Genomic DNA, 1,070,741 nt, shown 5'->3' on the forward strand with positions numbered 1-1,070,741 from the left:
AATTATGTATTTCAACAGTATAAAAACAGTCACAGGTTTTCTGGGAATAGAAAAGTCTGCATAACATCACATAAATGTTTTTTTTTTATCGGACTGAGAAGGTGGCTCAGTGGTAGAGCGCTTGCCTTGCATGCCTGAGGCCCTGGGTTCGATTCCTCAGCACCACATAAAAAAAAAAAAAAAGCCGGAAGTGGTGCTGTGACTCTAGTGGTAGAGTGCTAGCCTTGAGCTGAAGAGCTGAGGGACAGCTCCCAGGCCCAGAGTTCAGGCCCCACAACCGGACCCCCCCCAAAACAATAAATGTTTTTGTATAGAGATAATGGATAAAAAATGACAAACAAACCTGGGTGCTGGTGGTTCACGCCTATAATCTTAGCTACTTGGGAGGCTGAGATCTGAGGATCACAGTTCAAAGCCAGCCGAGGCAGGAAAGTCCATGAGACTCTTTATCTCCAATTAACCACCAAAAAACTGAAAGTGGCGCTATGGCTCAAGTGGTGTGAAGAGCTCAAGGTCCACGCCCAGGCCCAGAGTTCTAGCCAATGAGCTGGCAGGAGGGGGAGGCTGACAAACACTAGTCTAAAGTTTGTACCTATTCTCACAAGACAGTAAAGGAAATCTCCAGAAAACAAAAAAATGTAAAGGAAATGGAACACAAGAATCAGAACAATGTGATACTTCCGCTTTCTGAGAGGTCTTAGATAAACTACAGACATCATGATAAAATAAAGGCTTATAAATTAACTGAGCATAAGTTCATGTTGAAATAACATGCACAGAACTGGGACTGCAGAAAGATACATAACTGAACTTGTATAACATAAGAAGAAGGGTAGATTGTCTTTTGAGCAAGTAGGTGACAAGGAAAGCTTTTAGTCTCAAGTAAGGTGTAAGTTACTATGAAGAGTACTAGGGAAAAATTTTTTATTTTTTTTTATTGTTATAATGGTGGTGTACATAGGGGTTGCAGTTACATAAGTCAGATAAAGAGTACACTTCTTTTTGGACCTTTCCCATTCTCTCTCCCAATTACTAGGGAGATTTTTAAAAGAAAAATTAAGTTTATAGAAAATATATTGTCAATAGAATTTTTAACGAGACTAAACATAATATTATATAGGGATAGAAAGATTATTGATAAACGGGCATGCTATACTGAGGACACGTATCTGAAAACAACACAATAAAAATAGACAATGTGAGGATAAATAAACAGAAAAAGAAAATAGGACCTGTGTCAGATCATGCAACTAAACAGGCAATGTCCTTTTCTAGTACATTAACTCAGATCGCTTAGTATTCCCCGGCCCCTAGAGTCTCAGTTTCTCCTTTCCAGTGATTAATGAATGAGTGAGTGAATGAATGAATGAATAAAATAAAGTAGTTTTGTTATGACATATTTTTCTTTTAAAATCTTGACCTTGTATTGTGTTTAAATTTATTGACCTACCTCAATAATCCAAAACTCCACTTTGTCATACATAATATGTTATACCATTAAGTTCTATTAAATTTTATATGTCAATGTTTATAATTTCTGCTCTAGCCAGGTGCTGGTAGCTAAAAGCCTATAATCCTAGCTACTCAAGAGGCTGAAATCTGAAGATCATGGTTCAAAGCCAGCCTGGGCAGGAAAGTAAGTGAGACTCTTATCTCCATTTAACCACCAATAAACTCGAAGTGGTGCTGTGGCTCACAAAAGAGCTCAGGGACAGTGTCCAGATCCCAAGTTCAAGCCCCATGACATAATATATATATATATATGTATATGTATATACATGTAATCATTTCTGCTCTAATTTTATTTCTCTCTTTCCTGTCTCACTCTCTACCTTCCTCTCCCACCTGTTCCTACGTTATCTTCATCATCTGATGCTGATTTCATAAAGTTACATGGCTTTAATGGGTACTTTCATGTACTGACTTGGATGGCCTATAATGTCCATACATTGGTCAAGTATCCATCAGCCTAGATGATATATTAAATCATTACTTGACTTTGGTTAAGTCAGATTACCTTCCAGAAAGTGGGTCGGCCTTGGCCAATCAGTTGAGGATTCTAAGTGAATTGATTGGAATATATTGTAAACATGGAAATGTAACAATGAAATCTCCCCCTGTATAACTAATGTAAAAGCTAATAAAAGGGGAGGAGGAAAAAGATTATTTTCCCCCTAGTAAGTTATGGAATATTTCTAGTAAGTCAATTCCAACTGAAGTTCTATGTAGCATAAAAAATCCCATTTATAATATAATGATCTACAGATGGGTAATGTGTCTGCACCACTATTACTATTTTCCTTCTACATGAAAACAACGAAAATGATGTCTTTCCTTTATGACAACTGCATTTAGGTTCCCTACTGCTTGTCAGGCCAAGTGCACCTTCAGTGCAGAATGTAATACCTATTCACAAAGTATGATATTTTGACAAACATTTGTGAAACACATAATAAGTTCCAGGAACTTATTACCTTATCCTTACCTTTGAAACACTTAACAAACCATCTACAAGCGAAAGAGACAAATGAGTGAAGAGATAAGTTCAGTATAATGGAATGCACTGTTAATTTCTCTTGCCTCTGTTTCAAATCTTCATCATCTGTTTGCCAGAGGGCATGATGTGAGGCATCAGCAGCAGAGGGCGCTGGAGGACACGGGAGGAGGAAGGGATGTTCCTCCCATAGCCGGTGTTCTCTGCAGGGTTGCTTGCTCTTGCAATGCTGGACTACAGTATTATACAGGACGCTAAGGTGAGCTCACCTCTAGTAAATTTCAGCAGCACTATGACAAGAGCCCTTGAGGTCAGTTCCAAAAGAGGCCAAGAACCTTTCCAGTACTGAGTGCAGTAATATCAGCCAAGGCCAATTCCAGGTGAATCCCGCTGACCTCTGCGCTGCCTGGCCAGGGAAAAGTGCAATAGCATCTCTCCATGGCCTCAACACCAGCTGCTAAATGATTCTGCATTCACACCATCTAGCTTCCCATGTGCAACTTAAGTGACACTTTCCCATGATGGATTCTGGTAAGTTCAGCAGCAGTCCAGAGAGTTTACCAAAATGGCTCACACAAGTGATTGCCATCACTGGGTACTAGTCCAGCCAGTACCCAGTTGTTCAGCAAATCTCATTTGCACCCAGAGGGCAGCGCTTTGCCCAGGACTCTCAGCTCACTGGTGGCTCTGCAGGAGGCTCCAGTTTTGTCAGTTGCAGCTCAGTGCTCAAGCTGTGTTTCCATCCATTAATTGTAGACCAGCTCTGGCCTGAGCAACCTAGAGAACTTCTCCATCAACCAGTGGGCAGTGACGGTTCTACTGTGAGTCCCAGGTTTGGGGAGAGCCTCTTTCATTGAGGACTCTGCTTCAGCCTTGGGACATTCCTTAGAGTTCTCTTTTAGGCCTTATCTTTTTGTTTGTTTGTTTTGTTGTAAATAGTATAAATAGTCATTGTTCATTCTATGCTCTCTCCATTCAAATTATTGTGGAATTTCTGTCTCCTTATTGGGCCTTGACCAATTATTATAATGGGTGCCTATTAGTAATAATGGTCATAGTTAATACTTTATATAGTCATAATTAATATTTAATATAACAGGCACTACACCTATTAACATAGGTATCATAGATACCTATTATAGTAATCAGCCAAAATTATTATATCTTAACATCAGATATTGATTGAACTAAAATAATGATACATAGAGTACTATATAAAGAATAATGACATGCCAAAATATCTATAATTACATGGCTGTCCCTCTTGGGAAAACTCTTCATGTATTTATTTTTTAAGTTTTAACAAGGATTGATTTTATTACAACCTGCTTAAGATAGAAAATCGGGAGAAACAGAAAAGAAGAGAAATACTTCCTGTTCTGTTTAGGAAATGGGAGTTTAAGTCTCAAGCTGGTGGTTCCTAACTACAGCTGTTACACTAGCAAAGACTAATTTAATCCTTAGACAATGGGGTGGGGCAGGTGAGATGGGTGAGGCCTACTAAAACCCAGGCAGCCTCTAGGACCTCCTTTCGTCAGACTAATCTTTCATAATTTCTGTCTTTACCCTCACATAAAGAGTTTGCAGATCTTTACCACTTCAAAGGATAAAATGGATTTAGATAGCCTCTCCTAGACTTTAAAAGAGAAGGCAGATTTTGATAACCCCTCCTCTATCTTCTAATCCTGTAACTTAAAGTTAAAAAGGAGGTCTGGTGCCTAGAGAAGCTTATCTGTTTTTTCAGTTTACTTCATGGTTTTAACTTCTGAGCCTGGCTCTTTTGATATTTGTTAAACACACACACACACACACACACACACACACACACACACACACACACACACACACACACAATTTCTCTGTCTTCTCATCTACTCCTAAATGACATTGGTCCCTTTTAACTTTTTGTTCTCTTTTTCTTTTTCTTTTTTGTGCTGGTCTTACAGCTTGAAATTAGGCCCCCCGGGCCCTGTCCCTGAGCTTTTTATTGAAAGCGAGTGCTCTACCACTTGAGCCACAGCTCCACCTGCATTTGGGTGGTTAATTGGAGATAAGAGATGCAAGAAAATTTTGCCTGAGCTGGCTTCAAATTTTGACAGCCTTCAGAGTGGTTGTAGGGGTTAACTACTGGCCCTGGCCTGGTCCTTTTCAATATGAAACGAGATGCAGAGAAGGACTGTTTTCTGTAAGTGCTTGCTGTTGAAAGTGGATTGTTTTTCCCTGCCTGGAAAAGGGGAAACAAAAAGTTGTTTTCCTATATAAAAGAGGAGGTGACATGGAAATTTTAATTGTCAGGATATTTGGTTAATAGGCTACCACTATCTCAGGATCAGAAGACATTAAGTTAGCCCTTTAATGAAAAGGAAGTCAAAGAGACATTAGCAAAAAAAAAAAAAATCCCTTAAAAGAATATTTCCTATACAGATCAGCATTGAGGAATTGTAATGTCTATAGATTTCACATATTGAGGTTGATAGCCATAGTAAAGACGGCATCCAATTTCCATCTGTCTTCTATTTTAGATGTAATGTTTAGATCAGTTACTCTTATGGATAAGATTTTACTGTAATGCCCAGTGTCTCCTGGAGGGAGACACTTTAATGACTCGTAGGAATAAGATTCTTCACTTGATGAATCTGGTTCTGTGGTTAAGAACTTAACAGAAGTAAGATTTGTTTTTGAAATGTAAATCTAAATGCAACAGCATCTTATTGAAAAATAAGACATAGGCTATAGATTTTTGTTCCTTCCCATAGAATAAAAACTTTCAATGCCCTGTCTTGACATTTAGTTTCTCAAAGATTTACCTAAATCTGAGTTCCCAGGAGAAGGGATGATACCACCCAACATTTAAATTTGAGGGGCTTTTGATGTTGACCATTTTGCTCCAGGTATTGACCGCCAAGTTCTGGGCTGTCTCACAAAGGGGCTTTGTTATTACTGCAAAACCAGGGTTCAAATCTTAAAGGACCCTGGCATTTCCAGATAAGTTTTGCGCTGTTTCTCTGAGACAGCGTTAGTATTAAGAAGACCTTTTGTTTTTTATGATCAAAAGTTAGGTGCACTGACATTATAATGTGGCTCTAATTGATTTTCCTTTTGAGTATGGTGACATCTCAAATGGGGTTTACGTTCATCTTTGACATGGACATCATCAGCAAAGGCTTCAGCTGCTGTCCAAATGCTTTGCTTCCCTTAGGCCTGCAACAGACTGAGAACAGAACATCTAAATCCTTCCAGGTTGGGCCAAAAGTAATTGTTATAACCTTAAATCCATCTAAGAATTTTCTAGGTTCCTCGGAAAAGATCCAAGTTTTTCTTTACAATGAGACATTGCAGCCCTCAGGAAAAAAAATGTTGTGCATAGAGAATTTTGGACAATTTTACCTATCATTTACAAAATTAAGAACAGCTGGAGAACAGTACTAAAATCGAAGCTTTCATTTACAGGCCGGCATTTTCCATTTTCTAATTTATATTGATGCCATATTGCACTACAATGATAGACTAATGTCTTTTTCGTAGAGTTCTGAGGCTTTGGAACCCAGTGTAGGCATATGGAGAGGAATACTGGCAATGGTTCTTATTTCATTTTCCTCATGACCAGAGAGAAAGACAGAAGAAAATGAAAGAGAAGGGCGCATGGCTTCCATAATTACTTGAGGGACTGAGGAATTCATCCCCTCTGATTTCCTTTATTATGAACCTTTTACTCAGTACCCTTAAGAGACATTTCCTTATACCTTGAATCAGGATTAATAAACACACACTGGTATTGTAGGGAGATATTCCTTCCTTATCAGTACATTTATCCAGTCTTTTATTCCTGAACTTTCTGAACTTCCATGTGTAGGCATTCTTTATGAAAATGGGTGAGGGCTTCCCTCTGCTTTCCAAATTCTGCCCCAAACCCTGGGTCCTTGAGAACTACTTACGAAAAGCAACTCAAGTGTCTCATAAAAAGGAGAGTCTCACAAGGTGCAAGTTGTAGCTAGGATTTGTTGTAGGATAACAGGGTTAAAGTAAGGAGAAATAGAACAAGAAAAATTTCCTGGCTCCCCCATTCAGAAAATGGGAGCTCAAGACTGTTACACTAAAGTGTTCATGATGGGAAGGCAGAAAGATCTGGGGTAGAGGGGGTGCTTTTCTGGCTCAAGAGCTAGTGAGTATAAAGATTCGAGAACTGCTTCATCTCCAGTCCACTTGGCATTTTTCCTACAAATTTAACAGCTGTTCCAGCTTCCTTCCAGCTGTCAGAAAGCCTGTTAGGGTTGTCAGCCATAGATTTGGCAGAGATGACCATCTGTAAATTTTACACAATAAAATAATTTTATAATAGGCAAACCATGTTGCTGGTTTCAAAAGTAGCAGAGAGCAGGCTCAGGATTTGACTTAACTTGGCGAGTAACACTCTACAGAGCTGAAAATAAAAAGAAAACGGACCGCCATAAAAACATTAAAACACAAACAGTAAATTTGCTTATGATGAAAACTTACAGTGTATTCCTTATGATGAAAACTTACAGTGTATTCATGTTCTAATGCTTGGCTTTCGTATTAGAACATGAATCAGTATCAAGTTCAAGAACCTTGTCTTCGCTGAGTACCTATAGCTTAAGCCTGTGATCCTAAATATTCAGAAGGCTGAGTTCTGAGGACCATGGTTCAAAGCCAGCCCAGGTAGAAAAGTCTGTGAGACTTTTATTTCAGATTAACCACCAAAAAAAAAAAAAAAAAAAAAAAAAGTCAGAAGTGGAACTGTGGCTCAGCAGAAAAGCTAAGAGCCAGCAAGCAGGCCCTGAGTTCAAGCCCTTGTAGTGGCACACACAGACACAGACACAGTCAGACACACAGAACAGTCACACAGACAGACACACGGACCTAGTCTTTCCAAGTAAAGTGACAGCCACAGCTCCCCCACCAAACCCACAATTCCTCATCACACAGACCGTGGAATTTATTACTTAGCCTTGAGAAAGGGCTGATGTTCACCTTCAAGAACCAGTGCGCCATTCTTTGTGGAAATCCACCATCATGCGGAAGACTACAGTTTCAACATATATATTATAATACGATAGATTCATGTTTCCATTCCAAAAAATTTTATCCAGTTACTTTATAAACTACTTGTCATCAGAAAGTTTTCTAGGCAGCAGATTCCACTGTGTAGAGATCAATTCCCTGGTGGCAAATTGCCTCTACTTCCAGATAGAGGTAATTCCATACCGTAATCCTTGAGTGAGGTGATGGAGCATTTAATCCTTTCCCAGGCTAGACTGCAAACCTGATGGGTCCCGAGGCAACTTAACTGTGTAGAAAGAATCAAAAACTAAATGCTGTTCGTGGCTTCTTAAAGCATCTCTGTGAACGTGTCAGAAATATTCTTTTGTGTGTTGTGTGTGCGCGAGTGTGCCAAGTGCACCAGCCATGGATACACTTCTCCACTATTCCTCTCTTGCATCTGGAAAAGCCAACAGTTGAAAGGCCAGGAGATGAGCATGCTCAGTGGCTGGGGCCGCTTTCTGAGCACCAGGCCAGCTTTGCTCTGCTCTAGCTGTAGATTCAGCGAGCAGCGGAGACCTCCGGCTGCAGCTGACGCCGGTTCCTGGAAAGCTCATCCCTGCGCAGTTACGTGCGGGCTTGCGGGTCTCCAGCTGCAGCGATCGCGAGGGTGAAGGGCATCCGCAGCTGAGACTGATCTGTGGGCTCAGAACCCGGGTTGGGTCCACCTCTTGCCCACACCTCAGTCCCGCGCTTAAAGAGGCTTCTGCATGAGTGAGCAGAAATGACAGGATCTGGGTGGCGGTGAGCAGGCACGCACCCGGAGGGCGAGCCCGGGGAGGGGGAGGTAGAAGAGGAGGAGGAGGAGGAGGAGGAGGAGTGTTGCCTGGGGAGGAAAGTGTCTGAGGAAGATTCCTGCCCCAGCTCGATTACTGCCGTCTTCACTTTGGTGACCCTGGCGTTCTCGGCTCTTCACCTGGGAGAGATGGTTGTGGTGCTCACCAAGCTGGTGCACTGTCTCCACCACAGGTAAGGGGAGCATCGGGCACGCTGCTTCCGCTGTTGGCATGGCAAGGGTCAGCCTTGTAACTATTGCTTTTATTCTTGCATTCTTAGTTCTTAGACGGTGGAGGTGGGGGAGGCGGGGACTGGGAGAAGGTGATTTGGGGTGAGTAAGCATGGTTAAAGCATGAGTGTTCTGTCCAATTTCTGTTTTTCTGATCAGCTTGATAGAATTTTGCCTCGAATCTCTTGCATTTGTAAGATGAGGTTAAGGGTACTTAATTAGTTTTTGTTTTTTTAAAGAGCGCTATTATTCTAGAGAACAGAACTTCATTCGAGGTAGCTAAACTTGATAGAATAATTTTCTGGATAATTTACCATTTCACTTACAGCCCCAAAGGACAACAGTTAAGATTCAGCCTTAACCTTGATTAGCATTGAACTTAAGCTGGCTAGTGGAAAGGTCTGGACTACAATTATCTAGTGATGTTTTTTCTTAAGTGTCCAAGGTTTATTTTTGAGATAAATAATAGGACCTTAGTGAAAACTTAGACTAATTAGAAATTAGCAGCGATTCTTTGTTGAGTATGAGAGGCCCTGCAGGGGCCATTGATCAAATGTAAAGCAACACTTTGAAAATGTAGCTTTGGGTTTGTGTGTTTGCTGGAAATCATGGAGTCAATTCTTTAGATGGCTCTTCACAGAAAAGAAATGAAATGTGTCCGGAAACTTTAAAAGTTAAAGCAATGTCATTTGAGTAGCAATACATTTAACTAAGCTCTGCCCAAACTACCAAATTCTATTTAGTAATACCCACACTTTCAATTGCTCTCCATTTGGCTGGATGTTTAGAAGAAGGAAACAGATTTTATTTCTATGTTTTCAGTTTTATTTATGATCTTTCAGTAGTTGCAGAAAGGGGTTACAATTCAACATACCAGTTTATGAGTTCAGTGTCTCTTGATCAATATCACTCCCTTTATCATTCTCCCTCATCCTTCTCAATCCCACAGGAAGCAAATGTTTAAAGTAAGTAGGTAATTGTAGACCTACAAATATGGCTTAACCTTAATAATTGTAATCAATGTGGCAGAACATGCCTAGATTACTCTTGGCTTTCTTTAGTTATTGCTTTAAAATGAACTTACCAATGACTTAGTTCAAATAGTAACATTTCTCTGATATCAAAACTACAATACAAATCATACAGTGAAACAGGGAGAAAAAGATAGGGGTGTATGTGATGCTGAGGGGTAAATATTTGGGGAAAAGCTGTAAGTTCTGGCTAGTTGATTGCTTTTTAAGAACCCTCATTTTATGTTTATAATTCATTCTCCTGTGTGTCATTTTCTTAAAGACAAAATGCACTGTAGGCTCAAAATCTGCCTCATTATTGAATCTATGTTTCCCAGATGCACTTGCTCTTTTCCAGAGCAGAGCTAATCATGGTGTGAACTCTGGCCATACTCACAAAATTAAGACAGAGAGACAAGGCTAGGAAGGTGTGTCTCAGCTCTGAAATGAATCAATACAGGTAATCATTTCAGCCAGTGCACACATTCTTACAAAGCTGCAGAAAAGGGAGAAAGGCCACAAACTTGAAGATACTGCCTTTAGGGAGAGGGAGTGAGGGGTCCACCTGCTTCAGAGTTAACAATCCCCATTGGGAGATTATTTCGTGGGGTTAGAACCTAACTGCCTTCAGTCAACAGGCTTTGCCCTACAAAAGGGAGAAAGTTCTTTAAAGTTTAATTATTTGTCTGGAAGTTTCGAGAAATCTATTCCTTCCTCCCTTTTTGGTGTAAATGCTGAGGTGCTATCACCAGCTACATCCCACTTGTGAGTTCTGAGAGTAACCTGTGGGCAGACAAAAGCTATCTGGGGCCGATGTTAGCCTGGCTTCTGACCGTTACCTGTTCCCACTGCCTTCCTCTTGCAAGTACTCTGTCATGGAATTAACATAAGAAACGCTCTTTTCAGAAGCTCCCTAAGACCCAAGATCTTACTGGTAACAACAGCTCCCCGCAGTCCCTTGCCATCTGCAACTTGCTCTTTCTGTACTGTGGTTTCTAAATCCCTTTGTAAGTGACCATTCCTATGCTACTTAGATGTAAACTGTATTCTCCTGTTACATGCTACAATCAGCCATCACTTACAATATCTTCATCATATGGAAGGAAATAAATGGGAAAAGGTATTTCCATATTTCAATTCAGAGGAGATACAGGCAGTTCAGTCTTTCCCTCTCCTTCCCAACCTATGTTTAATTGGGACACAAACAAGAGTTCCATTCCAGAACAAGTCATTCTGCTTCCCAGGGGATGAGAATAGTCAGGGGCTCTCTCTTCATCTGCAGTAATATGTCTTGGTCCCATTGCCCAGCACTAGTGTCTCACCCATGTCACAGAAAATGACTGAGATCTTCTAAACTCTCTTAGAATCAGTTAGCCTGTGAGGTGAATGACTGAAGTATAATGAATTTCATTTTTTTCTTTTTAACAATCCTTATACATTTAAATAAGAATGTGATGTTGTTTTATTTCTACTATTTTTGCTGTTGTTCAGATAGGCTCAATTAGTTTTTAAGATTAGAAAAAATAAGGCTTAGCTATAAAACTGTGGCTAAAACATTCACAAAACTTGGATCAGGACCTAGTCTAAGAACTTTCATTGGAAGACCTATAATCAAAAGTATTTTTATGTTTAGGAAGAGCATATAGAACTTTCTCTCCTATTCACTTTTTTTCATTAGTCTAAAAAGAGCTAATCAGTTACATTTGGGTAGTGTGCAAACTTTTAGTCCTAGTCACTGATTGGTTTTGACTTAATAAAGGAATTTTCCATTACTTAGATGATTCCTAGCTTTGGTTTTAGCAATTTAATGAAAGGATAATTGTATCTACACAGAATTAGAAATACTTAAACAGTCACTGGCATCTAGGCAAGAAGCCAGAAATAGCCTGTTAGTTCTAGGATTGCTATATTCACATTCTGAGATTGTCAGGGGTCCCCTGTTATCTTCAAGGGAGGATTTAGCATCCAGCCTAGATTGTTATTGCGAGGAATGCAATTTGAAAACAGATACATACCAAGGTTTGAGAAAATGCCTGGCATTGTTTTGTGACACTATTGGTATTGCTTGCAGCATTGTTTTGGCCAAATAGTTTAGCAACGGAGTATAAGTGGATGCCATTGTTGGAAATGTCTCCAGATACTGGAATGTCACATAGGAATAAGGGGTCACTACTCAGAAAGAACTCAGCAAGGTGAAGTTTACTTTTGCAAAAGTGCCTGCTACTAACAGGAAAACAAGTATGCAAGTGTGCTGGGCCAGCAGTCTGCCCAGGTTTAATCCCTGATAAAATTTAATTTTTCAATCTCTCCAATTGGTTAGGCTGAAAAGGATTAAAATTTTATCAGAGCAATCAACCAAAACCTGGATACCTGGCCAAAGTAGAACTTAAAAGCACTTCTTACTCAGCTGGTTCCCTACCACTTGAGCCATGTCTCCAGCCTGTAGGAAGACAATTTTTATAACAGGATGTGATTTAACTAAAAGAAGATACCATCTACTTTTAAAATGGCAGTACTGATGTCCTCTACCATGGCTGGCATCTTTCCAAATGTGCAGGTCTGGCTGAACTCTAGATATTGATCATTTTTTGATGGTGTGAAGAGTTGACAGAGAACTGGCATGGAGTATGACTTCAGACAGACCACTCAGGGAGTCCTTGCTGAAGAGATGATGTGTGATCTGATCTGGAACCAAGCTGAAGTGTGAAGGCATGTCATGGTTCTTCGATTTGTTCTAGAGATGGATATAAAGGAGTGTGGCCAGAATGGAGTGTGTGTGTGTGTGTGTGTGTGTGTGTGTGTGTGTGTGTGTGTGTGTGTGTCAGTGTGTCAGTGTGTCAGTATAATGTGTATGGAGGCAGAGAGCCAAGGTTCTATTGTTGCTCTTAGTCCCTGAAAAAGGGAACTAAAAGACTAATCGTCCTCAAGTGTCTCCAGTGTTCTTGCTTGCTTTCTTCTGGACACTAGTCACCCACCTAATGTGAGCTTGTCTTGTTTTCATGAGAGAGAGATACTGTATGTTGTACAATATAGAAAACTCACATTTAGCATAAGTTGTCCTGGATTAGAGACATGCAAGATGGGCCAACAGCAGTTCTAATCCTCTCAGCTCCATCCACAATCCAGTGACAGTAGCCAAGAGCAGTGGCTGTCTTGGATCTGTTCTTGGCAATCCAAGTCTAGTCATATTAGAAGGTCTGTCAATAAACCCATGATTCTCATCAGAATGGACTTATCGTGTGGAATCCGACTTTCCCTCCTCCTCCCTCCCCGGGGCTCAGGCTAAGGACCAAGCTCAGGTGCTTTCTTTGTAGTATGGTAGACATGAAGACTTGCAGAGTTCCACCTAATATTCCTCCAACATCATACCAGACAGAGAGAACTGGTCAGCTACAGCCTCAGTCCACTCAGTGTGGTCAGATCAAAGAAAAGCCAAGGAAGAGAACTAATTCATCAACTTCAGGCAGGCATCAGCCTCTCTGAGGATTGTGATTTTTTTTTCTTCCCAGTCCTGGGCACTGTACCTGATCTTCTTTTGCTCAAGGCTAGCACTCTACCACTTGGAGTCTCCAAGAAGGCAGCAGGCCTGGTAAAGGCTTATTGCCTTCACTTAGGCTCATATTCCCCTGCATTTCCAGCATCATTAATTAGAGAGAGACCTCTACATTTAGGAGACTTCATATCAATACCAGAGAACAGATGATGCTAAGCATGCTCCCAAAATATTGTGCACTGAAGCACAAGCACTCCAGAAACTTCTCAAGGAGCTTTTCCATCAGAGCAAGCACACAGGGCCAAGGACTGTAGCAGGGGGTTCACAATCCACAGGGAGCAGGAGAGTCATTTGTTGTAGAATTGCAAGCAATTAGTGGGAATGCCTAGGAGAAAACAGTACTGTAGAAGAGCCTATGCAAAATAGTAAATTAGCCCATAGTAAATTAGCCCATCCTCAATGATGCCACTGAAGAGGCCCAATATTTAGGAGAAAAGAAAGATACTCTCCAGAGTTCTGAGAAAAACAATGGCTTCCTCTGTGTTGAGAAACAAATAGTTGCTGCTCTAGATCATTCCAGGAAGTTTAACTGGTATTAAAAGCATTTGGAAGGCTGAGTACTAGAGGTTCACACCTAACAACTCAGGAGGCTGAGACCTGAGGATTGTGATTTTATTTTTCTTCTTCCCAGTCCTGGGCACTGTACCTGATCTTCTTGTGCTCAAGGCTAGCACTCTACCACTTGAACCACAGAGTTACTTCTGGCTTTTTTTTTTTTTTTTGAGTAGTTTATTGGAGATTAGAGCCTCTTCCACTTCTGCCTGGGGCAGGGTTTGAACCAATCCTCAGATCTCATCCTCCTGAGTAGTTAGGATTATAGGCATAAGCCACTAATGCCTGGATTAAGGATTGTGATTTTGAAGCCAGCCCAAGCAAGAAAGTCCATGAGACACATCTGCAACTAACCACCAAAAAGCTAGAAGATGAGCTGTGGCTCAAGTGGTAAAATGCCCAAGCCCTGAGTTCAAGCCCCAGTACTGGCACATATAAACACACAATGAAAGCATTTAAGGTCCACTTCTTGGAGATATTGACTTTGAAGTTGCTAAATATATTCTTGAAGCATGGAATAATGACTAACTGAAGGACAGCAATGACGTGTCAGGGTAGCTGAACTGGGTTAGTAGAGTTTCTGGAAAGCACTTTGTCAGGCCACTTAAGTTTTGACGGTGAATGATTTCCTTTTCTTTCTTCCAAGCTACACTGCTGCCAGAAGGTCTGAGTAGTCAGGTAGTCCATATCTCCCAGGGCCTGCTGGGAGTTGTAGTCCTCTGAGGTTTCACCTGCTGGGCTACAGAGGCTCCACCCTGTTCCATTCTTGATAAATTTCATAAGTATGAGTTCATAAGTTGATCTATTTTTTTGGAGGGGGGAGGAATTGAGGCGTCAGACCTGGGCTTGAACTCAGGGCTTGGGTGCTGTCCCTGATCTTCTTTTGCTCGAGTCTAAACACTCTACCGTTTAAGTCACAGCTCCACTTCTGGCTTAAAAAAAATGTGATTAGAGGTAAGAGTCTCAAGGACTTTTCTTTTCTTTCTTTTTTTTTGGGGGGGGGGTGTCCGGTCGTGGGGCCTGAACTCTTGAACTCTGGGCCTGGGCGCTGTCCCTCAGCTCTTCAGCTCAAGGCTAGCGCTCTACCACTTGAGCCATAGCACCACTTCCGGCTTTTTTCTTTTTGCTTATGTGGTGCTGAGGAATCGAACCCAGGGCCTCATGCATGCAAGGCAAGTGCTCTACCACTGAGCCACCTTCCCAGCCCTCTCAAGGACTTTTCTGATGGGCTGGCTTTAAACCACCATCCTCAGATCTCAGCCTCCTGAATAGTTGGGATTATAGGCATGAGCCACCAGGGCTTAGCTAATTGGTCTTTTTGTTTTGTGTAAAATTAATTGTGATAGAGTATTAGCTTCTTCTTTCCCCTTCCCTAGACAATGATACATATTTTAATTAAAAAAAAACTTTGTCAGTTATAGGGCTTGAATTCAGGGCCTGGGTGCTGTCACTATTTTGAAAAAGGCTAGGGTTTTACCACTTTGAACCACAGTGCCACTTCTGGTTTTCTAGTGGTTAATTGAAGAGAAGAGTTTCATAGACTTTCTTGCCTGGCCTGGGTTTGAACAACCATTCTTAGATTTCAGCCTCCTGAGTAGCTAGGATTACAGGTGTGAGCCACCAGCTCCTGGCATGAGCCTTCTTTTGCATGGCTCACATTTCACCACTCTTCCAAGGTATGGGTGGAGCAGGTGGCTCTGGAAATGGATCAGGCACTACAGAGATCACACGGCCTGGCTGCTCCAGTCATACAGGAAGAAGTCATCTGCACAACACCTACAGTGTTTTTTAAACAATGTAAAACCCCGTTGCTCTTTGTAAACTCTTGTTTTGAGAACTAGCGGCTGCTCTACCCCCTCCCCCGCCCCCCCCCCAAAAAAAAGGTCTTGTTGTTGTGTTTTTGAAGGGTAGGAATTTTTATCATAGCCTGCTCACTCACACTTTGGTTATCTTAGATTTTAGGTTACAGCCTCATACCTATAATCCTAGCTACTCAGAAGGCTGAGATATGAGGATCACAATTCAAAGCCAGCCTAGTCAAGAAAGTCTGTGACACTTATCTCTAACCACAAAAAAGCCAGAAGTGGTGGTGTGGCTCAAGTGGTAGAATGATAGCCGTCAGCAACAAAGTGAAAGCTCCAGGACATCCCTTCTCCCCATTGCTGACCCTTGCAGCAGAGATACACACTAAGGTTTGGATTGTATAGCCATTTTCCCCCTAGTACCAGGATTGAACTCAAGTACTTGTACTTCCTAGGCAAATGTCCTGCTTAGCCATGCCTGTGGCCCCGTCTTGCTTTAGTTTCTCACTTCTTGCCTGGATAGTGGTCCTCTTCTTTTAGCAGACACTCATTTCTAGCTTCTCTCATTGAGATGGTGGGGGAGACTCACTTTCCTTTCCATGGTTCATCTGGAAACGTCCTTTATTTATTTAGTTAGTTAGTTTTTGGTCAGTCATGGGGCCTGAACTCTGGGCCTGGGCACTGTCTAGCTCTTCAGCTCAAGGCTAGCTTTCTACCACTTGCACAGCACCACTCTACCATTGAGCCACCTTCCCAGCCCCTCACATTGTCCTTTTTATCTGAGTCTCCCAAGTAGCCAGGAGTACAGACATTAGTCACTGTGCCCATCAACTCCTTAAACTATATAATTCTATATTATACACTCATGAATGCCAGTGTAAAATTTTAGAAGATGAGTTTGACAAATGGCTGAGCAAGAATAACATTCGGTAGTAAGAGAGAACCATTTATTTAGTGCATTTGGATTAATTCAAGGCTCCTCCTTGCTATTCTTGGTGATGATTTTCACACTTTTTCCTTTTGTGAGTTTCAAGGCTAGAAAAGTATTTAGAGTAAAGCAGAAATGCAGGCCTGTTATTCTTACTTTTCCATAGATAGCACTTACTTATGATACCTCCTCCTCCATTGAAAAGAGTTGTTTTATTTATTTGTTTGTTTGTTTATTTATTTAATTCCTAATTCTTCTCTTTTGAGATCAGACCTGGGGTCTTTGTGGATTGTCTAGGCTGACCCTGAACTCTATTGTCTAGGCTGACCCTGAACTCTATTGTCTTGTGTTCAAGGGACCCTGCTGCCAACATACCACAAGAAGAGGAAGAGGCATGGGTCACTGCACCTTGCATCCTGAGGATTTAGGAAGTGGCTTCTAGAAAGCCACTGTACCCAGGAGATTCCAAAGTAATGGAAAATGTAAATTCATCATTACTGTTACTATTATTGTTCAAGACATATCCATTAAAAACACAGTTATTTATTTGCCTAAAACAATTGTGAGTAACTCATCACTTTTGTCTGTTGAATTTTATTTCAGATGGAAAGTTCTAGATTCTCTGCTGATTGACAGAGTGGGTGCTGTTTTTTTTGCATTGCTGGTAGGAATGTGGTTGAGGTCAATGGATTCCCAGAATAAGTATACTTTGCCATTGATCAGATTCACCCTGTGGTCATCTTTATGCTTTATTGTTGCTTTTTTAAATCCTTGGTACTTTTGTTTTAGTTTTAGTTTTGTTTTCGTTTTTGGTGCCATTACTAAGGCTTGAGCTCAGGGCCTAGGAGCTATCCCTGAGCATTTTTAGTAGCATTCTACCAGTTGAGCCATAGCTCCACATTCTGCTTTTTGTAAGCTAATAGGAGAGATGAATCTCATGAATTGCCCTGCACTGGCTGGCTTCAAACTCTGTCTCCCTAGTAGCTAGGATTACAGGTGTAAGTCACCTATGTGTTTTAAAGTACAAGGTTTTTTAGTTGTACCAACGCCTATAAATAATGAAGTTTTCATCTTGCTTTTGTGAGCTTTTAAAGTTCATTTTTAGTTTTTTGTAAATTGTGTGTGTGTGTGTGTGTGTGTGTGTGTGTGTGTGTGTGTGTGTGTGAGTGTATATGTGTGTGTATGTGTGCTGTGTGTTGTTACCAGGGCTTGAACTCAGGGCCTGGGCACTGTCTCTTAGCTTTTCCACTCAAGATACCTAACAATGGACTTATAACTCCCTTTCCAGCTTTTTGGTGGTTAATTGCAGACAAGGATCTTATAGACTTTACTACTCAAGTTGGCTTCAAACTGTGATTCTCAGATCTCTGTCTCCTGAGTAGCTGGAAATATAGGCCTAGGTACCCAGCTTCTTGTAGACTTTTTGAATGACACTTGATATACAACTGTATGAATGAGTTCTTCTCCTACTCTGAGATCTGAGAGCAAATGAAGTGCTCTATTATTTATTGAAGATGTGAGATTAGGTCACTGGATTCCCCAAACATGTTCTGATAAAATGGAATGGGTAGCTAAGTGGTAGCTGAGCAAAAGGGGCAATACTGAACAAACTTTTAAAAGATTCCTGGCCCTATCTCAGTCTTCTCTTTTTAATTTTTTATTGTTATTATAAAGGTGATATAATAGGATTACAGTTATATGAGTCAGGTAAAGAGTACATTTCTTTTTGGACAATGTCATCCCTTCCCTTATACTCTCCCAGTTTTTCCCCATCACCCCAGTCTCAGTCTTCTTGAATCACAATTTCTGAGCCTGTGCATGAGCTTCCCTCTTCTCACATAGGGGCCTCATATCCATCTGTGGACATGAGTTTTGCTTGGACAATATGAGGTTTTTCAAGTCTTATTTTATCCTATTTTATTTATTTATTTTTTTTGTCATGGGGCTTGAACTCGGGGCTTGGGCATTGTCCTTGTGTTCTTCAGCTCAAGGTGAGCACTCTACCGCTTGAGCCACAGCACCACTTCCCGTTTTTTAACGGTTTATTGGAGATAAGAGTTTCACGAACTTTCCTGCCCGGGCTGGCTTTGAACCACGAACCTCAGTTCTCAGCCTCCTGAGTAGCTAGGATTAGAGGCGTGAGCCACCTCGCCCAGCTTCAAGTCTTATTTTAAAGAATACCATGTGGCAACCAGGCTATGAATAAACAGCTCATCACCCAGGTCTAGGATGGTTCTGTGTGACCCTAGCGAAGCTGGTTGGTACCTTGTCTTCTCAGGCATTGTTGGAAGGACGTGTACTGTGAATCTTGGGCTCACAAACTCCAAAGACATGAGGTGAAGGTTCTGGTCTTAGAGACTGTGCTGTGTTAGAAAGCACCAACCTCCTGCCACCCCCTGTCCTCCTGCTACTCACTGTCCATCTTCCTAATATCCACCGTCCTCTGCACAGATCTGGCTCCATGAAACCTATCTCAAAGTTTAGGTAACCAGAGAGGATTGTAGTATGGAAAAGTTCAATGGTTAGCCTAGTACTTCTGTGTATCGTTTTCATGTGGCTCTTGCCAGAAGAATAAGTTTGGGAAAGCCCAGAATGAGTTGTGGAAAGAGGCACTTCCCCTCCCCCCCCCCTCCCGTCCCACCCTCTTTCTCCTTCTGTTTCTCTCTTTATTGCTGTACTTAGGGATATCCAGGTTTTCCTCTGGAAAGGCAAAGATTTATTGCAGAAGTGAAGATTATATGAATCTCTTAGTTGAAACATGATGATGTTTAAGAGACATAAATCTCAATAAAGATATAACTCTAGGCATGGCAGAAATGTCCAAAGGCACAGGGAAACTGGTCAAGGTGGATGGTGTGTGTGTGTGTGCGTGTGTGTGTGTGTGTGTGTGTGTGTGTGTGTATGTGTGTGTGTGTGTGTGTGTGTGTGTGTGTGTGTGTGTGAAAAGAATGATAAATAGAAAGGGTGAGAAGTAAAAAGGGTGAGAGAAAGCCACTTATATGACCTTCTTCATTACTTGATAAGTATATTCTGAATAACTGTTATCTGTGAAGGACTACTACTCTAGACACTAGAGATACAGTTATAATGGTGAGAATACCAATCTAACTAGAGATAGATTCATTTTTTGCTTTCATGAAGTCTCTATTTTGATGAGAGAAAGAGAGAGAGAACATGTAAACTGTCTCAGGGTGGGGATGTAAATTAGCGCAGCCATTATGGAAGAGAGCATGGAAGTTCCTTAAAATATCAAAAATAGAACTGCCATATGGTCCAAAATTGCACCACTGGGAATATATCCAAGGAAAATGAAAGGTATCTAAATTCCTATGTGTATTGTACTGTTCACAATAGCTAAGATATGGAATCAACCTAGGTATCTAGGGATGGGTAAATTCATACAGAGAATGTGGAAGAATGAGGATACAGCATATGTGGGTGTGAAATACCATGTAAAACATCTTTGAACAATTAACATATACTTAAAAATAATGGCAGGAAGACAGGTCCTGTCTGTGGTATAAGTAGCAGCAGGACTGGGAAGGTGAAAGGAGAAGGTGAATGTGGTGAAAATCTTTTATGTACAAGTGTGCAAATGAACAATGAAGCCTATTGAGCTTCGTTTGGGAAAGGGTTGGGTCATGAGAGAGCCTGACAAAGGAGGTGAATCTTACCAAGGTGCACTCACTGTATATGGCCAGTCAAAGTGAGATTCTCATCTACCACTTATTGACACTAACAAAAATGTGCATGTGGGTGGGGCTTGATACATACACATATCCACATGCATAGGCAATGTAATTTTCACTCATTTTTAAGGACAATTATGTCATTTGCAACAGTATGGATAAATCTAAAGAACATTATGTTAAGTAAACTAAGCCAGCCACAGTAAGACCAGCTGTGTGAGATGGTATACACATGGAATTTTAAAAGGTTAAACTCATTAAAATGGAGAGCAGGAAGGGTGGGTACCTGAGGTCTAAGGTTGGAAAGCATATAGAATTTCTATTAGGAAAGATAAGTTAGAAGATAGCTTTTGTTCAACCTTGATACTTAATTGTATTTTTAAATTGTTAGTGCTAGATTGAAGTATCTCACCACCAAAAAGATACATATACAAGGTGATGTGTGTTAATTAGCTCAATTTAGTTGTCCTAGAGTTGATACATATTTTGAAATGTCGTAAATAAGTGCATAATTTTTTTGTCAAAAAATAGATTAATGAGCACCTCAGAGTATGAGATCTTTAAAGGAAGTATAGACAGTGTCAGGTAGAAGATTGTGAGCTAGGGGCTGGGAAGGTAGCTCAGCGGTAGAGTGCATGTCTTGCAAGCATGAGGCCCTGGGTTCGATTCCTCAGCACCACATAAACAGAAAAAGCCGGAAGTGGCGCTGTGGCTCCAGTGGTAGAGCGCTAGCCTTGAGCTGAGGAGCTGAGGGACAGCTCCCAGACCCAGAGTTCAGTCCCCATGACTGGCCAAAAAAAAAAAAAAAAGAAGATTATGAGCTAGAGAAGAATGGTCAGAGATAACTTTCCTTTTACACTAATGTAGCTACTACACTAACATGCTAATTTGTCAGGAGCTCATTCTCTAGAAATCACTCCTGGCCAGCTCATTGAAGACTTTGCTGCACAGGGCCATTTGTGGGGCTTAGATTGGGTCTCACGCTGTCTGTCATGTCAGTGTTGTAAGAGCAAAAATCCCCCTTCAAAATCTTGATTTGTGTTAATCAGATGCTGAAGAATGTATGATTACACCATCTTCACAGCTCTTATAAATGTTTGGCTAACTAGAGAAAAACAAAGACAAAATGCCTGTAGATGCTTATTATGGTTTTATTTAAGTTTTCATGGTCGGTCATGGGGCTTGAACTCTGAGCCTGGGTGCTGACCCTGAGCTCTTGAGCTCAAGGTGAGCGCTCTATTAATTGGGTCACAGTGCAACTTCTAGTTTTCTGGTGGTTAATTGGAAGTAAATTTCTTGCAGATTTTCCTCCCCAGCTGGCTTCAAGCCTTGATCTTTAGATCTCAGTCTCCTGAAATGCTGGGATTAGTCATGAGCCACTCGCACTCAGCAAGATGCTGTAATTTTTTTTTTTTTAAACATCAAATTAGAGCATCCAGCAAGAGATTCCTGCTTTGGCCTGAGCGTGCCCTCCCCTAATTGGTAGGTTGACATCATAATTTTCATATCATGATAGTAAGAAATATTTGGGGAGGTCAGGAGGTCATGAGGACAAGCTTTCACAATTGTGATCCATGCCCTTTATAAAGATCTCAGGGAACTAGGGAGACCTTCAAGCAGAGAGAGCAAGAGGCCGTGAGTGTGAACTAGAATGTACCCTCCACAGGCATCCAATCTGTCTTGATGTTGACTGGACTTCTCAGCTCCCAGTGTGAAAAGTCTTTAGTTATTATTCACCTAGTTTATAATATCTTCATTATAAACAGCCCAAACATTAAAGCAAATCCTTAATAGACACTTTTCAAATTTTAAGTAAGTTTTTAGATGGATAGAGTAAAAACATTTGCTTTACAACCTGGAGCTGTCAGCATATTGGTCAATCTGATTCACTTATTCTCATTTTATTCTTAAAAACAGACAGAGAATTTGAACAATTTGCTTTTGGAGATGGAGATTGTATCATTTTGAAGTGAATCTGTTTCAATCACTTGTAAAAAAATAATCTAGGGATTAGAAACATCCTTTTTTCTTTTTCTTTTTCTTTTTTCTTTCTTTCTTTCTTTTTCTTCCTTCCTTCTTCCTTGCTTCTTTCCTTCCTCTTTTTTTCCTCCTTTCTTTCCTTCCTTCCTTCCTTCCTTTCTTTCTTTCTTTCTTTCTTTCTTTCTTTCTTTCTTTCTTTCTTTCTTTCTTTCTTTCTTTCTTTCTTTCTTTTCTTCCTTCCTTCCTTCCTTCCTTCCTTCCTTCCTTCCTTCCTTCCTTCCTTCCTTCCTTCCTTCCTTCCTTCCTTCCTTCTCTTTCCCAATCCTGGGGCTTGAAGTCAGGGCCTAGGCACAGTCCCTGGGCTTTTGTGCTCAAGGTTAACACTCTACCATTTTTTTTCATAGTCAATTTGTTTTTTTCTGTGTATATTTTTTCATTATAAAATGTGTACATTTTTTAATTGTAAAAATGCTGTACAGAGGGGTTACAGTTATATGAGCAAGGTAATGAGTACATTTCCTATTGAGTGTTGTTGCCTCCTCCTTTGTTTTCCCCCTACACTCTACCATTTTGAGCCACAGCTCCACTTCAGCATTATTTTGCTGGTTAAATGAAGATAAGTCTCATGGCCTTTCCTGCCTGGGGTGGCTTTGAACCATGATCCTTAGAACTAAGCCTCCTGAATAGCTAGGATTATAGGTAGGAGCCACTAGCACCCAGTTAGAAGCATCCTTCCTAAAACTTTTATTTATATTTATATTTTATTTACTTCTGTATTCATGTTGGGATAGGCTGGGGATTCAATCCAGAGCCTGTGAATGGAAGACATTCAGGGCAAGCACTCTACCAGTGAACTGCATGCTTAGTCCTTATTTCTGGCTTTGGCTTTGAATACCTACCCCCCACCCCGCCCCCCATTTATACTATTTCTCTGACCATATTCCTCTGGTTTCAGTTTCTCATCTGCTCAGTCTGTATGGTTACTCTCCTGGAATCCCAGTAAGGAATAAGTAGCATCATAAACACAAGCATATGTGCAGGCCTATAGAGGACTGAGGCATGGCTCAAAAGTGGTGGAGGGTCAGCCTATTGAGCACGATGCCCTAACTTCAAACCCTATTACCTCAACAACAACAAAAAACGAAACAGTATTATTTAAAGTACATTTATTATTGTTTAAACGAAACCAGACATACTCCTATCCAAAATATCTTTCAAGATTATATTTTATATAAACATAATAGAAGCTCCCCAAATTATTTCCAAATTATTTCTGATTAAGGTAATCAGCCTCTATACTGTAGTAGCCTTTTTTCAAAGCTCAGGTTTTGTTAAATATTAATACTGTTGTTAGTACATGTACCATTTTTTGATTTGTTTTGTCTTTGCCTCTAGATTACACTAATATTTCAGATGTACAATAGGTGATGTGGCACACTTAATCCTCACAAAACCACCCATTACAGGTACTATCATCCCTGCTTGACAGATGTTGAAAGGCAAGTAGAAAATGTGAAGGCACGTGTCCAGGAAGTGGAGGATGGGAGCTGGGACTACTCTGCCAGCATTGTAGCCATATATTGCTCTCACTTATCACTCTGCACCTCTCCCATTCCTCACGCATTGCAGGGGAAGATCAGCTAGTAGAAAGACACTAGTTACTACAGTCTATGTCTGATTGTATGGGGTGCTGATCTAGTGGAGGACTGGCCTCTGAGATCTCCATTATTTTAAGGGATACTACTAATTCAGTATTAAAAGGCATAGCATTAATTAGCTGTGTTCCCAGCCTGGAGTCCCTTTTCTAGACACATTGTACATCATCGTTAAACATTTCCTTTGGATAGACCCTGAGCTAGATACATCCAGCTGCCTGTGATAGATAGGTTCCCCATTTTACAAACATGAAACGATATTGAGTGAAGTGTATGCCTTGTCTCACATCACTTAATTGTTTCACTCCAAAGCCACTGTATTCCAAAATTTTAAAAATAGTCTTCTTGTGATAAAGGTCATGTAAAGATGGGTTATAGTTGCATAAGTCATCCAGTATGCCCAATTTTCTTTAATGTACATTATATACATTTGATTTGTGCTGCTGAATCTAGTAATGATGAATATTAGGTTAAAATCATTTTCATTGCTCAGTATCCCAGACTAGAATCAAATCCTACATCTATCAGTAATTGTGCTTCACCTCTGTATAGCAGTGAACTTCATGTGAAAAATGAGGATATTGGATTAGATGCCATTTCTAGTCTGGCTTTCAGCTTTTCTTTTCTTTCTTTTTTTTTAAGTCTGCACTGGGTTTGAGAATTTAGCTGAAGATTCTCTTGAGTGCTACCACTAGATGGCGCATGAGAACAAAAGAGTGGGAGACATTTAAAGGATACATGTAACCTTTATTTCAAATTGTGATAGAATTTATTTTCTAAAGTGGATCATTGATAATTTCAGGCTACCGACAACTAACGTAAGGAACACATGAGCTTATATTTTGCCAATATGAAACTCTGCATCATTCCCAATTTGGAGTCTAAATTGGATAAATCTAAGCAGACAGTCAATTCTTTGTTTGGCAGAACATGAATGATACATATTTATTAGCATTATTTCCATCAAACAACTTTGGGCCTAACTACAGCAAAATTAAGGTAAATAAAATATGTGATACTGATGTCTGAGTCAAGGAATAGTCTTATAAACTCTAAAATGAATCCTCATGCTTTTTGGATGGAAAAAAATATATGTTATCAGGAACAGGGCTTTTTCATTACACAAAGCATAAAGAAGGTAACAATCCCCAACACTTCAAAAAATATGGGAAAAAGCAATATTCATTGATTCTCTAGTGTTCTGGTTTTAGTCATGAAACTTGTAGACATACAGCTGTGTTAATTCAATGTGTACTTTAACTATTATTTCAATTCTTTGTGTGTGTGTGTGTGTGTGTGTGAGGTCGTGGGGCCTGAACTCTGGGCCTGGGCACTGTCCCTCAGCTCTTCAGCTCAAGGCTAGCCCTCTACCACTTGAGCCATAGGACCACTTCTGGCTTTTTTCTTTTTGCTTATGTGGTGCTGAGGAATCGAACCCAGGGCCTCAGGCATGCAAGGCAAGTGCTCTACCACTGAGCCACCTTCCCAGCCCGTTTCAATTCTTTTTTTTTTCACTTTCCTTTTAGTTACCTGGCTTCCATTGGGCCATAGAGTATAGGGGTGGAGCAAAAGAGAGTAAAAGATAGCAAAACAAGTTGGAAAATCAAGAGAAAACATTACACTAGTAGAGACAAAGAATGAAATATTCAGATTAGATGATTTAGTGAAACCTGAGTGGGTATAATTTTATTTCATTTTATGAATGTTTCCAAAGGCATACTTAGAGTTGTAGTCATGTTTAGAAGGATTAGTTTAGGCCCTGTTCCTTCAAACAAGCAAAAACTACAATTAGGAACAGCTTTCTAGGAGAGAAGAAAACTAACATTGTGGAGGAAAAGTCTGAAGGGTTTCCATTATTCTGGACAACTATATAAACCATAAAAGGCCAAGCACTGGGAGTAATAATGAGTCAATTGTTCTTAAAATTTTTCAGTTAATTTCTTGACTATTTACTTGTGATTCACATTTGCTACTGTTCATGTTTGACATTCCATTTAATTCTCCAACTTATTCTGTGAGGGAGGAGCTTTGACTATTAGCCTATTTTAAATGTAAGAATACTGAGGATTATTTGAGGTCAATTAATAAGCCTAGGATCTTGTGGTTGCTAAGAAGAGGAAAGAATTCTGATTTTTAAAAAAAATTTATGTACTTATTTATTGTTGGTCCTGGGTCTTGAACTCAGGGTTTGGGCACTGTCCTTGAGCCTCTCTACCACTTGAGCCACAGCACCACTCCTTTGGTGATAAGAGTCTTCCTGGGCTGGCTTGGAACCAAGATCCTCAGATCTCAGCCTCCTTAGTAGTTAGGATTACAGGCATGAGCCACCAGCGCCTGCCTTGTATCCTTTCTCCCTGTACCAGTGGCCCTAGTGGCTCCAGTAATCTCTGGACATTATTGATCACTTAGAGAAAAAGAGAGAGCTAGCTATCTCATCCAAATTTCACTATCCCTCACAGTCTAGGTAGATAAAATAGGTTATTTAATATGTAGGGACTACTTTCTTTGGCTTGAACAATTCATCTCAAATCCTATCCAAAATTGTATGCAATTTATCTTGTGGAGATGATGAACCTATCTTGATGATTTCTAGTTTTCAGTGTTAACACAAATACTAAAAAAAAAAAAAAAAATAGGGTGGGAAATACAACTTGTTTCAGCCCCCAGATCATTGATGACAGCAGACAGCCTTACCTACCTGCTCACCTGGTATGGAAGAAAGTTGCTCATAAATTACTTCTTTAAAATAATGACTTCTTTAGCTTAACTCAGGAGGTGAGTGGGTGAAAGATTATTATGAAATATGTTATTTTGGCCCCAAGTTCTAGGGAGGCCCTGAAATACAGGAGGCAGCACATTTTTATGCTAAATCTGCTTCTTAACTAGCAGGTGAAACCAGGCAAGTCCCTTAACCACAGAGTCTCAGAAATCTCATCTGGTCTCTTCCCAGGGAGCCTGGTGTACTTTAACACCTTTCCACGCTTGAACGTCCCAGGGTTCCTGGGCTTCTTTCTATACTTGAAGACAGTGCCTGAATATAGAGTACACAAGTTTTAATCAAAGCCAAAAATTATTTCAAGCCAGTGCTTTAATTAATACTCAAAATTCTTAGAGATACTTAAAGCTCCAAAGGAAAGCTGATCATGATGGAAAACTGGGTGAGTAATTAATTGCAGATGATTGAAACTCTTCTGCCTGCTCTCCCCCTCCCCCCTCCCCTTCAGGAGCACAGGAGTAGATAAGCAATAAAATAGAATTGACTTCTTCCCCTGCATGTTGAAAAGTGGCTGAAAGAAACTTCTGCTAATCAGGCCCATTATATTTATGTATGAAATACAAAGATGAGTAAGTTCTTGAACTTGTTATCCAGTAACATCAATAAAACTTGTATAGACATTTTCTTGGTCTGAGGGTATAGCTCAATGGTAGAGAACTTGCCTAGCATGATCAAACCTAGGACCGCACACATGGTAGACATGTTCTCCAGCACTGAGATACATCTGTGTGTGTATACATAGCATATAGCATATATGATGTTTTTTCTGTTGGTTGTGGGAGACTTGAACTCAGGGCCAAGCTCTGTCCTTGAGTTCTTTTGCTTAAGATTAGCCCATTTTGAGCTACCACTTCACTCTTGGTTTTTGAGTGGTTAATTGGAGATAAGAGTCTCATGAAGACTTTTCTGTATGGGTTGGCTTTGAACTGGGATCCTCAGATCTCAGCCTTCTGAGTAGCTAGGATACAGGCATGAGCTGCAGGTGTCTGGCCATATATATTATTCACATAATATACATTATGTTATATAAAATATACTACTTATATTCTTTATGTGATTCCGAAAGCTTGGCTATTGGAACAGTACTGCAATTAACTCCTTCAGGTAAATGCCCAAGAGTATATATAACAGGGTCATAAGGTAGGTCTACATTTTATTTTTTTAATGAATATTGATAGTGCTTGCAGTACTTTTAAATTTCTAGCAACAATGTATGAGTTTCCCACTATCCCCTGAAATCTTTCCCAGTATTTTTTTTTTGGGGGGGGGGTCCGGTCGTGGGGCCTGAACTCTGGGCCTGGGCACTTGTCCCTCAGCTCTTTTTTTGGGGGGGGGTCCGGACTTGGGGCCTGAACTCTGGGCCTGGGCGCTGTCCCTCAGCTCTTCAGCTCAAGGCTAGCGCTCTACCACTTGAGCCACAGCGCCACTTCCGGCTTTTTTTTTTCTTTTTGCTTATGTGGTGCTGAGAAATCAAACCAAGGGCCTCAGCCGTGCAAGGCAATCACTCTACCACTGAGCCACCTTCCCAGCCCCTCCCAGTATTTTTTTAAATTGTTCTGGTTTTAATTTTTTTATTTTAATTTTTAAAAATTAATTAATTTTATTTTGCCAGTCCTGGGGGCTTGAACTCAAGGGTCTGAGCACTGTCCCTGAGATTCCTTTACTCAAGGCTTGCACTCTACCACTTGAGCCACAACACCACTTCTGGCTTTTTCTTCTTATGTGGTACTGAGGAATCAAATCCAGGGCTTCATGCATGGTAGGCAAGCACTCTACCACTGAGCCACCTTTCCAGCTCTACTTGTATTTGTTGTTTATTTTCTGGATAATTGCCATTCTCACATAGAATGTCAATATTGATTAATTGATATTTCTTTTATGGCTAAGGATGTTGAGCAGTTGCTCATGTATTTGGGAGCCTGTATTTCTGAGAGCCAAGTTGTGATATATATTTTTTTAAGAAAATGATATCATTAACTAAAATAGTAAAATTGCTGGAAAGAGATACTTGGGGGCTATAAAGAATATAACAAGTTTAAATTTGTCTTTATTGTAAAGAATAAAAAAATAGAGTGAGAAAAAAACCTAAGAGTGGGACTTGAATGAGCAAACTGGAGGCAGAGCATTATCAGAGGACTTTCAAGAAAGCTGGCCTCATGTGACATGCCATGGCAGACAGCTCCTGGGATGTACCCATGTGCATGAACCCCATAATGGGTTTGGGGAGTCTATAAATATATAAAGAGAACATTATAAGCTTATTTTTTCACAAGTGTGCCCTGAAATTGGACATTTCCTTTAAGAATGTAGACAGTAAACTACAGTAGCATTAGCAAATCTTAATAGGGCACATTTATATATTATACATCTATTGGTCGTGGAGCCTGAACTCTGGGCCTGGGTGCTGTCCCTCAGCTCTTCAGCTCAAGGCTAGCACTCTACTACTTGAGCCAAAGCACCACTTCTGGCTTTTTCTGCTTATGCGGTGCTGAGGAATCAAACCCTGGCCCTCATGTATGTAAGGCAAGCACTCTACCCCTGAGCCACCTTCCCAGTCCTGGTCACAGATAGTTTTGCATCACATAATAATTAGAAATACTGTGAAAAGCTGTTAGTGCTGGAAGTGAGAGAGGTTTATCAGAACTTCCATTAGATCTTGTTTCTGAATGTTTTAGGGCAGAAGCCCATGTGTTACAATGTTATACTTTTTAGGAACATTTCTAAAGGAGTCACTCTTAGGCGCCATCATGTTTATCATTTAAACATGTTTATCATTTAAAAAGTGAAGGTTCTGATTTTACCAGAGTAGGAAGGATACACAGGGCACAGAGTTTGAAAATTTCTGACGCAGAGATAGTTGTGGGGTCAACAGGGCAATGTACCCATGGCCTGTGAATTGCTGTATCTAAATAATGCTCACAGTAGGGTGGAGGGAAGGGCAGAAGGCCAACTTATTAATTTATAATCAGAAATAATTGTCATGCTGGGTGGTGATGGTTCATGCCTGAATTCTAACTACTCAGGAGGCTGAGCTCCTGAATTTGTGATTCAAAGCCAGTCTGGTTATCAAACTCATATCTCCAATTAACTAATAAAAAAATCAAAAGTAGAGGTATGGCTGAAGTGGTAGAGCACCGGCCTTGAGCTAAACATCAAACAAGTTTACAAGGCCGAAGTTCAAGACCTAGTACCAGCACACACAAAAAAGGAAGAAATGACTCCCACATAAATCTATAGAACTATAAAGATATGAATAAATCTATAACCAATATGGTGATTATATTTTAGCTTAGTGAGAGATGTCATACTACTCTGAGTATCTGCTAGAATAAATGAGGAGGGAACAAATCGAGCAGAGAGATTTGAATGGCCTAATTAGCAAACATGACTCCATGAGCATACTTGGACCCCAACAATGGGGACAGGTACTTTATTTTTTTAACGTGTATAAATAAACATTCATTAAAAGTGATTACAAGCCTGGTGTCTGTGGCTCACACCTGTAATCCTAGCTACTCAGAAGGCTCATATCTGAGGACTGAGGTTCAAAGCAAGACAGGGCAGGAAAGGCCGTGAGACTCTTATCTCCAATAAACTACTCAGAAAACCAGAAGTGGCGCTGTGTGCTGTGGCTCAAGTGGTAGAGTGCTTGCCTTGAGCTGAAGAGCTGAGGGACAGTGCCCAGGCCCAGAGTTCAAGCCCCATGACCGACCAAAAAAAAAAAAAAAGTAATTATATACTGGGCCAAAGACAAATTTGAAGAAATGATCAGACAAATGATTGTAAGTTAAATAAGCTAGAAATGAACAAGAGAAGAACTGTAAACTTTCCCTTTGATTTAAAATACAGAAATAAGTGTTGGTATGAATCAATTCTGATAATTAACCTAGAATTTTTTTTTAAAGAAGTTCTTTTTCTATGTGTAATACTTTTTTTTGTCTGTGACAATAAAACTAGAAGTAATAAAGCTAGATGCAAAAGTAATTATCAGAACCTAATCTCTGGGAAGGAGAGATATATTGATATATTCTTTTTTTTTAACTGTCAAGGTGATGTACAGTTATGTAAGTAAGGTAAGTAAGTAAGGTATGTATGTAGTAAGTAAGGTATGTATGTCAGTAAGATGAGTACATTTCTTTTAAAAAATTTTTATTTTATTGTAAAGATGCTGTACAGAGGGGTTACATTTACCCGAGTAAGGTACATTTCTTGTTGAACATTGTTACCCATTCCATTGTTCTTCCACTATCCCTTCCTTTCCCCACCCCCACCACGAAGTTATAAGGTTCATTTCTGACATAGTGTGCTGTTAGTATCATAGTTGCAATGGGTCATCTTTTGTACTTCTTTCAGCATCTTGTTATTTCCTTTCCCTTCCCCCAATCAGATAAATGCATATACAAGATGGAGGGTACCAGAATCAAAGACAGAGATTGCCAGGGATAAACCAATAGAAAAAGAAAAATGAAATAAAATAAGAAGAAAGAACTAGATACAGCATATTGGCGACATCAAGGCTGAAAACTTAAAAAAAAAAGTCCTGTTGTTTCCATTTTTTGACAAACTTGTTGACCCCTCTCTCAATTTTTTCCTACTCTCCTTCCTCCCCAACCAGGAGAGTTATATTCTATCAGTGAGCTAAGTAGCCAGTGGGAGAAATTTTCAAACAGACAAGAAATGTTGTTAAAAATGTAGATGAGAAAATAAAGGTAGCAGATATGAATGACATTAAAAATTAAAAGCATAATAAAGAACATCTACACTAAATGTAAAGAACTCTACAGTCATTTCTTTGAAAGGAAAATGAAATGGATAACCTTGTAGAAAAACTAAGATTTAAATAGAAGGCACAAATATCACCATAAAAGAAAACTAGAGGTCACTAGAGCTCTTTAAATACAGGCATAAGATAGTAAAGGTATACCAATGCCTTTATGCCAGTATATTTGAAAATTATAAATTCTTAGTAAGTATACCTTTAAATAAAAATGGACCTAAAACAGTGGAGTCATCTCATAGCTATAGGCTGAATTTGTAATTAAAATGTTTATATGCAAGGAACATCCTTGGCCCAGCTGGCTTCACAGAACACTTAAAAAGGTGAGTGTTTTTCAAACTCTTTGAGGTGGTAGGAAAACAGAGAGGACATCTACATTTTTTTTCCTCCTAAGACCAGAATAACCTTCCTATCAAGCACTGAAAAGTATTACAAAAAAATTGACTTGGTAATTGCTTTTCTTTTCTGTTCTTTCTTTCTTTCTTTCTTTCTTTCTTTCTTTCTTTCTTTCTTTCTTTCTTTCTTTCTTTCTTTCTTTCTTTCTTCCTTCCTTCCTTCCTTCCTTCCTTTCTTTCTTTTTCTTTCTCTCTTTCTTTCTTCCTTTCTTCCTGTCTTTCTTTCTTTTTTTTTGTAGGATGACTACCTCAGTGCATGTCATATTTTTTTCCCTTGTAGCTGAAAACAAGTTACAACAAATGTAGTGGCTAAGAAGTGATGCATTATCTTCTCTTTTCTCCATTAGCCTCACACCACAGGTCTCATGGGGCTGAAATCTATGAGTCAGGAGGGCTGCATTCCTTCCCCGGAGCTCTGGAATTCTTGCCTGTTCCAGCTTCGGGAGGCCGCCCACATTCCTTATCTCCTGGATTTCCATCTTTATCTAGTGCAGATCACGTTGCATCCTTCTGACTTCTTCTTCCACCTCCCCCTTCCACGGCTAAGCGCTCTTGTGATTAGGACGATACTCAAGTACAGCTTGTCCCTACTTCATGAGCAGCGTTTTTCTTTTGCTGTACAATATCACATTTACAGGTTCCAGAAATCAGAATATGGGTTTTCTTTTTTTCCCTGGGTAAGGATATTATTCTGTCTACTATGGAATATATTTCTATTTTGTTTATGGAGCTAGATACAACAGTAATTACCAGAACAGTGGCTTACCAACTCTGCCAATCAATAATATGTAACAACCAAACCACTCTACTTCAGAAATATAACATTAGTTTAGCACAAGTCTCCAGAGCCTCACACCTGGAATCCTAGCTATTCATGAGGCTGAGATCTCAGTTCAAAGACAGCCCAGGCAGGAAAGTCCATGAGACTCTTATCTCCAACAAACTGCTCAAAAAAAGCCAGCAGTGATGCTGTGGCTCAAGTGGTAGAGCTCTAGCCTTGAGCAAAAAAGTTCAGGGTCAGTGCTCAGGCCCCAAGTCGGGCCCATTATTTACATAATGAAATTATAGTTCATCACATTAACAAAAAGATAAAAATTATTTGATGATCTAATTTGATATACACAGTATTTTGATAAAATTTAACTCTTGTTTGTGAATTTTAAAAGTTTCTCACCCAGGCTGATAGTGGTACATACTTGTATTCTCAAGACTAGGGAGGTTGGGATAGGAAAATCAAGAGTTCAAGGCCAATTTACATTAGGTAGTAAGAACTTATTCCTCCCCATTTTTTTTGGTACCCATTAAACTAGCTAAAATTTAATTGCCAAGTGTTGATATTAGTTTAGAGTAAAATGAGCAGTCTCTTATTTTGGGGAGAACTTTCAGGCATTATCCCCTAAAGTTGAAGATATATACATATTCTGAGCCCTAGCAGACCTATTTCTACATATTCAGTTAAAATGTACTCATGAGTGAGCTAATACACACGGGATAATATTCATGATACACTATTTGTGTGGATAAGAATTACAAACAGCTCTAACTTCCATTTACAGCCGAGTGCATGAAGTGGGCTTCATAATGGAGTGCTAGGCAGCAATGAAATGAATCAAACATGCTTATTTGAACAATGTATATGGTGTGCATAATTATAAGGGAAATAAACCAGGCTGTATGCGATGAATCTTCTAGTTTTACATTTATGAGATGTTCAAAGAAACAGGTGAAACTGAAAGGAACCAGTTTTATAGATTTGTGCTGAAGTGACACTTACCTAAATAAAAAGAAGGGCAATTCTCATTGAAGTTCTGGTAGTAGTAAGTTCTGATATTAACATGAAGGGAGAAGCAAGGGGTATGTGATTTCTGGATGCTAGCAATGTCCTAATTTTGACCAAGGTGGTGGCTACTTGAGTGTTTACATTGATACATGTTGGAGAGCTCTAGTGTTCTATTTTGCACATTTGGAATGATTATGTTTGATTTGTCACAAGGTGTGTCTAGGTAGGTATGGTCAGTTCATAGCCTTGTAACTTTTAAGTTAGAAGCCATTTTATTTGTATATTCTCAGGAGCCAGGTAAGTGTAATATCTACTTGACAGGGTACCATGGAAAGGCATACCATTGAAAATAAGTGAAACAGAGGTGAAGATCACATTTCTTGTGATGCTGAGGCCCAGTTCCCTCCATGTGTAGTTGGTATGGTTCTTGTGCATTGTTTGTATAGATGCTGTCCTTTTCTAAATGTCTGTCTGCAGTTACCTCCCTGGGCATTGGATTTGCATAATTGTTTCTTAGATGTGTTGCCTCAGTGGATTAGAGGCTGGTGTGGCCTTGCTGTCCCCATGGTCTATCTGCCCTTCGCTTACTCCCCAGCAGAGAACAGTGGCTGCCACTTGGCATCTTCTATAAAAGTTCTTTGGTAACGTTTAGAAGTTCCAAACTTTTTTATTCTTTTCCTTTTGCCAAGAGAGTAAGTACTAATAACCCAATATGCACAGAGTATAACTTCAGAATTTGATACTGTAAGTTGAATTTGAAGTGGGCTTTTGGTTCTAGTATACCACTATTTTGGTTCTAGTATGCCACTAAATTGAGAGTTACATTTTCATTCATTTTTCTCTTATTCTGCATATCTGTTCTATCTTACACTTGAGTGCTGCCAGGAAAATCCAACTATTGTAGATAATCTGTGTGAAATTTCATGCCTTCTAGTTGTACCATCTGTAGCACCAAAAATCTACTCATTGCTATTTCATACATTTTCTTTTTTTGTAAAATTTATTTTCTCTCAATAGTTGGGACTAGGAGTTTGCAATTCAACGAATCAGTTTATAAGTACAATACATCTTGATCATATACTATCCATAGTTAGATTTATACAATTTGAATTATAAACACATTTCATAGTCACAAATTCTTGTTTTATACATAAAAAGGATAATTTACTGAGATGGCAATTTACGGAAAGTGATATTCTTAGGCTCTGCTTATTAACACTGTATCTCTATCACCTAGTCTGGACAATTATCTCTTTCATTGCAGCTCCTAGAGTAGCTTAGAAGAGATTTGGGCTGGGGCTAGGAATGTGGCTTAGTGGCAGAGAGCTCCTCTAGAAGAGCTATGGGCTGTAATGTGATTGAGGCAGACCTACAGAGAGCGTCCACTGTGCCCTGATCCATGTTGGATGAGTGCTGAAGATTCCATATGTAAACTTTGGGAAACCTTCATGGTTGCTGCAAGGATGAAACGAGAGAATGTGTGGAAACCATATTACCACAGTACCTGCCACATACACTCAGGCTTCACTGTTTATGAAGGTTAATACTTTGAAGTTTCAGTAGCTCTCCCTATTTCCTTCCAGCTTTTCTCTCATGGGTTTTTTGAATTCCATGCCTCCTCCTCTCCTCAGCTTCCCTCCTCCTCCCTCCTCCTCCCTCCTCTCTCTCATTCTTTTTTAAAAATAAGTTTTCACAGAGGGGTTACAGTTACATGAGCAAGGTAATGAGTACATGTCTTATCAAGCATTGTTGCCTCCTCCTTTGTTTTCCCCCTACCATCCCTTCCTTCCCACCTCCACAACTACACTCCCCCTCCCTCTTCCCCCCCCCCTAAATTGTAAAGTTTGTTTTTCAACATAGTGTGCTTCTCATTGTTAAAATGGGTCAACCTGCATCCCTGTGTAAACATTTTGTTTTTTTTTTCTCTTCCCCAAATTATACCAACATCAAATACAGTGACCCCCATTAGAATGGCTTTAATCAAGAACTCTAATAACAACAGATGCTGGAGGGGATGTGGCCAGAAGGGAACCTTACTGCATTGTTGGGTGGGAGTGTAAACTTGTTCAACCACTTTGGAAAGTAGTATGGAGGTTCCTCAAAAGACTCCACATAGAGCTCCCCTATGACCCAGCAATCCCAATTTTGGGCATTTACCCAAATGATCACAAACAAGACCATACTAAAGCTACCAGCACAACTATGTTTATTGCAGCATTATTTACCATGGCTCAGATATGGAACCAACCCAGATGCCCCTCAGGAGATGAATGGATCAAGAAAATGGAATTCTATGCCTCCATCAGAAGGAATGACATTGCCCCATTTGTTAGGAAATGGAAAGACTTGGAAAAAATTCTATTAAGTGAAGTAAGCCAGGCCCAAAGAAACATAGGTCCCATGGTTTCCCTTATCTGCAATAACTAGTATATGTCTGGAACAAGCAGAAAAGGTCAAAAGCTATGTACATATGACCATATAAGATGATGCTAAGTGAAGTCAACCCCAAGACAGTGACACAAGTGTTTTTTTTCTTTTTTTTGCTATTGTTTCTAATGTATTTATATATTGTTTCTAATGTGTTTATATGTTGTTTCTAACGTATTAATAACCATGTGATTCTTTTGTTTCTTTTCTTTGTATGTTCCTTCCCCATGGTATAACCCCTGTTTTCACTCTCCCTCATTCTCTCTCTCATGTGTATGTGCATGTGTATATATGTGTGTTAAAACTAAATGCAGCTTATTTAGTTCAGGAATAGAGGAGTAGTATGATGTGTTGGCCATGATTATAAAATAATGTAAAACAATGAAAATTGTAACTTGTGTATTTTTGTGAAATGAACTATATTGGCCATTTTTTCTTTTTCCTACTTGGATTTCCTCAACTTTTGTTGGTCATGGGGCTTGAACTTTGGGCCTGGGCACTGTCCCACAGCTTTTCAGCTCAAGGCTAGTGCTCTACCACTTGAGCCTCAGTGTGCCACTTCTGGTTTTCAGGTGGTTAATTGGAGATACAAGTCTCATGGACTTTCCTGCCAGGGCTGACTTTGAACTGCGTTCCTCAGATCTCAGCCTCCTGACTTGTTAGGATTATAGGCGTGAGCTACTGGCACCTGGCTTTATTCTCTCAACCTTGTAAGGGAGAAAAAACAATTCTATATTATTGTGATAGGAAAAAATGGAAACCTATGAACCCTAATGCTTTGAGAAAAAGGAAAAGAATCAAAGAAGCAACATTTGTCAAATCTCTTAATATCTATCCACTGGTGATCATTAGTCATGCTTTTATGTCTATTTAATTTGGCACAGGTTAATTTTCTGATTTGTCTATCTCTTTCACACAGTGTTGTCAGTGCCATTATTTTGTTTGATTAGTGATAAATGCTAGTCATAACTACCTCTTCCAGTGATAGCAGTTTCAGGGAAAAAAATGAGAAATGCTTATGAAATGAGCAGTGTTATTTCCTGTAAACCTTCCCAGTAAAATGTCATGTAGGAATAATGATTTTTGCATAGGTGTGACATTCACAAGGGTGTTTGCAGTAGATTATAATTCCCACATTTTTTTTTCCCAGTCAACTTTAAAGTCTTAGTTGAGATTTGGATTTACCTTAGAAGTTGATGACCATTCTAATTTGATAAAGCATGTAAATGGAAATTCACAGGCTGCTTCCAAGTGCAAAGCCTCTCTGAACTGTCTAGATAATGACTTCTCACTCACAGAAATGTATTGTCATTGTCTCAGCCGTCTCTGGAGGGAAGAAGTGGCTTCTAATATAAAGGAAGAGTTATTGCATGGTAGGTCAGATCTGAAGTAGCCCTCAGCTCTCAAAAAGTCTTATTTGTAGCAATCCTACTCCCTTCTTGTCCCTCCCTCAGATTCCTCTGTCAACAAGATGACAGAGGAATATGCATATGCATATTCTTCCTGTTGCTCTATTATTATTTTCATGTTCAGGTGCACCATGATGATAGTAGAGACCTGGATTGACAAGTGGCTGGAGAATTAGTTCTGCTTCTGTCTTGGCTGGCTGCGTAGCGATGTGACATCTTTGAAGCTATTTGGCTTTTTTGTTTCTATTCTGTAAACCAGAGCACTTGCACTATTTGAAGGCCACATAGACAATCTTTGCAGATACAAATTGTGACCGAATGCTGGTGCTCACACCTGTAATCCTACCTTCTCAAGAGACTGAGATCTGAGGATCATGGTTCAAAGCTAGCCTGGATTGAGCTATGGCTCAAGTAGTAGAACACTAGACTTGGGTACAAAAGCTCAGATTCAGTGCCCAGGCCCCTAAGTTCAGGCCCCAAGACTAGTACAAAAAATAAAGAAAGAAGATACAAGTCATGGTACAAAATACTTGTATGTGTACACTTGACAGGTCTGTGTGGTACTCTGAAAGTTGCTTATCTTCATGTCTGTAAAAATGGTGTCAAGGATATCAGATCTTGTTACCTTCCATAATTGGGTGAAAATATATCATTTCTTAGAGCAGTGACTCAACACACGTATCACCCAAGAATTAGCCACTGTTACTTACAATAATGGCTTTCAGACATAAAAGGAATGTGAAGCTAAAGTGCTGTAGTGCATGCCTATAATCTAGGTCTCAGAAGGCTGAAGCAGGATGGTAGCAAGTTCCAGAGGAGCAAAGGACTGTGAGTTGGAAAGCTTTTTATCTTTGTGCCTGTCCAGCTAAATGGTGAGCTCTTTGGACTTGGGCTGTTCATGTGTCCATGAGCACCTAGTACTAAGAGCCACAAGACAGAGGTGAGTATTGAATGCTTCCTAAGTGACCAAAGAGAAAAAACCCAATCTCTCCCTTCCTTTTCAATTCTTCTTGCTAAAGGACTGGATATTTTAGATTTATTTAAATAACTTTTTTTTTTTTTTTAAATCTTGTATATGTGTGCTGGTAATGGTACTTGAACTCAGGGCCTGGGAGTTGTCCTTGACCTTTTATTGCTCAAGGCTAGTGCTCTACCACTTGAACTACAGCTCTATTTCCTGGCTTTTTACTGATTAATTGGAGATAAGAATCTCAAGGACTTTTCTGCAGTGTCTGGCTTTGAGCTGCTAGCCTCAAATCTCAGCCCTGAGTAATTAGAATTACTGGATGGCTTAAATTTTATCTTTTCTTTTACTTTGGCTTGCTTTCTTTTTCTTTTTTTTTTAGAATGCTTTTGTTGATGACCATTCTACCCTATATTACTGACTCATTGTTAATGGCTCCCCCTACCAGTTAGAAAACATGTCTGCATTTTGCTTAGCACCATCTTATATGGTGGTGTGTGCATAGGTTTTGACCTTTTCTACTTGTGTGGTAATATTATCCTAGACATATACTAGGTATTGCAAATAAGGGAAACATTTCTTTGGGCCTGGCTTACTTGTTTTTGTTTTTAAAGTTCTTATGATGTACTATGTGATTTCTTTTGATGTTCTCCCCCCCCCCCCCCATAACCCCTCTTTTCACTGTGTTTGATTCTAGTACCCTGCTAGTACCCTGCATCTTGTATATACATGTTTCTAATTTGGAGAGGGGAAGGGAAATAGCAAAATGCCTAAACAAGGATACAAGTTGACTCATTGTAACAATGAGATATACAAGAGACTATGTTGAAAATGAACTTTACAACTTGGGTTGGGGGAGGAGTTGGGGAGGTGGGGAGGGAAGGGTGAAGTAAGGAGGCCAGGTCAATGAAGGAAGAAGGCCAGGTCTGGCTGGTGCCATATTGGCTACATGGTGGATTGTAGGGTCTGGCATCTTCATGCTAAGGGAAGAACACCTCCCCCACCCCCATCACCTGCCTCCTAGGTAATGGGCATGCCTGGATCCCTGGAGACAGGAGCAGGCATTTGGCTGATAGGTTACTGAATCTGTCAGTCCAGTGCCTGGGACTGGGAATTTCCTGTGGATCTGCCCCCTATTTAGGCCCAGATCAACCCAGCTGCCAGGACACCATGCCACGTGTGTCTCTGTGATCATGTCCTGTGTCCTGTCTCTTGGCTCGTCTCCAGTCATCATGGCATCCCAATTCAGCTTTCCATAGGAGCTTGGTATTGTTGGTATTGTTTTTGTTATTTCTTTCCTCTTTAGCGTGTTTCCTAGCTGTGTTATGTGTATTTGCATGCTGCAGGCCTTTATAACAACTGGTGGCCTGCAGCCTGTTAACAGTATAATAAAGACTCCAATATTCGATATTTTAAAATGTGGCTTCTGGGGATGATTTACCTTACAACAAGGGATGATAGGGGAAAAACAAAGGAAGGGGTAATAATGTTGGAGAGGAAATGTACTCATTACCTTACTCATGTAACTGTAACCCCCCCCCCCACAGTATCTTTATAATAAAAAAATTATAAATTTAATTTAAAAAAAAAGAAAACATGTCTGCATCCCTGTGAGACCTTATCAAGTATAGTGACTGGATAGGATGGGCTCTGCCATAAAGTTTCAGTACTGTAAAGTGCAGTATTTTCTGTATAGTATGAGGTTCCTCCGACATACCCACAGAGAATAATTGTGGGGGAAGGGAAGGGGGACGTGTTGATAGTGAAGAAAAGTTGTGCCTGAGCCAATGCTAATCTTAAATTTATTGTCATTTTTGGGTGGTGTGAACTAAAGCCAGTTACTCATTTTTCCCTTACTTCAAAATGGTGGCATGTCACCTGGTTTAGAACTGATTTAATGCAAAAATATGTATGAAACAAGCAACATAGTGCCTGGCATTCAAGGGATGCATTAAATATTCCTTTCCCCTTTAGAAAGCAACATGCTATCCCTCACATTCCCTTTGCTAATGATCCTATTTCATTTGTTTATTGTCATTCGGAGTTACCAGGCAGGATTTTATTTATTTATTTATTTTTAATTTTTTTTTTCTGCAGAGGGAAGTTTTTTGTGTTTTAGCCAGCAGGTGGCAACCCAATTAAAGCTAAAAGTTCACCTCATTATAATCCCAGGTAAAAACATTTGCTTTTTGCATACTAATGCTTGATGGAAATGACAGGTGAATGAAAAACATTTGGAAAGGAAGTGGAGTTGCCAACAGAGGGATTTTGAACACCGGGCCTCTGCTGGAGAAGATTGATTTTCCTGGGGCTGCTTTTGATTTCAGTACCTGCATATCACTGTCACCTGCCTTCTGAGAGGCTTGTCAGAGGAATCATCCAGATTTATGCAACATTGTGTTTAAAATAATGAATCTATTCACTTGGTTTGGCAGTTTAAAAGCAGAGTAAAAAATGAACTCATTAGTTGATAAAATACAATGGTTATAAAAAATACCATTGCATTTTATTTTCAATTTGTTTTTATGGTTTGGGTTTTTTTTTAATTTTTATTTTGTTGTCATCAGTACCTCCCCCCTCCTTTTTTTTTCCTTTCTATGATTTAGGTGCATTTTTAAGCATGTCTTTTGATGCAAAGCTTTTTTAAAAAGTGTAAATAGCTAGAACTCTTTGTAAACTGCTTTAGTGCCATTGTTTCTTTTACCTAAAAAATGATGGTAATGCCATATATTGTTATAAAGATTAAAGTAGATGACCTATGAAAAACAGTACAGTAAGTAAGAGTAAATATTGGATGTCTTTAGATGATTTCTTTTTTTGGGGGGGGGGTGGTCCGGCCATGGGGCCTGAACTCTGGGCCTGGGCGCTGTCCCTCAGCTCTTCAGCTCAAGGCTAGCGCTCTACCACTTGAGCTACAGCGCCTCTTCTGGCTTTTTTCTTTTTGCTTATGTGGTGCTGAAGAATCGAACCCAGGGCCTCAGGCATGCAAGGCAAGTTCTCTACCACTGAGCTACTTTCCCAGCCCCTAGATGATTTCTTTCATATTTATAGAATCACAAAAGGTGGAGGGATTTAGGAGGCCAGATGATCTAACCTTTTATTGTGGAGGTCTAGAAAGATTAACTTGCACAAAGTTACAGAGATATTTTGTCCTTGGAGCCAGTGATGCTTTTCATTCCAACCCTCCTGCATTACCATTAGGTTTGACTGGAGTTGGATGGTAGAGTGTCTGGCAGTGAAAAACCCAGTTTCTAGGGACAGTGGACAGGGTGGTCAGTGAGGTCATTGCCAGCCCTGGGATAACTGCATTTGGAAGTGACAAGACCTACTTACAGTCATATGAGCATGCCACTGATATTCTTTGGGCTAAAGTCAACCCTGAACAGAAAAGATAAATCTCTATTACTAAAAAACAAAGGAGGAGGTACCAATGCTTGATAGGGAATGCACTCATTACCTTACTCATGTAACTGCAACCCCTTTGAATTTTTACAATAAAAAATATACCAAAAAATCCCTTATTACTAGCTCCCTCATGGAAAGTATGACTCTTAGGCCATCTTTCTCCCAGTGAGAGCACCATTGCTAATTAGCCAGTATAGGCATGACTAATAATTACTGTCACTGTCCAGGTTGCAGGGAAAAGAGGCATTGTCAGTCACTTGTTAAAGCAGTTGTGTTACAGCTGCCTTTGTGGTTTGCAAAGACCTTTAAAGGCAGAAGGCCAGAGAAGCAAACATTTTCCATTTAGCCTGCTATTTTTGGCTGTCTAGTATCTATAGAGGCAAAGGATGATTGGATGCTGATTCTTTGTTGTTGTTGTTGTTGTTGTGAGGCCTGACCTCTGGGCCTGGGGGCTGTTCCTCAGCTCTTCAGCTCAAGGCTAGCACTCTACCACTTGAGCCACAGCACCACTTCTGGCTTTTTCTGCTTATGTGGTGCTGAGGAATCGAACCCAGTGCCTCATGCATGCAAGGCAAGTGCTCTACCACTGAGCCACCTTCCCAGCCCCTGGTTGCTGATTCCTTAATCAGTTGATAACCATCATGATCTCTCTACAAGCTACCAATGTGTGAAGTTTGAGCTACCATACCACCAGTGACATTTGACCATGCATTTATAAGCATATCATACTTTCATCATATTGGAATAAAAAGGTGTGTGGAAATTCCAGAATGCAGTTGTGACTCAGCTTGCCAGTCAGCAGGACATTATTGGATCATTGAGCCATCAGGCTTTCAGTGAGTATAGTAGCTTCCATGAACCCTTTTATGCCATTACTTTCAGCAACGATAACACTTTGGGCCTTTCAATTCTATTTGAAAGTGCTCCACACCTAAGATGGAGGTTCCAAGTTGGAAACAAGAAGCTTGAGTGCTTGGCTGTGTACCTGTACATTTCTGAGTCATCTTTTTCCACTGGAGAGATCTCCTTGACTCAAGCCTTTGTTTAAAGTCTTAAGAATTGAATTTTCATGGTCTCTGTGACCAGTACCACAGGGAGTCATGAAAACTCAATCTGAAACCCAAGGGAACAATTTAGGTTTAAGCAGAAGAGATTTAGGTGAGTAGCCTAGAAGGGCCCTCCAAGAGATGCTTACTCTTATGAAGTGGATGGCTGCCTTTGACCCTAGACCTGAGCAAAAGATACAGATGACAAATGTCTGTCTAGAATAGGCACACGAGACAAGAATGCATAAAGGCTGTTTCTGGCCCTGGAATAATTTCAAGTAGCTCAGTTAATAATGTCTCTAACGCCTAGGATTTCTAAAGCAAAGGTCTTCTAAAATTAGATACTTGTAATTTATAATTAGACTTAATTATAGTTGTTGATTAGTGATGAAAGTGGTAATTTAGTGCTGTGCCATAGAGTATTACAGACTTTGCGTCCTTCTCTTGATGTGTTTTATCATGGATTCTGAAGCTCAGTAAGGCAAAGACAGGTAGTGACTACTGACAAATTAGTTCTAATGTGATAGCAGTGATGGTTTCCTCAGGAAAGGAAGATAAAAGAATAAAATGAAAATGATTATCTTCTTATTTCAGAATGTGCAGTTAGCATTACTTTTGCTTCTCACATGATGCAGAAACATATTCACAATGACCAATTTGATGCAATAGCTCATTCTTACCACAAATGTCTAGCGCTTACCTTATTAGCTGGACATCTCAGCTGAGATCTGAAGGCTTCATCTCTCTATTAATGTTGCTTTCAAGGTCAGACTAACCCTTCCACGTCTGTTTGTGGGGAAGTGGGGCTCTTGAAGTCTTTGTCCTTGGCTAGGCCAGTGGCATTTGTACCAACCACCAATAAGGATTAGGCACTAGGTAAGGAATATTATATTGAGGATAGATAGTTGGACCTTTTCTCAAGGAATGTGCCAACCTATAGAGACTGTGTGGAGAGGAGAAGGGGTTGGTGAGAAACATATGACTTTAGTAAAGGAAGATTGGTAGGATAGAGGAAGGACCAGATGGATCAAAGGGAACATGATAGAGATGAGATGGTTATAAACCAAACTGCTGTTCATACTTCCATAATTGGACCTTTCTAGAAGATTTCTGTGAGATCTAAGTTGATACACTTTCACTTTTTAAAACGCTAAGCTGTGTATGTAATTTAGACTTGTTTTACATACTTAAAAGAACAGTTTCAGGGCTGGGGAGGTGGCTTAGTGGTAGAGTTCTTGCCTAGCATTCATGAAGGACTGGTGTGGATTCCTCAGTACCACGTATACAGAAAGCCGGAAGTGGTGATATGGCTCAAGTGGTAGAGTGCTAGCCTTGAGCAAAAACAAACTCAGAGACCATGCCCAGTCTCTGAGTTCAAACCACACACACACACACACACACACACACACACACACACACACACACACACACACACACACACACACACACACAAAAGAGCAATTCCTCTCCTTTCTCCCCTGTCTGGCTGTAATGGGACACAGTGCTGTGAATGGACAGATCAGTAGGCAAAGCCTTTCCTGTAATAGCTGACTCAGACCCAAGTGACTGAGTTACAGGCTAAGTTTTTGATCAATGTAAGAGTGGGTCACTTGGCTGGGTGCTGATGGCTCACGCCTGTAATCCTAGCTACTCAGGAGGCTGAGATCTGAGGATGGCGGTTCAAAGCCAACCCAGACAAGGAAAGTCTGTGAGACTCTTATCTTCAATTAACCACCAAAATAATGGAAGTGGCACTGGGGCTCAAGTGGTAGAGCGCTCAGCTGAAGAGCTGAGGGAGAGAGCCCAGGCTCAGAGTTCAAGCCCCACAACCGACAAAAAGAAAAAAAAAAGAAAAAAAGAAAAAGAAAAGAAAGAAAGAAAGGAAAAATAAAAGAGTGGGTCACCTTTGGAAGAATCTGTTCTTGGATCTTCCTATTATAAGAAGTTTCTGCTGAGTATGGATGGCTCACACATGTAGTCTTAGCTACTTAGGAGGCTGAGATCTGAGGACCATGGTTTAAATCTGGCTCTAGTAGCAAAGTCTAGGAGACTCTTTATCTACAATTAACCATCAAAACCCTGGAAGTGGATCTGTGGCTCAAGTGGTAAGAGTGCCAATCTTGAGTGAAAAAGCTAAGGAACAGTGCTGAGACCCTGAGTTCAATCCCTAGTACCAGCATGCACACACACAAAATTCCCATTAACAGCAGTAAAACTTTTAACACATACAACTCTGTGAACTATACACAGCCTAATGTTTCCCTTACAAAGGGTAAGATTGGGAATGCACGGAGCACTTGTATGATTAAAGTATGGACCCATGGTAAATAAAAATGAAGGCATCAAATCTAAATAAGCATGGAAGCATCTTGTCTACTTATTCAACTGAAAGATTCAAGATTGTGTGGAATGCTCTAGTCGCTTGTAAGTTGTACTTTTGAGGTTTCACAAATGATGTTGCAATGCTCAAACAATATAACACAGCACAACCTTGCTGAAGACGGAAGCTCCTAATCCCAGAGGGGGGAACTGCCCTTTTTGAACAAATGCCATGAGTGAAAATATCAAAGGATCAATATAGTCAGGACATCTGGGTTTAAATCCAAGCCCTGCTGGTTCTATTTCTTGTAAATTGCTTCATCTTTCTGACTAAATTTTCAATTTCTTCATTTGTCAAGCAACATAGAGATGAGGATGAATTAAAGTAACAGGTGAAATAATAGCATAGAGTAGCATAAAATTAATAGATGAATACATTTTCCAAGTGAGAGAATCTAAGAATGAGGGCTCACTAACTAGCTTTTTGTAAGGGAGTTATTTCACTTTTTAAAAAACCAGTATTGTACTAATTAAATGGCTGGCACTAGTTGATGTTATAGCAGATGAATTTGGTAAGTGGCCAGAGAACAAATCAGACAGGACAATAAACAACTGCATTAGCTTTATTTAAGCTATGGATAATATTTTAGTACTAACCTGGAAATCTAGGGCCAATCCAGGAAATGGAGAATTAAGAGAAAGTTCTGCAGCTAGAAAAGGTACTTAGGGATTTTTCTTCTCTTATTCATTTAAAGCTTGCTATATCAATTAATGTGACAAGTAAGTGGCTTTGATGTTCAGAAATGACCAACAAAGCTAGAGTTTGAGCTCAGTAAAACAGCACTTGGTTAAGCCTGGACAAAGCTCAATGTTTGATTCCTCATAGCATTAAATAAATAAGTAAACAAATGCATTTCCAACTGAAGCCTGTCAGGCCACAGTGGGTTTGTAGGCAAGTGCAAAAACAGACCCTTGAATGGGAGTAAAGCAAGTCCTTGTTGGGGGAATTGGGGGAATACAAGGCATATGAGGGATGTCACAGGCTTCCTGTGACTTACATACCCCTAGAAAACATTTGTCCAATGGGACTGGTCTAGCAGGATTGATTTAGTAAAAATGTTGCAGTGAGGTCAGCCAAACGACAATCCCAGAGTTTGTCCAGGAGGCCCAGCAGCAAGCCAGGGAGCGTAAAAGGTAAGGAGGTGACATGCAAAGTCTACAGGAAACCAGGACTGGGCAGTGTCCAACTGCAAAGATTTCTGTGCTACTTTGAGAAGCAGTAAGTACTTTAAGGAGCAAACAGGATGAACAGATGAAAGAATCTAGAATGGAGGTTTTCATGTTAAATTGGTTGCTTGAAGTCAGTTACTGGTTTAAACAAGAGAAAAAGAGATTCTAACTACCTGTAACTAACCTGACCCCTAAGAAAGTGAACAAATTGTACTATCCCCAAAACATCCAGGCTTTATGTCTCTCTTTCCTTTGAAGTCTTCTGTTTTCATAACCAAAACACTTAATTATTTCCTGTCCTTGAGGGTCAGGGCAGTACCCAGAGATGTTAAACAAGTGTATTAATTTTCAACCAGATAAAGGACTGTCTTCATTAAAGGTATTAACAACCTAACACACCATGAAAGAACCAAATTTGCACTTTTGGTGATATTTTAAAAAACGGATTAGTTGGTTATTTTATTTCTTCTTTTCATCGATTCTAAGATATTTGGTTTATTTAATTGATTTTAAGATGCTTGGTTTGTTCACATTGGAACATATATGAAACTGGAGTGAAACATTCTTTACCAGTGATTGGCAACGTAATGAAAGGTGGGGCCAAGAAAGGGGAGCATACAAACACTTTAGTTTATATGAAATTATATGCAGGTTAGACTAATAGCAAAATCATACATTTTTCGATCAAGGATACTTTATTTTGTTTTTGTTTGTTTTGGTCAGTCGTGGGGCAAGAACTCTAGGCCTGGCCGCTGTCCCTCAGCAATTCAGCGCAAGGCTAGTGCTCTACCACTTGAGCCACAGCGCCACTTCTGCCCTTTTCTGTTTATGTGATGCTGAGGAATCAAACCCAGGGCTTCATGCATGGGAGGCAAGCACTCTACCACTGAGCCACCTTCTCAGCCTCGGATACTTTATTTTGAATCTTGGCTCTGCCTTATTTTTGTCCATCTTAAACTGTTAATTTTTTTTTATTTTTTTTGGTCATGGGGCTTGAACTCTGGGCTTGGGCATTGTCCTTCAGCTCTTCAGCTCAAGGCAAGTGCTCTGCTGCTTGAGCCACAGTGCCACTTCCAGCTTTCTAGTGGTTTATTGGAGATAAGAGTCTCATGGACTTTCCTGCCTGGGCTGGCTTTGAACTGTGATCCTCAGTCTGCTGAGTTTCAATATTCTCATAGGTACAATGGGAATACTGGATTGTGCACAACAAAAATTAAATTAAATAAAATAAATAAAAAGCAGCTGGGCACTGGTGGCTTATGCCTATAATTCTAGCTACACAGAAGGCCTAGAACTGAGGGTCATCGTTCAAAGCCAGCCTGGGCAGAAAAAGTCCATGACACTATGTATCTTCAATTAACCACCAACAAAGCCAGAATGGCTCACGTGGTAGAACATTAGCTTTGAGTAAAAAAGCTCAGGGACAATGTCCAGGTCCTGAATTCAAGCCCCAGTACTAGCACCAAATAAATACATAAACAAATAAAATAAAAAAGGTAATAAAATAAATAGAATTCAGTGAGTATCTGTTCTTTTTATTTTCCCACCCCATCCATCAGTTTATCTGTACCTTAGAGCAGTATTGTTAGGAGCATGCCATTACTATGGTTTTGGAAAAACATTTAAGGCATGAATAAATGAAAGAGATCTCTCTGGAGTCTCTGATTCAAGTCCACCCCCAGCGTTCCCTTAAGCCTCTCTCAGGAAACCATTGGCATAGGCAAGATTTTAGCTACTCTTTTCTAATGCTTCTTCTTGGATGGCCAATGTACCCCCCTTTTACACAGTCAATAACAATGTCATATGCTGCATCCTTTCTGAAAAGAATTTTACCTCTTGCCCTCATCCTGTAAACAAGGATGGGCCTCTATTTAAAGAGGAGGAAAAGGAAGAGGGAAAAGGATGTTATATCACCTGGCCTGGCCTAACAATTTTGAAAACATGTTTTCCTTGTCTCATTGTTCACAGAAAATGTGTTCAAGATAGTGTAAATCAGATGTTCAAAAATATTGTGATTCATAAATCGATTTGTATTGTTCTTTTGCTTAGCTAGAACCATACTAAAAGAATGGATTTAAAATGAAAAATACTAGAAAAAAATCAAAGCTAGTACAATCCCTAAGTTATATAATGCTAATATATAATACTAATATAATAAATGATATGCTACTATGTATAATCATATATAATATATAATCCTATATATAATGTATTGTGATAGAACAAGACTATGAGCTTAGAGCTGCAGGCCTTAAATTATCCAGAAAAGATTATGGCTAGGTGCTATGGATATTAAAAAATATTTTATTGTTATTATAAAGGTGATTTGCAGAGCAGTTACAGTTACATAAAAAAATAGGAGATTTATTTTTTGTTCTAACAGTTTTCTTGATTCTCAGGACATATATTAACTTAGATGCACAATAATAAAATAACAAGGAAGTAGCTTCATTTCAGTAGTAAGATATTATCAAACTTAAATGAAGATCTGAGCGCCTGTTATGGGAAGTTACAGTTAGGTTTCTGAGCATGCCTTGTCTGTTTCCAGACTTTCATACAACCCAGATGTAGGTACTGAGCAGTTAGTTCACTGATGCACGTCACATGGAGGAGAAGAGAGAATATTTGCAGACTCCCTTTGAGCAACTAGTTCCCTTGGGGAGGAAAAGGGAGCATTCTTCACCATCATGTATGAAGGGAGTTATCGGTACTCTTTCTTTACCTGCCCATCCAGGCATATCCTGACCATCTGGGATCTGAGACCTTCCTGCCATCCACTTACTACTTGTTAGATATCTGCATTTATCCAGGTTAGGAAGTATAGGATAATTTAGTGTTCCTTCCATTTTTGCTTCTCCATCTGGCAGGTCCTAAGGGATCCCCTTGCTGCATTATCCCTGTACATTGTGCCTGCAGTGTGGAGGAAGAGATGAACACAGAGAGGTCTGCCACTGCTATCCTGTTGCCGTAGTGACCACTGGAATGATCTCTCTTCATCATTTCCTTCCATCTATGCTATTCACAGCCAATAAGTGTTCCTTCTCTGCCTAGACCCAATTATGTTACGCCTGTTTCTTGTTTGCTCACCTTGGATTGTGCCTCTACCACTTGTGAAATATAAACTAAATACTTGAAGGATTTTCAATAATAGTCCAATACTTGCAATTCTTCAGGAAATGGAAATCCCTGAACACTTGATACCAACCTAACTATTTTTATATTCTCTGCAGCATGTGGTTTTCAGGTTTTCTAATATTGACATTTGGTAATTGCACATACTTATGGAGTACAGTATGCTAATCTGATATACGTTAACCATATGTTTTGAAGAAGTCAGTTATCCTTAAACATTTGCTTGGGGAAAGTTGGAAATCTTGTAATTCTTTCTGAATGTATAATTTTAGGATTTGTTCCCTTTAGATAACTTCATAGTACGTTGAATACACCTTGCCTATGATGAGTAGTCAGCTAGAATTTGCTTGTTGGAATTTTGAGCTTTTTTTTTTACTGTCCTATAGACAATCTCTCTATATCTACTCATCCTCAGTACCTACTATGTTGTCATTGGTATGCTTGCTAGCATTTTCTCTAGTTATAATGTAATAAATAGCTAAAATGAAGAGCTTATGGTAAAATTATATATGAATATTGATTTCCTTGTGTTCTCTATTCTGATACCTTGATCTTGTTATTTATCTCTTTGTAGTTGTTCCCTTAGTACTGAGGTAAATCTTTATTGAGTTGTTTTTGCATATGTGATCCAGTATTAGATAGTACAAGTTAGATCCACATTTGTCTATCCTCATTGAAAATAAAGCTTTGAAGGCTGAGTTGTATCTGATTCACTGCAATCTCTCCCAGGTATGTGTATGTGTATGTGAAATGAGCCAGGGATCTGGGACTACAGAGTAGATCCCACATGTGACTGTAACGGAGCCATAAGCTGACAGGGAATTATTTTTACAGAAGTAGCCCCATAAGTCCACCATTGCTTGTACCCAGGACCTGTTCTTAGATCCATGGCAGACTCTCAGATGGGCTCATTTTATGCCTCTTGTTCACATTGAGGTGGTACAAGTTTTGCTCTGTACAAAAACCTTTGGAAACCCCCACCCCTTTTTTTTTGTCGGTTGTGGGGCTTGAACTCTGGGTCTGAGCACTGTCCCTCAGCTCTTCAGCTCAGGCGAGTGCGCTACCACTTGAGCCACAGTACCACTTCTGGCTTTTTCTGCTTATGTGGTACTGAGGAATCGCACCCAGGGCCTCAGGCATGCAAGGAAGCACTCTACCACTGAGCCACCTTCCCAGCCCCTGGAAAAAAATCTTTTTTTTTCTTTGCTGGTCCTGAGACTTGAACTCTGGGCCCAAGCATTATCCCTGAGCTTTTGCTCAAGGCTAGAGCTCTACCACTTGAGCCATAGCACAACTTCCAACTTTTTCAGAATAAATTATTGGAGATGAGAGTCTCATGGCTGGCTTTGAACTGCAGTCCTTGGATCTTAGCCTCCTGAGTAGTTAGAAGTATAGGCATGAGCCATGGGGTCCCGGCTTGAAAAAAGACTTCTTAAAAAATGTTTGGTGGTGACTCTATTGAGTTTCTTTTCATATTCCTGTAATGCATGAATGTTCCCAATAGACTACGTAAAATAGGCAGGTTCTCTTTTGAAAGGAATAAAGGACTCAGCCCATTTAACTGTTTTCTCTAAGTGATGTATTCATTTCTGTCACCATAGCTTTATTTTGATGACTTTGCAAGGTTAAAACAAATATTTGAGCTGGATAAACTTATACAAAGGAAAATCCTGATGCACTTTTTTTCATTTTCATCATTCAAAATATAGCTCTATGACTTGATTTGAATCCTTGATGATTTACATTGATAAAAAAAATTTCCCGGAACATCACAGTCAGTGTAAGATATAAACTTAAACACTTGGAATGTTAAATCACCTTCTGGGGGAAAAAATTAAGAGTGTTTCTGAATAAGTGGAAGAGGCAATATGTTATAACATGTGTGTGGAAACTCTGAGAGAATAATTCACTATTGTCCCAACAGGACTTCCTGCTTTTCTCTCATGCCAATTTGTGATAAAAGCTATGCTTTATGAATAGAGCTAGTCAGCATTGTGTGAAAGCATTCTAGGTAGGTATAAAATGTGACGTGCTTGGAAAGACAATGCTTAGATACAGTTCTGTTTTATATTTACTATTAATCCTCACAGGAATTTGACATATCTGATAATCAACATGTAATTTCATTATGGAACAAAGGAAGACATTCATCTTTCAATATCTTAAAAGAAAAAAACAAAGATTATATATATATACACACACACACACTATCTGTCTGTCTGTCTGTCTGTCTGTCTGTCTGTCTGTCTATCTATATACATACAGTTATTTACTTACCAAAAAACAGGTTGGTAAAAGTATATGTTTTTCTTTCAAGTGAGATTGATTTTTTTTTCTTTTTGTCAGTCTCTGGGCCTGGGCACTGTCTATCAGCTCTTCAGCTCAAGGCTAGTGCTCTACTACTTGAGCCACAGTGGTACTTCTGGCTTTTTCTGTTTATGTGATGTTGAGTAATTGAACCTAGGGCCTCATGTATGCAAGGCAAGCACTCTTACCACTGAGCCACCTTCCCGGCCTGAGACTGAATTTTTTTCTCACTCAATTGTAGACAACTTTCTGAGCTGGCTTTTGCTTTCTTTTTTAGAGGAGTTGAGGGTAGGTTCGAAATTTTAAAAAGCTTATTATTTAAAAGCTATGACTAAGAGCTTGACTTAGGTTATAATAGACATTTTACTGCGCATGGGACTATTGATGCAGTGTCTGATTTTAATTGTTTAGATTTCAAAAATGTATTTTTGTGACAGGATGTAGAGTCATCTGCAAATCTCAATCTTGACTTTGTAATCATTTGACAAGCTATTGTCCCAGCAATAGAAGTTTATAATTTCTTATACCTAGAAACTATAAAGAAGTCTTTTAGATTAGAAATGGATAATTTTTTAGTAGCCTCAACTTATAATATTTAATACTATCTTAAAATTTTTTGTTTTGTTTTGTTTTTTGGTTGGTCGTGGGGCTTCAACTCTGGGCTTGGGCGCTATCCCTGTGCTCTTCGGCTCAAGGTGAGCGCTCTACTGCTTGAGCCACAGCGCCACTTCCAGTTTTCTAGTGGTTTATTGGAGATAAGAGTCTCATGGACTTTCCTGCCCCGTCTGTCTTTGAACTGCAATCCTCAGATCTCAGCTTCCTGAGTAGCTAGGATTATAGACATGAGCCACCGGCACCCGGCTTCTCTTAAACTTTGAGAAGACTGAGCTCCTTGTGATTATACCTGTAAGCCTTTATAATGGACTTACTAGCCGGATTATTAAGTAAAATTATGTAAAATAATCTTTCTAGGTATTTGAGAGCATATCTCACGAGCATTAAATGTTATGATATCACTTAAAGTTTTTCTAAGAGTCAGATAAAAGACATTTGGATGCCAAGCTTTACAGTATAATCAGGAGCAATAGTTCTCTTTCAGGGTTCAATCAGAATTTGTTGACCCTCCTAGATCTTGGCTAAAAAAAAATAGATCCATATAAACAATTCCATTCTAGGAAGTGGCGCTGTGGCTCAAGTGGTAGAGCGCTCGCCTTGAGTTGAAGAGCACAGGGACAGTGCCAAGCCCCACAACCAACAAAAACAAAAACAAAAAACAAAAAAAAATTCCATTCTAAATTTTGGTATTTACTAATCTCACTGGAAATTCACAGAGAAAGAATGTAAAGCTGATGATATAAAGACACTATAGCCAATGAACTAATAAATTATATAAAAATTTTGCAGAAAGAGAACATTTTATTGCTTTGATACAAGTTGCTTTATTAGATGAGTCAAATTTAATAGATTCGAGAGAAATAGACTGGCCACCATAGCAAATAGTCAGAAAGGCATCAAGGTATACAGTAATTCCAAAAACATTAAAAATGTGTTTCTTAGTATAGAAGGAACATAATATTTATAGATGTATTTTAGTGTATGTGTATGTATGTATGTATTACAATAAACTATAGCTCATATGCTTAAAAATATTCTAAAAACAATGGTTATTTCCAGGAAAAATGAAACATATGATGGTCAAACCAGGGTCAATGTCAATTCTTCCAAAATAAATTTTCACAAGGATTGTTTCTCTTTTCTATATCATTTGTTTTCATTTTGATGGTAACAATGATAGAAAGTTCTGGTTTTCCAAAGCCACACTCAGATGGGCCTATGCTAAGTCTGGCCCATCTCAACTCCTCCAGGACCCTGAGTTGAAGTTGTGTCAAGACAAGAACTACTCTCTTGTCTCAACTTTGCAAAAGTGTTCTGAGATGTTGTTCACAAAAACTTTGAGCAGGGGTTGTCCGTCCCTCCCTCCTTTCTACCCTCTCTACCACAACAAACAATTGTAGCATTCAAATGATGGAATTTAAAAATTGGTCTAGCATTTCAGTTTTCAACGTTGGCTGACTGTGCATAAATACTCTGCTTGTCTGTCTCTTTCAAAATAAAAGGATTCATTCAGCTGAATAAAAGAATTACTATTAAATAAGTAAAGCCCTACCTCCATTAAATTCCTCTTTGAAATTATCTTGAAGGAGGGGATTTTCTTTTCACCTACAAATGTAGCTTCTCTCTGAAGTACTGTCAAGCATATTTAGACTAGAAAACTAGTAATGCTCCGTGTCAAAAAGATACTAATGTTTTCCTATGGTCTCTTTTCTTCCCGCCTTTTAGTTTAGTTTTAAAATAACTTTTCAATGTGTAACCCATAACTCAGGCTGGCCTTGAACTTATGATTCACATGTCTCAGATGTGCATCACTGTGACTCTTTCTTTCCCTCCCTCCCTCCTTCCCTCCCTCCCTCCTTCCTTTCTTTTTATCTGTGTGTGTATGCCAGTTGTGGGCTGAACTCAGGTCCTGGAAGCTGTTTCTTAGCTTTTATTTTGCTCAAGGTTGGCACTCTAGTACTTGAGTGACAATTCTACTTCTAGCTTTTTGTGGTTAATTGGACTTTCCTGCCCTGGCTGGCTTTGAACCTTGATCCTTAGATCTCAGCTTGCAGAGTAGCTAGGATTACAGATGCGAGCCACCAGTGTCTAGCTCTTGTTTCTTGATTTCTTTTTTTTAAAGTAGTATTTTATTTATTTATTTATTATTTTTTTTGGGGGGGGGTCCTGTGGTGGGGCCTGAACTCTGGGCTGGGGCCCTGTCACTCAGCTCTTCAGCTCAAGGCTAGCACTCTACCTCTTGAGCCAAAGCACCACTTCTGGCTTTTTTTTTTTTTTTTCTGCTTATGTGGTGCTGAGGAATTGAACCCAGGGCCTCATTCGTGCAAGGCATGTGCTCTACCACTGAGCCAACTTCCCAGCCCATTGTTTCTTGATTTCTTGTATTAAGTCACCAGTGTTTAAGTTCAAGCTCTAATGATGTTGCCAAATTACATATTCTTTTTTCCCCCTTATATTTATTTTTAAATTGTTATTATAAAGGTGATGTGCAGAGGAGATAGTAACATAGTCAGGTAATGAGTACATTTCTTTTGGAAATAGTCACCCCTTCTTTCACTCTCTTCTACAACCTACATATTCATTTTAAAAATTTTTATCTATCTATCTATCTATCTATCTATCTATCTATCTATCTATCTATCTATCTATCTATCTATCTATCCATCCATCCATCCATCCATCTATCTATCTATCTATCTATCTATCTATCTATCTATCTATCTATCTATCTATCTATCTATCTATCTATCTATCTATCTATCTATCTATCTATCTATCTATCTATTTGTCGGTCTTGAGGGCTGAACTCTGGGCCTGGGCACTGTCCCTCAGCTCTTCAGCTTAAGGCTAGCACCCTACCACTTGAGCCACAGTGCCCTTCCAACTTTTTTCTGCTTATGTGGTGCTGAAGAATCAAACCTAGGGTCTCATGCATGCAAGGTAAGCACTCTACCACTGAGCCAACTTCGCAACCCCAACCTACATATTCTTAAATAGCTGTTTTGCCACCAATGTGTGCACTTGGAGAGTACATTGATTTATGTTTTCAGGTGAATCTGATCTACCTACTGGGTGTGTTGTTGAATATTCCTGGTATTCTCTCTGTAAACAGAGTATTAATAGTTTTTATCCCATTGACACTCTCTACTTTTGAAGGCATTTCTACCATTAGAAATTGTCCAAAAGGCTCACAAAACAGATATTTTTCTTGGTTGCTTCCTTAGATTTGCTATATATTATTTGCATCCGGTTTTGGAGCTTTATCAAGTATTTTGGTAAAGAAAAATAGAATGACTCTTGAGATACTACTACAAAACACTGGAACAGCCTTCATTTACAGTGGATAACCACCACTTAAAAAATGACTTCTACGGGCTGGGAAGATGGCTCAGTGATAGAGTGTTTGCCTCACATGCGTGAGGCCCTGGGTTCTATTCCTTAGCACCACATAAGCAGAAAAAAGCCAGAAGTGGTCCTGTGGTTTAAGTAGTAGAGCGTCAAACTTGAGCTGAAGAGCTCAGGGACAGCGCCCAGGCCCAGAGTTCAAGATCCACAACTGACCAAAAAAACCAAACCAAAACAAAACAAATAAGGTTTCCATTTTTATCGCCAAGCCACAAATCAATACATCCTCTTATTTTTTAGATTCGTTTTCCCAATTTTTTTTTTTTTTTTTTTTTTACACAACTGGGAGACAAACACTCTTTGTAATCTACTTCTAGACAAGGCTTTCATGGTTGGGCAAGTTTAAGTATTGAGGTAATTCTTGATTTTTCAAATCTAGCTATTATGTATAAACAAGAGATCATATCTTTCCAGAACATTGAAGCTTCTGAAGACATCATGGACCTCACTATTTTCAGTGATAAGGAAAAAACAACAGAGGAATTGTATTTTCTTGCATCAGATTTAGTTTTTACTATCATGGGTAGAATAAATGTGAAGTTGCAACAAACTTAAAGCTTCACAGTGTACTTTACACAGCCCTCCCTTGCAAAGCCTTATGGCAAACAAATTCTGTAAGCTTCCCAGTTCAGAAATATCTGTGATTGTTTGGTACTTAGAAAAAGAGTATAAAGGAAATATTTAATAATTATAATAGTCAGGGTACTATTTTCTTTTCTCTTAGCGCAGGCTAAACACCTTTGATTTACCATGTATTATTTACCTTGTTAGTTATTCCCATGGTTGTGTTCATAAATAAAATAGTATCTGTTTCCGGAGAGCTGCAATCTTAGTACTGTTTAAGTGTTCAGGCTCAATGGTCACAAAAGTCCAGGTTTATATGTCCTGGTCCTACCACATACTAGCTATGTAACTTCAAATTCCTCATTTTTAAAGTTAGCAGGCACCCATACTAATTCATCTCTTTTAGGTTTTTGTTGTTGTTTTTGTTTTTAGCAATTGAATGAGAGAGCATGAAGACCTTGTCTGGAAAAAAGGAAGCACTCAAATACTAGCAATTATTTATTGGTAGCAGACTAACTGGAAGTATGACTTATTTTCTTCTAAATGTTTACCAAGAAGCCAAAATTAGCCTCTGGCTATAGTACTTACACATTACTTCAGGCATGACTTGTATTTTTTTCCCTAGAGGAACAGTCAAGAAAATAACTTTAATAACGACACCTACACCCTTAGAACTGTCCAGGGAAAGGGAAAAGACTCTTATTGCTCCTTCTAGGGCTAGTAAGAGGCACTATTTTCAAGGAGGTAGATTTAGATTCCAGAGAATATTTTTTATTCAGCATACAATTAGCCAACAAGCTAGTGGTCGAGAATAATTCAGACAAAGGGGCTGATAAACTATCAGAAAAGGAGAATTTTTAGAACATTTTTCATTAGTCAAAGCTACTTTATAAATGTAGTTTTATCACATAGGTAAAAACTTATCATTGAGGGGCTGGGAAGGTGGCTCAGTGGTAGAGTGCTTTCCTTGCAAGCATGAGGCCCTGGGTTCAATTCCTCAGCACCACATAAGTGGCGCTGTGGCTCAAGAGGTTGAGTGCTAGCCTTGAGCTGAAGAGCTGAGGGATAGCGCCCAGGCCCATAGTTCAGGCCCATGACTGACCAAAAAACCCCCCAAAAACCAAAAACCAAAAAAAAAACTTATCATTGATATGTGTGTATGTGGTAGTGGTGGGGGTCCTGGGGCTTGATCTTTGGGTCTGGGCATTGTCTCTGAGCTTTTGTGCTCCTTGCCTGTACTCTACCACTTGAACCTAGCTCCATTAACAGATTTTTGGTAGTTAATTGTAGATAAGAGTCTCGTGGACTTTCCTTCTCTGGATGGCTTTGAACCACAATCCTCAGTTCTCAGCCTCCTGAGTAGCTAAGATTGCAGGCATGAGTCACCAATGCCCATCTTATAGTTCATTCAAGTTTTTATTATGGTACATTGGATCTAATTTTATTAATTGAAAGATCATTTTTCATTGGCTTTGTGTCCCTACTTCATAGAGATGAAAGGGATTATACATATTCTTCTTAGTTTCTTTAAAAATTAGAGCAGTTGTGAAAATTTTAATCATTATAGTGTAATTTTAATAATTTCAGTGTAATTGGTTTTCTTCAATGGTAAGTCTACAGTACTAAATAGGTTATTGCATCTAAGTATGAAAATCAATTAATAAACACTTTGGTTAACTAGTAGCACTGAACCTTAGGGGAAATTTCTTTTCATTGTTTTTGAACATGGTTGTCAAATGGTAAGAAACTGTAGTTCTGTCCCTGTCCTATTTTTAACAACCTATCTGAGTCCATAAATTACAGCTTCCTTTCCCTTCGTTTGACATCCAGTACACCCTACTTGTAAAGAATGAATGAAATGCAAAATTCAATTGTCTTGATGTTGTTAATTACTTTCTAAGATGTTTCAGTACAGAGCAGCATTTGGCATGCACTCAATCGCTTGGAATAGTAACATCTTCAAGGACATGAGGTTCTCAGTGTTTCATTTAAATGATTGTGGAAGGTTGTAAAAAATGTGTGTGTATGTTTAAAAACAAAATGGGTCTGCAAAAAGGATAAAATAAAATGAAATGGACTGTGGCTAAGTCTTAGTGTTAAGCTTTCATATTTGAAATTAGAAGGGCATTTCCAGGGACCATATTGGTGTTTATGTTTGCTTCTCTGATTACATAGGGAAATTCTGAAGCCATTTTTAATCATCTTGGTCTTCTATCTGAGGCTCTGTCCACTAAGGCACAATCCTACCAGCTGTCTGCCTGCTGCTGGCAGACCAATAACACCAGAGCTCAATGGAAAGAAAGGAGAAATAGGCCCAGAGGATTTCCATGTACTTGAAAGTTAAATTAGTAGGATTCAAATTATATGGACTAAGCTATGGAAATTAGATTGTGTTGCATTTTATTTTATTCTATTTTGCCTCGCAGAAATTTAAAAAGCATATTTATTGTGCATGCATTATTTTGAATTTATAAAACAGTTTCATCTCAACCTATATATTATGATTAACTTATTAAACAAGACAAAGTGCTATAATTAGCATTTTGTTTATTTTTGTTGCTGGGGCTCAAACAGGGGGCCTTGTGCATAAGAGACTATAATTAGACAAAGAAATAATTATTGTCTTGGTTACAAATGGACAAACTATTTCTTCATCATGAGTTGACTCATGAGACTTGGAAGTATCCTGGCAGTTTCTCATGTTAAGATCTGGAGAAGGGAAAATAGAAGAGAGAGAGAGAAAGTAGGTCCAGGGAAGGAAAGAAAATGGAAGGGTCAGTCAGGAAAAGAAGAAGAAGAAAAATTTCCAGATGACAGAGTGTAAGGGATCATCTGCAGTAACTATAAAATATCACCTTTCAGAAGAGGTACATAAAAAAGAAAAAGAACTGCATGCTAGTGGCTTATACCTGCAATCCTCTGTAGGCTGAGATCTGAGGATCACAGTTCAAAGCTAGCCTAGGCAGGAAAGCCTGTGAGACTTATCTCCAGTTAACCACCACAAAGCCAGAAAGTGGAGCTGTGGTTCAAGTGGTAGAGTACTAGCTTTGAGCAAAAAAGCTCTAGGACATTGCTCCTAGGACTGGCACCAAAAAAAAAAAAAAAAAAAAAAAGAAAAGAAAAGAAATAAAAGGTGATTGTGGGACCATTAACTATTTTTCTATATATGAACTTTCAAGAATCTGCATACATTCTGATCTGCTTACCTTTTGGCTCTTTCTTTTGTATTTCTCATTTTGCCTGAGCTGGTGACCATATCATCATAGATTGGCACTGGTCTCTGCATGAAAAGCACTTGTCTTATGACACCAATTTTAATATTATAGTGGTGTAGAAGAGTTTTATTTATTTTTGGCAGGAGTGGGCCTTGAACTCAGGGCCTCATGCTTGCTAAGCAATCACCCTACCACTCAAGCCACACCTCAGTCCAGGTGTTAGTAGAGTTTTAAAGGTCACCTTAGCTTCATCTAATTTTTCATCCATTCAAGCCTTGATGAAGAGCTAGTATACAGAATAATTGTTAGATGCAGAAGGAGAAAGGAATAGTTAGCGTAACCTAAGCAAAAGGTGACTGGTAGTTGACATGGAAAATTCGCTTGGGTAAGGTAGTGAGAATGTCCTGTGGTCATCTCAGAGGTTTAGAACTGACTCTGTAAGCTATGAGATATCAGTGAAAGTTTGTTATTCTTGTGCCTTTTTTGGTGTCTGTTCTGGGACTTGAACTCTGGGCCTGGGCATTGTCCCTGAGCCTCTAAACACTCCACCACTTGAGCCACAACACCACTTTGTGCTTTTTCCGGGTAATTTATTGTGTGGGCTGGCTTCAATGTGTGATCCTCAGATCTCAGCTTCCTGAGATTATAGATGGCTGGGATTATAGATGTGAGCCACTGGTGCCTGGCCAGTGCAGGTTCTTAAGCAAGAAGAAACATCATTTGGTAGTGCTGGAATGCAGTTGCAATGTGCAAGGTAATTTAGAGGATGAAACAAGAAGATAAGCTACAAAAACTGTTGTAAGATGGAAACCAGCACCTAATTATAGGGCTCACAATTACAGGTTGAGGCAGCAGGGATAGAAGGACAGCAAGGAGAGTCCCAGATGCGGAATGGAAAAGTTGGGCAACCATGGAGGGAGTAGGTGAGAAACTTAAGAAGTTCTTTTTAAGGAAGATGTATGTAAATGACAGTTCAATACAGATAGAAAAGAGAAAGACTAAAAAAATAAACTTTTTGAGTAAGTAAGAATGGGCTAATTTTCTCACACTTTTAAACCATGGAATTGAATGTGTGATTATGAAGAATTTTAGATGGGTAGAAAAATAGAACTTAAAAAATCAATAAGCACAGATTTCTAAGTCTTTTACTAGGTGTGTGGATGAGAGTAAAACATTTTTAGGTAAGGAAAACCAAATATTGTGACTTTCATAACTTTTGGAATAGTATATTCAGCAACAAAATAAAGCAACAATTTGGTGAAAGAAAATTGAATAACTTAGAATTTAGTTTAACTTTAACTCTAGCACTGAGTAACTGAGTTATTCTGCCCCAGGAACTTTGCCTTTTCCTTAATCTTACTTTCTTTACACTATTAATGATACATCTCGGGGCTGGGAAGGTGGCTCAGTGGTAGAGTGCTTGCCTTGCATGCCTGAGGCCCTGGGTTGGATTCCTCAGCACCACATAAACAAAAAGAAAAAAGCCGGAAGTGGCGCTGTGGCTCAAGTGGTAGAGCACTAGCCTTGAGCTGAAGAGCTGAGGGACAGGGCCCAGGCCCAGAGTTCAGGCCCCACGACCGGACCAAAAAAAAAATGATACATTCTCTCTCTCTCTCTCTCTCTCTCTGTATATATATGTATATATATGTGTATATATATCTATATCTATCTATCTATCTATATATATACTTTGGTCTCAGCAATAACACTTCATAGAACATAGGTAAATGTGCCTCTCTTTGGTAATATAGAGTATTTTGGTTAAACAAGAGGCACAGTTGGCCTTGGCTCTTAGGGTGAGGGTGCACTATGAACACACACACGTACACACACCTACACACATATATGTGTATATTTTATGAGAGCAAGTAATAAAAGCCCTTCTTGTCCCGGGATGGCAGCGTGGTGTCACAGGTTCATTGGTTTCTGCTGTTGTGTGGCTGGGCAGCAAAGGGTTAAGAAGTGCCCTCACTCCTGTTACTGGAGGTTAGCAGAAAGGCTCCCAGGGAAGCCGGCCTGGAGGGCAAACTCATTGTTCCCTAACAAACGTACTAGTCCTTCCATCCAGAGGATGAGTCTGTACCCAGGCGGTTTGATCAGACTGCTTCGAGGGCAGGGACCACCACCTTCACTGACTTTGCGGGGCCGGGGGTGGCCCTGGGGTGGCCCGCCAGGCTGCTGTGAGTCAGGGCGCTGAGTGGGAGAGCCAGGAAGCCCTGGCCCGGAGAGACCCCGCCCCTGCCCGTGCGAATCGCCCGCTGCGGCGAGGGGGCGTGGCCGGCTCATGCTAATGAGCAAGTTGCCAGGCGAGACAGGAACTTCATTCCCCTGCGGGTCGGGATCGCCGAAGCTATGCCCCTTCTCTCACCATGAGCTGGCTCTCCAATTCTCCAGGTGTCGTGCTCACCGCCTACCACCCCAGCGGCAAGGACCAGGCCGTGGGGGACAGCCCTGCCAAGGGAGGTGAGGAAGCCACCTCGAGGTAAGTCCCGGCCTTTGCAAGCTAGCACACAAAGCAAAACCTCTTACCTGTGACAGGGAAGTTGGTGGAGCGCGTAGGGAGAGAAGGTAATTAATTACTTGTGCGCCTGGACCTAACCTCGGGCGGCAGCAGAGGGATCTGGGGTGGTTGTGTGGGTGGGTGGGTAGGTGTGGGGGGTACTTTCCACCTCTTTCCTCCCAGTCTGAAAGAACCTAGGATTACCAAGAAGAACTGGGAGGAGCCAGGGATGTTATTTGTGAATTTTACAGCTAGCAGACCACTTGCTTAGCAGGTGCATTCGCGAACTGCTGTGAGATCCAGTGACTGTGTTTGAAACACTTGCTAGGACTTGGAATTGTGAATGGGCTCCAGGCATCTCCCCTGGAACTGTTAGCTGGGAAAGTCGGCCAGGACCCAGGGAAGCTGTTCACTGTACAAGCTTTTGTTGTCAGAATGCTTCCCCCCACCCACCCCCCTTCCCTGTGAAAGCAGACCTCTTGGGCAAAATGCCCAAGACACTGGCCTGTGGCAGTATGCTTCACATTCTTTCTGTGTATGTGGCTATTTTATTTTCCTCCCCTCCCCTTGAGCTTTCTAAAAGGAGTTTCTGTCAGGAGATAGTACTCTGCCACAGGAGTGAAATGTGGTTAATGTTAAATCGCTTTATAGGCAGACAGGGCAAATGTTCTTCCATAGACTGCTGAGGTGCAGAGTACCTTTCTCCCTATTCATGTACTTTGTTCTGTTTTCCAAGAGAGATTTTTTTCCCCCCTTTCTCCCCTTAATGACCTTCTTACTAGCTGAACTTTTTTTTTTTTTTAAACTTCTAGTCTTAGATATAAATTATAAATATTGGCCTGGAAAAAAGAGCAGATGCTAACCTCATCTCCTGGGAGGCTAAATGAGTTGTTCATAAGTTCATTTCCTCCTGATGCTTAATGTGATAATAAAACTTGCTTTGTTCTTATATGACTGATGCCTATGCCTGAAGCTGAAATAATGCTGCCTTTCATTTGTTTTCAAATCCTCAAATATGGAGCGTGGGAAAAACAAAACAAAAAGAACAAAAAAGAACCCCAAAGGAATGGCAGTAATACTCTGAGTTGGACCTAGGCTGATCAAAACTTTCTTTTAATAAGTTATGCACAGAATGTATTCCACTGTATGAATTCATTTCCAAAGATCAAAGAGGACTGGCTGCTTCTGCTTGACATGTGTTACTATTTTATTTTCTGTTTAAAGTATTTTCTGTGAAAATCATAAATTGTTTTCATATATTTTTTTTTCTGGAGTACAGTAATACATTAGCAACCTCTCAGCAGAAAGCATTTTCATACCAGTCATCACTTGGCTTTCACTTGCAAGTCACTATTGTGTAAGCTCAGCAGGTTCTTCAGTGACTTTAGGCAGGGTGGCCCAAAGATAGTAGACTGGTTGTGAGAGTGGACAAGAATCTAGGGGCCTGGAATTCAAACTCTTATTTCACTGTGAGAACTTAAACTGCTGGGGATCCTGAGGTTATGGCCAAGTCTATAGTTCTAATCTTTTGCCTGGGGGCTGTAGTTTGTTTGTTGTAGGTAGTTTATACTTGAATAGGTAGAGCAAACAAAGAAAGGAATGGAACATTCTCAAGCTGTTGCTGAGAGACTAGAGGCACTGAAGGGAAAAGTAGTAGGTAGTGGTCTATGAAGTGAGGTGATTGCTCGCTTGAGGCCACAGCTCCAAATTGGCTCCCAAAGGTTTCTCCTGCCAATTGTCATATTGCTTGGGCCCATACCAACATAGGTTATGGTTATCCCAGTGCTATTTGTTTTCGTTGGTTGGGGAAGGAGGGAGTTTGGTGTGAGGGATGGGAGTAAAGGCATGGAGGAAAGATGAGAATTCACTGTTTTTTTTCTCTTACACATAGAATATTTTTATCAGATAAATGAATGCAACTTTGGGAAGTACATAATTTAGCCTAGAAAGTTGAGATAAGGGGCTTAGCATTGGGATAGGGTTGAAGGGAATGAAGAAGATGGATCAGTAATGATCCTTGGGGATGATGATGATGACAGAGAATTTGCAGGACTTTGGCTCTGGTTGGGTTGATTGGCTGGTCATTTAAGCATTTGGAAGCTGATCTATGGAACATGTTGATGGCCAGTTTTATAAAACACTTTGAAGAAGAAAAAAAAAAAACAACCTCTTAAAAAGAGGCTAAATTAGACTTTGCATTCCCTCCTGACTATTTAAAAGTTGCTAGAAGTAGCACAATATTCTGACCTTGTTTATCACAAGATAAAATCTCTTCTAAATTATCTGTATTTTGTTCAAACATTTGATTCAGTAAGATAAGCTCATACACATTTAATGATATTTAAAAAGTAAGGGTTATATATGCAATTTAGGATCTTTATAGAATATGTTTGGGTTTTTCTTACAAAGATTTATTTTTTAATATTTTAAATTTAAAAATTTTAATTGTTATTATAAAGGTCACATACAGAGGTGTTATAGTTATATAAGTCATGTAAAGATTACATTTTTTTGGACAATATCATCCTTTTCCTTGCTCTCTCCAAGTTTTTCCTTCCTGTCCCTACCCACAAGTTGTATAGCTTATTGTCAACATTTATGAAGTTTTTAAAAAAATTGTTCTAGTCTTCCAAGGAATTAATAAATGATTATTAAAGAATCTATTGGTCTAAAATTCCTTCTATTTCACTTTTTCTCCTTATCAGAACACATTCATTGGATGCCAGCTTAAAAAATTCCTCACACTTTTAGCTAGGGCCTCCCAACTATTTGCAGAATCTTTTTATTTTTGTAGGGGCATGTGGGTGGGTAATATTTTATCCATAAAGCATCAGGATTTGAAGACTTAAGTTAAAATTAGTTGTTCTGGCTTACTTGTATGCAGTCCAATGTTTCCAAAGAAAACCACTTTTTGTGTGTGGCTATATTTGTAAGACTTTATTTACTCTTTTCCAAGCAAGCTTCAGAGTATTTACATTATAAAAAAAGACAGTTTTTCAAAGAATACAGTATTTGATCTATTTTTAGCCATTCTCTTGACTTTATCATCATCTTAAGAAAAACTGTTCTGTTCACTTTATATTTTTTTCATGTCTTTATACTAATGTCAGTGATGTTTCTTATTGGAATTTTTTACTCTAGAATAATATTTGTCTATTTTGCTTAAACAGGTTATGTAAGACCTTGCTAATTCCCTTTACCATTGGTATTAGGTAGTTTCTTATTGGAATTTTTAACTCTTGAATAATATGTATGTTTTGTTTAAACAAGTGTGTGAGAGTACTTATGCAGGACCTTGCTAATTCCACTTACCATTGGTGTTACAAAGGAAAACCAGGAGGGAATGCATTGTTGGGCACCCACCTTTTAGCCCAGGACTCAGAACAACTTGCCTGGGTTCACATCCTGTGCCTCTCAGTCATTAGCACTGTGCTCTGGGACAAGTTTTTTTGAACTCTTATTGAACTTCATAATGGCACTTACTTCATTGGAATGGTTACAGGGGATGTTCATGTAAAACTCGTCAGACAGTATCTGTTCCATAGCTCAGTACAACTTCCCTTAGCACTAGCTAAAGAAAATGATAGAGATGATCACACTTTTTAACATATGGAACCTTCTGTGTCCTCACTTCAGAGCATGTTTGTATGTCTCATTTGTCATGTGTTAAGAAACATGATGTGCAGGCTTACCTAAGAATGATACATTTGAAAATTGAAGCATGATATCTAAAGCCTTAAAAGTCTGAAAGACATTGGAAATGTCTTTTGATCGGTATTTTTTAAAAAAAATTTCTAACTTTTATCATTTGCCTATAGAAGTCTTACCTTGAACTTTTATCATTTGCCTAGAAATCTTACCTTAAATTTTTATCATTTGCCTATACAAGTCTTACCTTGAATCACTGATGGGCATTTCAGACTGCAGACATTGACTTTTAGGCAAAATGGAATGTGGGTGGATCCTTTTTTGGTAATGTGGACTTCCACCCGACTCCAGAAGTTCTATTTTTCACAGCATCCCAAATGGTACAAGGGTGTATCTTCATAGGCTTATTATCTTATTATGGTTCCACACTCTCCAAGTCTCCCTCAGTTCTTTATCTATAAAAATAAATTTGGGCCAGGTGCCAGTTACTCAAAGAGCCTGAGGTCGGAGGATTGTGGTTTTAAGCCAGCCCAGACAGGAAAGTTTGTGAGACTTTTATCTCTAATTAAATACAAAAACAAAACAAAACAAAACAAAACAAAAAACCTACCAGAAGTTGAGCTGTGTGGCTCAAGTGGTAGTCTGCTAGATTTGAACAGAAAAGCTCAGGGAGAGTGGCCAGGCCCTGAGTTCAAGCCCTAGGACTGGCACAAAAGGGGAAAAAATCCATTCAGCCATTAGATTTTTATACTAAGTTTATACTAAGTGTCAAACAGTTGTCCAGGTTCTGATGTTATAATGGGAAACAGAATGGAGTTAGTTAACTTTTCAAAAAAACAATATAATGTAGGAAGGATTGATTTGGGCTCATTGTTTCTGTTATTCCAATTGTTTCTGTCCATGATCCCCTGGCCCCATGGCTTTAGGCCTGAGGTGAGGTTGAGCAACCCTAACATCAGGAACAAGCAACAGAGGAAGCTGTTGATCTCATGGTAAACAGGAAGATGAGAGAGATCAACAGAGAGGGGCCCAGGACTCCATTCAACTGGGTTGCATGGTTATGCCTGAGTAATCTACTTCATCTAAATAGGCCCTAAATCCTGAGTTTTCTTTACCTCCCAAATTAGTGAAGATCAAGACTAGTGAAGATCAACACAAAAGTTTGTGGAGGATATTTCATATTGAAGCTATAACAAAGAATAACATCTGTGTGTGGGAGTGTGTCCTGGGGTAAAAAATAAGAAAAGAGGAGCAAGCCCTGTGGGTAGCCAGGACCCAGAGCTGTCAAGTTTGTAGGAGTTAGGGAGTGTAGGATTCATGAGCCTGCAAGAAGCTCTGAACCAAACATCCAGTGGAGCAAAGACATGGGTGTGGAGACAGGGGTGAGACAAACAACAAGATGATTTTATAGAGTATTTGGGTACCTTGATTTGAGTTTAAAGCAAGATAAAAAGACATTGATGGGGGGGAGGGTTTTGAGGGAGAATAGAGCAGATTTTAGTATCCAAAGTTTCCTCTGGTGCAATGTTGATTGTGAATTGTAAGAACAGCAACAACACACAGGTGGTAAAGGTGACTTGGGCCACAGTCTCTGTCACTGGGAAAATGGAGGGAGTGAGCAGGGAACTCTTAGGAAGGCAGAATCTGCAGGATTTTCTGATGACAGTGGTATCTGATGACAATCCTGCATCAATGAGTTTCCCAGCTGATGTCCCCTTGTTTCTGACTTGTCCTATTTAGGAGGTCTGTGATTTTTGTCGGTCTACTTGAAGTTTACTTTAAGCTGGGCATTGGTGGCTCACACCTGTAATCCTCAGGAGGCTGAGATCTGAGGATCATGGTTCAAAGCTAGCCTGGGAAGAAAAGTCTGTGAGACTCTTATCTCTAATTAACCACCAAAAAATGAAAAGTGACACTTTAGCTCAGAGGTGTACTTTAGCATTATACTTTAGCAAAAGAACTGAAGGACAGAGCCCAGGCCCTGAGTTCAACCTTTACAACCCAATAGTAACCAAAAAAGAAATTTACTTTATAGAACTTATTAATATATTCCTTGCAACTTATTAATTTATACCTTGCAAATTACCTACTCTACATCCCCTAAATCTGCTAAAATGTGTCTTGGTTTTAATTTCATGTTTCTTCTTTCTTTCACTGTGCTAAGTTCATGGTCACTCTTTTGTTTAAATGGGGTTTCCTTTATGTAAAGATTTATTATTATTCTGCTTGTGTATCAAGTCCTATTAGTATTTCTCATAAATGTTAAGGCAAAATGAACTTTCAATGATGAATACATTTACTCTGATTACCATGATTTTTGCTGGACTCAATGGCAGCTAGGCTGAAATAATTTTTTATAATTGGACCAGCCATCAGAATGTAGGATTTTTCTTCTTATTTTTTAACGCCCCTACTAGCTGTAAATATCAGTGTCATTCACACAGAACAACCCAGCATCCTAGAGGCCAAGGTTGCCACTAGTGGCAGTAAATGTTCCCAGGCTTCTTGATTGCGAATGAGGTCTCGCTTCCACCTGCTGCCTTCTCTCCCTTGCTTTGTCTTGACTCAGCTCTGCTGTAGAGTCCTCTGTCTTTGTAGGGGTGTTGCTGTCAGTGTGTTTTTGAAACTCTGGGCCTTAGATCATGCTTATAGTGCTTGTTAGTGGAATGATCACCTCATTGTTTGGGGAGAGAGGGAAGGTATAGTAGGCCATCCTCACCTGAACTCTTGTCTCATTGACTGTCCTGGTCCATACCTTATTTCATCTCAATACTTTCAGTTGGGTGGTTTGTTGCAACAGTTTCTCTCAGTATGATATGCCATAGGCTTTTTTTTTAATGAAAAAAGGAAACAGTAGAAGACTTAACATTAGAAGAGAGTAGATATGTGCTGCGGAGTTGAGAGCAGGGAAAACAGAAAGGATGTGTAGATCCTTTTGAAGACATGGTCTTCTGATTTCTGAGTTTATCACTGTAAACTGGCCAAGTTCTTTCTTTTTTTTTTTTTTTTCACAAGAAGTAAACAGAAATCATGATGACCTAAGGGGCAAGTTACCACCTCTGGAGTGTTCTATGCCAAGGTCATTAAATGTCTATTGAAAGAGTAGAAAATCTCATCTCTTTTTACATTGTAGTTGGTTTTTGGCTAGAAAGAACACAACATTTCTTCCAGGGAAATAGGGCTTATCATCAGAATCTGAATCCTAGGGAAAGGAAGATCTCTCTTCTGCCCTCGGTGACTCGTTAGGTATCATTATTTGGTTGCAAACCTTCTCTCTTTTTATGATTTTATTTTCTGTCCAGACTTTCTAACCTTATCCCTTCTGCTTGAGCAGGGTGGCTGTTCATGGATGCCCCTTGAACATCTGACTCATTACCTTATCTTACATTTCAACAAGTGGATTGGATTTTTCTCCCTTAATTTTTTACATCAGGGCATAGTGGACCCTAAGTAGCATATGATTGTTCACTCTTGGTTGTTTCTGGGCAGCAGGTACTGTAAGGAGAACAGATTCCTGCAGGAAGCATGTGACATTGCTTGCTGGCAGTGATTAGGATGTTTAGGATACCATCTCTTTCCTCATTTGTGAAGTCAGTAAAAATAATGCTCTCTTCCACCAGATTAATTATAAAACTGGGGAATTATAGAGGAAGTGCATTATTACTAAATCATCTTCAGTACAATTCTTTGTTTTCTCCAGATGTTTTACCCAACCTGAGTTATCATTCTGGGCTCTTTACTTTAATCTGTATCTTAATTTTTTGCTATTTATACTCTTATAATTTTATGGTGGGAGGAACTTGGCTATGATTTTTCTTTTTTTTGTGGCAGATGTGTACACTGAAAGCTTGTAAAATGCTCGTTTCCCGTTAGGCTGTTAGTAGAAGATGGAATGAGTATGAGAGGGAGGAAGGAATAGTGAATGTCCATGTAGATATTGGAACCAACTGCTAGGGTTCATCTTAGTTCCACAGTATGATTGTAGACAAGTCATTGAGTGTTTCAGGACTTTGGTTATTTTTTTTTTTTCTTCTGAATCCTGGATATAGCAGTACCTAGTTCAAGAGTTATCTGAGGTTTGGTTTACCATGAATAACATACGGAGGAGAGTGCTTGACACCTACAGAGAAGAGTGCTTGACACAAAGTAAAACATACTTTCCATCCTGATGAAAAGGCGAAGGCTGTTATCCGCTAGTGAATGAATCTGAAAATAATGAAAGCATTTGTGAACTTAATTACATAGTTTAGAAAGTGAATGCTTTCTTTACTACATATATGCTTTATTTAAAAAATTGCTTTCGAGTGAATTATGTGTCTCAGATTATTTTAATAACGTGAAAGAATGCCAAAAATGTAACAAAGAGTATTTACAGGTATTGAACTCAGACTTGGAGGACTATTTTGAGTAACTGTTTTTTTTTTTTTGTTGTTGTTGTTGGTCACAGTGTTTGAACTCTGGGCCTGGGCGCTGTACCTCACCTCTTCAGCTCAAGGCTAGTTAGTGCTCTACCACTTGAGCCACAGCACCACTTCTGGTTTTCTGAGTGGTTTATAGGAGATAAGAGTCTCACGGACATTTCCTGCCTGGGCGCCTGGGCGGCTTTGAAACACAATCCTCATATCTCAGCCTCCTGAATAGCTAGCATTACAGGCATGAGCCACGGGTACCTGGCTTGAGTAACTTTCATACTTTTGTTTTGGAGCAAGTTAAATTAGAAATCTTGTGGTACTATTAGTGAACTAGGAAGTGATCTGGTAATTTTTAATATGGTTAGTCATTAGGAAAGGGAAAATCTTGCATACATTTTTTTGCCTTTAAAATGTATCTTGCATGCCTTATGAAATCAGTTGTTGATCTCAAAAGCAAAGCTTCATGGAAGAGGGCTAAGTGTGTCTTGGGGGTCTGATATCCATAGTACAGGTCTGGAGGACATACTTCCCCTTCATTTAATTCCTCTTGAGCCCCTGCCCCTTTCCTTTCCCATGTAGTGCAGAACTTTGAAAACTGTACTGTTTGATTTTTTCTCTTCCTCTATGTCACACACAATGCAGTGACCTTAAATGTCTGTTGTACATTTGCTGTATGTTTGGAAACTGTCTTTTTCCTTGCCAGCCCTTCTCATATCTTTCCCTGTAATGGCCTTGCAAGTTGCTACACCCCTTGTAGCTCCTGCTTACGTGTGGTTCACAGATAAGGATGATTTGTTTTCTCACCGGGCACCACTTTTGTGGAAATGGAAGTACCAGGAGGAAGAGAGAATGAAATGTATACCCCATGCAAAGGGCAGAGATGAAGGCATTTTCCATAGTGGAGGGCAGGGGTGGGGGAGGGGGGTGGTGCTGCAGGGGACAGCACAGAGTGATCTTTCAATTCCTTCTAGTTACAAATGCCCCAATTCTGCCATGTTAGGGATAAGACAACCACACTTTTTTAGTCAAGACATTCAAAATGATTCTTATTTGTAGCATTGTTGCTGTGGGAAAGTATGTTCTTCATTCCAAGTAAGAATTAAACCTTTTAATCTAAAATCTTCACAACCAAGTTGGAGGTTACTATTCAGTAACACCCTCTCTCCACCCCTTTTCTCTATCTCTTGTGCCAGTCCTGGGGCTTGAACGCAGGCTTGGGTACTGTCCCTGAGCTATTTTGCTCAAAGATAACTCTCTAACACTTCACTAACAGCTCTACTTTCTGCTTTGGGGTGTTAATTGGAGAGAAGAGTTCTTATCTCCATGGACTTCTCTGACTGGTCTGGCTTTAACCACAATTCTTAGATTTCAGCCTCCTGAGTAGCTAGGATTATAAGCATGAATCACGATTGCCTGGCTGTTCAGTATTTCTTTTTGGCCTTGGGACCTTTGCAAAGTGATAAATGAATTTCCTGCCTCTAGTTTTATTTTTCTCTTGTATAATGTCATTTTCAAGGCACATTTCTAAGGCACTGTGCATACTTTAGTAAATATGTCTTTCCATGGCTCCTGAACATGACTGTATTCTCTTGATACTCATGTACTTGTATATATTTGTCATTTATTTTGGAAGATTTAAGAAAATGGAAATGACATATGTTCTTGTGATCCTAGTTGAATCAGGTTAGAATTGATCTAATTAATTGTGTGAAGTAAGAAATGCCTTAATAGCATTCTGATCAAACACTGTCTTTCTAAGTGAAAAAGAGTTTTGAAATTAAAATTGAAGTATACCTCTGAATGCTAAAGCCTGTCACATACCACCTATATTTGAAGAAAATAGCAGGTTTTATATAGAATTGATGAATAGCATCAAATGAAACTTGGATAATTCCAAAGAATATCTAAACATAGACTATCTTAAATTTTAAATTATTAAAAAAAACTGTCTTTTAACTAAGTGGTTGTGAAGATCTTAGTAGGGTACATATGATAGATATAGAAGAATTCTTCCTTTTGAGTTATAATAAAATCCAAGTGGAATTCTAAAGCAACTTTCCCATAAGTTCATTTAGATAGTCTGGCATAGATACAGCTTTTTTTTTTTTTTTTAACATGTAGAATTATTTTTAAATATTTTTTTCTTGGATAATTGAGATTTAAGTTTGGTCAAGGAAAAGTAAGTTGGCCACTGATAGTTAAAGGAACTTAGTCTATTTATAGGTGGTCTAGAAACATGTAACCTGATTAATGCATTCTATAATTAATGTTTTTACTAGAGTTACTAGTGCATGCTTGTTCATTGTTTCTCTCCAAAGAATATAGTCAAAGCTATAGCCTATCATCTGATAGAAATTACTTGACTAAATGTAAAAGTAAATGTGTATAGTCTTATTTTAAATATTATTGATAATTTTTTAAAAAACATTTATTTTTGTCTTGCTTTGTTTTTAGACAGGGTTTAGTGTTCAGCTGACACTGGCTTAGGACTCACTATCTTCCTTCCTCTACTTTCTGAGTACTGAGATTATATGTATAAACCACTATACTCAGCTTGATAATTATTTATTCTTGAAAATGGGTACATAGGGGCTGGGAAGGTAGCTTAGTAGTAGAGTGCTTGCCTTGCATGCATGAAGCCCTGGGTTGGATTCCTCAGCACCACATAAGCAGAAAATGCCGGAAGTGGCATTGTGGCTCAAGTGATAGAGTGCTAGCCTTGAGCTGAAGAGCTGAGGGACAGCGCCCAGGACCAGAGTTCAGGCCCCATGACCAACCAAAAAAAAAAAAAAAAAAGGATATATATATACACACATATATATATATTTCCAAGCTATAATTCTTTTGAATTATATATTTGAATAATTCTATATTAAAATATAATCATATGGTTTCATTGCACTAGACATATTTAGGTAATTATACAATATTAACTCCTTGCTCCCATTTTTTTTTTGGGGGGGGGTCTGGTTGTGGGGCCTGAACTCTGGGCTTGAGCACTGTCCCTCAGCTCTTCAGCTCAAGGCTAGTGCTCTACCACTTGAGCCACAGCGCCACTTCCGGTTTTTTTCTTTTTGCTTATGTGGTGCTGAGGAATCAAACCCAGAGCCTCATGCATGCAAGGCAAGCACTCTACCACTGAGCCACCTTCCTAGCCCCTCCTTGCTCCCATTTTTACAAACAAGATTCTTTGTTGAAGAATCAATGGAGTCTGGTAGATTATACAATAAATGAATGTGGGGGATGTGTGGGAAATTTCAGGCCTCAGAAAACTCTTGGATTTTGATAGAAAATATTGGCTATCATTAAAAAGTAGTGAGTAAGAAAACAACAATGACAACAACAAATCTCCTGACTGCAAGTTGGGTTTTAACCAGGAACCACCAATGTGTGGTTTATATTTTGAAGGACCAGGCAGTAGTTCCATTCTTTTTTTTTTGGGGGGGGGGGTCCCGTCGTGGGGCCTGAACTCTGGGCCCGGGCGCTGTCCCTCAGCTCTTCAGCTCAAGGCTAGCGCTCTACCACTTGAGCCATAGCACCACATCCAGCTTTTTTTCTTTTTTGCTTATGTGGTGCTGAGGAATCGAACCCAGGGCCTCATGCATGCAAGGCAAGCGCTCTACCACTGAACCACCTTCCCAGCCCTTCTTCTGCCATTCTGTAGGCTCATGGTCGAATTCTTTGTTGATGGTGATCATGCAGAGTGGGCGGAGGTATGGTCCAGGAGTAGCACCAGATGCCCTTCATGAGTACATTTGGCATCTAGACTGCCGAAGAATCTCTTTCTCATGCAGTGTCTCCCCACAGCCAGCTTGTGTTTCCTCTCAGCAAGGCGGTATCACAGGAGTCCAACTTCTTTTATACCACTGTGTTTTGTTTATTTCATGGTAAGCATTTCAGGAAGCCTGGGCTAACTAACCTACTTCCTAGGACTGTTTGAACCCAGCCTTAGAAGTTATTCATTTATTACTTGGCTGTGTTTGGGTGGTGAACCTAACCATAGGCCACCTCAGACTTAAGAAAGTATAGGAATAGAACTACTCTTTCAGTAAGGGAATGACCTGTACACAGTGGAAGAGAAGGACTTGGTGGCAGCCACCTCTGGTCATGAGCTACTTAACTGTCATTCCAGTCTTTCTCTCTCTCTCTCTCTCTCTCTCTCTCTCTCTGACACTATCTGCCTATACTGGTCCCATTGCCCGTTCTCTTTATACAGAAAACTGTCCAAAGGAGCTTGGCTTTAAATTTCTCCATCAGTAGATACACATCCTGTGTGTGTATACCCTTCTGACTTGCTTAGTTCAGTAAATTTGTATGAAGACTTTTTCTGTTCATTATTAACACGAATGCCTTGAGCCTCCTGTTATTTTTTCTTCATTCCCAGACCTACGTGGATACAACTGTATTTATGAATGGGTTGATATTTGGAAGGATTGGATTTCTATTGTTTGTAGGATAGTTTGTTCCTCAAAATATTAGCCTTCATTCTCCAAAATGTTATTAAAAGAACTGCCTAAATTTAAAAGTTGATTTTTAGACATAGGTACCAGTTTGAAGTTGGGGGAAAAACAGAGTACTGGAAAAATACAGCACTGTTTGTAAAGAACATGACAGAGACTAGAATATGGAAACTTCTCACATGCTTGCTAGCCTTTTTCTTTGAAGTGTAATATATTAAGGATCTTCTTCCATTTGCTGTTAGCTAGGCTGCCAAAGCCTCTTTTTTTTTTTTCCTCCATCAATATTTACTCTGAGAAATTATTGGACATAGATGTAGTATTTTGGAAAGCATACTATTACTGTGATTACAACTGCATATGGAAAACTTCCCAGAGGATATGTAAAAATTAATTGCTAGTACTGTTACTTGATTTTCATTCTATATACAATAGTTGCATCTAGGGGTTGGGAAGGTGGTTCAGTGGTAGAGTGCTTCCCTTGCATGCCTGAGGCCCTAGGTTCGATTCCTCAGTACCACATAAGCAAAAAGAAAAAAGCCGGAAGTGGCACTATGGCTCAAGTGGTAGAGCGCTAGGCTTGAGCTGAAGAGCTGAGGGACAGTGCCCAGGCCCAGAGTTCAGGCCCCAAGACTGGATCCCCCCCCCCAAAAAAAATAAAAAACAACAAAAAAAAACAATAGTTGCATCTACTGGCAACCAGTAACTATTGTCAATGGCCTTACATACTTAAATGGCATCACAATAGGCTTTCCTGTCTTTCTTGTTTAGAAGATTTTGCTTTATTGTGTCTTATTAGGACACTCTATTTCTTGCCATAGTTCCTTTACACTTTTAGGAAACCCTCTGAACTCTGCAGGGAAAAAAAGTTTTTCTCTAAAAAAAGGACCTTCTTTTTGAAACAGTACTTTGAGATGGGAATGTGTTTACATTTCTTTGTATCTAGGATGTTTACATTTCTTTGTACCTTTAACTTGAAACTGCCTTTTATAAAATATACAAATTTAAATTATTTATCTACAGAAATGCTCATACACTGTCAGTTGACTTGATTCCTAAGATTTTAGTAACATTTACATGGATAATTTTTTTTTGGGGGGGGGTCTGGTCATGGGGTCTGAACTCTGGGCCTGGGCGCTGTCCCTCAGCTCTTCAGCTCAAGGCTAGTGCTGTACCACTTGAGTCACAGCACCACTTCTGGCTTTTTTCTTCTTTGCTTATGTGTTGCTGAGGAATCGAACCTAGAGCCTCATGCATGCAAGGCAAGTGCTCTACCACTGAGCCACCTTTCCAGCCCTGGATGATTTTTTTTTTAATTATCCATTTTTCTGTCCCCTGAAGCTTGAAGACAAAGGCCAGACTTTTATTGCAATAGTTACTTACACTATCTCAGGAGGACTAATAGTCACCAGTGCCTGTTTATGCTTTTAGACACCTAGGTGGTAGCTAGGCAGGCACAGTAGTAAACACTGTAATCTCAACACAGGCTATTTGCAAGAAGCTGTCTCAAAAACAACAACAACAACACAAACAAACTAGAAAACAATAGCAATAATAACGACAACCAAGCTCCAAGTTTCATAACCCACTGTTCTTTCAGGAACCCATTTGTTATCTAGTAATTTTTATAGAGAAAGTATACTGTATTGTTCCCAAACTCAATATGACATTTTCAATATAAACATGGGAGGGATGATGACAGTGACTTTTTTTTAGTATGATATGAACATGTTGAAAGTATACAATGTCAACGATGATGTATGTACCATGTCACCGCCTAGGGACAACAGGTAATCTTTCTAATGGTTCTCCAGCATAATTTGAAGTCATTTTCCATTTAATTGTGATAGTTATATTTATAGAAGCATCATTATGTCATTTTGTTGTGTACTTTTTGCAAAACTGGTTTGTGCCTTTGGTAGATATGTTCTGTGCTTTTTCATCAAAAAGATTTGGACAATCTTGGTGCTCTCTTGCAGAACATTGGTTTTTGGGTGAGGAGCACTGTAGCCTTGGCTAGTAATAAGCCTTAGTTAGTAGCCTTAATTCTGTCAGTTAAGTGGTATTAGCCTCATTTATATAGAAGAAAAAACAGAAGTGCAGAGAGGTGATAGAAGTTGTCAGATGTCATCCTGCTAATAAATTTGGTATTTGGATCTGGGCAATATAATGCCATTATGCTATTCTTAGAAATAATTTAATTTCCAATTTTTAAAGGTTGAAAGGGGCTTGTGGAAATATGTATAGAGCAAGCTTATAGACAACACAATGCTTGAATGTCTACTAGCTTGTGCTTGTTTTCAAAATAAAAACTCTGTTCCTTTTAGTATTTAGAGAAGGTTATTCTGATCCAGATCATAAGCCATTCGCTGCTAGTAAAATAGGCCCTTTGGGAAGTCCGGCTCCTCTCAGACACCAAGATGCTATTTACTGCACAGAAAAAGTCATTTTACAAAATCCTGCCATTTAATAAATAATTTTCTGTAGCCTTGAGGTGTCTCCTGGCATTTTGTGGTCAGCTATTCATGTAACTGGGGCAAATTGTATCACAGAGGAAAAGCAAATCAAATATTTATTGAGTACTCACTATGTTCCAGGATACTTTAAAATGGAATTTGTTTAATCCTCATAGGAGGGAATTATTTCCTTCATTTGAAGACACATGGGCCAACTGGTCTAGACCATACCACTTGCTTTTAGACAAAGTCTTGAGTCGAACCTTGGTCATTTTTGTCGTATAGAGTTGAGTATATGTGGTGGCTGCCTTTATGTGTAAAAGGCAGTAGCTATTGTGTGCTCTGAGGACATTTGTGGCAGATGTGATCTGGGTCTTCTAGTATTCTGGGTGAGCCATAGTTGTGGCAGGCACTGCAGGAGCTGATGGGGGAAGTTGGGCTTCCTGAAGATGAAGCAGAGGAGACAGCCCTGGCTTGGGGCCTTCTCTCTCCACCAGTGAGCACTTGCAATCTGGAAACTCTTCATATGAATTGAAAACCTCCTGCAACCAGCTTGGCACAGTAACAAAACAAGACTTTCAAATACTACAGTCATCAAATACTACATCATCAAATACTACCATCATCCCTGTCATTGATGGCTGTATTTTTGTGGAAAGACTAAATAATCAGATGTTCGTCAGCCCACTGAAATAGGACAGTAAGTCAGTTGTGGTTCTATCACAAGGTGTTTGTCCACAATCCAGGTAGCTTTAGTATCCTTTCTGTTGCATGGGATTTCCTACTCACATCGAATGGGTCATTCTTTTTAGTTGAGAAGCCATTGAATTCTCACAGTGGCTAATGAGCAATTCCTTTTCACGTGGTCATGTAAGTTCTTCCAGGAGGGGTGAAGGTAATGACATTAAAGTCCTGGCTTATCTTAGACCAGAAAGTCCCAAAATAAAATACTCTGTTTGGTGTTCAAAAGCACTTTTGATTAAACAACCAAGAGTGTGGTAAGGCAGGGCTGTAGGCTACTGTTTGTGTGCTCATGATGGTCTTTTAGCCCTAGACAATTCTGAGCACTTAGATTCTTTTAGTACTTTATAAATATTAACCAGAAACAGCTCTACTTTTAGACAGTGTAATTTGAAATTTGTCAGCAAGTCAAAGACAAGGGGACTGCCTTATTCTTGGTCCTAAACCTAGACCTGTCAGTAAATAGTTGATTTGCCAGCCAAGATGTCCCTGGATGACATGAATGTCCTCAGCAAACTTTAGCAAAATAGAGTTCCGTGTCCACTCAAACTGTCCCAGCTATCTTAGGACATCATCTGTTGTTGCCTACATGAAAACAAGTTCTGTGAGCCATGTCTCCCTGCTTTTAAATTCGTCTTGATAAATTATATGCCACCTAATGCTCCTTGACATTATATAATTTTCTCCATACGTAAGACAAATGGTTTGCATGAAGAGGTTTGTTCATAACGTTGGGTACAGAGACCCAGTGCAGGGAGAAGAGGAGGGTGAAGGCAACGATGACCTGGGTGTTACTGGGGAAACTCAGGCTTGATTGCATTATCCTGAGAAACAGAGTCTGGTTCAGGTAAGCTTCATGCTTCTGGGCAGCGAATGTTTGTGAAGAGTGATATATTTCACCATTTCAAAACAAAATTGACAAACATGCTCAGGCTGCTGAGCCCATATCTTGGCCCAGTGATCTCAGCAGTCTCAATCTAAGGAAACCATCATGAACAGAACAATAGGCAGGGATTTAGAAGGAGAAAACATTGCAGAAGGAAGAGGCAGCTGGTTCCATCAACTATGCAGAGGTTCTAGGTCTCCTCAGCACTGAGAAAATCCCAGGCCTGGCCCTGGTGGCCATGACCAGAAAGGCAACTGAGGCTCTCACTGATGGAGGTGATAACATAGTAGGCACAGGTAAGGTTAAGGGAATCTATCACAAGCTAACCAAAAGTGAAGGCCACTGGTGTGGGAGCAATACATACAGTTCATACTGGAGTATGTGTCACCCACCTCTCAGCAACCTATTGGGGACCTGAAAACTGGGTAGAAGAGAACTGACAAAAAGCCTTTTGTTTGTTGCCATCAGGAGGCAAGCTGTGTCCTTTCCATTACGCTTCCTGGGTGAGTAGACTGCAAAGCCCCTATCTGGCCATACATTCTTCTATTTTTTTTATTTGATGGAATTAAAGATATCACATTTTGTGTGGTGAACATTTGGCCAGTTTTAATGCATGAAGAGAGCTGCTTTTCAGGTTTTCACCTGGAATTTGCAGATGTGAAAAATGGTTGAAAGATTGGATTTCATTAAGAACAACCAGCTTACTTAGAAAGCTATTACAGTGAACAGAATTCTTTTGAGGTCAAGATAGATCTGTCTATGGGGATAGTGTGATTCTGTATACTTCAGATCTCCTTGCCTCTACTTCCTATTTCCTAATCACCTTTAATCTGTGTGCTGACAAGAGCTGGGCCAAGGTCAAATTGTCAACTGAGCTTAGTGTAAGAGTTAGTATAGGGCTGGGAAGGTGGCTCAGTGGTAGAGCGCTTGCCTTGCATGCATGAGGCCCTGGGTTCGATCCTCAGCACCACATAAGCAGAAAAAAAAAAGCCAGAAGTGGCACTGTGGCTCAAGTGGTACCAAGTGCTAGCCTTGAGCCGAAGAGCTGAGGGACAGTGCCCAGGCCCAAACAAACAAACAACAAGAGTTAGTATACATTCGTGGAAAACCATTTCTACTTCATTCACTTCCTCCACCTTGTACATAATAACTGCATTATTTTTCATGGACTAAGTTTGTGATTGAACAACCATTTAAGTTGTGAGGATTCTGTGCAATAATATAATGTGCATTATATTCTGAGCATCAAAGGATTACCTTATATTTAGCCCAACATGTAAATGATTAACATGTAGAATAGTTGTGCAGGACATTTGTGCATGCAACAGGTATAATTTAAACATATCATGAAAGTAATTTATATTCAATAAATGTTGATAGCATTGAAGTGAACTTGCAATTTTAGAAATTTAAAGACAATTTCCTACTATTGTACAAACCTAGGAAATCTATTTGGTCCCTTGTGAATCTTTCAAAAGTGATATGTGCTGTAAAGCTTATGAAGCTGAAGTATGAAATAGTTTTCTTCTTGATAAAAGGAATGTGAAATTCTGGAGATCTTCATAATATTGTATTTTCAATATGTATCCTCTGTATGAATAGTTTCAAAGTGATAACATCATTGAATATTTTGCTTGTATTACATCTTGGGAAAAGTTAATGAGGAAAATATTAATTATTTGAAATTGAACGTAATGTAAACGGTTTGAAGAGAGCTCTTTTTCAGGTTTCAACTGAAATTATTACAATCTTGAAGAAATGATTGAAACTGTGTTTCCTTAAGAAGAAGCTTCTTTAGTGAAGCTTGTCTGAGTTGTCATGTTTTATTATACTCAGAGTGTGAACCCTATTACATTTGGAAAAATTATATGTTGTACATAGAGATAGATGCCTTGAGATGAAGATAAAAATGTACCACTCTTGTTTGAGCAATATCAGGTATTTAAGGGCCTTCATTTGTAAGACTGTATCTGATGAGCATATATTTAGTTTAGCTATGGTGTTACTTATTTTTTATGGTATGGATTATACCATATTAGGCACTGCATGCATATGAAAATATTAGTATTCTGAATAAGTCATTGGTGCATTTTGTCTTTATAATTTCTATACAAATCACCTTATATGCAGACATGATTACTTGGGTAAGGTATTTATGTTGATATTGAAATGGGTGAAATACAAGTGGACTACTTAGCCAAAGCATTTTTTATGGCTACTTGTTATTGATATTATACTCATGTAGTTAAGACAGGAATGAACTAGCCTCCTTTCACAATTAGGGAACATGTTGGCTTAAGTGGGGAAACTTCTTTGTGTTTTTAAAATGCAACATGGAAATGGAACGCTAGGATGTAGAAAATAGGGATGGTACAGGGAAAATTGTTTTCTAGGGATGTTGTTCTCTAAGCTCCTTGTGAAAGGACTTCGCTATTACGGGAAAATCATATATTTCTTGGAGAGGGAAAACATTGTTTCTCATCTGTCAGGCTAAGGAGCAACATTGGTCAAGGTAGATTGACATGTTGAATTGATAGCTTTTTGGACAATTAAGTAAAATTATAATAAAGTCAAATAATTAAAATAAATTCCCGATAAGGATTCAAAGATGATTATTAATGAATGGTATGCCCACTTATTCTTCTAAAAATTTAAGATTTACTCCATTGGTTTTCTGGTAGTTCAATAAATATCAAAAAAGAAGAGTAAGGGCATATGTAGCTTTGCATACTAAATAATTACTTAGAATCTACCTCTTCTTAACCCCATGGAAATTGAGATTCTCGAGAGTAGAGAGAAAATACATGTTTTTCTATTAGACACTAGTTAGATGCAATGCTCTTTCTGTGTGTGTGTGTGTGTGCGCGCGCGCGTGCGCGCGTGCGTGTGTGTGTGTGTGTGTGTGTGTGTGTGTGTGTGTGTGTGTGTGTGTGTGTGTGTTGGGAGGGGATCATGGGGCTTGAACTGGGCCTGGGAGCTGCCCCTGAACTCATTTGCTCAAGGCTAGCACACCATCAGTTTCACCTATAGAGCCACTTCAAGTTTTCTGATGGTTAATTGGAGATAAGTTTCACGGACTTTTCTTCCTGAGGTGGCTTCCAACCATGATCCTCAGATCTCAGCCTCCTGAGTAGCTAGGATTACAGGTATGAGACACCAGTGCCTTGTTCAATGTTCTTACTTTCTATCTACCAAATTTCTAGGAGTTGAAATTACCACTGGTAGCAGCTTTAATTTTCTTTCAGCAGCTAGTCTAGCATCTGTCAATGATGAGACTATTTTTATTTTACTACCGGAGATTGAGCTAAAGACCTGAACTTAGCTCTCAACCACTTGAGGCACATCCAAAGTTCATTAGCCATGTTTAAAAAAACAACAACAACAAAAACAGTACTGTGGCAACTCCTTGCTTGGGGTTCATGAAGTAGCTGCTTTGTGTCTTATCATGTGGTTCCACTGTTCTATATAGAGGTAGAGTCCTATAGGGAAATTAAAATTTATAACCAAGGATGATGACCTCTGTTACATATATGTGTTTACAGGCTAAGAAGTTAGTCATTGAAATAGATTTAATACAAGTCTATGATGGAGATTAGGTTTTATGTCTTAGATCCAAAGATCAAAGAAGATTTTGTGTTCCTTGGTGATAGAATTGAAGTTGGGGCGAAGAAGATAAAGTGCATTCTGAGGGGAGAGAAATTTGGGCAGGGTTAATGCTGTAGGGTGCTCATTTGGCTAGAGGACAGGACACTTGAAATAAGGGGGAGGTTGAGGCCAATTTATTGTAAGCCTTAAAATTCAAGCGGGGGACTGGTAACTCATGCAAGCTACTCAGGAAACTGAGAACTAGAGGATTACAACTGGAAGCCAGCCTGAACAGAAAAGTGTCCAGCTCCAGTTAATGAACAAAAAGGTAGTGTTCCATCCATGAGCAAGCTGAGCAAGAGCTCAAGGCCCTGAGTTGAAGCCCTAATACTGGAAAAGTAATGAATAATTTGAGCTTGACTCAAGAACTGGGATTTTTTTTTTTTTCTTCATTGGAGTTGGTTTGTGACTTGCTCACTTACCAGAATACCCAGGTACTTTATCATGGATAAAGGAATCCATGCTATACTGGGACTGTTGTAATGGAATTGCATTGTCATGAAAGAGGAAGTTACGGATTGTGTGATGGAATGGTTTCTCATATGTGGCGCATGCTGCCATGTTATCTGTCCTTTAGTAAAGCATCTTCTCTCTGTGCCTCAAGAGTGTTGTGAATACTGAAAGAGATAAACTATGCAAAAGTCCACAGGCCCACTGCAGATAACTAAAAACACAGTTGTTCCTCACTGAACTTCTTATGCTATCCCAGATGTCTCCTCCACAATCCTTAGGTTGACATAGTTCTAAATAAGAGATAAATGCAGAGATAGATGTGGTGATTAGCAGCTAGGAAGAAGGTCAACACAGGATTGTCTGATGAACTACAGTTCACTTTCTGTAATGGAACCTGTCTTTCTAAAGCGAGGATGTTTATCCACTTTATTCTCTTGCTTTAAGAAGAGAAGGAAAGAAGTATCTTTATACCAGACTTGCTTTGGTGGTAGGCTTTGAGCCTGAGCTTTGGTATCATTGCTGGTCCTAGTTTGTTCCCAAGGAAAGAAAAGGGGGCTGTGGCTTGACAATCTCAGGCAGGAGGGAAAAAGTTGAATTTCCTGGGGGTTAGGTTACAGCCACTTGCTGTCAGTAGACTCTGAGAACTTTAGCATGTCCAGATTTAACATCTGAAGTATCTTGGGAGGTTGGACACAGTGGCAATCTATAGTTTTTCTGAGACCTATGAACCCAGAGTTGTAAGTCCTGAGGGTGTAGTATGTAGAAGCTAATTCCTAGCTGGTAAGCTAAAAACCTGCTCAGTATCTGCAGCTCATTGTTGTATTAAAGTAATTAAACTGTGTTCTTGTTAAGAATGATGTTTTAGTGAAAGCTGATGCAGTGACTTCATTAACTACTTAAAGACATGGAGAACTAGACTTCTGTACAAACACTTCTGCCTTTGCAAATCAGAGTATTCTGGAAGGTTGTAGCCCATTATTTTCTGGAAAATCTCAGTGGTTGACTTTCTGAGTATCCCAGGTAGAAGGATGAGCTTTGGGGTATCTAGTGCCCTCTGAGAAGAAGCTAGCAACCTGTGAAGAGACAAGGGAATTCTGGGTAAGTTCTAGCTTAGCTACATAGATAGATAGCCTTTTGTCTGATATCTTATTGGTGTTATGCTCTTCTAGAAACTGCTCTCATTGGCTCAGCTTGGGGGTGGGACTGGTTTTTTTTTTTTTTTTTTTTACATTCCTTGCCAATCATGCAGAGGACAGTGCAAAGGAGAATGTGGCTGAGAAAAATGACATGACAGGTGCATTTAGTACCTGTGTCAGTATATCATTTGAGTATTGATGGCACTCAGCATACAGTGGGTGACTCTTGGTTGGGGAGGGAGATATTCTTTCTTTATCCAGAGATATGCCCTGCAGACATCCTCAGAATTGGATTTATAGAGGTTGTATGGCATTGTGGGAAATCTAGTTATTACAGGATTTTGTAAAATAGAAATTGAATCAAATTTCTTCCATGTAGCTATTCTATTTTCTGCTGCCATGGAGTTAGTTTGCTTTTGGCTTTGCAGATTTTTTGATAATGTATTGGGATGTGGATAGAGAAGTTTCCTCAGCTTTCTGGGGTAGGGGTAAGGGGGAAGAACATGATACAGTGGAGGAATAAAACAGCTAGGCAGCTCAGTCTTGGCATGAAGTTAACTTTGGAGAATCCTAGTAATAACTGCATTAATCTTTATATGTAAATCAAAGGGTAAAATTAAAGGAGTAGAAAAACAACCTGTGTTTTTGAATATAGAAAAATTATCAAATTATCTCTTCTATGATTAATGAAGTTCATGGTTACAATAGGTAGATTTTTTTATTTTGTTAATCATTGTATATTTCAGTAGAAAATGTGCTTTAGGCACAGTTGGTAGTATTTATCAGCTTGCTCATAATTCCTTACACAGGTAATTATTTACTAGTTTTTTATTGTAAAGGTGATGTACAGAGGGGTTACAGTTACATAAGTCAGGTAATGAGTACATTTCTTTTTGAACAGTGTCACCTCTTCCCTCATTTTCTCCCAGTTTTTACCCCCTGACTCCCCACCCCAACAGGTTGTATAGTTTATTTTCAACATAGTGTCTAGTGAGTACCATTGCTGCATTGTTCACCCTTTGTCCCTCCATTTCTGTGTTCCCCTTTACCTTCCATAAAACAGATACATTTACATACAAGACAAAAGGTGTAGAAATAAAAAATAGGGACAAAACAGAAAATAAAAACTTATTTCCATTTCTTGGTGTTCATTTCAATAAACATCATTTTAAATGATCATATGCTCATAGCTATTGAGCCTTTGTGATCCTCTCCTAAGAATACCCTCCTTGCTGTGTGAATGTTTATAGGGTTCCATATAATTTATAATGTCCAAGTGTAATTTTTTTTTGCCTTTACCATACAGTGTGTTTACTTGTAGATATATGGACACAATCTAGTTAAAACAAATGAGGGAAATTATGACCTATATTTCTTTTGGGTCTGTCTTAGTTTGCTTAATATATTTTTTTCCAAGTAGAATTCTATGCTTCCATCAGAAGGAATGATATTTCACTATTCCTAAGGAATGATATTTCATTATTCCTAAGGAATGATATTGCACTATTCCTAAGGAATGATACTGCAGTATTCCTGAGGAAGAATAGGCTTCTTCAGCATTTCACTTTTAAAAAATTACTATCAAATAACAACTAGCTTTTATATAGCAGGCCTGTTTGACCAGTGCCATCATACACTTTAGAAATATCCTGCATTTGTTCTGTGATTGTTATGTACTTCATGATACTATGAGGGTGGGTAGAACTACTTATCTCTATTTCATAGCTGGGGTTAGTAAGGCATATAGGTTTAGAAATTTGCTAAAGGTATAACTAGTATATGTCTAGGACAAGCAGAAAAGATCAAAAGCCATGTACATATGACCATATAAGATGATGCTAAGCAAAGTGAAACCCAAGATAGAAACACAAGTGGTATTATCTTTCTTGCTATTGTTTTAAATATATTTATAATGTACCATGTGATTTTTTTTTTGTTTCTTTTGTATGTTCTTCCCCCGTGGTATAACCCCTGTTTTCACTATATCTGATTCTGGTGCCTGCATCTTGTATATACATTTTTCTAATTTGGGAAGGGGAAGGGAAATAACAAAATGCTGAAATAAGGATATAGGTTGACCCATTGTAACAATGAGATGTACAAGACACTATGTTGAAGATGAACTTTACAACTTTGGTGGGGGGGGAGGAGTTGGGGAGGTGGGGAGGGAAGGAATGGTAGGGGAAAAACAAAGGAGGAGGTAACAATGTTCGATAGGAAATATACTCATTACCTTACTCACATAACTGTAACCCCTCTGTACAGTATTTTTACAATAAAATACAAAAAAATTATATATATATATATATTAAAAAAATTTGCTAAAGGTAACCTGTTAGATCAGAGTAGTCAAGTTCCAGAGTCTATGAGATCTCTTTAATACCACAATGTGTCCACTGTACACAGCCTGAATCTAAGAGAAGTGGAATTCTGTTCCTTACCTAAGTGAGCTTGCATATTGGATATGCTCAGTTTACTTTTGTATATTTATTTTTTTTATTTGTGAAACAGAGCCTCACTGCATAGCTTGGGCTTGGCCTTGAATTTGAAATCCTTCTGTCTCATTCCCCTGAGTGCTAGGAATACAGGTGTGTGCCACCATACCCTGCTTCCCCTTTATTTGAAAGTACTCAACTTCACTACTTGAAGTGTTGTATTTAATAGTAGAAAATTGCAGTGTTGATATCCTTCATATCCTTCATAATTCTGGAGGGCATTAAAATTTTTTTTTAGATCTTAGAGAAGATTTCATGTAATTATGTCAGGCTTTAGTATAAATTACTTTATTGGGCTGAATTTTCTTGGGCTATATAATTAAGCTGACTTATAGTCCACATGTGTACCTGTGGAACATTAAATATATTCAAGTCACCAGGTGATAGACCATGACAATGCAAACTACTTTCTTAGGATACACCAAGTAGAGCCACCAAGTAGAGGTGTGGCTCAGCAGTAGAGCACTGGGAGGCCCTAAATTCAAGCCCCAGTACTGGAATGGATTGCGAGTAGTGGATCTACATTAGTGGCTGTCTTGGAGTCCGCCCAGTGTGCTCGAAGCTCCGTAATACTTGAACTTGGAAGACTTGTTCTGTGTGTGAGTATCTGTGTCCTAGAAACTGGTCAACAAACACACAATATTCTGACACCGTGACCATTGACACGTCAAAAATTCTACCAACAAGGCAGTATTCTCGAGAAAGGAAATGCAGAAAAATGAATGAGCACAAAGAATTAGCTGCTGTTGAATTTTACCTTCCCTCAGCACTATTTTGTTTTTGTTTTTGTTTTTTTTCATGCACACACATTCCTAGATACTCTGTCTGTAGAATTCCACGGTTGCTGTCCTCACAGTTAAGTTTTAATGGAGATGCAGAACACAGAATTTTGCACCCATGCATTTTTTCCCGCCCCCCCCCCCCCCGGGGAAACCACAGAGTTGTCACCATTTATAGAGCTGCATAGCCACCGCCTGCATCATTTCCTCTTCTACTTCCTCTCTGTCTCAGGCGGACCTGCTGCCAGCTCTCTGCTCGTGACATCTGAGTCATCACTAACGTCCCAGCTCAGGCCTGCTTTGTTTGTTTCTCTCTCCCTCACATTTCACAGATGTGGATTTTTCATCTGCTGTAACTCAACCCTCATCTGTACTTCAGCCCTTGCATGCTGTCAAGGTCTGTTTCCTGGCCTCTGTTCCCTCTCTTTTTTCAATCCACATTTTAAAAAGTAATTTTCTGGGGCTGGGGTATAGCTCCGTGGTACAGCATGTGCGTCGCATGCATAAGGCCTTAGGTTCAATCTCTAGTACCAAGACCAACAAAAAAGTAATTTTCTCCCACATGTTTTCTCAGCATTCCTTTCTTAGCAAGAGTCTCCCATGATAACCCCTCCTCGATTCTTCCCAGTCATTCCTGTATCCCTTTATGATTCTTAATGGCTTTCTCACTCACTTCATCTACTCTGTACAAGGCAAAGGCACACTTTGGCTCTTTGTGAGCACAGTTAGAAGGAAATTGGGCTGCTTCTACAGAAACTGAAATAAGGAAACCTTGCCATTTCTAACCTCTACCCTCCTTGACCTATTGACCCATCCCAGCTTTTCTCTTCTCCTTTTTATTTGGTGTCATTCTTGCTCTACAATCCACACTTCTAATCAAACTATAAAGGACTTCATATTGTTTACTTATCCTTGACTGAATTTGACTACTTTTTTTTTCCCTTTGGTGAGATAAAGTTTCCCAAGATCACCCAAACTTGAACAAGTCCTAGGGCCAGGATCACAAGAGACATGTGCTGTTGTATTTGGCACAAATTCTTTTTTTTGGTATGATTTTAATGAAATGAGGCTAATTCAAGTTGTTCAATTTTTTTTTATTTCTAAAAAAAAGGCTTGTACATTTAAAAGTGTTTGTCTCTGGTAAATAATGATTATGATAGGCCAGGTGCTGGTGGCTCACGCCTGTAATCCTAGCTACTCAGGAGGCTGAGATCTAAGGATCGCGGTTCAAAGCCAGCCTGGGCAGGAGAGACCATGAGACTCCTATCTCCAGTAAACCACCAGAAAACCGGAAGTGGCGCTGTAGCTCAAGTGGTAGAGCTCTCGCCTTGAGCTGAAGAGCTGAGGGACAGCGCCCAGGCCCAGAGTTCAAGCCCCACGGCCGACCAAAAACAAAACAAAACAAAATAATGATTATGATAACAGCAACAACAACAACAATAATAATATCGACAATGACAAAGTAAAAACAATGTTTTTTTTTTTTTTCTGGAATCTTAGAATGGCTATTTGAAAGTATGGCCTAAAAATGGCAGGAGAAGCAGAAGGAGACACCATTTGAACAGTCAGTAAAAGATAGTGTTATCAAGCTGTATCCTTTGGGTAAAAACAATGCATTTTTAGGGATAAGGCTTTCTTTGATTAAAAAAGACAGTATATATCTAATTTTTTTCAAATAGACATAGTAAAATGTTTTCCCCCAGTCTTTTGTTTCTTCTTAGCCACATGTTTTCAGTTATTCTATATCTTATACAATATAAACTCATGAAACCAATAGCAGGTTGTTTTCTTTATTTCTGAATCTTAACATTAATATTAGCCATGCTCTGTGCAGTCAGTAAATGTTTGCTGATTCTGTAATACTTTGGGATAATCTTTTTTTTTGTGTTTCTAGAATTTTAGTTTATTTTGCTAAGTAGACATTAATTATTTTACTAACTAACCCAACAGTTAGAAACACCTGTCTCAACAGACCTTACCACAGATCTTAGCACCCAGTTGTTTTTCTTAGTCTGTGACTCTCCTTGGGCCTTATCTTCAGCTCTGGGATCTGACCAAAAGAGAAGCTAGTCTGTGGCTATATGGAAATAAGGCAAATGTACTCTGGTGGTCGCTTCAAGATTCTGGCTTGGCATATAGAAATGGCATGGGTTGCATTATATCTTTTGTAACCCTGGTATGGCCTCATGCCCACAGAAATCAGTGTTATCCTCTCTTTATTCAACCCAGTAGAGGCTGGGGGTGTGGGGGTGGGGCATCTTTTGTTCACAAAGTATGATGGGATTGATGTAATACCTATTTTGCTACACTGGATCTCCAGTGACCCTTCCTTTTACAAAAAATCTAGGACTTTCTAATTACAGAAAGGTCTGTTGTGTTGGCCTAGTTGTTAAATTGTCAATTTAATAAGCTAAAATGAACTGGGTAAGAGAACACAGGCTTTTCACTAGGATGGAAGGGTATTGCATGATGAGCTATAGTGGGAGGGAACAATAGACTTTTTATGTAGCTGCCTGGCCCTTCTGCTTCATGAAAGCAAGGCAGTGAATGGGGAAGAGGAGATAATGGACTCCCCAGCCTGTGAGCTTGCTCACCATGCTCTTGGGGAACATGGGGAAATTCAATGTTTTATGTTTTTGGACTGCCTCACGGTGCTTGCCCTACCTACATCAGACACCTTTAATGAATGTCCTGTGGATTTTGTTTTGTTCTTTGTTTTACATTTGCCTTCATGTTGGTATATTTTAAGCCAATACAAAAATGAAATGAATGGCTTTCTCCATTTTGTTTGTTAAAGTGGGAAAAAATGTCAGTAGCTCAGGTGAGGTGGAAATATAATTACGTTGGCATCGTACTGTATGAGGTGGTTGTTTTTATTTTTGCTTGAGCTGCTAAGGATTGAATTTATATACTTGTGGCAATCTGGAATGAGAAGAAAGTAAACGGGGCAGATATGCAAGTAATTATTCTTAATTTATATTAGATTTTTTCCATCTGGATGTTTTAAGTTTTTGGAGGACACCACTAATTATTAATAGGATTAAGGGCTACTTGTGAGTAAGAAGGTAAAAAAGGGTCACTCGCTTTATAGATTCCAGAATGGTTAAGGGTTCTTTCTATCTAGGTGATGAGAAGATGGCAGGTCAGGGTCATGAGGGCCTACATGGTTCTATCAGATGGTTTGGAAAGGGATTTAGCTGAGCCTCCACGATCCTAATTCCCAAGTGTAATGATGGTTCCTCAGGTTTGGCCTGGAATTTTGGCCTTACATTTCTCACCATGTATAACCAAAAACTTAGTTTGGCAATTAGTCTAAGTAGAATTTCCTTAACGTGTATAATGTGTCACTCTTCCATTTCCAGAGGCTGGATTCTAGTAGTCCAGGCCATGGTTTTGCCTACGTTCTCTGATGCTGAGAACTGACTGTGGGTTGGGCTGCTATGGTCAGTTATTGGACTCTTTCCCCTGCCACTTCATCCTGTGAGATAAAGTTATGGAGGCTGCTTCATGGGGAAATTTGACGTAATGACTGAAGTGGAAGGGAGTAAAATAAAGATCAGATAATTTTTATAGTGCTTTCCAAGTCTCATTTAATTAAATTCTCCCCATAAATCTGTCAAGTAACAGAGGAGTTGACAGAGCCTTGTATTTGGGTACCTCATTTTTTGTTGTTGTTGTTGTTTTGTTTTGTTGGTCATGGGGCTTGAACTCTGGGTCTGGTCACTGTCCCCCAGCTCTTGAGCTCAATGCAAGTGCTTTACCACTTGAGCCACTTCCGACTTTCTTGAAGTTAAGAGTCTCCCGGACTTTCCTGCCCAGTCTGGCTTTGAACTTCCTTCCATCTTCAGATCTCAACCTCTTGAATAGCTAGGATTACAGGCCTGAGCCACCAGCACCCAGCTTGGGCACCTGATTTTTTTTTGCCAGCAAACTCTCCAAAAAAAGAGGCATGACTGTAAGTACTTTGGCTTAATAAAGTGGGATTTCTTTTCTTAGGATCCTTTTTCACTCTTAGATTTTTCTGTGTTAGTGTGGCGGTTAGATAATGGCTTAACAAAAAGTCTTAATCCCCAGAACCTGTGACTGGTAAATTATTTGGAAAAGGGATTCTTTGCAGATATGATTAAGTTAAGGATTTTAAGATGGAAGATTATCTGGGCTTATCCATCTGGGCCCTAAATGCAATTATAAGTGTCCTTATGGGAGGTAGAGAGAGATCTGACACATACAGAGGAGAAAGCCTGTGAAGGCCCAGGCAAAGACTGGAGTCCACGTGGTCACAAAAGGATTGTTCCAGGACTAGAATAGTAAGATACAGCTCTTCTGGGATCTACCAGTCCTTTTGACACCTGGATTTCAGCTTACTGTGTTTTTGTTTATATAGCCCAGGATGATCTTGAGTTTATTTTTATTTTATTTTTTGGTACCAGTCCTAGGGCTTAAACTCAGATCTTAGGCACTCTCTCTGAGCTTTTATGCTCAAGGGTAAGGCTCTACTACTTGAACTGCAGCTCTGCTTCTGGCTTTTTGGGAGGTAAGATGCTCAGGCACTTTCCTGCTGGGGTTGGCTTTGAACCATGATCCTCAGATCTCAGCTAGGATTATAGGCATAAGCCATTGAGGCCTGGCTTGGCCTTGAATTTATGATCCCTCTGTCTCAGCTTCTCAAGTGCTAAAATTATAGGCCTATACCACCAAATACCACTGGGCTTCAAGTGCTAAAATTATAGGCCTATACCACCATATACCACTGGGCTTCAGCCCAGTGATCTTGATTTTTGGACCTCTAGCTTTCAAACTGTGAGAATAATTCTCATTCATTTTAGCTACCAAGTTTGTGATGATTTGTTTCAGCATCTACATGAAAGCAATAAATAATAAATAAAAGAAAGAAAAGCAACTCGAACAGGAGGATTCTACCATCAAATTTAATTTTTGTGAAAGATTTATTTACTTGTATATTGTGTGTACCCAAGGCAAGCTAGGTTTAATTTAATTTTGATTATCAGATTAAATTTTCCAAGTGCCCCCCAGTTGTGTCATGCAGACTTATTTGTGTAAATTTGCAATCCTGTTTGGCCTGTTCATAATTGCCTCCACATTAGTTGGCACACAGTAGGTTCTTAGTAAATATTTTCCAATGAGTGCCTGTGTGAGTCTGAGTGGTTTCTTAGTACAGGGATTCAGTCTGCTGTTCCAGCAATTTTTTCTCACTATTTTATTTTTATATTTATTTTACATTCTAGCCAGGGGGGGAAATCAAGTTGGTGAGATATAAATAATGAATAGTAGCTACAATTTCCCTTATGAATAATAACTATTCAGATGACAGATGGCACTAGAATAGACCGATTGTGTAATAAATATTAATTGGAACTTAAAAAAATCTCTCTTAGGAGAAAGAGGCAAATTAGGACAAATGAAATGTATATTAAGGAAAATGTACTTTCAAGGGTGTCTTTCTACTTGGCATAGGTATTTCTGAAATGTGTCCTGTGTCTGCTATATTCTGCATTATTTTGATACCCGAAATAATTTCAACAAGTCCCTGGACCACAACATAAAAAATATCTTAAATAAGCAGAAACAAAACTATATTAGTAAACAGAAATGAATTCTTTTTTCTCACTCTTTGTGTGCCCATTGTAGGGCTTGAACCCAAGGACTCGGCACTGAGATCCTCAGTTCTCAGCCTCCTGAGTAGCTAGGATGACAGGCATGAGCCACTAGGATCCAGCCATAATAAATTCTTAAACATTTCTCATCATTGTAAAAGCCTTCTGCATTTTAGACTCAGGACATTATCTATCTAATGTAGTCAAGTGAACAAGATGGTAGTGTTATGCAACATTTTTTGTGAAAAAGTTAAGCACTAAGGAATGTTTGTCGGTGGGTTATTTAATACACATCAATCCTACATCAGGATTCAAGGTTTTCAATTTAGAGGAATTAAAAGTCCCAAAATTCAGGCCAGATTCCAGACAAATGACTCCCCATCTCCTGAGGAGTCACACATATCAGTTTGTTTGCTTACTTTGGTGAAGCTCCCCACAGTTCCTCTGCCAACATGTTTGAGAACCATGGCTCCTGGACTGTCATGACCACATTGAAGATTGTGATCTATTATACAATCCATATAAAAGCTTCCTTAGTTTTACCCTGGATGCTTTTCATAGCTGACTCAGTTCCCGGCTCCCATGTATCTGGTTTTAACCACTTCAGAAGGAGGAGGGATTTGTGTCTTATGTTCACTGCCGCAGCCTCTGAACCCAGATAAGAGATGGTGCCAAGCAAAGGATCACTGTTTGTAATGGCATGAACGTAACCAGTGGCTTCAGGATTTTGCCGAGCCTCTGTTGCACTTTGTCTTATGTCTGAGCGATGCCTTCCATTGACCAATGTGAGCAAGAAAAGCTGCCCAGGCTTTTCTTGAGGTAACTGTTGTATAACTGCATTTAGAGAAAAGATCAATGGAGAAACTGCAGCTCTGTAATCAATAATGCATCTAGGTTCAAATATATACTCAAGAGATGTAAGGTGGAATTTATTTCATGTGTTGTGTAAACATTGCTCAAAGATTCAAAAGGGCCCGAGCCCAAGAACCCCTGGGGCTCAGTGGGCCACAATTTAAAGGAATGCCTGCTTGAAGGTTGTCCTGTGCCCCTGGTATGAACTAGTACACTTGTCATCACATAGTTATCTTTCATCTTGCAGTGATAGGTTTAATTCTACCTTGGTGCAAATGTGATGCCTCATTGGTATTTTAGAAAATAGATGATCATTTCACATTCTATTGTTTATTTTTTATGCTACTTGCATTCTCTCTCTCTCTCTCTCTCTCTCTCTCTCTCTCTCTCTCTCTCTCTCTCCCCCCCCCCTTCCTCCTGTCTCTCTGTTAAGGTACCTCACAGATTGAGTATCCTAGGATTTTCTGAAGCTTAAATGCTTAAATGCTGCCTGCTGATGGGGATGTTGAAGTTTAGAGCAAATGTCTCTGAAAGGACTAGGAGAGCTGATGATGATATGAAGATGTGACTTGTGAATGGAATGGCATCACTGAAAGACCAGAGGATTGGCACAGATGTTTGGGGAGTGAGCCAGTGAGCCTTTTAATGTACTCAGTGATGACAAAATTCTGAATAATAGTTGCTCCACTGTGATTGTGTGTCTGACATTGAATATTCTGGAAGCATCAACATTTCATTTTAGGGTGTTATCCAGGAGTTTGCCCAATGGCACACACAAATCCAACCAAGAGATAGAATTTTAATGTTCTAAAGCAGTGCCTTATTTCTTTCAGAGACATAGTATTTTGTGTGTGTGTGTGTGTGTGTGTGTGTGTGTGTGTGTGTGTGTGTGTGTGTGTGTGTGTGTGTGTCAATATGTCTGTGTGTGAGACTGTACTTAGGCTTGAACTCGGGGCCTGGTTGCTGTCTTTGAACTTTTTTGTTCAAGGCTAGTACTCTATGACTTGAGCCATAGTTCCACTTCTGGCTATTTTTGGCAGTTAATTGGAGATGAGACTCACAGATTTTCCTGTCTGGGCTGGTTTCAAACCATGGTCCTCAGATCTCAACCTCCTGATTACTGGTATGAGCCACCTGTGGCCAGCTGAGACAGGGTTTTTTAAAGTTGATATGCTGAGTAAAATTAGATTTCAGCACACTAGTTAAAATTAATTATACGCATAAGCATTTATGATTTTTTTCTTATGCCCTTCATGGTCTTGAGTTCAGGGATTCACTGTCTTGCTTGTCTTTTTTTGCTCACAGTTGGTACGCTTACCACTTGGCCCATGCCTCCCAGCTCTTATTTGTGCTGGTTATTTTGAAGATAGTTTCTATCGGACTTTTCTGCCCTTGGCCTTTGAGCCTTAAATTGCCATTCTCCCAATCTCAGCCTCCCAAGTAGTTAGGATTACAGATGTGAGCTACCATCATAGGACAGGGCTGCTCTTGTTATTTTTAGACTGGGACCCTAACTCAGTACTTGACAGTTTTGCTTCTTGACCAGCACTTTACCAGCTGAGCCACATCTCCATCTCTGTTCTCTTTCCTTTTATTCATGACAACAAAAGAGGCCAAAGGATATAAAAATGACTTGTCTAAGTAACTTTTATGTAGCTGGCCATGGATGGAGCAGAGACTAGAATGCCCAACAAATGTTTATTCAGTGATGTGACTGTTGTATTGCAAGGTATTTTCCAGACTTTAAAAAGATATTGTTGGAATAATCTGAGGTTAAAGCTCTACAAAGCATAATGTTTATATTAAGCTTCATGTACAAGCTGAGCCTTTTCATTCCATTTCTATCGTGGATGGTAAAGAAAGCGTCTGTCATGAGCTCTGTTGATGGCAAAGCAAGAGTGTGAAGGCTCAATAAAGCCCCTCCGGAGTCAGGACTCATAATACGCATGGCAGGCCCATGCTCTTTAGCTCATCAGTGGTTGAGTGGGATAGGTTGACAGGTTATCCAAACTATCTAGGATATTTTACTACTAGATATTCTTAAATCCTGCTTGAAGGACCAGTGTGTGATATAGGTTTGGGTGGTAGTGTTTGATCTGCTCACCTCCTCTGAAACAAAAGGGCATCGTTAGCGTTTATAGTGGGCAGAAAGCTGAAGAAACAGTAGCCATTGCTTTTACTCCTCAAAGACAATGGTTACTCTTGTCACAGATTCACTACTTTCCCTCAACCCCAAGAACCCTGACCAACTGTGTAAAGAGATAAGCAAACTAGGCCAAGTCATGGGCCCTCCCATGTTACTTCCCATTAGCAGCCTTCTCTTGGAAGTACTTAGCCAGCAAAAATTCAGAGTCTGGCATTCATGATGATGGATTAAGTGCCTGCCTGCAGTGACATTAGCCATAGCTTTTGGGAGGGATCTCAGAAATAACACTGCCACTTAAAATGACTCCTGTCCCCTTGCTGGCTGGTTCTTACATGCGATTTAGTTATTGTCTTCATTGTGGAGCAGGGAGGGTGTAGTGAGATGGCTGTTGGCTAACCTCTGAGTGGGAGTTGGTCTGGAATTGGTAGTTATTTGACAGGCAGCACAGGTCAGCTCAGAGTCAGAGGGAGGGGAATGGATTGCATGAGTCCAAGGGAGGTTGATGGAAAGTATCTAGGTCTGCTTTTTACTTCCACAGATGCTTTGATAATCTCTTTGGGCTGGGAACCTGGGCTGCTTGCTTTGGTGTAGATCCATTTATGCCAAATACTGGAGGGCGAGATAGGTGGCTAGCTCTAGAACGTACTCCTGAGAGAATGCCAGTCTTTTCCCAGATGTCTGTGGTATACACTTTCATGTCTCCTCCACATTATAACACCAGAGTGGGACTGTTAAAGGTGTGTACCTTGTTGGGTGTGGTGGTGCATACCTGTAATTCCAGGGATTGAGGTGTGGGAGGCCAAGATAGGATGATTGAGGTCAGAGGAGTGACATCTTGACAAAAGCTCAAAACCCTATCTGGAAAAGCAAAAGAGGTCTGGAGTATGGCCTGAGGCTCTGAGTTCAAACCTCAATACTACCCCTTACATAAATCCCAAACAAGTCAAGCCCTACTCCCATACCTCCAGGTTAGATGTGGAAAATACGTTCCAGTGTTGTATTTTCTGTGGGTAGTGACAGACTGGACTAACCTTCCTGTTTTGCTAGCACCACTCAGCCTCTTCATTGAAGTCTGTACAGTGAAAGATTTGCCCAAATGAGCAGTAGGGGCATGGTCTGGAATGGAAGTCTAGTGTTCTACCCTAATGTGACCTTGGGCCAGGAGCTCCAGCACTTCTCTGTTTCTCAGTGGACAGATTGAGATGGCGAGGTTACTGTAAGGAGTCAATGTGAAAACTACCTTTGCAAACGTTTAAAAAGAGTCCCTGGCAGATGGCAAGAACTTGGTAAGTATGAGTTGCTGGTCTTATTTTATGGTTAGTCTGTTCTCTCTAGGCTATTTCGTGCTCTTAATGAGCAATTTTGTCAAAACTTTTAAAATAAAGTATAGTGATAGCCCCTGATGAAAATAAAATGAGTTGAATTAGTTATGGATTCAATTGGCTACGTTTAATGTCAATATGAGCTGATGTTACAAACATCAGGGATTCATAATTTAACTGAGGAAAATTCCTGTCAAGAGATTTCATTTAGTTGTGTTACAGAGAAGTAATTCAGTGCATTTCTTTTCATTTCCTAGAACTGTGTGATTTTGAAGCTTAAACAGATATTTCTGTTCCCATTCTCTCCGGCCTTGACTTACAAGGAAGGAAAGAAGCCAGAAACATCCAGGCACCTTATCAAGACAAAGTAGTTAGTGATACAACTGGCCAAGCAGCCCAAGTTCTCTGTTTCAAGTCACAGATCTGTGTTAGAAGTCTTCCTGTGTTTGCTCCTGCCAAACCTACATCTTAGCCTAGTTTGCTTCAACCTAGGTTGTAGAGAATGAGAATTACTATAATTATTATTGTAATGAGAATTTTCTCTGAACATTCTTCATGTGGATAAAAATTCTTAAATGAGCTTTTAGACAGGTTATAAAGCACTTCAATCAAATATATTTCTTTAATGATGAAAGAGATTAAAAACTCGAGGCAGTTTGTAAGAAGCTCAAATAGTTCAGTGACATTATCACCTTTCTCAGTGGGAAGAGAGGAGGTGTGGAACTCTGGGTCTAGAGATTAGGGAATTGAAATTTGTGACATCTTTGAACCTTAGTTTCTATTTTGTCCTTCATTGAACAGACTTTAGATCATACATACACCCACACACGTTTTTTTTCTCTACATTGTGGTTCTGTTTAAAATAAAGTGTAAAATCAAACATTAAAAGCAGGTAAGGGGCTGAGAATATGGCTTGGTGGTAGAGTGTTTGCCTAGCATGCATGAAGCCCTGGGTTCAATTCCTCAGTACCACATAAACAGAAAAAGCCAGAAATGGCACTGTAGCTCAAGTGTTAGAGTACTAACCTTGAGCAAAAGAAGCACAGGGACAGTGCCCAGGCCCTGAGTTCAAGCCCCAGGACTGGCCAAAAAAGAAAAAAAAATGCTGGCAACATCCAATCTGTACTATTCAATGTACCTTACAGGAGCAACAATGGGTTGATATTCTGTGATTTGACTATGGTCTTTTCTAAGGCCTTCATTAAAAAGAGTTAACTGATGGAACATTAATTAAAAGAGGGAAAAAGTGGGCTGGGAAGGTGGCTCAGTGGTAGAGCGCTTGCCTTGCATGCTCGAGGCCCTGGGTTCGATTCCTCAGCACCACATAAGCAAAAAGAAAAAAGCCGGAAGTGGCGCTGTGGCTCATAGTGGTAGAGCGCTAGCCTTGAGCTGAAGAGCTGAGGGACAGCGCCCAGGCCCAGAGTTCAGGCCCCACGACCGGACCCCAAAAAAAAAAAAAAAAAAAAAAAAAAAGAGGGAAAAAGTAAGAATAAAAGCATGGAAGGAGAGAAATAATGTAAAATATTATTGTAAGAGAACTCAGTCATGACAAACAGAGAAACCACATTTTGAGGGGTAGAATTGAGAGTCTTTGTTAGAGAGCCGGAAACTGTAGGTGGACTCTTGTCACAGAGACCTGTGGCCCCTTGAATACACTTAATTAACACTGTTAGAAAACTGAGCCATGAGAACAGGAGAGGAAAGAAAGAGCAACAAATAAATACCAACCAACCAAATCAACTCCAATGGAGAGCAGAAGTGGGACACCATGGTGACCAGAGAGTTAGCAGACAAGGCATGTCGCAGTCCTGTCTAAGCTGGTTTGGCCTAAATAGGGTCAGTCTCAGGGTGCAGGGTCACAGGAAACTATAGAGGCACAGGACTGACAGGTTCAGGAACCTATCATGTAAGTCCTGGCTCCTGCCTCTAGGAATTCAGGAGCACCCATTACCTGGGGGTGGAACTTCCTAGCCTCTATCATGAAGACAAAATGGTGCCAGTTAAACCCAATACTCTATTATCCACTATATGGCCAAGATGGCACCAGTTAGATCCAGAATCCTCATTTCAATATCTATTCAAGACTGTTACCACCTAGTAGGGTGTTTGTGGCACTTCCTTGTAATCCTAGCAACTTCAGAAGGCTGAGATCCAGAGGATGGTGGTCCAGTGCCAGTAGGGAAGAGAAGTCCTCAAGACTCTATCTTTAACCAGCAAAAAGCAATGCTGGAGCTGGAGCTCAAGTAGCACCAGCTGAGCAGTCAGGCATGAGTGAATCTGAGGACCTGAGGTAAAAACATGATACCAAAACTTGGTACTGGGCTGGGAAGGTGGCTCAGTCGTAGAGTGCTTGCCTCCCATGTATGAGGCCCTAGGTTCGATTCCACAGCACCACATAAGCAGAAAAAGCTGGTGGTGCTATGGCTCAAGTGGTGAGCGCTAGCCTTGAGCTGCAGAGCTGAGGGACAGTGCCCAGGCTCAGAGTTCAGGCCCCACAACTGACAAAAAAAAAATTAATTAAAAAAACATGGTACCCTACCCCTTGAACACCAAGATTTTTCACCATCTAATAGTCGAGGGGCATGAAGTTGGAAGTTTAAATAATATGTAAGTTTAAATAATATATGGTATATATTATTTAAATGTCATATATAAAATTAAATGTCATATATACACTTAAAATGTAAGTTTAAATAATGTATGGCATTGTTGAGTAACAATGGTAAAGGGTTAGAAGATATACTTTAGAAATGTAAGAAATGATTTCAAGTTAAATAGCATGATTTTCTTTATTCTCCTTACTTAGACACAAAGGGAAAGGGCCCTGTAAAATGCATCTGATTTGAAACAAAGATGCTTCAAAAGTTAAAAGCCAGGGCTGGGAAGTTGGCTCATTGGTAGAGTGCTTGCCTTGTATGCATGAGGCTCTGGGTTCGATTCCTCAGCATCACATAAGCAGAAAAAAGCCAGAAATGGTGCTGTGGCTCAAGTGTAAAGCACTAGCCTTGAGCTGAAGAGCAAAGGGACAGCACCCAGACCCAGAGTTCAGCCCCCACAATTGACAAAAAAAAATATTAAAAGCTTTCATTTGGACATAAATTTTGGCTGCTCCGTTTAAGATTTTAGAGTTGGGTGTGGTGGCACATGCCTGCAATTCCGGCATTTGGGAGACTGAGGAGGATCATATAAGATCATTTATGAGTTTGAGACCAACTTGGAAAACATAATGAAACCCTAAAAGAATTAATAAAATAGTTGATTTGGGTTTGGTGGTGAGGAGTGAAGGATGGACATAAGTGGTTTGTTTTGGGAAGTAAGCAGGAGATAATTTTTGACTTAGGGGAAAAATCAGAGTTAACAAGAAAAATAGGAATGGCATTACATTTCTAAGTAGAATTAAGCACGCACAATGTTTTCATTTCTATTTTTAAGTGCTAAATGAATGGTAGTGCAGAACATAACAGTTGATCTTTCTAAAATGTATACAAAAGCATGTTTTTAAGGAGAAATGCTGATATTTTGGAAGTTCTGTTATGAAAAAATGACTCACCTATGTATTTGAAAGAATCTGGACAGGAAGAGGAGACACTTGAGGCATGGCCTTGAGTACAAATAATAAACCTGACCAGAGGCTGTGTGAGCCGGAGCATCAAACGTTTTCCCTGATGTGTAAAAGAAAATGACTTGAATGGTGATCTAAAAATTCTGACATCTTTGCAAATCTGTCATGGTTAACAATTTGAGAAATTCTTCATTGATGTGAATCAAGAATTGAGAGCTTTATGGAGGATATTAACTGAAATCGAATTTTGGAGAACCTATGAAACAGGTTTTTAGAAAAAGGGAATTCTACTTGGACACAAGGCGTGAACAAAGAGATCACTGAAAGAAACATCCACATACTTTCTGCTTTGTTATTAGGAGAACAAAAATGTTTGTGATAAATGGATCAAATTAGGGATTTACTTGGCAGGTCTGATATGGCCATTGAAAGAACTTTTCAAGCAGCTTGAACTTCACAGAATAGAAATATGCCATAGCTAATGATATGAAGTATCATAGGTCTGCATGGATACAGAATTCAACATATATAATTGACACTTCTGTGCAAGGAGAACAGAAGAAATGCTGATGGTGAGGTAATAGATGAGACTTAGGATGTACTGCTTCTGGGCCATGTTAAGGCAACAAGGTTGAAGTAGTTATCCTGGGTGCTGTGGGAAGGAAGGAACTGACAGAATGGGCTGGTTATAAACTAGATGATCTCAAGGACAGAAAGGAGGTCATTTGTGGTTCAAGAAAGGGAATGCTGAATTAGAGATCTTTGTCATTAGAGTTAATAAGGCTCACTCTGTGAGTATTGGAGTGAGACTGATATGTAGAATAGAGTTAAGTTGGCCTGTGTTACAGGGAAGAATGTGTGGGTGGGGACAGAGGGACACAGACGCTTCGATTTGAAGGGTGATGATTGCAGAGGCAAGGGAAGATAGCTGAGCAGGTGTGAGAGGGCATGTGGGGGTTAGACTATGAGATTTTCAGGAACCAGCTGGGTCATAGCGGTAACCTGCTGTGAGTATAATAACTTCAGCTCTTGGGATTTCTGTGTTTTCAAAGGCAAAATGGGGTGAGTAAGAGTTGAACTTGATCAGCACTTCTCAGTGGGGGCAGTATGGCCTTCTGAAAGGCATTTGGAAATGTGTGGAGGTGTTTTACCCTGTGCATTGTTGTCAGGACAGGCTCCAGTTGGGTTTGCCTAAAGTTTCAGGGCAGTATTGATAAATAACTCACCTAGCAGCCGTGAAGGATGTCATATACAAAGCTCATCTTTGCTTCTCTTAATATCAGCTCTTCAGCTCAAGGCTAGTGCTCTATAACTTGAGCCACAGTACCACTTCTGGTTTTCTGGTGGTTTATTGGAGGTCAGAGTCTTTCCTGCCCCGGGCTGGCTTTGAACCACGATCCTCAGATCTCAGCCCCCTGAGTAGCTAGGATTACAGGCATAAGTCACAGCGCCCAGCCTGAACTTCTTAAAGGAGTGTTTTCCGAGTTTTATTTCTCCAAATCTGAGTTTATTCTAAATAATTGTCCACTTCATTGTATGTGGATTAGTGTCCAAGCATTCATTGGAATAAGGAAGTAATGGTTTGAATTGTTTTTATTTTTCCTTAACCTCATGAGAAGGGTATATGCATGCTCTCACAGAACTCTGTGCTGATAAATTCTACATAAGAAGGCAAAATGATGTAAGGGAAGTAAGACTGGTCAAGGTTGAAAATCCTCTCATTAGATGCTTTCTAAAGATTTAACTCCTGACAAATACTACAGCTCTCAAAATGCTGAGATCTGAAAGGTTAGGCTTTGTAGGTCAGCAAGTATGAATATTTTCTATTGGACTGCAAGAGATCATGATGTATATATGATCTTTTCACAGGCATACTATTGCAGTGTATGCTCATCCTGGGGCTTGAAACTCAGGGCCTGGGTACTGTTCCTGAACTGTTTCACTCACGCTATTGCTCTACCATTTGAGCCACAGCTCAAAAACCTTTGGATTATTGGTGATTAATTGGAGATAAGAGTCTCATGGCCTTTCTTGCACAGGATGGCTTCAAACTACAATCCTCAAATCTCAACCTCCTAAGTAGGAAGGATAACAAGTGTGTAATAGAGCCTGTCAGCTTGCATGTATGTTAAAGAATATTTAAAATAATAACAAATGCACTTATGGGTGAGGATAGGAGGGAGGAAATGGAGAAAAGCAAAGGAAGGTATGACATTGTCTAAGAAACATTATATTCATTACCTGACTTATGGAATATAATCCCTTTGTATAACTCCTTAACAATAACAATAATACAAAAATTTATTATTTAACAATAATACAAAAATTTTTATTATTTAACAAAAATACAAAAATTTTAAGAATGCACATGGTATAGCCACTTGCACTTAGAAATCAGGAGTGTCAAAATAATGAGACTGCCAAGAATGTATAGTATAAAATTTTATTGGACAATTTATGTTTTCTCTTTTAAGGTTGACTTTAGAAAATATTTGAACTTCATATCTAACTTATTGCTCACAATAATCACAAGTAAAGTTCTTTGTGGGTATTTTGGACTCAAATTTATGGGGAATTGCAATAAAAACTGGTTTCAGACTAGAGAAGGTTGCTTGAGTAAAGCACAGGTTTGCAAAGAAAAATAAGACAGCATGAAAGAACAAATAAATACAAAGTCAAGTGGAAAGGAAAAAAAAATAATGGTGTATTTTCTACTTGCAATGTATAGCCACAACTGTGCGGGTGAAATTATGTATCATGGTGAATAATTTAGCCTAATTTTTATGGTAGTTGTCTCCCTTAGAAAATTACTATTGAAAAGTCCAAATATGAGTTACCTACAAAGCCAATTTTGTTATCATTTTGGAGCATGTTAGTTTTTTTTTTTTTCCCTATTGCTCTTTAGAAAGTGCTTGTTCGAAGTTCCAGCACAGTGGCCAGAGAGCCAGGGGTTCTGAGTGTAGGAGGGGATCTTCCCACAAATCCTGAGGACACAGTACAGACATAGGGATACTTCCTCCCCCTCTGAACCTGTGATGATCACACTTGTTTCATTTTTGAATTGTGATCCTTATGTATTGACTATTTACTGGTAGTTCAGCTTGAGTATCCGTTGTGTGAAATGCTTCCTCCCAGAAATGAATTTTGCTTGTTTTCATCTTATATTTTTGAATTTTATTGCACAGGTGTTACAGGTTGAACATGCTTAATCTAAAACTCTAAAGCCTGAAATATTCCCAAACATGAACTTTATGAGCATTTAGGTATCTCAGCTTTCTGTATTCAAATCACAGGTATTTGGAAGGGTCGAGATGCTCGCGCTGAATGGAGGACACCAAGAGAAGTTCCCTTCTCATGCAAGCAGCATAGGGCTTTTATTCGAGCAGGCTCAGGCTCACAGCGTGACCTTAAACCAGTCAGCAGCTGAGAGCCCGGAGCTTACCTGAGGGTGACCTTATATAGGACTTTATTATCCGTTATGGCAAAGCCCACGCATTAGTAGCCAATAGGTTTAAAGTATTGCATCGGGGTCTGCACGCAGGCAGCCAATCATTTTACACTGAGTCACATACTTTTACCAATCATCTTAAGGAGAGACACATGTCCTAATTTGGGCTAGTAAGAGATACGTGCCAAGCTGCATGTGCCCACAGATCCTTGGAATGGGAAAGTGACCTTGTAGACAGTTTCCTGGAACAGGGCTGGTGCCTTTTGTTTGTTCCCTTGTCCCCTTTAGGGTGGGGTTGGGTAACTTTTTACTTAAGGGGGCTGGGATGGCCTCTTTTATTGACAGGATGGTCTCTTTTATTATTGGGATGGCCTCTTTCAGTATTCAACCTCTTATTTGGCTTTTTATGTAATTATTTCTAATTCTCTTGACCATGCCACATAGGCACTATCATTTCATTTCACAAATAAGGAAATAGATCTTCAAAGAGGTTAGGTTGTTTTGCCCAGTGGTCTCTATCCAGTGAACTGCAGGTTTGGTGGGCTCCAAATCCTGTATTTCTCCCTGTAACACCAAACTGGATGATGTGGTTTTGGTGTGGGGTTAGGAGAAGCCGGAGAGTGGTGTAAGGGTTGAGGATTTTGTGCAGACATGCTTTTGAGGCAGGAGAAATGACTAGTCACAGTACTTTCCGACTAGAGTGAGTGGCTTAAGAGACTGGACAATGATCCTGAGACAAAGCTGGTGGTCTTGAATCTGGTGACTGAAAAACCCAAACTTTCCTGAACTTAGTACTCCTAATGGTTTACAATCAGATTTAGAAAGGAATTTTAAAATGAGATGCTGTGTTCATGGCACAACTTTACATATTTCTGGTGAATATTTGAATAAATTGATGGTTTAGAGACTAACAGTTGAAGACATTGCCTTTCTATTGTACACTGCCTCTATTATGCTGAGATAAGTGTTCATAAAAAGGGCCAGGCTTAGAGATGATGGATTTTTACATTATGGCTTGGGAGGCAGGATTCCCTGTATCTCTAGAAAAAGGACTTTTTGGATGAGGGAAATGAATATAAACAACACCAGATAAACTTCTTGTGTGATAATTCCAAAAGAGGTCAGGGAGTGACTTGGGGAATTTTAAATATCTGTGGTATCTCTACATGCAGAATGACTTGCATCTCCACGGGTTTGGAAGGAGGGGGCAGAGTAGGGACACTCTTGTCAGCCAGCCACTCTTCCCTAGCTTTTACTTATTATTATTATTATTATTATTTAAAAACAGCCTTTCATATAGCCCAGACTAGCCTCAAGATCATTAGTTAACCCAGGCTGGCTTTGAACTGAGCATTCTCCTGCCTCAGCCTACTGAGAACTGATATTACGCACCAGCCACCAGCCAGCTGTGGCCATTTTTAGTTCCTTTTTATAGATGCACATGTCATTCCCCCCCCCCCCCGCCCCCCCCCATGAAAAAGGCACCACTGATGTTTCCTCTCAGTGCTTTCCCATTGTTCCCAAATCCTTCTTTCCCTCCTTTGTTTTTCACTTCTTTTGTTTGAGTGTATTTCCGAATGCCTAGTAACCTGCCTCTTTGGTTGGCCTAGAGCCCAGGCAGCATTATCAGCCTCCTGCCCTTGGCCAGGAGCCTGCTGGGAACTGCAGAGGTTCTTGTCAGTTTCTCTTTACTCTCCATGTATCTATTGCCTTCTGCTTGGCAGGGCCTGTCCTGAGAATCAGCCAGTGTTTCAGTAGACACTCTGGATTTCAATAAATGTTTCTTCAACGAGTTCATTGCTCATGAGGTAGGGAACCCTTTTCATGTGAAGACTCCTCCTTGAGTACCTTTTACCAGAAGGGATAAAATATGTATATATATGTATATATGTATATGTAAGTATATATGTATATATATGTATATGTATATATGCATATAGAGAGAAAAAGAGAGAGAGTGTGTATATGCGTGTGTGTGTGTATGTGTGTTTGTGTATAAGATTTATGCCTGATTCAGTATTAGACATTTTAAATTACTTAAATACTGAATGTTTTGTGCAGTAATTATTTGTTTAAGCCAGAGGGAACTTTTTGTTTTTAGGTTCAAATATGGGCTATCCTTCCTGGCACAGTATCAAGAGATGTCGTTGTTCTGAAAATGCTACCATTTTGACAGCATTGGGCAACAATGTGCAAAGATGGAGTTGCTATTCTTCGGGGCCACGTGCCCCCATTTGGAAGGAGATTGTAAATGTGCTTCCCTTTCCACATTGTGAAAAGTGTTTTTGATTTTTTTTAAAAAAAATCTGAATACAAGGAGTAAAAAATGAGTTTTGAAACTAACATGATTTGCAAGTACTTCAAAAGTTTATTAGAACTGATTAGGTTCCCTCTTACATGTGAGAGTTCAAACTGATTTTTTTCCTTTTTTATTCCTACATTTTTATTGCCATCAATTAGTTGTACAAGAGAGTGTGTCATTCTGATGTCTGTATATGCTATTTAACAGTATTCAGTGAGTTTCACTTCTCCATTGCATCTGCGTTTTGGTATTGCTCGTATTCTCTCTCTTTTCCTTCCCCACTAATGAGAAAAATAAATTCAGGGTGGAATGGAAGGAAAGAAGGTTCAAAGGCTGCTTCCATTCTTGTTAGGGGGAGTACTTAGCCTTCATCTTGGATTTAAAAGAGGAAGTATTCAACTTTGACAAAGAACAGGAAATAGGCTTGTAAGAGGTACAAGAGAAGGGAATAGTGTTCCCTGTCCAGGGAAGATAGCCTTACTTGTGGGTGAGCTAGACACTTATCATTTGATTAGTTACTAGGCAATGCTATTTATAACTGTAACATTTGTATTTAATCTATCTGTAAAAGGGTCTTTACAGTTAGAGTGTAAATTCATTGTAATAAGATGACTTACTAGAGCCAGGCACCAGTGGCTCACACCTGTAATCCTAGCTACTCAGGAGGCTGAGATCTGAGATCATGGTTCAAAGCCAGCCTGGGCAGGAAAGTCCGTGAGACTCTTATTTCCAGTAAACTAAGAGAAACCAGAAGTGGCACTGTGGTTCACGTGGTAGAATGCTCACCTTGAGCTGAAGAACTGAGGGACAGCGCCCAGGCCCAGAGTTCAAGACCCACAACAGACCAAAAAAAAAAAAAAAAGATGACTTACTTGAGAATTAGGAAGCAGGCACTGGTACTTTTGCTGAGAGGAACACACAAGAATACAAGGCATCTGATAAGAATTATTTATATTGTTGTAGTTTGGGGCACTTGTCATTATTTTGCACACCAATTTTGAGATGAGGACTCTACTTTTTCTGTTTCAGGAGGCAGAACTCTCATCCCACTTAGAACTAACACAGAGACTAGGTATTTCAAGCATTGGTGGTAGAAGCAGCTTCTGTCCTTTTCTGTAGACAAAAGCTCTTGGATGTCCTAGAAGAAGCTTCCAAAGTGATGGACCTTAAAGCTTATTCAATACACTTTCAATAAAATATTCTTCTGTTTGGTTATAGTTAACCTCTGTTATTTGAAGTTACAAATTCTGTTAGAAATAAGTATATATCCCAGGGTACTTTTCTTTTTTCTTTTTTCTTTTTTCTTTGGTCCAGTCGTGGGGCCTGAACTCTGGGCTTGGGCGCTGTCCCTCAGCTCTTCAGCTCAAGGCTAGCGCTCTAACCACTTGAGCCACAGCGCCACTTCTGGCTTTTTTTCTTTTTGTTTATGTGGTGCTGAGGAATCGAACCCAGGGCTTCAGGCATGCAAGGCAAGCGCTCTACCACTGAGCCACCTTCCCAGCCCCAGGGTACTTTTCTTTGAGCTGAGAAGTTGCATGCATTTTATGTACATAATCTGAACTCACATTTTACCAAAACACCCAAAGGATGTAGCGTAACTGGTTTTTATCCAGTTCCCAGATAAAAATGTTAAGATTTCAGAGTGGATCACAATGCAGTCAGATCCCATAGGCCACAAACAAGTCAGGATGTGAGTCAGGCTTTTCTGTCAAGACTTCTCATGCTCTGCTGTCCCCTCCAAGAAGAAATGCCAGAATATTAACTGTATGTCTTCTGTGGTACTTAATTAGGAAGGATTTTTCTGGAAACATAGTTGATTAAAAAAAAATAGCTTGCTCCTTAGCAAATTCAAATTTGATGAGTAGATTGTCATCAGTTAGAATTTGGAATTCAAGGTAGGATTTTCTGACCCTTGGTCAACTTCGCTTTGGCATGCTTGATGCTGACTTAAAGGCTGAAAATGGATCCCAAAGGCAAACAGAAAGAAGAAAAGGTGAGAGGAAAGGAACTTATCAGAGCAAGTGGTCCCGTGGAGTTTGCTTGTCACATCATTAAATTTATACAATGACCAGTATTTGCCTGGAATATCTACATGACCAAACCTAGCTCCCTTCCCCCCACCCTCCCAACCCCTACTTCTGACCTTTATTCAAGACTGCTCCAAGGTTGCCTTGTCAGAGGTGTGTCCTCTTCTGTAGTAGCTCCACCTCATTCTCTTACTCACGTAATTTATTTCCATAGCACTTCTCTCCACCTGACAAGCTATAAATCTTTTGTTTACTTTCTGTGTCCTTGCCACTGTAAGCTATGTGAGAGCAGTGACTTTGTTTTATCCACAGTAGGATCTCTAGCATTTGGAATATATTTGATATGCTTAGTAGTAGATGCTCAAAAAATCATTTGGGGTAAATGGAGGAATGTGAGAAAACCAATGCTCTGAGAAATTCCAAGTAACTTGCCGAAGATTTCATGGAAAACAGTGAAACCATGATTCAAGTTCTCTGTATAACAACCATGGAACCCACACCCTGTGTGCTCTTTTCTTCACTATCATTCTTCTGCCTGAGTAAAATTGGTATACTATGCACAATATAGGTAAGAGACATCTCTTGTGGTTTTTGAGTTGGAAAAAAAAATCCCAATTGGCCCGTCCAACTTCAATCTTTTACAAACATGGAAAAAAGCACGATCTATTGAACACAGGTGACTCTAACTAATGTCACCATTTACTGATGGAGGAAGGAACAAAATCCACTTGCTGTGACAGGCTCTCAGCCTGTCCTCTTATGCTTTGATTTGTCCATTTGCTTCTTGACCAAACAAGCTCTGTTTTGAGCAGAACTGCCTTAACCCATTGGTGATGAGTTTGAAATAGTGATCAGTGATTTTAATGCTTTAATACAAATACAGTAGAGTAGAGGCTGCAGCTCAGCCATCCACAAGGACTAGCAGGTAGCACTGGTGGGAACTGGAGCAAAAAGGGAAGTATTTCTCATGTTCTGAGAGGACATCCCCCTAACACTTGCTACCCCCTTAAACATGTTACCAGAGGAAAAGATGGCAAGCTAATTGTAAAATACTTAAAACAGTCTTTAGGCCAAACAAAACACTTCTGCTTGCCAGGTCTTTCCTGTGAGTTCCTAGTTTGGTGACTGCTGAAGTCAAAGAATGCATTCATTTACAATCCTTTTGTTGTTTCACCCCAGTCATTTCAATAAGTGGGGATATGTTAGGGAAATGTGAAGGGTTGTATCATTGTGGTTAATTGTTCTTTGGACTAGTCCAGGGATCAGTGGGTTGGGCTGTCAAAGTTCACAAAGAGAAAATAATGATCATTCAAAGGGTATTTATTGCTGGTGTTTAGGACTCTGGAGATAAAGCTGAAGAGTAATGTGTTTTCTCTGCCCTAGTCCCATCTGTCCTAATGGGGTAGTTGCTGATGCCATTGCCAGCTTCTCACTGGGAATCAGGAGGCCTCTGTGCAGGGTTGGCTGGGCTGGTACGCACCTGGGTATTGCTGGGCAAATTGCCCAGTTTTTCTGCATGGCCATTTTTGTGTTTGGATAATTAAGGCCTGGACTTTGAGACAGGTGACAAAAGATAGAGAGGACTTCGTGCAGGATTTGAACCAATACTATTTCTCTTCATCTCTTAAAAACAAAGCCTGTTGTCTGAGAAAGACAGGGGTTATATCACTTCTGTTTGTCTCTTAGGCAAGTTTTGAGCCCAATCATAGTCATAGTGAGGACAAGTTTAAAGCTATTTTTTATTTTATTTTATTTTGCCCATCCTGGGGCTTGAACTCCAGGCCTGGGCTCTGTCCCAAATCTCTTTGTGCTCAAGGCTAATGTTCTACCACTAGTGGAGCTACAGCACCACTTCCAGCATTTTCTGAGTTGTTTATTGGAGATGACTTTCCCACCTGGGGCTGGTTTTGAACTGTGAGCCTCAGATCTCAGTCTCCTGATTAGGTAGGACTATAGGCAAGAGTAACCACTGGTGCTCATTAAATAATTTTGTAGAGGCTAAGATCCTGGTTTTACCACTGGCTGGTATTGCATCTTGGCTGAACTGGCCATGATGATTTATTTCTTGAAGCCTTGGTTTCCTCATCTGCAAAATGAAAATAATCTTGTTGTGATCATTGTTCTTGGCAAATGTCCTTCTTTTTTATAATGGAACACCTGGGCAGTATAAAGAATAATACTGAATTTAATTAACATTTACATTTGAAATGTGGCACGAGAAATCTCCTTTCCCAGCAGAGTTTAGACCTTTAAATTTCTTATTAGGAATTGAGATGTGTTGGAATTAAAAACTGGAAGAATTCATTAGTGTGGTTCCTCGTTCATACATTCAGTCTAGCCCAGCGTGCCTTTCTGGTTTTGTTTTGGTGTTTTTACCTGTGGTTTTTTTTTTTTTTTTTTTTAATTTTTTTGAGGCAGAGTTTCATGATGTAGTCTAGGCAGGCCTCAAACTCTCTACTCTTTTGCTTCAGCCTCCAAAGGGCTGGGATTACAGATGTGTTCTACCATACCTGCTGTGTATTTGAATAATAATGCCATTTACAGAGACAAATGAATCTTGTAGGTGTCCAGAGGATAATGAAGCAGCTGACTTTGTATATGTGGCTAGATAGACTTGTCTGTGAATCCTTTGCCAGGATGCAGAAAGAAGGGTAGCACGTGGGGCTTCAGTGTCACACATAGTAGACCATCTGATGGCAACTTTGCTGCAGACGGAATTATTTGCTACCAGAGAAGATGCTGTAGTAGTTTCCCCAGGCTGATGTGAAGGGCCTCTGCCTGGGCAGAACAAAAGCACCTCTCCACATCTACAATGGCGCATAATTTAAAGCAAGAGGCTGCAATAGACAAATTGCACCCACTTCAGAAGGAGAGGGCGAATGGACACTGTGTGCTTGTTCCTGGGAGCTCAGAAGTAGGCACTGTGCCCTGATGGGCACGCACACTGAGCTGCCATCGCGGCTGAAAGAGCAGCCTGTCCCTGTCCGCCAGCTTTCATCTTCTGCCATATCTGTATTCATGTGCATCAGCCCCCACATAAAAGAGCACAGCTTGGTATTTCTGCCTTTGCTTCTGTGACCTGCAGTCAAACCATTTGAAAATATATTTTAAGGCTTTTACAAGGAATAGTAATTAGGCACAGTGGTTTCTAATCATTTGGCACTTAGCAAGCAACATTCAGAGGTTCTTAGGCCTCAGGGAGCAGCAGCCTGCTTGGGCCTTGGGAGGGGCTCTACACTGCTTCAAGGGCTGTGTGTGTGTGTGTGTGTGTGTGTATGTGTGTGTGTGTGTGTGTGTGTGTGTGTGTGTGTGTGTGTGTGTGTGTGTGTGTGTGTGTGTGTGTGTGTGTGTGTGGTGGCAACACCAAGCAACTAGGACAGAGTCACCTGGGAAACAGGACACAGTAGACTTGAGCTCTGAACAGCTAGCTGCTGAATTCTGAACAGAACCTCAAGAAAGTTGTGTATTCTGGTGAGTTGGTGGGCCAAGGAGACTGGGTGAGCTCAGGGCAGGGGGCAGAATGGAATGGAACATTCTTCCTGTTATCATGGAGTGGGGCCGGGTGGAGTAGAAATGAATCTTGCCTTGCTGCCAACTTGGATCATAGACCACCAAACTGGGAATCTTGTTGGAAGAGAATCTTGGTTTTTTTTTTTTTGGGTCCTGTCATGGGGCCTGAACTCTGGGCCTGGGCGCTGTCCCTCAGCTCTTCAGCTCAAGGCTAGCACTCTACCACTTGAGCCACAACACCACTTCCAGCTTTTTTTTTTTCTTTTTGCTTATGTGGTGCTGAGGAATCGAACCCAGGGCCTCATGCATAGGAGGCAAGCACTCTACCACTGAGCCAGAATCTTGTTACTGAGGTCTTCACTATCCAGCTGAAGAGATGAGACATGTGTGTGTGTGTGTGGGGGGGGGGGGGGTGGTGAGTGACTTCCCTGGAGGCCCCAGTGGCCCCAACTAAAAATCTTCAACCTTTACCCCTTCCTGCTTTGATCTCCTCTAGCTCAGCAAGCAGTGGAGTAGTCCTCTAAAGACTTTTCACTTATAGAAAAAAAATGGTGCATATTTGTTAATCAAGCCAGAGGGGAAAAAGGCAAACTAGGAAGAATAAGCGAAATAGTATTATTTTTATATTCATTATTACATTTGTTAAGGGTTTTTTTTTAAAAAAAATATCAAGCAATTGGGCACTGCTGGTTTATGCTTGTAATCCTAGCAACTCAGGAGGGTGAGATTTGGGGATTGTGGTTCAAAGCTAGCCCAGTCAGGAAACTCTATGAGACTGTTATCTCTAATTTATCAACAAGAGCCAGAAGTGAAGATGTGACTCAAGTAGTAGAGTGCTAGCCTTAAGTGAAAAGCAGAGGGACAGAGGGACAGTTCCCGGGCAAAACCATTTGTATTTCTTTTTTAAATAATGCTTTTATTTTCTTGTGTTCACCTCTGTCAAGTTATCTCTCTACCATTGCTGGTTATTAAATATTAATGATTAACTAATCTTAAAAGTATTCTATTTTTTTTTTTTGGTCATAGTACTGGGGTTTGTAACCTGGGCCTTGAACTTGCCAGATGAGTGTTATACCACTTGTGTTACAACCCCAGCCTTTAAAAAAAAATTTTTTTTTTTTGGCTCTAGTTATTTTTCAGGAAGGGTCTTGCAGTTTTTGCACAGGCCAACCCAGACTATGATCCTCCTGTTTATGTCTCCCTCATAACTGGGATCACAGTTGCATTTATTATAGTTGATGGGCATAATAATGCTGATCTTGGGCCTTAGTCCTCCCAGCTCCCCTCCCTGTGCCTCCTGAATAGTTGGGGTTATGGCTTGAGCTACCATGCACAGCTAGTACAAGTATTACTGTAGATTCACTAATCTTCTCATCTTTTTCTCATTGGTTCAGTTTTTGTTTATCTTTGCATGCCTTTACTGTGTTTACCTTTTTGATGATTATTTCAATTCTATACAGACAACTGCCTTCATACCACTTATCCTATCTACATTTGTTTTCTATGGGTAAACTCTTTTCAGTATGTAGTCCTAACTCTCATGTATATGCTCATTAGCATATTAAATTAACCAAAATTAACTTCTAGCCAGTAACTCTCAAGGCCCTGGTCTTCATCATTTTCAAGCACCCGGAGCAGTTAGTTCTTCTCTAACTTGTGAGCTACAGATCTCTAGGAAAGATTGCTAGATTTGGAATCAGCAAGTTTGATGGAGGGTCTGAAATTGTACCTTCCTGTCAGCCTGTCTTCTGGTTTGTAGGAGGGAAACAAACTTCTCTTGGTCCTCTGAAGGTTCAGGCATTGAAGCAGCAGAAATAACTTACACCAAGAGACTGATGAATGGAAGAAAAGGCAAATGTGAGAATATATTTGTATATACAGAAGCATCATGGGAAAGTAATCTCGCCAAAGCCCAGAAAGATACAGAGGCTAACATGCTCTCTTCGTGGGCCAGGGGCTATGGAGGCTGCGGGCTAGTTAGCTGGAAAAAAATGATTTTGAGAGGAAGCAAATGGGCATAAAGAACAGATAGTACCTTGGGGTTTGCATGTATTAGATGACAGGCATGTGCCACTGCTCCTAGCTTTGTGGTACTTGTGTTTCCTGTGACTTAGCCTTTGAAATCTTCTGGAAGCTCCAGATAGGGGAGTTCCAAAGAAATATCCTTCTTGCTCTACTGGAGGGAAAAGGGGAAGGACATAATGAATATGGGGGAAAGTCGGAGACAATTTGTCTCTTCCTTATTTCCAAGCATTCAGGATTCCAAGCACCTTGCTCTTCTGAGCCTCAGAGGTTCCATACTAAGTAGCAAGCCTAAAGTGATGTTCTCATCTCTGTCAAACCTGTCTTCCAGTCTTTTTTTCCTTCCTAGTCAATGACCTTGCCATCCACTCTCCTGTTTAAGAACAAACTCTTGAGTCTTCCTTTTTCCATTTTGCACTTTATTGGTCACTAAGCATTCCGAGTCTACTTGGGAAAAGTGACTTGAATTTGGCCCTTCCACCTTTATGTCTGCCTACCAAGGGATTCAAGTCCTTACCGTTCACCAGGGACCTCTTAATTCCAGAACATCTTTGCCCCAGAGGGCCCCAGTATGTGTGCTTCTTGGAATTGTCCTCCAAAATTCTACTTGGATGGTAACATTTGCCATTCCAGAAGTCTGGCACTGTTGAGTTGCTTGCTTTCTAGTTCTTCAATAGAATAACAAGGTCTAGCAAACTTGGTTCTAGCCTTTCCCCACCTAAATATCTCCCTGGCCCCTACTGGTGATGTCAGTGTGTCTAAAGCTTCCCACCTGCCACGTCCTAGCTGCCCCCCTGACCCTATTTTCCAAACCTACTGGTTGGTTGACCTGCCTGGTTTTCCTGTCTTACAAGATTCAGCTTCTAGAATCCAGCTCCTGTTAATCTTGTGAAACCTTGTGATTTTCATCATCTGGGCTCCCAGAGCTTGACTGTTTCGAGTAATGAGTTTGTTGGAGTTTGTTGTCTTTGGAAGTCCACACCTATTCCATCTGAAATGTATCTGCAATTGCATTATTTAGCATAGACAGAATGAAGCAGGTTTTCATTTAATATTTGTTGACTCAGTTGGAAACCAAATATTCTATAGACAAACAGCATTAACTTTTCCGTGTTAGCAGTAGGAGAGAGTAGTGTCAGTTGTATATATATATCCTTGGACTATTTGAGGAGAAGAAGCAGCCTTCCCCTTCATTCATTCCTCAGCCACCTTGTCACTATGGAAGTCACTTGCCACCTATTGCAATTGAGTACTTGAAGTTCTGTCTTGCTTAAACTTAGGGTCTGATGCTTTCATTCACAGGCTGGCACTCTACCACCTGAGCCACATCTCCAGCCTCAACAATTGAGTACTTGGAATGTGTTGTTCCAGACTGAGTTGTGATGAAAATGTAACTTGTACATAGAATTTTAGGGCCTTATTAAGTTTTTATATTGATTACTTGCTATAATGATAATAACGTGGGTATACTGAGTTAAAGTATATTGGCATTCAATTTTACATGTTTCTCTTTAATTTTTTAATGCAATGATGAAAATTTTAAGTGACATTTCTTTGCTCGCATTTTAGTTCTCCTGGCTAGCACTGTTCTAAACTGACTGTTTTTTACTCACATTCAAAACAACTCTGATAGGTTTACTTCACCCTTAGTGGTGCTAAGATTCTATTAAGCATTAACACTTAGCTATGTTTTCATCCTCTGGAGCTATTGATTGAAAAATAAATTTTCTGATGTGACAGTACTGCCAGGGAATTCAGTTCTTTAAGTTGAGTTTTTAAGATAATTTTCTCTATTACCATATTTCATATACAGATACTACAAGAAAATGTAAAACTCATATATATGCATATACATATACACTATATATTATATATAGTGTTATATATAACATATGTATGTTTTACACATATATTATATTGTGTATATGTGTGTATGTGAGAGGGATTTGGGAAATTAATAAAGCACACCTCTAAATCCTAGTACCAAGGAGGCTGAGGCAGGAGGATCATTGAGTTTGAAGCCTGCTTGTGCTATATAGCTATATAGACAGATCTCATCTTTAAAAAAAAAAAGGAAGAAAGTGAGAAATTTTATTATAAGATTTTCAACCCACATCCTCAACCTTGCTATCCACATTCTCACTTTTTTTGGCACAAAATTTGAGTACATTGTGTACTGTTATTAATACCTTCTGTTTAGTCCATTTTTCAAGGTTTAAAACCCAAGAATTCTATCCTGTAAATTGTTTTGCTTCAAAATTTAAACTAGAGTTGCCTAAAGCACTTCTTTTAAAAAAAATTCTATAATCAACGATTCCTTTTCTAGTATATCCTTGAACCGATCTCGAAATAACTAATAGATCAAAAACAACCCTGCTATGGTTGAGAGGCAGGTGGGGGACCTTCCCTGACATCTTAGCTTCTCCTTTGAAAAATGGAGCACTAAGGCAAATGGGCAGGCTAAATTAAGGCTTTATGGGGGAAGTCAGTGTTAACAGATTAGAGTTCTATGGTTTTTAGAATAGTGGGAGACAAGGTACTGTCCTTTCTCTAAAGGATGAATGTATCTGTCATGTTCACACAAAGAACAGGAGAGTTGGAGATAGGCCAACTTCTTTTGTCTCCCAGTAGAATCTTCTTTCCAAGACTACCCTATGATAATAACGTAAAGAAATAGTCTAGCTTGCACCATTATTGTGGGCTAAGAAGGATGGCCATATTTCAGGTGTAAGAATCTATGAGAGATAAGATGTGGGTATGTATATTATAATGCATAGAGCAATCGCCCCGAGTGAGGATTAGGTGGATGCTTAGGAGGTAGCTAATAAATTTCTCCTCTCTCCTGCACACTCCATCCTTATTGCAATGTGCTGATTAGGGTTTAAAATGGCCCGATGAATTATGCAAAATCTGTTTCTGCAGGAGGGGCTGTCTTGCAGCCTAATGCGGCACAGATGGAAAGATCCTCTTTTAATCATTGTTCTCACAATACTTGGACGCTTTTTTGAGGAATAAGCACTCAGAAGTGGAAGTGAATGGCCTTCAACAGTAAATGAATTCCTTCTGCAGAGAGGAACTGAAATGTATTTGTGATGCAGATGGTCGCCCTGTGTTTGAATGCATCCTTGTCATTTGAGATTCATACTTAGAAGCAAAATGTCTCTTGGAATACTTGAGTTTTAGATGATTTCATTGGAGGGATTATTTCTGCCAGCCTGGCCCCAAATGTATTATTATTATTATTATTATTTTCAAAAATGGTGACGAGTGTTTTTTAAATGCCAATTCACTCCAATCAAGAAAATATGCAAATTACCTCTCTCTCTGATCCTTAGTTACTGCTGAAGAGATGGAATTAGTTAGCATCCTCTTACTTTTATTAGCATAATATTAATGCAAATGATCAGCAAAAGGCTTTTTTGAAAAAGCAGAGCCATGGAAAGCAATTAATAACTGTGCTCATTTCCTCAATAAGGAAGAAAAATATGTATGATTAGATCTCTCACTTTGTTATCTGTGCCAAGGACCTCCTGCCTGAGTCTCCACAGGTACCTGGTTCAAAAATCAGTGTCAGCTTAGAACTTTCCCTTGCAGAGCAAGAGCCAGTCTGCAAAATGCTCAAAGGAAACATTTCAAAAGCAAGATAATCTGCTGTTGTGTGTAGATAGTTCTGACTCAGATGGCTATAAGAATGTGCACTACATTCTGATGCTCACTTGGGAAGCTGAGGCAGGAAGATTGTGAGTTTGAAGCCAGCCTAGGCTAAGTAGTACAACACTGTCTTAAAAAAAAAGATAGAAAAAAATAGAGAAGAAAGGAAGTAGACGGAGAGAGGGAGAATGGAGGGGGGGGGGAGAACAAGGGAAGGGAGGGAATGAGAGAAAGAAAGGAAGTATTTATGAAACACTTTTTAAGCACTTTTTATATAAAGGAGCAAAAAGTAAGGTAAGTAATCTTCATTGGCCAACTCAAGGAGTTCAAGTAAATCCAGCAAAGAGGTTAATAAAAAGAGGACCCTCATTATGCCTTTATTTGCTCAGAGGAAACAGGCTTAAATTAAAGGGAAGTGAAGATAGCCTTATAAATAAGGTATAGTAAGAGACTGGAATTTCCCTTCTTACTCCCTCTTACTTAGTGCTGCATTTTATCTATGCCCTGGCATCTTGTCATTGTCTATGGTTGGCTGGAAATGAGCCTTGTAGCACCTGGTGCCTTCCAACTCCTCGAAGAACAAAGCCTGCACTGCCCACCATTGTTCTTTTTCTCCAAGCCTTATCTTCTGTATGAGAACACAGAATTAGACCAGAGGAGAGCCCCAGGGCTGCTTTGGACTTTCCCAACAACATAGGTATCATCTTGTAATTAGTGGAGAGTCATTATTTGTTGAATGAATGTCTGAATCATGCCTTAGTGGTCTGTTTATCATTAACAGGCAAGAGTCCAGGTTCTGAAGTATAGCTCCACTGAAATATGGAAATATTAGACTTCATCCTAATTTGACTATACTTGCAAAGTATTCCCTTCACCATTTAAAATGGAAGATGTAAGGACTAGGATGTGTGGTTCAGTGGATAGCATTTATTTAGCACGTAGAAGATGCTGACTTCCATCCCCAGCACTAAATAAATAGATAAATAAAAAACTAATTCTCCCTCATCTCTCCCAACTCCCATGAAAGAGATGACATCGATTAAGAGGCATTGTTCTGGTAAACTGAGATGTGGAATTAAAAACCCTCTGTCCAATGACTTGAAGGTAATTTAATAAAAGAACACATCACGTTTGGGTACAAAGTTTATTTCTTTTTACAAATTTTATTTTAGACTGTAACTACAATTCAAAAAATAAAACTGGGCTTGGGATGTAGCTCAGTGGCAAAGTGCGTACCCAGCAAGTATGATGACATCCTGGGTTTGATTCCCAGTACCAAAAAAGGACAAGAAAAAACATATAATTAAAAAAATATAAAATAAGACTTAAATGCAAACTTCCTATTATCATGTATAAAGATGGATTTGGTGAAACTTTGTATCCAGAAAAGAATTAGATTAAATATTAATTTTTGCTCTTATTAGACTGGTTTGTATATGAAAGAATACTTAGGGTTTCACAATATTTATTTGATAGACCCTGCTTCATCAAATAAATAGTCATTTATGGATGGGAACCCTTAACAGTTTCAAACTCCTGAGTTGTTTTTTTTTTTTAAGGCAATACGCAAAGTTCTAAGTCTTGCATCTTTACCTTAGAGTATATGACAACTTTGATCTTTTTGTAGACATATCCTGGCAGGCTAGTAAAGGAAGTTCAAACTTTGATGCCATCTTCTGTGCCGGCTCCCGTGCCTGTGGTACGCACTGCACAGATGTTGACTTGTGCCCTGGAGGGCACTGCATGCACCTCATTCTTTCATCTCCTCCTTTCAGAACTTACTCAGACTGTTCTGGTCTCTGGAGGTTCTGTTCTCTGTTCAATAGCGTATTGATTAATCTCTTCTGAAGTCATGGCTTTCTGAGACAACAATGCTTTCTTCTACCTCTCTTTCTAGGGGAGCAGGGACCATGGCTACCACACCCGGCTGAGATATGAGGTCCTGAGATATGTGCAGAAACTGGGGCACTGTCAGGTTGATCTAGCAGGTAGGGGGTTTGGGGAAGAAATAGAGATTAGTCAACCTAGATTCTTTCTAGGGACTGAACAGAGAAGAGAATGCAGCTTGGAACAATGAGGAAAGCTGAGCAGAGAACAAGACGGGTAGAAATGGACGCCTTTGAGCTGGACACTTAGCGTGACACTTTGGAGAGTGGCAACACAGTCTTGGGTATGGCTAGAGAAAGAATTGTTAGGCACAAGCTACTTTTGGATTTCCCCCATGGAATGCTAGTGTGGAAACCGATGTTGTATTGTTCCTTGTTAAGTGCTCCTGGTTTTCCAGTCTCACATAAACACAACAGGCAGGCAGAGAGGTGAGTCACAGTAGAGTAGAGCTTCTTAAGAGGACTTGGATGGGAATTAAGTTAGGACAGGTTCATCAACTTCCAATGTAGTGATGGATTGTCTTAATGTACTGAGTAAGAACGGTGTGAGCTGATGTCACAATCAATGCTTAGGACAAGCATAACTGATATTTAAATTCTTTCTTTTGTCATCTTTATTTTCTCTTCTTGTAGGTTTAAGTTTCAAGTCCCTACCTCCTAAACAAAGCCAAGTGGTTTTTAACTGAAAAACCTTTGGTTTGGTTTCATCTGGGAATTTTAAACTTTCATCTTATAAATGTTAAAATCCCTCCCTCACCTCCAGCCTTGTATTTTACAATTGCAAGTTTTTTTTTTTTTTATGTCTTTTGACTATTGTATTCACATCGGTTTAGTGTTGAGCTAGCTCAGTAGGAAACAAATGGAGAAAAAAGTGGCCTTTGATGACATGGTTAAGCCAAAATTCTTGAGATGATGGGATCTGGGAAATCTGGGAAAATAAAAACGATTTTATTTATTGTGCTATTAGAGATACTGGCCACAAAAGGACCTGATCTAGTACAAGATCTTACAACTTGAAGCAGCAAGGCTAGGGAACAGTTGAAGAAACATCCACTGGCCCGGTACTGAACCTTTGCTGGCTCAGGACAACGCAGGTAGGATAATGTGAAGAGCAAAAGCCTTGGGCCAGAAAGGCAGTTCGTAAGAAATCTTTGCTGGTTCTGGATTGGCTGGGTTGTAAGCAGGATGTAAGCAGCACAGAAGGTGTCCTGATGGACTTGAGATAAGGTTTTCGCTTAGAATCAGGAATATGAAATTGTCTCTTGTCAGTTACAGCTGCTAATTGATTATCTTGACTTGTCTCTCTCTGCTCTATCCTCTAGCTCTTTTTAATTAATTGTAGGACATCTCAGATTTTTTTTCTCTCATCAATCTCATTTAAAAAGGAAAAATTGTCTTGTAATATTCATATAATCTACTTTGTGACTGTTACTGCTGAAGACATTTATTTAGTGTGAAACATGGAAGAATTGCTTCTAAAGTTGACTCCATGTTTTGATTGGCTGGAAGCTATTTCTCTACCTACCCCTTTTTATCTTCTTTCTAGAGATTACTTTGAGCATATGATTTAATGAAATATGTCCAAGCCTTGTATACTTATTGGTGGAATATTTTTGCATTTGAGGGGTCATTTGCTATTTCTCATAAAATAAATGAAACTGCACCTTATGGAAAGCACTCTCTCTCTCTCTCTCTCTCTCTCTCTCTCTCTCTCTCTCTCTCTCTCTCTCTCTCTCTCTCTCTTTTTCTCTCTCTCTCTTCCTCCCTCCCCTCTATCTAGGTATTTGCTACTTGCCACTATTCTTAATTGTTCCAATCTTAATTGTTCTAATACTATTCATTATTACTTTGATATATTTTCTCCTTTTAATTTTTCATCACAAACACAGACATCCTTTTATTTTTAACACTTTCTCTCAGTATTTTACTAGTAAAAGGTTGGTTTCATACCTCTGTAGCTTCAGTGAGCTGTAATGTGGTTTCCCTACTTAATTATAATAAGGAGTTACAAAGAACTAAGAAGAGGTGAATAATGGTATTCTCATGATGCCTATATATATTGAGCTTTAGTTACTATGAAAAGATTTTGTGGGTTTTTTCCCCTCAAAATTCAACATTGCCATCTATCCATGTTTTGATTAGCGAAGTTGGGAAGGTTGAGAGTTAATGCCAGCCTGGAATACATATCAAGAACTCCTTTTCAAGCCAGGCATTGGTGGCTCATGCCTGTAATCCTAGCTACTCAGGAGGCTGAGATCTGAGGATCACGGTTCAAAGCCAGCCCAGGCAGGAAACTTGGTGAGACTCTTATCTCCAATAAACCACTCAGAAAACCAGAAGTGGCGCTGTGGCTCAAGTGGTAGAGTGCCTCCTTGAGCTGAAGAGCTGAGGGACAATGCTCAGGTCAAGAGTTCAAGCCCCACGACCTACAAAAAAACAAAAAAGAACCCTATTTCAAAAATAAATAATTCTTAAAGAAGAATGTTAATGTTAAGTCCTACAAAGGACCAGATTTGGCCATAAGACATAACTAAAACAAATATTACACTTCGTATGACTCTAACATTAAAATTTGAATGTTATTGTTCACAGTTTTGTATAATGTCAACAAATACTTTGTGAGCATTTCCATTGACAGCAGGCATATGAGTTTGTTGCAACCTTCCTTGTGTACTGGAGAGACAAGTTTTCAGAAAGTTATAATTTACAGCTGAGATGTAGCACAGTGGTTGAGTGCTTGCCTATCATGCACAGTTTCTAGATTTATTCCCCAGCACTGGAAAAAATTAAAAAAAAAATGTTAGTCAGTACCCAGAATGAAATTCACACCCCACATCTAAATACATTTGCCAGATCTGATTTGGAAGTATATTGCTAAGTCTTGAAAGAATGCATACCTTGGCATAAATTTATCTGTGTTGTATTAACCCAAGGAGTTTTGGCAAATTGAAATGTTAAAGTTCAGAACTAATGAGGACTTTGCAGGAATGAATTTGAGAATATCATGGGAGTTATTAATGAATCTTCTCTTCATTTTACCTCTGAAAATACACTGAGCATCCTGAAACATTCCTTAGAAAGAAAAGAGAACTGTAACCTTGAAATGGAAAAGGCAAAAAAGCAGCAATAAAGATTTTCCAAGCATAATAAAAATACATGGATAAAATGTTGACCGTAATTTTGGATGCTAATGACTCCCTTAGAGGACATGTGACTGTTCTGAAATGAGAACTACATACTAGACAGTTTTGAGGAAGCTTTAGCAGTGGAGCAGTGAGTGAGCTGCAGGTAAACCCAGGAGGCCTATGGAGAACAGACCCAGTGAGAAGGAGGGATTGCAGCAAGGATATCTTAGTATATCTGTACTGCCAAAACTAAACACCATCAATGGGAAGCCTTATAAATAACACTTTTTGTTTCTCAGTATTCTGGAAAATGGGGACTTCATGATCAAGATATATGGGTAGTGTCAGGTCTTGTGGTGCTCATCTGTAATCCTAGCATTTGAGAATCTGGAGGACTAAGGCAGGAGGATCATCAGTTTCAGGGAAACCTGGGAAACCTTGCCGAAAAGCAACCAAAGGGTGCTGTGAGTGTCTGTTGAGGGCCTGCTTTCTCATTGTGATGTGGTAGAAGGCAAGGCAACTCTTTAGGGTGTCTTTTTCCTTTTTTGTCAGTCGTGGGCCCTGAACTCTGGGCCTGGGCACTGTCCCTCAGCTCTTCAGCTCAAGGCTAGTACTCTACCACTTGAGCCATAGCACTACTTCTGGCTTTTTTTCCCCTGCTTATGTGGTGCTGAGGAACAGAACCCAGAGCCTCATGCATGCAAGGCAAGCACTCTACCACTGAGCCACCTTCCCAGCCCCTTTAGGGTGTCTTTTAAAGGAGGTTATTAAGCTCTGTCCCATAACGCTTAGTTCCTCTTGCTATCAACCTTGAAACTTAGGAGCACACATATTCACACTAAGGAGATATTGGAGGCAATCTTAATGTTTTTGGTTTATGTTTGGGAAGTGATTGAGCAGGACCAAGTTGAGGATGGGTGGGTACAGTGAGAGCATAGAGAAGTGAAATGCAATTGGGGAAGCAATGGTGAGCCCTGGCAGGGCTGTTAGGACTATGCTAAAGCAGAGGTCATGACCTGGAATCCCAGGCTACTAGAGGCCGCCCACAACTTCAAAAGGGAAGTGGAAATTTCCACTAATACCTGTATTGTTGTCATTCATCATTTACTCCACACAGAAGATTTGGAGATCTTGGTGGAATAGACATCTCTGGTAAGATATTCATGGAGTAAGTCATTTAATAAACATTTGTTGATTTCAGAGAATGAATTGCCAGGATATGGCATTGTGATGTGTGTTTCACAAAGTGTAGGCTGAAGCTTGTTTGTGATTTAATATTACTGTCTGGCATGAAATAAATTTTCTTTTGTGAGTTGCTATTCTCTTTAGAAGTCTATTTTTTTTTTTTTTTGGGGTCCGGTCATGGGTCCTGAACTCTGGGCCTGGGCATTGTCCCTCAGCTCTTCAGCTCAAGGCTAGCGCTCTACCACTTGAGCCACAGCGCCACTTCCGGCTTTTTTCTTTTTGCTTATGTGGTGCTGAGGAATGGAACCCACGGCCTCAGGCATGCAAGGCAAGCGCTCTACCTCTGAACCACCTTCCCAGCCCCAGGAGTCTATTTTTTAACTAAACATCTAAGAGTAGGGTCACAGAGACATATCACAATTAATTTAGTAATGTTAATGCTAGTGGTTTTTTGTTTTTTTTTTTAATCACCTTCCCTCCCCGGCCTTTTTTCTCTGTTTCTTAGTGCTTGGGGTTTGAACTCAGAGCCTCACACTAATAATAGCCTTTCCGGATCACTGACATCTGTGGTGGCTACTTTCTGTATTTCTAATTTCTTTGTAGTTTTGTGCAATTAATTTGTTTAAAATGCTTGGAAATTAAGTGAAAGTTATTTCAGAAAAGGAGTAGTTGGAAAATTAACAATTAAGCAGTTCACAAGCATCTGCTATGGCAAACCATTTGTATGAACCCAGGATACCAAAATGGGAACAAGAGGTGTATCGGGCTCTCCCAATACATGAGCCGATTCATGTGGTAAGGGCTATGGGTGGACTGAAGAAGAAAAGTTATTCCAGCTCCACACAAAAATACTAAGATGTGAAATAGGCTAATAACAGCTGTGGAGCTTATGCTTAAAATGCAAAGAAACCACAGTGGGGTTTAATTTCCAGGTGATTGTACAGCTGGCCAGAACAACCAGAGTCCTAGAGAGAAGGACAGCAGATCTAGCATGTCAGGTAGATACAAGTCATTTAGGCAGAGGAGAAGTGGACATGTGAACTCATCCATTTGATGTGCTTTAAACTGACTATTCATGATCCTGACAGACTCATAGCAAAGTCCCATTACAGATGCCGTGTGTGTGTGTGTGTGTGTGTGTGTGTGTGTGTGTGTGTGTGTGTGTGTGTGTTTGTGTATGCATATGCACACATGTGCTGGTATGCATTTGAATTGGGTTCTCTCTTGTAGCTTAAGGCTGGCACTCTACCATGTGAACCACACCTCTACTTCTAGCCTTTTGCTAGCTAATTGGAGATAAGAGTTTCTCTGCCCGATTCATCTGCCTAGGCTGGCTTCCAGCCATAATCCTCAGATATTAGCCTTTTGGATTATAGGTGTGAGTCACCAGGTCTTGTCTTAGAGGGTGATGTTGCCATTATATCCCATTATTCTCATTGATTTGTGCCTCCAACTGAGGGGAAATGATGAGCCACTGAGGGTTTTCTGGGCTCAGGAACAAAGGTAAATTTCATCCCAGAACCAATGCTCTACAAGAGAGGCCTCTCTCTGGTAGCGATACGCCATGCTTTTGTGTACACTATGTCTATAATTAAAAAGGAAGTGCCTTCCCCTCTTCCTACCAGACCTCATGGTGGTTGCTGCCTATATTCCTATTCTTTTACTGACGCTGGAGAGGAATGGTGAAAGCATTTGTAAGAAACAATAAAAAAATAAACTGGTTTTGCCATCTTTCTGTGTCTAAGAAATAAAGCGTTTCAAATAGGCTCAGCAAGATCCCCAATAGGGCTTTTCTCCTCAGTTTTGCTTAGGTAATGTTTTGCAAATACAGGCTAATCCTTTCATTTAGATCTTGTTTTGCTGTGTGTCAAAATCTACAAAGCTTTGTACAAGATGTGAACTGACTTGTATTTATCACGAAAAAGCTAAAAAAGAAATGGGTCCATTTAACTTTTCCTCCAAATGACCAGAGAACAATATGCAAACATAGAGACCAGGAGCAATATGCAAACATAGAGACCAATAGTTTATATGAAAGATGAAAATAAACTAATATATTCTTAAAATTAGAACAATTAACAAGGAATTAGCAGGAGATGGGAGATGATCTTTTTCATGGGTTCTGGGGGACCAGGCAGTGGGGAGGGGCTAATGTGGTACTGTTCTAATCAACTCCTCTCTCTTCTGTATTGTCAGTGTTCTTTCTTCCTGGATGTCAGAGCTACATCTAATAATTACTGCTTTCAGCAAAACAATAGTGGGCATTCATTTTCAAGGAAAGAAAATGACTTGGGTCATTCATAGACTACAGGTCTTCAGTCATTCAAGCTGAGCTGTTCTGATGGACAGGCCATTACACAATATTAATAGCTTTACTGTCCACTATGGTAGCAATTACTTCTTTAATGTCACTACTGTAATGAAAGGAAAACTAGACAACAGAAGCATATTTCCCCCCCCCCCCAGTATTCAGATAATATAGATAAAGAAGCAGAGTGAATTTCTAGCACATTTTAGAATTTTTACAAAGCAATGCTATTTTTTTTTTGAATGGGTTGTATTTGAAGTCAAATCTCAGCAGGACTCCAGCCCTATTTTAGAAAATGCACTAGGAAAGATTTCTCGTGCTTTTTCAAAAGGTATTGTTTATTTATTTATTTAATTTTGTTTTAACGGTCGAAAGGTATTTTTTTTTATTGTTGTAAGAATACAATAATAATGTGAGATCTACCCTCTTCATATTCGAAGTGCACAATTCATCATTGTTAACTCCAGGCACAATGTTGTATAGCACATCTCTAAAATGTATTCATCTTGTATAGATGAACTTTATATTTGTTGAATAGCGATTCCTGTTTTTCTTCTTCTCCCTGGCAACCACACTTCGCAGGTTTTTATGAAGTTGACTCTTTTTATCTATCCCATGTTAGTGCATCCTATTTCCTACACTATGTGTCCTGTGTGTTTGTTTATATAATACCCTCCAATATTGTCCATCTTGCCTATGACAGGATTTCTAGCTTGTTTATTTTACTTTTTTTTTTTGCCAGTTCTGGGGCTTGAACTCAGGCCCTGGTTGCTGTCTCTGAGCTCTTATGCTCAAGTCTAGTGTTATACAACTTTGAGCTACAGTACCACTAACAGTTTTTTAGTGGTTAATTTGAGAAAAGAGTCTCTTGGACTTTCCTACCTGGGCTGGCAGATCTCAGCTTCCTGAGTAGCTAGGATTACAGACATGAGCCATCAGTGCCTGACTTATTCTTACTTTTTAATGTAATTTTCTCTTGGTAAACATACTTGTCATTTAACAAGCTCCCTTTGGGCCTGGCTCTGTGCACACATCTGATAAGGAACAAAAGTAAACTCTTATCTCTGAGCCTGTTTGGTGTAACAAAGTAACTGCTCGTAAAGAAATGATACTGAGAACCCTGGTCCTATCCTTTGCTATGTGACTTTAGAAGAGGTTTCATCATGACGCCTCAATATCTCATCTAGCAAATGACAGGAAAGGTCTAAAGTTCCAAGAATGCATACTATCCTGAAGTTTATTTTTAATAAATAGGACTTTATATATAAAATATACTTATACATGAATGCTTGGTGATTAAAATCCTGAGCTGATAAAAAATTTTTTCAACCAGACAAAAATGAAAATTCCTATTTAATTTAAAATGTCCTCAAAATTCCTATTCTTTTGTCATGCATTTCCTAATCTAGTCCTTTTTTTGTCTTGCATGGAAATAAAGTTAGGATAAAGAACAGGCTAGAAGGTATAGTCCAATATCGGAAGATTTTATACAAGTAGACATTGAGAGCCAAGCAGTGATGGGGCTTGACTGTAATTCCAGTACTTGGGAAGCAAAAGCAGGATGACCATGAGTTCAAGGCTATATAAGGGAGACCCCGTCTCAAAGAAGCAACACCAAAAACAACTCAAAAGAAACAAGTGTCAGTATAGGATTTGTAGGTATAAGGGAAAGTTCCAGTTCACCTTCTGAAGTCTATTAGAACAGACAATGGACAGATTAGCAGAAAATGAACACGTGTACTTTGGCTGTGCACATGCATGTATAGCAGTCATACAAAATATGCTCCATTAAGAAAGGGGCAGGTGATTGAAGCTTCAGTTCCCTCTTCGTAGGTAAGAGGGGAGTGTGTAGGAGGAGGGGAGAGCTGTCGATGCCTTTAAAGAGAATAGTAAATGAATTTGAGGATAAATGAAAGAGCCTCAAAGAACAGGCCATTAGAGACAAAGCTCCTCCCCACTCTGAGGGAGGTAGCCATGGGTTAGGGAGAGGAGTGGAACTTCATTGTGACTAAAAAGGGTTTTTGTGATACAGAGAAAGTCTCCCATGTCAGCTCTACAGTGTCCTCAGGATAATCTGATGGGATGTGGTGGACTCTCATTTTCTCCCTTGGTTAAGATTCCCTGGTTATTTGATAAGACTCCTAGGAATGGGGGTTAAGACAGTTACATTTCCTAGGAAGAGCTTTCTTCAGGCAGATAAGAGAACTTCAGTGGGTTCCATCTTGCTTTGCTGTAGAAGAAACAAACAAAAAGGTCAGAAAGTCCTCATTTCAGAGGCAACTTCTGAGGCCTCCTAATTTCCTTAATTTAAAAGTACTTAGCTATTGAATAAACCCTCATTTGGACTATTTTCTAGGCCCACAGTAAGGTACAAAAAGTAGAAATTGGAACAGAGAGCTAAATGTGAATTCAGAGACACAGACAAATAAATCTGCCTGCCGTGGTTGTGGTTAGGGGCCGTGGATGCCAGTGGGACTATAGGGAAATGAGTGTACATGTTCAAATACACTGGCCAAATGGGAGGACTGCACTCCTTTATATGTGGATGGATGCAAACGATTAAAGATATAGACCAGCTAGAGCTACCTGGATGGTGTTTTTATTCTGTATCATTACAGGATAGGTTAAATATGGCTAGATCATTGGAATAAGTCCCAGTTTTTATGAAAGCCTGTAAAACTAAGCTAAAATAAACAAAGAAGTAGGTCAAGAGTCACAAGGAAAGCATGTCCACTGGATCCCTGCCCACAGAATGGAAGGCTCTCCCCCCACCCCATCCATTAGGTAATAGTTGTTACAAATTGTGGACCAGTGGTTTTCAAACCGTGGGACATCTGGGTGATCTCAAAACTCTTTCAGGAGTCCAGGTTATCAACAATGTTCGTAATACCCATGAGATTATTTATGTCTTTCATTCTCATTCTCTCATGAGAATACCCTGAAGTATCTTGGACTACATGCTGTGCGACATCACAAATGATTGCATGACTGCAGATGCCTTCTGTCACACTGGACACCAAAGGAAGTCTCTAAAATGGAAAACAAGCGAAGCCTCTGTGGCTCATTCCTATATATAATCCTAGCTACTCAGGAGGCTGAGGTTGAAGCCAGCTTGGGCAGGAAAGTCCAGGAGACTCTTATCTCTAGTTAGCCACTAAAAAGCCAGAAGTGAAGCTGTGGGTCAAATTGTAAAGCTCTAGCTTTGAGCAAAAATAAAGCTCAGGAACAGTTCCCAGACCCTGAATTCAAGTCCCAGGATCAACATACACAGAGAGAGAGGGGGGTGGGGGGAAGGGAGAGGGTGGGAGAAGGAGAGAGGGAAAGGGAGAGAGAGGGGGGAGGGGAGAGAAAACAGGGCTGCTCAATTTATTTTTTTTTAATTTTTAATTTTTGCCAGTCCTGGGGCTTGAACTCAGGGTCTGAGCACTGTCCTTGAGCTTCTTTTGTTCAAGGCTAGCACTCTACCACTAGCACAGCACCACTTCTGCCCTTTTCTGTTTATGTAGTACTGGGGAATGGAACCCAGGGTTTTATGCCTACTAGGCAAGCCACATTCCCAGCTCTCATCTCAGTTTTTTTTTTTTTAAGTTTGGAAGTTATTTCTTTTCAGACAATGTAAATGATATTTCAGATGTATATTCTTCTGAAATGAAAATATTTATTTCTTGTTTTAATGGCTAATGCTATCACTATATCTATAGTGATATAAAGCTTTTACAGAATGCTTTAAAAACTTAGTATATAGCCAGACACCAGTGGCTCATGCCTATAAAACAATCTCAGGAGACTAAGGCTAATGCCTATAATATTCAAGAGACTAAGATCTGAAAGTCATGATTTAATGTCAGCCCAGGCAAAAAGTTTGTGAGACCCTTACCTTCAATTAATCACCTAAAATCTACAAGTGGAGGTGTGGCTCGAGTGGTAAAGAACCAACCTTGATTGCAAAAGCTAAGAGACAGCATCAAGCCCTGAGTTCAAGCCCCAATACCAGTACACACACGCACCAAATAAATTGATTTAAAAAAATTCTGTGACCAAAAATATTTGACAATTGTCTTATAAAATTAATAATTAATAATTAATAATTCTTAGCTGGACACTGGTCTGCTCTGTGCCCATTGTTTTGCTGATTGTATCTATACTGGGCTGAGCCATCAGCTAGTTTGAGATCTTCCAGTAGACCAGTCCAGCGAATGGAATTCCAACTCCTTGAACACACATAGGTTGCTTCTATTCTTCCTGACAACAGGCATCACCAACACCTTGATCCATATCTCAGTACTGTCACAAGCCAATGACTAGCTAAAAAACAGTCTCATCAAAATGCAAGAGCATATGGCTAAGAGAGATAAAACAATAAAACAATGCCTCACTTTTTTTTTTAAAAAACATGCTATCAAATTGAAAAAAGAACAATATTCTAGGAAGGCCCACAAGAGTCTGTAAAATATATGCTTGATGGTGATAGCACTGAGGACCACCCAAGGCAAATGACAGCCAACCCTGTGGTGTGCTTGGGAACATTTCTCTTCAGAGCATCACAGGCAACTCCTTTTAAAAGACCATGGCCAGTTCTGTCCTTAGCTTGTAGAAAGTGGCAAATGCTGGAGGGTTTGAAGTGCGGCCCTGTGTTGATCAGCACACAGGTTTTCAGAGGGAGAGGGAGGGGGAGAGGGAGTGAGAGAAATCAGGGCACAGTTACTGACAAGTCGGGTGGAGAAATTGCTAGACGCCTGTCATATTGAAAGACCCCCTCCCCAACCAACCAGGCCCTGAGCCTCTTTGTAGGGGAACAGAGTTTTGTATCTAACCAAGCTATTTCTGGCTTCTGTAACATGCTTTGCTTTTCTATTACCCCACACTCCCCCTTTGATAACTAACCTCACCAGTTAATCAACAAGCCCACACCCTACTAACTAATCCCACCCCGCAGTCAGCCCCCTGGTGTGAGCGAAGGACAGGCGCTGACAAAGGTCACTTCCTCATACCAAGGGCGGGAGACACACAACTCGGCACGTACACCGAGGGACCCCCTCGAACAGTGATTGGCCAAATCAGATGATTTGTTTTAAAAGGATTGGCTGCCTGCGTGCAGACCAGGTTGTAACACTTTAAACTTACTGGCTGAAAAAAGTGCGGGCTCTACTGTAACGGACAGAGGGGTCCCATAAAAGGACCATCCCCGGGACTGCTCGGGGTTCCCAGCCACTGACCCGAACCTTGCGGATCTCGAGGTCACGTGCACCTGGGAACCTGGGCATGCCCAAATAAAACCCTCTTGCCTTTTGCATCTGGTGTCGTCTGACTGGTGCTTGGGGCAGGGAGGTCCTGATATGGGGGACACCCGAAGTCGGGGGTCTTTCAATATAAGCTGTGTTTCTTTGATTTCAGTGCCATGTGTTGCCTTGGATCTTTTGGAAACAGAAAATTTTTCTGCTCTCTACTTCATTACATGGAACAGATGTTGCTTTATGTTTTCAACCCAATTTTCAGAATGAGCAGAGTATCCAATTACAGTACTTGATCCTAAACACAGAAAAGAGGAAACTGGCTAACTGGCCACTTACACAGGAGTTTTAAGAAAGTTCCAGCCTTCTTGCTGTTGCATTTCTGCCCTACTAAAGTATAGTCTAAGAAGAAAAATAATACAGCCTGCTAATAGATGGGAAGTGAAATAAGATGTTCACTTACACTCTGAGAGGAACTTAGACAATATGAGGTAAACTCACCAGGAAGGGCCGTATATTACTGAGTGCCTGTTCTCCTTTATCTCCTTACGTCTAAAATGGAAAGTTTGTTCTTGCAATATTTAACAGAGATCCAAAAGAAAAAGAAAAAAAAAAGAAAGGAAAGAAAAAAATGCATGACTCAGTATTTTCAGATTATCACAAACCTATTCAGCTTGTGAATCTTATTAAAGTCAAAATATTGAGTCAATTCATCAGCACTAAGCTATAAGATTCTTGCTTTATGCCGGCTTTAAAAGCAGGCCTTGATGGAGAAGGTCCATTTACGTAACAATGCTGTTACTCAATGTCCTTGCATTTTTCTGCACATGCTATCTTAATGGAAATTTACTGGAAAATTCTTGCCAGAATAAACTGCATTCCTTCAGGAATGAAAGGCTTAATGTACTTCTAGCTCAACTGTACCTCTTTCCTGGGAGCAGATAAACCAAATTATTTGGCATTAGTTATTGTACTTCAGGTCACAATACTTATTGTGGTTTCCCATGGGGCTACAGGAGATAAGGTTAAGAAAGAATAAGGTAGCCAGTTTTTCCCTGCAATGAGAGATGAAACAAAAGCAAAATGGAATACACACACATCTATATGTATGTATGTATACAGACATGCATATGAACATATACACATCTGTGTATACATGCATATATATGTGTGTATATCTATACATATATATAATTTGACATGAAATAAACAAAAATTTAGTCTGACAGGCATTGTATCCATTACCTTTTAACTGTCCTGGTAAGGACAGAATTGGTTAAACTCTGTGAACTGTACCATTAAGAGGAGTAATTTTCTCATTAACAATTTAAAATGAGAGTGAAAATTCTGCCATAGAAATTTTTTGGTCATTTAGTGGCCACTGGTGCCAGACCAAGGTGTTACACAGGGTTATAAACAGGATGACTGGGGCTAGAGAAAGAAAGTATCCCTTGACTTAAGAAAGAGATGGGGCAAACAATGAACAATGGAGAGGAGAGGAAAAAGAGGTACAAACATGTCTAGATTTCCTCTAGTCCTGAATATCTACCCATCACCATCTTGGGAGCTACTGTCCAGAGATTATTACAAAGCTCAGGTTGGCCTTGAACTTGTGTTCTTTCTGTCTCAACCTTTATGCTGCATGTTGGGATTACATAAAAGTACCACTATACCTGATGCCAAGGAGTCGGTTTAGTGGTTGTTTATCCACTCATGCAAGCAATATTAAACGTATATACAACTGTCTTTAAGGGAATAAAACTGTTGTATTAGAATAGTATAGCTAACTCTCAGTCAAAAGTGTTTATTTATGGCAGTAGGCAATTAAGTTCACTAACTTGCTAACAGACCAGTTGGAAAAAAGCTGCAGTAGATTTGCCCAGAGTTTTGTGACCCTGTCCCTCACACAGTAGTACAACACTACTGTTCTAAATAATAATGAGAAAAGGCAGGTTTAATGTGTGAAAATGTTCAGACATTATTAAGATTTCTATTTTATTATGCTTCATTTTATTTTCAGTATGTACAAGAAGTAAAACCAATGTAGGAAATTACTACTTCATAGATGTCCTTCTTGGGAGATAAAAGAACAATTTGAACTTAGAATATTAAAACAGTTTTTCACAAAAAATGTTCCCATACAAATTGTACTTTAAAAAGTATACACACACACACACACACACACACACACACACACACACACACACACACACACATATGTAAATATACCATAGCTGAAAAATTTCATCTTTAATTAGGTGCTATTTTCTATCTGTAAATAATTATATAAAAATTTAACATTTCTGTGATGTATGGATTTTTATTATGGGCTTTAATTCACAGATAAAATGTTAAAATCAGTAAAAAATATAGTTTACTTGAATTATAAAGATAATCTCATCAATTTATCCTCTTTATAAGTAATACCTGTGGTAAATAGCTGAGGTAATTCCAGGCAATGCAAAAGTTTGATAAAGTTTTATCCATATTGCAAAGTAATTAATACATGGATGTCATGAGTACAATTATAACTAAAGGCTTAAAATACCAACAGCAGAATGTAACAACAAACTTCACCTTTCTATTTTTATTTCAGTTTTTAAAATAAAATGGAAACTCAAACACTCTCTTCATCAGTTGCAAATATTTGTTATATAAGAGTTGACTGAATTTGGTTATAAGCACAAATGATAAATATGGTATTTCAAGCTTCTTTCCAATTCTATTCATTAAGAGCCGGTAATGAAGATTCATCCTGCCGTTTTCTTAAAAGAGAGATTCAGATCGACATGATTCCAAAATAATTTGAGTGTCACATAAATGGAAAGTTCATTACCACATTGATATGTTCTTCACCATACTTGTTTATAGAGAGCATGAAACTCTTAACAAGCATATTATAATCAGCAGCACCTCCACAATAAACAGTTTCAAAATTTTTATCTTCTTTACTTAGTACAATTAAAGGTTTTTCCAAATTCTGTATAGTTCAGTGCTATAATGTTTTAGAAAGTGTACTGCATCTCTATGTACTAAAATGAGCCATCTTTTTTTTTTTGAATCGTTTAGCAGAAGACATGGCCATTATAACATGAACCAAGAAAGCACCGCTCCCAGAGTTGCAGAGAGGCCTCCATTTGACAGATCCAGTTCCCAGGATTCCTTGGACGAATTATCTATGGAGGACTATTGGACAGAGCTAGAAAATATCAAGAAATCCAGTGAAAGCAGACAACAAGATCAAGAAGTGGTAGTTGTCAAGGAGCCTGATGGTAATAAATAAAACTTGTCTGTATATGTATTTAGATAAATGAATACAGAGAGAGGAAGAAGAGAACATCCAAATATTACATTGGTAGTTGCTTCTCCACTTGAATATTACTTGCTTGTCAGATTTATAGATGTAGCTCCAGATACAATGTAATGAGCAAATTCATTTAGTTGAAGCTCAGCCTAACTTGGTAGCCCCTTAGCCAAGATAGGCTTTTCTTTGAAATTGACTATTGCCTTTCATTCCTTCCATAAGTTTCTCTACACATAGTCAATTGGTCTCCAGGAAGTGTGATGAAAAGCACATAACTTGGCAGTGATACTGGTTTCCTAGGAGGCCGGCTCCTTGATTTGTTTTGATCTTTATTTTATCGATTGATGTCTGGCTATCTTCTAACTTTGACTTCACTTGGTGTAGTTTTTTTTTTCTGCCTTTGAGAAGAACCAAACAAGTTCATTCTACTGTTTCTTTCATGGCAGACTTTCAAATATTCAGGAATATCTACCTTGTGTTTTTAGCCAGATCTTTTCTACAGGGAAATTGTTATCTAAAACTTGTGGGTGGCAGTCTGTCTTATTAGTCAATGTATTGTACTCCAGATTTGATGAAATGCTACTTAACCTTTGGTATCCACAGGTCTATGGTTCCAAGGACAATACCATTTAGGAAAAACCATAAATACTTAGGCTTAGAGTTCAGTATTCTAAAATCATTAAATATACTTATCCCATACATAGATCCAGAACGTTAAACCACATAGAGGAGAACATTACTGTCATAAGATTTACTCTTGAACACATTAACACTGTTAACCAAAAACTAGATCTTTTTCATGCTTTTATCTTGAATACTGCAAATACTTTCTTTTCTGTAATGCCACCCAACTCTCACTAATGACCTGTGCCTTTAAACAAATCTAAAAATTTCACTTAACCACTTCGGTTAAGCACAACATATATACTCTTTTTTGGCCTGGCAGGATTACCATAACTTTTACATTTGTGTTTTAGGTACTGGTTGCTTTTCTGGAAGGCATATTTTCACAAAAGTAAGAGCTCTCATCATCAGTTTTGACATATATTATATTAGCTTTTTTCTATGCAACCCATAAATTTGTAAATCTATTGTGGTCTATCAGTGGAGATACAAAATGCCAAAAAGGTAAAGCCACAAGTCAGTGCTTTGTCATTCACTAATAGAAACTTCTTCTCAACAGACTTAACTAAATGACTTTGAGACTGAGAAAAGTGCACATATATATATATATATATATATATGTTTAGTGTTTTCTCCTCTACTACAAAATTGCTTGGAAATTTTCTTAATAATAATGCCAAAGGAAAAGTTAAACAAGTTTTGTTTGCTTAGGATACATCTTACAATGTAACCCAGTCTAACCTTCCACTTGTAAACCTCTTGTCTCAGTCTTCTGATTGCTGGATAGATTTTTTTTCTTAACATTTCTTAGATCTATTGAAGAAAAGTATACCCAAGAAACTCTCCAAAGTTGAACTCCATTCACTGATTGTCGCATAGAATCCGTAGTCTTCAAAAAGAATGGAAATAGACCTATGTGCTTACCTTTTCTCAACTTAAAAAAACTTTAGTCATCTTATTTTTATTGCCATGGCAACAACAACTTTTTTTTCCCCTGCCATTTGATTTCGCGTACCTGTACTATGTTTTACCTTAACTGCCTTAATAGTAATGGTTGACTTTTTACAACAGTGAACAATTTTTGGAATCTTTGGGTCCTCAGATGCATTAGACCACACAAGTGGAGGGCCCACTGGATTTATTTATTTTCTATTTGCAATGTTTTGAATTCATGTGGCTATTTTAGCTAGTTTCTTATAAGAGCTCTATATGCTTTCTTTGTTGTTGAAAGTTGAGGGACATGTTTAATTTGTAAAAAATATAGTTTGATGTGTTGACTTGTAGGATTTGAGAAAGAAAATTTAATTTGCATTAGTTCCAGTGTTCACATGCTCTTCTTCTTCCTCTTTCTTTCTCTTTCTTTCTTTCTTTCTTTCTTTCTTTCTTTCTTTCTTTCTTTCTTTCTTTCTTTCTTTCATCTCTCTCTTTCATCTCTCTCTTTCTCTCTCTTTTTCTTTCTTCTTTCTGGGGCATGTATGTGGGAGGGGGGAGTACTGGAGTGTGGACTCAGAACCTCATACTTGTTAAATCTTTGCTTTTGGTTGCTTTTCAGATAATCTTGCCTCAGGAAATGATCTTCCTACTTATACCTCCCTTGTAATCAGGATTACTGATGCACACCATTCACTGTGCCTGGCTTTCTGGTTCAGATTAGGACCCACTAACTTCTTTTCCACGCTGGCCTCAAAACCTCTATCTTCCTGATCTCTGATTTCCAAGTAGCTGGACTGTAGGCTTGAGCCACCACACCTGTTACCCCATCTCTCCTATTTTTTCTTTGAGGTAAGGTCTTGTTGTATAGCTCAGGCTGGCTTCAAAAGTGCATTCTTCCTGTTTCAGTCTCCTAAGTGCTGGGATTGCAGGCATGCATCCACATGCCTGTCAGTGCTCTTTACTTCTTTTCCACGTATTCTCTCAGATACTACAAAGAGAAAAAACAAGCCTTCCCGTAAATTAATGTTGGGCTCTGAGATACTGCTGTATTTAAGCCAAGAGCTTGGACTTGAATATATTAGCCAGGTATGCACCCTTCAGTAATTTGATGGATGAGAGCAAGTTATCTTCTTACCTGTTTGCTTTTTATCTGAGAGGGGAGCAGTATTATCCTCCCTACTTAATCTTCAGGGAAATTGTGGAGGTTAATTACATGTGGAGTAATTTAAAAATTTTTAATTGAGTATATATGAAATTGACCTAAAATTTGCTATTTCTCTGGCCAGAGTGGATGGCAGCTCTCCAAATTTCAGATAATGATTCTCAGCACTGAAGAGTTTCAGTAAGAAATAAAACTTTTTTTTTTCTTGTCTTTTCTTTTTTGGTACTAAGGATCGAACCCAGGGTATTATATACTGGCTTGTCAAGCCCTTTGCCATGAAGCTACAGCTCAGTCCCTGAGTAAGAATATTTTTACAGCTTAAAATATGTGAAAATGCTTTGTGATTTAAAAACCATTTTCTCCATATTGTTTTAGAAGGAGAACTGGAAGAAGAGTGGCTTAAAGAGGCTGGTTTGTCTAATCTCTTTGGTGAGTCGGTGGATGATCCACAAGAAAGCATGGTATTTTTATCTACATTGACCCGGACCCAGGCAGCAGCTGTTCAGAAACGCATAGAGACTGTCTCCCAGACCCTGAGGAAGAAAAACAAGCAACATCATATTCCCGATGTCAGAGACATATTTGCTCAGCAGAAAGAATCGAAAGAAAAAGTAAGTTTTCTTTCTGATATGAATGAGGCCAAGGATTCATGGCTTAGCTTATGCTGTACCAGTCTATTTGAAACGAAATCATTACAACCATAATGATCTTCCATGATATACATAGACCAGAGCTCTGTACTTGCAGTTCACAAGAAGGTCTTGGTCCCTGGCTTCTAGAAGTTAACCCTTCAGGGGCAAAGTTAAGCACAATCAAATCCAACATGGTGCCCTTGGAATGGTTTCTGTGATTCTTGGTCCAGTAGAGGTAGCAGAAGGTTTGTCAGACATCTGGCAGCCAGTGGTTATGAATAGGAGTGTGAGAGCTAGGGTATTCTTTATGTATTCCTACTTGTAGAAAGATTCATTAAATAGTAGAGTGGGAGGGAGCTGATTGCAAATGAAGTACAAAACAGAGACCTTGAGATGTAGAATACTGTCCTCTTTGTGTTAAGTGCTTGGAACCATCTCTAGTACATGGGAGATTTGAGTGAACACTTGTCTGGATGGTTTATTATTATAATGCATTGAAGATCATTATTTTGTAGCTCTAACATGTGTACTCAGAGCCTTGGACTTGCTAGGTAGGTGCTGTACCCATTAAGCCATGCTTCTACCCTTTTTTGTTTTAATTATTTCTGAGATAGGGTGTCATGGTTTTGTCTGGGGCAGGCTGGATTCTGCTTCCCATGTAGTTGGAATGAGCATTTGGCTATTGGTTGAGATGGGGTTTTTATGGACTTTCTTGCCTAGACTCCCCACCTCTGCTTCCTGAATAAATAGGATCACAGATGTGACCCACATTGCCCAGCCTAGATGGTTGGTTAAATAACTAATGGAACAATCTGGAATCTTCTAGAATCTGGAATCTGTAATGACTAATGAATGAACTGCTATCAGAGAAAGTACAGTAGAAGCACTGGAGCTGTGTGACCCAGAACAAGCAGTGCTACTCAAAATAGCCAGCTAGTAAATTACTTATTATTCATCCATGCAAGTGACCATGCTTTCTTCAAGAAAATCTTGCTACCAAGAAAGTGAGATGAAGCAAACAGAGCCATTTGCATTCTGCCCTGGGAAGACCTAGTGTGATGGTTGAACTGAGAGCAGAGAAGAGTCTTGAACAGTGGTTGTGGTGATAATGAGTAGCAGAAACAATTGCTCCCTACTATTACACCCCATGCTAATGCAGTACCTGCTTTATCTCATTTAGTCCCACAGCTGCCTTACAAACAAGCTATTATCATTTCCATTCTATGGCTGAGGCTCATAGACTCTTAAGCTCAATGTCCCGTACATACTAAACCCAAATTTCTCTGGCTCCAAAGTACATGCATTTAACCATTCTCTTTCCTGCTATATTTTCATTTCCAAACACTATTCTGAGAATAAGCAATGTGAATATGACAGTCTCTTTACACTATAAATGGAAGGTGATAAAGATTTCATTATTCTTCATAAAACAATGGAATTGAAGGGAATTTATTGAAGGTATCATTCTGTTCCATAGAGCTTCACACACAACCCCCCCCTCCCCGCTTTGGCATTTTATTCTTCCAAGAAATCCTCTCTAGCTGCAGATTGCGTCGCTGCTTGCCCGGCCAACTGTGGCTCAAACCTACTCCTTTTCCAAGAATTCTGAGGTTACTTGATTGTTTGAGGCCCCTGGATAAATTGTTTATCATCCTGTGGGACATTCAAAGAACTCCTGAAAGACTGAACTCCATTTCCAGCTGTAGAAAAATAAAAAGGGAATAGAGTCTTAGGACATTTCCTTTCCAGTTAAAGAACTAATCCTGAAGAGGCTAAGAGGAAGTAAAAAAGAGTTGAGTTAGCAAAGCTGAGCCCCAGCAAGTCTCCAAGAGGGATTGCTACCCAGTGCTAGGAATAATTTTTTAGTACAATTAGGAAATTTCTGAACACATAGTTTGGAGTTCAAGTTTATTGATTGATTGTATCATCTGATGGAGTCATTAAGAGAGAACTAACACCAGCAAATTCAAATACTGTCTAGCCAGGTGCTAGTGGCTCACACCTGTAATTTTAGCTACTCAGGAAGCTAAGCTCTGAGGATTGTGTGTGAAGCCAGCCTGGAAGGAAAGTTCATGAGACTCTCATATCCAATAAAACAATGACAACCCAGAAGTGGAGCTGGGACTCAAATGTAGGTGTGTCACCCTTGAGTGAAAATGCTATAAAGGGACATAACCCAGGTCCAGAGTTCTAGGATCACTACTGGCACAATTAACAAACAAACAAATAAAATAGTGTCTACTTGTTTATACTGCATGCTTTTATTTAAAACATCTCTACTTCCCTATTAGGAGTTTTCTTGACATTTTCCATCCCACAAGCAGATAGAACAGCCATCTTCACCCATAGCTCTGTTCTCTAGTAAGAATGAATTCAGCTCTTCCTTTTACATGCTTTCTCATGAAGCCCTCGCTGACACTAGGGAATATGATACAGAAATGGATATCATCTGCAGTGCCGTGTTCACTTGCTTTATAAACAGCTGACCACAAACCTCAAAATATCTGTTCACAAGAAAGGGAAGAATCACTTAGGGTTTGCATTGTGCTATGAAAAGACTAGCCCGCTGTGCATGTGTGGACAGAGGAAAGAGAATGATAATTGCTTTGTCCTGGGGCCCATTAGTGTGGTGCCATGTATTCATCTGCCACTGGTGTGAGACAGGAGGTACAATGAACATTTAAATAGTACATTCATCATATACACACATATATGAATACATACACACACACACACTTGCCCTAGTGTAATTTTTACACTTTTGGTGGAAGCACACTCCTTTATGGCTAATAAATGGAGGTGAAATGTATGATAAGGGGTTCTGTTGATAGTGATGGAATCTGATGATTAAACTTTTTTCAGTCTGAAGGGGACCTCCCTGATCCCCTCAATTCTTCCAAAGCCTTTTCTAGAAAGAAGGCACACTGTCTGACCCTACTTACTGGTGAAAGGAGCTACCCATGGCTCAACACATATATCAACCCATGGGGGTTGAATTCCTCAGGAATAAATAAAAAAACAAATCATAAAAATGAAAGAACTTGTAAGAGTTACCAAGGCTAATATGTACTACATAGTGAGATCATACTTAAAACACAAAACCAACCACCAAACAATATAGCGCATGATTTGGTAAATTTTACTATGTTCACAAGAATTTTTTTTACCACCACTCCAGTTCATTTTAGTTCATTTTCCTCATCCTTGGCCCAAGGGAAAGCCCTTACTTATTAATAGTCATTCTCAGTAGCCCCCTTGTCTACGGCCATACCACCCTGAACGCGCCCCATCTCGTCAGTAGCCCCCTTACTGCGTCTAGGGACCACCGATCTAGTTTGTCTTTCTTAAGTTGCCTATTCTAAACATTTCATGTAAATGGACTTGTAAAACATAAGACACTTTGTGACTGATTCCTTTCTTTTAGTATAATGCTTTCAAAGTTAATCTATACGTTGAAGCATGGATTGGTTTTTCACTTCTTTGTTTTGCTGAATAATACTCCATTGTGTGGAGCAGACCTCCTTTTGTTCATCCACTCATCACTTAATGGCTATCACAAGTTTTTGAACAAGTTTATTTTTCTTGCCCAAACAGTATTTATATACATATAAATATATACATATACATACATATACACACACATACACATATATACATACACACACATGCCAGTACTAGGGCTTGAACTCATGGCTTTGTGCTCTTGTATAGCTTTTTTGTTCAAGACTGTCACTCTACCACTTGAGCCACACCTCCACCTCTAGCTTTTGAGTGGTTATTTGGAGATAATAGTCTCACAGCCATACCTGCCTGAGCTAGTTTGGGACCACAATCAGATCTTAGCCGCTTGAGTACCTCTACAGGGTTGAGCCACTGTGCCAAGCTTTCAGATAATAATATCGCTGATGATGAAAAAATATTTTATATCTTCCCTGTAGAGTGTAGTATTGTTTCTTATATTTTGTGTTTTACACTGTGGGCAATCATATATTTGTTGGATGATCGCTTGTTGATTATAACCATGGTACTCTTTATCAGTCTGATCACATTTCTGTTACTGTAAAGGTTATGATGGAATTATTTACCATACCATTTTCTCTGGTTGTGAGTGGTGATGACTAAATGGCTCATTTTCTATGTTTAGACTCCAGATGGCACCGAATTGCAGTCAGTAAGAACAAATGAAAACAAATACGAAGGAAAAGATGGTATGTTGGTCCTGTTCTCTTGTTTCTCCCCCTCCCCCTTTAATTAGTTCAATAAACACTTACAACCTTGTAAAATATTCTCCTTCAATTCCAGTAAGCAAATTCTATTAAAATTCAAATGTAAGTTCCTAAGTGGTTAATGACAGAAAACAGAACATATAGTTGTTTCATATATTCCTATCTGATCTGACATCCATGTATATATTTTCCCAAATACTTACGATGTGCTAGGAACTATACAGATACGTGTACCTCATTTAATCCACTTACCAGTGCTGAGTGCAGGCTGAGAATGTGGCTTAGTGGTAGAGTGCTTGCCTTGCATGCATGAAGCCCAGTACTACATAAACAGAAACAGCCCAAAGTGGTGCTGTGGCTCAAATGGTAGAGTACTAGCCTTAAGCAAATGAACCTCATGGACAATGCCCAGGCTCTGAGTTCAAGCCCCAGGACTGGCAAAAAAAAAAAAAAAAAAAAAAAGAAGAGTGCTGAGTTCTAGGTACCTAATGTTCTCAACTCACAGATAGAACTGAGCGTTACTGATTGAAATAACTTCCTCAAGGCCACACAAGCTAAAAACTGGAGTAGGCAAATTTGCTTACAAACCATAAACTCCCAATTCATAAACTGATTGTTTTTGAAATTTTAGAGAAACATAAGGAAATTAGCTGTGATCTTTTTGGAGGGTGGGGGGTAATTAATAATAATTTCCCTTTTCATACCTTTTCTCTTTCTAAAACTATCTCAGATAGGAAGTAAAAATTCAAGACATAGAAGAAAGTATTAAGGCTATAGTGGTGCTTCCCAAGAGAAATGCTAGAGCTCTTTTGTGTATAGATAGAACACATGTCCTAAATAAAGCTCAGAAACTTCAGCTTAAAAATGTGGTTGCTCATTGTTATTCAACAAACTATAACAAACTTGAGCTTAGATCTTAGTGCCTGGGGCATTTGTGCCATTCATAGTGTTGCAGCCTGGGGCAGGCTGGTGAAAGTCAGGATAGGAAATGTTCCCAACCTTCCTGTCAAAAATTATCCACTGGGCCAAGGTTATATGGAAGGTTTTAGTCTTGAAGCATCCAGTATTTTTATGTTTAGTCCGTATTGTTATTAGAATTATTCTGTACTCTTAGTTTTTGGTGTTATTATTTTTTGGAATATAAAACATGCATCTATGTGTGCTAATGTATCTGCCCACACATATGCATATATTTCTATTTACAAAACACTTGCTTTTCTTTCCTATTCTGTGATGATTTTTGTAGTTACACCTATTATATTGGAGCGAGCAAGTAGGCATAGCTCTCCATGGCCTGCTAAGAACTGGGTCCTCAGGGACAGAGTGAACCCTTTTTAACCAGTGTCAATGTGCTTTGGGTTTTGGGGACAACTGACAAGCAGTTGTCTAACAGATATTGAGGCAAACAGTGTTTGTTTTTTTTTTTTTTTTTTCTTCATGCTTTCATTCTTTGTCAGCGATTGTAACGTAGGCTAGACTACATCAACAAAAGTTCTGGAAGACAAGTTTATTATGTGAGCACTTTCCTACCAAGACTGTAGCCAACAAGGGAAATATGACAGACCTACCGCCTGATTTACATCTGCTGGAATGCTAGGCCGTGAGCATCAAGCCTCCATTTGAATAACAAGGTGTATCACCATCCAAGTCACTGGGTGGGCACTGCCACACCGGTTCTGGGCAATGGCATGCTCTTTTTCTCGCCAGTGAACTAACAGTGTTTTGCAAACATTGGAAGGAAGCTTCAGGATGAAACCCTTGGAAATGTTGTCTCTGGTTTCAGAGCAAGGCTGTAAGGCATAGATGATAGAGTCTATTTTAACCACTTTCTCCATACTGGGTTTTTCAGACGTAGTCAATTGATAATATTCCCAAATTAATAGTTTTACTTTGGATATTACCTGTGGGTCTTCACATTAATCCACCACTAAGTGTCCATCTTCAATTTTGTCTAATCATGCCACCCTGTAAGAACCTAGTGTCTTATATACACATTGAGAAATACTAGGCATGTCCAAATGTGTTTTTGAATCCTCTTCTTCCTCTTCCTCCTCTCCCTCCTACACTTCTATTTACTCTCCTCCTCCTCCTCCCCATCCTTCTCTTCCTCCCCCCTCCTCCCCCTCCTTTTTCCCCCTCCTCCTCCTGCCCCTCCTCCTCCTCCTCCTCTTCTTCTTCTTTCTCCTCCTCCTCATTTCTTCTTCCTTCTCCTTCTTTCTTCTTCCTTCTTTCTTCTTACTTCTCTTCTTCTCTTCTTTGATGCCAGTCATGGGGCTTGAACTCAGGGCCTAGGTGTCATCCTTGAGATTCTTTTTCTCAAGGCTTGTACTCTACCACTTGAGCCACAGTGCCACTTCTGGCTTTTTTCTGAGTAGTTTATCTGAGAAGAGAGTTTCACAGACTTTCCTGTCCAAGGCTGTCTTTGAACCACGATCCTCAGATCTCAGCCTCTGAGTGGTTACAATTACAGGCATTGAGTCACCAGTGCCTGGCTGAACTTGCATATTTAAATGTGTACTATATTATTTTCTTTTGGATTTCCATGAAGACGAAAGTGTACTTTTTTAAAAATGATATTTCTGGATAGTTTGACTAACTGAAAAAGTTTTAAAAGATTTGTAAAATTTGCAACCTATACTATTGTCCACTTGAAACAAAGCAAGATAGATAAGAAAATTAAGATATTTATACTTGAAGACTTTAAGAGCCAAATGTATATCTTGTATTTTCTTTTAGGTTTTCTATTTGAGGATAGAGCATTGATTCATCATCAATTTTCCTTTTCTTTCCTTCCTTTTCTTTCTATTCTTTTTTTTTTGTTGGTTGTGAGGCTTGAACTCTGGGCCTGGGTGTTGTCCCTCAGCTCTTCAGCTCAAGGCTAGCACTCTACCACTTGGGCCACAGCACCACTTCCGGTTTATTCTGCTTATGTGGTGCTGAAGAATCCCAAACCCAGGGCCTCATGCATGTAAGGCAAGCACTCTGCCACTGAGCCACCTTCCCAGCCCTGCTTTTGTTTTTCTTGTTTGCTTTTTTCTGTTTGTTTTTCTTTCTATTCTTTTTTGGTTTGTATTTCTAGGACTTAATTCAGGGTCTTGGAGCTGTTGTTTAGCTTTTTCCCTGGAGGCTAATCTCCTGTCACTTGAACTACAACACCCACTTCCGTCTCTTTGCTGGTTAATTGGAGATCAGAGTCTCATAGGTATTTCTGTCTCAGATATGAAGGATCCTCAGATCTCAGTCTCCCGAGTAGCTAGGATTACAGGAGTGCCATCAGCACCCTGGGATTAATTTGTGAATGTTTTAAAACATTGAACCATCCATTTGTTTTTATTGTAGTGACCCCAACTATCCCTTTTATTATTTCTCCTACTACTTCTTCCATTGGGACTGAGGTTTAATTTTTGCTGTGTTTCTGGAGGAAATCCATGTGTTCTAAATGTGCTCTAACTTAACTATAACTACTCAGTTTTTAATTCATCCTGCTGCATTTATCTTGGTACATGTATCAGGGGTGACTATTGTAACCCTGGTATGTAGGTTTCATGGAAAATAGTTTTTAAGTTCTTGTCCATAAACACTCAGCTGCTGAAAGGTAGCTTCTAATTTAAGAAAAGGTCTAATCCTTTTTTTCCCTCTCAGAGTGGTTTCCTAGGAAACCAATATATGTATTCACAGCAAAGCATAAAGTAGTGTAAACCAATGGGAAAATAAAATTAAACTGTGCTTTAACACTTATCTTAATACCTTAAAATCTAATAATACAAATTATAGGTATTCCAAAAGCTGTCACAGGCTTTGACATAAATGGTAGCCTACAATACTAGTATCAATGAACCTGAAATTGATTCTTATTTATTCTGAGGGATGGCACCAATACCTGTGAGGTTTTTGTTTGGATTCCAAGATAGCAACAGTGAAGTCTTAATCCACAGTTAGCCCTTCTGAAATCCCTGAATAACCACACAGGCTGAGTACCCACAAAAACCTCTTTGCTTACTTAAAGGAAGTTTATTAGATGCACATATAGGAATATCATGATAAAATCTCTTAGAAAGTACTAGTTGATACACTAAAAAATTTTAATCCAGGCACTCTTAGCTGACACTTGTGATCCTAGCTATGCAGAAGGTTGAGCCCTGGAGGATTGTTCTTTAAAGCCGTACTTGGTAGAGAAAGACTGTAGACTCTGTCTCCAAAATAATTAGCAGAAAGCCTGGCTCAGTGCTTGGCTCAAGTGGTAGATTGCCAGCTGAGTAAGTAAGCTCAATGATGCACTGAGTTCAAAGGCTGATCATCCTTGTCAATCTCAAAAAAAAAAAAAAATGGAGTGAAAAAGATTAGATTCACATTGACTTCTTAATTTCATTTTGATTGAAACAGTTTTACTTTTAAATTAAATGACTAGAATCATTTCTCTGAACAGCAGGCATATCTATGATCTATCTGTCTGTCTGATGTATTTATTATATTTTTTAAAGTGACTTTACATTCCATCACTTTGTATCTCCTGTGAGCATGTTAGTATAGAAACATGGACATGAATTACGTATATTCATTCTTTAATTGTAAGCTTTTTACCCTGAGTCCAAAGTCTGCAATGAAAGGTGTGATCACAGTCTTTGTACTTGAGTTTTTCTAAAGAGAGTTGCATTAAAATAAAAGTTTTACCAAATAGTCTTACAATTATTTTCTTTAAAGATTAAAGCTTGTGTTTTCTTCAGAGATTTTTTTTACATGTTCATTCTTTCCTAGAGGATTTAAAACAAACCAACAAAATAAGTCAAAACAAAGTGATTATATTGCGCACACTTGAAATATTGGTGTGAATATCCTCAATTTACTGGTACTGGTGGCTGTAGGAGGTGCCTGTGCCAGGTACCTTTAGACTCAAATCCTATAGTGATAAGGTTTTGGCATTAACTTCTGTTTTGGAATTTGTACCCTGACAGGTAGGTAACATTCCATTCAAGCAGTGCAGGGTGTGGAAGAAGTTGGTCCCAGGAATCTGTTGAGTGTGAGGCAATGAAGTGGTATGCCGCTCGATCTCACGGGGATCACAGCCAGTCTCTCCTCTCTTTTTGTTTTTGTTTTTTGTTTTTCTCTTTAATTCTTCAATGTAGAATAAAACAACAAGTACATGAACTGGATTTAGGAGGTTTTCTTCCATCAAGTGTTTTATATTTTTCATTAAGGTTTTGAATTTAGACCTTGTATCAAAACAGTGATCTTGAAGAAAGATTCCACAAGTGAATCATGGGTTTCTAGTCACTACTGTCTCCCTGTCTCCTTCCCACAAACCATTATGAAGGTGCCTGAGTCTACTTTTTTATTGTTAAAACACAGTTAACTACTGCCTGGAGGACATAGTGCTCTTCACAATGGTTTTTATGTAGTTACTACATTAGAGGTCAGGGAGAAGGAAGGAAGGAAGGAAGGAAGGAAGGAAGGAAGGAAGGAAGGAAGGAAGGAAGGAAGGAAGGAAGGAAGGAAGGAAGGAAGAAAGGAAGGGAGGGAGGGAGGGAGGGAGGGAGGGAAAGAATCAAAGGAAGAAAGAAAGAGAAAGAAAGAAAGAGAGAGAGGAAGGGAGGGAGGAAGGAAGGAAGGAAGGAAGGAAGGAAGGAAGGAAGGAAGGAAGGAAAGAAGGAAAGAGGCAATCATATGAATTGGTTTTTGTTTTCCCCCCTCTCCAGACCAGTCATCTAGCCTCATTGTTGCTAATAAGGATCTGGTGGTACTGGTGGCTGAAGATACACCTGCCCCTGAAACAGACATCAACCTGGAGGTGTCATTTGCAGAACAAGCTGTGAATGAGGAAGAGAACTCCAAGGATAAGACTTGGAAGAACAAAGGCTGTGATGCCTCATTACCTGTATGTACAACATATTCAGATATCACTAATAGTGTTCCTGCTCATGAGCTTTTTATATTTTGAAGGTTGAGACTATCACAGAAAATTTGAAAGCATAACATAGCAAACACACTATAGCTTTCATAGAGAGTCAGCAATTATTAATATTTCATAACCTATCTATATCTGTTGTATATGTATGGTGCTGACATATAATTTCTTTAGAGATTTCCAAGTACATACAAACAAAACAGTTATAAAACATAGATGAAACAGGACACTAACATGTTAGCTAAATTTAATAGCCTCATGAAAATAGTTGAAGTCATTACAAGATGTTTGTTTAGGGCTTGTCACTTCTCTTCATGTGGGATTTGAGAAGGGGATATATGTTGCATTGCCTGTCTTATTTGTTTAGCTGTTTTTGAATTGAGACCTCTCTCTGATATTATTTTTCTTTAATATATTTGAAGAGTGCAGAATAATTTTCTTGATTTGTCTAGTTTCTCCCTCATGACTGGATTCAAGTTAGGCATTAAATATGAACTGCACAGATTGTTTCTGCCTCTGATTGCATTATCACAACAGGTGCATGCTGTCAGGTGGTCACTACTCATGATGGAAGTTTGGTCACAAACTTGACTAAGGAAATGTTCACTTGTTCTCCTTAGAATAACTTTTTCTACTGTGCAATTTACACTAAGCTGCAGTCTTTGAAACAAGGTGGATCTCGGTGATAGCAACTTTGTGTGTGTGTGTGTGTGTGTGTGTGTGTGTGTGTGTGTGTGTGTGTGTGCACGTGTGTGCGCGTGCGCGTGTGTGCGCGCACATGTGCATGCACACAGGACCTGGGGTTTGCACTCAGGATCTGGGCAATGTCCTTGAGCTTTTGTGCTCAAGACTAGTGACTTAAGTCACAGATCTACTTGCCATTTCTTTTGTAGTTAATTGGAGAATATCATATGCTTTCCTGCTAGGTAGGGCTGACTTTGAACTGTATCCTCAGATCTCACACTCCTAAGTAGCTAGGATTACAGGCATGAGTCACCAGCACTTGGCAATGATAGTAACTTTTTGCCAAGTGGTTTCGTCATCCCCAGGTAAACTTGTCTGAAACCATTAACTCTTGTTGGAGAAACATTGATTTTCTGATTCCATTATGCCTTCTATATTATTTGTTTGGCAATCTTCTATAATTGGCTTTCCTTTTCTTTTCTCTTTTCGGTATTAAATGACATGTTTGACTGGTGACTTCTTTTTTTTTTTATTCAGTGTTTTATAAACCAGTGTAATTTCTTTTTGATGTTTAAATTTACACCACCTTTGCCAGTGAGAGCCCCTTCCAGCTGGTTTCTCTCCTATTTTATCATGCTCTCATCATTCTTGTGCTTTTTTTTTCCTTCCTAGCTCAAGATGTTCTGAGTTCACCTTGTAATTTTCTCCCCTCAGACTTGAAAGCAGCCAAGCCTTCAAGAAACTGATTCCTTTCAGAAGCAAATGACATTTATGATCCAAGATCTATGTACATGGTTCTCATTATTCCTGAATACCTTGAAAATATATTAATTTACTGAGAATAGCACTCATGCAAGTACTGCAATAAATGATAGCATAAGCTTTCAAATACTCTTATCCAACCTCCAAGCTCAATAATGACATTCAGTCTGTATCCCTTTCCAATTTCTTATTCTCTTTTATTTTGAAACAGCCCTGAATTATACTTATCATCTATAAATATTTATGTTACTAATAAACAGAAAATTTTACAACATATGTTGTTGTTATAATTTAAGATAGGCTAACAAGCTCTTTAAAGCAAATATTCAGTGTTCAAATACGAAATTGTATACTAAATTTCATATTCTTATTGTAAAGTTTGATAGTCTATATATTGCAATTGGCTGAAAGGTCTTTTAGACTCTACATCTATCCTTTTTCCTATTTTTTTCTTTCTTCCTTGTATTTTTCTTCCTCCTTACTTTTCTTTTGTCTCTTTCCCTTCATGCCTCTTCCTCGCCACCCACTGTTGGTCCATCTGTCTGTCCCTCCCTCTCTCTTCCTCAAAATTCATTGGTTAAAGAAGATTTGTTATTGATCTGTAAACAATTTTTTCCTTTGGTTAATTCTATACCCGTAATGTAGTTTGACATCTTTTTCTTTATAAATTAGCTGACTATAATATATTAGATTTAGGTCCAGTGCTTTTGTCAAGACATCTTTAAATATGTGACAGTATATTTTTTTTCCAGGAGAGACAACATTTTTCTGTTTTTGTTGAAATTATTTGCTATAATGGACCCATACTTAGATTTATTAGTTTACTGATGTTTGCAAAATGATATTGTAGTATTTTGTTTTCTTTGTCATTTCATTTGGATATTTCTTTTTCTTTTTCTTTCTTTTTTTTTTTTTTTTTGTTGGCCATGGGGGCAGAACTCTGGGTCTGGGCGCTGTCCCTCAGCTCTTCAGCTCAAGGCTAGCACCCTACCACTTGAGCCACAATGCCACTTGCAGCTTTTTCTGCCTTTGTGGTGCTGAGAAATCGAACCCAGGGCCTCATGCATATGAGGCAAGCACTCTACCACTGGGCCAAGTTTCCAGCCCTCACTTGGATGTGTCTATTAGGAAAAGTTCCCTCAATGTAGTCACTTAGAATCCATTTCACTAGTGACTAGTTCATGTTGTTTGGTGTTTATTTTATAAAAGCAGCATCTTAGTTCATGGATTCATACATATTTGACACAACTCTTGATAAATGCCCAGGCTATCTAGAATAGTTTCTGCTGTAGACCTAAAATTGTCTGTGAAAATCCCTAGTTCTATTTAGTAGAAATACAGTTTTGAACACTGGGAGTGTTTAGTTCTCAGAGGTGATCATGACTTTCAAGCCTTCTCAAAAGACAGACATGTATCTTCTATCTTCCATGTAGAGAACTGTAATTCTTGGAAATGTCAGGTTATATATTTAGAATAACACATGAGCACTTGTTTAGTCTATGTTGTAGTAATGTAGGGCTTTCTCAGAATAACAATGCTCACCACCTTCAATCTGAACACTAGAAATGCTTTAGACTTGGTTTTCTTCAGCTGTTTGTGTCCCTGGGATAGATTATTAGGCTTCAGGTTGCTTTTCATTGTTAATTCTCTTCATGGTCATGCTATTAGCTGCATACCTGCCCAAATGCATTTGCTTCGTTTTATTCACAACTTTGAGATTGCTCTTATGAAAGGTAATTTTATTTCATAATAGTATAAAATATTTATATAGTCCAGAGGTCATAGCCAATAACAAAAATATCTGAAAAGTCTAGCTTGGAGCAGGGTACCCATAGTTCATGCCTGTAATCCTAACAATTTAAGGGAGGTTGAGATGGCAAGAATTGAAGTTCAGGCGAGAGTGAATAGCAAAGTCTGAAAAATGTTGTCTCCATAGAGGGAAGCAGGAAATGGTGGTGTGTCCCTGTGAACCCAGCAGTGATGGGGAGCTTATAGAAAGTAGTTGCATTGCAGCTAAAGTGCTTACCTACACAGAAAGCAAGCAAGATCTAAAAATAGCAAGCAAAAATACAGGGTTGGAGGCCTAAGTCAGTGGCAGAGCACCTGCATAGCAATTGTGAGGAACCAAAATTACAAGTCTAGGATTTTTTCCCCCTTGAGTTAATCAGCTTTTAGTTTCACCTCTTAGATGCAAATTTTAATTTTAAAATTATGGCTTATCCATCAGTGTTGGATCAGTGGCCCACGCTACGTATTTGATTTCATTGATTTACATTTGACTTTGTAGTGTATTCTCCAGACCACACCATAGTAGTATAAGGAAATACTTCTCATTTCTTTTTGTAGAATGTGGTCCTCTCCAGTGAGGCTATACCATGATTTATTAAACCTGTCCCATGACAGGCATCTGATTGTTTCAAAATTACTCATAAACCTGGAAGAATCATTTTTTAATCCCCAGTGGGAAAAATTAATGGAGTTGGCAAAATTTTGGCGTAAGAGATAACTTACACTCCCAGAAACTTCTTAAGAAAACGGAAGTTTTCTAACTGATTATTGATTCAAACAATTGAATAGAATTAGTCCTATTTAATAACAGGTTTGCATTTAGCTACCCGCTTGGTTTGGTTCATGTTGTGTCTACATTGAAGAATGATGTTCTTCTTCCTCTCAGTTTGCCAACACATCCTTCATTCACCCTCCGAGGTGAGCTCAGTATTTCTCTTTCCCACATTTCTCTTGCCCCATGGTGAACTTAATGTTAATAAAATACTTGAAATAATTTCTTATTAGTAACATGCTTTTAGTTTTGTTTGTTTTGTTTTGTTTTTGTTGGTCATTGGGCTTGAACTCTGGGTCTGGGCACTGTCTCTAAGCTCTTTAGCTCAAGACGAGCACTCTACCACTTGAGCCACAGCACCACTACTGGTTGGTTTTCTGGTGGTTTATTGGAGATAAGAGTCTCACAGACTTTCCTGCCCAGGCTGGCTTTGAACTGCGATCCTCAGATCTTAGCCTCCTGAATAGCTAGGATTATAGGTGTGAGCCACCGGTGCCCAGCTCACATACTTTCAGTTTTGTATATATGCATCTATTCATTTCTACATTCATTTTCTTGAAATTTGTCTTCTAGAAGACAGGAACATGGTGTAAAGTCTCTTCAGGACCTTAAAGTGGTTAATGAACTAATTACTTAGTCACTACACAGAAGTGGATGTCTAAGCAGATAAAACTTTTAAGTTCCCTTTGTATTCCATGCTCTTCTGCTCTGTAAGTGAGCAAGAGGCTTTATGAAATACACGGCTCTCCTTAACCTCATTTTACCTTCATTTCATTTTTCATAGAGCATGGAGCAGTCTTTGTTGGTTGTTTATGATCTCTTGGAGTGGATTTATATTTCTGAAATATGAAGATCTGTTTTTTATAACTCTGAATGTTGTACTCCATAATGTGTACACAATAAGACCCAGAAATTATGCTCTGGAATTATTTCATTCATTAGTCAGATGATCTCTGTGGAATAGATATTATTATCCCTATTTTTCAAATGAGCAAACAGGTTACATAGAAGTATACCAGGGCTTGACCTCAGTGACTAAGCTTTTGAAGCTTTTCTCTTTCTTTCCAAGTTGAAGCTAGAGTGATTTGATAAATAGAAAAGTGAAGAAATCATCAGTAATGATGATTACTGATTAAATGCCGAGTCCTTCTCTTACACCATAAAGTACACTAAAGAGGGGATATAGTCATGGAGAGCTAACTAGCTATTTTACGTAACATATAGGAGCCCCTGATCTTTTAACTTTTGAATTTTTGAATTTTATCCTTTGCTTTAAACGTGTTTGAAAAGACAAAAAGCTTTTCTCCTACTGAAAATCTGCTGTCTTCTCTTAACCTAAGGAACTGAACCATCCAGTCTATTAGCTCAACAAAGACAAAAATGAAATAAAAAAATGAAACAGGAAGCTTCATACATATTTAAAGCAGCCACTATGAATTAAACATTGGGATAAAGGACTGACTCCTTCATTAAGCACTGTGTTAAAATAAATAAAAAAATAAATAACTTTATGACATATTGCTAGGTAAATCAAACATTTGAATTAAGAATATTTCAGGTTTCTCTAAATATTTACCATGAGTAAGGCTTTAAATAATTACATTGCATGTGTTTGATTAGACCAAAAGTAACTGATTTCAGCAAAACATTTAGGATTTTATATTTTAATGTGTTAATGGGTAAATATGATTGTTCCAGAAAATAAAGCCATTAACAGAAATATGGGGCCTGGCATGGGAGCAATGCAATAAGGTTTACAAGAAGCTCAAGTTTTATGTAAAGCTTAGGCTTGGGATGTAGTTCGTTGGTAGCATACTTGCCTTCATGACAAAGCCAGGAACTAGAAAAAGAAAACATTAAACCTCAGAGAAAATCAGAAGACTCTGAAGAATATTAGTGAGAGTTTTTTTTTAGCCTCACCAAGGGTGATTCTGTGCTTTTCTCCTTGAGGGTTATGTCTTTATTCATTCAGTAGACCATAGCAGAGTAGTTGAAGCATGCCAGCCCTGTGGTTAAGAGGTTTAAGAGTAGTGAAGATGTAGCTCCTGTCCTTGAAGGAAGAACAGTCCTAGATCAACAGCTATCAACCCAAATTTATACCGCCAGCCTGGTGGTTGGGAAAATTGGGTAGAACAGATTGATTACTGAGCAAAGGATTCAGAGATCTGAATTTGTACCCTAGGTCACTGGTTATGTGTCTGTACTTAAGCTTTTAATAGTGAGCCTCAGTTTCCCCACCATTTTTACCCTGTAATGACTTTTATCAAATATAATGAGAAACCATTTACTAAATATGGGTGTTATCTTTAGCTATAATAATTTTTCTTTGTCATAATATTTAGTAGAAATGGAATTTATGAATATTAAATAATTGTAAAAGTTAAATGGAAATATAATGTAGTAATCTTCCTTCCTTTCTTTTCTTTCTTCCTTTTTTTCTTTTTTTTTGGTGTGTATATGTGTGTGTGTGTGTGTGTGTGTGTGTGTGTGTGTGTGTGTGTGTGTGTGTGTGTGTGTGTGTATGTGTGTGTGTGTGTGTGTGTGTTGGTTCTAAGACTGGAACTTGGGACCTGAATGCTGTCCCTGAGCACTCATTTTGTTCAGGTCTAATGCTCTAATACTTGAGCCTCAGTTCCATGTTGGGCAGTTACTTAGAGATAAGAATCTCACGGGGGTGGGAAGGTGGCTCAGTGGTAGAGTGCTTGCCTTGCATGCATGAGGCTCTGGGTTCGATTCCTCAGCACCTCATAAGCAAAAAAGCCTGAAGTGGCGCTGTGGCTCAAGTGGTAGAGCACTAGCCTTGAGCTGAAGAGCTGAGGGACAGCGCCCAGGCTCAGAGTTCAGGCCCCACAACTGGAACCCCCCCCCCCAAAAAAAAAAGAATCTCACAAACTTTCCTGCTCAGGCTGGCTTTGAACTACAATGGACAAGTGTCATTTACCCTCCTGAGTAGCTAGGATTACAGGAGTAGTAACAGCAGCTTTTTGAGTGTTTACTATGTTCCCTTTGATTTTTATCACATCATACCTAATGAGGAGGAGCCTGGTGTTACTCCTGGACTATGCATTGAGGGCCTCTGCTTTCGGATGTCTCATACTGATGTTAGATTAAAACGTGTTGATGGCAGCATTCAAAAATCAGCAAACCAGAAAGAAGAAAAGGGAATCAGATGGATAACCTTTGTAATTAAATAAGGAAGGCTGGGGTAAACTCCTCACTTGTAATATTGATGACAATTTTTTTTTTTTTTTTTTTTGTCAGTTGGAGGGCTTGAACTCTGGGCCTGGGTGCTGTCCCTCAGCTCTTCAGCTCAATACTAGCACTCTACCACTTGAGCCACAGTGCCATATCTAATGACAACATTTTTATCCATCTATAGAGAATGACTATTGTTTTATGTAGCAAACACAGCAGGACGGTCATTTTCATTAAACATGCCAGAGAAAGTTGTTTTGTGTCTTGCTTTCTTATATTTCATGTGTTTAATGTTAAAGAGAGTAGATGATTTGAGAAAAGTACAAAACAGCAGACATACCACTTGTCTGCATTCCTACTGATGAAAGAAATAAGCACCTCAAAGTAGTTTGGAAGTCTGACCATTTAAGCCTGATCTCAGAGTTTAGAATTAGGTGACCTCCTTCAGTGAATTGCCAAATCATATAGTTAGCTAGTAAATAGTTGGAAGACTGGTAAGCCTCTGTCTCTAAACTTCTGTGCCCAACTCTCCTTTGTTTATAACCTTTCATACTAATGTTATGTCTTTAATGACAGAAGATATATCATGTATACAAAGTATATGCCTTTATACTCTATGCACAAACTCATGGCTACCATTTACCTTGTTCTTCCTCCTGATTATCTTTCTCATGTTTTCTAACTTTTCCGCCTCTTTCCCTCCTCATGATTCATGCCTGACTTCTAATCTTTGGTTCTTTATTAAAAATTTATTTATTTTTATGATCATTAAGTAGTTACATAAAAGGATTTCAATTCAGCAGTTATGAGTATAATCTCAAAGTCCTGTCTTCTTCGGGCTCATTGCTGCTGTTGTCCATAGTAACATTGGTTTTAGTCCACGCTGTCCATGGTCAGATTCCATTAGTCAGAATTCAGATATAAACTCTTGAACTCTCCACGGTTTCAAGATCCTCAGAATAATCACTGTACGGCCTTTGGTTGCACTGAGGACCAAACTCAGCCTGGCAGTTAGCATTTTGATACATTTCTTTGACACAATATAAGTGTGACTTCTTTCTACGATTGCAGTTCTCTGCTTTTGTCTATGAAAGAAATTAAGTATTGTATTAATTACATTTATTTCAGAGTTTCAGATTGCCAAAAGATAAGACAGGCACCACAAAGATCGGGGACCTGGCATCTCAGGACATGAAGAAAGTTTGCCGTTTAGCCCTGATTGAATTGACTGCCCTCTACGATGTATTGGGCATCGAACTGAAGCAACAGAAAGCTGTGAAAATCAAAACAAAAGGTAATCTTGAAAATGGAAAAGGTATATTTACTTCTAAGTTGGTAGAATGCACTTTTTAGAGTATTCCTAGAGAAAATATCTGCAAAGTTAACCAAGATTTGACTATATCTAGAGTTCAGGTTATAAAATATTGCCTTCAAAATTGCTAAAAATATACTGTGCGGTAAATTATAGAAAAAAAGACACAATCAAATCATTCCCACAGAAAGAAATTGTAATTCAAGGAAATATAATTTCTGTGTTTTCTCCTTTGAATACTGCATATGAAAAATACATTTTGGTACAGCTATTTATTTCTAAAATCAGATCTTGACAAATGACTCTGGTTGATCTTTAAAGATTACTTTTGTTTATTCATTACATGAGAAACATGCAATAGTCAAGACATGTTTTTTTTCAAGTACATGGAGTTTTTAGCTATTTTACAGAGACATTATCCTTATATTAAAAAAAATCATGTAGTGTGACATATAACACCCCTAGGTTGTATTCAGTTTCCATTTTTGTCATCTTTCTTTTATAAGCTGCTTGTTTTATCCATTGCATTAATAAAATTTATTTTGGATGAGATGATAAAGAACAAATACCTTCAGGGTTTCGTTTCTCTATGTTTTATTGGTCTGGAAAACCAGCTAATTCTCTATTGACAAAGCTTTGCTGTTCAGGAATCACTGTCCTCTTGTTTAACCTAAAAGGTGTCTTCTAAGAAGGCACCAAGGAGGAGGATTAGTGAGTTGCTATGGTAACGTTAGCCAAGATAAGTGATTTAGGTTTTAGAGGCAAGTTTTCTCTCTAGGACTGAAGGGTCTCTTTTCTACATTTCCTTCAGATCCCCCTCATGTTGTACCCTGAATACCTCATTTTGTGCTCTTAGAGTATTTTAGCTCAAGGACAAGATGGTAAATTTCTAAGTAAATGTGTCTGTTGTTTCTCATAATTTATTGTAGAGAATGAAGACCTTAGGTGTCTTTTTAGAAGCTCATCTCCAATAATAAAATACTCATATAATTGAACAACTGTGACTCCATAGTTAAGTTTTTTTTTAACGTGGCTTACAGAGATATTTTTCAAATTATTTTTGTTTTTATGCTATATTTTCGAATTGCGGGCTAGCAGAAAAATATTGTTTGTATTAAAGCTATCCTTGTTTAAATACCAGTGACCATTCTTTCCACTTTTTAAAATACATCTATATCTCTCATCCAATATGTTTAGATTATACATTTGATGCCTGGAATTCTTGAGATCATTTTTTTCTTGATTTTCCTTTATTTTCTGTTTTTTTTTTTCCCCTTTCTCTAACTATAAAGCTTTTTACCAGGTTATTGGCATTTGTTGAATGGCATTGTAGTGTCTGATGTCTGTTTCACACTACAAGGTCATCTCCTTCAGTTTCTTATGTGTAGTAAGGTCAGAGCTTACAACTTCTAGGGTAACTACTCAGATGGGAGTGGGCTGGACTTTCTGGGTAGAGGCTGTACTCGTATCAGACTCAAGACACATGGTACTGATTTAGAAAAGTCAGTAATTCCCAAGTATATAAAGCTAGCCATTCACATTTAAGAATTCTAAGTATCCACTGTATTTTCTAAAGAAAAACATTCATAGAAGAGCATCATGATGTTGATTGATTTCTAAGAAAGTAAGGATTTATATTTAGCTCTATTGTGAAATGTTAAATGTCAATTTCATATGGAAGAGACCAGTGGCATTTTATTTGAAGCCAGAGCTTTTAATTTGATTGTACTTAGTGAATTGTTTGAATATTTTGCATCTTCTTACAGCAGTCTTTTTCTTATGTGGCAGTCTGTCCTTTATAATTCAGTGATTATTTATAATCATTCCAGCTGTCTTTCCCTGATGGTTGACTCTCTTAAGGTGGGACTGAGATTCTAGTATTGGGCTGTATGTCATTTCCTTAGCAGGAACTCAATAAAAACTTTGATTATATGACAATATCAGAAACCTTTTGCTCTTAAACTTTTGCATAGTATTGTATAGATCAATGAAAGTGAAGACCTTTGTTTTCTTGTTACAGATTCTGGTCTTTTTGGTGTCCCATTGACCACATTATTAGAACAAGATCAGAGGAAAGTGCCAGGAACCCGAATACCCTTGATCTTTCAAAAAGTAAGTCAGTCTGACTGGTCAGTGTAGAGAGAGCCAATGTAAGCTAAAAGTGGAATTGTTCATTTATACTACCATAACATAGTTTTTTTTTAGTTGATATGCTGTTTTATTTTTTACTTTGATTTTCTATTCAGGAAGGAAATTTGTTTCAAGGGTTCATAATTTTTCTTTCACAATGATGTTTCTTGTGTTATTACTGTAACTGTGATTACCTGGCATCGTTTTACTGTCTTCTATTAGCTGGCTTTGTATAATTGAGATTTCAATTCTATAATACATAGGGCTGAGAACTGCTTCTAAATTTCTAGGGAATTCAATCTTCATGAATATTTCATGCCCGTATGTATTTCCCAAGCTTTCCTATTTACAGTGAGGATGTCCAATTTAATTTACCAGTGCCTATGTCTAAAGTAGGTAAAGGAACCATAAAGTAGAATTAGAAAATGATTGCTAAACTATCAAGTTGCTTGTGTAGTCAACACTCAATTATTCATAAGGAGCTTATCTGTAGCAATAAAAAAAAATACATGTGAATCTAACCTCTCAGCTATCATTGTTCACATATACAGATTACATATGATAAAAACTAGAGAATGCAATGAGAAAATGAAGGCAGATCAGCTGAAGACAACCAAAGCTATAGATTCTTTGTGATAGCCCAGGTATTTCACAGTTTCCGAAAATTCTGGGACAGCAGAAATTGACTTGCAGTTGATTGACTCAACAATTTTAAGTAATCCCAATGCTCTATCTACGTGGCACTTCTTCTGTTCTAGGATCAATTTCCTGTCTTACCTCCTAGTCATTGGTGCCTTTATTATTCTGTCTGCCATTGCATTCATACCTGTGTCTCCAGTTTAGTTCTCTTCTGCACAGTTTATCCTACTCATCAGCCTCTGCCAGCCACAGCCTGTAAAGCCTCTATCCGTATGAATACTTGTCAACTGTTCCTGTGAACAAAAGACTGTAGTCTATATAATCAAATTCTTCTAATGTCAATAAAAGGCATGCTTTACTATAGACAGATGGCTTTACAAAGCAAAAATCTCAGCAACTGCCTCCTCATATATGTGTTAGTCAGGGTTACCCAGAGAAACAGAACTAATAGGATATATGCAAGGGAGAGATGGAAAGATTTATTTTAAAGAATTTTCTCAGATTCTTAAAAGGACTGGGAAGCCTCAACATTATTATGTATATGTATACATATACATATACATACGTATGTATCCATCTACAGCCTATAAACGGGCAAAAGTTAGTGTTGCAGACTAAGGACAGAATTGCTGTGGCAATGAAAACTTTAGTCTTTGCTTTTATTGACTTCAGTTGATGAGATGGGGACCACTACTTTATCAGAGAGTGACCTGCCATATTGAAATTGATGATTCACATGTCAATCTCCTTTTAAAAAAGAAGTACTATCAGTGAAACATTTTAGATTTGTGTTTGATTGAACAATTAGTTAGGTTCTATAGCCTAGCCAGGATAACCGTTCCCCACTGCACCAAGTTCACTAAGCTCTAAGTTCCAGTGGTGCTTCCTGACCAAGCTGAGTCCCCCTCAGGAAATAGCTCCCTTTTTTATTTCTTGCTTTTTCATTGTTTATTTAGTTAGTTATTCTATACTTTTGATCTGGTTGACATCCTGGCAGCCTACTCTGTTTGAAGTATTGGATCACAACCCTAAGTGAATTTTTTCACATAGAAAACAAAGGGAGTGTAAAGAGCTTACTGATAGTGATGCTCATCTATTTGCATCTTCCCTGCACTGTGAACCATAAATCACAGAGATCTATTGTGAGGAGTATATTTTGATTCATCAGCTGACAGTACCACTAGGTCTTCCCTCAATTTTGTAAAGAAGAAAAAGGAAATTATTGATTTACCAAAAGAGTTATTACCAGTCTTCAGAGGATTCTACTTTAACTTTTTGAGAACATGTACCCAAGAAAGGCACTGACAAAAATTTATCTAATATTGATTAAATATTAATTATATCTTTTATGCTTTTCTTTTTTTTTCTCAGAGACACATTGTTAAAGTCATGCTCCCAGACAGGGTTGGATAAATAGACATGTCGATTTTATTTTATGAAAAAAGTCCACTCTATAACCTATTTTGGTTGTTCAAATCATGTTTTGATTGTTCAACTCTGCAGCCACATCAGGCACTCTTGGTGTCAAAAGAAATTCTGACTGCTGGATGCCAGGGACTCATGCCTGGAATCCTAGCAACTCAGTAGGCTGAGGTCTAGAGGATCTTGAGTTTTAATGTTATACAGGGAAGAAGGTAAAACTTCATCTTCAATCAACCAGCAAAATGCTGGGCTGGAGGTCTAGCTCAAGTTGTAGTGAGCCAGCCAAGCGAGTTAAAGCAAGTCTAACTTCATTGCCATTTATGAACTTTACAGTTCATATATGTATATAAACTAATGATAAACTACAAAACATATAAGTTTCTAAAAACAACATAATTAAATATATAGATAAATATGTTTTTTTATAAATATGGTTATTGTCTGTCTTTTATTTTCGGCCCTAAGAGTAAAATGAAGTTGTAATTATTACTTATATTTTAAGAATGTAACAAAAATGTTACTGTCAAAATAAGAAATATGAGAAAACACATGACCTTCTTTCAGAAAAATATATCCAAATGTCAGTTGTATGCTGCTATTTAGCATTAGATAGTACAAAAATAAGTGAAAATTCAGAAATTACTGTTATTTTAAAGTCACAATTTTCTTGTGTATTTAACAGAACTAAGCGGTATACATGACTAAAAACTAATTTGCTTCAGTAGCTTGTATGTAGTTTTATATTAATAGGATATAGAAACACTTGAGCATTTTATTTTTTGAGATAATATCTTTTTATTGTAAAGATGCTGTACAGAGGGGTTACAGTTACATGAGTAAGGTAATAGTACATTTCTTGTTGAACAGTGTTCCTACGCCTTTATTTTTCTCCCACTATCCCTTCCCTTCCCTCTCCCTCCTGCCCCCAGGCTCTGACAGTGTCTTGTGAGCATCATGGGTCATCCTCTGTCCTTGTTTCAACATTTTGTTATTTCCCATCCCTTTCCCAAATCAGATAAATGCATATACAAGACACAGGGTACCAGAATCAAAGACAGTGATTGATAGAGATAAACCAATGGAAAAAGAAAAAATGAAATAAAATAAGAAGAACTAGGTATAGTACATTGACCACAACAAGGTCAACAACCAGAAGAAAAATAAAGATCTTTTGTTTCTGTCTTGGAGTTCATTTCGGTTAGCATCATTTTGTATGGTCATATGTACATAGCTATTGAGCTATTATGATTCTCTGCCAGGATGATCCTAGGTATATACTAATTATTACAAATGAGGGAAACCATACAGCCTATGTTTCTTTGGGTCTGGCTTCACTTAATATGATTTTTTCCAAGTCTTTCCATATAAAAAGGACAATGTCATTCTTTCTGATAGAAACATAAAATTCCATTGTGTATATATACCACATTTTCTTGATCCATTCATCTATTGAGGGGTATCTGCGTTGGTTCCATGTCTTAGCTATGGTAAATAATGCTTCAGTGAACATAGTTGTGCTGGTAGCTTTAGTGTGGCCTTGCTTGTGATCATTTGGATAAATGCCCAGGAGTGGGATTGCTGGACCGTAGGGGAGTTCTATGTTTAATCTTTTGAGGAGCTTCCATACTGCTTTCCAGAGTAAGATGGAATAAAATGAAAATTGGTTGTACATTGAATATTTATATTGAAAAATACCTGTCTATTTTAAAATCATTATTAAGTTTCTGCTTTGGATTTCTATCCAATGTAACTTGAAAAATGTGATCTTGGAAACTCTGAATTGTAACAAATCATGGCATTCATTGATTAGACATGCTTCAAAAAGTAACAAATCCTAAGGAGGATAATTTTATTTTTATTTTTGTTATTTATTTAATTATTTATTTTGGTGCTGGAGGTGGGGCCCCAACTCTGGGCCTGCTACTGCCCCTTACCTTTCTCTTCTCAAGGCTAGTACTTGACCATTTGAGCCATACCCTTAGGAGAACCACAAGGCTATTCTTTTCTTCACTTTCACCTGGCTAGATCAGTTTAAACTCGTTAGGCCATAATCTCATTCAAGGACAGGAAAAGTCAGATTACCAGAGAAAATCCACCAGACATCCCTGGTGCACATATTATGATACAGCAAACTTCAGAATATCTAGACAAATGGCACAAGACTTTCTTTATGAGTCTATGCTTCACAAGTCATAGACATTTTATAAGCAAGGTCAACCCAGAGAGGGCTGTGTGGTTTATAGTATCTTGGTTAACCATTAGCAGAGGATTCCTAAAAAAAAAAGTTTCAAATTTTTAACCTTGTTTTGTGCCCTGGAAGATTTTATGCCTCAGGCTGTTTAGAATCTAAACATTTTACTAAGATTGCAAAAGGGTAGGCCTAGATCTGTCTTTCATGAAGAAGAGGCTTTTATGAAATGGGGTGGCTTTAGGAAGGATGCTAGTAACTGCCTTGTATTTAAACTGGGAGCAGGGAAATTGATTTCCTTAAAAACAGCAGAATACCCCAATAGTCTTGTGCCTTGCCAGGGAAAGTATATTCCTGCTTTCTAAATGCATAGTAACTCCACCAGGAAGCTAACAGCCCCTTTGCCTTCTTCGTAGCTTTTAGTTTCTCACTGTATCTCCCCATTTGCCATATGTTTTATTTAATTTTAGTACACACACACACACACACACACACACACACACACACACACACACACACACACACACACACACACACACACACACACACACACACACACACACACACCAGGTAAGAATGGCCCAGTACTAGCACAAAAAACAAAACAAAAGCATATTGCTTTAACTTTACCACTAATGATTTAAAATTAATACTAGCAACCAATAGGTGTGTGTGTGTGTATGTGTGTGTGTGTGTGTGTGTGTGTGTGTGTGTGTGTGTGCATGCATGTGTACACATGTGCATATAGATACTGGGACTTTAACTCAAGGCCTAGGAACTGTCCATTAGTATTTTTCTTCTCAAGGTTGATGCTCCACCACTTGATTCACACTTCCACCTCTGGCTTTTGGGTTGTAAATTGCAGATAAGATTCTTGTGGACTTTCCTTTCTTGGTTGGCTTTGAACTTCAATCCACCGATCTGACCCTCTTAAGAAGCTTGGATTACAGGCATGAACCACTGGCACCTGTCCTAAATTTTTTTTAATCTTCATATTATAAACAGTTTTTTTTTCTTGAAACAAACCAAATGTGTAAATATTAGAATTCCATGAGGCATCTTTGATTGTACACAGTACAATCAGAAGAAGAAATAAATGTTCTTGTTGCTTTTAAACAGAGTATATCTTCATTTTGGGGGTGTGGAGTCACCACAGCTATTATGTGAAATAATACACTTCTGTGACGAAGTAAAATAAGACTTAACTCTTTTCCAAATTATAGCCAAAGTTGTTGGACTTTGTATTTTGAAGGATGGTTCTGAAATCACATTCAAACCTCCATAAAATCCAGTTGACGTGTCATTGTAATCAGCTTTCATTTATTTATATGTGAAACAGATGTTAAATTGTACTCCTCATAAATGCCAACATCAGAATGTTTTTGTTTTTCCACAGCTGATTTCTCGAATTGAAGAGGGAGGTTTGGAAACAGAAGGCCTCCTACGAATACCTGGAGCTGCCATGAGAATCAAGGTAAGATGACCTTTTATTCTGCTTATGTGACATTTTATCGTTTAATCATGCATCCGCAGGTTAAAAGCCAGTTTACTCTACACTCCTTCATTCCTGTATACAACAAAGTGGTTTAAAGTAAAGCAATAAAACCACCTCACATTCAGCTTAGAGTCAGTTTTTCTACAACCTCTTCTGGTTTTGTGTAAGTTTTTATTTATTTTTAAAAATTTTTCTAAATCACCCTCTTACCTATAATTCCTTGTGAGGAAGAGAACCTGAGGTCTCAAAATATTAATAGGAGGCTTTGGTGATGATTTAGTCATGAGTCATAGCAGCTGTGTTTTTATCTTAAAAAGGTCAAGATTGTTAAGACTCAAGCAGGTGAACAGATTAGGAGCCCTGAAAATAGTACCCATATATTGTTTGTTATGATCAACTGGAGAAATGAGGCTGATGGTTCCTTATTTCACTGGAGTCAGCATAGCCTCTGTTAGGTGACAGAGGTGACTTGGTCCCTGGACTTCCCAATTAGATGCCTCCTTGTTCCCTGGCCCTTTGTTTTTGCTCATTGGCATTTCTTTCCAATTATCCCAGGGTACCTTCTGTTTAATCTGTATGCCTCATGTCCTGTCTGGGGAATGAATCGTCCAGTGAAGGCACAATACAGATGAATGAGCCTCTAGGTGATGCACACTACATGTGCTTTTTAAGAAGTTTACATTTATAGAAGAGTCTTATTTGAAAGGACAATTGTATCTAGAAAATTAACCTAGCTTTTTTTTTTTTGAGAATAGTCTTTTTTTCTTGTTACTTTATCTTCAAAACTCATCTTTAGCTCTGAAGAGATAGCCTAAGAAAAATGCTCCTCATTGTCTCCCTGACTTTGAAAACTCAGGCAGAGAATAGGGAAAACATCTTGTCTGTTGATTTTCTTTGAACCTCTTTGATAGGAAAAACTTGGGAGTTGATCAGGATGAAATGGGTTTCAGTGGTTGCACCTCCCTCTTGGCTGTGACGACTAGTTGTGGGCACCCCAGGACTGGAATTACTATGCATGCATCCCACTGCTGGCATTTTAGAACCACTAGCATCAGCCTACTTTATGCTACATACAATGACCTCATTTTTCGTAGTTTCTGTAGCCTGATATACCCCACTCTCAGATTCAAGCTTGGTACTCCTTGGGTTTGGTGGCTGAGGCATTGAGGTCTCCAAAGCTGTCTGGGGGTATTTGTGTGTTTGGTAAGGGGTGTTTGTGATTTTGATAATTTGCTATTGTCTCATTTCATAACCAGGAGCTAAGGCAGGCTCACCACCAGTCCTAGACATTGTATTTTATTCTGAGATCATTCCTGTCCAGAAGGTGGTTCTCTTCCAAAAGCATAATTCTTCAGGAGCAGTGATCTTGGCTCCTGACATTAATGCCAGCAGGAATAGTGTTTTTCAACTGACTGTTTAAAGCAATCAGGCCATCCTTAGTGGAGTGGGATGACCAACTCACAGGAGTCAAAATATGTTTTCTGTAGTACAAAATGGCCAATATAATGAGGATTTAACTATAAGCTAGGAGTGTTGGCAGAAGGACAAATAAACGTAATTTCTAAGAAGGCCAATTAATGGATTCAGCAGGTCAACTGTTCAACACATCCTGTTGTCATAGACCAGAGAATGCACCAGCTGGTCCATCGTAAATAAGTTAAATGAGCAAAATTTTGGCTGTTTTCTTGCTTATCCCTTCAATTTTTTCTGTACTCTTCTCTTCCCTCCCTTTTCTGCACATCCATCTCCCTATGCTGCCTTTCTTTTCCTCCCTCATTCTTTCTCTCTTCACTTTTCTCCTATAGTTCTTTTTCCCTTAGCCCATCTTTTCTTTGCTCTCAGTCTCCCTCTCTGCTCCCATCTCTTTCTACCACATCCCATTTCTAGTGATGCCTACATAAATCTCACCAATTATAAGAAATAATTAGAGTTGGACTTCGGTTGGGAAAAAGAAAATGTGATAAGAAAAACAAGGGCTGAGAATGTAGCTTCACTCCGGAATCCTTTCCTGGCATGTGTGACACCTTGTGTTCTATCCCCAGGGCCATACCAAAAAGAAGAAAAACGAGAAAAATCACACACACACACACACACACACACACACACACACACACACACACACACACACACACACACACACACACACACACACACACACACACACACACACACACACACACACACACACACACACACACACACACACACACACACACATCTTTTGTGAAAATGGTTCCAAAGAGTAAAAAGAAGTAATGGAAACGTGAGGATTTCTTACTTGCTAGGATTTATGACACAGTAAACAAAAAGTATACAGGAAATAGTAATTATGACAGCAAATTGATTTATTTGTAATAGTTTAGTTGGCATATTTTGTCAAACTATCGAGGTAACTGAGCAAGGTACTCTTGTCTTGAGCTGGCAGTACCATGACCATGCATTAAATATCTCTCATTTGCTGTAGGAGTTGATTTCCATTTCTTAGCGGTCCCTACTCAGAGATCATTTCTGTTTTAGATCCAAAGATTGCTTGTGCATTTTGTTTTGTAGTATACTTTTACATATCATTTGTTGATTTGGTGTATTTTTTTTTGTGGGAAGACATGGGCTTTAAACCCTGGATATTAAGCTAGCTAGAAAGGGATTACTATATGAGTGGAGCCATAACTCTGGCCAAAATGGTAGTTTTCCTTTTGTGTGTGACGTATTTTGATAGAATGAGTAACTGCATTTATCTAGCTAAGCTCCCCCAATTGGAAAAACTATTTTCATGTGTGTCAGGGTCTGGGCATTGTCCCTAAGTTGTTGTTTTGGTTGTTGTTTTTTAATTGCTTAAGGCTGGTGCTTTACCACTCAAGCCTTCACTCCACTCCTGGCGTTCTGCTGGTTAATTAGGAACATGAGTCTCTTGGACTTTCCTGCCCAGCCTAGCTTTCCTGCCCTCAGATCTCAGCCTCCAGAGTAGCTAAAATTACAGGTGTGAGGTACCACTGCCATGCTGGAAAACTATTTTGAGCAATCTTTTAATTAAATCTCAACTAATTAAAATTTGTTGAATGAATTGAAAAGAATTCGCCCTTCAGGACAATTTCTCCTTGGTTTAGTACCACTGGGGTTGAGGGACTGCCAGTTTTCCACGTCACAGAAGAATTGACTTTGGGTTTTTTTTTTTTTTTTGTTATCTTTACACAGTAAAATTCTTGTAAAGTGGAAACCATATCACACTCAGCAAAGCCAAAAACGTACGTACTGATAATTGTTTTTTTTTTCCCCTCCCCCTCTTCCTTCTTTGTGTTGTTTAGAATCTTTGCCAAGAACTAGAAGCAAAGTTCTATGAAGGGACTTTTAATTGGGAGAATGTCAAGCAGCACGATGCAGCCAGTCTGTTGAAGCTCTTCATCCGGGAGCTACCCCAGCCCCTGCTCAGCGTAGAATACCTCAAGGCCTTTCAGGCTGTGCAGAGTAAGTGCCATTCGTCTTGCAGCATTCCCTGTGCTGGGGCCATCCATAATTGTCTCAATGACATTTGACATTACAGGGCAGGGGAGATGCATTTGGATAGACATGTTGACTCATGGATACCAAGGGTTGTTTCCTCCCCAAGTGTTGTTTCCCTTGCTTTCATAAGTATACATTGTTGGAATCAATCACTGAATGTTCTCTTCAGGTAGAGATTAATTGCATGGCATTTAAGCAGTTCCATGTATTTTGGAGTTAGAACTTTATATTTTTCTCCTAATAGGATGAGTCACATCACATCTCTGATCATGTTTTTCTTGCCAAGTGTTAAAAAGCAACACTTACTGGAGATGCTGTGGATTAACAGTTATCAAAAAGGCACAAGGAAATATAGTAGAGGCTATGAGCATGTACTGAAAAACAAGATCCTGAAATAGTTGTGTGCAAGTGTGTTGTTGGAATTGGGGCAAGGCATTTTGCTGCCACATGAAGGGAGTACCACTAATTCAGGTCTATATAATAGATCTTGATTTCTTTTCCAAGAAATAGAGCTCTTAAAAGGTTTATATCCTAGCACAATATCCCATTTATTTCTAGAAGCTATCATGAAAGAACTGATGCCATGTCTGTAAAGATATATCTTTTGCTTCCAAACTAGGACCCTTGAGATTACTATCAGTAATCAAACTGATCTCCTGTGCTAGTCACTGTACTCCAGGCTGTTCTAAGGATTGAAATATTGAGATGATTTCCTGGTTTATCTCATATTGTAACTCTTTTGCTCAAAATTCATGAGAGACACGAAAAATACTGCGTAGTTTTTAAACATATTTTTTTCTTAAATAGAAGAAAATATTTTCTGTTTAAAATGTTCTTGATGGGTCAGTCACCTATGGTTCAAGTTTATAATGTTAGCTACACAGGAAGCTGAAATAAGAGGATCATGTTTCAAAGTGCATCCTGGGCAGGAGAGTTTCTAAGACTCCTTTATCTAATGAATCACCGAGAAGCCAGAAATGGATCTATGGCTCAAGTAGCAGAGTGCTAGCCCTGAATGAAAATGTTAAGGGACAGGCCCTGAGTTCAAGCCCCAGTACTAGCATGCATGCACACATGTACCCGTGCACACACACACACACACACACACACACACACACACGTACACACACACATGCACATATGTGTGTATGCACATATACCACACATTTAATGGATAAAGTGCATTATTTTACATACACTTACCACTGAGCCAAGTGTATCATTACAAAGAAATGCAGACATGATTTTAAATGTCCATTAGTATTACTTAAAGGGGATAAGAAACTCTGAAAATGAGACTGCAACTGATAATAATGGACCTTTTAGACCTTTTCATTGCTATTTGGTTTCTAATTCATTCCACCAACATTTACTGAACATGGATTGTGTTCCAGGCCTGTGTTCACATAGTGTTCACATTCCTGTTGGCATCAATGGACTCTTTCTTTGTAATTTTGTTCACTCTCCATGAAAAGAAACAAACTTCACAGTTAAAGCTGTACCCTCAGACCATGTCATCAAAGGTCCAATCTTCTGGTACTTTTCATGGGGGAATCATCACACAGAAGTTGAAATGCTTTCCGGAGCACTGTTGTATGTCGGCAAACATAAGGCTGCTCGTCATATGATCTCAGTTGGAAGTGAGCATTCTGAGAGAGAGGAAGCTCCTAGCAGCTGCTTCTACCAATCTCCAACTAACAGTCTCAACAAGCCTTGCTGCTCAGTCCTTGTGTCTTACATTTCACTGTCATGTTTACACTAAGTCACTTTTCATGAAAAATGGAAAATAAAAGTAAAATGTTCTGTAAAGAGTTCAGATTTTCTAATCTATCTGCAGATCTTTCCTCCAAGAAGCAGCAACTCCAGGCTCTGAACCTCCTTATCATCCTCCTGCCCGACGTGAACAGAGACACACTGAAGGTCAGACAGTTCATTCACCTTAACTATCCTTAGAACAAAGCACACTAATGTTTTCACTATTTATGGCAAAAGCAATGTGATGTTTAGTTTGCAAACATTAACAGAAGTCTAAAATGGAAAGGCCTATTTTAAAGCACAGCTGGTAGCTGATTGCCGGTGGCTCCGGCCTATAATCCTATCTACTAAGGAGGCTGAGATCTGAGGGTCATGGTTCAAAGCCAGTCCAGTCAGGAAAGTCCTTGAGACTCTTATCACCAATTAACTACCAGAAAACCGGAAGGGGTGCTGTGGCTCAAGCAGTAGAGCACTAGCCTTGAGCTGAAGAGCTGAGGGACAGCCCCACGTCCGACAAAAAAAATAATAAAAAATAATAAAGTACAGCTGGTGAGGGATACTCTTTGTTCACTTATTTATTAGGCTGACTGTGTTATTAATATTACTAGGCTGTTTTAAAATCTTCATTATAATATTTCTTCTAACAAGGTGGTTCATTATGGTTCGTTGGTTCATGGACATGTGGGTTACTCTTTAGTGTTTTCTACTTTCTTCCCCCCCCCCATATTTTCTAAATGATATTTAATAAAAACATGTTATTAAGAAGGTGATAAATAAAATTGTAAAATGTATCTCTCTCTTACCTAACATTGTTACAGTACAGGTAACATTAAGTGATGGATTTAAAATAAATTATCATGGTAGTTCGAAATGTTTATTCACCTAAAGACAGATCAATTAAATTCTAGTTCTTTCTCTATAGGCTTGAGCTTCTGATTTGCAGCATTATTTTGAAATGATTTACTCTAATATTCAAATAATTTAGTACCATTTTTTTGTATGTACTATCAGAGGCTCTGATTACATGTCTTTTTCTTATTAGCAATAGGTTAAGCCAGGCATCAAAGTGTACATGCATAACCACAACATTCAAAAATGGAGGCAGGAGAGTGGTAAGTTAGAAGCTCCTTTGTGAAACATGAGGAGATGAGACCTGGTCTCATAAATGCAAGATTAAAACAGAAGCATTTATAGAGAGATGGTAAAGGGCTCAATAATAAATTTTTATAAAAGATCATCATGTTAAGGTCAGCCAAGTTCAACCAGCCAACTATGGCATGCTTTCACTCATTTGTAGGGTATAGATTTTAAACACATGCAATCATGTATATATGTACACAAACATACATACACATATCATTGTACCTACAGGGGTCAGGGGGCGAATGATAGACGATGGATAATGTTGAAATCGATTATGTCTGTGTATGAAGAAGGCCTATGAATGTCACTGAAAGCTATTCAATATGGGATGGGAAGAGTATCAATAGAGGGAATTATTCTGATTAAGATATAAAGTATACACACACAAAATTCCATGGTGAAACTCCTTGGTGTAATTAATATACATTAAAAAATATGATACCAGTGTTTTATTTTTGAGGAGGATGAATGGAGAGGGTAAATGAATATTTGAAGTACTTTATATGCATATATGAAAACAGAACATGAAACTAGTTGAAATTCTGAGAGTAGGAGAGAGAGATATGGTATGGTGGGCAATGTCACAGTGAAACCTCAGTTATATCACTGATGTGTGCTAATTAAAAAAATCTTAATGAAAAAGAAAAAAAGGGAGCATTCAATATATGATTTAGAAAGAATTATTGGCCTTAAATTTTGTCACTACTTTAAATTTACTTTTAGATAAATGTAGGCTGGGCCCCTTGCCTCTTTAACACTCTGAGTTTCTTTTATCTAAAATTAAGTCTCATGGAAAGAAATTTCATGTCAAGGGGAAAAAAAAACCACTAGTTGTTATATCTCAAATTTTTTTTCTTTTATATCTCATGAAAATTTCTTGAAGAGCTAAGCAAAAGGAATGAATGTTGATATTCAGCTTCCCTGGATCATGCACAATTGTTCCTCAAATATTCTTGTTTTATAAGCAAACAAACAAACAACTCCTAAAAAATAGAGATATAAGACTTACTTAAGATTAGGAGTAAAGTAATGAGTAACTGAACAAGCATACGGAGGTTAGGGAATGCTTCCTGTAAAAGTAGGTTTATCATTATATATATATATATGTATATATATATATATATATATATGCATATATATGTAACTTATTGAAAATGTGAAGTTCTTACTGTTTAGACAAAAATACTATCGTTGTCCTAGCATGGTCTAGGGCAACATTTTATTAATCTCATATCTTTCTCATTCACCTCTTTTTTCCCTTTGTCTCTCTCCTCCCTTCTCTCTCTAGTATTCTTATAGTAACATTTTTTTTTTTTTTTTTGTCGGTCGTGGGGCTTGAACTCTGGGCCTGAGCGCTGTCCCTCAGCTCTTCAGCTCAAGGCAAGCGCTCTACCACTTGAGCTACAGCGCCACTTCCGGTTTTCTGGTGGTTTATTGGAGATAGGAGTCTCACGGTCTCTCCTGCCTGGGCTGGCTTTGAACCGCGATCCTCAGATCTCAGCCTCCTGAGTAGCTAGGATTACAGGCGTGAGCCATCAGCGCCCGGCTTCTTATAGTAACATTTTGAATATCTTACAGCATATGCACTATAATTTATGCTCATGAAGAAAGAGAGACGCTGGTCCCTGAACAACTATTCTAGTCTCTGTGGAACAAAAATTAAATATGTTTTCCCAAACTTCAATTAATCTTTGGTCTTCATTGAAGAACTGTATTGTTTCCATACAACATTATCCTTGGATTACAATTTTACTTTCTAAGCACTGTATCACAAGTTAGATACATAAATCTTATTGTTAGGTATCTAGATTAGGTCTAGTCTGTTTCTAATTTCTGCAAGGCAGCTACATTTCAGGCAAAATCAACTTGCTAGCATGTAGAGGATCTTAACCTCTTAAATCTTGTGAAAATTTTTAAAAAATTTAATTAATTAACTTAATTTTGTTTTCCATCTTTAGTGTAGCACATTTGGATTTTTCAGATGTGGATTCTGCAGCAAATAAGAAAGCCTGATCCTTTGATTTATTTTGTAGTGAGTTCAGAACCCTAACCGCATCCAACAATCCTTCTCTGTGATTAAATTCCTTTGTTACCATTAGTTTTTAGTTGAGGGACCGCCAGTGAATTACTTCATATTCCCTAAAACATAGTTTCCTTATCTACAAAATGAGAGTGATTACAACATCTGACCCCAGAAAGGGTTAAGTAAGATGATAGCTAAAATGTATCTTACACACTGGTACTCCCTTACCCATACAGAACATTAAACACCTAGTCAAAATGAAGTGAAATAGCAAAGGAACTTGAAGCTTTAAGCCTCATCAGAAGTCAGACAAGGGAGACCCAGACTTCCAATGGCTTTGCAGAGTTAACTCAGAGGACAGTGTCTACATGGCAGGAGGAAGTGGGGAACATCAAGATACTCATAGCCCAGCCTGTTCTGGTGGAAAGCTCCCTTGCATTCCTTCCTTCCATTGTTTGTTGGGGGCCAGGGTGGGAGGAACCCTCCTTGGGCCTCATGCCTGTGAGATCCCAGGAGGCTGAGATCTGAGGATCATGGTTTAAAGCCAACCTGGGTAGCAAAGTCCAGGAGATCCTTATAGTCAATTAACCTTCAAAAAAGTGGAGCTGTGGCTAGCCTTGAGCACAACTTCTGAGATGCTGAGTTTAAGCCTTGCAGGACTGACAAAAACAAACAACAAAACAACAAAGAAAACCTCACAATTCTTTGGTGTGTGTCAATGTTTCCCTTCCTATTACTATCTTCATTCTGTTTAGGTTCCACATTACCAGCGATTGATTGTCATACTGTGAAAGATGAGTGAGCCTATTCAAAGATATTGCCTTAGAAATACAAACAAAAAAACTTGTAGACATTTCAGCATTTCCAGAAACACATGGATGGTACATAAAACCACTTGTCACTGTTCCTGGCTTCTGTGGGGTTAGGAAATTTACTTCTCCATTCATCCTTTTTCCCTCTCATTCAGAGGGTGCCTTCTCTGCCACATTGCCCAGGGCCATGGTCCCGAATAGCATCTAGAGTGTTGGACCAAATGCAGAAGCTTGGATGATAAGGTTTGTTGGACATGGCTAGCTAACTGTGGTTCTGCATGCTGCCTTTTTCAATCAATAAAAATCTTACCTTTGATTTTTTTTTATTAACCTCTCATCTCCATATATGGTGTCATTTCTGTTTTAGGCCCTGCTTGAATTTCTCCAAAGAGTCATAGATAATAAAGGGGAAAATAAAATGACTGTCCTGAATGTTGCAATGGTCATGGCGCCGAATCTCTTCATGTGTCAGCTGGGTTTGAAGACCAATGAGCAGCAAGAATTAGCAAAGGCAGCTGGGACAGCAAACATCATGCTCTTACTTATTAAGTATCAGAAACTTCTATGGACAGTAAGTACTTGTGTGTGTGTGTGTGTATACTTGAATTAGAGACCGTATAATTTCCCAGCATAATTATATTTAGTGGGTTTAAACATCATTTTATTAAGCTGGTATAAAAAGTAATGAGCTTTTTCTTTTCATGCTGTTAAAAACAACACATTTTTGTTATCACCTTTGTAAAATTACATTGGAAATATTAAAGGTATTTTAGCACATAGGTAAGGAGGGGGCCTTGTGGATTCCTATTTTAACATCGTGAAATAATGTAAAAGAAAAGTATAAGAAGTATTCCTTATTTAGTTACGTCTGCCCATTTTTCTCTTTCTCAGTGTTCAAGCCTTATGTCGTTATCAAAGTTATGCTGTCTTTGCTTTAGATCATTTACAGTTGTTGTTTATAGACTTTGTGTATATCTGTGTGTGTGTGTGTGTGTATGTGTGTGTATGCGTATGTATACGTGCCTGCATGCTGGTCCTAGAGCTTAAACACAGGGCCTCCGTGATGTCCCTGAGCTTTTTTTAAAAATTTAATTTAATTTTTATTTATTTTTTATTGTGAAAATACTGTACAGAGGGGTTACAATTACATGGGCAATATAATGAGTACATTTCTTATCAAGCATTATAGCCTCCTCCTTTGTTTCCCCTTCCCATCCCTTTCAATCCTCCCCTCTGCCCGCCCCCCCCAATCTTCCCCCCCACCAAAGTTGTAAAGTTCGTTTTCGACATAATGACTTGTACATCTCATTGTTGCATTGGGTCCACCTGTATCCTTGTTTTGACTTGTTTTTCCCCTTCCCCTCCACAAATTATACCGACATCAAATACAGTGAAAGCAGGGGTTATACTGTGGGGGAGCTACATACAAAGCAACAAAGAAATAATCTTATAAATGTGTTAGAAACAATTGCATGAAAGAAAAAAACATTTGAATACATATCTTAGGGTTCATTTCCCTAACATCACCTTATCTGACCTTTTCTGCTTGACTCATTTTTTTTTTTGCTCAAGGCTAGAACCATACCACTTTACCTTCAGCCCCACTTCTGGCTTTTTTGTAGTTAATTGGAGATTAAGAGTCTCACAGACTTTTCTCCCTGTCTGGCTAGAACCAAGATTCTTAGATCTTAGACTCCTGAGTAGCTAGGATCATAAGCATAAACCACCGATGCCTGGCAAAAGATCTTCTTATCTACAGAAATATATACACCTTTCTCTCTTGAACATAGTTTTCCACTTTACCCTTATTTTTGAGCTTTAGTTTTGACAAATAATCAGAAAATAGTAATGAATGAGAGGATTCTTTGATTAACATCTCATCTTCCAGTGAAATTTGTAAGATTTATAGAGACAAGCATAGGCATTTACAAAAAGTGAACAAAAAAATTCCATGTAAAATTATGCAGAGGATTTTTTTCCTCCAATGGTGGGGATTAAACCTAGAACTGAATGTATGTGCTCCACTACGAAGCTACATCTCCAGCCAAGCAAAAGTATAATAGCAAATACTTATATCTCTTAGGGAACCTTCCTCCAGTTACTAATTTCTTAAAAAGTTATGATACCTAGAATCTGAAGTCTTTTTTTTTAGGTTCTTTGTTAAGGCAACTGAAATAGGTAATTGCCAATACTAAAAATACATATAATAATTACTAAAGCTTTTAATTAGTCTTCTTCATGATAATTATTTCCTGGTTATAATTAATAACTTGTTTTTTGTTGCTCATGGGGCTTGAATTTAGGAACTGGGTGCTGTCTCTGAGCTCTTTTGCTCAAGGCTAGTACTCTACCACTTTGAGCCACAGTTCCACTTCCAGTTTTTAAGTGGTTGTTTGAGATAGGAGTCTCATAGAATCTTTTCTGGGCTGCCTTTGAATCAAGATCCAAAGATCTCAGCTTCCTGAGTAGCTAGGATTACAAGCATGAGTCACAGAGTCACAGCTGATTAACTTTTTGCTATTGTGCTAGTACTGGGGCTTAAAATCAGGATCTCTCACTCATGCTTGGCTTTTTTTTTTTTTTTTTTTGCTAATGGCTGGTCCTCTACCACTTGAGACTCCATTTCTGTCATTTTGCTAATTAATTGTAAATAGGAGTCTCATAGCCTTTAGTGTCTAGGGCTGGTTTCAAATGGTCATTTCAGCCTCTTGAGTAGCTGCCAGTTCTCGACTTAAATATCTTGTTGTTATTGTGATTTCCAAGGATACATCTTTCCTGGAGAATTGTGGATAACCTTTAGCTCTTGTTGGTTGGTGAGTTTTTCTTTATCTTCTGACAGCTGAGTTGAGCTGGTGATCAGAGGACTGTTTGTTAGCTGTTGGACTGTGGAAAAGTGGCTGCTAAAGAGACAAGGCTATGAGATAATGGCCTTTATGGTTGGTCTTTCAGAGAGTCTCCAATCTTTATATATAAGGTATTGGAAGAGGCCACTATATCCTTGAATTTCACAAAATCCCTTTTGAAACCTTACACAATAGGCACTCAATTACATCTTCTAAATGAGTTTACATCTTCTACATGAGTAGAGCCATGATGCTTTTTTAAAATTTTATTTTTTTAACAATGAAAGGTATGTGTTAAAATGACATAGTCTTATCAAAGAACCTTTATTCTTCTTGAAATAAAGAGAATGATTTAGGTAGATTAAAATGATACCATGTCCTTTTATGAATCCTCAAACTTAATTTCTTTTCTTCATAGATTCCCAAGTTTATTGTAAACCAAGTAAGGAAGCAAAACACTGAAAACCAGAGAAAGGAAAGGAAAGCCATGAAGAAATTGCTAAAGAAAATGGCTTATGACCGAGAAAAACATGAAAAACCAGATAAGAGTACAAATGATGTAAGTCTTGAAGATATGTATCCATTGTCCTTTCAAAGATATGTATCCATTGTCCTTTCAGTCTTGTGTCTATAATGCAGCTTTCTATCATATCTTGTGGTTCTGTACGATCTGTAAGTTAAAGACATCAATAACAATAACTGCGCCTCTACCACTAATGGACAGGTTAATGCTAGATCAGGTGTTGGTAACTTAGCATGTAGTTTGTTAATGGGAACCAAAAGGTTGTAACAAGACAAGAATGACCTACTAACTACACACAGTGCACATTCTCACACAAGTGTATATATGCACAAACACATTTGCGCATACACACATGCATATATCTATGCACATGTGTGTGCAAATGCATACAGTCTGTGCTTACTGTCTAATCTTACACTGAGTGAAAAATCCTCACATGAACCACCCACCTGTCCTCTTGGGGAGATCTAGCTCAGCTAATGGTTTTATTAGCTGAGGGTCATTCCTAGATCTCAATAAGTACTAGAACATTCTCAGTTTAACCAGAAGCATTTTTAGAATGATGTTGTAAAAGAAGAGAATTTAAACCTGTCAAGAAGAAATATCTATTCATCAGCATTTATAGAATATCTGAAGATTATAGTAAGAACTGATTTGGCCCGATTGAAATGTGCACAGAGATATAATTGTGAATTATGCTATCAAAGTTCTCACATAAGATGAAGAAATGAAAGGGTTTCTATTGTTCTACTTAAGTGAATGCACCCTCGCCACACTGCTGAGGTTGCTCGGTTACAGGCTGACATCTTGTGGAATAATGGGAGAAGGCAGTTGTCAGCCTTTGTCTGATTTTTCTGCTTTTCACAGACATGGAGAGCCAGTTAATGCTGTACTTTTTTCCCCCCCTCTGAAATGTATAGCTCTCTTTGAAAAGGAATACTTTATTGGTATTGTGAAGTTTTTAAATCAATTTTCAGTTTCCTTAAATAAAAGAAGTATATGAAGTTGGGTGCTGGTGGCTCACATCTGTAATGCTATCCATTGAGGAGACTGTGATCTGATGGATCCCAGTTAAAAGCCATCCTGGGTAGAAAAGTCCATGAAACTCTCTCTCCAAATAACTAGCAAAAACTTAGGCTGGAAGTACGGCTTAAGTGATAGAGCATCTGCCATAGCAAGAAAGTCAAGCCTCAGATTCTTTGGTTTAAACCCTACCATTGCCCAAAATAAAACAAAAACATATAAAATGTAACATAGGTAAATTTTGTCTTTATTTGAGAAAACATATTTGATGTTATAAGGACAGAAAGAATTTTCAAAATATGATTATTGTTTATAATACTTTGTTATATAAAGATGATGATACCTTTCATTTTCCAACCCTGCTTATTCATATTGACTTTTGACCTCAAATCATACTCTTGCCATGTTATAAGTCTCTGAGATGCTAAGATATAGGTGTCATATCTATTTAAGAAAATATTTGTGTTCTACCTTTGTACTAAGAAATCCCTCATAAATTGAAAGATTAGTTTCTGGAAATGGGATGTTTAAAAATTTTACTATTTACAGAAAGGGAGCATTAAGTTGAAGTGGATTGTTTTATTTTGTTTTGTTTTTAGCTTGAACTTTGAGCAAATTACATATGCGTTGAACTGAGAATTATCTCTATATCATTTATTTACATTACCATTTTAAGACCTCTAATTTAAAACACAGGTTTTGCTTTTTTCACAGATTAGCTGTAATGTCACCTTCCTGACTTTTGGTTTTCCTTTTTATGAAATTTGATTAATTGTAAAAGTTACTTGATGTGTACCTCCTGTGTATTAGATACTGTTCTTCACACTTACTATTGAACAAAATAGGTAAAGACCACCACTGCCATGGAGCGTAAACTCTATTATTGAAAATATATTACAGGCTGGGTACTCACACTTGCAATCCTAGCTACTCAGGAGGCTAAGATCTGAGGATCTTGGTTCAAAGTCAACCTCTGGCAGGAAAGTCCATGAGATTCTTATCTCCAATTAACTACCAGAAAACCAGAAATTGAGTTGTGGCTCAAAGTGGTAGAGTACTAAACTTGAGCAAAAAAGCCTGGGACAATACCCTGAGTACCCTGAGTTCAAGTCCCATCACATACACACACACACACACACACACACACACACACACACACACACACACACACACACACACACACAGACTCTACATATTATATACAATATATATATATATATATATTATATGGTATGTTAGTATGTGATGGATGCTTTAAAAATGTGAAAAAAACAGAAAAGGATGAATCCTCTTGCAGTAGTTTGAGAAGCAAACTGTTGAGTACTCTACAGAGGTCGAGTATGTGCCTCTTGGAAGCTTTTTCCAGGCAGTGGGAAGAGTTTTTATTATTTTTATTTTTATTATTATTACTATTATTTTTTTGTTAGTCATGGGGCCTGAACTCTGGGCCTGAGTGCTGTCCCTCAGCTCTTAAGCTCAAAGTTAGCACTCTACCACTTGAGCCACAGTGACTCATGTCCAATAAACCACTAGTAAACCGGAAGTGGCGCTGTGGCTCAAGCAAAAAAAAGTCTCATGGACTTTCCTGTCCAGTCTGGCTTTGAACGACGATCTTCAGATCTCAGCCTCCTGAGTAGCTGGGATTATAGGCATGAGCCACAGGGGCCTGGCTTTGTTGTTGTTGTTGTTAGTGTTGTTGTTGTTGTTAGTGTTGGTGGTGGTAGTTGTGGGGTTTGAACTCTGGGCCTGGGCACTGTCCTTGAGCTCTTCAGTTCATGGCGAGCTTGAGCCACAGCCACACTTCGGTGGGAAGCATTTTACAAAAGCCTAGGGCAGAACTTGATTGGTGTAGTTGGACAGGAGGAGGGCTCAGCAGTGTATGTGAGTGGACTGGAGGCAGTAGGGGGCTGCAGTAGGAAGTGTGGTCAGAAGGGAAGTGGACCAGGTCACACAGGGCCTTGGAGAACATTATTAGGAATCTGGATTTACCCAGGGTTTTGAGCAAAGCAAGAAGGACCTATAACATGTTAAAAAATAATCCCTCAAGCTCTGTAATTCCAAGCAACAATAGGGCAGTCAAGATAGGAATAGAGAATCGATTTAGGAGGTTTTTATAACCAAGGTGAAAAATAATGATGGCTCTGACAAAGGTACCATCATCGAAAGCGGAGAAGTTGTTGCATTCTGAATATTTATTTGCAGTGAAACTCATTGGGGTTTCTTGTTGGATGTGATATGAGTTTAAAAGAAAGAGGTGAAAAATTTTGTCTTGTTTTCGTCTAAAAAATTGGAAAGATGCAACTGATAGGAGAGATCATGATTTCTATTTTGGACCCCATTGTGATGTCTATTGTATGTCTACATGAGGATGTCTTAAGATGTTTGGAGGGAAAATCAGGTCATACTGACTGTCCAGAGAGGGCACATAATTAAGGCCAATGGGAAGTGTGATTGGGGCTCAGTGGAGAGGGAGGTTTTGATTCGGCATACCACAGGGAACTGAAAGATTGTGGTCTCAGGCGTTACAAGATGGTATTCATACTCTAAGGTAACCACTGTCATGGTAGGTGAAAGGAAGATTGGAGGGGTAGGAGGTTTGGAAGGTGATTCTGGAGTATTTTGATGAGAACATATAAACTGGTAGATTTCATTCAGAAAACACTCTATGGCATAAGGTAAAGGCCTGAAAACTGTTTCTTATTGGACTGTTTCTTATTCTTTGATTGCCATTCTCTTTTATACTGGCTTAAGTTAGAAATAGTCCAGAAGATTAGAGGTAGCTGAGTAAATATGTTAGGGCATGTTTATATAGTGAAATGTAGGGGCTGGGAAGGTGGCTCAGTGGTAGAGTGCTTGACTTGCATGCATGAGGCCCTGGCTTTGATTCCTCAGCACCACATAAGCAGAAAAAGATGGAAGTAGTGCCTTGGCTCAAGTGGTAGGGTGCTAACCTTGAGCTGAAGAGCTGAGGGACAGAGCCCAGGCCCAGAGTTCAAGTCTCACAACCGGAAAAAAAAATGTACCTTGATGGACCTTTAAAGATATTTATATGTTTCTCTGTGAGAAAAACAAGCTATCAGTGAAACGTGATATGTGTGAGGGATAATAACTATGCTTTTTTGATTGCCTACCAGAGGTCAGGCATGATATTAAACATTGTGGATTATATTTGTGGGAGTCTAGTTGGAGTATATAGTCTTGATTTTTCAGATGAGTAACATGGGGATCAGCAATCAGAGTTCTCTAGAAAGGAAATGGGGCTGGAATTCAAACTAGCTACATGGTCTTTAAGTCCATAAATTATTGATCATTATCCCCTATTTCTCCATGGAATATAGAAGAACTGAGAAGGATCTATAGCAAAGTGATGAACTACTTGTGTTGGTGATACCAGTAAACTTGGATTACTGCTATTTTAAAAATATTTAGATAGGACTTTTAAAATAATCCTAAACTATAGATAATACCCAGTTGAGATGGGTAGAAGTTTAGGATATAAAGATGTTGATATAAAGATGTTGATGTGGATTAGATATGAAAAAAGTAGAAGATAGAATATAAAAGGACTCACTGAATTTAGCATGGATAACTTTATCATCAAGAGAGAGCACCAAACCAAAGAAACAGACTTGGAATAGGTCAGTTCTTGACATTGTCTCATGGGCATAAAGTTCAGAAAGCACAGCAGGTCTGGAGGTGAGCCTTTAGGATTAGTCTAGAGATTGTCATTGAGACCACAAAGATTTAAAAAAACAAAAATTACTTAAGGTGGATATGTGCAGTAAGAAAGTAAAAAGGCAAAGATAGATCTTTGGGAGAAATGCAAATATTTAAGAAGGTGGCCACTGAAGAGGATTTTTTAAAAAATGCTATTATAAGGAAGGAAGTGAAAGTTGAAGAATCTGTATTATCTTGGATCAAGAGTTGAATTAGTTCCAAAAACACTGCAGAGAGGCAAAGCTTTACATTGGATAAAGGTCAACAGATCTTAAGTTGTGATTGTTCCTGAAGCATTGTTGGTGACTGCTGTTGGAGACACTCCCAGCCAGGGATTACAGAGTGAATGACAAGAGATTGTAGATCATGCAGGATAATATTTTTAAAAAATGCTTAGTATGCTTGCTATACATAATCGGATGGTCATGTTATTAAGATATGCTTGACTGGATAAATTAATAACTTGAACCAGGTTGTAAAGCACACTCAATTTACCTAATAAGACAAAATGTTTTTGAATAACTACAGCATATTAATTATTTGGTACAAATGAGAATATTCTTAAATACTAATAAGTCTTGTCTATTAATTATAGTAGGAGGAACCAATTGGGGACTGCTAAGAATAACAATTTTCTGGTAGCTTTGACATTTTGGGTTGGTCTCTCACATATACCCTCATCTTCCAAATGACTGGACATCATGTACTTGAGGATCCAGCAGGAGCATTGCCCTGAGTGAGTGTGACAAGTTACTTTATCACTCTAGGCATCTGTTTCTTTTATGAAACGATGAAGCAGAAGCAACAGCATATGAAGCTATATATCACTAACAATCATATACATTGTCCTGGTCTAGTTTCATTCACCCTGATTCTCACACAATTCTTTTTCTCCCTTTAGTGTTTGTAAGAAAATCAGACAATTTACCCATAATTATCTCAGATTGCATTCATTTAATCAGGATGCATGGGCTGCTTTGATGACCCTTTAGTTATCAGTTGCTGAATCTTGAAGGCTCAGAAATCTAATGGAGATTTTGATTTGCATGATCTTTCCTTTCTCAGCAGCACTTATCTACCTGAGGAAACTGAGGGGTAGATGGGAATGTGTGTGAGTGTGAAATGAGCCATGTGGCTCACTACTCTTGAGGTCATTGGTTGAAGCAACAAACACAAACCATTTAGAGACTTGCTGTACACTTGTGGCTCATGACTGTAATCCTAGCTCCTCAGGAGGCTGAGATCTGAGTATGACAATTCAAAGGCAGTCTGGTCAGAAAAGTCCATGATATTAATCTCCAATTAAACACCAAAATGCTGGAAGTGGAACTGTGGCTCAAGTGGTAGGCTGGAGCCTTGAGCAAAAAAGCTACGGGTTAGTGCTTGGCTCTGAGTTCAAGACTCCGGACTGGTATGTGAGTGCATGCGTATGTGAGCATACCCCCTGCTCCCCAACACACACATACCACAAACCAAAGCAACAAAAACATGCAGTTACTGCATTGATAATCATTTCATATAGTCAACTTCTGTTAATTTACAGTAGAGGAACTCTAGGTTTAGAGTTTCTGCAATGGACTAAAAGTTACAAAAATGTCTGTTGCTGCACCAGAGGATCTTGGACCAGGCTGAGTGCAGCAGACCCTGGGCTTTTGTGAGCATATAATCACCATTCCACTTGGAATTCCAGGTCTGGTTTTGTTTAGCAGCTTTCACTACAGAGTATTGTCTCAGATATTGTTTCAGATGTCCGCTTTAGGTCTGGGAACATTCCCTAGATTAACTTGAAGTCACCAGTGGAAACCAAATAATAATATCAAGCACAAAATCTTGTTTTTATGACACTGTGATTTTTTAATAGTGCATAAAATATATTAAAAAAGGAAAAGTTTTCAGAACTTATTTCACTGCAATAAAATGTTTATTAACGATGGAAGTTATTTAAGACACTTGACTCTGAACCTGTAAGTTGGATAAAAGTTTTAAGCATTTGGATCACAAAAGCCAGTTATAACCAGAACATCTGTATAGCTCGCTATAGCAGAATACACACTATATCACATCTCCCTTTATTGTCAGTTCAGATTAGGACAATGATGTCATTTTAGCTTAAGATACCTTGCTAAAATGTCCTTAATTTTCTAAAGTATATATTCTATCTTAGCTTCTTTTTCAGAGAGCTATATTTCCAATTTGCCCTTTTAAAGGTAAGGGTTTGTGATAGGAATAAAAAAAATGTCAGCTTTACATTTAAATGAGCTTTTAGTGAAAAAAAGAAATTAATGTCTCTTCTAAAGGTCTTATACTAAATTATTAGAGTGCAAAAGCACAAGGAATTCAGTAATTATCCCTCATGAAAAATACAGAAATCACTGTATTTAATCAAGTAAAAAATAAAACTAGATTTTAAAGAAAAGTGTACCTTAGTTTAATATGTCAACCACATGAGGACTACATGAAATTATTTTCTATATTCCCATAGTCTTTGCTTCCTGTCCTGGGCTTGAACTCAGGGCCTAGAGCTCTCACCCAACTTTATTTGCTCACAAACTGGCACTCTTACCACTTGAACACAAGCCTTTAGTTCTGGCTTTTGTGGGTTAATTAGACACCAGAATCTCCAGACTTTTTTGCTTCAGCCGATTTTGAACCTAGATCCTTAGATCATCTCTGTCTCCTCAGTACCTAAGATTACAGATGTGGATCCTAGACATCCAGCTTGGAAAACATTTTAAATTGTGGAAATTTGTTCACTGAACTTTAACAGCATGCTAGTCAAATTCTCTTCTCCAATTCTAGTGTATATCACGTAATTTTAGTCCATAGGCACATCCCCCATCTTTTCATGACTCCCCCCCCAAAAAAAATAGGACAGTGTCACACACAGTTGTTCAGCCAAGAAACAAGAAAGATGAAGGTTAGAAAGGTTAAATGGTGCATAGACTTAGCTATTATTGTGGCTCACGTTAAGCACAGACTCTTTGGCTTAATGATCAGACATGTTGTGTCTTTTCCAAGCTTGGCAGCTCAGCGTAATTAGTATACTAATAGTGTTCCGATTTGACACAGCCCGATTCTGGAGCTCAATAGGGGTTGTCATATACCATTTCAATAAGCACGTTGGCATCACTTAGTGTTTATCATTTTCATGTAAATATCACTTGGCCTCCTTTGTCAATATACTCAGCAAAAACTTTCCAAAAACAACTTTTAAGATCTCCATGTCTACCAGAGAAACTCATTAGTCCACTGAAGGTTTAAAAGGCATGATAGATCCAGATTGAATCACACACCCGCTCCCCGTATTGTTTGTTGGGAGAATTTGGGTGGGATGCATTAAACAGGCCGAGGCTTGTTTCTAATTTAGATATAAACTACACACACTCACTTACCACTTAACTACAAATTCCTTTAGTTGTCAGAGAATGTCAATAGTTAGCCTGAGAGGATGTCATGTGCCATTGGCTGCCTAATAAAAAGCTTTTAAAAGCATCAGTATACCCACTCAACACTTTTATAGTCTGTAGTTTGGGAAGAGTTAAACGGAATCTAAGCTGGTCCCCGGCTGGTGGAGAGAAATGGATGCGGGGATGTTTCATTCCGCAGACATTAATAACCTATGGACAATACCAAAAGTCCTCATACCGTGTTACAATCAGTGCTGGGTTTTGTGAGGAAGCCTGGATGATCTCTCCAAAGTCTTGGTCCCTGTAGAGTCCTGTGGTCATGTTACTAGAGACCACCAGCTCTTCCTGAAATGCCTCAGAGGCAAAGAGAAAGCTACAGCCTTACATATGTACCTGCTAGCATTAGAAACCTTGGCTTTTCTTCTTGTTCCCAGCGGGAGTCAGTGGCTCGATTACCTCTTGTAGAAACTTTCCTTACTTTTTTTTATCCAGGGGGCTGGAGGAGGAAGAAATGCCCAGTGATAGAAACAAGTTAGCTTATTTGTTTAACACATTGTGCCTAAGACTTTTTTTGTAGTTGTTAAATCAATAAAGATTCATATTGGTATACTTTCTTTGGCTCTATAGAAAGTTTACCATAAGTGATCCAGTTTCAGTGCAAAATATGGTTGGGTGATTTCATGTAATCAATTAACATTGATGGGTAGCTACAGATATAACTCATTTTGTGGCACGCCACTAGGTAACAGGTGGCTTATTCCAGCATCTTTGTTCAAAAGGAGATGGAGTAGAGTGTTGCATGGAAGATCCTAGAAGGGAAAAATTCTGTGATATTTGAGTCAAACTTTGAGCTATGGACCAAGAGTACTCTAGAAGGGATAAGATAGGGGAGCAAGGGTGTTCATAGAAAATTTTGACTGTTTCATATCTACATAGTCCAAATTTCCCCCAAGGAATAGTAAAGGAAAAGGATGAGAGCCTAAGACCATCATATCCTTGCTATCTATTTCTCTATTTCAGTTTTATACACATTTATGGTTGATTTTATAGTAAAAGAAATGACAGACTTGGCTGTTTTCCTGATGTTCTAGAGCAGACTTAGAGATGTCGATAGGAATGATTTTTTTTTATACTGTCATTAAACAACTGTACATGTAAGAGTATTTGCCACTATAAATCAACTGGTATTTCTTACTTTAACATAGCAGAAAATGTGTAGGCAATCTGCAAATCCTAACCTGCCATTCAGTTTATAATGTGAAACACTATTCTAGTAATAGATTAGGCTAATTCAAAATGACTATATTTGTTGTCATTACTGAGCACACAAGGTGAGTGAGGGATTGTGACCCGTCTTAGGGCTTCAAGTATTGCTATTACATTCCACTGTGAGATTAGAGTTATCAGTACTACGTTATTCTTTTCCACTTCCTATGAAGGAAACAGCTATCTGAGGCCCAGCCAGCAGGTAGATTGACCACAGTAAGGAACTAAGCTAGAGGTCATCCCCACAGGAGAGGTTCATGTCATCTCCCTGAGTTGTATTACACCACTAATAACTGTTCAGAGAGGAAAAAGAATAGCATTCCCACAGGAAATGCCCCAGTCTCATGCAATAAAGAGCTCATTTGCCAGTACATTACAAATGGAATATGTAAGCATCAAGGAGCAAGGTAAATTAAGCTTGCATTCCAGGGTCAAGGTTGATTTCAAGGTCAGTAAATAAGGCTAAGGAAACCAGGTCAACTTGTATGGCCTGGTAGAAGTCTGGAAAGACCAAATTATTGGTCCAGGCTAGATGAAGTGATAATGTGAGAACCAATGGTCTGAGCATGGATTGGATTTGGAGGGCTGAATTTCCTGCTCCCTCAACATTCTTCTTCAATGTTACTTGTTTACTTTGTTCTTCCCACATGAAATCTCTCCTGATAAATCTTTCAGGTACACCCATGGTTTTATGCTGCCTGTGGTAATATTCAATTTATTGTTATTTGGTGCTACTGGGGATTGGACTCAGGGCTTTTGCTTGCTAAGCGAGCACTCTACCATTTAAGTGACTCCTCTAGCCCTGCTGCCTGAGTCTTAAAACATACTACTATTTTCTGAATTTAAAAATTAAATTCATGACAACTCTGTCCTATCTGTGATTTGAGAATGAAAGCAAGTCAAGGTTATGTTCAGTAAATACAAAGGAAAATAATATTGTAAAATAAAACACTTGTGTCTAGTACTCATAAGATGCTTGTAAATTTTGATTGAATTAAATGGGATGTTTGTAATACTTAAAGAATTATCTTTAAACATAATTTCTGCATGCTGTTCTAAAGTCTGTTTAAGACATCTGGTTATAAATAATAAATTAGTATTTATCTTAGCAGAATCATTTAGGAATTAATTAAGCTTATTATTTCGAATGCTATAGCTGACATTTTGATATTACAAACCTTAAACTTGTTTCATTGATCTCTTCAAAGTCATAAAATGTTCTTCATAGCCAGGGGCAAAGGACTTAGAATTGGTCATCTTGGGTTCAGTGTAAATAGTAAAAAGCATGAGCTCCTTAACAAAATGGGGAGTAGAACAAGACAAATATGTAGAAAAATAAAGTTGGTTTTTCTAAAAAATTATTTTTACACACAGGGACTGAAATTCGGAGGAATTTTGTGAATGTACAGAATTTTTCAAATGCAGACATAGCAATTGCACACAGAGTGACTCCTTTCTGATTCAGTTTCATAAATTAGAACATGAAGAAGCACCCTCCAGTAGATAATACTCAGAAATCAGCACTTAATATGGCAGTAATGGTTATTGCTGTCATTCTTTACATCTTTAAAAATAATTAAGCATTACAGCACAGGCATTATAAAGTTCCCCCTCACCATTAAGAGGATATTTGAGGTTTGATGTAATTTAGCAAATTACATTATACAGTAGTTAAGGTTTTTATGCAGTGAAGTAAAATGTGTCGTAGTTAAGCACACTTACCATATAATGCATTGTACAGAGTTACATGTTCCAGCTGCTGCCAGCTTTGTTCCAGTGTCATTATTGCTTTGCAGGCTGACGTTCCTCAGGGAGTGATTCGAGTGCAAGCTCCCCATCTTTCGAAAGTTTCCATGGCAATACAGCTAACTGAAGAACTAAAAGCCAGTGATGTACTTGCCAGGTTTCTCAGCCAAGAAAGGTAGAGGCCTGTTTTGTCTTAATTATTCTGGGGGATAACTCACTTGCTGTCCTTTTTTGTGTATGGGGAGGGATAACAAAACCTACCGGGTGGTATGAAATGCATAAAACTTCTTTCCAGCTGGACAGAAGATCAAACCTGACAATGAGACTGTTGGAATGAATGAATTTAGTCTGTTGGAGGTAGTTAGTGTTCACGTTGAGCCTGTTTCTTCCTTTTTCTTTCTTTTTTTGTTTTGGCAGTACTTGGGTTTGATCTCAGGGTCTTGTGCTTGCCAGGTAGGCGCTCTCTCACGTGAGCCACACCCCTAGCCCAAGCCTATTTCTAGCAGGAAGTCCAATTATTCCTTCATTGTGTCTGGAATAGACTTGGTAAATGAGATCAGTCCATAGTCTTTCCACAATATGTTGATTGGAGGTTAATTACTATTTGTAGAAAAATTACTGATTAGGCTACAGAGAGATTAAAACCAGGACAAGATACATTTTTTTTCCTATGAAATAGATAATGAGCAACAACAAGCTGTCCTTCAAGCTCTGAGATCACAGAAAGAGAACAAATTGTCCTTCTTAAGGACAACCAAGACCTTCTAGATGGCGGACTGGACCTTCAGAAGCCACTGACATGACTGTCTCTATAGTATATGTGCTTTCTGATATGTCATTTCTTGAAATTTACAGATCTTAAATGAGGGCATTGGGTTTAAGGTCAGATTTTAATGCACACCTCCTCCCTCCATCTCTACTCACTGAAATAAACTAAATTTTTAAAAAGGGAAAAGAGATCTAGGGCACTGGCATCTCAGTGTATAAATACTCTATTACGATCTTTCCCTGAATTGAATCTCCTCATTTAACCTCAGTGGTAGGAGCAGGCAGGGGGCAGGGTCTTCAATGAAGTTGTCTGGCAAAGCATCTTCAGTTTTTAATATAGTACTTGAAGTATTTAGTAGGCTTCTATTTATTGAATACCCTCTGCTAGGTGTTGGAAGGGATATAGACCTTATTTGAAAGTCAAAGTGTCTTTTCCCTTGCCTCCCTTTCCCCCCAGCTCCGACAAAGGGGGTGATCAATGGAGGGAAGAGAAGATTCTCTACCGATAACAGATAGTGTTGAAATAGGAAAGAAGCTATTGCAATAGCTTGGCTTTTGGCATATCAACATACATTTCTTTGTAGTAACACTTAGAGGTCTTTAGGTCTTTACCTAAGGACCATTATTCCTTCTGTTTTACTGGTAAGAAAAGTGATGTTTGCAAGGAAACATATTGCTTATATGTAGTAGAACTAGAATTCTGAGGCTGGGGCATCTGTCCTCTGAGGCCAGTCTCTAGCCATTCTCCACATCTGGGAGTCCCTGCATCCTGAGAGGAAGATGCAGTATGTGGCCTATTAAGCCCTAAGGCAGTAGAATCTTTCAGGATTGAGGCCTGGGTGAACTGGAATTTCTCAGGGCTTTATTCATTAACGGGTGTCCCCTGGGGCTCCCTGGCTTGACTTGTAGATATCAGCCCCTCTTTAGTCCATTCCCTCTTAGAACATTATTTTTTTGGCGATTTGACTGACTTCAGACATGAATGGCTCTTCCAGACTAGGCACCATCAATTTACACAACATCTATGTCTAGGTCTCAAGTGAAGATCAACTTCTTTTATTCTCTCCCTCTATTTAGTGACAGTATAAAGATATGACTATGAAGTTACACAGTGCATATCAACTTTAATATTTAGAGATATAGGATGAAGTACTAGTTGGCATCTTCTTATGGAAATCTCTAGTTTTGTGATTATTACCCTTTGCCTATTTTCTGCTTGTAGTACATTTATGTTTTGTTTTTGTTTTTGGTCCGGTCATGGGGCCTGAACTCTGGGCCTGAGTGCTGTCCCTCAGCTCTTCAGCTCAAGGCTAGGTGCCCTACCACTTGAGCCACAGTGCCACTTCCGGCTTTTTTCTTTTTGCTTAGGTGGTGCTGAGGAATCGAACCCAGGGCCTCAGGCATGCAAGGCAAGCGCTCTCTCTACCACTGAGCCAACTTCCCAGCCCCTTGTAGTACATTTATTAAATAAGAATTTGCTTTATCCTACACAGGCCATTTCTTCTTGCTTGGAGATACTAAGGACACACACTCATTTTTTTTTTTATAAACTCCTTAAGTCTCAATCCTTCATTTGTAAGAGTGGATTGTGATAGGAACTCCCTGTTGATCTTGTGATAATTAACTAAAAAAGTGACCACAAAGCTCCTGGCGATGTCAGTTTGGACCAACACAGGAGCTGAAATCCTCAATACATGTTTGCATGAGTATTTCTCTTCTATCACAGTCCTATGCTCCTCTCATTTATATGCTGCCTATATTGGGGGAGAATGGAAATCCTACCTCCTTTCATCCTTACTTTCTCCCACCTTCACTACCGAAGCCAATGAACGAACACTAGAATAGCAAAAAAGCTCAACCAACTACACATTCACCCACCAGGCTTTGATAAAGTGTTAATACCTTTTTCATCATGGATTTGCTGATATTACATGTGTGCTTACCTATATCGGAAAATTCAGTTCAGGTTTCTATTAAGTGAAACAGGAATATAGATAAATATATTTTATAACATTCAATTTGGGGTTTTTTTTATAGCAACAAATGAATTTTTTATATTCCTAATGCATGGGTTATGTAGTAGAAGCAAAAAGAATTTTTTAAATGGTCAACTTAAAATAAAGTATAGCTTTGGTTAGGTACCAAATAGGACTATTGTTTAAGATTTGGCAGCAGGTGGAACTTACGTGTGAAGGCATCTAAAGCCTGTGTATCTGGTTGTGTGATGGATGCAGGGTGGGAGGAAAATGTTGGATGGCCAGGTGAGCCATTATATGACTGATGAGGAATGCTTCCCCTGTGCCATCTTCTTCTAAAGGTGTGAATATAAGTCAGCCCTGTTTTTCTCAATTCTAAAGTCTGTGTCTTCAGGTCCTTATCACAATAGAATGCAAACCTTTCCATGCACCACAATCGACATAGGACATTTTAAAACCTGACTTTTGAACTTCCTCCCAGAACGGTTTGTATAACACTGGATCTATTTGTTAATGCATTTCTAAAGTAATAGTTTGACAGAAAGCTTTGAACATGAGCTGAATTTTGCCATTTGTTTTGTGTTTGAACCTAATATTCTTTAAAAATAAACAAAACCAAACACCTTTATTCTTGCCCCTGATTTGTTGTATTGAAAAAATTTAGATCATGTATGAAATTGTCTATACTTACGGGGTTGCACGAGATACATCAGTACATGTGTATACCAGGTAATGTTGAAATCAAGGTCAATGTATCTCTGCAAATAGTCACTGCTGCTTCGTAGTGTAAGTTAGTCCTTTGAAGAGTATAAATATGTGGATATAACCTACTTGGCAAAGTCTTCACAATGACGCTTTGCTTCTCCCTTATCAGTGTGTATGTGCCTCCCACGTAAGAAACACCAACATAGGACTGTGAATCACTCTTAATTCTCTGCATTCCTCTTGAACATGGTTACGGTTGTCAGCCCAGCTGCCCCATGACTAGCACTGAAAAAGTGCAATGTGAAAACTGACATAGAAACTTAGCCCTTATGCAAAGTAGATAAGCATGTTAATAATTTCATTGGCTGGTAAAATTTAATATTTCATTTTACAAATTTAGAGACCGATTTATTATTTTGCCTTCAGATGTATGACTGCATTTGTTTATTTTAATTTACAGGTGTGACATTTTGATTACCTATTCAGCACATTTAGCAGATGGGACAATATAAATGCACGGATAATTACAGTATCTAAGTTATGAATTCTCTACACCAGCTAGAACTCCCTAAGCATGTGAAAGTGATTTACTTGCAAGCTATTCGATGATGCAACTAATGAGCTTGTTTTGTCCCCAGTACTGGTGTGGCTCAGACTCTGAAGAAAGGAGAAGTTTCTTTGTATGAGATTGGAGGAAACATTGGTAAGGTCATTAAAAAAAAATTTCTTGACATTCTAGATGCTGATTTGTTGTTGTGAATGTTGTTATTTATATCTTTGGAGAAACACAAGAAAGCTGGAAATAAGAAGTTAAGTACAAGAAATTTGAGTATTCTCTCTCCCACTTGAAGTCTGGAGTTTTTAAACTTATTAGTAAAAAGACTTTAAATATTAACACATTTTACTTTTAACTTAACTATTTAACTCCTAGGTCTTGGGAATTGTCTGGTTTCTTAGTGCATTTAAAACTCTTGTCATGCTTAATGAAAGTGAATAAGATTTTAAGGGACCATTAAAAAAAACATACAATGAAATACTTTCAGCTTCCTAACTTAATTTGAAATCTACTTATTTAGAGAAGGACTTTTTCAATAGTTTAACCAACTCTTCAGTGTTTTTTTTTTTTTTATTGTGAAAATACTATACAGAGGAGTTACAATTACATGGGCAAGATAATGAGTACATTTCTTATCAAGCATTGTAGCCTCCTCCTTTGTTTCCCCTTCCCATCCCTTCCCATCCTCCTCCCCCCCACCCCCACCCAGTCTTCCCCGCTCCCCCCCCCACAAAAGTTGTAAAGTTCGTTTTCGACATAACAACTTGTACATCTCATTCTTGCAATGGGTCCATCTTTATCCCTATTTAAATGATTTGTTTTTCCCCTTCCCCTCCACAAATTATACCGAAATCAAATACAGTGAAAGCAGGGGTTATCCTGTGGGGGAGGGACATACAAAGCAACAAAGAAATAATCTTATAAATGTGTTAGAAACAATCGCATGAAAGAAAGAAAAAAACATTTGAATACATATCTTAGGGTACATTTCCCTAACATCACCTTATCTGACCTTTTCTGCTTGAATCAGACGTATACTAGATATTGCTCTTTAATGGTTTTAATGACAAGTATTGTGAAATAGAAGGCTTTAGAGTTGAAACCTTTGGACTTAAGTTTAACATTGTATCCTAGTTTACCTTCTGTGTTAATCTGATCCCCTTTTCTTCTCTAGGGGAGCGCTGCCTGGATGACAATACCTACATGAAGGACTTGTATCAACTCAACCCCAATGCCGAATGGGTCATAAAGTCGAAGCCATTATAGAAGCTGGAAGCCAACGCTAGCCCTGAGGACTTCTGTGGTCATTTTTGCTGGGTCAAGAGTGTACATAAAAGAAATGGTGGGAATCTTATTTTTCAGCTGTCCTCAATTATTAAGAAGTGACGCCCTCAAGCCTTTACAAAAAAAAAGAGACATGCTGCTGCCAGAATTATGCTGATTATCATTAGAAAACAAATACTTCTAGAGACAGGGGCTTAATTAGCTTGTGAGCTGTTTTTATCTACTCTGTGAAATTCATCCAGATGTGAGTTTTTTTTTTTTTTTGATGAAAATGTTTTTTACCACTCAGTTTTCCTTGTGAAAAGCATATGTTCTGAGGCATATATATGTGTGTATATATATATATATATATATATATATATATGTATATATATGTATATATGTCTCCTTTTACCTTTCTTACTTATCTGTCTCTGCCTTTCCTCAGTCAGGTTTCATCTTTAACCAAAAACAATAACAAATACTAGGTATTTTAAGGCATGAAGACAGAATACATTAAAACGGACCTAATGCAATGTAATTCTTGGGACTATTGAATAGTGGTATTCCATGTCTGTGAATCATTTATTCCAATGATTCCACCCTAAGATCGAATAGTTAAATAGTTAAATAAAAAGTAATCTCAGGCTGTGATTTCTTTTCCCATTTATTTGATCTGTGTGCATGGAACTCTATCCTTTATCAAGCAAATTGGCCTGTCAGAAACTGCCAATTATTACCCTGCCATTAAATACTTATATATGAAGAATAAATTCAAATATGTGCATATGTAATAAGAACTAACGATAAACAGAGAATGAAAGCCAAAGAACTATACTCTTTCCAAAAGAAATTTACAGAGTCAAAGCTGGCTTGACCTGTTTCCTATTAGCTTTATAAATATACATAATAATATGATCTAGTAAACAGTTGGAGAATGTATTGTTAAGGCAGGATTATCTTTCTTTTCTTTTTCTTTTCTTTCCAGACTAAGACTACTGGACAAGTTATACTTTTCGGTATGACACAGTCATGTGAACAAGTTTTTGTTTTTGTGCTTATTTTAAATCAATAAACTTACTAAAATGTTGTGGAAAGTACTCTTCCCAGGGATTTTAACACACAGGCCACATTGTGACCGGAGATGAGCCTCTATACTGTACATAGAAGAGATGAAGAGAGAAATGTTAAATATTTTACAAAGTTAGAGTGTAGTAAATAAAAAGGTAATGTTAATGAATGTTGTGCCAACTGTGTTTGATACTTTTAGTCATACTGGAAGGAAAATTACACATTCTCAGAAACTCTTGATGTCATTGCTAATTAGGAAAGAAAAGGCCCTTAATGGGAGTCATAAATTTTTAGCATATAATTACAAGAGCAGCCTGTGGAAATGATCACTTAAAATAACTTTGTGGTGATTTGTGCCATTGCTTTTTTTTATTTAAAGAATTTCATAATTAAATGTCTTTTTCAACATAATCTTCTCTTGGACTTATTATACTTCTGTATGTTCATGAGTCTACTTTGGTCTTTTAAGGATATTTTTAATTGACAAGTGCTCTATTTTTATTACTCAGTGACATATGGACTCTCATTGCTCCTATGGTCCTAAGTGATTTTTTTCACATTTGGAAGACATGAGAGAAAAACTTATTACCATCCTTAGACTTTTTCTTCATGTAAATTTCTATTCTTTTGACTTTCAAAGCACACTTCAGTCTATTTCTGATGCTTTCCCTTCTAGCAAAAGGATGTTTATTAATGGTTTGAGGGAAACTGGTATTAAAAAAAAACACTATTGAGGGGACACAACTCCTAAAACAAGATTAAAGTCAATGTACTGATTTAAATGAATGCTTTTCTAAAGTAAGTTGTGACTAATGTGCACCACATGTATTCTAATGGGAGTTGTTGGTACTCGTGGAAGACTGGTTGCCTGTTAATATTTTGATGATGATGGGGGCTGGGAAGGTGGCTCAGTGGTAGAGTGCTTGCCTTGCATACATGAGGCCCTAGATTCGATTCTTCAGTACTACATAAGCAGAAAAAGCTGGAAGTGGTGCTGTGGCTCAAGTGGTAGAGCTCTAGCCCCGAGATGAAGAGCTGAGGGACAGCGCCCAGGCCCAGAGTTCAGGCCCCACAACTGCCAAATAAATAAATAAATAAATAGGTGGTACTTCCACTTTTCTGAAGGAGGTCAAATCAATATGTTGTTTGTACTCTTATTTATTTTCATAATGCTGTTGCAGACTCCAATAGAAATTTCTTGATGATCGTCTTTTTGGAAAAGCAGTTTTATTTTACTGACATCATGGAATTCTTTTCATTGTTGTTTTTTAGTTTTGTCAAACTCCTTTGTGAGATGAGTGTTCTTAACTTCTCACCTACTGGTCAGTAGGTGGCAGTATTGGTCAGGGATTCCTTTGAATGTACTACACTAGAAGTCTTAAAAATGAGCCTGACTTCATAGATAAGGATTCCTAGTGGCTGTAACTCAGCACCAAGCATCTGCAAATCAGTTATGTAAAGGCATTGTGGACTTATTGTGATTACTCAGTCTTTAAAAGTGCCAGTCACAATGTTTGAGTTTCTGTCACATACGTGTGTGTGTGTGTGTGTGTGTGTGTGTGTGTGTGTGTATGTATACACACACACATATATATTTCTTGCTTGAACCCTAATCCATGAGGAAGAAGGGAAGAATTACTTACTGGATCCAGAATTACATTTTTGATACAGGTCCATTCAAGCAGAAGGATTCTGACTAAGGGCAGAGTGAAGGAATCAGGAAAGTAAGAGTGATGTCTAAAATAAGATAGTTTTGACGACTTCTGTAATGACTTCTGTTTGAGTATGGATTACTAGACAAAATAAAAGATTATTCTACTGAGTTTACATTTTAGTGGAGGAAGACAAATAATTAAATGAAATAGTGAGTAATAAAATCAATACAATGGAGATGGAGAAGAGGTAAGCAGGATGCATAGGAAAAGGGAGGAGGGATAGGCACATTTCAGTGCTAATTGAGAGGTCTCACTGAATTGCTACTAAAGATTTGGAGGAAGTAAGGAAACTGCCATGGGGATATTTGGAAGAGGAATATTCTAAACAAAAACTTAGGATGAAAGTAGGAAGTAGGAATGTGCCTCACTTTTCAGAAGTTGGCAAGAATGTGGTTGAAGTGGATGCAGGGTCAGAGAAAGCACTAGGTCCGAGAGAACTGTCAGAGTAGGGGCTGAGATCATAGGGACCTTGAATTAGGTTCACAACAATTAATTCAAATCAGTACCATCATTAATAATTGTGATAACTGGGCATATATGGAAGGTAGGGCCTAGCAGGTTTCTGGTATGAGACAAAGTATATTGATACTCAAGGATAACCCTAAGACTTCTGACTTCAGCTTTTGGAGAAAGTGAGGTTAACCAGGTCTTATGAAACAGGAAGGGACTTGGGAATTTTGTTGTGGATATGTGAAATTTGACTTACTTATTAGACACCCAGGTAACAGTGTCATATATGAGTGATAGCAGAAGATTGGTTTATAACAAAAAAAAATCCCAGTTGTGGATTAAAAAGTCCTATTTGTAGTGATGATCCCAACCCATTCTCTGGAATTTTTAATGTAAGCCATGACCTTCCATGAGATCAATAGATGGGTGTGAAATAGTGGAGAAAATCATCAAAGCCAGAAGGTGATAGCTCATATCTGTAAAAACCTAGCTACTCAGGAGGCTGAGATCTGAGGATAATCATTCAAGGCCATCCCAGGCGGCAAAGTCCAAAACCAGAAGTAGAGCTGTGGCTCAAAGTGGAAGAGTGCTAGCTTTGAGGAAAAATGCTCTGGGACAGTGCCTAGTCCTGAGTTCAAGCCTTACAACTGACAAAAAAAAAAAAGATCTGAGCTCTGGAGCTGCCCAATGTTAGAATCTAAGTAAGGAACCAAACAACCAAAAAGATTAGAAAAACTGGAAAACAAAGAGACTATGACATGCCAGAAGCCAAGAAAAGAAATAGTAACAAAAATAATAAAAATATAAAAGGGACGTGATTATATCAGATAGATGACAGTTGCAGGTCAAATGAGGTCAAAGCTAAGTATTGATCTTTGGATTTATCTATGTAGAACTCACTGCTGAGCAGTTTAAGTACAAGGACGGTCTTAGTGAAGTTAAGAGAATGGGAGAATAAACAGAGTGTGGTGGTATAAACCTGCAATCTCAGCATCTGGGAGACTGATGCAGGATGATCTTAAGCTCCAGGCCAGTCTTGAATCACATAGTGAAACCTTGATTTAAATCCACAAGTAAACACATTGGGTAGTATGGTAGTGGTTCCAGATGAAGTATACTGAAGTATACTAACTAAAGTATACTAGACTCTATGGGGAGTTCATATCATATGCTTTTTAAGCATCTAGGTCAAAGCCCAACAAAATAAGCACCAGGAAATGGGTACTTGCAAGAGGGCAAGGGTAGTGGGCTAGATGGATGAGTGGGGGAGGAGGGAGAACACAGTCAATGATTCATTGTATATGCCACCAAATTAAGAAAAGTAAGGGAAGAAGTGGGCTGAAGGGGGGTAACTGTCTAACTACTTATGGATAGTAAATTTTGAAGGAAGAATGGGATGATTTGAACACTGGGCAGTTCTTAGTTGTTGATATATGAGGAAGTCTATTAAATCAGATGCTAGCAGAAATCCTATGAGGTGTCCTTCTAGTTAAATGAATTGTTGGATGGAATGAAGGCACTTAGTATTCTTAGAAGAGTTGTCATTGACATTGAAGCCAGAATGTCTGAGTTAGCTAATGTGACTGTGGGCATTCCTTTCTCCAAGTTAGGAATTGCTTAGATAACTTAATGATATGTGATGGGTGTGTGTGTGTGTGTGTGTGTGTGTGTGTGTGTGTGTGTGTGTGTGTGTGTGTGTGTGTGTGTGTGTGTGTGTGTGTGTGTTGGTCATGGCTCAGACTCACATTGCTCTACCATTTGAGCTACAATTCTACTTATAACAGTTTTTGAATTGTTAATTAAAGAGTCTCATAGACTTTTTCTGCCCACAGCACACAGTAAGATCTGTCTTCTGTTTTATGTGGGGTGTCTAGTTCCAAGTCAGCACTACTGTACCTGGATATCTCTGACTTGCTCTTTAAGTTGGAGATTCTGGGGCGTGAAACAAGGACAGTCTTCCAAAGCATCTTTTGTCTTCAGGTGAACTGACCTTAAATGTTACAAGATAATTTGTTGAGTGGGCAGAGTTCTCTCCTTGTATTTCAGGTACTTTAAGCCAGGAGGCTCATGAAGAAAACAAATCCTTACCTAATTTTCTCTACTAGTCACTCCTGGGAGGAGTAGGGATGTCAGCTCTTCCCTTTGAGAGAGGTCATTGTTTTGCCTTTTCTGGACCTGGCACCTTTTAAATCTCATCTTTAATATTAAACAACAGTCATGATTTTCCTTCTCCTATTTGCCTCCCAGCTTGGTATCTGGACTTCACATCAGTTTCCCTTTTTACTTCTGATCTAAAAGCCTTAGATCACATGACTTGCTTTTGAAAACCTTAGGAAACACAAGACCACCAGTCTCCATATGACCATTTTTCAGTTTGATTTTTTAAAAAGATTTTTGTGAGTTGTGTGTGTGTTTTTTTTTATTTCACATGTAGCTTGTTACACTACAAGATAAGCAGCCTGGCTCCAAGAAAAGACACATCTTTAGCCTTTGCACGCAAAGTAAAGACACACTGACTTTGTCACAGCAAGCTTTCCTTCTTGAGGTTTTTAGGCTTGATTCTCAACAGAAGGAGCTCAGATCAGCTTCAGACAAAGGGTCTGGCTCTCCAGTGCCCTCACCTTTCTGTTTGATGTTCACCCCTTATTGTGTTTTCTGTAACCTTTGCCAAGTAACAGCTTTCAACTAATCTCTGCCTTAGGTCCCCTCCCCCACCCCCCAGTGAGGACCACAGGAAACGTGGCATTTTCCTAGGGGAAGATTCACAGAATCACCCAGCCCCAATTCTGAGTAAACCATCAGTTACAATTTTCTTTCTTTCACCCAACTGTAGTTTTATTACAAATACAAAAAGCAAGCAAACAACAACAACAACAAACCCAGAATGATGTAATCCATCACTTGCGCATGACAACGCAAAGTGCAGTGGAGGAAGTGTTAGGTTTACCCTAACACTTGGTTGCTTGTATCTCCCAGTTTGTATTTGACAAAAAAGAATTCTGAGAACACAGCCCACAAACTATGGAGAGAGTATATATATCACCTTTTGTCCTAGAATCTTTATACACAGTCTAGATTTCTAGGATAGGTTTCAAGGATTGTAGGGTACCTATTGCAGATTGAACTTTGCATGGCTGGCAAGTGAGCTACTTCCCAGCTCATCAGGTTTTTGGAGTCTAACTATGCAGCTCAGTCTGGTATAGAATTTACTATGTAACTCAGGTGGTCTCAAACTCATGACCTTCTTTCCTTAGCCTCCCATGTGTATCATCTTTTATTCTTAAAAATTGTTGTATTGTTATTATGAAGGTGATGTACAGAGGGGTTACAGATACATAAATCAGGTAGTAACAATGAAAAATGTCACTCCTTCCCTCATTTTCTCCCAGTTTTTCTTCCTGTCCCTACTTACAAGCTGTATAGTTCATTGTCAACATAGTGTCTAGTGAGTACCAATGCTGCTTTTGTTCACCCTGTGTGGCTCCATTGTTGTGCGCTCTCGTATGCTCCCAAACACAGGTAAATGAACAATCAGAAAAGAAAAGAAAAACAGCAACAAAGAAAAAAAATCCCTCTTCTTTCCATTTCCTGGAGTTGATTTAGAAAAATATTATTTTCCATGATCAGATGTACATAGGCATTGCACCTTTGTGATCCTTTCCTAAGAATAGCCTCTGTTGGTCTCACTGCATTGTCAAGAAGCAAATTGGAATGGGAAGCAATTTGTTTGGAGGGAGGAGCACAAAGGATAAAGGCTTTTCTTAAAAAAAAAAAACCTTTCTTTGGTATTTCAGAGGGATACATTCAAAACAGAGCAGTGGGATATGTCAGAAAATAAGGTTCTTAATGTGAATAAGGGTTCAGCATTTTCCCTGAATTTTACCACCATTGAGTAGATAATATTCTTAATACATACAACCAATATCCTTGATTCTACTCTTTTCCATTTATATATGTTTTTGCTAACACCAAGCTTTTTCACATATGAATGTAAATTGGAATGAAAGGTTTTAATTGTGGCAATGATAGAATTTTCAGAATTTTGTTTTGTATGTCAAATGTCACAGATATCTGTCATTGGTAGATTATTATCTGTAATGATTTACCAGGTATTTCATATTTTTGGAAAGCGAACAGTTTTATACAGTCTGATTTTAAAAAGGATTTGTTACCCAGTTGTTACGTTATATACTTTTCAATTTCTGGCAAATATACCAGAAAATGATTACTGTCTCAAAGAGTAGAAAAATATTTAAAGGTCTTAATTGATACTTTTATTACTGATAGTTGAGTGATAATCTCACTATAGTTTTCTTTATTAAATTCATGGGTGAAGATATTGCTATTTTAATTTGCATTTCATGGGTAACTAATGAAGCTAATCAATATAATCTTATATGTTTATTAATGAATTTATGAAAGAATCTAGCTCAAAGCCTTGAATTTGGTAGGCAAGCATGCTAACATTGAGTTATATATAGCCAGGAGAGGTATCTCTTTATATCTTTGATTCTCCATTACCAACATATAAACTATATGTATAGAAACTAGATTTAATCTACTTGTCATTAAATGAATGTAAACACAGGATCATGAATATAAATATCACAGAAGAACACCTGACCCATAGTAGGAGTACAAGCCAGTATCAGTTATGTAATTAGTATTTTTCTATAAAATTCCATATTGTTTTCATCATTATTTTTTTATTGTGAAAATACCGTACAGAAGGGTTACAATTACATGGGCAAGATAATGAGTACATTTCTTATCAAGCATTATAGCCTCTTCCTGTTTCCCCTTCCCATCCCTTCTGTTTTCATCTTTATATTCCAGAGTCCTTTTGAATTGAGGTCATTGTTCACTAAGGATGTTATAGACTGAATGTTTGTTCCCCCCAAATTCATTTGTTGTAGAGTTAACTCTCAAGGTGATGGTATTTGAAGTGAGACCTTTAGAGGAGAATTGAAATTCCATGAGGACATGAAAGCAGATACTAGCTTATTATGGAAGTAGGGGCATTACCACAAAGGTAGAGCAATCCTTTATTTTTATTTGCATGTACCAAGGAATAGCCACAGTGGAAATAAAAGACAAAGACTTCACCCAGAACTGAATTAGCCCCTCGAGCTTGACTTCTTCATCTCCAAAACTGAGAAATGTTGTTGGAAGGATATTCACCATTACTAAATCAGGTGGCTTTCTAGATTCTCAGAAATTATCTCCTAACTGTCCTTGAAAAGTTGTATTTAAAGTAATCTTGACCCTCCATTATTCCTACAACTTGATTAGAGTGAGAATTGCTAGAGAAATAAAATTTTCTTTCAGCTGTTTTCCTTTCAGCATTAGATTTCTTTAAATCAGTTTCTAGGAAGTTATATGTTTAAAACATACACACACAAAAAGCCGGGCGCCGGTGGCTCACACCTGTAATCCTAGCTACTCAGGAGGCTGAGATCTGAGGATCGCGGTTCAAAGCCAGCCTGGGCAGGAGAGACTGTGAGACTCCTATCTCCAATAAACCACCAGAAAACCGGAAGTGGCGCTGTAGCTCAAGTGGTAGAGCGCTCGCCTTGAGCTGAAGAGCTGAAGGACAGCGCCCAGGCCCAGAGTTCAAGCCCCACGACCGACAAAAAAAAAAAAAAAACAAAACAAAAAACATACACACACACACACACATATATATATATATATATATACATATATATTTCTCTATATATACATATATAGATATATTTCTCAATCTATCTATCTATCTATCTATCTATCTATCTATCTATCTATCTATCTATCTATCTATCAGCTACAGTAGTTTACTAGAGAGCTGGTATCCTGATGGTGAAGAGGCATTTAGATGGAAGAAAGTAAGAAATTAGCATGCAGTATATGTGTTTGAAAGTTAAATATGATTCCTGAAACGTTATGCTGACATCTACCTAGATACAAATGTAATTTTTATGGAACTGTCAGTCAGTTGGTTATGGAATTACCTGTGGAAGTGAATTCTACTGAGTTATAAAAGGGCTGGGAGTGTGGCTCAAGTGGTCAAGCACCTGCCTGACAAGCGTGAAGCCCTCATTCAAGCTCTAGTACCATCAAAACAGGGAAGAGGGAATCAGATAAGAAGGGTGTTTGTTTTTTGTTTTTTGTCTTTCTTGTGGTCCTAGGAATCAAACACATTGTCTTATACATACTAGGCCTGCAGTGTACCATCAGACTATTAGATGGCTGGATGTCTGAATGGGTCCAAAGTTAGCAAATGACCTTAAAGGATGGAAAGTACAAACCATGGTTTTGAGAGAAGAATCACTAATTTGTATTTAAAATACATTTCCTCAAGTAGAATATATTTCCTAGAGTGGAAGCTTGAAGATATCATGTAGGTTGTTCTGTGGAGAGAGGAACTTGATGACTAGCTATAATCTAAAAGCATCCTGAGCACTCAGGCTGATAGAAGCATACAGTGAGCACCAGCGCAGGGCATGACATGCAGAGCTGTGGCAATCCATCCCTGTGTGAAGTTGAGATGGTGAGCATGCTGTTAGCTTCTGCATCTGGAAGTCAGTGGTGGTGGTGCAGTTGTAATGAAACAAGAATTGGGCTGTGAGTGATGACAGAAGGGTTTGGGTCACCTGCTTTAGATCAAGAATGTGAAAAGAGATACTTTCATTGCAACCCAAGTGGTGTAAAATTGTGGGTTGGTGAATGTGAGGTAATCACCAAGTGTTGGTGTTGATAAGGTGTACAGAATTGTAATTGTTGTCAGCCAGGGAGCAGGGTTATTCTGGTGTTTGACACATAGTGCTCAGTGAATATCTGTGACTAACAGATGTGTAGGACTTTTCTACATGTTGTAGATCCTTTTAGAATGATAAGAGGATTCAAAGACAACAGACAAGTTGAACCACAACCCAGCTAAAAGAAGCTGGTATTTCTGTCATTTGTAAAGCAGTAGTAAAGTTTGTCCCCAATCTTGCTCAGAATCATGGCATTGCATAAGATATCTAGCTAGAAATATTGTTCTTGGGAGGTCATCTTTCTATATAATTCCTTTTTATATGTACTTAGCTATAAGCATTGTATTTAAGTAGCAGTATGATACTGACTTTTTCTTGTGGGTGTGAGGGAGCATGTCTGTGATCTCAGCACTCGGGAGGCTGAGGCAGAAGGATTACAACCGTGAAGTTAACCTGAGCTGCATGGCAAGACTTTGTGTCAAAAAGTAGCCCAGCATTGAGCAGTTACTTTGTGCCAGACAATGTGTGGGGTTTTTAAATATTCTCAACCAATCCTCTCACCCCACACCTTCCCTCACTTAAAAAAACATTTTAAATATATATTTTTATGGTAAAGATACTGTACAGAGGGGTTACAGTTATATGAGTAAGGTAATGAGTCCATTTCCTATAGAGCATTGTTACTTCCTCCTTTGTTTTTCTCCTATCATCCATTCCCTCCCCATCTCCCCACCTCCTCCTCCCTCCCCCACAAAGTTGTAAAGTTTCTTTTCAACATAGTGTCTTGTTCATCTCATTGTTATAATGGGTCATCCCGTATCCTTATTTCAGCATTATGTTATTTCCTTTCCCCTCCCCAAATTAGAAAAATGTATATACAAGATGCAGGAATAAAATACTGCCATAAAATACAGGGGGGGGGCTTGTACCATGGATTCCCTCACTTTTCTTAATTTTTAGATTACATACTGATTTTGTTTTCATTTGACAAAACAATATATGTATGCACTGCATCTTGGTCTGTGCCATCACTTTGACATCTTCACCCCCCCCCCACTTTCCACCTATCCCTTCCCTATTTTTCTCAGTTCTGTGGCATGCACAATGCATTCCTGCCTGTGTTTTACATTGACCACATTCATTCTTTTACCCAGCTCCTCTTGACACCTCCCCACCTTGTAAGTACCCATTTCCTAGTACTTATTTTATTAGGTGTTGACTTAGTCTTTCTAACAAATTATATTATTTGCATTCTCTATAGATTCTATTATGCTTTAGGTAATTCATTTATAACCCCATGGGTGCTACCCAGTGCATTTACTTCTAGATTTATAGACACATTCTAGTGCCCACCAATGAGGAAAAGCATGGGATCTGTGTTTCTCTGCATCTGTCTTACTTCACAACATAATTCTCTCCAAGTCTTTCCATTTCCTTACAAATGGTTCAATGTTATTTTTTTTCTGATGGACAAGTCCAAGTCCATGGTGTGTGTGTGTGTGTGTGTGTGTGTGTGTGTGTGTGTGTGTGTGTGTGTGTGTGTGTGTGTGTATGCCACATTTTCTAATGTATTTTATATACACTTTCTGTTAATCTTCATAGCATACCTAAATGGATAAGGTTTGCTTTGCCTATTTTCCCCATGTGGAATTTTCACCCAGAGGTCACACAGATAAGTAGCTGAGCCAGGATTCAAGCTAACCACAAAGTTATAGGTTTGGTGAGCTGAGATCAGGTATGGATTTATGTCAAAAGGCAGGGCCAATGAAGTTTCTCAATAGAACAGAAGGGAACAGTTGTCTCCAAGGGCTTTGTTGTAAACAATCAGAAAATGGAGGACTCAGTAACTGAAATAGGGAAAACAGAGAATAACAAACTTGAGGACAAAGCTCAGATGTTTAGACTGGCACATGCTAAATTTGAGACATGTTAGCCATCCAAGGAGAGCTTTGGAGTGGCAGATGGAATTAAATACTGCCCATTAAGAAAGAAATCTGGGCTACAGACAGATATATAGGACTTGACTGCATTTAGATGGCATTCTACCCAATGAGATGGATGAAAAGCATAGAGGATGGAGTCAGAACATGGAACACTCAGATATCCCTTGAGGATTACAGTAAAGAGGCTAAGGGATGATGAGATTAGTAGAAATATTACAAAAGTATGTATAAAAATTATACCTTAAGAATCACTTGTATTTGTAGATAGCAATATCTTGTGAGATACTAAGATAGATGTACATCAAATCTTTTACTTCTTATTTCTTAAGTCAACACTAACCAAGTACTATGAGCCAGTTTGGGATCAGTGTTTGTATTTATTCTCTTATGCTTCTAGAGGTCATGTCCTAAATCTCTACACATTGTCATTTGATGGTGTCCATGCCATAAGAAGTGAGAGATTAGTGTGATAACTTGAAATCAAGATGATAATTTTGTGTTTGGGGAAATGAAATGTATATGGAGATACCAGGTTCACATTTTGTACCAAAACAATGGAAATGGATGTAAAGAAAATTACAAAGTCAGGAAAAATTTGTGTGCAGGTAGTTTGGTTAGAGTTCCCTGTGGTAATGTAATGTCTCATTCATAAGATGATAAAAATCCAGAGCCAACCAGCAGAACTTCAAGGCATGAAAAACAGCTTTGGCTGAAGTCATGTTGATGAGCTAGCATGGGTTCAAAAGCAGTGTGGAAAGTGCATGAAGTGTAGGACAAACTTCTCTATTGGAGCCCCAAAATTGGTAAAAACCATGGACAAAGGTTCGCATGTCAGGAACCTCCTTTAGGCCCTCTCCCTTAGTTGGAAGTGTTTCTTTCCTTTCTAAATCAACTGCAGTATTTTGCATGGACCCTCCATTGTCTCTGAATTTCATTCTAGGAATTCTCTAAGACCAAGAACCCCAAACTAAACTTGATCAAGAGTGTGTCATTTTGTGATTGCTAGAATTTAAAAAGTCTACCTATAATGATACAAGATTTCTGCAGCTCTCTAAGCAAAAGTTTCTGTAAGGTAAAAATTATTCTTTAGCTCAGCACTCAATATTCTTTACATAATGTAAGGGGGCAAGATCTTAAATGATGTCAACTAAAGTGAGGGAGAGTCAAGTGAAGGGAGACATTACCTCCAAATCCTGGATTTCTCAATAAAACCAAGGAATTAAGTTTCAGGAGGACTTGTTAAAATCTTATTTGTTTTCAGAGGTTGAGAAGTAGGGTGATGAGAAATGAGGCCATATTCTCACATGACATGTTGAAAATGAATCAGAAAAAATGAGACTTCTTTAGACCGAAAAAGACAAATATCACACATCTTCTCTCATATGTAGAATCAGGCCTCAAATAAAAGAAGGACACAGTATAAATTGGGAATATGAAGGGACACTGGATATAGAAATCAGTGAGCAGATGAAAGAAGATTAATGGCTCCTGAAGATGATTGAAATATCTCATACACATGTATGAAAATAGAATAATAAACCTTGTCAACATTGTTTTTTAAAAGGAAAGGAGGGGCTGGGAAGGTGGCTCAGTGGTAGAGCGCTTGCCTTGCAAGCCTGAGGCCCTGGGTTCGATTCCTCAGCACCATATAAGCAAAAAGAAAAAAGCCGGAAGTGGCGCTGTGGCTCAAGTGGTAGAGCGCTAGCCTTGAGCTGAAGAGCTGAGGGACAGGGCCCAGGCCCAGAGTTCAGGCCCCACAACCGGACCCAAAAAAAAAATAATAATAAAAGGAAAGGATAAGAAAGAATAATAGAAGAGGGAAATTTGACCAAAATATGTTATATGATGTCTAGAAATATCACAATGAAACCGATTGCAATTTATAAATTACAATTAATAGGTTGCAATTTATAAAAAAAAAACCTTTGAAAAAATAAGGCTTTTTAGAGTAAGCATGATAATATGTTTAATGACATATAGGAGGGGGGCAAACAAAAGTTTGACATATTCTTAGATTTTTTCCAAAGATTAGACCACCAAACAGAAAATTCCCAAAGATAGCAAGTAGAATAGAACTCAGTAGATTTGTTATAGCAAATCAAGAGTGTTACTAGTATGAGAAACATACTCACCAAGCCAAGCTCAAAGAAAGAAGCAGAAAAAGGCAGTATTGTGAAAGTGAGATTTTGAAGATTAATGGTCTGGCAAGGTGAGATGTCTGATACACACATCCCCTGGGCAGTTGCAACACACAATTTATCTCCAGTGCACAAAATTTCTCCCCCACTTTGTCACTACTGTACATCTTTTTTTTCCCTAGTAGTCACCTATGTTCCATTACTTCCCACTGAATAATTCAAATACATGAGCAACTTGAGATTGGTTGAATTTTTGGTTTTGGATATCTTCACTCCACTTTGTTCTCTTGTGGTGGGAAGGCATTTCTAGTTGTTTTCTCTCTGACCCATGGTTTTTGTGAACTTTATTGTTTTATTCCAGTTCATCTTTTTCCTCCACTCATCAGCTCCCTTTTAATGTCCCATTTGTCTATGATGTTTATTTATGAACTTTACAAAAAACGTTTGCATGAATTTTGTGATATTTGCAAGTCACTCTGCAAGCTGGGCTACCTATAATTTTTCACAAAGTCAAATGTCTCATCTTGAAAATAGATCACCACTGACTTTAATTCTAACATTATGAAATTCAACTCAGCTAACAATCTTAATCTTAATATTCAACATGAAGGGAATTCATGCATGACTTGAATATAGTGAAAGTGTTAGGGAAGTTTAGTAGGAAAGGGATATACTTCCAATAGAGTAAAATGAGGTCATCTCTAGGGTGAGAATGAAATTTTACTCTGGCACACATTTTTATTGAAGTACAAGAAACTTGGAGCACTAAGTCCCTCCCCAGAACCTGAACATGGGACTGGGGCACTGTGTCAAGGCTGGAGGAGGTTTGCTTAACTATATTTGACATTTAGACCATGGTTTATTACCTTGGATAGGTATATTAAAGATCTGTTGTTTCAGGAACTATTAGGCTGAAATAAAGTCTTTTGTTAATTCATAGGTAGATGGGGGGCTCAAAAAACCCATCTGTGACATTTCATGACTTTGGTGGATCACTTAGACATGTTGAAAAGTTTAGTTACCATAAGTTCTCTTAGAGGTCTTGTAATGTTATCCTCCATTTTTAAGTTTTCTTTGCATTTTCTAACAATGAAAAATTTCAGAATTGAGTAAACTATCTTAGAAAAGCTTTCAGAGAGGGGAGATGACTAACTGGAAAGTCAGTACAGCTTATCAATTTAGATCCTTAAGTTCAGCAAGAGAAAAATTCTGGCAAGACAGCATAATAAAAGTGAAAGGGAAGGTTACTAGCAAAGAAATATGGCAGAGAAAAGAGATGGCATGATGACATGGGAAGATGGCACTTCAGTTCACTTTCAGCCATCTTCAGGGTATAGATAAAAGAATTAGGTTTAAGAAGAGGAAGAATCAGGGGTAAGAAACTCCTTGTTACAGCTGTGGCTTGGCTAGTCCTTATGTCAGTCCTGGTTCTAAGTGAAATAAACCAGACACAGGAAAAGGAATACCACATGTTCTCACTCATTTGTGGAAAATAAGAAGTTAATCTCATAAAGAAATAGAATGGGAAATTGGAGGACTATTCTGTGTGTTAGAGGACTGAAAAAGCTGGGCAAGGGTCTGGAAAACACAGTTAAAGTATATTGTTCTGTTTTCCTGTAGCACAGTGGGTAAATTTTTTGAAATATGCCATAGATTGTTATTCATAATAACTAGAATATAAAAGTTCCCAATATATGAAACTGATTGATGATTAATGGTTGAGGAGATTAGAAGTTTAATCATGCTAGCTTATTATATTGTATAATGTACTGTTATCAAGCTGTTCACTATAACTGTGCACATATTTATAAATTATATTTTAATAAAACAAGGAAAATCTGAAAACCCAGAGAAACAGGGAAAAGCATATTTTTAGGCTAACTTTCACCAAGTGGCTAGTTTTGGAGAAGTATGTTTGCTCAAAAGTATGACCTAATTGTAAATCAGAGGGAACTTAGCAAGGCTATGTGTTCAGATGTTCTGTGTGTCTCTGTGTCTCACAAATGCAGATGATCCTTTCCTCTGAGTGTTGACACTTCTGGAATTAAAAAAAAAAAAAAACAGAAAAAAATTCAACCCAGATTAATATGACTTCCCCAATAGAACACAGTAACTCTGGGCATGGATCCTAAAGAAATCTGTATGAACAAAATGCCAGATAGATAATTTAAAAGAATGGTTGTAGAACAAAAATATATACAGGTAGATACAAGAGAATATAGATAGTTAAATCAAATTTGTAAGGTAATGTAATATATAAATGTGAAATTCAGCAAAACAGAGATTTTTTTTAAAAAACCAGACATAAAATCTTGAAAATGAAAAATTCAGTATATGCAATAAAAAAAAAAAATCTTATTTGAAAGCATCAACAATAGACTAGATCAAGAACAGTGACTATCTGCACTTGAAATGGTCTTTTAAAAATATTCTAGTCAGACAAAAAACAAAGGTAAAACAGAGTTTTACAGACTTCTAAAACATCAAGGAATGACAAAAATCTGCATTTTTAGAATACTTCTGCCTCTGTGTGTGTGTGTGTGTGTGCGTGCGCACACACACATGGTAGGTACTGGGACCTGAACTCATGGCTTTAAGCTCTCATTTGGTGGTTTTTTGTTTGTTTTGGTTTGAGGTTAGTGCTTTATCACCTGAGTCATAACTTCACTTCCAATTTTTGAAGTGAAGTTGGGAAATAGAAATAATTCCTTAAAATTTCTCTAATAAGAGGCACTCAGATGTGGTGGTATATACTTGTAATTGCAACTACTTGGGAACTGAAGATTGGAAGGACTGATGTGTGAGGCCAGTCAAAGCAAAAAGTTAGCAAGCTGGACATAGTAGCAAATGCCTGTAATTCTGGGTATGTGAGAAGAATAAGTAGGAGGATCATAGCCCAAGGCCAACCTAGGCAAAACAACAAGACTATATTCAAAAGAGAACTGTAAGAAACAAAGGAAAAACAAACAAAAGGGCTGGAGTATGTTTTAGGTGGTAGAATACCTTCCTAACAAGCTCAAGCCCTGAATTCAGACCTTAGTACACACACACACACACACACACACACACACACACACACACACACACACACACACACACACACCACACACACACACACACACACACAACACAAATTCTCTAACCTTGGATAAGATATTGGCAACTACATATCCATGAACAGAAACCCTACAAAATTAACATGCAAAATTCATTAACTTTTCTAAGTATATATAATGAATTAGCTGTGAAAACAATAATGAAAGCAATCTCATGATGGCTACAAAAGAACGAAAATAACTAAAAATAAACTTAACAAAAGAGGCAAAATAACTTGTACAATAAAACTAGAGAACAGTGAAAAATAAATTGAAGAAGAAACTGGAAAACAGAAAAAAATTTTCATTGTTCATGGATTAGAAGAATTAAGTTTGCTCAAATGTCCACATTATTCAAGTGATGTACAGATTCAATGTGATCCTTATCAAAACACTAGGACATTCTTTACAGAATTAGAAAAATCAACTGCTTTAACTTACATAGAAATACAAATGACTCCAAATAGCCAAAGCATTTCTGAACAACAAAGAGCTAGAGATATACTACAGAGATATAGTATGTTGATGGCATACAAGCAGATAAAACAAGATTACTGGCATAAAAACAGAAGCATATACCAATGGAACAGAATAGAAATTGCATAAGTAAATATATATCTATAGCCAACTGATTCTCAATAAAGGTGCCAAAACATACATTGAGAACAGATGGCTTCTTTGATAAATGGTGCTGTGGAAATTGTTTTGTCTATGCTCAGAAGACTGAAACTTGATCCCCAACTATCACCCTGAACAAAATTGTCAAGATAGACCAAAGACCTAAATTTAAGACTTGACACTCTGAACTACTTAGAAGAATAGAAAGACAACACTTCAAGGTATTATTACAGGTAATGTTATGGGGTTTAGGACCTTCAAAAAGTGCATGGAACAAAGGTGAAATGTGACAATGAGGTCATGTCTAACTAGAATGCTTCTGAGTAGTTATGAATTAGCTGCGAGTATAAAGATAACCTACAGAATGGTAGAAGATACTTGACACCTGACAGAGAATTGATATTCAGTATAAGAAACTAAAATCTTTGAAATATTATATAATCTAATTTAAACTGAGCAACTGATCCCAATAGAAATTTCTCGGCAATTAGCTAAAATCTTATGAATAATTTTTCAATTATCAGTAGCCATCAGAGAAATGCAAATCAAAAGATCCAAAGTATAATAAAATACCTTTTCACTCCAGGTAGAATGGCTACTATGAAAAAAAATTAGGACTAAAAAAACACCTAAAAATTGATAGCAAAAGATGTGGAGAAAAATGAACTCTTATACATTATCGGTGGAAATGTAAATTAGCACAGCATTATTTTAAAGACTAGTATGGATTTCACAAAACACAATGGATTTGGCTGTATCAGCCTGTCAATGCACTACTTGCTTTCCCACGTTTATTGTAGAGCTATTCATAACAGCTGAGATATGAAATCAAGTTAGGTGCCCAGCAACAGATGATCAAAAATGTGTGATGTGTATGCACAATAGACTATTACTTTCCATAAAGAAGAAGGGAAGACTGACATTTCCAGTAAAGTAGATCAGAACTGGAGGTCTTTAGTTTCTCAAGTACTTTCTCATATGTAGAAGCTAAAACTATTTGATGTGAAAGTGGAATAGTGATTGCTAAGGAGGTTTGATCACTGCATGCTGTATAGGCATATGAACCCATTGTTGAAACTTGTTGTAGAGAACATTTATAACATCATTAATCACTTAGTCATAATTATTATGTATAATATAAAGGTAAAATGCAATTATCCAGCTGGGAATCAGTAGCTTGTGTCTGTAATCCTAGTTATTCAGGAGACTCAGATTTGAGGATCAAAGTTTAAAGCCAGTTAGAGCAGGAAAGCTCATGAAATTCATTCCAATTAACCAGCAAAAAACCAGAAGTAGAGCTGTGGTTCAAGTGGTAGAGTGCTATCCTAAAGCAGAAAAGCTAAGGGACAGGGCCCAGGCCTGGTGATCAAGCCCTTTTACACAATTATTCAAGTACTCTTCAAATCACTTTTACTTTTAAAACTATAAAGGGCTTATTTAAAAATAAATAGCTATACCTTGTTCCAACAATCCCACACTCTACATTCATCTTTCTAGTATTTTCCACATTTCCATTTTTCTACACTTCCAAACCCAAAACCTTGTTCCCACTATATGCTAGAATTAATCTCCTGATATCCTTTATCTCTGAGGATGTTGATTGACTCAAGAGGCCAAGTATCCAAGGTCATCTCACCTCCAGCACTTGGTCCCAAATCTGGCCTCAGGGATTTCTCACTTCCCTACTCTCAGATTCTCTTGTGGGTTACATAGAATCTTAAGAGTAAAAATACCTGTCTTCAACCTTCAAGCCTAAGGAAGAGAGTCAACAGGCATACACTGAGTACTAAAATGTGGTTTGTATTCCAACTGTCTGGACTGATTTTCAGCACTGTATTTGTGTAGATTTCAGGATGTTATGGCATCTTTATTGAGTGATTTTCAAATGTAAAGCGAACAAATGAATGCCTTCTATAGCCCAGTGGATACAGGACATGGCCATGGATTTCTGCTATGGACAAAACGTTCATTGTGCATCTTATATTTTATGCTTAGATCTCAATTTACCAAGTAAGTCGCTCAAACTGAGATTAAAATTCCCACATAATAGAGGGATAATTGTAGATATTTCTATTTAGACCAAGAGCTTTGATCAGGTCAGCATAATGATTAATGTATGTTTAAAGTTCTTTAACTCTGAGCTTCTGGCACACAGAAAAGCAAGTCTTACAATGCGTTTCCTTCACAATCATCACAGGAAGTCAATTTGTCAACTGCTCTGGTCATGGACTGGACAATTACATAATGAGCACCAATTTTCTGTGTGCCACTGTTGAGATGGATTATAGTGTCAAAATCAGGCTGTCGTGGCTCGGAGACTGTCCAGTGCAATTCAGAAACTCCCGACTGACCTTCACATGAAGAACAAATTTCTGCTGTTTCTCAGCATGATTTTCAAGGGCTTTTACTAACTTGGTAGTTTGCAAGACTGATCAAGTCAGAGTTCTGTCCAAGTCTCTGTTACAAAATACCAAGTAGAGAATGAGATTGCTAAAGGCCAAGGTACAGGTTATATCTTACAATAGTCCATGATGAAATCCAAATAATTTTACTTATTTACTCTTCCCTCACAAAGATGGACCATGCCAGGGGAGTAAAAGAGATAGCAGCTTGTATGAGATCAGTCTCCAGTTGGAGCAGCCACAAATGACCACGTTTGGTGAAAAGGGAAAGGTGTTTAAAAGATAGACAGGCCAGACCCTAAGTCGATGTACAGCTCTGAAAACTCCTCTCCCCTGTTCCCTGAGCAATTCTGCAGCTAGGTCCCCACAAGAGAAAGAAAGGAAATTCAATAGGGGAAAAAATAACATAAAGTAGCCAGGATCTTGCTGATAATACAAGATCAAAAAAGGTGCCAATAAACAGATACAGAGAGGGGCCTGTAGGGACCTTGGGGGCTGAAGCATCAGGGACAAGCTTACTGTGGACCCCCGAGGGGCATGTCCTGGAACACTGGGTGTGGGAAGTTGGCATAGTGGGCCTCTGGCAGGACTCACAGGAAATCTTCCCTTTGGAGTTCAGGAAGAGGCTGTCTTCGGGACGTTCTGCGCCTCAGAACCTTACAAGGCTGGGAAGCTGGGGAAGCTGCTGAAGGCCAACAAGATTCTTGGGGCAGTGGGTGCCAGGTGCAGGGAGAGAGAGAGAGTGGGCACTGGGAAGCTGGGCACTGAGCCATTCCCTCACTCCCTCTGTGAGTCCATGACAGGGCTGCCCTGGGGAAGCTGTGCTGACCTCAGGTGGTGGAGAAGGGCCTGTCCTTGCTGTAGATGTCCAGCAAGGTGATCCCAGTGGACTGAGGAAGAGGAAAACACTGAATCCCTCTACTCTCAGCGGGGGCCCATGGGCCAGCTAGCCATGGAGAGAGCTGTAGAGAATTCAGCATGCGAGGGCCATGTATGGGGACAGGAGAGACAGTAGACTGCACACTCCACCATGCTCTAGATATCACCTCAGTATCCTCTATGAGTGTAAGTTACCGTGTGCTCCTTGCTTTGGGGGAACATTCTATTAAAATGGAAATGCTTGTCGCAAGGTGCCCTTTCTGGGCTTAAAACCTACTATGAGATTCAGTCTCCCAATGAAGAAAAAGACCTAACGCCCAGCAGAACACGCCCTGTGCATAAAACAATTAAAGCTCCCTGTCAGGTGTCATTGCATCGCAAAAGCCTTCCCAACAATACCGAGAAATTGATCTGAGGCTCCTGGTACAGAACAGCAAGAAAGCAATTTAGAAAAGCAATAATAAAATGGATGGTGGCGGCCAAAGTCTATTCACAGGGAATTACCTTAAATATATTTGCCATTTTAGTTTTCTGCAGCGTTTCCTTTGTAATTATATAGAGGCCTCTAAGGAACCCTAGTTTGTTTATCGGCTCTTTCAAATTACATCTGCAGAAGACAAGGCAAGTAGTTATTTAGGTCAACATAGTTTTCCCATGTTATTTATTTTCTGTGTGTATTTCCTAACAAACAACATGAAAGAAAAGGCACTTAGGAGAAACAGAAATCTTTCCTAGGATTCTATTCACTTGAAATCAAGCCAGAACCTCCACTACCTTGGGAGAAACAAATTCTTTGTAGATTTGCTGATTTGTCATTTTCTGAGGTAAAGGTCCATTCTACCTGTGACTGGCTCCAAGGCTTCTTATACTATAGGAATCCCTACTCTGATTTGAGATTCCGTCATATATATTGACGTGTGTTACTACGGGAAACCCACAGCTCTGCCAAGACTCCAAAAGACATAGAGGGCTCATATCAGAGTTGGAACGAGTAGCTAGACAACTCAAATTAATATTATGTGTAATGAGTACATCGCTTGTACAGCATCTTTACAATAAAATAAAAAGATTATTTGGCTCATGCTCAGTGATTGATTCATATAACCTCCTTTTTCTTTTCCTAAAGAGGATGAAGAGTATAATCAAGTCAGAAGTGACATTTTCCTCCTATCTAAAAAGGATTTTAGTTAGTATCTTTCAAACATGAATTAAACCCAGGAAAGCCATTCAAAATAATCACTACTGAGCTATGGTGATGTCTTTAACATGCAGAACTAGGTAAAGTTTACTATATAGATGCAGGTGTAGATATATAGATAGATATAGATAACGATATAGATTTCCCCCAAACAAACATTGGTGCTGGACAAGCAATTAATAATGCTATTTTTCTGGGTTTCATAGCAATGTCATACTTAAAAATGTGTAATGATTCCTTTTATCTTTCTAAATATTCTTATTAAAATATATTTTAAAGCTAGGCATCAGTGGCTCATGCCTATAATTCTAGCTACTTAGAAGGCTAAGAACTGATGATTGTGGTTTGAAGCTAGCTCAGGCAGCAATGTCCAAGAGACCTTCTATCTCCAATTAATCACCAAAAACCAGAGGTGGAACTGTGGTTCAAATGACAGAGTGGTAGACTTAAATTAAAAAAAAAAAGCTCAGGGATAGTTCGTAGGCTCTGAGTTCAAGCCTTAGGACACACACACACACACACACACACACACACACACACACACACACACACACACACAATATAATTTATGTACCACCAAAAATTTAGAAAAATATTTTTCTTTGTGTGTATGTGAATATATAGATATAAAGAAGCTGGGTGTTAGCCAGTCTCCAGTTGCTCATACCTGTTGTCCTAGCCACTCAGGAGGCTGAGATCTGAGGATCACGGTTCAAAGCCAGCCTGGGCAGGAAAGTCCGTGAGACTCTTATCTCCAGTAAACCACTAGAAAACCAGAAGTGGTGCTATGGCTCAAGCGGTAGGGCACTCGCCTTGAGCTGAGTTGCTGAGGGACAGCACCTAAACCCAGAGTTCAAGCCCCACGACCAACAAACAAACAAATAAACAAACAAACAAAAAAACCAGAAGTGGCACTGTTGCTCAAGTGGTAGAGTAGTCGTCTTGAGCTGAAGAGCTCAGGGACAGTACCCAGGCCCAGAGTTCAAGCCCCATGGCTGACAAAAAAAAAAAAAAAGAAAGAAAGATAGAAAGAAGGAAAGAAAGAAAGAAAGAAAGAAAGAAAGAAAGAAAGAAAGAAAGAAAGAAAGAAAGAAAGAAAGAAAGGCTGTGTGGTGTTGCATACCTGTAATCCCAGCACTCAGGATCCTACTACATATCATGAGGCCAGTGTGGCCTTGTATCAAATATTCAATTTAAAAAGGAAAAATAGAAAAGAAAGATAATACAATGAAAGTTTGGAATAGGGGAATTGAGGCTTTGTAGACATGAAGAGACATTGTCAGGAGTAGACCATGAGAGAAAGAGAGAAAGTGAATTTGGGTTAAGTTTTATAGGCATTTTTTTCCTTTAGGGAAATCATAAAAGAAGAACATAACCAATGGTAGAGTTTAATACATATATAAAAACATACAGTTTTGAGAAACAAAAATCATTGAATAAAATAATAAAGTCTTCTGGGTCTATTGCATTCATCTTCTAGGGAGATAATTCATTTAAAAAGACCAAGTAACACTACTTCACCAATGGTTTGTCATAGCCCTTAGCACATCTCAATTTCCTGGGAATTATATTAGGTTTAGGTTTTAGAGGCTCATCATTTGTAAGACTTTTGCAATTATCATTAGTATTACAATTATTATTTAACATGACAACATGGCTTTTGGGATTAATAATCAGTCAACTGACCTGGAAGATTGTCTGTGACAAATAGTCCCAGCCTGGCAGTGCCCAGAGCCTATTTCTGTTGGATATTTGTACAATATACTACTGTATTTATGTTTCTTTAACTCAAGGCTGGAGGGGAAAGAATTTCCTACCTTTGGAGCCTCCCCTCTCCAATTCTTAACTTTTCTCTTCCATAATTGTTTGTTTTCCCTAGCTACCTCTAAATTTGCTGTTTACTGAAGTCCTGCTGTGTTGTGATTACATGTGTCATGAAACCTAATCTCCTGGCAGAGCTGGTTTTAGCGTACTCAGTACCAGGAGAGGACACAGAATCAGAAATGCATCGAATCAGCTTCTACTGCATCAATTGGTCCCCTAGAGGGGAGTTGGGATCATTGGATAGTTCTATAATCCATGCCATAGGGTATCAGTCTATTAATTACAATTTCTTCAGGGGAAGCTTTGTTCTTCGGCTGCAACTTTCTTGCCTGCTAGTGGTAATGGCGTGAAATAGTCAAAGAAGTAGGAAAGTGGGGCAATGGTAGGGAAATAATAGAAGCAGGATACAAAGCTTGAAATAGTTTTAGGACAGCACTGCTGACTGTGAAACATGGTCCTCTGAGTGCAGTGTTGGACATGCTTTATCTGTCCATTCATCCATCTGTTCACCCAGATGGCAGAAAAAAACATTCTTAAAACAAAATAAAACATTGGGTATTACGTAGGAAAATTTGTAAGGTTAAATGTACCTAAGAAACACTGAATCCCTCAGTTTAGATGAAAAAGTCCCTCCAACAAGTGCAGAATGGTGGATACCTACACTGAGTATTTTCATGCCTGTGTGAAATATGTAACAAGAGAGTAAAAACTCAATGTCAGCCAATAGCTGCGATAAATTTTGTGTGAATGTATGAGCAGTCAGAATATCCAGCTCAGAGGTAAAAGAGGCACGTTTCCCGGTGATCGGGTTTGATTCATACTAGGCCATTTTTACTCGAAATACTACACTTAAGAGGAGAATTATAGACTGGGCATGGAGGACCAGGTGCATATAATGTGAGTGCTTGGAGCATAGGGCATAGCGGTTATCAGTAGGAGGGTAATGTTCTGGCCCTTTGCAAAAATGAAAAGTAAGATACTAAAATAAAATAGCTGGGAATGTGTCTTAAGTAGTAAACCCAAATTCCAATCCCAGTTTTCTCTTACCCCTAAAAAGAGAATTGTACATGAGACTGTATGGAAGTGGTTGGCATGTGATTCTGGGGGAGAAGGCCGACCAACTTTTCAGTTATGTGGAGAAAACTCAATGTTACTAAAACCTAAAGACTACTAAAGCTTATACTTCAGCGTTATTATTTATTTTATTCAATTCTTGAAACATTCTTATCAGGATGTCTTTTTTTTTGTCAGGAGTGTTGAACTCAGTGCCTTAGCATGGTTCCTGTTCCCTTTTACTAAAGGCTATCATCTTGAGCCACAGTGCCACTTTGGTTTTGGAGTGCTTAATTGGAGATAAGAATCTTCCAGGAACTTTTCTTCACTGCTGGCTTTGAACGTCTATCCTCAGATCTCAGCCTCCTGGGTAGCTAGAATTACAGGTGTAAGCCCCTGGCATCTAGTTGTTTTTTTGTTTTTTTTTTTGGGGGGGGGGTCCGGTCGTAGGGCCTGAACTCTGGGCCTGGGCACTGTCCCTCAGCTCTTCAGCTCAAGGCTAGCGCTCTATCACTTGAGCCACAGCACCACTTCCGGCTTTTTTTCTTTTTGCTTATGTGGTGCTGAGGAATCAAACCCAGGGCCTCAGGCATGCAAGGCATGCGCTCTACCACTGAGCCACCTTCCCAGCCCTGGCACCTAGTTTTATACTGTTTTTTATTAGTAAATATTGGTTGTATGAAGAAGCCATCATTGTGACATTTTCACACATGTATATAATGTATCCTTATCAATCTCATCTTTTATTATTTTCCCTTACTCCCTGCCCACTTCTTGGTTTTTTTTTTTTTTTTGGGGGTCCGGTCATGGGGCCTGAACTCTGGGCCTGGGCGCTGTCCCTCAGCTCTTCAGCTCAAGGCTAGCGCTCTACCACTTGAACCACAGTGCCACTGCCGGCTTTTTTCTTTTTGCTTATGTGGTGCTAAGGAATCGAACCCAGGGCCTCGAGCATGCAAGGCAAGCGCTCTACCACTGAGCCACCTTCCCAGCCCCCTGCCCACTTCTTAAAACAATGTCAATAGGTTTCATTATTATACATGTAAGTATACATGCAAGTAGTTTATTTCAATAGGTTTTATTATTGTATTTTTACACATGTGAATAATACTTGAACCATGTTAACCTTTGCATGCCCATTGTGTTACCTTTCCCTACTCCTGCTGGTTTCCTCCCTTCTTTGTCCCCCCCATCTCCTGCCAATGGAGCCTGTTTTACTTTCCAGATATTCTTTTATTTATTGGCAGTATTGAGATTTAAACTCAGATCCTAGACACTTGCTACATTGGAACTCAACCACTCTAACTGTGATTCTAGCCCTGCTTTTTCAAAGCTAGTTATTTGGGAGATGGAGTCAAATGAACTGTCCTTCAAAACACAATCCTCCAGATCCCAGCCTCGTGATTAGTTCAGATTTCAGGAATGAGCTACCTACCAGCACCTGGCCCTGTCATTCATTTTTTAAATTAATTTGTAAAATCAATGACACCAAGGGGCTTTAGCATGGTATTGCAGATATTCATATATTATATTTTGCTCAGAATGCCCCATTCTTTTGGCCTGCTCATTCTCCAGGAGGGTAGATGTTTAATAGGCAAAGGCTTCACTTCAAACATGCTGGCATTATTCAGCAGAGCCTTTTGCTAATTAGAGTAGACAATGTTAGACACACTTTTTTTTTGTTGGTGAAATAAGTCATATGTAAGGTAGATAGTTGGCTAGGAATTGTATAGGAATAAAATCAAGAAACTCAGGGAGTTCAGAAGTCTCCACAGTTGCAGCACTGCTCAGAAGCCACAGTACCCCTAGCCCTGGCCCTCCAGATTGCTTACTCTGATGACAAGACTAGGGAGTGCTGCCATGTTGTTTCCATGTTAGAGCATGTCTCCGTGCACAGTGCTGCGAGACAAAGACAAGCTTTTGTTTCTTATTGTTGATATCTGGTTCTTTTTGAGGGATGAAAGCAGAATTTGACTCATGTCTTGCTCTTTTTGTGATATACCATCTGTTATGAAGTTGTATATGTGTGGGATGTGCACATTTGTGTTTGTGAGCATCGTCACAATATTTATCCATCAATCTGCTAGCTGTTGAATGGCCAAATTACTCTACATCTGTTTACAAAAGGCATTTTTCTTCTGTGTGTGTGTGTGTGTGTGTGTGTGTGTGTGTGTGTGTGTGTAGTTAGGTAGGAAGAAGGAAGGGAGGGAAGTCATAGGAGAGCTTGAATTCAGGGCCTTGATGCTTTCTCTTGGCTGATATTTGCCAGTTAATTGGAGATGGAGGTTCATGAACTTTTCTGTCTCTACTGGCTTTGAACTGTGATCCTCCAACTCTCTGCCTCTTTGGTAGCTGAGATGATTGGTGAAGCCACCAATGCCTGGGTGCTGATGTGGTTCCACTACTACTGGTAGCAGCACTCCAAGCACATATGTGGCAGAATGCTAGGTCTGCATCCTATTTATGAGATTAACAAGCAAAGGGCTGCACTGATTGCTTCCATGAACCAGAGCACATGTGAGAATCTCATCATATGTGCAGAATAAAAAAAATTACAAAACAAGCCAGGTGCTGGTGGCTCATACCTGTAATCCTAGCTACTCCAGAGGCAGAATTTTGGAGGATTTTGGTTCAAGGCCAGCCAAGGCAGAAAAGTTTTCTAGACCCCATCTCCAAAAGTACCAGGAAAAACAAAACAGGTGCCAAGGTCTGGAGAAAGACCACCAAGTACTCTATGGTAGTGAGATGGTCAGCAATTGGGAATATTCCCACACAAGGAATTACAGGTAACAGGGTTCCTTAGAATGAGTTAAAACATCAGCATATTTTAAAATGTTATATTAGCAAAATAATCCCAAATATCATAAAGGGTTTAATGGTGATATTTCAAAATATAGGTATTTTGAAATGTTTAGGGATACAGAGGGAATTGAATACAAAGAAGATATTCTTTTTAAAAAATCACCATTTGTCAAGAAATGGAAAACCATGGAAAAATTGTATTAAGTGAAGATCCACAGAAACAAAGATTGCATGTTTTCCCTCACTTGTGGTAGCTAGAATGTGACTGTAAATCTATAGGTAAACACAAGGAAGTGGTTACAAATGAATTAACTGAAGTATAATCGCCTCTATGGAGAGCTCAAATCGTATATAATTCTTTAGAAAGACTAAGTCCAAGCCCGACAAAATAAATACCAAACAAATGCGCAGTCATTTCAAAACCAAGAGGAGCTACTCAATTTTCCACAGCAAGTAAAATATAAAAAACCCCAAAAGTCAAAGTTGGAGTACAAGAAGTAATGGTACACAAAAAAATATAACTAAAACAAAGCAAGCATGAAGCAAAAACAAGTTTGGGGTGTTTGACTAAAACATTCGACAGAAGTAACAAGTTGGATAATAGGATGAAGCATCTAAGGTTCTTTCAGAACTTCTACATCCTCAAATCAAGTTTAGATTTTAAGTAGAGTATCTTTAAGGTTAAATAATTTACTTTAAAGAAAGTAAAGGGAGAAACCAAACTTCAAGACAAGAAAAATGACAGCACTTATTCACTATAGTCATTTAAAAGTTCAGGAAAGGATGTACAACTGAGGTTCTAAGTCAGGTAGGGAAGGTGGTATTGTTGTTGTTGTTTTAAATACTACAAATCAGGTTCAAAAAATTAAGTAAATACCTACAGTCAGATATCTAAGTAGCATAATCAAATGCTGGATTTCAGCCTTCAAGGTAAATTATTTTTTCTTATCAGTCTATATGTTTCTAAATAGCTCTCATACCCAGAGTTTTCTCCCAAATACTAATTTTTCTACCCAATCATCTAAACACGGCCTTGTTGATCATGGTTGGGAGTCTTCTGAATGCTGAACGTGAATTGCAAACATTGTTAAAACTGTCTTCAAACTTGTCTCAAATAGATAAAACCATTCCCATAGCCTGGCCTGAATTTAAATTATGCCAAGTAAAGACTTTGTTTATTAAAACTCAGTTTTATATGCTGCCTTTTTCTTTTTTTGGAAGTTACAGAGATGTTGTTGGACTTGTTGGCACATGCTTTGAAAATGGGGGCTGTCCAATTTCAGGTGCATTTTCTAAAGGATCTCACTTTGTAGTAAAAGCAGGATAGTATCCATTGTTCGGCCCACAGTCTGAGGACTTAATCTCCAAGAGGCCTTCTGAGCTTTGTGTGTACTTACTAGGATCGGTTAAGAGCAATTGAAATTAGTACCACTGCAGCCTATCTTTCATCCAACTTTATATAAATTTATTACATTATCTATATTTGTCTTTTACTTTGATGTTTTTGTCTTGATTTAATTCTGCTCTGTTAAGCAGATAAAGCTTTATTACTTATTGATGGGCTGAGAGATTGATCTTAACCAAATGATTTAAACTGTAGAAATCTGGAAGTGTTCTGCCTTTCCTCAGTTCTTAGTTGAGATCTGGTAGCAAGGGCCTGGGTAAGATAGGTGATCTGTTTAATTCATGACCTAGCCGTTACTGGAGCTGCTCATTTCTGAGAAGCAGTGCCCTTCATAGGGCATACTTTATCAGAATCATATGTTTGAGTAAATTAATGCTCTTTCATTTTGTTCATGAAGACATTTATGTGCAAGGCACACAAAATACTCCTTTACAGGAAAATAGGAAATGTTTTGTTATGTATAAATGTTCTCTCTCTCTCTCTCTCTCTCTCTCTCTCTCTCTCTCTCTCTCTCTCTCTCTCTCTCTCTCTCTCTCTCTCTCTCTCTCTCTCTCTCTCTCTCTCTATGGTTCTGAGGTTTGAACTCAGGGCCTGGGTACTCCACAGTTCCACTTCTGCCTTTTTTTGGTGGTTTACTAGAGATAAGAGTCTCATGGACTTTTCTGCCCTGGCTGGCTTCTAACCTTGTTCCTTAGATCTCAGCCTCCTGAGTAATTAGGATTATAGGTGTGGCCCTCTGGTGCCCAGCTATAAATGCTCTCTTTAATTCATTGTTTCTTATTCACTGCTCAAGTCATTTCTTTCCCCCACGACTCTTCTTTACAGCTCCTTTCAGTCATCATGTTACATACCAAAGGACAATCTTCTGCTTTTGTCTTTAAAACTTATCTCCAACAGTCCTTGAATCATGAAAGATATCTTGACATATTTATCTTCCTTTAGAAAAACCTTCTACATGTATTATTATTTTTGACTTTTGTGTTTATGTAGTAGACTTAAATTGGGTGTGCTTGTGGGGACAGTATTATGTTTTGATCTATATATGCATTAGCGAACTATTTGAGCAAGCTAATTTACATTTCACTTGATCAATTTATTATTTTGGAGGAGAAAACATTAAGACACCTTTGCCTATCTTGATATCACATTTTTCTAAACTGTTGCCATCTGTTCTTTTTGTCTTCTCCTTTATTAACAGTGTCTTTAAAAATCTAATATCTAGCCAGCAATGGTGACTGGTACCTGTAATCACAATTACTCAGGAGGCTTAATGCTGAGGATCTCAGTTCAAATCCAGCCCAGGGAAGGAAAGCCCATGAGACTCCTATCTACAATTAACCACTAGAAAGCCTGAAATGGAGCTGTAGTTCACTGTGGTAGATTGCTAACCTTGAGCACAAAAGCTCAGAGAGAGGGTTGAAGCCCTGAATTCAAGCCCCAGTACCATCACACAGACACACACACAGACACACACAGACAGACAGACAGACAGACAGACAGACACACACACACACACACACACACACACTCCAATATCTAAATATGGCAGTTCTTCAAGCCCAGCCCAAGAAATTTCTTTCCCACACTTTCTCTAGGATATTATTAATCCATTGATTTTTGAGTTCCCATCTTTTGCATAGTTCTTTTAGTGTCAGACCCTGATATCTAACTACCTGCTTGACAAATTCACATGATGCTTCATATCTTAAATTCAACATGCTTGAGAATAAATATTAGCCCATTCTCCCCACTCAGCATAGACCACTATTACTCAACCTCATAACTGTTTATTTTCTCTTTGTGACTCTGTCTCTCTCTGTCTCTGCCTCTGTCTTTCTGTCTATCTTTGTCTCTGTCTCTCTTTTGGTTGGTCATGGGGCTTGAATTCAAGGACTGGACACTGTCCCTGAGCTTTTTTGCTCAAGGCTAGCACTAGATCACTTTGAGCCACAAAGCCACTTCCAGTTTTCTGGTGGTTCTTTAGAGATAAGAATCTCATGGACTTTCCTGCCTGGGCTAACCTAGAATCAAGATCCTCAGATCTCAGCCTTCCGGGTAGCTAGGATTACAGATGTGAGCCACCTGTGCCCAGCCTCTCCTTTTCTTTTGAGTAAGCAACTAGGCCTTTAAATTTGGAGCCATTTAGATTGATTTATCAGACAGATTAAGTTGTTTAGAAACAATAGGGAAAAAAAAGAAGAAAGACTTTAAAAACTCATTATGATTTAATCAATAGGTAAATATTTCTTTTACTTGTGGTGAAAAAGCTTTCATTTCAACACCAGCACTTAGTGGAGAAATTCATTTATCATCCATCTTTTGAAAGGATTCAGAGAGACACTACATAATTCTTACAACCTCTTTGGGGATATCAAAAACCTCTGCTCTCAAGATGTCAGCTCATTATTTAAAAATATCTGTTACCACTGCTGCATGTTTTGTTTAAGAATGCGATTTTCATTCATCAAATCACTCTCTGTGGGAGTTCAGTTTTCATATTCCTCTGCTTGGATTATCGTCTATTTTCTTTCCCAAATGCTCATGACCAAGTCTTACTAGGAATTCAGAACCTCCCCCATATTTGTACATATACTCTGAATTTGTTTTTTTATTTTTTTGGGGGGGGGAATCCAGTTGTAGGCCTGAACTCTGGGCCTGGGCGCTGTCCCTCAGCTCTTCAGCTCAAGGCTAGTACTCTACCACTTGAGCCACAATGCCACTTCCAGCTTTTTTTTTTCTGCTTATGTGGTGCTAAGGAATCGAACCCAGGGCCTCATGCATACAAGGCAAGTGCTCTACCACTGAGCCACCTTGCCAGCCCCCTGAATTTATTATATATCTTTCAGTTGCAGTATGGTTGAATAGCTTTTGGAGTTTTTGGCATGGTTAAACTCCCTCCTCTCGGATCATTTCCACATCTTGGCCACGCTTTGTACCACCTGGACTTTCCAGTGGTGAATACTGGTTGGGCTACATATACCTGGTTCATGTCAAGCCAATCATGTTTTGTTTTTAGAGAATTTAAAATTTGGATTGAGCACAGTTGGTACTTCTCCATGGGTCCCTTAAAAAAATAACTGGTATTATTAGGGGTTTTCTATTTATATCAGCCAAAGCAGGGAGGCCCGTCTGGAGAGGGAAAAGCAGCAGCAGTAGCACAGTGGGAAGCAGAGATGGAGGTGAAGAGCTAAAGTAACTCCATTTTGAGATTAACCCCACCATCTTGTGCTGGGCTGCCCTCAGAATAACCCCAAGAGAAAGAAAAAGAACAATTCTCGGTTGCCATGCACCTTGTCCACCCTTAAGAAACAGAACAATTGCCCACGTGTTCCAGGAACAGAACATAATGAACCGTCAAACGTGGACCAATGGTTCAGAAAAAGGGCAGTGCGGTTAGGGTGGACTCAAACCTCGGTACATGGGCCAATAAAAAATGACTATGCAATCTTTATGAATGTTAACCAATCACGTAGCTGCTTGTCTGGAAATCCCCTAAACGTGCTTGTTAAAAGCTGTGCTGATTTTGTGCTCGGGGCCTCTTAGCATCACCGGTTACCGAGTGTACGGAGGACCAAGCTCGAGCTTGCAAATACACGACTCTTTTGCTGTGTGCATTGGTCGTGGTCTCTGGTGGTCTTTCGGGGGTTCGGAGTCCGTACAACAGAGGCACAATAGCTGCTGTGGGACCTGATAGTTTTCGTCTTCCATTGTACATCCTTGTGAGCCAGGCTTCGGTTCCTTCTTTGGGTTCCATGAGAAACTCTGATATTATGATAACAAACATGCTTGTGTTGCTTTGGCCAGTTGGAAAGATATTTTACTTCTAAGCAAAAGAATTGTGGATAGGATTACATGCAGCTCATCTCAATAAGTGCCTGTATATTTTAAAAATCTAAATATATATGTAATCTACAGATATCTATATATCTAGAGATATACATATATTGAAGAAAGAGTCCTGAATGACAGCTATTACCTCTCTTCTCAATGAGAACAGCACTGGATTCACAGACACTGTTTAATTGAATCCATTAAACAAACAACAACAAAACATTAGAGAATAAACTAAAGAAAAAAGGAAAGAAAAAAAAACAGAAAAAAAACCCCAAACAAAAGAAAATGCTTGAGGTCTGACAAAAACAATCTATTTCCTTTTGTTGTTGTTTTTGATTTCTGTACCCTTTGACTTGTGTAGAATTTTGTTCGATTTGGGGAGGGGAGGGAGAGCACAGAAACAGTGGGACAAAAGGTGAAACCCACTAGATATTAGGTTGGAAATGATATAACTTTGTAGGGTTGGAATTTGGGACCGGAAAACCTGGAGAGAATGGGGGGAGGGGTGACACTGTTCAAAAGGAAATGTACTCATGACCTGAATTATGTAACTGTAATCCCTGTGTACATCACCTTTATAATAAAATTTTTAAAAAATGTTTTTCAGAATTGTCAAAAAAAATAAAGAAAACCAAAACAAACCACAAAATACTTGAGGTCTAACACAATCTAGAATTTTATTTTGGGATACTGGTCTAATAAAAATATTTTAAAGCCCGGTATTGATGGTTCACACCTATAATCCTAGCTACTCAGGAGGCTGAGATCTGAGGAAAAGTCAGACAGAAAAGTCCATGAGACTTTTATTTCCAATTAACCACCAGAAAACCAGAAGTGGCTAAAGTGGTAGAGTGCTTGTCTTGAGCTGAAGAGCTCAGGGACAGAGTCCAGGCCCAGACTTCAAACCCCACGACCAAAAAAAAAAAGAAGTTTTAAAGTTTTTTATAGTTCCATTTTTTTTGGTCTTGGTGTCTTTGGGCAAAACACTAAACTGACTTAAAGCTTTTTATTTCCTTTTTCTCCTATCTAAAGTGGGTAGATGTTGCTGCCAAAGACTGTTGTAAAAATTGGCTAGAGATTGTCTAGTGCCTAGCATGCAGTTCCCATCAGAATCAGATGTTGCAACTGATACTCTACTAGTGGCCTTGATGTCCGTGGATGCAAGCGCCAAGAAAGCAGGCTTCAGGCAAGGTTCTACCCTGAGTTATGGTTTCTCCACTCTACCTTTTACATCTTTCACCCCTTGCTTCTTGGTAGGCTGTGCTCTTCTACCGAGGAGCAATGAATCCTCGTGTCAGGTTTTGTGCGCACTGAGGAGGACTGGCCTGGGGTCAAGTAGTCCTCGCTGGAAACGCCTTGCTTCTAGCTGGATTCCTTCTCATCCCAGACCTTTGAGGCAGGAAGCTGGGGGTGATGGTCACCTGCTGAGTTATAAACACTTCCTGCAGCAGAGGTAGTGAAAGGCGCAAAGCTCCAAACGAAAGCTGGAGGCTTTGTCCTAGAAGTCAGATGAAAAAGCTAGTGGACACATGAGCCCCATAGTTCATGTAATTTTTTCTTACCTTAGAACGAACTGTTAAAAAGTACCCCAGTCAAAATGGAGCTGGAAGGTTTCTCCAAATTGTAATTATGTATGAGCCATTACAATTATTTCATAAGCTTTCATAGTCTAGGTCTTGATGTAATTTTGAAAAATGGATCCTGAGAAATATTTTATTCTCATTTCAAATTTGACTTGAACAAAATGTTCTTGATCTCTTCTGTTTTCTTTTATGGAGCTCTATACTTTAGAGTATGCTAAGGAAATGAGATTTTGGAGATGTTTGAATTAAAAAGGAGAACTCTGCATAGTATTGCATTTATCTGGATGTCTTTAGATTCTTTTTATTATTCCTTCAGCTCAATTATTTCTTCAAGAACTTTGTTCTCCCAGGATTTGTCTTCATTTTTATTTTATCTTTTTTATTCTTTACAGAGATGAGTTTCTGGACATAATGAAAGCCCTTGATATCTAGTAATAGTCAGACCACATTTTGAAAAGTAAGATTTCTTGTGTAGTTTAGGTATTTAGCTTAATGGTATAAAGTACCAATCTAGTTAGTGTTAGTATACAAATTAATGTTCTAATAGTGACACTTTCTTGTTCTTATTTTAATATTTCTAGTAAAAATGCAATAGTTGCCTCATTGATTTCTTTCATATATTTTGCACTTTATTTTCTCCTAGTATTATTTAAGGTAATCTTGATTTTAACTTTTAAAGTTGTGATTCACAGTAATATATCTTATACTGTGGCAATATGTCTTATACTTCACAAAGACACACACACATATGAAACAAACTCCACAAGACAATCTGTGCCTTGTTTAGGTACTCTTCATTTCCCTTCCATTCTGCTTCATTATATAAGTTGAATGTTGAGACTCCTATAAATAATGTTATAAACAGTGGATGTGTTTCAACTGCATAATTTGAAAATAATTGTTAGTATGATACTTTCTCACTAGTGATAAAGTACTCCATGGTTTCACGACTGTGTTCCCAAGATTTTTGTCTTCTTGTGAGGCAAAATTAACTCATATTCCTATTTCTCTTCAAAAGGCATTATAGAAAATAAAATAACATGAAAAAGTTCCCCTTAATTACTTACAGTTGAGAATCCAGTTACATACCAAGTGAGCAAGCAGTCTAACTAATATAAAACATGCAAAATATTGTGATTTAGTTATTTAGTCTGTTTTATACCCACCTGAGATGCCAGGTCCCTGTTTTGACTGTGATGAATCATTTTTCCACATTTGCCAAGTAAGGTCCATAGTTTACATATATCTATTGAAATTATATATGATGAACATGGTATCTCTAATGTATTATGTCCAATGACTAAGAGGAAATAAAATTTAAATTATGCACATTTTTAATTTATCGGTACCAAACCATTTACATGTCTGTGTTGTACTTGTTTGTTTGGTGCTCCACCACTTGAGCCACACTTCCATCCTGGTTTTCATTGGCCACAATATGTTATTTTTGAGACCTGCCTATCTGTAGTAATGTAAAAGTTCTTTCAGTTGTCATAAAGAAATAAAACAAAAGGCAAAAAAATAGATCAAGTTGTATTTTAAGGTATGAGAATTTAGGGCCAAGGGGGGAGGGGTAGGTGAGTGAAGGGGGAAGTGGCAGGGAGTATGAACTCAAGAATTGATTGAATATATCACAGAATTAAGAAAAATAAGGGAAGGGGTTGGTTGAAGGGAGTGACACAGATCAAGACGCATTGTATCCATAAACAGCTTTGCTAAATGGTGACTCCTTTCCACAACTACTTAGATACTAAAAATATTTTTAAAAGATTTGAAAATATTATGTTTTTGTAAATATTATTTTGCTCTCATAAGAAATTGATAACATTTGAATCCAACTATTAGCACACATTTGGTCTCTTAAGCAAAACCAATAGAAATATGTCAATAAATTTGCTTTTGTTTACAAATTTAAGGTTTACAACAACTCTAAAATGAGAAAAGTCTAAATGTATTTATCTGTGCTTCTAGTTCCCTTCTTTTCTTCCTCCTTTCTCTCCATCTCCAGCTGTTTACATCATTAGAGGTTTGGTTTGTTGTATCAATACTGGGGCTTAAACTCGGGGCTGTCCCTTAGCTTTACTGCTCAAGGCTGGTTTTTACCACTTAAGCCACCATTTCACTAAAGGCTTTTTACTGGTTAATTAGAGATCAGAGTCTCATAGAGTTTCTGCCTGGGCTAGCTCTGAACCATAATCCTCAGATCTCAGCCTCTAGAGTAGGTAGAATTACAGTTGTAAGCCATTGGTACTGGACTGGACCATACCTTTTGAAAGATCTATGAGCCATTATCTACCTATTTAAATAATTTGTTGATGGTACTGTCCATGGAACACATTCTATAGACGAGTCAGTACATAATCTAATGCAAGGACACATTGCTGCCTACAATTTGCAGCCTTTGCTAGTGAGTTTTGATTTGGAGTTTAGACTTGATAGTGTCTATAGTTTAGACTGTATAGCTATTGCCTCTAATGCTAATACTTCACTTTCAAGGATGATTGCCCATCCATCTTCCTGAAGTGCCCACCAGGGCCCACAGATAAATTCTGTGAATGTTGCACAGAATGCTGCATTTAAAATCACTGGATTGAAAATCTGCCTTCCAAATTCAGTGAAAATCTGTTATTTATTACTTTTGTGATTTTTAACGGTCAAAAATCTTATATCAGTTATACAAAAGATCACGGACTTCCTTAGAAAATACTATATAAATGAATTATATTAAATAATCTTAATATGCTTAACTGTTTTGTTTGTTTTGTTATATCTTTTGAGACAAAGGTCTGATTGTATAGTCCAAGCTGGTTTGAACTCTTTAGGTAGCATAGGCTGGCCTTGAACTTGAAATCCTCCTGTCTCCAACTCCGAAGTGCTAGGTTTATAGTAATGCATGACCATGTCTGTCTTATCTATTTATTTATTTTTTACTTAGAAATCAATGTTTGTCTTATGAATTTAAAAAGTTTAAAAAATGATTAAAAAACTCTATGCTTTTGTGATTGCATGTTGCATGAGTTGAACATCAAAGTTTGGACTACATTTTTGTAAAGAAATGTAAAACTCAGTATTTCACAACAAATACATCGGTTTTCCTCCCAGCATTACCAGACAAGTAAGACATGGTATGTGGAGGGGTAGGAGTAAAGGAATGTGTGTACAAAAGCTGAAGCCAAAAAGAAAACAGAATAAATAAAAACTCATAATGCTTTTCCTTCACTTAAAAATTCCATTGAAGTTATTCCTAAAGTAATATTTACTTCACAAAAATTCATTCATGGAAACATTTGTACATGGAAACAGGGTTGGGAGATTGAGAAAACTCAATTCTAACTATAAATAAATAAATAAATAAATCTTTGCATGAACTAGTGTTCACTTTTGAATTAACCTGGGCAAATTTAGCTGGTTATTCTATTTTTTCTTTCTTCCTTTTTGTTTTTGTCAGTTGTGGGGCTTGAACTGGGTACTGTCCCTGAGCTTTATTGCTCAAGGTTCTATTACTTTGAGCCACAGCACCACTTTCCACTTTGGGTTTTCTTGGGATTAATTGGAGTCAAGAGTCTCTCAGACTTTCCTGCCTTGGTTGGCTTCAATATGATCCTTACATCTCAGCCTCCTGAGTAGCTAGGATTATAGGCATGAGCCACTGGCACCTGGCACTTTCTTCCTTTTTAAAAAAATAGCTTTTAAAGGTTAACAATGTATGTCTCCCAGGTTAATACAATGTGAACACATGTCAAATATTTTACTGAACTCATTCATTAATTATAGGAGAAAGTTATCAAAGGAGGTCTGAGAATTTGAGAAGTTTTGTATACACACTTTTAATTTCATAAAGAAATATTTGGATCTGATTTCTCAGTACAGACTTTACCTTCAGGGTTATCTGTTCCACCAGACAGAACTTAACCTTTGCCCTTAAGGACCTGTATAATAGCCTAGTCAACAGGAGTCAAACACTACACTGAAATAACATTCAGAAATTTATTGACCTTATTTTCAAATTCTGAACAACTTTTGGGGTTTTGTATTCTTTTTTATCCATAACAAATTGTTGAAAAAATTAGCTTTCAGGAGCTGGGAAGGTGGCTCAGTGGTAGCGTGCTTGCCTTGCATGCCTGAGGCCCTGGGTTCGATTCCTCAGCACCACATAAGCAAAAAAAAAAAAAAAAAAATTAGCTTTCAGGGCTGGAAATGTGGCTTAGTGGTAGAGTGCTTGCCTAGCATGCATGAAGCCCTGGGTTGGATTCCTCAGTACCACATAAGCAGAAAAAGCCAGAAGTGGTGCTTTAGCTCAAATGGTAGAGTGCTAGTCTTGAGGAAAAGAAGCTCAGGGACAATGCCCAGGCCTTGAGTTCAAGCCCCAGGACTGGCAAAAAAAATTAACTTTCATTGGTTTTAAGGGGAAATTTCATTGACATATTTCCACCTATGTTTGTACTGTATTCCAATGAATTTTACCTCCTCTCTTACTACTTTCCCCCCTTCCTAAACAAATCTCAGGAGGTTTCATTATTGTTTTCATATTTCATAGTTGCAAACAATCGATTCCAACTATATTTAATTTCCTTCACTCACCTTTTTTAGCCAACCTCATCCATCTAGTACCAAGTCTCTGACAGTCGATTTCTCTTTCACTGATTGCTCTTTCTACTGTTCAACAGCTTTCTTTGTGGTTCTTTTTTCTATTTCATTTCTTTCTTTTTTTTTTTGTCCAAAACTGGGACTCAAACTTAGTATCTGATGCTTTTCCTCATTGGCTGGTGTTCTACTAGTTGAGCAATGCCTCCAACTCCTCTTTGTGGTTTTTGATGCTGTTGTCATATATACTTGCAATGTATTTCAACATTATTCTCTTTCAATATTTCTCTTTCCATTTCTCTTCCCCTTCCCCTTCCTATGTAATCCCTTATTCAGATTCACATTTTATGTATAGTCATAAATGTGTGTGTGTGTGTGTGTGTGTGTCTGTGTGTGTGTGTGTATACAGATGGATATTTAATTTTCCCAACATCTTTTGTTGAGGCTTTACTGAACGTTGTGTTAAGTGCTTTGTCAAAAGTTGTCTGGATGTAGGTGTGCAATATTATTCCTGGCTCTTCTACACTGTGCCGTTGGTCTTCAGGCCTGATTTGTGATGGAGCTTGGGTTTCCTTTTCAAGGTGGCAACTTTTCTATCTCTCTCTGGGATGCTGGGGAACACAGAATGTCTTAGTTTCTGCCATCCAGTTTCTAACAGCAGCTGCATTTCCACTTCTCAAGTCCCAGAGCTGGAAGGAAAGTCTGTGGTTTGTGTATATTCCCTCTTGTTAGCCTCAGTAAACCCTTTCAAAATATATCCATACTTAGCTTCCCTCCACCTCCAGTGCTGCCACCTGCATCAGTAAGTGTCAGAGACTCCAAGAAGGTGGCTTTAAAATAAAGACCAGCTTTGATTTGCCCAAGAATGAATGAGTAGTTCTTCAAACCTGACTATACAAACCAGCTCAAAGAGAATCCATCCTACTGACAAGTTCAAGGAATGGAATTGAATCGAATTTCTTTTTCCTGATTAATCTGGTTATTTCTACTATCCCTAAGGACATATAAAAGAATTTTCTTGATTTGAGTAGAACAATATTTCTTTGCTTTATAATTCTATATAGTTATTTCTAATGCCCCCAAGAAAATAGAAAAGAACTGCTTTAATTTAAATGTGTTATGGATGTTCTTTTATACTTTTAATTCTCAAAAATTTCCATTGTATAAATAGTAATAACTCACTTTCCGCAGAGTTGATTTCCCTAATGTACATGTGACACTTCAGAGAATCTGAAATGTGCTGTTGCTTTTGGCTCAATTTTTGTTGTCATTTTTTGTTGAGTATCTCAGACTGGTCTAGAACTTGTGACCTTTCTTTGCCTCAGATTTTGAAAGCTATATTACAGGTATGTAATATACTTGACAAGGCTTATTTTATTTATTTATTTATTTTTTGGTCAGTCACGGTGCTTGAACTCTGGGCCTGGGCGCTGTCCCTCAGCTCTTCAGCTCAAGGCAAGTGCTCTACTGCTTGAGCTACAGCACCACTTCCGGTTTTCTGGTGGTTTATTGGAAATGAGAGTCTCACAGACTTTTCCTGATAGGGCTGGTTTTGAATCATGATCCTCAGATCTCAGCTTCCTGAGTAGCTAGAATTACAGGCATGAGCCACCGGCGCCAGGCTAATGCTTAATGTTTTTAAGCAATATTATTTATATTTCTAGCGAGGAAGTCCTCTGTGCTAACTTGTGAGAATTACAGCAATGTACCATTGACAGAGTGATACAAACAACAGGAAATTATTTTCACATAATTCTGGAGTCTGAAGACCAATGTGTCAACAGATCTGCTTTGTTGTGGAGGTTTACAAGTGGACATAGTCTCTCCATGTCTTCATATGTTTTATTTTCTCTATGCTAAAATCACACTGATCTGATTGAAGAAGGGGCCACTCTTCTGTCTTCACTTTATCTTAATTACCTCTTTGAATATCATGTCTTTAGTACAACGGCCTCAGAATATGTCTGTACAGACTAATGCTGAAGAGTGAGTTTATGCTACCATCTTGCATGTCAAGGTTTTGAAATAATTTTGGAATACAGTGCCCAGACTGGGGAAGCCTTTCCCTTCAAGGTGTCCTTTAGGATTGAGATGTGTTTTCACCTCGGTTAAGCAAATGAGGTAAGTACATACATTTTCATCAAAATAAGAAAGTTGCATTAGCAGTAATTCATTTTCTGCAAAAGTTTACTATTTTGTTTTTGTCTTGGTTATGTTTGTCCATTTGAAACACTAACTCAGGAAATGACCCACATAAAATCAATTTCAGTTTGTGAAAGTAGTCGTTTTCTTGGTTAAGTAGAAAATCTAGAAGGCTTTTGTAGCTGAGGACAATAGGCTAAATCAATGTAGAAGAAAATAGTTGAGATTTTTTAAGCTGCTAATTGAAGCTTTCAGTGTTTGTTAGTTTTCTGGTGGTTTGGGGCTGAAATCTGTTCTTTTTTATTTTCCTTTGTCAATGATGTTCACCATGGCAACTTAAACAAATGTCCCCTCACAAATATTTTCATGTCAAGTGCCTGAGTACCTTTTAAAGGAAGGTTGACAACCTGGTTAGGAGTGGGTGCTGGGAAAATGAATGAAAAGTATTTTGCTTTCTTCATAATTGTTGTGTGTGGCAGGAGATGAATAAATTATTGAGAAGAGAAGTAGAGAGTGAAGTTTAGGGGTAAAAATTAATTTGATTTTCAAACTAAGATATTACTATTAAATATGCTGGGGAAATGTTTTCCTCTTATAAAACCTCATTGTCTTGGATCTGAAATTTTTATCAGCGTTTTATCCATTCAATGTCATGGACGACTCTGGGGTAGAGATTCATGGTATGAACCTAGTCAGAACTGATTCAGTGAATTCTATTTGGGTAGAGACACACATTTCTGGGGACTATGTTGGGAATGTACTAATGTGGAACTTTGAGCTCATCAGCCAATCTCTTGGGACCTCCTTTACTTTCTCCTTATCAAGAGCGGATAGGACAGAGCAGCCTCACACACATACTGTAATAAAAAGAAATGTATCTAGATATCTATATTTACATATAAATTAAATATAATCTATTATAACATCCTACATATTTATATATAAATATATAAGTATATAGTAGGTATAATATTATAAATATGTACTATATATTTATATATAAGCATAACATAAATAAACAATGTATTATAAATATATACATATATATCAATATATACATGCCATGACCCTATCCAGAGATTATAATTTAATAGCTGGATTGAGTGACACCTAGACTAAATGTAGAATTTTTTTTTTTTTGGGTCCGGTCGTGGGGCCTGAACTCTGGGCTTGGGCACTGTCCCTCAGCTCTTCAGCTCAAGGCTAGCGCTCTACCACTTGAGCCACAGCGCCACTTCCGGCTTTTTTCTTTTTGCTTATGTGGTGCTGAGGAATCGAACCCAGGGCCTTGAGCATGCAAGGCAAGCGCTCTACCACTGAGCCACCTTCCCAGCCCCTAAATGTAGAATTTTTTTAAGAATTCAAAATTTATTTTTAATATCTAGGCAGAGTTCCAAATCACCACATTCATTGATCTCAAAGACTGCTTCCAGTTTTGTCTCTTTAAGGCACTTATCTACAAATTGACTTCAGCAGGACCTGGCTCTGATAGGAGTGTTAATTTCAGTCCCTTTGCTTTAAAATGTATGTATCTTTCTGTGCAGGACCCAAGAAAGAAAGGCATTAGCTTTTCATTAAAGGAACTTAATGTGTCTTTATTCCCAAGTATCCTGAATCACCAACCCCAAAATGGTTTCCTGGTTCTGTGGAGAAGGTATAATTTTTATTTTCAAAACACATTGGCTTTCAAACCATGTTACTGATTAAAAGGTTGATTAAAGGACTTGCTAGCTTCAATAATTATTTTTAATGTGTGTGGAAAGGGTCACGATAAAACTCATGGTCTCTCGGCTGACTATTCAATTGTGTTGGTATGGGAGGAAAGTTTTCTCTCTAGAATAGTGAAATCTTTTCTTTCTTTTTTTCATGGGGCCTGAACTCTGGGCCTGGGTGATGTCCCTTAGCTCTTCAGCTCAAGGCTAGCACTCTACCACTTGAGCCATAGCACCACTTCCGGCTTTTTCTGCTTATGTGGTGCTGAGGAATCAAACCCAGGGCCTCATGCATGCAAGGCAAGCACTCTACTACTGAGTCACCTTCCCAGCCCCATAGAATAGTGGAATCTTATGCTTGACCACACATTAGAATTGCTTGGAAACACTTCCAAATCTTCCCTTCTCTCCCTTCCCCTGCCCTCCTATCTCCTCTTCCCTTCCCATCCCTCCTCTTTCTTTGCTTACTAACTTCCCAAGAAATATTCTAACAAATCTGAGCAAATGTTGAGAATGGCTTGCTGTAAAAGGAAATTGTATGAACAAGATATATTGAGAGGGCTGGGAAGGTGGCTCAGTGGTAGAGCGCTTGCCTTGCATGCATGAGGCCCTGGGTTCGCTTCCTCAGCACCACATAAGCAAAAAGAAAAAAGCCGGAAGTGGCGTTGTGGCTCAAGTGGTAGAGCGCTAGCCTTGAGCTGAAGAGCTGAGGGACAGTGCCCAGGCCCAGAGTTCAGGCCCCATGACTGGACCCCCCCCCCAAAAAAAAAGATATATTGAGAAACTGGTTAATGGTGAAATGCTGTGAGCATGTTCATCATCACCATGATTAGAAACCATATATTCTGTCCCAGCAGATAATATTGTAAAATCAGATTTCTTCTTTTTTTTTTAATAGAATTGCCATAGTGAGGGAAGTGCCTTGTTCTTTGAATGTGCGGGAAATGTGTGTGTGTGTGTGTGTGTGTGTGTGTGTGTGTGTGTGTGTGTGTGTGTGTGTTTTCTGAAGGTGGCAATATGATGAGTAAATTCTAGAATAGTCTTTTCATGGACCCCTTCCCCTCCTTTGAAGATGATCGAACAGTAAAAGGAGAATAAAACATAGTTTTTATTTTACATTTTAGGAAGATGAATTTGATGGTCATATTGCAATTCAGAAAGACTCAATGAAGCATGCCTTTGATGTTTCTGGAAAACTTTCTTCTGGTGGGTATAAAAGTGCATTTTAGCACGATCCCAGTGTAGATAGATGGTGACACTCAGTGTTATCCTAAGGTACTCAGAGTCTCAACACTGTAGCATGAAATGGGGGCTCAATTATCATTCTGCAGGTTGGTTCCTATCCCCAAAGTCTATGAATCATTATCAAACAAGAAAATCAAGTAATTAAGCTCTCTGGCCTGAATCTGATTTTTACTGTCAACCTTCAGCATGAAAAGGTATTCACTCATATGGCTGGTTAAACTCTTTAATAATGAACTTGGATCAGGGAAATGATTTGCTAATGCTTTTACAAATATAGGGACTAAGGCAGCTAATTTCCAACCTACCACACATTCAAAATCCACTTGTTTTCTGTGGCGTGGACAGAAAGCCAAAATCAACATAGGAAAAGAATGTCAGAGTGTTAATAGAAGTACATTTAAAAAAAATGTTGCCTTCACAAATTCCATCTGAGCTCCTCTCAGATGGCTCAAAATCATGTTGAAAATTCTACAACCTGCAGTCAGTTGATTTTTATCCTTAAAAACCACACAAAACAAACAATTATTTAGAATGCTATAATTGGTTTAATTTCATAAGCTTGACAGAGAACTTGAACTACAATTCAATCTGCAGTCTGAATTAGCACCATCCGAATACAGAGAGATTTCTATTTATGTGCACAAATTAGTTTTGTTAACATACATAGGTAAAATACGGTTACTTGTACTTGATAATAGTTTTGATGAACCCACCTGGGGATTAAACTTATTTTGATTAATTGGTGGGGCAGGATACAGGTTGGACACCGCTCAGTTCCAGAGCCTTGGCAAAATTAACCTCCAGTGGCTTGCCAGTGCCTTTGGTGAGCCTCAGGGATCGGATGCAACCTCGGAACCTAACGTTGGTGGTCAGGCCAAACTGGTTGAGGCCATCTGAAAAGACAAAACAAGAGGTTAGTCCTTCCCTCCCTTCTTTCCTCCATCCTTCCTTTCACTCACTCTTCCTTTCTTCCCTTCCCTTCCTCCCCTTCCTCTCCCTCCCTCGCTCCCTCTCTCTATTCCTCCCTCCCTCCCTTCCTTTCTTTCTTCCTTCCTTCTTTCCTTTTTTATTTTTCTCCATCTCTCTCTTCTTTCCTTCTTCCCTCTCTCCCTCCCTCCCCTTCCTTCCTTCCTTCCTTCCTTCCTTCCTTCCTTCCTTCCTTCTTTCCTTCCTTCCTTCCTTCCTTCCTTCCTTCCTTCCTTCCTTCCTTCCTTCCTTCCTTCCTTCCTTCCTTCCTTCCTTCCTTCCTTCCTTCCTGCCTGCCTGCCTGCCTGCCTTCTTTCCTTCCTTCCTTCTTTCCTTTTTTCTTTTTCTCCCTCTCTCTCCTTTCCTTCTTCCCTCCCTCCCTCCCTCCCTCTCTTCCTTCCTTCCTTCCTTTCTGCTTTTTCAGTATTGGGAATGTAACACCAGAGTCTTGCCCATGCTAGGTTGGTGCTCTATCACAAATTGATATTTCTTATCCTGTAGGATTCAGTTTTGAAATTCTGCTTTATTATAAAATGCTAAAAGCATATGTCAAAGTCAAGTGTAATCTTGAGATTAAATTGAAACCCTGTCAAATATAAAGCTACTGATTTTCTTTATAGCTTTACTAACAGATTTTCAGAGAAATATCAACTTTCATTATGGGTTATGGAATATTGAAGTATCTCGAATTATGATATCCAAGAATTAAAACACCCAAGAAATAATTTGATGTAGAATGAATAAATGGACAGTTGTAACTTAAATCTATAAAATATTTAATTAAATAGGCCAACTGAGCGAGCATTTCAAATATGGAATTAGGATCTGGCTTTTAAAGTGCAATTTTATCTTTTTCCGACATTGCAAAAATAATTTAAAAATCCTGAGCATTAAGTTGGTTAGAAGGTCACAGAACATTTGCAATAGGCCTACTTGGTAGTAACTAGTCTATTTACTAGACTGCAACCAGAGTCCTTCCTAATACCATGGGGCTTATAATGACTGAAAGAAGACTTCTTAAAATCTAGAAGAGGGCTGGGAATGTGGTTTAGTGGTAGAGTGCTTGCCTAGTATGCATCAAACCCTGGGTTCAATTCCTCAGTACAATATAAAAAAAAAAGGCTGAAATGGTGCTGTGGCTCAAATGGTAGAGTGCTAGCCCTGAGTAGAAGAAGCTTAGGGACAATGCCCAGGCCCTGAGTTGAAGTCCCAGGACTGGAAAAATTAATTAATTAATAATTTTTTTTAATCTAGAAGAAATTTTGGACAATGGAGCTATTAAGTGCGCTCATTAATTTTGTATCTTTTTCTCTGACCACTGCTGCTAAATACTACATTATGCTTTGTTTGATACACAGAGGAGCCTTATAAAAATGTAGACAAAACTGTTGTCAAAGTGAAGAAAGACCATCCCAGGAATCTGTTTTTGCAGAACTTACTAAGATGCATTGGGCTTATTTCTCAGCAAATTGGCCACTCCCATTTATGTATGTGCTATTTAACTCCCTGTGGTTAAATATGTTATATTTAATGTACTGGGAAGGATTCTGAATGCAGAATTATTGCTTGGGTTTCTTTTAAATAAAAATATGAATTCTATAATGACCTACAGGGGAAATTAGCTGCATTTAACCCAATGATCTCCAGAACTTAAGAAAATAACTTCCCCAACAATAAATTCTCCTGGTATATTAATTATTTTTAAGTAGATATTAAAAACATCAGGAAAGAAAAACCCAGCTTTGGTCTCAATTGCTATTAAATGACTCATATCTTTTATACATCAAATTCATTTCCTGTAGCTTTTACCTTCCCATGAATGAAACTTTGGGGCTATCATGAAAAGTTTACTTTCATGTGGCTTCTATAAGTAATAATGCTTATTTTACAGACTGGAAATTTAGACAAAGTGTTATTAATGGGAGATGATTCTGAAGCTTAGAAGAAAGTGTCTGTAGGCATACATCTTCTTGGACATTCTTATATAAAGTTTCAAAACCACAAAGATAAAGAGCAAAGAAATTCTTGCTAGAGTCACTGGTCTTACCTGGGAAACCTCCAACAAAAACGGGGTCATTTGTATCAGCTGACGTAGAGGTGGGGTTTGGACTTTGGGCATCCACCTGGTTTCCATCTACCGTGAGTTCAATGCGGTGCTTGATCTTCTTGGCAGTGACTCTATGCCATTGTCCATCACACAAAGATCCTGGAATCCCAGCATCAAAAACGGCAGTAAACCTGCCAGCACCATTGTCCACATGAAACATAAGCTAGAAAATCAAAGATGGATTAATCACCAACAAGTTTCAATAGAAGGCTATTGTGATAGTTTATAAAGTAAAATAGATCTGGCCTCCAGGAGCTACTTTAGCTGAAAATTGTCCGGAGTATACAACACTGGAGCATATTTTTAAAAATTTTAATAACTTGACTGAAAATATGAACTTAACCATGGAGTCACAAACGCTGTTGGTTGCTTTTGGGCCTTGTTAATACTAATGGGGCAGAGTATGAAGCTGGCTTTTCATTAAGAAAAATTTGAGGTCAGGCAATCTAAAAAGAATCTAGGACTCACAGAACTATTCTGCCCACATCTTTTACTGTGTGAAAGTTCTCAGTGAACCTTATAAAACTTTCTTAAAGAATGTTGCTTAACGTGATTCATTAATTTGGTTTATGAATTTACTTTAAAGGATTGTTTTCAAATTTAAACGTTTGATGTCTTAATTATTTTTTCCCCTTCATGGTTTCCATTTTATATATATAGAACTGAGAGTTACATAAATTACTTTTTTGGGCACATTTCATGTCACAGGTGCCAGAGACCTGAGCCAGAAGGCCAGTTAAATTCCTAACAACGACAAACTTAGATTAGAAGTTCTTGCTTAAATGAGAAAAATCTGTTTTTTAGTAATATGGCTGAAATTTGAGATGTCAGAATTCCTTTGAAGCTGATGGGGGAAAAAGAAACATACCAAAATATTGAAAACATTAGTCAATTTGGCAACCCATTTGACAAGTTAAAAAAAAGAAACAAGAGGTTCTTATTTTTGAAAGATGAAAAGTGCAAGTACATAGATTTAAAGATTGTAAAATACAGTGGTGTAAACATTAACAAAGAATTTAGTGTACTGACTGGTGATTACAGCAATGATTTTACATGGACAAGTTGCTGGGTGAAAAATCACAGGATAGAGTAAGTGGAAAATACCAATGTTTTATAAGGAGGTGATAAAATAAAAAATTACCTGAAAAGGTGTAGTAAATGCATGATTTGAAAATTTGACAAAATTATTAAGTGTTGCTTATATATTTGTTCAGTCTTGTTGCTTATAAACTTTTTTTCTTGTGTTTCCTCTATTGCCTTTGGGATAGTTTGAAGACTGAGACAAAGGAGGGAGGAGGCAAGAGAAGTGTATTTTAGGTTTCTATGTAGTTTTCTTCTGGAGTGACAATGCCCATAGGATGGGGAGAGGAGCAGAGTCAAAGGTAATTCCATTTTAATAGCCAAATAGGAAACCTGTGAAATTTCTTGCTTTTCTACCTCTTTTTACCTGCTCTTGACAGTAGGCAGCATATATAAACAGGTCATCTCACTATAGGTGGCTGTTCATAAGCAGACAAGGAATAAAGAGCTATTTAGAATTAGATTATTCCTTCTAAGCAAACTGACAAAATACTTTTATAAATTTGCTCTTTTTGGAAACAGTATCTGGATGCTTTTCAGTGAGAATTGAGAACTGATGGGTTAGCTGGCCACAAGAACTTCTGAGAGATGCCTACTCTGTTACAAGAGAAGCACTGATTTCAAAGGATCCAAACCTTTTCCTGTTCTTCCCCGAATCAATAGTTTCACAGACCATGTGTTCATAAAGAGAACAACTAGGCACTTGTACAGAAACCCATTAAGAGATGGAGGTCTAAGAGGCTTTGTTCAACGCTGGCCAACCAAATTGCCTTGCTAGAGGATTAACACATTTGAAGTACATGCAAGCCTTTATGCTGAGAACACACCTAAATTGAGTAATTCAGGAAAAATGAAAGACACAATCTAGCCTCCATCCAACAGAGAAAACAGTAAGACTTTCCAAACAGAGATCTCTGTACTTGAGCAATAATGTCATGAAGAAATCAGAAATGTTGGGGCTGCTAATGCTCACCTTCTCATCAACCATTTCAATGCCCATTCCATCCATTTTTTGACTGCTGACTCCCAGGAGAACTCCAGTTGTCCTGGTGGTGCGGAATTCAAATTCTACAAGGAGATCCAGTCCCACTTTGAATCCACCAACTGTAAAACGAAGACAAATTTTAAGGTGTGGAAGGTGTGTGGATCATTACCAGAAATATACAATGAAATGGTTTTAGTTCGTGCTCATCAATCATAATGGAGCTCTTATTTCCAGTTACCCATATGGCCTGTACTTCTACCACTGTGTCAATCATATACTTTGTGGCTGTTGCTTTTTTTGTTTTCTTTCCTTCTAGAATGTACATTTCATGAAACTTTGTACAACTTATATTTTTACTACTAGGTGTACAAAGGTTCCAGATAGTTATTGAATAAGTGAATAAATAAATATACTGAGATCAAATCAAAGAGCCTCAAAACCAAGTGCGATTATTTTAGAAGTCTGTTGGATAAAGTAAAGCATTTCAATGTGAATAAAACTGAGAAAATTTTGTTGAGACATTTTAAGTGGCACTACAATAATCTGGAAGCGTTTAAAAGTTCTAAGTATTTTATTCACAGGAAAAATTGCAAATAGAACTTGGGTGGAAAGATTTTGCAAGATAAATGGGCTTTTCTAGTTCATCCAGTTAATTCTTTTTTCTCTAATTTTCTATATTTGATTCACTGATTTAATCTTTTTAGTAAGTATTGAAGATACTTTTCCTTTGGAATAAAATGATTTGTTAAGTTCAGTCTAGACCACATCAACTGCATAGACTCTTAGCAAAGAAACTATGAAGCTTTTATTCTGTCGTTTATTTATTAGGTAAGCAATAAATTCCAAGTATCACCACAACTGTATTGAGTGAGGGAATTTTGTTTTACTGGGACCTTTGATGGCTTTGGATAGGCAAAGTTGGCTTTACAGCCATTTTTAAAAGCAAAAGATAGAAGAAGCCGAATTGTTCTGTAAAACAAAACAGAAAGAAAAAATTAAAAACAACAACAAAAAAACTCAGAGAGGAATGGCATGTACTAGTTTAGCTGAGGACAGAGAGAATGAGGAACCCAATAAAAAGCTCCGGTGATTGGAAAGCTTTTAAGAAAAAACCAAATGTGAAAAGCTACATTGAAGCAGTGTGTTTTCCACTGGAAAACTGACCACCCGAGTCTTATGTAAGTTGTATTATGTGTGGTTTGAGGAGATGACAACAGTTATTGGAGATGGAGGAAGCAGTAAAATTTCTGGTCCAATACGACCCACAATGAAAAGAACCAGGCAAGATGGGCAAAGGAATCCAAGAGCACAGAATCTGAAGCTGGGCACCAAATCTGCCAGCCTTTTGTGAATTTGTGCAAATCTGGGGGCAGTCTTGGGACTGTGACCGCAATTGAGTATGGGGGCATAAAGTAGGCTCCATGCTTTTCTGATTGCTGTTTCTGCCTCGTGAGGTTTCCTAGCTAGAGTTTGTTGGTGGAAGTTTCCTCACGTTACACCTCCTCCAATGTTTGTGCCGGATTGTGCAATCCTCTTTGAACTCCGCTCAAATGTCAATTCCTCCACAAAACCTGGTCCAATGTCTTCAACCCAAATTATTCTTTCTTTGAATAACTTTTGGAGGTTTATTTATTTATTTATTTAGTGCCAGTTCCAGGGCTTGAACTCAATGCTAGTGCTCTAGCACTTAAGCCACAGCTTTACTTCTGGCTTTATTTATTTTTTTGTCAGTCATGGGTTCTTGAACTCTGGGCTTGGATGCTGTCCTTGCACTCTTCCACTCAAGGCGAGTGCTCTACTGCTTGAGCCACAGCGCCACTTCCGATTTTCTGGTGGAGAATAAAAGTCTCTTTTGGAGAGTTTTCTAGTGGAGAATAAGAGGTTCTATTGGAGATAAGAGTCTCATGGACTTTCCTGCCCAGGCTGGCTTTGAACTCTGATCCTCAGATCTCAGCCTCCTGAGTAGCTAGTATTACAGGTGTGAGCCATGGGCACCCAGCTTGGCTATTTAATTAATTAATTAAAATTAATTAATTAATTAATTTTGCCAGTCCTGGGGCTTGAACTCAGGGGCTGGGTACTGTTCCTGAGCCTATTTGTGCTCAAGGCTAGTGGTCTACCCCTTGAGACACAGTGCCACTTCTGGCTTTTTCTGAGTTGTTTATTGGAGATAAGAGTTTCATGGACTTTTCTGTCCAGGCTGGAACCATGATCCTCAGATCTCAGCCTCCTGAATAGATAGGAGCCTGCCTTACTTCTTCTTCTTCTTCTTCTTCTTCTTCTTTTTTTTTTTGTGGAATTGGAGATTGGCGGAATTAGGACTCGAAATGAGTCTCATGGACTTTCTTTCTCCAGCTGGCTTTGCACCGCAATTCTTATATCTCAGCCTTCTGAATAGTTAGGATTACAAGTGTAAGCTAATGGCACCTAGCTTCTTTGGGAGTTTTTAAAAAATTTTTTTCCTTTGATTTTATTTGCCTTTTTGTGATTTCTCAGCAAACTGGAGATCTTATCTATTGATAATGTATTCTTAGGCTATATTTATTTATATACTTCTCTGCTCCCCATAATTTCACATATAATGTGCTCATTAATTTTTTCATAAACAAATAATAAACATAGACTTTGAAAACCATAGTACTGAATATTCTCATAAAGTATGTTAAGGTCAATTTTTGTTGTTGTTGTTATTAAGTAGAGGTTAGTACACATTTTTCTTTCCAAACTATATGCTGATGATCAGTAATTCAGACCTACCCTGGAAATCAAGTAAGAGGAAATAAAGAAAGCCAGGAGAAATTGCCATTCTTCGTCACTATCAACAAGAAATGAAGACTGCTGTCTGTGTGTGTGTGTGTGTGTGTGTGTGTGTGTGTGTGTGTGTGTGTGTGTGTGTGTGTGTGTGTGTGTGTGTGTGTTGTGCTATGTGTTATGAAATGGAGCCTTGCAATGAATGAAAGAGAAAGCAACAAAAATAGTATCACATCTCTGGCAATATAGACAGGTAAAACTTGGAAGTAGAAAAATTAGGTGGTGCCAGGTGCTGGTGGCTCACACATGTAATCTTAGCTACGCAGGAGACTGAGATCTGAGGATCACAGTTTGAAACCCACCTAGGGAGGAAAGTTTGTGAGACTCTTATCTCCAATTGACTACTAGGAAAGCAGAAGTGGAGCTGTGATAGAATGCTATCTTTGAGCACAAAAGCCCAAGGGACAGCACCCAGGCTTTGAGTTTGAACCCAAAGACTGATACAAGCTAAAAAATACTTATATAGTATAATTATATAAGACTTCTTACAGAAGTATGTTATCTTCCTGTTAAAGGAAACAATATATTTTATTTTTCTTATTAATCCTTATAAGAATCAGATCCATATATTTTTTAATTGTTCCTAGATGGTCATTTAGTTTAAATAGAGCAATAATCCTCATATGAATCAGATCCGTGTATTTTTTAATTGTTCCAAGAAGGTCATTTAATTTAAATAGAGCAATGATTTAGGACTCTGGGGAATTTTATATTATGGACCATGTAAGAAGTCTGCATTAAAATATAGATGATAGAAAAAAAGTGGAGGAGTCTCACCTGCTTTGGCAAAACCTGTTCCATCAAAATAGGTGCCTTTTTGAGCATGTGCAAAACACGTTCCTACGTGGTAGCTAGAGGTTGGCTGTTCAAGATCAGCAGGGGCCTCTTCCATGTGAAGATTCCTAATGCAGCCGTCAATACTATAGGTTACCTAAATAACCAGGTCAGAAGAAAGAAATGCCAAGCTTTAGCAGAAGTTTGCTTTGGTATGCAACACAGTCATTTGTGGGTGCTTTACGTACTAAGTTACCAGCTGCCTAGGTCTGTACTAGTACCCCAGAACTCCTAGCACAGAGTACCACAAACTTCTGTGGTGTGCTTCTAAGTGATATCTAGTCAAGAATCTTGATCAGAATCAAGATGATTTCCTATTCACATGCAAGAAGCCAAGACTGTATAAACTGGTCATTCAAATGCACATGAACAAATGAATGATTCAGCCAGGTAGTAAGATAACAAAGAAGAAATCTATACTCACGGGACCAATTCTTCGAGTAGTGTAGTTGATGGGTAATCCACCAACATACAGCATCCCCACAACATCTAGGATGTCTGCTTTCTTTGGACTGATGGTTCTGTTAGCTGCATTGTTGACATAAAGAATCCCTTCTTGTTTAACCCGTACAATCTTAATCTACAAAAATCAAGGGGGCCATCAATGCCAATCTCGAGCAAATTTCAGATATGCGGCATGCATGACATAGGAACTTGTACTGTATTCTCAAAGACATATAAGACCACTTTTGTGTTTAAGCTTATGAAATCAGTGAAACTAAACCTACTTTATAGGACATTTCAAATTCTGTTTTCTGAACACAGCATTTTCCTGGGTAAGTCTTAGATTGCAGTTTCTTCTAGAGGGTGCCAAGTATCTCAAGAGACAGGAAAGTTGCAGGTGGAAGGAATGCCATGAATTAAGTAGGATGCAAAATTCATGTCTAGTTTAAGAATGCATTCATTTGAGCTAAGTCTGAACTCTGCACACAGTTTGAGATATATCATATCCTGCTGCCCAGTCCTCCTCGTGCAGGATCGGGGAAGAGCAGTACAGTGGGAGGAATGCCTCCTTTGAGGCACCTCATTAATCAGAAGCCAGGCATGAAGATGGAGACCTGCCTGATAGAGAAACGATGACAGTGCAGAGAAGAATCTCTAACATGAATGAGAGGACTGCAGAGGGTGTACAAAATCCTTGAGTTTGAATTTAGGGGGAGAGAGAGAGAGAGAGAGAGAGAGAGAGAGAGAGAGAGAGAGAGAGAGAGAGAGAGAGAGAGAGAGAGAGAGAGAGAGAGAGAGTATAAGTGTGAGAAATGTTGGAGCCAATGATGGCTTTAACAAGAGCCTGGATTGGGAGTGACAAGTGTAACAGCTCATTTTACACATATCCATTTTATTTTATTTTATTTTATTTTATCAGTCGTGGGGCCTGTACTCTGGGCCTGGGTGCTGTCCCTCAGCTCTTTAGCTCAAGGCTAGCACTCTACCATTTGAGCCACAGCACCACTTCCAGCTTTTTCTGCTTATGTGGTACTGAGGAATCGAACCCAGGGCCTTGTGCATGCTAGGTAAGCACTCTACCAGTAAGCCACCTTCCCAGCCCTCCATTTTAGTTTTGAGAAGTCCCATTTGAAAAACCTTCCAAAAGAAAGTCTATCTTTCATTTTGAAGCCAATGGTCCTGGATAAATTACTTTTTCAAATCTTGTCTCATGTTGCCACACAGTATATCATTTTCTCCACAGTTGTGTTTAGTATCCCATTAGCCAGAGATTAAAAATAACCATTAATGAGAATTCCTTCATTAGGTGGTATTTGCTAGTCATAAAGTCCCAAGCAAATACAAAGATTCCACTTAATTCCAAAATAACCCATTTGTTGACTTGGAGTTTACATTTTATTTTCTTCTTCAAGGTTTTTTTTTTCTTTCTGTATGATATCACTAGTCAAAGTAGGTTAATGCATTTGATCCAACAACTAGTAATATATTTGGAAAGTTAAACATTTTATTTCTCTACCTAGGGAAACTTTACTTAATAGGTTATCACAGGTGCAGAAACAAATGTTGAGTTTCTGCTTTAATCAGGTATTATATTTTCTATTTGCAGTCCTGCCAAAGAGGATAGTAAGATGGCAAATGAGCCTTCTGTGCCATTAATTGCACCGGTTTCTGGGTGTAAGGCCAACATTTAAAGTTGTTCCAAATGACTATTGGTGGAAATGGTACCATGGGGCCCTTTAAGTACCACACGGCTGAGCTTCTCAGACTCCTGGCTTTCAGAGCAGTATGTGGGAAAGGGAGAGGCAAAGTATGCAGGCCACGTCTGTGATCCCAGCTTGTACTTTCGGCAAATATTATTTCTTCAAAGAGACAGCCTTGTAGCACATTAAAAATAAAGATGTCACGATCCCAGAATGAGTCTGAATTCTCTACACTCAATATTTGGAACTTCATAATGAACACATTCCAGGGTTCTACATTTCTCTCACAGAGCAATGGAAAGCTGGCTGGCCTTTGTTTGGGGACCACAGCTGTACAGCAATGACAATTCTCTAGTGTCATTCTAGCAGCACCAGAGTTAGTGTCTGTCTGCAAAACAGTGCTGGCCTCAAGGGCAAGCCTGCTGCTGCCAGCTTGGATGCCCCTACTTCTACGCCTTAGAGTCCTGCCACCAGCCCAGGGATGCTTACCTTGTGCCACTGGCCATCATTGATCCTGGTGGGGATCATGGTATTGGTGTCACCGCTGCCCAAGTCATAACTGAAGTAGGGGAATCCATCCCTCAGCTGAACTGTAGCAAAATCAGCATGATTGATGCGAGCCATGTAAAAAAGCAAGCCTGAATCAGCTTCAGTTCGCACTTCCAGCTCGATGGTCAGGCTGCAGAACACAAGTGTACACAGGAAGACAGAAAAATAAGAAGTGTTTATGCTGAGATTCAGGGGGTGTCAAATCAAGGTGCATTCTCATGCAGAAAGAATCCTATTTTTTAGTGAATTTGAAATGCAAAACAAAACCTCATTAATTAATATATGCAGTTGTTTAAACTTGGTTAAGTAGAAATATTCAATGCTTCATTTATTACTTCTTAGCTAATATCTCAGGATAAAGCTTACCGGTTTTTAACCTTGGTCTCATTGAATGCAATTGCAATGTGACTGTTTCTCGAAAGCCCAAACTGCTTGCTTCTCATCAAAAGAGCTGGTTCGGATTCAACAGCACAAGGACCCTATGCAATACCAAGGAAAGAAAGCGAGAAGATTATGGATGCTGTTCTTTAAATAGGTAACACTGATGCCCTGCTTCCTCATATTGCCCTTGTATAATTTTAAATTTCTTAAAGATAAAACTTATCTCTTACTCATCTGCAACATAGCAGGCATTTACTGAATGTTCAGTGAATGTAAAATCAGTTTGCCTGGATCCCACTCTTAAATGAGATGAGTATGTCAAAATGTATCAATGAATTCCTATTTTCTTCTAGGAAAACAACATTTCTGAGAAATAAACTTTCTCAGAACTTAGATTTCTGAGAGAAAAACATCACAATTTCATTTACTCCTGAAGAGCTTTCTTCCTAGAAGATTGTGAACAGGGAAAATGGTGAACTGATCATTTGGATTGCAGCAGTAGAAAAATGTGTTTCTTCTTGCCCTCCCCCATTTCGTTCTCTCCTTATGTTACTTTCCCTTGAAAACTATTGGTCCGCTAGAACATTGCCATGATTTTAGACTTTCAAGATGGTGTATCTAAACCAGCAAGTCAGCCCATTGAAGTCCTTAGCCAGTTGCTAGGCAACCAAGCACATTTTAAAAACGGAACCCACCGCACACATTTCCACTGTTACTGTTCAAAGAACAGCTTCCTGGAATGCCGAAGAGGGACCAGCTAGGTGTAGCATTGTGCATTCACTTGTTTGATGCTCTGCTATCACCATCTTGAAAATCTTAATGATTTCTGCTCAGAAGACTTCGTGTTACCATTTTACATTGCATTTTGTCTTATCGTCTTGTTTTGCCAATTATATAACCACCCCTGGCTATGTGGACTGTCTAATGTACAGCTCAATAATCAAGGCTCCTCAAGCAGACAAAACCACAACCACTTTCCTTGTTCTCTATTTTCACAAGACAGTTTGATATACAGGTAGCTTAAGAAGTCTTTTAGAACATGCAGTATGTGAGAAAATCAATAAGCTACACACTCCACCAATGCACCTGTTTTTCAGATCTGCACTTAATAGCTTGGGATGGGTCATCACTCAGTGAATGCTGACTCAGCAGCACTTTCCAAACAGCTCAAGACAGGCTTTTGGTGTGGTGGGTTCCTTCCAGTTCTTTGGGGGGATGACACATTAGCACATAGGAAATAATTACTTGAGGGAAAATACAAAATGTTCTCTTTTCTTTTGAACTTAGTCAAATGCAACATGGCCACAGCAGGTAAAGGGACTGGAACATTTCCAAATACTATAAAAATCGATCTTCATGGAAGTAGCTCATTCTGGCCTTCTAGGAGATTGTCAGTTATGAAACTTAGTCTGCAGTTGACATTCATTCATCTACGCAAAAGCCCAGCGGGCAGGACAGTGTGTGTGCTATGCACAATACACAGCACCTATCGCATTACACAGCCTGCAGCAGGAGCCAGATGGAAAGCCTTTGGCGTCTCAAGGTCTCAGTCTTCAATAATGCTATTAATAGAATTGGAATCATGCATCCATCTCTCGCCATATTTCCCATACAGAGGAACTTCACAATAAATACACACAGCCTGTTGTCATCCTGTGAAAACTCTAAGAGAATCTCATCTGCGTTGAGTCCATGGGGGCAGAATTCCACCCAATTGTCAAATGTCCTGTGTGTGTGTGTGTGTGTCTGTGTGTGTGTGTGTGTGTGTGTGTGTGTGTCTGTGTGTCTGTGTGTGTCTGTGTCTGTGTCTCTGTGTCTGTATCTGTGTGTCTGTGTATGCCTGCCAGTACTGGGCTTGAACTCAGGGCCTGGCACGGTCCCTTACGATTGTTGCTGAAGGCTTGTGCTCTACCACTTGAACCACAGCTCTGCTTCTGGCCTATTGTCAGTTAATTGGAGATAAGAGTCTCATAGACATTTCTGCCCCAGGTTGGTTTCAAATCATGATCCTCAGCTCTCTATCTCCCAAGTAGCTAGAATTTACAGGCATGAGACAACAGTGCCTGACTCCACTCAAATATTTTTAAACACTTAGCTCTGAACACTGAGAAATGGAGAAGGTCAATGGTACTTGGGAGTTAGCAAACTAGAATGTATAGCCTAAATAAAAACCACCATATGGGTTTTGTTCTGATAATTGTTACTACTGTAGCCACTTGTTCCATTTCTATATGTAAATGCTAGCATAAAACAATGTTCTCATATCAGTAAAATTCATATTCTACTGTGATTTAAAAAATCACTAAGGCAGCAGGTTAAAAAAAAGAACAAACGTTTTACTGGTGTTAGCTGTATGTTATGTAAAGCTTTTGTCTTCAAATGTCTCCTGGAGGCCCACACACATGATAACTTCATCTTCTGGATATCTGTAGACTGGACAGATAGCTCCAAAAGTGGCCCTGAGTGCAGTAGTTCTTTGTCATGTTTTCTGGACGGAGAAGGCCCTGCTTAAGTCATTTTGGGAAAACACTGACAAAGGATAGGGACTTTTGGAAGATCCTACGGAGAAAGTCATTACATAGCAAACTCACTAGAATGGTTAAGATGAACCTTTACTTCCTGTCTGCATAGACTGGTGGTTAGTACACCACTATAGTCAAACTAGCCAGTATTGTAGAAAGGAGTAGACCAAACTAATGTCTGCTACAGGCAACCTCAAAGCATAAAGCCTTAATGGTAGATTCATTTTTCGTCAAGGAAATTTAAATAGATGCTTTTAAAAAAATCATTCATTTTCAAACAGGGTAGGTATTGCTTTGAATTAAATGGCTTCCTTGATTAAGACTGGCAGTTGGAAAAAGGCTGAGAAGGGCTGATCTAACAGGGCTTTCATATGTATCTTAGCATTTCAATGGGAAGAAATTTCCTCCAGTCTCATTTAGGAATAAATGTTTTGGTACAAATTTGGATCTCTCTCTTTCTTGGTGAAAGGGAGAGATCGTGGGCTGGATTGCAGTGAGTAAATGGAATCAGTCTCTTTCTAGAATGTGTGCAGGGCCATGCAGTTTTTGAGGTCTGCCTGCTGGTGCAGAGGCTTCCCTTCCTCCTTTCTTCCTGCAGAGGGTGGAGCTGCTTCCTCTGCAGCTCCAGCTTCTTTTTTCCCCTTCTAACATTTAAAAGGGGAACTTGCTAGGTAGATCAGAAAGCACCCAGGCTTTGCACTAGAATAAAAGGATTTTGAAAGGAAGAACATTTTCACCCTGTTTTCCATTCCTCCTCTAAGGAGGAATGATGGAAGAAGTGACAATGGTCAAGAGGCACTGTATTTGTAAATTGACACATCCAGTTGAAACCTCTTTGCACAACTACTTAAAGCTAATTCTAAATAATAAATACATTTTTTTAAACGGAAAAAAAATATCAGAAGTGAAGCTACAATATAGGGAGAAAAGGTGGAATAAGGGACTTTCAAGGGATTTGCAAAATGGCTTGGGGTAAGATACTTCCTCTTCTCAGCTGATGTGAGCTTGAGGGGAATCTTTATGGACCCGATTCCTTTTCCTGTGTTGTTTGGGAAACACTGATCTTTGAAAATGTGTGAAAAGCAAACAAACAAAAAAATCAGTCTCAGTAGAAGATCATCAATCTCAACATGTTACAATTCTGCCACCTTGTGGGCACTCTTTAAAATGGTACAAGTAATACGGAGAAAATGCATGGGAAATTTGCCTCTGCTTGGTGGGTGACTAGAAGCAGGTGGACAGATAAGGTATGGGTGAAGAGGCCAACGTAGCAGTAGAGGAAGAATAGCAGTGGTGTGGCTGGGAAGACTCTGAAGGAAGTTAGACTTCTGGGAGCCATGTTTAAGGAAGTGGATCAGTAACCTGGTGGAATTTCAGGTCAGAAGAGAGAAGTGATCATTTCCAGCGCTAGTTGTGGGCTGATATTTGGAAATATGTTGTTGGATTCAAGATAGCATGTAATTTATTATAAGCATCCCTTCAGTTTAGATAGGTGCAGAGCACAAATTTCAATTACACTTATCCAAACTGGCTTCTTCTTTTATTTATTTATTTATTTATTTTTTAAATTAAAAAAAATTTTTTTTTTGGTCCGGTCGTGGGGCCTGAACTCTGGGCCTGGGCACTGTCCCTCAGCTCTTCAGCTCAAAGCTAGCACTCTACCACTTGAGCCACAGCACCACTTCCGGCTTTTTTCTGTTTGCTAATGTGGTGCTGAGGAATCGAACCCAGGGCCTCTGGCATGCAAGGCAAGCGCTCTACCACTGAGCCAACTTCTCAGCCCTGGCTTCTTCTTTTTATTTTCTTCTCCTTCTCCTTCTCCTTCTCCTTCTCCTTCTCCTTCTCCTTCTCCTTCTCCTTCTCCTTCTCCTTCTCCTTCTCCTCCTCCTCCTCCTCCTCCTCCTCCTCCTCCTCCTCCTTCTCCTTCTCCTTCTCCTTCTCCTTCTCCTTCTCCTTCTCCTTCTCCTTCTTCTTCTTCTTCTCCTTCTCCTTCTTCTTCTTCTGTCATTCATGGGGCTTGAACTCTGGGCTTGGGCACTATCCCTCATCTCTTCAGCACAAGGCCAATGCTCTACAGCTTGAGCCACAGGGCCACTTCTGGTTTTCTAGTGGCTTATTGGAGATAAGAGTCTCACAGACTTTCCTGCCTGGGCTAGCTTTGAACCATGATCCTCAGATCTCAGCCTCTGGAGTGGCTAGGATTACAGGAATAAGCCACTGGCACCTGGCTTGGCTTCTTTGTTCTTGAAAGCAACAAATAACAAATCACCATAGAAATTGTAAAGTTTAGGGGCTAAAATTCACACCTGATTGACGGTTATGTGGGATGGTCTTCCTCATGGATGCAGATACTTTTACAGCACTGACTAATGTGCTGAAATATAAAATCTATACTCAAACTGTTTAGAAAAAATCAACAATTTTGCTAATTTGTCACATATGAGCTCTATCGCTGGCAACTCGGCATTTTCAGTGCGTATGTATGCATGCACAACAGCCTGATATTCCTTAGAGTGTGGAGAACATGTATTTTTCTTTCCAATACGTATCAGGATTCCGTGTATTCTAATGGCCTTGTCTATGTGTAGCTTCTAGAGTTATAGCTTTCTGATAGACAAATCACTTGCTTTGTTGTATTCCTCCCGTCTGCCCACTTCTTTTTCCCTAGTCCTGCAGAAGTACCATCGGCATAGCACATTCTTCATGGCTCCTACTGCTGCTCATTTGAACTTTCACATTTTAAACTGGGGTTCACAGTTCAATTTTGTAATAAGATTTAAGGAAGAACTACAGCCAACTCAGTGTGTACAGTTCTACACAGGCCATGTTTGCTATGAAGCCTCGGTATCAACAGTGCATATACTTGCAGAGGAATTGCTCATTTGAATGCATTAAAAATTGCTTTAATATTGAGATGTCCAGACTATAGCCTACCAACTATTATCATCCTAGATGAGAAACGTCCACACATATAATCTATAGAAATGTTTTCTCCAGATCTGAATGGGCTACAGAATAAAAGAGATGCATGAAGGGATAAGTTCCTATACTGTCAGATGAGATAACAGGCATAAATATTGCCTAACATATTATGAGCTAATAGGTAATAAACACAGGATTGACAATAACCTACTTGATAGTGCAGTGCTTTCTCAAGATACTCTCTTTCTTTTTCTTTTGTGTTGGTACTTGGGCTTGAACTCAATGCTGCATACTTTGGCTAAGCTTTTTACATTCAAGGCTGCACTCTACCACTTGAGCCATATTTTCACTTCTGGTTATTTGTTGTTGTTGTTTTTCTTTTGCTGGTTAATTGGAGATAAGCATCTCTCAGATTTGTCTTCCTAGCTTTCTACAAACCACAATTCTTGATTTCCACCTCCAGAATAGCTAAGATTGTACAGGGCACTGGTGTGTGCCCAGCTCTCAGGATATTCTTAACTTGCCCTGAAATACAGTGAATGCCATTCTTGTGCATAAACTGTTGTCATGATGGTGGGTGACAGATATAAAATGGATAAAGAACATGACCTAGACTAGGAGATCCTGCTTGTCAACTGTGTGAGAACCAACATAAGACTCAGACAAGTTCCCACTTCAAACTTGAACTTTTAATTCTTACAAAAAAACAACAAGAAGTAAATTCTGATGCACAAAAAATGGTGACAATTGAGAGTGATGAAAAACTTGAAATACTAATTACCATACCATGTTGGGGCTTGAAAGTATTTAAAAATAGAATAGTCACCAACATTCCTTTCCTTTTCCCTCTAGCATTTGCCTCTACCCTAAATATGCAAAAGCTTAAATGAACTACTGATCACAGAAGGATGAACAGAACTATAGGGTACTGCCATATCTAGGATTATGCTAGGAGCTTTGCACACAATGTGTAACTTATTCCCTCTCAATAATCCTCAAAGACTGAGTAGTATTATCTTTGCCCTTTAGGATATGGTCCTATATTTCAAGAGGAAATTTACCTGTTGGAGTGCTTGCTCTCTCTTTTTCTCTGTTAGCAGTTATGATACATGATTCATCTTTAAGTTTATCTCTTACTAAAATACTCATTATAAAATTGTAACACATAAAGCAATAAATAGCTCGTAGGCATCAAATGCCCACAGAGAACTGGACACATGAATTGCTTAATAAAAGCAGGGGTTCCTTGTCTATGTGGTAGGACTTCTCATTTCCAAACGACTTCCACACACACATCGTGACCATTGATATTAGAATCCATCTTGGCCCATCTTTTTACAGAGACTGAAATGCTACAGGGACTAAATAACCAGTCTTACTGAGTAGAGCCTATCTGGCCTGTCATTTAATAAATATTTCTGGGAGCCAGGGGCACATTATTTTGCAGAACAAGAAGTTCCCTTGTGGAAGCTACGAAAGAGAATGAAGATGTTTGAGAGTTTTCAGAATCTGTACTCAAGAAAACACAGTCCACTTATGATTAGCAATGCATTATAAACATAATGCATGTATTGTTAAGAGGATTGTGAGATATCTTGCATACCACTGTGGTGCATATAAACTAGTAGGACCCTCCCTACCCCAAAGGCAAACTAAGACATTCATTGGGGACTGTAGACTTAACTCATCTTTGAGCCACAGAATTTTTTCCTGCCTATAGGTCTATTCCAGGAAAATAATCAGAGATAATGGAAACATTTTGGTCACCGAAATGCTTATCACAATATCATTTCTAACAGCAAAAAGTCGAAACACCTATTCCAAGCACCACTCCAAGTCAGAGTGTTACATTGATAACAAGTCAGATTTTGGAATCAAACCTACTGCATTAAACTTCCTAGACTGGCATCTACCAGCTGTATGAGTGGGTTAGTTACTTAAGATAGATAAATTAAGATAGATAAGTTACTTAAGATAGATATTTCTTGCGGGGTGCCAGTGGCTCCTGCCTGTAATCCTGTCTACTCAGGAGGCTGAGATCTGAGGATCCCCTTTCAAAGCCAGCCTAGGCAGGAAAGTCGGTGACTCTTATCTCTAATTGACCATCAGAAAACTGGGAGTGGCACTGTGGCTCAATGTGGAAGAGCCTAGCCTTGAGCAAAAGTGCTCAGGGACAATGCCCAGGACCTGAGTCCAAGCCCCATGACTGACACACACACATAAAAGATAGGTAATTCTTATCAAGTCAACTGAATGTAGAATGATAATTTATCTTTTACAGAACTGTTAATGAGAGATGCATTAAAACACTGGAAATTGTGGCAGGCACATAGCAAACATGTGAATATCGTAATTATTATCATTAGTATATGATAATTATCCATGTATGAAATGCTTAGTATATGCCTCCAAATTCAGAAAACTATCTTTTAAGATTCATAACTTTGATATATGTGTTGCTAATACCTTCAAAGGGCAGACTAGATGGGCTAAGTAGCTTTCTGAGATTCATTCAAAGGGATGTTTTGAGACAGGGATTTGAACAAGGGGACTGGAGGCAGGATGCTGAACTGTGAGTCTCTGTATGTGTGCATGTCTGTATCCACAATAAAAAACACATTACAACCTATATTTGCCTGGTATTTTCAAACAGTTTTAATTATATACAACTTTCTTTAGACGCAGAATAGCAAACTGTATGGCTGTTGATAAAAATCTGTATGTAAAAGGCAAAGAAAAGGCACTGAACATTGCTAGGAGAGTCTTTGTATATCACTTTTTTTTTGATCTTTTTGTCCAACTTGTCAAATGAAAATGTATTTTTTTTCTTTTTTAAGATAACAAACATTAAAGACAAACAGAGCTATGAAGAAAGTCAATTCAAAGAAGGCGTGAGAAGAGCAGGCAGACTTTTCTAGGGATTGCCCTTTCTCCAACTCTGGCAGTAGAGAACCCAGCTACCTTGAACAACTAACTCCCTTTCTTTTTCCTTTTCCTTATGTGGTGCTGAGGAATCAAACCCAGGACCTCATGCATGCAAGGGAAGTGCTCTACCACTGAGCCACCTTCCCAGCCCCCTAACTTCCTTTCTTAAAAGAACTCAAATGCTGAGGAAGGGCAGCAACGATAGATAAAGCACTCACATGGGCCAGGGCTGGAGTGGGAACTGGTTGAGGCTGGATCACTACTTCCGCTGGAACCACTCCATTCTCCTCTTCCAGGGGCTTCTGATCAGCACAGCGACCAATGTCTGCGTTTGTGAAGGATACTGGCCGAGCAAAGTCCATAGGGCTAAGGGAATAGAGCCAAAGGAAACGATTTTCATTTCCTACTCATTTTCATTGTCTCCTTTCCTTTTTTTTTTTTCCTTTCCCTTTTTCCTTTGTGGCAATCTTTGAGCTTGCTCTCAGGGCTTGGGTGCTGTGCCTGAATTTTTTAGGCTCAAGGCTAGTGCTCTACCACTTGAGCCACAGCTCTACTTCTGGCTTTGGGGTGGTGAATTGGAGATAAGAATCTCATGGATTTTCCTGCTCAGGCTGGTTTCCAATGGTGATCCTCAGAGCTCAGCTTCCTAAGTGGCTAGGACTACAGGTGTGAGCTGTCTCCCTTCCCTATATAACTGAAAATGATTCTCTACCAGTCCACTTTTATGACCCTTAGTTCAGCATTCTGATTCTAAATACAACATCTTCAAGGGCTCCCACCCACACTTTTGGATCATGCAGGTACAACGATCATCTTTTGATTACAACACGATAGTAACAGGAGAGTCACTTACACAGAGTTGATGACAAGATTCCACACACAGCCTTCAAAAGGAGGAATATTTTGAAGAGGAGAAGGCTGAAATTCAGGTGGGGCGCCTCCAATGAAAAGCTTTTTGACTTCAATAGGTTGTTCCACCGTCAGGTTTTGCATATGCCTCTTGTCCTCATCGACTTGGACAGTGAAGAGCCTAATAAGGCAGTGAAAATAAGTGACTATAACTCATATCATATTATCACAGTTGGAAATTATTTTCTTCAGGTTTTTTTTTTTTTTTTTGAGACAGAGGCTCATGCTGCAGTGACACATTTGTGAACTTGTGATCCTCCTTTCTTAGTCTCTTAAAGTACTGGCTATACCAAGCCATTGTTGCTTTACAGGATTTGTCCCACAAGCCCCTCATTGACTCTGCTGAAAATGTACTGAAGCCAGGCAATTGTGCAGTTTGCAGCAGGAGCTTCTAAGGTGGAGGTGACCATCAGAGTCTGCTGACCCACACTGGAGCCTGTGACAGCCATGGCTTCGGCTATGCAGCAATGTCTAATGGCCTAAGGATAAGTGGGTTTGGCGCAGCATGGGGTCACATTTTGTTTGGTTCTTGATTTCTGGGTTAGTGCTATTATCTTCTTGCTAGTGGACAAACTGTACTCCTGAGAGCTTAGACTGCAGGATTCTACAGCAAACACTTACGTTGACTTTAGAAAGAACATAGCTGCTGGCTTTTTAATAGAAGAGGAGGCAGGCAAGAACACTAAGCTAATTATTCCTTGCAATACTTTTTCTTCAGTGGCTGTTTCATTAATTTCCCTAATTTGCTTATGAGAGATAATTCACACACTACTAATTGAGACCCTCATGCCACTAATTCACAACAATTCTTGTTTCCCTGGGCAAAGAATCGGGAGACAGTGTTCCACTGTGGATGACAATGGCCAAAGGCATTTCCTCTTTGCAGGTAGAAGCAGGTTTTGAGTTTAGTCCCAGAACTCATCCTGCTTCTGTTAGTCATCGGTGTTAATCACTAGCCCCAGGATCATAAATGGATTACAGAGAACTTAGTTTCTATCTGAAGAGAAAGCTGAAGTTTCTGGGCAAAAATTCAGTATTAATATGACAAAATATTTGATTTTATAAGTGAGAATGAATACCTTTCTTGGGGGGGGCGCACAAAGGAAAGGTGATATTGACCAAGAAGCATTGTACTCACAACCTGACTTATGGAATTGTTAACCCCCACTGTACAATTATTTAATAATATTAATAATGAAAATACCTGGACATAATAAATAGGCCAGTAGTGCTCTGAGTTGACACCCAGGAATGAATTTACCTTGATATATATATGTATATATATATATATATATATACATATATATATGAGAATAATAAGTGAAAATAGAATAATGAAACCCACTATAAGTTGCAATAAAAAGAGAGGGGGAGGAAGAGCTAAGAAAAGTAACTGAGGGGGTAAATTTGACCATATGTATGTATGGAAATATCACAACAAGACTCTTTTGTACAATAATATACATCATTTAACAAAAAAAACAAGAAAATCAGGTACTGGTGGCTAGCACCTAGGTGCTCAGGAAGCTGAGATCTGAAGAATGCAGTTCAAAGCCAACTTGGGACAAGAAAGTCCATGAGACTCTTATTTCCAAATTAACCACCAAAACAAACAAACAAATAAGCAAATAAGCTGGAAGTGGAACTGTGGCTCACATGGTAAAGCACTAGCTTTGAACAAAAAGCTCAGGGACAATGCCCAGGCCCTGAAGCCCCAGGACTGGCATATGCACGCGCGTACACGCGCACACCTACACACATGCGTGTGCACAAACACAAATAATAATAAAATATATTAAAAAATGAAATAATAAGTACAATGGTTATGCAACAAGTGACCTATGCCTGTAATCCCAGTTACTCAGGAGGCTGAGATCTGAGGATTGCAGTTCAAAGTCAGCATAAGCAGGAAAGTCCATGAGACTTTAATTGATCACCAAAAACAAATAACAACAACAACAAAAACCCCAAAACAAAAAAAGGGCCAGAAGTGCAGCTGTGACTCAAACGGTTGAGCTCCAGCCTTGAGCAGAGTGAGAATGCTTAGAGCCTAAGTCAAGGCCCAGTAATTACCCCCTCCCCCTAAAAAAAGAGGGCTAGAAAAAATGGATTCTGCCATAATTCAAAGAGTCATTGTTCATGGATATTGAGCGGACAGATCACATTGAGTTTCAAAGGGAATTTAGGGAAAATGAGCTTTTTTTTAGACGTTGGAAAGATGTGTTGGAAAAAATCAGGAGATTCAATATCATTGTCAGGACGACCAGTTGTTTATGGCACATTCAGAAAACTAGTCACTTCTGGGGAAAGTGTGACTTTGAGAAACATCTCCTTTCTTCTTTCTCCTTTTGGGCTGAATGCAGTCTTTCTACTAACACTGTTCTTGAATCTTTTAACAAGAGTTTTAAGCCTCTATTAAAGATGGCCCAAGGAGAGTAAGTCTCTACTCTACTTTTAAAGAGGCAGGTTTCCTCCTATTTCTAGACTCGTGGTGTAGTTCTGTCCCTGACCAGAATAGTCCTTTTTTTAGGGGGGGGGGTTAGAAAGAACAGACTAGAATTAAGTACTAGCACGAAGATCACTAGCAGTGTAACCCTGTCAAGGTATATATTTAATTATGCTCAGTTTTCATTCAGTTTTATCACTCACTTATAAAATGGAGATAAAAATGCCTACTTCAAATTTGGAAAATGTGAATTTTTAGGGTTTGGTTTGAGGTTACTTTAATTAATACGGGGCATTTATTTTTGGTCAGTGGTGGAGCTTGACCTGGGCACTGTCCCTGAGACTGTGCCCAAGGCTATTGCTCTACCACTTGAGCCATAGTGCAAAGAATCTGCCTGGGCTGGCTTCAAACTGGAATCCCTACTCAGCCTTCTGAGTAGCTAGGATTACAGCATGAGCCATCAGTGCCTGGTGAAGACTATTGCTGAATCCTGCTTGCAGTTTACATTCTAGGAGCACCAAATCTAAATAGTCTGTTTAGTTCTTTTTTTAGAGGAAGACATTCACAACACATCCATTATAATTCTCATGATTTATTTTTTATTTTCTCTTTTAGTCTTAATAATAATTTTATTGAAGGACTACTCTGAGGAAAACATCAAATAAACATTTCATTACCCAATAATAATGTTACTGGCCAAGTGTATTATTGTTTTCTTGTAAAATTTCAATGATTGGTTCTTAGAATTTCATAATCAAATATTTTATTCCCTACAGTCTGTTCCTTATTGTTAGGAATTTTGGTCCAATATTTTTGCTCAAAGTCACCACCAATTGGATTTTAAAAGATGTGTCTTTCTGTATGTAGTACATATTAAAAATAAAATAAAGGTAAAATCCAATTGTTCTGAATGAAGACATTTTAAAGGATAAAAGAGAAAATACTTGCATTTAAAGGTCCAGATTATCTAATTCTGAAAGCCCTAAATTACTTCTGAAATATATGCTGTGATTTCAGGGCTTTTTAGTACCCATGTGTGGAATGCCTTGGCAAAAGAGAAACAACTCAATTGTCTATGTAACCTAAGAAGCTAAGTCAGATCATCAGAACCTAATGTTTCATGGAGTTAAAATGGTGGCTCTCAGGAGAAGGATCAGAGAGCCAAGTTGTTATGAAAGGCAGGGATCAATGAAGTAAAAAAGAAATTAGAATACAAAGTGATTAATAGGACTTTTCAAGAGGAAGGGATACAAATGGAAAGCCAATTAGAAAGGAGTGGTAAAAAGAGGCAGAAAGGGAGAGAAGGTTCGTCTTGAGAAGCTTTTCTCACAATTGGGTTAAAAAAAACCTACTAATTTTACAAGGTGGTATTATAGAATTATCTAGGGTTTTAAGAAAATAAATGATGATTGATTGGCATTTATAGTCTGAGAAGAGTACTATTACTAAAACAGTAATAGTACATCATAATCAGCATGAAGAGATATAACTTTTTTTTTTTATCATTATTAGAAAAGCTAAGACTCTGTGCACTGGCAGCTCAAGCTTATCATCTAGCCACTCAGGAGGTTGAGCTCTGAGAATCAAAGTTTGAAGCCAGCCTGGGCTAGAATGCCTGCCAGGCTTTTTTCTTCAATTAATAATCAAAAAGCTGGAAGTGGAGCTGGGTGTCAAGCAGTGGAATGCAAGCCTTGAGCAAAAAATCTAATGGACAGTGCCTAGGCCCTGAGTTCAAGCCCCAGGACAGACATACAAAAAAATGGAAGGATAAGAATGAAGAATAAGGGCTGGGAAGGTGGCTCAGTGGTAGAGCGCTTGCCTTGCATGCATGAGGCCCTGGGTTCGATTCCTCAGCACCACATAAGCAGAAAAAAAAGCCAGAAGTGGCGCTGTGGCTCAAGTGGTAGAGCGCTAGCCTTGAGCTGAAGAGCTGAGGGACAGCGCCCAGGCCCAGAGTTCAGGCCCATGACTGGACCCCCCCCCCCAAAAAAAAATGAAGAATAAATACATGTCCAAGCATATATGGAGACATTAAAGTCAAATATCTCTGTTTAAAACCTGGCTCCATCATTTAGAATGATTAAAGACCATATTGGTTTAGTATTTGAGCCAGATCATCCACCAGCCAATTGATGTATGTTAATTAAAATGTCTCAGAAGTTCATCTGGCATTAATGATCTCTGGTTAATGTAGTGTTGTGTGGTATATGCTTCTAAAGTAGATGGTCACTATGTTTTGACCTTAAAGTACAAAGGAAGCCATTATGGTACCAAATATGTTCCTGTTTTGGCACAGAGTTCAGTGACTACACACTAATATGTCCAATATATTATTCTGTAATTAACAGTGAATGGCAAAATTGTTTGTTTATATGGCCAATTAACCGAGTGACCGGTTTTTCAGGCATGTACTATACACTGAGCGTAATCAAATGAAGGTTAGATTGATGGTCAACAGCTGTGAAGTTGGCATAACAAAACACCCTACTTGGAGAGACACCTGTTAGAAGGACAGCTTTGTACAACATTGAATGCATTTGGGAATTTCATAATTGTTTTCCAGCAAAAATGACGTATTACAGGTGCTTTGTAGTGGATCATGTTTCTCAAATCTGCATTTTTCTAGTTGAAGTTCTTTGAACTGGAAGACTTTCAGAGAGCAATAAGAACTAAAGTTTGGCACATAGCCTAAGCTCTAGCCTGGAAGATATACAAAATCTGTATTCTAAAGCATTTCCTAAAATATAAATGAGAAAATTTAGCCTGCCTTTCTCCTCAGAAATCATGGCTTCACGTCTATCCATTAGGTTAGTAAAAGTTCTGTTTGTCCACATATTGATGCCTCATTTGTCTTAATCATGGTTTCTAAACAGCTCGGTTAGTTAGACACTTGGCATGAATGCTTGCTGTCAGTTCGGCTCACAACAGAATGCTCGACATAATAATAATGAAATGAGCCAAAGAATGTTTCTTTTATTTACTTAGACAATAAGAAATGCTTATTACTTATCTAAACTGCTATCCACACGAGAGGATAATTAGAAAAAATAGGTGTTGAACTATAAAATAGCAATTGTTATTTGAATTACTGCTACACATTTCTCCTCTTGTTGAGTTGAAAAGAATTCTTTGTATTTTGAGGTATCATTAGATTTGTTTTCTTTTGTTTGCCATCAGTTTAATAGATGGATTGCTAGTTTGGACGTCTGAGGCCCCTAAAGCCTCTGGGTTTCTGTTATCTTTGTTTTTCTCTAATTCTCTTTCTAAATGAATTATTTCTCTGAGTTGTACAATATTTTGATGAAAAAAATGCAGATGATTTTCTCAGTAAAGTAATAGAAAGCATGGCAACATGGTACAGAATGAAAAATCAGCTTTTCCCCCATATAAAGTTCAATTCCTAGGTTCTGGGCAGATGGGATTGAGGAAGGGGAGTGCCCTGGGGAATGTGTAGAGAGCATTCCTGCATGAATGAATCTCAGGGCCACCTCCATGTTCCTTCTGTCCTTTACCTGTTTCCTTCCAAAGCTACTGTAGGGACCCTGTGCACCTGGAGAGTGGGAAAGCAGAGATGAGACACCTATAGAAGGCTCTGGAGGTCCTGCAGCGGCCACTGCTGCGGGCTGGATCTTTGTGACAGGTTTTGAAGCAGCTGCCATAACTGCTTTGGAACCTGAATGAAATCGCAGCTGCCAATGGCTGTTGGCTGGCCTCAAGCCATGCTGTGGGTTTCACTAGGTGAAAACCTGACTGTAGAAGAGAATGTTTCAGAGATAAGGAGGGAAGGATTTTTTCCTTTCTATAGCTTGGGAACATACATTTAGTTGCTCCACAGGCAGAGAGGAGAACTGCACAGAATGAAAATGTTAAGAGTAGAATTCCTAAGGGCCCACCCAGGTAAATGAGGTTCCTGAAACATGAAGAGCAAAGAAAAGGAAATTAAGCTATTTTCTCACGTTTGTAACACATAGTGTTTCCACAAACACAGAGGTTTAGGCGTAGACTCCTGCTGGCAAAAGAAGTTAATAACAGTTCCAAAGGTAAGTACTCTAGTGGTGCAGTTACCCCCTGGTTCTCTCCATGTGAACAGAATGCTCTCGCCCATCATGAAACAGACTTGGCTCTGGTCTGACCACAATTTTCCTCATTGTTCGTGTCCCAGTGGAGAGATGCACCTCTAGGCGACCCTTGTTGAGGAATATGGCATAATAGGCCTGTAACAAGCAATACATAGGGAAGATTAAACCTATGACTTAGCCTGAGATGTTCAGACAGAACCAAAGCTCCAACAGCTTAGACAAGGCATTAACACTTGATATTTTCTACGACAGAGTTGGTGAAACAGCTGGAAAGATAGTTTTGGTCATCTACCACTTCTGCTTGTTGGCAGAGGTGTTGAGTAGCAGTTCGAGGCCAAGTAAGTTTGTGAATCTGAGCATGACAGCGGCGCTTGCACTGGTCCTTTAACTTACAAAACCATCAGAAAACAAAGGAGGTCAATAAAATTCTTCTCCTTTAAACGTGCAAGTATAGTTGCAGGTATAGTATAGCTAGTTTCTGGCAGTCAGCTTTTTGATTCTCTACCTCATGACATCTTGAGTGTTTAGACGTTAATTTGTTCTCATGACTAGGGGATAGATTGCTATTACAAACATGTAACTTGTCGTCTACATTTAGAAAGAAGGGAGACAATTTTCATCCACAAACATGTGGGCTTGCTTTCTTTGTGCTGCGGTTACCATAGCAACCAGTATGGTTTTGATATCTGCTTATGAGCCCCAGGAGGCCTGTATGCCATCCTCATCCCCAAAGCTGATGCCTTGTGTGCTCCCTCTCTTGAATGGTACTAGGCCTGATCACTCAGTCTGCTGCAAGGGATCCATGGTGGCAGCAATGGTATGTGTCACCATCATCATGCCTTCAATTTAACTAAGTCATTTCCTAGCCCTAAGTCCGGCACAAAACATACTGAGCGCCTGGATCAACAGTCACCATATCTCTAAGAAGCCACCAGCAACCTCTTGCTACAAAGGTCTCAAGGGTTGTTTGATTTCTTAAACTCATTAGGAAGAACACAACAACCAAAGACCCTCTGGATGTCAAAACTCTTAGTTTGCAAGTATAAAAGATGTCAACTTCATAAGCACTGATGCTATTACAGACTCCAACTATTTAACATCGTTTCCTCCTTCAGGAGCAACTAACAAGTGATTTTTAAACACATTAGTGTTTAAATTCTGGGACATTAATTTCTAATTCACCAAACTGAATTAGGAATTTAGTGCTTAATGGTTTTCTTATTTTAATAGTTTTAAGAGGAACATATTCTGGTTTCAGAACTATTCTGAAATCTAGGGCTGAAGATATTTGGCAATGTCCGAAGGAACAAATATCTTTTACTGTAAATATATTTCAGAATGTTTCATCTGGTATTATTACAACCAGCTTATCAATTGTAAGACTGAGAAAAGAATTTTACTTTTTTTGGATTAAAGGATAAAGGACTTAAGGGGGCACTCATATTTCATATGTATTCAGTGATTATTATGTACATTGAGAAATGGGAACATTTTTTTCTCTTTCTACAAAAACATTTGCATTATGACTATCTGATACATTCCTCACATCCTAAGAGCATGCAAGTTCATGAAGAAGCTGAATTCACACTGCAAAGTAAAATCTGCTTGTACATCAACCATGTAGTCAGAAAAGTGTTTTGTTCTCTAGAAGTTTCTTGCAGATTCCATCTTTCTACTTATCTATCTCAGAGGTAATATGGAATTTATGCTTACTATATCCAAATTAAAAAATTTTGAAAAAGGCAATATGTACTACTATGTGCATGTAACAATATGTTGTTTATTGCTTCTTGTATTAGAAATCTAACAGAAAGGACATGATACAGCACATTGCATTTCACTTTTATTTAGCTTATTTCATCCCTGTTGTCTTAATTTTCACTTGTTACTACTACTACTCCAGTTGATAAATTTTCATGTTATCTCTAGCTTTTCTTCTATCAGAAATGCTTCTATGAGTATTCTTGCAATGCCTCATTATACATGTAGGCAAGAATTTGGGTCTACATTTGTAGCACACACATATGTTCAACTTTAAAGACAGTGCTAAGTCATCTACCAAGTGACGGCAGCTATTTATTTTTTCAAGCTGCAATGATTAAAAGTCCTCTTTGTTCAAACCTATAATCCCAGATACTAGGGAAGGGATTTGAAAGATTGCAATTTGAACTCAGACTGGACAAAACAAAAACAAAAACAAAAATAAAAACCCCAAAAACCTTTATAATTTTTCCATATAGGGCTGTCTAATTTTTATATTTATTCAAAAATTATACATTATCCTCATTTTGTACCATATTTATTTGCTCTTTTCTTATTGTACTCAAGAAAATAAGTGCAAAAAATCAGCCATCAATTTTCTTGGGCTTCATTTTCTAGCATGTCTTTTAATGTTTTCACTACCAATAGTACGTGAATAGTGTTTGTATAGATGGCTGTGAAAGTTCCTTCTTCTTAGTTTAACTTAGTGTATTTCTTTATTTGTTCATTTATGTTTTTATGTGTAATTCAGGGCTTTTTCCTAGCTAGACAAATGTTCTATTGCTAAACCATCCCCCTCTAACTGCCACTAGATTGCTGTGCTCTTTCTATTTCATACTTGCAGCCATGGGTTAGATACCAGGTATATTATATCATATATTCTTCTGTTGAGGTATAGTTTTGTGAACATTTTTAGTCTGGGCTGGCCTGGAACCACAATCCACTTGCTATCAGAATCCCAAATAGCTAGAATTATAGATGTGATCCACTATGCTTGGCTATACTATGTATTGTTTTAAAATAATATACAGTTGTTTTACTCAGTGTTTTTTATTACATTGAGATAATTATATGATTTTTTAATTAAAAAATCTTAACCTGCGCCTGCATTCCTGAGATAATTCAAGACACATATGGTTATAGACTATTTAATTCTATCCTCAGATATTTTGTAAAGGATTTTTTTTTGTAAGGAAAGGGATAAAATTTTGTCATCTAGTATTACTGATTACTAAATATTAAATTATAATGTTAATTTAAAAACCATACAACTAAATGCATGATGAGATTCACAAAGATGTCTGCATATTTAAGGGAAGTTTTTTAAGATTCCATCTTCTGATAATGGCAGATTAGGTAATTTCTATGAACCATCTCACTAGATGAAGTAGAACGACTAACATTTAAAACACAATGCAGAAGATATTGAAGAAAGTCCACCAGAAAGAAGAGTTCTGATGCCTAAGTCTGCTAGGGTGAAGGATTTTAACAGAAGCAAGTGATGTACATCTTCACATTCACATCCGTATACAGTAGATGGTCTTCAGGCTGGGTTTTAGCATCCTTGAGTGAGCTTGGGCTACAACTTTGCATGCCTGAGGGCTTTGTATGCCTTTTCCCACCCCAGGTACATTCTCTACTCTTTTCTGTCCAGAGAGGGTGAGAATGGTCAGTCTCTAATAGACTACATCACCTCAGCTACGATCACTAGGAAACTGATCCTAGAAGAAACTGACATTTAAACTTAATAGATCTTGGAAGAACATCTATATGGCAAGAAGCTAAAGAGAAAAATAAAAAGATTAAGGTAATTTGTATGTATTTGAAACTTCCCTTTTTATGCGTGTAAGTGAAGGATGGGGCAAATACAAGTGTGTCTCAGCCCTTGAAACTGACCAACAGGAAAATCTAGAGTCCAATTGCCCTTAGAAGATTACGCGAGAGAAATAGAAGCCAGCATGGACAAAGGGACTCTTTCAGTTAGCCAAAAGACAACAGTTGAAATAAATAATACAAATCTCAAATGTAAAAGCAATTAAGCTGAATTCTTTGGACATTACAGGAAGTGGTTTACTGCCTAGCTGTGAGTACCTGTCCAGTCTGCCTTCGTTTCCTCCTGGGTGGTACCACGGTTCCTCCACTTCCCAAGAGAATGATTCCAGACTCATTCTTGGTGCTGAAGGACAGATTGATTTCTGTCCCTACGTTGATAGGCACAGGGGGAAGCTCCACAAAGCCAGGCTTGGGGAAGCTAACTGTGTAAACATTCTATGAGTAAACAAAGAGAAGCAATGATTATAAGTGAATATTCAGGTTAATCTCTCATCTCATTTGCCCTTAATGCATGCAATGTCATGAAATACACTGTAGGTCTAGAAAGCACTTAAACACACAGTGACATGGAAAGGTGGAGAGCAGCTGAAGAAATATATTTCCAGTTATATCTTTGAATCTTCTGAGAAATATAGTTTAAAACAAAAGTTTTGACCTCTGCTTTTAGTTCAGGACGTTTGGTTTAAACTAGAAGGGCCTCATTGATCAGATAATGTTATTCTTTCAGTTTAAACCTGTCTTTCTGGTATCCCTTGAAAATACTCTAGTGCATTCCTGGAATATACGTTAGCAATTATTTTTTGTGTGTCTTAAAGAAGAATATAACCATGGTTCATGTCTGTATTTTTCCTCTTGACAAGCCCACAGAAGAGATGTTCATTACTGTTAAATGTGCAGTTCCTAGAATAATTTCTAAAAATCAAATGCAACCTAAATCAACCTAAACATTATAGAGTCCAGAAAATAATACCATTGTTTCTGAAGATTATAAAATGAATGCAGTTGTACTTCAGACAGTGACATCCTCTATCCCAAAGCCATGCATTCTCTAATTTATCCATTCAACTTGTTTTGCATTTCACAAGCCTGGCCTCTTTCTCTCTCTCCTCCTTATCTTTAAAGTGAATCACAATAGACATAGTCATATAAATATGTGGGGGATATCTGACAGAAAACATATAGGTCACCATCACTTTCCATGGCTGGAGGACACTAAAAGCTATGGATGTACTGGAATTATTTAAGCATGTTCCTGTTGTCAGGCATTTACAGTGTTTGAACTATTCATTTTTAAAGTCCTGGATCTTGCTGGAGTAAAATCAAGGGCTGCTTTCACGTGGGCTATTTTCTCTGTATAGTGTTTCAAGCTCAGTTGAAATGACACCAGAGCTGGTAAAATGTATAATCTACCTTCTATTCCAATTTTTAAATTAGGGAGTTTTAGATTGTTAAGATAAAACTCTTGTGTGGACTTTTCAATATTTATCCATGTCAACTTTCTGCCTCATAGTTTGCTTGTAAAATAATTCCTGGTTACTAAAATGTGCCTTAAGAAAGAAGTATCATTTCTATGCACACAGGCTATTCATTTTTCTGGACAGTTTTCCATCTGTGTGTAGATATCTTGTGAATGTGTATGTGAGTTAGTTTTGAAGATTAAAACTCACAGTAAAATTTTATTTAAGAAGCCAGAATGAATCCTTAGAGTTTTGACTCCTTTTGTGTTTTCTTTTTCTGAGTTACTCCTAAATTCAGAGTGGGTATCTATTCCCGATTTTAAATTGGAGCCTGCAGCTATGAGCAGTGAAGACCATGAAAGTTCTCTTCTAGTCTCTAAACTTCAGTGCTCAGAAGACAGATTCACCTTTTTTTCCCTTCCTGTCCTCCCTTCATTTCCTTGAGCTCTATAAAAATAATTGGATTAGAAGAAGCAGCCAAAAGTGAGAGTCATATCGTATGGGTAATTAAAATTGATAAGAGCGATATATTTAACCTTCTCTTGTTTTAGCGAAGCTCATCACTGCTGAGTTCTCATGAAAGTCATGCAATGTCTGTTGTTGCCCAGTGGCTTTGGCTTATAGCTATTTTAAAAGAACAGAGATATGCCCTGAGTCTTTCTCACCTATGGCTCAGCCTCAACTAAAGAAAAATGCAGAACAGTTGAGTGGAATCAGAGGGCCTCTAGGATATGCTAGTGACAAGAGATCCTGAGACCCAAGAACTTTCCACTCCTATCACACACATCTACAGAATTGATGTCACAGGTCCTCATCTACGTAATTTCCAAGACAGAGGGGCTAGACTTTACAGCTGTGGACAAGATATTGAACACCAGTGACTATGGTAAATGTTACTATTACCGTTTGCTTAAACAGTCTAGAAAAAAGGAGTCATATTAATAATAAAGTCATATATAATACTGAAAGATAAAATGAATGTAAAATAGAGAAAACATGATGGAACCAGAGGGGATATGAATATTAAAGATACATGCTACACACTGAAGAGCTAGCCATTTTGGAAATAGGTCACAACTTCAGGTCTTTAATCATTATTCAAGTCTTATTTTATCATTTGTACTGTGCCACAACCAGGATCAGTAGAAGTTTAAACTCTATGAACAGAGGATCTATCATTAGAAAAAGAAACTAGGTCATATATGATGGGAATGTGTTTAGGAAAAACTTTGAACAGTCCCACCTCCAGTGAGCATCCTTTGGTAACACCAACATAATCTGGGCTGCTGAGGATATTGTATGGAGTTCTTGAAATTTCAATATCTTTGAGGCAGCCAGAGTATTTCTTCACGTTCACTTCTGGCCTAATGAATGGTCAAATAGAAAACAAAAGCATTATCATTACAGCAATGATAGCAGAGTGGCCTTTGACCACTGGCAGGAAGCATTGGAGCAAATACACAGGCTGGTCCATGTCTAGCAAATTGCACACGTGTTCACATGCACCCAGCAATCTGCTTTCCATCCTCTGCCGGTGAGTGGGTGTTAATGCCATTGTGCAGAGAGGTCTTGATGGAGTTCTCCTCCTCTTAAAAAAATAACCTGAATATTTCAACACAAGCTACATGAATTAATTGATTTATTAATACTTCATGTGCATAATGAAATGAGTGCTTATTTTTCCATATAATAAACTGAATATTTCAACACAAGCTACATGAATTAATTGATTTATTAATACTTCATGTGCATAATGAAATGAGTGCTTATTTTTCCATTGTAGAGAAGGTAATTATGCAGGCAGCATAATCAAATTATAGACAAAAAGTCCCTTCTTACATACATAAACATCTTCAGACAACTTTAGGAAAAAATATCTGGAAATGTTTATTTAAAATTACTTCTGAATTTGTCAAAGAGGAAGAGTGGCGTATATATACTTATTTTACATATTACATACTTCCTATCACTATTATAGGTTTCTTTATAAGATAAAAAAATAAGTTTTAGGGTAAAATAGGCAAGCACATTATAACTTCAAAAATTATTTTATTGACACTTTTTTTGGAAGCAGTGGCTGATAAATATGATAATACTATACATTTTAAAGAAAAGAAGCACTCTTCTTTACTATACTGTTGTAACGAAGATACTTTTCAAGTTAGCTTTCAGATTGACCCTAATGTTTGTATTATATTTGGAACAATAGAAAAATTATGCATCAGAGTGTGAAACATACACATTTAGTTTTTGCAAAAATGTTGAGAAGTAGCTTCAAACCAAAACTATATTTGAATGTTTGCTTTCTATTTACTATTTCTTAAAATGGAAGAAATGTGTCAGCAGATTAGAAAAAAAGGAATTATTTGTACCAGATATGATGGCAGGTGCCACCTAGCTCTCTAAAGATAAAGACAGGAGGATTACAAGTTTGGAGCCAGCCTGAACTATGTAGTAATTTCTAGGTCAGCCTGGGCTATAAGACCCTATCTTAAGCAAACAGAAACCAAAGGGAGTTAAAGAGTAAGGGAAAAAGAGAGAAGACATAAAGAGAGACAGAGAGAGGAGAGCAGATAGAAAAGATGGAGTAGGAAAAGAGAAGGAAATGAAGTTGAAGGAAGGTACAGGAAGTGAGAAGAGACAAGGAGGAAAGAAGAGAGGAAAGAAGACAGAGAAATGATAGGCTAGAAGAAAATGAACTCTTAGCTCTTGTTCTGATTTACTGTGTTACATTATACAAGTGACTTGACTTCTCTATAATTTTGTGTTTATGAAATAGGCATAATGATGATGATGATGATGATGATGATGATATCAATTTGCAAAGTTGAGACACATTAATGAAGAGCATGGAACATGGGAAAGTTCACTCCATAGTAAGTATCAGGATTTACATGATGATGAGTTTGTAACTGTGATACTCAACAGAGATTTCTGTGATGATGGATAAAATCTGTAACGTGCTATCCAATTTAGTGTTACTTGAATTCTGTGGCCAAATGGGATGTACAATATAACTTGCACTAATGAGGAACTGAATAATTACTGCTATTTTTATTTGTTTAAAGTTAAATAGTCTCTGTGACTAGTGATTATACTGAACAGTGAAGCAATGTAGGGACACATAATGTATTTTTCCTTGTATGGTATTAATAAACATCTGGAGAAAGTACCAAACAGACACCAGTATTGTACTTGAAAGGGTAATGATTCTGTCCTCTCTGTCCGTGGATGCCAAATTTCTCTTTTACATCTTAATTAGAAATACATGGCAAGAGAAAAAATAGGTAGGAAAATTAGACCTTGGTAGTGTGTATCAGGTGACTGGATTTATGTCAAATACTTTTCCTTTCCCACCCCTCTCTCTGGAACATCTATATTTTCTGTGACCATTTTCCCTTGTTTCCTCTGTTCTTTTAGTGAATCATTATGAAGAACAAGTGGAACTGGAGGGCAGGGAGATTGCATAAATCCCTTCTTGTACAAAGGAAAGAGAGGGGTGCATTTCAGTTGCCATGTTCCCTTGGCTTCCATATTTCCCTTCAGGGGAAACCAGATTCATCATTTTTATTTCAAAAAGTTTTTATCACTGAAGTAAATCACTACTACAAGCTCATTGTTTCATAAAAATAAAAGGAATCACTTAAAAAATATAACGATTTCACAGGTACAATGCAATGAAGACCACAAGAGGCGAGTAATGAAGTGGTGATGGATTTCTAAGGTGACTATGGATCTCTTTTTCCTGAAGGTTACCACTCACAGACATAATTACAGAACTACATGGTGCCATTTTTTTTTTTTTTTTTTTTTTTTTTTTGTCGGTCGTGGGGCTTGAACTCTGGGCCTGGGCGCTGTCCCTCAGCTCTTCAGCTCAAGGCGAGCGCTCTACCACTTGAGCTACAGCGCCACTTCCGGTTTTCTGGTGGTTTATTGGAGATAGGAGTCTCACGGTTTCTCCTGCCCGGGCTGGCTTTGAACCGCGATCCTCAGATCTCAGCCTCCTGAGTAGCTAGGATTACAGGCGTGAGCCACCAGCGCCCGGCTTCATGGTGCCATTTTTGAGTTGTATCAACATATATTTCTACTTAGGGGGGCAATCTTGCCTTTTAATCATTTCCACAAACATGACTTGGCTGGTTTTATAATAATATTATAAAACACCTCATTCTTACTTTTCCCCACTTTCTATATTTTCTAGTTTTTGATATCAGAAGTTTGGCCTTTGCCTTAACCATTTTTGGGATCAGTTCAGCTTCATTGTCTCTGGTGCAGAAATCTGGCACAATTAGGTCGGGAAATGCCCCAATCCAAACTTTAGTTCTAGTCAGAGTATGCCAGTTCTGCATATCTTGGTTTGATCAGCCACTTAACAGAGGCTGCTAATTCTTGTTAATGCCTGTTTGTAAGCAAGAACTCAAATATTTCTGAGAAGCTGGGGGGCGGGGGGAATGGACCATAAACTTCTTCACTGCTAATTAAAACATTTGTTTGAAATGGTATATTTTCAAAGAATCTTTTCATCTGGCTCTGTAGTTAATTCTAAATAAAGACGGCAATCAATAAGCAATTTTGACAAGATGGCCAAAGGTCATATAAATGCATATTTGCAGGCCTGCGAAAAGCAACAAGGCAGTTGTAAGCATTTAGAGAGCCCAGATGGAGTGTTGAACACACAGCATGGTACCAAGGAGGCCATTATCTGGGATCCAACCCCAGAGACCATCTTTATTCTTTTACCCAGAGCCAGTGGACACCCATGAGCTTGACCAGCCGCCCATGATGCTGGTCTCCGGCCGGCAAGGCACGCAGGACTGAAAGTGTAAGCTGTGGAGTGCTATCACCGCTGGTGAAACACCTCAAATAGCAACCCAGTTGTTGGTGTGTAAGCAGCAGTATCATTGTCAGCACAGAGCAGCAGAACTCCTTTACAGTGTATTTGCTTGTGAAACGTGCCATGAAGAAAAGCTGCATAGGTGTCGCTTTGCTTCTGCACTGCTGCTTTATCTAAGAAGCCACATTTGCCCAACCCATGCGCTCAAAGAAGGCATGCATAAATTTAAATTTTACCTGGCTTTCATACTAAGTCAAGGGAAGAGAAAAAAAAAGACATGATTTACTTAAAATTGCCTTTTCATATCATAAATCAATTAACTTTAACAATAAATGTATTAAAAGTCATTGAAAACAAGGTGACAAAACAGAAAATGGAAGTGAAATTAGAATTTAGTCATATTTTTTTCTTGGGCAATTTTTACTTTGTAATCCTGATTTTTTTTTTTTTTTTTTTTGCTGGTCGTGGGACCTGAACTCTGGGCCTGGGTGCTATCCCTCAGCAATTTAGCTCAAAACAAGTGCTCTACCACTTAAGCCACAGTGCCACTTCCAGTTTTCTAGTGGTTTATTAGAGATAAGAGTCTCACAGAATTTCCTGCCCAGGCTGGCTTTGAACCATGATTCTCAGATCTCAGCCTCCTGAGTGTCTAGGATTACAGGCATGAGCCACCAGCACTTGGCTCAACTTCTATTCTAATTGAATTCAATTAACATTTATCAAGTACCTAATAGGTATTATAGGTTTTATTGATTACGTGTTATTATAAGCAATAAATGTATATTATTTTATGTTTCAATAAACACTACATAAATTAAATAGTGCATCATAAAATATTTTATGACTTTTATAGAGATTTTTTTTGTGAATTGACTTAACCATGTGCAAATGATGTCTTCTCATCCTGCTATATACTAGGCATATATAAAATTATTTTAAAATGTCAGCACAGGCGTAAGAATAATGAATGTAATTCTAGTATTTGGCATACTCCAGAGCTCCAATATGCCATTATAATGCTAATGCTTATCAATAAAATAGGTTATACTCATAGTATCCTGGAACACTGACTAATTTTCAGAACACTAAGAAATGTCAGATTGCCATTATCTCCACCGAACAGCAATTACAAGATCCACGTTCAACTCTGGGTTCTACCTCTAATTGTTTTTGGAATTCTTTTCAGAAGGATTATAAGGGAAATAGTGATTCAAACTGATTTATTCAACAAAGATGTCAAATCAATCCTTTAGTTTCTAAATCCTGATGTTGTTCTAATGTGTAACATAATTTTTTTTTGATTAGGCCTTTCTTCAGCTAAAGGTTACATGACATTCCTGTTATAATTAAACTTAATCTCTTTAGTGAGCACAATGGCCATTTAATTAAAACTTAAGTGTTAGCTTTAAATATATACTAAATTACCTCAAGTTTCTCAGAGTTGGCAGGCCACCAAAGTATATTTTGTCATCTGCTTTCAAGTCAAGGCCAAAGTTATTTCCAGAAGATGAAGTTACTATGTTCTCTTCCTGGTTAGTGTCTATATCTACAATTGATATGTTAGCTGTAAAGAATATAGAAAATTAATCATTTAACTTGAGTAGTGACAACCACACCTATATTATCATTGATAATTAAAGTTACCTTCAGTTTTCAAATTAACACTAACTTTTTCAAGCACTTGAATTATATTTAACCATTTAATAATTGCAGAAATAACAATAAAATCATTATTGAACTATTCACAAGAGAGAGCATAAAAGTAATATGTTGAACCCAGTGATAACAAACCAATGTTCACTTCTTTAGTATATTAACAGGTTATTATTACATTTTTTAATGGCCAAGCTGTGTTTCAATGTTTCAATGTATAGGTATACAACAGTTTCTGTTCTCTTATTTACCTTTTGTTAGGTGTTTGAGTTGTTTTCAGTTTTTGAGAGTTTCAAATGAAGGTAAAAATGAATATTCTGGTAGTGTTTTGTACAGGTATGTGTTTTCATGTGCTTGGGACACATCTGGGAGGGGATGTGGCTGGTTGATTCATGTGGTGGATGAGCTTGCCAATGTATGCGTCAGTGTTAGTATGTCATTTTATATCCTCATCAGCAGTGTATAGTTTCAATTATTTTGTATCTTTGCCAAAAATGGGGATGACCCAGGTTTTAAAATTTTAGACATTCTAATAGTGGCATAAAGTCATCACATTTAGGATTTATTTTGCCTTTTCTTAAAGTCAAATCCTACTGCAACTCTAATTTCACTGTTTTAAGAGTGATCTTTGAATATTGTTGCTGCAGGTAAATAGCTATACTCTCACATTTTATTGTGATTGCATTTATCTTCTATGTATTAGACATCCATGTGTTTTACTTTTGCTGCTTATAATCTTTACTTTTTTTTTTTTGTCAGTCATGGGGCCTGGACTCTGGGCCTGGGTGCTGCCCCTCAGCTCTTCAGCTCAAAGCTAGCATTCTATCACTTGAGCCATAGCCCCACTTCTGACTTTTTCTGCTTATCTGATACAGAGGAATCGAACCCAGGGCCTCATGCATGCAAGGCAAGCACTCTACCACTGAACCACCTTCCCAGCCCTACTTCTTTTAACATATAGTTTCAATGCTTTTAAATACAAAAAGACCTAAAGTAAAAGTGAGAATGACTGTGTACTGCACATGCGTATTGCAATAGAAGTTAGAATTGGACCAGAAAGGAGACTGTTTTCTATAATGTTTTATGCTATAATATTCAACTCTAAGCTCTCACACTTACCTCTCCACCATTTCCCCCCAAACATACAAAGACCTCCACATTTCCAAGGATGATGAATTCATTTGCTTTTGTTTTTTTTTCTGAGCTTTCTGTGTCAAATTACTCTTCCATCTTTCAGAAACTCTCTTTCCATATTACCAGAATTTCTCAATCACTAACTTCTGCTTTCTCTAGTTAGTTCTTTATATAGTCTTTTTTTTAAAGATCTTTTTAACCTACTATTTCAATATTTATATTCCCCAGGGTTTTAGATTCTACTATTACAACTATAAAATGCTTGGATTTTCTCATTCCTATTTAGAAGCAGCTACTCAGAAGATGATGATCATGATCCACATCTCTCTTTGAAATATGTGATGCTTAGATTCACATGATGAATGCCAACCAATTACACTGACTCCCTAAGTTTCTAAGGGCATTAAAAGTACCTTGAGTATAACATGCCCCACATACAACTCAGCATCTTTCCCAGAAAACCTTTTATCTTGCCTATATTCAATAGCTTTTTGGCATATTTTTTTTTAAACAGAAAAGTAATTATTCCAGAACTAGAACTCCAGCACACTCTGCCATTTTAAATTGCTTGAAGTATCTCTACTTCACTCATCCCTCTTCCCTCTCATAGTTATTAACATTATTTACCTTCTTATGATATGCAGTTTTCTGCATACAGAAGGAACATCCTAAATCATCACAAACTTACCCTCCTAGCTGTGGTAACACTTTACAAAAGCACACATCTGATGGTATCACACCTTCTGATCAACACTCATAATTCTCTGTAGCTTAAATCATTTGCTTAGCTCACAAGACTGTTCATAGTCGCCCTGTTAGCTCTGCCTGTTTTGCACACTCTGCTATCTATGCCTTTTGCAATAATTTTAGCTTATGGATTCCTTTTCAGTTACTAATATGTCTCCCAAAGTATGCTTAGTAGAAATGTACTACTGCAGGATTGGAAGGATTTCTGTGATTGGGGAGGTTTAGGAAATACCTCAAGTGAGTTTAACCACTCACTTCTTACCAAACAACTCCACATGTGCATCTTGCCTCTCATGTGGAAACTAAGTATGTGGCAGCATTCCAATTTATAGAGGCGAAAAATTAGTTTTTGTTTCAGCTGAAGAATTCCCCTAAGTTTCTTTTCCAAAAAAAAAAAAAAAAAGATACAGTGGGAAAGTGATGCATTCTCCTGTCTGATGGTTTCAAGCTTTTGCATAATTTTCCATTCTCTGAAATGGTCCCAGGTGATTTCATCGAGCTAACTCTTCAACTCCTGCCTGTTTCTCAGAGGTGTTCCTCTGGGAGCAGATCTCTCCTTTCCACTTAAATATCCCTTCTTCTGAGACTGCTAGCAGAAGGCACATCTCTATCAGCAATCAACTCTGTCCTCAATACTTCTCTCACTCCCCGAGTAGCTCCTTGAAGACAAGGCTTGTGGTAGGCTTCCCTTAGTTCTTATACAATATAAAGTAACTGCATACCAGACATTTGTTAAGTGAAGGAATGAAAGCTGGTACAAAGGTAAATACAAATTTTCATGAACAATGGCATCCTTAACATTAATTAGGTCTATTTGTGTTACAAGGTATATCAAGGTTTCTTTATATCTAAATTGCAAGCATCATACTAAGAACTAATAGATCAACTTTATATTGTGAGATCATATGTACATACATACGTGTATATATCCACAGTATATACAAATTTGAGTACACATTCCCTTTAACAACAGAACAGAATACCTACCTATACAATCATATGAAATAATGTCTATGGAAGAGTTTTCTTTTAAAGTCTCAATAGCATAAAAATGTCATGTTATTGTTAATTATTTACTTGAACACATACAATTAATTTTTGTATTTTTAAAGAGAAAGGAATTGCTCAACCACCCTGTAAATTCCACCGTGGGATGCTTCAAGGAAAACATCTTGACAAATAGGAAGAAAAGACATTTTTCAAAGCTATTACATGATGTAATTTTACAAGTTGTAAGACAGTTTTATGCTTTCAAATTAAGCTCCCAGTTTCAGAAGAAAATGACAGAGAACCATTTGGCTCTTCAATCAGTCTTGTCTAATCCAAACCATCTATAATCTAAGCCAAAGAAATGACTGCATACATTTTTCATCGAGCTTGAGAGAAGCTAAAATTACAGACAAGGTCGTTTTCCTGATTAGGCTCATGGGTACTTTGGATAGCATGATTAAGGCCCATACTGCATTATTACTATAAAAACTCACCTTGTTTTTGAATTCTTGACAGGGTGAATGATTTCCATTTCCCATCATTATGGTTTTGATTGCTGACAACGGAAGCAATACCTGAACCTAGATCATAGCTGACTTTTATGTGGCCATCACTGAGCTCGACACTCATGAAATCTTTCTGTTAATAAAGTAAAAATACACCAGTGATTATATACGCACAGAAACATAAGAACATTCACTTCTTTATGGGGTCTATAATAGGACCTTACAGCTAAATCATGGTTTAGGTTGCTCTGGAACACAAATTCATTTCAGAAACAGAACCTGTGTTAATATTTTGTGACTCTTAGTAGGTCTGATGTTATGGTGAAAATGGTTGCAACTAATTTTCTAGGACATATTCAATCATTATGGTAGTACTAAATAGATTTCTCTCACAATATACTAAACAACAAGCTATGTTCCCCAAAAGAATTTGTTAACAAACCCTGAGCTAAAATAGAAACAACAACCACCACCACAACAGAAAACGAGGCCAAAGAACACCTAGAATCATCTTTCAACTTAGAAAACAGGCAAAGAGATTTGTTGCTACAGATTCCTATTTGGGAAAAAATCTTTACTGGATACTGTTCATGAAGGATTATTAGGAGGAGCTGTATTGAAAATCAATAGTACTTAAATTATATTCGTGATTAAAGATACCAATGGAAATATATAAGCACCGTCTGTACTCCTCATTCTCAGATAGTACACAGCTATTCTAGACTCTTTACATCCATGATTTAGAATTATATTAGAATTCAACAAAAAGAAGCAAATGCACATGCAGTTCTGGGAAATGTGTGTATATGAATCTTACCAGATCTCGTGTAGCAAGATACATCAGGAGAGAACTTGATGAAAATGTCCGGAACTTGAACATGACAGTGGAAATGTTGGGGTACCAGCGAATGGGACGGCTAACTAATGCATAACCTTCTCCATCGAACTGAATGGTCCCCTCACTATCTTCTACCTGAGGACTGAAACAGAGACATTGCACGTGAACGACACTCACTTAGCATTGTCATTTTCAATATATTGAGCAACCTTCTATAGCCGGATTGCAAGTTCTTCCAGGACAGAAAACATCTCAAATATATCTTCTTCTTTCCTTCTGCTTCTCTTCACTACCACTTCCATGTTCTTCTGTATGTACCTTTTACCATGAGAACTCTCTGTATATTGGGTCTTAGTTTTTTTTTAAACCTCCACAATCTTTTAAATGCCAGCTTTTTGTATTTTAATCAAATTTAATCAAATCACATTGTATTTAATGCAATTTTTTAGACAATTAAGACAAATGGGGTACTTTTTTGTATCTTTCTGACAGATTAGTCTAAAGCATACTAGTAATTACACCCCTTCTATTTACTGTGGAATCAATACAAATTTAAGGTTTTCTATAATACATGCCCTACAAATGTCTTTTACAAAATATTCCCAGGCTACTTCTTTCATCCATATCTTTAAAAATAATTTTCGCCCTTAACTGGAATGATTGGCTATTTTCTTAAAATGTGACAAATGTTTTTCTGGAAAGAAAACAAAAGCCAAATAATACAAGTTCTATAAAATTATTATTATTTTTCAAATACCAGCACTTATGTTTGGACAGATCACTCCAAATTTATACAATTAAATAATTAGAGCTTTCACAAAACAATAACAATCCTAATGAAAATATTTTCACAGCTCAAAAAAGACATTAAAAACCATCTAGAGTCAGGCATGGGGGATTTAGAATGTAATCACAGCTACATAGTAGATAGATTTGAGGCCCAGCTCCTACAAAAAGGTACATGAGACTCTATTTCAACAAATGACTGGGCACAATAGCCAGTCCCAACATAAGTAGAAGATTGTTCCTCAAAAATAATCAATGGAAAAAGGATCTGGAGGTATGGTTCAAGTGGTATGGTTCAGTGGCAGCCCTGAGTTCAATTCACTACCACCATCAAAAAACAAACAAAAATCCCTAAAAGTTTTGAATTACTTTTTAAATTAACTTATTTATTAATCTGTTCAGTTGTAGGACTTGAACTCAGGGACAGAGTGCTGTCCTTGAGCTTTTGTGCTCAAGGCTAGCACTCTACCACTTTGAGCCACAGCTCCACATCAGGTTTTATGTTTGTGAATTGGAGATAGGAGTTTCATGGGGACTTTCCTGCCCAGGCTGGCTTTGAACTGCTATCCTCAGAACTCAGCCTCCTGAGTAGTTAGGATTACAGGTGTGAGCCACTGGTGACAAACTTTTTGATGCCTGAATGGGATTGGATGCTCCTAGTGTTAGAAAGTTGTAAATGTGAGACTTTGTGACTTATGACTATATATTAATGTTCTTATATTAATTCAAATAGCATGTTATATTAGAAATGGGAGACCTTGAAGAATTACTTATTAGTGAAATTACAGTCTGACATGATTGTATTGTTGATGGAACCTGGGATGTTTTAGGTGTTTTGTTGGTAAGAGGCTTTAAAAAAATCTTAGGTTAATCCTAGCTACTCAGGACCCTAAGATCTGAGGATCATGGTTCAAAGCTAGCCCAGGCAGAAAAGTCCATGAGATTCTTATCTCCAATAAACCACCAGAAAACCAGAAGTGGTGCTGTGACTCAAGTGGTAGAGTGCTAGCTTTGAGCTGAAGAGCCAAGGGACAGTGCCTAGGTCTAGAGTTCAAGTCCCACTATTGACAAAAAAAAGCTTAGCTTAAAAATTTACCAAAGGAATATTTAGGGAAAGCTGGGATTTCATGTAGTAGAGGCTGGCCCCCAGCTTTTATTCTCTTGCCTCTGCCTCCTTCTGGGTGCTGACATTCTGGGACTGTGTCAGAATATCCAGCTATGGACATGACAGTTTGGTTGTTATTGTAAATTTGACAAACAATCTTCCATATTAGATTTCATTCCTAATTATTGACAAAAAATCATCTTAAATGTGTCAGGCTTCCAATTCTTGTTTATAAGTTTATGATAAAAAACAGTTGGAAGAAAAAGCTTTTAGAGAAATAGTTGGCTGTTATTTTTCTATGAAAAAGAGTTCTTTAATTCTTGAGAACTAAGTGTAAAGTTTACTCTGCTCCATCAATGAGGGATTTGAGTATGTGTGCCGTGTAAATTGAAAGTAAAACTATGTAAATTATTTATCACCTTCAAGTACGTGTATATCTCATTAATCTTCCAGGTATTATATATATATATATATATATATATATATATATATATATATATGTTATAGCTATTTAGTTATTTTTGTTGTTTAAATTTTTTAATTATTAAGTAGTTATACAAAGAGATTACAGTTCCATAAATCTGACTATGAGTATAAAGCATCTTGATCAATATCATTCCTTACATTTTTCTCCCCCATTTTTCTCCCTCCCATCCCTACCTTCAAGTTCAATTTTTACATAATGCACATGGAATAGAATGACTGCATTTGCTTGCTCTGTTGTCCTTCATTCATGCCCCTCCTGCAATGCCCTCTCCCCAAAACATGTTTCCATTTCTTAGTATTATGGCTATTTATTACAATAACATTATTTTAGTGGTTCTATATTTTCATACTGAGAAATCATCTACTTTTAATGATTTTACATCTTCTATTCAAATTTATAGAAAATGCACATTATCTTTATATGACTTGTACGACTTAAATATTTTCAAATCCTGCTTGTCTAGATGTTGTCTTATAATCGACGATGAGTATTGGGGTACTTCCTCCTAGCCTGTCTAATGTCCTTGTTCTCCTTCCCCACTTAGGAAGAATTCCAGGGACCCATGATTTTCCCTGGAAGCACTTTTTGGACTTGCTATGTCAATCTGAAATGTCCTGTAGGAGCTAAAACCTGAGGTAGGCCTGTAAATTTATGCCTAATCAGCTTAGGGAGTATTCTCTTTATGAAATAATAATTATGACCCCAAGACATTCACAGGTAAGCAAAACCCCGTGGATATATGCAGGGGCGTTGGCATAGAAAGAGGTGGTAATCTTATCTGTCATTACAATTTCTTGCCTTGGAAAATTTATACAAATATGACCTGGAGGAAAGAAAAGAAAGACATGGCATTGTCCAATAAAGAAATATACTCATTACCTGACTTATGAAATGGTAAACCCCTCTGTACAACACCTTAATAATAACAATGAAATTACATTAAAAATAACAAACTATGGAAATAAGTACTCTGAGGGGCACTTCCAAGGTCTTTGAGAAATGCCAGTAAAATAACAGGACTTCAGGCTTCCTCTGTTTCTGGTAGCCTACTTCCAAGCCTAATCATTTCAAGCAGCTCCTTATCAGAACAGAATGTTATGTAATATAAAGTTCTCATCTCAACTAACCTGACAGTACATCCTTTACAGTCACCTTCTTTTTCTCGAAAGTTCCACAAACCAATAGGTTTACTGTCAAAGTATGTCTCTCCCATACAGCCAGTGAATGTAATCACACGGACAGCATCAGCCTTCTGCAAAGAGAGAGAGAGAGAGAGAGAGAGAGAGAGAGAGAGAGAGAGAGAGAGAGAGAGAGAGAGAGAGAGAGAGAGAGAGAGAGAGAGAGAGAGAGAGGTGGTATTTATTAGAAGCTTGCAGTATCTGTGAGAGTTGTAACCAGCAGAAGCTAGAGTAGTTATTATTCATTCTTTCTGATGTTCTTGGGTTTTCCCCATACTTTTCTTTTTATATTCTATTTTCACAGTTATTCTACTATGGCTCAACAAAAGGAGGAAAGCTCAAATTTTTCATCAATAGACTCACTTTCATTATGGTTTTTAAAATATACTGCTCAAAAGGTAGTGCAATTACCATAGTATGTATCATCCGCAATAGCAAATACGGTCTGTCTGAGGTGTTCACGGTTAGCTCCAGGACCCCTTACAAATGCCACAATTCTTAGGTGTGTAAGTCCCATCTATTAAATGAGGTCATATTTGTATGCAATCTGCACATACTTCCATATAGTTTAAAGAATCTCTGAATCACTTATAAGGGATAATATAATGTAAAGGCTATGTAAATAGTGACTATGTAATAGTTCAGAATAAACAATGGCAAAAAACAGCCACAGTCCATGTGCAATTTTATTCTTTGAATATTTTTTTCTTGATTGGATGGATCTGGTCATGGGAAACCCATGGAAATAGAAAGCCAATTATAAACATTTCTACTTTCTGAGCCTAGGCTAGGTGTAAAACTCCATGACATTTTTTCCCTTTCTTCTGTCTATGACACAGAATTCTTCTAAGACTTTAATGATGACACGAACAAACAGTAAGTATTAAGCATTAGTACAAGTATACCATTTTTTGTCAACTCTGGGCCATATGGCATGAGGTATTTTTCTTTTGAGATCATGAGAAAGGGTACTCACTGAAGACACAAAACAAAAAGGGAAATAGACTTAGAAATTACCTTCTGATAGTGTATACCTAAGCCTTTCCATTTCCATTCACACCCAAACAGCCTACAGTTTAAGAACATGAAAAAAAAGACAGAAATTTTGTAAGACAAGGACCATGGGCAGGCTGTGTATCTGGTATATCTCTCCAGAACCAGGCTCTATACACACGTGTTTCATGCCAATCTGTTCCTATCCTCACAGGAAAAGGCCCTAAGCTTGGTATATACCACAGCCAGAAAGGAAGAAAGTGACTCATTTCATTCTAGAGAAAGTAGAAAGCGTTTCAACAACATTTGTTTTAGCTAAATTCCATATTCTTGTAGCTGTAACTTAAGAAATTCTTTGCCAAAGCAAATTCCTATTTACCTGAATTAAGTGGTATACAAAATAGACTGGTGTTTGGAGTTTAGAAGAAGAAATTGAAGAAGATGGCCAATGAACAGCTCCCAATTTGTTGTTAAGGTTGGTTGAAGCATATCAAAATACATGCATTCCTATTTCTGGGGCTACAAAGAACGTTGACCAGAGGGCCAACGCTGTCCTTGGAACTCTCCTTCCTCAGTTGACGTCTCTTACTTTTCCAAAGGTTGATTATCCTACTTGTGGATTTCACTTGTTTTTGGTGCCTTGTTGCATACTAAAATGCTACAATTGAGAAATTTGTTGGCTCATTTGAATTTTTAGCTGCAAACTCATTTAGGTGCCTATTTTCAGCTTTTGGTTCATATTCTGGTATGGTAGGAACATCAAAACTCTTAGCCAAACTGATTTCTTAAGGTTGCCTAAAGAGTCCATTTATCAAAGTCACCTGCTTTGTGCCAGTTCCATCTGTAATGAGCATAAGAAGAATTACTTAAGGTAAAATTTCAGGCATGCCTATCATGCCTTTATATCTGTTGTACATTTTACACAAGTCATCTCCCTCCTCATTGTAGCCGTCATGCAGCATCATTAGGAATAGAGACTCTTGCATTGTTAACCTGTGTTCAAGTCTCAGCGGTGTTATAAAGTACTGTGTAACATTGGTCAACACAATTTCTCTCTTCTGCACATTTGTTAACTAAGGATAAGGAGGGTATTAATATGTATATTGCTCGAGTCTGAGTATCTTGTGTCTTCCCCACGTTCTTATACAGAAATTCTAAACTTCCAAGACAATGGAATGGAACGGGGGTACAGGGCCTTCAAGAGATGATTAGATCATGAAGGTGGGACCTCTGGAAATGGGATTCATGTTCTTATAAGAGAGGTCTCAAGGAACTAGTCATGTTTTCTAGCATGTGAGGACAACAAGGGACGATGTTGTCTTCATTGTGCCTTTCTGCCTTCTTCAGACAGCTCTTGCACTTGTCAATCTCCACTGTTGCTTACCAGCTACCCAAATTTAGGGCAATTTAAAAATAATTAACCCAATAGATTGAGTCATAGCTTTTGGGGTTGTTGTGAAGATTAAATGAGTCAGTTCATAAAACTATTTAACAACTTGCTTAGCACATATTAAGGGTTATAAAAATGTTTCTGAAATTTATTATTCTATCCTAAACTATTCAAACTATTTATATATATATATATATGAATAGTTTACAGTACACACACACACATACACACACACACATATATATATACATATACATATATATGTGTTTCTTGAGACTTGAACTCAGGGTCTGGATACTGTCCCTGAGTTTCTTTGCTCAAGGCTGTTCTACCCCTTGAGCAACAGCTCCACTTGCAGACTTTTGGCAATTAATTGGAGATGAGAGGCTGTTGGACTTTCCTTGCCTGGATGGCTTTGAGTCTTGGTTCTCCTGAGTAGCTATGTTTAGAGATACAAGCCATCAGTACCCAGTTCAAACATATTTTTTAATCACTCTTTTCTAGTAAAGAAAATTGAGGCCCAAGGGGTCAAGCAATTTGCCTTGGCTTACAGTTCAGAAAGTGGTACAGAAGGAAATCCATCCTGTATTTGATTTCAAAATTCATGGTTTTTGTGCTACAGTGCACCTCCTATATATTTATCTTTCTGGGAGACAGAGAGAGTTATCAATATGGCTCATATTATTATGTGCCATATGCATTTATATGTAGTTGTAGGAAATGAAGATGATTTCTGTATACAAGTGTGAAATCAGTTCCCACATCTCATACCCAAAATGAATGAAACTACCTTATCCCTTATGAAGGTTATGTTTTCATAAATGTGGGTCACCCTCACTTCTCATATTTTCTGACTAATCTCATCCAGAGTGATTCTGACAAGTCCAGGATTATCCATTATATTTGATTATGTTCTTGCATCTCACCCACAGTTTGTTTTTTAATACCTAAATCCATTTAATCAACATAAGCTTCTTTAAAATGCAGGCACTTTATGATTTGAAATGCACAAGTACTTGTCATAAAGCAATTATGAATATTAAGTGCTTTATTCTCTAAGAATGAGAAGAGCAACTCCAGAACTTTTAGAAACCAGATCATGATTTGAAAGCTTATGGCCTTAGTGTTATTTCCCAAACTATTCATAGATTGTTTAATTACATATGAGTATGAACTCCATAGTGCTTCATATTTATTAGTCATAAACTAATTCAAAAATGAGTTATATTCAAAAAACACTTTGCTCTTGATGCAACTAAAACAAGAAAGACAAAAACTTGTTGCCCTAGATGGGGGAAACCGCTTAAAAGTAAATACACTCAGGGTTACAAGCAGGGTACTTCCATAATTGAATCTTCATGACTCAGAGGAAGATCTTAAAACATGTTCATATTTTCTTATGCACAAGTTAAGTAAACAGGGCCCAAGTTTTTGGAGAGCTTTATCATATCTTTTTGTGGTTGTTTATAATGATGAAATACAATAGGAAAAAGCATATTACCTTAATTTTCCCAGTCAAACCACCAACAAACAGCATTGCATTTGCATCCACATCTAAAATGGTATACCCTGGAGGAGAGGCGGAATGGTAGGTACTGGGCACCATGCTGGCTTTGGGTCCATCAAGAGCTCTTACAGAAATAGAGCCATTTCTCCCCGTTCTTCAAGGTGTATGTCGAAATAAAGGGGGAGAAAAATACAGAAAACATATATTTCTTTCTGTCCACTTCAGATTTAAAAGATACAAAACAAAAGAGTTGCTTTGGAAAATTTAAGAGATAACTAGGTATTTAAGCTTCAAACTTGCCCACCTTATTCTAATCTTTCCTGGGTATTTAGAGTCTCTTTCAATTAAGACATTGACAGGAATGACACAGATTAGTGAAAGCCAATGATAATTAGTGAAAGACAATGATAAACTGTTTTCCAACATATACAACCCCAAAAAAGTTTTTAGAATTTTATTTAGCATTTTATCAAATTTGTTGCAAGTGGACTCCAAATCAGCCACATTTTTAAAGTATAAAATGTTTAATTTTTCCTAAAATTATGTATAATATCTTAGATCCAAATTTGCTGAAGTCATTTTCCTGGCTGTTCTATGACTTTTACAGTTTGTTATATCATATATATGCATGTATATACATATATATTCTTCAGAGCTTTATATACAAGTTGAAGTTTACTTTTAAATTAAATGAACAGAATGTGGATAACATTATTATAATTATTATTTTAGTTTGCTTCATTTTCTCCTTTGAGTGATTGATTTCCATGAATTATTAAACATGAGAATCTGGCCTTCCTGAGACAAGTAGTCACAACAAAACTTTTGTTTCACATTTCTCTCCTGTGGTCTCATTTGGGTAAATGTTTTATTATTTTAGGGGGCAGGGTAAAATGAAATGCATGGAAACAAAAGAATGAATTTATCAATTAATATTCTTTAACTCTTTAGGGGCTGGGAAGGTGGCTTAGTGGTAGAGCGCTTGCCTTGCATGCCTGAGTCCCTAGGTTCGATTCCTCAGCACCACATAAGCAAAAAGAAAAAAGCCGGTAGTGGCGCTCACAGTGGTAGAGCACTAGCCTTGAGCTGAAGAGCTGAGGGACAGTGCCCACGCTCAGAGTTCAGGCCCTATGACTGGACCCCCCACCCCAAGTATTCTTTAACTCTTTGGATAGAATTATACTTTGTAAGAATTAATGTCCTTAAACTCAGCGGTCCTCCCACCATCACAAGCATGAGCTTCCCTCTCTTTTCTCTTCCTCTCAAACACCCACACCCACACCCCCCCATTCATACATATAAACAAGATACACATTGGCTGAATATCTTAAAAAGGAACTGAAACTATTGCTTTTCATTAACTTTTGTTACAAATTTTTGTCATGGAAAAATTTAGGCAGAAACAGCCAAAATGGATCTCTATGTTCCTCTCATGTAGATTGGACAATGACTGATTCTTTTGCCTTACTTGTTTTGTTCTCCTGTAGACCCAGATTCTTAATGTGAACATTCAACTCTTAGGTGCTTGGGTTTAATAGGGAGTGGAGCATTGGAAAAAGAGGAGAGAATGAGAGAAAATACTGAATATAAAAATGCTTCTAGGTCTTTATTAAGAAAATTTCGGCCTGTGCCAAGGAGACCTAGGCTTTCTCCTATTCCGTCCTGTAATATTTTCAGGGTGTCTGCTTTAATTCCAAGGTCTTTGATACATGTGGAGTTGATTCTGGTATAGGGTGATATATAAGGATCTAGCTTTAGTTTTCTACAAGTGATTAACCACTTTTGCCAGTACCATTTACTGAAGAGGCTGTCTTTCTTCCATTCTATTTTTTTTAGTTCCCTTATTGAAGATTAGGTGGCTAGAGGTCTGTGAGTTCATTTCTGGGTTTTCAATTCTATTCCATTGGTCCTGAGATCTCTTCTTGTGCCAGTCCCAAGCTGTTTTGATTACTATGGCTTTGTAGTAGAGTTTGAAATTTGGTATTGATATTCCTCCTGCAGTGTTCTTTCTGTTAAGGATCGTTTTTGCTATTTGGGGTCTTTTATTGTTCAATATGAATTTTTGGATTGCCTCTTCTATTTCCTTGAAGAATGAGTTTGGAATATTGATGGGTATCACATTGAATTTGTAGATAGCTGGGGATGTATTGCCATTTTCATGATGTTGATCCTTCCAATCCAGGAGCATGGGAGGTTTTTCCACTTTCTAAGTTCTGTTTTGATTTTCTTTTTCAGGTTTTACAGTTTTCATCATAGAGGTCCTTCACTTCTTTGGTTAAGTTAATTTCTGTTTTCACTGTATTTGATGTTGGTATAATTTGGGGAGGGGAAGGGAGAATACAGGGATACAGGTAGACCCATCACAACAATGAGATGTACAAAATACTATGTTGAAAAATGAACTTTACAACTTTGGTGGTGGAGGGGGGGAGTATAGATGAGAAGATGGGAGGGCAGGGATGATAGGGGAAAAACAAAGGAGGAGGCTACAATGCTTGATAAGAAATGTACTCCTTACCTTGCTCATGTAATTGTAACTCCTCTGTACGGTATTTTCACAATAAAAAACTTTTTAAAAAAAGAAATGCATCTATATGTGATCTGGATGCTTTAAGAAAATTAAATTAAGGATTCAGGGATAGAATTGCTGGTTCAATTCTCTATTAATCCTATTTTAAGTAGTGTGGACCTAACTTATTATATATGGATATTGCTGTTTGACATTACATGTATCTGAAGGCATGGTTGCTATGTAAATTAGAAAAGGAGCTGTGTACACCAAAGATAAGCAGCTCTTATGTTTTGGCCTCATTCAGTAAGAACAAGTGTCAGTACTATTTTTTTCTCCTGAGGTAAGATGACTGAAAATAATCACTGCTACTGTCATTTTTACCCTCTTGTCCCAATGGGTCAGAAATAGACCAGTCAATGCTGGTCAGTAATTTGAAGTATGTCAATTGCTAACAGGTATGACAGATACACTCCTTCCTACACATTTATATAAGCAGAGATAGCATAAAACTCGCGCACATGCATACATTTATACATAGCTGCTGTATTGAAATGGAAACTGGAACTTTCTCAGGCTGGAAACTGAACTCAAGATCCTGTCATTTAATTGTGTTAATTGAACAGTTACCTTGAAGCTTCAATACGGTACCAGTATGAGTCATCAATAGTCAAATCTGGATATTCTACACGCCCAACTCCAGATCCAACATCCCAGAGGAAACTCACTTTGCCTTTACGCATTTCTATAGCCAGAAAGTCGATCTGGTACAGAGAAATATAAAAGCAATATGTAGATATACATATATGTGTATAGATATAGATATAGATGATATAGATATAAAGCACTGTGAAAGGGGAGGCCAGCAAAGTACTTTTCAATAGGTGCTATTTGTAGATAAGTAAAACAATCAGGTAAAGACTTCTATATTGTTTACACCAAAGACACAAACGTTTTGGAAGGACAACCTGAGTGATCTAGAGTGTCTTGGATGAATAGCAAATATTATGTCATAAATAGTCTATTAAAATCTTATTCATTTTAGAATATACACACATAAAATGAAGTCATTCAGATAGAAAGGATTATAACTTTGTGTGAGTCATAAATTCAACGTTAGAAGAGTTGTTATTGGTTAAAAAATTTAGTGCACAATTCACTTTTTTCCATTTCAATAACACTGAAGTTTATTATCATTCTTAGTTTGTGGGGAAAAAACTTTCTTAGCTTTCTTCTTAAACAGCTACATCTGAAAATATAATTCAAAATAAAAACTTGTATACTGAAAAATGAAAGTAATAACAACTAGACCAAACTCTGTGAGGGGGAAAAAATTCAAACCTGAAAGATTACATTAGACACATTGGGAAGAGGGCATGTGACAGGAGTCTATACATTTTGCCCAGTGTCAAGATGAGCCACTGACTGTGCATCCCTGTAGCCTAAAAAAAAGTGAAATTTTAGACTTACAAATTTGGCACTTCCAAGATAAAAAAGGAGGTTGTCAGCAACAGCGGTCTTGACATTGACAATAATGTTATTGTAGCTTCCTTTCTTGATTTCTGGCTTGTATGTTCGAATGCAGTCACCTCCCGAAGACACAGATACTTTGATCTTCAAAAAGAACATGGTCAAAAGACCTTAGATTATCTCTCTCAGAAAGTTTGAAGTAGTTCACAAACAACCACAATGACATCATCCTTCTTTCTTTGAAGTTATTTTTCCATCATCAACTAGTGTCATTAAATTTCTATATCTTGATACCATTATACACATGAATAAAGACCCAATTTTCCATGTATTTTGACAATGCTCTGCTCACAATTCCAGGTTTTGTTATCAGGCTACTATTTTTGAAGCATGTAACTAAGAAATTGTTATCTTCACATCTTTCTCCTTAGTAGGGATTTTTTCGAAAGGGGATTTTTTAAAAAATAAGAAACTGATAGAAAGTATTCTTCATTTAATGAATGAACATTTGGAATTATTTAATGAAAATTTAGAATTGAAATTTCAGTGATTTTGGTATAAATTAGAATAAGAAGCCATTTTTTAATTTTAGTTTTCTAGAGGAAATTACTGATCCTTATGCATTCTTATAGTTAAAAGAGACTGAACAGATTTTGTTCTAGATGTTATAACAATAAGAGGAGTATTAATCATTTCTTTCAGGATATATATCTCAGAACAAAATTATACTTTTATATTAAGTCACCAGGAAATGAAATAGTAGTAATTTCCAATGGTTATCATCCCTACTAATATAGTTGACAGTGCTTTATTCTTTTGAATTATACTTTAAGAATAACTAAAAATTGCTAAGGAAGGAATTCCTAAGACTAGAAGGATTCCTTTCATACTAATTTTTACTTGCATTCAGGGAGCCTTCTTTCAACTGCAAGTAACACGATTTGATTATTTGATTTAATTTCCTTTGGATCAGGTAGAAAATCACCATTGAAGGGGCATTTTCAGGACAGCAATGTAACTAGCTAGACTCAGAAGTTATTAGTTTGCTGATTGATGGTGCTCAGGTAGGAGGGAGAGAGAGAGAGGGAGAGAGAGAGAGAGAGAGAGAGGAGAGGAATAAGTAAAACTTCCTTTGCTATGGGCTCAAACACAGTTTCAGCAAGCCCGTTGACCCTTACTTGACATGAATTTCCATTTTCTCATTTCTTCTGGCATTTTATGCCATTCCTACAGAGGAAACCAAATAGTATTTCTGTTGCTCTTTTGCAAGGCCTGTGCAGACCTCAAACAAGATAACCTCATTTTCCAAACTCATCTCCAAATTATGGTCACACATGGAGGTATCTCCAACTGTTTAATTCAAGTCTGAATGTAGGGAACATCTCCTCCAAGTGTGCTGGAAGCTACAGTAAAGAGAGGCCGGATGCAACATGCTTTCTATTGTAAAGGGTAAGCTAAGGGGACGGGGGGGGGGGTTCATTACTGACCAAAGGTAAATCCATGTACATTTGGGAACTTCTGGGGATATAGTACACTTTCTATACCTAAAGATGTTCCATAGTCATGGATTTGTATGTTGTTTTTGCCTCACTTGATTTGCTAATCAAAATGCATCTCTGTAATCAAGAGACTGTTCTGGAAAGAAATAGGGCCGATTTTCTCCTCACTAGGAAGAAGGTGAGTTCTGGAGCACTGTGTATGCTGGGCTGGATGTGGAAAGATATTGTACAAGCTTATTTCTTAGACTGTTTTCTTTTTTATCCCGGCTGACCTCTCAAGGCGTGGCCAACTGGAGGTTCAGAACTAGATGTCATGTCTGGCTCTCAGAGTATTTGCTGTCTGTCCTAAAGAAGTTCCCTTGGTGGTGATTTTCAGTCAGAAAGATAGCCTCCTCCTGAGGGCAATGCTGAAAACTGGTGAGTCAAAGTGAGTTACCTGAACCAGGACCCAAACCACTTTTCCTCTATATGTTAAGAGGATAAAGCAGATGTATAAAGGGCGTTGGCAAGGTATGGTATATGATAGAAAAGCAGCGAGGCCAAGCACTCAAAGATGAAAAGGATAAAGCATCACAAGAAAGACCATATACCAGAGGGCAAATAGAAAAATATAGTCCTTATATATTTTCATGTTCAGGAAAAGGTGTAAGAATCAGTGAGTTTTTAGGACTTGGCAGCCAGTGAACCAAAACTGTCATGAGAGATCTTGCCACTGAGAAAATTTAATGTCCAAAGAGGCTACAAGTGCCACTGATATCTTAAGAGACTCAAAGAGAACAAGAAATCAAGATCTGACTGCAGTTCAGAAGGAGATAGAAATAACAGACTCAGCTATCACTGGTAGGAAATCATAACAGGGCTTGGGCTGTAGTTAAAAGTAAGTGTCTGTACTTTGTTTCATCTTTAGCTCATACATGCTTGATAGGCTTGGTTGTTGGCCATATTGTGCCTAATTTAAGGGGAAATCAATTGTGTTTGTATAAAGAACACAAAGAATACTCCTCAATTTTGGGTTGCAAGATAAAATGAATGAATGCATATGGAATACAGGACTATTTCATTGCAGGACAATTTTCAAGTCTGGGTTTCACACATCTGGGAGAAACAACAAGAGATTGCACGAAAGGGGCTTCCTTAGATGCCAGAGCTCCAGTACTGAGTTCGAAGTGAACTGATGAGGCTCAAAGCGAGAAAACAGCCAAGGAGAATAGTCATTTTTTTTTGGGGGGGGGTCCAGTCGTGGGGCCTGAACTCTGGGCCTGGGCGCTGTCCCTCAGCTCTTCAGCTCAAGGCTAGCGCTCTACCACTTGAGCCACAGCACCACTTCAGGCTTTTTTCTTTTTGCTTATGTGGTGCTGAGGAATCAAACCCAGTGCCTCATGCATGCAAGGCAAGCGCTCTAACTCTGAGCCACCTTCCCAGCCCTGAGAATAGTCATTTTAAAACTAAGGACACAATACTACTATAACTTACATTGATCTACTTTATGATAAATTTGTTTGCTTGTTTGCCTTTTGTTTAAGTTAGGGTCTCAATACAGAGCCCAGGCTGGTCTCTAGCCCAAGAAACTCCTGTCTTAACCTCCTAAGTGCTAAGATTATAGTCATGTGTTACCATGCCTAGCTATACTGTGGAACTTTGCATATCTAAAAATACAATTCTCTGAACAAATGATATTCCAATACTCAATATACCAACAACTAATCCTGTAAAGTGACCTATCATTCAATCCTTATCCACTCATACAGAAATTATCTGACTTTTCTGTTTTCTGTTTTATGGCTTTGAATACCCTCTGAACCTAAAATATTCAGGTAGCTCCAACCATGATCAACCAGTTCATAATTACTAATTTCTCCTTGTAAATACATGGTAAAATTTTAACTTTCTAATTGTCACTGTTATCCAACTTAAAATAGACAAATAAAAATACAGTATCTATACAATTCCTTAAAATGAATGCTAGGATATATTCTTCTTGTAAGAAGGGAGATATTTCTGAAAATTCCATCCTGTTAGGATGTTTTGCCCTATCAATTACTGCATTGTTAATGCTATTCTTCACTTCACCAAGAATTAGGTATTGCTGATGCAGTCATGATATAACATAACTTACTAGTTAATCATCATGAACTACAATGTTATTGAGTATCCTGTTATTATATTACTGACATTTCTCTGAAATTTTCATCTAGAAAACAAACCATTCATTTAGAAGAAGTATATGTAACTCAAGTTCAAAATGGACAAACTAAAAGAAAACTACTTTAATAAAAATGTCTCTAATTTCTTTTTTTAAAAATAAGTTTTTATTGTGAAAATACTGTACAGGGGGTTACAGTTACATGAGCAAGGTAATGAGTACATTTCTTATCAAGCATTGTTGCCTCCTCCTTTGTTTTTCCCCTACCATCTCTTCCCTCCCACCTCCTCAACTACACTCCCTCCTCTAATTTCTTAATTAAGAAATGTCTTTCTTAATTTTAATATCATATATGTGTCATGGTTATATCTAGCATATTACAACAACTATATATTCAAATCTGAAAGTGTAATATTTAGTTAGTACAAAACTCAATCTAAAATTCACTGTTTTAAATTTCTACTGTTCCACAAAAAATTTAAAAAAAACTTTGGTTTAATTTCCACTTGTAAAGGTGAACAAAACTTCCTTAAAATGAGTAGTCACTTTTCCTAGCATTACTTTCTACCTACTTTTCTCCTTGTAGTTTTCCTTTTGAGACATATAAGAATTTTGTCTTTTCATAAATGAGTGGGATGCTCTCACAAATTATTGAATATATGGGAAGATTTTTAGATTTTACACAATGAAGGAATAAAAATATCAAGATTTCCTCAATTGATAACTAAGCCAGAAATTGTGGCTAATTGATTTATAAAAGACTATTATTCTCCTAGAGAACTAGAATCACAAAATTCACACAGAATACAGACCAGTCTCCTCCTCTTTCTCATTTGTTTCCTGTCTCCTCAACCCCTTCCAGATTCATATCTAGAAAACTGCAGCTCAGACTCTACTATATTTCATGCTCAAAAATTTCCAGTTTATCTTACCAATGAGGTTCTTCCCAAGTACAATTTTTGACAAATGACAATCACTGCCTAATTTACTATCTTATAAGTAAGACAAATCTGTTTTTTACTGACCTTTCTAAGTATTTATCAATTGCCCAATTACTCTCAACAAAATTGATGAGCTGATCTTATAACTTCCATCCCTCTCTCTTCCTTGGCTCTAGCCGCTCTATTGTGTCAGAATGGCCTCTCTTGTCCACAGTGTCTGCTACCAAGAACTAATCCATTATGTGGCCTGAACCAAATCCTATCCTTTGGAAAATATTCTGACTCTCCTCGAAGCTATCTTATCCTTTAGAACTTGGATAGCATGCCTTGGAGATCATGTAAAGAAGCATACTCTTCTTCATGATTTTAAATTTGTTTGTACACTGTCTTCTTCCTTCTACCATGTCATAAACTTTGTGAGCACAAGAACTGCTTCATTCTGCTTTTTGAAACTCACAACAGTGTTGAGCAGAAAAGATGTTTTTTTCTACACTATCTCTTAGATAAAATTCCAAACATCGTAACATCTGACTTCTTAGCTTGTGGTGTATATATACAACTATCACCTGTCAGCTACACTACGCAGTTTACATATTATAGGTGAATATGTCTCAGATCCTGTTTTTGCTTCCTGTACTAGCATTGTGGATAACACCATCTTCACTCATCATAATGAAATTTGCTGAGTTCTTTTTCTTTTTCTTTTATTAGTTGTGGGGCTTGAACTCTGGCTTGAACCCTCGGTTCTTCAGCTCAAGACTAGCGCTCTACCACTTGAGCCACAGCGCCACTTCTGGTTTTCTGGAGGTTTATTGGAGATAAGAGTCTCATAGTCTGTCCTGCCCGGACTGGCTTTGAGCCCAGATCCTCAGATCTCAGCCTCCTGAGTAGCTAGGATTACAGGTGTGAACCACTGGCACACGGCTGAGTTCTTTTTCAAGATTGGTCTTGAACTTAAATTTTGGCTTTGTTTAGAAGTCTTAGATATGTATAGGAAGAATAAAAGCACATAATATCACTCAGAAATGATATTCTTGGCCACTACTAAAAACACATAGTAAGAAAAGGGCTTTTGTAGTTTGATATAGTGGCACACACTTGAAATCCCAGCATTTGGAAGGCTGAGGTGGGAGGATCATGAATCAATACTAGTCTATTATATCAAACTTTTCTTATTATCGTAATTCAGAAGTTATTTTAGAAAATAGAGTCTTTGAGATGGAAGACTCAGGTACCTAAATATTTTTGTTAAGAATTACAACATAAAGATTGTCTTTTAAAACTTACTATATCTAAAACAATGCTGGGATGACTTCACATTGACTTTTAATTTTCTTGCCTCATTAGCATGCTGCTTTCTGGAAAGTTCTGTCTCCTAGTATCCTATCTAATTGGGCAAATATAGAGAAAACTGTTGAATCAGATATGTCCTGTTCTTACTTCAAAGTAAAAGGAATGTAGCTATTGCAACAAAAGTAATTTTTATTGTAGTTTGTATTCCATGTATTCGTTTGCATATATAGCATATAAAATAATAACTGTTCTTTGCTATTTTTCATATATACCTTTTTCATTTATTTATGCTACAACTCTACTTGTTGGCTTTTTTGCTTTAATACTGAGCAAGGCATTTTTATGCATGCCTACTTAGCATATAATAACAAGTCTTTCACTTATATTAGCCTATTCAAACAATTGTAAAACATCAGAATTTCTTTACTTTTTATTTTTTTTGGTCGGTCATTCGGCCTGAACTCTGGGCCTGGGCGCTGTCTTTCAGCTCTTCAGCTGTAGACTAGTGCTCTACCACTTGAGCCTCAGCCCCACTTCCAGCTTTTTCTGCTTATGTGGTGCTGAGGAATCGAACCCAAGGCCTCATGCATGCAAGACAAGTGCTCTACCACTGAGCCACCTTCCCAGCAAATATCAGAATTTCTAACTCTAAATAGTAAATGGTGATTTCATACCTATGAAACACCTTTAAATGTTCAAAATATTTATAATTCCCTCCTTCCATCCTACCCTGAAATGCTTCCAGTTCAAGGAAGAGTCAGAGGTCATTCAATGGGGAAATTTGGGAGGAATATAGATTCTGAAAACAAAACAAAAACAAAGACAACCAAACACTTACAGAATTGGCTTGCTTTCGGGCTTGATTGATCAGTTCTTTTATCTCAGAGATATTTTTCTTTAAGTTATCTTCAAGTTCCTTAATAGGTTTGAGTTTATCTATCAGCCGATCAGCTTCTTGTTCTAGATTTTTCACAGTGGTATCTGCATCTGCAACTGCACAGAACAAAACCTACCAGTGCACACTGGGAAATCAGAAATAGCAGCCCAATGCAACTGAACTGTTCCGTTGCTCTCCTGTGACAAAGCAAGCCTGTGACTGCTCATACCTTGTGTGATAGCAAGCGTGAATATTTTAGTCAAGCAGGCCAACAGAGGAGATATTAAAGAAAACTTTTGGCTTTGTGAGGAAGATGAAAATTAGCATTGAAGTTAGCAAATAGAATGAACTTAAATTAGTGCTTAATTTTTAGTTTCAGCACCAAAGCTAACCTTTATGGAACAGAACTTTAGTCATAGTAGTAAGAAAATGAAAAGCATCTTTAAAATGTCACCGAGTCTGTGTGGGCCTGAACTGTATTAAAATAGAGGTGGCACACAAAATTGGTTTCCATTCTTTTCCCCCCACTGTCTGTCTTTGTACATCTTTAACAGAGGAGCTATAAAAATGTGGCTTTAACATTCTGATGTCAAGCAACACGTAGACCGCAGGCCTCTGTAACCTTTAATTAAATCTTTCAAACTGTAGTTCAATTTCATTTTGAAGAATAGTTGATTATCTTGCACTATATAATAGGTACTATATTAAACTGCCATTTTTGTAGGCTAAGAAAAGCTTGAATATTGGTAGTTTCAAAAGACTCAACCATAAAATTATTTGAGGTTATGACTACTCGGTAGTTTTCAGCAAGGGCTATGTGAGGACATACAGCACATGGAAATCCAATTATTCATCCTCTGGGATCTGACAAGACTTATCCAAACTACTCCAGGTATAATCCAGGTGGGTGTGCATTATTAACTTTCTGTCACTGTGACCCTGATGAACAAGATCCTTGCCTGTATTAGACAGAATGGTCTGCTTTCTGACTGGCATTGGGCCACTGAATGAATCCTCAGGACTATATCAAGGTAAACTTTTCTTTTTCATCTAGGTTTTGGTCTTTTTTGTTTTGTTTTTTTTTTTAAGAGCTGTCAGCCAGTCTCAGGACCTTGTACTTGCCAGGCAAGTCCCTACCACTGAAATAATCCCCAACTCTTCCTGTTGGTTTTGAAGTAGGTGCTTTGAACGCATACTCGCATATATGTTGATAATGATGTCTGTAAAGAACAAGGGTCTTTGGTTAACTTTAGAGGTGTTGTTAGCCTGGCCCCAGTGGCTCACTCCTATATCCCTGATACTGAGACTCTTATCTCCAATTAATCAAAAAAGACAGAAGTAGAGCTGTGACTCAAGTGGTAGGATGCTATCTCTGGGGAAAAAGAAGCTAAGGACAGTGCCAGCACCAAAAATAAATTTTTTAAAAAAGTGTTGTTATATCGAGTACTGAGTATTTCCTTCCTGAAGTATAGATTATGTGGGTCAAAGCTCTCATTACATAATGATACAGATAATATATGTTACCCCTTTGTCCGGCATTTGAACGAACTATTTGTCCACTTTACCCTTCCTTATATTCTCCAATGTTAAATTTTGTATTCTACAAATTACTCCATAATTGAGAAAAAAGCTGATTTAGATTTAGGTTCATCAGAAACAGAAAGGCTAATTATGCAAAGACTATTCAAGCTTAGGTAAGTAACAAGTCTTCTTTTTTTTCTAGTTCCCAAATGTTTTCACCAAATGCTTCAAAATTGAATCTGGAGTTTCCTTACCCCACACCCCTCTATTATCTGAAGTACTGTAAGTCATATGGAAATTATCTGCTTGAAGGTTTAAAAAAATCACCGGTGATATTCAGTCTGATGCTTTTTGTACAGTAGTTTGTGAAAATGTTCTCATTTTCTTCCCTAATTATTTGACTCAGTAGATTTAAAAATAACATCTGAAGATAGATTTTTTGATAAGTTAATGCTTTTTGAGAAAATTATCTGTATTTTAAGGCTCTAAATTATATTAGCATAGAGATTTACCAAGTTCTACCTTACATGCTCACTTTTCTCCCTCAACTAGTTATATATTCTTTAGAATTTTGCGCAGCTGTGCTATAGTTTTTAAAATTATACTTGCCAATCATTTCATTTTCAATCTTTAAATTCCTAAATATTTGCCTCTTGGTATTACCAGGTCTTTTTAAATTTACTTCTACCTTATAATTCAGTAATTAGAGTTCTGGTTTTTTTCTTTCTTTGTTATATTTTTATTAAAAAAATTTTTTTTTGCAGTCATGGGGCTTGAACTCAGGGCCTGAGTATAATCCCTGAACTTTTACCACTTTGAGCCACAGCTCCACTTCTGGTTACCTGGTGGTTAATTGGAGATAAGAGTCTCATGCACTTACCTTCTTGGGCTGGTTTGGAACAACAATCCTCAGATCTCAGTATCAGGGATTAGGGATGGTAGGGGTAAAACAAAGGAAGGGGTAACAATGCTCCATAGGAAATTTACTCATTACCTTACTCATGTAATTGTAACCCCTCTGTACAGTATCTTTACAATAAAAATATACATTAAAAAAAGAGCCTTACATACTTTCCTGTCTGGGCTGGCTTCAAACTGCGATCCTCAGATCTCAGCCTCCTGAGTAGCTAGGATTACAGATGTGAGCCACTGGCACCCTGTTCACTGTTGTTTCTTGTTTAGAAGTGTTTATATCAGTGCTTGTATAGTCCTGCAATAATCCATTTTTCACCAAGGAAAGCCTTGGATTTAACATTAGGACTTAGATTTTGATAGTTTGGATTTTATTATTATTATTTTCTAGTTGCTTGTAGTTTTACTTTAGGCTTTCAATGTAAACTGTGACATTCCAGAAAAAATATTTCTATATTTCAATAAGTTGTTCATTTGTTAATACCTAATTTTCCCATGCATTTCCCCTGATATGGAATTTGAAAATAACTCCTGAAAAGGAGCAGAAGATGGTCTTTAGAGAAAAAGAACACTAACAATCTAGTCTTAGTTTATTTTATTCCTAAGTGCAGAGAAGTCATTTGAACTTTGGTGGGGGAATGTGTAATATATATTCTATATATAACATGGAATATCAGGGAGTGATATATATATATATATATATATATATATATATATATATATATATATATATATATATATATATATATAACACACTCCCTGCATTACAGTACAGTTCAACCTGTGAAGGATTTCAGTTTATACTTTTATGTGACTTATAGGCAGATATCTCACCATATTTCATAACATTATTAAAATAGTTTATATTAAGTACATCATCCATGTGCTACCCTTGTATAAGAAAAGAGTACTTATATAAACTAGCATCAATAAGGTGACAGTGTCAAGAACAGCTATGTAAGGTTTAAAGCAGTAGCAAACCACAGTAGCATGCAAAGCTAATGCCCTTGACAATAGCCAGTGAAGCATAAAAGTTACTAAAAGACATGCAAGTAAACATATACATACTGATTTCTGCAGGCAAGTTCATATGGAGATAAAATAAAAAGACATTAGAAAGTTCATGAGGAAATATTTTTTACAACTAATAAAGTAGTGACATGGATAAAACTGTTACTTTTCATAGAGGTTCTTTTTATAATGTACTCTATGTAAATAATTACTATCCAATAAAATACATCATTTAGAGGTCATTCCCACTAAAAGAAGTATTCTTTGTTATGTTCTATTAAGGCATAAAATAGATAAATTTAATTATTGGCTACAGATAATATCCACACATTTACAACATATTCTAACCAATATTACCCCCTCTATTACTCTTTGTTCTCATATACCAATAAATCCACAAAAAGTCAATAAAACTTGATGCAATATATAAAGTATGTCAAGACATGGTCTTTACAAAACTAGATAAAGGCTTTATTCGTTTACTGGAAACATCAACTCATTGAAATCTAAATAAATAAGCTTTCAATGCTAATGTATTTCAAGTTGATAGAGTTTTCACATCTTGTTCTACCTAATAAGATTTCCAGTGAGTGGGATCCTTACACTTTGTGTCACACAACACTGTGATTATAAATGTGTCATTTTCGAAGTACAACTGCATTTTCAATTACAAGAAGAGATTAAAAACTTTTTGTCATCACTATATTAAAAATCTTGCAGTTTGGGAATTCTTGATCTCCTCTTGATTGGATATCCCTGCATAGATAAAAGGACCTGAGCAGAGCTGGCAGACTTGGATGGTCACTCTGGAAGAGACAGACTTTCATTCTTGTACCCAGACTAAGGAGGAGATTTTTTTCCAGCTCTCCTACCATTTGTTCGCTTAGGATACTTTTATAGTGTAAAGAAATAAATGACATCATCACAGTGAAAAAGGAGATCTTACTGTTTCTGGAAGGATCTTTTACAACCGCATTCGTTTTAGCCACGCTGTCTGCTAGTTTATTGTAATTTTGCTTCAGGCCATCAAGGTTCTGGTGGAGCTGTTTAATCTGGGCCAGTACATCTTTTGCTGTGTCGTTGGCTTGTCTGGCTTTGTCCTTAATAGCTTGCAGTTTTGAGGCTGTGTCTGTCAGCAGAAGCAGGTACACGAAACAAAACAAAGGGTCTGAAGTTGGTATTTTAATTCATACTTGTCAAAGTGACTCTGTGGCTGGCTGACCGCAGAGACATATTTGTAAAGGGAAAGGCTCATTCAGTTGTAGCAAATGAAGCAAATTTTTTAGCTAAATTAAATTTTCTCAGGGACCTTTGCTATGAATACCTGATTAGCTTTTAAAACAGCAAAGCAATTATTCTAATATGCACTGTCTAAAGGTAGGTTGTGATTTGCTGCTGAACATATTAAAAGGAGGAATTTATCCATAGCAGTTATAGAACTTCATCAAAATTAGGTTTAAGATTAAATCTGCATTTCTAGAAGGGAAGAAAGAATGTTTCAATTTTAAGATACAGAGACCTTTTTAGGACTGTTAGCCTAGGTGTTCATATATTTTTATTTGATTTTAGCACTAAATTTTTTTCTGTTCTTAACATTCAAGAGTGGACACAAAAATATAAAAAGTTACAAAATAGCTTTTTAGTGTTAAAGAAAAAACATTTAATTTTTAAGATTTCGTATGTTGAATAACTGTGTATAAGTATTCCCCGATTACAATTTTTACATAAAATACATATCCTTTTGTGCTTTGCCTATGAGATTTCTCCTTTAGGAGAATGCCCGGTCTCTGAAGCTAGGGCTTTGGGAGATAATTGGATCACAAGGTCTCTGATTTCATTCCTGGATTAGCCATTAGCAAATTTATAATTTGATGGCGTTATTGGGGAGGTGGTGAAATTAGGAGGTGAAGTATTGTTAGAAGTATGTTATTGGGGTTGTGCCTTTGAAGGGTATTACTTATGCCCACCTATTCATCTCCCCCTCTCTGTTTCCTGCTACCACAAGATGAGCAGGCTCTCTGCCACATTCTCCGGTCACCATAGTGCTCTGGCTCACTATGGGGCCCGTAGCATTGACTGGAGCCCATGGATTGAAACGTCTGAAACTGGATGCTCAAATAAATCTTTTCTTTTTTAAGTTGTTTATGTCAGATGTTTTATGAGAGTAAGGCAAAGTGACTGGTACAATGATACACTGATACGTACGGTTGCATCCTAGTGCATGGAGCTTAGTGGGGCAGATCATAGATGCTAAAGGCAAACTTTGAGGTTCAAATCTCATAAATGCTTAGCTAGACAAGGTCTATAATATCATGTCTGTTTCCCATTTGGAAAATGAAGATAAGAATGCTATCCACCTTGTGGTATTAGTATGAGAAAACATATACTACATAAGCATATGATGTATGTGGTTGCAAATATAGTAACATGCTAATAAAATTCAAAGTAATAACCCTATGTACTTTCAGGAGGCAATACTAATCAATAATCTCAAATAGTTCTAGTAGGTAGAAAGGTACTATATCTATATATATATTAAGATATATAACATATAGCATAACCATATATATATATCTGTATATATATATATATCTCTATATATATATCTATGGTTTGATCACTAGTATTTTTGAAAGCTGGAATAGCTAAGGAATTATTTTTGTGTATGTATGCTACAGTCCTGGGGCTTGAACTCAGGGCCTAGGCTCTGTTCCTGAGTTTTTGTGCTCAAGGCTAGCACTCTACCATGTGAGCTACAGCTCTACTTCTGGCATTTTGCTGATTGATTGAAGGTAAGAGTCCCATGGACTTTCTTGAGCAGGCTGGCTTTGAACTACAGTCCTCAGATCTGGGACTCTTGAATAGCTAGGATTATAGTTGTGAGCCAACAGTGACCAGCAGGAATTAATTTTTACCAAGATTAATATATGGAAATATCAACTGGCTCTCATCTTATTGTGGAAACTATAAACTGATGTGTGAAAGTGCCTTGAGATTTTCTTTTTGAGAACAATTCTGTATGAATTTATTCTTCACCTCTAATGTATGATTTCTTGAACTGAGACTTAGGAATAATAACACAATGTTTATATACTCTATTCTGTAATATTCTCCTGTTGATGCCAGATAATGGCATGATGCTGAATGTGGTATAGTTTCTAATTCTCCAAAAGGAAATTTATAAGAGGGCCATTATCAAATTTCTTGACAAGGGGTTAGAAGCATGGACCAGTGTTGGCCACTGACCCAAAGCATCGAGTACTGAGTTCAAGTTCCAGTCTTGAACAAAAGTATATTTCTTAAAACAAGTGTATTGTTAAAAAATGTTAGAAGTTAACAATATTCTTCAAAAGTTCAGATCATCTGATGCCCTGTGCTGTGACCTGAATGTTTACCATTTGGAATGGCTGATAATTTTCCCATGGTGTCATTCACAGCTCTCAGGAGACCATCATTTCTAATGTCAGCATTATCTAACCGGGTTGTCAAATCATTTAGATGGTTGTCATTTTCTGTGAACAGAAACCAAAAAAAAAAAAAAGACAAATCAAGTTTAATCATCTATGACATTATATTTGGCTGTGTAGTTGCAGGTTATTTTAATATAGAATTAACAGAATTAAAGAGTCAACATCATTCATTTATTGTCATCTACTTATAAATGTTTCTAATCACAATACAGAACACATTCATTGTTTATGAACATGTGACATGTTCAACATTCAATCCATTACATTTTCTTCCTCATATCTGATCTTTGACTAATCTGAATGCTTCCTATAGATTAGAAGCCTTCAAAGAATCAGCCTTTTACTGTGTGTATAATGATATCTTCTTTACATCATGGCTATCAATTTTATTTACATTAAAATATTTGTAGTAATAAAATGGATAACTGGATTGCTTTCCAAAGTCTTATTTGTGGTGGTTTAGCAACATCTCTTTTCTCAGTAAATAACATTTTATTAATATTCATTTGAAGCAAAAATGAAAATCCAAGGAAAAGAACAAAACATCTATGATAAATTGTCATTTTTCATAGAGAACACAGTATTTTTATAAATTGCTTCAAATAGACTTTATGAAGTTTTTTCTTTCTACTTTAATGTGCCTTATTTAACATTCAAAAATATTATTTAAAAGTGATCGCTTAATATTAAAAGTATGGAGCTCCAAGTTGATTTTCAAAATTCTGTAAACTACAAGCTAGGCTAGTTTATAGTGTAGGGATAACTAGCAAGTATGGATTTTTGAGTTTAACAATATTATAAAATCTATGAAATCATTTGGGAAAGAAAAAAGATTCAACTCATTAATAATAAAAAGTGTAAGTTTAAAAGGTTATTTAGCAATGTCTCAAACCACTATGTATCTTAAGATTGTATGCAGTTAATTACCTATCTTCTTTTTTACACATAATTTAGTAGCAAACAGTGGAAACAAAAGACATAATTCACAAAAACCTATGCTTTCCCCAATATCATCTTCTTCTGAAGAGTGAATAAAGCAGAGTATATTTTGAATATATGCTTCCTTTTCTTTTTCTTTTCCTTTTCTTTTTTGATGGTTGTTAGGGTTGAACTCAGAGACTTACTCTTAATAGGCAAACACTCTTATCATTTGAACCACATCTCCAGCCATTTGTGCTTTTTAGCTATTTTATTATACATGTGTGTGTTTTTTCTAGGAGTTGATATTCAAAAGTTAAATCTTGATTTGAGGACTGTGTTTTGGTTCTTAGCAACTGAAATTTCCAAAAATAAGCAAACGTGATTAGCAAGGACAAAGCAAAACATCTGTGAAATTATGGTTTTACAAAATTGCAGCAGACTGACTGTGAACTATAATCCTCCTACCCACACCTCTTGCATAGTGAGGATTACAGATTTATACTTCCTGAGATATGGCCTTGGAGATAGGGTCTTGTAAACTGTTTTGGCTAGCTGTCCTTGAAATTCTATCTCTACTTTTCATGTATCTGATATTAAAGGCATAAACCACCACATTCAGCTGCATTAATATATTCTTTTTTTCTTTTTTCATAACTACGATCTTAATTGCTTATAATGCCATAATATTGATTTCCTTGGAAGATGCATGCTAATGGCTTAAATTAATTCTAGGGAACAAAAAGTATAAATAAAAGTCTTCAAGTGAAAAGGTACACTGAAAAGAATGAAGAAAGAGATCATGTCCTAGCTGCTCCTGGACAGGATTGGCTAGCATTGAGCAATATGATGGCCAGCAGCCATCATATTACAGGGATACTACAATAACCATGATGTCAAAACCATGGCTGAATTTAGCAGGCAATTGGTGCAGTCAAGCTCCCTCATCTCTACTTGCATCATCAATTGTTTTCTCTCTTATTTTTTCTCCCTTTTTTGTTTATAAACTTGGTCACAGTTAAAGACCTTAAGGGAGAGCATGTAAGCATTGTCCATGCAAAATGCTCTATTTTTTGAGGATAATGGATAAGACATAGGGATAGGAAGCATTCAATAAGGTAAATAAGAATAATCAATAACAAGTTTATGTAAAACGTTATACATTATCATAATTATACAGCTGCAAGGCAAAGAAATAGCAAATGATTTCTCATCTATGAGGCTGGGAAAGGTCAACTATCTGAGAATACTAGATGTTCACAAAAGTGATGGTGGATGGGAAAATTGATGCTCTTTTTCAAGAGCAGTTTAATAAATATATTACAATTTTAAACAGATAGGTACTTGGCCTGACAATTCTACTTCTAGAATTCTATCTTATTATATACTTGTAAAAGGACATTGCCAGTGTCCTGGTACCCACTTGTAATCCCAGCACTCAATAGGTGGAAGAAAGAAGCTCACAACAACCTGTAGGCCAGCCTGGGCTACATAGTAAAATCTTATCTCAAGAATATATTAAAATGTTTATATATTATACATATAATATATAATTTAGTATATACATTAGTTCCTTATTTGTCATAGAAAATTAACGTAATACATAATACAATATTAGAGTACTTTGATCGATATTCAGGAGATCAAGATCGATGAGAAGTAACACAATTGTTATCTTGAGCCCATAAATTTTGGGATGGTTTATTATGTAGTGGTAGTGATAGAACAGATCACCTAAGCACTCATCTTTCTCTCAGTTCAACACATTGTGGGATCTCTTCACACTGTACATCTACTCAGTCACTGTTACTTACCATTGTATTAGAGGAGAATAACCTGAATAACACTGTTCATAGGAAATACGCTTTTAAATCAAGATCTCAAGTCATCTCAAGCTTGTGCCTTTTCTCTGAGAAAAAGCCTAGGTGATACTCATTGTTTAATACTACTGGGGACTCAGAACCAATTGCTTAAGCTAACATATCTTGTTCTTCCTCTAAGTGAAAGAAGCCCTAGGAATTCCAAATGTAAAGTTGTACATTTTGATTCTTCAAGCAATTACTTTACTAAAAATTTAACCCTCTACAAGAACAAAATTCAATAAATGCAAACTCTATTAAAATATATATGGAATGTCCATGTAATAGTATATGTGATATATCCTTTAGCAAGAAGTAGATGTGTAGGTATGGGTTTAAAATAATCCTCAAGACCTTCCCATGAAAATAAGCAAGGCACATCATATGTAATGACATATGTACAAATATTTGACAGGGTGGTGTTTGGAAACTAGGTTGGAAGAACATATCTAAAATCCTTGACTGCACTCAACAATGGGTAGAAACCAAGAAAGTGGAATTACAAAATGGTATTCTAAGATCTCTCTCATTTTATACCTACTTTTACTAGTCAAATTGTTTTCTCTACACTTGTACTTCTTTTGTCTAGAAATAAAGTATTGAGGCACTGGGGAAGAGTGACATTTGCCATCTTGTGTTGTTTGCCCGCACTAGGACCATGATTTTTATTACTTTCTTGGTACCCAGAGCAGACAGGTCAGGCCAGAATATATTCCTGTGAACAGAGCCAGAACTGTTTTGATTGGAGGGTGTATATCAGGTTCATTAGAGGAGCAGTGAAAAATAATCCTTGTCTTTATTGACCTTCATCTGCAAAGAGGCACATAGGCAAAGAAAGACAGAGGATTCTTGCACTATCTTTGTTCACAGTGAGAGTGTGTAATGGACATATTAATTAAAGACCAATTCATTTCATGTAAAAGTATTTATAGGCGGCCCTATTAAACTAGGGCTATGCTATGTATAATCATGGTTATACTACAGATTAAACCAAAGTAAAGCACCTAATCTTGTTAAAGGTGTCTGCTTTTAAGCAAATCGAAGAAACAATATTACTGAAAAAAATGAGACACAAAGGAATCCAGCAAAGTATAAATCTAAACTATCAATATGTTCATTTCAGTCACTAATATACTTTCTATTCTAGTCCATCAAAACAATCCTTCTAAGTAACTGAGTTCTTTTGCCTGTTAAGCATAACTCATCTTTATTTTAATACTTCTTCTATTTTCCCTATGGGTGTTAAAATTGAAATCATTGAAGAGGTTACCCCATGTAGACTTTGTGAAATACAGCTATGTGGCAATGGTGGTGAGATGTATGCGTTGCTTAAGAATGATCTTCAAAAATTAGTGCAATAAAACTCTAGATATTTCCCTTATTAGCTCTAGATTGGATTTTATTTTTTTAAACAATGAAGTATTCTGGCAAGCAAGATATTCATATACAATGAAAGAATCATTAATTTAAAGAACATCATCTGGATTATACCATTTTATGCATTCTAACAGCAAATACTGACTTAAACATCAGGCCAATTATCAGAAGAGAGGGTGAGCTGAAGAATATTTTGACTGTTGTCTTTCCAATTTTACAGCAATATTATTTTGTGGCAGTCCTGAGGCTTGTACTCATATCCTAGGCATTTTCCCTGCGCTTTAGTGGTCATGGCTAGTGCTCTATCAGTTGAACCACTGCTATACTTCCACTTTTTTCATGGCTAGTTGGAGATTAGAGTCTCATAGACTTTCCTGCTAGGGTTGTCTTCAAACCGTGGTCCTCAGTTCTCAGTCTCCTGAGTAGCCAGGATTACAGGCATGAGGCATTGGCACCTAGCTACAGGAATAATTTTGATACTCTCTTTTCTGTACTAGAAACTTTAAATGTGAACACACAAAAGTAAGATAAACACACACTGGCTTTTCTAATTTTTGTTTTTCAACTATTTTACACTAATTTATTTTATACTAATTTATTTTTAATTTTTCTTCCTTTTCATTGGATATTTATTCTTTGAATAGTTTCTTGAATATTTTATGTCCAGTCTACATCATTTGTACCATGGGCAGATATAGGTTAGTAGCAATGCATATAAGAACTGATGCTTGGGAAAGGGAAATCTCAGAAAACTATAGCAAGTTCATTGTAGCACTAGTCACCATAGCCTAAGTATGGAAGCAGACTAGATGTCTCTCAAGGGACACATGGATCTAGAAACTGTGGCACAAATACACAATGAATTTTACTCATCCACTAGAAAGAATGATATTGTACCACTTGTAAAGACACGAAGAGACCTGGAAAAAATTTTGCCAAGAAAGTAACTCAGGCCCAGAGAAACAAAGGACATGTTTCCCATCTAATATAGAAGCTAAATTTAGCTGATAATTTTTTTAATTTTTGTTTTAAATTTTTGTCAGTCGTGAGGCCTTAACTCTGGGCCTGGGTGCTGTCCCTCAGCTCTTCAGCTCAAGGCTAGCGCTCTACCACTTGAGCCTCAGCCCCACTTCCAGCTTTTTCTGCTTATGTGGTGCTGAGGAATAGAACCGAGGGCCTCATGAATGCAAGGCAAGCACTCTACCACTGAGCCACCTTCCCAGCCCCTAGCTTATAATTTTTATAAGTAAATATGTGGAGTAGTATGCAAGTATACACAAATGTACTAAATGAAATATGGTAGATTCAAGGGAGAATTCACATAGTGAAATTCCTTTGGGTAGAGGAGGGATGGGTGAGATTGTTGGAAAGAGTGACAACAATCAAGATGACTTGCATTCATAAACTGGCCAAATGGCAATGCCCTTTTTAACTATTAAAGATAATTTTTAAAAACCTAAATAAATAAAAGAAAAACTACTCATGCCTGTAATCCTAACTACTCAGGAGGCTGAGATCTGAGGATCGCAGTTCAAAGCCAGCCTGAAAGTCTGTGAGACTCTTATCCAATTAACCACCAGAAAACTGAAAGTGGTGCTGTGGCTGCCAGTGGTATTGCACTAGCTTTGAGCAAAAGGAGCTCAGGGACAGCACCCAGACCCTGAGTTCAAGGCCTATGATCAAAAACAAACAAAAAGAATAAAAACCTGTAGCTAGGTATAAAATCTAGAAAAGTAACTATTCTAACAATGGCTAGAGATGAAAAGAATATGACATCTTTTGTACCTGAAGGTAAGATGTACAGAAAGTTGTATGTGGACTACATTGTTATTTATTGATATTTCAAAGGAACTCGAACCTGATTCTTTACCTATAATTTTTGGGAGATCAAGGAAAAGGCCCAATGTGTAATCCTTAGCTATATCTTTAGGGTTTCTACCACTTACTTTTTGATTTAAAAATAAAACACCCAATAGCAATAGCCACATCTATCTTCTCTCTGAACGTAACATCCACCAAACCTCAAAGGAACAACACATGTGTTTTGGCTCTGATCCTCTTTCTCCCCATTTCATTTTTATCCTCACTTATTAGAAAGGTATATGAGTTTTGAAAAGACAGGGATCAAAAAGTAAGAGGATGGGAGTTGTGGCTCAGGTGACAGGGCTCTAGGTATCATCCCCAGTACAGCAAAATAGATAAAACAAACAAAAACAAATAAAGGCAGGAATTAGCATGTTCTTTTGTACTGAAAACATATATTACAGTTCAATGCAGTTAAAATAAAACTGATGCTGAACTATGTTATGGAAGATCTCAATAACTGCTCCACACAATTGCTTTGATCATTAAAGATTCCTTCTGAAAAGTAATATTTATTAAAAAGTAATATGTATGCTTCAATAGAATCATTATTGGACTTAGAGTTGGAAGGTCTGGGCTTAAATGTCATCTCTGTCCCTATGTGTCTGTCCTTCATATAACTGCCAAAAGAAATAAATTAGAGGGTGTATGAGTAAGTACTGGATTTACCCGAAGCACTGAATAAAAGGTGATGCATTTATATTGATTTTTGCTCTAAGTTATTTGACCAGTTTTTAGTAATGTAAATAAATCTATGACTTTATTTAAGCAGCTTGCTCAAGATGCTTATTTTGCTTATATTTACCAGATCTATGTAATAGATCACTTATGTGGTTAAATATCAAGGCAATTTTCATGAACTTTAGTGGAAATGTTCAGTTTAATGGCTAACTCCATCTAGTTAAGTTTATTGAATGTAGTTTTTACTTTTTTATTCATATAAATAGGTCATAAATAAGTACCTTGACAGAATTCTCCAGCCACCAGGGTGAGTTCACAGAACTGCTCTTACATTATGAATATCTGGTGAAATGTTTAACTCTGATAAACTGAAAGAAAGGTGTCATAGAATCCCAATTTCTGATTTTAAAGAAAGAAGCGCAGATGAGTGTTGAGCTCAGATCTCATTTCCTCTGCAGACCTTTCACTAAGAGGACATGGAGGAACTTTGAAGGTATGATTCTCATGCTGGGTTGGGATGTGAGAGAGTAGGTCTTCACTTTTAGGGAATATTCCCTGCATCTTAGCCATTATATTGCCACTTTGTTTTTGACCTCCTAACATGAGCAAATTCTGTATTAATTTTTTAGGCTTTCACTGTTTATTCCAAAGGAGCAGTCAATTTTGCATTAGGGATGAATATTTTTTTGTTTTCAGTTTTGTTCAGAAATACACTGCTGCATTATCCTCAGGTTTGGAAATAGATCTTTATATTACACATGAAATCTTATATATTTTTCCTTAGTTATAAATATTGTCATTTGTCTTGGTCTAAGGCAAACACTAGGACTAAAATTAGGGAAGTAAAGAAAATTGCAGATACTCCCTACCAGTTAAGATCTACAACTTCAGGGCCAGTATTCCCAGACATCTTATACACCATTCATGACTTTGTCCCTTGCCTGCATGTATTTCACAACAACCTCAGCTGACTATTTTATTGACAAAACTTCTTTTTCCTCTGTAAAGCAGTACTAATTCACCTGGTGGCATTAATTCACTCTCCAACTCTTTCAATCATCAGTTTTGTCCCAGGCCTCAGATCTATCAATGAGATAATATTTCTCTTCATAGACTATTCAGTCAGCACAATGTAGATTGCCTTCAAAACTCAAACACGCACTAGGGCACATTTACTTTTAACAGATGTATATTCAAAAATTAAAAAGCCAAACAAATGGCTCCTGGCAAGTTCAGTCTCCTGCCAGGCAAGGACAGCATAAAAATGGCAGAGAGCAGCAGTAAGTCATTCATGACTACAGCTCAGGAACTGACTGAGTTGTAGAACTAAACCAGGCAACAAATTAGAAATATGGAAGGACGCTGGCCCCGCCATTTTTATTCCTTCTAACTCCAGGCACCACAGCGAGAGAAATGACTAAATCTCTATTTTAATAGCTGCTGTCAAGAGTTTTGCTCTGTAGGGTTTATTTCAGCAGTTCTCGGTGGTAATATATGGCATTTTCCTGATTAACAGCCATTTTATAACCTGTGTAATTGGCCACAAATCAGGGAGATGTCATAATGTAGCAAGAAAACATTCCCATCTCCGTCATGGCAATGGCTTGGTTTTCTGGAAGAGTTATTGCTTGAGTAGTTTGTGGGTTTTCATTACTTTAAATAATGTACTACCTGCAGTGCAAAGAAAAGATATTTAAACTAATGAACATCTCTGCCTGCTAACCTTTTCTTCCACCCTTGTTCCTGGATTCCTCAGATTTTTTTTTGGCAAATGCTAAAAATGGAATTTTTATAACAGACATTCTGGAGGGAAGAGAGGCCAAGAAAAGTTTGGAAGTAGAATGAGGTGTGGAAGTCACTCAGTGCAGGTGTGAAACTTAAAGGCAAACACACAGAAACTTACCAGTCAAAATGCAATTGTTTGTTGTACTAGAGATTGAACCCAGGGCTTTGAACATTTGCACATGCTAGGCAAGTATGTTGCCTTTTGAGTCACGCCACCCGCCCCCAGCACAATAGAAATATTTTAATGCATTGTTTTAAATGAGAGAGAGAGAGAGAGAGAGAGAGAGAGAGAGAGAGAGAGAGAGAGAGAGAGAGAGAGAGAGAGAGAGAGAGAGAGAGAGAGAGAGAGAGAGAGAAGAGGATCATAGTGACAGGACTGGGTGAAAAAATCTAGAGATCTTACATCAAAGAACAAGTGTTGTATTGTGCTATGTGCCCTCTAATGCTAGGAATGTGAGAAGCCTATGTAGAAGATCATGATCTAAGCCTGGATTGGACAAAAGATCTGAGACACTACCTGCAAAGTCACTAGGGCATAAAGGCTAGGGCTTGGCTGAAATGATAGAGTGCTTGCTTCCAAAGGTAAGGCCCTGAATTCTAACTACACGCTGCTCCAAAAATGCCCCCTTCCAATAAAAAAAAAAAGTGGTCTGTGAAGGTATGTACCTCTACGCATCAACTACACAGAAGGCTGAAGTAGGAGCTATCACCCACACAGAATTATGCAGGTAGGGAGTTTTCTTTCATTTGTGGTACAAAACCCAAAGCATCTTACTATCCAAGTGCTATCTACTCTACAGACAGTTTTCGGCATTCCATTTTATCCACTATCAGAGACCAAGTTATGACAGTTAAAGTGTATAAAATATAAATTCGTTTTAAATCTTGTTTTCTTTTTTAGAGTAAAGCCAATGCCAATGCTTTTCTTTAAACACATAATAATTTCCCAATTTGAATTAGTCAATATGGTGTACACAACAAGTTCAAAGTTAAAAAAGAAAATCCTGTCTTTCTTGAAATGTATAGCTGTAGTACTTTGATAAATCTATGGGAAAGTCTAGTGTAGGAGGGAGGCAAGGTTGTTAGTTTCCTGGAGAAGGTATTATCTCAGCTAAATCTTCCTTTCCCTCTTTCTCTCTCTCCCTCTCTTTCTCTCTCTCAATAGAATCTTGCTACATAGCTCTGACCAGCCTTGAATTTCAAACCACAGTCTCCTGCCTCAGTCTTCCAAGTGCTGGCAGGCTATATCTTGAAGCTCTGGTGGAAGGCAGGTAGACAAGATTTGGTGGATGAGGCATTCTAAGGAGAAGAAACAACACTGTGAACACAGTGACTCTTGGAAAGGGAGCATATTTGGAGGACTGATGGCTATTTTAAGTAGATTAGGGAAGTGAATGCAAACCCACTGACAAGGGATTGGACTATACAGAAAAACAAGACACAACTCAAGTGAGAGACAGGTAATCCTTCAACGAAGTAATATCATTGCTGATATTGAGAACAGCAATGTTGATGAACATAGTATTAGCACAAAACATAATATGCCAGGGTAGATACTTTATTCACTTTGATATTTTAAAATCAGGAATGGAAATCCATGAAAAGGTGCACTTAAAATGTTGAAAATGGTCTAGAATCCATGACCAAAAGTAAAAGCTTCACAGGGACGATAATGCCACATTTGCCTAATTTAGCTAGAGTCTTTTGTGAAACCACAAGCAAGTAGAATTTAGTACCTTACAAATTTATACTACCAAAGATTGCTAATCTTTAGACATAAGTGAAAGAATGTTGTAGAGATGAGATTAAATTTTTGAAATGTGAATATTAGGTTAAATTTATTAAGTGAGAAAATAAAATGGGAAGATAAAGCATTACAGAACTCACCAGAAGTTTCCTTAACTTATATCCAGATTACAGAATGATTATGAGAGATATGCCAAAACAATTTGATTTTTAATGGTATGTTAGAATAATCTCCTTCCCCCATTACAATGCAATTGACTTGAATAGATTCAAAAGTTTTGCCTACTAACCTTTTAGGTCATTTGCTAACTTCTTGGCCTCATTAAGAATCTTGAAGCTTTTTTGAAGAGAGCCTTTGGCATCTTCCTTTAGTAAGCCCTGAGGACTCGTTGCCTGTGGACAGAAAAGGAGGAGTCAGGTCTCTACAACCATATCCTAATGGAATAGAGACATCTGGAAGACTGTTGGAACTCAGAGTTAACTGCCTCATTATAGATTTAAAATTGTAAATTATCAGTACAAATTTAGTACTCAAAGTCTGCTTATCAGGAGATGGGAAGGTTGAGACCAGAATGATAGAATTATAATGTAAAAGCAACAGTTACAGAGAGTGGGGATGGCTAGGTCGTTGGTATTTTAGCCATGAAAAGGAGAAATTAGAACATGATACTGAAATGAAGAGATAACATGCCTCAAAACATGATGGTGGGCAACGTGCTCAGAAGTCAAGCAGATTAAGAACTCAAAGCATCACTAATTTTTTATTGTAAAAATATTATACAGAGGGGTTACAGTTACATGAGTAAGGTATGGAGTACATTTCCTATCGAGCATTGTTACCCCCTCCTTTGTTTTTCCCCTACCATCCCTTCCCTCCCCACTTCCCCAACTCCTCCCTCCCCAACCCCGAAGTTGTAAAGTTGGTTTTCAACATGGTGTATTCTACATCTCATTGTTACAATGGGTCAATCTGTTTTCTTGTTTCAGCATTTTGTTATTTTCCTTCCCCTCTCTAAATTAGAAAAATGTACATACAAAATGCAGGGCACTGGAATCTAATACACAAGGGTTATACAATAGGGGAAAGAACATAGAAAAGAAACAAAAAAAAAATCACATAGCACATTAAAAAATCACATAGTACATTAAAAACAACAGCAACGAAGAAAAACCCTCTGTCTCCATATCTTGGGGTTCATTTCGCTTAACATCATCTTATGTGGTCATATGTACATAGCTTTTGACCTTTTCTACATATCTGGTAAGATTATCCTAGATTTATACTAGTTATTGCAAATAAGGGAAACCATGGGACCTATGTTTCTTTGGGCCTGGCAATCACTAATTTTTATAGCAATGTACATCTCATCCAACTTGATATATTCCCTTGGTATTAAAACAGAAAAATATTACTCTCTTTGTGTGTGTGTGTGTGTGTGTGTGTGTGTGTGTGTGTGTGTGTGTGTGTGTGTGTGTGTGTATGTGCACGTGCGTACATGCACATGTGCCTGAATATTGTTCCTCAACTTTTGTGCTCAAGGATAGTGCTCTACCACTTTGAGCCACAGCTCCATTTCTAGCTTATTGGTAGTTAACTAGAGTTAAGAATTTTACAGATATTCCTGCCTGGGCTAGCTTTGAACCATCACCTTCAGATAGCCTCCTGAATAGCTAGGATTACAAATGTGTGCCACTAGTACCCAGAACTGCTCTCTTTTCAAATGAATCTCAAAGCACCAACACACAGACTTCTAAATGACAGTCTCATAGCCACAATCATCTCCAGCAAAGATGAATTTGTGAGGCTTAGATTAATAGAGGTGACACAGAGATAATAGAAGGGGAAAAGGATCATTTAACTTGGCTGTCTAGTTATCCATTTTAATAGTGTTTGCTCCCTAGCAATCATTACATAATGCATATATACCAACAGATAAATCAAATAGAGTCTTATGTGTAAATTTTAAATTGGAAAAGCATTTCAGGGTGCAAGTGAGCTGGTGAATGGTAATGCATATTGCTGAAGTTATAAATCTGAGCTTGGTTTAATCCCAGACATGACATTCTTCAAAGACATCTGCCATGCCTACTAACATTGTGCTAATCAGTCATGTCATCTGAGCATTAAGCTAGAAAAGATTACAGAACCTGGTGCTTCCATGATGCAATTTATTTTAATGTATTACTCCAACTTTGTATGTATGTGTATGTGGTACTGGGCACAGATTCTCTGACATGCTAGGCAAGTACTCTACCATACCATTGATGTATATCCCAGCTTCTTTTTTTATATTCTATTTCTCATAAGAGGAATTGACTTTAGATAACTTTATGATATCAACAAAAAGACTTATTAGAAACATTGGCATAAGGTCATATACCCATATATATGGTATCTTACACCTGATCTAGAGGACTGTGGTTCAGAATTGTAGTTTCAATCTATTGCATTTCCAAAATCAGCAAAAAAGCAGAGATGGAGGCATGGCTCAAATGGTAGAGCTCTTATTTAACAAGTAAGAACCTGAGTTCAGCTCCAGGAATGCCAACAATCAGAGAGAGAGAGAGAAAGAGGGAGAGAGAGAGAGAGAGAGAGAGAGAGAGAGAGAGGAAGGAAGGAAGGAAGGAAGGGAGGGAGGGAGGGAGGAAAAGAAAGATATCTGCATAAGTAGAAAGATATGGAGCATAGTTTTTTTACAAAAGACTACCTTGGAAAATCATTCTATGAAAAATTGACAGTGTTTTATGAGGAAAACAAGAATTCTTGGACTCACGTTTTATCTGAGAATGAGTACAGTTAGTCCTCATTTGTCCTAGTTAGTGTCATTTATCTTAGAAAAAAAGGTTAGTATAAAAATGAATGGCATACAGGGGCTGGGAAGGTGGCTCAGTGGTAGAGCGCTTGCCTTGCATGCATAAGGCCCTGGGTTCGATTCCTCATCACCACATAAGCAGAAAAAAAAAAAGCCAGAAGTGGCGCTGTGGCTCAAGTAGAGAGCGCTAGCCTTGAGCTGAAGAGCTGAGGGACAGCGCCCAGGCTGAGTTCAGGCCCATGGCCAGACCCAAAATAAAAAAAATGAATGGCATACAAAGCAACAAAGAAATAATCTTATAAATGTGTTAGAAACAATCACATAAAAGAAAAAAAAATTTGAATACATATTGGTGCGGGGGGGGGGGGAGCGGGGAGGATTGGGTGGGAGGGCAAGGGGGAAGATAGGATGGGAAGGGGAAACAAAGGAGGAGGCAACAATGCTTGATAAGAAATGTACTCATTATCTTGCCCATGTAATTGTAACCCCTCTGTACAGTATTTTCACAATAAAAAAAAAACTTTAAAAAAATGAATGGCATACCACCCAGTGTGTTTACATGTAGATGTGTAGGCACATTCTAGCTACCACGAATGAGGGAAACCATGCAACCTGCATTTCTCTGAGTTTGGCTTACTTCACTTAATATAATTTTTTTCCGAGTCTTTCCATTTCCTTAAGAATAGTATAATATTCTTCTGAACGAAGAGTAGAATTCCATTGTGTATAAATACCACATTTTCTGGATCCATTTGTCCAGAGGGACATCTGTGCTGATTCTGTATCTTGGCTATGGTACTGGGAGGTAAGCAAGTGATTACAAATGAATTAACTAAAAGGTACCAGACCCTATGGAAAGCTCAAATAGTATAATTCTTTAGAAAGACCAAGTCAAAGTCTAACAAAATACGTATCAGGAAATGAGTAATTGCAGGAGGGGATGGGGGGTGGCTGAGGGGAGAGGGGCTGAAGAATGAAAGGGGAAGGGGAGAGAATGCAGGCAAGAATTCATTGCATATACCACAGACTGGAGAAAAATAAGGGAAGGAGAGAGTTGAAGGGGGTGGAAGATAGTGAAGGGATGGCACGGATCAAGATGCAGTGCATACATGAGCTGCTTTCTTAAATGGCAAAAAAACAATATATAACCTAAAAATTAAGAAAAAATGGAGGAAGGGGTGGGATGGGAGGCGGGGGTGTGAATGTTGAAAGAGGTGACACTGATCAAGGCTCACTATATTCATAAACTACTTTGGTGAATGGCAACCCCTTTGTACAACTACTTAAAGATAATAAACATATTTAAGAATGGCATAAAGTTAAGACATTTTACTGAAAAAGTAAGTCCAAGTTTCCAAGTTACATTCTGTATTTGGTTCAGTTCATACACATTTGTTCCCTTGCTTATACATTTTATGAATGAAATGAATTTGATAGGAAATTGGAAAGAAGAGGTAAAGATTAGATATGCACAGAGTGACATAGAGTGAATGTGAACCATCTGTTTGGGCAGTGCAGAAAAAATAAAAGGAGAAAGGAGAAGTTTCAAGGCTTACAAATGTGAGACAGTTTGGAGAGTGTAGTTCTTCCTAGATGCTGATACTGGTGTAGTAAAATAATTAGAATTGATCATTCAAAATGGCAGCCCTGAATCATCAAGATAATATGGGTCACTTAGATAAAACTTAAAAAAAATAACAGTTTTATCTATAGCTTCAGAGTGTTTTCATAACAGCACAACCTGGGTCACAATTAAAAGAATCCATCATCTTAAAGCTAATTGTGCATATAAAAATGCAAGAAGAGTATTAAAGGTGGGAGAGTGTTGACTTGCTGTGCAATAGAAAATTAAAGAAAATGGATGGGAGGGAGAGGAAAGAAGGACCAGCTAACATGGAAAGAAGTTTAAGTGTGAGCCATGGATATTGTTGACGGGTTTTGATCAGTCATGACCACTACTTATTTACTTTTACTTCTAAATACCTGTCAGAAGTTATTGAGATAATTGGCACTAACTGCACATCCTTAGCATTCTTAATTTGAAGTTTGAACATATGTCTAGCCATAAAACCACCACAACAAAGTAGAGCGTACACACCATTTCCTTTTAATCATTCATCTCCAGATGGAAACATCTTATTTTCACAAGTTTTCACTTTATACAATTTTATTTAATCAAAATGTATTTTTTCATATGTCTTCTTTAACTCAATATATTCTGACATTTATCCATGTTGTCTATGTATGTGCATATGTGTGTGTATCTCTTTTTATTAGTAATATTTCCTTATAAGGCTATGCCACAATGACATTTACACATTTATCACTTGATGGACATTCAGGGTAGTTTTGAGTTTTGGCTGTTATACTTTTTGGACAATTTTATATTTCTATTATCTTTAAGGGGTTATACACAGGGTTACCATTCAAGTACAATGTACCTTGATCGATATCTACCTTTTCATTATTCTCCCCCATCACTCCAAACCCAACTCCTCCCCTCACTTTCCCTAGTTTTGGCTATTTTCATAGAGTTTCTATGGCTGTTTCTGTGCAACTCTGCAAGTGCCTATGCTCTTTTTTTCCTCTAAGAGTGAACATATAGAAGCAAATCGTTGAGAGTGCCAAAGCAATTCAATGCTGGCTGGCATACAGTATTTTCTTCATATCCTTCACTTCCTATAAATGCTTTTACCTTTTCTGTTCCTTTCTAAGTTTTTCTGAGTCTCTTTTTGATCCTTCATTTCACCCTTCAGTCTTCACCCAACAAGAGTGAGCACTACTCACTGACACCCCCCACTGCTATTTTCTATCTTTTTTTCCACTTCTGCATATTGTTGATTTTTTTGTTTCCACACACTTTGTATCCCCTGCTCTTTAGGAAGGCAAAGATTTCTCCCTGGATTCTTAGTCACCCATTGTGTGCTCAGGTATCAGAGGATTGGAGAAATATATGGGTACATAGGAATGAGGGTGGAAACAATTTAAGACAGGGCAGAGAGATAGGGGATTTTGATGTGAAGAAAGGAAAACAAGTATTTAAGCTCCATAGGACTGCAGAGTTCACAGTAGGTAGTGGATGCATTGGATTTTGAATGTACTAGGTGGATAGCCCCAGTTTCTAGAAGGGCTGAATATCAGGCTAAGGAAACAAGGCAATGGGCTTTCCAGGCACTGATGGTTTCAGAGTAGAAGAATATTACACAGTTAGAGGTGACATTAATAAGGGTAGTTAAGAGAACTGTATGGGCACAAAGGATCTATAGTTGGTTGTTGGGAAAATAGGTAGGAAGAAGAGAATATAAACTTCAGGCAAGGTCTGTAGAACTGAGAGGTCTGGATGTACGAGATATGAAAGAAATCAGGCTGCAGTGTCTCCAGATGCACTCCCAAATATTAAAGTGAAGATCGAATGGCATACAATTGTCAGTTATAAACAATCTGCCAAGAATCCAGGCTTGGAACAAAGCTTTGCATCTGACAAGGGAATGGAAAATACTAGCATCTCATGGATGAACAGAACTGTTTCGACTCATTGGGATTTGGAGGGACCTTCTTCCAACAAGCCTTAGTGGTTACTGGAGCACAGCATCAGAATCAGGAGAGGTGATGAAGCAGCATTTTTCAAGCTAATTATACTTCATAAATATTCATAAGCACTGCATCTCATGTTTGGCACTTTGTCTACAATGTATGTGAAATACAAACAAGGTCTGTAACAGAGTATCGCAAGATATTTTGTTTCCTGCTTTTTTGAAGCTTTAAAAATAAATGTGTGAATATTTTCTGTGTAATACATGCAATATATATTTATGTGCACATATAAATGATAAAAATGATATACAACATAGAATTCATTATTATATGTAAGTTTTGGTATGCATTATTAGTTGATACTAATTTAGAGAAATAGTTCAAGACAGAGTTGAAAGCGTACAGGAAAAAATAAAGCTTTTTAAAGACTGAAAGTTTATCAGAGGGCTTGGTACTCAATTGCATTCTAATTTGTATTAGTTTTCTTCTTCCTATTATTTGGTAAATACAGTGGCTGTTATGGAAGTGTAAAATTAGGAGATGAAGAATATATTAATTTATATAACAAAATATTTTAGATGTTTCAAGTCAGCTCTGACTTCTATATTTTCCTGATGGTATTGGGATGGAGTGGAGAAACAAATGAAAAGTCACTTATAAAGGAAAATGACCTCTGCTGTGAGGAGAGCATCGTTGTCAGAGGAGGTTCTGTTGGGAAAGCCAGATGCAAAGAAGGAATCCTAAGGTAAGTCACAGTTTATCAGTCTGGTAACTCTGAGCCGCCCCTCCCCCTCCCAGATATTCTTCTAAACAAGCAACTTCATATTATTTTTTTCCAGTTACTTCTATAATGGTCCTCAAGTAATCTTATTAGAGACACATTTTTTGAATTAATTGAGAGAGTTGCCTCTAAGAAGAAATGCAGAATGTTTGTTTTTGTTTTTCTTTAAAGGGAATGGTAACTGACAATTTATCAGTATGGTTTAATTATCCAACATTTCCTCTTTACAAAATCACTTATTTTAGAAGACAAATTTTACATATTTTCAGAGGGATTCATTTGCCAAGGTCATATATTAGCTTGCATGACCTCAAATTTAAAATATTTTCAGTGTCTTAAATGTACAGGATATATGTAAAGTTAACGATTAATTTCATTGTGTTTATGTAATGTACAAATCAGAAGAGCTTATATTTTGCTGTGTTAGACTACTATCAAAGTTCAGAGGTAATATTCTCACTATAGTAAAGCAAATTCTCAGACAAAATGGTGGAATCTAGCTCAGTTTACATTTGAAGATACAATTTTTGAAACTATTTTTTAAAATATTCAATGCATCTCATGAAACTAGGAAAATTGATGGGTAGGGTTGGGTTGGGAGAGACTGAAGAGACAGGTAATATTGACCACCTTATGAACTGACATGTGGAAGGGTAATTCCTTTGTATAACTACTAAAAGCTAATAAAATACCTTAAAAATGTGTGCATGATGCTAATTAACATATTAAATTAAAAGTTAATTATGCAAAATCACTCCCCCTTTGTGCAAAAAGTACTTGTAGAAGAAAAGGTATGGGCAAACATACCAAAATATTATAATTACTTGTGATTAGTGGGAGTACGCACATTTTAAAAGCTTTTTAGCAGTGATTTATTTTAGTATAACAAGGTAAAGTAGGGGAATATGGAGATTTGATAAACAGCTCCTATTCTCTATATAGGAAATGAGCATTAAAGAATGTCTATATCATGTCCTCCCTGTTGTCTGTATTTCCCATTGTATATAGTAGACACGAGCAGCTTTTGCAACTATTATAAAGATATATACAGTTAAAAAAAAGAAATTACTTTGTATCCATTTAAGTATATGGTGTCATATAAACTCCATGTTTAAAGTACCTCAGGTTACTAAAATGGAAGAGCGAATCAGAGATGAGCCAAGAAACAACTCAAAAAAGATGTCCATGGTCAGAAGTCTGTCGAAAAACTGCAGCTTCCTGGCATTGCTCAGGGTATCCTAGGATCCTGAGGGATTGGTGAGTCTGTGGACGACTGGATCCAACTGAGCACACAAAGGAGACTCAAAATCATCCAAATTGCTTATGAGAACTGGAACTTGTGACTGAGACTGTGACTGTGAAGCTTTAGTTTGATGGAAACACCAAGTAAGCCTTAGATTTCTCCCAGTAAAGTAAGCGATCTATAACTTCTCCAGCCCCCACGGAAAGCACTGATCTTTCACAATAAGGCTGGATTGGGGCCTGCAGCTGCACATGAGAAGTTGTATGAGTGATCACTATGCCATATCTTGATTTTGCGTAAAAGTCATGGAGACAATCTTAGTTTTCTATCTAAATAATGTCCAGAATCAAGGCCACATGATAGGATGGTCTCACTTCCCTGTTATTCTATTGCCAGGTGAAGTCTTAAGTAATAGACAGAATGGTACCCCCATCATTGATGCCTTGAAGGATATTAGTTCAAACTTACATTGTGTCACAGCACCATCCCCAGGAGCATTTGTGACTGTGATACAAACCCTTTGACTACATATGTTTCAAGCCCTGAAAATTCAAATACATCTAATGCTGTGTCATAAACTAGAACTTGCTTCTCTGCTTCCAAGAGACTATTATTTAATTACTGACGCAAGTGAGTGTGATACAGCGTCGAGTGGGTTAATGCAGATCCTTTTTATACACAGAGACAATAATTTTCTATGAAGCTGATGTTCTACTGACATTTTTGTTTTTGCTATTGTGGGAATCATTTAGTACTTATATAAATTGCTGAGTTGCTAATGAAGAGGAAAAATGCTCACCATCTTGTGACAGACTCAACTGTGATATCAAGTACGATTTCATATCACATTCCCACTAACACTACACTGTATAAAATGTAAATTACAAAATTACAGATATTAACAAGGAGCTAAATTACTATCTGAATTTCTAGCGAGAAATGGCTGACATAAAATACAGAATATAAGTGAATAAAATTTGCAACTTGGCTGACACTGCACTTTATTGTAAGCTTTGCAAGCGATAGATATTCTAATAGCAAAGCCACTTCTGTAGAAAATAAAGGCTGTAAAATCACCTTTTAGTGTTCTTAAGGTACTTTGGTTCATCCAATTACAGAAAAGCAAATTTAAATAGGGCATACTGAAGAGAATACATGGCTTTATTCCTCAACATATAGTAATTACAAATACCATAATGTTTACTCAGACCATAGGAAGATTCACAGGGCTCTGTTCTGTCATTTATTAACTGACAGAGAGAGTATCAGAATTTTACAAGTACAAGAAGTAAGAAAAATGAGGGCACAAATCACTTCATCTTGTACGTGTGGAACCCATCATTCATGGAATGGCAAGCAAAGCTCTAAGAACATTTGTGTCAAGTTAAAAAGAAACAGTAAAGAAGGCTGGGAATGTGGCTCAAGTGGTAGAGTGCCTACCTGGTAAGCACCAAGTCTTGAGTTCAAACTTCAGTACTACCACAATAAAGTAAACACAAAACCAGTAAAGGGTGTAAATGTGGTGAAGCAACTATCCTGGAAATTCCTAGAGAGAAATTGTGATGGGAACTGCTCTAAGTGAAATACATCTCATTCATCATAGCAGAAATTTAAAAGACAATGCTGACACTAGTGACATCCATGATGCCATATTATTACTGAGAGACAGACTAGAAGTACTAATTGAGAGATTTTGAAGGTCAATGCCTTCAGAAGTGAGCACAGTTAGGTCAGGGGTTTGTTGCTTAAAATTATCAGGCCTTCTTTGCAATAAAAAGAAATGTGCATCTATGATGACTCTAAAAATGAAATAAGGAAATTTAGAAACTCTTATTGGTGCAAAAGACTTCCTCCCCAGGCCTATTTTAAACTACTCTCTTTTTATTAGGACTGCTTTAAAAAAGTCTTAGTACCTGCATTTTAGTTAAAATACTGATTTAATAAAGAAATAATGCAAGCCTCAGATGAGAATAGAAGCAAATTCAAACACTTGAACTCTCTTATCAATATCCAGAATTAATCAACTTTGTATTCTATTGCTCTTTAAACTATGCTATTTGGATATAATTTGATAAGATTTTATTTAAAGTTCCGCATTTCTACTTAAAGGATGGACCTGTAGTTTTCCTTGGTAATATTGCTTTTTACAGGTATTTCTGTAAGGATTAGAGCAGCTTTTTCTGCTCTTTTTTTCTTCTTCTAAATTTGGTGGGGGGAAATGTTTTACTTAACAGATCCTTGATTTTTACTGGACTGTGTGATTCATTTAATGGTTATGAGTCTACTCAGGTTTACTATTTTGTTTTGAATAAATTTTGATATAGACTTAATGCTCATTTCATCTCAATAATTAAGTTCATTTTAAATGAATCTGCTCAAGTTCTCTAGTACATTTCTGTTGATTTTCAACCTATAGGATATGCAGAATTATGGTATACCTTCTACTCTTAACCAGTTCATATGTGTGTATCTCTCTTTGTTTGCTTGATTATTTTTGTCATTTCTGTTTATTTGCCTGTTTACTCTAAGAATCAGCTTTCTGCTTTTCTCAACCCTGTCTAATGTTTTTTTCTACATCATTAATTTCGGCATTTGCATTTATTTCTTTCATTGTGCTTTTTCAAACTTCTTGAACAGAAACACGAGATAATTAGTTTTCGCTCTTAGCTTTTCCTAATGTCCCTATTTAAAACGATAAATTTTCCTATAGGTGTCACTTTATTTGCACCTGAACATTTGTGAAATTTTATGTGCATTCTGTTATTAAGTATTTAGCAACTTCAAATCCCATTTTTCCTTTGACTCCTGAATTATGGTGGTTTTTTTGTTTGTTTTTTGTCCTTTTAAAACTGGTTTTGGGCATCAATAGTGCATCAGTCCTTTGGAATTAACCTCGGATTTAGCTTCGTTATGATCAATGTTGTCTAGGGTCCTTTGGGATCTTTAAAATTTGCTGATACTTGCTTTATATTCATAGATTTATTGTTGTTATTTCATGAGTATTTTACTTAATGGGATATATAGAAAAATTACCTAATTGTTATAAAGTTCTAGGAGGCTATTAAGTCATCTCAACTTATGGTACTTACCAAATCTTTATCCTTCCTTCCTTCCTTCCTTCCTACCTACCTTCCTTCCTTCCTTCCTTCCTTCCTTCCTTCCTTCCTTCCTTCCTTCCTTCCTTCCTCTCTCTCTTCCTCTCTCTCTCTTTCTTTCTTTCTTTCTTTCTTTTTTTTCTTTCCCTTCCTTCTCTCTCCCCCCCCATTTCCTCCCTCCCTCCCTCTCCCTCTCTCTCTCTCTCCCTCTCTCTCTCTCTCTCTCTCTCTCTCTCTCTCTCTCTCTCTCTCTCTCTCTCTCTCTTGCTTTCTTTCTTTTCCATTTGGTTTATGAATACAATGCTTCTTGATCAGTGTCACCTCTTTCAATATTCTCACTCCCCTTCAAGCCACCTCTTCCATTTTAATTTTGTAGTGTATACATTGGCTTCATGACTTCATTCTCTCCTAGATAGCTCTCCTCATTTGTCTACCCCATTCCCCTTGGTTCACCCCCTTGCAAGTTTGCATTTCCTGGTGATGATTTTGTTGGGCTTGCTTTGACTTTGTCTTTCTGTCATGCTTTCATTTCTTTGACCTATTAAGGTTGGCCTCACTCACTATGCTTACTAGTCTGGCATGACACCACTGAGTCACACATACATAGTATGGGTTTTCAATGTTTATTTTTATGATAGACAATTGTTTCCTGCTCATGTGCATACCTGAGTTGTGACCTGTTTAATTGGAGGCTTATTGTTACTACTGAGTTCACAAGCTTGTACCCTAAATCCAAATCCCCTCCTATGGTGACATAGTCTCATGGATTTTTCTTTCCCAGCTAGCCTGGAACCACAATGCTCCCAATGACAGCCTCCCATGTAGTTTGAGATAGCAGGTCCATACCACTGGGCCACATAAGAGTTGAGAAGGGAACTAGTGAACATTTTGGCCCACGTTGTCCTGAAATTGTGAGCCTCCAGTGCTCAGCCTCCAAAGTTACTAGGATTACATGCAGGAGACACTAATGCACAATGTGGCCTGTCAGTTTTTTAAGAGCCTCCAAACTGTCTTTGGTTCCAGATAGTCATTAAGCATTTCCTAAGTCTCTAGTCTGCTAGAGCTGGCTGCCCCAATTTAGACCTGCCAGATTCTATACAGCAATAGTCAACCTTTCTTCTTGTTTTGTTTGTTTGTTTGTTTATTGTTGTTGTTATTGGTGCCATTTCTGGAGCTTGAACTTAGACTCTGGGCTCTGTTGCTGAATTTCTTTTTGCTCAAGGATAGTGTTCTACCACTTGACCTATAGCAACACTTCTGGACACAGACTTTCCTGCTCAGAGTGGCCTCGAACCATGATCAGATCTCAGCTTCTTGAGTAGCTAGGATTACAGGCATAAGTCACTGGCACCCAGGCTAATTATCAACCATTGTGCGTCTCTGTGTATCATCTAGGTATGAGCCATATCCCATTTTTGTCAAAGAGGACTGCACAGTGGCAGCTCCATAGGATTATGGGGGGATGGTAACCTCATAGTCAAGTGTGTTTAAGTGTGCTCTGTGACATTCACATAAGTAAATTGCCTAATGCCACAGTTCTCAGAGCAGTAGGTGATGCATGACTGTGTGTGTCCTATTGTTTTTGGTCCCAGGAGAACTCTAATACCATTATTTTTATTCTTCTAAAACTGAACTTGATGTTTAATTGGAAAAAAAACCCTTTTAACTGCCTCCTTTTCATGTTTCTACTCTCTAACATTTTAGTCCTTTGGTTTGTAATTCTATGCATTAATAATTATTATCTGTACAATGCATCTTTAAGTTCTTTCATAGTTCCTTTTTTTTGGATGCTTTTTGTCTCTTTATTCTCCATGTTCTTTGATTTTTTGCTGACATTCCTTTAAATAAATGTGATGGTAGTTCAGTGAATGGGGTAGATTTTTTAGTAGTTCAGAGCTTCCTATTGCGTTATTTATTTCCTGACCTGCCACAGAAGAGTAAATTTTCAAATATCTAGTTTATTCTTTTCACACTTGACCCCAAGAAAGAGAGAGATCTTTTTGAGGCTTCTGTGGATTTCGCTTCTCTTCATACTGATAATGAATACTGAGAAGTTGTGTTCAAGGGCAATTCACATAGTTATTAGAATACAAGAGTCAGTACTTTGAACATTAATTTCTTTTTCTGTATCCTCATCATGTTTCAGGTTATTTAGAAGACTATGTTTTGCTTATGCTTACTATTGTTTCACTGAGAAAATGCATTAATTTCAAATTGCCTTTTATTTCTCTGTATTTTATATTGTTTTCCTAAAAGCAACTGAAAAATACCCTACCAAAAATTTCTGGAATCACAACTTCCAAGAAATAGGGTTTGTTGTGGCAAAACACTTGAAGTTGGAAACATACAGGAACTATTGAAGGCCACTGTAATGGTTAATTTGTGTCAATTTGTCAATGAGTGCCCAGACCACGCATTCTTACTGAAGGGTCTGTGAGGGAGTTTCTGGATCCCAGGTATGTCTGAGCATCTTTTCATCCACAAGGGAACAGCCAGAACCAAAGACTGAAGGACGTGAGCTAGAAAATCTCATCTCATCTTTTCTGCCGTTGTGACTGGGATTTATACTATAGATGCCTTATCAGGCTTTTGAACTAGAACTGAACCAGATTACTGACGATCCTGGGTTTCTAGCTGGCAAGTTGTGGAATAACTCAGCCTCCATAATCATGTGAACTAATGCCTCAAAAATCTATCTATCTATCTATCTATCTATCTATCTATCTATCTATCTATCTATCTATCTATCTATCTATCTATTTCTACCTTAAAATTATGTAGTCTACCATCTATATATAATTAGTACCTATATAGATAGAATCTACCTAATCAATCTATGCAACCTATTATCTATGTGCTAGCATCTATATGCCATCTATTATCTATCTAGCACCTATCGAATCTAATCATCTTTAGTTTCAATTTGTTCTGTTTGTATGGGTAACCTTTTATTAGTCTGGCTTGCATATATATGAAGGTCTAGTGAAGAGTTAGCTAAAAGTTGACACAACTGAGAGTTTTAAGGGACACTGTGGATAGGTATATAAACAAGACAGAAATGGAGACAGAGAAAGTTTAAGTCAATGAGAGTAACTCCAAGATGAAGAAAAGGGACAAAAAATAAATAGAAGGGTAAATTATGAGGAATAAGAATAATGTTAAAGGAGATACTAAAGGAAAAATAACATAGGAAGAAAACCAGCCTGGTACTGGCATAAAACAGGCAGACAATAGGTCAAAATAGAAGGTTTAGAAATAAGTTTATACATTATAGTTAATGAATCTCCATATTCCATTATTTAAAAATGTGTCACCTTTTTTCTCCCTTTCTTTCATCAAAGAGAAATATTAAATACAAAGATTGAATGTAGGGAAACAAACACTATGTAGGACTTTTATTATCTTACATTTATAGAAAAATGGTATTCTTGAATTATTTCTTAGTTTTTAAATAGCATTTCATCCTTACAGTTAAAGAAATTATCATTAAAAGACTAGTAGCTACTATTCTTTATATAAGAATACTATACAATAAGCTGCAATTGAATATAACCTCTCCTAACTTATAAAGGATGAACTAATTACAGGTTTTCTTTCAATTTTATTCTTAATTATCTGTATGTGATAAGTATACTTAAGTACATTTTTTTGAATTTTATTTTGGTGTAAAGGCATTGTACAGAGGGGTTACAGTTACATAAGTAAGGTAATGAGTACATTTCTTGTTACCCACTCCTTCATTTTTCTTCCAACGATGAAGTTGTTTCCAAAATATGGTCTTCATTTTGCTTAGAGGTGACTTCTACCTTATATTGTTTCTTTACCTCTGTTATTTCAGTGTCTTTTGTTTTCTTAAATTATCTCACCTCTGTTTTCACAGTGGTAATTGGTTGTTTTATTGCTTATCTATTAGGTCTTTTTTCTGTGCTGCACATACTCCCTTTGTTCCTTTTATTTTTTTCTTTCTAATTCATTATAAACATTCTTTCCAAAGCTAAACACAAATGACTACAGAACTCTCTTCTACTGCTACCATTGAGTTCTTTTATAGATAAGTTATAAACTTAATTTGACTCTTTTCTCTTTATCTATAATACTAACAATAATACCAGCTCTTACATTTACAAGTTACCAGATAATTGTCCACCTGAATGATAGACAAATATATTCCTTTTCCAGAAAAATAAATAACTAATGTGCAATATCCTCTTAAAATTAAAGCTTTATTCTAGCCACAAAACATATTCCAATACACAATTGGGGAGAAATCTATACTTAGTCATTGAATAAAACTGTGATTCTCTTTAGATTGTACTTTTTCAGGCATTTGATTATTTTTACACAGCTTATGGAAAGAAAGAATGGAATAAAAATAAAGCTGAATGGCTGAGAACTCATCATTGAGGTTAGACTATGAGGTGGGGGCATTATGGTAAGGAGCTACTTCTTACTGTTAGTATCTTTGTGTAGTTACTAGTCATCATGAAAATGAGGTTTCCTATGAGTAAAATGTAGTAATATTTTATAAAATTACTAAATGTGAGTGAAATTAGATCTCTTTGAAATTAGATCTCTTAACATGACATTTTGGAGGAAATTTATGAAGCTGAAGCAATGAGAATCAAGATTTGCATTGACACAGAAGACTGTAAGTAGGCTCCAAGTACCTAAATGCAGAAGGAATCCCATTTCTTCACTCACTCAGGAGTAAACAAATTATGCCAGACATTGAAGTAAATGCTGAAGATGGTCATGCAAAAAGCATTAGATTAGATGACAATGGTGAGCCTGAAAATTAGGGTCTGTAACAATATGATATTGTCCATAAGAAAATAGATGAAAACTTAGGTTAGATTTGAAAACCATTCCTATGGAAGGAGAATTGTGCATAGGGAAATTTTGCAATGATTTTTGTCACTATCTTGAATTTAAAAAATAAAATGTAAAGTGTGAGTTTAATTCATTATGAGGGGAAAATGGTAGTATTTCCGGATAAAATATAAAGGATACATTGTATTTTTTCATTTAACTCACTAAGAGCTAACAAATATTTTCTTCAATATTGTAGCGAAGATAATATTGATCTGTGTCTTGAATGCCATCATATATTTACATTATACTCTAAATCAAATATCCAAACTGGACTTACCCCAAAGTTTTAGTACACATTTGTAGAGTCTGTATGAAGAATGTCTAAAAGATAGTTCTGAACATTTACCTCCCATTTTACCTCTTGTGAGATAGTTTTTATCCTAAAATAGTATTACCAGAAACTACTGGACATCTTATTTGTAAAATGTCACTTAACATAAAAGCGATGATTTGTCACTCCTGAAGATAATTAAATAATAGGATATAACTTAGGATCCAAAACTCTAAAATGTTAGTTCCACACGCACTTTTAATAATGACCATAGCCTAAGGTAAAGAGATTTTCAGTCCACCAAATTAGCATATATAGTTTAGAAATACATAATCTGTTTTGTAGAAAGTACACTGGGTGGTCAAATTTTATGTACACCAAAACCTAAGTGTGATTATTAACAGTAGTGTTCATTTTCAAGGCACTTATTATTACTGATGACATGTGGACTCCTGGTGATAAATTTCTTCCTGGAGTATTTTATTTGCCTGTTTTTGTTTTGTGAGCTACGCCACAAATCTGCTTGACATCTGTAATGATTTCAGGCCCCTGACAATGATAAGTAGTAGCTGACTGAGAAGAGAGTTTTGCTATGCTTACAGCATATTGAGGATTTATTTTGGGATAAAATTTAAAAGAGACCTTCAAATATATGTCAAGATGAGTATTCTCATTGACTAGCATTTTTAGAGATCACTTAAATTTGAAATTTTAGCTTAGGAAATTTTTTTAAAGATTGGCTTCTCTACTAGTGTCTTACCGTACTACCAGTTTCTTACCAGTGTTGTAGCTTCCTGGGCCAAAGCTTTGGCTCCATTGGCAATTTTCTCAGCTTCATCAATGTAATCCTTAATGTTGCTATAAGCTTTGAAAGCTGCGGTGGCATTGAAGGAGATGTTTTTAGCCTCATCAAGGATTCTAGTAGATTGAATGAAAAAAAAAAATAGAACTTCATAGCAGCTAGAACTCAAATGAAGTACAACCTAGTTATGCTAAATATGGTTTCCACATGGTTATGGCTAATCCAATTAGAATAATTACAAATCATAATGAGATACCTACTTATTTTACTGTGTTGTATATCTAAATTACCACTCTTTAACAAGTCTACTATAAAAATGGCAAGTATGTCATGAAAACTTATTACATCCCCCAAATCCTCTTGCAAGTATGTACATCAGGTAAGTGTTTGCAGTGAGATAATCCTGAACATTATTTGGGAAGCACACAGTAAGTTTCAGAGCACTTGTGACACATTAATAGAATATATTTCACAAAATCTCTCAGCAGTAAGTGCACCTTCACAGAAGATGAAGACACCTCAGGAGGTTAAATCATACACTATAGTTCACAGGCTTTACATAGCCCTAGAGGAGGGCTAAGAATTCTTTGTTGTAACATCAACTTATCTGACCTTTTCTGCTTGACTCAGACATATACTAGTTATTGCAAATAAGGGAAACCATGGGACCTAAGTTTCTTTGGGCCTGGCTTACTTCATTTAATATAATTTTTCCAAGTCTTTCCATTTCCTAACAAATGGGGCAATGTCATTCTTTCTGATGGAGGCATAGAATTCCATTGTGTATATATACCACATTTTCCTGATCCATTCATCTACTGAGGGGCATCTGGGTTGGTTCCATATCTTAGCTATGGTAAATAATGCTGCAATAAACATAGTTGTGCTGGTAGCTTTAGTATGGTCTTGTTTGTGATCATTTGGGTAAATGCCCAAAAGTGGGATTGCTGGGTCATAGGGGAGCTCTATGTGGAGTCTTTTGAGGAACCTCCATACTGCTTTCCAAAGTGGTTGAACAAGTTGATGTTAGGGGAATGAACCCCAAGATAAGTATTCGAATATTTTTTTCTTTCATGCAATTGTTTCTAACATATTTATAAGATGATTTCTATGTTGCTTTGTATGTCCCTCCTCCACGGTATAACCCCTGCTTTCACTGTACTTAATGTTGGTATAATTTGTGGAGGGGAAGAGTAAAAACAAATTGTTTAACTAAGGATACAGGTGGACTCATTGCAACAATGAGATGTACAAGTTGTTATGTCGAAAAACAAACTTTACAACTTTGGTGGGGGTGGGGAGGATCGGGTGGGGAGAGGTGGGAGAGTATGGGAAGGGATGGGAAGGGGAAACAAAGAGGAGGCAACAATGCTTGATAGGAAATGTACTTGTTATCTTGCCCATGTAATTGTAACTCCTCTGTACGGTATTCTCACAATAAAAAAAAAAAAAAAAGAATTCCTTGCTGTTCCACCTATCAAACTTAAATGGCAAAAGTTTGTTACAAAGTGAACTGTGGCCAGGCACTGGTATCTCATACTTGTAATCATAGCTACTCCGAAGGCTGAGTTCTAAGATCTTGAAGTCAGATCAAGCAGTCACATTTATGAGATTTCTGTCTCCCATTGACCAGCAGTAAGCTGGAATTAGGTATGTGGCTAGAGTGGTAGAGTATCAGACTTGGATAAAGCAAAGCAAGAAAGAGAGGCCCTGAGTTCAAGGCTCAGTGCTAGCACACACACACACACACACACACACACACACACACACACACACGCACGCACGCGCGCACACACACACACACACACACATACACACACACACAGGCACACACAGAGGAATTGTGCAATGTAATCCCATATTTTTAAACAATAAAATTTCTTTTGCTTCAGTGAGTATCAAGTATGAGAATATAGCCTTGCACATGATTTCTAATATAGACTTATTTGGAGAACTTATACTCAGGCCAATTTCCTGTTTTTATTGTGTCAACCACAAAAGTATAGGGAAAATATGTCACTTCTATATAGAATTGGCTGTTTGCCAATCAAACACTCAATTTCCTTGCACCTTTTTCTCCTCTAACATATGCAATAATCCCAGAATTATGAGTTTTTATTCAAAGGAAAATATGTAATATCTTCCTGGAGTCTGAAAAAGATAAAACAAAACACTGAAATTTTATGTATAGATTCTTATGTTCAAAGGGCACCTTTTAATTGTAAATTGTTTTGATTCCATTAAACTTATAAAACTGAAATTTGAAGCAGGATGTGTTTATAGGTTATTATTTAAATGCTAATAAGCAGGCAACCACTGTGCTTTCTAATAAAGAACAAAAAATACTTTTCTAAATATAGCCTCGGGTCATGTTCACTTCCTAACAAGCCCTGTTTGAATCTACTTTTAACTTGCACTTAGCTGCCTTTGAATCCACTTTTAACTTGGACTTTCCAGTAGAGCTTTGCCTATGCTCTTCTCATTAGTATCTTCCATAGAAAGATAACATAGCTCTTTTGTTCATAATTACAGGAATTGAGACTTGAAAGTGATTGCTCTGCCATTTCTGCTTGTCAAAACTGTTGGTCAAACATGAAGAAACACAGACATTTCCAATTACAAATGACATACCCGTCAAGTATAGCAGATGAGTCATTCAACTGAGCAGCATGGCTCTCAGCCCGGGACACGTTCTCAGCAAGATTTCTGTCCTTTATTTCTTGGGAGAGGTCATCTATTTTATCTTTAAGCTCTTCAGACATTGGTGGCAATTTAGTTTGAATGTCTTCAACATACTGATAAGTAGAGAGAAGGAGAGGGCATTTTTTAAAAGCAAATAAATCCAAGCCTTCTTAAATTTATTAATTTCTCTCTGGGAGACCTAATTGCACACACTGTTTTTTTTATGAAACTTAGAATTTACTTGCATAGCAAAAAAGAAAATAGTGAATAAAAGCTGTTCTTTAATAAAAAGAATTAGCGACTTTATGGAGCCAATTTATAGCAGAGAATCTATCTTTTTTTAAAAAGGTTACTTCCTAGCTATATATGTATAAATGACAGTCATTTAGGATCTTTTACACCATTTGCATTTCTATTACTGCATAGCACTGTGAAATGCATTAGATAGTATACTAGAAGTCTGTTTGTAGATTTACATTGCTCTTTTAACTAATGTTATATGATATAGAAGCAGATTGTAAGTGCCAGCTTAGGAGCAAGAATGTCCCTTATTATCATGAAGGAACAAGAGCACAGGCAGATGCAGGAATGAGATCTTCACACAACATCCATGTTACTGGCACAATAAAGTACAGTTCCTACAATAGATGATCACAATTACATTGCAATAATACAAAAATCATTTTACCTCTGCTCATACAAAAATATTAGTAGATGCTTCTGTTACTGTGTCCCTGTCTCTCACTTATGAAAGCCCAACCCATCATCATCATCACTTCTAATTTTGGGTTACATCCAATACTCACATCTATGATGGAGGTGATTTCGTCTGCAAGTCGGGTGGCTTCATCCAGTATGTCTCTACCCTCTTTTAAAGTGTTCTCGATTTCTCGTTTGCCACTTTCAACAGCCTCCTTCTTTTTCTGTGGTGCAGGAGAAATATATATCAAAATGCTGTTTGCATAAAACTCTTATCTAGGTTTATATGCTATTTGGATAAAACCCTCTCCACATCTATCTTGCTACTTCTCTTTAGTTGTCTAAAACAATAGCTTCACAAACAAGGTACATCATATTGACAATGTGGCTGATGGAAATTATATAAACAACCCAGCCCATCCTCCAAGACTGTGACCAAGTAATATCTCTTTCCTATTTCACAAATTCATCCAAGTGCAGGAAAGTAATGTGATAGTAGCTGGCAGATTAAAGCTATTGTTAAAGCAATGTGATGTCTGCAGTCTTAACTACAATATAAGTGCAGAAATGCATGACTGAATGTGTGGCAGCATACTAACTTGCACTGGAACTATGTATCAAATTTCAAAAATCCATATACAAATGAGAACTTCGTAAGCATAAACATAAGGAAATTCATTCTATTGGAATTCAGTAAAAAAATTAAGGAAGTGAGATTTTTTTCTTTAAGGGAATGTAGAGGAAACATTTCTTAAGAAATAGAAAAAGAAATTTATCACCTTGAAGGATAAACTTAATGGACTGTTTGATAAGAGAGGAGACTCTAACTTTTCGTTGGAACTTATAGCTTGTCACAGAACTACAAGAAAGTCATTCCTGGCCTTGAAGAGGAAATCAATGAGAAAGAAATGTTACCATTCCTCCATTTGGAACATACCTTTGGCTATTATTCTCTTTTTACTTCCAACTCATTTATAGCCTTCCAATCATCAACTCACTTATGGATTTAATAGAGACAATTAAAATGTTAATCTTTGTCCTCATATTTTTCATATGAACATTAAAATAGTTTATGTTCATTCAGATATCAGTATATGCCAAGCAGTTTATGTTTCCCTTTCACTCAATTCTAACTCCGTGGGTCTTGTGTTTATCCACTTTTAAATGAGCAACAAATTGAATACATTAAGTGCTATATTATGAATGTATGCATCTCCCTAAAATGTGAACGTTTTAACTTAGAGGTTGAAATCCTAACCTCTGGAGTGTTAAGATTGGGAAATGGAGATTTTAAGTGATGATTAGGTCATAAGGTAGAAATCTTATAAATGGGCCCAATGTTCTTATAAAGGAAACTCGAGGGAGCTCATTTGCCATTCTACAATGTGAGGACAGAAAAGAGCAAGAAAGTCAGACTTCATCTGATACCATCTTCCAGTGCTTTGATGTTTGATTGCTTAACCTTTCGATTTATATTTATGAATCTAATGAATCTATTTTCTATATAAGTCACTGGCTTCTGGATATTTTCTTATAGCAACTCAAATGAACTTAGACATTAAAAGATTTATTTATGGTAATAAATATAGTTTGCAGTATAGTTTGTCTATTGACAGATCCTGGGTCCTAGACCGTGAAAGAAATTGTCTCTTCTTGTATATATATCTTGTATTTATCAAATTTTTTATTTTCACTGAGTTAGTGCTAATTTCATAGTCTTCTTTCCCAATCTGTTCACCAATCACTTCAATGTATTGCTTATTACATATACCTTGTTATTTCTGAAACTGCATTTGTAGTTTGCTCTACCATGTAGAGAACTGGTCCACTTCTCTCTATTTTCTGTTTGTGGTCAGTTCCTTGACCACCTAGCATCCTCATTCAATCATTCTATGCCTCCTAGGAATAGTGCTTGAAGCCACATTTGGGTAACATTCTACTTAGGGTAAGAGCTCAGCTTCCAAGGCTATGAAACCTGCCTCAGCCCCCAGTCCTTGATGTGTATTCCACAGTGGTCATTGCCTGGGAGCTTCTTAGAAATGTGCAGTCTCAGTTACTTCTGGGAAACTAGTGACTCTGAACCTGCATTGTGGTCAGAATCCTAAGCAATTGACATGCATAGCAGAAGTTGAGAAGATTTGTCTTGGAAAACTGTCTGACACACAGTAAGGCTGTATCATTGATGGTAATCATTTTGTTCTACTTCTTAGCACTAACTTACCCGAATTATATTCTATCGGTATCCAAAAACGATAGAAGCACAGATAAAGTTTATGTGGTATACAAATTGAACCATCTCCATTACTTTTTCTGAGGGTTCTAAAAGCATAGGTCACTTAGTTAATATTAGAAACATCAGAGCACCACAGATGCATGTGCAGAGACAAGAGGAAGTCTCAGCCTTCTGCCCTTGTCATGGCTGGTGATGTACAACACGTTGAATGTATTATGCAATGCCAGAAACAGATGATCATGTCTTACAAAACAATAAACCTTTGCCATGGAAGTTATGTTATGATTCCTGATTTTATAGGTATATTACATACTTTTTATGGGTGCAGTGAAGATCACTCACACTACAACATAAATTCCATAAGAAACAGTCTTATATGTCACTATCTCTCTAGCACTCAGAAGGACTTCTTCAACAAATGGTTTCAAATGAAAAGAGAAAATGAAGTTAGAGAATTATGCTGGCCACACTGGACTTATTCAGCTACACTTATCTCTTGTTAATTCAGAGGAACTTTTTACTTGTCAGACCCTCTTCACAGACAACAAATGTGGGGGCAGTGTCAATATCCCTGATCTTCAGTCTTATCTCTTTATTCAAAGATTTTTACATAACTATCAGGTTGGCCCTAGGCCTTTATATGAACTAATTTAAAGTAGTATTAATACAAGAATTCAAGTATACATTTTCCCAACAGAAGTCATTTGTACTAGTGAAATCATGGTAACTTAAAACTGCTATACCAATGGAAGGAAGGAGAATTTCCATATGTGTATGTAAAGAGCTACATTCCCTTTATTTTCATTAAACTAGTGAAATTGTATTTGCTGTGATGCTCTATTTTCAGGAGCCAATTGACATGTAAAACTGAAATGCGTTCTTTGTGCTAAAGAAAAAGTGATGGTTTAAAGTGAGTTTAGAGATGGCTAATTTTCATGTGAGACATTCACAGATTCTCTCTGAAATTAGGAGAGATGGAGATTTGAAGTTAGTTTCCTTTAAGACATTGTATTTATTCACTGAAAAAAATCTGTTTTGCTTTTGTGCTGGCATTGTTTTTAGTCCCAAGAATATGTGCAGAAAGAAGTCATGGTCCTCATGGCTTCTGTGGAGGAGTATTAAGGTTTGGATCTCAACGTGGTCACAAAAGCCATGTATTGGAGGTTTGGTGGGTTATCTTTGGTGCTAATGGAAGGTGGTAGGACCCATGGTCAACAGGCAAGCCCTTGAAGGTGTATTGTGACCCTGACATGCAACCCTCTTTTTGCCTTCACCATGAGTTGAGTAGCTTTTCTCTGTCTATCTCTCCTTGTCATGTTGTTCTGCTTGCCACAGCTCCAAAACGCAATGCAGCCAATTGACTATGGACGGGGACCTCTGAAACGATGGAGTAAACTTTTTGTATTTTCTTAGAGTAACAGAAAGGTGACTACCATAAAAAGGAGGAGAATCAATCAACTGTGGATGCAGCTTTTTAAATAATGATACAATTAGCGCTAATAATAATGATGAGTACGTGAAATGAAGGAATGTCAGATATGGAATACCTTAAGAGAGAAAGCCTGTACTATCTAAGGAACAAAAAAGAAGCCAAGGGGCTGGGAAGGTGGCTCAGTGGTAGAGTGTTTGCCTTGCATGCATGAGGCCCTGCTTCATGATTCCTCAGCACCACAAAAGCAGAAAAAGCTGGAAATGGTGCTGTGGCTCAGGTGGTAGAGTGTTGGCCTTGAGCTGAAGAGCTGAGGGACAGGGCCCATAGTTCAGGCCCCACAACTGACAAAAAAGAAAAAAAAGAAAAAGAAAAAAAAAAGAAGCCGAAGCACAGTGATAATTTTTCTTTAACATATGCCATAAATATATATTTATTAACCATTCCGTTTGTATTTCAAGGTTGATTGTGTTTCTACTTTTAACTTTTAATTAATTAGATCGTATTCATTCCAGAGCTCTGCAAGTTAAACATCACTGTTAGTTGGTGTTGCTGTTGGTTGTGAGTTGGTTTCTCCAGGAACCTGTAAAAGCTAATATCCTATTTTTTCTTTAATATAGCAAATTATTCCTTCCTTTTCAATCTCTTCTTAAGTAAGGTTATAAAGGAGGACTTTGAGACAGATGGTTCCATATAAATATTCTTTTGCTTCTTTGAATCACTCCTCTCATTGATTTCAGTTCATTAGACCTCCAGTTTTCTCTGTTATTGGAACTTCCCTTCTAACCCTTGGTAGACTACATTCAAAGCTTTCTAGGATCCAAATACAGTTTCCAGGACATCTTTAAGAAGCAGACTTTTGTGTCACTTAGGAATGTGCCAGACTGTTCTTTTCAAGTTTTCTTAAGATCCCTTAGTACTTCAGAGCTCTGTTTGTACTCATGCAGGTACTCTTTTCTTTCAAGAGCTCTCAGTTTCTAGTATGAAGCCATCATCTTGGTAAATCTTTCACTTAGTCTCCCAGTCAATAGTAATGATAATATTAGATATTATAAATGATTAAAGTGTCCATTGTTTAGGAGACTGCAAGTTCTAGAAGATTAAGAATCATTTTCTGTACATATGTTGGTTACCATCAGCACCTCAACATAGTAAACATTTAAATATTATCCAACCTACTTTGTTAGCCTAAAACCTCACTATTTTCTAATACAAAGCCAACTTGTTAGTATTTATGAGGTCATCGTAAATTCGCCCAAATGTAACTTGAATTGCTTCTTGGCTTTGGGCTGAGTCTCTCAATGCAATTCACTTATACTCAGGGCTGGCTTTGTCTTTCTTTGATGGCTGTCTAGCAAACAAACATTCCTCCACCTATTCCTATGCAGTTATGTGTCCAGTTCTATTAACCACTAATTTCCTCCCAATGCCTTATATTTTGCCCTTTATGTATTTGCAAACTCTTTTCTAGAGCATTCTTTCCCTTCTGTTTCTACTGATTAGGACATTTAGGTTACATCAGAAATGTCAGGGCTGCTGCAAAGCCCTTCTCTGCTCGCCACCATTATGATTACTGGAGTACACAGAGACATTTGCTTTGTTGGTACTTCTATGAGGCAGAGGTGAACATATCTCATAAGAGATGATATTATATTCTTTATATCAATGGTTTGCAAAGTTGCGGCTTTATGTAACTCACTCAGGGAATTTTTTAAAAGTATTTGTTCCTTCTGAGTGCTGGGGATGATAGAGGTGTACTACTAAGCCTGGATTTGGAGAGATTTTCAAAAACATAGGTTGGTGGGCCCTCAGTCACAGTTTCTGAGTTGGAATGTTTGAAGTAGGGCCTGAGAAGCTTCATTTTTCATCAGTTTCTAGAAGATGTTGATGCTGTGATTCCAAGGATATCATAAGGGCCAGTGTCTGGTCTAATAAACTTTTTGTTCAGCACACTTTCTGAATGCAATGAGGGCTTAATGAATTCTTTTTCATAATATAAAAAAATCATGCTCAGCACATTAACATGAACATAACATTTAAATTGGGACTCAACTATATCCTATTTATTGCAGGCATGGATAGTTAAGGTGGTTTATCTTTAAAGAAACTATGATTCAATCCAGTGAGTCCAATGTACCTGTTTTTTTCAGTCTTTCTAGACAGCAAATACACCCCAAGAATCTGAGAGAATGTACACTGGGCTACAATGTAGTCCAGTCCATTCAGAGTCTCTGTAGGCCAACAGGTCTTGTGTGCGTAACAAACTCTCTAGGTCATTCTTGTTTCTTTTTGGAGCTAACTTAGCACTGACCTTATACTTTATCTATATTACTTTAGTTTTTCTATTTTATTCAATATATTAGTAAATATATTACTCACTAAATACAGAATATAAAATGATTACAAAAATAACAGCTTAGAGCCCCAATACTGTCTACATATGATCCAAGCCTCTCTTGGCTGTGAGTGTGGGGTAGGAATATAAGAATGATAGCTGTTGGTTTTAAATATCACTAAAGGAACAGCAGTTGAATGCACCATTTGCTATGCTACAATAATTCTTCTTGAAATACTTCTCCAATGCTTATGATGCTTTCCACACAGGTAATTTTAATTTCTTTAAACTGTTGCCAAGAAGTGGAGCAATTGCTCTCCAGGTTAGTTACACCACTGGTGCATCACTGAGCTGGATGGGTCATGCCAAAGCCATGATGAGACAACTGTCCAGTGCCCGCCTCCCCAGGAGAGCTTTCTTTTGAATATTGCTAGTGTGTCAGTGGAGCCCAAATTGATTAAGATTACATTACTCAGTTATGAAGAAAGTGAGTCTTCTCAATCCTTTACCACTATGACAAGACTAAATCCCTGAAGAGGGACCAGAAAATATCTCAAAGTTGAGTATACACTATGCTAGAATGAGGAGTTATTGTTGAATGTGGAATTATATGGCAGATAAAATACATATCTGTTGCTGATGCCAGTTTTTGTTGTGGTTAGCTATTAGATACTTTTTATGGCTAATTTTACTGGGCCTTGTAGGTAAGCACAGTATCCCTTAAACCATACCCTCAGTCCATTTTGTTTTACTTATTTTGTTAAATAGGGTGTCTAGTTCATTCCTCAGCTGACCTAGACCATGATCCGCCTATTTACATTGCTCACATAGCTGGGATGAGGAGTGCTTGCCACAAAGTTCCGATTTTATGGTTGAGATGGGCCCTTCAGAACTTTTTGTGTTGTTGTTTTGTTTTGTTTGGTTTGGTTTGGTTTGGTTGGTCTAGGGTTGGGCTCTGTCCTTGCGCTTTACCACTTGAGCCACAGTGCTACTTCCAGTTTTCTAGTGGTTTATTGGAGATAAGAGTCTCACAGACTTTCCTGCCTGGGCTGGCTTTGGTTGGCGATCCTCAGATCTCAGCCTCAAGAGTATCTAGGATTACAGGCATGAGCCACTGGCGCCCGGCTTGAGAAGTTTTTGCCCAGGCTGGTTTTATACCATAATCCCTTGATTACTGCCTACCAAGTAGCTAAGATTACAGATGCAATCTTAGAAGCTACTGCTTCCAAACCTATTGAGGTTGAGTACTTTAAAAACATAAAGATGGTCTTATGACTGGAGAAAATTTTGTTTAAATGCCAAATATAGGTTTGCAGATTCCTATGTACTAAATTTAGTCCTAAGGAAATAATCATTCACCATATTAAGATCCAAGAAGAAACTGACTAAAGCAAAGAATGATTTAATAGTAGAATCTGTTTTAGTTCTGGGCCCAACTGCACTCTGAAACGAAACTACCTGTAACTTCTTCATGACAGAAAGGAGGACAAAATAACCCACATTTGATGTGTTCATGTTAATCCTTTAAAAAATGTCATTTTCATAAAATACATTCATTGCATAGATAAATAGGAGTGAAGATTTTTCCCAGGCCCTGATCTCTCTTAGTTATTTCTCCTACATTGAGGGTCCATAGAACATATACAGAAAACATGTATGATATTTTTGGCAGCCAGATCCCTGAACTAGGTTTGTATACCGAGTTGTAAATTGAAAATAGCCTAGAAATACTGATAAAATACACACATTGTAGAGTTGAGAATTAATGTTCACAGATGTTAATTAACTGGCTTAATTTAGCCTTCTAGTTGATAATACAGTTGTTATTGAGAGCAAGGTTCCCTGACTCCTGTGTCCTATGATACATTACCCTAAAAATTCTTTAATAATTGAAGTGTTCTAAATTTTATTTGACTAAGTGGAAAATGATCATTACACAGGGGATGATCATCTTCATCTGTTTGTGTGCCAGCACTGGGGCCAGAACTACATGCTGCTACTCAGGGTCTCACACACTTGCTTGTTTTTTTTTTTTTCACTCAAAGGTGTAGCTCTATCACTTGAACCCCAATTCTAGCTTTATGCTGGCTAATTGGAGTTAAGAGACTCATGAGCTTTTCTGTCTAGACTGGCTTTGAACTGATTGATTCTCAGATCTCAGCCACTAGGTAACTAGGATTGCAGGCACAGGCCTCCAATGCATGGGTACGACTGTCGTTTTTTACTTTTGTGTGTATCACCTTGGCAATTCAGCCATTTCTAGTCCACTTCTGATGCCCAGGACTGTGGGGGGCGGGCTTCTACACTCACCTCCAATGCACTCATGTTTCTTTGGTTGGCAGCAGATAAGTAATTAGCTTCTCTGATTTTATCTGTGGCCTCTCTTAACAGGTCCCAAGCATCATCAAGTTTGTTCTTGTAGTCATCTAGTTTCTCCTGGAGATCCTTCTCCATTTCTTCATTTTTTCTCCTGGGCTCACCAAACAGCTTGTTCATTTTCTTCAGAAGGCTTTCTGCAGCTCTGGAATAACCAACCCAAAGCATAGATGGCCATATTACTACCTCAGTGTTTACTGATATTAAATGGTGTTAAACAGATATTAAACAGATGCTAACAGAAAAAAATGGTTACACACAAACACACACACACACACATACACATGCACGAAAAGCAGACTCAGTATCTTCCAATTCAGATGGAAACAGATGTCTAAAAGTGGTCAAGTCTTTCAATTAAAACAAAACCCTCTTATCTCTAACATTTATTATTAAGATTAATTTTTAATTGTTAAGGGTCTCAGGTCATTCTTATCATGTCCTGAATGAAGTGAGTTTAATGGTTCTCTTCACATAATAAAAAACCAGCTTCACCATTAGACATCTTCTCTATCACTTCAAATGTGAAAGAATAAATATTGACATGCTTGCTAGAAAGTAGACATTGAAGGCTATATTTTTGCCCTGCTATTGTAGTGCCATAGTTTTGGTTACTCTTCTTCATTCTGAATGATGTGGTAGTTCCTTTGGTTTAACTAAGCTGTACCTCCTAAAGTGATATGGTACAATGGTCAAATAAAGTCAAATTTCATTTATTTAAAGGATTCTTATTAAAACAAAATTTTTTGATACATGAGGAATCCCTCTAATGAAAGTTAATTGACTTAACTCTAGGAAGGACAGCACTAGAAAGGACAGTTTACTTGATATTTTAAAAAACCTATAGACAGGGGCTGGGACGGTGGCTCAGTGGTAGAGCGCTTGCCTTGCATGCATGAGGCCCTGGGTTCCATTCCTCCGTATCACATAAGCAAAAAGAAAAAAGCTGGAAGTGGCGCTGTGGCTCAAGTGGTAGAGCGCTAGCCTTGAGCTGAAGAGCTGAGGGACGGTGCCCAGGCCCAGAGTTCAGGCCCCATGACCGGAACCCCCCCAAAAAAAAAGAACCTAAAAAACCTATAGACAAAATATGCTCTTAATTCATTAAAGAACAAGATTGAGATATAACTAAATAAGCAAATTACAAATAAATAGCAACTATCTCTAAGTCAGAAACAAAGTAATCATCTGCTCACAAGTTGGAAGGATGCTTTCACAACTATTCATACTCTCCAGTGATCAGTTTAGGAAATGAGGAGAGAAGAGAGAGCTACTCACACCAACTCTTCTTCAGCAACTTCTTTTTTTGAATCAAGATTTTTCTTCCTGAGTTCTTTCATCATCTGATCAATTTCTTTCTGAAGTTCTTGCAAATTTCTCTCCCAGGCTTTGTCTTGACTTCCTAGTGTTTCATTTACTTGTATAGCTTTTTCATTTACAGCTTCAGGGAGTGGGGGTGGGGGGAAATAAAAACAAATTTTGTATATTGGTACACAAAAACATCACAGGCAAAACTATCATTCTACATCTGATCCTTATCACCGGCTCCAAATGACACAAAATTTGTCAGGACTGTTTCCTGCTGGGAAACAGACAGTCACTACAACAACTAACTACAAAAAGGGAAATGTGACATCTTTCTCTGTATTAGATTTGTTTGAAGGCAAGTCATTAAAATATTGCGTTCCTAACCGCAAAAGGAAGGGACACAAGTGAAATGGGTCAATACTTTTTCAGGTCAGAAGGAAATAATGAGATGTGTAGAAAACACCAGAAGCTGAAAACACAAGATCTTACTGCCTTACTGACAAGACAGTCAGATTCAGTGAATTATAAAAGAAAATACTGGGCATGGAAATACTATTAGCAGTGAGATGCTGGCGTATGAACTTGGCCTTGCCTCTCCACACAGTCTTCTCACATTCATTTTTAAAAGGAATGAGGGAAGGAGCAAGGGATCTGGGGACAAGGGTTATAGATGAGGTCTCAAAGCTGCCTTCCAGCGGTATCATCCATCCAGGAGTCCGGGTTTATTATGCATTGAGTGGGCTTTCGAGCATGGCTCTTTGCATTCTCTTGGTGTTTCAGGTAGTCTACAAATGATGTGTGCTCTGCCGAGAAACTGTTTTATAGGTTGGTGTTCTGGGCAAGATTTCATTTGGAAAAAGAATTCTGTGTCAAGTGTAAACTTAAAAAAATTGGTGAATTGAAACGTTTACACAGTTATACCATTTTAGGTTTAGACTAAAGTTTGCTGAAGTATACTCTGTGGGACATTAATTTGGTGAGCTGAAGAGAGATAGTTTCTCCAACTCTTATCTGCTGAATACTTATTTCTATAATATGATCTATGAATACCCCTAGAATGAGAAGTCTGGACTACCTAAGAGACATTTTCTGCCACTTAAAAGCATATCTGAAGTACTCTTTAAACATCATAGATCCTGAGTATTCATTGCTAGAGAGATTTCTCAGATTTTCACTGGTCAGAAACAGGCACACATATTCAGTACAAGTAGTACAGCCAGGGGTGTGAGATGTGCTCTTCTACCCATGGAACAGCAGCACCGCCAGGGGCTTGTTAAATAAATGCAGATTCTCAGGTCCCACCATAGACTTACTAAATCAAAAATTCCAGGGCGGGGGAAGAGCAATTTTTAACAAGCTCTGTAGGTGCTTCCAATTCACACTAGAGAATGAGGAACACTGACCTGGTGGAAGGAATTGATTTTCAAAGTCTAACTTACCCTTTCTAAAATACATCTGCATCATAAATGACTCTGCTATTTCTGGTAGCCATTGCTGTATATGGTGTTTTATGTAAACTCAAATTCTTATGGTGAAACTTAACTCTCATATGATGGGATGTAGACGTGGGGCTTTGGGAGGTGATTCGATTATGAAGGCAGGAAGGAGACAGTATTTATATAGGGAATCCAGTGACCTCTCCGACCCTTCTACAATCTGAGGTTATAGCAAAATCATGGCCATCTGTGAGTCAGAAGGTGAATTCTTATTGGACACCCGCTATGTCAATGCATGATTTTAGACCTCTCAAATTCTTGAAGGATAAGAAAGAGATTTCTATTGTTTATGTACCTCTAAGCCTGTGGGATTTTTGTAGATCCAAAAGGACTTAGCCAAAGGTGAAATTTTAGACATTTTAGAATCACTTTTCTTTTTTGTAGGTTGTGGGGTCTGAACTCTGAGCCTGGGCACTGTCCCTCAGCTTTTCAGCTCAAGGCTAGTGCTCTGCCACTTGAGCCTCAGTGCTACTCTGGCTTTTCTGCTTATTTTGTGGTGCTGAGGAATCGAACCCAGGGCCTCATGCATGCAAGGCAAGCATTCTACCACTAAGCTAACTTCCCAGCCCTAGAATCACATTTTAATGAACAAATACGGTCATCCTTAGCCCTTTGAAAGAAACTGTCCCCAGGTGCGTGCGTACATTCTTTCTTTCTTTCTTTCTTTCTTTCTTTCTTTCTTCCTTCCTTCTTTCTTCCTTCCTTTCTTCTTTCCTTCCCTCCTTCCTTTTTTTTCTTTTGTTAGTTGTGAGGCCTAAACTCTGGGCCTGGGCACTGTCTCTCAGCTCTTCAGCTCAAAGCTAGTGCTTTACCACTTGAGCCACAGCACCACTTCTGGCTTTTTCTGCTTATGGGGTGCTGAGGAATTGAACCCAGAGCCTCATGCATGCAAGGCAAGCGCTATACCACTGAGCCACCTTCCCAGCCCAAGGTGGTATTTTCTTGACCCACTGCCTCATGTCATACCCTCACCTATGCAGAAGGACCTTCCCACAATTCTAGCCCTAGTATTAGTAAGATATAGCACTAGAATGATGATGACTGATTAATCTGAAAGCTACTTGGTATAGTAGGCTATGTGATAACAATGCTAAGGGTTAAATAGAAGATTTCTGCTTCTAAAGTTTCAAGAAAAATGGTATCTATAGCTTACTACATGGCTACAGACATAGATAAGCTTCATCTTTCACTCTGAGTTTGTTACTGTCAATACAATAGGTGTGTGTGTGTGTGTGTGTGTGTGTGTGTGTGTGTGTGTGTGTGTGTGTGTGTGTGTGTGTGTGTGTGTGTGTGTGTGTGTGTGCTGGTCCTGGGGCTTGAACTTAGGGTCTGGGCACTGTCCCTGAGCATTATTGTTCAAGGCTATGCTCTACCTCTTGAACAATGGTTCTGTTTCTAGTATTCTGTTGGTTAATTGGAAATAAGGTTCTCATGGACTTTCCTGCCTGGTGTTTAACAGTGATCTTCAGATCCCAAATTCCTGAACAGCTAGGATTACAGGCTGAACTACTGGTACAATTAATTTTAACCAGTTTCAACATAAAGGTAATTAAGGCATTATTTGTAGGGCATATGTAGTTTTGTGTTCCTTAGAGAGCTGAGTGAGATTGTAAGGGTCACAGTTTGAGACGAGATTGGCAGAAAAACATTCTTGAGACTTCTTCTGTAACAAGAGCTGGATACAGTGGTGTGTGCTGCTATCCTCGCTAGCAAGAAGCCTTAGATAAGTTCAGGCTAGGGCAGAAAGTGATACTACAGTCTCAAAAAGAACAAGCAAAAAACAAGAATGGCTCAGCAGTAATGGGACTTGCTTAATGAAGGAGAGGCCCTAAGTTCAAAAGTACAAATAAAATAGCAGTGAAAAATCCTACTTTTCAACCGGCCAAAACCACATTTTTGTTTTTGTTTGATTTCATGTTTGAATAAATGTCAAAAGGAAATATATTTTTCAAAATTTGGCCAAATGTAAGCCTGGACCCAGGTCATATTGAGAAAGGAAGGACTATGGGTGGTAAGATAATTTTCATTCTTGCAACTGATTATCAAACATAAACTGTAGAGAGGACAAATGAATGGCAGTAGAGAGAAAAAGGATAGGCAAAAATAGCTTCATCTTTCAGAAAACATACACCACTAAAATATTAAGACAATACATAGAGAAGTTAATTGGGAAAAATAAAAATGACCTCAGAGAGATGATTATGGCAGTTTGTTGCTTTCCTGCTTATCTGTGTTGGATTAGAAAGTTTCATAATATTTTAAACCCTTAAGATCGACATGTCATTTAGCCTCTTGTTCAAAGGCATACATGATACCTTCAATATGTGCTACACAGTACTGAAAATAATTTTAACATATCTGTTGAGCTTATATATTCCCACGTTGCTTGAAAGAAATATCTAAGATCATTACAAATCTTTAAAACAAGGTAAAATTAACATGAAAAAAATAGGGGTGAAGAGTAAAGTGACTGTGAGTCAGGGAAAATAAAACCAGGCAGAAAGGCAGGCCATAACGTTCAATGTTATGGGTCCCAAATCTAGTTCAAAGTCATGTTATGGGCAATTCTTGACAGAATATAAGTAAGGAGTTCTTGAGAAAATTATAGTATCTATATAATAAAAATCAAACTGAATCCATTCCTCAGGAAAAGCAAAGGTTTTTGTCATATTAAATCTGAAAATTTTTCCTCTGATAGGTAAATCTACCAAGAATGAAAAGTAGGATTCTGACCTGAGTATTGTAAGATGGGCATCTAGTGTTAGTTATGTTCTATTATATGTCAGGACATAAACATTAATGAGATTTTATCTCTGATCCCTATTAGCTCTAATAATGCATGGAATAGAGTACATCTCATTCATTATGTAAGCAAGACTCTCAGCACAATAGCTATTATAAAATTACAAGGAGGTGAGAATACTTTGGATGAATAGAAGTTGATTATCTATAAAGAGGCCATGACTTATAATGGAAGATGGGATGAAAATTTTATCTATCGAAACATGAAGCTGAAATGGACAAATGTCAGGCTGAAGCATCCACTTGTTCTGCAGTAATTTACAGTTGGTAAAAAAGTGTAAAAACATTCATGATTATCCTCATTATTGTCATTCTGAAAAAGAGGAGGAGGATAAAAGGTGTGGGTGTATCGTGTAACCTACTTACAGTTCTGGTGACCTCTCTTACTCTCCCTATCTGTTCCTTCCTAATCTTTGTTTCTTTCTTTCCCCCTTTTCTCTCCTCACCTCTTAACTTCCCAGACTTGTCACTTGTCATATATACCTCAGTGAAAATTCAGTGCACTCTGATCTATTCAAATTTAAGCTGCCATTCAACTTTAGTATTTATATTAATTCTGCTAAATAGTGTCTGCTTGCAAAAGTGAAAAATGTTTTTGTTTTCTTCAGGTACAGCTACCCACATAGCACTTCACACAAAATAGATAAAGGTGCTTCTCCTACACAGACATAATCAAATCACACAATCAGCATACCATTTGGGAGATAACAGATACCTCTTTCAGTCTAGCAAGTAGACTTTAGAGAACTTAGCAGAAAAGCCTGGGTAAAATGCTCTCTCTACAATTTCCCCTATTGGTGCTTTGTGTGATGTACAAACTATGTGATAATAACCAAAGACCTTAGGCATTTGGAAAATAAAAATTACATTCAACAAAACAACAGCCATGCATCTTGTGTCTCTGTGGGTTGCAAGGTGGAAAGCTCCGTATAAGGAAGAAAGTAAGCATTTCTGCTACTGGAGTCCACTAAAGTATGCATCAGAATTTATTTTTTTCTATATGGATACTTAATTGAAAAGATTTTAAAATGAGCTGCCAGGATGAACCATGGAGTGTTATAGTGTTTGAGATTTCAAATAGAAAAAAATAAGAAGGAAAGTTCCTGAGTGCTAACAGGCAGCATTAGAGATCAGCAGGGAGAGAAAAATGCTCTACCTACAGTGGAATTTGTTGTTGTTTGCTTGCAATGCAGGGGAGTATTGAGGGGGGGGGGAGGGAGTAGTGAGTGTTCATTGAAAATAAGACCAGAGAATGAAAAACAATTTCATCTAACAGAGAATAAACCACAATGAGTTAACAGATTTTTTTTCCAGCACAAGTAATTTCTTTGTCAGATCCTGATATGTTCTGCTTCAGAACAGGCCTTAGATTAAAAGTCCGCTGCTTCTTGCAATGGGGAATATGTTTCTCTGTCTTCTCAGCCATCAATGCCTAAGGAAACACTCAGAATCTGCCCTGAAGCTTTGCTCACATCCTGATTTATTTGACCAGATCACAAAGCAAAGTATCAAGAATGTACAATCTTGTAGAAAACTACAGTGTTTTACTTTTTAACAAAAACCAACATAACACTTTTAAAGCTTTCTTAATATATAGGTATATTTAATATATACTTTTAGATATTTAAGAGCTGTTCTTATTTTTAGAATGTGGAGTATGATCTTTTTTCATTAGGAGTTTCTTAGTCTAAGCTTTTGCCCCCAAAAGATTCCACTTTAATAATCAATTGTGATATGATAAGCACTGATTCCTTCCAGGCACCTGTGGCTCACACTTGTAATCCCAGAGACTCAGAAGGCTGAGATCTAAGGATTGTGGTTCAAAGCCAGCCTGGGCAGGAAAGTCTGAGAGACTTTTCTCTCAAAAAAAATACTCAGAAAAAGTCAAAGTGGTATGGCTCACATGGTAAAGACCTAGCCTTGAGCATAGAGAGGCTTGGGGGACAGAGTCCAGGCCCTGAGTTCAAGCCCCATGAGTGGCAAAAAACAAACCAACAAACAAAACAACGCCCTCCCAAACCAAACCAACATGATACCTAAGGACTGGCTGGGGAGCTGCTGGCAAAATAGTACATCTAAAGCCCAAGAAACAGGTGTGTATAGAAAACCTATAACCAGAATTTGGAAGGACATTTTAAGAAATTAAAGAACTACTTTCATATACCAAGTAGAATGATAAAAGTTAACTTTTTCAAAAGAAGGAAATACGTTGATAGTTCTGAATACAAAAATAGGTTTCTCACGAGTTATTGAAATATGTTAATTATTCTTCAAACACTGACCCCATGTTGCGTTCATAATCACTCATTTAACATTTCAGGTTGACAATCCTCAGTAGATAAAGTTCTTCACTATCTTAACCAAAATACTTTCCAAAACTCAGCACTTGACTTTAGAAAACGTCATCTCTTAGGAGAAGAACTGCAGTTTTATGTATCCCCTTCTTCTATTTCTCTGTTGGGAGAAATAATGATTACGGGGTAATTTCACTAATACCTTCTGCATCTTGCACAAGCTCCTTAATGAATTCTTCCAAGGACTTTGCTCTGGAGTTGGTCCGCTCAGCATCCTGCCCTGTTTGCTCACCATCTGCTGTCACTTTGGTAGCCTAATGATCCAAATTCAAGAAAAGCATAATTAATAGAGATGATGAGGCTATGGCTAGATAAACTCCTACTAGCTACATTTTCTTTCAAATTTTACTTTGAGCCAAAGGCAATCGATGAATTATTGATCAGATATGCTGGAAATAATGCCCTGCACTCAAGTATACAATTAAACTTTATTACTTCTTCCATTAAATGGAAATCAGGGAGCTGTATTTGGGTCTTTTAAAAACCTTGGTTATAGGCAATGGCACAGAAAAAGTTATCAAGCATAATTATTTTTGAAATACTGTCAAGGTACAATTGCCAAAAGTCTTTAATAGAATCTTCAGCCTCCACAGTTTTGTCTATATTTTATTTACTGAAAACATGTGGAGTGCAGTAATGATCTCTTGAGGGAGGAACAAACAGTCTGTCTCAATAAGCTTGATCCTACAGATTCGGTATAGATCAATACATTAATTAAAGAAACAAAGATGAGGAAGTACTTAGCTACTCTGGAGTAAATGCTTGTTTTATAACACTTCAAACATACCAATGAGACATTAAGGGAGAAGAAGTGCTGAATTTCTCATATTAAATAACCAGAAATATGGTCATTAATCACAGAAGCATACCATTGTGAATACAATACAATACATTGTGAATACAAATAGTTTCACCTCCCAAAAGGCATCTACTCACTGTTGATCACCATGAAAATGGCATCTGATACAGCAGTATGCCCTGAATGTGTTCATAGTTAAGGTACATCATAGTCAAATACAGATGGTGTGTTTGTGTGTGTGTGTGTGTGTGTGTGTGTGTGTGTGTGTGTGTGTGTGTGTGTGTGTGTGTGATGTTCAATATTTCTTTAAAAGACAAGTTGGAATGTATTGATGTAAGGTTAACTTCATTTTTCCATGTGTATATGTTAGGTTAATATGACTTCTCTTTTACTAAAAATGTACAAGTACTATACCTGTAGATAATAAATCAGAGAATCAAAAACTGCATCAATATAATGTAGACTGAAGTTCACATTGGCAGAATATTAATATTCTTGTGCTACAGTGTTACTTACATTGTAGGTATGAACAGAAACATTTACATTTTTGTACATAGAGATGGATATGAAGTAGAACTAAATGTCTGGGCAGCACAGGACAGGACTGGAGATGCTATAGAGAACGCACTACATTTTATTATTTCTGAAAGACAGCAAGATGTTTACCATGGACGATTTCAAGGTTTTGTATAAAATGCAGAACATAATTTCCAATTGTATGAACAAGAAGAATCTATTAAAAATTTAACTCCTGTTTATAGTTTCAGCAATACACACAGTTGTTTAGGGACTATTACTCACTGTATTTAATGTTCTGGACTTATTCTTCTAATTTCTAGCCATGGAATTATTTCCATTTTTAGAGTAAACTTGAAAGTAATTGTGTGTGCAATTCGTGGGTTTCTCAAGTCTTTGTTTTTGTTACAGAGATATTACAACTATGTCCAGTTATTTCTTAAACTTAGTTCCCTGAACATGTTTTCATTCGAGGCTCAGATGGATCTGTCTTTCTGTCTGTCTGTCTCTCTCACACTTATGTACATACACTATTTTTCAATCACTCTTAGTTCTACATACCATGGAAAATCATACAGAGTTGCAATATGGTAACCCTCAAACACCTTTTCTTAAGAATCAATAGCTTAATTGAAATAGAAACAGCAATAAGAGACCTCCCAGCTAAGAAAAGTCCAGGGCCAGATGGTTTTACAATGGAATTTTACAAGGCCTTCAAAGCAGAGCTCACACCAATACTCCTCCAACTCTTCAATGAAATTGAAAGAGAAAGTTCTCTACCGAACACATTCTATGAAGCCATCATAATCCTCATCACAAAACCAGGCAGGGACTCATCAAAGAAAGAGAACTATAGACTCATTTCTTTGATGATCATTGATGCAAAATTTTGGCCAATCGACTTCAACAATTCATCCAAAAAATCATACACCACAATCAAACAGGATTCATTTCAGGGATGCAAAGCTGGTTCAATATATGCAAATTAATTAATATTATTCATCACATCAACAGGAGCAAGAATAAGAACCACATTGTTATCTCAATAGATGCAGAAAAAGCACTTGACAAGGTCCAACACCCCTTTATGATGAAGGTTTTGGAAAAATTAGGAATCCATGGAACATTCCTCAATACAATAAAGGCTATATATGACAAACCTACAGCCAGCATTATACTTAATGGTGAAAAACTAAATCCATTCCCTCTTAACTCAGGAACAAGACAAGGATGCCCACTCTCTCCACTTCTCTTCAATCTAGTATTAGAATGCCTAGCTACAGCAATAAGACAAGATGCAAACATAAAGGGGATCCAAATAGGGAAAGAAGAAATAAAACTCTCCCTCTTTGCAGATGACATGATCTTGTATTTAAAGAATCCCATAGCCTCCATTCCCAAATTACTCAAGCTGATTCAAAACTTTGGCAAAGTAGCAGGGTATAAAATTAACCTCCAAATATCAATGGCTTTTCTGTATGACAACAATGAGAAAAGTGTGGCTGAAATTAGGAAAGCAACTCCATTTGTAATAACCCCACAAAAAATAAAATACCTAGGAATTAACTTAACCAAAGAAGTGAAGGACCTCTATGATGAAAACTTTAAAATCTTGAAAAAGGAAATCAAAACAGAACTTAGAAAATGGCAAAACCTCCCATGCTCCTGGATTGGCAAGATTAACATCGTGAAAATGGCAATACTTCCCAAGGCTATCTACAAATTCAACACGATACCTATCAAAATTCCGACCTCATTTTTCAAGGACATAGAAGAGGCAATCCAAAAATTCATATGGAACAATAAAAGACCCCGAATAGCAAAAATGCTCCTCAACAGAAAGAACACTGCTGGAGGAATATCAATACCAAATTTCAAGCTCTACTATAAAGCCATAGTAATCAAAACAGCTTGGTACTGGTATAAGAACAGACCTCAGGACCAATGGAATAGAATTGAAAACCCAGAAATGAACCTACAGACCTATAGCCATCTAATCTTCGATAAGGGAGCTAAAAAAATAGAATGGAAGAAAGACAGCCTCTTCAGTAAATGGTGCTGGCAAAATTGGTTAACTACTTGTAGAAAACTAAAGCTAGATCCTTATCTATCACTCTGCACCAGAATCAACTCCAAATGGATCAAAGACCTCGGAGTCAAAGCAGACACTCTGAAAACATTACAGGATGGAATAGGAGAAACCCTAGGTCTCCTTGGCTCAGGCCGAAATTTTCTTAATTGAGACCTGGAAACACAACAAATCAAACAAAGGTTGGACAAATGGGATTGCATGAAGTTGCAGAGCTTCTGCATGGCAAAGGACATAACTAGCAAGATCAATAGAAAGCCCACGGAATGGGAGAAGATCTTCACTAGCTATACAACAGACAAGGGTCTCATATCTAAAATATACTTGGAACTCAAAAAATTAAATCCCCCAACAACAAATCCTCAAAGAAACAACTGCCCAATAAATAAGTGGGCTAGAGACTTAAAGAGAAACTTCTCTGAAGAAGAAAGAAGGATGGCCAATAGACACATGAAGAAATGCTGAACCTCCCTAGCCATAAAAGAAATGCAAATCAAAACAACATTGAGATACCACCTCACTCCAGTTAGAATGGCAAAAATCAAGAACTCTAACAACAACAGATGCTGGAGGGGACGTGGACAGAAGGGAACTTTACTGCATTGTTGGTGGGAGTGTAAACTTGTTCAACCACTTTGGAAAGCAGTATGGAGGTTCCTGAAAAGACTTCACATAGAGCTCCTCTATGACCCAGCATTCCCACTTTTGGGCATTTATCCAAATGTTTACAAACAATACCACACTAAAGCTACCAGCACAACTATGTTTATTGCAGCATTATTTACCATAGCGAAGATATGGAACCAACCCAGATGCCCCTCAGTAGGTGAATGCATCAAGAAAATGTGGTATATATACACAATGGAATTCTATGCCTCCATCAGAAAGAATGACATTTCCCCATTTGTTAGGAAATGGAAAGACTTGAAAAAATTATATTAAGTGAAGTAAGCCAAGCCCAAAGAAACATAGGTCCCATGGTTTCCCTTATTTGCAATATCTAGTATATGTATGAGTCAAGCAGAAAAGGTCAGATAAGGTGATGTTAGGAAAATGAACCCTTAGATATGTATTTAAATGTTTTTTTTCTTTCATGCATTTGTTTCTAATGCATTTATAAGATTATTTCTTTGTTGCTTTGTATGTCCCTCCCCCACAGTATAACCCCTGCTTTCACTATATTTGATGTCGGTATAATTTGTGGAGGAGATGGGGAAAAACAAGTTGTTTAAGGATACAGGTGGACCTGTTGCAACAATGAGAAGTACAAGTTATCATGTCGAAAACGAACTTTACAACTTAGGTGCAGGGGGGTGGGGGTAGGGGGGGAGGGTTGGGTGGGTGTGTGTGTGGGGGAGGCTGGGAAGGGATGTGAAGGGTAAACAAAGGAGGAGGCTGAAATGCTTGATAAGAAATGTACTCATTATCTTGCCCATGTAATTGTAACCCCTCTGTACAGTATGTTTACAAAAAATAAAAATTAAAATTAAAAAAAATCAATAGCTTACAACACTATTCTTTCTCACAATACACAAAAGGCACATTTTTTCTTTATGCAACTTAATGTTTATATGTTTGCTTTTTCAATATCTTATATATTACCAAATCATCATAACTTACAAAAATATTCGGACTATCAACTTCGCAAATTCTTATTAACAATTCAGAATATCTATTTAAAAATATAAATGTATATCAATATGTTGTCTTTGATATTTTGCATGATCAAGAGCATATTCATTTTTCTTCTACTAGCCTACTGTATTTATACAGTAATGTATAAATACTGTCATTAACATTCTATTCAATTATGAAATTTATAAGATGTCAAGAATCTCACATACTGTGTTGTAAGAATGAAGTTTTTTTTTGCACGTGTGTGAAAATACCATTCAGAGGGGTTACAATTACATGGGCAAGATAGTGAGTACATTTCTTACCAAGCATTGTTGCCTCCTCTTTTGTTTCCCCATACCATCCCTTCCCCTCTCCACGTCCACCCCCACAACCCCCTACTACTCTCCCACCCCTCCAACCCCTATTCGCCAAAGTTGTAAAGTTCGTTTTTCAACATAACATCTTGTACATTTCATTGTTGTAATGGGTCCATCTGTAACCCTATTTAAACAGTTTGTTTTTTCCCTTCTCCTCCACAAATTATATCAACATCAAATGCAGTGAAAGCAGGGGTTATACTCTGGTGAGGGACATACAAAGCAACAAAGAAATCATCTTATAAATATGTTGGAAACAATTGCAAGAAAGAAAAAAAACATTTGAACCCTTATCTTGGGATTCATTTCGCCTAACATCAACTTGTTTGACAGTTTCTGTTTTTTTTTTTTTTTTTTTTGGGTCCGGTTGTGGGGCCTAAACTCTGGGCCTGGGTGCTGTCCCTCAGCTCTTCAGCTCAAGACTAGCGCTCTACCACTTGAGCCACAGCGCCACTTCCGGCTTTTTTCTTTTTTCTTATGTGGTGCTGAGGAATCGAACCCAGGGCCTCAGGCATGCAAGGCAAGCGCTCTACCACTGAGCCACCTTCCCAGCCCCCAGTTTCTGTTTTTTTTAAGTGTGTGTGTGTGTGTGTGTGTGTGTGTGAGAGAGAGAGAGAGAGAGAGAGAGAGAGAGAGAGAGAGAGAGAGAGAGAGAGAGAGAGAGAGAGAGAGAGAGAGAGAGAGAGAGAGAGAGAGAGAGAGAGGGAGAGAGAGAGAGGGAGGGAGGGAGAGAGAGAGAGAGAGGGAGAGAGAGAGGGAGAGGGAGAGAGCGCACACCAGGGTCAGTCCTGGGGCTTGTATTTGTGTAGCCTAGGTGCTGTCCTTAAGCTTTTCTGCTCAAGGCTATCAGTCTATCTCTTGCCTCACACTTCATTTCCAGCTTTTTCATAATTAATTAAAGGTAAGAGTCTACTGACTATCCTGCCCAGAATGCCTTCAAACTAGAATCCTCCTTAGCATTATGCATTTCAGAGTTCTTATTTAATTTTGACCTATTTTTTGGACTACCTTCCCGAATAAAAGAAAAGCTCTTAGAGAGCAAATGTTTGTTTGTTTTGCTTATCTCTTTATATCTGTATGTGCTAGTATGATGCCTAAATTACTATTCTTAGAATGTAGGTAAACAGCTGTTAAAGAAACAATTTTCCTAATGAATCTTACCAATCTCATTACCATCTTTTGTCTATCTGTTTTGTTTATATTATGGATTTTTGACTTCTCTTATTCAAAAATAAACCAAACTTTCCATCTCAACCCTATCTTTTCTACAGCCAAACCTGCCTATTAAGATAGGCATTTGCTCTTCCTTCTTAATTTTTTTAACTATCATTTATGACTAAAATGAGTACTTTGTTAGGTGTGTTACCATATCTCTCTAATCTCTATCCTTGTAAACTAGAATTTGGTCCTAACTCTTTGTATTCCAAAAATATAACAGGCACAGTGCCTGCCAACTTGTAAGGGGTGAAAGATGGTGGGTGATTGGCTGGCATAATGAGCATCAGACCAACTTCCATCCCATCGACGTTCTGAAGACTGTCGGAGGATTCCCAATGGTATTCAAACTGACCATATGCCCAGTGCTCTGCTTGCCAGCAAATGTGGTTTTAGCATTTTCCTAGGCATTTCTCAGAGCTTCACACAAAACCGCTGCTCAAGAGCTGCAGCTGAGTGTTTGGGAGGAGAGCCAAGCCTGAAGACTTCCAATCATCACCGCAGCGAGTTCTACCACCGGCCTCATGGTAATTCAAAGCACCGGCTCTGATTACACAAAGCTTCAGGCTGACTAGGGCAGAGGTAGAGGTAGTGGGTGGCAGAGTCTTCAAAGCCAGCAGAGGGATTACAGAGGAAGAACGAAAAGGAGACATTTTCCTGGCACGGAAAGCATTCACTTATGTGGATTAGCACTCTGAATGACAGGCTGCCCAGTTCATCTCAGCCATCCCCTGGATTTATGTGCATATTCTGAAGGGTATACTCTCTTGGGTCCTCATTGCTCTTCCCATATTTAAAGAGATGTGGAGAGCATGAGCCCTGCTTTTTATACCGGTGGAAGTGGAAAGTAGAAGAGGTTAAATGACTTACCTGAGTTCCCACTTAGGGGGGTGGGAGCAAAAGTTTATTGTCATACTACTATTTTACATATTATCTGTCAAGCCCTATTTTTAATTGGCTGACACCCAGAAAGATAGAAAAACACATGAAAAAGATGAGCATCTGGGATGGGAAATTATTGGAGTTAAAGGGTGGTTGTTGTTTGTTTGTTTTTTCCAAATGTCTTTCAGTTAAATGGATTGAGGTTCAAAAGTAGCCCATGCTTCATACTCTGTCATGCTACTGATATTGTTGAAGAAGTTCAATAATGTCTTCTGAAATAAGGTAACACAAAGTTGATGTCTGAATATCACCTTTTTTTTTTTAAAGATTGTATGTTAAAAAAAATTATAAAAAGACCAGGAAAGAAGTCATCAAGGAAAATTCTGTGGGCAATCATGAGTGATTGTGGAATAATCATAAAAGTGAAATTAACCAAAAAACTCAGGTTCAACAGGACAGGTTGTTGACAATATTACAGGTGAATGCTAAATACTACCTCATAGGAGATATCTGTGACATCCAGTTTTGTTCTTACTGTGTTTTATTAAATTACTATCTCTATTTCTTAATCATATTCCTTCATTTTCACTATTATCTTGTCCTCTGAGAATCTGACAAATATCTTCTTGTTTATCCTAGCACATTATATAATCTTCCTTTCATTCTTGAGCTTTGGTTTTCTTTGTTTTATATCCCCCTTCCTATACTGTAATCTCAGTGGTTCTTTAGAAATGTTTCTTTACACTGTTCCTTGTACATATGTATCTCTCCTGCCTTTGATTTAAATTTACTCACCTAGGTCTTTCATTTATTTTTTTCCTCATTCTTATTTTGAGTATTTATGTATTACCATTAGGCACACATTCACTTACCTCTGAACAATGCAACTGTGACTTCCTCCTTTAGCTCAAATAGTTCTCACTGTGCATCTTAAAACTGGCACATCTCTTTCTTGGCTGCGTACGACTAATATTTTTCATTTTCTGCCTTCTTTATGGTAAACTATAATCTAATGGAGCAAATCTAACTATTGAATAGACAACATTGCTTAAATGCTATCTACTTTCACATATGCAGCCTCATATGGCTTCTTGCTAAAGTTAAATTTCAGATCTAATCATTTATATGATACTCTCAAGGGTCATCTTGAAACACTGAATATCTTGTATATAAGTGGCAATGTGGCATTCCTCTAACAAACTATTGGAGCATCAGCACAGGAAGAGGCAGGAAGCAACCACTGGATCTTGTGGGAGAAGGAGAGGAGCCACTTTCAAGTGGAATATCTTCCTTAGGTATTTCAGGTATTTCACTTTTAAGAGTTCCAAATCAAATACATATGATTTACTATAGATAATGTATATAAATCATATGCATATAGTTGTTTTCTCTCTCAAAATTTAAGAGTAGAAATAAACAACATTAGGTACTTACACCTTTAAACATTATAAACAAAACATTGTAAATATATAACACTGCCTCAATTAGATTGTTTAAGGAGTTTTGCTATTTTAATATCCTTTATCATCATTAAATGTGAGTTTTCACTAGACAAAAGATAAACAAAACTAAATCTAGATATTCCACCAGTTATATATCATTCTCTTATAAAATATATATTTGAGTTACATTTTTCACACAAAAGGATGTTATCCAAATTAATTAATTATAAATATAGGCTTTATTTGATGCATTTAAAGATATTTAAAAATGCTTATTTTGGACTTGGTTGCTTTTCACTTGGTTGTTCCAATGCTATTTATTCAATTAATTAATATTAACGCATTAAACAAATACTGACTAAACACTTACTAGATATATGGTTTTGGTAGTACCATGGCAAGCAAAAAGAGAAGCAAAAAAAGAAGAAAGAAAACAAAAGCAAAACCTGACAACAACAATGAACAAGAACAGTTTCCTGCCTTTTGGAGCGTATAGTCTGGTGGAGGTAGAGAGTTAATTGTAAATGATCATGTGAATTAATTTATAATTACAAGCCTGAGAAAAAACACCATGGTGTAAGATTATATCAGGAAGAATCTCAGCCAACTCTATTGTCACACTGCTTTTAGCATTGACATTTGAAAGTAAACTGGAGTTAAGAGAATTTAAGATGTAGAGGAAAGGATATTTACCTTCAAGTCTCCATGGTAGGGGTGGATATTTGACTGCAGGGCAGATGGTAAGAGACAAGAATAGTGAGAGATGTGGGGTCAGGGTAGGGTTCTGGACCTTGTAAATCAGGGAAAGAGTTTAAGCACTGTGGTGACTTATTCACATCTCAAATAGCATCATTCTTGATGTCCAGTAGAGCAGATGGAAAGAGCAAGAGTGAAAGCAGAGACTAATAACCTAGAAATATCAAACTAAGGATTATGAGATTGGAGGAGGTAGGCTAGTGAGATGAAAATTATATGCCAAAGTCAAGGTTTGGTGACATTGGTAACAAGTGGATAAGTAGGAGGACCATGAGGAAGAAAGAGGAATTGAGGAGAATTTTCTGATCTACACGCTCAATACCCAGGGATGTAGATGCCCACACCATGAGTAGAGGTAAGAGATGAAGGAGGGAAGTTCAGACTATGATAAAAAAGCCTTATGCGACATTTTGAACCCAGTGGAAAGCCATGATATAATTTCAAATGAAATTATGAGTTGGGTTTGGATAGCCATTTGGTAATTAGGTATAAGGAACTGAAGCAGAAGAATGAAGTTTACCTTCAAAATATAAATTAGTGAAAAATTAGTTTATATGTGGAATGGAGGAGATGTAGACAATAGTAGATTCCAAGGAACACTATTGAAAGAATAGGCAGAGGCAGATCCTGTGAATGAAGGACCAGAGATTTAAGAATAAAACAGCGGGAAGAGTATGTCAGGAAGTATCAAAATAGGCAATTGTTGTAGAGAAGTCAAATAAAATAATGTGGTATTCACTGGATTCAGCAACTACTTGATCATTGGTTAGCTTGTAAATATAGTTTTGGTAGAAGGCTACCGAATAGCTAAGAATAGTAGCTTTAGAGGCATGTAGACTTTTCATAAAAATCTCAATATTTCCTTACAGCTGGGTACTCTAAATGTGTAAAATATGATTTTCATTCTCAAGGAGCCTATATTCCAGATGGGAAGATAAAATAGCAATAAATGAATACATTGAAAAAGATACCATGATTATATAATATTTCTTTTTAAATATTTGCAGAATAAAAAAAGAATACTAAATATCTCTTCAGGAATGTTATTTTTTTTTACCTAGAACCATTTGGGAGGTGGATTTCTCTGTGAAAAACCAAAAGCACAAAATCTTAACATATATGAAGGGAAGGCACAGCTCGCCCCTATGCCCACTATGCAGAATGAAACTTGCCACTTTAACAAACTGAAAGAATGTCTTGAAGTAACTGGTGAGAGAATACAAAGTAGAAAAAAGAAGGATCATCCTAACAATTCATGGGAAAATGGCTTTACTTTAGAAAGGAGCTCTTAGCAGTGAAGTCACTGGGGGGTGGTTACTGTATATTGATGTTCTGATGTTTTGGCTGGCATCAGAATCATCTAGGCAGCTCTTAAAACTCCTTGTGCTGTTGGCCAAGTGCTGGTGGCTCAGGCCTGTATTCCCAGTTTCTCAGGAGGCTGAGATCTGAGGATCTTAGTTCAATGTCATCCCAGGCAGGTAAGTCCCTGAAATTCTTATCTCTAATCAACCACCAGAAAACCAGAAGTGGAGCTGTGGCTCAAAGTGGTAGGGTGCTAGCCTTGAGCCAAAGAGTTTAGTGACACATGAAGAAATATTCAACTTCTCTAGCCACAAAAGAAATGCAAATCAAAACAACATTGAGATTCCACCTCACCCCAGTTAGAATGGCTATAATCAAGCACTAATAACAACAGATGCTGGAGGGGATGTGGCCAAAAGGGAACCCTACTGCATTGTTGGTGAGAGTGTAAACCTGTTCAATACTTGGAAAGCAGTATGGAGTTTCCTCAAAAGACTCCACATAGAGCTCCCCTATGACCCAGAAAGCCCTCTTTTGGGCATTTACCCAAATGATCGCAAACAAGATCATACCAAAGCTACTAATACAACCATGTTTATCACAGCATTATTTAGCATAGCTAAGATATGGAACCAGATGCCCCTCAATAGATGAATTGATCAAGAAAATGTTACACACACACACACACACACACACACACACACACACACACACACACATACATACATATAGTGGAATTCTATGCCTACATTAGAAAGAATGACATCGCCCCATTTGTTAGAAAATGGAAAGACTTGGAAAAAATTATATTAAGTGAAGTAAGCCAGACCCAAAGAAACATAGGTCCCACAGTTTCCCTTATTTGCAACAACTAGTGCATGTCTAGGACAAGCAGAAAAGGTCAAAAGCTATGTACATATGACTATATAAGATGATGTTAAGCAAAATGAATCCCAAGACAGGGACACAGTGGTTTTTTCTTTCTTGGTATTGTTTTTTAATGTACTTATAATGCACTATATGATTCTTTTGCTTCTTTTGTATGTTCTTCCCCCATAGAATAACCCGTTTTCACTGTATTTGATTCCGATGTCCTGCGTCTTGTATATACATTTTTATAATTTGAGGAGGGGAAGGGATTTAACAAAATGCTTAAATAAGGATACAGGTTGACCCATTGTAACAATGAGATGCACAAGACACTCTGTTGAAAATGAACTTTACAATTTCAGGGGAGGGAAGGAGTTGGGCAGGTAGGCAGGGAAGGGATGGTAGGGGAAAAACAAAGGAGGAGGCTACAATGCTTGAGAGGAAATGTACTCATTATCCTATTTGTGTAACTGTAACCCCTCTGTACAGTATTTTTATGATTAAAAATATATAAACAAGAGTTCAGTGACAACCAAAATGAATAAATTAAAAAACAAACAACAACAAAAAAAACCTCGGTCCTCATCTTGTACCTAGGCCAAATTGTGGGCCCACAATCTAGTACCAGATAATTTCAGTATGCAGTCCTATTGTAAGGATGTGTACCCTCATATCATGAACAACAGGAATTTGTGGTCCTTGAACTTGCCCTACATCCCAGTTATAAGATTGTCCATAATGGCATTTGGCATATTAACCTAATTGGTTATTGGCTATTAAGACATCTAGTCCTTTGGTTGTGATCAACTTGTCTTTTGATTACCACATACTTTGATCACAAGGAAAGAGACAACTTGTTATATTGAATATTTATGATCTTCAAGTCAGCTATATTTTTAGCTATAAATGTACTAGAGGCAAAGTTAATTAGTATTTTCATTTCCCTCTCACCTTGAAGGATTAAGATTTTTGCTTTCAGTATTGTCATTTCTAGGCTTTAAGATTACAGACTCCAAAGAATGGGTAGATAGAATAAAGAGAGAGTAAAAGAGAAATTTTAAAGTGAGAAAAATCTGGCAGGTAGGCAGTCAAGGTTAACAGCAGCAGCAATAAGATATACTGGCCACATGGATTCTTGACATAGTATAGTCAAAATGGAGGTCATTCTCACAAAACCTTGTGACTTTATTCTAATCAAGAGAAAAACATGAGCCAAACTCCAATGGAGGGACAGCTTACAAAACATATCAACTTGTCACAATTGTCAAAGTCATCAAGAATGGGTCTGAGAAACTGTCATCATTCAGAGAAATCTAAGAAGCCATGATGACTGAAAAAAGCCTGGTACCTTGGTTGAAATAGAATAGGAACTTTCATTGAAACTGAGGAAACATGAATCAAGTCTTTACTTAATAATCATGTGTCAGACATAGCACACTAATGTGAGAGGTTAAAAATAGAGGAAATTGCACCTGGAGTAAATAGGGAGTGTAGGAAGAACTTTTCTGCAAATCTAAAATTACTAAAAAACTAAAAGGTTTAACAAATGTTAGAATTAATTACTAATGAATTATAGACCCAAATATAAAATGGAAATAGCAGAGCTCCTAGAAGAAAACAAAGGAGAAAAATCTAAATGATCATGGGTTAATGCCTTGAATCATAGTACCAAATGTACTATGACCTTGAGAGAAATAAGTGATAATCTAGACTTCATTAGAGGAGAAGGTTCTTAAGAGACTGAAAGAATTGGCAAAGAAGTAAAAGAAAGTGTTTGCAGAGACATTTCTGACAAAAACTTAAACAAAATGTACAAAAACTTTAAAACTGAACAGTAAGAAAACAAACAATCCAATTAAAAAATAGAGAAAGCTTTCCCAAAGACAAAGCCCAGATGGCAAATGCATAGTCTGAAAAGATGCTCAGCACCATGTCATTAAAGGACTGCACATTAAAACAGGATGAGATACCAGAAACACTAACTGCAAACTATGGGCAGCAAAAGCTAGGGAAAAAGTGAATGAGCTGCTCTTATTTATGGCTGTAGAAATACAAGATGGTAGGCCAATTAAAAAGACATCTTGGTAGTTTCTAACCTACAATTTATCAAAAACTACAGCAAACTAAATGAATAAAAAATGCATAGCTGGACACTGGTGGTACACACCTATACTTTTACTGTGTACACTCTTGTGTAAGAGGCTGAGATCTGAGGATCGTGGTTCAAATCCAGCTCAAACAGAAGAGCTTGGTGCTGGTGGCTACACCTGTAATCATAGCAACTCAGGAGGCTGAGATCTGAGGATTGTAGTTCAAAGCCAGCCTGGGCAGCAAAGTCTGTGAGACTCTTATTTCCAATAAACTACTCAGAGAAAGCTAGAAGTGGCACTGTGGCTCAAGTGGTCCAGTACTTGAGCACCAAGAGGCTAAGGGACAATGCCTGAGTTCAAGCCCCAGGATTGGCAATGAATGAATGAATGAATGAATGAATGAATGAATAAATAAATAGAGAAAGCTTATGTGCACATTATGAAGCAAAAGAAGCCAATATGAAAAAAAAATCTGCAAATTATATAATTTCAACTGCTTGGAATCCTGGCAAAGACTGTACTGTAGACACAGTGAAAAGATGAGCAGTTTCAAGGGCTTAGGGAAGAGGGACGAATAAGAAGATTTCCAGGGCAGTGAATCTATTCTGTAGGAGCCTATAATGGTGGATTCATGTCATCATCAACTTGTACAGAAGATTCAAACATGGAGAATGAACTACTGGGATAGTCACCTGGGGATTTCTAGGTGCTGTCACTTCACTGATTAAATATACCAGTCTGGAGGTGGAAGGGGAGGAGGTATTCAAGTTTGTACTTTGGGCTCAATTTTGCTTTGAACCTTAAGCTTCTCTAAAAAGAAACATTTTATTTTTAAAAAATTCAGAAGAGTCTGCTGAAAAGATGAAAGCATGTGGGTTAAGACACAATAAAGATCTGATTGATCTGATGAAATCCTTCTTGTGGCTATGGACTGAGTCATTAGCTGTTAGAAGCTCAGTGGGAGCAGGGGTGGAACCTGTTTTATTTCCTTTCTTTCTGCACAGTCTGTCACAGTGTGTGGAACACGGAGACCTCCAATATTAAATAAATAAGTGCCACCTGCTCATGAACTTAAAAATATTCTAACAATATAAATGGTCTTATTTTCATATATTTCTCCTGCACAATTTTTGTTCCTAATTAATTTAGTGTTTTAGTGTATATTTACATGTGTTTGACTAATGTTATACACATACCTGAGCGCTTAGACACACAAGTACACACTTACATACACATGAACATACACATAGACAAATATGCACATACATGCACACCCATACACATACAACTGGAAGCGCCCAAAGATAGATTGAGCCTCATTACTATTTTTCATCTGCTGATATTTGTGCTTTGAATGCAGTATTAACACCGAATTAAACTGAAGCAAAGAAGAGTTTGCTCTGACATTTGACCCATTTTAAATCTCAAATGTAGGAATACTGATGTAACAAATCACAAATGATTGAATAGCTTTGTCCATTTAATTCAGTGTCTAAGTACATTTGGCAAGGGACCATTTTATGTCTGTACCTTCTTTATTGCTGGCCTGCGTTTCTGAATGCATATATGTCTGATTTGTAACATCAAGGCTATTGTTCAGCACCCACTTCTGTGAACGGAAGCCATTTTCCTGTGAAAGTTTTCCTGTCCGATAGCGGTTTATATCGATAATGTCCTAGGCCATGGGAAGGTAGCTGTGTCCTTTATCCTGTGGGTCCCTGAGTTTTGGAGCCTGGATGGACACAGTTCATTTCATAGCTATGGTCTGAAGCAAGTCTTAAAAAATACAGAACAGGCTTAACAATCTCTTAAGAATCTTTTGCTCCAGTATTCGTTGTCCTGTTCTGTTTAAATTTAATAATCCAGTGGGTCCCTTCCTTGGGAGCCAGTTGCCTTGCTCATGAATCTTTCTGACCACAAGATGGCGGGCTTTGTGCTGTTTTTCTCATTATCTAACAGCAAAAAGAACTGTAGGGATCCCTTATGCAGTTCCGAAATTTCAAATGAACAATTGCCGAAAAAGAAGTCTGATGAATGCAGTGTGGATTTTAAAGTCTGAGTCTACAAGGTGTCCAACTGTTCTGGAGTTTTACAATAAAGGACATTTCTTTTCTTTTTTTTTTGTATAGGAATATTGATTTAGACTGCATTTTAGGTAAATGCAAAAATTCCATGAGGAGATTAAAGACAACACAGTACTTTCATTTGTTTGTCTTTTTATTTTCTTTTTACATAATCAAGGATTAGGAATTTTGAAATTTTCAATTGATATAAACTTTTACCATGTAGGCTACTAGATAGTCATCAAAATAAACTATCATTTTGGTAATTTTTTTTTCATCTCTCATACTTCTTAAGCATCTCAACCTTGATTTTTATTGTGTGTGTGTGTGTGTGTGTGTGTGTGTGTGTGTGTGTGAATGTGTGGTAGGAGGAGAAGTTACTGGATTTTAAGATTTGATTCAAAGCAGAAGTTGCAAATCACAATTTATCTACTTCATACGCTGATTCAGAAAAAAAAAGATTTCAGAATTCCTGAATTCCTAAGGAAAAAAATACACACATGCTCACACATACCCATATACATATGTGTATGTGTATACATACAATGTACATGTGTATGGCAGTAGTATTGGGCTTGAACATAGGGGCTTGTGTTTGTTAGACAAATGCTCTCTCACTTGAACAATTCCATATCATTTCTGTGCATTTATAGTTTATTTTTCAGAGAGAATCTAGTGCTTCTGCCCCGGGTTTATCCTCAGACAAGGCTGTAATCTTTCTAACTTCACCTCCTGAGTAACTGGCATCACAACCATGCACCACCATGCTTGGACAGAAAATTAATTTCCTAAGATTATCTGCTTCAGGTAGATTCATGATTTTTCCAACTTACTCTGTTCAGAAGCTCATTCATTTCCATCACAAGTGTATTCAGATTGCCCTCTGCCAACTGAATGAGCTTCTCCGGGGCCCGCTGAGGTGAGAGAAGGTACTGAAAAGAGATTTCAGACCATATATATTTTAGCAAATGGTTTCTCAGTAATCACAGGGTTGAACAGAACACATTTTTCTTATATACACAAAGAACATAGCTTTTTCACCTTCAAGGAAAGAAAATAGAGAAACTACTTCAAGTAGGCACTTATCTACAGACTGCCATGCCAATTACTCAGGCAAATAGCACAAATTGCAGTCATTTATTGAGAAATTACTACATACGAGGCTTTGCTGTTTTGTTTACTTTTTTTCACTTAATGCTTACGCAAACTCTATGAGATAACTATTACTCCATTTAGGAAATGGGCAAACTGTGGCTTAAGGAATATTAAAATTTTGAACAAGATCCCACAGCCAGTGATGGGTAGCATTCATTAAAGCATTTGCTTCTTGAAAGCTCCTACTCCTTAGTCAGTAGCTAAGAAACAAAACAGTAGCCCTTCTAACAGCACAATGGAGTATACACTTCTTCTTGGATCCTGACTCAGTTGACTAGCACAAGTCTAAATGCTCTGCTATTCTGAAGAACCTCATATTAAGACACTCTAGAGCACCTCATGGTGTGTCTATGGTTACCATGACTTGATAACCTCAACATTTTCCTATCACGTGTGGGCTCTTGGTGATCTTTTGTCTGGGTTCTGATGAATACTGGCTGACATGATGAAAACAACATAGCAAAGAGGTACCATAACTTGCTGAAGGTGTTAACATGTTAAATTGAGAAGCAGAGACACCAAATAATAGGTACACAGGGGAAGAACATAAACACAGGATCAGGACATATTGGAATTTAAAGAAGCTCAAGGTCATGTTGATTAACCTGGAAAACTTTTGGCTAGGATGAGGTCACAGATTAGAATCTCTTCCACAGCAGTTTCTATACATTGTCAGTATTACTAAAAAATGATATCCAATTTAAAAGTTTCCTTTTCTGATGTGATGGCTTTTCTCTGTAAGTTTTTTCTACATAAATGGAGAATAACTGGTCAGCATTCTTTTTGTGAAAACTCTTTATATCCCCAAGTACTGGGACCACTGGTTAAACTCAGAGTCCTCTGCCTGCCGTTCAAGATAGTCCTTCATGTTTCTCTGCACTACTCAGGTCTCCTGCCTTATCTTTCACTAGCAGGCCTGACTTTTAATACTTGCCAGACAGCAAACCCCTTTGCCTATGACTTTCTCAAGCACAATTCGGTGGCAAGAGTTTATATGGGCTAGGGGCCAGCAGGGGGCTTCATCATTAGCTGGTTGGGTCCTCTCAAGTAAGTACTTTTATCTCTGTGAAGTTTGCAAAGATGAGTTCATTCTCGCAGGCCCTGAAGTTGTACTGATTCTATTCAAACCTGGCTCTACATTTTGCAATCATTTAACCTGGTAGCCCATACAAACTTTCGTGTGGCGCAATTTCCCTCCATGTAAATATAAATATTATTTCTGATTTAGTTAAGTCAACTGTTATAAAAAAAGAAAGTGGCCTAGCAGAGGTGTCTGGAATGAATTACTAAGTTCTGGAAGTTAGAAATCTAAGATCAAGGTGTTCGCAAATTTGATGCCTCATGAGGGCCAATAAATCCCCCCCCCCAAGCTTGCTTGATAGCTGTTTAAAGGGCATTAATACCACCATGAGGGCCTCATCCTCATACCCAAATGTGACCCTGATACTTCCTAAATATACCTGTTAAAATACCATCTTATTGAGTGTTAGGACTTGTTTTGGGTTTGTCTCTACAAGTGTCTGACTATGTTGAAATGCTAGTTCCTACGGCAACAGTCAGAATGAAGGGCCTTGGGGAGCTGATTTTGGTAATGAGGGTGGAGTCCTCATGTTTAGAATCCTAGCCTGATAAAAGAGAATTCAGAGTTACTTATTCTTCTTTTCTTCTATCTCATGAAAACACAGAAGGTATCATGTGTGGAGACGGATACCTCTGCACCCCAGTTGCAGAGTCTGGTTTTCCTGTGGGCTTCCCAGCTGCCTGAACTTTGAAAAATAAATTTCTTTTGTTAAGAAGCCAATTACCTATGACATCTCATCATTGTAGCCCAAACAGAGGAAGGGGAAAGACATGTTCAGTCTATGAACACTCGTAATTCTTGAGGTTTCCATAAGAGTTATGCATGCTAATTCTTACAAGAGTTTCATTGCTTAGATTTCCAGTAAGTTTTAGTTTTTCTATCATATTAGTTTTCTCTGGGAAGTAGGAATAATAATAGGGCTCTGATCATAGTTAAAGAATATATTCCTCAGACTAGTATCTGCCAGCATCTAGTGAATAAAAGTGATTTCTTTCTCTAGTCCTCATGAATCCTTATCTTCCTGTTAAAACAGACTTAAAGTATATAAGTATATAAGTATACTCTCATAATCCTAGAATTTAGAAGGCTGAGGTCGGAGCATTCTGAATTTGAGGCCAGTCTGGGCTGCCTAGTATGATCTTGCTTCAAAGGAATAAAACAAAAAATATGTTTATCCTTCAAACTCCAACCAAATTATGTTATCATTAGTGGTATATTTCTAGTCACCCTGAATGTTACTGATTTTTTCCAATATTTGTACTTTATTGAGCTTCAAATCTTATGTGTTATTGCTAATAGCTTAATTTTTGCCTACTATTTATTTAGCTAGATGAAAGCTAAGGTTTCTGAGGGTAGAAACAATACTGTAAGAGGCCAGAAATCCAGGGAACAAATTAACAACCCTATGTCATTCTATAATTTCTCAATACATACTTAAAATAATGTACTGAGAGGGCAAAAGTAACCACTTTGCACCATTTAAAAACAACCCCAATTCCCTAAACGTTTCTTTCTATCTGATAAAGGCCTAAAAGTTTTAATAATGTTTTAGAACACTGTGTCTTAAATCAGTGCTTGTAGAAGTACTTGGAAAGTCACATGAGATTTTTAACCTTAGGTTGTCAATTTGACAATAACCTTCAGTAGTAATGTAAGCTTTTTAGGATTCCAGGCTAGCAGCTGAGAGATGATTCTGCCACCCAGTCTCAGGAATTATATGTGTATATGTGTCTGAGCCTAGACCAACTGAGCACAGAAGTCACATACATTTGTCAAATAACGTCCAAGACTCCTTACAAGGAGTGCTCCACGTACACTGTGGGAGGGGAGGGAAGTGAGTCACCACCCATCCCAGGCAGTGGCAAGAACCTGTAGGGGAAGTAGTCAATATCATAGTCTTGTTGCAAGAAGCCAAAAATCATATAATTTTAGATTTATGTTTTTAATTTGAATTTTATTAGTTTTTGTCGGCTTTCATAAGTATTAATTTGATTTTATGGAGCTATAAGTATAAGTAGTACATATCTGGTTTTATGTTTGCACATCTTTAAGTCACATAATAAAACTGATTTAGGCCAAACAATGGGCACGTGTGGGGGCTGGGTATGTGAGATCCTTTGCCTTCAATAGCATTCTGAATGTTATAGTTTATAAAGTCTCTAAACTTTCCTAACAGCTGCTTCCCTTGATTCGGGGCAGTAGAAAAAGCTTGTACCAATTATGGACAATATCTCTTGGGATGCATCTGCCATCTTGGCGTAGCCCTGGCTGCTACTGCTCCAACCTACCTTTAATTCCTGAGTTGTATTTTCAATACCATACAGGATTTTATATGGAGCAGGCAGTGGGCCAGTGAGGTTGATGTTCATGGCCATCTGCTCCAGACGAGCCAGGTCACCGAGAAGAACACCCGTGCATTCATCTCCACAAACTGCGAAAAGGAAATGACAGAGAATATTTACTTCTGAGAGATCCTAGCCAGATGTTCAAGGATTTCAGCTACGAAAGAGTTGATGGTCCAGGCTGAATTCTGAGAAAGGTAGTATTTCTCATCTCAGATTATTAATTCTATCTGAAAGATGATGGATGAAAGAAAATAGATGATAATGAAAGAGCAGGAGTACCTGTCACCTATAACTTAGTCGTATGGAACATGACAGAAACAGGAGGACTCAAGAGGAGGGGGAAAAAACCCAAACAATTTCTTTTGGGGTTGGGGAAGGAAGTATATTGTAAAGCAGTAAAGAAGAAATTGGATGCTAAAAATAAAATTGTAAATAATTTGAAGTGCCCACATGAGCAATCTAGAGGAGCCTCATAGATAAAGAAGCAAACACGTTCAAGATACGAACTATGCAATGCCATATTTTACTGCCCTGCCCAGAACCTGTGGGAATTTGGTCTGCAGATGAATCATGAATTACATATCAAAGTTACAGAGATTATGAGGTTGACATATTTTCAACAGAATTTCTTCAGTCAAAAGGGAAGTATTTTTTTCCTTTTACAAATTATTTTTTTCTTGTCTTGATATTTATTTAGTTTCTTTAGCCTTCTGCATATGGTCACTCATAATTACATGAAGCTTCCCAAATCCTCGAGCATCCTTGGAGAGGAACTGTATCCAATTTTATAGATAAATAACTGCTACCAGTCAGAAGAGGTTTGCTTTTATGTAGCTGAGAATGATAATATTGTACCTACAGTCTTTTCAATGATTAGAAAGGAGAACTAATCACATTGGACAGTAGTGGGGCAGGACTGGTCCTTGAGGCGATATAAAGAAAAATGTGGGTTTTGTTTCTTCATTACTAAATTAATCTCATAACCAGTAATGTATTTTTCATCTGTGTGTGTGTGTGTGTGTGTGTGTGTGTGTGTGTGTGTGTGTGTGTATGTTTGTGTCTGTGCTGGTACTGGGACTTAAACTCAGGACCTTGTCACTGTCCTTAGTTTTTTTTAGCTCAAGGCTGGTGTTCCATCGTCTGAGTTGCAGCTCTGCTTTGGGTTGTTTTGATAACTGATTGAAGATAAAAGTCATGGGTTGACTTTGAACCATGATCCTTAGATCTTAGCCTCCTGAGTGGCTAGGATTACAGGTGTAAACACCCAGCTTAGTCATGTACATATTCGTTTTGAGAAAGATTAAATATATATATAAATATATATATAATTCACTTCACACATATTAGTTTTACATGGCAGAGAAATGTGGTCTATCTTTATACCAAAGGAGGTATACTACTATATTTATGGTATGCATACATCTATGTACACAATTACCTTTTATTTCTTTACTTGTTAGCTTTTTTTTAACAGTTACAATTTCTATTTTCTATCCTATGAATAGAGGTATCAAAACTATACCTATAAGAAGAAAATATATCTTAGGGAAAATACTAATATTGGGAGCAGCATTGGATCATGCCCCAAACTGGCAAGAATTCAATTAGTTCTCTAAATAGCACTCCCTTGAGTGGCTTAATGGAGAGAAAACCATTAGCATAGCTTGTAAACAAAGAGAAGCTGTACGGAGGGTGATTTTTTGATAGGACAGCAGTTAGAGGTGAGTTATCTTCTCCCTTCACAGGGACTAAACTGCCCCAGCAGGGCTGTTAATAAATCAGCTCCTTGCAGGTGATGCCTTTAAGAGAAGAGCATCGTCTGCTGGGCTTTGCAAGCTCCTGGCACTTCAACAGTGAGTGAACAACAGGCTGTGGACATAGGAGAAGTCTGGAGCTAGAGCTGTGTTCATTATCCTTCCATTCAGAAGGAAAGAGAAATTAGACATTGTGGAATCTAAGTAAAAGGAAGAGTGCAAGTTCCAGCAGGCTGTGTACATTTATACATGCAACTCTAAAGAGAAACCCAACACAGTTAAAAGGACACAGTTAAAAGCCAAACTGACTGTTTCAACATGGATTTAGTCCAGCATGTAGGCCTCTGAATGAGAAATTGCTGTACTCAGAAGACTCCAGCATACCCAGGTTTCTTATATGGGAGATGACTGAAGTCTCTGGCTTCTGATTCTTTGCTGACAAGCTCACAGGCAACATAGATAACTGCTATTCTGTGTGTCATGCTTGGAACAGCAACTAGACCAGCACTCTGGACAATGCCTGGGTGCTTACCGAAATGCATAATCCTGGTGTTACCTCAGTCTGTGTTTTAGAAAGATTCTGGGTGCTCTAAGCCAAGGAACGTTGGGAAAGTTCTCAGCTCTGGCTGCACATTAGAATCACAAGAACACTATAAAACACAGATACCCGGCCTCCACCCCTCCTGAAACTGATTTGATGACTCTGTGTTAAAATCAGTACTCCTTCAAGATTCTAGATGGCTTGGTGCTGGTGGCTCATGCCTGTAATCCTAGCTGCTCAGGAGGCTGAGATCTGAGGATCAGTTTGAAGACAACCCAAGCAGGAAAGTCCGTGTGACTCTTATCTCCAACTAACCATTAGAAAATCAGAAATGGTGCTGTGGCTCATAATACTAGCCTTTGGTAAAAAACGAAACCAAAAAACCCTCAGAGATAGCACCCAGGCCCTGAGTTCAAGCCCTGTGACTGAAAAAAAAATTCCGGATGATCCTATCTTGTATCAAGGGATTAGAACCTTTGGAACAGATGAGAAGCAGGGATGCACAAAGCTAAAAGAGGTAAGTACTTGGGGGAGGCCCTTCTGCTTTTTTCCCTGTCTACCTAGGCCACTTTAGCTTCGCCCTCTTAGCTGCCTTTATGAAGGTTAAATGTTCAAATGAGACTTCCTCAGAGGAGAAGACCCGGATGACTCAAAGTTACTGTTACCTAGCTCCTTATCAAGCTCTCTTGACACTTTTGCTTTATTATCTTTCTTTTTTCCTTTCTTGATTAGCATACATTAATTACATTAGTTTGAAGCCTGGGGCCCTGGGTTCAAACCCTAGTACTATGAAAGGAAGAAAGAAGGAAAGAATGAAAGAAAGGAAGAAAGAAAGAGAGGCAAGAGAGAGAGGGAGAGAAAGAGAAAGAAGACAAAGAGAAAGAGAAAAAAGAGAAAAGGGAAGAGAGAAATGAAGAAAAAGAAAGAGAAATGAAGAAAGAAAGACAGAGGAGAAAGGAAGAAAAAGAGAAAGGAAGAAAGGGAAAGAAGAGAGAAGAGGGATAGAGAAAGGAACTAGAGGAAAAATAGAAGAGGAAGAAGAAAGAAGGAAGAAGGTATAAGAAGAAGGTGGAGGAGGAAAGAATACAAAGAGTAAGAGGAAGAAGAAAAAGAGGAAGAGAGGAGAGAAGTAGGTAGAGAACCAGTAGGAAAAAGAGAAAGGAAAGGAAGGAAGGATGGAAGGGAGGGAGGGAGCGAGGAAGGGAGGGGAAGGGAAGGCTGTTCTGATATCTACATCAAGATTTCATTGGTGAGTTTGTCTAGGAAAAAACTGGAATGGAGGGGAGGAGGATGAGAAAATAGGTACAAGCATCACCAAGAAAGAAACAACATATTTAGGTTATGGGCCATATCAAGGTGATGCTCACTTCTGGGTTGGAGTTCTGTTTTGGGAAGATATATCCAGATAATAATTAGTAATTTGGTTTTGTTATTGTTGTTTCAAGAAACTGAATAGTGCTTGATGCCTTTTGTGTTATCTCTAAGTAGTTGTACAAAAGATTTGCCACTTAACAAAGCAGTTTATGAATAAAGGGTTTTTTGACCAATGTCACCCCTTTCTTTGCTCTCATCCACCTCTCCTCTCCCCACTCTTTCCCCTCATTCTTGTTAAATTTATTTGACACATAGTCCACTGAATTCTTGGCTGTATTCTCCCCCTATTCTCTTCATTCATCTGCACCTTTCCCTTTGACCCTACCCTACTCATTTCAAATACCTGTTACCTTATGTTATTTTGTTGATCTTTGACTTTGTCTTTCTAAAGAATTATACTATTTGAGTGCTCCTTTAAATCTACCATAATATGCTTTTTAGGGTAGTTTGTTTTTCAAGAATCCATTGCTATCATGCCGGGTGCCAGTGGCTCACTCCTGTAATCCTTGCTACTCAGGAGGCTGAGATCTGAGGATCGCAGTTCAAAGCCAGCCTGAGCAGGAACATCCATGAGACTCTTATCTAAACTAAACTGGTGCTGTGGCTTAAGTGGTAGAGCATTAGACTTGAGCTGAAGTGCTCAGGGACAGCTCCCAGTCCCAGAGTTCAAGACTCACGACTGACAAGAAAATAAAATAAAAATCCATTGCTATCCTCCCCTATGACCCAGCAATCCCACTTTTGGGCATTTACCCAAATGTTTACAAACAAGACCACACTAAAGCTACCAGCACAACTATGTTTATTGCAGCATTATTTACCATAGCTAAGATATGGAACCAACCCAGATGCCCCTCAGTAGATGAATGGATCAAGAAAATGTGGTATATATACACAATGGAATTCTATGCCTCCATCAGAAAGAATGACATTGCCCCATTTGTTAGGAAATGGAAAAACTTGAAAAAAATTATATTAAGTGAAGTAAGCCAGGCCCAAAAAAACATAGGTCCCATGGTTTCCCTTATTTGTAATATCTAGTATATGTATGAGTCAAGCGGAAAAGGTCAGATAATGTGATGTCAGGAAAATGAACCCTTAGATGTGTATTTTAATGTTTTTTTCTTTCATGCATGTGTTTCTAATGCATTTATAAGATTATCTCTTTGTTGCTTTGTATGTCCCTCCCCCACAGTATAACCCCTGCTTTCACTATATTTGATTTCAGTATAACTTGTGGAGGAGATGGGGAAAAACCAGTTGTTTAAGGATACAGGTGGACCTGTTGCAACAATGAGAAGTACAAGTTGTCATGTCCAAAACGAGCTTTACAACGTCGGTGCCGGGGGTGGGGGAAGGGGGGGGAAGGAGAAGGATTGGGATTGGGGGGGAGGGGGGAGGCTGGGAAGGGATGTGAAGGGTAAACAAAGGAGGAGGCTGCAATGCTTGGTAAGAAATGTACGCATTATCCTGCCCATGTAATTTTAACTCCTCTGTACAGTATCATTTTGCTATCATTTTGTCTAATGTATTCCTAATGTACAACTTACCTATTTCCAAGAAGGAGTTAGATCTGATTATTGATAAGATACAGTTTAACTCTTTGCTAGAAGGTCCTAGAAATTTCCAGAGATCATACCTACCATTTTCTGAGTTTTCACTTTATGCAAGCATAATAAACCAGAGTCTAGAAAGAACTAAGTCTGACTAACTGCAGCACTCTGCAGAGAAAGTTGCTAAGCTACAGTGCCAAGAGGCATGGTGAATACTGGTTTGTTTTTCTCATTTCTTCTACCCATGCTTATCCTTTTTTGTTTGTTTGTTTGGTTTCTCATGTTCAGTTGTTGAAATTAAAATGTACTTAATTGCTCTTTCAAGAGCTAATCTGTTCCATTTTATTGCCTCTGTGTCCAAAAGATTATTATCCTATGTTTCATGGTTCCTGTATTTGCTTTTAGGGGAACAAAGTACAAGCAAATTTCTGTAAGTGCAAGGTAAATTTTATAGTATGCTCCAAGTAAAATCCTAACATCTCTTTCACCCGGTCAGGAAGATATATGAATACAGAGCAACAGGGATTTTGCCAAAGTTTCAGTACAAGTCTAGCTTGAGCAGTTATCAGGCTAAATATGAGGGGAAATTGTGCCCTTTATGTAATGGTTTGCTATTTTATTCTGACACAAAATATTTTACTTTCACTACAAGTTACTTTTATTTGCCCTCAAAAAGTCTGAAGTATCTGACACCAGACATTGGACATGGAATGCAAATGAAAGTAGATTTTGTTCACTATGATTGAAAGATCAGAAGAGTGTATCGTGACATGGGATAGTCACATTGTATAAAGACTAGTTCTTTGATAAAGGTGCCATTCAAACTAACACCCATCTCCTAATCAAGGTTCCAAATGGCCTCTTCAAACCACTCTCCTAACTCAGCAATACAGATAAGGTTATAAAGTGAGATTCTGCCTAAAATACAGGAGTGCAAAAGCAAATATTTCAAGACTATGATTATATTTTACATGACTAAGTGTTTCTGAGGTTTTGCCTATAAAAGTGTCAGGATAAATTTGTGTCTAATATTAACAAATGTAGTACTAAATTCAGATCGTTAGAGCTGGGCATGTGCAAGGGGCAAATCATGCAGCCAATATTACAGATCTTTCTGTTAGCAATTAGTACAAGATATTATATTTCCTCCAGAGTCCCCCATGCATAATAATTTCTAGCTTACTGTCACAAAAAATTCAAAGCTGCATTCAAACCAAAGAAGCTGAGGCTGAATTGAGGATGGGGAGCATTTTTGAAAAGGCCAAACCTTTAACCAGCTGTAGGTAAAGATAAATAAATTATCTACTCTGGTCAGCTAGGGGTGAAAGTATATCTTTTACATATTTACATCTTAATGGGCATATTTTTTGTTGTTATTGTTTTAAATGTACCATGTGATTTTATTTATTTTTGTTGTTTTTGTTTCCTTTTTTTTTTAAATTTTATTTTATTTTATTTGAGAACATACTGTACAGAGGGGCTACAATTACATGGGCAGGATAATGCATACATTTCTTACCAAGCATTGCAGCCTCCTCCTTAGTTTACCCTTCACCTCCCTTCCCCGCCTCCCCCCTCCCCCCACCCAATTATACCCCCCTCCCCCCCCACACCGACATTGTAAAGCTGGTTTTGACATGACATTTTGTACTTCTCATTGTTGCAACAGGTCCACCTGAATCCTTAAACAACTTGTTTGTCCCCATCTCCTCCACATGTTATACTGACATCAAATATAGTGAAAGCGGGGGTTACACTGTGGGGGAGGGACATACAAAGCAACAAAGAAATAATCTTATAAATGAGTTAGAAACACATGCATGAAAGAAACGAAAACATTAAAATACATATTTAAGGGTTCATTTTCCTAACATCACATTATCTGACCTTTTCCGCTTGACTCATACCTATACTATATATTGCAAATAAGGGAAACCATGGGACCTATGCTTCTTTGGGCCTGGCTTACTTCACTTAATATAATTTTTTCCAAGTCTTTTTAATGGGCATATTTTGAAGTGATTATTCAAGATGAATGACAATGATAGATCACTGTTTTTGGATTTTATATCTCTTTCTCTTGATCCTTTAAAGAAAAAGCTTTTAGATTACTGTACATGTTGTGTTTATTAAAATGAACTCACTTATTGTAGATGATTGGTAAATATATATGTAAAAGTTTGATTCTGACTCACCAAGAAGGTTTGCTTATACCTGTTATTTGCCATTACTACTATTATTATTATTATCATTAGGAGGAAGAGTAATAGCAGTAGTGGTGGTAGTAGTAGTAGCAGTACTAAGGTTTGGACTCAAGGCCTTACATCTGCTAGGCAAGCACACTACCACTTGAACCATACATCCATCCATTTTTGCTTTAGTGAGTTTTCAGATCAGGTCTTATACTTTTCCTGGGACCAAATCTGATTACAATCTTTCAACCTTAACCTTTCTAGTAACTGGAATGACAAACATATGCCTGGATATCTGGCTTATTTAGGGTCTCACTTTTGCTTGGCTGATTTTGAACTACAATCTTATTCCATTCTCACTTGTTTCTGGATTACAGGTGTACACCACATACGTAGCCTCTATTATATCGTTGACTGGGTAAAAGGGTATTCTGTGGGTTTTACCTGAAACTGATCAACTTGTCCATGTACCAAGTCATGAAATGTAAATATGCACACTATTAAACCAAATTATCAAAAAATGTGAAAACAAATTTTCTATGGCTTCAGGAGAATATAGCTTTTCAAATACCAAATAGAAAAGTTTGAAATTTTGAAACGACTATAACTAATAATAGTGAAATAAGAAATAGTTTTTACCTATCTAATATTCCCTACATGGATTCTGTTTAATTTTCAGGATCTTCTCGAAGGTTCACAACTCTGTGAGGCAAGAATTAGTAATATTTGCCCCACTTCTTTATTGTGCCATATTGGGGCTTGAACTCAGGGCCTGGGCCCTATCTCTTAGCATTCTTTTTTTTCATTTAAAGTTGGCATTTCACCACTTGAGCCAGAGCTCTACTTCTAGCTTTTTGGTGGTGAATTAGAGATAAGAGTCTCATGGATACTGCTGCTGGTGTTGTCTTTGAAACATGATTTTCAGTTTTCAGACTCCTGAGTAGGTAGGATTAACAGGCCTGAGCCTGGTACCAGCAATATCTCCAAGTGAGGAAAAAAAGTCACAAATCAATATGTTTACACATCTACAAATAAGGCATAAGGATTTAAAGAAAACTAGAATGTAAGGCAGTTATAAAAGTGACCATCACTAACTTAAAGAATCTAGCCTTAGTGGTGATTAGAGAAAACTGGAATTCAGCCTAAGGTAAGAAAATCTTTCATGAGAAACTAATGAGATGCTCAATGAATGCCTTTGAAAACAACCATGGTAATGTATATGGTTGAGATTTATTGAGCATCTAATACACTTAGATTCTTCACATATATGCATGCGGTGTCTTACTTCCTTTCTACAATGAAATCTGATTTAGAAAAATTAGTTAATCTAATGACACATTATACTTTCTGTAACTCCCTCATAGGTCCAGGTTACTGCATGATTTGAGGAAGCCACAGAAGAAGAGAATGTTAAATTATAAAACTTGGACCTTTACCATGTGATTCTATTTATTTATTTATTTTTTGTCAGTTGTAGGGCCTGAACTTTGGGCCTGGATACTGTCTCTCAGCTCTTCAGCTCAAGGCTAGCACTCTACCACTTGAGCGCCACTTCTGACTTTTTCGGCTTATGTGGTGCTGAGGAATGGAACCCAGGGTCTCATGCATGCAAAGCAAGTACTTTACCACGGAACCCCCTTCTCAGTCCCACCATGTGATTCTTTAAGAGAAAAAAACCTTATTATGGCCTAGCCTGAATTTAAAAACCAATGTAGGATTTAGATGCACGTCAAATAAAGTTTGAGTGAAAATAAAGGCAATAGTTACCAACTTTTATTGTTTATGACATTTTAGTTTTGCAACTCCTTAATTTATGAGAACAGCTTTTCCAATGTGGCATAGAGACCACTGAGACTGATCCTGAGTAGCTAGAAAAATTATCCACAATCACAGTGACAGTTGCTTTGTGCATGGGTAGCATGGATCAATACTAACCAAATTAATGGCAGGAAAACCAAGTATCTTTTACTAAAGAACCAAATGAACAGAAACTATAAGGAAGCTGCTTTAACAGAAACAAGAAAGTTGCATAATGCCATAATTTGAATACCTTCTTGGCTGAGGGCACTAGGAAGCTCTTCATTGAAAATTAAAACAAACAAACAAAAAAAACAACAAATTCCTGCTGAGTCAGATTAAGCTGTGTATCTTAGAAAATTAACAAGAGAGAAAAACTAACTCTTGTGTAATCAATGCTCATAATTTAAATGACTTTGTTTTTACCAATACAATCAAAATCTTGCTTTCTATAGTCAGCATCATATTCAAATGCAACATGACAAGTGTTTCTCTTACTGTGTATGTTTTCCTTTCCCTTCATCTAGTCCCTTCCAAACTAACACTGTTAGGCCTTATAAAATCCCACTGTGATCACAGATAATAAAACAGGCCTATAGATATGCAACATGCCCGGTGAATGTATTCTTCAGTCCCTGATCTAATTTACCTTGAGGATATAGCAGCATTGTTCATAGAGAACTGAGAAGGGTCAGAGTTTAGTCTTCATTTGTTCCTTATCTGCTAGAGTCGTTTCAAATCTAGTAGTAAAAACTGAGTGCTTGGAAAGAATAGCATTTTTCCAAAATGCAGAAATTATCAAGATGAGAAAGGAAGAGCACTCTTAAAGTATTCTGTGCAATATTTCTTAATTTGAAGAGGGTAAGAGGAAACATTTGTAGAATTAAGTGAAAGTCACTAAAACTGAAAGAGGGTAGCATATGAAGCACCTAGAAGTAGAATTACAAACTCTTTAGAAGAAAGGTTTGGGCAAAAAATCCTATAAAAGAAAAAAAATCTCTATATTACCCCAGGACACACCTAAACACATAGATAGCAAATGCAAATGAACACTGAAAAATTGGTGTAACTGTAAGAGGAGAATCAATATATTTATTAAAATCACAGAGGTCATTTGAAAAAAAATCCACATTTGTGACAGGAATGAGTTGTTTTCTTATGATAAATTCTATTGAAAGGGTGAACAAAGGAAAGATTATCAACAGGAAAAGAATTTGAAGTTATTGTTGATAAATAGAATTCAATTTCCCTTTAAAGTAAATCTTCATCTGGGTGCTAGTTAGCTACTCAGGAGGCTGAGCTCCCAGAATTTGCTTTGAAGCCAGCAAGGAAGAAAAATAGGTGACACACTTGTGACTAATTTAGCATTAAAAAGCCAGAGTGAAGGTGTGGCCCTACCATCAATTATTGTTATTTATCATTCTTGAAAATGGTGAACCATATCTGTATCAATAACAAAAGATTATTGATGCATATGATGAGTTACATTTAATTTCTCCATCTACTTACATGTTCATCAATTTTCATTAAAAACAGTTGAAACATAAAGAAAAATTTAAAAACTTTCTCTTCCCAAATATACCCAGTTTTAGAGTACTGATACATTTTAAAATTTATTCTTATCTTCTAAGTTCACTCATAAAGACAGAGCAGAAGCAAAAAGTATTCTAAGTAAAATGCTGTTAAGATTTGAACACATACAAAATGTTAAGTCCAAACATACTGGCATGCATAAATGTGATTAAATAGGTTAAGTAGTGAAATAAAGGGCACTGAAATAAATTTCTCTATAGAAAGCAATACCATAGTTCAATTTTTCTTCAACTTTACAAATTACATATTTTAGCTTGGAATAAGATCTAAGAATTATATTCAACTCTTGATTTCAATGTGCTTTCACTGTGGCATCCCTGAGGCCAAATGAGCTTCAAAAAGAGAGAAAAAAATAAAAAGAGCAGAAAAAAAGCAAGCAAACCACTCTCTATTTGTTGATTTGTGTGTTAAACTACTTATAAACACTTGAACAAACACGTCTTAACTGTAAAGTTAGAAAGCAACATGCCCTGGGATTTCTGTAAAACTGGGGGGGGGGGTGTCTGTTATTCAAGATTTAATGTGCCTGTCTAGCTGATTATGAATTGAGAAGAATTCTGAAAAATTTAATACACTTGGATCTTTAATCTGTCACAAAGGCAGTGCCAAGTTTAGGCAAAACTGTAAACCCCGAGATGGACAAAAATCTAAAATAAAACTTGCCTCTGAGCGCTTTGTAGTGGGTTTGCAATGAAGTGTCTAAAGCCTGCTGAGGATTTCCTCTGCTCAGCAGGATGGAGACAAAACCAGCAGGCCAGAGCAGGAGATGGGCAGACAGTGTGAGAAAGAGTGAAGGGGAAAGGTAGCTACAGAACATAGGAGGAAGTCGGTCTTCCTGACTGGAAGAAGACAGAAGTGGAAGACCGACTTGGAGAACTAATGAGGAAGTTAGTATACGTACAAACACACTCTGGGCCCTCGCGTGCATGCCAGTGCTCACAGCCATCACACTTCCTTCCTGTGGATCCAGGACGGCACGTGCAGAGGCCTGTGACCAGGTCACAGGGGACAGGCAGTGAGCCATAGGGGTCACACTCACATTCTTGGCAAGAGCCTCCAGGGCTGCTTGGACTGCCCGTGTAGCCAGGGGCACACCTGGAGGGGAACAGGGACAAAATATAGGCAGTCAGTGGCAAGTCAGATTTCTAGAACAAGTGTGTGTGTGTGTGTGTGTGTGTGTGTGTGTGTGTGTGTGTGAGAGAGAGAGAGAGAGAGAGAGAGAGAGAGAGAGAGAGAGAGAGAGAGAGAGAGAGAGAGAGAGAGAGTCATTCTAAATCAAGTAAAACTGCTATTGAGAGTCTGTAGAGGCTGGGGATATAGTTGAGTGGTAGAATACTTGGCCAACATGTCCCACATCCTGAGTTCCATCCTCAATCCATTGATCAATCAATCAGTGATCATTAAACCTGCCCCATCATAAGCCACATAGTAAATATCATACTTTGTCAAGAAGCAAAACCAAACTGAAGATGTGAAAAAGAAATTTATAAGGTTTGGTTGTAGTTGATGGAATTCAAAATTTCATACTACAGTACTTGAGCAGCAATTATTTTGAAACACCACTCTACTAAAGAGAACAGGATTACGGATGGAATTCTTTTCAAGTGGGCCAGATGCACTGCTTCATCCCAAGTGGGTTCTAATATCTGCCTTGTGGTCCACAGCATGTCCCCAGAAGTCCAGTTCATAAACTTGTCTTACTATTCTCTTCTTAAAATTAGAGATGAATAAAATTACACTTTAGTTCCTGAGCCTTCTTATACTAGTGCATTTTAGAGATCAAAATGACCTAACAAAATAATTTATTAATTTTACTAATTTTACTAATTTTACTAATTTATTAATTTTACTAATGAGGAACAAGAGGCAAGTTGAATGGCAAGAATTTGCTCATCTATTCTATGTAATTGCAGCATAATTTTATTTTCTACTACATCTTCCTTAGGTTGTATTTTTCATTATTTGTCTGAAAAACAGGTCCATGTGACTAACAGGATATTGAGAAACTAGAAAGGAAAAGTGAAAGGAAAACTAGAAAAGTGAAAAGTTCGGAAGGAAATCAGATTGGATTAACCCCACATTCAATCTATCCCCTAGCTCTCTCATGCATCCATTCATGAAAGTAGGTGCCATAATACTGGACCATAATACTGGACAATTGCTAACCACAAGACTGTAGCAAGGCCATAACTTTTGCTTTGCCTAGGAGATCCTCCATTACATACTGTTCTGGTTTACTTATTAAAAACACTTCTTCTCCATAGTTAGAGTGTCCTTGATTAGATAATAAATTATAAATATCAACATAAAGACAGCCAATATATACAACATTTATTTTACAAGTAATGAGGATGCACAGAAGTAGAGAGTTAATAGGAGGTTGGACACAAATGTTTAAAAACTACTTGGATAACATAAGATCATCTTTAGCAGTCTAGGATCATACAAATTTGCATATCTGTTTATGAAAGTTAATTTATCCTGTACTAGTTAGAAAACACAGCACACAATGAAACTATCTGTGACATTAAGTCCTTATACACCTCCATATTTGATTGTTATTTTCTTTCTAATATATAATTACAAATGTTCGATGGAAGTATTAAATAAATCGTCTTGAATTGTTTCTTAACCTTTGCAGGTGAAATAATTATATTCAAAGCAGGTTCTGATTGATTAAATCTTCAACGAGCTTATTACAGGAGTAATGAAGATAAAAGATGGGGAGGGATTTCCACTTTACAGGGACAATAAAAAGATTTAAGCAGTTTTAGACCTGAGCTGAGTTTAGGTAGGTTATAAGGTGATGTAAATGATTTAAGAAGCTCTCACATGCAGAACAAATTTATCTGGAAGGTTACAATAAAATTTTAACTAAGACCTTTGGTTCAATTTAGCTGAATAAAAGCAATTGTTCAAGGAAATATAACCTGATCATTTAAGTGTTAGAGATGATGAATGCAAAGCCATAACAACACGTGAAAACTACAAAAGCAGTTCAAACCATTTCACTTAGATAGTGTGTGATCCTCTCATCTATAGGCTTTATGAACTGTCAACTCTTATTGATTAAACATTAATGGATACTTAAAAATAGATTTCTGCAAACATTCTGCTTTAAGACAATAATCATCATCTTGGTGTGGCTTTCTAGTCTATTCTATACACATGCTTTTGTAGATAGTAGTATTTCCAATTTATAAATGTAGTTACATTATAAATCATTTTTCAAATTATTATAGATAATCCACTTGGTATATGAGATGTTTTCAATGGTTATTATATTGTTTGTAAGAGTATAAAATAAATATTAGCCTAAGCATGAATGTCCAAACATGCTGGTAAACATAAAACATATATTTTGATAATCTATAATCTAGTTATAGATTATTCATATGCATCTGCAAAACAAATGAAAACATTTTTGGATTTTATATTGAAGATTTTTTAAATTCATAATATAGATTTTAGATTCTATACTGTATGCATATATTGTGGTTTTCTATTGTATTTTGTGGTTTTTGTATTGTGAACAATTAAATGCAGTAATTTTTCCTGGCATGGAAAATGAAGGCACTGTTACCAATATATGCAAGGGCTTGATATTTTGTTTTAAAGTAACTACATAAAGATTTCTTTCTGAAAATAGATGCTACAAACTTACAGAAATTTCTTTGCAATTTTCAAAACTTAAAATCTAACTTTTTTTTACATTACTTTTTTTTATTGTGAAAATACTGTACAGAGGGGTTACAATTAGATGGGCAAGATAATGAGTACATTTCTTATCAAGCATTGTAGCCTCCTCCTTTGTTTCCCCTTCTCATCCCTTCCCATCCTCCCCCTGCCCCCCACCCAAACCTCCCCGCTCCCCCCCCCCACCAAAGTTGTAAAGTTCGTTTTTGACATAACGACTTGTACTTCTCATTGTTGCAGTGGTTCCACCTGTATCCCTATTTAAACGATTTAATTAACTCTTAATTTCATGTTATCATTGCCCGTATAATCAGTGCTGGTTATATTCCAGAAAATCCTGAACTTGGTGATAATAAAAATTATACTAGTTAACTTCTTCAAAACAGATTTATAATTCAGAAATCTTAGAACACCCCAGCAAAGGAGTAGGTAAAGCAGGACATGGAAAAGAAAGAATATAAGGAGGAGGCTACAATGCTTGATAAGAAATGTACTCATTATCTTGCCCATCTAATTGTAACCCCTCTGTACAGTATTTTCACAATAAAAAATAAATAAAAATTAAAAAAGAATATAAAAACTTCTGGACAATAAATAAAATCTCAATGTTTGTTCTGCTTTGAGGCATAGGAGATGGACTTTGGTACCACCACATTCATTAATGATTGCCTATGGGGCACCAGAGGAAAGTACGGTTAAACCCCTTTTGTTCTGCTTGGTGGCAAAAGGACTTCTATGTAAGTACATAAGGAAGGCACCATCAGTGTCCTGTTTACACCCTGCTGTCATTACATCAATACCAGTGTTATGTAGTTGAAGCACTAGCTGTTCTTTATATTATAGATGAGAAATATGGCATTCAACTTAGGTGGTAGAACTAAGTTAAGTCCATGGAACTCTAGAAAAATTTTATATAGCTATTGATCATGACAATATTATCCTATATATATCAAGTTCACAGTGAATGTTGTTCTATGCAATGCCAAGACATTGAAAGTGGTGGTGACATGTTTGGATATCTAGGACATGGGTTTTAGAAATATATATTTGGAAGATGAGAATATAACCTTACTGAATAGTCAGTCCAGAATCAGATTCCTCCAATTACCATTTATATTACACATAAGATTCAACTGAATAAGTATACACATACCTTATTAGATTTTATTATTTGTGACTACCAAAGAAGCCTTGGAATAGCATGGCTTGTCTGTCAAAGATGAGATCTAAATAGCAAGCACTTTATTGTTTGGGCAGTAACTAATGAACAATTCCTGACACCTTTTCTGAGTTGTATTTTGTGCCTGTTGGGTAGGACCATAGTACTAACAAAGGTGACAGGTGGCCAGTTAGTGCTACATTGCATTTTACACTGAGATAACATGAAAATATAGGGCCAATGTTTTTTTTTTATTGTGAGAATACCGTACAGAGGAGTTACAATTACATGGGCAAGATAATGAGTACATTTCTTATCAAGCATTGTTGCCTCCTCGTTGTTTCCCCTTCCCATCCCTTCCCATACTCCTCCCCTCCCCTCAAGGGCCAATGTTTTATCATTGCTAATGATGGATAAATCTTTGAAGCTGGTGGAATATTTCTTCTTAGCAAGTTTATATATATATATATATATATATATATATGTATATATGTTACAAACTTACTTCCATATACTGATATGTATGTCCCAACATAAATGTGATAATTATAATTTGGAATTTGTAAGAAAGTCTGAACATAATATGAAAGTCAACAAATTTCTATGAGAGCAAGAATACATCTGTAAGAATACTTTTGAAAGTGTCAAATTTAAGCTCCTAGAGAATGGAAACAATGAAATTAGTAAAATACTGAATAGTTTTCTATTGTGGTTCTTTACGGTCCAGTGTCTATGTGTGACAATGGCTGTTACCTTTCACAGTACTGGCCTTCATATCCCCGGGGACAGGCTGTGCACCGGTAGTCATCAAGGCCTTCCATGATGCATGAAGGGCTGAAGCTTGAATCAGACAAAAAAAGAAAGAAAAGAAAAAAAATAGAAAAAAAAGTCTTTTACCTTTATTTATTTATTAATTTCAGTATTCCTGTCAATCATCCAGGACTTAACTTTAGAAGGATAACAAGTATCCTATCTATAGCTATTGGTGAAGTTCTTATAATAAGGGTAAGATATCATGATAAAATACTAAGAATATGTGTCCACAAATACTGGTTAGTTATTGGAGAATTAACACACATCAGGTTAAATAAGTTAATACCTTTCAGAATTTTAATAATTAGACAAGATCCATAAAAATACTAGACACACGTTTTTGTCTGTAAATGCCTCTGGTACCACAATCAGTGACATCTTGCTTTATTCTATTCAATGCCACTTCTGGCTCTTGGAAGGTTCTTTGGTTTCACCATATTTAGTTATCAGAGTTCACTGACTTTATCTGTCTCCTGCTTCTTCATTTGTGGTACACTGCACGTCCTGAACTTTGCTGTCTGCCAAATATGAGCTTGGCTCTGGACGGGAGCACATGCTATCCCTAAGCTGGACTGTTTTCCTGCACATATCCAAATGGCTTGCCCTAGTTTCTGTCTGCACAAGCCTCATTTTTCTGGAGAGATCATTGCCCACTTTATAAAATAAATGGCACAGTTACATCACATACCTGCTAGTGTCATATGTATTTTTAAAAAGCTATGTAAGCTATGAGAAGCCAGAAATTTAGACTGTTCTGTTAGCTTATTCTCAGTGTGAAGAACCAGGCCGTGTTGGACCCATATTAAATATTTGTTGAATAAAAAAATAACATAAAATACTTTCTCTACCTTTAAGGAATTTACAATTCTGTATAAAAAATCAGATAGAGAGATACAAACATAGGACATGACACAGATGCTTTATCTTTTCTTCAGGGTGCTGAGATAGAATAGTTTCTATTAGTAAAAAGTGTTCAATTTCTGAGAGAATATTTGATTGAAATAAAGAGCATTAGTATACAAAAAGAACAAAAGATAAGCCACAACTATAAAAAAAACTGGTGGCAAGACTATGCCTGGCTCATTACTGATCTTTAAAATGGGCCATTAGAAATGGATTTGATTTCACCAGTCTCAGAGAATTTTAGAACAAGATTATCTTTTTAATGTATTTATTATAAAAAAAGAAACTCCAAACTTGCTATTATAGAGCAAGAGGTAGAAGGCATTGAACCCAAAGGGTAGTCAGATTATGTTAGGTTTCTGATGTTCTGTTACCAAAAAAAGTCTGATTTTTCTGTGTGTATGTAGCCAGTTCAACCAGTTCCAAGTTTACCACAATTGTTTTGAGACTAGATGATGGGGAATTCAACCAATCTTCTGGAAGTTGGTCAGTAATCCCATAGCTTTCCTTCCTTTATGTCTCATAGATTACAAAGTGATGTCATTAAACAGATTCCTTGGCCTCCTTCATCTTAGAATATACTTTTATATACTACAGGGAAATGCCCTTGTACTTTTCCCTATCTGGTTGTCCTATCTTTCACCTTTTAATACATTCTACCATATAAGGAACTTTGTTAGGTGGGTTCATATGTGTCATTCTTTAGGTAAGCTTAGTAGATGATGAAATCAGTAAGTGGCTTTTAACTAGATTTAAAAAAAAAACATGAGATAATGAAACTGCATAAATAGTAGGGTATATATACACACATATATATTTACGCATATACACACTCACACACATAAACACATACATATAACACATTCATATTTATTTATCTATCTGTTAGGTGGGTTTTTTTAGTATTGGTTAACAGTAAGAAACATTGCTTATAGTGGTTATAATCAATAAAGTCTTATTAGAAGTGAACTAGTTACTATAATTTGATACTTAGATACTTTCAAGATTGTTTGCATAAAATTATATGTGAATTACACAATTCAAATATGAAACACAAATGAGAGTACATTTGTTTTTATTGATTCTGCTAACCTAGTCAATATTCTTTACACTTTTTAAACTGTCAGCTCAAAACTCCATTAGTCTAATGTCTGCTTCTACTGTTGATTGTAAAACTTCGTCAGTCACCCTCCTGGTTAATTGTTAATTGCCTTCATTGAGTCTCCCTGGAGACAGCAGCCATTGGGTGCTTGTTGACTCTTGTTCTACTTTGCCTGGGTATCAGTGAGAGTACTGCGGGGTCTTGTTTGCTCTGTCTTAGCTCTTCATTTTAGTCTGGTGATCCAACAGAGGAGGTGTTGATTTGCCTTCTTTCCATGTGCTCCCTTTGAGTAACTCTAGCCTAGGAAATCTTACCTGACTTTAATTCTTTTGTTAACATATATTTTTCCTTCATCTGCTTCTTCAATTTTGAGATTTCCATTTCCTGTGGCCATTTGCATATTTCCATCCAGATATACCCCTCATATCAATTTGAAGCGATTTAAACCATAAATGACTTTTCTTTTGCAGCAGCTCCCTCCTGCTTTCCCTAGTTCGGATCATTGCTCCGTCATTTAGAGAAGCAACCTGGCTACAAACCTCAGCTTTCAACTGCTGCCTTTGCTTTCACCTCTCTCATCTAATTAGTGATCATTTGTGTAGAGTTGTATTTAACAACATTCAGCCCCTTGCTCCACTTGTGTTACTATTACTTGTCTTTAGGTTCTAATTATCTCTTTCCTTGTATAGTTCAATAGTTTTTTAAATTGGTCTCATTGCATTTCGTCTTTGTCTGGTTCAATTCATCACACCCAATTCTATCATAATAGTCTTCCCAAAAATGTGGCTTTGACCATATTAACCTCGTTTTCAAACAGTTAAAAACTTGAAGCTTCTTATTATATGGAAAATTAAATAGCAATTTCTTAGACTGGTACTCAAGGATTTTTAGCAATATGGCCTTCATTCTTCCATTCATTTTCATCAGTAATTATGAAATTCTATCTAAATTCCATTCTCCAAACTCTATTACTTACTAGCTCTTGAACATCTCTGAACTTCTAAACTTTTAGTCACATAATTTCTTACTGTCTTCATTTTTAAAAATCCTTAACCCATTATTGATGATCTAATATATATGCTACTATTGCTTTTAAAATGTGCTTGAAATTTGCAAAATTTAAAGTTTGCCTTTCAACTGTCTTAACATTTCCTTGGGTGTTTCTCTGACAAATGGCAAAATTTTCTCTTGTATCCCGTAAATTTTGTTATACTCTACCCAACAGTGAATTATTAATTAGCTATGGAGTTTTTTCACTAAGTTGCCTTACATTTTAATAAACAATGAAACACACAGTTCTCCTGTTTAAATATGGGCATCAGAGAGATTTGTGGAAGGAATATAAAAATATTATTACATTTTCCATGTCTACAATTTGGTACTTGGGTAACCAATAACATCATGTAAAATATCCTCATTGATATTCTGACTCCCCTACAAAAGATTTGTGATTCTGCCCAATGGAAAAAGGATTTTTCAGAGGAGACAATTTATACACAAATGTTTTCAGAATGTTTACAAAGCTGAAGCTGAAGACACAAAGAGAATAGGCACAGAGGAGGAGATCACTGCCTCGGAAATGCTTTGTGGATTTTTTCAATATTTCAGATAAGGTGTCTAGAATTCTGATTCTATACTCACTGTTATACTTTCATTTTATAAGCAAATTCTTAGAGGGAAAAATGACTTTACTATGTAGAGATTGAAGTCTATAAATCACTTCACAGAAAGTATAGACTTCTTTGCAAAAAGGTAAATGAATACACCTAGGGTTTTCATCAATATATAAACCAATGCAGACAGCAGCATGGAAATAAGATATTCGAGCATTCACTTTCCCTTCTGGCTGTGTTTCCATGGTACCAAGCTCAGACCATCTTAATAGCAAGTGGTTGTAATTCTGGCAGATACTTTTTTTTTTTTAAATTTGGAGCCTCACAATGAGTCACTCTGCTTTCATTGTGCTATTTGTTTAATTGTTTCCTTGTTAATTATTTCCCAATCTTACATTTAACATAGAAAATGACACAGCCACAAAATGATACAGTATGAATGCAAACAATCCTTCATAGTTGAATCTATGGCAGAACTATATACAAACACTAGACCTGTACATTTATAAAACCATGCGTACTTGTCATATAATTTGTTTTATAAATAGATCTCCTACCTTAATATTGATACATTTTAATTAATAAGTGTTATATATTTGGACAGTGATTTAAAAACACAACAGAGTATATATTTTGACTTTTGTCATGTTCATATATTGTTAAAAATTCTGTCTTAAGTTGAGAATATTTTTGCTTGCATTGACAAAGAAATAGATTGCAGATAGGCCATGTGCTAGACAGATGGCATTACTGATTGGGAAATATGGTTACACTTCTCAATCTTACTTGTTGCTGGAAGAAATCAGAGGGCAGGCACATTGCTGACAGTCACTTGGCAATCCCTTGACAATCCCATAGTAGCCAAGAGCACATTGCTCACAGAAATCTCCAGTCGTGTGATGTTGACAATTCTGCAAAGGAGAAGGGAGACAAAGATTCTTTTAAGTTCGTCAGAGTCAGCATGCAATGGATCAGAAGGCTTCTTACCTGTGAGTGTCTACCAACATGCAATGCACTTTGTCAGCTTTTTTTCTTCTTCTTTTTTTTTTTTTTTATCTTTTTTTATTGTGAAAATACTGTACAGAGGGGTTACAATTACATGGGCAAGATAATTACATTTCTTATCAAGCATTGTAGCCCTCTCCTTTGTTTCCCCTTCCCATCCCATTCTCCTCCCCCTCCCCCACCAAAGTTGTAAAGTTTCATTTTCGACATAACGACTTGTACATCTCATTGTTGCAATAGGTCCACCTGTATCCCTATTTAAACGATTTCTTTTTCACCTTCCCCTCCACAAATTATACCTACATGAAATACAGTGAAAGCAGGGGTTATACTGTGGGTGAGGGTCATTCAAAGCAACAAAGAAATAATCTTATAAATGTGTTAGAAACAATCGTATGAAAGAAAAAAATATTTGAATGCATGTCTTAGGGTTCATTTCCCTAAAGGTTTCCAAAGAAGCTTTTCATTAAAAAAACAAAACAAAACAAACAAAACAAAAAAACAAACTAATACTGTGTTTGTGTTCCTCTAGTGACCACTAGAGGGTCTGTGTTCTTTTCCTTTTATCAATTCCAATGTACATATATCTTTTACTCTAAATTGGGCATCGAATTTGAAGACTTCTCTAAAACGTATTTTGTTATCTGGCTATTTATGTTTCTTTTCTCCCAAAAGTTTAACTGTGCTATCTGTTACCAAAACCTGCAGAAATACTAGGACCTTGGTCCATGACCATCAATGGGATTCTAACCCAAATCAATGTGCACAGTACAAATATTTTAAGAGACAACAAGAGCATCAAGAATATTATTTATCTAGGTGGTCACTGGTGGCTTGTGCCTGTAATCCTAGTTGCTCCGGAGGCTGAGATCTGAGGGCTGCAGTTCTATGACAGTGAAGCAGGAAAGGGCTTGAGACTCGTATCTTCAATTAACCACCAGAAAACCAGAATTGGTGCTATGACTCAACTGACTGCTAACCTTGAGCAAAAAAGCTCAGAAATAGTAAGTAGGCCCTGAGTTCAAGCTCCACAACAAAACAGAATATCATTTATCTATTTCTTGCCCAAAATTAGTGGTTTCTACTGAAGGTCTAATCTAAAATTAGTTATATCAGTTGAATATCATGCGTATATAATAAAAGATATTAGAGATGATAGGCTTTAAGACATTCTCCTAAGGAAAGAAAAAAATTCTTAGAGGAATGTATAAATTGTTTGCAATTAAGATTCTTTTATGAGCCGGGCGCTGGTGGCTCACGCCTGTAATCCTAGCTACTCAGGAGGCTGAGATCTGAGGATCGCGGTTCAAAGCCAGCCCGGGCAGGAGAGACCGTGAGACTCCTATCTCCAATAAACCACCAGAAAACCGGAAGTGGCGCTGTAGCTCAAGTGGTAGAGCGCTCGCCTTGAGCTGAAGAGCTGAGGGACAGCGCCCAGGCCCGGAGTTCAAGCCCCATGACCGACAAAAAAACAAAACACAAAAAAAAAAAAAAAGATTCTTTTATGATAGAATTATATTTAATATAGAGCAAACATTTAAGTAATCCTTTAGGTCTTAGAAAGAGCAACCTATAAGGTATTGAAACAAGTCAGGGGAATAAAGGCAAAATGACATCTTGCCCTGTAGGAAATTACTTCCACTTAAAAAAAAACCTGAAAATGAATAAAAACTGCAATGAAACTTCAATATTGAGCAGTGTTTAGTGAAAATGTGAACAGATACTCTATGTGGTGGTATATGTCAAGAACTGATATATGTCTATAACCTTACCTACTCCAAAGGATTTAAAGGGGGATCAAGAGTTTGAGGCCAGTCAGGAAAGCAGCTGGATAGACATTGCAGCAAAACCAAGTAAACAAAAGGGCTTGGGATAGAGTGTTTGCCTGGCATGTGCAAAATCCTGGGTTAAGGGGAGGTGCTGTGCTGATTTGGGAGGTTGAGAAATAAAGGAATAGAATTCTGCATGGCATCTCAGCTTAATTTTTATATGACAAAATTTAACCTGACGGTGACTAACTATACATAAGCACAATTTAAAAAAAAAACCAGGTGTTGATGGCTCATGCCTGTAATCCTATCTACTCAGGAGGCTGAGATCAGAGGATCACAGTTCAAAGCCAGCCCTGGCAGGAAAGCCTGTGAGTCTCTTATCTCCAATAAACCACCAGAAACCTGGAAGTGGCGCTGTGGCTTAAGTGGTAGAGTGCTAGCCTTGAGCTGAAGCCCTGAGTTCAAGCCACACAACTAAAAAAAAAAAAAAAAAAAAAAAGCTGAGAAGCAAAAATGTCAGCAACCAAATACATGAAAATGGGGAGATTAACTTGTCTGGAGCCACAAAGCTGACTGCTGGTTTTGTGTTGAATTTGGATAAAATCCCATTGGCTGGGCCCTTTGATCCAGTCAATCTATGATGAAGAAAATATTTCATTTTGATCTGTCTCCTAATGGTAAAATATGTTTTGTATGGGAGGTGTAGCTTCTTACAACGAACAGTAACTGATGTCAGTTCCACCATAGATACTGCCTTGAAATTTTATTTTTCTTTAGTCTGTTTAGTCATTATTTTGAGGGTCAATCCTGCAGAGTAATCTTGACATTATCTCTATCAATTTTAGACCAGTAGACTTTTATGTTTCTGGTGCTGGGTTTGAAGATGTATTGTTTACTTGTAGACATATATTACAACGTAATGTTAAAATGGATCGGTTTTTCCAATGTGACAAATATGAATCTTGATTCTTCTAAATGACTATTTTGCCCTCAGCAGATGATCGCCTTCTATTTTCAGAGAAAAGAAAACCCACATTTTCTCCTGAGCTCAGTTTCTTTCCAAACAATTCACTATTTTATCTGCAACCTTCTCACCCTTTGACTTGATTTCTGTATGTGGAAGTTGTGTTTTGTCCTTACTCTAGAGTTATTCTCCTCTGGCTAAACTGGTTCCCTTCCTATGACTCTCCATTTTCTTCCAGCATCTTTGTTTTTTCCATTTGCTAGCATATTCCTACCTGTATTTGCATTTGGTCAGTCCTTTTTTTACCTTAAAAAAATCTATAGGCTCTCAAGAGTTTCCTTAACTTCCTTACTAACTTTGATATACCTTAATATAAGCACTGTTTACATATATAGCACTGTTTACATATATCATCTCCCCTCTGAACCCCTTAAACAGGCTGGTGATCTCACCATAAAAACATAATCCCAGCTTCATTCTAATGCTTTTCTTGCCAAACTGAACTTCACTGTCCATAAGAGAGTCTATCCTATGAAGATCCTATGAGAATCTACAATGGCTGATATTTCTATGCTTTCTTTGAAATCTTCTCCTGCGATATGGTTTCCTTAATAGCCTAGGTTGTCAATATTTCTTCTATGACTACTCATCCTTATTTTCCACTGTCTCTTTAGGAAGATTAGTTTCCTAGATTCTAACTTATCTCTTGCCTTTCTTTTTTCCTCCATATATATCCAACTGGCTAAATCTATTCATTACCAAGTTCTAGCACCAAGCTATTTATACCCCAGTTCTCCAGACTTTCTCTGCAACTCCTTCTGAGATAGTTTTCATTGTGCAATACAAACATCCATTAAGCTCGTCTTTTAATCTGGGAATCAATGTCATGTACTCAGTTTCCCAGGTTTGCAACTTAGAGGTTTTTACTTCATATATCTATTCTTCTACTCTCCTACAATTATATTGCTCATTGTTTCTTGATATCTTTTTTGTTGCATGTTTTCTTTTTCTTTTTGCCAAAGATCCTTTCCCCAAGTGTTCCTATCCAGCGATTTCTCCACTGTAGTGCCAGAGTGATCACATGTAGAATACACCAAACCACTCTCTTCTCTTGTTGAAAGCCTACTCTGGGTTCCTATTGCCCTTAGAATGATTTAAAAACTTTAGCATGGCAAGAACTCCTGAACATCTGGCTCCTACTTCTCTTCCTTCCTTAACTTTTCTAGCCCTTGCACACTTTATAAAATCTCATATTCTATAATGCTTTTTCTCCTATTCCTCCCTAGCTGGTTCATTTCAGATTTTGTTTTAAATGTCATTTTTTCCTTGACACAAATATTCCCTCATGTCCTAAAATCTAGCTTAACTGCTCCATCTAGCATCACGGTGAATGAAACAGGATCGTCATCCAATGACTATTTTGAATGAATGAACTAGCCCCTGTTCGGGGCAATAAAGATATCATTGTGCAGGGTTTTTTTTTAAACCAAAAACAAAGGCCAAGTTTCAAGCCTAGGAACTACAGAAAAGCAGACATCAGAATCACTTTACATATTCCAAGACCACTGTGATTTGTTACATTTTCATACTGATTAAAAACCTATAATCCTCTCTTGTTCAGCTAACTAAATAAAATAGACACTTAGGGAATAAAATAGCCCATTTGTATTTATCAGTAACATTTTGGGAGAAAATGGCTCTAAGATAAAGTAATTATCTATGAATTCAGTCTCAAATCATTCAGCAAGCAGTTAAACAATAAGTGTTAACTAGGGACTGTTTAAACAACGGATTTATAGGTATAGGGATTAGCAAGTGCCATAAACAAAACAAAACAAAATGGAAAAAAGAACAAGACAAGAACTTCAATAACAACTGTCAGAAATCTGCTTTGGTAATAAAAATTATTATATAATAAATTATTTTCTATATTTAATAAATTATTTTTGATACATAATAAAACGTTAATAACTAAAATACTACAATATAATGATAATTACTAAAAATATAGAGATTCAAAGGTATAGTTTCAATTTTTTTTTTTGCGTGTGTCAGTTGTGGGGTTTGAACTCTGGGCCTGGGCATTGTTCCTGAGCAAATCAGCTCAAGGCTAGCACTACTACTTGAGCCACAGTGCCACATTTGGTTTTCTGGTGGTTAATTGGAGATAAGAGTTTCATGGACTTTCCTGCCCGGGCTGGCTTTCAACAGTGATCCTCAGATCTCAACCTCCTGAGTAGCTACAATTACAGGAGTAAGCAACTGGCGCCGCGCTCTCAGTTTTCTTATACTTGTAACTTTATGTTATTTCTTCATAGAAGAAGCAAATATTCTTACCTTCTCTGTACAGCTATTCTTTCACAGGATTGCTGACATACTATACTGGGTTAAGTAAATCCTGGGTAAGGACCTGATACAACATGTAAATCATGAACATACTTTGAAAACTGTGTTTTGTTCTTTTGGTGTCTGTACTGAGGCTTGAACTCAGAGCTTGCATCCTTAAACTTTTGTCCTGAGGGCTAATGCTCTACCACTTGTGTCACAGTTCCACTTCTGACTTTTTGGTGGTCAAATGGAAATAAGAGTCTCATGGACGTTCCTGCTTAGGCTGGCTTAGAACCACAATCTTGACACATCAATCTTCTGAATATCTAGGATTACAAGTATGAGCCACAAGCCAGCCACTATGGAAACTTTTTGCATAGCCCTATTAAAGGATTATATTCATGATATTTTCAGTTGTATAGAAATTAGCCTTTAGAACAATTTTTTTCTATCGTGGAGGCCTAATAAGAAGTTTATTATCCCAAGTGATATGTATTAGTATCTTTTCAATATAGAACATTTGAGACGTCTAAGGATCTAATATTATGCTATCTTAGACCTAAGGTGAGAAGTCACTTAGCCTAGTCTTACTTTATAGGGATTTCTTCTACATTTTCTCGCAGATATTATTAAATGCATGAATTTTTATGAGGCAGACCTTCCATTACTGTAAATTATAAAACTTTTCCTTACACCATCAGAAATTTTTTGTTTCAGGCTAATTTGAAGTTAGTGATCCAAGCTCTGCCTTCTGAAGCTATACAGATTAAGACTAATTCCAATTTCCCTGGAAAATTCTCAAATAGCTTAGAATAGTATTATTTCTTAAATCTCTCTTTTCAAGCTAAACTTCTAACAATCCAAGTGATTTACAACTTCCTTTAAAATATAGAAGATGATGCAAACATACTGAACATATATCCTTCCTCTATTTGGAGCTTGTACAGATTCTTAAGCCCTTGTGAATCTACAATCCAGGAAGAACACTTGAATACCACATGAATTACTGTGTGCCACTTTCTTTTCTCTTTGCTTTAACCTCTAGAGAATGAGCTGCTAGAGAGCAAGGCCCAGGAAGACCACACCTTTATATCTCAGCATCTGTAACAAAACTGGAATATTGGAAATACTTATTAACAAAGCCTTAAGAATAAATGGACAAATAGGCTAATTTCAAACATTTTCTATTAATTTCATAGCATTAACTATGGGCCATATTTCTTCTTGTCAGGATCTTTTTGCACTATCCAATGCATTAGGTTACATCTCCTGCTTTACATAATTTGAACATTTGATAGATCTTATCCAAATCACTGATAAATATTTTGAATCTTTACAACATTATCAAACAATCAGTTGTCTCTAATTGTTCGAGACATCTGTAGGGCTTTTCTGGGCCACATTTTAAAGATTTGTTATTAGAATATACTTAGTTGTACAGGGAGAAGTTCATTTTGACCTTACATACACATAATGTAACATAATCAAACTTACCCTTCCATGTCTTTCCCATCCCTTCTGGACCTTTCTTAAAACAATTTCCAACAGGTTGCATTGTTCTATTTTCATATAAGCATATAACATATTTGACCATAATCATCCTCATTGATCCTCTCCATTGGCCTTCCCACTCCCCCTGTGACTGTCCCTGGATTCACTGTTTTACTTTCCTATGATTCATTTTTTCAAGTTTGTAACAAAAAAGGGGGTTGTATAAAGTGGTTTCACCATAGTAATTCATGAATATATATTATAATTTAGCAAGATTAATGCTATCTATTGTGCTCTTTTTCAGGCCACTTTTTAAAGCAATTTTTTATGCCCCTTAATCTATCAGTTGGTTAATATCTGGCCTATCTTTTCAGCCTTCTTAGGAAAACATTAAACATTTAATCACCTGCCTGTCTAAACAGATCATAGTTAGAATTATGAATGTGATCTTATTGTTCTTCTTTTTTATTGTAAAGATACTATACAGAGGGTTACAGTTACATGAGTGAGGTAATGAGTACACTTCCTCTTGAACATTGTGATCTTATTGTTCTTAAGAAAATAATTTAATTTTATCTACACCTTAAATAATTTAATTTAATTTTATCTACATCTTAAATGTCTTATAAAATTGATGAGAAAATCTATATGTAACAACCTTCCCTGGTTATTGTATATACATAGGGTTCAATACATGTAGATGTTTTTATTCTGGGTGAATTTGAGATATATTATATTCTATGAGGAACTTGATACTTATTGAAAGTCAGAAAACAGAGCTCAGATGTGTGTGTGTGTGTGTGTGTGTGTGTGTGTGTGTGTGTGTGTGTGTGTGTGTGTGTGTGTGTGTGTAGTAAACCTGGCAATTGCTTTGATAGGTATTTTGAAAGAATCTACTCTTATTCCTAATAGCACATTTTTCTTTTTCTGCAATTGATAGACATCATATCAATAAACCACCTTAAGATTCATTGGTGATCAAAATCAATCCATTTCCCACATTGATTTTTACTTTTAAAAAATCTGGAAAGACATTTTGGTGGTTTATCCTACAATAAATTTCATATTTTCAAGACTTTGCAAATGTTTTTCATATGTAGCCCTTGATTTGCTTTGCAGATTCTATTCACACTCTAGGATACCTGGGCCTTCAAAATTGAACACATTTAATCAACTAAGTGAGCACTGGCTTCTTCTTGTCACTATGGTGGGGGTGTTCTGTAGTAGATTTAAGATCTAATACATTTTGGTCAAGGATCTTGGTGACTTAAATTTTCTCAGTGTTAGATTTTCAAGGATGTTACAACATGTAAAATTGCAATGAAGATTAAATAGCTCCTATTTAGGCCAGGTGTTAAAACACATTAAAGAAGGTGTATAATGTACTTTAAACATATTAGATTCCAGGTAAAAATATAACTACTGAAGAGAAAGCTAATAGTTTAATACTGATGTTATAATAATGTTTAAACAATGGAATAAGTAAGCTATGGAGGGATCTTTTTCTTTAAACTAAGAATTATGACAGAGTGAAATAAAACTTTTGGGGTGTTGTGTATAGCACCAGGGCTTTAACCTGGGGCCTCATACTTACTCAGCCAAACTGGCATTTTAACACTTGAGCCATACCTTGGCCCAGTTTTTTTTTCTGATTAATTGAAGATCAAGTCTTGATGACTTTTGTGTTCCAGATGGCTATGAAGTGAGATCCTTGAGCCTTCAGAATAGCTAGGATTACAGGCATGAGCCACCACAACCCAGCTAATTGCAATAATACTTTTGATATGAATTTTTTCTCTATGCCAGCCAGTCCAGGGGTTTGAACTGAGGGTGTAGGTAGTGTCATTGAGCTGTTTTCCTTAAGGCTAGCACTGTAACACTTTGTGCCACAGCTCTATTTCCAGCTTTTTGGTAATTAATTGAAGATAAGAGTCTCATGGGCTTTTTTTTTTGTCCCTGCTGGCTTTAACTGTAATCTTTAGGTCTTAGCCTCTTGAGAAGCTAGGACTAGAGACGTAAGCCACTGGAACCTCTCCTTATAATATGATTTTTAAAAGTTATTTGAGCCAGCTGATGGTTCAATATCACATGAAAAATAGGGGAAATAATATCAAACCAAGGATTTAATGATCATTAAATGATCCATCTCTCCATCCTTCTACCCATCCAACTATTAATCCAACTCAAGTTGTGTCATTCCTTCTGTACATATTTGTACTATCCAGTGTGGATTCAGTTATCTTTCCCTCATCTCTTTGTTGAGCCATAGGTTTAATCTTCCACTTTTGATTAAAAGTTTTCAAGGGGCAATAGTATCTGGATTTTTGGTAGTTAATTGGTGGTAAGAGACTCATGGACTTTCCTTCCTGGGCTGGCTTTGAACCATAGTCCTTAGATCTCAGCCTTCTGAGTAGCTAGGATCATAGGCATGAGATACCAGTGCCAGTCACCTTGTTTTTATATTAAGCCTATTCACTGTATAAATAAATACTAATATTTTTATGATTTGATAATAAGGAACCTCAGATGCCACTGAAAATAAAGCCAGGATTTGAGTCAAGGCAGTTTGAATGGAGAGTCCCTGCTTTCCAATGTACCATGATAGAGGACATCAAAGTATTTAATGGGTGTGACATTTATTTGGAGTCCAGATTCCACATAGAAGAGGAATAAGTATGCTTCTGTCTTCTCGCATACAGTATTGGGAATTAAAATAGCTATTTTCTATTTGCCTCACGAGTCTGTTTCAAAGATAAATAAAGTTGTCTAAATTCAAAAGTTGTGTGTTCCCTGAAGGAAAATATAAAAATTCAGAGCATAACAATTTAAACTAGCTGTGTATGTTTGATGGAAGCATTTATGTATTTTTTAATTCATCTAGGGATTCTTCAGAAAATAGACCTAAATTGAAGATTCCTACAGAACAAAAATAACCTTACTAGCCAGGATAGAAGGCAATGACATTTATCCTAATAATGCAATTAAACTGCATCTTTTACTGAATTCATCTAAATTAAGTGCATGAAGCAAGCATCATGTTAGTGAAACTCCATAATATATTAATTATAACTTAAGAATGTATAAGTTAACCCTTCCCAAAATTATCTAGTTTTATAGACAACATATAGTAAAAAAATATGATGCTAAAACTAAAGATTAATTACTTCAGGAATTCAAGGATAGTTAAAAACTATAGATGATTATTGACTAATTGTACCTTCTATCCCATGCCTCCTCTACAGGTGAGTATATGATATATTTCAAGACCTTATCCCAACTGCATATATGTCTAAGAAGCCAGAAATAGAAAGATGCTTCCTTCATATGACAAGAAATATTTTTCTTAAAACACCTCCAATTATACTTTTATGGTAGAAAACTTGAGACATTAATATTTAAATCAGAAATTAAATCAGAACTGATTATGCTTTTATTTAACAGTTCCTAAAAGACTGAATCAATGAAAAATATGAAGTTATTATAACTGCCAAGAAGCAACACAATTGTGATTTTTGAAAGCAATACTACTGTAACTATCAAAATAATAGCGGCTCCTAGCTGTTCAGGATGCTGAGAGTTAGAGGATTACAATTTGAGGTCAGTGTTGGTAAAAAGATTTGCTAAACTCCATCTTCAAAATAACAAACAAAACATAGCCATAAGGGTCTGGGAAGGTGGCACTGTGGCTCAAGTGGTAGAGTGCTAACTTGAGCTGAAGAGCTGAGAGACATTGCCCAGGCCCAGAGGGACAGTGCCCAGGCCCAGAGTTCAGGCCCTACAACTGACAAAACAAACAAACAAACAAAAACAGCCAGGAGTCATTGGTTCATGCCTGTAATCCTAACTCTTCAGAAGGCTGGGATCATAGGATTGCAGTTCAAAGCCAGCCTGGACAGGAAAGTGTATGAGTTGTGAGAGTCTTATCTCCAATTAAGCACCAAAAAGTCAGAAGCAGTGCTGTGGCACAAAGTAGTAGAGTGCTAGCCTTGAGCAAAAAAGCCAGTGCCCAGGCCCTGAGTTCATACCCAGGACCAGCACCATAAAAGCAGGACTGGAGGCGTGGCACTATCAAGCAGCAGCCCTGAGTTCAAGTTCCATAAAAAATAAAAAAGAACTGAAACAATCAATCAAAAACTTATGGAACAAAAACAAAATTGGCTGCATTTCAAACACACATTCCGAATAGCTGACTTAAGTGATGGTCAGTTAATAATTGCAGTGTTTGGACAAAAAGACATGTTAACTATTAAAATAAGAATATGACATGTGGGGCTGGGAAGGTGGCTCAGTGGTAGAGCACTTGCCTTGCAATGCATGAGGCCCTGGGTTCGATTCCTCAGCACCACATAAGCAAAAAAAAAAAGAATATGACATGTAATTTTAATATATGCTATATATTTTCTATATAGCTGATGTTAAGCCATCTTTTCTGCAAGCTGCAAAATATTGGAATGGAGAAGGGTATCACATTACCAAGCTGAGGGAAGATAACTGTATGGTATAATATATATGTATATATATATATATGTATATATATAAACTCTTTTCAAGTAGATTTAATAACTTTGATAAAAATGTAGTAAAAATAGGGCACAGATGTAGAAAGAGGGCATGTGTGGCATGTTGCTTCTTATGAAAGAATCAACAACTGGGAGTGAGGTTGGGAAGAGGTGGGAGGAGAGTTTAGGCCTGCAGAAGGAGAAGGTATGAAATGGTCATCCAAGAATGGATCAGAGGCTAGTGCCAGAATGGCAGAGCACCACACAATGTCCACTTTAAGAAGTGATCATGTGTATAAGGTGAGGATAGATGGCTTCATCTATTTTTCTATAACCATATTGGGGTTCAGAAGGAACATGTAGGAAGGAAATGGAAGAGTGAGGTTTAACCAGTGTAAACTTCAACCAGGAGTAAACTACATAATGATGAATGTGGGGGAGAAAGCAGGTAGAATGGGCAGATAGGTGGGGAAGTGTGACCAGAGGCAGGCAGGGAGGTGTGGGCTCACCATATCTGAGGAGTGGAAACAGTGATGGACATTGTTTCCATTGTTGAGGGACAGGGGACTGCAAAAGGAAAGCCAGGTTTCTACTGGACAAAGGTGAAGAACAAGGATCAGGTGATGAGAGGCAGGCGATGGAGTTAGCAAAGACTTCCAGAGCTGTGGGAATGAAGGTGCCAGGGACATAGGGAGGAAACCTGTTCTTATGGTAACTAACTTTAAAAGGCAGAAGAAAAGAGAATCCTGAATGTTCTCAAGCAATATCGTGGTGGTGAAGTTCTGGGTGTTAGCAGAAATATGGTTTAAAAATTAAAGGCTACCTTAATTCCTTGGGAACCAGGTAAATTACAGGACACCCAATGGAAAATTTTCGAGAATAACAATAAGGTATGATCATGACAGGAAATACAAAAGGCAGAACAAATAACTGCTGCCAAGCTATTAGATATCTTATTTTTCAATGTATGTATAAAATTAGAAAATACCTACAATATTGCATTTTATATTAGCTTGAATTTGGGGTGATTTTTTTTACTTAATTCCTTCCCCCCCCCTTGTGCTAGAGATCAAACCCCAGGCCTCATGCAAGATCGGCTGGCCCTCTGCCACAGAGTTATACACCCATCTCTCTCAGTATATTTTAATTTTTAATAGCTTCTACTTTCTTTTTATAAAGAGCTATATATTGTTTGTGGTTAGAAAAGAAAACCTTATGTAATATTTAAACAGTTATATCATCCCATGCTATTGAAATATGTTACTGTATCTCCATTTCTTGACACGAGTAATAGATTTTTCCAGTTACAAGTTTCTCATTACTTTCAAAGTGAAGACGCTGGCATTTCTTTCCTTGCCTGGTTGACATTAAACACAGAGTTGTATTATGTGCATAGACCTTGCCCAAGAAAGCCTCAGGTGCCTACCTGGCAGATGGATGTTTCAGGGTCACACAGGCTGCTGTGCCCATGACACTGACATGGAACACAGGTACCCAGAGTTGGACCAGGGGTACGGCCACCTGCTTCAGAACGCAGTCGATAGAATCCTGGCAGGCATGTCTGGAAGGGAAAGGAAGTCAATGAGAACAGCCAAACTGTAGATCTTGTTTCAGTAACACTGAGGTTCTGATACAATGTATGACGTTTGTATGCATGTATATGTGTATATGTATGTATATATGCCTGTATGTGTGTGTGTGCCAGGCACTTAGTCGTGCATGCAAGGAACATCTGTGTAATCATATTTCAGTAAAGCAAACCTTTCATTTGCATCTACAGCTTTTATCCTGAAAAAAAAAGCTTTATATAGACTTTTTTCCCCATTGAGGAAGGTTTATTTTTAACTAACATTGTCATATGGACCAAAGTCTGAATTCCAATGTGCTTGACAGCCTAAAATCTGCTTCTACTGTATTTGATGGAGAAATAACAAATGTCCAATGAAATTCAGCAAAACAAAATTAAGTAAATAAAAATGTCTTGGATACATTATTTATATCCATGCAATTTAATGACTATAAATGGAAGAAATTCAAAAGCATATCTTGGAACTTACTGGGCCACAATAAAATTTACATTTCCCTGATATCTTATTTTTTTAATTTTGCAATAAAAATCTGATAACCCACAGAAAATTGCTAGTGAAGCTGACATGTGAAATCAAGACTTTCATCTTTATTCAGTTTTTTTTTAAAAATTTTCTACTGCTGTCTGGAAAGAAGGCCACATCTCTGGAGAGGACTGTCTAGGGTTTCATGTTGATTCCTTCATATCTATCAGAATTTGGTTGGTTTCTGATCAGGGGGTAGAATCAGAATACCCACTGAAGATTTTCAAAGACTATTTCACAATCTGTCTAAGTAGAATTTTTTTGACTTAGAAATATTTATCCTATCGGTGAAAGAAAAAATGATGACCACTTAGTAGGAATAATCTCTTTGTGATAGCAAGTTCCTTGTGCCCCTACATTCTTTGGTTCTGCCCTGAGTTATCCAGATTGGAATCTATAAAAGTTCCCCGGAAAGAGGAAATCATCAATACTGGTATTCTCCCCTGCTTACTTTGATTTGTTTAATGTGTACTTCAATTAAGCACTTAATTAAGACTCTCTGCTTTTATCAGCCTGTAAGAAATTTTAATGAGCTTTAATAATGTCCCAGCTTCAAGCAAAAATAGAATAATATTCATAGTACTTTTTCATCTCATTTGTCTCATGCTGTACATAAATCATATATTTTAAAATATTCATATTATTTAAAATCACTTTTTACCACTTTTATCACCTTTACCACATTGTTTCTTTCTGTGTGTGTGTCTTGTGTCAGGGGAGGAGAGGATGGGGTTGGTAAACATTAAACAAATTTTGATAGAAAGTTTAAACCAAGCTTTAGAAGAATAACATGAACAGATATTCTCCATTGAGAAACTGTATTCAGTTAAATGTCATCAACGGAAATGTGCAGCGGAACACCAAGATGATCCCCACTGATATGCACAAGTTTTTCATATTGCTGTGGCTCTTTCCTAGGCATCCTGAAAGCACTACATAGTCAATTGTATTGATGTCCACTCCCTGGACTATGAGTTCTACTGTACTGAGCTCTGTATGGAATCTGATAGAGGTCTTTTGTATCTTTGGATCTTAAACATACTGATGATTGGCTCCACCTCTAGAGAATCAAATTGAATTGGTAGAGACTGTGTATGTAGGGTTTGTTTTAAGATTACCAGAGGGCTCTAAAGCAGTCAGGACCAAGCCACATGAGAATATTGCTCATCTGCCATGAATGCATGCTTTTTAAAAGGACTTACACAGAGCTGGGAGAGAGGAGAATTTCCTTTGAAAGTTAGCAAGAACAAAAAGGTACAGAGAACCTATGCCAAAGTTCAAGCTAGGCATGATAGTGAATGTCTAATGTACAGGGTGCAGAGGTAGTCAGATTATGCTCATAGACCATCCTTGAGCAAAAGAATGTGTCATTATATGAAAAATAACAAACAAAGTAGGGGCATGGCTCAAGTAGTAAAGTGCCTACTTAGCAGGCATGAGGCTGTGAGTTCAAATCTCATACAATAAAAAAATAGTAAATAAATAGGCATTTCGACTCTGGCATTGTAACCTAATAGGCAGATAGACTAGCTTACATACTTTCTGAAGTTTCTAATGTTTTAGATTAATATTTTTTTCTGAAGGATTACATGTCTAATAATTCGTTTTTCTGTATTGTGAAATAGTCTTTCGAAGTATTTTAAAATACAAGTGGATGCTTACTCCTTTTCATCATTTACTCCCCCAATAACTTTTATATTTATGCTTTTTATTCTTGTTCAGGTATTTTTCAGCTGGAGATATTTCCTTTCTCTATGAACCAGTGAAAAATTCAAAATAATTATGTTTAATTGGAATTATAAAGAGCTACTTCAAAAAGTCTCATCTAAAGTTTGTTTTGGAACACAAAGAAAATTAAAGAAAAACAAAGGAACTTATTTTTTTCAGTTCATTTTAACTGCTTTGTTTTCAATTTCAGACTTTTCCAAAGTTCTCATCCCATGTCCTAAATTATGCATAACTCAATTTTCTCCTGTTCCACTTCTATCTTTTCTTTCACAGCATGATGTCTCTTCAAAATAGTGAAATCAAATTTGTACAAAATTGTGGAAGCATGATGAGAATCAAACAAAAGAGTAAGAGATCCAGCAAGTCCCAAAGTTTCACAACATTCCTTTCTTCTCTCAGAGTCAACAACAAAAACAGCCCGTTGTGCAAGAGCCAGTAAAAACACTGTCTTGTATCCTTGTCTGGATTTTGCAATCAGTCAAAGTTGACTTTAGTCCTGTTCAATTTACTATTTATGATGTGTGTAGGTTTTGGAGACTGCCTCAGTTTCTTCACCTGGAACAGAAGTTTGTATACCACAATGCGTGAGTGTAAGCTTATCTACAGTTTGGAAACAGACTTACTTGGATTTAAGTTGCAGTTTTAATGCTGCCTAGTGATCATGGCAAATCCCTTAGCCATCTGGACTTCAAAGACTGAAGATCATAAATCATAAGTGATGATAGTAGAAAATGTGAGCTTGTAGAGGAAGCAGTAAGCACTCAATAAGCAAGTTATGTTTTGATATAGGATTATTGTGATGCTTTAATGATATACTTAACGTTGGATATAAAATAGGTCAATACATTTGCTTCCTTCCCAGATAAAGTTTGTGTATAGTTGCTGAGGGTAGAGTAAAAATGAAAGCAATTGTGATTGTTGTTCCAGTCTATTGGGAAAATTACAATATATGCCTCATCATAGCACATTTCTTTTTTTGGAGGGGGTCTGGTCATGGGGCTTGAACTCTGGGCCTGGGCACTGTCCCTCAGCTCTTCAGTTCAAGGCTAGCGCTCTACCACTTGAGCCACAGTGCCACTTCCGGCTTTTTTCTTTTTTGCTTATGTAGTGCTGAGGAATGGAACCCAGGGCGCTCTACCACTGAGCCACCTTCCCAGCCCAACATAGCACATTTCTTATGTTTGTGTGCATAGCCATATGATGAAGGTAGTTTTGGTCACCACTAGACAACCTATACAAGGGTGGTCTTATAAGATTATAGTGCTTAGTAGTATAGTATCATAGCTGCTTTGCTATGTATAATCTGTGTTTGCACATGATAAATTGTTCAGTGACAATTCTCAAAATGTGTTTTCATCCTTATGTATCACATGACTGCACATGGAAACAGAGTCTTAAATCTACAAGTAAGGAGACAAATTTGTTTTAGATTTTATACTTGATACTATGGATAAATCGGGGACTTAAAAGTAGTTTGCTATTTAAGAATCTGACTGGCAACCCCCAAAATACCAGCTGTTCAATTGTGAGTTAGGTGCTCCATTAAATATGGGAAGTAGGGTTATTTGTTTGAAATTATTAAAGCATAACCTAGAGATAATTGGTGCATTTTTGATTTCCACAGAAATTGTGGTTGTTATTTTTTTTGAACATTGTTTGTTATCTTTTTATTTGTATTTGGAAAGCTTAATGACTTTTTTTTTTGTCGGTCGTGGTGCCTGAACTCTGGGCCTGGGTGTTGTCCCTCAGCTCTTCAGGTCAAGGCTAGCACTCTACCACTTATGTGGTGCTGAGGAATTGAACCCAGGACCTTATGCATGCAAGGCAACACTCTACCACTGAGCCACCTTCCCAGCCCTGCAGTTGTTATTTTCTATTCTATAAATACAAAGGGTATCTGCAGACAAAAAACAGTGTTTGTGTTAGTTTAGGCAATGCTCAAACAAAAGGTGATGATGGAAAGATGATGTACTATCAACTCAGTGGCTCTGAGAACAACAAATCTCTTGCAGAAATTGTATCCATTTTTTTACTTCTAGAAGTAATGATGTCTCTACTTCAGATAATAAATTGCAATAATTTAAATATTTTGAGAACCTAGAATTTTTAATGAAGAAAATTCCAGTACAGTAATATTAAAGGACACAGTAAAGGCTAATTATCTTTTTAGTTGGTTGTATTATTAGTGGCAATCAATTCTTTTTTTTCTCTCCAGAACTATATTTTGGGAAAAACCCATAAAATGAATAACTATGAAGGCAGATGTCTCTAGAATACCATAGATTTATCCAAAACATTCTAAAGAAATTGCTTTGTATTCAGGACCCAAAACATATGTAACTGAAATGGGATGTGTTATTTCACAACTGTCCTTAACTTTCACTTTGATGATTAGATTTTATGCCTGGGTAATTACACTTTAGAATCAACATGAATTCTAAATAAAATATTTAACAAGCTGGGTGTCTGTAGCTCACACCTGTAATCCAAGCTACTCAGGAGGCTCAGATCTGAGGATTGTGGTTCAAAGCCAGCCCCAGCAGGAAAGTACTTGGGACTCTTATCTTCAATAAACCACCAGAAAACTGGAAGTGGCACTGTGGCTCAAGTGGTAGAGCACGCCTTGAGCTGAAGAGCTGAGGGATAGCAACCAGATCCAGAGTTCAAGCCCCATGACTGACCCCCCCCCCCCAAATGTATAACAGCTTAGAGGCAACAGATAGTGGGGAATACATCAGGTACCTCATTATGAGAGATAAGCCTTTATCTCCATAATTTCTCTGCTAAGTATTCCTGTAATTGTTATCTGTATATAAGAATATAATTGAAATTCACAGGACTAGGCAAAGGCACAAAATATATGTGGATATTTGTACATATTACTCATTTTTCTCAATTTCTATCATTTATCATTTGCATTATTTGTGCTAATTTATATTCTTATGTGATGGAAAATTACTGAAATTAATGAAGAAGCATGATTTAGAGTATACTATTTGAAAAGTATTTGTAATATTTAAAATCTGCAGTAGAAGATGTATTGCATTAAAATAATATTTTACACTCTACCAATGTTTTTGGTTGATAAGAGAACAATATTATTTTAAGTAAATTCAGAAAAAACAGAGCTGTAATAATTTTCCACATAGCTAAAGGTCCCCCTTGACTCATAGCTGAGTATCTTTTACATTAAAATAAAATTGCAGAGTCAGAGAATTTCAGAACTTCAAAAGCCAACCTGTCATTTTATAGTCTGAATACCTATATAATAACCAAAACTATAGCAAATATGAGAAGTGACCAAGACTACACAGCTGACCAACATAAAGCCACAGACTCCTTTGAATAAATGCAACTTTATCTCTTGACTAAATAAATTTCAGACAAGATCGGGAGCGTTCAGGGTGGTATGGCCGTAGACTTGACTAGATAAATTTCAAATTCTCTCTGTCCTCTAGCTTTTCATTTTCCACGCTTACTGGAAACAGTGCATTTGCATATATTCACCATCTCACGTTTGATCTCCAATCTGTGTAAATATGCATATATGGAAGGGTTGTATATAACATGTTAGAAAGGTGATAGACAATCAGACAGCCAGAAAGCCACACACATGCATACACACAGAGATAGATTAGTGGTATGTGTGCCAATGTATTTAATAATGAGGTGAATAATTTATTAAATCAAAGTGGACATATTCAAATGAGCATTGACCTCAGAACACTAACAAAAATGCTTTACAATCCTTTCAAGGGTGCTTCACAAGTTACTGGCATTACCCTCTGAAACTGTCCGCTGAACAATGAGAAATCCATATGATGGTAACCAAGCTTCATGCACTTCAAGTTTACACTCAAATTAAACACTATGATGTGTTTGTAGGTCAAAGACCTGAGGTTCAGCAACAAGTAAAAGCAAGGGTTCTGTCCGAGCAGTGGAGTTAGGTAGGATTTACTGAGGCCACATTCTTTTTATTGTGCTACCTGCCCCTCTTAGGACAGAAGCATTGTATACAATGTTTTTAAGTTGTACTCTGAGTTTGAACTAGTGCCATTATCGACCTTACAGGCCCAGGCTTAACAAAAACCTCCCAAAGTTTATTTATAAGAGAAAAATGCATAATCTTATTTATAAATAAGTTAATCCATGTACAGGTAGCTAGTTAAAATTGGTAATCATATTAACCTGACTACTCACATCAACTACCTGCCAGGCACCATGGTGAGTGCTCAAAGTCACAGGACATTCAGTCTGTAAGATGCTTAGGCTAGAGGGGTTACTGATCTGCCATGGGTATCAACCACTGTATCTAATGAGAACTAATCTGGGAGTCTCAGGATATAACATGTCCTGGAATCCCTTATATCAGGAGTCTGAGTCCAGGCTGCAGCAGTTCAAAGATGGCAACAGCTACTCAGGGATTTGGGTGTTTACTATCCACAGCTTACACCTGTACCAAGCAAGTCTCATCTCTTGTGTATAGTGAAACTGAGTTTCAGACCCAGGGCAGTTAGTCATCCATTCTACCTTCCGTTGTTACCTTGTTCCTTGTTTTGCTTATTATTATCTTTAGGGACTTGTACAAAGTAGTTGAAATTTAACAAAGCAAGTTTATGAATACCACATGTCTTGTTCCTTTTAATGGTTAGGATTTGTAGAAATTAAATTACTTGCCTGAAGATGAAGATCTGGAAATTCACAAGTTTTGAAAGCACTCCAAATCTTTCCCCCCAAATATTTTAAAAATAAAAGCAATTCTTAAAAAATAATGGCTGAATAACAGTAGCATTGTTGGAATAAATTTATGTCCTGAGAAGTTTGTGTTGATGGGAAGGGCCTACTCCTTACTGCATAAGTTTCTTTTTAATTTTTTCTGTTCTAAATAAAACATTTTCAAAATTCAATATAATCGTACTATCTCATAACCACTGCAGTTTAAATGCTTCTAACTGTTTAACTGATCAGAAATGGCACCAAGAAAATAGATCAGTTATCAGAAATGGGACCTTGGAAGACATTATTTCCTTGACTGCTCATGTTTTCCAAACTCTTCTGATGTTCAAGTATGTCTGTTCTGCGAGGATCTGTGATGCCCAGAAAGAGCAGCGTCATCTCCTTGATGCTGTGCCTTCCTACAGGTGTGAACGTGAGATGAAATCCAACGGGGCTAAGGATGTGGATTAATGTCAAAGCAACTGGACACAGGTAGTGTTGGGAATGCTTCCATTTGGCTCCTTGTGGGGATGGGATAAGCAGGTGAGTAACAGCTGGCTTACCTCACAGGACAAGCCAGAGTAGCCTGGAGGACAATCACATTTTTCTATCAGTCGAGCTGGAGGAGTCACTGCTGTGATTTGTCCCGGTTCAGCCACTTCCATGGAAATTTCAGAAATTCTGGAAACAGCAAGCACATATTAGATAAAAGCACAGTCAGTTCAGGTCACCTCATACCTATTACTTAGAAAATAATAGATACTATTTCAATGGACAAATAATAGTTAAATATGTTCATATGACATTTTTATACAGGTACATAGTATGGGATGATTAAATCAAGCTATTAACTACATTGTTTTTAACCTGCCTATATTTCATGGACTTGGGTGTCATTCACCTTACTAGTGTATTTTTGCTTCCTTCCAGACTGAGGTTACATATTAGCAAAAGATAACCAGAAATCATAAGGAGCTTAGTAAATTGAAGGTCTGCTCTCCTGTTGAGATGTTATTATAAAGATTTTTTTCCACTTTGTAAAATGTAAGTGGCTTGAGGTAGACACAGTCAATTAATTAAACATTTATATCCTTCTAAACAGACAACCTAAGGTCATTCTCCAATAGAATATCTCCTGTAGTCCTTAGTGCAACTGCTTTTAATTTACTGCTACCTCTACTTCTGGCTCTCAAGTGTCTGGATGTCCTTTTAAAACTTTAGAAAGCTATCTAGAATCAACGATCAAACATGATCTAACGGCATTGATCTTTCTGAGGATAAAGAGCCTTTCAAATTAATATTTTTAACACTATTAAATGAATATTTTAAATGACTTACATCACTCTTCCCATTGATAAAAAGTCTTTATAATTCAAAAAATATTCACAGAGAAAATAGTGATTCCTATTTCATTAATATGAAATTATACATTAAAGTATATGCAGTCCATAAACTCAGACCATTTCATGACCAACTAACTGGAAACATGAAAATGTTCTGCAAATAAACTTTTAAATGAGACAATGAATTGTCTTGCTTCAGTAAAAGATACCTCCAATAGTTTAATCATAAACTTCATAACAAGCAGATGTAAGTTTTATTGAATTATGAATGCACATTCTGGTTTGACTACCCCTGTAATAATCTGTACTGGGAAAATTAGTCAGCCTCTATGAACACAAGATAAGGTAAAATTCAGGTTTTAATCTCCCCTTTATAGAGTACACATAGTGTTGTGCACTGTGAACAAGCCACACTCCTCCAATACAAAAGCCTCCACCTTCAGCTCCACCAAGACCTGGTAGAAACAAGAAAGTCAAATAGAATTTGTTGACATAGTCAAATGGTGTTTTATAACCATCAAAGAGCATCATCTCACCTTCTCTCTCTTACACATACATGCACAAAACTGATCAGCAAGTGATTTAAAAAATTAAAAGAAATGTGAATTATGGCAATGATAGATATTTCTGCAATACACCACTTTTCTCAGGAAGCTCTATGGGATCCCAAAGGGCAGAAGGTTGGAGGACTGAGATAGTCAGAAAAATAATGATCCTGTTTGCAACAGAGTTATGACTTTGATTAAACAACTAGAATGATGGGTGGAAGGAAGCCCTTCTATAAACGGAACCACAGATTTAGTGTCTTCATATGTATGTATATAAATATGTCTTCAAATGAATATATATGTTCATATATATACATATATATATATATATATATATATATATATATATATATAAACTGCCCTGACAAAGATAGAAAAAGTCTGAATCTCAAGCTGAACATCTAATGTTTCTCTTCAACTCTTTTGCTTGTGAAACTGTTAAAAATTTATGTAACAATAAGGTGTGGGATTATGTGATATTTTTGGGAAGAATATTCAGCCTTTTTCAAAACCTTTGTCATGACTCATCTGTTTTATAACTGCTACTGCTATTGATCTGTCTTATTTGTTCCTATTATTGCTAGATTATAACTCTAGGTTTTATGGAGCGTAGTAAAAGGAAATCTTTTTTTTTTTTTAATTTAAGTTTCACAAAGTTGTCACTAAAGCCAAAGAATTTCATTTCACGAGATTTGGGAAAGTGTGGTAAGAGAAGGGGACACATAGGATAAAAATGGCAATGTTACAGGTGAAATTGCTGAGTCAAAAAAAATACAGTGAACAATGAGTGACAACATTCTTTTTATCAGTGCCACTGGTAATATGTTCTGTAAAGTACCAAACTTACTGCTGTTTGGGAGAATTTGCAAAATAATCAATTTGCATGTCCATGTTATGCAAAAATGTTTTGTCTTTTACCATTTATATATGTTTGATATTTTAAAACAACAATACAGTTGATAGTAATTCTTAGTATATGGTTTTTATTATTTGCACAAAAATAAACTCTTGTTGCTTACTGCAATGAAGAGTATAACAAGGGAATCATAGGATTAAAGACTAAAAAGTAAATTTGGTCCTTGGTTTACCCTCTTACCAAAAGTCTCTGTGTTAATCAGGAAAGCAGTATGGATCTTTGCATGAAATGAATGGTTTACTGTTCTATGATGTACTTGGTATAGCAAAAGATTAAAATATCAAGTTTTTGGATTCATTAGCTCAACAATAAGTGTCATACTTTTTCATCTGATTTTTCGGGCTTGGTCTACTGATTTATCATGAATGACTATTTTGCAACATATATTAATTCAATATGCTTACAGAACATAATAGAAAAACACAAAAAAGAGCAATTGAGACACTATATGAAATAAACAACTTTCTGCCTCAATTTATCCACTTGAATTTGGTAATTTATTCCTTCTAAAGACACAGATTGCATGTATACATGCTGCTGACATCTATTTTGTTCTTTTATTTTAATTCTGTAATATTTTCATGGTTATTCATACTTTTCCATATCTATAAATGTGCTTACTTCTCTTTCAAATTAAATATTATCCCTCAACTTTGGTACCATAACATTCCTTCCTTTTATAATCAAGTTCATGGAAAACAATAGTGCACACTTACTCTTTAAAATCAAAGCGTTCTTTAAAATTTTGAAATTGTCTCTACCCTGCAGCCCTACTGGAGCAAAGAAACGTTGGCTCCATGTTTTCCTTCATTTGTAATAATCAGTATTTGTCTAGAAAGTCCTAGAAGAGGATCACAATAGCTCACTATATAAGAAGATGCCAGGCAAAATAAACTCCAAGATATGGGAGAAACAAGAGGTTTTTCCTTCTTGTTGTTTTTATGTATTATGTGAAGTTATTTCTTTTTTTCTTGCATTTTAAAATTTTTCTCCCTATGGTTTATCCTTTGTTGTCACTGTATTTGATTTGGGTACCCTGTGTATTGCATATACAGGGAAGGAGAACAACAAAATTGTGAGACAAAGGACAAAGGGCAGACCAATGTAAAAGCAATACTCACAAGACAGCATATTGGAAATGAACTTTACAAGTTGGGCATTGAGGGGGAGGGAAAGTGGGAGAAAAACGAGGGAGAGGGTAACAATATTTGATAAGAAATGTACTCAGTACCTTACGTAGGTAACTGCAACCCCTTTGTACATCACTTTGACAATAAAATTAAATTTTAAAAAAAGTAAAAAAACAAATGGGCTGTTTGCCTTGTGCAAACACTGAAGGAGGCAGCCCACTGTTTGGTTTCCATGATACCTCATGCCCTCCTGCTGTTCTTCTGTGATTTTCTATTTCTTTTCACTAGGTTTCCCAGTTGTTGTAGGACATGTTAAATAGGGTAAATGACAATATGATATGGTCCACGGTGGTACATAAAGCAGAATAATCATGGTTACAAGAGACTGGACCAAATTGGCTGTGTTTGGTTTAGCTTCTATATAAAAGAGGCCACTTTCTTTGTAATCTTATAATACTCATAGAAGAGTTAATTACATCCTAATAATTTTTGTTTGTTTGTTTGTTTGTTTGTTTGTTTGTTTGTTTCTTTCTTTCTTTCTTTCTTTCTTTCTTTCCTTCCTTCCTTCCTTCCTTCTTTCTTTCTTTCCTTTCTTTTCTTTTCCTTTCTTTTCTTTCTTTCTTTCTTTTTTTTTTGTCAGTTGTGGGGCTTGAACTCAGGGCCTGGGCACCGATTTCACTCAAGGCTGGTGCTCTACCACTTTGAACCACAACTCTACTTCTGGTTCTCTGGTGGTTATAACTGGAGACAAGAGTCTCATGAATTTTTCCTGCTCAGGATGGGTTTGATCCTCAGATCTCACCCTCCTGAGTCTATAGGATTACAGGCACAAGTTTCTAGTACCTGCTTAATCTTCCTGAAAATTTAACTTGCTTCTTAAACTTACCATGTCAGTTTTTTCCCCTTTACCTTGCTCCTCATACTTCTTGTACTTCTTACTTTTTGTGAGGAATGACAATAACTTTGATCAGGAAGTCACTTGAACTCACACTTGGTTTGCTCTTCTATAATTACTAAAATTACACACTAAAAATCAACCGTTTCTGAAGCATGTCTGAGACCCGAGAAGATCTTCATTTGACTATTCCTTGTCCTCACTTACCTGCTTTGCCTCACGACATTTCCATAAGTAGCCTTGATAAGAATATAATGAATATCATACAGTACATCCAAGAAGTCTTCCCGGGTCACACTCCTACTGACTCGAGGATCATCACCGTAGTATTTCCATTCTCTCTGTCAATGTAAGAAAGGAAACATTAACAAAGCTGGAAATGAAACCATCAGAATCTTTGCAGCAGCCAGTGAGTGACTTTACCTCCGTCATTTCAATTTCATGTCTTGTCAACTGGCCAATGAGAGGGGCAGCCATATGCCTGATGATAATTCTAGCACGATTCGGAGTCCCGCCTCGAATGATAACTTGAGGTTTATACGTAGACACACCTATCTCATCCCGAGCTTCAAAATAGATCGTGTACTTGAGTTTTCCGCCATATGCCATCAACTGACAACACAAAATGAAGAGTGAGGATGTAGGTACATCTCTGAATGGCTTCATTCCAAAAATTCATTTTTACTGTATTCGTGGATTTTTAGAGAACTTCTTACCTTCTTTCCTTCAAATTGTTCAGGGAGTTTCCAATAGAAAGGCTCCAGATGTAGATCTTCTCGCACCCGATCCATGTCTGCTACAATCTCTGGTTGCAGAAAAGTGATGCCTTTGGTCGTTGTATGTTGGAGGGCTTCATCCACCAGAGGCAGGATAATCTGCTCAGCCTGCAGCATCACCTACATGGGGTCAAAGGACAATGAAAAGCTCAGGTGAAGTCTTTGGATTTCCTTTTAAAACGAAGTTATGGTTTGCTCATCCATCATCTCTTGGCTGAGATTTTCTCACAGGAAAAAGGAGTATCATTGTGGGTGAGGTCTATATATGGTAGAAGATAAATCCTTTTGGTGATGGTACAAATCATAGTATCCAAAAATTGCATTCTTTCACAATAATACAGTAGAATTCATAAACAGAAAAAGATATGGGAAAATTAATATTGTCAAGGCAAATGTGTTCACTGGCAGAAACTAGACAGGTCCCTAAGGCTAGCTGGAATAAATGCCATGAATCCTGGTTTCCATTACTATGTTCAGTCATACCAATGTTCATGTTCACCCCTCAGAACACAGCTTCTTCCTATGCTACAGCACAATAATGCTGAGACTGCTTCTCTTTGGCATTTCTTCTGCATCAGTAGTAAGAGAACTACCTTTTTCAATTTTTTTTTGGTACCATCCCTGAGGCTTGAACTCAGAACTTGAGCACTGATTCTGAGCTTTTTTGCTCAAGGCTAGCATTCTACTTCTAGCACCATAGATAGCTCTATTTCTGGCTTTTTTGGTAGTTAATTAAAGATCAGAGTCTTACTGACTTTCCTGCCCAGGCAGTTTTCAAACCATGATCCTCAGATCTTAGCCTTAGGATTACAGGTGTGACCCTCAGGTGCCTGGCTAAAAGAACTATTTTTGAAGGAAGAATCTACAGAAGGCATTTATTTCAACTGCCTAATGACACACCAGTGCCTCTACCATTTCTGAATGTGCACAGGGGAGAAGGTGACTTAAATGTTTTTGGCATTTCCTACTACTCCTCACTGCCTAGCTAAAAGATGCCAGCAGGGACCAACATTACACCATTACACCATTACATGGCTCACTGGCTCCATACTCACCCACGTGAGGATCAGCCCTTTGGCTTCTGAGCACTGGCTGGTAACACCGAAGCAATAGCAGCTGCTGCAGCCAAGTGGGTCCTTGGCATCAAGCCCGAATTTGCCAGGCCGACACCTGTCACAGTGGACACCTTCCACGTTCACCTGAGGAGAGAAAGGAGTCCCTCAAAGCTCAGATAAGCAAGATTGTAGGAGGAAAGGATGAGGAAGCAACTGAAGAATGGATATTAGGAACGTATTTCTTTACAATCATAAAACAAACCAAAATAGAACACTCATCTTAGCTCTCAAATGATACATACTATTAAACTAATTGTTAGGATGCTTTTTTTTCTTTTCTTTCTTTCCTTCCTTCCTTCCTTCCTTCCTTCCTTCCTTCCTTCCTTCCTTCCTTCCTTCCTTCCTTCCTTCCTTTCTCTCTCTCTCTCTCTCTCTCTCTCTCTCTCTCTCTCTCTCTCTCTCTCTCTCTCTCTCTCTCTCTTTCTTTCTTTCTTTCTTTCTTTCTTTCTTGGTCAGTTGTAGGGCTTGAATTTAGGGCCTAGGCACCGTTCCTGAGCCTCTTTGTGCTCAAGGCTAGCGCTCTACCAATTGAGCCACAGCTCTACTTCCAGTTTTTTTGAGTGGTTTATTGGAGATGAGAGTCTCACAGACTTTCCTGCCTGGACTGGCTTTCAACTGTGATCCTCAGATCTCAGCCTCCTAAGTAGCTAGGATTACAGGCATGAGGTATCAGCACCCACCTAGGATATCATGGTTTTTTTTAAGTGCTTTTTTAAAATAGATAATCTATGACTAAGGATATGCCTAATTGTGTTTTAAACCTAAGCAGTACATTTCTAACCATTTTGCTATGAGCAATATTAAACATGATAACTTCAAAAGCAAAGTAAAAATACCATTTCTTAGTGTTCTATGAAATGTTTTAAAAACATAGTCAGGAGATTAAAATTTTGTCCCATTTCTGTTACTGATATAGTGTATATATGGAATGATATATCTATCACATGCAGTAAGCATGTGATAAGCATAACTGTACTAAGTAATAATATAGCATTGCAGACTGTACTGATTGATGTCCTTCCTGAAAGAGGTGGCTTTTTGCCTAAATCCTCAGGACTGAATTAAGAGTCACCATCAAGGTTTCCTCCTTTCCTTTTCTTCTGGCTCTGCCTACACCACTTTAACTCAAAAAGCTGCCTCTGACACAGTTTTCACTGCCTTTATCTTGGGACTGATTTTTCAGAACTATGTAAAGGGAAAAATCAATCCCTCTTATCTTTTTTAATTGGCTGTTTTTCTACATCATTTAGCAATATTAATGAGGGCTGAAATTGTACATAGAGTCCCTGTTTTTACTGTCACTGTTTCTATGCGATGAAATTTTCCTGAACTTCCACAGCAGTAAATGTATCTTTCAGGATACAGGGGCTGCAGGTTAACATTATGAGAAAGAGGTTTTCATAAGCTTTATTGTTGAGCTGTGATTGTTTCACCCCGTGATACTTAGGAGAACAATCCTCCTCGATCTAGACAGGACAGGATATTATTCTTAAGTAGAGAATATACAAAGAAAGAAAAACAATTTTACTGAAGTATTTAAATACATTATATCTACCATCAAAGAGAAAAGTTGAGCTTGCAAGTTTATCTGTATATCAACGAATATATATATTCATTAATTCATGTATATATATTCACCGACATACATATATATATATATATATATACATATATAGCAGATATATATAAATATCTGCTATATATATTTATTTAGTGTCTGACAACTGGTTTTTGTGTAGTAGAGTGAAGCTACAGCTGAGCTATGGAATCACAAGTGAGTAACGTTTGTCCTTGCTGCCTTTCAGGGGTACATACCTTACAAGTACACTGCCCAGTTTGATCACTACAGAAACATTTTTTAGTCTCTGAATCACAGGTTGTGGCATCTGTCCCCGGCAGGAAGCAGTCACAGAGACTGCAGTGAGGGTAGTTCCAGTGCCCTCGATTGCACTCTGTACATTTTGTACCAGAGAATTTTGGATGGCAGTTGCATTGGCCTGTATTTACATTGCATTGGAAATCCAAGGATCCCACTGTGCTGCAGTTACAAGCCTGGGGAAGAAAGAAAAACAGCAACCATTAACATCCCTTGATAGGAAACATCTTAAAATTTTAATCCTAATGTGTGCATGCTTCATTAAACACATATTCATCATGTAGCTCTTATGTGCTTGGTACTATTTTAGCCTGGTCTCTTGGGAAGCATTAGTGAACATAGACATTACAATTGCTTCCTGAATTTAGGGAAATAAATTACGGTCTAGGAACCACAATGTTATGTAGATAAGAACGAAAACATATTTCTTCGTCTTTTCATTATGGGGAAAGGTTAGGCATGGATTTTCTTCGAACACTTTTTGTTTCAAAGACTAACCCTTAGACAACCTCATCTCACCTCGCCATCTCATTACTTGTAGCTCAAAAAAAATGTACAGAGACCTCCTTTATCGAGAAGGGAGCTGTAAGGACACAGAATCCTCACTATGCCCCGGGTAATAGGGAGGTATGAAATACTCTGAAAACCCAACAAGTAGAAACAAATCAGACATACAGAAGCCAAGGAAAGCTTAGCAGAGAAATGATATGTAGTGTATTGGCTTTAGATTTCAGTTTTACAGATGACCCTGATTTGAAATATTTTACTGCTACCTTTTTTTCCTTTATCTTACATGCATATAATTTTTAAACTCATGGAATAGGATTTTTGTTTTTTGCTAGAACTTTAACAATTTGAGGGGTTTTCTTCATTTTTTTTTTTTTTTTACTAGAACAGGTTGAGTTCTTTTTTTCTTTTTCTTCTTTTGTCGATTGTGGGGCCTGAGCTCTAGGCCTGGGCACTGTCCCTGAGCTCTTCAGCTGAAGGCTAGCGCTCTACCACTCGAGCCACAGCACCACTTCTGGCTTTTTCTGCTTATGTGGTACTGAGAAATTGAACCCAGGGCCTCATGCATGCAAGGCAAGCGCTCTACCACTGAACCACCTTCCCAGCCCTGACATGTTGAGTTCTTTTAGGTAGAGAGCATATTTTTTTGACCAGATCTGAATCTTCTTTTTTTCCCAAATTCATCTTTGATATATATATATATATATATATATACATATATATATATAGATAGATAGATAGATAGCTAAAACTATCTTATCAGTTTTATTCTTTAGAATCTATTTTAACCTTCACAGTAGGTTAATATCTTCTGCCTGCCCAATTAATAATATCAGAATGTTCCTAACCTTCTGTTGTTTTTTTTTTTTTTACCTTTTCAAGGTATTTAAGTCTCAAATTTGTTGCCTGTTTATAGCTCCTTATCTTTAAGTAGCAAAAAACAAATGAGATATCTGTTAATACATTTGTTGTTTAAAACAAAAGCACTAAGTTTTGAGGAATAGTTGACTATACAAATAGACACTGTGACCTCTCCAAGTCAGAGAGTTAATTCAGGAAGTTATAGTGGAGAATAAATGAGCCCATTAGCCATATGTTTAGATAGCACTGTACCAATATCAAACCTAAATCATAATTAGATGCAATGTTTATTTAGCAACAGAGGATTTATTCACTATTCCCCTGCTAGTGAAAAATGTCAGGCTTTATAGTCTATTTCAATAACAGCTCAAATGATGTGTGTGCTCACACGTCAGCATGGAGAAATTATCCATGACACAAAGAAAGAAGAGCTATAAATCTCAAATCACTGTTTAAACTAGAACTTACAAAGAATTTATTTGTGAGTATAAACTCTTAACACTTAAAACCTTAGATGAATTCTACACAATTTTTTAAGTGACTTCATAATGGTAAAATTCATAGCTTTTCAGACATTTTGGCTCAAAGTAATGAAACTTTTTAAATCGTCTTTAATCAATATATTATCCAATGTTCAAAATTAATAACACCAACATTAATTGTTTATGCAAAGATTTAAACTGAATTATAGTGATTTACATCCTGAATATTCAAATGTCTAACTGTTCAGATGTCTAACTCTATTATTAGAGTTGCATATGGGCTAACTCATTGGGAAAAGAGAATCTACGTTTTTCTTGTGTACTACCTTGGGCCAACTAAGATACTCTTGGTTATCACATTTTAATATTATTTAAGTTTGCTCAAAAATATAAATCTATGATAACTTTATCATATATGCAAGATTTGAAAATAAAAATAATAAAATATTAGTAAGAAAAATTATATAGACCTAAATAAATGTAAAGGCATACCATGTTCATATAATTGAAGACTCAATATTATATATATATATATATATATATATATATATATATATATATATTTGATTCCCAATCAAATCTTAGAAGATTTTCAAGAAGTTGAGAAGCTGAGTTGAAAATTTATATGGAAATTCAAAGTATATAAATATGCAAATGGTAATGGAAATAAAGACTAGAGTTGTAGAACTTTAATAACTTTGTTTCATTTTGTGCAAGAAAGCTACAGAAGTCAAAACACTGTATTATATACATAATGATAAACATATATAAATACACAGGGAATACACTGGATTTGAAAAGGGGACACAGTATTTCATATTAAATAAAATAATCTTTTCTACAAATGATATTGGAAAAACTGAGTATCAAGTGGACTTTATGTCAAAGTTTTATGCCATACCAGACAAAATAATTTTTAAAGGAAAATATAATCCCAAATTTAATAACTAAAAATGTAGAATTTGTTGAAAAAATAAAATGGGAAGAGCTGGAGCTGTGGCTCAAGTGATAGAGCAAGAGCTTAGCTAATGCAAGACAATGAGTTTACATCTTTGTACCACCAAAGAAAACATAAGAGAGCCAGCCAACTTAAATCTGACTTGGGAAAATCAATACTATTTAAAATAGTACATAAGCATGAGCCATAAAAATAGGCAATAAAAGTAATGTTTCTAAAAATCACATAAAGTTACTAAATAAAAATCAAGCTCTATTATAATAGAGTATATACTTATATAACACCCAAGTTAAAGGACTTGTTTCTGGAATATATACAAAAACTACATTTACAATTCATTATTAAGAAAACACTTAATAGAGATATGCAAAAGAGATATGCAAAAATCTGTAAGTACCTCATAAAAAGAGATACACAAATGAGAAACTAGGTCGTAAAACAATTGCCAACATCCATTAAACACTTAAAGATATGAATATACACCCAGCAGAATGCTTCAGATTAATAATGGTCAGAATTTCAAGTGTTAATTTAGAAGATGTTAATGTTCTTATGAAGAGAAATAAAAACATGCTTATAAATAAGCCTTTGACTTCATACCAAGGTTGACAGCGTAATTATACATAATAGCCCCAAACTGGAAATGACTCAAGTACTAATTGAATGTAAATAAACAAGTAATAATATGACATGTAACCGAAATTCATTAAAAAATTAAGAAGATCAAAATGTAGATACATGTAAGAAAATGAATGAATTGGAAAATCATCACATTAAGTGAAGGAAGCCAAACCAAACTACCATGACAGCAAAACAGCAGTGGTATAGGATTCCATTGGGGATTGACAGCAAACCAAAACAATGGATTTTCCCATGACTCTAATTGTTAAACAAGACTCAGCACAAAGTATCTCACAAAAAAAGATAAAAATGGTAGAACATTGAACTCCTCACCTTCCTGAACTCATGCCTGCTACTCTGATTATATAACCTTGGGAGTTATCTGTAAGCCTTCTCTTTCTGCTAAGAGTAATGAGCTCCTACCAGCTTGAGCCCCTCATCATAGCTAGACCACCTCTGCATGGAAGCTCCTTAGTATTGTTGTTATTACTCCTTAAGGTGTAATGACATGTTAATGGTGACTCTTCTTCAGCAGTCTTATCAGTTCTTCCCTGCTGATGCTACATTTCTCTGAACATAAGTCTTGGCATGCCAATTTCCACCATCTGCCCAAGGTGGGGAAAAGGAGAATGAGGACTTCTTTGGCCCCAAGCTAAAGGTCATTAATAGGATCCTTAGAATTCTTTCAACTTCTTCCTGACAAGTCAATGTGGAGGTAGTGTCTAGAGACTTTTAGTGAACTTCTTCCATGAACTTCCCATTGACTTGTACTATGCTGATATATTTCACCTAAAGATGTAATATTTGCTTTCTGCTCTTACTACAGAATTTTTTGTTCTGTTTCCCCCTCTTTTGGTAGGTATTGTGGATTTAGCTGAATAAATGTGTGCTAAATTGTGTTATCCAACAATAAAATGAATGATCATGAAAGTTATCTGCAATGCACTGTCTGACAATTCTGTATTTTTGTGATGTAAGAGTGGGATTTGAAATTCCTAGTTGTCGAACTCTACTGAATCAACAACAATAACAAACCTGACAGAAGCTGTGAGATGATAAAGTAAGTCACTCACCTTACAACCAGTGACAATGCTGTGGCCCCAGGTATAGGGTGCACAGGTGGAGCATCTCTCCCCAATGGTGTTGGGAGGGCAAATGCATTGACCTGTTTTTGGGTCGCAGTTATTACCCAGATGGGAACAATCACAAGCTTCACAGAGAAAGAGGGGAAATAAAGAAAGGTTAAATGACTTAATGTTTACTTAACTATTGAGATTTTATTGTTAGTTAATATGGCTTTGCATTTTCCATATTGTGTTTAAGCGTCCTCAGACATAAAAGCTTAACTTTCATATTCTATATCATACATAGCTACATTTCACAAAGGAGATGATTATCTAATATTACTGTGTTTAAATGATTGTTTTCCCAAATTAGGCAATTCTAGATTTCCTAAATGTCCTCTTAACTGAAATATAGCACAGCCAGGCAAAATGGAGTTTAAAATTTTGGTTGTGTAGCTATTTAAAGTTATTGTTTTTGATTTTCCTCTTTGATGATGACTGAGGATCAAAATAATAATAAGTAAGTTTTGTGAATCAAGTCCAGTACATCATGCATATAATTACAAATGACACAAAATTTCATTTTTATGAATATTTAAAACATAGTTATAAAAACTCTTTAAAGTCATTTTAATTTTTGCTTATCACCTTCTGGTATTTCTTTCAATAAATTTTCATTCTATTTCCTCAGAATGTTAGATAGAAGAGTGAATTTCTTATCTATTCATGTCATGAAACATTAACAAAACAAAGTTTAGGAAGCTCTTCCAAGCCATGCAAAACAAGGCATTCTTGCCTCTTATTATCAGTAGTTGCGCCAACTACAAAGAATATGTTTTAGTACAGTTTTTAATTTCCAACAACTAAACAGTGAGAGTAGAAACATCAAGTACTCGACCTCAAATGGAAGACTAATATTTGAGAAGCCTTCTGACTGGTTAAATGATGAGTAAACCATTTTATTAAACACAGCTTGGATATTTAATTAAGTTCACTTTTTAAGGAATCACAATTATTACTGTTTATAACATTTTGTATCAGTTGCTAAAAAGGTTTAGCACAATACTAGACAAAGAATAAACAGTAAATAAATGTCAGTAATTAGTGTTTTTTTGTTATTATGACTATGGCTGTTTATTTAACATCAAAGGATTTATTTCATATGCACCATTCATTAAGAAGAAAAATACTAAGCGTGATGTTTGAATTTATGCACTAACAAATATCTTGGGACAGTTTGAATCATTATTTGTAAATAGAAATTCTCTAAGTACGTCTTCAGTGGAATACTAACAATGAACACAAAGATCTAAGCAATTAGCTAGTTTTCTCTTGCCAAAGCATAATGTTTTCCACAATTAAAAATATGAATAAATGTAACTGATGATGAACACATAGCACTTAACATTATAGGAATTTCTCTCAATATTTTATTGGAATTAACTAATTCAAAACAGTATGATGTAGATACTATTATTGTCCTAATATAATAGCTGAATTTTGCAGAGAAAAAGCAAGGCTGAATCACCTAGTCAAGGTCACAAAGCTAGTTACCGATATATCCACTGGTTAAATCCAGGCTGCTCAGTGAAAGTCATGCTGGCAATCTTAAATGTTATCCTTCCTAGATGGTGCTTCATTTTCCATTCTGCTTCTCTGGCTTAGCATGCTACCAGTCTGCATTTTTGAAATAGAATCACCACTTCCTAATTTTACCTACTATTTTTATTCTATCTGTAACTTGCTAGGTGGCATGTCTGAATGTACAATATCTTCACATTAATTTATAATAAGCAGAAATATTAGGAAGGACTGGATTTAAAGTATTGTAAATTGCCACCTCATAATTTTATTTTTATTTTTTTAATGGTCAATAGTTTTTATTGGTGTATATTAATTTTTACATATGGGCTTCATCATGTAATTTTCTTGGAACATCCTCCCATCCTCCCATGTTAATGCATTTTATTGTTATTGTAAAGGTGATGTACAGAGGAGTTATAGTTATGTAAGTTAGATGCAGAATAGATTTCTTTTTGTACAGTTTCACCTTTTCCCTTGCTCTCTTCCAGTTGTTCCCTCCCATCCCCACCCACATTTATATCATTCATTTTCAACATAGTATCATTACTGCATTTCTTCACTCTTTGTCCCACCATTTCTATGTCCCCCTTACTCTCCCAAAGACAGATCATGACTTTAAATGCACGCTTGTAGATCATACACAAATTCCTAGAAAGCCTACAATGATCACCTTCACAGTAACTTAAAATGGTTTGGGCTATGATAAAACCATGTATCTAAAATGCTGGTGAATATATAAAAATTATTTTTTCAAATTTAAATATTCATACTGACACATAAATTTTCTATGATGGTTAATAGTAACAATATAGTCTATGATTTGTGTGAAGGCTCTGGATGAACACACAACACTATTGAAAGGAATCATGTTAGCAGACCCTTCCTTTCTTTTCTCATGTACTAACTATGTACAGCCTGATTTGTTTAGCTCCTTAATTATCACAGTTTTTAAGGTACCTAAGAAAGTAGCTAAACCATATGGTTTGATCTAGGAAAACTATATTAAATTATTTGATACTTGTCTCAAGTTTACAATAAGTTGCATTATGTCTTTCCTTTGGAGTAGGTCGATGATAACACTGATACAAGAAACACTGACCATTTGAATTTCCAGCTATAGTAACTGGCAGCATGTAGGTCACAGACTGGGAGCAACAGGTTAGAATTGGGATCTGCTGATGGACTTTTTTCCTTGAGGATTTGCAAATGAATTTATAGGGCAGATGATTTATATGGCAGTGCACTGTACTTGCCATTTAACTGAAAAGAATTATGATTACTTATTAAGTTAAATATTCTGTATCATATATTTGTTGTCATTGAGAATTTTCTTTAGTAGAAGAGACTATTGCAGAAGCCAAGACCCTAGCACCAGTCTTAGTTACATACCTGTGCAACCTCCTTCCTGGAAGTTGAAATAGCCATGGGCACAGCGGTCACATTTCTTTCCTGTGACCCCAGGCTGGCACCAGCACTGTCCATTCTCTTCACAGTCAAACGACTTCGACCCAAAAGAATTGCAATTGCATGGAACACACCCTCTTGTGGATTGTAGCCCAAAAGTTTGAGGCTGGCATGGAAGAGGAAGTACATTGAAATTGTAGTAATTAACCCACAATGAGGTAAGATGCACAAAAGAGAAGAGATCAGGCTGGAGAAGAGGAAGCGGGATTTCAGGATTCCTTCCTGATGTTAGAGCAATTAAGTTGTTATTTGGTAGAGTGGATATTTTCTGATATCCAAAGATAAATTGTCTTAAAATACCATCAATACTAATAGCAGAAGTAGATATTATTCTTTTTTTCCAGTTTTGTTTTAGTCAGCCACCTCCTATACTTTCTAAAGTTGCCATGAGAAATAACTTATACTTTGTATTTCTAACTTTAAATTTTAGTTCACTTTATTTCTAATCATCTAAATTTATTACTTTCATAACTTATGAATTGCTTTTACTTGGTAATCCTTTCGACAGTATTGACCAGCAGTCTAAAGCTAAAATAAATTTCAAAAAATTTATCCTAAAATTTGATCTATTTTTTTTTATCATAGACCCATAAATACTTCTAGTCTTGGCTATAGTATGTAATTTTCATTACAAATTACAGGTAATACCTACTCTGACTAAATAATTGATTCAACAAATATCTAGTTTTCTTGGGTTTTAATCATGGAAACTGACTTAATGAGAAAACAAACATAGGAAAGCACTAAATTAGAAAAGTAAAAAGAAGTTGTCAATTGATAAATTGTTCACATATATATCATGTACGTATTCGTAACGCATCATTTTCTGCAGTCGTTTGTATTACTACTTCGGCTGCCTTTCTTGAAAGGCATGCTATCAGACTTGGGTGACTGTGTTAGAACATACCAATGGATATAGGAGTCACTATTAGGAAAAATTAAAAGCATTTATCTTGCTTAATGTGTAACTTCTTAACTACTTAAAGATAATAATTTTTTTAAAAAAGCATGTCACAAACAAAGGAGGAGGCTACAATGCTTGATAAGAAATGTACGCATTATCCTGTCCATGTAATTGTAACCCCTCTGTACAGTATGTTCACAAAAAAAATTAAATTAAATTAAAAAAAAAAAAGCATGTCACACCAGCCTTTTCGGTATAGAATGTCACATCATTAAGATATTTCATCTGGAAAATTTGTCTCAGTAATTACTTGTTTGTAAAAAATAATTTCTATTTTGGAAAATTAGATTTAGTAATTACTTCTTGGTAAAAATAAACATTACCATTTTATGTTAATCACCCAAAGAGAAGTGAATATGCCTCATTATGCATATTTGAAATTGTTGTTGAAATTATTTAAAAATGTTTCAAAAGTTAAAATCACACTGAAAAAAATAGGCTTTTAATCTGACTATGAAGAATTTGATTGTTAAAATAAAATTGGCTATCTCAACTTGATAATTTTAATATTTACATTGACTGCTGACTTTAGTTTTCTTTCTCGTTAACTCAGATTTCACTATATTGAAAAAAGTATCCAATAGTGCCAGAAAATGCTATGATGTTGAAATCAAATTTACCTACACAAGGAAAAATTAAAACACAAATATTTTTATTCACACTAGAGAAATTCAGTGGAAAATCCTAGTTACAAAGAAGTGATCTCAGGTACCGGTAGCTCACACCTGTAATCCCAGCTACTCAGGAGGCTGAGATCTCCAAATAAGTACTGTGAAAAAGCCAGTAGTGGTGCTGTGATAGAGTGCTGGCCTTGAGCACAAAAAGGCTTAGGGACATTGCCTAGGCCCTGAGTTCAAGCCCTGGACAGGCAAAAAAAAAAAAAAATCAATCATTAGAAAAGTAATTAAAATAGAGGCATATCCATTTCAGTATTACTTAGCACAGTGTATAACTGTGGGGGGCATTACATAGTGTTAGGGAAATAGCTGAACAAATCAAATGATGATGCATTCATGCTATCAGATGAGGAGCGATTGTTAAAATACATTTCAAAGCGATGTAAAATGTTTCTAAGAAGCAGCAAAAAGAATTCTACAGATTCTATTACATACTTAGGGCACACACACCACTCAGAAACACATAAATACAAATGTAACTATATAGAACAAAACTAGAATATATGCTAAATTAGTAGAAGAAATACTTTCCATTGCTAATATTTCCAAAAATTTCAATAGATAAGGTAAATTATAGATATTACTTTAAATTCAGGTAGTAGTTTACATTAAGGTAGTACTTTACATTCATTTTTATTTCCTAAATTTTCTTTATTTGGCATATGTAAACACACACACATATATATATATATATATATGCACGTATATGTTTGTGTACAGGTATACATGTGTGTATAGATCTATATGCATATTTTATGGGCTCAAAATTTTCATATTAAATGATTTTCTAAATCATAGCCATTATAAATAAATTCCAATACTGATGTTGCCAGAAAATGCATAAGATGAAATGTCATCTTCATACTTCTCAAATAGTTAAATAATGTAGCATAAAAGGCTAAGTGACTCCAAAGTAAGACTACCAAGCTTCACTAATACAATTTTTATTCCATTTGAGCTTCAAAAAGCCTTATTTCAAAAGCTAAAAAAATTCTCCTAAAAAAAAGAAAATTCCCCTAATGATGAAATCTAAGGGTCAAACACTCCTAGCTAACAATCGAGATTAATACTGTAACATGAACACAGGGAAGAGTGCTGGTCCATGTGTAGCAGGAACTTGGTTGGGTTCCCATAAATAATTCTTGCTAGGAGAAGTAATAAAATCCAACACTCAAGTATTGATTCTTTTGTGCCAAGTACTGCTCTAAAACCTTTCATCAGTGTGAATTCTCAGGAAAACTCCTGAAGATGTAATTGTTATTACATTTTAAAATATTGGGGTAATTGTGGCATGGAAAGTTGCATAAAGTTACAAGCTGGTAAACTATTGAGTCAGGATTGCGATGCAACCATTCTAGATTCAAAATCAGTGTTCTTTACACTCTTACACACAAAATACTGCCTCAGTCCTTCACTTTGTTATAGATAGATTGATTGATTGTGTCTTAGAACAAAGCAGTACTGAGATATGTAGGGTGTGAAGAAGAGTTGATTTTCTGCTCAATTTCTGTTATAAAGGCATTTTGTTGTTACTAGTGTTGTCTTTTATTTTAAATTGATTCACTTGTTTTTGAGAATAGCATTTATTTTAAAGACATCTCCATTTAGGAACAATATTAGTAGTAATAATACTTCACATTCCCTTTAACCATCCCATGTTAGTGCCTCATGCCCTATGTCCACTCCCTGCAAGGAAGTGTGCAGTACAGAATTCTGGTACCCAACAACCACCAGCTTCCATTCTTCTGTCTACACAGAAGAAGTTCATTCTCTTCCAACTTCCTGTGCTGAAATTCTAACCTCTGTTGTGATGGTATTAGGAGGCTGGGATTGAGGATTCAGTCAGGAGAGTGAAGCTCCTCAGGAATGACATCAGTGTCCTAATAAAAAGACTCCAAAATGATTTCTCCACCACATGAGGTAGCTGTGAAGAGATGCTTGTCAAGAGGACGCAAGGCCATCAGCAACGAGGGACCTGACAGTACTTTACTTTTCAACTCCATTGGTGAAGAACACATTTCTGCTCTTTCTAAATTACTCCATTTAATGTTCCTCTGATACAGCACAGTGAATGAACTAAGCCCAGGCCCAGGACTCTCTTGTGCTTCTTGGCCCAGGACTCTCCTGTGCTTCTTCAAATCACTTCTAGTCCCAGAAAGGTATTAGAAAGTTCCTATTAACAGGAATCTGCTAATGGGAAAAATTTGCTTGAGTCCTTCCTATGGATCTGGACAAAAAAAAAAGATTCTGGTAATCTTTGCCCAAATAGGCTTTTTGTATGAAATCCTTCTGCCTTTCTTTTTCTCCCTAGAGTCAGAACTTCACTATAGAAGAAGTCAAAAGCTGTCCATGATGCCACGTTCTCTCTGATTCAAGCTTCATAGTTGTGCGTTTTTCCTTGAATATATATATATATATTTAAGATAAGATCTCACTGTGTAATTCCATTTTCTGAGTGTTGGAATTATTAGGCATGAACTTCAATTCCCAGCCAAAAATTTTTCTGACTTGTTTGCTGGAATATTTAAGCAGACACAAACCTTATGAGGTTGCGTCTACTGTATATGAAGAAGGCAAATTATAGAAAGAAGTAATATACAGCTAGGAATGAGGAATTTGGGATTTGGTGTGAGGCAACTTGTTACCCAAATTTCTTGTTTCTCTAAGGTACAATAATAAGCTCTGAGATGAAATCATGGTTTTTCCTCTTATTTTCCATTTTACTCCTTCCTTAGAATCCCTACCCTCAACTCTTTAAGGATCTCAAATCTACAGCAGCAAATCTTGTCTCTTTTTACTCTGCAACTCAGCCCTGAAAAGGTGTCTCCCCTCTTCTCTTTTTACTTCTCTTCCGCTTTCTTATCATTATTTGCATTTGCTTAGTAAGGTTAGAACCAAATTTGGTAACTAGAAACAACTTTCCTTATTTTTAGTATGATATTGCATTTGTGGCAGGGGATAATCTGTTTCTTGTGTTTGATATACACATGAGCAAAATTAGGATGTGGAAAGGAACAAAACCCCTAATTATAATGAATACCAGATAAGAGCTATATTGATGCTCTACATTTCCTGGGCAAATTCCTTTGTTTATTAAAAAAAAATTTGTTCATTCATAAAATGAAATGAAACCTGAGTTCCTTCCAAAAATTCTCATTTAATTTCTACCTCGTTTAAACTCCAATATATGTTTCAAAGCATAAGGAGAGTTACTTTTCAAAAGGTGTCAGTGGGAAGATGTCTAATTTGGCACTGGCAATCTGCACACGTAGTAATTTGGTTAAATGGCACTAGGGACTTTCCAGCTGCAGCAAACAGATCACACATGCCATGCAATGCCTCTGCCATTACCGGAGCTGGGGCCCGATATGCTCCCCGAGGACAGCCACTGGAGCTGCTGGAACCCCACCTCCGGGGGGACCCCAGCACCCGCTGTGCCCTCTGGGGCTGCTCCTCCTGCTGGTGCACCTGCCTGCGGAGGCTGCACCGTCTCCCTAGGAAGCCTGCTTTACAGACACATCTTCCTGTCATGTCACATTGCGGTGACACAGAGCCCAGGGGATCGCAGTGACAGAGCTCGCAGAATCGCTTCGCTGGATCCCACCACAGATTGGGCTTCATGATCCAACAGAAAAGGAAAAAAACACAGAAAAACAAAATGAAAAGAACACAAAGAGCATATGGTATTATTCAAGAGATAGAAGCAGATGATATTTTCAAACTTCCACTGAAAGGTTTGACATCTGAGAATTATTTGCTTTGGCTTAATAGTCTTTTATTACCAATAAAATGTATTGATGTGATAAGACTTTGTGGAAATCCACCAGTTCTCAGGGAAGATTCTCAAGGGACATGTTCTCCTGAATGCAGAGCAATCGATACATTCAGGGGCTGAGGATAACACACTTTAATTGAATATTTCATTTTTACCAAAATACATCTAAAAATATATTGATTTGTTTCCCTACTGAAAACTTGTCAAGTTAGTCATTGGAACCAACTTTCAAATGATAGAACTGGAAAGACAGCATGTGCTAAGAACAAAGGGAGTTAGACACTTCATTTCTAAAATGTAAAACTAAAGGAAAGAATATTTTTTCTCTCCAAAGACCAGAATATGTTCATAGTTTTTTGGCTTCAAAAAGGCTATATATCAAAGGCTATATAAATTGACTACTAAATAAATGTAAGATGCCGGTCAATTGGAAAGGACAACAAGTTTTGTTCTAGTTGAGAAAATACATCATGGAATCCTATCTGTAGCATTAGATGATCCTGAGTTTTGATTTGAACATTCAAACATGAATAAAACATTCCCCCTCAGGCCACTGAAAATCATGAGGGAAGCAGTAACTCCGTGGTCAGGGGCCTCCTTACCTTACATTCGTCACAGCGCTGCCCTTGCACGTTGGGCATGCATTCACACTGTCCAGTTTGCCTGTGGCAAATCTCTGAGAAGGAGCCATTGACATTACAACGACAGGCTGTAAAAAGAAAAGACAACTATGGCTGGAAAAGTATCTTCAATACAGATTGAGTTACCTTCCCGGAAATGTTTGGGGTCAGCAGTGTATCTGATTTTGAAGTATGCTTGGAATTTGGAATATAATGCATAGACTTTAAGGATTGAGCACTGCTCCTGATCATAAAATCGAAGATCTGCAATGCTCCTACTCTTGATGTAGTTTGTTAAATAAAGGTATACCCCACCTGTAACACTGACACCTAAATTCAGTAACAAAAGTTTCCTATGCACTATTGTAAGCATGTTATCCTTTCTAGCAACTCTACAAACTGTAGAGGGAATTCATATAAAGGCTTAATGGTTGGCACCTCATGTGCTGTTAATGTTATTATAGACTGAAGGCACTGAATTTAGAAGTAATCAGAACAAATATAAGGTTTCATGTTTAACAGATAATATAACTGGCCAAGATTCCTAATGAAACTTAAGATTAGGTATGAGGTTATTGGAGATAATATTAAAGGATTATATTTTAATTTCAAATGATACTGATTCAAAAGCCAGACTAATTTTGAGAAAGTATCACATTGTCATGTCATAGTATTCATGTCATTATTAATGAAATGACAATTATCCTTTCACTATAACAATTGTTTACCATGCACCAGTTTTTGTATTACAAAAATGAACTGAAAAAATATACATCCTTTTATACTTAAAAATATGCAAGATTGCCAATATTGCTTCAAGTTTACTAGGATTAAAGCATTATACTTTTTCAAATCATTTTTTTTGTATTTCACATACCATCTCCATAGATAGAACATATGTATGGTTTTGGGACTCTTCCATTATTTTTCTGTTATAAAGTTGTCAGATGTTATTCCAAAACTTATAATCAGTTAGACTAAATGCTGGTATTCTTTTTTTGTCACAAATAGGCTGGTAATTAATGACTTACATTATGCTCTACAAGTACATGCTAATAGTACAGATAAGTGCATTGACACGAACATAAAATTGTGAGGGGGAGATGACATCAGGATTTAAACTAATCATAGATGGTTAATGTTGAACAATATCTCTTTATACTTTGAGGACAACCTAGGAATGTATTATAAATAGCTACTCTATCAGCTATGCTATTATTGTGTTCACTTGCTTCTGGATTACCTTTCCCCTCAACGCTCTTCTAAAATCTGCTTGATTTTCTTCCAGCAAAGTTTTGCCTTCAGTCTCTACTAACTCAAGACTAGTATGGTGGCCACTGAGACATTGTCTGGGCAGCAGCCTGTTATATTCTCAGGTAATAGCCTAAGAACATCCATGGCTGGAATGAGGAGGAAAAAATGAAAAACATACTTTCTTTAAATATCTATTTTTATCTGGACAGAAGAAATGTATGGTATATTACTATGTTTATAAATTTTTCTTGTGTGTATTATACATGAGTTTAAAAATGTTCTGCAGTTTAGAACCTTTAAATCCTTTTTTTTCCCCGCAAGTAGCAACTACAAAATTAAGTTTACTATAAATTTAGTAGCAGTCCAGAAACGTCCCCTTAAAAGTAACCAAAGGAGCTGGGCACCAGAGCCTCATGCTGCCATCTTACTAGACTTCGGTGGCCAGATTCTGGAGGATCACTGTTAGTAGTTATGCTTCTAACAAAATAACTGGCAAAAAGTTGGGCTAGAAGAATGGGTCAAGTGGTGCTCAGGTATGCCACAAGAAAACTGAGAAGACTCTGAATTCACACTTCATTATCACAAATAAGAAAAACAATAATAGAATTTAAAAAATAAACATGTAGAAAAGTATGATACTTAATATTTGTAAGTTTAAACATTAAAACTGTGTTCTTGGGGCATCTGTAGTTTACTGAAGTAAACTAGTAGAATAGTATCATCATCTTTATGGAAGGGATTATTAGAAGACAGAGAAAGAACATTAAATGATGAACTGGCCTTAGAACTGGTGACTCAATGCTTCTTACAACTCTAAAAGGTAATACTATCAAATGACCAACCACATGTATGTATCGCTATGCTCCAAGACACACTGGATCCTCTTTATGTATTAAATTCTCTAGTCTACACACACACACACACACACACACACACACACACACACAACCAAAAAAACCTTCATGCCCACCATTATCCATGGGAAAACAGTCTCAGCAAGGTCAGATATCTTGTTCAGTGAAGTCACAAATTTAGAAAGCATAGATCCTACACAATTTGTCTGCTTATAAAAACATATTAAGTTCCTTATGATTCTGCACAAAAGTGGAATTCCACAGTATTTAAACTCATTCTAAGCCTGATGGAAATTTTGCTTTCAAGCTAGGAGCTATGGTTTCCACTTGTAACCCAGCTACTTGGGAAGACTATGGTTTTAAGGAAAGCCTGGGAAAAATGTCAGTGGGATTCCCCTCTCAATCAGTAAGCCAGCCCTACTACTGGTCCTCTTCCAGTTGAATACCTCCAGCCTGGCTTTTTTGTGCCAGTCTTGAAGCAAGGTCCTGGGTGCTAGGATTTTGTGCTCAAAACTAGAGCATTACTACTTGAGCAACAGCTTCATTTCTGACTTTTTTTAGTGGTTAGCTAGAGATAAGATTCTTACAGACTTTCCTGCCTAGGCTAACTTTGAACTGTGATCCTCAGATCTCAGCTGGCGAGTCACCAGCACCTGGTCCAGCTCTGCTTTTTGATGACTATTTTGGAAACGAAGTCTCATAGTCTTTTCTGCTCAGGCTGTGTTTGAACTGAGATACTCTAGATTTTAGCCTCTTGAATAGCTAAGATTATAGGCTGACCCATAGGTTTTCAGCTTTTCTTCTTACAACTGAAATTTAGCAGTAGTGAATTGCTGGTCTCATAACTTGCTCTTCCCTAAGGTTATAACAACCAATGAAGCTGTTAATGTCACATGATGCACCGGAGTGCTAACTTGGGCTTGTATTCCATTCCATTTTTCTATTATGGAGTCATCTTTGCATAATAATGTATTAACACTATTACAAAGCATTTATAAATGCTCTGCAACACTGAATAATAGCAAAAGAAACAAAGATAAGGGCAGGAATGTCCTGTCCTAAATGAGTAGCTGAATTCTGGGAAGCAAATACAAAGCTAACATTGTATAGTTTTAAGATGAAGCTGTTTACTTAACAATTATAATACCTATGTGTGAAAATATTGGCAGAGTTTTATGTTAATAGACTTAAATATGAAATATCAGACTCTCTAAAACATATCCATTTAATGCTTACCGATGGGCACTAATGAAATAAAATGGACAGATAAATGTATTTCAAGCAAGTGATTAGAATTGAAGTGCCAAAAGAGAATTTCCAAGGCAATTTCCAAGAATTAATTTCCACATTCTCTTTTCCTGCTATGAACACATATTCATTTCAAATCTCCATATTACATGCAAACAGACATATGTTTGCCATCGAGAAACACATCCGCAATGCAGCCATTTGCAAAGGATTTACTCTGTTTGTACAAAGGAATACTTTGGAATATGCAGACCCTGTGTCTAGGCTGTACATCTGTCATCCGTGCATTAGAGATAATTTCCTTGTGTCCAATCCCCACTCAAGAACTCATCAACTACTCTGAGGTATAATACATCAATTCTGTCAGGAGCATCAATAGTTCAAGACTTACGCTGACAGTTCCTTGCATCAACTGCGTCTCCAAAATATCCATCAGCACAGAGCTCACAGTACCGGCCTGTTGTACCTGGCTTACATATCAGACAGGAGCCAGACAAGCTGTCACAGCTGCCAGGGACCGAGAAGTCAAGGTTGTCATTGCATTGGCATGGTTGACATGATCCTCCAGGTACAGAAGGTTGTCCAAAATAGCCTTCCGCACATCTACAGTGAAAAATTCCATCAGTCAGTACTTCAATATTCCTAGACAATGTTTCTATATTCCAGTCATCTTAGGAGATGACTTTTCCTTTTAAGTATTCCTTGTCTCAAACACAAAGTGATTTAAAAGAACTGTTTTGCTATAACTACAGTGTAGATACAAGATGAAATCTTGCCAGCCCTACTGGTAATTAGATTTCAGTCAGACCAAAAAAAGAAAAAAGATCATGTCACTGGCACTGAAGATGAGACCAAAGCATAATAAGAAATCTGCTGCTGGCACTCTGGAGGAAGCCGAGTCAAGTCGCAAAGCCTTTGTAGTACAACACATTTTATGACTTCATTCCAATTGGCTGTTTTCTGTGCAAATATGTAAGATTCACATTTCTTTGTTGTTCTTACAGCAGGCGCATATTATAAAAAAAACAGGCTCACAAAGAATTTCAGTAGAGAGTGTTCAGAATCTATTTAATAGAAACTGTGACTTAGAGTGTTATATTGTTATTTGGGTGAGGGCTATGGGTGTCTCTGAATTAATAATACGTTTGCCTACATTTGCATGTAGATGCAGACACAGGTTTCCAATAAAGACTCTTTACTGGAGGAATTTACATGAATATGCCTGCCTACTATAGTCACATGACATAAAAGATGGTGAATTGTACTAGCAGATTCAGGTCTTAAAAAAAATCTATTCTCTCAGATGATACAGCAAAACATTTTCATTATTTATAAGGCATGGCAGAGAAGAACACTTGTAAAATTTTGAAATTATCATGATTTAAATGTTTTTAAATGCTGCTTAATCACTCAGATCCTAATAGGTGGCACCTATTTGAATTCTGTTCTGTCATCTCTTTCATCTGTATTTTCTCGTACTTCACATTAAGCCACTCTTGCCAGAGCAGGCATGAAAAAAAACACATGGCGTCAATGATCAGGCTAGGTCTGTCATCTTCATCTATGCCATCTCATCAAAAGTCTTTTCAGCAAGGATCAACACTGAACTGAAACAAAAACGGTGCAGAAGATGTTTCCTCTCATAGTAGAAGCTAGATCTAAGTTATAAACATATATGAATCATATATAGGGATTCATCTATATCTATTTATCTATCTACCTACCTACCTACCTATATATATATTTACAGAAACAAACTAAAGCATGGTATACTCAAGGGAGAATTCTAATGGTATAAATCCTCTGAACAGCTAATTAATAGCTTAACAAATAAGTACCAGGAAGCTAAAACATATTTTGTTGGGGAAGGGAAAGAAGGAACAAGTACAGTCATTACAGTCAATCTCCAATTGGAAAAATGGCACCATGTAATTTGAGAGTGTGTATGGGACTAGAAGAAATAGAGAAGAATTATGGAAAGGATGACACTGATCAAGATGCATACTATTCATGATCTGACTTGTTAAATTGAAACCGCTTTGCACACTACTTAAAAAAATAATACAGGAAAATAAAATTACCTTCATTGCACACTACTATTATACCCACTGACACATATGGAGTTCATTGTTTAGGGTGAAGCTCCATTTGAGACAGAAATGCCAGAATGTCATACTGAAGATACATTAATAATATAATTGAAGGACAAAGTCACTAACTTGGTATAGTCACTTTAGGAAATCTAGTTTCCTTGAAGAATTTTAGGCATCATAATAATCGTATAGGTTTAATGTGTTAGCATATCTTATTTAATAAGATTAGTAGATTTAATTATATCCATTTATAAAATGATAAAAGCTATATAAACATCGCTTAAAAGAATACTTCTACCCACAAATATAATTACTTATTCATCCATGATTATAAAATATATCCCCACACAACCCTTTTAGGAGTGTTATTTTACATCATAAAAGTACAATTTTAGGGCCAGGCATTGTAATAGCAAGCTACCTGGTAGACAAGATAGGAAAATCAAGGAAGTGTGAAGCCAGCTTGGGCAAAGTGAGTGACAAATCCTTTATGAAAAACAAACTAGAAGTTTAAGGACTGGGAATATGGCTCAGGTGGTGTAACACTTGCCAGGAAGAGTGCGACCCTGAGTTCAAACCACACTACAGCCAAAGTAAGAGGAACTTTCTGAAGTTTAACCCAATTCTTTTTGCTGTATTGAATATTCAGAACTTATGAAGACATCCACATCACATTTCATTTTTTTTTTTTACCACTAAGAGAGTGACTTTGCTCCACTTAGAACAAGAATGTATAATGATCATTATCGCAGCCAACAAAACCTATTATTTTCAGCTCACTTTCCTCAAAATGATTTGTACTCTCAGGAGAGATGGCATTATAAAACAAGGTCTGGGAATTTTTCTTAACACAGATGCAATTAATAAGTCCAAAATTCTTTTACAATTAAAAAAAACCTTGATCCACAAAGAAAATAACTATAATTACACAGAATAACTAAAGAAGCATCTGTCTTTTATTTTTATTGCAGAATAGGTAAGGATATTTTGTGAATATACATGATAGAAAATTCCTATCACTTTATTGAAAGGAGGATATTTCTACAACATATTTACAGGTTATTACTGCTGTACAGATGTGTGTGAGAGAAAGAGAGATGGGGAGGGAGCGAGAGCAAGAGAGTGAAAGAGCGAGAGAGAGAGAGAAAGAGAAACAGAAAGAGCTGATACATAGAACAGCATTCAGAAAGCCCTGTAAAAATGTTACCTTGGAGTTGGGGGCAAGTGAATCATGCCTGTAATCCTACATACTCAGAAAGCTAAGATGTGAAAATTGTGGTTCAAGGCGATCACAGGAAAGAAGTCTGTGAGATTCTCATTAACCAGCAAAAATCCAGAACTGGAGGTGTGACTCAAGTGGTAGAGCATCAGCAAAAAAGCCAAGACACACTGTCCAGCCCCTGTGTTCAAGCTCCATTGTCAGCACAGTAATAACATGTTTCATGTAAATTGTTGCTAAAAATAAAAATAAAAAATAAAATAATTTAATCAGGGCACTCCATGAATGAGAAGACTCTAGATAACAAAGGAGAAACCGTATTCAGAAGAGGGCAGTATATCAGAAAAGTCTGGTGAAACAGAAAGTCAACACAACAACAACAACAACCAAAAGTAAGAAGGAGTTTGCAGCTCCAGCCCTGACTCCCTTGGTGCAGGAAGCCAGCCAACAGACAGCAGCATGAGCTGTGAGATCAATGATGCCTCCTTTAATTTTTAAATCCCGTGTGGGATTTTCTGTGAGAGAGACTTCCCTAGTGACAGACCAGCATTGGACTGGCAGACTTTCACTCCCTGTATCTTGGGGAGCTCTGTTTGCAACTGAGGTACTTTGGTGTCCTGAAAACAAAGAGCTATGACAGTTCAGGGACATCTGGACAAAGAATCTGTGAGGGGGATGGCAAAACGCTGGTACACAGGGAAAGGCTTTGACATGGGTAAGCTGAGACATGAATAGAAGCTCAGGAAGTCAGATGCACAGTGGTTTCTAGTCATGCCTCATCCTGGGAAGAACAATTCAGTTTCATTGTCTGAAAATCATTTCATCAATGAAGTACTGAGCCCTGGGCTGGCAGAGTGCTCAGGTTTTAGGAGCTACTGAGTGGCTGTGTGGTCGAAAGCCTGGCAAGGTTTTATGGTTTTCATTTCTAAGAGTATTTTATTTTATTTTGAACTAGCATATGTTACAGGCAGAGTTTGAGCGAGAACTACCATGGGAACTTGAAAAGCAAGGAATAATCACAGCTATCGTGTCCTAGGATGCAGGGACTCGGTGAGAGAAAATTAGATGCTCTTGGAGAGGGGCTGGCATTGATGTGTGTGAACTGAATGAATAGAAATTTAGGAAATAAGAGGCGCAGTGGTGCCTAGCTCTGCCTATAAGAAGCGAGAACTTTTATTGTCTAAGGACTATTTCAATAACAAAGTTACAAGCCCTCAGCTGCCTGTGTACTCAGGTTCCATGAGATTCTGGCTGGTTCCACTGGTCAGCAAGAAGGCAGAATGTGAGATTATACTACCCTGAAGATGTGAAATAAAAGGAGCAGTCATAGCTGAGGAAATCTTTGGACACAGTATTTAGGGGCAAGACAATCAAAGAGGCAGTTGTGCAGAGGAAAGAATACTAGCATGAGGAAACTCAGAAATTAAAGCAATGCGGGGAGCATGTTGGTAGATCACTCTGCACTCTAGAGAAACTCACAGTGCCTTAGAATCCTAACAGAACTACCACCACCATACTTGTGGCTGGAAGAGTGTTCAGAATTCAAGAGCTATCTACACCGGTTATGGGATTTGTTGTCAGGCAGGGCTGAAATTTTGGAACCCAAGACCTGGGGCTTATATAATATTCCCTAGTTTTCTCTCCTCACAGGGTTAACAAATTAGGAGGAAGGGTCTAAAATATATGAAACCAGCAGACAGAATACCTGACCCTCTCAACTACCAGTGGTGCAAGACTTAGAGGTTTGATTTTAATTTTTCCCTATTCTCTGGCATATTTAAAGGATGCAAGTCTGTTTCCACAGAGAAAACTGCCAAGAAAGCCTGTGAAGCAAATGGGAACCTGCTTGGCTGGAAAAAAAAACAAGCACTGTGAGGTCAGCAGTGGATTTTAGGAAACAGAGAGGAAGATCTAAACTGGAAATAGCACAGAAATAGATAAGAGTCTTGATCAGCCCCAACCCTAACCTACAGATTACGCCAAACCCAAACACAAATGATTTAAGCTAGTTTTCCTCTATATGGGTAGTGATATAGATCAGATTGCTGTCCTGAATATGAATGCAATAGATTATGACCCCCATTCCAGCAGTGTCAAAGTACATGCACCATCCATGCTTGGCTGAACACTTTGACTACAAGGCTATAGAGGAATAAAATCTCCAGCCAATGGTTTGCCCTCAGATCTAAATGCAAAAACACAAGAAATATGAAAGAGCGAGGCACATGACACTTTCAAAGATGGATAATGAAGAGGAAGAAAGCCAAGACAAAGGACTCAGAAGCGTGATTATAAAAATGATCAATGAAATGAAAGAGGTCATATATTAAAAAGCTGAATGAAGTCAAAGAAGACGCAAATGCCTGAATGAAGTAAGGGAGACCATGTAAAATATGAAAGAGACATTCAATAAAGATTCACAAAGTCTGAAAATATCAAAGTAAAATTCTGGAAATAAAAGACTTAATAAATCAAATAAAAAGTATGCATAAAGTTTGTCTAGTAGACTAGACCTAATTGGAGACATAATATCAGGGCTCAAAGTGACAGTAGCTGTTTAAGAACAATAAGGTAAAGAAAAAGAAAACAAAGAAATGTGAATGAAACATGCAAGACCTCCAGGAGACTATTTAAAAAGCAAATTTATAAATCATGGGTTTAGAAGAGAAAGAAGAGGTACAAGCAAATGGATACAACATATATTTAATGAGCTAGGAGAACTTTTTCCCAAATCTTTAGAGAAAGAGTCAGCCATTCAGTGACAGGATACTTTAAAGACATCCAGCAGACAAAACAAAAAGAACTACTCCAAGACATATTATATCTAAAATACTAAATCTAAAGAAAAAGGGAAGAATATTGAAAGCTAACAGAGAGGATCATGAAGTCACATAATGACAAACTACCAGAATAACAGCAGACTTCTCAGCAGAAAGTCTAAACTGGACAGTTTGGAAAGATATACTTCAAGACCTGAAAGAATTTAACTGCCAACCTAGATTACTGCATCCAGAAAATCTATTCTTTTAAATTGAAGGAGAAATAAAATCCATCCATGATAAACAAAAAAATTATAAGACTTCACAACCACTCATCTCTCTCACTGTATGAGATACACATAGTAGAGGAAGATAAAAACTACTAGGAAAATATGGGTAAAAACAGATAAAATGAAAAGGAAATGAAAACTACAAAAGAATCAAACCATAAAAAACACAAAATTACAGTTATTACTACATATTTTTGCATAGTAACTAAATAGTAATGGTCTACACTCTCCACTCAAAAGACACAGACTGCCAGATTGGATTAACGAACAGGACCCACCATTTGTGGCTTAAAGGAAATATATCTCAGTGACAAAGACAAATACAGGCTTGAAATGAAAGAACATAAAATATTTCCAAGCAAACAGAGCCTAAAAGTAAGCTGAAGTAGCTATAATCATATTTTACAAAGTAATATTTACAACAAAAGTAGTCAGAAAAGTCAAAGGAAAGGATTGACCCATCAAGAAGACATAATAAATTGCAAATATTACTGCAGTGAATAATGGCAAACCAAATTTCACTTAAAAAATCACTGCTGGTTATTTACCATAGCTAAGATATGGAACCAACCCAGATGCCCCTCAGTAGATGAATGGATCAAGAAAATGTGGTATAGATACACAATGGAATTCTATGCCTCCATCAGAAAGAATGACATTGCCCCATTTGTTAAGAAATGGAAAAACTGGAAAAAATTATATTAAGTGAAGTAAGCCAGGCCCAAAGAAACATAGGTCCCATGGTTTCCCTTATTTGCAATATCTAGTATATGTATGAGTCAAGCAGAAAAGGTCAGATAATGTGATGTCAGGAAAATGAACCCTTAGATATATATTTTAATGTTTTTTTCTTTCATGCATGTGTTTCTAACGCATTTATAAGATTATCTCTTTGTTGCTTTGTATGTCCCTCCCCACAGTATAACCCCTGCTTTCACTATATTTGATGTCAGTATAACTTGTGGAGGAGATGGGGAAAAACCAGTTGTTTAAGGATACAGGCGGACCTGTTGCAACAATGAGAAGTACAAGTTGTCATGTCCAAAACGAGCTTTACAACGTCGGTGCGGGGGGGGGGGAAGGGGGGGAAGGAGAAGGATTGGGATTGGGGGGGAGGGGGGAGGCTGGGAAGGGATGTGAAGGGTAAACCAAAGGAGGAGGCTGCAATGCTTGGTAAGAAATGTATGTATTATCCTGCCCATGTAATTGTAACTCCTCTGTATAGTATGTTCACAAATAAAATAAAATTAAATTAAAAAAAATCACTGCTGGACATAAAAGTACAAATAAACCACAACATAAGAATAGCAGGTTAATGTCTAACTGTCACAAATAGGTCATCAAACAACAAAAAGAAACTGTTGAAGTTCTGAAGCAATGATTTTATAGATAAAATAGAATTAACAGATATCTACCAAATGGTCTCCCTAACCACAGTAGGATATACAGTTTTCTTGGGAGCCCATGGGACTTTCTCCAAAATTAATCAATTTTAGAATATAGAAAATGTCTTATGAAGTAAGAAAGAGCCATTGTATTTATTGGATAATTGAATAAAACTAGAAGTCAACAGAAAAATAAACAAACAAATAGAAAGTATTTGAAAACATAGGGATAGAATGATGAATGGTGACTAATGACTGTTGAACAACAAATGGGACATCAAAGAAATAAGTCAGGAAGTAGAACAAAATTCCTAGAATCAAATGAGCATAAATCAAGACTATTTAGAAACATTAGGACACAGTCAAGGCAATAGTAAGAGCAAAGTTAACATTTATAATCATGTACATAAATAGATATCTCACCTAATAAATTAAAATTCTTTTTTTTAATTTAATTTTATTTTATTTGTGAACATACTATACAGAGGAGTTACAATTACATGGGCAGGATAATGCGTACATTTCTTACCAAGCATTGCAGCCTCCTCCTTTGTTTACCCTTCACATCCCTTCCCAGCCTCCCCCCTCCCCCCATCCCAATCCTATTCCTTCCCCCCCTCCCCCCTCTCAAATCATAGATTGAAAAAGAAAGAGCCAATAAAAATTAGTGAAATTGAGATTTTAAAAATATTTTATAGAATCAATGCAAAGAAAGATGATTCTTTGAAAAAATAAACAAAAATGACAAACCTTTCACCACACTAAACAAAAGAAGGCAAATACTTATTTAAATTAGAAATAAGAAATGGTATAACAACTAATATTAATAAAATTCAGATATTATGAGGGAATATTTGAAAACTTGCATTCAAATACACTAAAAAAATCTAGAAGGAATGGACAAATTTCCAGATTTATTTGACAAGTCTAAATTGACCCAAGAGTATATTTATCACTTACACAGACTTAAAATGTGCAACAAGATTTAAGGAGTAATGAAGTCTCCCTACAAAGAAGATTCCATGACTACATGAATCCACTGATAAATTCTACTAGACCTTTAAAGAACAACAAAGATACTTCTCAAAAGAACAACAAAGATACTTCTCAAACTAGTTCATAAAATAGAAAAGCAAAAAAAAAACCCCAAAACAACACATTCATTCTATAACCCAGAATTATCCTGATACCCAAACTGAATAAAGATACAACAACAATAACAACAACAAAAGAAAATAATACACCATTTTTAATGAAAATAGAGCAAAAAACTCAATAAATAATAGTAAACTGAATTCAATAATGCACTTAAAAAGTCATACACATGATCAAAGTGGTTTCATTCTGGAATGCAAGGATGGCTCAAAAAACACAAATAAATAAATATATTACAGCACTAGATGGGGAAAAACAGAAATCATTCCTATAAAGTCAGGAACAATACAATGTGTCCATTCTTTCACTCTTATTCTATATAGTACTGGAATTCTTAGCTAGCAAAACAAAACAAAGAAAAATTAAAGGAACATAATATATAGAGAGATAAAATCCTATACATATCAGATCATAAAGATTACACAATTCTTGGACCTAATCAACACTTTTGAAAAAGCAGTAAGAAAGATACAAAGTTACCATATAATAATCAGCAGTTTTTTTAAATAACAAAATGCAGGCACAAAAAGAAATGGAGAAAATATTTCCTTCACAATAATCTAAAAAGCATTTCTAGGAATAAACTTAATGAAGGACATAAAAAAAACTTACAATGTCAACTATAAAATATTAAAGAAAGGGACTGGGAAGGTGGCTCAGTGGTTGAGTGCTTGCCTTGCATGCATGAGGCCCTGGGTTTGATTCCTCAGTACCACATAGGCAGAAAAAGCTGGAAGTGATGCTGTGGCTCAAGTGGTAGAGCACTAGCCTTGAGCTGAAGAGCTGAGGGACAGTGCCCAGGCCCAGAGTTCAGCCCTCAGGACTGACAAAAAAAAAATTAAATGAAGTGAAGAAGATATCAGTAGCTAACCTATATTATCAATAGCCTCAACATAGCATTCCTCAAAAATCCCAATTACTGTCTTTAATAGGAAAGCAAATCCAAATATACATATGGAGACATATATGATCCTGAATAAACAAAGAAATTCTGAGCAAAAAGAGCAGTTCTGAAGGTATCAGAATGCATCACTTTAAACTATCCTATAAGGCATGTAACAAAAACAGCAAGGTACTAACAAAAACATTGACAAATAGATTAGTGGATTAAAAGTCCCAGAAATAAATCCACACAACTACAGCTATCTTATTTTTGAAAAAGGAACCAAACATTCAATGAAGAAAAGACAGCCTCTTACATTATGTTTGAAAAACTGGATATCTGCATGTGGGGTGAAGTTAGATCCATTTCCCTTTCTCTTTACTAATAATCCATTAAAAGTAGATCAAACTCCTAAATGTAAGACCCAAAACATTAGGAAATATCTGTATATGTGCAGCAACTTCCTGAAATAGGACTCTAAAACAAAAGCCCAGAAAATAAGAACAAGAATGAACAAACAGGATAACATCAAATAAAAATCTTCTCTCCATCAAAAGAAACAATTGCTAGAATCAAGAAACACAGATTGAAAGAAAGTCTTTGCAACCTACTCATATGACAATGGATTACTATGCAGAAATGAGCTTAAAAAAGTTAAACAAAAATAGAACAAATAATTCCGATAGACAAATGTGTAATAGGATTGGAAAGTTTCAAAAGATAAATTACAAATTGCTAATAAATAAACATTATTTTACTGTTTAAGTATATGTCAATGAAAGGAAAAATCAACACATTTGAGAGACACCTGTTCACTCATGTATATAGCATATAACAGCCAAGATATAGAATCAGTCTAGGTTCCCAGTCTGAGTGAGTAAAGAAACTATGGTGCACGCTTGTGTGTAAGTGTGTGTGTGTGTGTGTGTGTGTGTGTGTGTGTGTTCATACAGCTCCACAGATGGAAAATGGAACCTCAAAATAGAGATGATACTAAGATAAATAATATAAAGTTATAATTCTTGTCCATCTAAGCTGTAGTCTGAGATATGTTCATGCTTGATAATGAGAGCAGAAGATCTAAGACCACATTTATAAGAAATGAGGAGCTGAGCAAATTGATCAGCTTTCCTGACTATGCACGGTAGGACAGAGGAGAACTTCTAACACACTAATAAATACCTCCCTAACTTACTTCATCACAGAAGTCTGTGTTCCAGGAGCAGCATCAGTTAGGAAAACACCATTATGTTTTGTTTGTTTGTTTGTTTTGTTTTGTTTTGGGGTCTGGTCGTGGGGCCTGAACTCTGGGCTTGGGCACTGTCCTTCAGCTCTTTAGCTCAAGGATAGCGCTCTACCACTTGAGCCACAGCCCCACTTCCAGCTTTTTCTTTTTTTTTTGCTTATGTAGTGCTGAGGAATTGAACCCAGGGCCTCATGCATGCAAGACAAGTGCTCTACCACTGAGCCACCTTCCCAGCCCCATTGTTTTTAAATGTTGATTTTATGCAGATGGTGTGCATAGAGCAATCACACACTTTTTTTTTTTTTTGGTCGGTCGTGGGGCTTGAACTCTGGGCTTGGATGCTGTCCCTGCACTCTTCAGCTCAAGGCGAGCACTCTACTACTTGAGCCATAGCGCCACTTTTTGGTTTTCTAGTGGTTTATTGGAGATAAGAGTCTCAAGGACTTTCCTGCCTGGGTTGGCTTTGAACCGTGATCCTCAGATCTCAGCCTCCTGAGTAGCTAGGATTACAGGCATGAGCCCAGCTTCACATACATTTTTTACATGGCAGTTTCAATCACTAGGTTTTCATGGCATCTAAGTAGCTCATTCTTAACCCTGGCCTTCATTCCCACCCCTTCTCTGCTTGAATAGGCACATCCCAAAAGTGTTGCTCTTAATATTTCTGATCCATATAATTGTTTGGGTTCATAGACATACACTAAAATCATACATCCTAAGCATTCCTGGAAAACCCTAATCCAAATTCTGGCTAGACAAAGATAACATCCCATTAAGTATATAAGTATATAATATTGAAGACTAATTTTGGTTGAGATGAGATCTGCCATTTGCTATACTGTGTGTGTGCCTCGTGTGTGTGTGTGTGTGTGTGTGTGTGTGTGTGTGTGTGTGTGTGTGTGTGTGTGTGTGTGTGTGTGTGTGTGTGATGAATACAGATAGACTTAAGACAGGAGATCATGCTTTCTGTCAGGTTTGTTTTCCCTTGGTGATTTTATTATTCAATTAGAAATCTCTCAAGAGTACATCCAACCATTCTCACCTGCAATAAAGAAAGCTGTGAGCTGCTTGAGGGCAAGGATGTATAATTCATTGGTTTGTCTCCAATAACTCACCCTGTAGCTAGCACATTGCACTTGCTAAACAGATATTTATTAAATAGAATGTAGCGTTTTCAATCATATAGGGTTCAGCAACTATTGTCTAAAATGTACAGAAAGGATCACACATTGAGCAAAGCAATATAAATACATCAGAGATAATGCTCACCTACAGAAGCAGATATAATGGCCTTTATGACAGAGCAACTGTCATGTTCCAGTTACTAAAAAAAAAGTGTTGCCTGTCATGATCTGGGAAATATAAAGCATTGGATGTAAATCTGTCTTGGCAATGATATGTGCTCCTATTTAGTAATATACTCATGTCTTCCTTTATATAAAAAAATACACAATTAAAGTTTCTGAGTTTCTGGCTGGTAAATAAATTCTCCATATTTCAGTTCTTCATTTACAGAAACCCCATATTTAGAAATAGTACTCACTACTATTAGAATCTGGCACTGGTGCTTTGTTCCTGAAATGCTCCTGGTAGCCAAACTGTCTCTGGATGATTGGCTAGTGCTTCATTGGCATTAAGCACTTTGGTTGAAATGGACAATGGCTTCCATAAAGGTAAGAAAGATAGGCTGAAATGGCCCAGCCATGTGTGTGTGGGGTGAAAGCAGGTCATTTCTCTTGCCCTTTCCCTCCTCTTCCCCCAGAAGGGTAGCTGAGAGGAGCATTTCAGTGCTGCAACCAGATGACAGTTCTTCCTTTGGTCAACAATATCAATAAGAAAGTTTGTACCATATTTATATGAATATATAGAAGAAGCATTTCTTCAAAAAGAGTTGGAAGGAAATGTAATTATGCAAATTATATAAAATAATATCCATAGCTCCACTGTGAAGCAGTCCAAAACATTCAAAGGAAATTGAAATATGGATAGAGGAGTAATTAGAAGAGAATATAAATCATGGTAACAAATCACATTTTGTTTCTCTTTTCAAATATATTTAAAGTAAATTATAGACTACTTGCTGAACTGTGAACTATGAATTTAAGACACATTTTCAGGACAAAAAGCTAATTATGAGAAATAGATGGTGCCGTTGGTAGACAGTAATATAAATCTTAAAGGGATGTCTTTCCACTCGAGCAATACTTTTTAGAACGACTGTAGGTTAATTCTTAACCTTTAAGATTAAAACATTAATCAGATATTCTCTACATGAATGAAGATTTATGAAGCAATTTCTATAAGATAAATAAACTATAAAAATAAAATGCATTCATTTGACAAGTGTGATAAGAAACTTCACCTCATGAATGTGGTAGCTTTTGGGGGGGGGGCGGTGGGGAGGGAACAGAGCAAAGGTGAGATACTGGTTGTGGTTTTATAACTCCCAAGGTACAACTCATCTGGGCAAGGTTGTGTAGAACGTGCTTACCTCTCACAGCGTGATCCTGAGTACCCCACAGGGCATTGATCACACATCAATCCAAGATTCCGGTCCAAACGGCATGTTGGGCTAAAGCTGTGTGGATTTTGTTGGGGGTAAAAAGGGACAAGAAATCAGCATACAGACAAAGTCATTAACGGTTTATTTTCATTTCTCTTTCTCTCCTACTGCTGTGACCAAAGGGTACAGGCTGGTCATGCTCACTTCCTACATAGAGAGTAGGGTCTGGCTAATGGAGAATGAGATGAAATGGTTGCTTCTCTAGATGCATGGAAAGCAGGCTCCTTCTGACAAGTTATTAACTGACTTTTGACTGTTCTGTGTTTGTGATTATCTGTAACAAGAGGAAGCTGTTTTCTGGGGAGTCTCTAGGCCTAGCAAAACCAGATACATTCTTTCTCTCTGGTGTTTTACCCTGAAGTTTGAAGCAGCCGAGAGGAATCGTAGAGATTGTAGAAAACTCATTATATAGAGATGATCATAGCATGATTCCCACAACATGCCACTGTGGTATGTGTGTGTGTGTGTGTGTGATGTTACACATGTGTAATAGCAAAAATGTCATTAACATGGACGGATTCCAAGAGGAAAGTTCTTAGAACAGATCAAGTGTGCATAGTCTACCTAAACTTATAATATAAACAACCTCGCCACTGTATACTTCCTGGAATGTTTCAAAACTTACCTTGCTCTTAACATGACTCTAATTAGTGTCTGAAGTAACAGGCAGACACCAAAGAAAAAACCAGGACAGTAACCATGTGCCAGTATTAGCTTTCAACTACATGCTTTACCTTTGCCTAGTAGAGACATCTCTCATGCAACACTTAACCCCATGCTTGATACCCTATAACATAGGTAGCTGTTGGCTCTCAAGAGAGCCCTTGATCATCTTGAAGTGTGTGGGTTCTGTTGCTTGATCATTAAAAAGTTTTTACTGATACATAAAAATGCAAGTTGTACAAATAAATGGCCAGTACATAATGTTTCATAGTATACATTTCATGCTTTACAATGCACATTGTATGTATACATAGTTGTATTTATCTCCTCAAACTTACTAATTCTTTATAGTGAAAGCTTTCAAAATCATTTCTTCTGAAGTTCTGTGATGCACAGGACATTTTTACCTCTAGTCATTGTATGTCAGAGTAGTCAGGAGAACTTTTGTTTCCTAACTTTAACTTAGCACCCACGGCTCCCCGTCTACTCTTCCAGCCTCTGACAAACATCACTGTACCCTCAACTTCTACAAAATCAATGATTTCAGGTGCTATGTTGTTCTATCATTTCAGAGGTATATGCCCTCAATTAATCTTTCTCCCAGTATGTTTTCCCTAAACAGACTTATTTTATATTATGCATGACAGGACAATTCTGTAGAGGCTAGCTTGATGGCTAAATGAATTAAAAAGAGAACAACAAATTAAACACTTCAATTCCTGACCTCCTCCTGCTCCTGATACTTGTCTGGCTTTAGAATATTTTGGTAACTGGCACACCTGGAAGAGGTCACATCTGCATCCGCTGAGGTCACATCTGAATTTGATGTGGCCACACCTTTCTCCACCCATACCCTAGATAAGGCCCAGACACACTCTGTCCTACCTCTCTCTTTCCCACCTCTCTTTCCCAGCTCTCTTCTCTTTTCTACTTCTTTTCTAGTTCTTTTCTCTCTCTTTCCCAGCTCTCTCTCTTTCCTAACTCTCTCCCTTACCCAGCTCTCTTTCCCAGCCATGTGGAGGGCCAACATGGCCTGGTGCCAGCCAGAATGATGAATAAACCTACCCCTTACCTGAATACCACATGTGTGGTGGTGTTCTTACTCAGCTAACTCTTTTTAAAAACCTAACAATTGGCCACATGCATGTGGTGTGGTATGACTGTACAATCCTTTGTGTGTGTTACAATCCCATTGGCCACCTGAGTGTGACCAGACTTGACCACATGGATTTTTCCTTTAAAACCCCTAGCTTGTGGGCCATTCAGGGTCGTAGTACCAACTCCTGAGCCTGTGCTGTGGCCCTGACTGGTCAGTGTAGGAACTCTCCCAATAAAGTTGCTTTATGTTAAACAAACAAACAAACAAAAAAGAATATTTGACTTTGGTACACCTCAGATCATGGGTACTATTTTTAAATATTAAGCTTAACACATGGTAGTCATATAAACATTTAATAATTACTGTTTTTATGGTAGTGGGACATTAAAATCACAGTACATATCATTTCCTATCTGGAAAGTCCAGATAGGTCCAAGGGGAAAAGCCTGATTTGTGATAACTTGAATTTGTAATACATACAAAACAGCCCATCTTGCAAATTCTAGTTCTGCCACAAGCATCCAGCCTGTGCTCTGAGAGAAGAGAAATTCCTTTAGGAGGAAACTTGTAGACAAAGGGGTTCACAAAGCATGGGTTTTGGGGGGAGGAATGGGCTTACACTAGGAAGAGGCTTATGTGAAAACAGAAAGAAACAGGGTTTTCTCCCATCCCTACCTGTGATTTCTTATTGTTTACAAAGACTAAGGAGGGAGCAGGATTTTGACTAATTTCTACTGTGTGGGTATGTCTTCTTTAGCATTCTAGGGCTGGGGATGTGGCTCAGTAGTAGAGTGCTTGCCTCCCATGCATGAAGCCCTGGGTTCGATTCCCCAGCACCACATAACAGAAAAAGCCAGAAGTGGCACTGTGGCTCATGTGTTAGAGCACCAGCCTTGAGCTGAAGAGCTGAGGGACAGTACCCAGGCCCAGAGTTCAGGCCCCATGACCAACCAAAAAAAATCAAACAAACAAATAAAAGGCATCTAGTCATGTGTAGGTGGCTCATGCCTGTAATCCTAGCAGGAGGCTGAGATCTGAGAATTGCTAATCAATGCCAGCCTTGGCAGGAAAGTCCTTGAGACTCTTTATCTATAACTAACTATCACAAGACCAGAAGTGGTGTTGTGGCTCAACCTGGTAGTGCACTGGACTTGAGCAAAAGAGCTCAGGGACAGTGCCCAGACACTGAGTTCAAGCCCCATGACTGAAGGGGGAAAAAAAATGGCATTCTATAACTCCCTTATCTGTGGACAAGGGATCCTCAGTAAGAATCCTGGAGTTTTCTACCCCTAGGGCACTACAGTGATTGAAAGAAAGACCATACAAATTGCTTTATTAACTCCTAGATCAGTTTACTCTAAGTCATGTCAAACATGCTTGACATGCTTTCTGATACTTTACAAACTATTGATAAAATAGGTTTCAAATTCTTATAAATACTTATATGTCAGTTTAAATCAACAAAAGTAAAGTAAAATCGGCTCACTGATGAGAAGTAACACTTTCCAGAAAAAATAAAGCAAACAATAAAAACATATATCTGACACACTCTACAGTTCAAAATATTTGTGCAAGTAAATTTTATCACCTTTTCACAAAATGCTTTGAGTTTGGGGGGAGTAGGTATAATTTTTCTTTCACAAAGTCATACCCTGATTTCCAAGAGAGTTTGCCATGAGATCTTAAAAACTTAAGAGTCTTAACTTGATGTTCTCTGCTTCATATAATCACTGTCCTTCAAATCTTCTGTTGAGGGTGAGGTTGAGTTTAACCTTTGGTAATACAATTAATTGAAATGACATATTCAAGTCAAGCCTCCTCAGAAAATATATCTCTATTTGTGCATTGGTTTTCTTTAAAAGGCAGAAGATGGCATTCAACAACAAAATTAAACTCTCAAGGAGCAATAAATGTGCACAGCAAAAAATATCTACAGAATTTGCCTTGGCAAAGGTAATAACTTGACTCTGATTTTGGCCAAGAGATGAAGCTAATTGTCCTGTGACACAAATTGGAACTGTAATATCATCACTGTCTTTAAGTGATTCCAAGATTATGTCACTTAACTCTAGTTGGTTGAAACACCAACAGAGAGAACATTTTTGATTCCTAGATTTTCCAGCCCATTACACTTAGGACACAAAAGCACAAAGAACACCAAGAGCTCGCCACAAAGATGAGAAGGAAGGGATGCTACTCTTGCAATTAATTATAAGGATTTACATATGAATATAGACTTTTATGTGTATAGGAATTCATTTATAACTCTGCCTATGTTCATGAACATAATTAGCTTTACATGTGAACCTATGTGTATATGTTTATGCATGCAAATACATTAGCTTTTAAAGATTTTTAATAATTAGTATACATTAGTTGTTCTGGCTGGGGGTAGTTCATTATGATATTTCCATACAAGAACATAATGTAACCCATCAATATCATTAGTTAAAATAATTCTTCATTATTCTATTTTCATATATGCATATAAGTCCTCTGACTTTTCTTCACCTCACTTACTCTCCCCATTCTCACTCCACCACCATGGGGCCTGTTTTATTCTCCTGACATTCATTTTTCAGTATATTTCATTTTTTAGTGTAGAAATTATACTGAGGGTTTTCATGTGCCTGTATATTTCATATGTGCATGTTATATGCATATTTTAATCAGAATAACCCCTCCTAAATACTCAGTTATTATTAACTTTTTTTGACTTAGAATTTTCTATTTCCCAACTATAAGCACTAATTTTTAAAGTAAATCCTAAAGTCAGTTCTGTAAGTGTTCAAATCTTTCACAAAGGTTAATTTTAGCATTTCTGATACATATAAGGAAAAAGTATTTACAATGATAGTAGTAGATACAACTTTGAAGGAAGGACCTACATTCTGTCCAGGCTTGTGCCAAGAACATTTTCAATTTTATTTAAAAAGGATAAAAATCTATAATGAGTACAACAACACTATTCTATTCAAGCACATATTATCTATTCAAGCACACTTTAAGTGTTCCAGGCTTTTTGTAATTTATGTCATTTGTATCTTATTTAAACTATGTGATTCTGGAAATCAGTGACTATAAAGCATTTGAATTATTTTTACTTTTATTTGTTTGTCTAGAGTTATATTTCACTACCTAGTTATCATCTACAGCTAGAATAGATACATCACCAAGATGAAAAGGCCAAGCCAACAGTAGACACTGCAAATAGTTGATGAAGTTGATATATATGTATGATTTAAATATTATATGCTTGTCTGTGTTCATATATCATAGTAATTATACCAATCTATCTCTATCTCTCTACACATTTGATTTATTTAGCAATATTATCTAAGAAATTTAGAGCCAAATACTTGTGATATATAAGATTTATGGCCAGTAATCAATAGATAAATCACCAAGATAAAACTAGCTGAAGTCTTACACTTCAGACAAAGGTTTCAGCAACCTTTACCTCTTTTCTCCTCCCCCCCCCAGAATAACCTGTGAAAATTCAAATCCCATCTTCTGAGTTGTATCTGAATTTTATGTTCAATTTATACTTCAGAGTTCTGAACTCAGATTATAGTATCACTCTCAAAAATGTTTCTTTTAAAGGATAGTTCCCTTAGTTTCCCTGGATCTGTAAAAGCCTCATTCATTTTTGATTTTTTTAAAAGAACACCTTTAAGGCTATCAGATGTATTATCCCCATCATAATTGTATAACTAAACTATGAAAATTCTCTAGATTGTTTTAAATTTAAACGACTGCATAATTTTAGCTATAAGGTTTATAAACAAATTAGATGATCACTGATTCTTTTTCCCACTCATAAAATGCTATGATAAAAATGTATATCTGACATTTAAAAATCTCATCTCAATTCTATTATGAGATATAAAACTATGATTTAGTAATTTAATAATTATTTACTGTAATTAATAGAACCTTAAAATTAGATAATTTCTACTTTATGGCACTGGTAACACAGAGAATAAAACATGTTGCTACTCTTTTATTCCTTTAAGAATCAAGATCAAGATAATTAAATAAAATTGGAATGCATTTATTTTAGGAAACACCCTTATTGGACATGGGCACCAATTCCTTTGTCACAGGTGGATGAGATTTTGGATTTGCTGCATTTCTTTTCTGCTTAGTAACAGCATAATTAGAATCTCTTTTCAGAGTAGCACAACTGCAAATACAGAGGCAAGGATGCTTCATGGATGCCCATTATAATCCAGGCAAACCTCTCTTCCTCGTGGCTCTTCTTCATTTGTAGTAATGTTGGCCAGATTTGAAGGAAAATCTACAATGTCTATAAATTCAATTATACATGTATTGGGCCAGGACTGCCATGGTTCAGTGGATGACTGAATTGATAGCTAAGCAAACACTGACAGCACAGTGTTTGGGAAAGAGATGCATGACAACTGAATTTCCAGATGCCATCTCTGCTTTCCTAGGCAAATGTTAGTGTAGCATCACAAGCTTCGTGTATAGGAAAATGGTTAAGAGAATGTCATTGGGTCACAGTGAGCGTCTTGCAATATGTGACTTAACACTTCATACATAAACCACAGCAAATTTTGTCATATTGTGTCCAAAATAGGGATAAAGAGCCATTACTGCCAAGGAATGTGTTTAATGTGTTCCTTTTAGTCACCTTTCCCAGTACTTTCTTGCATCCTTTCTTCCTCTTTTCTGATCCTTATCATGGCCAAAGGATATTTAGTTTTGTGCTCATCTAAGTTCTGGAAATACTCTAGTATTTATACACACAAAACTATTTTCCCATCTTTTAAGATCCTTGCTGATAATTTGGTAAGTAGGTAAATTAACTTATGTTAGTCTTATCACTTAAAATTCTCTCTCTCTTTTTTTTTTTTTGTTCCTGGGGCATGAACTCTGGGCCTTGGTGCTGTCCTGAGCTCTTCAGCTCAAGGTGAGTGCTCTACCACTTGAGCCACAGTACCACTTCTGTTTTTCTGGTGATTAATTGGAGATAAAAGTCTCACAGACTTTCCTGGCCTGGACTGGCTTTGAACCATGATCCTCAAATCTCAGCCTCCTGAGTAGCTAGGATTACAGGCATGAGCCACCCATGCATGGCTACTTGTATTTTTTTTTCTTGTTTCCATTTCTTGGAGTTCATTTCTTTTTTTATTGTAAAGATAGTGTATAGAGGGGCTACAGTAACATGAGTAAGGTAAAGTTGTAAAGTTCATTTTCAACATAGTGTCTTGTATGTTACAATGGGCCAACCTATATGACCATATAAGTGAAATGAACTCCAAGATATGGATACAAGAGGTGTTTTTCTTTGTTGTTGTTGTTTTTAAGTACTATATAATTTTTTGTTTCTTTTGTATGTTCTTCCCCCTATAGTATAACCCTTGTTGTCACTGTATTTGATTTTGGTGTCCTGCATCTTGTGTATACAATTTTCTAGTTTGGGGAGGGGAAGGGAAATAACAAAATGAATATTGTTTTTTATTAAATAAGAAATAGAAATTGAATTCCTATTTTTCACTAATGTCTCTAGCTCTAAGTTGACAATTTATGGCTGATCATGTCTGACAACTATTTTTGGGTGCTTTACCTATTTTTAAGTTTATTTTATTGTAAAGATGTTGTACTGAGATGTTACAGTTACATGAATAAGGCAATGAGTACATTTCTTGTCGAGCATTGTTACCCCTTCCCTTGTTCTCCCATTATCCCTTACCTCCTCTACATCCCTTACTCCCCACGCCCCTGCAAGTTGTAAAGCTCATTTCTAATATACTGTCTTGTGGGTGTCATTGTTGCAATGACTCACCTGTGTCCTTGTTTCAGCATTTTGTAATTCCCCCCCCTCCCCAAATTAGACAAATGTATATACAAGATGCAGGGTTCCAAAATCAAGTACAGTGACAACAGGGGATATACCATGGGGGAAGAACAAAGGAAACAAAAAAAATCACATAGTACATTAAAAATAACAACAACAAAGAAAGATCGCATGTCCATGCCTTGGAGTTGATTTTGCCTTGCATCGTCTTATATGGTCATATGTATGTAGCTTTTGAGCTTTTCTGCTCATCTGATAAAATTATCTTAGATGTATACTAATTATTGCAAATGAGAAAAACCATGGGACTTATATTTCCTTGGGTCTGGCTTATTTCACTTAGTATGATTTTTTCCTCAGGCTTTCAATTTCCTAACAAATGAGACAGTGCCATTCTTTCTGATGGAAGTATAGAATTTTATTTGTATGATTTTCACAAGAGCTCTACGAAAGGAGCCAACTTACATTCTGAATGATGAATGGACCAAGATAGAGTTTACGTAGCTTGACCAGTCATCTAAAAAGATGTGGCAAATAAGAAGGTCAATGTGGTAATTTGCACCTGTAATCCCATTCACACATGAAGCACAGAAAAGAAAATTGCAGTTTGAGGCTATTCCAGGCAAAAAGAATAAAAACGTATCTGAAAAAAATAAAGCTCTAGCTGAGCATGGATCAAGTGGTAGAGAGCATGCCTTTCAAATGTAGAGTTCTAAGTCTAAACTCCAATACCACAGAATAAAATAATAAATGAAACAATAGAATCAGAATATAATTAAGATAAAATGAATAATAATAAATTTTTAGAATAGCCTGCCTTTGGGAATATTAACTTTAGTGGCTTAAATAGAGTATTCTCTTAAAAAGTATATTTTTTCCTTTTTCTTTTTTTTTAAAAAACCTGTTCCCACAGATTGTTGTACTTGATGAATAACCAGGGGAAAAATGGGTAGAAATTGTAGAATTTGTATATTAAACCTTTTCAAAATATACGGTTAATCTACTCATACAGTTAAGATATAGTATTTGCTATTAAATTGATTTAATAAGGTAGACATATATAACATGGAATATCAAATAAATGGTTGAACTCTGATATTTCAGGAGTAGTATATATAGGTGTGCATAGAATGTGTGTTCCCTAGAATTAATTTAGAAATTCTACAATAGTATGTCTCTTAAATATGAAAACAGCCAAATCTTAAGCTAAAGTTGTTTTTAAGTCCTTCAAAACAAATGGTCATTAAATACAGAATTTTACATTAAAAACTCTTAGTTCCTTCCTGAAAAATTCCTGCATATATTTATACATGCAAAGTGACGGGGTACATCTGATATCAACAGTGTACTTGTAGGACTGCAAATGTGTTACTCACTTATTGGATGAAATGATCAGTGGACAGGCACAGGGCTGACAGTCTTCAGAGGATCCCTGAGTAGGATCACCATAAAAACCAGGAAGACACTGATTGCAGTAAGGGCCACCTGTGTGATCCTTGCAGTTCTGAAGAGGAAATGTACATTAGAGTTTATTATTTTCCTCTCAAGTGGCAACATGTGGCCTCCAATAGATCTACAAAATCATTATTCTGCTTCTCATCAGGAAATGTAAATTTTCCACACTAAATTATTGATGACAGCAAAGAAACAGCATTGAAAGTTACCATCTACCTTATAAATTACATGTTTCAACACATGCAAAATAAATGACTGAAATTTGTTAGGAATTTTTAGTATAAAAGTTTCACATTGTGTGTGTGTGTGTGTGTGTGTGTGTGTGTGTGTGTGTGTGTGTGTGTGTGTAGGGTTATAAAGACCTAATGACATATGTTTAATGGGAATTGTAGCTGATACTAGGTAAAAATCAATTGTGTGACTTTAAAACTGCTGATGTAACGAGAACTGTGGGCTAATCATACAAATTCCCTGGGACTGAGCTCCCTTACTCAGCCATTAATTCAGAACTTAGTGGACTCAGATGATTGGGACAATGAGTTCCTGTGTTCTGTCAGTGAGTAGCTTGTTTCACTCATAATTAAATGTTGGGAAAATTGAAAGAATTTAAGCATATAGCAATATGTAATGAAACCACATGACACAACGATTTTCTTTCAACATTTGAAAAGAAAACCAAGACTATGTTTTCCCACCATTGGTACCTTTTGATACCATTTCTTTTTCAAGTATAAAAAACCACATGTTTATAATAAAATCAAATAATTTATATTATTTTTCATGCTAATTAAAATACCTTCCTCAGCTAAGGCTCTGTTGATAGAACTCATCAAGACAGGTGTAAAGATAAGCAATCCAGTCAGCCAAACACTAGAACTGTCTCTAAAACTTCCAAAAGTAAAATTCATAAATTTTTATCATGTTCAGACATCACAGAGACATAATTTCAGTTGCCAATGATACAATAAGTGATATATAATTCCTATTAAAATCATACAGTTTGTATATGTTATTACTGAAATGTTAGTTTAATAAGCATATGCCAATTACAAATTTTCTTCCATGCTGAAAAGACTTCATCAGACTTCAGGAGTATGTAGCTTTTACTTTTTATGATGTATAACCTAATGTATGAATAAAACAGCTAAAATATAAATTAAACAGAGTAAAAATCTATTAACCTGGGTGACCATTCAGATAGTCATATTAAGTTAATAAAAGTTCTGAACTATCATTTACTTCAATATGTTTTAAAATGAGCTGACAGTTTTGAACTTTTTTAGAGTCCTTGAGAGTTCAGATTTTTTAAATCTAAAATATAATCCAAACAGGTAACTCTGGCCTTCCCATTTGCATTCTGTGAAATGAAGTCAAGTTGGTAATTTATAAAGTTTTCAAGCACTGAAACACTATGCCACCTTCAGCAAATTAAACCAAGTCGTATTTCCATAATAACTGTTGATACTTGAAAGCAGGTTTTTCTTTAAAATACTTAAAACTCATTCTCAGAATTATTTAGTACAAGTTTCTTTTTTACTTTTTTAACATAATATAACAGTTAACTTCACTATTACATGTTATCTGAGGCCAGGCCCTGGCAGCTGATGCCTGTAATCCCAGCTAGTCAGAAGACTTAGATAAGAGGATCGTGAGTGAAGCCATCCAGGGCAGGCAAGTCTGTGAGACTTTCATCCCCAATGGATCAGCAGAAAGCCAGAGGTAAAAGTGTGGCTCAGAGGGTAGAAACCCAGCTTTGAGCACAAGGTCCTATGTTCAAGCTCTTGGATAACCAGAAAAAACTGTCTGAATAATAGAGCCTACATAGGATCCCAAAATATGAGCCAATTTAAAGGATACTTTTTTCCTTTTGACTGGATCTTCATATCACTTCTTTATTTTTCCAAGTTTAGCTAGGCTGTATCATTACCAAATAATTGTTTGTACAAAGGAGTTACAACTCCATAAGCCAAGTTATAAGTACAATGCTTCTTGGTCAATGTCACCTTTCCTTTGTTCTCCATTCTCCCCCTCCTATCCCTACCCTCAATTACATAGTTCATTTTTTTACATAATGCACCTTGAATATCATGATTGCATTTGCTCACCATCCCTCCTGCTCTGTCTCCCTTTGCCTACTACTCAAAATATATTTCTACTTCCTGGTATTCATCTAGCTAAACAGTACTTTAGTTGCTCAGAGTAGTTACTTGTTTTGATTCCTCCCCATAGTATATCCTCCTTCAGTCAGTTTGTGGATAAACGAGTTGAGCCTTGTAATTGGTTTAATATGTTTTAAAATTCTTTGCTTTTTGCCATGTTAAAAGAATGAAATTTTATTTCATTCTATGGATTTCCAAAAGTAGAATCATATATGCCAATTGTAAATATCACAATGAAAACTCATTGTACAGTTAGGTTGATAATATTTTAGATGACATTGTAATATTGATTATAGCTTATCTAGTTTAAAACCAGAATTTCTAAAATTCAACTGCAAATTATGTATAACCAGGAGAACCTGCTGTCTATAACCACTGACTTAAAGGAGACATAGAGGTAATAAGTTTCTTACCCATCCTAATTTTATGCTTCATTAATAATCATAAAACTCAAGTATTCTAGGAGTTGAAACTATAAAAAAGCATTACATACCCATAAAGCAGAAATTAAAAATGGAAGAGTTTCACTGATAAGCATGCTACTTTTACAAGCATCTTTGTTAAGTATGCTGTAAAGGATCTTCCAAGTGTTGTTTGCCATCAAGTATCACAAGAATGAAAAGTGTGCAACCATCCTATGTGGTTTTGAATGTTTTCCATAGTCACTTCAAATTTCTTTGGGTTAAAATGACCTTTTCCTTCCCTGTATTTTTTTTTTTTTTTGGGTCCGGTCGTGGGGCCTGAACTCTGGGCCTGGGTGCTGTCCCTCAGCTCTTCCCACTTGAGCCACAGCGCCACTTCCGGCTTTTTTCTTTTTTCTTAATGTGGTGCTGAGGAATCGAACCCAGGGCCTCAGGCATGCAAGGCAAGCACTCTACCACTGAGCCACCTTCCCAGCCCCTCCTTCCCTGTATTTTACTTATTTGTTTTGGCAGTTTTGGGGTTAGAACTCAGGATCTCATATATGCTGGAAAGGTTCTATAACCTGAGCCATGCTCCTAGGCCTATGTTGCTTTAGTTATTTTTTTAGATTTTGCTGAGGCCAGATTTATACCATGACCCTACACCACCATGCCTAGTATGTTTTATTGAGATGAGAACCTCTTACCAACTTTCATTTTGCTTTACCCAACCTGCCCTCAAACCCAGTCCTCCTGATATCTATTTCCCAAATAGCTGGGGTTCCAGTCATGGTGTCACACTCAGCCCTAAATAATCTTGGTTTTTATAGGTCCATATAACCGCAGAGGTTTGTCAGGTGAATATCTGTAGAAAAATATGCCCACAGATAATCAAAAAGAAGTTGAAATGGAAATTCTAAACTAAACAACTGGAAGGGAAGAATGACCTTGGTAGGCAATCTTAAATATTTTTCTCCTTACAGATCATATCAGAATCAATATGTACATCATTTATCAATAGAATTTCAGGAAAAAAAACACATGAACATCTCCAGAAAGTATCCATCAGGAACCTCTATCAACAACAGTTCAAGAAAACTCTAGTCTTCATGATCCAGACCGTCTATGTTTCCCTAAATCCCATGTGCTGAAAGTTGGTTCCTTTTTTATCTATCCAATAAACAGTCTATAAACCAGCTTCATTGGTTAAGTGCTACAGATATCACTGTCCCCTTCTTTCTCTCTTTTAAAAACAAACTATTTTTCCTCTCAAGCAGATGGCCTCCCCTCCAAAAAAATATCATATCACAAAATGGCCCAGCAGTAACATTTGATTTTATCTCAATTAATTCAACTTGACATATTACCTTAAGGAATATTATGAATTTGGTACTGTGACATATTTATTTTTGTCTTTTTTTACGGTAAGTAAGACAAATCCATATTAGCTTTCAGCTGTGCATTTCCTACTGCATGTTAAAAAGTGTTTAAAAGGAATTCGATAGTTTTCCCAAGGTATGTTTTAAAAGGCTGTGGAATCATTAAAATGAAAATCACTTAGCCTTTCTGTTCATAAAAATGCCATTTGAAAAAATCTACTCATCCACAAATTATGGCTATCATGTTTTATACTGCAATGCAATTAAACAAAATCTTATATAGAGAAATAGAGAAAGCAGAAAGTGCATCAATAAACCTAAATGCCAAATTACATTGAAACAAAAGCCCTGTGTTATTTTTTTTTCCACTTTGGATTTTTCCCAGAAGCATTTAAGGAGAAGGGAGAGGAGGGAGAAATGAGCAGGAGAAAGGAAACATTAAGAATTACAGATAACAGTGTCTGCCTCAAACTCAGCAGGGAAATGAGAGTATGATATCCTCCTAAATTGGCACTGTTTCAAATTGTGTTTCTGCAAGACTAATGAAATGAGAAGTGTTGTTTCAAGCTTCATGCCATGTCAGACAATATAAAACACTCATACCCTTGAGTTAATCAGAATTGTCTATTCACAGTAATTCTCCCTTCCTAAGGCTTCTTAGCAGGATGGAATGTGCTTGGCACTTTGTAGAGCTTGTTTTCTGGATATAAGTATGAACCTTATTGTAAAGCGAGAGACAACCCTGGTGAATATATACTACATACATTTATTTTTTTAAAATCTATACAAGACATTTTACAGTTAAATGATGAAAAATTGAAATTAAAACATGCATTGTATCCTCATTTTCAATGTGGAAAAAACTATTATTATAAGTACTAAATCATAACTGTTGTATAGACTGTCTTACATATATTATGGGCTCTAAGTCATTTTTGTCTTTCAGGAGAGCAGTCTACTTTTGGTAGATTTAGGGAGCTTGATATTCATCTCAGTTATTAGTTATGCTTGATAATAATGTATCTGATCTTACTTTCGTTTTTAGACTAATAGGAATAAATACTACTTAATACTTGCTGTAAGATCACATATGAAAATTTTCTAAGCTGCCAACTCAGTTCATTAAGAAGATGTGAAATTATTCTCTTTTTTTGTGGGGGAGGGGTGGAGAGAGGTTATCCGGACCTGAACTAAGAGTCTGGATGCTGTTCCATAGCATTTTTGCTCAAGGCTAGTGTTCTATCACTTGAGTCACAGATCTACTTCTGGATGTTTGGCCATTCATTGGAGATAAGAGACTCATGGTCTAGCTACCTGTGCTAGCTTTGAATTCCCGTCCTCAGATCTCAGCCTCCTGAGTAGCTGGGATTACAGGCAAGGGCCACCAGTGCTTAGCTGTCAAATCACTTGACTCAGAAATTCCAGGTTCGAAAGGAAGCAGTTGGATCATGAGTTTTTGTGAGTTGCTGTCAGTCTGTCACTCAGCAGCATGGAGAAAGCACTTACCAAGCATTCCCCAGTGACGTCATCACAGGATTCCGCATGGCCAAAGCACTGACAGGGTTCACAGAGGCCACCAAAGATAGTGCCGTTCACTCTTCTGTGCCTAGGCCAACAGGACTAAAAGATAAGATTTCAGTCAGTTCTTGCTATTGGGGGTTGGGGGAAGAGAAGCAAGTGTAAGTTTCATTTTTTTCCCCCTGATAATAGAAAGTAACTTGAGTAGCACACTCAGGAAATGGGATTAACCAAAGCATAACTAGTACGGAAGCACTACCAGAGCACTATTCCCCTGACACGGGGGCTTCGTACTGACCTTAGCGTTATTGGCAGGTATGAGATTAGAGGAAGCATTAGCTTGGTGTCTCTTCTGAAATGGTAAAATAAAGTACAGATATAAAGAATTGAAATGTGACAGGCTGAAAGTAAAAGCACAGACAGGAAAATTGAAGGAAAAGTATTGAAAATAAAGCAGCTGGCATAAAAGGACTCGCACAGAATCTTGTCGAAGAGGGCACACGGTGTCATCCCAAACCATTCAGCTCTGTTGAGCACTCTCTTTGCCCACATGCCAACTTCCCTTAACCCTTTCACTTTTAGTACATCTTTGAAGTCATTTGTAAGCCATGCTACCTTTCCCTGCTCTTCCTTACAGCCCCACCCTTACTTTTTACAGCACACAGAGCTGACTCCCATCCCTGCATAATTTCTTAATTTCTTCCTAAATTCCTTCCATTCTATTGTGCTTTCTCAATTTCACATGAAGTAATCTGTGATTTATTTGGCATATATACCTACCAAAGATCTATTTCTGGTATTATTCTATTCTTGCTTTGATTCTAATCATCATTGCTTTATAAAATTGAGATCTGTGTTACAATATAAAAGCACAATTCCTATTACCACTGAGGATGTGGGTCTTAGGTTACTTGTTCTATGAGCCTTCTGTGAGTCTGCCATCACTCTTAATTAAGTTTCATTTCTGTGGGGATTTCTATAGACTGAGTGAGATATAAAATAATTGCAAGGCAAATACTGTTGCCCTTTGGGAACTTTATGACCCCCTTCAGGTTATAATTGCATTTTGCAGGCTATTTACTATATTTCTAGATGGTTAACTACAGCATCATATATGATAAAGAGGCTTTTGTTCAGTTGAAAATGGAAATGAGAGAAACCACTGCAGTTAGAAAGCATATAGAATTGTGCTGTGTATTGTTGAAAAGCTCTTTCTGCCTTAGGATATGATGAGGACTCTTCAATCTGAGCACCAATAACACATGTGGATAAAAGAATAGATGTTTCATATTTCACATGGTTCATATCTGGAAAGCAAAGAAAAATGACTTTCCTCTTAATTTTCCTCTTAATTTTCACAGTACAACAACAACAACAACAAAAACAACCAGAAAGTGTCAATTGACTATCTAATCAATTTACTATCCTGGATGAATATCACACCCCAAATGAAATAATAATAATGAGGGACATCTGAACTTATTTTGGCTACAGGTTTTGAACAAGCTAGAACTAAGTAGTTAAATACAGTTTCTGTACTTTACTCAGCCTTTAAAGGGATGCAGGATATTAATAACAGAACTATAAGAGAATGGCTATATAATCTAAGCTTAATTTTAAAAAATCAGGAAAGGATAGTTGAGAATATCCAGGGTCGGTATAGAAAGTTTTGATAAACAATAGATTATTAGAAGAAAGGAACTTCAGAGCTCCCAAATTCTTCAATGCAGGATTCAGCTAAGCTCTTTTTTAAAAGTAACTTTGTTTAATAATTATTGTGTGAGAGGTGCAGGAGGCTTTATTCCCTCCCTTTTCTATTTCTTTGTCCATTTTTCCAGCCTTGCTTGGTTCTCTTTTTCATCTACATTTATCATTATGCAGCATCTGCAGGACCTTCCCAGACATCTGTCTCCACCAACAGCGCTCACCTCAGTGATCATCACATTTTGCTTAGTGCCATTTATCACTCCCCTATTTATCAAGTGTCTTGATCCTATTTTTCATAGGTATTCGTTCTGTTTGCCTAAGCAGATGATCAGCTCTTTAGAAACAGAATTCATTCTTGTTTGCTTATAGACAACTTATATGGATGAACTTATAAGAGCTATCAAATATATACAGAATTCATCAAAAATAGAATAGTAAAGGAAGAATGGAATTAAAGTAGTTCTGATTGCAACTGAAATGGGAATGTAAACTTTCTGGTTTGAGACCAACACTGGAAGGCCTTGTAAGTAAAAGAATTCTTAGGAAATGTCGCTGTAGCTCAAGTGGTAGAGCACTTGCCTTGAGCTGAGGGACAGCGCTCAAGTCCAGAGTTCAAGCCCCACAACTGACAAAAAAAAAAAAAAAAAAGAATTCTTAGCCTGGCACCAGTGGCTCATGCTTGTAATCCTTACTACTCAGGAGGCTGAGATCTGAGCATCACAGTTCAAAGCCAGCCTGGGCAGGAAAGTCCATGAGACTCTTAGCTCCAATAAACCACCAGAAAACTGGAAGTGGCACTGTGGCTCAAGTGCTTGCCTTGAGCTGAATTGTTGAGGGACAGTGACCAGTCCCAGAGTTCAAGCCCCATGGCAAACAATAAAAATAATTCTTTAATCAAATAGACAGTATATTTTATACATAAAGCCAAATTTGGGTTGATATAGCTTACTTGTGTCTATAATCATTTTTTCTCTTATCTATATAAGTTTTGGAAAAGCAAGTACTTCAAGGAATTATATTTAGTTGTATTTCTAGATAGGCAAATGGGAGCTGATATGTGAAGGAAAACGCATTCACCATGAATATGCTTCCTAGCTTTTTGTATCCTCTGTAAACATGTATTATTTTAAAGTACAAGAAAACTGACAGATCAAGGCCTGGAGTATTTCTATAAATGGTATAATGGGGTAGTGCTATGAAGCAGAACATCTTAACACACTCATGTAATTCCCTCAAGGAACTACTGTAAAGAATTTAAACTCTTATTTTTCTGCAAGCCATTCCTTATACCATATCAGAAAAATGATGTTCATTGTTTTTAACCAGGTTTCAAATAGAATCAGTGTTCAGTCTATGAGAAATGACTTAGAACCAAATAAAAAATTTCTTTACAGTGATACACTAAGACACTGAGAAACATTAATTCTTATAAATCTGGAGTAATGAGACAAAATATCTCAAATTTTAGGTAATGAACAAGTCAAAGAAAGGTAAAGACTTTTCTAGAGCTTGCCATTTCTCTCATATCTTGTGCTGATATTGTTCTAAGATTATGGGCTTCACATGGCCACAATGTGCTTAAACTGTTAGGAATGAAGTGGAAGAAAGTATGCTGGAATTCAATAGTTGAAGAAAAGCCAACACAACAGCTACAACAAATGTTTAAAATATAAGAATGAGGGAAACTATTTTGAGATGGTATTCTGTGATTATCCATTGTACAATAAATTAAATACAATAAATAAAATATAAGATGTAGTTTTCAGTGATAGTAAAGTCAAAGACCTGAAAAGCAAGTATAATTTGTGGATAACGTTGTATGGTTAGCTCTCTATTTGAAGCCATAACTTTTTGATAGATATTAGAGTTTTTCAAGTTTCTTCTTCTTCTTCTCCCTCTTTCCCCTCCTCCCCTCCCCCGTTCCTCCTCCTCCTCCTCCTCCTCCTCCTCCTCCTCCTCCTCCTTTTCCTCCTCCTCCTCTTCTTCTTCTTCTTCTGTTTTTTTTTTTTTTTTTTTTTTTTTGTCAGTCATGGAGCTTGAAGTCTGGGCCTGGGAGCTCTTTTTGCTCAAGATTAGCACTCAAAGCTTTGAGCCACTGCTCCACTTCTGTTTTTCTGAGTGGTTAATTAGAGATAAGAGTCTCATGAGGACTTTTCTTACCAGGCTGGCTTTGAACCAGGATCCTCACATCTCAGCCTCCTGGGTAGCTATGATTACGGGCATCTGTCATGGGTACCCAGCCTCAAGTTTCTTTAAATAATACATTATCACACGTTTGAAGAAGTACCAATGGAAAATTTCAGGATACCTACTTTTAGAACAGTTCACTGACAACATAATTTCAAGGGACTCAGAACATGCTGAAGACACATTCTTATAGACTTACTTCACAAGAGGAGCCACTGTACCCTGGAGGACACTGGCAGACTTCCACAGAGGATGCGACACTCCCATCCGTAGGATAAAGGACGGCAGACTCAAGGTTAACAGTGCTCAACCTGGGAAGGGAGGAAAACTGATAAGTAAATAAAACAAGCTCCTACATCATATATAGCTGGATGACTGGTACAGCAACAGTGATATAAATACAGCAATTTAAGAATGCTGAGAAAGAATGCTAGGTGATTTTCTGTGACTTTATAACTCTCTGGTCATTCATTATATAGTGAGTCCGCACTACCCTGAATCCATCAATGCAGCCAATTGTAGATTGAAAGTATTTGGGGGAAAAAACAATCTGTATTTTTGCTGAACACATACTGATTATTTCCTTCTTGTTCCCTATACTGTACAATGTATTGTCTAGATGTATAGATGTTAAAATACAAAACCTATACTGATATACAGAGGGTTACAATTATATAAATCAGGTAATGAGTACATTTCTTTTTTATTCTTTTTTATTTTTAATATATATATATATTTTGGCATAGTTATTTTATTTTTTAAATAAGTTTTTTTATTATGAAAATACTGTACAGAGGGGTTACAATCACATGAGCAAGGTAATGAGTACATTTCTTATCAAGCATTATTGCCTCCTTTGTTTTTCCCCTACCATCCCTTCCCTCCCATCTCCACAACTACATCCCCCCCACCCCCACCCCCACCTAAGTTGTAAAGTTCATTTTTTGACATAGTGTCTTGTACATTTCATTGTTGCAATGGGCCAACCTGTATCCCAATTTAAACAATTTGTTTTTTCCCTTCTGATCCCCAAATTATCTTTGTTGTGAAAACAGGTGTTATACTGTGGAGGAGGTACATACAAAGCCACAAAAAAAAATCACGTACACAATGGAATTCTAAGCTTCCATCAGAAAGAATGACATTGCCCCATTTCTTAGGAAATAGAAAGACTTGGGAAAATTATATTAAGTGAAGTAAGTGAGGCACAAAGAAACCTAGTTCCCATGGTTTCCCTTATTTGCAATAACTAGTATTTATCTGAGACAAGCAGAAAAGGTCAGATAAGATGATGTTAAGCAAAATGAACCCCAAGATAGGGACACAAGTGGTTTTTTTCTTTCTTGCCATTGTTTCTAACATATTTATAATATGTTTTTTATTGTAAAGATATTATATAAAGGGGTAACAGACACATAGTAAGGTAATAAGTATATTTTCTTTTTTTTGGGGGGGGGTGGGTACAGTCGTGGGACCTGAACTCTGGGCCTGGGCGCTGTCCCTCAGCTCTTCAGATCAAGGTTAGTGCTCTACCACTTGAGCCACAGCGTCACTTCTGGCTTTTTTCTTTTTGCTTATGTGGTGCTGAGGAATCTAATCCAGGACCTCATGCATGCAAGGCAAGCGCTCTACCACTGAGCCACCTTCCCAGCACATGAGTATATTTTCTATCAAGCATTGTTACCCCCCTCCTTTGTTTTTCCCTACTATCCCTTTCCTCCTCACCTCCCCACCTCCTCCCCCCCACCCCAAGTTGTAGAGTTCGTTTTCAACATAGTGTCTTGTACATCTTATTGTTACAATGGGTCAACTTGTATCCTTGCTTCAGCATTTTGTTATTTCCCTTCCCCTCCCCAAATTAGAATAATGTATATACAAGATGTAGGGCACCAGAATCAAATACAGTGAAAATAGGGATTATACCAAGAAGGAAGAACATATAAAAGAAACAAAAAAATCACACAGTACATTATAAATATATTAAAAACAACAGCAACAAAGATAAAACCTTTTGTGTCCCTATCTTGGGGTTCATTTCACTTAGCATCATCTTATATGCTCATATGTACATTACTTTTGACCTTTTCTGTTTGTCCTAGATGTATACTAGTTATTGCAAATAGGGAAACCATGGGACCTATGTTTCTTTGGGCCTGGCTTACTTCACAACATATTTTTTCCAAGTCTTTCCATTTCCTAACAAATGGGGGGGGGTCATTCTTTCTGATGGAGGCATAGAATTCCACTGTGTACATATACCACATTTTCTTGATCAATTCATCTACTGAGGGGCATCTTGGTTGGTTCCATATCTTAGCTATGGTGAATAATGCTGTGATAAACATAGTTGTACTGTGTGTGACCTTGTTTGTGATCGTTTGGGCAAATGCCCAAAAGTGGTATTGCTGGGTCATAGGGGTGCTCTCAATTCCAAATGGATCAAAGACCTCAAAGTCAAAGCAGACACACTGAAAACATTAACAGGAAAGAATAGGAGAAACTCTAGGGCTCCTTGACACTGATCAAAATGTTCTGGATAAAGAGCCAGAAACACAACAAATCGAAGAAAGGTTGGACAACTGGGATTGAGTGAAACTGCAGAGCTTCTGCATGGCAAAGGACATAGCTAACAAGATCAATAGCAAACACACAGACTGGGAGATCTTCACTAGCCATACAACAGACAAGGGCCTCATAAATAAAATATACTAAGAAGTAAAAAATTTAAATCCCCCAACAACAAATCCTTAAAGAAACAACCACCCGATTAATAAGTGAGCTAAATACTTAAAGAGAGAAGATGGAGGAGAGAAGAAGCAGGAGGCTAAACAAACTTTCTCATAGAAAGCCATTTTGGTGTTCCAGTGAACAGTCCTAGGCTAGAGAATCACACCAAGTATGCCATCACAGTGCAGAGAGTTTGGCCAGAAAGGAAAAATCCAGGCAGCTTGGTCAAGGAGACAGATCTGAGCACTTGCCTGTGTCCATGGCAGCAGCAGCGACTGCTGCCTCAGCGGCCATATCAACAGAGAGAGCCCGGGGCAAAGGTGCCAAATGCCGTGTGCGAGTGGAATCTACTCACTGCAAGCAAGAACTGACAAGAAGCAGAAATCTTCATCCTGCTGATCACAGACCAGGGACAGCCCAGAAACCAAGAGGCTGGAGTGAGTACCCCATGACATCCTCACTCCTTCTCATGGAACCGTGGTGGGAAGGTAGCGCCTCCCCCACCACAGGAGAAGAACTCCATCTTTGATACTGACAAAGGCCTGGCCCTAGCTCCAACTCAGGCCTTGGAAGAAATCAATAGAAGCCATTCACCAGGTCACAGGAACCTGAACTAACCTGCTGGGCTCAGCTCCACCCACAGGAAAGTCACCCTTCCTAGTCAGGGGATGCTCTGTCCCCAGAGGAGAGACTTGCTTCACTGGGTAAACCGAGCCAGAGGGGGCCCCTCCCCACTGCAGCCTAGAAAGCAGGAGGGGTAAAGACAAACATCTAAAACTCAATAAACATAAATCCTGAGAATAGCTCCAGGCTGGGCGCTGTGAGTGTCTCAGGAGCTAGCTCCTAAGGGAAAAGCTTCTGATTGCTGATAGGCCTCAACCCTACCCAGAACCACATCACAGCAACTCTAAGCTAAAGGAAACAGCTATCTCCCTCTTTTGCAAGACCATTTCACTTTTGTGTGTTCTCTTCAATTTATTTTGTCAATATTGTGATCATCATATAGCTCTTCCTTGTTTAAACTTTAACACGATTTTTCTGTATTTTTTAAATTATTGTTATATTTAAGTAATTGTACAAAGGGGTTGCCATTTAAGGAAGAAGTTTATGAATATAAAATATTATAACTATCATAAATTGATTTTCTATAATTTCTTTCTCAAAATTTTATTAGGATATCTAAAACTACTGTTTTTTGTGTGTTAGTCTTATATTTTGCTGCATTACTAAAATTCACTGATTAATTGTAGTAGTCTTTCCATTTTATTTTCTTTAGATTTAAATTTTTTTTTATTGTGAACGTACTGTACAGAGGGGTTACAATTACATGGGCAAGATAGTGAGTACATTTCTTATCAAGCATTGTAGCCTTCTCCTTTGTTTACCCTTCACATCCCTTCCCAGCCTCCCCCGGCCCCCCCCTCCACCCAATTCTCCCACCCCCCCCCTCCCCACCAAAGTTGTAAAGTTCGTTTTGGACATGACAACTTGTACTTCTCATTGTTGCGACAGGTCCACCTGTATACTTATTTAGACGACTTGTTTTTTCCCCTTCCCCTCCACAAATTATACCAACATCAAATCAGTGAAAGCAGGGGTTATACTGTGGTGGAGGGACATACAAAGCAACAAAGAAATAATCTTATAAATGCATTAGAAACAAATGCATGAAAGAAAAAAAACATTTAAATACATATCTAAGGGTTCATTTTCCTAACATCACCTTATCTGACCATTTCTGCTTGACTCATACATATACTAGATATTGCAAATAAGGGAAACCATGGACCTATGTTTCTTTGGGCCTGGCTTACTTCACTTAATATAATTTTTTCCAAGTCTTTCCATTTCCTAACAAATGGGGCAATGTCATTCTTTCTGATGGAGGCATAGAATTCCATTGTGTATATATACCACATTTTCTTGATCCATTCATCTACTGAGGGGCATTTTTTAAACTTTCCTTTAAATTTTCCTACATATAGTATTCCATAATCTGTTAACTGATCATTTGACTTGCTCTCATCCTATTTATGTGCTTTTTATTTCCAACTCTTAGAAATTGTTTATAATGTACAAAATAGTATCCAGTTCTCATGAAGAATCAATCAATATCGATATTATTTCCCTAACTTTTACAAACACCTGCATATTAAATAAAATGTTCATCAAAATTCCAATGACCTTCAGCACAGAACTTAATGAATTAATGGTAAAATTTATATAAAACACCAAGTAACCAAAGGGACAAATCTAGAGACATCACAATACCTATATTTTACTGGGCATTATATGGGGTCCCAGTGGACAACACCAGTAACATACTGGCATAAAAATAGATGTGAAATCAATAGATTAAAATAGAGATCTCCAAAATAAACACACGTATCAATAGCCAAGTGATCCCTGAAGAAGGAATACATTGTAGAAGAGATAGTTGCTTCAATAACTAATTCAGGGAAAACTACATCTCTACATGTGGAAGATTAAAGTTTATGTCTCACCCTACATAAAATCAATTCCAAATGGACCAAAGTACTAAATGTAAGACCTGAAACTATTAAATTAATAGAAGCAAACTTAGGGGAAACTCTTCGAGACATTGGTATAGGCAATTAATTTTTATGTAATCACAAAAGCTGAAGAACAGGAAAAAATGAACAAATGGCATTACATCAAATAAAAAGCTACTGTAGAGCAAAGGAAACAAGAGAAAAGACAACCTACAGAATGGGAGAAAATAGTTGCTGACTATTTGTCTTACAAATAATTAATATATAAGGATATATAAAATGATTATATAATGATAAACAATATGATATATAGTAATGATACTTAAAAAACCAAAAATTTCTCAACCAAGAAATGAACAGTCTAACATAGCATGGTAGTTCATGCCTGTCTTGAGATAAGGTAGGAGAGGTATGAATTTCTGGACAGCCAAGGCTACACAATATAACTCTACCTATAAGAACAAAACATAAATATAAAAAGAAAAGACATATGATTTCATAATGGGCAGATGTCTGAGCTACCCTTCTTAAAAAAGAAATATAAATGTCTAAGAAATACATTAAAATGCTCAGTATTATTAGTCATTAGGGAGCTACAAGTCAAACTACAATGAAGCATAGTAGTTTCCTTCTCTGGAGATTTTTGAATATAAAAACTTCTGTACTATACAACTTCCCTCCAGATAAATAACTTCTTTGTACTTAAAATCTACAGAGTTATTATGTCACTTCAGTTAGAGTAGTTATTAACAAAAAACAAAACAAATAGAAAATACTAAGAAATGTGTTAGAAAAAAAGGAGCCTTCGTATAGTGTTGGTTGGAATGTAAATTTGCAAAAGCCATTATGAAAACAGTTTGGAGTTTCATTCAGAATTTGAAAATAGGTCTATCATGTGATTCAACTATCCTATGTCTTTGTTTCTATAACCAAAGATAGTAAAATCAATGTATGGAATTGATACTCATACACCTACTTTTATTGTGACAATATTCACTTAGCTAAGATTTAGAAGCTAGCTAGGGTGTACCCATCCATCTGGGAATGGATAAAGAAAATGTAGTATCTGTAGAAAGTGGACTATTATTCAACCATAAGGTGGAATAAAATCTTAGCATTTGTAACAAAATTGATAGAACTGAGGAACATTCTGTTAAGTGAAATAAGTCAGACATAGACCAACAAATTCTCTATATTCTCTTTCACATATATTACAGAAGAAAGGTTGATATAATTGTAGGAAAAGGTTTACCTGAGGTCAGAAGGGATGGTGATGGTAGGATTGGGGGTCGGGGCTTGATTTGAATAATGTACACTGTAGGAATGCATTGAAAATGTTACACTATCCTCATTAACAAGTGTAATTAATACATGATAATAAAAGAACATTTAAATGAGCAGAAAGAGAAATCCTAACTCCCAATAAAATGATGCTAGATGTAAAGCCATTGGGAAGTCAAGTCGCTCAGGAGGTCAGACCCATCATTTACGGAACCATGCCCTTAGAGACAGGACCCAAAAGGGCTTTCTTTCTCTCTACCACATAAAGACAAAAGCAGAGGGCAGTTTACAACCTAGAGGGCCCTGAACCATGCTGTTACATAACATTCCAGCCTACAGAAGATTAAGAAATACATTTCTTGTGTCTATAAGCAGAAGACCAACCAAGAAAATACAAAGCCTAAATGAATAGTACTGATTTATTGTGCTACTAGTCCTAGCCCCAAGACCTGGCTTCTCTATCTGAACATTTTCCCTCATGAAAAAAAAAACATAAAGCACGCATAATCTAGATGGAAAATGAATTGATTCAAGTTGAATAAAAACTGGAGGAAAGAGAGAGATAAATTCTGTCTCCATTTTGCTTAGAGCAAAATATTTATAATATATAGCATATATTATAAATATATATTTGTTACTGTATTTTAAAAAAATCACTGCTTTACAGCATTAGTGTTGTATTACTTATTTGAACAATCCAGAAATGATTTTTCCCCCTCATCAAGTAACTTTGTCCACAAGAAGATGCAGTACCATGGCATTTGATTTTCCTTTATAAGATGTAATTCTGGTAAAACGAACCATTTTCTAGTGTACAGTTCTGTTCATTCAGTACATTCACAATGTTGTACAGTTACCTATTCTATCTTGATCCAAGAAATTGTCGTCAGCCCCAAAGAAAACCTGTAATTCTGTAAGCAAGCAGTCACTGCCTAGTCTCCGCTTCCTCAAAACCCTGTCAAGTATCAACTGCACTGCCACCATGGACTACTTACCTATGCTGACTATTTCCTAGTAATGAAATAATGTGATTTGGGACCACAATGTCTTATTTCTCTTACCTCACATAACGTTGTCAAAGTTCATGCTTAATAAAGCAAGCATTGAAATTTTATTTTATGAGTAATGTTTATTTGTATTTTGCTTATTCTTTCATATATTGGTAGACATTTAGGTCATTTCCACTTTTTGGTTTCTATGAAAATCCATAACGTCTATTTCTTCAATACATGTTCAGTTTGGGAAAATGACTAGGTCTGGAAAGGTTTTGGAAGAATTATAAAACTAAAGATAGTATTTATGTCTGAGAACTCAGCTTTTTAGCTACACCTTGAGAAATGAGACCCTGTTGTATTATCTATGAGTGAATTGTGACTGTTTCAATTCATTTTCAGTAGGAGGATGGATGATGGTTAGACAAGTAGATACTTTAAAGATTGATTAAATAAATATGTAAATAAATGAATAGATGAAATGTAGTCATATTACAAACAATGACTAACATAATCCATGACAAATGATAGAATAAATCTGGCTATCCACATTTTAGATAGATGAACAAAAACCAGGAAGTGAAGAATGTATTACTTGTGTTGACCTACAAAATAAACAGGAAAATATTAGAATTAGACCTCAAAGCCAGAGGCTAGAGCTTGCCTGACTGTATCATGGCATGTAACTACCTGGAATTAATAGACTTCCACATAGTTAATCTATAATTCGAATCATTAATATAAGAATTATATAGTTTCACTATTGAGATAATAGTCAATTTCATACAATAGAGTATTACAATTTACTAATTCACCAGGATTTCCAATATAAGATTGTTAGGCAAAACTTAAAGGAAGAATATCAGGATTTTCAAGAAAGAACAAGGAGTAAGGGACTACTTGAAAAAAAAAACAAAAACAAAAAGTTAGCAAATAGAGATACAAAAACAAAAATATTGTCAGTGAACTGCTTTTCATTTGTCTCTCGAACAACAGATGTCCTCCTCCTTAATCTGTGCAACCATGTTGAGCTATGAGAAATTTGAATGCTCAAAACATCTTTCCCAGTAATATTCCACATTCACATTCACTGCACAGTCCTGCTATTTGAAATGGGATTTTAATGCTTTTAATTGTTTCTAGTGTTACCCATGAAGAAGGCTCTAGTTTTTTACCTTCAAGGTGGTCATTTTCTTTTCTTAATATCAGGCTGCATATAAAACATTGGCCGTAATAAAAGCACTAAATTTAGAGATGCATGAACTCTCAAAGATTTGTCAACTAAGTTAAATGACATAGCTGACACTCTTTCCTTATTCTTGTGATTTCACACTGCAATAAAGAGGATGAGTGAAAAAAAGACAGTAATTATATGTGCTCCTATGAAAAACACAGAGCCATAAGAGAAACACCTTTCTGATTATTGTCTTCATATATTTTCCTTTTGTTACATACCCCCATCATAGTTAGATATGCTATACTACATTAAAACAATCACCACAGAACATTGTACCTTGAAATGATAATAAAAGGCCTTGGATTCTAAAACTTTCAATAACCGCTTCTTTTCTTCTTACTTTCCTTTTCTCATTGAAGATGTCTATTTTATTCTACTTAAAAGAATGTCACGTTGGGTTAACCACTGTAGGGAAAGATTTTACTGGTATTAAAGAATTTTGTTCTAGTTTGCTTTTGTCAAAATTTAAAATGATAATTCAGACAGGCCTGTAACATTTGTGTTATGGAAATTCCATGACATACTGCTCCATTATTTAAAGAAGCCTGATAAATTTTAACTTCATTCCTAAACCCGTTTAGACACTGACTGTTTAGGAATGAAGTTCCCTGTGGGGAAATGAAATTCTTCTCCAAACATTTTTGATCCCTCATCAAATAGTGTGCATAAATGACTGAATATCATATTACCTGAGCCATTTATTGAAGCTCGAATAAAAGGTAGCATAATAATTCATCTCTTTATCCCTAGCATTATAGAATTGCTATCTTAATTAAATGATAATTTATAAATCTTTATATTTTGTTCACTACATTTAATCAAATGTATTTAAATGTAAATAAATTTATCAAATATTAATAAGTACTACTACCTAGTCTCTCTTGTATAGTATAGTAGGGATTTGAAAGAAATTAAATACCAACCAGTTCAATGTAAAACTCACACTGTAGGCAACTTTATGAATGAAGACCATGGAGCTCAAACAAGCCAATTTCTTTGTTTAGTATGATCTCACATTGTCTAACATGATCTTCGAACAACATGTGTTATATATATATATACATATATATATATATATATATCAGATGTTTCATAGACAGTATTTTCTCACTTCTTCAATCTTGAAAGTTAGGTATGATTTCTACCTTTTTTTTGGTCGGTCGTGGGGCTTGAACTCTGAGCTTGGTGCTGTCCCTAAGCTCTTCAGCTCAAGGCAAGTGCTCTACCCCTTGAGCCACAGCACTACTTCCGGTTTTCTAGTGGTTTATTGTAGACAAGAGTCTCACAGACTTACCTGCTTGGGCTGGCTTTGAACCCCGATCCTCAGATCTCAGCCTCCTGAGTAGCTATGATTACAGGCATGAGCCATCAGCACCATCGGCGCCCCGCCAATTTTTACCTTTTATGAGAGGAAACTGAGATGCTGGCAGATTGAATGAAGTCAATATTTACAGAACAGCCTTGTGAAGTCCTTGAAGACAACGGGAATAAAGCGTATGAATTGTAATCCTGACCTCACTTCTCCTGACCAGTGAGTTGCATAAATCTTTTAAGGCAATAGGGTTCATTAGAATTTATTTAAAATGTATTTAAAATACATGATCAATTTCTAATGTACAAGGATATAACACCCCGATCCACACTATTACTATAATCCTAAAGGGTTCATTGGTTAACAAAGCTTTCCTAGATTATTTTATTATATAAATTCTATCTAATCATTTTCAATTAGAAACCAAAACAAAATTTATGCTAAAAGTCACATGAAATTGTCTTGTCTTTAAAGGATTTTGTATTTTCATGTATAAAGACTCACAACGTATGTCATGATGATATTAGGGTAGACTTACTTAGATTGCATTTTAAAAATCCAAATTCTCAGAGATAATCCAGGCCCATAAGGATTACAAGACAAAGCCTTTGTTCAGTAACCAGAAGATCAAAACAACCAGGGTATCTGACCTCCATACACAGTCTATATTCCAAGTTGTTTGATCTTCAGGCTGCTAAATAAGCTCTGGAGAGTTTCACACTGGAATTACAACTGTCTTCGGGAAAAATACATTATCAATGTTGGTCATATTCTGTGGGCCACACGAAGTCCTATAATCACAACTACCTTCAAAAGTCATAGGAATGCAATTGGAAGAGATTGGAAATTTGGTTAATTAATATAGCACAAAAGAAAAAAATATTTCTGTAGAATTCTAGGTCTAATTAGGATAAGTTCTTTCTTTCTTTCCTTCCCTTCCTTCCTTCTTTGTCTGAGACTGGGACTTAAACTTGGTCCTTGATGCTTTTACACATTGACCAGTGCTCTACCAAATAAGCCATACTTCCAATCCCATAATAGTTTAAAAAAACCCAACAACTGCAGTAATTCTCATTCTTTATCCCAGGCTGGCTTTAAACTCTTAATTCTCCTGCCTCTTCTTCTGGAGTGCTGGAATTACATGTGTGTGCTACTATACCTGGCTTCCAATGGGTACTTAATGAGAGTTTTTCTTGAGGTGAACATCAAGGATGCTACTTAAATCAAAGTTTTACAGAATTTAAAAGGAAAGATGTGCAGTTAGAATTGGTTCTTTTGCCAGATGCCAGTGGCTCATGTCTGTAATCCTAGCTACTAAGGATGCTGAGATCTGAGGATCGCGGTTCAAAGCCAGCCCTGGCAGGAAAGTCTATGAGACTTTTATCTCCAATTAACCACCAGAAAACTGGAACTGGTCCTGTGGCTCAAGTGGTAGAACGCTAGCATAGAGCTGAAGAGCTCAGGGACGGTGCCCAGGCCCAGAGTTCAAGCCCAGGACCACAATAAATAAATAAATAAATAAATAAATAAATAAATAAATAAATAAATAAATAAATAAATACATAAATACATAAATAAATAAATAAATAAATAAATAATTGGTTCTCCTATATTCTTAAAAAAAGAATGATTTTTTTTCACAGCAGAACTAAGTTTATCCGACTTTCATTATGACACACTTCCTCAGTCTTCGTCACTTTTGGGGAAGACTTAGAAGGAAATGTATTCACGTTTGAATTGCTCTTTCAGCATTCTGAATCAGGGACAGTAAGAGCTACCACAAATTTGTAAGCAATGCAAGTGTGTAAATAGCACAAGTGACAAGTGGTGTGCTCTAGGTGCCTCTGAGTCTTAATGGTACGTGGGTATATGGTATCTCCTGAAATAATGAAGGAGGTGAGATGGAAATACTTCACATCTGTGTGCTGATTTGCAAAGTGCTCCAGCAGCTCTCTAACTCCATTCTCCAAGTGACCTTTTGAAGTTGGCAGGCCAATCGTCCTCCTTATTTTAGAGTGGGGACTGAAGCACAAAAAGGTCAAAGCCATCCTTAGGTTTACAACTACTAAACAGCTACATTGAAAAGGAAAGTCAAAAACTCTTGACCTGCAGCTCCTCTTCCTTTACAATGCCATTCGCACAGTTACTGTGCAAACGGAAGCCCATTCACTGAGAGACCTACTAAGCAAGCAAGTACTCCCTCAAGTATCAACATGCTGTTCTGTTGTGTTTCAATTTACTGGTACTTGCACACAAACAGTATCTAAAGTCCACGCTTGCTGTGCAAGACAAGTTAAATCAATTCAAGTGATGTGTTACAAATATGAGCAGTCTACTAGGAGATCAGAGATAAGTAAAATATAACAAGTTTTATGGACACAGGATTCATGCTGACTTTCAGGTCTCCTAAAGCAAGTAGGAGTCTCAAATCTGACACTGGCTTTTGCCTCTTGAATCAGTGTGTTTTAATACTATAGGCAAAAAAAAACCAACCTTGACTAGCTCCTGTTCCACCTCACATAGCCACATGCTGTGACAGCATCCCTCACATACCAGCAAACAACAAAAACTTCACATGAAACCAATGGTTTTAAAATGAGGAGACACTGAAATTGTCAGGCATAAATCATGGGGAAGTGTCTTTGGATTAACCAGCCTGGGAAACAATAAGCCCCCTAGCCACTTTTTTGTCAGTTTGGTTGTCATTCATTTTGAAAGCTAGAGGACTCATTTCATTGTGCTACTTAAACATCATGACAATCTCTATTTACTAAATGGAAAAAAACCCATAATTAATTCCTAAGTGCTGCTCCTCATCTTTATGGCACTTTAATCCGGCTTCTAGCAGAATTGTCTATGCAAAAGAGGAGTATTATTTGGCAATGGTTTTGTTTATGAATCTGCAGTTTGCTCCTTTGGGAAATGGGAATGATAATATACATTGTTGAAGTATTACAAGTGAAAGACAAACTAGATAGAACAAGCAAATGATGAGGGCTTCTATGCAAAGGAAAATTCAGAATTATTGGTATTAGACATGGTGCTTTGCATCAAGGGACAGGAGTTGTCATTGTGGGCTTAAACTCAATTATTGAACAATCTGACTAGAAGGTAGTTAAAATGATAGCTTATGGTATTCAGTATGAAGTAGAAAAAAAAGATAAAGGGTAAAGTTCATTCAGGTTCAATTGAAGTTAAAATTTTGTCACCCCAAATCTCATTGTTTTAGGTTAGGAATAGTGGCTCATGCCTATAACTGCATATCCTGGATAGGATATGCAGATCCTGGATTTAAGAAGAGCTCAGGCAAAAGGCAGTAAGACTCCATCTCAAGGGAGGGAAGATAAAAAATAAGAGCAAAAAAGCTGGGGACATAATTCTATTGGCAATTCTATTTCCTAGCAAGCATGTGCAAGGCCATGGGTACAATCTCTAGTACTGTAAGTCATCTCAATAGTAATAGACTAGTTTTGAAAGGAGAAAGCATAGTGATTGTCAGTCAGCTAGGGACACTCTTGGCCAAGTGAGGGATACCCTCTTTAAAGTAAAAAGTAATTATAGAGAAGAAGGAAGAAACCAATGTTTGAAATTGTGCAAGTTAAGGGAACCAGTGACCACATGTCATTCTCACAACAGACCTGAGGAGGTGGGCACTATTAATTACACATTACTTTCACAGGGTCACCTGTTCACTGGGCACCAGTGCTTACTGCTCTCACATTTGTGTTGGCTTCAGTCCAAGCCTCTTTCTCTTTACCATGTGGCCATAAGGTTTTACCATGTTTTAAAGACAGATGTGAGATCTGTGGATCCTTAAAGAAAGAGGCTTATACTTCTTATTACAAACCACTACTATGAAGTCAGAAAATAGTCAGTTAACTAATGCATGAATACAATTTACAAAGTACTTCCTAAATGAGTACCCTGGAATACTATCTCTCTAGTTTCTCATTATCTAGGTCATCCTAAAAGAGATTTTTATTTTCCAATATTCTATATTCTCAATATGATCATCATTATGTATGACATGGTCTGGAGAAAATGCTTTGCAATTATAATGATCATAAAGCTTAAGACAAATTTATTTGGGATATGTAAACTTTTAAAGCTTAGTAGGAATATCCTTCATAAACACATTGTTTAAATAGAGATACAAGTGGACCCATTGCAACAATGAGATGTACAAGATGTTATGTCGAAAAACGAACTTTACAACTTTGGTGGGGTGTGTGGGGGGGAGTACGGGGGTGGGAGGGGGTAGGGGGGAGATGGGAAGGGATGGGAAGGGGAAGCAGGGGAGGAGGCAACAATGTTTGGTAAGAAATGTACTCAATACCTTGCTCATGTAATTGTAACCCCTCTGTACGGTATTTTCACAATAAAATAATTTAAAAAATAATTGCTTATCCTTATCTTCTATTTGAAGCATCAAACCCAGAGCTTGTAAAATTCACTTTTCTAGCTAGTATATGCAACCTCTGCCCCAAAGTAAATGTGTGAACCAGGGGAAGAAATGCAGTTCCTGATTTTACCTGAAGATGGCATCCATCCCAAAGCTGTATGTGATTTGTATGAGGACTCTCTTCAGATTCGCAAGCACTGTCATAAAATCTCTTCTAGAGACAGGGAAATTTGTGCCATGTATGATAAATGATTCTTCTTTAAGTGTTATTACGTTAATGTGTTCTTCAGATGGTTGCAAATATACTTCCTCTTGGGCTGTGCTGATTCTCAAGTCATTTCCCTAAAGGGAAAACAGAAAAAAAAATATATGAGTGAAACTGAGAGAAGGGCACAGAGGTGACAAGTTATCTGGGTTTGGATTCTCCATGCTGTGGAGTATCCTCAGCGGGTTTTGCGTTTCCAGTTGGATTTCTTGTCATTCACTGTATTTCTAGGATGCCTGAGGGGAAGGCAATGCAATGTAATCATCTCAGTCTGTGCCAAATCTACTACATAGCTCAAGTTCCTCAATTTCAAGTTCCCTTATATAACTTAAATAGTAGCTATTTGGCAGTTCATAGACATACACGTGACTAAAAACAACTTGACTCTTTTGTCCACAAATATATAAAAAGTAACTGTCAAATATTTTATGTTGGAAGTAGATTCAAGAAGATAGTAAGGAATAAAGTTTCAGCAAGTTTATTTTTCAGTTCCAAGACTTGAATTCAGGGCCTGGGCACTGTTCCTAGCCCTCTGCCACTTTGAGCCACAGCTCTACTTCCTAAGCTATTATTTTTAAGGATATCTATATATGGAGATGGAATAATCAAGAAAATGATGTATGTGCTTGTGTTCCCAATGGAACAATGACATCACAGTCATGTAATAGGTCATCACAGGTTAACCTGTGACACTTTGGTAGCCCTTAGTTTATGGTTATTGATGAGATGCAATTTTGGAACATTTTATATTAACAGAATTGCTTTCATTATCAAGGAAACACAAGGTGTGCCTGTAGTTTTATATATATATATATATATATATATATATATATATATACACACACACACATATGTACATATGTGTGTGTGTGTATGTGTGTGTGCTATCTATACTACTTGCTCTAATTCTGAAAAAAAAATCTGTTTTGAGGAAAGAAGTTTGCCATCTTGTCACTAATTTGTGTGCCTCAATCATTTAAGACAAAGAGCAGAGTTTGGTGTTAAGCTAACCCCAGACCAGTTGGAACTATGAACTTGTGTGTCTCAGTGTGACCATTTGGGGAAGTGTTTAGATCCATGGAAAGAAGGAGAGTGAAAAGGGTGGAAGAGATGCTCTTAGATAAATTTAGGCCCCTAGCCGTTTAGAATTGCTTATCTTGAAAGGTTTCTCCTACATCTTTCCTATGGCTCCTAAATTTTGAAGTCAAGATTTGACTACAATTCTATGATTATTTCTTTTTCCATTTACTTCTGCCTAATATCAAGAAAGAAGGTGAACCACAGAGTTAATATGGAAGCAAGAGGAAAGGAAAAATACAACTATAAGAGTCAACCTTCACCTAAGAAATATGATCCTTTGTTTTAAATGTAACTTTCAGGTCTAATCCACAAACCTCTTTTATCCTTAGGGCACAATGTATATACCTCTATTTTTACATATGCTTCACAGTAAAATGTGTACATAGCATAAAAGATTCCCAGGGGATATTTTTTTCTTTAGTATTAAGTAAATCATTGACAAACAATCAGCTTAAACACAGTATGGATACCCTTAAATAATACAAGAACATAATATGGTTTAAATCAATATATGAAGTGCTCTACCTCTAAGAGAACAACCAGCTGGAGAGCATTTTCTGTATCCTCTTCCTCTTCTTCAAGGTCATATGAGACAGTAAACGTCAACTGTCCTCCAACTGCTAGGAGCTATAAGAGAGACAATGCATAACCATTATAGCTAGAAGTTGGGCTATTAAGTCACATTTTCCTTATTATTTTAAAATCATTTTATTTTCTAGAGGGTAATATTTGAGAGAGGCAGAAATCACTGCAGTATAGAGTTGAGACAAAGATTTTTTTTTTAAGTATTAACCTTTATACCAACCTTATTCATCACTCATTGGAAGCCTGACATATAGTCACATATTATTTTCCCAGTATTTCAGTATGTTGAAATAGGTTAAGTTCCATGAGATCAAAGATAGCCCCTCCTGTCATCTTCTGAGTCTGTAATTTGAGCTTTAGAATTCCCATAGAGTAAAAGATCTTTTTCAAAAGTGGGAGATTTCTATACAGCCCCAAGATCATTTATTTTGTGAGTCTCATTGTAATTGCCAATGATATCTCTCTATTTGTAAGGCATTTTGCATTCAGCACAAATTAAGCTGGGAAACATTGTTAGTCACAGAAAAATTAAAGGTTAGCAGCAAAATTTACATTAAAATTCAGTCAAAACTGTCTCTGAAAGTATACTTTCCCCTGCATAATCAAATAAGCTTAGTTTGTATGAATGTGATCATCCATCTTTTTTTTAAGTATCCTTCTTTTCTTCTAACATGCCTGCCAAGTCCCATCCAATGTATGCTTGAGGTTTTTTTTTTTTTCTGAGATTGACAGTGACCTTGGAGCCATACAAATAAAGATCATTTATAGGGCAGGAATCAAAACTGAAGCAGTGAGTGACAGGTTCAATGCAAATGCTGCAGTCCTTTTAGTTGTTTTTTTTTTAAGTTTTTTGAAATCCCACTCCAACATGGTAAATAAAGACATTCATAAAGTAAAGCTGATGATTTGTATTCTTCTGTTTGGTTTGTGTTGACACGCAGAGCCCCAGCTCTGCAGCCGTTGGCGCTCTATGGCCTTTCACTGCCGACTCTGACCAGGAAAGCATTTCCAAGCTATGCTGGGATAGAGGAGAAGGAACCCCAATTCCTCTCAGACTTGTTCCATAGGGGACTGCACAATAGCTTGCTATGGCTGATTAAACAGGATTTTAAATTGCAGCTCGGCAATGTCCTTTAAGAGCTCATTACTTGGTGCTCCAGGAGGAAGTGAAATTCAGAAAACTTTTATTCCCCTGCTCCATTGAGAAATGGCCCTACTCTAACGTCTTTTCATATAGAAAATAATAAATATCTGCCTAGACTATAGCACTTGTGCTGTTGTGAGTAATGAGGAGTGAATTCATATAAAAGGGTTAGGTTCTATTAAAATAAGCATCCAAAATTTCACATAGCATACTTGTTCCAATCAGCTAGATATTTTCTTCTATTAGGAGAGTCCAAATAGGCAGCAGAAAATGTTTTATGTATTACAAAGAATACTGAACTACTTTTAGGGATTTTCTCAATTACTAAAATATTCAGTAGGAAGTGGACAGAAAATTTGGGGAGAACAGTAGAACATAAGTATCTAATATAACAACCCATGTCTAGGGCTTCCAAATACATTTCAAATACTTAAAATTTGTACCACATTGTTTTTCTTTAATATGTTTATCTAAGACAGAAGAACTTCATGTCTGTGATATTACTATCATAGTAAAATGTAACATTTATTACAGTACTATAGGTATCCAGATTTTAAGAAATTTTTATATGATCCAGCAGTCCCACTCCTGGGCATTTACCCAAATGAACACAAACAAGGCCACACTAAAGCTACCAGCACAACTATTTTCATTACAGCATTATTTACCCTAGCTAAGATATGGAACCAACCCAGATGACTCTCAGTTGATGAATGGATCAAGAGAATATAGTATATATACACAATGGAGTTCTATGCTTTCATCAGAAAGATGACATTTATAAGGAAATGGAAAGACTTGGAAAAAATCATATTAAGTGAAATAAGCCAGACCCAAAATAACATAGGCTCCATGTTTTCCCTCATTTGTAATAATTAGTGTATATCTAGGATAGTCCTAGCAAAGGATCACAATAGCTCAAAAGATACATACATAAGACTATGTAAAATAATGTTGATCGAAATGAACTCCAAGATATGGAAACAAGAGGGGTTTTGTTTTTGGTTTTGTTGTTGTTGTTGTTAATGTACTGGATGAAGTTATTTCTTTTTTCTTTCATTTTTCCCCCTTCGGTTTATCCCCTGTTGTCATTGTTTTTTATTCTGGTACCCTGTGTCTTGAATGTACGTTTATCTGATTTGGGGAGGGAAAGAGGAACAACAAAATGGTGAGACAAAGGACAAAGGGTGAACCAATGCAGCAAAGATTCTCACAAGACACTATGTTGGAAATGAACTTTACAGGGGGGGGGGAGTGGGAAGGAGGAAAAGTGGGGAAAAAAGGAGGGATGGGTAACAATGGTCAACAGAAATGTACTCATTACCTTACTTTTGTAACTGTAACCCCTCTGTACATCACCTTTAAAATAAAATTAATTAAAAAAGACTTGTATCCGAAAATACAAATATTTCTTACAATTTAAGGATAGAAGACCACTGCATTGAAAAGTGGAATAAGATCTAGAATAGTCAATAATCACATGAGCAATGGAAATTATAAGCCCAAAACACTTAATGTGTGCTAGAACGATTATAATCAAAGTGAGATAATAACAAGTGTCAAAAAGAATGGTATGAAACTGTAATACATATCTATCTATATCTATATCTATAAATGATGACATTTTGCTTATTTGTTGACATGACATCTTGCTACCTTTCTTTTCATGCTGGCCTCAGCTGCCATCCTCCATCTCTCTACTTTACAAGTAACCGATGGGCTTATGCCATCAAGTCATGACACTATTTTGTAAAATACAAGTTTTAAATATCCATAATTCATTTATGTCTATTGTTCATGTTCTACTCTAATGTATAGATATATATGGTTTGTATGTATAAAGACAGAAAAAAGACATTTTTAAATTTTGTATCTCTAAAAAGTGTGATCAACTTTAACATTCAAGATTTTAAGATTGGGCTGGGAAGTTGGCTCAGTGGTAGAGCGCTTGCCTTGCATGCCTGAGGCCCTGGGTTCGATTCTTCAGCACCACATAAGAAAAAAGCTGGAAGTGGCGCGGTGGCTGAAGTGGTAGAGCACTAGCCTTGAGCTGAAGAGCTGAGGGACAGCGCTCAGGCCCAGAGTTCAGGCCCCACAAAAAAAAAAAAGATTTTAAGATTAATGATAAAGTAGAAAATATTTGCTTACACTGATTTTAAGATAGTTTCTATACTTATTTCAGCATTTATAATATTTATAAAGTCAAATAATACATAGTACAAAGAAGGAATGGGAGGCAGAAATGGAAGAAAGGAACATATAAATATATAGATCAGAAATCCCATGTACAGATCAGTGATCATTTAGAGAGAATTGACTTCCCTTATGCTAATGAGGACTACATGAAGTAGTACTGATAAGAAAATAGGTTTTCACACATAGTTTTTGGAAGTATTTTTTTTTAAGGTCTTCTGTGCCTCTTTTTATCCTCACACTTTGGCATTATTAGAATAGTTTTTGCATCACTTAAATTTTTGCATCTATGAATCCATTTTACTTCTAAGTTTGGTGAAAAAGCAACCATGTAAACAGGTCCATCATTTTGGTAAGCATGTAGTTTTCCCCCAAGCACAAGTACCCATGTGCACAAAATCAGAATCATTGCTTTTCAGTTACCCTAAAATGTATATAGATAATAAAATCTACTTAGTCAAGTACTGATTTCAATATTAAAAAAAAACATTTAAAATACCATATAAGTTTCTTTACCTATTTGATGTCTGTACTACAATCCTCCCCATCACCGAGTAACTTTAATGAGAGGAGTGTATTTTTTCACAGTGCTGGAGGTTGTACAGCACCTGAGGTCCGAAGACAGCAGTGTTGGTTTTCTCTGAGGGCTTTACAGTCCTTTTTCTTTTTCTTTCTCTTTTTTCCTTTCCTTCCTTCCTTCCTTTCCTCCTTCCTTCCTTCCTCTCCCTTCCTTCCTTCCTTCCTTCCTTCCTTGCTTCTTTCCTTCCTTCCTTCCTTCCTTCCTTCCTTGCTTCTTTCCTTCCTTCCTTCCTTCCTTCCTTCCTTCCTTCCTTCCTTCCTTCCTTCCTTCCTTCCTTCCTTCCTTCCTTCCTGTCTGTCTTTCTATTTTTTTCCAATGTGGCCTTCCCTCAGTGTGTGTCTATGTACTGATTTTCTTTTCTTCTATTAGTCATATTAAATTAGAACTTGACCTAATGACTTCTCTTTAGCTTACTTACTTGTGTAAATATTCTATATATGATTATAGACCTATACTTTATTCAGGAAATGGGGAAGATCAGGACGATTGAACTGAGTGAGGTACAATTTAATCTATAAGTGTCATATACTAAATGATTGTCCAACTGTGTCCAAACTCAACACACCCTCAGGTAACTTCACTATCTAAATTTTTCGAGGATATAAATTGTAAGGTCTGCACAGGGACACATCCCTACCTCTTGGCTAAGTTTCCACCCAGTATCTGTTACCGAGGTAACTGGCAGACCTGGAAGCAGTTGCCTTCCCCTCCTGCTAGGTCACATCCTGGGCTGCCTCTGGTCACATGTCTCCCATCTGACCACAGGCAGTTCCCAGACCTTGAGGTCACATCCAGATCCAGTGTGGCCACACTTTCCTCCCACCTGGCCACACCTCTCCCTGTCCCTGGCCTAGATAAGTCCTGGCCCAGGGGTGGGCTGCCTCTTCCTTTTTCAGCAATGCCTCTCCACCAGGCAGGCTGAGGGCAGCAGTTTGGTAAATAAACTTTTCCTGCTGGAATAGCGTGTGGTGGCTACCTAGTGAAACCTACCTATTTAATATACCTTACATAAATGTGATTATTTTCCCAACTTCCAGGATTGGGTCTAGAGAGATGGTTCCTTTTTTTTTTTATTATTAATTTAAAGTAGAAATCTTATGTGCAATATAACAGTGTTTTCACTTATTATCTGTTCAAGTCAATGTCTTGAAATATTTCCTACCTAACATCCCTGCCCATTGCATATCATTTGTAGCTGAAATTCTGTTTTAAGTCTTCTTGTTGGGGAAAGTTTTTTCCACTATGATTTCTGTAGTTGTACTTTGCTAATGTATCTCCAGTGTTTTGAATCAATAACATCTTTTGAGATTCCATGTATTTCCGGTATTCTCTAGGATGTATCCAGCTCTGATCACAAATTATGTGGAGATGTACCTAAGGGCACTTCAGTGAACTCACAAAGGTACTGTGGGATATTGCCCATTTCTGATGAAAACACAATACTACTAAATATTGATTGGACAAACACACAGCCATTAGCCCAAGGTAGTTCATAACTTTATCATTAAATAATGCTATCTTTCTTTTTAGGATCTTCTTAGAAGGTTGAGTTATATTTGTCCTAAATGCACATGCTCAACAAGCAAGTGTTTTTTAGTGGGCATTGTGATGAGCAAGTACTGCAAAGATGAATGTAGAGCAGGAACTAGAGATGGCACTGTATGATCTGTTATTCAGCTTTGACATGTTGAAACAGTTGCAAACACAGGTTTCAAGGAGTGGAATCAAAAATTTAAGTGGAAAATGTTTAAAGAAACATTGGATCTGTACTGAGTATTCAAAAAGTTTCTTTGTCTATTCCCTAAACAATTTTGCATAATAATTATTAATAGACATTTTTATTTGGAAGCATAACTCATCTAAGAGTGATTTAAAGCACATGAACAGATTTGATGTTATATACAAATATTATGCCATTTTATATGAGACTTGAGTACTTGTAGATTTTAGTATTAAGAGTCTTAGTGGTACCAATCTGCTGTGGACAGAAGGTGGACTGGATCACACAACAGCTATAATATTGTCTTTGCATTTACATGCATTATCTCTTTAAACAATTGATAAGTTGTTAAATGATAAATGATAAATGTCCCCAGATCCTTAGTAAGTGCAAAGGTGACAGGTTCTATTGGTTAGTGAGGCATTGTGAAAATAGTTTTTAAATGCCGAATCTACTTCAAATTGAAAAAGTTCTGAAATTTTCAGTATATCTAGCCATTTTGCTACTTAGGTTTATTCTAATTTTCTTCCAGGTAAGATTCCTGCTAGGAATTCAGCAGCTCTCTGCCTACTCAAATGCTGTCTTTTTGTTGATTTGACTAATGTGTAACCATTCAGAAAAGACTGAGCAAAAAAGCTGTTCAGGAATATTGCCAGAGTATGATGAAAAATCACCACAAACACCGCAACTAGTAGCATAAAAGACTCTAGCACAAGTAGATCTCTGCATCCATTAGCGTTGATTGAAGAAGTCTAGCAAAACAGCATAATAAATTGGTGAGGTATGTGGATGGTGCATAACTTTAATATTCTACAGTTTGGGGCTTTGAAGAATCAATTTATACATTTTATCTCTTAGTCTCTGAAATTAGTTTCTTGTGAACATTATTAATTTCTTTAATTTTTATAGAATATTGTATATGAAACCAATTGAACATTTTCTTCTATAATTTAGGAACTAACTGGTGGTTACCATTCTGTTAGTTGGAGAAATTTTATTTCTATAGCTAGAAATGCAATTGCAATTTACTTTAATGCAATTATTACCTTTACTGGATTAGATTACAGTAAGAAGAGATGAGAGATGTACTCCTTTTAAGCACAGAGAGAGTGAATTTAAGAATAGTTAATTTCATAAGGGTCCCCATAAACATAATTTTCACCCCTTTCTCTATATTTATAAAAGGAATAATTCTCTTTGGGGAGACTCAGGTATTGGATTGCAAAGGAATTTTCCAGTCAGGAGTGGAGCAGTACCCATCTATTCCCTGAGATAGTTCAGAGCTATGCTCTTCATCCTGCTGAGACTCAGCTCCAACCCATTAAGAGAAGAGCAACATGAATAGCTATTTCGCATGAGTACCTGTTAAAATTCTTCCTTCAGGGAAAAGAAACAGCTTGTTTGCAAGTATCACTATAGCTACTATGCAATATATAACTTCATGTCACACAATTACATGGAACACATGGCATTAAATACTTAATGGGTTGGAAAAAGCTAAAGGTAACTCATAAAACTAAGTTATATTAATGTATTTAATATTAGATTGCTTGTATTCTATCTCCTCTCTCTAACTTTAAGAAATAAGAGATGGATAATGGGTGGGATAAGCTATTGATGGCAACTGGATAAAGAGGAAACTCTTTTCATGAAATAAGCCTGGAACATTTGGTTGTCTGATGCCAGATTATCATCACTGTTATCCTACTAAATGGAGTATGAAAACCTAATATTTGATTTTGCTTAGCAGAGCAAATATTTCTGGAGGGCTATAGTAAAATCAACTGGAGGAAAGGCTTCGTAATACTGAGCAAGATAAATTAAACCTATCTGTCAATTTCCATTTAGCATCCCAACCAGGGCAATTGATTCATCTTTTAGATTTGGAAGCCTCCCAGCTTGAAATTCAGAAAGGATATCTTTCCAACCAGTGTTTATTAATACATTGATTCACAGAGCTCCTTTTAAAGTAGAAGCAGTATTACAGTATTTTACTTCAAAGTTTTATTTGTTCTCTCATATGCTGATCACATTTAAATAAGAGGACTTCTTTTCAAAGCACAATTATCATTAGAACACAGCACAGGCAAGAGGATGTAAAATGAAAGAAGAGGCAGAGTAAACGCAAAAGGTCTTAAGTTTACACGACCTTTCATCATAGAGAATCAGTTACGGGTTGTGGTTATTAGAAAAACAGTACTTCTAGGATGACAGTAGAGCAGGCAAGTGCTGGAGGATGCAAAGAAGCAAACCTTAAGGAACTAAACCTTCCTTTTCTTGCTCATTCTCCTTTCCTCTTTGTATTTCTTCCTGCTCTGCTTTTTATGCTATCTTTCCTTTCCTTTATCCTATTTTTTTCCTTTTCTCAGTTGTAATGTGTTAACCATCCTACAGTGCAAATAGTGTTTATTTTCACAGCTGTTACCATTCATTTCAGTTGGTGGGGAAAACAGACAGAGATTGGAATCTTTAATTTTTTTTTTTTTAATTTCAGATTTGAAGATTCCAGCCAGTCCAAGTTGATAGTATTGTATCCTCTGTATTATACTTCATTTATCTGAATTTGGCATCAGTAAATTTGATGAGTACAAAGTAGTGATGAAAATTATGAATGTTAAAATACTAAGACTGAGTTCTGGGACAGATGAGCAGAATTACTGTCCAGTGTGGCTAACAATGACCAATCAGTATCTTTGCACTCAACTCTATCAGCTGCCTGTGACATTATCCCTTAACATGCATTCTTTCCACAATTCACTGCATCTCCTAGTCAATATTTATATACAATGTTTTTCATTGATGGTGAAAAGAGACATAATGCTTAGAAGGAGGGGGGCAGGGAAGTAGTTGTGAGAGATGACCACAGAAAAACAATAGGTCCATAAGAGTTCCCCATGTAAATGTTTGTGAAATTGTTAATTCACTTGAATAACACCAATCTTGATTTAGTGTAAGTTTTTTGTCAGGTATAACAAAACTGGGGCAAATTATACTTTCTATGTGGTTCTTTTTTTTTTTTTTTGTCAGTCATGGACTTGAACTCTGGGCCTGGGCGCTGTCCCTCAGCTCTTCAGCTCAAGGCTAACGCTCTATCACTTGAGCTATAGCACAACATTCATTTTTTCTGGTGGTTTATTGGAGATAAGAGTTTCACAGACTTTCTTGTCCAGGCTGGCTTTGAACCACGATCCTCCTGAGTAGCTAGGATTACAGGCGTGAGCCACCGGCACCCGGCGGTTCTTTATAATTTAAAAGAAATATTACAGTGAGAGTTTGGTCAGGTCAGAATACTTTGGTTGCAATTGGTTAGAGGCAGTAGGTCATGCCCATAGTCACAGCAACTATTGAAAGAAGACAGCAATGGAAAGAAATATAGTTCAGGGCCAGTAACACTCACTTCATTAATAAGCTGGGAGATTTGGCCAACAAAGGTAAAAATGTAAGAAATATACTTGAGAATTAACTAAAGCAAAAAAAGGAGAGTGCACATGTGGTTCAAATAGTAGTGTCTTCTTCGTGAGATTGAGGTATTGTGTTCAAATCCCAATACCACCAAGAAGGAAGAAGGAAGAGAGAAGGAGGAGGGAGAGAGCGAGGAAGGGAGGAAGGGAGGAGGGAAGCAAGGAAGGAAGGAAGGAAAGATTAATCATTAGTGGGTCTCATGTAAGAAACAAGAAATCCAGCAAAGCTTGGTAGGAAGACCAAACTTTATAATATAGCAAACAGATTAAATTTTTCCCCCAAAACTTAGATTTATTTAGGAACTTTCAAAATGTGTACCCTGTAAATAGATGCGTGTTTATTTGTTGTTGTTTGCTTTTTGTTTCTGTTTGTTTTTTTTTGGTTGGTCGCGGGGCTTGAACTCTGGGCTTGGGCACTATCCCTCAGCTCTTCAGCTCAAGTTGAGCGCTCTACTGCTTAAGCCACAGTGCCACTACTGGTTTTCTAAGTGATTTACTGGAGGTAAGAGTCTCACAGACTTTCTTGCCTGGGCTGGCTTTGAACTGTAATCTTCAGATCTCAGCGGACTGAGTAGCTAGGATTACAGGCATGAGCCACCAGCACCCAGCTGATTTTTGTTTCTGGTACCAGTACTATGGCTTGAACTCAGAGCCTGTCTTTGAGTTTTTTACTCAAGGAAGTAGTGAATTTATTTACTAAATTATTTTATTAATTTCCAGAACTTTTTCAAGTTGAAGTACATTCAGCATTTAATAAATAAATTAGTTTGAGTAGTTAATTGGAGGTAAGAATCTCATAGACTTTTATGCCCAGGCTGGCTTTGAATTGAAATCTAATTTAAGGCACAAGCCACTAGCACCCAGATTTTTAAACACTACATACATGCAATATTTAAAAAGACAACATCCTACACAATAAGTGAATATTTAATATTCTCCTTATGTTTTCTAATTTAGGAAATGATTTGCTGCTCTCTGATATACACTGATAAAATCTTGACTTGAAATAGTGCAATCTCAGCAGATGTGCGTAAGGATAGCGGCCAACTTCTGGAAACTGCTTTGTGTTCTCAGGCTCTGATTGCAAGTTGGGTTTTTGCAACAGCTGTTAGTTTTCCTTCTACTCATGTTTGGATGGAACATTCCAATGGGACTCTTGCTGTGGACTAGATGAATTAATGTGCAAACATCCCATATCAAATACATGGAATACATAATTTAAATTGACCTAATCATGTAAGCTATAAATTATGCTTTTAGATACATATAGGTTTCTTATTGACTAGAGTTTAATTTACTTTTCAAGATCTCTGCCCACAACATGGAAAATTATAGGGTCCTAATATGTAAGATTAGTACTAAGTAAAATAACAGGATACATTACAACCCAAGTTCCATGAAGTTAGAGAGAAGCAGACTTATCATAACAAAAATGACAAATGGGTAAAAAAATTATAATGCTCATGAAACTGTTATAGAAACACTGTTTATGTGTTTCAAAAATTAGACAACACCAAAAATTAGACATTAGACAAAATTAGACAAGACCACTGCTATTTACTTTCTGAATGAGAACATTAGTTAACCTTACTCTCACTGATTAAAGATATTGGTTTTTTTATGGCTATTTATTACTTTGGGCACTATGTGGCTATTGTACAGTACTTTTATACTGCAGTAAAAAGGAAAGAAGGAAAGTCTGGGAAACAGTCATTTCTGCTACTTCCTAACTATAGCCAAAATGCCACATGTTGCTTTAATTTCAGTTTACATCATTCAGATGGTGGGCATTTTGAAGTAACAGTTAATTTATTTCCCACAGAAGCAGAAGCTAGAACATCAGTCTTGGCAGTATTGGTATTTTGATTTGATGCTAAACGTTATTGATCTACCACCATTTCCTTTTCTCTCCTCTCTTACTCAGGAATTATGTAGTATTACAGTATTATTATAGCAGTAGAGTCTGGTTGTAGACTTGAGGAAATAAAAATACCAAAGAGCAGTGGATACTACGTCATGCTCCAAGAAGAATAAACAGGCTAATAAAACACATTCAAGTGTCATCTCCCAGAATAAACAAGTGGAATTGTGTTGGTTGTCTGACAGCTCTATGCATACAAGAGTCATATAAATCACACAAGTGAAACAGCTTATTTTTGGAGCTTTAAACTAGTTTTGGACTCTGATTTGCCTTCAAGTGTGATGTAGCCCTGGGAAATTTATCACTTCAGAGATTCAATTAATTTTCACTAAAGTGAACCAAATTGTACCTATCTCAGAAGTTTGGAGGATGAAATTGGAAAATACACATAAGCCTCCTCACATGATATTGACCACATGATATATATCTATATGGATATATATAGATGTATAGATGTAGATATCTATGTACATCTATCTATCCATCTTCTCTCTCTCTCTCTCACTATATATATATATATATATATATATATATATATATATATATTCTGGGCCATACAGTTTTAATAAGGATAGATTTCCAAACTAAAATATCACATACACCTTACACTAATGATCATGATACTTATTTTATGATTATAAATGTACCTTTAAAATACTGGGATTTCTGGGAGAGATTCTGATGATGGCTGGAATCAGAGCTTATTCATGTCTTAATGTTTCCCTGTGGTACTTTGCATAAGCAGATAGTCCGTCTGCATAAATATCTGCTGAATTTTAATCAAGTTCATCACCACATATCATTTCAATGTACCATAGATGGAAAAAAACATTGAAAAAAATCTAGGATACAATTTCATTACCCCAGGAGATACCTTGCAGTTGTTATTAAAATTTGTTTCTACTGGTTTCTCTATCCTTATCTTTATTGATCTTAAAAAGAGACCTACGTGTGTTTCAGGTTTTGGATGATTTGAGCTTACTTACAGATGCTTACTGTATTTCTGACTGGCAAACTACAGATTTATTTGTTTAAAAAATATAGAACCTTTAGCATTTGGAAAGTTTGATCTGCAGCTGAGGGGGGAAATCAATATTTAAGTGATTTAGGCATTTACACACATAAATCAACTATTATGGCATTTCTTTTTGCCAGCTTCTAGATGCTAGCATGATAATATAAATCCCAGCACCCAATGCATATTTTATAAGTCATAAATATATGCTCAATAGGTTGTGATGTACAGGCCAATGACATTTTCTCTGTCTTAAGACACCTAATGCACGAACAAGAAATCAGTGATCCACATGCACTCATAGCTAGTCAGAGCACAGCCTGAGAACTATGTTCAGTTGCTGACACTCTCATTTAAGAGAGGAATTGACAAATTAGAGTTTATCCAAAGAGATGTGACCAGGATGTTGATAGCTCCATCAACTGAACAAGAGGGTTAGAAAGGTAACATGAGCATTTAACCTTTAACAAGAGAAGAGTTAAAGAAAACTTAATTGTCTCCTTGAAAAATGGGAAGGTTTATCAGAACGGAAACCTGCTGTTTACAGTATATGAAAGGATCCTATATGAGAAAATATCAGGGGAAAGGGATTTTTAATATTGGGGGAGGTCAGTCATGGGGTTTGAACTCAGGGCGTAGGCACTGTCCCTGAGCTCAAGGCTAGCACTCTACCACTTGGAGCCACTGGACCACTTGCAGTTTTCTGGTAGTTAATTGAAGATAAGAGTGTCACAGACTTTCCTGCCTGTACTGGCATTAAACTATGATCCTCACTCAGCCTCCTGCATATCTAGAATTACGGGCATGAGCCACCTTGCAAGAGGATTGTTTTTGAATGCTATATAAGAATTAGATTCTAATACGTGAAACTGTTGACAGTGATCTACCATGTAGGGTATCTATAACTGTGATGATACTTAAATAGAGATCCATCTATCAGGGGCACTGAAAAATGGATTTCTGTATCAGCTGAGCAGTTGTACTACATCTGATAAAATCTGGTGGGTGTTTTCCTGATAATCTCACAGCTAAATTTTATTTAGTAGGCTACTTAGGTACTTGAGTTAACCTTTGCATCAGTATTGGAATGAGTAATTATGTGTGCCTGTTCTGTGATTTTTAGAGTGAAACCATATGGAGGACAGGCCATCACATTGCATGAAGCAAAAACTTGAAGACAAGTTTTCTTGTCAAGGTGACAGTTACAGTACAGTGAAAAGAACATAGACAGTGAGCTTCCTCACTCACTATGAGTGGAATACACAGAGTACATTAGTTTTTCTGTGTCTCCTGTCTAAAAAATGGAAGGGAAACAAAGGCAACTACCACATAGACCTGCTATGAGGATTCAGATGAATAAACTAGAATCATGTTTGCCATTTTAGAAATGTTTAACAAATGTTTGATGTTGCCATTATACTACACTATTGTATAGATAGTGAAATTTTCAGTTAACCACAATGAATCATCCAAGTTGCTCTGGAGGGAGAGATTGGGAGAATTACATTTTGAGCCTAACCTAGCCAAATGTTAGTTAGGAAGCCCTCATCTTAACCAGTAAATTGGGATTGGTGGTACCTGTCTGTTATTCCCATTATATAGGTGCCTACAAGTAATAGGAACGTCATCCAGGCAAACTCTAGGAAAAAGTACAAGATCCCTTTCTGTATTTTCTTTGTTCTCTGTGGGTCTGTCATCTGTCTGTCTGTGTCTCTCTCATACACACACATACAGAACACACACAAACAAACTCACTGTGCCCATGATTCAACAGTAATATAAACAGCTATGCTTAAGAATAAAACCTACCCACTCTATTTTAGTTCACCTGTTTATAGGTGTCTTTGGAAAAATTAATTTAATGCTGAAGTGCAAAGTGTTTTATGTCTAAAGGGGAGTGAAAATACTTTCCTTGAAGGGGTTTCTTAAATAAAGAATTTTTGAGAGGAACATATGTCAAACCTATTCATGTTTTATAGGAGGCATATAAAATTTATTTAAACATTGCCTCTTTTCATCTTTTGTATCCTGGGAATTCAGTAAGTTGAAAATAAGTTTTGTGAATTTGATTTTAAGCTTTGGGTAGCAAAGAACAAAATACTGTTTCATAACAATACAATATACCATTTTTGTGAATAATAAGAGGAAAAGTAAAATGTTGTTCAAAGACCATCTTTCACCTATGGGGCTGCCAAAGGTACCCTGTTAGGTAATGTACTTTGATAGTTGGGGGAATTTGGCAATTCCTGTTTAAAATATATATATTTGCATTGACATAGCAACTCCTGCTTTAGAAATTTCAGCTGTTATAATTTCACATATATTTTCACTGAAAACATTTACTGTAATAAAACACTGAAAATAGCCTCATGGACATCGATAGAAATTAATAATAGATATGTTAATAATGATGTTGATAGATGTATTAACTAATTCTTATTACGAAGTGACACTTTCTGAACTTGGCTTTGTATATAGGAAGTTTCTTAATCTTAGAATAACACACATCTCCTTATTATTATTGTCACATTCATTTTAGCATTGGAAAACTGAAGTGTTAAATGATTACATTGCTCAAAGTTACAAAGACAATAAACAGGAAGCTGGGATTTGAACCTTCACATTCTGACACTAGAGTCAAAGCTTAACTTTTGTTCATCCGCTCAATTGAAAGAACTTGTTTTTCCAAAATAATACATATATAATTTTGAAAAAAGGCATCCATCATGGAACTAGTTTAAATTATATCACATATAAACAAAATATAAAGTGGTTATATAATATATAAGCCATGTTATAATTTAAAATAAGAAAATTATATATATATATATATAAATGTGTGTGAAGTTATACTTTCTGTTAACACATAAAGGAATATGAATAGGAAAAACAAGAAATGGCCTCAAATAAAGTAGTCATTACCATTTCAACATTCTTTGCGCTTTAATTAATTTTATCAGATGAAGTGGCTCTCTATTAAAAATGAATATAGGGGCTGGGAATGTGGCTCAGTGGTAGAGTGCTTGCCTCACGTGCATGAGGCCCTGGGTTTGATTCCTCAGCACCACATAAATAGAAAAAGCTGGAAGTGGCGCTGTGGCTCAAGTGGTGGAGCACTAGCCTTGAGCTAAAGAACAGAGGGACAGTGCCCAAGCCCAGAGTTCAAGCCCCACAGCTGACAAAATAAATAAATAAAAATAAAGAATAAATAAATAAATATAAAGCTGGGCATTGGTGACTCATGCCTATAATCCTAGCTAGTGAAGAGGCTGATTTCTGAGAATCTCAATTTAAAAACATCCTGTGCAGGCAAACCCCTAAGATTGTTATCCCCAAATAACCAGCAAAAATCCAGACGTGGAGCTGTACCTCTAGTGACAGAGCAGTAGCTTGAGTGAAAAAGCCAAGCAAGAGCACAAGGCCCTGAATTTCTATCTGTAATGTCTGATTGAAGTAAATATTTGTGATGTTAGCAACTGAAAAATGTCACTGATATCTAATCAAATATATATATATATATATATTTTTATGAGGGGTGGTCATATATTTTCATAAATTCAAATAGGAAGGATGACCCTGAGAAACATACACAAAAGGGTTCGTAGCTATTAATCCTGCCTGGTTAAGTGTGCCATTTAAAAAATACTTGTTTCTTTTTCTTTCTTTTCTTTTTTGCCAGTCCTGGGGTTTGAACTCAAGGCCTGGGCTCTGTTGCTGCGCTCTCTGTGCTCAGAGCTAGTCCTCTACCACTGGAGCCACAGCACCACTTCCAGTTTTCTCTGTTTATAGGCTACTGAAGAATTGAACCCAGGGCTTCATGGATATTAGGTAAGCTCTCTACCACTAAGCCATACTCCCAGCCCCCAAAACACTTGTTGCTTAAAAACAAAACCAACATAGAGAATATGAAAGTGCAGAGAGCTCGTCGGGTGTAATAGTCTGGGTATTTCATAGAACTATGACTTTGAACACATTATATACATTAGTGAGCTCCAAAATCAGCTCGACTGTGTAAAATTTCAACCATTTTCTTGCTTATTTTCCTGTGTTATTTTAAGACTCATAACGTTTAACAGGCTCTAGAGACTACACATATGTATGCTTTAATTGTCTGACACCTAATTTAAAATTTCCCTGACCTAAGTGACATGGAATTTAAAACTTCTTCATTAGAAAATCTCATGCTCCTCAGATCATATCACATCAATGAAATGTTCAAAACTTTCTGTAATAGGGAAATTCTCTAGCGTGTAGAATGCGTTGCTTTTGGATAAATATATTATACAGGAACTTTTAACTTGCTTTTAGTTCATTCTTTCATATTTTTCAGTAAATAGCTTATTAGAATAAAAGAGCCTTGCCAGAATTGGTAGCTGTAGTCACACACATATTATAAGTAGGTTAGAAAACAGCCTCCTTAGCTTAAGAATGGAGGAAAAGAAGGAGGGAAAAGAAAGAAATATTTAATAGAAGAGAGGAACAAGAAGAGAAAAAAGAAGTAAAGGCAAACAATATTCAAAGTTTCAAAGTAAAGTGGAGCATTTCATATAAGATATATAAGGAAGTTTTTGCTTCCTTACCCCCCACCCCCCTGTAAGTTCTTTAATTCCCACAAACTGTAGATACCCTTATAGAACAAAGGAAGTACAAACAGTGTTCTTTACTCTTTTCTAAGAAAACAGAATTTCTGCCTCACAAAGGCAGACAGACCCTCAGGACACTCCAAAGTTCCTCCCAAGAGTTCAAAGAGGGCCATGAAAGCAACTTATCAATCACCACATGAAAGGCACACTTTCTCACACTCTCATGGGGCAAGTATTTATGCAGCCTTGTATACTGATTTTCTTCACGTGCTTTCTATATTTTGTCTAGCAAATGGCAGACTTCTCAGTGGGGGAACAACCTTTATGTCTTCTGTGAACTTGAACATACTGCATTAGATTTTCTAGGAAAAAGTATACTCCATTGTCCTATTCAATCTTAGATGATCTTAAAATTTCTCCTGTTTCTTTCATTCTTCACAGCCATTACTAAACATTCCTCCCACACAGAACAGATGTTTCTCTGCTTAAAAGAAGGCAAGTAATTTAACATAATAAATACCAAATCACATCTCAAGGTCATACTCCAAAGCTTTTATGTCTCATTAAATTCCAGGCTCCTCATCCATTTATCTCATTGAAATCCCATTTAGATCTTGGTAGGTGTAAACACATGGGACTTGTGTTATCAGTTCAAACAGAAAGCTCTCTTTGACCACTAATGGCAAATGTTAAAATGGTTTCAATGATATGTGTAAAGGGTTCCAATTATAGAAATAGTCTTTTTTTGTATACTTGTTTAGAAATAACACCAGCCAAGTTTTTCCTAAATCAAAGCTGTATGAGTTTTCTGGTCCACTGGACAGACACTTTTCCTACTAAGGGAGAAGAAAGAAAGTACTTCTCTGAGTTAATCCATACCTTAATTGTTCATACATAAAAATTTTGATCTTTATTTTTCTCCCCAAGGACTAAATATTGCAACTCAAGTGATTCTTGGAAGTGACATAATTTCAAATATTATAAATGTCTTACAGATTTCTCAGAAGAAGTATAAATGGCCAATAGACACATGAAGAAAGGTTCAACATCTCTGGACATAAAGGAAATGCAAATTAAAATAATTCTGAAATTCCATGTTATCCAAGTTAAAATGGCCATTCTCAAGAAAACAAACAATAACAAATGCCTGTGGGGATGCAGTCAAAAGGGAACTCTAATACACTGTTGGGAATGTAAGGTTGTTCAACCACTTTAGAAAGCAGTATGGAGGTTCCTCAAAAAAAATAAACGTAGAACTACCCTATGACCCATCAATCCCACTCCTAGAATTTATCCAATAGAATATAAACAAGCTTACAATAAAGCTATCAGCACAACCATGTGCATTGCAGCACTATTCACAGAAGCCAAGATGTGGAATCATCCCAGAGGCCACCTCAATGGCCAAATGGAGCAAGAAAATATGGTATAGATAGATAGATAGATAGATAGATAGATAGATAGATAGATAGATAGATAGATAGATAGATAGATAGATAGATCACAATGGAATTTTACTCACTCATTAGAAAGGATGGTTTTGTGTAATTTGTAAAGATATGGAAGGATCTGGAATCAAGTAAAATAAGCCAGAACCCGAGAAACAAAGGTTACATGTTTTCCTTCATTTGTGGAACCTGGATTGTACCTATAAGTTTATAAATAGACACTTCTGGCAGTATACAAGTAGTTACAAATGAGTTAACTGAAGTATAATAAACTCTATGGAGAGCTCAAATAGTATACTCTTTTAAAAAGGCTAGGTTAATATCCAACAGAACAAGTACCAGGAAATAGGCACATCCAAGTGGGGGTTAGAGCCAAGGGGAGAGGGTTAGACGAATGAAGGGAGCAAGTGTGGGAGAATGCGGTCAAGAATTCATTGCATATACCACAAAATTAAGAAAACTAAGCGAAGGGGTGGGTCAAAGGGCTGATAATGATCAAGATGCACTGTCCTCATAAATTGCTTTTGTTATATAGCACTTCGTTGTTACAACTAAAGATAATAAATTTTTAAAAATCTTAGAAATTCACCCAAAGCAAAACAAACCTACATGTAACATCATTGGATGTATTCAGGGATGCATGCTTAGTATTGTCATTATGTGAGTGCCATCACTTTAGAATCTACAGCTTTTTTTCAGAAGGTAATCAAAATGACTTAAAATTATACTCCTTAGCTGTCAAAGAATTTTAGATTTTTTTACCTACTTATTTTCCTATAAACTACTTATTTTCCCTAAACTACTTATTTTCCCATCAAATAAAAAATGATCCCAGGGATTATACCTCATTTGCTCAGATTAAATTGCAAATAATGACAGTGAATTGGGCTGATAGGTTTCTTATTTTTCTGTGTGCATCTATACACACTCATTGCTTAGACCAACACATTTTCTGCCCCACCTTATTTTGTTATGATGGTTGTTAATATATGGCCAGATTCTTTGACACACATTGCATTCAGAGCCATTGGGGTTCAGCTTCCGCCTTGAGTTTAGATGGATAGGTGACTACTTTGAGCAGGAGGGCCCTGTGGAAGTGACTCTTGGCACTTTCTGAGATAAGATGAGAAAGGATCTTGGATCTTGTTTCATTTTCTCACTACATAACCTTTTGAAGCTCAGAGCATCCCTAAAAACCATACAACTCCTCAAAGCCCAATCATGTTCTGAGGAAGTCCAAGCCTCATATATAAGGATATATTGTCTGTCCGACTACTACAGTTGAGACCAACATTTGCTATTGTAGTCTCAGTCCCAACAATGTAACTGGAGAGATCTTAGCATACAATCTACCTGCAAATGTCTAATTTTGGCTATTGGAGTCCCAAGATATCATGAAGCAAAGATAAGTCATCACAGCAATATCTTGTCCAAATGCCTTACTGACAAAATTTGTGACTATAATCAAATAGTTGTTATGTACTCTGGATTTTAAGGTAGTTTGCTATTTTCATTGGCAACAGTAGAATGATTTCAGGATTCTTTTGTTTTGTTTTGTTTGTTTTTTCACATAATTTGGAGTGCACTGGCTTGTTTGACAAATTCAGCTTCCATTGGTTATAAACTGTGTCATGCTACAGTTTTTCATGTCTTAGTGTTTATGGACCAAGATATATTGTATTCATAAGCTGACTTACAAAATTGTACCTTCTTTGTACAACTACTTAATAAAATGTTTAAAGCTATTTAAGTACTCTGTAGTTTTTGGCAACATTGGGGCTTCAACTCAGTCTTCCACTTGGTAGGCTTGCTTGTTTACTCTGTTGGTACGCTACCACTTGAGATATACCCCCAGCCCTGATTGTTCTGGTTATTTTAAAGATGAAGCCTGTGGGCTTTTCTGTGTGATCTCTGCTTCTTCCTCCTCTTCTTCTTTCTTCCTTCCTTCCTTCCTTCCTTCCTTCCTTCCTTCCTTCCTTCCTTCCTTCCTTCCTTCCTTTCTTCCTTCCTTCCTTCCTTCCTTCCTTCCCTCCTTCCCTCCCTCCCTCCCTCCCTCCTTCCTTTCCTTCCTCCTCCTCCTCCTCCTCCTCTTTTTTTCCCTCCTCTCTTTCTCTTCTTTTTCTCTTTGTTTCAATCTTGGGGCCTGAATTTAGGGTCCCAAAAACTTGAATTTAGGGCCTGGCTGCTGTCCCTGAGCAATTTTACTTAAGGCACTTAGTCCTCTACCACTTCAGCTGCAGCTCTACTTCTGGCTTTTTTTTGTCATTAATTAGAAATAATAGTCTCATGGACTTTCCTGCCTGAGCTGGCTTTGAACTGCAATCCTCAGATCTTAGCTTCCTGAGTAGCTATGATTACAGCCCCCAGCTTGGATCCCAGCTTCTTACGTATTGCAGAGTGGGCCTGTCTAAGAGCTGGCTAGTCTATCTTTTTATATATTTGCAGTTAAGTTACTTTTTCTTTTCTTTAAATAGGTGTGCAGAGGGTTTTATTATTTTTATGAGTAGAGAACAGTTCTGCATTATTGCTTTATGGGGAGTCAAATTTCTTCTTTGTTTTTCAAGTGTCCTCTCTGTAGAATTGTGTGATGAATTTATTTAAAATAATGAAAAAAGAATGAAATAATTGAACATCATAAAATAGATAAGGAATTTCAGTTTAAAAAAGTTGTCAAATATGGCAATATCCTTTAAGTTCATTTTTAGAAATTCAAACTCAAGAGAAAAGAACATCCAGGAAAAATATTCTCAATTGAAGGTAAGTTGCACAATAAATTTTCAGCAAATTAATTCCATAATAGACATTTTAAGAGTTACATTACATTTAGGTAATGAGAACTGGAAAAATGTTAATATGTATCATAATCATTAGGCAAGGACATACATCATATTATTAACTTTTTTCATTTCTTAGTTCATATTTCTGACATTCAAGGATATTCAATCATTTTTCTGAACCATATACAATTGTTATAATTTTAGTTATAATTTTAGTTATAATTGGGTAATTCAATAAGCATATTTTTAAATATATGGCATAGGGTTAAGTATGGCAAAGCACATATAAATCAGGGGAAACAGAGAAGAGAATTGATAATCATTCTATTTCAGTGTAATTAACAAAAACATAAATCTTTTTTTTTTTTAATATCATGGTTGAAGGATAGAAAAGCCTGGTAGCTCTTTCAAGGGAAGGTGAGAAGTTCTGTTCCTCTGGAGATGGATGGAACATATGGAAGACAGAGGAAAGAGCAAAGAACCCAGACATCCTCTTAGAACTCATTTGCTCCTCACTAAGGTTTGATAAAGGGAAACAAGACAAAGTAGATGTGTGAACACCTTACTAGCATCATAACTGGTAAGAACTTTTATCTCTGTACACAAATTCTATGATTTGAAAGACCAAATGTTTATTTTCTTCCAGTGAAATTATGAGATTATTTCTAGGTTTCTTCATCTCTGGAAGTTCTTCCTTCCTTTCTTTCTTTCTTTCTTTCTTTCTTTCTTTCTTTCTTTCTTTCTTTCTTTCTTTCTTTCTTTCTTTCTCTCTCTCTCTCTCTCCCTCTCTCTTTCCTTTCTTTCTTTGCTTACTTTCTTTCCTTCCTTCTTTCCCCTTCCTTTCTTCCTACCTTCCTTTCTTTTTTTCTCCCTCTCTCATTCTTAAGATAGGATTTTGTTGTTGTTGTTTTAAATAGCAAGGTAAGGAGTACATTTCCTTTGAAGCATTATCACCTCCTCCTTTGTTTTTCCCTTATCATCCCTTCCCTCCCATGTCCACAACTACACTCCCCCCTACCCGCCTCTCCCCGCCCCACCTAAACTGTAAAGTTCAGTTTTCATTATAGTGTCTTGTACATATCATTGTTACAATGGGTCAACCTGTATCCCTATTTAAGCATTTTGTTTTTTCCCTTCCCCTCCTTAAATTAGAGAAGTGTATATACAAGATGCAGGGCACCGACATCAAATGCAGTAAAACAGGGGTTATACCATGGGGAAGGAACATACAAAAAAACAAAAAATCACATGGTACATTATAAAAATGTTAGAAATAATAGCAAGAAGTAAAAAACCACTTATGTCCCTGTCTTGGGACACAAGATAGGGACACACCTGTAGAAAACTAAAGCTAGATCCTTATATATCACCCTGCACCAGAATCAACTCCAAATGAATCAAAGACTTCAGAGTCAAAGCTGACACCCTGAAAACATTACAGGAAGGAATAGGAGAAACCCTAGGTCTCCTTGGCACAGGCTGAAATTTTCTTAAGAGAGACCCAGAAACAAAACAAATCAAAGAAAGGTTAGGCAAGTGGGATTTCAATAAGCTGCAGAGCCTCTGCATGGAAAAGGACATAGCTAGCGAGATTAATAGCAATCCTGCAGATTGGGAGAAGATCTTCACTAGCCATACAATGAATGGGTAAGGGTCTCATATCTAAATATACTTGGAACTCAAAAAATTAAATCCCCCAACAGCAAATCCTCAAAGCAACAACTGCCCAATAAATAAGTGGACTAAAGACTTACAGAGAAACTTCTCTGAAAAGGAAATAAGAATGGCCAACAGACATATGAAGAAATGCTCAACCTCCTTAGCCATACAAGAAATGCAAATCAAAACAACATTGAGATTCCACCTCACCTCAGTTAGAATGACTGTCATCAAGAACTCTAAGAACAACAGATACTGGAGGGGATGTGGCCAGGAGGGAATCCTACTGCATTGTTGGTGGGAATTTAAACTTGTTCAACTACTTTGGAAAGCAGTGTGGAGGTTCCTCCTCCACATAGAGTTCCCCTATGACCCAGCAAGCCCTCTTTTGGGCATTTACCCAAATGATCACAAACAAGACCATACTAAAGCTACCATAGTATCTGCATGTGTAATCCTAACTATTTGGGACTCTAAGATAGTCGAATCTCAAGTCCAAAGTAAGCCTGGGTAACATAGCAAGATTGTCGATAGTGAAAAGCCAGTATCAGGAGAAGCTAACCTTAAGTTGTAGAGCATCACGGCTCCTTTTGGTCAGATGTGGGAGAAGAATGCTTATCCTCAATTTTCTTCTTTCAGGTTCCACTTCCCAGTGATTACAATTTGTCTCATGATATTTATCACAAAAGTATGTCCTTTATGTCTAGTTCTCTCTTGTTTGTCCAAACCAATTTTTCATGGGCTTTAATGAAGTAAACCTATCTCCAAATTTTCATTCCATTATTTCCTTTTAGCCTATGCAGAGAATATTCCCTTTCCATATTGCTTTCTATCCAAGGAAAAAAAGCAGCCTGTAGAGTTAGAAGCCATAGTTGATAAAGCATCTACAAAATATTAATTTTCTACTGCTGAGTAACAAACTTAATAACTAAAAGCCACATAAATATACCATCTCACAATTAGGTGAGAATTTTAACATGTCTCTCTGACTAAAATGACTCAAACCATAGATGGTATCACTAGGAATGAATACACTCATGTCTACAGTCTCTGGGGACTGAGAAATCTATTTCTTGGCTCATGCCAATTATAGGCAGAATTCATTTCTGATTATTGTAAAACTGGGATCCCTGTGCCCTTAGTGGCTATTCACTACAGTAATGCCCATTCCCAGATGCTAGAGTTGGTCCAAATCCCATAGTTTGTAGTCCACACTATCTTCAAAGCCAGCACTGGCAGACCAACGTGCTTTGAATCTTTCCTTCTTTCTCATTGTCACACAATGTGGAGCCCCATTTTCTGCCCTCATCTTCCATTCCCAAGTTCTCATTAAGTACCGGGTCTACTTGGATAATCAAAGAGCCTCTATGTCAAGTCCTTCAGTTTCATCACACTTCTCTTTGCCACATACAATAACAAGCATATTTTTGGGTTCTGGGACATACAGAACCATTTTAAAATTTTTAATTCTTAAAAATTGTCTATATGTACAAAGAGTTTTCAGTTCAACATGTCAGATTAGAAGCACAATATATCTTCATCAATGTCTCCCTTGTTGCTATTCTCTTCCATCTCTCATAACCCCATTAATCTCTCAATTATCTTTTTAATAATAAAGTGTGGCATCATTTACCCTATCACACATATCAATCAATATCAATAAATTAATCTTAATATCAAAGGATATAAATAAGTTCACCTGAGAGTCTACTAGCTACCAGTTCTTCAAACAGGATCAGAATTCTAACTTGGAATCAGTTACTGTGATTATAATTTTGAAATAAAATGGTAACTTTGGAGGATGGTTGATATAGAGAAAGAAACTAGAATGTGTGTGTGGTTGTGTGTGTGTGTGTGTGAGAGAGAGAGAGAGAGAGAGAGAGAGAGAGAGAGAGAGAGAGAGAGAGAGAGAGAGAGAGAGAGAGAGAGTTTTTGTTCTAAGATATGGGATGACTCCACAGGTCTTGGAGAGTAATAGGAGCAGCTAGGGAAAGGAAGACTCACATTGAAAATTCTGACAGCCTTCTAGCAACAGGCCTGCAGCCCTAGCAGATATTGCTATAATAAGAGCATATACCTTTCTCTATCTAATGTCATTTTGCTGAATTTCAAGCAGGAAGCTGAGATCTACTTAGAATATAAATCATGTCAAAAGTAAGAGTTAAACTCCAAAATAAATTCGGAAAAACTGAAAGTGACTTTGCTAAACCTAGCACATACAGACACAAATTAGGACCACATTGTACACGTGCTGTAGGATAATATACTGCCAAATAAGAAAATGTCTTCTTTAAATAGACAGCTGTATTTTTAAAGTCATTGAGCTGAAAGGAAAGAACATTGTATAATGCAGTTTCAGTCAAGGACCCATAAGTGACCATTAGTGTATTTATGTCATTATTGCAATGTATTTAGAACTCCATATACTCTGTAGATGTAGTGATGATAGCCACACAGAATCAAAAATCATCTCTCCATTTTTAAAGGCACTAATACATAATGACATGCCATTTTAGAAGCTGAAGTTTTTCTTCAAAGCTATTAAACCATGTGATAGTTAATATAGTCTAAATTATGATTTAGAGGGTATATGTTGAACTCGTTTGTATTCTACTTTTAATTTTAGTCATCAATGTCACAAATATAGAGGAAGAAGAAAGCAACATAAAGAGGTAGAGAAATGAAAGAGCAAAGGAATATTTTTTATCCCTAGAAAAGAAGTAGATCCTTACAGCCCTGCCTGAGCAAGGTCAATACATGTAGACTGAGAGCAGGCAACCATCCTGCAATGCTGCAAGCTGTTTGCCCATCCTACAATTAAGAGGATATATATATATATATATATATATATATATATATATATATACATATATATATGTATATGTATATATGTATATATACATATATATATGTGTGTATATATATGTATATATATATATATCAACTGCCATATAAAGGGGATGCTGAAGAATACTATGGAATGTATAAACTAGACAATACAGATAAAGCAATGAGTCTTTCATCAGCTATATGTATGGCAACTTAAAATGTTCCAGGCACAAACTTGAAAGCTAGGTGTGTTATATTTACTGCGAATATTAATGCATCTATGAAATAAAATGAAATGTTTAAATGACTGGTAAGAATTTTTGGGTGTTCCACTCCCAAGTTACTTAAGCTGAAGGAAACGTTGGCAAAGTAGCAGGGTATAAAATTAACTCTCAGAAACAAATGGCTTTCCTGTATGCCAATAACAAGAAGAGCACGGGTGAAATTAGGAAAGCAACCCTTTTTGTATAGCCACAAAAAAAAATAAAATACCTAGGAGTTAACTTAAGAGGTGAAAGACCTCTATGACGAAAACTTTAAACACCTGAAAAAAGAAATTAAAGCAGAACTAAGGAAGTGGAAAAACCTCCCATGCTCCTGGATTGGGAGGATTAACATCATGAAAATGGCAATACTGCCCAGGGCTACATTCAAATTCAATGCAATACCTATCAATATCCCAACCTCATTCTTCAATGAAGTAGAGAAAGCAATCTAAAAATTCATATGGAACAATGAAAGGCCCCGAATAGCAATAACAATTCTTAGCAGAAAGAACAGCACTGGAGAAATATCAATTCCAAATTTCAAACTCTACTACAAAGCCATAGTAATCAAAACAGCTTGGCACTGGCACAAGAACAGACCTGAGGACCAATAGAATAGGACTGAAGACCCAGAAATGAACTCACAGGCCAATAGCCACCTAATCTTTGACAAGGGAGCTAAAAAAAAAATAGAATGGAAAAAAGACAGCCTTTTCAGTAAATGGTGCTGGCAAAATTGGTTAAACACCTGTAGAAACCTAAAGCTAGGGGGCTGGAAAGCTGGCTCAGTGGTAGAACGCTTGCCTTGCATGCCTGAGGCCCTGGGTTCGATTCCTCAGCACCACATAAGCAAAAAGAAAAAAGCCGGAAGTGGCGCTGTGGCTCAAGTGGTAGAGCGCTAGCCTTGAGCTGAAGAGCTGAGGGACAGTGCCCAGGCCCAGAGTTCAGGCCCCACGACCGGACCCAAACAAACAAACAAACAAAAACTAAATCTAGATCCGTCTTTATCACTCTGCACCAGAATCAACTCCAAATGGATCAAAGACCTCAAAATAAAAGCAGATACCCTGAAAACATTACAGGAAGGAATAGGAGAAACTCTAGAGATCCTTAGCACAGGCCGAAATTTTCACCATAGATACCCAGAAACACAACAAATCAAAGAAACGCTGGACAAATGGGATTGCATGAAACTTTTCCATGGCAAAGGACATAGCTACCAAGATCAATAGAAAGCCCCCAGATTAGGAGAAGATCTTCACTAGCCATAAAACGGACAAGGGTCTCATATCTAAAATATACTTAGAACTCAAAAAATTAAATCCCCCAACAACAAATCCCCAAAGAAACAACTGCCCAATAAATAAATGGGCTAAAGGCTTAGAGACTTCTCTGAAGAGGAAATAGAATGGCCATTAGACACATGAAGAAATGCTTATCTTCTCTAGCCATAAAAGAAATGAAATCAAGACAACATTGAAATTCCACCTCACCCCAGTTAGAATGGCTATAATCAAGAAATCTAGTAATGACAGATGCTGGAGGGTATGTGGCCAGAAGGGAACCTTACTGCATTGTTGGTGGGAGTGTAAACTTGTTCAACTACTTTGGAAAGCAATATGAAGGTTCCTCAAAAGATTCCACATAGAGCTCCCCTGTGACCCAGCAAGCCCTCTTTTGGGCATTTACTCAAACAATCATAAAAGGTCATACCAAACCTACCAGCACAACCAAGCTTATCGCAGCATTATTCACCATACCTAAGATATGGAACCAACCCAGATGCCCCTCAGTAGATGAATGGGATCAAGAAAATGTGCTATATATAAAATGGAATTCTATGCCTCCATCAGAAAGAATGGCATTGCCCCATTTGTTAAGAAATGGAAAGACATGGAAAAAATTTTACTAAGTGAAGTAAGCCAGGCCCAAAGAAACATAGGTTTCCCGATTTGCAATACATGTCTAGACAAGCAAAAAAGTTCAAAAGCTATGTACATATGACCATATAAGATGATGTTAAGTGAAATGAACCCCAAGTGGCTTTTTCTTTCTTGCTATTGTTTTTGATGTACTTATAATGCACTATGTGATTCTCTTGTTCCTTTTGTATGTTTTTCCCCCACGGTATAACCCCTGTTTTCACTGTGTCTGATTCTGGTGTCCTGCATCTTGTATATACATTTTTCTAATGTGGAGGGGAAGGGATATAACAAAATGCTTAAATAAGGCTACAGGTTGACCCATTGTAACAGTGAGATGTACAAGACACTATGTTGAAAACGAACTTTACAATTTTTTTTTTGGGGGGGGGGCAAGGAGTTGGGGAAGTGAGGAGCGAAGGGAGGGTAGGGGAAAAACAAAGGAGAAGGTAACAATGCTTGGTAGGAAATGTACTCATTTCCCTATTCATGTAACTGTAACCCCTCTGTACAGTATTTTTACAATAAAAATATATGGAAAAAATTTGGGAGTGTTTAGTGAAGTATAATTTAATAATGGTAACCTAGCCTTGTCTTGCTGGGATATTTTATATGTCACATAACAAACACGATTCAATTGAGGTTTGTGTTTGCAAGCATTCTCATGTTAGTTTACCTAACCTTGCTTTGGGAGAGAGGTAGAACAAAAAATCCATTCCATTGAAGAAGAAAAGATAATGGGCTTAAAACCTGGCACAGATTTCATGCTGTTCCTTTAATTTGTGGTGGACTGAGCCAAATAATATCCTATAATGCCATGTATTATCCCATAAAACAAAATGCCTCAAGTGCCAATAGCATTTTGAACGAAGAGAAAAATGGGACTTTGTTGTGACCTGAAGCTGTTTTATCACTATCTTAAATTCCATGGTCAGTGATTTTAATCTCTCCATTGCACACAATTTCAGCTCCCTTGTCCTCCTTAAGTTCCCTGTACTCTCCACTAAACCACAACCTTCCTTAAATTCAACAGTCTACTTTTTCTGTTGAGCTGGCTGCATCTGAAGAAACCCATCACATTTTGTTTTCTGATCTTTTGCTGATTCAAGATGATTATATTTGTGTAGATCTCTTATGTTAGTCAGTGTATCTTCTTTCCCATGTGTTTTGGGTACACATCCTCTTTGCTTTTCACAGCAACAAATCTTCCTCCCATATCATCGGGTTCAATTACTTCCTATTTTTCTAGGGACTTATCACTAATACCACTTCATTTCACTATCAGTGGTACTCTTATTTTCCTTCATGAAAGAGGGTTCTACATGTACTGTTTCCGTAGCATGCTTCTCCTTCTCTTACCAGTCTATTCTACTAGAAGTGACCTTCTCAAGGTGTATACCCTCATCACTCCACTAGACGTGACCTTCTCAAGGTCATCAGTAGCACACACTGCTCTAGCCATTGGTTTCTTCTCATTCATTAGCTTATTTCATCACTCAAAGGCATAAGCACTGTTGATTAATCCACTGACTTTCAACACACCATTGTCCTGCTTTTCCAGCCATGCATGCCAAGTCTTATTTCTGGCTCCATCTTACTTTCTTGTGTCTAATGTTACAATGGGAATGGCTCAGTCCTTAGCACCCGTTTTGTTCTTTCTTGACTCTTTTGTGTGATCTCATCTATCCTCCTGACTTAGTTGACATCTATATTGATGCCTTGTATTTTTTTATCCTCAATTCAGATCCCCATCTGGGATTCAGATTAGCATCATCTTAGCATCTTGACTTACATGTGGAATAGACATCTCTAACTCCATAGAACTCGCTACACTGCACTCTGGATGTTCTTTGCAGGAAATGCTCTTCTCATAGTCTTCCTTACGTCCATGGCTGCTCTATTCATTCATTCATTCAATGGTTCAGGTTTCATAACCTCCAAGTCACCTTTCTCTTTTTTGCCTGATTCACAGCACATCTTTTCTGGTTTTATCTTCCAAATATACCTGGAGTGCAATCCCAGTTCATCACCTCCACAACCCCAATGCTAGTTATGCCATCCTATCCACTGAATGGATGATTGTAAAGTTTCTTAACTGGGTTCCCATGACTCCCTTGTCCTTTTTCTGACTCTTCCCAGCATATTATTCATTTGACAGAGAAAATAAGTCAAAACATATGCTTCTATTCTCAGAGGCTTCTGATGTTTCCCCATCTCTCTGCAACAAAAGTGTGAAGAGGTTCATCACAGCAGCTCAAACACACACACCAATCCCCTCCTCATTTCCTTCTATTCCACCCCTCATGAACTCTATCTTTGATAGTCTTTACATCCACCAAGCACATTCATGTGTGAGGGCTCCTGCACACATTTTCCTCTTGCCCTAAGATCCTTTCCCCCAAGCTGGCCATATAGTTTGTTCATATGTCACCTACTATTCTTTGACCAAAATTCTTATTGAAAATTATAGTACTATTAACCCATCACCATTCTTTCTATACTGTTTGTGCTGTTTCTTTTATCAGGCCTTAAAATATTTTACATCTTACATACTCATATAGTTAATTTTTTCTCTTCCTACTAGAATGGAAGTTCCATGAACTCAGAACTTTTGTCCATTTTATTTGCTGCTTAGAAACTACAAAGTTCCTAAAAAATTAGCATACCCAGAATCAGATTACCAGTCTACTTATCAAATATACATGGGATGGATGGATGGACATATCAATCAGTTGAAAAAATGTTCCTCTTAAATTTTATTTTTCAATAGCGATTTCTTTCATGTCTAACTTGAACACTTAAAACAGTATAATGGATTACCTGAGAACAAAAGTGAATCTTGAATAACCACAAATGGAGAAAGACTGTAGTATGCATGAAAGATGAATGATTGTTTCATAGATTTTTTTTCTGTGTCACTAGATTTACTGCATTATTTAATTATTCCTAGAATCAGGGTCTCTAGACTTTCATTTTATAATGTCATCAGTAGAAATACTTTCAGTGTTCAAAATTCTGAGCAAATAGATGGTACACATACATATATACCCCTTATGTCCTGCAACTGTTCTATAATGTTAATATATACTTCCTAAACAGATACAAACATAAATATTTAATTTGTGAACACTGAAATAAATAAAATTTTAAATTCTAATTTAATTGTTTATATAAACATCTCTTTTTTTTTACTCAATATCTCACTATGAGTTTTAGAAAGAGCAGTAAAATCAAATACACGTTTCTGTTTTAGAAAATGTTAGCTTAATGCTTACAGATACTACTAAGGATTGAGAATTTTATTTTTGTTTCCATGTTGTTGGTTTTAATATAATTAGTTTTTTTCACAGATGACAAAAGGTATGACACAGACAAAAAGTACATAGGTTCTAAGAATTCCATCAATGACTGTGCATATTCAATTATGATATCTAATTCTCAATTCTCTCCAACAACTGTTTTAGGTTATGGATAAAATTTGGCTACTAATATTAATTGGTAGTACTATCTTGAAAATTATTTCAAAAATTTGACATTTTAGAATATTTAACAAAAGGCATTGAAACCCACTGAAACTTTGTTATAGAAGGTTAAAAATAAGCTAGTTAATTGTACCTTTAGTTACAATATAAAGAAAAAAGTACTTGTGATTGATAGACAAAATATTAATTTGAGTCTCCAAATCACATAGTACTAGAAGTACTAGAAACTTCTTAAATAGCTCTATGCAAAATGGCCTCTGTGTCATAACAATTGCTATGGAAAATCATATTATTTCCCCTTTGGTGACCAAGTCTTGGTCAGGTTCCATGTTGTCACTTTTTCTCAGTGTACTTTGTGGCTGGGGCTAAGCTCTTGCTAAGTACAGTAGTAATTGCTAGTATTTCCTTGTGGCTTGCTGCACTTACATTGTTAATACAGCCTTCTCCATAATATTTTTGAAGCTTATGTTAACTTTTGTGGATTGTTGGCAGAACCTCATTTGTTAAAAATTAGAAGGTATCATTCATAAATCAACTTAGTTGGACAAAAATAAAGTACAATAGTTCATGTCAAAGTTAATGAAAAGCAAAGGCAACACTTTAAACATGGCACTTTTTAGATGATAATTTTTCTTTCAGAAAAGAGTATGGAGTATGGGAGCCCACCAAGAGAGTAGGCTCGAATTCCTCTGTACATTAACCATTCAAGATGCCTTTCTTTCTTTTCTGTTTTTTTACTTTGATTGATTTTTTAAATCTTTCTATCTCCTCCCTCTGTCCCTCCCTCTGTCCGTCCGTCCCTCCCTTCCTTCCTTCCTTCCTTCCTTCCTTCCTTCCTTCCTTCCTTCCTTCCTTCCTTCCTTCCTTCCTTCCTCCCTTCCTTCCTTCCCAATTCTAGGCTTTGACAAAAGGTCTGCACTTACTGGGCAAGCATTATAACAATTGATCTATGCCTCAAACTTATTTTTATCCACTTTTTAGACTAAAATACGTCCTTTGAAATCCTAATATTACACTACCCATATTCTTATGATGTATATACTTTCTGAGACTTAGAATATGACTTAAAATGTTTACTTTACAATTACTTATTAAATGTATTTTGAAATACTATGGGGTTTGAACTCAGGGCCTTACACATCTAGACTAGTATAATACTTCCAAACCATCACTCCAGCCCTATTTAATCCATACATTTTGACATACAAGCATTAAGGCATTATTAATCAGTCTAAATTCAAACTCATGGGAACTAGTACATTGTTGGGAGAATTTTGGCGGTAATAGATAAATGGGAAATTTTGGCTATACATTGCCACAATTCTTATTATATTGCTCTAAAGTATGAATACACAAGTTTGAAGTCTCAAGTATATTCAGTAATATTAATTTATCATTTAACATTAAATTTAATAATTGGCAGTTGATATTTGATTAAAAAGACCTGAGTATTGGACATATATCAAACTTTAAACAGTTGTATATAAAATATTATTTTATTCATATTATTTCAATAAAGATGAAATATAGAAAATGACATTGAAATGTTTTTGAGATAATATCATCTTTGTTTCTAGTTGAAATACTTTCTATATTTGGGTCACTATAATTCTCTCATTTATTTTATCTAGGACTAGATGGTCTCTTCATTATAATCAATTTTCAGTAAGTATAGAATTCTACTAGGTATTTAATGAAAGTTAGTGAAGAGTAAGAAAAAAAAGCATTACTTTAACCTAAAGCCCACGCTACATTATGTTCCAGAAGTAATTCACAAATAATTTAAAAATTTTCCCAGTATTTTAACAACTTCATATACTTTAGCCTGTTCTAGGATTTCATGAGTATCCTTAATGCACATCAAACTTTTAAAACACAAATTTATAAAATTCTATTCAATATACTAAAGCACAGAATAGCTTTTGTGTGTAAGGTGGCATGTAAGGGGAGGGTCAGATGTCAAAAAAATGAGTAAATCTTATTTCTTCCATCAAGCAGTTTAAAATTTAAAGGAACAGGAACTGAATGAATGGATATTTTTCCAAAATAAAATAAGGAAGTTTAATTGGGATAGAATTCTTATATTACTTAACATATGAGTATGGTTTTATTACTGATATATTTAGAGTTAGTTGGGATGTTTTCTGTGGTAACAGAAAAGCTAGTTTTCACATCATCTGAAATAATAAATTTTCAACTTTTATTTCTGAGTTTCATTATTCAGAGCTTCTGCTCTTGAATTAAAATGTATCATGACTGCTATGACAATGTGGGATTTTGTTGTTTTTTGTTGTTGTTTGTTTTTTGCTTTTTATTTTTATTTATTGTATTTTATTTTGTCGGTCATAGGGCTTGAACTCTGGGCCTGGGCGCTGTCCCTGAGCTATTCAGCTAAGATAAGCCCTCTACCACTGAAGCCACAGTGCCACTTCTGGTTTTCTGGTGGTTAATTAGAGATAAAGTCTCATGGATGTTCCTGCCTGGGCTGGCTTTGAACTGCATCCTCAGATCTCAGCCTCCTGAGTAGCTAGGTTTATAGGCATGAGCCACTAGTGCCTGGCCAATGATTTTTTTTTTTATCTTAATTCTGCTGAAGTTAAGTGCTATGAACCAAAAGCTTTCAATGTTAGGACAGCGCAGTGGCCACTGTGCTACACTTTGTAAATCTGTAAGGCTAATGGGAATGAGATACCTCTTGAACTTGTGACTGTGCTAGGTTCTTAGGAATCTCCTGGCATACCAATTATTAGCTATTGGTCCAAACTTGCTTTTCTCAAGAGCCTGTGAGAGATATTTTGACAAGATCCATTTGTATCTGAGCTTCAGTTCCTGTCTCTTTAAGTCACGGAGCAACCTTGCTCTGAGCCTCTTAAGAAGCTCTGTCCTTGGATGACAGTTTGGAATAGTTACATTTTGTGCAAAAAATTATTCCAAAGGGCCTAGACCAGATCTTCTAATGATTGTTTCGAAGGAAAAAGCATTGCTTGTTTTATTAGAAAATCTGTATTTCAAAGGTGGAAAGGTCTGGTTTTGCTTGCAACTTGGTCACAGAGGCTCTCCACTGAAATGGCAGCATTGACAAAAGAACCCACAGCTCTCCACTGGTCCTCTTGCTGAAGGCAGGCTGTTGATACCTTTCTCTGATTTAAAGGGGATGCTCAATTTAATGCAAAGAAAGAAAGCTGTTGCTAAAAACAATTTATCACCCATGTGTATTTACACAGTTAATATGATTATGAATGTTATTGATACAGATTATAGAAGCCTTATGTTTGGTGCTGCATATGAAAAGCAGTAACAAGGGCTTGAGATTCTGAAAGCACATGTTTTGTATTTAAAGCAGACAGAGTATTTACTTGTCTGAACACAACAACAAAAATGCAGCTTTCTTACTGTAAATCTAATTTGCAAAAGAAAAGCCTTACAAAATAAGTATCAGGAAGCTGAAACATGTCTTGTCTAAGGGGAAAGTGAGCAGAAGGGTGAACAGATAAACAAAAGAAGGGAGGAAGACAGTCATACCTCTCTATATGTGAGTGAAAATGGAACTAGAAACTTTAGGAGAGAGACATGGTTGGGATAGATGTACTACAGCATGCCCATTTGAAACCTCTTCATATATATATTTGATAATAAATAAATAAATAAATAAATAAATAAATAAATAAATGAAAAGGAGATAGATAATAGCCAACTTTAAATATTATACAATATACATGTATTAAAAATGTGGCATTGTATAAATATGTATTTGTATATTTGTACAAATATGTAAATTTTGACATTAAGAATTAAATAATAAAAAAGTTAAAATGAAAGATCTTAATATATGCTGAGATATGGTATGTATATCAGATAATTTCAACTTCTTTGAAATATTCTCATCAATTTTAAAGTATTGTCTAATTCTGAAAAAAAAGTTACATATCATATAATATTAAGAATTTTACCTTCTATCAATTTAACTTTTTTCTGCTTAACTTTTTAATTATTTTATTCAATGTGTGAAAATATGCAATAATTGTCTTAAAGAAAAAATGGAACTTACATACACTCACAACTCAGCTTTGGCTAGCTTTTATCGTGATAAATACCTTTAGTTGTAAAATAGATGATCGCATATCCCTAAGAAAATGTCCTTTGTATTTTAGCCATTAATTAATACATGTAACATAGCATGAATCATTACACTTTCTAATAAAGTAAAAATCTACTGATTGCAAAACTAGCTCAAGGCTATTATATCAGATAACCATGTGTCTCTATCTTCATTCCAAAGAACATCATTTTAATTATAGAGATTATTTAATATTTATATAATGTGCTATGATATGCTGCAGGCAGGCTTAATGCATGAAAGGCGTGTTTTGCCCTCAAGGATATTTTTCTGCTCTCAGACTGACATGAAAACAAAGAAGAATCATTTTTATAAATGATAAATGATGAAGTTTCTATCTCTACAATGGTTTTTGTTCTTCAGAATGTAGATGACTGTTACGGTGGTTATACAAGTGGAGTTTATGGTTATCTATCATTTGCAAACATTGTTTCCTGCTTCATGATTTCTATCATATACTGAGTTAATTTTTGTCTTGCACAGTGAAGCTTATTCAGCCATTATTGCCCCTGTTCTCATGGCATCTCTACATATGCAGAAATTTGGTTAGAGTACTGATTCTGTTTTCTATTTCGGCAAAGCCAAAGAGAAAGGAGGCAGAGCAAGATGGCAGCTAAGACCCCCTGGTTACTGTCTCCGTGCCATAGACTACACTTGCAGAAACCAAAGGAGAAAAAAAAGGGATAACTATCTCCTCCTTTAGAGTCACCTGGCTTATTGAGATCTATCAAACAAGTTTGAATGTTGATTAAAGATTTCATTTTTCTTATTTTCTTTCCTTCTTTATTATCTTTAAGTGGTTGTACAAAGGAGTCGCCAATTCACAAATCAGTTTCTGAATACAAAGCATCTTGATCAATGTTACCCCTTTCAACATTCTCACCCACCTCTTACACCCTTGCTTTTCTTAATTTTGAAGGATATAGATTGAATTCTTGACCTCATTTTCCTACTATTTCTCCTCTTTATTTATCTACTATACCTCTTCCCTGGATCCTACTACCTTCCTTTCAGATAAGAACTTAAAATATTGTTAGGGTATATCAGGTTTTTTTTTCTGAATTAAAGCATAAATGTAATGTAAACCCAAAAAAACTAAGCAAGTTATTTATAGCTTACAGAGAATTTATAGTTTATTTAGAACTATGAAGATAGGAAAGAACATGGAAAAAAACCTAAGTACATACCACCAAGTAGAAGAAGTCAATCTGAAATGGGATATATTGATTCTAAGCATATGACAGCCTAGAAAAGGATCAACTATGGTGAGGTAAAGAAGAAAATGGTGAATCAAATACTGTCATTTCTAAAATATAAGCATATATTTATATGGCTATATATATACATATATGTGAAATTTTAGGGTGTTAAAAACCCTGTGTCCACGCAAGGGACACAAAGAAATAGAAACATAGCTCAATTTAAGATATTATAATGATTATTTGAAATGATTTAAAATACATGTATTTTTCTTGCTTGAAATCCAGCAAAATAAATAGCATCAAGTCAAACATCTAAATTAAAAACCACAGCTGACCAAACATTATTATATTTGTTTATTTTATTATCTTAAAAGGCAGCTGCTTCTTAACAGAAAACAAAATCAATCTCAGTTAACCAAATTCTAGAATCTGTTGACACAAATTCTAAGTTTAATGTTTGAAAATAAGTGGCTTGATTTTAACCTACCTTGACCAGAAAGTAAATAGCCTCATCTGTTTTGTTAAATATCTTGCATAGAATAATGAAAGTAGATATGAGTGGAGAGACCCAGAAACAATAAATCTAATGTCTGGGTGGCCTCTAGAGCCTCTGTATATCTTTGTCAAAGTGAGTTAATCTCATTTTCCACATTCCAGTCCTCGTACTGTCAACATGTAAAAGAGACAAAATACCCTGGCTTAAGAGGTAAAGGATATTCCTATCTGCTCCATCCTCTATTTTGCCCTCCAAATGGAGAACCACCCAGAACACTGAGAAAACCACATTGTATAGAACATAGCATAAAAACCAGTACTGATCAAGTTCTTTCCAGTCTTGGACTTTTTTGTCCCTGTGTAAATGTACAAAGTATCTTAAGTTCTTCCTGATGCAACCAGAAAAAGACTTTTTTCCACACAATGCTACATGGGCTGATAAAATTTGAGGGCTAGAAAGAACTTGGCAGACTCCATAGGTCCTCCTACTGGTTTCAAACAGATGTGGCCTTGAATGATCCCAGAAATAATGGTTTTACATATTTAGAAAATCTAGTACGGCATTTTTTTAAAAAAGCAACATTTGTTTTAAATGAAGATGATTCTATCTATATTTTTTTCTTGTTCTTCTTTAGAATCAGAAATAAAGATTGCTCACACAGCATCTGTGTATTTACTCAACAGGTATTATTGAGTTCTTATGCTTTCTGAAGCAATCTTCTGGCTTCTAAAGTACAGAGGTGAATGGAGTAGAGTTTTAAGAACTTACATTTAGTGAAAGACTTTTAAAGGGCTATTTTCATGTGTGGATCTCAGTACAAGGCCTAGCTCTGCTGGAGTTAGGGGATGAGATCAGTGGACTTTCTTCTGTTAAGTCAACACTTGAACAGCATGTTGTAAGCTAAGTAGAAACCAATCAATGGGAATTCCAGACAAGAATACTGACATAGAAACTGAATATTTGTGGGCTTTTTAATGGCTGGACCACAGGCTTTCTTCTGGAGCTCAGGAAAGTCCAAATCTGGAATATATTTCATTGTATTCTTAACAACAGTGCAATTTTCAAAAGGGCCAAGGATAAGAAAATTTGGGTTTTGTGAGGATCCTTTTAATTAAGCAGGTGAATAATAGTTGAGGGGAGTCTAGAAGTAGAATGAAGGTTCAATGGCTTTTTCTGTAATGTAGGTAAGAAACAATACAGCCTGAACACCTACTGGTTCCTGTCTTGAATAATTTCAGTTGCTTTGCTTGGCACATCTCCATTAACAATGGCTGGGTTGATAGATGTCTCTTCTGAGCGTCTGGATGGAGACAAGAGCTGAGCTGAGTGAATTCTTTTCTCTTTTAAACTATGGTTCTGTAGTCCCTTTACCATACTTGGTGAGGTTATTATTTCCTAGCTAGTGGTCAACTGAGTGTATGATTATATTTGCTGTTAGAATTTCAAACTTTTAAGTGTTCAGTAGATCTTTCTATTTAATGTATCTCTGTTTTTACAACATGTTGCTTCAAAACCCAGAGTTCTTTGGGCAATCCAGATAGTGAAGACATAAATGTAAGTAAAACCTCTAAGTCCAGGATTTCAGTCCTGCAGCACAATTCCTTTGACCCAATGTGACCCTTCTAGACACCATATCCAACATCTGTCTCGTGGCCCACTGTAACCCGCCATTTCCATCTCCTTTTGAAACCAGAGCCATTCTCATGTGCTGCTGTAATCACAAGTGTCAAGAAGAAAAAACAAACAACAAACAGGTTATGTGGCTAAGAAATTTTATCCTCCTCAGTATGAGGATTTGAGGCTCTGTGGAGTTAAGATTGACACCTGTATTGATATTGCAGGTAGAAGATCTCAAACAACAAAAGTAGCATGTCAAATCAGGCGCCTGTAAGCTTAGCTACTCAGGAGGCTGGGATCTGAGGATTGCAGTTCAAAGCCAGCCCAGGAAGGAAAGTACATGAGACTCTTATCTCCAATTAACCATCAGAAAACTGGAAGGGGTACTGTGGCTCAAGTGGTAAAGCTCTAGCTTTGAAACAAAGAGCTCAGGGACAGTGCTCAGGCTCTGAGTTCAAGCCCCACAACTGACAAAAAAAAAAGTCATATTTAGGAAGAAGGAGGCATTCTTAAGGTGGAAAACTATTCCTGTCCCTTCTTCCTGATTCCAAATATGAATGGCATTGCACTTCAGACTTCCTATTCTAAAAGAAAATAGCTGTTTACTAAAGATAATTTGCATCATATATGATTGTATATGCATACACTTCTGTTTGTAATGAAATTGTAATTTGGATATTTATAGCCTTTTGTGGTGTTATTTTAGGGTTCCCCTGAACATGATAAGCTATTAGATAAGAAACTCAGCTTCTGAATTTGGCCAACAGCATGTGCTAGTATTTGTTTTTAATTTGGAAAGCCTAGATATCTAGAAGTATCTACAGATAATTAGGCATCAATAATTTTGAAAGTAATCATAAGGAATATCTCTAATAAATTATGAGTGAACAACCAATTGGGAAAGCTGTTAAAAAATGTTGATTTCCAGGTGACTCTGGAGGTCCTTTGCATGAATCCAGAAAGGGTCTCCATTTCTCACAAAGACTCTAGATTACTTAATGTAGAAGGGATGATATATTAACCTTCAGAGCAAACTATTTGAACATGATCCCCCTGTTTTTGTTACCTCCATATCTGGGATGTCAGCTATCATGCCCATCCTGTTCTTTCAGATAGGGTTTCAGTATTTCCTAGCGTTGTCCTGAAACCATGATCACTTCATCTCTGCCTGCCAAGCAGCTAGAGTTTATAAGCACAAGCCACCAGCCATAAACCTACAACTAGATTTTAAAAGGTGTTACTTTCAGTGTATTTACTTAACCTTTGAAGTCGACTTACCTCTTTTAGCTGAAAACTATTGCTTGGTTTGGGTCAAGGATGTGGGGTTAAACTTTGTTTTGGCTAGATATAAGGATTCAAGCTGTTGTGGGTTTCATTCCTAGCATAGTTAACATTTTCCATAGCCAGACACACAGTTTGTAGTTGGTCCCAATAGAAGTAAATTCTTGTTTCAAACACCAATTCTATCCATCAACTTCCATGTGTCTGCTAGACCATTTTAGACAATAATTGCTCTTTTGTGTTCTGTGTAGTTTCAAAAGAATTTCTTATCAAGAAGAAAAATAAGATTACATACTACTAGCATCAAATTTTAACCTCTAAACTTGTTTTGAAGGGAAGCACAAAATAAAGTACTTTCACTTTTAAATGAAGTCTTTAAATAACACTTTTAAAACAAAACCATCTCTTACTGAATTTGATCATGAGATTCTGCTAGACAGTTACCTGAATGCCTGAAAAACTATGTTCAGTAGATTTCTATCCATTTCCCTTTCCTGCTCCATTTCTTCATTATTTCTAGACTTTCCCCTTTCCTTATCTGCTTACCATCCTTCTTTTTTCCCCTCCATCATTTTTCCTTTTTCTTTTCTTTTCTTTTTTCTTTATTTCTCTTTTTCCTTTTCCCTTCTTTTTTTCTTTATAAATATGGTTGGGGAACTCTTTTCTAAATTCTCAAGGAAATAAAATATGACTTGAACTAAGGCATGCATGGAGTTAATAAGAGTGAATACCATGTTTTTATTATTTTTATAGCATCTTGAATTCTGAATATTTGTTAATTCAGTTAATCCTCACAGTAACTCTGTAAAGTAGGTTTTAATATTATTTACATTGAAACAGTACCCAGAAAGTCCAATTAAGTATTGCTATTATCTGCAACTATCAATGCTAATAAATTTCATCATACCTATGTTTGACAATGCTGAGAGTAAGCATAATTTGCAATCCCTATTATTAAGAAAATTCTGTGGGTACATCCGAGACAGCTTTGTTTCTGGAACATGATCAAACCCAGATAGATTATTTAAAGACTAATAGCAAGCAGGCTCTTTACAACATGATTCAAGACCTGTGCCTCACTCTGCTGACAAATGCAAAGCTGTTATACAATAAATTCTGTCCAGTCACAAACATTTTCCAGCCATGTAAAATCAATCTTGAAACCACTCACTGTTTCCTCTGAACTCACAAACTTTATCCATTGACCCCACTACTTCATCTCCAAGTTGCTACTACAGGTCTGTAAAAGTGCTATTCCCCCTCATGTCAATAATTTTATAAACTTAGTCTTGCTTGACCAATAGGTATTTTCAGGAATATATTTTGGAAAGTTGGCAGCTAAATCTACCTCAGACTTATCAAGAATCAAAAGACTGCTCAGTTATTAAAATAGACATTTTTCTCACTCTCTTTTTATAACACCATAGAGACAGCTACAGGAGAATTTAGAAATGATCAAACCAGTAATTCTTCAAGAATTCTTGACATCTCCATAAGATAGAGCACTTACAATTGAATGATTTGTAAACTATTGATCTTTATAAACCCTCTCTACGAATAAAAAGGAATCTTTGAGTAGTTGCTCTAATATACATGAAAATGAAACTGAATTTAATGAGTGAAATTATATTTTTTCCAAAATACTTATTCATTTACTAAATGGTTCTTCATTATAAGAAGATATTTTTTATTCTGAAATATTCCTTAATTAGGAGCCTACAAGAGTGAGATTCAAGCAACAAACCAAAACAAAAAAAAAAGTCCCTAAATCCAGTTATCTCTGAATATTACAGCCAGGAAGGGGTTTCTTTCTAATGAAGGAAGTGAAGCAGTACACTGTAAATATTTCAGGCATCAACCAGAAAGCACAAGAAGGGCCCATTTTTTTTAAATCACTGTAAATATATTCATCTGAGTAAAACAATCATCCGTGTCTAGTCATGCGTGCTCTCTGCTCCGCGCTGTCACTGCTGTCGATCTGAAGCTGAGAGGTAATGGCCTCATGATTCAAGGAAACTGCTGAAGTGTGTACTTAGGCTTCAGTTTGAGAGATGGGTTCATTTATCATCATAATAAGCTATTACCATTGATAGGTCACAACTCATTGAAGAGACAGTCAGTCTAATTGGCTCAATTCCGTTAGCTTTCGATGTGCCTCAAGGAGATAAGCACTCTTTTGCAGGTAATTTTCAATCACCCACAAACTACCTGTTTAATAATTCATCACATTTCAGATTGGGGTCCGATCATATAGCTCCCTTTTCAGTGTGGCAAGTGTTAGATATTAGCTGGTTGTAATCTCATACCCAGGCAAATAGAAGAAGAGTCTTAGAAAAACAAAGTAAGAGCTAGCTGCTATTATTGGAAGTGATAAGACACTTCAAGAATACAGATGTCATATTTATCCTTTTTCCCAGAGGCCTCTCTGCAAATAACTGAACTTCCTGAAGAAATATGGAAAGATAAGACTGTTGTGTGATCTTGTGGTTAATTAAGCATGACAACCATTTTCTTCAGATAGAACCTAGCACTTACTACTTCAGCGATCACACTGAAACAACAATTTAATAGTAGAAATTCATAACAAACTACATGTATAAATAAAAATAAAGTATTTTAAATTAAAATATCCTATGTGGAAAATTGGAGAATGCTATTTTTTGAGTGAATACAGTAGAACAGTTTTGGAAAATTAATTTCAATTTATATTCAAATGTTAGCTAGGTCACTTTATAATTATATATATATATCACTTTTTCTCCACTTTAAAACATATGATAGTCATATATATATATATATATATATATATATATATATATATATAGGTGTACATACCCACACATTATTCCCCATCTAGGATTATCCATTTAAAATATAACTCTGTGGGCTAGGAAAGTGGCTCATTGGTAAAGTGTTTGCCTTGCATGCATGAGGCCCTGGATTTGATTCCTCAGCACCACATAAGCAGAAAAGGCCGAAAGTGGCACTGTGGCTCAAGTGGTAGAGCGCTAGCCTTGAGCTGAAGAGCTGAGGGGCATCACCTGGGCCCAGACTTCAGGCCCCACAACCAACACAAAAAATATATGTACAGAGATATAAATATAGATATAGATAGATAGATAGATAGATAGATAGATAGATAGATAGATAGATAGATAGATAGATATAGAACTCTGGTTATTCATATATATATATATATAAAACTCTGGTTATTCATATATATATATATATATATATATAAGCTTCTTTTCTAATTAGTTGTTTTTCTTTCAGAGTCTGATTACATGGTTATATCAAAATTTATTTAACCATGCTATCACAGATGGACATTTTCATCACAGTCACGTTTCTGGAATAACTTCACATATGCATCATTTAATTTATATATACTTGTAGGCTAAGTTACCAGAAGAGAAATATGTAACAATATGTGCTTTCATAACTTTGTTGGCAATTTCTAAATTGGTTTTATAAGTTGGTAGATATCCAACTATCAATTTCTGAGGTTATTTTCCTCAAACTTTTAATAATAGAACACACTACCTTTTATTGATTGATTGATTGATCTTTCCTGTATGGTAGATAACAAGTGATTTTTCAGGGTAGTTAGTATATTATGAAACAGTTTGAACAATGTTTCATATAGTTCAGAGCCATTTTTACTTTCTTTTTAGAAAATTACACATTCATATTTATTGCTCATTTTTCTGTTGGACTGTTGCTAGACTTGTTTACAACCTCTTTGACTTCATACAAATTAAAGAGGATTGACATTTGCTTGCTATGTATTATACCAAGAATGAAGACTATGAAAATTAGTATCTTGTGAAATATATATATATATAGGTTTGCTTGGACGGCCATAACAAAATATCAAAGGCTGAGAAGTTTAAACATCAAAAATATATCACTTAACATTCCTAGAGTATGGAGGTTTGAAACTGAGACATTGGCACATATTCATGGGTCATTATTTGAACTCAAATATGTTAGTTTATTTATTTTCATACCAATGGTACCTGTTAATATTTTCTTAATGTATTTGCATTTATTTTCATGAGTGATTTTGCATGAGAATTTTCTTTTGTTCCATTTTTTTTATAATTTGTAAAACGTGTAAGACTAAAAATACTACAGATTTTTTCCTTTGTTGAATCAATTTATGAAGTTACATTTTCCTTGAATTTTATTCATTTTTCTAAATTTTTCAAATTAAGTTATGATATACAGGTTTTATGATACTTCTTTTTTTGTGTCACCTCTTATGATACTTCTTTATTTATTTTCTGACATAACATTTTTGTGTGGGCCCTCTTTTTACTTGATTAATCTTTCCAGAGTTTTATAAAATCTTGTGGTTTCTATTCCTTCTGTTGATGTTTGCTTTCTACTCTTCTATTTATTTTTAAATAAACTCCTGTTTTATTGCTTCTTTTTTATACTTTTTTTGGACCAGTGGCTTGAAAGCTAAATAATTCATAAAAACCAATGAACATAATTGTTTGAAAAAATCTTAATTGAAAAGGGTTAACACATCTGGATTCTAACCATGGCTCAATTTCTTTGTTTAGGAACTAATGTCTTTGGTTTTGTATCTTGACAGAGATAAGAAAGAAATCCACAAATAAGCTGGATACAATATGTAACATGTGTTCTGTGCAGAATTAGGATGACCATTGTCTTCTTTGTTCTCAACAGTAAATTCCTATGAATGCAGCTATAACCTACTTTGCTGCAAACCACGTAACAGAACCATACTGAAATCTCTAAGTAAATGTCTTCATTTTTTACCACCACATTATTAACCTAAATGGTCCCTACCTAGTATTTCTTCAGTTGTAAAAGCTGGTATTTGTGTCTATTACCTTTCATTCTGTACAGTGGAATTGGGGGGAATACATATAAATATTAAAATATAATTTCACGTCATAATTTGTAATATGAGAACTAATGCTTAATAAATTTAATTAAGGGAAATAAAGATATGTAAGAGAAATTTAGCATGGTGAGCCCTAATAACTATAACTGATAAGTGGTTATTTAACTTTTCTGGTGATGTGTTTTAATATTTATTTTCTCATTTGCCTCTAGTGATTCATTTGGCTTATTCTAGGTACATTTTTTCATTAGTCTTCCTGAATTTCCAAATAATTCTTGATAGGATTTGATTTATGAAATAAATTTAAAAAAACAGTTGATTTACCCTTTTTCCTTTTGTGAACATGGCTATCTCTGTACACATAATGATTTTAACCAACCCAAGATTTAAATTACAGTGAGTTGTACGTTGGTGGAGCAGTTGTTAAGCTCCACTTCTGGATAACTTGGGGGGATATAAAGAAAAAAAAAACCAATGAGTACAAATGATGTCACTGAGAAGACGGTGGATCATACTTTTTGGGAATTCAAATAAAAAAAAACAAAGTGAAATCATCTTCAAACACATGCACAAAACTGAACTCACAGGCCATTTCTGAGAAACAACCAAAACATTTAATGTTTGTTTGTTTGTGGTGGTAAGCATGTAGCATCCATCACAATGTATTTGGTGAGCTCCCTTCATGTGACAAAAACTAGCCTATTCTGTAAATCTCAGGCCTCAATCGCCTTCAAATCCTCAGCTGTAATTTGTGCTCTTCGAAGTAGAACTGAAAGTCAAGCAAGTACAACAAAGGAGTTTACCGGAGATTACTTTCAGAAGCCAATGCTATTATGTCAGCAGGCTTTCAGAACGCCCATCTTAAGCCAGGCTATATAGATATTATTGGCAGCTACAGGAAACAATTTAAAAAGTTTTCTCTAAGCTAACAAAAGAAAGATAATATAATGTTCTGTAAAATAAGAATCATTTTGTAAAGAACAAATCACTTAAGATTAATTTAATAATGTTCAGGGACAGAATTTCAAACCTTCACGGGAATGTTGAAAGGAAAGCAAATAGGCCAAGTCAGATTTTCTGAAAACTTTATAGCTGCAGAATTGCTTTTGGAAGCTGTACTATTTTTTAACCACTAGGGTAACCTTAAGTAAATAACTATTTTAGTGTTCCTACTGTAGCATTTAGTTTACTATAGCAGTAAATTACCCCAACTTTGAAATTCCCAAATTGTGCCTTGAATAACTGGTAGAGTTCTTTGTCCTCTAGCTTTTTCCTTCTTGTCTGGTTGCCTGTTTACACAAATGCTTTAACACCAAGCATCACCATGACCAAACATTTTTAAAATAAAATGCTGCCTCTGTTCAGACCTGTGGGTGGCTCACTTACTTTGACTATCAAGAATGCAGTGGAAATTTTAAATAAAAATAAATCACTAATTGTGCCAAATATTCACTCACATCAGAGATGTTTCTTTTTTAAAAAAAAATTGTGATTACTATGGAAGAATTAATTCATAGTTGGGATTGTGAGATATTTTTATAGGTAGTACAAAAATATGCTAAGATTTTCTGGGTCTCATCTGCTAGCCACATAAACTCTTACAATCATTTACATATACTTCCTTATTCCATAGAGCAAAAGTGTGAAAATATTCCACAGGATAAAAAACATGCTTTACTAACTTGGCTTGCATTCACGAGTTATATTTACACCCAGACAGACTTGCATATTAGCAAAATGCATCCCATGTGGGAATAATTTTATAATATGGGGTCAGGTTTGTAAGAATGGAAGAAGGAAAAGTAGCTTCCCCATTAGGAGTACACACAGCCTCTCTCCTTTCTGATACAAGTAGCCTTTGAACCAACCAATTGACTTTGAAAATGTTTGAAAATTAGTTCCCTAAATATTTAGGAACTGCTAATGGCCTACCATAAATATCTTTTTCAACTTAGAAATTAACAGCAAAAAGAAGTGGAGGAGTTTTGCTGTGCCACAGCCTACTACTCATGGATGTCAATAAAATTTGTTATTTAAGCAGATGCTGACTGGTCTCTTGATATACTATTACTGTTGGGTTCTGGCAATGGCTTGGAGTCAAACAGCAATTGCTGGTAAAGAATTGAACTTCAACTGTTTAGAAAGGGGCTTTATTGAATTTGCAAACAAGGCCCTACAATTTTTCCATTTCCTTAGTGAGATATTAAATCAAGCAAGCTAAGCATGTCATCATGACTATAATTTACGTGATGTGACATGACAGTTAAGATGTAGTGTGGTAATTTCTGAGAGCTTGCAGTATTATTGTAGTATCAAAAATTTATATGGCTCAGTTATTAAGGCAAATTGTTTCATTCATACTGCGACGTCTGACAGTGAACCACTGAGGGCTTCCACATTATACTAAAAAATGTCTTCCATATTCAAACAATTTGCACACTCTGTTACCACCATTTTGTTCATGGGAACTGGAGCACAGGCAAGCACAGCTCTTTCATGTGAAAATAATCTGTAGTGGAATACGAAGTGCTTCTTTGTGGGTGGTGGTAAGGAACAGTTCAGCCAGGATAAGGGAAGTTATCTTTGGAAACCAATGACTATGACAAGCAGGATGTCCAAATTCTTTGCTCTGATGCTATTTAATACCCCATTTGCTAGCTTTCCTTCTGTCAGATTGATTTTTCAGCCAACAGAAAGAAAAAGCATATGACCAAAGAAGAAATGATGGAAAATACAGCAGTTTTTATTATCATCTACCTTTAAATAAATTTTACCTTGGTTTTCAAAAGTTAGACCTCTAAAAATCATTTAGGTTTGAGCCAAATCCCTTCTTGGAGCAATACTGAGCAGTAAAATGAAAAAAAGTGATAGTTTATTTTTATTTTTTGGCAATGTTAAGCAGTAGAAATTTGAAACTTATGTGCTGTTTTATTCTTGTTGAGGATATAGGAGGTTTTTAAATAGAATAGAATGAAATGACTTCTTGTTGTAAAGGGCTTTGCAAATAAAAGTTTAATTGGATTTTTATTACAGCTATTGAATTTTATGCAACATATGCTGTCTCTTTTAAAATACATGTTCATTGAAAACCTGTTTTATTCATTTACTCATTTTTCATAATAGCATTTAGAAACCTGTTAGAAATGAGAACCTAGCCAGGAGTTAAAACTTTTCAATCAGTTAAAATCACCACTTCCCATTCAATGAGTAGCATCTGAGACAGTGTTTTTCTATTTCAATACTTAAATGACATGCAAGAGAATTAATAAGTATAAATATACCTTGTTTAACAAATGAAGATTTCATCAAAAGCAACACTATCATAGGTTACATTTAGATTTAAATTCACAAGTTCACTAAGAAACTTTTTTTTATCACACTCTCTGGTATAATTAGGAAATTGAGGAAGGTGGAAACAAGAGCATCAAAATTTGAGGCCATCCTGGGGGCAAAAGCATGAGGATGGGGAGGATGGCTCATGCCTATAATTCCAGTTAATCAAGTGGTAGAAATACAAGGATCAGGATTGTGGTCGGAGGCATGCTGGGCAAAATCACAGTACACTATCCAAAACAAGTCAGGTGTCAAGGAACATCCCCATAATCTGAGTTACTCTGAAGGCAGAGGTAGGAAGATTATGGTTCAAGGCCAGTTAGGCAAAAGTAGGAAACTACATCAAAAACAAATTAAAGCTAAAAGGCTGAGTATTCAAGTGGTTGAGCACTCACCTGAGAAATCAGTGGCCTGTGTTCAAACCCTAGTATTAATAATAATAATTATAAAATTAAATGCATTACTGAAGTAATAAGACAATTTAATGCTTGACAAGGCACTAATGTTTACAGCACATGTAAGCATTCATAAGATTAAGACACCAAACTTAGATTCCAACCAATTTTTTAGTGAAATAAAATAATATTCTAAATACTAAGGTTCCTGTCCAGAAAGAGTTAATCAACAACAAAGAAAAACAACCACAGGTAAACACTTTGAACAATATGCGAGTGGAGAGTTCAAATAGTATAATCTTTTAGAAAGACTAGCTGAAAGCCCAGCAAAATCAATACAAGGAAATGGGTACATCTAAAAGGCGGTTGGGGACAAGATTTGGGCCAAGATTCAGTAGAGGAATGAAGGGGCAAAGATATGGAGGATGCAGTCAAGAATTTACACAAAATTAAGAAAAGAAGGAGAAGCAGTGGGTCAAAGAAGGGTGAGAATATTGAAGGAGTGATGCTGATCAAGATGCATTATATCCATAAACTGCTTTGTTATATGGCATATCCTCTGAGTATTCAGATGATAAAAACAAGGTACAAGCAGAAAAACAACCATAAATGAGAAAGCCTGTATTTCTGAGGCTACTATATTTGTTTATCCCGATATGTTTTTATAGACACACGAGTAGGCTTTTAACAACATTGCTTTCAATCTGGCATATTCGAGATAGTTCTCTATCCATTCTTGAGGAAATATGGTGTTTACATAAGCTTCATAACAAGCATTTAATTAGTTATGTAATAAATTTATTTTCCAATTAACATTCATACCAGGTGGGAGATAAGTAGCTGCCTTCCAAGTCAGCTTTGAAATGGAATAGGAAAAAACAAGGAAAATTCCCTGTCCTATCATCAACTACTTGAAAACCAGGGATTTTCAAACAAATATAGTACATTTTTTCCCAATATCTATACTATGCTTCAATTGCCTAGAGGTTTCATTAACTTATTCATTCATTTAAGATTCTTACATATGACTCTAACTATACAAAGAATTGACCCATTAATACCTTTTATACAAATTTCACCCAATTGGCATGGGAGAAATGTTCAACAGGTCTGATTTAACTGGTTTTGGCAATCCAACATGGTTTGCATCTGACTTCATGTTTCTGTAAAGAAATTCTAAATGAAGCCCACTCTTGTGATTGGTCAGTTAAAGCAGAGCAGCAAGATTCAAGCACCATGAAGACTTACTTTGTTTCCCAGATACACAGCAGGTGCGCTCCAATAGTAGTCATCAGGCAGGGCCCGCCTGGCCTCCATGTTACTGATGCTAATTTGCTGAGGTAGTTCTGGGTCATCCTCATGAGGAGCCACTTGTGTATGGCCAGAGATGTCAGTCAGAGACCAGCCACGCATGGCTTGCACCTTAGAGAAAACACATTGTCTTTAATTACAAAAAAACATTCCATTGGCTTACTTTCTCCCTCATATTCTTTGTAGTACCTATTACTGTAAAATAAAAATAGCATAAACACTCCAATAAATCAATAAATAAGTGCTCTGGGTGTCATTAACTCATTGCATGTATTCATATAGGCAGCCAACCTCAACGTTTCTGTGATGTTTCTAAGGGTTTTGATGACACTATATAACAATCAGCATATATTGATTCTGCATTTTAAAAAACAGTTTTAAGTACTTAAAAAAAGAAGAAAGTCACTCAAAGTTATACATGGACTATAACAGTTTATCTAATAAATGTACTTTGCATTTCATTTTTCTTTTTCATTTCATTAGTAATTTGTTATTTCTAAAGGAAACAAAATATCCCCAAAGAATTTCATATGTATTTGTAAAACTGAGGAAAAAATATACAATTACTTGAAAGGTAGCTTTTCATTCAGTATTTCCTCTCCTCTTAATTATAGAACAATTCTGCTTTAATGCTTAAGGGCATTGGAGCCCACCAGTCTGTAGCAATAACAACCAACAACACTGTATTTTTTCCCATAGGGCCAGCAGTGCTATAGCAATACATAACATAGACCACTAGACTAGGAAAAGAAGTCGTTTTATTATTTTTTTTTACCTATATAGATCTGTCCTAACAGTTCTGGTATTTATTTTTTTAGTTATTTTTTATTTCTTTCTTTTATTGTAAAGGTGATGTACAGAACAGTTACAGTTACATAAATAAGGAAATGAGTGCAATTCTTATCGAAGATTGTTTCTTCCTCCCTTGTTTTCTCCTGCTTTCTCTGCCCCCCTCCACTTCGCTCTCCCACAAGTTGTAAAGTCATTTCCAACAGCAATATTCACAAGGAGGATGCTTTAAAAGAAGAATAAAGAGTCACTTTGCCATTTTTATACTCCAAACAGAGCCTGGCACACTATTATACTTGGAACTGAAGCCACTATAGGGTCAGGACAACATGGTTTTTACTGAGGCTGCAAGCTGCTGCTATCAGTACTAGACATGTGTGCCCAGCTCAGTGTTGTAGGTGAAGAGGAGCAAAATGGGAATGGTAACAATGTGTGCCTGAAATATTTAACATTTTTCTTCATGTAGAGATTATTTTATTCTGCATATCCCAAATTTGTGGAATAGTTAAGACTGCTTTTTTGAGAGAGAGAAAAAAAGAAAGCATATTAAAAACAACAACAATCAAGCAAACAGAAAAACCTCATTGGCTAGCTAGAGTATAGGTACAATGACTCTTCTTCTTTTTCCCTTTCCAACATGACCCATTAGGCATCTAAAAGAATTGAGTGGGTTTCAGTGGACCTACATGCTAGCAATCAAAGCTTGGATGCCACTACCCTCTGCCGCTGGCTAAGCTATAAAACTTTAATATGTCAAAAGGGCTGTCAGGATGGTGGAGTAGGCCTCTATAAACAAAATGAAGAAGTTAGACTACTTGCCCCTGCCTTGTTGATTTTTCACAGTCTGCTTTTAGAGTGATACCTTGGATAATGTATACATCTATTTATATCTAGACATGAGTACTATCAGCAATGATTCATAATGTTTCAAACTTGACTTAAAAGCAACAGAGGCAAAAAAAATGATACTTGTATTTTTGATCAGTTAGCTGATCAAAGCTGAAAAAGAAGTATTTGGGAGATGGTTTTATTTTAATAGCCGTTTTTGTAAAACACAACTCTGATCGTGTTCCTCTGCTGTTCCTAATCCATCAGTAACTCTCCAAGTAAAACATTCTATGGCTCAGAAAGTCTGGTTTTGGATGCACTTCTCTTTCTCAGGCTTGTTTCCTATACCCTGTGCTGTGAAGTCTAGTCAAGTGGCTCTCTGAAATTCTTCTCAGCCTCCATTTTCCTCCCACCATGTTTTTGTTTTTGTTTTTGTTTTTAATAGCAGCTTGAAGTACTCTCTGCACAGAGGGGTAGAGAGTACAGTGACCAGTACAGCTAGAAAGATATTTTTATGCTATGTTACTATACAATAAGTAATACTTCAAATATTTTCAGGTCAACTAATAATGAAGATGTCCAAATTTAGTGTCCTTTTTAATACTGAAAGGCCCAGGAAGCATCCAGTAATAGCAAAAGATTAATGGATAATAGGTATTATGCATGTAAAGTATAAGAAATTTTTTCAGCTGGGGACCAATGACTCATGTCTATAATCCTAACCACTCAGGAGGCTGAGATCTAAGAATCATCATTCAAAGCCAGCCCAGACAGGAAAGCCCATGAGACTCCTAGCTCTGTGCTATTTGTGGCACACGTGTTGTGCTATGTGCGACAAACCCAACATGCATGCCAACCAAGCACATGCAACAAAAATTGGCACGCATGTCATTTTGTGTGTCAGTCCAAACACGTGTCAATTCTGACATGTGTGTCAGTCCTGACACACGTGTCAACCCTGACTTGTGTGTCAGTCCAGACACGCATCAATCCTGACATGTGCATCAGTCCCGACACATGTCAATTCGGACAAGTGTATCAGTCCCGACACACGTGTCAACTCCGACAGGTGAGCCAGCCCCAGCACACATTCTGACATTTGTGCCAGCCCCGACACATGTCAATTCCAACATGCGTCAGTCCCAACACACGCGCCAATTCTGACATGTGTGCTGGTGCACAGGTCAATTCTGACATGTGTGTCAGTCCCGACACATATTTCAATTCTGACATGCGTCAACCTGACACATGCCAATTCTGACATGTGTGTCGGTTCCGACATGCACGTCCAGTCACATGCGAATTCTGACATGCATGTCCAGCCAGTCACATGCCAATTCTGACATGCATGTCAGGACACATGGCAATTCTGACATGCGTGTCAGTTCCAACACATGTGGCATTTCTGACATGTGAGCCATGTCGAATCCAACACACATGTCGGGACACATGTCAAATCTGACCTGACATGCGTCCCAAATGCATGTGTTGGGACACATGTCAGCCCCGACACGTGTGTCGACTGACATGGCACATCATGACACATGTCAAATCTGACATGCGTGCCAGCCCATGTCGATTCCGACATGGCACATCATGGCGCATGTCAATTCTGACATGCGTGTAGTTCGGAGGTCAATTCTGACATGTGTGCCAGTTCTGACACACGTGTCATTTCTGGCATGTGTGCCATTTCACTTCTGACATGCATGTTGGGCCACGTGCCAATCCTGACATGTGTGTCAGTCCCAACATGTGTGTTATTTCTGCTTTTTTCTTTTTGCTTATGTGGTGCTGAGGAATCGAACCCAGGGCCTCAGGAATGCAAGGCAAGCGCTCTACCACTGAGCCAACTTCCCAGCCCCTTGTGTGTTATTTCTGACAGATGTGCCATGTCAGTTCTGACATGTTTACGGACACAATTCTGACATGTGTGTCATTCCCGACACTCGTGTCGATCCTGACATGTGTGTCAACCCCGGCACGTGTTATTTCTGTCATGTGTGCCATGTCAATTCTGACATGTATGTCTGTCTCTGACATGTGTGTCAGTCCCCGGACACATGTGTGTCAGGACACCTGTCGGACACAATTGTCCATTCTGACATGAGTGTCACTTACTTTCTGACATGCATGTTTTGTGTGGCATGCATACATGCCAGTTGTGATATACATGCAATTGTGGAATGTCAGTCCACTGTGATAAAGGACTCATTTGTTACATGTGTCAATTTTGACACATGTCCAAAATTTGACATATGTTCCAACTGTGGTATTCATGTCAATACTTGCATGTATGTTGAGTGTTATGTGTGTCATTTAAGATGTGTGCATATTGTAACACACATTGATTTTGACATGTGTGTCCATTGTAACATGCATGTCATTTGTGATATGCATGTGGTTTAACTTGTGTTGTCTGACATATATGTCAATTTTTGCCAAATGTGTCTATTGTGGTGTGTGTATTGTTTGTCACTTAGACCATCCATGCTGTGGGTGACGTGCATGTCATTTGTGACATGAATGTTAATTTTGAGAGGTGAGATGTTTGTGACATGTGTGCTGATTGTGACATGTATGTTGGTTTGGGCATGTGTATCACTTGTGAATGTGTATTGATTTTGACATGTCAACTGTAACATGTATGTCAATTTTGCCATTTGTGTCCATTTTGAAATGTTTGTGAATTATGATATTCCTGTCACATGTGGCATACATGTTATTTTACATGCATGTTGATTGTGTTGCAATGTCATTATGGCATGTGTGCCATATGTTATGTGCATGTCAGTCATAGCATGGACATCACATGTGGCATGTGCATCATCTGGGACATCTATGCCATCTATGACATGTATGTCAAATATGACCATCATGACATGTATGTTGATTTCAAAGAGTGTTTTTGGGATATATATCATGCACATGTGACATGTATGTCATAGGAAACAATTGGCCACTTGTTTTGTTAGCCCAAGAATTTTTTTATATTGACCTATAGCCTTAAATATACAATAAATGTTATCAAATATGTAACAAAGCTGGTGTTTAGAAAATGCATAATTCTCCCTAAGGTCTATTTGCTAATATCAAACACAGGGCTCTAAAATGTGATGAAAGGAAGAACTGTGGAACAATGGGTCATGATGGCTAATTTTATAGGGAACACATGCATACAGTATAATTTAAAACACATGCCACAGCAGTTAAAGTGAAAGGCTCAGAAAATTAGAAAGGAATTCTGCTTCATAAAAAAGAAAACAGTTCCTCCTTTCTTTGGCATTTCTCTTTGAGGAAAAAGGTCGGATACAATAATGCTTTAAGGACCACAAGGCCCACCCATAAGCCTCCCACAGTCTCTTAAGTCTTCTCCCTCAGGTATGGTCCACTGTGGTTGACTCTTCAGAGATGTGCTGGGGAATTATACCCAATATGCTTCTGTTATTTTGAAACTCAATCTTTTAAAACTATTTTTCAAAAATAAAATAGCATGTTATTGATCTCTCTCTCTCTCTCTCTCTCTCTCTCTGCCTCTCTCTCTCTCTCTCTCTCTCTCTCTCTCTCTCTCTTTCTCTCAAAGAAAGAGCTACACTCTACTAATCAAAACTTTAAGGGCAAAGAACAGACCATTGTATGCATTCATCTGTTTCTAGGCAGACAGTTCAGGCTTAAGGCAGTCACATACTATTTAGAAAAGCTCCAAGAATGACAAAAAAATAAAATTCTAAGCATTTAGTTGCTGTAATTTCATCACAAGTCTTTATTCTTGCCTGTCAAAATAAAGCAAAGAGAAAGAAAAGGAAAATATCACCTTGAGTTTTGGTTGATTTGGTTGATTGGGACACAGAGTATGACATCAGTATTTGGTTAAACATTGTTTCTGTATGTGTCTGATGAGTGTTTCTGGGCAAGAGACATCAGTGGACTGACCAAGAAAAACACAGTGTCCTCACCAGTGTGTAGGGGCTCTCTGATTAATTACCAAAAGACTGGAAATGGCACTGTGGCTCAAAGTAGTAGAGCACTAACCTTGAGTAAAAAAGTTGAGGGACAGTGCCCAGGCCCTGAGTTCGTGTCACAACAGACAAAAATGAAACAGAACAACTTTCTCTTAATTTATATAAATAACATCTTGATAGAAACTGCAACTCTTAATGCCACTATCTCATGTTTTCTGCACTGCAGCATTGTAGGCTTTGAGTTGAAAAGGCTTAGTTTCCATTTGTTCATATGCTAATCTTGCACAATGTACAGTCTTCAACATTTCTTCCCAAAGAACAGATACAGTAACAAAGATGGGGCCTATAGAATAGCAAGGTGGTTCTTACATTGCCATAGGTCCAGTAGGAGCTCTGACATCTGTTTGAAACCCCCGAGCAGAAGCATTCATCACAGCCTTTCTGATTATCCTCTTGCAAATTGAAGAAGCCAGATTTGCAACGACTGCAATCTTCTCCTTCAACGTTCTCCTGTGAAGAGAGAGTATATTCACAACCAGAAGACACATCCCTCAAAATTAACAGTCATACAATGCATATGTCTGGGTAGGAGGAATACTGACCATATAATCTTCATTTTACCTTCTCATCTGCACCATTCTAACCACTATAGAGGAAAAGACTACTGGAGATCTCCTGTGTTTAAAGTTATGAAGGCTAGTGAACTCTATTTTTTTTTTTAAATAGAACAACTGTAAGGAGTAGCAAAAAGTATAATCTCTTGGTTTATGTAATAGTTTCTCTTGACCAGTTCTTCCAAATGAAGGCTTCCTGTTTTAAATAAAAAGACTTTCAATACTTCACTGGGTTTTATTATTTTCAACTTTATTTTATCTTTAAGTAGTTGTACAAAGAATTGACATTCAACTAAAGTAGTATATGACTACAATGACTCGATCAATGTCATCCCTTTCATCATTAAACATCTATTACTCTCTATTTCCTTTTGTCTTTGATCATCATGTATCTTAAGAATGTGGAGGCAGGGGCTGGGAAGTTGGCTCAGTGGTAGAGCGCTTGCCTTGCATGCCTGAGGCCCTGGGTTCGATTCCTCAGCACCACATAAGCAAAAAGAAAAAAGCCGGAAGTGGTGCTGTGGCTCAAGTGGTAGAGCGCTAGCCTTGAGCTGAAGAGCTGAGGGACAGCGCCCAGGCCCAGAGTTCAGGCCCCACGACCGGACCAAAAAAAAAAAAAAAAAAAAGAATGTGGAGGCAATCACATGATAGATAAGAGTTAGTCTGAAGAAAATGGTGCCACTTAGTTTCACCCTTCTGTTACTGATCAACTTCATCGTCAAATACAATAAAACTAAAAACACTGAACTATACTGGATATATAATAGAATATTTATTTTACACTACTAATAAAATACTTTCCATACTATACACTAAAAATACATACATACATATAAGCCAAGTATATGTATTTGGCATGTGCAGGAACTGAGTATATAGTGGTAATAGTTTCTTGATCAGAATAAGTAGAAAAGGGGAAGTTTCTTCCCCATTTTTATTAATGTTTCCTCTCACACATTAGCCAGTGAATTATTTAGTTATATCACAGGAAAAAAATTGTTTTGTTTAGTGATCGCTTCTTGGATTCCCTCCATTAATTCTAGTTCCAGTATACTAGAAAATTAATTGCTTCTACGTAAAACAATAATATGGATTCAGACCAATATAAACGGACTATGAAAAACAAAGGGAGGGGATAACAATGTTCAAAAAACATACTCATTACCTTATGTTTGTAACTGTAACGCCTGTTTACATCACCTTGATAATAAAATTAAATTTAAAAAACTAATGAAAAACAGAGAGGGGTATAATTTCTCAATTTAATAAATATTTAATATTAAATAATGCTTCTACATAAAGCCTTCCTGTTTTCTAAGAAACAGATTTTTAGTATTCCTTGCATGTGTATTACTCCACATTTCCCCTTTTCTTTGGTTTTCCCTTTTATCTCAATTCTGAAGTTTTCTTTTTCCTTAGAGAACAAACTTTTCTCTCAGTTCTATTCTGTTGTCTTTTAAACATTGTTTTATAGAACCACAAGAAGCATAGCTAGATTTTCAAAGACTGTTCTTTCCAGATACTCACAATAGCCATTTCCAAGGTAGGAATCCTACCTTGTTTATATTTATTGTCTCCAGAAAGTAACAAGGTTCTTGGTACAGCATTGGAAATAACTTTATAAAACTTTATCAGTTTTAAATTAGTCTCTTATTGTAGTGTTTTTCATGCATGCTACAGTGATATGCACACAGTAGATGCTTAATAAAAAGTTAAAAATAAGAATAGAGAGAAGATAAGGTTAATAAAATATGAGAAAATATAAGAGATTTTAATACATGAATAGAAAATTTGTAAGAATAAACTAAGAGTTTTTCTGAAATCCAAGAGAACTTGTTCAAAAAAAGATACTGTTTGGATCTTAATTTCTATGACCCACCTATAATTTCTACTACTTCAACTAGTTAATGAGGGACCCTGAGCAAGGGGTTGGCTCTAGTACTAGTCCGGTGTACACAAACTGAAGTATTGTCACTATCAGTCTCACCAGTTTTAGTGTTTTAGGATAAATTCCAGCTATTTTGAGATGATAGATGACAGAAAAACTAATGAAGCTGATCTCAAACCAATAGGGACAAATAAATCCCCAAAGTGCTGAAGTTGAAGAGCATCTTCAAAAGAGTACCCAGGCAGGGAAGATGAAACATGTTTATAATTTAGCTTTTCCAGTCGAGGACACAGGACAGCTGTTCTGTACACTGTGTTCTTTGCTGCTTGGTCTAATCTACTATTTGCAGTCACTTTTATTTAAAAGCAAATAAAAGCACTTCCCTGCGATTCAGACTGGGTTCAAAAATTGCAAAATTTTAGACATTAGTTACATTTTCCTTAGCTCCATTTTAGCCTGGTAATATGACCTTGAAAAATTATGATTAAGTAATTGTATATTCAGTTTAATCTAATAACTTGAAGCAACTCAGTAGGCTAGAAGATCTAGGTACTGCAAAGAGGGAGTAAGTCTCTGTCTTAAAAAGCCAGTTTTTCTTTGGGTTAAAAAGATACACTCACAATCAATCTGCATGCAAGGTAGATGGTAACTGTATGCCAGACTTAAACTAAATAAATTATGTGAACATAAAGAAGGCACTGAATCCTGTGTGAAGGTCTCAGGAGACTTTCTGGCAGGAGTAGAATTTCACCTAAACCTTGAAGCTTGGCTTGAAATTTTAATTTGTTGGCAGAGATAATTATATCTCTGTATATGTCACTGGGAATAAGAATTATTTATTATCTTAAATAAATACCTGGAATACTCCTTAAATTCTGTAAATTGCACTCAGTTTTTACAATCTTGAATCCTTATCCCTAGCTACAAGCCTATTAGAGGTATATTGTTAAAACAGATGGTCATATCTCAGCCAATCTCAAACAGCTGAGATTGAACTGGTCACAGTGAACCAACTAATGAGATCATGCCCAAACAAAGCACATGCCTCCATTCAACCCATCATGTATCAGTACTTTACTTTTGTTTTTCATGGATACATATTGACCCTATTAAGGAGCAAAGCTCTCTGAATCCCTTCTGGCTTGAAGTATTGCTTGATTCACGGATCATTAATGAAGATACCTAGGAAAGTATTTACCTAATGATTGCTCAAATAAAGTAAGTTAAATCGATCAAAAAACTTAATGTTCTTAATCAGATTGCAGGAGATTTATTTCATTCAAAACTGCTAGGTTTGGGGTTTTCTTAGATTAGTACAAATATTAAAAACACAGGAAAGTACTAAATATGGTGGGTAAGGACCCATTTATCACTTTTTGAGGCTGACTTAAAGGACCTCTGGAGATTAGTAGGAAATAGAGAATCAGAGAGAAAATCTATTTTGCCAACTATATTTATAACTCTTCTTTCTAGATGTGTGTGTGTGTAGAAAACTACGGACGTCTATTTCCTTTTTCCCTTTTGCAAGGTCACTGAAGAGAGAGTACACATCGAACTATATATCTAAGTTATTAATCACTTGAAGAATTGATTGGAATTTTTTTTGTAAAAACATACTTTTAAAACAGTGATTACTGGGTCTGGGAAGGTGGCTCAGTGGTAGAATGCTTGCCTTGCATGCACAAGGCCCTGAGTTTGGTTCCTCAGCACCACATACGCAGAAACATCCAGAAGTAGTGCTGTGGCTCAAGTGGTACAGTGCTAGCCTTGAGCTGAGAAGCTCAGGGACGGTGCCTAGGCCCAGAGTTCAGGACCCACAATCGACAAAAAAAAACAAAACAAAACAGTGATTATTATTGATTTTATATAATAGAGACTAACACAATGTAATGCAGACATATAATGTTTCAAGATTTTTAGGTATATCTTCATAGCAGCAAAGCTTGCTCACCTTTTTGTAATATGCTACATAATTATCTATATGATTAGTATCTTAATGCTATGTTTCTGGGTTCTAATTCGATCTGTGGGCTCCTGGGGTGTCATTGCTTTTTCAAAATTTCTCTGTGACTCACAACACTGTCACTTGTAATTCTGCTCCTGTTTGCTTTCCTGAATCATTTTTGAAGATCCTCTAGGACTCTAATGATTGGCTTATAGCTTTGGAGTGAACCATCTGCTTTATGGATAAGCTCCAAACAATTTCATTTTCTTTGCTATTAATAAAAATTATAAGCAAGTTTCCTGTACATTATTTTTCATTCTATCTTTATTTTTTACTTTACTCATTTACATATGAAATAATAGATGAACAAGTCTATACAGGCTACATTGTGAAACAGTAGTAGGAAAAGGAAATTGGCCTCCCAAGGATCATAACAGAGCAGGGAGAAAATGTACAAAGATGACATGACAAGGTAGAAGGAAATTGCTCAGTGAGAACAGTGGAGTTGAACATACCCTGGGACTGCCACTGTACTTATAACCAATAAAGCCATTGTTCTAAGTTTTTATTTATTCTTTCCATTCTACGGCTAGCAGAGATCATAGCTTATATTTTGACATCATCTAGCCCAGTCTCTAAGTCACAGGTTGGACTACTAGATTGCTAGTAGTAACAATGAGAGTTTACAACTTCTGGTCTAGATGTTATTTTAATTACTGATATTTCTATTTTGGGTCATTATTTGTATTGTTCAACTTTGAAAATGTTGCCAGCATAAGTTGATAAGTTTCACAAAGGTATTTTAACAGTTTATCTAGCCAAACTAGTATCTGCTTCATTAAATCTCTTGGCACTTCCAATAGGAAACTCATCAATTCAGTTTTAGTATTTTATTTGTTTAGGGCCCATTTAATGATTCTTAGTAATTTGCATATATAATGACAGTTTTCACACTGAAGCCTATGGAAAAGTATAACTTCCAGAATGCTCTGCTGCTCTAGATATTTATATTTCTAAGCCTCTCACTATTTCTAGACCATTATTCTGATGAATCATATCAACATCAAATATAACACAGTTATTTTTTCATGGTAAATGTACCATATAGTAGATGTTTATATTCTTACATACTGTAGTATTAAAGTATCATTCTACCACGTAACTTGTTTATATCCTTACATACTGTAATATTAAACTATCACTCTACCAGGTAACTTGAGAGGATGGTTAGGTTGAGAGACATGGGGGAAAATTATGAAAGGGAGTGACACTGATCACTGATATTTTGTAGTAGAACTCCTTTGCACAAGAACAGAAGAATTTTTTAATGTTGCACTCTGCTTTAGAACTGTGTTTTCAAGCTATTCAATGTACTTATCATCATGATGTCCTTAAGGAGCCTGCTCAGTCACTTTTTTCATAATAGTCTCCACCATGACATTTCAAGACTGCAAATATGCTATATATGCAGATATGTTGCATGAATACATTTGTCCTCTATATAAAATGAATATATTTTTGTCCATTAAAAACTAAGTTTCATCCCCGAAGGGAAAATGTTTATTTTAGACATTACTTCCATTGAATGTATTTAACAGAATGTGTAATTAAATATGTTGGGGTCTGTCTTGCTCCACTTTTATGATGGCTGTCCTTCATTTTTTTTGTTACTCTTTTTTCCCACTGTAAACCTTACTAGATTCCTTTATTTTGGAGTTCTTGGAGTCAGACTCTGTTGGGCTGACATCAATTTTCTTTTTGCTATAGTTTTCTCAGTACAGGTTGTCTCTGGAGAAATAGTCACAATAGTTTTCCCATTTTCTCTATCATGCAGTTGCCTTCTTATAAATTAGGAACAACTTCAGCAAGACATGTTCAACAGTGATGGTTCGTCAACTGGGAATTCTGTTGACAAAGGTACCGAAGAATATCTGCTGTGATATTTATGTTGGTTTTCCTGCTAATTGCTTTAGGAATTTTATAGTCATGCTTGGCTTTGACTATGTGTGTGCATATTCAATTTCAAGTTTCCTTCCATTATGGTATTCAATTTAATGCATTCCAGTATTAAAGGAAATTAACAAATGGAAGATAATGAACTGATTAGCAGTACTGCTGAGTGTTTATTTTTTTAACACACTGTGCCAAAGCTGGATAGTAGATAGTTGGTGAATTAGAGGGGAAAAAAGAGAACAAATGAAAATTAGTTTTTACTTTTCACAAGCTGAGCTTTTAATGTTGTCAATATGCAAAAAAAAAATGCGAAGGCAGTAAAACAGATTTCATTCATAAACTATTGAGCTATGAGAAAAGACGGTCATTATAGATTAGGGTTTTATTCCATATGCAGCCAGGATAAATGGAGATTTAGAGGCAAGAAGTAGGTGAAGTTTAGTGAATAGAAAATTAAGAGAAAGAATTAAGGGTAGTTAACATGATTTTTGCTTAAGGCAAGCCACAGTGCTAAAATATTGAATATTAAGAGTGTGACATTAAATATATATATACATACATACATATATACATACACACATACATACATATTCTTATTTAGCAGGATTCTTGTTACAGTGGGCAAGACTTGAGGATAGATTGAATGTAGTTATTGGCTTACCTTCTAGAAAGGCAAGCCAAGACCAGATCACACGATTTTTTGGGTTAGCAGGGACTTAATGGAAAATGCATTAAAAAACAAAGGAAAACAAGGTGGAAATTCAGACTTTGATTTTTACTCTTTTACTGAGGCTTTGATAAAAATAAAAGCAAATGTTCCCACTGAGATCAAGGTCAATTTGTATTATTTATCAAATTCTGCCATCCAAATGACTGAACAATACTACAAAAGAACCAATTTCTAGCATAAGGTACTTACAACAAATCCAAGAGTCAGACAGCATTTGTATTTGGTAGATTCAGTATATTTTGGATATTGGCTTATCTCTTGTAATATGTAAGAAGGAACAAATTTTAAAATGTATAATGTACAAGGTTCATAAATACTTTGTCTTGAATTATTCTTTTCATGTTTGGGAAAATAAAGAGGACAATGTTCATTAATATTATTTTCTAACAAGGACTATAAGGAAAAACAGGTGTATAAATAATAGTGTGATTAGTATTATACTAAGTAAACCTTTTCTTTTGGATCTGTTTCAATCTGCAATCCCTTTATACCTTCAAATCTAAAAAATTTAAATTGGGAATTATTTTAAAGAATGAGAAAGCACAGGTTATATGACAGCAATTACTTACAACCTAGAGGAAACAATAGTACTTTGTATGTTTGCTTAAAGATACTTAAACAGAATTATCTCTAATTTAATTTCTATTTATGTCACCCTTTGTTCCTTTAGCATTAACTACTATTCTAAAATTAATATATACCATATAAGCTTTTTTATTAAACATATGTGCTACAAAAACATGAAATGATAACTTTATGGCAATTTTTCATGTGTAGGTTCCAAAATCTAACAAGGCTTATATAGTACATCTACATTTATCTTAATCATTTTAGCTGTTCCTTTTATTAGATTAAATGACTGTTCCACTGTCTCGGTATTTCTGGGGGATTAGTCAACTTGTGGGTATTACAATTCAGTGATGCTTCGGGGTACTGGTGGCTCATACCTGTGATTCTAGTTAATCAGGAAGCTGAGACCTGAGGTGATCCTGGTTCAATGCTTGCCCAGGAAGGAAAGTCTGTGAGACAATGATCTCTACATAACCAGTATAAACAAAGCCAGAAATGGATCTGTGATTCAAATGATGGAGTGCTAACTTTGAGCGTAAAAGCTAAGGGACAGAACACATAAAAGAAACAAAAAAAATCACATAGTACATTAAAAACAATACAACAAAGAAAAAACATCTTGTGTCCATATCTTAGGAAGGTTCATCTCACTTAGCATCATCTTATAAGGTCATAAGTACATAGCTTTTGACCTTTTCTGCTTGTCTGGTAAGATTATTCTAGACATATACTAGTTATTGCAAATAAGGGAAACCATGGGACCTATGTTTCTTTGGGCCTGGCTTACTTCACTTAATATGAATTTTTCCAAGTCTTTCCATTTCCTAACAAATGGGGCAATGTCATTCTTTCTGATGGAAACATAGCACATTTTCTTGATCTATTCATCTACTGAGGGGCATCTGGGTTGGTTCCGTATCTTAGCTATGGTGAATAATACTGATATAAACATAGTTGTGCTGGTAGCTTTAGTATAGCCTTGTTTGTGATCATTTGGGTATAGTATATGTATAGTCTTTTGAGGAACCTCCATACTGCTTTGTCACTGTATTTGATTCCGCTGCCCTTCATCTTTGTATATACATTTTTCTTATTTGAGGAGGGGAAGGGAAATAACAAACACTGAAACAAGGATACAGGTTGACGCATTGTAACAATGAGACCTACAAGACACTATGTTGAAAACCAACTTTACAACTTTGGGGAGGGGGAGGAGAAGTGAGGAGCTGGGGAGCTAGGGAGGTAAGGGATAATAGGGGAAAGGCAGAGGAGGGGTAACCATACTCAATAGGAAATGTTTTATCTTACTCATGTAACTACAACCCCTCTGTACAGTATCTTTACAATAAAAAATGATAAAGAAGCTAAGGATTTCTTGATTATAGCCATTCTAGCTGGAATGCGGTGGAATCTCAATGTTGGCTTGAGTTGGATTTCTTTTATGGTTAGAGAAGATGAGCATTTCTTCATGGGTCTAATGGTCATTCTTATTGATGGTGGAGGGATGTGGCCAAAAGGGAACACTACCGCATTGTTGGTGGGAGTATAAACTTGTTCAACCACTTTGGAAAGCAGTATGGAGGTTCCTCAAAAGACTGCACATAGAGCTCCCCTATGACCCAGCAATCCCTCTTTGGGGCATTTACCCAAACTATCACAAACAAGGTCATACCAAAGCTACCAGCGCATCCATGTTTATCACAGCATTATTCACCATAGCTAAGACATGGAACTGACCCAGATGCCCCTCAGTAGATGAATGGATCAAGAAAATGTGGTATATATACACAATGGAATTCTATGCCTCCATCAGAAAGAATAACATTGCTCCATTTGTTAGGAAAGGGAAAGACTTGGAAAAAATGATAATAAGTGAAGTAAGCCAGGCCCAAAGAAACATAGGTCCCATGGTTTCCCTTATTTGCAATAACTAGAACATATCTTGGACATGTCTAGGTCAAAAGCTATGTACACATGACCATACAAGATGATGTTAAGTGAAATGAATCCTAAGACAAGGACACAAGTGGTTTTTTCTTTCATGCTATTGTTTTTAATGTACTTATAATATACTATGTGATTCTTTTGTTTCTTTTGTATGTTCTTCCCCCAAGTATAACCCCTGTTTTCACTGTATCTGATTCTGGTGTCCTGCATCTTGTACATACATTTTTCTAATTTGGGGAGGGGAAGGCATATAACAAAATGCTTAAATAAGGATACAGGTTGACACATTGTAACAGGGAGATGTACAAGACACTCTGTTGAAAATGAACTTTACAATTTCGGGTGGGGCAGGGAGGGAGGAGTTGGGGAGGTTGGGAGGAAAGGGATGGTAGGGGAAAAATAAAGAAGGAGGTAACAATGCTTGATAGGAAATGTACTCATTACCCTTCTCATGTAACTGTAACCCCTCTGGACAGTATTTTTACAATAATATATATATATATACATATATATATATATATACATATATACATATATATGAAAAAGGAAAAAACTCTAAGGACACTACCCAAGCCCTGAGTTGAAGTCCTAGTTCTGGCACACATACACACAAAAATATAATGAGTTCCCTTTTTTCACAATCTTATAGCCTTTACAAATAACAGAGGATTGCTACAAATTTTAAGTGATCACTAGGTTACTAATAAGTCATAATACATTGTAAATACTTTACAACTAGCTGTAATATTGTATTATTTAGGGAATGATGACAAGAAAAGACTGTACATGTTCAGTACAGGTAATAGTTTTTCAAATACTTTTAGTGTGTGGTTAATGTAATTCTTGATTATGAAATGTTAATATGCTATAATTCATTTTGATATTTGGGGGATATTTAGTTATATTTGCATTTTTATTATAGGAAGACTTACATTAAGCTTCTTTTATGAACTTCTGTACGTGTATTGTTAAAAGTTTCTTTGGAACAAAATGTTTAGATACAAAGTTGATAACTGGATTTTGTTATCTGAATGATATTATGTAGTGCCATATTGCTTTCCTATGTTTTGTGAGTAAATCACGATGACTTCACATTGCATTTGGGATCTAAATTCACAATAGAAAAAATAAGGTGCACTGAATCATCAATTTCCATTTCCCTGGATTTCCACAGATTTTTGTATATTATCAGCTGTCTTTGAATTTTAAATTGTATTTTACATTCTTTAAAAATGTCTAAAAGCTATCTCTATTTTAAAGTATGTACTTCTTTTGTTATTAGATTTCTTGATTATAGCCATTCTAACTGGGCTGAGGTGGAATCTCAATGTTGCCTTGATTTGCATTTCTTTTATGGCCAGAGAAGTTGAGCATTTCTTCATCTGCCTATTGGCCATTGTTACTTCCTCTTCAGAGATGAAGCCTCTCTTTCATTTAGTCCATTTATTAATGGGGAGGTTCTTTCTTTGAAGTTTTTTTTTGGAGGATTTAATTTTTGGAGTTCTAAGTATATTTTAGATATGAGCCTTGTTTATTGTGTGGCTAGTGAAGATCTCCTCCCAGTCTGTGGGCTTTCTATTGATTTTGCTAGCTATGTCTTGTGCCATGCAGAAGCTCTGCAGTTTCATGAAATTCTTTTTTTTAATTGTGAAAATACCGTACAGAGGGGTTACAATTACATGAGCAAGGTAATGAGTACATTTCTTATCAAACATTGCTGCCTCCTCCTTTGTTTCCCCTTCCCAACCCTTCCCATCTCCCCTCCCCTCCTTCCCAACCCCCATCCCTCACCCTCCCACCCCCACCCCCGTGCCAAAGTTGTAAAGTTCATTTTTTGACATAATGTCTTGTACATCTCATTGTTGCAATGGGTCCACCTGTATCCCTATTTAAACAATTTGTTTTTTCCCTTCCCCTCCACAAATTATACCAACATCAAATACAGGGTTTACACCATGGGGGAGGAACATACAAAGCAACAAAGAAATCATCTTATAAATATGTTAGAAACAATAGCAAGAAAGAAAAAAAACATGTGAGTCCATATCTTGGGGTTCATTTCGTCTAACATCAATTTATTTGACCATTTCTGCTTGTCTCAGACATATACTAGTTATTGTAATAAGGGAAGCCATGGGACATATATATTCTTTGGGACTGGCTTACTTCACTTAATATAATTTTTTCCAAGTCTTTCCATTTCCTAACAAATGCCTCCATCATGAAATTCTATTTGTCTAACTTTTCTTTGATTTGTTGTGTTTTTTGGTCTTTATTAAAAATTTCAGCCCGTATCAAGGAGCCCTAGTGTAAACTTGTTCAACCACTCTGGAAACAAGTATGGCGGTTCCTCAAAAGACTACCCATAGAACTCCCCTATGACCCAGCAATCTCACTTAAACAAGGCCATATTAAAGCTACCAGCACGACTATGTTTACCGTAGCTAAGATATGGAACCAACCCAGATGCCCTTAAGTAGATGAATGGATCAAGAAAATGTGGTGTGAGAGAGAGATTATGTGGTATAAATATATATGTATATATATATATAATGTGATATATGTATATATAAAATGTGATATATATGTATATATACATATATAAAATGTGATATATATGTATATATAAAATGTGATACACACACACACACACACACACACACACACACACACACATATATATATATATATATATATATATATATATATAATGGAATTCTATGCCTCCATCAGAAAGAATGACACTGCCCCATTTGTTAGGAAATAAAAAGACTTGGAAAAAATCATAGTAAGTGAAGTAAGCCAGACTCAAAGAAATATAGGTCCCATGGTTTCCCTTTTTGCAATAATTAGTATACGTCTAAGATAATTTTATCAGATGAGCAGAAAAAGTCAAAAGATATGTAAATATGACCATATAAGATGATGATAAGTGAAATTAACCCCAAGATATGGACATAAGAGGTTTTTGTCATTGATGTTTTCAATGTATTATGTGATTTTTTTGTTTCCTTTTTATGTTCTTCCCCCATGTTATATCCCGTATTGTCATTGTACTTGATTTTGGTACCCTGCATCTTGTATATACGTTTGTCTAATTTGGGGAGGGGGAGGGGAATAACAACACACTGAAGGGCACAGGATGACCCATTACAACAATGATACTCACAAAACTATATTGGAAATGAACTTTACAACTTCAGGAGTGGGGAGGAGTGAGGGAGGTAAGGGAGGGAAGGAATAGTGGGAGAACAACAAAGGAAGGGGTAACAATGCTCCACAAGAAATGTCCTCCATACCTTACTCATGTAACTGTAACTCCTCTGTACAGCATCTTTACAATAAAAAAATTGAAAAAACCATGTATTTCTACATATCATAAACTTGACATTAACTGGTCTAAATAGTTTGTAGACTTCTGTGTGGATGACACACTTGTGGAGAAACTACTGCTTTTTATGTATAGATTTTTACATTTTGTGAAGGAGAGTAGACCTCCTTTTTGGGGTTTAATGCTCTTCTATCTAAATACATGTATCACTTAACATTTCTTACAAAAAATAGCAATATAGCTTAATACAATTAAGATGCTCAAAACTAATTTTAGTATTTTTCTGTTTATCTTTTTTTTTCTGTTTATCTTAATATTGGTCATACACTGTTGAATGTCTTCCTTCCTGTTGAGGAAGAATGTGTATGTATTTTTTTTTGGGGGGGGGAGTCGGTCGTGGGTCCTGAACTCTGGGCCTGGGAGCTGTCCCTCAGCTCTTCAGCTCAAGGCTAGCACTCCACCACTTGAGCCACAGCACCACTTCCGGCTTTTTTTCTTTTTGCTTATGTGGTGCTTAGGAATTGAACCCAGGGCATCATGCATGCAACGCAAGCACTCTACCACTGAGCCATCTTCCCAGCCCCTGTGTATGTATTTTTAATTCTTCATTATTCTTTTCTTTTTAAATATTTCTTGAATATTGCTTCTTCTCAAGTACATTTACTTTGGTAACTTCTACATTTACATTGATTTTCTTCATTCCGTCATTAAGTTTGTGCCATATTTTTTATCTCTACCTCCTATGGAATTTGACATATAATTTTCAAAGAATCATATTTCCAATTAGACACTGCTGGCTCATGCCTGTAAGCCTAGCTACTCAAGAGGCTGAGATCTGGAACATTATTGTTCTAACCCAGGTTTAAAAAAAATAATCAGATTCCTCTCCAAAATAACCAGCTAAAAGCATGCTGGAGGTGTGGCTCAAGTAGGAGAATGCCAGTTAGGCGAGCCAGCTGAGTGTGAAGCTCTATGGTCAACTCCTGTCAAGTAAAGAACCATATTTCTTTCTAACTTCAACAATTACATATGTTTTTTACTTATAGAGATGATACATTGTTTTTTTTTTTCAAAACCAGGTATCTGAGTTCCTTTGCAGTGTTGTGGCTCAAATCTAAGGCTTCATATAGGCTAGGTACAACTTTACCACCAACTTGTGCCCTCCATCCTCACCCATGTATTACTTTATTCTATTTTGATTGTTATTATAAAGGTGATGTACATAGGGTTACAGTTCCATACATCAGATAAAGAGTACATTTCTTTGGAGACAATGACATAATTTCCCTCGCTTTCTCTCCCAGTTTTCCCCTCCTCTCCTCACACACAATTTGCATAGTTCATTTTCAATAAAGTACCCAGTGAGTACCACTGCTACGTTTCTTTACTCTTTGTCCTTTCATTTCTTTTTTTGAATAAGTTTTTTTAATGTGAAAATACCATACAGAGGGGTTACAATTACATGAGCAAGGCAATGAGTACATTTCTTATCAAGCATTGTTGTCTCCTCTCATTTCTGTATCCCTTCTTACCCTCCCGAAGACAAATAAACACACAAAAGAAAAAATACAAAAGAAAATGAAAACAAAAAAAGCAACAAAATGAACAAAGAGTTCATTTTGATAACTATTATTTTATATGATCAGAAGTACATAGGTATTGCACCTTTGTATTCCTTTCCTAAGACTATACTCCTAGAGACCTGTATAATTTATCATATGCCAATGTATTTTATTTTATCATCCAGTGTGTTCACTTTTAGATTTATAGGCACATTCTAGCCACCACAAATTGGAAACTATCCAACCCATATTTCTCTGGGTCTGATTACCTCATTTAATACAATTTTTCCAAGATTCTACCTCACTCCAGTTAGAATGGCCATTATCAAGAAAACTAACAATAACAAATGCTGGTAGAGATGTGGCCTAAGGGAACTCTAGTACACCTTTTGTGGGAATGGAAATTTGTTCAACCACACTGGAAAGCAATATGGAGGTTCCTCAAAAGCCTAAATATAGAACTACCCTATGACCCAACAATACCACTCTTAACCATCTATCCAATAGAACACAAACAAGGGCACACTAAAGATACCAAAATAATCATAGTCATTGCAGCATTATTTACCATAAACAAGATATGTAATCAACACAGATGCCTACCAGTGGATGAATGGATCAAGAAAACATGATGTATATTATACACAATGGAATTTTACTCATCTATCAGAAAGATGATACTGTACCATGTATTACTTTAATATAGTAACCTATTTTATATTATATTATTCATTATTTGTTTACTCTTTAATGATAGTTTTGTGATTTTACATTTAAACATATTTTAATGAGCTCTATGGAAAATAGAATTATATATCTTTATGATTATATCATTTTAGACTATGCTTTCAGTTTATAATGTATTCGGTAGATAGAAAAGCATTAAGTTCAGAAGAGAAATTCTCTTTTTCCTTCTCTTTGTTTGGACATTAATTTCCTTCTGTAGTTATTACCTCTTGTGTACTCTGTTTTTTATGGTGAGATCATTTTCAGTTGAGGTTATTGTTCTTTTCTTTACCTTTCTCTCTCTCTTTCTCTCTCTTACTCTCTCTCTCTCCATTCTTTTTTTTTTTTTTTTTTTTTGCTATTTGCCTGTGGTACACACATTAGCTTGGCTAATTGGAGATATTGGCTTGATCTCATTTTGATGTGTAACACAGATGTGAGGACTGTACTCCTCACAATGCATTAACTTTCCTCTATTCAAAGCCCTAAAGAAAGGGGAAACTTTGCTTGCTTTTCCAAGTTTACAGGAGAATTTTTCTAGTTTCCCTTTTGAAAGTAATTCCAGAGTATCCACACTGAGTCAGTTCAGTTCTAGCTTCCCTCTGAGTCAAGAGCCCTACTTCCAAACTCTAGTTAGAGCATTTAAACACCAAACTTTGTCTCTGATCTTCAGACTAAGGCTGTCCTCCTTCGATAGCCCACCACTTTATTACTTAGCTATCTTTGATCTTATGCTTGACATATTTCCTTCCTTGGCCTGAAAGTCTGAAAAGTTTTTTTCTTGAATTGAAATGTGTTGTAGCACATGTACTATATTATGCACATTTTGGCAATAGCAGGAATTTAAATGCAGTGCCGACATCAATTCAACATGGCATTTAGAGATCAGTCATGTAAAAAACTGGAAAAATATTAAGCCCAAGGTGTCATAATAAAGTATTTCCTTAAAGCTTCTTCATACTTCAGTGAGGTATTCCTTTCTAATAAAAATTACCATAAAAATCTTATAGTCTAAAGGAATGCATTGCATATGTCTATTGATCATTTTGTATGTTGGAAAGGAATATGCACATGTATACATGCATATAGTTTTACATGTAGTGTATATATAGTAATTATATATATATATAGTTTATATTCTGATTGTGAATAGCTTTGATAGCATTTCTCTATGAACATGAATGTACATATATGTTCATATATATATACATATATATTCTTCCAATTCAGTCAAAATTCTACCACTTTACTTGAAATTAAGCCTTCAACAATTTTTAGTATCATTTTAATACATGCTGTGTTAATTATTTGTTGATAAACCCAGGTCAAGTCATATTTTTATGAAGCCAAGGAATTATCACACTCCTGTCTACATTGATAAGTGTTCTTTTCAGTTCTTGAAATCTATGCATGGTTTATTGAACTACTCAGCTATTTAGTACTCTTGTGAATAGAGGCAACAGGCATTTGCTAACAGTACATTCCTTGCACATTGAGATAAAGTGTACTATGCTATAATTATGAAAATACACGATATAATTCCTTTGCTACAGGCATGTAATTTTTGAATTTTGTAATTATGTAGATTTTTTACTAAACCTTCTTGCTACAAGTTTTTAATCCTAAAAAATTAAGAGCTGATATTTTTGTATTTAAAATATCACATCATTCAAAGACATTATTTTGAATGATGCTATTTACTTAATTTTTCAATCTCTTTTATTATTTCTTAATTGCTGTTTATTGTAGCATTTTAATTGTGTGTGTAGAGTCTCAAGTGTCTTCATGGGAGGCATTTTTCTTATTAGGATTATAATGACTCTCAGTACAATGTTGAGTCAGGCAGAGCACAGGCATTAGCAGCTTTCCCTGGGAGCTCCACTAATCAAACTGCTCTCCTGTTTTAGCTTTCCTGCTGCATTTCCCAAAGTGAATGAAATGAGGCTTGTTTCCTGTATTTGTTTGCTCCTCTTTTTCTGAAACATATTCAACATCACTAGTCTATAAATGATAGCTAGAGTAATGCTTCCTTTTTTATCTGGCCTAATTTTCTCCACTTTACAGAAGAAGGAAGTTCCTCTTCCATCATAAGCTTCTTATTGCCTGTCGTTACTGCTGTTGTTGTTTATTAAGTAGCTAAGGTTTGAAATTTCTACAAGTTTGCAGACTGAATGAAACACCCTCAATATGCTTTGGTAAACATTACTAGAGAAGGGGTACTAAAACCCTGCGGGACTGTTCAGAGGAGTTCAGCACAGAGAAAAGAGTATCCTGACCAAGTCCGCACTCACAGACTGCTATCCAATCTTGGGGTACAAGAGCAATTTTTCATTTCAGATACTATTGGAGTGAGATGTACTAAATTTAGAAAATCTACTATATTCTACTATTTGATAATTGTTTACACAGAACTTAGTGACATTCTGCTCACTTGGGTAGCTAGTAAGTAATGTAGATAAAATAATTGCAGTAGTCCAAGATAGGTGTCTAACATGCAGACTTAATATACAGATTAATGTTAGGTATATTAACATCCGAATATACCTAATATAAGGCCCTACAAAAGATAGGTCCTTAGTATAATAATACACATCTATTATATAACTGTTATTATATTTAGCTCAATAGTCTTGTCCCAATACAAATACATTTACTGTTACAATTAATATTTCTATAACATTACTACTTACTGTTTGTATATGTACCTATCTAAAACTCAAATATATCAACTCTAACCATACAACATTTTGATAACTTTTTTGTGAAGATTAAAAAATTAATAAAAGAAAAACTTTTAGTAAGGTTCTGTTTAGAATTAAAATGTAAGGGGCGAAAGAGGACTTTCATTTTTAAAACAGTACAGCATGATACTATTTCCATGGAATTATTTATTCTCTCAGTTAATGTAGCCATCTGATTACTACAAATAAACCAATCTTATCATTTTAGACTAGTGCATGTCTCTCTGCTTCCTCTCTGTGAAAATTGTGGGTGTAATGCATCCCTTGACGCTAACAGGATGAGCTATTACTGGAGAATGTACAACAAATAAAATTGCATTTCTAAAAGCACTCTGAGGAGAAAATATTGAGTCTCAAATCAGTTCTACTAGATCTTCTTACTCTTCTGTAATTAAACAGAAGAATTAGCGATGGTGAGAATTTTAAGGTACCTTCAGACTTCAGAGTATCATTTAAACACAATTGTTTCTAGAAGTAGATGCTAACATATAGATTTGAGCAAATTAAAATTTCAAAGTGTTTGCATGTTTGAGTACTATGAATAGCATTTTTAAATGAATAGGCTAGATGAGAAATGAACAATGAGAGGGAGTCTTTTCTTTTTGAAGTAATAGGTATTGAACCCAGGGCCTTGCACTTGCCAGACAAGTATATATGCGGTATTTTTTCAGTCCCTTTTGTTGATATATATATATATATATATATATATGTATATATATATATATACATATATATATATATGGGGGGGGGGGGTCCGGTCGTGGGGTCTGAACTCTGGGCCTGGGCGCTGTCCCTCAGCTCTTCAGCTCAAGGCTAGCGCTCTACTACTTGAGCCTCAGCGCCACTTCCGGCTTTTTTCTTTTTGCTTATGTGGTGCTGAGGAATCGAACCCAGGGTCTCAGGCATGCAAGGCAAGCCCTCTACACTGAGCCACCTTCCCAGCCCCTATTTTTATATTTTTTGTAGACAAGATCTCACTATCTTTGCCTGACTTGACCTCAAATTTGCAATCGTTGTGCCTCCACCTTCCAAGTAGCTGGGATTAAAAGCATGGACCAACTGTTTCAAGCTTACATGAAAGACTTTGCAAGAGTATTTTGTAATTTGTAGATAAGTGCAGGTCATGGATACATCTGTTCAGCGATGAATGTTATGAGCATTTATAGACATGGTGAATAGATAGTAGGTATTTGTAGACATGGCTGTAATTGCTTCATGCCAAGAAGACGTAAGAGAGAACACAAGGAAAAGGCCTTGGGTCTTGAGAGTAGGGCATTGTGAAAGACAAACAGCATACCTTGCAGCTACATGGGCCCAAACAAGGGTCTTCGTTTGTGCTCCCTAAACCACTGCAGTTGCAGGGCTTGCATTCTGGATAGCCAGTGTAACCGCGGGCACATCGATCACAGCCCACTCCTCCAAAGCCAGTTTTGCAGTGACAGGAGCCAGGAGCTCGACCTCAGGGAAGAATGTATGACATGTCAACCTCTTTCAAATACACAAAGGATTTAATTCTTTATTTTTTATTTATTTTTATTTATTTATTTATTTTTTTGTCGGTCATGGGGCTTGAACTCTGGGCCTGGGCACTGTCCTTCAGCTCTTCAGCTCAAGGCGAGTGCTCTACCACTTGAGCTACAGCGCCACTTCCGGTTTTCTGGTGGTTTATTTGAGATAGGAGTCTCACGGCCTGGTCTCTCCTGCCCGGGCTGGCTTTGAACCGCGATCCTCAGATCTCAGCCTCCTGAGCTAGGATTACAGGCGTGAGCCACCAGCGCCCGGCAGGATTTAATTCTTAAGGCTCATGTTATAGTTATCATTTGGACCACCTATTAGAATGGATCTCAATTATATTTTAATTTGAAAATTGCAGCAATGATTGCTTAAAATCAAATACCATTGTTAAAACTGTGAAAGGACAAATATGTCCCTGACAGCATCAGTTAGTGAGAAATGTAGGAATGGTTATTTTTCTCATTTCGTATTACAAGAGCATAAGGGAAATGAACTATATAACTCTGAAGGGAGGAAAATAGGGAGGGGAAAAACTGGTAGAGAATGAAGAAGGTGTGACACTGTTCAAAAGGAAATGTACTTATTACCTGAATCATGTAATTGCAACCTCTCTGTACATCACTTTTACAATACAATTTAAAATAAAATAAAATACTTAGAAAAAGTCATAATTTAAGCTTTCTCTAATGTCATAAAGGTATCATCATACAGATATACCGTAATAAAAAATATATATAATAAAAAATGTATGGGTTGTGGGCTGGGAAGTTGGCTCAGTGGCAGAGCACTTGCCTTGCATGCCTGAGGCCCTGGGTTCCATTCCTCAGCACCACATAAGCAAAAAGAAAAAAAGCCGGAAGTGGAGCTGTGGCTCAAGTGGTAGAGCACTAGCCTTGAGCTGAAGAGCTGATGGACAGCGCCCAGGCCCAGAGTTAAGGCCCCACAACCGGACCCCCCCCCCAAAAAAAATTAAAAATGTATGGGTTGTTGGCGAGAAGGCAGAGGTGGTAGGAATGAATCATTTCTTTGCTTTTTAAGATGTAGTCAACATGCAATTATGTCACTTACGTCACTGATTACAATGTTATTTAGATATTTGACACAAGTTATCAAGAACTTCACAGGAGAAAAATTTGGGGTCTGTGGGTATACAGGTTGTAGAGGGCAGTATTGCTAGTTATTTTCTTCCCTTCTTTGTTTTAAAATTATCTTACTAGGAATCTTTATAATAATTTCAAAGTCTTTATCAGCAAAACTCTTCATTAAAGCATTAGTTACAATAAAACTGGAAAAAACCTGTAACTGTTTTTATAAATTTGAATGGGTGAATAATGATGATACTGCCATACTGTAGTACATATTTAGGTGCAAATCAAGATTTCAGAAATCTTAATCATTGGCAGAAAATGCATCGTGAAAATTTAAAAGAAACAATGGCAAAAATATTCTACACAACTTATATTTGTGATTCTACATGTCTATTTCCTTTAACTTTTTTTTAACGATAATCTACTTATTTTAAAACAGGAAAGGTTCAGAAGGTTGAAATCTGAGAATGATAGCTTGAAGGCTAGCTCAGGCAGGAGAGTTCTTGACAGTTACATCTCTAATTAACAACAACAATAAAAACGAAGGAGTGTGGAACCAGGCTCTGAATTCAAGCAGCGTACACACACACACACACACACACACACACACACACACACACTAGTAGGAGGGGGATAAAATAACAGTAGTGACAATTACATTATGATTTAATTGATAGCAAAAAGATGGCTTTAAACTGAACAAAGACTCCAGCAATTCATCCCTTGAATATCAAAACATAATGCTCTTTTAATCTTTCCAGATTTAAGATTGCATGTAAATTTCTATATTGATAAAAATAAATTCTATATAGAAATCAGGTATGCCTTGGAAACATAGCCAATATCTTAAATTTAATCTCATTGCAGAGGGAAACATCTTTCACAGTGTAGGCATAATTTACTTGTCTTTCAAAGAAGACAGGACTTAGTCTATATGCTATAAAGAAACTGTTCCAGATATATTTTATGAATTTTCCACTTGGCAAGAAATTGCTCTGGAAGTAGTTTCAAACATTTTCTACCAAGTAGTTCCATTGGCATTTGATTCCTTAATATTTGAAGTTCATTGTGAATTTCATTGCTCAAAGTACTTGGCAGTGGCAGGCTCTGTTCTTTAATTCATGACTGTGCCCATTTTCAATCCTTTATGTGAGCTTCTTGCCTTCTCTAATCTTGCTGTGTGATCTCCTCTGTTTTGCTTTCCATTCCCATACATTCCTCCCTCAGTGAATGCACTAGAACCCATGCAGTCTACAAAACAATGTGAGAAGATATAAAAGCTACATCTGTCATAGGTTTGCGATTTATACATATACATATACACTCTTCTTTTTCTGTGGTATAGTCTGTCCCTCATTCTCTTGTTCAGTTTGCTTGCTCACAACTGGTACTATACCACTTGAGCTATACCTCCAGTCCAAATTTTTGCTGGTTAATTGCAAATAGTGTCCCAGACTTTTCTGCCTGAGCTGGCTTTGAACTAAGGATGATGCTGTGATTTCAGCCTCCTGAGTAGCTTAAGATGTCAGATGACTGTCTTTTCTTCTTTCTTCAGGTACACGCATGCACACACACACACAAACACACACACACATACATAACATGCACCTTTGAAAATCACTTTTGTTAATGACAGTGGTCCTGTAAGATTATATAGTTTGATTTCTCGATGACATTTGCATAACTAACTCACTTTATGACATTACAATCAAAGAAAAAACTTAATTATTGAGATGAGCAAGAAATTGGCTCCTTGGGGAAATGCTGATGCACTGATAGATGTAAGACTGTTTGCTGTAGGGAAGGATTTTACTGGAAAGTGATCTAAAAATAATTGACATTGGTTTGTTTGTTTCTCTTCCAGTCTTCGGGACATGACTCTATCCAATGCTTACCTCGCAGGGCATATTTCTCATCCTTGACACAGATCTCACTTAAAGAGCCAGTTGGATCACAGTGACATGGCTGACAGGGCATTGGATAACTTGGTGATACCTAAAAAGTATTTACAAGAGTACATAAATATTAAGAGTAATTAAACACTCATATTAATTAATTAATTTTGTCCCAGTAGTGGGGCTTGAACTTAGGGCTTCTAAACTCTCTCTTAACTTTTTTGGGCTGGTAGTCTACCACTTGAGCCATGTCTCCACTTCTGTTTTTGTTGTTGATGTTGTTTTGCTGATTAGTTGGGAATAAGAGTCTCTCAGCTTTGGGGCTGGGAAGATGGCTCAGTGGTAGAGTGCTTGCCTTGCATGCTTGAGGCCCTGGGTTCGATTCCTTAGCACCACATAAGCAAGAAGAAAAAAGCCAGAAGTGGCGTTGTGGCTCAAGTGGTAGAGTGCTAGCCTTGAGCTGAAGAGCTGAGGGATAGCGCCCGGGCCCAGAGTTCAGGCCCCATGACCGGACCCCAAAAAAAAACAAAAACAAAGAGTCTCTCAGCTTTATCTTCCCAGGCTGGCCTCAAGTCATGATCATTAGGTCTCAGCCATGTGAATAGTTAGGATTACAGGTCTGAGCCACCAACAGTGCAACAAACTTTCAAAATAAAGTAGATTAAAAATGAATACTAATTTTAAAAATATTACAAATTATCTATAACATACATGAGAAATTTCTAAGATTAAATTTTAAATGGAATCATATTTTTTCTCATATATTTTTTTTCTAAATCCAAAGCCCATAATTTGTATTTTTTTCCTTTAGAGCACATAAAATTGTTTGTATCCTAATAAAATGTGTTAATATACACAGAAACATACCTACTTGTTTACATATTCTCAACAGTAAGAGAAAAATCACTTGAGAGCTTTGAGTGATTTCCACATAGCATACCTTAGAGAATATTCTTAGTAGACAAACTATATAGCAGAAATTTTCTTGCCTTGAAAATACAATTTTAGGGCTGGGAAGGTGGCTCAGTGGTAGAGTGCTTGCCTTGCGTGCATGAGGCCCTGGGTTCGATTCCTCAGCACCACATAAGCAAAAAGAAAAAAGCCAGAAGTGGTGCTGTGGCCCAAGTGGTAGAGTGCTAGCCTTGAGCTGAAGAGCTGAGGGACAGAGCCCAGCCTCATGACTGGACCAAAACAACAAAAAAAAAGAAAATACAATTTTAAAAACTCATATTTTTGTTATGTAGATTCAACAATTATCAAAATTTTGCCAAATAAGTTTTTTTCATCCTTCACTATTTTTTAAAGGAAATCTTAGCTAAAGAACCTTCAGGCCTTAAAACATGTGCCTTATAATCAAAGTATCATTATTATAACAAAGAACTATATTATATCTGTGGTAATCACTAGTATAATCTCATCATAACACCTTGCTAATTGTTTTGTTTCCTTATTACAACGCTGTTCAAATAAGTACAGTTTCCTCCCATTTTGCCATTAAAGAGCTTTACTTTGATTGATTGTGGAATAAACAAAATAATAGAAATTTATTTTGTTGCTCAAAAATATACTACTAAATATTTAAATTAAGCTGTATAGTTATTTAGGGATCTCTATAACCTGGGAGAAAATAATGCCTGCTCTGTAATTAGGAAATCTTGAGCTCATATCCCAGTGTGACCACTTACTGGCTGTGTGGACTTGTGTAATTTGTTTACTCCCTTGTAATACAAGGATAACAAAACAACTACAGTGTGGTTATATAAATTAAAATGAAAAGAAATGGCAGGTGAGCCATCTCAGAAGATTTCTTACCTATCCTAAATGCTTAATATAACTAGTAGCTTACTGTTGACTGTTTTAATTAAGCAAACCTAGTCAATGTCCAGATATTTTAAATATATTTGTTTCTCAGATGGCATAGAGCAAAAAACTAAATTAGCTGCCAAAGAAATATTGAAATACTATTGAATATGTGTGTGCATGCGGTTTCCACCAGTAAAAAACAACATTTTTCATATGTACATTCATACATTTAGGCTTAGTTTATAAGTAGAAACTCATTCGCTAATATAAATCAGAATGTCAAAACAGCTGATAGAATATGAATCAGCCACATCCACATAGCAGTTTCAAAATCATTTGTTCAAGACACATTTGTCTCTCATCACGAAGAAAAGACTGAACAAAACAGACTGGAGGCAGAGTCCAGGTCTTCAAGCTTATAGGAATGTCAGATTTAAAAGACACTGATTAAAGAGAAAATGGTAAATGATAAAATAGACACATAAACAAAGTGTTATCAGAAAAAGAAGTATAATAACACAATACAATGAAGTCAAGGAATGATTTCTGAAAAAAAGAAAGAAAGAAAATCTCACTTAAACTTGAAGCTTGAAATAACAGTAGCAGAATGAAATTGGGAGGTTTTTTTGTACCCAAAGGAAGCACCTAACCATTAAAAACAAACCAAAACCATTTTATAGCACATTGCAACTTAATCAGAAAAAAATGCTAAATGCAGTTCTTTAGGGAAATAAATAACATAGGAAAACAGGTAACTAGAAATGGTGTACATATCTTTATAGTTAATGAGAACTATCTTTTTACTTTCTTTTTATTTCTTTAAAAGAAAATTAAGTTGAAACAAGTTATAATATTATTTAGGGAGATTACTTGTGAAATATGGAAAGAACAATCCAAAAGGTAAGCCAAGATGAAACCAATTTAAATATCAATAATTTAAGTTTCCAAACTGATAGGTAGTAAAAGAAAAAAGAAAAACTAAGGCAGGTTAGAAGAATAATATGACAAGCACAAGAAGCAGAAGTCAATAAAGAAAAGATTAGGCAAAAATGATTTTGAAATGCTAAATAAGAAGAAAAGCAAAGAAGAAAAACAAAACAATTTTAAAGTGTTAAAAATTAAGAATATAATATCAGTATAGAAACTCTAAACTTTGAGAATAATATGGAGATATTAAATTTTAGAACTTTAAGGAAAAAATGTGTAACTATGTGGATAAAATAAACCAATGCTTTGTAAAGTATAATGTATCAAATTGATTTACAAGGATCAAGTATCATGGTACAAGCTTATACTACCAGTGCTTGGGAAACTCTGGTAGGATGAAAAAATGTTCCATCTAGGACTAACCTGAACTACAGAAACAAAGACAAGAAACAAGACCATGAAGCTTATTTAGTTCCTAATTTAATAACTGAAAAACTTAATTCATTATCTAATTTCCACAAAAAGGGGCTTAAATAGTTTTCCTAGATAATCCTATTCTACAAATGTAAATTATTTATAAAAGAAAGAATTTTGATTTATGCAACCCATTTCCCAACTCCTGTTTTGAGGTCAGTGTACCCAATACAAATATTTGTGAACTATATTGCAAAAAATACTCAATTACAGATAAGCATTTCTTATGCAAAGATGCAAAACTCTTTAATTAAATACAACCATGCGAGAGTCAAGAAATAAGTATTTCATGAGTCAGTTAGATTTAATCACAAATACAAACTTACTTTAATATTTTACAATTCAGTTAATGTAAATTGGTTACACTAATGAATAGGGTGAAAACATATATAGATTTAAGTAGACACAGAAAGGCATTTGGTAAAATTCAATCCCTCTTTTTTTCATACACAGTCTCAGCTACCTAGAAATAGCAGGGAAATTGCTGAATCTGATAAAAATGCATCCATAAAACCCTACAACTCATGTCATACTCAGAGTGAATTATTATGTTTCCATTTGAGATGAGGAAAGAAATAAAAATGTCATTTCTCACCATTTTTACTTAACATTGGCATGAATATTGCAAGGCAGAGTAAGCCTGAATTTATCTTCTGGCAACACTTTATGTGTGTACTTCTAATGAAAATCTAATGTAAAACTACTAGAAGCTATAAATGAATGTTGGATGGCTTCAGAACATAAAGTCAATATGGAAACAACTTTGCAATAACAGCATAGAAATAAAAAGGAAAAGTCTTTTAAAACCAGTTTTTATGGATAATCTTTTTAAATACAACACTAAAGATTAAATTTAATTAAAGATATTTAAAATCCCTATACCATAATTATTGTTATGAATCATTTTAAAAGAGACACATATATAGACATATCCATTGATTAAATGATCTCGCTCTATTGCAATTTTAGTTCTCTCCATCTTTTCATAAATATCTCTCCTCCCCCCAAAAAATCCCCATGTAGTATTTTCTGTAACAACTAAATCAGTGGTAAAATTGGACACAACTACAAAGAAACTACAATAGACAAATGTTCAAAATGAAGATAAAGTTGGGGTACTACATTACCTGAAACTAAGTTTATTGAAGTTAATCAAGGTATTGTGGCACTGGATGGCCAAAACAATGAAGGAGACTAACATTCTAGATTTTGAACCACATTGCTTATCACACATCTAATTTTAAAATGACTTGTTGACCATAAATCATTATTTTATACAAGTTACAAAGATTTGCTTAGATCTGTACTAGCATTAAAAAGAAAAGCTTCTGAATATAAAACTAATAATATTTTGCCAGGCATTAAAGGCTCCCACCCATTATCCTAGATACTCAAGAGGCTGAGAGCTAGAATTGTGATTTGAAGCCAGCCAAGGCAGAAAAGTCTGTCAGACTCTTATCTCTAATTATCCAGCAGAAAGCCAGAAGTGGAGGTATAACTCAAGAGGTAGGGTAAAAGCTTGGAGAGGAAAAGCTGCTGGGCTCTGGTGGCTGGTTCATCTTGTATTCTTGTCTATTCAGGAAGCTGAGATGTTTGTTCAAGGCCAATGTGGGCAAGAAAATCCAGGAAACTCTTATCTCCAATAAAATCCCACAAGCCAGAAGTGGACTCTTTGACACCTACCTTTTTAGAGAACCTATCAACATTATTTTTCTGTACAACATACCATTGTATAAGATAGTAAAAAGAACACGGGATAGAAGAGCGTAATTTACCCCTTTGGGTCTGAAGAAGCCATCCAGGCACGTCTCACAGTTGATGCCGGCTGTGTTTTGTGTGCAGTTAATGCACACGCCACCTCCAATATACTTCCCATGAATGTTTAAACTCAGGTTTCTTCTAGCAACATTTTCATCATAGTAGCACTCGTCAGCTTTTCCATGACAATTGCATGCTGTGTGAAGAGACAAAGAAATTCGTGACCATGAATTTCATGCTTCAGACAGATTTAAAAGATATTTTCTATGCCAGGCGCTGGTGGCTCACGCCTGTAATACTAGCTATGCAGGAGGCTAAGATCTGAGGATCACAGTTCAAAGCCAGCCCAGGCAGGAAAGTCTGTGAGACTCTTATCTCAGAAAACTGGAAGTGGTGCTGTGGCTCAAGTAGTAGAGCTCTAGCCTTGAGCTGAAGAGCTCAGGGACAGAGCCCAGGCTGAGAGTCCAAACCCTATGACCAATTTGTTTTTTAAATGTATTTTCTCCTATACACAAATGGATTCAGAAAGCACTTGGATTTATTGGATATATATGATATATACATAAATACTTTTAATAAAATCTGAAGTAATGAAACATGAATTAAACTGAATCCTATGAAATTACCAATATCTTACTGATTCTTGCCTTACAAATCCACATAATTCAACCTGTAATTTCTATAAGAAGATGAATAAGAGATGAATAAAAATGATTGAACAATAGCATTAAATGGTACACAATCAGGTAATCAGTAATGAATAATTATCATGTGTTAATCTCTGGCTAAATCTAATCATAAAATGATACCTAAAGGGTACATTTCCATTCTATTAGTACAAATAACAATGAAGCAGAACTTTGTTTTAATGCTTTAAATTTTTTTTTGCTATTGCTACTAATTTTAATTTAAAAAAATATATATATCTTTTGTATATTGGCAAACTGAGTCATTGAGAGCTGTAGTAACACAAATTAACCCAATAAATATTTGAAATCACATGCTGAGGTTCAATTCCTAAGTCTGCACTTCTTACCACTGACAGCCCTTCACATTCTACCCAGTAAACAAGAGAGAGAGGGGGAGAAAGAGAGAGTGTGTGAGAGAAAGGGAGAGAGGTAACATATATGGTAGATGTCAAGTAATCAGGACAAATGAGAACACCAGGCAGTCTTGGGTTTGAGAGTGTTCCACTATTTAGAAATCATGTGATGTGAGAAACTTCATTTCACTATATACCATGGGGTAGTCAATAATAATTACCAAACTGGAATATTTAAAAGCATCAAGTGAGATAGTTCATGTGAGATCATTAACATAATTGCTTATAGAAAAGTTCTCAATTGACTTGTCTGCTCTTCAGCCTTCTTGTCTTTTTCATGTTACTTTATAGTAATTGGGGAAAGTGAAACATCACTTTCACTTGAAGAACTGGGTAAGGTGTCTAAGGATCACATGGTAATAAACATAAATTTCTAGGCATTATAAGCAATCTTATTTGTTTAGATATTGCACAAGAATAATTAAGTAATCAAGAATGATTTCTGCTGGCAGTATGGAGGAAAATACAGTGCAATGAAATTTTATTTTCACAGTACTTAGAATTTGCTTTCCAAAGATGAGGTAGTGCAGGCAAAGCACTGATGATGCTCAAGGTCCTTCTCACTCTCTGAAGCTAGGACCCTTCATCTGTCTTATCAACTGCACGCAGCCCAGCTCTAGGTGGACAGCCCCAGGGGACAGGGCTAGCACTCTAGCATCTGGTATCAAAGGACCATTTCCATTCTGTCATCAGAAGCAGCTGTTTCACAGAATGTCTAAGACATGTGATATCTGTTTTGTAATAAGACTTAGGAATGGAATGATTATTCATTGCTCTTTAGAGATATATCTTGCCTTAAATAAGCTAGATTAGTGAAAATCCAAATTAGACTCAAAGGAATTAGAAGGCAATTAAACATTTTATACCGGGATTTATCATACCAAAATGATTTTCCTAAATATTAGGGCAATTGGAATACAACTCAACTTGGAAAGTTTTATACAAACTTTAAGTAATGGATCCAAAGGCATGAGATTCATGTAATATTTTATGATTAATATGCCCATATTCAATTCAGGGGCTTTAAAAAGGTTTCTTTAGAAATATAATTACTTCTCTTCCCCATTGAAAAGATATTGTTCATAATCCCAATATTCTTGAAAGGCATAAATCCTGTATTCAGCAGTCGTATGTCTTTGCTGCTTAAAACCATTTTGGTCTCTGTTTAAACACAGGTACTCAAGCACAGAGTGGTAAAGGATTTACAGATCCACTTAACATTCCACAACTGTGTATGATGAACCATGATAAGATGTTAGATAACAGAATTCCTACCCTCCCAACTTTCTCCATGATTACTGATATTCTACAAACTGAAGCTTAATTCCAATTAAATCTGAAAGCAAGACTCTCTGGGTGGTAATCTCTCTTAGGAATAAATGTCTACTCCCTGAGGGAGAAGCTGAGGAATGTCATAAGGGTGCCCTGGAGCAGAGTTGGGGATTTAGCTCAGTGACAGAGTGATCGATTCACATATAAGAATATAAGAAAGCCTGGTTTTGATTTCCACAACCACAGGGAGAGGAGAAGGGGGACTTAGAAAATTGAATGACTAAGATAGCAGCTTTGGCCTTAGGTAAAATATTCAAAATGATCTTAGTATGGTGGGCCACATGTATAATCTTATCTACTGGGGAAGTATAGATAGAAAAAAAGCCAGTTTGAAGCTGATCATACAAATATATAATATCCTGTCTGAATAAATAAAAATATAAACAGTTGAGAAGTATGGTTCAGGTGGAATGCATGCCTAAGAAGCAAGAGTTCCTGAGTTCAAACACTTAGTGCCATCAAAGAATGGAAAGATGAGCTTCCTCATCCTCACTACGAAGAGCATGCTGTCCACTTCTCAACAGCATACCTTCACATTCAGTCTTTGTCAGGAAAGTACCAGCTCTCCAGGGTTTTTGGTGGAATCCTGGACAGCACTGGTCACAGCTGTCGCCACACGTGTTATGCTCACATTCACAGCGAGATTTCTAGGGGGAAGCACACATTGACTATTATTTAGAACCACAGGTCGTGTAAAGAAAGCAGCAGACATCTAGACTAACGTGTAAGACTGTCAACCTTGACAGGAATTTGTGCCAACCTGAGAATGGGCACAAATAAATCCATATCAGCACGACGTGGTCCCAGTTGATTCTGGAATCACTGAATTTTATTCTAGAAGAGAGCAGGGAGGACCAAAGGAGGTATGAATTCTCCCTCTCTGATATCTGGGATCTATAGGTTTTTCTGCATGTGTCGTGCATTTCAAGACTTTGCTTAAAGAACTACTAAGGTTTGTGGGTGTGTTGAAAAATAGAGGAGTTGATTTTTCCCCAGATACTCAACTACGGTTAGAGGAAAATCACCAATCTCAGGTTTTCCAAAACTAAATCTGCCTCTGAGCTCTCTGACTGATGTATGGATTCATCCCATACAACTGCCCCTCCGTGTCTACCTTAGATCTCTCAGAGCCTGGAGAGCACTACCCACCATTGACCTTTAGAGAGAGCACTTGGACCATTGACATGCAGCACTCTCCACTAGGAGATAACATTCTACAATCTGGCACTTAAAACACTAGTGTGGAGAATAATGGAATTTGTACCAGGTACAGCAGAAGCAAAAGAAGAGAGAGGAAAACATAGCCCTCCTGACATTCACTGATTTTTACTATTCCATATATTTATTCCATATCCAGCACAGTTGATGATTTTTAATTTCACCAGTTTGTTTATGACAAGAATAAAACAGGTTCTCATTCATCTTCCTCTCTAGGTTACGTTCACCTAATATATTCATTGTCATTAATGAAAAATGTTCCACAAAAGCACTCCAGCTTGACAGCCACAATGCTCTTGAAGTGTTTCTTGTACCCAAGAAGAGAAAATGTCCTCATCTCATTTCAGTCTCCTATGTCCTAGCCATTCCTATCTTTCCCTCTATGCCCAGTTTATAACTAAGCATTTAAAACTGAGCCACAGATTTTAAATATTAATGTAATGCTTTGCTTTTGAATGTGCTTGCATTAACTTTTTGTATGGAAAATTTTTAAAGAAATGATTGTGACAGCTAAAATCATGCCACCGACTGTCATAGCTGGAGACATTTCAAAATAGATACCACTTTAGAAACTTTTTTCTTTTTGTGGGGGGGGAGGGAAAGAAATGAATCTGTTTTTAGTTACTTCAAAGTCTATCATCTTAACTGCTAGCTCTATTTCACCTTGGCATAGCTTTCTGTTACACTGTCTAAGTGGGGACCTGACACCCATTCACAGCATTCTCTGTCGGTGAAGACTCTCAGGAAACATTTTCCAGTTCAGCATTTCATTTTTCCTAAGCGGCCTATAAATATACATACATTTGTTGCTGGATCAAGCGGACAAGCTCGGGCATGACCGTAGCAGATGCACATGCCTCCGACGGAAATATCCTTGACTGAGTAGTAATACTGCAAAAAGCAATCCAGAGAGGGGTACTGTTAGCGGGCTGCAACGTGCAAGGAACAAAAGGGAACTTTTTGTTCAAGAAATGAGCTTTTGCTTTTATTCTTCATTCGAGTTGTACTTGTTTGCTTCCTGAGGACTTGCAAAATGGATGAGGCTTCCAGCTAGTTTTGGAAGCACAGAACCCCCAAAACAAGGCCTCTAAGTTCAATGATGGGGCCCGTTAGAAACTTATTTTCCTTGGTCTCTTCAAAATCCAGGCTGGGGGATTCACTGTCAACAGTGGCTTTTATTTATTTATTTTTTATTTTTTTATTGTGAAAATACTGTACAGAGGCAAGATAATGAGTACATTTCTTATCAAGCATTGTAGCCTCCTCCTTTGTTTCCCATCCCTTCCCATCCTCCCCTCCCCCACCCAATCCTTCCCCCACGAAAGTTGTAAAGTTCGTTTTGTATTTAACAACTTGTACATCTCATTGTTGTAGGGTGGAGCCATTGCAACAGTAGCTTTTAATGTGAACTATGGATAATGATTCTTCACCTAAAGCTTTCTTTTCTGTTTGTTTTTGTTTTTGCAGGTCCTGGGGCTTGAACTCAGGCCTTGGGGCAATGTCCCTGAGGCACTTTGTGTTCAAGGCTAGCACTGTACCCCTTGAGCCACACTGCCACTTCCAGCTTTTTCTGAGCAGTTTATTGGAGATAAGAATGTCACAGACTTTCCTGCATGGGCTGGATTCAAATAGCAATCCTCAAATCTTAGCTTCCTGAGTAGCTAAGATTACAGGCGTGAGCCACAAGCACCTAACAGCTAAGGGTTTTGTTGTTGTTGTTGTTGTTGTTGTTGTTTTTTAATGTAGTTTCCTCAAAGAAAAACACTTTAATTGTGACCATTAAAGATATGATATTCACAAAATATCCTACGTTACTTGACAGATTTGAAAAGAAATAATAAATTTATAGGAAATTGTGGTGTGCCCAGATTTAGAAGGGGGAAAAAAGTAAGTATAAGTTTGATGTGCAGAACATTTGAGCTTTTTTTATTATAGTAGAATGTCAGACAAAACTTTTGTATCTGAAGTTAATAAGGTTATATTGCTTATTTTAACCTACTTTTTGGTAAAGCAATTCATAATTTTATAGCTAAATGAATATTGAAATAAGAATAACTGTATTTATAACATTTTATAATTGCCAGAGACCTTTACATTATCATATATAGTCCAAACAACTCTCTCACAATAGAGAGTTCCAATTTTCCAATTATGTATGTGAAAAAATACTATATTGAACAAGAGTAATTATGTGGACACAAATCTTCAGTTCCTGGCTTTTTCTTTTTACTTCAGATTTTCCTACCACTTTTGTTTCTCTCTCTCTCTCTCTCTCTCTCTCTCTCTCTCTCTCTCTCTCTCTCTCTCTCTCTCTCTGTCTTTCTCTCTCTTTTTCTGTATCTCTCTGTGTGTCTGTCTCTCTCTCTCTGTCTCTCTCACACACACACATACAGTCTTTTAACTTTTTTATTTTATCACCTTATTTGCGTACCTCGAATTTAAACTAATGGAAGTTTCTAGGAATTTGGATAATGTAAGTATCTCATTTACATTTAACTACATTGCTCAATAATACAAATACAAGTGGAGATATTTCCTTTAAAAACCTGGTATAGCATTATTTGTAAATGCATTTAAAACTGAGCAACAGATTTTAAATATAAATATATAATGCTTTGCTTGTGAATCACCGAGGGCTCAAATTCCATATTCTACTTTGATATATTTAAATTTAGATGTAGTGTTTATGAACTGGAGCACTTTAAAAATATATTTATATATTGGCTTGTATGCACTATTTTAAAGTCTTATTCAGTTCTAAATAATAGATATGTACCCCCACCTCTACTCTGCCTCTTGCAAGAGATAATAAAAGGAGTACTAATTTATTTTCATTTAGTTATCCTACTATACTGCTAAGAAAGAACAAATTTCACTTCAATATTATTCGATATTCCTTGGTGTATATGTTTAAGCCATGTCAAAATTAAAATTAGACTCAATTTTTCTCAAATATGTGAAGAATCTAAACATTGCTATTGGATAACTATTACTTTTGTGTAAGGTAATTGACAATCTGGTGAAATAGAATGATAGGTAAAATTGTATCAGCTTTGGAAAATACAGGACACTAAAACATCTAACATGTATTGTTTGGTGATGATTAAAACCACGTCTTTTTGTGCTGTTGAAGTGGTTAAGTGATGAAGGCAGCAAGCATGTGAGTAGTGTTCAACCCCAGTGGGATTCAGTTCACCGGCTCCACAATAATGCAAGTGGTGCCAATGGTCTGATTATTAACATCATTCTAAAATTAAGTATTTTGTCTCACAATATAAGTTACTTCCTCTTTCTTACCAACATATATAATAATAATAGAAAATTGTTAATGTGGATTTGCTTTATGGATTTATGACTGAATTTTGTCTTGGTTCAGTAGGTGTCAATAACCTGTGAATAGCGTACAGAGTAAACAGGCCGATGTACAGTCATCAGTCTGGATAGACCATCTATTCATATGTGAAGGACTAATAAATTTAGTTCTAGAAAGCAGCATTTCTTTTAACTCTAAGGGTCAGAGATGTGTTCAACTTTTAGATTTTTTTTCTGTTATTTCAATTACAGAAAATAAAGTAATATATGGAATCGGCTTTCACCTATAGCAATGCTTTTTTTTAAACTATAGTTCCATAAAGAATTTTAAAACCAGAATATTTGATAAGACAAAATGATCCAGAGACCCACAACATTAACAACACTGGGAAATTTTCTAGAACTGCACAATCACAGGCCTGTCTTACTATAGGAGCTACAGGATTCTAGTTGGTTCTTTAAACTTTAAAGTTTAAGAAATATTATTTTTTTCTCTCTTTCTCCCTCTGTGTGTGTGTGTGTGTGTGTGTGTGTGTGTGTGTATGTGTGTGTGTGTGTGTACGTATTCCTGTCTGTGTCTGTATCTTGTCTGTGTGTTGGATCATGATTTAATATTCATGTCTTAGAGTGAGCTGTGGTCAAAAATGTCCCCATGTCCCTGTATTTTTAGTAGCAAGTGTTCAAAGCCCATTATAATGATAGTGCAGATCACCTGAAGTGACAAAATCCAATTATTTAGTCTTTACAAAAAGATTATGAGCAAGATTATTATGATCCTCATTTTACAAAATAGGAAATTAAATTTCAAGCATATAAAAAGGCTTGATAAATGTCCTCTACCTAATCAGTGGCAGAGCTTGGATTTGGACAAAGGATGGTCTATTGAATTTTAAAATCTTAGATAACTACTCCTAGCATCGCTGAGAAATTTCTTTCTGAATTCCTTGACAGAAAATGGAAAGGAAGAGTGTGATCTCATTCACAGGTTGCCAGGAATCGCTTTCACTTACTCTTCTTGTGACAATGGGGTCGATTTCTCTGGGGTCTTTGTGAGCAAACATCATCAGATCGGCATTCAAGGTGCGGATCCTCTGAAATCTCAGGCGAATGTAGCGAGCAGAGGTGAATTCCAGAAGTTCTGGGGAAGGGTCATCAGCACTTGGTCGCCCATTGATCAAAGAAATGTGAATCTATACAACATGGAAAATAATTGGACAATTATTTATCAAAACTAAACATCTTGTTTTGCTAGTTTCTTTTTCCTGAGGAAAATGAAGAGTTCTTGTTTCACAAGGAGCAGATGCAAGTTCATGTTTATTCATCAGATAATTGAAATAACTGGGGTGCTTCATGGACTTTCTTATTAGAACAAGTACATAAGTTCATCTGCTTAGGTTGTCTCCAATTATATACATATTCCTCTGTTTCAAGTAAAAAATATCATGTGCGTGTATGTGCATGCGTGCATGCGTGCGTGCGTGCGTGCGTGCGTGTGTGTGTGTGTGTGTGTGTGTGTGTGTGTGTGTGTGTGTGTGTGTGTGTGTGTGTAATGGGACTTGAAATCAGGGCCTGACCTCTGTCCCTGAGCTTTTTCCCTCAATTCTGGTACTCTATCACTTGAACCATAGCTCCATTCCTAGCTTTTTGATAGTTAATTGGAGATAATAGTCTCATGGACTTCTCATGAACTTCCCTGCTCTGGATGGCTTCCAACTGCAATCCTCACATCTTAGCTTCCTTAGTAGCTAGGAATACAGGTAGTCACTAACACATGATTATGAAAATTATTATATGCTGCATTATGTAAAAATCTGGTTAATGCATTGTACTCACAAACTGTCATGTTCAATCAAAACTCATTTATATAACTACTTAAGGATAATAATAATCATCATCATCATAATATAAAGAATCTGGAGAAGTGGAGCTATGGCTCAAGTGTTAGAATGTTAGCCTTGAGCAAAAAGCTCAGGGACAGCACCCAGGCCCTGAGTTCAAGCCTCAGAACCAGAACAAAAACATACAAACAAAAAGAATCTAGTATATAGCTGGACTCAAGAAAACTTGGTAAAAAGTGTTTCGAATTATCTGACTAGATTAGGAGCCCATAACTTTAAAATTCCTGAAGTTGAAACCATCTCATTACATATAAAAATGCATGTCTATAAAGTATAGAAAACAGAATTTATAAATGAGGAGAAAGGACAAAGCTCTGTTCACAGTAAGACATTTTAATAAATTGGTTTTTTATTTTCACTCATTTTTTTTAGTAATTGATAGAGCCACACAATAACATTTTAGCAAGGATATAATATATTCTAAGAAAAATATATTATATGAAAAAGACATTGAAACTGAAAAGGAACGATAATGTTTTAGGAAAGTAATTTAGCACAATTGACTCCAGAAGAAATACAGTATAATCAGACCAATTTTCGTGTCAAAATAAAGATATTGTCAAAAAACTTTCTCCAAAGGCACATGAAGTTGTCATACCCCAGGGTTGTCCTAGAACCAAAATTCTAGTGAAGGATGAACATTAGATAATAGGAAGTGAACTTTTATCACAAATAAGGGAATGGTCCTGTGTTCCTAAAGTGCTCTTATAAATCAACAAAGACCAACAAGGTAGCATGAAAACTAGATGAAAGGAAACATAGGGCATTATTGAAAGAAACAAATATAAATGTTTATTAAATTATTGATGAGAAATCAAACTTCACCCAAATAAGATAAATGTTCAAAACAAGCACACAGGTAAGCATTTTTCTAAATTTTCAAGATGGCCAAAACTCTCCAGGAATCCAATGACCGGACTAAAGGAGTATAGGAGGAGTTCTTACATTCAAGGGAATGAAAATAAAAGAAATGAAATAAAACTCAGTAAGTCAATTGAACAATAAATACTACATTGGAAATGTACATAATTACTGAAGTAGCACTTAAATTTCTAAGATTGATGCTAGAAGACTACAGATAGTAATCATATTGGGCTCTATAGAGACAGGCTGTTCAGTGTTCTGAATATTCCCCTTCTCTCATCTCACATGTATATGTCGAGTCTTTAATCTCCATGTGATAGTATTTGGAGGCTAGGTCTTTGGGAAATACTTAGGTCCTAAGATTAGTAATTGCCTTGTGAATGGAATTAAAGCTTTAACAAGGGAAGCCTGAGCATTAGTTTTCTTCTCGCCATGTGAAAATAGAGTAAGAAGTCCTGAAGAGAGACCTCACCATGACCCAGGCCATACTGGCACTATGATCTTGAACTTCTGGAACTATGAAAAATATGTTTTGTTTCCACCCACCCAATCTATGAAACTTTCTTATAACACTTTGAGTAGACAAAATCAACATTATTTTCTTAGCTTTTTTTTTTTTTTTGGATCCTAGTAAAACCCTGCAGTTTAATATCCATCATTGTAAGACTGGTTAACTAAAATACATGCCTCTATATTTAATTACATATAGCCATAAAAAAGAATAAAAAATCCCTACTGTACTTGATAGGAAGAAGCACTTTCATTTTTGTATTATGGAAATGGATACTACCTATATGATTAATTTAATGAGATAAAAATGTTAAAGAAACTGAAGTTGACTGGTATGTTTTCAATTAAAAATATACACAACAAGCATGCATACGTACACACTGGGTTAAAGTGACAGGAAAAATAAACTGGGAGTTCTGTGCAAGAAGGGGAAATACTCAAGTACGGGATTCAAGGTCATCCCTGGAATTTGCGTACTCTTTTCCAAGACAATATGTCATGCATGTTAATTATACTTTTGACAGGGGAGTCGATAATATGTATTTCCATCCTAGCATCCTTTGCATTTAGATAATCCCAAAGATCATTTTAGAAACTTGCTGCCAATAAACGACTTGAATCACAAGAGAAATATAGCACACTCTGTGAAGAGAAACTAATTTTGATGTCACAAAAAATAGACTCAAAATACCCCATGATAAAATATGAGCTGTTTAAGCTAATTGAATCTATCTTGGATACTTACTGGAGAATAAATTCACTGAGTAAACAAGTTGGAGGTTGATAGAATGCAGGGTTTTCTACTATATTAAGTCTCCTAAAATGCTAAATAACCTCTAATGCAGAAACACTAAGGAGAAAGGAGATCTTGCATGTTCCACAAATCCAACACCTAATAGGAGAACCAAAAATATGTTTGAAATTAACTTGTCTCTGTTGCTTAAGGACACCCCAATTAAATGTTCCAAGAATGTCAACATATATATGATACTTAGAAATTAATTTTGGCATCCAAAGAAAGATGTTACCAGTGCCCTTGAATTGATGCTTAAATTTCTTTCCAATTCTTCCCTGAGTACTCCACAAAACAATTTGAAAGGAAACAAAATTACAACATGGCTAGAATGAGTATTACTAAGGCTTCTTTGATGTTCAAGCTCTACTGATCCACACTGGTGCTGTACAAGCAATCAGCCTATTCCTCACTTAAACATAAAAAGACATTGAAAAGCGGGGGATGCACATTCTTATACAAGTTAGAAAACCATATGACTGTTCCATGAAACATTTCGCAAAGGAACACTTCTCCTCACAGCTTTGGTATTTTCATCAAGCGTCTCTGCCAAGAGATCTTGGGAATATACTTAGTCCCAAGCTGTTTCTGGGATATAAAGCCAGCCAGCTGTTTGGCCATGATATGTGCAACTTCCTTAAACTGCTCTCCCCACCCTCTTCTTTCCTTTTTTTCACACTCTCCCTCCAAATAAATCATAATATTGGATAGGATGTTATATCTGGCACTATGTTGTGTAATTTCAAGTGTACAGAAAGGGATGGTTTAACATACTTCCTGATTTCCTATGGGGTGACAACTGGAGTGTGTCTGTCTTCAAGGAAGATGAAAGGATCTGTCCCCAGGATCGCCACTGCCTTGCTGTGAGCCCCTGGGAAATCTGTGACAATCTAGTGTCATCTGAAATGCTTCCCATTATAGATCTGTTGGTGAGTGTACATTCACGCTGTCACAGGAATGCCTTCCAACTGAAAATGTGTGACTGTGATTACCAAGTGGCTTTTCAGATTTGAACCTTACTGTTGTCAGCAAAGACTTTTTACAGACAAACACATGGAAAATGTATCAGAATATTTTTATTACCCAACAACTGTATCCATATTAAGCTCTGCTTACCCAGATCATTCTGTTGTCACTAGGTAAATCATCCTACACATTGTATTTCCCTTGCACATGGAAATGACTGGATAGTATGTTTACTTTAAACTTCAAGAGATTTTTCCGAGTGAAAAATTCTCCTTCCCACGGATGCAAAGGTGATGAGGGAATGGATGGATGGGGAAATGCTAAAAGAAAATCATCATCAAATCAGAAACTTTGAAATCAGTGATGGATTGGAGTGGCAGATGTGGAGGAGGTTGAAATGTGGCATACTCTCTTAGAACATTTTTAAAATGTTTATCAATGAAAATGTTCACCATTAATCACTAAATTAATTTTTTCATTGATAATTGTTTATTTTTTAAAGAATCTTTTGGATTGTGGCAATGAAATGGGAACAAGTTGAAAGTAAGCTGACCCCAGAAGATCAAACAAGTCCACATTGTAGAATGAGAGAAACTATTCACATGTGTGGTCAAAGAACTTATATATGAATGCATAGCTGACATATCTGGGAACATGTTAAATCAAATGATTCTTACTATGCTGTTTTTCAGTAAAGGAGAGTAAGATTGTGAAGATAATTTTCAAAAATGGGGCCTAATCACTTGTATTCTAGACTGCATGAAGCTTAGGAAAAGGGAATGATGCTATAGGTTTTCATTGTGTTTCATGTACAAGGTAAAGGCTCTGGTCCTGACTTTGGATGTACAGAGGTAATACATAGGACTAATTCCACCCCTGGGTTCCCACACTTCCTCCACTTAATCCGTCTTGGGGAAGTCACCAATAGCCTTTGAGTTACTAGCTAAGATGATCAATGCTTAGTCCTCACAATTGTTGACCTTTTAGCAGCAATTCAAACAACTGATTACCACCAATGAGCTCTAGGACCCATTGTTATTGCTTGGTTCTTACCTTTGTGGTTTCTTCTCAATTTCCTTCCCTACTGGAGGGAAATGCTTTGGCTAGAAGTATTTCAGATTTTAGCAGTGTTTATATTACAAAGAATTTTCCATATACATAAGATAATTTTAGGATGGGACCCAAGCTTAAATATAAAACCCTTTGCATTTTGTTTAGGCTTTGTATACTTAGCCCACATATAATTTTAAGACTTTTTAATTTATTTATTTTTTATTGTGAGAATACCATAAAGAGGAGTTACAATTACATGGGCAAGATAATGAGTACATTTCTTATCAAGCATTGTTGTCTCCTCTTTGTTTCCCTTTCCTATCCCTTCCCATACTCCTCCCACTTCCCCCGACCCAATCCTCTCTCCTACCCCCCCCCCCACCAAAGTTGTAAAGTTCATTTTTCAACATAAGGTCTTGTACATCTCATTGTTGCAATGGGTCCACCTGTATCCCTAGTTAAATGATTTGTTTTTGCCCTTTCCCTTGACAAATTATACCAACATCAAATACAGTGAAAGCAGGGGGTATACTGTGGGGGAGGGACATACAAAGCAACATAGAAATCATCTTATAAATATGTTTGAAACAATTGCATGTTTTGACTGTGATCTACCATGTGAGATCATGTGTGGAATATTCCACAAGTATTGTCATGTGATGCCATGTAAGCTCACATTTTAGATCATTTCAGATTTTAGATGTTGAGATTAGGGATGCTCAACTTATAATGTAGTTGCTCCCTAAGGCACAATGTAGAATCTTTCTAATACTGTTCTCAGTGCTTGGCCCTTCATCTCTTGTACCCACACACACTTAATCATCCCATCAACACCCATCATATTCATTGTGGCTCCCACACTTAAGTCTCTAGGTTTGACTTCTTTTCTGAAGATCAGAAACCACCTATTTGTTATTTGTTAGCTTACACAGTTCTCCAATAAGCATCTAACACTACATTTCTCCTTTTTTTTCTTAGTCTTTTCAATTTCACTAAATCTTTCTATTCTTTTAGTTACGCCCACTAACAGTTTAGAATGTTTGGCTCTTTTTAGTTTTATTTTATGTCAAATTTATTGGCAAATCTTGTTGACTAGACTCTCAGAATTTATCTGGCATCCTGTCACTGACTCAGCACCTCCACTCTTGCCATCTTGGAACACACTTTCATCACCATCGACCGAGCCACTGCTCTTGCTGGTTTCCTAAATATTTAGTAAATGTAACTGTGACCCAAAAGCATACATCAGTCATATCTTTTCTTTCTAATGAGAGTAAATATTTATATGTGCTATTTTCCCAAAATTAAAGTTAATGAGCTTTTGTATCAGTTTCTACTCAAATACTTTGAATTAAGTTGATGTAAGGGAAATTAGGGGCTGGGCATTGTTGTTTATGCCTCCAATACCAACTACTCTGGAGACAGACATCAGAGGTTCCATAGTTTAAAGCCAGTAAGGGCCAAACTTTAGGTAAACCCCCATCTCAAGTAATGAGCCAAGCATGGTTGGTTTATGATTCTGATCCCTGGTTCATGGGAGGCAGTACATAGGTAGTAGAAAGGAGAATAATAGTCTAAGGCCAGTCCCAGGCAAAAACAAGAGAAGTTATCTGCAAAATAACTGAAGCAAAAGTATTCTATGGGCCTGGCTCAAGCGGTAGGGCAACTGTCTAGCAAGTGTGGAGTTTTGAGCTCAAACTACAGTGCTATAAAAACAAAAAAGAATCAAAGAGACAGAGAGCTCAAGAAAGAATATGAAAATTAACAGCTCTTACTCTCCTCAAACATTTACAGTGGTATTTTGTTTTAGACAACTACTTGGTTCCATTTCCCAGAAACTTAAATTGTTTTTCTCCTGTTCTTTGAAATTATCATTCTTTCATTTGTCATTCCTAGATGAAAGCTTTGCCTTCCATGAAATATTTAAACAGATTCTTCACTGTCAAAGCTCCAGTCATTAATAAATTGCAACATAATAAGAAAATCAGTTATCTTCAAAGTGTACTTGTCATTTTAGGATTTTCTTTCTTTTCTTTCTTCATTCCTAGTGGAACAATTTAAAATACTCTGTTCCACTGGTTTGTGTTGCTTCTTTTCTGGCCAGAGAACCTCTCATCCCTTCATTTTCCAAAAGTTAGTTACAACATTTTTTTAAATCCCATACTAACAGCAGATTTCATGTGACAGTGATTTCTAACTCCTATGGAACTGCTGAACACACAGAAGGTCTAAATTTTTAGGAAAGTTCAAAAATAGAAGTAAAGTCTCAGCTGCTTTAGGAGTTCCAATTTTCTCAAAGTCTCACAGTTGGTATGGTCCTGCTTTTCAAAAAGCTTCTGGTGGTCTTCCTTTCTACAATTCAAAGCAATCCAGCCACCATTTATTTTTAAATTTCTTGCTCAAGATGAGCTGAAATTAGCTTCATGTGAAACACGTCCAGATGGGTGACCTATAATACATCATGATTAAATGGAAGCTCTTCAGATGATTTTTCACTGGGCATGATGTATAAAAAGAACACTGACCACAACGTGCTTGAAATTTTTCACAGGAGGAATTCATTACCAAATGCAAATATCACCCCTGGTTCTTCTTCTTTTTTTGCTAGGGACTAGTACTGGCACTTAAACTCAGTGCCTCAGGCTCTCACTTGGATTTTTTCCCAAGTCTGGCACTCTAACATTTGAGCCACAACTCCACTTTTAGCTTTTGTTAGTTAATTTCTGATAAGAATCTCTTGGTTTGTCTGAGCTGACTTCAAACCTCAATCCTCAGGTCTCAGCCTGCTGAATAGCTATAATTATAAGCATTAGCCACGGGTTCCTGGCATTTTTGGTTAAATTTCATTGAAAAGATTAGAGTTCGTTTTACATATTTAGATGCATTTAAAAATAATAAAATTGCACACTAATTACATTATTGATGTAATTGTAACCTCTCTGTACATGACCTTGACAATAAAATTAAAATTAAAAAAATAATAAAATTGTATTTCAAGTTTTATTTACAACTGTGTTCTTCTTTCTTCCAATTATATAATAATTGCATGGATAAAAGTAGGAGTTAAAAAAAAGTAGGAGTTGTCATAATTGTCTCTTTTGGGAACTTCTTGCTAAATCTTCCTGTTGTCATACTATGCCTATACAAGGGTTCAGCCACTAGCTGAACTTCACACCCAGGAGAGGTTTTAGAAAGAGTAGGTCCAAAGAAGCTTAATGTGGGATAATTCCAGAAGGAAGCGCTCTTACCCTCCTTAAATATTTACATTGCTCTAAGTTTTGCTTTGGATAGGCCTTAAATAGAGGGTTTAAGAGAATAGCACCATTACCTATGTGGATTCCAACCCCATAGCTATTGCAGAACCTCCTTACCACATACAGGCCCTTGTGTACAGAAATAACAGTGATAATTAATGTGTACTTACTAAATATCAAAGACTCATACAGGTGATCTTTACATACTAACTCACAAAATATTAACTCAGTGTTTCTAACAATCTCATGAAATGGGAGTTATATATTTGTTTTAAAGCAGATGTTGAAATTTTAATCATCATAGTCAAGTATAGCTATGATTGGCTGATTATAGTTAGACATCATTAGACACCTCAGTTCATTACTATACTACATTGTAGAGAAGGGATTCGATAAAAATTGGTACAATGGTGTGTAGACACTATTTGAAGACTTTTGTGTGTGCTCTGGGGCTTGATCTTGCGGTCTGGGTACTGTCCCTGAAGTTTTTGTCCTCAAGGATAGCACTCTTCCCCTTGAGCTACAGTTTTACTTCTGGCTTTTTAGTGGATACTTGGAAATAAGAGTCTCACAAACTTTCCTGACCAGACTGGCTTTGAACTGCAGTCCTCAGATCTTAGTTTCCTGAGTAGCTACAATTATAGGCATGAGTGGCTGGCACCTAGTTCTTTGAAGACTTTTATTAACACCAAATTCACCACAGAAGAGCTAGTCTTTTCCATGTCTCCTCCCCAAGTTCTATCATCTGACATGCTGATATGATTCCATTCTAGTTCTGTGACAGACCCACTATTTTATCTTCATTTCCACTTCCTTGCCTTCTCTTGCTCCTCTGACATGATCATTATTGGTTGTTTTCTCTAGCAATTGGCTTTTCTTCATGAATTTCTATAGGATTTGTCTCATTAGTTCCACCATTCCAGACATCCTGGGGTAGATTTGTTACCATTTCCCCAGTCACTACTCAGTACCTGTCTCTAGTGTGAGGCAGATTAGAGAACGAAGCCCGAAGTCAGGGATGCTCCTAGACTGGATAATACCTTTTTACAATGATCCATAGCAGAGCAGGCTCTCCTGGTAAAAGTGCCGAACAGATCAAAACGAAAACCGAGTCCATCTCAGGGAGGAGGGCCAAAGTATTATTATTCAAAAATAAGCCAGGCCCAAAGAAACATAGGTCCCATGGTTTCCATTATTTACAATAACTAGTATATGTCTGAGACAAGCAGAAAAGGTTAGATAACATGATGTTAGGCAAAATGAACCCCAAGATAAGGACACAAGTGTTTTTTTTTCTTGCTACTGTTTCTAACATAGTTATAAGGTACCACATGATTTTTTTTTTGTTGCTTTGTATGTCCCTCCCCCACGGTATAACCCCTGTTTTCACTGTATTTGATGTTGGTATAATTTGGGGAGGGGAAGGGAAAAAACAAATTTTTAAAATAGGGATACAGGTTAACCCATTACAACAATGAGATATACAAGACCCTATGTCGAAAAACAAACTTTACAATTTAGGCGGGGGAGGTGGAGAGTGTAGTGGTGGAGATGGGAGGGAAGGGATGGTAGCTGGAAACAAAGGAGGAGACAACAATGCTTGACAAGAAATATATTCATTACCTTGCTCATATAACTGTAACCCCTCTTAGAGTATTTTCACGATAAAAACTTATTTAAAAAATTAACTAACAACTCTGAAAACCTTATCAATGGTATAATAAGTAAAAGTGATTGCTATAGGTTTTGTACTTTAGCATTTTATTAGGTGGAAATCAATTGTGATAAAATCTACAAGACAAAGAAAGCTAGACACTGCAATTACATGAAGAAGAAACAAATTTGCTAACACACAAATAGGTATCTATGAGTCTAATATTGTTAGTGGGGAGACCCATTAAAGAAAGTTCTTAATAGCAAAATGAAGCAAGAGAGCTTCGATGACCTATATTAGTAGAACAGAACCATTAGTACACTTGGAAGGCATATTATAACGCACAAAGGAAAACTTAAGTAATATTTTCCTGTTTTGTTTTCAGTTCCCAAGTGGGAACACTTGTTTAAAATTAAAATCTTGGAACAGCAGGTCGAAATACTGTGCCAGATCCTGTTTCCTTTGACTGGAGCAGGACCTAGACACATACTGGAAAGAGAAATTCAGTCTCTTCCATTCTCCTTCCCTGACTCAAAGTTTCCTCAGAGAAAAATTATGTGGTATATGTTTCTTATAAGTATGTAAATGGAAAGGCAAAGCTGTACAAATATATTAATTTCACTTTTGCCCATTTATATTGTTACATCATTTTAAGAGAGCTATTGGGAATCTCAACGTTGCAGAAGGTTCTATCTCAAACAGCAAGAAGTAATAAACTTGAAATTGTATAGCTGCACTCATATTTGGAGAAGTTTTGAACATAGACACAAGAGCACATCCACAAGCTTTGTGTACTCCTGATGTCTCTAACTTGATGTGTGCAAACTAAAGTGCCAGCGACAGCTTAGAACCTCTCTACTATCTACTTGCATGACTGCGCCTTACTCTCTTTAAGGAAGGGGCAGTGCTGTTCTCCAAATGCTTCATTGTTTTGCTTCCTTCCCTCTGCTCTTATTTCTGTTTTTTGATAGCTACTTCCGTATCTTTATCAAGTCTCCATCTATTTCCCATTTCTTTACTCTCACCATCCCTGAGATTGCCTATCAGGAAAAAAAATCAAGTTTCTATGCTTTCAAGTATATGACTCTGTTCTAGGAAATCTGTATGGATTTAGCCTAACTTTGATACTGAAATCACAGGTAGGTCTTGTCCAATATCATAAACTTTTCATTGCATAAAAGAGTTTAAAACTAAACAAAACTAAATATTTGTCATTGTCAAAAATATCTTTGCATTTCCATATCTAGTGACTTTTTCATTTCAATGGTTTTGTGAACCTGAGTATGTATGTTAGACTGTATGGGTGGTCACATGTGTTACTGACATTGACAGTCCTGTGTGCATGGTATTTTGTCTAATTGTGATTGTATGCATGTATGTTCAAAGACTTAACCATAGTGTGTGAACAAACACAATGGCAACTTACTGCTTGTGTACAAAGTATGGAAGCTCTGCTTTGCTTTGTGTGTATATATTAGCCAGTTTACTTAATCATTCTGTGCCTCAGTTTCCTCTGAAGAGGCACATAACAATATTTGCCAGACTTTGACGTTAGGTGGATTAACTGAAATTCATGTGAAATGATCAGCACAATGACTATTATAAAAAAAACACACGATGTGTTAGTTGTTATGAGGAAATGATGGCCTATATCTCTGCTAGTTTTCCAATGTGAACCTGAACAACCTCAATCATAAGTATCAGTAACAAATTCTTACATTAGAAATGTGATTCTCAAGTATTAAGTTTGAACATTGGTGGTCAAACATGTATCAAGGAGCAGAATATATTCTTTACATTGAATTCTTATTTATATCTAATTTTCACACACTCACAGTTAGGAGAAGGGTTAGAGGATTTCTTAGCTCATACTCCTCCTGGTCTGTGCTGAGACCACCACCGTGGGGATGGCCTATAACCTCATCCTCTGATATGAAAAAAAAACTTTTGGAGTTGATATCAGAGGAGGTGACTAACTACCAAGACAAGGGCTACAGGAAGATGAGTCTGTAGAATGATGCATACCTGGGTAGAATTCTGTAAGAGGACAGCGATACGAAGGACAAAAAGTATGTGATGTAAGAAGGAACTCCCTATCAATCTGACTTCATTCTTAAAAATTTTTTGAAGCCATCAGATTTTCAGCTCATCACTATGATGTGTGTGGATGGCTAGAAATCATTTTAAATGAATAAGGTTTGAAGAAGGCACTTCATTAAGGAATTTGATCTTCATTCCATGTATTTCATAGAACAGCATCAATAATTGTAATGCACATCAACACTATCCTAAGCTAAGGCTCCTGTTACTCTTCGGTATAAAGTTGGATCCAAAGGTTTGTAAGATGTTCGCTATGTGGACTTGGACGTCTGTAGAGCTGCAGGTGGCTATTCTTTTCAGGAGTGTACAAAAGGACCTCTCCTCCCACACAGCTGAAAGATGAAGTTTTCTGCAGATTTACCAAGTACACAGTGTTCTTGCTCTTTTGCTGGATTCCAGCTAATAACTAACCACAGGAAGCTCAGGGCATGCCCTCAAGCTGAGAAATAGCTCTTGTTGGTTAGCTAGCCTAGATGGGAACATACTAGAATCCAAGCCCATGTAGAATAGCTGATGTTTAGGAATACTGAAGCTTAAGAAAAATGAACAGCTGATTAGAAGTCATTGATCATTATTGTAAATTATTTGTCTAAAGTGGACTTCATTGCATGGCAGTTTTTTTTTTCCTCTTTCCTCTCGATAAACACAGTGTGAATGAAAGGTAAAGAGAATAAAACGTTTAATCAATCATCCTGGGGCCAGGACTGGATTGCTTTCTAATATACATTTGCTGCCAAGTTCACAGAATCAGGTTTGTTTCAATTATTTGTAATATGCTTTCCCAGAAGAATTCATAATAGGTTGCTTAGGCAGTGTCCCTTTTTCTATTAATGACCAAAATACAAATGTCTTGCCTTACCAAAATGAAGACTAGCTCCAGTGAGAAATGTAAACAAAAATATTACATTGTTTTATTTGTTCCACTGTCTTGCTTCCAAAATAAGAATTTTTATTATTTTTATTGAAATAGGTTGTAACAATAATATCTATGAAAAAATAAAAATAAGCATTTGTCATAACTATCTAATATTGCTCTTGAAGTTCTAAAAATTCTGACTTGCTGCCTAAAGAGAATTTTTTAAAAAGGTACTAAAAAAGAGTGATACAGGGGAGGAGGGCTTGATTGAAATACATGTATACACAAGTGGAAATATCACTATGAAATCCCCCCTTGTAGTATAGCTAATGTGTGCTAATAAAAAATACATAAAGAAATGATACACTATAAGCCTTGTGAATATTTCCTTCCCCGAATGCAATGCTTCTAACCTCTCTGTTTCTAGAAACTTCCCTTTTCTCTACTATCCCTGGCTTCCCTATTGTTTTCCTCCAGGACACTCAGGTTCCTCCACTAAGAGCACCATTGCTATCTTCAAAATTTCTCACTCTGCTGAGAAGACCCAATCTCATTACTAGCCATCCTTATCCCATAGCAGTCATTTGAGAAACAGAAGGAAGAATCTCTGCAATACTGTATACACACAGCCCAACGCCACTTACTGTTTCTATGAAACAATGTTGTTGTTGCCTCCTGCCAATCTCACTTATAGCACAGGGCCAGAGACACAATGGTCCTACTCATTGCCTGTCTCTGTTCACAGTGAGCCAAAGCAAGAACACCATAAGAGAGATGTTCGGAAAACTCTCAGGCCTGGGAGTCCTGTGGGAATTGATTGGCGTTTGTATGTAGATTTTCTAAAAGGTAGAACAATATTCATTTTTCTCTTTGACTCCATTCCTGATATTTCATTTCCTTTTCTCTGTTCCCCCCATTGTCATTTCTGTGTCTAATCATTTGTTCACTCTCAAAATTAAGCCCTTCAATTGGAATATGTCATGATCCCCCCATGCTTTAATTATATATTAGTCCAAATAGTCCTTCCTCTAGATGTTGGATTTATATGTCTACTTTGGTAGAATTCCTCATTATATCTATAAAGCATATAAAGCATAAAATATTACCTTTTCAGTTCCAAGAGCACACACCATCTGTTTTGAGATAGATACCTTCCTCCACATTTAACATCCCTATTCTTTGTACTAGTGTATTTGAAACAACATGTTGGCCCTAATAACAGAAAAGGAAAGCTTGTTTTTTTTTAACTTTTATCACCTCACAGGTTGTAGGAATTTTACTGTTGATTACATTTTTGATACCATTCATGATGTATTAGCACACATTAATTGTCTAAAGTTATCTGATTGTGATAGTTACATTGTAATAGTTATATATGCAATATATTATATAATAAGAAGGATGAGAGAAAGTTAAGAAATAGTATATATAATACTCTCTATTACTCCCCCCTCCTTAGCCTTTTCTATAAAAGCTTTCTTGTAGGACACAAAAACCATCATCAGTTCATGCAATTTGCAGAGAAGTGTGCATACACATAAAACCTTATTGCTTCCTCATGTTAAAAGCATATCAAAGTGGCCAGGTGCTGGTGGCTCATGCCTGTGATCATAGCTACTCAAGGGGCTAAGATCTGAGGATTGAAGTTCCAAGCCAGAAAGAGTTCTGCTACTCTTTTCTCCAATAAAACAGCAAGAGCTATGAGTAGAAGCTTAAATGGTAAACTGCCAGCCTTGAGGGGAAAAGTCAAGAAAGAGTACAAGGCTGAGTTCAAGCCCCTGTACTTGCACCAGAGAATCCCCAACACACACACAAAAAGGCACACTCTCAACAAATTAACTATCCCACAGTATGTAAGTCCAAATGAATGCTGCTCCAAATAATTATATTGGGGTACACTCGGTGAAAATATTGCCTTGTCTCCAATCATTGTAACACTACTATGTTCTTCTACAGTCCTGAGATAGACATTTAAAGGTCAGAATAGAAATAGTAAACTCGAAGTGAAAATGAAGGAAATGCCAGATAGCAAAAAACGATCTACTTGTATACTTCACTACCCAGAATTCCAGGATAAATTTCAGTTCAGGTTTCTTAAGAATCATCATTGGAAAGTACTGGGAAATACTAAAATTTCAAGGAAATAACTAGAAGCCAAACATAGTTTACTCAAAAACAAAATATTTTCTCTTATTGGAATCTTCCTTTATCTTTGGTTTTTCCCTTCTTGGACTTAGTTACTAGAAATTAACTAAGTTTTGAAAATATTAATATTTTAATATTTGTCTTGACTTTTTGGAGAGACAAGGTTCACATAATGTTAGAGTATATTGTTGCAATCATTCTATGTTAATATCATTTGTTGTTAATCTCTTATCATGCTGAATTTACAAATTAAACTTTATCATAGATATGCACATGGAGAAAAACAGTATGATTTCCTTGGTTTAAGCATGCACTGGGTGGCTAGGATGTTTCCTCTGAAGGTAGAGAAGACTAACTACAGCATTATAAAAGCAAATCCTTGCAGTCTATTTTAAACAAAAATCATTCATTACCTACAAGATTTTTCATTTAAAAAATGTAGCATATTTAATCCTGTACTTCAACTTACATTATTAATTATGTTTAAATTATATACATTATGGCATAAATTATGTTTAAATAGCAACTCTGTCCACTTCTGTGTTCAGTCATTAATAACATGAGAAGGAGGTGTGGTCCTGTGGAAGAGTGTTCCCTGGTAAATGAGAGGCTCTGCGTTCACATCTCAGCACCACCAAAGACAGAATGCCAATGTGTCAAACATTAATAACTTTAAAAGAGAATAGGTTAACCACACAGCTAACCCATTACTGTTTTACTATAAACTCTCATATATACAGAGTCACAAACCTTATTTTATACATCATTAGATTATGTTGACAATGTATATTTATATATATATGCATATATATTTGTGTGTGTGTATATATATATATATATATATATATATATATATATATATATATATATATATATGTTTGTTGGTTGTGGGGCTTGAATTAGGGCCTGGACACTGCACCTGACCTCTTTTGCTCAAGGCTAGTGCTCTACCACTTTGAGCTATTGCACCACTTTCAGTTTTCAGTGGTTAATTGGAGATAATACCCTTATGGGGACTTTTCAGCCCAGACTGGCTTGCAACCATTATCCTCAGTCCTCAGCCTTTTGAGTAGCTAGGATTATAGGCTTGAGCCACCAGCGCCTGACTGGTTAGCAATTTTTGGAGTGATTTTTCTTGCACTTTGAGAACAGATGAGCAATTATGTTTAGGTGGGTCATCCGACATGCCCTTTCAGCTTGTGAATAGGTTGTGTTTGTTGATTTCAATGAACATCTGTTTGACAAATTGAAATGCTCATTATGATTTATCATTTCCATGACATCTAACATCCAGACAGTAATAAACATTGATGACTAACTATACTTTTTTGTTTCACCCAGATGTTTGCCATCACATAAGACACCACCTTAGTTTTTCATTAAAAAAAAAAATGCTTCTTGAGTCTGGCTCATCATTACAGAGAAAACACTAACTTGATTAACATAATAAATGCTTTCTTTTACTCAATATATGCAAATCTATTGCAAGATGTCTAAACTATCACCAATAAAACTATACTTAAAAACAAATATAAGATGGGCCTAGTGGCCCAAGCATTCAGGAGAGTAGTTAGGTAAGCAGATCAAAAGTTCAAAGTCAGCCAGAGCTATGTGTGGACACCCTGTTGCAAAACAAAAATAAAATTTTCAACATTTAGCAAATGAACCCAAAGGCCAAATCAAATCCTAATTTTGTATACCCACTGTTAAAATGGGTATGTCAGATAGTGTAGTTGGTACTATAAATTGTCTAAAACATGTCTATATTCCAAGTTTGTTCAACAAATATTATTGAAAGAATTTACCATTATACTATAATCATAAATATACAATATTTACAAGCTGGTTTAACCATAGATTAAGTATAGAATTTAATTATAAATACAGAATTTAGATACAGGAGTCACATTTCTTTAAGGACTCAGAAACCTCTTCTTTTGATTTAATAGTACTTTGTCTTGAGAATAAAATGTCCATTGTCTATGACACAAATCAAACCAGATTCAAGCACATATTTCTAAAAAATTACATTCATTTTCTGCAGTGAAGAGAATATCTAACACCTGCAAAGTTTTTATGAGAAATATCTCGGCTCTCCAGCTGAGTATTTCTGCTATTTGATTCTACAACTTCTGCCTCATATCTTTGACCTCTACAGTGAACTCCCTTGGGACTCAGTTCTAGAACATATTATTATGAACTTTCTGGTAGTATCATGCTTCTAAACTGCAAAACTGTCTCACAAAGCCACACCCTTTTATTTGATCTCCAGAAAATTAGGCATGTTTAACTCAACCTCCCCACATGACTTAGTGAATCTTCCATGAATAATAAATCCATAATACCAATCTTGTGCTTCCCTGTTAAATCCTACTGGTCTTCCCTAGTTCACTTAATGGTAACTCAATCATCCCATCTCTCTAGCCAGCTCTGTAGACTGATCCTTTAGTCATCTATTTTCTCACAGGAAACCCATCAGCACATCTTCTTGGCAGGATCCAACTGGCCAGGACATCCTATTGGCTCTACTTTTAAGGTAAATCATCTGCTCAGATACTTCTCACACCTTCTTCACTGCTGCTCTCACACTCTAACCGCTATCATTTACCTCTGAGTCACTGCCAAAGTATCTCAACTACTCTCCTGGTTAAAATACCTTCCCTGCTATGCTTTTCCAGAGCAACCAGAGCTACAGGGAAGAGCAAGACTGGGAAATGACTGTTTATGTAATCAAGCTTTCTTTTTGAAAACTATCTAACAAGTAGGGATTTTGGCTGCTGAACCTTCTAAGTGTTAGATAGTTAAATAAATAGTTTCATGAATTAGAGCTATGTGAGTGAGCTGTGGCTTGCTGAAGCAGTAGGAATTCAATTGGTCGTGGACAAGTTTTCCAGAACCAATGCCCAGAAAACATAGGAACTATTTAATCACTACAAAAAGCACAAGTTATCAACACTAGCAAAGGACCCTTAGAGAAAATCAGACAACAAATGTCACACATAATTCGATCCTGGAATTCTGTCTAGCCATAAAGACTTCTAGAGACTTCAAAAGCCATTAAGTAAATAATACATAAATTACTTTTCGTAATGAACTTTTATCAATACTATCACTTGATTTAAGTGACAACAGGATCATAGCAATTAAGCATATATATTATGTTAATGACAATGTCACTTATATATGACATATCAAATGTTAATTTGGTATGGATGAAAACATAGATATTTGAAAGTAAACATCTCTGATTTGGTAAAATTTCCAAATCCAGAATGATAAAAATATTATTCGATAAACTGCTTATTTTAAAGTGCATGGTTTGACAAATTTTGATATAAGTGTATACCTGTGAAAACAACAATACAACTGAGATCATGAACATTTCCATCTGTAATTTCAAAGTTGCTTCTGGACTCTTGTTATCCTCCACTCACCCAATTGGCTCTCTCCTCTATTTTGTCTACGTAGTGATTTTTTTTCACTCGAGAATAATTTAATAGCATAAACTTTACTCTCACCCACAGTCTGAGTAAGATTTCTAAGAGTGAGCACACTTTTACATGCTGATGCTCCCCTGTGTGAAATCTATTTGCAAAAGGAAGCATGCAGTTTCATGCTAGTATAATCTCAGAGAGGAGGCTTTGACATACAAGGGAGAAAGTCTAATTTATTAAAATTCTTTTTCAGAAGCTGCATTACAAATATTATTTGTATAAGTGCGGGGAAAAAAGAAATCAAGTTCTTTCAATAGTCTGTTAATAATCTATAAAAGAACAGTTCTTCTGCTAGAGGATACAGGATACTTAGTAACTTCCAACTAAAAATTAATCAGCTTAGAGAACTTGTAAGTTTACTTATAAATTTTAAGGAAGGATTTAAACAATATTTTGTGATCTCTTCTCTTATAATTTTTAAAAGTTAGCTACAATTTGCAGTAGGCATCATAACAGTGAGCAATAATCACAAATTTTATTTTTTCATGCTGATTTAAGCACTGAAGCACTAAATAAGCTACCTTTCCTTTATCTTTCCTGAAGTGATTGCCTCAGGAAAGATGTGAAATTTTTTACGCAATTTATCAATCTTTAATAGTTCAATGCCTCAGAAAATTGACTCTGGTTATGTTAATTATAATTTCAAAACATGCTGTTGACAATTTGATTCAGTCATATCCTTTCCCAGAGGTTTTTAAGTCTACCAATTTAATTAATTTCTTAAAACTCACTTATGATATTAGAAGGAAGCTATGGAACTTTATTAATAAGATACATTTATTTTTCTAAAGCAAAGAATTCCTACATTTTGTTACCACCACCTTCTAGAGCCTCCAGCATGACACCAAGTATCAGTTCTAGTGTGTAAAATTTAATTCTGTTTAAAGTACTAAACATCTGCCTCACTGAGAACATAGATTAATATTACTAGATACACTAATTAAGAAATTGTTAATCCTCAACAAGGACTCATGATAATTAAAAATACTCAGATAAAAATACATCAGCAAGCCACAGCATCACAAGAGTTTCTAGTAAAACTCAAAAGTATATTTGCAAAAGATTCTCAGGTCCTCAAAGCAATAAAATAATATATAAAAGAAATATATTTAGAAAGCCTAGTTGGCATACATTTCCACACAGAACAAGTACAATGACGAGGGTGACTCATTTGTTTTTGTTAAGTTCTCTGTAAATAATTATTTCTGAAGATCCATCCCCAGCCCACCATCAGTGAGAGCGGATGGTCTGGGAGGTCTTTTGTGTTGCTCAGCAGGCTACTTGTGCGTTCCCACCCACTATTACAGCACCACAGGGTTGAGTGTAATTTAGCCTCAGATATGATTAATCATTTCAACACTCAACAATTCTCCTTGAAACGTCTAGCTAAAGGGCCATTCATTGTGGGTTAAAAACATTTTTGTATTCACAAGCTATTTATTTTCATTAAAGGCAATAAGGAAAGTATTGCAAGAAGACAGAAGATTGCACTGAAGATTGCACTGAATTTTCCTCTATTTGGCCTTTATTTCAAGTCACAGCAAATGCAATAGTAAAAGACTGTCCCTGCTTGAGGTCACTAATTTCCTTGAAGATTTCGCAACCCAAATGTGAAAAGATACATTGGAAAGTCATACCCAGATCACTTGATAGAGGATAAATTAGCTTTCAGACAAAATAGCACCAGTGAAGTCATTGAAAGGAGAAGGTCTGACTTCTAAGGCTATATAAATCCATCTAAAGTCCAGATGATTGATAGTTTGCTAATCATTATCCTTAAGCAAACAAAAAACAATTGCACTTTGCCTGATTCATGAATCAAAACTTTCTGAAAACGTATTTAAACAACAATCAGGCATTTTCGTTCAGTCAGATCCTCATACATACATCCCTGAAAGGTAACAAATGATGTGAATTTTTGTGACGATGATCTCTCATAGAGCATAGATCTCCCATAGAGCAAAGCTTACTTGATTTGTCTCATTTCCTTCCTGCTTCTCACCCCCTCCTTTTTCCCCCAAAGATAAACTGCAAAATCTTTACAAATGTTCTGCATTATAAAATTTCAGTAACTGTTTCCAGAAATCTCAAAATAGTTAAGTGGGATTTTGATACTTAAATAATCTGTTTGGGTTATTTTCAGCTGCACCAAAACATGTATCTGAGGGGAGTAAAAAAACAATATGATGCGTATTTAACTTTTAGAGTTTAGTCATCTTGCTTTAATTTTTAGAGCTAATGGCTGGCTATGTGTACTCTTGGCATGTATACCAGTCTAGTAAAGTTTCCTTAAAGCCGGGGTCAGAGTAATTATGGAATAGAGTTATAACTTAAAATCCCAATGTTAAATGCCAGGAAATGGGCTTATGGATGACTGGTCTATTTAAATGAACTAAATAACTTGTTTCTGTTTTTATATTAATTGAGTGCATGGATTTTCAATTACATCAAATGTTTGAATAAGGCACATTTTTTCAGATTTCTTTAAAATCTACATAGAAATGAACATACTGTATGCGATTTGCTATCACAAGTTGAAGAGCAAAGGGAGAACTATCTTACACAAACTTATACAGAGGAAAAGTTAGCTTTCAGAAATGTACATCTAAAGTCCTAGGGAACTTATAGATTAGAAAGTTGCACAGAATGGTACGAATACAAATTAAATGTCTTACATTTTTAAGTTACATTTTCTTTTTATGTTATATATACCACCTAGACATTTTCCTTGGAAATATTACAGCTATTAAAATGACATATTTTACTATATTATAGAAAGTTGATGGTCTTCATCTCTTTTATTCAGGTAGCTTCTTTAATAGATTTTTACTATGGCTTTTCTTGGTGATACTTGGGTTTGAACTCGGGCCATGCCCTTTCTAAGCAGGTGCTCTTGGCACTGAGCCATGTCTTTAGATGGTCATTTTTTGAGATAGGGTCTCCCTCCATGCTCACACATGAACCTCGGTGTGATGCACTCATATTAGATTTCCCATTGTAGCTAGTATAAAAGGTAAGTGCTCTTGTATGTAGTTCTTCTTTAAGAAGGGATCTCATGAGCTTTGCCACCTCGGCTGGCCTGGAATCACATCCTGCCAGGCTCAGCCTCTCACACAACCAGTACTGCAAGCAAGAAACACAAGCATCGTGTTGCAGTGACATTTCTATATCCATGTACAATACACTTGCATTATATTCATACCTTATCAGCTTCTATCCCTTTTTCTCTCCTTTCTCCTCCCACAGGCCCATCAGTTAGTTCCCTTTTTATGTTCATTGCCTTTTCATTTTAGATCTGGTTCTCTGAGATCTATTGCTATCTATTGATTCACTTCCTCATATATTATTGCATATTGAAAACTGTTTGTTGGTGCTTTTCTGAAAATAGTTTTGTAATCAGTGAATATAAAATGAAACAGCAAATTCTTTAACAAAAATATTTTTTAAAAAATCATACAAGTGAATCAAAACCATGTTGTACTAACTGCCTTAGTTTTATACAAACCAAGCAACACAATGGGATTGTGTACTATTCAGAGGTAAGCGCAGAACTTCAAGAATATCCTTTAACTCTTACTATTATGAAGGTTTGTCTTTGAAGGAAAATAACTTGAGGAAGGAAATCAGCACAAGTCAAAATGGAGGAATAAGTCATATAAATATAAAAATGGCCCATTTTAAGAAGGATTTCAACACATTTTAAACAACATTGGATTCAAGGAGTATAGGATACTTACATTCCTACTTATTACTCTAACCTGGACTCAGAGCCCTCTTTTATTCTGGATACTGAAGCTTTGCCCAAAACCTGAAGTTACTTTGCTAGCACGTTCTGTATCCTATTCAGCAGCAACTCAGAGGAAGAAATCATTGGCATCATGATTGTGTTTTTAGACAGCTTAATTCTTTCTTTCTCCTCTACTCAGAGAAAGAGGGTTTTAAAAAAAAATTTTATTGTGAAAATACCATACAGAGGGGTTACAATTACAAGGGCAAGGTAATGAGTACATTTCTTATCAAGCATTGTTGCCTCCTCCTTTGTTTCCCCTTTCCATCCCTTAAAGATAAGACTAGATCACAGCTATCCTTGGGAAACCCTTGTACAAATACGAGACTGCTAAGTTACATGCATAGGAGGTCAAGAAAAGATGAAGAAACTATATGTAAATGGGAACAATAACTGTTATCACACCATTTGTACCCTGAGTCAATAGTTTGTAAAACCATGTTGGAAAATATGTATTAATACTTGCCCATCTTGGGAAATAAAAGTAACAGAACCTCAAAGAGTTGTCCAAGGTTATAAAATTATTGACTTACTAAGATTCCAAAGCAAGCCTGATCTCAATGGCTGCTTAAGTCCATGACACCACCTGTTACCGTTCTGAACTCTTCCTGCTGTACAGTTCTCAGCCATTCTTCCTTGAGAAAAGACCATAGGAGAGGAAATAGACTGGCAGAACTTCAGACTGAAAACATGGTTTGTGTTTCATAAGGAATTTTAAGGACCGTTTCACTCACTTAAGCATGTCTTTTTGAGATGGATAAACAGCAGCTGGGGAAATATATTTCTTAAAGAAGTCATTTTTATGCATCAGATAAACAAGAAAATATCCAATTCCAGATGCTAATGTGAAATTATCCAGATGCTACCAAATGATCATCTAAAATACCAGGAGCAAAAGAAAACCAAACTGAAAAAAATATTTCAAAAGAGAAATCAAAAGTGGAGATAATAAGTTGACCATCCCTCTGCTTTTTAAAGCACATGCATGTAGAAAGATCTTTTTTAAATAATGAAAAAGAGTATAGCATTAAATATTTCTAGGCTGGAAAAACTAATGCACATTTTCAACAAAACCTTCTATGACCTTTGTAAAATTTTGCTTAAGTGTTGTTTTTTTTTTTTTGATTAAATAGAAATCCAAGATATCCCAGAGATGACAACAGACAAAAATACAAAATTTGTGCCAATTGATATTGTCATGCAGATGTCACATTTGAATCCAGAATAATAGCTTCCCATTTAACTATTGGTTCTCCTGGGAATTTTTTTTTGTGTAGCTTTAGTGTATGAATGAACAAATCAGGCAAACACTACAAAATTCCGAATGTTTAGCTTCCTGCCACAAATTCAATAGGCATGTGAAGGCTATCTGGTTCATTAATCACAATAGCTAGTCTAATAACTTGCTTTCCACTTTCAATTCCTAGATATAGTGTATCTGATTTGGCTGTTAAATGGACTACTTTTTACATGAGCTTATATAATGTAAATCTGAAATAGAGAAACCGAAGTTCAAGAATAAGTTGTATTTTTTCCCACATGGAATTTAATAACTTTCAAGTCATTTTTAGTACTAACTTCCAACCATCTAAACCACTGTGGGGAAAAACAAAAACAAAACACAATATTGGGGAGCTGGGCTCTATGGCTCACTCCTTTAGTTGTAGCTACTCAGGAGGCTGAGATCTAAGGATTATGGTTCAAACCAGGGCAGAAAAGTCCCTGTGAGCCTCTAATTTCCCAATTAACTACCAGAAAACCAAAGTAGTAGGGTGTTATCCTTGAGCAAAATAGAGCTCAGGGACAGCACCCAGGCCTTGAGTTTAAGCCCCACGATCAACAACGACAACACAAAATGGGGGAAGATTTTGAATATATACCCTGACTTGCCAGGACCGCAATCTTTTGCCTATATATGTATACTATCTAGCTTGGATGACTGACAGGCACATATTACTATGCACAGAAAGTTATTTGTTCAGTGGTAGCTTTGAGAATATTTTGTCCATGTTGGCTTTAGATGAGTTTTCCACCTCTGGAGTAGCTAAGATTATAGACATGAGCCACTACATCTGGCTGAGATACTTTTTCCAAAGCAACTAAAACAAATACCATTCTTGTTATCTGATTCAAAACAAAGCAAACAAACATTCAAAAACTATTTGTATTCCTATCAACAAACATCTTTTTGTAGTTTCCCTCTTTAGGGATTTGTATGACTTATAATTCCATCAATGGGAATAACAAGAACTTCATTAGGGTTTTGAATCTGTAGCTGTTCTTCAAACTTAAGAGTCCTGTAAGAGAATGTCTTGTTTACTTTTGTTTCTGCAGCTGTGAATGTCTGATAGAGTTGTAGGAGCTGTATTCTTTTCAAAATAACCCACATCTTTTTTCCAGAGGAGAATATTAAAATAGTGTTTGGCTCAGTACATATTCAGCAATGTATGAATACCCCTGACCTAATTATTTTGTAGCTTTTCAGCTCCAGTTTGCATGTACCTTAGGCTGTGTCAGTCCACTCATTTGCAAATATATAAATAACATATATTGTATATACATATGTATTGTATATATCCCATTTGTTTTTATTTGATCTGATTCCAATTTTGAAGTAAAAAAGAACCTCGAGGTGGTGTTTCTTTTATGATGTTGCAACAAAATTTTGTATTATTGGAAGCACCTGCATCCATTCCTCCTACATTGGGCCTTTGTTACCTTGGGCAGATAAAAATATCATTTGGCTGAAAAGTTACCTGTGCTGTATTCAGGGGGAAAAAAGTCACCAACGGTGCTGTTTTTCCAATGAGAGGGATAAAATGTCCTGCAACAACTTTCCTTTTGATCTTAATGTGCGGCCTTTTGCAGGACAGGACTGAGGATGGCTGATATTCCTGGCTCCCTCTACGGGGAACTTTCAGCCGAGGCTCTGTTGGGGAAGAGACATGCCAAGAACTCCATGATGCCTCAGACACCATGTTTTCCATCATTTGTTTCTCTTCTGATGGTTTGTCTTCCTTGAAACCTGATTTGCAGTCTTCTACCATAATTAGATGCTTTTTCTATGGTTACAGGAAGGATTTTGTTTGTTGGCTTACTATTTTTCTTATACAGGGGCAAGCTTTACATGGAGATGTGTTTTAGAAAATGCGTTGTTGAGTGATTTCATTGTGGCATGAATGCCATTGGGTGTATTTCTACAAACCTATGTGGTATGGCCTACTTCACATCTTGTTTCTGTGATGAAGGAGGTGTGGTATGTGCACATACATTCAGTAGAACCTAGTTCGAGGACTGTGATAAATCACATGAACTAAATCAAGCACGAGAGAAAACAAAGCAACTAAGGCGATAAAGCAAGCTTTAGATGTTTGAGGTTGTTGTTAGAATAGAATGCTTTGTTACAGTTATTTTTCTTTCAATAAAGAGTACATTCTAAAATCATGTAAGAATAGGAGTATGAACTTGACAATAAAATTAAATAAAAAAAAGAATAGTATTATCTGGGTGCCAGTGGCTCACATCTGTAATCCTAGCTACTCAGGAGGCTGAGAGATCTGACAATCACAGTTCAAAGCCAGCCTGGGTAGGAAAGTATGTGAGACTCTTCTCCAGTAAACTACTAAACATTAGGAAGTGGTGCTGTGGGCTCAAAGAGGCTTGAGCACAAAGAAGCTTAGAGACTGAAGGGTTAAAGTACTTGAGGCAGTGACCATTTGTTGCTTGTTTCAGAGCAGAGAAACACGTGGTGCTAAAACACCTGGTTGTGTGCCTTTATAAGCCCTGCAAATCCTTAGCTTCTGGGCTCTCCTCCTAGGCTCCGCTGTGTCAGAGTGTAGGACAAGGCCCGAGCTGCAGCCCCTCTAAATAAAACCTTAAAACAGCTGTAAAGTCTGACTCTCGGTGGTCTTCTTGGTGGGGTCCTGTGACTTGGGCACAACAAGACAGCACCCAGGCCCTGAGTTCAAGTTCCAAGACTGGCAAAAAATAAATAAAAAGAAATAATATAGGAAAGACAGAAACCAGAAATAGTCATTGATGACCATTGTCATGTGCTATGACATATGACATAGAAAGTACATATGACAGCAAAGTGGGATATACCAATGCCACTAGAAACACTGGTAATTTGTGGTATCAATGACCAAGTCATGAGCTGGTCAGAGTTTTTTAGCTTCATTATAATTCTGTGGGTCTACTGTAATATATGTGGTCTGCTGTTCACTGAAATATTACAGTGCAGTGCATGTTGGTACTTGTTTATTTTACTTCAAGGATTAATAACATTTATTATTTTGATAATGGTAACATTAAAAAAACAGGTCAGGTAAGTGATTTAAAAACTATTCTAATATTGAAAATCTTCCAAGTTAGTGGCAGTAGACCTGCTATTGTAGTTGGTTTAGTCTAAGGATGCATTATTTTTTTACTGTCTTTTTTCATCTATTTATAGTTATTAAATAGATGGGTTATAGTTACATAAGTCAGATAAAGAATACAATTTCTTTTTGGAAAATGTCACTACTTGCCCTGTTCTTTCTCAACTTTTCCCTCCCATTCTCACCCACAAGTTGTGTAGTTCATTTCCAACATACTGCCCAGTAAGTATCACTGCTGCATTTTTTCACCCTTTGCCCCACCATTTCTGTGCCCCACATACCCTCCCAAAGACAGATTAACAAACAAGACAAAAGGGAATGAAAACAAAAACAGCAACAAAGAAAATAAAATCTCATTTCTATTTTCTGGAGATCATTTCAATAAATATCATTTTATATGGCCACATGCACATAGCTATTGTGTCTATGTGATACTCTCTTAAGAATATCCTCCTTTGGCCCATTCTGTGTGAATGCCTACTTGTATAATTTATCATGGATTTTTTTCTTTTACCATTCACTGTGTCTATGTGTAGATTTATAGACACAATCTTGTTAGCACAAATAAGGGAAACCATGCAATCTAAGTTTCTTTGTGTCTGGCTTACCTCACTTAATATATTTTTTACACAGCTTTCCATTTCCTTATCAATGGTACAATATTTTTCTTTCTAATAGAGGAGTAGCATTCCATTGTGTATATATACCACATTTTCTTCTATTCATCCACTGAGGGACATTTAGGTTGCTTCCATATCCTGGTTATGGTAAATAATTCTGCAATTAACATGGTTGTTCTGGTAGCTTTAGTGTCATCTTGTTTGTGGTCTATTGGATAAATAACCATGAGTGGAATTGCTGGGTCCTAGGGAAGCTCTACGGTTAGTCTTTGAGAAACCTCCATACTGCTTTTCAGAGAGGCTGAACGAGTTTACATTCCCACCAATACTGTGGCAGAGTTCCCTTTTGGCTATATTCATGCCAGCATTTGTTATAATCAGTTTTCTTGATCAGGATCATTGTAACTGGGGAAGAGTTGGAAATGGCTCATATAAGCAGCATAGTCTTGTTAGTAAGCACCATTAGTAGACTGTATATCCTAGCACAAGACAACACACTCTAAATGCTGAAGTACCAGCTATTTTGTTTTAGGCTTTTTTTTTCTCCTCTCTATTTGGGTTTGATCAGTTCCCTGATGCTTTTAGCTCACCATAACCTCCAGAAAAATGTGTATGCTTTTCTAAGCGTGAAATCCTGGCAAAAAAGAAGACATCTATCTTCTGACAGCTGGATTGGCTTATCTGTGACAGTAATTTAGAAGTAAAGGATTATATCAGGTGTTTTGGGGGGGGGGAATTATTAATGTCTTATCTACAATGTAAGGATTGTTAAATCACTGGGAAAAAAGAGGGGTCTAACACTGGTTCTCTAACCACAGAACTCCACTGCTTTAAAAAGAGTGGGCCCCACAATAAGTGAGCACCCTGGGGAAAAAATGGCAAAAGAATGGTTGTATAAACTAGAGACAAAGCCTCCAATATTTTCATTTATTTTGGTGATGAAGGTCTTTATTTTAACAAACACATAAATTAATATATAGGCAAAGAATTCTGCTGCCCTGAAATATGTTTCTCTGACCTTTCTGAAGGCAGAAGTAGACATTTAAAATGGAATTTTCTAATTCTAACACTGTTTTACAGCTCAGTACAGACAGAACTGCTACCCAATTTATTCATTTATTCAGTAGCTGAAGTAATCATGGTGAATCAAAGCAGTTGCTACAAACTAAGCATGCCTGCCTTCACTTTGCCACCTGTCACTCCCTCCCTCCCCCATGTTTGATGTAGCAGCCATGTAATTCATGCCATCTCCAGACTCCGTGCGTGTGTGTGTGTGTGTGTGTGTGTGTGTGTGTGTGTGTGTGTGTGTGTGTGTGTGTGTGTGTGTGTGTTTCTCCATCTCTTTATTACTCTCTTGGTCTCTCTTGGTCTCTCTGTTTCTCTAGTCTTGATATCTCTTGTTCTTTTGGTGTCTGTCCCTGTCTTTCTCTCCCTCTCTTTCTCCCTCCCTCTTTCTCTCCCCCTCTCTCCCTCTCCCTCTCCTTCCCCCCCTCTCTCTCTGTTGCCTTATATCTGTCTCTGTTTGCTTGTCTGTCTCTTGTCTGTCTCTCTGTTGTTCATCTGTCTATCTTTCTCTTTCTCTTCTCTGTCTCTTTCTCTGTCTCTGTCTCTGTCTCTGTCTCTGTCTCTGTCTCTCTCTCTCTCTCTCTCTCTCTCTCTCTCTCTCACACACACACACACACACACACTCACACACACAACTCCACATTCTTTCACAACTCCACATTCTTTCACTAAGCCATTTCAGTATTACAATGTCTTTACCATCTCTCTCCCTTATTTGATGCCCCCAAATATGATATACTTTATCCCCTGTACCTAAGACAGTGCTGTCCACATAGATATCTCACATTTATTAAAGGAAGAAACAGCTAAACATTGAGTTCTGTTCCTTGGCTTATGTATACTTGTGAAATTTATTTGTAATATCAAATCATTTGTAGCTGGAACTGAAACTGTATCCCAGTCATATTTCTGGTAGGCTATCTTTTCAGGAAAGCATTTGCTTTGTAGTGATAAAAGTGTACAGAAAGTTCCTCTACTATATCTAATACAACATAAAAGTTTATCTCGTTACAAGATAAATGGGTGTAACATAACAAATTGTAAGAAGAAAGAGCTAATGTTTTTCTTCCATTGAAGTAAGGTGGAGATAAGAAAGACAGCAAAATTAAATCACTACTCTGACCTTTATTTCTATATAGAGCTTTTATTCCTTGACATAATCTTTAAGAGTTTTCATGAATAATCTTGCAATAAAGTAATTAATCCTGAAGAGAATAGTAGATAAGTGGCACAAGCATATATGAGGTCTAAAAATATGTGAGATACTTCTAAAAAAGGTGGCAGCTGTCACTCTTGGAACAGAGAATATTTATATATGTGATCACATTATACATGCCAGGGAACTAGAATGTTTTATTTCTGTGGAAAAACAGATATACAGATAGTTGTGTTATAATATATCAACCCATGCCATGTAGCTCCAAAACTTATTACTACTAACTCAAGTTCAATTTCTGTATAGTTTTCCATGATTCCTAATGTAGTCCCATATGTATATGTTATTGGGCTTCTCTCCTTTTCCCAATAAAATTAAGAAATCAAGTGCAGTATTAAATATTCACCATTTACTTCATCCAGTAACAAAAACTTTATTATAAATACCTAGCATGAATTAATATACTTACAAATTAGTGTTTCAATGAAATAGTTTGAGATCTCTTTGATGTTTTTGCTAAAATATTTTAATTCAGCTAAAGGGTATATTTAGGGCAGCTTCTGTAAGCATTTTTCTTCAGTTAGAGTGTATATTTGTTGAAACCTTATGAAACTGCATTTTATTTACAGAAAAAGCCAAACATTGGCAATTTCATATGGATCAACCTAATATGAGGGTTGGTTTTAGAATGTATTCATCAGCTGAATAGGAAAATAAATATACATGCATATATATATATATATATATATATATATATATATATATGTGTGTGTGTGTGTGTGTGTGTGTGTGTGTGTATTTACTGAAAAAATCCAGAGAACAAACTCACACAAGGGAAATACAATTTTCCAAAATGTAATCTTGCCAGGGTTGCATTCTCCTTTGCAAAATGAGTATTGTAGGATTTTGTTGCCCATGATTAAAATTTGAATTGTATGTCTTATATACTTTCAGGTAGCAGAATTCAGCAATGTTCTTCATTTATGTATTTCCAATGAAAATATTTGGTTGCAGTCTGCTATGTTGCAAAATAGTACACATCCCCAGGCTAATGGGCTCTGCTGTAGATTTTTCTCCAGTTTTCATTTCGTAGCAGGGGACCAGGTAAAGTAGCTCCTGATGCCTTTTTTGAAGTTAGCTTGTAAAGTGCTATCATCACTATTCTACACTGGGGTTACTTGTCTCAAGGACTTTTGATGATAACTTAATTGTTGAAATAGTTTCCCTAAAGATTCGAGCATATTTAATAGCTTCAAGATCCTTTGTTGTACTTTCAAGTATACTTGGGCAATAAAGATAATAGTAGTTATCTTTCCTGTGTGAGGCTGATTAACTGACACCAACACACCTTTTCATTTCCCAGTAGATTGAGTGAATGGCACTTAATTATACACACAGTGTCACACAAGGGCTTGTGAGCAATGAAAAGTACACATTTAGAAGAGAGCTGATTGGACCAATGGGCTCATTTTATGAAATGGAATGATTATGAGGCTTGCTATCAGAAGATCTGAACCAGATATTAATACTGAACATTTACTACCATGTGACCTTGAATATATTACTTAACCTTCACCTATAAGGTAAGCATAATACAAGATTTTGTCTTCAAGTATTTCCAAAGATTTGATGAAAATCAACTGAAGAGTGGACAGGAACTTGGTATCTAACTAAGAACCATAAACAATAGAATTACTACCAATATTATTGGAAACAAAAATAAGCTCATCGATTAATCTACTTTCTTTGCTTAGAATTTACTTTGTGTACCTTGTGTGTATGTGTGTGTGTGTGAGAGAGAGAGAGGTGGGGGGCCTGGACACTGTCCCTGAACTCTTTTGCTCAAGGTTAGTGCTCTACCACTTTGAGCCACAGTGCCACTTCTGGTTTTTTGAATAGCTAATTGGAGATAAGAGTCTTATCAGGACTTTTATTTTTTTTTGGCCAGAGCTAGCTTCCAACTGTGATCCTCAGATCTCTGCCTCCTGAGTAGGCAAGACTACAGGTGACAACCAAAAGCACGTAGGGATTTACATTTGAACTAAAGGATTTGAATCTAATTTGGTAATATGAAATAAAACTGCCAAGACTTATCAGATCTTGCATGTTCAGCCCTTCTTTCAATGGCACATTGGCTCAGGAATTTAGACTTGATTTTCAATGCTACAAGATGACTAAAGTCTTAGAAGCAAAAACAGGTGAAATGGAGGCCTGTGCATATACACAGAGAAAATAAGAGAAATCTATCACGTAGAGAATTCCAAGCTTTCCATGCCCAGGAGATTTTCCGAAAACAACTGACACACAGAGGAAAATGTTTAGTTTTATACCTTTCTGATAGTTCAAGGATACAATATCTTGACTTCCAATCACAGCTGCAAAATGACTAGCTTTGGAAACCTGAATGAGTGGGTTTTTTTTTACTCCTCTGTACGATATTTTCCTCAGCTTCAAAGTGTGACAAGTATTCTAAAAGTTCCTTTTTATCCTAGCTTTTGGTTGTATGGGTATCTGAAATAATAGCCCCCAAAATATTACAACAAAAATTCTGGAAAGTTTTCCACTTTAAGTTGTTCATATTTGTGATTTCTGGGTAGCTTGACAAAACCTTCAGCATTCGGTTCCACCCTGTTCCAAACCACCTGGGATATGAGTCATTCTTTTGAGCAGCATATCTGTAATAAATATTTTTCCGCAAGTTACTCAGCGAGAATGTGTCTCGTCAAATCACAGTGTTTGTGTTCAAGTAACTTTCATGGTACCTAAAAATGGACCCAAAGTCCAAGAGTAGCTGTGCCTGACAACTCTTTTGTAGAATAATGTTGTAACTGCACAATTTTATTATTCACAATGATTGTTAATCTTTCACTATACGTAATGTATAAATTAAACTTTATTATAGGCATGCAGGTAGAAGAAAAACAGTAGAATAACAGGGTTCAGTGCTCACTACGGTTTTAGATATCTGCTGGATGTTTTAGAATGATTCATTTGATACAGAAAAGAAGAATTACTACACATGAATTAATACTGATAAAACATATAGGACATCACTTGTCATAAAATTAATGTGCAATTATTATTAGCTGTTATTATGAGCTTCCTAGCACTGTGTTAACCCTATTTCATCATTTGCAATCCTTCTCCTGCATGTTTATACTTGACAACTGTTTTATTTTTTGTTTTTTTGTGTGTTTTTTTTCTTTGCTTTGTTTATTTATTCCTTCTGTCTACTTAATTGCCTCTGCCTACTTGACAATCATTCCAACAATTATATGGTTCTGCACTTTATCCAGCCAGAGGCAGCTCAGACATCCCAATTAGGGGAGTCTTTAAGCCAATATCAGATAGCGAGCTAAGAGAATTTGTGTATTATATTTTATGGGTTGCATGGGGCATTGCTTGATCACTAGCCATGTGAAATCTCCAAGCCACATGTTCAACGAATCACTTGCCTGAGCAAACCCCATTGTTAATCCTGGGCAAACCTTTCTGAAAGCCTAATCTAGTGAACTTCCCCATCCCAAGAACAGCATCATTGCTTTGTGCCTTCTATTTACCCTTGATAGGAGCTACCCTTCTCCTCCATGTTAGTAGATTCTGAAATGTCAATTCCACCACATTAAGATCACCTAGTCTCTTAATTTGTGTTTTCTCCCTAAGATTCCATTCTTGTTAGTTTCTCTGATAAACTTAGTATTTCATCAATATTTCTCAAATTTTCTAAACATGATGTTTTGTGTGTGTGTCCAGTGGAACATTCCAAAAGTGGTCACCAGAAAGAAAGGAGGAATAAACGAATTTCACTATATCTTCATTACAAAAGTATACATTCAAACTATCATAATAAAAAGCCTTAAATGCACTGTTGATTTTACGTGGCGCAATACTGTGTCAACAAGCCAATCCAAATGCTCTGTGCGTTCCAGCAGGAGGCGTACCATTTCATTTCTTGGAGGGTGCTGTATATTCCACTTGCAAAGGGCAACTTTACATTGCCACAAATGGCGTATTGTCTGACTCAATGATGGTCAAGACAAGAACTATTCTTAGAGATACAAACTCGGAAGCTCCAAATAGTTATCTATGTAAATCTCTCTGTTCATAAGAGATATATTAGTATTAGCCTTCTACCTTTTCCTACAGGAGCAATTCCAAGGGTAATTTCGAAAGGCTAATTCCTCCGTTCTATTCCCACATCTCCACACAGACTCACACATGAAAATCCTACCATATCCTTTATATGAATATATCAAAGCAGAGTCTCCAAATCATTTTTATACATGTTTGATTTTGTTTCTTTTTTCCCCTGTAATTTGCAAGTCTAAGAATCACCATAATGTCAGATGATGAAAAAAATAAGGAAAATATTGTGTCTCTCTATATAAAATTCTGTCACATAGCAAATCAAAATAATATCAAAGCTCTACATATAGTCTACAAAAAAAAGAAAGAAAAAAGAATCTTCAAGGATTAATGATGGTTTCTCCAGGGATTTTAGTGCAAGAGTACCATGTTTCAAAAGCAAACTCAAAAGAAACCTAAGTTCCATTGAGTTGTCCTCCTGAGAGTGGAATGGGCTGGTAAGGAAAATGCATGTAAATAACTTAACGGTCTCTGTAGGAGGAAATTGGGGCAAAATCACCATGGTAACCATGAATATTTAGTTACTGCTCTAGTGGCAATCCAAATAAATTAAAAGTAATAATCCTAGTCACAGACTGAGAAAAATCACACCTAATAGAAAACAAATAAACAAATAAACAAATATGGATTACCATTTACATCCTGGAGTCCCTTGAGCATTGTCATCTACATAGCCCATCCTCCTTAACATCATTAAGGCAATTCATCTCCCAATCACCCCTTCAACTACCAATAACTTAGTTATAGCTCAAAGATTATATACCCAGCCGGGTGCAGGTGGCTCATACCTGTAATCCTAGCTACTCAGAAGGCTGAGATCTGAGGATTGTGGTTTAAAGCCAGCCCTGGCAGGAAAGTCCGTGAGACTCTTATCTCCAATAAACCATTCAGAAAACAGGAAGTGGTGCAGTGGCTCAAGTGGTAGAGTGCTTGAGCTGAAGAAGCTGACAGTGCCCAGGCCCAGAGTTCAAGCACCATGACCGAAAAAAAAATGTTATTTATCCAGCTTGAACTCACTCAGAAATTTGGTTTACAAAGCTCTGCAGTGTCCTGAGGTAGGAAAAATAGTACTCTCATTCTTAGATTGCAAGTAGTCAGAATTGTCAGAATTTATTTCCTTAAATAACTGGTATACTATTCCTTTCTAGGGTTTGAAAGAAATAGCTGAAGAGTAAGTCAGAAATAAAAACACCAGAATCACCAGGAATACTTGCTTAACATATGCACAGGACTTTCTGAACCCTTACCAAAAATCTCTGGTCTCAGAAATATCTCTTTCAAATGCTCCTAGGCAATTTTCAAGCAAAGCCTCCTTCTCAGTGGTACTTCTGAGAGGATGTCCTTGCTACAAGTTCCCAGTAACATCTGGCACAGCTGATTTTGGCAGAGGCAGCATTTGGGTGATGATGGTAAATGATGATGGAGCTGACTCCCTGTAGCTCTGCTGGAAAGCAAGTCTGTGTAGCTGGGACCCACCAGAGGGCTTTTTTTGGTATCTCTGGCCTCATAGAATAATGGAGACCTCCTCTGGTCTGTTGTTCACATCCTGCAACAACTATTAGTGAGCTTAAGATCATTCTTTCAAAGCAGAGGAAAGCAGGTCCCTGCTGAGCACTCTTGGTACTGATGATACAAAATTGCCCTTCTAAATGAAACTCTTAAGGCTTTTGCTGAAAGCATCCTTTTGTTTGCAGCCTGGATAACATAACATAGGCAATCTCTCCATGGCCCTCCATTATCCCTCCTTTCCCAGGCTCTATACCCCTAGGATTATTTCCCAGATCAAGTGAGCTTCTTTTCTCCTTTTTGGGACAAGTCCAAAATAGTAGACTAAAGAATTTTAGTCTCTCTTTCTCTGTCTCTCACTGTCTCTGTTTGTCTTTGTCTCTCTGTGTCTCTGTCTGTCTCTGTCTCTGTCTCTCTCAGTAGTAATTAAATATCTTTTTTCTTGGGAACTGGGTGTATACCCTAAAATATCCTGAGAGTAAACCATATGATAAGTAAGCATCATTGATTTTGTGAAGGCCATGTGAGATAGAGAACAGAGGATGGTCTGATCCAAACTAGGAAAGGTAATGAGAGTGTTAGAACCACACTGTCAAAGAAACAATTAGAAACATTACAGACATGACGTGTCTATAAATGAAGACATAGACAGAGGCAATATGGAACATGAAACCCACGGAGAGAAGAGCTAGAATATTCCTTATTGAACCAATGAAGACTTTACCTAAAGTATGTTTCAGCTCCCTAGAACATAAAATTTTAGAACATTCTAAAAGTTTAAGCATATATTTCCAGAAATTTCCAGACAGGTGATAGTTTAATTGCATCCTTAAAAATATAAACATTGTTGTTAAATAAGTTGGTATGATTAATACATGTTAATTTAATGGGTAGATCTTAAACTACTCCATTTTTTATTTCTGACTTTAAACTTACATTTAAAGAATGTTATGAGCTCTATGTGTAGTCTTTTGAAGAACCCCCATTCTGCTTTCCAGAGTGGTTGAACCAAGTTTACACTCCCAACAACAGTGCAGTAGGGTTCCCTTTTGGCCACATCCCCATCCAGCATCTCTAGTTATTAGATTTTTTTGATTATAGTCATTCTAACTGGTGTTAGGTTGAATCTCAATGTTGTTTTGATTTGCATTTCTTTTATGGCCAGAGAAGTTGAACATTTCTTCATGTGTCTATTGGCCATTCTTATTTCCTCTTCAGAAAAGTCTCTATTTAAGTCTTTAGCCCATTTATTAATGGGGTGGTTGTTTCTTTGAGGATTTGTTTTTGAAGGATTTAATATTTTGAGTTCTAGCAATCCCACTTTTGGGCATTTATCCAAATGATCACAAACAAGGCCATACTAATGCTACCAGCACAACTCTGTTTATTGCAGCGTTATTCACCATAGCTAAGATACAGAACCAACCCAGATGCCCTCAGTAGATGAATGGATCAAGAAAATGTGATATATATATATATACATATATATACATATAAAATGGAATTCTATGCTTCCATCAGAAAGAATGACAATGCCCCATTTGTTAGAAAATGGAAAGACTTGAAAAAATTATACTAAGTAAAGTAAACCAGACCCAAAAACCATAGGTCCCATGCTTTCCCTCATTTGCAATAATTAGTATATGTCTAGGATAATCTTACAGATGAGCAGAAAAAGTCAAAAGCTATGTACATATAACCATATAAGATGATACTAAGTGAAATGAACCCCAAGATATGGACACAAGAGGTCTTTCTTTGTTGCTTTTAATGTACTATGTGATTTTTTTTGTTGTTTCTTTTGTATGTTCTTCCCCCTGGGTATATCCTCTGTTGTCACTGCATTTGATTTTAGTACCCTGTGTCTTGTATATACCTTTTTCTAATCTGGGAAGGGGAAGGTAAAAATGCTGAAAAAAAATGCTGTAACAAGGACACAAGATGATTCATTGCAACAATGACACAAGACACTGTTAGAAATGAACTTTACAACTTGGTGGGGGGAAGAAGTGGGGGTGGGGAGGGAAGGGATAGTAGGAGAAAAACAAATGACAGGGTAACAATGCTTGACAAGAAATGTACTCCTTACCTTACTCATGTAACTGTAACCCTTCTTTTTTTAAAAAAAAATAAGTTTTTTATTGTGAAAATATTGTACAGAGGGGTTACAGTTACACGAGCAAGGTAACGAGTACATTTCTTATCAAGCATTGTTGCCTCCTCCTTTGTTTTCCCCTGCCATCCCTTCCCTCCCACCTCCTCAACTATGCTCCCTGCCTCCCCCTCCCTCCCCCCACACCCCCTACATCGTAAAGTTCGTTTTTCAACATTAGCATCTTGTATATCTCATTGTTGCAATGGGTCAACCTGTATCCCTATTTAAACAATTTGTTTTTTCCCTTCCCCTCCCCAAAGTATACCAACATCAAATACAATGAAAACAGGGGTTATACCATGGGGGAGGGACATACAAATCAACAAAAAAATCACATGGTATTGTAACCCTTCTGTACAGCATCTTTACAATAAAATACATTTTTTAATGTTATGAATGTGTGTGGGGAGAATGATCTTTCCATGCTTCATCCCAAATATGCATTGCAAAGTATGGTGACTATTTAGACACTGATGTTGAAAATGAAAATTATCTAGAAGTATGAGAAAATGTAACAAATAAAAATATACACAAAATCATATGCAAACATATTAATTCAGATATACAATGTCAAAGGTGTTTTTGTTATGAAGTATTGCTCCCTAAAAACCAGGAACTCAACATAATTATAAGAAAACATAATTGAGTAAATGCTATAAAACATCTCTTAAAAGATGTCTTAAACATCTTTTAAAGTCATTCATTGATCAGAGGTAATTGAGAAAATATGTAGTACCCTGAATTTGATTCCAGGATAATTTAATATTAATGTATCAAGGCTAACCTCTCAATTTTGTCAAATGCATTGTGTAAAATATTACCCTTTGGGCTAGCTGAGTGAACTGATAGGAGAATTTTCTCTTCTTTTCTGATGTTTATGTAAAATCAACATGGTTCCAAACACAAAAGATTTTTAAATATGCCTGTATGATTTAACTTCTTTTGATAAAGCAGAAAAGGGCCAACATGCTTAGTGACAACAACTAGAAAAGCTGGATAAAACATAGAAAATCTTTCAAGCTACTTGAGTGATACCAAGTAGATGAAGAACTCCTACTCAACGAAGGAGGTGATGATGTGAAGAGGTGATTGGTGCCAGTTTTGGTCCTATGGACATCTTCCTGTCCAAAAGTTATGGTGGAGAGAATGGACAGTGCTTTCTACAGCAAGGCTATGAGAAGAGGACAAAAGTTGGATGTAGGAAACTACAGAGGTTGAGCTTTGTTAAATCTGTGCATGTTGGCTGCATCTCCAAAGGCAAGTAGTCTCAGAATGAGAATAACTTGAATCAAAGCAGCAGACATCTCGCATCTAAGTATCCCATAAAGCTAAATTATTTTAAGAGGCCCCAAATGCCATGGGGTAGTAGCAGTTCCAAAAACTCCTCACAAGATGAAGATAATATGCCATTCCTTTGATCATTTCTACACTTATCTTTCAATACAACTTCTATTAAATGAAGTAATTAGGTACAAGAGGATAGGATATAAAATAGTATGAAAAGAATCAACCAATGAAACAGTACAAGATAAACTAGCAACAAATTCTCCAGTTTTTAAACAGAGTCTTAAATCATTGTTACTTTGTGCTCAAGGGAACAAACTAGGCTATTGAAAGTTTAAATATATATTACTAAATTAAAATTTTAAGATGAACAAAATTTCAATGTAAGATGAAAATACCATGTTTCTGTATGAAAATGAATGAGAGAAATTCTAGAAACTAACAAGTATCAGAACTACAGTTAGAATTATATGAGTATGTTAATACATTTTACATAGATGACGAGAATTAGAAGCATGCTAAGAGAAAATATCTAGAATATTTCTATACAAAAACAAAGTATACAATCACAGAAAAGCCTATAAGATACAAAGCGTAAGATATATTGTATGTGCAGTAAGAGGTTCTACATTTATTTATTTATTTTCTGGTGCTGGTTGTGGGGCTTGAACTCAGAATCTGGGTGCTGTCTCTGAGCTTTGTGCTAACGGCTAGCACTCTACTACTTTAACCTCCTACTTCCAGCTTTTTGATAGTTAAGTGTTTATATGAGTCTCATGACTTTCCTATATAGGCTGGATTCAAATCACAATCCTCAGATCTCAGACTCCTGAGAAGTTAGGATTATAGGCATGAGCTATCAGCACATGGCTCTAGTTTATTTTTATTAAAATTATTTTTTATTATTTTTAAACATTTTTTCTACAGAGGATCTGCCATTCAACAAACATTTTATGAATATAATGGACTTATGGGGGAAAGCAATGGAGAGGAAGTAATAACTTGAGAACAACTAGTTGAACTTTTTTTTGACTGATGAAAGACATCACTCTGCAGATATGTCAAATGAGATGAAATTGAATCCAGAAAGAAAATGGTATAATCTAGAATGGGCAGAACTGGGCTGGCAGAACTCTGAGTCTGTTCCTTCTAACATGTAAAATATTCCACAAAATAAACTGTAAACAGAGCAGACGCTCCAGGAAGACCCCGAGTTCAATTGTTATTCATATACCCTATCACTCTGCTACTAATATGTTGAATTACTTTCTGTTTCTTACTTTAATTTCATTCTTATGCAAGAGACAGATTGACTTAAGAAAACATATCACAAGAAAAACTGAATTAGTTGTTTAATAGTCACCGTCCATGGGTGGTTTTGGGGAATGCTATTGTTTCTTACTTTAATTTCATTCTTATGCAAGAGACAGATTGACTTAAGAAAACATATCACAAGAAAAACTGAATTAGTTGTTTAATAGTCACCGTCCATGGGTGGTTTTGGGGAATGCTATTTTGGAGCAAAAGCAATCTAGCTGTTAAAGACACAGACAAGTAAGTAAACATGTCTGGATATTCCATGTTGTCATCTAGATGTATTCTAAAGACTAGAGCTTCCTACAACTAACATAGGAAGGATATGACAAGGGGCTTGTATATAACTTAATAATTACATGTGTATTAAAATATATTTTATATTGCTCACCCAGTTTCTGAAATGGACCCAGTTTCTGAAATGGATAAAGTATAGCTTCAAAATATTAGAGAATTATTCATCCTGAGTAGACATTGGATCCAGGAAAAAAACTAGATACAGATATTCTTTCTGTATTCCCTGCTTTCCATATTCTTAGGCTGAACTGCTCAAGAATTGGCTGCTTCTGGGCACAAAGCAGGTTGAACAGTTGTTTAGCTCACTGCATTTGACTCCTAGTCCTTTTGCAGATTGAGACCTCTGCTGAGAGCTCCATTTGGAATGTTTTTCCCCCAGACTGGTATTTTTGAACATGGAATTTGAAATTGAGTGAGACACTAGTGTACATTCATGGAATAATATTGACAAATGTAGTCTGATAGATGTATGTCAGAAACCTAACTTTCCTCCCAATGTGTTTAGAGACATCCCTAGACTGGCTTGGGAGAGCATGACAGAATATGAGTGCAAGTATATGAAGGATGGCACTAGCTACAAATAGAGGGCCAGGCAGAAAGAATATCAAACATTCATAGAGACAGTCCCCAACTTATAACAGGCATGGCCTAGGAACGTTTTTGACCCTAGCAGTGAGAACAGATAATACACACTCAGTAGAAGTGTATTTTGAATTTTGGCTCTGGGTCTTTTCCCAGGTTCGTGATGAGTGTGTGGTCTCCTCTCACTATGCTCGGCAGTGGCAGTGAGCTGGAACTCACAACCAGACATGATCATGAGAAGAAACAATCAATGTGGAATGTGCTGTAGTAGACTGTGTGCCAATTTTTTCTTTAATTTGGACAATTTTGTGTTTTTTCATGTTCACGCAGCATTCATCTGTTTTCCTGTCACCACATAACTCAGCTTTTCACTTTTGGTATAGGACTCAATAAACTGCATAAGCTATTCAACACTTCATTAAGAAATGGGCTGTCTGTTAGAGAATTTTGTCCATGGTAGGTTAATGTAAGTAGTCAAAGCAGGTGTAAAGTTGGCTAGGCAGAGCCATGTTAGCAGAGTAGATGTATTAAGGTCATTTATAACATGATCTTTTTAACTTATGGTGGCTTTTTCAGGATATGATCGTATGGCTAGTTAAGGAGAATCTGTTTAAGCAAGTAGAATGAAAGGTGGTAAGCCACCTATACTAAAGAGACAGGTCAGGAACAGATATAAAAAGGTATTAGGGAGTTCAAGAGGCAGAAAGTCATGGTTTGGATACTTGAGAGGAGATGAATAAATATTATTGTGTCATTATTAGTGGTTCATTTGATCATATTTATTATCGTGTAGGATAATGATTATTAAGTAACTAAATCAAGAGCACAAAAATAATTACAAGAAATTGATGGTTTGGCTAAATGTAAATGTAAAGGCTAAAATCCACTAAAGAATAGCTAAGTCCTGTTAAACACAGAGCCCAGTCCTGGCACATGGAACTTAGGAGCCTTTGCATATTTCCATTAAGAATAGTGGGACCAAAGGGAAGACACCCCACAACAGCCCCCTGTGGTGGCAGAGAAGACACATGGACATGACAGCATTTCTGTTCTTTTTAACGAGAGCTTTGAGTATGGGTTATATTTCCTCACAAATTCTCCTCTTTTGTCTCTCTCTTTAGATTCAGTATATACAGTTATAAGCTTTTCTTTAAGATCTTCAGTCCCTTTCTAATCATTAGCAACTGTCATTGTCAGGAAAGTCCTCTCTCTATAAAATCAATCACTGACTTTCCAACTTCAATGCATTTCCTCTTTTCTGATCTTTCCTGGAGATAGGAGACACGAAGGTAGTTAACATTCTAACCACTTTGGGTTTTTTCCCTTCTTTTATTTAATAATTCATTGAAATGTATTTCTGCTAGATTCCATTAAAAAATCTCTCTGACATTAATTACTGACATATCCAAGTCTTTCTGACAGGGCGATTTGCCGTTTTCAGTGTAATTCAATGGTAGGCTTTTCATCTTACCTCTCCATTCTCTAAAGGGTGTATCTTGGAATAAAAGGAAGTACAGATGACCTCATCGTCTTGGGCATAGGATGGGGGTCCTGTGCGGGGATAGATATTGTAGAGGGTCAGGCACTCTGTGTCAGTGACGGCATGATACTGCCAGGGCTTGTATTCCACATCATCCAGTGAGCGTTCCAAAATCCAGTTTCCAGGCCGAGGGGAGTTGGCTGCTTTCACAATTACATATGCAATTTGAAACACCTGGGAATGACCAAAAACACAGTTTAAATTCCAAAGTGCTATTTTTCTTCTTTTCCATTCTAGGTCAAGTATAAGACTAATTGATACCTGAGACTATTCTAGATTTGACCCTATTATTCTATTATATTCTCTGACATGATTTTCCTATTGCATGTTCATAGTTAATAATTTTTTGCTGAGGCAAGGTATTCCATTCTGACCATCCTGATTTGAAAAGACCCAACTTTAGTTTTTGTACGACTCCTTGACATCATTTCACCTGATTTTCAAGGTTCTATTACAACCATTACCACTGAAAGCATCCATGAGATACCATTTTGGTCACCTTATCATTAGAGACAATAAACCATGTGCTAGAAATTGTAATACTTGGTATTACTCATATCATTTGATCCTCAAAAAGTACTAGGTAGATGGATCCAGTGTTATAAAACTAAAACAACATAAGTTATTGGCACCACAGTCGTGCATTCATACTGTAGGCCAAGTGTTTATGGGAACCTAGCAAGGTTACTTTTCCAAGTCTTAGCTTTCTTTATTGTAACTTATGGTCAAGAAGTATACAATGTTTGGATTGAATGAAATAATGTATGTATAGCAACTGGAAAGAACTTGACAGTAGGCCATAAATGGCAGTTTCTCTACATTCACAAACAGAAAAAAGCACAGATGAAATTCCAGTGATACACAGATAACTCACTGAAATAGAAGTCCATTAAGGGAAGTGTTTCTGAACCTTCTCTTTGAAAGATATAAGCATGGGGAAAGTATGGAAATAAAGAAAGAACCAACACTACCATACATCAACAGTTATAACTGAGATACTTGAGAGCATCCAGTATTTTTCAATATTTACATAATTTGAAAATTAAAAACAAAAACACATTTTGGATGTTTTGTGATTACACATATGTGTGATTTACCAACACAGTGCACAGATGCAAAACAAAAATGTACAAGCATTATCAAGTGACATTTATGTACAATAGCTTGGGTGGGAATTTAGGAAAAACTGAGTTACACAGAAAGCTCTGAAGCTGGCCTTTCCAGATCATTACTAGATGTGTGCACAGTGTGTAAATAAGGAGAAAGCCAGGATATGCGTGTGGTAATAAGACATGAAAAGTACAATGGTAATAAAGCAATTTGTCATGTTCTAGATTGGCTTTCACAAATATCTTCCTGAATTCACATATGGTAATTTCTATGTACTCTAAGGGACTGAATTTGCAAATATTAGAAGTTGATATGGAAGGTGCCACCACACAGCTGGCTCTTTTGAGCTCCTTACCAGGATTGTGTGCATACTGTGCAACTCAATGAAAACCACAAGCTCTCAAGAGACTGAGATTAGAACTGGCATATACTTTCTAGACACCATAGTAGAAATGCTGCTGATGGCTAAAATACTGAAATCCTTCTGTTGCTAAATTACTGCTCAGCTTCCCAGATGCCTCCTCTTGCCTGAGATCATCTAATTAATCCCTACAGAGCAAGCAACAGCCAAAATGTCTATTCTGCTTAGTATAAACTTTACAATTCTGTTTTACTGAATATCATTGCAGGGAAAATATATTGAAAAATTCATATTTACAATGATATATACACATACAATTGAAGATAGTCATACATATTATTTGCATGTAAGTACTTGGAAATGCATAGGCATTTGGAGCAAGAATATACATAACATTTCAAAGCTGTTGTCTTTGACGTTTTAGAAAGAAGAATCAAGGAGATGGAGAGGATGGCTTTATTTCATCTCAATATCCTTCTGCAATTGATTGTTTTAAATGAATGGTATAGAGTTTAATTATAATTAATTTTTTCTATGCTGGGTGTGACTTCAGGACCTTGAATGTGCTAAGCAAATGTACTACCATTGAGCCAAATCCACATCTATAAGATGACTTTCAAAATGGAGAAAAATTTAGAGCTGGAGGTATGTCTTAATTGGTAATTAAGTGCCTGAATATCAAACATAAGGATCTGGTTAAAATGGAAGAGTAAGAAAAAAAGGTATATATCTATATTTATCTATCTATCTATATCTATATATGTAGATGTATCACATTTTCTTGATCCATTCATCTACTGAGGGGCATTTGGTTCCATATCTTCGCTATGGTGAATAATGCTGTGATAAACATAGTTGTGATGGTAGCCTTAGTATGGCCTTGTGTGTGATTGTGTAAATGTCCAAAAGTAGGATTGCTGAGTCATATGGGAAGCTCTATGTGGAGTCTTTTGAGGAAACTCCATACTGCTTTCCAAAGTGGTTGAACAAGTTTACATTCCTACCAACAGTGCATTAGTGTTCCCTTCTGGCCACATCCCCTCCAGCATCTATTGTTATTAGATTAATTGATTAGAGCCATTCTAACTGGGATGAGGTGGAATCTATGTTGAATATGAACTTTACAATTGGTGGGGGGGAGGAATTGGGGAGGGAAGGGATAGTAGGGGAAAAACAAAGGAGAGGGTAACAGTGCTAAATAGGAAATGTACTCATTACCTTACTCATGTAACTGTAACCCTTCTATACAGTATCTTTACAATTAAAAATTAGAAAAGAAGGAAGGAAGGAAGGAAGGAAGGAAGGAAGGAAGGAAGGAAGGAAAGAAGGAAGGAGGAGGAGGAGAGAGGGAGGGAGGGAGGGAGGAAATAAAGCAATGAGGTTGGAAAGAAGGAATGGATGGGGCAGGAAGGGAGAGAGAGATGGAAGAAGAAAAAAGGAAGGAAGGAAGGAAGGAAGGAAGGAAGGAAGGAAGGAAGGAAGGAAGGAAGGAAGGAAGGAAGGAAAGAAGGAAGGAAGGAAGGAAGGGACAACTATATCTAAAGTATTTTCTATTTCTAAATGTTTAGATGTTCTTCATAAGGAATTATTTCTTCCAGATAATTTGTATACAACTACTTACAATACACAATATCTCTTTCAAAGGTAAATCACTGAAGACTATACCAACTAATTAACCTTATAGAAGACACAGACAGAGCTGTCTGTACTGTAAAATTATAAAAATAGTATGGTCCTGTTGGTAATCCTAAAGTATTCTGGGTAGTGTCTTAAAACAGTGAAAAGGTGAATAAGTAAATTGTGAATACCTCCAGAGCAGAGCCCATCTTCAAAGGTGTGATACTATAATTCTTTTATAACATTATACGTATGCTATTTATTAAATTTACTTGAATAATCAGAATCACTTTCTGTATTATTGCTATAAGTTTTAGCACCACTCATTTCAGTTGCAGTAAATTGCAGTCATCACTAGCACACTGGGTGACTGTATAAAATAAGTTGTATGTTTCTTTACTATCCACCTTCTTATATCCTTAAAAGCTGAGATTATCTCTAATCATCTATTTCCAAACATTCCTTTTCCGATGGAAGTTTCCAGAAAAGATACTGATTGAGGGGATGGGAGACACAGGGGATAATGATGAAAGAGGTGACAGTGATCAAGATGCATTGTACCCCAATAATGACAAGTTGAATTGAAGCCCCTTTGTAAACTATTCAAAGATAAAAAAAAATACGAAATAAAATCTCTGAAAAACAATAAAGGATACACAACGGTGGACATACTTTGCAAGAGAGAATCATACAAATATTTTGTGTTAGCAATATTTTCCTTCCAAAATATGCACTTTTATTAATGATAAAATTCAAGGAGTTAAGGAAGTCTATTAGAGATCACTGGTACTCAGTAAGAAAAACAAGGCTACATTGAGGTTATGGATAAAGAACTTTATTTAGAAAGCATCTCAGCAAGCTAAAACAGGAAGAGGCTAAATATCACTTGGAACTACAATATGGATTTATGATTCAGGAGCCTCTGAGTAGGCTCTAGAATAACAGGTGAAAAGTAATATGTGAAAAAAAATCTTCAACAAGAAACTCTACAAAGTCCATCTATAAATCAATGCAACAACTAGCACTAAATAACACAGAAATGCGGTTGCTGTCTTCAAAAGTATTAAAGGAATCCTATTTCATTTAAAGGACTAAGGAGTCTTTTTCATTTCTTTTATGTGGATTCTTTCACATCCCATGCAAAATTAATTAAATGTGTTGGCATGTAGGATTATGAATAAACTTTTTAAAGTGCTGTAAATAGCATGATTGAAAAATACAATGAATAGATGTATTCTTTGAAGCCTTCAGAAAATGATTGTAAAAATCTTAACCATCATTTTTTAAGTGCTCCAAATTTTCAATGCCCCTAATAGAATAGAACTATTTAATGTTATTGATGCCACTTTTATTAACTGTCTCTTGTGTTCTCTGTATAAAGACTCTTCAAAATCAGTGGTGTTAATACCTCATTTCCTGATGAATAAACTTTCAGTCTATTGTGGTAAGAACAAGAAAAGTAAACATTTCATTATATGAAGTACTAAGACTGGTAGGCTCAATGTGAGATGCAAATGTTTTCCTGATGGTGGGCCATTTTTACAAACAGGGAGACTAAAAAAACAATTTGAACTCTTAAATATCTTACCAAACATCTGAAACTTTACTGTAACTATGGGAACTTTATGTTCTCTTATATTTGTTACTCATTTGAATGTTGCCTAAAAGTTATCATATAATTACACCATTAGATGTGGTATTAAGTATTACTTCAATAAAAAGGTAGATTATTAAGAACTGGCTTTCAGGTGGAGAGATGGAAAGGAATTGGGGACTGAAGAACCCTTCCCATCTCAATCTCACAACATACAAGGACCATCATATTAAAAAGATGCTTTGTGATCCTTTTAGTATATAGGTAAGTAAGATAAAGTGGTAATTGTCTAGCAATGGTTCACGAGGAGTCTTCATTGCCTAAGGTGAGATGTAAGAGTTGTGAACAGTCTTGATTCTTTTCTGCTCCTGAACAACCTAACTCTCTTATAATCCATTTGATTGAGTCTGATATTCAAACCAATTTTTAGCACATAAATTGCTAGATGTGGATTTTTTAATCCTCTACTAAAGCCATCAATAAATCCTTTATCTTAGTCCCTTTGTTTTTTAAAGCATCACACAGATGGAAAAAATACTACAAAAGTCTGGCGTTTTGGATATTTCAGAGACTTTGGAGTGTCACTGATGCTCAGTTAAAGAAATTGGATAAATATAAACTCTTTCTTTCAGGCTTCTTCTTATAAAAATCATAAAGAAAACCTTAAGGCTGCTGTCTAAGGGAGTTAGGACCTGATCTGATTTGTTCTTTTCCAAATCTTCTTTCCTAATCTCTCAAAAGAACAGATCATGATCATCAAGGAGATATCCAGTGTAGAGCTCTTCCTCTTTCCTCCACATGTTTTTATCTGTGAACTTCTGATAGCAAAAAAAAAAAAAAAGATTGTTCACAGATTAAATCATTTAATTGTGTTTTTTTATACTGTATTCTGTTATAGGTATAAATATTTCTATCTGCAGTGATATGTCTCCAAAATACTTATCTCAAACTATCTTGAAAGCTCAACTTTATTCTTCACTCTTATGGTCTATAAGGCAAATTATCTCATTTATCAGTATAAATATCATAATTAGGAAGGGATAATAGATAGCATGAATTTTCAAGTGTAGTACCCACTGGAAATTCTGTGAGGCTTTCAGTGTATGTATGGTGTCTGAGTTGATGGATACAGTTGATGTGATTATCATCTGTTCCACCCAAGCCTGCTAAAAAGAAAATGAAGTAAAATAAAAATCAAAAACAATAAAGAGAAAAAGATGAGAAGAATTTGGCATGTTTCTTGAAGGTTCATCTGAGTTCCTATGATGGAGAACAGAGACCAATGCCCTAAGAATTCAGAGTGGCTATTGTTTTGGTGAAAATCCCCAGCTTTATAGAGGTAAGTCTGACTGAGGCCTAGCTGGGCCTAGCAAGATAAAAATTCATTGACACATTGTACAACAGCTTTACTGCACTTAAGCCAACCTTCCCAGGCTCTTTTTCTCCAGCTAAATTTTCAAGCAATCTCAAAATATTAGTGGCTCACCATGACCTTAAAAAGTCTCTGAAGAGCTGGGTTCTGGTGACTCATACCTGTAATCAAATCCTAGCTACTCAGGAGGGGCTGAGATCTGAGGATCAGGGTTCTAAGTCAGCTCAGGCAGGAAAGCCAGTGAGACTCTTTTCTCCAATTAACTAGCACAAAAGCCAGAATTGGAGCTATATTTCAAGTGGTAGAGTGGTAGCCTTAAGCAAAAAAGCTCAGGGTTAGCTTTCAGGACCAGAGTTTTAAGACCCTACTGCCAGCAGGGAAAAAAATGCTCTCTGAAGTGATTATTACATAAATTCTAATGATCATTTTACTGGATTTGAGTTTACTCTACTTCTAAATGTGTAAATTTGTAAATGATGAATTTAAAAAGAAAATTAACCTGAAAATATAAGCTATCCTGATTTTCTAGATTCATTTTGTGTTTTTTTTTTAATACATTAAGTTATTTTGGTAAACCTAGGATAGTATGGCTGGAAATATAGAGGAGTTTTCCCACCATAACTTTCATGGTTAGACAAAATCATTTAAAGTCATTTCATATACTAAATTGAGCTGTAATTGTCACTCAATTACAATGTGCAGTCCACTTTGTCTAACTCTTCACCATCAAGTATGTTTTACAATTGCTGAGAACAAGCTCAGTGAAGCTTCAGAGAAGCAACTGTGCTACTTTACCTGAGGGTAAGTGGCTCCCAGGCTGCAAAGGAGAATGAAGCACTCTGCTCCCAATTAAAATAGAGTTTTTATACTCTATGAAACTCATATGAATTTAATTCAGGTAATAATAATTAATGATAATCCTTGAAAAACTTGCGATTACTTGTTGAACTCTTTAAAGGCTTTAAATCAATGCTTGATTCTTCAAGGGAGTGTAACGAAGGACCTTTGCACTTCAACTCTTCAAGAAAGCAAATTTCAACTTATAGCTCTGAAAAAAAAAGTTTCTGTTCACCTCTCTCTGCAATAATATATAAACAGAATGCAAGTCCACTTTTTCATGAAAAATATTGGGTTTGTTTCCTAAGACCTGGACTCGTTGATTGTAAATATAATTTGGAAGAATTAATAAGCAAAAGTGATCAAGAGAATCCTCAGCTTGAACTGCAATATAGACACATAGTTAAGTGAAAAAATCATAGAGTACATGTTACAGTTCCCAGCATGCTTCTCTCTACCGGAATGCGGTGTGCACTGAATTCATGAATTAATGGCTACTAATGCTCATCGGTGGCCACAAACATCCACAAAAAGAGACATCCACACATTTTTGCAGTGTATTACAAGCACATGGCATGACCTAGAAAAATGATCATCCCCAAAACAAAACTAAACCAGAGCAAGTCTAAATTGAAACATTTATTAGACAATGAAGCAGGAAAGCAACATGAAAATAATAATCTAGGAGTGTAGTTAGTACATGCAGAATGTAAGAACCTCCTTTGAATGAACAACAAGGTTTATTTGTTTAAATAAATAGTAAAGAAGTAAAAAATGATGAAGTCTATTGATTAGTAGAGACAATTCCATGTCCCTCAACAAATATGTCTTTTTTTGTCTTCCTGTATATCCTGATTTGATCATCAAGCCTTTCTAAAGGAAATTAGCAAGCCAGACACCAGTGGCTCACACTCTGTACTCAGGAGGATGAGATCTGAGGATCTGGGTTCAAAGCCAGCCAAGGCAGGAAAATCTATCCAACACATCTCCAACAAAGTACTCAAAAAAAGAAAAAAAGCCAGAAGTAGTGCTGTGGATCAAATGGTAGAGTGCTTGCCTTGAGCAAAACAAAGCTCAAGGACATTGTCCAGGCCTAGAGTTCAAGCCCCATGACCAACAAAAAACTAAGCTAAAATTAAACTAAAAATAAAAGAAAATTAACAGAAAATGTGAGATATTGGAATACTTATGCATAATAATTAATAGTAATGAAGTAATGGTACTCATTTTTAGGTGTGACATTATTTTATTTATCAGAGTCTTGTCCTTCAGAGATACATAATGTTCTATCCAGAGAGAAAATGATACATATTAAATTTGCTTCTAAATGACCTATGAGCCATGTGTTGATTCTGACATGTGGACAGGTATTGGACACATCTGGGACCATGGTGTTCTCTGTAGGTTTATATGTGTTTAAAATTTTTCACGACCAAAATAAAAATATAATACACATTACTGTGTCTGTATGTGCATGTGTGTGTGTGTTTGTGTGTGTGTGCATACACGTGACAATACTAGAACTTGAGCTCACAACTTTGTGTTCTTGCTTAGCTTTTTTTTCTCAAGGCCGGAGCTTTAACAGTTGAGCTACACCTTCCATTTTGGCTTTTCTTGATTAGTTGAAAATAAAAGTCTCCCCCATCTGTCTTCTCCAGGATAGCTGTGAACCATGATCCTCAAGAGGTAGCATTCTGAGCAGCTAGGAATATAGGCATGAGCCACCAACAGTGGGCTATGTTTCACTTTAATAAAGAAATAGTTCTCTTCCACATAACAGTATTACCACTAGCAGTAATTTAGTTTTTGTTCTTAAAGTGCAAACACTTAATGCATTTTCTTAATAAATGGTTAACTCCATGTCTTACTGATTCTACCATATTCTGAGATCAAAAAAATGTGTTTTAATAATTAATTATCAACTTTAAAGGGTATTATTAGCCCAAAAGGCCTCAAAATTTTAGTCCAGTCTTAAAAAAAATTCTAGCAACCCAAGTGAATGGAATCCAAATCCGAATAAAGAAGGTCCTCCCTTGGGTTATTAATGCATTTATGACCCTATTCTTCATTAAGTTGCTGCCATTTTTAACAATGTTAGCTGCAGGAGACATCCAGGCAAGCACTTTCCTTGCTTTTAGCGCTGCCCTTGACTTCTGTTCTCCCCTCCCATGTTTCTCCCTCATTTGAAGCAATCTACAGCTTCAAAAGAATGACCTGCCTTCTGCAAATAAGTCATTGGCTTCCCCTGGCTTTCACTCTAGCTACTACTACAATGGCAGGTGAACTGAGTCCCCCACAGAACATGGCAGTCCTTTCAATGAAACCATCACAGAGAACCATGTTGGTGTGAATCACAGATGATCAAAAATGTGACAGTTTAAAGCTTGCCTGCTAAAAATTATTCTCCCTGGAGAAATACCTGGCATTGCCTTTGTTTTTGTGCTTCTATAGTTGCCAGAGTAGGGAGAACTTACTCATTCTTCAATTTATGACATTACAGACATGAATGAATCATTCTAGTTCAAAGGAATTGGGGAATAATAGCAAAGATTTGTAGTGATGAGAAGAGTTAGAAATGTAATGTTAACGGTGTAGAATGACAAATCAAAGACAGAACGAAACTTTCTGATCTTGGTTCATGAATGCGTGCAGCAGATCACAGTCACTTAACACTCATCCAATTTTAGCTATTACAATTGAGATCACAGCAGCTGTTTTCATGCTTATACATTGCTCCACTTTCTTGCCTTTCCCTTAGAAATGTCTTGAGGATAATCTGTACTCTTTGTTTATTAATTTACCACGCTTACTGAATTAAATTTTTGAAGCTCATGAATCACCTGCCACCCTATTGTAATTATCAGAGAGTTACCAGTGACCTATTTGAAATGTTTTCTGCTTTTTGGCTATTATCATCTTCTCTGAAATATCTATAGCTTTGGTTAATATATTCTCTTAGTTTTGGAAACTCACTTTTGGCTTATGAAAGTGATATTTATTTCAAATCTAGAGATTTAAAAAGTAAAAAAATATGTTTTTCTAATATAGCTTCACTTAAAATAGAATATAGACAAGGAAGAGAGAACAAAGTTAGGAGTTTTCAGTACTTACCTGAATATTTCTATAAGCCATGGATAGGCACTTTTCTAGTGGTTCTACTTAGTCTACATTTTCTATCCAAAAATATATCCTAAAATGCTGTTTTCTAATCTTTCCCTTAAGATAATTGAATGCACCCTTTGAGCTAGACTTTCATCATAGAGAATTTTGTTTATAGCAACAAGAACTCGGTGGGTCAGGAAGAAGTTGCTGGTAAGTCAAGTAAAATGAAGCTTGTATGGGTAGACAGAATAATGGCCCCTCCAACTTGTCCATATCTTACCTCTTGGAATATATGAATATGTTACCTTTTATGACAAAGGAACTCTATGGAGATAGTTTGGTTACAAACCTTGAGATGGGAAGATAATCTTGTACTATTACAAGGTCCATGACAGAGAGATTTAAAAAAAAAACAATGATGGCGAGGCAATGTGGACAATTCAACTTGTTCCTGGCTTTGAAGCTGAAGGAAGGATGGGGTTACAAGCACAAAATAGTGAGCACCCTATAGTCTACGAGTCAAGAAAGTGAATTTGCAAAAACAGTAACAACAACAAAAACGCATTCTAACATGTTTTTCTAGCTGACCTTTTCCAACTTTAAAGAATTGATCTCACTGACCAGTGAAGTGTGAAAAGTGTAGATAAAATGAAAAAGCTGAAGATGCAAAGATGGAATGAAAAACTGAATAGCTGCCTGAGATAATACTTGTAGGTCTCCACAGAATATATAGAAAATCCCTTTTTTGATTCATTTCTTCCTTTCTTTCCCTCCTCCCCCTAGGCCAGTCTAGTCTTGAACTATAAAACTCTTACCTCAGCCATATAAGGTGCTGGGATTACAGACATATGCCAACACCTCTAATTCCTGTCCATTTAGAAAATGGCCATTTTCTAATAATTAAAAAAATATTAAATAAGATTTTTGAAATATTCCACATTACGGGGGCATATTAAAATGTAATCCCTCTGGAAATCCTTACTCTCCATTCTGTGTAGATTTCCCCTGGTTCTTTTTGAGTTAAAAAAAGAAACCCCTGCAAATCATATCACTTTAGTAATGTCAAATTAAAAGTGATTTATGAGTTGGATACTGCTGATTCATACCCACAATCCTCTACCTTAGGAAGCTGAGACCTGGAAAATTATGGTTTGAAGCCAGCCCAGGCTGAAAAGTCCTCAGGATTTCATTTCTAGTTAACTAGCAAAATATCCAACTTGAGGCATGGCTTAAGAAATCGAGTACCAACTGTGAAAGATGCCAGGGGAGAGAACAGGACCTTGAATACAAGCAATACTGATGAAAGTTGGATTTCAACATTCTCTAGGTAGGTCTAATTTATTGCATCAAAGCTTTTAAAAATTATTTTGAGTGTTCAAATTTCGACTGGGTTTAGTTTAATCACATGGGAACTCATACTAGAGAAGAGAAAAAGAAAATCCTTAAAAGTGATGTGAGGACTTTGAAAGCTTTTCAATCAGACAGGTTATAAATGTTATAAGTCACAGTTATAGCTGCCCCAAAATATACCAATAATTTTTAACACTTTCTGTGGTTCCAGTATCTAGCTATGAACATTGAATCACATCTAACATTCTGGATATCTGTAAGCCTTCTGTAGAAAAATCATACACATTTCTTTTGCAAATAGGACAGAATGCTGCTATTGAATTCTGATTCAGAAAGCAATATGCAATAAAATGTTTAATCACAAAGACTAGAAGCAAATCTTAAAGAACAACATTATCTCTAGGGAACAGAAATATTATTTCACTAGTATGGAACCAAGCTCTGTCATTTGTGAAACTCAAGGCTTAAAACATGGGTCTTCTTGTACACTGTGAGTAACTACCACTCTATCACATCCATGGGAAAGCTATAAGAGCACTAGTTCCAAAACCTGACCCTAGAAAATGACTACATCTGCACAGCAAAGAAAGGATGGGCAGAATGTACAATTCTCCGTAAATATATGTAAGGAAATAGAGACACCATTATAAATTCAGCAATGTATTTTATAACATGCACTAAGGCAAACATAGACATACAGTGAATGGTTGTGAATTAGCAGCAACTATTAGCAAAGTCTTGCACATACTTTGGATTATAATGACTCAATTTCCCCTGAGCCCAGACTGCATATCTGCAATAAGTTTCAGAATGGTATTGCAGCATGATCATAAACAGAAGGTAGTGAACAGAGACAAGCCTCCATTATTATCTGGACAGCATTTGTCTTTCACTGATAAAACTAAGAACAGCAGTGTGACCATTAAAATTCTTGTGCTAATCCTTTTAGTGTTCAGGTCAGAAATCTTAAAATAAGAATTCAAACCACAGAAGGTCACGATTTAAATTGCAGATATTCTTGACATAATCATTTTAGAAATGCATCAAAAGCTTAAATGAAACAATATGCTGGACCAACCTCAGATCAATTTCTGCAGCCTAAACACAAATGAAATTATTTAAATGTGAACAGAATACATTTAAGTGTCTACCTGCTCAATGATCTCTGTAGGAGACTTAAAAGAGAACAGTCACATCTCAGTTAAGATGCCTGAAAAGGACAGCTGTACCTGAGCTGAAATGCACTTGGTTAGTATTGCTCTTACATTTGTTTCCCTAGAGTCCTATCGAAGAGTTTAATATCCTGAATCTTCATATATTTTAAAGAGCCACACCACAAAGTATATATGATATCATTTACTAGTCCAATTATTTTACATATATTATTGAGCAACACATTATTCAACCGGCTAGCCTTTAATCCAGGTGTTATAATAGAGTGGTGTATTTAACCTTATTTTTTCACTGGATATTTGAGAAAGTAAGTATAAGAATGTTCTAGAAAAGAAGTAGAAGGACCTTGTTCAACCACTTTGGAAACAGTTTGGAGGTTCCTCAAAAGACTCCATATAGAGCACCCCTATGACCCAGCAATCCCACTTTTGGGCATTTACCCAAATGATCACAAACAAGGTCATACTAAAGCTACCAGCACAATCATGCTTATCACAGCATTATTCACCATAGTTAAGATATGGAACCAACCCAGATGCCTCTCAGTAGATGAATGGATCAAGAAATGTGATATATATATAATAGATATTATATGTATATAAATGTATATGTCATGGAATTCTATGCCTACATCAGAAAGAATGGCATTGCCCCATTTGTTGGGAATTGGAAAAACTTTGAAAAAATTATACTAAGTGAAGTAAGCCAGCCCCAAAGAAACATATGTCCCATGGTTTCCTTTATTTGCAATAACTAGTATATGTCTACATGTCTACTTCAAGCAGAAGAGGTCAAAAGCTTTGGACATATAACCATATAAGATGATGTTAAGTGAAATGAACCCCAAGATAGGGACACAAGTGGATTTTTCTTTCTTGCTTTCTATTGTTTTTAATGTACTTATAATGTACTATGTGATTCTTTTGTTTCTTTTATATGTTCTTCCCTTATGCTATAACCCCTGTTTTCACTGTATCTGATTCCGGTGTCCTGCATCTTGTATATACATTTTTATGATTTGGGGAGGGGAAGATATATAACAAAATGCTTTTTTATTGTGAAAATATTGTACAGAGGGGTTACAGTTACACGAGCAAGGTAATGAGAACATTTCTTATCAACCATTGTTGCCTCCTCCTTTATTTCCCCTTCCCAACCCTTCCCATCTCCCTCCCCCCTTTTCTCTCTCCCTCCCCTCCCCCCCATACATCCCCCCTCCGCCAAAGTTGTAAAGTTCGTTTTTAGACATAATGTCTTGTACATCTCATTGTTGCAATGGGTCCACCAGTATCCCTATTTAAACAATTTGTTTTTCCCCTTCCCCTCCACAAATTATACCAACATCAAATACAGTGAAAACAGGGGTATACCATGTGGGAGGGACATAAAAAGCAACAAAGAAATCATCTTATAAATATGTTAGAAACAATCAAAAGAAAGAAAAAAACATTTGAATCCTTATTTGGGGGTTCATTTCACCTAACATCAACTTATCTGAACTTTTCTGTTTGTATCAGAATATACTAATAATTGCAAATAAGAGAAACCATGGGATCTATGTTTCTTTGGACCTGGCTTACTGCACTTAATATAATTTTTTCCAAGTCTTTCCATTTCCTAACAAATGGGACAATGTCATTCTTTCTGATGGAGGCAAAGAATTCCACTGTGTATATATATACCACATTTTCTTGATCCCTTCATCTACTGAGAGGCATCTGGGTTGGTTCCATATCTTAGCTATGACAAATTATGCCCCAACAAACATAATTGTGCTGATAGCTTTACTATGGTCTTATTTGTGATCTTTTGGGTAAATGCCCAAAAGTGGGATTGCTAGAGTCATAGGGGAGCTCTATGTGGAGTCTTTTGAGGAACTTCCATACTGTTTTCCAAAGTGGTTGAACAAATTTACACTCACAGCAACAATTCAGTAAGGTTCCCTTCTATCCACATCCCCTCCAGCATCTGTTGTTATTAGAGTTCTTGATTATAGCCATTCTAACTGGGGTGAGGTGGTATCTCAATATGGCTAGGGAGGTTGAGCATTTCTTCATGTGTCTACTGGCCATCCTTCTTTCCTCTTCAGAGAAATTTCTCTTTAAGTCTTTAGCCCATTTATTTATTGGACAGTTGTTTCTTTGAGAATTTGTTGTTGGGGGATTTAATTTTTTGAGTTCCAAGTATATTTTAGATATGAGACCCTTGTCTGTTGTATGGCTAGTGAAGATTTTCTCCCAATCTGTGGGCTTTCTATTGATCTTGCTAACTATGCCTTTGCCATGCAGAAGCTCTGCAATTTCATGCAATCCCATTTGTCCAACCTTTCTTTGATTTGTTGTGCTTCTGGGTCTCTATTAAGAAAATTTCAGCCTGTGCTAAGGAGACCTAGGGTTTCTCCTATTCCATCCTGTAATGTTTTCAGAGTGTCTGCTTTGACTCTGAGGTCTTTGATCCATTTGGAGTTGATAATGCTTAAATAAGGATACAGGTCGACCCATTGTAACAGTGAGGTATACAAGACACTATGTTGAAAACAAACTTTACAATTTTGGGTTGGGGCAGTGGGGAGGGAGGAGTTAGGTAGGTGGGAAGGGAAGGGAGGGTAGGGAAAAACAAAGGAGGAGGTAACAATGCTCGATAGGAAGTGTACTCATTATTCTACTCAGGTAACTGTAACCCCTCTGTACAGTATTTTTACAATTAAAAATATATCTGAAGAAAAGAAGTACTAGTTTTTAGATATGTAGCATCTATCTAGCATGTAGGAAAAGTTAAGGAATATTAGCATTACTAATGGTATGATCTGAGTGTTCTGTCCATCTTGATTATAGCACTTTTCTTTTGTGACATCCTGCTGTTGTTATCATTTATTTAAGCCTTTCTTTTATTTGGTAAAATGTCTTAAACTTAGGATATAAATTATATGATTTTAAAAAGTAGGAACCCTATATATTCAATTTCATATTCACTAACTCATTAGTATAGTAGCTGACATGTGAAAAAATGTTATCAAATAAAGTCTCTGAAAAGCAAATATTTTTAAAATAACAATATGAAATTCTCAATTCTATCTCTGAATGTTGGCTTTTTGAATATAAATAGTTACATTTTTACCAGCATTTTCAAATTAGTTCTTTAATCTTCAAAATTTAGGAACGGACATGATGACATTATTCTCACTTAAAAACTGTCAATAGCAGCAGAGGATAAGGAGGTTTTATATCTTCATTGATGCGGAACCTGAATCATGGGTGATTTTACTCAACATAATTTCTAAACTCCCCATCAGTCTTTCTTTCTTTCTTAAAAAGTTTTATAGGCACAACTTAATTGTACCAAAGGTGTCATTGTGATACTTAAATTAAAACTTGACCAAATTAAAAAAAAAAAGTAGAAGGATAAAGCCATGTCAGTGTCTTTGGGAATATCAATTAAGACAGAGAACCCAGCAACTCTAAAAGGTCAGATGAAGAAACACTCTTGTCTCATCCTAAAACCATTGGATTATGAGAATCCAATAGGAGCAGCAGATCCGTAGATGAGCATATGGGAGAAGCCCAAGAGATAGGTCAGTGAGTTGCAAAGAATGGAATAAGGGTATCAATTTCATTCTGTAGAGTTGGGATGACAATGGAAGATTTTTGAGCAATGGGGTTGTGAGATCTAATTTGTGCTTTTTTCATTGCCCTACTCCCTGCTTGGCTATGGGATACAGGCAGAGAAAGTGAATGGAGGTGAAGTTCCTGGGCTCTTTAGCAGTCCTATGAGCAAGTCCTATGGTGGTGGTTTAGACTGGGGTAAGAATGGTAGAGGTGACACATGGTAAACTGAAGCTGTATTGTGTAGTTGAAGTTTACAGGATCTTATTAAGCAGCACATATGGGACACAGTAAAAATTAGCCTCCTGGTTTTTGTTTCTGCACAGATAAGTTAAGAATGGTGTTGATAACTGAGAGAAGTATATGATTTTAGAAGAAAGTTCAAGACTTCTGAGTTGTAAGGTTGGTGATGCTTCACTAGACATCCAAGTGGAGCTGCTAGTTGGCATATAGAATCCAGATATCTTGCAGTGTTAAATAGGATAAGGCACTTGGAACAATTTCTAAACTTTTCATTCTTCATTTTTTTCTCAGTCTCATCAATGAATATAAATAATATGCTTTCTTTGTACAGCGGTGATGGTTATGACAGAATTCACATGCAATGCTTAGAGCAATAACTGGCCAATTTTAAGGATGACTAAATATTATTATCATAAGCTACAATATTTTTACCTACTTTCTGGATGTAAGTTATTACTGCTTTTATTTTCCCTTTAATGTAACCTTAAAATGGAAAAATATATTCACATCTACAGTGTCTTGGAACTTTTAATTGAATGAAAAGGATAATGAGAAAAATTACATTGGGGGATAAATATTTCCTAACTGGAGATAAACTCTATGTAGGTTTTCGCTCTTATCTACCCTGATAATTTATCTGCTAATAGTTATATATCTTATGGTTAGTTTTGAATTATCATTATTATTATAATATGTAGAGTATATAAAAAGTTATTGTAAATGCGATGGTGAGACTACATGTCAAAATTTATTAAATTCTAGACAGAAATCTATCATCCAGTTAGAAAAATCACATTACTGCAAGGCACTAGAAGTCAGAATTAATTGTGATTCCCTATTCTGTCTAATTTGCATTTTAGAGTATCTACCACTCTGAGGTCTGATAGCCAACATATGTTCTATGAGATCATGTTTGCAAATTAATTTTTAAATAACTATACTTCAAAAAGTATTTGGTTACATAAAGGAAACTGTTAACTTGTAGTTAGAACAAAATATGAACTGTATTTATAGTGTGCTCCCAAAGTAAAATGCTGGTATGATTACGTGTGTTTGCAAGATAAATCAAAGAAAATAGTTCCAAATGATAATACCATTAAAAATTCATAGGAAGTCTTAGATTATAAATACAGTTCATGATGAAAACTGGTAAACATTGATGTGATTGTTCTCACACACAGGTAAAACTTTCAACATGCATATGGGAAAATGATAAATAAGAAAGTTCCTATCCAAAAAAAATAATGTTTTAAGAATAAAAATTTAAAGTATGAATTTTAATCCATATTCAAAATAGTAATATATAAGTATTCTAGTGATAAAGAAAAAAGGATACTTCATGAAATACTCATTTATACAGGCATCGAGTCCACTAATAAATTTGGAATTTGAAGTTTTAGTGAATATCAGGAGAATGAAAGCAAGTCTTAGTATAATCAATATATGCTAGAAGTGGCTGTAGGAACTGGGTGGGGACAAAAATGTCTCTGTTGTAATTCTAGGCAGAACTATTCATATGTTTATATGATAAAGCCATACTTTATGCAAATAATAAAGTAGTCCAGTTTAACACCTGTCTCTTTCTGGCTTACCTTTAACCTCTCATAAATGATAGATTTTAGAAGGATGAGGAAAAAATACCAAGGACTTATTGTCCTTTAACACATGCTGTGTCTCTCCAATCATGTTCCAAGGTTTGCATACTTCAAATGGGTGTTCATTGTTGCTCATCTATGTAACAGCCCATTGTTAAAAACTTATTATGTACCTCTCAGAACATGCCAAATTAAGATCAAGAAATATTAGTAGAAAGATTTTTAATGTGTCCTCTTGCCCCCATAAATATGCAATCTAAACTATATTCAGTATCTCCTATGGAGGGATTCATTTATTACAATGACAAAGATATACTGACACATGATACTCATCTCAAATACTTTGTTTTTTTCTTGGTATACATTCTGTGCATCAGAATATTTAATAACATAATAGCATGTATATTTTATTACAGTAAAAGACAGAGGATTTTTTACCACACTATAAATGCTTGTGTTGGACTTACTAACCTTTTTATCATGCAATTCCTGACAAATTTTTAAAAAATAGTGAAAATGTTTGTCATTTATCGTAAGTTTATGAAATGATTGGATGAATGTAATGGACTTCAGAAAAAAAATCTGAAATATCCAGAAGCAGTGGTATAGGAAGCATGACTTGTTTCAGTGATTTTTCATGGCTTGGATATGATGTGATTCCTACAAACTTGGTTCCATGCTGATGTTGCTTTGGGGAAATTTCTGGAAATTTTAGGATATAGAGCCTCTTGGAAGGAAGTGGTCACTGATGGCTGTATTGTCTCCTAGGCTTTTCTTTGTTGCTCTGACTCCTATCTAACATGAGGTGATCCAATTTGTTCCATGATATGGTCCCTACCATACCATGCTCTGCCCCATCAGCTCCCCAATACCCTAGAGCTGGATGACCCTAAACTTTTAGCATGGGACAAAATTAATCTGATATTTGATCACATTGACAAAACAACCTGACTTACTTGACTAACATAGTGACAAAATTAGAACCCCCCATGAGGTACTTGTACAAGATACCTGCATGCATTCATTCATGCATACATACATACATACATACATACATACATGCATACATAATACCCACACATAATATGGTGTCACATAGCAGATAGAGTGTTTTATTCCACATACCCAAATAGACTATAACTCCTCTTTATCTTAATATAAACTCAGATTGTCTAGGTACTTGTGTAAAGTAGCTGCAGAATGATTAGCTGAAATCTAATATGGCTAATAGAGGCAGTATGAGAGCTACTTAGCAGAACTTTCTGCAAAGTCTATTATGTGAACTAAAATAGAATGTAAACAAATGATAGTAAATCAAGTTTGTCACTAGCGTAATTTTCTTGAGAATATTCTAAAATCAGGAGAGCAATCACTTTCTACCCTTTTCTTAATTTCTAAAAATCATCTGTTAAACCTTTCTATATTTCCAAAATCATTATGTAAATAAATTGTGCTTATATTGATGGATGAAAATGTTTATCATTTTGAATGAATTGATTGAGCCAATGAGGAAGTTGATAACGCAAATGCTATAATTCTATTTAACTATTACTATTTACTAATTATGCATTCCACCCTAGTACTGAAAGATTCCAGCATGGAAATAATGAAGGCCATGAAGGCGGACAGCTTAATTAACTACTTACCCTGTATTTTGAAGTTTATTCATCTTCGCCTCCTCATTTGCACCTGACTTATTTTATTGATAAATCATAATGACCCAATGCTGAGAGGCAATTGCTCATTAGTGTTTGGACCAATTTCCTTCCTTGTGCTATATTTCTTTTATTTGTGTTCATTATTTCAGCTAATTTGAGATTAATCTAAAATGAGCTTCCTACAGCCAACTTGGCAGAAAAGCAGCATTAAAAAAATTTATTTACACAAAGATTCTGGAAATACAAAAGTAAGGTATTTTGACAAAGGAACAGAATTACATTTAATCTTAACTCATGATCTGGCTGATAAGCAAAAGATGTTATAATCTACTACTTCTTTGTATAATTTTATGGACTATTATCTCAATTGAAAAAAAAAAAAAGCACAGTGCCAACATTTGTGTCTTTAAATGAGTAAATTGAACATGGGTAGGTGGTGGGGTGGTAGAAGCTCCCAAATTAATTCTCTCTGTTTACAGCCATTTGACTTGTATTGAAGAGGGAAAAAGATGCTACTCATTGATGTCAGGTTGTTCGGGGTTTGCTTTGATGATTTGGTATTTCTACTTCTGAAAAGGTGTTATGAGAATCAGAGCTTACCCCTATCAGTTGCTGCACTGTTGAAGTAGACACTTCCTTCATATGGAAGTGGTTTATCTACCACTTCTGAATTTGGAAGGCCTGGGAATCAATCCTAGGTTCTCTCTTTTGTCTGTTTTTTGTTTTTGTTTTTTTATTGCTGGCAGTAGGACTTGAGTTTTCTTGGCTTGTTTGCTTGTAGCTCATCATCTACTTCTTGAGCCATGCCTGGCTTTTTGGCTAGCTAATTGGAAATGGAATCCCATCGTTTTTGTTTTTATTTTTCTGTCTAGGCCTGCTTTGCAGCCCTCCACATCTCAGCCTCCTGAGTAGCTGGGATTACAATGTGACCTATCAGGGCCAAGTGTGGGCCCTCCTCTTTTTTTTTTGGTTGGTCATGGGGCTTGAACTCTGGGCCTAGGTGCTGTCCCTCAGTGATTCAGCTCAAGGCTAGTGCTCTACCACTTAAGCCACAGAGCCATTTCCAGTTTTCTAAGTGGTTTCTTGGAGATAAGAGTCTCACAGATTTTTCCTGCCCGGGCTGGCTTTGAACTGTGATCCTCAGATCTCAGCCTCCTGAGTAGCTAGGATTACAGGCATGAGACTGTTGCCAGTGAAATCCGAGTTCATATAATTTCTTCCAAGATTCTCCCTCAACTTCAGATTTTTAAATCTATTTGCCAGCTTAATATTTCTACATAAGTGATCAATGTGCATTTGAAATATACCAAGTTAAAGGAAGACCTGAAGTACCTAAAAAACTAGTACCTAAAGCATCTAAAATACCTATAGTCCTAGTGTCTAGAGCCTGCACCTGTATCAGTCTTTACTGTCAAAGCAAAATTAATTTTGTCAGATGAAGGATATTATATCTCTCCTATGATTTTTCAAACTATAAATCAGGCGAATACAGTTTTTTTTTGCCTTCAACTTCTCCAAGAGACAAAAGTCTTAAAAACTAAATAATATACTAAGAACAGCTGTTTAAGTTATCAGAAGAACCAAGATAGCAGATTTAAGCAAAGATAAAGCAAGAAAACAGCAGCACTTTCCTCTCTGTATAGATAACAATCTCTTCTATCAATTTGCCAAAAGGTGATGGGGTGTCACTGATATGCCATAGCCTAGAAGGTCACCAGTCTCATAGGTAATAAACCTTGAAATTCAGGGCCAAGCACTAGATTGGCTATGATCTAAAAGACTACAATATATAGAGAAATGGGTCTTTTGTTTTCTTTCTTTTTGTGTGTGTGTGCAGATCTTGGGGATTGAACTCAGGGCATGGGTACTGTCCCTGATCTTCTTTTTGTTCAAAGCTAGTGCTCTACCACTGAGCCACTGCTCCACTTCTGGCTTTTTCTGAGTAGTTTATTAGAGGTAAGAGTCTTACAGACTTTCCTGTGTGGGCTGGCTTTGAACCCAGGTCCTCAGATCTCAACCTCCTGAGTAGCCAGGATTATAGGTGTAAGCCACCAGCGCCTGACTAAGGGATCTCTTATCTTTTGAGCTTTTATCTTTAAGAGATATGATACATTTTGAGTATTGACAATAAGTATCTGACAAAAATTAACTCATGATGTAGGAAAAGTATCAGCAGGTTTTGGGAAAATCTCAGAAGCAGGAAGACCAAATTTGAATGCCAAGTTCAACAAGAAAGGGGAGGTTCTAATAAACAAACAGGGCTTCTCACTGATGTGTTGAAAATCTGTCCTCAGGATTGAACAGCACCAGCACAGCTATCTGAGCCCTGACCAGGCCATGAAAAATCTAAACAGCTAGAATGAAGGCCATCTCACCCTATTCTGGTACCTGGAAGGATAAGAAACTCCATTAAAAGAAAATAACAATATCCAGAATTCTTGTAAATTTTTAGACACAATGTACATTAATCATAAGCTATGAGCTTGTCATGAATCCACATATCAAAAATGGAAAAAGAAGACAAGCAACACAGACTGAGGTGTTTGCAATGCCCTAGATATGACACACATAGTTAAAAACAACTTATGTTATGCTACATATGACCACATGAAGATGGCATCTTCCATCCATTTTCTAAACTACAAATGGAGTTCTAGAGCTGAAAATATAATTAATACAAATAAGCTTTCAATAAATATGTTCAATAAAGGAAGAACAAAACTATTCTGCTAAAATCAGGCCACCAGGAAGTGAACAGACTGAAGAAGGGTCAATAGCAAAGAGGTGAATGAAGCACACAGGAAGTAAAGTCCATGATGCGCAAGGCAACATGTGTAACGAGTCTCTAGACAAGAGGAGAGAAAGAACAGACAGCAAAAGGATTTGAGGAAATATACACTAAGAATTTTCCCAAAGTGGTCAAAAAAGGTCAATCCACAGAATCCAGGAACCAATAGAGTCATCCCCTGGGGCACCTGTAGTAACCTCCATCTGCCTAAGATAAAGACAATGAAAGTACCAACACTTTGTTTTCAAAGGAACAGCAGGGAAAGCTTTTTCTGACTTTACATCACAAACACTGAAAGCCAGGCAATAATATTATGACATCTTTAAAGTGCTGCAGAAAACATTGTACATTTAATGGGAAGGAAATAAGGCATTTCAGGCTGGGTGTAGTGGCTGGCTCATGTTTGTAATCCTGCTACTAAATGGTGATTTGACATGATCAATGATAATTGATGTCAGCCTAGGAAAAGAAATGTTAGCTCAGGTCCTCATCACAACAAATAAGTTTGTTAGATTGATTCATGCCTGTAATTCAACTATGGAGAGACTCAGAAAAGTATCTCTATTTGAGGCTAGACATGATATTATCTGAAAAGAATAATGGTTAAAAAAATACAAGAGTGTGCATACATGATAAGAGTGCTTGTCTAGCAAGCACAAACCTAGAAGTACAAAGAAGAGAGGGAGGGAGGAAAGAAGGAAGGAAGGAAGGAGGAAAGGAAAGAGGAGAGGGAGGAAAAAGTCACATATAGTCACATATTATTATTATATGTACTATTTGTATAATAACATGTGTCTATTACAAGTATAGTATATTCAAATATAATATGTATGTATAATATGTACAGGTCTATGTGTATATACAAGTATAATATATGCATACATATAAAAACATTAAGAATCAAATGAAAAGAACATACATTATTTTCCCCAAATGAAGAAGTGTGACTGCCCTATTTGTGGAGGTGTCTTCAGGCATCTGTGCACACTGTCCACATTTAGTTTCGGGGGAAAGTCCTCTGCAGGCATCCCATAACAGAAATAGATTTAAAATGGAGGGATTTAATGGATCTTTTCCCAGAGACTTTGAAAAACAGAGAGATCTCTTCTCTGTATCTTACTCTTGCTTTTGAAGAAACCATCCTATCCTTCAATATAGAGCTTCTAGAGCCTTGTTCAGGGCAGACACCTTGACAGAAAGGGAACCTGCATCTCCATGTGATCAGTTTTCAGTGTTGCTACCCTCTAACATATCGGCATTTTTAATCAAAATGCATGGCCAATGGGGACAGCTGTTTAAACGGCAATATACAGCATCATGGTGTTTTTTACCTCATTCTTACACTTGGAAACAATTGAACAAGCAGAAATGAAACAGGACTCATCACGATAGACCTTCTCATGACAAGGGAATAACGGATGTACTTAAACGTCCTTCCATGTAAAGCCATACATGTGACAGCCACACAGAATGACAAGAGTGATGTTCAGTGCTCATTTAGAGAAGAGAATGGTGAAAAGAATTTGGCCTTATGATTCCTAAAAATTACGTATTTCAGCCTTCTAAACTTTCAGTGTTGAAATTCTAACTTCTCACTTGATGGTATTAAGGTTGAGGGCAGGAGACAGTGCCTTCATTCATGACACTGGTGTCCTTATTAGAGGGACTCCAGAGAGTTCCCATGTTCCCTGCCAGCTCTGCTGTGTGACATTACAGCAAGCAGGTGGCTGTCTGTGAGCTAGGAAATAGGCCCTCTCCAAACATCCAATTTGCTAGTTAGAAAAATAAAGCAAGAAAGTGTTTCAAAAATGGACTCCCATGTGAAATACAATGTCAAGAAGATCCTTGCTGAGGTGATATTTAAAAAATAAAACAAAACATTAAAAACAACAGCAAGAAAGATTAAATCTCTTGTGTCCCTATCTTGGGGCTCATTTTACTTAGCATCATCTTTTATGTTCATATGTGCATAGCTTTTGACCTTTTCTGCTTGTCCTAGACATAGACCAGTTATTACAAATAAGGGAAACCATGGGACCTATGTTTCTTTGGGCCTGGCTTACTTCACTTAATATTTTTTTTCGCAAATCTTTCCATTTCCTAACAAATTGTGTTTTTATATGTTTCTTTTGTATCTTCTTCCCCCATGGTATAACCCCTGATTTCAGTGCCCTTCATCTTATATATACATTTTTCTAATTTGGGGAAGAGAAGGGAAATAACAAAATGCTTAAATAAGGATACAAGTTGACCCATTGTAACAATGAGACATACAAGACACTATATTGAAAATGAACTTTACAACTTCGGGGGTGGGGTGGGGAGGAAGAATTTGGGAAGGTGGGGAGGGAAGAGAAGGGAGGGAAAAAACACAGGAGGGGTAACAATGCGGGATAAGAAACATACTCATTACCTTACACATGGAACTGTAACCCTTCTGTACAATATCTTTACAATAAAAAATATATACTAAAAATAAAGCAAAGCAAAACAGCAACAACAGCAATAACAAAGATAAGACAACAGCTCAGGTGAAAAATGGGGAAATAATTCCAAATGTAAGGAAATAGAAAATGTAAGGGCTCTAATGCAGGAAAGTACCAAATGCAGGACTTTGACAGAATCCCATTTCCCAACTTTAATTTTAATTAATTTTTAATTTTAATTTTAATTGCCTGTGTTTTGGAGGTTATGTAAAAGAAAGAAAGATCATTGCTAATATTGTCATTGCATTTTTCCCCATGGTTATTTTATTCTATGTTTTTCTAGATTTGCAGTTGCTGTTTATAGATACTGTGATAAGGATCTATTTTCAGTTTTCTGTGTGCAGCTATCAAGTTTTCCAACCCTCATTCTTGAAGAAACAGTCTTATAGGCACTTTGGTTGAAATGGTCTTATTGGCACTGTAATTAAAAATTAAATGATTACAAATACGTGGATTTATTTTGGGACTCTAATTCTCTTCCTTTGGTCTATGTATCTGTTTTTATGCTAGTAACATACTGCTTTGAATTTTATAGCTTTGTAGTGTATTTCCAAGTCAGATACTGTACTGCCTCCTTCTTTCTTTTCCTCAGAATTGCATTGGTTAGTCAGGGTCTTTGGCTGTTTCATATGAATTTTTGGATTTTTAAATAAAAATTCTATAAAATATTATTGGAATTTTAATAGGGAAGTTTTTTTTTTTTCAGTGTGGGGATTGAACTCCGGGCCTGGGCACTGTCCCTGAGCCTCTTTGTGCTAGTGCTAGTGTTCTACCACTTGATCCACAGTGCCACTTCTGGATTTTGAGTGGTTAATTGGAGATAAGAGTCTCATGGGGACTTTTCTGCCTGGGCTGGCTTTGAACCGCGATCCTCAGCTCTCAGCCTTCGCAATAACTGGGATTATAGGCATGTGTCATCAGCACAAGACTGGGCTATTTTTTTTTTTTACAATATAAATTTTTGCAATCAGTGTAAGTAGAATATCTTGCCATTTGTATCTTCTTCAATTTATTTAACTCATTTTAAGAAAAAATTGTTAGTGTATAGGTCATTTGCTTCCTTGGTTAAATGTATTCCCAAGTGTTTTATTTATTTATTTATTTATTTTTGTGTAATGCCCAGGACTGAACTCAGGGCCCAGGTACTACTCCAGAGCTTTTTTGCTCAAGGCTAGTACTCTACCACTGAAAACACAACTCCAGATTAATTGGAGATAAGAGTCTCATGGAATTTCATGGCTCAGCTGGCTTTGAACCATGTATTTCAGATCTTGGTCTCATGAGAATCTAGGATTACAGATAGGAGCCACCAGTGTCTACAAGTGTCTGGAGTTTAAACTTATGGTCCAACTTTTGCTAGGCTAGCACCTACCACTTGAGCCACATATTCAACCCTTCTACTGATTAGTGTGACTTGATTTTGTAACCTGCATTTTTACTGAATTTGTTTATTAGTTTAGTGTCATCTTTAAGGTTTTGTAAGAACATCAACATGTCCCATGTAAAGAAATAAAACATTTTTCATCTTCAACCTAGATATGTTTTATTTTTCTTGCATAATTGTTCTGGTGGAGATTTCCAAAAATAAGTTTACTTGGAAATGATCATCATGGGCATCTTTTTCTTGCTTCTTATCCTAGAGGGAAAAAAATGTTCAACTTCTCATCCTGAGAGATTAGTTATGAATTTATCATGCATGGCCTTCATTACGCTGAGATACCTCCTACTTTACAAAAATTGTTGAGAGGTTCTAGGATAAAAAGAAAAGGAAAGGGCTGGGAAGGTGGCTCAGTGGTAGAGAGCTTGCCTTGCATGCATGAGGCCCTGGGTTTGATTCCTCAGCACCATATAAGCAGAAAAAGCTGGAAGTGGCACTGTGGCTCAAGTGGTAGAGTGCCAGCCTTGAGCTGAAGAGCTGAGGGACAGCGGTCCAGGCCGAGTTCAGTACTCATGACTCGCAAAAAAAAAAAAAAACAAAAAAAAAGATAAGGACATGAACTTTGTCAAATTCTTGGCCTCCTGAGATAATCACAAAATTTTAATCCTTACTTTGTTACTATATGACACATTTATAAATTTATATGTGATAACCATTCTTACATCCTAGGAATAAATTCCACTTTGCAATGATAAATGATTCTTTTAATATGTTGTTGAATTAGACTTGCCAGTACAGTTTTGGAGAGTACTCAGAATTATTGTCTTGTAATTTTCTTTTCTTTGGGTTTGTTATCAGATTGATGCTTACCTCATAAAAAGTATTTAGAAGTATTCCCACTTGTTTGATTTTTTGGAAGTTGTTTAAATGGGACAATTATTAATTATTCTCTAAATGTTTGGTACATTCATCAGTGAAGCTATCACGTTCTAGACTCTTTTAATATGAAACTTTAGATTGTGATTCAATCTCCATGTTTATTTTAATGACTTACTCAGGTTTTCTATTTCTTCAGGACTTAGTCTTGGTAGTATATGTATCTAAAAATGTATCCATTTCTTCTAGTGCCACATTTTGTTCAAAATCATCTCTGATCTTTATATATCTTTGGTATTAGATGACTCTTCTTTTTGTCTTTACTTGTCTCCTATTTTTCTGTTTGTCCAGCTAAAGGTTCTCCTTTTTAAAATCTCCTTTTTAAAATTCATTGTTATGCTTTGGTCTTTAATGTTTCCTCACTTCTCACTGAAGGCTTCAATGGTTTGTTTGGTTTATTCTTTGTTTTGTGTTTGTTTATGTTTGGTGGGGGGTGGTAGAGAAAAGAAAAGCCCTATGCTTGGGACTGTGCTGCTTCTTCCTTTTATTTTATTTTATTTTTTTGGCAATAGGGCTATTTGCTATTATGTTAGCTTGACAGCCTTTATGACGCTTTTGACTGTTATTTATATCTAAAGGTATGTTATTTTTTAGTAAATGTCTATTTCTGAATTCTTTTATCTAAGATCAGAGATTAGTATCTTTTATTTGTTCAATAAATGTGACATACAGGTAATATATTAAAAGACATATATGACAATTAGTGGAAGCTTTAACCAATTCCAAAATAACCCAAAACAGAATGCAAACAATGGATGGAGCTTATTTTTGATCCAATCTACTATTCTTCTTTTGATTGAAGAATTGAGTCCATTAAATACTTAGTGTTATTATAGAGAGGTGTGTCATGTTTCCTGCCATTTTCTTGATTTCCTATATTTTGTTTTTTTGCCTTTTCCTGTGTTTACTAAATTGATCTTCTAGTGGGTTTCGTCCGATGTGTTTTATTTTCTTTTGATTGTTTTCTTCAGATTATATTCCTCCCTTTAGAATTCTTTGTACTGATGGTTTAGTGATCATAAATTCTTTTAATGTTTGTTTGTCATGTGTTTGTCATATGTAGAGAGCTGCGAGAGGCCGCACCTGGAAGATGGCGCCTGCTTCCTCCCTCCGCCTTCCCGATGGCGAGTGCTCTCGTGGTAAACAACTCCTGATATGGCTAAGGCAAAGAATCTGGCTTGCTTCTGTGCACCTGAACCTATTGGCGGTTCCCACGTGGCGTATCAGGGTTGGCTACCCAGCGGGTACTTAAGGCTGTGGGGAATTCTCCCCGGGGTTGGGGTCAGAAGATTACTAAAAGGTCCTGAATAAACTGCGGAGAGAAGAGTCCGGTGTCGCGTCGTCATTACCGGCCGAGGCGGTAGCGACACGTGGTGGCCCGTATGGGGACTCAGCCACAACCCCAACGAGGACTCAGAACTCTCTGTGGTCAGGGTGGTGCACCGGTAAGTTCCCAGGTAAAAGGGGAATCCGCCACAAGAGCTGGGATAAGTCCCCAGGTAAAAGGGGAATCCGCCACAAGAGCGGGGATAAGTCCCCAGGTAAAAGGGGAATCCGCCACAAGAGCGGGGAGTAAGTTCCCAAGTAAAAGGGGAATCCGCCACAAGAGCGGGGGGATTTTTGCTCTTCTCGGTAGATAAAGAGAGAGTGAGAACCCGGGGCTAGTCAGTAGAGTAGCCAAAAGTGAAAGTAAAAGCTTGTTTACCAGCTTTAAATGTTTGAAACATGGGCGCTTCTTTTTCGCACCCAATTTTTTTGGCTCTCAATGAGCTACTGCACTCAAAAAAGTTAAAAATAAAAAAGAGTACTTTAGAGAGATTTTTGAATGAATGTGACACCGTTGCCCCATGGTTCGCTGTCTCTGGAAGCCTCACGGTGGCCTCTTGGGAGAAACTAGGGAGGGACCTAGATTTTGCCTCTGAACAAGGAACGCTTAAGAGCGGAGTGAGACCAATATGGAAACTGATAAGAGGCTGTCTCGAGGACCAGCGTTGCAGTGAGGCGGTAGAGAATGGTCAGGCCGCCTTAGAAATGCTGCAGGAAGAAAGATCAGAAAGGGCAGACAGCGAAAAGGAGGAGAGCAGGGGGGGGTCATGCCCTGATTTTGCCGAACTAGAGACCTCTGAGTCTACAGACTCAGAGGAATTACAATCAATCATAGAACAAATAGAAAAAACAAAGATAAGAAAGAGGAGGAAATGGAAGGAGAGAGAGGACCCAGATAAAGACGAATGCACGCCCTCCGTGCACCGCCCCACACCTTCGGCTCCTCCGCTCTATGCGGAGGACCCCGGAAGTGGCAGCCCCGGCTGTTCTTTCAGCCCAGGCGTGTGGAAAGCGGTCAGAACCGAGTTACATCTAGCCTGTCCAATATTTCAGGATCCACAGGGACAGCGGTATCATGAACCCTTAGATTTTAAGGTGATAAAATCTTTAGCTGAGTCTGTGCGGACATACGGAATCACAGCCTCCTTTACTGTAGCCCAGGTGGAGGCCCTAAACAGACATTGCATGACACGTGGTGATTGGAGTGGGCTCGCACGAGCTTGTTTGAGCCCAGGTCAGTATTTAGATTGGAAGGCCTTTTTGATTGAATTTGCTAGTGAAGAGGCTGCGGCCAATCAGGCTGGGGGAAACTCAGCTTGGGACAGAGATATGCTGCTTGGACAGGGGAGATTCGCCAATCAGCAGATAGGCTACCCGGTCCAAGTTTATGAACAAATCAATAAAATTGGCATAAAGGCATGGAAGGCCTTACCAAATAAAGGCGAGGTGAGTGGCAATCTCACCAAAATCCTGCAGGGCTCTATGGAGCCGTTTTCGGACTTTGTTGCTCGTATGGTTGAGGCCGCTGGCAGAATTTTTGGTGACCCAGACGCAGCCATGCCATTAATTAAACAGCTTGTTTACGAGCAGTGCACTAAGGAATGCAGAGCCGCCATAACCCCATATAAGAACAGGGGACTAGAAGCATGGATGAAAGTTTGCAGAGAGCTGGGTGGACCACTAACTAATGCTGGATTAGCTGCTGCTGTGGTGCAATTAACCCAGAAGAAAGGGGCTGGGAAGTGGCTCAGTGGTAGAGTGCTTGCTTTGCATGCCTGAGGCCCTGGGTTCGATACCTCAGCACCACATAAGCAAAAAGAAATGAAAAAAGCTGGAAGTGACGTTGTGGCTCAAGTGGTAGAGCGCTAGCCTTGAGCTGAAGAGCTGAGGGATAGCGCCCAGGCCCAGAGTTCAGGCCCAGGAAAAAACCTATTTAAAAAACGCTGCAAATTTGTCTAAACAGTTGTCTAGTTATCTTTTAGGTAATTGAACTGGGGAGTTCGACAGCCTGATGGAACAGCTCAGGGTTGCCATCGTCGTGGTGAACTCGACCCGAGTGGATGCCGGATTGGCGGAGGGGTTATCTTCATGGATCTCCACTGCTATGAATCATCTCAAGGAGGGGGCGGGTTTGGGAGCCCTGACAGGCCTCCTGGTGTTAGCCTCCTTGGTATGTCTGTGGTGCATTTGCCAAATTAGAGGTTCTCAGCGTCGCAGTGCAGCCATGGTTATCCAAGCCTTTACAGTCATTGGAGCAGGTCAGTCCCCCTAAGCGTGGCTTGCCACCCTAAAACAATGAGCACAGATTGCAAAGCCAAAGTACTGCAGTCGAGAGGCATGAGTTTTGCCCTCGAGGAGAGCATGTTTGATTGCACACGGGTTCGATTCGCCTTTTCCCGTCCTTGTGAAAAACGAATCAATGGACAGGCTGAGTCATCCCTAGAGAAGGTACCCTCTGGGAGAAGGCTTGTATGCAGTCCTTGCAATTGCACAACAGGGATCAGACCTCTGTTCTCATCTGTGTTCTTTAAACAAAAAAGGGGGAACTGTAGAGAGCTGCGAGAGGCCGCACCTGGAAGATGGCGCCTGCTTCCTCCCTCCGCCTTCCCGATGGCGAGTGCTCTCGTGGTAAACAACTCCTGATATGGCTAAGGCAAAGAATCTGGCTTGCTTCTGTGCACCTGAACCTATTGGCGGTTCCCACGTGGCGTATCAGGGTTGGCTACCCAGCGGGTACTTAAGGCTGTGGGGAATTCTCCCCGGGGTTGGGGGCAGAAGATTACTAAAAGGTCCTGAATAAACTGCGGAGAGAAGAGTCCGGTGTCGCGTCGTCATTACCGGCCGAGGCGGTAGCGACAGTCATAGAAGGTTTTGGTTTTACCATCTAATGTAAATGATAGTTTCCCTGGGTAGATCAGTTTGGGTAGGCAGTATTGATCATCAGTGCTTGGATTATATCATTCCTCTCCTTGCAGTGAGGGTTTGTGTGGAAAGGTCTGCAGTGATTTTGATTGTCTTTCCATTGTAATATAGCTCCTGGGCATATGGATTAGTGGTAGAGTGCTTGCCTAGCATGCATGAAGCCCTGAGTTTGGTACCTCAGTACCAAATAAACAGGTAAAAGAAAAAGCTGGAAGTGGCACTGTGATTCAGTGGTAGAGTGCTAGCCTTGAGCAAATGAGGCTCAGGGACAGTACCCAGGCCCTGAGTTCAAGCCCCATGACTGGCTTATTCTTGAAGTAGAATATTAAATTGTTTATTTCATACCTTTTTCTTTTGGATGCAAGTATCTATTGCTATTGATATCCTTTTTGAATAGCTTTTTCTGCATCTTCTATAATTTGGTATGTTATCTTTTTGTCTCAAAATTTTATTTTTATCTCATTATTTTATTTTTGGCCACTGTTGTTCAAGAATATTTTCTTTAAGTTTTATATAGCTTTACATTTTCCAAAATTCCTCCTTGAACAAAGCTGCTTTTAACAGAAATTAATAAGGAGAATGTAACAATAACTTGATATACAAGACAAACTTTTTTTTCCAAAATTGATATTTTAATCACTCATTCTATATTTAAATGAAAAACACTTTGAATGATTCATTTTGATTATTTTATGTCCTTTTATTAGAGAGGATTCAACTATTACATTAATAATTGTAATCAGAAAATGTACTTTATGCTGATAAATAGACTCTAAATATATAGCAATATGTACATAGAAGTACTAAACTTTTATACATTACTCCTATTTAAAATTAGTAACTGGCAACATGGTCAGTCAGCAGTGGCTCACACCTGTAATCCTAGCTACTCAGTAGGTTGAGATCTGAGGATCACAATTCAAAGCCAAACCAGGCAGAAAAGTTAATGAGACTCATCTCTAATTAACCACCAACAAAACAAAACAAAACAGAAGCAAGAATGTGGTTCACATGGTAGAGTGCCAGCCTTGAGCATAAAAGCTAAGGTCCTGAGTTCAAGCCCTAAGACCAACATAAACAAAAGAAATTTGTCAATGTATCTCATTAAATATTCTCTATAAGGCAATAAATAAAATTTCTAGGTAAAGAACATATAGAGTATGATATCTGTAGCTCTGAGACAATTTTTTATGATAAATGCATGTTTAGCTCTGAGAAATAGGAAAGGAGGTTAAGTCAATCATTTATGAAGGTATACATGACTCCTACATCTTTTGATTATCTAGAAGTGAATGGACTTCAAGAGATATTAACAGATTATACTAAAAAGCTACTTCTTTGGTATATTTTTTCTCATCTCTTAATATGTTTTTCCCTTATATCAAAGATCAGTAATGAAAACATGGACAGATTAAAAAAATAATACATATTCTCATTGTATCCTGAGGGAAATAGATTGAAACAGACTATTTTTGATATTCTATGAACCTTTGAGTTACTCTTACAGTATTTTAAATGGCTCTGTGCTATTTGCCATAATATTTAATCTATGTATACACATCTCTAAAATACTTAAGCTTGTATTCAAGTTTATGCTGCTTCTAGCCTAATAGTCATAATTTCCAGATGGAGTTTAACTGTTATATTTCTATTATCATAATTTTAAATTTGTTGCCACAATATTGTAATATTTATTCTGCTAATCTAGCTGTTGAGGCACAGCATGATTAAATCATTGGCTCAAGATACACTCAGAGTAAATGCAAAAATAAAAAAATCCCTTAATTTCTAAAAACAATCTGCTTATAAAATAAGGAGCTATATTTTCTTGCAAGTAAATTGTTGTGTTTTTGTAGTGCTTGTCTTAAATGTTAAAATGTGAACAGAAGTTTCTATATATAATGAGCAATTTCATTAATCAAGACAACCAAATGATTTCTGTATATATTTAAAATAGTAATTTATTAAAATCATCTCACAAAGTAGTCAAGAACATGTTAACAAAGACATTGGTACCTGTCAAAAATCATATATTTCAGAACAAAAGGAGCTATTAAATGGTCAAACTTCTTAATTAATCAATGACAAATATATATTTAGAGATATTTGTCTATTATCCCATAAATAACTTAGATTCCCAGATGGATAATAATTCACATTATGTTACTAAACTCTTAATACTTCATGCTATATGCAAGAAAAATAATATTTCTATTTGGACAAGTAAAATGCATTAAAATGTGTCAATATTTTAATGGTGCCAGTGCATTAAAATATGCCTTCCTATGCCTTTCCCTCATTTCTCAATAAGTTCTATAAGATGTCCTACAGTTTCATATTCAAATGAGAAGTATATAATACTTTCTTATCTGGGAAATTCTATTTTATCACCTAGTTATAAAACCTGGTCAATGTTTTACATCAGAAAATAATTGACTGAATTAAAATCTTGAGTCAGGTGGAAATTAGTTTTTCTTTCATATTGTATGTTATATAATCCACATTTCGGAAATACATGTTAAGTTGACTTGCAGGAAGTGGAACAAGTGAATGTTAAAGATGTGGGCAGGCAGCATCCTATAATGTAAGACCATTTGAACACATAGTCTCTGTACCAATACTACTTAGTGAATACCAGACTTTGGAGTTGGACAGCCTTTGATTATGTACAGAATTTTACCACTTGTTTTGATCACTGAACTATAGTAGATGACCTGGAATAGTCACTTATCTTAAAGCTATTAATCTATCCTGGGAACAAGAAAACAGAGAAACAAATCCATATACTTCTTAAGATACAGTCTGGGAATTGATTAGCGAGGGTGCAAAACAAATGTAGGAAAACACAACTGCCTTTCTCAAAACATATGAGCATTTCGGTGAACTCTTTCCCTCACAAAATTAATGACAGTTGAGTTGTCTAGAAATGATTTATTAAAAACTTGTGATGGTACCATCCAGTTCTAAGTTAGAAGGAAAAAATGCTTCTATATTTGATAACAGATAAATAACAGAGATCAAAGGGTAATTTAGATGATTTGTGCAAATGATATTAATAATTTACTGCCTTTCTCTATGTACAATCTGAAAGAGTAAGTGGAGAGGAAACCAGAGCAATAAACCATCACTATATATTGATTTCCTATCCTGGGAGATGGTCTGAGTCAATGGACAGCAGGCTCATTCTTGATTTGGGAAGGCAGACTTCTAATGAGCACATGGAAGGACAGAACTATGATCAATAAAGGGCCAAGCTGTTCTAATCCAGAGAAGAAGAAAGTCCATTTTGAGGGCAGGGTCCCCCAGGGAATTCATGCACAAGATTAATTGACCTAAAGCATGAGGAATCAATGTGGTTGTTTGCCCCTGTCATTCCCAGACAATGGTCTGAGATTTCTTGGGAAATATCACTTAGGCAGGATTGACATCGGCAGCTGTACAATAATATAGGGAGAAATAAATCCATGCTGGATGGAAACCTAGCTGTAGCACTGCACCCCTACAGCAACTCAGTTGCTCAAATACTAAGGAACCCCCCCATGGGAAGAAGGAGAGCTTGCTATGAGACCTCACAGTTTATTCACTCCCCAAACAGCTACTTATGGCTCTTGAATGTGTGCAGTTCTCACCAAAACTATCCAGGATCCTAGAAGAGAATGTGTGCCTGGTGTCAGCCTAGCCCACTGGCTGGTGCTTCCACACACAGCAGGTCACAGGACAACCATGCTCTGTGCATTGTGTGCTGCCTATCATTAATGTCACGGTCATTCCCCTTCATCAGCCTAAACTCCTTTGCTGGGCTGTGTACACACAGATCCAGGGGGAAGTGAATGAATAGTTTTTCTGTCTTGATACTAGAAAATGGAAGAGAAAACCTGCTGAATTAAAGAGGTTATCTAAGTGCAAACTTTCCCACCTCAGTCTTTGGCCAATTAAAGTAACTTTTGTATTCGGAACAATCACAAAATATGGAAACGTTTTCAAGTTCCATCATAAACCCATTTACAAAATGAAATAATTTCTGTGATGGTGATTCTTGATGAATAATTTTAGCTTAACTTAAATATTGTGAATACAAACATTCTGAATGAATCGCACCTAGGCCTATACAACACAAAATCCAATGAGTTCCAGCATAAATTCATTTAAGACTTACTACCTTTTAGAGTGGCCCGAGTTTAATTTGAGAGTCAACTGTCACAGCTTGCTGAACTCTCAGTAATGAGAGACAATTTACCCAAGAGCCTCATTATCCAAGAACCTTTAAGGGAGCACACTCTCAGCAGTGTGGGACCACTATATTCTTTTTAAAAGTAAAGAATGATCCTATTATATTTTTTCATTTAACATTTTGCTGATTCATATTTCCATCATTAACTCAAAACTAGTTCACAGAACCCATTCCTAATTCATTTCTATACCAGTCACAGGGATCCCTGAGAGTACGCTTTAGAAATAAGTGCCAAATATTTTTCAAGGAATATACACCAAACAGACAAGACCCTTTGTTCTATGTAGCAAGAAAATAGTGGAGGGCGATAAGAAAGTGAATCCCTTCACCTACAAACAAACTAAACAAACAAACCACCAACTAAACAAACTGTATACACAAGAAACAATTTCCAAAGTATAAAATGTTAACAAAGAGGATACCTGCTGTAAATCCAATGTAATCGTCACATAATGGTATTCGATTCCATTCTTAATACTGGGACTCTGCCACCAAGTGTTCTTGCCATCAATAGCATTTGTAATGGGGTGTCTCTCTATCCAGCAGCAACATGTGAAAGGAAGAGAGAGAAAAAAGACCATATCATGAATCCAGAGCTGTTTCTTTAAAGAAAAATAAAACTAAATTAAAACAATCCACTGTGGTCACCAAACATTAAAAAGCAAGGAATTCAAATCTTCAGCAGAATTTGATTAATGGAATGTTTCTCATAGCATGAGACAGTAAAAGAAACTAACACACGGAAGAAGCTAGTTACCTTCCCTCTACCCCACCATAGTCAACTAAAAAAAGACAACTTTAAAGATAGTTACCATAAGATCGCACACATATTGATATGTCCGTCACTGAGAAAGCAGACACTCTACATTTTGAGGCAGCGCTTGTTTACATTAACTTTGTTAACAGAAACATAAATTCCTGAATTGGGGCTTGAAAACTACGTGAAGATTTGTTCTTTAGACATGTTCATTATCACAAAGACCTGGCCAATCAAATATGTATCTTGCTTTAATGTAAGATGCTGTCATATTTGTCTTAGGAGACTTTTTACAGTAACCTTTGATTTTCCATTTTCCTACTACTACTTAAAAATCAAATGAAAGACTCCAGAACCTTCCTTCCATGCAGCCTTTGACTGGCACTCTATCAGGCAAATATACTGCCCCCAGCAACAAACTCCAGCTTACCAGACAAACATAGATCTTCCTTTTACTTTATCCCATATATTAGAGAAGAGAACTTACTGTGAGAATTGAAAGAAAGGAAGAAAGAAAGAAGAAAGAAAGAATGAAAGATGGAAGGAAGGAAGGAAGGAAGGAAGGAAAGAAGCAAGGAAGGAAGGAAGGAAGGAAGGAAGGAAGGAAAGAAGGAGAAAGAAATGGGGCCTCAGTACAGCACATACCCAGAGTACAAAGCCCTGAGTTCAAACCCCAGTGCCATTGATGATGATGACGATGATGATGATGATGATGATGATGATGATGATGATTTCGGATAGAGGAGTGATACAAGTGGTAGACTGCTAGCAAGCATTAGAGTGTTTGCTAGCAAACACTAGCCCCTGATTGAAACCCAAGCACCAGCAAAAGATAGAAATAGAGGGTCAGAGAGAGAAAGAGAGAGGGAGAATATGAACCTGCCCAGCCAGTACTGTAACAATTCAACTCTCTTCCTTCTTACTAATCTTAGAATTCAGAAATCTTCATCTCCTGCAGTTTAGCTCCAAGTCATTGACAAGAGTAAGAATTATTTATCCAGAATTATGACAAATTAAACTTAAATTTAACAATATTTTTAAAATCAAACACAGGGTTATTTCCCATGAAATGAGTCTCAAAAATAAAAATAACCTTTCAATGTTTTATTGAAGAGTGAATTTATATTTGTCATTTTCAGACTTGGGAATTTACATTATGGAAGTAATTGTATTTATACAGTTTGCTATAATCTTTACCTGAAAAAATACAGGCCATGTTATTGAGTTATTTATGGGTGGATATCCCATAAATGTTGATATGAGTGTATTGGCCAGGATGTTAATATTGCATTGTCATTGAACAAATTTGAATTCAACTGAATAGCTGAATAGTCCTATATTTTGCACCGGCTAATTATATTAACAGTCCACTGAGATGACGCATCCTGTCTCCTTAGTGAAAAGCAAGATTGATGAATAAATTTAATAATCAGTGTTAGTTATATTCTGTTGAAACTACAGAAGGTATTGTCTTTCTAATGATTGCAAATACCAGGACATAAATAAATATCAAACAAATGCCCCCGGTGATGTGTGTGCTGAAATCAGCACATTAGGATTCAATAATAAATGAAATATTACTGGAATTGCTTTGTGAAGAAAATAAATATCACCGTGTGCATTCCAAAAACACCTTCCTGAATCTTTTTATAGACCGTGTGTTTAATATATGGAAGAAAAGTACATGCAAGTAGATTTCCAAATAAAACTCATTGCTCTCAAGTAACGGTGAGGGAAGCTGTCTAATTGGAAATTCTATCTGCCACTTCAGGTCAAACCAATGTGAGAATTAGTCATGAAAAGGATGGGGAGCTGAATCAACAATTAACCATAATTCTCATTTTATAACTTGAATCATAATTAATTGGCAAATACTGATTAATTGTTGGTTGAGTTTCCTTATTTAAAAGGACATAGCCATGGCGAATATTCTCAACAGGAATAAACTGTGCAAGCAAACTCAAAGGCTATCTTCATCTGAAAACTGGCTGGAGAATTATTGAGATAAACTTTTCAGACTGGTAGTTCTTAACTAGGAAACATAATTTATTAAAGCCAGAAAGTGCAAAATATCATTTGTTTTGCTATGACAACTAAGAACACACCTTCCACAGTGATTCCAAAGTGAATTTGAGGAATTTCATCTGTTGTATCAACTTTTACCAAAACTTACTGACATGATTTGTGACAAGATTTTTATCTTATTCAGTTTGATTCTTTTTCTAAAATTTCAGTATCAAAACTTGATTTGGAAATGCAATGAGAGAAAGAGAGAGCAGCCATGAGCTGGCAAATTATACCTATAATCCTATTTACTCAGGAGGCAGTTAGGATGAACCTAAGTTATACCTAAAATTATACTTCTAATCCTAGTTACTCTGAGGTCTGGAAGACTATGGCTCAGAGTCAGCCTGGCAGAAAAGCCCAAGAGATTCCTTTTCTAAACCAGTGATCAAAAATTCAGGCTGGAGACATGGCTCCAGTGGTAGAACACCAGCCAAGCAAGTACAAGAACTCAGTGCTATAGATGAATCAATAAAGAAACATTAAAGCAAACAACATGAAGTAAATCCAAAGGATCCAAAGCCATTACAAATGCACACAAAACACTTACGGTTTGGATTACTGCTGTTTTGATTGCAAATTCGACACTGTGGGTTCCTCACAGGCTGCCCCGGGACATGCTCTACCAACTTGCAGTACATCTCTGGTCCTCTTTCTCCACAGGTTGCATTGGTTGTGATGAGGGCATTAGAAGCAAGATTCAGGACAGCAGGGAATAAACCTAAAAATGATAGTTAAATGAAAGCACATTGACTGAAAACAAATTTACGAATTTGCTCTACTTCAAAATGCAATTAAGATATTATATTTTCAGGGACTTCCACTAACCCAAAAAGAAAGAATTGAATATCAAACAATACAGTATGTTAAAGACTACATGTTATCCTTTTTTATTTTCTGTGTCTTAAATATGGAGTATAAGTCTGTCTTGTTTATGTTTAACCTTTAATACTTAATTAGAAAAGAAAAGCTGGCATTGAACACACTTTCCATACTCTCTGAGTCTTTGTTGTCATTTTATTTGGTTTGGTTTTTGTTTTGTGAGACAGAAACTTGGTATATGGCTTGGGCTGACTTTAAATCGATATTCATTCTTTCTCAGCCTCCACAATGTGAAACAGACATCATTAGATAATCTCCTTCAGATTGTTGATAAAAAAAATTATTGAAACTGAATTTTAATCATATAAGGTTTTTGTGTCACTATGTGCCTAGGTCCTTTTATATTCCAATTGCCATTTAATGTAAATGGTGTTTGTTACACCTCCTTTAGATCTATATAGTAGAAAATGAAGAAATATTCTGGAAATGGAATTTTTAAGCTTTCTATACTTTCCAACCTTATTTTACAGCAAAGCCTTAATATGTCATCATAATAGTCAGTAATCATAGCTTTTAACTAGAACAGCGAGACTCATATCCATGCGGGGCGCAGAAGGTCTTCTGTTCCATCTGAGAATCCAGTGGAAGTTCTTCAATGCCTGAAACCAATGTTAATGTTATTTTGTGTATTTCCAGTGTTTGCTTTGTGTAGATCTCTTTTCAGTGACATTCCAGTGAAGTCATTCATCAAAGCCATTCTGTTCATAAAATGTTCTTCTATAGCAAATTGTATGTAAAATTTACAGGCAGCTTGATTCCATTTATGCAACTGGATCCCAAATCTAGATCTGTGTCCAGTAGTTCTCCACCATTTCAGTTTCAACTTCTAACAGAAATCCTACCTGATTGTATCTTATATTTTAGTATTGCCTTGAGACCCTTAGAATTTCTAGTTCATAAATGTTTTCTGCATTAGTCTTAAAAGTTGGCACTTAGTAGATGTTTAAAATGAAGAGATAAATGACATAAATATTGGCCTGATACATGCCCTTCTGCATAAAATGATATTAATCCCCAGCATGTACGTTTGTCTGCGACGTGCTAGCCACTATTCTGTCTAGCACTGTTCTAATGTGTTTTGTTTTGTTTTGTTTTTTATTTCAAGGACTAATCTGCTCCCATTGCTTCCCTGTGAGTTATGAATTACTTTACCTCTAGCTCATGAAGAAAGAATGGAGAGGTAACTTGTTCTGGATTATAGCTTGTAAGTGACAGAGCTCTGGTTTGAGCTCAAACATCTTTACTGCAATCTGTCCTCTTAACTACTGCACTAATGCTATCTTCAATGTTACATGAAGCCTATATTACACCAATGCTCACTTGTGGCCTCCCTGACTCTAGAACTGGACTGAAAGAAGGAATAAAAGAAGAAACAAACTGGAGTAAGTCAGCAAAGTGAAATATTTGATCAGAACCATAAGTACCTGATAATTAAACTTTCTTCTTCAACTAGAAAAACAATAAGCAATAGTAGGGACACTTTAAAAAATTTAAATAATTTTAAGGTAATCTGAATAACATTATTTAAAAATGAAAGCCATGACATAAAGTAACATTTGGAGAAGGGCCCAAAGAGGAGTCCCTAAACAATATTAAATCATTATTATTTGGTCTCACATGTATGCCCACAATACTTCTGTTTGCTGTTCTTGGTTATAGGATGAGACGCATGCACCATACCATTTAGTTGAGATTTGGTCTCAAACTTGTTCTATGGGCTGGCCTTAAATTACAACCCTTCCAATCTCCACCTCCCAATTACAGGCATGAGTCACTGTGTACAATTTACTTTAAGTAATTCTATTCTTTATTGTAATGTCACTTGAAAAGATTTCAAAGGCAAGTAAATTTATAAGACTAGTCACCTACATGCCCAAACCCAAGCAACCTCCTCTCTCTCCTCCCTTTGTAAACATACTAGATTTGAAATATCTTTAATTCTGCTCCTCCAATAACCCCTAATCATCACAACCAACGTTAGCCTTCCTGTCTTATGACTTTTTTCTAAAAGTTATTTGAGTTTTCACACTGTTCAGGAGTTACTTACTTTATACGTAATTGCAGCCATTATTTCATTTCATTTTTTTCTACTGCCTGTACTCTGCTGTTCAACCCTGCCCATAATGGTATACACATATTATCCATGTTATCAATATAACCTGGGTTTAGCTTATCTCATCATTGGCAAGAGAAATGATAGCCATCCCTAAAACTGTTTTTTTTTAATTAGAAAATGTGCAGTGTTTCAGAAAAGGTAAAGAAACATATCAAAGTGAGGTTATCTCTTTTAGTATATCTTCCTCTTATTTGTGTAAGGCTTATTAGAAACTTTTCTAACAGTTTTGTGAAGTTGATCAGATTATAAATGTTAATGTTATTATAGTCTCCAAGGCATTATTTCTCTCTTAGACATTTTATTCTCCAGATTAGTAAGTGATATATGACTAAATAAGAAATGTCTATATATCTTTCTCTTCTGTCATTCTTCAACATTTTGCCTTTAATTATGCAATTATTTTGGGATCAAGTATGTTTTGAGCTTACATTATGTCAGATAGTAAAAGATTTTAGAATTATTAAGAGACCTGCTGTGGGAAGTAATCTTAAACTAATTCTTAAAGAAACAGAAGCTTATTTAGAAGAAAAGAAAAAAAGAAAAGGTAGGGGAAAATACCAGAAAGAAGAATATAGCAAGATGAAAGCACATTGGAGTAGTTGAGGCCACAATTATTCTAATGACACAGACATGCACATAGATATTGATACAAGTATATTAAATGCACAATCTATGTATATTCTATGCATAATCTAGTAGTGGCAAAACAAACCACTTCCTATTTGTCATTGCTAACAATGTGTGTTAGTCAATTTTCCACTTCTACCCAACAGAATTTAAGCAGTAGAAAAACAGGTGGTAAAATGGAAAAGATAGGTTGAACATTCTGTTTTCATACAATAAAATCTGCTTGTAATCTTTCTGTAGGATTTTAGATGGCCAGACACCATTTAGACCCTTTTGAAATAAGCCACTTAATCAAAAGACACCGCTGGATGTTTGTCAATACTTCATAATTTTTCCAGTATTGCCATTTTGGTCTGTAATTTATTATTATTATTTTTATTTTGAAAATACTATACAGAGGGGTTACAATTACATGGGCAAGATAATGAATATATTTCTTATCAAGCATTGTAGCCTCCTCCTTCGTTTGGTCTGTGATTTTTGTCTGCTACCCACCACAGACTAATCTTGCCCTTCAAAGATTTCTTTGGTCATGTGGGCCTGTAGGATCTAATTTGAGATGATCAGACCTGTCTTTTTTCTGGGTCTAAATAATTATGCACAGAAACTGATAAGGTAGCATGCAAACAATACTTTAGTACATGATCTATATTCAGAAAATACAGACTTACATTTGATCCCTGTTCCACATAGGAATAAAGAATAAAGCAAGAGCAAAAAAAATACATTGATGAAAAGATTAAACACGCAGAATTAACATGGAGAAACTGTTTTATGTTCTCCATATTTATTATCCCAATTACTTTGTGTAAATTTGAGTAAATTCAATTTTACAGACAAGAAAGTGTGAGTTCAGGGGTTGGGAAGGTGGCTCTGTGGTAGAGTGCTTGCCTTGCATACATGAGATCCTGGGTTCAATTCCTCAACACCACAAAAGCAGAAAAATCCAGAAGTGGCACCATGGCTCAAGTGGTAGAGTGCTAGCCTTGAGCTGAAGAGCTGAGGGATAGAGCCCAGGCCCAGATTCAGGCCTCATAACTGACGAAAAAAGAAAAGAAAAGAAAAGAAAAGAAAAGAAAGAAAGAAAGAAAGAAAGAAAGAAAGAAAGAAAGAAAGAAAGAAAGAAAGAAAAAAGTGTGAGTTCAAGCCCCAATGTCAACAAAAAAAGTGCAATGAGAAGAAATTCTCAATGTGAACACAGTTAAGGCTGATTTAGTGAATTGAACACAATTCTTTAAAAAGGTCAAATAACTTTTTGTCAATACAGAGTCAGAATATAGTCTTCTACAAGGCTTATCAACTTCTATTATTAATAAAAGAAATAACTTATCTAGTCATGACTCCATATTTTGAATTACAGAGTATTCTACCCATAAAATTAAAAGGGATTAATAAAAATTTACATCTAGCATCTTTCTCTCTGTTGTGTTGTTTCCCCTATACTTATTGATCATATACTCCAAATTAACCTTTAATCAGTTTAATTATTCTACTTTTGGTCAGCGAATAATTGTTTTATGAAATTTTATCATCATTTGGCTGTTTACTTTTAAAAATCAATAAAGAATATTGGTCAGAGAAGGTCCCCAATTAGTTGTTAATAACCAATTTGAAGAGTCAGGCAATATCCTAGCTATTATTGAATTTTCAGCCTGTTGTATTATAGATTGCAATTCATTTTCATTATATACTAAATCTATTAGGCTATACCTATCTATTCCCACTCAGAAGCATCAATGTAATATTCACTGCCATATGCAATATGGGTCACTTGTTTGGATTATGCAGACATTGAGAGTGTAAATGAACTACAAATAGCTGATGAACCTTTATAGATTATTGACTTGTAGTTGTTCAATTCAGTTTGAGGTCCTGTAGTGTTAATGACATAAAAGTGAGTCATCATTATCCAGACAACTGTGACTGACATTTTTATCTGAATAGAATCAAGATTAACTAAATTTAGCTGGGTTTTATATGAAGAATAAAGTACGAGCAAAAGCAAAGTATTAATTATTCAGCCTCTATCCTGTTTGTAATACAAATTATAGAATAAATGTAACTTACAAAATAACATATTTTGGTCTATAATATAAATTATTACAAAGACCCAAATCTGTTGTGTTTCTTTTCTCTTCTTTAAATAAAAATCTTCAGCACCTCCTACATGGTTTCTGAATCCTATGTCATCCGCTTGCTTTCCTTTTCTTTTTAGACACACACATTCACAGGCCTTTTCTATCATCACTTCATGAGTCCTGTGATTCATTTCCAAACATCTCCATTTTAAGAAAGCAATCCTTCTTGTTCTATTTAGAACCTGTGACTTCTGACAACCCATCATGTTATACATCTCCCCAGTATAGCTGTAGAATCAGTGGGAGTGGTCAGGGAGCCTCATTCTGTCTCCTGAAGGTGACTTCCAAATCAGTTCACTAAGAAGTGACTTCTTTTCAGAACACCCAAATAATCTTCCCTTTCCATGTTTCTCTCCCCCGCTCCCCTCCCCCTCTCTTCCCACCCCTCGATCTCTGGGCCTAGGCACTGTCTTGATCCATTTTGTACCCTGCCACTGAAAAGATCTCTCTAAGGATCCTATCATGCTCTTATTTAAGACCAACATGAGCATGATAAAGGCTAACAAACATCCCTAAAACAGAGAATCAGATAATCATAGTAAGAACCCAGTAGGCACAGCTCCCAAGAAGGTAGATAACATGTCAGGAAGTAACAAACACCTCTCAATACTAACTCTCAATATTAATGGACTTAACTCTCCAATTAAGCAACATAGATTGCCTAGCTAGATCAAAAAGCAATATCTTTCTATCTGCTGCCTTCCAGAGACACACCTTGCCTACAAAAACAAACATAGTCAGAAAGTGAATGGCTAGAACAAAATCTACCAAGCAAATGGTCCCCATAAACAGGCAGGAGTTGCAATCCTACTCTCAGATAAAATAGACTTCTAATTAAAATTAGCAAGAAGAGATAAAGTAGGACATTACATACTAATAAAGGGATTTCTCCTACAGGAGGATATAACAATCCTAAACATGTATTCACCAAATATCAGAGCACCTAAATTTATCCAAGAAACAGTATTTTCCCTAAAATCACACATAGATCCAAAGACATTAATTGATGGGGAATTTAAAACACCACTCTCCCTGCTGGATAGATCAACCTGGCAAAAAATTACAGAGAAACCTTGGATCTAAACAACTGCATAGACCAACTAGACTTAACAGACATCTACAGAATATTTCACCCAGCAGCAACAGAATACCCATTCTTTTCAGCAGCACATGGAATATTCTCCAAAATAGACCACATTTTAGATCACAGAGCAAATGTGTCCAAATTCAGAAACATTGAAAATATGCCCTGCATTCTCTCAGATCACAAGGGAATAAAATTAGAATTTCACACCAAAATCCACAAAAGAAAATCCTATAACACATGGACAGGGAACAATACACTGTTGAACCACCAGTACATCATGGAAGAGATTGGAAAGGAAATTTAAATGTGCAGGTTATTTAACAAAAATGAAGGTACAAATAACCAGCTCCTCTGGGACACAGCAAAGGCAGTATTCAGAGGAAAATTTATAGCTATGAGTTTCTACATTAACAATTTAATGATGATGCACCTGAAGCTCCTTGAAAAAGAGCAACAAGCCTAACACCAATCCAGTAGATGGAAATAAATAATTAAAATTAAATCAGAATTAAATGAATTAGAGTCCAAAAATCACAGAAAGAATCAACAAAACAAAAAGTTGGTTCTTAAAAAAAATTAACAAAATTTTTGACAGACCCTTAGCAAATCTTACCAGAAAAAGAAGTGAAACACTCAAATAAACAAAATCAGAGATGAACATTCCCATAGAAACAACCAAGATTAAGAACATTATAAGGGAATACTCCTCAAACCTTTATGCTAACAAATTTGAGAATCTGGAAGAAATGGAAAACTTTCTATAAATATTGATATGCCCAAACTAAACCAAGATGAGTTAAAACAAGTCAACAGACCCATATCAAACACCAAAATAGCAATAACAGAGCTCCCATCCAAGAAAAGCCCAGGACCAGATGGGTTCACAGGTGAATTCTACAATGTCTTCAAAGCAAAACTCATACCAATACTCCTCCAATTCTTCAGTGAAATCTAAAGTGAAAGTTCACTACCAAACTCTTTCTATGAAGCCATCATAACCTTCATCCCCAAACTAGACAGGGACAAACCAAAGAAAGAGAACTATAGACCCATTTCTTTGATGGACATAGATGCAAAACTTCTAAACAAAATTTTGCCCAATTGACTTCAACAACTCATCAAAAAAAATCATATACCATGATCAAACAGGATTCATTTCAGGGATGCAAAGCTGTTTCAATATATGCAAAACAACTAATGTAATACATCACATCAACAAGAGCAAGGATAAGAACCACATGAATATCTCAATAAACACAGAAAAAGCATTTGACAAGGTCCAACACCCCTTATGTGGAAAACTCTAGAGAAACTAGGAATCCATGGAACATTCCTCAATATAATAAAGATTATGTATGACAAACGTACAGCCAGCATTATACTTAATGGTGAAAAGCTAAAGCCATTTCCTCTAACCTCAGGAACAAGACAAGGACGTGTACTCTCTCCACTCCTCTTCAACTTATTATTAGAATGTCTAGCTAGAGCAATAAGACAAGATGCAAACATAAAGGGGATCCAAATAGGGAAAGATGAAATAAAACTCTCCCTTAGCAGACTACATGATCTTGTATTTAAAGAACCCGATGGACTCTACTCCCAAGTTACTTGAGCTGATTCGAAATTAATCCTCAAAAATCAATGGCTTTTCTGTATGCCGAGAACTAGAAGAGTATGTTGAAATCAGGAAAGCAACTTCTTTTGTAATAGCCCCACAAAAAAATAAAATACCTAGGAGTTAACTAAAGAAGTGCAGGACCTCTATGATGAAAACTTTAAACACCTGAAAAAGGAAAAAGGAAAAAGGAAATTAAAGCAGAACTAAGGAAGTGGAAAAAACATCCCATGCTCCTGGACTGGGAGGATTAACATCATCAAAATTGCTATACTGCCAAAGGCTATCTACAAATTCAATTCAATACCCATCAATATCCCAACCTCATGCTTCAATGAAATAGAAGAAGCAATCCAAAAATTCATATGGAACAATAAAGACCCCAATAGCAAAAACAATCCTTAGTAGAAAGTACAGTGCTGGAGGAATATCAGTACCAAATTTCAAACTTTGTAGTAAAAAAAAGACATAGTAATCCAAACAACTAGGTACTAGGACAAGAACAGACCTGAGGACCAATGGAATAGAATTGAAGACCTAGAAATGAACCCTCAGACCTATGGCCACCTAATCTTCAATAAGAGAGCCAAAAAAAAAAAAAGAATGGAAGAAAAGACAGTCTCTCCAGTAAATGGTGCTGGCAAAATTGGTTAAACACCTGTAGAAAACTAAAGCTAGATCCTTATATATCACCTGCACCAGAATCAATTTCAAATGAATCAAATACCTCACAGTCAAAGCAGACACATTGAAAACATTACAGGATAAAATAGGAGAAACCTTAGGTCACCTTGGCACAGCCCGAAATTTTCCTAATAGAGACCCAGAAACACAACAAATCAAAGAAAGGTTGGGCAAATGGGATTGCATGAAATTGCAGAACTTCTGCATGGCAAAGGACATAGCTAGCAAAAATAGAAAGCACACAGATTGGGAGAAGATCTTCACTAGCCACACAATAGACAAGGGCCTCATATCTAAAATACACTTAGAACTGAAAAAATTAAAGCCTTCAAAAACAAATCCATCAAGAAACAACCATCCCATTAATTAGTGGCCTAAAGAATTAAAGAGAAACTTCTCTGAAGAGTAAATAAGAATGGCCAATAGACACATGAAGAAATGCTCAACTTCTCTAACCATAAAAGAAATGCAAATCAAAGCAACATTGAGATTCCGCCTCATCCCAGTTAGAATGGCTATAATCAAGAAATCTAATAACAGATGCTGGAGGGGATGTGGCCAGAAGGGAACCCTACTGCACTGTTGGTTGGAGTCTCTTTCAACCACTTTGGAAAGCAGTATGGAGGTTCCTCAAAAGACTCCACATAGAGCTCCCCTATGACCCAGCAATCCCACTTCTGGGCATTTACCCCAATGACCATAGACAAGGCCATACTAAAGGTACCAGCACAATTATGTTTATCACAACATTCTTCACCATAGCTAAGATATGGAACCAACCCAGATGCTCCTCAGTGGATGAATGGGTCAAGAAAACGTAATATGTATAGACAATGGAATTCTATGCTTCCATCAGAAAGAATGACACCACCCCATTTGTTAGGAAATGGAAAGAGTTGGAAAAAAATCGTATTAAGTGAAGTAAGCCAGATCTAAAGAAATATAGGTCCCATGGCTTCCCTCATTTGCAATAATTAGTATACATCTGGAATAATTTTTTCAGATGAGCAGAAAAGTTCAAAAGCTATGTACATATGACCATATAAGATGATGCTAAGTGAAATGAACTCCATGATATGGACAGAAGAGGTCTTTCTTTGCTGTTGTTGTTGTTTTTAATGTACTCTGTGATTTTTTTTTGTTTCCTTTGTATGATCTTCCTCTTAGGTTATATTACCTGCTGTCACTGTACTTGATTCTGGTACCCTGCACCTTATAGATACCATTATCTAATTTTGGGAGGGGAAGGGGAATAACAAAATGTTGAAACAAGGACACAGGATGATCCATTACAACAATGATACTCCCAAGACACTATGTTGAAAATGAACTTTACAACTTTGGGGGAGGGGAAATGAGGGTGAGGGAGAAAAGGGATAATAGGAAAAAAACAACACCGGGGTAACAATGCTCAACAAGAAATGTACTTCATTACCTTACTCATGTAACCGTAACCCTTCGGTACTACATCTTTACAATAAAATAAAAATTAAAAAAAAATTGAAGGCATATTCCACGTGCTACCTTTTGACAAACAGAGACCTGTATTCTCCCTGTCTTTCAGCAATTAGGGCTGGTACACTTGACTTTGGCTCAGAGTTCTGAATCTTGAGCAATTAAATTACAGACAGGCACAACAGAAAAATCTGATTAATGTAGTAGCAGACAGACAGCAGGAGTGGTAAGGAAGTGCTACAAAGCAGTGACTGGACTGTCCTTGCATTACAACCCAGGGTGGCCTTCCTGCCTGAACTCATCTCCTGCTTGCCAATCATTCAAGAGTCTGGAACATACTTTGAGATATATTTCCTCTCAAGTTAAACAATGTTGGTGATTTGTGTTGCTTACAATGAAAACTCCAGATGCATATAAAGAACACATATGATGTGTAAAGACACTCAGGTGAACACATACACACACACACACACACACACACACAAACACACATGCACATACAAACAGATATACTAAAGATAGGAAGATCAAGAACAATTTTATAATATCTGGCAACAAGATAAATATGCCCATACATGCACAAAGTTGCTTCATTTAAAAATGTCTTTAGGATAAAATGTCAAGGGACAATAATAGTGACACTAATCAAGACTCTACACGAAGACGCAATAGAAATAGAATGACCTGGATGAAAATGTAACCATAAAGTCACTTTAATAAGTTCTGTTCTACATATAATGTTTCTAAGATTTCTTTCTTACCCATTGTGCTATTTATTTTCATTACTTTTGTACTACTTTTAAATGACAGTATTTAGTGTAAGTCTTTAAAAGAAATCTTTCTAATGTGTTATAAATATTTCCAAGCATGTTTTCTTTGTGTTGTGAGTCTAAATAAATTTAATGTAGTAATGTAGCTGTCTGCTTTGTCTGTTCCAAGTACATCGTTATACTTTGGGATTAACACACAAAAATGCTGACATAAAGTTATGTATTGCTATATAGACATATATAGACATATATATATATATATATATATATATATATACACACACATGTATCTTAATTTCTCAAATAAAATGTTTATTGTTAACACTTACAATTCAGCCTGTAAAGACTGTCATTAATATGTTGCTAACCATTAATATAAATTGAGTAGGTAAGTATAGAAAGGTCAATCATGAGGGCAGGGAAGGTTGCTCAGTAGTAGAGACCTTGCCTTGCATGCATGAGGCCCTCGGTTCGATTCCTCAGCACCACATAAGCAGGAAAAGCCAGAAGCGGGGCTGAGGCTCAAGTGGTAAAGGGCTAGTCTGCAGCTGAAGAGCTGAGGGACAGCGCCCAGGCCCAGAGTTCAGGCCCCACGACTGACCGATGAAAAGAAAAAATAAAAAAGAAAGGTCAATCAATGATTTTTTTTTTTTTTTTTTTGCCAGCCTTAGGGCCTGAACTCAGGTCCTAGACACTGTTACTGAGTCTCTTTTGCTCAAGGCTAGCACCCTACCATTAGAGTGATAGCTCCACTTCTGGCTTTTTGGTAGTTAATTAGAGGTAAATATCTCAGTGACTTTCTTGCTCAGGCAAGATCCTCAGTACTCAGCCTTCTCACTAGCTAGGATTACAGATGTGAGCCATCAGCACCCAGCTAATGATGATTTTTCAATATGTTCATTTTAATAACTATAGAGAATAATCATTATTTACAGTACCATATATCTGATATTCTTTTATTTCTCTATTTCCTGTCATTGTAATCTTAGTACACAGTATTTCTCCTATCAGTTCATGCCAATACTACCATCTCTCTAAAGGTAAAAAGAAAATTGTTTCAACATTCCCAGCTTTCCATTTCAGTTTCTAGGCCTGTGGCACATTTTAAAAAAATATTCATGCAAGTAAACAGAGCTGTTTGCAAGTGACTCATTATTTAAAAGACAAAAGAGAACATGCCAATTTAAAATGTTCTCAGAGGCGTCAAGGAAGTAAAGGAGACACTCGTCTGTTGAAATCCTGAGCTATGTGGGTGCTTAGGAACACACTGGTATAAAACAGAAATGGAACAAAACAAAATGTTGAAGGGAATGGTTTCCAGCTGTGCACTGCAGGAAGTCACTTAATGCACTGGGTCCACAATGCAGATGAAGGGTTTTATAGAACTGGAAAATCAGACCAATTTGAACTAATAGCTGTCCAGACACAACAATGCTTACAAGCAAGGGAAAAAAAAATTGGAATCCAGTTAGTCAGAAGCAAACAAAGCCATGAAGAGCGTTGATGTATTCTAGTCCTGATTCCACGACTCTCAAATGTGTCTCCAACTGACTTAATTCTGCTCTTCCAAATGTTACAGTTTCCAAAATGAAAGGATATTTTTTAAAGGTTTCTGCATTGGCTTGTTCTCCTTTCTTCCCTTTTCATCAGAAAATGTAGTGCATGTTCCTCTGTGGAATTGATTTTTAAAGCTGTTACTCTTGTTTTTTGTACTTAATATATATATATATATATATATATATATATATATATATATATATATATATATATATATATATATATAGGCTAGGATGGAAATTTAAGAACTTTTATTTTCATCAAAAATGAAATAAACCAGAGACAACCCCATGCACTCCAATGGCTCTTTACGAGCAGAGCTTAGGATAGGGGCTACTCCAAATTCAAATGTTGGCCTGGCAACTTGGTCCACTCAAGAATACAGGATAAATTGTAACCCCTCTGTACAGTATTTTCATAATAAAAAAAAAGAATACAGGATTATATTAAATTCCTAAAATTGGGTACTATTAATCTCATTAAGACAGGTTTTTCCCCTATCAATTTCTATCACCTAAAATTTCAACGTATAAGAGAAAATCACTGGTACAATAATCTAGATATCTTGTAGGAACGCCGACATAACAGTAAAGTCATAATAGTATTTTTTCTAGGACAGTTACTTCATATAAGCCATTTTTACTTTAGTCATTCCCAAACCCTATAAATAATTTTTGAAACCAACTGAAGTCCCTCTGTGTTTGGAACATTGGAATTAATGATACTACTGGTGGTCAATATGCTTCTTAGCATAAAAAGAATCATACTTATCAACATGTCATCTCTAAGATTAAATGGAATAGATATTAACTTCTAATATAACTCCCCAAGAAATGAGTGCACATAAAACTCCTTGTACCGCTTCACAAGTCCTTACTTATTTGGTCTACTTTCGCTGCTCTGGTCACATTTTCAGTCCTTGCCACTTTCATGGAATTCTTACCTACCATGCATTTCAAATTAAAAACTAAAATTTGCTTTGCTCTGGTTTTACTGTCTTCCACTTGTAGAACCAGCCTAAGTTGCCCAAATGGTTTACAAAATGATTATAAAAATAATAACTATCCTAGCTAGGACCTATATTTGGAATGCTCCAGCATAAGGTGTCTGAATATATATGGAGGAGGTGGCAGTTGAGGAGAAGATAACTATTTCCAAGCTCCTTCCAACCTTGTTTCATCGCTTTCAGCAGAACATATGTTTAGTATCTGCTCTCTTCTGCCTGACTTCCCAAGCCAGACTTATAAACTAGATGTCTCTTTCGCAAGTCGCTGTCGCAAACCCAAAGTGCAAAGTCAAAAAGGGAAAGGAGAGGAAATGCAACTCACTCTAAAAGTGACAAAAATGAAATGTGGAGTCTTACATTGGCAAATAACTCACAACAAAGGTGTTTGCAATATAGAAAAACAAATTGGATGATTTGTGAAAATATCTGCTACTAATTGTCGAAAAACACGCAAGTCTCTAATCTACATCTAATGCCAGGAACACTAAGCTTATGCTTATATCCTTCAACCAACAATATCAGAAGGGACTCCTTTGTGCTTCAATGAAGACAAGAGCCCTGGGAAGGAGGCTGCTCTCATTCTGACAGTTTCTTATCGCTCATGATGAAACACAAATATTGCAAATATTCTACATTCTGTTTACCTTGGCTTCAAAGACCTAGATGAGTTGAAAACAAAAGTCATGGTCATTCACTTCACTCTTTTTCATTTGTTTATATAAGTAAATATTAAAATTCCTCAGGGCCTAATGCTGGAGCCTTTTATTCTGATAGCTTCATCACTGCCATCCATATCAATACCTGGCAAGTTGTATCTCCAGGCCATCTCTTCCTTCTCTTTCTTTCTCCCCCTCTACCATCTTTCCCTTTCCCCTTCCTCCCCTCTGGTCCTAATCCATCTTTCCAAAAGCCTAGCTGAAGCCTCCCCATACATGAGCATCTCAAGATTAATGTATCCAAGCAGAGCTTATGATTTCCAGAGCTCTAACTCTCACCCCCAGCATCCACCATGAATTGACTACCTTTGAGTTTCTTTCTCCTAGCTCAACACATTTGATCTGTACCACTCAGGATCTCAAACAGAAAATTGCCAGTATGGCAGCCCTTCCATCACTAAATGCTATCCTAGTTCCAAAATAAATCCAGATCCTGTTGTTCTCAACCATCAACCATATTACTGCTGACACGTAATGGCCAAGCCACGTTTGTAACATCAGAAGTTTGCTAATAGCCTCTTCAAAGGCTACTTGATTATCTTTCGCCTTTCTTCTACTATGTTTTTAATGAAATGCTTCTTTCAAGATGTAAATTGAATGGGGTCATTCTTCTTTAAAATTTAATATATTGAGGTATAACAGCCTCCTATTACATTCTAAGAATGTTTATTTTAGTCAATTTCTAGAAGTGAATGCATTTTCTCCTACAGGAATTTATCTTGAAATCTTTGCTTCTTAACATTTGTCCATTCTTCATACTTCCTTTCACTCCCTTTCACATATGTTGTGCATGGTTTTTTTCTATCACCTCTAAATTAGTCTTCTATTATAAAACCTCACTTTGCCACGGTTTTCCTTGGAGCATTACTCCCAACAAGTAATTTTAAGTTAAATTCATTTTAGTATGATAAAACTTTGTTTTAAACTTCATAATGGAAGAAACTATATATGTTGTGTTTACTTTGTTAGTCATTGCTTATGGATGGATAAATCAAGGTGAACACAAATATTCTCCGATGAGAAATTTCCATCACAATAAATCCAGCACATAAATCGTATGCCTGTTGTAAAGAAGTGGCAAATTTCCTTTGTCGCAAAATAAAAATAGTAAAGAATGAAATAAAACACATAAAAAATAATACACCAGAAGGACACATTTCTTTTAGTATTCTAGTCACTTGGCAACATAGAAATTATATTAGTATCAAGAACAAAAATCAATATTTCCTTACTTTTTATTGGTTTAATGATCTTCCTAAGCCATGCCTCTGGGTAGATTTCTATTTTTCTGCCTCACTTCTAAGGCAGAACCAAAATTCTTATGGGTTGGCTATAAAGTGCCTCTCTCTCTTTCTGAAAGGCTCATACACTGAAGTGTGCGTATCCACTGCTGGTGGTCTTTTCTGTGATGGTATGGAAACTAGCTAGAGGAAGTAGGTGGCTGGCAGTGTGTTCATTTGGGGCTTTATCTTGTCCTGGCTCCTTCCCTGTTTCTCTGTCTTTTGTTCTATGAGGGAAATGGCTTCTGCTAAAAGACTACCATTGATACTCTGTCTCACCACATGCCCCAAATCAAGGGCCAGTGGTGCCATGGACTGAAGGCTGCAGTCAAATAAACAATTGGCCTAGTTAAGTAGTTTTTCCCAAGCACTTGTCCCATAGATAACAAGAAAAAAAAAACTGACACATAACTCTTTTTAAATTTTATTTTGTATTTCGTGGGGGTTTTGATGATCTCTTTGAAGTTGTCCTGGGATTAACTTGGCTTCTGTCATGAGAAGGCCTGATATATTTTCCAACACATGCATCTATCCCCCACTTTCCCACGCAAACATTGGAAGACATAAATGTTCTGCTATAATAAATATAATGTCAAATTATGCTAAGTACTAGGTTGCTTCGGGGACTTTTATATGACATTATTACATTCCAACTGTGCCAGGCCTCCCCCTAATGCTTAGGGTGAAGAATTAGAATGAGGGGTATATAGAAAACAAATATTTTATGGCTGATATAAGCATCTAATTCTGTTTTATGCTTTAAAAGCAAATTCTATGCCATTTCAGTACATCTATGGAAATACGTGTTTTATAGACAATTTTTCCCCCAAGTGAGATTTGACAGTGTTTATAGCAAAACACTTTGTTCTCCAGCAGCTGTTTGAACACATACATAAATATGCAAGAAAGCTCACAAACACTCTGGTTCCTCTTGTAAATTCTTGAAGTAAAGAATCAGCATTTAAAAATCATTTAGCACAGTATTGCTAATAATGATTTTCATTTACCAAGCACATATAAACTCTCAGATAAAATGAGTGCTTCATTAGAACTTGAATTCTGCTTTTTTTTTAAACCAACAGTCTGCTACCACTAAACTCTTAAGTTCCTTAAAAGCAGAGACCATGGCCTATTAATGTTTTCTTTTTCAAAGACTAGACTCACAGATATCAAACAGTTGTTCAGTAAACATTCATAAAGACTAGAGTTACTGATATCAAAGACTAGAGTCATTGATATCAAACAGTTGCTCAGTAAACATTCATAAAATTAATGAATGACCTCAGATTCTATGACTGAGTTTGATCACATCATCTCAAGCTTCTCAAATAGTCTATATGGGGCACTGTTATCCTAGTTCATTGGATCTTCTAAAACAAATAAACACACACTCCAAGACACTAGTCTTTCTTTCCATGGTGTGGTATATAAATTGTGTCGGTCATTGAACAAAACAGGTTCTCAGCAAAGAACATTGTTAAGGAGCTTTCATTTGACTCTTGACTCTCATAAAGAAACTACAACAATCATAGACTAAGATCCAATTTTACAGATAATATGATGGCAGCTGGTTTTCTATTTGTTTTCATATATAGCCCAAATTCTTCTTAAACTATAAGTAACATATGTGAACTTTATTCTCTAATGGTCTAAGTACTCCAGGCTCTAATTATATGACAATGCAGACAAGGCTCCCTTGTCACTGAGCTGAAGAGCAGCCCAAGGGAATTATGTCATAGAACTTCAATGAAATTTTACTAAACATATTTCCCTACTGGAAAGAGTAAGCAAAGGATACAAGTAAGATCTGAGAGCAGAGGCAGCTTTTCACCAACTTTTAGTAAGCATTAAGGAAATCTATTATCAATAACAATTTGATACTGTTTCCTAATTTCAGTCACTTTTGCATTTCCTTTAAATTTCTCAAAATGAAATCTATGCTAAACATTTCCAGAACTTGAATGCATGCATTCATTTCACTAGCATCAATAACTTTGAACATACAGAGGACAAGAATCTTCCTCCTTCCACAATGATTTGCTGTCCACCTTGAAATTCTCTTAATTTCCAGTTCTGCTTGGCACCCAAGTTGAAACAGGGAAGTTGGATGTTCTACTTGGAGATAAGAAAAGTATCTCTGTATCCAGAGATAATGAGTCTTTATAGGATCAATCCTACTATAAGAAATCTGAAAAGAAACAGTTTTATGGAAAGAATGCTACAGAAGGTGTCCATGTAACTGTTGTCTAATTAAGTATTCTTAAGCTGTTTGCTTTTTCAAGAGTGTCACTTCACTAAAATTCCATCCATTTTTGAGTTTTTATATTCTACCACACATGGCACACTCTTATTTATATGCTCTGGTATTTTAATTGCACGGTAGTTAAAGCTCTTCATTGCTGATGTATAATGAGCTCTCAGATCACTGTGGTATCTCAAGCTATTTTTTTTCTCTCCACACTTGCACACAGACTAATTTCTTCATCATCTTGTTTTAGTGTCATTTTTGCTTCTAAAGTAAATTGCTCTTCACTTTTCTATATAAAACTTCTGGCTGGTGTCTGCCTATTTCTCCTTACTTCTTGAATACCATTTTATCTATTTTTGTACTTCTGGCTAGCTTAGCAATATAATACGTCATTTAAAATCATATGTAGACAAATCAAAGAAAGACTAGATAAATGGGATTGCATTAAACTGCAGAGCTTCTGCATGCCAAAGGAGATAGCTAGCAAGATAAATAGAAAGCCCACAGATTGAAGATCTTCATTAGCCATACAACAGAGAAGGGCCACATATCAAAAATATATCTAGAGCTCAAAAAATTAAACCTCCCCATAAAAAATGCTCAACCAACCAACCAATTTGTAAGTGGGCTAAAGAATTAAACAGACTTTTCTGGAGAGGAAATAAGAATGGCCAATAGACACATGAAGAAATGTTCCACATCTTTGGCCATAAAGGAAATGCACATCAAAACCACACTGAGATTCTACCTCACTTGAGTTAGAATGGCCATTATCAAAAAAACTACCAAGAACAAATGCTGGCATGGATGTGGCATAAGGGGATCTTTATTATACTCTGGAAAGCAGTTTGGAGGTTCCTCAAAAGACTACACATAGAGCTCTCTTATAATCCAGCAATCCCACTCCTGGGCATTTACCCAAATAATCACTAACAAGGCCTTACTAAAGTTAGCAGCATAACTGTGACCTTTGCAGTATTGCTTAGCATAGCTAAAATATGGAAACAACCCAGATGCCCCTCAGTAGATGAATAGATCAAGAAAATGTGGTATATATACACAATAGAGTTCTATGCTTCCTTTGCAAGGAAATGGAAAAGACTTGGGGAAAACCACATTATGTGAAGTAAGCCAGACCCAAAGAAACATAGGCTCCATGGTTTCCATTTGTAATAATTAGTATATGTTGAGGATAGTCCTAGCAGAGGATTATAATAGCTCAATAACTATGTACATATGACCATATAAAATGATGCTAATTGAAATTAACTCCAAGATATGGTAACAGGAGGGTTTTTTTTTGTTTGTTTGTTTGTCAGTCATGGGCCTGAACACTGTCCCTCAGCTCTTCAGCCCAAGGCTAGCGTTCTACCACTTGAGCCACAGCGCCACTTCTGACTTTGTCTGCTTATGTGGTGCTGAGGAATCGAACCCAGGGCCTCATGCATGCAAGACAAGCACTCTACCACTGAGCCACCTTCCCAGCCCTGTTGTTGTTGTTTTTAATGTACAGTGTGAAGTTATTTCTTTTTTTACTTTTTTTTTAATCTAATTTGGGAAAGGGAAGGGGAATAACAAAATGGTGAGACAAAGTGCAAAGGGCAAACCAATGCAACAGCGATACTCAAGATACTATGTTAGAAACGAACTTTATAACAAGGGGGAATTGGGAGGGAGGAAAGTTCATAAAAATGAGAGGGACAACAATTTCAACAAGAAATGTGCTCATTACCCTACTTACGTAACTGTAATCTCTCTGCACAACATCTTTACGATTAAATTTTTAAAAATAAAATCAGGTGTAGATGTATCCTGAAATTACTTTGAAAAGTAATCAATTATTGGAAGATATGAGTATGTCCAGATATCCATTTCCCTTGTTAATATCAGTTATCATTATTGCCAGTACAATTGGTCTAGAAGCTATTGTTTAGAGTAAAATAATACAAAAGATAATTTGATAAAAAATATTAAAAATTTCACTTAGTTTAAACTGAGACATACCTAAATGATTAAGTTTAAGACTGTAAGACTTATAGAGAACTCAATAACAACTTATTGAATAATATGTTTTCAGTATTTGAATTCAGTGTGTGAATATTCACTTACAAGACTGTAACATTAACTTGTTACAAACAAGAGATATGAACAATGTTTTCAAAATAGTACACATTTGTTTCACAACACACCTGCCTAGAGAAATACAAATTTCTTCCACACTGTGGGGCCTGAAAATCATGTTTATGAAACTGACAGATGGACAAGTATTCCACATACTCATAATTATATTTCCTTATCATCTATTTCTCTAAATTAAATTGAAAACTTGTTTGATAGTTTACCTGTTTAATATATGTTTTACCCCAAAATTACTCAAGAAATATTTATTAAACGAATTAGTCCATGCATGATTACAATATATAAGGCTCTTTTCCAATATTAATCATAAATACACTGAAGAAAGTAAGAATATCAATAATATAAAATATGATTGTGGGGAGGTATATTAACACTAGTTTGAAGTCCTCTGAAGCAAATCTTTCTCTCTTGCAATAATCAGGTTGGTTTTCAAAATACACTTGAAATTCATATCATTCTTCATCAGTATAAATTCAGTTTAATTCATCATCATTATTTTAAAAACTAAGATTAGTATAATTTATTAGATTTCTGTCCATTTATTACAGGTTAGGGACACCTCAAATAACTCTTAGTTGACTCCTAGAATTAATATAAGGCTTTTATCTTGGTAGTTCAATATGATATAACCTCATGATTATGCACCTTCTCTCTTTACACATATTCTATATTTATCAGCTACTAGCCTCAAGTGAAATTCCTCACTCCAGTAGGATAATTCCTACCCTACTTTGAATTTACCACCTCATTTCCCAATTTCTCTAGGTAGTATTTACTTCCCTTCCTGACTTACCATCAATCAAAATTTAGTACTTCCATTGAAATTAGCTCAAAATCATCCTCTCGGTAAAAAACAAAACATGACAAACAGAAAGACCATACTGTTTCTTTTTTTCAGCAACACATTTTTATCATCTATGTAGGTTTGTAAAACCCTCTAGCTGGTGCTTTTCTTGTGGGAACTCTTATGATACAAGAAGCAATGTTGTCTCTTTGTTTTGATCTCCAAAAGCCAGACATAACACTCTACAGTTTTTATAAAGTATTTTTATTATGTTTGCTGGCAAATCTCCACAAATTCAGACCTATCTATTGGGTAAATATAGGTATCAACAAACAAAAAACAAACCATTCTTCATGAATTCATTCACTCAGAGTGTTTGTCAAGACAAAGTCATCACTGAGCCAGTCCCAACAGAGCTGCTCAGTTCTGTGTCTAGTTATGAGCCTTGAGCATCACTGAAGCAAACTCAATGGAAATCGGGATGTTAGCTTTCTTCTTAAATTTACTCATTTTGAGACACTCTCAATTCAGAGATTATTTTCAGAGAAAAGATAGGCATTGCTTTCTAGTTTTCATACTTAGTGCTACTTTTCTGTTCTCTTAAGATCAAAACTACCTGGAAGTTTCCATTTAAAAACAAGTTGATTTTAGTTATGGCTGAATAGAGAAAGTAAAGTCTGAGCAGATGGCTGTCAAAACACCCATGACTACATACCATGGCTGAGAACTTGCACACAAAAATATGCAACTTGGTACTCAGTAGATTTCTTCCATGTAAATGCCAAGGGACATCTGGCTTGAAAACCGCAAAATCAATTTGATGATATTCTATATTTGCCCCGTCTTCTATGGGATATTAAATTATACCAACATCTGCTAGAATCTCTGACAGGAAAGACTGTGTCCCCAGAACCATTTCAAGCCTTCACATTTCACTTTCCAACATTAGGAAACATCTGGAACCTGAAACCTGACTCACATGAAGAAGCAAAGTGCATACATGCAGAAAGTTATTTGGGAACTAGCATCCTATGGCTGAAAGAGTTAATGCTGAAAGAGTTACAATAAATTCTCTTTCCTCTAACAAAGCACATACGTACTAATTGCTTGTAAACAATTTTATTCTTAGAGCTTCTTTCTAAATATGTAGCTTCTACATTCATCTTTGCAGTTAGACTCAATTTTAGGGTACACTTATATCCCTATCTTCATGCAAAATGTTTTCATCACTGAACTGAATGCAAATCGATAATGTATTGGTTTTAATCAAAGTGGTACCTGATTTAAGGGGAACCACTATTCTCTAAATTTAGCTAATATATTATGAAACGAATTATGAGTATTTTTATATTTGGTCAAAATACAGAATTTAAATTAAATACCATGATCTTAAGTTCATGACAATCCAGACAATTCTGTCACTTTATGGAAACTGGTTAACAATTTTTTGTGGAAGATAGTAGTCTATGTGTGAAGAGAATAAGTGAAAAGAACTTTATTAATATGCTAAGTAAAACAAATTCCAAACAATTTCCAAACAAATTCCAGTTGATGCCTGAGTTGGACACAACAAAGGAATTGAGAGATAGAACTTTATGTGAGTTTTTGTGCCAGTGCTTGCTGCCTGTTAAGTGTAACCATATTGGAAAAAGATTCTGAGCAGAGAAAATGCCAGTACTTTGTTCCACTAGAAAGAAATCACTGTGACTGTTCTTGAGGCTTCCTAATGCAGTCAGAATGTTTCAAATGTCATTTCCCTAAATGAAGAGTGACATCGCAGGTAGACTGCGACAGAAAGCTCACATCACTTCTGCTCAGTGGCTAGGACATTTCCCAGATTCCATTTAAAATGCATGGACCTACACATCACATTGCAAGAAGTAAAACTGGTTTCCCTGATTTAAATTTTTTCAATTTAATTTTAATTCTGATATGGCTGGTCTATTTTCTCCAAGGGCCTTCCTATTAAGGTATGATTTATCCTTAACCCAATAACATATCTATCCATGAAACCGCTATTTTAAAGCATCTCCATCTTCTATGAAGTATAACTATTCTCAGACTACTATTATTTTACATCCTGAAAACAAAATTCAAGATTGGGCTTTTGTTTTTAGAATAGAAACATATGCACAGATGAATATTCTTCGCTTTTAAACACAAAGGTGATATCTATGAAGATTTGCAATTTCTGGAAATTCAATGATTGCTCATCACAAGCAACTCATGAGTGGGGACAAAAGACTTACTGTTTTCAAGTTAGAAAAAAAGGTCCACTTTATATGAAAATAGCAGAGGTACTCATTCTGTATCATTTTGTCACATGGCGACTTTCCCTTTTCTCTATGATTCAAGCTAAATTAAATTTTTTAACAAACTCATTCAGATATGGACACTTCCCACATTTTGTTTTTGTTTGTTTTTTTGAAGTATAGATATAAGCTTAGGATCTCACCCTTGCTAGGCAGGGACTACACCACCACTGGGGCCATATTTCTAGCTCTTATTGATTTAGTTATTTTCAAGTAGAATCTCACATTTTGTTGCCTAAGACTGGTCTTAGACTGAGATTTTCTAACCTATATTTCTAATGTAGCACTACTATTTCAGGCCTTATTGGTTGAGATAGAATGTAATAAGATGAGATGTCCTGTCCTGTCTGGGCTCAAACCAGGATTCTCCTGATCTCCACCTTTTGATAAACTGGGACTGCAGGCATATATTATTACATTGGTCTGTACACTTACAGTGTTTGATAGGGAATATCTGCTCTTAAAAACATTCATTTCTACATATTAAGTACCTGAAATTATTCATTTCTAGCTTAATCTTTAACTTTAATAAGCGAGACAAAGGACAAAGGGCTAATCAATGCAGCAGTGATACTCACAAGACAATATGTTGGAAGTAAAATTTACAACTTGGAAAGGAGATTAGGGAGGAGAGAAAAGGGGAGAAAAATGAGGGAGGAGGTAGCAATGTTTGACAAGAAATGTACTCACTACCTTGTGTATTTAATTGTAACCATTCTGTACATCACCTTGACAATAAAATTAAATTTAAAAAAAAAAAGTGTTTCTGAAAGCGTCTTGTTTATTATTCTTGCTTGAACCACACATTTGCTTAAGTAAAAAAATGTGGAGAGCTATCTGGATGTACCATCACCATTCTGACACACTGTGAATTCATTTAGACAAATTTACAGCTATGTGGCAAATGGACTAAATCTGAACTGATACTTCATTTCCTCACGAAATCAAGAAATCATTTTATCATACCTTCTGCTCTTTCTCTTATGATTTATTCATCACATGTAGATCCAACATTGAAGTTGTGTTTATGCTAACATTTCAGAATTTTTGTATTATCTTGCTTAAAAGACCAGAGTGACTTCCCTTTTCCAAGAGAAAAAAATCTTGGCCAAAGTAGTACTTAAAATTAGTGGTTGAGATGCCTGTCCAATTTCATCAACTTTCTCTCATCTTTGCCTCAAGATTTATTCGCTGATTTGCTTATTATCTAGTTAGAAACATTCAGTTTGTACTTTCTCATCTATTGCTTCACACACTTATACACACACATACACACACACAATATATATATAACAAATACTTGGGTATGAAAGGAATGACAAAGACAAAAACATTGATATAGAATTGGCACTTAAATATGTAAATTGTAAGTGTATAAGTCAAATCAATGGTGCAATACAAATTGATAAATGATGTGATAAATCTGAGAGAGATAAGAGGTATGAACATAGTAGTGCAAAGCAATACCAGACACTAGACAGCAAATTGAGTGCTATACCATCAGTGCAGGCAAGGTATAACCCAGCTGAAGGTTACTGACATTAGAGGAAGGAGAAACAATTCCAGAAGTATTAGAAAGGTAAAAACAGCGAGAGTGGTTATCTATTAACTGTGAAAGCAAGAGAGAAGATAATTCACAGCCATCCTGTGGTGCTTGTGTTGACATTATATCTGGGATACAGAAAGAACAAAAGAGCAAGTAGAAAGTCTAGATAGATACTGGAAAAAGACAACATGAAGAATTCGCAGATACAAGACAGGCTACATGGAAAAGTTAACAAAGAATGCTGTGGAACCCAGAAAAATGATAGTTTGTAAGAATTATACAAAAGAATTTAACAGGATTGGTTTCACATAGAGATGGAGACAATAGAGAATACCAATTGAGCAGCTGTTGGGTGTGAGGTGGCAGGAATGTGGATGAATATAATAAGAATGTTATACCAACTTTTATGTCTTATCTTTAGAAAGAAAAGGAATTAAGCAATGAAATGCCAATGGAAAGAATTCATAGAAACAACTAAGAAAACACAAAATAAATTGACTACAACCCTCATAATGGGTCTCAAAGACACGAAAAGGAAAGTTAATTTATATTGACAAGATGATGCAAAAGCCAATCTGGAAACACTATATAACTCCTAACTCATGGTACTTTTGTTGAGGTAGTATGTTGAAAATAGACATTGTGGTCATTGTGCTAAGTACTATTTTGCCTTCTACAAAGAAAGAAGTCTTTGAACTGAAAATGTTGAGGAGGTATTTGTAGTTATAAAAACTTTTCTCTTACTATTGAATGGGGAAAAATCCACAGCTGTTAGTTTAGGAAACACGTTTGAAGTATGATGATTTAGTTTGCATCTCTCTATTGACTTGGGCCATATTAATCAAAATCTAGGCAAAAGGCTGACATTGCATGTCAAAGTACTATGTTTTTCCCTAAACTTTTTGGCTAAATGTAATTGAAGTACAATTTTTGAAGCATCAAGAAGATTTTGCCACCGAAAACGAATTTATAACCTACATAGCACTGAACACTTAATTTTAGGGTAAATGAGGGTTTAGTGTTAGAATGAATGCACAATGAGAGTTTGTCGATGGATGGAATTTCTTCTGAGCTTCACGAATGAGACAAAGTATAGAATAAGCAAAAATAAAAATGTGTGGCATTGCAACATTCCTTTTAAGTAAAACAAAATACAATCTTAAAAACCTCAAAAATGTCTGACGCTATCTGATAGCTTCTTGAAAGATTATTTTATTTTCTTAGCTTAGGAGTTTCATTTTATATGCTAAAACTCAACAAGCAAAGAAGCAAGCAAATATCCAAACCCAACCAACCAAAACAACAGCAATGATGACAACAGCAATACTCAGGCTCTACTAGTCAATAATTTCTTACAGGAGGTTTTCCTAGCATGGTGGATTTTTACTGCTGTTTCTTTTCTAATGCTGTTTAGAGCACTGGGGAACTCTCAAGTGGATGAAATTTCCTAGAACCTTGAAGTTCATAAAGCTGCTTGGCATGCCTTATGGCCTATTTTTGGTACATGGCCTACTTAAAATCACATTTTAGAAAAGTCTTTCTTTTGGAAACAGAGGTAAGTAGCATTCCAAATTAGTCCTCATCTCTTTGTGAAACCTGCAGACCCTACAGAAATGACATACATTTAAGTGGAGGAACACAGCAGGCTTTCCTGGCGTTTTTTCCCTTTGGCTATTTACTAGTCTCTTGTTTCTTTCTCCACAAGTTCTTATCAGGCCAGGACACACTTCCAATTACACAAAAGTCACTTACAGTTTCCTCCTGGGATAATAGCACCTGTTCTTGCCTGAGCCATTCAAAGGGATGCTCAGGGCATTCTTTCTCCTGCCTTTTCTCTCCAAAGCTACTGCTAATTCTTGTAAGTAGAAAAGTAAGTACACTATAATGGTTTGTAGGCAAGGGAAGACAAATAACAGGAGAGATTCTTATTTCTTCAACATTTTTCTTTCCAGAATGATGTGTACTTCCTATATAATTTGAAAAAATAATCTTTATTACATACAACATTGAAATCAATGGCAATCTAATTTTAGCTTCATAATAATTTGGATTTTTACCCCCAAAAATGATGTTAAGTTTTCTATAAAGAGAATTCTACATGGATGAGTAGTGACTCACAAAAACAATGTTTTAGAATTAAAAAATGATCGAAGGTACTAAACAAGTGAATATGTTGACCAATGTATACAACGTTGCCACTTAGTTATCAGAACACACTTCTATAATCAAAGTTGACTGTATGTCTAAGACCAGAATCTTTCTTAGGATTTAAAACTAGTATAAATTAAAATAAAAAATCTAATATGGGAGACACTTTGATGACTTATTGGGGAATTTAATTTGAGTTTTATTTTTGTGAAATGTGATTATAATAATCTGTGAAAAGTAATGAATTGTTTTTTCCATACTATAAATAAGAACTATGAAAACTGGTAACTACTTGTTCTATAACTGTATGGAGATTATCTATGGGGAAATAACATGATGCCAGAGGAAAAGTCCTACATATTCTGTATTTGACGCTCCTCGCCAAACAACTCATCTAATTGCCACTTTTCCTACCCTACAGTACAGTGTTCTCAAGTTTATCAGCAAGCTACTCAGTCATGTTGCCTTAAAGAACCTCATAATTCAGTGTAAATCCAATGAAGAACATGCATATTTTCAGTAGTTTCTCATAGAATTGAGGATTAAAAGTAGATAAACAAAGGTTATAATTTTTTATTTTATTGAAAAGGTGATGGGTGGGGGGGTGTTACAGTTACATAAGTAAGACAACTAGTATGTTTATTTTTAATCATTGTTACCCTATCCCTCGTTTTCTCTCATTTATACCTCCCTATCTCCTCCCTGCCAAGTTGTAATGTTCATATCCAATTGTTTCAAGTTATTATTGATGATGCTTTGGTTCATCCATTGTCCTGCTGTTTCTGTGATTCCCATTCCTTTCCACATGTTGCCTAATCTTATAAGCAGAACATGAGGTACAAACAACTAAGAGAAATGAAGAAAAAACAACAGAAAAAAATAAATAACTACATATAAGGTCTAATAAGAACCTATTTCCATATATTATAGTTCATGTTGATATGCTTCATTCTATATGGTCCTATACACTAAGCAGTTGGGTTATTGAGATCCTCTGATAAGAATATCTTATACATATTGTAGTTCCTACAAATGAGAGAGATCATGCAACCTACCTTTCTTTGGATCTGGTTTATTTCATGTAATATAATTTTTCCACGTCTTTCCATTTCCTTACAAATGGAGCATTGTTGTAGTTTTTTTCTGATGGAAGTAAAGAATTCCATTGTGTATAGGTACCACAATTCCTTGATCCATTCATCTACTGAAGGGCATCTGGGTTGTTCCATATCTTAACTATGGTGAATAATACTGCAATGAACATCATCGTGCTGGCAACGGAATAGATCCAACGACCCAGAAATGAACCTGCAGACCTATGGCCACCTAATCTTTGACAAGAGAGCCAAAAAAATAGGACAGAAGAAAGACAGCCTCTTCAATAAATGGTGCTGGCAGAATTGGCCAAACACGTGTAGAAAACTGAAGTTAGATCCTTATATATCACCCTGCACTTAGAATCAACTACAGATGGATCAAAGACCTCAAGGTAAAAGCAAATGCCCTGAAAATATTACAAGAAGGAATAGGAGAAATACTAGGCCTCCTTGGCACATATTGAAACTTTCTTAGTAAAGACCCAGAAATACAACGAATTAAAGAAAGGCCTGTTTTTTTAAATGAAGACAACTCTAGTATTCTTAGTGAGATATAAAAAGAAAAAAAATGGAGTGATATAAAGTTTCAACAAAACTTTTAAAACAAAAATTTGAAAACTTTCCTTATGAAACAGAAGCTTATAAGATATGTATTCAAATGTTTTTTTTCTTTCATGCGATTGTTTCTAACACATTTATAAGATGATTTCTTTGTTGCTTTGTATGCTCCTCCCCCACAGTATAACCCCTGCTTTCACTGTATTTGATGTCGGTATAATTTGTGGAGGGGAAGGGCAAAAACAAATCGTTTAAATAGGGATACAGGTGGACCCATTGCAACAATGATATGTACAAGTCGTTATGTCGAAAGCGAACTTTACAACTTTGGTGGGCGGTACGGGGGAGGGGGAAAGCGGGGAGGACTGGGTGGGGGGGACGGGAAGAGGATGGGAAAGGATGGGAAGGGGAAACAAAGGAGGAGGCTGCAATGCTTGATAAGAAATGTACTCATTATCTTGTCCATGTAATTGTAACCCTTCTGTACAGTATTTTCACAATAAAAAAGAAACAGAGACAAAAGAAAAAGAGAAAGAGAAAGAGTGATTAGAGTAATGAAAGAGAGAAATGTGATCAAAGTCTATTGCATGCACATATGGTCATACCCTAATGAAATCCCTCTGTACCGTTTAAGATAATAAAAAGTATATACATTATATGTAATATAGTATATTTCTATATTTATACAATATACAGTGTTTTCCATGTGTGTGGAAAAAGAATCATCAGTATAAAAAATGCCATATATAACCTACAGAAGCTTTAACAAGGTAAGTATGAACACACTAGTCAGAAGCAATTTATGCTCAAAACTAATACTTCCCAACTTGAAGAATTAAATATGTAGATTAATAGAGCCTATCATGTTGTTAGAATGAATTTAAGAAGCCTACAATTTAGAATGACCAGAAAATTTACTACCTATATAACATTTTTTAAAATATTCTGTTTGAGTATTTGCTTCAGGAAAATGAGAAAGTAATCAAGAGAAGAAGAAGGCCTGGCTTCCAAGGCAAAGTAGATGTAGGAAAACAGAATTAGTAGGCCTGGAAAAAAATGAATCCAAACTTAAGCATGACAGCTGTCTTTGAGAAAATAGCAAGTGGAGCAATTTAGAATAGCTAATATGTTGGATTGTTTGTGATAGGGAAAAACATGAAAGTGGAAAATAGTACAAAGACTAGAAATTTTAAAAAAAAAGTGCACCTAAAATGGTACACATAAAGAATAGTTTTAATAAAGGATACTATAGATACATATATGTAGACAAATAGATATGTACCATCAAAGATGCATGATGACAATTTCAGTGAATTATAATATATTTACATTAGAAGAATCAGCACAGAAGATGCAGTGTCTGAAATCTAAATTAATTGTAAAAAAAAAAAACAGAGAAAGTGAATTGATAATATCCAATAGTGGCATGTTGAGAAATATGAACAAATCCTATCGTTTAGAAGGATTATTGAAGATGTGTGAACATTATTCAAATAAACAGCAACATGACAGTGAATTAGGGAGAGAAGGCACAAGAATTTTGTTTCTTCATTTCAAGTTTCTTAGTATTCAAAATTTTTGTGATTAAAATATACAAACATAGTAAATCACACCAAATTTTTCCTTTGACATTTATAGTATATTTAACTTAACCAATTAATTCATCCTCTGTGTGTGTGTTTGTGTGTGTGTGTGTGTGTGTGTGTGTGTGTGTGTGTGTGTGTCCACGTACTTATCCTGGGGCTTGAACTTAGGATCTGGGCACTGTCCCTGAGAATTTTTTGCTCAAGGTTAACACTATCACTTGACCTACAGCTCCATTTCTGGCTTTTTAGCAGTTAATTGGAGATAAGAGTCTCACCGACTTTCCTGTCAAGTTGGCTTTGAAGGGAAATCCTCAGATCTCAGCCTTCTGAGTATTTAGGATTATGACTGTGAGCCACCAGTGCCTTGGAAACAGCTGTCTTTTACTTAAATCTTGGTTGTAGTGGTTTCTGACTCTTCTCAGTTATACAGACTTGCACTAAAATTGATCGTCTGACTTTTTTATCCCTCATTCAGCTACTATGTTTTCTCCTTAAAACAACCTACAGAATCCTCCTTTGCTTCACACTAATGTTTTGTCCTAGAAGACTTTACTTTTGTTTCTTCCCTTCCTTTGTCTTTCTTCTTTTCTGTGCCAGTATTGGGGCTTTAACTCAGCGCCTCACACTGTCACTTGGCTTTTCCACTCACAATTACTGCTCTACCACTTGAACCACACTTCTACTTCTAGTCTTTTTTTTGCTGGTTAATTGGAGATAAGTAACTCTCAAATTTATCTGTCTGAGCTGGTTTCAAACATTCATCCTCAGATCTCAGCATGCTAAATAATGAGGATTACAAGAATGAGCTACTGGCACCCAGCTTTACTTTTACTTCTTAAAAGAAAATCTTTTATTCAGTTTCAAACTATTTTTTTTGCAACCAATTCTAATTTGGGAAAAAGATAAACATTTTATAATGCCCAACACATTTCTTCTTTTTTTTTCTTATTTCAAGCCAACTAAATTTGACAAAATACTCCTAATCTAATTTTTCATGCAAAGTAAACAGGAAAAATCCCTTTCAAAACATCAAATCACATATTGGAAAGGCATACCAGCAGAAACAATGCCGCTGGGCTTAGAACATTAAATATTCTTGTGCAAACATACAGCTGTAGGAGATCTACTGTGAAATATTTGCTTTTGTTTTTATTTCCCTTGAAGTTAACTTGCTTTAGAAAAAAAAGTTTTATCTAGGATGATAGTCATCTTTTAAATTGACCAGCTTTATAATTAGTAAGCAATGATTTTAGGAAAAAATACTTCGTTATTTTTAAGACACAAAAATACTTTGCTTAAATTAATTCTGTCCAGAAAACACTTATCACATGTGTCACAACATATATATTACTTGTGTCCCAACGTATCACAAACCATGCTGCTCTCTGTGACGAGTGGCCTGTGCATAGGAAGAGGCAGCTGTTAGAATCATGTTCAGCGTTCTATTGATAATGCACTGAAAGGGATTATGAAACAATTTTTATTTAAGTAATGAACATTTGAGTAACAATGTTTGCCAGGCATTTTGTTACAAAGTAAGCTATTAGATATCAAAACTCTCTTACTATATTATTGAGTTATTTTATTATGCTATCATCATGTACCATTTTAGAAATAAGCAAGAAATGAATACATCTATACAATCAATACATGAATTCACTTGTTCAAATTAATACTACTTGCATCAACAAAATTTTCTAATTTGGAAGCGGTATCTGGGATATTTCATACATAAAATTATAATGCCTTACAAAGCTCAGAAGCAAATTAAAATATCTTAAAAATGAAGTAAATGTATTGAACTTAAAGAAAACCAAAATATGACCAACAAATTGAGTCTTACAATATTTTAAGGTAATTCACTCATATTAAATTTACTTATGGTTAATTAATTTGAAGATTTTTTTAGAGAAAAGTTGTATTTTTATCTTTAAGTGGCTAAAAGTGTATTTGAATGCATTGTGCTTTATGATTCATAAGAAAGTCTAGTTAGAGTTGTAAAATTACTTATTCAGCATGTCATGATAAACATGATATTACTACATATGTGACACATGAATAATTTCTTCTAGTGAAAAGTAGGGGAGGCATTTCATATTAGATTTTTTTCTTCATCTTGTTGAAGTTTTTAAAAAATTGGTGCTAATAAAAGCTATATATGCAATATATTATGTATATATTCACAGAAAATGCCAAAATATATAGATTTATAATCTAAATGTACATCATAAAATAATCAGTTAATGACATTTTAATATTCTCATATGTAAAAACCTATGTAGTTATCATATGGTCAAGACAGAATATTATCCATTCCAAGAAATCATCCTCTTAATCCCTCATTCCAACTTTCTCATATATAAATACCATTTCAACTTTTTTTTCAACTTCTGTCCGACATGAAAGTTGACCTGTATTTATTTTTGAATGTTATATAAGAGGAATCAACCAGTATGTACTCTTTTCTAATTTATTTTCCTTAACTATTTAATGGTCTATCTATGCAAACTATTAAGTGTCATGGCATACAAGTATATAGATTGCTTTCAGAAGTGTGCTTACCAACTGGTTGCAACATTATAGAGCAGGTATATATTAAATTTAGAAGATTGCACCACATGTTTTTACAATGTTTTTATGTATAAATCTGAATCGTAGAGGATATTTTCACTCTATTCAATAGTCAGATAATAGACAATGCCTCTTGCAAATAATAATATAAAATATTCTTTGCTTCTGTGTTTAACATTGCTGTACATATTACTGTACACTGTTCTTTATGTAGGAAGAAATTTCTATAGCCTTCTCTATTTGAGGCCCAAAGGGTAAAAGAAATTTCTATCAAGGATGACATGCCATGAAGATGACAGGCTCTAGTTCTTCTAAACAAACTAAAAGAGAACTCCTGCTGACTGAAGTGCAGACAAGAGTGGTGGATTTTCTCAGTTGGAGGCAACTTTATGTACTATACATCACAGCTGTCTTTGTCTCCAACTCAAATTTCCACTGCAGTCAAAAGCCAAAAGAGCTCAAAATACAAATGGCATTTTAAATGCACACATTCGCAAGCATAAGCAAAGCCAAGGTACATAAACACTTAGCCTAACAAGCTATATCACAGGTTCACCACTGTCAATATCTGGTGTCAACTACACACAAATTCTTTGATTAGGAGTTTTGGGGAATGCTTTAACTCTTCAAGTAATATTTTCCTTTGACATATTACCCCAAACAGAAAAAAAATTAGGTGTATGATTCTAGAATGTTTGTATGTTAAATTTCCTGGTGAAATTAGAGTTGTCAAGAAGATGGACAACAGAGATAATCCTAAAAGATAGCAAATTTTCTATTGCATATTTGAAGTATTTAATGTTCTATATGAAGCAATACTTATGAATACCATTGTGTTAACATTTCTAATAGCCCTATAATACATAGCGATGCTATATTTCTAAGTGTGATTACCTTCTCTGGGCCTTCTATCACACTCTTATTGGTTACCGGTGCTTCTTATAACATCCATATGACTGATGCTATCAGAGCGAAGAAAATGATGATTCTGATCTCTTCAAACTTGTACTGCGTACATTTTTCTGGGGAAGGGTATGGGCATGTAAAATCCTGGAGATTCTATATGATTGATTATGACTTCTTTATATACACATTCTTGGCTTATTTTCTCCTTTCTTAATCTCTGAGTTTGTATCCTTTAGTTAATAAGCTGATAACGGTTAACATTAAACTCAATTTTAGACTAAGCATTCTCAATTAATTTGAAAAAAGCACTAATTGGTTACTTTGAAGTAAATTGTACTTAATTTCTTATTTAAATAGATTTCTGAGTTATATTTCAAAACACTAAGACTAGATAATTCTCCCAGCCAGAATGTGACACTTGATATAGTTATGCTTGATTAAATTCTAATGGTAATATTGAGCTATTAATATTTCAAGTCTATTTATCTGTACTTGGTCATAGTCAAGTTGTCAGCACTATTAGTTAGACTTTAAATTCCCTACTTTAAAGATCAGAGGGTAATTCTACCATAGCTCTATTTCTAGCTAGGGAGAGAGTTGAGATTTGAATAAAAGGTACTAAACAGATGATCTATCCATAGCTTCTTCCTTTCCAATGTTCCAGTGCCTCTTCCTTCTGCCTTACTTTCCAGTGTTGGCCTGCTTTAAAACCCTTTGAGAAACCACAGGGATTTATACTTTTTCCTTTGCAACATTGCCAAATGCCAACCTGGTTTCATACTCTCTCTTCTCTCCTATGTCAACAGGTGAAATCTAAATTCCTCAAAAAACAACCTTTGCACACGTGGTCTTGGAAAGTCTATATTAAAATCTCTCCTCTTTTTCATGGGCATGAAAAAGTTAGCCCATGCAAGAAAGTCTGGGAGACTGTTATGTCTAATTAAGTGCCTAAAAACTCAAAGTGAAGCTGTGCCTCAAAATGGAAGAGCACCTGAGAAAATAATTTAGGAATCATGCCTAGGCCCTGAGTTAGAGCCCCATGACTGATAAAAACAAAGAAAGAAAAGATATGCAGCCATGTCTTTTCTGTCCTGAGTCATCATCCACTCCAACCATTTGTATCAATTTATAAGATGCAACTGTAAACACCAAAAAATGCATAATCTCATGCATCAACACAAATTTCTGAATTCTCCTTTTCCTTCCCCACTACCATTTTCCTTTTACCATTTGAAGAAGGGTTTTTTTTTTTTTTAAGTCTTTGCTCTTTTTTTTTTTTTTGCCAGTTGTGGGCCTGAATCTGGGTCTGGGCGCTGTCCCTCAGCTCTTCAGCTCAAGGTTAGTGCTCTACCACTTGAGCCACAGCGCCACTCCTGGCTTTTTCTGCTTATGTGGTGCTGAGGAATTGAACCCAGGACCTCATGCATGCAAGGCAAGTACTCTACCACTGAGCCACTTTCCCAGCCCACAGAAGGGTTTTTTTTAAGACATTGTCTTCTGTCTCCTTTCCTGTTCTCTTCTTTACCTCATTCAATCCTCCCAACACACTTATTCATGACTCAGCATCTAACTCAGCAACAAATTCTCTATATGCACTTAATTACTTTTTCCAGAATATAAGCTAGTAGAAAGCAATATCCATACTTAAAACCTACACGGAATTAAATGCAAATGTTTCTACTGGCTTTTAAAATTCTACATATTTGTTTGTCCCCATCTCCTCCACATGTTATACTGACATCAAATATAGTGAAAGCGGGGGTTACACTGTGGGGGAGGGACATACAAAGCAACAAAGAAATAATCTTATAAATGCATTAGAAACACATGCATGAAAGAAACAAAAACATTAAAATACATATTTAAGGGTTCATTTTCCTAACATCACATTATCTGACCTTTTCCGCTCGTTTAAGGATTCAGGTGGACCTGTTGCAACAATGAGAAGTACAAAATGTCATGTCAAAACCAACTTTACAATGTCGGTGTGGGGGGGGAGGGGGGTGTAATTGGGTGGGGGGAGGGGGGAGGCTGGGAAGGGAGGTGAAGGGTAAACAAAGGAGGAGGCTGCAATGCTTGGTAAGAAATGTATGCATTATCCTGCCCATGTAATTGTAGCCCCTCTGTACAGTATGTTCGCAAATAAAATAACATAAAATTTAAAAAAAAATAAAATTCTACATATTATCTGCCTACTCACCATTCTATTTTTCTTCTCAAACATATCTTTTCTTTCTTTGTTTTTATCAGTCATGGGGCTCTAACTCAGGGCCTAGGCATGATTCCTAAATTATTTTCTCAGGTGCTCTACCATTTTGAGGCACAGCTTCACTTCCAGTTTTTAGGCACTTAATTAGACATAACAGTCTCCCAGACTTTCTTGCATAGGCTAACTTTGAACCACAATCCTCAGTTCTCAGCCTCCTAAGTAGCTAGGATTATAGGTGTGAGGCACCAGCATCTGTCTCTCAAACACATACATTTTATGCTTCACTCCTATCAGTGATTCTTGGCTCCTGAAATAGGCTGTGTTGGGTTATTTTTACCCCCTTGAGTTTCTCTTGAACACTTTCCTCATTACCTGGTGATTAACTATCACATTATTCTATTTATTCAAACCTTTTAATAAAAATATAAAACATAGAGAACATTTGAAAGACTAATCCAAAGAGCACATGCTTGGATTCTCTAAATGGTGGCATTTGGGCATATTTACTTTATCTTTAAATGTGTGTTTCATACTTAAACTGATAGCCAGAAGTAATACTTCCAGATGTGACAGAGATTCAGCTGGTCTTTAAGGGATGAGTGTTGCTTGATTACATTGATTTGTGAAAAAGAACACTATCACATTTCCTATTTAAAGTAAACAATCTATATTTATTATATAAAAGTAGGGCATGTCCCACTAAATCTTCCAAGATGTATATCCTAGGAGAAAAAAATGCAATTCCTGTGTTTAAAAGAAGCACACAAATAAAGGTGACAAGAGTAGAGGAGTTTGGGGTCATTTAAGAAGAAGGAAATGTCTAAATAAGTTAACAGGGTCCCACAATACTGTGAAATTTGGGAAATTATGTAACCACTTAATCACAATAAAAAATTTGGAAAAAAATAAGTTAACAGGGCAAAGTAGTAGGACTATTCAAATCAAAAACTGTAACTATAAAAATGGTGACTGAAACTCAAAATAAGTAAATTCATTATCCACATTCTATTTTTAAGAATGCACCTAGGTACAAATATAGATAAAGAAATATTAAATTTTTTTCATAAAAATAATTTTAGAGAACATATTCCCCATATGTTATGAATAACTGAGCTTTGAACTACAGAATTATCTTTACCTTGCAGAAAGACAAGGTATGTTCAGAATAGCATTGCATTTAATAACAAAAACATTAATCCCGAATGTTTTATAATTGAATTTTGAGTAAGAGGGCATAAAAAGATGAAGCCTGTAAAAATAGTAGAACAGCCTATTTGAATAAATGTTCTGTATTCAACAATATTAGACTTATTACTGTTTTCACAATTTTTCTGTGACTGGCTAAAATATATGGGGGGAATAGAATGGTAAAAAATAAAATCTGTAAGGCATCGAGCATTCTCCCTAGCCATGATCTCCATATCTTTACCACTTAAACTCAATTGCTAGGTATCATGTAACATGCACCAAACTGCCAGAAGCAGTTTTACAAAGGAGCCAAATTTGTGGAAGAGCTTTCCTACTGACCCTGAAGTCCTGATGTAAACAGCAGTAGAAGAAACAGGTATTCTCCAAATGGAAGATTTTAAAAGAAATCTCTGGAAAGTTCTTTTCCCTGCTCAGACTTGAAACTGAGTGTACTCCTGCTCCTTCGGTGCTGGAAAAGACTCAGTGATGGACTGGCCAGCTGTGCACAGAATAAGAGCAATTCCCTTCCATTAGGTAGAGCCTAACCTAATTATACGAATGCTTGAAAAGACATAAAGGACAAATCACAGTAATTTCATAAATGTGCAAAGGGGATGGGTGTGGGTACAGGGCTTCTAGATAGAACAATCAGCAGTTCTCTTCTCTGTGTGAAGAGCTAGTGCAGTGTTTCTCACCCACTGTTTCCCTGAGAGCTGGAACTTGGCACTAAAAATGACTGGTGACCGAGATGTGTCATCCAAATGATGTGTGTGGCTAATTTCAGTTATTTTTCAGAAAGTGGTCTGATGTGCCTTTGTAGCTGAAGGCTCCATTACTGAAGGTTCTATTAGGATCAAAAGAGGAAGCAAGAAAGGAAAAGAATAAGTGGGTTTGCAAAGTAAGTAAGCAAGGCAAGTTGTTTTTCCATGTAGAAAAATAGGATTAAGAATATGTCTGCTCTTCTCATGAAAAAATTTTGACGATGAAAAATGATCTCTTGAACATATATGCATATATATGTACATGCATGATCAGGGAAAGGTATAGGGAATAAAGGATGTCATAAAATATTTACTAAAGCTCTAGAACATTCACCTTCCCCACAGAGACTCAAAAACACTTGAATTTTTTGAGATTCTTTTTTTTTACTGCAGTGAAGCATCTATGTAGACAACCAGGAGTGATGGATTGTATGAAGTATGTATTGCCATGACAGATAATAAGGTAATAAACAGCATTTCTCTCCTTTACATTCATCTGAAAATGTCTCCACCTAATCTGACTCAATATAGTATCATTATATATCAGGAATGGAAAAGCCAATTTCATTCTATTACCTTTCCATCATTCCCTCCCCCATTCAAAGTAGGAAAAAGATACCATGAATTTAAATACATCAATCCCTTTCTCTTGAGGAGAAAATTTTCTAGATCAGTGAAAACTGAATTCCTCAAATCCATTGTTTATGTGAGCATTTCCCATTTGAGATTCTGATGACAAGAACTGCATCCTCCATCTGACCTGACCCAAAGAGAGAATAAAAAATTTAAAAAAATATTGCAGCTTTGGATTTTCATGCATGTTTGGTAAAGATGCTTTTGATGTTGGATATTTCTGAGAGAAGATGGTCCTAGCTTTAGTGCCTGATTTCCCTACATTTAGAAAATCCAAGTCAGTCCTAAGGTATATGCAAGTTCATTCTGGCTAATTACTTAGAAGTAACATCTTTGTCTATAACACAGTCTAAATCTTTTCAGCAAATCCCCTCAGTTACCAGTTCAAGTGTGATTTATTATTGTTGCTACACTACTCTTGACAAAGAAACTTGCAACAATTCACAACAGCTGCTGGCCAGCAGGTGCTGCAGGGTAACATGGAAAGCCTGAGCCCTAAGTTAGAATCAATTCTGTCTCCCTTCCTGTGACAATCAGGCAAGCAGAACAACTGGGCATTTTTAATCTGACCCTTCATATCCTTCAGAAATAGAGGTGTAAAACAGGACTCCACTGTATCATCAAAAAAATGCCCTCCCCATCACAATAATTGTCCTCCACAGCCGTACAGTTTATGAGTTAGATAATAAAAATGTGCAGGGAAGGTCAACTTCTGGAATCAGAACACAGATGTGTTCAGTAAGAATCACATTACACACACACACACACACACACACACACACACACACACACACACACACACACACACACACACACACACACACACACACACACACACACACATATATATGCATGCACATGTAAAGAACTCACTCTGGGTCTGAGATATTACATTCAAGAGTTTCAATTTTTTTAGAAGTAGGACATACTTATTTATTTACTTATTTTTATTGTAAAGATGATGTACAGAGGGGTTACAGTTACATAAGCCAGGTAATTAATGCATTTATTTTGAACAGTCACCTCTTCCCTCATTTTCTCCCAGATTTTTCCCCCTCAACTCCCCTTCCCCCCAAGTTGTATAGTTCATTTCCACATAGTATCTAGTGGGTATCACTGCCAAGTTAGTTCTCCCTTTATCCCACCATTCAAAATATTTATTTGTAATCTATGAATCTTCATCAAGGCAATTAGATTACATTTTCATACACTCATCCCGAGTCTACATTTATCATATTTTCCTTTTAACTACTCCTCTCTCACTGAAAATGAACATCATTTGAAAAGACATAAAAGGTCAAATATTTAATTAGAGACTCCACACATTTTCAGAAAAGGATTTCTTTACTTTTAAATAGTCCATTCTAATTTCTTTTTGGCCTGGTATTTTAGAGTAAACATGTGACTTTTTAAGTTAATAATTCTGATTAGAAGAAAGAGTGGAATTCTTTGAAAATCCATCACAACACTCAGTTTTAAGGATTTAAGCCATAATTATAAAATGATTAGGGGGAAAAGTGAAAATTAACGATACTTATTATGATATGTCTAGAAAGGCAGTTAATTTATTTCTACAATGTAGCTCAAACATATCATATGACTTTTATTCTTAATGAGTCTTATTTGACTAAAGGTACTGGTATGTCCATTGTGAATGAAGACATTCATCTGTAGAAAAGTATTTGTGTCTAGAAATTCTAAAATAAGCCAGTTCTATGTAGGTTTTTGTACTGCGCACTCCAAAACAAAAATCAGGCCATACTGTCGAATACCACTGCATTCTTGTATCTATAGTGTATATTTGTGGTCTCAAAAATGCTTTTCAGAAGATTAACTTGATACTGTGTGTATCATTTCGAAAATTCCTGCAAATGATTCCATCCAAAAAGTAATCTTTCCTCTTGCCAAAGTTCTTGGCAATATACAGATTCTCACACTATCATCATTTCAGGATTGTTTATCTTTTTGCCTTTGTAACTGTGTGTGTGTGTGTGTGTGTGTGTGTGTGTATGTGTATGAGTGTTTGTCTGTGTGTGTCTGTGTGTATCTGTGTGTCTATGTGTGTGAGTGTGTACATGCCAGGATCTCTTCTCTTACTCAACTACTTTAGCCAAACCTCTCATTCCAGCATCTTGCTGGTTAACTAGAGATAAAACTCTTCAGAATTTATCTGCCAGGCTAACTTCAAGCTGTAACCCTTAGGTCTCTGACTCCTGAGTAGATAGAATTGTATGTATAAGCCACTGGTGCTTGGTTAGGGGATATTTTCTTAAAGTAGAACAAAATTTAAGGATTAGTTATTCTTAAACATAATTTTGTTCCTTTTGTTGTTGAATTATTATTATAATCATAAGTAGTAGTAGTAATAGTATTTGGCATCTGTGTTCAATAAAGGGCAAAATTTTAGCAAAATAAAACACTTTGATGAATAGCTCACTAGAATATTAATTATGGATATTCAGATCTATGTCGACTAGACATCAAATGTTGCAAATCCCTTAGACTTTCATCAATAGGAGAGATGATAATACAATAATAAGAGAGATGATAATACATTCACAATCCCAAATAACCATCTTTTCCCTTCACTAAGTTTGATTCTTTTTTTTTAAACCAGCAGCCTTACATTACCTTCTACCCCAAAGGAGTACTCTTAAGATCAAAAAGACAGCAACACCTACATCCATGAATGCATGCAGGGTTTCCACATACTTTGGCCCCAAAATTAATACGAGGCTCTAAGGCAGCATCAGTGTCCCATGTTACATGTAATGATAACATATTCCACAGTAAAACAAGAATGTTGTCACTGTCTTCCATGATTGCAACCACAAATTAGGCTGTGTGGCATATATTGCTTCTTTATTTTCCAGTTGTACAGCTATGAAAACAGTGGAGGATGGGAAGAGATGGGAAGGGGAAACAAAGGAGGAGGCTACAATGCTTGATAAGAAATGTGCTCATTATCTTGCCCATGTAATTGTAACTCCTCTGTACAGTATTTTCACAATAAAAAAAGAAAGCAGAACATAAAAAAAGAAGAAAACAGTGGAGGAATTTTTCAAAGATGTATTTCACTAGGTTTAAAACTGCCCATAAAACTTGTCAGTTAGTGTCAGTGTCACTGCCAGGAAGCCAGTAAAGCCCACATACCATAGAAGGTTGCATAGAAGGCCAGCAGGATCACCACAATCTATGACTCAACTATACCCCAAAGACAAACTCAGCAACACAGACCATTTTACTCACAATACACCATATTCCCACATAGCACAAAGGCAATTTAGGTATGCTTCATATGGAATAGCTCTCAGGAAATAAGAGTGGCCAACCAACAGTGGAGCAAGTGGGTTTTTTATATTTCTGACTTATTTAGAAAACACTGGCCAATGAAGTTCTTTTTGTTTAATTTCCATGAGTGAATGCTAGACTGGTTCCTCATACAGTGTTTTTATACACACGGGGAAGCTCACATCTTAGTCAAACAACAAAGACTATATATTTCATTTGGCACGGAGTGTATTTCAAATAGATTACAATGCTCCTGAGGATTTACTTTGTGTGTGTGTGTGTGTGTGTGTGTGTGTGTGTGTGTGTGTGTGTGTGTGTGTGTGTGTGTGTGAACACGCACATGTATGCATGCACATGTGTCCCATTACTGGAGCTTGAATTCAGAGCCTCATGCTCTCAGCTTTTTTCCTTACGATGCTCTCCAGAACTTGAGCCACCCATCCAATCGGGCATTTTGCTTGTTAATTGGATATGGAGTCTCATGGACTTTTCTGCATAATCTGGCTTTGAACCATGATCCTCCAAGGTTCAGCCTCTTGATTAGCTAGTATTGTAGGAGTAAACCATTACCACCCAGGTAAAATTTACCTTTTTCTGTTTTAAAGCAATTTACTTTGATAATAAAAATAGCATCTAGAATCCTCAATTCACTCAATACCTACTAAGGGTCTAATAAGTTCCAGGCACATAAACAACTTTGCAAACACTATGCTCAGAGAATATACACAGCTGACAGAGAGGCCTGGTCTGTTTCCTAGGAGCTCATTCCACAGTGGGGGAACCAGCAATATCAAAAGAAACATAGAGACTTTCACATCTTTTCCCTGACAATTTCCCTAAGCCTTCTTAAATCCATCTCAATTAAATCCAATCCAAGTAAAACATCACCCAAACAACATAGCTAATAAAAGACAAGTTTCCTTGGCCCCTTCCACCAGATGGCTTCCACTAAGTCCTTCTCTCTAGCTCTAGGAGCCTGATGGGGAACAGATATTTAAATCGTCAAAAGGAAGATGCCATAATAAATGATATAAGTATGAGGTCCTCTGGGAGCACAAAATGATGTTTATCCAGGGAATCAGAAAGCCAGAGAGAGTTTCCGGAAATTCTTCCATGATAAGGACATAGAACCTGTACAAATAATGAGGCAAAGGCTGCTGAGGAGGGCAGAGGGGAAGCCTGAGCCAGGGCAGGCCTGTACACTTCCCAGCAAGCACAGTGTCAGCTGATAGAAGAGCAGCATGTCGGAGCAAGAAGTATCAAAGGAAGCTTGGAGGAACTGAGCTATACAAAATATACATGCCCTGATATGGATTTTAATATAGTTTGATCTTGAAGACCACGGGGACCCCTAGAAGAGCATTAAGCAGTGATGATATGAAAGAATAAGAAGAGGGTGTTTTCTGTGTGTGTGTGTGTGTGTGTGTGTGTGTGTGTGTGTGTGTGTGTGTGTGTGTGTTAGGCAAGCCTTCTACCATTTAAGCTTCATCCCTAAAGTCTCTCTCTCTCTTTTTTTTAGATATAGAGCAAGATGGCAAAGGAAAATTTGAGCCCCCAGTAATCTCCTCACAGAGACATCAAATAGAACAGATGTTCACACAAGAACTAAAAGAATCATCGAAGTGGTCACAGGCACTGCAGTAGTTTAATAGAAAAGGTCTGCAGAAAAACTGCTCTTGTCACCTCTCCCCCAACAACAAGAACAGCTGGACAGCGACCTCCCACTTCAAAGCAGAAGAAGACATTAAATTCAGGCTTGAGAGTTAGAACCCAATACCAGGCCTACCACAATCCAAACGGGGCAGAATCCTACAACTCCTGTCTCCAGCCAGTACTAGTGACTGGAGCTTCTGATTCTGTATTAGCTCCACAGTTAGAGAACTGCTTCCATTATCCCTTCTGCAATCTCAGGCAACACAGAGCAGATGGAGATGACCTCTACAGAGCTATAGGATAGAAAACTCAGTTCCAAGCCAGTGAACTGTAACACTGGGTAGATATCATTATCCATTGACCCTAGGACAATGCTGGTGGGCAAAGCCCCTGAACACATCCCTGTTCTAAGCAGGAGTCCACAGCTCTGGTGGGTCATCATTCTGTTCTGGCCAGCTCAGCTGGATATGGTAGTATTGGGTCATGAGTACATTGGGTCATGAGCAGCAGGGAGGACATAGTGAATGGGCCTTGGTCCTGCCTCCATGTTGCACAGTCTCAGTCAGCTGTGGGCTCCAGGTTCAACCCAGCATTGCATTCTTTGTAACTATTGGACTGCCTACATTACCCCTTCTTCCAACCCTAGGTAGCATAACACAGAGTCATTGTCCACTTGAGGAAAGAGCAGGGAGGACCAGTCCTTTCTTGATGAGGCCCAGTTTTAAATAGAATTTCACAGTGCCAGTTACTGGGGACCAGCTTCTAGTGGAAGTTTGCAGGGATGGAATCCCATTTTCAGGCACTTCTTCAGTCCATACTGGATAGTACCTCAGCTGTGAATTGCTGTCATATCTGGGCCTGAGCCACCCCCTTGTGCGGAAGCACTGACAATATATCAATGACAGACTTGCAGCAACTCTGGAGTAGAGGGTCATCTGGTGCTAACAGAGCAGGAGTTACTACCAGCTTAGTGAAAATAATCTGAATTAGAATTTCTAGAAGGATAGCTAAAACCAAGGCAAGAATGCAAAATGTGGCACTATTCATTCCTTCAAGGTGGAGATGTTGCTTATACCTGTAAGAAGCAAACTTTTTCAAAGAAATATGACCTCACCTAATAGACCAAAAAATAAAAATAAAAAGGAATTATAAATCAATCTGTACAAACTCATAGTTTAAAATAACTCTCTCAAGCACACTCAATGACTTCAATTCTTTATCAGGAAAGTAAACAGAGAGATTAAAATATTCCTCAGAAATCAAGCAGAAATCCTAGACCTCCAGAGAACACTGCACAAAATGAAAAATGTGATCAGAAACTTGAATAACAGAATAGAGGGAACAGAAGAATGAGTCATTTGAAGACAGACTCTGAAAATACACACTTGGAATGGGCATAAGACCTTTGAGGTGTTACTAAGAAAGCAAAATTAGGGTTCAAGAATGAAAATGCTTAATAATTTTTAAAAAGTTAACAGAATTAGACATTTCAAGTACTCAAGTATAAGAATATAAAAATTAGTCATATTCAACCCAATTAATTCTACCCCATGGTATTATAATCCAGCTGTCAAGTTTAAACACAAAGACAGGATTCTCAAAGCAGCAAGAGAAACAAATAGCATGTAAGAATAGACTGACTCATCTTACAGCAGACCTCTAGCAGAAACCTCGTAGGCCGGAAGGAAATAGAATAAAACATTTGCTGTGCAGAAGGAAATAGAAAATTTCCAGCCCAAATAATGGAACCAGGAAAGTTACCTTTTAGAAATGAAGGAGAGATAATGCCATTCCGAGACAAACAAAAATGGAGAAAATTTATTATTACCAGACCTTTCCTAGAAGAAAAGCTAAAAAGAATTCTTTCTCATTGTAAGTAATACTAGAAAGAAGAAAATATCAGAAGATATAAAGCACATGAATTCAGAGTACTCAAATGTTGTAAACAAGATGAGAAAGAAGTTTGCACTTTAGTATGAAAACTAAAAGATATCACAAAGTAATGACTATTAATATGCTAAGAAACTAGTAATAAAATCAGATGATACACCAAAATTCAACATGAGGAGGAAAGAGTACAACTGTATTTTTCTTAGTACCTTTGCTGTTTTTCTTTGTTGTTTTTGTTTCTTTTCTCAGACTTCTGATCAAAATTAAGTTGCTATTATTTCAAAATAGCTTCTTACAATCAGAAGATATTCTTGTAGGCCTCTCTATAATAATATCTTTTTGTTGAAAATACAAACAAAAATCTCTAAACAGTTCTGAATAAAAAGGTTAGGTTGAAGAAAATGTCAAAATATTTGCCCCCAAAGAAAATAACAAAAATGGAATTTATAAGTAGTTAGCATACAGAGAGAAAGACCAATAATTTATACACATGAGGCAAAAGATGTAAATTTTGGTCTATATATAGACATATACAAACATGGTCTTTTATATATTTTTCTATCCATTTATACATACATTATTTATTTACCTATAGGTCAACATCAATTCATTAGTCTTTCTATATTCAGCATAGGATTATATTCTGACTTAAATGTTACAATTGCTATTAAATTAAGGGAGGTCTTAGAAAGTAATAAGAAGTCAGAATTTACCACCACCCATCAATTTGGCATAATACCAGCACTAAAATGTTAAGAAAGTAAGTTTTCTTTGATTATTTTTTAAATAAAAAACATGTTAAACATTTTAAAGTTCAAGAATAAGACATTAAGACATGAGGATAGGGGTGCAGTGATATTATCCATTCTTTCCCTTTGAGAGGAAAGACATATATTTAAAGGAGAAAAGAAAGAAGGAAGGGAAAGAATAAAGGGAGGGAGGAATGAGGATGGGAAAAGGTGATTTAAGGCACTACCTTAGAGAAACTTAACCTCAGTGGTCAACATAATAACTGGCCAAAAAACAAAACAAAATAAAAACAAACTCTGACATACCTCAGCATTTGAGGAAAATAAAGTAAAACATAAGCTACAGAAAGTTTTATTCAAAATTAAACAAGTTAGCGAACAGTTTTTTTTCTCTTATATATTTTTTAATCCCTAACATAAATGCCTGAAAACTCAGCAGCTGTGCCACAAATGTTTTAAATATTAATAACCTCATTATTCCATTATGTCTTATGCAAAATTTTAGATGACACAAATTAAAAGGAAGATGGCATAGTATCAACATGCAATAACTAAATATATAATGAAATGTGGTTAGTGGGAAAGGTGTTAAATGACAGTTAATAGAATAGTATGAGGTGTCAATAAGATATTAATTAATATTATTTTAATTTTTCAATAAGTAGAAAGTGTCAAAAATGAACATACATTGTTATGTAACTGTGTATAACAAAAAGAATTAGAAACAAATCCAAAAATAGACATGTTTTTCTTAATTTGTAAATTATGATAAAAGAAACCAAATAATTATGTTCATAATTCATTCAACTAATTTAATGAAAAGGCAATATATTTGGTTTTAATGATTCAACAATCCACAAAATATTTTTATCCCTGCCTCATGAAAATGTGACTTTGTCAATTTGCCCAAAAAATACACGTAGATAAAAGTCATTGCGTACTAAGATATAACATGCCTTTGAGTTGAAACAATTATATAAAAGCCTTTCAAACCCTAGAGCTTAGTTATTCGTTGTCCGTCCCCTTCACTGCAACTTCCAAACAAATTTTCTCTTCCTGCAAAAACCTCAGCATATTTGAAACTTCTATTGGGGACTATACCAACATGCAAATCACCCATAAAACCATTTCCCAGTCATATGTCAGACTTAGTTTCTGACTCACCTTTCCCACCTCTCTGTGCAACTGAACAATCGACCTGTGTGTCTTAGTCTTCAGGCCCTTGACTTTTTCTCAGCCTTATTCCTCCTTTCCAACACACATATCCACAGTCAGTGCTTGTTCCATTGACTAGGCATTCATCTCCCAACCCATCCTTCTAGTAGTGCTCTTCTTAGACTGCACTCTAATTCCTGGCTCTCTGAATCTTTCATCACTTTTACCCTGTCTTCTTTTCTTCTCTTTGGTTTAGTGATTTTATGAACTCCTTTGTAATTTCAAGAAAGCTGATATATTTAGGTACTGAAAACACATCAGCAAATCTTAAAGTATCATGAGTATATTTTTAAAATTTTATTGCAAAGATACTGTACAGAGGGGTTACAGTTACATGAGTAAGACAATGAGTAGATTACTTGTGGATCATTGTTACCCCTTCCTTTCCTTGTTGTTGTCCCATTATCTCTTCCCTCCCCTCCTCCCCAACTCTTCCCTCATCCCTCTGCTCCCCCCCCCCGCCCCGCCCCAAAGTTGTAATGTTAGTTTCCAATATTATGTCCTGTGGGTTTCCTTGTTGCAATGGGTCATCCTGAGTTTTTGTTTCAGCATTTTGTTATTTCCCTTCCTCTCCCCAGATTAGACATATTATATACAAGATGCAGGGAAGCAAAATCAGGTACAGTGACGATGGTGGATATGCTATAGGGGGAAGAACATACAAAGGATATAGCCAGTTTGACCTCCCTGCCTTGACTTCATTCCCGTCATTCCAGTCACACTGGACAAATGTTTTATCACTTTTCATGTCCATATTTCTTCTACTTTACATGCTGGGTTCTTGTTCATCCTTCTGTCTCAGCTGCAATGTCACCTGGATAGATACTCATTCCCCTTTGAGCATTTCGCATATGATAACTCCACACAATTACTTTTTACTTCATTGTCTGGTCTTACTTCCTTTAAGGCACTGACCACATGCATAATCCTATCATTTAGTTTCTTTCTGTGAGTTGCTTGCATTCAATATGTAACAGATAAAGACCTCATTTATTTACTTTCAGTTGTGCATTGTCAACAAAGTATGAATTCATGTACATGTTGTCAGATGAATAAAATACAGCTCACAACTGCAATCCTAGCTACCCAGGAGCTTGAGATCTGAGAATCCTGGATTGAAGCCAGCATGGGCAGCAAATATTAGGAGACTCTTATTTCTACTTACAAAACCAGAAGTGGTACTGTGGCTCAGATTGGTAGAGCTCTAGCCTTGAGCCAAAAACTCAGGGACAACACTCGGGCCCTGAGTTCAAGGCCCACAAATGACAAAGCAAAACAAACAAAAACAAAACCCTAACATATATAAGCAAATTTGAGTCTAAATTCTCTAGTGCCTCTTGGGTTGCCTAGCAACCCAGGGACACTGTGAACCACTGTCAAGACAATGTATTGAAAATTGTGAGACGGAACTGTTCACTTACTACTTAGGATGGATAAACATTATATACAACATTTTAGTGGGTATGTTTCTAATTTCTGCTGGTCAATAACCCCTTCACACAGAAAGAAGATGATTTATTATTTTCTTCATAAGCCTTTTCAGTTAGAATGATCTGGAAATTATTGATATAGTTGCATAAAAATATGGATGTGATAACTTAAAAATATATAATCTGCGGCACTGCTGTAGTTAAGTGATTTCATTTACAGAAAATTAAAGGGAAAGAGTGATGCATTTGATAAATGATATTCCAAAGTATTTTAAAAATTTAGATATCTTAAATGAGATTTGCTTTTTTCCTTCTGGATACTTCTCTGTATAACTGAGAATAATTGGTCCAACTTTGGTGATTGTTTTCTCTAAAACCCAGTAGATGCAACAAGGCAATGCTATTTGAGAAATATACTCCAAATACATAAAAACCCTGAAGGACTTACAGTTGAACTCCTTAGTAGTTACCATTCCTGATGTGAAATAAAACTCTTATTACTTTGTAGCAGTTACTATAATATTTCAATTCATAGGCACCCATATCACAATGGTGACATTGGCAATTAACTGGGTTTGCTCATTGGCAAATAGGTGTCTAGAATTTAGAGTACAGATTTCTGCCTTCCCAATTTCAAAGCAAAGTATGTTCTTCAATATTTTTATAATTGTCTGAAACTATTAGATCTGTGGATTGTAAATTCTAAATCTATAAATGCCACACCCCTAATAATTATATTAGAATGTCCAACAGTGGAACATAACAATTCTCCCTGTATTATATTAAAAAGTATAAAATGGGGTTAAGCAATTTACATAGACATAAAATAATAAATTTACATATTAATAAATGTGTTTTACCATAAATCTTAGTGGCAAATCAATTATCTGATTTAGGAATAATCCAGACATAAAAATAACTTGCTAGCTTATGTATGTATTTCCCAAAATAGTTCTCATATATGACTGGCAGAATGATTTTACTGAAATTAAACATAGGTTCAGATGTCAAGAATCCATAAAAAGTAGTAATGAAAATTAAAATTTAATTTGCCTAAATATCTGATCAATTTAATTAAATATACAACACCAAACTTATTTTATTTTGTCTTAGAATAGATTTCATAGTCAGTCATAAGTTTTGCCTAAAGGTTTCTTGAGATGTTAGAAACACAGTTTTGAACTCTAACCAGAGTTGAAAACAGCTTCACTGTTTAATAGGAGCTGTGAATTGCTTTATCTCCTTCAATTTATTGTGAAGAATTCTAAAATGAATTTGCATGCAATGGTACAAACCTGACTTCATTTTAGTAGGAAAAATTTGTAAAGCAAATATGAAGATATTTCTGCTTCTCTAATAGACTAGAACATTTTCATCCATTTACATTGTAGAGAGCACTGGCTGAACAAAACCATAGCAATAGTGTTTCATATTTCAAAACTACAGGACAGTTTTGAGATCAGCAGTAGAAGGAAGAAGGGCTATGTACTGATATAAATTTCTATTTCTAAACCAGTCATCATGCTCAGGGGGAGAAAAGGAAGGAAGTAAACAAACCTAGGAGAATAAAGTAAGTTTTCCCAGCAGGAAACTATTCTCAGAAAAAATAAATAAAAATCACAAGAAGGTGATTTTCCCCCTGTGTGGGATAGATTTTGAAATAACACAAATTTCAAGCATTTACTCTTTAAATCATAATCCAACTTAAATAGTCATCTTTGAGGTTATAGTTGTTTAAATGAGTCACAATCTTCAATTCTGAAAAAATAACAATAAAATTATTCCCCTTGAAATAATTAATAATTATAAGTTCATACTTTTTTAGCTCTATAGAAAAACTCTTCTCTAACTCTTAAATATGAGTACACATGCTCACAAGCTGATTAACATATCTTCGTTTTGGGGAGTGGGTGGTTCTGGAGTTTGAACTCAGGGCTTTGCATTCTTGATTGCTTTTTGACTTAAGGCTTATACTCTAACACTTAAACCTCTACTTCCTGCCTTTTTCTGGTTAATTGGAAATAAATTTGTCTTGGATGATCTTTCTGGATTGGTTTTGAGAAAACTATCCTTAGATCTCAGTGTCCTGAGTAAGTGTGAGCCATCTGCACCTGGCCTAACCTATCTTCTTTAGGCATGTGAAGAAATACATACGATTTATGTTTTGAGAAATTGTTCACTTGTAGCTCAATTAAAAACATGATAGTTCATTCATTTCAGGTAGAACACATCCCCACAATGAAAATATTTCAGATGAAAGCTTTTTTTAAAAAAATAAACAATAAACTCGCTGATTAAGGCCAAATAAATAAGAGTAGATATAGCCTACTTGAAAACAAAACAAAAATAGAAGCTAGTCTTTTACCATGTACTTGGCTTAAGGCAAACTGATAAATATTTAATTGTGGAATCACAAAGAAGCCTACTTCTTCCCAGATACAAAACCCGACAGTGTGCTATCACCTCTAGCTGGGGCCCGGGCACTTCCATTTATAGGACTTATTACAGTAGAATGTTGAAACATAGAACAACTTGTTAGGAGCTTGGCAGCAAGCCAGACTCCAAATGCATATTCATACCCAAAGATGCATGTTTTCTTTGCTAAATACACATTTATGAGAGGCTTCACATGCATGCCATTTGTTCTCGTTTTATTTCTATGAGTTAGAAGTAAATGGTTCCCCATTAAACCATAAATAACCAATAATTAAAATAATTGGTCCTTTCAAGGAACCCAGAGGAAATATAGAGGAGAATAATTTTCTTTCTGAAATAGCACAGGCTGAGGACCCAAAAATAATTTTAAAAAATAGAAAAATAATAATAGAATAATAATGAGAAAAGAACAGAAAAATCAAATGACATATTTATACTATGGAAAGATGATGAAATAACTCTTGAACCAAAGCTATTTAAGGTTTCCTAGCTGGGATTATAGTTTTGGTTTTCTTTTAGCAATGGTGATAGTAAAGTATTTGAAAACATTTTTAAATAACATATTTAATGCTGTGTTCTCTATATTTCCAATTACCCTTTTCAAAATGCATATATTGAAAGGGAATAACTCAAAGAAAGGACATTGAACAGGAGGGCATTGGTGATGATTAATTAGGTTTTGATGACCGAACCCTACTGACAAAGATTAGTATTGTGACTTGCTCACTTCCAGCATTTGAGGTTACAGCAAAAACAGGCCATTTATCAACAAGAAAACAAGGGCCCTTGCCAGACCTCAACTCCTCTACTCTCCTGATCATGTGCATTCTAGTCCCTAGGGCCAAGAAAAAGTCTGTTGTTTACAAACCACCCAGATTAAGCTACTTTGTTAAGGTAACCTACATAGACTAAGATCCTATTTGTAACTATTTTACTCAATTATCTACTAACATGGCATTTAGCAACATCAACAAAACCTGATGTGAGCTGAAAAATAGTGTTATAATTTTTTGAGTGCCTACCATGTACCAGTCTTTTTCTTTTCAATTTTTATCTCTAACCCTTAGGACAGCTGGAGAGGCACATAATACAATCTTTACATAAATGAGACTGAGGGAGTCTTGGTTTCTAGTATCCTCACAAGAAAATAAGCACCTATGTTGGTATAATTTGTGGAGGGGAAGGGAAAAAACAAATCATTTAACTAGGGATACAGGTGGACCCATCGCAACAATAAGATATACAAATCGTTACTTTGAAAAACGAACTTTACAACTTTGGTGGGGATGGGGGGAGGATCGGATGGGAGGAGGGGGAGAGTATGGGAAGGGCTGGGAAGGGGAAACACAGAGGAGGCTACAATGCTTGATAAGAAATGTACTCGTAGCCGGGCGCCGGTGGTTCACGCCTGTAATCCTAGCTACTCAGGAGGCTGAGATCTGAGGATCGCGATTCAAAGCCAGCCCGGGCAGGAGAGACCGTGAGACTCCTATCTCCAATAACCACCAGAAAAGCCGGAAGTGGCGCTGTAGCTCAAGTGGTAGAGCGCTCAGCCTTGAGCTGAAGAGCTGAGAGACAGCGCCCAGGCCCAGAGTTCAAGCCCCAAGCCCCACGGCCGACCAAAAAAAAAAAAAAAATAATAATAATGTACTCGTTATCTTGCCCATGTAATTGTAACTCCTCTGTACGGCATTCTCACAATAAAAAAAAAAAAGAAAGAACAAGAAAATAAGCACAAAGGTCTACACTTGTAAAACTTATGGCTTTAATTCAAATACTATTTTATAAGTTGATACTTTATAAATTGGTCATCTTTGAGTATTCCTAACTTCATTTACTTAAAAAATAGTATAGTTTACCCAATTCTCCTCTCTACCTTCTCAGCATTGCTCTGACTTCATATTATAGATTTGATTTTTGCTTCACATGATTAGTTGCTAATTCTGTTGAGACTTTGAAGAAAGATCATTTCCACCCACTTAAATGGTTTTAAAAATTGTTTTAAAGTATTGCTGTGTCCTATTAAATTTTACAGAACTAAGGAAGCCCAGCCTAATAATTATAATATCTCTTAGATAATCATTATTTTTAAGAACATTCTATACCTACAACATCATCATTATGATTCTTTATGAAATGTTTTCATGAAGACCAATAATCTTTTCTGTTCTAGAAACTTAACATCTATTACTAATTAAAATAGGGATTTTTTTCCTGTTTTTCATTTAATTGTCCAGGAAAGAATAATTTCATTTCACTAGATAGCCTATTAATTTGAATAGAATGTAATAGACTTGTTTAAATTAACAATTTTAGCCTGAAGAAATTTTGAGGTATTTTTTTTTAATTAAATGGTTTAGTTTGGCTTAACTCTGATTAAATTTAATCTCTTTCCAGCAGAGAAAATCAAAATGACAAAGCTAAACTTCTCTCTGTTGAAAAATTTCAAACTCTTCAGGTAAAAAAAAAAAATTCTAATTTAGTCTAAAGTCTAAAACTTATGAGAATCCCATCATTTAACCATAGAATTGCCAGATACTTAAATATGCTGTCTGTCCTTCATTCCTTTCCTGCCAAAGCTAGCAATGATGCTGTCATTGTCCCAAAGATTAGTCTTGTGTTGGATTAGCTAGGTTTCAGAAGTAACAGAAACTAGCCTGGCCAGTAGCGAATGACTGTAATCCTGCTACTCAGAAGGCTGACATCTTAGGATCACACTCCCAAGACAGCCCATGCAGTAAAGTCTGTGAGAGTCTTTTCTAATTATCCGTCAAAAAGGCAGAAGCAATCACTGTGGCTCAAGTAGTAGAACTTCAGTGGACAAAGCACCCAGGCCCCAAGTTCAAACCCCAATAGAGACATAAAACAAAAAAGGAACACTCCCTCATTGCCTTAGTAAAACATTCACCTGTAAGCTTTTTTGAACACAATAGACAGATAAATTAAATTACGGACTCATGATCATGTATTCTTAGCTTGTTTATTGGTTTCACATTAGCAAAGCTACTTTAACTTCTGGGAGACTTTTTCTTCTATCAAATTTGTACTGGCCTATTATCTACACTTACCAGTCTCTTCACCAGTGCTTGCATGGAGCACTCTCCAAAGAAAGCCTGACTTTAGGTGCTGATGATGACAGAATACTCTCAAACCAAAATATAAAATAAAATAAAACCAAAGCTCTAAGTTAAGCTGATGAACTATTTACCCCATGTCTCTGATTTTTCTTTTAAAAGGCAAATATGGTAATACCATTCGAGAAGGTGATTTCTAGCTCAAGTTGGTCAGATTATTCTCTGAAAGAAGAGGGTAAATAACCTGGATATGAATGAATATTCTGGAGAATTCTCTGTAAATATCCAGATCGATTTCTTTCAGTCCATTCAGTGGCAGCAGACTAGTGAAGAATGGATTATTTACTAAAACATTACCAAGCACACAATTCTGCAGGATGGAATGGAAGCGCTGGGAACACATGGATGACCAAAGTCTAGGGTATTGGAAGCCAGCCTGGATGGCAAACCAGCTTTTCATCTTTGCTACACTCCCAGGCTCAGCATCATTAGGGACTGAAGTTCTCTAAGGACCATTAGCTATAGTGGTAGTTTGAAATAATAGAACTACTATAAAGAATGTAGACCACCCAACAGGATGGTGGTGTTTTCTATACTTTTTATTTAAGAAAGCAGGCTCTCCCACAAAGTATTTTGAGCAAGGATAACATTAAAGAACTTCCAAAGTTGCTTATAGAGCTGTAGCCACAAGTAACCTCTGAGGATATAAATTGGTACTAATCCCAACCATATGAGAATATAAAGTAGAATCATACTGTCCCTGGCAAATGAGTTTATTTGCTCACACTACCTAAAAGTCACTGGAACCGGTCTTGATTAGGATGGCTGTACCTTTTCTTCCTTTAAACTCAAACACCCAAATACAAACACAAACATGTGTAACTCTCACAGATTGCCAGTTAATTTGTACACATGTAATATTTTGTAATAAAGCATACTAATGACCCAACCATAGCTGAAAACCTTTGACTTGGTGAAACCTTTCTTTTTTTTTTAATTCTGAAAATACCATACAGAGGGTTACCATTACAGGGGCAAGATAATGAGTACATTTCTTATCAAGCATTGTTGCCTCCTCCTTTGTTTCCCCTTCCCATCCCTTCCCATCTTGCACCCACCCTCTCCCGGGCCCCAAGCCTCCCAGCCAAGATTGTAAAGTTTGTTTTGACATAACAACTTGTACATTTCAAGGGTAAACCTTTCTTAACCAAATTTATTTGTCAAACAAGGATAATAGCTCTTTTCTTACAAGGTCTTGTGATAAATGAATATGTAATTGCTAACACAGTGAAAGTGTTAAATGTGTTGCTGCAGATATAATTCTCAATTACTAGTATTTTAATGTTCACCCACAGACTTTAGGCATTGGGAGATACATTGAAATCATAGTAGGGCAATTTCATTCCTAAAAACAATATCAATTTGTTTATTCTCATCAAAGAAATTTTAGAGATTTCTGAATCTATAATAATCCCTTTAGTTTTTTAAAAAAACTGTATATTTTATATCTACTATGTCAAGGAATTCTGCAATATCTGCATATAAACTTTTGGTAATATTTTTGAACAAGGTCTCACGAAATAGCTCAAGCTAACCTCACGAGCTTCCTGCCTCAGCCTCCCAAGTTCTAACATCATTGGCATGATCTACCACTCACAAATTATTGTCAAGTTTCACAGTTGCCATCTTATTGAGTCTTTTCTGTAGGTCTCTAGAGCAGATAGAGGAAAGGTTCCCTAATTTGCCTAAGCTAACAAAAAATCATTGGCAGCTCAAGAATGGAACTGGATCCTATAAGGGTAAGATCTTTCCCTCAAACTGTGTGTTCCTCTTCTCTTTGCCCACCACATGCAGACATTCCATCATGTCCACATCAAAGCTATGCAAGCAAACTTTAGTCACATCCTTTGTTATGTTGAACAATGTACAGGGAGATACTCTCATACACACTGATCATAGACACTAAAATGGCATTAACCCTAAGGATTTGACAATATCTAGTAAATTTATTTCCAGGTTTATTCTTTGAATGAACAATCATATATTTAGAAGTCTAACTTTTAAGAAATCCTGTGTCTTATATATACATTTATCTGATTTGGGGAAGTGAAAGGGAATGGCAAAATAGTGAGACAAAGGACAAAGGGTGAACCAATGGAACAGTGCTACTCACAAGATACTATGCTGGAAATGAACTTTACAACTTGGTGGCAGGGAAGTCGGGGAGGGGGAAAGAGAGAAAGTGGGAGAAAACAAGGCAGGGGTAACACTGTTCCACAAGAAATGCACTCATTATCTTACCTATGCAACTGTAACCCCTCTGTTCATCACCTTTACAATAAAACAAAGTATTATTTAAAAAAGAAACTGACCCAATTTCCACCCTGTAAGAAGAGATATGCTGAGACAAGCAATTAAAAAATCACTTGTAATAGATACTGACAAAAGAAAATCCTTATGTAGATTTTTCTGCATGAATTATTTTTATTTATTTCAAAAAACTAGAAAGACAAAACAAAACATGCAGACCACACATTGGGTTAGAAGAAATCAAGAGAGTCACTGACTGAGTGGAGGAGGAGGGCTGTCACTAGGTGCTTTATTTTATATATCTGAATTTGAAAATATGTAAAGGTATAGATCAATTATAAAATCAAATATCTTAATTTCTTTAAAGAAAAAAGTTACATGGAACAAAGAGGTGATATGTTGAAAACTGGTGGCTTATACCAAATTTATTTTAGACAAGCTTCCTAAAAAATGTAATTTGAAGGGAATAAAATTAGAACTCAACACCAAAAGCCACCAAAGAAAGTCCTGTAACACATGGAGGCTGAACAACACACTGTTGAATCACCAGTGGGTCATGGAAGAGATTAGAAAGGAAATACAAATGTTCATGATATTCAACAAAAATGAATATACAAATTACCAGCTCCTCTGGGACACAGCAAAGGCAGTGCTCAGAGGCAAGTTTATAGCTCTGAGTTCCTACATCAACAAATTGGAGAGATCTGAAACCAACAATTTAATGAGACAGCTGAACCTCCGTGAAAAGGAGCAGCAAGCTAAACTCCAATCCAGTAGATGGAAAGATATAATTAAAATTAAATCAGAATTAAATGAATTAGAATCCAAAAAAAAACATAGAATCAACAAAACAAAGAGTTACTTCTTAAAAAAAATTAACAAAATTGACAGACCCTTAGCAAATCCTATCAGACAATGAAGAAAATACACCCAAATGAAAAAACTCAGAGATGAGAATGGAAACATTACCAAGATTCAGAACATTATAAGGGAAAACTTCTCAAATCTTTATGCTAATAAGTTTGAGAACTTGGCAGAAATGGACCTTTTCCTAGCAAATAACTGCATGCCGAAACTAAACCAAGATGAGTGAAACCATCTTAACAGGCCCATATTAAGCACTGAAATAGAAACAGCAATAAGAGACCTCCCATCTAAGAAAAGCCCAGGATCATATGGATTCACAAGACTTTTAAAGCAGAACTCACACCTATACTCCTCCAACTCTTCAATGAAATTGAAAGAGAAAGTTCACTACCGAACTCAATCTATGAAGCTATCATAACCCTCATCCCAAAACCAGGCAGGGATTCATCAAAGAAAGAGAACTATAGACCCATTTCATTGATGAAGATTGATGCAAAACTTCTTAATGAAATTTTGGCCAATCGACTTCAACAATTCATCCAAAAAAGCATACACGAAGATCAAACAGGATTCATTTCAGGGATGCAAAGCTGGTTCAATATATGCAAATCAACTAATATAATTTATCACATCAATAAGAGCTAGGATAAGAACCACATGCTTATCCCAATAGATACAGAAAAAGCATTTGACAAGATCCAACACCCCTTTATGATGAAGGTTCTGGAAAAACTAGGAATCCATGGAACATTCTTCAATACAATAAAGGTTGTATATGGCAAACTTACAGCCAGTATTATATTTAATGGTGAAACACTAAAGCCATTTCTTCTTAACTTAGGAATGAGACAAGGATGTCCACTCTCTCCACTTCTCTTCAATCCAGTATTAGAATGCCTGGCTACAGCAATAAGACAAGATGCAAACATAAACAGGATCCAAATAGGGAAAGATGAAGTAAAACTCTCCCTCTTTGTAGATGACATGATCATGTATTTAAAGAATCCCACGGACTCCACTCCCAAATTAATCAAGCTGATCCAAAACTTTGGTAAAGTAGCAGGGTATAAAATTACCCCTCAAAAATTAATGGCTTTTTTGTATGTCAACAATGCGAAAAACATGACTGAAATCAGGAAAGCAACTTCATTCATAATAGCCCCACAAAAAATAGAATAACTAGGAATTAAGTTAACCAAAGAAGTGAAGGACCTCTATGATGAAAACTTTAAAAACCTGACAAAGGAAATCAAAATAGAACTTAGAAAGTGGAAAATCCTCCCATGCTCCTGGATTGGATGGATCAACATCATGAAAATGGCAATACCTCCCAAGGCTATCTACAAATTCAATGCCATACCTATCAATATTCCAACCTCATTCTTCCAGGAAATAGAAGAGGCAATCCAAAAATTCACATGGAACAATAAAAGACCCAAATAGCAAAAATGATCCTTAATAGAAAGAACAGTGCTGGAGGAATATCAATACCAAATTTCAAACTCTACTACAAAGCCATAGTAACCAAAACAGCTTGGTGTTGGCACAAGAACAGACCTCAGGACCAATGGAATAGAATTGAAAACACAGAAATGAACTCACAGACCTATAGCCATCTAATCTTCAATAAGGGAGCTAAAACAATAGAATGGAAGAAAGACAGCCTCTTCAGTAAATGGTGTGGCAAAATTGGTTAATCACTTGTAGAAAACTAAAGCTAGATCCTAATATATCACCCTGCAGCAGAATCAACTCTAAATGGATCAAAGACTTTGGAGTAAAAGCAGACACTCTGAAAACATTATAAGACAGAATAGGAGAAACCCTAGGTCTCTGTGGCACAGGCCAAAATTTTCTTAATAGAGACCCAGAAACACAACAAATCAAGGCAAGGTTGGATAAATGGAATTGCATGAAATTGCAGAGCTTCTACATGGCAAAGGGCATAGCTAGCAAGATCAATAGAAAGCCCAAGGATTGGGAGAAAATCTTCACAAACCATACAATGGTTAAGGGTCTCATATCTAAAATATATTTGGAACTCAAAAAATTAAATCCCCCAATAACAAATCCTCAAAGAAACAACTGCCCAATAAATAAGTGGGCTAAAGACTTGAAGAGAAACTTCTCTGAAGAGGAAAGAAGGATGGCCAATAGACAAATGAAGGAATGCTCAACCTAGCCATAAAAGAAATGCAAATAAAAACATTGAGATACCACTTCACCCCAGTTAGAATGGCAAAAATCAAGAACTCTAATAACAACAGATTGCTGGAGGGGATGTGGACAGAAGGGAACCTTACTACATTGTTGCTGGGAGTGTAAACTTCTTCAACCACTTTGGAAAGTAGTATGGAGTTTCCTCAAAAGACTCCACATAGAGCTCCCCTATGACCAAGCAATCCACTTTTGGGCATTTACCCAAATGATCACAAACAAGACCATAGTAAAGCTACTAGCACAACTATGTTTATTGCAGCAGGTTTTACCATAGCTAAAATATGGAACCAACCCAGATGCCCCTCAGTAGATGAATGGATCAAGAAAATGTGGTATATATACACAATGGAATTCTATGCCTCCATCAGAAAGAATGACATTGTCCAATTTGTTAGGAAATGAAAAGACTTGGACAAATTATATTAAGTGAAGTAAAGCCAGGCCCAAAGAAACATAGGTCCCATGATTTCCCTTATTTGCAATAACTAGTATATGTCTGAGACAAACAGAAACGGTCAGATAAGGTGATGTTAGGCGAAATGAACCCCTAGATAAGGATGCAAATGTTTTTTCTTTCTTGCTATTGTTTTTAACGTATTTATAAAACATTTCTTTGTAGCTTTGTATGTTCCTCCCCCACTGTATAACTCCTGTATTTGTATACTGTATAACACTGTATTTCACTGTATTTGCTGTTGGTATAATTTGTGGAGGGGAAGGGAAAAAAACCAATTGTTTAAATAGGGATACAGTTGATGTTAGGTGAAATGAACCCCAAGATAAGGGTTCAAATATTTTTTTTCTTTCTTGAGACTGTTTCCAACATATTTATAAGATGATTTCTTTGTTGCTTTGTATGTACCTCCCCCAGGGTATAAGCCCTGCTTTCTCTGTATTTGATGTTGATATAATTTGTGGAGTTGAAGGGGAAAAAAACAAACTGTTTAAATAGGGTTACAGGTGGACCAATTACAACAATGAGATGTAGAAGACGTTATGTTGAAAAACAAACTTTAGAACTTTGGCGGGGTAGGGGATGGGGGGGTGGGGGAGGCGGAGAGGGGAAGGGATGGTATGGGGAAACAAAGGAGGAGGCAACAATGCTAGATAAGAAATGTACTCACTATCTTGCCCACGTAATTGTAAAACCCTCTGTATCAATGCTAGATAAGAAATGTACTCATTATCTTGCCCATGTAATTGTAAAACCCTCTGTATGTATTTCACAATAATAAAAATAAATAAATAGGGATACAGGTGGACCCATTCCAACAATGAAATGTAGGTGTAGGGAGGGGTGGGGGGAAGAGTGGTGGGGGAGATGGAAGGGATGGGAAGGGGAAACAAAGAAGGGGGCAACAATGCTTGACAAGAAATGTACGCATTACCTTGCTCATGTAAATGTAAATGTACGGTATTTTCACAATAAGAACAATGTAAGTTGAGAATACATACCTAGTGGAATGTATTAGAATTATGAAATTATGATAAGGAAAGTTATTTCAGTAACTATCTTTCATGTGACAGTATTAGCATTATTCTGAAGCATCATATATGGATAAAGAATAACAAAATAAATAAGTTATTAGATCAAAACTATCAATGAATAAGAGAAACAAATATAAAATTAAATAAGTAAAACATTAACCCTATAGTCCTAAGTAAGTATAACAGAATGTACTTATAGTATATTTAGTATTTATTCCATGTAGAAGGCATAGTAATAATTGATGGTCCTTCATGCCCAGATTGCAGTGTCCATATCCATTCCTACTGTAAGAAATGAAGGTTTCCAAGGGGAATAACTTTTTTTAAGACAAAGAGAGAGGAGAGAGGAGACACTAGAATATCTTGCCAGATATTAATATAGTAGAAAATTGGAAGTGATCAAGAGAGATTGGATTAAAAGGACTAAGAAGCCAGGCTGCCAACAATGCCCCAGTCAAAGAAAGGATTTTTTTTGAGCACTGAAAACAATAATATCAACTCAGTCATGGTTGTGTACATCTATAATCTCAACTAATCAGATGGTAGAGGTTAGGAGACTGTAGTGAGACTAGCCTGGGCAAAAGTGGGAAACCTTATCTGGAAAAAATAAACCAAAAGGGACTGGAGGTGTGTCTCAAGCGGTAGAAGGCCTGCATAGAGAATGTGGGACTCCAGGTTAAATTCTTAATATCCCAAGTGCAAGGGAGAATAATAACTACAATACCTTGAAACGCATAAAATATATTAAAAATTCATGAGTCCACAAGGACACTAAAAGCAAAATGATCAGTCAGCATCAAACGAACATTTTGAAGCAACTTGTTTTGGTTTTGGTTTGGGTTTTGTTTTTACAAAAACTGAGAAGAGAAAGTATTATTCATTTGATCAGCTTCATTATATGAACATCTATCTGGAGTAAACAAATGGCTAATGATCAAAAGCACTTATTATTTAAGTAATTCAGTGAGTATATAGAGATTATCAATAACTGATTTTTTTTAATTTTATTTTATTTGAGTCTGCTTTGAGTTCAAGGTCTTTGATCCATTTGGAGTTGATTCTGGTGCAGGGTGATATATAAGGATCTAGCTTTAGTTTTCTACATGTAGTTAACCAATTTTGCCAGCACCATTTACTGAAGAGGCTGTCTTTCTTCCATTCTATTGTTTTAGCTCCCTTATCGAAGATTAGATGGCTATAGGTCTGTAGGTTCATTTCTGGGTTTTCACTTCTATTCCATTGGTCCTGAGGTCTGTTCTTATGCCAATACCAAGCTGTTTTGATTACTATGGCTTTATAATAGATTTTGAAATTTGGTATTGATATTCCTCCAGCAGTGTTCTTTCCATTGAGGAGCGTTTTTGCTATTCGGGGTCTTTTATTGTTCCATATGAATTTTTGGATTGCCTCTTCTATTTCCTTGAAGAATGAGGGTGGAATTTTGATAGGTATCGCGTTGAATTTGTAGATAGCCTTGGGAAGTATTGCCATTTTCACGATGTTAATCTTGCCAATCCAGGAGCATGGGAGGTTTTGCCATTTTTTAAGTTCTGTGTTGATTTCCTTTTTCAAGATTTTAAAGTTTTCATCATAGAGGTCCTTCACTTCTTTGGTTAAGTTAATTCCTAGGTATTTTATTTTTTGTGGGGCTATTACAAATGGAGTTGCTTTCCTAATTTCAGCCACACTTTTCTCATTGTTGGCATATAGAAAAGCCATTGATTTTGGGGGGTTAATTTTATAACCTGCTACTTTGCCAAAGTTTTGAATCAGCTTGAGTAATTTGGGAGTGGAGTCTATGGGATTCTTTAAATACAAGATCATGTCATCTGCAAAGAGGGAGAGTTTTATTTCTTCTTTCCCTATTTGGATCCCCTTTATGTCTGCATCTTGTCTTATTGCTGTAGCTAGGCATTCTAATACTAGATTGAAGAGAAGTGGAGAGAGTGGGCATCCTTGTCTTGTTCCTGAGTTAAGAGGAAATGGCTTTAGTTTTTCACTATTGAGTATAATGCTGGCTGTAGGTTTGTCATATACAGCCTTTATTGTATTGAGGAATGATCCATGGATTCCTAATTTTTCCAGAACCTTCATCATAAAGGGGTGTTGGATCTTGTCAAATGCTTTTTCTGCATCTATTGAGATAACCATGTGGTTCTTATTCTTGCTCCTGTTGATGTGATGAATAATATTAATTGATTTGCGTATATTGAACCAGCTTTGCATCCCTGAAATGAATCCTGTTTGATCATGGTGTATGATTTTTTGGATGAATTGTTGAAGTCGATTGGCCAAAATTTTGTTGAGAAGTTTTGCATCAATGTTCATCAAAGAAATGGGTCTATAGTTCTCTTTCTTTGATGAGTCCCTGCCTGGTTTTGGGATGAGGGTTATGATGGCTTCATAGAATGTGTTCGGTAGTGAGCTTTCTCTTTCAATTTCATTGAAGAGTTGGAGGAGTATTGGTGTGAGCTCTGCTTTGAAGGCCTTGTAGAATTCCGCTGTAAAACCATCTGGTCCTGGACTTTTCTTAGCTGGGAGGTCTCTTATTGCTGTTTCTATTTCAATGCTTGATATGGGCCTGTTAAGCTGGTTTAACTCATCTTGGTTTAGTTTTGGCATGTCAATATTTGCTAGGAAAAGGTCCATTTCTGTCAAGTTCTCAAACTTATTAGCATAAAGTTTTGAGAAGTATTCCCTTATAATGTTCTGAATCTTGGTTGTTTCCATTCTCATCTCTGAGTTTATTAATTTGGGTGTGTTCTCTCCTTTTTCTGATAAGGTTTGCTAAGGGTCTGTCAATTTTGTTAAGTTTTTCGAAGAACCAACTCTTTGTTTTGTTGATTCTTTCTATAGTTTTTTTGGATTCTAATTCATTTAATTCTGATTTAATTTTGATTATTTCTTTCCGTCTACAGGATTGGGGTTTATCTTGCTGCTCTTTTTCAAGGAGGTTTAGATGTGTCATTAAATTGTTAGTTTCCGATCTCTCCAATTTGTTGCTGTAGGAGCTCAGAGCTATAAACTTGCCTCTGAGTACTGCCTTTGCTGTGTCCCAGAGGAGCTGGTAATTTGTGTGTTCATTTTTGTTGAATAGCATGAACATTTGAATTTCCTTTCTAATCTCTTCCATGACCCACTCATGATTCAGCAGTGTGTTGTTCAGCCTCCATGTGATACCGGACTTTCTTTGGTGGCTTTTGGTGTTGAGTTCTAATTTTATTCCCTTGTGGTCAGAGAGAATGCAAGGTATAACTTCAATGTTTCTGAATTTAGACAAGTTTGCTTTGTGGCCTAAAATGTGGTCTATTTTAGAAAACATTCCATGTGCTGCTGAGAAGAACGTGTATTCTGATGCTGCTGGGTGAAATGTTCGGTAAATGTCTGTTAAGTCTAGTTGATCTATGCAGCTGTTTAGATCTGCGGTTTCTCTGGTGAGTTTTTGCCGAGTTGATCTATCTAGTGGGGAGAGTGGTGTATTAAAATCCCCAACAATTAATGTCTTTGGATCTATATGGGATTTGAGGGAAAGTAGTGTTTCTTCGATAAATTTGGGTGCTCCATTGTTTGGCGAATAGATATTTAGAATTGTATTATCCTCCTGAAGGAGAGATTCTTTAATTAGTATGTAGCGACCTTCTTTATTTCTTCTCACGAATTTTAATTTGAAGTCTATTTTATCTGATATTAGGATTGCAACTCCCACCTGTTTATGAGGGCCGTTTGCTTGGTAGATTTTGTTCCAGCCTTTAACTTTGAAAATGTGTTTGTTTTTACGGGCAAGATGTGACTCCTGCAGGCAGCAGATAGAAGGGTCTTGTTTTTTAATGCAACTAGACAGTCTATGTCGCTTAATTGGAGAGTTCAGTCCGTTAACGTTAAGAGATAGGACTGAGAGGTATTTGGGAGTTCCTGCCATTGTTATCCACCTTCTTGGGGGCTGCGAAAACTGGGTTCTTCCTAAGGTTCTTGGATTCTCAGTTTGGGTGCAGTTTCTTGGCCTTTGTTGCGGTCTTGTTGGTTTTCTATGTGTAGGACATCTTTAAGAATCTTTTGTAGGGCTGGTTTGGTGGAGACGTATTGTTTCAATTTTTCTTTGCTATGGAAGGTTTTTATTTGGCCTTCAGTTATGAAGGAGAGTTTAGCTGGGTACAGTATTCTTGGTTGATAGTTGTTTGTTTTTAGGGCATGGCATACGTCATTCCAGGCTCTTCTTGCTTTGATTGTCTCTGCTGAGAAATCTGAGGTAATTCTAATTGCTTTCCCTTTATAGGTGATTACCCTTTTCTCCTTGACAGCTTTAAGGATCTTTTCCTTGGTCTGGGTTGATCCTGTGTGGATTATAATGTGACGGTGGGATGTCCTATTCTGGTCTGGTCTATTTGAGGTTCTAAAAGCTTCTTGTATCTGAATAGGCCTATCTTTTTGTATGTTTGGGAAGTTCTCTGCTAGGATCCTGTTAAACAAATTTCCTAGACCATTAACTTCTGTTTCTAGGTGCTCCTCTACACCCATTATCCTTAGATTGGGCCTTCTGATGGTGTCTTCCAGGTGTTGGATAGACCTATCATATTTCTTGGACTTGTCTTGGATGGTTGTATGTTCTTTCTCTGTAATATCTAGGCTGTCTTCAATCCCTGAGATTCGATCTTCTGCATGGTCTAACCTGCTGTCAAGACTCTCTGCTTTGTTTTTTATCTCTTTTCCTTCTAATTGGTCAGCTTTGATGGCTTCAAGTTCTTTGTTGAAGCTCTGTTTTAGGTCTTGTATGAATTTCTTTACTTCCTTAATTTGGTGTTCAGTGTTTGTTCTCAAATCACTTAGTTGATTGGTTATGGTTTCTTTGGACTCCCATTCCTTCTGTTGGGTTCCATTCAGCATTCCCTTTGTGGTCTCCCTGACTTCCTTCAGCTCTTTGTTAATGGATTCCATGAATGCCTTTAGTGATCTTTGTGTATTCTCTACCTGGTCTCTCAATTCCTGAATTACTCTTTGATTAGCTTCCTCCCATCTGTGGGATTCCTGCAGTTTTCTTTCTTCCCTTCTGTGGGATTCCTGCAGTTCTCTTTGAGTGTTCTCTGCCTGCTCACGCCATTCCTCCCTTTCTCTTTGAGTATTCTCAAGTTGTTCATGCAAATCCTGTATCAGTTTTTGAGTAGCTTCCTCACGCTTATGATATTCCTGTATAAACTTCTGGGATGCCTCCTCTCTCTCCCTATCACGCTCATACAGAGTCCTTTGTACATTGTCAAACTTCTCATTTATCATGCTTGCTATTAGTGTTTGTAGAGCTATTTGGGAACTCTCCTCTGGATTATTCTTTATCTGTTCTAATCCCTGATTATCAAGATTGGGAATTGAGATACCCGAATTTGCCATTTTTCTTGTGTTTTTCCGGCTTACTCGGCCCATTTGAGATGAAGATTGCACCAGTTTTGTGCTAGAACACTATCTTAAGGCAACCATCAACCAAAGTTTGCATTTGTACAGTCAATAGTCTACAGATACAATCTAGTTCAACAGATACATCTATTCAACATCAAACAACTATATGTTAATGGACTTTGAACCGCAGAAAAGAATTTGGAAAGCCAGAAATTATTAGGATTAGGGAGAGATGTGGGTAAAAAATAGGAATAGATTGGTGTGGGGAGGCACAGGGAGAGTTAACTATGTCCTAATCACAATGCAGGAAATGAGTTGGGTAGGATGCAAGTAGAGAGAGAGAAAAAAAGAAGAGACGGAAAGGGGAATGAAGAGAGACCAGAAAAAAATAGAAACGTAAAAATTAATGTTATTATAGAGGTTAAAAGACCATCTATTTAGAGAGGAATGTGAATATGTTCAGAGAAGGGGAGGGACATAGAGGAGATGTGAATAACTTTAAGGATGGGAAAGGGAGAAAAAAAGATCAGAAGTTCAGTAGAGCTAGACAAAAAACAAAAAGATAATTAAGAAAGAAAGAAAAAGAGAAAGAAGACAAGAAAAGAAAGGAAAACACTCATTCACATATTCCTAAAATAAAAATTATAAGATGAGAAAAAAAAAAGTTACTGGAAAACAATTATTTTTTCAGAAGAGGCAAAAATTAAAGATTAATAAAAGTTTTAGAAGGGAAAACAATTTATATATATATATATATATATATATATATATATAAGGTAACAAAAAACAAGCAAAAAAAAGAAAAGAAGAAGAAGAAAAAAAAAGAAAGAAAAAAAAAGTCTTTTGATTTTTTTTTGGGGGGGGGAGGAGTGGGAAGAATCCTGTATCTCCCTTTTGTCTGTAACCAGTCTCTTGTTGGAGTCTCTGGTCAGCTTGAGGTCCTGTGGCTTGATTGGTTTCTTAAGTCGGTTGGTTGGAAGAGGCAGAAAAATGCTCTGCTTTACCCAAGATTTTGAGATCTCCCTCCCAGGTTAGTTTTCTGGGAGGGTGATCTGCTTTGAGAATCACAAAAGAGGCGGATGTGGTGATGAGGCTAGGTTCTGGGTAGAGTTGAGGCCTTTCAACAAACAGTAGCTTTTCCCTGGGGCTATTTTGTGATAAAGCTCACAGCGCCCAGCCTGGAGCCATTCTCAGGGTTTCTGTTTTTCAATTGATTGTGGTGGCTGCTAGAGGGAGGGGCAGCCTCTGGCTCTGGTTACCCAGTGAGGCAAGGCACTCCAATGGCTGGCGCCTGAGCTGGGTGACTTTTCCCTGGATGGAGCTAAGTCTGGCAGGTCACTTCGCTGTTAAGTTCTTGTGACCTGCTAAATGACTCGTTTTATTCCAAGGCCTGAGCTGGAGCTAGCAGCTCCTCCGAGCTTTGTCGGTATCCAAGATGGAGATCACCGGTGCTGGGGGGGGGAGGGGTGGCCTTCCCTCCTCTGCTCTCTGAGAAGGAGTGAGGACGTCGGGCTTGTACTCACGCCGAGTCTTGGATCCTGGGTTGTCTCTGGTCTGCACACAGCAGGATGAAGATGTCCGCTCCTTGTTGGTTCTTGTTGGTGTTGAGTAGAATCCGCTCGTCCGCTGCGTCTGGCTCCTTCGTCCCGGACTCTCTGTGTCTCAGGTATGACCCCGCGGCTGTGGTCGCCGCCGCGACCCTGCCGCCGCAGCGGCAGCTGATGTGTTTCCTTGGCTTCCCCTCTCTTGTCTAACTCTCTGTCCTGTGATGGCACACTTGGTGTGATTCTCTGGCTTAGGACTGTTCACTGGAACTCTAAAACTGCTTTCTATGCGAGAGCTTGTTCAGATTCCAGCTTCTCCTCCGCCATCTTCCCGGAACCTCTCTTCAATAACTGATTTTTTTTGATGACAAAAATATTTTTTTATTTTTTTAGGTTTTCTTTTTTTTATTGTGAAAATACTGTACAGAGGGGTTACAATTACATGGCAAGATAATGAGTACATTTTTTATTGTGGCCTCTTTCTTTGTTTCCCCTTCCCAGCCCTTCCCATCCTCCCCCACCCCCACCACCCAGTCCAACTCCCCTCCTCCCCCATAACGACTTGTACATCTCATTGTTGCAATGGGTCCACCTGTATCCCTATTTAAATGATTTGTTTTTTCCCTAAATATTATTTATATTTTTAGTATAAAATTGTATGGATCAAGAGTTTTAAAAAATAATTCATATTTCTAGAGGTACATGTTAAATATTTGCTGGTTACAGATTGTATGATACGATATCTTTGAAAGAATCCAATAGGGGTGGCAGACACGGTGGTAGATGTTTATAATCTTAGCACTTAGAAAGCAGAGTAGGGGATCATGAGTTAAAGGTTAATCAGGGCTATCATGTAAATTCAAGAGTAGCTTTGGCTATAAAGTGAGAGCTTATTTTGAAAATAAGCAAACAAATGAGAAAATTCAGGAGAATTACGGAAAGAGTAAATAATGAGTGACAGCTTTTAGAGTGAGGAATGGGCAGTGATTATGTTTAATAGTTTCCATAATACTTCTTTTCAACATTGGAAGGTAAATACCCAGTTTTCCAGCGGGTTCTCAACAGAGTAGCTCTTTGGTTTGTTGTGTTTTTGTTTGTCATTTTATTGATACTTCTAGATCACAAATGTGAAAATATATTTTTCAAGGAAGGTCAGTCCTTTCCTTCCCCAAATCTTCCAATGTTTTTAATCTCTATTTTTTTTTTTTTGCTTTACTTTCTAATAAAATGTCTACTCCTGTCCCAACATCAAAAGACAAGAATTTTGCCATGAGCAGTGAATAGTTTATAATTGCACAGTGGTTTGAAGTTTTCAGTCTAGTTACAGCACTCTTAACCTTGACTAATCTGTATTTTAAAACTGTGCCCTTCAAAAGAGCCCAGGAAGCTATTCATTTCTTCCCAATCTGCATAGAGAAACCATCTGACCTACTTTTCTTCCCAGAGACCCACTCCACATTCGGACCAGTCACGTCTTGGACATAAATCTAAAAAGAATGAGGCAGACTTTGAAAGGAGACTTTTTAAAAGCTGTACTTACAAGACACTGTATTATGATTTACATCAAAGAACTGTAAAGTAATATAGCCTTTGAATGCATAATATTTTTTTAAATCAAGTGTCTTAGATCCACCAGCAAATTAGTTTGTAGATAAGCTATACAGAAGGAAAAGAAGGTAATAGATTTTAGTAAACTGTGAACTATGTATGGATTTTTATTTTACTTTCTAGCCAGATTCAATACATTCAAGTAACTCCCAAGGAATAAAGGAGGGCATGCAGTTTACACAGCAGCAAGCACTCCTTTAAGAAAAGTAGGGACTGGAGTACAATTTAAGTAATCCATGCTTTTTACCATCCAAGGGACTATCAAGATTAAACTGTAGAGAAAGTCAGAAGGAAGAAAACTGGTGAGAAAGATTTTCCTTACCAATGGAGGGGAGGGGGGTGAAATCATTTAAATTCCTATGTCTACAAATAAACTTCATTTATTCTATAGAAAAATGTATGTTTGTCTGTTTTGGCATGTGAAATTTGTCTTCAATCTAATACACAGATTTTATTTTTCTGCAGAGAAAGTAGAAAGCTAACTGTGTCTTAAATAAAAAAGAAAGAGTTTAGAGATAAAGGGGAGTACTTGAAGGAGCCTCACCTGGACACAGATGTCTAAAGACCTCCCTGTTGGGCTGGGAAGGTGGCTCAGGGGTAGAGTGCTTGCCTTGTATGCATGAGGCCCTGGGTTCGATTCCTCAGCACCACATAAGCAAAAAGAAAAAAGTTGGAAGTGGTGCTGTGGCTCAAGTGGTAGAGTGCTAGCCTTGAGCTGAAGAGCTGAGGGACAGCGCCCAGGCCCAGAGTTCAGGCCCCACGACTGGACCCCCCCCAAAAAATAAAATTAAGACCTCCCTGTGGAAGTGCACATGCACAAGTCATTTGGGAGAGGCCTAAGTTTCTAAATATGTATGATGAATGAGGAAACAGTGGTCACATGCGCTATGCACAGTTATTACAGCACAGCAAGAAGATGAATAGCTGATGAGAAGAAAAACTACTGATGAGAGTGTGCAGTTTTGAATTGTATTAGCATCACAGATGGAAATGTGAATCATGTTTGTGCATGGAGGAGTGGGAAAAACAGGAAGATAGGAAGGGAAAGATAGGATTGGCAAGAACAGTTCTACTCTTCAAAACACAGGTAGTAGTGGCCAGCTATTCATGTTGTTTATTTTTGTACACATTTTAAAAAATCACTTGAAATATAATGGAGAACCCAGCGTAATTTTTAATAAGACCGGATTGTCTTAATTTTAAGTTTAGTAAAGCAAGGAAAAACATCAGAAGTAAAGGTTAAATAAATATCTCCACTAATGCTTTGATACGTACATAATTTACCTTGATTCAGCCCAGATTCTTGAAATTCAATGTATAAAAAATGTTCCATTGGGCTGGGAATGTGGCTTAGTGGTAGAGTTCTTCCCTAGCATGCATGAAGTCCTGGGTTCAATTCCTCAGCACCACATAAACGGAAAAACCAGAAGTGGCACTGTGGCACAAGTGGTAGAGTGCTAGCCTAGAGCAAAAGAAGCTCAGGGACAGTGGTCAGGCCCTTGGTTCAAGTCCCAGGACAGACAAGAAAAAAAATCCAAATTCATCCATGACTTTTCAGCTCTACTTCCTCTACTTCCTCTAGATTTTTTTGTCGGTTGTGGGGCTTAAACTCTGGTCCTGGGCGCTGTCCCTCAGCTCCTCAGCTCAAGGTGAGCCCTCTACTGCTTGAGCCACAGTGCCACTTCCGGTTTTCTACTGGTTTATTGGAGATAAGAGTCTCATGGACTTTTCCTGCCCATGCTGGCTTTGAACCACAATCCTGAGATCTCAGCCTCCTTAGTAGCTAAGATTACAGGTGTGAGCCATGAGTGTCTGGCTATCTTCGTGTCTTAATAGGTTAGTTGAGAAGTGAACACTAAATTAAGGGAAACACCTCACCTCCCAGGTTTCTGACTGAGTCATCTGGATGATAAAGATGGCCTTCACCAAGTTAGGAGATATGAGAAAGTGTCTATTCACCTGATTTGAGGCACATGACAATTACAGTTGTAACCAGGAAAATAATGAGACTCTCTTAAGTATTATCTTACACATTGATTTAAGTATAATTTAAGAAAAAGTCTCAGATTTGTGCAACAATTAGCAATCCAGCTTTATTTTCACCTCAATCTTAATCAAAAAACATTCTTCTAAGATATACATAATAAATAATAAGCCTGTTTTTGTTGTTCTTGGAAGTAGTTCTCAGGAAGCTAGAAAAATTAAAATATCCTCTGCAACTTTCTAAAAACAGATATAGTTTGCTAAGTCCTTGTGGAGGGAAAATTAGAATAACAACTATGATATTTCAGCTGGTAGAAATATTTTTATATAAAACTCTTATTTTCTCGCTAGCACCACAGGAAAAAAATAAACTCATTTATTTATAGATTTGAAATTCCTTTAGCAGATATGTGGACAATTCAATAAACATCAGTTTCCTAAACTTAATCTAACATGACCCAATATTCCATGAGAAATGTCCCACAAAAAATTGAATTTCTTTTTCACACAGAGAATTAAACTCAAAGGGAGCCTCGCCCTCCTTCTTGCCTTCTGTAAATGTTAACACGCACACCAGACATCATTTAGTCCATTCTGCCAACAGCAATCAATACATAAGTCTAGGAGCTCATGAGTACAAGCAGACTATTCATATTTGTGGTACATTGTTATTCCAAGAACTGTATTGTACAAAAAGGTGTCACATTTACAGGACATCCAGTAGAAAAAAATATTTCAAAACACATATGAAATGTTACTGTATGTGCATTTTTCTCACTTTTAAAATCAGAAATAGTAGTTGACATGAATTCATGTGTTTGTCCTCTTCTACACCATCACAGCAATAACTTGTTGGCATGTTGTGAGCTACACCTATTGGCCCATACCTGACTGAAACTCCAATCTCTCTTTTTTAATATACTGTCTACTTCACATTCATAAAATACTGAAGACAAGAAGTGGTACATTATCTTCTATGGTCTTTCATCAAAGGGCTAGACTAGATAAGTAGGTAGCTTTATCTACTTAACACATAAGCCCTCTATTGAGCCAGGTACTCTGTTACATATTGAGAATTCTTTGAACAAAAAGAGCCATGCTCCTTGGTTTGATACGTGTGTTCACCAAATTGAATAAATAGGCCTTAGTGAAGCAATTATGTACACAAATATAAGACCCTATGCTAGTGGGCAGGGCTGTTATTCATATTTACATATGGGTACATAGATGGTAAGACTAGTATGGTACCCTGGGCTAATACAGATAAGTGGAGCAAATAACTAGCTTCAGTTTATGGATTATGAGAAAAGTTAGTATAAAACCTTTCCAAATCAAGCATTGAAGCTCCTTTGCTCTCTTTTCCTTCTTTCATAGTTACCAGCAATGCTGTTAAGGTTATTGCTTCATTAGGTTAGTTAAATCCATGACAAGATTCAATGGAACCCACTGCTGACTTGGTTGTCTGTAATGGAAATATTAGAATAGCATATTATGTGATGGTGGCAAAAATGTTCATTGTTTGCAGCCACTAAAATATGAGAATAGTTTGTTTCTACAGCCATAGTCTACACCGTTTAGAGTGCTCAATGTCCTCATCCAATTGTGTTCTGTGTTATAAATCCAAAATATTTTAAACATGCTTTTATTCTCACGCCAAACTGAAACATCGACAAGTGGACCACTTCAGTGTAAAAATATTTTATGCAATGACTCAAAGTTCGTATTGTGATGAAAAGAAAGAGCAAAGCCACCTGGAAGTCTTTTTAGCTTCTCCAGATTTCATGTGGACAAATTTCAGGACAATACACCATTCACTCCAGCTTAAGCAAGAAACTCGGTATTTTTTTGGGGGGGGGTCCGGTCATGGGGCCTGAACTCTGGGCCTGGGCGCTGTCCCTCAGCTCTTCAGCTCAAGGCTAGCGCTCTACCACTTGAGCCACAGCACCACTTCCGGCTTTTTCTTTTTGCTTATGTGGTGCTGAGGAATTGAACCCAGGGCCTCATGCATGCAAGGCAAGCGCTCTACCACTGAGCCACCTTCCCAGCCCCGAAACTCAGTATTTTTTAAATGGAGAATCTGTTGTCTACAGAGACCACAAATGCTGGAAATCGGAAAAGCTGGACAAGAGCCCATAATACAGTTTGTTCTTGCAAGAGGTGACTTAATGCATGCTTTGAACAAGTTCACCTCTCAAGTGATCCTTGCTTTTCCAGAAACCTTTCTCACATTTTCTTAGCACTCATAACCTCTAGTATCCAGTTTCTGGCATTTTAGTTTGTCTTTTATGCTCTTCCTCTTGGCAGGTGAACCTGGCTACCGTTTTCTTCTAGTGACATAACTTCAAAGGAAAATCAAAGGATTCCATTTTTTTCTCTTAACCTAATTTTCAATGTATAAAGTATATCAAGGCTTTGCTATGTACTGCTATGTCTTCCAAATATCCCTGCATCAGTTCAGAATGGAGAGCATTTGGAAATAAGGCAGTAATTTTAAATTTTATTTAACTAGGGAATATGCAGGGTCTTATCCATGACTTAGTTTGTGTGTGAAGATTATTGAAATACAGCTACATTCGCTCCCTTATGTGTTGTGAGCAGCTGTTTCTCTATTGCAAGAGCAGAACTGAATTGCTACAGCAGAGACTGTAACACTGGGAATATGTAAAATACTTATTATCTGCTCCTTTATAGAATAACTTTATTGACCTCTGACCTAGCTTGTCAACATCATTGAATTAGTACAATCATTTAGTTTTTAGAATAACCTTTACAATCTTGCATGATGTGGCTTCTTTAGTTCAAACTCTGACCTTCATCCAAAAAAACCTTAGTCCTCTGAGGACTTCATACTCTCCTCTCTCTCAAATGTAGAAGGATCTAGACTGTTTCTGGGAAGCTTTGCTCTTTTAACAGCCTCCTCATCCTTCTGTCCCATCCCAATTTTCCCACTGAGCACCTATGAATTCTTTCATGAATCACTTCCATAAGTACCTCCTGATTACTTCTGAACCATGATGATACCATTTGATTCTATGCTAGCTAAAACCCTGTTCCACATCTCTCACATCAAATTGTACTTAACGTTAGCTTCATTGGATGATCAAAGTCTGTTTCCTCCAGAGATGGCAAAGACCTTTGAGAAGCAGCAGATGTCTTTTTGCTTAGAGCAAAACAATCTCTGGAAGAATAACTGGATTCTACACACACATACACACACACATACACACACACAAACACACACACACACACACACATTTGTCCATTCAATTATTCTCAAGCAGCTCTAATAATTCACTACAAATATTCACTGACATTCATTGAGGAGTCTCCTCAGGCCCAGCTTTGAATCTAAAACTTCTTTGGGTAGCACATATGAATGAAGCAGTTACACTGGTTGAGGAATCTAAACCTGGAGGAGATTTGTTTCTTCCAGATTCTCTACTTTATACTCATCTTTTCTTAAAGGAATATAGAATGACCTATTTAAATGATGGATTAAAAAAATAACTTTCCTTTAAAGGAAGTTTAGTGAGAATATGATGGCTCCTGAGCTAGAATTTGTATGTTTTAGATTCATTTACAAGTAACACATTGGCTTTCCAAAGGCTCCACTACAGGATAAAGTAAATTTTTACTTTCTGAGGCCAACAAGAGGAAAAGGCTATATACTTCTCTCAGCAGGGAGGAATGGTGGGGCAGGGGTGGGGGTTGGGAGAGGATGCAGTCAAGAATTTATTGTATATACCACAAAATCAGGAAAAGTAAGAAAATGATGGGGGTCAAAGGGGAATGAGAATGTTGAAGGGGCTGACATTTATCAAGATTCATTGTGCTCAGAAACTGCTTTGTTAAATGACATCCCCTTTGTAGGCTAAAGATAATAAAAAACACAAAATAAAAAGAATATTTATCAAAATAGAAGTTAAAAATCAATTAATTTTATGCAAAAAGAAAATTAGTTGTCTCAACTAAAACCTACTTCAGGTGGAATGCAAAGTGTGTAAAAATCATTACTCTGAAGTCACAAAGGCTAAAAGCTGTATTGAAGCTCATAAATCAGTACTTATCATGAGCAAAATTTAATTATCATGGTTAAGAATTGTTTTTTCTAAAAGAATAGGGTGGAAGACAGCCGCTTCAGAAAATGGTGCTAGCAAAATTGGTTAAACACCCATAGAAAACTAAATTTAGATCCTTATATATCACCCTGTGGCAGAATCAACTCCAAATGGATCAAAGACCTCAAAGCCAAAGCAGATACCCTGAAAACATTACAGGAAAGAATAGGAGAAACTCTAGGGATTTTGGCACAGGCCAAAATTTCCTTAATAAACACCCAGAAACAACAAATCAAAGAAAGATTGGACAATTGGGATTGCAGAACTTCTGCATGGCAAAGAACATAGTAAGCAAGATCAGTAGAAAGCCCACAGATTGGGAGATGATCTTCACTAGCCATACAACAGACAAGGGTCTCATATCTAAAATATACTTAGAACTCAAAAAATTAAATCCCCCCAAAACAAATCCTCAAAGAAACAATCAGCCCATTAATAAGTAGACTAAAGACTTAAAGAGAGACTTCTCTGAAGAAGAAATAAGAATGGCCAATAGACACATGAAGAAATGCAAATCCAAACAACATAGAGATTCCACCTCATCCCAGTTAGAATGGCTATAATCAAGAAATATAATAACAACAGATGCTGGAGGGGATGTGGCCAAAAGGAACCCTACTGCACTGTTGGTGGGAGTGTAAAGTTGTTCAACCATTCTGGAAAGCATTGTGGAGATTCCTCAGAAGACTACACATAGTGTCCCTCTATGACCCAGGAATCCTGCTTCTGGGCATTTACCGAAATGACCACAAACAAAGCCATACTAAAGCTACAGAATGTTTATGTTTATTACAGTATTATTTACCATAGCTAAGATATGGGACCAGATGCCCTTCTGTAAATGAATGGATCAAGAAAATGTGATACACACACACATACACACACACACACACACACACACACACACACACACGCAAACACACATATACACACACACACACACACACACACACACACACACACACACACACACACACACACACAGTGAAATTCTATGCTTCCATCAGAAAGAATGACACCACCCCATTTGTAAGGAAACAGAAGGACTTAGGAAAAAAAATCATATTAAGTGAAGTAAGCCAGACCGAAAGAAACACAGATCCCATGGTCTCCCTTATTTGCAATAATTAATATACATCTAGGATAATCTTAGCAGATGAGCAGAATAGCTCAATAGCTATGTACATATGACCATGTAAGATGATGCTAAGCGAAATGAACTCCAAGGCATGGACACAAGAGGCTTTTCTTTGTTGTTGTTCTTAATGTATGTACTAAGTGATTTCTTTTTGCTTTTGTGTTTTTTTCTGCATATGGTTTATCCCCTGTTGTCACTGTATTCAAGTTTGGTATCCTGGTTTTGTATATACATTGATCTGAACTAGAGAAGAGAGAGGGAACAACAAAAGATGAAACTATGGACAAAGCAACAAAGCAACAACAATACTCACAAGACAATATGTTGGAAATGATCTGGGGGAGGCGTGGGGAGGGAAAAAGGGGGAAAATGAGGGAAAGGGCAACAAGTTAGACAAGAAATGTAATCCCTACCTTACTTATGAAATTGTAACCTCTGTGTACATCACCTTGACAATAAAATTTTAAAAAATGAAAAAAGCAAATACTGGAAGTTTTAGGAATAAATTGTACAATTCTTATACACATTTTAAGATAGAATGTTTGTACAGAATAGATTTTTTAAGATCATTAAAAAGAGATGCTGGGAACTCATTATGCAGCCAAGTGAAATTCTCTCTAACCAAAGCTACACCTAGAGGAAACAGCTGGGAAAGGTATTTATCATAGAAACAGAATAAAATGTACCCATAAGCATATCCAAAGAGCAAAAGATAGTCGGATATAGATTTTGACTCCTATTTGACAGCACATGGTAGGCTTGCTTTATGAGACAGGGTGCCCTAAAACTACAGTAGTAATCATTCTCCATATGTTGGCATGGAATGCTGAGGCTACTGTATGGAGCCTGTATGTGCATAGAAAATATCTTGTAACAGAACATGCAGCTCAGCTCCACAAACTTCTTTGGATTGACTTGAACTGAAAAGACTGTCACAGATTTGAAGATTCCAACACACCTTCCACATAAATGTCCACAATATTCTTCTCTGTATGCTTCACTAATGTGTTACTACAACAAAAAAAGTTTGGAAGATGGGAAATACGTCTTTTCTCATTGCCATGATGCCTCTCTTAAAGAGAAAACAATTGCATTTGAGTATACCCTCAGACAAAGTTTCTTTTCTCTCTCTCCAAGCCTAAAGCTTCCCTAGTATTCTGGCGATAATATCCCTTTACTCTCTGTTCTGAGCAATATACCCATTCCCCTGGGTATCCATGAGCATTTGTATGCTGAAATATCACCAATGATTATGACAAGCTAGCATCTTCCCTTGAGCTCTGACTCTAAACCTTCAACTTCCTCTTACATGCCTGCATGTAGATGTGTATCAGGTACAAGAAATGAAAAAGAATCAAAATTCTTCTCAAAACCTGTCTTCATGCTTTTCTTTAACCAAGTCAGAAATCTAAACATGTCTAACCCCTTTTTCCTTTTACACCCTGTATTTAATCAGTTTGCTAAGTCCTGTAGAGTTAGAACAATAGACACTGTTCACCCATTCATGTAGTTCAGGCCACAATAATCCCTTTGGCTACCTCACCAGCTTCCTAGTGAATTTTCCTTTACTGACTTCTCAAATTACTTTCCAGATTGCAGTTGGAGTGATCTTCCTGATAACACTTAATAAAAGTTCACAGAGTGGTTCATGATCTGGTTCTTGATCAGCATCTGCCATTACCTCTCACCATTTCCCTTTGATCCCTGATTCCTCCTTTGCTTCCATCATTTCCCCATACATTATATTCCAAGAATTCCAGACACCTTGCACTTCCTAGAAATAAGTCCTATACTTGCTCACTGAGGGTTTGTCTCTTGGCTGAAGTGCTGAATAATTTTCCTGAAATCTTTTATTTTTGCCTATTGTAAATATGACTTAAAATTTTTTTTACTGTAAAGGTGATGTACAGAGGGGTTAGAGTTACATAAGTCAGGTAATGAATACATTTCTTTTTGAACAGAGATACACCCGCCCTCAATTTTTTCATTTTTTTCCCTCCTGACCTCTCTCTCCCTCATGTTTTATTGCTCATTTATAGCATAGTGTTTAGTATTACTGCTGAGTTACTTCACCCTTTGTCCCACCACTTCTGTTTCCCCTTCCCCTCCTCAAATCAGATAATCTTACATACAAGACAAAAGTTACATAAATAAAAATCATTTGGAATCATTAGAATGTACCTATAAATCTGCAAATAAGCTTATTGGACAGTAAAATACAATGAATTATACTTAGACATGATAAAATAAACATTCACAGGGTGAGACCAAAGGAGGGTATCCTTAGGAGAGGATCACAAGAGCTTAATAGCTATGTGCACATGATCATATAAAATGATGCTTATTGAAATGAACTCCAAGAAATGGAAACAAGAGGTTTTTTTTGTTTTACTTTTGTGGTTATTTTTCTGTTTTCCCCCTTTTGTCACAGCCTAAAATCTTATACTCTCTCTTCTATTCCCAACTTCACTTTGAATTTTGTTTGCCTGAATCTTTCCTGCTTATCCTTTAAAGTCTCAGATTAGTTCTGCCTCCTAAACTAATCTCAGATTACTTTAGGCTTCACTAATTCTTCTAAAATTCAGCTTCTTCTTTAGATCTTTTGTTGTTCATTCCTGTGCTCAGTTTCCTGTATATCATCTATATTTATGACAAATACAAGTGTGAGATTGTGTCCAAGGGAGAGATAATGCCATTTGGACTGATTTTAATCTTCAAAATTAATAAAATTTTAGTCTTTAAGAGTGATTTAACAAATATATGTTACAAGAATGAATGATGAAAGAATCAGTAAATCCAAAGCTTATTTTGATTTTCTTTGAAAATCATTGATACTCTAGAACAGCACTACTCATTGTTTTCGAAGGCATTAATACTTGCTAACACAAGGGAGTATAAATACTCCAGGAAATATAGTAACTGTAGAAATGTTCTCAAAACTGTCTATGAGTGCAGTGATAGAATACATTTTAGTACAAAACAGTGTATTTATTCTATATACCATTTTAACTTATGGTCTACAAGATGCTACCATATTATCCATATTCCTTTTCTTGGTATGTTGGTAGATCATATATTATGTATGGATCTTTAAGCTTGAGAATTTAGCTTCAGGACTCATTTGTTTTACAAGTCATGGAGCAATGTCTTTTGGTGGACAGTGACCGTTAGAAAATAAGAAGCTCTTTTGTAGGATTCAGGGTTCCCATTGTGACCTCTTTGACAGGCCAGCATATACTTGATAAAGCAGCGGGAGCATCACCTGGTTAACTGGGCATAAATAGAGTACCTTGACCTACATGAGAGGCCAGCTCACATACTGTGCACAGCATGCTGTCATCTGACTGCTTACCTTGATTAGGCTCTGCACTGTGTGATAAATTTAGGGCTTTTAAATGGTGTAGTAGGTCAGTGTTAATTGCAGAGCTTTAAGAACTATTGAGGAAAATATATTTGAAATATACATTTGTGTGTGTGATACAAGGCCTAAAAGTTTAGCTCATTAGGAGTAAATAATACAAATTATTTCATCTTATGTATGCCACATGCAGTGTCAAATGTTTAATATAAATATGTACCCTTAACACTCACATGCAACATGGGGCAAGATTTATTATCTACTTGGATCAACATGGTTAAACAACTACAGAAAGCCACTAAGCTAAGCTTATGGCTCAATCTGCCTGACTCAAAATCCAGTACTCTCAATGAACGAACTATCCTATAAGATGGAAATGGAATTAACCTTTTATAAAATAACATTATATCAATACTGCCATTACTGAAATATACATAGAGGAAGAGTATCTAATGATTGATGAAGAAATACCAGTTAGGAGTCCTAGTACATCTGTATTCATGGCTATGTCCCATCAGATTGAGCTCCACGCTACTCATTTATTCTTTCCTAGTATAGGAAATTCTGCTGGTGCCTCAACCAGAGCCCTTTACCAGGCCTGAGCATTCATCTTGCACCTGCAGTCAGGTTTGGCTGCAATGACTAGAGTCCTGCCTCTGGAGATGAGTGCCATCTTCCTTCTCCTGCGCCCACCCCTTCCCCCGCTGCCCCACATACACCTAGCAGATTATATCACTTGTATTTCCCCCACTCCCTTGGCCTACAGCCAGAAAAGGACTCCTACGCTGGTATCTTGCTTCTTACAGGGAAAATCCTCTCTGTGGAGGCAGAGCTCTTTGCAGCCCATACCATGCATGCAGCAGGCATAGGCTCAGCTTCTACTGGACAAACATCTTCCAGATTCTTCCTTTGCCTTTCCTCATTTTCCTTACTTACTGGTGTCTTCCAAGAGCCCCTGTCCCCCTAACCATTTATATTAAAATCCCCGCTGCAGGCTCTGGCTCTATACCTCCAACGGAAACAATCTGACTTCCTCTTTTCTTTCTCTAATCCCAACATAAGCCTAGCACAAGTACTGCTGACTCTAAAATGCTCTGATAACTCACCAGTCTGTGATCCCCATCCTCCACATTCTCACATCACACTACCCCCCGCCCCCTACTCCGGTCTGTGTTCTTTGTATTCTTACTTCAGAATGTCCTTCTGTGAAAACATCCACTTCTTATTTCTGTCCATGTAATGTTATACATTTTCTTGAGGGCAATTTCCCTACTTCATTGCTATGTGTGACAACCCCAAGCACATCAAAACTGTTAATCACTGACTGCTGAAATAAGGTGTGGAATTTAAAAACATCAATAGAGGTGCCATGTTGAATTTTAAATATGGTAACAAAAACATTTTGATATGCTCTCTCTGTGTAAGAGACTAAATATTTTTCTTTCACTCCTCACTGTGCCTTTGCAGGGAAAGAGCTGGGTTCATCTTGCTTGTCAAAGCTGCTGGAACACGAACCCTCTTTTCTGTGTGAAATGAAAGGCTGGCAAATGGCAGGAGATAAGGAGGCCCCATGGCAGCTACAGAAAAGAATATCATGGGCTTCTTTTCCTACCTTCCCCATGCCAGCATAAAACCAGTTCTTCCATAAGAAATCCAGGTTCAAGGGGCAAGCAGAAGACTAACTAATCTCTTGCTAGAGACAACTTCAGTTAGCAATGTTTGTAACTATTGGCAATTCCCTTTCAAAATCAGAGCTTATTCATTTCCTTTAGAAGACAGCTAATGTAGATGAACCAAAGAACAACTTAGTGATGACCACTTTACTAAAAGGCAAACACACTGTAAGGAAAAGCTTCCTGACTAGATAAAAGAAATACACTGCCTGAATAGAATGGACTATTATAATTTTTCACAATTGAAGTTTCTATTTTTAGGAAAGTTAATTTCTTGCTATTCAGTAATGAATTTTAAAGAAAAGTTGCTTGAACATTTTATAAATATATATTATATTTATTTCAGTTAAAGATAAAGCATACCTCTTTTGAAAATTTCAACATATTAAATTTCAGTTATAAAGTCCTCCCAAAGTCATCTCAACTGTATTTCTGAGGTTCTGGGAAAATCAAATATAGCTTAAAAAACTTTCAGACTCTAAATCCTGTTAATTATAGAACAAAGAAAACTATTGAAAATAATAGAATGTTCGCTTTCAATAGTGAAAAGCATTTCTGCTTTTTTTGTAACTCTATTTTATCCAAGAACAAACTTTAAAATAGTTTATAGAATAAAAGTTACCATAACAACTTTCTTGCAAAACTTATTGATTAAACAAATTGGAAAAGATATCTGGCTAAAATATGATGTAAAGGAATATCATTCCAACTTTTATAGAAATTAGACTAAATATAATAAAGGCACAATGTGTAATTTATAAGCAATGCATTTTCAAAGATTTTTTTCTTTGTCAGTTGTGGGGCCTGAACTCGGCCTGGGCGCTGTCCCTCAGCTCTTCAGCTCAAGGCTAGTACTCTACTACTTGAGCCACAGTGCCACTTCTGGCTTTTTTCTTCTTATGCAGTACTGAGGAATTGAACCCAGGGCCTCATGCATGAGGGGCAAGCACTCTACCACTAAGCCAATTTCCCAGCCCCTCAAAAAAATGTTAAGAAGGTTTTTCTCCTAAGAGCGAGATTTTTTCATGTCATTGAATCTATTTAATTTGGAAATCAAGTCTCCATCTTCTAGTGTATATGTTTATATGTTATCTGTTTTTATCCCTCAATATAACTGTGACAGCAGCTGTACTTGTACTGTATTGATATTCACACAAATACTTGTTCCGTGCACACCCACCTGTGATTTCTAAGCAAATGAATATCTTCTAAGGAGAGAGCACTTTTACTTTTACTTGTTTACACAAATAGTATTGCTGTTATATATTTGCCATGAAAACTTTTTATGTTCTTTAAAGTCAAAGGGAATATAAACAGAAACTGGGCACAGTGATGCGAATTTGTAATCCCAATACATGAGAAGTGGAGAGAAGGTTCAGAGTCAATCTAGCCTCTATAGTGAGGCTCTATCTCAAAAACAAACAAAGAAAATGAAAGAAAGGAAGAAAGGAAGAAAGGAAGAAAGAAAGAAAGAAAGAAAGAAAGAAAGAAAGAAAGAAAGAAAGAAAGAAAGAAGGAAAGAAAGAAAGAAAGAAAGAAAGATAGGAAGGAAGGAAGGAAGGAAGGAAGGAAGGAAGGAAGGAAGGAAGGAAAGAAGGAAGGAAGGAAGGAAGGAAGGAAGGAAAGGAAAGGAAAGGAAGAAAGAAGGGAAGGAAGGAAGAAAGAAAGGAGGGAAGGAAGGAAGGAGGGAGGGAGGGGGGAGGGAGGAAAGGAGGAAGGAAAAAGGGAGGAAGGGAAAAAAAACAAATGACACTGAAAGTTGTAATATAAAAATTCTGAGAAGAGTTGTGGGAATTAATGGCACCTGGGAACTCTTTAGAAACTGAAAAATAAAAAAGTAATAAACTAAGATTTCAAGAAACTGAAAAATCATAAAGTAATAAACTAGGATTTCAAGATATTTCTGGAAAATTGCATAAATGTGATCATTATAACATCCTATTGTCATTATTTATACTACAAAAAGAAGAGAAAAAATGCTTTTTTTTTCCTGTCATCTTCTGTTCCTTGACATTAATCTTTTCCCATTAGCTATATCTTCAGCCAGAGCTAACACTGTAATGGGTGTCAACTTGTATCTGCTTAGGTTTTGGAGCCCACAACCAATAGAACAGCTCTTCATAGAAGGACTTGTGCCTTCTTCCAGAGAATGGAGATGGCAGATAATAAAGTTAGTAAAGTATCTATGGCATCTGATTAGAAAGATTGTCTGCTTCCAGCTCTTTTTTTTTCTCCCCGATACTGGGGCTTGAACTCAGGGCTTGGGTGCTGTCCCTGGGCCTCTCTGTACTCAAGGCTAGTGCTTAACACTTGAACCACAGTGTCACTTGTTTTTTGTTTTGTTTTGTTTTTTTTTGAGAGTTTATTGGAGATAAAAGTCTCATGGGGACTTTTCTTCCTAGGCTAGCTTTGAACCACAATCCTCAGATCTCAGTCTCCTGAGTAGCTAGAATTACAAGCATGAGTCACTGGCACCTGACTTGCTTCCAGCTCTTATATGTTGGTGATGTATTTTCCAAATACATTGACAGAGTGTCAAAGTATTAGGCAAGTATTTTCAAAAAACACCTCATAGTTTCCATGCAGTTAAAATAAAATTCAAGTAACACAAAGTCCTGTGTGATCCGGCCTGTGCTTCAGTTGGCCCTTCAACTAACACATCATTTGTTTAGTCTTCTGATCACTCTGTCAAATGAACTCCCAGGATTTGACCTATCACAACTCCTCTTTCATTTTCTTCCTACCCTTTATCATTAGATGAAAGCATCTTGTTCATTTTTCTCCTTGTTTGTTTTTTCTTCTGGTCACCAGTTCTTCCAAAATAAAAACATCCTGTGAACAGTGTTGTTCTCTCCTGTTTTCCCATTGTTTTGAATAAGGAGTCGCATATATAAGTATGCTAGAGTGAATTAATGAAATTAATCTGCTTCAGATCTCAATATTTTTACTAAGTCCTTTTCCCCAGAGCACATAGCTACACTAAATTCATTAGTAGTGGTTACAGTTTTTTTGTTGTTGTTGTTGGTCATGGGGCTTGAACTCTGGGCCTGGGTGCTGTCCCTGAGCTCTTCAACTCAAGGCTAGCACTCTACCACTTGAATCACAGTGCCACTTCCAGTTTTATGGTGGTTAATTGGAGATAAGAGTCTCTCAGACTTTCCTGCTCAGGCTGGTTTTGAACCATGAAACTCAGATTTCAGCTTCCTGGGTAGCTAGGATTACAGGTGCCTGGCTTTGACTACAGTTTTATTCTGACATTTTATAAAGGCCTCCCTGAATACAGCCAGCACAGCCATTGCTTTCCTTAATTGTCATATCTTATAGATTTCCTTTGGTTGATTGAATGAACCTATTAACAACCTTAGAAAGTAACTAGAGTGATTGATTTGTTTAATGTAAATCTATAATGAGTAAAACTGGCTCTCAGAGTCTAGACTAGAGGGAAATGATGCAGGTACGGAATGGGTCAAGAATCTTATCCTCAAACAGCCACAGTCCTGTAGCTTGGAATCTTGTGATCTTTAGAGACTGGGTAAGTTAGAAATAACCCAAGATGCACAATTCAAAGTCAAACTTTCACCACCCACTGCATACTAAAATCTGTGCTTCCTTGGACATAAGCAAGGTAATGAGTACATTTCTTGTTTTTCCCCTACCATCACTTCCCTCCCATCTCCACAACAAATACACCCCCCCTTGCCCCGCCTAAATTGCAAAGTTTGTTTTTCGACATAGCATCTTGTATACCTCATTGTTGCAATGGGTCAACCTGTATCCCTGTTTAAACAATTTGTTTTTTCCCTTCCCCTGTCCAAATTATACCAACATCAAATACAGTGAAAACAGGGGTTATACCAGGGGGGAGGGACACACAAAGCAACAACTGTTCTTTCATTTCATACTGAAATATATCTCATGCATAGTTCTTTTTAAAATTGTTTTAGATTCCATGTATTTTATAGTGATATAGAGATTCTGTCAGACATAGACAAATCCAAGGGATGAGGGCCTGGCCTGTCACTTACAAATTCAAGTCAGATTTTCTAGCAATCTACTTGAAGTATATGGCCACTTGTTCTCACCTACATTTGAGTCACTCATCGAAATTTGGACCTTCACCAATATATAATGAGAAAGAATTGTATCCTTGAAATCGGTTTTATATAACACACATACAATGAAATTTAATTAATCAAAAAGACCATTTTCTTCTATGTAGGAATTTCATTATTACCAGTGCTTTATTTGCTGAGCTGATCTTTGCTCTTGTAAAGAACACAAAATTAACCATTTGGTAAAGCAAAAGCTCATTTCTCAGTACGATGACCTACTTTTTCTTAACTCATTTTCAGAGGGATTATGTGAATGAATAGCTACTTTTTATGAATATTTAGCATTGAGAAAACAATAGGATCATTTATCACAATAATAAGGATTTTTCAATCTATTCAGCTCAACGTACAAAGCCTTTCTTAAGAAAAGTTGGCACACAGCACTGTCTGAGGCCTGGCTCAGGAAAATCCCAGGAGTTCAAATTATTTTTCTTTTGTTTCTAGTCTTTGTCTATATGTATTGTTTTATTTTATTTCTGTTTAAAGGATCTGTGTACAAGCTGAGAGCCAAAGAAGGATCCTCAAGAAACTTGATCACTGAACATACAATTTAAAGAAATCTGTATTCCCTAAAATGAATTCATCTCAAATAGTCAAGCTCATGAACAAGAGCTAAATCATTACATTTGTATGGGCACAGCATATAAGGACAGTCACAATATTTTAAAATATATGAACTTTTTTTTAGGGAATTGTATACCAGAAAGGGCAATCAGTAAACTTGTCTTTCTGGTACAAGGTCAAACTCAAGGTCCAGTCCCAGAAATAATAAAATAAAATGTTATTTTTTAATATGTGTTATTTGAAATCTAATTCTGATCTGTGAAGGTTTACATATTAAATATTAACTCAAAAAGACTTTGTTTCTTATGTTTATCTGTGAATCCAATATTCATTATTGACAACTAATAGCATTAGAAGAAGTAATTTAGAATAGTCAGATGGCTCTAAAGATGAACAGATTATATTAGCATGCTTTCCATGCTAATTGTCAAAAGAACAAGTTATAATTCAACAAAAAGAGAAACTATGGACCAAAATAAATTTTTCTTACATATTTTTAATTTATAGCTTCTACACTTAAGGAGAAAATGAATAAAAGATGTCTAAAGAAAGATTCAAATTTTGTTATCTGGAGGGTAAGTAACACTAGATTGATTAAAGATGATTTATTGACATTATAAAGTAGATATAACTCACCAAGCAATATTTAACTGTTTCAATACAGGAATAGTGCCATCGATAGTTATTTGTCTCTTTAATTGTTTACAAAAAGTTTCACTCCAAAATTTCATCTATTTAAATTGTATCTCATTTTCTTTTGGGTATGTAGAGATTTTGAACAGAAAGACTAAAAAAAAGAATGATTCAAATAAGCAAGAAACAATGGAAATAAAAGAAAAAAATATTCCAAATACTTCATGTTGCTTCCCCCTAGGAGTAATGAAATAAATAGAACTAATAAGTTGATGACCATGTTATAAAAACTAATTTGTATTCTCAGAACAATGTTCTTCCTCCTCTAATAAAATACAGTTTGTGTTTTCTAAAATACATGAATATTTAAAGAATTTTACCAAATTTATGTAAGAGAAAAATATTACACAGATATCAAAGAGAGCAAAACATTCCAAGTAGAACAAAGATCATCTTTCTGCTTGCGTTTTCAAAGATATTGGTGAGCTCAGAACTTAAGAACAATATAAACCCTTCCTTCCATTTGCTATATACCAAATACATATATATATATATATATACCTGCATATATGTATATTTGTATTTACAAATATATATATTAGAGTAAGATTAATAAATCATTGAAAGTATTTTCTTTCATGATAAAAAGTAACTAAACAACACAACATTCACTGTGTTTGCTTGTGCTGTACCAAACCTCATTTTATGACCCTCTCATATAAATTGTTCATGAAGGGACTCCTCTTACAGACTTTGAAACAAGAATGCATCCTGTATGTTTATGTTACAGGTTTATGATGATAGATTGTTCTTACTGTGGAACTGGAAACGACCAACCTAGTTTATAAAATCTGTTAATAAAAACAGTCCTCACTCTGAAGTAGACTCATTTACTGAGCAACGTCAAACCATTCTGACATGTATTCAATCTTCCAAATAAAGTCAGGAATGTCCTGCCATGTGAAATGACTGTATGTAATAAGAGCAAGCATTTCGTATTTTCACTTTTCATATGAAGCTTAAATGAAGATGACTTTGACAAAATAGCATGGCCTGTTTTTTTCATTTCAGATGATACAGCTGTGAAACATATAAAGTTGCATCATTTCAATATAATTGAAGGAGTCAGAAGATTAGCCTACAACGTGTATTTTGAATGCTAACAGTTATCTGTTTGCCTTCATACCTATTCTTTATTATTTCTTCAATGTACTGACATTTGAAAATAGAAACTCAAAGCAGTGGAGAAATTTTGTTCATGATAAATGAAATAGGGGGCCAAATATCATAACAGCTGAGTACTCTGACGCCTCTGTGGTATAACATTATGCCAACATTCACTATGAGAGAGGTGAATTGTATTTGACAACATATTCCCAGGCACTGTGTAATGAACCTTCAAACTTCAATTAGAACCTATCAGAAAGAAAAACAAACACAATTTCACTAAAATGCTGCCTTCATGAGAAAAACAAGTCAATTGGAAAATACAAGTTCAACATCATTGGCTACTCATCAACCATTCCTCCTCTGTGTCAGGTATCATAGAAAAATATTTTTTTTAAGTAATGATAGAGATCACTCTCATTCTTAAAATACAAGTCATTCAACTCACTCAATACTCTTGCAACCCACAGCAATTCTACAGTTCAGAATTTAATGATTTCTCTCTCCATCCACTTACTTCCAAAGAAAAACATGACTTTTTTACCTCAGTGCATGGAAGACCACTGTTTATGAAAGGTAATCACACAATCAAAGCTCACAAGATAAAACATGATCTTCTGGGATTCCACCCGTGAAGCATATGAAAAATCTGCATGTTGCATTAAATTAACCTAAAAGAATGTTGCAAGAGCATACCCCAAGTGCACTGCATTCTTTGTGAAATATAATTTAGACTATTCAAATGATGAATTTTGAGGTGCTTCACACATATAGCATTTCAATGAATTTTGTCAGCTAGAATGCAGTGGTTTGCCTGTTTGTAGCCTCTTTCTTTGCCAGTATTTATTAGTAGCTTGCAGACATTTTGGGCATGGGAAAGCATTCATGAAGGGGGCAACATGATCGGTCTAGTTAGCTCAGAAGCTGGGGTAACAGTGCTATCTTTGCTAATGATTTAAATAGCTGAGTACAATCATTGCATTTTTTTTAGGTTTTTCTGAGATCCTTTTGATGACAATTCTTTGATGTAACATTTTAAGTTTTTTTTTAACAGTAAACAGAACACAGAGTGGAAAATACTCAAGAGAATTTTATATAACACAGAGCCTGAAGATAGCCAGATGGGAAGCTTTCAATCATAAAAGACACTACTTCAACTACATTTCCATGTCTGGGCGTGCTGTCTAAGTAACAAGATAATTAGATAATTAGGAAAATTCTCAATTATCATCACAGCATTTTCTATATCCCTTTTCCTTGCAGTAATATACATAGTGATAAGACCATCTATAGTAATAAGAATGTATATAGTAATAAGACCGCATATAGTAATAAAACTTCACAGTGTTTACTAGTCATTTGGCTCCCATTTCTAGCACCATTTTGCACTTGTACAAGGTAAATCCATTGAAAGCAAATCTCATGTCTCAGTATCAAGACTGAACAGCTTGAGCTTGTGAAGGAAGTACACATCACAAGCCTGAGTGAAGTCAAGGTGACGCTGCAGTCATTTCTTCCGATTTCAGAGGGGAAACCTTAATTGCATAAGAGGAATGCCACAACTGGCACAGACACCCAGTGTCCCAAGTTAACATTAAAGAAGTAAACAGGCCCAAACCTTAAGGTATAAGAGCCTTTGCAGCAGGCAATGTTGTCAAGTAGCACTTGCCACAGGCTGTTAAGACACCGCGGATTTTGATATCCAAGTTACAGTCACTGAGTAAGCAGGATGGATGCCCACAGCAAAGGGTTGTAACTGATGGTTGTTGGGTTGGGGCTAAGAGTGCCAACACGCAGGGCATACTCCAAAGCTGCAACACTAGAGGGCACCACCTGTTGCTCCTCACTGTCACCTGTCACCTGCCACCACTACTAGCGGAGGAGCCACAGAGTAAAGGGATACTCACTAGACTCAATGTTGAAAATGAACTTTACAACTTGGGGGTGGTTGGGGAGGAGGGAAAAACTGAAAAAGCAAGGGAAGCGTTGACACTATTCAAACAGAAATGTACTCGTTTCCTAATGTAATGAGTACCTACCCCTCTGTACATCACCCTTACAGTAACAATAAAAATAAATAACCAGAAAACAACAACAACAAAACCCTCTAAGGGTATGACCCAACTGGACAAGATTCTCCTTGCCTACCTATGATTCCTAAAGTAGAAGGACTCCACCATTTTGTAAAAAAAATAGGATATACCAGAACAAGACCCTTTAGTTCTCTAAGGTTAACATTCTCCTAGTGCCATTTTGTTATTGCTGTCATTGTAATTGCTCTAAAAAGGTAATATTTAAAAGATAAAAGCCAGACGCTGGTGGCTCATGCCTGTAATCCTAGCTATTCAAAGGGCTGAGATCTGAAGATCTCAGTTGAAAGCCAGCCCATGAAACTCTTATCTCCAACTGACCAGAAAATGGGAAGTGGAGCTGTATGTCAAGAGTTAAAAGGCTAGCATTGAATGAGAAAGCTCAAAGAGAGTGCCCAGACCCTAGTTCAAGCTCCATAACCTCCAAAAAAAAGACAAATACTTTGCTTAATGTCTCCCAATAGGGTTTTCAAGAAGAGGAGAAATGTGAGTATGTTTTGTCCTTTCATTAATAAGAGATATGACTAAAAATGTTATCTTTGCTTTGAAGAATATTCTGTTGTTAGTTTAAGGATAAGGTCATTGACCTTGAACTTAGTTTTAATTAATTCAACCCATTATCAAGTAAATAAGCCCATATAATTTTTACAGTTAATTCCACCCATGATTGGGATTTATTAATCTCTAAGAACCAGAAAGCCATATCACATGGATTACACAGCCTCAGACTAAATATTTTAGAATTCTTCTTTATGCCTCAATGGAAATATTATTACAATGTTGTTTAGTAACTAAAGATCACGATCCAATGTCTAGCAGGGCTTTTCATGTAGACATTTTATATTTTCATTGTTCTTATTCCCATAAAAATGAAAAAATAACTCATAAGTACCTTCATCACAATAATAATGGAGCCATCATAGATCTTAAGTCATCATATATAAATACATATAAAATCAAATAGTTTTTTTGCTATTAACTGTAATGTGACCATAGCATAGATCAGACTCAAGTAGATGGATAGAAGTAATGTATTCTACTTATATTTTACATTAAAATACTAACACCTATAACTTTGGCTAAAGATGGCCATGAACAAACACATTAAACCCTAATATAAAATTTTCTAAAGTGATATTTAATTAATAAAATGATATATAGATGCTAGTTACCTGGACAGATGAGGACAACAGATAAAAATCTCAACAAATTCATGGAGAAAGGAAAGAAAGTGAATGCAGTCAGTGATATAAGCCCATGGCAAAAAAAAAAGGGGGACAGGGATGATATATCTCAACAAAGAAGCAAACCACGGTAAGAAATTCAATTTTTGCTGCTGAGTCCTGAAAAAAAAAATCTCTGAAATCTGAGGCACCAAATGATTGATTAAGATAGCAGTCAGAGCTGGTGTTACAAAATCAGAGTTAGGTCTCTATGCCCCTTTGCCAATCCCATAAAATATACCTTCTAAATCCAGTGTTGTAAGGAGACAGGGATTTATTCTCTAGAGAAATTGACTCAAAGTGTCTAGACCTCATGCAGTGCACAATGGGAAGAAGGGCAAAATTCCAGATTGAACACAAAGAGTGGAAATCCATATATTGAGAAGAGTGAGGATCATTCTGTTCATTAGCCATTACTCCAAAGGCTAGAATACAAAAGATTGGAAAATATATATCCATTAATATAGACCCCTAGATATTTGAAAGTCTCCCGTTAAAGGGCAGCTTGATTATGTGCTAATTAATATGCTTTTATGACAAGCATTGATCTAACAATTTTATTGTCTCTGCTAAAATAACTAGGCAGACAATTTTCCTCAAACATTTTATAAAAACCATTTAAGACAGAAAATAAAACATATAATCAAATTCTCTTTTAGGAACTTAAGACAAAGGTAAGATTAAAAACATTGAAACTATTCAATAATCTCATAGAACTAGCAAAATAAGTGGAATGCTGACACAATAACAGGATGATATATTAATTTTGAAAGGTATCAAAGCAAAGGAAAGTTCTTAAAATATCACAGCAACAAAAAATGTTATAAAACAAAGATGAAGAGTGGAAATCAGTGAAATTCTTAAAAAGGAAAGTAAGAACCTTTGAGAAATGTAAAAGAGCAATATTTCTTTTGATTTTTGTATCCTTTGTCTTGTATGTAAATTTATCTGATTTGGAGAGGGGAAGGGGAAACAGAGAAAGGGTGGGACAAAGGATGAACCAATTTAGCAGTGAAACCCAGGAGACACTATGTTGAAAATAAACTATACAACTTGGCAGGGGGGGAGTGGGGAAGAGGGATCACGAGGGGAAAACCTGAGAGAAAATGGGGGAGGAGGTGACAATGTGCAAAAAGGAATGTACTCATTACCTGATTTATGTAACGTGACCCCTCTGTATATCACCTTTACAATGCAAGTTAAATTAAAAGAGTAGAAGAGCTATAAAATCAATCCATGAAATTCTCCAACTGAGAATTACTCTACAGATAAATAACATACTAATTATGAACTAAATATAAAAGTTTATCAGTAAAAAAATTCAAGGCACAGTGAGTACATTTTATCATGAAACTCCAGAATACCAGGGATCAAGTGAAGACACTTAAAGGTGTACAGAAGCAAAAATCAAATGACCCATATGGGCCAGGAAAACCCTGAAAAGACGTGAAATCAGAAAAGTATTTATTTATATTCTTTTAATTCCTATCATAAGTATGTGTGCTGATAATGAAGACTGAGCTCAAGGCCTCACAGATGAGAGGTAAGTATTCTGCCACTAAGCTATAAGCTCAGATCTGTGAGATATTTTGTTAGGTGTTAGGAGTTATGTGGATATAGGTAGATAAATTATAAACCAAAATAATAATGCCATACAAAATACAAACCATCTTGTAAAGTGGTGGTATATAGAGAAGAAATTATACACTGGCCCTTACGTAAGCCATCTTTGTAATATATTGGAAAGTAATAAAACTAAAGAAAGAAATAGATGGATTTGTTTCAAGAGACCAGGAGAGATGATGACAGTGTCCATTTGCAAAAATAAATAAATGGATAAGGGAAGAATAATTGAGAATTCTCCAGATTAATAATTTTAATAAATAGGAAGATAGTGCAGCCTGAAGATAACTTGCAGAGAAGAATTTCAGGCAGAAGACAAGCCAGTGAAAAGGACTAGAAACATGTGTCATATGTTCAGGAGCACTGAAGCAGCCAGCATGGTTGAATGCAGGGCAGAGAGAGGCAGAAAGCAGAAATGTAGGATATTATAACTGGAAACATTTCATTTTATAACCTGTCTACACTTCTTTAAAAGAGAGGAATAGTAAGACATTTTCGGCCATATAACCCACAAAAAATATTTACATGTCTCATTTTTATACTATTCATTTTTATGTTATTCAAATTATGGCAATAAAGAAATCTAGAATTTTTTGTAAACTAACAATTCCCCAAACTAAAACTTCACCTGATAAATGTCCAGGAGTGAAGAATTGGACATGTCTGTCCAAGGATATTTCCGAATTAGAAATGTATCTATAGAAAGCTAAGAATATTTGTTTATTACAAGGGGATTTCTAATACTAGTCAAAAGTGTACAAAAAGTAGTGCTGTGCACAGTGCAGCACAGAGCTCTGCTGTTTATACTTTTATTACATGAAATATTTTTATGTATGTTGGGTGATACAGCATGAAATGTATTGAAGATTGTATCAGAGAGATTGTTTTTTCTCTTTCATCTATGGAAGAAATAGATCATGTCTAACATTTAAAAATAAATTATAGTAAGGTGCTATTGACTTATAATGTTAGCTACTTGGGAGGCTGCCATCTGGGGTCTGTGATTTATATTGGTACTTCTTTGTGCCATCTAAAGCAGTATTATTTGAGAAGTAACCATGCATTTTTGACATGGCAAATAAAATAGAAGCTGTAGACAATAATGCTTAGACCAAGCAGAGAAGATTAAAAAACGTCATTTGAAGAAAGCAATAATTGACAAGTTAAAAATAGTCTTATACTGTGCAAAATATCTTGAACTTCTTCAGGAACAAAGAGCTCACACCTGTGATCCTAGCTACTCAGGAGCCTGACACCTGAGGATCATGGTTCAAAGCCAGCACAGGCCGATACAATCAAGAAAATCTTAGGACTCCACTTAAAAAGCAAAAAGTTGGAAGTGGAGCTGTAGCTTAAGTGACAGAGTGGTAAACTTGAGTAAATGATAATAATAATAATAATAATAAAAGTGTGAAGCCCTAAATTGAAGCCCTATAACAGTACTCAAAGTAATAACAATCATTAACTTTCCTGTATATTATTTATTAATATCTTTTTTTCACTTATAAGAATATTATTAATCTATTTTATTTGATCAACAGACTAATACATTGTAAGGCTCTCCAAAACTATCCCTCCCCATTTCAACTACACTCCTGAGCTCCTATTAAGTGCCAAAAATGTACTATCCACCTAAAATAGAAAAATATATGGGAAGTTGCATTGTCTATGAAATATTTCAAACTTAAAAAAAATTTCCTAAGGTAGTTAAGAATAAAAATAGATACACCCTGGGGTCTGGTGGCATTGTTCCAACTTCCAACTTAACAAATATCACTCTGAAGTTTCTTTGAAGAGTCAGGCTGGATAACTTTTAAAATGCAAATATTTTATTCTACTGCATAATAAGTTTTATTTTTAATATTAAAATATTGCTTAAAATTTCCCTTAAGCAAAACTGAGGGTCTGAAAAAAATCTGACACGTTCCTGCTGTGGATTTCCACATTCTAGGGCTATCACTATTTATATCTCATGTAATTGCTATAAAGGTGACAATGAAGCTGAGTGATGGCCGTGGATCACACCTATAAGCCTAGCTACCCTAGAAACTGAGATCTGAGCATCACAGTTCAAAGCAAGCCTGAGCAGGAAAGTCCATGAGACTCTTACCTCAAAATAATTAGAGAAGAAAAAGAGGAGGGGGAAGAAGGAAAGAGAAAGGAGGAGAAGGATCTGGAGGGATAGGAAGAGGAGGAAGAGGAGGAGGAGGAAGAGGAGGAGGAAGAAGAGGAGGAGGAGGAGGAAGAGGAGGAGGAAGAGGAAGAGGATGAGGAGGAAGAAGAAAAAGAGGAGAGAGAAAGAGGGAAGAGGAAGGAGAGAAGGAAGCTATTGCTTAAGTGGTAAAGTGTTAAACTTGAACAAGAAAAGTTCAGGGACAGTGCCCAGGTCCTGAGTTCAAGCCCCAGGACTGGCACAAACACATACACATACACACACACACACACACACACACACACACACACACACACACACAGTAGTGAAAATTTCAATATGTTTTGAATCAAAACAATGCATCTTTTTATCAGTTTATTTTTTCCTTTCCGCTCAAAGCATACTTCTACTGAATTGCCTGATACTTGGCTATCTGTCTTTGGGAGGGTAAAGGGAAGCACAGAAATAATGGGACAAAGGGTGAACAAATACAGCAGTGGAGCCGGGCACCGGTGGCTCATGCCTGTAATCCTAGCTATTGAGGAGGCTGAAATTTGAGGATCATTGTTCAAAGCCAGCCCAGGCAGAAAAGTCCGTGAGACTCTTATCTCCAATAAACCACTAGAAAACCATAAGTGGCGCTGTAGCTCAAGAGGTAGAGCGCTTGCCTTGAGCTGAAGAGTGCAGGGACAGCACCCAAGCCCAGAGTTCAATCCCCACGACCGACATAAAAACAAAAAACAAAAACAAATACAGCAGTGGTACTCATTAGACAGTTGAGAATGATTTATCCAACTCATGGATGAGGATGGGAGGGAAAAACTGGGAGAGAACGAGGGATGAGGTGACATTGTTCAAAGAGAAGTATACTCTTTACCATAACCCCTCTGTACATCACCTTTATAATAACAATAAGTAAGCTAAAAGAAACCAAAAACCTCCATACTTACCACCCTAGGTAGTTCCTATTTAAGAAATAAAATCACTTAAAATGTTTTGTTTAATACCTAATGGCTCTATTTAATGTAAAACTTTTCAATGTTCAGTTTTTTTCAAATATAGGTAGCTCCAATTTGGGGCCTTCAGAAAAGGAGAGGAGATAAAGAGAGGGAAAACAAATGTATAAGTTTATGTATCCAAGTGATGTAGCAGGGAAGTTTAAACCTCTTAAGCATGTTTTTAAAAATACATTTTATTCTATTTAAAAGATTAACACAGTGCTGCATACTTCCATATATTTTGACCTTTAATTTTCAAGTCCTGATGGGGGAAGCTAGAGCCCCAAATTTCATCTTTCAATAACTCTCTTGGCAGCCTCTTACATTAATGCTTTATATGTGCCCAAATCCTGTCTCTGTCTCTTGCACACTGTGTAGCTACAGAAAACTTACTGACCCTCTACCAGTGTATCTTCTTAAACTGGGAATAGCCATCATTTGGTATTATAACATCCTTGAGAAAATCAACAAATTATACATCAAGTCCAAATATTTGTTGGTATATAATAAACACTACCCAAGCCTTTCCTTTGTTTGTTTCATGAATTCCACACAAAGCAATAGAAATCCATTTACTAGGACAATTAATAGAATCATTTAAAAGAATAATCCCAATATTTTAGTAGAATAATTCCAGCAACTGTTGCATTGAACATTTTCTAAAGATAGTTCCTATTACTGTTGGAAAATATGTGTGGTTTTACAATAATGATTTCATTGTTACAGTGTTTTCTCGTGAAGAGTGAATATTATTCTCAATATTTTCATTGCTCATGCTTGTGTATTGTAGGTTTATGATACTCCTAAATTATAATCTTCTGAAAAACTAAAGAACATCCATTAACACCGGTGAACTTTGAATTCTCTCTGGCAAGAGGAGGAAAAGCACGGATGGAGTGAGGAGAAGAGAGGGGAGAAAGGAAGGGAGAGAGGAAGAGAGAGGAAAAGAGAAGAGGGAAGAAGAAATGAAGAGGAGGAGAGGAGAAGACAGACATTAAGTTGAAACTTGAGCAGGTTCATCTCACATAAACTAGAGTATGGTGATCAAATATATCTCTGCCTTAAACCAAAGGAATTTTTTTCAAAAGCTCCTAAATAGATCTCTTAAGATTTTTGTAAGGTTTTCCTTCAAATACATTATATCTGTCTCTGTATTTTAAGCACAGTAGAGCTTTCCTGTGTAGTAGATTTATCCCTTATGACAGGTCAGCTCCAAGAATAAAAATTAAATCAAAAAGCTAGTAATGTAAAAATGCCGACACTCTACACCCGCATGGAAACAGCAATGTGTTTAAGAAATGTTGAACAAAATCAAATATGATGACTGTTAGCTATCTTCTGCTGATGCAGATAGTTCTTTAAAAGAACCATAAAAATCAGAATCCCTCTTCAATAAGACACAAAGGATTTCCAGAGCTTGCAATTTCCTCCTGACATAATAGGGGTATGAAAACAAATTCTAATTTAAATATTCATGCCTTCATTTTATTTAATGGTATGCTACCGTGACTGTAGATATTATATTTTAATGCTTTGTGATGTTTCTTCCTGTTTTATAGCAGCTAAAATGATAGCCATCTTCAAGAGTAATATCACAAGGCATCATTATGAAGTTCGTATTTTCCTTGAAACATGGTCTCTGATACTGATAATGACAACACATCAACATTTAAAATAAACATTGTCTTCAGGATGCATGGCTGCATTTTTAATTGATAAATAATCCACTGGTTGAGGTTATAAACTGAGATTCAAAGCTTACCTCAAAAAATCTCAACTCACAATCCCTACAGAACTAAGGAAGGAGCAGCAATGAAATTTAACAAAAAACAAAAACATCTGCAAAATAAAATCTGTTCTCTGAACTCTCAGAAGATAAAACATTTGACCTTCATCATTTCAAGAATCAGCCCAATAAACATATACCTGGGAATATGCAAATGTACATACAGAAATACTTTATTTAGAAATAATTTGAAATATTTCTAAATAGTAGAAATATTGAATTTTAATATCTAATATTGTATTTTAATATTTTAAATGGTTCTAATATCTAATATTCTAAACACCAGAAATATTTAGAAATAGCTGAGAAATTAGTTCCTTTCTTAGTTATCTCTAGAAATAAAGCAAGCTCATCTACTTTATACAGTACACTTCAAGTTAACCTTTTTACAAAGTTGAAAGAGGAAAAATAATTATTTCTATTCAACAAAATTACCATAGCATATTGAAAAGCTAACATCATACTGTGTGTATGCCAATAGGGGTTTGAAATCCGGGCTTACACATTACACACTTGTTTGTTCAAAGCTAGCACTCTACCACTTAAGCTACATCTCCACTTCCTTCTTTTGTGTGTTTAATTTGAGATAAGAATCTCATGATTTTTCTACTCAGGCTGGCTTTGAACTACTATCCGCAGAACTCAGCCTTCTGAATAGCTAGGATTATAGGCATGAGCTCTAGTACCCAGCTAATGGCTAACTTTTTTCTCTCCCTCATACAAACACCATGCACACAGATACACACTGTCACACATACACACCCAGAGTCCCAATACAAACACAGCCTGCACACAGACAGGTCTTGTTCTGATTTCCTTAATAAGCATGACTGGAGAAGGCAAGTGGCTCACACAGGCTGTCAATTCTGCTAGAATCCATGAGACATTAATTACCAAATACAGTGAATTTATATGTAAAAGCCTGCTTCTTCGCAAGAAGTTTTCAGAGGGCATCTTTTATTGCTTAGGTTTAAAACCAATAATAGTTTTCTCCCACAAAATTAAAGAAACAAGTCAAGCAATCTCAATTGGAAAGTGCTTCAAGATGAGATAGGGTGATCATTCAGAAGGAGCACTGAGTCTAGTCCTAGCTAGCACTTCCCCGTTGTGGAATACATGTCAGGCAGATTCACATCCCTGAAACTCTTAGGAATGTAACTTCACCACACCATGTGCAAGCACACGACTGAGCACATGATCCATGCCAGGCCATCAGAGATGAATGAGGATTTCAGGAGTAAGAAATCTTTCTCCTGAGATTTCAGTGACTTAACAAATTGCTGTCAACTAACAGTGCCTTACGTAGAAAGTCCTCATGAAATAAAGACAATAAAAAGGAAAACAGGAAGATACTACAATGGATGATGCCAATGATTTGACTTGATCCCTGGAGCAAAGACAGTTATCAGATTTCTTTGGCACTTCGCTGGACAGATGAGCAGAGCAGTCACCAGAGGCTAAACTTTCATTTCAATTATCTGCAACTGGAAACTCACATAAAGTCAATTAAGTTAATTGAGGACAGGTATCTAACATGTTTGTAGTTATTATTGCTGTAACTATAAAAGCACAGCCCCTTTATTATGAAAAGGGTATCCCGGGTTTTACAGTGTAAAATTTAATACCATAAACGTAGATGCCTTCAGAGCAGTCCAACTTTAATTTTGTTAAATTCAACAGTATTTATTTGTTATGATGCCTATATATCTGAGATTCTTAAAAACTGAAATTTTATCTTACCAGATTTAGATCTCCAGCCTTATATGTATAGTTACTACTCAAAAAGTGTTCATTTTGATAATGTGTGGAATTAATGTCTTTTCCTGTTGACTACCATCCACATTACCACAAGGCTATTTAACTAAATTTTCAAGAGCTCTTAAAATAGAATGCGCTATAGAAAAAACAATTGTTTTCCATATACTTGAAGACTGTCATTTCTTGCAATTCGGAAAATGAACTGTTTAGAACTTGAAGTTTTTTTTTTTAGTTTTAAAAGTTTTTATTATTTATGAAATATGGAATTTTTTGAAATAAGTATGTTGAAAAATTTCACAAGTCGAAAGGCTTATAGATTAGCATTGTTTTTAACAAAGTAAGATAAAGTCAATATCAGCAACTTTGGGGACCAAAACAGTGTTTCCTTCTGCAAAGGAGAGCTAACTTAGATGACTCTACATTGGAAAAGACCAGGGCTGAGGACATTACTCAAGTGGTAGAGCACTTGCCTCACTTACTGACCAGTTTCAAAGATTACATCACTCCTTGTCTATAGCAGAGATTAATTTATCTCAGACCCTAATCTATAGCTCAGTGTATTTTCTTCAATAATATGATTTATAATAGCTCCATATTTTGCATTATAAATTAAAAATATTATAATTTTGAACATTATACTAGAAGATTTATTTTTAAAGAATGAGCCCTCCCACCCACCCTCAATATTGATACAGGACTTTTATTTAGGATTGGTATCACTTCTTTTCTTCCAGCACTAGAGTTTTAATTCAAGACGTTAGGCTTTCGCAGTCTGTGCTCTACCACTGGAGCCAGACCCCAGCCTGTATCATCTTTCTTCTAATGTTCACTCATAACACCTACTATTGACACTTACTTAGGTCAAACTCTTGACCAATCACTTATACCTGTTAATGTATTTAATCCTCTTGACATAATTTGAAAAGAAAAATATATGACCATTTTCTAGATTAAAATAGAATTAAAGTCATCATTGTACTGGGCCAAACACCTAGTAGATAGTAAAACTATACTTCATGTTCAACTATCTAATTTCAAGATGGATGATTTCTACTGGATCTTTGAAAATGACCTTCGGGAAAACTTCACACAGACAAACAAAAAAACATACTGAAGCAATTTATCTCTAAGGACACAGGAAACAGGAACATAGAGTTTGGATGGAAACAATGTGTAAAGATCCAGGCAGAGCTAGTGACTGAAACTTGCTTATTGGAATCAAATATTTCTCCATCGAAGCTATAGTCTGCTTTACTTACAATTTGTTTTATTGAACATTTTGTGGGAAGTTTTTAGGTTTCTAAGTGTTGCCAGCTTACTGACATGTCAAGAACAGCTGTCCAGATGTGGCTTCAGGAAGTTCCTGGGCCTCATAATCTGAGGCTGAATATTCTTCTTTAACTTGTTAGCTGTATGACCTCAATCAAGCAGTATAATCTTTTTTCTTGTCTATAAACTAGGGACAGTCACAATACCTACCTCTTTGGGGTGTATTATGAGGATACTGGGGACTTCAGTATCTTCCTGACACATTCTATAACCAATCAGTACAATATACATGTACCAGCTTGTCTTTCAACAACAAGAATGAATAAGTCACTAAGCCCAAATATTTAATCTATGAGATACTACTAACATTTACAGGAAAGTGTATTGTTGTGTAGAAAATAAGTTGGGATATAAGCTCAAGTTACTCTAACAACTGCTCTGGTAAAATGCTTGTCCTGGGTTATTGGTACTTGGATAGTAAGACAGACAGGAGGGAAATGAAACAACAGGGCAGCTCTCCCCGCTCCCTGTGGTATTAGTGTGACAGGGATCTGATGGATGAGCAGGCAAGCTTCTTGGTCAGTGTAATGGCAATGATGCTGATTAAAAAGTGCGGAATGGAGAAGTTTGTGTAACAAATGTGTCTCATTGGCAAGCTCTCTTTGCCATAGGTGGAGCTTTACAAAAATTCCAACAGATGGTCACTGGAGGAAAAGGGCATAATTCAATGCATGAAATGCACTTTTAATCCACACTTCTGTATAAGTGATGCACACTTATATATGTGTGTGTGTGTGTGTGTGTGTGTGTGTGTGTGTGTTTGTGTATGTCCTATTTTCTCAGATATTTAAAGACAACTGACATAGCTTTACTGAGACTGCTCTTCTGTGTGATAAATACTCATGATCACAAATGACATCATGGCACAAATTCTCATTGTCACATCCATTCTTTCCTCCAAAAGTAGTGCGCTTTCCTCTTTTCCTTTGCTATATGAGATTAGTTTGTAAAGATTTTGCTTAGTAAACTTATATTTTTTTTAAAAGATAGCACAGGCCTGTCAGCTTTCAGATTCCAGATAAGAAGTTTGAAAACTCAAGGATGCATGTAAGAAGTCTGGGAAAATGTAGACTTCCACAAACTGCCTCCTCTTTACAGAGACTCTAGTTTTACCTACAGTGACGCTCACTCAATGGAATTTTCCTTTTTATCTTCTTAGTCTATGTATGCATATGTACTCATTTGGTGACATTTTTAACAATATTTTTACAAATTCTCCCTGATTAGTGTAGAAAAAAAACTTGTGAAAATCTCATTGCTCCTTACTCATTTGGAAATGTGTGTGTGTGGGGGGGGGTCTTGTACTATATATATATATATATATATATATATATATATATATATATATACATATATATATACATATATAGTATATATATACTATATAGTATATATATATACCTAAATAGTATATATATATATATATATACGTATATATACATATATAGTACACATATATGTACTATATACATACATATAATGTGTGTATATACACACACATATAATTTGCGTTTAACAAGTGGTAGTAGAGATGTCACTGAATGACAATGAACACAATTACAGGACACAACTGTAGATATCTTGCACTGTGTGTGTTTCTCTGCACAGAGAAACAAACCACCCACTGATATCGCCAACATTTCTCTGCTCCCACTCTTTGTGGCAAATCCTGTTAATCCAGTAGGTTCCCTGTGGTAAAATCTCAGGCTTAACTCTAACCAAGGTAGTGATCAATGGAATAAAAACTTGTTCAATATGTTCCACAATGCGCAAGTGAAAATTATTACGAGATTTGAAAATATCCAAAGCAATACAACATATTAACATTTCCATTAAATTCTAACTTTCCTAGCTAAACTTGACATTTTTAATGTTCAGAAGCATTAAATGAAGAAAGCAGCTATCTCATTGTGACTGTATGAAAAAAGAATCTCCATGACAACATTATCAGACACACACATTCAAAAACTCTTAGAACCCATCTAAATAAGCCAATTCATAGTTTTTAAAATTAAATTAAAATATTAATTTATTCTGCATTTTTAGCTCTATTCCTCTTATTTGCTTTTCCTTTTAAGATGACTACAAGAAAAACTGTTTCTCTAATCCTCAATAAAATTTCAATGAAGAATATGTTAAGTAACAAAAGAACAGATTCTTTTAAATGATATTGTAAGCATATTATTATAAAGAATTTGAGTGCACTTTGATTTTCAAGGATGTTTTTCAAATGTCTCCTAAAAAATAACTCAATTAAAAAAAAATCCCAGAGAGCCAGGTGCTGGTGGCTCACGCCTGGAATCCTAGCAACTCAGGAGGCTGAGATCTGAGGATTGGGGTTCAAGGTCATCCTCAGGCCGGACAATGGTGAGACTCTTCATCTCCAATAAACTACTCAGAAAATGCTGGAAATGTCTCTGTGGCTCAAGTGGTACAGTGCTAGCCTTGAGCAGAAGCTCAGGGACAGGGCCCAGGGTCTGAGTTCAAGCTGCAAGGCAAGCCCTCCGAAATAAAAAAATTCCCAGAAATAATAGATGGGATGAGTGAGTGACCAGAAAAGTGGATAAAGCTTAATGTCCAAGATAGGACTGGTTCTCCAGAACAAGCAGAGTGGTAAAAGCAGAAATCATGAGAAGGTCTTGTTTGCTTTACTCTTAATTACATACCTTGGCATTTTTTTCTGAGCCTGTTTTAATGAAGTTGCTTTCTGCTGCTCTTTAGTGGTAGAGCATTTTGAACAGAACTAAATTTAGACAGTGTTCTCTAGAGATGCTCTTTTCATGCCAAGATTAACGGAGGGCAACACCATTCTCCTTCATCATTTACCTCTGAACTCCTCAGTGACAGAGGTGTATAGGGGTGGTGGGCTGACGAGCTGCAGAGGGCATTTGAAAAATCACTGTAAGCAGCTAAGACACACTGGGCACAGAGAAAATTGCAACCATATACTACATGAGAAGATGCTCATATTCAAGGCTATCTCTTGTTAATGAATCAATTATCGCATTTCTCACTTCATTTACCATCTCCGTGATGTTTTCAGATCTAAGCTCATTTTATTTACAGCACATCATTTTCTGTTTTGTTTTTGAAACTTGAAAAATCACATTTAAAAATCTCTTTACTAAAGGTAAAAGATATAATAAAATACAAATCCAGGTTTCATAGTCAGGGGAAATAAACTAAGTGACGATATACAAATATTTCCAAAAAGCATGGACCTGATGTAATTGAGTAGCTCAAACTTCCTTCCTTATTCCAGATGCTTTTTAAAAACATAAGTTTTCTGATTTAGCTTCCTCAATAGTCTTTTATTATGTACTTTGATTTTCAAAACACAATGGTTTTGTCCTACTTTATTCTGTTTACCTGTGTTTTCCTAATACCTAGGGAGATTATGTGACTGAGAACTACTGGACTTCCAGTCAGTGCTTGTTGAAAGTTTGAAGGGAATTCAATTGGCCTTTGACTCATGACTTTCAGTCCACCCAAAAAAAGCTTTTTCCCCCACTACTGCCCAGAGAAAATTCTCTTTCCAGGAAAGATATCCTAAAAATCCCATGCTTTTTTGATGCTATTGATTTTGATGTCTTCCATTATGGCATGTGTGGTTCTATGCTCGTGCAAATACCATAAATATCTTATTGAGACTTTAAGATAATATTCTGTACATGGAACCTTTCATTCCATCTCTTCAGGTTATGGAATTCTTTTTGTTTTACCTATGGAGGTAACCAAATAGTTATCGTAGAATGTTTTATGTTGTTTACTCATTGTGAATGAATTATCTATTTATTACTTTGCCAAATATTCAGTTCTTCCAACAAATATTAGTTGTCTACAGTGTTCCAGACACCATCTAAAGGTTAAAGAGAGAAGGTTGGTAAAGGAAACATGTCTTTGCCCAGTTAAAGAGACCTTGCCACAGAGAAGGAAGAGACATTAATCAACTTGTTCAATAGATCATTAGTTCTCATCAATGAAAAATGATAAAGGGAAAGGCCTAGAAAATACTAGTAGCCCTCATAAAGGAATGTGATCTACTTGAGGTTCAGGAGACAGTCTGATGTGAACTCACAAAGGAAATGGCATTTGAACTTAAGTTTGAGAAATGAATAGGCTGGATAGAGGTGACCTTTTAAAGCAGTAAGAAGGCTCAGAGATAGGAGCTTTTTAACTTCAACATAGAGGAGTGGTAAACATCTCTGAATGAAGTGATGATAACAGATTAGAGTGTGAAGGAATGGAAAGAAAAGTTTTTCAAGAGGGTAACAAGGGAGCTTGCTCAGAGCACACATGAGAAACTAAGAAAGGCACTCTGCCCATCTTTCTAATTTTTTTTATAAGAAGTTGGCAGATAAGATAATGAAGGAATTGCTCATCTATTCTCTACCCTGGCTCCTTGGCAACTTCGTTTTTGTTGACCCTCCTCTCTGCCTTTGGCAATGACCTTACCTTTTGGACTATGCTTCCTTTCCAGAAGCCACCCATCTATCTGTGAACTTTCAAAGGATTTCTTTGATATTAAAATCTTTTCTGCTTCTTTCTGAAATACCTATGCTTTGCTTTATTCATATAGTACATACAGTATTTTGTACCTAATACTCTGGTAAGTCCAAAGGAAATAGATAATATAGAAAAAGATGCACTCTTTATGAATTTTAAATTAAATAAATCATATGATATTACAGGGCATTCTGTCACACAATGTATATTTACTGAATAACTATCATGTAGTAAGCACAGGTATTAACAACTATAAAGAAGAAAATTGTTGGTCTCCCAGTGCTTATCTCTGCTGGAGGAAGGCAAAGATAATACATTGTGATAAGGGTTATTGAAGGAACAAGAACAAAACACTATTAATATCAATTATATAAAGAGGTTTTTCATGCATGAAAAACACCTCAAGCTTTTGCCAAACAAAATTGTGGAGGAAAGCTTTTCTATGCTAGATGATGAACATGTGAGAAATATAAGTGCAAGATGATGAAAACTAAAATTTTTGGAATCTTTGATTCTGTAAAAATAATTCTGGATGTAGGACATGTGAGATTACATAAAAAAGAGGTTAGCAGCAAGAAAATGGATTAAAGACAGAAAAAGCACAAGTAAAAATTACTGGAACCTGGCCTATGATGAGGTAACAAGCAATTCAGGTAGAGAGAGAGATGAATGAGGTCACTTGGGGGTTGGGTCAGGCACCCGAGGTGATTACTGGAGATTGACTACCAACATAGAAATCTATGTTCTTGTTGTTGATTTCTGAAGGGGGTAACAATGCTGGACAAGAAATGTACTCATTATCTTACTCATGTAACTGTAACCCCTCTGTACAGCATCTTTATAATAAAATAAAATTTAAAAATGTCAATAGAACCGGAACTGCCCCTTCTTCACTTGTGGTATACATTAAATTAAAAAATGCTGGCAACAATGAATTGTCAACTATTTCTAATCAAAAGAAAAGAAGGAGAAAGACTATTTCTAAGATGATCCTCTGAGGAGTCTAAGTTGAAAACTCTAAAGCTCAGTATCTTAAACCATTCCCTACTTCTATGAAATTCAGGCATGGAACCTATGTAGGATGACAGACACGGCAAAATGGTCAAGTTATTGAGCGATAAGGGACAAATAATCAAGTTTTTCTCTGGATCTCCACATTCTAAGGAGTGACTGAAAGTGGTTCTTCATTTGTAACTTAAAGCAATAAGTCATTCTTTACAAGACTGTGGTATACATTAAATGAATTAATCCATCTAATCAGTATTTAGCACTCAAAAGAACTCATGAAACACTAGTTCTAATACTGTGAATTATAGTAACTCCTACATACTATTTCATTTAGAGAGACCAGTTAATGAATGAGGTTACTCTCACTAGAATGATCACTTCTTTCCCCATTTATATAGATGAGGAAACAGGCTGAGAGCATTGAAGTGACTTGTGTAAGCTTTCTCTTTATATATTACTAAGTGACGAGGCTGTAATTAGAACACAGGTGGCCTGGATATAGAGGCAGAAATCTTAACCCCAGCACAAATATGTGGAAATTAAACAACATCATCCCCAATGACCAATGGGTCAAAGAAGAAATCAGAGGGGAAATCAAAAATTATCCTGAGACAAACAAAATGAAAACACAGCATACCAAAACTTCTGAGATGCATAAAAAGCAGTTCTGAGTGAAGCTCATAGTGAAGAAATCCTACATCAAGGAAACAATAAAGATCTCAAATAAACAACCCAACATTATACCTCAAGGAATAAAGGACAAAGCAATGTTAGCAAAAGGAAGAAAATAATACAAAATCAGAGCACAAATAACTAAAACAGAGACAAAAAGATAACAGAGAAGAGCCATACTTTTTTCTTCTGTGAAAAGATAAAATTGTCAAATGTTAGCTTGATTTCATAGAAAAAAACCCTCAAAAAGTAAACTTATAAATCACAGAATAAATATTTTAAAAGAAATACAAAGGATCACAGAGGACCATGGTGAACAATTATACTGTGACTAGTTGGCTAATACAAACAAAATTGATAAATACCTAGATGCAACCTACCAATACTGTGTGATAAAGAAGACACAGAAAGACAATGAAAAGATGAAAGAAAGAAGAAAAAAGAAAGAAAGATAGAAAGAAAGAAAGAAAGAAAGAAAGAAAGAAAGAAAGAAAGAAAGAAAGAAAGAAAGAAAGAAAGGAAAGAAGGAAGGAAGGTAGAAAGGAAGGAAGGAAGGAAGGAAGGAAGAAAGGAAGAAAGACAGAAAGACAGAAAGAGAGAGAGAAAGAGAAGAGAGAAGCAGAGATGGAGGGAGGGAGAAAGGAAGGAAGGAAGGAAGGAAGGAAGGAAGGAAGGAAGGAAGGAAGGAAGGAAGGAAGGAAGGAAGGAAGGAAGGAAGGAAGGAAGGAAAGAAGGAAGGAAGGAAGGAAGCCTGTGGACAGACTGAGTTGCTTCAGAGAGAAAATGTTCAGTAGTTATTTGTAAATTGTTTTAAGTCCTAGAAGGGATGTATAAGTAAGGATAACCAAAGTACAATTAAAATTAGGAGAGTTCGCAAATGGGATCACTTCTTTCCCCATAATCATAGAAATGTGTGTGTGTGTGTGTGTGTGTGTGTGTGTGTGTGTGTGTGTGTGTGTGTTTGTGTGTGTCCTAGACATAAGCTGGATACTGTCCCTGAGGTTTTTTTATGCTCAAGGCTAGCACCCTACCATTTGAGCCACAGCTCCATTTCCAGCTTGTTTTTTTTTTTTTTTTTTTTTGGTAGTTAATTGGAGATAAAAGTCTCACCGAGTTTCCTGCCCAAACTGGCTTCAAACCATCATCCTCAGATCTCTCCCTCTTCAGTATCTAAGGTTACAAGCATGAGCCACCACACCAGGCTCTTACTGCATTATTGAACCAATAGAAAGTTACTGTATCAGGGCTGGGAAGGTGGCTCAGTGGTAGAGCGCTTGCCTTGCATGCCTGAAACCCTGGGTTCGATTCCTCAGCACCACATAAGCAAAAAAAAAAAAAAGCCGGAAGTGGTGCTGTGGCTCAAGTGGTAGAGCGCTAGCCTTGAGCTGAAGAGCTGAGGGACAGTGCCCAGCCCAGAGTTCAGGCCTCACGGCTGGACCCCCTCCCCCCCACAAAAAGAGTTATTGTATCATACTGGTCTCATATTCCTGGAAAAAATATAAACCATGAATTATAAAAATAATGTTGAGAGGAATTTGGAAAATTTTTGTTTTTTCAGGAAGAAGGAACACTACTGTTTTTAAGAATTGAAATCAGTGAGAGCCTTTTGAATCGTTCAGTTCAGGAGTCTCATGTTAATGTAATTTCACAGCTTTTATGTCACTCTCCTAGAAGTTCACCATGTAAATACAAGCAAGTTATTTGACCTCCACTGAGATAATTAAAAAGAATGAACTTTAATGATGATCTGATTTAAAATGTTTATAACAGTTTTTTTTCTTTTTTTTTAATTAAGAAAGACCTTTCCTTTCCTTTGGCCTCAGCATATACAAACATGAACTTTTAATAAACAATCAAGAGTAATTCTTTTCATGAAGATACACAGGCAAATTTCCTGAGCAAAGATTTCAGTTCACAGAATCATCTTTCCTATCTATGCAGGTAAATGTGGAATGATTCATTACTCAACCCACATGCATTCAATTATTCTCCTAATGAAGTCAAGTATATGAAATGAAACCATCCGGGAAGTATTTTTCAAATCATTATTACCATCTGTTTGTGGATCTTGAAATCAATTTAGTAGGTCAAAATCAGTAATAAGGCAAAGAATATAAAATAGAAATACCAGAGAAGACTGAATGTAATAATTCTAAGTATTTATTCAAGATAATTTATGACATTGTTATTTTTATCTCTTTGTGTGGCTGTGTGCTTGGAATAGAGACACATAGTCACAATTTAAATTTATTTCCTACCAAGAAATATGTCTGAAGGCTACAGTTCTAGAAAAGCATGGCAAGAGAAGGATGACTGGCATAATGACCAAGGTATGATTTGGCCATTTAATAAAAGACCAATGTCAGTTAGGGATTCCTCTCCATGCTCAATTTCAGTAGCCACACACCATTCTCCATCCATTAAAGCCCACCAGGTCTTTGTATCCTGCTGTGATCTGAATATGAACGATTTCCATGATCTTATACAGAAGCTTAATCTCCCAAATTTCATGTTAATGATTTTAAGAGTGCAGATACTTAACCTGACTCTGGTGTTCTGAGGTGGAGCATCTGGGAAGTGATTATATTAGATCATTTCTTCTGGATAGAAACCCCTGAACTGATTCCTAGCAGCTAATAAGGAGCGGGAAGGAAACTACCTGTGTCCTCCACGTGATGTGATATAATGGAGAAGGCCTTGGCCTGAATCTGTGGCAAGATCTCTGGTATTATGAATTTAGATAAACGTCTTTTGCTTTATATAAAGTCTGTGTCTGGTGTTTTGTTACCATCATTCAAAGCTGACTATTCTATGTCCACCTGCTCTCCAACTCACCATTTTGCTTTTGAGGATTTCTATACCAGGAACAAATGTTTTCAAACTGCCTGTCAACTTTAATCAGATTCATAATCTACCTCCTTCATTTTCTACTGTGTCTTTGCTCACCATGCTTAAGTGTACTGGGATTTGTTCTACAGTTTTAGCAATAATACCACAACATTGTATCTGATGAATACCAAAATATTTTTTAATCTTAGCTTCAGAACCACACTGAATATTTCAAAAAGTAGTCTTTTTTCAATAGCATAGAGAAATTCTGGAAAAAAGTTAACATCAAAAAGATTATAAAAAGTAACAAGCAGTGAAAATATTCACCATATGGCCGATAATATGGATATAATTTATATCATATTAATATAATTAACATATAAATATAACTATATTATATATGCCTATATACTAAATATTATGTATACCTATATATAACTATAGATATATATATACCTATATATTTTACATATGTCTATATATACCTATATAGTATATAGGTATATAATGTAATTATAAATATATAATATATAAACATATACCTGTAAATGTAATTTACATTATATTAAATATAATTTAATAAGATTAAGAACTGAGTAACCATTATTTTGGATTTCTTTGGGTTGAAATAAGAAATTAGCAGGTCAAAACCGTGGGGTATCTGCCCTGAACATTAAGAGCAAGGATATGATAAAGACAACTGCACAGAGCCAAGGTATAGAAACAGCCCAGATGCCCCAAAATAGATGAGTGGATCCAAAATATGGGTTCCTATACACAATGTAATTTTACACAGCCATTAGAAAAATTATGTCATTTGCAGGGAAATGGATAGAACTAGAAAAGAATCACATTAAGTGAGGTAAGCCAAGACCAGAGATACAAATGGCACTTACTCTCTCTGATCTATAGAAATTAGATTTCAAATATACTGGGATATGATAAATTATATAGGATTCTAGATACTCACCCATAGTGAGACCAAAAGAGAACACTCTTAGAAGAGGAACACAAAGGTGCAATGCCGACATGCCTCCTTATATTTATATAAAATTATATATATATTGAAATTAACTCCAAAATATGGGAAGAAAATGTCTTTTTTATATTTTTTATTTTTATTTCTTGATGGTTCTGTCTTCTTTTCTTTATGTATGATGTAGCCATGTGTATATCATCAGGAGGGTGGAAGGGAGGGTAGAGAATGTGAGGGAACTTGAGGGAAAAAGGGTGAAAACGTGCATCAGTGGAGCTCACTGAACACTGATGAGAGTGAATTATATAACTCATGGGTGGAGACAGGAGGGAGGGACTGGGAGAAAGAGAGGAAATAAGACACAGTACAAAAGGAAAGGTATTCATTACCTGACTCATGTAATTGTAATCCCTCTGTACATCACCTCTTCAATAACAATAAAGTAAATTAATTATAAAATAAAGGTCAAAACTTTTCCTCAGAAATTTTTATCTTGGGTTCATCCTAAATACTAAAAATGAATCTGATTGTTACTAAAGAATACAAATACATGACCATCGCTGGGATTACAAATTCATACCATAATGTATTCTGATCCTTGAAATGGTAAACTGACCATCTCTAAAGAAAAGAAGTACGCCAGGTGCCCGTGGCTCACGCCTGTAATCCTAGCTGCTCAGGAGACTGAGATCTGAGGATCATGGTTCAAAGCCAGCCCGGGCAGAAAAGACTGTGAGACTCCTATCTCCAATAAACCACTAGAAAACTGAAAGACACACACGTTCAAGTAGAGCCAGTAACTTTTGGGTAAAACATTAAGGAAATAGTAAAGCTATTGGGTGGAAATCCTAGATTTGGTGAGTCATAAAAAAAAAATTCCACCAGAATGGCTCACTATGGAAGGACTGATAGAGAATATCAGCTCAATGAGAATTAAGTCAGAAAGAATATGGCAGAGAAAGACACAAAAGCCCAAATCTTGTTTGGGCCCCGAAAGTATCCCTCCTCCATCCTTAGTTTCTTTCGTCCTTATTTTTCTACACCTATTTTTGTATCAGGATTCACACATTGTTGGACATATGGAACAAAATTTGCATTAATAAAGTATTTTTGTTAATGGATGAACTTGTACAATGGAAGACTAGTTATATGTATGTGTGAAGGGAACTATGTATTATTTATTTAAAAAATAAATCTAATAAAGGAAGCATGTAGAAGCATTGATACAGGGTTGGGTTTCCATATAGTCTCTTTTAGCATGATATATAGGCAAAGATAGTAGTTCTAACCAAATATGCCATGTCCCTACACTTTTCATTTCCCTTGCAACTATTTCCACAGATATGTGTTTATGTGACCTCTTAGCTGAAGCACTGAACACCTGGAGTGGTAGCTCCCCTCCTTTCTTCTCTGTCATTAAACATGAAAGCCATTTGTTCAATTAGCAATATAACAAGGAAAACTGGGACCTGCACTCATCACTGTATGATTGAAAAATGAACAACTATGCAGTGAGCCCACCTAATTCCTAGATATATTATATGTGTTTTTGACCAAGCAAGTCAAAACTAAATTGATCAATAAAAATTTCTAAATATTTTTCCTTTAATTTCACATGTTGCAGCTTGGTTGATAGACAGAAGTTCTCAGCCAGTTCCTTGTTTTCACCCACTGTGTTGAAATCATTGGAAGATCTAAGTGTTTTCCTGCTCTTAATTCTGTCAAAATCTCTTCAAAAGTAAATGGTGGCCAAAAGAAGGGTGAAATTGTGCTTCATTTAAGTGATAAAGTAAAAATTTTAGATTTGTTGAAAGGTAGCACATCTTTAGTGGAAGTGGTGTCATATTTATGAGAAAATAAAGCAAGCGAACATAGCATAATGCTGAACTCTATACATTCTAGGCATTCATGGTTTTTCCTTAACAATAGTGTCCTTAGAATCATATATCCATGGGTACTCTGGCCTATAATACTGATAAGCTTTTGAGGTTTTAGGTCTTATTTGTTTCTGCAGCATAGCTTGGTATTTATTGATCAGACAATGACCATAGATGAGCAACTGAATGATTGTGTTATTAAAAAACATTAGCAGTAAATAAATAATCAGTGACCTTGAGAATGTTCAGAAGACATTATGAAATTCAACTCCTGAATCCTTATTGCTTTAATCCTTCTACTATTTCAGTCTCCATCTTCTCCATACAAATATATTGGGTATATTTTCTCCTTTATAACAACTACATGAGTTATCAAAGTAAATTACTACAAACTGAGTGGTTTGAATTAATTCTCTTGCATTTTTAGATGCCAGAAGTCCAAAATCAAACTTTCAGTAGATTCGGTTCCATATGGACATGGTAATAAATAACCTTTCAAGTGCCTCCTCTGCTCCTTTTTTAAAATTTCTGGTGATGACCAGTAATCCCTGTCATCCTTTGGCTTACTGATGTATCACTGCTCTCTCCCTGTATCTTTGTATTGCTTTTCTTCTAATAACTAAGAATCCCAGGCATACTGGGGTAAGCCCTTAATTTGATTATGTTACAAGGTTCTTCTTGGCAAAGAAGGCCACATTCAGAAGTACTGAGGGCTTGATGTTCAAAATGTCTTTTGGGGAGACACAATTCAACACTCAAAACCAGCTTACAAATAAAATGTCACTTCAGTTTCCCACTTTTATCTTCTGGAAGTAAATGTTATAAATTGAATTTAAACAGCCCTTACTTTTAGTTACCCTTTTAGAAATGGTTTTGTTTCATTTACTGTAACTGTTACCAATTTTTTAAAAAAGAAAAACATAATTTTAGACCAACACTTCAAATTCAAAGATAATTATTTTCTGCACTTACTGAAAATTATGTTACTATAAAAGATGTTCTAATAAGTTTGCACACTGCAGGCAAAATACAATGGTTTTCAGGCATTTCTGTGCCCCTGCTAAGATAAGTGCAAGCAACAGTGTGAAGACAAGCTCAGATGGTCAGAAATGGAATGTAGGTCTCCATCCAAATTGTCAGTATAAGGCCTCTTAGGGTTTTTCTGTTACTAGTTTCCTCTCTTGACATTCAAGACATGGTACATTTCTGGTCTTTCTCTCATTTCTTCTCTATTATTTCAGTGCTTCATAGTCCTTCGACACCTTTGCTAATATAAAAAATGAAAAGCAGATGAGACAGCGTACAAGCACTCTGAAGACTTTTGCCTCAACTCACAAAGCATGCACTTGAACACACACAAGTTAATGATATCTATATAATCAATGCTCATGAAGTCCTAAGGATACCTCGGTGAGTAAATTGACTGTCTTCTCTTGCCACAATTTACATTTTTAAGGGGAACACAATGTTAGAATACACAGACAGCTGGGAGAAGGATTTGATTAGAGTAAACATGGGGACAGAAAAAAGAGAAGTTCAAAGTGGTTTGGAGATTAGCACATGTTACATGGAAGAAGTGTATAAATGTAATCATAACAATTGTGTGCATTATTCAGGTTTACATAGGGGTGTTTCAGGTAGTAGAAATGCAGTGGCCTCAGGCTCAGCGCTGAGAGACTATGACACATCTCAAATCCAAAGGAAATCAGAATGGCTTTAGATGAGATTATGAAAAATGTGGTGAGCTATAAGGCTGGAAAGAAAGGTTCATGAACCTTATAAATAAGGTATTTATATAATTCATCTCCCAAACAAGCCCTTCTAAGAATAAAAAGAAGGCACTATTATTCATGAAGCTGAGCAACAGGTATAAGCCAGTGCTGTCAGACTTAAATTAATCACATTGATAGAGCTTGGATTTTATACTAAGGTCAATCAGGTGTCAATACCATATTTTATAAAGAGGAAAGGCTCAATATTATCTTGAGGGTCAGCCCACTCCGCATATTGCAAACAAGTGAACAAGGCTAAATCAGAAGCAAGAAGGCCCATTAAAAGACATTGTGGTGATTTTTAATCATTGAGATTGTGACGATCTGAATCGTGGTAACAGCTAGGAAACTGTAAGAAAATTGATGAAGTAATATTAGTTTAACCACACAAAATTGCTACAATTCACCATTTTGAACCTACAAAAATGGCAATTTTGCAACCTCAAAGAACTGATTTTTTAAAAGAAAACTGATCAAAATATTGAACACAATATTATATTAGATGGTAGCAATATGGTGATAATGACAATAATGATGATTACTGCATATTGTCATTATCTAGATCAACAAAGCTGTACATTAGAATTCCAAACACGAAGCACTCAAAATCACTATCTCTAGAGATATCAAGAGAATAAGCGATCATATCTGGCTCATGCATAAATAGCACAAGTAGAGAATCAATCCCCCAGAAAACAATTTATGTGAATTCCCTGGGGTTCACAAAGGAGAAAGATGGAGAAAAACTAAGTCATTTGGGCATCTGACCAAACAAAGTAGTCAGTTGATTTGCGAGATATCACCCAAACAGATCAAAGTGATGGACATAGGGAAGACACTATGGATCAAGTAGAATGCATGGTTAAAGTTAATGCTGAGTTTATTCTGGAGGAAGTGAATCTATGCTCCTGATCTCCACTATTTTACACACTCACAGTACACTGCCTATGTTGATAAATCTGGTCAAGATCCAAAATGCATACCACCCTGTTCTGATATCCTGGTGTTACACATGTTCACTCTTGCATGCAAATTCCATCTCAGGAGAATGAACAGGAGGATTCACTTTGAATTAATTTGATTTTAAACGGCAAAGTTGCCTCAAAAAAAGCTACTTTATTGGGATGAAGTTAACTGAAAGAATCTAGATGAAGTTGCATACCCTAAGGAAACTTGAGGCTCAGAGTTGTAGATTAAATTCTAAATTAAGAATTTTGAAGTACAACTTTGTCACAACACTGTGAATAGTATGACTTGTAAGGTACAATAGGGATGATGAAGAAGAAAATTATTTGGTTTCTGGCTGGACAAAGATGTGGGTGACTGATTTCTAGGTAATGTACATTGGAGAACTGAATTGAAGTAGAAGATAATAAGTTGTTTGACATGTGATAAATTATCATTTCAATTTTTCAGTTTCCTTTTTACTGACCACAAATATATTTAAAAAAAACTTTCAGCTAAACACAACCCTTACTGGTGTAAAAAAAATATGTTCATTATGGGAAATTTTACCTTAATCTCTGTACTAAATTTTTTCAAATATTTTTGATCAAGAACAGAAGTCCTACTTCACTGTTAAATTATAAATTTAGAAAACTTACAGTAACAATGGTAGTGTTTGGGTAAACATTATTATATTATTAAAAATAATTACCTTTCCTTACTTCTGGAAATTTCATCTACAAGCATACTCTTAAAATCAAAAAGTACAAAACAAGGAGCACTTGTATGTGTGTGTGTGTGTGTGTGTGTTTTAATTTGTAACAAAATCTTACAGACAGATACAAACAGTAAATCCTCTTTGCAACCCAGAACTCATTGCTGGTATGAGATTTTGGTACATGGAAGAAGAAATATAATTTCTACAACAGTTGGCATTGTTAGGGTTTGTTAACACACAGGTTGCTCTTGAGAATAAAGTTGACCTTAAAGCCAAAAAAAAGTATAAAACAAAATTGCCCATTCTATCCTTCTCTCCCTATCTGTTCAAACCCTACCTATCCTTTAAAGTTCCCTATTTCCATTTTAATATATGTACATTGAGTATTGTGACTATATTATCCTATGAGTCCTGTAAAAAGTCATTTAAAGGGGATTAGCAGAAAAGAAAAAGAAAAATAGATGTAAAAATTAGAATAACACTTAAATTTGCACACAGAAAAGGAGTTGCAGGAAACTCAAATTTTCTGGAGAAGTGTGCACATGTTAGTCTGTTCTCATTTCACCTTCCTATGGCTCCATATACAATATGTGAGCCCCAAAGCAAGCAAGGGGAACATTTTTCCACAGAGGTTCAGAAGCAATGGATAAAGATATTACGCTAATTTAGGTTTTGTCTGAGCTGTGGGATGCCTCCGAATTTCTCCGTCTTCATTATTCAAGAATTAGTTCCCTAAAGAAAAAGACCTCAAGGTTCCGCACAGCCAGATTCTAGCATAAAACATAGTCACTGGATTAGGACAATGTAGTTGAAACAAAAGAAAGACTTGAAGTAGTAATTATTTTACAAAAGTAGTATTCAACTGGCATGACCAATTACAAGAGCATTTCTACCATTTCACAAAGAGCCAATACCCGGTTACGTAGGCACATATTAGAAGCATAATATTTCAACTATCAATTGTTTCAGTTGCTAAAATTAGAATTTATAGTTAACATTCTATGAATTACATTTTCTCTAGAGTGCATACAAAGCCAAAGAATGGATCTATAAATCAATGGAATTTAAGTTTAAAAAGAAAAAATATGGCTATGGATCAAAATTTCTGATCTCCATCCTTATACCCACCATGGCCACTGGAAATTTTGTCACTTGGCTATTATCTGCCCAAGGAGGGCCATGAAAGCACTATGGAAACTTGACATGGTAAAAGGAAGACAATCCCCACAGGAGTCAAACTAGCTGCAAAGAAGAATGATACAGCAGTTAGATAACACAATACCAGCCAACCTGTGAATAACACAGCATCAGGCACAGGTGCAATTAAATACCCGAATTTCAATGAAAATCATACTTAATTTTTTCACAATAGTGACTATTTAATTATAACATTCATCTTATTTTGGAATTAAAAAGAAGACAAACTCTCTCATCATCCATACTTGATGGACTAGGGCCAAATTATTGAGTTTATTCTTGATCCCATTCTCTAATTGAGATCTTTCCACAAGGAACAATTATAGTGTTCACTACAAATACCCACTTAAAGACTTGGTTTTTACATTGTGGCCTCAGAGGTCCATTTTTAAGCTATAAAATAGCTGGTAAACTATCTACTTACATAAACAACATGCCAAATTGTGATACAATTCTTGTCAGACAATGTATTTCACACTGTTTAAGTAATACTTCATGGAGTGGAGTTATATAAGACATTTGCCAAGTTTACCTGCCGAGAGACACACTTCAATAGTTCTCACCCAGCGGGATGGCATTTATCATTATTCAAATTTAGCAGAAAAGAAAAGGTTCCGATGTTTTTGACATTATAACTGGCTCTGGTAAACTGCTGTTAAGCACCGCTATTCAGGGGCTGCGCTAGTCCAGCACAATTGGAAGACATCTTTCATGCTGGTCCACAAAATACTAAGAGAATTTGAAGCGCTCTGGGGAGAATTCCATCCTTAAATATTGTCTTGTACTCTCCTAACTTCAAAGACAACCACGGGCTAATCTACAAAGCACATTAGCAATTAAAACAAGTGGAAATATGTGTGTATGTGTGTGTGTTTTAAGGAAAGTAATGACGCTTTTCTATTTGCCTTCTGTCTTTATTCATGTGTCTGAGTGAAATGTTTACAACATGGTTTCTTTTTCTTGCTTTCTTTATGTTTTTTAACTGACAGACAAAATTGTAGGTATTTATTCTGTAAAGCCTAATGTTTTGAAGTATGTATACATTATGGTTAAATGTTTTGACAAAGGCAAATACATGTGGCTTTCAGCACTTGGCCAAAATTGAATAGATAACTATTATACTCAAGCAAAAGTCCATGTGAAGCTCAAGTATTTCAGGTTAGAAAAGCTATTCTCCCATTCAACCTAATCTTTTTCATCTAACAGGTCTTACAACAAACTACTTCATGCAGAGCTACTTATAAACAGGTCTACCTAATTGTTTTAAGTACTATGGCATCTCCTTATGATGAATAATGTGCACTAAGTATAAAAATATTTGGGGGAAAATAATTTTTATTGGTGATAAATTAAAAATTGGACAATGGATGCTATAAAGGAAACATACAATTTGGCACTGGTGTCTAGCTACTCAGAAGGCTGAGAACTGAGGAACATTGTTCAAAGTCAGAGTGGGCAGAAAAGTCCCTGTGAGACTCTTCTCTCCAATTAACCACTCAAAAACTGAAAGTGGGGTTGTGGCTCAAGTGGTAAAGCATTTGCTTTAAGTATAAAGAGGCTCAGGAACAGCACCTAGGCCCTGAGTTCAAGCCTCACAACCAATAACAAAAAAAAAAATAAAGAAAAAGAAGACATGCATAGGTTCCATAACCGTAATTGAAGATATGCATAGCGTAAATGCTGTTATGATTAACCCACTCAGTTTTGCTTGTCAATCTTTTTAGAGAATTTGCTATCTTCATCTTAAGACACAAGTCAAAGAATCATATGATTGACACATGTATGTGCCAAGTATCACACACACACACACATACACACACACACAAACACACACACACACACACACACACACACACACACACACACACACACACTGCTTATAAGACTCTTCTAAACATAGATGTCCAAGAAAGTTGCGTTCATTATCTACCTAGGAGGTACACCTTTAAACCTTAAGCCCCAAAATTAAAATACAACTGCAGCAAGTTCTTCTTTTGAAATGAATATGGTTATTTTAAAATTAGCAATGCCTGAGATTGGGAAGCTGCTTAGTCTAGTCTCTCAGCAGCCCTGAGCCCAGGAGCTATGTTGAACTTGAATATATATATATATATATATATATATATATATATATTACATACATATATTATAGAGGATTACACACTTAAATTATACAGGTCAGCCCTCAACCTAAGTAGTGTTTCATTGCTTGCTGATTTTATCTTTCACTTGTCTAATAAGCATGCATCCACACATTTGCTAAAATGCAAAATCAAATACCCCTCAATACTATTTAAATTGCATTTAGCCAAGGTTTGAAATATCACATTAATACAACACCCCCACACCATGGACTTTTTGGAAGCTGTGACCATTAAACAATAAAATCAAACTGTGAGCTATATAGACCTATTTATAAGATGAAAATGCAATCTTTTTATTTAATAAGTATTTACATTGGAAATTATTTCAGCTAACAACTTTGAAGACAATAAAGGTATGAGGATATAAATGTTCCTCTTCTATGTTCCCATAATATTCTCCCCCCTGCTAATTTTACTCTGAATTATCCTAGTCCATACAGCAGAGGATAACAGCTGCATTTAATGACACCCACACATACTCTCAAAGATATCTAGATGAAATTTTGGCTGTGAATTTGAGTATACACATACAGTCTTTATAACAGATGAGTTTTCTTTTCCCTTGCAAACAAACCTCAATTATAAACTCATTTAATTTAGATTAACTATGTGCCAAGGTAATTCCATTACACAAAAATGTGTTGATGTCTGGTATATTCTGACTATATTTTATTGTTAATAAGCACTATCTAACTTGCTTTGAGAGTTTAACACTGGTTGTTTTACTGCTACAGTTGTGAATTTAAGAGAGACAATACCCACAAATCAATTCCGGAAGTAGAAATCTAGCAGCTTTAGTTACTATGTTGCAATAAACTACAAGTACATCATCTTTAAAAGAAATCTCTAGCTAATAATAAGTAAAACCATATTATGAATGACATATAAACAGGAAATAAAAAAGCTTAAATGCATAGTGGTATTTATCATTTACGAAGAGTAATAAGAATTCTAGGTCATTAATGAAACTGATCTCTTTTCATAAGTATTGTAATTTAGGGAAAAATACACTAGTCAAATATATCATTGTAATGATCAATTGTGAGGCAACAGTTTCTTGGGCTGAATTTGCCAAATTTGAAAAGTTATTGAAAATATGGAATCTTAAAATGGCTTTTCTTATCTTCTAGACTTCATCTTGGCTAGTAACTGTTGCCAAGTCCCATATCAATATCTCATAAATAGATCCTACCTTTGCCTTTCATAACCTGTTAAGTCATATAGACTGGACATAGAAGCACAAACACCTCATATTTTTCCTCATAAGTGAAACCTCCAAAAGGTCGACTTGAATGTAGAATTGGGTGATAATACAGGTTTTGAGGTGGGCTGCAAAAGGGCAAAAAAGAATTTGGTCAGTGTCCATTGTACAAACACTGAAGTTTGTTAATCAGAAACAAAATAACTCAATTTTGAGCTTCCCTTCCCATTAAAAACAAGCCTTGGCTAATAATAAACTTGAACTGAAATGTGGGTCTTTTGATTCTCAGCCCCTTCCTAGCATGTCCCACAACCCTCCATTACTTTTCCCTGAACTCTCCTGGCCTATCTCTTCCTGGCCTGCCCATAAAAAAAAATTTCCTCTCTTAGACTCAGTCCAAACCTACCTCCTTTGTTATCTTGTCCTTCCTGGAACACATCAATTCAACTGATTCTTTAGAACCTAAAATCATTTTAATAACTTTATAATACCATTTTCATTGATAGTCAGCCCATATTAATCTCATTTTATAAATACCTTTAGTTTTTCTCCTACTCAAACAGTACTTTGCTCATGTTTTATCTACAGGGCAGTATGCCAGTCTGTTGTTCATAGTATGTACTCAGTATATTCTTCTTTTATGCATATTTGGGTGTTTTTCTTTTCTTCCTTGGTACCATTTCTTAGGAGCATAATCATATAAAACAGCTAACAAGTAATTAGTAATCTGTTGTAGAAGTTGAACAAAATATATCTATTCTGTTATACATCTTTTTACAACTATACAGAAATCTTCAAATTGGTAGGCTTTTTAAAGGTATAACCTTTCCAGATATAACACATTTTTTATCCTTTTTTAAAAATTCTATAAAAATGGAAATTAAGTGCCAGGAGCCTGTGGCTGATGCCTGTAGTCATAGCTACTCAGGAAGCTGAGATCTTTGAGGATCACAATTTGAAGCCAGCCCAGGCAGGAAAGTCCATGGAACTCTTATCTCCAATTAAGCAGCAAAAAAATAAAGAAAGAAAGAAAGAAAGAAATGATGCGTGCCTTAAGTGATGGACTGTTAGCCTTGAGCAACAAAGCTCAGGAATACTGCTCAGGCCCTGAGTTCAAGCCCCATGACAGGCACAAGCAAGAAAGCGAGAAAAAGAGAGAGAGAGAGAGAGAGAGAGAGAGAGAGAGAGAGAGAGAGAGAGAGAGAGAGAGAGAGAGAGAGAGAGAGAGAGAAAGAGAAAGAAAGAAAGAAAGAAAGAAAGAAAGAAAGAAAGAAAGAAAGAAAGAAAGAAAGAAAGAGAGAGAAAGAAAGAAAGAGAGAAAGAAAGAAAGAAAGAAAGAAAGAAAGAAAGAAAGAAAGAAAGAGAGAGAGAGAGAGAAAGAAAGAAAGAGAGAGAAAGAAAGAGAGAGAAAGAAAGAAAGAAAGAAAGAAGGAAGGAAGGAAAGATGGAAGGAAGGAAAGATGGAAGGAAGGAAAGGAGGAGGGAGGGTGAGAGGGAGAGAGAGGGAGAAAGAGAAAGGAAGAAAGAAATTGAAAAAATTCAATGATACTATCATTCATTATTCAGTTATTCTATCTACTATTCAGTTATATTATCATTCATTATTCATTAACAGTTATTCTGTTAGATGCAAGTAATCATCATTAATAAGATCATGCCTTGGTTTTGGAAAATAGCTAATTTTTATTAAAAATAACTATATTATCCATGCAACTTATGAATTTCATTCCTTGATAAGTATGAGAAATAAACTAATAGCCTTGAAATGACTTATATATAATTTGTGCATATCAACTTTATTCATATTAATAAAAATTGGAAACCATCTAAATGTTACCAATAGACTAATCAACTAAATAGATGATACAGTCATACATTGCAACTTTTGGCAATTAGAAGACCAGATATTGGTGAACACAAAAATATGAATGATTTTTAAGATGTAACATTAGGCAAAAGAAGGTAGATGCTAAAATATTCCTGTCCTTGATAGGACATATGAAACTTATCCAATAAGGGCTTAGAGAATATGGAGGAGATAAAGAGCCACAGAGAACTTTCTGAAAAAACAAAATTGTTCTATTTCATAATTGGGTTGCTACTTATATGACTGTCAAAAGCTATCTACCTATATACCTAAGTGTGGATTTTATTGTATGCAAATTATAGCCTCAAAAAGTTTTTTAAACCATTGTTTAGAACAGTGATTGTGTTTTATGACATGTTTATCTTACAATCAGAGAATCGCAGCTACAATAGTTAGAATCCCCAGAGAATCTCGAGTCAAAACAAAGTGAATAAAGTATCTGACGTGTAATTGGTGTTGGCTCTTCCATAAAGCAGAAAAACAACTCATACTCATGCAAGCCAAATGCAGATCAGAGGTTGAAACTCAAATGCATAAACTATATTGTCCAAAGGAGACTCATTATACATATCTGCATAAAATGTGTAATGGAAATAATTATCAAAATACATTTCAGAAAACAAAAGTGATTTACTTATAAGTCATTAATTAGACCAGGATATTAAATATTGATTACCAAAAAAGTTCATTTTGAAGGTAGAATAGCTTTATGTGGCTTCGCAATTACACTACCTGTTACCATGATGCACAATATAACCCGTAGTATGGAAGTGGCCTTGTTTCTAGAACTTTATTTGATCGCCCCTGTGAGTACTGATCAACTAGTTTCCTACAAAATGGTTTATTATTTCATTTAGTTTATTAATTCCACCAGCTATTAAAGTTTTCACATAAACAAAAGGAAACTACACAATTAGGGAGACATTATTCTGTCAACTCCCACACATAGACAAGAAGACTAATTGTAAACAGCTGTTTTTTTTCTTTAACTAAATTAGCAGTGCTTATTATGTTGAAGCTTCTGGATACAGAACAACATGCTCATGTTAATATACCTAAATTCTAACTTGGCAATAATCCTGAGGAAATCCATCCTCCATACATACCTATCTAGTAAGCTATAAACTAAAGAAAATGATTCTTTTGTTTTATTGTGAAATTAAGACTGCCCATTACAACTGCTGTTAAGGGCATGCCTATGTTAAGTCTGTTGCTGGAAGTTATAAATAAGATGTCCTCAAACCAAGTTGAAGAACAAAGAACATAGGTGGCATACAGATGAAACAGGATTATCTTTGAGGTGGCTAATTTGTGATCCCTTTCCATCTATAGGAAAGGGGAAGAGGAGGTATGCATGTGTATGGTACAGTTTAAGTGCAAACTTGTGGGCAATCCTGTCCTTTATGAATTTACAGTGCTTTCTACTCAAAAGACTGAGTAGACGGTTGTGTCTTGAACTTTTGTCCCTGAGTTTCAGGACATTGAGGAAATGGTGGTACCAGAACTGATAACATTAACATGATGACAGGGAAATCACTTTTCTGGGTAGCACTCTAAGAGACACCTTTGAACTCAAACTTTCAGATTACCAGACCGAATGCATACTGATGTGGTCTTCTAAGAATGGATAAGCTCTCAGCCCTAGACCTCAGCTTTTTTTTCTTTGTCTCCTTCTTCACCACCCCTCCCTCCCCCACCCCAGCAGAAGCTCCACCTGACCATCAATTCCCAGAAGCATGCAATCTAGGAAAGATTCTACACTAAGCTTGAGACAAAAATGTATTGCAGTTTCATTCTGTGAAAGAGACAGACATTCTAAACATTACAAAAAATTCTTTTCTACAAAACCTTTTTTTTAGAAAAAAAATAAGTGTAGAAATAAAGACAGCTGTAAAAGAAAACTAGCTACAATTTCATTTTTAAGATCCCACAAAGATTTTTGTTTTGTTTTGTTTTGGTCAGCCATGCGGCTTGAACTCTGGGCCTGGGCACTGTCCTTGAGCTCTTCAGCTCAAGATGAGCACTCTACCACTTGAGCCACAGTTCCACTTCTGGTTTTCTGGTGGTTAATTGGAGCTAAGAATCTCATGGACTTCCCTTCCCGGGCTGGCTTTGAACCATGATTCTCAGATCTCAGCCTCGTGAGTAGCTAGGATTATAGGCATGAGCCACCAGCACTGTGCCCACAAAGGCTTTTGAAACACATTTATAATCTATAATTTTTACATGGTTTTATCCAATAATTACAAGTACACCAAGAAATACTTCCAAATGATTTTGGGAAAACAAAACAAAACAAAAACATGCCACCATGAAATCTGGCAATGGAGTTTAAACAGAGCTCTTCTGTGTAACAACTATGTAACTCAGTGGTAGTTTCTTTAGAGCAGAATTGAAAGTGCATATAATACATTTTAATGCAGAATATACAAAGATATTAAGATTGGTAATTCTACTAAATGTCAACGATTCTGGAACCCACTTATTGTAAAAGGCAGATATAATGAAATTCCATTTATAGTGAAACAGAGTGGAAGCTTAATTGCGTCAATGGAATGTAATGCACAAGGCCTGATTCCAGTAACAGAGGATATTTTGGAAATCTTGGTGAAATGCTGATTTCATTGCAATCTCCCACATCCTTCACATAAACATATATACATAAATATGTTCCAAAGTGAAGTATAATAAATCCAACATATTAATACATAAGATTATATACACATCTATCATGAAAGGGCAGATATATATATTTACATAAAAAGACTATATTCTAAGTTGTTTCTGATGTATTTATGGGCAGAATATAAAAATGAACTAAACAACTGAAAACAAAAAAGAAACAACAGTTATTTTCAGCAAATGGCAAAATGAAAAGATGTTTCCCTCTGGAAAACAGGAGAAACCAATCTATTTTGACTACATTTTTTTAAAGCCCATGTTTTAGCTTAACTATAAAAGTTATTTTTCTAAAATCTCAACCCTCTCACTTCAAATTTTGTTATCGTGCTATAATTTTCATATAATTTTCTTCTTTCCAAAAAAGGTACTTCTTTCCATTTTGGAAAGGAAAATTTTTTAAAGAAAATACACTCCAAGATTTAGGAAGCATTGGCTTGTGTGACTATGCCTTTATTTTTTTTAATCAATCTAAGTCATTCATGTTTAGCATTAATCTTATTTTACCCTAAAAGTCCAGACTTTTAGATATCCTACTTTTATATCCAAAAAACTCAAAAGCTTTGGTGAGGATAAAAACAACAAGGCCCCCTTTTTGATAGACCTACAAAATTGTCATGAAGATGCTGGTAATACATAGAGATGACAATTAAGAACATAATGAAAAAGCAAAGGATCAGAAAGAGAAAAACTAGAAGATGAGTAATTCTGGAATACATTGCAACTATATATGAAAACCCCAAGAAGAAAGTCAATGAAAGCTATCTTTTAGTAAAGGGTTGTGAGAGCAACAAAAATATAGACTCTGTTGAAGAAGGGGTAGAAATGGAAGGACATTTTTTTTAAAGGATTAAGTTGAATACATTAAAATTTTTATTATTTTCAATTATTTGTTTATAATAAAGTTTTAAAGTAAAAACAAGAGTAACATCAGATAGGACGGAAATCATTAGACATTTACCTTATGGAGTCTATACTACTCAGAGTAATCTGAGCATTTATTTTGGATAATGTCTTTGGAAGTGATTGTCACTCAGAGTATCATAATCTTAGTCATTTTTTATCCCTCTTTCTCATCTTTACCTCCTCCTCCCGCCTCCCCCCAGTGCCTGGCTCTTTATGTCTCTTTTAATACCAAAGACCATGGTGTCAGTTTCCCCCTGCCTAAGAATTAGAACTTCCTGTTTTCCTACTGTATCATTCAGTATTTCTTGTGACCATCCATGTCAGCCTCTCACCAAGTGAGGATCCAAGAGTAACAAAACAGATGTGGTTCCCTCTCTCAAGGCTCAGACCCTGATACCCTTCCTCTCAAATTCACTCCTTCATTCCAAGAAAAATAAAAATTCCTCAGTTGCTGAATGGCCAGTCCTGTCTTGCTCTGCATGAAATTTCCATTCTCCAAACAAGGAGAAAAACAGAGGTATCATACCTTTTGATCACCAATTCTCTTTTATTAATTCTAAGTGTGTCACCATTTTGGTTTTTAATAACTCCATGAAGAGACTATGTGTAAAGGTATAGTATATGCATTATTTGATTCATTCTGAAGGCCTTGGAGTAGTTTTTGTTTCAGGAAAAGAAAGCACTGATGATAACTAAGAAGAAGTAAATGAAAATGGAAACAGGTTCCAATCAAATCAACCCATGTAAATACCTAGAATTTACATTTTGATATCATGTAACATAATTCTCATCCAAAAAGGCTTTACATACAGAAAGTTTTGGATAAATGAACAAAAATGAATTTCTTACACAAAGCTTAAGTGTTTTTCAGCTTTTACTCAAATGGGCTGGGGAAGAGAGAGCTTATATCAAGAAGCAAAGTCATTGAAGGTAGCCCCACTTCCTAGAATATTTATCAGGTTGTAGTACTGAAAATAACCTTTTTGTATCTGTCTATATTATGTTTCAGTACTTGTAGAAATTTTTATCTTATTAAAAGTATCCAAACTATAAAATCACTAGGGGAAAAAGTATATGCCAAAAAAAAAAAAAAAGGAAACCAAACTTACTATGGTTTCTTCATTTAGGTATTTCTTTTCTTTTCCCTTTTAGGTGCCGTCCTATGTGAGACTATAAACTTGACTGAAACATTGCAGAAAAATAAAGGGTTAAAATATCTCATTATAAAATATGCCTTGTTAATTAACAATTGCTATAAAACAAACTTTGTTAATTAATAATTGTTAAAGAGCTGAAACTTCAAGAGGAAGAATTTGTTGATTATAGGCACTTATAGCTTTCTGCAAGAGCAATTGTTCTGGAAGTTTAACATGAAATACAAATGGTTTGTTTATCTAAGTTATTACATCACTAAAAATAAAACCATAAACAAGACCGATTCATTACATACACAAATCCAATATTGACCTAACATGTGGAATTATGTTCACAACAGGCTGAACATAGCACAGACTAATTTAAGGTGAGAAATATTTATATACAGTATATCGTATACTCTGGAGATGACAGCTCCTTCAAAATTGAGTTTATATTGCAATGGTGGAGGGAGAAAGAAAACAAAGTATTAAATATATAAAATTATTCTAAGTGAACATTAAGTTGTTTAAAGAAATTACAGCAGGGCGATGAGTAGGCAAGTAAGAGCTACCTCCTAAGCCTTTCCAGGAGGTGAAATTGGAATTCAGAGAAGGTAGTACTGTTGGAATGGAAGAAGTATTCATTGTTGCTAGAAAATAACAGAAAAAAGGATCAGTTTGATATCACAGAAAAATATGGGCTCATTCACAAACACCCTTGCAAACTATGGTATTTGAGGCTCCTTTTGAAATCAAAATGGACTTAAGAGGTGAAGGGTAAACAAAGGAGGAGGCTGCAATGCTTGGTAAGAAATGTATGCATTATCCTGCCCATGTAATTGTAACCCCTCTGTACAGTATGTTCTCAAATAAAATAAAATTAAATTAAAAAAAAAAGAAAGGCAAAAGGACAGTTGGAATAACTTCACATTGCACAAAAAAAAAGAAGCAGATCACATATACATATATATATATATATATATAATGGTGTATATATACATATATCGTGATATGCATCATGATAAATGTATATATATATAGATAGATAGATAGATATCTATATCTATCTATCTATCTATATATATATATATACTCTTTTAGTCTTCTCTGAGTGCATGCTGGACCTTATGTGGAAAATGGATTGGAAAATGAGCAAAGGAAAATAGAAAGAGCAATTGGGAAGCAACTGAGACCCTGTCTCAATCAAGGACTGTGTATGTGGCATACTCCTGTCATCCTAGTACATCACAGTCCAGGCTTCCTCAAGCATAAAGTAAAATCCTATCATAAAAATAACCAACACATGGGCTGGGAAGGTGGCTTAGTGGTAGAGCGCTTGCCTTGCATGCCTGAGGCCCTGGGTTCGATTCCTCAGCACCACATAAGCAAAAAGAAAAAAGCCTGAAGTGGTGCTGTGGCTCAAGTGGTAGAGCTGAGGGACAGTGCCCAGGCCCAGAGTTCAGGTCCCACGACCAGACCCCCCCAAAAAAAATAACCAACACAAAAAGGGGACTGGTGGAGTGGCCCATGTGGTAAAGCATCAGCTAATCAAGAGTGAGGCCTTGTGCTCAAACTCCAGTCTGAGTAAAACAATGAAGTTTCTTCCCCTGCCAATCAAACTTTCTGTTACTAGATGTGTATAGAAATAAATGACTAATAAATTTAATAAAATTAAAAAATATAAAGTGGGAGGAAATGAGAACATTCTACTCAATAGGACAGAGATTTCACAATTATTTTTTCACTTTAATATTGTATATTTCTTTTAAAAAATTAGTTTGATATAAACTCTGACATTTAAGAAACTAGGATAGTTAGCAAAGACACGTTTTGACTGGAAATAGAACACTGGTATGGAAATATATAAGCCTAGCAAAAGTTAGTTTAAATTGATTCTCAGGCCTGGATCTCACCCATAATCTCAGCTAGCAGTTTGAAGGTAAAAGTTAGTGAGATGTCATTTTAACCAATAAACTGGACATGATGGTGTACAACTGTTATTCCAGGTATATGCTGGGAACACAGTCCCATCTGTTTAAGACTGTCCTTGAGCAGCGAAAAATTTGATCAAAAGATGGCACATTGAGTCTATGAACAATAACTCTGATCAAATGAAAACAAAAATACATGATTGATCACTTGATACACACATAATGGTATCTGATGAGAGGGTCATGGAGTAAGGACATGTCTTATGTCAAAATCTGGAAAGTCTTTCAAAGGCTTTGGGAGTTACAGAATCTTTAAAGGTCAGAAACTAAAGAAGGAAATCCCATAACCCAAGAAGGAAGTACAGCTCTTTTAAAAGGATTCATTTCATGAAAAACATGGAGAACACTTCCTGATGTGAATTCAACAAATACTTGCTCTGTTAATACCCAGAATTTGGAATAACAGCATGCTTTCCTTGTGTATTGTAAGTGTGCAAATGGCTGAGCTGCTCAGAACTCTGGCTTCCAAAGGGCCTCAAAGCTTGGTTTCATGTTCTGTCACTGTCATGAAATGCTTGAAAGTTTGAACAAAGGGCCTGCATTTTCACTTTGCATCGGGCCCTGCAAGTTATGCAGCCAGAACTTTGAAACATGGCACCTCTCTTCCTAGTGGATTGAAAGAAAGAAATCAGAATCTAAAGTTGAAAGTTACTGACTATGCCATTCAAGTATGGATCCAAATGGTGGACTGAGCTGAGGATGAGCCTACAAGATTTTCTTTTCAGCTTTGAAAGGAGACGACTTCAACACTTGAATGCAGATACTCCTGGCGGTTTCTACTGGAGAAGAGGAAATGGCCTGGATACTTACAGGCTTTTATTATGGTACTGATATATATTGACTTTAATTTCTTGAGGAACTGAACTAGTGCTTTCTATTCAATATGGAATTCCATCTCATCTTCAGGCACACATGCAGATGCCTGCAGAGACACATGCCTATATACTTATGCACACATATAGTGGTGTTGGGAAAGTGGCAACTGGTCTACCTTGATAAAAACATGAAAAAGCATATAAAGACAATGATGACAGCTGGATAAAATGTTTGAAGACAGTGCTTCTCGTCCAGGGCTTGATTTGGCACCCAGGCAATAATGTATGGAGTCCATTTGGGTTGTCATAACTTGGGGATGTGTTGCTAATGGCATCTAGTGGGTAGAAGTCAAGGGTGACATTGAGCATCTGGTGGTGTGCCACAGCTCATCACCACAGTTATCTTGTAAAAAGTGTTATGTCCCAGTTCAGGCACTTGGTTGTTGGCTTTTTTTTTATGTGCAAAAAGAAAAAAACCTGGAGCTGGCCAAAATCTTCATTGTGGTGACTCCTTTAGCTTCAAAACTATTTACAAAATACAGCAATCTAAACTCTGTAAAGCAATCCAAGCCTGTGAAAATGGGAATCCCAGATAAGCAATGTAACGAGAATGAGCTCCATTGGGAGAGGAAAAGCCATTTGTACTAGGACAAATTCAGTCCCAGCCACGAGTGTCACATTGCCAAGCCCACAGACCAGACACTTCGCTTGATTGTTATTGCTTCCTGGTTCAAAATAAAATCATTTTTGTGACAAAAAAAAAAAAAAAGTTCCTTACACTGGGGATAAGGTTGTAACAACAAAACAAAATTGAAACTAAAAATAAATACACAAAATTTTCACAGTTGTACTTGTTTTCTTCTTTTTTTCCTCTTTTTTATTGTAAACATACTGTACAGGAGGGTTACAGTTACATGAGTAAGGTAATGAGTACATGTCGTATTGAGCATTGTTGCCTGCTCCTTTGTTTTTCCCCTGCCATCCCTTCCATCCCCACCTCCACAACTCCTCCCCAATCCCCCCAAAATTGTAAAGTTCATTTTCAGTATAGTGTCTTATACATCTCATTGTTACAATGGGTCAACCTGTATCCTTGTTTCAGCATTTTTTTAATTTCCCTTCCCCTCCGCAAATTAGAAAAATGTATATACAAGATGCTGGGCACTGGGATCAAATAGTGACAACAGGTGTTATACCATAGGAGAAGATCATTCAAAAGAAACAAAAAGATCACATAGTACATTAAAAACAACAGCACCAACCAAAAAAAATCCTCTTGTGTCCCTATCTTGGGGTTCATTTCGCTTAGCATCATCTTATATCGTCATATGTACAACAGCTTTTTGCCTTTTCTGCTTGTCTGGTAAGATTATCCAGGACATATACTAGTTATTGTAAATAAGAGACCTATGAGACCTATGTTTCTTTGGATCTGGCTTACTTAATATAATTTTTTCACAGGTGTACTTTTCAAATCTGTTAGGAATAATATGTTATTTCTGGTTTGGACAAATGCAAGAAATGGAAAATAAGCAAGGCTGACAATATGGCAGAGATTTCTTTTTCCTTCTATACATGTGTCTGTCTGGCTTTGTACTTATCCTACTTTACTTACTGAAGGGGCTCTATCTAAACTTCTGTTTGCTTGGGAGGAAATAATATGTCAGTCCTGGTGTGAAATCTAATGTGGTTTTGGCTCTGATTCCAAAGTTTACCATCCTGTGGTTATAGTCCCTAAAGGCAATGAAAAATTCTACTGAAATCCCGAAGTGCAGAACTTGTAGAATGCTCCCATGAGTCCTCAGGCCTTCTCTAGGGACACACAAAGTCCAAAAGTTTCAATAACAATAGTCAATATTTATCTTTCTCTTGTGCAAACATTTGCCCCTCTGGTGCAAAGTATTTATCATGAAATGCTGATGACCCATTAAACAAATTAAGGCAGAGCAACAGACAGTGCTTGCTCACGCTCATGCTACTTTCCATCAGCAACCCTCAGAAGAAAGTTCTTGCTGTAACAAGAACAAGATCATATATGTGAAATTTCATCCTTTGGTGTATCTTCTTGGTTTGAATGGTGTACTAGATTATTTAAGTTGTTTGGAAAAAAGCAAAAATAGACTTTGCTTTTCATGAAATTTGTCTAAAAAATACCTGAAAGATTATGAGTTCTAAAATATATTTGATAGTTTCTTGAAAATAACCTTTGAGATGTTTCTTCTTATGTTTAAAGATATTTCTGATGATCTCAGTAGTTATATGAAAAAGTGATTCAAATGATTCTGTTAACTTTTGTTTGATTTGCCTAACTCTATGGATCAATCATTTCTAAATAATCAATGAATAATGTTGTAATATCACATTTGGATAAAAATTTCCAAATGTAAGACAGAACAGTGAGTTTTCATAGAGCACAAAACTATCACTGATGAAGTTTCAATATATCAGTGTATTTATTATATACATGCATTTATGTCTGCATAGGCATGTATATTATATATATTTATTATACATATATGTCTGTTACTCTACTATTTTATATACTTAACTAAGTCAACATATATTTTAAGCCAGGCGCCGGTGGTGGCTCATGCCTGTAATCCTAGCTACTCAAGAGGCTGAGAGCTGAGGATCAGGGTTCAAAGCCAGCCCAGGCAGGAAAGTCCATGAGACTCTTATCTCCAGTAAACCAGCAGGAAAAAAAACAGAAGTGGCACTGTGGCTCAAGTGGTAGAGCTTTTGCCTTCAGCTGAAGAGCTGAGGGATAGCGCCCAAGCCCAGAGTTCAAGGCCCACAACTGACAAAAAAATAATAATAATAATTTAAATTCAGAGACAGAAATGGGACCTTGCCTCTTTTCCACTAAGCAGACATTAGAGATTTGGGTGTTTTGTGTGTGTGTGTCTCTCTGTCTGTCTATCTGTGTGTCTGTGTGTGTTTGATTTTTGGGGCTTGGGGCTTGAACTCAGGGCCTGAGCTCTTCAGCTCTAAGTGAGCACTCTACCACTTAAGCCACAGTGTACTTTTGGTTTTCTGGTGGTTAACTGGAGATAAGAGTCTCATGGACTTCCCTGCCTGGGCTGGTTTTGAACGGTGATCCTCAGATCTCAGCCTCCAGAGTAGCTAGGATTATAGGCATGAGTTACCACCACCCAGCTTAGAGATTTGTTTTAAATATAAATTTTTCACAAAAACATTTTAGTGAGCATGTACCTATTTTGATGCTGCAACTAATGAATAAACATTTAAATTTTTTACATGTTTAATTTCTAATACAAAAAAAACATTAGAAAGCAGCATAAGTCAAAATTTCAATTATCTTTAAAAACATAAAGAAATCGACACCAGAAATTTGAGAATTCCTGGCACATTTTATGATTACTTTTAATAATTTTACTGACTACTTAAGATTTGCTATTTAACCACAGGATATTGCTATGCTTTTTCAGACATCAGTTCTCATTCTCACTAGTACTGCATGTTTGATATGTTTACTATATAGCTAATTTGTGGGATGAATTAAAAAAAAACTGTGCTATTTGTCCTTGAAAATACAGAAGTAGGAATAAAAATAAATGAGGGCAAACTCAAAAGAAAGGGAGTGAAGCAAAGCTTCATGGACCAGCAATGCCTAAAGCCAACCCTATCATCTATTACAATAACAAACAATGTTATTAATAATCTTATTTGTATGGAACATGTCATTTAACCATTACAGCAAGCTCATGAGATAGATTCAAGCCTTCTATTGTCATTTTTTCATGGGGAATTATGTTTCAAAACAGCAAAATGACTAACCCATTGGATTCCTTTTGGAATGGCTGAGGGCAAAATTATGTTCTACAGTTCTAATTAAAAATCCAGAAGCATATTTTTCTAATTTATCAGAGCAAAAAATTTGAATAATTTTGGCTTACATGGGAGGCTGGATTAAAGATTTTGAAAGTACAGGGGCTATAGTAACTGTTTGTTTAAATTAGTTTGAAAATCCAGTGTTTTAAAGTTTAGGAAAGCAATTTTCCTGGAAATCTTTTGAGGTTTATGATTTTCTGAAGTAGTTCTGTTTTGAGGGTTGTTTTTTTTTTTTTTTTAGCAATGGCCATAGATTTATAAATAGGTTGTTACACTAATTTGTTTTCCTATCCTGGTTGGTATTAAATAATATATTTCAAGACTACTTTTTCAGCAAAGTGATTAAGAAGTGTCAACATAAAAAAACTATTTTGAGAGATTTTCAAAACTACAATTGAACTTGCCAACTATATTGTGCATTAACTTTTTGTTTGTTTGGTTTTGTTTTTAGTTGGCCATGGGACTTAAACTCTGGGCCTGGGCACTGTCCCTCAGCTCATCCACTCAAGGCTAGCTCTCTACCACTTGAGTCACAGTGCCACATCCAGCTTTTTCTGTTTATGTGGTGCTGAGGAATCAAACCCAGAGCCTCATGCATGTGAGGCAAGCACTCTACCACTGAGCCACTCCCAACCCCTGTATTGTGTATTAACTTATGAGTAGTTTTCAATGGGCTAAACAATCATCTCTACCAAAGTAGGTGTCGATGAGGACATGAGTAGAATAGCATAGTGAATAGGGAAAAAGGCTCATCAGACACTATGTATGCACCATATATTTTGCTAAACTTACCAAAGGTTCTGAAATAGCCAGGCACCTAATCTTAACTAGTCAAGAGGCTGATATCTAAGGATTCTAGTTTGAAGCCAGCCCAGACAGACCAAACTAGGAGACTCTTAACTCCAATGAGTCAGTTAAAAAACCAAAACCAAAAACAAAAAAAAAAACAAGTGGAGCTGTGACTCCAATGATGGAGCACCCATCTTGAGAAAGGAAAACTAAGCAAGAGTTCAAGTCCCTGTACTGGCACAAAAGCAATGATTATAAAATATCATTTATTGATATTTAATAAATGGATGTCTGAAAATGAGAGATGCTTAGAAAAGCATCCCAGTTACCTCATATTTAAAACATTAAGTAGCCAGAAAAAATTGCCAAATGTTCCAGTGGTATCTGTTTTAAATCAGTTCTCACACTGAACTACTAGCACAACTGTCAGTTAATTATAGAAACTAGTATTTCTTATCTCTGTTACTGACCTGTGTAACCCTGAAAGAATTCTTTAGCCTCTCTACAATGAGATAAAAGTTTGCCACCTATATTCTTTAGGCCACTTTTTAGAATATATTGATCTTTTTTATGAATAAGTTTTTTTAAATTGTGAAAATACCATACAGAGGGGTTAAAATTACATGAGCAAGGTAATGAGTATTGTTACCTCCTCCTTTGTTTTCCCTTACCATTCCTGCCCTCCCCTTCCCTCCCACCCCCCACCAAAGTTGTAAAGTTCGTTTTTCAACACACAACGTCTTGTACATCTCATTGTTGCAGTGGCTCTACCTGTATCTCTATTTAAACAATTTGTTTTTTCCCTTCCCCTCTAGATGCCAAGTATTTTCTAATTCAATTTTATTTTGCTAAAAGGAAACACAAATTCTATTGACTAAACTTTTGCTCCTACATGAGCAGTAATTGGGCTACGGATTCCATTCATCCATCTCCCACATCCATGCCTTTTCTGAAGGTAACTCAAAGTTACCTTCAAAGCAGAAGAATGTCTGTACAAGGGGAACATGGTAATATGTGTGGTTATTGTTGTCTATGTGAGGAAGTTCAGAACACTACAGTAGAAATTTTTATTAAAACTGAATTAACACACTTGTGCCTTCCAGCACAGAACTGAATTCCTTCACAAATGGCCTCAGCTAAATTTGGCAGGCCACTGTATTGAACTTTATAAATCTAAAATGAGCATTTGAATGTTCATTAGTCCTTGTCATGTGGCTGGATATCTTTTCATTTTTATTTTAGAAAAGAGGGTAATTATATTAACTTACTACATGGCCCTACTAGGTAAGGAAGTTTTAACCATTTGGTACTCAAGACTAGTTGAAGGAAGAACCTTGGGAGGTGGCTCAACAGCTTGGTCAGCTGGGAGAAGCATTTATGAAGGAACAGCCATAGCATTGCACAAGACACAGGATGTCTTCCCCAGTTCCCAGTACCACACAGCCCCTCAGTCCGTCATCATAAGGAATTAAAGAAGTCTGCTGTGATGAGCACAAATAGACTAAACTCCATAATCTTTTCCTACATGCCACATGTCCAAACAAATTTTACGTTGGTAAAATTCTCATATTAAAAATTAAATCCAAGGGCTAGAGTATAGCTCAGTGACAGAATTCTGACTTACATTTCTGTGGCCCTGGTAGTCAGTGCCTAGCATTTTAGGATTGAAAATAACCATTAATAGTCACTATCGTAGTAAAATGTACATACCAGATGACTGAAGGGAAAACATTTCAATCCATTGTATGCATCATTGACAATATACTCATCATGTAAACTTAGCTTCTGTTTCAAAACTATCTTATGATAGTAATCACCAGTCACTTTTTAGAAGATTTATGTGAAGCTTTGGTGTACATATTTCTTAAAAGTTACAGTTGTATTGCTATATCTTATTTAGAAGCAGAAACTAAAATAAAAAGGGAAAAAAGGAAAAGCTAAGCAATTTTCTTCATGTAACTTTCCATCTAAATGCTAGAATTAAGTAAGACCAAATTGCATTACTTTAGTCCAAAGGTTACTGCAAGACTTACAGTGATCCTTAAAGTAGTTATAAAGATCGAAACAGAGCACACAATAAGTTTCTGATTGCAAAAATAGGTAAAATTTCAAAGCTCAATCCATAAAAGAAGTCACTGGATCAATACATCACTGTGTCATTTTTAACAATAGTGTCTAAACTTTAGCTTTGATGTTAAAATGGACAGTAAAAAAAAAAAGTAGGTAAGGGGGAGAAGGGTTCCAAGGTATACATCCCCATGGGATTGTAAGTGATTTCCTTTCCGTTAAAAATTCACAACAGGGGGCTGGGAAGGTGGCTCAGTGGTAGAGTGCTTGACTTGCATGCATTCCTCAGCACCACATAAGCAGAAAAGGCTGAACTGGTGCTGTGGCTCAAGTGGTAGAGCACTAGCCTTGAACTGAAGAGCTGAGGGACAGTGCCCAGACCCAGAGTTCAGGCCCCACGACTGACAAAAATAAGAAAAAAATAATAATCACAACAGTTAAAGATCACTCTAAGAAAACTATGTCTTTTTTAAGCATGCTTGGGAACAATAAAAGGAACTCTGGCAATTCCTCTCACTCAAGTTCTTTCTGAAGCAAAGACATACTTTGAATCATAGAGTAGTACTGAGAGATGACCAAGGGAAGAAAAGATGCATCAGAAGACATCAGTTCTACAATGAAGACTGATGAGATTTCATTAATTCATTTAACACTGCTCAAAACTTCCTAATACCTACTCATTACACTGAGACTCTGGAGCAAAATCATTGCGATAGTCAATGTGCTATGTAGTCTAGCATCTCATTATTTCTCTGACTCTTCTCATTATACTGACACCCTTACAAGTCTGTTCCCTGAATGAAGATTAATCTTCCACCTGTCTTCTTTCCCGCACTACCTGCAAGTATTCCTTCAAGTATGATCACCTTACTTAGTCATTTATCAATTTATTCATAATAGTATGCTCTCCACTCAGAACTTCCGGTTGCCTACTGTAATTGTTGGTTTCTCACTTAATATATTGTATATAGTTTATTGCCATATTACTTCCTTATATCTTCCCATCTCTACCCCCACCTAAACATAAGCTCTACAAGGGCAAATATTTTGAACAGCTTTGATTCACATTCTAATCTATATAGGCCCAAGCCCAAAAGCTTTTTATCAATTTCTTTTATTAATTTTATTGTAACCGATAATAAATGTTGACTATGTTCTTATTCTCAGACAGATATTTTATCTATTATGAATTAATTTTGCTAAACTATTAGGTCAGTAGATAGTGAATAAAACAAGTTACATATGGAACAAAAATGTAAAAATAATAATTCCAGGTTTGTGTCCACAATGAAGACCCTGAAATTTTCTTAGATGATTATAATTATTTTTCTGTACTTTATAATGCAAGATGTTTTAGAGTCATGCAATTGGTGGTGATGTGGAAAATCCTTACAGAACATTTTAAGTGTTCTTGCCAAAAATGTGTGAGGATTGTCTAAAATATGTTTTCTGTTTGAAATTCCAAAAGGCATCTAAACACACATTAAAATACACTTCACATTTTGTTGACATTCTGAAATTTTTCAGACTTTTAAAGACAAGTATGAACTACAAAAAGAATAGATTATAGTATCCGCATCTTGGGATTGAACAATGACTAGAAACTTCATGCATCTTTATTTTTTCTCAGCAGACGTATCCCATTTTAATGGGGTGCCAGCCACTTGGGCATCTCATGTGGATGTTTCTAGAGACAAGGAGCCCCAAAACAATCCAGTTATTGCCGAAGTGCTCAAAATGGTCATGAGTTGATATGGAGAAGAAGGAGCAGGTTTCTCCCTTTTATCAAACTCAAGTCTTCAGCTTTCATATTCTTCCATGGCTCCCAACTCACCCTTTAGAAAGAACATTTAGTCCCTTCATTTTTATAACAATCTTTGTAAAAATTTGCAAGTAGCTGTTATGATTTTCTCTCCACAGATTGTTCTATATCAAATCAAAAGATTTTACTTGGAACATTTCTCCTACGAAAATATTTTTTTTCTTTTTTTTTTTTGTCACTCGTGGGGCTTGAACTCTGGACCTGGGCACTGTCCCTCAGCTCTTCAGTTCAAGGCTAGTGCTCTACCACTTGAGACACAGTGCCACTTCCGGTTTTCTAAAGGTCTTTCTTGCCCGGGCTGACTTTGAACTGTGATACTCAAATCTCAGCACCCTGAGTAGCTAGGATTACAGGTGTGAGCCACCAGTGCCTGGCAAAATATTTTCAAACTCCTAAGCATGCTGATCTTTCCTTTCCCTTCTGTCCTATTTCCTTTCCTACCATTTCCCTTTTCCCTTTCCTTGTTTGTCAAGGGAGTACCAGCTCTGTTTGCTTCTTTAAATTTTACTTTTCTGTCACCAGGCCACACTATACATTTATATTGGAATTCCTGCAACTCAGACTGGCCTGCCTCATCCTATCTTTGGCTCATTCATTTCTAGGAGACAGCAGAGGGAAATGTTTAATATTAGGATTTGAATTGTAAAGCCACTTAACATATGTGCTCTGTTAGTAGTCTACAGACTATGTAGACCTGATATTGCTAAACCAGTTATTCATAAGCTTAGCCACCTCAATCAATTTGGGGCTACCTGAAGTTTTTACAAGATTAGATTTTTATGCTTTCCATAAAGCCATTACCAGGATAGGTACACATAGAAATTTCTATCATACCACTTGAGACTTTGAGAATCATTTTGATCTACTATTCACTGTTCTTTGGAAACTGTGTTTCACTCTGTTTCAAGATACTTATCATCATTCTTTCATTTCCATAGAGAAACTTAAAGCATGTTGTTCCACTGCCTTATTGAAATATAGACTGATGTTGACAACAATATTCTCCTATTTTCTTGGCCTTAAATCTAGCCAATTAATTTTCCTTGGGATATCAAACTTGCCAAATCAATGTTACCCATAATACAATTTACTATGCTATAAGGATCATGAATGCTTTTAACGAGAAAATAAACAAAAATATGGTTAAATTTCTAACTTAACTACAACACTTAAAATGATTCCTTCATATCAACATGCTTAATAAAATGGCACTTACTAGATGGGAAAACAGAACTCCTTCATAATAAGTACTTGGCCAGGAAAGCAAAAAAAAAATAATAATCAAAAACAGAAAATTTGAGGATTGCCAAGAAAATACTTCTTCACAAACTTTTCTCCAATGATCCTCACTAAGAGGTTGCTTCAACCAAGAAACACTGAAAAGGAAATATAGCCTCCAAAAGTAAAAGGAAAGAAACTTTGAAACCATAAAAAAGAGTATTTCAGCATGACCAATACTGGAAGAATATTTGATTGTTGGGAAACTAAGCTATTATCATTGGTTATGTGAACTAAAGTCACAGCTTTTCTAAACTTCAGTTTTAACATTATTCTGTGGGAGTAATAATAGCTGAAGATGAGAAGAGATCTTGCTTATGAGCATTTTTAAATTATAAAACCCTACACAAATGTAAGGTGTCATAAAATATATTTGATATGTTTTTATTATTAACAAATTTCAACCATTATATCAGTCAACCCCTACCTCCAAATATATTTCAAATGGCTATCATAAAGACAATAAAAGTAGCAGAATACAAATTATGACAGTGTGGAGTAACTATGTTATAGTTTGGTGAAGATGTCTTATTCTATAATCTCTATGCACTCTCTCAACAGATTGACTGTAAATCTTTCCTTCTGAATTCACTCACCTCATGCCTGAATCCTAAAGAAAGCAGTTAAGTTTATTTCAATTAAGAAAGAGAATCAATGGGAAGGAGAAGGAGGGAACGTTGTGTACCAAGGAAAATATTAAGGAACTATTCTGCATATTTCTGCCCAGTTTGATGGAAAAAATTGCTATCCCAGCCCTTGCTTTATTCCTACCACCTAAACATATTAATATTAATGTGTATGGTTAAAACATACCATATAAAACAAAGGAGGAGACAGCAATGCTTGATAGGAAATGTACTCATTACCTTACTCATGTAACTATAACCCCTCACAGTATTTTTACAATAAAAAAACATTTTTAAAAAGTTCAAAAAAATACCATATAACTGAACTATTTTAACTGAATAGTTAAGAGCTGATTTTTCAATTGCCAAAGATGTTCTCAAAATCATACTCTCAAGAATTCTGCTATTTAAACTATGTTGACCCTGCTTTACCTCTGCAAAGGCAGATGAAAAAGTTATATAGAGAACTCAAGGTCATTTTTTTATTCCAGGAATTATAGTCAGAGAGTTATTATTATAGCAAGGAGCTTAAGTAGTGTTTCATTTATTTAAAAAAGAAACATACTGAAAAAGATGATAGGAGAAACATCAAAACTGTTAGAAAATGGGCAAATGTACGTCAAAACATTCCAATGGTCTATATCTCTAGATGTTGTATTCTTACATAGTAAGATAACAAATCTAATATTTCTAAACTACTTATCTACTTAATTCAGGTTTTCCAGCTTACATAAATGCTAAAATAATGTGTTATGAGTTATAATTCAAGTGCTGCAATGTGCTTCTTTTAAAATGCATGATAAAGTAACTCTTCAAAGACTCCCAGGAGTTTTAGGAAGGCTATGCATATAAATATTAAAATGCTCTGATGAGAATGATTTAAGTCACACTAATACCAAGATTTACAAAGCCCCTGAAAAGTATCTGGTCATCGTGGTCTTATAATACACACGACTTGGAAGTCTTCTCTGAATTAGAGCAAGAGACAGAGTTCACTATGATAAAATAGAAGACAGAGATAGGATGTGAGTATGAAAAAAAAATAGAAGCTCAAGTCGTTTTGCCACGAAAGAACTCGCATATCCAAGTACTTTACAAATCCATTCAGATAATTAGAAACAACGTTGCCTAAAATTAAAAAGAAAATGTTTAAAAAAGACGCATGGGTTGCTTTTCATAAAGTTCCAAGACGAACTTGCAATTGGGGAGAGAACTTTTAACGCAGGGATTGGGAAAAAAAAAAAGTTTACCCCGGAAACTTTGGGGGAGATATTGTAAATGAGTTCATAGCAAAGAAGCGCTCCCCGTTCACCCTACATCACTCTTTACGGGAGTTGACCCTGAACTGGCATCAAGTTTGGTCCCCCAGGCCCAAAGACAATGCGAAGTTTCCAGCTAGAGGGGAACCAGCCAGAGCCCTGGTTTCAGGGCAGAGGCTGCAATCAGCAGCTCGTGCCTTGACTGTACCTCTTTGCGGGTGTGCCTGCGACTGCCGCCGCTGTGAGGTCCCCTGTGCCCGGCCGCCTCCGTGGTCCCCCAGGAGGAGGAGGAGAAGCAGGACTCCAGCCGCTCCTGGCATCTTGGTGGAGCTGGGAGCCGATCCCCTTCTCCTGAGCCTCCCGATCCTAGGGCCTGGCTTGAGAGCAGAGTGAGCAGCAGCAGCTGCTGGAGAGGGGGAGGAGACGGCCCTCCCCGCCTTAGCCTGGGCTCAGCAGGGTGGGGGGAGAGAAAGAGGACACTCCTCCCCTCCCCTTCCCTGGCCCCGGACCTTTAAAGGGTCCTCAGTCCAAAGATCTTTGCTACAGCCATCCTCAGAAACTGGATCATCCCTTTGCTTGGCCCGTGGTCTAAACTTCTAAACTAAGCAAGTCGCTGAGAGAAAAACACTTCGGGATGTGCAAAAATCCCTACACATGGAAAACATTATTTCTGGGAAATCTGTACAGCTAGGAACTTGAGCTCCTGGGGAAGTCTTGGTGAGACTGTCTGCAGTCAGGTGCGTCCTGGTGGGTGATTTACTCTGTTCACCTGGCCACCCTCAGGCCAGGAGACTTGCTCCAGGGGAGATTCCTGGCAAGGTAGCAAAGTAAGAGAACTGCCCACCCTCGGTTCTACAGAAAATGTCTCACCAATATAATCGTTGGAATTCTGATTGTCTGTTCAGTCAGGGGATATTTATTTAGAGGAGAGGTAAACACTTTCTTTATTTTTTTTCCGCAGTGATTTTCTTCCAGACTCGATTCCATCTCCTCAAGTTCCCATTCTACTTTTAACCCAACCGAACTCCATTTTCCCCTGTCACTCTGGCTTGGATGGTAATACTTCACTAGTTTTGTTATTGGTGTTTGTTATGATCTACATCATTAGCTTTGAGACAGCCCCTCTGATGTGTTTTATGACTTTACAGGATGTTCTCAGCTCAGGAGTTAGGTGGACACCGCTGGCATTCCTGTACTGAGGGGTCAGTTGTCCCTCCGTGGACAGGATGATTGTACTCCACAAACTGTCCTTCTCCATCATACTGATTGCTCCACTGGTTATTCATGTCGATTAAAATAATATATAGTTGAATCCTAGTTGAAGTCTGTTGGCATACGTTTTTTTTTGTTTTTTGTTCTACAATGTATCTACTACATAAGTTAAGGAAATCACATATTTTGTGTTTTTGGATTCCACTCAGGTTCCTATACCATTTCAGGAAACTGTTCGGCATAGCAACCATTTCAATGGTATTCGGGTTTTCCTGGCAATATCAAGATCCCATCAATTAAGCTGATTAGAAGACATGTTTCATTCTGCATACTAAACTTGCTTGGTGTTTTATATAGATGGCTTGTTTCCTTTTGTGTTTTATATTGCTTTTAAAAGATATATTATTTTTAAAGACAATATGTTGAAGTTAGAATATCATCTATGAATATATTTTCAGTAAAATAAGAGGGTATTGTTCCTAATAGGACTGGTTGAGAATCCCTGGCCAACATTGGTGCTTCAATATTATCCATCCTGGAGACTGTACAATCTTAGCTTCCACATTTTTTTTTTCAGTCATGAGGCTTGAATTCAGGCCCTGAGCAATTTCCCTGAGCTTTTTATGCTCAAGGCAAGCACTCTACCTCTTTATGCCACACCACTACTTCTGGTTTTCTGGTGGTTAATTGGAGATAAGAGTCTCACACACTTTTTTGCCCAGGCTGGCTTTGAACTGTGATCCTCAGAACTCAGTAGTAGCTAGGATTACACCGGTGCCAGCAGCTTCTACTTTTGTAACACTGATTTGTTTTGATGTTCTCTGTGAAGCTTAGGTATTTTTTTAATGCAGGTGTTCATTCATTTTTGGTACCATTTGTTGAAGTCTATATCATTTCTTCATCTGATTATGCTATTTGTTTTTCTCTTAAAAACAAAATAGTAATGTGGGAGTCCATTTGTGGAGTCTCCATAGATCCCTACACATATATGTCCCCATCACAATCTCTCCTTCTGTAGCTTTATGGTAAATCTGAATTAGGTCATCTAAGTTTTACAGCAGTATTAGGAAATACAATGCTTTGAAATGTTCTGTTCTTTTGTATATTACATAAAATACCTTTCATTTATTGATGAGGCTGAAATTTTTATTGGTTTTAATTCTAACATCTGGTCTACATTTTCTGAATGCCACTTGCAAATAGCAGCATTGACTCTTCGGTGGGGGTGGCATGTTAAATAAAGGTGAAGTCAAATTGGTGGATAAATTTATTTTCATAATCATCTATTTGTTACTGGTCATAACAGTTTCTAAGAGATGAATGCTGATATCTCCAACTGTAATGGTTGATGCTTCGATTTCACCTGTCAAGACTTCTGTGTGCAAACAGATTGATCATTTTTACCTTCTTATTGCAGTAACTCTTAGCCACACATGGTTAAGTTGAAATAAAGTAAAAGAAATAAAAATCAAGGGCCTCAATCTCCTAGCCATAGTTTAGCTGTTAAAGATCCATATGTGTACAATATAGACAGCATGTGAACAAAGGCTATTCCTCATGTGTCTGAAGGAGCTATCATACATGATATGAGAACAAAATAGCATAAAGAAATCAAGCCCAAAAGTTAATGATAAATTAAAATTAAAATATTTTCTTCAGAATTTCTATTAATGTACCACCAAAGAATACTGTCCGCCTGATAAAATTTAAAATTGTAGAAAAGATTAATAGAAACAAAAAATACAGATAAAAAGCAAGCTAATAACTCATGCCTGTAATCCTTAGGTATAAAGATCTAAAGGATGTGGGTTCTGGGCCATCTTGAGCAGCAAAGTCTACTAGATTTATTCCCCCAAAATAACGAACAAAGAAAAGCAGGGCTGGAGGCTTAGGTCAAGTGGTAGAAGGCTAAATGAGCAAGCAAGCCCAAGTACAAGCCTCTGAGTTCAAACTCCAGTATCACCATAAAAACAGAATAAAGCAAACAAAAATAGTGTAATAAAATTTAATAGTAGGGCTACGAAGTTGGCTCAGTGGTAGAGTGCTTGCCTTGCATGCATGAGGACCTGGGCTCGATTCCTCAGCACCACATAGCAGAAAAAAAGCCAGAAGTGGCACTGTGGCTCAAGTGGTAGGGTGCTAGCCTTAAGCTGAAGAGCTGAGGGACAGCGCCCAGGCCGAGTTCAGCCCCTATGACTGACAAAAATAAATAATTTAATTTAATAGAATTTAGTGTATTGAAAAAGAAAATTGGAAACACTTTTGAATAAAGAATAAATATTCTATAAATGGACTCACATGGTTTATAACCTCTAAAATGCTATTGTCAGTTTTAGTCACCTAAAGTAGATTTTAACCAAACATTCTACCACTTTCCTAAGTTGAAGAAAGCAATCTTCAGTTTGAACAATATGTTTTTTAATTACAAAAATTCATAAATACTTCAATCATTATTTAACAAAGAAACATTAAAGCTCTTCGGGTTTTAATAAGATTTTCATAAAAGGAAATCACTGTTACCCTTGTAGGAAAATTTAAAGTTCATTTCAACACATTTTAATATAGTATATAAATTTGGAGCTTAAGGTGTTTTCATTCAACTGTTAATTATTCAGGTAACATTGAAAGTTATCATATGGTTTCACTTCCTTACAGGTATCATCGGGGCATTATATGAAATAACCGATTATATACATTTGTGCTTTCTAGAAGTCTTTGCATTTTATGAAGAAGACATGGGTTTGAATCTGGGAAGTTGTGAGGTCAGATCTCTGGTTTTGAAAAACAATCTGTCACCATGAAGTTGTCTGAAAAAAGAGAAGTGGACATGCAAACCAATAAACTGGCTAGGATGGAAATGCATCATTTCTTTGTGAAAAAATTTTAAATGAATCATCACAAATGATTATAACCTTTACAAGGGGATTTAGTAGTAATTACAAGATGAAGGCTTCTTAAAATAGTGTGTCAGGAAACTCTCTTGGAGAAGATGACATTTAAGATGAGATCTGACAGGACAGGATTCTCATGAATGTGGTGTCAGCAGAGAGGAGTGAATAGCTCAGCCATGTTTGGGAGAAAGAATTTATTCACCAACCGGATATGAGGATTTAAGGATCATCCAAAAGTTTTTTGCCTGAAGTGGACTGGCTGTCTGGTAGTATGAGTAACTGATGTAGGAAACACAGGAAGACTGCCAGGAATGAGCAGGATATGTGGAGATAATTACACTTGGAGATAGCTAGATAGTTATTTTTACTTCTCATGAAAACATTTCATAGTTATTTAGGACTAGAATATACAGTCGAGGAAACAGATTTCCCAATGCAGTTGAAGAACAGAGATAGAATAATAATTGGAAAATACAACGGGCCTAGAGAAAAAATATGTTATTGTTTACAAAAAGCTATCATTTTTGCATTTAATATGGAAAAAATAGTATCAATTGTACAATTGTAAAAGCACAGCTAACAGCAATTAGAAATACAAAATTGAGTGAATAGTAGATACAATTGTAAAATGAATTTAAAAATGTGTTTTAAAGTTTTAAAATTCCAATTAAATGCAAAAATGATAGCTTATTGTAAACAATAAGTGAATACAGAAAACAAAGTTATTATACAAGTAAATACATGAAAATAAATGCTATACATATAATATACTGTGTATAGATACATATGCATATACTATATATAAATAGGGATATACTGCATAGTACATATATATGTGTTACAATACAAACAACATATAAAAATAAATATCATACAAACAAGTAAGTAATATTTGTGGAATACCCTAAAAATAATTAGAAAACGTGAGAGTACTTATACTATCCAGAAATAAATATAACTAATGCATGCCTAATCTGTAAAACAATATTTCCCCCAAACACACGTTAGATGACTTCACTAGAGGCTAACTCTATATTCTAAGACAAGAATATTCAATATTTTAAAGAGTTTCTTGGAAATAATTTTTGTACCTACTACAATGTTGTCATTTATTTTTCTGGTTTTTCCTTCTTTGGAGACCTTTATTTGAATACACATAAAGAGAAAGAGCTTTCCTACTAAGGAAGATAGACAAATTTCTCACAAGCTAAGAGGACAGTATTGCTAAATGGTATTGCCCAAGCAGACCTTCAAGCTTACAACTTGAACTATAAAGAAGCAAAGACAGGTTCAAGTTTGTTGTGGTGACGAACGTATCAACATGTAAGAGCCTCAGTGTTGGAACGTATTTTTTCCGTTCATTCAATTGAGAGTTATTAAGAGCCTACAATGTGCCAAAAATTTGTGTATTGGAAAACTGCTTTCAACAAAATAGACAAATATCTCTATAACATTAAGCTTTTCTTCTTCTGAAATAGGACAGGCATAAGTTACGAATCACAGATTGGAGGTGTTGCTCCAGTGATAGAGCACTAGTTATGTGGGAAAAAGCTAAGCAAAAGCTCAAGACCCTGATTACCCCCACAAAAGCAAACAAATAAATAAATATCACAATAATTAAATAAATTATCTAGATCAAGAACCTCTGAGGTAAGAGCTAGAAGTGATGTCAAATATGACATTTGAACAAACACCTGTCTTACGTCTGATTCTATTGAAACCTGACTCTAAAGAAATCACATCAGTGCCAACATTTCATTTGGGTATAAAATCTAAGAAGATAGATCAACATAAGAGGATTTTTAATCTCTGGTAAGAATGAAAAGTTATTATTAGTGTCTACACATTAGTATTCTTTTTCAGATTCTGATATCTTAATACAATAACATTTCTCTTTTATCTTTGGTGATATTTTCTGCTGAAATCCATTTGCCTGAAATTCATATTTTCACTCCATATTTCTGACAATGTATAGCAAGCTGATTTGTCCATATAAGACATTTCCAGAGGAGCTACATTAGACTACAAGGAGAGAGAAGGAAAATGAATTCATTAAATAAATCCTGCATTACTTTTGTCAAAGTTCAGTCTATAGGAAATCAGTACATATCTGGACACTAAGTAAAATTATAAAGCTAAGTCATGTCTTGAAATGCAATGAGAGCATGAGCCCCAAAGCTATAGGCAAAACAGAGGTGCTAGGAACAGAGTAAGAACAAGCCTATCTATGTAAAGCAGCACCTACCACCATAGCAACAAAGTTTAGGACAAAGCAAGCTGTCTTCCATTCCCGTACAGGTAGAAACCTGAGGTTTAAGGTGAAATTAATGCAGACTTGAGGACAGTAAGTAATGTTGAAAGGGAGGAGTAAATGGTAAGAGATGGAAGGAAAAGGTCACACATTATTTTTTCCTCTCTAAAAATGGCAACTGTTGCCACTTTACATTTTTAAAAGCTGTGTCTGTCTGCTGTGTTGAAATAGCCCACAGAGAGCAAGGGTAGAAATAAGACAATCAGATAGCAGATACAAATCCAGGGTGGCTAGAGGAGCTACAGAGATGGAGGGAAATGGTAAGATTTCCATGTGTGTTATAGTCAGAGTCCAGGGGGTCTCCTTCTTCACGCTTTTTGTAAAATGAAACTTTTCATGAACATAGAAGCTATGTGGTAGAACTGTTAAAAATAAGAATACTAAATCCATTAGAAGTAAATATAATCCAAGATAGGGAAGCTGAGTTAACTGCCTGAAATTCAGACATCATAAACAATATCAATATTTCAATAAATGAAACTGACAGAAAAACAACACTGAAGTAGAAAAAGTATACAATGTATTTAAGAGATAAAAGTTTTGTATATTCTATACATCAGTTACTTTTAGTGCAAAAATTAATTCTTATAGACCAGAAAGAATAAAGCAAGCAATTCAACGGGAAAATAGGTAAGGACTATTCAGCTAGGAGGCAAAGCGAAGAGCATAGTCAATCTTGCCAGTTAGATGAAAACACTCAAAATAATTTAAATGCCAGCTTTTATTCATTAAGTAAAATTAATATTGAGGTACTCGGGCTGGGAAGGTGGCTCAGTGGTAGAGCGCTTACCTTGCATGCATGAGGCCCTGGGTTCGATTCCTCAGCACCACATAAGCAAAAAGAAAAAAGCCGGAAGTGCCGCTGTGGCTCAAGTAGTAGAGTGCTAGCCTTGAGCTGAAGAGCTGAGGGACAGCGCCCAGGCCCAGAGTCCAAGTCCCACGACCGGACCCATAAAAAAATATATATATTGAGGCACTCAAGAGTTGGACAACGTACCAATATGTATTCATTTATAATCTGTGATGGTGTATGATTTGGCAGTATATCAAGGAGCACAAACTGACCAAATACTCTTATGTGAAATATCTCTCATTTTACTTCAGCAAGTCCGCTCTTTTAGAGAAATATTCATGTCTTCTCTTTTCTAGGAGAAATTTTCTCCTGTCATTAAGAATACCTAAGCATGGTTTCCCTTATAACTATAAGAAATTCATTACTCTCCTAAATTTCTCCCTATAAATGTCTAGATAATCTGATAAAGAATTGGGAAAAGGAATAAAGTCTGTCCATAGGTCCTGACACGGAACAATGTAATATTTTTATAATAAATGATATGATGATTACCTAAGTAAAACATTTCCGAGTCTTGAGTTATTAATTGTTAAAATATAGAGAGAGACATCCCTACTTAAAATAATCTAAGAGCTCAATTTTAAAATGAGTTCTCAAACATATGTAGGAAAAAAAACTATGTGTCACACTAAATCAGTTTCTAATTGATTATCAGGCATCACTTCTAGTGGTATAATGAAAATACAAAGCATGTCAATTACATTATGAAAATGAAAATCATGGGAAAAAAACCCATAATACTAAAAGAAGACAATGAAAGTGAGCTTGGAAAATGGATAAAGCACGGGACAGATTACTAGAAATCAAGCTAGTTATCAACTAAAGAAGAAAAAATATGAAGGCACATAGTAACAGGTTGAAGACTTTGGTAGGATTGCAGTTTTAGAAAACAAAATTTGCTGCCCAGTGCCAGTGGCTCACGCCTATAGTCCTAGCTTCTTGAAAGACTGAGCATGGAAGAATGATAGTTTGAGACTAGTCTTAGGAGATAATTTTGCAATTTACCTTTCCAATCCAGAGCTGGGTGTAATAACATGCCCCTTTCAACACAAGCTACTTGAAAGGCTAACATCGAGGATCACAGCTTCAAAGCCAGCCTGGGGAAGAAAAGTCTGCAATTCTCTGTCTCCATGGAGTGAACTGACTGTGGTGGTGCATGCCTGTGATCCTACCAACATAAGAAATCTAAAAGTAAGTGGATGATGGTTCAGGTGCCCTCATAGGCAAGGAGTGAGACCCTATTCTAAATATAACCAGGGAATAGAACTAAAGCTTAAGGCATGGCTCCGTGGTCAAGGGCCTGAATTCAACCCCCCCTCCCCTTCGTAAGGAAAAGAGAGGTGGGGAGAGGAGAGAAGGGAGAGAGAAGAGAGAAAGAGAGAGAGGAAAGGTGAGAGAGAAAGAGAGGGGACAAACGGAGAAAGTATAACACGTATATTTTAGGAAAATATTTTAGGACCCTATTGTCAAAAACAACCATAAATGAAACAATGTCACACCATTTTCCAATATGCCTTGGTCTGAAGAATCCACAGTGACATAGTCTCAATTCATTCTTTTAATATGCCAAAAATATAATATGTTGTGTGCTATTTTGATAAAATAAGAGAAATGCTTTCTTTTGTAATATTTTCAGGATAAAACCCCATTAAAAATGGGGTTTTAGAAGTCTTCTTTTCCTAAATTCTACAAACTACTCTCAAAATAGTAAAAGTTGATGCTTAACTTTCTTATATACATATTTGATTTTTGTGAATCATACATTTTAAATTTTGTTTCAGTCTTCCTAATTAAAGAAGGCCAACCCTGACTAAAATTTTTTAAAGATTTATTGATCAAATTCTTTAAATAAATACGTGTAAAGAAATTCAAATAGTTAAATGACATGTTTTAAAATACTATATTCATAAAGTATTAAAGTTCCAAATTACAGATGTGTATGTTTGTATGCACACATCTTAAAATGTAACAATCTTTAAGGGGAGGAATTTAAAAAAGACAACAATACCCCTCAAAATTTTGGGAGTAAAGATAGAGATAATATTACCTGAAGGAAGGATCAAATAATAAATGTATCAATGATTCTCAAAATTGATCAATATTTGGCTACATGTTCAAAGATGGAAAATAATTTTCTAGTAAACTTTTTTAGAAACTGTCTGTAAATTGAGGTAGCTTTCTCAATTCATTCAAATCTCAAGAAACAATAAGATATTTTCAAGCATTATAACCTTACAAACCCAACACAGAGTGACCCTTTACTTGGCCAAATGTAGATATAACCACATAAATGAAAACAAGAGTAAATTAATCAAGAAAAAATATAGTACTACCTATTATTGATGAAAAATATAGACATATAGACATTCTCAAACCTTGTAGTTATAAATTATCACATCATTTTAGAGAAAATGTTACAGACTCAACAACATAGATATTCATCTCTTCTGTACTATATTGATTGCCTCTGAACCAATTATTCTGTCATATCAATATTTGTTCCACCAACACAGTCTTTTTAATCTCAGTTCATATTTATCTAATATGAATTATGCATACTTGATTCATAAATTGGAAGATGGACACAAATAGCACACAGAAGTTGTGTAAGTTTGTGTAGGACTTTTTTTCAAACAAAAAACATAGGGGAATATGAATAGAAATACAACCGTTAGCACAAAAAGGAAAAGCAAGTGTATGCAATCAAATAAGAATTCTGTTAAGAATCAGTGCCCATTTAATGTATACATACATCAAATATCACATCATACCTCATAAATATGTGCAAATGTTATATGTAAATTACAAACAATAGAGGCTTCTCTCCCTTGGCCTTATTACCTCTCATCTTACAGCAATTTTCATTGCTGTCTACATCCACAAGAATGACATCAACCCAACTCACAGCTCCACTTCAATGATTCCCTCATTCAGCATCACCAGCCCTACTCTTATCAGCATTTCCATTTGGTGATTTCATGTTTTTTAACATCCACGGAGGCAGCCTCCAAACACAGAGCTCTCTGCCTAGGTTGTCTACATTATCTCCTCAGGTACCAATTTCCATTTTTATTGGTGCTCTAGTTTCAAAGGTGCTCAGATGTGAATGGGCTTCCTCTAACCGATTTTATGCCTGTTATCCTAATTGCACTATTTTAAAGAACATGACTCTTTATAAAGAGTACAAAAAAAGAAAGCCCATAATTGTAAAAGGGAGAAAAGGGATAGTAGTATAAGGCTGATTATGGCAGAAATGTTGGCAATAATAAATACCTGGGAACAGAGTGCACAGGTTTTGGAATGGCTAAATAAATTATAATCTGTCCTCTCTACATTATAAAAGGAGTTATATCTCTATGCAGATATTTTCACCAAAATGTATTGGTTTTTTTGAAGCTACTAACAATATACATTTTACATTAAAATTAGAACTATGTACTAAATTTGCATTACTAAATTGATTCTAATGGTTATATGGAAAGATGGAAATATTGCTAACGAGAAATAACAAATATGCTTCCACGCAATTTAAGGTGATTGGTACCAGGGACTGAACCCAGGGCCTCAGCTCTTGCTCGGTGAGTTAGCTCATGGCTGGAACTCCACCACTTGAACTGTGCCTCCATCTCAGCTTTTAATTTGTTATTTGGAGGTGGAGCCTTCCAGATTTTTCTGCTTTGGTTTGCTTCAAGTCATAACTATTCAGGTCTCAGCTTCCTGGGTAGCTAGAATAACACCTGCACCTGGCTCAATTTAAAACTTCTCAAAACAATGTGAATGTATTCCTGTAGTGATTTTTGAATAATTTGCTTTAATTTCAAACTGTAAAAAAAAACCTACCAAGAAATATTGAACTCTGAAAAGCAGGAAAACAAAGATGATGAAGGATAAAGATTAATATTCTTTTTTTAAATTTTTTTGGTGATTTTCCTTTTTTTATTGTGAAAATACTGTACAGAGGGGTTACAATTACATGGGCAAGATAATAAGTACATTTCTTATCAAGCACTGTAGCCTCCTCCTTTGTTTCCCCTTCCCATCCCTTCCCATCCTCCCCAGGCTTCCCCCACCCAATCTTCCTCCCCCCTCCCCCCACCAAAATTGTAAAGTTTTCAACATAACGACTTGTACATCTCATTGTTACAATGGGTCCACCTGTATCCCTATTTAAATGATTTGTTTTTTCTCTTCCCCTTCACAAATTATACTGACATCAAATACAGTGAAAGCAGGGGTTATACTGTGACCCAGCAATCCCACTTTTGGGCATTTACCCAAATGTTCACAAACAAGACCATACTAAAGCTACCAGCACGACTATGTTTATTGCAGCATTATTTACTATAGCTAAGATATGGAACTAACCCAGATGCCCTTCAGTAGATGAATGGATCGAGAAAATGTGGTATATAACACATTTATAAGATCAATATTCTTTATCAGTAAATTTCAAACTTTTATGTTTTTCAAATATTAAAGATAAAATGAAAAGATAAACATAAATTTGAAAAACAAAACCAGCCTATATAACTGATACTTGGGAACACTTGAAAAAATATGTGGACTTGATCCATTTATCTACTGTGGGGCATCTGGGTTGGTTCCGTATCTTAGCTATGATAAATAATGCTACAATAAACATAGTTGTGCTGGTAGCTTTATATGGTCTTGTTTGTGATCATTTGGGTTTAGTATGGTCTTGTTTGTGATCAAAAGTGAGATTGCTGGGTCATAGGGAAGCTCTATGTGGAGTCCTTTGAGAAACCTCCATACTGCTTTCCAGAGTGGTTGGACAAGTTTACACTCCCACCAACAATGCAGTAGGGTTCCCTGGCCACATCTCCTAGCATCTGTTATTATTAGAGTTCTTGATTATAGCTATTCTAACTGGGGTGAGGTAGAATCACAATGCTTTTTGATTTTCATTTCTTTCATGGCTAAAGAAGTTGAGCATGTCTTCATGTGTCTATTGGCCATTCTTATTTCCTCTTCACAGAAGTTTCTCTTTAAGTCTTTAGCCCACTTGTTTATCGGGCAGTTGTTTCTTTGAGGATTTGTTGTTGGGGGATTTAATTTTTTGAGTTCCAAGTATATTTTAGATATGAGACCCTTGTCCGTTGTATCCCAATCTGTGGGCTTTCTCTTGATCTTGCTAGCTATGTCATTTGCCATTCAGAAGCTCAGCAGCTTCATGCAATCCCATTTGTCCATGTGGTATATACATACAAGGGTATTCTATGCCTCCATCAGAAAGAATGACATCACCACATTTGTTAGGAAATGGAAAGAGTTGAAAAAAATTATATTAAGTGAAGTAAGCCAGGCCTAAAGAAACATAGGTCCCATGGTTTCCCATATTTGCAATAACTAGTATATGTCTGGGACAAGCAGAAAAGGTCATAGCTATGTACATATGACCAGTGGAGGGGAAGGGGAAAAACAAATCGTTAACTAGGGATACAGGTGGACCCATTGCAACAATGAGATGTACAAGTCGTTATGTTGAAAAATGAACTTTACAACTTTGGTGGGGGGGAGGGGTAAGCGGGGAGGATTAGGTGAGGGGGCAGGAGAGAATGGGAAGGGATGGGAAGGGGAAACAAAGGAGGAGGCTACAATGCTTGATAAGAAATGTACTCATTATCTTGCCCATGTAATTTTAGCCCCTCTGTACAGTATTTTCACAATAAAAATTAAAATGTAAAAAGCAAAATGAACCCCAAGATAGAGACACAAGTGATTTTTTTCTTGCTTGCTATTGTTTCTAATGTATTTATAATGTACCATGTGATTTTTTGTTTCTTTGTATGTTCTTCCCCCACGGTGTAACCCCTGTTTTCACTGTATTTGATGTTGGTGCCCTGCATCTTGTATATACACTTCCCTAATTTGGGGAAGGGAAGGGAAAAAACGAAGTGTTTAAATAGGGATACAGGTTGACCCATTGTAACAATGAGATGGACAAGACACTATGTGAAAAATGAACAATTTAGGTGGGGGGGGGAAGTGTAGTTGTGGAGGTGGGAGGGAAGGGATGGTATGGGAAAAACAAAGAAGGAGGTAACAATGCTTGATAAGAAATGTACTCATTACCTTGCTCAAGTAACTGCAACCCTCTGTACAGTATTTTTACAATAAAAACATATTTTAAAAAGAAAAGAAAAATGTGTGGACTTGTATGAAAACAGAATGTCCAAGTTTACACCCAATACCTCCAATTCATTCTGCCATGAAATAAGAGGGTAACTGGGTAGAACAGCATTTAACCTGTAATGGTGAATGAAGGGTGGAACCAGTAAGAGGAAGAATAGAAGATGAAAGTTTGAAGGCTTCATGGCTGATTTCGAGTGAGTGACTAAGGTAGAGGTAAAAGCATCAACATGATTGGAGAAGGTAGCTGTATTGTGAGCCAGAGCATCTCAGAACCAAACCTAGAGTTAAATGCTTATTCATCCATTTGCAGTCAATCCAACTCCAAGCTCTAGCTGGGCCTTTCTCCACAGAGCCCCACCCTTATAAAACTTATTTATGGAATGGAAGACCTGAGCAAAAAGGCAAATGTTAAAAATAGCCACCACTTCACATGTCCAATTCTCACTTCCTATTTTGTTAATGAGAGAATTCAACCCTCTTCTCGTGGTGCACAGACAGTCAGGAGAGCAAAAAGGGAAGAAGGGAGCTACTCAGGCAGAAAGTAGAGATTCAAATTTGTCTTTGGGGGAGTCACCCTAATGATAACAACATCTCAATGATTAATGAATTAATGATTAGTAATATAATTGGAAAAAACATACCAGAAAACAGCTCCTACTATTTTAAAGAAAATTTGTTGCTTTCACATATTTACTTTTTACAAAGCCACACAAATTGTATAAGAAATACAAAGTGCATCATTAAATCTTTACTTAGGGGTTTAAGAAATGAAATGATTCCTTGAATTAGCATTTCAAGTGTCAACTAATATTCTTTCTTTTTGTTTTTTTTTTTGTCGGTCTTGGGGCTTGAACTCTGGGCCTGGGCGCTGTCCCTCAGCTCTTCAGCTCAAGGCAAGTGTTCTACCACTTGAGCAACTAATATTCTTTAAAATGCAAATATGTTACCGTAACCCCTCTGTACAGCACCTTTACAATAAAAAATTGAAATTATATAAAAAATTAAAGATCCAAATATCTCACCATCTTATTTTAACCTGACATCATATATAAGATGGTGAGATATTTGAATTTATTTAATTTTACCTGACATCGTATCAATGTAAAGGAGATCAAAATATATCCACGTGTAAAAGTAAACATTATGAAAAAAGAGTACAGAAAGAACTACAAAGTACTTATAGATCCAATCTTCAACTGAGAAAAAAGCCACTTACTTCAAAAGAGATACAAAGAAAGAATTTAATTTGACAGACACAATTTTAAATCAGCAAACAAATTACACACATATGATTCAAGTAACCTGAATGTCTGATAATCTTAAAAAGGTCAATTTTGAATTCTAACTTTCTTTTTTGTACCAGTTGTAGGGCTTGAATTCAGGGCCTGGGTGATGTCCTGGATATATATATATATATATATATATATATATATATATATATATATATATGTATATATATATGTATATATATATATATACATATATATATACATATATATATACACACACACACACATATAATTTTTTGCTCAAGGCTAGTGAGGCCAGTGCTCTACCACTGAGCCACAGCTCTCCACTTCTAGCTTTTTTAGTGGTTAATTGTAAATAAGAGTCTTGTAGGCTTTCCTGATTAAGACGGCTTCAAAGCAAGATGCTCAAATCTCAGGATCCTCAACAGCAAGGATTAGAGGTGTGAGCCACAGACACTTGGATGCTTTTTTACTTTTTAAGTATTCTGTTTGCCCTCTTCCCACAGAAGAGGAAATATCCAAACTAGCACAACCAAAATTCTTGTCTATGTATTTTTTTTTTGAGGCATATTCTTGTAGCTACCTTTGCCTGGGCTATCCTGTCGCCCATCACAGCTACATCTATGATGAGTGCTGAAAGACATTCACTGGCCCTATCCATGGAGAGATTACAGTTTCCACTATTTCCAATTTGCACTTGCTTTGCAACTAGCTTAGGGGATGAATGTGGGATATAGTGCTTGCCACGTGCTTGCACTTCCCACTGTGTTTCCCCCACTGTGATGGGACAGCAGTTCCACAGACCGCAAGTCTCATCATGTGACATTAAGATCTAAACATTTGTTGCTACATCGCCTGAAGAGTTCAGACTGCAGAAGAGCTTCTGTAGTACACCTATTATGAACCATCCAGAAGAAAAGATACAAATAGCCTTTGGCCTATTAAAAGTAAGCAGAGAGAAAATAACTCGTTTTTGTTTTTTGTTTTTGTTTTTTGTTTTTTTTTTCATTCCTATGTAGTTCCCAATATTGACTAAGAAAAGAAAATGACTAGTGGAGTAATCTCTAGATTTAATCATAAATTGTCTTTATTTCTGTAAAAACTGGTAACTACTTGTTAAATAAATATCCTTCATTTTAGTCTTGCCTTTAAAATTACCTTTTGATTTTTCTGCCCATTTATTAAAAATAAATCAAAATAATGGTAACTTCTTTCAATTAGGAGAAAAACACTGCAGTGTTAAATTCCTGAACCAAAGAAATTTCTATTTATTAATTTCTTTGAATAAGCATGGCTTAAATTAATAAGAGAATGAAAATGATGATGCATTTATAAAACTATTTAATTTTCAAATGAAAAACACTAATCTTGACACATTCTTAGGCAAAGAAGGTCATGGCTTACTAAGTAAGAAGAGCGCAATACTTTCAATTAAAATAACATTTTTGAAAAGTCTCTACCACCTTGATTTGAATAGTACTTCTGTTGCAAGAGAAAGCTGCCAAATGTGTCCAGAATTGATTAATAAGGAGAATAATTGCCTCCTACTAATTTTAATCTTTTATACAGCTTTGCCTCTTAGGGGATAAACATGAGGACTATGTGGCATTATCATCAAATCTGAATTTCACCATTCCCTTGCCAGTAGCCAATGAAGTGCAAATACAAATTAAACTGGATTGAGGATTCTATTACTTGGCTGTTTGAAAATTTATATTACTGCAGAGGATGCAGGAAGAGAGAAGCAGATGGACACTACTGAGCAAAATTTTCTTTCTGGATATTATCCATCTGTTTTCCTTTTTTGCATTTCTACTTCAAGCTAGTCTATATGCCCTACTACTTCTTTTTTTCTTTTGTTTTTGTTTCTCTACTTTTTTTGCAATTGCATACATTAGCTATCTCAAAGTTGGACAGGTTATGCATGCAATATGTATTTGATCATTTCACAGTAAGCAATATAAAAATTACAATTTATATAGAGTGCTTACTAGATTCCAGTCACTTTCCCTTGGCTTTTAAATGTCTTACAATTTTTTCATTCTTGCCAAATGGATGCTATTATCATCTCCATTTTACAGATGAGAAAATTAAAGAATAAAGAGGCTTAAAATAATTTTCCAGTTCACATTACCAGGAAATGGCAGAAAGGGATTCATTACCATTTTTTAAAAAATGAGCCTGAGGTATTGAGGGGATTTGTGTGTGTGTGTGTGTGTGTGTGTGTGTGTGTGTGTGTGTATGTGTGTGTGTGTGTGTGTGTGTGTGTGTGTGATGGGAGGGGGGATGGACTTACCTGTATAAACTTTAAAATTTTTATTTGTAATCAAACAGAAACAAATTCATTTCTCTCAAATTCATCACATTTCAATAAATTGATTAAGTTTTACCAGTGGTGAGTTTTTAACAAGCAATTAAATTTTGGGTTTGGAATGGCTATCAAATATCCTCTTACTTAATACCTCTCAAATGTTAGTAAGCAATAATAATATAAAAAAACTTTCATCAAACAAAATGGGATGAAAATTTGAGTCAGTAAATTACTCAGATTGAAGTGTCTAAATATAACTGGGTGGAGAGAAGGAACAATGGGAGGACCACCAAGATGGCGAGCTAAGCACTGGATAGCCCTGTCTCTTATGTTCTATGCTTTTCTCTTGCTGCTCCCCAGTGCTCTCTCCTAGTATCAATGACTTCCAGGCTTTGATAAAAGTACTGTTTAACAAGAAGGCAATGATTATATTAACCAGCCTTATTTCACTAAAATCCAGTTCACAGATAACACTCACAATGGAACCATTTCCCTTTACCCACTCCATCCTCTGAAGGCAAGCTGTGTCATCAAAAAATGAAATAAAAAATAAAATAAATCACCTCCAGAGGAAATGTGAAATCTTGCAAGTCATTTCAAGCTTAGAAACAAAGAGAGTTGAGGTAGATGGTAGAAGTGGTTAGTAACCAAGCTTGGGAAGTTGTTGGTGCTACACTTCCCATTACATGGTTAAAACGTAAATCTTAGGCAAGGAAGTAGATGTGAAAGGGAAGTCTACCCCAAATAGTAAAGATTTTGTTTTAGTTTTCCTCAAGATAGAGAAAAAAAACCCTTCTACTATATTCTGTGGCTTCCTTTCTACATGACTCAAAGCACTTTATTAATGTAAACATAACTGTATCTAAAGTCTAATGTAAACATAACTGTATCTAAAGTCTAATAGAACAAAGTCAGCCAGTGTGAGTTACCTGGCCATCAGCCTGCTTGATAGGATATGTACTCATCGCCTTACTCATGTAACTTTCACCCCTCCGTATAGTATCTTTACAATAAAAAAATATAAAAAAAATAAAAATAAGGATGCAATAGATTTTTGTTTTTGCATGAATACTCAAAGCTTAAGTAACCAACTACAAAATATACATTGTCTTTGCACACACACACACACACACACACACACACACACACACACACACACACACACACACTGACTCACCATGGTTTGAAACCTAAAGGATAGATTCTATTCCCTCTTAGCATACCCACTTGAAACCCTGCCCATTGCTTCTGTTAACTCTTTCCTTATAGAGCTAGAGGAGGTCTGAAGCACATGGACAGCATAATACTCCTTATTTATCAATGACATCATGCTGAAAGGTATGGATAGACAATAAAAGGCAAGATGGAAGATTTGGTAAGACGAATAAATTTGAGAAGGAAGAAATATGCTCTATGGAAAATTCAGGGGTTTACCTTATCAGTGAAATTTGGAGTGGGCTTGATCAGTCTTCTGAGTCAAGCTAGTCTATGTCTTCCAAGAGAAAAGCCAAACTGTTGTTCTTAACCCTAAAAAGGAAATGAGATGGCTTGGGGAAAAGGGAATTTGGTGGACCTCTTTGGTTTCTTCCAAGTCTTTGTTATTGGAACTAATTTCTCCAGAGATAGTATATTGGCTGCAGTCCATTATCTGGTTGGGAAAAGAAATCTCCATAAATTGCCTTTGGTTCTTTCTCTCATAGAAACTTCTGTCCTTGGGTTCCAATGAGAGAATTCTAGTTAATAAATACACTCATAATACAGCCATAAGTATGGATTTTGTGGAAGAGCTTGACAATTTAAGATTCATTCTTCACCTTATCCTTGCTACCATCCACATTTTAATTCATAGAGCAATGTGTCCAGCCCTGGGGGAATCTTTCATGATAAACTTTCTCTAATGTTTTCCCATACTTTCTTGCTGCCAGTGGAAACACTCACATGACTCAGTCCTAGAAATAGTACCTTAGTAGAAGTTTGACAGACGTAAGGTATTTTGACAGACTTAAGGTATTAAGTGTTACTTTCTGGCTACAGATTTTAGTCTTTTTCCTTTCACTTAATCCTGCTTTGAATTTGAAATCAGAAGGAAGGCTTGTAATGGCCTTCCTCTGGTTTGATAGAATGGCAGAAAGAACAAGTTTACACTCCTTCCCTTCTATCCACGTCCCCTCCAGCATCTGTTGTTATTAGAGTTCTTGATTACAGCCATTCTAACTGGGGTGAGGTAGAATCTCAATGTTGTTTTGATTTACATTTCTTCTATGGCCAGAGAACTTGAGCATTTCTACGTATGTCCATTAGCCATTCTTATTTCCTCTTCAAAGTTTCTCTTTAAGTTTTAAGCCCATTTATTAATAGGGAAGTTGTTTCTTTGAGGATTTGTTTTTGGAGGATTTAATGTTTTTAGTTCTAAGTTTATTTTAGAGATGAGGCCCTTGACTGTTGTATGGTTAGTGAAGATCTCTCAGTCCATGGGCTGAGAGCTTGGTACTGGCACAAGAACAGACCTGAGGACCAATGGAATAGAACTGAAGACCCAGAAATAAACACTCAGACCTATGGCCACTTAGTCTTCAATAAGAGAGCCAAAAACAGAATGGAAGAAAGACAGCCTCTTCAGTAAATGGTGCTGGCAAAATTGGTTAAACACCTGTAGAAAATTAAAGTTAGATCCTTCTGTATTACCCTGCACCACAATCAACTCCAAATGAATCAGATCTTGAAATAAAAGCAGACACCCTGAAAGTATTACAGGAAGGAATAGGAAAACTCTAGGGCTCCTTGGCACAGGCCAAAATTTTCTTAATAAACACCCAGAAACAACAAATCAAAGGTTGGACAAATGGGATTGCATGAAACTGTAGAGCTTCTGCATCCTTGTCCTGTACCTGAGTTAGAGGAAATGGCTTTAACTTTCCTCCATTAAGTATAATGCTAGTTGTAGGTTTGTCATTCACAGCCTTTATTATATTGAGGAATGTTCCATGGATTTCTAGTTTCTCCAGAGCTTTCATTATAAAGGGGTGTTGGATCTTGTCAAATGCTTTTTCTGCATCTTCAACCACTCTGGAAAGCAGTATGGAGGTTCCTCAAAAGACTCCACATAAAGCTTCTCTATGACCCAGCAATCCCACTTCTGGGAATTTACCCAAATGATCACACACAAGGTCATACTAAAGCTACAAGCACAACTATGTTTATCACAGCACTATTCACCATAGCTAAGATATGGAACAAACACAGATGCCCCTCAGTAGATGAATGGACCAAGAAAATGTGGTATGTATACACAATGGAATTCTATGCCTCCATCAAAATGAATGACACTGACCCATTTGTTAGGAAATGGAAAGATTTGGGAGAAAAAAAACTGTATTAAGTGAAGTAAGCCAGACCCAAAGAAACATAGGTCCAATGGTTTCCCTTATTTGCAATAATTAGTATATGTCTAGGATAATCCTAGCAGATGAACAGAATAGCTCAGTAGCTATGTATATATGACCATACAAGATGATGCTAAGCAAAATGAACTCCAAGACATGGACACCAAAGGCGTTTCTTTGTTATTGTTGTTTTTAATACACTATGTGAATTTTTTTTGTTTCTCTTGTATGTTCTTCCCCCTATGGTATATCTTGATTTTGGTACCTTGGTATTATATATACATTTATTTGAATTAGGCAAGAGAAGGAGAACAACAGAATGATGAAACAAAGGACAAAGGGGAACCAATGCAACATGATATACACAAGACAATAGTTGGAAAAGATCTGTACAACTTGGCAGGGGGCGGTGGGAGGAAGCCGTACAGTAGAAGAAAATTGAGGGAAGGGGTAACAAGTTTGACAAGAAATGTACTCATTACCTTACGTATGTAACTGTAACCCCTCTATACATCACTTTGACAATAAAAAAGAAAAACAGAGGGAAAATGGCAGAAAATTTAAAAAAATGAAACTCATGGCATCATATACTCTAAGGACCTCCAGAATTCATGGGAAAAATACAGTATGAGTGCTTGCTTATTAAAAGCACACTAGTTGGATTTTTGTTACTTAAAAGCAAATATAATCCTAATGAACACATTATTCATCCTGATTACAAACTATGTTTAAGGCTTTGTGTTGAAAAAAAGACCTATGTAATTTACCTTTATTTCTGGATGATGTTTTACATTTGCAGTCCATGGAGTAATGAAAATATGAACTATTTTTTAAAAAAACTTATAAGTAAAGAAGGAAAAGAAAGGAATGGTAAAGAAAAAGTCAGAAAGTACTGAATGAATTCACCCAACATAATTCAGCAACACCAATTCAAACTTATACATTTTTTCAGTATCTTGGATCTATGCAAGCAAAAAAATGATAGGAATTTTTTTCTGTCTTTTCAACATGGACATAGAAATTATCTTATTTAAAGTCTGCCTTAAGCCATGAATTTTGGAATTTGAGCTCACAGTCTTCTTTTCTTAATATGTACATTTATTTATTTTTTGGGGGGGAAGCATCCTTTGATATTTATTGGATTGTCTTTCATGCAACTCTGTAACAGCTACTGGTCTTTCAGAGCTCTTCTTTGAGTGGTTATTTCACAGTAGATGACCACACGGAGCAATTTAATTAGTGGCTTGGGTACTACATGTCATTGACTACCAAAGTTTGGTCCTTTAATATTCATTGGGATTTTTCTGCCTCAAACTATTTAACAAATCCCAGACTTCTCAAACTCTGTGTGCCACTCACTATCAATTTCCCCTTATGTTTACTATTTGTAAACATTTCTGGTCTTGATTTTATACTAATCAGAGTTATGCATGCAAAAGGACAAAGGCTGACATTGGTTGGTTTAAAATAAAAGAATGTTTGGAAAAAAATGCCAATGAGATTGCAATCCAATTTTAGAAGGCTCAGTGCCAGAAGAGTAAAGACTCAAACTCTATGAACTAGTTACTACTCTTCATTAGTCTGAAACAGGTTGCCCTTGCTGAAACAGGTTCAAATGCAAAGGAAACACGACTGAAAAATTTCACAACGCCGTTGCTGAACATTAGTGCTTGCTTCTCCTGAAAAATTGTTCATCATTGTTACAGGTGTCTTTGTTTAACACCATGATTCTTCTCTGTGGGTTTCCTTAGAGCATTCTCTCAAGCTCATTCTCAAGAAGTATCTTAAATATGTGCAATTGAGTTTCTAAGGAAAATAGATATTTCTCCCTGTCTAGAGTTCTTAGGTCAAGAAGTCCCTCTATATAGAAAAACAGTTCATATAATAAACAGCTTAAAACATACTAATCAAACTGCAACTATTCAATACAGATTATTCACAATTACTAAGTTCTTCCTGTCACCCAGCTGGTCTTTATGAGTTTTTGTTGTTGGTAGTGGTGGTGGTTTATTTATTTATTTATTTATTTATTTATTTATTTATTTATTTATTTATTATCAATTGACTCCTTTAGTTCTTACATTGCTCCATTCTTTAATTTCTGCAGCAGAAATGATAATTGAAGTTATAGAGCCTCTCTGAGATCACAAATAATAAGAGATAGGAAAATAATTTTAGTTCCATTGGTCACATATCAAATCTGCCTCTTACCTATTATACATATTGTTTATAATTGCATAATTAACTTCTCACAGGGTTGAAAGTACATAGTAATTTTGACATAAAATATTGCTTTATTCCTTGGGGAAAACTGATAAGTGCTAAGGAAATGCCATATGAGAGAAAAATGTAAGATTCTGATTGAATTTAAAACCTGAATTATTAGATTAAGACTTTTGCCAAAGGCCCGCAAGTTCTTAGAATTGTAAAACTGGGTCAAAAGGCTCTAGTCATAAAATTACACTTTACTTTAGAAAATATTGTAAACCTTTGGGCAGATTTCAGAAGGGATTTTTTTTTCTGCTTTAAGACAATGACTCAATATCCGACTCTCCAGGTAGATCACAAAGATAATAATGAAAGTGATTTTGCCAGAGGTAGTTTTCTCTTTAAAGAACAACAAAATAGCAAATAATAGTTTCTGACATTCATAGAAGTTCTAGGTTATAAAGAAATGCTTACTTTCCAGACTTAGGGAATGTCTTAAAATCTTTGGTTTTTAATGAGTGTTTTCATATTTCAGTTAATGGATTTATTTATACATATTATGAAATAACTTCTCCACACATTTAGAATGAGAAGGCTGATAAAATAAGAAACAGTGTACTGGGATTATGTGTCATGATAGAGTGGATTCAGTCATCTTCAACATTACTCATGATGAATAATAGGTGCTCTATAATTGTAATTTTTTGCTAATTGAAGCTCAGTTCTATGGCTATTCGCTGGTTATTTTTCATCCACTCTTCCAAAACTTTTTTTTTTATCCTCCCCAGCCATTTGTATCTTTCATTCTTCTCCAATACTACTGAAAAATTGAAGACTATATAATTCTCAGCACCTTTGCATTTTACTTTTTCCTTGTCATTTTCTCTTTCTCTCTCTCTTTTTCTCTTTCTCTCTCTCTCTCACACACACACATATCTTATACATCTTCATCTTTCCTTTCTCTCTTTCTTAGTCCATTAACTATTTTGTTGTTCTCTTGTTCATTTGTATTTTTTTTCAGGAAAGATCAACCAGAAAATCAAAATAAGGAAAAATAGGAGTGGGAAAATAATAAATTTAGACATCAAAAACAAAATTCTAGTCCCTGCAGGAGAAGATCAACATTAAGGCAAGGACAAATGCACTGAAATGCCAGAAGAGTATGAAGCGGAATTTAAATGAAGCAACAGTTAATTCTGGTTATAACCAGTGTATTAAAAGCTTTTTCATAGACCAAGTCTGGCCCAAGATCATGGAAATGAAGAAATGAATGAATTTTGGTCCTTTGCTTGAGCACCTTAAGTTCCAGATTCATTTGCTATCTGTTCTTGTCCAATAGTTAAGAACAAATAATAATTCTTTAATCAAATCTCCTGAGAGAACTTGTATAAAATGCTACAGAAAAGTGAACACAGATTTATATTGAACTCCCCCAATAACAGCCCATGAGTTAATATTTCAGTGAAGAATTAGAGGCTGCTTCTAAAGTGGATGTTGAGTTGAAAGCATTTCAGGTTTTCGTCTGTTTATCTCAACTCTTTTGTAACTTGAATTCATTCAACTAGCAGGATGACATAGTTGGTTGAACAGTCCAAGAACTGTCACTAGATGAAATTGGTCATTTTGAACCAGAAGCTAAAGTGAATTTGAATGTAGCTTTAAACTTGCAAGTTACATTGCACTCCTAAATTGGTATGCTGAATTGAATCCCCTACTACTTAAAGAAAAGAAAAACTTAGAATAACAGAACATGGCTGTCATTCTTTTGCTTCTTTTGAAATCTAGTGACCTGAAGCAATCTGAGAAATTATTCTTCAACAGTTTCAATATGTAATACTATCTTACCACATTATCATTATCACAATTTCCATGTTACCACATGGATAATTGCCGCATTATCCATGTTTTCCCATTCATTTAATTCGACAAGAACCAGGTGACCAAACTAGCTTCTAAATTGAAATAAGTAAGCAATCCAAAGTAGAACGGATGTTAAAAGACCATAACAAGGAAACAAGTGGGTTTTTTTTTCTTGAAACTCAATTAGCATTATTAGGAATCTGACTTGAAGATATTGCCTCTTACCATTGATGTTCTTTACTTGTTTGTATAGTACTTTAAGGTCACAGAACTAAGAAACAGGCTATTGGTTACATTCTTTATCAACATAAAATAATCTCATGAAGAGCACCTACTCCAACATCACTGGATTTTGAGTCCATATCTTTATAAAAATTGCTCAGTACTTCTATGCAGTCTTCCATCTACTGTTCTATTGCCTTACAAAAGTTACTGTTCTATTGCCTTGCAAAAGTTACTGACTCCTAAAGCCCTCAGCAGGTGGCCATTCACAAAGATGCTGCTATGATCACCATCAGAATATTATTTCCAGATAAGGGTGACCTCTCATCTTGCTTACAAAGCTACAACTCACTAGGGAACAAAGTGACATTGAATTTCCTTCAATCTTCACTATTTCTGTGTCATGCTGTGTTGCTTAGAAAAAATAAACATGTAGAATGAGCCTCTTACTCTGCATGGACACATTTCAGAGCAGAGCACTGAACCAACATTGCTGGACCCTCTCTTGTTTCTTGGAGTCCTTTCACTTAAAGGCCATCACTTGAAAGTGTCATTCTGAGGTCTTTCTCCCTACCCCTCCTTGTCACAACCAACCACAAAGCACCTTCAAACCTTCCTCTTCCTACAAAAATCAATGTGTACAGGCTGTAAGTTCACAGTCATCTCTTTTACATCGAATATGCTACACTGCTGAGTACTGAAGCTTGTTGAATCGTCAGAGCTGAGTCTTCTGGAGGATGTTAAGAAAAGTTAGTACCAATATGACCATATAAGCTGATGCTAAGCAATATGAACCCCAAGATAGGGACACAAGAGATTTTATCCTTGCTCTTCTGGTTAATGTACCTATAATGTACTATGTGATTTTTTGTGTTTCTTTGTATGTTCTTTCCTCATGGTATAACCCCTGTTGTCACTGTATTTGATTCCAGTGTCCTGAACTTTATATATACATTTTTCTAATTTGGGGAGGTGAAGGGAAATAACAAAATGCTAAAATAAGGATACAGGTTGACCCATTCTAATAATGAGATGTACAAGATACTATGTTAAAAATGAACTTTACAACTTTGCAGGGGGGGAGGGGAGAGGAGTTGGGGAGGTAGGGAGGAAGGGGATGGTAGGGAAAAAACAAAGAAGGGTTAACAATGCTTGATGGGAAATGGACTCATTACCTTGCTCATGTAACTGTAACCCCTCTGTACAGTATCTTTACTAAAAAATATATTAAAAACCCCAATAAATAATTCTAATAACAAAAAAATGAAAGTATCACAATCTTTCTGTAAAGTTCTAAGCATATTTTTTTCTGAACATAAATACATCAACAACTCATACTTCCTGGAACTCTTTTTTTAAATTTTCATTTATTTTTTATTGTGACAATACTGTACATAGGGGTTACAATTACATGGGCAAGATAATTTCTTATCAAGCATTGTAGCCTCCTCCTTTGTTTCCCCTTCCCATCTCTTCCTATCTTCCCCCGCCCCCCAACCCAATCCTCCCCGCCCCCCCCACCAAAGTTGTAAAGTTCGTTTTGGACATAACGACTTGTACTTCTCATTGTTGCAACAGGTCCACTTGTATCCTCATTTAAACGACTTGTTTTTCCCCTTCCCCTCCACAGATTATACCAACATTAAATACAGTGAAAGCAGGGGTTATACTGTCGGGGAGGGACATACAAAGCAACAAAGAAATAATCTTATAAATGTGTTAGAAACAATCACATGAAAGAAAAAAAACATTTGAATACATATCTTAGGGTTCATTTTCCTAACATCAACTTATCTGACCTTTTCTGCTTGACTCAGACATATACTAGATATTGCAAATAAGGGAAACCATTGGACCTATGTTTCTTTGGGGTTGGCTTACTTCACTTAATATAATTTTTTCCAAGCCTTTCCATTTCCTAACAAATGGGGCAATTTCATTCTTTCTGATGGAGGCATAGAATTCCATTGTGTATATATACCACATTTTCTTGATCCATTCATCTACTGAGGGGCATCTGGGTTGGTTCCATATCTTAGCTACAGTAAATAATGCTGCAATAAACATAGTTGTGCTGGTAGCTTTAGTGTGGTCTTGTTTGTAAACATTTGGGTAAATGCCCAAAAGTGGGATTGCTGGATCATAGGGGAGTTCTATGTGGAGTCTTTTGAGGAACCTCCATACTACTTTCCAATGTGGTTGAACATCCTGGAACTCTTTTCTAGGGCAAAAACCATACTGCCCACCTCCTCAAACCTTCCAATTCTTTTCTCCAAAATAATCATGCAAATCTGTTCATTCATCCAGTGTCAGTCATTATATATAGATACAAAATGTGTTAAAAGCTGAAGGCCTTAAAAGATTGGGATCAGATGGTTTCTGTCTTTTGGTTTCATTGGTCATGGGGCTTGAACTCAAGGTCTGGTTACTGTTACCTGGTTACTGTGATTTTTCACTCAAGGCTAGCACTCTAACACTTTGAATCATAGTAGCACTTCCTGTTTTCTGGTGTTAATTGGAGATAAAAGTCTCACAGACTTTCCTGTTCCAGCTGGCTCTCTCTTGAGAATTATGACTAATACCTACTGCATATTAGCTTTATTTTCAAGTGCATTCAAAGTGGAGTTTTGCCTCAATTCATTGAGAGTGGCTCTGTTAAAACTGAGAACACAAAAGATGAAGATTAACTCTTCCATCCTACTTTAGATTCAGTGGTCAGTCCTAAATTTTGATTTGAAAGATGATCTCAGGGAAGGGGAGAGATGACATTGTCTACAGTCTTCATCTACACTCTACTTTAGCACCATCTGCCATCCATCATCTAGCCAGATCTACAACTCTAGGATTAACATACTTCCCAACCAAACAGTGTCAAAAATGAACATGACTGATTCATAAGATAGGCTTAGTCAGATGCTGAGAAGCTATATTTTAACAGGTTTATTTAGGCATTTATTTCTTGAGATGTATTCTTAACAAGTACCCAAGTCTGTTAACAATAATATACTCTGCTGGACACATTATCAATGCATTTTTATCAGTCATTTAAGATTTTTGCACCTCTAGATCCATTCACTTCTAAAAAATGAATAGCTAAAGGAAAATAGACAAGCAAAAATTGATTAAAATGGTTAATGCAGTCCATATAGATATGTTCTTTACATGCACTCAGGTGTTATTTTTAGATATACTTAAAGAAGCACAGTTACATTTCCAAAATCTTTAAGATTTCTTTCCATGACTTCTCTGATCCTCAGTTCTTGTAGCAGAAATTTTCTTAGATCGCATGAATTGGCTTCCTTCTCCTTCCTAAAAGCATTGTTTCATATACATATCTACAGTTCCACTGTACTATCCCCATATTCTAGGAGAAATTAAATTTAACAGTAAGACTGCCAATTGACATACTGATTAGCACATTTCCATTTCCTTGCACAGTGATGGATTTAAGTATAGGGAAGTGGTTTTGCCTGATTCCATCAGAAGTTTAATTTTGAAGAATGAATGTAGGACAGTGGCTTGGAATTCTGGGAGAGAAACAATCCTATATCTGAATGATGTGTGGCTACAAAGCCTGGAAATGATGCAGCTATTTTGTTATCATGAGGAAAGCACTAACATAAAGTTGATGACGCAGAGAAGAAGGAAAAATATCAATAATATGATAATAATACTAACAATGAATTAGGGTACCAAAGCCAAATCAGAAAATTAATGTGGCTCACATTTATATACTCAGGAAAACCCATAAATCCTTTTTTAATGTTTAAGCCCCTTTTTCTTAGATTATCTTTATATGCAACCTAAAGAGCACTGTATAATGTGAAGAGCCAATGCATGTTAGTGATGTGAACTTCTGATCTCAGAAATCTGTCCACAGAGACCTTACATTTTAAAACATTGCTGCTGAAAAAATTGTACAAGTTCTCTGTCATTGGAGGAAAGGGATTGAAAAATTAAAGTATCTATTATTATACTTATTTTCCATTTGGAATTGAACTAGAAATCATCTTTTATAGGCTCCTATTAGTATTTTAGAAAGTGCACCTGGTTTTTACTTCACCTTGGCAATTACACATACCACTTGCCTCAATGCTCACATGAACATGTAGATATTTTAGAGTTCCTTAGAGTTTGGCTAGAAAACAACCCCTAATATTTAAGGATGAATTTTTTGTATGAAATATCATCCAATTTGTGCAAATGGTTATAAGGAGGTAAACTCTTTAATTTCAAAATATTATTTTTCAGAAGTCACTAGTAATAAACTATTCTTAACAAGGAATGATTTCCAAACAGAGGACAAGTCATTAAAATGTTTACTGTGTCTCTGATTTTGTATTACCTCAACTCAATTTGTTCTAGTTCCATACATTTCACTGCAAATGACATTATTTTATTCTTTCTAAGGCTGTGTAAATTTCCATTGTATATTGGTACCACATATTTTTTTGATCCACCCATCTATTGTGGGGCATCTGGGCTGTTTCCATATTTTGGCTATTGTGAATTGTGCAGCAATAAACATGGATGTGCAATGTCCTTATCATATCGTCTCTTCTCTATGGTGGATTCACATACACATCTGCAGGAAAACAGATGGGGAGGGCACAAAATCAGAGGAAAAAGGGTGAAAAGTGCAGCAATGGAGCCCACTGGCTACACTGGACACTGATGAAAGTGAAACACATAGGTAGAGATGAGAAGGAGGGAAGGAATGGGAGAGAATGAGGGAACAGATGATATTATGAGAAAGGAAATGCACTTATTAGCTGATGTATGTAAAGATAATGCCATTGTATACCACCTCCAAAATAACAATAAACTAGAAAAATAAAATAAAATTAAATGTTTATTGTTATTTTCAGGAATCCAGATACTCAAGTTACTTATTTCACAGCCTGAATCATGAGAGTGTTGTTTGCTATGTGACTGAATTGTGTTATGTGATATCTGGTGACAACCATTTATCAATGTTTACTTGTTCCCTATAATATGAGCTATATATACTAATCGCTATAGCAATAGTTTAATATTTAAAATAAAGATTTTTAAATCACTGACAAAGCCAGGTGTCATTGTCTCATGTTTGGAATCCTAGCTACTCAGGAGAGTGAACTCAAAGAACACAATTTAAAACCAACCCAGGAAGATAAGTCTGTGAGCCTCTAGCTCCCATTAGTCAGCAAAACACCAGACTAGAGAAGTGGCTCAATCACCAATCATAAGCAAACAATTCAAGTGAGAGTGCAAGGTACTAAATTAAAGCTATACTGCTCTCATTTCAGCACATACACACAAACTCAAACACACACACACACACAGACACAGACACACACACACACACACACACACACACACAGACACACACACACACACACACACACACACACACACACACACACACACAGACCACTGATCAATCAAGAATTCTTTCACTGGATGTTGATGGTTCATGCCTGTTGTCCTAGCTACTCTGTAGGCTGAGATCTAAGGATTGGGATACAAACCAGCCTAGGTAGAAAAGTTTGTGAGATTCCTATCTCCAATTAAGCAACAAAAAGTCAGAAGTGGAGCTGTGACTCAAGTGGCAGAGTGCTAGCCTTAAATGAAAACACTCAGGGTAAGCACCCAGGCCCTGAATTCAAGTATCAGGAGTGGTACAATCTTTTTTTTTTTTATTGTGAAAATACTGTACAGAGGGGTTACAGTTATATGGGCAAGATCATGAGTACATTTCTTATCAAGCATTGTTGCCTCCTCCTTTGTTTCCCCTTCCCATCCCTCCTCATCCCCCAACCCAAGCTTCCTCCCTCCTTCCCCCCACCAAAGTTGTAAAGTTCATTTTCAACATAACGACTTGTACATTGTTGCAATGGGTCCACCTGTATCCCTATTTAAACAATTTGTTTTTTCCCTTCCCCTCCACAAATTATACCGACATCAAATACAGTGAAAGCAGGGGTTATACCATGGGGGAGGGATATACAAAGCAACAAAGAAATAATCTTATAAATGTGTTAGAAACAGTCGCATGAAAGAAAAAAAAAACATTTGAATGCATATCTTAGGGTTCATTTCCCTAACATCAACTTATCTGACCTTTTCTGCTTGACTCAAACATATACTAGATATTGCAAATAAGGGAAACCATGGGACCTATGTTTCTTTGGGGGTACAATCTTTTTAAGAAAAAAAAAAGAATACCTTTACCAACATTCCTCATTATAATTCTCGCAAAGGGATATTGTTATTCTTCATTGTTTTAGAACTAAAGAAAGTTCATAGTTGTTCAAGAATTTGCTCAGGGTTAATTGGTAGTAAGGTGAAGGATTCTTGTCCTTTTCAATTCCTTAGAATCTGATTACAAGTCTACATAATTAGTCACTTCCTGACTCTTCCCATAACAACATAAATATTTTTTGTATCCTTCAATCCCTTTCTAATTTAAAATTTAGCAAAATAGGAATGAGATAATTATTTGAAAAGATAGGTAACAGGCAATCATATGAGTAGAAATAAATCTTGCAATTAAGTAAGCTAATTATTTTAATTAAAAATATATATTTTGAGCAATGATACACTAAGGAGATACATTGGGGTTTAAAATACTGTTTGGAGGGGCTGGAAGGTGTCTCAGTGATAGAGTGCTTGCCTTGCATACATGAGGCCCTGGGTTCGGTTCCTCAGCACCACATAAGCAGTAAAAGCTGGAAGTAGCTCTGTGGCTCATGTGATAGAGCACTAGCTTTGGGCTGAAGAGATGAGGGACAGCACCCAGGCCCAGAATTCAGGTCCCACAACTGACAAAAAAACAAAACAAAACAAAAAAAACCCTGCTGTTTGGAGAAGATAGAATTCTTGAAGCTATTTAAAAATTAGTTTTCCTTTTCCTTTTTTCTTGGGGGGGGGGGGAGTAGTCGTGGGGCTTGAACTCTGGGCTTGGGCGCTGTCCCTATGCTCTTCAGCTCAAGGTGAGTGCTCTACTGCTTGAGCCACAGCGCCACTTCCCATTTTCTAGTGATTTATTGGACATCAGAGTCTCGAAGACTTTCTTGCCCAGGCTGGCTTTGAACCATGATCCTCAGATCTCAGCCTCCTGAGTAGCTAGGATTACAAGCATGAGCCACCAGTGCCAGGTAAAAATTAGTTTTCCTTATTGATCATATATGATGTATTTTTAGAAAGCCAAGAAACTGCAGAGATAATGATAAGCTGATCAGATTGTACCTTTTTTTAGTCAGAATTATTCTGACTATTATAGTAAGTGAGGTAAAGATATATTATAAAGCTATTTCTAAATTTTATTGGTTACTGTTCATATATATTTAGTTATTTCCTATTATTCTACTATGATTAAGTTAACTTCTCACCAATTATAATTCATGATGATAAAATATCCCCCAAATGCTATCCAATTGTATAGAACCATATATGGAATTATAGAGAATCAAACCAACTACATTGTTATCACTTTCTGAAATTGGGCAATTTTTGTCAAAGACAGCAAGTCTTTTTCACCCTAAGAAGAGTGTCTGTCAAGGGTTAACTGGCAAAGTCTCCTCCGAGAATTAGGATATGCAGTGCCAATTTTCTAGAAAGATTAGGGAAAATATCTTATATTCGTCATGAATTTACCATGAATGTAGAGCCCTAGTTTCAGTCTCTAATTATGTCTCTACTTTGGGTAGATTATTTCATGACATATCAGTCTTCATTTGACTATTTTTTCTGCATATACTCTTCTTCATGATTTGATTTCAGAGGCAGAAGCATAGAAATCTTATTTCATGAAAACAATGCCTGGCATACAAATGCTCTTTCTATAAATAATGGGTCCACATGGCTGTTGTGCATGTAAGTTCAGCCGCCTGCCTTTTCCTTGCTGGTTATTCCCTTGTGCTTGTACTAACACAGCCTTCATGTTGTTCTCTTTTCTCTGCCCACCCTACGGTCACAGTCACAAATGCTGTTTGGCTTCTGGACTGAACTATGTCTGAACAAGACCGTGTGGTCATGAATCAGTGGTCCTAATCCAACAGGAGTTAAAAGATGACAAATAGATCCAAGAGAACACACAGCACACACATTTAAATAGGAAAAAAAGCCATATGAGGACATAGTGAGACAGCCATCTGTGAACCAAGACTAATGGCTTCCCAGAAACCAGTCTTGCCAAGCCTTCATTTTCCATTCCCCAAAATCATGAAAAACAAATTTCTGTGCTTAAGATAGCCTGTGTGATATTTTTTTTAATTTTATTTTATTGTAAAGATGCTGTATAGAGAGGTTATAGTTACATGAGTAAGGAAATCAGTACTTTGGTATTTCTCCAAGGCAGCCCTCGAAAGTACTGTTAAAAATTAAGTAACCAAATCACTTTTTAATGAAGTGGCTTTTCATTGTCTCCACCAAATCTTAAGCCTACTATTCTTGACTTAAGAATTAAAATATTGATGTATAATATATGGGAACAAAATGCATGATGCAACTATGATGTGGAAGCACAGGATTAGTTAGAATCTAAACACTGACAATTATTTAATACTATAAACTGAATCTTATTCAGAATAATCACTTTATTCAGAATAATCAACCCCTGTAAGAAACTGTAGTTTCCCTAATTGTATTTCCAAGCACTCATATATTATTTATTTATTTATTTATTTATTTATTTATTTATTTATTTACTTGTCAATCTTGGGGCTTGAACTCTGGGCCTGGGTGCTGTCCCTCAGCTCTTCAGCTCAAGGCTAGTGCTCTACAGCACCACTTTTGGTTTTCTGGTGGTTTATTGGAGATAAAGTTTCACGGACTTTCCTGCTCGGGCTGCCTTTGAACCGAGATCCTCAGATCTCAGCCTCCTGAGTAGCTAGGATTACAGGCGTGAGCCATGAGTACCCGGCCATATTATAATTTTTTAAAGAATGGTTGAATTGGTGAATGAATGAATTCATATTATATTTTACAGCAGGGAATCTCAAAGTGTGACTCTGGGAACTTCTTAGAAAAGGTTCCCTTCCAAATCCCAGTCCAGATTTTTTTAAATCAAAATCTCTAGGATTCAGCAATCAGAATGAATAGCATTCCAGTGCTTGGGTATTGCTGCCAACCCACCCATTTCAGTGAATGACTGTGAAAAAGCATGCATGGAGAAAGTGCTCCTAATCTTGTAAACTGAATTATTTCCTCCAGGCATTATTTTAGTAACAGCTAATATTAAAATGGAAATTGCTTCATTAATTATCATTTTGATTCTAGATCTTGCAATGTCATAAACAACAACTCCTTAATAGTGTAGTACATAAATATTAATAGCCTATTAATAAATTATAATTTCTTAGTAATCTAATTTTTAAATTGACATTTAAACTATTTAAGGCAATCTTTCAGAAATTATGCCAGGTCATACATAGGCAATGTACTCTTAGCAGTATTTGTCAATGTTAATAACAGAACTACTTCATTTAAAATTATTAACCTAGAGTTAGTCCAAGCTGCTTGGAAGTGTCACATGAGTGGATCACCTGAGCTTACGCATCCTTATATAGGCAACAGATTTCCACCTCTATTTTTAAAAAATTGACTTGTAGATGTAAGAATAATCTTTAAATACGATATAAATTCCAAATGTTTTCTTGCCTCCTGTAGTTTGATAAATGAGCCTCAACAACTTAAGAACTTGTATAAAACTTCAAATGAAATAGCAAAAATATTTTTCCTCTAACAAGATTTTCTTCATTTTTATTTTTTTCTGTTTCTAAGTACCACAGACTGGAAGCAATGATTTTTGGTTATCAAACAAATTACACCAGAATGCACCTCAACACATGTCCTTTCAAGAATTCTTAAATATGTAAACAGTTCTTTGCAATTAGGTTTTACAGTTAACATTTTAGTACATAAATATTTATTATTATTAAGTAGTACAAATGGGTTACAATTCTATAAGTCAGGTTATGCGTATAACACTGCTTGGTCAATATTGCTCCTTTTTTATCTTCCTCCAGGTTACCTCTCCCATCCTACCCTCATGTTAGAGAATAGCAAAGTTTATAGAAGCATAAACATTGCATTTACTCCAATGATAACATATTTGAAATTTTGAGGTTTATACTCATAACCTGCGAAACCATAAAGTTAGCAAAATACTATTGCTTTTTTTTAATTTAATTTTATTTTATTTGTGAACATACTGTACAGAGGAGTTACAATTACATGGGCAGGGTAATGCATACATTTCTTACCAAGCATTGCAGCCTCCTCCTTTGTTTACCCTTCACATCCCTTCCCAGCCTCCCCCCTCCCCCCCAATCCCAATCCTTCTCCTTTCCCCCCTTCCCCCCCCCCCCACCCCGCACCGACGTTGTAAAGCTCGTTTTGGACATGACAACTTTGAAACACAAACCCAAGAACAGGAAAATGTCATGAGTCCCATTGAGAACACCTAAGTCACGGTGTCTTTGTTGAATAATCATTTGTCTCCCATAACATTTGACCCAGGTTGGCCAGCCAGATGTGTGGATAACAAGATTGTGATTATGTGCAGTCTACTAGAAAAATTACAAACTAAAATAAATTTTTGGTGGAAAATAATCAGGAAGGTAAATGATATTTCAAAGTATCTACAACAACTTTAGCATAATTCAAGCATTAAAAAATTCTGTAAAGCTAAAATTTCTGCAATTTGCTACCTTCAACATGAAATGCAAAAATTATATTAGAGCTCAAAACAGAGAAATAGGCCCAACTATTTTCTATTTTTTCCATCCATGTTAACAAGCTACCTAAATTTCACATTTCATGGAAACTTCGGTCAAGAGTTCTGGTGTAAGTCTGTCTTGCTCAATTAGTAGAACACTTGGCTAGCAATTGCTCCAGAGAGAGAGAGAAGAGAGAGAGGGGGAAGGAGAGACAGAGACAGAGACAGAGAGACAGAGACAGAGACAGAAAGAGAGAGCGAGAGAGGGAAGGAGAGAAAGAGAGAGGGAAGAAAAGAAAAGAAAAAAAGAAAAGAAAAGGAAAATAAGAACTCTGGAGAAGTTTTATACAATACTATGAAGTAATCAGTTAAAAGAAAAATGTAGAACAACACAACACAAAAAATCTGTGTGTGTGTGTGTGTGTGTGAGTTGTATATGTTAGAAACATGGTCTTGGGAATAGATTAAATTTATATTTCTGGAAGTAATAAAAGCATTGTGATTAAGATTTAAAATTCTTATTTAATACAAGTGTAATGTTCTTGTTGATAAAAATTAACATTACACTAGATTTTCTTTACAGATGTTTCAGGAGAAAAATGAGAATCCATTTGAAAAATAAGAGCAGTAGAGTATAAGATAAAATAAGAGAAGAATCCATTTGATAAAATAAGAGCAGTAGTTAAAAATAAGTGCATGAAGTTCTATCATACCATTCTTTATTGTGTTATTTTTCCCCAATTTCATAATAAGTAGAGGCTTAACATTTTTTAAAAAAAAGGAAAAAAAAACCCTTGCAACTCTTAATTTGAGAGAAATTTGCCCTAACTTAATCGATAATGAAGCTTCTGAAAAGAGCACAGAGGCCAACTCTCAGGACACACCTCAATCCTCTTCCAGGTTTTCATTCAAACTATTAAAGCAAAAGCTTTAATAGTTATATACAGGGAAACAAGAGCGTCTTGTTTCACAGTGTTTCATCTTTCTCCTAGGGGTTGAGTGAAATGATTCTCCATTCCCATTTCTCCAGTGAACAACTCTGAAAAGGGTTTAAACAAACTCTTCACCAGGTTTCTAACAGAACTGAACCCCAGTTTCTCACAATGATTAAAACCATGTTTCATGCAGTCTAGTACCTACTGCTGTTCCTGGGAATGACATAAAAAATAAACTGACTAGACATAAGACCCATCTCAAGGTTTGCTTCTTAGAGAGAGCTTCATAAAGAGACTGCAAGGGAAATTAGATTACAAATTGCAATAAAATCTTTAAACAGTGAACATACCAAGTCAGTTGGGGTTGTTGGGAATCTGATTCTGAGATAAACATGAGAGATGGAGAGTTTATTGAATAGGAACATCAGTGAAAGATTTTTTTAAAGTTACACAAAATAGGATCCATCTGAAAAGACAGCTTGATCTCACTACAGAAATCTCAACTTGAGGGTGGGGGAGGAATTAGAGAGGTAGGGAGGGAAGGGATGGTAGGGGAAAAACAAAGGAGGGGGTAAAAATGCTCGATAGGAAATGTACTCATTACCTTACTCATGTAACTGTAACCCCTCTGTACAGTATCTTTACAACAAAAATATATATTTAATTTTAAAAAAGAAATCTGAACTCTGGCAAAAAAAGAACTATAAAAAGGATTGAGCCAAGAGTTTATCCAGTAGTAACAGAGATGGTATCCAAGTGAACCCCACAGGGACCTTCTGGAACAGGATTTTCACACAAGGATTGTTTACCAGCAAAGTCCTGCTTGAGAGCAGATCCGTAGAGACTGTATCAGCAAAGCATGAATCAAAAGCTGGGACAGAGACTGAGGGCTTTTGGTGCTGTGGGTTATCAGCTTGCATCCTTGGATGAAAGAGAACATCTATGACTCCCAAAATAAAGTATCAGGATATATTTCTTAATTCTTGTATCCTCTTGCTTCTCATCTTTGTAACCTCGGTGAAAAGGGCCATAAAGCTGAAGATGAAATGCAGGTCCCCAGCTCCACCCAGACCTGAGCTCCCCCCAACCCTGGAGTTCCCACATACAGCTGGCCCCTCCCTCTCTCCACCCACACCCACCTGAGCTCCCATCCACTCACTTTCAACCCCCAGGCCCCTCCTGCTACCTGGATAGTGAAGGCTGCCACGTGCGCCCTCTTGGGGGAAATTTGGCTCCTCTCATAAACCTTGTAATCATCTTTCTCCTGTGACTGCCTGCCTCTGCGTGGTCTCCTGGGATGGATGTGAGGGATCCTTCAGTGATCAGTGAGAAATACACATTATCGATCACTCAGACGAAGTGCACCAAAAAAAAAAAAAAACTGCCAAATATGCAGACGTCATAGTATTCTGCAGTTGTGTTTAGAGATGAGAGGGAAAATATGAACACTGTTGACAAAAATGAGTTTGATGGTCCTACCGCAGCTCCACAAGAGAAGCGGGGAAGCAATTCCCACAGGAAATGGCCTGCCCTTTCAGAGGAAGTCTGAAGTCTATAAGACACTGAAGTATTGTGGAGTTACTCTATTGCTGCTGCGAATAGGGGAGCATCTGACCCCTCTGTACCTCGCACGCTACATAGCGTTTGTGCTCCAGGCTGGTGAAAACCAACTATTAAAAACCCACTGTGAAAGACAGCCCTAACTGCTACGAAGTCCTAGCAGTTTCAAGCACCAGCATTTTTGCCAACACACCGGAGTTCTCAGTCCAAAATGCTCTTTTCTGGCTTGATCAAACACAAGGACAAATATTTAGAAAGAATGAGCATTGTACTTCAAGAATCAGTCCATAACTAATTGAAGTTACCTTCTCTTGATAGTAACAAAACAAAGTAAATGCACACCAAAAAACCTACACCCAAAGCCCACTTCATCACACCATTGTGAAAACTGAAAAACCAAACAAACAAATGAAAAACAACCAACAGTCACAAACAAGACTATAAATGCATAACTGTACTAGCTTTTATCTCTGGGGTTTCATCTTTATCATTTTTAATGAACTTTAAATAGCATTTCAAAAACATATATACGTTCTTCGTCCTTCGATTGATGTGATGAGTACTTCTAGTCATTCTAGCATCAAGAATTCCTAACGCTATGAAATTCAAAACAAGAACCAGCTGAAAGACCCTGAGAGGCAGAGCTGAACCATTAGACTTAAAGTGCTTGGGGAAAGCCCATGGGGAAAGATTTAGTTTGCTTACAGCTCTCCACAGTTTTTGAGAGATTGTTTTTTTGTCTTTGAAAATGCTTATAACTAGAGAAGAGGTCCTTTAGGCAATTTCTCTTGGGACTAAAAACCACAGATATCCTTGAAGAAAAATGAATTTCTTCCATGGCATGTCACAATTCAGGGAATAAATTTTTGTCTCTGCACTGCTTTCAGAACAAACATAGAAACTACATCAGTTCTCTTCCCTAATATTTTGTCACATTCAGAAAGATTTTACTCTAGTGCAATTGCTAAATTGCTAATTAATGGGCACATAATTCCATTTGTTATTTAAAATAACATAAAAATTATGTATACAAAAATTATATATCCAAATCATATATTTCACAAGTATATGAAATTATTCAGAGGGATGAAAGTATCATATTAACAGTCCAACTTTCTGTATAGATATTTGAGTTCAAGGATTGTTTACAAATGTTACAATATACTTGTTTCTACCTATATGGGTCACTAAAGCACAACTAAGCATCATTTTATGTTATTCCTGTGACACCAACTAGCCACCAGATATCTACCAAACCAGACAGTGCTGACTAAACCAGACACTGGAGATAAATCTACATTTAGTTCTTACATGTATAAAAATAAGAGTAGCTATTTATGATTACTACTTCACGAATTCTGAGAATAAATTTGTAAAGTCATGTGTGCATGGTGTAACTGTTCCATTTTTGTGTGTTTAAGAATATGCCCAGAACATTCCAATGATTAGGGATTTGCCATATCACATTTCTTCGTGATGAGTAACAACTCTAATTCAGTGATAAGCAACAAATTCTTTCCATGCTTACCTCATGTTATTTCGTAATCACAAAATAGATACACAGCTGAGAAAAATTATTGAGGGGGATAGAAAAAATAGTGGGCTGACAAAAGAAAGGTATGATAGTGTCTGCAGAAAAGGGTAACAAAGAGACATCACTTAGTACAGTTGTATAGAGATGTAATAATCCTTTACCTGTGCATTACTCTCTTTAAAGTCAATAGGTAGTTTGTAAGCATCAGTGACACGTTAAACCTTGGATTTAGTACTGTCAGGGAAACACATCCACATAATGCCTTGTGGTCAACTGGCTTAAAATCAGCCCACAAATCTGTGACCTTAACACTTAAAATCATTAAAACTTAATTGAGTAATGCTAAAGGCACAGTAACAATGTAAGTCTGAACAAACACAATAGGGCTAAAAATATCCCATTATTGTCTAAGAATTGAAAAGATGGAAAAAAAATCATTTCCAGCATAGGAAATGAATATACAGGATTAGGTTGATGTTAGGTATTCTGACAAAGATAAATATCAGCCCGGCCGGTGGCTCATGCCTGTAATCCTAGCTATTCAGGAGACTGAGATCTGAGGATCGCGTTTCAAAGCCAGCCGGCAGGAAAGTCCATGAAACTCTTATCTCCAATAAACCACCAGAAAACCGGAAGTGGCACTGTAGCTCAAGTGGTAGAGTGCTAGCCTTGAGCTGAAGAGCTGAGGGACAGCGCTCAGGCCCAGAGTTCAAGCCCCACAACCGACAAAAAAAAAAAAGATAATCATCAAATTGCAATGGTGTTCATTGGCATGAGCAGCTGGAGAGAATCTGGGCAAGCATTTTAAGTACAAGAAAGAGAAGAATACAAGTCATCTGCAAAGAAAATATAAGAAGAGATAATAAGTCAGGTGTTTTCTGGTTCAGACTAGTAAGAAGCCCTTGTGATGATGAGACATTTAGGATACAGGGCAAAGAGTCCTTCTATGTCTAAGCAATGTGGCAACCACAACTATAGAAGGCTTCAATGGTATCAGATCAGATCCAGAAGTATTCCTATGGATGATCTTAATGTCAAGAACAGGCTAGCTGGCTGCTTTTGGACACTACTCTCCCCACTATGAGATAACAGATGAAAGTTCTCTAGCAATAAATGACTCCAACTCTAACAGTCCATCACTGGGAACGTCTCCTGGCTTGTGTCCCTCATGTCCAGAAGCAATCCAAACGTCATCTCTAGAAACACTTCTAATATTTCCGAATGTCTGAGCTTACCCTGTCTTGGTTGTGATACTCATTCCAACGCTGTCAAACCAATGTGTCTACATTCACTACCTCCAAGAAGAAAACTGAACCTAAGTGCTTCACTTCCATCATCTCAGTTGCCTATGTGATACTTTCATATCAATTTTTCAATGTTCTCCTACTTGTAACACACCTAAAATGGTCATCCCTCCCCACTTGTCGAGGCTCCTAAGTCTCTAGAGATTCCAGCTCCTCCAAATGTTTGGCAGCCATACTGGCGCTCTAACCATTGACCAGAGAACCAGGTTGACCACTGAATGCTGATACATGGCTTTACTAACTTTCACCTCCACAGAGAAATTTAGCATAATCCCCAAAGCAGATTTAACTTACTTTTTTATCCTTTACAAAAATTTTTGAATACTCTAAGCGCCAGTCACTATGGCAATAACCAAAAGGAAGAACTGAACAAAACATGTAACGTCTCTCTTTGCTCTGCTAATTGACAATCTGTTCTGACACTTTGAAACATGACTTCTTTCATCAATATTTCATATGAGTACAATTCTAACTTCTCCAAAAGTATGAGGCAGTACACTGATATTTCTTTCATGTCCCCTTCTTACTCCAGGTGAAGCATTCTTCATCTGAAATGCTTGGAGCCAGAAGTAACACACTAGGTTATTTTTCAAACTTTGGAATGTCTGTATCTGCATAACAAGATATCTTGGGAATAGAATACATGCCCAGACATGAAATGTGTTTATGTTTCACATACACCTTATATACATAGTCTGAAGGTAAATTTATGCAATATTTTTGTTCATGTGTTTTGAGGAGGTCATATGTAGAATTTTTCATGGGTGGTGCCATGTTGACACTAGGAAATTTTAGACTTTGAAGCATTTTGGATTTGGGATATTCAGATTAGAAACATTCTACCCATTCCTATAAGTGATTACATAGCAGATACTGTGATGGTGACAGGGTGGTCTGGAGTTTAACCAAGTGCCCAAGTCATGGATATTATTCAACGCCTAAGAACAATGTTATATCCATGTTGAAGAATCATATGAAATAAATAGACTTTCCCCATTAAATGTTTTAATGTTATGATTTCTATTACTATTATTTTAATGACAATACATCTTCTAAGAATAGTAAAAAAGTAAAGGAAGGAAGAATAAAGAAAGAAAAGAAGGAAGGGAAGGAAGGAAGAAGGGAGGAAAGAAAGAAGGAAGAAAACAAAACAAACCTAACCCTGAAGGTTTTATTCCTTTACTACTAAGGATATTTCCCTCTGAAGATACTATATAAATTCAATAAACATCATGAATCTTTAGCTAAATCAATTATTATTAATTTATTTCAAAACTGCCTATCTTAATTTTTCCATAATATATACTCACATTTAACTATAGGACACACTACAAAAATCAGACTTTTAGACAATTTCATTGTTGAAAGAATGTCATAGTTAAACCACCTAGATAGCATAGCCATCTGCTATGATCCCAAACTATTACATACACATACATACATACATATACGTATATACGTATGTGTATATACATATATAAATGTGTGGAGAGAGAGAGAGAGAGAGAGAGAGAGAGAGAGAGAGAGAGAGAGAGAGACAGAGAGAGAGAGAGAGAGAGAGAGAGAAATGGGAATATAAGAGAAAATCAAACACAAAGAAAAGGGTGCAATTGAACACAATAAAGTGTGTTCAATAGGTGTTAAGTCTTGAATCATCGTGACATGGAATTCTGCCTTATATATTTTTATTTTATTGTATTTTTGTGCCATATTGGGGCTTGCAATCAGGGTATCATGGTCTCACTTTTTGTTCAAGGCTGGTGCTCTACTACTTGAGTTACAGTTCCACTTCTGGCCTTATGCTGGTTAATTGGACATAAGGGTCTTATAGACTTTTCTACTGAGGCTGGTTTCAAACTGAGATTTTTCAGATCTCAGCCCCCTGAATAGCTAGGATTTCAAGTATTAGAAACCTGCACTTGGCCCTACTTTGCATTATTTGTTTAGTAAGTAGAAGTAAAGTCTATAATAACAATAAAATTGAACTGTTATAAACCTGTAAACCAGTAAGTCATTTGTTCTTACTATCAAATATCATTTCTATGGTACTTGGCTATATGTACTATACTTTCACACAGTTGGCAGCTTGGTAGGTTTGTTCACACCAACATTGCCACAAACACATGACCATTACACACGGCTGTGCCAGCATTAGGCAACAGGGAATTTTCAGCTCCATTATAATCATAGGAGACCATTTCTGATGTATCCTATGTCTGCAGTGCATGAGCATACTCCCATATGAGGAATGATTTTTGGAGGTGTTAGTGGATTTTTATTTGCTGATACCATTTCATAATATACATTTCTTTTAATTGTGGAAATTAGGAGGTGACCATCAGTAATCTCTTTATATATTCTTCCTCTTTTCTTTGTCACTTGAAGCCATCAATTTGTGCTTACTTCTCCAGTAGGTTTGAATTTTTAGGCAAGCTTCCCTCTTTTAGTGCATATACTCTAACTTTGAAAATAAAATGACTTTTATTTATCCTATGGTACCTCCATCAATTTTCTCCAACTTAGGTTGTTACTTTCAGCTACTGAGTCTAAAATGTTCCACAGGGATGATAGCAGCTTCTGCTTATGACCTTTTCTCCTACACAGGTGGGAGCCAAATTCGCTATGCCAAAAAATGTAGAGAGAGGGATTTTAGGACATTATTTTTCTGGGACAACATGGCCAATATCACTTTGCATTTTTTTTGGCCAACTAATAAATGTATATGATACAACATATTTTTGCTATTTCATTTTAGTATATCACATGATTATGGCCCAAATCCTTACCTTACATAATTTTACAATCTGTCTGTCTCATGTTCATGAATTGGAAGAATTAATCTTATGAAAATGGCCATACTAATGAAATCAGTCCAAAGATCCAATGCAATATGCTTCATGATCTCAATGTTATTCTTCACAGAAATAGAAAAATCAATCCTAAAAGTTATATTAAAGTACAAAAGACTTTGAATAGTAAAAGTAATTCTGAGCAAAAAATACAGCAACACATACAACTCAAGACTTCTCCAGTGTAGGTACTGCAGAAGACAGAAAAGTAGAACTTTCACAAATTCATTTGATGAAAGAAGAATTAAATTGATTTCCATAACTGACAAAAATTACAAATCAAAGCACTCCAATTCAATCTCACCCACAAATACTGAAAAAGAATTTACTAAAATACTAATTAAAAATATAAACCCACACATAAAAAAAGAATACAGAATGAGGGTGTGACGTTTAGTTCAAGTTTCACTCTAGGAAAATCTGTACATGACTTACAGCTCACATGCTAAGGATATAAGTTACAAACTCATGTCCATCTCTGAGGAAAAAAATATTTTATACGTTCAACTCAATGGCTTGTCAACACGAATAAGTAAAAACAACTTGTTAATATTTGCTTATAATAAAATACATCCATCTAAGTCAAATAGCCAACACTTTAGCCAGCCATGGGAGTGGATGCCTGAAATCCTATCTGCATAGGAGGAGGTAGAGATTGAGAGGATCACAATCTGAGGCCAATTGAGCAAACAGTTAGCAAGGCCTCATCTCAAGGAATAGTTATTCATTGAGTACAGCGATTCAAACCTTAATACAGAAGTTCATACCTGTTACCTCAACTACATGGGAAGCATAAAACAGAAGAATAAGTCCCAGGCTAACCCAGGTAAAAGAAGCAAGACCATACTTCAAAACCTTTGAACAATTAGCAGTTTAACAAAACAAATACCAGAAAGTTGAACCATTACTTGTCTGAGCAGGGGAATGATGGGTATTAAGGAGAGGGGGGACAGATGTGCAGAGAGAAAAATGGTGGGCAAAAGCTCATAATATCCAATGTGAAACGTGAAAATGGAACTTGGGAATTGAGGTGTGTGTGAGGTTGGGATGGATGGGAGGAGAAGAGAGTGATGGAAGAGGAATCTGATCAGGATGCTTTGTACACATAAATCGACACGTTGAGTTGAATTCCCTTTTTACTATTTGAAGATCATTTTTAAAAGTCAAATTATGGGGGGAAATAGCAAAAAGGACTAAAAGTATGGTTCAAACAATATAGTGCCTACCTAAAAGCACAAAGCCCTGAGTTCAAACTCCAGTATTAAAAATAGATAAATAAATAAATTCCATTAGCAGGAATAAAACCCATTAAAATGCCCATTTAATCCAGTGCTAGTTAACATTTTTATTGGAGAAGTCAGCCAAAGAGACTAACCAAAAGAAGCAATTAAAAGAACAGTGTTTGGGAAGAGAGAGATAAGTATTTTCTCTACAAATGAAATAATTTCATATCTGGAAATTTCAATAAGTTAATAAACTACCACAAATATCAGATAATTTGATGAAGTTGCAGTTATAAAATTAATATAAAATAATACTTTGCCAATATGCAAACTAAAACACAATCTTTGGTAGTAAATATGCACATACTGATTAAAAATTATATATATAGTCATAAGCATAAACTTGCACATAGCAGGAAGTTATTAGGAAATATACAAATCTACACATTGAAATTACTAAAGATATAAAAGTAAACTTGGACAAGAAGAGTGAATGCCATAAAGAAATCATTACTCAGTTAATTTATAAACATAATGTAAACTTAGAAATGTCATTAACGATTTTTTGAGATACATAAGACTATTATTATAATATTCATTTGAATATTAATAAGAATAGATAGAAAAATCCTAGGGAAAAAGATTAATTTAATATATTGGATAATATATTGGATCCAATATAGCAAAGACTATAATTGCAATGTTAATGCTCAAATAAGCAGACAGGCCAGAGGTACAAAATTAAAATATATATGTATTTATTTGCTTATGAAAATTTAGTGTACAATGAATTCCAGTCAAGGAAATTGAACTTTTAAAGAAGTGTTATTGGGATAATCTTATAGAGGATAAATATAACAGTGGGCCCATATTTCATTCCATATGCAAGACAAATTCCAAGTGGATCAAGCATTTAGTGGAGCAATCTATGGAAAATGGAAATGGGTTGCATATGACTTCAATAAAGAAATTTATAGATGAAACTAAAGTCTGGGTGCCAGTGGCTGATACCTGTAATTCTAGCTAACCAAGAGGTTGCCTTCCCTCACAGGAGGTCATAAATCTTAGCTCCAATTAACTACCAAAAGAAGAAAGTGAAGGTGTGACCCAAGTGGTAGAGAAAAAACAAAAAACAAAAAACAAAACAAAACTTAGCAATGGTGCCTTGGCCCTAAGTTCAAACCTTAGCACAAGTAAGAAGGAAAGAAGGAAAGAAAGAAAGAAGGAAGGAAAGAAAGAAAGATAGAAAGAAAGAAAGGAAGAAAGGAAGAAGAAAAGAAGGAAAGAAGGAAAGAGAAAGAAAGTAAGCAAGCTAGCAACTGACCATGGCTAAATTGCCATGTAACTTGGAGTAAGAAAACTTTCCATGAGATGTACAAGACACTATGCTGAAAAATTAACTTTATTTTTTTAGGCTAGGGCGGGCGGGCAGCGGGAGTGTAGTTGTGAACGTGGGAGGGAAGGAATGGTAGGGGAAAAACAAAGGAAGAGGTAACAATGCTTGATAGGAAATGTACTCATTACTTTGCTCATGTAACTATAACCCTTCTGTATAGTATTTTTACAATAAAAAAGTATTTTAAAAAACCCACTCCTCTGAACTTGCCCATAGGTTAAAAAAAAAAAAAAAGAATACTTTCCTGCTGTGATCAGACTGTGTAACCTAAAAGAAAATTTCTTGAAAGGTTTTTTACCACATTAAACAGAAAAATACCAAATAGCCAAATGGGAAACATATTTCCAATCTCCCTTACAATACAGTATCATAGATATAGCATATAAAAAAATGTAAACTGAAGTTACACTGAGATAATTTTCATGTATAAAATTAACAAAAACATCCAAATTCATTCACAGACTTCTAAGGAAACTAGAGAGAAACAGGTGCTCTCACATAGTGCAGTGGAAAAGGAACAGAACAGAACAGAGCCTGCTATGCATTTATCGTTTGACCAAACAATTAGATTTCTAGACCCAATACTAAATCTATAGGAATGCTCAAATGAATCTCACAAGAAGATATTGCTACACCATGACAAGGCAGAACTTGTCATGTAAAAATAACTCTCCCAGTCATCTCCACAAGGATGGTATTTATGGCCGTTTTCTGAGGTCTCAAGTGTCTGGGCGTCAGAGATTTTTTGTGTGTGTGAAAATACTGTACAGAGGGGTTACAATTATATGGGCAAGATAATGAGTACATTTCTTATCAAGCATTGTAGACTCCTTTGTTTCCCCTTCCCATCCCTTCCCATCCTCCCCTCGCCCCTCCGCCCAATCCTCCCCGCCCCGCTCCCCCGCACCAAAAAACAAATCGTTTAAATGGGGATACAGGTGGACTCATTGCAATAATGAGATGTACAAGTCGTTATGTCGAAAACGAACTTTACAACTTTGGGCGTCAGAGATTTTTGAGGACCACTTGTTGGATCTACATTGTCTTTGCCTATGGAAGGTTATTGAGCTCTAATAAAGATAAAAGACTTGACTGTGGATCTGAGCAAAACATCAAATGCTGTGTTCTATTGAGTCTATTAGGTCAGGAAATTGGGCGGATCCAATAGCAATCCATCCCATAATAAAAATGGTACTTTCATTAATCCCCAAGCATGATTTTAGCACATTAAAAAGACATGTGATCAGGTATTCCAAAATTCCTTATCACATGGCATGCGTGTTCAGGGCCATGCAATCAGCTCACACTGTGGGCTGTGGAAGGATGAAGGTAGATATAAACAACTAAGGTATTTACCAGTGGGTTGAGTTGCTTTCTGATTGTATTTACAGGTCACACTATAGGAATGGGTGGTATAGAATAATGAAGGTGGGCTATATATCGGACATTGTTAAAACTATGATAAATACAAACAAATTTATCACATAATTCTCTCTCAAATACAAACAAATTTATCACATAATTCTCTCTCATTTTTACATGTCCGCTATCTTTTCTATAATTTTTGAAAAGTATTGGAATGTAAAATAAAGAAAAATGAGATGGGAAACAAGGAATTCCTTGTGTAAACCCAGAGCATTCAATTTTCAACACTAAATATAATTTCTTGGACTTTCATTCTATATTTTGTCATTATCAAGTCTATTATCCCACTGAGCACTTCACAGTGATGAATAGCAGTAGTCAGGAATGTTGTGGCATTCAAAGAATTTTTTTCTATGTGACTGGTCATTTTGTGCCTATCATATTGGCCAGATGCCCACTGCTGAACTGGCTATAAAATGAATAATGTCTTTATGTTCAAAATTAAAAGCTCACAATATATTTATTGTCTGTGACACAAAAATGTTCCATTTGCATCTAATTTCTTTTACATCTTAGTCGAGCAAATCTCTTAATTATACAGTAACACAAGTGAAATCATAGCATGTTACAGCTCAAAGAAAACTGAAAGGTCACTTGCTCTAACTCTTGTATTTTATGAGTGAGGAAACAGGCTCTTTTGAAGTTCTAAGGTATTATTGACTAAGCTAAACTAAAACCCCAAACTTGGCCTCCCAATCTGATGCTTTTCCCACTACCAAGCTAAATACATAAGAGAGAGCCTTCCTTACAAACAAAACCAGTTCCCAAATGCAAACCCCTTGATGAATACTGTAGAAAACTTTGACCCTTCAAACTCCTTTCTAATAGCTCCATTTCTACTGCTGTTTTAAAAGATACTGTAGTGCCCTTCCCCCAAAATATTGTTTTTTATTCATTTTGATTCTGGAGGATGTATCATAATTCTTGTTATACAAGGGATTATTAATTTAGGAGAGAATCACAAAGGCTCAATAGCTATGTACATATGATCATAGGAAATGATGTTTATCAAAATAAAACAGGGAAAGAAGAATTTTTTTATTTAACTCTGTTTCTGTTTTTTGTTTTCCCTTTTGTCAATTGTTGATTTCTGTACCTTTTGTCTTGTATGCAAGTTTATCTGTTTGGGGGAAGATAAGCAGAGCACAGAAATGGTGGGGCAAAGGGTAAACAAATGCAGCAGTGATACTCATTAGACACTATGTTGAAAATGAATTAAACAACTTGTAGGGGAGGGAGGTCAGGAGGGGAAAAAACTGGGAGAAAATAAGGGAAGAGGTGACACTGTTCAAAAAGAAATGTACTTGTTACCTGACTTATGTAACTACAACCGCTCTGTGTATCACCTTTACAATAAAAATAAATAAATACCATAAAATAGGTTATTAATGAATGCTCACTAGACAATACAAATATGACAGATCTACATGTCACAAGTTATATCTGAAAGCCCAATGATTGCCATTTCTCATCAACAAGATGACAGAGTCAATGTGATTGTAATTCAGAGATATAATTAAGTTCGGGGCCTATTGTTGGCAGGTTTTACTTGTTTGTTTTGTGAAAACTAATCTGCCCACTTCCAATAATCCAGATTGGTGTATGACATATTTTGAGCAGCTGTTGGTTTATGCTCATTTATGATTTATGAAGTTCATTGCCCAATATACAAGTTTATTTAACAATTCATGTGATGAAGAAAAAAATGAAATAATGGTAACAACACAGTTTTATAATTCATAATTGGAATATATGATAAAATTATATAACTGATTTTCCCAAATAATTAAAAACCTTTTTCAATTGAAAGCCATTTTAAATACCAAAGAATTTTTTACTTTCAGTCTTATTTAGTTGTCATGCCTCAATCTATACAACTCTTTTTAAAGACAATAATTAATTATTGAAAAGAAACACATTTTATTTGTAAGGAGAATAAATTTTTACCAATATATATAGTCTAACAACCTAGAAAAGTTGTTTGAGTAGAAACATATTCAATTGAATCTATTAAATAGATCATATTGCACTGGTCAAATAAGTTACAGTAAATTAAGTAGCTGATTCTTTTTATGAGGGCTTTGTAGTGCACCCTTGTGGTAAAATAATAAACTGCAAATGTAACATCAAGACAAATATTTATGAGCATAAAGCCAGTTCTACAAGAAGCAAGTAATATCCATCTGTTATCTTCTGGAAGTATCAACTATTACCCAGTCTGACTGGAGAAAAAAAATAGTGTTTTTTAATTTTAAAAATGATGCAACACAAATAAATAAGAGGGCTTTAAGACAAAAGTGATCTCAAAATAAGTTTTCAAAAAACACTGAAAGGTATGTTGAATACTAACATATTAAAGGCACATCCCTGAACTTATTCTCACCAAATTGCCTGTTCAAACTGCCATGCTCCATTAAATGGGAAAATGGTATTTTGACAATGTTTTCTGTTTTCTCCCAATGTGTCATCTCTGTTCATAACTCTGATTTGTTTGTGTTATTTTAACTAAAATTAATAAAGAAATGTTCTAAACATCTATTTAGATTTTTCTCATACCAACTGATACACTCAGGTAGAAGCATGGTTGTTTATTTGTGAAAGGACTATTTCATTGACCTTTGAAATAACACTCATAAGAAAGTTTAAAATACTGAAAAACATATTTTCATAAAGCAGAGAAAAACATACTTTTTAGTGGTAAATGACATTAAGTTAAGATTTGGTGTGCATGCATGTGTTCATGTGTGTGGGGGTGTACGTGTGTGTGCGTGCACGCATGCATGCACTGGTATCAGGGCTTGAACTCAGGAACTCCCACTCTTCCTCAGTCTTTCTTGCCCACATGCTCTTCCACATGAGCCATGCTTCCAGACCAGTTTTTTGCTGATTATTTTGGAGACTGAGTCTCATAGACTTTTCTGCCCTGGCTGGCTTCGAACAACCATACTCAAGTTCTCAGCCTCCTAAGTAGCTAGGATTATAGGTGTGAGCCACTGGTTCCTGGCCAAGTCTTTTTTTTTATTTTTTTATTTTTAAGTCAGTCATGGGGCTTGAACTCTGGGCCTGGGCACTGTCCCTAAGCTCTTTAGCTTAAGGCTAGCACTCTACCACTTCAGCCACAGCGCCACTTCCGGTTTTCTGGTGGTTTATGGGAGGTAAAAGCCTCATGGACTTTCCTGCCTGGGCTGGCTCTGAACCACGATCCTCATATCTCAGCCTTCTGAGTAGCTAGGATTATAGGCGTGAGCCACCAGTGTCCGGCCAGGTCTTATTTTTATAAGCAAGGTAATATCCGTGTGACAGGAAGGTGATAAGAAATTAGACACAGAAAATAAATCAAGTCACTCTATGCCTACTTTCTAAATCAAGGGTCAGTTTTTAACTAGTAGTTGTCAAATTCCTTATAACCAAAAGCATTAATTTAAAAAGCCCACCTTAACCACTGGAAATTATATGTCAAAACAAATATTCATCCAATTTTATGACACTGAGTACAAAGAAATTATAAACAGAAAGAAAAGTTTAATCAACATATGACTATGGAAATTACAAAAAGTAGTAATTATATCATATAGGTAGACAATGTAAAGACTCTAATACTTCTATTAGTTTTTCTCATAACTAATAAATTACATTTAGGAACCTAGTCCCTATACATGTATAGAAGTAATACTAAATACCCACTGTTGACCATTATGCTACTGCAAAATCAAACATTATGCTCAATAAATACTTTATGACAAGGGGATATATAGCAAAAGTCTATGTTCAAAAAAAAACCTCCAAAAATTAAAAACAAAGAAAACGACTATTTTTTTTTCCAAAGGAATGTTTCTTGTATACAATGCTTATTCAAAATGCTAATGCAAAAGCTTTTTCACAAAGCCAAGGCATTGTACTCAATAAACTGACATGTTGAATTGAAATCCTTTTGTACAACTACTTAATCATAAAAATGAAAAGAAGTAACGGAAAAAGAAACAGCTTTCTTGTAGGGATGTGTTGTTGCTCTGCTCAGTAGTAGAATGTGTGTTGCATGTGTAAGGCCTTGGGTTCTATTCTCATCACCAAAAACAGAAGAAAAAAAAAGAAAGAAATTTTGAAAAGTATTTCCATGCATATAATTTATTTGAACCATATTTCAAAGTGTACTTTTATTCTAATAATTAAAATGTTATTGTTTTCTGTGAGACTATTGGGAGCCACCACATTAAATGCAGATTTTGCCATTTATTTTTAGCATTAATTCTTTTTTTAATGTAAATGCCTTTGTGTCTTACCAGTTAAATAATTTTTTTTATCGTGAAAATACAGTACAGAGGGGTTACAATTACATGGGCAAGGTAATAAGTGCACTTCTTTTTTTTTCTTAATTTAATTTTATTTTATTGGTGAACATACTGTACAGAGGAGTTACAATTACATGGGCAGGATAATGCATACATTTCTTACCAAGCATTGCAGCCTCCTCCTTTGTTTACCCTTCACATCCCTTCCCAGCCTCCCCCCTCCCCCCCAATCCCAATCCTTCTTCCCCCCCTTCCCCCCCCCCCCCACCGACTTTGTAAAGCTCGTTTTGGACATGACAACTTGTACTTCTAATTGTTGCAACAGGTCCACCTGTATCCTTAAACAACTGGTTTTTCCCCATCTCCTCCACAAGTTATACTGACATCAAATATAGTGAAAGCAGGGGTTATACTGTGGGGGAGGGACATACAAAGCAACAAAGAAATAATCTTATAAATGCTTTAGAAACACATGCATGAAAGAAAATACACATCTAAAGGTTCATTTTCCTGACATCACATTATCTGACCTTTTCCGCTTGACTCATACATATACTAGATACTACAAATAAGGGAAACCATGGGACCTATGGTTCTTTGGGCCTGGCTTACTTCACTTAATATAATTTTTTCCAAGTTTTTCCATTTCCTAACAAATGGTACAATGTCATTCTTTCTGATGGAGGCATAGAATTCCATTGTGTATATATACCACATTTTCTTGATCCATTCATCTCCTGAGGGGCATCTGGGTTGGTTCCATATCTTAGCTATGGTAAATAATGCTGCAATAAACATAGTTGTGCTGGTAGCTTTAGTGTGGTCTTGTTAGTAAACATTTGGGTAAATGCCCAAAAGTGGGATTGCTGGGTCATAGGGGAGTTCTATGTGAAGTCTTTTGAGGAACCTCCATACTGCTTTCCAAAGTGGTTGAACAAGTTTACATTCCCACCAACAATGAAGTAAGGTTCCTTTCTGTCCACATCCCCTCCAGCATCTGTTGTTGTTAGAGTTCTTGATTTTTGCCGTCCTAACTGGAGTGAGGTGATATCTCAATGTTGTTTTGATTTGCATTTCTTTTATGGCTAGGGATGTTGAACATTTCTTCATGTGTCTATTGGCCATTCTTCTTTCTTCAGAGAAGTTTCTCTTTAAGTCTTTCGCCCACTTATTTATTGGGCAGTTGTTTCTTTGAGGATTTGTTGTTGTGGGGTTTAATTTTTTGAGTTCCAAGTATATTTTAGATATGAGACCCTTGTCTGTTGTATGGCTAGTAAAGATCTTCTCCCAATCGGTGGGCTTTCTATTGATCTTGCTAGCTATGTCATTTGCCCTGCAGAAGCTCTGCAACTTTATGCAATCCCATTTGTCCAACCTTTCTTTGATTTGTTGTGTTTCCGGGTCTCTATTCAGATAAGTGCACTTCTTATCAAGCATTGTAGCCTCCTCCTGTTTCTCCTTCCCAACCCTGTGCCCCTCCTGCCAAAGTTGTAAAGTTCATTTTTCAACATAACGTCTTGTACATCTCATTGTTGCAATGGGTTCACCTGTATCCCTATTTAAACAATTTGTTTTTTCCCCTCCCCTCCACTAATTATATCAACATCACATACAGTGAAAACGGGGGTTATACCGTGGGGGAGGAACATACAAAGCAACAAAGAAAACATCTTATAAATATGCTAGAAACAATCGCAAGAAAGACAAAAACATTTGCGTCCTTATCTTGGGGTTCATTTCACCTAACATCAACTTATCTGACCGTTTCTGCTTGTCTCACATTGAGATAACACCTCACCCCAGTTAGAATGGCTATAATCAAGAACTCTAATAACAACAGATGCTGGAGGGGATGTGGAGAGAAAGGAACCTGACTGCATTGTTGGTGGGAGTGTAAACTTGTTCAACCACTTTGGAAAGCAGTATGGAGGTTCCTCAAAAGACTCCACATAGAGCTCCCCTATGACCCAGCAATCCTACTTTTGGGCATTTATCCAAATGATCACAAACAAGACCACACTAAAGCTACCAGCACGACTGTGTTTATTGCAGCATTATTTACCATAGCTAAGATATGGAACCAACCCAGATGCCCCTCAGTAGATGAATGGATCAAGAAAATGTGGTATATATACACAATGGAATTCTATGCCTCCATCAGAAAGAATGAAATTGCCCCATTTGTTAGGAAATGGAAAGACTTGGAAAAAAAATATATTAAGTGAAGTACGCCAGGCCCAAAGAAACATAGGTCCCAGCTAAATAATTTCTGCTTGGTGATTTGTAATAGAACTAGGAATTTTGCCCATCAGCAGTCAAGACAAATAGCCTTTGCCTCATTAGAGAATCTGGTGTTATGAGAGAAAAAGCCAAGGCAAGAGGAACCTGGAACATGAGACAGCCCTTGAGTATTGGAAAGGATTTTTCCAAGTTGCCAGCTGGCCTGGTGAGGAGTAGAAGGGCCTGTCCTGGAACACAATTGAATGATTATGCCAATCTTGAATTGGGTAAAATCTGGCACTAAATGGAAGTCCTGTAGAAAGGCCAGATGACTTCGTAGAAGTGTTGGAAAATTAGAAAGCAGGTGGAGAAACTCTACAGAAAATTTGAGTTGTTAAAAACAAACATAACTAGTGCAGGGGAAAAATGATCTTAAGAAAGGCATGTATCACATAATGCTTATTTAGGATTTATTTCATTTCTAAAATGTTCCAAGTATGAAGGGTTAGTCTCCTTAATTTGAGCTCAATCTCTTCCTTCCAATTCCAGAGCATAATAATGGAAATAAAACCTATGTTATCTATAGGGTATATTGAGAGCTATTGAGTTAAAACTAGAAGGATTATAGTTTAAAATGTCCTCTGCTTAAGGAAGAAGAGGTGGTAATTATTGAATCTGAAGTAACTAAAAAAATAAGGACAGGCTATCTGATTGCCTAACATTGTAAAAAATGTCTTGCTATCTTTGAAGAATTCTATGTTCAGTGTGGCTGGAGTAGGAATGGAATGAAACAAACAGCAGAACTGGAAGATTTGGGGTTTGGAGTTAATATCATATTAATATAGAGCCTTCTAATCATGGTAATCATTTTACTAGATTTTCTCTCTAAGGCTAAATTATATGGAACAAAATGAAATTCTAAGGAAAACAATGAAATTTTCTAAACAGTGTTCTTTTTGACCAACTATGTATCACAATAGAATCACTCTGATTGAAACAAAGAGAATTCACTACAAAGGAGTGTAGCTGGGAGGAAAAATAAATACTTAAAATGTCCAAGTAAGCCAGGCACCGGTGGCTCACACTTGTAATCCTACCTATACAGGAGGCTGAAATCTGTGGATCACTGTTCAAATCTAGCCAGACCAAGAAAGTGAGACTCTTATTGCCAATAAACTACATAGAAAAAAAGCCAGAAGTGGTGCTGTAGCTCCAATGTAGAGTACTAGCTTTGCACAAAAAAAGAAGCTCAGATACAGTGTCCAAAGCCCAGAGTTCAAGCCCCAGGACTAGAAAAAAAAAGTCAAAGTAAAGCAAAATGATGAGATTCGTTTCAACTAGTAATAAGGAAAGTGCTAGTACACTTTAACTTTTTCCTTAAAATAACTAAAAATAACATGTAAAACATATGAAACAAATCTTTAATGCATTAGATAAATAGAAATACTTGACAGAAGCCATGCACCAATGGCTCACACCTGTAACCCGACTTACTCAGGAGTCTGACATTTGAGGATCATGGTTCAAAGCCAACCCAGACAGGAAAGTCCATGAAATTCTCATCTCCAATACATTACCAAAAAAGCTAGAAGTGGAGCTGTGGCTCCAGTGGTAGAGCACTAGCCTTAAGAATATGAAGCTCAGGGACAGCACCCAGGCCCTGAGTTCAAGCCCCTGGACAGAAAGATGAAAGAAATAAAGAAAGGAAGAAAGAGAGAAGGGAAGGAAGGAAGGAAGGAAGGAAGGAAGGAAGGAAGGAAGGAAGGAAGGAAGGAAGGAAGGAAGGAAGGAAGGAAGGAAGGAAGGAAGGAAGGAAGGAAGGGAGAGAGGGAGGGAGGGAGAGAGGGAGAGAGAGAAAGAGAAAGAAAGAAAGAAAGAAAGAAAGAAAGAAAGAAAGAAAGAAAGAAAGAAAGAAAGAAAGAAGAAAGAAAGAAAGAAGAAAGAAAGAAAAGAGAAAAAGAGAGAAAGGGAGAGAGAAAGAAAGAGAGAAAGGTAGATAGAAAGAAAGAAAGAAAGAAAGAAAGAAAGAAAGAAAGAAAGAAAGAAAGAAAGAAAGAAAGAAGAAAGGAAGGGAGGGAGGAAGGGAGGGAGGGAAGGAGGAAGGGAAGGAGGGAGGGAGAGAGAGAGAAGGAAGGAAGGAAAAGAGAGAAGAGGAGAGGAGAAGAGAGGAGAGGAGAAATAGCTGACCAACAGGACATGAAGGATATAAATCCTACTACTGCCTAAACTTGCTGCCTTGAAAAGTTTCCAAGAGTCTGTATAGAAAAACAAAACAAAACAAAACAAAAGCAACAGGTAGACTTCCTGGATGAAGTAAACAATAGAAAATGCAGAAAAGCCAAGGTGGCCAGAGTTACAGAAATGATTACAAATGAAAGAAAAAAGCTCCAAAGAGGAAAAATCCTCAAAGAACAATGTTTTATCTCTATTTTATGTGAGCAAGGTCAAAGAAAGAATTATTTGATAATCCAATATGTAATAATCACCTAGGACCAAAAATAGAACTGATTCTTGTTAGCCAGACTAGCAAACCTCAAAACATTACAGAACCTCAAGAACCAGGAGGAGTTTTAGTTTGAGACCAGTCTAGGCTATATAGCAGGAGTCTGTCTTAATGAACAATACACCCTAAAGTATTCTACAAAATACAAAAATGAAAAAAGAAAGAAGAAACATGACCAAACCAAGTTTCTGTAGCTAGTATCACTACACTGATATTAAAACCCAATAAAAACAGAAGAAAAGGAGAGAGAGAGAGTATATTACACCCATTTTTGATTGTCACGATGATATCTCAGTTTCTAGGGATTTATTTTAATTATATTCAGTATAACCAAGCCTGAGTAGCCTGTGGTTCAAAAGTTGTAGGGATGTTTAATTTCCATCTACTTCTATCTATCTATCTATCTATCTATCTATCTATCTATCTATCTATCTATCTATCTATCTATCTATCTATCTATATATTAGAAATATGCTCCACTCCATTAATGTGCCAGGATTTTGATGTTTATGAAGAAAGAATAGAAGGATGGGTCGATTGTGCCTAGAAACTAGCCCATCAGACAAATTCATCATGCTTCATTTACATATCTTCCCTTTCCTTTGAGCCTCCCATATGTTTATAACACCTGACTACAGACTATTTGGAAGAAGCTCATTGTTCTGATAATGAAAACTTCAGTTCCCCAAGCTGTAAGACTAGAAAACTTGAGAGATACTATTCACAATACAGAGAATTAAATTAGTTTATGTGCAAATAAAATATGTAATTGTAATAAAATACTATTTTTAAGTCTGATTAATATTGATTTTAGGGAAACAATATAATAGCATAGTTATTATTAGCATAAATTCATGAATTTATAAAATTGAGAACTAACTTATTCATTGATATATAGTATATATCCTTAATTTCATTTTCAACATTCTATCAAAATAAATTCTGACCTTTTGAGAATTTCACTAAAGTTAAAGAACATCTTACAGGGCTGGAAAGGTGGCTCAAGTGGTAGAGCGCTAGCCTCGAGCTGAAGAGCTGAGGGACAGCGCCCAGGCCCCATGACCGGACCAAAAGGAAAAAAAAAAAAAGAACATCTTACATAACTTTCTCTCCTTAATGAATAACAATATGCTATTTTTCACGTATTAATAAACGTTTGTAGAATTAATAAATTAATGAAGTCACAGTTAAATAAATCCAAAGTAAAATGAGTAATTTCTTCTTATTTTACTAAAACAATTTCAATTATAACTTCCATATATTAACTTTTCATCTTCCTATGTGATACATGACTATAAAAATTTATATTGTGGAGGCAACAATGCTTGATAAGAAATGTACTCATTATCTTGCCCATGTAATTGTAACCCCTCTGTAGGGTATTGTCACAATAAAAATAAATAAATAAGTTTTTAAAAATTTATATTGTTATTGGAACTTACTTTCTTAGTTCAATTCAATCATTTCAATACATTTCTCAATCTCAAAAATATATTTTTATTACTGCTGAATCAAATGAAACACTTAATTTTTATGTATTTTTTTTTGTTTTTTTATGTGTTAAGTAGGCATTTAATGATCTTATACTGGGCAATCAAACCTTTAATGGTTTTTAAACACTACAAAATCTTCCACATAAGGAGAACAAGCAGGTTGTAGATTCTAAGAAAATTTCCCAGTATTATTTAAAAATAACATTATGTAGATTATTTTTAATGATTAGTATTACATCTGATTTTATGAATTGAAAATTGTTGATTTGATTATTACTTTGAATTTATACTAATTATCTTTCCAATAGATCTGAAATACAAGTCTGCCTACTCTTCTACAACATAGCATAGAGAGAAATAAAACTTATATAATGGAATTATTTCTATCATTTTTGTCTTTCATTATCATGGAAAAATTACTAAACAACTAAACTCAAAACACTATATAGTTTACCAAACTAAATAGCTAGAGTATGTATTTAAATGGAAAAAGAAACCTTGTAGATGAATGTCACATTGAAAATAGAAATATACATAATTACCAAAAAATCATAATTAAGGAGCATTGCATTAGCAGCTTCAAAAATACTTTAACCTGCAATTATACTATCAGAAACTTCCTCAAATATAAGCAAACTTATGAATGAAAGTAAACAGTAACTTTGGAAATAGGTGTAAGAATACTTAAGAATTTTCCTTAAAATAAAGCTAATATTTCAAATCAATAAATAAAGCTTTTACAGTACAGTTATAATTTGATTCACTAAATAAGTTAAATCCTTATTCAAAAAGGAAATCAGTTGAATTCTTATGTCATAAAATTTATTTTTTTAAGAATTCCACTTGTTTGAGCCAAAATCAACTGCCTTAACCATCCTAGATGTTACCGGAATGGTCCTTCATTCAGCTTCCTGATGTTCTCACTCATTAGCTGAGGACATCATGCAAAATGAATTGACTATATGAACATATGGGATCATTCAGAAAACAACATCCAGAATCATGAATCAGCCATACTCCTACAGGTATGAATCAGAGTGGTCCATTTTAAATCATGACATACATTTATACATTATCTTTACACAGAGTTGGGGACAAAAACTTAATGGCGTCTCTGAAGAGACTTAATAAAGTTCTATTTCTGTAGAGAAAAGAGCATTTATTGGGGAAAATAGATCTAATAATAATCTCATGTATATGACACTCAATCACTCCCTTCTCCACTGTCCATCCTAATTTCTCTCCAAAGTTGGTTTTTGCTTCAAAGGGTCGTGGCTGATAGTATGATCCAAATTTCTTTTAATGTTGCCATAGAAATCTCAGCAATGAGAGAGAAGTCAAGAAATTTCCATTAAAAGAGAGAAGGATTTACTCTATGATATAAACTTGACAATTTACCTTGCAAGGTAAAAAATAAGCAAAGTTTATTCAAGAAAAAATAGTCCTACATTAACTAAGGACATTTAATTTATATTCAGCTCATTTTGCTACAAAAAAATTCCAGAATCAAAGTATTTACTATTAAATTCTATTGAATTCTATCAAATACTTTTTAAAAAATAAAATGCTGTAGAAAGCCCACAGATCGGGAGAAGATCTTTACTAGCCATACAACAGACAAGGGTCTCATATCTAAAATATACTTGGAACTCAAAAAATTAAACCCCCCAACAACAAATCCTCAAAGAAACAACTGCCCAATAAATAAGTGGGCGAAAGACTTAAAGAGAAACTTCTCTGAAGAAGAAAGAAGGATGGCCAATAGACACATGAAGAAATGTTCAACATCCCTAGCCATAAAAGAAATGCAAATCAAAACAACATTGAGATATCACCTCACTCCAGTTAGGACGGCAAAAATCAAGAACTCTAACAACAACAGATGCTGGAGGGGATGTGGACAGAAAGGAACCTTACTTCATTGTTGGTGGGAATGTAAACTTGTTCAACCACTTTGGAAAGCAGTATGGAGGTTCCTCAAAAGACTTCACATAGAACTCCCCTATGACCCAGCAATCCCACTTTTGGGCATTTACCCAAATGTTTACTAACAAGACCACACTAAAGCTACCAGCACAACTATGTTTATTGCAGCATTATTTACCATAGCTAAGATATGGAACCAACCCAGATGCCCCTCAGGAGATGAATGGATCAAGAAAATGTGGTATATATACACAATGGAATTCTATGCCTCCATCAGAAAGAATGACATTGTACCATTTGTTAGGAAATGGAAAAACTTGGAAAAATTATATTAAGTGAAGTAAGCCAGGCCCAAAGAACCATAGGTCCCATGGTTTCCCTTATTTGTAATATCTAGTATATGTATGAGTCAAGCGGAAAAGGTCAGATAATGTGATGTCAGGAAAATGAACCCTTAGATGTGTATTTTAATGTTTTTTTTCTTTCATGCATGTGTTTCTAACGCATTTATAAGATTATCTTTTTGTTGCTTTGTATATCCCTCCCCCACAGTATAACCCCTGCTTTCACTATATTTGATGTCAGTATAACTTGTGGAGGAGATGGCGAAAAACCAGTTGTTTAAGGATACAGGTGGACCTGTTGCAACAATGAGAAGTACAAAATGTCATGTCAAAACCAGCTTTACAATGTCGGTGTGTGTGGGGGGGAGAGGGGTATAATTGGGTGGGGGGAGGGGGGAGGCGGGGAAGGGAGGTGAAGGGTAAACAAAGGAGGAGGCTGCAATGCTTGGTAAGAAATGTATGCATTATCCTGCCCATGTAATTGTAGCCCCTCTGTACAGTATGTTCTCAAATAAAATAAAATAAAATTAAAAAAAAAAAAACTAGCTTTACAACCTCGGTGCAGGGGTGGGGAAGGAGAAGGATTGGGATTGGGGGGAGGGGGGAGGCTGGGAAGGGATGTGAAGGGTAAACAAAGGAGGAGGCTGCAATGCTTGGTAAGAAATGTACGCATTATCCTGCCCACATAATTGTAACTCCTCTGTACAGTATGTTCACAAATAAAATAAAATTAAATTAAAAATAAAAATAAAAAAATAAAATAAAATGCTGGTAATACACCACCTAAATGATTTCATGTGGTCAAATTAACACACTATGAAAAACAAGCAGAATTGTATCTGGACAAATGAGCATGATAGGAAATGCAGAAATATTTGGAGAAGAAGAAAGAAAGGGAAAGACAAAAAGAAGAAAGGAGGAAGGGAAGAAATGACATGTGAAAATATTATGAATGGATACTTAATGGAGTAAAGGAAAGCCAGACACTAGTGGCTTACTTATGTCTATAATCTTAATTACTTGGGAAATTATGAATCATAGGATCATAGTTTAAGGCCAATACAAGTGAAGAAGATTATGAGAACCCTGTTTAACACATTATTGAAAAATTATGACATGCAACTGTCATCCTAAATTCATGGGAGGCTGAGATTAGGATTATCACCATTTCCAGCCCATCCCAGGAAGAAAAATTAATAAACTTTATTAAAATTATAAAGAATTACTTAAAGTCAAGTGCCCATAGTTCATGCCTATAATCCTAGCTACCCAGGAGACTGAGATCTAAGGTTTGTGGGTCAAAGCTAACCAGAGAGGAAAGCCTATGAGACTCTTATTTCCAATATACCACTAAAACGTCGGAGGTAGAATGATGGCTGGACGGAAAGACCACTAGCTTTAAGCAAAAATGCTCAAGGACAGCACACAAACCCTTCATACAAGCCTTGGTGTTAACACACAAACACATACTACTTTCATACACTTATTTGTAATAATAACTAGTTGTATAATCCAACATGACAATTTATGTGAAAAATGTATCTTGCTCAATATCAGCCCTTCTTTAATTCTCCTGCTATGTCTGCCCCAATCTCACCCATCCCCTCAAACCATTTGCAATGTGTTACAAAGGTAAATACATATGTCCATACAGTACATTGATTCCCCTGTTATTCACACATTAAAATGAAAACAGATGTTCATATAATTTGTTCACATATAATATAGATCGGTAAATGTGTATAAGCAAATATATACATACATACATTTGCATCTACATATATATATATATATATATATATATATATATATATATACTTGAAAAGATTTAACAATATCCTTCATACAAAACAGCTAAAAAACTTCTTGAAATGGTGTGTACAAAAAATAAACTTTGGTATAACCATGTGATAGAATATAACTCAACAACAATAAATTCACTACTGATAGAACAAAAATGCATTCATCTCAACTAGATTATGCAAGGAATAAGATTCAGCCTCAAAAAATACATTCTGCTTGATTCTGTTTCTGATAAAGGGACCGATTTAATTTCTGGTGACATAAAGTATCAATAGTTGTCTGCCACTGATGGATAAAAAACAGAAAGACATAAAGAACATTTGCCTGTGTCTACAAGGGGCAGATTGTTAAGACAAAGAAAGAAAAGACAAAATTTTAAGACAAGCAAATGGTGAATGTCCACTCAAAGTCATTCCAGGGTCTTGTCTAAGAAGCTTATCTAAAAAGGATTATTAACTTGAAGGAAGATATACTCTTGATTATAGCATATTACAACTGCATAAGGAGATGTTTAGAAAACTGATAGCTATACACACCATTTCATTTCTATAGCAGTGCCAATTAATTTTGTCTCATAGATATGAAATGAGTGTGCCTTATATGGATTTGAACCTAAATTCTCTCCCTTATTATAAAGTTATCTTTATACTAGTTCCTCTTCCCTCCCCCACCAAAAAAAAATCTGATTTACCATCCAGTTAGATCCACCTGTAATTAGTTAAATACATTTTTGGTATATTTCCACTTTTGAGAATGTTCTTCAAAGATTTTTGTGCTTGTTATGTTAAATATACCGATCTTGTCTTTGATCATATTCACACATGGTTACTAGCCTTCTGTTTTTCTTTCATTCCCTTTCATTCCCACTGAAGTGAAGGAGGGTCTCTTGAGACTCTCTGACCCAGAGAAGGTAATGTCCAGCACTTTCAAGAACAGGAGCGCAAAGTTTAGTTTCATGAGGATCCTCTAGGTGTCCTTGGTATATACAGTAGAATAGAAAGTATGGAGGTCACACGTGGTAAACTTTCCAACTTCCCATTTCCTTAAGCCTTTGGATTCCTCCCTTCACCTTACCCTTGGGAAGCTTTAGCATATCAACTTCTTTCAATCAAAGTTTCAATCACTGACAAATTATTGAAGCTATTTCCAGCTGCATATGTTAACATATAAATTCTAAAAGATCTGGTAATTATAGTCATTTCAAAAACTTGGTCTAATATATATTCTGTCCTCCCTGGCCTAAGAACTTTAGTGTATACTTTATCTACTCCTCAGCCATCAGCAGCAGATATGAAGATTTTGGCTCCTTTGTTTCTGTCTTTTTTTTTTCAGACTTTGTACTGATTATTCTGGGGAATGCTGATCAAAGATCAGAGTAATGATTCCAGTAAACAAAGTTGTGTGAGGTTTATAGTAGAAAAATATTAATACCCAACCTATGATAACCATGTCCTAAATGACAGAATTGGTGGATATGCTATCCTCCATGACAAAACAGATTTTGCAGATACAATGAGGATCCCCAAATAACTGCTCTGGATTGTTCCTATGGGTTCAATGTCCCTAAAAGTAGAGAAACTTTGTCTATGATCCAAACACAGAGAGGCAGAAGCAGAAGGATTATAAATATGCAGCCAGCCTGGGTTACCTAAGGAGAACTTATCCCATAAATAAATAAATAAACTTGGAGGAGGATGGGAGGGAAAGGATTGTTAGTATAATGGGATATAAATAGAACTTGATTTTCCCATCTCCCATAGCTATTTCTGAAGTTATAGGAAGAGAACCACAGCCAGGAAATGCTAGTAGCCTCTAGAAGCTAGTAAGGTCAAGAAAATGGATTGTTTCCTAGAATTTCCAAATGGAAATGCGGTTAAGTGATTTTAGCTCATTGATATCAATGCAAACTTTTAACCTGGACATATTTGAGCTTTACTACACCACCGTGTTTTATGGTAGCAAATAAGAGATCCATACAGGGTGGGGAGATTAAATGTCTCAAGGGGCAGCCTTATAACAGAATACAGAAACAGTTCAAGAAAGTGGAAGATAATCTCTTCAGAACCAGGAAGAGGAATTGTTTCAGACTGTCTGAAAGGTTCTCATGTCCATCCAAATAAACAGGCTTGGAGCCCTAATCCTTTCCAAAACAGAATATTCAGCTAGCCTTTAGAATTGTAAACTGATTGCCATAGTTTGAATATGGATTATCACCTACAGGGATCTTTGTTAAAGGCTTGGTCCTCAGTTAAGTGCCATCATTAAGAAGAAGGGTCTAATTGAGGGTTCAGGTCATTGGAATATGAAATCAGAGCACAGTGGAACTTGTTTCCCTTCTCTTCCCTTCCCTTGCCTCTTCTCACTTCCCCTCCCCTCCCCTCTCCTTCCTCTCTTTTCTCTTTTGCTCCCTTCCCCTCCCTCCCCTCCTCTCCCTTTATTTCTCTTCCCTCCCTCTCCTTTGAACTCAGCTATAGGAAGGTACATGAGTCCCCATTCCCACAAATTCCCTCTGTAGTCTACAGTGTTGCCATGGTCCCAAAGCAACGGGACTCAGATACCCAAAACTGTGAGCAAAATAAAGCTTTTCTCTTTGTAAGGTGATTACCTTAGATAATTTGTTACTTGTAAGGAAAACTAAGATATTGCTAAGAATATTTTACAGGTGGTTTCCAAGAAAATTATTGTGGAAGTAGTGGATATATTGTGGATAACCAAAAAGAAAGCTTTCTAGTAAAGTAATATGGGAAGAAGAGCTTTATGTGAGTGTGAAGGTATGTAATAAAGAGTCATATCAATACTGCATAACAAAGCACAATAAGGTAGGGACAGGTGAAGGAGAAATTTAAAGAAATTTAAACGTTTCCATTTTGGCGATTCTCATGAGGGCAGAGAAAATACATGCCGAAAAGAACTAAATTGCAAAGTTGGCCTGAGAAGAGACTGTGTGGACAGAAATAATTTGAACTGAATATTCTAGATAAGCCCTGGGAAATAAAATTTTCTAGTACATGACAACGTAACTGAGGGAATAAAAATGAGTAGAGACAAAACTTCTGAGAACTAAACTTTGAAAGCTGAACAAATTATCCATGTGTATGTTGCAGACATCAAGACTAATACCAGGAATATGGTGTGAAGGAGAAAAACAAATTCCCTGGTAAAACTTTACTGAAGGGAAAGGAAAAATGGAAAAGCCTGTTTATGAAAGAAATGAGGAAGATGAGTTGGAGTCACTGTAAAGGTTTGGAAACAGCGAGGGGAATCATGGTATGTAAAAGAAAGAAAACAGCCCTGGGTTCTGATGCTCATGTGAGATGAGTCTAAAATCTTGGAACTTTATAGAATGCTTTCTCTTTGGAACTGAAAAGTTTTGCATTTTGTAGCCTATTTTCTTAGACTAAGAAGGAGATTTGCTTCGAAATATTTGAGGTGATGACACCATTCTTTAGAAAAAATAGACTTGTAGGAGCTAGCATATAGAATATGAATTTAGTACACAAAATTTGGTATCATTACTGAGAATGTTTGCATTTGCTGCACTATTTGTATTTTCTAAATTACTACTTAAGTGTTCTTTTTTTTTTAAAGTACGGTTTTCCCTAGCAACAATATGTCCTAGATTATATAAAATCCACATATAAAAACCAAAAGTGCCATTTCCGAAAATTAGCTTATTCTAGGTATTGAAAATTATTCTTGCATGTTACCTTAAAATTTCTTTATGCGTCATTTCCAAACATGCTTTTAGTCCAATTATTTTTCTGTCAGTATGAGAAGTATCGGTATCATAAGTGCTCCTAGATTTCTCCTTTTACTCCTAACATACTGAATAAACAAACACTATCTTTTTTATTTAAAAAGGAAAATTTAATTTAAAGTTTGCCATTTAGGCATTTAGTACTGACTTAATACTCAGCTAAAGGCAAAACTCTTATAGGACTTTGGTGGTAGCAAGAAGACAGGAAAATCAGGACTCTAGGTGCATTACTTTAAACTGAATTTGTCTGAAGGAGGGGAGGCCCTCCTACTCCTTAAATCTATTTAAGTAGTCATTGTTTCTGCCTGTCAAGCAAGAGAGTTGTTAGCCTCTCTGAGTATTTCCCTAATAGCTCTACCAATCATTTTTATCTCTGCTGCCAACTTGAGCTTTCATTAACAAGTGTGAAAAATGTTCGAGAAGCAACATAAAGCAGTACTAGACTAGTTCAATCGTTTGGAGGAGTTTTTACTTATATCCAATGAGAACTATTACACAGCTAGAGAAGATACTGGAAATGAATCTCAATAAAGCAAAGTTGGCTATGTACTATGTTATGTCGAGGTACAGGGGAAGGTTCCAGGGAGAATGGGGGAGTGATAGTAGATAGGGTTAAAGTTCTTTATATGCATGAATGAGAACAGAATTGTGTGTGTGTGTGTGTGTGAGAGAGAGAGAGAGAGAGACAGAGAGAGAGAGACAGAGAGACAGAGAGAGCAACAGAGAGAGAAAGAAAGAGAGAGAGGGGAGGGGGGGGAAGATAGAGAGAGAGAGATGGGCCTGATGTGCTGTCTCTTAACTTTTTTAATCACTTCTGGCACTCTACCCCTTGAGCCACAGCTCTACTTCTGGCTTCTTAGTCATTAACTCGTGAAAAGAGGCTAACAGGCCTATCTACCTGAACTAACTTTAAATCACAATGCTTAGATCTCAACCTCCTGAGTAGCTAAGATTATAGAAAGGGGCCACCAATGCCTGACTTGAAATTGTTTTAAGACAGGGGGAAGGAAAAGAGCTACTTCTGGCTTCTTAGTCATTAACTCGTGAAAAGAGGCTAACAGGCCTATCTACCTGAACTAACTTTAAATCACAATGCTTAGATCTCAACCTCCTGAGTAGCTAAGATTATAGAAAGGGGCCACCAATGCCTGACTTGAAATTGTTTTAAGACAGGGGGAAGGAAAAGAGATAAATCAGGAAAAGAGATAAAAGGTGTGGTCAAAGTACACTATATGTATATATGGAAATGTCAACATCCTTGTACAAATATTATATGTTCTCATTATTAATATTTCACCTTCTTACTCAAGTGACAATGCCTATTCTTTCTAATTTCTCAAAACAAAACTCATGGGATCATCTTAGCTTCTTATTCTCAACTTCCATACCCAAAATATGAAGAAATACTGCTGGTTCTATGTGAAACTTACTGAGAATCTGACAACTTCTTGGACCTAGCCCAACCACTTCTTCTTGTACTCTTCCCCTAGGTTACAAATGTGAATCTCCCATATGTAAATTTTACACTGGTAAAGGTAAACTGCATACATATTTTTTAAACAAAGTAGATCATGCCCTTCCTTGAGGAAATTCTTCCATGGTATGCCTATTTTATAGACAGTAAAATGCAAAATATTTAATATTCTAAACCAGAATGAGCTGGTTTCTGATAACTTTTCAGACCTCACCTGCTCTCCCTAGTCTCTTACAGCACTCCAACCAAGTCATTTTTGCCATTCTATAAACAAACAAGGCTATCTCCTCTGTAGTTCTCAAATGTCCTTTGCTCTAATATCACCTTGGATCATTCCTTTCTTAGTCTAAGCCTGTATTTATATGTGACATATAAATGCATTTCCTCATTTCCTCTGCTGTAAAATTCTCTGCCCTTTACTTGTTATTTTTTGTTATAACTTACCACAACACATATACATCTACATTATATGTATATACATGTTTTTATGTATGCATGTGGATATAAATGTGTGTCTAAAATCATTACCAATGAGCCTATAAAAGTTCAGTTTCTAATCAGAACATAAATTCTTACTTTGTTTTGCTGACTGCAATGTCCCATGTCCTAGGACATCTTTGGTAAAAACAAATCGTTTAACTAGGGATACAGGTGGACCCATTGCAACAATGAGACGTACAAGTCGTTATGTTGAAAACGAACTTTACAACTTTGGGGGGGGAGGATTCGGTGAGGGGGGATTGGGAAGGGATGGGAAGGGGAAACAAAGAAGGAGGCTACAATGCTTGATAAGAAATGTACTCATTATCTTGCCCATGTAATTGTAACCCCTCTGTTCAGTATTTTCACAATAAAAAAATAGAGGGAACTCAAATAATTCATTTGTAATAAATGAGTCTCTACAGCACTGACAGATCCCAATTGAATAACACCACCATGTGAAAAACTTCACTTTAGTATGAGAAAGAAGGATATGCACATTAGTATCTGCTGTCTGCTAAGATTGTCTTCCAAGGTTTACTATTGTATGAATTTAAGAAATTAGTGAGACCACAGTATGGAAATGTGCAAACCATAATAGCTCGATGAGTCCATTAGCGTTAGTCATTAGGACAAAAGCTCTGACATTTTTTTATATCCACTGTTTTCATAAAACATATGTGTCCCCAAAGCTAAATAATAAAAGAAGACAAGATCTGCTTCAAGATGACTAAAATTGCATTGATTTTTCTAATTTTTGCCAGAAAGCATCAAACAAGGAATATGTTAATTCATACTTAATGTTTCTCTCCAATAAACTTTCCCTTTTGCAACCAAGAAAAATATGCTTTTTTTAAGTGTGAAGGGATGAAAGAATCTAGACACATTTGTCAACTGAAGTAAAAAGTCACGGCTGTCACTAAGGTAAGTTTATGTGCTGTGCAGTAAATGCGTTCATTAGAAAGAGCATTGTATTTGAAAATGAGAAACACAGTACCCAAATCCAAAGTTAGGAAAAACGTATTCCCAATTGCTTCATTAAACAAATGGCTTATTCGGAATGCTGATGGTTTATGCCTGTAATCCTACCTTCTCAGGAGGCTGAGATCTCAGGACTGCAGTTTGAAGCCAAGGAAAGTCATGAGACTCTTATGTCTAATTAACCATTAGAAATCTGAAAGTAGAACCATGGCTCAAGAAGCAGAATGACAACCTTGAGCAAGAAAGCTAAAGAACAGCACTGAGGCCCTCAGTTCAAGTGCCAGTATTAGCACCAAAAAATGGGGGGTCTAGATTAGATTACTAAAGAAATAAAAGGATATAAGAATTATGTCTGAAATCAGGACTTAATTAAACTACTAATGCCTCACTATAATTTCACATCCTTCAACATGATATTGAGTATCCGCCCTTCAGGGAACCATTGCTGTGGTTAATGATGGGAGTTGCTTAATTCCTCATGTGTATAAGCATGAGCAGAAAGAGTTGAAAACACATAGAAAATTGCCACATAAAATACAGCTTACAAAAATGCATAAATTTCAGCAAATCACAAATGGCATGACAATTTTTTTTAAAAACATACATAATTACTTAAACTCAAACATCTGAAAAACAAAGATAATGAGGAAAATCCTAAAAGCCTATGAGAACAAAAGAACATTGATGGAAATTAATGGCTGACCTCTCCTCATAACAAGGAAAATGAAATTATACACCCAAGAGCTGTGGTAAGAACCGTCTGCTCAGAATTCCATAACCGCTGACAATATTCTTTGAAAATAAAACAAAATTTTGTATTATAAAACTAAGATAATTAATTATCAAAGCCATAATGATAACAAATTGACTATTGTCAAACTGTGAAGAAAATATGACAGGAATAAGTATAACAGGAAAGAGTAAAGATCATAAGGAATGTCAGAATCTTGTAAAAAATAAAACACTTCTTAAATTTTGTTTAAGAGGAAATGAACTATTTAGAACAAAATTGATGAAATATTGTGCTATTTATTATATAGGTGGAAGTGAATTATATAAGAATAATAGCACAATGAAAATAAAGCATCTGAAATTAATCTGTACTATGGTACATAGTAAAATGTTGATATAAACTGGGTAAGTTAAGGGAACACATGATGTATTCTCTATAGAAAAAAAAAACTAAAAATAAAAGACCAAGAACTATAATTAAAACTAATAAAGGAGATTAATTCAAAAGAGAGTAAGAAAGACAAGGAGACAAAGAACAAACAGAATAAAAAGCAAGAGGTTAGTTTGTCATCTAACTCTGTAAGTAATGCAAATGTATGAAAACTCCTAATAAAAGACACAGAATTGGGCCAGTTTTTTAATATCAAACTATATGGTCATTTATAAAAGGCACATACAAATATAAAGAACCAGGCAAATTGCTACTAAAAGTAGAAAAGGATATACCATGTACACAATGATCATAAGAACGTAAGAATCATATGTTCTTATGTATTTATGTATGTATGTATGTATGTATGTACACATACCGTAAGCTGTAAATGGGGCTATAAAACAAGTTTCAATAAATTACAAAAGATTGTAATGATTCTATTTTGTTCTCTGTCAACTGATTTAAAGCAAGACCAAGAACAAAGAGAACATCTATAGTTCCAGATATTAAGGAGCCAGATATTGGGACAGTTGTGATTTGAATCCAGTCTAGGCCAAAATATAAAAATGAGAAGAAATTAAAATTGAATGAGATACCAATCTCAACAGAAAAATGTGGGCATTGTTGTTGATGCTTGTAATCTGGGCCATGGAGAAATCATAAGTATGAGAAATGCAAAAATGCCTGGGCAAAAATATCACAACACTATGTGAAAAATAACTAAAACAAAAAGAAATGGTGACATAATGCAAGGTTCTGGCTACTGAGCCTATCCGAAATCGAGTGAGAATCAGCGTCACCCTGTCATTACACAGGCCTTCATGAACATTGAGAATAATTCATCTGAAGTACTACCAATGAAGTACTACCAAGTACTCCCACCCAATGTCATTGGAAGACAACAACAACAACAAAATTCCCTAAACATTCAACAACATCACACCAAAGGACATACTTATTGTCACGTGATCAAAATCCCAAGGAAAGATCTCAAAAAACAGTGATAAATATGATCAACAGAATTAAAGGGGACAGAAATAAATGCCTAAGTAAAATCCAAGAGCATACAAAGTGCTGAATGAATAAGGAAGAGAATGGAAGACATGAAAAAGAAACTCGATACAGGCATTGAAATTCTGGAAGAATTAAATTAAAATTTTGGAAGTTAAAAGTTCAGTAAAAGCTCACTTAAGTCTATCCAGTAGACTGGGTCAAATTGAAGACACAATAGAACAAGAAAAACAACAGAGACTATACAAACACATAGAGACTGAACAATTTACTCTTGAATAAACCTTGGGCCAAGGAGAGAATGATCAACATTCTTTGCCATAAATGAAATGCACAAAATAACATTTGGATTCCACCTCACTCCAGTTAGAATGGGCAATCTCAAGAATATATAAAAGAGAGAAGAGAGACAGACACAAGAATGACAGAAAGGAAGGAAGGAAGGAAAGAAGGAAGGAAGGAAGGAAGGAAGGAAGGAAGGAAGGAAGGAAGGAAGGAAGGAAGGAAGAAAGGGAGGGAGGGAGGAAGGAAGGAAGGAAGGAAGGAAGGAAGGAAGGAAGGAAGGGAGGGAGGGAGGGAGGGAGGGAGGGAGGCAGGGAGGGAGGAAGGGAAAGAAAGAAAGAAAGGAAGGAAGGAAGAAAGAAAGAAAGAAAGAAAGAGAAAGAAAAAGAGAGAGAGGCAGGGAGGAAGGGAAGGAAGGATGGAGAGGAAAAATTGATATTGCCTCACCCATTTTGTATTATCACAGAAATCTTTGCAAGAATGATAGTTTTTGGGAAATTTATGTTTGGATTTATCCACATACTTACTTAACCTCTTGAATTTCCATGCTTTTATTTCAAATTATTTGACTTCTGCCAGAGGAACTCCTTCAATTTTTTTTATTATATCTGATAATGATGCCTTTTCACTTTTGTTTGAGAATGCTATTAATTACTTTGCCTATAGTTTTGGATCATTTTGCTTAATATAGAATTCAGGTAGGCATTTCTTTTCTCAAGCATTTTTAAGATGTCATTCTATTGATTTCTGGCTTCCATCATGTTGACTGAGTAATTAACTGTCAGAGATTGAAGATAAAGTGTCTATTTTAGTTTTGATGCTCTAAAGATTTACTATCTGTCTTTACTTTTCAAAGTTTTGCTATGATATACTCAAGTATTATTTCTTTGTATTTTTACTGCTAGAGATTTTCTCGCAGTCTTTGTTTCAATTGTTCTACTGCACCTTCTGCCCATTTAGAAAATTTTTGCTATTATCAATTTAAATATTGTCTCTGCTACATTTTCTTTCTCTACAACTCCAGCGCATAATCATAAGTGCTACATGTTGTTTATAATCTTTCTCTTATGATAATTCAAGTAAGATATTTTCTTTTGTTGTTGTTGTTGTTGTTGTTGTTGTTTTCTGCATCAGTCAAGCGGCCTGAACTCTGGGCTTGGGCACTGTTCCCCAATTCTTCAGCTCAAGGAGGCTAGCACTCTATCACTTGAGCCACAGCACCACTTCTGGCTTTTTCTGCTTATGTGGTGCTGAGGAATCAAACCCAGGGCCTCATGCATGCAAGGCAAGCACTCTACCACTGAGCCACCTTCCCAGTCCCAGGTAAGATATTTTCTATTGAATTTAGTTATCTGCTTCTAACTTTCATAGGGTTCTTAATTTCAGCCATATATGTGAATTTTTGCAAAATTTATGGTAGTGTTTTGTTATATTTCATTTTTTCTATATATTCTATTTTCTTAAGCATAATGACTATGGAATTATGTTTATCTGCTCATTTGCTTAATCTAGTAACTAGTCACTTGTCAATATGCTTATATTCTGGTTTTTTCCTCTTATTTCTAAGCATATGATCTTATAACATGTCTAGGGATATTTAAGTATATAGAGCTGTGTATAAAGTCTTGATTTCCTCCAAACAAGATGAGTTCTTTCCCAACTACCCTTTCTTGACCTGTAGAATTCAGAAAAGTAGATATTCATTTTGTTTAATTAGAGACTAAGCTAAATAGTCTGGATTACAGTTTTGTCCCCCACCCCCACCCCAGGTTTTATTCATTTCCATAATAACATCTTAGTTTTCTTTTTTTTCTATTTTTTTATTGTGAAAATACCATACAGTATGAGTCAAGCAGAAAAGGTCAGATAATGTGATGTTAGGAAAATGAACCCTTAGATATGTATTTTAATGTTTTTTTCTTTCATGCATTTGTGCATTTATAAGATTATCTCTTTGTTGCTTTGTATGTCCCTCCCCCACAGTATAACCCCTGCTTTCACTATATTTGATGTCAGTATAACTTGTGGAGGAGATGGGGAAAAACAAGTCGTTTAAGGATACAGGTGGACCTGTTGCAACAATGAGAAGTACAAGTTGTCATGTCCAAAACGAGCTTTACAACGTCGGTGGGGGGGGGGTGCGAGGGGAGGATCGGGGGTGGGGGGGAGGCTGGGAAGGGATATGAAGGGTAAACAAAGGAGGAGGCTGCAATGCTTGATAAGAAATGTACGCATTATCCTGCCCATGTCATTGTAACCCCTCTGTACAGTATGTTCACAAAAAAATAAAATAAAATAAAATTTAAAAAAAAAAGAAAATACCATACAGAGGGGTTACAATGACATGGGCAAGGTAATGAGTACATTTCTTATAAAGCATTGTTGCCTCCTCCTTTGTTTACTTCTCAGTTTTCATCTGACATCCAGATGTGTTCACTAAGCCTGGTCGTATGGGCTTGTAGACCATTTTGAGAACTTTGTGTTTTATTCCATCTGTGATAGGGCATAGGTGAGGTTTCCAACAGTGAAGTATGATTGAAGTATGATGAAAATGAATTATGTTTTATAGGGTTCACTGGACTGCTTGGATATTCTATGAAGAAAATAATACAAGAGGTGGGAAGACTACTTAGATGTTTATACTATCTGGAGCTGGTAGTCCAAATAGAAAAGATTAGGTGCTATAAATACTTTGACATTAGAGAAAACAGTATTTTCTGATGACTATGAGATAAGAGATATGAGATAAGAGAGAAAAGTGGGAATTAAGGATGAACTCATATCTTTGGCCAGAGCACTTGAAAGAATTAAGCACTATTTACTAAGATAGAGATTCTTTTACAGAATTCGAAAGGTGCTGCGCATTTAACATGGGGTTCACTCATCTGTAGGCAAATATGCAATCCTGACTTTCAGGGGAAATCTCAGGCTAGAGAGTGAAATTTGAGAATGGCATTTAATAACTGAAATGGATCTAAACTAAGCATGAAGAATCCTGATGTGCTAGAACCAAATTGAGAATGTATTTATTGACAAATTATGTTTTTCTCCTTCAAATCTAGGTTGTCCATGAAAAGCTGAGATAACTATTGATTTGGCAAAAAGAAATGACCATATCTGGACCATATCTTCAGGCTGGTGTAAAAGATGTTCAGAAGGTTCAGCTATCTACCTGGTGAGATCACTGAATCCATCACCGTGGTACATCCACTCTCTACATCACACTCACAATAATCATTTTTGAGTCTGTTTGTTTGATCAGCACATCACTTCTCATAAGTTAAAATTGTTCAATATAATTTCATTTCATTAGTAAAACAATTAGTTAGCCAGAACCTAGCTTTCAGTTCTTAGAAAATAGATAGACTACCCAAAAACAGATTAAGAAAAAAGAATGAAAACGAAATCAACATATTTGTTGTCATAAACAAAGATCCCAAACATTAGTACCTCACACACACACACACACAAACACACACACACACATATCTCTGAAGAACTGTTCTATCAGAAGTTCAATCATTTTGACAACAACGTTAAATAGCTTAGTGATACTTGATTTTTTTCTTATTTGTGAACAGAACTGGCATTTAAAGAAAAGAGGAAGCATTGTAGGCATATATCTTAGAACATTTCACAGTGCCAGTCTTTCCATTTCAAATATTAAGGTAATAAAAGTTGAGAAATGGGTGCATATTAGTCTATGAGTCCCCATTTGTACATGTCATATATGTATATATACAACATTATAGATACATATATATTTGTATCTTAATTATATGATTTATTTTGAAAATAATTTTAAAGAAGAAATGGACTTGAAAAAAACACAGTTAAAGTTCAGGAAATGAAAAATCATATAGCATAGGAGAACAAACATTAACTTAAAAACTAATTCATTCATTATCTGTGATACATATCTTCAATTTTTATCACCATACTAAAAACAAGATTTTCATTTTTTATGGTTAAGAAAGTAATAAAAATAAGTAAATTACATTTAAAATCCTGACAAAGCAATCATAAAATCTTCCCTAGGTAGGATCCTAATATGTAATTTCTATGCTATCAAAAAAGCAGAATGTAGGATTGGAGGTGTGGTTCAAGTGGGAGAGTGCCCAAAAAGCAGGTATAGGGCCATGAGTTCAATCCAAGGTACCACAAAAAAAAGAAAAAGTAATAATGCTGCCATGTCTATATAACTTTTTTATAGCTTATCATAACTATTTTTTCTGCCCTCTGATGGGTAAGAGAATTTCTAAAAATCTAAGGAAATACCTTTCTTCCCTTAAAAATTAAAGGTATTGTGGGGGACTGGGGGTTTAGCCCAGTGGAAGGGCGCCTGCCCGGCGCATGCAAGACCCTGGGTTCGGTCCTCAGCCCTGGGGGAAAAAAAAATTAAAGCTATTTTCTGTCTTGAGTGTTCCTACCTAACTCACTCTGTATCTCAGGTTGCTAACCCAATGATACATTCTTTATTAGTATTTCTCTTTAAAAATGCTAAAAGTGGAGGAGTTACAGTTCTAACAATCAGGCAGAGCACATTTCCCTCTGGACAATGTCACTCCTTCTCTCACTCACCTAGTTTTCATCCCACCCAGAATTTGTATAGTTCATTTTCAACATAGTGTCCTGGGATTACCATTGCTATATTTGGTTATTCTTCGTCCCTTCATTTCTATGTGTTCCCTTTAACTCTCAAAGACATATGGACAAACAAACAAGACAAAAAGAAATGAAAACGAAAATAGCAAAAAAGAAAAAAAAAGACGCTTTTTTTCTTTCCCAAACAACTTTGTTTCTAAATTGGACTCACCCTTTATCAACAATTCCCTTGAATACCCTCAATTCTTTATTCTCTTCAGCTTCCATCCTCATAGTGCACATCACCTACTGTATTTACTTGTCTATTACTATTGTACAGGAACACAGGAAACAGAGAAGCCACATTTTGAGAGGTACAGTTGGGAGTCTTCATTGGAGAGTCAGAGACTACAGGTGGCCTCCAGTCTCAAAGACCTGCAGCCCCTCGGATACACTTAACAGTGTTAAAAAAAAAAAAAAAAAAAAAAAAAAACTGAGTCACCAGAATAGGAAAGGACAGAAAAAGCAGAAAAACAATACCAACAAACCAGACCACCTCCAATGGAGAGCTGCAGTGGGATGCCATGGTGATCTGAGGAAAGCCAGGGGACATGTGGCATGGCGTAATGGTCCCTGAGGTGGTCTACGGCGAAATAGGGACCTAGTCAAGGAGTAGGATCACAGGGAGCTTGAATGCTTATGACCCAAGACAGGTCTGGTAATCTACTGCTCCTGCTTCTAGGAATTCAGGCATGCCCATCACCTGGAGGATTGGACTTCACCTTCCTCCACCATGAAGACAAGATGGCACCAGTTATACCCAATATCCACCACCATATAGCCAAGATGGTGCCAGTTATACCCAATATCCACCACCATATAGCCAAGATGGTGCCAGTTAGACCCACTATCCTTATTTCACTATCATTTGTCTTATCAGTCCTAAGGCAAGCTGGAAGAGGGCTATTGTCTTAGATGTTTTGTTTGAGATACCATACAGATACATTCTCAAATGTTTAGAATTGTTCTAGACACTAATGTTTACTGAATGCATTCAACGCCATCCTTAATGAATATATTAACAGAAATATTTTCTGAAAAGCAAGACGGATTTTACAAAAAGACAGTATCAGTTTGTAAGGTCAAAATGTTACCAAAATCTAAAGTTCCTATTATTCACATCTATTAACAATCTAGGAAACAGAGATTCGTGGAAGGAAACGTGTAGTCAGAGTTGGCTCTGTGGAAGTTCAAGGATAATTTTCCATCTAAAAATCTCCATCTCTAAGAGCTTTGGATTTTTATGGGACAAAAAGTTGACGGTGAAACAATGGGCAGTAAATATCTCTGCTGGGTAGGTATTCCCAGAGCTACCAGCTCCCTTCTTCCTGAAGGAAAACTAGGATCTTCACTTCCTGGGCTGGTAACTGCATTTGCTTTCCAGATAAATGACTTTTTCTGAAAGTTAATTCATATGACCATGATGAGAAGAATTAGGGTTTATAGAAAATAACACGTGAGAAGGATGGATCCTTAAAGAGTAGAGAAAGAACTGAGAATGAAAGGAAAAGTGGACACATGTTTGAGAAAAGATTAGGAGAGGACTAAAATAGAAAAACAAAAACAAAAAAAAAAATTCCAGTCTAGCTTATCACCTTACATCCCAAAATAATCAACTTAATAACTTGGCTCTTCTAGACACTGTCCTATGCTTTCACATACAAAGTATAAATACGGTATCTGCTTTTACTATTACATTTCACATTAGCAACCGTTCATTGCATCTTCATGGAATACAAGGTAAAGCCTCTGTTCTAGCTGCTTCATGAGAACTGGAGTGGATATGGAGGAGTGGGAACTGAAGGATGTGCAGGTCCAGGCAGGATGTTTCACAGACATCGTACAGTACATTAGATCGTTTTCTTTTATATTCCAAGCTCACCCACCATTTATTTCCCATACATAAGAATGCCTCTACATTGCCCAAAATTGTCATATTTAAAATCACAATAGCAACAAAAGGAAAATGACAATTCAGTAATTTTTATTTTTATAAATAAATAGGAAGAAGCAAAAGGGAAAAATTAAATAGTGATATGAGTGCTTAATAGATGTATTATACCAATGCATATGGCAAGCATTTGTGTTTATTTTAAAAGAACCATAGTCCTCTTCTTTACAAAATAAACCAAACATGAAATTTTCTCAAAATTTCTTTATGACTTATTTCCATAATATTATGATGTAAAATTTTATTAAAAAGAAAAAACAGAATAAAGCCAGGCACCAGTGTTCAGACCTGTAATACTAGCTACTCAGGAGGCTGAGATCTGTGGATCATGAATCAAAATCAGCCTTGGCAGGAAAGGCCTTGAGACTCTTATCTCCAAGATAAGATGAGAGTTGTGGAGGAATGCTAGCCTTAATAGTAAAAACTCAGGGACAGTGCCTAGGAACCACTCAAAAATAAACAAAAAGCTCATATAATAATTTTTAATGGGTTATTGATTTTTTTTGTTTTAAAAGGTTGGTTTATCTTGGGGTTCATTTTGCTTAATATCATCTTATCTGGTCATATTTACATAGCTTTTGACCTTTTCTGCTTGTCCCAGACATATACTAGTTATTGCAAATAAGGGAAACCATAGGACCTATGTTTCTTTAGGCCTGGCTTACTTTGCTTAATATAATTTTTTTCTGTGTCTTTCCATTTCCTAACAAATAGGGCAATGTTATTCTTGATGGAGGCATAGAATTCATATATATATATATATATATATATATATATATATATCACATTTTCTTCATCCATTCATCTATTGATGGGCATCTGGGTTGGTTTCATATCTTAGCTATGTTAAATAATGCTACAATAAACATAGTTGTGCTTGTAGCTTTCATATGATCTTGTTTGTGATCATTTGGGTAAATGCCCAAAAGTGGGATTGCTGGGTCATAGGGGAGCTCTATGTGGAGTCTTTTGAGGAACCTCCATACTACTTTCCAAAGTGGTTGAACAAGTTTACACTCCCACCAACAATGCAGTAAGGTTCCCTTCTGTCCACATCCCCTCCAGCATCTGTTGTTAGAGTTCTTGATAATAGCCATTCTAACTGGAGTGAGGTGGTATCTCAATGTTAATTTGATTTGCATTTCTTTTGTGGTTAGAGAGGTTGAGCATTTCTTCATATGTCTATTTGCCATCTTTCTTTCCTCTTCAGAGAGGTTTCTCTTTAAGTCTTTAGCCCATTTGTTTATCAGTCAGTTGTTTCTTTGAGGATTTGTTGTTGGAGGATTTAATTTTCTTTCTTGCTATTGTTCCTAATGTATGTATGTATGTATATATGTATGTATTTATTTATTTATTTTTTGGTCGGTCATGGGGCTTGAACTCTGGGCCTGGGTGCTGTCCCTCAGCTCTTCAGCTCAAGGTGAGCGCTTTACCACTTGAGCTACAGGGCCACTTCTGGTTTTCTGGTGGTTTATTGGAGATAGGAGTCTCAAGGTCTCTCCTGCCCGGGCTGGCTTTGAACCGCGATCCTCAGATCTCAGCCTCCTGAGTAGTAGGATAACAGGCGTGAGCCACCAGTGCTGGGCTTTCTAATGTATTTATAATGTAGCATGTGATTATTTTGTTTCTTTGTATGTTCCTCCCCCATTGTATAATCCCTGTTTTCACTGTATGCACTTCTCTAGCTTGGGGAGGGGAAGGGAAAAAACAAAATGCTTCAATAGGGATACAAGTAGACCCATTGTAACAATGAGATGTACAAGACTCTATGTTGAAAAAGGAACTTTACAATTTAGAGGGGAGTGTAGTTGTAGAGGTGGGAGGGATGGGAGGGAAGGGGAAAAATAAAGGAGGAGGTAACAGTGCTTGATAGGAAATGTACTCTTTACCTTGCTCATGTAACTGTAACCTCTCTGTACGGTATTTTTACAATAAAAAAACGTGTTAAAAAAAAAGTTGGTTTATAGTATTAACAGAAGTGGTGGTTAGGAAAACATAGGTTGTCCCATTATAACAATGATATGTACAAGACACTGTTGAAAAGGAACTTCACAACTTTGGGTGGGGGAGGAGTTGGGAAGGTGGGGCAGAGAGGGATGGTAGGGGAAAAACAAAGGAGGAGGCAACAATGCTTGATAAGAATGTACTCATTGGGCTGGAAAGATGGCTCAGTGGTAGAGTGCTTGCCTTCCATGCCTAAGGCCCTGGGTTCGATTCCTCAGCACCACATAAGCAAAAAGAAAAAAGCCGGAAGTGGAGCTGTGGCTCAAGTGGTAGAGCGCTAGCCTTGAGCTGAAGAGCTGAGGGACAGTGCCCACGCCCAGAGTTCAGGCCCTACGACCGGACCAAAAAAAAAAAAAAAAAAAAGAATGTACTCATTACCTTACTCATGTAACTATAACCCCTCTGCACAGTATCTTTACAATAAAAATATATACAAAAAATAAATTAAAGAAAACATGTACTTTTAGAGAAAAATAGTACTTTTTAGAGAAAAAAAAGACTATTCATTGAAATAAGAATACTGGCCCCAAATTGGACATCATCTTGGCAAAATAGTGAATAATAGGGAATTGAGTCTAATTGGCACCATCTTGTCTACTTGGTGGATGACGGTAAAGTCCCATCCCCCAGGTAATAGGCATTCCTGATATCCTAGAGGTTAGGGGTGGGGACTTGAAAAATAGATTACTGGACCTGCCAGTCCTGTGCCATAAACTCATGAGACTCACCAGCTCCCTGTAACCCTGAACCTTAACCATGGCCTACTTAGGTCCCATGAATGGTTCAGCCACCGTTTTGCTCCGTGTGTAGTGTCTCCTGACTCTCCTAAGTCAGCATGATGTCCTCTTCAGTCCTCCATTAGAGTTGATCAAGCATGTTGAGATTGTTTACCCTCTGTTTCTTTGCTTTACTACCCTCATGGCTAGGATTTTCCAACAGTGTTAAGTATATTTGAGGCTGCAAGTTTTGGGGGGACACACAGACAGTCGCTGGTTTTCTAATAAAAACCCCCAATCGATCTCTCAAAGTGTAGCGGCTCTGTATCTCACAATTGAATTCCCATATGACAATATTAACTAGGGTAAACACAGTTGCATCTATAGTATGAAACAAAAGGTTTTCAGTGTGTTGGATACAAAAAAAAGTAATGGTAGAACATGCCATTTGTGTTCATATTCACTCAAACTTCACCACAAATACATAAGAAAAATCTTTCTGACTTCACTGGCCAAATAATGTTAAATAATTCTCTGCATCCTTACCAGTAAAACACTGCCTACTAACTTCTGCATTCCCAAACCTGTCAACTACACTTCTGTTGTAGAGCTCGTACTGGAGAAAAATCTGCTGAATTTTCATATTCAGAAAGTATTTTCTAACTTTTCAGAGTCAGAAAAGTCAAGGTGAGTAGAAAAAATGAAGGAAAAATGTCTTTCTACCTGTGGAGAGCAAATCGTGAAGAAAAGCTCTTTGCATCTATTTAGTGAGAGAAGGTCCACAGTGATGGCTTTCAACTGTAACTTCAGAGACCCACAGCAGACTAGGCATCATACATATACTGTGAATATGAGAAGCTATTCAGGTCGACTACATTCCTGATTTGTCATAAACAAGGTTATGTTTCTCTTCTAACAAATACACACACACACACACACACACACACACACACACACACACACACACACACACACAAGTGAAGGCAATTATTTATGGAAACCAGATTGTTCCCCTTACATAGTTATAATGAGCACAACTTCTCTGGAACTACTAGCAAAACCAGAACTTAGATCAACCAGGGCTGCTTACTTGTGCGAACATCTTACTCCTTACCCCAATTTTTTTTCTCTTCTTTAAACCTAGTCATGTTGATATCCCCAGTGGCACACAGACCACTGGCTCTTTTTTCTGATATTCACTAGTACTCTGAACTTGCATTTACATGTTGGAGCAAATGGCTGGGCTTGACACATTGAAATCCACAACCCCAATCCATCCCAGAGGGACCTCTGTCCTGAGAGTCAGCTTAAAAGCACAGATTTTGGTTAATATAAGAAAATTTCTGTTGTGGGAACTTGTCCCAGAACCTGGTCCTTTCTTTGCAGGATGAGAAGGGAGAAAAGGAAATAGAGAAAAGGGGACAGATGGAGACATCAGGAGAGGGGGAGAAAAAAGGAGGAAGGGGAAGAAGGGATAAGCTGAAAGGTTTTCTTTGAGATCCCTTTGTCTCCTGAGTTTTGGTTTAAAAAGATATACCCAAGCATTCTAGAGATTTCATTGTTTTTACAGTGGATGTGCTACTACACGTGAAGCTGTGAGCTCACCAAGATGTCACTGATCATTGATGCTACAGAAGCTGTATTTTTTTACTACAATTATGTAATTAAATGCTATGCAGACTGATGAAATGTGCTTGATGATGGGTTTACCATGTAAACTAAGTCAAATGCTTTGAAATATTTCACAAACATGACTCTGTTGTTTGAGGGATGGGGAGGGAGAAAAAAAAACAAAACAAAAAATGACAGGGGACTTGAATAAAAATCTAGGAGAAAGTTACACTAATTTTTCTTCTAAGTACATAAATTTCATACTAAATTTAGAGAGGCTGAAACTAAAAATAATAAAGTGTTTTATGGATATGTTTATATAAGAAAGAAAATAGAGGCCTTTTCTCAGCAGATATTAAAGTAATAGTCTTGGAATTCTGCAAAGGATTGGTAAATGAGTGCATATTCACTTGCTTTAATTTCTAATAAAGTGTTGAAATGTGTATTGACAAAGATTCTCTCCTTTGACCAAAACTGGAGCCTGGCTCCACTGAGTTGCTTCCTTGGCCAGGTCGAGCCCTACGCCTCCTGTCAGTCCTTCTACATGACTGACATGACTTCTTGAGCAAGAATCTCAAGAAGTCAGTTGAGTAAAAATCCATAATACTTGATATTTGACTACCTTCAGTACCTTTTACCTTTAGCAATTACCTCACCAAGCAAATGAGCTTAGTCAGAAACACCTTGTCCTTATGTTAGTGACTTATCAAATGACCATAACCTTCAATACTGTTCCTCATTACACATCTCTTCTAGTTCTTCCTGAAGTCAGGGTTGGGTCTAGTTTCTTTTTCCTACAGCAAGACCCTACTTCCGTTATTACTGTACTCTTGTCTGATGAAGGGTCATGGATATTTTTCTGTACACTTTCTTTTTCTTTTATTGTGTGATGGTACCCAGGCTTGAACTCAGGGCCACACAGTCTCACTCAGCTTTTCCCTTCAAGGCTGGTGCTGTACAACTAGAGCCGTGCATCCAATCCAGCATTTTTGCTGGTTAATTGCAGTTGAAATATCACAGACTTTTTTTGCCCAAGTTAGCTTTGAACCATGATCCTACAGGTTTCAGCTTCCTGAGTAGGCAGTGGGCTGGAGCCACTCCTGTCTGGCTTACACTACCTTTTTTTCTTCTTCTGATAGTCCACTTTAATCAACTACTTAAAAAACTTTCCATGTACTAGTTCTGAATTGTATAGAAGGAATAGTCCTATAAATATATAGAATATGTTGCCTAATGTAATTACCAAAGTTAGTTTTAAATATTATTTCATGAAAGTCACTAAGTATTGCTAATTTCAATGAATCTCAGGCTAAAATATTTTAATCTTAATTCAGTCTTGATTTCAGATACACTATTAATATCCTTCTTCCTTTGGAAGCATTAGCTTTGATGAAAACATTGTTTATAGAAATGACTATTTCAGACAATCAAAGTTTCCAAGGAAACATGCTTTCAATTCTACAGAATATGCAAATAAAAATCTCTTTTTTGTATAAATTGCCTTAAGTGAGAGACAAAGCCTGAAACAATAAGCCAATTCAAAGAGATAAAAAGAAACAACAACAGGCAAAGTGACTCCAGTGGCTTTGTTAATAGCCATGAAAATCATTCTCCTTTCACTTTACAGATCCTACTGCACAATATCAATATTTGCCTGCTGTCAACTGGGGAGAGATTAAAAAATAAATTGGGCTTAAATGTTCTTAAATTTGCATGGTGGGGTCTTTGCTTCTGAATTATATCTATTCATCTAGTTTACTGTAGAGATTAAATTGCGCTATAGAACAATTTGTGGCAGATTGTAGTCTACTTTCTCTAACAGAAATCAATATGGCTTTCCTTATGAAAAAACAGTGGAAATAACAGAACAAACAAACACGTAATAAGGAATTCTTGCTATATATACCATTATAATACTTGTACGTCCAGAATACATTTATAATGATTTACCTTTTTACCAAGAGAATGGTTATGTACTTATACAAAAGAAAGAATTGTACTATGAGATAGTACTTCATCTGATCCATGGAGCCTGAGGCTTTCAACCATATGATCTACAATTCTTTTTTTTTTTTTTTTTGTCTTTTCTTTTTTGGTACTGGGGATCGAACCCAGGACATTGCACTTGCTAGGCAAGCGCTTTGCCACTGAGCTACATCCCAGCCCTGATTTACAATTCTTAAATTCTCAAGTCCAGCAAACAGATCTAGCTTTCTATCCCCTAAAACAGACTATGTAATTGCCCCTTTGTTGTTGTAAAATAAGCCAATGTATAGCACCTATTTGGAAAAATAGTTAATGGCTCACCAATTTCTGCTCCAAGCTATGCTTATTTATATAGATGATATTATACACCAGGCTATTTTATGTCCTGCTTGCTTTAATATTTTGAAAGAGATGAAAGAAAGAACTAAAAGAATATAGACTATGTATTGATATGAGAGAACTTAAGTGGAATCCCTAGAATAGTACGAGCTTCTGCAAAATTAAAAGATCATCTCTTCGGGAGCGCACAAATAACCCAGCACACATAAAAAACAGACACATGAGGAAAAGAAAAACAGACAAATTTCCCAAAATGTACTTAACAAAGAAAAAAGCTTATAGAATCAGGTAGCCTTCCGAACCAAAATGATTGGGTTTAGAGTGTTCCATACCTCTTATGCTGGTTGTTTCAAGCCAGAAAAAAACACTTATTTTGAATCCTAAGCAGATTTGGTCATTTATTGTTTTTTTAAATCTTTCATCAGCAAATTCGATAACTTTTTACATGTAACAATGCTTTTGGTTTTAAAGCCTGTATTGTCAGATACTGATATAGCTGTGTTTGATTTAGTATTTTCATGGTCTACTGTTTCCTTACCCTTTTAACTTTATGTCTTGGTAAAAATGTACCTTTATAAAAGTATATTTTATAAAGAGAGTGTTGGTTTGGTTGGTACTCTAATTTCACTGTAGTGAATTTTTTGCTAATTATAATGTTTATTTCAAGCATTTGTATTTATTATCATGGGGGTCTGAGCTTGTCAGCTCTCACATACAATTCCAGTTGCTCAGAAGGCAGAGACTGAGAGAATCAGGTTTGGGACTTGTGAAACACTATCTCCACCCAAAGCTGGGCATTGTGGCTCACACCTGTCATCACAGTGACATGAGAGACGGAAATTGAAAAGATAATGATTCCAGACGGGCCCAGGCAAAACAAGTTCATGAAACCCCATCTCAACAGAAAAAATCTGAGTACGATAGCACATGTCTATCATTACAGCTATGTGGGAAACACAAATGGAAGAATTGTGATCCAGGTGGGTTTTGTAAAAATATGAAAACTTCTATCTAAAATAAATAGAGAAAAATGAGCTGGAGACTTGAATTAAGAAGTAGCGTGCCCGCCTAACAAGTTAAAACTCCAGGAAGGGTAGGTGGGGGCAGGGGATGCATTCATGATAGTCTATGCACATCCTGAGAAACTAAGAAAATTGAGTGGAGGGTTTCGATTGGAGGAATGGGGAAGAATGATGAAATGGGAGAGATCAGTCACAAGGTGTTCTACTTGTAAATTGATTTGTTGAGTGGTGATATATGTTTTTATATGCATACATATGCATATATGTGCATATATGCATAATTTTTCTAAGTCAGAGAAATTGACAAGGATCCTATCAGGATGTTACTTTGAAAGGTAGACAGACATCTTAAGCCATTGTGAACCCCAGACTCCCTCTGAGTTTCTGAGTGGGGTGTGAATGTGAGATATTAACTACACATCTGAAGCAGTTGCTCGTACCTTTTGTATTTGCTCATCTTTCCTTTAAGTTCCTTAACTGGTCTGTCTCTGATATTATCCACAGCAAGAATGTGAGTACAATGCAGGGTCATGCAGAATTGCTTTCTGCTCATTTACTTAGTAGATGAATTTGAGTGGAATTTGATTATGTCAAGATGCCAGCTCAGAATAAAAATCAATAGACCTTAGAATGTTTTGCAAAGAAGATAATGCTTTCCTCCCACTACTGATTAAAAGAAGACAAGGAGAGAGCCAATCCTAAGTTAATACCACATTCATATGTATTTTGACAACAGGTTTGATCTATGTGGTTATTGAAATTTTAAGAATTTTTTTTCTCAGAAAGATAAGAAATAAACATTGTTGAATAGTGGATATATTACTCACAGCACCTACCAAGCCATCAGAGATGACATGTTTTCTTCCACGCATAATAAGGTCACTGCTCAACTATGGAATCAAAGGAAAAACAGCAACATAATAATGCCTGCTGCTGATAATAGCAATGAAGACTATGGACTGTGTGCCTGGCATTTTGTGAGGCTTTTTGCCAGAACCAATTTCCTTTAGTTGTCAATGACAGTTTATGTTAGGCAAAGATATAGCTGTATTTTATAGAGTAAGATAGTTCCCACACTTTATACACCTTCCTCCTTTGTTTAAAGAACTGAAATCGTTTTTGTGAGAAAACCTTTATGATATTGTCATGTTCTTTTTGATTGAATAATAAGATGAATGGCAGGTGCTGGTGGCTCATACCTGTAATTCAAATTCTTCAGTAGGATCTGAGATTTGAGGAACATAGTTCAAAGCCAACCCAGATAAGAAAGTCCATGAGACTTTCATCTCCAGTTAACCACCAGAAGTAGAGGCATAGTCAAAGTAATAGAATGCTAGTTTGAGTAAAATAACTGAAGGCTTTTTCACAAAGACACTAAATTCAAGCCTGGTACCTATATCAAAAAAGAAGAAAATGAGGAGGAGGAGAAGGAGGAGGAGGAGGAGGAGGAGGAGGAGGAGGAGGAGGAGGAGGAGGAGGAGGAGGAGGAGGAGGAGGAGGAGGAGGAGGAAAGGAAGGAAGGAAGGAAGGAAGGAAGGAAGGAAGGAAGGAAGGAAGGAAGGAAGGAAGGAAGGAAGGAAGGAAATATTTAGCTATCTAAACATCATTGATTCTTAACCAAGTAATAAGCCATCTATAGGATAGTTAGCTAGAGCAAGAACTTGAATTATAACTTCAAGGAAAGAGATACTTCTCTAGGCTAAATATTTGCCAATGATAAAAATAATACACTTACAAAATCTTGCTTAAAATTAAATATGTTGGGTAGTATGCAAGTGTACATAAATATACCAACTGAAACATGGTAGATTCCAGGGAGAACTCAAATAGTGTAATTTCTTAGAAAAGCTAAGTCAAAATTCAACAAAATGAAAACCAGGAAGCAGGTAGTTGAAAGAGGCAGGGTAGGGCCAGGAGGAAAGAGGTGGACAAATGAAGAGGAGAAGGGGAGAATGAAGTCAAGAGCCCCATTTATATCCTACAAAATTAAGAAGTAAGGGAAGGAGTTGTGGGGTGGGGATGGGTAAGAATGTGGAAAGAGTGACACTGATCAAGATGTCTTGTATTTATAAATTGCTTTGTTAAAGGGCAAGTCTTTGGTCAAACTACTTAAAGATAATTTAAAAAGGCAATTTAAAATATCTTGCCTATCAAGAATACATACAAGCCTACATCTATTTAAACATTTTCATATATAGACATACATGCATATGTACACATTTTATATTTTTATTAAAAATAGGCATATATAGGTTGGAGACTTACTTTACACTTAAAATACTTCAGCATTTTCTGACTGCCATCAGAAATTACTCTTGGGGAGTTATTTTTTTAACTTATCTTTAAGTAGTTGTACAAAGGAGTTGCTATCCAAGAAAGCAGTTGTATTTATATATAATGAATTTTGATCAATGTCACCCTTTTCGAAATTCTCTCCCATCCCTCTCAAATCCACCATGAAGGTATTTCAAGGCTCCTTGGTATCCAATCATATGATAAAGTCATAAATATATATTTCAGTAAATCCTTATTAGTGGAGCTTAGACTATTTCTACTATTTTCAATAACCATTCATGTGCATAAGTCTGTGACCACACCAAGTATTTCTCGTTAGGATGAAGTGGGGGAACAGATAAGCTCTGGTCCCGGATAGATTGTCACTAGCCTCCTTGCTGGTGGATAAAAATGAAAATGCACTGTGATAACACAAAGTTGAAGGGAATTTACTGTTGTCCAATTTCATTCTGAATAATTCCTCCTGGGCTAGAGGAACAGGAGACATTTGACAGCGTCATAGCTTCCTGCTGGACTGTCCTCAGACCTTGCAGGCTTCTTCCTCTTAGCTTCCCACACAAAGCTTCTGCCATTTAAAGATGGGGCTTTCTTTCCTCTTGACAGGTAACCAGGAAGTTCTTTGCTTCACAAGACCTTGCTCTCTCAAGAACAAGGCTCCTAAAGACACAATTGCTTCCTGACACAGTCCTGTCCTCTGTCTTAGATTACAAAGGCAAGATTGGGATACACCACTTGTTGGTTTATGGAAATGTCAAACAATGCCCTAGTCATGGACTGGCATCCAAACTGTAACAGAGTGTATTCCAGCTCCCATGGAAGTCAGAGCAGTTGTATGACAAAGAATGACGGTGAGCTCTAGGGAGCAGCACTGGCTCAAGCCACAAGCTTCCTAACAGTCATTTCGGACCTTGACAAATTACTGTCCTCTAGAAGAAGGGGCAGTAGTAGAACCCCCATGTATTCCTGCCTATGGTGCCACATGTTGTATTTTTTATTAGCGGGGATTAATTGTAGAGAGGGGTTTCATGTATAATGTATTTAAATGAAATTCATCCCCTCTATGTTTTTTTTTTCCTTAGCTTTTAAAAAACCAATTTGAAAGATAACAATGGTATCTCATGTGAATGTTATTTGGATTTCTTTTGATTATTAATAATCCTATATGATTGAAACTTCTTTTCTAAAATATGAGTGGACAATTAGCATATCCCTTTGGAAACTTTTAAATCATTCCTACCTAAGGAAAGAATATTGGGGATTTTTGTTTGTTTGTTTTTAGTTCCAGCAGAGAACTTTTTAAAGAAACCATTTAGAGAGTGCTAGAAGTCTAAATACAACAGCAGTGAATGGGAAAGAAACTTCCCTCTCAAGAGAATTCTAGATACAAGACCATCCACACGGTGAGGGGGAAATGATGGGTTTGCATTGGAGCCCAAAAAAAAAAAATCTCCTTATGAGAAAAGGTAGCTTGAACGGCTCTGCCAGCACATGAAAGCAGCCATCCTGTCAGAACTTTCCTGGTCATTTCAGGTCTTTTCTTATCACCTATAGACAAGGATGTATGAGGGAAGGAGAGATGACTTTAAGAGGAGAGCAGAATGACATAGGTTAAAAATACAGAGGAAAGCCAATATAGAACTAAGCCAGGATATGATAAGGACACCTGCATGTCCATGTTCACTGCTGCACTATTCACAATAACCAAGCTATAGAAACAGCCAGATGGCCCACAATAGATAATTGGATCCAAAAAACGTGGAGCCTATATACAATGGAATTTTACACAACCATTAGAAAGTAGAAGTGTCATTTGCAGAGAAATGGATGGAACTAGAACAAATCATCTTACATAAGGTAAGCCAAGATCAGATTGTTTGTCTAAACAGTGCATACTCCCCTGATATGTAGATATGACAAATTACACAGAATTCTAGATACTCACATACAGTGTGACCAAAATAGGGTGGTCTTAGGAGAGAATCACAAAAGTGCAATACCCAAGCACCTCTTCATATGTATATAAAATAATATGCATACTGAAATAAGCTCCAAAGATATGGAAACAAAGGACTTTTTCTTAATTTTTTTCTGATAACTATATTCTTTACCTTATATATGGTGTATTCCCATACACATCTGTGGAGGGTGGGGGGAGGGCACAGAATCTGAGGAAAAAGAGTGAAAAAGGCATCAGTGGAGCTCACTGGCTGCACTGGACATTGATGAAAATGAACTATGCAACTCGTGGGTGGGGAAGGGAAAGAGGGGATGGGAGAGAATGAGGGAACACATACACTATGCAGCCTGACCTATGTTAAGGTAACCCCACTGGATATCACCTCTAATACAAAAATTAAATAAATGAGAAAAAATGGGCATGAACTGCTCTCCAGAACTTCATAAATCTCAGCATTTCTAAACTCCAAAAACACTGAGTACGAGTGGTGGAAAGAAACATGGTCAGTCAACATGTGAAACCGGCCAAGTTCAAACCCACACGCATGCAACATACACAGAGGCAGTGTGTGAGGATGCAGCGGGAAAGTAGCTGTCTAGATTACAAGGAGACAGTTCCTCAGCCTCCAGACTGAGCTCTGAAGATGAACCAAGGAAGATTTAATTACCTACACCCAACACAGGTGGGCACAATATTATTGTAACCTTTGTAGTACAATGTATAGACTGCCACCTGGGAATTCACACAGACAAGCTATCTTGTTCCAGAAATAGGATAGTCCTCATTCCATCCCCTTCTCTTCCTTTTCTTATCTGCAAGATTACCTAGAGCTATGTCTGACTTCCTTTCTGTTTAAAAAAAAAAAAAAGAGTTTAACGGGCTGTGTCTGTCAAATGTGGCAGTCCCAATTCCTACCTTATTAGTGTTGAGCAATATTTCAATCTCATATGGCAGAGCACCGCAAAGAGGCCCTTAACATGGAGAACACATTTCTTCACAAACACCTTTCCATTTCACACATATCTGATATTGCAATTCCTGCTGGCAATATCACACACACACACACACACACACACACACACACACACACACACAATCATAGTCTCAGTGAAAGAAACTAGGGATATAATTATGAGCTAATGAGATCACAGTAATAATATAGAAACAAATTACTGCAGTAACACAGAGAAAAAAGAAATTTATTGTCCTGTATTTAGGAAAAGCTGCAAACAGAGGGGAGGAAAAAAATCAAAGAAACTATTAAACGTCATGAGACCCCATTTGACCACTCTCTGTCTTTTCAACACAAATTATCTCAATTCACATTCTATATATAATATGCTAAATATTTACTGCCCTAAGAGCTCTGCTTAAAATCAAGTTAATGTGTATTCTGAAAGAGGAGTAGGGGGCGCTTTACCTAGTGTTTGCAATAGAGGCCACTGAATGATGCTCTTCTTTTCAAGTTTGCTGTGATATATGTGTGTGTGTGTGTGTGTGTGTGTGTGTGTGTGTGTGTGTGTGTGTGTGTGTGTGTGTGTGTGTGTGTGTGTGTGTGCAGAAAAAAATTAGCTTGTCTATTTCCTGCTATTCTTGATTTTCTGCCCTACTTGATTCCACTACTATGTCAATATGCCACTATTAAAATGACTTCCTTGAAATTACCCCACTGTCTTCAGAAAGCTTCCTAGTAATTAGGAAGCTATCACCTAATGTTTGAATGTGTTCCCTTGGGATGTGTGTTATGTAACTGGTATATAATTGTGTGGTCAGCAGAAAATCTCATTCTAGCCTAGAGCTTAGAAAATTCCCACATGCACTAGGACAGGTTTCGATCCAGCCACCAGCATTGTCCAGCAATTGCACATCAATTTCTTTGTTGTTAAAATAAAGACATTGAGGAGACTTAGTGTTTCACATGTAAGAAGCATTTAATAACTGAAGTTAATGCTTCATTAATATGAATAAAAGATATATGAATAAAAGTATAAATATGAATAAAAGATTAATGGAAATATACTCAGAATAAGGGAACATTGTATAACAGAGAAGAGGGAAAAAGGCAAGACTTTTCCAAGGAGAAATGTTAAAAATGGTTGAACAGAATTGAGATCTTTTTCAGAGCTACCATACGTTTGAAATAATCCACCTTAAAGCAATAAGAACAGAGAGCTGTATACTTTCTAATAAATCCAGTAAGATTTACATTCAAGATTGAACTGTGGAGCAAATGTAAGTTTAGTAAATGATATTCCACAGATTCTTTCAACTATCACAAATATAAATATTCTTTCAAACATGCACACACATAAATATCCCATAATAAACCACAGACAGATATTGTATGGCTCAGCATAATTTATGATTATATTCTCAAATAACATAGAAATTCAGTTACAAAATGCAAAATCAGTCATCATCTACTTCCACCCCTTTCATTTTATGACTATATTTTGCTATATTATTAAGTAAAATAATTATTATAAGTATTTATATTTATAACTTGTAAATATAAAAATATTGTTATATTTACTAGATTTATGGATATAAGCTTTATATGTATATAATTATGTATAAAACTACAGTTATAATTAGTAAGTCAAAATCACTTACACTTAATTAACTCAATTCACATTCTATATTCAATATGCTAAAATATTTTTTGCCTTAAGAGCTCTGCTTAAAATCAAGTTAACTTTTATCCTGAAAGTATTTTTTGCCCAAGAAACTCAACAGAATTTTATTTATAAAATTCTACTACAAATTTGGGCTACCAGACAGGGCAAGGACAACCTGAAAAATTACTAGCACGCTTCAAGCCAAAAGTCCTTTACTTTCTTTTACAAACTTGCTTACTCACTCTTGAGATTAATGGACTGTCTGTCCATGGATCTGGCATTGCCTAACACTTTAAAATAAGGAAGGGCGACCCCTGGTGTTGGCCTTTAGAAACCAAATTCATAGGAAGCTCCAAAATCACAATTCAGGAGGATGCGTTACAAAACAAATCAGGATTCCAAATTAATTTAATTATCTTACGGCAAAAATAGCATTGAAAATATGTTATTAAACGACTTAAGGGAATCGTTCAAATTACAACAGTTACACAGTGACTTGTTCACAGCAAGTATATGAAGCAAAAGAGAACAAAACAAAAGGAAAAGGCATACGATTTGCTTGAATGAGCAACAAGAAAGCTAGCCAAGGGGGGGGGGGGAATAATGTTTAAATCACTCCCACATGGCACTGTAGATAGTTTTTATTTCAATCCCAGCAGTAGACTTACATGTATTCAGCAAGAAACTCTTGAGAGACTCATTTACTTCCTTGCTAGTTTTTTCATTGAAACTTTCACCTTCAAAGGCTCAAGGTCATGAGTTCTGCAGAAAAGGGAAAATAGTCCTCCTTAAACACCTGTCACTTGTGACAAAATGAAATGGAAGGTCGGAAGTGACTTCCTGCATCATTTGAACTCATTGTCAGTCAAGAGGAGACGCTGACAGACAGAGGACATGCTGGGAGAGGGAAATCTCATAATTGAAGAAAATTCTTCCTGAATATAGATATTTATGTATATATCTTATATTAGATATTGATATAGATAATGTAAGAAAGCCCTGAAGTTCTTTCCTAGTAAGCTTTATTGCCAATATTACTAAAGATCTTAACAGAAGTTGGCTTGACACTAATTCAGAACAAAACAATAATTAGACATTTATAGCTTTTCTTTGAGTTTCAGGTGCCAAAGTGACATTAAGAGTTGATTAGGCAAAGTTAGTGCTGAGGAACATTCTGTAACTTCCTTTTACTCACACAGACACAACAAGAAAACATACAGAATGGTGGGACAAATTAAGAACGAGAAGGAAATTGTATATGGTGATAAAATTGCTGATTCCACATTGGAAGTAGAACTTCCAGGACAATGGGTCCTCTGCCGTTAACACCAAACACAGACACATCACCTGTCACTCACACAGGATTTATTCTTACAATCTACAGGAACTTCCTTGCTTTGCTCTGATGTTTTTGTGGAAAGAAAATGCTTTATTGTTGTTTTTTTGTTTTGTTTTGTTTTGCCAGCAGTGCCCTTTGAAGTTCTCTTCTAAGTCCCAGTTGTACCAATTTCTATAAGTGCTTGAATCTTTCAAAGCCTTCCCGGATTTGATTGTAAGTCATTTCCCTTGCCATTTTACTCCTGAAACATGAATTTTGTCCTGTAGGTTCCTCTCCCCTTTATCCAATATCCTTTTTTGTTTGTTTGTTTGTGATCTAATTTGTGAGTGTACATTATTTAGATCATACATTTACATTATTTAACTGATACATGAATATTTATATGAACAAAAAATAGATTTTACACTTTAAGATTATTTAACATTAAAGATTTATTTTACATTTTTTCCTTTGAGTTTAAACATTTGGGAGGAAGCAAAAATACCCGTTTAAATCTATAGCTCCAGTTCATTATAAGAATTCATTCAAACAGGTTGCCTGAAGTTTCTGCTGCAAAGACTTTCATTGTTATCAATATGTTCATCATAAGAAGGGGGTTCATTTATTTAGAAGGGTATCTTTACTAGATGTATACATAATTTCATTTTGTATGACTGATTTACCTGCCCACTGATGCTCATTGGAGGAAGGCATTTGTACTCTCTTGGAACTTCTGCTTCTTGCAAAACCTGCAGCAGTTCTTTCCAGTGACTAATTTCATAAGACACTGAAATGGCCTCTTTGAAATGCAGCTTTCAAAGTGCCTAGAAATCCTAGAAAAGAGCTTTTGCATACATTATGCGACTCAGGCAAGTAAGCATAGCAGGTAGCTAAGAAACACTGCCACAAAATAATACCCTATCCAGCCCCCCCCACACACACACACACATTCACCACCACCACTGACAAAAATGCAAGGGAGTTAACTAGCAAGTATTTCACCAGGAGGAAGTGGTATGCAAGGAAGCCTGGCTGACACAATGTATCTTGGAGAAATAATTTTATTAAATATTTGATGAAATAAAGGTTTCTTGTTATTTCATATTTGAAACTACAATTTGATATGAAAAGAAATGTACGGTAAAGCAGACTTCAACAATGCTTGAATTATAGGGCTAATACATAGTACTTTAATGGTGTTTAGAATATAAAATAGAGACATTTCACATTTGCTGGCAAACTTCCGACCATTTTCTCACGTCTTTAGGTTTAAAGAGATTGTATTCTTTTGTCTGACATAAGTCTAAGGGAAGATTTGAAGTCAAATTCTCTTTTCAGATTTTGATTCTTTGGTGAGAAATGATACAAAAATTTGTTAAAATAATTATACATGTATTTTTCCTCCCTGTGAAAAATCAAAGACAGTTGTCTGTACAGAAAAAAAATAAACAAGAAAGATTAATAAATACATAGATGGAAACATTTTCAAAATGCCATAGTGCATAGTGAGAATTTCATTAGAGAGCTGTCTGGAGAATGCAGAGCCAGGAGAAGAACTGGAGACGAGAGAGAGCGCACGCCATGTTTCTAGGTGGGCGATGTGACTGAATAGGAGATGTGACTGAAATACAAGAAAAAGGACTGGAATCAGGATAAATAACCTATGTCACAACCTTTTCAGAAAAATCTCCTTTGCACTTCACATCTATATCCCTGAAACAAGTAAATTATGCAAAGACTTACATATATGGAATCTTTGTTCTCTGCAATGAACGTAGTTAATCAAATTTTAGATAAATATGTATTATGCCTTGAAATGAAGAAGAAATTTTATCATCTGGAGGATTAAAAGTCCCTAAAACATCTGGATTTGGCAAAAGAAGAGGCCTAGAATATATCTTGGAGAAATAAGTCTATGTCATTAATCTGGTGCGAAAGAGACAGTGTGGTATAACTGGTAGGAGAATGAATCTAACCTAACTACACCACTGCTTACTACAGAGGAATTTTTAAGAACATACTTTCTCTGAGCCTGACTTCTTCTCATTAGCCTAGATCTCTTTCACTATAACTCAAGTTAAGAGACATATGCTTCTCCAACTTTATGATTTTCCCATGACATAATTTGTAAGTTAATTATGAAATTCTGTGTTCATGTTGTTAAAGAAAATGAACACATTACAAATTCCTGTATAATAAATAGTAAAAACATCCCTAATGCATCAGAATTTAGCATTTAGTTGTATATGCTTTGAGATATCTTCATCAATAAATGCATCTAAATATATGATATTTAGTGGAATGAAATCATATTTGAAATATTTTTTTCAGGTAGATTACCATTTGAACTATGCTTTTAGCCTTTTATTTTCTCTAGATACTTTTAAGATAGAGTCTCATTTTTTGGTCTTATATTCATGCTCCTCATTGCAGCTAGAATGCTGGGCTCAGGTTTTCTGTTCAAATCAGTTCTCATGAACTTTTGCCTGGGCAGGCCTAGAACTTTAATCTTCTTTATCTCAGCCTTTCATGTAGCGAGGGTTTTGTTTTTTTTTAACTTGTTGTCTTCTCTTGTTAATACGACCACTAATCAATAATATTTACTTCACTGCACTGCAAGATCAAATGATATGTACTTTATTCACCTAGATATATTATAGCATGCTAACCTGTGGAAATAATGCAGCAAATACCTTTCCTATGAAGCATGGCAGAGCATGCCACTTCTTTGCTCAGATTGATAAACGTGATTCCATTAAAACCGAGAATCAATATTCTATTAAATTTTTTATTTGAATAACGCTCAATTTAAAGATTCATTCCAAGAGTGATGATAGTTGTACATACTCAATCCCTTTCCCCCCCACACCAAGAAAAGAACATCCTGTGTATCTGCATTTTCCAGGTCAGCAACTCTTAATATGTTATGTAACTTAGCACGCATTTGTTAATTCTTGTTTGTCATCCACTCTAACAATACTGCAATACTCCCTCTAGTACTTCAGCATAGTTGTATTCCTGCAGTCAACTTTGATTTTTCTAATCCTACTTTTAAAAATGAAACTTTGTATTGTGTGTGTGTGTGTGTGTGTGTGTGTGTGTGTGTGTGTGTGTGTGTGTGTGTGTGTGTGTGTGTGTGTGTGTGTGATTCCTTTATTTGGTGGGCTTCACTTTCAGTGCAAAACTAAAGTCAGTGTGACTATAAAATCTCCACCTGGCCCTGTTTTCAGAAACAGTTCTTCAAAGCCTAAGACCTCAGCCATGTACCGGTGGCTTGTGACTGTAATCTGAAGTACTCAGCAGGCTGAGATCCAAGGATCACATTCAAACCCAGCCAGAGCAAGAAAGTCTGTCCAATTCTTATGTACAATGAACAACAACAACATAGCCAGGAATGATGCTTCACCTCAAGTGGTCAAGCACTACCCCTGAGTGAAAATGGTAAGGGTCAAACTCCAGTGTAAGTACATGTACGTATACATATGTACAAACACATACACACCACCAATCACCTAAGAATTTCCCCTTCTTGAAAGTTTAGATAACCTTAGTCACAAAGCCATCTAAATCTCGAATCTTTCTTATGTACTGGATTCATCTATAATTGTGATTTTTTTGCCTTTTGTAATTAATTTTATTGTAAAGGTGATGTACAGAGGAGTTACAGTTACATGCATTGGGTAATGAGTACATCTCTGGTTGAACATTGTTATACATCCCTGATTTTTCTCACACCTTCCCTCCCTCCACTCCACTCCCCAAGTTGTAAAGTTCATTTCCAACATAGTGTTTTGTGCTTATGGCTGTTGCATTGGTTGACCCTTTAGTTGTTACTCTGATCAGATATTTTTTCCTATACAAGTTAAAATCAGTGACCATTGTCATTTATGTTATTTTATTTTACACTTGTTTAAAATACTCCAGTGCCTCCCTATTTCTCAGACTCTTAATTAGAACCGATTTTCATAGTAGCAATACCAGTATTTTGGGTGTCTACTCCATGTCAGGCACTAGTTAACTTAATTCTTGCAATAACCTTTGGTGCATGTTCTCCATTTTCCCCATTGTTCAGATGAAGAAATTGAGGCATAAATCCATGTCTTTCTTGGCTGATGATACCGTAAAGGCAGTAAGTAGCCTAAAGAGTGTTCAAATTCAAAGGCTTTGTTTTTAATCTATAGGCTACTAGTCGGTATCTTTCCTTTACAGTTCTAGTTGCAAACCTAACCTATGGGTATTCTCTGTGAGACCTCTCTAATCTTGGCTTCACAGGTACATGTTTCTACTGCAGAGGAATTCATTTTCTTATGTGTCACCATAAAGATTTTTTAAGGTGAGAACCAAGATCTTTTCATTATGAAAAATTTCAGTTTAAATTATGTATTTATGTGAATATAAAATGATAACCTTCTGTTTATTGTACATATGTCACTCTGCTTCTTTTATTTTTTTCTTATTTTTCTCTCAGTTCCCTTCATAAAACTTAATAATGACTGAATATATATCTTTACATTTTGGTGTCTTTTATTGATTACATTTTAATGTATTTGTATAAGAAAACTCTCTATATAAATTTAATGTTTAAGCTTCCCCAATTATGAATTTCTAAGTGTTGAATTATTTTGTTTTCCTCCTGGATTTAATTATTATAGTATTTATTTGGCTATATATTTGATATAAAGGATATATGTTAAGGTTTTTGGCAATTTTCTGTCTGGAAAATATATAATTTAATTGGAAATGCTTTTCTTAATAAAATGAATGGGACTGAAGCTGTTTGATTTCTCATACATTTCATTGTTAACCCAGATACTTACTGAAGAATGATATCCTTCTTCACTGAGATAGATCTCAACATCCATCTTAGCCTGATTTTCATTTTCAGAGCATAAGCGCTAAGCAAACTCATCCATGCAAATTAATAACAAGTCTTAGAGGGAGCTTTGATACAGCAGTGCAATTTAACTTTTTTTTTTTTTTTTTTTTTTTTTTTTTGCCAGTCAGGACCTGGGCACTGTGAGCTCCTTTTGCTCAAGGCTTGCATTATACCACTTAGTACAACTTCCTGTTTTGTTTTGTTTTGTTTTGTTTTTCTGTGTATGTGGAATCAAACTCCCAGCTTCACGCTCACTAGGTAAGCATTCTACCACTAAGCCAAATTCCCAGCCCATGTAATTTAACTCATTCAACTCACATAATTAAGCTCATTATTGGACATAAGACAAAAGTGACTACAAGGTATGCCTTCAAATAATATTTTAACCAAAAAATAGACAAAAATTTGATTAGGTACCCTCTAAATTTTCTTTAATTCAATAGTAAAAATTCTCTGATTTGCAAGATGATTTGTTACCTAATCATTAGGAATTTGCTTTATCAACAACATCAGCATTTCCAATTGTCTCTGGCTTAGCACCTTGGTGATTATATATAGTAATAGGCTATACCACTTCAATACTCCCACAAGAAAGGGTTCCACCCCCCTTTGGGAGGTGGGATTTCATAGGAGGTAGTTAGAGATGTGCCCTAGAAGTGAAATGTTATACTCTGACCCCTCCTGACCAGTGAGGTGATAAGTTTCCTGTGCCCTTCAGTCATCAGAGATCTAGACAAATGGGTCCAACAAATCTTGCACCTCTAAAACTAAAAAAATACTTTTATCTTTGTAAAGAATTATTTTAAGTATTTTGTTATAATGGTAGTAAGATGACTAACATGACTAACACAGTGTCAGAATAAATTCAACCAGCAAATTATCTTTTTTATTTTTTGTATTTAATCTGAGCTGTGGTGGCTTATGCATATACAAAATGCCAAGGTAAGCAAACTTGATTCTTCCACTGGAATGTCTAATATCACTGTTTACATTTGACTGTGAAGATATTTACAGAATCATTTTTCATCTGTGTACACATACTCATATGATAACTCATCCTGGTATAGAGCAGAGACCACAAGGCACTCTGAGTTTAGGGATCATGGCCAGCTCACAGCATTATAAGGTTAAGAGGACTAAACCAAGGAACCAGATTTTAAAACAATATATTTACAATATTAAGCTTCAAAAGGTAGAGCTAGTTATGTCCCAGTTACAAATATCATTATCTCATTTGATCTTTTTAAGCACCTAACATATCAACATGCAGATATTAACAGATAATTTACAATGAGCTTTAAGTGGCAACAAAAGTGTAAGTATACAAGCCTGTCTGAGCTTAGAACCTAGAAGTCCATACCAAACAGCAGTCTCAGAAGGGGGCCAAAAACCACAGTTGGGGGCCATTTCTAAGAATGTTGTAATCAGATGAGAACCCAGTGAGAGAGTGTTAACTTTTGAAATCTGGAACAAGGCAAGATCTTCACTCTTACCATGCCTATTCAACACAAAGAAAGAAGTAGTCATCACTATTAATTAACAACATCTAATGTATATAAGCCTTACAGACTGCAACAAAAATCTATGAGAATTAACAAAGATGGCAAATTTGAGGATGCAAAATCAACCCATGTAGTAAAGATATATTTCCATCTGATAGCAAGGCATTTTCTGGAAACAAAATTCAATGTTAGTTACAAAAATAAAACACTTAAGAATAAATTTAATGAACAAGATGAAAGATCTGTTCCTGGAAAGTAGAAGTTTGAAAAAGAAACTGAAGAAGATTGGCACGATGGTGCACACTTGTAAACATGATACTATACAAGCAAAGCAAGAGGGTCACATCATAAGGATTAGGCTAGTTTGGGCAACATAGTGAGAACAACAGGAAAGAAAGAAAGAAAGAAAGAAAGAAAGAAAGAAAGAAAGAAAGAAAGAAAGAAAGAAAGAAAGAAAGAAAGAAAGAAAGAAAGAAAGAAAGAAAGGAAGGAAGGAAGGAAGGAAGGAAGGAAGGAAGGAAGGAAGGAAGGAAGGAAGGAGAAGGGAGGGAAGGAGAGAGGGGAGAGAAAGAGAGAAAAAGAGAGAGGGAGGGAGGGAGGAAGGAAGGAAAAAAGAGAGAGAAAGAAAGAAAGAAAGAAAGAAAGAAAGAAAGAAAGAAAGAAAGAAAGAAAGAAAGAAAGAGAGAGAGAGAGAAAGAGAGAAAGAGAGAGAGAAAGAGAGAAAGAGAGAGAGAAAGAGAGAAAGGGAGAGGGAGAGAGAAAAGGAGAAGGAGGAAGAAGAAGAAGGAAGTTAGGAAGGAGGGAATGAAGGAAGATAGGAAGAAATAAAGGAAATTGAAAGATATCCCATATTCATAAATTTGAACAGTTAATATTATTCAAGTGTCCATATTTGTTTCAATGGGATTTTACAGATAAATTGCCAGGCAATAGAAATGGTCACTACTAATCTGCTGAGAAGCTCATCTACCATTTAACTCAAACTTAGTTAAAATCTGAACACAATTAGCTAGAGGTGTATAATTAAATATTAATAGGAAAGTTGAAAAGGAATAGTGGATGGATAGGAAATGTTCAAAATGTAATCATGAACATATTTCTACATTATATTGCATGACTAAGTGTAATATATCTCTGACTGGAAAGTAGCCAGAGAATCACAAACTGGAAGTATACATTTAAGAAGCTTTGTGCTAGCATAATAATAATAATATCTATCCTTAGAGTCCTATGGACATAAATGTGGTTATGCAAGCAAAAGCTCTTTGAAGATGGGAAATCATTATTTTTTATGATTGCTTACACAGACAGGAGAGCTACAATTCTGAGATGAACTCTCTGAGCTTTAGTAGTTAGCAAAGACAATGACAGAGTAGTGAAAATGAATTTTGAAAATGATTGTTTGGAAGGTATGAAGAAAATAATCTTAATATTGCAGATTAATTTAATTTACTTTCCCACAAGTCAAAGGAAAAGTAATTTTAAGGAAAGAATTAAGTAGAATGATTAAATGCATGATTATTAGAACTGATCAAAAAAAAAATAAATGCATTTAAGACAAGGCTAAGATAGCTGAAAGGGACATTGGAGGTGTTTGTCTGTAAAGGGAAAGGAGAAATAAGGGAGAATATGAAAATAAAAATGAAGATTAAAAAAAGAATATAAGACTACTGTCCAAATGAGACAGGAATATCTGGTCAAAGACAAAGAGACAGGCTATTCTGATAATAAAAATTTACTCTCTGTAATTGAAAAAATATCACAGTTTAACAAGCTGAGAAACAGAGAAGGTATCTTAAATCTTCTCAAATAAGTTAACAGAATAATTATTTGATGAGAATTTAAGGGTGAACTTGTAGAGGAAGGGAATATGGAAATAGAATTTCCATGGCCACTATGTTGGATATTTTCTGACTGAAAGAGGAATACAAATAGGTTTCCATTTTTGTTGTTGTTTATCTGTTTTTTAAAAGCATGAAATTGTTGTGAACTAGATCTGAATAATTCCTTGTTCTCACTGTATGCAGTTGTACAGCCAGAGATAAAAATAACAGAAAGTCAAATATCCAGTAAATCAGAAAGTTAAGAGGGTTCCCCCTTCATCTGGAAAGAATATATTGAAATTAAATTCTATATAGCCACCCTTTAGCTTCATTATGAGAGAAATAACCCAGTTCTAAGGTCACTTTTCTATTAAGACATTTTAAGAAAAGAGTGGATTACAAGAACCATGTACTATTTATACTATGTACCACAATTGGTTTCCAAAATTGTGCAGAATTTTTTAAATGCTATGCTATGCAATGAGATGTACAAGATGTTATCTCAAAAAACGAACTTTACAACTTTGGCGGAGGGGAGGGAAGGGGGTGGGGGAGAAGATAGGAAGGGATGGGAAGGGGAAACAAAGGAGGAGTCAACAATGCTTGATAAGAAATGTACTCATTCCCTTGCTCATGTAATTGTATCCCCTCTGTACTGTATTTTCAGAATAAAAAATAAAATAATAATAATAAAGCAAATGCAAATTTATATTTTAAAATTCCTGAGAATAAAAATTTCTCATATATATATATATATATATATATATATACATACATACATATATATGTATATATTGGTGGTGGTGGTGGTGGTGGTGGTCATGGGGCTTGAACTATGGGCTTGGACGTTATTCCTCAGCTCTTCAGGTCAAGGCCATCGTTCTACCACTTCAGCCACAGCACCACTTCCAGTTTTCTACTGGTTTATTGGAGGTAAGAGTCTCATGAACTTTCCTGCCCAGGCTGACTTTGAACCGTGATCCTCAGATCTCAGCCTCCTGAGTAGCTAGGATTACAGGCCTGAGCCACTGGTGCCTGGCAAACTTCTCATATACTATACACAAATAATACATGGAAATATAATGTGATCTTTCAGTACTTAAATACTAATACTAAAAGTTTAACAGAGTGAGCCATGTTTTATTTGTGCCTGAAAATGATTTTGGTAGAAAACATGAGAAACAGGAAACAAATGAAATGGAAAAGGATAAAAAGAAAAAATTGAGGGAAAACCAAATGTAAAATATTGCAATCTAAGAAGTTTTTAATACTCATCAACTATACCTTTAAGCCTAAATACAGTGTAGGGTAACATTCTCCTATTTTCAGTTATTCTTTCTTTCTCAAATTGAGTTTATTGCCATACAGTTGACTAATATTCTTACATATGTCAATACTTTACCAATCTTCCCAATTGAGTCAGAGAAAAATTATGTTAGTATAATTATCCTTCAGATGTATCCAGAATTTAGCACATGTATGCAAACAGTTATTTCACACAGCACAAACATTCACTGTGAAAATTTTAAAACTAGTCTTAGTTTGAAGCTGTGTATACCATAAAATATAACATTTCTTCCTTTGGATTTTATGTTTTTCATATATAACAGAATAGTACAAGCAAAATAGTACAAGCAAAAAAATGATCACTATATTCAATTTATAAAATTTTACAAATGTAATAGAAGCTTTCTGCACAAAATATTAAGTACAAGTCCAATATTTCTTTTTAATCTCAGCAAAATCAAATATTCTAATTTAATAGCTTCCAGATAACTAGCTTATTAGCAAATGATGTAAAAGTAAAAAGCTTTAGGCAAAACCCTAAGCCTTACATTTAAATGGCTATTCACTGCATCAGATGTAGCTTTCAATATGAATAAACAAATCGCCACCTATCATTTTCAGCTTTAAAAAAATAAGAAATTAACTCTGCACCAGAAATGACAATAAAGCCTGTTTTTATTATTACTAGGCTACTCTTTGATTATGAAGTTGGATTGCCTTTAAGCTGTTGATATATGTTTTTAATCATAACAGCATTAAATTTTCATTGTTTTGTGTTATTTTTACATTTTTTATGGAGATAAATTTTGGTTGGCTCTTGGTAACTTCATTTCATAGCTTTAAACATACAGCCAATCAGCCATGATTTACTACAACCACAGAATGCAGCCACCCACATGCAAGTGCTAGAGTTAAGGAAAGAGTAGAATCTCACCCTGGAGATTTTACCTTATTCTTTCTTTTCCTATTTTGCTTTCCTTCTATGTGGAATTTTTTTCTACATTCATATTACTAAACTCTTTCTGTTTTGTACTCTTGCTATGGGCCTTGGTTGTTAAATATAATATTCCAATCTCTCATCTACAGGCTATAGTAAAGAAGGAGATGATATAAAAGTGAGAAGCTCAATTATACTGCTGCTGAAATCTGATGATAGTGCTATGACTCAATCAAAACTCCAGTAATCTCTTTGTCCAAATTTGAGATCATGACCAACATTATGCCACTCATTAGTAGAAAATTTTGAATATTTTTCCAATCTCTCTCTCTCTCTCTCTCTCTCTCTCTCTCTCTTACACACACACACACACACACACATATGTATATACACGAATATAGAAAATGTGAAGATTGCAGGTCTATATCTTTGAGTTTATTTTAATGATGTGTCACAAATTCATCCTTTGCCTTATTTGAAAGTCATTAGAGATAATACTTTAAATGCTAGTTTTCTGTATGAAGCCAAACTTTCTACTTTATAGATTGTTCAGTTTTCTAGATCATTTGCTTTATGTTTTCATGGTGACTTATTGTCTGATGAAAATATATGAGGAGTCCTAAGCAAAGCTCACATTTTCCAATGAGTTTTTAACTTGAGATAATAGTGTGTGTGTGTGTGTGTGTGTGTGTGTGTGTGTGTGTGTGTGTGTGTATGCTCACACATTAGTATCAAGGCTTAAATTCTGGACCTTGTCCTTTCATTAGGCTTTCTTGCTCATGGCTGGTGTTCTACCACCTGAACCATATCTGTAGCCTAAGTTTTGACTATTTCATCAGATATGGCATCTCATGAACCTTTTTTTGGCCTGAGCTGGCTTCATACTGTAATTCCCTAGGTCTCAGCCTCTTAAATTAAAATTACAAGCTCACACAAATAGCATACAGCTAGAGATGACAATTTGTAGTCATGCCTCCCAAGAATTCTCTTTTCTCAGAAAAGAGAGAATTTGTGTGTGACCTGCACACATTCTGTCTGGCCAGTGTAGCTAAGGCAACTTGCACATCACATCCTTACTTAGAAGCAGACGAGAAGAAAGGCCGTCACCATCTGTGGCTTTCAAATGCCTCCTCATAAACACTCTGCTGTCTTATCCATTTCCTCTGGTTACACAACAGAACTATACTATCATTTGATCATTTATTGTCGCAAAGTGATCTTCCAGTCAAGATTCCATTTGCCACGTTGTGCTTGTACAAAGGATCAGACCAGCAATACTATGGAAGCCAGGATTTTTTTCTTTTTCTTTTCTTTTCTTTTTTTTTTATTGTGAAAATACTGTACAGAGGGGTTACAATTACATGGGCAAGATAATGAGTACATTTCTTATCAAGCATTGTCGCCTCCTCCTTTGTTCTTTGTTTCCCCTTCCCATCCCTTCCCATCTCCCCTCCCCCAAAGTTGTAAATTTCATTTTTCGACATAACGATTTGTACATCTCATTGTTGCAATGGGTCCACCTGTATCCCTATTTAAACAATTTGTTTTTTCCCTTCCCTCCCACAAATTATACCAACATCAAATACAGTGAAAGTTGGGGTTATACCGTGGGGGAAGGACATACAAAGCAACAAAGAAATCATCTTATAAATATGTTAGAAACAATTGCATGAAAACAAAAACATTTGAATACTTATCTTGGGTTAATTTCCCTAACATCAACTTATGTGACCTTTTCTGCTTGTCCAAGACATATACTAGTTATTGCAAATAAGGGAATCCATAAGACCTATGTTTCTTTGGGCCTGGCTTACTTCACTTAGTATAATTTTTTCCAAGTCTTTCCATTTCCTAACAAATGGAGCAATGTCATTCTTTCTGATGGAGGCATAGAATTCCATTGTGTATATATACCACATTTTCTTGATCCATTCATCTACTGAGGGGCATCTGGGTTGGTTCCATATCTTAGCAATGGTAAATAATGCTGCGATAAACATAGTTGTGCTGGTAGCTTTAGTATGTGATCATTTGGGTATATGCCCAAAAGTGGGATTGCTGGGTCATAGGGGAGCTCTATGTGGAGTCTTTTGAGGAACCTCCATACTACTTTCCAAAGTGGTTGAACAAGTGCCAGGAATTTTTTTTTAACATTCTCTTTTTCTTTTCAAGTAAAAGTACCAGTGGGGAGTGGCAGTGACTAACTTTAGCTTAAAGTTCCCTGGAACTGTGATTCTCCTGTTTCTGCCTCCCAAGCTGACATTGCAAGAAGAGCACCATGCCTGGACAAAGCAATAAATGTATGAAGAAATAGAAATGCTAATTACGTTGATTTGATTGTTACAAATTATACATGCATGCATCAATCTATCAACTAGATTCCATAAATGTGTATAACTATTATTTGTGAAATTTAAGGCCCTTTGGAAAATATAGGCCCATTCATAAAGATATTGACTTTTTGATATGACTCCCCCCAAACACAAGAAACAAAACAAAAATGGACAAAAACAGGATATATCAAACTAAAAAGCTTCTACATATCTCAGGAAAAAAAAATCGACAGAATCAAGAAGCAGCCTATAGAATGGGATAAAATGTCAACTATTCATCTAACAAAGAATTATATATAAGAAACTCAAAAAATTAACAAAAATCTAGTAATTGATTTTTAAAATTGTCTGGAGAAACATGTCTCAAAAGAAGAAATATAAATGTCCTACACAATTCTATTCACAATCTCAGGCATTAGGGAAGTACAAATCCAAATTGAGCTATCATCTCCATTCACTTAGACTAGCTATCAGTTATTCTACTTGAACAATAAGTAACTAAAAGACAAATACAAGTGAGGATTTGTGGGGTAATAAACACTTTCATACACAGTTGGTGAAAATGTGAATACAGTCATCATAGAGAATATTTAGAGAAGTACCTCAAAAAAACTAAAAATAGTTCTACCATATGATCCCCTTATACACTCATTTCTGGATATATGTGTAAAGCAAATGAAACCAGCATGTCACAGGGATTCCTGAATGCCCACACATACAACAATAACCGAGATAAGACATCACCCTCGGTGTCCATCAAAGATGACTGGATAATGAAAATGGGACATATGCACATTCTCCATAAAGGAGAATGAAAGTCTTGCAAAGATCACAGCACAAATGGAGAGAACTGAAAGACATGTGAAACATGAAATATTTTCTTTCTTTCATTTGTGAAAATATTTTTAAAATTGATTTCAACATAACATGATTATTGCTAGCAATTTGGAAGGGCAGGGTCTATACAGGGAGTATTTATACAGTTCTTGCTGCATGCATATGTTACTATATCATTGATTCACATTGATTTATACAAGTAACACATGTTGGTTATAAACACAATTTAAATATATAAACATATATATCCATAAAAAGTTAATTTATTGATTGATTTATCTTTCCCAAAGGAGGAATCTTTCTAATGACAAACAACAAAAAACTTCTCCAATAACAATATCTAATTATCAAATCGTATTAGTTTATAAGGTGTGTACTAGCTAATTTAGACTCTAAAAAAAGTGAGGGGAAAAAGTTAAGTCAAATTTGTTTTCCTATGTCAGGTCAACCAAAGACTATGTTCGATTGCTTTACTAACTTTTGCTAATAATTAGATTCATTTATCATACATTGAAAGCTTTTATTTCAGTAAATTGCAACAAGAAAATTTAGTAAATCAAATATGGAAGGAATTCTCATAACCACAACAAAGAGCATAATTGAAGTAGAGAGGTTAAAGGATTGAAAAGACATTTCTCATAGAAGATATACAAATGGGAAAGAAACGCCCTGAGGATGTCAACATCATTTGTGAAATGTAAATCAAAAGCATAATAACATGTTATGAATATGATTAAACAGGAATAATAACAAACATTGGTAAGGATATGGAGAAGCTGGCTCGTCCATTGACTACTTTTGGGTAACTAAAGAGGCACCCCCAGTCCTCCTTAAATGCTTACAGAATTTGATTCATCAGTTCCAGTCCTATTCACATGGTAAACAAAGATGATAATATGTTCCCTCAAAAACTTACAAATAAATGTCTTGCAGCAGCATTATTCATAACATCAAAAGATTAAAAACAACACATTTATCTACTACTACTAGGTAGTAGATAAATGGAATGCATTATATAGATACAATAGAATATTATTTGCCAACAAAAAACATGTTATATGATATGTGCTTCAACAAGAGATAAACCTTGGAAACAGTATGCTAAATCTAAGAAGCCCACTTCCAACCTCAGGATAATTCTAACAACATGAAATGTCCAGAACAGGCAAGACTGTGGAAACAAAAAATCCACCAGTGGTTACCAAAGGCTCAAAGATGGTATTGAGTGTGATTTAGCAGGATATGAAATTGTAACTGCTAATGGCTATGAAATTTCTTTGGGGAGATGATCAAAATGTTCTGAAATTAATTGAATAAACCTCTGAATGTGAAACAATTTTAGCAATATTTTGTAAATGTGTAAAAGTATGTAATATATTAATTATTAATTATACCTCAAAAAAATCTGTCATGAAAAATTATTAGGACAATCTCAGCTAAGAATAATACAGCAGATTTAATACTGACAGGAATGGGCCCATTGCTAAGACAAATCAATTAAATAACCAAGACATTTCACTCTCGTATTAGTAATGATTTGGTGAGCGATCCTTCTTTCCAACAATAAAACCAAAAGGTGGCATTAAGAATAACCATAAGTCATAAAGTTTTCTTTTGTTGACTAAATACATATTTTGAAAACAAGGCTTCCCTGTCCCAATAAAAGTCCCTTAGCAATTTAGGTTCTGAATTAGATCTGGAATTTGCAATAACAGATCTGGAACTGGTGGTAACATTTCTGCCCTCAATTTGCAAATGTACCTTCAAAGCAAGATTATTCATCTAATTAAAGTTCTTTGTGGCAAGAAACAAGACCAGAAACTAGCACATATAATGTAATAATCACTTATATAAAGCCTGTAAAATTTTGTAATGATTTGTTATATACCCCCTTTAGGCCTATTTCCTAAGAAGTCCCTCTCTATATTAAGATTATATTAAGAGTATATTAAGATTAGTTCTTTATTGGAATATTCAGTATATTATAGAATGTCATTTTTATAAAAGAGTACCACTTAGTTGTAACATCTATAAAGCATGTAGTATATTTGATAAATTTTATACTATCTTAACTATACTTTATAGACCATAGAACATCACTTATTTCAATCATCTAGCATAAGTCATAATATTATAATTTATGATGAACTAAATCACCATCAACAAAACAGAAGGGACTTACAATCTTTAATCTTAACAGATATTAAGTGACAAGATCAAAGGCACAATTTCTTTTGTGCTGTATCCCATTTATGATGGCAGAAAGCAATTCATAAAATATACTAAATACATGTCAATGTTTTACTTTGAAGCTCCACGTTCACTTACAGTATTACAGTATTTGAGAGAAAAAGGTTGTCATACTAATATCACCTTCTTCTAAATTCTATTACGTAAACTCATCCATATGAAATTGGACGTATTTGTTCTTCATTTGCAAACTTTTTTTGTGCTTATACTAGTTTATACCAATTGGACTTTAAAACCTGGCCTGAGTAGGAACTGGCAAAAACAAATACATCTCATATCATTGTGGTACGAACAACTGTAACTGGTTTATGTTCTGTTTTTTTTTTTTTTTTTGAGGTTTGAAGTAGCAGAAATCTGTAGTTAAGTATAATGTGACAGTTTAAAGAATATTAAAATTAAATTTTTATGCAAAAGTACAAGTATCTATAGAAATTTCAGTCCACATTACTAAGCAACTGCAGTTTTCTGATGTCTGTGAGTTTATTTAAATAACAACCTTCTTCCTTACAAAAGAATATAGCCTTTTTTATTTTTGTGCATTATGTACAATAAAAGAGAAGAACACAGCACAGTGATGTGGTTGAAAGGTTATTATTACTTCAATGACAGAAACAAAAGCATACTATCATTGGATGATGTCAATGAAAGGGTATCATTACTTTTTCTGAGGAGAACATTCTGGTAAGTAAACATACAAGTACAGTATTTATTACATTTCATTCCACATGTGTCTCTAAGGAAATCAGAAAAGAAATGTAATTAGTTTGTGATGTTGGAGACAAAAAAAATGTTGGTTTCATCTGCTCCACAAAAATCTCCGAATCAGTTATTTTTCTAATCAAATTTTACTCCACATCCAAGCATTCTATTTCGCCATCTATTTTATATTTCTCACACATGTCTCAAAGTTATCTTGCTACAGAGAGTGAAAATCAAAATCCAAATTCTAAAAGAAAGTGGTGAAATCTTCCAGCATTCAATCAGTCTCTGGTTTTGAATGATGTATATTGCCCTTCACAATAAAAAAAAAGAAATGTCATTGTAAGAAATGTCAAATGAAAACATATGATATGGTATGTAAATAACCCATAGTAAAAGTTTAAATTATTAAAACCTAAAGTTAAACTTACTTTATCTTAGCTTCCTGCCAATTGTGCTCACTGTTCCTTGTCTAAGTGATGTAACAGGCTCAGGCACTAATGCAACTCCAGTTGTAACAACAGATCACACCTAAAGAAAATAGTTCAAGAGCAAACTTGTTTCTGCAAGTACAAGGGGGCAGCTGAGTCTAACATGTGTTAATGCTGGTGTTTCTCTCACCATAATTTTTCTCTGCAAATTACATACAAGTCATATGAAAAAACACTAAATAGAAAACTACAGACTTCAAATCATAATGTATATTTTACCTATGTTGTCAATCTTGCACTAAAATAAAATAGTATTACCATAAATAAAGCTTCTCACAGAATATTTAAGAGGACATAGTTGGGTCCATGGGCTACGTACGAGAAATATTCTCTTTGCCTTCGACTGTTGTCATTAAGTAGAGAAAGCAAGTATTGTGTAAATTATGTCAGGAAGAATACATTCTCTCTGCTGCATAAACTTACAGGTTATATAATTAGCCCACTGAAGAATGAAACAATTCATAGTAATCATCTTTACATTTCTTTAGTCAAATTTGTGTGTGTGTGTGTGTGTGTGTGTGTTCGCACTGGTCGTGAGGCTTGAACTCAGAGCCTGGGTGCTGTTCCTATAATTTACTTTTTGCGCAAGGCTAGCATCTACCACTTAAGTCAAAGCTCCACTACTGGATTTTTTGGTAATTAATTGCAGTTCAGAATCTCAGGAAGTTTCCTGTCCTGGCTAGCTTTGAATGATAATCCTCAGATCTCAACTTTCTGAGTAACTAGGATTGCAGGTGTGAGCCACTGACACCCAGCTTTAGTCCATTTTTGTTAATACTTCTTTTTCAGGACTTTATCATTCTTCAATATAAATGACCATTTTCCTGTACATTTGCTTTCCTTCCCCTTAGAATTCTGCCCTTGATGCTGTGATATTTTTCTCTGGTGAAGTGCATTGTCATTTGTGTTCGGTTCTCTAGACCTAGACCTTGACATTTCCTTGTATTTCAAGAGATGTCTCCCTGAGATGTCTTCACCTCCTTTGCGAATGGAAAATCATTCACAGAAATTTTATGATTTGTGACATATAATCTATCTGATAGATAATAATAATCTAGATAGAATAATTATAATAATCTATCAGATAGGATATGTGTGTATAGATTATAGATAAATACCTACATAGAACAAGACTAACTATGGTACCATTAGGGAGTGCAAGGGAAGGGAAGAGGGAAAGAGATGGAAGATGAATAATTTCAAAATGTGTTGTAAATGTGTTTGAAGACAACATGAGAAATTTCAATGAAATCTGTTGAGGTTGGGAGGCAGGAAACGAGAAGGTCATCCTAACAAAAAATAATTCTGCACATCTGAAATAGCATAGGGAAAACCCTTGGTGCAAACTGCAAAAAATGAAGTAAATGGCAGGAAATTAAATATAATACATATTCTTTCTCTAGGCCAGTTTCACTTATGTAGAACACTGGTACACCTATGTATAGTACTGTATAGTATATGTATATATAGTATGTATAGTATATCTGTATAGTATAAGTACATAGAGTATATGTATACTATACCACTGTACATCCCTCTGAATATAAAACTTCAAAGATCCCATGATAGAAAAAAAGTCCCTGATCCAATCTATTTAAAGTCTATCTTTATAGTTTATCTCCTCTGTTTTTTGTTAATTGACCCAGGAGCTACCTTCCCCATTACATCTCTATTTATCTAAAAGTAATAAATATATATGTACACACATGTACACATGTATATATACACTAATCACAACATAAACTCTGAAATTCACTGGCAGTCGACATCATTGATGGCTTTAAAAATAGGGTAGAAGAAGTTGCATTGTGTTTTGAATATCATTTCCATCTTTTCCTGTTTGTCCCATACTGTATAACTGTTCCGTACTGTCATGATCCAGTGACCTTTCAGGCACTGTCAATTATGCTCACACAGTCTTTTTCCAACTGCTTTCCATGTCAGTATTCTCTGCCTTACTTGATTTTAAAGTATTGTCTTGATTTTTTACAATTCGAAGACATGCGCAGAAAAAATACAATTATCAAGTCTCAAATGTTTATTCCAGTGGCTGTCTTTGGCTCATTCTTCCCTGCCTTGCAATCTATCTGCCAGAATGAAGCAGGACCTTTCTGAAGCAATGTTGCTTTTCCAAAACCTTACATTTTCTCTGCAGTCAAGCATACCTAAAGAGGAATTATACAGAGACTATCAGAATGGTCCTGTGAAACAACAAAACCTCTGAGGTGTGCTCCATTTAAAAACAAACACCCAATAAATGAGCTAACGTGCAAATTATTTTAAAGTTCTTCATGGGTCATAACATGCAATTTAAAGTTTTCTACAATTTTCTATGCAAACATTTTCCATCAGCAGTTTTCCATATAAGCATGTCCCTAGTGATGTGCTTCATATATGATATGAGAGTACTGAATATGTATTTTAAGAACATTTAATAAATGATTTTTTTTACAAATATGCAGGCAGTTTCATAAAGAGGAGTACCGCAGCAGCAGGAGGAGGCTCACATGAGTGGAGCATGGCCATCCCTCGTTGACGGGAAGATGGGCAGGACAGACAGAAGGACCTGTGAAGGTGGCATACATTTATTTCCAGTTCTGAGTAATTAGGAACTAAGGTGGGAGGAGTGTGTATGTATGTGTGTGTGTGTGTGTGTGTGAGAGAGAGAGAGAGAGAGAGAGAGAGAGAGAGAGAGAGAGAGAGAGAGAGAGAGAGATAAAGTGTCAATCTGTGAAGAAGGAATTAGTTTATACTATTCTAAATTATTTTAATTTTGAATTGTCATACACGTGTAGTATGAGGGGTTATTGTGGTTATTTCCATACAGGCACACAGTATATTTGAACAACTTTATTTCATTCACTATATTCTCACTCTTCTCCCTGCTCTGATCCTCACTGTTTCAAACAGCATTTAATGTGGTTTTTTATGCTGTCTTAATATATATGTGAACACATACAAATATATATATATATATATATATATACTGAAAGGTGATTAAGATGGAAGTACAAATATGTACATATTTCCATCTTAATATATATTTAATACATATATATAAATAATATATAATATATTTATATATATATATTAAGATGGAAATCTTAATCACCTTTCAGTTTCTCTCTTTTCCTCATTCTCCATTCTGTTGTTTACATTCAAGTTCCATCACTATTACTATTAGTATATACTATTTTCAAAAACTTACTTTTATTTGAACTCTTTTTTTGTATGGTTTTTATTATAAAAATGCTGTACAGAGGGGTTACAGTTACATGAGCAAGGTAATGAGTATATTTCATATTGAGCATTGTTTAAACTCTTTTTAAAAAGATATATAAGACTGAAAACTCACAAATACTACTATGATCAAAATGTGCTAGACATTCAGTCATTAGTATAATTGACTGGCTCCAAAATCACTGTACACTTGATAGCAGGCACTTGCAACTTTCAATCTTTGTTCCCATTCACTTCTTTTTAAAAATTGAACCCAAGTTCTTGCACGTGCTAGGTAAGCTCTCTTTTTTTATTGTGAAAATACTGTACAGAGGGGTTACAATTACATGGGCGTCACATGAGCCTAACTCCATATTAGCTGAGTTATAACTATTTATTGACTGAATAAATGTGTCATTGAGTCATTGAATGAATAAAAATGTCTCAGTTCTGTAGTATAATACTCAAATAATATTCTCCTGATAACATTAATATTTTCAGTTCTGCCTCCTCTGTGTCTCTCCTCCTGCCAAATTATCCTTGACAAAGTTTTGATCGATTCTATCACTAGCTTGTCCTAGGCTCTCCATCAGGAACAAAAGTAGTCAAGCTTGTTCGTGTGGTAACTTGGAACTATACGATTCTTTCTTGTGTATATCTAGTACCTTCCCTCTGGATATGAATAGCTCTTTCGAAGATGTGACAAATAGAAGGTGTCAAGATAATGTTAAATATCCCAAGGTTATGGTGGGGTAGAATGTAGTTCTAGATTGTCCCTCTCTTGTATATTAAATACAAAAGCACTCCATAATATTATCTTTTGAAAACTATATGTAATGTCTCTCTTGGCTGAACCTTTGAAGTATTAATGATTAAGCATTTATATAATACCTATCACTTTCCACCTTGAGTTCAATTATTTGAACTCTTCCTCTGAATGAAAATTATATAAGAATGTAAAAATCTTTGCATTCCTGCGTGAACACGGCGCTGCCTTTTCCACAGGCTATAGCATAACTCAATAGTTGCTTACAGAAATGAGTAACTTTGTTTTTCTACTCAGAATTTCCATCATATAGTGACCTTTCACTTAGCAGTTAAAAGCTGCAGAGAAAAGATAAATCTTAGAAGCTCAAGCATAGGGAGCCTCTTTTTCTACTACTGAGCTGAAAGCAATGTGTGCATGCTTGCTGGGATATGAGCAAGGCTTCCTGGTTTAAATCATTAAGATTTAAAGTAAGGCTTCACATCCTTTTCATAAGTGTTGTCTTAAAATTTTCTAGTTAATATAGACATCCAGCTGAAGTTTTAAAAATACAGTGAAGAGACCAAATGCATAACTTTGGTTGGTGGATGTTTATGATGAGATGTTACCTTTCTTAATGAGGTCTATAAAGTTGTTTTCATCTTCAAAGTGCTTTAAAACATTAATTAATTATTGCAAGACTCCTGAGCAATAAATAATTAAGTATTATTATCACTCCATTTATTGATGGGAAAATGAAACAAAATTGTTTAGGAAATTTCTCCAATTTATTTAGGTCAGCCACAATATTAAAGATCTAATGTTACAGGCTCTCTCTTTTTGTTTTTCATTGTATAATCTGATTTAAGAGTCATTTTTATGAAATATATTTTATAAAGTCTGGTAGCAGAAACCTCAAATAATTTCTAATATCAAAACTATAAATAATAAACTCTCCTATTTCCACCAATATTAAATCAAACTTCAATCTTCAGTATCCCAGTTCATGAACTATAAAACTTTAAAAAGTAGTAAGTGATTTCCAGATTCACATTTCCATTCCTTTAATATCATTATTAATCTTTGAATGAATGTTTTGTGCAATAAAATATGTACTCTTAAATTCTAGCTAAAAAATAATTTCAAAACATAGTTGGTGATACTTTAGGATTTACAATGTAGCACTTCTCTTTCAAAATAAAATGACAAGAAATTTGCTACATTCTGTCATATTTTTTAATATTTTCAGACGTGAAATGTGGGGAAAGTTTTGCATATTTTGTCAATTTTAAGTTTTGCATATTTTGTCAATTTTGTGTTTGTGAATTTGCTGTTTCTGACAAATTATAGATATGTGATTTGTGAAAACAAATTTCCTGCCTTCTTCCTACATGAGTATTTGCATTTGTTTTTGTAACATAAATGTAAAATACAGATATTCAAAATATCTGGTCCAACACACTCCACTTAATGGGAGTATTCTTAGAAGTGCCAGACACTTCTATGCCTTTTTCTCAATTGGTTATTAAGGTATAAACTTCTTACTAAATATCCAGTTTCATATGTAGAGCTCAAAAAATTAACACCTCCCTCCCCCAAATAAAGAACCTTAAAGAAACAACAGCCCAGTTAATAAATGTACTGAAAACTTAAGGAGAGATTTCTTAGAACAGTAAGAGTGGCACATGAAAAAATGTTCAACATCTCTGACCATAAAGGAAATGCAAATCAAAACAATATTGAGATTCCACCTCATTCCAATGAAATTGACCATTATCAAATAATAATAACAATAACAGCTGATGGGGATGTGGACAAAGGGAATGCCACTACAGTGTAGATGGGAATGTAAACTCATTCGACTACTGTGGAAAGCAGTAGGGAAGTTCTTCAAAAGACTACACATAGAGCTTCTCTATGACCCAACAATTCCACTCTTGGGCATTTATCCAATAGACCACAAACAAGGCTACACTAATGATACCAGCACAACTGTGATCACTGAAGCACTGTTTACTATAGCCAAGATATGTAATCAGCCCAAATGGCCCTCAGTGGATGAATGGATCAAGAATATATGGACTGTATTCCTCCATTAGAAAGAATGATATTATGCCATTCATAAGGACATGGAAAGATCTGGAAAAATTATATTAAGCAAAGTAGGCCAGACCCAAGTAAACATAGGTTGCATGGTTTTCCTCATTTGTGGTAACTAGAATGTGTCTGTAAATCTACACATAAACACACTGGATGGTAAAAACAAAAAGTACACATGGACACGATAAATTATACAGGTCTCTGTACATTCACACAGAATAAGACCAAAGAGGATACTTATTCTTAGGATAGCATCACAAAGATAGGTTCATATAATCATATTAAGTTATATTTATCAAAATGAATTCCAAGAAATGGAAGCAAGTGTTTCTTTTCTTTCATTGTTGTTTTTGTTTTCTGTATCTTTGTATTCTTATTTTTAAGATTATCTGTTTGGGGAAGGTAAGGAAGGGCACAGAAAGAGTGGGGAAAAGGTTTAAACAATGCAGCTCTGGTACTCACTATACACAATGTTGAAAATGAGCTACATAACCTGTGGGTGGGGACAGGAGGGAAAAACTGGGAGAGAGCAGGGGAAGGGATGACACGGCTCAAATTAAACATACTCATTACCTGATTTATGTAACTGCAACGCCTCTGTATACCACCTTTATGATATATACATATGAATATATAAAACCACTAAATACCCAATTTCTACCATCCCAATTTGCTTTCTACAGACTATGTATTTCTAAATAATAGCTCAATCCACAATAGAACAGGTTTATTCCATAAGAAAACACAATTTCACCATGTTCTGCAAAGTATTACAAAGCAGAAAGCATTTTAAGAATTTTTAAGGAAGAAAGCATCAGAGGAAGGAAGCAAAGATTAGCAGATGGTGAAAGCAACTCCGTTAATCTTTTTTTTTTAATTTTTTATCATAAAAATACCATACAGAGGAGTTACAATTACATGGGCAAGATAATGAGTACATTTCTTATCAAGCATTGCTGCTCCCTACTTTGTTTCCCCTTCCTATCCCTTCCCATATCCTACCCCCCCTTACCCATCTCCCCCCCTTACCCATGTCCCGGCAAAAGTTGTAAAGTTCATTTTTCAACATAACGACTTGTACATCTCATTGTTGAAATGGGTTCAACTGTATCCCTAGTTAAATGATTTGTTTTTTCCCTTCCCCCCTCCACAAATTATACCAACATCAAATACAGTGAAAGCATGGGTTATATCATGGGGGAGGGACATACAAAGCAACAAAGAAATCATCTTTGTTAGAAACAATTGCATGAAAGGAGAAAACATTTGAAAACTTATCTTGGGGTTCATTTCACCTAACATCAACATAGCTGACCTTTTCTGCTTGTCTCAGACATATACTAGATACTACAAATAAGGGAAACCATGGGACCTATGTTTCTTTGGGCCTGGCTTACTTCACTTAATATAATTTTTTCCAAGTCTTTCCATTTCCTAACAAATGGGGAAATGTCATTCTTTCTGATGGAGGCATAGAATTCCATTGTGTATATATACCACATTTTCTAGATCCATTCATCTACTGAGGGGCAACTGGGTTGATTCCATATCATAGCTATGGTAAATAATGCTGCAATAAACTTAGTTGTGCTGGTAGCTTTAGTGTGGTCTTGTTTGTGATCATTTGGATAAATGCCCAAAAGTGGGGTTGCTGGGTCATAGGGGGAGCTCTATGTAGAGTCTTTTGAGAAACCTCCATACTGCTTTCCAGAGTGGTTGAACAAGTTTACACTCCTACCAACAATGCAGTAAGGTTCCCTTCTGTCCATATCCCCTCCAGCATCTGTTGTAATTAGAATTCTTGATTATAGCCATTCTAACTGGGGTGAGGTGGTATCTCAATGTTGTTTTGATTTGCATTTCTTTTATGGCTAGGGAGGTTGAGCATGTCTTCATGTGTCTATTGGCCATCCTTCTTTCCTCTTCAGAGAAGTTTCTCTTTAAGCTTTAGCCCACTTATTTATTGGGCAGTTGTTTCTTTGAAGATTTGTTGTTGGGGATTTAATTTTTTGAGTTCAAGGTATATTTTAGATATGAGTCCTTTTCCGTTGTATGGCTAGTGAAGATCTTCTCCCAATCCTTGGGCTTTCTATTGATCTTGCTAGCTATGTCCTTTGCCATGCAGAAACTCTGCAATTTCATGCAATCCCATTTGTCCAACCTTTCTTTGATTTGTTGTGTTTCTGGGTCTCTATTAAGAAAATTTCCACCTGAACCAAGGAGACCTAGGGTTTCTCCTATTCCATCTTGTAATGTTTTCAGAGTGTCTGTTTTAACTCCAAGGTCTTTGATCCATTTGGAATTGATTCTGGTGCAGGGTGATATATAAGGATCTAGATTTAGTTTTCTACAAGTAGTTAATCAGTTTTGCCAGCACCATTTACTGAAGAGGCTGTCTTTCTTCCATTTTATTTTTTTTAGCTCCCTTATCAAAGATTAGATGGCTATAGGTATTTAGGTTCATTTCTGGGTTTTCAATTCTATTCCATTGGTCCTGAGGTCTGTTCTTGTGCCAGTACCAAGCTGTTTTGATTACTATGGCTTTGTAGTAGAGATTGAAGCTTGGTATTGATATTCCTCCAGCACTGTTCTTTCTGTTAAGGATCTTTTTTGCTATTTTGGGTCTTTCATTGTTCCATATGAATTTTTGGATTGCCTCTTCTATTTCCTTGAAGAATGAGATTGGAATGTTAATAGGTATAGCATTGAATTTGTAGATAGTCTTGGGAAGTATTGCCATTTTTACAATGTTGATCCTTCCAATCCAGGAGCATGGGAGGTTTTGCCACTTTCTAAGTTCTGTTTTGATTTCCTTTGTCAGGTTTTTAAAGTTTTCATCATAGAGGTCCTTCACTTCTTTCGTTAATTTAATTCCTAGATATTTTATTTTTTGTGGGGCTATTACAAATGGAGTTGCTTTCCTAATTTCACCCACACTTTTCTCATTGTCTGCATACAAGAGTCATTGATTTTTGAGGGTTAATTTTATACCCTGCTACTTTGCCAAAGTTTTGAATCAGCTCAAGTAATTTGGGAGTGGAGTCTGTAGAATTCTTTAAATACAAGATCATGTCATCTGCAAAGAGGGAGAGTTCATCTTTCCCTATTTGGATCCCGTTTATGTTTGCATCTTGTCTTATTTCTGTAGCTAGACATTCTAATACTAGATTGAAGAGAAGTGGAGAGAGTGGACATCCTTGTCTCGTTCCTGAGTGAAGAGGAAATGGCTTTAGTTTTTCACTATTAAGTATAATGCTGGCTGTAGGTTTGTCATATACAGCCTTTATTGTATTGAGGAATGTTCCCTGGTCTTTCTAATAAAGTTACTCACTCAATGTAAAGGAAGGGGAGGAAAGGAAATAGTATGGCAGAAAGTACAATATTTTTGTACCATAACAAAGGACAATTTTTTCAACATTATCATTTCTTCACTAAGGAAATTGATCAGTATTGGAGACTGTATTTGGGGCTATGGACTCTGGCATGAGGGTACCCCAAACAATCTCCTTTTTTTATCATTTTTACAACATGAGACATAATACTGCATGGCCCTATTAGGAAATTGATTAGAATGGAGCAAGTGAATGAAATCAATAGTAAAACAACAGGTAGTTCTGAGATATTACATTTTTCCTTACTCCAACAAATACCTGCCAACTTAAAACACTCAGTGAAAACATTTTGCTCCTCCTTTGTTTTTTTTTTTTTGTTTCTTGTTTTTTTAGAGATTGATCTAAAACTCCCAGGTGGAATAAGAATTTAACAAAATATACTTCAGAAATCTAGTAAAAATTTACCCTTGCTTCAGAATACTTTCATCTTTACTAACCACACACCTGACATTTTGGAAAGATAAAAAGGAAGAGCTTGAAGGTTATATCAGTGTAAGAAAGAACACAGGAAGAAAATTTAATTTACTCTTTAAGGTTTGAGCCTTTATTTTTAAACATGCGCTTCATCAGTTCCTCGTTACTTCATGCCTATAAGATATATCAGTATACTTAATTTATTGAATAATAATTTATGCTGAATAGTATTAAGCTGCTTTGATCACCAATTAAAATGATTACCAATTGTAAAACTAAATCTATCTCATAGATCAACTTTCTTCTCATTTATAATCTATATAACGGACCACATTTATACTCATGGATCTTTAAAGGGAAGGAGGGAAAGACAAGATCATTGCCCTGACTTCCTTTTGGACAGCTTTGCAAAATTCAATGCAATGCAATGCCATTAATCTTGCCATATATTCATCACTCATTGGACAGTTTTCAATTCATTTATTGCCACTCATTTCTCAGTGAAAGTGACAGTGCCAATTCAAATTAATTTTTCACATGTTTCCTCATCTACTTTTAATAGTTTATTAAATTCTAAAAGCTACATATTATATATACTATCTTTCATCTATACTTAAAGCTTGTCATTCTATATGTAGCTGTCTGTTTCAACATGCTTTATCCTTTATAGAACCATGTTACCATTCATTGATTCTATTGCTAAGTTTTCCAAGATAATGTTATAGAAATTTATTGATAGAAATTGTTTACCAAAATAAAATTGCTGTGATCATACAACCTTTTCATTTTGCCTTCCATAGGATCTAGATATTTCATTTAACAAAAAAATATCCTAAAAATAGATCCTTTTTATGGTTTTGAATTGGTGATTCCCTCCCCATCCCCAAATCCCCCCCCACACACACACACCACAAAGGTATTAGTTTCTTAAAAACCTAAAAAGTCAGAGTTGCTAATCTTACAGAAAGAATGATAAAAGGGAACACTGGATATTTTTATTTTTCCTTCTGGAAATAGATTAGAATTTTTAGTGGTTTGAGATAACATAAACTCTGAAGTTATTTCTGCTATTGATTTTTGATGCTTTTGTTGTCATGAAACTTTGATATCCATTAGGAAAGAACCAGAAATATGAACTAACCCATGTAGATTCAATGTGCTGCAGAGTTATCTGTATTAAATATTGGTTTACCCTGGTGTACTCTTTAAGAAGTAGAACAGCTGCATGAAATGGAAAGCAAAAATTAATAGTGGCTTGAACAAAACCATAGTATAATTTTCTTTCACAGGCAAGTCTTCTGGAGGAAGGGAGTCAGAGAGTCTGGCTTCTGCCTCCTTATGGAACTGTCCCAGGGCTTGTTCTCCATTTTAAGAACAGCTCCAAGTTTCAGAGCAGAAAGGGAGGCAAACAACACAACTGGTATTTTTAAAGATTACGTAGATATCTCCTATCACATTTCCATTTGTACATAATTGGAAAGAAATTAGTGATAAAATTATAACCAGCTACCAAGAAGTGTAGAAAACTGTTTTAATTAGGCAATAATCAAGAGTTTCATTACAAGGATTAAAGAAAAATGGGTATTAAGGTGGCAATTTATGTCTGTACCACACCAGAGTTCCATCTTTGTCCTTTAGTGTTCAGATCAATTCTGTCTTCTTTTAAATCATTTGCCATGTTCTTGCTTTTGATGATGGCTTTTCTATTATCCACATCCAAAATATCAACCCATATCATTGTCTAGTCATCCAAGAAAGTAATTATCATTTAGTCCTCTGTCCTAATTGCCAAATGTATATTTTCACATCTACTTGGATATTTAATAGTATGATAATAGTATGATAGAGACAATGCTAGATACTAACTAAACCTGTTCTCTTTGTTTTTTTGGGGGGGCGGGGAGAGGCAGGGTACAGGCACACAGAAAGGAAGGCTTTATTTCCCAACCACCCTTGTTATTAACTTAATGATATGACTAAATTTTGTTTTGTTTTGCTTTGTTTTGTCGGTCCTCGGGCTTGAACTCTGGGACTGGGCCCTGTCCCTGAGCTCCTCAGCTCAAGGCTAGCGCTCTAGCATTTTGAGCCACAGCACCACTTCCAGTTTTCTGGTGGTTAATTGGAGATAAGAGTCTCATGGACTTTCCTGTCCTGGCTAGGTTTGAATAACAATCCTCATATTTCAGACTCCTGAGTTGCTATGACTACCAGTGTGAGCCACCAGCACCTGGCTACAAGACTAAATTATTGCTTATTGAAAGGTGATGAACAGGAGGGTTACAGCTACATAAGTAAGGTAATAGAACATTTTTTGAACAGTTACCCTTTCCCTCATTTTCTTCCACTTTCTCCTCCCCGCTTCCTTCACCCTTCCCAAGTTGTAAAGGACATTTCCAACATAATGTCTAGTGCATTAGTTCATTCTTTGCCCTTCTGTTTCTGTGATTCCCTTTCCCTTCCATGAATCAGATAAACGTATATATATATATATATATATATATATATATATATATATATATATGACAAAAAGTACAGAACACAGAAAGAAGAAAAGAAAGAAAAGGAAAGAAAGAAAGAAAGAAAGAAAGAAAGAAAGAAAGAAAGAAAGAAAGAAAGAAAGAAAGAAAGAAAGAAAGAAAGAAAGAACGGAAGGAAGGAAGGAAGGAAGGAAGGAAGGAAGGAAGGAAGGAAGGAAGGAAGGAAGGAAGGAAGGAAAGAAAAAAGAAAGAAATTAAAGAAAAAATAACTGCATACAGGAAATAATAAGAACCTCTTGTTTCAAATTCTTGAGTTTAATGTGATATGCACCTAGCAATTGGGTGACTATGACTCTGCTAAGAATATCATAGACATAGTTATCACAAATGAGGAAAATCATGCAACCTACATTTTTGGGGGGTCCTGCCTGGCTTGCATCACTTAATATAATTTTTTCCAGCTCTATAAGACTAAATTATTTTTATTTCTCCCCGCCCCTAACCTCATTTTCTTCTTGGGTTGTTTTGTGTGTTTTGTTTTGTTTTGTTTTTTGAGATAGTGCCTTGCTTCGTTCCAGGCTGGCCTGGAACTCCAGATCCTCTTGCCCCAGCCTCTCGATGGATGAGACTGTTGCTGCTCTGGATTTCTTTCTCTGTCTCTGTCTCTCTGTCTCTCTGTCTCTCTCTGTCTCTCTGTCTCTCTGTCTCTCTGTCTCTGTCTCTGTCTCTGTCTCTGTCTCTGTCTCTGTCTCTGTCTCTGTCTCTCTCTCTCTGTCTCTCTCTCTCTCTCTCTCTCTCTCTCTCTCTCTCTCTCTCTCTCTCTCTCTCTCTCTCTCTCTCTCTCTCTCTCTCTCTCTCTCTCTCTCTCTCTCTCTCTCTCTCTCTCTCTCTCTCTCTCTCTTTGCCAGTCCTGGGGCTGGAACACAGGGACTAGGACTGTCCCTGAGCTTTTTTTGCCCAAGGCCAGCACTCTACCACTTGAGCAACAATGCCATTTCCAGGTTTCTATGATTATGTGGTACTGAGGAATCAAATCCAGGGCTTCATGCATGACAGCAAGCACTCTACCACTAAGCCACATTCCCAGCCTGAGACTAAATTCTTAACTAAATTCTACAAGCCTAAATTCATGTCAATGGATAATAGACAAAGTTGACATATTCTTTAAAGTTCTATCAGCAACTGAGACAGGAAGTAACAGAGACCAAGATAGCAGAGACACAGGATTGAAGGAGAATACATGTTAGTCATAGCTTACAGGTATGCCATCCAAAAAAATTCCCCATCCGAACCTATATCAGACTCCATGTGAAGCCTATGAAATATGCTCCAGTAGCATTAGCTACCTTGATTAATAAAAACAGACATAAATTAAAGATTTATTATATTCTCTAGTGTGACAAATATTGTTCATAGCAGATCAGTTTCTTAAAGAGGACAAATCATGTTTAGAGTAGTAGCTGTTCTTTGAAAAAACTGGCTTAAAATCTGATGTTAATTAAACTGTGAAGTTGAGAGGAATTGCTTTATATAATAACACGAAAGAGAAAAATCATACTCAAGTAAAAGAAATTCTGTTAACTTTTCAAGTAAGTTTAATGGTTACCTAATGTAGAGACAACCAAACATCCTTCATTGCCATGTACACTTATCTTCATGATTGCATGCTAGAGGCCCTTTATCTGAAATGATTGAGAGGAAGAATTTCAGATTTTGAACTGTTTCTGGATTTGGAATATTGGCATATGCACAAGAGAACTGAAGGATAGGACTCTAGTCTAACTAACTAATTTGCTTATGACTCATATATTGCTATAGTTTCAAGACATATTTCCCAGAATAACTCTTTGAGAGGCTATAGAACCTTTAAAATGTGGTACCTAGTGGAAGATTGTGGGCTCACTATGGAATACTGTCAAAGAAGTTAATGAGACTCGAGATCCTCTTCTTTTCTTGGTTCCTGGCCATGAAGTGAACAGCGTTTCCCTGCCACCTGCTCCTGCCATGATGTGCCACAACTGACCCAAACAATGGGGTCAATAGAATAAAACCTCTGAAACCCAAAGAGACCCTTTTCTTTTTAAGTTCATAATCACAGATATTATAGCTATGGAAAGTTTGCTAATACAAACCTTATACACACATAGCTCAACAGTGGTTTGGGGCATTATTTTTATTAAGCATAGAGCAAAGTTTCATGGTGTGAAAATTTCTACCTATGACATCAGGTCGGTGCTCATAAAATTGCAGATGTTGGAAACATTTCAAATTTTGCAGGTTTTTTTAAAAAAATGATTATTGTTGTTCAGTCTGTAGTTACAGAATTCTTGCACTTTATTATTGTTTAATCAGTTTAAACTACAAACATGTAAAGGTATTTTATATGGAGTGAATGGTCAGTAATAATGTTGATGAGTACTATGGAATGATGGTGATGATGTTAAGGTAAATGCATATTATTGCTATTACATTGAGATTAATGTACAATATTAAGCTCTTTCAAGTAAAGAGTTTAAAGTTGACATTAGATTTTCCCATTCCTTGTGAAGAAATTTCTCCCTTTTTTTGCCAGTCCTGGGGCTGGAACTCTGGGCAAGGGCATTGACCCTGTACTTCTTTTGCTCAAGGCTAGCACTCTACCATTTGAGCACAGTACCACTTCCAGCTTTTTCTGTGTATGTGGTACTAAAGAATCAAACCTAGGGCTTCCTGCATGCAAGGCAAGTACTCTATCACTAAGCTACATTCCCAGACCCTTGTGTAGAAATTTCTAATAATGCAAAATTCAAGTTTCTTTTTCTTTTTTTTTTTTTTAACAAAAGACTTGGTTGTCTCACTTCTTTTTTGGGGGGTGGGGGGCGTCCCTGGGGCCTGAACTCTGGGCCTGGGTGCTGTTCCTCAGCTCTTCAGCTCAAGGCTAGTACTCTACCACTTGAGCCACAGTGCCACTTCCGGCTTTTTTCTTTTTGCTTATGTGGTGCTGAGGAATCGAACCCAGGGCTGCGGGCATGCAAGGCAAGCGCTCTACCACTGAGCCACCTTCCCAGCCCTTGTCTCACTTCTTACATAGGTATTGAGATTTATCATCTTGTCATTTTCTCAGGTACTCTCATTTTTTACACTTCTCTCTAACTTTGTATGAAATGAGGCACAATATATAAAACGTTATCTGGCACCATAATCTTTTGATAAGATTTCTTCTCCAGAAATCCAAATATCCATTCTTGTTACTGCTTTTTTTGCAGTTGAAATGTGAGTAATTAGATTCCTAGGGTATTCCTACTCTGAAAGAACTAATAACAATTCCTTACTCAAATAAAGAAAGTTGTAGTAAATAGATAGTGCTCTAAAGTCAGTTTGGGAAAACTTAAATGTGAATCATAATAATGTAACATGTTTGGAGGTGAAAAGTTCAAGGATTTAGTCCTGTTCAAACTGAGCCATCTGTGCAAAAATAGTCATGATATTTATTCTAGTAGCCAAGGCAGAAAACGCATTAAAAACATGCAGAATTTGAGATGACAAAAAATGAAAAGAAGCTACACAAATACAGTGAGACTCTTACTACATTTCAATATTAACTAAAGAAAGAAAATGGAGAAGTAAAGAAGGTATCCAGAAGAAAGGAAAAGCAATTATTTTAGAGTAGTGGAGAAAAGAGACAAAACGATGGGATTTCACAAAGAACACAAAATAATGTGAGCTTTATCCTTCTTTAGTTTTGTTTTCCTGAAAAGAGAAAAAAAAGGTCATGAAAATATAAAAAAAAAAAGTCAGGGGAAACAAACATGGAGTGCAAGGATAATATAAACTACAGAAAAAAATTGTCTCAAGTACAAAGGAGAAAATAACTTTGTTAAATTTGGCGAAGACCACTCCTCCATTTTAGAAAAGTTATTTATTTTTATAGAAATTTGGGGGAGTAATACAAAACTACAGGCCTGAAAGTACTTTCTTTGTGTTTTCTGCTCTTAAATTCATTTTCAGGTTTTCACCCCTCATTCATCCCATACCTCCTCCTAATGTAACCTCCACCCTTAGAATGTCTGGCACAGAGTAGATTGTCACCAAATGCCTGAATTATAGAAAGATCAGTGAAGCTTGACTTATCACCAATGGTATTTTATATTTTGAAATCAGAATTTAACTGCTTTGACATTTGTGTACCAGATTTTCCTACCTTTGATGAATACTCTTCTTTTGAAAGGCATCCTGAATTTGTTCAAGATTGCAACTCAATAAAAGACACAAATGGAGCAGTAGGAAAGAGATAACCAGGAAACCTATTAATCCAGCCCAGTGTTCCTTAGAGATCAATTGACTGACAGATGTCAATGTCAAATCACCCTATGGCCACAGTATTAAATTAAAGTGTTGCTTTTCAGGAGATATACTGTGGCTAACATACAGATATTAAAGAAATAAGTTAGAGGTTCACAATACAGTGATTTTTCACCTGCTAAGAAAAAACATGGAACTGTGAAATAAATATCAGAGTGGGTAGTTCCACCAAAAGAATTTAGCAACTCTGTATGATACATTCCTTAAATACTACAATGCCAGAGAGGGAATTTATCTGACATTAAGGAAGATAGGAAACTCTAGGACATTTTTTTTTCTTCACTGAAATAAATTGTACCTTTGAGTGGTTTGAGAGTAGCAAAAAGTCACAGGCTATCTTTTCTACTGATGTGTTATGAGTTTTCTATTAGGTGCTTTGATGATTATCTAGAGGAAGTTGCAAATACGCTGTATCAAATCTGCTGTCAGGCTGAAGAAAGCTCAAGTTTTACTGAATTTAATCATTAAAGGATTACTTTCAGAAGAACAATACACAGACAATATAATTCTTTAAAAAATTTTCAGACAAAATTGAAAGGGTAATCAGTTTATTTTGTTTGCAAGAAAACTAATAATCAGACTTAGGTATGAGCTAAACCAATAAGGACCCCCAAGCTGAGGTCCTTAGGAGATCTTTTCCCTATTTAGGTTGCCAGAAAATCACAAGTACCTACTAGAAGAAGAAATTTCTAGCCAGAAGTGCATGGAAAACTAGTCAAGGAGGCAGAGAGAAGGATTTTAACCTTAGGAAACACATTAGAACAGGTGCATTTGCCCAAACCTGTCCTCCTACCTAGTTGGGAGCTCATAAGACTCCATCTTGACCAATAAGTAAGGACAACGATGCAACCCTGCCTCTCAGAAATACTGGGATGTACAGCAATGCTGAGAAGTACAAATAGGAGGATCATAGTTCATGCAAGCTCAGGCCTAAAGCTAAATCAATGCAAAAATGAAGGGGCTGCTCAATGCTAGCACTCTACTACTTTGAGCCATAGACCTACTTCCAGTTTTTTGGTGGTTAAATGGAGATGAGTCTCATGGACTTTCCTGCCCTGGCTGGCTTTGAACCTCAATTCTCAGATCTCAGCCTCCTGATTACAGGCATGAGCCAGTAGCACCTGGCAGTACTGATTCAAGTAGTAGAGCACCTACTTAGCAAACACACTGACACATTACTCCCAAGTTAAAATGCCAGTACTGAAAAAGAAAAGGAGCTATTTCCATTAGTTCATATCTCTGTGAAGGACCTGAATTAAAATTTACACATCTGGCCATTCCAATTTTTTCCTGAAACTACTGCACATACATTCTCCATCCAATTGAATATTCTCAAAAGCATTGATGACCTACTATGAAATGTTTTTATAAAATAACTGCAACAAAAATTACATATATTGGCGGCTGGAGAGGTGGCTCAGTGGTAGAGTGCTTGCCTTGCATGCATGAGGCCCTGGGTTCAATTCCTCAGCACCACATAAGAAAATAGAAAAAAGCCGGAAGTGGTGCTGTGGCTCAAGTGGTAGAGCGCTAGCTTTGAGCTGAAGAGCTGAGGGACAGCACCCAGGCCCAGAGTTCAGGCCCCACCACCAGACCCCCCCCAAAAAATTACATATATTGGACTTTCCATCATTAATTTGGTTACAAATAATCTGTTCTACAATGCTATTCCTTGCTTCAATACTTTTGACTGTTTTCCTGTAATACTATTCCACAGCCATTGGTAAGAAGTCATAATGTTTTCTTATTTTCCAAGGCTCCCTAATTTATGTTCATTTTCTCTCTGAGATGAGATAAATGGTTTTTTGTTGTTTTAAAAATGAAGAAAATGAAGCTAGAAAGATCACACACTTAAAACTAAGTACAGAATTCAAGTCTTTCAATACATTAAGAAAATATGAATCCTAAGTTCTTTGTATATGCTGTCTTCCATTTACTTCAACAATAGTTAATGTAGTTTATAATTAAATATAAGAATAAGACTATATTATCTATTTTGTATAACAAATTCTGTACAAAGTGTAGTCCCTCACATACTAAAGATGTTCAATGGATAGTTGTTGCATGAAAGATGGATGGTTTTCTTTTCATGAAATGGTATGTTTTATATGTTTTTATTGTAAAAATACTGTATAGACGGGTTACAGTTACATGAGTAAGGTAATGAGTACATTTCCTATTGAGCATTATTACCTCCTGCTTTGTTTTTTTCCCTACCATGCCTTCCCTCCCGACCTCCCCAATTCCTCCCTCCACCCAAGTTGTAAAGTTGGTTTTCAACATAGTGTCTTGTACATCTCATTGTTACAATGGGTCAACCTGTATCATTATTTCAACATTTTGATATATCCCTTCCCCTCCCCAAATTAGAAAAAAATGTATATACAAGATGCAGGGCATGAAATGGTATTTAACCTCTGTCTCTTGTAATCCAACTGTAATTGTACCTCAACAATATCACCTGAAGCTAATTTTACCTCACTATGTTATGAACTATTCTTTACACTTCACTATCTCCACATTAATATATCTATTTCATCCCAGTAGACTAGATTATTAACTATACATAACTGTCAAGAACCCAGTACAGGAGTTTGGAGTGTTGTTCAGTAGAAGAACACCTGTTGCATATTCTGGAGCATCTGAGTTCCATCCCTAGCAGCCTCTTCCTTCCAAAAGAAGCTAAGGCCCATATTCTGTGGTATCCCTAAATAAATACCTGGAGAAATGAGTATTTTCCATTTAGCCCAGTTAAAATGATTCTTAAAGTTTTAGAAAAGTCACTTTTGGGGACAATTCATCCACACAATCAACCTTTAAATGAATTTTCAGATCATCAAGTCCTATATCTAAGACATTTCATAAATGAGTAAAATGATTTTTACTTGATAAGAAGGTGACAGATGTAAGAATAGAAAATCACACCTTATCTTTAAATCCATGTCATTTGAAGTCATCTGTTTTTTTGTGAAGTCATCTGGTTTGTTCGTTTGTTTGTTTTTGCTTTGTTTTGTTTTTGCCAGTTGTGGGTCTTGAACTCTGGGCCTGGGTGCTGTCCCTCAAGTTTTCAGCTCAAAGCAAATGCTCCACCACTAGAGCCACAGCGCCACTTCCAATTTTCTGGTGGTTTATTGGAGATAATCTCACAGACTTTCTGCCCAGGCTGGCTTTGAACCAGCATCCTCAGATCACAGTTTCTTGAGTAACTAGGATTACAGCCACCAGTGCCCAGCCTGTTACTCTTTTCTTTTCTTTTCTTTTTTGAAAAAGTATTTTTTTATTGTGAAAATATTGTACAGAGGGGTTACAATTACACGAGCAAGGTAAGAGTACATTTCTTATCAAGCATTGTAGCCTCCTCCTTTGTTTCTTCTTCCCCATCTCCCTCCCCGTATCCCCCATAACCTGCCCCCAACCCCCCCCCAAAGTTGTAAAGTTTGTTTCTCCACATAACGTCTTGTACATCTCATTGTTGCAGTGGATCCACCTGTATCCCTATTTAAACAATTTGTTTTTCCCCTTCCCCTCCACAAATTATACCAACATCAAATACAGTGAAAGCAGGGGTTATACCATGGGGGAAGGACATACAAAGCAACAAAGAAATCATCTTATAAATATGTTAGAAACAATTTCGCCTAACATCAACTTATCTGACCTTTTCTACTTGACTCAGACATATACTAGTTATTGCAAGTAAGGGATGTTTCTTTGGGCCTGGCTTACTTCACTTAATATAATTTTTTCCAAGTCTTTCCATTTCCTAACAAATGGGGCAACGTCATTCTTTCTGATGGAGGCATAGAATTTCATTGTGTATATATACCACATTTTCTTTTTTTTATTGTGAAAATACTGTACATTGGGGTTACAATTACATGGGCAAGATAATGAGTACATTTCTTATCAAGCATTTAGCCTCCTCTTTTGTTTCCCCTTCCCATCCATTCCCACCCTCCCCCGCTCTCCTACCCAATCCTCCTCCCCCAAATCGTTGAAATAGGGATACAGGTGGACCCACTGCAACAATGAAATGTACAATTCGTTATGTCCAAAACGAACTTTACAACTTTGGTGCGGGGGCGGGGGGAGCGGGGAGGATTGGGTGGAGGGGCAGGAGGAGGATGGAAGGGATGGGAAGGGGAAACAAAGGAGGAGGCTACAATGCTTGATAAGAAATGTACTCATTATCTTGCCCATGTAATTGTAACCCCTCTGTACAGTATTTTCACAATTCTTTTCTTTGTAAAAGAGAACTTTCTTAAGCCAGAATCACAGAATAGGCAAAGGAAAAAGTAAACACAGATGAGCCACCTGAACTCTGACATTCTTGACAATATTTTAACTCTTCTGTTACCTCTTCTCTTCCAGGCAATTCACCTCCTCCCCGTTTTTTCCATCTTCTTTTCTCCTTTGCTGCCCTTTCCTGAGGATGATCCAAGCCCCCTTCATGATCTAAGAGTGCATTAAGAGTGCCCTGCATCTTGTATATACACTTCTTTAATTCAGAGAGGGTCAGGAAAAAAAATGCTGAAATAAGGATACAGGTTGACCCATTGTAACAATGAGATGTACAAGACACTATGTTGAAAACGAACGTTAAAGTTTCAGTGGGGGTTTGGCTGGGGGGGGGGGTAGTTATGGAGGTGGGAGGGAAGGGATGGATGGACAGGTGGAAAACAATGCTCAATAGGAAATGTACTCATTACCTTGCCCATGTAACTTTAACCCCTCTGTACAGCGTTTTTACAATTTAAAAAAATGTACCAAAAATGCCTGTCATTTCAGAATTTGAATTTCTGTGAAAAACAGAACGTTAGATACAGTAGAGTCAGGCTTGTTTAAACCAACATGGCCACCACCTTGACCACTGTTTGTCTGCTTGTTTCATTAGTGTCTTGTCATAATTCTCACAGTAAATTTTCTACCAACTAAGACCTGGATAGTTCCTTCCATAAGCCATGGGGATGCTCAAACATGGTCAAGCAGAAGGGGAACACACAATTCTTGGAGATATCCTGATAGCTCCTTGGAAAGGCATTAACTAGTCTAACCACTAATTAATCCACCTAATCCACCCATACTAAGAAGGTTTGTCATGTAATTTCTTTTATTTAATGGTGTGAAACAGTGCAAGTCTGATATGAGAGTTTCCTGTCCTTTCTTGGTCACTAAATAAAAGTCCTATCTCCTTGCTACAGTAGTTAAGTTATTGCTTCTCTTCTGCAGAAGAAACAAGATTTGACCCTAGAAAATTGAATAACATTTTCTGCAATTGCCCTAAACTGTATACCACATTCACTGAAGCAGGTGACTTTTCTGTGTGTCTGTTTCTTGTATTTACATGGCAACTAGGCCTTACAACTGGATCTGAGAAATGCCTTTAGTAAAAGTTTTGACCTAACATTCTGCATGTTACACATTACAAAACTAAAAGACTGAACATTTCGAAAAGATTTCCTCCAAACCTCAAAGGGAAAAGTGACATTTTATTTCTTGCTTCTCAATCAGGAATAAAGTTCTCCAAATTTAGGAAGGAAAAACAGCAGTATTTCAGAGACACTCTAAAGGTCAGTAATATATGACAGAGAACTAGTCTGTGAAAAAAAATCTCTATTGAAAGGATGAATCTATCCTCTCAACCTTTAAATGCACTAATTAAAATCATATCTTCCTAAAGAAAAAATGCTAAGTCAGATACTTCACAAAATAACAGCCTGGTTTCACTGAAATTCAATTTCATATAGCCAAGAGTTTCTTAAATGTCATTCAAACCCCTGCACAAAGGATATCAATAGTGATATAAAAAAGAGATATATTAGTTATATGGCTCATATTTCTGAATTTTCTTATGTCCAGTCTTAATTTATTAAGGGTTAAAAATCTCCCTTATATAGCTATATTAAGGAAAAGCTAAGGACCACCTAGTCCCTTTAAATTTGGCACATATTTGTTTTTATACACTGAAAAATAGCTGTCTAGCCAATTCACTTCTAGTTTTATGATCACTTGCAATAGGTATTTATTATTTTATCCTTAAAATTCATAAAAATTAAGAAGTGTCATAGTGGAAATTACTGTGTCTTAGTATAAACTTATTTAAAAGTAAATTGTAAATGTACATGTTTTAATATTACCATTTAAAAATTATCAGTTCAGTTATTATTATTATTAATTCCCTAGAATTTGACCCAAGGAATTTTTATATGGTAAGCATGAATCACATCTCAAACCTTCACCATCAGCTTTATTATAATAAAGCCCTCTCAGATATGTAAGGGGCTGATATTAGGAATATTACAATTTCAGGACCATCCCCATGAAAAAAAGGAAAGGAAAGGGAAGGGAAGGGAATAAAGGAAAGGGAAAGAAAGAAGGAAGGAAAGAAGGAAGGAAGGAAGGAAGGAAGGAAGGAAGGAAGGAAGGAAGGAAGGAAGGAAGGAAGGAAAGAAGGAAGGAAGGAAGGAAGGAAGGAAGGAAGGAAGGAAGGAAGGAAGGAAGGACAAAATCTTCACTAAATTTCATCTCAATAGTAAAAACTAGGCATGGCGGTACTGTCACCCCGGCTATGCAGAATTGTGAATAGGATAATCACTATCCATACAAATACACAAATACAAGACAATATCTCAAAAATAACCAAAACATAAAAGGCTAAAAATGTGCTCACACAATAGAGTACATGTATGACAAGCATGAAGCCCTAAGATCAAATACTGTACAAACAAAATAGCAAAGGAGGAGGAGGAGGAAGAAGAAGAACAAGAACAAGAGGACAAAGGAAGGAAAGAAGGAAGGAAGGGTGGAAGGAAAGAAAAAATACGAAAATTTTCCCAACTTGGAGAAAGAAATGAACATCCAGATTTATGAAATCTTAAAGATTTCAAGTAGGTAGAACCTGAAGAGGTCACACAAGACTTATTATAATAAAATTATCAAAATTAAAATCAAGAGTTTTGAACAAGAGAAGTGAAAATCATTACATAGAAGCTACCCACATGATACTCTGCAGATTTTGTTGCAGAAATCTCGCAGACTGTAAGAATAGTATATTCAAGTGATAAGGGACAAAACTCTCAACCCAAAATACTGCCCATGGGATAGTTGTCCTTTCAAAATGAAAGAGATAAACACAAGCAAAGCTCATCAACACTACATTTAAAATATCAAAAAATGTTAAAGGAAGGTTTACTATTTGAAAAGTAAAGACTTTTCAAGTGTTTTTTAGTTACTTTTTAAAGCATATACTTAGTAAAAATCACAAGGAGTCATATAAAATTTTACATCTTAACAGTAGATACAAGCATATATAAGTATATATAAACGTATAAATATACAAATTCAACAAGAATATATAACTAAAACACAATATAACTAGCATCAGAAATTATCAATGTTACCAAGAATATAGAATTGGAGAATAACTTTTTTCATGCCATCACATGAAAATTCAATATCATATCTTACATATACATACAAATATGTACACATATATGTACATACATGTATGTATTTACTGTTGAGATTTAATTTTTATATGATTTCTTGTGCCAGACATGTATATGTCTACATAGAACTTATATTTCATATATACATAAATATAGAACAATATGCTATGGTAATAGTAATAAACTGTTATTATATAAACTATTATTTTACTTGAAATTTAAAAAACATTGAAGTTAAGTTGCCATGAGCTCAAAAGAGGGGCTTATAACCAGGGGTAGTTTTATTGAGCCTCATGGTAAGTCCAGTAATTTACAGTGATCTTTAAAAGAAAAAGAAAAGAGAGGGAGAGCAGAACAAAGGACTTCAACATACACAGAAAGAAGGAAAATCAAGAAGGCATCAGTAAATTTTTAATTCTAACGTTTATGTTATATATAAATGATTTAAAATTTAAAAGACACAGGAAGAAGAAATGAGTTTTTAAAATGTTCAACTGTATGCTGTCTAAGAGAGGCCACATTTATATTAAACACATATGAAATACAAACACAATGAGGGTAAAAGGATAGAAATACGTATTCCATGTAAGTAGTAACTAAAGGAAGAGCAAGACTTATATAAAACAAAAGAGAATAATTAAAAACTGGCAGATACAATGTCATTAGATAATTATAAATTAGTCAATTCAACAAGAATATATAAGTAAGATATAATGTAACCAGCATCAGAGATTAGCAATGATAACAAGAATATAAAATTGGGAAAGAATAACTTCTTTCATGCCACACATGAAAACTCAATATCCATACGCAAGACAAGAAAATTGGATCATTATCTTACATCACATGCAAAAAAGTCAACACACTGATTAAAGATGTAAACCTAAAACTGGAAACAGTAACACTCTAGGGGGGGGCGGGGAAATTGAGAAAAATTCTCTGACATATGTCTCAACAATAATTTCCTGGATATGACATCAAAGTCATAGGCAACAAATGCAAAAAATAACTAAGTAGGACTATCCAAAACTAAAATACTTCTTCATAGCAAAGGTACACTAAACTGTACCAAACTATCTGTAAAGTATCACTTGAAGAATTAACATTAAACAATATTAGATATTTATAAACTTGCTATACAATTTAATAGCAAGCAACCAAAAAGTAACCTTCACCATTAATTCTATTAAAAATGGCCATAGAATCTGAGTAGATATTCTCAAATAAAGATCTACAAATGCCCAACAGGTATATGGAAAGACACCCAATATCACTAATCATCAGGGAAATGCATATCAAATACATTTCACTTCTCATTTGTTAGGGTGAATATTTTCAAAACAACAACAAAAAAGAGGGTAACAAGAGCTGCAAGGATGTGGAGAAAATGGAACATTGTTGGTAAGAAGATAGATTAGTACAAGCACTATGGAAAACCATTTAGATATTCCTCAAAAAAGTAAACTGGAACTACTACGTCATCTAGCAATCCCATTTCTGGATGTATATCACAAGAAATGAAATGAAGAACTTGAGGAAAACCACATACTATTTAGAGTGTCACTTAAAATGGAAAAAGAAAATATGAGATATCTAGATAGATAGAGAAATAGATAGATGTAAGTGCATGTATTAATATATTATATAGTCGATATTATAAGATAATAACATGTATAAATATACTATATTATGTATTGTATTATATAAGATAGCATATAATGTGTTATGATATTTATGTTATATATACGCAAACATATATGTAGAAGAATAGTATTTAGCTTCAAAAAAAAAACTTCCTGTTATTTTTGACAAGAGGATGAACCTAAAGAACATCATACTAGTGAATTACAGCATATAGAAAGATATATACTACATGATTTATCATGCATGATGATATCTCTTATACAATGAAAGTAAAATAGTCAAATCTTAGAGGCAGCAGGTGAAATGGTCACCTCCAGGGTATGGGAGGGTGAAAGTTGGAGGTGTCATAGAGCCCAAATTTTTGATTATACAATGTAAGTAAATTCTAAAACTCAACAGTTGAATATAGTACCTAGCATTAAACTACCTATACTTGAAAATACACTGAGAGTAGATCTTATCACCCTCAATAATAATATAAAAAGAAGTTGATTAGAACTGTATGCCTTATGGACAAGTTTGTGGAAGATTGTATAGCAATGACTTCATGACTATATTGTTATCCCCAATACTCATCATATTGTATACACTAAATGTGTACAACTTTTAGAATAGCAATTATACCTTGATAAAATGGTTATCGAAAGAAAAGAAACATGTGCCTTTTTCCCACTCATTTGTCTCTTTTCAGTTTAATTGCAAGGACCTCGATATTGAATCTAAAATAATAAAGGATTATTTGGCTGCAAGAAATAGAAAAGTAATTAAAACAAATTTAGCTTTAGTAAATATACTTTCTGTGTTATATAGCATATCAGAGCTATAGCAAGTTAGGGCAGGTTAATAGGTTGATTACCATCATTAGTCCATTAATTGCATGAAAGACCAGTTATTCCCACCTCTTCCATCTTACCACCATGAGAACGTAAGTCGGTGCCCTCAGGCATATCCATTCATAACAGCAAGATGTCCGCAGCAAATTCAAATATTGTCCCCTCACCTAACACTGTCCAAAAGCCAGAATGGATGGTGAGCATACTCTCTTCCCTGGATCCCAAAATACAAATGGATAAAATTGTCCTAGAAGTTATCCAAATAGTTCTCCATCATATCTCACTTATTACAGTTCTGTCACATATCATGTTAGAATGAATAAAGGGGAAATGGTCTAGACTCACCATAATTGGCTTTGACAAATCAAGCTTTACCCTCGAGTTGAGGAGGAAGTGAAATCTTCCTAATGTTCAAAGTCCAATCCTGAATAAAATCAATGTACTTTATAGGTCACCAAACAATACTGTCTGACTTAGTCGCTGAACTAGTTCTGTTTTGCACATCCTATTTTCCCTTTTCTCTCCTAATTTCATTATAGTCTACTGAAAATACTTATTTCTTTATTTTTCACAACCTCAAGATTGTAGTTCCAGCTTAAAGAGTTCCCACTAGACCACTTTGTGGCATGTTTTATAAATAGGCTTTAGTTCTTCAGACTGGAAGAATGTGATATGTGTGGTAACTTAGAAACTCAAGAGCAAGACTCGAATTTCCCACAGTGGCATATTATGGATAGTTAATAATTACTTATTGAATAAATTAATTACTTTGTATTATACTTTTCCTTACTTGCCCCCACCTGCTGACTAGATAAAGATTGCCTACCAGAGGTTCACTGAACCTCTGTATCTATTTATGATTTGACTTTCTTTTACCATAGGAAATCTAGATTCATTCTAGAAAAAAAAAAAAGGCCACTATTTCATGTTAGACTGCACCAACCTTTTTCACAACTCTCCAAGGATTTGTGTTACTACTTGATATACTATGTTTAGAGAATATAATGACAGCATTTTTTTTATATTTCAGCACTCAAATTTCACTGCAGATTCCTTTAACATGGACAAAACTACAAGACCTATTAAGAGTAATTCATTGTTACACTCCAGGGTCATGATTTTCACAACTCCACAAGCACTCTTCCATTCAGTTTGTATTTTTCTTAGCTCTTTGTCCTATCTATTCTATCTTCTGAATTTAACTGAGATTCTTACAGATGTACTGAAGGTATTTCCAAAACAGAATTAGTCACATTCTTGTCTAAGCTTTTTGGGCATATTTAAATATAGCTTTAATTTTAATGAGATTTGTTTTTACTATACTTGTTTCCTTACTTGAATGGTAAGCTTCTTGGTAGATTCTTCTCTTTATTCTTTCTAAAAAAAAGTAATTGCCATTACTTTTTTATCCCCTTTAATATAGAATGTACTCAAGAAGGATTTGTTGATTAAAATTTCAAATTGTAATTGGTCACCAGTGGCTCATACCTATAATCCTACCTACTCAAGAAGCTAAGATCTGAGGATAAAGGTTCAAAGGTAGCCCTGGCACAAAAATCACTGAAAAACTGGATGTGGAGCTGTGGCTCAAGTGGTAGATACTAGCCTTTAGCACACAAAAAGCTCAGGGACAGAACCCAGGTCCTGCGTTCAAGTCCCAGGATCAACACACACACACACACACACACACACACACACACACACACACACACACACACACACACACACACACACACACACACACACACACACACACACACACACACACACACACACACACACACACACACACACACACACACACACAAATCAAAAAAATTCAAATTGCACATAAACATACACCTAGCAGTGTAAGTTTCTAATTTATTATAGGTCTGGTGTCCTTAGTGAACTGTAGCAACTGTAGCATCTTACTTTCAATTCTCTCTTGGTGTCTCCTAAACTTCCTTGGCCTTCTTCTTAGTCATACTCTAGAGGGAATTTGCTACCATATTATTATATAATACTATATAATATCACATTATAATAAGAATACATTATCCAGTTATTAATTGGGTTGGTGTTTCTTTGAGGGTTTGTTTTTTGAGGGTTTAGTTTTTTGAGCTTCAAGTATATTTTGGATATTAGATCCTTGTCTGATGTAAAGCTGATAGAAATCCTCTCCATTCTGTGGGCTTCTGTTTCATTTGGTAGCCATGTCATTTCCCATGCAGAAACGTTTACGTTTGATGCAATACAATCTATCAAGTCTTTCTTTTATTTGTTTTGTTTCTGGATCTTCACTTAAAACATTTTGACATGTGCCTAGTTTTCCTAAACGCCTTCCTGTAATAGTTTCATGGTTTCTGATCTTGCATTGTGGTCTTTGATCCATTTTTTAATCAATGCTGATTTAAGGTGATATATAAGGATTTAGTTTCAGTTTTCTGCATGTGGATAGCCAATTTTGCTTGCTAGCACCATTTGTTGAAGATAGTGTCTTTCAGCCTATGGTTTTTACTCCTTTATCAAATATTAGATGGCTATAGGTCTGTGGGTTCATTTTTGGGTCTTCTATTCTGTTCCATTTGCCTTCAGGTATATTCTTTTGCCAGTATTGAGCTGTGTTAATTATATGGCTTTGTAATAGAGTTGAAATTGGATATTGTTCACAAGAAATGCTCAACATCTACATCTCTAGCCATCAAGGAAATACAAATCAAAACAACTGTACCTCATCCCATTTTGAATGGCCTTTACCAAGAAAACTAACAACAACAAATTCTGGAGGATGTGGCCAAAAGGGAACTCTGTTACACTGTCAGTGACAATGTAAGCTTATTCAACCACTGTGGAAAACAGTATGGAAGGTCCTCAAAAAACTAAGAATAGAATTACCTATGACTAAGAAATTCCCCTCCTAGGAATTTATCCAATAGAGCACAAACATGTCTACACTAAAGCTACCAGCATCACCATGTTCATTCAGCAGCATTACTTACCAGCACCAAGGTATGGAATCAGCCCAGATGACCTTCAATTGGCAAACAGATGGAGAAAATGTGGAATTCTATTCATCCAGCAGAAAGAATACTATTGTACCATTTGTACAGAAATGGAAATACATAGAGAAAATTATATTAAGGGAAGTAAGACAGACCCAGAGACATACAAGTTGCATGGCTTTTCTCATTTGTGATAGCTAGAATGTGCCTATGTATCTTTAGATAAACACATTAGGTGATATATAAATGGCTGCAAATGAATTAACTGAGCTCTATGGAGAGCTCAAACTGAATAATTCTTTAGAAAAACCAAGTCTAGCCTGATGTTGGTGGCTCATGTCTCTAACCCTAGCTACTCAGGATGCTAAGATCTGATGGATCACCATTCAAAGCCAGCCAACCCCAGTAGGAAAACATGTGAGAGTCTTATTTTCAAATAATCAACAGAAAACCAAAAGTGGAGCTATGGCTCAAAGTGGTACAGTGCTAGCCTTGAGTTAAAGAGCTCAGAGACAGTACCTCAGCCCTGAAGGTGAGTTCAAGCCCCACAACCAAAAACAGAAAAAAAGAAAGAGAGAGAGAGAGGAATGAAGAAAGCAAGCAAGCAAGCAAGCAAGCAAGCAAGCAAGCAAGCAAGAAAGCAAGCAAGCAAGAAAGCAAGCAAGCAAGCAAGCAAGCAAGCAAGCAAGCAAGCAAGCAAGAAAGAAAGAAAGAAAGAAAGAAAGAAAGAAAGAAAGAAAGAAAGAAAGAAAGAAAGAAAGAAAGAAAGCGAGGAAGAGCGAGGAAGAGAGGGTGGAAGGAAGGAAGGAAGGAAAGAGAGTCAATGCCAACAAAATAAGTACCTGGAAATGGGTACTTGCAAGCACGGATGGTGGGTTGAAATTAAGAATGAGGGGAAATACAGGCAAGAATTTAGTGTATGTACCACAGAATTGAAAAAAAATAATGAAAAGGGTGGGTTGACGGGGGTGGAGATGTTGAAAATCAAGATGTATTGTATGCATAAACTGCTTTGTTAAATGGCAAAAAATACATAACTTAAAAATTAAGAAAACTGAGGGAAGTGGTAGATTGGGAGCGGGTAGCAGAGAATGCTGAAAGGGGCAGCAGGAATCAAGACACACTGTATTCATCAACTCCTTTGTTGAATCGTAACTCCTTTGAAGAACTACTTAGAGATAAAAATATTTTTAAAAGAAATACAGTTGGAAATTGCCATCTATGAAAGGCTGTGTTTCACATAATGTTTAGTGCCTAGTCGACACAATGCTACTTTCTGGTTGTCCAACTATTTGATCTCTCTTCTATTTCTTTTCACCCTCTCATTTTCTTTTCTTTTTCTATTAAGCCATTGATTAGTTAAGCAGAATATCAATGACAAATTACATAATCTCTTCAAGAGCATGGTAAACTTCTGGCTTTTTTTTCTGTTTATGTGGTGCTGAGGAATTGAACCCAGAACCTCATGCATGCGTGGCAAGCACTTTACCACTGAGCCACCTCCCAGCCACTGATTTTTCTTTTAAAATTCAAATCTGGTATGTGGGGGGAGGGAGGGAATGGATGGTAGGGGAAAAACAAAGGCGGGGGTAACAATGCTCAATAGAAAATGTACTCATTACCTTACTCATGTAACTGTAACCCCTCTGTACAGTATCTTTACAATAAAATATGTATATATTAAAAAAAAGAGCATGGTAAGCAAATTTCTTGCCTATTGTTGTGCTGGAAAAGATATAAATATCTTTATAATTTTGTGTCAGTTTCTCTTTCAAAACTAGTAATTGTACCCTTCACAAAATGTAAACACCACAGGACTGGTAACTTTGTTTTCTTTATTGACATAATTAATTCAATCCTCTACACTAATGGCTGGCTCAAAATACAAATATACAATTATTTTTGTTGGAATGAATTACAGGATTTGTAACTTCTATAAATTCTCCTCTACTTGATAAGATTTTTTTTCCTTTTTCTGGTCATTTTCTCTTATTATTTCTCCTTTTCCTTTCTTTATTAAAACTCACATATACTTTGTATAAACTGTATAATCAAAATAATAAATAACATCAACCTAATATCTTAACTTCACCCAATCTATTTTACACATAAAATTTTCAGCTTTCAAAAGCTTTTACACACTGTTATTCTGATAATTATCTTACTTAGAATCCAAAGCCAGCTATATTTGACCAAATATAAATCAGTTCTAATTCAACTTGTAATTATCTCTGAATAAATTTAAGCCATACTTTTCATACTTATACAATCCATTCATACTACTATTCTATGTATGCGTTTTCACTCATTGGCATCATTAAAAAAACTTTTAGTTCAAAGCTTATCTTATTTGCCCAAGAGACCATTTTGGTTGTTTGAAGAGCTCTTTAACCAATAATTTTTAAGGTTTGTAGAAAAACTCATAGAATAATGAATCTCCACTCCAGACACAGGCATATCTTTCCAGTATATTTCTACAGAATCAAATATACCTTATTATCCTGACCTACAGGAAAATCTAGGTCATTCAAAATAGCTTATATCATTATGGCATCCAAATCTCTGAAGAATATGAGCCTATATATATATATATATATATATATATATATATATATCCCTTGATAATTCCATGAATCTTATAAACAATTTTCAGTAGGATTATTGCTAGTTAAGCTTTTATATATTCTCCTCTCATAAAGCTTTATGCATAATATCTTTTGATACATTAACAATTATGTTTTTAAAAATTCTCCAAGTGTGGTTACTACTATTCAAATGTGAGAAATTCTCCAAACTTAAATATAATTTTTGCTAATACTCTATATAGGAAGATTGGGAGTGAGCGAGTCTGTCTCTGGACAATTTTGTGACTTCACTGCCCTTATAGTTTTTCTTGGTCTTATTCTTGTTTCTCTAAAATAATCTATGCATAATATTAAATGAAACATTGTATATTATTACATAAAACAAACAGCTACCTCATATATGCCCAAACTATAGTTAAATGTGGAAGAACCAAGGTATACTAATGGTAGAGGTAGAAGACAGAGAAGAGAAGGAGCTGATAATCTCCAGTGGAAGAGAAGTAATTTCATAAATCTAAGTTTCATGGTAGCATGTACACAAAAATATCCCTGAATAGATTTTTTATGTTATGAAATATTCCTCTTCAGAAGAAACTGAGATCCCTTGTCTATTTAAACTTGTTTCCACAATTTTATCTCTCCTATTAAAAATATGAAATATTGTAGCTTTTCAATATATAGCATTCAATTTGTAGAGAATTTTTAGTTTCAAAGTTGCAACCAATTTTCAAGGAATAGGTAACCAAATTAGGATTCTTCCTGCAAGAACATACTTGTTTCACTCAATCTCCAGAGGACATAAACACATTTAGAATATACAAAGAACCATTCATCATTTTGTTAAAAGAATAAATAATCCACTAGGGAGGGGGCAGAATGTGGAGAGAAATACCCAAGAGCAAAATGTGATTCTGGAATATAAAATTAGTTTGGACAAATCCTTAGGAAAACATACTATAAAAAAAGAATCCTTTGTTGTTCCCCCAAGACTGAATAAAGTGACATGGAAAGAAATGCACATTTTTCTTTCATCTATAGAGTTCTCCCTTTAGAAAATCAAGAATATGAATCTGCCCCTCAAAAAGAAAATTAACCATTTCTTCACCTGCAGCTTTCTTGAATTTCTATGAAATACCTGCACATTTTGACAACTCTCCAAGTGGATATATCATGGAATTAAAGACGTAATGATTAGGAAGTGGAGAGAGGGGTTGGGGGAGAGTGAGGGAAGAGGTGGCACTGATCAAGATGCATTGAATACATCAGTGCACATGGCAAAATGAAACTCTTTGTACACCTCATTGCTGCATTTAAAAAGTAAGAAGATTGTGTATCTGAAAACCTGTAACTGAAAATACTGTAATTATTACTTCAAAGTGACAAAGCTTTGTTTAAAATTTTGTGTAAAGTTTTTGAATGCCTTAGGATTTCACATTGATTCTAGATGTATTTCGTTTGGAACAAAATGAAAATTAGAAGTTATAAAAAAAAAGACCAGTGATATTTTCACATGTCCAGAGTCCCAGAGCTACTCGTAAAAATTATACACATCACAAGGGCCAGCTATTCATTAATAAGGCAAACATATTTAATGGTTTGTGGCTTCCAAACTCTTTCAGCTGTGGTATTTCAGCTTGTTTGGAGTTTGGGGGACATATGATAACTGTGTAGGGGTGTACTCGTTTTAGAATTTTTCTGGCTCCGGATATTCTTAAGAGGTCTGGAAAGAGAAATTTGGTCTGAATTTTTGTTAAGCATCTCAATATCCCTTGTCTCTTCAAGTAGGAACTGGGAATTTTTTAAAGTATTATTGTAAAGGTGATGGACAGGAAGATTACAGTTACATAAGTGAGGTAATAAGTACATTTCTTTTTGAACACTGTTACCCCCTCCTTCATTTTCTCTTATTTTCCCCTTACTTTCTCCTTCCTCCCAAGTTGTAAAATTCAATCTCCAATATAGTGTCTACTGAGTATCATTGTTGCATTAGTTCAGCCTTTGTCCTGCTGTTTCTGTGATTTCCTTTCCCTTCCATGGATCAGATAAACTTATATATACAAGGCAGAGGGTACAGAAAACTAAAACAAAACAAAACAAAACAAATAGAAATAACTGCAAACAGTACATAATAAAAGAATCTCTTGCTTCCAATTCTTGGAGTTCATTGTGACATGCATCATTATATATGATCTTGTAAACCTAGTGATTGGGCTATTGTGATCCTCTGCTACAAATATCATAGACATACTCTAGTTATTACAAATGAGGGAAAACATTTCTTTGGACATGGCTTACTTTGCTTAATATAATTTTTTCCAGGTCTTCCCATTTCCATACCAATCAGTCAAATGTCATTCTTTCTGATGAAAACATAAAATTCCATTGTTTTTATATACCACATTTTCTTGATCCATTCATCTACTGAGGGGCCCACATAACAAAACCTAGGCTAAAGCCTGGCACCCGTGGTTTAGGCCTGTAATCCTAGCTACTCAGCAACCCAGGCACAAAGTCCCTTGAGACTCTTATCTCCAATACACTACCAGAAAACTGGAAGTGGCCCTGTGGTTCAAGTGGTAGAGCACTAGCCTTGAGCTGAAGAGCTCAGGAACAGTGAAAGAAAAGAAATATATTCCCGTTTTAAACAGAAAGACCTAATGTTAGTTTAAACCCACTTACTTCATATGTGCTCCTTTTTTCCTTGTGTGATGGTAGTTATCACTTCTACCATGAGCTCTCTCTCTCTCTCTCTCTCTCTCTCTCTCTCTCTCTCTCTCTATATATATATATATATATATATATATATATATATAATGTTTTCCTTTAGATATTGAATAAATTTTACTATTGATTAGTTATTTTCTAAATGCCTTAAAAATATTATCTTAGCTAATTATATGGTAGTCCTATCGTGTATACATGATTACTTTTCCCATTTTAAAGATAATAACACTAAAGCACAACAAAGAGGTTAAATAACTTGCATGAAGTCACATCCTAGATGTTCTTAACTACTTTGATCCTTGAAATTATTTTCCTTAGGTCATTTTGATTCCATGATTGATAGCTATATTCTCACACTCAAAGAGTTACAGCAAAAACAGCTCAACAACCCATCTGAGGGCTTTTTGTTTTTGTTTGGTTCAGGGTTTTGTTTTACTTTTTTCTTTTGTTTTGTTTTTTTGGTTTGTTTTTGTTTGGGTTATTTGTGGGGCTAGCACTCAGCACCTGGGTGCTGTCACTGAGCCTCCCTGGGTGCTGTCACTGAGCCTCTTTGTACCCAAAGCAGCACTCTACCAGTTGAGCCACAGCAGCACTCACGGCCTTTTCTGAATAGTTTACTGGAAATAAGAGTCTCACAGACTTTCCTGCCTGGGCTGGCTTTGAACAGTGATTCTCAGATCTCAGTCTCCTGAGTAGCTAGGATTACAGCTGTGAGCCACTGGCGCCCAGCTTGGATGCAAATTAAGTGACATATTTACTTGTTTAATGAATCCATCCTCTTTGGCACCTGAAGTTGTAGCTTGTGCTTTGCTCTTCTCCCTTATCCATGCCTCTTTTCTGCACTATGTATTTTTTATAAGGTTTGCTAAAAATTCATACAGGGGGTGGGGAGGTGGCTCAGTGGTAGATGTTTGTCTTGCATGCATGAGGCCCTGGGTTCAATTCCTTAGCACTACATAAGCAGTAAAAGCTGGAAGTGGCGCTGTGGCTCAAGTGGTTGAGCTGAAGAGCTGAGGAACAGCACCCAGCTCCAGAGATCAGGCCCCAGGAGCGACAAAAAAAAAAAAAAAGATAAAAATTCATACAAATTGTCAATTCATTTAATATTTCCTTAGTTGAGTCATTGTCTAATGGAAATTCCCTCTCTGATAGCTAAAATGGGACCTCCTCCATATCAGAGCTACCTGATCAGACTTTTGCAATTGGTGCTAAATGGCAAAGTTTGCCCTAGGGTAGCCACTGTGTACTTATAACCTCCAGTAGTAGGATAGCTTTTCCTTCTTTAAATATTGCCCTTGACAAATCTTCACATTGTTTTCACCTATTTTTTATTCCCTTAAATAATTGTACAAAGGAAATTCAATTTAACATGTTTACTTGTATGTGTATGTGTGTGTGTGTACCCGTTCTAGAGCTTGAACTCAGAGCCTGGGTATTTTCCCTGAGTTTCTTGGCTCAGGATTAATAGTCTACCACTTGTGTCACAGCTCCATTTCCAGGTTGTTGTTATTTGGAGATAAGAATCCCACAGGCATTCCTGCTCAGACTAGTTTTGGACTATGATCCTCTTAGCCTCCAGAGTAGCTAGAATTACAAGGGTGGTCCTTCAGCACCAGGCTAGAATGTCTATTTTTATGTACAAAACTTATTAATTGGTCACATCTTCCATCATTGTTCCTCTAGCATTTAACCCATACCCCATTTCCCAAGTTTCCTAGCTCTATGTCACATTATGTACGTTGAGTATTATGACTATATTGACCCACCATTCCTCTTCCATTCTCTTCCTTTAATCTCTGCCCCCAAACTTTCAGCCCCTACAGTCAAGACATGTTTCAGTTTCCTGGAATTCATTTTTATTAACTGTCTATCAGTCTAAGTTGTTGCATACTTCAGTCAATTTAATTATGTATATATGCAGATAACCCTGTATGTATTTTCATATTTGTTGATATTTTAGCTCGAACACATTTAAAAGAAATTGTATCCATTGCCTCTTTCCAAGCCTAGCATTACTTCATTCAACATTATTTTTTTCAGGTCCATCCATTTCTCTGCAAATGGGAAATTATTCTTCTAATGGATGAAAAGGTTTCAATTTCTTGAGTGTGTACAGTATGTGATATATACATATATTATAATATATTGTAAATATCACTCATTCTTGATCTATTCATCGGTTGTTGGGTATCTGGGCTAGTTCCATATTTGGCTAGTGTGAACAGTACTGAAATAGACAGGAGTGTACAGGTGCTTTTATTATATCCTGACTTGTAATGTTTTAGATATATGCCCAAGGATGGTATTCCTTGGTCATAGTGTAGTTTTATTTTTAGTTTTTTGATGAGTATTCAAACTGAGTATTTCATAGCTGTTGCACTAATTAACGTGTGTGCCAACGTTGTAATAAGATTCATTTTTCTCTGTGTTTTTGGTCAACATTTCTTCTTTGTCATCTTGATGATGGCCATTCTGACTGCAGTGAGATGGAATCTCAATGTTGTTTTCATTGGTATTTCCTTTATGACCAGGTATGTTTAGCATTTCTTTGTGTATTTACTGGCCATTTGTATGTCTTCTTAGAAGAGTCTGTTTAAGTCTTTTACATATCTATTTATTGGGTTATTGATTTCTGTGGTAATTTCATTTGCTTGAACTACTTATATATTCTAATTATTAGATCCTTAACAGATGTATAGCTAGAAAATATTTTGTTACATTCTATAAGCTGTCTTTTTACTGTATCCTTTGCTGACCAGAAGCCTTTAATCCAAAAATCTTTGCATTATTTTGTATGCACAAGTTGTCAGTATGTTGTCACATTTTATACTTGCTCTAAAAATATATGTGAAAGGAATGGAAGCAAAGAGTAAGTAATGAAGGTTGCAGTGGACAGAAAGCAAGAGATGGAAAATAACAAAGAAAAAGTTACTCATTAGAAGATATTGTTTTAAAGAATAACTTTAAAGCAAGCCTCTCCTGTTCTTACCATTAAAATATAGCATATTGTAATTGTTTTATTTAATTTAAATTTTTACCTCAAAAATAATATTAACAATTAACAAATAATATGAACAATTAACCCTTTAATTGAATCAATCCCCCAAGAGACAAAATAATATATAAGGTAATACAAGCACTCTCTCCATAAAACTTTTATCTAATAACTTTGAGTTTCATTTTTAAAGCCCAATCTTTTAAGTAATGATTTATTTTTTATCATTTCTGGAAATGTTACTCCAGGGGGAAAATGAGACCCAAAAAGATAAATGTTAGCAATTAAACTAGAATCTTCTATCTTATGCTAGATGGTGCATTTATAAAGCCACACAGAAAAATATGAATCATCTTTATGACAATTGTTACAAGAATCATTAGTACTAGTCTTGCATTAACTACAGAAATAAATTGCTTTGCTCAAAATTTAATCCAACCATACCTTAACATATTCACCAAAGAGAACAACATTTTATATCATAGGAGGGCAAGTAAGGAGTCTAAACTCCTTGCAGCAAATAACTAATATGCTTTATCATTATAAAACATCTAAGCTTTGACAGTATAATTAGACTGAATTTGGTATAGAGGCTTGTTTGATTGTTTTGATTGACCTGAGCCATCAAATCAAGTCAAAACCATCAAATAATAATTGATATGGACAAATAATGCTTTGCCTGAGAATACTCTGTTGTATAACTTGTTACAGTAGGGATTTTCTACAGTAGTAGTGAAACAATTGAGTAAGAAAATAAACATACGGTATAAGCAAAGGCCAGTAATAATAATCTTTATAATGAGGCTCTACTTGCCAAGCCTCATGACATTTTGTCTGGCTTTTGATTTTACAAGAGTTCAATTATCTTTTGGTATGTTCCTTATTCACATCCTTCCTTTGCATTTTCCTCTCCAGATAGCCATCTTTTAGATATTGTCCTAATAATTTATATTTTCTGTTTATTTTTAAATTTCATATAAAGAAAATAAGACACAAACAAACTACATTTATATACACACACACACATACATTTTTTTTTGGGGGGGTGGTTCCAGCACTTGAACTCAGAGCCTGGGTATATATCCTGAGCTTCTTTGAACAGGGCGAGAGCTCTACCCCTTGAGCCACAACTCCACTTCTGGCTTTTTGGCAGTTAATTGGAAATAAGAGTGTCAAAACTTTCCTGCTCAGGGTGGCTTCGAAGTGTAATCCTCAGACCTCAACTTCCTAAAAGCTAGGATTACAGTCATGATGAGCTACTAGCACCCAGATGAATTTAATTTTAAATAGCTATAAAATGTTAGTTGAATAAAATTCTATTCATGTGTTTGCTTGTTTGTTTGTGGTTGTTTGTTTTCAAGGCAAGTCTTGAACTCCTTAGGTGTCCAAGTTGGCCTATAACACAAAATCCACCTTCCCCAGCCTCCACAATGAGGGTATTACTGACACATGCAACCATGCCTGGCCCTACATACTTATTTTTAGCAATAACTTTTAGAGACTATAGTGGGATTATTTTTGTCAACCTCATGGAATACCTCAGTAGCATAAATAAATTGGACACCCAAAGAAAATCATATTAAGTAAGTATAAAAAGACTCAATAACCATCATAGCATGATAAGATTTGTGTTAAACATTTTTAAATTTAAAACTTCAGATATAAGCAGTGTTTTACCCTGTGCATATTTTCCTATAGTCTAGAAGTAAAGCTAGTTATTTTTGTTAAAATGATTGTTCACTAAAAACTAATTGTTTCCTGAAAACTAAACTGTTTCAAGTTGGAACCAACTCCTCAGTATCACTCTACAATCTACTCTTGAAATCCCATCATTAGCATCTGCTTCAAAATATTGACTTGTTCTACACATATGCAGAATTTTTTGGTACCATGTCTATAGTACCTGGTAAGCCTCCCATTGGGCGAAGGCTAAGTCCTTTTGCCACCATCTTCTTCACTTTTCCAATCCTACTGACTTCAACTTCCAAGCCTAATTTCTTTAATGACTGTACTCTGCATCCCTTCTGCTGGGATCACTTCACCTTTCATCTCTGCCTGGAAAGTTTGTATATAATGTTAAGAAATATTTGAAACGGGGCTGGGAATGTGGCTTAGTGGTAGAATGTTTGCCTATCATGCATGAAGGCTGGGTTTGATTCCCTAGTGCCACATAAACAGAAAAGGTAGGAAGTGGCACTATGGCTCGAGTGGTAGAACATTAGCCTTGAGCAAAAGAAGCTCAGGGATGGTACCCAGGTCCTGAGTTCAGGCCTAGGACTGGCAAAAAAAAAAGAAAGAAAGAAAGAAAGAAATGACCCTCAAATCACCCACACACATACATACACAGTGAAAACTGAAATAAGGCTACACACACTGAAAACTGAAATAAAGCTACACAATTATTTAGCTGAGAAACATGCATAATGACAACAGCCATTTAGACCCCCTATGCCATAAATAACCTCAGGGATGGCCTTCTTTCATAGAATAGCAAGTCTTATCTGAAATGTGTAACACAAATACCTGATCACCAGTCAAAAGCTTGTGATCTTCTTGTTAATCAGTTCAGTTATAATGACCAGTTGCCATAATCACTCTTTTGTTCTTTTTTCTCTTAAAATAAAGCCCCCAACTCTCAGGTGCCACTGGGAGACATAATTCCTAGGAGAGTAGAATTTGTCCCCCGTGTGATCATCTTCATATTGGTTTAAGCCCTTTGTTCTCATACTCCTTGTACTAGTCATTTCTAGTCATTGCAACAAGTATCTGAGCAAACCATTGTAAAAGAGGAATGTTTGACACATGGTTGCAGAGGTTTCAGTCCACCTTTGGCTTGCTCCTTTCCTGTGGGCCACTGTTAAAACAAGAACATGTGGATGGAGTTTTTCTACTTTGTGGTAACCAGGAAGCAAAGACAGTGAGAAAGGGCTAGGAAGGAGACAAATCCTTCATAGTCCTTCCCCAGTAGCCCATTTTCTCCTGCTAGGACTTACCTACTAGACTTCTAGTTCAGCTATGCACCCTTCAATGGAATCATCCACTAACCCTCATGACACAGTCGTCTCTCTGTGCTCCTGCCAGCAGGGAGCAATCCTTCACATACGTGCCTTCTTGAATTAGTGCAGTTTCTGCTGCTGCTGTAACCTGTGGATGTCTAGTTTGTCAGCCTCTTAATGTGGACTTGTTTAATTATTATCCGGTGACTTCTAACTTTCTCAGGCTGGGGCTACATAATTTTGCCTTTTGATGTAAGGATTTCAGGTTCTCAGATTGAGCAGCTATTGGCATTTTGGTCTTTCAGGCTTACAGATGGGAGTATGACACTATCCAACCTAAAATAAACTAATCTAATAAATCCGCTCATTAATTGTGTGTGTGTGTGTGTGTGTGTGTGTGTGTGTGTGTGTGTGTGTGTGTGTTTTACTTCAGTTGAGAATCTTGATGAATCCAGGACAAATATTGATTTCTTTGTAAAATCCCTATATACCTCTAGAAAGTATGTTACTTCCTCTTGTGTATTCCAAATAGACACTATTCATAATTATTATACCATGAATCAAGTTGGCTCACAAGTATTATTTACATAAGAATTATTGATGATAACTGAACATCTAGAGTCAGCCATTAGGTACCTCACAGAGTTTTTATATTAGGTAATGGATATATAAATGCTACCTGTGATATGTGTTCTGTTTAATGAATGAATCTCACTATGTGAAGTGATAACCTAAAGATATACTTCAATTTATATATTATTTTAATTTTAAGTGAAATAATTTATGGGTGAGTTATATTTCTCAATTATTTTCATGCTCAGAAAAAAAAATCTCTTAAAAAAATCTCTATAAAGCTTATGCATTCATGCCAGCACCAATGGTTGACACTTATGGTCCTAGCTACTCAGGAGGCTAAAGATTTGAGATCTGAGGACCGTGATTCAAAGCCAGCCTGGGCTGGAAAGTCCAGGAGACTTTTATCTCAATTAACTATCACAAAGCTATATGTGAAGCTGTTGTTTTGAACAAAAAAAAAGCATCCAGGCCCCAAGTTCAAGTCCCAGAACCAGCATACACACAATAAAAATTACATTTTCTATTTTTAATATAAATATAAATATATTGTGTCATCTTTAATGGCCCTACAATAGTTTATTTTATGTAAGTACTAAGAATAAGTCTTTAATCTTAATCCTTTGATAAACATTTTGTTCATTTTAATATTTTAGTTTTTTAATTTTGAATGAAGTCTTTTTAAAACCTGTAACTTTGAATAAAAGGCACAGAGCTAAATTATAAAACTAGTAAAATACCTTCCTAGCTAGAAGAATAATTTCAAAGAGAAGCTTTCATAGGTGGTATGTTAAAGTGAGCCATAAAAGAAGTGTAAAAATGAGGATAAAACAAAGGAGATAAAAATCAACCCCCAAATTACCTACCACTAGTAATAGATAAATCAATAAATATAAAATATAAAATAAGCCATGTTCCTGGAATAAATAGATTAAGAGGTCAGATGCAGAAATTGCTACTAATGTTGGTTTTCAACATATTTGTTTTCACAGATTGATTTTAATGCAACCTTTATCTAAATTCTTTGTACATATCATCCCTGCACATTTTGGGGAATTTTTAGTCTGTCATGGGAAAATATGCCTACACATGGTATATTTTCCATGAATTATCTTTGGATAAGAAACACATTATTAAATAATATTATTCAAAAGTAATACCAGGAAACAGATGTTTTGCAATAATTTTACACTTACTAAAAACCTACTGAGATTATATCATAATTATTAAGATGCCTAGTGTAGACCATCTGGATTCATAATCTGAATACAGAGGTCTAGACCATGGAGGATAAACATATTTTTAACATGCCTGTTTAGAGAACATTTTAGATAGGCAAATTTTCCATATTATTCACGATAAAATGTCTTTACAAATGAGCATGTAGACACAGACAAAGTAGATGTATACTTGTATGTGTGTAATGTATATGTGTATTGTATGTGTATATGTGTGTACATATTATTTAATTTCAAATTTATGACTAGTGAACCATTTAGGTAAAACATATAATATGATTCCAGATGGCTGTTTCATTTTATCATTAAATTTATTTCAAAAATCTCCAAACACTTACTGCTGATAAACTACATTGGCAAAGATATGTGATTGATTGAAATTGATGTTTATAGCAGGTAGCCAAATTGCATAAATCTGCTTTGCTGCAAAGCTGTATTAAAAACACTACTCATAAAACTAATCTGCCATTTTAAGGAAAATGTTTAAGCCAATTCAATTGCTGTTGCTTTTTTTAAAATTTTAGTTCCATGTCCTACCAATATGCTAATATCCATCTGGGACATATGCCATTAAAATAACCCAAAGATGCCAAATGGGATGATCACCAAACCCTCATTTGCTCCTAAACAGTAAAATAAAGATACTTCTAAAGCTTTACTTCCCTTGCTTTTTTTAATGTTTAATTTTGAATCGTCAGGTATTTGTAAGCAAAATGTCATGCTGACCAAAGAAGCACATAGTTCTCTTTGTACTATATGTGGACCTATTATATACTTGTCTGAGATTGGTTAATATTTCTTCATATGCTATCTGTCCATCCTAGTGTTCAGAATCAAAACTATTTATAGAGATTGTGTCTAAGGGGTAACTAAACTAGGAAGACTTTAAGAATCAGAAAATAATTGCACATCTTGTGCTCAGTAACAACTCTGAGTATGACAGCATAATGACATGGCAGAGATCAAGATACATCATCTACATCTGAGTGCAAACATGCTAACAGCAATGCACATGAGTACAACCAAACCATTAATATTGTTAGAGATAATTGTTAAAAACAGAATCAAAAGAAAACAAGATAATTAGCATAAATACATACATGTACACGTGTGTGTGTGTGTGTGTGTGTGTGTGTGTGTGTGTGTGTGTGTGTGTGTGTGTGTGTGTGTGTGTGTGTGTGTGTGTGTGTGTGTGTGTGTGTGTGTGTGTGTGTGTGTGTGTGTGTGTGTGTGTGTGTGTGTGTGTGTGTGTGTGTGTGTGTGTGTGTGTGTGATGGTCCTGAAGCTTGAATTTAGGGGCTGGCTTCAGAACCTGAGCTATTGTGCTCAAAGCTGCTCTCAATTCCTTGGTGGTCAATTGGAGCTAAGAGTCTCCCAGGCTTTCCTGCCCATGCTGACTTTGGGTCCTGATTCTCAGATCTCAGCCTTTTGAAGATTATAGGCATGAGCCACCAGAGCACCCAGCATAACCTATATATTAAAAAACAGATCTTACTCAAGGGGAGATTTACAAAAACTTGGATTCCTATCAGAAAATCTAATAAACTAATATAAAGTGTTCAAAATCTTGACATATAAAATATTTAAAACCTGGTTAATGTGCATGTACATGTGTATAGCTTATATTTAATGTAGAGTATATATCCATATATATTTATATATAAATTTAGGTATATAAAATACACACATATGTGATTATATCGATACAGCTGTCAATTTTGTTTTATCATTCTAACCTTTGATATTTACCACTCTAACTTTTGATACAGTCACAGATATAGCTGGTATAATCTAAAGCCTTTTAAGGTAGCAGTACTCTCAGGCTTTGAGGAAGATGGATTGGTCATAGTTCATAGGACATTGAACCACTATCATTATACACAAGTACAAGAGGTTTTGCAGTTTCTTTAACATTTGTTTGACTGACTCATTCCACTGCCCATGGGCAATTTCATGCAAATTTAAATATGTACAATGTTGAGTAAGATTTTTCTCCTTAAAGCCTGAAAGCTATTTCAGTTTACATCTATCTAAGAATATGAAACTTTTCACTGTTTATTAAAGGAATTTCTGGTCACAACAAAAGAAATAACATGTCTTGTTATCTACAAGATTTATACTCTAATCTTCTATTCGAAATTTAAGGTGCTTTTATTTTTTATTCCATACTTATTGAATGCAAGTTTGTCTGATAGTTATGATTTTAAACTCTCCATCACCGGTCCAATTTCAACATTTCTACTTTGTTTTATATTTAGTGCATAACCACAGGCATGCATACATATGCATCATTTGCTGTTGGTCTAAACTGCTTATTTCTCTCTTAAAACTATTGCTCTCTCTCGTACTGATGTGCCATTCCTTATCATATTTATGGGAAAGATCACATGGAACCAACATACAAACCCAGGTTATCTTTATCGAAGAGAATATCAAGCCAGTAGGGGTAGAAAACTTCTTTGCTAAACCTTTAAAAATCACTCTCTCAAAGGTTATCAATAATTGTTTATTGCAAAAATAAAACAAAAACAAAAACTGTGCAATATGAAGAATGATAAGGACATGGGAGGGAAGGAATGGGAGGGGAGAGACAAAGGAAGAGGCAGCAATGCTTGACAGGAAATGTTCTCATTACCTTGCTCATGTAACTGTAAACCCCCTGTACAGTATTTTCACAATTAAAAAAAAAACTTAAAATGATAAGGAGCTAATATAACATGTTGCAAGTGTTTCTTCCAAATGTACTCCACATAATAATATAATTCATGACACAATGTATTCAGATATTTAGAGAGTTCTTAACAGGGTAATATCCATTTCAAACCCAATTACAAGGATGCCTCTGGAAACTGCTAAATCTATAACTTTTCATTGTTGGTGTTACTGAGATTATTGTTCAATGAAAAGAACAAAATACCGTTTACAGCAGATTCTCTTAATTCTGATTAGCTTAATGTTACAAGTACCTGTATAATACTAGGCATCCAATTGTGAACCAAATATTTTTGAATGCTTATCTCTACCAATATCCCAGCAGGTGATACAGTACATATTAGCTTCGGTAGGACTCAACCGCACTTTTAGTAGATTTTGTTTATTATTCAGTATTCTCTGTGCAAACAGCCATGAGATGATGAAGAGCACAGACAGCACTATGATGCTCTTGGACTATCTTTTAACCTGTTTGCTTGTGTTCGATTTTGGTTTCTTAGAAGGAAAGCACAGCACACCAGAAGAGATTTGTACTCCTTAAAGTAGAAATCAAGAAGATCAAGTAGGGTTTAAAAGTGAAACAAGAACTTAAAATGAAGCCTTTTACATACCGCTTTTATTTCTTTTACTTTCTTTAAAGAAAAGCCATGGTAATTAAGGATCAGGTATGAGGAGGAAGGAAAGAACAATTGGGCTGCTTTCCTCTTAGCCCTTCTACCCAATTACTGTAAGAGGTACCAACTTGACCCAGACCAGTCTCTTATTACCTATGTTCGTTTTAGAGTAATACAAACAAAACACTACCTAGAATGTATGGAAGGTATGACTGGATTTGTGTTTGGGTTAGAGGAAATTATTGTTGTATAAATAAATGAATTAATTAAGTAAGTAAGTAAGATAGAATTTCCCTTGCAGTTAAATAGGCACTCCACTCTTCAAAAATCACTGTAATACTTACCTAAAGTTAGATAACCTTTATTGGAAAGTGGGTAGACAGTACAGAGTGGAGAATTTTCAGGAGTTAGCCATTTTATGTTCCTTAATTTGTTTGTTTCTTACACTGATAGATTCATCTCAAATAAGAAATTATTGTTTTCCACATAGGTTTAGCACTTTTTAACTTGAAATTACATCTTTAAAAATATTGTTGATAAATAATTAAAATCTGTTGTCATTTGAAAAATCTGACATTTGCTAGTATCCAATAACACAGAGCTTACTTAACTTAGCATCTTTGCTGCCTGCACCTAAAATGACTTTTATGTTGAACACTAATTAGGATCCAATCAAGAAAATAGGATTTTGTTTTCTCTCCTACAAATGATTATATCCTTTACTATAATTAATGCCTGGTTTTGTGTATCTATTTTTCTATATACTACCAGAATTGTATTCTAATATCCAATGTCTGATAATAACATTCTCTTCCAGAGAAAGTATTCAACTTCATGTATCACAGATCTTATCTTTTCACTGAGGGGCTGTTGATTTCTTTTATCCACCTCTTCAAGATTAGCAAGAAGAGTAACTAGCATCTGGGATCCTCTCTGATGCTCAAATTGTCTGATAGGAGTAATAAGGTTGTAGCGGAGCAACATCTACAACAAGATTCTACTGAGGAGCTTTTAAAGTGGGAGCACCATGTGGTTTGCAGTGTCTGGAACTCTACTAATGTGTGTTCGTGGCAATCTGTCCTTGAAAATAATACTAATTTTCCCCTGCTCTCCACTGAGGACAAACGATAGTCTAAAATAAGTACACCTTGCTCCTTATCAAAAGAAGGAAGTACTTATTTCGGTTGTCTCCTGGCTGGCAGTCCTTCCATAACCAGCGTTTGTCTTCTCTGGAGATCAGAGAGCAATTCAACAGGGATGGGAATTCTGTGTAGAATCCTCAGCCTTGAAATATTGATGTGTCCATACCCCAATAAATATGGAAACAAAATAAATGTATTTTGTTACCTAGTGCTGGTTTGGATTATAGCAAAAAAAAACTCAAGTCACAATGCTTTGTGGGGAGTAAAAGTAAGTGGACTAACCTATAAACTCAAGAAATTGAGCACCCAGAAAGCAATAAATTGAGTAGATCCAATTGTACTTACATAAACACACCTTCTCTCAGTTGCTGCTTCTCTGTGTGATGCTCATCACTCATTCTGTCTTATCTCAGAGAATGGCAAGATGGCTGCTGACAGCTCCAGGCCATCTCCTCTGCCGTCACTAACCGAAATAGAAAGAACTCTTCTGTTTCAAAAGTTCAACCCTAGGATTTCTATGATTTTTTTTTTTTACAATATTCCCTTGCTCTAATTTGTTGGTCTGAGTCATAGGTTCATTTAGATCTAGGTCGCTGGTGTGCCCTTCCAAAATATAATTTTTAAATTGAGAATAAAGATATTTTCCAGAAAGGAAAGCAGAGAAGAGGATTGAAACAGAGCAAAGGGCTTGGGATGTGGCTTAGTGGCAGAGTGCTTGCCTAGCATGCATGAAGCCCTAGGTTCAATTCCTCAGTTCCATATAAGCAGAAAAAGTCGGAAGTAGCACTGTTGCTCAAGTAGTGGAGTGCTAGCCTCAAGAAAAAGAAGCTCAGGGATAGTGTCCAGGCCCTAAGTTCAAGCACCAGGACTGGCAAAAAACAAAACAAAACAAACAACAGAGATCATTGTTCTAGGCAAAGGTGGTAGATACCCAGTAGCAAATATAATCACAGGAATATACTCAGATACAATGTCAACTTTCAAAGCACAATAAAAATAATAATAATATACCAATTTATAACTTAGGCAGTCACAGCTATGATTAAAGTCTTAAAGCAATGAAGATTAATGTTCCCAGCTGACGTGACCTGACCTGTGACTGACAAAGACATGGATCCTTTTCTCCAAGAAGTCTCTAAAGACAATCTCCTGTATTGTCAGCTATCTCTGAAGTACTTTCTCTCTCATCCACATTAAATTCCAAATTCAACTTTAATTCTACTACTCTTCAATGATCATTCCTCCTAATTGTTTCATCTAAACCCTGTATCTAATGCCAAGACAGTGTAAAGGACAAAAGACAAGAAGTAAAAGACATAATCTGGGTAGAAGCCTATTCTAGATGAAATTACAAATGGAAATCTATGTATCATTTCAAAGGAATAGTTCATTTTCCTCTTTCCAAAGAAGTACTAAAGTTCTACCATGATAATAATAGGGACTGATGGCTTTGTGAGACAATTCTTTGCTAGGAGACTTGGAAAACACATAATCATTTATACTATATCTAAGAATATCCTGCCAATTTGAAGCTTTCCATTCAGATTTATAGAGGGAAGATGGTGGCCTAATCCTCACAAAAGGTCTTTAGAAACCAGAAAAAAAAATTGATGAATACTCTTGGGCTGGAATCAGGGAAGGACACTTTCTGTAAGCTTTGTTGGCCTGTGATTCACACAGTCAAACCACTCAGTGATGGGATAATCTACAACCCAATTGTTATGTGAGACAGTCAGGATGGGTTAAGTAAAAAAAATAAAATAAAAGATAAATTACAGAGTAAATTCCTAGATTGCTAGAAGATGGAGTCCTTTATCCAATTTTACCTGTTGTTTTGCCATTTTACTATTTGTTATATGGTAGATTCTCTTTGGGGAAAAAAGAATATGTTCAGGGTATCAACTGTTGGAAAAGAAAATGCTTCCATAAAATCTGTATGATGGTATTTTCATTTCTTTAGGGATCTGAACATTCTAAGCTTTGAGGGGGGTTGTGTGGTTTTCCAACAATACCTTTTTTTTAAAAGCTCTATATTATGAAGATCTATATTTTCTTTTTTCTCCTGGAGGATTAAATTTTTTATATCTGTTATTCCTGCCATACTTCTATTGATTTCTATGTTTCTACTTTTACTTTTCAAAGTTACAATATAATAACTTGCCTTATTCTTGATTGCTTTTCTATTTCTTATATTTGGATCATTACTGGATTTAGTTTTTTTCCTTTGGGTCTGCAGGGAACACCTCTAGATAAGTTATATTTTGTCCTTTCATTTGAAAAGACTTGGTTTAAAAAGTCATAGGTCAGCAAAGGTCATATGATTATTTATAATTAAATAATATTTTCTAACTTATCTATGAATAATTTGTAGTTTTTTAATGACATTGCTTGTAATTATGAAAGTCTGATATCTTATATACTTATATACATGCTTCTTCTCCTAAAACTCTACTATTTCCTCTATGGGTCATCAGCAATATTTTAATTCTAAACTTGATTTTGCAACTGTCCTGTCAATACTTTAAGGGTAAATACTTTGCTTAGTCTGTATTCTGTGACTTAACAAACTTATAAGATAGGATCCATTAAAAAATATGAAATGTCTTAAGGAGATTGGTGAATTAATAAATGAGCCTAATTTTGATCCAGAGTATTATTATTGCAGTCATTTTACCAGAGAATGGTTTCACAATGATATATCTTATGCATGGAACTCATATTTAATTGTTAGTGTGTAAATATCGGGAGTGTTATATGGTATAGTAGCAAGATGCTTCATCAAGAATTTTTTAAAACCAACTTGAGAAAAAACACAAACCAATACGTACCTGATTTAGGCAAAACAATAGAAATTACAAAAAAGAGAATAACAATAAATTATCAGTGTTGATAGTCATTTTACTGAGCGTATTAATATATCAAAACTTTAATACATAGAGATGAGGATAACCAGAATTGTAATAGCAGAAAAAGAATTGTCTCAAAGATAAATACTGGAAGAAAAAGAATTTATTCAAAGATAAATACTGGAAGTATTTACCCATGATCTGTTTAGGAAGAAGGTGACAGCCCAAACATGAGATGTGTCCAATTCTTGCAGCAGCTGTGTTCCTATTAAACAATGATATCCTTGTCTGTAACTCCCAAACACTATGGTGTGTACCTGTCCAGATAATCAAGTTCCTGAATATCTGATCCTATACTAGCTTATAGGTTCCAGGATGGAAATACAGAGCCTAATATTGGTTTGGGAAATGAGATTAGGTTTCTGAAAGTAAGATGAGTCATTTGAAAGGTGATATACAAATAAAAATTGAAAAAGATACCAAATTTAACTACTGATGTAAAAACTGGCTATTAAAAGGAGGATTTGGGGAAAGAGAGAAATTGGAGAATCTGGAGAGAAAACAGGTACAGGCGACTATGTTTACTGCAGCATTATTTACCATAGCTAAGATATGGAACCAACCCAGACGCCCCTCAGTAGATGAATGGATCAAGAAAATGTGGTATACACAATGGAATTCTATGCTTCCATCAGAAAGAATGACATTGCCCCATTTGTTAGGAAATGGAAAGGCGTGGAAAAAATTATATTAAGTGAAGTAAGCCAGCCCAAAGAAACATAGGTCCCATGGTTTCCCTTATTTGCAATATATCTAGTATATGTCTTAGTCAAGCAGAAAAGGTCAGATAAGTTGATGTTAGGGATATGAACCCTAAGATTTGTATTCAAATGTTTTTCTTTCTTTCATGCGATTGTTTCTAACACATTTATAAGATTATTTCTTTGTTGCTTAGTATGTCCCTCCCCCACAGTATAACCCCTGCTTTCACTGTATTTGATGTCGGTATAATTTGTGGAGGGGAAGGAGAAAAACAAATCGTTTAAATAGGTATACAGGTGGACCCAATGCAACAATGAGATGTACAAGTCATTACGTCGAAAACGAACTTTACAACTTTGGTGGGGGGGGGGAGGAGCGGGGAAGATTGGGTGAGGGGACAAGGGAAAGCTGGAAAGGGATGGGAAGGGGAAACAAATGCTTGATAAGAAATGTACTCATTATCTTGCCCATGTAATGGTAACCCCTCTGTACAGTATTTTCACAATTAAAAAAAAAATAGTTGCAGGAGGAATTCAGGAAGAAATGTTAAGAAGAGAGCACTGAGAGTAACAACTTCAGCTGTAAAGTGTAGCCACTTACTCAAGATGAAGGAAGTGTCCATTCCATGCTTTCCAGAGTTTAAAATAATGCATCATACATAATTTGGTAATACACAATTTTGAGAAGCCTTATTTAATATTTCCCATATATTTGGTCAATGTACATTTGGTGGTAAATAATTAACACTAAACTGCTTTCACTGTGTGACAGGTCAGGTGGACATTTGAAAAAGATACAAGTTAGACCTGAATGAGTGAATGAGGAAGGATGTGATGGGTCGAGGGAGATGGATCCTTCCGGGTTAGCATTCGGAACACATCCGTCTCCAAATATAAGTTTCTACGTCACCTTAGACTGTCAATTTTCTGCCACAAGGTTTGCCATCGTCTGAATGATATTGTTATTATATAATAGAATATATAAATAAGTTGAAAAAAACAGGATTACTTTCCACATACATGTACAAGGGAGAAAAAAAATCTATCTAAACATTTACCAGGATGAAAATTGTCTGGAGACATCGCTCCATGGTAGAGTATCTGCCTAGCAAGGTCCTAAATTCAAATGCCCCAAACTGCCAAAGAGAGGAAGTTATTAAATATATAATTCCATCTTGTATCTCTAGGTCTTAGAAAAGAGACAATCAGTACGAGTATGTATAAAATAAAGGCAAGAAAAGAAATAAGTAAAATAGATTTGTACTAAGGATCTGTGAAAAAAGACGTGGTAAAAGAAAATTGGTCCCCTTTTGATCAAATGAACTAAAGAGAGAAAATTTTCCAATAAACAAAATTAGGGATGCAAAAGGAGCCATTTCAACTAAAATGCAAACATCCAAATATTAATAGAGAATATTTTGAAAAAGAGTATGATCATAAATTGAAGAAATTTCATTTCAATAAGTGTTCATATATAGAAGAGATGGATAAGCTGACCACCTACAAATGACCTATGAAATTTGATCTAAGGGAACCTAAACAGACCAATCAAAGGCTCTCCACAAAGAAAAGCCCAGGACCCACAAACTTCCCTTATGAATTTTTTCAAGCTTTTAAAGAAGAACTAGCATCAATGTCCTTCACACTCCTCCATAAAATAGAAATGCACTCATTGCCCATGTAATTGTAACCTCTCTGTATGGTATTTTCACAATAAAATAAAATAAAAGAAAGAAAAAGAAATGGCTTTCACCAAGTGAAAATCAGCCTACTACCAAAACCTAATAAACACATGCACAATCATCATCATCATCATCATCATCATCATCACCACCATCTCCTTTTTGTTACTAATCAACTTATTTATTCTTTCTGCATGATTAATGTCTATTAATGGAGATATACACACAATCAATTTCAGAGACTTCTATCAAAAGCTATAAAATTCAAAAATATAAAAACTTATATCTCTTGTTTTATTCTATTATTCAATTTATCACTGTAATTAGCTATTATTCATTTCAATAATCTTCAATCTAAATAAGTATATTGGTTATATTTCTTACTGTTAAAAATATGAAAACTGTATAGACATTTTATTAAGCCACTCTGTAGTTTTGTGCATTTTTAAGCCATGCAGTCATTCTGTGCTTTCATGTTTATTTTCTCCATTTACAGATGACAAACTGAAGCTAGTGAGTTAAATATTTTTGCCCAACATATATCACGAGTCACTCAGATTTCAAAGTGCTACTGTTTGAGATTCTAAAGCAAAATAATAAATATATGAATGTTTTTCAATGTGAGGGACAATATTAATCACAGTAAGATGCAATAACATTTTTTCCACCTGCTTCAAATACTGTATCTCATTAGGTGTTATTATCAATCTGTTAATGTGTTACTCCTTTACCAGTCTTCCTAATTTTTTTGGCTTCTCGTGCCTCTTTTTTTTCAAATGGTTTTCACTTCATTTTAACTTCAGTAATGCCATATTTACAGAGAGCTCATTTCTAGTTGCTCCATGTTGTTTTCTGTTTGAGCATCCTTCATCCCACATACCAAATATCTTCTCATTGTAATTTATAAGCATCATCACTCAGACCTGACCCTACTTGTCACAACTACCTTTAAATGCATTTGTTAAAAGAGACTACAGATAATACGCATATCATAGTACACTGCCACTAAGATAAAAACTATTATAGCTCAGAACTCCTTTAAGCCCAGAGTTCATGGTTTATATTCCTGCAGTACTGAGCACACATAACTGAAAATCAATAGGAAGTTAATGGAAAGCAAATACCATTGGGAGAATCAGGCACTACACATAGCATACTTATAGAGCAAGAGAGAAAACATTACAAATGACTGAAAACAAGTTTGGAAAGTTGAAGAAAAAAATGGATCGTTTGTTTTATATGATGCTTACCTTCAGGGAATGTATAACTTGACTTTGGGTTTGATATACTTCCACTTTCTCATTCTACAAAAAATAATCTGTTTGGAAAACCTGTAGGGAAACTCCCTGATTCAGTAATTCACCAGGGTGTACTACTTTGCTCATTTATCTTCTTATTTTCAAAATTAGAAGAAATGAAATCTCAAAGGCTTGAAGACTTCTAACATGATGAATGCAATATACAGTAAAATATGAAGAGTTAAATCCAATGTTGTTCTAAACATTGACATGTCTAACCAGGAAGGTAGAATAACTCTGGCCTCCTGAATATTTCTATTGACAAAAATGCTGCTCCTCAGAAAATTATGAATTGATTTCTAATAAAATTAGGTTACAGTCATAAAATGAGCTATTTATATGCACTATATGTGTCCTATACGTGTTCTTACTTGGTATTATAACTTCAAGCAATCATACAATGATTGGTAGAGCAGGTTATATACACATTGACAACGACCATGTATTCTAGAGTCAAATATAATTTTTTTAATATATGTAAAGTATTTAACTTAAGCCAGCTGTGGTTGGCTCATGACTTCAGTATAAGATACTCAAGAGATAAAAATTGTGAGAATCATGATTCTAGACCAGCCTGAGTATAAAAGTTCACAAGACCCTGTTCAACTAATAGCTGTGTTTGGTAGTATGTGCCTGCAATTCTTGCTATATTGTGGTCCCAAGAGAGCCTAAGCAAAAAAAGTTCACAAGACCCCATCAAAATAGAAAAATACAGGTATGGTGTAACACAGCTCAGCTGTCTTCTCAGCTACAGTGGGAAATGTAAATAGAAATGTAGTCCAGGCAGCCTGGGTAAAAAGTGAGACCCTATCAAAAACAAACAAATAAATAAACCGCAAAATGAGCTGGAGGCATTACTTAAGCAATAGAGTACAATCGAAGTAAATAGATTACAGTAAAAGTAGTCGAAAGTAAATCTTAGCTGTTTATGTGTATTAAATTTTCTTATACTATCATAACAGATGACTAGAAATTCAGTGGCTTAAAACATCATAAGCATATGATCTTACAATTTCAAAGACAGTAAATTCAAAATGGTCTCATGGAGGTAGAAGCTAGGAGACCATAAGACTTTGGAGGAAAATCTGTTTTCTTTCCTTTGACAGATGCTCAAGGCCACAAACATCTGCATAGGCATTGATAGAATTAGATTGGAGAGTCTCTTCCATTACACCACTGATGCTGACCTCCACCTCTCTTCTATATTTCAGGATCTTTGTGAATGCACCCATCTTAGTCATCAGGATTATCTTCCTTAAAGCCATTTTACTGTTCGTTTTTTTTTTATCATGGAGCTCAGAGCTGCCCCTGAGCTTTGGTGCTTAAGGCTTGCACTCTACCACTTTGAGCCAGCTCTACTTCCCTTAAAGCCAATTTATTAGCAAACTTATTTCCACCCACAATCACACTGCCCCTTGCCATAAAGCTATGCCAACAAAACTTATTCACAAACTCAGCTTTAGAAAGTGGATACCTGGAAGGCAATTGTTTTGTCTATTTCATATTGAGTAGACAGTATTAATGTACTAAATCCATCTGATTTTAATAACACAAAGTAGGAAATGAACAATGAACTATGAATAGTGTTAGTTACGTTAAATATGTTTCTGCATTATTGTGTTTGTAAACTGAAATTTTTCTATGTACAACAGTCAAATCCAGCTATAAATTATAGAAATTGAGGACTATATAATGGCATATGAATATGTCAACTAAAAAAATCTCGATTCAATGATCTTAAGGAACAATGATTTATGATCCTCATTAGCTAGAATTATTGGATTACCTTTTAAGATTGAACCCTAGTGTCCATAACTGGATACCAAGGACATTTAAAATAAACATGCTTCTAATACTTGATCTGTAAGAAGACTACCATTTCTCAAAATAGTAAGTTTCAGTGCCAACCTGTTAATGTTTAAGTCCTTCTGCATTTCAGCACTGCTCCCTGAATGAGATCAATATGGGCTAGAGTTTATAGAGTTTATAAGAGTAATTTCACACAGAGTTACCTAACACTTGACATAACTGTTTCCTTTTAAAACTGGAAAATATAATAAACTCACTTTCTCCTGAGTCCCATCCCTGAAATCACACACCTAATTATGCATATGATTTCTGTCTCTTCATAGATACCCAGAAGTCCATGCAATAATAACTCCAGATTTACATGCCCTTGATTTCAAGAAATAACAAAGAAAGAAAGAAAGAAAGAAAAGCTTTCCTATTTTAAGAATAAGATGTAAGGAAATGGATGTGGGGCAAAACAGAAAGAAAGAAAACATGGATTACTAAGAACAAGAAAGGAACAGAGCACTTCTTACAGGACTAGATGCATATTCCCTGCTTAAAACCCTCTGAGCTCTCATAACTTCCATTTCTCCCTGTGCATAAAGGTTTGAAGAAAAGTCTGAGCTATAGGAGTGAAGCAGCAAAGAGAAGGAAAGCCTGATGATGTAAGGAAACGTATCTCACTGCTTCATTTACTGTATTTAAAGCAATCCCACTGAGAACAATTTATTTCTCCATCAGGATAATTCCTTGCATTTTTCTGACAAAGTGCAACAGTGAGTAATGTTCTTTGCATTTTAAAAATCACAAGACTAACACAAATTTCAAAAAGAAAATTAGTGTGGAAAGTAAAGAACTCAGAAATTTAAATTCCTACATTTTTATGTTTCTGCCACATTTTGTTACAAGTATTTGTGAACTGGTTTCTTCCTTTTAAAATATATCTATAAAATACTGAAACAAAACAAGTCAGATACCTTAAATACCTTCTCTAGAAAATATATTTTTAAGATACTGTATTTCTCTTTTCTCAAAGATCATTTCTTATCTCCCAGAGCCGTCATTTCCTTGGATTCAAACCTAAATGATTTTTCTAAAGATATAAATAAAGGGGTACTTAATATCACACACAGGAACTGCATTATCCAATGGAGCAGTTAGGAAGGAAGGGAATAGTTTGTTGGTTGGTTGTTTTTAAATCATAGAATTAGACTATTTCAGTACCTCCCAACTCTCCTCTCTTCCCTTTTTATAATTTAGTTATTTTTTAATATTGACTGATGCAGAGATACATTAAAAATATTAGTGGGACATCATGCAATGTGTTGATACATACATATATATATATATTTCATAGTGTTTAAATTATGGTAGCCATATACATCTCTGAAAATATTTATCATTTCTTTATGTTGCAAACTTTAAAACTTATCTTCAGGCTTCTTAAAATACATAGTACATGTGGTTGTTTCTATAGTTACCTATTGTGCAATAATAACACCTCAGAATTTCTAGATCCTAACTGCAACTTCATCTCTATTGCTCAACTTTACTCCACCCTCTCTGCATTCTCCCCAGACTTTAGCAGCCACTATTCTACTTTTATCTTCTAGGAGATCACATTGTTTGAATTCCACAGGAGAATGAGATCATGGAGGACTCTTCTTTCTGTATCCATCTTTGGCCACTCATCATGATGATTTATAATTCCATAGTGCTGCCACAAATGACAGTATATCTTTCTTATGAATAGTGTCATTATCTATTCATCAGTGAGGTACACTTAAGTTATTTCCATTTTTTGCATTTCTTGCCTATTGTGGTTATTTTTGCATGAACATTGAAGTGTAGATGTCTCTTTAACATGTTTCATATTTCTATAGATATGAGATATATACACACATATGTGTGTATATGTATATATGTATACTCAGTAGTGGAATTGTTGGGTTTTATGCTAGTTCCAAATTTAATTTGTTAAGGAACATTCATATCAGTTCCTATAACATCTGTATTAACTTACATTCCCATAAGAGTGTACAGGATTCCTTTTTTTCCATATTCTCAGTAGAACTTGTTACCTTTAGTTTGGGGTCATAGCCATTTTACTGATGTAGGTGATGTTTCATTGTAGCTTTGGCTGACATTTTCCTTATAGTTAGTGATGTTGAGAATTTCCCCATGAGCCTTTCGGACATTTATATTTCTTCTTTGAGAAATGTCTATTCACACTTATTGAAAAATTTCAGTCAGGTCATTTGTGGAGGGTTTTTCTTATTTTGTTATTGAGTTTTTGGAAGTCTTGTGAATTCTGAATAACAGACTTGTCAGATGTATCTTTTGCCAGCATTTTCTTTGTGTTCTACTGTTTCCTTTACTATGTTGAAGACTTTAGTTTGATGTAGTCTTTTTTTATTCTTGCTTCTTGTGTTTTTTGTGGTCAGGTCTAAAAATCCCTTACTCATTCTTTTTTCTGATACATTTCCTTTATGTTTTCTCCTAGCAATTTTATATCTTCAAGTCATATGTTCAAACCTTTGATCCATCTTGGGTTGGTTTTTTGGAACTGTTGAGAGATAATGGTATAGACTGGTCCCTATGCCGAATGCCTCCTATTCCTTTACTCAAATGTCTTTGGCTTTATGTTTACATGTGTTCATACACAATTTATAATTGTTTTCTCTAGTTCTGTGACAAAAGTCACTGATACTTTGATAGTGATGTGTTCTACCTGTAAATCACTTGGGTAGTATAGACAAGGGTGAGTGTTGATTCATTTTTCCAAACCATGATGGAAGTGGATGCTTTTCCACTTGTGTGGATCCTCTCTAGTTTTGTTGTTTTTGGTTTTAGCAAGTATTTGTAATTTTTAGTGTAGGATTCTTTCTCATTATTTCAGATGATTCAGTGCTGGCATTTAATATAGCTATGGATTTTTGTACTTTGATTTTTTTGTCTTTCAAGTTTTCTGAATGCATTTATTACTTCTAATAGTTTTAGGTGGAATGCAGGGTGCTTTCTACTATAATAGAATATCATCTATAAACAAGACAATTTGACTCATTCTCCAATTTGGATGCCCTGTATTTTTTTGTCTGATTTTTCTGTCCAGGCATCCCAGAACAGTATTGAGTGTAAGAAGTGAAGTGAGCATCCTTTTCTTGCTGCAGGTCTTAGGAAGAAAGCTTTTGGCATTTACCTTATTTACTCTTATTTTTCTCTGTTCATTTATTATAAGAGGTCTGTATCATGTTGAGGTACATTCTTTTTATGTCAAATTTTGTCAGCACTTTTATCACAAAGGATGCAGAATTTGGTTAAACACTTCTTACATGTCGATTGATATGAGTATATGGTTTGTAGCCTTTATTCTGTTGGTAAGGTGGATCACACTTATTTGCATATTTTAACTATCTTTGTGTCCCCAGGATGAAATCCATTTGGTGAATAATATTTCTAATGTGTTATTGGATTCAATATTCGACTATTTTTAGATTTTTATGTCTATATTCATCAAGTTTATTGACCTGTAATTTTTTTGGGGGGAGGGTCCAGTCGTGGGGTCAGAATTCTGGGCCTGGGCGCTGTCTCTCAGCTCTTCAGCTCAAGACTAGTGCTCTACCACTTGAGCCACAGTGCCACTTACGGCTTTTTTTTTTTTTTCTGCTTATGTGGTGCTGAGGAATCAAACCCAGGGCCTCATGCATGTAAGGCAAGCACTCTTCCACTAAGCCACCTTCCTAGCCCTAGCCTGTAATTTTTTTAGTGCATTTTTATTTGGTTTGTACTAGGATAATCTGCTCATAGGATGTGTTTGAGAGAATTCCCTCCTCTTATGGTCCTTGGAATAACTTGGGGAGAATTGGGATGAATTCATCTTTAGTCAAAAATCACGTGAAGCCAAGATGTCCTAGACTTGTCTTTGATGGGATTCTTTTATTACTGATTCAATCTTTTTTTTTGGGGGGGGGCCCGGTTGTGGGGCCTGAACTCTGGGCCTGGGCACTGTCCCTCAGCTCTTCAGCTCAAGGCTAGCGCTCTACCACTTGAGCCACAGCACCACTTCCGGCTTTTTTCATTTTGCTTATGTGGTGCTGAGGAATCGAACCCAGGGCCTCAGGCATGCAAGGCAAGCACTCTACCACTGAGCCATCTTCTCAGCCCTCAATCTTTTTTTTTTAAATTGGTTTGCTCAAAGTTTTCTTCTTCTTCATCATGAGTCAGTATTGCAAAGGTATATTTCCAGGAATGTATCCATTTCTTCTGTGTTATCAAGTCAGTTATTAATTTTTCTTCATAATTTTTTCATAATGATCTTTTTGTATTTCTATGGTGTTAGTTGAAAGGTTTCCCTTTTCATCTTTAATTTTATTTGTATTCTTTTGCTTTTTATTGGTTTAAGTTTTCTTCATTATGTTTTTCTTTTCAAATAAATTGTTTTGTTGAGATTTTATATTGTTTTCATCTCCATTTCATTTATTCCTGCTCATATATTCATTTTCTTTCGGTTTATTCTTTCCTGTTTCCATGTTATACACTGCTAGATCATTTATTTCATATCTCCTTTATTGATATAATCTTTCTTCTTTATTGAGTGTTGGAAACATCTCTCTTACTGCTACATTTTCTGTATTCTATGGCTTTGAGTATCTTGTCTCCATTTTCACTTGTTTTAAGGATTTTTTAAATTTTTTTTTTAATTTTCTCATTTGACTCATTTTTTCTAAAAGACAAATTGTTTAATTTCTATGCATTTATATGGTTAGCAAAGCTTTTCTAATGTCTTTGTGCATATGTATGTGACAAGGAGTTTGAACTCCAAGCTTTGTACTTGCTAGGCAAGCATTCTGCCACTTAAGCAATGCCTCTAGTCCTTTTGCTTTAGTTTACTTTTAAGAGAGGGTTTCAGCATTTATAAGATTATTTCTTTGTTGCTTTGTATGTCCCTCCCCCACAGTGTAACCCCCGCTTTCACTATATTTGATGTCAGTATAACATGTGGAGGAGATGGGGACAAACAAGTCGTTTAAGGATTCAGGTGAACCTGTTGCAACAATGAGAAGTACAAAATGTCATGTCAAAACCAACTTTACAATGTCGGTGTGGGGGGGAAGAAGGGGGGTATAATTGGGTGGGGGGAGGGGGGAGGCTGGGAAGGGAGGTGAAGGGTAAACAAAGGAGGAGGCTGCAATGCTTGGTAAGAAATGTATGCATTATCCTGCCCATGTAATTGTAGCCCCTCTGTACAGTATGTTCTCAAATAAAATAAAATAAAATTAAAAAAAAATAAGAGAGGGTTTCATGCTTTTGACCTAGGTTTGCATCAGACTACATTCCATCTACCTCTGCCTTCTGCCTATCTGGAATTACAGATGTATGTTACCAAACCTAATCCTGCTTTCAATTTTTTCAACTTTCTTATAAACAATATGTAGTTGGGTTAGTTGGATCTCTTAGTTTCATATAATTCAGTTACTCTATGTTTTTCAGTTGGAGAGTTTAGTTCATTTATGCTCAAGATAACTGTTGCTAGGTGAGGCATTATCTCCACCATTTAATAACTTGTTATCTCATTTTGTTATAGCTTCCTTTCTTCTTTTTTTAAATTATCTCTCACAATCTTTCTTTGTGACTGGGCGATTTATGATAAGTTTTTTATATATTTATTATATTTAATTTATACATTCAAAATTTAATTTTATGGTTACCATGAGGCTTAGAAAAACGTGTATTGTTTATAAGCAGCTATTTTATAACGATAACAACTTAAGAATCATAAAAACAAGAACAAAAACAAAAGAAAAACAGAAAATATACTAATAAAAAATTTTCCATTTGCACTCTTCCTGCCCCAATTTTTATATCCTATTTGACATCATAAGTTGCTATTCTTCTTCTTTCTTTTGGTCAGTAATGGGGCTAGGCATGGACAACCCATGTTTGGGGTTAAGTGGCTGTTTCTTAACATACTAATAATATTTTTTATTTGTAGCTATTTTTATTTAGCTATTTATATTTAGCTATGTTTAGTCTTTTAGTAGAAAGACTTAAAGATGTAAATGCATTAAACACCCTGCTTATAGTTTTATGATACTGTGAAGTTGTTTGCTCAATGATTCTTATCAGTGAATTTTATGCCTTCCTGTTTTCTTCTTACTGGATGTTCCTTTCTACTTGAAGAACTTACTTTAGCATTTCTTGCAGAACAGGTTTGGTGAAGATAGAGTCTCGGAACTTTTGTTTGTCTGGAAATAGTTTTATCTTTCCTTTATTTCTAAAGGATAGCTTTGCTGGGTACACACAGTATTCTCTCAGATAACAGGTTTTTCTCCCCTTTGAAAACTGAAATTCTCATACCTCTCACTTGGCCTGTAAAATTTCTGCAAAAGTCCGCTGTCAGGCAAATTAGAACATCTTTATGTGTTATTTATTTCTTTGTCTTGCAGCCTCTCAATCTTTGTCTTTGAAAGGCTGACTATAAGATGTCTGGATAAATAATTGAACTTAAGGTAAATGGTGATTCTTGACTATCCTGTACCTAAATATTTTAAACTTTGTTTATATTGTAGAAGCTTTCTGTTACTGTTTGTTTTAATATGCTTTCTATTCCCTGGTATTCTCCAAGTTTTCTTCAACTCCAATAATCTGAATACTAATTCTTTATTGCTTTTCATTCTTTCTTCTTTACTTTTCAATTGTGCATTTTGAAACATCCTGTCTTCAAGCTTACAAATTATTCTTTCTTGAGGTGTTTGGGGAGGGGAAGGAGGGAAAAAATTATTCCTTCTATTTGATCTTCCCTTTCTACTACATTATTAATTTTAATCCTCGATGTTGTATTTTCAGCTCAAGAATAATCTAATTTTTTTTTAAATTGTTTCCACCTCTTTGTTAAAACTTCTGGGTTAAGAGTACTGAAACAGTCTGTGTTTTCTTCAAAATGACTGAGTTCTAAAACAGCTGTGTTAATATAGAGAACTCTGAGAGTTCTCCAGGACTGAGTACTATTTCATCTGTCTAGCACTTCACAATGTGAGTTCTTGGTTTCCTAAAAGTTCCTGCTGCATTTTTAGTGATTGACATCATCTAGGCATTGAAGGATTAAGTCTTAATGCCAGTCTTCCTAGCCAAGTTTTGTTGGTGCCTGTCTTTAAGAAATTTTTTAACTTTTTGCTTATTATCTCTGAGCTTGGAGACATTTATACCATGTCAACACTGAACGGCACCCAGATTCAGATTGACTGGGAGCCTGCTGTTGGTGCATTAGCACTGTTTTAATTCTAGAGGAAAATACAAGTCTATGTTTGTCCTAAATAAACTGTTGGCATATTGTTTAGAATGAATTATTAAAACACCTAGAAAGTTAAATCGATCCCAAGTCTTTGCTTAGGGCCAGGGTAGTTCCAGCTGCTTTGTTACCATATACCTGCCTATGGCTAAACATTGAAGAATTCTGCCTAGCTCTGCCCAAAGTCACCATGGATGGATCACCCCCTGAGTTATACCCGTGGCTACAATGCCACTGAGCTGTCATACTCAGCCCAGAGCCTACTAAAACTAGTACAACTTTTCAATACCAACAGAACCTTCACCAATTTGTATTAACTTTTGCTAAAGTAAACTTCCGACTCAAGACAACAAAAACCAGCAACACGTCATTCTAGCTGCCATAAAGTTATAATAGACTAGACCATGGACCTTTTCCTAGGACTGGAGCTCGAAGGTCTCCATCCATACACAGGCCTTAAAGTGGAGACCTTAAGGATCTACTCAGTGTCAGGTTTCACCAGCAGACCTGACTTCTGGGGCAAATACTTTTGTTTACTAGCAGCTCCATCCCTTGTAAATGTGTTCTTACAGGCCCCCCCGGCTGCTAGTAGTTGCGATAGTATGGGTAAAAGCAGTCCTTTAGCTACAAAAGCCATTATCAGTTATCAAGCTAGGGTATTTCTAAGTTTCTTAGCTGCAGGGGACTGAACAGTTGTGAGCAGAGAACAAGCTATCTCCAAGACTGGGTGCAATGCAGGCCAAAACATGAGTCTGTCCTGAGGGCACGCAGGTCTCTGCTTGATACCCAGGAAGTCTACTGGCTCTGTTTGTCAGCCCTGACCTTTATAGAGCTGTACATATAAGTTTCTATCAAGTGTTAGATCTCACAGAGCCTTGTGCTTGCCTCTGAGCCCTACTCTTTAGGACTGAAGTCCTGCTCCAATGGTGAAGGAGGGGTGGTAGTTGCTGATTGGCCCAATGAATTTCTAACACCTCAGTCTATAGGAATTCATCAAGTGGTAAGGGCTCAGAAGGCTTTGCCCAGTGCTAGCTTTTACCAAAGCATGAATGTAATCCCTCATCCATTTCTTATCCTCAAATTGGGCTACTTGTAAGAGAGGAAATGCCAGAAACTCTTCAGAGATATTAGGAGAATGAATCATGTGACTATCAATGTTTGTGAATAGCTTTAGAAGCCCAAGTCAGATGACTAATTAAGAAAGATAGTAATGGTTTCAGTACTAAAAAAAAAAAAAAAAAAAAAAAAAGCATTTTTCATTAGCTAAAGCACAGTAGCAAGGACGTGAAGGTCAAATGCAAAGGAATCTCCAGCATGGACAGGATAAATATTCTTAATTAGGTGCAAGAGCTTTCTTGATGGCATGAGAAATCTTTCTACCAAGGAGGAAATCCTGCTCCCAAATTGACTAATATCACCACTACACTCATTTCCCTGATGGATATTATCATTTGAGATCCAGTTAATCATTTCCTGATAAAATGCACAATTGGCTAGGCACCAGTGGCTCACACCTGTAATCCTAGCTACTCAGGAAGCTGAAATCTGAGGATCCAGTTCAAAGCCAGCCTAGGCAGGAAAGTCAGTGAGACTCTTATCTCTAATAAAAACCACACAGAAAACAGGAAGTGGTGCTTTGGCTTAAGTGGTAGAGCACTAGCCTTGAGCTGAAGAGCTCAAGCACCCAGTCTCAGAGTTCAAGACCCACTACTGACAAAAAAAAAGCTCAATTGTTTTTGGAAGAAGGCTTGATTTTGTTAATCTGAGTATCAATGTGAAAAGAACTGGACACAGAGAGGATCTGAAATTTGCACAGGATGCCTCTTCTTCTAGTCTTGGAATAAGAACTGATCCATCTATTTCTGTGAGGACACTCTGGGTATTCGAAGGTAAGTCTCACAATGTTTCAGAAGACCTTATGTTCTACTGTGGAAAATAAGGCCTTGGGTGGAATACACACAATGGTTTTTGTTCAGTAGTGTAACATAATTTGGTGCATGGATCCCTCAAAACCAAGATATCATTTGAGACCTGAAAGAACCAGTCTGTTTCCAGATAGCTTAATTATGTTTCAGAGCAAATCTCAGAAACAGTTATAATTATACAGGAACATCCAGTGCCCAATATTAATTTTATAACTCTGTCATGTGAATATGAAAAGGAAATAAGACTACTAATGGGAAGAAAAAATAAATTAATCAATACTGACCCAGAAATTGCAGAGATGATAGAATATATAAATGAGAACAATAAAACAATTAACACAACAGTATCCAAGTGCTCAAAAAGCAGGAGAAAAGATAGAAAATATTAAATAGAGATGTTGATGATAGGAAAAATACCTAAATCAAACTAAACACGCTGTAATAATAAGCCTCGGCACATATTTCACATCATACATAAAAATTAACTTTGAAGCCAGGTGCTTGTGACTTACACATATAATCTACCTCGTTAGGAGGCTGGGACCTGGAGGATCATACTTTGAAACCAGCCACAGAAAAATCCTATAAGACTCCCTCTCCAATTAATCATCTCCAATTTAAGAGAATGAAGCTCTGAGTGAAAGCACAAGAAAAAAAAGTTCAACATCACAAAACATTTGCAACAATGAGAAGCAATGGGAACTCAAATATTCTTGATGAGAATAGAAAATTCTACCATCTTTGGAAAACACTGTGAAACTCCTTATAAAGTGAAATATGCATTTAATGTTTTTACTGTGTTTTACTTCTAGTTACTCAAGAGAATTAGTAATGTTCACAGAAAGATTTGTAAAGTACATCTACCCTGCACTGAGTAAACAAACATATTCATACAATGGAATATTACACATGTATGAAACAGAACCAAATACTGATCAATGCAATAGCATGGGTAAACCATAGAAACATGCAATGAAACCAAGACAGAAGATCATATAATATATGGTTCTATCTATATAAAATTCAAGAACAGGCGGAAACAATCCCTAGCAAGGTGCCAGTGGCTCATGTCTATAATCCTAGCTACTCAGGAAACTGAACTCTTAGTTTCACAATTTGAAGCCAGGAGACTCTTATCTCTCATTAACTACCAAAAAGCTATAATTGTAGGTTACTAGCCTTGAATGAAAAAGCTAAGAGACAGTGACCAACCCTCAGCTCAAGCTTTATTATACACACACACACACACACACACACACACACACACACACAATTCTCTACTATAGAGAGCAGATTAGAATCAAGAATAAGTGATGGTATTAACTGAAATGAAACAGAATACTTTTAAAATGAAGAAAATGCTTGATTTACTGCTTTTTGTGGAGAGAAATGTCATACCTACTGAGTACATTTGTCAAAACTCAAGTTATTTACCTAAATTGGATGTATTTCTCTGCATAAATTGTGAATAACATTGATCTGAGGGTTTTTTTGAGAGAGTACATAGCACCTCCTCATTAAGAAACATAACGAGTATTTATTTTTTAAATCATTGTGACAAAAAAATACCTGAGGAAAAAAACCTTAAAGGCAGAAAATATTTATTTCATCTTATAGCTTCACAGATTTCAGTCTATGGTTCCTGACCACATTTGGGGGCCTATGGTAAAGCAGAGCATCATGGCAGAAGAGTGAGGTAGAACAGAGCAGCTAACCTCATGGTAGCCAGGAAACAGAAAATTAGTATAAGGCAAGGTCTACCTTTCAAAGGCCTACCCCTACGAGGCTCAATTTCCTAATGTTCTATTCTGCTATGATGTCATCAATGGATTAATCCACTGAAAACATCACCCTTTCATGATCAAATCAACCTCTCAATAATACTAGTAGCTGGACGTCAATCTTTCAACACATATGACATTTGCAGGATACTTCCTAGCTAAACCACAATTGGCATATATGAAACTGAGCACCATTAGCCCCTGAAGCACAGGTAATTTGTGTTAAAGAGAAAATTTCAGAAAACTCACATGCTTGGCAATCATTACCCTTTTTGTCAAAGTAGCAAATGGGACATTTGATAGCGTGAACTGACACCTGATTTCAAACATTTGACAATAAAAGTGTGTGTTAACAACTGTATTATAAGCCAAGAGATGCTCATGATCAAATAACTTAAGTTAAAAAAAGTCAATCCAGGAATACATTTATTTCCATGCAGTAATCTTGTACTACCTTGCAATGTTTCAATCCCATGATGTAATAATGACTGTTATAGATGCTGAGAAAGAAAATTTTCCTACTGGGCAGAGCTTCATTTTTTTTTCTTTTTCTTAAAAGAGATACATATAATGAACAATAAATAAGAGATTTCCCATTCCTTGAAATTTTGAAAGAAGCTGAGGAAGAAATTGATAAGAAGGTTGGAATAACGTAGGTCCCATGGTTACCCTTATTTTTAATAACTAGTATATGTCTGAGTCAAGCAGAAAAGGTTAAATAAGGTGATGTTAGGGGAATGAACCCCAAGATAAGTATTCAAATGTTTTTTTTTCTTTCATGCAATTGTTTCTAACATATTTATAAGATGACTTCTATGTTGCTTTCTATGTCCCTCCCCCACAGTATAACCCATGCTTGCACTGTATTTGAAGTTGGTATAATTTGTGGAGGGAAAAGGAAAAACAAATCGTTTAACTAGGGATACAGGTGGACTCATTGCAACAATGAGATGTACGAGTCGTTATGTCAAAAAAACGAACTTTACAAGTTTGGTAGGGGGTGGGTGGGAGTTTCGGGTGGGGAGAAGGGGAGAGTATGCAAAGGGATGGGAAGGGAAAAGAAAGAGGAGGCAACAATGTTTGATAAGAAATGTACTCATTATCTTGCCCATGTAATTGCAACTCCTCTGTATGGTATTCTCACAATAAAAAAAATTAAATTAAACTAAATTTAAAAAAAAGAAGTTATAAATTTCTGAAACTGGATGAAAAATTGAAATTATTTGTTTCTCAAAGTTAACACTCACAGACACACATTATCTGCAGTACATTAATAAAGTAGAGATGATAACACTTTTGCTAGATATTAACTTCTCTTTTTCTCCAGTCACTCTACTTTGATCAATGAAGTCATGAAAAAAAGTCAGTTATAGAAGCTTATGTCTTCCCAAAACATAGCCTTCTCTTAAACAAGTGTCTTCTAGCTATCACTATTGCTAAATACCTAACATGCCATCAGCTTGATATGATTCCTTTTTGTGGTTCCCTCCCCAAGTTGATTATTTTCATCATCAAAGAAGGAACAACATGCTCCACCAGAATAAACACAACAGATATATCAGGTCTTCCGTAAGTGGCCCACTTTTGTAATAACAACTACCTATGCACTGAAGGAATGCTCAGCTCTCTATAATGATACCCACACAACTTTGCTTCCAGACAAAGAACATATTTGCCAGGAAGGAACGAGGGAAAAGGTTACACCCCTGCAATTTATTGCTCTTATCATGTAGCACATCACCTTAGGATGACTTGCCTAAGAGAGCTGTGGAATTCCCTATTAAAAACCTAGTTACTGTGCAGGCTAAGTAATAGCATCTTGTTTGGGATGTACTGCTGACCTACAAGACTGTATTTGCTTTTTGTATTTTATCATTTTTATTATTTCATTATCCTTAAGTAGCTGTACAAAGAGGGCTGTTGGTTTACTAAAGCAGTAACCAATAAGTTTCTTTTCCCATAGCCAGAATACATGAATCAAGAAAACAAGAAGTGGGACTAGAAGGAGCTTCTGTCTCTCTGTACTATCCTTAAAGATCTGATTGCAAAAGTCTTTTCTTCCTATTTCACATCTTTCAGCTCTGCAAATTTAAAGGATTCAATTTCTTAAAGCCAAATGTTTCTAAAAGAAAACTTAATCATGATTTCATAGAAGTTGTCATTTAAGCTCTGTCACATCCCTATGGAGTCTTCATACAAGTTAAGTCACCCCGCCCTGAATTTACTGTAGTAAGTGGGAAGGCTGATGTTAATTGTTATGGAAGTAAAGTCACTGCTCCACAGTTAGACAAAGATGATTGAACAAATTCTTGAGTTGCCTGTTGGTGCTCATATATTCAATGTAGGAGGCTAAGAAAGAAGTAGAGCAACGTAGTAAAAGCAAGACGACTAACAACACTTTTAAAAATAGTTTTACATTACCTCATCAGGCAAAGAATCATGGCCAGACAAGGTGCTTACTGAAGACAAATGGAAGAGGTAATGAGAAAAGAAAATTAAAAGCAGCAATTATGAGCTCTTATTCATTTGCAAACCTTAGGCATGTAAAAGCTAAGCACATTTCTTTTCCTGCTTTATAATATAAATATTTGAATAAATCAAAAATTATTTTTACCAACCTTTCTCCTCTTCTGTCTAACACAGTATCAGTAGAGATTAGCCTACTAGTTCATGAGTTAGGTTAGAAGATAGGAAGGGGGGATTGGAACTAAGGTGGCAAAAGCACAGTCATCACACAGAGGCAAGTACAATGATTCAGAGAAGTTACATTCACCCTTCTGGGAGATGATATACCATATATGAATAAGATACAGATTACGTGGCACCCTGAAGTTAAGTTTTGTTATTTGTGAAGTAATAAGAGGAGCAGAGGAATACTGGTCGGCTAGGAACAATGGCACATGTCTATTATCCTAGCTACTCAATACAGATACTGGGAGGATTGTCATTTGGGACCAGCCAGGCAAAAGTTAGCAAGGCCTCATCCCAACTAAACAAGCTGGGTATGATCACACATGCCTGTTACATCAACTATAAAAGAGACCATAAGCAGGAGGATCATTCAATCTAAGTCTAGCCCTGACCAAAAACATGAGACTCTATCTGAAAAATAATTAAAGCAAAAAAGATATGCTGGCACATTCAAGTGGGAGAGTACTTCCTTGGCAAATCTAAGGCCCTAAAGTCAAACCTTAGCAGCACCAAACAGAAAACTAAATAAATACATAAATAAATAGGTAATAGTATACAGAGATGTTGAACTTGTCAGATTTCTGCTCCTATTAAGATTATAATGTCTCTGCTTTAGTTTTTCATCTTGTTAAAAGAAGAGAAACCTGAAATTCCTTTACCCAAAGACCCTTTCCAGGGATGACTACAGATTAGTCCAAAAATGACTAAGAAGCATTATAATACAGAAGGAACAAAGAAAAAACAACACATCTCTTTTGGCAACAAAAAATAATCCACAGGCAGACATGAGATTCTTCATGAGGGAGTTTCCAAGTCTGTCCTATAGTGTACTTACACAGCAGATGATTCTGGAGATTTACAGCAGCATCCAAATGACCTTGAAATCCTCTCTAGGCCAACTGACTACACCTATTTCTGCATCAAATCTCTTTCTAAGTCTGTGTTCAGAATGGCAACAGAATGGCTTGGCTGAAATCTACCAATTCAGGAAAATATTTAAGTTTGAAATGGACAAAGAGTGAGTGATTCATATTTCTAACAATATAAAAAAGAAAAATAATAACTGAAACTATGTCAGTGTCAGTTTTGGTGAAGCACTGAAAGCAGCAGAAGAGCGTTTCTCAAGTCTTATACACATGAAAAACGGAAGGACTTTGTCCCATTTTTAAAATCTTTACTAGCATACCACACAAGTGGTATGTCATTGTGACAGTTACATACATGCATAGAATGTACCCCGTAAGCTCCCCACATCTTTTACTCTCCTTTATTCCCTCCCCCAGTTTGTAAAATGATATCTACAGATTACATTAGTCTATTATTCTACTTGCATATAAAGTATTTCAACCATATTCATTCTCTTTATTCAACCTCTCTGCTCCCACCAATACTCAGCACCCCTAGCACAGCCTGTAAAATCACAAATCTTTTTTTTAGCATCTTTTAAAATTAGCATACATTAGTTGTACAGGGATATTTTGTCCCTTGTCTTTACAATAAAAACCAAGAGCAGGACATGGCTCTTATATCTCTGTGACCTTTTCCCTATTTCTAAGGAAAGCCAAATACTAGACTTAGAGCAAATTGTCATAATATCATCTGTTGAAACATGTTTTAAAAAGGGAAGGAAGCTATATATTTAAATAATGAGAGGAATGTACATGAATGGTATCTCACCAAAGGAGAGAAAGTCATATTTAAAATTTTACAAGAATTATTAGAAATTCTGATGAGTCAAGTACAAGGAGTGGAATTCTAAGTTTGCTACTATGAACAACAAATTTGGGAGGACAGACGAAGCCATCTGTAGCTTAAAGCAAGGCCAGTTCAGATGATCTCTTGTCATTGTTTAAATATGAAATGCTCTCCAGAAGCTCATGTGTTGAATGCTTAATTTACTCAAAAAAAAGTATTTTAAACTGCTAGTCTCTAGACTTTTTTGCTAGAAAAGGAAGAAAATATAGTTGACCATGGAGCCTGAATTCAAAGCATTAATCAAATGAATAAACTCCTTCACAATGCTTACCAAGTAGGAAAATCCTCAACACCCAAATCTCTCACCTGGATCCCACAGTTAACCTCCATACATGAATATTGCTGATCTTAGTCCTGAATTACTGCATTAATTATCCTAACAATATTGTTATCCTAGCAATAGTTAATGAGTCTTCTATCACCTTATAGAAGCTAGGGCATTTTGTATCAGCTAAGTGTTGAATGGGTTAGTAGGAAAAGAAAATAATTCCATTTATGGCTCCAAGAAAAATTTTGTGCCAGCAACTGTAATTTAGGTTTCTTCTTCAAAATTAATCATAAAATTAATTCTTAGAAGACATTCTTATGTATGCCATAATTAAGGACAATCTGAATAAAGGTTCACTTCTGAGTACTAGAAGTTCTAAATGAAAATTGTCTATGTTTCTGATTTTATATTTTGCTTTTTAAAAAATTACCCTCACTTAATAGGGAAAGGAAAGATTGCTCTCACTTAACAGAAAACATTTGTGGTGTCAAAAAGAAATGCTATGGTCAATTAATGCTCCTCATAAGAGCATTTAAATATCTCATTGTTACAAGAAACCCCATCATTTAAATCATTCCCCCTCTATGTACTAAAAACAAGACTAAATTAAAGAAATTATTTATTAAAGATCTATTTTGCCTATAAGAAGTAAATTAAGCTTTTCAACTAAAAATAATCCTGGCCTGTTGTTACATTCTTAGCATGTTAGCAAATGACATACTGATATGGAAAGTGCTAGTTCACAGCTAAGTGAACTCATTGTGTCTCTTGGCACAAAGTCAGACAATGTTCTATCAAGCAACACCATTGTCTACTATCTACTATATAGTATGACACCTAAATCTATCAGTTGCATAATACTCAGCTTCCAGATATGTTTCACAGTTGACATGTTCTACTTAACAGCAAGTGACAAGAGAAAGTGTCCAGTAGAAAGTTTTTAACTACAGATATACAGAGGCATGGCAGCCAACTGATAAAAACGCAACCAGCGACAACCAACTGTGAGAAGAATTGACTCTACAACTGCAGAAAAGACAGGATACCTGACCCCGCCTTAGAACATGTTATAATCCAGCCCAGAACAATGCGTGAAGGAGAAGAAAAGCCAGACAATGATCATAGCAAAGCAGCGATACCTCTGAGAGACAGAGTCAAGGAAAAAGACTGAAAACAAAAAGTTACAATGGGCAAATGATCTTCAAGAACAATCATTTTATAAAGGACAGAAACTGAAACGAAAGAGACAAATGCTGAATACTCTCTGGTAATATTATTCATAGTCTTTTGAAAAATATATGATTATAGGAAAATAATAATAATTATTATGCCATGTATTGCCACTTATGTTTTACCAGATATTCTCCTGAGCTTTTTGAACTTCTTCATCTTATTAAATCTTTTTGAGGGCTGAGAAGGTGGCTCAGTGGTAGAGCGCTTGCCTTGCATGCCTGAGGCCCTGGGTTCGATTCCTCAGCACCACATAAGCAAAAAGAAAAAAAAAAAGCCAGAAGTGGCTCTGTGGCTCAAGTGGTAGAGCGCTAGCCTTGAGCTGAAGAGCTGAGGGACAGCACCCAGGCCCAGAGTTCAGGGCCCACAACCGACCAAAAAAAAAAAAAAAATCTTTTTGACAACCATTGAAGGGAGTTATTATTTACTTTATTTTATAAATGAAGAAACTATGTTTCAGAAGCTAAGGGACTTGTCCCAATTCCCAGAGCCAGCAAGAAGAGTCAACATTTGACCCCAACACTACTTGGTTTAAAGCCCAACCTCTCACAGACTTGAGAACCTAAAAGATAACACTATACATACATACAAAAAAACCACATGAGCCTAGATTATCCAGATTGTTGAGTATCATTCACAGACAGCCTTAGGATACAAAAGTGACTACACAGCCCTAAAAGGTGTGAAGGGGGGGGGGACAACCATGCTGACCATTCCTCTACTTACTCACTAATGCACTGAAAATGTTGAAGACAACAAAATCATAAGAATAACAGAGGTATGTCTAAGGGGAAATAAGTCCTAACATAGGTTTAAAACATGTAAAAATGTTTCTAGTCACTTTCTGGAATTTTTTATACTATTAAAACAACCTCCCTTAACAAGGTAAATATTAAAGACAGTTGTTACAAGATAGACATGAAGAAGACTTTTGCAAGAATTCTCTTCGAGGGAAAAGCATCCGTGTGTAAGGAAACTCTGCTTATCTCAGAAAAATCAATAATTCTTTGATACTATTTGCCATAAAGTGAACAGCCTTTGGGTGTACTCTGAAGGAATAAACAGAGCATATAGAAACTGGTCAAATGGTAAAGTATAGATTGATTTTCTAGTTAAAGAGTTAAAAATATACTCATGTAGTCAACAAAGAAAGTTCCAGAAATTGGCAAATATTGTTGTTATTGAGCTTCTACTTCGAGTTCAGAAGTAAAAATGGAATCTTGTTCATTACATTCCAGCTAACAATTCAATCATAAACTTATCTGTTCACCTTTGGCAGATGAAAATGGCTTCTGTGCCCTGTTTTAGTAATCCTAGTAGTAGATTCAGAATATCTAGGATGAGTTTCCCTGGTAACTCAAAATGAAAAACAAAGGTGAATAAAGGTGTCTATGTCTGTCTGTGATAGGAAAGAAAACCAGGACCATTGTCTAATTAGCTGTATAAACTTCAGCAACTCAATAGCCTGGTGTGCTTTTTATTTTCCACCACTCTAAAGTAAGATAATTGAAGCCGATGACATCTACAAATTTAAGCTGTTAGTTCTGGCTGAATTCAAGAAGCTAGGTATCCAGACAACTATCACCTTCCATGTTTTATTATTATTTAATGATGAACCTGTATCACTTCTATAAACAAAAAAATATTAATATCCATTTGTTTGGCCCATTATCCTGTGGTAACTGACACAACTGAATTTTGTTACCTTTGTTACCCATTGTAGTAACTATCCACTAGGCATCTTCTAGAAATAATCTTCTGTCTACCCATTTTAAATACCTGGCACACAATCCTTTCCCTTTCACAGAGGGGATCAGTTTCATTGGTCCTTTTAGTGAATAAACACCCCATCTTTACAATCTTTTCTTTTTCAACTTTAGTTCATGTACTCTAACAAGGGACTTCACTAGGCTTCTCACACTATCTGACCAAACTCAGCACGACTTGAGCTTTTGGGGGAAAAAAAGGGGGCCTATTGCATTTCCCCTTTGATCATGTTTAGAGTATGTCAATCTTTTTCTTGTTCCAGCAAGAACGAGGCTGGTGAGCATTGCCAGGTCATTATCAAGTTTCTCTCTCTCTTGTGATAAGGGTTTGGGATTTCAACTGACTGAGAGAGGACTCCCTGAGATTGTCCTTGCTGCTAAATTCCCTGAATTATCTTCATCTGGCCCACATCTCTGTGCATCAGTGGAGCTGGTGACTAGATGATAATGTTGCTTTTGTATAAGGTGAAAAAGTTTCTTACTGGTCTGTTAGAGGTAAATTTACTAGATCTGGCAACCACAGGTTAAACTCTGAGAAAAGAATGCTTTCCCAGGTAGTTTCTTTTGAGTTTGAAGCAGCAGGATTTCGGTTATTTTTATAAACCAATAATTTAAGCTATTCATTTAAAATAGACTATTCTTCAAATCTAGAGAATTCAGACAATTTTGTTTCTATTGGTTTCCATGTTGAGGAACTATCACACAAGTCCAACTGTGTGATGTTTGAAGAATGATTCAGAATTTGAGTAAATATTACATAAAACTTACTGCAACCTATAGCCAGTATTGTAACCATAAAAATTCCTCTCCTTTGAGTGGCTAGTTCCAATATGACTGAAGGACAGAATGGAATAATCAAAAAGTAGAGCCTTCCAAACCCATCACTCCCCAAAGATCTTACAATAAGCAGTGACAATGTTGCCTTCAACTCTTAAGCATCTACTAACCCTGCCATCCTACTCTTCATAATTTATTTCACCTCTCACCATCTTACAAGCACAATTTAGAACCAAATCCTCCCAACCAATTGGAAAGAGCATCGTCTCCAATGCAAATATTACTTTACACACTATACTCACTTTCTAAGGCTCTGATAACAAATTACCAAAAACATAATAACCTAAAGCAATAGTAAGATTTCCTCACAGTTATAGAAGCTAGAAATCTGAATCAAAGAACTGTGTTCCTTCTAAAGGCTCTACTTGTCTTTTCTTCCTTCCTTCCTTCCTCCCTTCCTTCCTTCCTTCCTTCCTTCCTTCCTTCCTTCCTTCCTTCCTTCTTTCCTCCTACTTCTGCTACTTGGCTCATGGTTAAATCACTCCAGTCTTTGGCCTTGTCTTCATATAGCCATCTCCTCACTGCCTCTCTTCTCTATTTGTCTGTGCGGACTCTCCCCTCTACTGTAATCTATAAGAATACTTATAGTAATGTTTAAAGCACACTTGTGTAAATCATTGTAATTAATCTTAAATTTTTAATTCAGTCCTGTCTTCAGACTCTTTTTCTCTAACTAAAGTAATATGTACAAATTCCAGAGACTGGCATTTGAGATATATTTTGTATGTGGTCATTATTCAACCTGTTACTGTCAAACTTAGACTAGGCCTTAAATTTTTTGTCTCTTTGAGTTCTAAGAAGGAACATTTTATAAGTTTCTCTTTTTGTAGAATGATATCAAGTATCTACATGTCCATATATTATCATGTCCCACCAAACTGTCCTGTTCTATTTATTAACCCTGAATATTTATCCTAAGGTAAGCTACTTATACTTGAGATTTCCCTGCTTCAGAATGATTCCTTAATACCTTTTTATGTCTGCCTCATCTATCTGCTCCCTAAAAAACAAAACAAAGCAAAAACTGTCTATTCTTTTTTTTTTCTTTTCTTTTCTTTTTTGGTTGGTTTTGGGACCTGAACTCTGGGCCTGGGCACTGTCCCTCAGCTCTTCAGGTCAAGGCTAGTGCTCTACCGTGCTCTACCGCTTGAGCCACAGCACCACTTCTGGCTTTTTCTGCTTCTGTTGTTCTGAGGAATCTAATGCAGGGCCTCATGCATGCAAGGCAAGCACTCTACCAGTGAGCCACCTTCCCAGCCCCTGTCTATTCTTTTGACTAATAAAAGTAACTATTATATATCCAGTATTCTTTACCTCATTAACTATTCCTTGAATCTCAATAATTCTTCAGGATCTCTGAAATCAGCTGACTTTTAATTCCTGAATTTCTTATTATCCCCAGGAGTCTATGGACTTCTATGAAGGTATCCTTGTATCCTATGTTGCCCATTAAGACCCTAACATAGATAAGTGGGCACCGAATGAGTTGTATCCAATCCTCTAAAAGCCGAACTCTGTTGAACAAAACCTCTTTGCTATGCCGAATCTCACGGACTTTTGGGGACCCTCAGTGTATTATGGGAGTAAAACCTAAGGCCATCCAGCGTACCTGTGAGCAATTAAGGTAAAAATGAAATGCCTGAGAAGGGTCACAATCAATAGGTAACTATGCCAGGGGCAGGAAGGATTGGTATTCAAAGAGGGAGGAGCCTAATGCGTCAAAGTCCAGACGGAAAAAACCTCTCTAGCCTGGAGGTACAAAAACTGGCAGAAAGGAGCTTTTCCCATGAGCAAGGTTCTCATTGACAAGCTAGCTGGACAGGGAACCATGGGAAGGAAATTATCCTGAGGAGAAGCCAGAAATTACATTGAGCCAGAAAAAAAAATTAAACTTTATATGTTTAACAATAAATTTGATACTTACCATAGAAAACTTTGAAGGTGTACATTAAAAGACTGAAATAATTTGTAATCTTCATGACCTAGATAAAATGACATATTAAACATTTTGTGTATTGTCACTGTTTCTCCAATAAAATTATCTGTTTATGATTCACGGTGATTTTAAAGTAATCATATAGTCATATATATTATTGTCATCTCAAATTATTTTTCACTTAAACTTGCATGAGGTTAAATTTTATATTTTTTAGACATTCTTTGCAAGCATGACTTCAATGAGTGCATAGTATAACTTTGCATAAGTATTGTGTAACTTTACCTCAGTGATCTTTATTGTTAGACACTTGTTTCAAATTTTATGCTACAGAATTAGTTCTGGGACAAATGATTGATTACATAATTCTTTATATGAATCATTGATAATTCCTATGATTTCCTAGAAAATTAACACTTCTAAGAATCTCAACACATTTAATACTTGATATAAGTAATGGTTTCATTTCTGACATATAGACAGTACTAAGTTAATGATAATTCTTAATAATAATTTGTCCTCAAAAATACCATACAATCAATATTCTCATTTTCATATTCCTTTAAGTATCCTTTAACTTGAAATATTTCTCCGGATTCCTTTTGATGTTTAGGGGATGAGTCCCAAATTTGACTATCTATCTACACTGACTACCTACTTTCAGGTTCTCTGCTGGCCTCAGGGGGTGGTGTGGCATTTATTACATTTCAATTACTATGAATAAACCTTCAAAATGTTCCAATGTTTCAACAATACATTTTCTAAAATGTAGAGAAATGAACAGATGGCACATCCATAGACATGAAAATGAGAATTATTCCACACAGTTTGATATACTCTAAGGAATAACATTCAACTTTATCTAAGCATTGTCCACTGAAAAGATATCAAGGTTAATTCTCTATTTCATAAAGCACTCTCCATACTGACAGTGTTAACATTTACTTCTCCCGCCCATATTTTGAAAGGCACTTTTGATTTAATGCATGGATTTAGGTTAGACTTGCCTTGCACTTGAACATGAGGATGATTTATAAGGGTTCTTTAGCAATGTGTGCTACGCAATCTAAAAGGGCTGACCTTTGGTCACTATTAAAATTGGGAAGAAATTAGCTCATTAAAAGGCAATATCATATCCCTTATTCAGCTGTCATGAAGTTCAACTTGAAATAAAATATATTTTAAGCCTACGCTTTTATTCTTTCCAAGTCTAGGCCTTTGATATCATGGCAAAGATTCATTTGTCCTACAAGAAAAATTATTTCTCATACTTGAAATTTCAACATAAATGTCTCATGTTTTAACTGCAAATCTACATGTGGCCATTATCCTAATCTCTGAGCATTGATGTTGCAAGTGAACTCTTCTGTGTAAAATCATTAGCTGTACACATTACACTGATTAGAACATTCATTTCAGCTTCAAGGTCAGAGGTGGGATTTCTGCCCCAAGCCCTTGTCTACAGCATGAACCATGTATTCAACATGAGATTCATATTTTAGATTGTGAACAACTAAAATGCTGCAGATGAATACTCAAGATATATTAGTAGAGATAAATATTAACCAATGATCTCAACACACATAGCCTGAGAACTCTAAGTAGAAAAACAATTTCTTGTTCATCATTATAATAAATGCTGGTGCCTGTGGTTGAGATTTTTTTAGTTTTAATTTAATTTTTTGTGCTGGTCTTGGGGCTTGAATACAGGTCCTGTGCACTGTTCCTGTGCTTCTTTTGCTCAAGTACTCTAACATCTGGACCACAGCATCACTTCTGGCTTTTTCTGAGTAGTTTATTGGAGATAAAAGTCTCATAGATTTTCCTTCCCTGCCCTGCCCTGCCCTGTCAAATGATGATCCTCGGATCTCAGCCTCCCAAGTAGCTAGGTTAACAGGCACAAGCCACCAGTACCAGGCTGAGATTATTTATAAAAGAGTAAAAATAAGTAAAGGAAGTTAAGGGAAGAGAAAAATGGGGGCTGGGAAGGTGGTTCAGTGGTGGAGTGCTTGCCTCACATGCATGAGTCCCTGGGTTTGATCCCTCAGCACCACATAAGCAGAAAAAGCTGGAAGTGGTGCTGTGGCTCAAGTGGTAGAGTACTCGCCTTGAGCTGAAGAGCTGAAGGATAGTGTTCAGGCCAAGAGTTCAATCCCCACGACCGACCAAAGAGAGAGAGAGAGAGAGAGAGAGAGAGAGAGAGAGAGAGAGAGAGAGAGAGAGAGAGAGAGAGAGAGAGAGAGAGAGAGAGAGAGAGAGAGAGAGAGAGAGAGAGAGAGAAATGGAAGCAGAAAGAGTAAAAGGAAAGACTTAGAAAATAAAAGAGTATGATGGAAGCAAAATCTTTAAGATGAGGTAAGAAAGGAAGGAGGAAAGATGCTTGCTTGCATTAAAGGGAGAAACTATAATTGATAGGTGGCTCTGGTAAGAGACTGTCTTCCTAAGAGTCAAACAACAACAACAGATGAATGGTGTCTGATTGACACAGAGCCTGTGAAAGGGGAGGGGCATAGGGATAGCCATGCTCACCAACTTCCTTAGGTCCCTCCCTCACCTGCATCTGGTCAATCTATCCTTAAACTTTGGTACTCTGATCATGCTGATTCATGACCTTTGTCATACCAGACCTTGACTTCAGCTCTTTGTTTTATTTTCTTTTCTTGTTGATGCTGGCTCTGTCATACACCTTACAAATTGCTAGATCTCCAGTCCCAATTTCTTCCAATGGATTTCTGTTTCGTTTGTTTTTTGTTTTCCCACTGTCTTCTTTATGCACCATAGATTAAGTTTGAAATTTTCTCAACTGGACCTTGGTTAACGTTGCCATTTAAACAGAAAGAAACAAATGCCTTTGTGCTAAATGTCAATCTCAGAATCACCGGAGCTGTCCCAGCTATTCGAGAGGAATCTATACTCAGCTTTCCTGAGGCACTACATAGCTAACTGTTCTGAAAGCAACTATAAATAATTATAAATTCCTTCAATAGCAGACAGTAAAACTCGAGAAGTATTCTTAAGTTCAATTTAGAAAGGGCTTTCATAGCTGTACAAATAATAATTGGCAGGAAGATAGCTTTTTTAGTATATATTTTTTACTGTAAAGATACTGTACAGAGGGGTTACAGTTATATGAGCAAGGTAATGAGTACATTTCCTATCCAGCATTGTTACCCAACCTTTGTTTTTCCCCTACTATCTCTTCCTTTCCACCCCCTGAACTCCTCCCTCCCCACCTCCCCTGCCGTGGAAGTTGTAAAGTTCGTTCAAGGTAGTATCTTGGACATTTCATTGCTACAGTGGGTCAACCTGTATCCTTATTTCAGCATTTTGTTTTTTCCCTTCCCCTCCCCAAATTAGAAAAGTGTATATACAAGATGCAGGGCATCAGAATCAAATACAATGAAAACAGGGGTTATTTACCATGGGGGAAGAACATATAAAAGAAGCAAAAAAATCACATACTATATTATAAATATTAAGAATGGCAAAGGGTGAACTCAGGCTCACTATATCCCCCTCTCTCCCTTGTTCCCTCTCTCTCATGCCTCTCTCTCTCTCTCTTTCTCTCAAACAAACATTCTCTCTCTATATATATCTCTCATAGTAAGAAAATAAAACTTTATATTTTAAATCTGAATTCTTCTATTTATAATGATTTAATGAAAAAGATTTTCACTTTTTAAAATGAACACATACATTTATAAAATTTTAAATTTATTTTAATATGTATTTTATGCCCTCAAATTATAATATGCTTAATAGTCATGCATTGCTTTTACATTCTAACACATGAATGCACTACAATGCTTTAAATCAATTATATATGTGTAAAAGAAAACAGCAACCTAAAAGACTAGTTATATACATTTTCTGACAGTGTTTGCAACTCTTAAGTACTGAGTAAAAATTAGATTGCCTTTTTATGTACTTTTTTTGCAGGTATTCATTTATTTACTCAGTACATTTTAGTATTTACGTACAAATTCAGTGCCAATTTTTTTAAACTGAGAGATCAAAGATAAATAGCCATAATTCAAGCCATTAAAAAAAGCTTGTGGTGGGAAGAGACAAACATAGATAAAAATAAAATTGCTGTAAAGGAGATGAGTACTTTAAAACAGTATGTTTTAAAATTATGCCTGTCCTCTTCAAATTACATACTTTTATATTTAAATATGTTTTTGAAGCAATATATTTTCTTTTCACTAAAGAATCCTTCATCTATTGATATTTCTTTATGTGGTTTTCAGTATCAATATCTATGTAAGCTCAATTATTGGAAACATTATAATTACTGCAAAGCAATGATTACTTTTTTCTAAATTGTGATTTTATTTTGTCTTCCCTGTTCTTCCAAAGCTAAATTTATCAAGAGTAAAAGCAGGATATTATATTGAGTAGACTGCCAAGAAGTATTGGGAATTCGGGTAAATAAGTGTAAGTTGTCTTGTTATGTACTCTTATCAGGAATTACAAGCAAATTTTAAATGGCATAGAAAATGAAATCAATCTAGAGCTGAAACAGTGAGACTATTTTATAATACATTTAGAGAAAAATAAAATTGGAGTATTTCTGATAAATGAAACATTAGAGAATATAATTCATTTTAGAAATTGAAATTATAAAAGTAGAATTATTATTAAAAAAGAGTTATTTCTAAATTATTTTCTTCATTTATTCAAAATTTCAAATAAATTAATAGGTTGAACACATTGTTGTTACAGTTGTAGTTTAGTTTGTGGTATTGGCAATGGAGCCTACAACCTGCACATGGTAAACAGGGTCTACTCCTGAGTAAAATCTCCAAACACCAGTAGTTTTTTGTGACACGTCCAAGCTGACCCTAATTCCACAATTCTCCTACTACTAGCATCCTGAGAGCTAGAATTAGAGAGCAGATATTTTTACTACACATATTTAATGTTTTCTAAATGTTTAATTTGCTCTCTTAACCATGTACATACTTTGGAACTCTTTTACTCTTTTGTTTGTGCACAAAACAAACACATAGACATTCTAGGAAATAACAAGTTTTATAATATCTTTTTAAAAACAAATAAAATCAGACAACTCAAGGACCACAATATTACGTTTTTGCAATTACATCTCCTTTGACTTTGAAATTTCATGGAAATAAATGTGCTTGTCTTTCAGATTTAATCAATTAAATACTTTTAATTTGGCCCTCAGTTAACTTTTTGGATATTGGAATCTGGAGTAAATTAGTAATCAAGAAGATTAAAAACCTAGGTTCAAACCTTCTAGAATGCACTTAATCTATAGAGATCATTTCAGAATCAGAAGACTCTAACAAATAAACTAATAAACAATAACAAACAAATAAACTAAAGAGCCACAGCTATAATTCATAAATAGGTTTGTACATAAAGAGGTAGTACTTTTTCATTCCCATATTCATCTTTCTCTGTAATCCAAAATAAATTTAAAAAGAAATCCTAGAATAGGCAGTGCTATGATTGTGAGAGGAATGACTGGAGAGCCAAGTCCTATATAAAACCCAGGCTCACAGAGCTATAAGTTCTACAATGGAGTCCAAAGGGAGAAGAAAAGTGACTTTGAAGAGTTGGAATTCCATAATAATCAAATATCAAGATGCAAAAAATGGCTGAAGAGAAGTGCAGAGATAGACAAACTTGAAATCATAATACATATCAATGAGTATCTATGGGTATCAATGTCCTTTGTACCAAACATATATATTGTAGAACCCAACAAAAAGAGACAGTGAGTGAAGGTAAAAATATAATAAAGTCATTATGTAAGAGTAAAACATGTAAACATACACACACACACAAATAGCCCTCCATAAACTGGCATAGATCCTCCAATCACTGGCCCATTAATATGTTTTTATCAAAATAGTTTTGACCAGTGTGACTCCTCTGTTTGTTAAAAGTACTCATACCTTCCTGCTTTTCCTCTATCATTTATTTCAATTACAATTAAATTTCAAGTATCAATTTGGCTTATCTATCTCTAATTTACCCATCTATCATCTAGGTAATATGGTTTCAGAGACAGAAAATATAAATCCAAGGAAGTAAATTTGTGCCTTGAACATATTTACAAAATAGCATATCCAATGAAATGATTAAATAATGTCACAAGGTGAAGGGTGAAATGCTTTGCGAGGTCAGAAAGAGGAAAGGTTACATTCAGTTGAAAAGATTCAGAGAAGGTTTTATGTAGGAGATGACATTTCAGAAAAACCTGAAAACATGTAAGATTTTTGTCAGATGGAGCTAGGAAGAGGGTCATTTGCTAGCTAACTACATACTCATTGAGTATCTTGGGAGCGTTAGCCTTCTGGTTGAACCTCAGAAAGATGTCACCCCACTGTGGCCAAGATTCAAGATTTGAGAAGCAAGAGGCTGCCTCAAGGCCTCTGGTAGCCATTTTATTTACTAAGAAATTTGTTCCCAGCAATGCTTATCTATTTCAAACTGGAAATGGTTTAATGGAATAAATAGCCATTCCTATGATGTGTGTCAAGATCAAAGAAACTAGAACAATCACCTCTTCCAAGTCAGAACTCTGGCTATTGTTTAGTCTATTTCCTTCCTAGTGAATTACGTCTCTTTTCTGAAGCACTTTTGTTCTGGTCTTTTAGGAATTATTTACCCACGTCAAGAAAGGCAGGAATTATGCTAAAGACCTTAGTAGGAAGACCTGAAAAATTTTCTTGAGTCCTGTTGTATGTTAAATCTCAAATCCATCTATTCATAGAGATACATGCAGTAATTTTCAAAGATGTCTTGAGTGCCACATTATTGAAATATTAGGTTAAATTTTTTAATTGGTTTCCCAACTGAGAAAATTTTAAATCAATTAGAAAGCAACTACAACTACCAGATGCAGCTCTATGGGAGACTTCTGGAAATTTTGTGTGTGTAACTTTCTACAATGTCAAGAGGACTTCTTAGAAATTCTGGAGAAATCTCTCTCTCTCAGTCTGGATCAGAGAAAGTCATTGCTCTGCTGACATTCTGAAGGCTAAGGGCTTCAATTAACTCTATGAGAGAATTGAATCCCGTTTCATCAATGTTGTCTCTGGCCTTTAACTGAACAACATCAAAGAAATAAGAACCTAGCAACTTATTCACCAAGGATACCTTGACTTAGGAAAGCCCTGGATTTTCTGGAATTTTCCTTAGTTAATTGAAGAGATAATCCTTTTATTCAAAAATATTTGCATTAATCTAAAATGGAAAAAGTAATCTGCTTAACACCTCCATAATTCGAGTTATTTGCATTGCTGATGGTATACATCTATGAAACATAATTTATTTTAATTCTGTTTTAAGACATAGGAAAATCCTAGGAATTATCCCATTCTTTCCCTAAACCCAAAATGTTTTTCCTGCCATTTTTACATTCATCTTCTCTCATGGGATTTTTATCTTTGGCATTCTGTTCAGTGCTTTCTCTGTTCTCCTGTGTTGCCCACAGCTATTTTGAGCTTTTATAACATCTACTTTGAAATAAAACTTGAACTATTGTTTACAGTGATACTGCTAAGTAATAGAAGGAAGTCTTTGAATTCTCCTCTTCTTTTCCTATCTTCCTTGTCACCAGATCCAAATTTCACTTATGTTGCTTTCTATACTCTCAAGTTAAACTAATCTTATTTCTTCTATCTTAAATTATTTTCTTCATCATCTTGCAAGATTCTAATGTTTGTCTTATTTATGGTTTCTTCATAATAAGACACCTATTTGTCTCCCCTGCCAACTGTCATCAATGGTTACCAAACACAATGATATATAGAATTAAATGCATGAGAAAAACTGCTATTGATGCCTTAATGTCTTTTTATCCTCTGCACATAATTGAAATACCAAACTACATTCCCATCCTTGTCTACCAAATCCCCAACACACACACACACACACACACACGCACACACACACACACACACACACACACACACACAAACTCACACACTTACTTTTTTTTTTTATTTATTGTGAAAATACTGTACAGAGGGGCTACAATTACATGGGCAAGATCATGAGAACATTTCTTATCAAGCATTGTAGCCTCCTCCTTTGTTTCCCCTTCCCATCCTTTCCCATCCTCTTCCCGTCCCCCCCCACCCAATCCTCCCCGCTTTCCCCTTCCCCCGCACCGTCCACCAAAGTTGTAAAGTTCGTTTCCGACATAACGACTTGTACATCTCATTGTTGCAATGGATCCACCTGTATCCCTATTTAAACGATTTGTTTTTCCCTTCCCCTCCACAAATTATACCGGCATCAAATACAGTGAAAGCAGTGGGGGAGGGACATACAAAGCAACAAAGAAATAATCTTATAAATGTGTTAGAAACCATCGCAAGAAAGAAAAAAAACATTTGAGTACATATCTTAGGGTTCATTTCCCTAACAACTCCTTATCTGACCTTTTCTGCTTGACTCAGACTTCTTTTCCTTAAAAAAAAAAGCTCATCATGTGCAGTTGCTTTTGAAAATATTTACAGTAAAGTAAATTTTGAGGTTACATTTTCTGTTTGCATTTTTATATATTGTGTGGATTCTTCAATTATCTTCTTTATCAAATAGTAATGAGTGCTTGCTTTATTCTTATTCCCAATTTACAGTGAACTTCTTTTTTGGGGGGTCCGGTCGTGGGGCCTGGGCGCTGTCCCTCAGCTCTTCAGCTCAAGGTTAGCGCTCTACCACTTGAGCCACAGCGCCACTTCCGGCTTTTTTCTTATGTGGTGCTGAGGAATCGAACCCAGGGCCTCGAGCATGCAAGGCAAGTGCTCTACCACTGAGCCACCTTCCCAGCCCTACAGTGAACTTCTTGAGAATGAAATTCAGATTTTCCTCCCTGTATCATGAATATCTAGCCTGGTAGTTCAATAAATGTTTTCAAAATACTTTGAGACATTTTTCAATGTTTTAGTAAGTAAGAGGTTAAAAACAAATTCCTTAATGTAGACTTGCTCTGATATTTTTATAATTTGATATTCTCAAAGGAACTCATGGTTTAAATGTAACACCCCTCTCACATTAAAAAATAGCTGTGAAATTACTAACCTTAGTCTAAAGATTATATAATGGGTATTCAAGTCTTAGGTAATAGAATGGAAGTCATTAACAATAAAACAAGACACAACATTCCATATATTTGTATTCTGTAAAAGCAGTTAGTTAAATAAATTAGGCTGAGTTATGTGCTGATCTTTTCTTTAATTGGCTTTAAAACTCAAATTTATAACCCCATTAAGAAACTGAGACAAATTACTTGTTGTAGACAGCTTATAAAGAAATTTGGCAAATGTAAACTAGCCTGCATAATTTAGTTTGAAATTATTTTGGAAACAAAAACCACTTAAGAAAGATAAACTTGCTATTTTTAGCTAATATTGCCTTTTATTGTTTTTATTATGTGTATTAATTATTACCTAACTAGTCAGACAGGTAAACTTCGATTTGTTCTTACTGAACATGTAATTAAAAGATACCATGAACTTTGAGGAATTGCAACACGATATATCTATAACAACCCTAAAAATATATTTAAAGTGTTGGACTGTCTGCCAGTATTACTTATCCTCTCTTATGCTAAAGAATTACACAGGTGGCTAAAGAAATGAAAACAATATTTGCTTAACGCATACCTAACTTGCTACATAATTACTGAATACAATCTGAATCCAGGGTAAGATAATAACTCACTGCTCCCAGCACAATGAGAGAAATGAGTCACTTTCGGGTCTTGCGATCCATCTTCTCCATGGTCAGCACCTGAGCACTTAAGACCACTGGTTCCCAATAGTTTATCCATCAAGGCACAGAGTACATAGTCCATTATTCAATGTCAATTCTGACTCTTTACAGCATCCTTCAGCTTTCTTCTTTGACTATCTAATGCTGTGGTCATCTGCTACACTCATTAGTTGCTTATTTTTTATTTCATTTATTTAAAAGAAATTCCTTCATTTATTATTTTAAAAATACTTCGTGTGTTCATCACTTTTTTTTTTGGCCAGTCCTGGGGCTTGACTTCAGGGTGTGGGCACTGTCCCTGAGTTTCTTTTTGCTCAAAGCTAGCACTCTACCACTTGAGCCACAACACCACTTCCAGCTTTTTTTTCCTGTTTATGTGGTACTGAGGAATTGAACCCAGGACTTCATACATGCTACATAAGCACTCTACCTCTAAGCCACATCTCAACCTAAAAACTATTCTGAATAATGATGTAATGCAACCTCTCTGCCTCTTGTAAACATGTGAGGGATTTGAGATTAGTACAAAAAAGTCTTTGTGGATTGTGTAGATTGTCGGAGGCTTATTTCAGAGGGAGGGATATTATTCAGAGACTCGCTTAAATACGTATACTTCTGAACTTCACATATAGGAAAATGCATAGGATGATAAAGATGTCTAATGGAGAAGTAGCAAAAGATTTCCTCTTTTGTTTTTTACATCCTCTCTCTTAACTCTTTTTAGTTCCATTTATTTCTTTTCTCAGAAATTGCCCATTCATTGCCCATTAATAAAAGCTTTATTTTCCAAACATCATACAGTGACTGATGGTGGAACTGCCACTGTGATGTGTTGGAAGACTAATCATCTTCCAGAGGAAGGTGGGCACATATGTAAAATGGAACTAGGTAAGTTGAGGGGTGAGTGGAGTTCAGCAAGATGAGAGAGAATGATGAAGCGGTGAAACTAATCAATATGTATTGCATTCACAAACTGACAAGTTGAATTAAAATCTCTATGTTCAATTTCTTAAGGATAACAAAACTAAAGAAAATTTAAAAGTGAAAATAATAATTATATTCCAACTATCCACAGAAATGTTTCTCGGACGTATCTATATTTTTCTATGTATTTACATATATATTTACTTTTTACTACATCCCCATTTTAAGCGGTGCAACAAGTGAAATGAAATCATAGTATTGTCCATTTTTCTAATGTGAAAGAATATCTTGGTTATTGAGTGGCCAAAGGAAACTTTTGGGCCTATTCCAAACACCAAAGCTCTAATAATTATATATATATATATATATATATATATATATATATATATGATAATGAAAACTTGGCTAAGACTCCTTTCTGTGAGAATGTGTGATTACAGCTAGATGGGAAAGAAGAGGAAGAATCATTTTTAAAGTCTCATGGTTGTTCTGCGGGATAATAATAAAGTCATCTTGCAGGAGATAATTACTATTCACTAGAAGTGGCCTCACATTCACTTGTATTACCACATTCCTATGCCAAGCAAAGTGAGATTCGGTCATACCAGAACGGTATTTAAAGCATCAGAAACTGTGAAAACAATGTCTATTGCTTAAAACTTGAACCCGACTGGGTGTGCATACGAAGCAAATTCTATATAAATATTAATCTGACAACTGTCAGTTCTACACAGTCAGAGTTAATGTTACATAAACTGTCAACCCACAGGCAGGTTGGAGAAGGGTGCATACTCTGGGGAACCTATCTTAATATCCTTTTTTTTTTTAAAGAAAGGGAACTGCAGAGGCAAGGGCAAAGTAGAGAGAACTGCAGGTTTTATAGATCCTCTTGGGTTAGGATTTTACTACTTGGGACAGGTGCATACTTAGCTTTAAGAAGCCTCTTTCATGTGGTGCTGCTGGTGCATGAACGCAATCCCTGCACTTCAGAGGCAAAGGCAATGGAATCTGGACTTTGGAGCCAACCTCAACTATACAGCAAATTCGGGGTCCCACTAACTTACAAAGAGGGACCCTGTCTCAAAACAACCAAGAAAAGAAAAGAAAAATCTCCTTTCCCTGTTGGCAGAAAATGATTTTGCCAGGAAGGTCAAGGATCAGTATTAATTTAGAACATGAAGACTTTTCCTAGGGAACTAATGATACGATATTATTTCCAGGTAACAGGGCTTGTACAAACTTGAAACTTTTTAGAATGGCCAATTCTACACCATGGGGGAGCAAGAAAGGCAAAGAACAAAACAGCCCTTGGCCAGAAAAAAGAAAAAGAAAAAAGCCAGACACCTCCTCTCAAAGCCAAGTTCATGGAGCTCTAGCTATGCTTGCTTGTGTCTGACTTATCTGTCTGGCTTCCTTGACATCTATTCAGATGCTCCAGATCAAGCCCCCAGCTTAGTCCCTATCTCCCCCATGTCCTTGATCTAAGCAGATTGCAGCTTTTCAGCCCCAGGCATGAGGTGAGGTCAGCTCTTCAGCCAGAACTGGAATGCCTCTGGACTCTCCTTGCCTACCTCAGTGATTCATGCTCGTTCCCACCCACCTCAAGAAAGCCGTGGGCACAAGTAGCTAGTTCTGGTTTTGAAACCCATAAACACACACACATCAATGTTTTCTGCAGAATCTTACCTGTGCAGACAGCTCTATTTTGCCCTCAGTTGGATTTGCCTAAAACTTTTAGTGAAAAAAAATACCCACAAAACTTCAGATATGCACTTTCTGCCTTCTGTTTTTGGCTCTGCTCAGCAACCTCTTATTTACGGCATCACTGGTATTTTTTGTTTGTTTACCAGCTCCTGATAGTCTCCTACCTTAACCCCATAGAATAGAAACCAATACACACATATTCTTAAATTGCTAATTATCCACATACATTCCATCCAACTAAGGTTTCTTTGCCAAAACACTTTTTGAACTGCTATCTTCATCGGTACTCGCCCGTTAATATTCATTATGGTTAGGAAATGACACTGATTGGGGAAGAAAATGTGACATGCAGCAAATACGGCTTACTAACCCATAGAGGAGACAAGAAAGTACTGGTCTATCCACTCTGCAGGGTAATCTACTTCCTGTGTGGTTGGCTATTTGCAAAGCTGATTTACAGTGTGGCAACTAAGAAAGTGGATGATATACAGCCGCAGAGATGCTGCAAGAATTGCATGCAGACACTGTTCTCAAACCCTGCTTGCCATAAATCCTCACAAGATCAAGTGCATTCCAAAGAAGGCAGTGGACCATTTTCTTTATATTCCTTCCATTCTGGCAGATTTCTAAAATTAATATAGAAAAGCATGAACAGGAGCACATCCATTGAAATCAGAGTGGACAGCACCAGACAAAAAGCAGATCCTGTGACTCATTCTAACTGCTTATAAATGTTTGTGACCTTGAACAAAGCTGAGTCTCAATTTTCCCAGCTGCTTTCTGTTGTTTATTTTATTTTTCAAGGTACAACAAAAGACCACCAGGAAATGTCTAAAATCTCAATTAGTACCAGACCTACATACACATTATTTTTTATAAATACACACTTTTTTAAAAGTTTAATTTATAAATTAGGTAAAATAAGATACTATTAACAAAAAGTAATGATAAATGGAACAATTATATTATATTATCATATAATAATATATTCATATACATATACATGATGCATATCATATATACATATATAACATAATATATGTTACTTCTGACAGAGTTATATTCTGAGAAATTTGTCATTAGGTGATTTTATTATTGTATGAACTTGCTAAAATGTAACTAGGTAACCCAAGATGATATAGCCTAAGACACTTGTGTAAATGGGATACATGGTGTAGCCTATTACTCCTGGGACTATGATGAATAAAAAACAATCAGGCCCAGATAAAAGAAGGCAAGCACAGATACAATAAACATGAGTTTTGTGAGGCTGCTGCCAGCAAATATAGCATATTATTTACAATAAACTTTGTTTAGAAGTAGAAAAATGCTCCACAGTATAACAAATACCTAAGCCAATCACAAAGTCATTTATTATAATTTTCAAGCACTATGTAAATAAGATATGTGCTAGTCTATTATGGGCTGGCAATGCAGTAGGCTTGTTTATACCAGCATTGCCCCTAACACAGGAGTAAGATACTCAGTAGTGATAAGATTGCAAAGCAGCAGAATATTTTAACTTCATTCTAATCTCATGAGCCTACCATCATACGCATGATCCTTTTGCTAGCTGAATAATATCATTCTGAGGCCATTATCTAGTTAATTAATTGAACACAAGTCCCATGATTCTTTGACAGACAATCTCTCAACCTAGGTGGATAGTGAACCCTTGTTAACCAAGCTGTATATGCATGTACACATGTGAACATATGTACATATGTACATGTATAAACATATGCAGGTAGCAGATGCAGCATGGATATGCTGGACCAAGGATGATCCATGTCACAAACAGTAGAGAGGAAGGCAGCAAGAGATTTTTGTCATCTAAGAATGGGATGGATTTTAAGACCAATTCATTATTTATTTCTGGAATTTTCCATTTGATATTTTCTTTTTTTTTGGTTGGTTGTGGGGCTTGAACTCTGATACCATTTGATATTTTCAAACAATACTTAATTATAGATAATACCACATAAAGGGGAAACAAAGGTAAGAGGGAACTGCTTTTTTAAGTTTAATTTTATTGTCAAAGTGATGTACAGAGGGGTTACAGTTATATACATACAGTAGTAAGTACATTTCTTGTTGAACATTGTTAACCCCTCCCTCATTTTTCTCCCTCTTTGTCTCCCCCCAAGTTATAAAGTTCATTTCTAACATATTGTCTTTTGAGTATCACCATTGCATTGATTTGCCCTTTGTCCTTTGTCTCACCATTTTGTTGTTCCCCTTCCCTTTCCCAATTCAGATAAACATATTTTACAAAAAATACACAGACTCATACCCAAGATGGTCCACAATGTCTGTTAGCCTATATTGTTCTACTTTTCTATTTTGAATTTATGAACTCATCTATAGAAGGTTCTACTAATTGATCTCCTAAAACATATCTAAACATCCAGATTCAAAACTTGCAAGCAGTGTATGGATATAGAAGTAAAATATTAAGTATTGAGGAGAATCTTAGTGCTTTGAAAGAAATAAAGAAATTGGTGTCTCTATTGTAGACTAATAGAAGTGACTCCAGAAATAAGGATCAGTATCTATGAGGATATCAAGTGCAGGTCAATAATAATAAAAAGAAACAGAAAAACTTAAACTATGATGGAGCATATGAGCTTAAGACCTGATAAAACAATAATTAGAACCAATATGTCTCACATGCAACAAGAAACAACTATCTTTAGCCCATGACTGTCATCACCAAAGCCTGCGTAATTGGCTCCTTTTAGTGCTGCTGGAGACTCATTTATTGGTTTCCAACACCATTGCTGTTTCCAGAGCTTCCCTGTTGCTAAAGCTCTGAGGGCAGATAAGAAAGTCACAGAATTTCCATCAGTGATACTGAAGTTAATTGAAGAAAGCTGAAACATTTTTAAATTTGGGGCAAGATACCAAGGTGTAGGTCCAGGAAGTCCAAAAGAACCCACACAGATTATTACCCTTATATTCTCTTACAGACTTTCTCTACAAGACAAGGAAATCTATCAGTTATGATTTGAAGACATTTTTTCTAAATTATTTTCTTTAAATGCAACATATAACCCATGTCTAACATAATCATACAAATATGTTTTTATCCAAGATACATGCATCCATTTTTTTCTTTGTTCTGGTGATGAGGCTTGAACTTAGCGTCATTTACACTATCTCTTACTTTCTTCTGATGCCCAATTGCTATGGCTTCAGCCTTTTTTTTAGTTATTGTTCAAATTTACTCTTACTCTTTGCCAGAGATAGTCTGGGACTAGATGAGCCTTCTACCTTTTCCTTTACTCAGATAAGTCTGGGAGACTCTAATCCCCATTTGATCAGAAAAATCCTGGAAATGAATATGTGCCACAAGTGGTAAAACACCAGCCTAGCTAACAAGCCAAGCAAGAGCAAAATACCCTAAATGCAAGTCCTAGTATAAGTATACATGAAAAAGAGAGCTTGCCTTATAACCAAGAAACAGACAGTGATGAGAGAGAGAGGAAAGGCTAGGACCTCTAATTCCTACTAGGAAAAACCTACCATGATCTGAGGACCTTAGACCCTATAGGCTTTTACCTCTTCAAAGGGCTATACTCCTCCCAAAAGAACCATATTGAGGGCCAAACATTTCACAGAAGGACTTTTTGAGGACATTCCGTATCAAAACTATAGTATCAATGAACCAAGAATTCACTGTGTTTAATAAGTATCTTATTTCATTACAATTGTTATTAACTCCATGAACAGAGATGTCTGCTTTTAATTCCTCCAAATATTAAAATCAATTTTGACCATTTAAATATTTTCCTTTTCACTATTTAAACATATTTAAATTTATTTAAACATATTCTAAATAATGATCAGTTCAAATTAATGGGATTTTTACTATGAAGACAAAATAAGGTTCTATATTACAATAATATCCACATAGGTTTGGATTGCATTTTCATAATCTATCTGCCCATGATCTGCTTCTACTAACCACTTTTTGGAAAAAATCCTGTATTATGAAGTCATTTTCTCTTCTCAGTGATTCTAACAATCACTCCTTATGATCAAATATATGCCTTGAAAATACCTTATTTGCTCTGGAACAAAGGAAAATGCTTAGAAAAAAATAAGAGTTATTATCTATGACTTGAACAGTAATTACCCTTTCACTCCCTTCACAACTCACTTCAACTTCCAAATCAAGGTTTGAAATTTAGGAAAAAAAGAGACAAGTAATAAAAGAAATTCTATAAAACTACCTCTTTTTTATCACCACTTGAAAAGTTCATTGTATATGCCATGTGACAACTGTATTTACTAGTCAATAAACTTGCAATTTATAACAATGAGTCCAAATTTTCTAACAGTCAGGCCACTTGATTTTCCTAGGAAGCTTGCCATAATGGAATTACCTTTCAAATTACACACTGTTATTATTCAATAGTACTAAAATACCCCTACTGTGGGTGTTAATTTGTACAAACTACCATCATACTTGGCACAGATAAAAATACAAATAATAAAGCATAAATTTTCAATTTCATTTGTACTTGAAAGTGTATCTAGTACCATTCTTTACTCTGCATATTAGAACCTGCCTGTGGATCTTCTTAGGAAAAGATCACACAGATGTGGAAATTATTTACATCTGATCATATTAAAATAATCTTTGTCAAAATGAACTCCAAGAAATGGAAACAAGAAGGTTTTTTGTTGTTGCTGCTGTTTTGTTTCTTTTCCTTTTGTCTTGTTTGTCAGTTTGTCTTTGGGAAGGTAAAGGGGGATGCAGAAATGATGGAGAAAAGGATGAACAAAGGCTCAAAGGAACTCACTAGACACTATGTTGGAAATGAACTATATATGTTGGTGGGGGAAATCTGGGAGAGAGGGAGGGAAGGGTTGACATAGTCCAAAAAGAAATGTATTCTTTATCTGACTTATGTAGCTGTGATCCCTCTCTACATCACCTTTATAATAGCAATTTAAGAAAAGGAGTGAAAAGGGAAAAAAATCTACCTGCAATGACTCTGTAAATGTGATTTTGTCCACCTAATGTTTTCTAAAATGAGAACTGCATGTACCCAAAACAAATCTAGTCATCCATAACTATGAGGATTATTTCTTGTATGAATTCCTTCCCTTACATTTAATTTGAAGAGAATTCTGGACAGATGGCAGTAACAAACATTAGGAAAAGCAGGAAGTTTTTTCTCCTAGACAATGACTGCACTGTGTGAATCTGTCTGTTAGATTTCCAACTATTTTGGCGAATCCTATGGAACTTTGGCAATTTCCAGAAGTTTTATACACCGGAATTCTGTGGTTTGATCAGTTTCATGTTTTAGCACAAGAACATCTACCAACATTATACAGATACTAAACAGGGTGGATGTTCTCCTACCAAAGCAGGGGCTACAGCTTTGTCACTGGCAACCATGCAGATGTTCCTGGAGAAGCTTACTTGCAGCTGTGGGAAGCAGGCTATGCTCTGATCAGTGATGTCTGCTTCAGGTTCAGAGGTTCAAAGATACAGGTAGCCTTTTTTTTTAACTTCCTCATTTGTTTAAGCCATCATCTCCTGTTGAGGTGATTTCTACGTCTGGTAAAAGGTTGGTGACCCCTCCCATTTTTCTTATTCCCTTACTGAAAGCCAGATCTTTAAAATAAGGATGTTCAACAACAGCTACAAATATAAATAAAAAAAGGGAGCAATTGAACACAAAAGGCACAGGATCTAAAATAGAACTTAAATGACTTCCAGCTTATCTATCAGACTGAATCACAGCCTATAATAGTAAAATAAATACGCAAATACGAAAGCAAAAATCCAAGAAAATGGAAAATAGGATCTGACTTCCAGTGTAATAACATTATTAGCATTAAAGGATCATTAAGTGTTCACGAGAGAAAGAGATAAGAAAGAGAAAAGACTGATTCATTGAAAAGAAAAATTAGAAAACCAGCATATTCTGAAAAATTATTCTGAAAAAAAGAACTAAAGAAATATGTGGAGAAAGCCAAGAAAGTAATGCATGAAAAACAGAAATATCAGTCTAAAGAGCCTAAAAAGAAGTCACTGATGAAGATGCATTGTATTCATAAGGTGCTTTGTTAAATGATACCTCCTTTGTACATCTACTTAAAGATACTAAAAATAAGTCAAAAAGAAATTCTGAAGTTGAAAAGAAACATAAAGGGGATAATTCACTGAAAGTATTCAAAAAATATGGCAGAGGAAAGAAATAGTGAAATTGAAAATAGTATAAAGAAAATGATCAAATCTGAGCAACAAAAAGAAAGTTTAAGAGACCCGTGCGATAGCATTAAGTGTAGTTTAAAGTAGGAGGAGAAAGAATCCAGGTGCCTATTGCCCATGTCTGTAATCCTAGCCAATCCAGAGATTTTGAGGATCATATCTCAAGGCCAGCATTGTGGAAAGGATCACTAGATTCTATCTCCAAACTAATCCTCAAAAAGCAAGGCTGGGATCATGATTCAAGTAGTAAAGCATGAACATAGCAAGAAAAATTGCTAGGTTCAGGGAAGAACATAAGATCCTATCTGGAAAAAGTTTTTTTTTTTTTTAAAAAAAAAAAAACAACAACAAAAACACAAGGGCTAGGGCTATGAATCAAGTAGTAAGCCCATGTCTAAGAAGAGACCATTACTTCAAACCCTAATAACTGCCTCACACAAGATTCTTCTATTAATTTCTACTCTTCTGACCTATGTCCCTTAGATAAAGAATCAGAATTCCAAAGTGAACACCTTCATTTTGTTTATCACACCAGCACCTAAAGTTTATAAACATAGTCAGCCTTGAGATATTTGGAATCTGGCAGGGCTAGTTTTGCCTCTGTTTTCTGTAATCTGCTGAAGGATATACTTGGAAATTTCCATATCCACCACATTCATTTTCCTGTCAAGATAAGGTCCAAAGATAGACGATTTTCAGAATGGTTTACATTTAATAAGTAAGATAACCCAAACATACCAACAACAACAACAACCAATTTTTTTTAAAAAACCCACTAGTAGTAGATATCATGGAACCATTAGAAGAAGCATCTAGCTCTTCTGTACTACATTAGGTGTTGTAAGAATCTTCTACCAATTAACTTATAGCAATCTCATACTAGAAGTACTATCATTATCTTCAACTTAAAGATGAGGAAACAGAAACAAATAACTTGTGAAGCTCACTTAGTAGAAAGTGGGTGGATTTGAATCCAAATTAAGATATGAATGTGAACGATGCTGCCATTCCAACTTTTAATATGGAAATTAATGCCTTCAATACAAAATTGATCATAGATAATAAATGCCTGATGATGCTTTAGACCAAGGCAGATCGTTTAATTTCCATGGGTAGAAACATCTGCAATGAAGGTGTGACCAGCATTACTTCCTCCTTCAAGGGCTGGGATCTTTTCTTTCCTTTCCTTTGAGGTCAGCCTGTTTTCCATTCCAGAGTTTGTATTTAGGCAACCAATCACAGGGCCCAGCCTATCCCATCACAAGATAGGAGTGTAGCCACCAGGAAGGAGTTAATGACAAATAATAGGTTATTAGTGTGCAGTGGTAGAATGATGATTACAGAGTGAATGTGGAGAAATGAAGAGAGCTTAAGCTGAGAGTGCCATGTTTCACTTAGACTGGAAATCTACTAAACAACATGATGACTATCACTAATAGAACAATATATATATTTCAAATTGCCAATAGTCAATTTTAAATACACCACCACCAAAAGAACATAAGCCTGTGAGATAATATATATGTTAATTATCTTGCTTTATCATTATGTTATATAAATATCACATTGTACCTTATAAGTGTGTACAATTTTATTTGGGAATTAAAATGCTTGAATGTAGGAAAGGAAGATCATGTCCTATTTTCTGAGATACACAGCTAAAAATGATAATGATGTGAATTTAAAGCTGACCAATACACTGTAATGATCTCTTGACAGCCAAGTGGTAAAAGCCTCACCAAGGGTAAAAGTTAATGCAGAGACAAACAGGCCTGATAGCTGGAGTGAAGACAAGAGAGATTTCTGATATTGTTTGGCCTCACAATACTAACCATGCCTGGCACCTAGAAAATGCATGACATGGTTTCTGGAAGCCATGCATTCTTGTTTTGGAAACTAGTTTACGGTGGAATTCTGTCCCTTGTAGTTAAGAGAGTTCTCCTAAGTATACATTGGTAGGCTGGTATCTGAAGCAGTGCACATTAAGTAGACAGATTTATTTTATATTGCTGCACAAATGAATTAATTTGCTGATAGTGCTCCTACCTAAACCATTATAAAATATATTGCTTATAAGGTGTGATTGAGCAGGTGACCATCGCCCCATTTATAACATCTTGTGTGGGGAAGGCCGAAGTAGAAGAGGAACTGGTAGCAGATAATTCTTGATGAAAACAAGCTGGTGGCTCACGCCTGTAATCCTAATCAGGAGGCTAAGACCTGAGGATTATGGTTCAAAGCCAGCCTGGGCAGGAAAATCCAATAAACCACCAGAAAACTGGAAGTGGCACTGTGGCTTCAGTGGTAGCATGCTAGCCTTGAGCTGAAGAGCTGAGGGACAGTGCCCAGTCCCAGAGTTCAAGCCCCAGGAACAAAAACAAGGTGGACCCATTGCAACAATGAGATATACAAGACGTTATGTTGAAAAACAAACTTTACAACTTTGGGGGCAGGGGAAGGCAGGGTTGGGAAGGGGAAACGAAGGAGGAGGCAACAATGCTTGATAAGAAATGTACTCATTACCTTGCTCATGTAATTGTAACCCTCTGTACTGTATTTTCACAATAAAAAACTTATTAATATTAAAAAACTGGAGAACAATTTTGGATCTTCAACTAACTTTTCTGCCAGGCTCTGCCAACACAGCCAATTTAATACATAAAACAGTAAGAGCAATAGCAAACAATTAACAAAAGAGAAATTGCTCAGATTTTCTTATAATATAAACGTAAAAGAAAACAAATTGCCATTTCTCAGCTATAAAGCTTGTAAAAAAAAAAAAGCAAGGTGTGATAAACCTGATTCATATATTTTACTGATGTGTTGAGAATATTAACATATCATTACAAATTTAATTCTACCATTTGTGGAATAATGCAGAATATTGCTGAAAATATTCTATAGCATTCTTTCGTCCATATTTAAATCTGGAATGCATAACTTGTAGAAATCATTCTTCCTCAATGGAGGAGGCTGCAATGCTTGATAAGAAATGTACTCATGATCTTGCCCATGTAATTGTAACCCCTCTGCACAGTATGTTCACAAAAAATTAAAATTAAAATTAAAAAAAATCATTTTTCCTAAACAAGGCTATTGGAAATTTGAGGCAGGTTGAGCTGTTAAGCTTTAGCCCTCTAGAGGGATGAATTTACCCAATCACAGCTCATCACAGGTATGGCCAGGAAGCTGCAGGCCCACTGCACTAAGGCTAGGGTCTTTTTGCAAATGGAAAAAAACAGACATGGATACACTCCTCCTCCTGAAGGCCAGAGCCTAGGAAAAGAAAGAAGGTCGTGCTTTACTGATTCTATTTTATCTACTCCCAAATTCCTTTGAGAAAAAGAAAGATAGTGCTTTATATTTTAGCAACTCCCAAACTCACCAGTGAGGAGAGTCCTTTCTTCTCTCAAGAAAAGGTGGTCCGTCATGTAGGCTGGGCAGAAACTGTTGGCATCAAGAGGAAGTTCCTCCACATTACTGCTAAGTCTTCGAAGAGGCATCTCACTCCCACCTGGATGAGTTCTAGATTCCTTCAGCAGTTACAGCCTGGTTTGATTTGTTTTGCTTCTTGTTAACTGGAGAGCCTGTGGGTGCTCATTCACAATCACAAATCCAAAAAGTTAAAAAGGTGGTCATACAAGACAAGCAAGATGTGCACTCTTTATCAGATTAGCCTCCTGCTGAATTGATCTCATGTTTTTCCTCTACTACAGCACAGATTCTCTTTTGCTGGTTTCCTGTAGCTCATTGGCTTGCCATTTTCCTTGTCTCTAATCTCTCGATTTCTCCTAATATCTCCTTACTCAGGCATGGCCATTTGTTTATCAAGCGTGCTGTTTGGACCCCTGGGATATGCTCATGGAGACAATGAGTCCCAGGTGTGATTTACCACCCACTCCTCATGTGTGGCTTGTTGGAGAGGGCAAATTAATATATTCCAAGTGCAAATTAATATACTCCTATTTTTATAAGTAGGCTAGGAATGCAGACAAAAAAAATTAGTGGTATAGAGCAGCCCCAATCTGCCTAAACTTCCCCTGGATCCATGCTTTCTTCAAAGGTCCAACCCAAATTAAGATGGACTTTTCCATTACATATTACATAGGGAGAGAAATTTTTAATTTACCAGTTTGAGCCTTTGTGGATTTTGTTAGGTTAACAAAAGATAAGCAACTTGCTGGGAAGTATATTAGATCAATGTATTAATGTATCTGATGAAATTCCATAGATAAAATGGATTTAACCACTATGAAATTTTACTTGATTTTTTTTGGGGGGGGTGAGATAGGAGGGAGATTTTTGGGTTTGAACTGAGGACTTCACATTCATTAGGCAGATACTCTATCACGCCAGACCTTTGCACACAGAGTATTTTTTGAGATAGGGTCTTGCTTTTTTCCAGGCTCAGACTTAATTGCCACCCTCTGGTTTATTCTTCATAGCATAGTAAGATGACAGGTGAGAACCACGTTGCCTGGTTGTTTCTGTTGAGAGGGGCTAGCACATTTTTTGCCCCAGCTGTCCTCAAACTAGAATCCTCATGAATAGCCATGATTATAAATAGACACCACAAGCACCTGGCCTCTTTGATTTTTTTAAGGTATGTTTTAGAAGGCATGTCATACTTAAATCCTTGAGACTTCAAAAATAATCAGAGAAACTGACTTATGACTTTCATTTATGAAGGCAAATGTGGTAAATTGTCTTGATTTATTTAAATAAGGTGGTAAATTATTTATACTAGTATATATTTTTTAATCTCTGAAAAGATTTATAACAAAAACAGCTATTTTTTTACTTTATAAACACCCACATCTATTTAGACTTTAATACTTGGGATGATCTAAGTGTATTTTCCACAGCTGAGGGCCTCAGTTTCTTCATGAAGCAGTGTTGCAAAGTGGAGCCCAGTGGAAAGTGTTTAGGTCACAGAAGCACAGCCCTGCTGCCTGGATTAATGCCCTGCTGGAAGAACTGGGTTCTTTTTTGGGGGGAGGAGGGGTCCAGTCATGGGGCCTGAACTCTGGGCCTGGGCGCTGTCCCTCAGCTCTTCAGCTCAAGGCTAGCACTCTACCACTTGAGCCACAATGCCACTTCTGGCTTTATTCTTTTTGCTTATGTGGTGCTGAGGACTCGAACCCAGGGACTCATGCATGCAAGGCAAGCGCTCTATCACTGAGCCACCTTCCCAACCCAGAACTGGGTTCTTGTAGTGAGTTCTCGCTCACTCTCACGAACCTGGTTTAGTTACCTGGAGAGCAGGTTGTTCCACAGTGAGCACTTTGCTTGTATGTGTTCATTCTTTCACATGCACCTGCATCCCCTTTGGTGCTCTGCCAGACATTGAAGAGAATGATGACATCATCAAGTAGAGGTCAGCAGCCTGCTGTTGACTGGAATCAAGAGATGAATGGCTTCTCTCTTTTATAAATCATTCAGTTACCAGCATTTTGTTCTAGTAGCAGAGAATGGACTCAGACGAACTTTTCTCTTTCATTCCCTTCAGAAACAATTGAGAAATGTATCCAGAATTCAGATAAAGGTAATGTCCTCTTATCACATATAAAGACTTGAGAAATATTCCTTCAAAATATTAGCCCTGTGGCCTTGCTAGTCCTCATCCCAGAGTCTGCAGATCCATCTCTCATACCAAAGGAAACCCAAGCAAACATCTCGGCATGTAGGCATAAATATAGGCATAAATTGCTAAAGTAGTTGTATGAAGGAGCTATCATCCAACACATCAGAGTATAAGTACAATACATCTTGATTGATATCACACCTTTCATCGTTGTTTCCTATCCCTCAATGATTTGTTTTCTTCTCCATCCTAGAAGGTGGAAGAAGGTTTGACTTCTCAGGTCTCTTAGTATGAGGTTGCATGATAATTTTTTCTGTAGGTCCAGACTCTTCCTTCGTGTCTTTACTTGTTTTATTAGGATATCAGTTATATTGTAGTAGGATCCTATGTTACAGAGCCTTCTTTAAACTTATGCCTCTTTAAAGACCCTGTCTCCAACTACTGTGGATTAGGGTTTCATTATGAACTGCATGTAGGAAATAAGATACTTCTACCTCTAACCTACAGTATACTTCAGTCACATTCAAAGTGAATGTTTATAAAGTGGAAATGGGGTGCCATAAGTGAAGAGATGGAATTCCTTGTATTATGACTTTAACACAAGTCCTTCTTTCCTAAGGGGAAACAATGCAAGAGAAATGGAAGCCTGTGACAAAGAAAGGTGACAAGAAACAAAGAAGAGCTGGTTGCTTCTGGAGATCTACAAGTGAAGACTAGTTTTTCCTGTTCTGCAAGTAGAAGGTAGTTTGGGAGAATCCCTACTTCCTGCTACTGGGACTAGTCAGTGTTGCTCCAGTGACAGGAGGGAAGCAGGGAGAAGAAAGTTGAAAGACAGGCATGGGTATATTAATAGTACATTGATATTACTACTATGGGTCTGGGGGAAGAAGGGAAGGCATATAGGGAGAATAATAGGAAGGAGGCAAAAGAGAAGAGAGACTAGGGAGGGACAGAGAGGAAGAGATAATAAAGATTGAAAAAGGACAGGAGAGAGGGTGGTTAATATGATACTATAAAAAGGCAAATACATGGCTGAATGTTTAAATAATAGATGAAGGCCACCTGACTTTATGTTCCAGCTGATCCATGTAAAGGCTTTGTGGCAATAAGCATAATCTCTCTCTCTCTCTCTCTCTCTCTCTCTCTCTCTCTCTCTCTCTCTCTCTCTCTCTCTGTCTCAGTTTTTTAATCTCTCAAATGACATAAAGAATGCTCACTCATTAGATGACCATTTACAGAGCCAATTAGGGTAATATATAAACAGCTTGGCATGTATGTTTGTTCAAGTGCTATATTAGTGTCCAGTTTTTACCACTTGTGTGTAAGTTGCGCACTTAGGATCCAAGGTGTAAACAAGCCATTGAGGTCTTGCCTGTGTGAAGATCAGTGAAGGAACTTAGCTTGGGAAATTGTTCACCCATGTTTCACTCCCATGCTTGCTTCTCCAGCATGGCCAGCTGTGAACACAGCCACTTAAACAGATTGCTCAGTTTAGCTTCACTGTGGAGACTGGAACTAACATTGTAATTCTTCTGTGACCCCGGTATCTTCCAATTAGACCCAATTTCCTATCTAGGAAATGTAAATATTTACTGTCTTCTCATTATGTAGGTAAGCAAAAAGACTGCAGTCCTCCAATGTAATTCTTCTACTTGGATTGACTTCATTGCTTTTTTATATACTTGTTTTTCATTGAAGATGCATTTTCATCCCTGACTTGGAAGAGGGCCTCAAGTAGTAGAATACCTACCTAGCAAACATGAGGCTTTGAGTCCAATCCCCACTATTGCCCAAATAGTAATAAAATAGAAGCCTTCTCCCCACCAGTTAAAAAAAAGAACACTGCAAAGGCCTTTTTATTCTTCCTTACTTCACTGCACACAGGTTGATGGATGACACTAGCCCCTGAGGAGGATCACTCTTGAAATATGAGTGCAGATTTTGCTTACTTTTACATGGCCACTTACATTACCTGTCACCAGAGACAACACCAGAAAACAGAAGCTTAAAAACCACCCATAGTGTATACTGTGTCCTTCACTGAACGTTGTCAACAACTAATTTCATAGTATCAGCCAATTAAAAGCATCACACATAATATTAGTCCTATAAATCTGAGCAACATTTCTCAATGGCATCAGTGTTTTTAAAATAGCTTTTTAGTAAAGAATATAGTCCTCTAGGACACACCAAATGTGTGGCTTCATTCATGCGCTTGGGAGGCAGGATGTGGTTCATCAGTTATGGGGGTTGCAATGAGTCAGCAATGGAGACAAATGTTTCCATGGTGACCTTCTCCATTCATTCAGTGTGAAGACTCTGGATGCCCATGAGGATTAATGACATGGCATTAACACTGATAATCATAATGAAGAGAGCTGTCTGAGAGTGGAGCAAACTAACCCTGACATTTGGGAGGAAATAGGGAGGAATTTAGCCAATATTTTGAGAAAAAAATATTGAACTAGAGAGAGAGAGAAAGAGTGAGGGGGGAACAAAATTCATTTCTTCCTCCTTTTAAAGAATAGCATTCCTGCTCCTGACAGACTTCTGTAGTCTCCCCTCTGGCAATGCTCTTAGTGTTATGACAGAGTGAGGCAAGGAAAAAAAATAACCCAAAGGAATGATTCAGCAAAGGTCAAAACAACCAGGATAAGAGAATATGGAATGCGCACACAGGCTTAAACTCCACTTTGTTTGTTTGTTTGTTACACACCATAAAATATTCTTTAGGAAATTCTTTTAAGGAAAAAAAGCTCTTTTTTAAAAAAAATTGAGATTTACCTTGTTCTTTAACTTCATGATACCACTTTGTCCCTTCAGGGGGAAAACACATTTTTTTCACATTGAGCTAATAGCAGCATTTTATTTTTCATGTACAGAGATGTGGGGCATTGTACAAACTGATAAAGTGAAACATTAGGAGCCTGCAATCTGATGCCAGTCTGGGTAAAATTATTGACACAAAGAGAAATTACTACACTTTCCCAGAGCAGGACACAGATACTTGTAGGCTTGTGACTTGCCAGTTAGCTACTTATTTGCGTGATCATCTCTTTTATTAAATTTTAAGATTCCATGAGACAAATTCATCTTCATTTCATCATCTTTGTCACTTCCAGTTATACCACACACACACACACACACACACACACACACACATACACACACAAAAAAAAAATACACAATCAGGCAAGCAAGAACATAGCTACTGACCTAATACCCTGTTTTACCACATCGCTACATAGCTATTAAATGAGCATATCTCAGCACAAGATTAAAACTGTGAACAGGACAATTAAGTTCTTGTAAATGACATTTAAAAATCCATACAGCCAAATATAATGATTTTTTAAATAATGTAACCGTGTTTTTCTTTTAACTGGTTAGATAAGTAGTCTTGACAAAAATACAATAAAGCCTGAGAGTACATTTAACTTTTTATTTTAATCATTAAACTCTCAAAGCAGCTAAACTATTCAAATTGATTAAATGATTTTAGCAGAGCCTTGATAGTTGGACCTACAATGACATTTCTTGATCCATCAAATATTTCTTGAGCACCCACTTTAATAGCTATTTGTTCTGTCCCAATCATCATTCTAATTGCTTACAAAAATTAATTTATTAAGTCTTCTATAAGAGATGAGCACTATTATTAAAATACCTATTTTCAGACAAGTAAACTAAAGTAGAAGTAACTTGCCAAAATTTTTATAGGCAGGAAGGAGAGGAATTGTAAATTGAAGCAGGCTGCCTAGATCTAGACCACAAGACTAATGCTAGTCCCAGGGCTTAGAATGGGAGAGATCACAAGATTCAAAGGGTGTGTGCACCACACAGCTTGGAGTTTGAAGAGGAGACAAGCAAAAACAACCAACCATAATCACAAGTGGCAAGTGCTAGAAGGTGACCATAACACCATGCAAATTATCCTAACCTAATAATTAGGAGGTTTGTCCTAATCAGGAAAATACATTGGTAACAGAGGAGGTGAGTATCATTTTCCTATTGACCTTGTTTCCTAATGGTCTTTGGTAATGAGCTATGAATGACTTAGCCAAGAGATATTAAGTCATATTAAGAAGGAAAGATTTCCAAGTGGTTCCTAAGGTTGACCTATGAACTGTGGAAGGCATACCTTTGGGGGATCTGTCAAAGGGCAGAAAGTTAGCATTAACTAGACAGAAACTATGACCCAAGGAGACATGTCAGCTGAACCTTAGAAGGGACATTCCTATGTACCCAAATCCAGTGCTAAGATGGGGGTGGCAGAGTCGTGTGATTTATTGTGTAGGGAAGTTCAAGCTTTTCTTCTGATGATTTAATATTTGAGCCTGCTAACAAAACAGACTGACAATCGGTTGATAGGAGAAAAGCTATAACAAATTTATAGGGTCACAGTGTTGTGTGACATGGAAGCTTGCAACTTGAAGACACTGAGACCCAACCCAGCGATCTATCCATTTTTATGGCTATGTCTGGTGAAACATGAAAATCTATACAGAAATAGGATTAGACTAAAAGGATATGATCTCATTGAAATAGACTAAGGGTGGAAATCCAGCAACCTTTAGCTGTTCAGATTCTTTTCTGGCTTCTGCATATGGCTCTAGGAACAGACAGGACTCATTCTACAATGAAAAGTGAGACTCGTTTGTACAATAAGTATACACTATAAAATAACAGGAATGTAAAAGCAGTCTGTCAGGGAGACAGGAGCCAGTGGAAAGGGAAGAGTCCACAGAGGGGTTAGACATTTCATAATGCTCATAAGCATTCATGAAACTAGAACAATGAAATCTGTTGGAGTTAATTTTTGGAAGTGGTAAGAGGGGCCATGGAGGGGGGTGGAGAGAATCACTTTCATGAGGTACATTGTTGTATACAACATTTGGCATCTCCATATTTGAAATGTCAAAATGATACCCCTGTGCAGTTAACACTTGTTAATACAAACTATTTTTTTCAAAATGAAGTAGATCAGAAAATTTTCTTATGGCTATTTCTTAGCCAGAAAGGAAGGGGAAGTTCAATTAGTGTTCTGATATTTTGTGACAGTTTTTAGGAGCAAACGAAATTCCAGTTCCTATGATCCCACCTTCGAGAAAGTGAATTCTACTGCCAATGCCTTGCCACAGAATAGAAGGAAGAGTGTGAGACAGGATGGGAGAGGTCAGAGAGAACTTTGTTTCTGAGGCCTTCACCTTTAGATTTTGCTTTCGGAATCTCAACAGACTTATCCTGAGGCCGAGCTTGGCTGAGATCCCAACCTCAAAGCTTTTCAACGCCAGCCCTTCTAGTAACTATGACTCTCTCCCAAATGCTTGCTTGTGTCTGTTAATAAGGCAGTTAATAGTTCACAGCAAATACTAAGGACTCATTCAATCTCAATGCACAGCTTAACCCAGGATCTTCATATGAATCCTAGAACAAACTTAATACCACCACCACCGATGCCTGTGTGTAATGAATCATAGTCATCCACAGGAAAACGTTATGGAGAAATGCAAGTTCTTTACTTGCTTCAAAGATCTGATAAATTTCTAATATCAGCTGCGTAGCTTCTTTCATTCAATTTTAATTATAACAGAAGATGTGGCAGCAGGGCAGAGGGGAGGTCAGGAGAACAGCTAAAACTTGGGAGAAACACATGTGCAAATGTCAAGAGGCTGGACATAAGAAGTGCAAATCAGGAGTTTTGAAAGCCCTTGCACACAGCTGGGGGTGACCAGCAGACATGCCAGGGAAAAGCAAAATGTGTGATCAAAGAGACAAGTCATAAGAAATGGTTGGAAGAGTCAAAGAAACTCAGAAAGTGGAGAGGAGATGAAGCAGGAGTTGTCTAACCTACAGCAGGACAGATGGGGGTTTCTCTGCTGCCCTGCTTTTTGAGTTCCATGCCACTCTGCTGAGATAAAGTAGATGGGCAGGGTACCACTCAGCCTTAAAGTTCAAAGCAGCAACTAGGACTGGATCTCCAGTGGCAGCAGGCGATGCTACTGCTGACTTCAACGAAATAGTTCTAGGGGATAAAGGTAACTTGCAGTGTTTGTAAAAGTTAACCTTGAGTGACTAGAGTATTTGAGATGAAAATACCATCTTTTTATCAAAATACATGCCTCAAAAATCAGCTCTAAAACATTGAAGACCAGAAAAATAAGTCTCATAATAAGCTATAAACTTGAGAACTTTCTAGAATTTCCCCCCTACCCTTTTCCCCACTGTGTCTATCTGCTTCTTGGATCCTCTCACAGCTAAGTTCATTCTTTTCAAACAGACCCAAAGGTGACATATCTGGCATCACATAAACTGCAGGTTGAGTCAGGCTTTTCTGTGGCAAGCACGTTATACATGCCCTGAATTGTACCTTTATATTTGATTACAATTATGTTGTGGCTTATCTGTTAGTCTTCATTGCCTCATAGCTGGGATTGCTAAATATTGGGAAAGGGGAAGCTAACACCCTTTATAAAACATGGCAATGCTTAAATAAATACCTATTCAATTCCAGGCATGAATCTACTTAACTATAGTATGCCTTTTGTAGAATGTAGGTTTAACCTAAGGTGGTTGCTCTCAAACAATGTACTTACCCCTTTGAAAATCCATACCTGAATGAGATTCAAGTTTGAGCTTTCAAAAATTAACCAGATCACTAATAATGTGTGCCAAAAATAATTTCCTTATATTTATAAGAGGAAGTATTCGAATTACATGTAGTGACTTGGGGGTATGCAGGCTAGAATTATGAAGACAGACTCCCTTCCCTGTGTATCGACTTCTAGCTACAAGTTAGTTATTGCCCTTGATGTAAGTGCTTCTGGCTGGCTTACTAAGGATTTGACATATTGTCTTTTGTCCTTTTGGCTCCTGTCACTGTCTTCCCTTTTCTGAATTTTCTTTCTTTTTTCCTGGTATCTACTTGGTTTTGGAATCACTTTTCTGGGTTGCTTTTTTCCCTTTGTACAATATGTTGTCTTGCTTTTCAGCATGCATTTCAAAAGGCCTCCCCAGTGACTTGATTTTGAGGGGGAAAAAAAGCTGCAGGGTTGTAGCTCGGTGGAAAGCTTAGGATGACAGTGAAATCCCCATACAGAGACTGTGCCTTCTGAATAGGGAAGCCTAAAAATAAAAGCTGTCTGCAGCAGAGGCTCTGCACCAAGACAACTATCAGGGAAATGCAGAGGAAATCAAAACAGAAATCCACAAAACAGCTTGCTGGAAAGGACTCAGGTATTAAGTGGGTGTCAAAGTGAAAACCCAGAGGAGGCCAACTTTATAGTAGACACTTGGTCACCCATGGGTAGTATGAGGTGGGGCAAATTCCATTCATCCAAGAAACATCATGGCCAAGAATGCAAGGGGAGACTAAGAAGCTCTAAGTCAGTCATACTCCCCACCAAAAGCTGGTAGAGGGCCCATGCCCCTTCCAGGAAAACCTTTCCTTCCTCCTTCCTGATTAGTTTGCCACCAGTACTTCTTTGCAATAATCAGTCCTCGTTCTGAATGTACCCTACCTTATGGTGCATCATTCGTTTGTTGAAGGAACTTAAAGGAAAAGAGTTGGTGGGTAGGGCCTCTAAAACATCAAGTTCATCTCCCCACTCAATACTGCCTGGAAATTCTACTCTGTCTTCCTTCTAGTTCCCTCAGCTACAATGCCCAAATGTTATTTCTACTCTTCACCAGATTTTTCAATCTTCTATATCCTAGGTTATATTACTTTTCTTTGTAAAAGCTTTTAAGAAAAAAACAAAAACAAAAAGCAAGACCCTGTATTACTCACAACCACTGCCAGGTGCCTCTGACACCTCCTCCTCCTCCTCCTCCTCCTCCTCTCTTCTTCCTCTTCCTCTTCCTCTTCCTCCTCCTCCTCCTCTGTGGCAAGATACCCAAAACTCCCTGGGCCATGCTTTCCTCTTTTGCCAACTGCTGGTGTATTTTAGAACTAAATAAGCTCCCTCTCAAGGTGACAGATTGCTGCCACCCCCCTCCCCAAGATAAGAAGAGTGAGAGAATGGCCTTCTTCACTAGTGATGGCTTCCCACACCAGAGTTGTCACTGTGTCACAAATCCCCACACTGGGTTGAAGACTTGTCAGAGGCCTGGATTCACCTTGCAGCTAAAATTGCTGGTCATCTGTTTAATCTCACAATGGAGTCTTCAGCTTCCATCTGTCCTGGGAAGCCAAAAACAGTCTTGGAACTTCTCACTGCTTTGTTGTTGTTGTTTTTAGCTTCCATATCTTTGTGGCTTTGGCTGTTCTTCTCTTCATCACTCCAGAATGTAGTCTCTCCTATGTTACCAGACTCATCTCCATGGAGTCAGATAGATGGATGCTTCTAATCTACCAAGTCACATGCCTTCTCATTGCATGTGTTTTTATTGAGTGAAATTTTTGTATTTCACCATTTCACCCAAGCATTTGGTGAAACCAAGAAGTTTACAACCTGATCTTAGGTTTCTGTATTTCCAGGATTCTGAAGCCTTTTCATGAAAAAGAGCCATTTCTGTCCCTCTGGCACATAATTCTACTTTCCATGTTAGTGAAAATTTTGTTAATGAACAGCAAAAATCAGAGTTTAAAATATCTCTCCATTTTTTCAAGTATTCAGTATATTTTCATATATATATTCAGAGAAAGAAACATTAATTGAAATAATATATAGTATATAATATATAACATAAATATGCATGTATATATACATAATTACATAAATATATGCATTACATGTGTGTGTGTATATCATATGTAAATAATATATACTATATGTGTATATATGTATATAGACATGTGTATATCTGTATATGCATATATACACATATATCTATACATAGGTATACATATATGTGTATGTGTATATAAATATACACATATACATAAATACATATATACGTGAATATATGTATATATTGTCTGCTGCCTTGTCATCATCTGGTCATTGATCTCTGTCTCAGTAATATAGCTTCTCATACTGCATTAACTGGACTACACTACATGTTATTTTTCCTGAATTTATCTTGCAATTTCCCTATGTTTTTCTTCTGGTTTTACTTCTATAGGGAAAGTACCTTCATCCATTGACCATCTGGCAGCAACACCTTTTAAAACGCTCAGTGTAAGCCTTCTGTTTCATTACACACATACCCCATCCATATAGTAATAATAATCCCTTCCCTTGGGCCTCTAGTGTGTCCTGTATATTCTACTGCCTTTGTTCCAGTAACATTTAAATGTACTTGTTGGTTCACCTGACTTTCATAAGCATTTTATATCATAGAACATATTTCTTTCCTCTCTTTAGCCTGTATCTTTACTGCAGTAATTGCACTGGAAGACACTGAATTAACAAGTCACTGGTTTACTGAACACATGACAGAAGGAAGGAATATTAAGGCTCCTTCATATTACGACCCATTGCAAATTACCTAGTATTACTTGTCATTAATTTCAAGACAATACCTATTTTGATACATAAACAATATTTTAAAGTGAAGAAATTGAATTGGGATGAAAATTACAGTATTTCATAAACATAGATTAAGAAACAACAAAATTTGTACTGAAATTTCTAAATGTAAATTAGACCCTCTGAATTTTTTTATATTTCTATTTTTTAAAGAAATACAGACTAAGAGGAAATCTATAATAATTCTCATAGAAATTTGACCAAGTAGTGTAGGCCAGAAATAGGACAGATAAAGAGAAGGAATATCTTCTCTGGGCAAGTAAACATGGGACAAATGTGCTTTTTCCCTTCAGGAACTGGTAGAAAGATTTAAAATGCAGAAAAAAATGTGAGTCTAAGGAATTGAATAAGAAATAGTCTTTTAAAAAGTCAGAGTTTTAATGACAAGCAATTTTGACCAATTAAAGTTTAGACTAATTGCTGTGGTGATTTTGAAGAAGAATGAAGCTAATGAGTTTTTGAATGTCAACTACAATTTTTGAGTACTTTTAATTTAGAATCCTTTTATTTAATGGAGAAAGCACTGAAGACTCATTTTAAATGTATTCAAACTGCATTTTCATTTTTACAGCTGTATTTTGCTTAGGAATTATGTTTTACTATAATATCCAGTCAGGTTTTTGTTACTGTTGTTGTTGTTGTTGAAGCAAAGCCTTAGAAAGGTTTGTCTATGACTATCATAGTATTCTATAAGATACCAAAAATAACAATGCTTCACAGAAAAGGAATCTGGCCTGATATTTTATTCCTATGGTCTAGAAGAAAATAGTTAACAGATTGCTTGACCTAAGAAATCATTCTGTTTAACTCTACAATGGCACTGCCACTTTTTAATATAATTTTTTGATTCATATCAATTTCACTAAAAAAGAAGACCTTTGTGGGAATATATCTCAGGATTTTTTAAAACTCACTATAGTTTAAATGCCTGTTTTATTCAGATGGAAAGTTTTCATTCTCTTTCTACTTTTACAGAGACAAATGGAGAAAATAATAAGGGGAACAATTTGTCTTTTCCTTCATGCTTTTCTAGACGTTAATTACAACAAATGTAAAATTACAGCACACTAGCTACCCAGTTAAATCTATTTCAGCCTAGACACTTACCTAAAGATCAATAGTTAGAAGTTCAGCCTTCAAGTATGCACATACCTAAATAATTGGTGCTTAGTCTCACACTTGAGGATTTTTCCTTTTCATTTGCTAGTATTGATGTCTACTGTGAAATGACAGAACACATCAAATGCACCAATCACAGGAGCCCAATCTCACAGACTAGAGTGGTAATGAGCTGTTTTCCCTCTTGTAATTTTCCCCTCTTGTTTTTTTTAAACTAAAGAAATATTTGATATGGAAGGAGGGTATGAGTGTACCAAATAGAAATGTGAATAGCCAAATATTAAAAAGACATCAAACCAGGAGTGCCTTTCTGTGTCTGCATTTCAGATTCACACTGCCAATTATTTCAGGTCTAAGAAATTCAGAGACACAGGATGATCTGCTCCTACAGATATAGTATTTTCCCATTCATTGCCAGGGTGCAGGCAACATGAAAACAAACAAGAAATTATGCATTTGCACTGTTTATATTGAGTTAATGGTTTCCTAGTCTAACACTCGCTAAATGAGCTGCTGGGGAAAAAAAAACCCTGCCTTCTGATATTTCTCTCCTCTTGTACCCTGCAATTGAAAGATTCTAACCAGAAATTACATTAGATCTGAGAATTTTACCTGACATACATTGAACTTAATGTAAGAGCTTTGACCTTTTCTGTCTAACTCAGGGTGCTGATAAGTGAAATAAACTTTACTCAAGATAAACATACATATACAAATGAGGCAATTAGATGAATATAAGAGGTCATTAAGTTTAACAAATCTTATGTAGATAATAATGCTACAGATGTATTATAAGTATATATATAATTTTCTGTTTTTACTATAATATATTCATATAGAATTTTCCATCAATATGATACCTCAATTTTATTTTATTTTTTATTTAATTTAATTTTAATTTTAGGTATTTATATGTATGTGTGTGTGTGTGTGTGTGTGTGTATGTGTGTGTGTGCCATTCCTGGGGCTTGAACTTAGGGCCTGTGTGTTATCCCTGAATTTTTTTGTTCAATTGAGCCACTGTTCTACTTCCAGATTTTTGGTGGTTAATTTGGTTAATTATGAGTATCACAAGCTTTTCTGCCAAGGCTGGTTTCAAACCATAATCCTCAGATTTCATCCTTGTGTGTAGCTAGGATTACCAGCTTTAGGCAATGGTGCCCAGCCAAAAGTACAAATTTTTAAAAATATTTTTATTGAGTTGATTACATAAATTTCACAAATTTCACAGTGTTGTAAAATAGGGATACTCATCGCAAACACATTTTAACCTTCGCAAGGCAAATTGTCATTGTCATAGTCTATAATGTCTGTGAATTATATAAGCTTTGATAATACAACTGTTTCTTCCCTATCAGGTGATATGTACATTTCTTTCCTTTTGCTTAGTGTCAGCTGTTCCCTCTTTCCCTCTCTCCCATCACTCTCCTTGAGTTGCTTACTTTGTTTTCATCAATGTCCAGTGAAGCTGATGGGCCTCTCTGTTGCATATTTTCCTGTTTCCCTCTGATTCTATAAATGCACAAATTTTAAGAAAGAAATTTTTCTTTGTGGAAGTTGGTTATTGGAGCATTAGTCCATTTAAGTGATACCTCTGGGAATTTCAACATAGCAGTTCAGAATGCAGTATATATTCAAAGTATTATTTTCTGAAAGTATTTAAATGATTTTTAAAATCCTACTATGATAGCTGAATGATAAATTAATAATATTTACCAGCAGAAAGACTTTTAAACATTTTACCAACAAATCCCTTTGACAGATGAAGAAAAAGGTCCTAAGACATTTATTGACCTTGGGCAGGTCAGTCATGAAGTTCATAGAGCCATCAGAACTAAAAAACAAAGACTTTCATTATTACATACGCTCAACACTACATGCCACTGAAAAGTAAGAAGGCTTTTATTGTCTTTTTAAATTCTTATTTTTTCCAGGAGTTTATGTTTGCAGAAGCAGTCTTTAGTAGATTATTTTCTTACCAGCACTCTGAAATATTTGCTTTTATTGCCAAATTCAGGATTTTTGCAATATAAAATACTCTCTTTTGACAATTTAAGGGTTTTATGTAGCATGAAAAAAACAACTTGGAGTTTGGTTTAGAAATATAGACATGCTTGTCAGTTTGTATATCACCTGAAAATTCATTTAGCATTCAGGATACTCATTTATCAAATACTTAGGATATTGTTTATTATTCAGTCTCTGAAGTTTACAAGGATTAATAGAATATTTATCACTAGCGTTATTTTTCTTTTCCTTTTTTAGAGTCCAAACCTGATTTTTGGTAGCAAGAATGAGACTAAAAAGTCATTTTGGAAGAGGAAACTTTAATAATTATTCATAGGTTTCCAAATGTTCTTATAGACTATTTAGAGAAAAATCCAAAATATCTATTTCTATCAGCTGAATCAAGCACACTGACTTGATTTATATGTGTACTTCTGTTATCTGTGCGTGAATCTGTACGCATGTGTGCACCTGTGTGTGTTTAATATCAATGTCTTAGCAAAAATGTTGATCATGGAAAAGAGTATTTGGTTAGTTATGGAAAATCTTCACTATGACCACTGATTTTATTCAGACAGGAAGAAAATATTAATGAAACTTCATTTAGTTAATGTCATGACCTGAAACATTTTTATTGCTACAAAGAATAAAGTTTATCTTCAACATATTTATTCAAATGTCTTACCATTTACTGAGTCACTAATTTGTCTGTAAAGATTGCAGATTTAAGAGATCAAGCCATAGAAGGTCATCAAAGTTCATCAAAGGATCTCAATTAACAAATATATTAATTAATCTTCCTGTATAATTCCATTTGATTGGTGTCTTCTATTTTAAATCAAGCGGTGAATCTCTCTCTCTCTCTCTCTCTCTCTCTCTCTCTCTCTCTCTCTCTCTCTCTCTCTCTCTCTCTCACACACACACACACACACACACACACACACACACACACACATACACTCATACATACACATACACAGGCACACACATGCAGGTACACACACTAGCTTTGTTTTTTATATGGAAAGATATGCCTAAGTATTTATTTTAAACTGAATAAGCATTTCTTCCTCCCTTCCATAAGGCAGGCTTGGCCATTGTTCAATGGCAGTAGCTGCTTTCCATGGGATCCAGCTTTGTATGTAGACCTGTAATCTAACAGTTATAATGATGCTTTTTATCATGATCACAAAGCATTTAATTGCACAGAGCAATTTAGAAAACAAGAGTCTACGGCAAGACAGATCATAATCTAAGACAGATAACAGTGATGTGGAAAGCTTGGAGGGAACACAAACAACAAAATAGTAGTGAATAATTATAGTGATAAAACTTCATAGTTTCACTGTAGTTTTGTTCAAAGATAAATGCATTTTGGACAAGTCACCTTTGATTGCTAAATGCTTTAAAGGGCCACCATTGCTATGATTTCCTCAGCAAGCCTTCATTACTTTAGTGTTCATAACTGCCCACCAATGTATCGTGATGCAAACGGGTGTGAGGATATGGGGGAATATAGTGAAAAAACAAATAACTCCCAACAGTCACTGCTGCACATCACTTGAAGAGATTGTTCTTTTAATTACAAAAAATACTTACATTTTTTATACCAATCTTTTTGCTCAGGAAAGTCTTGTACATGCATAGGATATTGTCACACTCTTTGTTTAAAAGCAAAGCATTCCAGGTAAAACAGACCCACTTGCCAGAGTACTCAGTTTATGGGATCATAATTCCAGAAAGAAGAGGGGTTCAAAAAGTAGTTACTTCATTCAACTTTACAGATGTAGAAATAGACAACATTTTCTAAAGGTATTTTTAAAACATATACCATTGAACATCATTGGTATGACAGTATAAGTCAGCAAGAAAAAAAATACTATGATGAACTTATATCTTTGATGGCAGGAATAAATTGTAGTTCAAACTCTAATATACTTTCTATATTGTCATTGGATGCTTCTTTAACTGCAGCTCTTCCTTCTTTTCTGTATTTCATATCAGAGCATTGGTACAGCCTTTTAAATTTCATTAATAAGAGAAAATCCAGTTCCCATTGATTTCATCACAAAAGGCACTCTAATCCTTATAGCTTCATTCTCATAAATGCTCTAGCCATGAAAAACTCAACAGGACACAGGCAAGCAAATATTTAAAAAAAGACATCTATTGAGTTTAGAAATATTCAGAGTACAAGTTGAGTCTAGAAATATAAACCCAGAGCTCCTGTGATAAAGAGGACCTCAGACTGCAAACAGGAAGCTGAATATAAATGGGTCCTGATATAAGATGCTTTCTATTTACTTTGTAATCCAAAACATACTGACTTCTGATACCCAGGTTCATTAGTCATGAAGCAAACACTTGGAGACTCAATCATAAAATCATATATTTCTCTAAGAATGTTTTTTTGTTTTTTGTTTTTTACAGAATCCTCATGTTGGTGGTAGCAGGAAACACTCTGGTCCTAAAGTCCCATGCACCTCCCAATAATAGCTAGCCTTCCTGATCTAAGCCAATTATTGTCATGGCAATGATGGTACAGCTAATTATAGAAGAATTTTTCCTCTGTCATGCAATAAGAATATTTATATTTCTCTAGCTTTTATCCCTTCTGTGGCACTCTTTAGAGTAATTTATTGATTGATTGATTGATTTACTTATATATGGAATCTTAGTGAAAAATGGGAAACAATACAAAGAATATATATTACAGGCAAACAATAATAGCAATAGTGATAAGAAAACAGCCTTCACTTTAAAATTTTCCTATTGAGATGTCAAACTCACCGTGATTTTGAAAAATTATCTTGGCACATATCAACAAACTTGATTCTAAGCAAAGGAGGACAATTAGAGCAATTTTCAGGTACTTGTATTTTACTGTGCTAATTGGTTATCAAAGAGAAAGTATACTAAGGAGAAATGCAACTATTTTTTTCAAATGCTTTTGGAAACAGACTTATATTTGTAGCTAAAGCCTGGAATGGTAAATTTAAACAAAATATGCCATATGAAAACGAATATTTAAAGGCTGCAAACCATTTTAAATTCTTTTGCATTTTAAATTTATTTTTCTGTTACTGATGAGGAAAAATATAATTTTAAGTATATAAAGAAAGTTTAGGGGCTATCAGTTGCTAAATTTTGTGCAAATTACCCTTAGTTTAGCTTCAAGGCAGCGTAAGTTTCTAAAAAATTATTTCTTGCTTGCTGGTTCTAAGACTTAAACTCAAGGCCCATGCACTCTTCTTGAGCATTTTTTGGTCAAAGCCAGTACCCTTGTCACTTGAACCACAGCTCTTATTCTGGCTTTTTGATAATTAATTGGAGATAAGAGGTTCACAAATTTTCCTTCCAGGGGTGGCTTCAAGCCAAGAACCTCAGATCTCAGACTCCTGAGTAGCTAGGATTACAGACACAAGCCACCAACCCCTGGCTAAGAACATAGAAAAATCATTGGTATTCAGAAACAACACAAAAATGTATGGCACCAGAAATATTTTTAAAAGATATCATTCATATATACGTATATATTATGCATATCGATATTATGGATAATATATATTTGTTAAATGTTTATAGCAAATATAGCCTTGATGTTGGAAAGGACCTGAGGTTGACCTGTAGAAGGGTTGCCAATTATAAATTATTGTGAAGTGTAGAAGGAAGACCTTCTAAAATCAACAAAACGTAACACTGGTTATGGAGAACACTCAACCTGTGAAGCATAAGTTTAAGCTCTGTGCATTCCTGCAAAACCTGTGTGTGTGTTTTTGCATTCACCTTGTTTGGCTAGCAGATAAAATAGTGCTCATGTAAGTGCACACTTTCTCTTATGCTGAACATGTTTCCCACTCTATCAATTGTAAGGGAACACGTTCACATGATTTTACAAGAACAATCATTGCAACAAAACTAGCTGCATAATTTGGTTAAGCCAAGATATTACTAGTATGTACCAAATATAACAAGAAAATAATTCAGGTGGGCCTCAAGTACAAATAAAGTAATTGAGCCAGTTAAGTACACAGGCAAACCATAGGACAGTGACAATTGCCATGTTTCTTAGACTACTACTTCTCAAATTTTAGTATGAGCAGAACCAATTGTTGTTGTATGTTAAATTTCAGATTTGCCCCACTTCCAGGTTCTTTTTCTATATTTGCATTTTCCAATTTCCTCAGGAGATACAGATGCCTCTGGGCAGAGGACAGGGCATTTGTTAGACCCACTATTGCAGGAAGCTTTTATGACATCTGCCCCAATATTTCACAAAGAAGAGAACCTTTTTTCAACCAGATTACACGAAAGGAATGTGACTAGCTCATCTATGCTACTGGAGATGCCAGTAGCACACCTCCAACCTTCTTTGCTTCAATGCTAGTTACAAAAAGAGACTATGACACAAAAATGACAAATGTAATGCTTTGATTGCTGACTGTGTTTGGAATTTGGATTGTGTACCAAGTATTAGTCATTGTCCATTCTATTAAAACCATGCATTGGTGGACACTTGATTAGAATAGATTAATAGGTTAATCATATTTGAAGGTTAATCTTAATAGGTTAATCTTATTTATACTAGGAGTCCTAAGTGATAATGTGAGGAAAAATGTTAGTTTCATAGTTTTGGAAGCATGGATTTTAAACTTCTACACTCTCTCTTCTCCTTTCTTTATTTTCTTATTTTTCTTCCCGTACTTGGAACTGAACCTCAAGCCAGGTTGGCAAGTGTTCTACCTCTGATTGACACCTCCAGACCACTGGGAAACAATGTTCTCATTCTCTTCCAAAAACCACAGTAGATAAATAGGTCACTCTAAGTTGTTCCAGCCATTTTATAGACATAAAGCAAGCCAAATTTAGTGGTAAGATAAATTTTCAGACACAATATCCAAGGAAATGGTGGAGAAATTCAACAAGATGCTTTATTAGTCAGAACCTATAGAACACATTACTACACACACACACACACACACACACACACACACACACACACACACAAACTCTTTCAATTGTATAAATTGATCAATCACCTTTTGGTTGTCAGTCAGCTTGAGTTGAGCTCACTCTTATTTCAACCAAAATAAGCAGATAAATTTAAAAAGAAAAAGGACTCTTTCATAAGTAGATAGAAAGCTAAGAAATTAGAGTTAATAATGAAATTAAGCAGCAAGTATATTAATTAAAAGGATGCATAGAGTCTATTGATGAAATTTTTAATTTTTATTTTTGTATTGTGAAAATACTGTACAGAGGGGTTACAATTACATGGGCAAGGTAATGAGTACATTTCTTATCAAGCATTGTAGCCTCCTCCTTTGTTTCCCCTTCCCATCCCTTCCCATCCTTCCCCCACCTCCCACCCATTTCTCCCACACACACACCAAAGTTGTAAAGTTCGTTGATGAAATTTTTTGAAGTGAATTTAGGCTATGTGTAATGCCAGGATCAAAATTTTGTAAATAAGCATTGTTAAAGAAACTCTTTAAGAAATTCCATTTGTTAGAGCCAGGATAAACTACCAAAAGGACCAAAGGACTTAAGTATCTGAGGATGCAAAGCATCAAGAACAATTACAAGCTTTTCCCTAGCTAGTCCTTAATTTTCTATAATAATGTATGTAGAGATTTCTTTTCACTCCAAAATGATCATTAAGCAAAAACACTAACAACAATAGATACTGGCAAGTATACAGGGTAAACAAAATCCTCATATGCTATTGGCTGGTACATAAATATGTACAACCTCTATGAAGTCAATATGGAGGTTCCCTCAAAACTAAAAAGAACTACTCTATGATCCTAGGGTAACATTCTTAGTCATTTATCGAGAGGAATGTAAGTCAGGATACAATTAAAGCACTTACACACCCATGTTGACTGCAACATTATTCACAATAACCAAACTACGGAAACTGTCCAGATGTTCTACAACTGTTGAACTGATCAAGAAAATGTGGCACACATACACAAGGGAGTATTGTTTAGACATAAAGAAGAAAACATGTATGTCATTTTCAGGGAAATGGGTGGATCTGGAAATCATCATGTAAAGCAAATAACCCAGAATGACAAAGGTCATGTTTTCTCCCGTATGCTAATCCTAAGAAATTATATATGCTGTACTCAGAGGATCACATACCCACATTTGTAGTTGTAAGACTGTTTGAAGCAATTAAAAGGGAGGTAAGGAAAGGAAATATTAATATGACTGAAGATTTTTGGAAAGTTTTGTTTAGCAAAACAAAACTTTTCAAAAGCTGTTGACTAATAGGAGCCAATGGGGATGAAGAAAGTAAGAGCAAGCAAAGGGGTAAATATAATTAAAGTGTAGAGGATGCATTTGTGATATATCACAGTGAAACTCCTTTTAACATTTAACATATTCTTTGTAAATGAATGGCAACAATGCAAAGCAAATCTTGTCTGGTATTAATAGGAAGGAGAAGGGTAGTTGGGAGGGTAAAGAGGATTAATATGTCAAAAAACGTTATGGAGATGTAGGAAAAGAGAACAAGGAACCTTACTGAAAGATTCTTTATTGAAGGAGGAGGAATGAGGAAGAGTGATGGGAGGGGTAAGTCTCACTAAGTTACATTGTATATGCACATGAGCATGTCAAAGTACCATTGCCTCTATAAATAATTGATGCTAAGACAAAAAAGAGAAAACAAAAAAAGCATGAATGTAACCCTCATTCCTGAGTCCAATTAGTCATTCTTAGTAAGTCTCTTGATTAATTTCATAAAATGGCCTACAGAATCTTTCTAATCTATTGTCAAATGCAGCTATCTGAGCTGAGTAGACCCAATCGAATTCAGTTAGATTGGGGCAAAGAGTAAACAAAATCCTCTTAAAGAGTCTCATTTCCTTCCAAGTTGGAAAATCTTATTTTAACTAGACTCCTTTGAATAGATATGCTTTGTGCTTAACAGAAGGAAAGAAACACACACAAAATGTAGCCATGGAAAGTAAAAGCTCCTCAAGGGAAATGTCTACTTGGTTTCCCAGTTTGTGAGAGGAGAAATTCTTTCACTATCACCTGGTATAAAGACAAAGAAGCCCAATAAAGAAGTAATAGATAGAAAGAAAATTATCTAAGGAATGAGATAAAGCTGAGTTTGCAATGCCACCTCTGCTTTCTGACTTTACATAAATGAACCTTCTTTGAATATCAAACTAATTATCTGTAAACTAGGTATAATATGTCACTTAAAAAGATTTTTATGCATATGAAAATTAAATAAGATAGCACATAGAAAGCATGTCATGGTGCATTAATGGCTGCACAATACTATAGGATCTCTACCTTTTCCTAAATACCTCAATAGCCCTATGAAACAAAGCACAAGCTAGCTATATCTAGCTTAGGTTTCTCATGAAGTTGGGCAGTCAGTGCTACTAAACAAATGAACTTCACAGGCAATCCTATATTGGAAAGTTCATCTTCTTCTGAGAACCCCAATCAATATAAGGCAAAGACTCTTTCACAAGGTGAATCTACTGCCCAAAGAAAACACAATAATATTCAAGACAATGTTCAGATATATACAGAAAGATGATAGCGATTTATAGAAAGTGATTACATTCCTCTTAGCAAAAAGTGAGATGGGCTGTGGTTTTGTGGGGATTTTTGTTTACTTTGAACAGGATTGAACCAGGGCCTCAACCAGGGCTTAAACAAGTGCTCTAACTCAGCTTCCCCCAGCTCCAGATGGAAGAAACTCTCTCTGTGCCACTTGAACCACCAGTTGATTTCTGACAAGCAACATTCACATCTGGCTTTGGGGCATGAAACCTAAGGGTTTAATTGTCCTTGGAAAGTAAGTCATCAGACAATGAAGGTGGAAGAAAAGTACATGGCATTTTAGAACTCACTTATCAACATTGTCTCCTGGAATACTTCTACAAAGCTGCCAAAATTATGGTCCAATTTACTCCTGCTTGCCAAACAGTAATCATCTCAAAGTGCTGAGTTTAAGAAGAAAAAGTGTACCTTTACAGCCTTTGCATATACACCTCCTGCTGTCTTTTTATATAATAAAACATTCACCACTAGAAATTCAACCCATCAAAAATAATGCTCATTTCTAGCTGTATATTTACAAGGTGTATGTTAATAGGTAGGTGGTTAAAGTTCTGTTTTGTTTTGTTTTCTAGTTATTTTAACCTTATTTTGCCACCTACAATGTACTTTTAAAAGAGCCTTTCTTGAGTGATAGGTTCACTTAAGAAAATTGTAGAATATTCTCAAAGCAGAATGTATTGGAAAGAGTTTTGTAATTTTTCTGCCTACCATTGTCCTCATACTACTTAAACTACCCTTGGGTATTTACTCGGAATATATAAAGTTATGGGGAAAGTTAACTTAATAGGAAGTTAAATTTGTGTGTGTGTGTGTGTGTGTGTGTGTGTGTGTGTGTGTGTGTGTGTGTGTGTGTGTGTGTGTGTGTGTGTGTGTGTGTGTGTGTGTGTGGCTAAGTGGATATTCTACCGCTTGAACCACACTTCCAGCTCTTTGTGTTTTGGTTATTGTTGAGATAAGGTATCACTTTTTGTACAGGTTGGTCTGAACCTCAGTCTTCCTACTTAAACTTCCCTGCTGTGGTTAAGAGGACAAGCATTTGCCACTACCCCTAGCCTTTTCGGCCATGTGGCTTGAACTCAGGACCTGGGCACTCTTCCTAAACATTTTCATTCAAGGCTAGCATTCTACCACTTTGAGTCACAGCTCTACTTCCAGTTTCTGGTGGTTAATTGGAGATAGGATTCTCATAGACTTTCCTGCCTAGGTTGGCTTTGAACTCAGTCCTCAGATGGTAGCCTCCTGAGGAGGTAGGATTACAGGCAGCATGAGCCACCTGCTCCTAGCCTTTTCTACTGAGATGGAGTCCTGTAAATGATTGTGCTGGGTCTAGCCTATAATCCCACTGATAAGTGATAGGCATTTTGGAGGACAAGTAAGTAACTGAAGACAAGATTGTGTCCTTTTATTCCATAATCTACATTGGGAAATAATATTTCTCTTAAGCTCAAACAATGTGTGCTGTCTTCCATATATGTGAGAAAGAAAAAAATCTGTTAATCCACAATGTGTTCATCTTTTTAACAAAGACAATTTTGATACACTTTGACTCTATACATTTCCCACATCTTTTCCACATTCATACTAAAGTTTAACTCATAATGATTAAGTTTTCAAGGACATAGCAAATAATATCCAGTACTGTCCTTACTGAACACAGAGCCATGCCTAATATATCCCACAAATAATCTCTATTTACTTCTCTTTGTATCCAAATATTTTAATTAAGCATCTATTATGTGTCAGGAAATAAAGATAATTCAAAAACTTAGTCATATCTCATATTGAAATGAGGTTTGTGATTCACTCAGAAAGGGAGATTAAACCTCTTTTTAAAACCAGATTTCATGGGTCTGGGAAGGTGGCTCAGTGGTAGAGTGTTTGCCTTGCAGGCATGAGGCCCTGGGTTCGATTCCTCAGCAGCACATAAGCAGAAAAATCCGGAAGTAGCACTGTGCTTCAAATGGTAGAGCACAAGCCTTGAACTGGATAGCTGAGGGAAAGCATCCAAGCCCAGAGTTCAGGCCACACAACCAACAACAAAAAAAAGTATTTTATTTAATCAGCCAGTATTTTTAGGCAATTAATAATTATATATCAGGTTTACTCCCTGCAGACCTAAAAAAATTAGGTTGTATTCATGAATATCTTTGTCAATGTTCAGAGTTTTCTTTCCAGGATGCTTCGTTATCTGTTTTTTCTTGGGGGGGGGTTGTTTGGTTGTTGGTTATTGGTTTGTGTGTATTTTCTTTGTGTATGAGTGTTTTAGTGTCACCTTGCATTGTTTTCAACAGCTTTCCAAACATTTTAACACCTCTCAAAACATTATGATTATTTATGTTTTCTTCAATAACTATACTATGAGCTTATTGTGAATTGTATTTGGTTTTCTAATATGTATTGCAATAGCTAGAGATTTATAAGTAATAAATAGTAAAGGAAGGGAGAAAGGATTGGCTTCTCATTACAAGCCACAGCAGTGAGTGGCTCAGGTTGGCCTAACCAGATTTAACTAGAACATTGTGGTTGGTACCTCAGTAACAGAACAGGATATGGGAAAACATGACATCATCCTCTCTCTTTGTTTTTACCTTTTTGCTGGAGCTGCCTGGATAATTGGCTGCACCCTCCCTTTTGCCAGAATGGTAGGCCTGCCACAGCTATAAATGGAAATTTGCCAGGTCTTAACCTATAGTACCAAGTCACCTCATTACTGAAACAAGAAAACAACTAAAAACACCTTAGGAAAAGTTCTGCTGCTTCCAGACTTGAGAAACAGAAATGCAAACGTGAATTACAAGAAAACAAAAGCACAAATAGTACAACCTCAGTTGGTGCAGTGCTCAGAGCAGGTTTGACTGGTGTCACTGCAATATTGATGCTAACATGTGGAGTGCACTGATATTTCCTGCCCAGGGCATCTTGGGGTGGCAGAGAGTGGGGGTAACCTGTAATGGCTTCCCACCACCAGCCTATCCTGAGAGGATAATTCTTATTGGCATCTGTTAGGACAGCTGGAAAGCTATTATTTACCAAAATAAAACTTTTTTAAAAATCTAAAGTTATGATTGCACCTTCAATACAGCCCAGCATGTGGTGTGTCAGCTTTGCTAACATTATTTTCCTATTACTATTCCAGGAAAGATCTCTATTAGTGATTGCTTGCTGAGTAGGAAAAATGTCTAAAATAGAACATTATAACCCAATGGTAGGAAAAGAACAGCAACTACAAAGCAGGATCTCATACTCTTCTGACCTTTAGGAAAGGGAAGGATTTGCTTGATTTGATAGAGCTTAGCTCACATATGGAAGATTCTTTTAGATCCTATAAGGAAAGTAAGAACTGCATACAAGCAAATTAAAATATATTTAAGATGTAGGTGGATATTGCCAGTCATAGTCCAAAAAGTGTTTCAGCTTTACAGTATCTCTTGTATTATTCAAACTGTAGATAGTTCATTCTCCTCCACACTGGTTTATTTGCTTGCCTGAAATGTTCTTGTCCCTACCATCTTTCCAGATGCTATTCTTGGTCTAAAAGTTTAGGTTAAATCATCCCTACTCAGAAAGACAGACCTTCCCAACTTTCTTCTTGGATTAGCTTTCTTTCCTACTTGGGCCTTTTAAGTGACTCCTACAGAAAAAAAATTATTTATATTAAATATAAACTTAAAATATTTATTATAGTATATATTTACTATGTATATATTGCAAGCTATAACTATTTGATCTGTTTTCTGCCATTCATTTTTCCCTGTTTTCTGCCATTCATTTTTCCCTCAGTAAACAATAATCAACAAAGTGAAAGTGCCCCCATCTTCTTGATCAATGCATCTCAATGCCAAGCTGACTCTTTGACACATATTAAGTACTGATTTTTTTCACTTTTTATTTGTTAACTTAAATTTCATTGTAAAGTCGATGTGCGGAGGAGTTACAGTTATGTGAGTAAGGTAACGAGTACATTCCTTTTTGAACAGTATTAACCTCTCCCTCATTTTCTCCCACTCACCTCCCACAACTCCTCTCCCCACAAGTTGTGAAGTTTATTTCCAACATACTGTCTAGTGAGTATGACTTTTAATTGGTTAGCCCATTGGCCCACCATTTCTGTGATTCCCCTTCCCTTCTCCAAATGAGGTATTTTAACTAAATGAGTGAATAATACAAACTAGTTAGACATAACATAGTTCATGTGAGAGTCTTGTCATTTTATTTGTTGTATAACATTGAGAGTTATTTCCCTCTGTCAATGTGATTTTCTTTATTTCTAAAATAATGGTAGTGTATAGGGATATAAAGCATTAAATGAAATAGTGCAAGTACAGACCATTAATTACACTTTTCTCATGTTCTTCATGCCTACAAGGTGAACAAGTAAGTCCAACCAGATACTCACTTTGACTTGTGTATGGAAAGTGGAGACATCGAGTTGTTGATTTTCAGCTTCTTATAGGCAATATCTCTCCAGGCACACATGCCTTCCGAAGGAAATTATCATCATTGACATATTTCTCCCATAACACATTCAGAGATGGTTCACTACTTCTTTGAAGAAACTTTAACAACTATATTATATATTTTATGAGGTATATTTCATTCTGTAGCAGAGATTCATATCAAAACTGAAATAATTAACTTACATCCTAAGGACAATACCTCTACTGACAGTAACTCCAGATTTGCCTAAATATTCAAAGTACAGAAGCTTGTACAGAAGTTTGCTGCTGGGGGGTGGGTGGATTGTTTGTTTTTGACAGAGTGGTTCATTTAGTCTTGAAGAGGTTTCTGCTATAGTCCAAGGAAACAACATCCTGCTCCTAATACAATGGCTCTCAATTTTAATATATCAAATACTCCTATTTTAGTCATAACTATTTTGTTATATTCCCTTTATTATTCTCAAATAAGTACTTTCAAAAAGCCAAAAATGAATAAAGGAAAAAAAGGAAGAAGGAAAGGGAAAGAGAAATAATAGCCTAAACTATAAAGTTACAGAGCCATTAATAAGGAAAAAATTCCTTAAAGTAATTTACATTTCAACATGTAAAGATTTGATGTAAAAACATCACAAGATATATAGAATGGGCAGATGCTTGTACCTACATGAAATGAATAAGGTATAATTTGTGATAAATAGGGGGATGTGTACTCATTTTGTATGGGCATAGGGAAATAAAAGAATGCAAGTATTCATGAAAGCTAGAGCAAAAGTTGACTCCAACTGTACTTTCTTACTTTGCTGATACCCTATTGTACTGCATCTAATCCCAATTGAAACCTTTCTCTCTCTCTCTCTCTCTCTCTCTCTCTCTCTCTCTCTCTCTCTCTCTCTCTCTCTCTCTCTCTCTCTCTCTCTCACACACACACACACACACACACACACACACACACACACACACACACACAGAGTCAAATACGAAGTATCTCCCAAAAGGCTCAGAGGACAATAGAGTGTCCTCAAGTTCTCAAATTTCCCAGAGGATAATAGAATATCTTCAAGTTCTAATTTTCCTACTCTGTGTTCTGGAAACTTGAAATTAAAAGCAATATTCAATGGTTGGCCTAGTTTAGTGTCTTAGTTTAAGCCCATACATATTGAAAATAATTCTAGAAAACTATATACAATGAAATCATTGCACATTAGTAAGAACAGGATCTGGGTTCTGCTGAAATTTTCATCTCCTTGGACATGTTGTGGGAAACTTCTATGTTATATACAACTTCTATGTACACTCTAGGATATCAGTAAACACCGACGCTTGCCCCATCCCTCAAGCAATACAATATTGTGCCACAATATGAAGAATTTTGTGAGCCCAAATAAATTTGAACTTCATCTTAAAAGTCACTGATAGATGTTAAAAGTTTTTAAAAAGAGAAATACAAGGTTCAATGCATTAGCCCCTTATAAAAAGGAAATAAATATCCTGGTATCAGCATAGTATTACCAGAGAATAGTCAAAATTATAATAAATAATAGACAGTAAACAAATAGGTAAACAGATAGGTGGAGAGAAAGAAACAGAAACTAGGAGGCAGAAAAACATTTAGGGGCTACTATAATTTTTTAATTATTAAAGATTAAACTGAAATATTGTGAATGAAATAGAAGAAGAGGACAGATGAAAAATATTTAGAAGAAATAATCCATAGGTTCTGTGGAGCAATGAAATGTTGTACCTCAAACTCTACTTCTTTAGCCCTGGGTTAGGTAATAATTTATTTCAAACTCAAAGAAAGCACTGCCAAATAACAAGTACTTATTAATTTATTTGTTCCTACAAGGTATGCACTATTTCTCAAGTGTGTTTTTGATTTTCATACTTCATAGGAACATATTCAGTTATATAGCAAAAACTTGAATAAAGGCTTGGATTTATATGAATAAACAAGATTTTTATTCTCATTCACATGAGACTAAAGCTAATCAGATTCCCAACACTTGCAATTTCACCAATGCATCTTTTCCAGACCTGGCTGCTATTGAATGAGCAGAGATTTTCAGTACATATGTTGGTGCCATTCTGAATTCTGTTCCCAATGTAACACTTGATAGTTGTGGATTTTGCCAGTTGTTTTTTGGACTGATCATGTTTCAAAAGCAAACGCTTGCACACATCATTAATTACCAAAACAATACTATGTACATTTAAAGGAAAATACAACTTGTGGTGGTGTAACTTGAAAGATCTTGAAAAGGCTACTTTTTTCTTTAAATTATATAGAAGTGAATTTCAAAAATGCAACCATCTAAGAGAGAACAAAATCATTTAGAGAGTGGGAAGTAAATGGATTAGAAAAAAAGAAGAGAAAGTTAAAGGAGTTGCAGGCAGAGTGCAAAAGAGACGCAGCTCTTAACAATCAAGGGAGAGCAAAGGACAGAGACTTGAGTGAAATAAAGAAAGGAAGGCAGAGTGGATTATAGGAAGCTTGAAAGAGAGAGACACAGAATGAGCAAAGCTTTGATTATTGATTGGCATTAACTTTGAACATCCCACAGAAGGATGGAAAGCATATGGATTTATCAAGGAAGAGGAAACAAGGAATCAAACAATAGCTTAGTGAAATTAAAGTCATTGTATACAAGTTACGCTAACAGGAAAGAATACATGGTTGTGCCGCAGAATTGGCAAACAGAAGAAGTAGCAAATCTTTTCGAGAATGCAATGCACAAAAAAACCTGAAAGGAGGATGAGACAGGACAAATAGATGAGGAGACATGGGTCCATTATGTTAAAAGAGTATCAAAAAGCCAGACTATGGAATTGAAAGCAGAAGGCAAGGTAAGGAACGGGCAATTGAGTTCTTTTCCCAGCACATTTACTTCTGGATGTTAAATTTCTTAAATTACAAGAATAGGAGAAATAAGAGGGCCTATGTTCGTCTGCTTTCTCCTTTGAGATGCGAAAAAACTCCAAACTCTTCCTGAATGGCTTGAAACAGAGAGGAGGGCAGGCATTTCTGACTAAACGAAGTCCCGACGGTTACTTGCATCCATCTTACCCATCCCAAATAGTTGAATTGGGAGTTGTATTCACTCAGCTTAGAAAATGGCTACAGGTAGGGACCCCCTAGTTCTGAGTCTTCAACTCATATTTCCTGTTAGATGCTTGGGGGAGCAGAATGGTTTCTCTCCATTTCCCATTTCCCTCTATTTTGTCCTTTACACTAAAATAAATTCGAGCTAAAACTAGCTTCTTGTGAGATCTTCTTGTTATGGGGCACCCTGAAATGCTTTTCATGGGAGGATCTCAAGGACCTGTGTTTTTTGCATGGAAACTAGAAAGCTGAAAGAACGCCTCATCCATTACCCAGTGACAAAGCGACAAACCTTCTTGACAAATTTTTCAAATTGCATTTCCAGTTAGCAAAATTATTTAATACACCTGAGCAAATATGCTCTCCATAGTCTCAGAGAAAGATATCCTAAGATGATATCGAACAGGGCCTCTTGCCTGTGTTCTCAGATCTATTGTATGGAAACTCAGATTGCAGCAGGTAGTGAGAATTACGTGATGAATAATTAAAAGCTGTGAAACACATTCAGATGATGGGACCTGCGACATTTTTGGTTGGCAGGGTGCTCAAAATGAGACAATTGATTTCCTCTGCCCCATCTTTTTCCCTGTCAGTCTAACCTTCTGGGTTCTTTATATTCCTAGCTGTATCTGCTTCTCAAGGTTTATGATTGGATTGATGTTCATAGATAATATCTTTTAAAGTATGAATTGGGAGTAGATTGTGTTTCATACTTAAATTTTAAAAAACATCCCTTTTAGAAACAACACAAAAGCTTCTAATACCAGAAGAATTGGGAAAAATTAGAAATATCAAAGGCTCCACCTTCCATCATGCACATAGATGTACATTTTAAATTTTATGTGTATTCTGTAAAGAAAAATGTGTGTGTATGTGCATGTGTGTGCACACATGAGCTGCCAACTCAAAGCAATATTTGGCATCCACACAGCCTACAGGAATTTGAGTAAAATTAAATTAAACCAAATATTCATCATCCCTCATCATTCCTCATCCCTCATTTATTGATTGTGGAATTATAATAGCAAGGAGAAATTTGACATAATAGTTCAAACAATGGAGAAGAAAAGAAGCAATGAATAAAAGAAGAGAATGAGATAATATAAGTCAATCTGTGTGGTGAATATATACATTTGTCCATGCTAATAACTTGTTTTAGAGCTCTAATAATTTTGAGGACTATGGTAACAAAATGTAGAGAATGGAAAATAATTCAAACAACAGAGAAAATAACATAGATAATAGAAAAGTAAACAGGGATCCAAAGGCTTTATAATAATATTTGTGATTTTTAATAACTTGCTGATGGTAGATCTTGATAAATTATGAAGTGTCTCTTCTACTCTATTTTCTTTTTGCATACTTTGTGCCTCTTATCTGTTCATAGAAACAGATGAATTTGTTCTGATAACATGATTGACGATGAACATTATTTGAGAAGATGAGGCCTTTGGAAGAAAAATGTATTATATTTCTTATTGGTGGATACTATCACATATACAAACATACACATATACACGGAAACGCATACAAATTGTGACAGTAGCGTATGCTGTCTTCTATCACTTATTGTTAAAATGATTGAATATTTTACAAACACTAATTAATTATAAGTCACAGACCACCTATCAACAATATCTAAAGGAAAACAACAGCAGACTTGCCAGTCCTGATATGATTCAACAAGCATGTAGAATGTTAATTTAATAACAGTACTATGGCCTTTCAACAGCTGTTTTTCTTCCATAGTTCTAACAAAGCTAATAAAAACCAATAATACAAAAATAAGCTGCAAAATGTTTTCCCTTTATGTGGATCCTAAACTCAAAATACAACATCTCATGTAAAAACTCACTGAGGGCATATGCCTCTATATAGAACAAAACTGGCTAATGAAACTCCATGATACAGACCCTTCGAACAATTAACAGCTTAACAAAATAAATAACAGGAAGACAAAACGTGTGTTGGATAAGGGGGGCTAGTGGGAAGTGGCAGATGAATGGAAAAGGGAACAGTAGACAAACATAGTCAGAAAACTCATGAATCTGTGTGACCAAAGAAGTGGAAAAATGATGTGATGGGTGGGGGAAAGGGAAGGGTATGGGGAATTACCACAAACATCTTTGTGAAATGATCATTTTACGTAGCATTAAAAATATTGCTCTTGTGGGCTGGGAAGGTGGCTCAGTGGTAGAGCGCTTGCCTTGCATGCCTGAGGCCCTGGGTTCGATTCCTCAGCACCACATAAGCAAAAAGAACAAAAAGCCGGAAGTGGTGCTGTGACTCAAGTGGTAGAGCTCTAGCTTTGAGCTGAAGAGCTGAGGGACAGCGCCCAGGCCCAGAGTTCAGGCCCCGCGACTGGACCCAAAAATAAATAAATAAATAAATAAATATTGCTCTTATCTGCCATTTAGAGCTATTACTTATTTACTTATTTATATTTTGTCTCCAATATTGTTTCAATCTCTCCTAGTTTTCCAGGGCACTAATATGCTTCTGATTCTTTCTTTCTCCTGCTTCCTTTCCAATGTTTATTTTCTTTTCTTAATGTAATAATCTTATACTTTGTGTCCAATCTAGTTCAGTTTCTATTCTTCTTCCTTTACTACATGACCTACTGTGGCTGATCTGTTTTGCTCCCTTGGTATTTAGGGTTTCCTTATATTTACAAGTTATATTTCAAGCCAATGCTGGTTTTTAATAAGTCAGAGACAAAAAAGAAAAAAAGGGAAAAAGCAAGGACCAGGACAAACAGCCCAAGTGTAAAAAAGTTAACTTATTGGTTCTAAGACTTCTAGCTCTTAAAATTACTTGAACCTATTATTCAATGATCTGTTTGACCGTAGTTGATGAATCTCTAACTGGTAATTGTCCAAAGAATGTTTTAGAAGAGAACATCATCTATGGGAAATAGTGAGTAGAATGGTAAGATTCATGTTGCATTTTCCCTTTTTTAGAGTTCCAGTTTTTGAGGAAAATAAAAACAGATTCTCTTATGTCAGTTTCATTTTTTGGCTACAACACTTGGACATTGGATAATTGTCCTCTTGTAATTGTAAACAAAAAGCAATCCGTATGTTTTCTCTCTGTCAACTTTTTTTCACATTCTTACTCTCTTTACTTTTGCTGGTTGTACTGCATTTTGATTTGTACTTATATTCAAGAAAACTACAAAAAAATGAATTATCTATCCTCAAAGGCAGTTTAATTTTTCCTATACCCTTTTGCAACAATTTGAGGCTTTAAAGAACAGATATGTAATCTAACCTAAGTGATGAATAAAGCTATCTTATCCAATCTTAAATAGCTGTGAACTAAATTTGCTGTGTTTACCATTCTGTAAAGAGGAAAGGAAATTAAATGGCAGGGAGAGAGAGATACAGAGAAAGAGAGAAATAAAAGAATGAGAGACTGAGAAAAGAGGGAAAAAAGAGAAAGAAAGAGTTAATAGAGAATATTTATTTTATTTTACCTTTTTGTTTTTCTCTTTGAAGAAGTTATTGTGCCAAGTTATTATCCTGCTTGTAAAGCCTAGAAAATATAAAAATAAGCAAAAGTAAGTATTTCTAAATTTCCAGGTTTTCATAATATGCTGCATCTCTGTCAAATATTATTAGGCCAATAATGTTTTAAAATATTATTACTGATTAAAAAATCCCACACTCTCTGTATATTCTGAAAGGTAGACAATGTGGAATAATTAGAAATTATTTTGGACTTTTTAAAACAAAAACAAAAAATGTGTAAACCTTTTATTTTAGATTGTATTTTATAGTTACAAATCTGTCCCTTGGTTACCCAATTATAGTTTATAGTTACAAATTACCCAATTATAGTTTATAGTTACAAATCTGTCCCTTAGTTACCCAATTATACACAAAAACATGATGTGCCTAAAAATAATATTTATCTGAATGTCTCATTATTTATTGCTATATAGCAGATCTTCACAAGTATTGATAAGCAAAAATAATTAGATTTCAGGTAAATGAAAAGAATCTATAAAGTTTAAATTTTTAAAGATTTTTCAAATTAAAAATACCATAAGAACATGAAGTTCTATAAAGCGGCAGTTGATGAAAATTTCATTTACCATGCATTAGGTATAAATCAATGTTTAAAAATCAGAAAAAATTCTTTCTTAATGAGCATCATAGGAAATCATCCTTCTGTGGTACCTAGTAAGTATAAAATCATTCACTTTTCTTGCCCAGAAAAGAGGAGAGTTTCTTTAATTGTGATAATTGCATTATTGCATTGCTTTCCCCACTCACTTACCTCTCTCTCTCTCTCTCTCTCTCTCTCTCTCTCTCTCTCTCTCTCTCTCTCTCTCTCTCTCTCTCTCTCTCTCTCTCTCTCTCTTTCTCTTTCTCTCTCTCTCATGCTCTCATTTTTGAAGATGCATCTGTAAAGACATTTGGCATCTCATCAGCAGAAACAGCAGCTGGGGAAAGGCCTTCCTTACGTGCTCTGTCAAGGGAATTGCAGGTTTAGGTGGGTTTTAATAGACATCACAGATTCACTGACATAACATAGATTGCATGCTTTCATTCTGTCTATTATCTATGTCTTTCTTTTTTAATGGAAATGAAAACAATTATGGAACAGAAGACATAAAGCTTCTCATTGAGAGTACAGTTTTATACTACACTTAGAGGAATAATCCAGTGAATATATGAGTAAGGTAGATATTTACACATCAGATACCATTGATTAAACTTAATTTCTGTTTTCACATTTTATAATAAATACCTGTGAAAGTCTATCCTAACAAATCAGTAGCATCCTACCTAGGTTGAGGTAGATGTGTGTGTGTGTGTGTGTGTGTGTGTGTGTGTGTGTGTGTGTGTGTGTATGTGTGTGTGTAAACTAATATTTTCTTAGAACTTTCTTTTTTACATTTCTAGTTTTAATAGCTTCTTTCTTTCAAAAATTCATCACAATTTGGACATAAGTACAATCTTGGCAAATCATCTCTGAATAAAGCGCTAAAGGTTTCATTCACTAGATGTTGACAGGTTTTCAATGAGCAAGTTCTGTGCAGCCATTCTGCAGGCAGTAGCCTCATGTTGAACCCAAGCAATACTGCAACTCAGAATCCGGCTTCCCTCTAAATTAACAGAAAACTGCACAAATACCATACTTCTTAGGGATCTGTTGAATATATGAGATGTTATTAAAGAGTCAGGTTACCCTGTGTTTGATTCATGTTTAATTATATGATCAATGAAATAAGGACAGAGAGTCAGAGTCACCTGTCAAATTCAATCTTCATTTAAAAGTAACTTTAGATTTTAAAATTAAATTATATTTCTTTCAGTAACATTTGGAAACAGGTTTCATTTGACCATGGTAGTTTAAACTCTTCCGTCTATTTTCACTCTCCCTTGAAAAGGAAGTAGGGAAAAGTATAATTAACAAAAGAATAAACCTGCAAGCTCAGGGAAGATTAGAGAAAACACCACAGTGGGTGAGATATGTGAACAATGTTGGGTGAGATATAAAGCAGATGGAGTCAAGGTAATCACATTGGCAAAGCAAGATGAGCTCTAAGACTTGAAAGATAGTATTAAAGAGCACATCATGGAGTTGCTCCTCACAATAGCAGAAAGGCTAGAGATGGGAGCTCCCAATGCAAATGCCTTCCGATAGCTTTTCCCACTCCAGCAGAAGACATAAGATTTAGTCAGGAACACTAGAGTATTCTTTTTTTTTAAAGACATCAACTGAAGTGGAAGACTAAATGCTGAATAGTTCTAAATTTCATCTCATTCACCACCAACTCTTCCTGTACCAACAGTGTATGATACGTCCTATTTTCTCATACCTCCTTTGACCTTACGTATTTATAATCACCCAAAGATAATTTCCCTTTAAGATTCTTCCTTTTATTTTCCTTTAACAGTGAGAAGGTATCCCAAGGGCCATGCTGTTCTTACCAAATAAGCCTACTATAGTGACACAAGTCTGGTGCTAGATACACGGGTAGGAAGATAGTATCAGCTTGGTCTAAAAGGTGAAAGCTAATCTGAAAAATATCTACAAGTAAAAATGTTCAGAGGTATAGCTGAAATGTTTAGAGTGGCTCAGTGGTAGAGTGCTTGCCTAGCATGCATGAAGTCCTAGGTTCAATTCCTCATTACCACATAAACAGAAAAACCTGGAAGGGGTGCTGTGGCTCAAGTGGTAGAGTGCTAGTCTTGAGCAAAACAGAAGTTCAGGGACAGTGCCCAGGCCGAGTCCAAGCCCTAGGACTGGCAAAAAATAAAAAAAAAATAAAAAGAAAAGAAAAAAAGGAAAGGAAAGAAAGAGAGAGAGAAAGAGAGAGAAGAAAGGAAGGAAGGAAGGAAGGAAGGAAGGAAGGAAGGAAGGAAGGAAGGAAGGAAGGAAGGAAAAAGAAACAGAGAAAAAGAGGGAAGAAAGAAAGAAAAAAGAGATAGGAAGGAAGGAAGGAAGGAAGGAAGGAAGGAAGAAAGAAAGAAAGAAAGAAAGAAAGAAAGAAAGAAAGAAAGAAAGAAAGAAAGAAAGAAAGAAAGAAGGAAAGAAAGAAAGAAAGAAGGAAAGAAAGAAAGAAGGAAAGAAAGAAAGAAAGAAAGCAGGCAAATAGAATTAAAGGAGCATTCTATAAAACATCTAATTTGTATTCCTCAAAACTGCCAAAGTCATCAAAAAAAGGTCTAAGAAGTTGTCATAGAAAAGGGAGGGAGGAGGAGGAGGAGGAAGAAGAAGAAAAGATATCTTAGATGGTATCTTGAAACAAATGCAGGATATTAGATTAAAAAATATTAATACAGTATGTGTTTTAGTTAATGATAACATATTAATATTAATAACTTAATTTTAACAAATGTTCCCTATGATAGGGTAAATTGTGCAAGGGTAGGTAGAAATGCTTTGTGCTTTTGTCTAAATTATTCACTATGTCTAAATGGTTCTAACAAAGAGTCTATTTGAAAGATGGAAGTTTGGAATACATACTTCTCAACAGGGAAGTATTCCACATCACATGGGATTTTCGAAAGTGTAAATAGATTCAAAAACTGTGACAAACATATACCAACCATATGATCCATTCATTCTATTTTGTGAGCAAGTATGTGGATATAGAAACTGCCATATTTACACAATGTATCACTAACATTTATAAAGCATTCATAAAGTAAAAATATTAACTGAGTGTAGTGGTGGTACTCCTGTAATGTCAGCAACTCAGGAGGCTAAGATAGAAAAATCATTTGTTCAAAGCTAACCTGTGCTAATAGTGAAACCCTACTCAAAAGAAAAAAAAATTTAAAAAAAGATTTAAAAATAGAAAGATTAGTTACTAACAGCATGAAAGATCTCAAAATAACAATACTAAAGTGTCCATAAACACACATATACACAGATTTCTTTTCATAATTCCAGAAAATACTAATTATTCTAAGTGAAAGAAACTGTCTGAAGAGCTGAGGGACAGCGCCCAGGCCCAGAGTTCAAGCCCCACAACTGACCAAAAAAAAAAAAAAAAAAAAAAAAAAGAAACTGTCTGTGTTACTAATTGGGATGAAAGCTAAGGAGGGTGATAGAGTTTAGAGAAAACTTTGGGATTACAGATTTAAATATGCATGCTCTTAATTATTTTGATGTTTTCACAATGTACACTTATAACAAAACTTATCAAACTGTGTGTTTTAAAATGAAACAGTTTATCAAACATTTTTCTCCTTCTGAATTAATTTGGAAATTTTATCAACTTAAAGGGGTTTACTATCCAATTCCTCTGTTTTCATTGACAACAAAATATAATTAACATACAATATATGTTCACTTAAGTATTATACTATTATCACTTGATTCAGGTGTTATTGCAGAACATTTTCATTGTAAAGATAAAAGTTCATTACAGCTGTTTTAAACAAACTTGTTTTATGTAAATTTGATTTACATATGTAGAGAGAGCATTGAAATATTACTTTAAGAATGAAAAAGAGAAACAAGTCGTTTAAGGATTCAGGTGGACCTGTTGCAACAATGAGAAGTACAAAATGTCATGTCAAAACCAGCTTTACAATGTCGGTGTGGGGGGGGGAGGGGGGTATGATTGGGTGGGGGGGAGGGGGGAGGCTGGGAAGGGAGGTGAAGGGTAAACAAAGGAGGAGGCTGCAATGCTTGGTAAGAAATGTATGCATTATCCTGCCCATGTAATTGTAACCCCTCTGTACAGTATGTTCTCAAATAAAATAAAATAAAATAAAATAAAAAATAAAAATAAATATACATTCAGCCAGGTTAAAAAAAAAAGAATGAAAAAGAGAAAGAGAAAAAGAGAAGAAAAGAGGAAGGAAGGAAGGAAGGCAGGGAGGGAGGAAGGAAGGAAACAAGGAAGGGAGGAAGGGAAGACGGGAGGAAGGGAGAGAGGGATGAAGATAGAAGCAAAAGAGAAATTTTCTTATTGCAATCTTTCTTATAGAATTCTTGAAACCTCATTTGCAGAAAACATAAAATGTTTTCTTTTATGATCAAAGAAAGGATATACAAATACTCTTGGTATGTATGAGATATGCTCCTAAATGTGAGTTAAATGGGCCAGGACAGTAAACAATTACATGATTCACAGAGCAGGGTGCCAGACCAGTAAGAACCATCCATCAAAACTTTTAAAACAGCTGGATTATGGTAGAAAATCTTAGCATTCTTAGCAGTTAGTATAGCTAATGCTAGGCATCTGCTAATTAAGATGTGTTAGTAAACAAGTACCTTTAAGTAAGTTTACCCAGAATTTAGCTTCTTAATTTCCCTCCCCGATAAGGAATAGTATTTTTTCTTTGTTCCAAATATATAACTTCTATTTGAAATCTAGTGTTTCCTCATTCTATTTAACCAAAATAACTCCAATTTCACTTTTAATATTTCAGAAGAGTTCCTGAATTATTAATCCCTAATCCATTTCTAAACACAGCTGACCCTTAATGTAATTGAAATTAACTATATTTTTAAAAATAGATGTAAAAAGAGTAATCTGAGAGCTGAAACAAGAGCCATCTTGAAGGCAACCCAAGTCTACAGTCTCATTCCTCAGTCCTAAGGAGCTCTATGTATCTCAATTAAGAACTTTTACTGTTGGAGTACAGTAGGGTGGAACACATCATATCCAGTGTTTTCAAAGATACGACTGTTTTTTTTTCCCCAGAGGAATATATGAATGCCTATAAGCATGCGAAACAGATCATAAATAATTTCATGTTCAACCATGACAGATTTTTCATCATTGATCTTCTTGATATAGAAATCATTTTTTGGATTTTAAATTTGTAGATAAGGCATTGTGGACCTGTAATTTAAATATCTCTAAAAGAAAAGAGTCATGATTTTTTTTAGCTTTGCTTGAGGCATTTCAATATGAAAACGTATACATTTTAATTGATGCCTTTTACTCTCAAAGTCTTAAGAATACAGACTTATTGCTGATAAAAGTTCAAATACTGTATATGAGTTTTAAGGATGAGTATTGTCTGTCCCTACACAGCTGATTTCTTGGTTGCCCTCAGACATCTGCCTGTATGAATAATTTTGGATGACCCCAAAATGATGCTATAAACATCCAGATAGTCCTTGACAGTGGTTCCCTTCCCAAGTTTGACCATGTAGTTTTTGTATGTAGTGTATATAGTTTGTAATGTAGCTATGTCTGCTGTTCAGTGTTAACATGGTGTGACTCTGTCTTTCATTTTGATTTCTTTTATTTTCAATTCTGAGTCTAAGATTTGATAAGATATCCTGAGATGATCGTATCTAAAATGCCTACTATGGGAATAATTCATCATAAATGTTGTATCAGTTTTTGCCAGTGGCTGTAACAAAGTAAGATAAATCTAGTTGCCTATGAAAACAAGAAGTTTATTCTCCCTTGTGTCTGAAGACAAAAAATATCTAAATTAATGTGTAAGCAGGCCTAGACAAAGTTCTTAGAGGAGCTTTTAGAGATTCTAGGGTTCCTTAAAATAAAACAAGCGTAGCTATGAATTCTGAAACCAAAATTTATATTTTGCTAATTTTAGAGGAAGGATTATAAACAAAGAACAGTTGGCCACATTAGTGATTTGAGTAGAAGCTAAGCGGGGGGGGGGGGAAGAATATAGATGAATTAGTCTTTATTTTTGGAGAAAACAAATCAAGAATTACGAATGATATGGTAGGCAGAACTGTAAGAATTATAGTATATAGCATATTTCAAATTGTATCTTTAGAACACATTCTGCACATGCATCCTATCATATATCTGGGACAGAATATTACATTCCTATCATATTGAACCCTTTCATGATCTGTAATGTGAGTCTATATAGGACAGCCTCGAAGATAAAAGTATTATAGGGGCTGGGTAAGTAGCTCAGTGGTAGAGTGCTTACTTTGCACACATGAGGCCCTGGGTTCGATTCTTCAGCACCACATAAGCAGAAAAAGCCGGAAGTGGCAATGTGGCTCAAGTGGTAGAGTGCTAGCTTTGAGCTGAAGAGCTGAGTGACAGCACCCAGGCCCAGAGTTCAGGCCCCACGACCGACAAAAAAAAAAAAAAAGTATTATAGTACACTTTTTTTAGATCCAAACTTGATACAATGAGATTGAAGCCCAAATGCCATCTTCTGTTCCAAAATACAACACAGTAGGGCACAGATGGCTCACTCCTGCAATCCTAGCTACTCAGGAGGCTTAGATCTGAAAATAGTGCTTCCAGGCCAGCCCAGGCAGGAAAGCTAAGTGAAATTGTTCTCTCCAATGAACCACCATAAAGCTAGGTGTCTCAAATGGTAGCGTATTAGCTGTGAGCTGAAAAAATTCATAGACAGAACCCAGGCCCTGAGTTCAAGCCCATGACTAGCATCAACACCCCCACACTACCCCAGCCTACCCCAAATAGGGTTTCAAGTGTATTCCATTTTGGTGGTTAAGGTAGTAGACATTGTCCTGCATAATGGTCCTAATTAATAGCCCAAGTTTTCTCCTAAAATTGAAATACACAGTTTTGTGTTTTTGTTTTTTAAATCTCACAATGGTTCTAATGTGACTTCATTTCAACATGGTTTTTATGTATCATATTGTTTATTTAAAAACATGATTTTTGCTCAGATTAGGTTCAGCTTATTTGATAAAGAAAGAAAATAAAAAACTTGAGAATACACATGGTAATTTGCATACTTACACAGGTAAAATATTTTTAGAATATTGTGTCCCCAATCCTCTTTCTCAGCAAATAAAAACTGTATTGCTGTTTTGTGAATAATCTAATGAGTCTTTCTCTTCATTTTAAAACTCTCTCCTTCAATTTCAACGTATTTACCCACACAAAGAACGAAATGATTAGGATAACTATTACAACAATAACAGCAACAAAACTCACTCTGTTCCAAACCCTTCATATATTGCTATCATCAAATCTCCTCCCCATCCTTCAGATGGGTACCATTATATACTTTATAGAATAAGGTTAAGAAATTTATACCCTTTCTATGTCTCTAGATTGATTGCCTTTTCCTGATGTGGGCTACTTTTCTCTTTATCTATAAGATTAAATTTATAGGCCCATCTTGGTATTTTTATTTATTTAAAAAATATTTTTTTGTCAGTCCTGTGACTCCAACTCTACACTTGGGCTCTGTCCCTGAGGTTCTTTTTTGCTCAAAGGCTAGTTAGTGATCTACCACTTGAGCCACTGCACCACTTCCAGCTTTTTCTATGATTAATTGGAGACAAGAGACATTCAGACTTTCTCAGCCTCCTGAACAGGATTACAGGTGTGAGCCACCAGTGCCAGAATCAGTATTTTCTTAATGGTAAACAATTGATAGAATTCACAACTACATTCTACAACTGAAAGATCTCCCATGAACACACAGATAATCCCGTAAAATTTCTGACAGCCAGCCTAACAGATTACTCCAGAGCTACGCCAAAGAGAGTATAGGACATTAACTCAGGAGCTCAGAAATGTTTCATTGGTGCTATTATCTTCTCAAACCTAGCCTAGTAATCACTGTTACTTTTGAACATTCCCTAATCTAAAATTGAGAGCTCTTGATACTTAACATTTTGGGGTCTCTCTGTTAATCTGAGCATTCTGAGACTGAATGAAATTAAAAATTCATTGAACTTATTATGCCCTATTTAAACTACATTTCTATCTCTTTGGCCAGAATGTTCAGACAACTCCAAGAAGGGGCCAGATGTTTTGGGACATTTGATTAACAGCAGTTATCCCTCTGAAAGCATGAGGGATTTATTTTGAGATGTGTACTGTTACTCCGGCTGCTGCTCTAAAGCTGTGGGTTGTTCTTTCCTTTTGCCATAGGAGTATGTTATAATTTCAGTAAGATTCTCTCTGCATGAAATAATGTACTTTAATGTAGATTTCCCGCAGCAATCCACAAATACTTCTCTGTGGGATTTTATGTTTCAACCATTTCAATGTACTTGTATCACGTTTAAATTCATTTTTACTTACATTTTTATAATGTTCACCCTGACTTGTAATTTCAGCCTTACAAAGATTTTTTTGTCACTCTCTCTCTCTCGAAGTCTTAGAGCCCTTGAATTCTGAAATAGAAGATAAAAATTTCCTTGTTCTTGGACCCCAATTTCAACAACATGTCTTAGATCACAGAATATTAAATAAAATGAAAGTTTCCCTCAATATTGACAAGATACCTTGGCTTACAAAATAAAACAGACAACTTTTGCTAACTTGCACAATAGTGTGGCTAGAGGTAGAACAATATTTTTATATATAACATATATATATATATATATATATATATATATATATATATATATATATATACAACTCCTGGATTGGAGCTTTTGCTTTAAGCTTTTTAATTCCAATTCCAATTTCAATAAACTTTATTGGCATGGAAAGGAATGCAAGCATGGCTAGAATCCATAAATTATGTTTGTGACTTTAGGGCACCAGGTCTCACAGAGGAAATAGGATTTTTTCCCCCTTGAATCTCCATTTCCTATTAAGTAAGGGAAATAGAAGAGAATATTTTAGGTCTAAAAAGACAGAGCAGAAAAGGAACAAAATGCACTTCTTGGTATAGCTGCTTTCTGAATGAAACATGAGCAGGAAGAAAAAATTGTTTATAAAGAAATATAAGAAAAAATTCAATATTTTCTTGTAAAATAACCTGTCTATCTAGGAAAACATTCTTGTTTTATGAACAAGTTTATACAACTTTGTGGGCCCTTTCTTTAAAAAATTGGAACTTATTCAAAATTAGATACAATATTTAAAATGACAAGAGATAATAGAAAACTATGTTTTTGAAAGTTGATTAATAAACATCACAAATTCAGAAATGATATAATTTTAGTTCTTAGTTGATTGTCTGCCATACTTTTATTCTATTCCCTCTGTTTTTATTGTGTTTTAGTTTTTATTATTTTCAAGTCATTTTACAAAGGGATTTCAATTTATGAATACAATACATCTTGATAGAGGTCATCCATTCCATCATCCTGCCCTCCATCTCTCCCAATCCCACCCTCATGAAGGCCATACTTCTATACTTTTTCCATACTGTTTTTGTTTGTATATCTGATCACTCCTGATATGACAAAAATTTCAGTATTATCTGTAGTTAGAAAAGAAAGGTACTGCAGTCTGTGCTAGGTTAAATGTATTTTAAATTAATTGGAGTTTAGAAATTTTTCCTCCAGCCTCACAATTCATAGCTGGTAATGCCATGCAGAGATTTCCCTATATGCTGAGATTCATAGAGCATGGGACTTTAAGAGTAGCTACACATGGCTTTAGAGCATTTTGTTATAGGTTTGCACTCCAAGACCACATAAGTCCTATAAATCCATTTTGCATAATTCTCATCCAAAAAAAGAATTATGGAACATTTATCATTGTGCATGCTGCCTTATTATGTTCCTGACAGAAGAGTACTTGTGTTCTGAGCAGTCTTCTTTCCTTTAATTGCTCACATTCAATGCTTGGAAAAATAATCTCAGATGAGCTTCTGGCTTATTTCAAACCTTTGCCTTTCACCATCTCTATGTGACTAGTGCCAATTACGGTACAGCAAGGTCATATAGCAATGTGGTTTCAGGTTCCCTATCTTTGTCTAAGGACCATTGTGTGGAGTATTCCTGAAATCCACTTCTATACATACACAACTATGGATAACTTAACTATGTTTGGAAGTGTTTGCAAAACATAAAAAACATAAAAAAAAAATCCTACAAAACTAAGGTGTCTCAGCAGTTGGCCCTGCAGACATTAAGGGCTAGATTAATTGATATTGGAGGAGGGGGATTTTGTGAATTCCACGATGTTTGGCAACACCTTTCTTTATTGACTAGATATCAATAGGACCTACTCATCTGATTAAAAAATTTTTTTTCCTCATTCCTGGAGCTTGAATTGTGTCCCTGACCTTTTTTTTTTTTTTTTTTTTTTTTTTTATCAAGGCTAGCTCTGTATTAATTTGAACCACAGCGCCACTTCCGGTTTTCTTGTGGTTAATAGGCCGTAAGAGTCTCATAGCCTTTCCTTCCCATGCTGGCTTCAAACCACAATCCTCCATCTCAGCCACCAATAGCTAGGATTACAGGCATGAACCGCCAGCGCCCAGCACCCATCTGCTTTTTATTCCCCAAATATTTTCTGGGAAGCTAAAATCTCTCCTGGTTATGAACTATTGTACTACACAAAGTATATGTTCAACTCACTTTATCAATTACTTATAAAAGTCTACCTGTTTCTTTAAAATTTATTTTATTGTAAGGATGCTGTACAGGGGGTTATAGTTACACGAGTATGGTAATAAGTACAATTCTTGTCAAACATTGTTACCCCCTCCTTTGTTGTTCTCCTATTATCCCTTCTACTCCTCCCCTCTCCTCTCTCATCCTCCCTCCCCCCAGTTGTAAAGTTCATTTCCAACCGTAGTGTCTTGTGAGTATCATTGTGGCAATGGGTCATTCTGTGTCCTTGTTTCAGCATTTTGTTATTCCCTTTCCCCTCCCCAAATCAGATAAATGTATACACAAGATGCAGGGTACCAAAATCAAATATGGTGACAACAGGGGATATACCATAGGGAGAAGAGCATACAGAAGAAGCAAACAAAAACATCACATAGTATATTAAAAACAATGACAGAAAACCTCTTGTGTCTGTATCTTGGGGTTCATTTCATTTAGCATCATTTTATATGGTCATATTGGTATGTGACCAGCTACAATCAAGAACAACTTTGTTGTGAGTTAATAAACTAAATCCTTCAGACCAGTAATAATTTAGAGGTCTGATGAACTACAGGCCGAAGCCATTTTGATATAATTCCAGACTTCCAAATATTTGTGTACAGTACAGAGAATCTCTTCTAATCCTTGCTTTACTCTACTGTCACATCAATTTCATTAAAACTGACCTGCTGGAAAGAAATAAAGTTTAATGGCTCTTGTTATATAAAGGCAAATTCTATATTTATTGTCTTGCAATTTAAGGAAGCTATGATCCTTCACAATCTGGTCCCTCTCTTTATAATTTATATTATGTATCAACATTACCCATGTTCTGGACATAGAAACAGACTTATTAAGGTTAAGAAAAACATTCCCTTGAATATCAAAATGGCTTTACAAATTTACTTATCTCTCAGAAACCTACAAGAAATCTTGAAGTCAAATATAGCTAATAATTAAAATCAAATATAGATAGGAATTTTATTTTGGTCTCTAGATAATATTCATTCTTCTCAGTCCACAATAACTTCAAAATATGGAGATGAATCTGGAAAAAAAAATGGTCAAAAGACCCAAATAATCCTGTTTCCCATTACCTCTGTTTTCTTAATTGGAGGAAAAGAAGATTGTTCAAATCCTTCTTAACCAACTTCAAATTTCTAGGAAAAAAAATAACTTAAATATGTTAGTATGTGTTCCACAAAGGAGGACTTCTTTAAAAATAATTTTTTTCTTTTAAGAGTAAGAAACTAAGCTGGGTTCTGGTAGCTCACGCCTGTAATCCTACCTACTGAGGCAGCTGAGATCTGAGGATTGCTGTTCAAAGCCAGCCTGGGCAGGAAAGTCCATGAGACTCTTATCTCCAATAAACCATTCAGAAAAACAGAAGTGGCACTGTGGCTCAAGTGGCAGAGTGCTAGCCTTGAGCTGAAGAGCTGAGGGATAGTGCCCTGGCCCAGAGTTCAGGCCCCATGGCCGACAAAAAAAAAAAAAAAAGTAAGAAACTATTATGAAAAGTAATAGTGTCTAAACAATAGTCAGAAACTAAGCCTTAAACTGAGTTAAACATGTTCTATTTCTCTGAAATGTGGTATCTCCCAAACATAACTGATAATGAAGACATCTTTTTTCATACAACAGTATTTCAGTGAGTACTAGTGTTATTGGGAAATAAGATTGTAGAATGCTATTATTGTGTTATGAATATGAGATTTGACAATCAGGTAGTTTAGGGTTCAAATTGATTCAGACCTTTACTAGAAAAGAGGCCAAAATAAAGTCAGTTATTTTTTCTAAGTCTCTGAAACATTATTTGTAAAGCTAGGACCAAGGGAAAGAAGTAGAGGAATAAATAGAAGAAGAGGGAGAGAATGCAGTCAAGAATTCAATGCATATCCTAGAAAATTTCAAATTAGGAAAAGAGGGTAGTTAGGGAAGGAATGTTGAAGGGGTTGACATTTATCAAGTATTCATAAATGGTATTCATAAACTGCTTTGTTAAATTACAACTCCTTTGTACAACTGCTTAAAATAATTTAGAAAATTGAAATAAAAATAAAGTCTAAGTTACCAGTGAAAGTAAAAAGAAATGGCCTGCTTAGAATATTATTATATGGTTTAAAGCTAGCACATAGAAAGTATCCTGTACATTACCTAGTATATGTTCCTATTAATGTTTGAGTGTGTTTATTTAAAAAGCTTTAAAGAAGCATTAATCTGAAGTCACAGAAAAAAAATTTATCCTGACATATAATTTTATATAGATTTTACTTCATATATGCTAGCTAATTGACTTGTTAGAGAGAATGAAATCTGTCTAGATTTGGTATATCTCATGAAATGTTCTATAGTTTGTTTGTGTGACAATCTCTTGGCTTTAGAAGAAGCAAAGAATCAATTTCTAGTACCAAATAATTTACCTTAATATACTCTTATATAGTAAGCTTACACACCAAGTATTAATCAGGATAGAAGTTAAGATGTTTTTCAACTTTCTCCTAATTTCTTGGTGCATTATTTTCATAGGGAAGGAGAAAGTTATTTTAAAAATTAAAATGATACATTCTTGAGTTCTAATATAGAACAATATTAATATAATATTGTCTGGTAAGGCTAACTAAGAGGAGATTGTGTCTATTAAGATAGGCTCTACAGAGCACAATTCTTCTAAAATATAAAATAGTTATTGTCTTCAAACTAAAAGAAATCTAAAAGATCAACTTTTCTCTTACTTTCCTGTGAAAAAATTAGATATCTGGAGTTTAGGGGACTGGTAAACTTGTAACTTTTAAGTTACTGGTAGAAGCATGACTCTCTTCTGCATTCTTCAATGTTTATGCATAATAAAGAACACAGACTTGAAGCCCAAGTATAAAGAGTTGTCAGTTGACTTGGAGGAGTAGATCAAAAGAGATATTGAGGAATCATCCCTGTCAGTTTCATTATTCCTATTTTAATTCCTTTCAACTTATCCACCCAAGATGGTAGTGGTGGTTTCTTCCATGCTTTTTTTTCATAAGTAGTATATATGTCAGATAAGTGTATTTGTTTTTACAGCTCAACATAGAGTATTCCAAGTAAATGGTGGTTGAATGAACAATGTAGTCCTCTCCAAGATAGTTCATATTTGGTAGTTATTAAGAGAAAACCAACATGACAAAATAATTTTAACAGAGGGGTGAGTAATGAGAGACCATGTGCTTTGCTCTCACAGGGACATAAAATATGACAGACCCAAGGAAGGTATATTCTCCACAGTGGCTCTGAAAAGTATTAGTAAACTTATAATAAATAGGCAATCAGGTTATTTTACCCATAGACTTGTCTATATTTTTCAGTATAAGACATCTGGAATAGACACGTTGAAGGCAGGAGTGACTTAGCAAAAGAAAACTACTGGGAAGTCTTGAATAGTGGTTAGAAAATTGCAGTAGAAAAGAAGAAAGGAGAAGCCATACAGAGCTCTAGGATAATAGTTCCTTGAGGACATTTGTTCACTAAGCTGCTCCTTTGTTATATTAAGTTAAATGTAGATCATCTTCTGTGGTTGACATAGAAATAAATCTCATCCTTTAGCTTCCCATCTGACAGCCTGGATCCCAAATAGTCCCCATTAGAAGTGAGAGAAACAGATGGGAGGAGAACAAGCAGAGTAAAGATATTTGTCACCTACCGTTGCTAGAGATGACAGAAATTAATTGCCTCTTCAGCTGTGTTTTCACAGCAGGTTGTTTGTACCTCCATTGTGCCTACTGTTTCTGCATTTATTCCTAATTCTTTTCCATTTGTCATTCTGATTGTCCATGGTGCTAACCACTGGATGGTAACATACGCTCTTGGAGGAGTGAGTGCCAATGCCAGATACATGACAATGCTTATAGCAGAGGAGGGAAAGGCAAAGAAAGAAAGGATAAAGAGACCAACTGCCACATTGGAAAGGTACTGGATAGTATAAGATGTGAAAATGAAGGCTGGTAATTGAATGAGTTCAAGTGGGAACAATTGGAAGTGGAAGGTTAAGAGGAAGATAAAGAAGCCACTGCTGTTAGACTGGTTGCAAAACCTGGTTGCCAATTCCCTCATATTTCCTATGATTATTGCTGAAAGCTTTGCAGAGTTGTGCATGCAATTTATATTTAAGTAGTTTAGAGCCAACTTTTCAATTTATTCCACTGCTAAATAATTAATCTTCCCCTTGGGCACTTTAGGAACCTGATCAGCTGCTGGGTTGCCACTGGACAAAGTGTAGCTCTGGGATGGCTCTTGTCACTTTAATTCAGGCATCATTTTTCTCTGAGAAATCATACCTTTAAATCCAAATCACATAGTTGCTTTTTAATAAAAAAAAAAGGTAGATAACCCTCATTTACGGTTCTGATACTTTACCCAGTCTTCATAAACATGTCCATTTGCAATGATTTATACAATATGTACCAAGATTTATTTAAAATTTGGTAAGATTTTGGAATACTTGCTCATGTTACTCTCTTTACTTCACACACACACACACACACACACACACACACACACACACACACACACACACACACACACACACACACACACACACACACACACACACACACACACACACACACACACACACACACACACACACACACACACCCTCAAAGGTAACTCACAGAAAAGCAATGGATCAGATAGAAACTTTAAAGCTAGTAGAATTCTGTGAGTTAAAGATGTATGGCTAGCCGGGTGCCAGTGGCTCACACCTATAATCCTAGCTACTCATGAGGCTGTGATCTGAGGATGCAGTTCAAAGCCAGCCCGGGCAGGAAAAACCATGAGACTCCTATCTTCAATACTAGAAAACCAGAATTGGTGCTATAGCTCAAGTGGTAGAGCATTTGCCTTGATCTGAAGAGATGAGGGACAGTGCCCAGTCCAAGAGTTCAAGCCCCATGACTGAACTAACTAAGTAAATAAATAAATAAAAGATACATAGCTTTAAATTCCATTTTAATCAGTAGTATTCAGGACACAGAAACTATACTTACTTCAAATCTACCAGGGCAAATGATGAGTTAGTTGATTGCTTAGCAGGTAGCTTATAAGTCCAGCTACAGGATCCACTATGAAATCTTGAATTTCTGTAACTTGGCATGTTCTATCTAAAAATATTTCGGAAATAGAAAGGTATAGCCAAGGTGCTTTATCCTATGAACCTATAAAACTAAAGTATCTATTCTCCTGGAGTAATTTTGCTTCTTAATCAGTAGTAGACTTAACCAGTGTATTCAAATATAAATAAATATATAGAATAAATATATCAAAATGAGATATAAATCAAAATATATTGCCACTACAGAGTCCACAATTTAATGCATCTGAAAAGTTCCTTTGTCCCGTAAAGTAAAATAGTCACAACTACAAATATTACATCATAGAAATATTTTCTTTAATGGTAGTGTGTTTCCTTTACTTTGTTTACCATGCCATGTAAATGTTTTAAAAATTCGCTAATATTTCTGGGAGTCTGTGGCTAATGCCTGTAATCCTAGATGCTCAGGAGGCTGAGATCATGATTTGAAGCCATTCAGGACAGGAACGTTTGGGAGGATCTTATCTCCAACTAACCAACAAAAAGCTGAAAGTGGGAACTGTGGCTCAAGTGGTAGAGTGCCAGACTTCAACAAAATAAAGCAAAGGGACATGCCCAGGCCTTGAGTTCAACCCTAAGGGGAAAAATAAGCTAATACTATTTCTTATGTACGTATGTCTTGCACACTGAGCGTCTCTGAAATGTATTACAAAGTAGTTGAATGGTCACTTCATATCATGTAGAAGTTGAAATCACAGTAAGGCTTTGCTGCCTCTGCCTCCAGTTATTTTCCCAGGCTGTTTGAACTTTTCCTTAGACTTTCTGTTCATATCAGTAGAATATTAGTTTGTATCAGGTGTTGTTATCAACAATCTAAAAAGTTAATTGACTATTTCATTACAGCCCCAAGAAATTACATCCAGTTTTAATATACTTGAATGTGCTCATGTTGATATTTCTTAATGAACTCTTCTGAGTTTTTCATTTTAGATAGTTGTGATACTTTAAAAGCATGCAAATTGACATAATAAGAAATCTACTATATATTTTGTGCATCTTACTACACAAATTTAGGTAATTTTTTTAAAAATGAGAATTTACCCAAGAGCTGATGGTTCATGCCCGTAATTCTGGCTCAAGAGTTTGAGATCTGAGGATCTTGGCTCACAGCCAGCCCAGATTGACAAATCCATGAGACAATACTTTTCAATGAGCCAGCAAAAAAATGAAACTGGGGGCTGGGAAGGTGGCTCAGTGGTAGAGCGCTTGCCTTGCATGCTCAAGGCCCTGGGTTCGATTCCTCAGCACCACATAAGCAAAAAAAAGAAAAAAGCCGGAAGTGGCGCTCTGGCTCAAGTGGTAGAGCGCTAGCCTTGAGCTGAAGAGCTGAGGGACAGCGCCCAGGCCCAGAGTTCAGGCCCCACGACTGGACCAAAAAAAAAAAAAATGAAACTGGAAGTGTGGCTGAGGTGGTAGAGCATCAGCTGTGAGTTCAAGCCCTACTAATAGCCCAAAAAGGAAAAAAAATTGAGAACTCATCTCCATGATAGAAAAGTATCACAGTCAAAAGCAGCTGCACTTTGGTTATTCATCAAAACCAGTTTCTTCCCAGGAAGCCTGTTGTTGTGGTTGACCCCTTCAGAATTTTTGTCTCCCCTTTCCTGCCACAACTATCATTTGCTTCAAGATCGATCTCAAAGTCAGCCAACCTTTTCTCTACAAGTGTTCTTCACCAAGATACAACACTTTGCTTTCTATTACCTCACATATAAGAATGCACATACGTACTTATCTCTCTGAAATATGTGCATGTATGCCCATGTGCAAAACTGCACATGTATTTATATGTTTACTTATTTATCTTCCTCTTCCTTTAAGCAGTGTGTTGTCTCTTAGTTTATTTTTTTGTCTGTTAATCCCAAATGTAAACTACTAATTCTCCCCTGTGCCCCATAGTGTAACTGGCACCGGGTCATGCACTTAATAAGTGCTTGCAAATGACAAAATGAATTCTTTGCTTTGGTTAAAGAGGACTTCAGCATGGAAATGAGCCCCTGTGTTTGTATGTAGGTTTCAATGGTTCATTTTCTTGTCAGACTTCCCCTGGCTATGAATGCTGTGGCGGCACCAACAGTGTGAAGGGAGGATTTTATTGGAGAACATTGGGAGGATTAGAAAAATCTCCAGAGCTTTGGAAACACAGCATTTTGTGTTCCGATTTCTATTTCATTCTGTCTCAAGACCAGAATAAGCAGAGAAGAAAGATGGCAAGATCCACAGGGTTCCATATTTGAAGCCAACCCCCAACCCCCTTCAGAAATAAGTGGGTGGAAGAAAGGAGCATAATCATTAGAGAATTTCTTATTCAGCTGTGTGAATTCTCATCAGGCTGCAACTTTGCATATGAGCTCTTAACCCCACGGAATGTCTTACTGAATGCATGATGTATTTAATTAGTTTCAAGTTATTCTCCTCAGTTTTTTTTCTAAAACAACAAACAAAAAGAATTATAAGATAATGCATGCGTTCAAACCAAAAGAATTCAAATGGGGATCAACGGGATGATACATAGCTAGTACCTTTTATACCCCACCCCCACGCCCAACCCGCCCCGCCTCGTATTCAATCAGAAAAAACAAAACACAAATTTGGGTACATGGGAAATACTTAGCACAAAAGAAGAATATGGCACCAATTTATATTGTCCCAGAAAAGACAATTCATCAAACACATACTAGGTTACTGTTAGGCCAAGCGCTTGTTTCCCCCTCAAAGTTTATTCATGTATTACTATCACTGGATTAGACTTTGTGAAAATGAAGAGTTGATTTGTGTGAGAATATACCAGTTCTGGAAGTGACTGTCACTGTCCCATTCCTGCACCTCAATCCAATTCACACTTTTATGATTGGCTTCCTGCTTGACCCAAGCTTGTTAATTATATCCAGCTGTAGGCAAATTGCGCTTCCAAATTGGCAACACGGAGCACTCAAGCTGCTCGTATTTTTTTTCCCCTTCCCTTGATAAAACCTTTGGAGCATGCAATTTCTTGACTAATGTTTCTGAACTAATCCCCAGTGATGGATATTTTTAAAAGGTTCAAGGGAGCCACAAAATGACTCCGATTTTGAATATAGTGTATTTCTTTCCATTGGATCCAAAGTTACCTACGAATATGATGGAAAGAAGTTCCTGGGAGAATTTCCTCAGAGACTAAGGAGTATGGCTATCAGGATTCCTTTAGTTCCTAGATGCTCTGTTGTCAAGATCTAAGTAGTAAGTAGCTAGGTCTCAGAAACTCCCGAGAACAACACCCATCCAGAACAACACCCAAGGCTCCAACACCCATCCAGAACAATGGCTTTTATAGGTTTAACAAACATTTTTAGAAAAATTTCTAGGATTTTATGTTCTGTCCAAGAGCGTTATTGTTCAGAAATTCCTTCTCTCCTTTCTCCAGGCATTCTGTTGACAAAACTTAAACCCTCGTAACAATTCTATGACGTTTTTTTCTTTTTCTTTTCTTCCTTTTTCAACTTTCAGGGGAGAAAAAAATAGAAGCTCATTTCCACCTCCTACCCCAAGAGACTCTGCCTGATAAATTGGCATTGGGCATGAGAATTATCTACGTAGGAATCAAGAGGGGGAATGAGATACAGAGTAAGATTCGGGTCAGAGTTATAGCCCAACTATTAACCAGCTGCATACCCTTGGACAAATAATTTAATCCTCTAGGCTGCAGCTTTTTCATTAGTTCAGTGAAATTAATAATACTACCTGCCTTGCCTACTTCACAGGGCTGGAGTGAGGATAGATTGAGATCACATGTGTGAATGTGTTTTGCAAAGTGAAAAGCATATAACCAATTAGTTCCTACTAACAAGCTGAGAATATTATCTAATTGCTTATAAATGCATGCTGTGTCTACACTCTTGCTTTGTCACTGGGTGAATAAGACCTTACTTCTGTTGGCTACAGATTTTGTTCAGTGAGCAAAGCGGGGGCGGAGGTGGGGAGCATTTATTAAGCAGTTATTATCATCCAGGCCTTTTCATACTTATAAATCAACTGTTCTAAGAAAAAAATACACTTTATCGAATTATTTAGGAATCTCATTTTTCATATGAAACCAAGATACAGAGATACTAAATACTACTTAAAGTGGTTCTTTCCAAATTCTTTTTTCTGCATCCTACCTCTCAGAGATCATCTAGCTATTGTTTGGATCTTAACTACAACCTCCCCCACCCCCCAAAAACAGCTGCTTTTCTTAAGGCTTACTACCAAGGGGAAGAGTGGACTACTTAAGATGTGACACTAGTAGGAAGGAGTCAAAGGTGGAGTGACCTCAAAGGGGATATCTTGATCCCATGGTCTTCTCACCATCTTTGTATCCTTACTACCACGGAGAGAGCAGCTTCCTTAGTTAAGGCTTTGCTTCCCCTCTCGTCTTCTCTTCATAGGTCAAAGCAATAGGGGCAAGTGACCACAGACTGAGACCATGAGCCAGAATAATCCTATACTGAGTATTGAATTCTTCCATATTGAATATCTTAGCCATTCTTTCAGTGATGAAAAGATTACTAACACATTCTTCTATTAAATTGGTCCCTAATCTCAAATGGAGAAATACTGCATTTTTCACTGTCCCAGGCACCATACCATATTGGGCAATCATGGAAAAGATCTTATAAGAAAAGAAACCTGTCTAAATTTTGCCCAATCCAGGGTACTACAAACCCAGTTTAACTGTGATATTATTTTCTTCCAATGACACAGTAGCATCAGATAGAAATGGGGTTTTAGGGAAATCATTTTACCTGATGTAGGTCTAAGTTAGTGATTTGGAATTAGTATACAGTGAAGCTGAAAAAGACTAATTAAATCTGTGCTCAGCAAAAAGATTTATTATGCACATGCACCCAAAATAATAAGAAAAGGAAGAAGGGGCAAATTATGTTTTATTATTACATATCTACTGGTAATAAATTTAATATTATGGGCTGGTTATTTACTTATTTTGCAGCGCTGTGGAACCAGATCATTGGGCATGCTAGGCTAGCATTCTCCCACTGACTACCTGCTTTCCCACACCTAAGTTGTCAGAGTTGTCATCTTCTGCCTCCTCCTCCTCCTCTTCTTTTCTTATTTTTCAAGGTCAAAGAACATGCAGATATTTGTCATCTGATTTTTTGTGGAGTTCGTGCTTGGTAAGTAGGCATTCTACCACTAACATCATGCCTGTAGCCTCTTTTTTTCACTGTGATTTTTGGGGGTAAGATCTCATTTCATATATACTTTTATGCCCTGTAGGCCTTAGCTACTATACTACTTATTATGCTTCCCTGTTTTGCTAGAGATAGGCTTAGCCATTGTGCTTTCTCTGTAGCTGAGATAACAAGGCTCACGCGACCCTGCCCAGCCTTAGGTTGAGATGAAGTCTCGATTGCTTATTTGTCTAGGTTGGCCTCAAACCTTGATCCCCCCATCTCTGCCTCCCAAGTAGCTTGCCAACTGATCTTTAACATACACACACACACACACACACACACGCACACCATAAATTTTATCACACTAGCACTCTGAGTGTATAGTGTGGCATTAAATATATTCACATTTTATCTTCTTTGATGGAAACCTTGTACTATCTGCTTTCTTTAATATTTTATCATAAACTTTATTTTTCTAATTTTCAATTTCTTTCTTTCGCAGCATTCACTTTTAATGATCATTAGATTCCTTCAGCTCATAATTGGCCTGTTTTTGGACATTTTCAATATTTATACTTTCCTCTTTTATAAGCTTCTTGGACTATATAACACTTTGGTATTTTGGATTATTTTATTAGAATAGCTACTAGATTAAAAAATAGGAATGTTGGGCTGGGAATGTGGCTCAGTGGTAGAGTGTTTGCCTAGCATGCATGAAGCCCCTGGTTTGATTTCTCAGTACCACATAAAGAGAAAAAATCCTGAAGTGGCACTGTGGCTCAAATGGTAGAACATTAGCCTTGAACCAAAGAAGTTCAGAGACAGTGCCCCAGCCCTGAGTTCAAGGCCCATGACAGGAAAAAAATTTTTTTTTTAAAAAAGGAATGTTGTATCACTTTTTAACAAAGTTGCCAAATCTCTTCTAAAAGTAATAGAAAATTTATACTTAATCTGTCGGCTGATGGATATAGGTTTGGCATAGTGGGAGACCTCTGTAATTCTAAAAGTTTTGATGCAGGACAATTGCAAGTTTGGGATCAGTCTGGCCTATCTAGATCCTGCCAGACAAAACAGAACAAAACAGAACTCAGTAAGTTTTTAATGTTTGCCAAGAATTAGCTACAAGTATAGAAGAACCACGTAAACTCTACCGAAATGATTTCAAATTATATAAGCCTGCATTAGTTGTGGGCCCTGAGGACAAAAGGGCTGTTGTACTCGTCCAAAAGATTTATTGCATTTCTTTGATTTTAGTGAGAAGGCATCTTTGCTGGTTTGGTGATTCCCTTTGGAAATTTCCTTCTTTCTCATTTCCCCTTCTCCATTTCTTATTTATTTAGGTGAATTAATCTCTAACCTTGTTTCCTTATTTTTGAAGTGAGAATAATTCTTCATCATGTGATTTTTGCCTAAACTCAAGGAAACATGGAATAATCTTAAGGATGCAATATGATAATAGGTATCTTGGTAGTAGCACATCCGAAAAAGGCTGTAAACATACTTGCTGCTGTCACTACTCCATAACAGGAGTGAGTGAAACACAATCTTCCTTCCAAGGAACAAGAGCAAAGTCAGAACTGTGACACTATATAGGTCAGTCTTTAGAGAAATTTTATAATGTATTGTATATTACTTATATTTTATATTTACAATTTTATATTTCATTTTTCATACAATAGAGCAGATTAGTAAATACAAAATATATGTATACTAATATATACATATAAATATATATGTGTATGTGTGTGTTCTTTTATTCCATGATATGGTTTCACATATAGTCTAACCTGGTATGGAATTTGTAATCCGTTTTTCTCAGACTCCCAAATCTGGAATTATAGGCATATGGCACCATGCCTAGAGTTTTCATTATTTTATTTCTGTGAATAACTGCTAAGTTCTGGAAAGTTCTATTAAGTCCTTAAATGAATATAAATATAAATATAAACATATTTTCAGCTTTTGATTACTTGTGATTTAGGAACATTTCTCAAGTTAAGAAACTGGAATGGTGGTAGGATGTCCTCAGATTACAGGTTAATGAGTTTGAAAAACATCAATTTTGTACTCTAAGAAGGATGAACTTTACTATGCTAAACTGAATTGACAACATTTGGGCTAGTAATTATTCTAATGTGCAAGGTACAAGATCAAAATTTCTGTTTAAAATAAACTTCTATTCTTATCAATTAAAAATGTCTTTTCATACATATATATGGTGAGTTGCAGGTTGTGCACTAAGCCTGATCATAATACAGTATATATGTGATTAAATAAATGTGTGGTTTGATAAGTTACATGAATGTTATATTAAATTGAATATCCTATTCTCTTGATTTTAAAGGGATAGAAGTGTCTGATGTTAGGTGTCAATCAACAAACTATTGCTAGAAATTATAAAGATGCCATACTTCAGAATGGGTTATGCTTATACGATGCGATAGCACACATTTTTGTGCTATTTTACAAAAACGAACCAAGTATACAGGGTACAGTGCTTACAACAGGAGCAAGTCAGGGTGGCATATGGTGAAACTACTTTTTACTGCTGCAGAAGTAGCAAACTATAAAATACTGCACTATCATAAGATGGCTTTATGTTCCTTCTGGCCGATTACACATTGTTGCTTTCATTGCCTTTTAAGTATTTCTATTTTAAGTGGGCCCAATATATTAAACTAAAAATTATATATATATATATGTATGTATGTATATAATATAGTCTACTCCACCAAGCCTGGGGGAAAGGAAAGAGGCCAGGAGGTTCCAGAACAACAGTCAGTGAAGCAGAAAGTTAAAAGTCAAACACTCTCTAGACTAATGACAAACAAAACCAGAAAAGGAGACGCGCCAGTTGTTCACACTGGAAAGTTACCGAACGTTTATTTTGGTCCAAGTTTTATGTATTACATGAACAAGGCACAGTAATTTTCTATGGGGGAGGGATGTCTTATTCTGCATTACGCAGGCTGCCTATTTCCTTAGGGGATGTTTCCGG

At 36.5% G+C, this 1,070,741-nt stretch overlaps 2 protein-coding genes and 1 non-coding gene across 7 annotated transcripts; 2 read left to right on the forward strand and 1 right to left on the reverse strand.

The window, feature by feature from the left end:
• The first annotated feature begins 8,465 nt into the window (after positions 1 to 8,465).
• Arhgap18 (Rho GTPase activating protein 18) lies at positions 8,466 to 194,726 on the forward strand. 5 transcript variants are annotated; one of them, XM_070010774.1, is made up of 15 exons: positions 8,466 to 8,524; positions 134,366 to 134,568; positions 137,695 to 137,930; positions 142,096 to 142,159; positions 147,871 to 148,049; positions 156,409 to 156,574; positions 158,613 to 158,704; positions 164,368 to 164,445; positions 167,769 to 167,928; positions 169,802 to 169,884; positions 174,065 to 174,268; positions 176,959 to 177,099; positions 188,273 to 188,397; positions 192,310 to 192,374; positions 193,402 to 194,726. In XM_070010774.1, exons 1-15 carry the CDS (start codon positions 8,481 to 8,483, stop codon positions 193,491 to 193,493), a joined length of 1,932 nt encoding a protein of 643 aa, XP_069866875.1. In that variant the 5' UTR covers positions 8,466 to 8,480; the 3' UTR covers positions 193,494 to 194,726. The 5 variants fall into 5 exon arrangements, with proteins under 5 accessions (XP_069866875.1, XP_069866874.1, XP_069866873.1 ...); XM_070010773.1 differs by lacking the exon at positions 8,466 to 8,524 and adding an exon at positions 61,801 to 61,978 and having other exon boundaries at positions 134,369 to 134,568; XM_070010772.1 differs by lacking the exon at positions 8,466 to 8,524 and adding an exon at positions 61,802 to 61,978.
• Positions 194,727 to 238,140: 43,414 nt separating this feature from the next.
• Positions 238,141 to 803,306, reverse strand: Lama2 (laminin subunit alpha 2). Its single transcript, XM_070010715.1, has 64 exons — positions 803,173 to 803,306; positions 661,099 to 661,269; positions 658,150 to 658,262; positions 621,978 to 622,220; positions 579,639 to 579,818; positions 576,118 to 576,207; positions 574,628 to 574,745; positions 571,682 to 571,860; positions 566,703 to 566,802; positions 563,502 to 563,662; positions 544,567 to 544,707; positions 538,556 to 538,729; positions 488,928 to 489,029; positions 487,188 to 487,399; positions 472,793 to 472,904; positions 468,688 to 468,801; positions 463,164 to 463,291; positions 454,130 to 454,216; positions 441,000 to 441,211; positions 437,235 to 437,341; positions 431,142 to 431,322; positions 428,178 to 428,314; positions 423,615 to 423,851; positions 421,740 to 421,883; positions 420,625 to 420,804; positions 420,332 to 420,520; positions 420,116 to 420,249; positions 415,640 to 415,757; positions 407,948 to 408,082; positions 395,249 to 395,373; positions 390,785 to 390,871; positions 386,078 to 386,271; positions 374,316 to 374,458; positions 370,625 to 370,723; positions 353,916 to 354,027; positions 347,092 to 347,254; positions 345,751 to 345,961; positions 337,551 to 337,667; positions 336,694 to 336,857; positions 334,040 to 334,178; positions 316,942 to 317,044; positions 306,348 to 306,464; positions 303,899 to 304,081; positions 303,010 to 303,015; positions 299,470 to 299,624; positions 292,756 to 292,899; positions 291,916 to 292,049; positions 288,771 to 288,930; positions 284,836 to 284,960; positions 281,310 to 281,472; positions 280,481 to 280,625; positions 276,888 to 277,026; positions 271,872 to 271,992; positions 269,430 to 269,606; positions 265,564 to 265,712; positions 258,997 to 259,173; positions 258,362 to 258,509; positions 249,760 to 249,872; positions 249,334 to 249,523; positions 247,125 to 247,280; positions 246,644 to 246,797; positions 243,044 to 243,174; positions 240,931 to 241,153; positions 238,141 to 238,810 (listed from the first exon to the last, which is right to left on the reverse strand). The coding sequence occupies exons 1-64, from the start codon at positions 803,282 to 803,284 to the stop codon at positions 238,653 to 238,655; spliced, it is 9,336 nt and encodes a 3,111-aa protein (XP_069866816.1). The 5' UTR covers positions 803,285 to 803,306; the 3' UTR covers positions 238,141 to 238,652.
• On the forward strand, positions 777,407 to 777,533 carry LOC138819543 (small nucleolar RNA SNORA40). The gene has a single exon (XR_011369472.1). It is a non-coding gene; the product is annotated as a small nucleolar RNA SNORA40 (small nucleolar RNA).
• Positions 803,307 to 1,070,741: the final 267,435 nt, after the last annotated feature.

This window comes from Dipodomys merriami, unplaced genomic scaffold, assembly GCF_024711535.1.
Source record: "Dipodomys merriami isolate MVZ:Mamm:240054 unplaced genomic scaffold, mDipMer1.0.p SCAF_8, whole genome shotgun sequence".
Classification (NCBI taxonomy): Eukaryota; Metazoa; Chordata; class Mammalia; order Rodentia; family Heteromyidae; genus Dipodomys; species Dipodomys merriami.

Coding starts and splice junctions, on each gene's coding strand:
- Arhgap18 (XM_070010772.1), top strand. CDS start 61,866: ATGAGCTGGCTCTCCAATTCTCCAGGTGTCGTGCTCACCGCCTACCAC. Junction 137,931..142,095: donor AGAAAGAATCGAAAGAAAAA/GTAAGTTTTCTT, acceptor TTCTATGTTTAG/ACTCCAGATGGCACCGAATT. Junction 142,160..147,870: donor CAAATACGAAGGAAAAGATG/GTATGTTGGTCC, acceptor CCCCCTCTCCAG/ACCAGTCATCTAGCCTCATT.
- Lama2 (XM_070010715.1), bottom strand. CDS start 803,284: ATGCCAGGAGCGGCTGGAGTCCTGCTTCTCCTCCTCCTCCTGGGGGAC. Junction 658,263..661,098: donor AAACAGCAGTAATCCAAACC/GTAAGTGTTTTG, acceptor GCTGCTGGATAG/AGAGACACCCCATTACAAAT. Junction 395,374..407,947: donor CTGAAACATCCATCTGCCAG/GTAGGCACCTGA, acceptor TCTCCTTTGCAG/AATTGTCAACATCACACGAC.